General features: G+C 39.5%; 4 protein-coding genes across 11 annotated transcripts; 3 read left to right on the top strand and 1 right to left on the bottom strand.

The window, feature by feature from the left end:
* Positions 1 to 15,897: 15,897 nt before the first annotated feature.
* Positions 15,898 to 62,218, bottom strand: DYNC2I1 (dynein 2 intermediate chain 1). Of its 5 annotated transcripts, none has more exons than XM_070729425.1 (26): positions 62,063 to 62,218; positions 52,102 to 52,439; positions 50,317 to 50,370; positions 48,266 to 48,704; positions 47,903 to 47,958; positions 41,754 to 42,071; positions 40,836 to 40,901; positions 38,296 to 38,356; positions 37,608 to 37,676; positions 37,413 to 37,475; positions 36,260 to 36,497; positions 33,747 to 33,849; positions 32,536 to 32,665; positions 31,540 to 31,651; positions 30,463 to 30,548; positions 29,913 to 30,042; positions 28,922 to 29,094; positions 28,399 to 28,561; positions 26,826 to 26,939; positions 25,466 to 25,527; positions 24,079 to 24,130; positions 20,452 to 20,512; positions 19,353 to 19,452; positions 19,011 to 19,142; positions 17,238 to 17,461; positions 15,898 to 16,384 (listed from the first exon to the last, which is right to left on the bottom strand). In XM_070729425.1, the coding sequence occupies exons 6-26, from the start codon at positions 41,864 to 41,866 to the stop codon at positions 16,213 to 16,215; spliced, it is 2,424 nt and encodes an 807-aa protein (XP_070585526.1). In that variant the 5' UTR covers positions 41,867 to 42,071; positions 47,903 to 47,958; positions 48,266 to 48,704; positions 50,317 to 50,370; positions 52,102 to 52,439; positions 62,063 to 62,218; the 3' UTR covers positions 15,898 to 16,212. The 5 variants fall into 5 exon arrangements, with proteins under 5 accessions (XP_070585526.1, XP_070585523.1, XP_070585525.1 ...); XM_070729422.1 differs by having other exon boundaries at positions 40,840 to 40,901; XM_070729424.1 differs by lacking the exon at positions 62,063 to 62,218 and having other exon boundaries at positions 41,754 to 41,881; positions 52,102 to 52,201.
* ESYT2 (extended synaptotagmin 2) lies at positions 61,799 to 158,138 on the top strand. Of its 2 annotated transcripts, XM_070729428.1 has the most exons (23): positions 61,799 to 62,239; positions 92,621 to 92,662; positions 94,134 to 94,268; positions 95,977 to 96,053; positions 102,190 to 102,262; positions 103,608 to 103,697; positions 115,233 to 115,288; positions 124,127 to 124,247; positions 128,327 to 128,503; positions 130,228 to 130,310; positions 130,966 to 131,014; positions 132,779 to 132,868; positions 133,769 to 133,864; positions 142,898 to 142,960; positions 145,110 to 145,184; positions 146,037 to 146,123; positions 146,611 to 146,760; positions 149,410 to 149,795; positions 150,434 to 150,532; positions 151,781 to 151,912; positions 153,221 to 153,326; positions 154,881 to 154,930; positions 155,017 to 158,138. In XM_070729428.1, the coding sequence occupies exons 1-23, from the start codon at positions 61,916 to 61,918 to the stop codon at positions 155,060 to 155,062; spliced, it is 2,607 nt and encodes an 868-aa protein (XP_070585529.1). In that variant the 5' UTR covers positions 61,799 to 61,915; the 3' UTR covers positions 155,063 to 158,138. The 2 variants fall into 2 exon arrangements, with proteins under 2 accessions (XP_070585529.1, XP_070585528.1); XM_070729427.1 differs by lacking the exon at positions 142,898 to 142,960 and having other exon boundaries at positions 61,837 to 62,239.
* A 9,864-nt stretch (positions 158,139 to 168,002) lies between these two features.
* On the top strand, positions 168,003 to 248,769 carry NCAPG2 (non-SMC condensin II complex subunit G2). 3 transcript variants are annotated; one of them, XM_070729469.1, is made up of 29 exons: positions 168,046 to 168,207; positions 171,495 to 171,675; positions 172,483 to 172,587; positions 173,980 to 174,159; positions 177,567 to 177,681; positions 182,766 to 182,923; positions 184,691 to 184,825; positions 188,412 to 188,506; positions 191,145 to 191,214; positions 195,505 to 195,591; positions 198,020 to 198,115; positions 198,218 to 198,343; positions 200,718 to 200,897; positions 204,252 to 204,404; positions 208,402 to 208,621; positions 210,080 to 210,183; positions 214,446 to 214,619; positions 220,704 to 220,774; positions 220,969 to 221,122; positions 221,216 to 221,386; positions 224,765 to 224,881; positions 224,978 to 225,121; positions 230,639 to 230,738; positions 232,872 to 233,059; positions 238,109 to 238,255; positions 244,073 to 244,185; positions 245,769 to 245,866; positions 247,018 to 247,111; positions 248,549 to 248,769. In XM_070729469.1, the coding sequence occupies exons 3-29, from the start codon at positions 172,510 to 172,512 to the stop codon at positions 248,598 to 248,600; spliced, it is 3,420 nt and encodes a 1,139-aa protein (XP_070585570.1). In that variant the 5' UTR covers positions 168,046 to 168,207; positions 171,495 to 171,675; positions 172,483 to 172,509; the 3' UTR covers positions 248,601 to 248,769. The 3 variants fall into 3 exon arrangements, with proteins under 3 accessions (XP_070585571.1, XP_070585570.1, XP_070585572.1); XM_070729470.1 differs by lacking the exon at positions 171,495 to 171,675 and having other exon boundaries at positions 168,003 to 168,207; XM_070729471.1 differs by lacking the exon at positions 224,978 to 225,121.
* Positions 248,770 to 268,642: 19,873 nt separating this feature from the next.
* PTPRN2 (protein tyrosine phosphatase receptor type N2) lies at positions 268,643 to 1,066,058 on the top strand. Its single transcript, XM_070729468.1, has 23 exons — positions 268,643 to 268,913; positions 331,186 to 331,236; positions 413,218 to 413,331; positions 495,973 to 496,093; positions 497,704 to 497,854; positions 523,929 to 524,382; positions 530,101 to 530,343; positions 531,959 to 531,999; positions 533,473 to 533,846; positions 568,405 to 568,491; positions 590,001 to 590,080; positions 694,337 to 694,401; positions 915,619 to 915,834; positions 965,937 to 966,131; positions 994,672 to 994,819; positions 996,971 to 997,044; positions 1,003,542 to 1,003,619; positions 1,010,969 to 1,011,088; positions 1,015,845 to 1,016,011; positions 1,033,760 to 1,033,813; positions 1,035,772 to 1,035,836; positions 1,055,979 to 1,056,052; positions 1,064,358 to 1,066,058. Exons 1-23 carry the CDS (start codon positions 268,778 to 268,780, stop codon positions 1,064,427 to 1,064,429), a joined length of 3,180 nt encoding a protein of 1,059 aa, XP_070585569.1. The 5' UTR covers positions 268,643 to 268,777; the 3' UTR covers positions 1,064,430 to 1,066,058.
* The last annotated feature ends 87,375 nt before the right edge of the window (positions 1,066,059 to 1,153,433 follow it).

Here is a 1,153,433-nt window from a genome sequence, read left to right as displayed (position 1 = left end):
GCCCAGGAACGTTGCATCTTCCCTCAAAGCTAGATCCCCTTCAATCCTCCGGGGACTCCCTGGCCCTTGCCCCACAGGGTCCCTTGACGACCCCCCCCCCAAAAAGGAAAGGCTTGCGAGGCTCCCTTACTGGAGCTGGTAGGAGTCTAGCTATTCCCTGATGGAGCTGAAATGAGAACAGCCAGCAAAATACATTTTTTAAAAGCTGGAGGAAGAGACAGAAAGACAGAAGCTAGATGTTTTTCAGTCTCAAGTTTCTAGTTCTGAGTGAGGACAGTCCCCTCCCCCACCACTTGATTTTCAAGTCCAATTAGAAGTTGGATTTTTGCAGTCTCAAGTTTCTAGCTCTGAGTGAGGACAGTCCCCTCCCCCACCACTTCTGACTTTCAAATCAAATTAGAAGCCTGATGTTTGCAGTCTCAAGTTTCTAGTTCTGAGTGAGGACAGTCCCATCCCACTACCACTTCTGATTTTCAAATGTTCTTTTAAAGGTGCCATCAGCCGCCTCTTTCTGACTCCTTTTATAAAGCAAAGATGTCCAATCAAAAAGTCTTGTCTTCTTGAGATACAGGCAGCCTTCATCACGTGACGTTCCCGACGCTGTTGCTGCTTCTCAAAGGGAAGCTGCCGCCATCGCCGCCACCGGGAAAGAAAAAGTTGGTGCAGCTGGCTGGAGGTAACAAACTGAACCGCTGATGAAAGGAGCCCCCCAAAGCTGCTGGTATTGCAGCCAACCCTATCCTTCCTGCAGCTTGGAGCAGTTAGATGGTAGAGACTGGGAGGCTGTTAAGAGGGCGGCCAGGAGGGGCGTGTCGGATCCCGACTCCCATTCCCTCTCACCCCGTCCCCTCAGATCTTTATCCCATAGGAAATAGAGGAAATAGATTTAATTGGTTCCCAGCAAGTCAATGGGCTGGGAACCAATTAAATCCATTTCCATTATTTCCTATGGGATAAATTAATTCGGTTCTCGACCAAATCGGTTCTCGACCACACTTCCAGAATGAATTGTGATCGAGAACCGAGGTACCACTGTATATCAGTAGGCAGTAATAAAATTCAATTTTAGATGCAGATCTCTTTTATCTAGTGTCCCCCCCGCCCAGAATAACCAACAAGTTGTCTGAATTCCTCCTATTACTAGACACCAACATATTTGACCTAATCTTTGTTTGGGAAACATGGCTAAATTCATCCTATCCTGACTCCATCATCACATCAAATCATTACCTTGTTTTCTGATCTGACCGAGAATCCCACAGAGGAGGCGGTGTAGCTATATTCTATAAAAAAACAATCTAAAAAACATCCAAATTGCACATGATCTTATCCTCCCTGAAACCATTATATGTGATCTTTCCTGAATACCACACCCTGCTTCCTACTATGCTACTGAGCTCCTGACTACATTACTCATGCAACCAAATTAGCTTCACTACTAATGTGGGCAACCTCCTGCTCCTACCCCACTATCTTCCTTGGTGATCTCAACCTACCACACATACAACTGGACCCTAAACAAATGCAGCACGGAACCAATCCATACTACCTTATTCAACATCGTCACCAACCTGGGACTTGACCAATTAGTACCAAACAATACTAGACTCAACAACTGTCTTGACCTCATATTCTGTTATAGCAAAAGCTCTATCTATGGACTGCGTGTAAAGGAACCCTTTTCCAACAGCGATCATAGTACGATTAACTTCAATCTCAATCTATACCAACCTAACATCCATCTGAATAATGAGACGCCTAAGCACAATTTCAGGAAAGCCAACTATGAATCATAGACGCCAATCTCTTAATTCTTAACTGGCAAACTTTATTTTCGAACTGCAACACTATTGATAATCTCTACAACACATTTTTACTCCAAATTAAAAGACTTATCAGACTACATGTACCAAAGGTAAAAGGAAAAATAATTTACCTGTCTCAATAAGAAAACTACAAACAAAAAAAAGATCTTTCTGGCGTAAAAAAAATAAGGCCAAGTAACCAACTTCAAAAGCCGCTACAAAAGCATATGCCAGCAAATAAAAGCAGAATGTCTCAACTATCACAGCAAACAAGAGGAAAACCTCCTTCGCACCAAATCTAATCGTGCCTTCTACAACTTTGTCAACAACAAACTCAAAGACTCTAGATCTATCCCACCTCTCGTTGGACCCAACAACAAAGAATACCAGGAGGATCCATCCAAAGCCAACCTCTTCAACTCTTTCTTTGGCTCTGTCTTTGTTAACAGTAATGGCTCATCCCCCATCTTCACAAATCGCACCTCTAACCCACTCAACGACCAAACCCAAATCTACTTCACCGTAGACCGCGTTGAAAAAGCAATACGAGACCTCAAACCTTCCCTATCAGTCAGACCTGACGGTCTTTATGCATACTTCCTAAAAAAGCTTTCCTCTGCTATAGCCGAACTTCTAAGCATTATATTCCAAAAATCCTTCAGGACCAGCACACTTCCCAAGCTATGGTTAAAAGCACTAGTCATCCCCATCTTCAAAAAAGGAGATCCCTCTCCCATTGATAACTACAGACCAATATCACTATGCTGCGTCTCATGTAAAGACATGGAATCAATTATGAATCAATCAATTACTCTTCACTTAGAATCTAATAACCTACTCTCTAACAAACAATTTGGATTCAGAAGGAAATTATCCTGCAACCTACAACTACTTCACTGCAAAAAACATATGGACTACCCACCTAGATCAAGGATAATCCATTGATGCAATTTATATCGACTTCTGCAAAGCCTTTGATTCAGTGGTCCATGATAAATAAATAAATAAATTTTCCCCATGTATGACACAGCTCAATGTAAGCTTATCCTATATAAGTATAATCCACATGAGATATAATTACATAATAGATTGGGTTATGGATCAGAAAATTTATAAATGGCCTCCCATTGAACTCAGCTGATATCTTAAATGAGCTATGTTCTCTTAGAACATCTATGGAATGAATAAGACAAATTTATTTGACATAGCCTTGGTAAGAATTTCTGGATAATAAGCTCACCTATATGGAACCCACATTGCATATCTGACATCAACACAGTTGAGAGTCCAGAAATATTTCAAAAGAAGAGTCCTTCACTCCTCTCGCAACAAAATACCTTGCTCCGCCAGGCTTGAAATTCTTCTCCATCATCTCTATTCCGATCTAACTATAATTCATAAAATCATATACCAAAATGTCCTACCTGTTAGCAACTACTTCACCTTCAACCGCAGCAACACATGAGCACAAAATAGATTTAAACTAAATGTCAACTGCTCCAAAGTAGACTGCAAAAAATACGACTTCAGCAATAATCAACACCTGGAACGCACTACCTGACTCTGTGGTTTCTACTCCTAACCCCAAAACCTTTAACCTTAGATTATCTACAATTGACCTGTCTCCCTTTCTAAGTGGTCTGTAAAGGGTGTGCATAAGTGCAACATTGTGCCTACGGTCTCTGTCCTACTGTTCTATTGTCTTCTATCATTAGTTTTTATCATTAGTTATCTAATGTTTTATTTGTACAAATTGCCATCCTATAATTGTTTGACAAATACATAAATAAAAAATAAAGAATCACTGAATACTGTACTGTATAATCTTTGGTAGATAATCTGTGGGCATCCAATATTTTTGCAATGCAAATTACCAATTCTTGGGCGTGCTCTCGACAGCTTGAGTTAGGAACATCTGCTGGCCTGCCTTTGATATAAATGCTGTGTTTTCATATTGTTGTAGAAGCCTCACCCAGTATGCTTGACTAAATAAATAATTTTTTAAAAAATTGGTATTTTGAAAGACAGATTCCAGTTTGAATGTTCACATCTTTAAGGACATAAATTGTAGAATTCATTAGCTTGATAAATTAAGGGTTTTCTTGCTGGCAAAGCTAATTTCTAAAGAAGTTACTGACTATCCAAGAGCTTTTTCAAGCTTCTTTTGTTCCTTAGCTTCCCGAAAATGCTGTTCTTGCTAGGTAGCTGTTAAATTTGCTATTGTCTTTTGAAGATCTAACAAAAACGGGGCTTTGCAATCACCTTTACAGCTAGCAGCTTCCAGCTCTGGAGGAAAAGAGGGAAAGTTGTGTTCTATGCCTGATTTTGGCACAAAATCTACATGAGACCAGTCCCTCTCCCTCAGCCCAGGAAAGAGATAGCCTGGCAATCCTAGCAAGCCCCTTTCTGAACAGCTATCAAGATTGACTCTAAGGCAGCGTTTCCCAACCGGTGTGCCGCGGCACACTGGTGTGCCGCGAGACATGGCCAGGTGTGCTGCCAAGCTTCAGCTGGGCGGGGCGCTGCCGGTACTTCCGTCCTGGGGCTCCCGCTCGCAGCTGTCTCCTGCTCGATGCCGCGGTTTTCGGCGCTCTCCTGCTGGGCCCCAAAGAAGGAAGGCAGGAAGAAGGAGAGCTCCATTCTTCGCACCTTTTTCCCGCCTTCTTTCTTTGGGGCCCAGCAGGAGAGCGCCGAAAACCGCGGCATCGAGCAGGAGGCGGGGGACAGCTGCGAGCGGGAGCCCCAGGACGGAAGTACCGGCAGCGCCCCGCCCAGCTGGAGCTCCTCTTTCGTCGACGGCAAGTGTCCGATGGGAGCAGGGGGGGGTGGCCGCAGCGGCCGCAGGCAGTCGGGGGAGATGGCGGCGGCGAGAGGGATCGCTCGCTCGCTCTCTCAGCTGACTGCAAGTGGGAGCCCTGACGGTGGCGGTTGGACGTTCTGCTGGACGTCGTACATGCTGGCGCTGCGTGCCTGGCATATACGGTGTCCAGCACCACGTCCAGCTGCCGCCGTCAGGGCTCCCGCTTGCAGTCAGCTGAGAGAGAGAGAGAAAGAGAGACATATAAGAGGCAGAGAGAGAGAGAAAGAGAGACATAGCAAGAGAGGCAGAGAAAGAGAGACAGAGCAAGAAAGAGAGACAGCAAGAGAGGCAGAGAAAGAGAGATAGAGAAAGAGAGAGAGAAAGAGACATAGCAAGAGAGGCAGAGAGAGAGAAAAAGAAAGAGAGACATAGCAAGAAAAAAAGAGAGACTTAGCAAGAGAGGCACAGAGAGAGAGAGAAAGAGAAAGAAAGAGAGACATAGCAAGAGAGACAGAGAGAAAGAGAGATAGCAAGAGAGGCAAAGAGAAAGAAAGAGACATATAGCAAGACAGTGAAAGAGAGAGAGAGAGCAAGAGAGAGAAAAAAGCAAGAAAGAGATAGCAAGAGAGACAGAGAGAGAGAGCAAGGGAGAGAGAAAGACATAGAGGAAGGGAAGGAGGGAGAGAGAAAGAGAGCAAAAAAGAGAGGAAGAAAGAAAGAAAGGGATGGAGAGAGAGAATGAAGGGAAGGAAGGAAAAGAGAGAAAGAGGGAGAAATAGAGCGAAAGGGAGGAAAAGAGAGAGGGTTTTTTTGTCCAAACTTTTCTTTAGCCCCCCCCCCCTTTCAGTGTTCCCCAGGATTTTGAAAATACGAATAATGTGCCGCGGCTCAAAAAAGGTTGGGAAACACTGCTCTAAGGCATTTAACAAACAAGATAAGGAATGTGTTATGGTGGAAAGGAATCTCTAACTATACAAATCCAAAGATAGAGGGGAAAGATTCAGGAATTCAGAAAGAAAATAGGAATCAACCAACCCAGTCAAAGTACAGTACTGAAATGAGGGAGATTAATTCTGAGGAAAAATCTCTCCGCCTTCAATTTCCCCACCCCTTTCTCTGATTGGGTGGCTAACAGTGGCCTGATTACATACCTCCCTCTGAGTGAGTATCAAGTCTGTCACTCATGGAAGTCCAAACCCCTTCTCCTCCCACCTCACAGAAACCATCCTTCAAATGTCAAATTCACTCAAAATAGTTGCTTAGTAAAATACATTGAGTTGCTGATTTAGCTCTGTATTTAAGTAAAGCCTGTGCAAGTCCTTAAGGAGGGGACAGGAAAATAATGCAAATTGAGGGAGTAAGATAAATTCAGATGCTTTTAACTCCCCCTCCCACCCTTTGCTATGATAATTTACAGATGAGAGCATTTCTTTATCTGTCTGACATGATTGACTAAAAGAGAGGAAGAACAGAGATGTAAATTTATGTAAGAAGCTTTATATCTAAATATATTTATTCTTTATACTTGTTTCAGTCTTCCTTTAAAATATTAACAGAATCCACAATAGTCTGTGAAAGTGTCTCCACTAGATAATTGAAAGCCAAGCTGAAATTAAGCTAATCAACTAAATTTAGTAAATTTCCTCAATAAATTACACAGGCCTAATCCACATTTCAAAGGTATGCAAATACAAACAGAATTAAAGTAGGGAACATATTCACAAGAATAAATATGCCTACACATACACATACACACATGCACACACACACACACACACACACTACCTCCCTCAGGTGTAACCCTACAATCAGCATATATACACCTTTATATACTGGACAAGCTCCCCCTATAAAAATATACTGCTGTACCCCATTTCTCTGCAACTTGCCCCTAAACGCAAACTTTTGCTTTCAGGAATATTATTTTTTTCCTCACAGCTGTTTGGATTTCATTTTTATTCTTGCGCAGCCCCACCTCATGTTGGAGTCCCAAATTATTCTTCTGACATTTATAACTTGCATCAGAATACATCCAGAATCAGTAGATTAGTTAGTACAGAAGCAATTGAAATTGATAAATTTATTACAAATTCTGTTTATCAACTCTATCATCTATCTTTCTTTACCTTTCTTCCCACCTCTGCTCATCTTTTAAAAAATTCATATTACTGTGCTTCCATATTACTTGATGATTTTTATTAGGTCATTCCTTTACTGTTGTTATTTTTACTGTTTTATTATTTTTAAAATCATTTTCCCTTTTTTATTATTGTAAACCATCTAGAATAGTCCTATGTTGAGATGAGCAGCAAGTAAATTCAGCAAGTAAATTCAGCAAGTAAATAAAAATAAAATATGCAGTTGATGTTCAAATAGTGTACAGCAGCGGTCCCCAAACTACGGCCCGTTGGCTTGATGCGGCCCGCTGAGGCCTTTTAACTGGCCCGCGGCAGCACACAAGATTTTACCGATTGATATAATAAGCTCCCGAATCTCCTGTCTACTCACCGCGGTCGCTTGCTGAGCGGGCCTGCAATTGTCCCCTTTCTTTGCCGCCCTATGGCAGAGCAGCAACAGTTCCTCTCCCTAAAGTCAAGAAATAAAGGGGCCAATTGCAGGCCCACTTTCCTCCCTGCCTCTTGCCTCTCCACCTCCTCCCCACCTCCTCCGCGGTGTGTGGACGGGAGATTCAGGAAATTGGTGATTCAAAAACTCCACTGAAAGTCACAGCTAAGTGTGCCATGGCTAAGTGTGTGTGTGGGGGAGGTGGCTGCTTGTAAACCCCTGACCTCCACCGGTTCCCCCCCGTGGCACAAGGCGCGCACACCTCCACTTCTCTCTCTCCCCGCTTCTCCAGCGGGCACTGCCTCCACGCCCTCCCCTTCGCTCTGCCCCCACAGCTGCTGCCATTGGTGCAACAACAGTGGCGGCTCCTCTCAGACCAGGCCCCACCAGCGGGTGCTGCTTTCCGCGCAACTCCAGCCTTCTCTTGCCCTGGCCGGCGCAGACATCTCGCTGCTGTCACAGGCGGCAGGGACTGCCCTGTCCCCCTTCAGGGCCTCTTTGACAGCCCTTCCTGGCAGAGGTACTGCGTCTGCCTTCCGAACAGCTCCTGCCGCCGGTGCGCAGCTCTGCTCACCCGAAGCCTGGCGTTGACGCTGGAGAGTGGGCTTCGGGCTCTCGGCATCAACGGCTGCCACGGGGCTGTTGTTGTTGTTGCGGCGGCTGCCCTGTGCCGGCCAGCAAAGCAACGTCTTGCCTGTTGGTGACTACTTCAGCTTCAACCACAACAACACAAGAGCACACAACAGATTGAAAATTAATATTAACTGCTCCAAACTTGACTGTAAAAAATATGACTTCAGTAACCAAGTTGTCGAAGTGTGGAACTCATTATAGGACTCCATAGTGTCATCCCCAAACACCCAACACTTTACCCTTAGATTATTTACGGTTGACCTATCCAGATTCCTAAGAGGTCAGCAAGGGGCGAGTACAAGTGCACTAGAGTGTCTTCCGTCCCCTGTCCTATTGCTCTCCTATATCTCCTATACCTTTCTTCTATTCCTATATCTCTTCTTCTATTCTTTCATTGATATGTTCTATTACTATATCTTCTTTTCTATTCTTTCATATATATATTTTACTATGAGTATCTCCTCTATAACTTTCATCATGTATTTTACTATGTGTGTGTATATATATATACCCACTAAAACTCTCATTGTGTATTGGACAAAATCAATCAATCAATCAATCAATCAATCAATCAATCAATCAATCAATCAATCAAAGATAAAACATAATGACAATCAGCATTGAATACAACCAGACATTCTATTTCAAATCTTGAAAAGGCTCCCTTCTACTACCCTGGACTACCAGTAAAATAGCTCAGCAAAACAGGAGCTATCTCTGAGTTGTGCCGAGCTTTTCAAGAGAAGACATTGCACAAGGGGCTCTCCATGTTGAAGGCAATAAGTAGCCTGGTAAAGAAATAACTTTGAAAGCATGACTCATTAGGTAAAAGGTTGGCTAGTAGACATTTATAATTAAGTTTAACAAGAGATATACAAGTACGTGGTTACTTGCTCAGAAAGTCTTCTACATCATTTTGGGGGGACGAAAGAGGACAGTAGGAAATCTAACTTCTCAATAAAGCATTGGGATGGAAACTCTGACCCTATATTTACTAAGAATTCTCATTTGGCGCATATAAATATTCATGGAAATAAAAGTGACAGTGACTACTTTGAAGCTCACTCCAATTTTATTATATTTTGCTTTCAGTATTTATTTATTTTTACATCCAAATCAGAAATGGCAGGCACCTTAGTGCATGTCTATAAAATGTTGATGGGAATTCGTGCTTTATATTCAGATAAATTGTAAGGTGAATGTAGACCACTAAGGAGACCTGTTCTTATAAAGTTTAAAAAACAACGAACCCTGAAGATAGCAATAGTTGAGTTTGTTTTCTTAATAAATTCTCTTTATAATTGCAAACTTTATTTGAATAGTTGTGATCTCATACAAACCCATTAATGATAATTTTAAAGATATTAATGAATTAATTATTTGTATAGCAATGCTTAATTGATTGTTCAGCTCCTACTGCGTTCTCTTCGCCAATTATGTAAAACTATTAAAGCCACCAATAACACTGCTAACTACCCAAATGACCTTGACTTGGTGTCAGAATGCTCAAACATCAGGCAACTCCAAGTCTCAACCAGCAAATACTCTGTACTACGCATTGGCAAAAAGAATCAGAACACCAAATACAAGCCGAATAGACAAGACCTTGCAGACAACCCTAACTCTGTAATAGACTTTGAAATATTCATATGAAATGACTGAAGTGCCAAAGTCCACTGCAACATCACCAAAAAGGCTTCAAGAATTGTTAACCTAATCTTACATAGATCCACCAATAGGCCCCAAACTGACTGGCACAGTCACTTCTTTAAGCCCTTCTGAAAAGTTAAGAGGATTGGGCCCAACCTCATATTGGAGAGGGGGAGATATTCCAGAGGGCAGGAGCAACCGCAGAGAAGGCCCTCCTTCTGGATTCCTCAGGCTGACAGGACCTGCAGCACGAGTAGTATGGACCAATCCCAATGGGGTGAGATGGTCCCTCAAGTAACCTGAACCCATGCAGTGAAGCGCTTATTCATAACATTTAATAGAGCTAGTCAGATGGGTCGCTAGAAATTATGAATTTTTAGGCTCCACCTTTTGAGAAGTGATTTTTAATTTATTGCTATAATGAACTTTGGGATGCTGATTAATGTGCAGTGCTATGAAATATGATAACAGAAATTTGTTTATTAGACAACTACTTATTAGCCTATGAATATGAAGTTTCAGTTTTATTTATTTGCTTATATTCTCGTGATGCAGTAGAAATTTGGGGCAAATTCTCATACCTAAAATTTTTAAAACCTCTTTTAATATGATATAAGAAATAAGACTTTTGTGAGAATAGTATTATAAACTCAATAATAAAAGTTAAGTTAGCAAAAGGAAACTAATAGTGCTGTAAGTTCTCTTCCATTTTTATTTATTGTGCGTGATTACCTTCAGATACTATGTATGACCAGGAGAGGGAGTTAAGGGGAATTTAATATGAAATTCTGAAAGAGAAACTCAGGGTTGATTTCTAAAAATGTCTCACACATTTTTATAAATCAGGATTTTATAAATCCTGATTTATAACAAAATTTGATATTTTTTATTTTGTTTTAACTACTTATATAATTTATTCTATGCTTCATAGAAGTCCGTATCTTCTTTATCATGCATCTCCATTGCTAGTTTGCAATCTCAGCGCATTCTAAAATTTTTCTGAAAACCATTGAGAAAGTAGGGATGTTATCGGAATTTTCAGTTCTCTGTGTTAACAATCCTGGCTGTGGTAGTTATATGGAGTATTAAATATCTAACCTCTTTTTTAAACTTTCCCCTAAATATTCCCAACAAGCATAGCTCTGGCTTCAACTCAATCACTTGTATAATTTCTTGCAAGCAATTTTTAATTTTGTTCCAGTATAATTTCATTTTAGAACAAGCCCACCAAGGATGGTAATAAGTCCATTGCTCCTTCTTGCATTTCCAACATTTTAGGGACACCTTCAGGAACTTTTTGCCAACTGTGCTGGAGGTAAATGCCATTGGTAGAACGTCTTGTAAATACTTTCTTTATATGATGCCGCCAAGGTCAATTTGTAATTTATTTCCCAAATTTTGTCCCATTCTGCCAAATTAATTGTATATCCAAATCATTGTTCCCTTTAGCATTTCTTCTAATTTTTATTACAATTGAAAATGATATAATTTTGAAATCATTTTTTCTTCCGGGCCAAATAATATTTTATCTAATCCATGTTCATTTTGAAATCCGAATTGTAATACATCTTTCTTGTACCAGGATTGAATCTGTAAATTATGCTACCAATTCTATTCCAGTTCTATTCCTATTAGAGTTCTTATTTTGTTTTAGAAACATAGAAAACAAACATTTTGTTTTAAGATTTTGTTTATACGTTACCATCTTTTCTCATCTAGTAAATTTGGGTAAATGATTGCTTCTGCTGTCGATAACCATTTTGGAATTCTTCTATAATTTCATTCTTGATTTTAAGCCAAGGTTGTAACAAGGCTCTTCTTATGTAGTATCTTTGGAAATAAGGATGTGTTTTGTGCTCACCTCCCCCCAGCCCATATGAAGGCATGCCAGCCAATTTGGAGGCCAAATCCTTCTAATGTTAAGATCCTTTTATTTTTAATAGTGATCCAATCCCTCAACCAATTCAATACAGCAGCTAAATATGTTTCCCAGTCAGGAAGTCCAAATCTACCTTTATTTCTATTGTCCTGTAGTAATTTGGTTTTAATTCTTGCTTTCTTTTATAACCATATAAATTTTAGTATTACTTTGTTCAGCTCCATGAAAAACCTTTTCCTTAAATTTATTGGAGCAAACCTAAAATAAAAATAGTATGTTGGACAGAATATTCATTTTAATTACAGCTACCCATTGAAAACTGATCATAAAAACCTGACTAAGTCAGTGTCTGATTCACTTGTGTTTCATCCAGAAGAATTAAACATGCTTTGAGACTTTTCTGGATTTAATAATCTGGTTTACACAGAAAGCTGAACCAAAGTTGACCAAATAAGCTATGTTCATTGGATTCATTGTAAACATTAAAATGTAACTCTTATTTTGTAAATCACCTTGATAAATCATTAATTTACTATTAACAATTTAATTAATGGGTTAATTAAAGGTGACATGATATGATAGAAATTACTTGAATCAGTCCTCAAATTTGTGTTGATAGTGGTCTAGGTGGGATAGTTGTAGTGGTCTAGGTGGGATTTTTATATAATAGCCTTGACATAAAAGGGCACATTAAATATAGACAGTGTTTTCAATCTTCTCAATCACCCTTTTAAGTTGTGTGGACTTCAACTCCCAGAATTCCCAAGCAGCTTCTAGGAATTGAGTTTCATATAATTTATCATTTAAAAAGTTGAGAAATAGTGCCATAAAAGATTCATATTCATATAAAGTGCAAAAATATTACTGTATGGTATTTCTGATTTTAAAACAAAGTAATCTCCCTTGAGTGAAGAGATTTTTCTGGACACTTTCATACTGTATTCCAGATAATAATTGGAAAATTATTTTTATTTGCAATTTGCAATGCAGCCTAAAGTGCTCAGATGCCCGAGTTTGTCCCATCTGACCTGGTGAGCTTTTTCAAGGTCAATTAGATATGCCACCTAGCAGAACATTTCTAATAAATTCAAAACAAAACCATGTTATATAAGTAATTAATTTTTTTTTTGCTCTTGTGGCCTTTTCTTTTAGATATAGTAGAGCACATAGTTCTGAATTATGGATGTATTCAGTGATAGAGCACTGGCTTTTCTCCATAAAAGGAATTATCTTGCAGAAATCTACTACTTCTGCCCCATCCAATCTCTGTCTGAAGCTAGACAGTCAGATACAGGCTTGACTCCTACATTCCAGATATCTTCTCAATGCATAAGACCAATCACACAAAAACACTTTTAATCTTATCCAACTCAGAATGTTAGAAATAAATTATGTAAAGTGAATCAGTCTTCTTCCCATGTGTCTGTCCATCGCTACAGTAATGACCTTAAAATGGAACAAAACAGGACCAAATTTGGTGTGAAGGGAGAAGAAAGAAGGGGTCAAAAAAGAATTTCATAAGCTGTGATTGCTCTCTTTTTTAAAGTGTATAGTTTGAAGACCAAACTATCTGATACTAAGATAGTTTGTGCAATATAGTAAACTAAAATCCATGTTGTTTATCTCAGCATTTCACTTATCAGTCCACCCACGAGCTTCATAAATCATTGTTTACAGTTGAGTGAGCTTTACAAACACCCATCAATTATTTTTAATTTAACAAAGCACAGTTTAAAATGGGACTTAATATTACTGATAAGTCCAATCTCCAGATTCTGATAGACAAGATCACATATTGTTTGTCATGGAAAGAAAGGTTTTCAATTAACAAATCTGAAAAATGAAACAAAGGAATTAAAATGACTCCTGGGTAGATAGCCAGCCCTCCTAAACTAGTACAGTGATACCTCGTCTTACAAACGCCTCATCATACAAATTTTCGAGATACAAACCTGGGGTTTAAGATTTTTTTGCCTCTTCTTACAAACTATTTTCACCTTACAAACCCACCGCCGCCGCTGGGATGCCCCGCCTCCGGACTTCCGTTGCCAGCGAAGCACCCATTTTTGCACTGCTGGGATTCCCCTGAGGCTCCCCTCCCAGCAGCGCAAAAACAGGCGCTTTGCTGGCAATGGAAGTCCGGAGGTGGGGTTTCCCAGTGAAGGGAGCCTCAGTGAAATCGCAGCATCGTAAAAACACAGAGGTCCGGAGGTAGGGTTTCAAGGACTTCGGGTTTTTTGCGATGCTGCGATTTCACTGATGCTTCCTTCACTGGGAAACCCCACCTCCGGACTTCCGTTGCCAGCGAAGCGCTCGTTTTTGCGATGCTGAGATTCCCCTGCTGGGATTTCCCTGCAGCATTGCAATAACACAGAAGTCTGTAGAGGAGCCTCAGATGAATCCCAGCAGCGCAAAAATGGGCGCTTCAGCTGGCAAAGGAGTGAATTTTGGGCTTTCTTTTAATTTGCCAAATAACATGTGAAAAGTATGTTATTTCTCCTGCTTGAGATGAAAGGCCTTGCAGTATTTGTTTTGGCAGAAAACAACACAAAAGATGAATTTGGTCCAAAGATTGTTGGACTTAAGCTTGTGTTCCTGAAATAGGAGCCTGTTGAAGCATAAGTCACAGTGATCTCACTACTCGTAGTTTCCATTTCAAGAAGTTTTTTGCAATTTCCTGTCTTCCATTATCTTGACTGAAGGAAAAGAGTGAATCCCCAATGTCCACATTGGACTAAATAAATCAATGACTTAAAAAGTCTCTGCTCACCCAAAAGTTTTTATTGTTCTAATTGCCAGCTCTTGAACAAAATGTTCTACGTCTTTCCTTATGTTTGCTGAACTACCCTCTTAGCAGCCTGGCAAGTATGATTAATGATTAGGAATGCTGGAATCATAGGTCAGCAACAGGTGGGGAATTACAGGATGACCTCTTGAAGTGCTATGTTCTCTTTCATAGAAGCAGACAGGCCACTCTTCTGAAATAGTTTAGCAGATCCTGCATATGGTTGTGCTAGATTATCCCAGAGATCCCTTCTAACTTATAATTTAGGGCAGCTAGTTCCTGTGAGCTCAAGAAGGCAGCAGATGGAAAGTGGTGAATAAGATACACAGCTGGAATGGTGGACTAGACTCAAGTAGAACTAAATGTAATGGAGAGAAAGACCTGAAAAATAATGACAATCATGCCTATCATCCTCGCAGCAATATTGACAGACTCTACCTACCAATAGGTGGGTGTGGAATGTTGCAAGTACATCAGATGGTTGAAGAAGAAAAAAAGGGCTTTGGAAGAACATCTGAAGGACAATGAAGAAGATGCACTGATGTTAGTATACCCGGAAGGCTTATTGACTCCTGGAAAGACCAAACAGGCCTAGAAGTAAAAATGCAGAACAGAACGGAGGCATGGGAAGACAAAGCAGTACATTAAAAAATAACAGGGAATGAAGATAATTATAATATTTGACAATGACTGAGAGCAGGAAAATTGAAGTAAGAGACTGAGAGAACAATTCTGGTTGCCTGACTTAAACAAAGCCAGAATTAAAAAGACAGCAACAGAAAATAAGTGCCACCTATGCAAAGAAGCTGAAGAAACAATCGACTACTTAGTTAGCTGTTGCAAAATCACACAGATTGACTATAAGCAAAGGTATGACAAAGTAGCAACATTGGTGCACTGGAATATCTGCAAGGAATATCATTTGCCTGTAAGCAAGAACTGGCGGGATCATAAAATAGAGAAACGAAGAAGCTAAATTGCTCTGGGAATATCACACAGACAGAGACCTACCACATAACACTCCAGACTTAACAAGTGTTGATAAAACAGACAAAAAAGTCTGCATAGTGGATGTGGCAGCACCTGGAGACAGCAGAATAGAAGAGAAAGAAACTGGAGAAGATAACAAAATATAATACCTACAAATAGAAACACAATGATTGTGACAAAAGCAAGCTAAAGTACTATCAACAATAATAGGGGCTTTGGATACAATCCAAAGCAGGTATAGCATCACATGAACACCATCAGCATTGACAAATTTGGTATCAGTCAATTGCAAAAGGTGGTTTTCCTCATTTTGCGACGATATCTATTACACTAACAGATCCCACATTATTTTATCACTACAGCAAAGGCATATTTACAAAATTGAGCCCAGTAGTACCTTAGGAAAAAATGGCTGCAGACCAGACCATATTCTGATTTTAAAACCCTTGTAAAAATATTATATCAACTCCCTTATCTGTAAATTACCCTTGTTTTAAATAGCATGGCATGGTTTATATTACATACATATGTAATATATTCGTGTAAGACATTGAAAGTCACCTGTGAGCAACCTTTAAATGAAACCATGAGCTATTTTTGGCTTGGGGTTATTTGACACAAATGCCAGGATTTACTAAGAAGGATATGGAGGGCCCTGTGGACAAGAAAATTTTGGATAGTGGCATATTTGAGCCTAATTCTGCAAATGCTGACAAGGGCCTTTTAATTTCACATGGAAAAAAACCACAGTCATTTTCAATTAGAAAATTAAAAACCAAATATTCGAAGCTCATGGGACTATACGTTCAGTTTTATTCCAAAAATAAGTATAAAGATTTATAGTACATAGCGTATTTGAAACAAATATATTTCTTTTAAAAGGATGCTTTCATAAATATTTATTCTGAGATTCATAAAAATGTTCTCTAGCTCAAGTCCAAATACTGTGTTGATACATCTTAAAATATATAAATACTATTTACAAATAGGAATTTAAAAAAATATTTCAGCCATGCAATATTCTGCTAAATCACGCACATTAACAAATTCATTTCAAACCATGAGGCCATATTTGTGCATTCATACACAGACCTCTGTTTGCATTTCATAAGGCCTGCTGCAAAAGCAGGTTTAATTTCTCCGCCTCTTCTGGCTGAGGCACGGCCCATATCTTCTTGACGTACTTAATGTCTATTATTCCAGATTCTTTGGCAAGTGCTATGCCCAGAACGCCACTTGGTTTCTCAGGTTCACCCAGTACAGCCATTGTTATAATCCTGAAAACAAAGAAATAACAACTTTTTGTTTAATAAGCAGAGGAAAAGAGAGTAAAGAGCCTAACTGGGATCAACTGGCATTTGCTTTCTTCCTTAATTTGCAGAATGATTAAAATATCTTCTCACTGGATACCACTGCTCAGGTTAGACCAACTCCATGAGGATACTCCAATAATAACAACAACAACAACATGCTTCATTGGAACCTGTGCCACAACTACCACCTATCAGTGGTAAAGAACTGGTGGGATCATAAACCTGAAAAAGTAGTTGAAAACAAGACTGCCAAAATACTTTGGGACTTTCGAATTCAAACTGACAAGGTTCTGGAACACAATATATCAGACCTCACAATTGTGGAAAAGAAAAAAGTGTGGATTGTTGATGTCGCCATACCAGGTGACAGTCAAATTGATGAAAAACAGGAAGAAAAACTTAGCCGATATCATGATTTTAAAATCAAACTGCAACAACTCTGGCATAAACCAGTATAGGTGGTCCCAGTAGTAATCGGCACTTTTGGGATAACCAAGTTCTGGATGCCTGAGAATCTCTATAGACTTCGAAAGAGGAAGGTTTGCATTGTTGCATTTCATGGCACCCTGTTGGTCCCAGGGAACTATATTCCTGTCCTTACCTATGCAAATTCAATTTGGCTTCTCATCTTCTCCTGAATGATTGGAGCACGGGGAAAAGAAACAAGGCCTCCATGCATGCATCATTCTTTACTATTTTATGCCCTTTATCCATGTAACTGAATGCCTGAATGGAGGTGCATGTCTGTAAAGATTAAAGCCCAACATTTCTGCCCAATTTGTACAATTGCAAACCAAAGAACATCCTGTAAACTTACTTATCAGACCAGATTGGCTGTTTGGCTACAGGTGACAAATCATTTTCCAAGAGATCCCAAATATAAATGACAGATGTGGCATCCAAAACAAAAAACACAGCTGGCCTGGTTAGAGCCCACTGGAGTGCGATTACTGCCTGCCCTGCTGTGCTGTTGTTCCATTGCATAAGTGGAAGTTCAGAAGCCATCTGGTGCAGTCTAATGCTCCCATCTGAACAGCCCACCTGAAAACATAAAAATACACATTTTTTTTTTAAAAAACCCACATTTTTTTCTGATTAATGTATTGTTTTAAGGCAAGATTTCCCAATTTATTGGACTTAATATAGAATCAAAAGCATGGACATCCAATAAGAAATACATGACATTAGATGGATGATCATTAGAGACATCATTAAATTATGCAATATTTAATTGTCTTCATCTGAGAAAAACCTCTTCCTGTGAATTTCAGTGATTATTACTATTGGAAGTGTATTATTACTATATTTGTTATTTGAGATCCTAAGGATACCCATCAGGTGAGGAATGTCGAGTGAGCCTTGAAAGCCACGGACATTTGACTGCCTGACCCTGGCCTTCAAAAAGTGTCAGCAACAAAGCTGTGGCACATAAAAGTAAGACTGAAACCCCAGAATGCTTTCCACCTGCCATTTATCAGAAATGCACACTCATGTTTGCAATCACTTTGGTACAATTTACTGAGCTGCCAGTTGCGAAAGAGGTATTCAGCACCCTTGTGGCTTCAGCATGAAAAAGAGACCAAGCTACTTTTATGGTGAAATCAGATTCAGAGGAGACTGACAATGAACAACGAGCTCCAGAGTTATTGGAGCTGTCCAAGCAGGCAGAAGATAGCACTCCGGTAACCAGCAGGCAGAGCCATTGCTGGTCTCCAAAGATAAAGAGGCTGAGCTGCAATCACCGCTCAACACAAGGGCTTGCTGTGTGATGAAGAGAGCAGAGAAAATGGGATTGCTTATAAAGAAGGAACCTCAGCCCTTCCAAATGAACATTACCGAGGCTCCTTTTATTTAAGAAGAGCAGCAAACTTAAGTCTTTCCATTGATGGCAACTGCCTATTGATTCCTATCTCACACACTTTAACTCCTGCCTTGTGAATCTCACAACTGACTCTGTAAGTGGATCAGCTGATGAAACATCTACAAAGTTTTCACCTTGAAACTTTGCCTGACCACTCTGCTGCCAGCTGCTTTGGACTGGAACTCTTTTAAGGCAAAGTTATAATACTTAGGGCAAGGGGGACATTTATCTCTCCACTACATATGCATATGTTTGCATTTGTTCATTTACTTACTTTGCAAAAGTAATTTATTTTTTAAAGTGTGCAACTACTTCAATGTGTGCTTGTGTATGTTTGACCTGGAACATGACAGCTATTCACACTTGACTATTTTGTTGAGTTGTTCAGGCTGCATAGTACAGATTTTCCTGAGGAGGTCTTATGGAAGTAGAGCAGTATCTCTCAATGTTAGCAACTTTAAAAACTTTTTAAAACTTCAAGTCTCAGAGTTTCCCAGCCAATAGGAGGAATTAGGAACTCAAAGAAGAAGAGATTAACATTTGAGCCCAACTGCTGATGTTGCTCAGTCTGACAATGTGAATAGTTTGCAAAATCTAGTCCAGAACTGTAATGGCTACTGGCCTACAAATAAGTTATTCATAGCATGCACAGTTTAAATCTAACTTTCAGACCTTCACTGATATGACACCACCCGAATTAGTCCAATCAAGAATAGAGAGCATTCATACCAAAAAGATCGGCTTTCCAAAAGGTGAAAAATCTATCGCATTAACTTGGGTTGCTCTCGGTCCCCCCTGCTGGGGTTTGAACAACTTGGGAGGGACTTTCAGCTCATGCCGTGTGCCGTGGCTCACCAAACCCTGTAAAGTTTTGAAAAGGGGAAAAGAAAAGTTGTGGCTACATTTGATGAAATAGCACAAAGAATAGTTCAGGGGGAATTGTGGGCTTTGTCCAGATTCTGACAATGCAGCCATTTGTTATAGCAACCCCAGGCTCACTAAACCACTCAAAAAATCTACTACACTAAGAAAAGTTGGGAAGAATGAAATTAGAATAAGAATATTACTCACAGCATCTGTTCCAACAACAAAATGATTAGGATTTGATGGCAGAAATTTAATGTTCAGTGTCTGGGGCACCCCCAGGAATGTGTAATCTTTTGGAGAAATACTGAATATAAAAGAAACATATATATTAATAAGTGAAATTGCAACAAATATTGAAATACAAAGTGAATATCTTTGATTTATTAACCAGCCAATATAAGTTTAGATCTTTCATTCAATTCTCCATCTTGTTTCGCTATTTTCCTAGCGAAACAAGATTTTAGATATAATAAACTTATTCAGAATGAGGTTAACTTTTTAGGCAGAGTGGTAAGTGTAGATTCCTCTCTCAAAGCATATTTCTTATTCTTTCAACAATATAAAACTTGATCAGAAGGAATTCAAGTAGAAATTGCCATTTGGACAAGAATTCATGTGTAACATTTGTTAGATGTATACCACTCCATCATCAGAGAGGACCTTCTTCCTCCTATTTCTTCCCACAAAAACCTTATCAGGTAGGTTGAGTTTGGAAATGTTGGTTCCCACCTGTTCAGGGAGATTCTGTGGTTGACAATAAAGTTGAACTTTCGCCAGTGCCATCCAACTACTACACATTCTAGTGTCTCTTAGCCTTTAAAATGTGTGAACTTCAATTACCAGAATTCCTTTTGTTGGCTTGAAAATTCCATGTTTTAAAGTGGCCAAGGTTGAGAAACACTGACTCAACCTATCATACAGCTTTCCTTGTACCGATGCTCTATACAGGGGTGTTCAAACTGGCGGCCTGCAGGCCAGATGCATCATACATAGGCCATGCCCACCTTGGCTCCACAAAGGTAAAAAAAGTTGTGATACGTCATGTGACGTGATTGAGTTTGCGCCACATGACGTATCACAATCATGCTCTAATGACCAAGCAAACGTTTTGTCACAGGAGCATTTAGAACAGAGCTATGCACTTGATGCACCATTATTCAAGCTTTCCTCCACTTTGTGCCCTTCTGATGTGATCTGCTACTAAGGAACTACGGTACTATCCCCTCTTTGGAAATCTGCCAGCAGTGACATATGTGTTTTCAAGGAACAATCCCATTAATATGATGTTTTCTACATATTTTACCTGCAATTCAGCTGAACAGTAGAGCTATGAGCCAATTTAATTTTTCCCCCAGGAATTAATCCTGAAAGTAATAAAATGCATTGTGTTAATTATAATAGCAATAATTGATTAGTACTGATATAATTAAATTGCAGGGCAATTTTAAATCCACGCATGACTTATCAATTCATGTTCATAGGTTATGTTCAGAAATTTAACTAGGCCAAAAAAATAAAGATATATTTTTATTCAATATGGCATACACGTCTCCTATTAATTGGCTGATAACAGCTCCAATCTTTAATGATTGCCAGCATTGCTCTTCCACAGTGAAATTCCCTCTCAGCCTATGAATAGCTAGTTTCTAAATGAGACTCTCTTGATATTTTTCAAAGCTTTTGTCTCCCTGTTGAAAAGTCCCCCTGATTGTACTGGGCCTCCAAATCAAATAGTCAGTCATGGAGCAAAAAGATAAGACACAAGTCAGAATTAAGATAAAAACCAAAACTATAACTGTTCTAAAATATCTAAAAAGGATTAGAATATATGGCAAACCATACAACTACAGCACAATACTTAGTTTTTTTTCAAGGAAATAGACAGATCCAATAAAAACATCCTGAGATTAAATGTATTTAATGACAAAAATCTGTATACAGTAATACCTCGTCTTACCAAAGTGTTTAGTAAAACATGGAACTAATGTGGTTCTTTAGTTCAGATTGCTAAGCCACCAAAACATGATGCACAAGATTTTTGTTCTTCAGTTGGTCTGTTAGCACAGTGATTTTCAACCTTTTTTGAGCCACGGCACATTTTTTACATTTACAAAATCCTGGGGCACACCACCAACCAAAATGACACAAAATGACACTCTAAGACACTCTCCTCTCTTTTTCCATCCCTGTCTCCTCCCCCACGTGTGTGTGTGTGTATGTGTGTGTATACACTCTTGAACCATTTCCAAAACCAAGTGAGGGCTGGGTTTTTTTTCTCTCTTATTCTTTGGGTGCTTTTTATCATATGCTTTAAATCAAGAGTCACTTCTCTCTCTCTTTTGTTTCTCTCTTTTTCCTCTCATTCTCTGTCTCAATCATTTTCTCATTTCTCTTTTTTCCTCCCCTTTTTGCTCATTTCTCTCTCTCCCCCTCCTCTCCTTTTCTCTCTCTCTCTTGCTTTCTTTCTCTTGCACTCTTTCTTTCTCTCTCTCTCTCTCTCTTGCTCTCAGCACAAAGTTGCAAAACTGGAACCTGAGCTTCCTTCTTCACGGCACACCTGACCATGTCTCGTGGCACACTGGTGTGCCAGGGCACACTGGTTGAAAAACACTGTGTTAGCAAGCATCAATTGATTTCAATCTGACAGAGTGATTCAGGATAACTGAGGAGTACAGCCTACCTTAGACTAAATTAGGCTAAACTAAAGACCTGATTTTGGAACCCTGTGAAAAGACCCATTTTTGGGTCTCTGGCAGCAGATGTGGAGCAGAAATAAAAAGTTAACGTTAGCCACGGCCTATAAAGAAAAATGACATAAGATGTATTTTAGATGGCATATAACCCTCACACAATTAACAAAAATAGACAAAAAGCGTTCCTCCAGATATTGGAGATGCAATAAAGAATTTGGATCATATTACCAGATGTGGAGTTGCGAGAAAATTAAGAGAATAGTCATAGCACAACATTGGAAAAATGAAACCATACCCACGGAGGAAAATATTATTGAAAAAATAACACTATGCACGGAAATGGACAGTTTAACTAAGGAAACAAAAAACAGAGATGTGGAAGAATTTACTAATTGTTGGGATAGGTTTTATGGCTGGATGGGAAAAAGGGCAAAAGAAAAAAGAAAAGGAGAGCTAAAAGGTGGCAAGGAATTTGGAGAGTTAAGGTCAGAGCTTTGGTTATAAAAGGGAATAAAAAAGAAAAGATATACCTGATTAAGATCATTGCTAATATTTGATGTACATTATGTAAATATGACGTGTGTAATAGAAAAGAATAGAAAAGAAATATGACTTATGTAATAGAAAATTAGAATTGTACTACAGGCACGTCACAAATTGCCCAATCTTTTTTTAATGTCTTGTCTGTCGTGTAATATGTGTTTTGTTTATCATAAATAAAGTCTATTTTAATTTTTTTTAAAAGAAAGGACCCATGACTTCAATGTAATTTAATGTACAATTAATGCTTATATAATTTATCTGAGTTGCTACCTATTTTGTAATTGTCAGTGTCTTATTTTTAATATTCTTCAGCACCAGAGTCATTTGTTGAGAATAGCAACTATATAAATTGATTGAATAATTAAAAATATATAACCTGTGTCTCTTTGTCCCTAGTCCAGTACACTTTTACAATAAATACACGTTTCACTGTATTGTGCTCATTGTTTATTTATTATTATTTATTATTTATTAGATTTGTATGCCGCCCCTCTCCGTAGACTCGGAGCAGCTCACAACACAATAAAACATTTCATAACAAATCTAATAATTTACAATTTAAAATATTTTTAAAAACCAATTATTAAGCAGACATACATACATACAAACATAACATACATAAATTGTATAGGCCCGGGGGAAGATATTTCAATTCCCGCATGCCTGACAACAAAGGTGGGTTTTGAGGAGTTTACGAAAGGCAAGGAGGGTAGGGGCAGTTCTAATCTCTGGGGGGAGCTGGTTCCAGAGAGTCGGGGCTGCCACAGAGAAGGCTCTTCCCCTGGGGCCCACCAACCGACATTGTTTAGTTGATGGGACCCGGAGAAGGCCTACTCTGTGGGACATAATCGGTTGCTGGGATTCGTGCAGCAGAAGGCAGTCTCAGAGATATTCTGGTCCGATGCCATGAAGGGCTTTATAGGTCATAACCAACACTTTGAATTGTGACCGGAAATTGATCGGCAACCAATGCAGACTGCGGAGTGTTGGTGTAACATGGGCATACCTTGGGAAGCCCATGACTGCTCTCGCAGCTGCATTCTGCACGATCTGAAGTTTCCGAACACTTTTCAAAGGTAGCCCCATGTAGAGAGCGTTACAGTAGTCGAACCTCGAGGTGATGAGGGCATGAGTGACTATGAAAAGTGACTCCCGGTCCAAACAGGGCCACAACTGGTGCACCAGGCGAACCTGGGCAAACAGCCTCCTCGCAACAGCTGAAAGATGGTTCTCTAATGTGAGCTGTGGATCGAGGAGGACGCCCAAGTTGCGGACCCTCTCCGAGGGGGTCAATAATTCCCCCACCAGGGTGATGAACGGACAGATGAGTTGTCCTTTATTTGACCCAAAGGTGTTTTTTCAGGAGGCAATTGGACTTTCTTATTATTGTTTTCTTTTGAAGGCGTTTCAGTCTGACAGGATAATGGGGAATCTTCTTAGCTTCAGAGCCGAAGAAGCTTCTTGGATGAGAAGCGAAATGTCTTCAGAAGAACCACCACCTCTCTGAGAAAGTCCAGTTACCTCCTGGAAAAGAATTTTTGGGACAACTATGACCCAGAAGACTGAGAAATTCTATTGTATATTTGAGCTCATTTTGGTGTTTGGATGCTTAATGTTACACTATAGAGAAGCATAAATGGCAAAATGTTTAAGAAATTTTGCCCAATTGGCTCTCTTTAATTAAATTTACTTACCTAAATCATTTTGTGAGCCAGACAAATCTCCTTTCTGAAGTTCAACAACCACCTAGGAAATGTCAAAAATTACTCTCTAAGAAGAGAAAATGACAAATATCTAGTAGATACAAAGTCCTGAAGTTACAACCATAATTGAGCCTGCCATCGTAGTCATAATTCATAAAACTATCATATGATGATCTGATTTTACCTTTTTTTTTTTTTGCAGTGGTCATTAAATTAAAGTTGCAGTTCTTAAGTGAATGTTATGGTTAAGTAAACTAGTGGTTCACCATTGGTACAGTTTTGCAGAAAAAGGGGAAGTGAATGCCTTTTTATTTTTTTTTACAAAACCATTGGAAAACACAATAATGTGACCACAGGACACTGCAAGCTGTCATAAATGCAACCCGGTTGCCAAGCACTTGAAATATGTCACATGATTGGGCATGTATGTGTGGCAAAAGTCAGAATTTCAAATTCAGTTTGTGAGTACCTCCCAGGTAAGATTGTCAGAACTTTGAAGAGTCATAAAGCAACCAATTATATGAAGTTCTAGTAAAGTTAGAAGTATTCTAATAAAACAGATGTTAAGAAATATACAGTTCACATACTGTTGGCTGTAATGACACAATGGAAAAAAACCCTCAACTTTTAAAAACACTTGAGAATAAATCTGTTCAAACAGCAGAAACAATGACAAGAAAGTAAGGCAGGTTTAATAAAGTGCATAAGATTTTGCTTATAAATTAAGATTCAGAAACACAGTAATTAAGAATTATATTCATGGCATTTAGGAACACACTTTCAATTGCAATGGATGCCTTAATTGGCTGTAAAAGAAAACAATTTGTCCCAAATGAAAAACCAAACCTATAGTGGTAATCTGTCCTTAAAAAAGAGCAAAGGGTATCAGTTTGCAGGAAAGTGTGACTTGCCCTCCAGAAAAACTCTGCCTGAGAATTATGATGCCTTAGCTCAGGATTGGTCATGCTGCAGAACCCATTAGAATACTGGCTGGTGAGCTTTTTTAAACTGTGTTTTCTGCTCAGTGGAAGATCCTTCTTTTGGAGATTAGAACTGCCCCAACCCTGTTGGTCTCTTATAAGTCTTTAAAAGTCTGGCTGTGTTCCTGAGCCTAGGATCCTAAATGCATTAAGGGCCCTGGTTTCTGACTTTACAGTTAACTGCCTAAATATCTTGGCTGTTGTATAAATTTATTTGGATACTTTTAAAAATTGTTTTCAAGATGATTTATTGTTTTACTTGTTTTTATACCTTTGGAATTATAAACCGTTTGGAGTGAATGATTGAGATGGGAGGCTACAGAAAATGAACGCACGAACAACCAACCAACCAAACAGATAACCAAACAAACAAATAAACAAACAATATCTCAATTTACCCATAGACTAAGAGTCCCATTTTCATCCATTGAAGCAATCTGAAATGAAAGTCCAAGCATTTCTGTTGGGGAAAGGAGTATACATGTATAAGTAAATATATTTACAGGAATTCAGAGATAAACTTTTTCAATTTTTCTACCTATATCTAACCTCCAAAAATTGGGGGACATTTCTGCATAGCACTGTTAATACTCCCCAATTTCTCCAAAACATTTTAAATCTGGAAGTGCTCTTGTTGATCCAAAACCGTTAGGGAGAGGCAAAGAATAATAGCATGAGCCAGTCCTGCAGAAAAAGGTCAATCACATGCTGCTATCCCCTACTGGAATTGCCTTTGGCTTTCTGCATTTGGCCATTTTCTACAAATTTAGGAACAGATTTTATCTCCCTATCAATTCCAGCTGAGAGTAGCTGCAACGGCTGTGACTGGAGTCTGACTCGGTCCTTTTTCCTAACAGCTGCAGCAGGACTGTAATCAGAAAATATTTTATGGAAGAATGGATAATGAAGAGAAGGAGCTTTTACTGAGATGGTTACACTGTTGAGCAACTGACTGGAAGGATTAAGAGTGTATTGGCTGATAAGGGCTGCTTATATAAGAGGGAAATTAAGCCTTCCATGGGAATTTGTAACTGACTAGAAGGATTAAGATCCAGCGGTTGATAAGATCCCTGAGAAATGTATCAGAGGGCAGGGAGTTCTGCATCAGTTCCAATAAACTGCAATGCTCTATTATATAAATATATCATTTTGGATTTCTGGGGTGGTGCACTACATCAAAGTACAGGTGAACTTTGAATTGTGACTGTAACAGAACCTGCCCCTTGTGGTTGTAAGTGGCAAAGTGGATCATCATCCAATTTTCTGACTTTTTTGTGGCAGCTGTTAAGTGGAAAACTATTATTGTTAAGTGAATTCAGGGTCCTTAAACTAACCTATTTGCTATGAGGCTTTTTTAAATCAAAAAAGTAAAAGTAAATATGCATTTTCATGAAAAATATTGTAAATCATGATCGTGCAAACAAAGGATGCTGCAAACAGCTGAAAGGAACTGTCACTAACATGATGCTATGAGAACATGGAAACATGAAATGGTTCCAAACTGATGTGGAGTCCTGGTGTGTAAATCCCCTTGCTTTCCTAAAGTACATTTTTAACGATGGAACTGAGCAAAATTCCAAACTATTTTAAAAATCACTACATAAGAAACGTTTTAATATCAACATGGTACCAGATTTTAAAAAATCACTACCTAGCAATTGATTGAAAAATCTAGTCATGGATTTTTGGATAATTCAGAATGGAACAACTAATCTTTTGAAACAATATGAGCTGACCTATACCAAGTATTTCACATACCTTCCTGAACAGAGAGATAGGAGAACCCACAGTTCTGCTCCTTGAAGACAGAGGTGGAAACCGGTTCAATGGTCAATACAGCACAAGCATGATTTATTGCAGTAAACACTCCATCTGTGTTTAAGGGAGAAGCAAAGGTACAATATAGTAGCTATTAACTAAGTCCACCCCCTCAGTCCCAAGCTCAGTGATTTTCATTATTATACAAAACTGTGCTAGTGTTCCATCATTATGGCAGGGCAGGATTTGTGTGTGTATGTGTATGTGCGTACATGTGCATGTGTGTATGTGCCTGCACATTCAGCCCTTTTGGGAAGATGTGCCCAAAAGACAATTTTGAAGGATTCTTGTTCTATAATCAAAAGTCACTGGATATCTGTCAGAAAACAAAAAGTTCTGAGGTAAGAAAACTCTAGCCACTCCAGATCCTCTTCAAGAATCAACGGCAAAAATTAAGAGTTCACCTACAGTTGATGGTCCCAATGGAGTTGCAGCTGCCATGAACCATCAGGTGGGTGTTTTAATCAGTGATTTGCCTTTGTATCCCTTAAAAAAAGTTGACACTCACAGGCTGTGTATATATCCAGTATGTTCTCCCATTCATTACAATCAGACTCTTGGGTAAATAGGACAGGTAGTCCTTGACTTACAATTGGTTTAATGACCATTCAAAGTTACCTCAGCACTAAAAAAAAAGAAATATGACCTGTACTCACAGCTTCAACCATTGCAGCAACCTCAAGGTAACGTAATCGAAAATTCGGGCTCTTTGCAACTGGCATGTATTTATGACTATTGCAGTGTCCCAGATTAAATTATCACTTTTTGTCACCTTCCTAGCTAGTTTCTGACAGGTAATATCAATGGGGGGATCTAGATTTGTTTAATATTCACATTATTCATTTATCAACTGCAGTGATTTACTTAAAGAAATATGGCAAAAAGGTCATAAAATGAGGTGCAATTGACCTAACCAATGAAATTGTTAACACTTAACAACTGAAATTCTGGTTCCAACTGTGGTCATAAATTGAGGACTACTAATAAAAAAGGATTAATACTTTAATGAACTTTGTTTTCCTCTTCTGGGTCATCCTTTGGCTTAGCTTTTTATTATTTATAATGCATCAATTTTTTATGGAAGAATTAAGAAACTAAGATGGAAGTGAAAACTCTTTCTACAAACTCACATTGTCCAATCAAGTGTAATTACCATACTGTTCAGCGTATAAGACACACTTTCCCCCTCTTAAAAGAGGCTGAAAATTTGGGTGAATCTTATACTCCGAATGTAGCTTTTTTCAGCCCTAACAAGGTGCTAAGAGTGAAGCATGCTTTGCCTGCTTTTTTCATTGTTTCTCTCTATCAGCTGTGCTTTAGAAGCTGTTTTTTATCCTGTTCAAAACCAGCAAACCAATATGCTGAAGCTGGCCAGACTAAGGATGCTAGCCAGATGAATACCTGGTAGGCAGATCCCCCCCCCCCCTATTTTCTTCCTCAAAAACTAACATTTGTCTTATACTCCGGTGCGTCTTATACTCAGAAAATATATATTCAAGGCACACTAACTAACCAGTAGAAAACGTGGGAGATCTAAACATCCAATCTGTTTCATTAACTTTCACACACTGGTGCATCCTTGAGTCTTCTCTGAGATCCCACACCAGGACTGAACCATCAACTGTTCCAGCAAACACTAAAGTAGCTTTGCAAGGACTAAAGCAGCAACTTGTCACCTACAAGGAAGAATAATATATCTCAGTACAGAATAATCTCTTATTTTGTAAATCTTAATCCATAATCTAATAGGTTTGTGTTCAGAATAAATGCAAATGCTTCATCTAATACTTGATTCATGATCAATTTTACTTTTCTAGTTTCCCCAGCAAGGCACCTATGGGCATTTCTCAATGGATATATTTCTTCTGGTTTGTAAGGTTCCTTGACACATCTGACTTATACGTAACACATTTGGTGGCCTAAGTATTTGAGTTTTGGCTTCAGTTTTGTGGATAAACAATCTACTTTCTCCAAGGTCATCACTTTAGGAGCACTTAGAACGCACTCCCAAAATTTTAAGTTCTGAAGACACATACCTGTGATTCACAAAGCAGTAATTTCTGAGGACTAGAAGGCTGCCAAACATTCCACACACAGATGATGTATTTGCTATCCAGTGATAAATCATTGGATGTTTCTGGAAGTCCATGAACTGAAAGTAAAGCCTGTCTCTGAGCCTGTGAGATATGCAGACAGGATATCCTCCGGTCTAAAGGGAAGAGTGGAATGAAACTAGTATTATTTGCATTGTTGGTAGAGGTGGGGGGAGAGATCAAGTTCAAATGCAGAAAATAGAAGAGACAAGAATTTGGCTAACTCAATGCTTTTCTTTTCAGTATATATTGAAATTTGGAGAATGAAAAAAATATTTTTAAAACCCGTATCATCCTTCAAAGCTGACCCTTCTGTATTTTGAAGCCCTATGTGCAAAAACTGCATAGAAATATGCATGAAGGGGGGGGGGGGGGGAAAGAATGATGCCTAAAAACCAAGCATAAGAATCAGTGTAGTGGTGAAAGCCCTAAAATGTAAACAATGAGACTGTGAGTTCTGCCTTAGCCAAGAAAGCCAACTGGGTAATTTTAGACCAATCACCAGGAGACTTTGAGTTCTAGCCCCTTAGCTAGGAAAGCCAACTGGCTAACTTTAGACCAGTCACCAGGAGACTTTAAGTTCTAGTCCCGCCTTAGTCATGAAGGCAAGTTGGATAACTTTGGGCTAATCAGTCTCTCTCAGTCCAACCTCAAAACATCAAATTAACATTTATTGTCACAGCCAGCTAAATTCTGATGGAAACCAAAATGAATTGTGTGTCCAAAGTAGCTGAAAAGGAAGATAAAGAAGTTAGGGGCTGAAATGAGAAATATTATTTTACTTATTTATTCGCTTCTTTATTATTTACTATTAGATTATTAATCTCCCTTTATTATTTCCAAGAGTCATCTGGTTGGCTGTGAAAAATTACATGATGGACTATTTAAGATCTTCTATGCTTACATCACATGACACAAAGAAAAATATTCTTACCATTCAGGAAGGGAAGGTTTGTATTTAACTGGAAGCACCTATCACTAATAGATAGACTGGATGGCCGTGATCTTAGATTCCGCCTGGGCTGTGTTGCCACTTGATCTTCCTCAAGTAAAACTTCGATCACCTTCCAAAAACATTAAACAGTTGGGAACTTTCTATCTGCATTGATTACAGAGATTTCCAAGCTAATCATGGCACACAACTGATAAAGCAACAGTTTCCCAGATGCTTTTAAGGATTGAAAGAAAACAGAATCTGTGGAATGTCCATAGTGGTATTTGAGTTTATTTGAGCCCATATATATCCTTGCGCTCTCTCTCTCATTCCAATCCACCTCATAGGATTGTTGCAGTGTGGAAAATAGGAGGAAGGACTTTTAGATATGTCCATTGCCTTAAGTTACTTATTATAAAAGTAATAAATGCAAGATTTAAAAAATCTAATAAACGGATACAATTATCACGACCATATGTACCATTATTAGCTACTATTATTGATAACACATAATAATTTGAATAATGGATTAAATACATATAGATTATACCTGACAAGCAGATCGTAGGAAGTTTGCTAGTCTCTGGGAATCAATCTTTGGTGTAATGGCAGTTACATCATGGCTGCTTTTGGGACCTAAAATGAGACATGTGGTTGTAAGAAGAAAAAAAGAACTGGATCTACCTACTTGGAACTTTCATACCATTTTACACATGCTGGAGAAAAGAGACAGACATATAGAATTTCCAATGCTGGGAGATTCTCTAAGCATTTCAGTAGAGGTTGCATCTGCCTACCTGCCTGCTTACCCAAGTCTTAAACTAACCCCATGTCCAGTCAGCAAAGCAGTGGAAGTGATGTGCCGGTGCCTGGAGGCTGTTGGAGTCTAGATGGGTGTCAACAAGCTCAAACTCAACCCTCACAAGACGGAGTGGCTGTGGGTTTTGCCTCCCAAGGACAATTCCATCTGTCCGTCCATTACCCTGGTTGGGGGGGGATTATTGGGCGTCCTCCTCGATCCACAGCTAACATTCGAACATCATCTTTTGGCTGTGACGAGGAGGGCGTTTGCCCAGGTTCGCCTGATGCACCAGTTGCGGCCCTATTTGGACTGGGAGTCATTGCTCACAGTCGCTCATGCCCTCATCACCTCGAGGTTTGATTACTGCAACGCTCTCTACATGGGGCTACCTTTGAAAAGTGTTTGGAAACTTCAGATCGTGCAGATTTGTTTACATTGCCACACTGTTTTATTATTGTTGTGAGCCGCCCCGAGTCTTCGGAGAGGGGCGGCATACAAATCTAATAAATTATTATTATTATTATTAACCAATATTAAGACCAAGAATTGGGTAGCTTAAACCTCTGCCCCCTCTCCCCCAATAAGGCGACAATTCTTTGGTATAAGCTTCCAACAGAGATTCATCATGTCCATTAGCTGCAATGTTAAACAAACCTCATTTGCATGTTTCTCAGTTGGGCGTAATGTTTGAGCTCTAATTTTGTTTTAAACATTTTTTTCTTTCTTTAACTGTCCTGGAAAGGTTTTACTACAAATGTGGGCCATAAATTTTGGCTAAAATAAATCAAGGCAAAAGAGATTTAAAAATCAGTGTTTTTTAATCACCTCCAGATACAAGGGCAGATTCTCCAGGATGCTGTGTCCATTTTTCTTGAGTTTCTATTTCCTCTGTCTGAATATCTCTGTCCAGATTATCCTCATTCCACTGCACATAAACCTAGAATGGAAATTGAAATTACTGGCAAGAAATGTTTTCTCATATTTGATTTTCTGTGTTTATTGCTACATTCAAGGCTATTTTATCATAGACAAATAATTTGTTACTATAATGTGTTATTATCCACAGATAAAACATTAAGAAGAAACAGGTTTCTTTAAGATAACAAATGAGAGGAAATATTAATATTGCACACAATTTATTGTTGAAACGGAAAATTATTGTTTGGAAGTAAAAGAGTAACGTGTTAATTTTGATTTCTGTCATGCTGATGCCTGGATGATGCTGGCAGGGCTGGAATGAATAGCTTTTTTATTATTTCTGTATTTTATTTTTATGCTTCCTTTTTGAATATACTTAAGGCGGCCTCATTTTCCCTAGAAAAGCTAAATAGAAAACTTCGGGTTAATAAGGGCTATCATATGATAATTATTTTGTAACATCTAAAGAAATATTTGCATGAGTCCTTTTTGTACTTTTTATTAGCATTATAGTATAACAAAGTGGTAAAATAGACCACACATTTCACTTTTTGACATAGATCAATAGATAGACAGACAAGCAGATAGACAGACAGGACTGAAATCTTGCACAGTCCTTTTTGTCAAAGTTATCTATACAATAAAAATAGATGGAGTTTATATTGCATTATTGCTGCCCCATCTTGACTTTTCTGACACCATGTTTTCCAGCTGTCAGATTTATTCCCAGCTGTGACTTACAACTCTTGAATTATATTGCTGTTTTTCTCTTAGTTTGTCATCTCAGAACCTCACTGTCTATTCTCTTATTCACCTTAAAAAATTGTTGATATGAACACTTTTTAATAAAATAAAATGAAATAAATTTAATGTAATTGAGATATTATTTTATTTCATCATTACCTGTTTGGTGTTTATTTTCCCAAAGTTTCGAATGTACATATCATATTCATTTACTGGAGGCAAATCCAACAAACAGAAGCTGACTGAAAAATCCAGGTCAATGAGACGAAGAAGTTCAAAGCTACGTTTCCTTGAAAAATATGTCACAAGACAGCAAAATGTCTATTAAACAGAAATAAACTTTCACTGGTTAGAAATATTCTCTCTCTGAAAATAAGCATACATCAAGGCATCCATACCAAAAAATGTTTCATGATGGTTATTATAATCCACTATACTTTTGACATCAAATGAAAATGTTGACTTCATTAAATGCTTTCTGGATATAAAATGTTTCCTTTTAAAGCATTTTTTTGTGTTTTTCAGAATGGTACCACACAGCATTCTCATAATTATGTTGTTTCACACATTGCACACAGAGAGATTTGGGTTTGTATATCTGCATAGCAGATTTTGTTACATTCATGCTTAACATTTTAAGGTGTGTGTGTTTGTGTGCAGATGTGTGTATAAACAATCTTTTTTATATATGTATGAAATATAAAGTACGGTAGTTCTCTAGTACTTTTGCAATAATAACTCATCATTAATATTCCTGAATATTAAAAGTTGCAATGGACTAATAATAGACATGTCATAGAAAGGAAATTGGGTAACAAGGTGGGCAACAGAAGATAGTGCCAAAAAGCTAAAATTAGGGGGGGAAAACCTGATGTATTTTTCACTTCTAAAATAGATTTTGAAATAATTCAAAGGGACCTTGGAGGTTTTCTAGCCCAAACCCCTACTCGGGCAAGAAATTTTATACCACAGCCTAAGATAGTCCTAGAAATGATGGATGGTGAAATGAATATGTGCAAGAATTGATAGATACTATTAAGAAAAATGCAGCTTTGTAGGCAGATATCCAAAGCAAATAAAAAAACGAAAGAGTAGCAAAAAATCACCAAACTAGGAAACAATACTAATTTCTCTACACACAAAGTGACTGATAAAAATTATTATATTATTAAATCCCAGAACCATGAACACATTCCTTTATTCTGACCCATTAAATAGGTTGCAGGTAATCAATTTGGATACAGTATGTATGACAAAATATTTTATTGAACTTTGTCCAATGTACAGCAAGTGTAATGTTGCAAAAACAAATTAAGATGTCACACACAACCCAATAGTTAGAGGTAGTGATCTATATTAATGCCACCTACTTCTGTTGATTGGCAATTTTTCTGATATTTTGCTGTTGTTGGGCCATTTGGAAATCAATGAATTTTCCAGATGTGGGACACTGAGCCAAGGAAACTTGCTTTTCTGTAATATAACAACATATATGAATAAACTATATACTGTACTGCTGTGTAATTACACTAATTTACTATTGCACATCTTCTGTTGGGAGGGAAACTGATATACCATATAAAGTCACTAAATAAATTGAGAATTTTGGGTGCCAAAATGTCTTCTCTGCAGAAGCTTCTCCAAGAGTATACAACGTAATACTTACCTGCCTTTCCCATATGCATTTGCAGAGAAATATATCCACAGATAATGGACTCTTGAATTTTTAACTAAACTAAAATGAAAAATGTGGTGTGGATTATCCACCGGTGGTTCATTTTTCATGGTATTTTGGTTAAAAAATTGAGGGTTGTGTTATTCACGTAGAAGCCTATATGCATCTAGAGATAATAAATCAAAATAAATAATTCATTACATTAGATTGAATAAATCTAGTATGTGACTGCAAAATTTATCACCACATTTTTCATAGTATAAGACGCACCGGAGTATAAGACGCACCTTAGTTTATGTGGAGGAAAGGAGGGAAAAGAATCTGCTTACCAGATATTCATCTGGCTAGCGTACTGGTCAGCTTCAGCACATTATTTTATCCCCTTGTTAAGGGCTTAAAATAACCTTTATTCTAAGACAGTAACAATGAAAGAGCTTGCAAGCCAGTAAGAGCTGGGAACATCATTAGCACCTGGAAAGAAACAGTCGGCGCAAGTAGAGCAATGGAAAAAAAACCTGCAAAGACTTAGGGCTTGGAAAACATTATTTTTAGCAGAGAGTAACAATGAAAGAGCTTGCAAGCCGGTAAGAGCTGGGAATATTATTAGCACCTGGCTAGGGCTGGAAAGAAACATTTGGAGCAAATAAGAGAATGGGGGGAAAAAAATCAAAGACAGTATTTGGAAAACATTCTTTGCAGAAATAACATTGAAAGAGTTTGCAAGTTGTAAGAGCTGGGAACATCGTTAGCACCTGGTTAGGGCTGGAAAGAAACTTCTTCGAAGCAAGTTAGAATAATGGAAAAAACTCTGCAAAGACTTAGGGCTTGGAAAACATTCTTCACAGAGAGAAACAACGGAAGAGCCTGTGAGATAAGAGCTGAGAAGATCGTTAGCAGCTAGTTAGGGCTAGGGGGGGGGGGGAAGCTGCATTCAGAGTATAAGATGCACCCTAATTATCAGCCTCATTTAGGGAGGAAAAAGGTGTGCTTTTTTACACTGAAAAATACAGTATATGAAAAAACTAGCAATGCTTTGTTACAGCCCAGCTAGTCTGAATAGTCACAAATTGGCAAGTGTGGCATCTTTCCACCCATATTCTTTTAGCCTAATCTGATCCAGGTTATGCTGTTTACCCATGCTGGGAATTACTGAATATAAAACATGTAATGCTGCTGTATGTTTCTAGTTCAGTATTTGGTAATTTGAAGATATGCATACTTCAACTCTCAGAAATCCCCAGCCAACAGGGGTAGTTAGGGAATTTTGGGGGTTGAAGTCCACATTTTCTAATTGCTAAGGCTAGGTTAGTAAATGCAAGACAAAATGATGCTATGGGAGACAAAGGAAAAAGAACAACATTATTACCTGTGATTAATGTTAATATCAAGAGAACACAACAGGAAAAGCCAGAATATAGAACAAGTAAGTAAACAGTTATGGCAGCAATTTCACCTGCTTATCAATGGGGTAATTTAGGAAACTAGCTGGATATTAAATAAAATACAAAAATCAGAATTCATAGGTAATCAAGGCTTTGATGCATTTTCCCTAAAACTTCATTTCTTTAATATCTGAAGGATCCTTTCTCTAAAATCTCTCCTGCTAAAAATTCACAAGAGTCCTGTTATTAACACGGGGGTATATAACAGAATGTAAGATATGTGGTAATAAGGTTTATGTGTCTTAAAAATAATAATATAGAATATGACTCATGAAATGGAACTAATTAACTAATTAACTAAATAATATTGTGATTGGTGTTGAAATCTGACTAACATTATGTGAACAACTATCCCAACCAGCAACTTGTTTATTGATCTTTTCTTTTACAAAGAGAGACCACAGCATTGTATCAGCCTTCTTCAAATTGAAATCTTCAATTCTGAATTGGCCCCATATGAAAAAGTTATCTGAGACCCAACGAAAGGCAAGAGATTAGAAGATGCCAGGTTAAATCTTGGGGGTGTGGCAAGCATGCATCCTAATAAGGTCTTGAATGCTACCCACAGAATACAAAGCTGTTGCTGAATCTTAATTTTCAATGGGATGACTAAAGAAATTTTAAGTAAAAAGGCCAGCATAGTTCTCAGAAATTGGAAACTTAAGTCTTTAGTTCTTCTTTGTTAAGAATGTTTCATAACAGCAGAAATAAACAAGCAGAAGTAAAAAAAATAGTTTCTACCTTAAACTATTACCTAATCACGTACCTATTTTGGGGTATTTTTCATGATCTTTTGGAAGATGTTCATTCTTTTTTGAATTGGGAAGTAAGGCCTTAATCTTTTCATTTTCCGCATTAATTGCTTTCTGAATTTCTTCTACTTCTGAGCTCTTAGCTACAGTAACTTTCTGTAATACTGCTTCTGCTCCTCCTTTTTCACTTTTTGCATTCTGGGTACTTTCATCATCTTCATCATCAAAGTCATCAAAATCATCTTCATAATCCTTCAAAAATATAATGGTGGTAACTTATTTTAGAGTACAAACAGGTTACCACTTTTAATAGAGTTACTCTATTATAAGGATGACCCAAAATATACAGGTAGTCTTTAACCTATGACCACAATGGAGCCCAACATTTATGAAGTTAAATGAAAAATTTATTAAGTGAGTTTTGCCTATTTTACGACTTTTCTTGCCACATTTGTTAAGCAAACCACTGCAGTTCTTAACTTGTTAAATGACTCTGGTTATCCCATTGATCGCAGGACTTTGGAATACTGCAATCATCATAAATGTGGGTCAGTTGTCAAGCATCCAAAGGTAAATCACGTGACCAAGGAGATGCTGCACTGAGGTATGAAAAATGATCACAAGTCACTTTTTGTAGTGCCGTTGTAACTTCAAATGATCACTAAATGAACTATTGCAAATTGAGGACTATCTGTATGTTTTCAACAGCAGCAGCGCTATTGTTTTCTTTATGTTGATCAGTATATTAATGTTAAAAGTTTTGGGGATCACTGTATGGAATATAGTGTATATAGTGAATATATTTTACACCATGGAATCTTAATATATAAAACTCCAACAGAAATCAATGGGAATCTTTGTGTGCTATACTTTCAAATAGATTAATATTCTGGATTAACAATTAGAACTGAAAAATATTTTTAAGTATAGAACATTCTCAGAAAGTATCATTATTAATACGGAAATCTGTATAAAGAATTCCACAGGATGGCTTGGTCCTGGAGACAGAATTAGAACTCACAGTCACCTAGTATGCAGAATGCTGCCTCAGGCATTCCTATATTATTAAAACCAGAAATGATGTCTTCCGGAATGGGAATTATCCCTTTCCCATTCCATTTGAATGATCTTTTTTTAGCCTCTTCAAATGTTGTTGTTCACACTCACCTCAAAATCATCTTCATAATATACAGAATCATAATCTTCACAAAGGGTTTCCTTTTTCAGCTCCTTAATTATAATAATAATTAAAAAGAACAGTATTAACTCATGAAGCAGTAGAGAAACATAAAAGTATGAGTAGAATTTTTTGGAACATTTGTATTTTTAAAAAGCCCCAATAAAATAGCATGCAACGCTTACATTTTGCCCATCTTCTTCACTTTCTTGCTTTTTGAGTTGTGATGTTGAGAAACCATCAGTTTTGTGGTGCTAATGTATCAATATACAAAACAACTGATAAGAGAAAAGCATTTAAATGTGACAGTGAACTCGAATGAGTTAGATCTTTGCACCTATGTTTTTAATCTCTAATATTTTGAATTGTTTTTATTTCTAATATTCTAACATTCTATATTTAAACATCCTTCTCTGAAAGTCATTTATTTGAAATTAAGGTAAACTATATTCAATAAAATTATTTTGTTCTCATGGTATTTATATTTATTTTATTTATTTATTGGACTTAAGTCCATTTATTTGGCTACAACATCAGAAGGAATGCAGCAAATTTAATTTTATTATTTATCTACAGCAAAATTTTGGCTCTCCAATTATAAACCTAAAAATTTCAGAATACTATTTTTTTTCAAAATTAAATTGATCAAAGCCTAAAGATAAAGCTACACATTGGCAAAAGAAATAAACAGAATTCATCTTATATTAGAATGTTAGTAGAATTATTTGGATTTTTAAAATGTATAACTTTTGTCATGCTTTTATTTTGATTGGTAATTTTATTCTTTTTTCCTAATTACTTTTGTTCCATTCCTTCTTTGTAGCCTTTCTAATAACATTCCTTCATTTCAAATGCCAAACAAAAATTTCTTACCCCTCGTTTTCCATTATCTCTTTCATTCTTGTCATGTTTCTTCAATTTTTCTTTTGAATTTCTAAAGAAAAAAAGAATTATATTGAATTAACCATCAAGAAGTATGGTTCTTATAGAAAAAATATGCTTTACATATTTAAAAGAAAAATAGGAATGGAACATGGATAAGGGATTTATCAATTGTAATAGCACAAAATTTGCTATTTATGACTTTCATATTATGACAAATGGTGTCGGAATATCATGAAAGTATTTTTAGCACAAATATGTGGTTCACATTTTAATACTAATACATAAAATATTATTTTTCATGTATTTCAAAGAGAATTGATACAACTTTATTATTTAGCAGCAGAAATAACGGAAAATTAGAATCTATCATTTTAGATAGTTTCCAATAGGTGTGACAGATTAATTTTTATAATCATTCAAAAATAAAATGCTTGGATCTTTTTATTTAATTTTTAATTAATATTTTTCCAAATAAATTTATTTTTTAAAATTAAAAATACACTCAGTGTTCATGACCAAAAGCCATTTATAATTTTACCACAAGATTTATATCAAACAGATTATCTTACAATTAAAAAAACACTATTCAAATTATCCTTATTTAATGTAATCTTAGACCAGGTTGGACCCAGCAAAAATAGGGAGAGGGATAAAAGAGCAACACTATATAATTATGTGTAAGATTTTATTTCTTTTAAACAGAAAATCCAGTGAAGCAAATATTTTATATTATAAATTGCCACATTAACTTCAAATACTAAAAAACTCCCGATATAATAATCAAAATATTTAAATAAAAGAGGCCTTTTCTGGAATAAAATATATATAATGTATAATATTTATTTATTTTCTGCCTTATTTTTGTAAATAAGGCAGCAAATATACTTGAAAACGTTCCTCCTATCATCCAGCTGGCCTTCATATCTGTTCTATCCTGGACCTATGCAGCTTGAAAACAAAGGAGGAGGACTCCATATATTTCAATTCCATCTTTTTATATAGAAAATCTCATTTATACAATTTATACACAATATAGTTTACCTTAATTTATACATTTATACAAGCCAAAGTCATGCATGTGAGTTCTTAGCAGCTTCTCAGTGAGAGTAATTAAAAGATAACTAGGCTGCGAAGCTAGGCTGCTGCCAGAGATCAAACCTAATTGCGAATTCCTTCATGAGATAAGTTTCACATGACTTACTTTTATAGCTTCCCAGCATCTCCGCAGACAAGGCACTTTTGCTCCAAGGATTTTAACAGGAAAATAACAGTTGGCTAGTGTAACCTGGACGAAACCTCAAACAGCATCTGACTCCATTGCAAAATGTTGAAACTCCACCCCCAAATGACCCATATGCCACCCTTAAAAACCTATATGGAATGATGAATAATTCCCTAATGTTGAAACTCCAAAATGTTGAAACTCCACCCCCGAATGAACCATATGCCACCCTTAAAAACCTATGCAGAATGGTTAATAATTCCCTCAAGTTACAAACTACAGACTACTTCCTTTTTCCATACAAGTGTTCTTGCCTTTTTCTTAGTCTTCTAAAGCAGGCATCTAGCAAAGGCTCCTAATCTTCCTCCTCCTCCTCCAAGTCAGACTCTATTGTCATTGACATATCTGCCACCTCTGGTAGTCCTTCAGGTTCATCCAGGTCTATTTCTCCCTCACTCTCACTCTCTGCATCAGATGGCAACACCACTGGCCCAGGATACCAAGATAGGCCTGGCTCATCCTCCTCAGGATCTATCGTTACCAGAGTTGGACGAGGAGCACTCACAATAATATCTAAGATGAGACTAAAACTCACTGCCTCCTGCTTTCTAGGCAACACCTTAACTACTAGATCAAACTAGCTTTATATCAATCTATGCAAAATTTATTCCGTATACATACATATATAGTCTTTCTAAAGCAAGGATTTTAGCTACAAAGGTTCTATAGTGGTTAAGGTGCTGGCCTAAAAGCCATGATTCTAAACCTTCCTTAGGCATGAAAATTGGCTGGGTGATTTTGGGACAGTAGCTCTCTCTTAGTCAACCCAGCCTAACAGTATTGTACAATCCTGAAGGCAGGAGTATGAGATATACTTGCTGCTTTCAATTTATATTTAGAAAGGTGGAATAGTAATAGTATTTTATGATGATAATTTAAATATTATTAAATTGCAACATCTTATCTCAAGTCCTTGGGAAGGACTTGATAGGCAAATAAAATTACCAAATCCAGTCTAAACATCTGATCAACTAGACAACCAACCATAATATATTTTTTAGAATCTTTCACTTTCTAGGTCATCAACCAAAATAAGATATAACCCACTAAAATGCCCATCTTTTACTGAAATGCCTGCCTTTGAATATTCTGGGGGAGACTTTGGGAAGCAAAGGAAATTGGGAAATAAAAACTCAAGTTGCACAATTCTAAGGGTCTTTATTGGGAAATACATTTTGCTGTTCAGTGGGCTTCACTTCGTAGGAAGTTTTCAACCAAGAGCACTCCTGATATTTTAACAGCTTACATGCCTTTCTCGTGGATGATGTATGTCCTCTTCATTCCTTTTCCTTTCATTCCTGTGTTCTCTGGGCTGAAAATAAGGAAAATAGTACAAAATGGCATTAACGTATAGAAATCCATATTATGGGATATTTATTATTATTATTGTTGTTGTTGTTGTTGTTAATAATAATAATAATAATATTTATGTTATATTATTTATTATTACTAAACTCAATCTGGGTATTGTATTGGCAGTTCTGTGTTAAGCAAAAACTTCAGAAGAGGATTTAGGGGTAGTGATTTCTGACAGTCTCAAAATGGGTGAATAGTGCGGTCAGGCAGTAGGGAAAGCAAGTAGAATGCTTGACTGCATAGCTGGAGGTATAGCAAGCAGGAAGAGGGAGGTTATGATCCTGCTGCATAGAACACTGGTGAGACCACATTTGGAATACTGTGTTCAGTTCTGGAGACCTCACCTACAAAAGGATATTGATAGAATTGAACGGGTCCAAACATGGGCTACAAAAATGGTGGAAGGTCTTAAGCATAAACGTATCAGGAAAGACTTAATGAACTCAATCTGTATAGTCTGGAGGACAGAAGGAAATGGGGGGACATGATCGAAACATTTAAATATGTTAAAAGGTTAAATAAGGTTCAGGAGGGAAGTGTTTTTAATAGGAAAGTGAACACAAGAACAAGGGGGCACAATCTGAGGTTAATTGGGCGAAAGATCAGAAGCAACGTGAGAAAGTATTATTTTACTGAAAGAGTAGTAGATGCTTGGAACAAACAAATACAAGAAATAGTATACATACATACTAGATTGACCATGAGGTCTTTTTCGGCAATCAATCTTCTATGTTTCTATTTTTATCCTCTGACATGTTATTTTAAAGCCTTTTCAGTAAAAACTAGCAAGTAATAATAATCAGTAAACCTTGTGGTCTCTCTTCTTTTTTTCAACCTCCTCTTCCTCTCTTTTTTTCCTGTTCTCCTTGTGATATCTGTCCTCACGGTGGTGGGATCGCTCTCTATGTCTCCGAGGTGCATGATCTTCTTCTCCCTCTGTGGAAGACATGGAATTTCTTAATTTCAAAGGCTTCTCTTTTTCTTCCACTGCAAAGGATCTGTGCTTTTTCCGCTCCCTGTGCTGTCTTCTCTTCTCCTTATCTGACTCTTCATCCTTGTGTGATTTGTATCTCTGCTCATGTTCTTCACTTCTGTTTGCTGAAAACTCCCCTGAACTAGTTTCTTTCTGAAGGCAAATGAATAAATAAATAAATTACAAAATTTTCAAAAACTTTTTCACATATAGGAAATACATTTGAATGGATACAGATTGAGCAAGACTTACAAACCAAAGATACTGAGATCAATTTATTTATTTATTAAACTTTTATACTGTCCGTTCCCCCCAAAGGTAACTCTAAGCGACTTACAACCAATAAAAGCAACAGGATAAAATACTGAAACAATCTCCAGCAGAACATGTCCTCACTGTCCCCATTTGTCATAATAAAAAACAAGCCTAATTTATTTCAATTTTTTTCCCTTTAGTTTAATTCTTGAAGAGTACCTAGATCGCTTGGTGATGCCTGATGAAGTGGATAAGGCTATGGGAGCTGTGAGTTCCGCCACCTGTTTACCGGACCTGTGTCCCTCCTAGCTGATTTCGGCCGGCAGGGAAGTGACACGAAGGTGGGTCACTTGTCAACCCTACTCTGAGGAAGAGGTCTTTTCTGGTTCCCTGCAAGGAGGCAATTGTGTGCCCCCTCTTCAAGAAGCCTTCCCTGGACCCAGCTGTTTTAAACAACTATCATCCCGTCACCAACCTTCCCTTTATAGAGAAAGTTGTTGAGAAGGTGGTGTTGCTCCAGCTCCAATGATCCTTGGATGAAGCTGATTATTTGGGCCCTCAACAGTCCGGTTTCAGGTCCGGCGACAGCACAGAAACTGCTTTGGTCGCGTTGACAGATGATCTCTAGTGAGTCAACCCTCTCTCCTGCTGCTTCTTGACCTCTCAACAGCTTTCGATACCATTGACCATGGTATTCTTCTGTGCCAGCTGCAGGGGTTAGGAGTGGGAGGCACTGTTTTATGGTGGTTCACTTCCTACCTCTCCAGTCAGTCACAGTCGGTGTTGGCAGGGGGTCAGAGGTCGACTCCCAGGTGCCTCCCTTGTGGGGTTCCTCAGGGGTCGGTCCTCTTCCCCTGCTGTTCAATATCTACATGAAACCACTGGGTGAGATCATCCGACGACACAGGGTGAGTTGCCACCAGTATGTTAATGACACTCAGCTATACATCTCCACCCTGTGTCCTCTCAGTGAAGCAGTGGATGTAATATGCCAGTGTCTGGAGGCTGTTAGGATTTGGATGAGTGTCAACAGGCTCAGACTCAACCCCAACAAGATGGAGTGGCTGTGGGTTTTGCCCCCCAAGGACAATCCTATCTGTCCGTCCTCACTCGGGGGGGAGACTTTTGACCATCTCAGAGAGGATCCACAACTTGGGCATCTTCCTCGATCCACAGCTGACTTTAGAACACCATCTTTCAGCTGTAGCAAGGGGGACATCGCCCAGGTTCACCTGGTACGCCAGTTGTGGCCCTATTTGAACAGAGAGTCTCTGCTCACAGTCACTCATGCCCTTATCACCTCAAGGTTCAACTATTGCAATGCTCTCTACATAGGAATACCTTTGAAAAGTGTTCGGAGACTGTAGGTAATACAGAATGCAACTCCGTGACTGATCTTGGCCTCCCGAGACATGCCCATGTCTCTACAGCACTCCACGAGCTGCACTGGCTACTGATTAGTCTCCAAACATGACTATAAAGCCCTACATGGCATGGGACCAGATTAGTTATAGGACCATCTTGTGCCTCACACATCCCAGTGACCAATCAGATCCCACAGAATAGGCCTTCTCCAGGTCCCATCAGCCAATGTTGTCTGGCGGGGCCTAGGGGAAAAGCCTTCTTTGTGGCAGCCCCGGCCCTATGGAATGAGCTCCCCTCGGAGATCCATACTGCCTCCACTCTCCCTGCCTTCTGTAAACTGTTCTAACCCATCTCTGCCAGAAGGCCTGGGCCCACTTGAAATTTTATCACCTTGCCCCATCCAATGAATGAATGTGTGATGGATGATGTGTGAATCTGTGGTAACTTTTAATTATGGGGATTTTAATTTGTAAATTTTATTTAGATTTCTACATGTTGTAAGCCGCTCTGAGTCTCAGGAGAAGGGCGGCATAGAAATCAAATTAATAATAACACAAATAAATAAACCTATGGCATATGTGCCGTAAATGACACGCAGAGCCATATTGATGGGCACGCGAGCTCAAGTCTGGCACACATATGTGCACTGGCCAACTGATTTTGGGGTCTTCTTGGCTCATTGGGAGTCAGGAAACAGGCTGTTTCTGGCCACCAGAGGGGGTGGGGGAGGCCCACTTTTTCCTCTCCCCAAGCTCCAAAGATTTTCTAGGAGCTTGGGGAGGGTGAAAACAGCCTTCCCCACCTCCCCAGAGGTCCTCTGGAGGCCGGAAATCGCCCATTTGCCAACTTCCAATTAAACTGGAAGTCCCAGGTTTTTTGTTCTCCCTAGGGTCCTTGGCAGTTGGCAAATGGGTGATTGCTGGAGGACCTCATTGGGGCTGGGGAAAGCCTTTTTCACCCTTCTCAGGCTCCTAGAAAGGTGTGCACATACATGGGATGGGGCCCAAGGAATTAAGAGTGTGGACACACACTTCGCACTGTCCCCCTCCCTTTTGGCACACGATCCAAAAAAAGTTTACCATCACTGACCTAGACAAATAACCTCTTAAGTTTTTTGGCACATTTTTTTGAAGTGATCTGCCCTTGTCTCCCTCCTAGAGTTGAGACAAAGTGACTAGCCTAATGTCTTCCAGCTGGTTCTCTGCCTACAACAGGATTGGAACTTACAGCCTCCCAGTTTCTACTCTGATGCCTTAACCACTGCACCAAACTAACTCTCTATTTATTTCAATTTCTGAAGTATGGATCAGTCTATTAAGTCAACCATGCCAGCGCTAGAAAAACAGAACGGTAATAAAATGTCCAATGAGGAATGCTTATATTCAAGAATACAACCAGCTGGATAGGCATTTTTCCATATGCTCCATATTATTTCCATGCCCCAGCCTTATGTTTTGCCAAATTTTCCATTAGAACCATCATTTTGTTCATATACAGTGATACCTCGTCTTACAAACGCCTCGTTATACAAACTTTTCAAGATACAAACCTGGGGTTTAAGGGTTTTTTGCCTCTTCTTACAAACTATTTTCACCTTACAAACCCACCGCTGCCACTGGGATGCCCTGCCTCTGGACTTCCATTGCCAGCGAAGCACCCGTTTTTGCGCTGCTGGGATTTCCCTGAGGCTCCCCTCCATGGGAAACCCCACCTCCGGACTTCTGCGTTTTTGTGATGCTGCAGGGGAATCCCAGCATGGGAATCCCAGCAGCACAAAAACGGGCACTTTGCTGGCAATGGAAGTCCGGAGGTGGGGTTTCCCAGCGAGGGGAGCCTCTGTGAAATCGCAGCATCACAAAAACACAGAGGTGGGGTTTCGAGGATTTCGGTGTTTTTGCGATGCTGCGATTTCACTAATGCTCCCTTCCCTGGGAAACCCCACCTCCGGACTTCTGTTGCCAGCAAAGCACTCATTTTTGCAATGCTGGGATTCCCCTGCAGCATCACAAAAACACAGAATTTTGGAGGTGTGGTTTCCCATGGAGGAGAGCCTCAGGGGAATCCCAGCAGTGCAAAACTGGGTGCTTCGGCTGGCAAAATGGGTGAATTTTGGGCTTGCACGCATTAATCGCTTTTCCATTGATTCCTATGAGAAACAATGTTTCGTCTTACAAACTTTTCACCTTAAGAACCTCGTCCCAGAACCAATTAAGTTCTTAAGAAAAGGTATCACTGTATATACATACTCTTCATTATGCTAATTTTGTAATCTTTTTCCTTAAGTTTTTCTTTGATACTTATGTATTACAAATTTGCAGTCATGGGTTCCTCCTGGTTTGTAATTGGCTGGCAAAGCTTGACTGTTGTTGCCAGAGGTTGGATGTTTGTTAGGTTTGGAATTTGGGGTCTTGTTTTTATAACTCATCTGAAATCACCTTAGTGTGTCAGGTGATCATATCAATTTTCTAATAAACTAACTAAATATCTCTCTCATAAGCAGATCCCACTTCTTTGGTCATACAAAAAATCATTTTCTGAGACTGAGCTTGCTATTGGCTTGTAAAATCTAGAAAACCAATCTCTTGTTATACACATATTTAAAAGAGGTCCTCCTTTGCCCAGGCACAAAGTCAGCATTAAGGTGGTACTAGTATACTTCCCCACAGAATGTCTATATTGGTTGATCCTCAGAGGAAGATGCACACTTTAAAAAACTGAATCTAATATTTCTATAAATAAAATACATTTTGATGCAGAATGCAGGATTGTTGTAAGTTGTATGTAAAACAGAATGAAATTAATAAAGATTGTTATATATATCATTGACATTCCTAAATTTCAAGATTAGAAATAATAATTTTATATTACAGTGGTACCTCGAGATACGAGTTTAATTCGTTCCGGACCTGGGCTCTTAAGTCGAGCAGCTCTTATCTCGAACGACTTTTCCCCATAGGAATTAATGTAAATAATTTTAATTGGTTCCAGCCCTCAAAAAACTCACAAAGTTAGTCTAAATTATGCAGAAAGACATGTTTTTAATGAAGAAATGTACATGTACATATAAATGAATAATGAAGTTTCTTTCACTTAACTTGTAAACTTTCTTAAACTTTTAAATTTACATATGTTCAACTTCTCTGCCACCCAATCCTGTAGGACAGAGGTCCCCAACCCTTTTTGCACCAGGGACCGGCTTTAAGCGATCAAGAGAGGAATGGGTGAATGAATGGACGGAGGGTGGGAAGGAAGGAAGGAAAGAAAGAGGGAAGGGACAGGAACAGAGGAAGGAAGCAAGGAAACTTATGAAAGGGGAGAGTAAGAGAGGAATGAGTGAAGGGAGGGAGGGAGGGAAGAAGGTGGGAAGGAGAAAGAAAAGAAGAAATAGAGGAAGGGAAGGTAAAAGAGAGAAAGAAAAAGAGCAAGAAAGAAAGAAAGAAAGAAAGAAAGAAAGAAAGAAAGAAAGAAAGAAAGGGGGAAGGGACAGGAACAGAGGAAGGAAGCAAGGAAACTTATGAAAGGGGAGAGTAAGAGAGGAATGAGTGAAGGGAGGGAGGGAGGGAAGAAGGTGGGAAGGAGAAAGAAAAGAAGAAATAGAGGAAGGGAAGGTAAAAGAGAGAAAGAAAAAGAGCAAGAAAGAAAGCTGCAAGCACCCCCCCCCCGAGCCCCCCAGGCCGGCTGCAACCTTTTAAAACACGCGCGCCGCTTCGCAGCTGTCTCCTGAAGCCGAACGCGGAAGTTAGCGTTTGGCTTCAGGAGACAGCTCCTTGGCGCTTGTATCTCGAATTTGGGCTTGTAAGTAGAACAAAAATATCTCTCCCCTCCCAGCTCTTATCTCGAGTTGCTCTTAAGTAGAGCAGCTCTTATGTCGGGGTTCCACTGTATTTAGATTTTTGTCCTACTTTTAAATATATATATTTGGTCAACACAAGGTGGTACACTGTCTTAAAATTCCTGCTTTCTATTTTCCCCATAACAAGCCTATGAAAGAGAGTGACTGGCCTAAAGTCTCCTAGTTTCTAGGACAGAATCTTAATCAGTACACCAAACTGGTTATCACATCCATACCCATATATATAACCAGAATATTTTATAACACATACAGAGTGAGTGAGTGAGTGAGTGAGTGAGGCATTTCTTCAAATGCCACATTTTGCTCTTAGGAAGCTGTTCTGAATTTTTCTTTCATTTCAAGAATAAGACGTTATGCCAAGTCAAATGGATGATAAGTCTATAAAAAAGAAAACCCCAAATATATTGTATCCAATGTGATTTCTGGAGCTGTCTCTATACACACTGAACTATTTTTTTTTTCAATTTTACCTGACGTTACAAACAAATTGCTTATTTTTTATTTCTCTTACCTTTCTCTCTGAATGTTGCTTTCTTACTCTTTCTTCATCTTTTAGTTTTGAATGATCTAAAAATAACACCTCAAAAATTTAGAATATTGTCTTGAATTGTACAAACTCTACTGTATTTGATAAGATAAAATCTACATTATAATTTTTTTTAAAGTACCTGAAGTTTGTTACAAAAATAGACACCTGAAAATATCTAACTTTTCCTAACTGCGACAGACTACTAACTCTTCACCTTTCGGTCTACTATGGAAAAACTACTCTTGATGAAACAAAAATAGATGAAAGTGCCCCCAATTCATTTTCATGTACAAAATAATGTGGGTCAGATCATTGCAAAATAAGCACATAAGCAAACCAACTCACCAGTGCTGCTTTTCCTCCTCCTCCTCTCATGCTCTTTATCTCTTTCCTTGTCTACATTATTTCGTGGTAATGTTTGGTTGGGTTCATCTTTCTTAGGTTTCCTGTCCTTCTCTTTACCACTGTGCCTTTCACCACTTCTTCCAGAGACATATTTTTCTTCTTTGGTATCTTTTTCATGATTTACTTTAATCTCTCTTTCCTGTTCTCTGGGTTGATCTTTCTCTCTTCCTTTATCCCTCCTTTCGTCTCTGTGTCTTTCACTTGATTTAAATCTTTTTCTTTCTCCTAATTTTTCTTTTAATTTAACTCTGTCCTTCTCTGAATCTTTCTCTGAAGCCGCTTTGCTGCTGTCATGATCTTCATCTTCGTTTCTGCCACTGTCTCGTGGCTTTCTGTGATGATGCCTCTTGTCTTCAGAATGACTATTGGATCGAGAGACCTGGAAAAGAGAAATATTTTTATACATCAGTTTTAGCCTATGAAGTTGTAGCTTTTCGCTCTTCTGGAAAAGATCTGCAAACAGGAAAACTCTATTTGCAGGACAAATTGTGTTAAAAATGGCAATCCTTATGGTAACTGTGATAAGAATCAGTAAGGATAGCCCTCTAATTTTTTCAGCTACATAATATAATTCTAATAAAGATAGTCCTTGATTTACGACTACCATGCAGCCCAGACTTGTAATAATCATTAAGTTATTGCAGTCATAAGTTGAGACACTATGTGGCCTTGATTTTACAACCATTTTTACAAGTGATAAAGTAATTCAAAACAGTAATTAAACAAAGATAGTCATTAAGAAAATCCATTCTCCTGAATAGGTACCTTTTTTTGCCAGAAATTGACAAAAAATGTTTCAAATTGTGTCCGTGTGGTGACAAAATACTGAAACCGTTGTAAATGTGAGCCAGTTCTAAGTCCCTGAAATGTGATCAGGTGACTACCGAGTCAAGATCAATATTGTAAAAAGTTTGGTTTGGCACAATTACAGAAGAAATACACAAAGATAATGAGAAAGAAGAGAGCACTTTTTTCCCACCAGGGCCAAAAACATATTTTAAAATTACGTTCTGCACATCTACTGTAACTGGAATGATGATGAGAAATGATTATGACATTTCCAGAATTACTGTAACTGGTAAATAAACAATTTACCATGATATTAATATTTATCCTTCTAGCATATACGTAAGAAAGCAATGATATACATATAGACAAATTCTGAGACATAATGTACTAAAACAGAGGTCTTCAAAACTTAGAAGCTTTAAGACATAGATGGCTGGAGAATTCTGGGTGTTGGTCCACAAGTCTTAAAGTTTCCAAGTTTGGGGATCTTTGTACTAAGCTATGGTTTCTCTTAAGAAATAAGATCTGAGAAGAGTAAATTTTTGTACCCATCCTTCCTTTCACATCTCACACAGCAATTATTATAATGATTAATAGTTGAAAAGTTAACAGCTCTTTGAAATCATACAAACTGGATGGATAACATATAACTCATATATACATTCACTCACATGTACACTAGCTGAGTTCAAACAAAGCATTAAACTAAAGCATACATTTACTTAACAAATAATGGTCAAGCAAATCATGATCTCATACATAACATAAGGGTTGTTCAAAGTAAGGACAAGCCTTCTCTGCCATCCCTAGCTATCATCTGTAACTCTGTTATACTTTCTCAAATAAATAATGTGAATATAATTTTCAATTCAGATTTTTTCGGAAAGCCAAAAAAACCAGTTTTAAAAAATTTAGCTAGTAACATTACATTCGTATTATTAGTTTATTACACTTTTCTTTGCTGCCTTCAAAATAGGCCTGACTTCTGGAGGTAAATAGAAGTATATACAAATAATATATTAATTTTAAATAGATTTACATGTATATGATCTCTCAAAAAAAATCTATAATCTGATACAAATCTGATACTCATAGAAACAAGGAAGTAAATTCTACTATGATATCCAAGCTCTTTGACATGCCTCATTTCTTAATGTATTTTCAAGTGCTTAACAAAAAGTTAAGGTAGAATTATTGTTCACCTTAAGATGCTTTTTTAGTTCATCTGATTTCCAAGTATCATCTTTAGTTCTTTTCTAAAAAAGGGGAAAAAGGAAGAAAATGTGTACCTCACTTGAAGAATAGATTAACAGTACCTGAAACTATAATAGCAGTTCAGTTTCCTTTTATTTTTTTGTTATTAGCACCAGAAACGTTTTGTTATTAGTGACAGAAACCTAGAGAAGCTAAAGAACTCACTTGGGCTGAAAAGACTAATAGCAAGACCTCAAGACGATAGTTATAGAATTGTTTTATTAAATAGCTTTTTAAAATTAAAGGTGCTTCAGAACATGCAATTTTTGAATTCTGAAGGAAGTTTGAAACAAAGTTCATGCTCAGAAAATAAATTAATGGAAGGTGCCATGGCAGAAAAGGCTCTCTTCAAGGGCCAATAAGCCAGCACTCCTTGCTGATGGTATGGCATGAGTAGAAATAGGAAATTACTATCCTATTAAGAAGGAAGTACCTTGGAATGCTTTAGAAAGGTCTAGCTGGATCTAAAATTGGCATCATCATTATATTATCATCCATTTAGGAAAACCACCTCAATAAAATCCACTTTTGAATCTATGATGCTGAACTGTAGTTAACACTAAATTATGAAAAGATCACAATTGATTAGATAATAGTGTATACACAGTACAGTATTATAAATTAGTGTTCCTTGCACTTGGCAACTTTAAGCTATGTGGACTTAAATTCCCAGAATTCCCAAGCCAGCAGGGGCTGGGAGTTGAAGTTCACACATATGAAAGTTCCAAGTTTGAGAAACACTACTGTATTGGGTTTTATAGCAATGAAAAAGGAAGCTAGACTTTCTTAAACAAACAAACAAAAATGTAATTTTGCAAAACACAGCTTTGTATGGTTCCTAAATTCATTTACCATATTTAGCCCAAACTATAGATAGTCTTCAGCTTAGGACCGCAATTAAAGCCCAAATTCCAATTGCTAATCAAGGCACTTAATTGAGTTTTGCCCCATTTTACAGCTTTTCTTAAGCAGTTGTTAAGTGAATCACTGCAGTTGTTAAACTGATAGCATAGTAGTTAAGTGAATCTGGTTACCCCACTGACTTTGCTTGTCAGGTCATAAATGGTGATCACATAACCCCAGGACAATGCAACTGTCATACATACATAACAGTTGCCAAACTTCTGAATTGATCACATGACTATGGGGAATGCTACAATGGTCCTAAGTGTGAAAAATGGCCATAAATCAATTTTTTTCAGTGCCATTGTAACTTTGAGCAGTCATGAAATGGCTGTTAAGTCAACTACCTGTAAATTTGGCAGTGATGTGAACGGATTGCATGCAGCAGAATCCCACTCATACTCGCTCAGAAATCAATCCGTCCTACCTGGCTTAACTCCAGATAAGCCTATACAGCCGGACAGAGATCTAGTTCGTGCATTATACTAAGCCCCGGTATGCTTAACTATAGTTTATCGAAACAAACCACCGCCTATAGATTAGGATTCACGGTTCAGCAGAGGTATTAGGGCAAATTTACACGATACTCCCACCTAGTTAAGAAGTGAATCGTGGTGGAAGCGATGCGTTGTCCGGCCGGTACTAAGCTCAAGAGATGCGCCGCGGGACAGAGGTATTTATTTTCGTTTAGCCTTGCCTAACCTGCGGGCGAAAGCCAGACAGCTTCCTCTCCCCGGAACAGATATCGCAAATGAGCAAGCTGAAAAGAAAGAGAATCTCTTTTCCTCCGCCTCCTCCTTTCCCGCCTTTGCCTAAGAACCGCCACTCACCTTATCGCCTTCCATCGCAGCTCTTCACGGTCGCGGATCGCAGCATACCCGGCGCCTGCCAGGCTTCGGGCTAGGGAAAATCTGTAGGCCGCAGCTGCGTTAGGAAACCTAGGCAACCCTGTTTGCAGTTTTCCTTGGCAACAAACTCAAAGCAAGATCACATCTGATAGGCCGAGCCCATCCCAGGAACCAATGGAATGAGTAGGGGGGCGGGGCGGGACAAATGAGGTCGTCGACCGCAAAGGATTCTGGGAAATGAAGTATCCTCTCTCTTTGCCTCTTCTGGGATGATTTTTGGAGATTTAAGAGAAAAGTGTGTGGGATTAATCATGGCGTGGCTAAAAATAAGAAATAAAAATAAGAAAAGGAATAGTTATTTATAGTTATTTAGGGGAGGAGAAAATTGATCCTACTGGTACTTATAGCAATGAAATTTTTTTAATACTGTATATAATTTTGGAGGAAATATCACATCAAGCATAAAACGTATCAGGAAAGACTTAATGAACTCAATCTGTATAGTCTGAAGGACAGAAGAAAAAGGGGGTACATGATCGAAACATTTAAATATGTTAAAGGGTTAAATAAGGTCCAGGGGGGAGTGTTTTAAATAGGAAAGTGAACACAAGTACAAGGGGACACAATCTGACCTTAGTTGGGGGAAAGATCAAAAGCAACATGAGAAAATATTATTTTACTGAAAGAGTAGTAGATCCTTGGAACAAACTTCCAGCAAACGTGGTTGATAAATCCACAGTAACTGAATTTAAACATGCCTGTGATAAATATTCTGCCACATGTTGGGCAGACATCCTAAGATAAAATACAGAAAATAGTATAAGGGCAGACTAGATGGATCATGAGGTCTTTTTCTGCCGTCAGTCTTCTATGTTTCTATCAACATGTAGTTTTAATAATGTTAGTCTTCATTGTAGGATACCATCTCTCTTATCACTGTTAATGTCTAATTCATAAATCTCTCAGGTGTAATTTCCCAGCTTTGGAAATTTGACTCCAACTCCAAATTTAGCATACTATTGTTAAAACCACTGAAATAAATTCAATTGGAACGCTAATCCATTTATTTAATGCATATTGACTTGCACATGCTGATCTACCAAAGCTGCCAGACAACTGAGGCCAGAAGTACATTCAGAGCAATAGAGAAGCGAGCATTTCACAAAGCCAGGACTGCAAATGCAAATGCTGTGACAATGGTGCCCACACATGTCTGCCCAACATGTGGCAGAATATTTTGTGCCCATATAGGCCTTACCAGCCACTTGCGGACACATTGTGTACAATCCACAACCCATTAGATGTCAAGGTTTTCCTCGAACACGATGGACGAACATCATCATTGATTTGCACCATTACAATCTAGTCCAGAGAATATAGCAATTATTTTGAAAAGAATTCCTATAACCCAGAAGTTAGAGGGTCTCACTTTCCATGTATAGTGATTATGCCTTTTACCTTTCACAAATTCCCCAATTAAGTCAGGCTGAAGAGCAGCAAGGACCCCCCTGTTTGCACATTATACTGGCCCACAAAATAACACACCACTTTTTAACCTAATGTAGGGTGCAGAAGCAACCTCATTTATCAATTCACATTTGAATAATTTAGTGTACAGTAATCCTAGAAATTTAACTTGGACAACTAGTTAATACATATCTATGAAGATTCCCAGTCATCCTGAGCATAGTTGTCCCAAAGGCAACTGGAATTCCTTGGGTTTTTTTGAAGACATACATTTCATTCCTCATCCAAGAAACTTCAGTGAAACGTCTTCAAAAAAAGAAGAAAGTCCAGTTGCCTCTTGAAAAAGCACCTTTGGGATAGTTAATACAGGTTTTATTTTATTTATTTATTTATCAAATTTGGAAATTGTCTACCTTACACATACATAGAATAATCTAGGGAAACTTATATTCATGGAAAAGATGGAAGGAAGAGCTATACAAGCAGCAAGGAAAGTGGATGGACAGTGGTCTGAGTATGCTAAGAACATGGTGAGAAAAGAGAGCTAGGAGAACACTAAATCAAAAACAACTTGAAGGCACATAATAAGTGTATCATTGTGAGCCCCAGCTTTTTGCATTTCATAAAACAATGGATTTGGGGAATGGGTACGGATGGATACATTTTTTACACTTGATTCCCTGATAGATTATTACTGAAAATGTTATTTACATTATTGTTAATTACAATAACAAGTGTAAAAGATGAAGATGTCCTGTAGCAAATACTAATGAACTGACAAAGAGGGTAACAAATTCCGTTATAACCAAAAAATGGATTGTCATCTTTCAAAGGAAATAAATGTTTGAGTTTACAAGTTATGATGTTTAACTTTTTTAAAAGTCATGTGGTGAATGGTAAAGTCGTGCATTCTAACCACTGGAACAATGATGGCGCAATGATTAGAATCAGAGATGGATTCCTTCTGGTTCGATCCAGTTTGAACTGGTAGCGACATGCTGGTGACGTCATGATGACATCATGAAACTGGTTTGGTTGGTGCCGGTCTGTAGGCGCTGCCATCTTTTTAAAAAGATTGGATTTTTTTTGTTTGGATTTTTCCCCTCTTCTGAGGATGTGCAGAAGCCAAACCATCTTGCTTTTGACTTTTTGACTTTTTGAAATTTTGAAATTTCTTTTTCTTTTTTGCCACTGCACATGCGCAGGCACGGCCACATGGCGTGTGAGGAAGCAAGGTAAATTAGAACTCACATCTGGTTAGAATGCAATATTGCAGGCTGACTCTACTCACTGCCAAGAGTTTGTTCCTGACAGTCAGAAGATTGACTCAGCCTTCCATCCTTCTGAGGTCGGTAAAATAAGAACACAGATTATTGGGGACAATATGCTGACTCTCTAAACTCCTCAGAGAAGGGGTATATAAATCTAAGCCCTTCATGGCATCGGACCAGAATATCTCAGGGACCGCCTTCTGCTGCACGAATCCCAGCGACCGATTAGGTCCCACAGAGTCGGCCTTCTCCGGGTCCCGTCAACTAAACAATGTCGGTTGGCGGGCCCCAGGGGAAGAGCCTTCTCTGTGGCAGCCCCGACTCTCTGGAACCAGCTCCCCCCAGAGATTAGAACTGCCCCTACCCTCCTTGCCTTTCGTAAACTCCTCAAAACCCACCTTTGTCATCAGGCATGGGGGAATTGAGATATCTCCCCCAGGCCTATATAATTTATGTATGGTATGTTTGTAGGTATGTCTGCTTAAAAATGGGGTTTTCTTAACTATTTTAAATTTTTAAATTGTAAATTATTAGATTTGTTTTGAATTGTTTTATTATGTTGTGAGCCGCCCCGAGTCTACGGAAAGGGGCGGCATACAAATCTAATAAATGAATGAATGAATAAATGAATGAATGAATGAATAAATGAATGAATGAATGAATGCTATTGATATTGCTAATTATGTAAGATTGTGGGAGAAAAAGAATATTGATTCAATATTCAATTGTTTCAATGCTGGAATTCTGGGAGTTATTATTCACCTATCTTAAAGTTGTTAAAATTGAGAAACACTAGCCTAGGAACTGAAGTTATTGACAGGAAACAAAAAGAAATGAGAAAAACAATCATTTCTGGAATTAGTAACCCGAGAACATTTTGACAATGTTATACAGATGAAGTGCTCTTTTGAGATAATTGTTTTTTTGATGTCCTGATTGTGCTTTCAGTCTCTTGAATTTATTGCAAGAACTACCTAGATTCAGGAGCTGCTTGGTGCCCTTTGACAATTGGCCTGATGATGATCCATGATGCAGTTTTCCTACAACAGATTCCACATTGTTTGTTGATCTTAAGGGACAGAGAGACATTATGGTAACAAATCAAAGATTACCTGTATTGTCTGGATTTGTGCAAGACGCTGCACAAAAATTATATTGGCTAGGCTAGGATTCACAACATATCTTGACTGAGTAGTTTTAAAAATATGATCCCATTTTAACTATTTTATTTGCTTGCAATTATTACTTTGTTTTAAAATGCATTTTTAAAATTTTGTTTTATGATAATCTTGTCAGCAGTTAAATAAAACATGATATGTGGTATGAAAATATCCATAAGATGTAAATAAAGTAATTTCTGATTAAGAAAATTTTATTTTCCTTTATGAATACATGTGCCTTTTTAATCTGTTTTTAAATTAATGTTAACACAGCTACTAAGAGATTATTTAAATGTAGGCAGTGGTATTAAAAGCAGTATTATACACTACATATATCCACTTTATGAATTTTCCATATAAATTACAAATTAATTAGTTTGTAAATTAATTTCCCTGCATCAAATTATTTGGAATTATAAACCTCCATACAAGATAATTGGTCTAAGTAAAAGCCAAGGATTAATATGGATTTAAGAATGTGTTGAATAAATGTAATTTGTATGCAGATTCACAATGGAAAAAAGGCCACACTGATTAATTAATTGGGGATTCAGCAAGCTTTTATAAATATTTTGAGTCGGATTTTCCTCAGTTTGTTGTTGTTAATTGCAATGTCGTTTCCAATCCATTGTGACCCCATGGACAATGTTCCTCCAGGCCTTCTTATTCTCTACCATCCTCTGGAGTTCATTTAAGCTCACGCCCAAGGGTGAGCTACTGCCCGGACAGGCGGAAATGCAGTAGGGTAGCGAAAATGGAGCTCCACCCCCGAGCACCCAATTTGCACTGAAAGATGTTGAAAGAAAATGCAGGGAGTCCTGCCTAAGCCATGCCCACAGTGTAGTCGTAAAAAAATTGGTAGCCCTTCACTGCTCACAACTATTGCTTCAGTGACTCCATCCAGCCACCTGCTGCTGGATCTGGGAATAGTAGTCTAAAGCAGTGGTCCCCAACCTTTTTTCAACCAGGGACCAGTTTCAGCAAGACAATTTTTCTATGGCCTGGTGGGGGCGGAAAGGGGGCTTAGCTTATCGTTCCATTGTCTCTCTCCCCCCCCCTTTTTAATTTTGCAGGGGAGTTGAGGTGACAGAGGGAGGGAGGGTAGGAGGGGGCGGTTTCCTGTCTCTTTCCCCTCCTGTTCACTCGGGACTGCCGTTTGCCTTTCAGCAGTTCCAGAGGACATCCCCCCCCCCCCCCGTTCCGGCTGGGATTGCAGCAAGGAATCCCAGAGCAGGGGGAGGTGCCTCCACGGACACAGTCACCTTCCTTTGCGATCGCTGCCTGCTTGGAGCGCCCACCACTGCCAGGTCTGGTAATTTTCTTGCAGCAAGGAATCCTTCCAAAAGAAAATTACCAGAGCTGGTGGTGGGGGTTTCATGGTCACACACACACCCCTGGCTTCGCTCCCACCCAGGACCCCGGGAATAGGGTGGGGGAGCCTAGCAAAAAAAGAGCTGCACAATGCCAAAGCCTTTTCGTTTGAGCTGCAGGCAGAGCGAGGGCTTTGCAAGGGCTTTGCAAGGAGGAAATAGACCACTTTTGACGAGAGAAGAAAGACAGGAAAGGAAGAAAGCAAGCAAGCAAAGGTTTTCTCAGCCCGAGGCAAATGGCGATCCCAAGTGAACGTGAGGGGAAAGAGACAGGAAACAGCTTGGCACTCACCGGCTCCACAGCAGCTGCTGACTCCGCGGACCGGTGCAACATGCCTTGCGGCCCGGTACTGGTCCGCGGACCGGCGGTTGGGGACCCCTGGTCTAAAGATATCTGGGAGGATCAAATAATGTGTGGATTTCCTCTTTCTTTTAAATCCCAGTTTATTTATCAAAATTTGTGATATAAATTAGAATAGCTGGGTAAGAACAAATTAAATCATATAAACTGAATTGACTGTCTTTGTACCCCAAACTAATATTGCTTACAACAAGCAATAATTAGCTCATTGAGCTTCTAGTTTGATGTCACGGTGGAAACAGGCTGGAAAATAGAGGGCTCCGATGAGCCCCCCCCCTCTTTCTTGGAAAACAGCCTTTTAACTGGATTTGATTATTTCTGGAATTGGATGATTAATAATTTAGGAGAATATTTTGCTTCTGAAGAAAAGAGGAAGAGTTGAAGAAAGGAAAAAAAGAATAGAAACAAGAAAATTAAATAGACTTTAATATTTGGCAAATTGTGAAAGAGATATAATTGGGGAGATTTTAATAACTACTAAAATTGTCATAAAATAGAGCTGCAGATGTTTGAACAGCTATTTCCAATGTTGAAAAATGTGGCTTTAATAGGCAACAGAGACACAGGAAATTTGTTGAAATACAGTATACAGAAAAGGAAACGGAAGAGGAATTTGAAGAGGGAAATTTAAATGTGATGCCAGAAGTTAAGAATATAGAAGAGAAAGTATTAAAAGCTAAGAATCAGGTAAACAGTATCACATAAACTTTTTTGAAATGTAGAAAGAGTAGAGAGGAAAAGGAGAAAATCCCTCCATTAAAAAAACAGTTAAAGGGAAATACTTGGAAGAGACTAAGGAAAGTTTTGATGACAACACTCCACGCCTGCATTGGCTGCCGATTGGTTTCCGGACACAATTCAAAGTGTTGGTGATGACCTATAAAGCCCTAAATGGCATCGGACCAGATTACTTGCGGGACCACCTTCTGCTGCATAAATCCCAGCGACCGATCAGGTCCCACACAATGTCGTTTGGCGGGGCCTACGGGAAGAGCCTACTCTGTGGCGGCCCCGGCCCTCTGGAATCAAGTCCCTCCAGAGATTCGTACTGCCCTCCCCCTCTTCACCTACTGCAAAAGCCTTAAGACCCATCTATGTCGCCAGCCGTGGGGCAGTATATGCCCCCCCCCCTGTTCTGACCATTAATGTTATGTCGGGGTATCATTGAGTAAATTGACTGTTGTTTATATTAATTGGCTTTAGCTATATTTTTAACTATTAGATTTGTATACTTATTGTTTGCATTGTATGTTGTGAGCTGCCCCGGGTCCCCGGAGAGGGGCAGCATACAAGTCTAATAATAATAATAATAAGGAGAGATGCTCAAACAATACAGCAAAAAGAAATAAAGAGATTCAGAAGATAAAATGCAACACATATACTGTAAAAAACTAAAAAAGAGAACTGAGAGTAGAGTGGGTCAAAAGGCTGATCAAAAAAATCAGTAAAAAGATGGAGAGATGGATAAAGGAGAATAATGCTGTTAGAAAGGAGAAATAATAATGGAGTATTATTAAAGATATATAATAAGGTAGATTAGTAAATGGGAATGGGAAAATATACAATGTAATAATATTATTAATTTTGATAGACTTTTAAATTAGAGGGAATTTAAAATGCTATAGTAGTTGTGTGAGAGAAGAATTATAGGGTGCATTGTGATGTCATTTATGTGAAAGAATTGAACAATGAAATAATAAGCAATTATATAAAGAGAATAATATTCAAACTGGAATAACAAATTCATGGTGATAAGTGATTATTTTGTAAGGATGAATGAATAGAACTTGTTTAAGATAAAATTAAGTAGATGGGAATGTAAAAATAGTTAATTTAATAATATTATGAATTTTGATAATAATGCAAATTAGGGTGAAAATTTAAAATGTTAACGATGGGGAAGGGAGAATTTGAGAGATGCTTCCAGAAATGAAAAAACATGGTAAACAAATTGATGCAATTGTAAAATAAGAGAAATAGAGGGCACATAGTGACGTTGTGATAGTGTTAGTGATAGTGACATAGTCTTCGGAGAGGGGCGGCATACAAATCTAATAAATTATTATTATTATTATTATTATTATTATTATTATTATTGTGTAAAAATTGAACAAGAAATGATAACAAATTAGGGAAATAGTATAATATGACAGAAGCTGAAATAATAAGATATGGTGAAAAATGATTAATTTAAGATAAAGGATTATATAAAAGATGAATATTGAAAAATTGGGAAGATTAGAATATATTAAAATTATGATTATGTTTAAGATGTGACCCAGTCAACACTCAATTCATAAAATAGTTTTGATGAAAAAAATTGTAATAAAACTTGTATTAAAAATAGTAAGAACTTATGAGCCGCGACGATGAGTGCAATTTAGCATTCCGTCTCGTAGCCCATCACTCGAGTCATGCATGGATGTGTGCACACATAGGCGAGAGGCCACACATTTTGGGTACTGGCACATGGGAGTGCTGGTGCACACTCGCATACTTAGGGCACATGGCAACAAAAAGATTCTCCATCACTATAATAATAATAATTTATTAGATTTGTATGCTGCCCCTCTCCGAGGTCACTATACTAGTGTCTTCCATGAAAGTTCATCCAGTGATTTGGGCCCAGTTGTTCCTTCTCAATCTAATCTTTTAAATGTTCATTTTTAACTTTTAATTTGTAAAATTTCAACTTTGTTTTTTGTTTTTTTTAAAGTGTGCATCTGTTTTATATTATTTTATGATGTTATTTGTAAACTACCAATAGTCATTTATGCGAGATGGGTGATAAAAAATTGATAGAGAGATTAAATATAATAGATATAACAAACAATTTCCTTTTATAGGGTGATTATTGTGGGAGAAAAAATAGTTCTGGTATTACTTTTAGACATTCCAATTAAAATGGTAATCCGCTAGCAAATTACATTATACTTTAAGCAAGCATGTTGTGGATGACCATCTACCTTTAAAAAAAAAACAACCCTTTACCATGGATGCATATGCAGGCCCAGTAGTGGGTACTGTATAGGCAAGGGCTGGGCCAAAAATTTTTCAAACTTGGAAAATTTTAAGATCTATGAACTTCAACACCCAGAATTCACCAGCCAAGTCCACAACATCTGAAAAGTTGCCAAGTTTGAAAACAGTGGGCTGATCGAAAAGAATGAGACCCTGTTGAGGAACAATCTAATAATCCCTATATCAATTAAGTTCAAATAAATGCAGAGGAGGCTTAGAGAAAGACAGGAGGAAACTGACACATTGGGAAATACCTACAGTCCCAGTTAGAGGGAACCTCCCAGTGATGAGCTGCCAAAATTTTTATTGCTTCCCTGTGAGCATGGCCTATTTTGTGGGTGTGGCTTGATGGCCGAGTGACTGGATAGGAGTGACTTACTGGCCATGTGACTAGGTGGGAGTGGCTTGACAATTATGTGACTGGGGGGGGGATGGCTTAAACGTGATATGACTGGGGGGAGTGGCTTTCAAATAGGTGCTTGGACTCTTTTTCAGTTGATTAAGTCACCTTATTTGAATAGCCACAAAAAGGACAAAGGATAGCCAGCATTATTTGTTGAGGAGCACAGTAACATTTTAAAGTTTTGTACTGATCCCATAAGGTTCAGTAGGATAACAGATTAGGCAAGTAGCTCAATTTTCTTCAATTGCTATAAAAGTTCAGTTCTAGGTAATAATTAAAGCGGTTTTTGGGTAAAAACATACTATTAAATGATTTCCTATTTTAAAAGTACTAGAGAAGGAAGAATAAAAACAAACTTTTTAAGTATTCAATAATTAGTAACTTACTAACCCCCACTGCGTCCCCCCCCCCACTCCAGCAGCCCATTACTGGAACCTCCCCGTGTCGGGTTCTCTCTTCTAGGCTTGGCAGCCTCAGCCTCCCCGTCTCCCCCTTTCCCCTCACGAATGGTTCGCTCCTCGCCCGTCAAGCCCCGCCTCCCTCAGAACCCGGAAGCCGCGTACCCGAAGCAAGGGCAGGGGGGCGGGGCTCGGCCTCATCAACTGCGAGGCGGGCGGTCGCAGGGAGAAGTGTGGAGACGCCTCCGCCAACCCCGTCCGCGCCCTCCCTCGCTTCCCGCCCTCCGACAGCGCCTCAGAGGCAGCCGCTCCACGGAGAGGGGCCGCAGCCGCTCCTCGGAGAGCATGAGTGGCGCAGGGGCTGAGCCTCCCGCAGCCCCCGGGGTCAGCCCGGGGTCCGACTCCGAGCCGCCTCCGTCGCTGCTCAGCGTCGACCTGTCGGGGCTGTTGTCGCAGTTCGCGAGGAGTTTCGCGCTGGTCTTCCCCATCTACCTGCTGGGTTATCTGGGGCTGAGCTTCAGCTGGGTCCTGGTCGCCTTGTTATGCCTCTTCTGGGTGCAGCGGCACCGGGGCGGAAAGAACTCCCGCCTGGGCCGGGCTCTCGCCTTCCTGCAAGACGAGGAGCGGGCGGTGCGGCTCACCGTCTCCACGGGAGACCTTCCAGCCTGGGTGAGTGAAGGGGGGCTGGGTGGGTGGGGTGCCTCTCTCTCCGGGTTGTCTGTGCGGAGAGAGCGCGTCCTCGCTCGCCTTCTGATTTGTGGGTTCCCGGAGGGAAAGTAGACCCAGGCTGGAGGGATCCTTGAAGGGTCTTCTGCTGCCTTAGGTACTTGGGGGGAATGTTTGAGGCTGGGGATCGGTCTTGAGCAAGGGCTGGGCAAAAAAGACACCCTAGTTTGAGCCTCGCTCGTCCAGGATGCAAAAAGTTCGTTTTATTTTATTTTATTCAATTTGTACGCTGCCCACCTCCCTAGGGACTCTAGGCGGCTGGCAACAAAGATTAAAATATATAAATAATATTAAAAGATCTAAAAAAGCATTCTTAAAAACCATTTGAAAGTTGACCTCGACCTACCTCATATCAACTGGACCCTAAATGAATGTACATCTGAACCCATACACTCAACTCTTTAGAATGCTGTTATCTAGACTCCAACAAACTAGTAACAAACAACACTAGACCCAGCAATTGTCTTGATCTCATCTTCTGCAACAGTTCTCACTCAATTTATGGACTGTAAATAAGAGAGGATCGACTTTTGTCTCAAGTATATGCCCTTACAAAAATCACCATAATAATGGGACAACTAATTACAACTTTAAATTGGCTAAACCATGGGTCCGGCTGACTCTGCAACAAGAGGCAGGCTTCTTTGGTTTGCTTTAACCAGGCTGGTTGGGTGGCTATGTGGTCATGCCAAGAGGGTTAGAGCTGCGCTCTTTCCCCACCTCTTAAATTCCTGAACCCGCTTTGGAATTTATTTCCTGGGGTTGAAAACCATGGCAGTCAACGTGTCTGGAGGGTTTGAAATTTAGGGAAGGCTGATTAACTCCAATCAGCATCTTCCGAGTATAAATCCACCTCCCAGCCTTTCTATAAATGAATATGCCTTTGGAAAAAAACGCTCATTAATGTTTCAATCCCTTGTGGAGGAGTTGGATGGGTGATCCTAGGTGGAGAAATAACTAGGTGCTGTCAGGCAGGGGTTGCATTATTTCACCCACTACAATATATTTGGTTTTCAATTTAAAAATGAGGATCACACCGTGCACTGTTGCGCATGATTTTGGCAGTATTTATTTCCTTCCTGATAAATAACTTTTCTCTGATTGTTTTTTTTGTTTTCAGGTTAAATACAACATATTATTTCTTTTGAATCCCTTGTTAAGAGCACTAAAGGCACTTCCGAACTATTGCCTTATGTGTGACATAGAATGTGAAATTTGTCTTGGGGGGGGGGGTGTTTTGAGATTTGTGTATACACTATACAGTATACAATTGTAAGCCACCCAGAATCAGTTGACTGAGATGGGCTATATAAATTGAATAAATAAATGAATAAATTATGTGTAAGATTTGTCCTGTAAGCCAACCCTGTGAAAGAGACATTGCCTCTGAAGTCGTGGAAAAAGGAAATGGAAGTTATTTTTAAATGCACCACATTCTTTGGATGACACCTGTTTGATCTCAACTACCTGAGATCAACTTTTATCTGCATATCAGCATAAATTTCATACATTTTCTGAATAACTCTTTTTATTCCAGACTCTTCCTTTCCCCCTTTTAGTTGCTGCATGAAATGTGAGTAATTAGTGGGTGTGTCTTCCCTAACAGTCACTGGAAACATTATTGTGTAAGAAAAAGTTTAAGAATTGCTTTTGCTTTTTTTAAATATTAAAAGATTATAAAAAATTAATACAACTTAAATATGACACATAGGTTAATTCATCCTATCATTAAATGTTTGGGAATTATTTACAGTTGGGTCAGCTTGCTAATTTTTTTGGAAAAAACCCCAGTCTCAGTGAACTAATGAAATTCTCAAACTATAGCCTCAAGAAATTAATTTCTAATGTTCAGAGCAAGCTACTTTCTCTTTGAAACATATCTTAGTCAAAAAAAAAGAGGTGAACATAGAATCAAATGTGATAAGCAGCAGAAGATTATCTCAGTAAAGAAGGAGTGAATTGCTAGCTTTGAATAGATAATTCATGTTTTATATTTTATAGCATGGGTGTCAAACTCGCATCACAAGATTTCCCTCCCTTTGCTAAAATGGGGATGAACGTGGCCAGCATGTGACACATCTGGCCCACAGGCCACGAGTTTGAGACCACTATTTTACATAGTATACAGAGTGTATAAAGAGAGGAAAATAATATTTGCTTAGCAGTTCTGGTTGAGAACAATAGATATCATACCCCTCCATAAGGTCCTTGTGTCAATTCAAAATTGGTTGCAGACCTGTATGATTGGATGAGTTTGCTTTGAGAGCCGAGTCATTATTTTGCTCTCATTGTGTCAATTTATTTGGGAGTGGAACAAAGCTAGGTTTTTTCCCCTTAATATTAAATTTTTATGAGTGGTTCATATTCTCCTTGATGTGAAGTATAGTCTCTATATCTTTAGCTTACGAAAAGCTTTTGAAGAATAATCTAACATAAACAATATATTTTATTATTTATTTACGGTATTAAACCTCTAGACCAACCTATCTTGCCAGAGATAGACTCTAGATGGCTTACAGAAAGTCAATTAAAATTAAAACACTGAAATAATAAATAAGGAAAATATATCTAAAATTTATTTAAAAATAAAACTAAACAGGAAGGCAAGGAACAAAGGAAGCAAAGAGCGCTTAGGAAGGAGGTAGAGTGTTATTTACCCAGGCATCTCACATGGACCTGCATTACATCTTGGTTCCAACTGGGAACAAATCTGAGCAACTCTCACCAGGTGTTCCACAACTTCCTTTATGTGACTCTGGAGAGGCACCGAATGATCCTGGACAGGGCCACCAAGTGACATTCTGTTCACAGCATAAAAGAGTAGATAAATAAAAGTGTTCCACTGCTCTTATTGCCAAGAGGTAGGCCTTAATAGTAGCTCTACGCCAGTGCTTCTCAATTATTTTCTGTTACTCCACCCCCCTAGGAAGAAGTAAACATTGCACGCCTCCCCCCCAACTCTTCGATCTGGACCCCAATGGAATTTTAGTGTTAATAGTTATTATTTTACTTATTATAAGCTGCAAGCAAACTATTGGCTGAGGAAGGCTTCTCTACCCACTTACCTGGGAGTAAATCCCACAGAACTCAGTGGAGCCTGTTTTCGGTTAGAGCAGTGATTTTCAACCTTTTTTGAGCCGCGGCACATTTTTTACATTTACAAAATCCTGGGGCACACCACCAACCAAAATGACACAAAATAACACCCTAAGACACTCTCCTCTCTTTTTCCATCCCTGTCTCCTCCCCACCCTTGTGTGTATGTGTGTGTGTATAAAAACAGGTGAGGGCTGGGTTTTTCTCTCTCTTATTCTTTGGGTGCTTTTTATCATATGCTTTAAATCAAGAGTCACTTCTCTCTCTCTTTTGTTTCTCTCTCTTTCCTCTCATTCTCTGTCTCAATCATTTTCTCATTTCTCTTTTTTCCTCCCCTTTTTGCTCATTTCTCTCTCTCTCCCTTCCTCTCCTTTTCTCTCTCTCTCTTGCCTTCTTTCTCTCTTACTCTTGCTTTCTCTCGCTTTCTCTCTTTTCTTTCTCTCTTGCTTTCTTTCTCTCTCTCACTCTCTTTCTTTCTCTCTCTCTTTCTCACTCTCACTCTCTCAGCAAAAAGTTGTGAGACCGGAACCTGAGCTTCCTTCTTCGCGGCACACCTGACCATGTCTCGTGGCACACTAGTGTGCCACGGCACACTGGTTGAAAAACACTGGGTTAGAGGAATCAATTGAGAGGGACCACACATTCACAGAGGTCACGTCCCCCCTGGCATCATAACCCCCCCTTGGAGGGGCACTCCACTATTTGAGAAACACTGCTCTACTCCAAGGCTATCACGGCACCGTTTCAGGACATATTGCGACTTTTGTCCCCTTTGCTAAGTTGGCCACAGGCGTGGCCAGTGTGTAATGTATCCAGCCTGCGGGCCGCGAGTTTGACACCCCTGCTCTAAGCCATGTCTGGTTGGTTTCATCATTCATTTCCCTCTAGTGGTGCTCTAAGCTGTGTCAGTCATTTTCAGAATCTGCAGCTTCTTTGTATACCACAGTGTTGTGATTCAGTCTGAGGCTCCTCAGGGAACGGCTGGAACTCTGCCGGCTCCATGCTCAGAGGGGGAGGATGAGGAACAGGAGGAGGAGGAGGACCAGGCAGACGGGGAAGAGGAATGTCAGGACGAGGAGGAGGGAGAACAGCCTGAGACCCCCGGGGGGGAGCTCTCCCCAGCAAGTAGCCTGGAGTCCTTAGATGAGAACGCACAAGCCATCATAGATATGAGGCAGAGAAGGGCAGCACAAAGAAGGGGACAATTAGCCAGGTATTTCCATCCCTAATACGCAACAGCTGGGTTTGGGTGTGGTTCTCCTCAGAAAGGTTGAAAAGGCAGGCCCGCCCTTCCTGTATTGTGGAGAGTTATCTTTTGGGAGTCCTGTGACCTTGCTTCGATCCTTGGCGTCTCTGATTCTGGCTTGTGGCCTCGAAGGCTGAAAACTTGGGGGAGGCGTGGGTTTTATTATCTACAGTGGTGTGTGTGCCAGCAAGAAGCCTGTTGTATTGTCTGGCCGTCGTGACTCTTCTGTGAAGCTTCATAGCATTCCAGTTTGTAACAACAGTTTTTGTTATCTGTGTTTGTTTTCAAAGATATAAAATGACTTTGCTTTTTACCAGCGTGTCTGGCTACTCTTTTTAGTTGGTGTTGACGTCTGGGGGAACCCAGACAGAACACCACAGGGAGTATAGGGAGTGATGGGTCATAAGAGCCTGCAGAGTCTGATCCTATTGAAAGCCTCAGCTGCTGTATGATTTCAGGACGTGACCACAATTATGTGGCAAAGCTTCTGGGAAGTCCCCCAATTTCTTCTGGAACCCATTCAGTTCTACACAAAGGTGCTTTTCAAAAAGTATCTGAACTTTCTGAGGGTTTTTTTTCTTCTTGAAAATGTTTCTCTTCTCATGCAAGGCGCTTCTTCAGTTCTTCTTGGATGAGAACTGAAATATTTTTGAGGGGGAACCCCCCCCCCCCAAAAGAGGCTAGTTGCCTTTTGAAAAGCACCTTTGGGACAACCATGAGCAGGATGATTTAAAGCCCTTCATGGCACTGGACCAGAATATCTCCGAGACCGCCTTCTGCCGCACGAATCCCAGCGACCGATTAGGTCCCACAGAGTGGGCCTTCTCCGGGTCCCGTCAACTAAACAATGTCGGTTGGCGGGCCCCAGGGGAAGAGCCTTCTCTGTGGCGGCCCCGACTCTCTGGAACCAACTCCCCCCAGAGATTAGGACTGCCCCTACTCTCCCTGCCTTCCGTAAACTCCTTAAAACCCACCTTTGCCGTCAGGCATGGGGGAACTGAAACACCTCCCCCGGGCATGTTTAATTTATACATGGTATGTTTGTGTGTGTGTTTGCTAGTAAATGGGGTTCCTTTTAAATATTTCTAAATGTTTTTAAAGCTATTTGGATTTGTTATGATGTGCCATATTTTGTTGTGAGCCGCCCCGAGTCTCCGGAGAGGGGCGGCATACAAATCTAAATAATAAATAAATAAATAAATGATTGATAATCTCCCTAGACCAGTGTTTTTCAACCAGTGTGCTGCGGCACACTAGTGTGCCATGAGACATGGTCAAGTGTGCCGCGAAGCTCAGAGAGAGAAAGAAAGCAAGAGAGAGAGAAAGAAAGAGAAAGCAAGAGAGAGAAAGAGCGAGCGAGACACAAAGAGAACAAGAGAGAGAGAAAGCAAGAGAGAGAGAAAGAAAGAAAGAGAGAGAAAGAGAGAGAAAGAGCGAGCAAGAGACAAAGAGAACAAGGGAGAGAGAAAGAAAGCAAGAGAGAGAGAGAGAAAGAGAAAGCAAGAGAGAGAAAGAGCGAGCAAGAGACAAAGAGAACAAGAGAGAGAAAGAAAGCAAGAGAGACAGAGAGAGAGAGAGAGAGAAAGAGAAAGAAAGCAAGAGAGAGAGAAAGAGAGGGAGGGAAGGAGAGAGAGAGAAAGGCATAGAGGGAGGGAGGGAGGGAGAGAGAAAGAGACCAAGAAAGAAAGAGGGATGAATGGAGAGAGAAAGAAAGAGGAAGGGAGAGAAAGGAGAGAGAAATAGAGTGAAAGGGAGGAAGAGACAGAGAGAGAATTTTTTGGTCCAAACTTTTTTTAGCCCCCCCCCCCCCCCCGCCCTGCTCAATTTGCCCCAGGGTTTCGTAAATGTAAAAAATGTGCCACAGCTCAAAAAAGGTTGAAAATTACTGCCCTAGACATTCAAGTCAGTTGGGAACAGACTGCTTGAAGGATGGTCCTTTAGAAAAGGTGATTTGATTACTAAGAGGAAGCTGCTAGAAAACCGTAACTGCAGGCAAACGTGGTGTAGCGGGCTGGGCTTTCTTGAAAAAGGAAATTAAGGATAGTGAACCTCAAATGTATCAGTGAGGAAGAAAACCAGGAGACATTAAAAACAAATCAGTGTAATTAAATAAGCAGCTTATGAAGGAGCTAAAGCTGAAGAAGATGCTTTATATGAAATGGAAGGTAAGGCAAACAGCCAAGAAAGCTCAGAAATGTAGCAATGAGGATAAGAAGGGCGAAGGCAGAAAATAGTCTGGGGCTCACAAAATTTCTTCAAAGTAATTCAACAGCCAGAGAAAGGTGAAAGAAAGAATTCACTTCAAATGAGAGGAGAAATCTATAGTCTGAGCAGAGAAATCGTGACAGATGACCAAACGTATATGGCAAAGGAGGTCAGCAGCTATTTTGCTTCTGCATCCAAAAGATATATTTATTAATGTATTCATTTATTCACTTAATTAAGTGAATTATTAATTAACAAAAAAACATTAAAGATGGGAAGAGAGACATTAAGTACATGGGGATAGGTGGGGTCTTTCCCAATTCATAATTGAGTAGCATAGATTTTAAATGAATATTCAGGGGCAGGGCTTATATCAGTAAAGATGTGGTAAAGAAGCCATTTTGAATGTCTTCAAGTTCCCAAATCTTGAGAGGTATTTCCTAAAATAGTGAAGTTGCTGGTGGAAGGACTATCTTTGCACTGTAGAAGACTCATTTAGCAGATATTGCCAAGTGTCATCATGGCCAGGTCAGATAAGAAAAAATGTCAGATAAGAAAAAAATGTATCTCCTTTGAAAAGATAATTATGATAATGGAGTAGTACAATTCCATGTATATAATCTATTTAATTTTAACAAGCTGTTAAAATATAATTTGGATAGTGTACTTAGGTGGATCCTTGATTGGTGGACTAACTGCACTTAGAATCAGGATTATTTGCTCTACCTCAAGTTGGAGAGGTAACCGATAGCATCTCAGGGATATGTGTCTTGGTTCCACAAATCAACATGTTTATTAATGGACCAAATATTGGAATTGATGATCTGCTTATCAGATTAATAGATGAGCTACAATTGGAGGAATCTGACCAACACCTAGGATGACAGGATAAAATTGAGTCTAATCTGGATAGATTATGAGACTGCGCTGAGAGGAACAGAATATCTTTTAACAAGGAGAAACAATAGGATTTACATTTAGAGTAGAGAAATATAGTCAGAGGTAGTATTCAGCCGATTTGCACCAGTTCTGGTGGTCTGGCAAGGGAAATTTGACCAGTTTGCTGAACCAGTAATGATCCTCTTCTGCCTGCTCGCCATTTGCCCTGCCTGCTCACCGCTAGCTTGCCCTGCCTGCCCACTCATTTTTCCGGGCTGTTTGGCGCTCACCCTACTCAACCCCACCCTATATATGTCTTCATCATGCGGCCCGGCTAATCTCCTCACCAGTCGCTTTGCTGACGCCAGCTCAGTTCAGCAAAGGTAAGCAATGCATGCTGCCCACTCGACCTTCGCCTTGGATCAGGGTCGGGGCCCCAGGCTACACCATTCCCCAAGGCTCCGGAACTGTTGACTGTGTAGTCCATGTCAGGGAACACACCATTTCCCAGCTCAGCCCTTGCACTCGGGCTGCCACCTGCTTGCTGCTCACCTTGGCCGGATCAGCACGCGCCATTACCCAGCTCCGGCCTTGCCTCAGAGCTGTTGCTCACCACCTGCCTCTGCCAGGTCGGGAATGCCACCTTCTCCCTTTGCTAGTTGCACACACCATCCCATTTCCCCTCCTTCACAGGCCCCATCCCAGCCCTGCTGCCTCCTCTACAATCATCTCTTTCTTTCAGCTTACCTTCCTCCCACAGTAGCTGGTGACAAAAGAGTAACTCTCTCTTTTAGTGCGACTGCAAAAGGCCTCCCAGCCACCACCTCTTTGCCAGCCGCTTCCCGGTAGCAGTGGCTGGCTGGAGGCCGCGGAAAATTACTGGAGCCTGTGAACATGCTGAAAAAGCCACTGCTGTGCCATGACCGCCCTTTTCTTTGCACCATCTGCACATGTGCCATAGGCAATGGATGCGCATATGTGGACGGCGCAAGGAACAGGGCGGCAATGGCATGGCAGCGGCTTTTTTGGTTTGCTTAAGACTTTCGGTAGTTTTTGGTGGCCTCCAGCAGCCACCACTGCCGGGGAAGTGGCTGGCAAAGAGGTGGTGGCTGGAAGACTTCTCGCAGTCACACCAAAGAAAAGAGTTTGCCTTCTGGACAAGCCGCCACGGGAGGAAGGTAACCTGAAGAAAGAGGTAACCATGGGGGAGGAAGCAGAGCTAGGGTGGGGGCCTGTGAAGGAGCGGAAACAGGTGATGCATGCGACTGGCGAAGAGAGAGCGGGTGGCATTCAGTAGGAGGCCTTTGACAGATTAGGCCAGGGCTGGGCAGAAAAAAAATGGAAATAAAGACTGCAACAGTTCATTTTTTTTCCTACCAGGCTCTGGGCGTGGCTTAGTGGGAGAGTCATGTGACTGGGTGTTCTGTCTGGGTGCCCCCAGACTTCAACACCAACTGGAAAAAGCAGCCAGACACGCTGGTAAAAGCAAAAGCACTTTATAGTTTGAAAAATAAACACAGAGAAAAACCTGTTCTTCCCAACAGGCAGGCTATGAGACTTCACAGCAGAGTCCTGATGGCCAGACAATACAGCAGACTTCTTGCTGGCACACCCACCACTGTAGAGAATAAGACCCACACCTTTTCCCCCCAAGGTTTCAGTATTCAAAGTCACAAACCAGAATTCCAAGACGCCAAAGATCACAGCCAGGTCCCAGGACTCCCAAAGATAATACTCCACAAGCCAGGAAGGGTGGGTCTGCCTTTTCAGCCTTTCCAGAGAGCACCACACCCAAACCCAGCTGTTGCCTCTTTAGTGCTGAAAGTACCTGGCTAATTGTCCCCTTCGTTGTGTTGCTCTTCTCTGCCGGAGATCGATTATTGCTTGTGCATTTTCATCTAAGGAATCCAGGCTGCTTGCTGGGGAGAGCTCCCTCTCGGGGGACTCTGGCTGTCCTCCCTCTCCCTCAGCCTGAGATTCCTCCTCCCCGTTTGCCTCAACCTCCTGTTCCTCATCCTCCCCCTCTGAGCAGGAAGCCGGCAGAGGATCAGCCGTTCCCTGAGGGGCCTCAGACGGATTCACAACACTGGGTAGGCATGGCCATGAATGGCATTAGGTTGGCTGTGCCCTCTCAGTCAGATGACACCCCCCCACCAAGTCACACCTACAGAACCGGAAGGAAAAAAAATGAATCCCACCACTGATTTTAGTCAGTTCATACAGAATAAGTAATTCATGGCTTGGGAGCATTATATTGAGAAGGGCTCTGTATCTAAAAGATCAGCTGAGTAAAACATAATATATTCCCTTAGCATATTAATTTACGAAAAATTAACAGCATACAAGAGAACAGGTTTAACTACTATCTCCGAAACTAATGCCAGAGGAACTCAAATACTCAAAGGTATAAATATGCAAATACCGTTTTAATCATCTTTATTTGTGCACTCTTTATGTAGCATACAGTTTGTATGAGATGTTAAGATGTGTGATATTGTCAGATTGAATGCCTTGAGGAACTGTTAAAGGAGAATGTTGAGTTATATAATTGTCACATTGTGTGCAGCTCTATAATATATTCCAGTTTTATGCAAAGCAGAAGAAAACATTGTTTTGACAAAATCTCTGGAAAACAAAAAATTTAAAGTTCTATTTTTAGGTCAAATTCAATATACTTTTCTTAAATGGTCATATTAGTTATACATAAAAACTCAAAAAAGGACTATTATAAAATTTTTTGTTCAGACAAAGCTATCAGAGCAGTTTGTATATAACAAAATAGCCTTCTAATCATTGGAACGTACTTTGTCAATATTTACTTCTGTTAAAAAAGAATGACCATTGGTTGACAAAAAGCTGTGGGCACAAGTCACGTCCAATTTTCTGCCAGCTTTCCATTGAGTCTTCTGGTGGGAAACTGATAGGGAACATTGGAATTTACAATGGCCAGTTGTAGTAGTACTACAGTGGCTACAAGCCTGGGAATATAAATTGCCTGAGGGTCCTTGAAATTTCAACTCTGTGAGAGTTATGGGACTTAGTTTTTGGACATATTCTTTAAATTAGGACATTTGCGGTAGCTTATTTCAAAAGTGGTTGCTCTGGAATCCATTGTTTTGATTAGCTGAAGGTTACACATAGATATCACTGACATTTTTAGTAGCATGTAGATTAATGGGGAGGAAAGTTGAATCTTGTTCTTGGCTTATAAACCCAAAAGAGAAACGATGTGAAGGGAAGAAGAAAAAACCAGCGGGTTCATATTTAAGTTTGAATGGTGTGTGTGTATGTGTGTAATCTCACAACACTTGAATATACAGTGTTCCCTCGATTTTCGCGGGTTCGAACTTCGCGGAAAGTCTGTACCACGGTTTTTCAAAAATAATAATTAAAAAATACTTTGCAGGTTTTTTCCCTATACCATGGTTTTTCCCACCCGATGACGTCATATGTCATCGCCAAACTTTCGTCTGCCTTTAATAAATATTTTTTTTAAATAAACTTTAATAAATAAACATGGTGAGTAATAATCTGAATGGTTGCTAAGGGAATGGGAAATTGCAATTTAGGGGTTTAAAGTGTTAAGGGAAGGCTTGTGATACTGTTCATAGCCAAAAATAGTGTATTTACTTCCGCATCTCTATTTTGCGGAAATTCAACTTTCGCGGGCGGTCTCGGAACAGATTCCTTGCGAAAAGCGAGGGAACACTGTATTAGGAGAAAAGTAGAGTTAGGAGAGGGTAGTGTTTGAACAGGGCTGGTGCAATGCATTTTTTCAAATTATCTGTTTGTACTATTCTTCCTCTACTCCTAAAAGCGCTGCTATGCTGCCTCATTTTTGAAAGGGACGGTATGAAGAGTGGTAAGTAAAGGAAGCTCGGAGTGCACCAAGGATGATGTAGTCCAAAGCAGCTTCAATTCAGCTTCTCAGCCATGTATGGTATGGTAGTATAAAGAAGCAGTGCCTATATTAAATAACAGTGATCTAGAAAGATTCAGGTAACCCAGGGAGAAATTCAAAATTTTCTCTACTGGTTCTTTGAGTTTGGCATGGCTTGGTGGGCATGGCAGGAGAATGATATTGCAAAACCCCCATTCCCTCCCCACTCCTAGGGGAAGGGTATTGAAAAACTCCATTCCCACCCCACTTTGGGGCCAGCCAGATGTGTTATTTGCCAGTTTATTTATTTATTTATTGGATTTGTATGCCGCCCCTCTCCGGAGACTCGGGGCGGCTAACAGCAACAATAGAACAGTGTACAATAGTAATCCAATACTAAAAACGATTAAAAACCCATTAATATAAAAACCAAACATACATACATACATACCATGCATAGAATTCTAAAGGCCTAGGGGGAAAGAGGATCTCAATTCCCCCATGCCTGACGGCAGAGGTGGGTTTTTAGTAGCTTACGAAAGGCAAGGAGGGTGGGGGCTATTCTAATCTCTGGGGGGAGTTGGTTCCAGAGGGCCGGGGCTACCACAGAGAAGGCTCTTCCCTGGGTCCCGCCAAGCGACATTGTTTAGTTGACGGGACCCAGAGAAGATCCACTCTGTGGGACCTAACTGGTCGCTGGGATTTGTGCAGCAGAAGGCGGTCCCTGAGATAATCTGGTCCGGTGCCATGAAGGGCTTTATAGGTCATAACCAACACTTTGAACTGTGACCAGAAACTGATCGGCAACCAATGCAGACTGCGGAGTGTTGGTGTAACATGGGCATATTTGGGGAAGCCCATGATTGCTCTCGCAGCTGCATTCTGCACGATCTGAAGTTTCCGAACATTTTTCAAAGGTAGCCCCATGTAGAGAACGTTACAGTAGCCGAGCCTCAAAGTGTTTTCCATACTACTCAAAATTTCCACTACTGGTTCCTCCAGAATCTGTCAGAATTTGCTGAAATTCACCCCTGACATAAACATTAGTTTAATGATTGTTCAAAGCTATGACAGCCTCATAAAAATTATATATGACATATCCTCAAAGATACAACCATCACACCATCCAGTGTCTAGTGATTGCATTTTTTTGTGCCTTACAATTGGCTTGCGTTACAACTATTGTAGTGCCTGCAGTCACGATGGAGAAATCTAGTTCAATAGTGTCATGACTCTGACTTCTTGTTTAGTGACCAATATTCCAGTCCCATTTGTCGATGTAAATTGAGGATTATCTTTATTGGATGTGGTTTATCATCAATGATAGTAGCAAAGGCATCATTTCATACTGCACAGAAAACATAAGGGTCCTTAAGGGTGATTATGGCATGCTAGATTAAAGACTTTAGGACATATAGTTACTGATGTTACTATGAAACTGGAGAGAAAGAATCACAATATGAATGTAAAATCTAATAATTATGAACATGGGAAAGGTCAATAAAACATGAAAAGAATCAATTACGTATTGAAATCTTAGACTTCAGCAAATCGATACAGAATTACACATCTCAGGAGATAATAGTATTTACTACTAAGGAATGCCAAACTTGGAAATAGTGAGAGGAAAATATAATTGGACTGAAGGATCTAAAAACAGTATAGTGATAGTTTTGAACTTTGATGTTGTAAAAGACTCCTGGGAACACCGTGGATTGCCAAGAAAGGAAGGAAATGGGTCATAGAACAATTAGTGCAGTTTTCCCTTAAAGTAGAAACTATAACATTATGCATATGGAAAGAGCTACTTGTGTTGAGTAGTCTATTCCAGTGATTTTCAACCTTTTTTGAGCCGCGGCACATTTTTTACATTTACAAAACCATGGGGCACATTGAGCTGGGGGGGGGGGGAGTTTGGACAAAAAAATTCTCTCTCTCCCTTCCTCCCTTTCGCTCTATTTCTCTCTCCCTCCCTCTTTCTCTCCCTTTCTTTTTTCTCTCTCCATCCCTTTCTTTATTTTTCTCTTCCTTCCTTCCTCTTTTTTGCTCTTTCTCTCCCTCCCTACCTCTCTGTCTTTCTCTCTCCCACCTTCTCTCCCTCTCTTTCTCTTTCTCTCTCTCTCTTGCTCTCTCTCTCATTCTCTTTTTTTCTTTCTTGCTTTCTTTCTCTTTCTTTCTTTCTCTCTCTCGTTTTCTTTCTCTCTCTTGCTTTCTTTCTCTCTCTCTCTTTCTCTCTCTCTCTCTTTCTCTCTCTTGTTTTCTTTCTCTCTCTGAGCTTCGCGGCACACCTGACCATGTCTCACGGCACACTAGTGTGCCACGGCACACTGGTTGAAAAACACTGGTCTATTCATTGTTCACTCCAGGAGTTCATTTCTGAGCAGCTCAGAGTTGACTCAGGCTTCCAGCCTTCCAAGATTGGTAAAATGAGGACCCAGATTGTTGGGGGCAATATGTTGACTCTGTAAACTGCTTAGAGAGGGCTGTAAAGCACTGTGAAGAGGTGTACAGTATACTGTATTTTTCAGAGTATAAGATGCATCCTTTTACCCCCCCAAAAGAGGATAAAAACTTGGGTGTATCTTATGCACCAAATGTAGCCCACCAAGCCACCAGTACTCTTTGGCCTTTGCCTCCCAGCAATTTACCTCCTTGCAACAAACAGCACCGAGCCTGATTAGCACAAACAAATTATTGGCTTCCCGACCCACAGCTGATTGAGGCTGCAGGCAAGCCAGTGATAAAACTGAAAATGAAATTAGCTGCAATGAAGCAAATTGCTGAGAGGTAGAGGTAGAGGCAGAACTTTATTTTCTTGTGCTAATCAGACTGCTGAAACTGGATGCAAGGAGGTAAGTCAATAATTATGAATGTCTGTAGAATGTTCAAATTATTAGACTTTTTTTTAAAAGGCTGCTTTATTGTTCTAGACCAGTGTTTCCCAACCTTGGCAACTTGAAGATATTTGGACTTCAACTCCCAGAATTCCCCAGCCAGCGGATGCTGGGGAATTCTGGAAGTTGAAGTCCAAATATCTTCAAGTTGCCAAGGTTGGGAAACACTGGTCTAGACAACTTAATACAATGAAGAAGATTTTTAAAATAAATGCTTGAACTGAAGAGGCCTAGTGCTATTGTATCTTCTTATAAATAGCAGAGAATAATGCATGCTTCCAGAAAGCCACATCAATTTTAACAGCATCTGTACAAATATAATCTGAACAGTGTCCTATTTTAATATTAAAATAAGGCAGCTGAGTTAAACCCTGACTTAATCATGTTTGGAGTAGATCTATTAAATAATTGGGAGGAATTAGTGTGATTACATTTAAGAAAACTTTCTGGCATTAACATACTGCCATACTTTGCTATTTCTATGGGTCAGGCACACATGCATAGAAATACACAGCAAACAGCATATATATTCTGTGCTGGGAGCCAAATTGCTGGGAGGCAGACTTCCCCCCTTATTTTCCTCCCCTAAAACCAAGGTACGTCTTATACTCCGGTGTGTCTTATACTCTGAGAAATATGGTAAATCTAGGTGCGATTGGTACATAAGAGGGACGTTGGCCCAGGTTCGCCTTGTGCACCAGTTGTAACCCTACGTGGACCGGGAGTCACTGCTCACGGTCACTCATGCCCTCATCACCTCGAGGCTCGACTACTGTAACGCTCTCTACATGGGGCTACCTTTGAAAAATGTTCGGAAACTTCAGATCGTGCAGAATGCATCTGTGAGAGCAATCATGGGCTTTCCCAAATATGCCCATGTTACACCAACACTCCGCAGTCTGCATTGGTTGCCGATCAGTTTCCGTTCACAATTCAAAGTGTTGGTTATGACCTATAAAGCCCTTCATGGCACAGGACCAGATTACCTCAGGGACTGCCTTCTGCTGCACGAATCCCAGCGACCAGTTAGGTCCCACAGAGTGGATCTTATCCGGGTCCCGTCAACTAAGCAATGTCGCCTGGCAGGACCCAGGGGAAGAGCCTTCTCTGTGGCGGCCCCTGGCCCTCTGGAACCAACTCCCCCCAGAGATTAGAACTGCCCCCACCCTCCTTGCCTTTCATAAGCAACTTAAAACCCACCTCTGCCGCCAGGAATGGGGGAATTGAGATCTTCTTTCCCCCTAGGCCTTTACAATTATATGCATGGTATGTATGTATGTATGTTTGGTTTTTATATGAATAGATTTTTAATCATTTCTAATATCAGATTACTATTGTACACTGTTTTATTGTCACTGTTTTATTGTCACTGTTATACAAATGCAAGCAGGCAAGCAGGCAGGCAGGCAGGGCAGGCAGGGCAGGCAGGGCAGGCAGGGCAGGCAGGGCAGGCAGGGCAGGCAGGGCAGGCAGGCAGGGCAGGCAGGCAGGGCAGGCAGGCAGGCAGGCAGGCAGGCAGGCAGGCAGGCAGGCAGGCAGGCAGGCAGGCAGGCAGGCAGGCAGGCAGGCAGGCAGGCAGGCAGGCAGGCAGGCAGGCAGGCAGGCAGGCAGGCAGGCAGGCAGGCAGGCAGGCAGGCAGGCAGGCAGGCAAGCAGGCAAGCAGGCAAGCAAGCAGGCAAGAAGTGGAAGGAAACAGAACAACCAGCAATGGATGACTGAAAATCTGAAGACCAGGTTAGGAATAGATAATTGTGGAGAAGCTCTAATCATGCATTCTTAACAGTTTCCACTAATTTGATGGTTCCCCGATGTACAGCAAGCATCAGCGTTTAACCATGGTTAGCTCTTAAATATCAAATTTTAGGCTATTAACATATAACCAAACACTGAGCGGTCTTCCTCAGTCTTCATTCTCCAGATGAATATACAACATTATTTCAGCGAGCTGTCCATTATGAGTGCTGAGACAATGGGAGGAGTTGTGAAACTTTGGAGAGAGGGGTAGTGGTTGGAGAGGGAGGGTGAAGCTTCGGAGAGGGAGGATGAAAAGGCGGGAGGGGCTGGAGCCCAGTGCTTGGCACTACGTTTCTTCCCCCCCCCCATTTCCCTCCAACATGGCCGGGTTCCCCCCCCCCCCCATTTTGGAGTCAATGGAATCTGCTCCAGGACGATCCTTCCTTTATTTCTTTATTGGCCAAGTGTGATTGGACACACAAGGGAGGAGAGATAAACAAATGAGAGAGTGAAGGGGGGAGAGGGGGAGAGGACGCAGGAATGAGAGAGACCTGGAAGGAGAGAATGAGAGAGAGCGAAAAGAGAGAGAAAGAAAGAAAAGGGAAAGAGAGGAAGAGAGAAGTGGGGAGGGAGGGAGGGAGGAAGAAAGGAAGGAAGGAGAGAGAAATGGAGGGAGGAAGGAGGAAGAATGAAATGAATGGAGGGAAAGAGGGTGGAAGGACTTTTTTGGGGGGGTGCAATTTTTTCTCTCTCAACATACATTATAATTATAATTACAGACAATATAATGTACTATCTAATTTTCCATGAATAAAATGCAGTATTTTCTTAGTAATGAATATCAATCATCCCAAAAGTTGCAAAAGTTTTTTTTCTAATTTTGTCATCCAGTTACATACATTTTCTTTTAGTTAAATTCCTTCCTTAATGTTCCTTCAAAAAGTACAACACCAATTATATTTCTAACTTATTAACCAGTATGCCAAAGTGCTAAATTCAATTCCATTTATGCATTAATCCAAATCAGTATCACCTACTGCATATCTTATTATAATCAATACTTCTAACTTTATTAAAACAGATCAGCAATTCCTAAATTCATATATCTAAATAGAAAAATAGAAGTTAAAAAAAGAGCAGACAAAACAATACTCCAGGCTTAATCAACTCTTCTCAAACTCCAATTTCTTCAATCTGAGCAGAACTTTGAACCAAACCCTTTACTTTTTTCTTTTTCTGTATCCCCTTTTAATTCCCTTTTCCATTTTATTGTTTCTATTCTTCCTTCTAGGAAGAAAGGATTTTGTTAGAAAAATAAAGGGGTTATTGGATCAAACTTTGGACACTTGACAAGTTAGTTATGATGGTGGACATGTCCCAGGGTTATGTGAACATCTTTTGGGATGTTCAAGCAGCTGCAGGGATTGACCTAATGACTGTGGTAAGAAAGGTGGTAAAGTGAGGCAGAACTCACTTAATAACCGTCTTACTTAGGAGATAGAAACGTTGGCCTCATTGGTTCATTTACTGACTGTTCATAGTCGCAACGGCCCTGAAAAAAGTGACTTATGCCCCCTTTTCACACTTAGGACCTTCGCAGCAGCCCGATGATCGGAGGATCAAAACTTTGCTGTCGTTTCATTTTTATGACCGTTGCTGTGTGTCCTGAGGTCACGTGACCCCCTTTTGTTTCTAACCGATACACGTCCAGGCATGAAAATGTGCCGCTCAGACATTATACCTTTCTGCTCACACCGAAAAAAAATTTAGAGGGAACACTGATTGTAATAGGTAGAAGTATAAGGCAGTAATGTAAAATAGCTGCTATTTATTTATTGGATTGGATTTGTATGCCGCCCCTCTCCAGAGACTCAGGGCGGCTAACAGCAACAATAAAATAGTGTACAATAGTAATTTGGTATTGATGATTAAAAATCAATTAATATAAAAACCAAACATACATACATACATACCATGCATAGAATTGTAAAGGCCTAGGGGGAAAGAGGATCTCAATTCCCCCATGCCTGGCGGCAGAGGTGGGTTTTAAGTTGTTTACGAAAGGCAAGGAGGGTGGGGGCAGTTCTAATCTCTGGGGGGAGTTGGTTCCAGAGGGCTGGGGCCGCCACAGAGAAGGCTCTTCCCCTGGGTCCCGCCAGGCGACATTGCTTAGTTGACGGGACCCGGAGAAGATCCACTCTGTGGGACCTAACTGGTCGCTGGGATTCGTGCAGCAGAAGGCGGTCCCTGAGGTAATCTGGTCCGGTGCTAATTCAGTCCTGACCCGCATCAAAATATTGTACCATGATTTGTTCCTTTTTATTTTGCACGGCAATTTGCATGGGATAATTTTCAGAAAGTGATGTTCAATTTTCATGGGAATTGTTCTGATACGAATCAGATTGATTTGCATCAGATTTACATTAACAGTGATTTGTAGCGGGAGAATAGTGGAAAAATATTAGGGGGGGGAAATCCACCTCAGTCATTGCTACATTGTTTTCTATAGAGGAATTTCTATCTTTGAAAATTAGCAGTACCCCTAGTCCCAGATAAAATGAGCTACACACTAACAGCGAGTATAACATATGGATGTTTTAAAATCTGGTAATGTGACCCAAAATTTATTGTGGCATTAATTTAAATATTGTACTGGCATTTGCTGTAAAAAATATCTGATAACCTTAAAATGACTGGATTGAGACAGATGAATTTAGGCATTACAGTGTTCCCTCGCTTTTCGCGGGGGATGCGTTCCGAGACCGCCCGCGAAAGTCGAATTTCCGCGAAGTAGAGATGCGGAAGTAAATACACCTTCCCTTAACACTTTAAGCCCCTAAATTGCAATTTTCCATTCCCTTAGCAACCATTCAGATTATTACTCATCATGTTTATTTATTAATGTTTATTTCAAAAAATATTTATTAAAGGCAGACAAAAGTTTGGCGATGATATATGACGTCATCAGGTGGGAAAAAGCGTGGTATAGGGAAAAAACCCGCAAAGTATTTTTTAATTAATATTTTTGAAAAACCGTGGTATAGACTTTCCGCGAAGTTCAAACCCATGAAAATCGAGGGAACACTGTATATTCCTAAAATATGCCTGAAAGGAGGATATTGCTCACAAAAATAAGCATTGGTATGATAGAAAATGCAGAATATAAACTTGCTCTTAGAAATTTGTTTGTAAACAAACATTGAACCTAGAAAAAGTAACCATACTGAAGATTACTTCACATAGTTTCATTTTGATTAGATAAAACTAGAAATGGCCCCGATCAGTAGTAAAAAGTTAAAGATTTTCCTGTCAATGTGTCCCATTCTAAAGTAACTCTATGGTCATAAATAAGGGTAATTGACATTAGCAACGTTTTTTTAGGAATTTGGTCCCTCAACAGAACTAGTGCATAAAAATCTTGCTAGTGTGTGGCATTCACTTGATAGAATCCTTTCTAAACAACTTTGATTTTCCTTGCTTAGGTTTATTTTCCTCTTATGTTGTACAAAGGGGTGAATTAATTCAGGCTTTAAAAAATGTTGATTACCCTGTGGTCCCATTGTGAGTAAATGAAAGATGGACCAGCTTGGATAATGAAACATATTTGCCTTTTCATTGTGCTAGAACAGTGTTTTTCAACCAGTGTACCGCGGCACACTAGTGTGCCGTGGGACATGGTCAGGTGTGCCGCGAAGCTCAGAGAGAGAAAGAAAGCAAGAGAGAGAAAGAGCGAGCGAGAGAGAAAGAGAACAAGAGAGAGAAAGAGCGAGCGAGAGAGAAAGAGAACAAGAGAGAGAGAAAGAAAGCAAGACAGAGAGAAAGAGAACAAGAAAAAGAAAGCAAGACAGAGAGAAAGAGAGGGAGGGAAGGAGAGAGAGAGAAAGACATAGAGGGAGGTAGGGAGGGAGAGAGAAAGAGAGCAAAAAAGAGGAAGAAAGGAAGAGAAAGAAAGAGGGAGAGAGAAATAGAGCAAAAGGGAGGAAGAGAGAGAATTTTTTTGTCCAAACTTTTTTTAGCCCCCCCTCCGCCCCACTCAATGTGCCCCAGGGTTTCGTAAATGTAAAAAATGTGCCGCGGCTCAAAAAAGGTTGAAAATCACTGTGCTAGAAAATATATCTACAGGCAGGCTACATTTCAAATAACTAAAAACTAGGTTTCATTGCTTCATATATCTTCTATATTGTACGGTATGACATAAATGGGCTTTCTGAAATTTGATCTAAAACACAAGATGGTATTTAGATCTGCAGAAGACACATCTTTGTATAAATTGTAACATTTTTATTTACTTTCAGTCTTCATACCTGCTTTTAGAAAATATCAGTTGCTTTTTCCTTTCATTTAAATACTTGTTTTAGTTGTTGAAATGTTTTGTTATATTAATACTCTTTTTTAATGGTTCTGTTTAACATTCAGGCTAGGGTTCAGAATTATTGCTTAATGACTAAGGCTTTTTCAAAGCTAAACTGCTTGGAAATAAAATAGGTACTGAATTTCTCTCTAAACCACATGTCTTTGTATTTGTTTGGCTTCTAAAAATGATTTAAGTATATACTGGTCAAGGTGGAGGCTCACTTGCAGTATAATGTAATATACTTTTAGCAAGTTCAGGCAATGAAATGGCTTATTATGATGATAGTTTCTATAAGGAAGCAATATATTTACTTCTTTTTCTATTGAATATGATAAGGGATTTTTTTCTCTTTGTCATAATTATATAAAGCATTATCTAATGCCATTGTAATGTCCTCCAGAGCAACTTGTTAATTATTTTAGCTGTAGTTTACTTGGAGAATAAATCGCACACTATAGAACACAAATTTAATTTTTGACAGACAGATACTCTCTGTGTATCTGTATTGGGTTACAATACATATAAACTATGAATGTATGTTTATACGATACACCTTTAAGAGTTGGATCATAATTGGCAATAAGAGGGAATCAACGGATTTCCTGTTTGCGGGGAGGTTTTTTCCTGTTAGTTACTTTATGTCTAGAGCTGTGTGCAGAAGTTACCTGGTTTGTATTGGATATTGGGATTGTATTTGATTAGAAGTGTAAAGAGACTATTCTACCTTGTTAGTGTATATAATATATCTATTTTGTACTGGTGTCTGTGTCTGAACAGTCCATTACTATTTCTACTCACACCATATGCTGTATTAAAATTGTTTTGTGGATATATTTTTCCCTAAACAATCTATCAATTTTTAATTCAAATTTTATGCAGTGATTCTTTTTAAAAGAAAACTCGAGGAAGTGAAATGAATACTTTACTGTGCAATTCAAGGATGCAGAAAAAATGATCAAATATCAATTGCAAAGAATGTATTGATAAAAATAGATGTTTAAAATATTAAACTTTTTTGAGGGGGGGGGGAATGCCAAGTTACGTACTTGCAGGACTACTTCTCCCTGAAGGGAAGCTACCTACCTCTTCTAAGGTGATCATGCTTTAGGTCTCCTCCCTTAAATATTATCACTTGATGGGACCTTGGAGGCACATCTCAGTGGCTGTTCTCCCCCCCCCCCCTTCAACCCTTTGGAATAGCCGCCTATCTGAAATCTGAGCTATCTCTTATCCTTTTAGTTTTTTAGGTGGCTGTGAAGACCTGGGTCTTTGCTCAAGCATTGGGTGAGGGTGGGTGTTGAAGGAGCTGCAAGGATGATTGGTTTGGCATGGGTTATAGGTTGAAAAAGAAGGATGCTTTTGTTTTTAACTAAGTATTTTTATGGATTGTTGTGAGCTACCTAGAGCAGGGGTGTCAAACTGGTGCCCCACGGGCCAGTTATGTCACGTGCAGGCCAGCCCCTACCCCAGCTCCACCACGGGATAAAACAACATGATACATCATGTGACAGCAACGTGATTCCATGAGTTTGACACCCGTGACCTAGAGTAATCATATGAGATAGACAGCCATAGGGAAGTAAATGAATAAATAAACCATGGTAATCTGCAGTTGTAAAACATTTGACTATTAAAACATTTATCCCCTGCTAATATATTTTATTAGTAATAAAAATGGTTTCAAATGTTGATGGAAAAGTATTAACCAGGAAGATGAGGCATAGAAATTATTCTATTGCAAAACTTCCTTTAAAAACACTTTAAACAAAACTTTTCTTTAAAATCACTTTTCAGTAAATTCAACTGTGGTATTTCAGGAATTTTTTTTTTCTTGGCTTCGGAGTAGAGATTTTCTTAAATGTGTTAAATCCTGAAAGAGTGAAATGCATGTTTGGTTTTTACTATGCCAACCACAAACTCAAGGTCAGTTGACACTGGCAATTTGACCTGTTACAATGATTACATTTAGATGACTATACATTGTAGAAAATGTCTGTTGAGGATTTCTATATACAGTAATACCTCGTCTTACAAACACCTCGTCATACAAACTTTTCGAGATACAAACCTGGGGTTTAAGACTTTTTTGCCTCTTCTTTCCAACTATTTTCACCTTACAAACCCAAGCCGCTGCCACTGGGATGCCCCACCTCCGGACTTCTGTTTCCAGCGAAGCGCCCGTTTTGCGCTGCTAGGATTCCCCTGAGGCTCCCCTCCATGGGAAACCCCACCTCCGGACTTCCATGTTTTTGTGATGCTGCAGGGGAATCCCAGCAGGACAATCCCAGCAGCGCAAAAACGGGCACTTCGCTGGCAAGGGAAGTCGGAGGTGGGGTTTCCCAGCGAGGGAAGCCTCAGCGAAATCGCAGCATCGCAAAAACACAGAGGTCTGGAGGTGGGGTTTCGAGGACTTTGGTGTTTTTGCGATGCTGCGATTTCACTGATGCTCCCTTCGCTGGGAAACCCCACCTCCGGACTTCCCTTGCCAGCGAAGCGCTCGTTTTTGCGATGCTGGGATTCCCCTGCAGCATTGCAAAAACACAGAAGTCCGGAGGTGGGGTTTCCCATGGTAGGGGAGCCTCAGGGGAATCCCAGCAGCGCAAAAACGGGCACTTTGGCTGGCAAAAGGGGTGAATTTTGGGCTTACACGCCTTAACTGCTTTTCCATTGATTCCTATGGGAAACATTGTTTTGTCTTACAAACTTTTCACCTTAAGAACCTCGTCCCAGAACCAATTAAGTTTGTAAGACAAGGTATCACTGTACTGTATTTTTCAGAGTGTAGGACCCATCTTTTTTCTCCCTAAAAGAGGCTGAAAATTTGGGTGCATCTTATCCTTTGAATGCAGCTTTTTTGAAGCTTTTCCCCCCAGTCCTAATTAGGTGCTAACGATCTTTCCAACTTCCTATTCCCTCCAAAGAAGGTTTTTTCCCTGCCGTAAGTCTTTGCCGGCTTGCTTTCATTCCTACTCCCCTGAAAAATTCTTTTTCAGCTCTAACCGGGGCTAAAATTATGTGCTAAAGTTGAACAGATTAAGAATGAATACTAGCCAGATGAATACCTGGTAAGTAGGAGGGGAGCGTGGCCAAACGCCACATTGACACAGAGTTCTTCGTGTCCTGCAGGGGATTCTGATACCCATGCTACTTGCAGGACCTGTTCAGTCAGAACCAGGTCGGAACCACCCTGGATGGGTGGTGAAGAAGGGAGACACTGTCAGATTTCCTGGGAGGGGTGCCAAACCCTCCAGGGAGCTGATAAAAAGCTCCTGACCAGCAGTGCTGGAAAATGACTTGTCATCCTAGCCACAGTAGCCGCAACTGGCTGGATTGTTAGTTTTTGAAAGATTGGATGTCAACTGGGAAAGAAGATCAAAGATTAAAGGCTGGAGAGAAGAATTGAAATTGAAGTTGGTGAGTTACACTGCCAAAGTGAAGCTTTGGGACTTTTTTTAAAGTGAAAAGGGGGGCTAAGCGGCTATTCAGCGAATAGAAGAGTAATACAAGACCACTGAAGAAACATTTAAAAAGAGTGATAACTGAAGCCCAATTCAGAGAATTTGGAGAATTAGTGAAAATTTTTAAATGGCTGGACTTTATTCATTTGGAATTGATTTTAAAGTATATCTAACCTATATTGCTGAACGGAAAAGCTGGAATTGTGGAATCACCAAAGAGGGACATCTGCTGGCTGGAATTATTATAATTGTGGTTATCTGAACAGCTGCTGATCTTGACAATTGTTTTGGAAATGTCTGAGAAAATACGAAATAGTGGATAATTTGTTATTGTCTTAGAAGAACATTGTCTCCATCTATTTGGAGATTGAAATCAATTTAGAATAAACTTGGAAGGATTAAAGGTCTAAAATGGATATTATATTTAAAGGAAGATAATTAAATAGGCTGTAAAATAGAAATCCATTGATAGCTGGACTGGTTGAAAAGTCTTGTGAATTGTGGCTTTGTAACTTTGACAATATGGAGATAGGGCACTATAAAGGCTATAAAGACATTGTAGATCTCCTTAAAGTTTTCTGTAATGATTTTAAAAGATGCTTCTTGGAGTTTGCAGATGGAGTGAAAAAAGAAACAGAGAAAGTATTAAAAGATAATAAACACCTTGAAATATAATAACAAGGAATGAAAGTGGAGTGAACACAGAACAGGAGACCAGCAGAGAGGAGAAAGAAGCAGAAGAAGCAGTGCAGGTGGGAAAAGATGTGGAGATTCACAGCGAGATTCATAATGAGAAAAAAGAAGATAGTGGAAATGGACAGATTAATGATTTTATTGAAATGCATGATAATTATGATGATCACACTGAGCTTAACAGTGACAAAAAAGAGAAGAGGGCAAGGATATAAACATTGGATAATACAAACTAAAAACAAAGGGAAAAATAGGGAGAAGAGATTAAAAGGAGCGGAAAGAAGATTGATATTAATAACAAGTAGAAAAGGGAAAGAAGTATGGGTTGCAAAGGCAGAAGAAAGAAAAAAAAAGAGAAATTTAGAAAAGTAGAATGGAAGCTTTAAGAAAATGGATGGATATTTTATAAGGAGCATTAGTAGTGGGAAGAGAATTAGAAAAAAAATTCTAAATAGTTTAGCACCTGTGAATATATTCATGACAAATTGTAATGGAAGGTTTACTTAAATACGTAGAATTTTTACATATAATTTATCACGTTTGTGAATATATTTGACTATGATTGTTATTTGATTATTATAATGATTTCTTTTTTATATACAGTGTTCCCTCGATTTTCGCGGGTTCAAACTTCGCGAATAGCCTATACCACGGTTTTTCAAAAAATATTAATTAAAAAATACTTTGCTGGTTTTTTTTTCTATACCACGGTTTTTCCCGCCCGATGACGTCATATGTCATCGCCAAGCTTTCGTCTGCCATTGCTGATTGGCCAAAATCTCAGCCAATCGGCGTTGTTATCGCAAAAAAAATGATTATTGTTAATAAATAATTATGTTTATAAATATCAGGATCACTAAGTGTCTTATTTAATGGTGAGTACCAGTAATAATGGTGAGTAAATGGTTGTTAAGGGAATGGGAAATTGCAATTTAAGGGTTTAAAGTATTAAGGGAAGGCTTGTGATACTGTCCATAGCCCAAAATGGTGCATTTACTTCCGCATCTTTACTTCGCGGAAATTCGACTTTCGCGGGCGGTCTCGGAATGCATCCCCCGCGAAAATCGAGGGAACACTGTATATAATGAATCTTTGAAAATTTGGGGTTTTGAATAATTAATATCTATTTGAAAATATAGTTGATGATAATACTGATATTGCTAATGAATAAGTTTTTATTTAATAATTAAATCTAATACAATTATTTAAAAGTAATTAATTATACAATTATGCGATAATACTAGGAAAATATAATTATATTATAAATTGGTATAAATTGGATTTGTCAAAATAAATTTAAAATGAAATATTTGTAACATTAATGGATAAGACATAGTATAACTTAGGTAATACTATTATTATTTTTAAGCGCTAATATAAGCATATTAAGGTATGTGTGATATTATGTATGTTTTTGATGTGGAGAAAAATAAAAAATAAAAAACCCCAAAAAGAAAGAAATACCTGGTAGATTTTTCCACCTGTTTTCCTCCCCCCAAACTAAGGTATATATACTGTACTCCAAAAATACAGTACTTCTCATTTGTTTCATAGGTGTTTATAATCTTACAATATATAACTTTTTTTTTTTGGCAATGAGATGCTAAAACATGAATTTATGTAGGCTTAAAAAAGAAGTTTTAATTTTTCTGGACTGGAGATAGATCTGAATGTAAGCTGTATGGAGACGTTGCTTATATCTGCTGGGTGCATCGGATTTGATTCACCCATGTACTTGAATTCTGTATAAATAAAATATTGTATAATAATACTTAGAAGCATCTAATATATTATTAATAATTCTCATGTACTTAAGCACATTAAAAATAACCACTAATCCTTTTAGCCCGGGTTTTGCAAGTTTGAAAAAAAATCTATATGGAAGCCTCTCTTACTGTGAGTCAATCATTGGTTTTTATAGTTTTTTTCCCCCCTGCAGTGAATCAGAAGCATCAATAAAAATGTCATTACTAAGTGTCAATTAACTCATAAAAGTTAATCTCAAGAATGCTGATAAACTATTAGCTGAAAGATCTGAACCAGTTAGTTCAGCATTAGGTAGAGCTTAAGGGTGTTGTTGGCGTACAGTAGTTTTTAGCTAGGGGTAAATGCTTCAGTCATTGTGAGGGCATTATGGATCATGAGGGAAGAGTTGAGATGTGTCTCTCCAATTACAGGTAGTCCTCTATTTACAAACATTCATTTAGTGACCGTTCAAAATTGCAGTATAGCAGCTCCTTGACTTTCGCGGAGGATACGTTCCAAGACCGCCTGTGAAAGTCAAATTTCCGCGAAGTAGAGATGATCCCTTCCTTCCTCCCTCCCCCTCCCTCCACCGTTCCGGGTTTTACTTACCCCCAGAACCCGCAGGGGCAATGGGATGGCAAGCTGGAGGCTCTGCTGCGCTTGCTGCCAGTGTCGCCTATGGCGGCAGCGGCAACACCTGTGCTCAGGGTCAGGGCAGGGGAAGGGAAAGCTCAAGGCAAGAGGAATCCAGGCCAGGACTTGAAGCTGGGATTCCAGACCGGTCAGCTGGGAGGTCGGATGCTACCACTAAGGGAGATGGCTTAGGTGGATGGGGGAAGAAGAGGCAGCGGCAGCAGGCCGCAGTAAGGCTCGGCTTCAAGTGGAGCGTACCAACGCTCCGAGAATTAAAGGGGAGGGATTGGGAGGCTGAGACGGAAGTGGAGCTTTTATTTAAAGAAGCAGGACAACTGGGGTGGGGGAGGAGGAGAGTCAAAACTCACAGTATTGTACATCGGGTGGCTGCAGGAAAACCTGTGATGTTAAAAAAAAACCACGGAATATATTAATATTTTTTGAAAACCTGTGGTATAGCCTTTCCGCGAAAGTCGGACCCACAAAAGTCAAGGGACCACTGTAGCACTGAAAAAAATATCACATGACTGTTTTTCACACTTATTTAGTATGAAAAATTGTACACATTCAGACTTGGACAAAGTTAAACTTACTGGCTTGCTTTGATTGCATAGATTGGAATATTTTTTGAAGATACCTCTTCAGACCTGAATGAACTCACAGATACTGTAACATCATATGTCAGCCTCTGTAAAAACCTATGTGTACTGACCAGGAATATGAATTGCGAATATACAGTAACAATAAACCTTGGTTCACAGCTAAATTGAAGCAGCTACGTCATTCCAAAGAGGAAGTGTACCAAAAAGGTGATAGAATGCTGTACAATCAGGGCAGATGTGTATTAACAAGGAAGATCAGAGCAGCAAAAAGAAGCTACTCTGAAAAGCTCAGGAATCAGTTCTCAACTAATGAACCAGTGAACATGTAGAAAACTCTTAAAAATATCACTAGTTATGGCAAACCAATTTCCCAAGCTGAAGAAAATAAGCAACTGGCAGATGCCCTGAACATGTTCTTCTGTAGGTTTGAAAGGAAACTATAGCCAACTATCTCCACAACCCCCATCTCAGGCAACCAACAACAGCCAAGCCTCCTACAATTGATCTCATCCCATTGGGTTCACAAGCCCTGGTTATTACAGAAAAGAACGTACAAAATCTATTTCACAGACAGAAGCCAGGAAAAGCACTAAATAAGATAAGCCCTTCTTACTTAAAAGTCTGTTCTGACCAGTTGGCCCCCATCTTCACCAAAATCTTCAATAAATCACTAGAGATGTGCCATGTTTCTTCTTGCTTCAAATGTTCTGCAATCATCCCAGTGCTGAATGAACTGAATGACTACAGACCAGTTGCTCTAACATCTGTAGTTATGAAAACCTTTGAAAGGCTAGTAATGCCCGGAATTTTATTTACTGGGCATAACTAATCAGAAATATAAGAAAGAAATTCTACATCTAGTCATTCATATTTTGACAGCGGCCAGGATAGTGTATGCGCAAAATTGGAAAGGGGAAAATGTTCCCAAAGAAGAGGAGGTTATTAAGAAAATATTAGACTGTGCTGAAATGGATATGATGACAAGACGGTTAAAAGACCAAGAGGAAACAGAATTTTATGAGATATGGAACAAAGTGTATATATGGATAAATAAGAAGAAAAACTAAAAGTAAAAAGAATAAGAGAATTGTATAAGTAGGGATATGACTTAAAAGTTATGTTAGAAGTAGTTTATATATGAAGACTTACTATATAAGATAAAACAAATTTCTTCTTTTCATTTAAAGCAATGAGTTGATTTAAAGTGTTTTTAATGTATTCTTTTTTCTGTATTGAAATTTTACTTCTAGAATAAGCGGGGAAGACACAACCCCATTTCTATGTTAAATGTATGTTTGTCAGTTTTGTCTATTTTATGAAAATTAATAAAATTTATTGGAAAAAAAAAGAAAGGCTAGTAATGTTCCACTTGAAAACCATCACCGATCTGTTGTTAGATCCACTGCAATTTGCATACTGAGCAAATAGATCAACAGATGATGCTGTTAAAATGGCTTTGCACTACATCCTACAACATCTTGAAACTCCAAAGACCTATGCAAGAGTCCTCTCTGTAGACTTCAGTTCATCATTCAATACCATCATGCAGGACATTCTTTTAACTAAACTAAATCAGCGAGTGGTACCTGAACACACTTGTAAGTGGATCACAAGCTTCCTAACAGACAGGAAGCAACAGATGAAGTTAGGCAAAATCACATCAGATGTCTGTACAATTAGCACAGGGAACCCCCCCCCCCCAAGGCTGTGTACTATTACCACTTATCTTCTTTCTTTATATTGATGACTGCATCTCTAACGATACATCTATTAAACTGTTGAAGTTTGAAGATGACACAATAGTGATTGGTCTCATTCGAGATAACGATGAAGCTGCAAACATGTTGCGACAGGAACAATCTGAAACTGAACACCCTCGAAACCGTAGAAATGGTAGTAGACTTTAGGAAAAACCCTCCCATTCTGGCACCTCTTACAATACTAGACAATACAGTATCAACATTAAGGACCTTCACATTTCTAGGTTTGACCATATTGCAAGATCTAAAATGTCAACAAAAGCGTCATCAAAGCACAACAAAGGATGTTCTTTCTGTGCCAACTCAATAAGCTCAAACTGCCCAAGGAGCTGCTGATAGAGAGGAATTATTGAGTCTATCAACTATACCTCTACAACTGTCTGGTTATGTTCTGCAACCCAGCAAGACAGACACAGACTTCAGAGGATAATAAGAACTGCAGAAAAAACAATTCTACCAACCCGCCTTCCATTGAGGAACTGTATACTGCACGAATCAAACTGAAAATATTTATGGCCCCCTCGCATCCTGGACATAATTTGTTTCAAGTCCTACCCTCAAAATGACACTATAGAGCTCTGCACACTAAGCCAACTAGGTTTATTGATATATTTTAAGTAGGCTTGGGTATGCAAGTCGGAGGACCATCCAAACACACTCAGGATTTTGCTCCTCAATTGCTTGTACAAAGGTGAAGTAGAGAATTGGCTTGCAGCAGAGTTTATGAGTCTGTGCAATATATAGATTAAAAGCTAATTATTAAAATAACACCTTTATTTCTTAGCCATAACACCTAGTTAATGGCTAAAACTAATTATTAGTTTTATTCATGGAGCAAAAGGCTTACATAGTGGTTTAGATTATGATTTGAGAATCACTGGTTTAGCAGCTGAATTATATCTTTTGAAAATAATGTATAAATTAATGCTAAAATCAGATACATCTTATTTATTCAGATTACCAGGCCATATCTTACATTCAGCCACTACTAGATAGGCAAATTGTAATTAGATAGAAATAATTGTAATTAATCACTAATTTGCCATTTCCCATTTTCAAATTTCTCCATTTTGTTTCCTGGTCATTGTGATTTCCTTTTCAAAGATTTTTTTTTCTGAATTTGTAACTTTTGTTTTAATGCCAGGTCCACTTTCCAGATACTGAAAGAGCAGAGTGGCTAAATAAGGTAAACTGACATTCTCACTGTTTAGAAGACTTTGTAAAAAGTATGCAATGTTGTCTTTGTCACAAAATAGATTTCTTACTTGGTGTGATTTTATTATACTGTTTTGGATCTTCTAAAAGATCCAAAAGCTATTTTGTTGGGCTTGAAAGTTAGGTAGCAGTTGTACAAAATACAAATAAGTTCATATTTCTGAAATTGTAGTTGTAATATAATGTTTGCTAGCTTTTATATGCTAGTGGGATTTAAAAAAAAAAAGATTGTTCAATTATGTGGCATCAAGTTGATCTAAACCTTTAGTAACTACACCAATTTATTTATTTAAAAGGATAATTAGACAGAAAAGATATAAAATTAATAAGGCGGTGTTTTGATTAGGGCAATACAATATTTGCAAAATAATATGTTAGTTTCAAGTCTGGGGACACTCAGGAAGTCACATACTGTTGCATAATAGAAAACGATATTGAAATAGAATATAGCACGTACTTGAATTCACTTAATTACTGGACCGCTTATTGTCCCTCCTATTTTATTGTGATTGGATATAAATGTAAATTCAGTTAAGAATTTTCCTTCAATACAATTTTTTCTCAAAAGTAAAGCAGAGTAAAATATAGTGAATTCCAGCTAGAAATTTAAAAAATGATCTCATCTGACAAAAGAGAATATGGAGAACATCTGGCAAATTTTGAGAATAATCTTTATTAAAATATTTACAAGCTTTTTCTAAGAGTCTTACTGTAGACACTCTTCCCACAGTCATACTGAGATTATCTTTACACAATCATAACTTTTGTCATTTATTAAATTTAAATGCCACTCATCTTACTGTTAAATTATCTTATAGGGTTTTATAAGGTAAATCAGTGGTGGGATTCAGCTGTTGAGGCCAGTTTGGGTGAACCAGTAGTTCAATTGTTGGCTAGCCCCGCCCTTTCCTGTTTCACCGCATGTTCACTTCCAGTACACTTCAGGGAGGCCTCCTAGGCACATTTTCGCTTCCCAGGAGGCTTCAGGGAGGCCTCCTAGAGCCGTTTTTGCTTCCTAAGAGGCTTCAAGGAGGCCTCCTGGGGCTGTTTTTATTACCCAGGAGGCTTCAGGGAGGCCTCCTAGGTCTGTTTTCACTTCCTAGGAGGCTTCAGAGAGGCCTCCTAGGCCCAGAATGGGGTGCAGGGTAGGTGTACGTTTCTCCCCCAGTGGCCCATTTTTTGCTCCCAAGGAGGTTTCAGAAGGCCAACTGCTGTCTGTCTCAAACCATGGCCATACCCACCATGGCCATGGATCAGTAGTAAAATTTTTGAATCCCATCACTGATGGTAATGAAGCAGCATTAAGAGGTCACACAAATTAAGGGGCTGCTAAGGTAAAGTGATGTAAATGACTAACTATACAGAAATTCACACTGTTAATGAAATGGGATGATGATCATGGATTAACATTGAAAACTTAGTGGTCTCTTTTCCTTTTGCAGACAGTGAAACATATGTGGCCTTTCATTTGCCAGTTTATCGAGAAGCTTTTCCGTGAGACAATAGAGCCTGCAGTGAAAGGAGCAAACAGCCATTTGAGCACTTTCAGTTTCACAAAAATTGATGTGGGGCATCAGGTATGTTTTTTTTGTTTTGTTTTGTTTTGTTTTGCAATAGAAGCTAGAGTGAATCATCAGATATTATATTGAGGTCATGGCTTTGCTTTTATTTAACATTAAGTCGTTGCAGAGGGAAACATATTTGTTCCAAAAGCAACTGGAAAGCAAAATTTTGGCATCCTGAAAAATATGAAAATTCCCTGAGTGTATTTCTCTGAATGTGTTTATCATTGGTGGAGGAATGTTTTTTTAGTTCCAGAGTCTTGTTTCAGTTTGTTTGAATTACAAATCAGATTAGTGAATGCTACTGTTTATAGAAGCCCTGTGTATGTAGTCCTTGACTTACAACGTAAATTTATTTAGTGACTTTTAGAAGTTACATCAGCACTGAAAAAAAGTGACTTATGACCATTTTTCACATTTACAACCATTGCAGGATCCCCATGATCAAAATCAAGTCACTTGGTAACCGGCATGTATCTCTGACACTTGCACCTGGGGTCATATGATAATCTTTTGCAATCTTCTGTTAAGCAAAGTCAACGGGGAAGCCATATTCACATAACAGCGTTTACTAAATTAACAACTGCGGGCAAGAATACTTAACAATTGTGACAAGAAAGGTCATAAAAAGGGACCAAACCTACTTAACAAATGACTCACATAGCAACAGAAATCTTGGGTCAGAAGTGAGGACCACTTATCATATTGATTCATGGTCTCCATATCACTTACACATACACACACACACACACACACACACACATACACATGCCTAAGAGAGTACTGGATTACATTGTTTCTCTTACCTTATATTTACAACTTGGTTTGTTTTAAGTTTCAGTAAATTTTGCATAACTATTTGGGCTGGGTTGGGTAGGGTGGAGTGAGTTGATATACTTCCCATCTAGCAGATGCTGTATTGTATCAGGTATTTGATTGCCTTGGTGATAAAAGTAGTATTTATGCTGCAAAATGTAAACTTCTCATATTACAAGATTATTCAGGTTTTCGAACATCAATGCTCGCAGTCTAAATATATATTCTGAATAAATGTTGCTCCATTCTCCATTGGAAAATCTTGCTCAGAGGGCAGGCACATAATCACTAAAGCTTCTGCTAAGAGAAGATTTTGTTTGCTCAACTCGGCTCTGTTGATTTAAGAATCTGAAGCAATGGGTGCCTGGCTCTGCATATCATGGTGTCTTTGTGTATATGGGTGTGTCTATTTATCAATGGTCATTAGAAACTATGCACTTTTATTAAGAATACGTTACAGGGATACATGTGCAGGATGGGATTGCTTTTGCAGTTCACACTAATTTTCAAAAAATTTAAACTGGACAAATTATTTCCATAAATGCTTTCTCATCGAACCATGCAAGATTAATGTTGCAATAGTATTTTCTAAATTCAAGTCACTCCCTTAATATTAATGATGAAAAGAATCAATTAGACTGCAAGCTTTGAACTAAGAATTTCTTTTTTCTCTGATTTTCTCTGAGGCTATTGCTATTGAGCAGTGCTTGTCCAGTGAGCTGCCTTTTAAAATACATGTATTCTTTATAGTCCAGCATAATAATCCTTTCAATCTGACATTATCTGTTCTGTAAACATTTGGATCTGTTTTTATATAATACAACATTTTAAATAAAGTGGAAGAGTTATGTTTAAACACCATTCTTATAGACCCATTGATCTATTAAATTGGAAATTTTTATTTCAGCCCATTAGGATTAATGGTGTGAAAGTGTATACTGAAAATGTGGATAAAAGGCAGATCATTTTGGATCTACAAATCAGGTAATCCTGTTTTAGTAAGCGTATATTGTGTCTTGAATTCCTTAAAATGTGTTCTTCATTACAAAAACATTGCAGTGTTTGCTTCTCGGAGAAAGAAATGCCTTTTAGCTTGATATAAAAATAAAGAAACCCACTATGTGTTAATAGGGCCATTGTGCAAACCTGAGCATTTCTGCACAAAAATTAAGCTAGCAAAAATGACATACCGGCGTTCTATAGTATGACGGCAGAATAAAACTTAGAAGGGTTTTCTTGAAAAGCAGAATAACTTCTTATGTTGCATACAAATAATATGGGTACAAATTTCTACGCCTCCAGCTTTTTCAATAATGGCACTAATGAAAGCAATAACAAAAATATATTTATTGTGGAAATTTAGTCTAAATTCATTTTTCTGTTATTGCTATAATAATCAGGAAAGAAACAGGCTTGTTTTTAAATATTGCTTATTCGAGGTGACTAAAAAAAAGGGGGAAAAAGAAAAAAAAGAAAGGAAGGAAGGAAAGAGAAAGAGAGAAGATTGTATAATTGGAAACTAGCTATCTTCTTTCTATTAATTATGGACCTGAAAGTAAAATAATTAAAGTAAATGATTATAGATAGTCTAAATTCCATTAAGTATCTATGGAGATTCTCAATCATCCAGGTCATGATTATCCCAAAAGTAATTTTTCCAAAAACAAATGGACTCCCTTGGTTGAGTTTCATTAAATGAAAATCTCATATTTTAAAAATAAGATTTTAAAAATTATACTTCGCAAATATGAAAACTTTGTTTTGTGACCTTTTTTTCCTTTTGATTTTACCTACTTAAACTATTAAATGCCATGTAATAAAAATAAAGTTGTTTTGTTTGTTTCTTTGTATTTCACATTTCTGGACTGCCCATCTCCCTCAGAGTGGGACTTGGGGCATGTATAATACAACATCAAAATATGAATTAGTATATAAAAATGTTAACATTTTAGAATTAAATTTTTAAAAGTTAAAAAATCATGAAAATTTTCAAGGAGGCAATTTTGACAAAGCCAAAGAGGGGACTTTCATGGCACCAGCCAAACCCACAATTGTGTGTTTCTTTGGGCACCTTATGCAAGGCCACAGAGCCATGTTTTAACCTCTTTTCAGAAGACCAGGAAAGGGAAGGGATCACTTTGGGGATAAGGGTATTCCACGGGATGAGCAGTGATTAAAAAAGGGCCGTATTCCATGTTATTGGATTGTTCAAATTAGCTTTTGGAAATTTCTTCAAATTATAAATCGCATGTTACTTCCTTTGAAGGAGGAAAGCTGTGATAGTCTGTTATGGCAAAATTATTTGCAAGTAGCCCCTTTTATTAACTTTCATGAATTAGTTTCAATAGACACATAAAGTAACTAGACCCACCTTTGTCGCCAGGCATGGGGGAGTTAGGATATTCCTTCCCCTAGGCCATTACAAGTTATGTATGGTATGTATGTGTGTATGTTTGGTTTTTATAACAAGGGTTTTTAGTTGTTTTATTAAATTGGATTGTTACATGTTGTTTTTTTATCATTGTTGTTAGCCGCCCCGAGTCTGCGGAGAGGGGCGGCATACAAATCCAATAAATAATAATAATAATAATAATAATAATAATAATAATAATAGACTGATATCGAAATAAAGACAGAAGTTGAAAGGAGAGAAAGATAGTTTAGTTAGTTAGATTTATAAGCATTTTATCAATTAATTATTCTAACATGTTAAAAGACTTATTATGTTTGATGGCACCTTCTGAGATTGCTGGGACTGACTAAATGAGTGTCTATCTAGCTTTCTATCTATCATCTGTTTCTGTCTAATCTATCTTATCTCACTATCATTATCTATCAAGTTATAGAATCATTCTTCTCACAAGCAAATGACTCTGGGCAGACTTTTAAGAAAATTAAAATAATAAATATCTAAAATCACTATCATGAACAAATATTAAAAACATTAACATTCGGATATGAGCTCAACAGCCCTCTCTGTGAGCACGAATGCATTCGCCAGCTATTCTTCTGGCTTTTGTCATGCGCATGCACCCTGGAACCCCTGTGTGGCATACATGCGTGCAACGGAACCTGGAACATCAACTGCTGCCTTGCACATGGGCACTGGCCAGCTGCTCTCTTCCGGGTTGCAGCGCTCCAGCGTGCATGTGCGCTCCAGTTTCAGCACTCAATTCCAAAAAAGGTTAACCATCATTGTTTTAGGGCAGGGGTGGGCAATTAATTTTGCCATGGGGCTGCATGAGAAATTGGGATGGTTTTAGAGGGCCGGATTAATATAATTAACTCAGTTCTACCCAATACTGTATATTATTGGGTAGAACTGAGTTAATTATATTATAATTATAATTATATATTATATTATATTATATTATTATATATAGTTATATAATTATATTATAATTATAAATTAATTGCCCACCCCTTCCTTCCTTCCTTCCTTCCTTCCTTCCTTCCTTCCTTCCTTCCTTCCTTCCTTCCTTCCTTCCTTCCTTCCTTCCTTCCTTCCTTCCTTCCTCCAGATGGAGAGAAGCTTCTGTCTCTCTGATTTTCTCTGCCTTTTATTTCTGCTTTTGGGCAGTTCTTTACTTCTCTTTCAAAATATTCCTTTCAGGTGCCTCTCTTCAACTGACCTACATTGTCAGTTGAGAAAACATAGTGGAGGCTTTGCCTGAAAGTAGCTTTGGATTCCTCCTCCTCCTCCTCCCTTTCCCCCCCCGAGAGGTGGGGTGGGGGTTTGCTTTAAATTTCTTGGAAAGGCCAATGAAACCAATGAACAATTTAAAAATGAGCATTTATTGGACTTTTGCAAAAGGCCATGGAAAAAGACTTTTTTCCTTCTTTCCTTCCAACCTCCGCGGGCCGGTCACAGACAGCAGGCGGGCCGTAATCCGCCCCCCGGGCCGCCCTTTGCCCCCGGGCCGCCCTTTGTTTTAGGGTCTGTTCAGACTATTGAAATAGTCTAATGTTATTTTTCCTTTGTTTTGAGCCTCGCTGAGTCCTGATGTGTCCATAAATTTGAGGGCTTGGGTTTGTCTCATTTTTTTCTGCATGGAATCCAGAGGAGCATTGTGGAGACTGGCATAACTGGAAGAAAAGTGTGAAAATGGACCCCTAATTTTGTGTATTATATTTGTCGGGGAATGTGATGGTGCTCTTGGAGCAAAATAGAGTTCTAGTTTTCTTGCAGGTGTGGAGGATTGTATTATTTGCTGCTAGACTTCTAAGTGTTCTGACCCAGCTCCCCTAAACACTATAAACCTTCTGAAGTTTAAATCAATGATTCCTTTATTAGAAGTTCCAGCAGCCCCAGCAAAAAGTTTCTCTCTCACTGCAGGCTAAGAAGTCTGTCCAGTAGAGATATGGTTAGGTGTCTGTCACATCTATTCATCTCCTCCCATTGCCTTTTATCCCCAGAGCTAAGGTAGGGCTTCGCTACCCATGGTGGCTCTTCTGTCCCAAGGATCAGCCCTCAGATTTCCACTGGTCTCCTCTCCTCTGCCTTCTGATAGAAACATAGAAACATAGAAGACTGACGGCAGAAAAAGACCTCATGGTCCATCTAGTCTGCCCTTATACTATTTCCTGTATTTTCTCTTACAATGGATATATGTTTATCCCAGGCATGTTTAAATTCAGTTACTGTGGATTTACCAACCACGTCTGCTGGAAGTTTGTTCCAAGGATCTACTACTCTTTTAGTAAAATAATATTTTCTCATATTGCTTTTGATCTTTCCCCCAACTAACTTCAGATTGTGTCCCCTTGTTCTTGTGTTCACTTTCCTATTAAAAACACTTCCCCCCTGGACCTTATTTAACCCTTTAACATATTTAAATGTTTCGATCATGTCCCCCCTTTTCCTTCTGTCCTCCAGACTATACAGATTGAGTTCATGAAGTCTTTCCTGATATGTTTTATGCTTAAGACCTTCCACCATTCTTGTAGCCCGTCTTTGGACCCGTTCAATTTTGTCAATATCTTTTTGTAGGTGAGGTCTCCAGAACTGAACTCAGTATTATTCCAAATGTGGTCTCACCAGCGCTCTATATAAGGGGATCACAATCTCCCTCTTCCTGCTTGTTATACCTCTAGCTATGCAGCCAAGCATCCTACTTGCTTTTCCTACCGCCCGACCACACTGCTCACCCATTTTGAGACTGTCAGAAATCACTACCCCTAAATCCTTCTCTTCTGAAGTTTTTGCTAACACAGAACTGCCAATGCAATACTAAGAATGAGGATTCCTTTTCCCCAAGTGCATTATTTTACATTTGGAAACATTAAACTGCAGTTTCCATTGCTTTGACCATTTATCTAGTAAAGCTAAATCATCTGCACATCAGGCACTCGACCCAGCTGTTCCTCTTCTTCCTCATCAGCTACCTACAGACCTGGGGTTTGTTGACTCTCTATCTGAGGGCTGATAGAGGCCCAGGCTCCGCCTCTGTCTCTCTCTGACAGCTCCATTCTCTCTCCCCCCTAGGAGTTCTCAAGTTGGTTTGATGCCAACCCCGACTCCTCCTTATTTGATTTGGTTGCTGGAGGAACCTTCGGTCGACAGGCCACAACGCTAGGATGCTAAAAGCAAAGTACTACAACACCATGTCACCTAAGAGTGATTCATGGCCTGATGAAATAATAAATCTAATTTTAACTGCCTAGTACTTCCCCATTTCGTTCTTTTTTTGGCCAAGTGACTATCATTCTGCATTCTGAATGAGCAAATACTCTTGATGCTACTCACAATGAAGAGCTTAAAGTTTAGTGGATAATGTAATTGTATTGTACGTTAATACTGAAAGTAAAGCTCTTTTGCTCCTCTCCTTTTGCACGGTACGGAAAAAAAATCACTTTGTAAATTGTGAAAATATTAATGAAATAAAAGGCAAGCAGTGGGGCTAAGTATGTAACTGGTCTGTGGTCATATCTTGGATCTGCAGATTGATTTAGCTGTAAATAGTTCATAGCCATTATGCTCTCAGCGGATAAAGTGTTCCTCTGCAGTCTGTGTCCAGATAGCGGATCATATTTCATGTAAGCTGTGTTTCAAAGACTTAAGCCAATCCATATAGACCTGAAGGTCATTGATTAATTGTTTGGGTACACACTTTTCCCTTTTTGTCTTGTTTACTGTGTTAGATGTGTAAGCTAAAGTAGTACAGTATTAAATTAAAAGGAAGAAAAAGCAGGGAATTTTTAAAAAAATCATGTGCAATATACAGTGACAAGTAATTTGTAAGAAAGAAATATATAGAGGTAACAACCATTGCGATCTCCAGAACGTTCAAAATTTATTAAAAACTACTAAAATTAACTAAGCTTTTGTTAGTCCACTACTAACTCCGATGACGTTAGTAGAGGACTAATGAAAGCTTAGTTAATTTTAGTATTTTAAAATAATTTTTAAACATTCCGGAGATCGCAATGGCTGTTGCCTCTTCATTTATAAATACACCCAGAATTTGCATTTTTAGGACAATTCTCGATTTATGTGTGTGTGTGTGCATGTGCGCACGCGCGTGTGTGTAGGTTATACGTTGGGGTTCACTAAAACTTTCAGCATTAATTTGGTGATATTTATTTATTTATTTGCTTATTTATTTAATTTCCTATTTCTTAGTTACCTATCTCTCTCAGAAAGGTGCTCTGGGTGGTGTGCAATATAATCAATATAGAATAATAATAATAATAATAATAATAATAATAATAATAATAATAACAACAACAACAACAACAACAACAACAACAACAACAATAATTTGTTGGATTTGTATGTCGCCCCTCTCCGTAGACTCGGGGCGGCTAACAACAATAATAAAAACAACATGTACAATCCAATAATAAAAACAACTAAAAACCCCTATTATAAAACCAAACAATATATAAAACTGACATTAAATATTTATCATTAAAGAAATCAACAGTTTTGCTATGATAGTAGTTGTATAATACGTGCAAGATATTTAAAGGTACAAGCCACAATGGGTTACAGTCTTGCTATAATTTAGGGGGAAAATGATTCTTAATGTTTTGGTTTCCTGGAATTGTTTTTCAATAGCAATTTATTAATGGATTGTATGTATAGTACAACATTTCAGTGTTTTGTTATATTTCTTAGTTTTGTGGGAAACTGTGAAATTGATTTGGAGATCAAGAGATACTTCTGTAGAGCTGGAGTGAAAAGTATACAGGTGAGTTCTTTCTTTTTTTTAATCCATTATACCTTTTTAGCAGTTCACATTTCCATAAATGTACCTCCAACCTTCAGCTACAACTGAATTGGTATAGTTTTATTCTCTTTAGGTTTAGGTTTAGGTTTAGGTTTATTGGATTTATATGCCGCCCCTCTCCGCAAACTCGGGGCGGCTCACAACAATAATAAAAAACAGTACAGTACACAATACCAAATCCAATGCCCACCCATCCAGTTCCAATTGAAATTAATAATCTCATAAAAAGCAGTATATATAAAAAACAGGCACACAGTCAATCAATCAACAAAACAACATGGGCAAGGGGGAGGTGTTTTAGTTCCCCCATGCCTGACGGCAAAGGTGGGTCTTAAGGAGTTTACGAAAGGCAGGGAGGGTGGGGGCAATCCTAATCTCAGGGGGGAGCTGGTTCCAGAGGGTCGGGGCCCCCACAGAGAAGGCTCTTCCCCTGGGTCCCGCCAGACGACATTGTTTAGTCGACGGGACCCGGAGAAGGCCAACTCTGTGGGACCTAACCGGTCGCTGGGATTCGTGCGGCAGGAGGCGGTCCCGAAGATATTCTGGTCCGGTGCCATGAAGGGCTTTATAGGTCATAACCAACACTTTGAATTGTGACCGGAAACTGATCGGCAGCCAATGCAGACTGCGTAGTGTTGGAGTAATATGGGCATACTTGGAGAAGCCCATAATTGCTCTCGCAGCTGCATTCTGCACGATCTGAAGTTTCCGAACACTTTTCAAAGGTAGCCCCATGTAGAGAGCGTTACAGTAGTCGAGCCTCGAGGTGATGAGGGCATGAGTGACTGTGAGCAATGACTCCCGGTCCAAATAGGGCCGCAACTGGCGCACCAGGCGAACCTGGGCAAACGCCCCCCCTCGCCACAGCTGAAAGGTGTTTTTCTAATGTGAGCTGTGGATCGAGGAGGACGCCCAAGTTGCGGACCCTCTCTGAGGGGGTCAATAATTCCCCCCCCTTTAACATTATTCAAGTTCAGATTTACTAAAAAATCTTCTGCATAATATATAATAGTTAAAGTAATCTTTAATTCATGATTAGTGGTGCATTTGTATACATGTATTAACCCCTAAGTCAACCATTTGCTCTGGTGACCTCATAGACTGGGTTCTGGTGTTTTCTTAGAAAAATTTCAGAAATAGTTTGCCGTTATCTGCTTGCTAGGATTGAGAATAACTGATCCTAGGTCACCCAGCTAGTTTTGTCTGTAAGGCAGAATAGAATTCATGGTCTCCTGGTTTCTATCCTTAATACTACACCAAACTGTCTTGGGGCTGTGATCATGTCTTGTTTTTTTCCCCCTTTTAGATTCATGGCACAATGAGAGTTATATTGGAACCTCTGCTTGGTGATATTCCCTTAATTGGAGCAATATCTTTATTTTTTCTTAGGAAACCAGTAAGTGGAAATTTATATATTTCTTTTTAAAAAACGTTTAAAACATTTTAAACCTCCAGGTGACCTTAATGACCCGCTAAAAGAATACTGTCCGCACAGTAGTGTGTTTGTTTGTTTGTTTGTTTGTTTGTTTGTTTGTTTAATTCAATTTATAGACCGTTCTTCTCTTCATGGACTCAATGCCTCCATTCCCCACCAGCCACTCAGAGCTTCTTGGATGAGAAACAAAATGTCTTCAAAGAAAAATTAGAAAGTCCAGTTGCCTCTTGAAAAATGTTTTGAGAGGAGGGTTTCAGGAATTCAAGTATAGAAGACTGAGATGAAATCCACAAAAAAGACCCTTCCATAGTTCTAGGGTCATAATGGCAAACATATCACACATGTGCCACAAATGGCTGATACAGGGCGTGTGAGGCATTACATGTGAGGCATTGCCCTATATCAGCCAGTCAGGCGCGAGACAGTTGGCCTTCTGTCCCCATAGATGGGCAGAGGCTGGGTCAGCCAACCAGTCCCTCCCCGGTAGAAAGTGCTGAGTGTCGATGGCTGCCTTGGGCACACCTGTGGGGAGGGAGGCGGCCTGTTCTGATTGCCCAGCGCTCTGGCTGCATCCCTGGGGTTGGAGGAACTGCTAGCTGGGCAAACCCTCGGGTCTCATTTCTGGCCACTTCCAGGTTGCTAAAAATAGAGACTTGTGGAGGCAGGGAAGGGCATGGCTGCCCTGCCCACAGGGCTTGGCTGGGTTCCGTTGGTGGGCGGCCCCGCTGCGCTGTGTTGTGGGCTGCTCTGTTGGCCATTGGGCTCCTGTGGCACTTCTGTCACGCATGTCCGGCTCCCAGCTGCTTTTCCTCCACCTGCAAACCAGGACCTTGGTCCTGGCACCTCTTCGATTGCTCCCGAGAGAGGCTCTTCCCAGGCTCTGCTGTCCCTATGGAGCCTTCAAGCATTCTTTCCCTGCCATTCTTTCTTAACACCAACCTGCAGTGATTTACTTAACCATAGTTGTCACAAAGAGAGCGAGATCCAAAAGGCTCCGGTGAGCACCTGGTGCCGATAGAGGAAGGCAGGGCTACAGCCGGGCCTGCCTGCTTTTTGGATCTCGATCTCATTGCTGGGAGACTCTGCTCCTTTTCTCCCTTTTCCTGCTTGGGTTTTGGGACACCTTTGTGGAAACCCTGCCCCTGGCTAAGGGCAAAGAGACCAGGAAGAAGCAGGGGAGAGAGAGGAAGCACAGGGAGTGCTTGGTAGCCCGGATTCTCCTCTTTGCCTTCTCATGGCTTGGAAGTCCAGCTGGAAGGGAAGGGGAGGCAGCAGCTGACCTGAAAACAGCCAGAGCTTCGCCGCCGCTACCACCTTTCTTCCCTCCATCTCAGCACTGCTGCAGGAGCCTAAAAGCTGAGTTGTTAGTCAGACTCTCTCCTGAGTTGGGAAGATATACTGCCAAAGCTCACCATGGTCACTAAGATGAGGAGGCCACCCTTGCTGGCCTCCCCACTCGCCCATCCCAGTATTGGGAGCACTGCCGTGGCCGCTCCTGCCCCCTTGTGCTTTAGATTGTATTTTAAAATGAGTCAGACGCGTGTGCTTCTAGAAGCAGCATCAGTGACAAAGGCAGGTAAGAAGATGGGGCACGCGAGGAAATCCCAGGAGGATGGCGAGATGCGCATGAACTGGCCGGTAGCTCATACTTTCCCCTTGCAGGTACAGGTGGTTTTCTGGGGCGGCGGGGCTGTGCACAAGGAACAGTCAGGTGCAAGGGGCAACATTTGCAGACTGGGTACGCCTCCTGCCGCTGGATCACCTGGGGGCAGGCATGGCGGGGGTCATACAGGGGCATCGCGCCGCCTGCAGTGGGCTTTGCACGTCTGCAATCTTTATCAAGCAAATTCTGAATGGGGTGCATGTGCGTGTATGGGGGTTGCATGCACATATGGGTGGCATGTAGCATGGGTACTTACATGCATGTGCACGCCAGTGCGCACATGCTGCCATTTTTGGCATGCGACAACAAAAAGGTTTGCCATCACTGTTCTCCAATGCACTTGCAAGGAGAGTCCAAGATGGGTATTCTTCAGTCTGATTGGTAGGGACTGAGTTTTAATTTAAATATTAATCACTAGGCAGGCACCGCCTCCCCCTTAGCCCTCCAGTCTAAAAAACTCAGTCGCAGTGAAGGGACTCCTGAGTTACTTCTCTTAGGTATATTTATTATTATTAGATAGTTTATACTTATATTGTACTAACTTTTTTCTCTCTTTTTCCTTTTTTCCCTTAGGTGCAGCTGGGGGAATAATACCTCGGGCGGGCCTGGGTTCCAAACCTCCAGTGGGTTTAACCCAGTTGCCTGCAGCTCCTCCCGGCTTAAGACCCTCACAGACAGCAGAAGATCTGCAGATGCCAGCCTGGGTCTGGGAGTGAGCGCCCGGGTTGCCTACCTCCGCAGTGGCACCCGGAGGACGAGGAGGTGGTTGCCGCCTCGGGGGGTCCGTCCCTCCCCCGGCGAACATACCACGGGCCTGGATAGACGTTTCGCTCCGAGCGGCCCGCAGGGGAGGCTGGCGCCCCCGCCCCCCCCCCAACGGAAGGCAGGCGGGAGCGGATCCGCGCCCTCGATCGAAGGCTCGCAGCGGCGGATCGGCTCTTCAGGACATTAGGAGGCATCGCGGGGCGATTGCAGAGGGCGGGAATCGGCGGTCTTTTTCCCGCCTGCCTCCCAGAGTAAGCGTCCGGTTGCCTAGGGAACCGGCTGGCAGCCATCTTGGTGGGGTCAGGCGGCCATCTTGAGATGGTCCGTAGGCCCCTGGCAGCTGCTTCTCGCGCCCAAATCAAGCCCGGTTGCCATGGGAACCGGCCGGCGGCCATGTTGGTGAGGTCGCCGGCTCGACACTGGGCACGCAGGCGCAGAAGGGGTTTTCATCCCCCAATTTCGTTTTCGTTTCTCCCGGAGGCTGCCGCGACACTAAGGAGCTCAGTGGAGAACGCAGGTGCATTACAGGCTGCAATCGGTGATCGTGAGTTACCAATCCGGCCATGGCAGACCAAGCGCCACCTGCTGGGGATGAGGCTTCTGTTAGCAAGCCCAGTACCCCCAAAGAAAAAGCCTCTAAGGCGAAGTCAGCCCAGGGATCTTCCTTGAGGGAGGCGGAGAAGCGCATTAGAGTGCTGGAAAAGCAACTAGAGGCCTCACAAAGAGCATCAGGGCCGGCCTTGCCCCCTAGCCAGCAACTGTCTGCCAATTCCTCCATATCTCCCCCTATGGTCTACCAGGGGATGGGGACCTCAACATCTGAGAGGGATTGGTCCCCTGAAAGAGGAGCCCAGGCCTGGCCATCATCCAGGACGGACCCTTATAGCCTGGGGAGGCAACCAACAGGCTGGCCTCCTAATTACCCTTCCTCTCACCACGCGCAGGCAGCCACTTTCACCCCTACGGCTGCAGGCCTTCGCGATTCTCAGGATACCTGGCAGAGCATGCCCCAGGCCCTCCAAGACCTGATCACTAATACATATAACCAAGGCATAGCTACGGGAGCGCAACAACTTCAGCAGGCTCCAGTGGGACCCCCTCAGATGAGGCCCAGAGACCCCTGGAGGGACCCGGCTACGCGGTCCTGGATGGAATCAGTTGAGGAGGAGGATTCCTATAGAGATGACTTCAGCGCCGCTGAGGATGACCTGTCTGGTGATGACCAGCCACCTGAGCAACCCAGTTACACGGGCTTGTTTAAATCCTCCCTCTTCAGGGTGCTCCTGAATAAGGCTAAGTTAACCATCGATCAGGTGGGAGAGAACAGTCAGGCGGTACCCTCCGATGAGGCACAACCCGCGGGAGGTCTGTTTGTCTTCCCCAAACAGGAGATGGTGAACATCCCATCTTCTCACCTGTTTCTAGAAACCATCCAACGCCCATGGGAGAACCCGGCGGCGGCCCAGGGACCCTCCAATCTTGACCGCAAGTTCTATACTTTCGACAAGCAGATGGAGGAGCTGCTGGAGTTTCCAGCCGTGGACAAGCCTGTCACAAGCCTGGTGTCCAATGCCCTCGTACCGTCTGAGTCACAGGAAGGTCTAAAGGCCGAGGACAAGAGGGCGGAAAACGTGGCTCGCAGGACCCACCAGATGGCAGCCTGGGCCGTGCGAGCCGTTTCGGCGGCCTCGTTCTTCAACAGGGCCATGATCCTCTGGATTAAAGAAATCCAAGCCAGAGCTGACCCAGAGGATGGCAGACTTCGTCAGGACCTCAACAAATTGTTGGCGGCCACGGAGTTTTCGGCGGATGCCACAGTGAATGCCGCGAAGTTTGCATCACAAGCAATGGCCTCTTCTGTGGCGTCACGCAGACTCATTTGGCTCCGCAACTGGCAGGCGGACGTCAAGTCCAAATGGAGTCTAGCCTCTTCCTCGTTTAAGGGGAAAAAGCTGTTTGGAGAGGTCCTCGATGATGTCCTAATCGAGGACAAGGACAAGAAGAAGGTGATGCCCAGGGCTAACAGACGACAAGATAGGCGCTTCACCCCCTATCAGCGAAGACAACCCTTTCGGACGGAGCCCTCCTCGAGCAATTCCCAGACGCCGAGGCCATACTTCCAGGGCTCCTTCAACCAGGGATCCTTCAGGTCGGACAGGACATCCCAGGCGGATCGAAATAGGTCCTACCAGGGACGCCGTCCCTTCAGAGGGGCCAACAGAGGCTTCAGAAGGAACAAATGACTCACTGGGCACGGCACCCCTAGGCGGCAGGCTGCTGCGTTTCTCGGGCATCTGGGAAACCACGTCCTCAGACGCTTGGGCGACATCCACGGTTTCCCGGGGCCTGAGGATCGAGTTTCTTCGACCTCCCCCTCAACGTTTCCTGCCATGCCGCATCCCGTCAGACCCACAAAAAAGGAAGCTCCTATACCAAGAGGTGTCCCACCTTCTAGAGATAGGGGCTATAGAGGAGGTACCCCCAGCTCATCAAGGCAGGGGTTTTTACTCGGCAATTTTCCTCGTGCCAAAATCCTCAGGTCTTAGATGGTGCCTTGCCCATGGCACTATATCGATACACGAGACTAGAGTTCCTAAAATCTTTGACAGTAGGGCAAGGCTGGGATATCGATGATGTTCCAGCTCCCTTATCAAGTTCCTGATTGTCTTTTGTCTCTCCTGGGACAGAAAAACCATACCCAGGTTGGAGTCTATAGTGGTGCCCAGGTGGGCAAGACGGAGTGTAGGTACTAGGTGACTTTTTGTCCAGTTGACTGTAAAACCGTGGTTCTGTAGTGTCTGGATCGTTAGCTGTGAGTCTCTGTGTGCCTGCTCTCTGGTTCTTGACAAAATGACGATATCGTCGAGGTACGCCATCACGCGTACCGACTGGCGTCTGAGACTGGCCGTGAGGACGTCCAGTAGTTTGGTGAACGTCCTGGGGGCGGAGGACAGTCCAAAGGGCATTGCCTTGTACTGGAAATGTGCCCCGTTGAAACAGAATCTCAGGAACTGTCTGTGATTCGGGAATATGGGTACATGGAGGTAGGCCTCCTTCAAGTCTATAGATGTCATAAGGTCGTCCTGCCTTATGGAGGCCAGGATGGACTTTAGTGAGTGCATTTTGAATCTTCTGTATTTTACGTAGAGATTCAACTGCCAGTCTCAGACGCCAGTCGGTACGCGTGATGGCGTACCTCGACGATATCGTCATTTTGTCAAGAACCAGAGAGCAGGCACACAGAGACTCACAGCTAACGATCCAGACACTACAGAACCACGGTTTTACAGTCAACTGGACAAAAAGTCACCTAGTACCTACACTCCGTCTTGCCCACCTGGGCACCACTATAGACTCCAACCTGGGTATGGTTTTTCTGTCCCAGGAGAGACAAAAGACAATCAGGAACTTGATAAGGGAGCTGGAACATCATCGATATCCCAGCCTTGCCCTACTGTCAAAGATTTTAGGAACTCTAGTCTCGTGTATCGATATAGTGCCATGGGCAAGGCACCATCTAAGACCACTCTAATGGTTTTTGCTACCATACCAAAGACGAAAGACAAGCCACTCCCACAAGAGAGTCTCCCTCAGTGCCAGGGTACGCAACTCTTTACAATGGTGGAGTTCCCCCTCACTAACCAGGGGCTCCACGTTCCTGGATATGGACCCTATTATAATAACAACGGACGCCAGCTTGATAGGGTGGGGAGCTCACCTCTCCTCACACATGGTTCAGGGCCTCTGGGAACCTCAGGACCTGCAAGAGATCAATATAAATTTCCTGGAGCTGAAGGCTGTTTCTTTGGCCCTCCACAGTCTTGCTCATCTAGTACGGGGTCGACATGTACGTATCCTGACCGACAACGTGTCTACACGTTCCCACATCAACAGACAAGGGGGCACACGGTCAAGGAGACTGATGAAGGAAGCAACATCACTTCTCAGATGGGCAGAGGAAAACTTGGCCTCTCTGTCAGCGGAACACATCTCGGGAGTGGAGAATGTGTGGGCGGACTGGCTCAGCCGTCAGACACTCGACCCGGGCGAATGGCGGCTGGATCCCAAGATCTTCCAGGAAGTGGTGAGGAGATTCGGAGATCCGGTGATGGACTTGTTTGCCACCAGCCTCAACACCCAGCTTCCTCGCTTCTTCGCTCGATACCCATCCCCTGGGGCAGAAGGAGTGGACGCCCTAACTCTTCAATGGCCTTGGGGCCTTCTATATGCATTCCCGCCTCTATCAATTCTCCCCAGGGTGATACGGAAGATCCTGGAGGAGAGAGCAGAGGTGCTACTGATAGCCCCGTATTGGCCTCGCCGCACCTGGTTCGCGGACCTAGTGCAACTTTCGACGGCACCCAGCTGGAGGATCCCGGACCGACAGATCTCCCTGACCCAGGGGTCCTTATCTCATCCGGAGCCACAGTGGTGGCAACTGACCGTGTGGCACTTGAGCGGGAACATCTAAAACGCCAAGCATTGCCAGACACGGTCATTGCCACTATTCAAGCAGCCCGCAGACCCTCTACCAGGAGGATTTATCAGACCACTTGGGCTGCTTTCTACAAGTTTTGTGAACAGCAGGGGATAGATCCTCAGACGGCCTCTCCGCTTGTTGTTCTAACTTTTCTGCAGGCGGGCCTGGAGAAGGGCCTTGCCCCAAATACATTACGCCGTCATGTCGCCGCTCTGGCCACCATCATCTCAACAGATAGTTACCGTTCCCTTACCAGACATCCCTGGATCAGGGACTTCTTGAAAGGAGCGGCCAATCTTAAGCCACCAACGGTTCATCGCTTTCCTTCCTGGGACCTGCCCTTGGTGTTACATGCATTGACAGGTCCTCCGTTTGAACCCATACGTCAGATTTCGTTACGGCTACTGACCTTTAAAGCAGCCTTCTTGGTTGCTATCACTTCAGCCAGAAGGGTCTCTGAGATAGCCGCTTTGTCCACAAGACCAGACCTTTGCCGTTTTGAGCCAAACAGAGTAGTTCTTAGACTGGATCCGGCGTTTATTCCGAAGGTAAACACATCCTTTCATAGGGCTCAAGATATAGTACTCCCTGACTTCTGTTCTCATGGGACTCACCCCTCTGAATTGAGGTGGCATAAACTGGACGTGAGGCGAGTCCTAAAAATTTATGTTAGGAGGACTCAGCCTATTAGACGGTCAGAAGGCCTGTTTGTGTCCTTTTCCACTAGAACCATGGGCACCAAGGTGTCCTCTCAGACTATCAGCCGATGGTTAAGGGAATGTATTTCAGAGGCATATAGGACCAAAGGCTCCCCAGTTCCACCGGGGATAACTGGACATTCAACTCGAAGTGCGGCTACTTCATCGGCCTGGAGAACCCAAGCTTCCTTGGAGGACATATGTAGGGCGGCCACGTGGGCAGCTCCGTCCACTTTCATCAAACACTATCGAATTGACTCGTTTGCTTCGGCGGAAGCAGCATTTGGGAGGAGGGTACTACAAGGGGTCTGTTCCTACTCGGAACCCCTGGTCCAGTCCTGTCCCTCCCTGTGATTATAACTTGGGCATATCCCATCTTGGACTCTCCTTGCAAGTGCATTGGAGAAAGACCGTTGAACTTACCTGAACGGTCTTCTCGATGCACTGCAAGGAGAGTCCAAACCCTCCCGATTCTGGGACCAGGGTTCCCGTGGGGGTGTGGTTTCTGGTTACGGTTCAAGGTTACAGTTTGATATTGTTTAATAAATGGTTTTTGCTTTACTGCTCCTTCGCTTTATTTTAGACTGGAGGGCTAAGGGGGAGGCGGTGCCTGCCTAGTGATTAATATTTAAATTAAAACTCAGTCCCTACCAATCAGACTGAAGAATACCCATCTTGGACTCTCCTTGCAGTGCATCGAGAAGACCGTTCAGGTAAGTTCAACGGTCTTTCCAAGGGATTCAAGATGGTATAAGATTGTGCAGAACTATGTTGACCGCATCAGCTGCCAACCTATTTGCACTGTAGGGAATTTGTTAGGAGTGTAGCAGAAGATCCTTGATGGCGTTCAGCTGGGCCAGCACTAATCGTTCAAAGGTTTTCAGAATTATGGATGTCAGAGCCACTGGTCTGTAGTCATTCAACTACAATAGGGAGAACATATTTATATGCCAAGGGTCTGCAACCTTGAATGCAGGGTCTCTTGGGTGATAGAGTTTTTTAAGGTCTCTTGGGTGATGGAGTTTTTTAAGTAAGAAGGAAGATGGGGGCCAGTTGATCAGACTCTTGAGCAAGAGGTAGTTCCCCTGTCTGGTACTGGTGCTTTTCCACCCTTTTGTTTGTGAAATAACCTTTGCACATCATTTTCTGAGATCACCAGAGGTGGAGGGCTCAGAGGGGTAGAGTCAAGCTTAGGAGGCCTAGGTATCTGAGATGGAGGGAGTAACAATAGTTGAAAGTAGAACACATTTAGATCATCTGCCAATTTTTGATTCTCCTTCTACGAGGGAGGGAGGTTTGCTGTAGCCAGTGATGACATTGAAAGACTGAAGAACTGTTGATAATTGACAAGTCCTTGGTTCCTCTTTCAATCATCAACTGCGGTACTGCGCCCAAAGCTACAAATATGGCATATATCTCTCTTGGTAATTTGTAATCCAGGATTTGCAAATTATTTTTGATGTGTGCTTATTACAGCACTGACAAGTTGAAATCTGTGCTTAAGGCAATGTAAAGGCTTAAAATATAGATTAAAATGTTTACTCAGTAATAATAAACCAGAATTCTGTTAAAAATATATTTTAGACAACTACCGTGTTTCCCCGAAAGTAAGACAGTGTCTTACTTTCTTTTTACCCCCAAAAGCCCCACTACGTCTTACTTTCGGGGTATGTCTTACATTGGAAAAAAATTGAAAGGGTCGCGTTCCCGAAGGCATCTCCCCAGAGTCCAGAAGGGCACGCATGGAGCCGCAGACGCGTGTCGGGGAAGCGTGTGTCTGGAGGGGAGGAGCCGCTCTGCGCAGTTGGGCAGCCCCACCTGCCTGCCGGAAAGGAGGCGGGCGAAGGAGGGCGCAGCTCCGGCCGCTCGCCTCGGAGCCGGTCGGCCTCGCTGACCGCTTGCAGCCGAGCCTCGGCAGGGGAAGAGGCGGTGGCGCCGCGGCGAGGCGAAGGCGAGGGGCGCGCGGGGAGCTTGGAAGCGACGTCATCGGGCTCCCTCCCGGCAATACCCCCGTGTTTCCCTGAAAGTAAGACATATGTCTTACTTTCGGGGTACGGCTTATATTAGCCGACCCCCCTGAAACCCCCGATACGTCTTACAATCGGGGGTGTCTTACTATCAGGGAAACAGGGTATCATACTGAGTAAGCTTCATATGTGTTAAGGCAGCTGTATTGTCTGCAGCCAGAATATTTAACAGCAGCTCCCATATTAATATTATAGTTTTCCAGGATCACAGTCCAAAGGTTTTTCAGTATACTGTAGTACAATTAAAATGAAACAAATGTTTATAATTTCCAGTAAAATAATACAGTAATCTAAAATATTTTATAGAATAGAATTCTTACATATCCTTCCTCTGGAGCTACAAGCAGCCATTTTATTATAGCCATTTTCTATCGTTTGGATCATCAGTGGTTACAGCAAGAGAGAAAAACGCTATTTTGTCCAGAGGGAGAAATGTTGGGTTAGTTGGCATCTAGTAATGTTTCTCCTCATATTTTCCAGGCCAAAGTAACATTTGGCAATAATTCAGTGCACTCTCTAGTCAGTGTCTGTTGCTGGCTGTGATGACTATATATGGTAGCACTGTCTGAATTAATACTTCTGAACATACTTGTCTAACGAATTTCCTTATGTCTTCTGTGGTTTGTGAGCCACAGTTTTTGTCAGGCATTTTTTTGCCTTGTATTTCTTATTTTAAAAATCAGTCGTGGTAAAATAATAGAAGATGTTATGAATATTAGATGCTTATTAAATTATCCTTAGCATACACAAAGTAATTTAGAAAACAAACATTACATTTTTGTTATAACCACACTAAAGATTTCAATCAAACTGCACATATCTGTGTTCTATTTAAGCTACTACATGTTGACAATTCTATATTTAGTTCATACTGGTGAATAAACTTGCTTTTTGCAAACTGCAAATTCTCTTCCAAGCTTGGGCTAATTTGAAGGTATAATGAACAGCCTTTATTGTAAAAACAGTTTAAACTTTGCAAGTTATTGGTAAAATTTGTATAGATCCAGTGGATTCACTGATTTTTCCAGTGGAACCACTGATATTCCCATTGGGACCTAACGTACGCCATCTGTTTACATTCAAAAAGCTCTTTTAATTAAAAATAAAAAAGCTAGCTGGCATGTCATAAGCCAGAGTGCTAGCCATCAACAGTTCTTCCTTGTCAACACTGCCTCTGGGTCTCTGATACATCTCATATTCTTAGTACATAAAAATGCTGAGTTGTTATACTATGTGCCTATGTGTGTTTATGTCTATTTATTGCAAGTATATCCACCTTGTTCAGAACAAAGACAAGGATAAACGAGAAGTAGAGAATATCCCTTAGGAATGATTGTAACCATTTGTTCCTTAGTTCTTTTTAATTGGATGTATCTCCCATGATAGCTGTTATGTTAATAGGAAGGCCCTTTCCGCAGCTATTTCGCAAGCTATTTCGCAAGATATTTTTTCAAAATACTAAATAGGCCTACTGAAAAAGAGTAATGTCTAGATACAGGCATAAATAACTCAAAAGACAGATTGAAGGCATCAAATTACATCTGGCCTATATGATTTTAGATTACTTGTAGAATTGCATATAATTGCATATGACAACATATGCCTATTTTAAGGCATATAAATATTCTCTGTACATCAAAAACTGATCAATTAGCAGACTAGATTAAAATCTACCTTTTAAGTATGTAACTTTTTGTACTTGATCTGTGAGATACTGTATTTTCTGCATTAAATGTATGATCCAGATTTTTTGGTTCTACAGTTAGTGGTTTTCACAGTTTTAGAATTTTAGCTGAAATTCTTCTGACCATCAGTATATCCTGCTCTAAGCAACATTTTAATATCATTTTTATATCTTTCCAGCTTTTAGAAATTAATTGGACAGGACTGACCAATCTTCTGGATATTCCAGGACTCAAGTAAGCTGAAATTGAATGAATTCATTTCTATAGATATGTACAATTTTGTATGCATGTGTGTTTGTCAGATTTTTGCAAAACGTTACATGAATGTCTTCCATCAGCAATCATTCAAAGTTACAATGATGTAGCAGCAGAACAAATGGTGGTTATGACCAGTCCCCAGGCAGTCCCAAAATCCCCACAGTCATGTGATTTAGGTCCTGGACAATTGGCTTGCACTTACAGTGTTATTTTGTTACTGTTTTCAGCTTTATCTGCCAGTTTCTGGAAAGTCAGTAGGAAAAGTTGCTATGCCTCCCTTACACTCTCGCCACAATCTAGCATTCCAACTTTTGAGGGCTATATAACGTTGTCCTGTGATACCACTGGAAGTGTAGAAGTTGTGTTTGAGTTGGGAGTGAGAATAATACCAACACTTGGCACATGATGTCAGATGAGTACAGTAGTACCTCTAGATACGAGCTGCTCCACATGCGAGTATTACAAGTTACGAGCTGAGACGCGAGCAAAATTTCTGTTCGACACCCGAGCTCAAATTCGGGATATGAGCCGAGCTTCCACTAGGTGGCGCAAGAATTTCTTGCTTCCAGTTATCTCGGCACGAAAAACAAAGTCTAAAGGCATTCGTTCGAGATGCGAGTTGATCGATATACGAGCTCGGGTTTGGAACGAATTAGACTCATATGTCAAGGTACCACTGTACAGCATCTAATTTTAACCCAAAGGTGTTTTCTCAAGAGGCAATTGGACTTTCTGTTTCTCTTCAAAGACATTTCGCTTCTCATCCAAAAAGCTTCTTCAGTTCTGAGCTGAAACATCTTCAAAGAAAAACCAGAAAGTCTAGTTGTTTCTTGAAAAAGCACCTTTGGAACAACTATGATCTGGATGACTGAGAATCTCCATGGATTTTAACTTGGAACACAAATATAAGCCCAGCAGTTTGTAAAAGGGTTAAACGGTGCATTTTGCAGGCTTTTAACCCTTTAACCCTTTAAATCTTTTACAAACTTATGGGCGTTTATTTGTTAGTTAAAATCCAGTTTACAACTTACAACCACAATAAAGTCTAACATTTCTGTTGTTAAATGAAATGTTTAAGTGAGTTGTGCTCCATCGTACACTTTTTCTTGCCACAGTTGTTACGTGAACTACTGCAGTTGTTATATTAGTTAATTGAATCTGGTTTCCTCATCGACTTTGTTTATTAGAAGGTTGCAAAAGGGGTTTATATGAATGTCTTAATATGAGTCAGTTGCCAAGGGTCTGAATTTTGATCAGGTGACTGGAGAATGCTACAACGGTTGTAAGTCACCTTTTTTCCATTGTAACTTTTAATGATCAGTAAACAAACTTGTATGTTGAGGACTATTTGTATAGGATTGTGAATGGCATTTTTAATTTATTAAGTCATTTTACAAGCTGCAGACTAATGGATAAATTGAATTTTAGTTTTAGTCTGTTGAAAAATATTTATTGGGAAAAGGCTTATATAATTATCAGTAACAAAATTAGATCTCTATACTGTTCAGTTTTCTGGATGAATCGGCCTCTGCTGTCATCTTTAATACTGTAACATTCAGAAGAAAACAACATGTTTTTATGCATGAAAAGCTATTTTCATTCTAGCTGTCAAGTTCTAGTTGGGTCATGCGTTCAAAGAAAGACAGTAAGTCATTCCAGCTTGCACTGCAGTCAAACGATTTTTAGACCCGAAGTGGAAAATATTTGAGGTTAAGTGATGAAACCATTCTATATAATTGATGTGTACATTTCCACATACCTTAACAAAATCAACTGTGTTTAGTATGTTGTGACATATTGCAGATATTTAATTAATTTGAAATATTTCAGCTTCATTTTCTGTTTTTATCTGACCATTGACACTATACTAGTAAAAACAAACAAACAAACAAACCAGAAGTTAAGCTTCATAAATTTGTAGCAACAATTAACATGTATTCCTCTGGCTAGCATCCTTAGTCTAGTGTCCTTAGTCAGCACATCATTTTACCCCCTGGTTAGAGTTGAAAAAAACCTTTTTTTTTCAGAGGGAATAGCAACGAAAACAATCCTGCAAAGACTTAGGGATAGAAAAAAACTTTGGGGTAGCAATGAAAAAATCCTGCAAGTGGGAAAATCGTTACCACCTCGTTAGGGCTGGGGGGAAAGCTTCTAAAAAAACCTACATTCTGAGTATAAGACACACCCAAATTTTCAGCCCCCTTAAGGGGAAGGTGCGTTTTATATTTTAAAAAATATATTTATGATGGTTACAGCATCCAGAGGCCATATGTTCATCATGTGCAATCTTACCTGCCAGACTTTCCAACTAGCAAAGTCAATCATGAAGCTAGATTTGCTTAAGGACCAAGTGCTTCACTTAACAGCTAGAGTGATTCATTTAATCTTGTCCAAAAAGGGCATAAACTTGATGCGACTTGTGTAACAAACAGCCTTGCTTAGCAATACAAATTCAGGTCATGGTTGTAAGTTGAGGACTATCCATACTGAATAGTAGTGAGATAGGACATATCTTTGACATACTCTTATGCAGACTGGGAAATCCTCTGACAGTCAAGTTTTGATGTGGTCTCTTAAGTGTGCCGCAGGAACCATTTGATCTTATCTGTAATTCTTTCAGCAGTCCTTTCCACGGAGCACTATCAATCTAAAAGATAAAAGTACTTTCCACTGATTGCTCACCAGCAGTTATAGATTTAAATGGAGTGCAAATTAGGAAAGTACAAGAATTCAAAGGTTATAACCTCATATTACAGGGAGAAAATGGCTTAACAGCTGAAGTGAAGAACCAAATTGATACTGTCCCAGCAGCTTTTTGTGTTTTCACTCTGCTCCCCAAACATGACAAATCTGCTGTAATCAGTAAACTGTTCCTTTATTGCAATGTTTCTCAAATAGTGGGGTGCCCCCCCCCCGAGGGTTGCGGAGCGATGTGGGGGGGGCACATGACCCCGGGAAACATGCTTTATTTGCCGCAAGGAGAAGGGGTTTTTTGCACCTAACAAAAGTAGGAGATATGAAGTGCATATAACAAACCTTCAAGAGAAACACCGTGGAAATATATTTAACAGGGATGAAAAGAAAGGAGGAGAGAGAGGGACCTAATGAGACAAACGTAAGTCTTCCAAAAGCTAAGACAAGGGAATAAGATGAAGCATATGTAGCGCTTGGCTACAGTGGGAGACAAGGAGAGACTGGTATGGTTACTATATCTAAAAATGTTGGCAGCGGACAGCATGAAGCCAAATAAATTACGGCGTCACTTAAACACATTACACCCCAATCACAACTGATAAGCCGCTTGAGTTTTTTCAGCAAAAATGTGCCAAATATTGCAAACAATCATCCCAACAGAGAGGGGGGGGGGTTTGGGGGGGGGAGGCGTGAAATGTTTACTTCTTCCTAGGATGGGTGGCGTAACAGAAAATAAGTCCCCGGAGAGGAGCGGCATACAAATCCAATTAAATCTAAGTTGAGAAACACTGCTTTATTGGGAGTGCCAGCATTCAAGGTTGACTCAGCTTTCCATCCTTCCGAGGAGGGTAAAATGAGGACCCGGATTGTGGGGGCAATAGGCTGGCTCTGTTTAAAAGTGCTATTGCTAACATGTTGTAAGCCGCCCTGAGTCTAAGGAGAAGGGCGGCATAAAAATTGAATGAATAAATAAATAAATCCCTGGCAAAAAGTCTCTCTCACACAGCAGGTTAACAAGTCTGTCTGGTAGGGAGAGGAATAGTTGTCTGCCACATCTATCCTTAGAGGTAAGGTAAGGTTTCGCTAGCCACAGTGGCTCTTCTGTCCCAAGGATCGGCTCACAGATTTCCACTGCTCTCCTCTTCCTTCTGAGCATCCGCGCATCAGGCACCAAGCCCAGTTCTTCCTACTCTTCCTCATCAGCCACATTTATTTATTTATTTATTTATTTATTGATTGATTGATTGATTGATTGGATTTTTATGCCGCCCCTCTCCGCAGACTCCAGAGCTGGTGTCTGTTGACTCTCCATCTGAGGGCTGTGAGATGGCCCAGGCTCCACCTCCCTCTCTCTCTGACAGCTCCATTCCCTCTTCCCCCTTGGAGCTCTCAGGTTGCCTTACTCCAACGCTGCTTCTTCATGTAATCTGAGGGGCCGGAAGCCGACAGGTTACAACATTTTGTTTAAACATCAGTTGCCTAACCTAACTATATAAACTAAACCTTGACCATTTCGTTCACTGATAACCCACTACTGCTATTATATGGAGCTGAATCATGGATACTTACATACCGTAGTCAGAAATCTAAAACCTGGAAAGGTTCCAAATGCATTCCCTGTGCAGGATCCTTGTCATCCCACTGATAGACTGAGCAAGAAATGAAACAATCAATCAGCAAAGCTGCAATCGGCCAACCGTAGCTGATGAAATAAAAAAACAGTGGCTGACATTATTTGATGTACCCTTAATAGAGATGTAAGCATCTGCACAATTGTCTTCATAATTACATACTGTCCCTCTTCATCACCCTTACAGTAAAAAATGTCTGCTATGACCTCTTGCTTGGCCACTGGCCTCTTTTGAAATAGCAATTGAGTTTGTAGCATCCAAAGCACCTGTTGATGATCTAGCAATGTTAGACTGAGTACAGAATTGCCCTGCTTCTGGTAGCTAGCTTAATCCCATGAGTTGTGGCAGCTAGAAGTAGCATGTGTTAACCTAAAGCTTTTCCTGTTGTGGAGGAGGGGGGGCATAAATATTTTTATTTATTAATTAAATTTAATTCACCCACAAGTAACCAGGCCTTGTGGAGCTTTCCTTCTGGATCCATCCAGAAATGTTTTACTTCAAAGCAGGGGTGGGCTCCAGCCAGAACGCTAAATTGGGCTCGCCGTGGCGGCTCATGAGTGCTTGCGGGGCCAGCGCGATTTTGCTTCTGCACCTGTGGAGATAGCAAAATTGGGCATGGAGCCGCAGGTGCCACCGTGTTTCAGCGTGCGCGGAAGCAAAAATACTTCGCTAAAACACGGGTGCATCTGCGGCTCCGTGCGCAATTTTGCAGAAGCAAAATCGCGCTGGCCCCGCAAGCACTCATGAGCCGCCGCGGCGAGCCCAATTTAGCACTCTGGCTAGCAGCCCACCCCTGCTTCAAAGGCAGATAGATCATTTCAGCAAGTTTATATATTTCATTTCAGTGGTTTATATGAGAAAAATATCAAAACCAACATTTTTGTGGGTGGGTGGGTGGGTTTATTTGACCACAACTAAGTTTAATTAGTCTTCATTGTTGACAGCTGCTCTGATGTGAGTACCAGATATTGTTTAAAAATTTGTCAGTATGCATTAGTTTAGGAGCTGCTTGATAGTGACTAAGGGCAGACTGCAGGCATGTTTTACAATTAAACAAACTAGCTGCCTTTCGTGTAAACAACTTAAATCCCATGATAACTTGCTGCTCTTTGAGCTGATCCGATACCAGTCAGCTCAGAGGATTGTTTTCTTAAACTGGGATTTTGCTGTAAACATATATCTTGAAAATCAAGGAGAGCTCCAGAAACAGAGTTGGATTCACCAGTGCAGTATTGGCTATTTTCTGTCATCTGTTCCCATTCCCTGTTGTTAATTAGTCTCTCTTTTATACTATACCTGATGTACATCTGCTCATAGACACAGCCTGCTTTCTACAATCCACTTCTTTACAGCCAACATATTAGGTTGGATAAATACTGGAAGGCTTGTGTTTTTCCTAGCCTTTTTTAATTGTTTTTCCTTCCTGGCTTGACACAGGACAACAGAAGTCTGTGGATAGTATTTATTGGCAGGGAAGGAGATGACTCAGTCTTCATGCTTCATACCAACTCTATAAAAAGATATCGTAATTAGAATTAATGGATTCACTTCATTGTTTCTAATTCGTCATCTGGAGACACTTCATTACATTCTTATTTCTCTCCCCAATGCCTTTTCCCCAAAAAGGTGATGGGGGGAAATAAACATAGTTGCATGCTCATGTATTAATATAATTTTATATTACATTTATGTTAATTTAACTTTATAGTATTTTCCACAATTAACTTTGTAATATTTATTTTTAAGCACATTTTTAAATAACAATTTTAATGCCTGTTTTTAATCTTTTAGTTATTTTTCATTTGTTTTTATAATATGTAAGCTGTCCAGAGTCATCTTGTGCAGGGGAGATGTAATAAATAAATACGTGCATGCATATGTGTTGTGATTCAGCCTGAGGCTCCTCAGGGAACGGCTGGAACTCTGCCGGCTCCATGCTCAGAGGGGGAGGACGAGGAACAGGAGGAGGAGGACCAGGCAGATGGGGAAGAGGAATGTCAGGACGAGGAGGAGGGAGAACAGCCTGAGACCCCCGGGGGGGAGCTCTCCCCAGCGAGTAGCCTGGAGTCATTAGATGAGAACGCACAAGCCATCATAGATATGAGGCAGAGAAAGGCAGCACAACAAAGGGGACAATTAGCCAGGTATTTCCATCCCTAATAGGCAACAGCTGGGTTTGGGTGTGGTTCTCCTCAGAAAGGTTGAAAAGGCAGGCCCGCCCTTCCTGTATTGTGGAGAGTTATCTTTTGGGAGTCCTGTGACCTTGCTTCGATCTTTGGCGTCTCTGATTCTGGCTTGTGGCCTTGAAGGCTGAAAACTTGGGGGAGGCGTGGGTTTTATTATCTACAGTGGTGTGTGTGCCAGCAAGAAGCCTGTTGTATTGTCTGGGCGTCGTGACTCTTCTGTGAAGCTTCACAGCATTCCAGTTTGTAACAACAGTTTTTGTTATCTGTGTTTGTTTTCAAAGATATAAAATGACTTTGCTTTTTACCAGCGTGTCTGGCTACTCTTTTTAGTTGATGTTGACGTCTGGGGGAACCCAGACAGAACAATATAGAAATGTAATAAATAAATAAATGTCATTAAGATTAGCCCACGTTTAATTTTTAAATTAATTTAATAATATTTGCCGTAATTAATTTAACTTCATAATATTTGTTGGAAACAAGATGTTAGTCCTAAGGGAGCCAATTGATAGGATTTCCAGCCAGGCAGGCAAACAATAAAGCCGTCAAACTGACAGCCTATTTTATTTACTACTTTGCTTGCCTCTTAAAAACAAAACCATAGCTTTTATATATGATGAATATTAAACTAACACTGCTTCATCTATCTGCACTGTAAGAAACAAAAAATGCAGAATAAGGAACCTTTTTGAACTAATCAGTAGATCATATATTATGATGAAAGGTAATGCAGGAAGGAAGAATAAGGTTTATACAGATATAATAAGGCCATCTGTCTTATTCTAAACTGCTGCTTCCATCTTGTGGTGATCAAAGGTATTGATGAAATTCTGACATGCTTTGGGCTTATTTCTATTTCTGGATCATTTGTAAAGGCAAACCATCAAAGTCAGCATCATTGCTTAAAGGGAATAGGACTCTGCAAAAATTTCTTTCTCTCCTGAAAACGTTCTGCACTGAAAGGAGATGGGTTGCACTATTCCTTACCCATATTATTCAATTTAATAGTGTTGGTTATGACCTTTAAAGCCCTTCATGGCACTGGACCAGAATATCTCCGAGACCGCCTTCTGTCGCACGAATCCCAGCGACCGATTAGGTCCCACAGAGTGGGCCTCCTCCGGGTCCCGTCAACTAAACAATGTCGGTTGGCGGGCCCCAGGGGGAGAGCCTTCTCTGTGGCGGCACCGACTCTCTGGAACCAACTCCCCCCGGAGATCAGAACTGCCCCTACTCTTCCTGCCTTCCGTAAACTCCTCAAAACCCACCTTTGCCGTCAGGCATGGGGAAACTAAACATCTTCCCCTGGGCACGTTGAATTTATATATGGTATGCTTGTGTGTGTGTATGTTAGTATAGGGGTTTTTCTTAAATTTATAATATTTTAATTAAATTGGATTATGTATTGGATTGTCTTTTCACTTGTGAGCCGCCCCGAGTTTTCGGAGAGGGGCGGCATACAAATCCAAATAATAAATAAATAAATAAATAATAGGCCGGTTGTTTGCTGTTATTTTCCTAAATAATGGAGACAATCCATAGCCTTTTTTATACAACATTGAATACCATATACGGTAAACTAAATCGCAGAAGTCTGTAAAAGGTGATGATAATGTTTTCATACATAGGCTTGTTGTAAAGTTTGCAAATTGTGTACCTAGTTTGTGAAATGGAAGATGAAAATGTATTAAAGAATGAATATATTTGATGGTTTGACACTTTGCCCCGCGAATAGAGTAGAATAGAGTAGAGTAGAATTATTTATTGGCCAAGTGTGATTGGACATGCAAGGAATTTGTCTTTGGTGCATATGCTCTCAGTGTAAATAAAAGAAAAGATACATTTGCCAAGAATCATGAGGTACAACACTTAATAGGGTACAAATATTAATATAAATTGTAAGGATACAAGCAACAAGTTACAGTCATACAGTCATTTGTGAGAGGAGATGGGTGATGGGAATGATGAGAAGATTAATAGTAGTGCAGACTTATGAATAGTTTGACAGTGTTGAAGGAATTATTTGTTTAGCTGAGTGATGGCGTTCAGGAGAAAACTGTCCTTGTGTCTAGTTGTCTTGGTGTGCAGTGCTCTATAGCATTGTTTTGAAGGTAGGAGTTGAAACAATTTATTTTATAGAAATCAGATTGAGTGGAAGACTGAAATAGATAATTTCAATTTGTATATTTATTTCTTTGCCCTGCTACGTTCAAGTGCAGCTTGCATGTAATTGTTTTGATAATGGCAGCATGTGTAATTAATGCTAACCTTAAAATAACTTCATTGATTTTTTTTTCATTTAGTGGATTATCTGACACTATAATACTGGATATAATATCTAATTATCTAGTGCTTCCAAATCGAATCACTGTTCCTTTTGTCAGTGAAGTGGAGATTGCTCAGTTGCGGTTCCCCATACCAAAGGTAAGGTTTTTAACATCATACTGTATTTTGACATAACAAAATATTTATCAAAGTGTTTGCAGAAAAATCTCTGACAATAATGGCTATAAAAGAGCTTAAAATCTAGATATTGAACAAATAATACATTTCTGAATTCTTTCAATGTCACTTTTAAGCTACTATTAGACCATTAAATTTCAAAACGGCAGAAAGCCTCTTTTCTCTCTGCGTCATTGGGATATTGTCTGGACAACACGGGTTGTAACCTATTGGGCAGATTCCTCCAGCTAATTTAAGAAATGCTAATTCCAGTGGCACCCCTCCATCCAGAGATTTTCATGGTAACATGAAAGAAACTCCATAGAAGTGACATGGTTTTATTGGTCTCTGTAGTTGAGCTTTCAGATACATCTAGAAATTGTTGTGCCCCCCCCCCCCGAACTCATTTCCCAAAACAGTGGTACCTCTACCTAAGAACGCCTCTATTTATGAACTTTTCTAGATAAGAACCGAATGTTAAGATTTTTTTGCCTCTTCTCAAGGACCATTTTCCACTTATAAACCCGAGCCTCGAAAACTGTAACCGGAAAAGGCAGGGAGAAGCCTCCGTGGGGCCTCTTTAGGAATCTCCTGGGAGGAAACAGGGCCGAAAAGGCGGGGAGAAGCCTCCGTGGGGCCTCTCTAGGAATCTCTTGGGAGGAAACAGGGCCTCCACCCTCCCGGTGGTTTCTCCAATCGCACACGTTATTTGCTTTTACATTGATTCCTATGGGGAAAATTGTTTCTTCTTACAAACTTTTCTCCTTAAGAATCTGGTCATGAAATGAATTAAGTTCATAAGTAGAGGTACCACTGTATTGCATAGACTGGCTAATTTGGATAAAGCCGAGTCATTTTATTATCAATATATTGAGTTCTTAGAAGATTTGAAATCCACTAAAGAAGGAAAGGAGAAGAGTAAGGAGATAAAGGAAAAGAAAAAAGACAAATAATAGAGCTACAAGAATGGGAGGAAAGAGCAATAAGAGAAGGAACTTGACCAAAAGAATGTAAGGAACAAAAACTAGCCAATTAAATAAATGAAAACAGATGGAAGAAGAGACAAAAATAATTTCACTAAACGTAATTGGACTAAATTTGGTGGTAAAAAGAAGAAGGATAATAAATAAATTAGAAAAATTAAAACAATAGAATCATAGAATCATAGAGTTGGAAGGGACCTCCAGGGTTATCGGGTTCAACCCGCTGCTCAAAATTTGAGATTATATGTTTACAAGAAGTACATATTAAAAAACAACGTAGAAAATACCTAGAATATGAGAAATTTGGAAATATATATACATCATTAGCAGATCGATCCAAAAGAGGATGGGTTTTATATACTAAACGAGAAATACAATCGGAAATAATACAGTGGTACCTCGGTTCTCGACCACAATTTGTTCCAGAAGTGTGGTCGAGAACCGATTTGGTCGAGTACCGAATTAATTTATCCCATAGGAAATAATGGAAATTGGTTTAATTGGTTTCCAGCCCCTATTTCCTTTATTTCCTATGGGATAAAGATCTGAGGTCTAAACACTCCAAGCTGTAGGAAGAGTGGGGGCAGCTGCAATACCGGCAGTTTCGGGGGGGGGCCTCCTTTCCTCAGTGGTTCGTCTTCTTCCCTTTAAGCAGCTACACCAACTTTCTCCTTCCCGACGGCGGCAGCGGCTTTCCTTCGAGCAGCAGCAGTACCGGGAACGTCACATGAGAAAGAGAAGCCGCTGACATTCCCGGCGCTGCTGCTGCTCGAAGGAAAGCCGCCACCGCTGTCGGGAAGGAGAAAGTTTGTGTAGCTGCTTAAAGGGAAGACGAACCACTGAGGAAAGGAGCCCCCCAAAACTGCTGGTATTGCAGCCGCCCCTACCCTTTCTATACCTTTCTGCTCCAACCTATAGGAAGGGTGGGGGCAGCTGCAATACCAGCAGCTTCGGGGGCCTCCTTTCCTCAGTGGTTCCCTTTAAGCAGCTACACCAACTTTCTCCTTCCCGGCGATGGTGGCGGCGGCTTTCTTTCAAGCAGCAGCAGCGCCGGGAATGTCACATGAGAAAGGGAAGCCGCTGACGTTCCCGGCGCTGCTGCTGCTCGAAGGAAAGCCGCTGTCGGGAAGGAGAAAGTTGGTGTAGCTGCTTAAAGGGAACAAGACGAACCACTGAGGAAAGGAGGCCCCCCCGAAACTGTCGGTATTGCAGCCGCCCCCACCCTTCCTACAGCTTGGAGCGCTTAGACTAGAGACTGGGAGGCTGTTTAGTGGGCGGCCAGGATGGGCGTGTCGGATTCCGACTCCCATTCCGTCTCACCCCGTCCCCTCAGATCTTGTAGCATTTTGGATAATAAACAAAATTTTCTGTGGCTGTTCGGTATCCGAATTTTTGTTCAGATACCAAAGCAAATTTTTGGCGAAAATTTTGTTCGGTATCTGAAATGTACGAGAACCAAAGCGTTCGAGTACCGAGGTACCACTGTATATGAAGACTTAAAAGGAAGAGTATTAATGGTTGAAATAATAATGAATTTTAAGAAAATACTGATAGTAGCAATTTATGCCCCAAATGATAATCAAGGAGAATTTTATACAAAATTACATAGAAAAAATAATTGAATATGAATATACAGTACAGTGTTCCCTCGATTTTTGCGGGGGTTACGTTCCAAGACCTCCCGCGAAAGTCAATTTTCCGTGAAGTAGCGGTGCGGAAGTAAAAACACCATTTTAGGCTATGGACAGCCAAAAACTACCCCCACGCACCCTTTTTCAAGGCAGCGCAAGGAGCCGGGCTTGAAATTAGGGCAGGGAGCGACGAAAGTGCGGAGGCCGGCAAAGATTGCTTTGAATGTCGGCTGCCCCAGCGCCTCCGGCCCCCTCGCCGCTACCGCCCGCCCGCCCGATCCACCCCTCTCACCAGCTTTCTTTGGACACGGGTCCTCCTGCAGCAGCGCTGGCGGCTACGGCTTCTCATCCTCCTCATTCGGCGGTAGCCGCTCTGAGCGCTTTGAGAATGTCTGCCTCGCCCCTCTCACAGTCCCTTAGCTGAGAGCACTTTCGTCCCAGCTATCAGCGAGGGGGCTGCAGGAGAGGTGGGGGCAGGCGTTCTCACAGAGAGGGAGAGGGAGAAAGAGAGAGAGAGCAAGAGGGGGGAGAGTGGAAGGTAAAGAGAGAGGAAAAAATGATAGAAAAAGGAAAAAAAAGAGAAATGAGAAAATGATTGAAACAGAGAATGACAGGAAAGAAAGAGAAAGAGAGAGAGAAGTGACTCTTGGTGATGACGTATGACGTCATCGGGTGGGAAAAACCGTGGTATAGAAAAAAAACCGCGGAGTATTTTTTAATTAATATTTTTTGAAAAACCGTGGTATAGCCGTTTCGCGAAGTTTGAACCCGCGAAAATCGAGCGATCACTGTATATGTATACTAGGGGTTCCCTCCGAACTCATTTTCTACTATTATTAAAATAATGGCAGTTGTGTGTAAAAAACATAAAATTAATGACAACCTATTTCTGTGACTTTTTTTCTTCTTTATCCTAGCCTCAGCAATGTCCATGAGGCAAAGGTGGGCAAGGGGGCATCAAAAAAGTAAAATATTGCAATTTTGTAATTAAAACCCCATGTTTTAAAAAGTGCATGTGTTGATGTCACACATGTGTACAAAGAGTAGGAGAGAGCTTTAGTTCCACTGCTGTATCTTGATGCTTCACACACACACATACACACACACACACACACACACATATACCCACACACACCCCTACTGTTGCTTACTGTACATCTTTATAAAAAGTGCAAAGACACAATTAGGAAGTAAGCCTTTATTTATTTTAAGTTCTCACTACCTTCATAGGTTTAACAATTCATAGTCTACTATGTTTAGTCTCCAAAATAATTTTAAAAAATCAATTTACTACTGCTGTGGCTAGTCTCTGTAATAAAGAATTTAAAGAACCAATTTAATTTCCAATTTAGAGAATTCATTAGGATATAAACATTCGGTTATGGGGATGATACCTTATACTGCTGAGTGTTGTACGATAGTCAACTTTTCTTGCCTCTTCTCTCAGGGTGTGCTAAGAATACACTTCCTTGAAGCTCAGGATCTTGAGGGAAAAGATACTTACTTAAAGGGACTTGTTAAGGGAAAGTCTGACCCTTACGGAATCACTCAACTGGGGAATCAAATTTTCCGAAGCAAAGTTATCAAAGAGAATCTTAATCCAAAGTGGAATGAAGTTTATGAGGTATGAAACTACTGCCTGGTATTCGTTTTGAAAAATGTGTTTTAGCGTTTAGAACTTTCAAGACTGATATCATATAATTCTATTACAAATACGGTGATCTTGAATGCTTTTTTTTTTTAACTGTCGGAGAAAAATTGATGTTGCACTTCAGTAGAACAGTTCAGATAAAATGCCAGTCTATGTTTAGTACAAAAGTGAGCCTTGGGGTTCACTTTTATTCTTTCTTTCTCGCCTTGTCTCTGACTTCCTCAATTGTGATTTATTAGCAAGTTGCAATTTCATATTAGATCTATACTAGAGGTAGGTTTCAGCAGGTTTTTAGCAAAATTTTATTTTATAAACCAATAAATTTATCTTATCTTTCAACGTTTTGAACTCAAAATCCCATTGATTATTAAAACAATTTCAATACCGACACTTAAAATAAATAACTAAATAAAAAAATAAATAAATAAAAATTTCGACCAGAAAATGATTCCAACAACATTACTCTTTTTACCTGTTTTTTAAACTCAAACAACGATTTTCACTATAATTTCACAATTTAATCATTCATTTTATCTCAGATTAATCAAGCTATACCTTTTTTCTTTTTCAATACTTACTACATAGATATAAATATATTTTCTTTTCTTTATTCACTCTTTTTTTTCATTACTGATATATTACTGATACACCCAATAATATATCAATATACCTTGTCGTATCTCCTGATAACTTCTATTTACGCAGATTTCCCCTTTACCCTTCCCCATTTATTTAACTTTCTTCTTACTCCTTATACTTTTCTTTTGCTAAATATTTAATATAATTCTAATCTTATTTTTCTACTTACCTTTCAGCAAATACGTCTTCCACTATTCTTACTAACATTTATTATTCTTATAGGTTTTAATTAACATGATAAGATGAATTATTGATAGTAATAAGATACAAATGTGAATATTGAATTTTTGTTACATTTTGTTACATATATTCTGAAATATATTATCATGTAATAAATACCCTTACCCTTTTTGAATCTATGTACCCCCCCTTCCCCTCCCCCTCCCCCCATTTACCCTTTGTTAATTAATAAACTTTATTTTCTTTAAAGAAATTTTAAATAGTTCAGAATAAATACCACCTTTGACCACCCCCACCCCCACCTATTCTCTGCTTCCCGAGTCCCAGCTGATTGAGAGAAAATTGGGATTTTGAAAGTATCCTTCCCCTGGAATGGGGAGGGAATGGAGATTTTACAGTATCCTTCCCTTGCCATGCCTACGGACCCGGCAGTAAAATAAATTTAAACCCGCTACTAATTTTTAGACCATAAAATCTGGAAATGCCACTAAATGTATGATTTGGAGTGAATAGTGTAGTGAATAATACTAGACTGAGACAAGAGAGACTCGGATTAAAGATTCTGCTTAGTCATTTACCTTATTGAATGATTTTGGGCTGAGATAGAATGAGTAATCCAATCTACCTTTACAATTTTATAAGATAAAGATGAGGATAAAAACCCAGGTGTGTTGCCCTGGGCTCACAGAGGAAAGAGGTTTCTTAAATTTTTAATCACTTGGGAAAAAAACATCGTATATTTGACAATGCGTTAAATTTATTTATTTATTTATTGGAGTTGTATGCCGCCTCTCTCTCTTTTTTATCTAATTTAAAAACCTTGTAATCTAAGTCATACATTTAGGCTGAACTGGCTATCTTGTTTGTTATATTTCCAGGCCTTAGTCTATGAACATCCAGGACAAGATTTGGAGATTGAACTCTTTGATGAGGATCCAGACAAGGATGACTTTCTGGGAAGGTAAATATCAAGCCATTTGCATGCCTTTTTAAAAAAATAAAATAAAATCCTACCCTGGAATCCTACTGTCCAGATCAGTCAATAAATGAAAGAGTAAAGGTAAGCTCTAAGAGTCAGAAAGAAGCTAACAGACAAATATATTTTCAGTGTATTTTTTTATTTTTGCCTGGGTGTACGCAAAATTATGTGCCTTCAAAAAGTTACTAATACTTTTGGTAGAAACATTTTTAAAAGATAACATATGAAAAGAAAGCAAAGCAATATTGATTGTAGTAGAAATAATAATTCACAGCTCTAATTAATGCACAGTTTCTTTTTCATTTGAATATATAGTACATTTGGCCTTTACTACATAAGGAATAGACAACCAGAAAACTGTTTATCCTTGCTTCTCTTCTCCCTCCCTCCTAACATCTTGTTCTGCTTCAAAGACCTAAAGTTTTCTGCAGCAGATCCTACCATCTTATTCTTAAAATAAGATAAGATTTATTTCATACCTCAATCCCATATACGGTACTCTTTTTTTTTTTTTGTTCAGAATTGCCTTTTCAGTTTTTTTTCTAGTATATTCACCGTTTTGCTGCTACAAAATTCCAGCTTTAGGTTCTGTAGTTCAGATAATGGTCGTCTAATGCATTGCATTGTGTTTTTTTAGCCTGACGATAGACTTAATTGAAGTTGAAAAGGAACGTCACATAGATGAGGTAAATCTTTATTCAGCCTCTGGAGGACAGTGACAAGGAAGGTTAACACAGTATATCTGCAGTGCGTAATCATATATTGGATCTGGATTACAATTTCAGTAAAGGCCTCAGGTTTCCTTGAATAGATTTTCTTAGTTTGATTTAACATTTGTGTTAACAAGTGAAATTGAAGGCAAAATCCATAGGAGTGGAATACAAGCAGTCCTCGTCCTATGGCAAGGAGCCTGTCCATTATGGTTATAAGACATGACAGTCATAAAAAGGGTTAGCCATGAAACCACCTTGATTTTATTACCTTTTTGCCATGGATATTAATCTAATCTCTGCTGTTGTTAAATGAATCCATGGTCATTCAACAAATAGAAATAACAGTAGCATTTAGACTTACAGTGCTTTATAGCCCTCTCTAAGTGGTTTACAGAGTCAACATATTGCCCCCAACAGTCTGGGTACTCGTTTTACTAACTTCAGAAGGATGGATTCAACCTTGAGCAGGGGTGTCAAACTGAAGGCCCACGGTCCAGATCCAGCCTGCAGGATGTTTGTGGCCCATGGGGCAGCTGTGGGAATGGCGAAGGACCGGCCTATAGTGCCTCTGCCAGTGGAAATGAAGTGTGCAGCCCTTCCAGGCCCTATTTTTGGCCTGAACAGCCTCCTGCAGCCCCCTGTCATTAAAAATAAGCATTCCCCCAGGCTCCATTTTTGCTGGCAGAAGCCTTCAGGAGACCATCCAGGCCAAAAACAGGGCAGATAAAGGGGTTCAGAAGCCTCCCCCCCCCCCCAGGCTCAGTTTCCCGTGGCAGAGGATTAGCAAAACAAACTCAAAACAAAACACAGGAGAAATGCTTCCCCTTTTGTGATTGAGCATCAAGAAGGGACAAGGAAAGGAGAAAGGGAAAGAGGAAAGACAAAAAAAAGAAGGAAAGATGAGAAGGCAAGAAAGGAAAAAAGAAGGAAAGGGAAGGAAGGAAGGAAGGAAGGAAGGAAGACCCTGCCTTGGCTTTAGTCCACCAGCAGACAGCAAGGCTCCTCTGGAGGACAAGGGTTTGGTACTCTCCCTGGTCTTACTTTCTTCCGTTGGAGACAATGGATCCCCCCCCAGCCTCACTGGGCCATCACAGATACCCTTGACATGAGTGATGTCGAGCTGGCCATACGCATAACCACCCTGGTCATGCCCCTCCTAGGTCAAACACAATCCTGATGCAGCCATCAATTAAATCGAGTTTGACACCCCTGACCTTGAACCTGGTGGGAATCGAACTCTGGGCAGTGAGCTGAATTAGCCTGCAATACTGCATTCTAGCCACTGCGCCACCACGGCACTACAAATGCTCTGGTTAAGCAAACCAATGGTTTGCTGTGGACATGATTTTGGCAAACACCAGAAATAAGAGCCAGTTTTTGGCAAAACAACCATAAACCTGGTCATATGATTGCAGGATGCTGCAAACAGCTGTAAAAGTTCCTGTGAAATGTGCTTTGAGGTGTCCTAAGCCAAATTTTCAAATGCTTAATTCTAAAAAGTATTGCATATATTTCATTATGAAATAATTTTACTATAGTTTTTTGGGTGAAATACAGGAATCAGTATAATTCTTGCCTGTTTGATAAAATGATCTTATTCGGTCAGTTACAATGCCTTTAGCTGTTTTCATATGAAGTGTCCTTAGTTGGCTTCGCCCAGGAATTTGTATGTAATGTTGGTAAATTTTGCAGCAAATGGCTTTGGTCCTTACTATACTTTATGGACTTTCCTTACAGTGGTTTCCTCTGGATGAAGTCTCCAAAGGAAAATTGCACTTAAAACTTGAATGGCTCACATTGAAGTCTACTGTTGAAAATCTTGACCAGGTATATTTGTTTACTCTTTTGGTTGTCCACATACATTTAGATACGCTCTATTTCTAGAAGAGCATAGAAGATTTATTTAGTCACAAAAATCCTAAATTCTCTTAGCAAGTTAAAAATAAAGGGTTTCTTGGGAAATGTTGCTGTTCACCTCTGGGTAACAAGTGGCAGACTGTGTCAAAATAAGAAGCCAGGGAATAGATCAGCTCTTTGATAATTCCTCTCTGTGTAAGGAATTTTATTCAAATCTAGCTTGTTTATTTATTTATTTTATTTATTTATTTATTGGATTTGTATGCCGCCCCTCTCCGTGGACTCAGGGTGGCTAACAACATGTGACAATCCAATAGTAAAACAATTAAAAACCCTTACTATAAAACCAAACATACATACAAAACATACCATGCATAAATTGTAAAGGCCTAAGGGGGAAAGAATCTCAATTCCCCCATGCCTGACGGCAGAGGTGGGTTTTAAGAAGCTTACAAAAGGCGAGGAGGGTGGGGGCAATTCTAATCTCTGGGGGGAGTTGGTTCCAGAGGGCCGGGGCCACCACAGAGAAGGCTCTTCCCCTGGGTCCCGCCAAACGACATTGTTTAGTAGACGGGACCCGGAGAAGGCCCACTCTGTGGGACCTAACTGGTTGCTGGGATTTGTGCAGCAGAAGGCGGTCCCTGAGATAATCTGGTCCGGTACCATGAAGGGCTTTATAGGTCATAACCAGCTATGTTTGAAAATAACTAAAATATTTTACTATCTTGTCCTTTGACGAGATATAGTAATAATTTTAAAATTATGTATGATTACACTTTTATTTTCTAGCTTGCATTTTATAATTTGCGTTCTTTTTAGTTACAGATGAAGCACAAAACTAAAGTTTTTATAATACTTTTATGTTTTTAGGTGCTAAAAAGCATTAGAGCTGATAAAGATCAAACTGACGATGGGATTTCATCAGCTTTGCTTATTCTTTATTTGGATTCAGCAAGAAATCTGCCAGTAAGTATTGGTGATAATGAATCTTCTCTTGAGTGATTCCTAATTTTCTTCGGTCACACACTGCTGTGCCACTTTGCCTCACTAATCACGTTATGTTTAATTACTTTTCCTCATGCATTCCATTACATTGATAATTTTTTATGACAAACATACTTTGCGGCTGAATTTATTTTTGCAGAATCAATAATCTAATCACGTTTATGAAACAATGCCATTTTGATTTGCAATAAATTTACAGCATTTATTAATGTGCCAATCTTACGATTTTGTGGACACTTTCTGAAAAGAAAAAATAGATAGTTGGTCAATTCCAGATTCAAATGAAGGAATACACTTCTAAATCCAGAGCTATAGGACATGTAAGTGCATATTTGCTTTCAAATGGTGTCCTTTTTTCTGTGAATGGAATCTTATTTATGGTAAAATATTTAAAATGCAAACAGTATATTATGATCTGAGCAAGAAAAAAAAAATCATCCTTCATTGTAGAAAATCAATAGAGATAACTGAAAGCCAGCTTCTGATGTTGTGAATTGCTAATGAAAATGACTTTTTTTCCCTATTCTAGACTATTTTTCATATACAGTGAACCCTCGATCATCGCGAGGGTTCCGTTCCAGGACCCCAAGCGATGATCGATTTTTCGCGAAGTAGCGGTGCGGAAGTAAAAACACCATCTGCGCATGTGCAGATGGTGTTTTTACTTCCACCGCCGCAGCGCGTTGCTGGGGAGCGCGCGCGCGTTGCTGGGGCCGCTCCCCAGCTGGGGAGCGGATCTGGGGTTTCCCCAAGCGCGCGCGAGTTGCTGGGGCCGCTTCCCAGCTGGGGAGCGGATCTGGGGTTTCCCCAAGCGCGCGCGCGTTGCCGGCTCCGCTTCCCAGCTGGGAAGCAAAGCTAGGCTGCCCCAAGCTCGCGCGCGTTGCTGGGGCTGCTCCCCAGCTGGGGAGCGGATCTGGGGTTTCCCCAAGCGCGCGCGCGTTGCCGGCTCCGCTTCCCAGCTGGGAAGCAAAGCTAGGCTGCCCCAAGCGCGCGCGCGTTGCTGGGGCTGCTCCCCAGCTGGGGAGCGGATCTGGGGTTTCCCCAAGCGCGCGCGCGTTGCCGGCTCCGCTTCCCAGCTGGGAAGCGAAGCCAGGCTGCCCCAAGCTCGCGCGCGCCGCCCGCCCGCCCACGCTGTTGCCGGCTCCGCTTCCCAGCTGGGAAGCGAAGCCAGGCTGCCCCAAGCTCGCGCGCGCCGCCCGCCGTCCGCTTCCCAGCTGGGAAGCGAAGCCAGGCTGCCCCAAGCTCGCGCGCGCGCCGCCCGCCCGCCCACGCTGTTGCCGGCTCCGCTTCCCAGCTGGGAAGCGAAGCCAGGCTGCCCCAAGCCCGCGCGCGCCGCCCGCCCGCCCACGCTGTTGCCGGCTCCGCTTCCCAGCTGGGAAGCGAAGCCAGGCTGCCCCAAGCTCGCGCGCGCCGCCCGCCCGCCCACGCTGTTGCCGGCTCCGCTTCCCAGCTGGGAAGCGAAGCCAGGCTGCCCCAAGCTCGCGCGCGCCGCCCGCCGTCCGCTTCCCAGCTGGGAAGCGAAGCCAGGCTGCCCCAAGCTCGCGCGCGCCGCCCGCCCGCCCACGCTGTTGCCGGCTCCGCTTCCCAGCTGGGAAGCGAAGCCAGGCTGCCCCAAGCTCGCGCGCGCCACCCGCCCGCCCACGCTGTTGCCGGCTCCGCTTCCCAGCTGGGAAGCGAAGCCAGGCTGCCCCAAGCTCGCGCGCGCCGCCCGCCCACCCACGCTGTTGCCGGCTCCGCTTCCCAGCTGGGAAGTGGAGCTAGGCTGCCCCAAGCTCGCGCTCCAGCCCACCGCCGCTGGGGTCTTACCGGGGCAAGAGGGGGAAGACCCAGGGAAGCCTCTGCCCGGCGGGGAAACTCCACCATCTACGCATGCGTGGAAGGGCACGCATGCGCAGATGGTGGAGTTTACTTCCGGGTTGAAAACTAGCGAAATAGCCCTTTCGCGATCCTTGAGGACGCGAAACTCGAGGGTTCACTGTACATAAATGTTTGAACAGGGTTGGTGTGAATGCTTTCCCACATATGCTTGCAAGCTTATAATTAAAAGATCTGTTTACTATCCCTAAATAGCAGTTCCCAGAATAGCTGTGGAAACACCTTTCACTTTGTAAAAATAAAATGTGCCCACACACACTGTCCCAGTTGTACAGATTTTTCATTTCTGTACAGAGCGAAAACCCAAATATGTATAATTGGAATGCTTCATGGAAAATTCCATATATTTAGACTGTAAATCATGGTATGTCTTTTAATATCAATAATGAATGGTCCCCAAATAAACCCAAGGAGATGAAGTTTCTAGCAAAGCATACATTTTCCTTTCTTATCTAGCCTTCAGGAAGGTAACTCCTAATGAAGTTTATTAATTTGAAGACAAAACATTAGGCAAGGATTAATGGTCGTTATGAAGTTTTGTAATGAAACGTGGACTCCAGGAAGGACGTCTCCGTGAGGTCAAAGCTCCGCCCATGGAATTCCCTACAGGGATTCCCCACCTCCGTTTGAGCCTCCCCACCGGCCGACAGCTCCGCGGCTCTTCTGCAAAGGTGACAGCCGGGCAGTGGGGCTTCTTGGCGGCCTCCCGAACGCCAAACCCAAACTTTTGCCGAACTTCCGGGTTCGGCGTTCGGAAGGCTGCCGAGAAGCCCCCCGGCTGTTTCAAAAGGTGACAGCATGGCAGCGGCGCTTCTCAGCGGCCTCCCAAACCCAAACTTTTGCCGAACTTCCGGGTTCAGCGTTCGGGGCGGCGGGTTCGTAAGGCAAGAACCGTTCGTAACAAGAAGCACCAAAATCCCGAACCCCGGGTTCATATCTCGAAAAGTTCGTCAGACGAGGGGTTCGTATCACGAGGTACTACTGTACTTTGAAACCACCTCCCAGAGGAGAGCAACAGAAACAAACCATGAAGTGGGTTTGTGGGGTCTCTATCAATGTTTTCAGCTCTAAACACACAGCGCTTATAAAGCAGTATTTTGGATAATGGTAAGTGAGCTTCCTATAACCTCCTTGGCTGTCCTTACCACTCTCTATCTGAGGCTCTGCTACCACCAAACCAAACAGTAATTAAGTTTGTTAAAACATTCTTAATGCTGCCTCTGTAAAAAGCGGCCAGGACAGAAGGAGAAAGAAGTGCTCTCCTCATCGGATGCAGACGCTGGTTTGCACGCTTCACTATGGATGATGTAGAGAGAGACCAGATAGTTTTTCATATGACAGTTGCAGCATTCCTAAGGATGCTTGATAATGGGCATGTATTTATGCAGTGTCCGGGGGTCATGTGATCACTTTTAGAGATTTTCTGACAAAGTCAATGGAGAAGCCAAATTCACTGAACTACTGTTTTACTAACTTAACAGGTGCAGTGATTCACTTAAAATCTATCTTGCTTAGTAGCAGAAATTTGGGGTTTAATTGTTATAAGTTGAGGACTACCTGTACAGAATTTGCACAAATCTTTCCAAATTGGATAATTTATTTAGCTATATCTGTGTCTGTATCTATATCTATATATTTATCTATGTCCCCCCCTCTCATCTATCTATCTATCTATCTATCTATCTATCTATCTATCTATCTATCTATCTATCTATCTATCTATCTATCTATCATATATCTATCTATCTATCTATCTATCTATCATATATCTATCTATCTATCTATCATATATCTATCTATCTATCTATCTATCTATCATATATCTATCTATCTATCTATCATATATCTATCTATCTATCTATCTATCTATCATATATCTATCTATCATCTATCTATCTATCTATCTATCTATCATATATCTATCATCTATCTATCTATCTATCTATCAATCATCTATCTATCATCTATCTTTCTATTATCTATCTATCATCTATCTATCATCTATCTATCTATCTATCATCTATCTATCATCTATCTATCAATTGGCATAGAGTAATAGTTTGTGCCAATTAATTGCCACATCTCAAACTATCTAACTATCTAATTCAAATTAATAATCCTAAAATGGGATTCCTTTCCCTAAAAAAAAGTATGGAAGGATTTTATTCAAGACTGGAATAAATTAAGCCCAGGCCTCCAAGACAGTTATATCTTGGGTCCTTTGTGGCCTCCAACCAGAAAGAGAGAGTCGTAGATCAGTGGTAAATAATGTAGTGACAACTCTTGTTTGCCTGGGATTAACCTCCCAGTTATGAAAGGTCCTTTGGAAGAACGTGTTTCGATCTTTACTGTGCCAATAAAAATATTAGTATATCTTTGCAAAGACTTCTGGTGAACAAACTGTAATCTGAGGATACCACAGTGTTTCTGCACGACATGAGTCAAAATCCTGGATTTGTTACTGTGTGTGTGTTAGTTTTATTTTCATTTTATGTCCTGTAACTCTTGAATAGAATACTTTTTTTAAAAACAATCAAGAAACAGTATGTATTATTACAGCATTTAATAGTGGATCTCATTGTATCATATCATCTGATAGTATAACAGAATTTTAAGATAATTAAGAGAAGAGAAGCTTTTCTCCCTTTGTACAGAATGGATATGGCTTAAGAGCACATCTTCTATATATTCAGAAAATCCCCATTTATAATGGTAGCAACTTTATTGATGTCCGGTATAGAAAGGTGGTGCATGAGTACACTAAAAAGCTATTATTGAAAAGTGTGATTTTTTTTGTATTTGTAGCTAAAATGCTCCCAATTGCAGTAGGAGGGGGGGGAAATGCCTGGAAATGTCGATAAACCTAGATCAATAATGGAAAAAAGCACAATTGGTTTATCCTTTCTTTGTATGATTTTCAGTACTTCAATTTTCTGTTTCTATGCTAATGAAAAAACTGATTGAGCCCTCAGGCTGCTAGAATCCTATGACTTTCTGCTTTCTCCTTCCGTTTGCATTTTTCTAAAGAGTATCTACGAGGGAAAATTTGGGTGTGGATACTTAAAAGAGAGGAGAGCATCGGGACTAGTCTTTTGTGAAAATACTACCTCAGTCTATAGAACACTATTTGTGAGTTCTCAGGTTTACGTGTTCCTTTGTTTAAAATAACCTTTTTTAAAAAAAACTTGGTGTTTATAAACCCACTTTGCCCTAACTTTGGAATGCAGGAGCATGCAGTACTTTGTTTTTTTTAAGTGCATGGTTTTAGAAGTTTATATTGTTTTGGCTACGTTTTCAGTGGTGTAATTAGTTTAGCTTCTCAGCTAAATTTGCTCATTTTTTCAGAGACTAGCATGCACATTTGAAGAAATGTGACGCTTGCAAAGAAATGAAATGGTCATGAATTGTAAAAATCAACATACTTTGTAATTGTTTTGGAAAGTAAGTGCAAGTATTGTGTGTGGCATATGTAAGTGCCCGGAAGGTCTTTAATTTGGTTCAAGTTGCATAAGTTGCATAATTAAAATTGGAATAATATGTGTTACAGAAAAAATACACCTCCTTGTGCAGTCTTTTGTCATTAATATATGGAACCATAAACTAGGCCTTTCTATTTGAGCATATTAAAGTAGATTTTGCTGGGAGGTAACAGCTACTGCAAAGAAAGCATTAAATTGCACAGTCAAGCAGAAATTTGAGAGTTACAAAAATAAAGTAAAATAGGGGTTGCACAATAATTTCAGGCTTGCAAACCACCTATATTCCGATTTTGTGGAATCTCATTATTGAATGTAATTTGAGAATATTGATTGTCTTGAGTTTCGAGATGTCTAGTTGTGTGTTTGATTCAAGTAGGAAAGTTTCAAATGTAATATCAAAACAGTATTCTCATATATTCTTATTTTGTTATCAGTCCTTAAACCCTGGTTCTAGTGCATTGTTAAAGCTTCCAACTCTATTAGGGCAATTGAAATGATGTGTTAATAGAAATGAAGGTTGATCAGAAAATGAAACTTTTGACAGCAACTTGACCCAAATTAAACTTCACCTTGTCTTTTTTTTAATTTGTGGGACTGGAACAGTTCCTTCTCTTTTTATAGCCAAAAGATTCCTTAATAAGCATTATGGCATTTGCATGACACTGGCATGCAAGCCGCAAGCATCTCTGTCATCTGTTATTTTTACTCTGATACCATTGGCTCCTCTTCATCAAAAGTGGCTATATTATTCATCCTAAATCAAGTAGAATTTAAAAAAAACAACAGTGGGAGGCAAAATTTCATGGCAATCTTGAATGTGTCTGTTATATTATGTGAAACCCTCCAACGAAAGTACTATAGGAAGGAGCCGAAAATTAAATGCTAAGAAATTACATGGCGAAAAAGAAAGAAAAGACTTTTTCCAGTCTAGGCAAATAGACATTCAGCATAAAACTACTAGTAGCCCAAAGCTTTTAGAAGCGTAGAGAAAGGGAACTACAGTGTTTCCTCAATTTTCGCGGGGGATGCGTTCCGAGACTGCCCGCGAAAGTCGAATTTCCGCGAAGTAGAGGTGCGGAAGTAAATACACAATTTTTGGCTATGAACAGTATCACAAGCCTTCCCTTAACACTTTAAACCCCTAAATTGCAATTCCCCATTTCCTTAGCCACCATTTAGATTATTACTCAACATGTTTATTTATTAAAGTTTATTAAAAATTATATTTATTAAAGGCGGACAAAAGTTTGGCGATGACATATGACGTCATCGGGCAGGAAAAAACGTGATATAGGGTAAAAAAAACCATGAAGTATTTTTTAATTAATATTTATGAAAAACCATGGTATAGATTTTTCGTGAAGTTCGAACCCGCGAAAATCAAGGGAACACTGTATTTCTAAAGGTGCATTGTGCTGCATCAACCAGCCAAATAGAGGATACAACGCATCATTAACCAGCCAAATAGAGGATACAATGAGCATACCTGATTTACTTTTTAAAACAGATCTAAGGACAAATTTAGAGAATAATACAAGACTCCTTGAGTTATGGCCATAATGAAACCTACCTAACCATGGTTGTAACTCGTGACAATCATAAAGTGACAATCATCTGGCTAGTGGTCCTTTGTCTGGTCACTTTCTGCACATTATTTTATCCCCTGATTAGGGCTTTTAAAAACGCCTTAGGGCTTACTTCTGAGAGAGTAACAATGAAAGAGCTTGCAAGCAGTTAAGAGCTGGGAGCATCATTAGCACCTGGTTAGGTCTGGAAAGAAACATTTGGAGCAAGTAGAGCAATGAAAAAAAAACCTGCAAAGACTTTGGGCTTGGAAACATTCTTCACAAAGAGTAATTATGAAAGAGCTTGTAAGCCATAAGAGCTGGGAACATCATTAGCACCTGGTTAGGGCTGGAGTGAAAATTATTCAGAAAAAGTTAGAACAATGGGAAAAAAAACCCTGCAAAGACTTAGGATTTAGGGTTATTCGCAGAGAGAAACAATGAAAGAACCTGCAAGGTAAGAGCTGGGAAGATCGTTAGCACCTAGTTAGGGCTGAAAAACAAAAGTTTCAGAAAAAAAGCTACATTTAAGTATAAGACACTCTTATGGTGGAAAAAGATGCATCTTACACTCTGAAAAATACGGTAGGTCATTCATCTGACCAACCCTTTTTATTTACACATTTTATTTGTGTTGGCTGTTAAATAAACGCCATAGTGATTAAGAAAATCAATTATTCATTAGGGATGCAGTCGTCCCCCCCCAAAGGAAGTAAATGCTGATTTTTCAGCAAAATTGGCGTAAAATGCAATCAAATGATTGCAGGACTCTACAGGCGGCCATAAATACATCACTGTTGCTGAATGCCCAAAATGCAATCATGACACCGTGGAGGAGGCTGATCATTGGAAGTGTAAATCTGGGTCATAAGTATTCTGTACCCCTAGTTTGATCTGTCTGCTAAGTAATTGATTATAAGTCAAGGACTAGCTGTATATAGTACCTTTATTTAAAAATGAGTATCCATAAATTTATGATACTACATTTTTTCTGCCCATCTGATCTTATTTTTATTTTTTTTAGAATTGTTTAATTAGAGAAAATGTGGAGCTGACACACCCCAAAGCAAAAATGTCATCTTTACAATAATAATGTTCTCAAATAAACAGCCCACACAAGGTTTCTTAAGATACAGGCTGGGTAAGAGCTTTAATTGGAAGTGTGGCTTCCTGACAAGGAGACAAGCAGGCGTTTGGTTTCAAATGTCTAATCTAAATCTTAAAAACATAGAAAGAATTTAGGGGACAAAATGGGGTGAAACAATCTGGAAGTAAATCCATTCTTAGTTAAAAAGCTTAGCGCTCAACAACCCTTCCGCTTATCAGACATAAACTTTCTGTCAATTTTTGGTATAATGTTTCTGCCGCATGATGTATAATATTGAGACATATGTAGAGGTTTTATAACATTTCCCCCCATTGAAAATAAGATTCACTGCAGACAAACTTTAAACAGTTATTTCAGAGGACAGAGAATTCTCTTTCCTATTTTAAATTAGCTAGCATGCTTTGCCTCACAATTTATCTTAAAGCTGGATTTAACCGTGCGTTTATTCCATCTCAGAAATTTTGAGACAAAATAAAATTCTAGACTCCCTCTCCTCCTACCCTCTCTCTCTTTTTTAAGAATTCGCAATTTCTGAAATTAGTTGGGTAGTGCTATAGTTTTAATTCATTATAGTTTGCCTGCTTTACCTTCAGGACAGTGCTGTTTTTTAAAAATAAAATTAGCAATTAATGAAAACTATTAGCTGGTTCGACCTACTCCATTTTTTGTATCCCTACTATCAAATCCAATGCAATGGAGCATTATAGGGGGTGGGGGAACGTTACTGCAAATAGGAGAATCTTAGCCTGTCTGGAAAAAGTCAGTGAAATATTGTAATTAAAAACAGAATAAGAAAAAATGTGTATCAAGTTATTTTATAGTAATTAATGTTCAAGCATTTTTCTCTTTCTTCTGAGAATGTTTGTTTGGTCTGCCGTTGTTGTCCTGTCCTTAATTAACCAATTGGAACTGCTTTGTTGCATGTCATAATAACCCCCCATATGTTCATTTTCTTCTGGTTTAAAAGCATAATCCTTTAGATTATAATCCAGAAGCCTTGAAGAAGTCTGCTGTTCAAAAAGTCTTAAAGGTAAAAGTGATACAATTTTCCATTTAAAATCACATAATTAAATAAAGACCCTGAGCTGCCAGTTTGGGCTAGTGGTGAAGGTACAATACTACACAGGTACCTGCGAATTACGCATGAAAATCGTTTGTGTGACTTTGGACCAATCACTCGCTCTTAGCTCAACTCATCTCACAGTGTTGTTGTTATGGGGAAAATAGGAGGAGGAAAAAGGATTAGATACATTTGCCATCTTGAATTATTTATAAAAATTATAAAGGCAGTCTTAAAATAATAGAAAACATATTCAAATATTTTGAATTCCAGGAGCTTTAGATTAATTTGTCTGTGAGTAGAAGGCACATCCTATCAGTGGTTGTATTACACAAATGCTAGAAACAAATTTTAATAAGCAATATTAAACAAATGATTTAATTCTTCTAAAATAGTACTGAGTGTCCAATATATTTTCAAAAGCATGCTTTTATTAAACGTGTTGATGCTTTTAAAAAAACCCAGACAATTTCCAAGTTCCTTGATCTCTTTTAATATATTTGCTAAACTTGGAACGCAACTGCATATTGTCATTCCAAATCTTCATAACAAACTAATACAAGGGTCACTAAGTCATCATGAAACAGAAACCCTTTGTGGGCTTATTAATTCCATCCCTTTTGTTTCAGGGACACCAAGCATGGAATTAATAAGACAAATTGCCAGTGGAAAACTAAATTTAGTCCTGCCACTAATGTGGAAAGTAGGAACAGTACTTTTTTGAAGCTGTTGACAGCACAGAACAGCTAGTTTATAAATTGTGCAGATGTACAGCTCAGAATTTGCTGGTTAAACTGAAAGGCTAGCTGTAAGCAGATATGTAGACACTACATATCTGTTTCTCTTTACCTGCAGAAAATTTAATTGGTAGCATATATAAAAAGAAATGGGCCTCCCTGTTTCCTGAGGCAAGAAGTAAGACTTGAATCTTACTACTATTACTGTTAGAAACAAGTTCTGCTTATATTAAAGGGATAGCGTATTATTTTCTGAGAAACATTTTGCCTGTCCCATCAGTTTTGCCATTCAGTCCTAATAAATAAATTGTCTGAGTTTTACGTAAGCATTTTGAAGACCAGTAATTAATAATGTGAAGAAGAACATAAATAAGAAGAGATAAGTGTCTGAACAGGTCAATAGCCGAACAGGCCAAGCATTCAATAAATAATACATTCTATGAAATAAAGGCATGATTGCATACATATTCAATAATATGTAATATAAGAGAGGATGATATTGGTGAATATCCCTATGGTTCATATTTTGCCCTTGAAGATAATTTTCAGAAATGGAACTAATATGGGAGAAAATCTGAATGAATTTTTTATCAATTAAAAAAATCTTCACAGCAAGAAATAATTAAAAGCAGATTGCTAGATAAATTAAACTAAATATGGCTTACCCTTTAAAAATTCAAAACAATGTGTGTTGAGATAAGAATACCCATGTCTTTAATCTGCAATTTTTGTCTTAACATTGTTTTCACTTCTCCTTTAATCATGTTGCTTTTCTGGAGTTCTAGTTTATATATTAATTATTAATAATTTAATTAATGTATTAACAGCATTGATAGATGCTTCAGATTAACTTTTGTAACTCCTTAACAAAAAGTATTTAACCGAGAAACTGGTAGGGAGCTTATTAACAGACATTCATAATCTGAGTTCTTTAAAATTACTTTTGTAGTTTTAGCAATTTAATTGGGTAAACTTATTATAGAAGCTGTAGCATATCATCTCTTTTGTTACCTCCCACATGTTTTATGATTCTGACATTCTGCTTAATCATTCCATATGTAAGATTAGCTTTCTAAACTTGCATTTTCTCCATATCCCCCTTTTGCTTCCCGACCGCAACATTCATTCATTTGTGCTGATGTTGCTTCATTAATTTGGGGGATGGAGATGAAATGCTTATTTAAGAATGAAAGGTTGAGCACCTTAAACCAATTCATTCACAAACACAATACTTGTAAAAGGGTTGGAAACCTCAATGATTTCTATGTACAACTCTTTCAAGGTAAGTTATGTGATTCCTATATCTCAGGTACATTTGTGACACAGAATGTGGATAGAAAGAAGATAAGAGTAATAGAATTATTGTTTTTCTACATTTTCAGTCAGGGAAGAAAATGAACACTAATCCAAATCCCCTTGTCTTAATGACAGTTGGACATATTGCAAAAGAAAGCAAGGTGAGTCTTAACCATTTTCGTCCTTTTCTGTAAAGCAATGCAGTTCACACCATCCTAATTTTTCCAGGTTTTGTAATATACAGAATCACATCAATCCGTACAACATTTTCTTTGAAAGCTAATGGAACCCCTTACTCCCACCCCCAAACAATTTGCAGGCATTTGGATCTGAATTAGAATTGGGTATCATGATTTTTCTTAAAGGGACATACTGCTGTGAAGGGTAGTATGTCTCAAAGGGACATACTGCTACTGACATGAGAGATTATAGTACATCTAAGTTGTAAAAATATATGCAAATTATTGTAATGAAGGTGAGTAGACTTACTAGGAAAAGGTAGAATGCTCTACTACTCCATGGTAGAATTCTGTATTTTTGTGATTAGGTTTTATCCAATAATCTCTTTACCCAAGTGATCGCTGGTTTGGATAAGAAATATTATACCCGAAAGCTGCTTTACAAGGACTATATCCTTCACATTGCTCTCTATACGCTCATATTTCTGGACTGGATTGGGAGTGCAGGTCAAATAAAAGGTTAAAGCTATTCTGTTGCCCATTCCAGATCTAATCTGGGAAAAAGGACCCTGATTTGCATTGAGGAAACAAAGCCCATTGTAGAATGTAAGGTACAGATGCCTAATGCCAACCACTTAGATATTTATATGTATTTATATGCATGTGTATGTTAAATATCTAGCTCTGTATTTCCATTGTTGTTCAGTGCCCTTAGTATGTCACCCAAAGACCTGCAGTCCTTGGAGCGAAGGTGGAGGAACGTCTCTGTATCTGTATAAGTAGGCTTTGGGTTTTTTGCCATATATGTTAATAAAGAATCCTGCCTTTGAACAGATCCGTTATAAGACCAATGAACCTGTTTGGGAAGAGCATTTCACTTTTTTGGTTCGTAATCCTCGACGACAAGAGCTAGAAGTTGAGGTAGGTCATTTTAGTTATTTGCTTGGTTTGCGGTATCTATTAAATGTTGTACTCTCAACATTTGGAAATGTTTTGCTGAATAGGCAAGGGATCTATCTTCGAAGTAGATCTGCAAGCTTAGTTTATACTAAATATAGCATAAATGTCATATCAAATTCAGCTTTCTCTAGTGCTGGATTTGAGTGTGTAAAGAAAAGTTGACAATACACCAAAATTCAGTTTATAGGAAACAAAGATGTCTTGTTTAGCTATTGATACTGGTATTGTTACTGAATTATTTTTAAATACCGTATTCCCTTTTTCTTCATTAGAAAAAGCCAACGTGCCTAACACCTTTTTTGCATGGGTTCATTTTTAAGCTGATTAAGTTTATTAATGGGTCAAGAATCAGGTTAATTGAATAAAATTAAGGACTCAGTAATTTGTTAACATTTTTTAAATATAGGTTTTCATTTAAATATAATAATTCTTTTTCCTTCTTCTATAGGTCAAGGATGAACAACATCAGTGCTCCTTGGGAAATTTTAAGCTTCCTCTTAACCAACTCCTTGCAAGTGAAGATCTAACTATGCATCAGAGATTTCACCTTAACAATTCTGGTCCAAACAGCACTGTACACATGAAAGTTGCACTCAGGGTATGTCAGTTTGCTAAAATTTATTTAAAACTTAATCATGTAACAATTGTGGCAGTGATAGTGATATGCAAATTATATTTTAAAAAAAGAAAGAAAAGGGTTTTAAAAAGTGTGGTTGGTTGGGAATGAGTAGTTGTAAACTTACTGTTACTTGATTGATACATTGAAAGTTCTTGATCAAAGCTTCAGATTGTGGTGCGGCTCCCTTTCCTTCTCCCACCGCCTATGTCTATTGCCGGCGATGGCCACCGGTGATAGACATAGGCAGTGGGAGAAGGAAAGGGAGCCGCCCCCGCCTGCCGCAGATGGGCTGGTGCCGAGCCTCTCAGTGGTGGCCTCCCTGCCGCCCCCCTCTGCGGGCTGGCAGGGGGATGGGGAGGGCGCACACATGCGCGCCCGACATTCATAATAAAAAAACCTTCAGCGCTCCCCACCCCAACATCAACCCCCCCGCTCGGCCTTGGAAAAGGGTGCATGGGGGGTAGTTTTTGGGCGCATGGCCTCGCGGCCGCACACCTTAGAGAGAACATTGTCTGTGGGGTGCTTAAATCCGACCTGTGGGGCAAGCCTGGAAATGTCAAAGCACCTGGTCTACAGTGCCTCTGGTGTCTAAAACAGGCTGCATGAGGACCCCCTGCGCCTCGTTTTCATCCTCCATCGCTTCTGCAGCACTCTGTTGGCCAAAAATGGCCCCAAAATGATCATCAGTGCTGCAGGAGGCCATGGAGGGTGAAAATGAGGTACGGTGTATGTGCACGGACCTCCTGTGCCCTGTTTTGGCTGGCAGAGTGTTGGAACAAGTAGATCAATATTTTGTCTTTTTCTCTCTTCTTTTCGGTAAGAAAGTTCTGAACTTTATTTTGCATTTCTTGTTTCATTTTTGTATATGCCTTTCCAATAAAAAGTTAGGGATTTGGGGTAGGATTAGGATAGAATTAGCCGTAACCCTTTTCATGATTCTATTACTATGCTGTATAATGCCTAGGAAAAATATATTACATATATGACATTTTAAAATAACACACGCATTTCATACTTTGCCTAACAAAGTCATGCATTCTATATATACTGCTCAAAAAAATATAGGGAACACATCCTAGATCTGAATGAATTAAATATTTTATCATTGAATACTTTGTTCTGTACAAAGTGGAATGTGCACAACAGCATGTGAAATTGATTGTCCATCAGTGTTGCTTCCTAACTGGACAGTTTGATTTCACAGAAGTTTGATTTACTAGGAGTTATATTGTGTTGTTTAACTTTAAGTGTTCCCTTTATTTCTTTGAGCAGTGTATTTACTATACCAGTGATTTTCAACCTTTTTTGAGCCGTGGCACATTTTTTACATTTACGAAACCCTGGGGCACATTGAGTTGGGGGGGGGGGGGGGGAGCGGTGACTAAAAAAAGTTTGGACAAAAAAATTCTCTCTCTCCCTCCCCTTCACTCTATTTATTTCTCCCTCCCTCTTTCTCTCCCTTCCTTCCTCTTTCTTTCTCTCTCTCTCCATCCCTCTTTCTTTTTCTTCCTTCCTTCCTCTTTTTTGCTCTCTTTCTTCCTCCCTCCCTCCCTCTATGTCTTTCTCTCTCCCTCCTTCCCTCCCTCTCTTTCTCTCTCTCTTGCTTTCTTGCTCTCTCTTGCTCTCTCTCTTTCTCTTGCTTGCTTTCTCTCTCTCTTGTTCTTTCTCTCTCTCTCTTGCTTTCTTTCTCTCTGAGCTTCGCGGCACACCTGACCATGTCTCGCGGCACACTAGTGTGCCACGGCACACTGGTTGAAAAACACTGTACTATACAATACTAACCTTTTACACCAGCTTTTCTAGGATTAAACCTAGGAGCGAATGTAAATGGTTGTGCAAAAAGCTAGGTAGCTTTTAAGCAAGAATCTTAACTGTTATTGAGAGGAATGGAAGAGGCTGGATTAATGTGTACATTGGATTCTCCACAGCCACAAAATGGAAAATTCCACCAAGTGAGAATTTGGTGTAGATGTTCGATTAAAAGCTTTCTTTCCGTAAAATGTAAGAAGAGAATGCAGTCTATAACGGAGCTTGCCTTTTGCAACTTGCAAAAGTTTAAAAACAGGTCATCATGCAATCAGCCACATTTTTATTACCTTTTCTTACGGTGGGTGTTAAGCAAACCCACTATTTGCTATAGGATGAAAACAAGGATTAAAGAAAAACATTAAAAAAATATAAATTGTGATTATGTGACCATGGGATGTTGTAAATGACTTTAAATGCAGGCTGATTGCCAATTGTTGACACATGATCAGGGGGAAGTAGCCATTGGAACTTTGGAATAAGGACGTACTTTCTAGGGGTCCATCATAATTTGAATAGACTCAAAGTGCTGGGAATAAGTAAAGGACTTATTTGTATTTCCTATCGATTAAGTTTCATTCAGGTGGACTTTTATTTTTCCTTCATGGTGGGACATACTACACGAGATTTTTTCCAAGCTTGTTTCTATATAGAGCCATTGGAGAGAGAGGAAAAATAGCCTCAAGGACAACTCTTCTAGGTCTGCTTTGGTTTCCTTGTAAATCTGTACTTCAGCTTCTCTCCTCTCCCCCCCCTCTTTTCCCCCCCTGAACGGTAAGAAAGAATGAAAGTGGTCTTCTTTTTTTGTTTTGTGACTATTAGATCCTTTCTCTTGAAAACCGCGAGAGATCTCTAGATCAGCAATGTACTGCCAAAGTGAAGAGGCCTTCTGTTTCCAAAGATGGGAGGAAGGGTACTTTCAAGCCTCAGGTCCCCCTCTCTCCAGCAGCTGATGTGAGCAAAGCCCCAAGTTCTACAGCCGCAGATGCCAATAAAAAGACTGAGCGGACGGAAACAGGCCTCCCCTCCAATTCTGACCCACAGTGGCCAAAAGATCTCAGCAAAAGTTCCTCCAGCCTTCTGACCTCCAATTTGAGCTGCTCTCCTAGCCACCTTTCGGTCAAAGAGCCCACTCCAAGTATCGCTTCGGACATCTCTCTCCCCATCGCCACGCAGGAGTTGAGGCAACGTCTGAGGCAACTTGAAAAGTACAGTCCCAAATTCTTTTTTTATATTTTAATCTATTGTTACATTGGTGTTTTTACTTTTAAGTGCTCTCCCTAATGATTCTAAGCATAATATCTGCATTTTGTTTACAGTATCTGCGCATTGAGTTGACATTTTTCTGAAGTCTCCACCTTGTCTCAGATATTTATTTGCAAGTTTAAAAAAGCACCAGCCCTCAGCACACCAACAATTTATATGTTGCCAGTATTCTCTCCTCCCCCTGCCCAAATTTTCTGCACAATAAGCAGTTCTTGTTTTATATTGTTACTTCTCTTTTTTTCTCTCTCTCCCTTTCTCTCTTTTATATTGTTACTTATCAGAATCAAAACACGTCTTCACACAATCAATTATTATTTAGTATTCAGTAATGTTGCATTTTTATTGTGTCTGGAAAACCAGAATGAATTGTAAATTTGTATGTACAGAACCTCATTAAGAATTGTCTTATATATGCAGGTGGGTTAGAATAGTGCTTTAGGGTTCTTATTGAAGTATATATTTCTTTCTTTTTTTAATGCCATTGGATATAATATATTCACAAAATCACAAAAGGAAGAATTATTGTTGGGTCATTGTGGAAACTCAACACTGACAGTTTATATTATCCTGATTTTCATAGTGGAACAACGTTGGGACAGTCTGCATTGGGCCAGATTCAGTTAACAATTCGTCACAGTTCACAGAGAAACAAACTTATGGTGGTTGTGCACACATGCAGGCAGGTGATCGTATTATATATTTCTTGCATTTATCAGTTTATAGGTACTGTTCAGTGGTAAGCTGGCCAGCCGCGGAACGGCACCGAGAGCTTCTATATCAGGCCTGAAAAATAAAACAGTGAAAGTTCAATCTCCTCTGAATCTCTCAAATGCAGTCTCCCTGGGCTATCTCCGGGACCGCCTTCTGCCGCACGAATCCCAGTGACCGGTTAGGTCCCACAGAGTTGGCCTTCTCCGGGTCCTGTCGACTAAGTAATGTGGTTTAGCGGGACCCAGGAGAAGAGCCTTCTCTGTGGTGGCCCCGACCCTTTGGAACCAGCTCACCCCAGATATCAGAGTTGCCCCCACCCTCCTTGCCTTTCGCAAGCTCCTTAAAACCCACCTCTGTCGTCAGGCATGGGGGAATTGAAAGTTCACTTCGCCCTAGGCTTATAGAATTATACATGGTATGCTTGTATGTATGAGTGGTTCTTTAAATTGGGGTTTTTAAGATTATTTTTAATATTAGATTTGTTTACATTGTCTTTTTATTGTTGTTAGCCGCCCTGAGTCCTCGGAGAGGGGCGGCATAAAAATCTAATAAATAAATAAAATAAATAATAAATAAATATTCCACTTACCTCCTCTCTCAGCCGGAACAATGGAGATCCTTACAGCCCTCCGGCTGGAGGCACGAGCAGCAGCTGGGCTGGCGCCCAAGACTGCCTCAACCCAACCATAATGCCAGATGTTGGGGAGCTTGCAGGGGGAAGAGTACTTGTGATTTGAGTAATGAATGCAAATCTCCAAGGATGGATGGATGAAAAAGACGATGAGTATCTCTTAGGATAGATTGCTGGAATCAAAGCACGCGTCCTGGGCTTAGACTGAGTGAGAAAGATGGGTACCCCATAGTGAGGGGAAATTTTTATAATTAGTATAATCAGTCTTGATTGGCTGCGGACAAGGCCCATCCATCCTTGGAGACTAGCTCCCCCTACTGTGGAGAACTGGGGAGGCTCTGCGTTCAGCATCTTGTCAAAAATGCTGAGCTTCATTCCTCCAGTTAAATCTCCTTGTTTAGCTATAACTTTGACTAATCAGGATTCTCTTGGGAATCCAGGCTGAGGGCTTGTATCCATGTAGATGGAAAAAAGACATCAGCGAATCCTGGGGAAAGGGATCCTGGCCAAGCATTTTCAAAATTTGGAGTTGTGCTGCTTTATTAACTATTTCTGATCTGGATATTTTGCATTCTTTCATTGTAGAAATCTAATAGCCTTTTCAGAAGATGGTTCCGACCCTTATGTTCGAATGTATCTGTTGCCTGATAAGAAGAGATCGGGAAGAAGAAAAACAAGTGTTGCAAAGAAGAATTTAAACCCAGTGTTTGACCAGGCGTACGTTGCAATCTGGTTCCTGGTTTTACAGCATAAAGTTGGGAAGTTATTAAAATTTCTTTCTTTGTGCTGAAATGTTACTTCTATTAACCCCTTTCTAGACGCCTTCTTAAAAATCAATAGAAGTGACATTTCAGCACAAAGAAAGAAATTTCTAGTAATGCAGTGCGGAGAGATAACAATAAATGCAGTATCCAATTAGCATCTCCTGGTTTATTTTGTTACCATCTCTATAAGATTATATAAAAAAAGAATCTTTTTATCATATGATCTGTTCTGTCGGGCTCTCTGGTAGACTCCTCCCAAAAATTCACAGGTACAAATTTCAGACATACACACGTTTGAAAATTCAAAACAATGTTCTTTATAATGAAAATTCACTTAAACTAAGCCCTCTTTTGGTATAGCAAAGAGCACTCGTCTCCAAACAAACTGGTAATTTGTACAAGTCCCTTATCAGTTCTGTGATACTTAGCTTGCAGCTGTGAGGCAATTCACAGTCCTTTTTTCACAAAGTGAAACACACTTTGCTCTGGTTTAGTTTCAAAGCGGGGAAAAATCAGCACACAAAAGGTCAAACTCAGTAAAGCAGTCATGAAACACAACGATCAGATAATCCTCCACAATGGCCAAACCCACAGGCTGCTATTTATAGCAGCCTCACTAATTACCACAGCCCCACCCAACCACAGGTGGCCTCATTTTCTTTGATAATAATCTCTCAGTTGTTGCTGCCTATGCATCGCTCTCCGCATGCGTGGCTGTATCATTAACTCTTGTTCTGAATCCAAGGAGGAGCTAGATAATTGATCTCCTTCTGAGCTGTCTGCCACACTCTCCTCCCTGTCACTCATGTCTTCTTGGTCAGAGGAGCCTTCATCAACAGATTCCACCGGGGGGAAAAACAGGCCTGCAGCATGTGGATGTCTCCCCCACATCCACAGTCGTTGGGGCAGGAGCTGGGCCAGAGCTAACCACAACACAATCACAATATATTTTTTTCGTAGAAAATAAATCATCAAAGAATCCTAATCAGCTGGGTGTTAATTGATATAAATATTTTAATTTAACAAATTATAATTTGGAGCTATACCTTGGGGTAATATAGATATTAAAATGAACATTAAAAAAGTGGAAGGCAAATAATTTTGCAGAGGGAAATGTTCCTTTTGCAATGAGTTGAGCACTTGCAACCTCAAAAATCTTGTTGATTTTCAGGGTCCCTTGGCCAAATAGTCTGAAGCCACAGATCACCTGATTTCAAAGTACTTCCATTGTATTCCGTCTGAAACGTTTTTCCCTTCTCAGTTTTGATTTCAGCGTTCCGTTGTCTGATCTACAGAGAAGAACTTTAGATGTGGCAGTAAAGAACAGTGGAGGATTCTTGTCTAAAGATAAAGGTCTGCTTGGTAAGGTGAGTATCACGGATGTGAAAATGTGGCAAATAAATGTGAATTGAAGTACAGAGTTCCCTCGATTTTTGCGGGTTCGAACTTCGCGAAAAGTATACCACGGTTTTTCAAAAATATTAATTAAAAAATACGTTGCGGGTTTTTTCCTTATACCATGGTTTTTCCACCCGATGACGTCATATGTCATCGCCAAACTTTCGTCTGCCTTTAATAAATATTTTTTAAAATAAACTTTAATAAATAAACATGGTGTGTAATAATCTGAATGGTTGCTAAGGGAATGGAAAATTGCAATTTAGGGGTTTAAAGGGTTAAGGGAAGGCTTGTGATACTGTTCATAGCCAAAAATGGTGTATTTACTTCCGCATCTCTACTTCGCGGAAATTCGACTTTCGCGGGCGGTCTCGGAATGCATCCGCCACGAAAAGCGAGGGAACACTGTGTTGCAGAATATTGGCTAGTTCCTCCTTTTTTCCGGCAAAGTATTTATTTAATTTACATGCCACGTGTCTCACTATACAGGTGACTCTGGGCAGTTAACAAGACTGTAAAAGGAAGAACATACAAAAATTAAAAATATTAAAATTAACAGGAATTAGATAAAACTGGGAACCAAGTATATGAGCAGCATGAAGGTGGGATCTTCTTTCGTAGCCTATTAGCCATCTCTAGCATAGAATAACCCCATTGGGGCCCTATGCCAATTGGCAGAGCCATGTTCTGTGGCCTTTCCAGAAAGCCAAGAGGGTGGGAATGGATTATGGGCATAATCCCATAATCTTTACATAGATCTGATTCTGAAAAAAGAATTAGTTTTCCTTTATGCATTCTGTAGCAAGATTTATTTATTTATTTATTGGATTTGTATGCCGCCCCTCTCCGGAGACTCGGGGCGGATAACAGCAATAATAAGACAGTGTACAATAATAATCCAATACTAAAAACGATTAAAAACCCATTAATATAAAAACAAACATACATACCATGCATAAAATTGTAAAGGCCTAGGGGGAAAGAGTATCTCAATTCCCCCATGCCTGATCCCATTGAGCTGATGTGTAACGATCTGAGTTGAAAAAACAACAACACAGCCTTTACCTTGTTCGATGTATTTCTTTTAAAGATTTAAGACCCATCCATGTGGAGGGCAAGCTGTGAAACATTTACGTAAAGCAGTTGTTGAAGAGGCTTAACTTTGTTCTGGAATCACGGTTCAGATTTCACATTTGCGAGCAATGGGCATATGTATGGGCGGGAGTGAAATATAGCAGGTTTTGACAGATTCTAGAGAACGGAAACTTTTGAGTAGTTAGGAGAACTGGCAGATACCACCTCTGGTTGGCCCCAGAGTGGGGTGAGAATGGGGATTTTGCAGTATCCTTCCCTTGCCACGCCCACCAAGTCACACCATACTCTCCAAGCCACGCCCACAGGACCAATAGTAAAAATATTTGGATTTCACCTCATGCACATGAGGTTAGGAGTCAAAGCCAGACTCTAGGATGGCTTTCCACATGTAGAATTTTGTGTCATAATTTTGTTTTTTGTTCTCACAGGTATTGATACCACTGGCTTCAGAAGAACTTTCCAAAAATTGTACTCAGTGGTAAGTACAACCATAGGATGCATTTTCAATTTTACCTCATTGAGAATTTGGATAAGAGTTCATTGTTTCTTTTGTTTGTTTCATAGGTATGACTTGACAGAAGATGGGACAAGACTTAACATTGCACCTTAGACAGCTTTGGATTCCAAAAGCTCCTGTTAGCATATATTTGCCAATGTTTATCAGCATTGTACCAATATTACTTTTTATAACTCTTAGTTACTTGACCCATCACCGCAACCGGTTTTTAATATCTTTGATTTTGCCGTAGGCTTAAGTCATCTTACTTATAAACTATTATTTTTCCCATTTGGTGCAGCAATTTTCCTTTGCAATAGGATTTGTAGAATAAACATTTGTTTAATTATGCCCTGTTATGGTATTTCTGTGCTTTAAGAGATCTTTTTTTCTACCTTATCTGTGTGTCATCAAGATGTCTGCCATGTAAATAGATACTATTTTTTAAAATGCATTTCCCTCAGAGGTGTAAATGCAGAAAAAAATGTCAAAGAAAACTATTTTCTTTGAAAAAAGTATGATATATAAAAATCTTAAACAAATTTGAGAATAGCATAGCTAGAAAAATGGACTTAATCTTACTAATATTATGGATTTTTAAAAAAATGAAAACTATTGATGTAATGATATATGATTAAAGATTTGCAAAAGAAAAGGGAAATACAAAATATTAACCTTTAATATTTATATTGAAAAATGTATTCTTTGAGTTTTGTTCAGATAATGCATATAATTCACAAATGCATATATTATATATTTATCCAGGATGTGAAAATGAAGATTTATGTAATACAGTACCGTGTTTTTTCCCATTCACTGCTTCTTATTAAAGGTTTATTTGCCCTATCCATAATTCAGGGAAATGCCTATGCAACAATAAGCTCAAGATAGGTAATGAATTAGGATTTGGCAGCCACCCTGATACAACATTGTGATGTCACATTGATTGCTACTGATAGGAAGCAGTTTGTAAAGTGAGTTTTAAAGCATGTTTACAACTGTATGTGGAATACCAGCAAATAATGAGCTCCCAGCTGTACGGACTTCTGAATTTCTGTTTGATTCTTTCACAGTTGTTTCTGTACTATCAGTATTGGTGCCTTGAGCCGTTTTTTTTTAATTTTTATTTTTGGATCAATGCATGTAATAGCCACATAGCCTTCATAACACTGCATTCTTTTTGAAAGTACCAGTTCCAAGTGGATTCATTCACACATTACCAATAAGGAATAGGACAGTGGAGAATGGGTGGACAGAATGTGCAAAAACAGCATTGAAATTAATTTACAGTGCTTATGTATAACAATGATACAGGGGAAAAAAAGATTTCCAGTGAGTCATTTAAAATCAAATATATCTTTTAATCAGTATAGCTCTTTTTTCCCCCATCTGATTTTGGCAGGCCCAGGAAACGCAAGAACAGTTTGTGAAAATGGGCTTGGTTATTTGAGTGTGAACATTTTATTCATTGCTGCTTTCAGAATAGAATCAAGGGGGGAGGCATTAATTATATTTATTCAAATATTTTTGAAAGCTTTCTCAGATGGTTTTAACAGTGATGCATTTTTATATTTTAACCCCCAAAATAGCATAGTTCCATGGAAATTAGTAGCTACACACCATCTTGAATTATATATGCAATGCCTTTCTAAGAATAATACAATAGTATAATTTTACCAGAATTTTGAATGTCTTAGAAAGTCCTCTGGCCAAATGATTTCTATGGGTGAATAAACTTTAGGGATATTAGCTTTATAATTGAACTTACAAAATCTTAACTATGGCTTAGACAATTTTGAAGAAATTCTCCAAAAGGAGCAGTCTTCACTGAAACTCGTAGAACTCTTCCCACTGTGCCCTATAAATAACTAGACTACTAAGGATACCAAAGTGCCTGTAATATATGTAGCAGATTGTCTATAATATCATGTTTCGAGAATCAGTTGTCTATATTTCAGTGTGATGTACCTGCACACGGGCATGTATGCTTCTCCTGTGTTTTAATATGAATGTGCTTCCTTGGGTAGACTTTATAATATCATTCAGACATACAGAATAGCATGAGTAATTCTTATCACAAATTAGCCTAGGTTAGTAATTCTCACTTTCTATTAAATGACAGAAATGCATTTACTTTCAGGGAAATCTTAAAAAAAAGGAAATATGCAAGAGGATGATTCAGCCATTAAGTATAGTTATGGGGGGGGGGGGAGATATAAATAAATAAACCCATAATTAGAAGTTTTACTGAAAAAAACCGAGAGATCTTCTAACCTTTGCATTTTGTTGTAGCTTAAAGTGACATAAAGTGAGTAAGAATACTATGTGGTGGCATTGCTTAAATGGTCATTTTTAAAATTGTATTTGAATTCTACTAACAAGGGATAGCATGGTAAGAAGAGAAGGCTCATAATATCAACAAATGTAGGCAGAACGATCTAGCACTTTGGGCTTCCTTTTTGCAACCGAAAAGGAATTTTAAAAATGAGGAAAAACAAAAGTCCACTAATAAGTTGAAATAAGCCTTTAGTTTGATGTTAAGGTACACAAAGTAATGTTTTATTCCCTGTTCTTTCTAATAAGGCCACATCTCTTGCATTTTGCGTGAAATGCAAAAAAAAAAAAAAAAAAAGAATTGATGCAATGTGAAATTTATTGAAAATAGCCCTGCAGTAAAAGAGATGGAGGAATTTTGGACCAAAATCTGAATGATGAGTAAAACATGTTTTCTGTCTTTGGGATATAGCAACTGAGTGCGTGAATAATATCCTGTTCACAATTTAATGGTTCACTGAAGAATGATGACGAATGATGAGATTCCAATTAGCAATTCTATGACTGATTACCATCAGATTAGATGTCTGTGTTTTCTATTCTGTGCCTTAAAAGAAAGCTTAAATATTTCATGTAATGAAAGCCAAGCTTTGTTCTCTGTATTTACCCATCTTTATGTGCTATTGAAACTGGTGCAGGGTTGTTGTTTTTGCTGCATTTTGTATTTGGAGCTGTTGTAAACTAACCACCAATGAAGTTGGTATTTGACTTAGGGATTTAACATTCTTTCCTGTTTCGAATTCTCTATCATGATGCAGCAACTCTGGAAAAGAAAAGAAAAGACTACAAATTGCATTTTTTCGCTGATCTAATTTTGCTATTGCATGTATTTATTCAGTAAATGATTCATACGGAACTCACTGCCTCTTTTCATTCATTCAAAAACCATCTGCTGGGTTTACTTGACATAATTAACAGCTTTTAGTGCCCTCAGTTCACTTCTCAAAGCATTGTATTACATACAGATATACTGAAATAAAGAAGAACAGATACAAAATGATTGCATTTTCTTAATCACAGGGTTTTTTTTGTTGCAATTTGCAATCCATCCTGTGGAATGATGGAAATTATCTGACATTTGAGTGGGTTCTTAAGACTTTGATAAAAGTGTTCAAAATGAAAAAAAAATATTACTAGACATATGTTGCTATGCGTGTGAATTAAATCTTGCTTCTTCTCCATAGTTGATGCTACCTTTCCTTTCTTCCAACATTAGCTTTAGAATGGGTGGCTTACTGTATTTAAAAAAATATTAGCAACAATATATATCCTTAATACCCACAGATTCCTATTTGAAAAAACTTTGTCCATTGTGCAAATTGTGACATTTGACTGAATATGAATATTCACTTATAACCAATCAGAATCTAGCATCTCAATAATTCTTTCATTGCCTTGACATAGTAATATAGATCACACTTCTGAGAGGACAAGAGGGATATATAAATAAAAATAAATAAATGTGCTGCTTTATAAATCCTTAGTAAGACCAGACCTGGAATACATTATCCAGTTTTAGTCACCACATTACAAAAAAAGATGTTGGGACTGAAAAAGAAATGCAGAGAAGAACAACTCAGATGATTAAAGGTCTTCAATTAAAATATATGAAGAATGATTGCAGGAATTGGGCTTGGTTAGTCTAGAGAAAAGAAGGATTAGGGATGATATGATAGCAATATTCCAATATTTGAGGGGCTGTCACAAAGAATAAAGGATCAAGTTATTTTCCAAAGCACCAGAAGGCAAGACAAGAAACGATGGAAAATAATTAAGGCCAGAAGCAACTTGTAATTAAGGAGAAACTTCCTAGCAACAATTAAGTAATGGAGCAGCTTGTCATCAGAAGTTGTGAGTGCTTTGCCACTGAAGGTTTGTTTAAAAAACAACAAAACTGGACAGCCATTTTTAAAAAATGGTATAGGGCCATGATGGCAAACATGGCACGGGTGCCACAGGTGGCACATGGAGCCATATCTGCAGGCATGCAAGCCGTTGCCCTAGTTGAACTCCAACATGCATATGTACGCTGGCCAACTGATTTTTGGCTCACACAGAGGCTCTGGTAAGGCATTTTTGGCTTCCAAAGAGCCTCTGGGGAGATAGGAGCCTTTGGAGCCTGGGGTGGGCAAAATGAGCCTACTGGGCCCACCAGAGGTTTGGAAACAATCTGTTTCCGGCCTCCGGAGGGCCTCCAGCAGGGTGGGGGAAGCTGTTTTTGCCGTCCCCAGGCATTGAATTATGGGTGTGGCACTCGCACATGTGCAATAGTGCGTGCATGTACTTGGCACCTGGTGAAAAAAGGGTTCGCCATTACTGGTATAGGGCCATGATGGCAAACCTATGACGTGTGCCATTGGTGGCACACAGGGCCCTCTGTAGGCTTGCAAGCCATTGGCCCAGTTCAGCTCCACTGTGTGTGCGCCTCCTGCCAGCCAGCTGTTTTCGGTCTCTGCCATGCATGCGTGCAGGGTGAGGTGCATGCGTGGGAGATGCAGGCACATGCATGGGGCAGGGCACATGCAGGGGTTGCAGGGGTGTTGGGCTTGTGCACATGCAGATGGGTCAGGTGTGCACGCATGAGATGAGGGTATGCGGGGGAGTCAGGTGCAGGGTGAGCAGGGGGTCACACATGCATTGTATTACGGGTGTGCGCACACACTTTTGACACATGATGACAAAAAGGTTTGCCATCACTGGTAGCTTGAACGAGGGCTTGGACTAGAAGACCACTAGGGTCCCTTCCAGTTCTGTGAAAACATACCAAGCACCACACTTAATTAAAAACTATCCACTACAGCATTATTATTATTATTATTATTATTATTATTATTATTATTATTATTATTAAAAACTATTCGCTACAGCATTATTATTATTATTATTATTATCATTACTATTATTATTTATTGGAATTTGTATGCCGCCCCTCTCCGTGGACTCGGGGTGGCTAACAACAGTGATAAAAACAGCATGTAACAATCCAATACTAAAACAACTAGAAAAACCCTTATTATAAAACCAAACATACATACAAACGTACCATGCATAAATTGTAAAGGCCTAGGGGGAAAGAATATCTCAGTTCCCCCATGCCTGAGGGCAGAGGTGGGTTTTAAGGAGCTTACGAAAGGCGAGGAGGGTGGGGGCAATTCTAATCTCTGGGGGGAGTTGGTTCCAGAGGGCCGGGGCCGCCACAGAGAAGGCTCTTCCCCTGGATCCCGCCAAATGACATTGTTTAGTTGACGGGACTCGGAGAAGGCCCACTCTCTGGGACCTAACTGGTCGCTGGGATTCATGCGGCAGAAGGCGGTCCCAGAGGTACTCTGGTCTGATGCCATGAAGGGCTTTATAGGTCATAACCAACAGCTTTGTTTGTCTCCAGGAAATATTAGTTAAATAAAAATATCCAGTAAAAATTGTTTAAAAGATTGTTAAAATAAAATTTAAAATGTAGAAGGAACTGCTGCAAAAACACTCCACCCGATATAGATTTTAAAAAGTTGAAAAAGTTAAAAATAAGTTAAAAGTATAAAATGTTTTGTTAAAATTTTAAAATGTTTAAGTGGAAAATAGAGTTAAAATTTTAAAAATAAATTAAAGATAGAAATATAAATGAGTTAAATGAGTTAAAAAGAAAGCCCATTTACTTTTGGGGGAGCTCTTTAAGAGCCAGGGCTGCCTCTCTTCCATCTTGGCTCCTCCCCTAGCATTGTATGTGTTTTCAAGTTGCAAGGCATCCTGGTCAAGGTAGAATAGTAACTGGTACATGTATCAAGGTTCCAGCTAACATCCAAACTAAATTAGAGTCCAATCTGTGGGCATGCGAGCCATCGCCCAGCTCAGCTCCATTGCATATGTGCATGCGCTTCTCATTGGCCAGATGGCTTTCTCTTACACTTATAGAAACATAGAAACATAGAAGTCTGACGGCAGAAAAAGACCTCATGGTCCATCTAGTCTGCCCTTATACTATTTCCTGTATTTTATCTTAGGATGGATATATGTTTATCCCAGGCATGTTTACATTCAGTTACTGTGGATTTATCTACCACGTCTGCTGGAAGTTTGTTCCAAGGATCTACTACTCTTTTAGTAAAATAATATTTTCTCATGTTGCCTTTGATCTTTCCCCCAACTAACTTCAGATTGTGTCCCCTTGTTCTTGTGTTCACTTTCCTATTAAAAACACTTCCCTCCTGGACCTTATTTAACCCTTTAATATATTTAAATGTTTCGATCATGTCCCCCCTTTTCCTTCTGTCCTCCAGACTATACAGATTATGTATTTTGAATATAAAAGAAACCATCCTTCCTAACAGATGGATGGACAATATATGGTTTAAGTGTTAGATTTTGCTTCATATTTGATTGCACCAGGCCTAATGCCTGACACTGCATTTGGAAATTGAGAATTTCTTCTGTCACTGAAGTAATTCAACTAAAACACTAGATGGCACTGCAGGGTGTAGTGAATAACAATTCTCCCTATAAACTTGGAGTAGGAGAAAAGTTTTAGCTTATTATGATTTTCTACTGTCTTTAATTTGGGGTATGGATATGATATCAATTGTCAACACTGAATCTGCAGAAATAGAATTCTGCCCTCAAAAGACAGCACAGATGTAAAGCAGCTTCAATTACTATGAAACAAGTAAAAAAGGGAGGGGGGAATCTTGACAATCCCCCCCCCCTAAATTGGATGTTATTATTTTCAGTTATGCATCAGCCAATTTTAGGCCAACAGCCCTGACACATAATCCCAAAGAGCTATTCACTATTCAAGGCTGATGAATCATGTTTTGAACTAACTTTGTTGCAATTTAAAAAAAAAAGAAAATACAGATGAATCATGCAATGTTCCCAGAAGGGAAAATTATACTTTTCAAAAGCTATGTAGAGCACAGTGACATAGGGTAAGTTTAATTACTCTGACACTTTAAAGAAAAAAAGAAATTTAAAATAGAAGTAGGGAAAAGGAATCAGCTCATTACATGCTGAAATGAAAACAAATGTAGAACCAAAATAAGAACTTTTCCACAATGGAAATAAACATTTAGCAATGACGTAAACAAAGTTATTTCCCCAACCAGCCTTCTTGTTACAGGAAGTACTTGACTTAAAACCATAATAGGAACTAAGGTTTCTGTTGCTATGCAGAGCAGTTAAGTGACTTGTGTCCAGTTTTGTGATTTTTTTTGCCACAGTTAATCAAATCATCGCAATTAAGGGAATTGTGTGGTCATTAAATGAACCCAGCTTTCCTCATTGACTTTGCTTTTTGGAAGCCAGCTGGGAAGAATGCAAATGGCAGATCAATGACCCTAGCACACTGCAACTGTCATACATACAGCCTGGTTGCTAAGTGCCTGAATTTTGACCATGGGACTTGTCAAAATGACTATGGAAATGTTGCAAGGACTATTTACAGTGTTATTATAACTTAGAAGAGTTGCTACATGAAGAGTAAGTTGTGGACTATCTGTGGATGGTATATATATTCGACACAAAAATATGTAACCCTTCCCTGGTGCAGAGCTGAAGGGATTGGATACTGTAGCCTAGAGGATAATTCTCTGCCTTACAAGGCAAAGGTTGCAGGTTCAAGTCCCAGTGGGTATGGCTAGCTGATGAGGCCAAAATAAGGCCGAAATAGATCTATCCTAGTCTCCCTTAATTTTCAAATTCAGCAAAAAAACATGTGACACATACAGATAGAATTGTCCGCTATCAATAAAATAGGGTTGGGCTGAGAGGCAAATAAGGAGCTCTGATGTTCCTTCAATACACCAGGTTGATTCAACACAAAAATATGTAACCCTTCCCTGGTGCAGAGCTGAAGGGATTGGATACTGTAGCCTAGAGGATAATTCTCTGCCTTACAAGGCAAAGGTTGCAGGTTCAAGTCCCAATGGGTATGGCTAGCTGATGAGGCCAAAATAAGGCCGAAATAGATCTATCCTAGTCTCCCTTAATTTTCAAATTCAGCAAAAAAAACATGTGACATATGTGTGTGTGTGTGTGTGTGTGTGTGTGACATGTTTTTTTGCTGAATTTGATCCACATGTATGTAGATTGTTCTGAGTTCAGGTTTTGCCCCGTGTAATATTTTGAGTGTCTATGCAACGTTTCAGTGAAATCACATTCACCATCATCAGGCTGAAGTTGTAAGCTTCGTGCTGCTGTAAATATAGTTTGTTTGCAACTATATATATTTACTTACTTACTTACTTATTTACTTATTTATTGGATTTATATTTATATTTATACTTTTAATATAAATATTAAAGTGGTGGGGTTCAAATTATTTTTACTACCGGTTCTGTGTGCATGGCTTGATGGGCATAGTTTGGTGGGCATGGCAGGGGAAGGATACTGTAAAATCTCAATTTCCTCCTGATCAGCTAGGCCTGAGTAGACAGAGAGTAGATGGGGGAGGAGCCAGTCAGAGGTGATATTTACCAGTTCTATGAACTACTCAAAATTTCTGCTATGGGTTCTCCAAAACTGATCAGAACCTGCTGAAAGCCACCTCTGCTTTCAAACTCCTGGCCCATGGTCTGGATGTGTCACATACTGGCCATACCCACTCCCAGTTTAGCAAAGGAAAAAGAAATCCTGATATGTTACGTGAGGCCACTTGACAACATGAGTTTGACACCCTTAGCATAGTTCCCTCTAAGCTGAGCAGTGAGCAATCGCTCACTTAAAAATCATCATCAACTCAGAGTTTTCCAAACCTGCCCAGAAGCCGAGAGGGAAAGAGTGAGAGGGAAGGAGAGAGAGAGGAAGAGAGAGAAACAGATAGAAAAAAGAGAGGAAGGAAAAGAGAAAGAAAAAGAATGGGAGTAAGGAAGAGAGAAAGAAAATCAAAATCTAGTTTGAAACTAGCTCAACTATTTAAGTGGCATTTTGATATTGATAGAGTTGCCCTATTATGAGCTCACTGTTATAGACACACAGTACAGTATTTTATTTTGAAATTCTCTGAGGCAAAACAGGGTTGTTTGTTTGTTTGTTTATTTATTTATTATTTCTGTGCCGCCCAGTCCTGAAGGGACTGCCGCTCAGACACTATACTTTTCCGTCCCCCCCAAAAAAAAAATTAGAGGGAACACTGACCCTTAGTATGATTAAATCAGTTCAGCTGTTATCTAATGTCACGATGGCAATATTATACAGTACTTGCATTCCTGCTGCTAGAAGTCATGAATGATCTACAAAATCACAACATTTCCCCCCCACACTAGTCCTGGGGTGTTTTTAACCTCATTCTGAACTAGGAAGAGTAGTCGGTTAAGGAAACGATAAAGAGGGATTGATGAAAGAATGGTCTGCAAGCAAAAATGCATCAGTGGTTTTTCGGCAACCACAACAATCACAAGATTATTTTCACTAGATTTGATACATCTAAAAGCCACTCAAAATTCCAACCAATGTGCAAAATGGAAGCCTACAAAATTGTTGATGAGCAGGGAAATAGAGTGGTACCTCTTCCTAAGAAGGCCTCTACTCACAAACTTTTCTAGATAAGAACCGGGTGTTCAAGATTTTTTTGCCTCTTCTCAAAAACCATTTTCCACTTATAAGCCCAAGCCTCCGAAACTGTAACCAGAAGAGGCAAGGAGAAGCCTCTGTGGGGCTGGCTGTAGTTTCAGCAGTTCAAATCTCACCAGGCTCAAGGTTGACTCAGCCTTCCATCCTTCCAAGGTGGGTAAAATGAGGATCCAGATTGTTGGGGGCGATATGCTGACTCTGTAAACAGCCTAGAGAGGGCTGTAAAGCACTGTGAAGTGGTATATAAATCTAAGTGCTATTGCTATTATGGATGTTTTAATAATAGGGTATATGTAGGGATGTTTGTGTAATTGGTGAAAAAATAAAAAAAAAATGGAAAAACAAAACAAGGATGACCTGCATTTTTCTACACAGCCCCAAACTGAGTAGAAAATCTGGCTCATTTGCTTCTATTCTATTGTTCACAAAGAATGACCTGCTGATGAGACAGACAGACGATGCAAAGACAAACCGAGCTCATATCTTAACATCAGTTTCCGGTCACAATTCAAAGTGTTGGTTATGACCTATAAAGCCCTTTATGGCATCGGGCCAGAATATCTCCGGGACCGCCTTCTGCCGCACGAATCCCAGCGACCGGTTAGGTCCCACAGAGTTGGCCTTCTCCGGGTCCTGTCGACTAAACAATGTCGTCTGACGGGACCCAGGGGAAGAGCCTTCTCTGTGGTGGCTCCGACCCTCTGGAACCAGCTCCCCCCAGAGATTAGGATTGCCCCCACCCTCCTTGCCTTTCGGAAACTCCTTAAAACCCGTCTCTGCCGTCAGGCATGGGGGAACTGAAACATCTCCCCCTTGCCCATGTAGTTGTTGTGTATGATTCGATTGTGTGTTTGTTTTTTATATATTGGGGTTCTTTTGGATTTTTTAACTTAAAACTGTAATTTAGATTGCTAATATTAGATTTGTTACTATGTATTGTTTACCATTGTTGTGAGCCGCCCCGAGTCTACGGAAAGGGGCGGCATATAAATCCAATAAATCTAATCTAATCTAATCTATAATTCATTTTCAACTATCCACTGATTTACAAATGGGTTATTTGAGGAAGACCTCAAATATGGTACAATTCAGATTGTTTGGGAGGTTTCTATATAAGAAGATGGTAACAGAGGCGTCTGTTTTTCATACATCAAACTTTGTTTTGATAAGACTTTTGTCATATTGCCTGCCACCCATTATTTGCCAGTATAAAATAAGCAAAAACTGGGAATCTGGCCTGATTTACAAAGTGATTTAACAATCCCTGTTGTTGTCTTTATTGACCAGAATCACTATGGACAGTATTTATTAGGTACCTATTGATATTATACAAAGATATAACAATGTTTATATACATGATACTAGTAAGAGAAAAACATTAGGACACTCTGGTAGACTTATGCACGGTCCTTACTGACCTCTTAGGAATCGGGAGAGGTCAACAGTGGATAGTTTTAGGGCAGCACTCCCCAAAGTACGGCCTGCGGGACGCATGTGGCCCACTAAGGCCATTTATCTGTCCTGCGGCATGAGATTTTACACAGATATAATAAGCTCCCGAATCTCCCGTCAATGCGGTCTGCTGCTGAGCGTCTGGCAGCCGCGAGGAGGAGGAGGTGGAGGCAATGTTCCTTCTAATGTGTGTGGCCACGCGGCTGTACCCAACCCCCCAGCGTGGCAAGAGAGAGAAAGAGAGAGCAACAGACAGAGAGTGAGATAGAAAGAGGGAGAAAGTGAGAAAAAGAAAGAGAGCAAGAGAAGGGAGAGAGATAGCAAAAGAGATAGCAAGAGAGAGAGAGAGAAAGAAAACAGAGAGAGTGAGAGAGAAAGCAAGCAAGAGAAAGAAAGAGAGAGAAAGAGGGAGAGATAGAGAGGGAGAAAGGAAGAGGGAGATATAGAAAGAGTGAGTGAAAGAGAGAAAGGAAGAGGGAGAGATAGAAAAAGAGTGTGTGAGAGAAAGAAAGGGAGGGAGAGAGAGAGAAAGAGAGTGAGACAGAAAGGAAAAAAGGAGAGGAAGGAAGAGAGAGAGAGAAAGCAAAAGAGAGGGACAAAGAAAGCAAAAGAGAGAAAGAGAGAGAAAGAGGGAGAAAGAGAAAGAAAGAGGGAGAGAGAAGGGAAGAGGGAGAGATAAAAAGAGAGAGAGAGAGAGAAAGAAAGGGAGAAAGAGAGTGAGACAGAGAGGAAAAAAAGGAGAGGAAGGAAGAGAGAGAGAGAGAGAAAGAAAAAACTCACGAAGGAGTTGGGGACTTTCCCCACTTCGCCTCCTCCTCCTCTCCCAGAAAACCGCAGGGGAGTTTTATAGTCCAGCTCTCCAACAGTCTGAGGGACAGTGAACTGGCCCCCTGTGTAAAAAGTTTGGGGACCCCTGTTTTAGGGGTTAGGTGATGATACTACAGAGTCAGGTAGTGAATTCTGTGCATTAAACTAGTATTTCCTGCAGTCGAGTTTGAAGCAGTTTACTTTAAGTTTGTACCTGTTGTGTATTCGTGTGTTGTTGTGGTTGGAGCTGAAGTAGTCATTGACAGAAAGGACCTTGTAGCAGATGATTTTATGGGCTATGCTTAGGTCCTGTTTAAGGCAACACACATATGTAGTTCTAAACTTTCTAGGATTGTAAGTCTAATTGGGTAGGGTATTCTGTTGCGTTTTTTGGACAGAACATTAGCAACAGGATACTAGAGAGTCAGGTAGTGAGTTCCATGCATTAACTACTGGGTTACTAAAGTCGTATTGAGATCCATTAAAAACAAACAAAAAAACAGAAATACAGTCTGAGGAACATAACTGAAGAATTCTGGGAATTAAAGTCCACCCGTTTTACAGTGGCCAACGTTGAGCAAAGCGATGATACATTGCATAATTCGACCCAAATTAATAGTGCAGGTTTCCTCCCCTGCCGCGCAATACGAAAAGGTATGGTTGTACATTTTTGGCTTGCATTCCAGTTACGCATGGCATGGGGATCATAGGAGTAGTATTAAATCCCATCCGGAGGGGCCCGATCGGGGGAAGGCAAGTTTAAGGCAACAAACCTCCATCTCGCAACAGCGCCCAGCAAAAACAAGGCAGGCAGGCAGGCAGATAGGCAAACCTACTAAGCAATCAAATACCCAAATGCGCAGGCGCTCAAGCCTCCGCCTCCTCCTCTTCCTTTGCGCGCAATGCTCAGGGAGAGTTATTTAGCCGCGTCGGCCGCGGGAGAATTTGAATCTGGCCGCGGAAGCGCCAAATGGAAGAGACGGCTGTAAATAACGAAGAGGCGGAAAATTGAGCCAGACAACCTCTGCCCGTGGAAGATAGCGTATCGTTTGAACGGACCGCCGGAGGGAGCATCTCCACGTCGCGGGGAGCCTGTATTCGAGAGGTTGGTAAGTAAAAGGCGTTCAAGTTTCTAGGCGGCAAGAAGCAACAACATGTATCTGGAAAGCGGGTGAGTGGCCTTGTGTTTACTTACACGGGCAGTCCTGATAGGTATTGACATAATCCATGAGGAGAGGGGGGAGAAGAGTTTCATGAACCATGTTCTTCACTGAAACTTTCCCATTGGACTCTTAGTAGACTGAACATAAAAATCAGTTCTAAAGAGATAATGACCAGAATGCCTTCTTTGAATGGTTTGTAGAAACAGCATGAGACAATGCTTAGTGAACTTACTATCCAAGCATCAGTTTTTATAATACAATGGTACGTCTACTTACGAACTTAAATGGTCCCATGACCAGGTTCTTAAGTAGAAAAGTTTGTAAGGAGAAGAAATTTCCCCCCATAGGAATCAATGTAAGAGCAAATAATGCGTGGGGAAACCACAGGGAGGGTGGAGTCCCTGTTTCCTCCCAGGAGATTCCTAGAGAGGCCACACAGAGGCTTTTCCCTGCCTTTTCCAGCTCTGTTTCCTACCAGGAAATTCCTAGAGAGGCCCCATGGAGGCTTCTCCTTGCCTTTTCCCCAAAGGCCATTACTCTGCTAAACAAATATTTCTCTCAACACTCAAACCATTTACTAAGTCTGCACTACTATTAAGCTTCTCATTGTTCCCATAAGCCATCTCCTCTCAGAAATGGCTATATGACTGCTTTGTTGCTTGTATCCTTACAATTTATATTGACTGGTTTGTAATATGATTTGAATGCTTATTTGCAGCCATTATTTGTTGTCATTATTTGTTGTATCTTATGATTTTTCACACACACACTGGGAGCATATGCACCAAGACAAATTCCTTGTACAGTGGTACCTCCACCTACAAACGCCTCTGCTTATGAACTTTTCTAGATAATAACCAGGTGTTCAAGATTTTTTTGCCTCTTCTCAAGAACCATTTTCCACTTGCAAACCCGAGCCTCTGAAACTGTAACCAGAAAAGGCAGGGAGAATCCTCCATGGGGCCTCTCTAGGAATCTCCTGGGAGGAAACAAGGCCTCCACCCTCCCTGTGGTTACCCCAGTCACACACAAATTTGCTTTAACATTGATTGCTATGGGAAAAATTGCTTCTTCTTACAAACTTTTCTACTTACCTTAACCTGGTCACGGAACGAATTAAGTTCATAAGTAGAGGTACCACTATATCTAATCACATCTGGCCAATAAAATTCTGTTCTGTTCTACTCTACTCTACTCTACTCTACAATGAATATATTTGCTGCAAAAGAAAGCCTTTGGGGTAATTCTCCCAGACATTGAATCCCCCCCCAAAACTTTTAACAGATTATGGATTTTTGTGGCTTTTAAATTTTTATGGTTGGATTATAAATATATTTCTACCATACTGTTTTTACAGTATTTTGCTTTGCTGGTACAGTGGTCCCCCGAGTTTCGCGATCTCGATCATTGCGAAACGCTATATCGCGATTTTTCAACCCGGAAGTAAAAACACCATCTGCGCATGCGCGCCCTTTTTTCTATGGCCACGCATGCGTAGATGGCGCCGGGCAGATCAGCTGCTGGGCGGCTTCCCTGGGTCTTCCCCCTCTTGCTGGCGGGAGGGCGAGCGGCGGGCATCAGCGAGGAGTTTGCGTGGGCGGCGGGGAAACCCCAGCGCCGCTTCCCAGCTGAGTCCTGAAGCCAAACGCGGAAGTTCGCTTCAGGACTCAGCTGGGAAGCGGCGCGAGCGAACGGCGTGGGCGGGCGAAGGGCGGGCGCGCAGGCAGACAGGCGGCGGACAAGCGGCAGGCGGACAAGCGGCGGGCGCGGCATCAGCGAGGAGTTTGCGTGGGCGGCGGGGAAACCCCAGCGCCGCTTCCCAGCTGAGTCCTGAAGCCAAACGCGGAAGTTCGCTTCAGGACTCAGCTGGGAAGCGGCGCGAGCGAACGGCGTGGGCGGGCGAAGGGCGGGCGCGCGGGCAGACAGGCGGTGGACAAGCGGCGGGCGGACAAGCGGCGGGCGCGGCAGCAGGGAGGAGTTTGCGTGGGCGGCGGGGAAACCCCAATCTTCGGCTCCTCGCTGCTGCGGCGGAAGTAAAAACACCATCTGCGCATGCGCAGATGGTGTTTTTACTTCCGCACCGCTACTTCGCGAAAAACCGATCATCGCGAGGGGTCCTGGAACGGAACCCTCGCGATAATCGGGGGATCACTGTATATAACTTTTACATTCATTTTCAGATTATGATGTAAAGCAGGGGTGGGCAATTAATTTTGCCATGGGGCTGCATAAGAAATTGGGATGGTTTTAAAGGGCTGGGTTAATATAATTAACTCAGTTTTACCCAATACTGTATATTATTGGGTAGAACTGAGTTAATTATATTATAATTATTAATTATAATTATATATTATATTATATTATATATTATTATATATTATATTTATATTATAATTAAAAATTAGTTGCCCACCCCTTCTTTCCTTGTTCTCTCCATTTCTCCTTCCTTCTTTCCTTTCCTTCCTTCATTCTCTAGATGGAGAGAAGCTTCTGTCTCTCTGATTTTCTCTGCCTTTTATTTCTGCTTTTGGGCAGTTCTTTACTTCTCTTTCAAAATATTCCTTTCAGCTGCCTCTCTTCAATTGACCTACATTGTCAGTTGAGAAAACATAGTGGAGGCTTTTCCTGAAAGTAGCTTTGGATTCCTCTTCTTTCTCCTCCTCCTCCCTTTCCCCCCCCCCCCCTGAGAGGTGGGGTAGGGGTTTGCTTTAAATTTATTGGAAAGGCCAATGAAACCAATGAACAATTTAAAAAATGAGGATTATTAGACTTTTGCAAAAGGGCATGGAAAAAGAATTTCTGCTTCCTTCCTTCCTTCCTTCCTTCCTTCCTTCCTTCCTTCCTTCCTTCCTTCCTTCCTTCCTTCCTTCCTTCCTTCCATACATCCTTCTTTCCTTCCTTCCAACCTTGCCCAGGTTTGATGTAAAGGGTTGGTATCAAAATACAATAAATGAGAAATGAAGTTTAATTCCTTATCGTGGAAGGAATTTAGAGAATAAATATGTTTTTTTTTTTAAAAAAAAAGCAGGACTGGGGAATGTATATTTTTTCTGAAAAGTAAACACTCTACAATGCATTATTATTCTTTTATCTTATTTTTTATATTTGATTGACCTTTGCTTTTAAGCAATTCATTAATTGTTTTGTTCTAGACTGCTCTTTACCAAAATAAAGTTTTTGCTGCCTTTGGACTACTAGGTACTTGATCATCTTTCATTATTTCTTCTCCTTAGAGTTTTTCTATAGGCTGACTGTGTCCAATCACATCAGGAAGAGGTTTCTGTCAGATAGTGATCAACTGGATCAGCTATACCTGTCCTTGGCAGATTATTCTGTCTATATAGACCCCCAGATCCCATTATCTTCAAAATTTACAAATTCCAAGAAGCTGCTTCATTCTTTGCTCAGCTTATGGTAATTTCTAGATATCGTTGGTTTTTTTTATTTTTGAAAACTAGTGGCTGCCTTGGGTGGAGCCAATACTATGAGTTTATTTTTATCTTTTGGTAGAACCTTTCTTAACCTTGGCTTCTTCCTGATATATGAATTCCATATTCCAACATTGATTATGGTAATGATGATGATGAGGATTATATTTGGTTGACTAATGAAAGGACTGCAAGAAACAAGCTCATAGAGAACAAAGGACTCAATTCATCACATTTATACAACCGCCCATTTCAAAATGCGGCTCTGAGACAATAAAACATTAAATTAAAAAATAAGTGTTATGATTAAAAAGAAGGAGAGGGCAACAGTAACAGATTTGTTGGCACCTCACCAATTCCTAGGGATTCCCAGGTTAATGACATAAATAGACTTTGAGATTGCGTAAAATTCCTAGGAATTGTTAGGAATTCTGGAAATTAAATCCATTTTTCTGAAGGCTGACGAGCTGGTTGTTTACAAAATGTAACACTCCAAAATTATTTTATATTCATTTTGAGGTGTATTTCCACAAACTGGTTGTTTACAGCTGGTTGTTTACAAAATGTAACACTCCAAAATTATTTGATATTCATTTTGAGGTGTATTTCCACAAACTGGTTGTTTACAAAATGTAACACTCCAAAATTATTTTATATTCATTTTGAGGTGTATTTCCACAAACTTAGAACTGAAATCTTGATCTGGTAACAAACTTTTTGTCCTATGAAATTGGAAATTTGGCTGAATTGCAATTCATTTAATTGTGTTATTGTTTGCCCCCCCCCCCCCCAGATATCTGTGAACTACAAATAGTATACAATGTCAAGACGTGAGTCTTTCCTGAATTCTGTAAATAAGGATTCCTTTGAAGACTTTTTGCATTTCATCAAACGTCACGTAAGTAAATATGGCCAAACAGTTTGTGGGTCTAGAATTGGAGGGGAGGAGAAAGTCAACCTTCTTTGCATACGCACACACGCACGCACGCACACACGTATGTATGTATGTATGTATGTAGGTGTACAACAGGTGGAGTTTTGATCACATAATTGTGGCAACATCTTGACTATTTTGGCCATATCCTACTGGTACCTCAGGTGGCATTTTTTTAAGCCTTTTCTGTCTCTTTCCTTCATCATTTTCCTTCTCCCTTCAGAACTTCTCCTCCTACATGTTACATTAGACCAGTGTTTTTCAATTATTTTCTGTTACATCCCCCAGGAAGAGTGAACATTTTGTGTATTCCCCAACTCTCCACCGGGACAATTGTTTGCAATATTTAGCACATTTTTGCTAAGAAAACTCAAGTGGCTTAGCAGCGTGATTGGGGCGTAATGTCTTTAAGTCACGCCTTAATTTATTTGACTTCATCCTGTCCACTGCCAACATTTTTAGACACAGTAAATATACTGTTCTTTCCTCATCTCCCACCATAGTCACAGTGAAGCCAAGTGCTACATATGCTTCATCCTATTTCATTATCTTAGCTTTTGGGAGACTTACGTTTGTTTCATTATCTTCATCTCTCTCCTCCTTTCTTTTCATCCCTGTTAAATATTTTTCCATGGTTTCTCTTCATGTCTCCTATTCTCTGCTGTGTGCTATTGTTCAGGGCTAAAAACCCTTACTCCTTGCGGCAAAAAAAGGCATGGTCCCCGGGTCACATGCTCCCCGGCATCCCTCCGAGCCTCCCCAGGAGGGCCCGCCACACTATTTGAGAAACACTGCATTAGAGTAAGATTGAAAAGTCTTTCCCATTTATCTGTTTTGTCGAACTTCTCTGGAGTTTTAAGATCAGAATAACCTTGCTTCCTTTTATGTGAGTTTGTAATTCATTGCTCTTGAATCTTATTTCTATTTAAGCTAGTCTTTTTTTTCAGCTTACCCTTATATCTGCGGACCAAAGAAACCACCCTATAAAAACATATTTGAAAAATAAATGATTTGGCAAATAGATAATTTATTAGTAATAAAATAGCCATTGAGGAATCATTTCTCTCCCCCCCCCCCATGTTTTATTGAGGTTCATTATAACAAAGTACAATAAAAAGTGGGGGAAAGGACAATTTCTTGATGTGAATATATATTTAGATTTAAGTTGCTGGTGGGTTTACATTCAATTAAAAAAAAAATCAACCAAACAAAATTGGTCAAATTGATTTTAGAATTTTAGGAAAGAAAGCTGATAATGAAGTAAGTGTCTAGACTGCTTTTTGGCAGAAGTGATAGTGATGTGTTGTATGAAATAATCTATTGAGTAATGTGCTGTTTCTTGGTCTGTATTGTTAGGATGAAGAGTTTGATTGCTTTGATCTATATGAAGTGCTTGAAGAACTATCGAGAAAGCAAACGAAAACATTGTGGAATACATTAAAAGGCTTGGTAATAAAAGTTTTGCTAGATAATCCCATAGAAGAATGGCAAAGAAAGAATGATGATAGCATGGAAACGGAAAAAAATGGAATACAGGTAATTTGTCCTGAATATACTAGCTACTAGCTATTGGGGTCAATATTCCCTCTAAGGTGCGTGGCCACGTGCCCAAAAACACCCCCCCGCGCAGCCTTTTTCAAGGCTACGTACAACGGAGCTGGGTGTTGGAGTTGGGGGCGAGTGACGAAAGTGTGGAGGCTGGCGAAGGTTTTTCTTGTTTTGAATGTCGCGCGCGCACTCCCCATTCCCCTGCCAGCCCACCAGTGGGGGGGGCGTGGATTCATGCCCTGCGCGCTGCAGGCCCGATGATCGGGGTGGGGCCCGGATCCACACCCCACTCGCTGGCGCCGGCCCAATGATCCTGGGGGGTGCGGATCCATGCCCCACTCGCTGCCAGCGCCGGCCCGATGATCCTGGGGGGGGCGCAGATCCACGTGCTGCCGGCGCCCGCCTGATGATTGTCTGGGGAGGGGCCGAGAGAGAAAGAGAAAGAAAGGGGGAGAGATAGAGGGAGAGAGAGAAAGCAAGAGAGAGAAAGAGTAACAGAGAGGGAGAGAGAAAGAGTGAGAAAAAGAGAGAGAAAGAGAGAAAGAGAGAGAAAGAGTGATTAAAAATAGAGAGAAAGGGGGGAGAGAAAGAGAGAGAAAGCAAGAAAAAGAGAAAAAGAGGAAGGAAGAAGGGAGAGAAGGAAGGAAGGAGAAATGGAGGGAAAAGGAAGGAAGGAAGGAAAAAGAAATGGAGGGAACAAGGAAGGAAGGAAGAATAAAATGAATGTAGGGACAGAGGAATGAAAGACTTTTTTGGGGGTGTGTGTGTGTAAATTTTTAAAGATTTTTCTCTTAGCATACATTCAAATAATACAGTGTACCATCTAATTTTCCATGAACAAAATGGAGTATTTTGTTAGTAACTAATATCAATCATCAAAAAGTTGCAAAAGTTTTTTTTAATGTTGTCATCCATGTACATACTTTTCCTTTAATTAAATTCCCTCCTTAATCTTCCTTCAAAAAGTACACCAATTATATTTCTAACTTATTAACCATTATGCCAAAGTGCTTCCTCCTTTCTTTATACGTTTTAAATATTATACAATTCTAAATATTCTCTATTTTCAATCAAGTAAAAATCATTAATATCATTAATCTCCCCAACAATTCTAAATTCAATTCCATTTATCCATTAATCCAAATCAGTATCAGCTACTACATATCTTATTATAATCAATACTTCTAAGTTTATTAAAACAGACCAGCAATTCCTAAATTCATATAAATAGAAAAAATAATTTTAAAAAGAGCAAACAAAACAATACTCCAAGCTTAAACAACTCTTCTCAAACTCCAATTTCTTTAATCTGAGCAGAACTTTGAACCGAAACCTTTTCTTTTTTATATTTTTGTGTCCCCTTTTCCATTTTATTCTTTCTATTCTTCCTTCTAGAAAGGAAGGACTTTGTTAGAAAAATAAAGGGGTAATTGGATCAAACTTTGGTCCCTTGCCAATGTAGTTATGATGGTGTCAGTGTCCCAGGGTTATGTGAACATCTTTTGGGATCTTCTGACAAGCAGCTGCAGGGATTCACTTAACGACTGGGGCAAGAAAGGTGGTAAAGTGAGGCAGAACTCACTTAATAACCATCTTACTCAGGAGGTAGAAACGTTGGCCTCCATTGGGGTCAGAACAGAAGTCGAGGATTATCTGTCTGCCCAATGCACTCTTAGAAGCAGATCAGCAGATCAGGAGTCCACTTTGAACCTCCATAGAAAACATCTAGGGGGGGAAGGCAGGTTGTCCTCTACTTACAATGGTTCATTTACTGACCGTTCAAAGTCACAACGGCCCTGAAAAAAGTGACTTATGCCCCCTTTTCACACTTAGGACCTTTGCAGCAGCCTGATGATCGCAGGATCAAAACTTTGCTGCCGTTTCATATTTATGACCGTTGCTGTGTGTCCTGAGGTCACGTGACCCCCCTTTCGTTTCTAACCGATCCACGCCCAGTCATGAAAATGTGCCGCTCAGACATTATACTTTTCCACCCACATCGGAAAAAAATTAGAGGGAACATTGATTTGGGTGCACATGTACTTTTTAAGAGAATAGAATAGAATTTTTATTGGCCAAGTGTGATTGGACACACAAGGAATTTGTCTTGGTGCATATGCTCTCAGCGTACATAAAATGAAATATACATTTGTCAAGAATCATGTGGTACAACACTTAATGATTGTCATAGGGGTCTAATAAGCAATGAAGAAGCAATATTAATAAAAATCTTAGGATATAAGCAACAAGTTACAGTCATACAGTCAACATGGGAGGAAATGGGTGAAAGGAATGATGAGAAAAACTAGTAGAATAGAAGTGCAGATTTAGTAGAAAGTCTGACAGTGTTGAGGGAATTATTTGTTTAGTAGAGTGATGGCGTTCGGAAAAAAACTGTTCTTGTGTCTAGTTGTCTTGGTGTGCAGTGCTCTGTAGTAACGTTTTGAGGGTAGGAGTTGAAACAATTTGTGTCCAGGATGTGAGGGGTCAGTAAATATTTTCCCCGCCCTCTTTTTGACTCGTGCAATATACAGGTCCTCGATGGAAGGCAGGTTGGCAGCAATTGTTTTTTCTGCAGTTCTGATTATCCTCTGAAGTCTGTGTCGATCCTGTTGGGTTGCAGCACCAAACCAGACAGTTAGTAGCATGCTTAGAGAGGATTAGTTTGATGTAGTGGTGAAGGTACTAGCCTAGAAACCAGCAGACTCAATTCTGGTCCCGCCTTATGTGTGAAACTTGGTTGGGTGACTTTAGATCAGTCTTTCTTGGCCCAACCCTCTTCATAGGGTTATTATTGTGGGGAAAAATAGGAGAAGGGAGGAGGATTATGTATTTTCACATTATAAAGTAATTAAGGTGGGATAAAAGAAGCTAAAAAAAATAGGCCATGTTCTGAGTTTTAGTTATTGCCCAAACCCCCCCCCTTAATAATATAACTGTACTGACTTACTTCGGATCGGAACAGTGATTTTAGCTAATTATTGCCCATTTATATTAGGCATTCCCTTGATTTTCTTCCTAGAGGTATTTAATTTATATTTATATTCATTTATTTAAATTTATTATAGCTACCCAACTCCAGTGGGCTTTGAAGCAGTATTCAACCTCATACATACACATAAAAACAAACCTCCATAAAAACAGAGAAAGTATAAAACCACATGCCTAAATCTGGACCTGAGTATATTTTATCAAATATTTATTTATAGAGATAAATACAGATAGAGACAGTATTTTTAACACAAATTATAGATATTTTAAACACAAAATAGCATCAAGCCAAGAATTCTTCAAAACATTACAGTATTTGCTACATATTTTCTGAGCTGTTTCTCTTTTTTAAAATATGCTGTTAAATAGTCTGTCTGTCTTTTTAATTATCTCTGAATTTTCAGAAGCAAACTAAAGACATGATTCAAGCTGTAGTAACAGTAGTTACTGCATCCATTCCTACAATAGAGGAAAATACTGACATCAAAGATCTTTTAGAATGTGCTGTGCTATTAAATAGTAAGTATTGTGGGTCTGATGATTATATCTATGCCTCTGACAGTAGTCCTGGACTGATGCTTGTGGTTTTTCTCCATGGAATTGCATATTTCCTTAAATTTATTTTAATTTATTGAGGCTGTGCTTCAGTGGTGCAATTTAGAATGATTGTATATTCTTCATAAATGCTTAGCTCTTGTTGTTTTGAAGATTCTCATAATAGCAAGTAATAATCTAAAATGTTGATGTAAATACTGAAACTGCTGAAGTGTTTATCACTTGAATCTTTGAGTAGGGGGCTTATTTCCAAGCTTAATGTTCCTTTGATTGAATGAGTTTCAGATTGAGAAAACATTAAGGTTAGTTTTCCAGAATCAAGGAGATTTGGTTGGACACCAATCTAACCAGAACTGCATTAATCTTGCATGATGGACTATGCTATTCCTTAAGGCGGGGTGGGCAATTTACTTTGCCAGGGGGCCGCATGAAAAATTGGGATGGTTTCAGAGGGCCGGACTAATATAATTAACTCATTTCTACCCAATAGTGTATATTATTGGGTAGAACTGAGTTAATTATATTATAATTATAAATTATAATTATATATTATATTATACTGTATACTATATATTATATACAGTGGTACCTTAAGATACGAACTTAATTGGTGCCGGGGGGAGGTTCGTAAGACAAAAGGTTCGTAAGATGAAACATTGTTTCCCATAGGAAACAATATAAACTCAATTAATCCGTGCAACAACAAAAAAAACCCGCAAAAAAACGCTGCCGCCCGGCTGTCACCTTTTAAAACAGCCGTGCGGCAGGAGATAGGCTTTGAGTTTTTGGCTGGGGGGGGGGAGAAGTAGGACCTTCCTAACTCCCCCCCCCCCCAGCCACAAGGAGCGGTGAAGCGGCGAAGTGACGTGGAGAAATGAAGTGACGTCCTGCTCATCGCCCGTGTCTGGCAGAAGCTTCTGCCTGAGTGCTCTTGGCCGGCGGGATTCAAAGTGCTGGGGTGGGAGGTGTCCCGACAGCCCCACCCCACCCCAGCACTTTGAATCCCGCCAGCCAAGAGCACTCGGGCAGAAGCTTCTGCCAGACACGGGCAATGAGCGGGACGAGCGGTGCGGAAGCCTCTTGCAGCAGCTGCCACAGCCATCGGCTTCCGCGCCGCTCGTCCCGCTCATTGCCCATGTCTGGCAGAAGCTGCCACCCGAGCGCTCTTGCCCAGCGGGAGGCGAAGCACTGGGGTGGGGTGGGGGGCTGTCGGGACACCCCCACCCCAGCACTTTGAATCCCGCCGGCCAAGAGCACTCGGGCAGAAGCTTCCCCCTCATCGCCCGTGTCTGGCAGAAGCTTCTGCCCGAGTGCTCTTGGCCGGCGGGATTCAAAGTGCTGGGGTGGGAGGTGTCCCGACAGAAATGGGCTCCGAAGCGGCGCAAAGTTATCCTGTCTCTCCACCTCCTCCCCCTGCGGTCGCCTTCCCAAAGGAGCCTTCTGGCTGCCCAGGGGGTGGGGTTAGCTTTGTGCCGGGGGAGCGGCGGCTGCCACCCGAGCGCTCTTGCCCAGCGGGAGGCGAAGCACTGGGGTGGGGGGTGGGGCTGTCGGGACACCTCCCACCCCAGCACTTTGAATCCCACCGGCCAAGAGCACTCGGGCAGAAGCTTCTGCCAGACACGGGCGATGAGGGGGAAGCTTCTGCCCGAGTGCTCTTGGCCGGCGGGATTCAAAGTGCTGGGGTGGGAGGTGTCCCGACAGCCCCACCCCCACCCCAAAGATCTTCCCGTCTGCAGAGGCTGGCTGAGCCGGAAGATCGCAGCGCGCGTTGCCTGCGCTGGCGAGGGAAGCCAAGCCGTGAGCGATCTTCCGGCTCAGCCAGCCTCAGCGGATCAAGCCCGGCCCGGCAGCTGCCTTCCGTCACTGAGCCTCGCCGGCCGGGAAGATCACAGCGCGCATTGCCTGCGGCGGCGAGGGAAGCCAAGCCGGGAGCGGCGGCGACGCTGCTCCGGTTGCCTGGTCCTCTCCTGCCTCCCACGCTGATGTTCCCCGCTGCGTCGGGCGCCGCCAGCCCCGAGTCGGACGCACTCTCCCCGCAGCGCCCAGCCGCTGCCCGCCCCGTCCTAGCCGGAGCCTGAGCCGGGTCCGCTCGGTCGCGCCTCCTCGCCCGCCGCCCGCCCAGGATGCAGACCTGCTGCCTCTCCCCGCGCCCGCCGCCAGCCCGATCCTGCGCCTCCTGCTTCCCCCCCAGCCAAAAATACAAATGCGGTCGCCCGCGGAGCAATGAGAAGCTGAAGCCGCTGGCGGTTTCAGACTCCCGCTGCTCCACGCTGCTCCGCCCTGCCTGTCATGCGGCGGCAGACCCTCTTTGTGTTTTTTGCTGAGGGGGGGAGCAGGAGGACCTTCCTGACTCCCTCCCCCAGCGCCGGACCTCCAGCCAAAAACCCAAAGCGGCCTCCCAACCTGCCGCCGCCGCCGCCCGGCTGTTACCTTTTAAACAGCCTCCCGAAGTCGAACGCCAAACCCGAACTTCCGGGTTCGGCTTCGGAAGGCTGCTGGGAAGCCCCCCAGCTGTTTTAAAAGGTGACAGCCGGGCTGCGGGGCTTCCCAGTAGCCTCCGGAATGCCGAACCCGGAAGTTCGGGTTTGGCGTTCGTAAGACGGAAAAAGTTCGTAAGAAGAGGCAAAAATTTCCTCAACCCCGGGTTCGTATCTCGGGTTGTTCGTAAGACGAGGGGTTCGTATCTTGAGGTACCACTGTATTATATATACAGTAATACCTCGTCTTACGAACTTAATTAGTTCCTGGAGGAGGTTCGTAAGGCAAAAAGTTCGTAAGACGAAACAATGTTTCCCATAGGAAACAATGTAAACTCAATTAATGCATGCAAACACCCCCCCCCACCCGCAAAAATGACGCTCTGCTGGCCGCCGCCGCCCGGCTGTCGCCTTTTGAAACAGCTGGGGGGCTTCTTGGCATCCTCCCGAACCCGAATGCCAAACCCGAACTTTTGCCGAACTTCCGAGTTCGGCGTTTGGGAGGCCGCTGAGAAGCCCTGCCGCCTGGCTGCCGCCTTTTGAAACAGCCAGGGGGCTTCTCGGTTTTCTCCTGAACGCCGAACCCGGAAGCTCGGCAAAGATTCGGGTTTGGCGTTCGGGTTCGGGAGGATGCCGAGAAGCCCCCCGGCTGTTTCAAAAGGCGACAGCCGGGCGGCCAGCTTTGACGTCACGGAGATGTCCTTCCTGGCCGGCTGAAACGTGGACTCCAGGAAGGACGTCTTCGTGACGTCAAAGCTCCGCCCATGGAATTCCCTATTGGGATTCCCCACCTCTGTTTGAGCTCTGCGGCTCTTTTGCAAAGCTGACAGCCGGGCAGCAGGGCTTCTCAGCATTCTCCTGAACCTGAATGCCGAACCCGAACTTTTGCTGAACTTCTGGGTTCGGCATTCGGGAGAACGCCGAGAAGCCCCCCGGCTGTTTCAAAAGGCGACAGCTGGGTGGCGGGGCTTCTCGGCGGCCACCCGAACCTGAACTTTTGCCAAACTTCCAGGTTTGGCGTTCGGGGCGGCGGGTTTTCCTAAGGCGGAAAAAGTTTGTAAGAAGAGGCAAAAAATTTCTGAACCCCAGGTTCGTATCTCGGAAAGTTCATATGACGAGGGGTTTGTATCACGAGGTACCACTGTATATATAATTATATATTATATTATATTATATTATATTATATTATATATTTCTCCTTCCTCCCTCCCTTCCTCCCTCCCTTTCTCTTTCCTTTCTTCCTCCCTCCCTCCATTTCTCCTTTCCTGCCTTCCTCCACTTCTCCTTCTTTCTTTCCTTCCTCTCCATTCTCTTTCCCTCCCTCTCTTTCCCTTTTGTTTCTTTCTCTCCATCGCAAATGCCCAAAGAAGATTAAGTCAACTTACATGAAAGATGGAGAGGGCGAGGCGAGAGCACCGGTGTAGGTAGTCAGCTGAGCAACAGGGAGGCACGACACGACCGCCTTTTTCCCCTCGCAGGTGGCGAGACCATCTGACTCCACCGCGCGGCGTTTGGAAATGGTGTGCGGTGTTTGGATTTTGCTTGGTTTTTGCAAGGTGGCGAGGCCGTCCGATTTAACCTTGCAGCACCTCCCCCCCACCAAACATGTAGTCATGCAGATGGGGGTGGCATGATTATTTATAGTGGCCAGGGTTACTTCACTGTAAAACACTCATTCCATTGCAGTCACAACTTTAAATAGTTGCAAAACAAGGACTACCTGTATCGAAATGTATCATGAACTGGCTTTGACCATCATAAAGGTACTTGATTCCTAAGAGCCACAGGAAAATTTTAGAGGCACATTGGTCTATCCTGAGCTTGCGCATATTGAAAACGAGGAATCCACGCGCTGATATTTCAGATCACTCTTTTTATATAGAAATCGTCATTTGTACAAGCCAAATTCATGCATGTGAGTTCATCTTGGCAGCTTCTTAGTGAGAGGAGTTAAATGCTAGGCTGCTGCCAAAGATCAAAGCTAATTGCAATATTCCTTTATGAGATAAGGAGTCCCCAGTTTCACCGATTTATAAGTACAGCTTCCCACATCTCTGCAGACAGGGCACTTTTTCTCAAAGGATTTTAGCAGGGAAATAACAGTTGGCTAGCATAACCTGGCTGAAACCTCAAACATCAATTTCCCCGAATTTCTCATACCCCACCCTTAAATATCTATGGGGAGTGGTCAACAATCCCTAGAGTTAACAAACTACAGACTACTTCCTTTTCCCATACAAGTATTCTTGTCCTTTTCTTAGTCTTCTAAGTGGGCATCAAGCAAAGGCTCATGGCTCTCCACCTCTTCCTCTAAGTCAGACCTTACTGTCATTCGCATCTCTGCCACCTCTGGTGGTCCTTCAGTTTCATCCAGGTCTATTTCTTCCTCACTCTCACACTCTGCATTAACTGGCAACATCACTGGCCCAGGGTACCAATATGGGTCTGGCTCATCCTCCTCAATCTATCATTACCAGAGTGGGTCGAGGACTACTCACAACACATTTGAAAATTACATTCTTTTTGTTACATCCCAAATCAGTGCATTTTAATTAAATAACTGTGTTGCAGACATTCTTTTTGTACTACCGGATTCTGAAAAATCTCTGTCGGAAAAAATTCTGTACCTTGCAAAATCCTGGTGGAAGAAGGGATTAGAAAGAAAAGAACTATTTGGGAAAACTGCTTTTTTGATGCTTCTGAAGAAGAGATTGGAGAAGAAAAATGTGGTAAGCAATATGTGTTCAGTTTCTAAATTTATATGTACAGTAGTACCTCTAGATACGAGCTGCTCCACATGCGAGTATTCCAAGATACAAGCCACGAGGGGAGAGAAATGTCTTTTCGAGACCCGAGCTCAAATTCGGGATACGAGCCGAGCGTCCACTAGGTGGCACAAGAATCCTTGCTTGTGGTTATCTCGGAGGGGAAAAACAAAGTCTAAAGCCATTTGTTCCAGATACGAGTTGTTCGACATAGGAGCTCCCTTCTTGAACGAATTAAACTCGTATCTAGAGGTACTGCTGTATATGTTTGTGATAGATCTCTAAGGGCCATTTTAGTATTTTAATGTACAGTGATCCCCCGATTATCGCGAGGGTTCCGTTCCAAGACCCCTCGCAATAATCGATTTTTCGGGATGTAGTGGTGCGGAAGTAAAAACACCATCTGCGCATGCGTGCCCCTTTTTCCATGGCCGCGCATGCGCAGATGGTGTTTTTACTTCCGCACCTGGGAAGACCCAGCAGCTGAGGAGCCGCCTGCCCGCCCGCTTGTCCGGCGCTTTTCAGCTTGTCCGGCCGCCGCTTTTCCGCCGCTTGTCCGGCCGCCGCTTGTCCGCCGCTTTTCCGCTTGTCCGGCCGCCGCTTTTCTTGTCCGCCCACCACTTGTCCGCCGCTCTGGGAGTTGAAGACCCAGGGAAGGTTCCTTCGGCCGCCCAGCAGCTGATCTGCTCGGCAGCGCAGTAGCAGCGAGGAGCCGAAGATGGGGTTTCCCCGTTGCCCACGCAAAGGGGAAACCCCATCTTCGGCTCCTCGCTGCTACTGCGCTGCCGAGCAGATCAGCTGCTGGGCGGCCGAAGGAACCTTCCCTGGGTGCCGCTCGAGAGCAAGAGGGGGAGAGATAGAGAAAGAGAGAGAAGGAAAGAAAGAGATGAGAGAGGGAGGAAGAGAGTGTGAGAGAGGAAGAAGCAAGAGAGAGAAAGAGAGAGAGAAAGAAAGATGAGAAAGGAAGGGAGTGACGTCATCGGGTGAAAAAATCGCGATATAGCATTTCGCAAAGATCGAGATCGCGAAACTCGGATCACTGTACACCACAAATCATTTACAGGGGATTAATTTTCTTTCCTCTGGATAAACCTGAGGGAAGTCAGATGCTTTTAGAAACATTGGCAGGAATTGATGCATAGATAGTAAATGATATCTCTCTCTTGGGTTGAATTATATGCCATGGTAGTGTAACAAAGCATCTAGGGTCCAAAATTTGCGATCCCAAGAAGAAGCTGTTCAGTGTCAACTTATGGGAAATATCCATGGGGTCAGCCCCCAACTAGATGGTAAATAATTCCCTATTCATTTAAGGCTGCATTATTATTACTGTTAGTTTTTCTCATCGTTTCCATCACTCATCTCCTCCCTCTTATGACTATGACTGTAACTTGTTGCTTAATATTGATTGTTTCCTATTTGCTTATTTGACCCCTATGGCAATCTTTAAGTGTTGTACCTCTTGATTCTTGACACATGTATCTTTTCTTTTATGTATACTGAGGGCATATGCACCAAAAACAAATTCCTTGGGCATCCAATCACACTTGACCAATAAAAAATTCTATTCTCTTCACTGTTCTATTCTATTCTTCTGTTCAAGCTTATATATGAAAATAGTGCATATCATGGTGATTACAACACTTGGTATTCCTCCTCCTTGTACTTTCTGCAGATTTATGTCTCTTGTCTTATCAGTGGCATGAAATTCATCTTATTCATCTCCTTTAGGAGGCAACTATAATCAGCCTATATCACATTCGTGGGGTTCTGCCGTATTTTGATTACGACTCAGAAGAGAGTAATGAAATTAAAGATTTGTTACTTGGGTGCTTTATGAGCAAAGCCTACTTTGAAACAGAACAGGTATGAATCTCTCTTTTTTAATGTGCGTGGATTTTTTTATATGTGCACCATAAAAGAACTCATTGGGTAAAATTGGCTGATTTTTTTTAATGCTGTGTTGTGTTATTTATATTTTTAATTATTGGATGCATTTTTATTGTTTCTATTTTGCTATAATTGCTAAGAGTAGTGTAATCAAAATGGGTGGTTTTGTAAATTTATTAAATAAGTTAAGTATCTGCAGTGCAGATGTATAAGGGAAAGAAGCTTTAAAGAAGGAGTGAGATTTATTGTAATTTAAAAATTATCAAAACCCTGAAAAATGCAAGAAAGGGTTCCCTAACTTCTTGGAAAAAAAAGAGAAAGAGAACTTTTAGGATTAGGGTTAGATTTTACGTTTTGTTTTCTTAATATTGCATTTTTACATTTTGTTTGCGTCATGTATTTTAGAAACTTCTTTAATTATGCAGTTTATTGTGAGCATATTTAAAAGCTTTCTGGAACATGTTGTACAATGTAATTCTACAGGTAGTCCTTGCCTTATAATCATAATTGGACCCAGAATTATGTTTATAAATTATACTGATTGTTAAACGGGTCATTGCATGGCTCTGCTAAATTTTACTACCTATTTTGGCAGTTGTTAAGCAAATGTGGCAATTTTAAAGTGAACAATAAGATCATTAAGTAACTTATTGTCTACAGTGGATATTTTTTGCTTGAAACTGGAATTGAACACTGTTTTTCGGCCAAAAAATGTTACAAGATCATGGTCATGTGATGCAGGATACTGTAGACGTTATAATTGCGGCCTGGTTTCAAAGCATCCAAAAAGCAATATGACCACAGACAAACCAGCATCTGCATTCCTTTGTCAGATGAGAAGAACACATGTTTCTCTTTCTATCCTGGCCATTTTTTACAGAGGCACAATTTAGAGGATTTTAACAAACTGCATGCCTGTTTAGTTTGTTGGCTGTAATGCCTTAGATAGAAAGTCCCTACAGAGAGTGGCAAGGACAGTTGAGAAGATTATAGGAAGCTCTCTTCCTGTCTTTCAGGATACTGCTTATAAGTGATGTGCTTAGAACTCAAAGTATTATTAGAGACCCCACATACCCACTTCATGGTCTGTTTTTGTTGCTCCCCACTGGGAGGATGTTTCAAAATATTTCTAGCAGAACTTCCAGATTCTGAAACAGCTTTGTTCCGTATGCCATCCACCTGGTAAACTCACAAGATTTGTTTTTCTCACCATATACATGCATGCCTCCAAACTAGACTGTTGTTTCTACATGTCATATATTATATGTAAGTACAGTAGTCCCTCGCTATACCGCGCTTCACCTACTGCGGCTTCACTTCATCGCGGGTTTCTGAGGAAGTCGATCGGCAGATTTAAAAAGCCTGCCGAACTCGATCGGCATGTTTTTTTAAAAAAAAATCTAAAATTGTAAATACTGTACAGTATTTAAATACTGTATCTAAAATAAATACTGTATGGGAAGGGTTTATAAACACTTAAAACAATGAAAACTTACCAAACAATTACAATATAAATACTTAAATAAGTACTATCAGTCGATAAATTCCCCATCGCGGATTTCACCTATCGCGGCCAGGTCTGGAACGTAACACCAGCGATAGGTGAGGGGTGAGGGACTACTGTATATCCATAAATGTTTTATTTATTTATTTTGTCATGTTTATGGAGTGTATATTGGAGGTGGTGACCCTTTGAGAACTATGCAATAAAATTTCATTTTAATGTATGCTGATTAGCATACATTCAAAGTGAAAATAAAGTTAATCTATGTCTAACTCATTTTCCCAGCTATTAAAACTTCAAACTCGGCTAAGTAGCCTGGGAGAAATCCATCATAAATTCAAATAGTTGTCAAACAACTGGTTGTAAATTAAGTATACAGTGATCCCCCGATCATTGCGAGGGTTCCGTTCCAGGACCTCCCGCAACGAGCGGGTTTTAGTGAAGTAGCGCTGCGGAAGTAAAAACACCATCTGCGCATGCGCAGATGGTGTTTTTACTTCCGCAGCGCTAGCGAGGAGCCGAAGATTGGGGGCCCGCGCGGCTGTTTTAAAACGTCGCCGCCGGCATGGGGGGCTTGCCAGCACCCCCCGGACCCCCAACCCGGGTTTGGGGGGCTGCTAGGAAGCCCCCCATGCCGGCGGCGATGTTTTAAAACAGCCGCGCGGCTTCCCAACTGAGTCCCGAAGACAAACGTCAAAGGCGAACTTCCGCGTTTGTCTTCGGGACTCATTGGGAAGCCGCACGGCTGTTTTAAAACGTCGCCGCCGGCATGGGGGGCTTCCTAGCAGCCCCCCAAACCCGGGTTGGGGGTCCGGGGGGTGCTGGCAAGCCCCCCATGCCGGCGGCGACGTTTTAAAACAGCCGCGCGGCCCCCAATCTTCGGCTCCTCGCTAGCGGGCAGGCAGGCGGCGGACAAGCCGTTCGCTGGCGCCGCTCGCTCGCGCTTCCCAGCTGAGTCCTGAAGCGAATTCGCTTCAGGACTCAGCTGGGAAGCGGCGAGAATGAACGGCGTGGGCGGGCGATGCGCGAGCGGGCGGCGGACAAGCCGTTCGCTCGCTCTCGCTCTCGCCGCTTCCCAGCTGAGTCCTGAAGCGAATTCGCTTCAGGACTCAGCTGGGAAGCGGCGAGAATGAACGGCGTGGGCGGGCGAAGGGCGGGCGGCAGCGAGGAGTTTGCGTGGGCGGTGGGGAAACTCCTTGCTGATGCCCGCCGCTCGCCCTCCCGCCAGCAAGAGGGGGAAGACCCAGGGAAGCCGCCTAGCAGCTGATCTGCCCGGCGCCATCTATGCATGCGTGCCCATAGAAAAAAGGGCACGCATGCGCAGATGGTGTTTTGACTTCCGGGTTGAAAAATCGCAAATTAGCCTGTTCGCAATGGTCGGGAATGCAATAACCGGGGGATCACTGTACTTGTATTAATAACATTCACTAAAGAATGAAGTCCAATGAAAATAGGCCATTTGTCCCCTTCTTTAATATATAGGATTCTAGCCTTCGGTAAACAGAAGTAGTATGAATACTATAGTATAGGAGGTAGTCCTTGACCTATGACCACAATTGAAACCAACATTTCCGTTGCTAAGCAAGGCAATTGATAAGAGTTGTGCCTCATTTTATAATTTTTTGTGACACAATTGTTAAATGAATTACTGCAGTTGTTAAGTGAATCATGTGGACGTTAATTGAATTTGGCTTCCCCATTGACTTTGCTTGCTGGAAATTAGCTGGAAAGATTAAAAATAGTGATTATATGGCCCCAGAACAGTGCAATTGTCATAAATGCATGCCAGTTGCTAAACACCCGAATTTTGATCACATGACCATGGGGATGCTTCAATAGTTGTAAATGTGAAAAATGGTCAGTCACTTTTTCACTTAAACAAATGGTTGTTAGTTGAGGACCACCTGTACTGAGTTTAAAGAGTTCTTATCTACTTATATCCGAGTCTTCGGAGAGGGGCGGCATACAAATCTAATAAATTATTATTATTATTATTATTATTATTATTATTATTATTATTATTATTATTAATGTGATATTGTCCGGCTATTTTTCCAGGGGAGGAGATTCCTGCACGTTCCTTTTACATGGAATGTAAATTTCACTAAGCTGATACATCAGACTATTAAAAATCAACTCCTGGTTTTTCCTAGGTAAGTTTCTCTTCTACCAAGAAGATGAGTTGGGGTTTTCCCAAATTCAGCCACGTCAAGTCCAACAATCTGTATAATTTGCAAGGTTGCCCATTTTGTTTACCAATTTAAAACACCAATAACTTTGCAATAGTGGCAAATATCTGTAGCTCAGGTTTAGGATGAGGGTGAAGGTTCTTTCTCCGAGCTTGTGGATTGGCTTCCAAATGTTTCATTATCAGGCTAGGTAACATCTTTATTAAAGTTTGTTGCAAAAATCAAAACCAAAAGCACACAGAGATGACTGATTCAGTTGGATTCATAAACTTCTTTATAAACATAGTAACAGATGAATTTACAACGCATTAGCAGAATTCTTCAAGTAGTTACATACAGCAGAGCACTAGCTTCATTTCAGCAGAGTGGAGAGTGCAGAGTGTGGACAGAGTGCAGAATGGACTTAACCATGCCCAACCTTAAGATTAGGTTTCAATTTCGATTCTCTGCACAGATTCAGAAATGTTCGAGCTCCCATTGGCTGACTTAATTGCTATGCCTGTTTATTGGCTATCATTGTTAACTTGGCTCTCCAGTCATGAATGTTTTAACAATCTTCAGCAGAGTTTAGGAGATGTCAATGGCAGTGCAGGGGTGGAATCCAGCAGGCTCTGGCAGGTTCTGCAGAACTGGTAGTGGAAATTTTGATTACTTCAGAGAACTGGCAAATACCACCTCTGGCTGGCTCCAGAGGTGTGGGAATGGAGATTTTGCAATTCTTTCCACCAGGAGTGGGAGGAAATGGAGACTTTGCAGTATCCTTCCCCGTCACACCCACCAAGCTACGCCCAATAAGCCACACCACACCCACCAAGCCATGCCTACAGAACCAGTAGTAAAAATTTTGGATTTCACCACTGTCTGTTTTTCTGGGTGTGTCAAATGAAGATCTTGAATTGGAGCAACACAAAAATAATTGGCCATACTATCACCCAACACACTTATGAGGTCATTGAAGCCTGGCCCTCCACAAGCAATTCCATCAACAGACACATTGACCTACAACCAACCTTGCAAACCCCCTCCGAATCCAAATCAACCATATAGCCAACCAGAGAAGGTACCAACCCACACAAACTCTCCAACACCACCATTTTACTTCCCAATGACCTGGCCTGATGTCTTTATCACAAGACTCACTGAAGACTCACAGCTGATCCATTATAAGACCCTCATTTGACACACCCACACCCACCTTAAAAACAAGAAAACTGACATCCCCTAAACTGCTGCAGATGTGACCTAGCTGGGTAACGAGGCACTGGGAAACGACCCAGAAACTTGGAGAATGAACCTCCATCTTCACGCTAATAACTTGCAAAAAAAATGCTTTGCGTTCCATCTCGCACAGAGATTTTCTATATCTGTTTAGGTACCTAAAATGGTGATTGTATAAAGATGACAGATCCTTCATTACATGCAACTTTATTTAGGAGCCTTGCAAAATTTTTCTAGGGTTTTTCAACCATGATTAATAGGAAGAAGAGCTAAAATTTTAGAAGGGTGTGTTCACAAACACTAGAAAATAAATGTATTATTAGAAAATTCAGTACCTTTCTGGACCGGGACTCATTGCTCACAGTTACTCATGCCCTCATCACCTCGAGGTTCGACTACTGTAATGCTCTCTACATGGGGCTACCTTTGAAAAGTGTTCGGAAACTTCAGATCGTGCAGAATGCAGCTGCGAGAGCAGTCATGGGCTTACCTAGGTATGCCCATGTTTCACCATCACTCCGCAGTCTGCATTGGCTGCCGATCAATTTCCGGTCACAATTCAAAGTGTTGGTTATGACCTTTAAAGCCCTTCATGGCACTGGACCAGAATATCTCCGAGACCGCCTTCTGCCGCACGAATCCCAGCGACCGATTAGGTCCCACAGAGTGGGCCTTCTCCGGGTCCCGTCAACTAAACAATGTCGGTTGGCGGGCCCCAGGGGAAGAGCCTTCTCTGTGGCGGCCCTGACTCTCTGGAACCAACTCCCCCCAGAGATTAGGACTGCCCCTACTCTCCCTGCCTTCCGTAAACTCCTTAAAACCCACCTTTGCCGTCAGGCATGGGGGAACTGAGACACCTCCCCCGGGCATGTTCAATTTATACATGGTATGTTTGTGTGTGTGTTTGTTAGTAAATGGGGTTCCTTTTAAATCTTTTTAAATATTTTAAAGCTATTTGGATTTGTTATGATTTGCCGTATCTTGTTGTGAGCCGCCCCGAGTCTGCGGAGAGGGGCGGCATACAAATCTAAATAATAAGTAAGTAAGTAAGTAAGTAAGTAAGTAAGTAAGTAAGTAAGTAAGTAAGTAAGTAAGTAAGTAAGTAAGTAAGTAAGTAAGTAAGTAAGTAAATAAATAAATAAATAAAATGCAGAGTGAGAGGTTGAACAGATTTGAACAGAACACTTATAGCATTTTTAGTTTTAGAGACCATAGGGAATTATAACAAAACAACAACTGAGGCTTAAGCCAAACTGTTTTATATTCTACCAGATCTCGAAAGTGCTGGACTAGAATTTTAACTTAGGGAGAGAAATTTGAAATGGCCTGGATGCCTTCTCAATCCAAATCAATGTCTTCTGTGTCTTTTGTTTTACTAACCCAGGTCCCTGATGAACCGTGTCGCTGAGGTTTACGTTAGAGCCTGGCAGAATAATTCAGGGGAAATGCTAGAGGTATAAAGTTTCAGAATAATTACAAAATGGATTTAAGAAAAATAAGGAAACAATTATACATGTTTTTACCTCCACGGTTGTGTGATCAAAATTGAGCAAGTGTTTGTGATCGCTGCAGTGCCTAGGGTCATGTGATCACTATTTGCAATCTTCTCAGGGGCTTCCAACAAGCAATTCCAGTACGCGAATTTGCATAATGGCCATGCGATGCCATGAACAACTACAGTGAACCACAGCAAAAAAGTTGTAAAGTTGAGCATGGTTCACTTAATTACCGCCACCACTGTGGCTTAGCGACATAAATTCTCCCAGTTGTAGTTGTTGGTTGAGAACTACCTATCGTGTATGCCTTTATAGCCGGGGTATCAAACCAAAGGCCCAGGGCTCGGCTCCAACCCGTGAGTGCTTAGATCTGGCCCTTGGGGCCACCCTGGAAATATTGGAGGACAGATCCGCGGTGCCTCTGCCAACAAAAATGGAGCTTGTGAGGGCCTCCCGTGGCCGCCTGAGCTCCATATTTTCTGACAGTGGGTTGCAGAAAGCTGTCCCAGCCGAAAATGGACATTCGGAGTCCATTTTTGCTGGCAGAATCCTCGGGCCACTATAGACATCCCCCAACACAAGTGACATCATGCTGGTCACACCCACCTGGGCCATGCCCCCCCCCCGATCAAATACAACTCTGATACGGCCCTTAATGAATTCGAGTTTGATACCATTGCTATCAGGATTCCAAATAGCATCAAAAATTAAATCAGTACGAGGCAAAGTATTCTTCAAAGTTCCAATTTATTAGCAGAACCATATTGGCACATCTGGGAGAAACCCAAATCTGAAGTCCCTCGTGTTTCTCCACCCAGTTAAAAGTTCAAGCCCTTGTCCCTACACCCCCAAGTCCTTGATGACCTTGACTATCTAGAAAAAATTTGTTATGGCTACATATAGACAGCCTCACGCAATTCCCTCTCTCAAATTCCCACAGTAATGTGTAAAGAATGCCCATTAAAATACTATAAAGTGTGGCAGGCCAAAGACCCCAACTAAAATAGCTTTGGCCTGACACCTGTTTTATAGGTATGTCACAGTGGCAAAATGTTCTAATATATTCTTTTTGGGGCTTATTCAGTAAATCATAGTTAAAATAAATTTGGCTTAGTATCATATGAAGTGAAACTTTGCTGGAAATCTAGCCCCCCAAATCGATCTTAAATTCCATCCTGGATATTTTTTTAAAAAAGCTGGATATGAATATTGCAGAACTTTATTTTCTCCGCAAAAGAGCTTTTAGGAAAATTGGCAGCTGTTAGGTTTAAAAGGAGGACTGATGAGAACAAATGATGGCTTGTTCCCAGTGTGGGATGCAGGGGATCCGGAAGGATGGTGATTAAAATGATGGCGCTGACCATGCAATCAAAGTCTCTTATGTACAGTGATTGTAAGTACCTCCAAGGCAGTCTGTTGTAATTTCAAACGGTTGCCAGTCCTAAACTGAGGATTATCTATATGCCAGATAATAGCAAAGAACTTTCAAAGTAGTTCCTTAAAACATTGATAAAAATAGATGAACTTCTGAATTGTAAATAGCTCTATCCTTAGATAACTATTTTGGAATGGTGCTGCTGACACATCTTCAGAGCTCCAAATGTTTCCTTAGCATAGGTATGATGAACTAATTGTGGTTATTATGTCAGTGTTCCAAGTAACACCCCCAATAAAAGAAGACTCAGAGGTTTGAAGTTCCTCAAAATTCCATTTTATTAGGGAGGTCATATTGGCACATCTGGGAAAATCCGAATCTGAAAGCTTCCAGGTTTTCCCCATCCAAAGGAAGTCCAAGACCCTGCACCAGCGCCAACATGTCTACCACATGGGCCAATCAAGGCACCGTTCTAACTGGAGGTGTTTTTCAGGCACACCCCTCCAGCTACAGACCACAAAGAACACCAATTCTGTCCAAATCTTTGTTTACTAAAGACCACTAAACTAGTCGGCAAACAAAAATACATTTTTTATTGAACTCCAGCTGTTAATTCAACTTCATTAACAGCCAGTCCATGAAATAATAAATCAAGTCTGAGCAAACAGTCTTGGAGATATCAATACGCTTACAATGGTTGGCAAAATGCCTAGAGGCACTTTGCAGGAACAATGCCAAGAACAAGAAGATGAGCCGAGCTGATGTTTCAGAAGTTGAGACACAACGGCATGTAAGCAAATATTGTTTCCTGCAAAGTGCTGCCTGCGTCATCATCCCTTAAATAGGCCAGGGCCATAGCGACTTACAAACATAATGGTCAGGTTGCATTACTACCATAATTCAAACACTACCTGTAATTATCTATTGACAGGAAGTATTTATTCATCTAGCATGCTCCCCAAAGTCACTGACTTCAACTTCAGCTTACTTAGGTTTAAGGCTTAAATCTAAGCACTAGATTAATGTGTCAGGCCTTGGACATTGGATCATCAGGCCTGCCACATTTAGTGCTGTAGGAAACTGAGAGTGGGGAGTGTATGGAGCTGGGGAGATCTATATAATCATCATAAGGACGTTCTGCCTGTTGTGATCCACCAGCAGCCTGTGCAGCTGGCACCTGAGTTGGACAGTGAGGAGGCTGGAGAGGACTCGGTGTCATAGGCAGAGATTCAGCCAGGGTCTTCAGAACCTCCAGAAACTTCCATCAGTGATGAGGAAAAAGAGGAGGAGCCTATTCTTGATGCACGGGCACACAGAGCTGCCAAAAGGCAGGAATGGTTCCTCAGGAGGTGGTCTCCTTGGGAGTAGGCTTGGGGCTCATTGGCCACTCCCCTAGCCTATTTAAGGGATGATGGCCAACATATGACTGATCAAATTTTACAACATTTTTGTGGTGGTTATTAAGTGAATTCTGTCATCGTAAAGTGTTCCCTATGAGGCCAGTTTTGCTGAAAACTGTAATAATGCATTTTTTTCAGCAGAAACGTAAAATGTGGTCACATGAATGTGGGGTGCTGGAAATGGCCATTAAATGCAGGTTGGTTGCTGAACACCAACATGTGGTCCTATTGACTTCAACCCTCATAACTTCAGAACCAGGTTATAGATATCACCGGGGAGTCAATTGTAACTTTGAACAGTCTCTAAGTAACCAGTTATAAGTGGAACTGTACCTGTATATCTTTCACATACCCAATTGAAAAGGAATAAATAGACCCAAACTAAACTACTGAAATGAGCTAGATAAAAATTAAAAACGTGGTTGAGCTGTTACAGAGCAGTATTACTTGAAGTACTCTAAAACAATTCAGTAAAAAGGAAATACAGTGGTACCTCTACCTATGAATGCCTCAACCTATCAACTTTTCTAGATAAGAACCAGGTGTTTAAGATTTTTTTGCCTTTTCTCAAGAAACATTTTCCACTTACAAACTCGAGCCTCCGAAAGTGTAAAGGCCTCTCTAGGAATCTCCTGGGAGGAAACAGGGCCTCCACCCTCCCTGTGGTTTCCCCAATTGCACACATTATTTGCTTTTACATTGATTCCTATGGGAAAATTTGCTTCTTCTTACAAACATTTCTACTTAAGAACCTGGTCGCGGAACAAATTAAGTTAGTAAAAAGAGGTACCACTGTACTCAATAAAGAAGGTTTCAACATCTTGGCACAAAGGCAAAATAAAAGTCCTAAAATAGAAGAGAGATGAAATTGTCCCTAGTAAATATGTTTCGCCAGGCAAAAGAGGAACGTCGTGGCTTAAAAAATATAAGGGACGGGTTTAGCCAAAATGTAGCAGCAGCTTTTCATGAGGCTGTTGACAAAAATAGAATTGCCAACATGATTGCCAACATCCGTTGACAGATATGGAACAAGAACAAGAAGAAATGTATTTCAGAAGAGACAAACTCAAGACATACAGGGAGTCCTTGACTTGCGACTGTTAAAGGGTTTTTATTTCTACTTTATTTCTATTAAGGGTTTTCCTTAATGACTATGATGTTCACACTTATAACTATGGCGTTTGCTTAGTGACTGCTGCAAAAAACAGTAAAATGGGGTCGTTCGCATTACTGATCTGTTTTACGACTATTGTGACTTAGGAGGAAGCTCCATTATGGACCTAAAAAATTACCTATAGTTAAATTGATTTTTTTTTTAAAAGGGCACTTCCCCAAAGATTTCTTGACCCAGTGTTAAGGGGCTTTGTAAGGGGCATTGTGGATGCAAATTGGAAATCAGTATAATATGATTCTTTCTTTAAAGTGCTTTTTTCAACTTTTGAACATTAAGCAGGATATGCATTCTTCTTTCAGGTAATTGAATGTAGCTGCATTCAGGATTTCATGCATCATGCAGTTCATCTTCCACGGAAGTCCCCCGTCAACCCTAAAGTGCGAGATGTGAGACGTTCTTTATTTCAAGCGATTCTTACACACACCTTTTGGGATTCCTTCCCAACATCCGTTTTGAAAGGATCTTTGATTTAGAACAGTCTATCATGTAGCAAATGGAAAGGCTCTTGGCTACTAAGACATACCGTGTTTCCCCGAAAGTAAGACTGTGTCTTACTTTCTTTTTACCCCCAAAAGCCCCACTACGTCTTACTTTCGGGGTATGTCTTACATTGGAAAAAAATTGAAAGGGTCGCGTTCCCGAAGGCATCTCCCCAGAGTCCAGAAGGGCAGCCGCGGGACAGGAGCCTCGTGAGCCCTTTTCCAAGTTCAACCTCAGGGCTCCAAGCGGCGTGCACGCGTGGAGCCACAGACGCGTGTCGGGGAAGCGTGTGTCTGGAGGGGAGGAGCCGCTCTACGCAGTTGGGCAGCCCCACCTGCCTGCCGGAAAGGAGGCGGGCGAAGGAGGGCGCAGCTCCGGCCGCTCGCCTCGGAGCTGGTCGGCCTCGCTGGCCGCTTGCAGCCGAGCCTCGGCAGGACTCTGTTGCTGGGACGAGCGCCTTTGCTGCAAGCCGCCGGCCACTTGGCTCACTTCGGATCAGTGCCGTCCTTCGCTTTACCAAGCTGGGGAAGAGGCGGTGGCGCCGCGGCGAGGCAAAGGCGAGGGGCGCGCGGGGAGCTTGGAAGCGACGTCATCGGGCTCCCCCCCCCCGGCAATACCCCCGTGTTTCCCCGAAAGTAAGACATATGTCTTACTTTCGGGGTACGGCTTATATTAGCCGACCCCCCTGAAACCCCCGATACGTCTTACAATCGGGGGTGTCTTACTATCGGGGAAACAGGGTAGTTGTATGAGATTCTCTTGCTGGTTGGCACACCTGTATTTCATTTATATATATATTGCTTGAGAGGAAAAGGAACTATACAGTGTTCCCTCGATTTTCGCAGGGGAGGCGTTCCGAGACTGTCCGCGAAAGTCGAATTTCCGCGGAGTAGAGATGCGGAAGTAAATACACTATTTTTGGCTATGAACAGTATCACAAGCCTTCCCTTAACACTTTAAACCCCTAAATTGCAATTTCCCATTCCCTTAGCAACCATTTAGATCATTACTCATCATGTTTATCTATTAAAGTTTATTAAAAAAAATATTTATTAAAGTCGGATGAAAGTTTGGCGATGACATATGACGTTATCGGGTGGGAAAAACTGTGGTATAGGGAAAAACCCACAAAGTATTTTTTAATTAATATTTTTGAAAAACCGTGGTATAGACTTTTCGCGAAGTTCAAACCCGTGAAAATCGAGGGAACACTATATACCATATATCAGTGATGGCAAACCTATGACACGGGTGCCACAGATGGCACGAGGGGCCATATCTGCTGGCACACGAGCCGTTGCCCTAGCTCAGCTTCAACGTGCATGTATGTGCCAGACAGCTGATTTTTGGCTTGCACAGAGGTTCTGGGAAGGCGTTTTTGGCTTCAAGAGAGCCTCCGGGGGGATGGGGGAGGGCATTTTTACCCTCTCCCCCGGCTCAGGGAAGCCCTTGGAGCCTGGGGCAAGTGAAAAATAAGCCTACTGGGCCCACCAGAAACAGGCCATTTCTGACCTCCAGAGGACCTCCGGAGGGCAGAGGAAACTGTTTTTGCCATCCCCAGGCATTGAATTATGGGCGTGGCCGCCCACGCATGTGTGATAATGTATGCCCACACTCTTGGCACCCGAGGAAAAAAAAGTTTGCCATCACTGCCATATATGTTAGAGATTTATTTTGCTGTAGAACATTGAACATGTTCATATATAGGTATTGTGTGGGTCGTATTTTATAAGGAGCGGGATAAAATCGGCTGGAGCTAATCTCTTAAATCCGTGATGGCAAACCTATGGCACGTGTGCCACAGGTGACACATGGAGCCCTCACTCCAGGCACGTGAGCCATTGACCAGCTAAGCTCCACTGGGCATGTGCCCATGTCTCCCACCAGTCTGCTGATTTTCGAGTCAGAAAGCACATGCGTTTCTCCTCCCTTTCTGCACCCGTGCTTTCCCAGATCTCTGGAGATTCCATCCTAGCATCGTTTGGGCATGCAAGCCTTGCCCTTCCTCCCAGCTCCGTATGAGGAAATGAGGCTTCCCTCTCTCCACCCCTCTCCTAGCTCCTTTGGGGAAAGAAGGCTTCTCCCCCTCCCAGCCTTGCCCTTCCTCCCAGCTCTGTTTGGTGATGGGAGGCTTCCTCCCCACCCCATCCCGGCCGTTTTGGGATGTGAGGCCATGCACAGGTGCAGGAGGCGGGACGTGTGGAAAGGGCATTGCATTAAGGGTGTGGGCACTTGCGCATGTGCGACAGTGCGCGTGCGCACACTTTCGGCACCCAAAGGGAAAAAGGTTCGCCATCACTGCCTTAAATAATTTTGATTTATTTTTTTTATTAGATCATGACCTATTTCCACAGACAATATGAAAGTCACAGAGGATTCAAAGAAGTTGTTTATAGACTTTATCGACCTATTCTTTGGAGAGCTTTGAAGGTAACTTATTTCTCTCAAACTGTCCTGCTTTCGTCCGGATAATTTTCAAAAGCTATAATAAATTTAATTCAAAGTTCTGGTGGTGTACATGTATTTTATCAGGCCCCGAATTCTGAGATTCGTTCAAATGCAGCATTACTTTTTGGTGATGCATTTCCTATTCTGGACCCCAGTTTTCACGAAGAGGAAAAGGAGATAGAAATCCAGAAGCAGTTTGATGTACTTTACGTAAGTACTTTTAAAATTCTTCCTATGAAGATCAGTTTTATTTTATTTTTTTGTGTTTCTCATTATCTGGATAGTTCCTATCCTCTCCCCTCCCCCCCTCCCCTTTCCTTCATTGGATTTTCTTATTCTGCATGCTTCAAAAAAAAAGTGGTGATGTACAGGTGACATACATGAACAATGCTATATTTTTTAGCAAGGGGACTATATCCAAGACTTATCAGACAAATACTGAATACTGTTTCATTAAAATAGAAGATTGACGGTAGAAAAAGACCATCAGTCTGCCCTTATACTATTTCCTGTATTTTATCTTAGGATGGATGTGGGTTTATCCCAGGCATGTTTAAATTCATTTACTGTGGATTGATCTACCACGTCTGCTGGAAGTTTGATCCAAACATCTACTACTCTTTCAGTAAAATAATATTTTCTCACGTTGTTTCTGACCTTTCCCCCAACTAACTTCAGATTGTAGCCCCCTTGTTCTTGTGTTCACTTTCCTATTAAAAACACTTCCTTCCTGAATCTTATTTAACCCTCCGAGTCTTCGGGGAAGGGCGGCATACAAATCTAATAAAATAATAACAACAACAATAATATTAATAATATTTAAATGTTTCGATCATGTCCCCCCATTCCCTTCTGTCCTCCAGACTATACAGATTGAGTTCATTAAGTCTTTCCTGAAAAGTTTTATGCTTAACAACTTCCACCATTTTTGTAGCCCGTCTTTGGACCCGTTCAATTTTATCAATACCTTTTTGTAGGTGAAGTCTCCAGAACTGAACACTGTATTCCAAACGTGGTTTCACCAGCGCTCTATGCAGCAGGATCACAATCTCCCTCTTCCTGCTTGTTATACCTCTAGCTATGCAGCCAAGCATTCTTTATGAAGTAGCTTTAACTTCTTGATTCAAAATCTAAGTTTCTAATGAGCATCTTACTAACAAATAAAGTACAGATTATGAAATATTTTGAAGATACAGTAAGTTACTGAATAACAGAATAACAAAAGTTGGGAGGGACCTTGCAGGTCCTCTAGTCCAATCCCTGTTCTGGCAGGAAACCCTGTACTATTTGAGACAAATGGTTGTCCAATCTCTTCCTAAAAACTTCCAATGTTTATTGGTTCTGATGTATAAGTACAGTAATACCTCTAGATACGAGCTGCTCCCCATGCGAGTATTCCAAGTTACGAGCCACGAGGGGAGAGAAATTTCTGTTCCAAACCCGAGCTCAAATTCGGGATACGAGCCGAGCGTCCACTAGGTGGCGCAAGAATCCTTGCTTCTGGTTATCTTGGAGGGGAAAACAAAGTCTAAAGCTATTTGTTCCAGATACGAGTTGTTCGACATACAAGTTCCCTTCTGGAACGAATTAAACTCGTATCTAGAGGTACAGTGGTACCTCAAGATACGAACCCCTCGTCTTACGAACAACTCATGATACGAACCCGGGGTTCAGAAAAATTTTGCCTCTTCTTACGAACTTTTTTCGAGTTACGAACCGGCGTTCGGAGACTGCTAGGAAGCCGCGCGGCTGTTTTAAAAGGTGACAGCCGAGCGGCGGGGCTTCCCAGAAGCCTCCCGAACGCCGGTTCGTAACTCGAACAAAGTTCGTAAGAAGAGGCAAAATTTTTCTGAAACCCGGGTTCGGTTCGGGAGGTTGCTGGGAAGCCCCCCAGCCCGGCTGTCACCTTTTAAAACAGCCGTGCCGCTTCCCAGCTGTCTCCCGAAGCCGAACGCGGAAGTTCGGCTTTGGCGTTCGGCTTCAGGAGACAGCTGGGAAGCGGCGCGGCTGGAAAGCCCCCCAGGCCGGCTGTCACCTTTTAAAACAGCCGCGCGGCTTCCCAGCAGTCGCCAAAAGCCGTTTTTTTGCGGGGGTTTTTTGGTTGCACGGATTAATTGACTTTACATTGTTTCCTATGGGAAACAATGTTTCGTGTTACGAACCTTTCGTCATACGAACCTCCTCCTTGCACCAATTAAGTTCGTATCATGAGGTATTACTGTACTACTGTATATTTCATACTAATGGAACTCAAATATTCTATAAATATGGTAGGCTACAAAACTTTAATACAGTATGTCTAAAAATGTTGGAGAACAGCCAGAATTATAAGCACTTTCCTTCTCTTCCATGTAGCCTCTAGCAGTTCCTCAAATCTACTTCAGTGAGTAATCCCTGAATTTTCCAGATCAGATTTGTAGAATGCAGAAAGGGAAGCTTAATTCCCACCCCCTCCACTGCTAATTGTTTCTTCTGCTAATGTTTATAGTTTCCAGCATTTTGTTGACACAAAACCGAGTAATTTAAATGCAAAATAGAGTCAATATCATAGTATTGTTGCTGTTTCCTTGAATTGTGTTTACAGGCTCTCTTAGAAGATCCTGAACCCAGAGTCCGCTCAACAGGAATACTTGCAGTTAGTAAAGTAACATTTAAATATTGGGATATGATTCCGACAGACGTGGTTGCTGATTTGCTGAGAATTTTGATTGAAGAACTTGCTTTTGACACAAGTTCAGATGATGTCCGATGTTCGGTTTTTACAGTAAGTGAGTAAATAAAGCATCTTTTGTTCAGCCGTTATCATCCCAAGGAAAATTATTTCATGTGAGATAATTGCAAATTTTCACTTAATGCACTTAGGCTTTAGATTGCATTACATCTAAGTCCTCAATTTATAGCCACAATTGGCCATTTCCATTGCTGAGCAAGGCAGTTACTAAATCGAGTTGCACTTGATTTTATGACCTTTTTGCCATGGTTTGTTAAGTTAAGACTGCAGTTATTAAATCAACCATGCAGTTGTTAAGTGATTTGTACTTCCCCAAATGACTTTTCATTGGAAGCTGGCTAGGAAGGTTACAAATGGCAGTCACATAACCCAGGACATTGCAGCTGCCATAAATACATGTTAGTTGTAGGGTATCATGCAAACTTGCAAAACAGGAAAATCAGGGAATTATCAGGGAAATTGGCTGTTCGGGAAATAACGGAACTATCGGGGAATTCGTGAAAAAAATGGAACTATCGGGGAATTCGTGAAAAACACGGAATAAATCAGGGGGGAAAAAACCAAACTATTAAAATGTTTAAAAGTCAGGAGAAAATCATGAAAAAAACCAAAAAAACCCCTGATCACGCTGCCTGGCAGAGTCAAGCAAAAATGAGCATAACTGTGTCAAGCAATAACTTGCTTCCTCAGCTACCAATATTTCTCCGCGGCTGAGCCGTTTGGTATGACGTCATCTATGACCGTGCCTTAACTAGATCTCAAGTTACAGGGAAATGTCAGGGAAATATCAGGGAATTTCAAAATACTTTCCCCCTTGATACCCTGTAGTTGCCAAGTGCCTCAATTAGGATCATATGATCTTGGGAATCCTGCAGAGGTCGTAAAGGCGAGGACTAGTTGTAAGTCTCTTTTCCTAGTGCTATTGTAATTTTGAACAGTCATTAGTAATTTCTGGTTACCATCAAGTAACGTTTCATGCTAACATCGCAAGCTGTGTCTTGCACAGCACCCAATTCTGGTTTGTTGCCATAGGTGCAAAATGCTGTATTACCTAAGTCAAGCTCAACGCCTGTGGACCAGATCCGGCTCATGAGGTGCTTAAATCTGGTTCGTGGGGCTGGCCTGGCAGCCGAGACAGGGTGCAAGGGGGGAGTGTGCATTTTCAGCCTGGACGGCCTCCAGGAACACTCTGGCAGCCAAAATGTTTTGGCTTCAGGAGGCCAACCCATATCTCCCTTCCTTCCTCTCCCAAGCTGGCCAGCCATTGGAGGTAAACAACAATGCTGATCTGCCTCAATCTATTTTGACAGCCTTGATCTAAATGCAGAGCATAGCAGCAGGTTGATTTTCAGTGTTCTTATTACTGATTTATTATTCTTTTTTTTTTTAGCATATATTTTATTACCCAACTGGACAGTCTTTGTTTAGGAAAGTGATCGTCAAAGCTGATGCTCTTGAGTGTCAAGTGTAGTTAAGCTTCAACTGGCTAAGAAGAATCTATAATGCCCTATACTTCCTGTTTATTTATTTTATTTATTTATTGGATTTTTATTACAGCATTTCAATAAAAAATACAATACAATATAAAACATATATATATATATATATATATATATATATAATATATATAAAACACTTCTAAACCAATTCATAGAAATAATTAATTTAAAAATTATCTTAAAAAGATAAACATTTAAAAATCAAACATTCACATGTATGCTATCATATCCTACACATTCATTGGGTCGAGGCTGGAGTCTAGTGGCCCCAAGCCTGATGGCATAAATGCGTTTTCAGATTCTTATGAAAGGCAAAGAGGGTGGGGGCAGCGCAAATCTCTGGGGGGGAGTTGATTCCAGAGGGTGGGGGCCCCTACAGAGAAGGCTCTTCCCCTTGCTCCCACCAAACAACATTATCTAATTGACGGGACCTGGAGAAGGCCAACTCTGTGGGACCTAACCAGCCGCAGGGATTCGTGGGGCAGAAGGCGGTCCCGCAGATAATCTGGTCCTATGCCATGTAAGGCTTTATAGGTCATAACCAACACTTTGAATTGGGTCTGGAAACCAATTGGCATCCAGTGCAGTCTGCAGAGTATTGGAGAAACATGAGCATACCTTGGTCCCCCCATGCCAGCTGGCGCGGCTGCATTCTGCACAATTTGTAGTTTCCGAACACTTGAGAGGTAGCCCCACGTAGAGAGCATTGCAGTGGTCGAATCTCGAGATGATAAGGGCATGAGTGACTGTGAGCAGAGACTCCCTGTCCAAATAGCGCCGCAACTGGTTCATCAGGTGAACCTGGGCAAACGCCCCCTTTGCCACAGCCAAGAGATGATGGTCTAAAAGTCAGCTGTGGATCAAGGAGGATGCCCAAGTTGCAGACCCTCTCTGAGGGGGTCAAAAGCTCCCCCCCCTCCGTTCAGGGTGATGGACGGACAGATGGAAGTGTCCTTGGGAGGCAAAACCCACAGCCACTCCGTCTTGTCGGGATTGAGCTTGAGCCTGTTGGCACCCATCCAGACCCTAACAGCCTCCAGACACCGGCACATCCCTTCCACTGCTTCACTGATTGGTCACGGGGTGGAGATGCATAACTGAGTGTCATCAGCATACTGAGGACAGCTTACCCCGTGCCCACGGATGATCTTGCCCATGTTGACTATTGGAACATCATTTCCTTTTTTAGAAAAAGAAAAAATTTCAAAGTAAGGCCAAAGGAAGCCCATCGCAAATCACGGGAGTCAAACCTGTGGCCTCATGTTGCTGACATGTGATGTTTTGCAACATTTCCCCCATTTGTGGAGCTGAGCTGGGCTGGGCTTAGCCTGTATGTGACGCATCTGGCCCACAGGCCACCAGTTTGACCCCCTTATAATAAGTCGTAAGCATGCTGCAGTGTTGTTGAGCTGTGAAAAAGTGCTATATTTTATTAGAATTTTAATATCTAAGCAACTTTGTTTCAAGAACTCTGGATTAATGGGCGCCTTAACCCGAAATAAAACATCAGCTGGACAGAGAACCATCTAAAATCATTGGTGCCTTCAACTGTATATCTGATACTTTTATTCTGCTTTAGCAGTACATTCTCTGAAATAATATTAATACAAAATTTTTATCATCACCCCATATGCTACTTCGCATTTAAGTGACATGCTTAATAATAATGGATTGTCTTGTTCTTTTTCATTCCCAACTTCTAGGGAATTTCTTCTTCTTCTTCTTCTTCTTCTTCTTCTTCTTCTTCTTCTTCTTCTTCTTCTTCTTCTTCTTCTTCTTCTTCTTCTTTCCTTTTAGCTTCAAGGGTTTGGCAGGTAGAATAGATTCAATGCAAGTAGCCCTGTTTTCTTGTGATAAACTTATTGATATTTTTCTGTTTCTCTTCCAGTGCTTGCCTATAATTTTGGACAATGTATCGAGCCACCCATTACTGGAATACCTTCTGCCAAGCGTGAAATACAGTCTCCATGACAACTCAGAGAAAGTTAGGGTGGTTTTCGTTGATATGTTACTGAAAATTAAGGCTGTGAAGGCTGCAAAGGTGGGATCAATTAGTTTGATAGACTGCAGACAGACGGCATAAAAAAACTAGGCAACTTATTCTGAAGTGTGTGCATTCATCAATATTTTAAAAGGAAAATAGCCCAAATAATTCATTAACATTTCACCCCAAACGATTTGCAATTGTTACATTTTTAAATTAATCAATAAGAACTCATGATATTCTTTCTTCCCTGTAGTTTTGCTAGCAGCTTTGTTTATGGCAAGCCCACTAGTAAAGTAACAGCTAAACGGTAGCATTGGATTATATTCTCATGAATTATTTTTTGAAATCATGTGCTCTTTCTTTGCAAGGGATTCAATATTTTTTTTTCAGCTGCAAAATAGCATCCCGCCAAAGGGATGGAATGAGTTTGAGATGTCACTGAATAACCTGAGATACCAGAAAATAAGTCAGGGTTGTATTGTTGATTTATTCTCTACATCAACAAACCAGTTCAGTGAAGATCAGATCAGTAAAATATTCTGTCTAACAGAAGTCTCTATGGTCCAGACCTCATCGCTCAAAGATGTGCAATTATTCTAATACAGCTGTACAGTATTTAATTCTGAACAATGAATAACTTTTGGAGTTGGAATGCAGAGTCCGAAGTGTCCCTTGCTTAAATATAAACTATCCTGGTGGAGGCAACATCCAAAAATTCTGAATGTGACAGAACAAATGATTTTGTTGTTGTTGTTAGTGGCAAAGTTGTGTCTGACCAATCTGTTTCTCCAGGCTTCCTGTCTTCTACCATCCCTTGTGGTCCATTTAAGCTCACGGCGACTGTTTCAGTGACTCCATTCAGCCACTTCATTCTCTGTCGTCCCGTTCTTCTTTTACCTTCAATTGTTCCCAGCATTGGGCTCTTCTCCAGCGAGTCCTTCCTTCTCATTAGGTGGCCAAAGTATTTGAGTTTCATCTCCAGGATCTGGCCTTCTAAAGAGCACTCAGGATTGATCTCCTGTAGGACAGACTGGTTTGATCATCTTGCAGTACAAGGGACTCGACGGAGTTTTCTCCAGCACCATAGTTCAAAGGCCTCAATTCTCTGGTGATCAGCCTTCCTTATGGTCTACCTATCACCGTTGTACATTGCAACTGGGAAAACAATAGCCTTGACTATGCACACCTTTTGTTGACAGGTTGATCTCTCTGCTTTTTAGTATGCTGTCCAGATTTGCCATAGCTTTCCTCCCTGGGAGCAAGCATCTTTTAATTTCTTGGCTGCAATCCCCATTTGCGATGATCTTGGAGCCCAGGAAAATTATATCTGTCAGCACTACTTCCATTTCTTCCCCATATATTTGCCATGAATTGAGATGACTGGGTGCCATGATCAACAAACAAATGATTAGTCGTTCTTATTTTAATCCATGGTTGGAAAATATAACGTTCTTCTATTTAATACAGGTAGTCCCCAATTAGAAACATAGAAACATAGAAGACTGACGGCAGAAAAAGACCTCATGGTCCATCTAGTCTGCCCTTATACTATTTCCTATATTTTATCTTACAGTGGATATATGTTTATCCCAGGCATGTTTAAATTCAGTTACTGTGGATTTACCAACCACGTCTGCTACTCTTTCAGTGAAATAATATTTTCTCACGTTGCTTTTGATCTTTCCCCCAACTAACTTCAGATTGTGTCCCCTTGTTCTTGTGTTCACTTTCCTATTAACACTTCCCTCCTGAACCTTATTTAACCCTTTAACATATTTAAATGTTTCAATCATGTCCCCCCTTTTCCTTCTGTCCTCCAGACTATACAGATTGAGTTCATTAAGTCTTTCCTGATACGTTTTATGCTTAAGACCTTCCACCATTCTTGTAGCCCGTCTTTGGACCCGTTCAATTTTGTCAAATATCTTTTTGTAGGTGAGGTCTCCAGAACTGAACACAATATTCCAAATGTGGTCTCACCAGCGCTCTATATAAGGGGATCACAATCTCCCTCTTCCTACATGTTATACCTTTAGCTATGCAGCCAAGCATCCTACTTGCTTTTCCTACTGCCCGACCACACTGCTCACCCATTTTGAGACTGTCAGAAATCACTACCCCTAATTACAGGTAGTATTTGACTTACAATTGTTCATTTAGTTGCAGTGGAAGTGAAAAAAGCACAGCTGGTCCTCACATGACATCACAACATCCCCATGGTCACATGATCAAAATTTGGATTCTTAGTATGTATTTACAACAGTTGCAGTGTTCCAGGGTAATTTGATTGCCATTTGTGACTTTTGTACCCATGGTTTCCGATAAGCAAGATCAATGGAAGAAAGCTGGATTTGTTCAACAACCATGTGATTTATTTAATCCAAAGTATTAATAATTATATTAATTTATTAATATAATAAAACCAGACACAACAATCATCTTACTTATCTATTGAAGTTTTGGTTCTAACTGTCCTAAGTTGAGAACTATCTGCATACAGTATCAGCTCTATGTTGGACATTGATACTGCTCTGATGTTCTATCTGCAGGTGGCTAATAAAAAAATCAATGAGTACAATGCAGATACAGGCAGATAAACTGTTTTGATTCCTGAGCAGTAAAAGACAAATTGATGTTGCAAAATGTAGGCTGCTTTTCTTTTCTTTTTTTTTAATAAACTTTATTGGTTTTCTTAAGATTGACAAACATACAAACACACATTTAACATAAAATTGGGGTTGCAGATACCCCGCTTGTTCAAGAAGTTAAATTGCATTACAGAAAAAAGAATACATTATTAATATGTTAAGTCAACCTATTACTTTAACTGAAAAGAAGAAATTTTATATGACCTTATTATGAAAAACAAAACAAAGCATAAAGTTCATATCTAAGCAAAGTACAAACACAAAAATTAAATCCTAACCATACTACTAATATGCATTTTTAATTCTTCTTTTTGTCTATCCATGTATACACTTTATTCCAAATCACATAAAATTCAGATTCTTCTTGGTTATTTAACCGTCTTGTCATCATATCCATTTCAGCGCAGTCTAATATTTTCTTAATAACCTCCTCCTCTTTGGGAATATCTTCCCCCTTCCAATGGAGGCTGCTTTTCAAGGGAGAGGTTTATAAAAAAAATGACAGAAGAAACAACTTATGAACTTGTGTAAGAATGCAGGATCTCATAATTATTCAGCAGGAAGTTCATCTGAAGGTACAGTGATACCTCGTCTTACAAACGCCTCGTCATACAAACTTTTCAAGATACAAACCCGGGGTTTAAGATTTTTTTGCCTCTTCTTACAAACTATTTTCACCTTACAAACCCACCGCCGCCGCTGGGATGACCCGCCTCCAGACTTCTATTGCCATCGAAGCACCCATTTTTGCGCTGCTGGGATTCCCCTGAGGCTCCCCTTCATGGGAAACCCCACCTCTGGACTTCCGTGTTTTTGTGATGCTGCAGGGGAATCCCAGCAGGGAAATCCCAGCAGTGCAAAAATGGGTGCTTCGCTGGTAACGGAAGTCTGGAGGTGGGGTTTCCCAGCGAGGGGAGCCTCAGTGAAATTGCAGCATTGCAAAAACACAGAGGTCCGGAGGTGGGGTTTCGAGGACTTCAGTGTTTTTGCGATGCTGCGATTTCACTGATGCTCCCTTCGCTGGGAAACCCCACCTCTGGACATCCGTTGCCAGCGAAGTGCTCATTTTTGTGATGTTGGAATTCCCCTGCTGGGACTCCCCTGCAGCATCGCAAAAACACAGAAGTCCAGAGGTGGGGTTTCCCATGGAGGGGAGCCTCAGGGGAATCCCAGCAGCGCAAAAACGTACTTCGGCTGGCAAAAGGGGTGAATTTTGGGCTTGCACGCATTAATCGCTATTCCATTGATTCCTATGGGAAACATTCTTTCGTCTTACAAACTTTTCACCTTAAGAACCTCCTCCCAGAACCAATTAAGTTTGTAAGACAAGGTATCACTGTATTTTGACTATTTAATCTAATCACAATAACTTTGTTTCTCTTTCATTCCCATCCTCCATTCAGTTTTGGGAAATTTGCCCTGTGGATCACCTCCTAGCTCGCCTTGCGATTGATTCACGCCCAGTGTCCCGGCGACTAGTACATCTTCTGTTCGACTCTTTTTGGCCCATCAGTCAACCAGAAAAATGGTGTGAACGCTGTGTAGCGCTCATCCAAATGAATGCATCTGCAGCTAGAGTATTCTACCACTATGCTGACGAGTACGCCAGTTCCAACAATATAGGTAATTATGTAGAAAGCAACCTTTGATATGTTGACCTGGGATATGGAACAATTGGTGTGTTACAGGTAATTCTTGACTTGGGTCTAATCACTTAGTCACCTAATGACTAATTGTGGCCGGGGTGGGTTCTGGTTTTCTTCGCTGCCGGTTTATTTATTTATTTATTAAATTTGTATGCCGCCCCTCTCCGCAGACTCGGGGCGGCTCACAACAGCAACAGAAAAACAGTGTAAAATACAAATTCAATAATTAGAAAGCTAAAACCCCATAATTTAAAAACATTCACAAAACATACCATACATAAACAATTGAAGATATTTCAATTCCCCCATGCCTGACGACAGAGGTGGGTCTTAAGGAGTTTGCGAAAGGCAAGGAGGGTGGGGGCTGTTCTAATCTCGGGGGAGCTGGTTCCAGAGGGTTGGGGCCGCCACAGAGCAGGCTCTTCCCCTGGGACCCGCCAAACGACATTGTTTGGTCAACGGGACCTGGAGAAGGCCAACTCTGGGACCTAATCGGTCGCTGGGATTCGTGCGGCAGAAGGCGGTCCCGGAGATATTCTGGTCCGATGCCATGAAGGGCTTTATAGGTCAAGACCAACACTTTGAATTGTGACCGGAAATTGATCGGCAACCAATGCAGACTGCAGAGTGTTGGTGTAACATGGGCATACTTTGGGAAGCCCATGATTGCTCTCGCAGCTGCATTCTGCACAATCTCAAGGTTTGCTCCTTGACCAGCTTCTGCACATGTCGGTCTCAACAACTATAGTGTTCACTTAATGATTGTGATATTCACACTTACCAGCACAGAGTTTGCCTAACAATTGCTGCAAAAAACATTGCAAAATCATTAACCATGTGACCGACCCATTTCATGACTCTTATAACTTATTGACCGTAATGGGCATACTCTATCGCGCTTGTATGTCAAAGACTTATATTTCCACACATTCACAAAGAAGCCCTCTATTGCTTTTTTGTAAATGACCAGGCACAGTAATTGTTTCTGAAGAATGATGAGCTAAACTGAATGTGTTAGAAAGAAACAAGAAAAATAAGTTGATTGTGATGCATGAATAAAAAGTGCTAATTATTGAACAGGCATATTTTAAAATGAAAATAGTACTTAACTTTTCATCAACATATTAGTCATTGAGGGTTAACTATAGTCCCATTTTAAATAATTTATTTTTGATGTGGTTTTAAGTTATAAATGTGAACATGTTCAAAACCATTTACAAATCTACTGGATTCCCTAATGAAATACACAAGTTGATAAAATATTAATCTAAGCAGCTGCATGCACTTATTGCATTGCTTTTATTTATTTTGTTGAAGTGTACATACAGTACACAGTACTATTTTTTAATGAAGCAATAGTTGGGCCAGGTGCTTTACTGTCCACACTGACACTTGTCATTTTTCATAACTGAGATACTTTGTTCTTTAATTCCAGCTAAACTCATGCTTACCATTCGGAATTGCTTAAACAGCTGTATCCAACAGAAGTTAAAGGAATCTGAGGGTGGAGATGAACACAGTGAGAAAGAAAACATGAGTGTAAGATTTACTTACTTACTTACTTACTTACTTACTTACTTACTTACTTACTTACTTACTTACTTACTTACTTACTTACTTATTTACTTACTTATTAGATTTGTATGCCGCCCCTTTCCGTAGACTCGTAGATCAGTGTTTTAATCAAAAATGGCTTTATGACCTGGCTTGGATTAGTGATGTTCCATGGATTATTAAAACTAGCATATTTTGCTGCTTTATCTAATAAAAATGTTTCTCAACATTACAGCCTTCCATTTCAAAGAAGCTCTTACGTAAATTGTATTAAAGGGATTGTTTAAATTTCAATCTTGTCCTGAGTGAGTAGCAACTTCATGAATTGTTACACAATGCATAGCCTAGCACTGTGATGACACACATGCCACAGATGGCCCACAGAGCCATATCTGCTGGCACGTGAGCTGTTGCTCCAACTCAGCTCCAGCGCACATGTGTGGTGTCTAGCTGATTTTCAGCTCGCGCGGAGACTCGGATGGCATTTTGGGGTGTGTGTGTGAAGCCGTTTTCACCTCCCCAGGCTCCCGGAATAACTTTGGAGGGCGAAAAACGCGCCTACTGTGCCCATAGGAAGTCGGAAAGCGGAGGAAGGGGGGGGGTTGTGTCTGCATGAGGGGGAGTGAAGCAGCATGGAGAAGGTCACGCACACATGCGTGGAAAGAATGGGGTGTAGGGAGCATTGAACTACAAGTTGGGGCATGCACGTACATGCAATAGCGTATGTGCATGTGCTTTAGATACCCAAGGAAAAAAAGGTTCACCATTGATCTAGCAGGGGTGCCTGGTGGCCATTATGTTATTATTGAGGAGTGTTAGTTTATCATTTAAATTGTTTATGAAAATGTTTTTCCAGTCAACACTGCTTTTGACAATCTTGATAGCAAGCTGAAATAGGCTGTGCTTTTGATGTCACCTACCTGTTCATTTACCTTCCTCTAAAATACACTGCTCAAAAAAATAAAGGGAACACTTAGAATATTCATTGAGAATATTTCATTCATTCAGATCTAGGATATGTTATTTGAGTGTTACCTTAATTAAATAAAGGGAACACTTAAACAACAGAATATATCCCCTTATATAGAGCGCTGGTGAGACCACATTTGGAATACTGTGTTCAGTTCTGGAGACCTCACCTACAAAAAGATATTGACAAAATTGAACGGGTCCAAAGACGGGCTACAAGAATGGTGGAAGGTCTTAAGCATAAAACGTATCAGGAAAGACTTAATGAACTCAATCTGTATAGTCTGGAGGACAGAAGGGAAAGGGGGGACATGATCGAAACATTTAAATATGTTAAAGGGTTAAATAAGGTTCAGGAGGGAAGTGTTTTTAATAGGAAAGTGAACACAAGAACAAGGGGACACAATCTGAGGTTAGTTGGGGCAAAGATCAAAAGCAACGTGAGAAAATATTATTTCACTGAAAGAGTAGTAGATCCTTGGAACAAACTTCCAGCAGACGTGGTTGGTAAATCCACAGTAACTGAATTTAAACATGCCTGGGATAAACAGATATCCATTGTAAGATAAAATACAGGAAATAATATAAGGGCAGACTAGATGGACCATGAGGTCTTTTTCTGCCGTCAGTCTTCTATGTTTCTATGTTTCTATAACTCCAAGTATTCAATGAGAATATTTCATTCATTCAGATCTAGGATGTGTTATTTGAGTGTATCGGCAAGAAGGTGGTGTGTAATTATATCTGGTGTGATGATGGTTTGTGATATCATACAAGACATATAAGTCACACAAGATATATAATTCATTGCTAATTTGTTAGAGATGGCAATGAACTTATTACTTCACACAAGATTCTGTTAAATGTATCCTTAAAATAAAGTTATTGGTGATGCTTCTCGTCTGGACTATCTCACAAGTCTGACGTGAATCTTGCAAGTCTCAAAATAAGGAGGTAGTCCATGACTTACAATCTTACATTTAACAACTGTTCAGAGTTATAGCGGCATTGAAAAGGGTGATTGGTCCTCGCATCTGTGATTGTAGTAGCATCCCCACAGTCACATGATCAAAATTCAGGCACTTGGCAACTGGCATATCAATCAATATCAACTTTATTTGATTAGTCAATCGACCATATCAAAGCGAGAAAAAGGACCATATCGGTCGTCATAAAACTGTGACTGGTTAAAATACAATAAAATTGGCTAAAATAGAGGGAATTTGAATAAATAATAAGTTAAAATGCAGTATAATAAGCTAAAATTGAGTGGTAAAACATGAGACTATAACTCATGCAAAGGATTATATTAAACAAATCTAAGATACTGATATAAAATATTCTTAAGTAAGTTCATCTCCTTTGCATGCCACCCCGATATGTTCTATAAAATGTATTCTCATCTGAACAGCCCTGACTATAAACTTAGCGGTTCTAGAAACTACATATATATTTGTACCCTGAAGAAAATATGATAATTGTTTATTACAGTCCCAGTGTATGATTTTGTCAAGTAGGGGCTGTAACTACTGAGGTCTTACTGAGGAGTATAGTTTACAATTGAGTAGCACATGTGCAATGTCTTCTATTTCTGGTGCACCACAAATGCATGTTTTCTCAAAATATGGTACTTGGTGGAATCGTCCATATTTGACCATAGAATCTAACTGCTAAAATCTTGCTCTAGTGAGTGGTGTTCTATGGTATTGGGTCAGACCCATTGTCAGATATTTTTCTAATTGAAAGGCTGTTTTGTTCTTGGCTAACCATTTCAGTGACCTGCACTTAGAAAGTGCCTCAATATCAGTTTGTGCATTAACATCTAAAACTCTTTGTTTAAATATTTCCTTGGCCTGATGTCCAGCTGAAAGCAGGTGTTGCATTGAGAAACAGAAATATAGGGTGGTTTGAGAACACATAATTAAGACAGTTGCAGCATCCCACAGTCATACGATCTCCGTTTGTGACCTTCCTAGCTAGCTCCCAACAAGCAAAATCAATGAAGGAAGCCAGATTGACTTAACCTCTCTAGGATTACTTAACAGTTGCAGTGGTCCATTTAAAACGGGCAAAAAAGCTGAAATCAAGTGCAACTCCCTGAACAATTGTCCTTTTTTAGCTACAGAAATTCTGGTCCCAATTGTGGTCATAAGCTGAGGACCACACGTATCTCTTCCCCTCTCACTTTTCAGACCAGGAAATTAGGGAGAGTCTCTTCTCAGATTCTTGCTACACCTCCGACCTTCTGCAGACTTTATACTGCTTGTCACACCATTGCCTCATCTACAGTTCTTCTTTTTGTTTCCCAAGGTTATTTTCACATACCTTTTTTTTTTTTTAGAATAGAATAGAATTTTATTGGCCAAGTGTGATTGGACACACAAGGAATTTGTCTTGGTGCATATGCTCTCAACGTACATAAAATAAAATATACATTTGTCAAGAATCATGTGGTACAACACTTAATGATTGTCATAGGGGTCAAATAAGCAATGAAGAAGCAATATTAATAAAAATCTTAGGATATACGCAACAAGTTACAGTCATACAGTCAACATGGGAGGGAATGGGTGATAAGAATGATGAGAAAAATTAGTAGGATAGAAGTGCAGATTTAGTAGAAAGTCTGACAGTGTTGAGGGAATTATTTGTTTAGTAGAGTGATGGCGTTCGGGAAAAAACTGTTCTTGTGTCTAGTTGTCTTGGTGTGCAGTGCTCTGTAGCGACGTTTTGAGGCTAGGAGTTGAAACAATTTGTGTCCAGGATGTGAGGGGTCAGTAAATATTTTACCCGCCCTCTTTTTGACTCGTGCAGTATACAGGTCCTCAATGGAAGGCAGATTGGCAGCAATTGTTTTTTCGGCAATTCTGATTATCCTCTGAAGTCTGTGTCGATCCTGTTGGGTTGCAGCACCAAACCAGACAGTTATAGAGGTGCAGATGACAGACTCAATGATTCCTCTATAGAACTGAATCAGCAGCTCCTTGGGCAGTTTGAGCTTCCTGAGCTGGCGCAGAAAGAACATTCTTTGTTGTGCTTTTTTGATGATGTTTTTGATGTTAGGTGACCATTTTAGGTCTTGAGATATGATAGAACCTAGAAATTTGAAGGTCTCTATTTATACAGGCTGTGACTTCGGAACTTCCCTGTGAGCACTGATTCTGCCTTAAATAATGCAAGCCTTCGCATACATATTATTCCATTTTTAAAGTAACCTTAATTTGAGGCGTATTATTTAAGAATGGCACAATTACCGTATAATCTATTTTGCATTTCAGGTAGCAGATGACGTCCTTTCAGTTGATGACATACCTTCGATGGCTGGCTTGCTTGAAACTATTGTAATTCTCTGGAGAAATATTCTGAAACCACTTGACCACGACGAAGAAGCAAAAAATTTGATGGTCCAAAAGTTTGCTTCTGTGATACCAGAATATTTAGAAATATTTAAGGTAAATGTCAGTTAAAATTGACTTACTTTTATTATTATTTATTACCGTATTTTCCGGCGTATAAGACGACTTTTTAACCCCTGAAAATCTTTTCCAAAGTGGGGGGTCGTCTTATAGGCCGGATACTGCGCCCATTCCACAGCCGCGGGCGGGAGGAGGCCGGGAGCGGGATTGAGGGAGGGGGGGGGGAGCGGACCCGCGCTCACTTTCGGCTCCGGGGACTGCGGGTGGCTATGGCGCCGAAAGGAAAAAGCGCTGCTGTTGATGCTGTCGCTGCCGCCTGAGGCGGCGGCACTCGAATCTGGCGTGGTGGAAAATCTGGAGGCAGGCAAAGATTTTCCACCACGCCAGATTCGAGTGCCGCCGCCTCAGGCGGCAGCGACAGCAGCAACAGCAGCGCGTTGATGAAGCCGGCGAGGGAGCTCCGGAATCGGTTGGCGCTTGCCCGATGCCTTGTTTTTTTATTTCCCCCTTTGGTTTCTCTTCACAGGCGGGAGTTCGGGAGGCAAGGGAGCGCTCGAGGAGACAGCGTCTTGCGGCATCGCTCAGCAACTTCTTTTTCCTTTCGGCGCCATAGCCATCCGCAGTCCCCGGAGCCGAAAGTGAGCGCGGGTCCGCTCCGCCCGCCCGGTTTGCAAGCGGCGGAGATCCCGGGCTGCTTGGCCGAGCGGGGCTTCCATTCAGGACGGGGGCAGGAGGGAGGGAGGGAAGGGAAACGCAGCCCTTTGCCTCAACCCGCCGGCTCCGGGGACTGCGGGTGGCTATGGCGCCGAAAGGAAAAAGAAGTTGCTGAGCGTCCCTTCGTCGTAAACCCGACAGGAGGCGATGCCGCAAGACGCTGTCTCCTCGAGCGCTCCCTTGCCTCCCGAACTCCCGCCTGTGAAGAGAAACCAAAGGGGGAAATAAAAAAACAAGGCGTCGGGCGAGCGCCAACCACTCCCGGCGGCAGGAACTGCGGGGGGTAGCCGGCATAACAAGCCCTTGCCGCAGCTATCCGCCGCTTCTTTCTTCTCCGCCTTGCCTCCGCTACTCCCGCCGCCGCCTTTGCCTCTTGCCCGGCGGGGAGAGCAAAGGCGGCGGCGGGAGTAGCGGAGGCGAGGCGGAGAAGAAAGAAGCGGCGGATAGCTGCGGCAAGGGCTCGTTAGCCGGAGCGTCCGCCGGCTACCCCCCGCAGTTCCTGCCGCCGGGAAGCAGCCCCTTTACATTAGCGGTGGCTGCAACGGCACTGGCGATGCGGCCGCTAGCCGCTCCGAGCGGTGTGGGAACGGCCACCCCTCTCACAGTCCGGTCCCGGGCTGACAGTAAAGGGGCTGCTTCCCATCCTCCTGCCAGCTTGCTCAGAAGGAAACCTTCTGAGAAGGAGGATGGGAAGCAGCCCCTTTACTGTCAGCCCGGGACTGGACTGTGAGAGGGGTGGGCGTTCCCACAGCGCTCGGAGCGGCTAGCGGCCGGATCGCCAGCGCCGCTGTAGCCACCGTTGTGGGAGGAGCCTCAGAAAGAAAATAAGAGAGAACAAGAGAGAGAGAGAGAACAAGAGAGAGGGAGAGAGGTGATTCTTGAAGCATATGGTAAAAAGCACCCAAATAATAAGAAACACCCCCCCCCCCAGCCCACACCTGTGTTTGAAAAGAATAAAAGAGAAAAAAACCCCAGCCCTCAACTGGTTTTGGAAATGGTTCGAGTGTGTATACACACACACACACACACACACACACACACACACACGTGTAAGGGGGGGAGAGAGACAGGGATGGAAAAAGAGGAGAAGTGAGAGGGAGAAGGAATGAGGGAAAACGGGAGGAAGAGAGAGAAATGAGAAACATGAGAGAGAAAAGGGGGAAAGACAGGAGAAGAACCCAGAAATGAGACAGTGGTATAAATTTGAGGAGGGATGATTGATGATTGACTGTATTTATAAGGGGATGTTACATGGGATTGTATATATGAGGGGGTTATTTATGTGTGTGTGTGTGTGTGTGTGTGTGTGTATGTATGTATGTATGTATGTATGTATGTATGTATTTATTTATTTATTAGATTTGTGTAATTTTGGTTGGTGGTGTGCCCCAGGATTTTGTAAATGTAAAAAATGTGCCCCGGTTCAAAAAAGGTTGAAAATCACTGCTCTAGCAGGTGGTAAATCAGCACTCCTTTTAACTGACAAGGGACCCATTTCCCAGACTTTGATAATTTCCCCAGGTATTTTTGTACCTACTTGACCAACATTATTAGTGGTTGCAAAATTGAATGTTAAACTGGATGCATTTATTTCTGCCTGTTTGTATTTGTTCTTATGTTTAACCATTGAAAATGTACTTTTCCTCCAAAAAGAATCATCTTTCCATATTTCTTAGGCAACATTTTAAAATAACTTTAAAAGCTGAGGTCATATTATTCACCCTGCTCTGTATCATAGCACACTGCACAGTACTGAAAATTGGCAGGGTCACTAATTAAACCCGACAAGTTAAAATCTGTTTAAGTGACATTGCAAGAGGATAAAGACAGAAAGTGCGGAAAGAGGAAAAAATGGATGGGCTGTTTGGATTGCCATATCATGATATCACATACAGATTCTCATTCCATAATAGATTCTCACATAGGTGTCAGCATGCTGCATGTTAGACTGAAAGATACCTGCAGAATAGATGGTAGGAGAAAGAAAAATAGCCAGGTTCACCTTTTTGTGTTGACAAATTATGATGAGTTATAATAATAAACTTAATTGTGGTGAGGAGAAATATGAGAGGCAGACAAGACAGATAGACAGAGACATATGGAGAGATAGACAGAAGAGTGCTCCCACTTGGCTCTCTCTCTCTAAATAATTCATTCATAATTTTAACAATAAGATCTTCATCATTAGCAATTAAAATATTGTGTTATCATGTTCAGAAATGATTTTTTTCTCAATGCAAGTACATCATAGACCTAGACTCAGTCAGGTCTATGATGTACAGAAGAGGGGTAGTCTTATACGGCGAGTATATCTCAAATTCTATATTTTAACTGGAAAAGTTAGGGGGTCGTCTTATACACCCAGTCGTCTTATACGCCGGAAAATACGGTAGATTTGTATGCCCACCCACCCCTCTCCGAAGACTTGGGGCGGCTCACAGGATACAATATAAAACAGTGAATACAGAGACAAATCTAATTAAATTAAAAAATACTACATAAGCTAAAAAAAGCCCCAATATATTAAAATCAATCAAACAAATTCACTCGCACCCCTACATCACATTTATTGACCAGGGGGGTCTAGATCTAATTGCCTCTAGCCTGACGACATAAGTGAGTTTTGAGACTCTTGCGAAAGGTGAGGAGTGTGGAGGCAGTGCAAATCTCTGGGGGAGCTGATTCCAGAGGGCCAGGCCGCCCTCAGAGAAGACTCTTTCCCTCGGCTCCGCCAAACGACATTGGTTGATGGGACCTGGATAAGGCCAACTCGATGGGACCTAACCAGACACTGGGATTCATATGGCAGAAGGTGGTACCCAGCGTTCCCTGTAAGCTGCACGCATGCGCGTACCCCAAAATACCCCCCCGCACAGCCTTTTCCATGGGCGCGCACTCCCCATCCCCCTGCCAGCCTGCGGGGGGGGGGGCGGGGAAGTGCCGGCAGTAGGAGGAAAGGGAGCGGTGGCCGCCCCTGCCTCCCCACGGTGCCTCTGGCCCCCTCGCGCCCCTGGCCTCTCGGCCCTGCCCCCCGCCCGCCCGATCTGCCCCCTCTCCTCCTCCTCCACCTTCTGCCTTGGGGCACGACTTCTCTCTCCCCCTCTTGCGGTGGCGGCGGCTGCGGCTTCTCCTCGGGATGGAAGTACTCCCAGCCAGGGGGCTGCGAGAGAGGGCTTTCTCCGTGGGCTTCAGGAATGCCCGCCCTGACCCTCTCGCAGCCCCTTCGCTGGGAGCGCTTTCGTCCCGGACTTCCAGCAAGGGGGCTGCAGTAGAGGCAGGGCAGGCGTTCCCGAAGCGCTCGGAAAAAGCGCTCTCGCAGCCCCCTTGCTGAGAGAGAGAGAGGGAGAGAGAAAGTAACTGAGAGAGAGAGAGAGAAAGGGGGGGAGAGAGACAGCAAGAGAGAGAAGAGAAAGAAAGCAAGAGAGATAGAAAGAAAGAGTGAAAGAGAAAGAAAGCAATATATAGAGAGAAAGAAAACAGAGAAAGAGAGAGAGAGAGCAAGAGGGGGGGAGAGAAAGAGAGAAATGACTCTTGATTTAAAGCATATGGTAAAAAGCACCCAAATAATAACAGGAAAACCCCCCCAGCTGTTTGTGTGTGTGAGTGTGTGTGTGTGTGAACTCTTGAACCATTTCCAATAGCTCACCTGTTATTGGAAATGGTTCAAGAGTTCACACACACAAGGGGAGGAGACAGGGATGGAAAAAGAGGAGAAGATAGTAATAAAATAGATTTTGGTTTTGTTTTATTATTAATTTCTTTTAATAAAAAAAGAAGGGAATTATTTATTTATTTACTTATTTATACATACATACATACATACATACATACATACATACATACATACATACATGCATACTTCTATGCCGCCCAGTCCCTAAGGGACTGTCGCGCAGACACTATACTTTTTCGCCCAAACTGAAAAAAAATTAGAGGGAACATTGGTGGTACCACAAGTAATCTGGCTCGATGCCATGTAGGTCTTGGTAGGTCATTACCAACAATTCGAATTGCATCCGGAAACCAATCGACAACCGATGCAGGCTGCAGAGTGTTGGAGACACATGGGCATGTCTGGGGAGACCCATGATCGCTCGCATGGCTGCATTTTGCACAATTTGAAGTTTCTGAATTTGTTCTCTAGATGAATATTAACCAATTCTGGTTGTCGGTTGAGAACAAAACATCAGATAACATTACTAGTTTCAGATCCCATGTTTGCTGGAATATGTGGGATCTGAACAATCTATATGAGCTGGAATAATCTATATATTGCCATTAAAAACATGAGTTTAACTTAGGAGCACATTGCCGACATAATGGCCTGAATTGCAAAGGCTTAATGCCATTCATGAAAGTGATGAAAGTATAAGAACTAGCATTTGCTAGCACAATCTCTGACTAGGCTCAAATTGGACTGGGGTGGAAAGAAGCATAGTTTTGAGATTGAGAAAAAGACAGGAAGTTCCTGATCATTGGACAGGAATAAGGAAAATAATTCTGTCTAGTGTTCTATGAAATCACTTTTGCTTATTATACCTTGTTGTAGATAGCTCTTTGATATGGCAATTGTAATATTCATCTACATTTGATAAATCTTATTTTAATTTAAGACATAAATAATGTTTCAGCCTAGAGCCCTTTATTATTAATGGAGCTAAGATGAGTAGGCTCTTTTTTTTATACAGAACTACTATACAGTGTTCCCTCGATTTTCGTGGGGGATGCGTTCTGAGACCGCCCGCGAAAGTCGAATTTCTGCGATGTAGAGATGCGGAAGTAAATACACTATTTTTGGCTATGAACAGTATCCCAAGCCTTCCCTTAACACTTTAAACCCCTAAATTACAATTTCCCATTCCCCTAGCAGCCATTTAGATTATTACTTACTTATTTATTTATTTATTATTTATTTATTAAAATTTATTTTAAAAATGTTTTTTAAAGGCAGACAAAAGTTTGAAATGACATATGACGTCATCGGGCGGGGAAAACTGTGGTATATGGGGGAAAACCGCAAAGTATTTTTTAATTAATATTTATGAAAAACCGTTGTGTAGACATTCCGCGAAGTTCGAACCTGCGAAAATCAAGGGAACACTGTAACTTTATGAAAATGCCTTCAACAGCAGTTATCCAGCTGTGAACATTTTTATCCAAACTGAATGTAACTTCCAATAGGGTTGTTAGTTTATGTTTGTGGTACAGTCTGGACAGCCCAAATTATTGGGTAAGTGCTGCTGTAGAAGGAGGTGTTTTAATAAGTGTCAAGCTTGCTGTTTTATTTTTTCTGAAAGCTTATTGTTATGCTTTAAAATACAGGGATAGCATTTGATGTACTCTCAATTTTTCTGCTTAACTAAGATTCCTATTGGGTTTTATTTTGTATGTGTATGCTTCCCACAGGATGATCGTTGTGTGTGTCCAATAATGATGCTGGTGTCTTTCATCCCTCCTACTGCTATTCCTACATTCAGGTACGGCTTATCATTTCATAAAGCCGAAAATGTAGATCAAAAGCTTCTTCTTTGAAAGGAGGGCTCTATACTTTTGATTAATGAAAACTGTAGCTAAAAGACTGGAAAAAGGGGTTTTTGGGGTTTTTTTGGAGATAGATTTTTTTACTCTTTGATCTAGTTGAACGCCTCACCTTTTCTCTACTTGTCGCCAGCTGTGGTGTGTTTTCAAAGCTGAAGAGCATGAAACATGGTGTGACTGAAAAGACGTATTCTCCCCTACTTGACTGTCTGTGTCGCTGGGACAAATCAGAACATATCCTTGAATTGATTGCTGATTGGATAACGTCCGAGCCAAGAAATAGAGAGGTTTGCTGAATAGATTTGTGCAACTTCTGGGGTTGGTTTTATTGTTCTCTATTTCATGCTTACGAATAAAAGGATATTATTTCTTGCCCTTAGACTGATAAGACTGAACGGCGAGTACAGATCCAAGAAACGGATGTGCCAAAACGGGAACTGGCCCTTGATTATTTAGAATGTTTACTGACTCGTTGTGTGAACCGAAACTGCCTTTTGTCCCTCTCCAGAGATAAATTGAACCGGTTTTTGAAAGTTCTTGAATGTGGAAAGGTCAGCTCCACCATTATTATACAATCATCTAAAACAGTTCTAACGGGTTCTTCTAGTAATGATTCATTAGATGCAAGTGATTTCTTCCTGGATGTCCTTTATAGATAGTCCTTGCCGTATGACCAAAATTAGGCCCAGAATTTCCATTGCTAAACAAGGTGCTTGTTAAGTGAGTCTTAACAATATTTTTTTTTTGCCATATGGCTGTTAAGTGAATCACTGCAGCTGTTACGTGATCCAGTGCAGTTGTTAAGTAAATCACACAGTCCCTAAGTGCAACCTCCGTTAACTTTGTTGTTCAGGTTGCAAATGGTCATTGCATGGTTCTAGGACAGGGGTAGGCAAAGTTGGCTCTTCTATGACTTGTGGACTTCAACTCCCCGAATTCCTAAGCCAATCATGCTAGCTCAGGAATTCTGGGAGTTGAAGTCCACATGTCATAGAAGAGCCAATTTTGCCTAGCCCTGTTCAAGGACGGTGCAATAGCAATAGCATTTAGACTTATACACTGCTTCACAGTGCTTTACAGCCCTCTCTAAGCGGTTTACAGAGAGTAAGCATATTGCACCGAACAATCTGGGTCCTCATTTTATTGACTTTGGATGGATGGAAAGCTGAGTCAACCTTGAGCCTGGTGAGATTCCATCTGCCAAAGCAGCCGGTGATCAGCAGAAGTAGCTTGCAGTTCTACACTCCAACCACTGCACCATCGACGCTCTTGTAAATGCATGCTGGTTGCCAAGCACCTGACCATAGGATGATTGTTGTAAGTATGAGGACTCTTCATAAATCATTTTTTTCCACTGCATTTATAAACTTCAAACGGTCGCTAAAGAAATGATTATAAGTTGGGGATTATCTATATTTGTCCCGTAAGCACTTAATTAGATTAGATTTAGATTAGATTTATTGGATTTATATGCCGCCCCTCTCCGTAGACTCGGGGCAGCTCACAACAATGGCAAAAACTACATAGTGACAAATCTAATATTTACCAATCTAATTACAGTTTTAGGTTACAAAATTCATAAAAGCAACCCCAATATATATAAAAAACAAGCACACAATCAATCAAACACCAAAGCAACATGGGCAAGGGGGAGACGTTTCAATCCCCCCAATAATAAAGTTTTAAGCAGTTTTTTTTCCAACAAATGTAGCAAACAGTCAATTCATTCAGATGTACAGTTCCTCATAAAAATGGCTTTCTCCCTGCGTCCGGTATGTGTGCTAATATGGGTCCGTAGTGATTTAGGTAACATTACTTGTCTATGTAGAGCAGATATCCCAAAGGGGATCTCTTATCCACATACATGTGTTGTGTGTTGTTGGCTCCAATCTAGTGTCTGCCTTTACACAGAGCCATGGCGCAGTGGTTAGAATGCAGTATTGGAAGCTACTTCTGTTGACTGTCTGTTGCTAGCACTTCAGCAGTTCAAATCACACCGGCTCAAGGTTGACTCAGCCTTCCATCCTTCTGAGGTTGGTAGAATGAGAATTCAGATCGTTGGGGGCAAGAGGCCGACTCTGTAAACTGCTTAGAGAGGGCTGCAAAGCACTCTGAAGCAGTATATAAGCTTAACTGCTATTGCTGCACAGGGGCCTGAAGCGTGCTGCCGTGAGAATAACCTTAAAATATCATCCGTATTTCTTCGTAAAATGAACATATCTTAAAACTCTGTAGTGCATTAATATTTGGATTTGTTCATTTAACATTGAGCCGATTGGATGTTTATGTTGAGGTTGGTGGTGTGAAATTTATTTTCTGCTAGGATGACAATAAAGTTGCTGTGGGTGGACGTGACACTGAGAGGTACAGAAAAATCCTGCAGAATTATTTATTTATTTAACTTATTTATTGTATTTATATGCCGCTCATTCCAAAGCGGACTCAGAGTGGCTAACAAATTTCAAAAGCAAACCCGTTATTGGAGACCTCACCTACAAAAAGATATTGACAAAATTGAACAGGTCCAAAGACGGGCTACAAGAATGGTGGAAGGTCTTAAGCATAAAACGTATCAGGAAAGACTTCATGAGCTCAATCTGTATAGTCTGGAGGACAGAAGGGAAAGGGGGGACATGATCGAAGCATTTAAATATGTTAAAGGGTTAAATAAGGTTCAGGAGGGAAGTGTTTTTAATAGGAAAGTGAACACAAGAACAAGGGGACACAATCTGAAGTTAGTTGGGGGAAAGATCAAAAGCAACATGAGAAAATATTATTTTACTGAAAGAGTAGTAGATCCTTGGAACAAACTTCCAGCAGACGTGGTTGGTAAATCCACAGTAACTGAATTTAAACATGCCTGGGATAAACATATATCCATCCTAAGATAAAATATAGGAAATAGTATAAGGGCAGACTAGATGGACCATGAGGTCTTTTTCTGCCGTCAGTCTTCTATGTTTCTATGTTATACTGGCCTTTTGCATCAATAGCAGTGAACTGGTTACATCCTACAAAATCATCTGTTAAAAGAAAAGCAGTCTGCGCAGCTAACTTCCAGTTTCTTTCTTTTAAAATGGGTATCCACCCTGCTGCTCTATTGAAATTAGGGAACTAAAGAATGTAAAGCATAACACTCAGGTCATTGCCATTAAAATCAAAAGGAAAAAATAAAATAAAATTAACTCCCGTCAAATGTGATCCCAGCCTTATATGCTTTTAGGTATTTGGAACATTGGACATTTCTGTTTCAGAAAACAATATAAAACATTTTGATATAAATAAAACATCTACAAGTTTGAATGAAACAGGAAAGATACCAATACAGTGGTACCTCTGCTTAAGAACTTAATTCATTCTGTGACCAGATTCTTAAGTAGAAAAGTTTGTAAGTAGAAGCAATTTTTCCCGTAGGAATCAATGTAAAAGCAAATAATGTGTGCAAACCCATTAGGAAAGAAATAAAAGCTCGGAATTTGGGTGGGAGGAGGAGGAGGAGGAGGAAGAAGAAGAGAAGGACAGTTGCTGCCCAGAGCGAAGGGAGCGTTTCTTTTCTCTGGGCACTGTTAGAGGTGGAGAGGTAGAGAAAGGAAAATGTTTTGTTTGCTCTGGACTGCCAAAGCCTCCTTAAGCCTGAGATGGCCGGGATTAAAGGGGGAATGGCAGAAAACTGGCTGGGCCTTCGTGCTGCTCACAAATTCCCTGGGAAATTTTTCTGGACTCGGGTTCTTAAGTAGAAAATGGTTCTTAAGAAGAGGGAAAATTTTTTTTGAACACCCGGTTCCTATCTAGAAAAGTTCTTAAGTAGAGGCACCATTGTATTTCAAACCAAGTCTATAGAGGGATTTTTTTTAAAAAGAGAGTTTAAATATTTAACTGTATACTTTAATTTAATATTAATGATTCATATTTCTTTTCCCAATATGTAGGATGCGCTAGATTCTTATATTCAAGGGTGCGACCCGGCATATCATAACTTTTATCAAGCAACAGCTGTGAGAGTCTTCAGCCTCTACTGTAGATTCAATATACACCTATTACATAAGGTACTATAAGTTAAAGAGCTGCTATCCATCTGAGCATGAATGAATCTTAAACCCAGAAACTCCATTTTAGCTGGGAATGTTTCTTTCTCTTAACAGTTTGCCTCTGAAAAACAGGATTACCTCTCAAATTTGGGAAAGACAGGGAGCTGGATAGAAAATAGCGTTCTTCCTCATCTTTTGGTAGAGGAAGAAGAGGGTTATATGCAGCAATCCAGTAACATTTCTCAAGTGGTGATTAAGGTATTCTCTCTCTCTCTCTCTGTGTGTATACGTGTGTGTGTGTGTTGGTTTCCTGTTTAGCATGCTATATTATTTATTAGATGTTTATTCTCCTTTTATCACTTTATTTTTTTTAATAAAAATATATTTTTTATTGAAAATAAATGGGAAAGGGATACATAAAATAAAAGGACTGTACAGGTACCAATACAAATGTATATGAACTTTGAGTGTATAGTTGGACATCAGGTTACACATTTATATATAGAAAAAGGAAGAAGAGGGGAAAGGGAAAGAAGGAAACAACAAGAAAAGAAAGAAAAAGAGAAATAAATTCATATCCATAAATTTGTCAAGTATCGTAATTGTCAACTTATCTGTTCACCCGATGACTCTAAAACTTCTGAGATCTTTACTATCAGTATACATAATATTTGCGAAATTCTGAACTTGGGTTTGAGTTAACATTTTTGTCATCTTGAACTATTGGTCTTTTCCCCTTGATTTTTGTGGAATTGTGGAGTGGTTATTTGGATGGGAATTATGGGCTTCATGATGACTCCTTTTATTACTTTATAAGTAACTCAAGCAATGAACTTGCACAATACTCCTTCCTCTTCCTGTTATCCCCTCAACAGCAACCCTGTGACATAAGTTGTTCCAAGCTATACAAGCTGACACGGTAGGATGCCTCTAAACTGGGAAAGCAAACTATGTTTTGGGTTACTCTAAACTCAATACAGTTTACTATGGAGGTAATGTCTACATTGAGTCAGACAGATTATTCACGAACAGTTTGTTTTCGCAGTTTAGAGGCAACCTACACTAGTACAGTGGTACCAGGTTCTTAATAGAAAAGTTTGTAAGAAGAAGCAATTTTTCCCATAGCAATCAATGTAAAAGCAAATAATGTGTGCGATTAGGGAAATCACAGGGAGGGTGGAGCTCTGTTTCCTCCCAGGAGATTCTTAGAGTGGCCCCAGGGAGGCTTCATGTTTCCTCCCAGAGGATTCCTAGAGAGGCCCCACGGAGGCTTCTCCCCACCTTTTCCGACTCTGTTTCCTCCTAGGAGATTCCTAGAGAGGCCCCACGGAGGCTTCTCCATGTCTTTTTCAGTTACAATTTCGGAGGTTCGGGTTCTTAAGTGGAAAATGGCTCTTGCGTACGATTGTGGAGAGTGGAGGCCCTGTTTCCTCCCAGGAGATTCCTAGAGAAGTCCCATGGAGGCTTCTCCCTGCTTTTTCTAGCCCTGTTTCCTCCCAGGAGATTCCTAGAGAGGCCCCATGGAGGCTTCTCCCTGCCTTTTCCAGTTACAGTTTCGGAAGTTCGGGTTTGTAAGTGGAAAATGGTTCTTGAGAAGAGGGGGAAAAAATTTGAACACCTGGTTCTTATCAAGAAAAGTTCGTAAGTAGAGGCATTCTTAGGTAGAGGTACCACAGTATATAGAATTACTTCTGCATTTTAGTTTTCCATCTGATAAAAACACATTTTATTTTATTCACATTGTCTTTATAGTACAGTTTTCTTCCATGAGTTCAACCCTGTTCACTTCGCCTTCCTTTCCTTTCATTCTTTAACAATCCCGTGCAATCAACTAGGCAGGGCGATTGTGACTGGCGCATACATTGAACATGATAACATGCATCCTTTGTTCTTCATTGTGTTCTCTGTATTTGGTCACCTGGAATGCGTGCCTGTAGAAAGCTGGTTTCAAACCTCCTGCCACTTACACAATCATTTGTCAGAAATTGATTTTAGATACCTTGATAATGTTCCCCCCTGGTTTTCTTTTCTCCCCCACCCCCAAAGTAATGATTTCTAAGCATTAATTCTTTCCTTGTATAGATCGTTTTGGTGGCTCTGGTTTGACACTCCAGCTCTTTTAAATCCTTTTCTCAGACATGATAATTAGAACTCTGGGGGCTGGGAGAGACCTATCTTCCCTTCAATCTGGGCAGCCTGAATCCAAGGGAGCGTTTTCCAACACTTTCCATTATCTGGACACTTGGGGAAGGGATAGGTCTCTCCCAAACCCCAGAGAAAGAAGCCTTCCCTTCGATCCGGGCAGCCTGAATCCAAGGGAGCATTTTCCATTATTCCCTTCGATCCGGGCAGCCTGAATCCAAGGGAGCATTTTCCATTATCTGGACACTTGTGGAAGGGATAGGTTTCTCCCCCCCCCCCCGAAAGAATCCTTCCCTTCGATCCGGGCAGCCTGAATCCAAGGGAGCATTTTCCATTATCTGGACACTTGGGGAAGGGATAGGTTTCTCCCAGCCCGCAGAGAAAGAAGCCTTCCCTTCGATCCGGGCAGCCTGAATCCAAGCGAGCGTTTTCTGTTGTCTGGATGCTGAGGGAAGGGATAGGTCTGTCCCTTGGATTCATGCTGCCCAGATCTAAGGGAAGGCTTCTTTTCTCTGGAGGATGGGAGAGACCTCGCTTCGTTCTTTCCCTTGGGAGAGCCCGGCAGAGAGGAGGAGGCGGGGGGGAGCGTCATCTCCGCATCCAGGAAAGAAGACAGTGGGCCACCCTCAAAAGAAATGGCTGAGCGAAGCTCTCGCTGGTGGACCCGGGATGTGCGGGGGTGGCGGCTGGAGGCCGGGCTCCCTGCCCCACCAACCTCTCCTGGCAGCGGCTCGAACTCCCACTCTGCTCCACCCCGCCAAACTGTCCTGGCAGCAGGGGCTCCCGGATAGCCTCGGTGTGGCTTTTGGAGCAGGCAAAGCGGGCGCCGTTGGCCGAAGGTGGAGGGGAAGAGATGGGCAAGGCAGCTGCTCCGGGCTCTCCTATCTGTCCAGGAGTCGAAAGTTCTGCCCTTCCCCACATCTGGCTTTGGCTCCCGCAGGCTCCTGGAAGGAGGGGGCAGCGGGCGATGGATGGCTGGAGCTCCCGTGGACACATTTTGGCAGAGAGAATGGGGGAAATCCCCTCTTGCCCGCCGCTTTCTCGGCTCGCCACTTTTTCCCCCCCTAATGGGTTTGCATGCATTATTTGCTTTTACATTGATTCCTATGGGAAAAATTGTTTCATCTTACGAACTTTTCACCTTACGAACCTCATCTCGGAACCTATTAAGTTCGTAAGACAAGGTATTACTATATATTGTTTCTGTGCTGATTGCATTCCTGCAGTTTTGTTATCACAACTAAGTATTTGCCTGCTAAATAGTTCTTGGCTGTATGCCTGGAGCTATTAACTGAAGGGAGAGAGAAGGGGAAAAAACCGTCTTGCACTTTAAGTTTGAGCTTTAAAGGGGTAGAATTTTTCTGGTGAGGAAATGGCTATGTGTTTATTTCTTCTTTTTCTTTCTCGCTTACTTTGGTTAATTACAAATGAGCAAGAATATCTGATGTTTGTGTGAGCTCCAGGAATTGTTAGGCAGGTAGCCTTGACTATTCAGCCGATTTGCAGAATTCCACAAAGAGTTAACAAATGGTTCTCTCTTGCAAACTGGCTGAATCCCACCACTGCATGGTGACTTGACTGCAGTTTGGGTGCTGATTGGGTGCGGGGCAGGCAGAAAGTGAAGTCCCGGCAGAAGGATAGCTGGCGAGGACCACGCGCTCTCACCCTCATCTCCGCTGGGGTTGAAGGAAAGTTGAGGGACCCCCACCCCGTCGAGAAATGCCTTGGCGGTGACATTCTGAGAGTTTTTGCCTACCCACTCTGAAAACCCCGCTTCTCAGTGCCCTGCCAAGGCTGAGAGGAAAGGGACTCTTGGCTTGGAGTTTTCTGGCCATTGACATGTTTCTCTTGGCGCTAACAAGTTGCACCACCACCGCCTCACCCGCCGCCCCCAACACCGGCTCTGTCCTCGACCGGCAGAAGAAGGAAAGAAACACATCCTTCCCTGCAAATCCAAAAGTGAAATTAAAAGCCCTCGTTTTCTCTTGCGTCTAAACAAAATTACCACGCGCCTGTGTGTAATACGTATGTACACATATGGCATATATACATAGAATTAAATATTATATTTTGGCTGTTCAGTAACAGTACATAGATAGGGAAATTGTATCTCTTTGAGGCAAGGAGAGGCCAGGTACCCTAACCCAAACCAGTGGGAGCAGCAGGGGATTGAGGTAAGTGCTTGCATTTTTTTTTGCCTATACCTGCCTTGGGGGGACATATACCTTTTAAACTTACAGAGCTAGTTTACTGGTTTTCTTTGAAATAAATATTCTAAAACATTTAATCTACTGTTGCATCAATTGATGTAATTTTTATTGGTTTCCATTTTTATAAGTTACCAGTAGCCGCTGCATTTTCCACTCTTGACTTATACTGGAGTCAATACATTTTCCCAGTTTTTGCGGCAAAAGTAGGTGACTCAGCTTGTAATCGGATTGACTTATATTCGAGTATATGCGGTATTTGGTACCCTGACACTGACATTTCCACCCACATTTTTTGGTGTGGGAATGTCTTATGGAGTGAAAAATATGTAATATCTACATGATCACCTTCATCCATATACAGTGATACCTCATCTTACAAACGCCTCATCATACAAACTTTTCGAGATACAAACCCGGGGTTTAAGATTTTTTTGCCTCTTCTTACAAACTATTTTCACCTTACAAACCCACCGCAGCCGCTGGGATGCTCCGCCTCCAGACTTCCGTTGCCAGCGAAGCGCCCATTTTTGCGCTGCTGGGATTACCCTGAGGCTCCCCTTTATGGGAAACCCCACCTCTGGACTTCCGTGTTTTTGTGATGCTGCAGGGGAATCCCAGCAGGGAAATCCCAGCAGTGCAAAAACGGGTGGTTGGCTGGCAACGGAAATCCGGAGGTGGGGTTTCCCAGCAAGGGGAGCCTCAGTGAAATCGCAGCATTGCAAAAGCACAGAGGTCCGGAGTTGGGGTTTTCGAGGACTTTGGTGTTTTTGCGATGCTGCGATTTCACTGATGCTCCCTTCGCTGGGAAACCCCACCTCCGGACTTCCATTTCCAGCGAAGCGCTCGTTTTTGCGCTGCTGGGATTCCCCTGCTGGGATTTTCCTGCAACATCACAAAAACACAGAAGTCCGGAGATGGGGTTTCCTATGGAGGGGAACCTCAGGGTAATCCCAGCAGCGCAAAAACAGGCGTTTCGGCTGGCAAAAGGGGTGAATTTTGGGCTTGCACGCATTAATTGCTGTTCCATTGATTCCTATGGGAAACATTGTTTCGTCTTACAAACTTTTCACCTTAAGAACCTTATCCCGGAACCAATTAAGTTTGTAAGACAAGGTATCACTGTACTTAAAGACACACTGAGAAAAAACCCACTATTTTTTTCCCCTCTGCAAAATCCATACTGGTTTTTTCCTTCAGCTGGGCTGGTATGACATTAAGAAACTCTGGGACATCTAAAAATAAATTGGATGAAAGCATTTAAGTCATTTTTAGAATTTTCTACTTTATTGAAAACTATTGTTTCTGAATAAGTCATCTGAAAAATAATCTAATCGTAGCTGTGCCATTTAAAAAATATATGTAAAGTAAGTTTTTTGTTGGTTTATAAATGTAAATCATATTTGTTTTTTGTTTTTGTATGAAGACTTACCTACAGGTGTGCAAAGATCTTATAGCCATTGGACTTGGGGATTTCGAATTCCAAGCTAGTCTTCTGAACTTGGCATCTCAGATCATATATAGAAGTATGCTTTTTATTTTTATATATATACATATATATATTAAATGTTTTTAGCTGAAATTTTTAAAATTAAGGGAGACTAGGATGGTCCCATTTCGGTCTTGTTCTGGCCTCATCAGCTAGCCACACCCTTCCTTACTGGGGTTTGATCTGGTAGCCTCTGCCTTGTAAGGCAGAGAATTAGCAGTTGAGCCATCAGACCTGATCCCTTCCAGCTCTGTACCAGGGAGGGGCTATATGTTTTTTTATGTCGGATCACCCTGGTATATTGAAGGAACATCACAGCTCCTTTTTGCCTCTAGGCCCAACCCAGGACCATTTCAAGGCAGTTAATTCATTCATAGCCGACAACTATATTCTTGTATGTATCAAATGTTTTTAGCTGGAATTTTTAAATTAAGGGAGACTAGGATGGTCCCATTTCGGCCTTGTTCTGGCCTCATCTGCTAACCACACCCTTCCTTACTGGGATTCGATCTAGTAGCCTCTGCTACCAGATATATATTGTATTTTTTTTTCTATTTGATTCTATGAAATTTATACTACGACGAATAGTAAAGACTTTATCTTATTTTCCCTAAAACCATTAGGATATTCTGTTATCTGTTACTATATAGATTGTGATATCTGTCACTGATCTTAAACATACTAACAGATAACCGAATTTCAAAACTATATCCTAAATGGTACAGATATATCGGAATTTATTGCTGTTGTGCTTTCCCATGTGTTTTCCTTAATATTTTATTTTCAAGACAATACTAAAAGGCTAGCTTGTAAAAGTCAAAATTATGGCGTGCAAAGCATATGATGTGTATAAAAAAATAATGTGATGAAATGTAACTGAAGTGTTGCTCTTTTCTTAAGATTTTCCGGGGTTTCTATCCATTAATTTATAAGGAGTATACTTGTAACTTGTAACAAATTCAACAACCTCCAGGAATTAATAAATATATTGCTGTCCCCCTAGTGGCCCCCTCTAGATATCAATTTCAGAATTTGCAATATCAGTTTAATGTTTCCAAATGTAAAATAATGCACTTGGGAAAAGGAATCCTCAATCTGAGTATTGCATTGGCAGTTCTGTGTTAGCAAAAACTTCAGAAGAGAAGGATTTAGGGGTAGTGATTTCTGACAGTCTCAAAATGGTGAGCAGTGTGGTCGGGCGGTAGGGAAAGCAAGTAGGATGCTTGGCTACATAGCTAGAGGTATAACAAGCAGGAAGAGGGAGATTGTGATCCCCTTATATAGAGCGCTGGTGAGACCACATTTGGAATACTGTGTTCAGTTCCGGAGACCTCACCTACAAAAAGACATTGACAAAACTGAACGGGTCCAAAGACGGGCTACAAGAATGGTGGAAGGTCTTAAGCATAAAACGTATCAGGAAAGATTTAATGAACTCAATCTGTATAGTCTGGAGGACAGAAGGGAAAGGGGGGACATGATCGAAACATTTAAATATGTTAAGGGGTTAAATAAGGTTCAGGAGTGAAGTGTTTTTTAATAGGAAAGTGAACACAAGAACAAGGGGGCACAATCTGAGGTAGTTGGTGGAAAGATCAAAAGGAACGTGAGGAAATATTATTTCACTGAAAGAGTAGTAGATCCTTGGAACAAACTTCCAGCAAACGTGGTTGGGTAAATCCACAGTAACTGAATTTAAACATGCCTGGGATAAATATATATCCATCCTAAGATAAAATACAGAAAATAGTATAAGGACAGACTAGCTGGACCATGAGGTCTTTCCCTGCCGCCAGACTGCACTGTTCACCAATTTTGAGACTGTCAGAAATCACTACCCCTAAGTCTGATCAGTGCTGAATAGGTAAATTCAATTTCTTTTAGCAATGATGGCAAACCTTTTTTCCTTGTTTCTGAACTTCCGCTTGGCCCGTGGGATGTTTTTCGCTGTACCTAGTGTTTAAGAGGCCAGCTGGCTAGCATGCACATGTTGACTAGAAATGACACGGGGAGTGCTTCATGTGCCCTCAGATAAAGGTCTACGTGCACCTGTGGCACACGTGCAAAGGTTCGCCATCACTGCACTACCCTTTTGAAGATACAGCCTTTGAGTGTGCTTATACTGTTTTTTGCTGGTCCATCACGTTTTTGTTTTGTTTTGTTTTGTTAGGAAAAGGCTGGGTTTTAATTCCAACTTTACTTTCTCTCCTGAGAGAGATTGGTGAAGCTTTATTAGGCTGTGACGTTGACAAAATTGATTGCACCACAGAGCTTCAAGTTAATATTGGGAAAATGTTCCAGAAAATCCTAGAGACTATGGCACTTAAGCTCAGAAGAGAACAAGAAGAAGGAATACAGGTACTGGTTGCGTCTAAACGTGGCCATAGTTTTATGTTTTTGCCCTCCAGTTTGAATTTTTCCCTTTTAACAATTGTTCTTAGTTCTATTGTCCAATCCCATTCTGATCCTTGTTTATAAAAGAAAGAATTATGCAGCCGTAATTGGGAGAAATTGTCTGCCATCAGAGCACCAGACTTAAGTTTTGCTTTGAACATTTCCAGTATATTTCAGACTCCTCTTCCTTTTAAAATACCAAGATGCAATTACTTTCTAACCAACTTATATTAGCAAAGGTGTTCAGCTTCCTAATGAAAAAGGTGATATTGGGTGACATTTTGTGACAGCTAAAAATCGCTCAGAACTTGGTAGTGTTTTAAGTGGGAGCTTTGACAACTCCACATGAAGATCATTATACAGTCCCACATTTCAGAGATAACACTTACCCTTGCTGTATTTTTTTTAAAGTTTTCTTTGAAAATCACTTTGTAAAAAGGGCCAATGATAGGCAGGGAAGGAAAAAACCTTTAAGTTTCAGAGATGATAGGATAACTTTTCATAGATAATATTGTTTGGAGAAATAAAATTGTTTTCTAAAGGGACAGCATAGGCACAAGATGCAATTATTTGGGCTTGCAATTATTAGATATTGTGCTACATAGCATCTTTAATTTCTTTTCGAGGACTTTCCTCTAATTCTAGGTCAATATTAAACACGGACTAGCTTATAAACTAGACTTTGTATTGTTTTTCCAGAATATTTATTTATTTTTATTTATTTATTCGATTTTTATGCCGCCCTTCTCCTTAGACTCAGGGCGGCTTACAACATGTTAGCAATAGCACTTTTTTAAACAGAGCTAGGCTATTGCCCCCACAATCCGGGTCCTCATTTTACCCACCTTGGAAGGATGGAAGGCTGAGTCAACCTTGAGCCGGTGATGAGATTTGAACCGCTGACCTTCAGATCTAAAGTCAGCTTCAGCGGCTTGCAGTACAGCACTCTACCTGCTGCGCCACCCCGGCTCATGTTATATGAGAATATGTAATCTTTTATTGTCTCTGCTACCTGCCTTTCATATTTCCAATTCATTGTAAGGTTATTAAGATCTTTTCTCTGCCTTTCTTTGTTTCTTGGTTTCAGATTATAAAGATTCAGGACTGTTTCTTCTTGAGCCTTTTAATACCTCTTTATATTGGAAAATAATTCTATAAAATGATTGTTCCCGGACTGATATTGATTCCAGCCTCCTTTAAATAGCCCCGGAGAGTTGAAATGTTTAGTTGCTTCTTCTGAAATTTGTCCTGTAGGGAAAGTAGACACAGTAGTCCTCAATTATCATATTTTTCAGAGTATAAGACAAACTTCCCCCCCACAAAAGAAGGTGGAAATGTTGGTGCATCTTATACACCAAATACAGCCATTTTTGGCCTCCCAAAGTTCCACCCCATGCGAAAATTATTATTATTATTATTTATTAGATTTGTATGCCGCCCCTCTCCGCAGACTCGGGGCGGCTCACAACACAATAAAAAACAGTTTATAACAAATCTAATAATTTACAGTTTAAAATATTAAAAAACCCATTATTAAACAGACATACACACAAGCATACCACACATAAATTGTATAGGCCCGGGGGAGATATCTCAGTTCCCCCATGCCTGACAACAAAGGTGGGTTTTAAGGAGTTTGCGAAAGGCGAGGAGGGTAGGGGCAGTTCTAATCTCTGGGGGGAGCTGGTTCCAGAGAGTCGGGGCCACCACAGAGAAGGCTCTTCCCCTCGGGCCCACCAACCGACATTGTTTAGGTTGACGGGACCCGGAGAAGGCCCACTCTGTGGGACCTGATCGGTGTCGCTGGGATTCGTGCGGCAGAAGGCGGTCTCGGAGATATTCTGCTCCGAAAATGGGGTTTGGGAGGTCTGCAGAGTGCTCCTGGGGTTGGAGGAGGGCAAAATATTTTTTCCCTTGTTCATCTCTTCAAAATCTTAGTTCGTCTTATACACCAGTGCTTCTTATACAGTGATCCCTCGGTTAGCGCGGGGGTTACGTTCCAAGACCTCCGCGCTAACCGATTTCCGCGTTATACTGGATGCGGAAGTAAAAACACATCTGCGCATGCGCGCCCTTTGTTCCATGGCCGCACATGCGCAGAAGGTGGAGCGACGCAAGTTCGGAGGCTGGCAATGCAATGGTGATTTTTCCGGGCTCCTCGCCGCTACCCACAGGGCAGCGCTGGCGGCAATGGCAATGCAACCCTCCCTCCTTCCCTCCTTCCCTTCTCTCCCTCCCTCCTTCCCTCCTTCCTTCCTCTCACCGGCTTTCTTGGGGCAGCGCTGGCGGCAATGGCAATGGCAACCCTCCCTCCTTCCCTTCTCTCCCTCCCTCCTTCCTTCCCTCCTTCCCTTCTCTCCCTCCCTCCTTCCCTCCCTCCTTCCCTCCTTCCCTTCTCTCCCTCCCTGGTCGAGATTTTGGCCAATCAGCAATCAGTATGATGTCATCGGGCGGAAAAACCGTGGTGTAGGAAAAAAAAAACGCGGACTTATTTATTAATTAATATTTTTTGAAAAACCGCCGTTGCAGCGTTTCGCGCTAATCGAGAACGCGCAAATCGAGGGATCACTGTACTCCGAAAACTACAGTAATGACCAATCATTTAATGGCTGTACAGAGTTATAACAGTCTTGGAAAGAGTGCTTTGTGACCCATAAAACAGTTGCAGACATCTTAAATATTGCACTCTCCCTACCTCATTATCCAGTTATATGACTGTATTTCAGGCACTTGGCAACCGGCTCATATTTACAACTGGTTGCAATGTCCTGCAGTCATGTGATTGCGATTTGTAGATTTATTTATTGGGGGGGGGCAATTTCCAGGAACCAGAATACTTGCGGGACCGCCTTCTGCTGCATGAATCCTAGCATCCAGTTAGGTCCCACAGAGTTGGCCTTCTCCAGGTCCTGTCAACTAGACCAGTGTTTTTCAACCAGTGTGCCGTGGCACACTAGTGTGCCGCGAGACATGGTCAGTGTGCCGCGAAGCTCAGAGAGAAAGAAAGAGAGAGAAAGAAAGAAAGAGAGAAAGAAAGAAAGAATGAGAAAGAAAGAAAGAGAGAGAGAGAGAGAGAGAAAGAGAACAAGAGAGAGAGAAAGAAAGCAAGAGAGAGAGAAAACAAGAGAAAGAAAGCAAGAGAGAGAGAAAGAGGGAGGGTAGGAGAGAGAGAGAAAGACAGAGGGAGGTAGGGAGGGAGAGAGAAAAAGAGCAAAAATGAGAGGAAGGAAGGAAGAGAAAGAAAGAGGGATGGAGAGAGAGAGAAAGGAAGGGAGGGAGAGAAAGAGGGAGGGAGAAAGAAATAGAGTGAAGGGGAGGAAGAGAGAGAGAGATAATTTTTTGTCCAAACTTTTTTTAGCCGCTCCCCCCCCCCCCCCGCGCTCGATGTGCCCCAGTTTCGTAAATGTAAAAAAATGTGCCGCGGCTCAAAAAAGGTTGAAAATCACTGAACTAGACAATTTCATTTGGCGGGTCCTAGGGGAAGAGCCTTCTCTGGGGGGCCCCCCCTCTGGAATCAGCTCCCCCCCAGAGATTTGCACTGCTCCCACCCTCCTTGCCTTTGGTAAGAATTTGAAAACATATTTATGCCATCAGGCTTGGGGTCACTAGACCCCAGCTTTTGCCCAATGAATGTGTAGGATGTGGTAGCATGTATGTGAATGCTTGATTTTTAAATGTTTAGCCTTTTTAATTTTTTTTAAAAATAATTATTTCTATTAATTGGATTTAGAAGTGTTTTATATATTGTATATTTTTAATTGAAATGTAAGCCGCCCGGAGTCCACGGAGAGAGGCGGCGTATAAGTCAAATAATAAACAAACAAACAAACAAATAAATAACACCTACTATATTTTTCGGAGTATAAGACGTACCGTGGTATAAGAAGCACCTTTTGGGGAGAGGAAAATAGGGAAAAGAATCTGCTTATTCATGCTAGCACCTCTAATCTGTTCAGCTTCAACACACTATTTTATCCCCTGGTTAGAGCTTACAAAAAAAAAAACTTATTCAGAGAAATAAAAGAGCTTGCAAACTGATAAGAGCTGGGAGCATCATTAGCACCTGGTTAGGGCTGGAAAGAAACATTTGGAGCTGAGTTAGAGCAATGAAAAAAACCCCTGCAAAGACTTAGAGCTTGGAAAACATTCTTTGCAAAGAGTAACAATGAAAAAACTTGCAAGGAAGATCGTTAGCACCTAGTTAGGGCTGAAAAATAAAAAGCTTGGGGGGTGGGTGGGTGAGAAACAGCTACATCCCTGAGTATAAAACGCACCTGAACTTTCAGCCTCGTGTAGGGAGGGAAAAATACAGTATTTGGGAGAATAGATGTGGACTTACGATCACCATTAAGACAGTAATAAAACTGAGTACAGTCATGTGGACTTTTGGGGAAACATGGTCTCTTAATGCTGGAAATATTCAATGAAATTATGCTGGAAGCTAAAATGCCAGATTCTTGGACAGAGATCTTTATGTCATTAATAGCTAAGGAAGGAACTGATACTTTACAAGTGAAAAACTACAGACCTATATCGCCTTTAAATGTGGATTATAAAATATTTGTATCTATAATAGGAAAGTGAACAGAAGAACAAGGAGACACAGTCTGAAGTTAGTTGGGCGAAAGATCAAAGGCAACATGAGAAAAATGTTATTTTACTGAAAGAGTAGTAGATCCTTGGAACAAACTTCCAGCAGACGTGGTTGGTAAATCCACAGTAACTGAATTTAAACATGCCTGGGATAAACATATATCCATTGTAAGATAAAATACAGGAAATAGTATAAGGGCAGACTAGATGGACCATGAGGTCTTTTTCTGCCGTCAGTCTTCTATGTTTCTATGTTTCTATAATAGCATTTGAAAAGAATGCAGCTTTTAAAGTACAGGTTTTTCTGGAAGGCCCGTATGTTTTAATCTGTGTAGTTGTGCATTTTCGTCTCAGCTTCTTTAAAGGACACATAGACATCATATAGACTAGTTGAAAATAATGCTGTTTTTTCCCCCCTAGTTAATTCACTCTACTCGAGAGCCTCTTGGACATTGTGTACACATACTCCAGTCCTGTGTGTTGATTTTTCCAGCGATTTATCAAGGAGTTATTTCTTCTCTTTTAGCTGCAGTAATGGTTGAGATGAATTACAGCTTGAAAGAAAAGGTAATACATTTTGCTTTACTATTCTGGCAGATATGTGTGCATGTAAGAATGGGTTTAACCCAGTGTTTCTTTGACCTTTGTGGTTTGAAAATGTGTGGGCTTCAGCTCTCAGCTGGCTGAGGAATTCTAGGAATTGACATCTACATAATTTCAGGCTTCCACTGAGAAACACTCATCTTAGCAAAATTCCAACTGTTTATCAGATGTGATGCAGATCTTGAGGTTCACCAGTACAACTGTACCACGTGCCTTCTTTGAGCCACAATTAAAAATAATCAGGGACGTAAAAGCGAAATACAAATATTTTGCTACTGTGTTTCCTCGAGAATAAGACATGCCCTGATAATAGGGCCAACAGGGCTTTTCAGGACTTGCATAAAAATAAGACACACAAACAACCCCCACCCCCCAAAAAAGACTTTCCAGGGGAAAACGGGGACGACGACGGCATGCCAGGAGCCACTCTTTCTCTAGTGGGCACTCATTTGGAATACAGTGTTCCCTCGATTTTCACGGGTTCGAACTTCGCAAATAGCCTATACCACGGTTTTTACAAAAATATTAATTAAAAAATACTTCGTTTTTTCCCCCCTATACCACGGTTTTTCCCATCCGATGATGTCATACTTCATCGCCAAACTAATAATTTTTGCAAATAAATAACAAAAAAAATTATTGTTAATAAATAATTATGTTTATAAATATCAGGATCACTAAGTGCCTTATTCAATGGTAAGTACCAGTAATAATGGTGAGTAAATGGTTGTTAAGGGAATGGGAAATGGTAATTTAGGGGTTTTAAATGTTAAGGGAAGGCTTGTGATACTGTCCATAGCCAAAAATGGATGTATTTACTTCCGCATCTCTACTTTGCGGAAATTCAACTTTCGCGGGCGGTCTCGGAACGCATCCCCCGCGGAAATCTAGGGAACACTGTACTGTGTTCAGTTCTGGAGATCTCACCTACAAAAAGATATTGACAAAATTGAATGGGTCCAAAGATGTGCTACAAGAATGGTGGAAGGTCTTAAGCATAAAACGTATCAGGAAAGACTTAATGAACTCAATCTGTATAGTCTGGAGGACAGAAGGAAAAGGGGGGACATGATCGAAACATTTAAATATGTTAAAGGGTTAAATAAGGTTCAGGAGGGAAGTGTTTTTAATAGGAAAGTGAACACAAGAACAAGGGGACACAGTCTGAAGTTAGTTGGGGGAAAGATCAAAAGCAACGTGAGAAAATGTTATTTCATTGAAAGAGTAGTAGATCCTTGGAACAAACTTCCAGCAGACGTGGTTGGTAAATCCACAGTAACTGAATTTAAACATGCCTGGGATAAACATGTATCCATTGTAAGATAAAATACAGGAAATAGTATAAGGGCAGACTAGATGGACCATGAGGTCTTTTTCTGCCGTCAGTCTTCTATGTTTCTATGTTTCTTTTGGCTGGGAGACTGAGAGCAAGAGCAAGCAAGAGGTGGGTGTGCACATACGCCGCAGAACTAGCTTGGCTGCCCTGGGCTCTACCTATGGCAGTTTGAAACACACTCCTGCCTGTGCGGAAGAGGAGGCGATCGATCCCTGCCTCACTGTCTCCTCGCAGGCAAAAGCGCATTTCAAAACGCTGGCAGAGGTAGCCGAGGGTTAGATGTACAGTGTTCCCCTGATTTTCGTGGGAGATGTGTTTTGAGATTGACCGCGAAAGTCGAATTTCCGCGAAGTAGAGATGCGGAAGTAAATACATCATTTTTGGTTATGGACAGTATCACAAGCCTTCCCTTAACACTTTAAACCCCTAAATTACCATTTCCCATTCCCTTAACAACCATTTTCTCACCATTATTACTGGTACTCACCATTGAATAAGACACTTAGTGATCCTGATATTTATAAACATGAATATTTATTAACAATAATTATTTTTTTGGTTATTTATTTGCAAAAATTATTAGTTTGGCGATGACGTATGACATCATCATGCGGGGAAAAACGTGGTATAGAAAAAAACCCGCAAAGTATTTTTTAATTAATATTTTTTGAAAAACCGTGGTATAGGCTATCCGCGAAGTTCGAACCCGCGAAAATCAAGGGGACACTGTACCTGCCTCTCACTTGCTCTCTCTCTCATCTGGCCAAAAGATTACCCACCAGAAAGATTTCTCTCTCCCTCTCTCTCTTTCAGCGAGGGGGCTGCGAGAGCACTTTCTCCCAGTTCTTCGGGAACGCCTGCCCTGCCTCTACTGCAGCCCCCTTGCTGAAAGCTCGGGAGGAAAGCGCTCCCAGCGAAGAGGCTGCGAGAGGGGTGGGGCGGGCATTCCTGGAGCGCGCACAGAGAAAATTCTCTCTTGCAGCCTCCTGGCTGGGAGCGCAGGAGGCGGAGGAGGAGGAGAGGGGGTGGATCGGGCGGGCAGGGGGTGGGGAGGCAGGGGGTGGCCGCGGCTCCCTTTCCTTTTACTGCCACCCCCCCGCGGGCTGGCGGGGATGGGGGGAGCGCACCCGTAGAAAAGGGGGCGCGCGGGGGTATTTGGGGGGTACACGCCTGCTCACGGGCGCAGCTTACGGGGAACAGTGGCGGCGGAGTTTCCTGTCAGGCCGCATGAGCTCTGGAATTTTTGGAAATAATGAAGCCTGTGAGGCCATACTGAAACTGAAGGCAACCTCAACACCCCAGTCTTTCTCTCACACACATATACACACGCACACACAAGGAAACTCTGCCGTTGCTTGGGCACTCCTGCAGCGCGCATGGAAGGAACATTTAGGTAAGACAATGTTCATTCTCGAAGTCCACACAATTACTCTGGTGAGAAATAGTGTTCCCTACTCACATAGGATCACAGGCAAAGTCAAATATCTTTCAGGGTCTTTTCAGCATGGAATAGGTGGGGGCGAATTTGCAGGAGTGTCTGGAAGTGGAAATCATTTTCATCATTCATTCTAACTCAATGCTAGCACACGCACCCACGGAGCTGACACAGGGGGCAATGCCTTGCACGTGTGCTAGCATTGATATACCTTGGCATGTTAAAAATTAAAAAAAGATCTAACTTGACTCATAGTCTCTCTTTCTCTTTCTCTCTCTCTTTCTTTCTCTCTCTCTTTCTCTCTTTCTCTCTCTCTCTCTCTCTTTCTCTCTTTTTCTCTCTCTTTCTCTCTTTTTCTCTCTCTCTCTTTCTCTCTCTCTTTCTCTCTCTCTTTCTCTCTCTCTTTTTCTCTCTCTATCTTTCTCTTTCTCTCTCTCTCTCTCTCTCTCTCTCTCTCAATCTTTCTCTCTCTCTTTCTTTCTCTTTTTCTCTCTCTCTTTCTCTCTCTCTCTCTCACACACACACAAATACAGAGAGAGAGAGAGAGTATGGGCATGTGAGCGAAGCTTCAGCTGCGCATACACAGGACTTAGGTTGCATCCCTTCCTGGTTTGTGGGAGACAGCTTTCCTTCTGAAACCAGTCCCTGGTGCTAGAAAGGTTAAGGATCACTTTAGAGCAGTGTTTCCCAACCGTGACAACTTGAAGATATCTGGACTTCAACTCCCAGAATTCCCCAGCCAGCATTTGCTGGCTGGGGAATTCTGGGAGTTGAAGTCCAGATATCTTCAAGTTTCCAAGGTTGGGAAACATTGCTTTAGAGACTGCGTGAGAGCAAGGTACTCTTGCGTGGCTTTTAGAGCAATGATGGTGAACCTTTTTTGGTCCGCCTGCCAAAAGGGTGTGTATAATAATAATAATAATAATAATTACAGTGATCCCCCGGGTATTGCGATCCCGATCATTGCGAAACGGCTATATGGCGATTTTTCAACCTGGAAGTACAAACACCATCTGCGCATGCGCACCCCTTTTTCTATGGCCACGCATGTGTAGATGGCGCCGGGCAGATCAGCTGCTGGGCGGCTTCCCTGGGTCTTCCCCCTCTTGCTGGCGGGAGGGCGAGAAGCCCCCCCCAGCACCCGCTCGCCCGCCGTTCGCCCGGCCACCCGCCGTTCGTCGCTCGCCCGCCCTTCGCCTGGCCACCCGCCCTTCGCTCGCTGCTCGCCCGGCCACCCGGGTTCGTTTGGCTTCGGGACATACGAGAAGGGCGAGAAGCCCCCCCCCAGCACCCGCTTGCCCGCCGTTCGCCCCGGTTCGTTCGCCGCTCGTCCGCCCTTCGCCCGGCCACCCGCCGTTCGCTCGCTGCTCGCCCCGGCCACCCGGGTTCGTTTGGCTTCGGGACATGCCGGCGGCGACGTTTTAAAACAACCGTGCGGCTTCCCAACTGAGTCCCGAAGTCAAAGGCGAACTTCCGCGTTTGGCTTCGGGACTCAGTTGGGAAGCCGCGCGGCTGTTTTAAAACGTCGCCGCCGGCATGGGGGGCTTCCTAGCAGCCCCCCAAACCCGGGTTGGGGGTCCGGGGGGTGCTGGCAAGCCCCCCATGCCGGCGGCGACGTTTTAAAACAGCCGCGCAGCTTCCCGAGTCCCGAAGCCAAACGAACCCGGGTGGCCGGGCGAGCAGCGAGCGAACGGCGGGTGGCCGGGCGAAGGGCGAGCGGGCAGGCAGGCGGCGGGCGCGGCAGCAGCGAGGTGTTTGCGTGGGCGGCGGGGAAACCCCAATCTTCGGTTCCTCGCTGCTGCGGCGGAAGTAAAAACACCATCTGCGCATGCGCAGATGGTGTTTTTACTTCCGCAGCGCTACTTCGCGAAAAACCGATCATTGCAAGGGGTCCTGGAACGGAACCCTCGCAATAATCGGGGGAACACTGTATTATTATTATTATTATTATTATTATTATTATTATTATTATTTATTATATTTGTATGCCGCCCCTCTCCGAAGACTCGTGCATGAGCGCACACCCATTCCCCGCCATGCATGCGCACCCTCTTGCTGTCTTTGTGCGTGCGCACAATGCTTCCCTCCCCATCCCTCACTGAATCCTGAGACAGTGAAAAGCAGCCAAATGGCAAACCCGGAAGTTCGGAAAAACGAAAGCAATGTCCATTGCCAATTCGTAGAATCATAGAAGAGTTGGAAGGGACCTCCAGGGTCATCGGGTCCAACCCCCTGCTCAGTGCAGGATTCATTAAATTAAACCATCCCAGAAAGATGACTGTCCAGTCTCTGAAGACCTCCAGTGAAGGCGAGCTCACCACCTCCTGTGGCAAACTGTTCCACTGGTTTATCATCCTTACTGTTAGAAAGTTTTTTCTGATATCTAATCTAAATCTACTCCCTTGCAGTTTCATTCCATTGTTTCTAGCCCTTCCATGTGCTAATGAGCTGATCCCTCTGCTCTGTGACAGCCCTTCAGATATTTGTAGACAGCTATCAAGTCTCCTTGTTTGACTCCTTATCAAGTCAATTGTTTTTCTTCTGATTTGCTAGAAGAACTTCTTCATACAGTAATACCTCGTCTTACGAACCTAATTGGTTCCCGGGGGAGGTTCGTAAGACGAAAAGTTCGTAAGACGAAACATTGTTTCCCATAGGAAACAATGTAATATCAATTAATCCGTGCAACGAACCCCCCCCCCCGCAAAAAAAACGCCGCCACCCGGCTGTCACCTTTTGAAACAGCCGGGGGGGCTTCTCAGCGTCCCCCTGAACCCGAACGCCAAACCCGAACTTCCGGGTTCGGCGTTCGGGAGGCCGCCGAGAAGCCCCCCGTCTGTTTTAAAAGGTGATAGCCGGGCGGCGGGGCTTCGCGGCGGCGGCGGATTCGTAAGAAGGAAAAAGTTCGTAGAAGAGGCAAAAAATTTCTGAACCCCAGGTTCGTATCTCGGGTTGTTTGTAAGACGAGGGGTTCGTATCATGAGATACCACTGTATTTCCTTTGTTTTAGGTGTCGCATACAGAAAACCCAGAAGAACTAGTAGCACCTATGACATTCTCAGATCTCCCACCACTTTCAAGCACTTTACTGGCGACTGTGGTGAAATCAAAACAAGTGACTGGGTAAGCTCTCTTTTAGGTGGGGATGTTTAGTTCAGTTTTTCTATTTTCCCACAGTATTGTTTCTGTGCTCAATAGGCATGCTGTTGACCAACTTTCGTATCTAAAGTTTTGAGTTGATTTATATTTTCGCTTTTTTTGAACTACTGAATATATCCTACAGATACTTGTAGAATCTCATAATTGGGGTCTACTTGCAGGTAGCCCTTTCTTAAAGTAAGAGCTGCAATTTAGTAGTTTATACTGAAGATTCATTAAATGCTGTTAAAAATGAATTCTAAACATTCAGTCATTTTTATTACATTTAACATGAAAAATAGAAGCAAAGGGCTTCTTGAAATAATTAGTACAGTGTTCCCTTGATTTTCGCGGGTTCAAACTTCGCGGAAAGTCTATACCACGGTTTTTCAAAAATATTAATTAAAAAATACTTTGCGGGTTTCCCTCCTATACCACGGTTTTTCCCACCCGATGACATCATATGTCATCGCCAAACTTTCGTCTGCCTTTAATAAATATTTTTTAAAATAAACTTTAATAAACATGGTGAATAATAATCTGAATGGTTGCTAAGGGAATGGAAAATTGCACTTTAGGGGGTTAAAGTGTTAAGGGAAGGCTTGTGATACTGTTCATAGCCAAAAATAGTGTGTTTACTTCCGCATCTCTACTTTGCGGAAATTCGACTTTCGCGGGTGGTCTCGGAACACATTCCCCTCGAAAAGCGAGGAAACACTGTATTTCTGAGTACTTATTAGTACAGAGCAGTGTTCCAAGCAGATTGATTTTACAGTTGTACAAAGATCTACATCTGCTATATAGCTTCTCTGGAATATAAGGTGTTGATAACATCAAGTTTTTAGATTATCTGTGATGCTATTCCAGCCAATTAGTCATGCTCCAAAGCTGGGCAGTGGAGACCAGTTTCAGTATAACAACATGTACCTCTCTGTTTCTATCTCTCTCCCCTCTCTTTCTCTCCCTCCATCTCTTTCTCTGTCTCTCTCCCCTCTCCCCCTCCCCATCTCCCTGTCTCTCTCTCTTTCTCCCACCATCTCTGTCTCTCTCTCTCTCATATAAAAGGAGTTTTTTTTAATTGAAAGGATATTGCAAACCTTTTGATGCTACTAAAGCCTTAGATCAGCTAAATAAATATGGAATTCTATTTCCTCATCTGAATATAGCTTTTGATCTCTGGAGACTTGCTAATTTTGTGATTCTCAATTCCAGAACCCCCATACTTTTTTCAAAAGCATACATTAAATTCTAGAAATAAAATGCCTTTTATTCTGTTAGAAGAAGAAGTAGCAGAAGAGATTGTGAATGAGAGAGGCTTATGGATTGAATGCTAAACGTGGAAGAACGTCTTTTGAGGAAGAAGTGTGCTTCAAAAGGCTGCTGAATACAGCAGAATGAGAGCAAATAGAAGAAAGTGTCTAGAACCTAAGTCTTATGAAGATTTCATGAAAGGTTCTAAAATCTAAACATTGTGCATGGTCATGAATTCATACTTTGACTGTTAATCTGTTTGTCTTTAATTCCTGTACAGTTCATGTTTTTGTATACTTCATGCCTATTTTGTTCAGGTCTTTTCTAAACGAATTACTGGAATACAATAAATCTGAAGAAGGTGAAGGAATTATTAGCCTTACTACTAGTGTGTACATTGTTGAGTTAATTAAAGGTGAGTAATGCCCCAAAACTCCCTAATCCAGGCAGTAAGGGAAAGCAAGTAGAATGCTTGGCTGCATAGCTAGAGGTATAACAAGCAGGAAGAGGGAGATTGTGATCCCGCTGTATAGAGCGCTGGTGAGGCCACATTTGCAATACTGTGTTCAGTTCTGGAGACCTCACCTCCAAAAATATACAGTATTGATAAAATTAAGTCCAAAGACGGGCTACAAAAATGGTGGAAGGTCTTAAGCAATAAAACTTATCAAGAAAGACTTAATGAACTCAATCTGTATAGTCTGGAGGACAGAAAGGAAAGGGGTGACATGATCGAAACGTTTAAATGTGTTAAAGGGTTAAATAAGGTTCAGGAGGGAAGGGTTTTTAATAGGAAAGTGAACACAAGAACAAGGGGTCACAATCTGAGGTTAGTTGGGGGAAAGATGAGAAGCAACGTGAGAAAATATTTTTTTACTGAAAGAGTAGTGGATGTTTGGAACAAACTTCCAGCAGACATGGTTGGTAAATCCACAGTAACTGAATTTAAACATGCCTGGGATAAACATATTTCCACCCTAAGATAAAATACAGGAAATAGTATAAGGGTAGACTAGATGGACCATGAGGTCTTTTTCTGCTGTTAATGTTTTCCAGCAAAAACATCAATTTTATCACATGACTGTGGGTTGCTGCAGGTGGGTATAAAAGCAGACTGGTTGCAACCAGTTATAAGTTGAGGACTACCAGTAATAGGTTTAGAAGATATTGCTATTCGAGAAGAAGAGAAACCTTGAGTTTCTAATCTGCTGCAATAGAGAACAAACATATTTCTCAAACGTCTTTGGCATAATGAGCCGGGGGTGGCGCAGCAGGTAGAGTGCTGTATTGCAGGCCACTGAAGCTAACTATAGATCTGAAGGTCAGCAGTTCAAATCTCATCACCGGCTCAAGGTTGACTCAGCCTTCCATCCTTCCGAGGTGGGTAAAATGAGGACCCGGATTGTGGGGGCAATAGCCTAACTCTGTTTAAAAAAAAGTGCTATTGCTAACATGTTGTAAGCCTCCATGAGTCTAAGGAGAAGAGCGGCATAAAAATTGAATGAATGAATGAATGAATGAATGAATGAATGAATGAATGAATAAATAATCATGTATTTTTGACAGGTAAACAAGATAAATCCAATGTAAACACCATTGCAGCTACTCTTCAGGAACTAATAACTGTATACAGTAAAACTACCCAAGAAGGCACTGAAAGGTAATTTCAAGGGATTTTATTTCTTTTAAAAATTCTGTTTTATATACTTATTTGTGATGGGGGGATGCATGATTTCTATTTATTTATTTATTATTTATTAATTGACATCTATGCTGCCCACTCCCAATGAGACTCAGGGCAGCTGGACTGTTAAATCACACAGTAGTGTTAACAGCTTAATAAGAAAAATAAGAAATGAATTTTAAAAAAATGATTTTTGATCATTGGTAGACCAGTATTGAGTTTCATCTAGAAGCTGAGCGACATTTGTGATTATTTTCATGTGAAGCATACAATTCCTTTTAATAGATCATACTTTTCTTCGTGGGGAAGAAAAGTTCACTTCCCTTTGCTACATTAGAGAAGAAGAAAGAAATGTTATTTTCTTTTCATCATGTTAACGCACAGTTCGGCATGGTATTTCAGTATAGTCAATGACTTGGTTAATACAAATCACAAGCCAGCTGTTCCAAATCTGGGCTTTTTCTATATTTGTGAATTCCGAAGAGTCTTAAGCAATGGCCATGTCAGATGTAGAATTCTGCAATTCTGGTCCACAAGTTGGGAAGACCAGGTTAATCTGTCATGTCCTTCCATTTTGATTTAATTGGAATATGTGAACTTACTCATCAAAGCTTAAAGCTGCAAATCAAGTTACAGTGATCGAGCTAATTGGGAAGATTTACAATAATCTTTGTTTGGGATTTGTGAACTTATCCACTATTTCAGTTTTGGTTCAAAAAATTGATTTAATAAAAAATGCATACATGGTGATACCTCATCTTACGAACCCCTCTTCGTATGAACTTTTCGTGATACGAACCCAGTATTTAAGATTTTTTTGCCTCTTCTTCCAAACTATTTTCACCTTAACGAACCCAAACCGCCACCGCTGGGATGCCCCGAAGCGCTGGGACTTCCCTGGGAATCCCTGCCTCCAAACTTGCATTGCTGGGATTTCCCTGAGACTCCCCTCCCTGGGATTCCCTTTATTTTTGCCAGTGCTACTGGCAAAAGAACTTTGAAACGTCTTGGCAACAAATTCCTCACATTTGGCCAATAAAGAATTGTTCTGTTCCATGGTATCCTGTCCCATCCCATTCTAGTTTTTAAGAGGATTTTTTATGCTGAACATTACATACAGACAGTGATATTTATCTGGAGATGCAGTGTGAAATAGGTTTAGTGGAGAGAACCTCTACTTTCTATATGCACACAAGTCCCATCTCTTCAAAAGTTTTTTCGCTTTTCTTGCAAATAGACGAGATCCATAATTAGGAACAGGAGCATTAAGCCATAGACTTATTGCTAACAATAGATCCATAAAGTAATTATTTTTGGTGATATTTCTGTATTAGAAGGTTACAGTTAGTGAAAAATAAGAGTACTTACTGTCATTCATACTTTATACACTTGTTCACTATTTTTATTTTTCAGACTGCTCTGTGAAGCGGCTTTGGACATTGTGAATAAAATGTTGATTGTGTAGACAAGAGAATGGGATGGAAGGTGTGTTTAAAACTTCAAACTGCTCGGTGAAGCGGCTTTGAACAGTGTGAATAAAATATTGATTGTGTAGACAAGAGAATGGGATGTAAGGTGTATCTTCACATGCATTATAAGTTATTGCCTCAAATAAAATATAATATTTAAACTGCTTTTTCTTTGAAATATTTTTGTTATAGATTTAAAAAAATGAGTTTTGGTTCAAAAAATTGATTTAATAGATTGATTTAACACACAGTGATACCTCATCTTACGAACCCCCTCTTCATATGAACCTTTCGTGATACGAACCCAGTGTTTAAGATTTTTTTTGCCTCTTCTTCCAAACTATTTTCACCTTAACGAACCCGAACCGCCACCGCTGGGATGCCCCGAAGCGCTGGGATTTCCCGGGGAATCCCCACCTCCAAACTTGCATTGCTGGGATTTCCCTGAGGCTCCCCTCCCTGGGATTCCCTTCATTTTTGTTAGCGCTACTTTGAATTCCAGGGACAAACTCCCCCTTCTTACGAACTTAATTGGTTCCGGGACAAGGTTCGTAAGGTGAAAGGTTCGTAAGATGAAACAATGTTTCCCATAAGAATCAATGGAAAAGCCATTGATTCCAAACTGCATGGGGGAAATGAGCACAGTGGGGTGGACAAAAACAGGAGGCAAAGACTCATGGAGCTCAAGAGAGGAGAAAGGTGGGGAAGATGAGCAGAGTGGGGAGGGGACAAAAATGGGAAGCAGGGACTCATGGAGCTCAAGAGAGGCTCTTTTCACCTTGCTTTGTTGGGACTTGTTGGCCTTAATATTTTGGATTTTCCTAATGGACGCATTATTGGCTTTTCCATTGATTCTTATGGGAAACATTGTTTCATCTTACGAACTTTTCACCTTACGAACCTTGTCCTGGAACCAATTAAGTTAATAAGACGAGGTATTACTGTATTTTTAAAAATACTAATAGCAATAGCATTTAGACTTATATACCGCTTCATAGTGCTTTTACAGCACTCTCTTAGCGGTTTACAGAATTAGCATATTGCCCCCACCAATCTGGGTCCTCATTTTACCCACCTTGAAAGGATGGAAGGCTGAGTCAATCTTGAGCCGATGGTGAGATTTGAACTGCTGAACTACAGCTAGCAATTAGCTGAAGTAGCCTGCAGTGCTGCACTCTAACCACTGTGCCACCCCGGCTAGTCTTTAAACTTTATAATATGACTGTACAGTATATTATTTTTAATACATTTAAATTTATTTTAGTACAGTTTTATACTGTAATAATAATATAATAAAATTTTATTTACGGTCAAAGACCATCAATATAATATTAATAATAATTAAAAAGAAAAAACAGGAAACAGGACTTTTGGCTAAGTAACCAAGATTGACCCATTGTAACTATACAAGAGATGAACATATCTCACTATGAAGGCACACATTTGCGACGAATCCCCGCTGCTGCTGTGCAGAATCTGGCCACCTGTGCCGTAATCCTGGCCTGCTCATCCCCAAGCAACCACCAGAGATAGGCAATGTCCGAGCGGCCAGGATATCCCTCAATAATTGGTAGAATATGCTTTCTCCTAATGTCAGTATAAAAGGAGCATCTCAGGAGCATGTGTCCTCAGTCTCCACCTCTCCTGAGCCACAAGGGCAAAATCTTTCAGTGGCTAGAGTTCCCTTGTACTTGCTGTCCAAAATGGCGGATGGAAGCGCACGGCACCATACAAGAGCAAATGCCTTTCGCTGGCTTGCTGATTCTAGCTGTCCCAGGTATCTTGCAGGAGCCACAACATATCTAGTGGCATATGGGGCCAGAAACAGCGGAGCTCTACCCAAGTCCTCCTGCCTCTCGATGTCCTCCACCCTTTGTCGCAAGGTCTGTCCTGCTACCAGATTATAGTTCATCTCGAGTATTAAATCTGGGGAGAAGCCTAATTTGTGAAGATTGAACTCAATGGCCTTAATCCATGAGGAAAATTCATCGTGAAGGATTAATGGAGCAAGACCTTGCAGAAAAAAATTAAGCTTTAACCACATATTTAGGGACGCTATACAGATTCTTGCTTCAACTTTTATAAGTCCAGTCTCCAGGCGCAGAAGTGCGTTATAGTATAACCGTATAGTATAACTGTACAGTACATTTTATAATGTAAGTATAAGGAGGGATATAAGCAGGGACATCTCTTTACTACCTTACACATGTGTCCATAAAATCTTATATAAATACCAGAGCAAACTCCACTCGTTTTCCTTCCATTCATATTATATTTATCTTGACTGCTGAAATGTCTACCCTGCTATGATCCTGCTCATCATTTTCCACTGAACTTTAGGTAATTTTTATTTAAAATTATTTTAAGAAAGGCTTCTAGGCTTAACAGCTTTTACAAAGATAAATTGTTCTAAAATCTAATGGTAAAAGGTTTTCCTCACATTTATCACTTTGTGCTCAACCATCGAGCTATCAATTTGACTCTTTAATCTTCTGATACTAATAATTGTAATCTGGGAGTCTGGGTAAAATGACCAATTCATTTCTTTGACATTTAGTGGCAGTTTTTTAATTTATTTTATTTTTATTTATTTTATTTATTCTTTGTCCAATATACAATACATATGAAAGAAAATAGACATTAAGTAATATATATAAAGATAGAAAGTAAGAAAGAAGAGAAGTAGAAGGGAAGGAGATAAATATATGATATATGAGATAAGGAAAGACAATTGGACAGGGGACGATAGGCACATCAGTGCACTTATGTACGCCCCTTACTGGCCTCTTAGGAACCTGGAGAGGTCAATCGTGGAGAGTCTAAGGGAGAAATGTTGGGGGCTGGGGGCTGACACCACTGAGTCCGGCAATGAGTTCCACGCTTCGACAACTCGATTGTTAAAGTCATATTTTTTACAGTCAAGTTTGGAGCGGTTAATATTAAGTTTGAATCTGTTGCGTGCTCTTGTGTTGTTGCTGTTGAAGCTGAAGTAGTCGTTGACCGGAAGGACGTTGCAGCAATACTTAAATCGTGTTTTAGGCGCCGCAGTTCTAAGCTTTCAAGATCCAGGATAGTTAGTCTATTTTTGTAAGGTATTCTGTTTCGAGTGGAGGAGTGAAGGGCTCTTCTGGTGAAATACCTTTGGACGTTTTTGAGAGTGTTGATGTCTGAGATGTGGTGTGGGTTCCAGACAGATGAGCTGTATTCGAGAATGGGTCTGGCATAGGTTTTGTAGGCTCTAGTCAGTAGTGAGAGATTGCCAGAGCAGAAGCTATGTAGGATCAGGTTAACAACTCTGGAAGCCTTTTTGGCGATATTGTTGCAGTGGGCTTTAGCACTTTAGCAGTTGTTAAAGTAATCAGCATGGACATTATGTAAATCTGATTGTTGTGAAAGACATGGTCATTAAGTGAATCAATTAATCACAATGGGTGTGGTTTGGCCCTAAACCGGAAGTAATACTTTTCAGCAAAATTAAAACGTCATATGATTGCAGAATGCATCCAACAGCTGTAAATGTATGCTGTTGAGTACGTGAAGTGGGAGTCATGCGACCATGTGCTGGAGTGGGGACCATTTGAAGTTTGGATTTGAATTACATGTTCCAATTTTTCCAGCTGTCATAACTTCAGCCAGTTGTAAATCGTGAGCTATCTGTAGTTTGCAACATTAAGCCTGTTCAGTTTGCCTGTTCTGTTGTTTTCTTCTATAACTTTCTCAATCTCTGTGGTTTAAAGAACAATGACTCAGCTTGATCAATTCTGAGTACAGCTGGAATGATTATTTCCCTTGATTTTTAAAAGATACTTCTAAGTATGTTCAATTCTTGTTGTCTCCGCCCTTTTCTTTGCGTGTGACATAGAGTGTTTCAAAAATCCATGGAGACAACTACAATTCTAAACCAAAACAGCCTGAATTGTTCTTTCCATTGTTTGCAATATGCCTATCCTTTTTCTTTTTGTTGCTTGGAATGACTAATGGAGCCCATTCTTGCTTTGAAATGGGTCTATTGTTCATTCTATCAAGAGGAAGCATTGTCTGCAGATTTATAGAGCCATTTCTTTTCTGAGCACAATTGCCTTCTTTATGATTGGAGGCTTAGGCTACAAAAATGCCACCATTTGGTGCTTTAAAAACATCCTTATAAAGGTAGTCCTTGACTTATGACCATGGCTAGAATTGGAATATCTGCTAAGCTATATTGTATTTGAAGTATGTACAGTGATACCTTGTCTTACAAACTTAATTGGTTCCGGATGAGGTTCTTAAGGTGAAAAGTTTGTAAGACGAAACAATGTTTCCCCATAGGAATCAATGGAAAAGTGATTAATGCGTGCAAGCCCAAAATTCACCCCTTTTGCCAGCTGAAGCGCCCGGTTTTGCGCTGCTGGGATTACCCTGAGGTTCCCCTCCATAACAAACCCCACCTCTGGACAACTGGACATCTGTGTTTTGGTGATGCTGTAGGAGAATCCCAGCAGGGGAATCCCAGCATCGCAAAAACGAGCACTTCGCTGACAATGGAAGTCCGGAGGTGGGGTTTCCCAGCATCAGTGAAATCGCAGCATTGCAAAAACACCAAAGTCCTTGAAACCCACCTCCGGACCTCTGTGTTTTTGTGATGCTGCGATTTCACTGAGGCTCCCCTCACTGGGAAACCCCACCTCCGAACTTCCGTTGCCAGCGAAGCACCCATTTTTGCACTCCTGGGATTCCCCTGCAGCATCACAAAAACACGGAAGTCTAGAGGTGGGGTTTCCCATGGAGGAGAGCCTCAGGGAAATCCCAGTAGCGCAAAAATGGGTGCTTCGCTGGCAACGGAAGTCCGGAGGTGGGGCATGCCAGCAGCGGCGGGTGGGTTTGTAAGGTGAAAATAGTTTGTAAGAAGAGGCAAAAAAATCTTAAATCCTGGGTTTGTATCTCGAAAAGTTTGTATGACGAGGCGTTTGTAAGACGAGATATCACTGTACTTCTTTGCCATGGCCATTAAACAAATCATTGCAGTTAAGTGAATCTAACTTCCCCCATTGACTTTGTTATCAAGGGAAGATTAAAAATGGCAATCAGGACATTGCAACCAAAATAAATATTATGCTCATATGAGTCTGGGGACTTCATGATAATTGTCACTTTTTCACTTTTTCAGTGGCATAATTTCAAAGAGTTATTAAGTAATTTGGCTATAAATTGAAGACAACCTCTAATTGTAAATAGAATCCATTTACAATTCTACAATAAAATTGCAAATAAATATAGATACGGGGGAGGGGGGACTAGATTAAAAAATAACTAAATAAGCAAAGGTAAATTTTGGAGCATTCTCTTTGTGGGATGGATATTGTTGTGAACTGCTCCGAGTCCTTAGAGAGGGGCGGCATACAAATCTAATAAATTATTGTTACTGTTGTTGTTGTTGTTATTATTATTACATCTCCGCCACCACTGTATCCACTTCAGGTGATAGGAATTTTATCCATATCTGATTTAGAATTCTTACTCGTAATATTTCATGGGTAAAATCATTTGCACCAACTCTTAATTCGGCTGCTGTACTTTTTAAATATACCATATTTTTGGAGTATAAGACACACCTTTTGGGTGTGTCTTATACTCTGAATGTAGCTTTTTTTTAAAGCCCCCCCCCCCTTCAGTCCTAAAGAGGTGCACGAGCAGATTAGATGAGGAGTGACTGAGCAGGGCGGGGCGAGCCAGTCAGAATTTTTACTACCGATTCGCCCAAACTGCCCCAAACCGGCTGAATCCCACTGCTGCTCATCCTCAACAAACTTAAGATTTACAGATTTCCCAAATCCAGAATCAACATGGGAATTAGAAATATTCTACTATACTGTGGTCAGGTATTCAAGTAGCTGTACTTGTTTTGATTTCTAAATCAGAGGGGAGTCAGGTATGAAAACCTTTCCATGGTTTTAAATTTAGTTTCTCCAGTGTGATGGTAAATCTGCCAGTGACTTTCCAAAAAAGTCCTTCATTCCTAATAATTCCAGAAAGGGTTTTAGTTAAGGTTGGCTGTACTGGAAATATCCTAGAGTAAACAATAAACAGATGCTCAGGTTTGCGGTTCATTCTCACTTATAATTAGCATTTTCATTAGATACAACTCTTAAGCCTTCTCTAGATTTTCTCTTAGGTAATTACTAACTACACTTTCAGAAATAGGAGAAACTCCGTTTTTAATGGTCTTTTCCACAGTCATTTTTCATGACTATGGAAACATCATCATTTAGCTATAGCCTTGAGAACAAACTATCATATTGCAAACTACTCATAGAAGTTAAAAATCAATATTTTTAATACTTCACTGAGCTCAATCAAGCAAAATTTCTCAATTTCCTTTCCCTCAGTAAGCTATTTGGCCAGACAGACAATGGAATTTGTTTACTGGCTTAAGGTGCAAAGAGAGTTATTTCTAATGTGGTTTTAATGAGCTATTCAGAATATTAAAATCTTCAAATATTACAGGAAATCTCAACCCACTCTTATCATTATGAAAACAATTTTGCAACATTTTCCCATCTGGATGATAAATGAATTAATCTTAATTGGCAATAAAACTCTACAACAATGCAAGACTAGATTTTAAATGTTTCTTATGTCCTCCTGTGGTTCATTACAGTGGTAAGTCTTAAGACGTTTGCAGCTCTTAAATATATATTTAGTATATTATTATATTCCCATGCTGAACCACAATTTTCAAATAATCTTTACTAGGTCAGCAAATATAGATTACTTCAGATACATAAATTAATGTGGTTTCTTTTATCAACATTTGTAAAAAATCCAAAACCCTATATGAATAAAATTAAACCAAGAAACATAGAAGATTGGTGGCAGAAAAAGACCCCATGGTCCATCTAGTCTGCCCTTATACTATTTCCTGTATTTTATCTTAGGATGGATATATGTTTATCCCAGGCATGTTTAAATTCAGTTACTGTGGATTTACCAACCATGTCTGCTGGGATTAAGGTATGCTATTTGAGCCAGGACAGCTCACCCAGAATATTAATTTAGCACAACAAGATATCACAGATTACTTTATTACAGGCATCCCTCACAGGTTATGATGCAGTGTAACCTTTCCCATTGTACAGGTAAAAGGAGGTTGAATCATCCCCAGCTCTGCCCTACATGTTGCTTTTACATGCTAGCTTGCTTAGTGAATAACAAAGAACCTGCTGGAATGCTCTCTCCAATTACCCCTCATCCTGGGTCAGAGCCAACAGATGTGGTCATATGTAAAATTACATTACCCAGAGTGCAATCTAACTACAATTCCCATAATCTTAAAAAAACATGTCTTAATACAAGCTAACTATCTCTGTCTATGGTGGCAGCCCAAAGGGGATGGGTTTAATTCATTAGCAGTACAGACAGACAGACAGACAGACAGACAGACAGACAGACAGACAGACAGACTGATGGGCAGGCAACCAGGCAGATAGGCAGGTAGGTAGGTAGATAGATGGATGATATCTATGTATAGATGTGTGTGTGTATGCGTGTATAATGTATGTATGTATACATGAGCCCGCACGTACGCACACACACATAATTATATATAGATATCATCCATCTACCTATCATCCATCCATCCATCCATCCATCCATCCATCCATCCATCCATCCATCCATCCATCCATCTATCTATCTATCTATCTATCAGCATATATGTATATGTATGTATCATCTATCTATCTATCCCGTGTTTCCTGGAAAATAAGACCCTGCCTTATATTTTTTTCGAACCCTGAAATAAGCACTTGACCTTATTGGCATGCACTCAAAAGCCCAATTAGGCTTATTATGAGGGGATGTCTTATTTTGGGGAAAACCGGATATATAAAAAAGCTATTATAGAATGAATAAACAAGACCCACAGACATATGTATATATCTATATATATACATATAAGCTGATACATTCACACATGTGAACATATGTACATACTCACATTTATACATATATATATGGTTTACGCACACACATACACTATAGAGGAGATAGATAGATAGATAGATAGATAGATAGATAGATAGATAGATAGATAGATAGATAGATAGAAAATGTGGTTAACAAACCTATACAAAGCTGTCCAGGAAATTGCTAGAGTCATATATTACTCCGAGGTCATATATAGATTTTTAAATACATATACCAACACTTTATATATCTTGGTATAAGAAGTCATAATTCAAGACTCCAATGAATGAATGAAATTTATCCTATCCTATCCTCTGGTTTCTAGTGGTGTCTTGCACTGAAGTATCTATGGGTCTAAGTAGCACATCTGATTACCGTAGTTATAGGGTTGAAGGTTGGTGAAAATGATGATTTAATAGAAAAGAAAACATTAGCTCAAGGTTTAACAATGGAGTCCCTGGTACTTTCCAAGCCTGGTTATTTGTTTGCAGACATTTCATAACCCAACTAGGTTACATCATCAATACTAAAAGGAGGTGGGATTTGCTTTCTGTTTATATACAGTACCTTGCCTTATCAGGGTTTTGCTCCCCATCCCTATGCCCAAATATTTGCTGCAGATGTTGGGTTTGGCTTAGTTTGTTCATTTGCTGCAGTCCCTGCGAAGAAAAATCCATTCTTATTCAGGAATGAATGAATATGCTTTACCATATTGCCATTTTTCTGTCTCTGTTTGAATGGATGTCTGACCTATGCAGCCTCTTTTATTTTGTATTAACTTTCAGAGAGAATCCTTGCACATTTGCAGTCCAATTGAGGCAGTACAAAAATGAAACAAACCAATGGTAATATTGATTTTTCTAGTTTTTTAAATTTTTTAAAAAGCAGTTATCAGAAAAAGAAACCATCTAGTAATGATCTCAGATCTGGTGGTCTGTACTGTAAAATATTTGGATTTTAAAAGACTTTTGATCTTTAATGCTAGTTGACATTCCAGCCACCCTCAAATCTCCTGGGTTTGGCACAAGGGTTTCCCTGTTATTTACGAGTTTGTATAATCCAGGTGGCTGTAAAATGCTGAACTAAACGTGCTTTCTTTTCTAACTCCCTCATGCCAGATGTCCCCAAGTAGCAGTTCAAATATTTGAGAGAACCTGGAAAAGGATATGTGCTGCTACTTTTATTCCTATAAAGTACTGATATTTTTTTATGGCACTTACCATCTGGAAAACAGAAAAGTAGTCTTTTGAATAAACAGAACTACTTGATCATAACTATATTATATAAATATTATCCATAGAAATATAGTGGTACCTCATCATACGAACTTAATTGGTTCCAGGAGGAGGTTCGTAAGGTGAAAAGTTCGTAAGATGAAACAATGTTTCCCATAGGAATCAATGTAAAAGCAAATAATGCGTGCAAATCCTTCAGGAAAATCCCAAACTTTAGAAGGGAGGCGAACAGAGGGCAGGGAGGAGCAGCTAAAGGGGGCGGGTAGAAGAAGCAAGGCTAGGCTAAAGGGTGAGTGGGAAGGAAGAAAGGCAAGGGGGGCGCCCCTCCCTTTTCTTTCTTAAAAAGACACCCTTTCAATTCCTTTGCAAGCACCTTGTTCTCGGCAAAAATTTCCTACTCCAAGCAGCCCCTCCCTTTTCTTTCTTCAAAAAAGGGGGGAAAAACCCCTTCATCCCAGCAGCAGCTGCTTGGGTTCGTAAGGTGAAAATAGTTCGGAAGAAGAGGCAAAAAAATCTTAAACACCGGGTTCGTATCTTGAAAAGTTCGTTAGAAGAGGCGTTCGTAAGATGAGGTACCACTGTATTATACTGCAATATCTGTATGTGGATATAAAATTATGTAATACTGTATATCCATCCTAAGATAAAATGCAGGAAATAGTATAAGGGCTAGATGGACCATGAGGTCTTTTTCTGCTGTCAATCTTCTATGTTTCTATGAATTATGGGTGTGGGCACTCGCGCATGCACAATAGCACACACACACATGCTTTCAGTGCCCAAGGAAAAAAAAGGTTCGCCACCACTGCCCTACACCATTTCTGACAGATGGCAGTTTAGTCTCTTCTTGAAAGCCTCCAGTGATGAAGCTCCCACAACTTATGAAGGCAACTTCTGTTCCATTGTTCTCACTATATGAAAAAGTCTCCTTATTTCTAGATTGAATCTCTCCTTGATCAGTTTCCATCCATTATTTCATCCATGATTGAAGCAATCCTATCCAGCTCCCCAGATGCCTTGCTTGTACCCACTGACAGGCCTTGAGGTTCAACTATCCTATTCTAAGCAGAGTCGAACTGTAGAGAGCAGAACTAAGTAGATCACCAAGAATCAACCCTACAGAAGAATTATGATTGAGAAGCAAACTGCTGAGCTATATATCGGGTGGAGCCCCAGAGTAGCAATGATTAAGCTTGGCATTCTGTTGGCATTTTTTGAAACTTTCTTTTAATGGTACAGGGGTGTTTGCAGGATATGGTTTTTAAAACGTCAAGATGGTGGTCACAGTGGGGTCTTTTACAGGCAGTGATTATGATTGGGACTGCAAATCTGTGAAATACTAAGGTTGATATTGATAAAATTGAACGGGTCCAAAGACAAGCTACAAAAATGGTGGAAGGTCTTGAGCATAACATTTATCAGGGAAGACTTAATAAACTCAATCTGTATAATCTGGAGGACAGAAGGGAAAGGGGGGACATGATCAAAACATTTAAATATGTTAAAGGGTGAAGTAAAGTCCAGGAGAGAAGTCTTTTTAATGGGAAAGTGAACACAAGAACAAGAGGGCACAACCTGAGGTTAGTTGGGGGAAAGATCAGAAGCAAGCCACGTGAGAAAATATTATTTTATTGAAAGTGTAGGAGATGCTTGGAACAAACTTCCAGCAGACGTGGATGGTAAATCCACAGTAATTGAATTTAAGCATGCCTGGGATAAACATATATCCATCCTAAGATAAAATACAGGAAATAGTATAAGGGTAGATTAGATGCACTATGAGGTCTTTTTCTGCTGTCAATCTTCTATGTTTCTAAGTGGAAAATCATATGACTGCTTTGTGCAAATCTATTTTATTTATTTATTTATTTATTTTGTCCAATACATAATACACGTTGAAGAGAATAGATATGTAATAAAATAAATAAAGAAAAGAATAGAAGAAAAGATATAAAGATATAGGTGAACATATTTGAAAGGAAGAAAAGATAAATGAGATAAGGAGAGACAGTTGGATAAGAGACGGAAGGCACACTGGTGCACTTATGCACGCCCCTTACTGATCTCTATGGAACCTGGAGAGGTCAATCATGGATAGTCTAAGGGAAAAATGTTGGGGGTTAGGGGCTGACACTACTGAGTCAGGTAATGAGTTCCACGCTTCGACAACTCGGTTGCTGAAGTCATATTTTTTACAGTCAAGTTTGGAGCGGTTAATATTAAGTTTGAATCTCTTGCATGCTCTTGTGTTGTTGCGATTGAAGCTGAAGTAGTCATTGACAGGTAGAACGTTGCAGCATATGATCTTGTGGGCAATACTTAGATCGTGTTTTAGGTGACGTAGTTCTAAGCTTTCTAGACCTAGGATTGATCGTTTGCTTTCGTAGGGTATTCTGTTTCAAGTGGAGGAGTGAAGGGCTCTTCTGGTGAAGTATCTTTGGACATTTTCAAGGGTGTTGATGTCCAAGATGTGGTATGGGTTTCAGACAGATGAACTGTATTCAAGGATGGGTCTGGCAAAAGTTTTGTAGGCTCTGGTGAGTAGTGTGAGATTGCCAGAGCAGAAGCTGCGTAGCATCAGATTAACAACTCTAGAAGCCTTTTTGGCGATATTGTTGCAGTGGGCTTTGGCACTTAGGTCATTTGATATTAGTATTCCAAAGTCTTTTACTGCGTAGGGTACTACTGTTTGTCAGATTTTGTTTATTTAGTTTGTATACGAGGTTCGGATTCTTTTTGCCGATGTGGAGAACAGAGCATTTGCTAGATGATATTTGAAGTTGCCAAGTATTAGACCAATCTGAGATGAAGTCAAGGTCTTTTTGGAGAATAGTTGTGTTGTCTGTGGTATTGAAAAGTTTTACATCGTCGGCAAAAAGAACACAGTTGCTTGTGATATGATCGCAGAGGTCATTGATGTAGAGAATGAAAAGAGTAAGTCCTAGTACGCTGCCTTGACTGCAGGACACTGTGATAGTCATAAATGTAAGGGCTGGCTGCAAAGCTGATTTCCCCCCACTATCTTCAAAAGATCATTAAACAAAGGTAGTTAGGATACCTAACTGAGGACTACCTGCACACAAATAAAGGAAAAGTTAGAAGAGAATATTTATATCTTACACAGGGGTAGGTTCTAACTTACTTCACCGTCGGTTTGCTTCCTCCTGTGCCGTGTGTGCACCACATCAAGGAAGGACGCATACGCAGAAGCAAAAAACAGCTCTGGGCATGTGCAGAAGATGAAGGCAATATGGTGCTGCCGTTAGAGCTGGTTTGGGGGTGTGGCCAACCAGCGATTGTTCCTAGTTCAGCAAGTGGGGGGAAATTCCCGCTACCGGTTTTATAGAACTGATCCAAACTGGAAGCAACCCACCTCCGATCTGCCGTTTGAGTTTCGTTGTTTTCTTGTGGATGTTTACTATAGTATGGTAAATTGTAACTGATGATAATAATAAATATCCTGTCTTTTCACTCTTTACCGTATGCTGCTGGAATCATTTTTCCTCACTTTGTGTTCTTTAACACTATCCTCCCCCTGTCCCCCGCAGCCATATGGTAAGCTCTGCCCATGAGAATTCAGCAATTTACCTTTCCACAAAACCATTTTTCATTATGTCCTTTCTATATTGCCTCTCTTTGCAATTTTTAAAATTTCTATTACCTATTTTCAGTTTACCTTATTAAAATTACTTTTCTACAATAGCTTTTATCTAAATCTTTTTATAAACAGCTTTTTAAAAATGCTTACAATTATTTTGCAAAAAGTATATCCAAGAAACTCACATAAAGATAATGATTGTTAATAAATGGGTGTTAAATCTGGATAGCTTACATTCTATATACAATATACATTTGTGTATGCGGTTGTTATCCAGATATTTTAAATTCAGTGACTTAGATTCTAAATCTTGCATTTGCAGATGAATGATTGCATGCAATTTACCCAAAGGACAATGCAGTATCTTTCTGTTAAAAATAGGACATTGGCTACTAATTTGTTTCCAGGCTGGATTTATACATTAAACCAAATTATGTTTTAAATTTAATTATGTAACAAACCACAGTTCTTGTAAGAGTAATGTGTTAAGCCAAAATTGTAACAAGATTCATAGCAACACATCAATTCAAGCATTAAATGCTAGCAATTGCCTATCTTCTGGCCTGAAAGAGTAGTAGATCCTTGGAACAAACTTCCAGCAGACGTGGTTGGGAAATCCACAGTAACTGAATTTAAACATGCCTGGGATAAACATATATCCATCCTAAGATAAAATACAGGAAATAGTAAAAGGGCAGACTAGATGGACCAAGAGGTCTTTTTCTGCCGTCAGTCTTCTATGTTTCTATGTTTCTACTTCGTAATTTTTCCAGACCTGACAAGTTCCCTTTTGAGAAAGTCAGAACTCGACAGCTTGGATGATCTCAAAAAGAGTCTAGAAATAATTCTTATTCAAGCTTTTGAAAAGGTATTTAATTCATTTTTAGCTACCTATCCTGCCTCTTATACAGGAGTTTAAGGTGGTATACAAGTACTTTCTCTTCCCGTTTTTACATACAATAGTAACTGAATGGAGTAGGCTAAATTTCTGTAAATAACTTCATGGGCACTTTAATGACATTTTCTTCTTGGTAAAAGCACTAAGTGGCTTACCAGTAACTTCATTCATGTAGCTTTATTAAATTTTAAAGAAACAACAACCCAGAATAAAATGCGAACTACCATAAAGGAGAAAAGGACGAAGCGATAAAAGATAAAAGTTAAAAGGTTTTAACTTCTCCCCATAAAACAAATATATACCTTAATGAGCCTCAATTTTTTTTTAAATTTCAGGAACAATTATACCAATAGAAGAGAATATTTGTTGTTTAGGTCTGTAGGTCCTCAATGCTCTCTGAGCTTGGTTGCTTTCTTGCAACTATTTCATTACTCAACCAGGTAATGTGATCAGTGCTAGAAATGCAAGCTCCATTTTCTTCTAGTACTGAAGATGTTACCTAGTTGAATAATGAAACTTCTACAAGAAAACAACTAAGCTCAGACAGCACCAACTGAAACTATTATAAAATACAACGGCCTTTCTATAAATTTAAGTAAATAATATCAATAGCGAAAAACATTTAAAATACTAATACAATAGTACCTCTAGATACGAGCTGCTCCACATGCAAGTATTTCAAGATACGAGCCACGAGGGGAGAGAAATTTCTGTTCCAGTCCCGAGCTCAAATTCGGGATACGAGCCGAGCGTCCACTAGGTGGCGCAAGAATCCTTGCTTTTGGTTATCTCAGAGGGGAAAAACAAAGTCTAAAGCTATTTGTTCCAGATACGACATACTCGACATACAAGCTCCCTTCTGGAACGAATTATGCTCGTATCTAGGGGTACTACTGTAATTAATATTTAGAAAACAATATTTGTATTCTTTATTATATAAAAACCAATTAACTCTACTAATTGTAAATCAATCATAGACATATTTATTATTTTATTTATTTATTTATTGGATTTTTATGCTGCCCCTCTCCGAAGACTCGGGGCGGCTTACAACATATATAAAGAACAGTGATTTATAATAAAATTAATCCAATTAATATAAAATTCCAAGACTATCTAAAATCCCCAATTGATTAAAAGTCAGTCACACCCCTTTCTTACAACAATCACACAATCATTTGTTGGCCAGGAGCCAAGATCTAATCGGCCCAAACCTGGTGACATAAATGAGTCTTAAGACTCTTATGAAAGGCAAGGAGGGTGTGGGCAGTGCAAATCTCCAGGGAGAGCTGATTCCAGAGGGCTGGGCCCCCCACAAAGAAGGCTCTTCCTTTAGGTCCCGCCAAACGACATTGTCTAGTTGACGGGAACTGGAGAAGGCTGACTCTGTGGGACCTAACCAGTTGCTGGGATTCATGTGGCAGTTTGCGGTCCTGCAAGTTATCTAGTCCGATGCCATGTAGGCTTTATAGGTCATAACCAACACTTATACTTGATGATCTACAATATTTGTCTAATCACATTGAAGCTAATCTTCAAATCCCAAAGTCATAAACCTTAATTTTTCTCCTTACATATACCAGTGGATATATATTCCTTTTTCTATGTTCATGCCTATAATATCCATGTAGCCTATGATATATGTAAAAATATAATCCAATTTTCTTTTCTATTTCTTTATCCACCATGCCTAAAAGAAAAAACTCCACCTCTGATTTCCTCCAGAATGGTTTTTTTTCTTTATCTTCAACTGTAACTTACAGCCTCCTATGGAAACCCTATTCCAATTTAACCTTGCTTAGTTTCAAAGCCCAAACAATGTTCTTAAGGTTCTGCTACTAACTGAGACAATCTGGATTTTAGATAGATTTTTAAACATTTCATTTTGTATTTATGATTTATCAACTGCTTTGCAATGTCTGCTTGTTGGTAATCTATAAATACTTATTAATTTTTGTTACTTTTGATTAATTTGTATCCATTTTATTTGGTGTCATACATGATGCGAGGGTTAGAAGGAGAACAAAAAGAAGAAAGAGAAGGAAATGAATCCCAGCGACCAATTAGGTCCCATAGAGTTGGCCTTCTCCGGGTGCCGCCAACTAAACAATGTCGAGGAGAGCCTTCTCTGTGGCGGCCCCAGCCCTTTGGAATCAACTCCTCCCAGAGATTAGAACGGCCGCCACCCTCCTTGCCTTTCGTAAATTGCTAAAGATCCACCTATGTTGCCAGACATGGTGGAATTAAGATATCCCCAGGCATATATAATTTATGCATGGAATGGTTGTGTTGGGTTTTAAATGTTTTTTAATATTAGATTAGGGGTGGCATACAAATCTAATAAATTAAATTAAATTAAAATGGGAAGAGGAAGAGGGAGAAAGGGGACAGAAGGGAGTAAGAAAGAGGAAAGAGGAAGAAGGTGGTGTAGGAGAATAAGAATAAGAATTCAAAGATGACTTGGGCAAACCTTTTAATATGTTTTAATAGGAGAAGGAGAAGGAGGAGAAGAATAAAAATAAGAAATAAGATAAGAATAATTCAAACATGACTTGAGCTGTTGTTGTTGTTGTTGTTGTTTGTTGTGGTTCAGTCTGGGACCCCTCCGGGAATGGCTGACCTTCTGTCGGTTTCCAGCTCAGAGGGAGAGGCTGAGGAACAGGAGGTGCAGACTGACGAGGAAGAGGAATCCCAGGCTGGAGAAGAAGGACAGCCAGAGTCCCACCAGGGGGAGCTCTCCCCAGCAAGCAGCCTGGATTCCTTAGGGGAAAATGCTCAAGACATCATAGATATGCGACAAAGGAGAGCTAATCAGAGACGGACTCAATTGGCTAGGTATTTCCAGCATTAGGGGTCACAGCTGGGTTTGGGTGTGGTGCTCTTGGGAAAGGATAAAAGGCGGACCCACCCTTCCTGGCTTGTGGAGTTTTATCTTGGAGATTCGTGAGACCTGTCTGTGAACTTTGGTGGCTTACAATCCTGGTTTGTGCCTTGGACTATTGAAACCTTGGGGGGGTGTGCCAGCAAGAAGCTTATGGTATTGACTGGACATCAGGACCCTGCTGTAACGTATTATAGCCTGTCTGTTGTGAAGACAGGTTTTCCTTTGTGCTTATTTTTTCCAGCTATAAAATACTTTTGGCTTTTACCAGAGTGTCTGGCTGTTTTTTCAGTTGGTGTTGAGGTCTGGGAAAACCCAGACAGAACATTGTTATTATTATTATTATTATTCCCAACATGACTTGGGCAAACCTTTTAATATCTTGTAATGCATGCTCAACTTGGTTAGCTCCTCTTTTGAAACCTTTACTGAGACATGGATGCAAGGGGTGTCTAAAAGGAAGGTTTCAAGAAAGCCAAATTGATGCTTTGATAACATGTTAATGTAGGTATTGCTGCCATGTTACCTTTTTTTGACCTCACTGCTGTATTGGAAGACTGCAATATGACAAGCAAAGGCTCTGGATGGATTCATATGATCTAAGGTGTTCATAGATGATTTACAAAGCTTCTATAATACAAAAACTGCAAAAAAAAATTACTGGGCTTATACTGGCCAATTGGATCTTCTAAAAACCTTCAGGCAGGATTGTAATATTTTTATATATTTGTCTGCCTGCCTGTCTGTTTGTTTATTTATTTAATTTGTCGAACATGCACCAGATAACAGGTATAAGTATAAATATGGACATGAACAAGGAATGAGTACAAATAAATGGGGGACAGCAAGACAGGGATGGTAGGCACCTTGGTGCACTTATACATGCCCCCTTTAATGAACCTCTTAGGAATGGAGTGAAGTCCACAGTAGATAGTTTGAGGTTGAAGCTGTGAAGGTTAGAGGATGTAACAACGGAGGCAGGGAGAGCATTCTAGGCATTGACCACTCTATTGCTGAAGTCATATTTTCTGCAATCGAATATGGAGCAGCTTAGCTTGAGTCTGTATCTATTATTTGCCCATGTATTATTGAGATTGAATCTGAAGAAGTCATTGACAGGTAGGATGTTGTAGCAGACAATTTTGTGTGCTACACTTGGACAGACTATATGCAGTTCTAGGTTATCCAAGCCAAAATTTCAAGCCTGGTGGCAAAACGTATTCGGTTGTTAGCAGAGGAGTGGAGTACTCTTCTTGTGAAATACCTCTGATCATTCAGTTGTGTTAATGTCCAATATTCAGTGTGGATTCCAGACAGACAAGCTGTATTCAACAATTGGTCTAACAATTGCCCTAGTTTTCAGTACAATATTACCAGAGAAGAAGCTTCTCTTAATAACTCTTAATATCTCTTGATAAATATAATTATTTTGTTAAGAGTTTTGCTCCTTTTGTATAACATAAATACAGTGATACCTCGTCTTATAAACCCCTCGTCATACAAACTTTTCGAGATACAAACCCAGGGTTTAAGATTTTTTTGCCTCTTCTTCCAAACTATTTTCACCTTACAAACCCAAGCCGCCACCACTGGGATGCCCCGCCTCTGGACTTCTGTTGCCAGCTAAGCGCCCATTTTTGCACTGCTGGGATTCCCCTGAGGCTCCCCTCCAAGGAAAACACCACCTCCAGACTTCTGTGTTTTTGCGATGCTGCAGGGGAATCCCAGCAGTGCACAAACGGGCGCTTTGCTGGCAATGGAAGTCCAGAGGTGGGGGTTTCCCAGCGAGGGGAGCCTCAGCAAAATCGCAGCATCACAAAAACATGAAAGTCCGGAGGTGGGGTTTTGAGGACTTCCATGTTTTTGTGATGTTGCGATTTTGCTGAGGCTCCCCTTATTGGGAAACCCCACCTCTGGACTTCCACTGCCAGTGAAGCACCCATTTTTGTGCTGCTGGGATTCCCCTGCTGGGATTCCCCTGCAGCATCACAAAAACACGGAATTCTGGAGGTGGGGTTTCACATGGAGGGGAGCCTCAGGGGAATCCCAGCAGTGCAAAAATGGGTGCTTCGGCTTGCACACATTAATTTTCCATTGATTCCTATGGGAAACATTGTTTCATCTTACAAACTTTTCACCTTTCAAACTTTTCTCGTCCCAGAACCAATTAAATTCGTAAGATGAGGTATCACTGTACTGTATAACAGAGGAATGAATAGAAAATAATGGTTAATTAATTTTTGACTTAATAACTACTGAGGTAGAAATTATCCTTATATACGAGATCTGTTTAAATGGAAAATTGAAATTTATTATATGGAAGTCTGAACAATTAATTGATTTGGAATAATATATGAATTCTGATGATTAATAAGAGTTGAAATGTATAATTAATATGAGTATAAGATAATATGATAAATTATAAGTCAAAATGTGTTCTAGAGGTATTTAGTTATGATAAAAGGGGGGACAAGAAAAAGAAATATTGAAAAAAGACATTAAGGAAGAGGAGAAAGCAATGGGCCTAAAATTAAGAGGCACAACAAATAATAATTATTTTGGAAAGTTAAGTCAACAGTGATTAAAAGTTGTAGTTAAAATCTAGATTCAACTGATGGAGAACTAGAAGACAAAATTAGGGGAAAAAGAAAGAGGGGGAGAGAAAGAGAAAGGAAGGAAGGAATGGAGAGAGAGAGAAAGAGAGAGGGAAGGAGGGAGGGGGAAGGAGGCAGGGAGGGAGGGTAGGAGGAAGGAAGTCTTCGGAGAGGGGCGGCATACAAATCTAATAAATTATTATTATAATTATTATTATTTTTGGAGTTAGCTTTCCCCCCTGCGACATATACTATACCTAGAATATAGTTTTTTCTTATAAGTAAATAATAATAAGAATTTTTGGAAGAGTCATTCTTAGTTTAAAATTCGAGAATACACCATCAGTCTGCTAATTATGAAGTGAGTTAGGATAAAAAACACTCTGGGAAAGGTAGAGGAAAGGTAGAAGAGGAAGTAAATGGGGGAGGAAGAGAAGGAGAGAGAGATAGAGGGGAAGTGAAGGAATAAGAAGATAGGAGGAAATAGAGGGAGGGGAGTGAAAGAAAAAGAGAGGGGCAGACTGATGATTGTTGATGTAAGGGCAGAATAAGATATAGATTTTTGAGCAATTGATAAAATGTGTAACTATGTTATCTTATTTTTTAATATTTTAAGGCATATGCATATTATTAACCTCTATGTGATGTAGAGGAGAGAGAAAAAATGGAATTGCAGTAGTTCAATCGGGGGAGGGATGCGGGAAGCTGGGGTGGGGTCGGGGGATCCCGCCTCGGAGAGGAACGCCTCGGGCAGCCGCGGGGCGACGGGAGCAGCCTCGCTCGCCGGCCGTTCGGGGCGAGGAAGCGGAGGAGGCGCCTGCGGGGTGGGGGAGGAAAGAGGGAGGGGCTGAGGCGGGCGAGGGACGGCGCTGGTCGCTGTCCTGGGTCTTGGAGGCGCCGGAGCCGGGTGGCGTTGCCAGCTTTGCCCAGCGGCGAGCCGAGCAGCGGCGTGCATGGACTGAGCGGTCAGCCGGGGTGCGGGGCCAGTACCAGGCAGCCGCGGGCACTTGTCATGGGCCACGCATGAATATGGGGTCGCTCGGCTCCCGCTTGCCTGGCCGCCTGCTGCAGCAGCTGCTTCTGCTCCTCCTCGTCGCCCGGCACCGACCCCTCTTGCGCACTGGAGCCGGAGCCGCCGCTGCGGCCGAGGCCAAATTCGGTGAGTTGGAGAGCTCCGGCGGACGGGCGGGCGGGCGAGTGGTGGGGGAGACGCGTCGCACGTGGCCGAATACCGGGCAGGAGGAGCCTTGGCCACTGCAGGGGAAGCCGGAGAGGGCGGGGAAGGGATGTCGACAGGTGAGCTCAGGTCGCCTGCCTGGCCGCCGGCGGGAAAGTAGCTGCGGCGGGAACGGGAAGGGGATCCGCTACCAGGGAGCCCAGACAGCCTGGTCGTCGTTCGCGCGCCGAAGCTTCTCCGCAGGCCCCTGACACCTTTCCTGCCATCGACATGCCGGTCAGGAAGCGTCCCTCCCCCTCTTTGCCTCGAAGATATTATTCCTCCCCTTTATAATTAACCCTCCGCTCCCCAATTTCCCCAGAAGTCCACAAATGCCCAGTTTGCTTCTTATAATCAGAATCCTATTAACCCCCCCCTCCACTCACCTGTCCCATTCACAATTGGTTCTCTTACCTGTTCTTACCTGCCTGTAGCTCCTGGTGAAACCCAACCTGTTTCTCGTGTTGCCCATCTCAGGTTGCACACAGCCCCCTTCTGTATTACACCCCTTCCCCCCAATTCTCACACTGGGTAGATGAAATAAGAGGTCTTAATTATACACGCACAGTCAGGTTCCTTAAAGGCCACCAAGGTCATCCTAAAGCATATTTCGACTTGACACTGCCATTATACTTCCAAAAAGGTCTAAACCAGCTGCTTTAAGAATAAGGGTGGTGCCTCTGAAGATTAAAAAGTCACCTTCATGAAACACAGTTCACACAAACAGACTCATTTGGATACCAGTTTACTGTTGCAGTCACTAATTTTAAATGCCATACTGGTTTCAAGGGATGCATCCATATCTCAAGGCTTTACTGCACTTCTATCAGATGTTATAAATAATTTGAGAATGCTAAAGATACCTGCTGACTCTATTCCCTTATACAATTAGAATAGAATAGAATAGAATAGAATTTTTATTGGCCAAATGTGATTGGACACACAAGCAATTTGTCTTGGTGCATATGCTCTCAATGTACATAAAATAAAATATACATTTGTCAAGAATCATGTGGTACAACACTTAATGATTGTCATAGGGGTCAAATAAGCAATGAAGAAGCAATATTAATAAAAATCTTAGGATATACGCAACAAGTTACAGTCATACAGTCAACATGGGAGGAAATGGGTGATAGGAATGATGAGAAAAACTAGTAGAATAGAAGTGCAGATTTAGTAGAAAGTCTGACAGTGTTGAGGGAATTATTTGTTTAGTAGAGTGATGGCGTTCGGGAAAAAACTGTTCTTGTGTCTAGTTGTCTTGGTGTGCAGTGCTCTGTAGCAACGTTTTGAGGGTAGGAGTTGAAACAATTTGTGTCCAGGATGTGAGGGGTCAGTAAATATTTCACCCGCCCTCTTTTTGACTCGTGCAGTATACAGGTCCTCAATGGAAGGCAGATTGGCAGCAATTGTTTTTTCTGCAATTCTGATTATCCTCTGAAGTCTGTGTCGGTCCTGTTGGGTTGCAGCACCAAACCAGACAGTTATAGAGGTGCAGATGACAGACTCAATGATTCCTCTGTAGAACTTTATCAGCAGCTCCTTGGGCAGTTTGAGCTTCCTGAGCTGGCGCAGAAAGAACATTCTTTGTTGTGCTTTTTTGATGATGTTTTTGATGTTAGGTGACCATTTTAGGTCTTGAGATATGATAGAACCTAGAAATTTGAAGGTCTCTACTGTTGATACTGTGTTGTCTAGTAATGTGAGAGGTGGAAAGGTGGAAGGGTTTATCCTTACTAAATGATTATTCACTAAACCCTCTACACACTGAGTGCTTCTTTCATGCATTTGCCATTGCTTTGTCCATTCAGAACTTTGCCTCCTGGCATGAAATCTGTCTGATATACTCCATTCAAAAACAGGTCATAGAAATAAAAATGTACAGCACTGTGTAATCATTTGGGCCACCCACTATTCTCTATGAAGAGTCAGCATGTTGCATGGTGATTCATCCATTTTTTTAAAAAACCAAACCGTGTAATGCCACTTCTATATCTTAATTATCCTTATAATGAGATGAAAACGTCATAGTTGTATATATTCCATTCATGGATCTTTCATTCTCTTCTTTTTACCTATTTCATGTGGAGTTCAGACTTTCCAGTCAAATAATTCCTGACACTTATATTCATGAATTGTGATGTGATATAGTGTGGTTTTGGCTTCTACAGTGCATAAGTAGCTGCAGTAGTTTGTATATGATGGCATATAATTTAATATTATGTAAGGTTAGCTAGAGTGGCTTATGAAATTAAATACTTCATAATTTGGTAGTGTTCTGCCTTCCGACTGAAATCTTGTTTAACAATCTAGCCATATGTTGAGATCCCATTTGATCACTGTTGTGGTTAACTCTGGCCCAGCTCCTGCCCTAAGAAATGTGCAGGTGGATGTGGGGGAAACATCCACATGCCGCAGGCCTGTTTTGCTCCTGATGGTATCTGCCGACGAAGCCTCCTCTGACCAAGGAAGCGTGAGTGACAGGGAAGAGGGGAGTTTGGCAGACAGCCCAGGAGGAGATCAATCATCTGTATCATCCTTGGATTCTGAACAAGAATTAATGACACATCCACGCACGCGTAGAGTGATGCATAGGAGACAACAACTGAAGGATTATTACAAGGGAAAATGAGGCCACCTGTGGTTTGGTGGGGCTGCTGTAATTAGTGCTACAGATAAAAACACAGCGTGCTGGTTTAGCCTTGTGGCAGTTTATCTGATTCATTGTTTCGTCAAGATCGTGGTTTTTGTGCTGTTCAAGATTGTGTGTGGACTCTCTGGACTTTAGAATTGGATTCAGTTTCCCAGTTATTAGGTGAGCAATTGGATTACATTTAACCCGTGCCTTTTGTGTACCAGAAAATCCCTTTGACATTTAAAAAGGGAGCTGTTTCTGTTTTTCTGTTTATAAAAACTTTTGGGTTTTCCTTTTATCGTGTGGTATGTGTCTTCCTGGACTAATTACCCTGTAATTACGGGCGGTTGAAACACGCCGGCAGAACAGATCACTGTAAAAATTTATTTATTTTATTTATTATATTTATCAAACAAGTATAGAATTATAGTTTGTATTAACATAACAAAGTATGAAGAAGTGATAAAAAGGATAATAGGATAGAAGGACAGGGATGGTAGGCGCAATAGCGCGCTTATGCATGCCCCTTACAGACCTCTTAGAAAAGGGGAGAGATCAACAGAAGATTATTTAAGGTTGAATATTTTGAAGTTAGGGGAAGAAACAAGAGTCAGGTAGTGAGTTCCAGGCATTGATCACGCTAGTGCTGAAGTCATATTTTCTGCAGTCAAGTTTGGAGCGATTTACATTTAGTTTGTATCTATTACTTGCTCATGTGTTGTTGTTGAAGGGAAGTAATCAATAACAGGAAGGATGTTATGGTGTATGATCTTATGAACAACAGTTAAATCAGTAGTTGTAAATTGTCTAACCGTAGTATTTGAAGTCTGGAGGAATAAGGTAGCTTGTTTCGAGAGGAGGAGTGAATGTTTCAAAATCAGATTTAGCAGAGAGTAATCACTAAATAATCTCCCTAATTTAAAAAAGTCTCAAATATAATTGCATTGGAATATTCAGCAAACATAATTACAGGCCCCTTTTCCTTTTAAATAGTTCTTAATGCTATTTCTTAATCTTTTAAAAACCCATCTCACTCATTCAGCTCTTTGATTCTGATAGTATTTGAGTTCTAGGAATTAGAAGTTTTCAAACTGTAATCCTAGATTTTAACTGCAGTTTTAACATTAATCTAACATATCAGGTTCATCTAATTTATAAAACTATATATTGTATCTTGAAGATTAATAATAATAATAATAATAATAATAATAATAATAATAATAATAATGTATTAGATTTGTATGCCACCCCTCTGTGAAGACTCTGGATGTCTCACAACAACAATAATAACAGTTTACAAGTTAAACAAATCTAATATTAAAAAACATCTAAAAACCCCATCATTTAAAAACCATGCAACCCACGTATACCATACATAAAAATATAAAAGCCTGGGGGAGGTGTCTCAATTCCCCCATGTCTGATGATACAGTTGTGTCTTAAGTAATTTGCGAAAGACAAGAAGGGTGGGGGCAGTTCTAATCTCTGGGAGGAATTGATTCTAGAGGGCCGGGGCCGCCACAGAGAAGGCTCTTCTCCAAATGACATTGTTTAGTCGACGGGACCCGGAGAAGACCTTATCGGCCACTGGGATTCGTGTGGCAGAAGACGGTTCCGGATTACCAGGAAGATCTTACAAAAAGACCATCTTGGGATGCGTGTGTATGTGTTTGTAGAGAATTGTGTGTGCGCGAAGGGAAGAGTGTTTCAGAATGAAGTGTAAAAAAAGTTAAGAAAGCAAGTAATTTCATTAAATGGTTCCTACAGTACATTTGTAGCCTGTTCTTCCAAGATATTCAGCATATCACACATTTCTACTTTACTGTCTTTAAAATAACCTTAGAAAAGAGCATATCTTTCTATGTATGTGCAGATTTTTATGTGTTTGTATGGGCATGTGAAAGATAGGATATAGTTATTATAACCTTTAATTCAGGAGCAAAAGGCAATGAGTATAGTGCTTTGACATCTTATTTGTCCCACAACAATCTTAAGGAAGATAGGGCTGTCAGAGAGTTGATTGGCCCTGAATCCTTCATTGGTTGACAGGAAATCTGAAACTCGGTCTTCCTATTGACCCTTTGGCCCCTATGACAATCATTAAGTGTTGTACCTCATGATTCTTGGCAAAACTATATTTTCTTTTATGTACACTGAGAGCATATGCACCAAGACAAATTCCTTGTGTGTCCAATCACACTTGGCCAATAAAGAATTCTATTCTATCCTATTCTATTCTATTTTTATTTTTTATTTATTTATTTTGTCCAATACACAATGGGGTTTTTAGTGGGTATATATTTATATACACATAGTAAAATACATGATGAAGGTTATAGAGGAGATACTCATAGTAAAATATATAGAAAAGAAGATATAGTAATAGAACATATCAATGAAAGAATAAAAGAATAGATAGAGGAATAGAAGAAAGGTATAGGAGATATAGGAGAGCAATAGGACAGGGGACGGAAGGCACTCTAGTGCACTTGTACTCGCCCCTTACTGACCTCTTAGGAATCTGGATAGGTCAACCGTAGATAATCTAAGGGTAAAGTGTTGGGGGTTGGGGATGACACTATGGAGTCCGGTAATGAGTTCCATGCTTCGACAACTCGGTTACTGAAGTCATATTTTTTACAGTCAAGTTTGGAGCGGTTAATATTAAGTTTAAATCTGTTGTGTGCTCTTGTGTTGTTGTGGTTGAAGCTGAAGTAGTCGCCAACAGGCAGGACGTTGCAGCATATGATCTTGTGGGCAATACTTAGATCTTGTTTAAGGCGTCTTAGTTCTAAACTTTCTAGATAATTGAAAGTCTAGTCTCATAGTCTCATAGGGACTATTTCGAGTGGAGGAGTGAAGGGCTCTTCTGGTGAAGTATCTTTGGACATTTTCAAGGGTGTTAATGTCTGAGATGCGATATGGGTTCCATTCTATTCTATTCTATCATAGTCTAAGAATTTAATCCCTAGACAGGTCTTCATGACTGACTTGACATATTCTTAACCATGAATCATTGTATAAGACACAATTGTTTGAGTTCATAGAAGAAGCATAGTCAGAAACTATGGTTTGCAAGTTCTGATGGTTGTATTCACATAACTGAATAACATCAAACCATCTCCATTAAGCACATAGTGAAATGCGTGAAGCTAACCTAAAACTGCATATATTATGCAGATAACTGATTACCAGAAATGAATCTTGTCATTTCCATTAAAAAACCCCACATTCCCAAAAATAGATTGATAAAAGTCTATTAACTTGGGCGTCCTCCTTGATCCACAGCTAACATTGGAGCAACATCTTTCGGTTGTGGCGAGGAGGGCGTTTGCACAGGTTTGCCTTGTGCACCAGTTGCGACCCTATTTGGACAGGGAGTCATAGCTCACAGTCGCTCATGCCTTATCACCTCGAGGTTCGACTACTGCAATACTCTCTACATGGTGCTACCTTTGAAGAGTGTTCGGAAACTTCATATTGTGCAGAATGCGGCCATGAGAGCTATAGCGGGACTTCCTAGATTTGCCCATGTTTCGTCAACACTCCGCGGCTTGCACTGGCTGCCGATCAATTTCTGGTCACAATTCAAAGTGTTGGTAATGACCTATAAAGCCCTACATGGCATCGGACCAGAATACCTTCGGAACCATCTTCTGCCGCACGAATCCCAGTGACAGATAAAGTACCACAGAGTTGGCCTTCTCCGGGTCTCGTTGACTAAGCAATGTCGTCTGGTGGGACCCAGGGGAAGAGCCTGCTCTGTGGCGGCCCTGGCCCTCTGGAATCAATTCCCCCCGGAGATTAGAACTGCCCCCACCCTCCTTGCCTTTCGTAAGTTACTGAAGACCCACCTTTGTCGCCAGGCATGGGGTAATTGAGACACCCCTGGACCCACATAGTTTATGTATTGTATGATTGTGTTGTATGGTTTTAATGAAGGGTTTTTAGATGTCTTTTTATTATTGGATTTGTTATATTGTAATTGCTGTGAGCCACTCCAAGGCTCCAGAGAGGGGCGGCATACAAATCTAATAAATTATTATTATTATTATTAAATCTAAATATTATATATCATATACCAAATATTTGATTTTTGGTTATTGTTCTAATTGTTTACTCCAGTAAGTTGGGGGGGGGGAACGATTTATTTTTATGAAGAAATTGGAGAACCTGCAGTTTCATAATAACAAGAGCAAGTTAATTCAGTTTTTGTCCTTGAACTGCTTTACAAGACTATCAGGAACAGATAAATGAATCAGTATTTATACACTGTTCTTCAAAGTTCTATTGTTGTTCAAAGCACACTGAAAGAATTCATTTTAATGTTTGTTTTCTAGGCTAAAAGGGTAAGCTAATTGGAATTAAGCTAGGATTATTTGCAGGACGGTTCAAGGTACAGTTTAAAAGAATTAAGGACATTTTATATAAAGAATGGACAGACAATTTATGGAAGATCTTGAGCATGGCTTCATTTATGATTGACCTCAAGTTACCTTTTTAAAATCATCTGAAAGGGTGCATTTTTCCAGAAAAATACATCAAGCAGTTGGATATTTTTGATGGTAAATTTTAATTGATTTTAATTGATTGAGGTATCTTGGGTTTTTAAAATTTATCCTACTCTGCTATTGAATATGAATTGAATATAATATCTGGGACATATGAATATAGTTTTTCCTGTTTAGTTTTATAAAGATCTGTGCACCTAAACTGATTTCCCTTGGATTAAAAAACCCAACCACTTCTGTTTCAACTATAAAAATCACCTTTAATTTGTTAATTAAAATTCCAGGAAAAAATAAAGACAACAAGTCTTTTTGTGTGCAAATAATGTTTAGTTTTTACGATTCATTTTTACAAAATTATTTTCTGTAACAATTCTGTGTAATAAAATTTAGTAATGAGAAAAGCACCATACTCTGAGGGATTTTTTATAAGGGGGTCTATTTAGCAATGGTTAAAACAACAATATATCGTGTATAAGCAACCAAACTACTAGAATTTTTTTTAAAAAAAATTTAGACGCAAAAAACTGGTGGACTAAAGAAAGGAGGAATGGAAAGATTTAAGATTTAAGAAGACTAGACAGATCATTTGACTCAAATCATACAACTTTCTTTGGTATAAGATTTTTTATTTTTCTCCACCATGAAATAAAACTATATATAGTTATAAACACAACAACAATGCGTAAAATCAATCATATACAAACTTTCCTTTTCTCATTACCCATTCAATGGAAGGTCTTATCTCTCCCTGTGTAAAATTTTCTGTTAATTTTATACATTATTAGCAATTCTTAAAATTCTAAATTAAAAATTTCCCCTCACCGTCTTACTAACTTCCCCAGGCCTATATTGTTTATGTATGGCATGTTGTGTGCATATTTTTAAAATTATGGATTTTTAGTTTTAATTATTAGATTTGTATTGTATATTGTTTTTCTATTACTGCTGTGAGCCGCCCCGAGTCTACAGAGAGGGGCAGCATACAAATTAAATAAATAAATAAATAAATACGTGTCAAAGAGAAAATTATACTTCAATAATTGAAGAAATCACAGGGAGGTAAAATTTAGAGCAGGAAGAAGCAATACTACTACATAAATATCCAATATATTATCCATTCAGTCATGTCCAGCTCTTGGCAATTCTACGAATAGGCCAAGTCTCCCCGCGTCTTCTGATTTTGTACTGCAGGGATGTGCGTGGATCGGATGTGGACCGCAGATGCTTAGATCTGGCCCATGATGCTAGTCTGGAAATAGCAAATAACTGGTCTGTAATGCCTCTGATATTGAAAAGGGGGTATGGGGTCCCCCAGCATGTAACCCCCATGCCCCATTTTGGCCAGCAGGGTGCTGCGGGTGGTGTCTGTCCTATCTCCCCCATCTCCCCCAACCGACTGGCAAGCGGAGGACAACTACAATACTGATCTGGCCCTTGAATAAATCCATTTTGACGCTCCTTTTGCACTGCTTCTTTTAGTTGGTCTATTCTCTGCCTGAGGAAACCAAATAATAAAATGTGAAGCTATTTAAGGAACTAGATTCTGGAGAGCTTTTGAACAGCAGGGATGGAACAGTTGAGAAGTAATGTGTTTGAAAGTGGAACAATGTGTGTTCAGGATGAAGAAGATGGATTTCCAGTTGGTAAGATTGATTTCTGAAGTAAGGTTTTTAAGATAATGACAACAAAATTGTTACATAGCTAACATGTGTTTTTTAAATATTTTTTTCAATAAATATTGTATTTTATTCACAATGTTAACTCCAAAAAAATAATAGAACAAGTATAAGAACAAAGCAAAACGAAACATGACATTAGAAAAAGAAAAACGTGTACAGTATATAAAAAAACAAGAAAAAGTAAAAAACAAAGAAAAAAGCCCCCACTATGTACAGAAGGATTGCCTCATCTAGTTGAATATTAGGTAAATATATATTCTTGAAATAAATATATTTATTTCAAATATTGTGAAACAGGTCCACAATTTATGATCTACAATTCTGTTTACCGAGCCTATTTGTCTTGATATTATCTACTAAATATATTCTCTGTGTGTATGTGTTTGTGTGTATAAAAGATTAAAGAAATAAAGCCAACAGCAAGATTATATTTTAAAGTTCTCTGATTAAGAATCTATTGTTGTATGTCATTTGCAGAAATTATACAAAGGCTTCTAATATACCATAAACCGCCACACCCATTATCTCTGACCCTTTTATAGGATCAAATATTCTTGATCATTTCTTAGTGATAAAGCTTTTCCTTAAATTTTAATTTTAACTGCCATCTTTCCCCACAATTGGATCACATTCTTCCAAATCATAAGTCTCTGTTGTAGATTTCTCTGCAACATTTGTTTTTAAAAAAAATATTTTTAATTGAATTTTTTTTTAAAGACAAACAAGGACATACAACAATAAACATTTAAGGAGCTACCATTGCTCCTCTTGTCGTAGAAGTCTAATTAATACAAAAATATTAAAAAATCCTAACTATGATCAGATCAAAGCAGAAATGTCATACATGTAAGTTACATTCTTGTTAATTTTAACTCTATATTTTCAATATTAAACTTATTAATTAAACTTTTTAAAATATATTTTAAAATATTCTATGCTTATACAAACGGAAAAAACAAGGGAAGAAAGTTATTACTAATAACTTTCTTCTCTGGAACATTTGTTGTTAGAAACAACAGCAGTTTTCATTCAGAAATACACTCTTATTGGTGGGAAAACAAAAGCTATTTGCAACTGAAATTGTCCATATCTAAAAACAGGGTAGTTCCAAACATTTTGAAAAAAAACTTGCAGTTTCTATGACCTCAGGTCTGTGATTATGTATTAATATAATCCATTATGCTTTAATTCTGCAATAATATTTGTCTTCTGTGAGGACATCTTGCTAGGGAAAGATGGCTGTACTGCCAGGGGAAAAAAAAGGTAATTTAATCCCAAATTTCAAGTAGCAGTGCTTCATTTCCCAAAAAATTAGGCCACTTTCCATTCTCAGAAGGAATTTGATATAAGATGTGGGACTTACAGTAGAGGCCTCAAGGGTTTAGTTTGGATTGCTTCCTGTCACATAACTCCTTTTAGTATCTAATTTTCATGCTATATGATATGTGGACTCTGCTCAGAATGTGTTTATTTCAGCAGGGTTACAGTTATTGCCATTACAATTGATAAAATGCAGAACCAAGCTTGGAAATTTATGACGGGCATAATATACTGGTAGTGATGCTTCTTTTGCTGTCGATTCCAGGTCTCCGAGGCTTGGAAGAATATGGTCAAATATTTGAAACCCTTAATTTGATAAGCATGAAAGATGAATTTTCCCAGAGTGGCAGTGGCTGGAACCAGAAGAGTAGGCTCCATATAGATTTTGTCCACAATTAAATAAGAGATCTCTTAAAGAAGGCAACTATTTTAATATTGCTGCTAATTATTGATTAGTGTGCTCATCACTGCAGAAATAAATGTGCATGAAGCACTAATTCAAGCCCACTTGCATTAGGGAGGGGACTGCAGCATTATCCTCTTGTAAAAGAACAAAAATGGAGCTGTTGCTTAAAATAGGAGGTTGATGCTCTTGGGAGTATGGAGCTGCAAGATAATATGAGAATGAATCCACTACTTGGTTTTGCTTAGCTCTGAGTGAGCTTGGGTTGAGCTGAATGAAAGCGTCTTTAGCATTGATATTTGATAAGCAAAACCAAGATATTTATGTGGAAGACCTGTTGGGGAGATAGAATAGAATTGATTAACAGTATTGGAAGGGACCTTGGAGGTCTTCTAGTCCAACCTTCTGCTTAGGCAGGAAATCCTGCACCACTTCAGACAAATAATTATCCAACATCTTCTTAAAACCTTCCAGTGTTGGATCATTTAGAACTTCTGGAGGCAAGCTGTTCCACGGATTAATTGTTCTGACTGTCAGGAAATTTCTCCTTAGTTCTATGTTGCTTCTTTCCTTGATTAGTTTCCACCCATTGCTTCTTGTTCTACCCTCAGGTGCTTTGGAGAATAGGTTGCCTCCCTCTTCTTTGTGGCAACTCCTGTGGTATTGGAACACTGCTCCCCTAGTCCTTTTTTTCATTAAACTAGACATGCCCAGTTCATGTAACCACTGTTTACATGTTTTAAATGTTTCAGTGTTGTGCAAACAATTCTTATCCTTCCTATAAAGTTTTAATCACCCCCCCTATTTCTATAATACTTTTCCATCTATATTGTGAGGAGAAAGATTTAATGGCATTCTGGCACAAGAGTGACTATCCTTCTGAACTGTTTGCAGTAGAAACAATCTTCTGTGTTCTTTTGTGTTGTCCTACAGCAGGGCAAGTCAGAGGTGGGTTCCTTCCGGTTTGGCCCGGTTCTGTAGAATTGGTAGTGGGAGTTTTCCCCTGGTTGCTGAACGGAAAGCAATGGCTGGCTGGATATCCCCCTTTCTTGGTGCTGCCATCTTGTTTTAAGCTCTCCACAGGTGCGCTCAAAGCATCTGCACAATGCAAATACATCTGCATAGTATGTGAGGGAGCAAACCGGCAGTGAGGTAAATCAAAACCCACCCCTGGGGCAAGAAAATATGACTTCAGCAGCAGATTGTTCAATGCCTGATTCTGTGATTTGTTCCCCATGTCGCGATTAGAATCATCAACCACAGCCCGCGTGAGCTGAAATGAATCTAATCCGGAGGTCAATGAATGAGATGAGAGAAAAGCTTCAAAACGAAGTTACTTTTATTAGTATAAAACAATGAAATCAATTTTGCCTGATCACAGGCTTTCAGACACGTCTACATGGTTAGTAGGATTTCTTCAAGATGGAGATTTTCTCCTTCTTCCCCAGGCAGAGAGGAAGTGACTAGACAGGATTTACATCATAAATGGGGGGAGCTAAATTAACATACATGAGTTAACTATTTAATTACTGAATGTCTCCGAATGTCTCTGGGGGCTGTCAATACACAGCGTGATACCCCAAGCCCCAAAAACTTTAACTTTAGATTGTCTACAGTAGATTTCATCCATTCCTAAGATTGATTGATTTATATATATATATATATTTACTCACTCACTCACTCACTCACTCACTCACTCACTCACTCACTCACTCACTCATTTATTTATTCAATAATAAGCACACCATCATGCCTACCATACCTGTCCTACTGACCTATTGTTCAAATTTACCTGTACTCACTTTGTTTTGTTTATGTTTATACCAATATCTGCTATCTTGTACATGTTTTGACAAACAAACAAACAAACAAATTTCTCCATTAGAAACCAAGAAACAGGATTTACCCAAACCTCAGTTGTTTAGATGAGTTACACTTCAAATATCCTCACTAGTGATTGACTATGAAAGTTATGGTTATTAGAAATTAAAGCCCAATGCTTCGGAGGGCAACAGTTAGGATACTTTTTAATTATGAAGTCACTTTATATACTTAATCACTGCTTTCTCTTGAAATTGAATATTCGTAAATGTGTTACATAAAGACCTTGCAGAATTGTTAATATTGTAAGAGATTATACATATATTTTTATTTAAAGAAAATAGTGCCGGTGGTCTTCATCCCCCGGCGCCTTTTGCTGGAGGCCCGGGAGACACAGACGCATGGCGGAGCCGCCATCTTTGATTCAGCTGAGATCATGGCAAGGTCTCAGGTGAGGGAAGGGTCCCTCACCTGGATTAGCATGGAGCTACGCCCATAAATTGCCCCGGAAGTTTATTATACGTCATTTTCCGCCCCGGAAGCAATTGTTTGACCCTGCGGGTCCTTGTTAGGGTTATAGTTAATTATGCTAATTATGCTAATTTATTTAAAATAAATTATGCAAATTTATTTTAATAAAATGACCCAGTTTTAAATCCAGCTCTTGTGTCCGTGTCGTTACTCCGCCTCTTCTGCAAAAGTAATGCTGGATTAGTGTTATTTTATTTGACATAGCAATAGAATTTACTTATATACTGATTTACAGTGCTTTACAGCCCTTTCTAAGCAATTTACAGAGTCAGCATATTGCCCCTCAAAATTTGGGTCCCCATTTTACTCAACCTGGAAGGATGGGAGACTGAATCAACCTTGAGGCTGGTGAGATTGAACTATTTTGCTTATGCAAAACTGAAGAGTTTAAAAAGTTTGTTGCTTCTTGGCTTTTTAAAATAGTTTTCAAATCCAATTATGGTAATTGGATAATATTGCTACATAACTTCAAACCAGTACATAAGTATCTATCTATTACTAATTATAATGATAAAAGAAATGACAAAAAGTGTCATGGTCTCATGATGATTTCATGATTTCATTTTTCAGTCCTTCATGCTTGTGTCACAAGTAATGTTACTAGATTTGAGATTGGACTGCCATTTGTCGGAAGTAATGTAAGATCTTCTTCTTGACTGTGGGGGAGGGGGTGGTTAGATTAGATCAGTGAAGGGTTACCAAATGTTTTACTACCATACTGTGTGTGTGGCTTCTGCATTTTCTTTCAACATCTTTCAGTGCAAATTGGGTGCTCTGGGGTGGAGCTCCATTTTCGCTACTCCACTGCGCTCCCCCCCATCTGGGCAGTAGCTCACTCCTGGACTAGATGACCTATACCAGTGATGGCAATGGTGAAGCCTTTTTCCCTCGGGTGTCGAAAAAGCATCTGCGTTCGCTATGTGCATAATTAATTATTGGGCATAATTCAATGCCTAGGGAGGGCGAAAACAGCTCCCCCATGCTTCCCAGAGGCCCTCTGCAGGCCAGAAATGGCCTGTTCGCCAACTTCTAATGGGCCCAGTAGGCTTTCCTGGAGCCGGGGAGGGTAGAAACACCTTCCCCCATCCCTTGGAGGCTCTCTGGAAGCCAAAAATGCCCTCCCAGAGCCTCTGTGCTAGCCAAAATCACCTAGGGCAATGGCTCACGTGCCTGCAGATATGGCTCGCATGCCACCTGTGGCGCCTGTGCCATAGGTTTGCCATCACTGGCCTACACAATTATTTCCATTAATTATTTAATCTGTTAATGTAAGGAGTTCAAAAGTCACTCATACTGTTTTAATGCCTAAGGAAGGACTAGAACTGATAATCATGCAAGTTCCAATCGAACATCTTAACTATTGCCTCAAATTATTTTTAATTATATCATTTATTCGTTTATTTAGAAATATATGGTTGCACAAATTACACGTGGTGTTGCCAGGTAGTGTATTTGCATTCAGCTTTATTCTATTCTATTCATCCATTTAGTTTTTCTATTTCTGTTTTCCAACTTTCTCTGAACTTTTTGAAATACAGTGACCACCAAACTCACTTAGATAAATCAAAATGGGCTCAGTGCAGACAGAAACTTAAAGTAACTGAGGCTTCATAAACGTTGCTAGTAGCACTAGTTTTAGTGTAACCTAAAAATCTATCTTAAATTAGCCCATAAAGCTGTGCTTCATTACTTTGAACTTTCCAGAGTTGACATCTAAGCTGTTTGAGATGTAGGGGAAAAAATAATAATTGGACATCAGGAGAATGATTAAAGTTTCCTCTCAACTGGAGGTCTTTTATGTAGCCAAAGGAAAATAAAGTTTTTCAGTTTTATACCATAGTGAATGACTGTACTCTTCTATAGCCATAGTGAACATAAAAGATTTTCCTTTCATCAGTTTTTGACATCAGAGTATCTGCTGCAGTTTTAAAGATATAGAGATTATGTTTTTAACTGGATCCGACATGGTTTTTTTTTAAAAAAACTTATCAGGAATCTATTGGTTGGTCTTGCATTGATTTATTTTAGTATCTAACAAACTGAAAATCACAGATAGAAGATAATGTTATTTGTATTTGTATATATTTGTATCTCGCATGATTAATACAAATATCTACTTTCTTTTTATCATAACCTTTAATTATATAGGTAGTCCTTCACTTACAACCATTTGTTTAGAGCTGGTTATAACTAGTGATGGGCGAACTCAACGAAATTCAGGTTTGGCGGATCCGGGCGGACTTTACAAAAAATTCGGGTGACATCACCGAACCTGAATCCTGAACACTCCATGACGTCAAAATTGTGGGATTTCCCAGCTCCTTTTGCTGAAAGGACCTCCCTTTACTTGCTTTGGAGAGAGGTTGAAAGCATAGTTAATTCCATAGTGTAATGGTTAGCTCTCTTGACTTTGAATTTGCCGATCGGCGTTTCGCGTTGTTTGAGGGAACCTCGAACCCGAACCCCGAACCTCGGCACAGATTTTTTTAAAAAAAGGGTTCGGATCCGGCATACCGAATATCGCAAAATTCGGTATGGACCCAAATTGTGTGAGTTCGGTTTGCCCAACACTAGTTATAACATATTTGAAAAAGTGATTTATTGCACTTATAAATGTTGAGGATCCTTAGAAGATATAATAACAGAGTTGGAAGGGACATTGGAGATCTTCTAATCTAAACTCTGTTAGAGGAGAGACCAGGCACCCCAACCCTTGATGTGAGTGATATAAAGTTGACCACACCCACCCAATCACCCTCCCACCCAGTCACCTGACTCCCCAGTCACATGACCACCTAGTCATATAACAACCTAGCAACTCCACCCAACCACATGACCACAAAGCCACTCCCAACCAGTCATATGACTGCAAAACCACTCTCAAACAGTCATATGACCATCAAGCCATGCACACACATGGCAGTAAAAAAAATCGGAACCCATTCCTGGCCTTAGGGTTACATTTGAACTTGGGAGGGGCATGGTGAGCTTGACCATGTGGGGATGGTCAAGCTCACCATGTGGAGGCTTATGTGGGGGTGCTGTGGTGGGCCTGGTTTTCCCCTGTTTCCAGGCTACCTCACAGACCAGATCTAAGCACTCTGTGAGCTGGATAGGGCCATGAGCCTTGAGTTTGACAGCCCTAACCTATACTATTTCAGACAAATGACTCTTGTTGAAAACCTCCAACAATGGGAGCACTTACATCTTCTGAACGCAAGCTATTCCCCTGGTTAATTGTTCTCATTGTTGGGAAATTCCTCTTTAGTTTTATATTGCTTCTCTCCTTTTTTAGTTTAGTTTAGTTTAGTTTTATTGGATTTATATGCCGCCCCTCTCCGAAAACTCGGGGCGGCTAACAACAATCATGAAAATATACAATAAAATCCAATACTAAAAGCAAATTAAAACCCCTTAATATATAAAAACTAAACATACATACAAACATACCATGTATACAGTTGTAACGGCCTAGGGGGAGAAAAAAGTCTCAGTTCCCCCATGCCTGATGGCAGAGGTGGGTTTTAAGTAGCTTACAAAAGGCAAGGAGGGTGGGGGCAATTCTAATCTCTGGGGGGAGTTGGTTCCAGAGGGCCGGGGCCGCCACAGAGAAGGCTCTTCTCCTGGGTCCCGCCAAGCGGCATTGTTTAGTTGACGGGACCCGGAGAAGACCCACTCTGTGGGATCTAACTGGCCGCTGGTATTCGTGCAGCAGAAGGCGGTCCCTGAGATAATCTGGTCCGGTGCCATGAAGGGCTTTATAGGTCATAACCAACACTTTGAATTGTGACCGGAAACTGATCGGCAACCAATGCAGACTGCAGAGTGTTGGTGTGACATGGGCATATTTAGGGAAGCCCATGATTGCTCTCGCAGCTGCATTCTGCACGATCTGAAGTTTCCGAACACTCTTCAAAGGTAGCCCCATGTAGAGAGCGTTACAGTAGTCGAGCCTCGAGGTGATGAGGGCATGAGTGACTGTGAGCAGCGACTCCCGATCCATACATGATTTCTTGCCTTGCCTTGTGATGCTCTGGAAAATAGATTGACTCCTTCTTTGTGGAAGCCCCTCAAATATTGAAACACTTCCCTTAGTCCTTCTTTTCATTTACATACACATACCCAATTTCTAAAACCATTACTATGTGTGTGTGTGTATGTGTATGTATATATATATATATATACACTAAAACTCTCATTGTGTATTGGACAAAATAAATAAATAAATAAGATTGCATTGGCTTTTTTTGACTGCTGCCATGTGATCAAATTTCATGTACCTAGCAAGTGGCAACCAATATATACTGATGACGTTGTAGTGTTCTGGGGTCATGTGATCACCATGCCTGATTTGCCAAGCAGATTTCTGACAAACAAAATCAGTTTGCTTAATGACTATGAGATTCATTTAATATCTGCAGTGATTCACTTAAGAGTTGCTTTGTTTAGAAAAGAATAGTAATTCTGATACCTGTAGGGTACCCCAAAGTCATTTGCATCTGTTTAGCACAAACCCTATAAATCTTACCTTTCATTGAAAACATTTGAAACATTTCGTTGCTAATTTTTTCCTCCTATTTGTTCCTGTTTGTAAAGGTGATACAAACTTTTTGTATGTATTTATGTTTGTAATATTTATATAACCAACATTTCTCTTGCTAGGATCTGTTTTCTCCCTCTTCACTCTTCTCTTACAAATAAGCACATGCAGGGAATAAATTTAGCGGTAGAGAATTAAAGTCAGTGGACTTTGCAAATATTGCAAGATCCAGTTTTGAATTCCACATATAATTTTATTTATTTATTGGCTAGATTTGTATGCGGCCCCTCTCCGAAGACTCGGGGCGGCTCACAACAGTGTAACAATGGGACAAATCTAATAATAGAATACATAAAAACCCCAACAATTATATAAAAATATATAAAAACCCCAACAAATATATAAAAACCCCAACAATTATTATAGAGACTGATTGAAAGAAAAGAACTTTTAAAAAAGTCTTTATTTCTTTTGTAAAAAACAAATATTTGCTAATGTTTTATTAAGATACTGTAATTTGCAAACAAAATAAAACAGATTAATCTTAAAACAGCAGAAGTCTGCATTTTTAAGCTCATACATTCTCATTAGTCTTGAATTTAACCATTTGATATGTTTGAGAATATATAACTTTGCACATTTTAATTATACTTCAGAATATGTAACTGTAGTTACGGTTAATATAAAATGTCCATGTATAAAGAAATGCCCAAAAATTCCAGCAATTGGCAAAATTCAGTGGTTGGGTTGCTGCCAGTTGGGACCAGTTTGCCCATACTGGTGGAGGAAATTTGTCCACACTTGCTGAACTGACAGTGATGGCTGACTGGACACCCCCTCAAACTGGTTCTCCGGTTGCCGCTCCTTGTGACAGGCAAGGAACCCTCTTTGGATGCATTTGTGCAATATAACTTACGACATGATGTGAACCGGTAGGGAAGATAAGTAGAACCCATCTCTGCATGTCCTCTTATGACAGTTGCATCTAATGTCATGTGGTCACCATTGGTGACTTTCCCAACTAGCTTTTGACACGCAAAATCAAAGCTGGATTCGCTTAATGACATGTGATACTCTTTTTCTAAAAACAGATATACTTTATTGGTCTTTCAAATCTTAAAAAAAAAAATTGCAATAAATCTTTGAGCAGTTCTACATCATTATATGTGCATTGATTTCTTATTGATACATTCATACATATTTACATATTTGCAGTATTGTGTATTATTTCACTTTCCCTTTTTTATTTTCTATGTTCAATCCATTGATACCATATTCCCCAGGTGTCTTAGTAATTTGAATCTTTTTGTCCTCTTAGTTTATCCATTTCAGCCCAATTGTAATTTCTTAAAATTATTAATTAATTATTAGGTGAATTGGAATTTTTCTGGCACTGTGCACATGCATAAGATCAGATATTTAATATTCTTATTATATTGATTTTTGAATAAGTTTCAAGTTTTAAGTTTTATTGGATTTATATGCCGCCCCTCTTCGAAAACTTGGGGCGGCTAACAACAATCATAAACAATGTACAATAAAATCCAATACTAAAAGCAAATTAAAACCCCTTAATATATAAAAAACCACACATACATACAAGCATACCATATATACAGTTGTAACGGCCTAGGGGGAGAAAAAGTCTTAATTCCCCCATGCCTGGCGGCAGAGGTGGGTTTTAAGTAGTAAGAGCTCTGGGGTGAACTCGATTGTTAATTTTGTTTATGTCAAAATACACAATTGTGTATTTTGTACCAATATTTTCTTGCTTCAGACATAACTATCACATTTGAAATAATATGCCTTGCACTTTTTTACACTTCTAGCAGAGCCTTCTCTGTGGCGGCCCCAACCCTCTGGAATCAGCTCCCTCCAGAGATTAGAACTGCCCCTACCCTCCTTGCCTTTCGTAAACTCCTTAAAACCCACCTCTGTCGTCAAGCATGGGGGAACTGAGACATCTCCCCCTGCCTATGTAGTTTTAGTGCATTATATGACTGTATGTATGTTTTTTATATTGGGGTTCCTTGCTTTTAGATTTTAAATGTACAAGTGTTATTTTAGATTTTGAATTATTAGATTTGTCAATGTATATTGTTTTTGTCACTGCTGTGAGCCGCCCCGAGTCTGCGGAGAGGGGCGGCATACAAATCTAATAAATAATAATAATAATTTCAATTAGGATAAATTTTAGCTAGTCTTATTGGAGCCAAATACCATCGATAAAACATTTTGTAGTGGCGTGATTCTCTTAACAACTATGGCAAAAAGTGTGATTTACTTGACAAACCTCTTGTTTAGCAATGGAAATGGTCTCAATTGTCATAAACTGAGGACTTCCTGTATTGCAATCCCTTGTATGTATTTTAAAATGCAACTGATGGCTTTCTTATCATAGACATTCTGATATGTATACTAATTAATTTCCCTGGTTTTCTTCTACATGATGTGTTCATTTAGATCTGTTGTAGTGGAAAATAAGTTTATTTGTCCCTATAAAGGGAAATATAATTAAAACACTAGCAGCAATTATGCAATGATAAAGGACCAATGCTACCTAGCAGAGTACAGAATTTCTAGAAACTGAAATAATAATTAATTTTATGACTAATAATTAGCATTATCAGTTTATTTCTAATTGTTATCTTCTCCTATTTTTATAGATATTTCAGTAGAAGACATTTGTTGTTAGAATGCATATAGATAATAATTTCAAAGCTTCGTTAATGGGTAAAAGATTTGCTTCCTCCTTGAAAGTTGAATGTGTAAATTTATGTGTTGTGTTACTTGGCAAGAAGAAGGCAAAAATTTCCACAGACTTTCCATTGCATGAAGTGATGTATTGATTTAATTTTCTGATTAGGAGAAGGAAAAACTTCATTATCTTAGCATAATAAGAAGGGTGGCATTGTCTATTAAAAATGCTTACAATGAATTTAAAGCACATTATTTCTCGCCATGCTGTGCTTTAAATAAAAGGCCAAAGAGAATGTTATAATAATCTTCGGTTTTGTAAATAAATGGAAAATTAACAGCTATAGATTGTTTAGTGGAGATACACAATCTCATACACATAAAATCTGGTTTATGGCTGCTTTAAAAGAAGGAGAGATAGTAAAATGTTAATTAAGGACACAACTATCTTTCTTATGAATAGAGCCTGTGAAAGTTTGATTGCAGTGTAAAATGATTTCTCTGTGATTTAGGAGGCCATCTAGTGTTAATAAATTATTAGTTGCATTGAATATTCACTCACGATTTCCCATCATCTTGCTCTTGCAAACATCCTTGCTCTTTTATAACTGTGGTCACTGTGAATAAAACTTCATAGGTTTGAAAATATGCAGGATATGTATAAGGCCACAACATTTGCTAAATTAAAAAAAATTGAGACCACAAGGAAAAAATATTTTTCTATAAGTTTCTGATTTGTTTAAGGCACAAAATTTTTTAATTAAGAATTAATACTGAGTAACAAAACATATTTATTAAGGAGTGGAGGAGTGTTAAGAATAAGAAAAAAATCCCCCCCCCCCAAAATACAATATCTAATTACTCATATAACTATGGCAGCAAGGATATCCTGTGCACAACTCCATCAGAAAATAATATCATAGACCATTTTTAGATGTGCAGATATGGATAGGATGACCATGGAAATTAAGGGAATTAATAATTCAGAATATTATGAGATTTAGAATACCTGGTATAATTAGATAAGTAATAAAGCCCAAAAAATAGGATAAAATGTGAAAGGACATATATCTCAGGGACCGCCTTCTGCTGCACGAATCCCAGCGACCAGTTAGGTTCCACAGAGTGGGTCTTCTCTGGGTCCCGTCAACTAAACAATGCCGCTTGGCGGGACCCAGGGAAAGAGTCTTCTCTGTGGTGGCCCTGGCCCTCTGGAACCAACTCCCCCCAGAGATTAGAATTGCTCCCACCCTCCTTGCCTTTCATAAGCTACTTAAAACCTACCTCTGCCGCCAGGCATGGGGAATTGAGATACTCTTTCCCCCTAGGCCTTTACAATTTTATGTATGGTATGTATGTTTGGTTTTTATAATAAGGGGTTTTTAATTGTTTTTAGTATTGGATTATTATTGTATGCTGTCTTATTACTGCTGTTAGCCGCCCCGAGTCTCTGGAGAGGGGCGGCATACAAATCCAATAAATAAATAAATTAAATAAAATAAAAAACGAGAACTATATAAACATGCAATGTAATATATGTACAGTAATACCCCGGTTATTGCGTCCCCGACCATTGCGAACAGGGTAATTTGCGATTTTTCAACCCGGAAGTCAAAACACCATCTGCGCATGCGTGCCCTTTTTTCTATGGGCACGCATGCGTAGATGGCGCCCGGCAGATCAGCTGCTGGGCGGCTTCCCTGGGTCTTCCCCCTCTTGCTGGCGGGAGGGCGAGCAGCGGGCATCAGCAAGGAGTTTCTCCACCGCCCACGCAAACTCCTCGCTGCCGCCCGCCCTTCGCCCGCCCACGCCGTTCATTCTCGCCGCTTTCCAGCTGAGTCCTGAAGCGAATTCGCTTCAGGACTCAGCTCCAAAGCGGCGAGAGCGAGCGCGGACAAACCGTTCGCTGGCGCTAGCTCTCGCCGCTTTGGAGCTGAGTCCTGAAGCGAATTCGCTTCAGGACTCAGCTCCAAAGCGGCGAGAGGGAGCGCCAGCGAACGGCCTGCCTGCCCGCTAGCGAGGAGCCGAAGATTGGGGGTGGCGCGGCTGTTTTAAAACGTCGCCACCGGCATGGGGGGCTTGCCAGCACCCCCCGGACCCCCAACCCAGGTTTGGGGGGCTGCTAGGAAGCCCCCCATGCCGGCGGCGACATTTTAAAACAGCCGCGCCGCCCCCAATCTTCGGCTCCTCGCTAGCGCTGCGGAAGTAAAAACACCATCTGCACATGCGCAGATGGTGTTTTTACTTCCGCAGCGCTACTTCGCGAAAACCCGCTCGTTGCGGGGGGTCCTGGAACGGAACCCTCGCAACGAGCGGGGGATCACTGTACTTATAAAGAGGTGATTATAAGAAATGTAGCCAGAATGGGCCGACGGATTGCTTAGATCGGCCCACTTGGGAAATAGCGAAGACTGATATGTGGTGCCTCTGCCAGTGAAAATGGATCTTGGGAGGCTGCGTGTGGCCTTCACAAGCTCCGTTTTTGATGGCAGAGGTTGCAGGTGGCCATCACAGCTGAAAATGGAGCTTTGGAGCCTGTTTCTGCTGGCAGAGCACTCGGGCTGCCGTGGATGCCCCTGACACGAGTGACGTTGAGCAGGCCACCCCCCTCTGTGCCCCGAACCCTCCTGAGGTCAAACACAACTCTGATGGGGTCCTCAATGAAATCGACTTTGACACCACTGATCTAGTTCAATGTTTTCACAATTTGTCAACTTTAAGGTGTATGGACTTCAACTCCCAGAATTTCCCATCTGGAGTCCACATATTTTGAAGTTGTTAAGTTTGGAAAATGATGATCTAGTCCAAGGGTAGGCAAAGTTGGCTCTTCTATGACTTGTGGACTTCAACTCCCAGAATTCCTGAGTCAATCATGCTAGTTCAGGAACTCTGGGAGTTGAAGTCCACAAGTCATAGAAGAGCCAACTTTGCCTACCCTTGATCTAGTCAAATCTAGTTCAGTGCAGAAATCCACTGTTATAATACCTCTGAAGCAGGTGGCGGTTGCCGCTCCCATCCCTACCAGTGCGCTGCATGTCCAGCTTCTCATCTCCGGCATGTGCAACTTCTCATCTCCAGCACATGTGCCTGAGATTTCAGGTATTTTTTTGCTTCTGTGCATGTGTAGAAGCAAAAAATTGCCAAAATCTATCTCACATGTACGTTGAGATTTTGCTTCCTGCCTGCACACTCAGATGTGTGTGCTTGTATGCCGGAGATGCGCAACCACACAGCTCAATTTTTGCTACCAGTGCAAGGGCATCAACCGTACTGGTAGGAGCCCACTACTGCTCTAAGGTTAGTCTCTAGTTAGTTAAATAATGTTATGTTACAAAAAGAGTCCTTCATAATTTTTAAGAATCTTGAAATATAAGCAGTCCTGATAGCAATATCACTTATATACCTCTTCACAGTGCTTTATAGCCCTCTCTAAGCAATTTACAGTGTCAGCATATTGACCCCAACAACCTGGGTCCCAATCCTGTCAATAACTTTCTTCAATTGAGAATCTTATAGCATTCACGGAATCAACACCTTTGTTTGTAAATAATAATGCTAAGAAGTACAACAAGAACTACTGCAAGAACTCTAGCAATTCCAGCAGCTGTGCTTGCATCTGAAATTATTATCATTATTTTATTATTTATTAGATTTGTATGCCACCCCTCTCTGAGGACTCGGAGCGGCTCACAACAAGAAACAGTACAAATCCAATATTTAAAACAATTTAAAACCCTTAATATAAAAACAATCATACTTCTCATACATACCATACAGAAAGCAGACACGGCCCAGGGGAAACAATTTCCCCATGCCTGACGACAGATGTGGGTTTTGAGAAGTTTACGAAAGGCAAGGAGGGTGGGGGCAGTCCTAATTTCCGGGGGAAATTGATTCCAGAGGGTTGCGGCCGCCACAGAGAAGGCTCTTTCCCTGGGGCCCGCCAGACGACCTTGTTTCATCGATGGGACCCAGAGAAGGCCAACTCTGTGGGACCTAACCGGTTGCTGGGATTCGTGTGGCAGAAGGCAGTCCCGGAGATATTCTGGTCCGATGCCATGAAGGACTTTATAGGTCATAACGAACACTTTGAATTGCGACTGGAAACTGATTGGCAAGCAATGCAGACTGCAGAGTGTTGGTGTAACACGGGCATACCTAGGGAAGCCCATGACTGCTCTCACAGCTACATTCTGCACGATCTGAAGTTTCTGTACACTCATCAGAGGTAGCCCCATTTAGAGAGCATTACAGTAGTCGAACCTTGAGGTGATGAGGGCATGAGTGACTGTGAGCAGTGAGTCCCGGTCCAGGTAGGGCCGCAAATGGTGCACCAGGCAAATCTGGGCAAACGCCCCCCTCGCCACAACTGAAAGATGGTTCTCTAATGTAAGCTGTGGATCGAGGAGGACGCCCAAGTTGCAGACCCTCTCTGAGGTGGTCAATAATTCCCCCCCCCAGGGTGATGGATGGACAGATGGAATTGTCCTTGGGAGGCAAAACCCACAGCCACAGAAATGGATTCTCAAAAGAATTCCCAATTCAAAATGGTATTGACCAACCATTTGTAATGTCATTCCTGTTTGTCATTGTCATAGTGCTATGAAGAAAGTTGTTCACAGCTGTCAAGAAGCATGATAAATCCTATTACATAAATGACCTGTATTGTCACAGATCACTGACAGCTTTTATGGTTTACAAATATGTCAATTCACACGGCCTGAAAATTGTTGCTAACAAAACAAAGATGTTGACAACTTATTGGTCATGGTCTGCTATCTATCTCAGTACAGTCCAAATAGAAAATAACCAGTTCAGGTATCTTGGGTTATTGCTGGAATAAAAGAAAACAGTTTCAAAAGCAGAAGTATACAGCAAGACATTGCTCTCTTTAAATGATTAAATTGGAGCCACTGGAAGACATGAAATGCAAATACAGTGATCCCCCGATTATCGCGAGGGTTCCGTTCCAAGACCCCTCGCAATAATCGATTTCTTGCGATGTAGTGGTGCGGAAGTAAAAACACCATCTGCGCATGCGCGTCCCTTTTTCCATGGCCGCGCATGTGCAGATGGTGTTTTTACTTCCGCACCTGGGAAGACCCAGCAGCTGAGGAGCCGCCTGCCTGCCCGCTTGTCCGCCGCTTTTCAGCTTGTCCGCCACTTGTCCGCTTGTCCGGCGCTTTTCAGCTTGTCCGCCACTTTTACGCTTGTCCGGCCGCCGCTTTTCTTGTCCGGCCGCCGCTTTTCCGCCGCTTTTCCGGCCACCGCTTGTCCGGCCGCCGCTTTTCTTGTCTGGCCGCCCCTTGTCCGCCACTTGTCCGGCCGCCGCTTGTCCGCCGCTCTGGGAGTTGAAGACCCAGGGAAGGTTCCTTCGACCGCCTAGCAGCTGATCTGCTCGGCAGCGCAGTAGCAGCAAGGAGCCGAAGATGGGGTTTCCCCGTTGCCCACGCAAAGGGGAAACCCCATCTTCGGCTCCTCGCTGCTACTGCGCTGCTGAGCAGATTAGCTGCTAGGCGGCTGAAGGAACCTTCCCTGGGTGCCGCCCGCCGCTCGAGAGCAAGAGGGGGAGAGATAGAGAAAGAGAGAGAAGGAAAGAAAGAGATGAGAGAGGGAGGAAGAGAGTGTGAGAAAGTAAGAAGCAAGATAGAGAAAGAGAGAGAGAAAGAAAGATGAGAAAGGAAGGGAGTGACTTCATCGGGTGAAAAAATCGCGATATAGCATTTCGCAAAGATCGGGATCGCGAAACTCGGGGGATCACTGTATATATATATATAAATAAGCTCATTTGTCTGGAATCAACACTGCATTTCAGATATTAATATACAGTAATTGAATGAGTCCATAGATATTTCATGAGAAGAATCCTCCACTCCTCTGCTTGTAACAGAATATTTTATATCACCAGACTCGGAAATTTTGGGCTTAGACTTTGCCATCTTCAATCTGACTTAAAGCTAGTACATAAAGTTATCTACTACAATGACCTCCTATCAATGATGACTTCAGCTTCAATCACAACAATACATGATCACATAATAATTACAAACATATGGTAAACCATGCCAAACTTGATTGCTGAAAATACGACTTCAGTGACAGAGTGGTCAATGCCTGGAATACACTACCTGACTCTGTGGTTTCATCCCCCAAATCAGTGAAGGGCTACCAAATTTTTTACTACCACACTGCGGGCATGGTTTATTTTGTGAGTGTGGTTTGCCTAGCTATGTGGCCAGGTGGGAGTGGCTTGATGATCATGTGACTGGGGTAGCTTAAAGGTCATGTGACTGGCTTAAAGGTGGCCATCTTGACGTCTCTCATGTCATGACGTCTCTCATGTTAGAGTTAGGGTGCCTGGCCTCTCCTTGCCTCAAAGAGATACAATTTCCCTATCTATTTACTACTACTGAACATCCAAAATATACTCTTTAATTCTATGTGTATATGGCATATTGTACTTACATATTACACACAGGCATACAAAAATATACATTATCTACTATATAAATTGTATGTGTATGTACACACACACACACATATGCACGCATATCTCTTCTAAAATTATACACATTCAACCTCATTTATTGTGATAGGAAAAACATACCCAGAGCTCAGAGGGAAAAAAAAGAAAATAAATCATTTTTTTTTCTACCGGTCAAGGGTGGGCTACTGCCCGGACAGGGGGGAATGCAGTGGGGTAGCAAAAATGGAGCTCCACCCCAGAGCACCCAATTTCCACTGAAAGATGTTAAAAGAAAATGGATGCCCACGGTGTGGTAGTAAAAATTTTGGTAGCCCTTCACTGCTACCATACTGTGTATCTGACCAAACCCGTAGGAGCCCATCACTGCCCCAAACCCACAAAACCCACAAAATTTATACTTCTTCTGTCGACCTCACCCCATTCCTATGAGGTCTTTAAAGATGTGAATAAACACACCAGTATGCCTACCATCCCTATCCTAATAGTTATGTTTATTCTTATATCAATTATCTAATACATGTGTCAACCTTCGCTATGATTCTACATTTCTACTATGCTTTGGTTACCATGAGAAACAGGGAGAGTTTTGGTCATCGGGGGGGGGGGGAAGAGTGCAGGAGGCCCTGTGTTGTTTGATTAATTCCTCAAAAAGCTTTATAGGAGATTTCTAAAAACATTGGCAAGTCTTGAGTGACATTCTCCTGTAATTGTCTTGTTTCTTTTGTATTATAATGGGGTTTTTTTTTTGCCCTGTCTTTGGTAATTAGTTAATTGTTTGGGGAACTTTGCATCAAGGAGGAGATTTTCCTATTATTCATAAAAGGCATTATGAGAAAAATAATCCTGAATATTGTCAGCTGGGATTTTCAACGTATTGGCAAGGCTTCAATAGCTCATGAAAACCATTTTCAAAGGTTTTAGTTAGCTTTCTTAATGATGCAAGCAATCCATAAGTTTAAAGGATAAATATGCCAAAGCTACTAACATATCATTTTACTCTGCAATACAGGCATATATTATGTTTGTTTCCCCTATCTGGATTTTTTTTATAAGCATGGGTGAATTGTGGGTGTGTGCATATGTGCATGATTATTGCGGTTTGATAGGAGTGGTTGGCAAAGGTTTGGATTAAAGTAGTTAGAAAGTAATGTGGTAGTGGCTCTTTAATAATATTTCTAATTCAGCCAATGTATCTCCGGTATTAACAAATGAAGCTTTGGTATTAGCAAATGTGCTTTCATATATCCTCTTAGAAAATATCGTGGCTAGCTTGTGAATTATAATAAGCTTAAATAAGCTTTTTCTCATTATTACTCATTATTTGATATTTCACAGTTCTGCACATATGCATTCTACATGCAAATCTGCCTTAATGTAGAAATATAGTGGCTGCATTATGTGCATATTCTTTTTCATTGATGTTCCCTTTTGATGATCATTATTTATAATGTTTTGGAAAGGGGGAACTATACAAATGATTCATACCAAAAAGAATTCATAAATAGCAGAGTCCTTTCTTTCATAAAAGGAGTAGCTGAAAGAAAATGTTATTAGTGAGGACAAACTTCCAAAACTTCAATTAGCAATTCTCTTGCTGCTATACTATCAAAGTCTACTGCTAAATTGAAAAAATATTGAACTCATATTCTAATTTTCTCTGGTGCATTCAGATTATATTTTACACATTTGTCATTGGTGAATATCAGGTCGGAGCAGACTAAAAAAAATAATTACGTGGGTGAAAAAAAGGAAAAAAACTTGAAATAAATATAAAGGTTTTTATTTATATTTATGCCAGAGAGGAGGAAGGAGTGAGTTAATGAATTGCTATCTCCCTTAGATAGTACTACTTAGTTTCTTATAATCTTTCCACCAAAGTAAAATCTTCCTTTAATTAATGAAAGACAATATGAGAAAATTAAATTGAATATTGTAGATTGGGATTTCTGGCAAGCCTCTGAGTAATACATACTTTCAAAAGAACAGGTTTGTGGTATATAATTAATGAGGAAAAAGAAAAAAGCAAGAATTCACAGAACACAAAAGTAATTGTAGCTGAAGAAAAAAAAGCCTGAAAAGTGAAAAAATAAATTATTAAAAATTTCAGAAAAGTGAAGACAAGTTATTAAAATATTAATAGCTCTATATATGCTTAATGTTTTCAGCCCTGCTTATTCTGTTCTTTATGAATACTGCTCATATAAAGGTAGTCCTCATTTATTGTTTGAGTTAACGACTACTCAAAGTTATGACAGTATTAAAAAAATGGCTTTGAGACCAATCTTTGCTTTATAACAGTTGCAGCATCCCATGGTCATGTAATCCCCACTTGTGTGCTTTGCAACTGGATTGAGACAAACAGAGTTAAGACAGAAGGGACAAGTGAAATCACAATCATGTAATGTCACACTTAATATATGTGGCACTTAATGACAGAGTTGCATCAATTGTAGTCACTCTACCGCCGAACTTCCTATTATGTGGCTTAGTCTTTGTCCAAGAATTCAGACTTTTCTGGATCCATATAACGCAGAAAGATTTATAAGGCCCACATCTTGGAAGATTCACACAATATGCTAACCCCTCCCCCCCAAAAAAAGATATGATGCCATTCATTGTGTATGATGCTGGATTTCAAAATTTCACAGAATTTAAATTCTGCTTGTAGACATATTCCATATCCATTTTTAGTTTAAATTATAGTTGTTCTCTGTATCATAATTAAGTTTCTTTTGCATTTATTTTCCAATGAAACAGTAAGCAAAAAACATTATCACGATGTTCTGGTTCATTTATTTTATTTCCAATTCATTCAAAGGCACTTTCATAAAAAATATAATGTTTCAAAATAATTATCCCCTCTATCCATTTTAAAATTTCTTTCATCCTTGTTAAGTCATTTCTAAAAGTTTTAAAAAGATTTGTTTCCCTTTGTAACCCAGAAATAATGTTGAGTCACCAAGTAGAATGTTGAGTCACCAAGTAGAATTTTCTTATAGTACTGCTCAGTAAATCTCTCTTTAATTGCAAATTAGTTATATCGAAAAATGATTAAGAAGGAGGTTAGTGGGAACATGGTGTCCATATAGACTGCATTGTGGTTGTGAATTTAATGAAACATTTGGGCTCCCAGCTATTAAGTTCACAATCCAACCACAAAAACCTCAGGTCCTGTTATCTAGGAGGAGTGCAAGTAGGTGATCTCATGATCTCTCTTTATATCCAGAAAGAATATGCTGATCAGAATTCACCATCACAATTTCAGGGGTGGGTTCTGGTTTCTCCTGCTGCCGGTTTGCTTAGGGGTGCACATGCATGCACAGTAATTTCTAAAAACTTCTGTGCATTCATAGAAGCTATAAACAAGATGGTGCCGCCGCTGGTGCCGCTGGGAGAACCAGTTTGGGGGTGTGGCAAGCCTAGGTGGTTCTAGCGACCCAGACCGTCAAGTTACTACCAGTTCTTTAGAACTGGTCTGAACCTTTCCACACCACTTTTAGGGGAGTGATCAGGAGTTATTTATTTATGTAGACAAGTAAGTAAGTAAGTAAGTAAGTAAGTAAGTAAGTAAGTAAGTAAGTAAGTAAGTAAGTAAGTAAATAATTGTTTTCAACTTTCAAGAATACTGTGAGCTTACCACAGAAGTAAATGCAATAAAAGCAATAGAGAATATCAAACATTTGCTTTTTTTAATGGTCTTATCCAGGAGTATCCATTGGGCTTGGAATTCCTCTTCTGGAAGTGAATTTCTCTTCTGGAATTCACTCCCAGAAGAGATTGTGACAGCTGTCAGCCTGGATAGCTTCAAGACAGGATTAGAAGATTCATGGATGTCAAGTGCATTGGTGGCTATTGAAATGGATGTCCAAGTGAGGCAGGCAGGATTCCCTTGGGTACCATTTGTTGGGGATCAAGGGAAAGGGAGGGTTTTGCCTTCTCTTTCTGCTCAAGATTCCCCCATGTACAATTGGTGGGTCACTGTGTGACACAGAATGATGGACTCGATGGGCTTTGGCCTGATTCAGCATGGCTCTTCTTATGTTCTTATGGTTGGGTCAAAGATAATAATTGCTGCTGCACAATTTATATCCTGGCCCTCTTACTTTTTTTTAAAATCACACTTTGCCTGTCCAGGGTTTCCCTTCTCTCAATATCTTCAGAGAGAATAGAATAGAGTAGAATGGAATGGAACAGAACGGAATGGAACAGAACAAAACGGAACGGAACAGAACAGAACAGAAAAAAACAGTAGTAACAGAATAACAGATAACAGAGTTGGGAGAAACCTTGCAGGTCATGTAGTCCATAATGTGTTCTATTTGCTTTTTGCTTAACTGTCCCTTAAATTAGGCTCATCATTGTGATTTCCAAATCATGGATCAAAGTTTTGCATGATATTGTCTCATTCACTAAACCCATGGTTAATTAGATGTGTGAATAGGGCTTGTAAATTTCTGCCTGCTTATTACTTTAAGACCATTTGGTCTCTCACTTAATGCCCTTCTATGGAAGTTTTAATCTGCATAGAACACTTCAAAGGCATTTTAAGAGAACCTCTTCTTCAACACACATATTGCAATGTGATAAAAGGCAAGCTGTGTATGTGTGTCAGAAGATCTAACACCTATACAAAAGGCTATGGGTGAAGGAAAGTGTGAATGTTTAGTGGGCGTTTTAAATATTTTTAAAATACCAAGCTTCTTTTTTTAGGGAGTAAAACTTGTCATAAATCAAGGTGTTTCTGGAAGGCTAGAACTAGGGCAAATGTCCCTTTGCTGACTTAGTTCTGAACTTTTACTGCCTATGCTTCCCAATTTTATCTCATTTAGTTTACCTGCTCCTATATTTGCATGTATTCTGGCTCTGTGGAACTGAAATATCTTCAATGACTTTAATGAACCAATGTTGAGAATTTATAATTCTTCAGTGGTGCCTGTGTGATGTTTTGTTTATTCATTAAATTTATGTGCTTCTCACCTCACTATCCAGAATGATTCTATGTGGTTTATAAATGGCATTAAAAGATAAACATTAAAACATTTAAAGCATTAAAATTGAATACAATTAAATAGACTTCAAAAATGAAAAACATGAATGTTATAAGAGTGGTCTTTTGCCTCTTACTCAATCAACCACCTTCAGCGTAGTGTGCCCCCATTGGGGTTCCAAGCAGGGGTGGGCTATTGCCCAGACCGGGGGAGGGGGATGCAGTTGGGTAGCAAAAATGGAGTTCCATCCCAGAGCACCCAATTTGCACTGAAAGATGTTGAAAGAAAATGCAGGGTGTCCTGCATAAACCATGGCCACAATGTGGTAGTAAAAACTTTGGTAGCCCTTCACTGGTTCCAAGTCAACCAGCAGAACAAGGTGTTAAGGCCAGAAAGGGTGAAGCATATATCAGAGAGTATCAGAGAATGTTCTACTTCTTGACCTTAACAATAAAATTCCTTGGCTCTCTTGGGGTAGCTGATCTCATTAGGGTGAGAAGGTCCCAAGCCATGAAGGGCTTTAAAAGTAATAACTAACATCTTGCATTGGGCCTGGAATCAAACAATGCCATTTGTGAGACAATGGTGCTACATGAGCAACTTGAGAGGACTCTGGAATTGTCTCTGCCACTTGTTGTTTTTGAATACTCTTGAATACTCCCAATAGCATATTTCAGTGATTAAGTCATGAAGCTAGAAAGCAGGAGACCATGGGTCCAAGTCTTGCTTTAGCCATGAAAACCAGATGGGAAATTTTGGGCGAGTCATTTTCTCTCAGGCCAGTTCACCTCACTGAGTTGTTGTTGTTGTTGTTGTTGTTGTTGTTGTTGTGTGGGGAATGAGAGTAGAAAGGTGTGATGGAGATGTTTGTTGCCTTGAGGTATTTGTAAAAAAATAAATAAAGGGACACATAAAAAATTAAAATAAAAGCGTGTCAACACAGTGTTTTTGTAGCTTCAGTGGATTATAGTTGTGAGTTGATATATAAAGCCTTGGAATTAGGCAGAAACTAGTTAAATTTCATGTGTGCATGCACACACATGCATACACAGTTAAAATTCACCAGATCAGCACCTTATTTCTTTATTTTATTTATCTATACAGTATTTCTAAACCCATATAAACCCATCTCCCTCCTACTACTATATACTATACAATATGCTGTCTCTGTTAAAAAGTGCTATTGCTAACATGCTGTTATGCCCTTTGTTAAAATGGCATTATAAATAAATGATGATGATGATGATTATTATTATTATTATTATTATTATTGTTGTTGTTGTTGTTATTATGTCAATACAACACAGCAAACGAGATCACTATGCTGGATTTCGTATTTCATCACCAGTCGGGTACTTCCCAAGCACCTAAGACTGCGTGATGTAGCGGCGAATTATGTTTGCCGATCCCAGTAAAGCGGCCTTTTGCAATTGACAGATGGAGATTTTGTCAATTCTGATGGTTTTCAAATGTCCGCTGAGATCCTTTGGTACTGCGCCCAGCGTGCCAAGTACCACTGGGACCACTTTCACTGGCTTATGCCAGAGTCGTATTTCTTTGTACAGTGATCCCCCGATCATTGCGAGGGTTCCGTTCCAGGACCCCCCGCAATGAGCGGGTTTTCGCGAAGTAGCGCTGCGGAAGTAAAAACACCATCTGCGCATGCGCAGATGGTGTTTTTACTCCCGCAGCGCTAGCGAGGAGCCGAAGATTGGGGTTCCTGTTTTAAAACGTCGCCGCCGGCATGGGCGGCTTCCTAGCAGCCCCCCAAACCCGGGTTGGGGGACCGGGGGGTGCTGGCAAGCCGCCCATGCCGGCGGCGACGTTGCTGCCGGCTTGGCTTCCCTCGCCAGCGCAGCCAACGTGCGCTACGATCTTCCGGGCGAGCCAGGCTCAGTGACGGAAGGCAGCCGCTTGGCCCGGGATGCTGGGCCGAGAGGAGCCGGGCTTGATCCGCTGAGCCTGGCTGGCCCGGAAGATGGCAGCGCGTGTTGCCTGCGCCGGTGAGGGAAGCCAAGCCGGCCAGGCTCAGCGGATCAAGCCCGGCTCCTCTCGGCCCAGCATCCCGGGCCAAGCGGCTGCCTTCCGTCACTGAGCCTGGCTCGCCCGGAAGATCGTAGCGCACGTTGGCTGCGCTGGCGAGGGAAGCCAAGCCGGCAGCAACGTCGCCGCCGCTGCAGCCAACGCGCGCTACGATCTTCCGGGCGAGCCAGGCTCAGTCACGGAAGGCAGCTGCTTGGCCCAGGATGCTGGGCCGAAAGGAGCCGGGCTTGAAGATCGCAGCGCGCGTTGGCTGCGGTGGCGAGGGCTTGCGATGGAGGGTGGAGGAAGCGGCCATGGGAGGGCGAGCTGCCTCAGGGAGGAGGATCGGGCGGGACCAGGTGGGGGCTGGAATTTCTCCGCTGGGAAGAAGCGGTGATGGATCATCCGTCTACCTCTGTCGGCTGCTCCAGGCCAGGGCGAAGGGCGGGCGAGCGGCGAAGGGCGGGTGAGCGGGTGCTGGGGAGGGCTTCTCACCTTCCCGCCAGCAAGAGGGGGAGCGAACGGCGTGGGCGGGCGAAGGGCGGGCGAGCGGCAGCGAGGAGTTTGCGTGGGCGGTGGGGAAACTCCTCGCTGATGCCAGCAAGAGGGGAAAAGACCCAGGGAAGCCGCCCAGCAGCTGATCTGCTGGGCGCCATCTACGCATGCGTGCCCATAGAAAAAAAAAAGGCACGCATGCGCAGATGGTGTTTTGACTTCTGGGTTGAAAAATCGCAAATTACCCTGTTCGCAATGGTCGGGAACGCAATAACCGGGGGATCACTGTATTTCACTAATTTCTTTAGCTGCTTCTCCCCAATTCTGCTGTCTCCTGGGATTGCGATGTCGATGATCCATACTTTCTTTTTCTCCATGATCACAATGTCTGGTGTGTTATGCTTCAGAATTCGGTCAGTCTGAAGTCGGAAGTCCCACAGTAGTTTTGCTTGCTCATTTTCGACCACTTTTTCGGGCTTATGATCCCACCAGTTCTTTGTCACTGGTAAATGGTAGTTCCGGCACACGTTCCATCATCATCATCATCATCATCATCATCATCATCATCATCATCATCATCATCATCAGTGTTACTAACCTAGTAACTAACCTTATAGTTAGTAACTAGTTATTACTAACCTTCAATGACAACCAAACTTTTCAACCCATAGTTTGTAGTTATTAGCATTTCCTGTCCACTAGGTGATTTTCCCCAGTGTCTTGTATAAATTGATATCCCCAACTACAAGTAATTTACAAGCCAGAAGCCATAGCTTTCTGTTAGATAAAAACCAGAAGTGAGTTAGTAATGTGTTCAGGAAACAGGCAAATGAAAGTTCTTCATGGGTATATAATTAATTTTCAATCAATTTTCTAAACTTCTGACAACTAACAAATAACTATTTTTTTATATGTTGTAAACCACCCCGAGTCTTTGGAGAGGGGTGGCATAGAAATCCAATTAATAAATAAATTAGCTCAAATGGAATTTTAAAAGATTATAAAAGTCATGAAGGATAGAGATGTGGGGTGATGAGGCAGGCAGTGGTGATATTGAATAATTATCAATAATTTAGCACAGTGAACAACAGTTGTAAACTGCAGCTGTTTAACATCTTAATGTAGTTATTAGACCACAGAGAAACTTTTGAAAAACAACTGTGACCTGTTTCTGAATAAAGCCATTTGGATCCACTGTGTTTCATTTTGCTGGTATTTCTTGAATGTTTTTACCAACTCATTGCCGATGATATATGCAGAATTATTTGGGATGTGCAATTGACCATTATTATGCTAGTGTTTTGACTACTGTATGCTGGCCAAAAAAACCCTGGTAAATGGTTCTTGGGTATCCTTTCTTTCCTTAGAAATGAAGGTGACAGTCTTTTTAATAGTGTAATTTTTTTTAAAAAAAACTTCTATTGACGGGGTTATATTGTTCTTTTGAATGTGTTGTGTATTGGCTGTATATTTGATGATTATAATGGCAGTTTAAGTTTTGTAAACTCAATTTACTAAATTTTGAATACTTTAAAAAGCAGGGTAAAATATTTAAATATTTGAAATAGAATTCTATTTTAACCCCTGTGGGAATAAGCAGGGTTGATTCTAAACCCAGATATCCCCACTGAAACGTGTGAATTCTTAGTTTTGTAATTGTAGGTTGTTGTTTGTTGCAAATTATGATTTACTCACAAAATCTAGGTTTGAGGAAGGAAAGGAGTTAGTATCCACCCTATCCTGCTTAGACCTTAAGAAAATTGAGATCCTGCTGTGATTTAGCTGGGCTGGTAGGGATTCCCTAAATGTGCAATCTTAGCATCTCTCAAGGGTATCTGATTTGGAAAAGTTTATGTACAACTTTCCAGTGTTTGTAAATTCAATTTCTAAACCAGTTTAAGAAAATCTACTTTTTTATGACAGCAAAGAAGTATATCAGAATGATTTCATGTAACCTTAGCAGCATTAAACAGAGACTAAGCTGATTGGAATTATGCAAAGTAAGAATGATAATTTAGTTAACCTTTGGGGTAATTGTGCAGTTCAGTTGCTTATGATGCATATTGTTTGGGGAAGATGGGACACCGTAAACTTGCTACGACCTCATTTCACAAATTACACTATGTTTTAATGTGGCAGCAGTTAACATTGCTGTGGGTGCTCAGATATTATTACACAGACGTCATTGGTCCTCTGAGAGTATCAAAGAGACATTTTGTCTGGAATCATAACTGCCAGAGATGCTTCTATGCAAAATTTGAAAGTATGGCATATTTGTAGAATGGTTCAAAAGTAACATGATTAAAACCTACTCATGGGCAAAGATGAGAGATATTTAAAACTAAGGCAATCCATTTAAAAAGGTTTGAGAATCAGTAGAAACACAATTATCTGGAGATAATAAACTTGAGTTTTGCAGAAATACAACATTATCATTTTGAGTATTTCTGTATACACAAAATGAAATGAGTTTGAGAGTATCTGAAATTAGAGAAGAATTGAACACATCAAGTTCAGAGTACAGTGGTACCTCATCTTACGAACGCCTCTTCTAACGAACTTTTCAAGATACGAACCCGGTGTTTAAGATTTTTTTGCCTCTTCTTCCGAACTATTTTCACCTTACGAACCCAAGCCGCTGCTGCTGGGATGAAGGGGTTTCTTTTCCCTCCCTTTTTTGAAGAAAGAAAAGGGGGGGGGGTGGCTTGGAGGGGGAAAGACTTTGGAGAGAACAGCAAAGGGTGTCTGTTGAAGAAAGAAAAGGGAGGGGCCGCTTGGAGGGGGAAAGACTTTGGAGAAAACAGCATGCTTGCAGAGGCACTAAAAGAGTGTCTTTTGAAGAAAGAAAATGGAGGGGCGCCCCCATGCCTTCCTTCCTTCCCACTCACCCTTTAGCCTAGCCTTGCTTCTTCCACCCGCCCCCTTTAACTGCTCCTCCCTGCCCTCTGTTCGCCTCCCTTCTAAAGTTTGGGATTTTCCTGAAGGATTTGCACGCATCATTTGCTTTTACATTGATTCCTATGGGAAACATTGTTTCGTCTTACGAACTTTTCACCTTACGAACCTCCTCCTGGAACCAATTATGTTTGTATGATGAGGTACCACTGTACATATTAAGTGGCATCTGTAAAGGTCTCTGCTATTTGCTTCCAGAATCCATGCTAGAGGTCTGGTGATCATTTCTCATCTTAAAAAAAAATAATAATCCAATTTTGATCAGGAATTTTGAAAAAAAAAGCTCAACCAGCCACTTGTAGTTGAAGCTTCTGAATCTTATTTCAACCACATCGGTCCCTCCAATCTGATGAAAAAGGAAAGGTATATTATGGACCCTGACAATGAACAAATATTGACTGGTGGGGTCCAGGAAGAGAGCCTTTGCTTGCTCCCACTCTGGGGAATATCCTCCCCCTCAGAGATGAGGAAAGCTCCCATTCTCTTGGCCTTTTGGAAGAGTTTGAAGACCTGACTTGGCCACCTTGTATGGTGGTAGAGCTGCACACAACTCTGATAGTAGTTGGTGCCTCAAGGCCCGCCTTTTAACTGACTTTAATTTTGTTCCTACTTTCTTTTATTGATTCTTTATACTGATACATCACATCTTTATATTGTCTGGTTTGGTTATGCAATCCAGCAAGACAGACATAGAACTCCAGAAAAACAATTACTGCCAACCTGCCTTCCATTGAGGACCTGTATACTTTGTGAGTCAAAAAGAGGGCTGTGAAAATATTTACTTGACAAGTGTATCTTTTCTTTTAGGCATATGGGGAGCATATGCAGCAAAGACAAATTCCTTATGTGTCCAATCACACTTGGCCAATAAAGAATTCTGTTCTGTTCTATTCTATTTACGCTTTTATACTTTTAACTATAGTGCTGAGAGTTATTCTAAAACTGAGATAGGCAGTATCTAAATTTGATAAATAAATAAAATAAAACATGTTCATTTATTTTATTGATAACAATAAAAATAGTTTGCTACTGGTTTCTTCAATTTTTAATCTAATCACACCCATAGTATCTAATCACACTCATAGTACTTATGGTAATTTTTATCCAAAGAATAGAATTATTTCTTGCCCAAGTATGATTGGACACACAAGGAATTTGTCTTTGCTGCATGAGCTCTTAGTGAACATAAAAGCTATAAATGACTAATCATGATCATAGTCATCATGAAAGTACATTCATCATAAATCATAAGATACAACACTTAGTGATAGTCATTGGATACTAAAAAGCAATCAACATAAATTATACTAGGGAATTAAATAAAACAACATAAATTGTAAAGAGATAAGTAACAAAGTTATAGTCATAAGTAGAAAAAAAGATACCGTAAGTAACAAGAAATATGAGAAGAATAATATTAATGCAGTTTTACTAAATAGTTTAAAAGTGTTGTGGGAATTAGTTGTTCAGCAGAGTGATAGATGTCCTTGGGTCTAATTGTTCTGGTGTATAATATAATAAAATAATGTATAATACAATACATGCAATAGTGTATAATACAATAAAAATGGTTTGCTACTGGCTTCTTCAATTTTCAATCTAATCACACGTATAATACTTCTTGGCCATTTCTATCCAACGAGTTGCTGCATCAGCGAGTTTAGGGAGCATAGAAATTCAATAAGCAAACAAACAAAGATTGTTTATTGCTGACAACTAGTTGGGCAGTTTTGAGGGTGCTCTGTACAATGCCCTTAAAATCTGAATTGCTACTCTGGCTTCAGTATGTATGAAAACTTTCAGAAAAGTTTTCTTGATCTTGTTAAGTACTGGCACAGAAAATTTAAATGGCGTCAGCAAAAAAACCCACAGCAAAGATGCAAAGTATCTCAAATTTCTCAACATTCTCTATCCCATTTTTAAAAACAAAGTTCATAGTCAAAAATGTAGCCACTGCAACAGATTTAGTCTGAGCTTCAGGCAAGTTATTCAGTGATTAATTCTTTTCACTGTCAGATTTTTTTCCCTTAGTTATAGATTAGATCTCTCTCTAACAAGCTTCCACCCATTACTTCTTGTCCTACTTTGGAGACTAAGTCCATTTCTTTTTCTTTGTGTCAGCCCCCCAGCTACTAGAAGACAGCTATCATGTCATCCCTAATCCTTCTCTTTGATAGGATAGTTAGTTAGATAGGGAAAAAACCACGTCAGGCTCTACCTGACTCTGTTTTTTCCCCCAAACCCCAAAACTTTAACCTTAGACTGTCTACAGTCGGCCTCATCCCATTCCAAGAGGTCTTTAAGGGGCATGAATAAGTGCACCATCGTGCCTACTGCCCCTGTCCTATTGTCCAAATTTACCTATACAGTAATGTCTCGTTTATTGCGGGTGTTACGTTCCAGGACCACCCGTGATAAATGAAAATCTGTGACGTAGGAATGCTATATTTACAATGTAAATATAATGTAAAAAAACATAAAAAGCACAGCGACAACCCCCCCACCGACGCTGCCTGCCGCTCGCCGAGCGCTCCTTTTTACCTGTGCATTAAACCAAGAGAGAAGGTGAGGAGATGGGGTGGTGGTGAGAGAGAGACATGCCAGAGGGTGGGGTGAACTTCAGAGCAGGTGAGGGGAGCGCAAAACGTGCAAGGAAAGCAGGGCCTGCAAAGGAGGGAGGAGGAAAGAGGTCTTGGCGCAATTGCTGCCTTACCTGTTTTGCGGAGGGGCATTTTGCAGGTGGTGTACAGGGGCGGGGCCTTCATGTTCCCTGGGGATCCACCAGAGTGGCTCAGGAGCCCGACGATGGCAGCCGAAGCATCTCCTGAGTTTCCAAACTTGGTGCTTGGAGAAGGCCAGCAAGGCGGTGGGCTGGGGGAGAAGATGGCCTCTGCTGCTGGGGGGGGGGGGGGAGGGGAGCATAGGCAATACAGCTTTCTGAGGGAATGATGGGCGATGGCCCCCCGCTCTGGCCCACTTATTCTGGGTTGCGGTTGGGGTCTTTTAATTTTCCCATTCAGCGGACGTGGCTGCTTTAGGATTGGGGGGATGTCAAAAGAGTGTGCTGCCCATCTGCTGTGACTGGAAATAGGTCACAACAGAATGGTTCTGACAAAGCTTTGCCTCCAAGTGAGGGTTGGGGAAAGGAGACGGGTAGAGCCTGTTGGAGGAAAACTGCTATTTTTTATATTTTTTATAAAAACCCGCAATGCACCGAGTCTGCGAAAGGTGAACCGCAAAGTGGCGAGGGAACACTGTACCTACTTCACTTTTGTTTATGTTTATACCATACCTATTATCTTATCTTATACATGTTTTCATAAATAAATAAATAAAAATATATAAATATAAATATATAAATAGTTGTACCTAGCTCATCATATGATTTAGCCTCCAGATTGCTAATTATCTTTGTTGCTCGCTTCTGCACACTTTCTAAGATCTCAGCATCTTTTTTGCATTGCAATGAACAGAACTGAATGCAATATTCTCAGTATGGTCCCAGTATATATTGCACTATTAACTGCTACTTGTTCTTGTTAGATGCTGTTCCTCTGTTGACACAGGCCAGAAATGTATTGCCTTTTTTGGCAGTTGTAGCACAGGGAGGGCTCACATTTAAATAATGATGCATTAGGACATCTGGATCCCTTTCTTTGATACTACTTTATTTATTGAATTGAATTGAATTTTTATGCCGCCCTTCTCTTTAGACTCAGGGCGGCTTACAACATGTTAGCAATAGTACTTTTTAACAGAGCCAGCATATTGCCCCCACGATCTGGGTCCTCATTTTACCCACCTCAGAAGGATGGAAGGCTGAGTCAACCTTGAGCCGGTGATGAGATTTGAACAGCTGACCTTCAGATCTATAGTCAGCTTCAGTGGCCTGCAGTACAGCACTCTACCTGCTGCGCCACCCCAGCTCTTTACTTTACTACTGTTGAGTCAATATTGCCTAGTCTATATCTATGCAGGATCTATATCAGTGAAGGGCTGCAAAATTTTTTACCACCACACTGTGGGTGTGGCTTGTTTTGTTGGTGTGGCTTGCCGGCCATGTGACCTTAAAAGTGGCTTAAAAGTCATGTGACTTTCTTAAAGGTAGCCAACTTGACGTCACTCATGTCAAGGGTTTGGGTTAGGGTTAGGGTGCCTGGCCTCTCCTTGAGATATCTATTTACAATTTCCCTATCTATTTACTATTTACTACTAGATACAATTTCCCTATCTATTTACTATTAACTATAACATCCAAAATATATTATTTAATTCTATGTATATATGCTATATGTGTGCATACATATTACACAAAAATATGCATTATCTACTATATAAACTGTATGTGTATGTACACACATGAACGCACAGCGCTTCTAAAATTATACACATTCAACCTCATTCACAGTGACAGGAAAAACATACCCAGAGCCCAGAAGGGAAAAAAATTCAAAAATTTTCTACGGTCATACCTGACCGTACCCGTAGGAGCTCATCACTGATCTATATGCTCAAGTGCAGAATCTATCCTTCTCTTCAGGGGTGGGTTCCATTTACTGGTTTGCATAGCAATGTAATGTCACGTTATGTAAACGACACCCTATGCATGTACAGAGAATTTTTTCCCAGCCACAGCGACTGGAGAACCAGTTCGGGAGTGTGAACAGCCGCCCATCGCTGCCGGTTCAGTGAGCAGGTGCATATTCCCGCTACTAGTATGGGTGAACTGGTCTGAACCGGCCTGTACCAGCAGCAATCCATCACCACTCCTACATCCCTCCCCCTCCCTAGCATATTACCGCAGATGCAGGGTGTGATTTTCAGATCATTGAATGCCACGCTTGCATATCTTTGTTGATGGTGTTTTGCTATCTTTGTTTTGGATGCCTGAGGGGTTGCTAGCCTTCAACTTCTAGTTGGTAGGAAGGATCTCACTTTTCTCACCACTAAATTTCCTATTGTTGGATACAGCCCAATGTTCATACCCTGTCAAAATCCTTATGAATCTTGAGTCTATCTTCTGAAGCATTGGCAACTCCCCCCTGCTTGATATCAACTGCAAAATTGATGAATTCCCCTTCTATCCCCTTGTCTAATTTGTTTATAAAGATATTATAGAGTACTTGGTTCAAGACAGAACCTCGAGGTACCTCACTGCATGCTTCCCTCCATGAAGATGCATGTAGATGTAGTTCCATTGAATTCCAAATGCATTGCATCTTTTTAATGATAACCTCCAGTAATTAATACACTGAATTAATTAAACTTCTGCATTTTTAATTCAGGAAAGTATGCTTTTAGACAATGAAGGGCTACCAAAAGTTTTACTACCACTTTGTGGACATGCCTTATAGAATAGAATAGAATAGATTTTTATTGGCCAAGTGTGATTGGACACACAAGGAATTTGTCTTGGTGAATATGCTCTCAGCGTACATAAAATAAAATATACTTTTGTCAAGAATCATGTGGTACGACACTTAATGATTGTCATAGGGGCCAAATAAGCAATGAAGAAGCAATATTAATAAAAATCTTAGGATATAAGCAATAAGTTGCCGTCATATAGTCAATATGGGAGGAAATGGGTGATAGGAATGATGAGAAAAACTAGTAGAATAGAAGTGCAGATTGAGTAGAAAGTCTGACAGTGTTGAGGGAATTATTTGTTTAGTAGAGTGATGGCGTTTGGAAAAAAACTGTTCTTGTGTCTAGTTGTCTTGGTGTGCAGTGCTATGTAGCGACATAGGACGCCCTGCATTTTCTTTCAACGTCTTTCAGTGCAAATTGGGTGCTCTGGGGTGGAATGGAGCTTCATTTTCGCTACCCAACTGCATCCCCCACCCAAATCCGGGCAGTAGCCCACCCCTGCTTATATACCAGATATAGAAAACCTACATATTATTTAATAGGACCATAAATATAATTGTTTTTTTTAATTGATTTGTTTCTCTCCCCTACTCCTCACATATTAGAAGAAGTGAAAAATTATTCTGGTGGATAACAAATATTTATTTTCACTTCATTGTTCAAAGATAAGGCAGAGTCCACTTTGACTTACCCACTTAATTCTTCAATATTTTGCAATGATTTGTGCATTTATTTTGTACAAGAGAGGCTCCGACAGTCTCTTCTCCCCATTTTCCTTCTCTAATACTGTAACATATTTTTGTTTTACCTTCAGCTGTCAGCTGTTACTTCTGCCTTCATTGATTTAATTAAAGAGCGATCATATATTGTTCTGTCTGGGTTCCCCCAGACGTCAACACCAACTAAAAAGAGTAGCCAGACACGCTGGTAAAAAGCAAAGTCATTTTATATCTTTGAAAACAAACACAGATAACAAAAACTGTTCTTACAAACTGGAATGCTATGAAGCTTCACAGAAGAGTCACGAAGCCCAGACAATACAACAGGCTTCTTGCTGGCACACACACCACTGTAGATAATAAAACCCACGCCTCCCCCAAGTTTTCAGCCTTCGAGGCCACATGCCAGAATCAGAGACGCCAAGGATCGAAGCAAGGTCACAGGACTCCCAAAAGATAACTCTCCACAATACAGGAAGGGCGGGCCTGCCTTTTCAACCTTTCTGAGGAGAACCACACCCAAACCCAGCTGTTGTCTATTAGGGATGGAAATACCTGGCTAATTGTCCCCTTCGTTGTGCTGCCCTTCTCTGCCTCATATCTATGATGGCTTGTGCGTTCTCATCTAATGACTCCAGGCTACTCGCTGGGGAGAGCTCCCCCCCGGGGGTCTCAGGCTGTTCTCCCTCCTCCTCATCCTGACATTCCTCTTCCCCGTCTGCCTGGTCCTCCTCCTCCTTCTGTTCCTCGTCCTCCCCCTCTGAGCATGGAGCCGGCAGAGTTCCAGCCGTTCCCTGAGGAGCCTCAGACTGAATCACAACATATATTAAGCTCAGCCAAGCCATATTTACCTGTATAAAGGAAGCTGATAGAGTAACCGAACACTAGCATTTCAGAGCAGATTGTAAATGCGATGCAATTTATCTCCTGCAGGCCTTTTAAGATACATGAATACTGCATTTTAAGCATGTTTTCTTTCTGGACAAAGTACAAGAGCTCAGTGAGATTCAGGCATAAAAATAAGAACAGCCTTACTGCCAAATGAAAACCCATCCTTAATGGAGCAAAGCAGGGTTACCTTCATCACACTGTCCATATCCTTGAAGTCTGAGAAGACTTAAAACTAATCATGCTTCTGTAAAGTTTTAATGAAATATAGGGCAAATATTCTACTTTATGGCAAGCATCCGGCAGAATGATATTGCCTGACCGCAGCACATAGTTTCAAAGTAAATAACAGCAGACATTGAAATGAAAATACCTAATCATCTGCAGAGTAGGTGTCTACCAAGAGAAACATAATGTATATTGTCTGGAATTGCCAGAAAAACAGGATATAAACATGTTATGAGTGCAGTAAAGAATGAAATGAGGACAGAATGAAATCATATTGTTCTATATTTATACATTAGTATTCATACGTTTTTATAACTAGTTGATGGAAAGCATTACTTCTGTAGGGAATTGAAGTACAAGGCAGTATCTTTTTAGTGGCATCAGTGAAAGATCTCGCCCTTCTAGGCAAAAAAGTAAATGTGCCAGACAGATAGGAGGAATCTTGTTCTGGAAGGCCTAAGAGCCAGATGGTCTATTCTGAAAACAGTTTTTCCTTCTGCAATGAAATTATAGATTACTGTATGAGTAAGAATGCAAGTAAAACCTGGATATTTCTTCATGAGGACAAGAGGCAAGAGGATGTCAGACATAGGAAAGAGGTGAGAGAAAGGGGCAATGAGTTATAGAATAGAAAGGTATGGGTATTTTAGAGTAGAGGTCCTATTACCACTTTATAAAGCCTTAGTAAGACCACGCCTATGTAGCTTTTGTTCCAGTAATCTCACACTACTGACCAGAGCATACTATACTTTCACGAGACCAATCCTTGAATACTGCTCATCTGTCTGGAGCCCACACCACATTTCGGACATAAACACTTTAGAAAATGTCCAGAGATACTGTACTTTACTAGAAGAGCCCTCCACTCCTCCACTTGCAACAGAATACCCTACGCACTGTAATGGGCAGCCAATATTTTTACTGCCACACTGTGGGCGTGGCTTATTTTGTGGGTGTGGCTCGGTGGGCATGTGACTGGGTAGGAGTGGCTTGCTGGCCACGTGACCAGATGGGAGTGGCTTGAATGATCATCATTGTTCAATGTCCTCGACTTACAGCCTCACCAGTGTCGCTCGCTCGGGTGACAATTTGCTTCACATTTCTCGCCCTTTACTTCCTGGATTGTCCCCTGCCTCAGGCTGGGTAGCTAGGTGAACAGGTGCCAATCAGCTGTTGAGAAAAGATGGGGGAGGTAAAGGACCCCCCTGCAACTTCTGCTGGTGCTGGTCTCCCTGCCACTTTCTGAGGAGGAGGAAGAGGAGGGGAGGAGGGATTTAAAAATATCAGAAAGCTGAGGGAGAGTCATAAGGTTATTATTGCCACACGATGCCTTTTCATCTCAGCTGCAGACAGAGTGAGGGCTTCTCAAGGGGAAAGGACTGCAGCCCAGACTGCTTTGGCGCAGCGCGGCTTGACTTTCCTCCCCCCCTGCTGCTGCCGTTATGTGCCCCTCACTTTTCCCCTCTTTCCTCCTTCCTGGGCTCAGGAGGTGGCCACAAGAAGCTGGAGGGGAGCTGGGCAAGAGAGAGGGAAGCTTGTCTGAGGCCAGGGAGGAGGAAAGAGGAAAAAAGCAAGGTGTGCGCTGCAGCAGGATGGGAAAAAAAGGGAGCTGAGATGAGACTGGTAATCCAGGACTGTCCCTGGTCAGCTGGAGCTGTGCATGCAGCTTCATTTCCACCGGTGGAACTGTGTTCCATCCCGTCCTGACTGCTGCCCACCCCTGCCTACGCAATTAGATTTAGAATCCTAGGTTTTGAAAGCTTAGAACTACGTCACCTTAAACTTGACCTAAGCATATCATATAAAATAATCTGCTGCATTGTCCTTCCTGTCAATGACTACTTCAGCTTCAATCACATCAACACACGAGCACACAACAGATACAAACATAAAGTAAACCCCTCGAAACTCAACTGCAGGAAATACGACTTTAGTAATCAAGTAGTTAATGCATGGGACTCACTACCTGACTGTAGTATCATCACCTAACCCCCAAAACTTTACCCTTAGACTATCCACTGTTGACCTCACCGTTTTCTAAGAGGTCAGTAAGGGGCCTGCATAAGTGCACCAGCATGCCTACCGTCCCCTGTCCAAATGTTTCTCTCTTAGTATATATTTTTAAAAAAACACAACGATGTCTTTGACCAAGTATGCTTAATTTCTCCATTCTTATACTTTGATAAACTATCTCAGCAGAAACCTAGATTTTAGTTGTGACCTTTGCTGACACAAAATTTATTTATTTGTTTGTCAAACATGTACAACATAGCAGATATGAATATGAACATGGACATGAATGAAAGAAATGAATACAAATAAATGAGATTTAATTCCTCTTGTAGTCAGTTTTTTTTCTCAGTGTGCGTAACAAATCCACACAATACAGTGATACCTCGTCTTACAAACGCCTCGTCATACAAACTTTTTGAGATACAAACCCAGGGTTTAAGATTTTTTTGCCTCTTCTTACAAACTATTTTCACCTTACAAACCCAAGCCGCCGCCACTGGGATGCCCCGCCTCTGGACTTCCATTGCCAGCGAAGCACCTGTTTTTGCGCTGCTGGGATTCCTCGGAGGCTCCCCCCCATGGGAAACACCTCCTCTGGACTTCCGTGTTTTTGTGATGCTGCAGGGGAATCCCAGCAGTGCAAAAATGGGTGCTTCGCTGGCAACGGAAGTCCAGAGGTGGGGCTTCCCAGCGAGGGGAGCCTCAGTAAAATTGCAGCATCACAAAAACACAAAGGTCCAGAGGTGGGGTTTTGAGGACTTCGGTGTATTTGCGATGCTGCAATTTCACTGATGCTCCCTTCGCTGGGACGCCCCACCTCCGGACTTCCGTTGCCAGCAAAGCGCTCATTTTTGCGATGCTGGGATTCCCCTGTAGCATCGCAAAAACACAAAAGTCTGGAGGTGGGGTTTTCCATGGAGGGGAGCCTCAGGGGAATCCCAGCAGTGCAAAAACGGACGCTTAGGTTGGCAAAAAGGGAGAGTTTTGGGCTTGCACGCATTAATAGCTTTTCCATTGATTCCGATGGGAAACATTGTTTCGTCTTACAAACTTTTCACCTTAAGAACCTCATCCCAGAACCAATTAAGTTTGTAAGACAAGGTATCACTGTACTTGGATCAATCAGAAGTAGGATTTATTAGAAAGCTCTTTGCAAAAAGCTGTTGTGACTTCTTTGGTCCAACAATAGAAGTCCATACGGAGTTACAGATCTCAACATATTTTTATATACCCCCCTCAACAGGCCACAGGTCCTTCCTAGCTGGGTCTAGACCAGAAAGGTCTGATTCAGTCACATACTTCCCGTCCCCCTATTACCTCTAAAAGTATAATGTTAGTTAAGCTCTTACTATCACCCACATTTGCTAAGCAATCAATCTTATCCCTTTGATCATCCCTTGTTACACAATAATCATAAAAACAATATTTGAGAGAGAAACCAATTAAGTAAAAGCAACAATCGAGAAAGTTACTTAATTAAATAAAACATTGAGATATAGGGAGATATCAAAGTGTTTTGAATTATTCCCTTTGTTGATAGAAACTTGATAACAGATTAATTGCTTCCCTTGTTAAGTTCTGTTCTCAAGCAGAGACATATAGAAAGAGAGAAAAAGGCCTTTTATAGATTAATCTGTTTATATGTTATAAATTGTGTTTTCTAACTCTAAATAGTTTTATCCTATATAAATGTATAATATGTCTTTTATAAGCTATACGGTGTTCTACTTTATAAGAGATTACGTTTTATTTTGTGTTCTATCTAAATGTCAAAATTGATTAGTTAGATCTGTGTTACTAATCAACCACCCTCTCCAGCCTCCTTCAGTTCTCATCTTCTTGGCATTCCTTTCTTGTTTTTCTGTACAATTTAGTACCTGGCACGTATCTCAACCCAGGAGCTGGGATGTCCAGAGGTCATATATTGGGCTAACATGCCTGTGCTCCAGCTATGTAATATTGTGGCTATACTTTAAAACACTAACTCTAGGCAGGTAAATAAAGAATATATTATGCAAGCTATATATGATGATTATAGTATGGAAAATTACAACCTCTTATATTGTATTTATTTATTACCTTTGTCTTACACATCGGCAAAAAGAATCAGAACTCCAAACAAATTATCACAGTTAAGGACCTCGGTTAAGGACCTCGGAGTACTAATAACAAAAGACCTAAGTGCCAAAGCCCACTGTAACAACATCGCCAAGAAGGCTTCAAGAGTTGTTAATCTAATCCTATGTAGCTTCTGCTCTGGCAATCTCACACTACTTACCAGAGCTTACAAAACTTTCGCCAGACCCATCCTAGAATACAGCTTATCTGTTTGGAACCCATACCACATCTCGGACATTAACACCCTTGAAAATGTCCAAAGATACTTCACCAGAAGTGCCCTGCACTCCTCTACCCGAAACAGAATATCCTACAAAACTAAACTGACAATCTTGGGTCTTGAAAGCTTAGAACTATGACATGATCTAAGTATTGCCCACAAGATCATATGCTGCAACATCCTGCCTGTCAACGACTACTTCAGCTTCAATTACAACAACACAAGAGCACACAACAGATTCAAGCTTAATATTAACCGTTTCAAACTTGACTGTAAAAAATATGACTTTAGTAATAGAGTCGTTGAAGCGTGGAACTCATTACCGAACTCCATAATATCATCCCCTAACCCCCAACATTTTTCTTTTAGACTGTCCATGGTTGACCTCTCCAGATTCCTAAGAGATCAGTAAAGGGTGTGTATAAGTGCACTAACGTGCCTTCCGACCCCTGTCCTATTGTCTCTCCTATATCTCCTATATCTTTTCCCTATATCATATATATCTCATATATCTTTTCTATACTTATATCTTTTCTTCTATTCTCTCTTTGATATATTTTATTCCTATACTCTCTCCTCTTTCTTTCTCTAATATATTTTACTTGAAGGTATCCTCTATTACCTTCATTGTATATTATTGTGTATTGGACAAAATAAATAAATAAATAAAGTTAGTTAACACAGACTGTGGAAACCTTTGGATCTCATTTAGAAACCAAGGACCCAGAGTATGGAGGAAGAATGGAGAGGGTCACACAGCAAGATGCTTGAACTCCAGTGTGAAGTTTCTACAGTCTGTGTTGATTTGGGGAGCCATGTCATTTGCTGGTGTTGGTCCACTGTACTTCATTAAGTCCAGCCGTCAGCCATCTACCGGGAGACTTTGGAGCACTTCATGCTTCCTTCTGCACTCAAGCTTTATGGGGATGCTGACTACATTTTCCAGCAGGACTTGGTACCTGCCCACACTTAAACCCCCCCCATCAAAATCTGGTTCAATGACTGTGGGATTACTGTGCTTGATTGGCCAGCAAACTTGCCTGACTTGAACCCCATAGAGGGTCTATGGTGCATTACCAAGAGAAAGATGAGAGATATGAGACAGAACAATGCAGAAGAGCTGAAGGCTGCTATTGAGACATCCTGGTCTTCCATAACACCTCAGCAATGCCACAGGCTGATAGCTTCTATGCCACACCTCATTGAGTCAATAATTGCTTCAAAAGGGGCCGAAACCAAGTACTGACTTCATATGCATGCTTATACTTTTCAGAGATCTGATATTGTTCCATGTATAATCCTTGTTTTATTGATTGCATGTAATACCCTATTTTTTTGAGATAGATTTGGGGTTTTCATGAGCTGTACCCCATAGTCATCACATTTATGACAAAACCATGGCTTGAACTATCTTGCCTTGCATGTAACGAGTCTTTCTCATATGTTATGTTTCACTTTTTAAGTTGAATTAATAAATTAAGCTGAAATAAATGAACTTTTGCACTATATTCAATTTTTTTGAGTTTCACCTGTAAGCCCTGCAGCTATCTTGTACAAAATTCTCCTTAAAAAAATAAGATGTGCATCCTAGCCTTCCCCAGTCTCTAATTATTTTATATACTTTTAGTATGAAATTGTTCACTAAGCTATACTTTATAAGAGGCTAGACAACTAAACTTTTAATATAACATTTCTCTACCTAAATGCCAAATAAAGTTACAGACACACTGTGTTCTCCCTGTTCAGAGCATGAAAGCTGAATCACTTATAAGAGCAGATGGCATACACTACTTATGGCAGCCAGAAATACTTGAACATGTGCCACAATTTCTTCTTCAACTATGGAGAATTTGGAATGAAGAAAGCAGAAGGTCATTGTGAGATGTTGAGGAGTACATTTACCATATTACAAATTCACCATTACTGAAGAAAAGATGGGAACAGGCAAGAATTTGAAGCAATGAATCAGTTTATGCATCTTTAGTATATGAAGGATTGAAAGCTGAATCAAAAGGTTGAGTTGTAATCTAAGTGAGCTAGAGGGATAAGGGGATAGATAACCTGCTCCCCCACCCCAATTTTCTACTTCCCTATCAAGACAGTTTAAAGTTTTCAGGACACTTTCTCTCCTTCTTTTCCCTTGGGAACTCTCTCTCTCTCTCTGTTTCTGTGTGTCTCTCTCTGTGTGTGAATCTATGTTTTCCAGGACTAAAGTACTTTGAATTCTTTTCTAAAAGATGTACTGGAGATGTGCATCAATTTGCAATTCTGCACTCCGTGCTGCATCCTACAACATCTTGAATCTCCAAAGGCCTACTCTTTGTAGACTTTAGTTCAGCATTCAATACCATCATACCGGCCATTCTTCTAACTAAACTAAATCAACTAGCGATACCTGAGCACACTTGTAAGTGGATCACAAGCTTCCTAGCAGACAGGAAGTAGCAGGTGAAGCCAGGCAGAATCACACCGTATACCTGTATAGTTAGCACAGCCCCCTCCCCCAAGGATTTGTTTTCTCACCACTTCACTTCTCTTTATATACCAATGACTACATCTCAGACGACCCATCTGTTAAACTACTGAAGTTTGCAGATGTTACAATAGTGATTGGTCTCATTCAAGACAACAATGAAACCACATACAGATGGGAGGTTGAATAACTAGCCGTATGGTGCGACCGAGACAATCTGGAACTGAACACACCGAAAACTGTGGCAATGATGATAGACTTTAGGAGGAATCCTCCCATTGTACTACCTCTTATAATACTTGACAACACAGTGTCAACAGTAAAGAGCTTTACATTTTTAGGTTCTATCATTTTTGAAGACTTAAAATAGTCCACTGAGGACCTGAATACTGCATGAGTTAAAAAGAGGGCTGTGAAAATATTTACTGATGACCCGCATCCTGGACATAAATTATTTCAAAACAATGTTATAGAGCACTGCATATCAAGACAATTAGACACAAGAACAGGGTTTTTTTTTCCTGAAAGCCATCACTCTGCTAAGCAAATAATTCCCTTACCATTGTCAAACTATTCACTTAGGCTGCATTACTATTAGTTTTCTCATCGTTCCTATCACCCATCTCCTTCCAAGACTCAAGACTGTATGACTGTAACTTGTTATCCATTGTGGGTGGAGCCAGCATTCAGGATGAGTTGTCCTTATCCTCTCAGAATGAGGACTGAGTCTGTTACTTTTTGCCAAATCCACCCTTCTCAAACCCAGCTCCGACTCAGTACTCAGACTGGAAGGATGTGGCTACCCTTTCTTCCATTCTTAAATATTAACTTTTAGTTCATTGACGGTTCAAAAAATTGGATTTTGTGACTTCTACCATCATGGGTTTTCTACCGATTTGAAAGACTTATGAATCAGTGTGTTTCCATCAGGACAGTCAAGCTTCTTCTGCAATAATAATAATTAATAATAATTTATTAGATTTGTATGCCGCCCTCTCCGAGGACTCGGAGCGGCTCACAACAAGCAATACATCTACAAATCCAATTAAAAACAAAACAATTTTAAAAAAACCTTATAAAACAACCATATAATCCAGACAAACCATACATAAATCATAACGGCTAGGGATATGTCAATTCCCCCATGCCTGGTGACATACATGTGTTTTCAGGAGTTTGCGAAAGGCAAGGAGGGTGGGGGCAGTCCTAATCTCTGGGGGGAGTTGATTCCAGGGGGGTGGGGCCGCCACAGAGAAGGCTCTTCCCCTGGGTCCCGTCAGACGACATTGTTTTGTCACTTCTTCAAAGACACCAGGGGATGGCGCTGCTACCTCCTCATCTAGTGAACAGCTGGCCCTTGCCAATCGTACCCTTGATAGGGTGACAGTGAACATCTGAGGCTTAGCTGGCTTTCCCATCGCACTGTTCAGAGGGTTTCCCAGGTCTCTGGGGTTTTGGCCATGCTCTCCTAATCGGGACCAGCTGGGGTCACTCTTCCTCTGGACCATGTCACCTTGCAACTCTTAACTTTGTATTTTGTATTCTTGTTGTGAGCGGCTCTGTGGAGAGGGGCAGCATACAAATCTAATAAATAATAATAATAATAATAACAACAACAACAACAACAATAATGGCCTCTGCTGTTCAACAGGGCTTATCTGCATGCCTGCAGTCCTTAGGCAGGCCCCCATTAGTGGACTCTGAGTGGGCAGTGTCAGGCATCAAAGTACTGACTACTATTCTGACTACTATACCACCACCATCATCTCTTGGTGGATTTGGACCATGGCCACTACCAGCTGTTGGACAACTGACTTTTTGCACAGCAGTCTCCACATTATTGGCAAGTTCTGGAAGGGGAATCTACCTGTTGTTGAATGTGTCCAATTGGTAGCCACTTCGAATCTGCTTCTTCAGTCTCATTAAAGCTGGGTCCTAGAAGTGCATATATTGCAAAAAGTAACAGATTTAGTCATTCAACGCCCCATTTAAATTAATATCGATTGTTTCCTGATTGCTTATTTGTAATCTACGATGATCATTAAGTGTTGTATTTCATGATTGTTGATAAATGTATCTTTTATGTACACTGAGAGTATATGCACCAAAGACAAATTCCATGTGCATCTAATCACATTTGGCCAATAAAGAATTCAATTCTATTCTATTCTATTCTAAACAGCTGTGATTTTTCTTCAGGAAATTTGGCTGGTAATTTAAAGGGCTTGCAGATTGAGCTGCTTTAATGAGCTGCAAATAACTATTTGTATCATTTGCACTTCAAAGCACTTTTTAAAGAACAACATTGGAAATACTGGGTAGTTTAATGTTATTTAAGGTATTTTTTAGGTTCACTTTTAATTATTTTTACATAGGAAAATAATTGTGAGGGTTTTTTCATTAGAAGTTGAAACAGTTTTTGTAATACATGCAATGACTGGAGAATTTGCAGGATATAATGCTTCTATTATCTTAAATTATTTATTGTTTTCATATTATTTATTATAGGAATTGCAATTAATGATTATATATTTAAAATGAAATCTGCTGTAATGTAATGTTTTAGGAAATTATAATCCAAATCAAATGATATTTGTAATAGATCTTGGCTGATGAATGAAGCAAATGCAACATTCAGCTTCATTTCACATTAAAAAATCCACTAAAATATTGTATTTTCAAGGAGATCTTTAAGACCATTTTAATGTGCTTTCTTCTGAAAACATGTATTGGAGTTTGCTATACAAACATTTATTAATTTGATATTCCGGACACATATCTTATAGATAATTGCATCAGGTACCTCATTCTAATCAGCATGTAATTGCTAACTTTTGTCGACAGATAGAAAGTGCAGCATTATATAATCAATTTTTCCTGTGCTTATTGATTGCTTAGTAGATGTTAATACAAAAGTGACTGAGTAAAATTGAAAGGTTTTATCTGAATTGCAAATGTGCTCCAAAGCAATTTGTTTAAACTTGGTGACTCCATATCAAAATGGAAGACAATATTTAGTATAATAAGTGAAATGTGATGAACTTTAGGTCTCAAGCATAAATTAATAACCACAGTCAAATCTGCCTTGCCTGAGAATCAGGAAGAGAAAAACAGAATATCTTCCAATGGTGAAATTATGATCCTGGAAATTGTGATTGCTGCATTGTTATTGAAAAATAATTTGGGAGAATACTCCTTTGTTCCTCAATTGACCAAATGATCGATAATAGAAAAAGACACAAGGATCATAATGGATTATTCCATGAAGATGTTCACTCAATATGCAAAAGCAGCAAATAATTGGAGGAGGGATTTATGCATACTACGCAGCTTATGCTCTGGCAATCTCACGCTACTCACCAGAGCCTACAAAACTTTTGCCAGACCCATCCTTGAATACATTTCATCTGTCTGGAACCCATACCACATCTCGGACATCAACACCCTTGAAAATGTCCAAAGATACTTCACCAGAAGAGCCCTTCACTCCTCCACTCGAAACAGAATACCCTACGAAAGCAGACTATCAATCCTAGGTCTAGAAAGCTTAGAACTACGTCGCCTAAAACACGATCTAAGCATTGCCCACAAGATCATATGCTGCAACGTTCTACCTGTCAATGACTATTTCAGCTTCAATCGCAACAACACAAGAGCACGCAACAGATTCAAACTTAATATTAACCGCTCCAAACTTGACTGTAAAAAATATGACTTCAGCAACCGAGTTGTCGAAGCATGGAACTCATTACCTGACTCAGTAGTGTCAACCCCTAACCCCAAACATTTTTCCCTTAGACTATCCACGATTGACCTCTCCAGGTTCCTTAGAGGTCAGTAAGGGGCGTGCATAAGTGCACCAGTGTGCCTTCTGTCCCCTGTCCAATTGTCTCTCCTTATCTCATTTATCTTTTCTTCCTTTCAAATATGTTCACCTATACTTTTATATCTTTTCTTCTATTCTTTTCTTTATTTATATTATTACATATCTATTCTCTTCAATGTGTATTATGTATTGGATTAAATAAATAAATAAATAATAAATAAATAAATACTGGGTATAGTTTAGTTGCCATATTTGAAGAAGATCTAGGTAGGCAAAGTGATCAGAATGCTCAAGAATTTTCTTGACATAGAAACATAGAAACATAGAAGTCTGACGGCAGAAAAAGACCTCATGGTCCATCTAGTCTGCCCTTATACTATTTTCTGTATTTTATCTTAGGATGGATATATGTTTATCCCAGGCATGTTTAAATTCAGTTACTGTGGATTTATCTACCACATCTGCTGGAAGTTTGTTCCAAGGATCTACTACTCTTTCAGTAAAATAATATTTTCTCATGTTGCTTTTGATCTTTCCCCCAACTAACTTCAGATTGTGTCCCCTTGTTCTTTTGTTCACTTTCCTATTAAAAACACTTCCCTCCTGGACCTTATTTAACCCTTTAATATATTTAAATGTTTCGATCATGTCCCCCCTTTTCCTTCTGTCCTCCAGACTATACAGATTGAGTTCATTAAGTCTTTCCTGATACGTTTTATGCTTAAGACCTTCCACCATTCTTGTAGCCCGTCTTTGGACCCGTTCAATTTTGTCAATATCTTTTTGTAGGTGAGGTCTCCAGAACTGAACACAGTATTCCAAATGTGGTCTCACCAGCATTCTATATAGTGGGATCATAATCTCCCTCTTCCTGCTTGTTATACCTCTAGCTATGCAGCCAAGCATCCTACTTGCTTTTCCTACCGCCTGACTGCACTGTTCACCCATTTTGAGACTGTCAGAAATCACTACCCCTAAATCCTTTTCTTTTGAAGTATTTGCCAACACTGAACTGCCAATACAATACTCAGATTGAGGATTCCTTTTCCCCAAGTGCATTATTTTACATTTGGAAACATTAAACTGCAGTTTCCATTGCTTAGACCATTTATCTAGTAAAGCTAAATCATTTACCATATTACAGACGCCTCCAGGAATATCAACCCTATTGCACACTTTAGAGTCATCGGCAAATAGGCAAACCTTCCCTACCAAACCTTCCCCTATGTCACTCACAAATATATTAAAAAGAATAGGACCCAGAACAGATCCTTGTGGCACACCGCTTGTAACCTGACTCTGCTCAGAATACTCGCCATTAACAATAACTCTCTGATGTCTACGCTTCAGCCAGCTGCAAATCCATTGAACTATCCAGGGATTAAGTCCAATCTTCACTAATTTATCTATCAGCTCTTTATGTGGAACCGTATCAAAGGCTTTGCTGAAGTCCAGGTAGGCAATATCCACGGCACCACCTTCATCCAACACCTTTGTGACATAGTCAAAGAAATCAATGAGATTAGTCTGACATGATTTGCCTTCAGTAAAGCCATGCTGATTTGGGTCTAATAAGTTATTGTTTTTTAGGTGCTGATTTATCCTCTTTTTGAGTAGAGTCTCCATCATTTTAACTACAACTGATGTCAAGCTAACTGGCCTGTAGTTACCAGCTTCTTCTCTACTGCCCTTCTTGTGAATAGGCACAACACTGGCCATTCTCCAATCCTCAGGAACTTCTCCTGTTAACAAGGATTGGTTAAACAAATCAGTCAGGGGGGTAGCAATGACAGATCTGAGTTCTTTAAGAACTCTGGGGTGGATGCCATCTGGACCCATTGCCTTATTTATCTTTAATCGTTCAAGTTCTTCTAAGACATCGGCTTCTAAGATCACTGGAGCTGAATCCGTACAGCTGGAAGCAATGCTATATCCCTCTATAGTATTATTTTGTAAGGTGTCTTTTGAGAAAACTGAACAGAAGTAGCTATTAAAATGGTCAGCGATCTCCTTATTCCCATTAATGCATGTATTATTCCCGGTACTAAGCTTCGTGATGCCGCAGTTTTTCTTCTTCTTATCATTAATATATCTGAAGAAGGTTTTATCCCCCTTCTTTACAGATTTGGCAATTTCTTCCTCTTTTGAGGCTTTAGCAGCATATATTATCTGTTTCGCCTCCTTCTGTCTCATTTTATATACCTCCCTATCAGCTATACTTCCAGACTCTTTATACCTCCTATAGGCAGCCTTTTTTTCATTGACTATAGCCCTTACATCATTGCTAAACCATAGCGGTTTCTTCTTCCTTTTACCTTTAGTTATTTGTCTTACATACAGTCCAGTGGCTTTTAAGATGGCCTTTTTTAATACAGTCCACTGGATGCTCGCTCCTGCCATTTTATCCCTCCCCTTTAATTCATTATCTAAATATTCTCCCATTGCATTAAAATTTGTTTTTCTGAAATCCAATACTTTGGTTGCATTATAGGATTGCTCACAATGAGTTTTTACATCAAACCACAAACATAGATGGTCACTGCAACCTAAATTTTCTCCCACCTTGACATCTGAAACCCAATTCCCATTCGTAAAAACTAAATCTAGAATATTCTCCCCTCTAGTTGGTGTCTTAACCAGCTGTGCCAGAGCTGCTCCTGTAAAGGCCTCTACTATATTCTTACTTTTGCATGTAAGGGCACTGGGGATATTCCAGTCAACATCAGGCATGTTGAAATCACCCATAACCACAATATCTCCCTTTACTGCCATTTGGGTAATTTCATCCACCATCTTGTTGTCATATTCCTCGGATTGCCCTGGAGGCCTATAGATCACCCCAATTCTAATGACAGAACCTTCTTTATTTTGCATGCAAATCCAGAGAGTCTCTAGATCTTGACACGTATTTTGAATTAGTGTTGTTTTTAGACTTTCTTTAATATAAATGGCTACTCCACCTCCCCTTCTCTCTATTCTATCCTTCCTATACAGTGTATATCCTGGTATGGATATTTCCCATTCATTAGAATCCTTAAACCATGTCTCAGTTATGGCAACCAGGTCCAAATTATCTCTAGATATTATGGCCATTAATTCACAGAGCTTGTTGCTCAAGCTTCGAGCATTTGTGCACATTACCCGAAGAACATTATTTTCGTTATTAGTTTGCCCCTTATCATCAACAACTACATCTATATTATTTGCAGCTCCCTTTTCATAAGCTTCCAAAAACTGCTTTATCCTCATTGGTCGGGGACAGAAATCACCCACATCAGTTACATCTCTGTCCCCTTTACCTAGTTTACGACATGACAGGGTTATCTTAGCTTAGAAAAGACTATGGAGATGACCACGGTACAGTATATTCAATCATGCATAGATCTGAAAAACAATATGGAATCCCTCTTAATTTAAAACATTCATTTAATTCACTTAATTTTTATTGTTGAAAAATGAATGTCCAAGCAGAAGATAAAAATATGTAGCTCTCTCTCACCAGAAATCATCCCGTGAAGTTGATTGGAAGGAGATTTAAGATGGAAGAACTTTATTCAGGGCATTAAATTGTGGAATTCATCAGTATTGAACATAATGAAGGCTACTATCTTAAATGTCTTTTCAAAAAGAGAGAAAGGGATAAATTCATGAAAGGCAGGACAATTAAGCCTTGCACGTTCAACATTATAATATTGTTTTTATCGTTTTTGTGAGCCGCCCCGGGTTTTCGGAGAGGGGCGGCATACAAATCTAATAAATTGAATTGAATTGAATTATCTCTAAGGAGTAATATTCTTTCAAATTCAATTTGAAGGGAAGAATAGTGAGAGAAGCATATATCTTTATCTTTTGCTTGTGGACATCCTATTTTGAAAAATAAAAGTCCTATATTAAGAGGGACTCCTTATCTAGAGATCTATAAGGGGTGTGCATAAACACACAAGCATGCCTACCGTCCCTATCCTAACGTTACCATATATTCCTTTTTTATTTTTAATCGGTTTTTTATTTTTTATTGATTTTTATTACAAGAAAACATTCACACAACATAAAACAATGTGCCCAGTGTTCAATGTGCCCCCTCTACCAAAATGTGGGCATATTTTCTATATATCACTTTAAATCAAGAGCAATATATCTATTTACATATTATAAAGTAATTCTAATTTATTCTTTATACCTTGTTCTCGAATTCTACTGACCACATGTCCTCTTACATTGTCCCATCGTCTCGTCAGTTCCCACAACTCAGTTTAATTGGCCGAATTCGTCCTCTTATCCATGATCTCAAACTGAATATGATCTACCATGTACCAATAGCAATGTTCCCATATATTCGTAAAATATCATGTACTCATAACCCTGCTTGTACATCTTATATATTCACAATCATGTTTACACCTTATAATCATATACATATACGACAAAATAAATAAATAAAAATAAAATAAATAATCTAGTAAAACTGTTTTTATGCTGCCACTTTTCCAAGTACTGTATGTTCTTTTTGGAAACTATCCTTAAGTATTGCTGACATAGATGGGTATATTTCTTCAAAGTTGTTTAGTGGAGCTTCTTGTTAACAGTGAAAATGTTTTGTGAAAGCACAGTTGAGAAAATGAATCTCTACTTGTTTCAAACAGCCCCGATTAGGATGGAACAAAAATTTTACAATGAATTAGATAAACTAGTTAGAAAATTTATTTGGAAGGGGGGAAAACCTAGAATCAAGTACAAACTTTTGCAAGATAGGAAACGTCAAGGAGGACTAGGTTTACCAGACTGGAAATTGTTCTACTAAGCAGCCATAGCTACATGGTTAAAAGATTGGGTATCCTTAACAAATAAAAGAATGTTATCTATTAAAGGACATGATCTCCAGTATGGCTGGCATAAATGCTTATGGAACAAAGATGACAAAATACATAAGTACTATAGGGACCATTATATTAGAGGTATTTTAATTCAAGGCTGGCTAGAAATTAAGAAAACATGCTATGTCCAGATTCCCAAATGGCTCTCCCCTCTAGAAGTGGTAACACATCCTAACATACTTGGTGTAAATAATACAATTACAGTGGAACCCCGACATAAGAGCTGCTCTACTTAAGAGCAACTCGAGATAAGAGCTGGGAGGGGAGAGATATTTTTGTTCTACTTACAAGCCCAAATTCGAGATACAAGCGCCAAGGAGCTGTCTCCTGAAGCCAAACGCTAACTTCCGCGTTCGGCTTCAGGAGACAGCTGCGAAGCGGCGCGCGTGTTTTAAAAGGTTGCAGCCAGCCTGGGGGGCTCGGGGGGGTGCTTGCAGCTTTCTTTCTTGCTCTTTTTCTTTCTCTCTTTTACCTTCCCTTCCTCTATTTCTTCTTTTCTTTCTCCTTCCCACCTTCTTCCCTCCCTCCCTCCCTTCACTCATTCCTCTCTTACTCTCCCCTTTCATAAGTTTCCTTGCTTCCTTCCTCTGTTCCTGTCCCTTCCCCCTTTCTTTCTTTCTTTCTTTCTTGCTTTCTTTCTTGCTCTTTTTCTTTCTCTCTTTTACCTTCCCTTCCTCTATTTCTTCTTTTCTTTCTCCTTCCCACCTTCTTCCCTCCCTCCCTCCCTTCACTCATTCCTCTCTTACTCTCCCCTTTCATAAGTTTCCTTGCTTCCTTCCTCTGTTCCTGTCCCTTCCCTCTTTCCTTCCTTCCTTCCCACCCTCCGTCCATTCATTCACCCATTCCTCTCTTGATCACTTAAAGCCGGTCCCTGGTGCAAAAAGGGTTGGGGACCTCTGTCCTACAGGATTGGGTGGCAGAGAAGTTGAACATATGTAAATTTAAAAGTTTAAGAAAGTTTACAAGTTAAGTGAAAGAAACTTCATTATTCATTTATATGTACATGTACATTTCTTCATTAAAAACATGTCTTTCTGCATAATTTAGACTAACTTTGTGAGTTTTTTGAGGGCTGGAACCAATTAAAATTATTTACATTAATTCCTATGGGGAAAAGTCGTTCGAGATAAGAGCTGCTCGACTTAAGAGCCCAGGTCCGGAACGAATTAAACTCGTATCTCGAGGTACCACTGTACATATAAAAAATTATTAACAGAACAAAACCAACTTAAATCTAGGACAAAGCGAGCGGAAGAGGGGATAAATATTAACTGGTGGCCATATTTTCAATTACAAAATACATTTAAAACAGATCTTGAAAAATTTGGCTTTTAATTGAATGTTCAAGAAATCGATAAGGTCTTAGCGGGCCCAGAAGAAAAAACAGTTTCAAAAACTTATAAATGTTTACTCAGAAACAAGATGGAGGAAGAGAGAGTTAAAGATGTAATGATCAAATGGGCACAAAATATAGGTCATACAATCAAGTGGGAAAATCTTTGGAGTTATAATTACAAATCATATACTTGGTCACGACTGCTAGAATCTATTATGCACAAAACTGGAAAAAAGATTCCATGCTTGCAAACGTACACATTAGAAATAAAATAATGGAACTGGCAGAAATGAATAGATTAACGATGCATATTAAAGGAAAAGAAGACTCTGTTTTCTATAAAACTTGGGATAAATGGTACAACTGGTTACAAAAGAGAATAAATAAAAGGGAATAATTAACCCACCTACATCACAAAGACGAAACTTAATAAAAATTAATGGAGTGCTTTACCTTTATTCATCGATGTCAGATTTGCAAAAATAATCATAATCTAGAATTAGATAAACCCCAGATTATTTCTTTTCTGACAAATCCTATCAAATTGATTAGGAAGGTATCAACTTGTTTGAGTATCTTATATTCCTTCTTTCCTTCTCTTGATATTGATTATGTATTTAAGCCCCTTTTATATATATCTCTGTGTGTTTGCTTGTCTATTTGTATGATCTCCTTTTTATTTACATATGAACATAGAACTAGATTAGAAAAGCAAGAAATATATTGATATGAAAAAACACATAAGATGTAAAATCGTATATAAAGCAAAATAAGCAAAGAAAGAGAGAGACTAAGATATTTCTCTACTTTCTGTGTATGAATTTTCAATAAGAGCTTTAAAAAAAGGGGGAAAAAGAAAAAAAAAGAAAAAACGAATCTTTAAAAACCAGGAATTCTGGTTTCAGTTTCGGTTTTTCCTTTTTCTCTTTCACATTCAGCACTGTCTAGCTTGCACTTTTAATATGAAATTAATCTTTGCTTTGCCTTTTATAACCAGAAATGAAAGATTATGGTTTGAATTAGCCTGATCTCATTATGATTGTGTATTTTTGTTGCATCCTAGGCTGTCTCTTTGAGGATGATCTTTGCAAAACCTATGAAATCTGTGTAAATGGTAAGTCTCTGAATTTTGTACATGTTTTTCTGAAAGCTTTGTACATTGACGCCTATTCAACTGAAAATATATATTTGTGTAATATCAAGTAAATTGTTTATTATTTATTTATTTATTTATTAGCTGATAGACTGTCCAAGAAGGGAGACCAAAAGCAAGATGTGTAACCATTCCTTTAAAAAAAAAACCCTACATGTTGTGCTGCTCACAGTCTGGTTATCTAAATTTTACCTTGAATAATTAATTAATTCTTCCAGTGCAAATTCCAGCCTAATCACAATTTTATCTCATTTTGTATTTACACATCTCCTGCCTTCTTCTGCTAGCTGCTAAATCATTAGGTGCCAAAATATTACAAAGGATGTTGTGTTTAAACGTGATGTACTATAACAACACAATAAGAAACTCTACTTTTGCTTTATTTTCTACAGAAGGCTTTGATGAATTTATGCCAGAACAGACTTTTGTTTTTAATTTAATTTATTAGATTTGTATGTTGCCCCTCTCCGAAGACTCAGGGTGGTTCACAACAATAATAAACAGTGTACAAATCCAATATTTAAAAAAACAATTAAAAAACCCTTATAATAAAATAATCACTCAATCCATTCAAACCATACACATATGGGGGATATGTCAGTTTCCCCATGCCTGGCTACAAGATGAGTTTTTAATAACTTATGAAAGGCGAGGAAGGTGGGGGCAGTTCTAATCTCCGGGGGGAGTTGATTCCAGAGGACTGGGGCCGCCACAGAGAAGTCTCTTCCTCTGGGTCCCACCACATGACATTATTTAGTCGACGGGACCCAGAGAAGGCCAACTCTGTAGGACCTAATCGGCTGCTGGGATTCATGTGGCAGAAGGTGGTCCTGGAGGTATTTGGGCATTTTATGGGCCCTGGGTCATAAGCAGCCTTTTTGTTGTCTCTGCCCAGGCTGCGTAATTTCATGAGAGTTCCTTAGTGCTCTCTAAGCTTGTTTTGTTTTCTTGCAGATGTTTCATTGCACAAACTAGATCACTTCATAAAGTGACTTCATAAAGAAGCTCATGTAATTTTCTTGCTTTTTTCTGAATGACTTTTTTGAGTCTCTTGCAACCCTGTTACAGGTAACAGCCTTCCTGCAGATTAGAGAGACCAATTTAGGGCTCTTAATCTATGTATGCATAGAATCGAGGTTGAATTTGGCTTGGTTGGTTCAAAAGATTTCTAAATGAGAGAATGTGTGTGGGAATTAATTTGATTTAATGTAATTTAATTGATTTATATGCCGCCTAATCCCATGGGACTCAGGGTGACTTAAAACAATAACAACAATTAAATATAAAAAATTTCAAACCAGAGGTGGGTTCTGGCTTACTTCTCTGTCAGTTTGTTCCCTGATGTGCTGCATGGGCATGCTGCATGCGCACTGCTAAAAACTCAGCTTCTGAGCATGCACTGAAGCAAAAAACAAAATGGTGCTGTGGCGCTGCCTAGGGTGCTACCAAGAGAGCTGATTGTGTCCAGCTAGCCATCACTGCCGGCTCAGCAAGTGGGGGAAAATTCCCGTTACCATTTATATAGAACTGGTCCAAACTGGTTTCAGCCCACCCCTGCTTTCAACTCACAAGAGCCACTGGAGCATCAAGGTAAGACGTTGGCTGTGACTATATGATTGAAACCATATTCTTTTTTCATCATTATTATTTGTGCACATGGCACGTTCAATGGGACAGGACTTCATGGCTACCATCTTGATTTTTTTTCTCCTCCCCCATAGGTGGTCTCATGAGCATAGTTCCCTCTAAGCTGAGCAGTGAGCAATTGCTCACTTAAAAATCATCATCAACTCAGAGTTTTCCAAACCTGCCCAGAAGCCGAGAGGGAAAGAGTGAGAGGGAAGGAGAGAGAGAGGAAGAGAGGAAGAGAGGAAGAGAGGAAGAGAGAGAAACAGATAGAAAAAAGAGAGAAAGGAAAAGAGAAAGAAAAAGAATGGGAGTAAGGAAGAGAGAAAGAAAATCAAAATCTAGTTTGAAACTAGCTCAACTATTTAAGTGGCATTTTGATATTGATAGAGTTGCCCTATTATGAGCTCACTGTTATAGACACACAGTACAGTATTTTATTTTGAAATTCTCTGAGGCAAAACAGGGTGGGTTTTTTATTTGTTTGTTTGTTTGTTTATTTATTTATTAATTATTTCTGTGCCGCCCAGTCCCGAAGGGACTGCCGCTCAGACACTATACTTTTCCGCCCACCCCAAAAAAAAATTAGAGGGAACACTGCTCATGAGAACTAATTTGTTACACTAAACACGATAACACTAAAATCCTTTTACATATCAAAACAAAAATCTACTATTTTGAAGACGAAGAGAATGATAGTATGCATTAAATAGAAATGTATTAAGATTAAATAAATTATATGTCATGTATTAAAAATAAATGATTTTCACTTCAATATGAAACAACTCCCCCCCCCCCTTTCACTGTGTACGTCTGTCTGGCAGCATTTTTCATTAATTGTTATAACAATATCTGGTTTAATTTTATATATATAATAACAATGTAAAGCCCTTGAATTTAAAAACTTGGAAGGATTCACCTACTGCTGGAAAGGGCAACTTGGTCTGAAAATTATTTCCAATTCTATCAAGAAATAAAAATGATATTGGCAGTTCTCTTTAAGAGGGTGGTGAGAGGAGGGAGGGTAGGTTATGTCTTCAATTTGTCATGTTTTAGTTTCTCAATAAAGGGCCATGGAAACTTAGCTCAATTTTACTTTTATAGGAAAGCAACTTAAAGATTGGAAGGCAACTTGAGATATAGAGAGTAAAGAGATTGTTACACACGAGGTAATATTGAATGAGATATGCAGGAAATTTTACTCAGGCAATGGGGTTGAAACATTTTTTAAAGTCCAGAATAATTAAACTTCCCAAATTCACTGAACTATACTGGTAGGAAGACAGAGGAGGAGGGATAGAATAATCAGATCGGCAAGAGTCTGCTTTTGTAGCTATTTTCAATACAAGTAAATTTAGCCCTTCTGAGGAGTTGATTTCCGGATCTGGTTTTTCTAATATGATTGACATTAGACAACCCTTTGTTATAGGGCTGTGATAGTGAACCTATGGCATGTATGCCCAAGGTAACACGTGAAGCCATGTTGCATGACACACGCAGCCTTTCCTGTTTATCTGGTATGCACATGCATGTAATGATCAGTCCTTCGTATGTGATTGTTGGGTGCACATGTGCACCAGAACCCGGAAGTTCCGCTTTTCTGGCGTGCAATCTCTTCACAGGTATGCCAGTGCTGAAAATTGGCCTGTGCATACATAATAATAATAATAATAATAATAATAATAATAATAATAATAATAATAATAATGATCTCGTTTGCTGTGTTGTACTGACATAATAATAACAACAACAATAATAACAATAGCAATAACAACAACAACAACAACAATAATAATAATAATAATAAATTAGATTTGTATGCCGCCCCTCTCCGCAGACTCGGGGCGGCTTTCAACAAGAATAGTAACAATATAACAATGTAACAAATCTAATATTTAAAAAACATCTAAAAACCCCATCATTAAAAAACCATACAACCCAAGCATACCATACATAAACTATATAAGCCTGGGGGAGGTGTCTCAATTCCCCCATGCCTGGCGATACAGGTGGGTCTTAAGTAATTTACGAAAGACAAGGAGGGTGGGGGAAGTTCTTATCTCTGGGGGAGTTTTTTCCAGAGGGCCAGGGCCACCACAGAGCAGGCTCTTCCCCTGGGGGCCCACTAGACGACATTGTTTAGTCAACGGGACCCGGAGAAGGCCAACTCTGTGTGACCTTATTGGCCGCTGGGATTCGTGCAGCACAAGTTGGTTCCAGAGACATGCACGGCAGCCAGCTGATAGTTGGAGGTGCAAGTGCTCTAGAACCCAGACGTTTGGCTTTTCTGGAGTATGGTCCCAATGAGCATGCGTGATGTTTCCACACAACCTTTTTGGCTCTTGGTGCTGAAAAGTTTTGCCATCACTGTTTTAGGGTATTGTGCTAGGGTGGGGCTAGTCCTCGGCTGTTTCATTCCCTTATATGGATACATCTCCTTGCCAACAGAAAAGGAAGAATTGTGACAGGAGAGGTCTATAAAAGATGGTTGCCCAAATGAGGTTCTTTGAGATCACATCACAGCCATATCCATGTTTCTACTTAAGGTTGTCCAGTGGTTGTCCACTGTTCAAGATGATGCTTTAAACATGTGATCAAAGCCATGCCCTTTTTTGTGTGTCAATGCCATCTTGGCTTTTTCGATTCTACTCCAATGGGTGGCCCATTTGTTACCTAGAACAATCTGCAGGTTGCAAGTTTGCAATGTATTGCAGCAATAGTTTGCCAACATGGTCATCTGCTCCTTTATTTTTGCATTTCTAATGACTCTTCAATGGATTATGTCTTCTTTTTAAAAAAGTTTACTTTCAATTTTTAAATTGAACAGCTGCAACTATTATTTTGTAGTTATAAAATTAGTACACCGTCAGAAAGAAGACATCCTTTCTCAGATTTATCTTGTGTCAAATGTCAATCCTGTCAAGAAAAAGCAATTTATTGAAACATGGAAGGGGAAAATTGCCTTGTGTGTGTGAAGCACCAAGTTCATTAGACACTGCAGTGGTGTACAAAACACTGCGTTTCCCCACAATTTGTTGAACAAGTCATAATTGGTTTCATGCATTGTGTTAAGACAAAAATGATTTTATAGGTTGTAAGGGCAAGGATTGTACATCCCATTACTCTTCTATGGCCAAAGGCTACATAGGTAAACTCTTGGATAATATATTGCATTTGAGAAAAACTGGCTGACTGATTGCTTTTTATTTCCCCCCTACATAATTGGAATGATTCGTCTGTTGTTGGACATTTGGTTTGAGATAGTAGTTGATTGGGAAGGGATTGGTTTTAATCCTTATTCGCTGCCTAAAATCATTGTCTGTAAATGGGTGGCTGTAGAAATTATTTAAATATTAAATATGTTTATAAATATTTTAGTGCAATGCTTGCACAGTTTCAATAAATAGAACAATTAAAAGAACTTATTTGATTTGATGTTTGCTTAGTAATGTATCAGAGGGCTTTGGCACTTAGGTCATTTGATATGAGTATTCCAAAGTCTTTGAGAGAGTGAGGGTTGTCTGCAAAGTTTTGTGTATTTGGTATTCTGATTCTTTTTGTCAATGTGTAGGACAGAGCATTTGTTGATTGAGATTTGGAGCTGCCAGATGTTTGACCATTCTGATACAAAGTCAAGGTCCTTTTGGAGGGCAGCAGTGTTGTTGTTGGTGTTGAAGATTTTTACATCATTAGTAGTGTTGGGCGAACCCAACAAAGTTTGGGTTCGGCGGGTTCGGATGAACTTGGCGGCGGAGTTTGGGTAAGTTCGTTGAACCCAAACCCAAACCCCCACACTTCTGGTCCTGCCCTCTCATATTCCACCAAAGCAGCCCGTGACCACCTGTCTCCTTTTATTTCTTACAGAAAAGGCTCGGATGCCCAAATTTGCTCATGAATATAATTTAAACATCTGCTGTTCTTTTAAAAAAAAAATTATTTTATATTCTGCCATTCTGCCCTTCACTCAAAAGGATAAAAATTCAAAAAAACTCGGTATGCTAGGATACGTTATTTATTTATGGAGGGCAGAGTTGCCAAAGTAATAAATAATGACCTGGATTAGATAATTGAGATCTGAATCTAGAAAATAATTCTGATGTTAATTAAATGTACTGTCTGATGTTTATTATCTCATTAAATCTTGCTAGCAAGTTTACTAGCAAGAATTTATGGTTTAATGAAGGACAATGTTATTAAATAACTTATGTGTCATTCAGAGCCAGAATAAATTGAATCACTACAGTTGAATAAAATACAAAATCTACATTTTGGTAGTCTATGGAAGTTATCTAGAGATAAAGCATAGTGAGGGCTTTATTTACGACAAACTCTTATTTCAAACTTCAGTTCATTCTTTCACAGATAAAAAAAAGTCTGATCGCAGATAAACCATTCTTTTGCTAGATGGTAAGTGATTAGCAGAGCCAATTTCCTTGAGCTTTTCAAATAGTTTTTGAGGGAAAGTAAGGTAGTGTAAATTTTTTTTTTCAGATTCCTGGCCACATTTCTGTTCTCCATTAAAAGGCTTTCCTGTATGCCACAAATCTCAACATTTCCCAATAAAGTTAATTATATGAAGGATATTCCTGCTTACATTTGATCAGAACAAAGCACAAAGGTAAATAGTAACAGGTTGACAAAAGTATGCAACCAGGTTGTATATTCTCCCCCTATTTATTTATTCAGCCTACATAATGAATATATATTAAGGGAAACTAAATTGGAAGATGATGATCCTGGTTTTAAAATTAGAAGATGTAAAATTAGAAGAGGTAATTAATGCAATTCATTTTGCAATACATTTGTGCACTTAATTATTACCTAGAATCCAGAGGGAATGTGGCTATGAGAGTATTTGTGATAATTAGATATCTCAATACATGTTTAATAAATTGAACAAGTTGAGATTCTGGGAGAATGTTGCTGCACAGAAGGCCGAACATTGAAAAGCCTATATCCATTAGAGTGTATAATGTTAACACCCTTGTTAGCAAGACGCAAATAGTACTCAGGCTTCCTTCCAAAGTTGCCAAGTCAAAATTGTTCATAAGAACAATTGATAAGAAATTGAACACTAGCGTGTTAGGTGTATTCCATTTGAATTAAGTGAAACTGTTAATGTGCTGTGCTTGAAATTAACTTTTCCTTACTTCATTAAGTTCTTTTTTCTGGCTATTTTGTGGACTGTTATAGAATCAAGTGAAACCCACATAAGCAACACATTCAGTGGTATGGAATAGTGTAGTAACACAGTGAAATAATAGTTTGGACCAGAAAACAGCATGAATAGGTTTCAAGGCAGGCTAGAATTACCACCTGACAGTCCTAATATAATTGATTGAAGACTATATTTTATACGGTTGGGTAGAAGATTGAGTTTCTTCCATTTTGCTGGACTGTTGATTGTATTTATTTATTTATTGGACTTTTATGTCACCCCTCTCCGAACTCTTGTATGTATGTACAACTTGTAACTATGCAGGCTTGATCCTTTGGAGGTGAAGGTCACAGTGAGACATGACCTTCTTCTCCTGCCTTATATAGATAAAACAGAATCAGGGCTGGTAGGAATACATTTTTTTGTAGGAAGTTCTGCCAGCACAATGGATGGAAGAATATGGGACTCTATTTTAAAAGAAATACAGGGAATAATTCAATGAACTGATGGTCTGAATGATTTACATCTGAATAGAATATGTGTTAAGTTCTAAGTACTGTATTTTTGGAGTATAAGACGCACCCTTTTCCTCCCTAAAAGAGGCTGATAATTTGAGTGCGTCTTATACTCTGAATGTAGCTCTTTTTCCAGACCTAACTAGGTGCTAATGATCCTCCCAGCTCTTACCTTGCAGGCTCTTTCATTGTGAAGAATGTTTTCCAAGCCCTAAGTCTTTGTAGGTTTTTTTTTTCATTGCTCTAACTTGCTCCGAGTAAGTTTCTTTCCAACTCTTTCCAGGTGCTAACGATGTTGCAAGCTCTTTCATTGTTACTCTCTGCAAAGAATGTTTTCTGAGCCCTAAGTCTTTGCAGTCTTTTTTCATTGCTCTATTTGCTCCAAATGTTTCCTTCCCAGTGCTAATAATGTTCCCAGCTCTTGCAATATATCAATAAAATGCATACACATTTTCAATATTAAATAAACTTATTCTGCACCTTTTAAAACACCTATTATCTCAGCTGACATTCCCCTCTTTCAACCTTTATCCTTTCTTCCTACTTTCTTAATCTTTCTTTCCATCTTCTCCTACCCAACATTCATTGTCTCTCTCTATTGAGTCCCTCAATTTTCTACTTCTTCCCACTTCTCTACCTCCCCTTTCTACTTCCTCTTCTTCCCCCTAAAGCCTTCCTGTGTCTCCCAACCTCAGTCCACTTATATTTAACAGGCTAATACTATGCTCCTTACTTTGATACTAGCGGTATTTTTGTTTCATTTCTATGCTTATAATTTCTATAATTTTGGCATATGTTACGGCCCTCTAATGTCATCTAATCTATCATCATCTTGTCTCCTGGGACAACCACCAATTACAATATTTTTTTGAAGTATAAGACTAAAAGAGGCTAATAATTTGGGTGTGTCTTATACTCTGAATGTAGCTTTTTTCAATCCTAACTAGCTGCTAACAATCTTCCCAGCTCTTACCTTGCAGGTTCTTTCATTGTTTCTCTCTGCAAAGAATGTTTTCCAAGCCCTAAGTCTTTGCAGGGTTTTTTCATTGCTCTAACTTGCTCCGAAGAAGTTTCTTTCCAGCCCTGACAAGGTGCTAATGATATTCCCAGCTCTTATCAGCCTGCAAGCTCTTTCATTGTTACTCTCTGCTAAGAATGTTTTCCAAACCCTCTCTTTTTAGGGTCCCCCCCCATCATCTACTTGCTCTGAATGTTTCTTTCCAGCTCTAACCAGGTGCTAACAATGTTCCCAGCTCTTACTGGCTTGCAAGCTCTTTCATTATTAGTCTCTGCGAAGAATATTTTCCAAGCCCTAGGTTTTTGCAGGTTTTTTTACATTGCTCTACTTGGTCCAAATGTTTCTTTCCAGGTGCTAATGATGTTCCCAGCTCTTACTGGCTTGCAAGCTCTTTCATTGTTACTCTCTTCGAATAAAGCCCTAACCAGGGGATAAAATAATGTAATGGCTAAGGACGCTAGCCAGATGAATACCCAGTAAGCAGATTATTTCCCCTATTTTCCTCCCCCCAAAATAAGGTGCGTCTTATACTCCAGTGCATCTTATACTCTGATAAATACAGTAATACATTGCTACTTGTAATAAATGGCCCGGCTTGTAGTTCTTGGTCTTTTAGCTACCTGACATTGTTCGACTCAATAGAAGGTTCTCGAAGGAGCTGTTTATTGGTTGACTTGACTCATAAATGGCTAAGCCTCAGAGAGCTGTAAGTCGCTCCAGTGAGGAGCAGGTGGTTACTATTTACTAGAGTGGTTAAAATGGAGATATTAATAGACAAAAACAGACCTATGTGCATCCCAGTTTCATTAACCTCAGTTTAAAGCACCTGCCGGATCCAAAAGCAATTTCTTTCCATAATCTGCATATCAAAAAAAAAATCAACATTGGGTTGCTTTGAAAAGAAAACACACAATGTTTTTGTGTTGAGGCCCATCAGGTAACATTCATGTGTTCAGCTCCAAAGATAAATCTCATGGTAGACCAACTGAATAATCTTAAAAACGTAATGTTATTTATTGTTTGCATGCCTGAAGTTTTTAATGCCCAAAATAGGTCATTAGGGGAATGTATTCAGCCAATTAACCATTTATCCAGGGGCAAAGAAGGTTGGCAGTGAAGGAGTTTCCTTAGCTTGTCAGTCAAATCTCTTTAAACACCATCTTTGGGTGTTATTTGGTGCTCCGGGGGACAGAAATGTTGTATTTTTAGCCACTAGCAACCATCATTATTTCATCTTGATCAGATTTAAAGATGATATTGTCCTCTGATTTACAAGCTTTCCCCATTCTTTTCCACTGTTAGTTTTGTTAATACTGTAACATCTACCTGTGATGGAAGCTGTACTGAATTAAATATTCTGAACTGGGAACTTGACTTTAAAAAAAAATTGGTATGATTCAAATTAAATTATTTAAATATTCAAAACAAGTTTTCAAGTGGCATATAAGCTATAAAAATAAACTGAATGAAAGCTATATGTCCCTGTTTAACAAACAAAATTTTTGGTGTAGTTTATAGTGAATGCTAAAGCAAATCAACAGTTGGATTAATTAGCTTGCTTAGCTAAAATATTTAAAACTATTTATTTATTTATTTACAGAACACTTTTGACTGCCCATGTCAAATAATGATTTTAGGCCACTCACTATGAACAATAAAAAACTACTCTTCTGCCAGGCATACCTTCCTGCTCAACCACTGTTGCAAAACTGCAACATGAATTTCATAACTTTAAAATTTCATAGAAGCATAGAAGACTGACAGTAGAAAAAGACCTCATGGTCCATCTAGTCTGCCCTTATACTATTTCCTGTATTTTATCTTACAATGGATATATGTTTATCCCAGGCATGTTTAAATTCAGTTACTGTGGATTTACCAACCATGTCTGCTGGAAGTTTGTTCCAAGGATCTACTACTCTTTCAGTAAAATAATATTTTCTCATGTTGCTTTTGATCTTTCCATTAACTAAGTTCAGATTGTGTCCCCTTGTTCTTGTGTTCACTTTCCTATTAAAAACACTTCCCTCCTGAACCTTATTTAACCCTTTAACATATTTAAATGTTTTGATCATATCCCCCCTTTTCCTTCTGTCCTCCAAACTATACAGATTGAGTTCATTAAGTCTTTCCTGATATGTTTTATGCTTAAGACCTTCCACCATTCTTGCAGCCCATCTTTGGACCCGTTCAATTTTGTCAATATCTTCTTGTAGGTGAGGTCTCCAGAACTGAACACAGTATTCCAAATGGGGTCTCACCAGCACTCTATATAGCGGGATCACAATCTCCCTCTTCCTGCTTGTTATACCTCTAGCTATGTAGCCAAGCATCCTACTTGCTTTCCCTACCGCCCGACCACACTGCTCACCCATTTTGAGACTGTCAGAAATCACTTCTCTTCTGAAGTTTTTGCTAACACAGAACTGCCAATGCAATGCAGTAACATTTATAAGAACTGTTTTAGTATAACAGGTCATTCTTGCTTAATGACATTTGAAGTTATGATTGACTGTCCTAGAGCTATTTATGACCTGTTTTTGAAATTTTGAAGGCCAGATTTCCCTCACCAAATAATTGCACTTTTGATATTTGGCAACTGGCTCAGTATACGGCCATTTGTGATGTCCCACAGCCTTGTGGCTGTGATTTATGCCATCCCCCCACCCCCATTTTTCTGGTGTTTACTTCAGATTTTTAGCAAAAAAATTTAATCAATCAATCAATCGATCGATTAATTAATTAATTTTTCTATTAATTAAATAAATAAATATTCAATTAATTAATTAATTCAACTTCTATCCTGCCCAATCCTGAAGGACTCAGGTTGACTTACAACAATATAAAATATAAAAACAATTAAAAAGAAGTCAAACATGCAATCTAACAATAAAACCCAAATTAAAACCACAATAAGCTAAATAATCAAAATACATGTGTAACATTCATACAGTTTGGCCATGATAGTTGTTAATTCCCAGCCCCTAGGCCTGCCGGCAAAACCAGGTCTTCGTGACCTTGCAGAAAACCATTAGGGTGGGAGCAGTACAGACCTTGAAGGGGGGGGGAGTTGATTCCATAGAGCTGGGGCGACAACAGAGAAGGCTCTCCCCCGCGGTCCCGCCAACCTGCATTGCTTAGTCAACGGGACGTGGAGGAGGCCAACTCTGTGTGTTCTTATAGGTCTCTGGAAGGTAAGCGGCAGGAGATGGTCTCATAAATAGTCTGGCCCTGAGCCATATAGGGCTTTATAGGTAATAACCAACACCTTGAATTGTGCCTGGAGACTAATAAAAAAATAGCCATTGGGGAAAGCAGTTTCTCTTAATGACTTAATGTTTGCAAAAATGGCCACAAAATTGGATGTCACATGGTGACCTACTTAATGACTTCCATGACTTGCGAACATAATTCTGGGCTCATTATGGTTGCAAGTCAAGAACTACTGGTAGAATTAAGGTATTGGCTTAGAAGCCAGGAAATGATGAGTTTTTGTTGTCTTTTAGAGTTTATCTCAGCCCAATTCACTTCACAGGATTATTGTTGGGAAATAAATACCATGAACAGAAAATAGGAGTGCAGTGGTACCTCGACATACGAGTCTAATTCGTTCCAGACCTGAGCTCGTATGTCGATCAACTCGCATCTCGAATGAATGCCTTTAGACTTCGTTTTTCACGCCGAGATCACTGGAAGCAAGAAATTCTTGCGCCACCTAGTGGACGCTCGGCTCGTATCCCGAATTTGAGCTTGGGTGTCGAACAGAAATTTTGCTCGCGTCTCGGCTTGTAACTTGGAATACTCACATGTGGAGCAGCTCTTATCTAGAGGTACTACTGTACTGATGACTCTTGCCCAAGATGGCTGCTGAATGATAAGAAGTTTTTTCTCCTTGCTGGTGATTTGTTGATTTTTCTGCCAAAGCTGTTTCTGTGGCAATGCTACTCCCTGGATTTGAATGGGAGCACTTAGGAATGATCTAAGGCTTTTGGACAGTCATGAATCCTTTTGGGAAGAGAGTTTTGAAGATTCCAATTCCCTTTGGGAGCAGTTAGAAAGCAATGGGCATCCATCTTCCTTTAGTGGCAATTTGTTTTCTTAAGCATGCTTGGGTTTTAATTAAGTTTTTGAATTTTCTGTTTTACTCTGCTTTTTTGTCTTTAAAAATTCACTGGCTGGCTGAATGCTGATTTATTTCAAACCTTTTGGACTCTACCTGTTCTTCCCCCCTTTGATTTATGCTGTTGTTCTGAATAATTTTCATTTCCCTTGTAAGGAAACATGGCATGTCCTTGGATGGTGAAAGTGCTTTCATTTGATTTACATTAACAATGGACTCTCACCACAAGATTTTTGCATTTTTTTAAAATTTAAAACATACTTGGAGTTTATTTTCTTAAAGCTTCTGCCACTTTGCTTTCTATAGAGGGAAAATCTTGTATGAATTTGAGACTCTGTTAGCAAGGTGTTAACAGACTGTCTTGCAAATTGTACGAGGGTCGCCCAGAAAGTAATGCACCACATTTTTTTTCTCAGCCTACAGTAATGGTACGAATGGGAAACTTTAGATATACAGTGTTCCCTCGATTCTCGCGGGTTTGAACTTCGTGAAAAGTCTATACCACGGTTTTTCAAAAATATTAATTAAAAAATACTTCGCGGTTTCCCCCCCTATACCATGGTTTCCCCCGCCCGATGACGTCATATTTCATCGCCAAAGTTTTGTCTGCCTTTAATAAATATTTTTCAAAATAAACTTTAATAAATAAACATGGTGAGTAATAATCTAAATGGTTGCTGAGGGGATGGGAAATTGCAATTTAGGGGTTTAAAGTGTTAAGGGAAGGCTTGTGATACTGTTCATAGCCAAAAATAGTGTATTTACTTCCGCATCTCTACTTCGCGGAAATTCGACTTTCGCGGGCAGTCTTGGAATGCATCCCCCTCGAAAATTGAGGGAACACTGTACATTATTTGAATTGTCAGGAGTGTGTGTGTAAATTTTGTGTTTCTTCAGACAGATAGAGTATCTGCAGCAGTGTTTTGAAATGGCGTCAGTAAGTGATACACGTTACAAGCAGTGTGTCATCATTAAATTTCTCACTGCGGAGAAAGAAACTGTTGAGAACATTCACAAATGCTTGTGTATAGTTTATGGAGAATCTGCAGTCGACAGAAGTATGGTTAGTTGCTGGGAACAGAGGGTGAGGCCAGAAGAACAGAACAGAATAGAAGAACAGAGGGTGAGGCCATTAGAACAAAGAATGGTACTGACAGGGTTGGAGGAAGGTCATAGAACAGGACGGAGATTACATGGAAAAATAGGGAGTGTAGAAAAAACACCATTCTTTCTTGTGTGTAAGTTTCATTGAGTTCAATAAATATTTTTTGAAGAAAAAAATGTGGTGCAATACTTTCTGGGCGACCCTCGTAGAAGGTAATAATTTTTCATTTCATTTGAAGGACAATAGGAGAACTAGTCCTGGACACAATTTAACAGGTGATATTTTATTAAAATGATACAGAACTAAAGGCTATGCCCGTGATTCAACATGGGTGGTTTTTCTCCATATCTCTCTAACTGCTTCTCTACATCTCCATATCTCTCTACTGCTTCTCCTGCAGTTGCTTCTTGGTGCAACTCAGCAATGTAGTTGCATTTTTGGACAGATTTTGTGATGTGTGAAAGTATCAGATTATCATTGTAAGAAACTGTTCTTTGGAGAACATACCAGCTGCCATATTCCACAGAATTTCATGTCATTTATTTTCTATTTTGTACAAGGCAAATGTCCTTATCAGATATCTACAAAAATGCATAAACATCAAGGCTTTATGACACTTAAATATTTGCAAAAACAAAACCGCTCCGATTAGTGCCAATTCTCCCTAGCGGGTGAGATGCAGGTGAATTTTCCTTTCCTCCCATGGTTTCCAAAGTCACTTCTCAACCAAGGGTTCTTAAAATGTTGGCAAGATATGAACGCTTATGTCAAAGCAGCTTTCTAATGGTCTGGGTGCACATCAGCTGGGCTATCCATGCAAATCCAAAATTATCTCCCAGCATCACAGAACATGGTCCTGCCAGCTGGTATTCAGTTATAACCAGGTGGAGAAAGAAGAGTCTGGTGGAGAGAGAAGAGCTTTTTTTCTTTTAACATTACTGAGGTATTAGGTTAGAAAAATAGCATGAGGAATCTGAGTGTTTTGGATAACAGACTGGCTTCTATTTCATCAGGTATTCAGCAGCCCTAGCAAAATTTTTGGAATGCATGTTATGTCTACATACCCTATATCCCTCATCAATGCTCAATAAAGATCATGACTTTTAATCTGTTTGATTGTTAGTTTAGCCTTCATTCTCATATATAGATTTTCTGTAAAATGTTTATAGGGGTGTCTGTGGATTATGTGTGTGGGTATATGCCCATGTAAAAGTGCCCCTTATGTTGATAGCAATAGCACTTAGATTTATATACCACTTTACAGTGCTTTACAGTCTCCTCTAAGCAATTTACAGAGTCATCATATTGGTTCTCATTTTATTGACCATGGAAAGATGAAAGGGTGGGCTACTGCCTGGACGGTGGGGGGAATGCAGTGGGATAGTGAAAATGAAGCTCCACCCCAGAACTCCCAATTTGCACTGAAAGATGTTGAAAGAAAATGCAGGGCATCCTGCATAAGCCACACCCACAGTGTAGTAGTAAAAATTTTGGTAGCTCTTCACTGGAAGAATGGAAGGCTGAGTCAACCTTGGACCTGTTGAGATTTGAACTGCCAAACAACTGCCAGTCAATAGAAGTAGCCTGCAGTAGCCTGCATTTTAACTACCGCACCACCACTTTTACGCAATGTAAGAGATGGGTTTCAATTGTGTAGACACAGTTTCCATCTTTTTATTACCTCTGAATGCTCATGTTTGTGTGTCTATCTGTTCTTCCCAACCAGTAATTCAACTCTTTGGATCTAATGAGTTTGTTCTGGTATATATTGTACTAAGCAATGATTATTATTTAGGTGATTACACTTTTCAAAATAAAACAGAGAAAATCTAAATCATTTTGAAAATTCTTTAACAGTCTTGGTATAATTATTTTCCTTTTATTGTATATTTTTTCTGAACTATCCTAAGACTTCTACTACACCCGAAAAATCACAGTGAATAATTAAGGTGAGTCCAGCATTGCTACATCTTGTTGGTTTCTAAAAAATTTTTTTTGTCTTGACATAGTTGGTTTAGTCTATGAGCCCAGACTGTGCCATCAGATTTAAGTAGAATAAAAAAGACTGGCCAAGGTCAAAAACATGTAAACATTGTTTAGGAAAAAGATTCAATTCCAAATCTAACCCATAAATCAAGTATAAAAATAGAATACTGTACTTTATTTGAAGGACTAGAACCACAGTTGTGATTGTAATGCAGGCAAAGGAAGAGAAGCATGTTGGGTTCATTCAATTTAGGATGAATTGTTTGTTCACAATTCGAAAAGATTAAAGATTTCTGGAACTTTTAAACTATAAGTAGTCTTTGATTTACAACTGTTAACTTAACAACCTGTTTTAAATTCCTACCTCCAAAAGGTACTTATGACCCAGTTCTGAAGTTCTAATGGCTCTCTCTCTCCCACACACTCCCCGGGTTATGTGACCGTACTTCAGCAATCAGTTATAACCTTTTTGCTAAAAGCCAGCATTTACTTCTAGTTTTTGACAAAAGATGTCATAGCAAAAATTGGTTCACTTAACAATAGTGGCATTTGCTTAACAAGCACTGCAAACAATGGTTAGAATGATACATTTTATAACCGTCACAACTTACAAACATGATGGGCAAGGTAATCAAGGACTACCTGTTTGCTAGGAGGTTGTGTCTAGGTCATTTAGAGTGAATTTTTCTTCCATATTTATCAAAACAGAGAAAGAACTATCATAAACAAAATTTGAAGATGTTTCTTTGACTTGCTGTTTTTTTTCATATTATAAGGTGCACTCCCCTCCACCAAAAGTGGGTAAAAATGTCTGTGCATCTTATACAGCAAATATTGTATCAGCTGGAGGCTTGCCATACCTGGAGGGAGGGGGGAGGGAATAGGTGTGGCAGCAACGACAGGCAGCAGTGATCCCTGCTGCCTGGGACAGCTTATTGTGCCTTCTGCCGCACGAATCCCAGCGACCGGTTAGGTCCCACAGAGTTGACCTTCTCCAGGTCCCGTCGACAAAACAATGTCGTCTGGCAGGACCTAGGGGAAGAGCCTTCTCTGTGGTGCCCCCAACCCTCTGGAATCAACTCCCCCCGGAGATTAGGATTGCCCTCACCCTCCTTGCCTTTCGCAAATTCCTCAAAACCCACCTCTGCCGTCAGGCATGGGGAAATTGACTCCCCTGGGCCGTTTCCTGTTTTACGCAAGGTTTGTCTGTGATGTATGATTGGTTTTTTTACGTAGGGTTTTAAATTGCTTTTTGATTGTTGGATTTGTATCATGTTTTGTGTTGAGAGCCGCTCCGAGTCTCTGGAGAGGGGCAGCATACAAATCGAATAAATGAAATGATTGCTGGTATTCTGGGAGGAAGATCCAACTGCCAATCAGCTGCAAAGATATCAGCATTTCCCAACTGACGCAGCAATGTAGAGGTAGAATTCAGCCAGGGCTGCCGAACTGGTAGTTAACTTTGTGTACAGCTAGGAGAATCAGCTTATTAAATATATTACTACACCATTTGATTCAGAATATATTTTTTTCTTGTTTCCCTCCTCTAAACCTAGATGTCTCTTATAGTCAGGTGCATCTTATAGGTGGAAAAAAATGGTATACTGCAATAATGGTGATCCTTTTTAAGGTTTTTGAGACTGAGTATCCAAACCACAACCCAAAACCCATGTATTTATCTCGGAGTGCCAATTTGGCAATTTAACCTGAATACTGAGATCTTAGTTTAGAAAAAACAACTTATATGTAATTAACATATTTTCTGTTTCGTGCTTTCAATTATACACACAACTTTTTTATTGAAATGTAAAACTTTTCATTTTGGTATGCTTTTTATTACTGTGACTTCTGCTGTTGTATGCCCCCTGATAATTTTTCCAACCTTGGCTCATACTTTGTAAATTTGAGAGCCATACATGCAGCACTCGGGTTATCTCTAAGTCTGTTTCTGGTGTCAGATTTGATATAATTCCAAGATGAAAACAGCTGCTCACAAGCATAAGATGAGACAAATGAAGCAAGGAAAGCAATCCCAAGTGCTTTCATTAACTTAAAATTATTTGGCAGAGAATTCCACAAGAGTCTACGGAAAGGGGCGGCATACAATCTAATAAATAAATAAATAAAATAAGATCATATGCTGCAATGACCTGCCTGTCAACAACTACTTCAGCTTCAAGCACAACAACACAAGAGCACACAACAGATTCAAGCTTATTATTAACCACTTTAAACTTGACTGTAAAAAATACGACTTTAGTAATCGAGTTGTTGAAGCGTGGAATTCATTACTACACTCTGTAGTGTCATCCCCTAACTTTTACCCTTAGACTATCCACAGTTGACCTCTCCAGATTCCTAAGAGGTCAGTAAGGGGCGTTCATAAGTGCACTGGCGTGCCTTCCGTCCCTTGTCCTATTGTCTCTCCTATATCTCCTATATCCTTTCTTCTATTCCTATATCCTTTCTCTATTGTTTCAGTGATATATTTTATTCCTATATCTTCCCTTCTTTTCTTTCTCTGATATATTTTACTACAAGCATATCCTCTATAACCTTCATTGTGTATTGGACAAAATAAATAAATAAAATAAAATAAATAAATCAAGAAATGCTTTTAACTGTGAATAATTCAGAGCATGAAACATGATGAAATTCACCATTTTTGTGACATTTTTGAGGACATTTTCAACTTTTTTGCTGCTTTCCCTGGCACAAATAGCTTTTTCATATAAATGCAATGGAACTGAATGACTTTATGCTTTGTTTCTTTAACAAACAACTGTATGAAACCAGTTATAGCCCCCACCATAGAAAGTTCCCCATCACTAGTAATTGAAACCACTTTTTCTGGTCTTATGTCATGCGACATAAAAGCCTCCATCACAGCATTGTGGATATCTTTCCCTTGTGTTTTTTTCAGGCAAAGACACCAATTTCACTAGCTCTTCTCTCATGATATCACCAACAGCATAATGCAAAATTACTGCTAGCCTTGCATGATATTTATATCAGTGCTTTCATCCAAGCACATGGAGTAACAGGCTGTCTTTTGTAAGTCAGTGGTGAGCTGCTGACCAACTTCATTTGCCATGCATTGGATGCGATCTTTAACAATATTTCTACTAAATGGCACATCAGAGATGCGTTTTTATTTGTTTGTTTGTTTGTTTGTTTGTTTATTTATTTAATTAATTAAATAATTAATTAATTAATTAGTATGCCGCCCCTCTCCGTAGACTCGGGGCAGCTCACAGCAGTGATAGAAACAATGTACAATACAAATCTAATAATACGAAGTTAAAAACCCATAATTTAAAAAACATGCACACAACACACCATATATAAATTATATAGGCCTGGGGAAGATATTTCAATTCCCCCATGCCTGAGGGCAGAGGTGGGTTTTGAGAAGTTTACGATAGGCAAGGAGGGTGGGGGCAATTCTGATCTCTGGGGGGAGTTGGTTCCAGAGGGCCGGGGCCGCCACAGAGAAGGCTCTTCCCCTAGGTCCTGCCAAATGACATTGTTTAGTCAATGGGACCCGGAGAAGGCCAACTCTGTGGGACTTAACCGGTCGCTGGGATTCATGCGGCAGAAGGCGGTCCCCGAGATATTCTGGTCCGATGCCATGAAGGGCTTTATAGGTCATAACCAACACTTTGAATTGTGACCGGAAACTGATCGGCAACCAATGCAACCAATGCAGACTGCAGAGTGTTGGTGTAACATGGGCATATTTAGGAAAGCCCATGATAGCTCTCGCAGCTGCATTCTGCACGATCTGAAGTTTCTGAACACTTCAGGGGTCGCCCCATGTAGAGAGCGTTACAATAGTCGAGCCTTGAGGTGATGAGGGCATGAGTGACTGTGAGCAGTGAGTCCCGGTCTAGATAGGGCCGTAACCGGTGCACCAAGCGAACCTGGGCAAACACCCCCCTTGCTACAGCTGAAAGATGTTTCTCTAATGTGAGCTGTGGATCGAGGAGGACGCCCATGTCCCTCTCTGAGGGGGTCAGTAATTCCCCCCCCCAGGGTATCCCTGGCAAATCATGAAAAAGGGAATTACTTCCAGAAAAAAATGGCTGTTTTGATAATATTCCCACCAGAGAGGGGCTTACCATGTTTTGCAAGACACAGTGAAATTTGAAAACTGGCAGTTGTCAGATGATTTGTTCTGGACAAGTAGTTGGAAAAACGAAGAGACTGGGAATGATATCTCTTCACTCTTCTTTCAATAGATGCTTTTCTTTCTGTTGTATTTATATATGTATGTATGTACGTACGTACGTACGTACGTACGTACATATGTGAATGATGAGGCAGCAGCCATCTCGATCACCGGAACATAGAAACTTTAATAAAACCACTTAGCTTTCGTTAGCGTGCTGCTAACTTCGTCAGAGTATTAAAATGCCGTGGGAGACGGCATTTTAATACTCTGACGAAGTTAGCAGCACGCTAACGAAAGCTAAGTGGTTTTATTAAAGTTTCTATGTTCCGGTGATCGAGATGGCTGCTGCCTCATCATTCACGTATGTACCTGGAACTCGCATTTTTAGGACTATTCTTGACGTACATATGTACGTACGTGTCTGTCTGTTTGTTTGACTTCTATGCCACCTAATCCTGAAGGACTCAGGGTAGCATAGAAGTTCAGCAACACATTTGTGGTTGGTGTTAAACTGCCATCTGACATTTGATGTGTGACAGAGAGTACTTCCACCCAGTGGTGGTTTGCTCCTGGTTTGGCCTGGTTCTTTGAACTAGTAGCAATGGTGGTGGGAGGCTCTGTCCACTCGCCCGGGATGCTTCTGTGCATGTGAACCAGTAGTGATGGGATTTAGAACCCACTACTGCTTTCACCACACAAAGTACATAATGTTTTCCCACTGTGTTCCATCACTCCAAATGACTCTGTCATCCAAAACAAATCTGTTCCGTATCGTAAATAGCTAACACTATTAGTTAATACTAAAGAAATTTGTTGAATCAAACAATCTACAGCAGTGATTCTCAACTGGGTGTTCCTTTTGAATTTGCTGACCACCACCAATTTCACAGAAGAGGGCTGTGGGGGGGGGGTTGTCTGGGGAAATTCACACCCATTCCCAGACCCCTTGGAATCAGCCAGGACATCTGCAGCCTTCCCTTACCTCCTCAGATGTTGGAATGTGTGGGAATGATGCTTTTCAAGAAGCTACAAGGGCGTTGAGAGCTAATTTCTGTCCCACAAGTAAGATTTGGTCCAGAACCAATCCCAATATAAAGGACTTTTATTTACTTTTTGTACCACTTGTCTTTGCATTTTTAACCAGCCTTTTAATTCCAGAATTCTGCCAGGAGTTTGAACATGAGTGGCTCAAAGCTTACTCAGCCTTCCACCGTTCCAAGGTCAGTAAAAGGACTACCCAGATTATTGAGGGCAATATTCTGACATTTGTAAATAATTCAGACTGCTATAAAGCACTATAAAACAGTATATAAGTCTTAAGTGCTATTGTTAATGCTATTTTCTTAATTCTATGAGACCTTATACTTTTCATTTTAGATCTAGATTAAGGAAATATGAAATTAACTCCAATAATGTTTTTTAGTTTGTATGATAGAAGTTTTATACTTTTAGTGAAAGCTATAGATTTTTTCAGGCAGTTGTCTAATTGGAAGACATATTGTTATGTTTGTAGGAATAATTGTTTTGTTTTGAGGCAGATGGCTGTTACATATTAATGGAGTAGATTATTTAGCTGTATCAGGAAGCAACTGAGAAGAGGCTAAAATGAAATCCTTTTAATTTGTATAAGTTTTTTCATAAATATGATAGTGTTGCAATTTAAAATAAAGTAGAACTCAGTGAGACATTTACTAATAATATATTATAATTTGGAGGCTTAAGAGCATCAAACCTCAATAGGTTGCATTGCTGAAAATTACATTGTTCTTTGCTTCTCAACTGAATTTCATTACAACAAAAAGGGAATTTAACTTGACCTCTTATTCTGTCAGTCTTATTTTGCTGTGGAGAGTAATCAATACATAATGGAGAAAGATTTTTCAACAAGCAGAAAAAAGGAGTTATTAAATATGTAGACATAGTTACCCAGGATAAAATAATTGCAGAATTGCTTTTTATTGAATGTAATTATCATTGAATATTAGAAAGCATGTCCATAAAGGCCAAGAAAATTAGTAATTAGTGTTGGTACTATTTTTGTTGTTTGCTTTAATATGTGTTAATGTATTAACATTTATAGGAAAGTTTGAAACATAATGAGAGTAAATCATGGTAGAATATCATTTAGATATATTAATAATAAGCAAAATTAATGTTGCAATAAATAGCCTGCACCTGAAACATTTATAGCCAAACATTTAATGTATTGATTATAACTCAGTTCTATTTTTTTTCTTAACTACAATTCCAAGAGCATATTTGAATTAAAAAAATATTTTTCTTAGAAAAATCACTTTTCTTTCAATAGTTGATAAAATTAGTAGATGACTGACTATTTCTGTCCAATAACATTCTACTCCTTGATATTTTCATGTTTTATAGTCAGTGTAAGCATGATTATTCACTAAATGTGAAGCTAGGTAATGGTAGGTTTAATGCTAGATAATTCTCTCCCTTTGCCTTAATTTTACCCCTTCCTTGAGAATGGGTGCAGATTGGGATGGCTCAAACTCAACCCTGACAAGACAGAGTGGCTGTGGGTTTTGCCTCTCAAGGACAATTCCATCTGTCCGTCCATCATCCTGGGGGGGAAATTATTGACCCCCTCGGCGAGGGTCCGCAACTTGGGCATCCTTCTCGATCCACAGCTTACATTAGAGCACCATCTTTCAGCTGTGGCGAGGAGGGTGTTTGCCCAATTCGTATCTCGGGTTGTTCGTAAGACGAGGGGTTCGTATCATGAGGTACCACTGTACTGCTCAAAAAAATAAAGGGAACAGTCAAATAACGTTCATATTTTCCAAGGTTCCTGCAGATGTTTTATTACCGGTGGCCTGATGATGTACTTAGCGTACTAATCAACAGGTGCAGGAAGAGAAACAAGCCAAGAGAACACCAAGTATCTACGATTTAATCCTGAGCTACAGAAATAGCTAACTTCATCATTGTAGTCTTGTCTTCACATTTCTCTTCCTGTCATTTAAAAGAGCTCTGCTTCTAATGGATAATATTTCATTCAGAAAGTGTTTTTGAAAATTTAGCTTATATGTCAAGTAGATAAATTAAACCAGGATGTAATTTATTCTCCATTAAAGTTACAGGAGTTGACTTGAGAATCTAGCAAAATTGTAGGTTTATTTAATGTATTTATGAATTTGTCAATTTCTCTTGCCAGAGATGCAACACAATAAACTGTAATCATGAGATAAGTATGTTATACAGTCAGAATGGAAAAAGCTATCCATATGCATTTAAGCCATGATAAATGTTAATTAGATGAATAGAATGAGACACTTTATTGGGATATGTTTACACACATGAAAATACAGTATATCTAGTTAGAGGTCTAAATTGGAGGTCTTTGCTGGGTGTTGGCTCTTATTATGTTTCATGAGAGGAGTTAGACAGCCAGTTTGGTCTAGTGGTTAAGGCAATAGACCAATCATCAGGAGACAGAACAGAACAGAATAAAACAGAACAACAGAATTAAAAAGGACCTTGCAAGTCATCTAGCCCAGTGGTCCCCAACGTTTTTTCCACCAGGGACCAGTTTCAGCAAGGCAATTTTTCTATGGCCCGGTGGGGGCGGAAAGGGGTGTGGTTGGGGGCAGGATTAAGCATGGGGATGCTGGTCCTTCCCATCCCTCTTTCCCGCCATCGCCCTGTGGCCGGCAGAACCTGCCTCCCAAACCCTCTTGCTTGGCGGCAGGTGAAGCGCTGGAGGGAGGGGGTCAGGCCGGCCCTCCTGCCTCCCCCCCCAGCCAAAAATGCAAAGGCGTGCCACGGCAGAAGCCAAAAGAGGCTTGAGCCTCCCGGTCCTTCCCGCCCCTCTGTCCCGTCCATCGCCCTGTGGCCGGCAGAACCTGCCTCCCAAGGCCTCTTTCCCAGCGGGAGATGAAGCACTGGAGGGAGGGGGCGGCGGCAGGAGGACTGGCAGCTGCTGACTCCACGGACCGGTGCAACATGCCCCGCGGCCCGGTACTGGTCCGTGGCCCGGTGGTTGGGGACCCCTGATCTAGCCCAACTTCCAATAAGATTTCTAACAAATACCTGTCCTGTCTCTTCTTGAAAGCTTCCAGTGAGGAAGCACCCATAACTTATTAAGGCTGTTCCATTGGTTGATGTTCTCACTGTCACTGGAAGCTTCTCCCAGTGCCTAGATAAAGGAAATGCTTTATTCACTCTGAGCCATCCAGAGTGAATAAAGCATTTTCTTTCTCTGGGCACTGGGAGGAGGAAGTTTCTCCCAGTGCCTAGAGAAAGGAAACACTTTATTCATTCTGGGCAGTCCAGAGAAAGGAAAATTGGGTGTTTTTTAAAACCCTGCTGGATGTGGGACAAATTATTAAGAATTGGAACTGTCCCGCCAAAAGCAGGACATCTGGTCACCTTACCCTAGTTCTTCTCTTCACTAGACTAATAATACCCAGTTCTTGCAACTGTTCTTCATGTTTTAGCCTCAAGTCCCCTAATCATCTTGGTTGTTCTTCTCAGCACTCTTTCTAAGTCTCAACATCTTTTTTACATTGTTGTGATCAACCAGTGTGGTTGTCTGAAATGGTGTGGGATCTCCTGCTTGAGCAGGTGGCTGGACTAAAAACCTCCGAGATCCTTCCAGCTTTATTCTGTTTCAATATTCCAGTTGTGTCTTTCTAAGGTTTACTCTCTATTGATGCAATTTAGGACTGCATTGGCTTTTTTGGATGCTGCTGCACACTGCTGGCTCATATTTTATTGATTGTCCATTGGAACTCCAAGATCCCTCTCACAGTTATTGCTATTAAGTGAGGTTTCACCTAATCTGTATGTGTAATTTTGGTTTTTCTTGCCTAAGTGTAAGACTTTTCTTTGCTCTACATTGTATTTCATTTTATTAGATAGGGCCCAGTGTTCAAATCTGTTGAGATCATCTGGATTTGGAGCTTAACTTCACCTGCAGGGAAGCAGAAACCTTGCCAAAACATATGTGCACACAAATCCCTGTGTGAGATTTTGCTACCTGCACAGGTACGGGAAGCAAAATTGCGCTCGATCCCACGCTCGTGCTCCAGAGCCACGGAGCTGTGCACAATTAGCTGTTCCCGCAGCAGCCCAACAGTGTCCGTATGCATTTAAGTTGGAAAACCTTAGGCCAATGGTAGGCAAAGTTGCTCTTCTATGACTTGTGGACTTCAACTCCCAGAATTCCTGAGCCAATCATGCTAACTCAGGAATTCTGGGAGTTGAAGTCCACAAGTCATAGAAGAGCCAACTTTGCCTACCCCTGCCTTAGGCCAATCACCAGGGGTTTGTGAGTTCCAGTCCTGCCTTTTGCAGGAAAGCTGTCTGGGTGGCTTTAAGCTAGTCATTCTCTCTCTCAGTCTAACACACCTCACAGGAGGAGGAAGGAGTATTAGATATACTGGCTGTCTTCAGTTATTTATAAAGATAATATACATGGGATAAAAATAAAAAAATAGTATATGGATGGATGGATGGATGGATGAATGGATGGATGGATGGATAGATAGATAGATAGATAGATAGATAGATAGATAGATAGATAGATAGATAGATAGATAGGCAGACAGACAGATTTCTGATGCCTTTTTCTGTAACATCGTCCTCTAAAACTTTATAATTTAATTTTGAATAGTAGCTATTGGGGGCTTTCAATCATTTAATTTAGTAAAAACCAAAAGTTTCATAAACTTTAATTTACAGAATTGTCTTTTCTTCTTTGCATTACTTTCCAACTTTACTTTCAAAATTGTAATGTGTGAAGCAAGTTGTACTTTTAAAAAAATGCATGCCCTAAATTATTTGTCACATTTTTGCTAAATTTATGCTAAAACCTTAATATAGCTGCATCATTTTCAACTGAATCTTTGAAGTTATTTTAAAATTTAGTAATGCCAGAAAGCAAGTTAAAAAGTGAGCAAAACATCTTTGACTGAAGTAGGATTTTTTAAAATTTTGCCTTTGTTGAAATTTTATTTTTATTATTAGGAATAATATTGTGCAAAAATACTCCAGCTGTCTTAAAACTGCATAATTAATGCCTTTTCAGATAGAATCCAGCCATCTGTTTATAGTGCAACTTACTTTTCTTTTGAAATGGAACAAATTGTGGCATAACTTCTATTTAAAGGATTTTCTGGGAGGGGGGGGGAAGGAAATATGTCAGAAAGTATTTTCTACAGTAGCAACTACAATGCGTTAAAAGAAGCACAGAATTCTAAACAAGTTATCAAAGTCCACTTTATAGATCTCATTTTTTCTGAAGTTCAGGAAAGTGCAATTGGAATGAAAATCACCAACAACTTGTACTAAATCCATTGCAATTCACATTTTGAATGGGAGGAACTCAGTAATCTTCTGTAGGCTAAAGGCTTCACTTTGGAGCATTTGATCCCCATCTGGTAATTGGAACATTTTTATCTGAACAAGTTTGAGTGGATATAAAATGTTCCATTTCGTTGCTTTTATAAATGAAATAGTACCAGACCTAGGAACCTTTTTATCACTTTGTTGGTGCATTATTCTGTTGTTTATTTGGCTGATGTACTTTAAAAAAATGAAGTTCTTTTACTCTTAATTGGTATTATACATTTTTTAAATTATCTATCCTAGAAAGGGGAGATATTCAGGTTTTGAAGTCCATTTGAGTTAATTGTTTCGTATGTTTTTATTCAATGTATTGTTACTATTGGTTTGTCTTGCTGGTTTTTCTTCACCTGTTTATTAATTTTAATAGCGATAACAAGATCTATAGTTTTCCCTTTCTTATCTTGGAAGCTCATTTCCTTGACCTTATTCATATTTTCTCTGCTCTGCATCTCTATCCTTCCCAACATATATTTTTGAAAATGTGTTTCAGTGTGTCATAAAAAAATAAGAATTCAAATGACTAATCACAGTGATGTGATCTTTGGAAAAATAGTGGGGAATAGTCATGAGAATAAATTATGCTGCTATTTTGAAAGAGGTTTTTTTTTTACAAGAAAACTAGGCTAGTGCCTTTTTTCAACTTGAGCATTCATCATAAAATCTGAACTGAAGAGTCCTTAATGGAAAATCCCAATATGAGGCTTCGATGCACTGCTTTCATCTAAGGCTTCAGTGATGTTTGATCTCCCCTTCATGCTTTTCTTTCCTTCTCCTTAGAGATGATTACTGTCCTTGAAATGTGTTCCGGTTCTTAAAGCAACCAATGCTATTTTCCTCTTAGATTATTTCTGAACTCTTTAGCTTGGTGAGAGGCAAAGGGAAGAGAAAAGGGGAAAGTAACTACTGTAGAGTAAATCTACTTTACATCAGTACCATTTGCCATAAGACCATTTGTGACCATTTCCACACCTTACTAACTGTGGAAGTTATTTATTTGCATCCCACCTTTATAATTTTTTAATAAATAATTCAAGGAGGTGAGCATACCTAATACTTTCCCTTCTTCATATTTTCTCTACAACTACCCCGTGAGGTGAGTGGGGATGTGAGAGTTGCAAGCCCAAGATCACACAACTGGCTTTTATGATTAAGGCTGGAAATCATCATCTCTGGATTTGTAGCATGATGCTTTAATCACTCAATTAATAATAATTATCCTTGCTTCTTCCTCCCCCTCCCCCCCCAAATATTCTGGTTTGTGCCCTTTGTTCCTTAAAGTTCTTATTTCTCTCTTTTTTGACAATTTCTATTAGCTGCACCCAATTGTGATTCTATGATTCTATGACTTTCTCAGTTTTTGTTTCCTCCCAACCCATATTTTTGTTTTGCAATTCGATCTTCATTAATTATCCACCTGGAACCTCATATTTGTTTTCAATTCATAGTCATTCAATGCACAACCATTCTTGAGTCTCGGTCTTCTTGTTCTGCCCTACACACCATTAAAGTATCCTTTTGTGCATGAATCCCAGCGACTGGTTAGGTCCCACAGAGTTGGCCTTCTCCAGGTCCTGTCAACTAGACAATGCCGGTTGGCGTGGCCTAGGGGAAGTCTTCTCTGTGGGAGCCCCGACCTTCTGGAATCAACTCCCCCCAGAGATCCATACTGCCCCTACCCTCCTTGCCTTCCGCAAGAGTCTCAAGACTCACTTATGTCGCCAGGCCTCAGACCATTAGATTCTTGCCCCCTGGCCAATGAATAGACTGAGAGAAACTGATTGAATGGGAATGACTGTTTTTTTAACGTTTTTAGTTTTAGATTATATATTTAATTAATTGGACCCAAAATGTTATGCCGCCCTGAGTCTATGGAGAGGGGCGGCATACAAATCCAATAAATTTATTATTATTATTATTATTATTATTATTATTATTATTATTGAATTTAAACATGCCTGGGATAAACATATATCCATTGCAAGATAAAATACAGGAAATAGTAAAAGGGCAGACTAGATGGACCATGAGGTCTTTTTCTGCCGTCAGTCTTCTATGTTTCTATGTTTCTATGTTTCTATGTCTATTATTATTATGCATTGTTTTATTATTTGTTGTGAGCTGCCCTGAGTCCTCAGAGAGGGGCAGCATAAAAGTCCAGTAAGTAAGTAAGTAAGTAAGTAAGTAAGTAAGTAAGTAAGTAAGTAAGTAAGTAAGTAAGTAAGTAAGTAAGTAAGTAAATAAGTAAATAAGTAAATAAGTAAATAAGTAAATAAGTAAATAAGTAAATTTGATTTAGCTGATTTACCCAATTATCTCTTTACGGAATAAAGTGGGCACAGTTTTACTCTTTTACATAGCCATTTGCACCTCCCTCAGCAGAGATTGATTTCTACCACACTTGAACAACATTTCTCCATTTCTCTAATTATCTTTAGAAATGGTTTGTTTGGCCAGAAGTGATGGTTAGAAATGGGTTGTTTGACCAGAAGTGATATTCAGCAGGTTCTGATCTGTTTTGGAGAACTGGTAGTGGAAATTTTGAGCAATTCGGAGAATATTTTACAGTATGCTTCCCCGCCAAGCCACGTCCACCAAGCCACGCCCACCAAGCCTTGTCCACCAAGCCTCATCCACCAAGCTTCGTCCACCAAGCCTCGTCCACCAAGCCTCATCCACCAAGCCCCTGCCATGCCCACCAAGCCTACAGAACTGGTAGTAATTTTTAAAAAATCCCACCACTGGTTGTGACCTGGCATTCTGTTGATGCTATCTTGTAGTCCGACTGGACAAAAGCTACCATCCATAGCCTATTTTCACCTTTTGAAAATAGATCACAACACATACTTAAAGAGCCTATTTCATATAACGGGAATGGCTTTAGAGATGAGGACTGTAAATCAAATAAGAAATTTATTGCCTTCTTGAAGAAGGAGGAGACTTATTCATATAATTACATCTGCATGTATTTATCTTCTATGCCTGAATATAACTCTATGCTTTTAAGAAAACATGGGCACACTTCTTAATTTTCTATTTAATGAAGTGAAATTAATGTAAATGAATTTTTATGTGTAAATTACAAGACAAGAAAGAACATACTGGAGAGACAAATTTTGTAATTATGTTATAATCCATGGGTATACTTCATTATGACTGTGGAATGGTCTTATTGTTTTGATATCTTTTTTATCATCAATAATTATTTGAATCAAAGCAATAATCTTTTATCTCTTTTAAACTTTTTTTTCTTTTCCCAAATGTTTGAAATCAGTTAACTCAAAATATTTCAAATGGAAAAAAACATTTTAAAATTACAGTTTAATGTAAAAGCATTTTTTGATAAAAAAGGTATTTTATTTATTTTATTTTATTTATTCAATTTTTATGCCGCCCTTCTCCTTAGACACAGGGCGGCTTACAACATGTTAGCAATAGCACTTTTTAACAGAGCCAGCGCATTGGCCCCACAATCCGGGTCCTCATTTTACCTACCTCGGAAGGATGGAAGGCTGAGTCAACCTTGAGCCGGTGATGAGATTTGAACCGCTGACCTTCAGATCTACAGTCAGCTTCAGTGGCCTGCAGTACAGCACTCTACCTGCTGCGCCACCCCGGCTCAGACTATTAAAATACCAGTTCCTTTTTAAATCATAACTAAATTGTTCCTGGATTTTATTTTGAGGGTGTTGATAAAACAATACAGTAAAAAAACAACAACCCACCTTTTCATGTCATCATTACAGAAACAGCCTTCATAATGGCTATTAAAGCTTTTAAGATTATGGGAAGAAATTTGGTGACGCTGATTGTTACATTTTTGCCATGTTCCCAAATAATATTTATTTATCCATTCTTTCTATTTATATGGTCATCCATCCTAAGCATATGATTCTAGACAGTTAACAGAATAAAATCAAGGTAAAAAAAATGTCAGAGAAAAATAACAAATATAGGAACTGAGATAAAACCAACCAGTACCATTAATGCAACCAAGATATGCGCTCAATCTCAACAACAGAGCCTGATAGAAGACCAGTAAGGTTATGACACATAATCTCCAGAGAAATGATGCTCAGATAAGACTGTCCTCTGGGAACTTTCCTAACAGATGGAACTTTCTGACAGATGGGATCCTGGGAATGCCTCTCTTGCTGGGTTTTGCAGGATGGGAAGAGTTAGGTAGGAGATAGCCTTGCAAGTGTTGGAACAAGGAAAAACAAAGACATGAACAAATAGTTTTGTCTATTATTTGTTCCTGTCCTGCTTTTAAACTCTGCTGATTAGAGACATGTTACCTTTGAAGAGGGAAGCTCTACCTACTTCTCTCTGAACTAATACAGTTAATGCCTTTGGATATCATAGCTAACAGCTCATTAATGGGAATACTTCCTTTTCTGAACTTTTCTTCTTAGCCATGCTTTTGGCTTTAAAGTTCAGGATGTGGATTTAGTACAAATGATTAAATAACACATCTGATTATCTTACAAATGACAGTTATCCTGAGGGTGGGGTTATTCTTTTTTTTTGGTAGCAGTTAGAATAAATGCAACACTTTCAAGAAAAATCAAGGGCCATATCTCAAAAGGAACAAATGCAATATTCTCTATTAATTCATAGTAAATCTTACAAAATTAGATGTGCAGTATGATAATGCAAAATTTGTTTGTTTGTTTGACCTCTATGCTGCCCAATGCCTAAGGACTAATGCTTATATTACAACAATATAAAAATATACAAATATAATACAAAGAAGTAAAATATAAATATCTAAAACTATAAACCTCAGTTAAAAGCCTACAACTCAAACAATCCAATCAACATACATGCATACCATTCAGTACAATTCGGCCATGACAGATGTTAAATTCATGGCCCCAGGCCTGCTGGCAAAGTCAGATTAGAATGTTCGTTAGGAGTCATACAAGTGGTTCTCATTTAATGACCACAATTGGGACAGGCAACTTAGATGCTAAGTCACTGTCACTGTTCTGTGAATGTGGCTGTGCTTCTATTCCCCCTCCCCTTAACTCCCCTGTCCTTTGAAAAGCTCGGAGTGCTCATCCCAATGAGCAAGACGGAAATTAATGGTTGTATAAACATTTACATTATCGTTGTATAAATATTATCTCCGGAACCGCCTTCTGTTGCATGAGGTATGCCCAAGGTATGCCCATGTTACACCAACACTCCGCAGTCTGCATTGGTTGCCGATCAATTTCCGGTCACAATTCAAAGTGTTGGTTATGACCTATAAAGCCCTTCATGGCATCGGACCAGAATATCTCTGGGACCACCTTCTGCCGCACGAATCCCAGCGACCGGTTAGGTCCCACAGAGTTGGCCTTCTCCGGGTCCCATCGACTAAACAATGTCGTTTGGCAAGACCCAGGAGAAGAGCCTTTTCTGTGGTGGCCCCGACCCTCTGGAACCAGCTCCCCCCGGAGATCAGAACTGCCCCCACCCTCCTTGCCTTTCGTAAAGTTCTTAAGACCCATCTCTGCCGTCAGGCATGGGGGAACTGAGACATCTCCCCCAGGCCTATATAGTTTATACATGGTATGTTTGTGTGTATGCTTGCTTTTAATAATGGGGTTTTCAGTGTTTTTTAAATTATTAGATTTGTTCTTACATTGTCTTTGTTATTGTTGTGAGCCGCCCCGATTCTATGGAGAGGGGCGGCATACAAATCTAATAAATAAATAAATAAATAAATAAATGAATGAATGAATGAATGAATGAATGAATGAATGAATGAATGAGTCCCAGCGACAGGTTAGGTCCCACAGAGTCGGCCTTCTCCAGATCCCATTAACTAGACAATTTGGTGGGAGCTAGGGGAAGAGCCTTCTCTGTGGGGGCCACAGCCCTATGGAATCAGTTCCCCCAGAGATTCGTACTGCCCCCACCCCCCTCGTCTTCCGTAAGAGTCTTAAGACTCATTTATGTCACCAGGCCTGGGGTGATTAGATTTACCCTCTGGCTGACAAAATGTTATACTGTATATGATTATAGTTCAAATGGGTATGATTGATTTTTTAATAGAGCTAACAATTTTAGAGTAGTTTATTTAATTTTATTTAATTGGATTTAGCGCATTATATTGCATTGTTCTTTTTTATATGTTGTAAGCCGCCCTGAGTCTCCGGAGAGGGGCAGCATATAAATCCAATAAAATAATAATGATAATAATTTATTAAAGAGGAAGGGATCAGAAGAGAGCAAGAAGAGACATAATGGGGAATATATATTGAAAGGAATGTACTAGAATAAATTGTTTGTTTAGTGTGCTTGCAGTTTCTAGCCCCAGGTATGTTAGTATTATGAATGCATCATGAAGGCCAACTAAATAACTGTCAGCTGTTCATATGGTTGTGAATAGAAAATAACTAAGAAAATCTGTGCATTGACAAATTCTAATCCGTCAATTGTAAATTGTCATGCTGCTTGGATCCACATATGTACTACGCCAATACATTTGACCGTTTAGGTTTTTGTGAAGAACTTGATGCATATTGAAGTCAACATTTCACATTTAGTGTATAATAAATGCATTTGAATTTATTAGCTGACCAGAGCTTGATCTTTTACCTTAAAATGAAAAAAATAATTAGAAGAAGAGTACAATACAAATAGTCTTGACTTACAACCAATCATTTACCATTTGTTTAAAGTTATGATGGATTTTCTACCCCTTCCCCACAAAGATATAGCCCAGTTCTGAAGTTAATAAGGCTGTTCCTTTGTGATCACATGACTGCAACCAGCCCTCATTTATAACTGCTTGCAGCATCATGCGACTGTGATATATTACATTCACTTCTGATTTTGGGGAAAAACAGCCCATAGCAACTGGTTTATTTATTTATTTATTTATTAGATTTGTATGCCTCCCCTTTCCGGTTTGCATTTATGACTGTGGCTTTCCCTTAATGATCACTGCAATAAAGGATCTGATCATATAATAATAATAATAATAATAATAATTATTATTATTATTATTATAATTTATTATATTTATATAATAAATTATATAATGCGCTAAATCCAATTAAATAAAATTATTATTATTATTATTAATAATAATAATAATAATAATAATAATAATAATAATTAGATTTGTATGCCACCCCTCTCCGTAGACTCAGAGCTGCTTTACCAACGGGCAAGCTTTATTATGGTCATAAATAAAATTCTGTCTATATAATTTTTAAAGGGAGGAATACAAAGTTTGAAATAACATACCAGTGCTAAAATCCAAAATTTTAAACTGCCAGTTGTGGGTGAGGCTTGGTGGATGTGACTTGTGGGCGTGGCAGGGGAAGAATACTGCAAAATAGATGAAAAGATGAGCCGGGGTGGTGCAGCAGGTAGAATGCTGTACTGCAGGCCACTGAAGCTGACTGTAGATCTGTAGGCCAGCGGTTCAAATCTAATCACCGGCTCTAGGTTGACTCAGCCTTCCATCCTTCCGAGATGGGTAATATGAGGACCTGGATTGTGGGGGCAATATGGTAGCTCAGTTAAAAAAGTGCTATTGCTAACATGTTGTAAGCCGCCGTGAGTCTAAGGAGAAGGGCGGCATAAAAATCAAATAAATAAATAAATAAAATCCCCATTCCTTCCCTACTCCATTCCCACCCCCTCTGGAGCCACCCAGAGGTAGTATTTGCCAGTTCTCTGAACTACTGAAAATTTCTACTACCAGTTCTCCAAAACCTGTCAGAACCTGCTGGATTTCACCCAGTAACATACATATTTAGCTTTGAAATGCTCACTGTGTAGACTCAGCTTCACAGACATGAATGTATATCTGAAAGCAGCATACTGTTTTTGATGTACATCATAAGGAATGATGCACTGTTTTTCTCTCTGTAATTATGCTTGGAATGCTTATCCTAGTGGTTGAAGCTGATGTAGCTGAATACATGAGACGGTCTCTATAACCTTACAGAAATCCCTATGGAATGATCTGTTGGCTGAGTAATTTGAACTGCAAAACCTACAGTTATATTGACAGTAATTACCAAGCTAGTTTGATGTGACTGGAATTGAGAGGCGAATAAAATAGCATTCATTATTGTACTTCCTTTGGCAAATATCACAGATCTCAACAATTGTTTCTTTTTAAAAAAAATAGAGCTGTGTACATTTGATATTGACTTCTTTTAAATAGTGTTCCCATTTATGAGAAAAGTCTTTAAAATTATAGATTTATGTCACTGATCTATTTTCTTCTGCTACTGTAAGAAGCAGTGGTGGATTTTCTGTTCTGCAGAAAATCGGGTTTTTATTTCATTTTATTTAAAATGTATTTAGGATTGATTGAAAGAAGCAGAACTTGCCTGAATTTTTTTTCCTGCTTTTAAAAATTATTCAAAATTTACAGTGGTCCAAAATTTCTATTGTAGTGTACCCAGTTTGAATTATTTTAAAATATTTTTTCATTTACTTTAATATAAAGAAAAACGAAAAAACAATATCTTCCCCAAAAAGAGAAATAAGGGGAAAAATAGAAATAGGAGAAAAATAAGTACAAGAAGTCCTTGATTTCTCAGTAGCCACTTAGAAGCCATTTGAAGTTATGATGAACGCCACAAAAACTACTTAAACCTGGTTCAAATTTCTGCAATATGGTCACATGATGGCATTTTGGGTGCTCAACAACTGAGCCCCATTTATGTCTATTTGCAACGTCCCATAGTCATGTAACAACGATTTATGAGTTTTTGCTAGAAAACAGTGGTTATTTCCTGTTTTTGGCAAAACTGTTCCTCTGTGAAAGCTACTTAATGATTTACTTAATGATGGAAGTTGAGAATTACCTGTGGTTATAGAAAATAGAAAACACAAAATGTAATTTTTAAACAAAATAACCCCTACAATTTAACTACTGTATCTTCCCATTACAACAATAAAGAACCTGTTCATAAAAGAGAGACATATGACAAACATATTATTCATGATCATAAATTAAATATAAATATGTAAAAAGATAGTTAAACTCTGAATGGAGCCCTTCCTGTTCAAGGAATAATCTGTTTATACTTTTTATACCAAGCAAACAAAAATCATAAAGTTTATTTATTTATTTTATTTTATTCTTTGTCCAATATACAATACATATGGAAGAGAATAGACATTAAGTAATATATATAACGATAGAAAGTAAAAGGAAGAGAAGTAGATGGGAGGGAGAGAATATATATGATATAAAAGATAAGGAGAGAATATATATTATATATATATATATATATATATATATATAGATATAGATATAGATATAGATATAGATATAGATATAGATATATAATATATATATATATATAGATATAGATATAGATAAGGAGAGAATATATATGATATATGATATATGAGTTCCCCTCGATGAATCTGTAGCTCTTCATATCATGGTAGATATCAGTATTCTGTTGTATTTTTTCAGAATTACATTTACTCCAGGCTTAACTATACTTGTAAACTATTAAATTTATAAACCTAGTCTAAAATGTCCATATTATATGCTTAAGCTTCCCTTCTATAATTTTACATGCTTGGCATAATAAAATTGACAATCAGCTCTTTTAAAACATTTTCTGAGATATTGCATCTAATAAACCTGGTGATTGGCCTAAAGTCATCCAGTTGGCTTTCATGCTTAAGACTGGATGAGAACTCATTATCTCCTGGTTTGTAGCCTGGTGCCTTAATCACAAGACTAGTGATGTTGAACTTTTTTCCCCTCGAATATCGGAGCATATGCACAGGTGCTATATGTGAGTGCACAGGCCCACACCCATAATTCAATGCCCTCCTTGAGGCTCTCTGGAGATTGAAAATGTCCCCCCAGAGCCTTTGCCTGAACCGAAAATCAGCTGGCTATTTGCCCTAAAGTAGCCAAAGTCAAAATCTTTACTTTAGTCAAAAAACCATCATAAAATGACATATAATCATGGTGATACAAGGATTACAGCCATTACATCAGAAAACAAAACTTAATATTACTAACCTAATGATATAAAACTTTACAGCTCTGCATAAATTTTAGAAGAGATAAAAATGATAATGCTGCTGTTAAGTGATCTGAGCTATGAAATACAGCTCATAAAACAGAATTAATACAAAATGATTAATAATAAAAATTGCTACTCTAAATGAAAAAGTTGTTAAATTATATTCTTAAAATTAATCAGAAATTTAATATCATTTATTGTGGAAGAAAGAATTTTATTACAGGGAGATAAGATAAGACACTCAATGATACTAATAACATTAACACAATGGATCATTTATTGAAGGATGCATAACATAACTAAGTATGCATATTTCCTGTCTAAAACCAAGCTGAGACAGATAAGAATTAAATTAAATTGTGATCAGCTAATAATCATGTGATTGGCAAGCAACGATATGAAATCTTATTTTATGCCAGAACTTCTATTTTGGGATCATGTGTAGTAAAAGTCATTTTGCCTGAAGGCAACAGAGACATGGCATTGCTCTTTGATGGAAAGGCTTTGATTGTTGGAAAGGTGTGCTGTATCTAGTGATGTAATATATATCTAGGGTATCGTAGGAAAATATGGCCAGCCTCTTTTATCATTCTGCATCTTCAAAGGCAGATGTGTTCTTTATATGGCAGTGATGGCAAACCTTTTTTTTCCTTGGGTGCCAATAGCATACACATGCACTCTATGACATGTAAGATATAGGAATAGAACATATTAATGAAAGAATAGAAGAAGAGATATAGGAATAGAAGAAAGGTATAGGAGATATAGGAGAGCAATAGGACAGGGGACGGAAGGCACTCTAGTGCACTTGTACTCGCCCCTTACTGACCTCTTAGGAATCTGGATAGGTCAACCATGGATAATCTAAGGGTAAAGTGTTGGGGGTTTGGGGATAACTCTATGGAGTCCGGTAATGAGTTTCATGCTTCGACAACTCGGTTACTGAAGTCATAGTTTTTACAGTCAAGTTTGGAATGGTTAATATTAAGTTTAAATCTGTTGCGTGCTCTTATGTTGGGGTTGAAGCTGAAGTAGTTGCTGACAGGCAGGAGGACATTGCAGCATATGATCTTGTGGGCAATACTTAGATCTTGTTTAAGGCGTCTTAGTTCTAGGCTTTCTAGGCCCAGGATTGAAAGTCTAGTCTCGTAGGGTATTCTGTTTCGACTGGAGGAGCGAAGGGCTCTTCTGGTGAAGTATCTTTGGACATTTTCAAGGGTGTTAATGTCTGAGATGCGATATGAGTTCCAAATGGATGAGCTGTATTCAAGGATGGGTCTGGCAAAAGTTATGTAAGCTCTGGTAAGTAGTGTGAGATTGCCAGAGCAGAAGCTACGTAGGATTAGGTTTACAACTGTTGAAGCCTTCTTGGCTATGTTGTTGCAGTGGGCTTTGGCACTTAAATCTTTTGCTATTAGAATACCAAGGTCTTTAACTGAGTGGGGATTATCTGTGATAATTTAATTATTCACTTCGTATTTGGAGTTCAGATTCGTTTTCCCAATGTGTAGGACAGAGCATTTGCTAGTTGAGATTTGGAGTTGCCATGTGTTAGACCACTCAGAAACAGAGTTCAGGTCTTTTTGGAGAGTAGTTGTGTTATCGGTGGTGTTGAAGAGTTTTACATCGTCGGTAGTGATAGGCAAACCGAACTCGCACAATTCGGGTCCGTATCGAATTTTGTGGCGTTCGGTATGCTGAACACGAAATTGTTTGAAACTTCAGGCAAAGTTCGGGGTCACGTTCGGCGTTCGGAGCTTTGACGTCACCAGCAGGTTGCTAAATAAACATGTTTATTTTTATGTGAAAGCACTGCCCTTTGCTTGCAGCGCCGCTGCGGTGTCCTTTTTCGTAAAAATAACAATGTTTATTTTTACGTGAAAGGACTGCCCTTTGCTTGCAGCGCCAATGTGGCATCCTTTTTCGTAAAAATAACAATGTTTATTTTTACGTGAAGACCTCCCATGGGCCAGATGCAACACATGCTGGCCATGCCCAGTTTAGAGAAGGAGGGAAAATTTGCACTACATCATGTGACACCGCCATAAGTTTGGGTGTCAAAGGTTCAGGAGGGATCCTACTTAAGTTGTTGCACTGTAAATGTGGTGGAGGGAGAATTGTACGTTCAGATTTCAATATTCTCTTAATATAGCTTTACAAAAAAGTAAGAGTTAGCTTATCTGGTTATATTTCCTGTCTGGTCTACCTGGCTAATATACCCTTTTTGTGTGCTGAAATCCTTTGAAAATACCAGCATTCCTCACTTGGGTTTTCAGTATGAGCTAATCCTATTAGTATACTGTAGAGCTTCAATTAGAGGAGATATGAAATTAGTTTATGAGAATATTTTGAATTAGAAGATCATAATTAATAATCTTTATTCAGTAATGAAAAGCCGTGTATCATTAGCGTGGCAGAAAGCTATAGATAAGGGAAGATTGTGCATTTTAATAACTAAAAATGTTGATAAATTGTATGTGAAATACAATAAATAACTGTTGAGAAGTAAAGAGAGAATAAATTACTGTTTTTGTTTTTATACAAATAATCCTGTATGGCTTCAGTTTATTTTAAGAAATAATTCTGCAATAGGACAAAGATTATTAGTTGCATTGTCAAATGTGTGATTAGCCAGGTAGAGTGAAAACTTCAAAATTTCAATTTTTCCCAGCTAATAGTTCAAAGTATTCACTTAGAACTAACTCAAAGGAGAGGGACTGAAATGACAAGGGCCTTAGAAGGATGAATTTATGTGGAACAGTTTTGCAGTGGTGGGATTCAAAAAATTTGTTACTACCGATTCTGTAGGCGTGGCTTGGTGGACATGGCAGGGGAAGGACACTGTAAAATATCCAGGGGAAGTTTACTGCAAAATTCCCATTTCCTCCCGATCAGCTGGGACTCAGCTGGCAGTCACAAGTCATATTTACTTGTTCTCTGAACGACTCAAAATTTCCACTACCAATTTTCCAGAACTGGGCAGAAGCTCTTGAATCCCACCTCTGCCATCTAAAGCAGCAACTTGCAAGGAGACAGTATATGATGTTGTAGACATGTCCAAACTCTGAAAGCACCAAGGATCTCTTTTTCATGTCAGAAGGCTACCATATGGAACAGGGGATATAAATATTTGGAGTTACACGAGACTGTTTTTGATAATAGCAGCAAGAATTTTGTAGAGGCCTTAGAAATGATAGAAAGACTTACAAATTTCTAGAAGGGAAGCACAGATCACGAAGCTAATGGAATGGCTTGAGATGGCAAAATTTTGTTTACTTTGTTTAGAGACAATACCTTATCTGTCATTGTTTCTGCCTGAAAACCACTTTTGGACTTTTTGCTAGAAACTGAAAGAAATTAAACTTTAATCTTCTGTCCTCTTTTGAAGGAATGAAATCACGTCTGATGCCATCTGTGAAGGATGTTTTATTATTTGATTACTGCACTGGGAAAAGGGCTAGAGATTCAGTCCAAGGTTTCTTGTAATGTTTACATTTCAACAGAAGAAAATATCTTCTTCCAACAGAAGAAAATCTCTCATATATACATGGCATATTTGGGTTTCTTTCCGTGTAGGATTCAGAGATTTCTGGTGATGTTTCGATGAGGTCCCACTCGTCATCTTCAGTCTGGTGCTTCTGTCCTTGTTCTAGGGCGAACACAGCGAGACCTGAGCTGCCTACCCTCTATAAATATGGGTCGGTGTTTATAGAGGGAAGGCAGCTCAGGGGGAAGGCCCGACTATCTTCAAGACCACATGTGTTTGCTGAATTTGAAAATCAAGGGAGACTAGGATAGATCTATTTCGGCCTCATTTTGGCCTCATCAGCTAGCCATACCCTCACTGGGACTTGAACTTGCAACCTTGGCCTTGTAAGGCAGAGAAGTAACCTCTAAGCTACAGCATCCAATCCCTTCAGCTCTGTACCAGGGAAGGGTTACATGTTTTTGTGTCGAATCACCCTGGTGAAAAGTTAAATTTCTTTCTTTCTACCTTATTACTGTTGTTCTCTTTTGTAGGAAGCTGACCTACTATTTGGGATAAATGCAAAGATACAATTTCCCTATCTATTTACTATTGCTGAACATCCAAAATATACTATTTAATTCTATGTATATATGCCATATGTGTACATACATATTACACACAGGCTCACAAATGTATACATTATCTACTATATAAACTATATTGTATGTACACACACACACACACACACACACACACATACACACAGAGCTCTTCTAAAATTATACACATTCAACCTCATTTACTGCAATAGGAAAAACATACCCAGAGCCCAGAAGGGAAAAAAAAGAAAAAAAGTTCAAATTTTTTATACTAGTTCTGCATACCTGACCTGTTGTGATTCAGTCTGAGGCTCCTCAGGGAACGGCTGGAACTCTGCCGGCTCCATGCTCAGAGGGGGAGGACGAGGAACAGGAGGAGGAGGAGGACCAGGCAGACGGGGAAGAGGAATGTCAGGACGAGGAGGAGGGAGAACAGCCTGAGACCCCCGGGGGGGAGCTCTCCCCAGCGAGTAGCCTGGAGTCATTAGATGAGAACGCACAAGCCATCATAGATATGAGGCAGAGAAGGGCAGCACAACGAAGGGGACAATTAGCCAGGTATTTCCATCCCTAATAGGCAACAGCTGGGTTTGGGTGTGGTTCTCCTCAGAAAGGTTGAAAAGGCAGGCCCGCCCTTCCTGTATTGTGGAGAGTTATCTTTTGGGAGTCCTGTGACCTTGCTTCGATCCTTGGCGTCTCTGATTCTGGCATGTGGCCTCGAAGGCTGAAAACTTGGGGGAGGCGTGGGTTTTATTATCTACAGTGGTGTGTGTGCCAGCAAGAAGCCTGTTGTATTGTCTGGCCGTCGTGACTTTTCTGTGAAACTTCATAGCATTCCAGTTTGTAAGAACAGTTTTTGTTATCTGTGTTTGTTTTCAAAGATATAAAATGACTTTGCTTTTTACCAGCGTGTCTGGCTACTCTTTTTAGTTGGTGTTGACGTCTGGGGGAACCCAGACAGAACACTGACCATACCTGTATGAGCCCATCTCTGAACGGATTTCTCTGATAACTCTGTATTTTTCATTGTTATTTTAAAGTTTATTTGATTTTAGTCAGCTGAGAAGATATTTTTAAAAAACCCACTCTGGTGACATATTTCATGTTTTAATTCTATTATTTTCACCAGCAGAGGGCTCTGTAGAGTCAGTATTAGCTTTGCATATGACACCCCTTTTGAATTGGTTTAACAGGCTCCTATTACCCTGGAAATTTATACAAAGCTGGTGATATTGTCAGCTGCTCTTTCTGCCATCCTGTGGTTGTTTTTAAGTATTGTCTACCTATGATGTACCAAAAGTATTCATCACACAAGCAGTTTCCAAAAGAGATTGCTGAATTATTATCTTTTAAAATGAAATAGTTTTACAAGGTTTTAGGACTAAGACATGATAATTGCATAAATGTGATAATGAATCTATTAACCTTCAAGGTACAAAAAAAGCTATTTTTATATAAGAACAGTTTTTAGTAGCAAGTCCTAAATTTCCATGCAGCAACAACAGAAAAGGAAGACATAGAAATCTTTAGATATCTCCCCATATTAATGACAAAATTAATAATATTTTAAACTATTTAAAATATTTTAATATTTAAAACTTTTCCAAATAAAGCTTCATTCTATTCTGTTTACGTATTAGGTATTCTCAGGAAGCAATATCCATCCTATGCTATGTTTATACCTCATATGTTTCTTATCAGTATGATCAATTTTGGATACAAGTTGGACAAATAAGCTCTAAAGAACATTAATTTTTAGGTTGCTCTATGGTTGGAGTCAGTGTTCTCTCTAAAATTTTTTTGGGGTGGGCGGAAAAGTATAGTGTCTGAGCGGCAGTCCCTTCGGGACTCGGCGACACAGAAATAATAATAAAATTTCCCTCTCGGCTTCTGGGCAGGTTTGGAAAACTCTGAGTTGATGATGATTTTTAAGTGAGCGATTGCTCACCTGCTCAGCTTAGAGGGAACTATGGTTGGAGTGTCTTATCTTGGCAATTTTAGGAGTTGTGAATTTCAACTTGAGAATTCCCTTGACAGCCCTTTGTTGAGGAGTTCTGGAAATTAAAATTGGTCTTAAAATTGCCAAGGTTAGATACCCCTTCTCTGTGGTATCCAACCAATCTAATTTGTTTAGTGACTCTACAAAGTTATAACAGCAGTGAAAAAAGTGAGTTATGATTGTTTTTCACACATAACAACTTTTTCACCATCCCCATGGTCACTTGAAAATTCAGACGCTTGGCACTTGGTTCATATTTGTGATGGCTACAGTGTCCCCAGTCATGTGATCAACTTTGACAAGCAACGTCAACAAGGAAGGCAGATTTACTTAGCAATTGTGTTACTAACGTAACGCACAATTCACTTAAAAACTGTGGTAAGAAAGGTGTTAAAATGCGGCAAAGCTCTCAACAACTATCCTTGGTGTTCTTTAAGCTTGATTGTTTAGGTAGGACTAGTCTGATGGTGTTACCTAGTTTGAATAAAGAAACGTTTTCAAGCTCAGAACACCAAGGACCCATCGTTTAATGCCTGAGCTACAAATATTCTCCTTTATTGGTTATCTCAGAGTAGAACTGAAGCAGCTTAGGCAATACGGAACATTACTGCTTTTAAAAATACTTTATATAATATTGTATATAAGCTACATTCCAGGACCAGTTAAATATTTCTTAAATATCACAATCAACAACTTTCCTTAATTTTTAAAGATATATTTATTCAGACTGTTATATCTTTTTGTAACACTGTCAATTGTACAGTAGAGGGAGTATTTTGTCAGGAATAGAAGATACTTGTCACAATATCAAAGAATACAGTTTTGTTTATAGTTTTGTCTGCAATATTGAAGGTCCAAAACAATATAAAATCAATGTGCAGATTGGAATAAATCCAGAAAAGTTTATTAGGTAAAGATTTTATCTTGTTGGCAAAAGAGAGAGAAAAAAAATTCTCTAATATGTGAAAAGTTTAATTGCATTGCTTCTAGTCCAACCTAAGGGAACAAATAATGAAAAATCAGACTATTTATCTTAGTGATGGGTAAATTAAAATTGCTTATGAAACTTTTAGCTGACTTGTTCTGGGTACTTGAGAAAATCAGTCCAACAAGTATCGGTGATAATATGCACATTTTTCTTCCTCTTCCTATTTTTATTAATTAATTAAACATCTATGTTTAATGAGAGTGCATTATAGCTGGGGAATACTATTAAACTATTTCTATCTATTTTATAATTTTATATTGATTCTGTTATATTATTCTGTGGTTAAACTTTATAGTCAGTTAAGTTTCTACTAAGGATCAGAAAAACTGGGACAGTGATTACCAATCTGTATTCCTCAAAACCAGTGGCTTATTTTTTTACTGCCAGTTCTGTGGGCATGGCTTGGTATGGCTTGGTGGGCATGACTTGGTGGGCATGACTTCATATGTTTTTACTTTCAGTCCCCTGATATTTTTGTTGCTCTTCTCTGCACTTTTTCTGGAGTCTCAGGATTTTAAAAAAAATATTGTGGTGACCAAAACTGGATGCAATTTTCCAAGTGTGGTCTTACCAAAGCATTATAATGGGGTACTATCACTTCACATGATCTTAATTCTATCTCTTTGTTAATGCAGTTTGGGATTGTATTAGCTTTTTGGCAGCTGCAATACACCTTTGGCTCATATTTAAGTGTTTGTCCACTAGGATTCCAGGATCCCTCTCACAGTTACTATGGTATTATGGAACCAGGTACTACCGATTCCCTTTTCTTTCTTTTTTAATGTTTGAAAAATATTTTATTCACTTATTGTACTATCACTTTTAGGAAATCATTCAGATTATATATCTTTGTCTGAATGATTTATTGAACCCAGTTGCAAGAATTACTATTTTTATAAAGCTGAACAAAAAACAAATGGGATGGAGATTTCTAAAGGAGTGCACAATTGATCACAACAGTAAACATCAGTATTTCAGCCTGCATTTTTTTTTATTGCTATCACCCTTTCTAAACGTTCTGAATGTTGAGTTATCTTAGAAAAGTTTTCAAGAATGTGGTACTACCTATTCCTATATTATATAGCTATATTGAACTAGGTACTACTGTGTATTTGGTTTTTCTTGCCTAAATGCAGAAATTTGCTAGTTTCTAGTAAATGTTATTTATTAAATAGGTTCCAGTGTTCTATCAAGATCCTTCGATACCTTGAAGGAATCACAGTGGCACAGTGGTTAGAGTGCAGTATTGCAGGCTACCTCTGCTGATCTCAGGCTGCCAGCAGTTTGGCAGTTTGAATCTCACCAGGCTCAAGGTTGACTCAGCCTTCCAAAGTCAGTAAAATGAGGACCCAAATTGTTGGAGGCAGTATGCTGACTCTGTAAACCACTTAGAGGAGGCTATAAAGCACTATGAAGCAGTATAAATGTCTAAGTGCTATTGCTATTGCTATATCTTAATTCTATCTTCAAGAGTGTTGGTTATTCCCGCAAGCTTGGTCCCTTTTGCAAATTCCTATTTTCTGCAAATCTTCTACCCTGCTATCAAAATTCAATGAAGACATTGAAAAGAACTGAGCCTAAGACTTTGAGGCTTCCGACTTTATACTTTCCACCAGATAGATGCAGTACTATCAGTACTACTTGCATGTTGAATGTGGTTGGTCAGCCAGTTACTAATCTATCTGATTCGCTAATCTAGTGGAACCCAAGGCCAAATAATTATTATTACTTGGACAGCTTTGATTGTTCTTGGAAAGTTAAATAGGGTCAGACCTGTTGATCTCCCCTGTGAGGACTATGCGAGATTGAACAAGTATTTTAGAAGAAGCCAGTGGCAAAAACTTTGATTCATAAGCGTCAGTAAACAAAAAGAGTTGAAGTCATTTTAGAAAGTAGACCTTTAATCCAGGTAAACTGGTTGAATAATGATTATTGGAAAGAAATTTTTGGACTGTCAAAGTTCTTAGTGCTTGTCTGATAGAAAAAGCATCATCCTCTGTTTATATTTTGATATTTTCCTAGTCTCTCCTTCCAAACGGTTTGAATGACGGTAAATTGCTGACTTCAATATTTTATTTGGAATCATATTACAGCTGTGTTAAACATCTAAATACCATGTGAACACAAGAAAACAGGAAGCATTATTACATATCTTGGATTCTTCTGTTACCATTTTTATGTATTAAATGATACAACATTTGTGACATCAAACTATTTAAAAGACTACTTGACACCAATGTTTATTGAAAATTGCTTATTTTTTTTAAAAAATCCAGACCATTCATTTTAAATAGTGCTATCTAAAATATGCTGTTTTTATAGTCATTATCGTATGAAAAGTTTAATTTTGCTGTTTTCAAGCAATTTGGTTCATCCATTAGCAGGAAGCAGCAGCAGGGCACCTGCTTCTGAGCTCCAAGGTTTATGAAAAAAAAAATAAACATTTTGCAGAAATTATCTAAAGAGAACTTAGAAATTTATCGTGTATTTTCAAATAAATTATATTTTTCCAAAGATTAGGAAGAAGGATGTTTTGTATATAGATTTTTCAAATTATTATCTGTGCTTATTATAATACACTGTATTAGGTATTTCCAATTTTTGAAGGAATTTATAACCAGATATTTGTTTCTTTATTTATTTCTAATGAAGCATATTTACCTGCGGAGACAACATTATAAAGATAAAACTTAATAATAAGTTTGGCAAAAAATAGTGTTGATAAAAAAGGACACTTGGAAGAACTAGACAGCAAATTAAATTAATGGTTCAATTGGCTCGGTATAATAAAACAATGTCTTGCAATGTAGATAGTTGATACCTTCACAGCTTGAATGAATTTCAAACACTTTCCTAAAATTTAAACTAAACATAATTGCCATTATTTTGAATTCAATACTATGTATCAGCTGCAATAGGGATCTTGTATAATTCTGTAATTACATTGAATTAACTTCATGTTTTTAAAAAATGTATACAGTATTACCTAAGAACTAAATGTTGTGTCTCTGTTATTTATGATGTTTTGAAACTGTTTATTAAAAAATTGCCTTGTACAGCATTTGGGGTAGAGATCTTAATGCCTTCAAGCTTCCTAAGCCACGCAGTCCAGCTACATTTTCCTCTTTAATATTTCCATCTTTTGACATTTAACCACAAGCAGCATATTCTGTCAATTTCAGATTGAATGGGACCATAAAACTCTTCAATCTCATCAATGCATAAATTTTAATAGTCACATTAAAAGATTTTCTGCAAAGTCTAATTGACACTGTTGCATTGTATCCAAATGATGTCCTTGTTATAGCCTTCCAGATTATGCAAACAATGCTATTCTTCCTTTGTTTTGACTAGTAAATAATATTCAGACTGAAAGTATTCAGTTCCGGTCTATTTCAATTTTCAAATGTCTAAGGGGTATACTTATGCAAATAGTCCTTGATTTATTGTAAGTGAGCTTGGAATTATTATTGTAAGTGAGCTTAGAATTGTTAGTTACGAAATCGTGTCCGACCCCATGGAAAATGTTCCTCCAGGCCAGAGATGGGTTTCAGCAGTTCTGACCAGTTCTGGAGAACCGGTAGTGGAAAGTTTGAGTAGTTCGGAGAACTGGTAGTAGAAATTTTGAATAGTTTGGAGAACCGATTAATACAACCTCTGACTGACCCTGCCCATATTATCTGCCTCCAGCCCAGCAAGCCACACCTACAGAACTGCTAGTAATTTTTTTTTTAAACCCACCACTGCTCCAGGCCTTCCTGTTCTCTACCATTCCTTGGAGTCCATTTCAGCTCACACTGACTGCTTCAGTGACACCTTCCAGCCACCTCATTCTCTTTCGTCGCCTTCTTTTTTTGCCCTCAATCTTTCCCAGCATTAGGTTCTTCTCCAGTAAGCCCTTCTATCTTATTTGGAGGCCAAAGTACAGTGGTACTTCTACCTATGAACGCCTCTACTTACGAACTTTTCTAGATAAGAACCAGGTGTTCAATATTTTTTTGCCTCTTCTCAAGAACCATTTTCCACTTACAAACCTGAACCTCCGAAACTCCGAAAAGGCAGGGAGAAGCCTCCGTGGGGCTTCTCTAGGAATCTTCCGGGAGGAAACAGGACCGGAAAAGGTGGGGAGAAGTCTCTTTGGGCCTCTCTAGGAATCTCCTGGGAGAAAACAGGGCCAGAAAAAGTGGGGATAAGCCTCCATGGGGCCTCTCTAGGAATCTCCTGGGAGGAAACAGGGCTGGAAAAGTGTGAAGAAGCCTCTATGGGTCCTCTCTAGGAATCTCCTGGGAGGAAACAGGGCCTCCACCTTCCCTGTGGTTTCCCCAGTTGCACACATTATTTGCTTTTACATTGATTCCTATGGGAAAAATTGCTTCTTCTTACAAACCTTTCTACTTTAGAACCTGGTCACAGAACGAATTAAGTTTGCAAGTAGAGGTACCACTATATTTAAGTTTCATCTTCAGGATCTGGCCTTCGGAAGAGCAGTCAGGATTGATCTCCTCTAGGACTGACAAGTTTGTTTTCCTTGCGAGTCTGCGGAGAGGGGCGGCATACAAATCCAATAAATAAATAAATGAATGAATGAATGAATGAATGAATGAATGAATGAATGAATAAATAAATAAATAAATAAAACTTCCATGAGTCTTCTCCAGCACCATAGTTCAAAGGCCTCAATTCTTTCGTGCGGAGTCTTTCTTATGGTCCATGGTTTCACAGACATATGTTGCAACTGGGAAAACCATAGTCTTGACTATATGCACTTTTGTTGGCAGGATGATGTTTCCACTTTTATTTTTATTTATTTTTATTTATTAATAGAGTTGAAAGGGACCGTTAGGTCATCGAGTCCAACCCCCTGCCTGAGCAGGAAACCCTACAGCACCCCAGCCAAATGGAAGTCCAATCTCCTCTTGAAGGTGTCCAGAGTTGGGGAGTTCACCACCTCCCCTGGCAAGCAGTTCCATTGGTTGATCGCTCTGACCGTCAGGAAGTTCTTCCTTATTTCCAGGTTGAATCTCTCCTTGGTCAGCTTCCAACCATTGTTCCTCGTCCGGCCCTCTGGTGCCCTGGGGAATAAAGAGACCCCCTCCTCACCGTGGCAACCCCTCAAGTATCTGTAAACTGCTATCATGTCCCCTCTAGACCTTCTTTTTTCTAGGCTGTCCATGCCCAGTTCTCTCAATCTCTCTTCGTAAGTCTTGGTTTTGAGTCCCCTGATCATTTTGGTTGCTCTTTTTTGCACCTTCTCCAGAGTTTCGATGTCTTTTTTGTAGTGAGGTGACCAGAATTGGATGCAGTACTCCAGGTGGGGTCTGACCAGGGCATAGTAGAGTGGTATTAGTACTTCCCTGGTCTTGGAGCGTATTCCTCTGTTGATGCAGCTTAGGATTGTAAGTAGAAGATTTTTAGAATCTTCTACTTACTCTCTAGAATTGCCATAACTTTCCTCCCCAGAAGCAAGTGTATTTTAATTTCTTGGTTGTAGTCCCCATCTGCAGTGATCTTGGAAGTAAAATAAAATCTATCGCTATCTCAATTTCTTCCCCATTTATTTAACAGGAATTGACAGGTCCGGATGCCATGATTTTAGTTTTCTTAATGTTTCCTTCTTCACTTACATCAAGAGGTTCCATAATTCTTCTTCACTTTATATGTACATACTAGTTGTTAAATAAATCGTTAAATGATCGACCCAATTTTATGACATTTTTTAAATAGTGGTTGTTGAACGAACACTGTGGTTATTAAGAGAACACCACAGCTATTGTCTCCAATGAATGTTTCTTTTTTTGCCAAAAACTGGAAGTATGTGCTAGTTTCTCAAACAGAACATCATAAATTGTAGATCATGTGACTACAGAATACTGCAAATGGCAATACAGTGATCCCCCGAGTTTCGCGAGGGTTCCGTTCCAAGACCCCTCGCGAAACTCGATTTGTCGCGATATAGCGGTGCGGAAGTAAAACACCATCTGCGCATGCGCGCCCTTTTTTTTCATGGCCGCACATGTGCAGATGGTGGAGTTTGCGTGTGGGCGGCGGGGAAGACCCAGGGAAGGTTCCTTCGGCCGCCCAACAGCTGATCTGCTCCGCAGCGCGGCAGCAGCGAGGAGCCGAAAATGGGGTTTCCCCGTTGCCCAGGCAACGGGGGAAACCCCATCTTCGGCTCCTCGCTGCTGCCGCGCTGCGGAGCAGATCAGCTGTTGGGCGGCCGAAGGAACCTTCCCTGGGTCTTCCCGCCACCCAGGCAAAGGGGAAACCCCAAGATCGCTTGCCGCTTGCCCGTTCACCCGCCCGCCTGGCTGCTCGCTTGCCCGTTCGCCCGCCCGCCCGCTCCGCTTGCCCGTTCGCCCGCCCGGCTGCTCGCTTGCCGCTCGAGAGCAAGAGGGGGAGAGATAGAGAAAGAGAGAGAAGGAAAGAAAGAGATGAGAGAGGGAGGAAGAGAGTGTGAGAGAGGAAGAAGCAAGATAGAGAAAGAGAGAGAGAAAGAAAGATGAGAAAGGAAGGGAGTGACGTCATTGGGTGGAAAAATCGCGATATAGCGTTTTGCAAAGATCGAGATCGCGAAACTCGGGGGATCACTGTAAATGCAGACAATGCAAGTATACAAAATGTGATCACATGACTGCTTACGAGAGCATTGTTAGAATTTTGAATCCAGGACATATGTACCTTCTTGGGTGTGTGTGTGTGAGTGGGTGTACATAATAATTTTAAATGGTGCTAAGCAACCTGTCTTAAATCAAGGATGAGTACTTGTACTGTACCTGATTCATTTCATCTTTCACTGTATTGCTTTCCCATATTCATACTTCATATATTCCGTATTTCCAGTATAATTCTGTTTTAGCAGCTTCAGGTTTTCTTTTCTTTTATAGCAGCATCAGCAACTAGGAAAAGCTTTAATCTAGCCAAGTCATAATCACCATTATTCTTAAAACTGCCATCCAATGTTGAAGACCCATTATTTAGCACTGTACTTCAAACATTTTATTCTGCCTATCTTATCTGGTTATCTTGGTAAAGTACAAGAGTAATTTATCACTACTCTCTCTCTCTCATGCAGGGTGAAATTATGCTTTTGCCATTGTCTTCAAAGTGACCATCTGCCTCTAGCATCTTCCTCTGTAGCTCTGCCCAAAATAGTTGCCTGCTTGCTTTAGCTGGACAGCTGGGATGACCATCATGCCTTGGGTGACTCTGCTGGGATTATATATTCTTGGCATATATTCCTGGCATTTTTGGCTCAGTTCTTCCAGGAAAATCTCCTGGCCATGAGGTAGCACAGCAGAATTTGAGGGATACCACATGATTAAATTTACTGGAAGATGTTGATGAAATTCAAGCTATAATGCCTTTCTTTGGTTTCAACTGTATACCTCCCAGTTCAAAAATACTCCTTCCATTTTTAATGAATGTTTTACATTTTAAGTGGGTAGAGATAACATTTAATCTTCCAATTTTCCCTTATTTCTTCTTTTAATTCTCCCATTACCAATATCCAGGTTTGTTATGGAGTTGGGCTTGGATGAAATGGTATATGATCAGTGGTGAAATTCCATTTTTAAACTACTGGTTCTGTAGGCATGGCTTGGTGAGCCTGGTGTGGCTTCTTTATTTATTTATTTATTCAATTTTTATGCCGCCCTTCTCCTTAGACTCAGGGCGGCTTACAACATGTTAGCAATAGCACTTTTTAACAGAGCCAGCATATTGCTCCCACATTCCAGGTCCTCATTTTACCCCACTCGGAAGGATGGAAGGCTGAGTCAACCTTGAGCTGGTGATGAGATTTGAACCGCTGACCTTCAGATCTACAGTCAGCTTCAGTGGCCTGCAGTACAGCACTCTACCTGCTGCGCCACCCCAGTTTGGTGTGGGCTACTGCAAAAGGATACTGCAAAATTTCAATTCCCTCCACACTCTGGGGCCAGACAGAGGTGGCATTTGCTGGTTCTTCAAACTACTCAAAATTTCTGCTACTAGTTCTCCAGAACCTGTCAGAGCCTGCTGGATTTCACCCCTGTATGTGATCCTCATGTAAAGTACTGATAGTCGAGAAATTGCTTGAAGTTTAGATAGAAACGTACGATCACAATTGAGCCAAACTTTCCATTGCTAAACAAAGCAGTTACTAACTGAGTTGTACCTCATTTTACAATCTTTTCCCCCCCACAGTTGTCAAGCGAAACAATTAAGAGAATTATTTTATCATTTAAAAGATCTGGCTTTCTCCAATAACTTTGTCCTAAGACAACTGGGAAAGTTAAAAATGGTAATCACAGGACCCTGGGACAATGCAATTGTCAGAAGTACATGGTAGTTGCCAAGTGCCTGAATTTTGAGCATGTGACCCTGGGGATGCTGTGCTGATTGCAACTGTAAACAATGGTCATAAGTCACTTTTTTCAGTGTTGTAACTTTGAATGGTCGCTAAACACATAGTTCTATGTGTGAGTCCACAAGTGTTCTCTGAATTTTGGTATTTTTTATGTTACTCAAACTAAATATGGCATATATATTGTCATTTTGAGAATCATAGGAACTCAGCTCTAAAGAGGTTCTTATTCTCTCTGTCTCTCTGTCTCTGTCCCTCTCTGTCTCTGTCTCTATCTCTTTCTGTCTCTGTGTCTCGGTCTTTCTCTCTGTGTGTGTCTCTCTATCTCTCTGTCTCTCTCTGTCTCTCTCTGTGTCTCTCTCTCTGTGTCTCTCTCTGTTTCTGTCTCTCTGTCTCTGTCTCTGCTATTATTTATTTATTTATTACATTTCTATGCCGCCCTTCTTGAGGCAACTCAGGGTGGCATATGTCTCTGTGTGACTCTTTCTCTCCCTCCCCCTCCCTCTCTATCTCTTTGTATCTCTGTCTCATTCTCTCTGTCTATCTGTCTCTCTCCCTCTCTCACATCTATCTGTCTGTCTGTCTCTCTATTATCTATCTATCTATCATCTATCTATCTATCTATCTATCTATCTATCTATCTATCTATCTATCTATCTATCTATCTATCTATCTATCTATCCATCCATCCATCCATCCATCCATCCATCCATCCACCCACCCTCTGGTGCCCTGGAAAACAGGGTGACCCCCCTCCTCTCTGTGGCAACATCTCAAGTACCTGTAGACTGCTACCATGTCTCCCCTTGCCCTTCTTTTCTCTAGGCTATCCATGCCCAGTTCCAGCAATCTCTCTTCATAAGTCTTGCTTTCTCGTCCCCTAATCATTTTGGTTGCTCTTTTCTGCACCTTCTCCAGAGTTTCTATGTCTTTTGAAGTGTGGTGACCAGAACTGAATGCAGTACTCCAGATGTGGTCTGACCAAGGCATTATAGAGTGGTGTTAATACCTCTCTGGTCTTGTATCCCCCTGTTGATACAGCTTAGGATTGTGTTGGCCTTTTTAGCCACTGCTGCACATTGCTGGCTCATATTTAGTTGATTATCCACCAAGACTCCGAGATCCCTTTCACAGTCACTACTGCTAAGTAGGGTTCCTCCCAGACTGTATGCGTACATTGGGGGAGTAGTCCTAGTCAGGCAGTGAGGAAGACAGGTTAGTGGAAAACAATTGGATAAATCCTCGCTATTGAAGAACGTTTTGAAGGTGAGAGGAGCTCCAGACTTAATTCATAGCCTTAGCTCTCTGAGGTGTGATGTCATTTCCAGGCATTGTAAAGGAATGGAATTGTGGGAAATGGGGTGGGGAGACTTAACACCGTTCTTTGGGAGAGACATGAAACTGAGGGTGCGTTGGAATGAAGCTTTGAAACCACTATTTCTGTGGCAAAAATATCATCCTTGTTGGACACTGTGCTAGCACTGACTTCAGTGAGAAGATTTATGTTTCAGTAATTTGGCTTTGGGACTTTATCTCAAGAATGTAGATAAAGAGTCCCGGACAAATATCAAAGCTGGCTCAAAAAGGAAAAGTATTTGCTTCTGTATTGACTTAACCCTGAATTTTCATTCATGTATGCTTGATTTTGAATAAAGAGTGAGTTTTTCATTAAATAAATAAGTGGTTTTCGGCTATTGGAATTTACCAGAAGGGCGTGAGCCAGAACAACGACCACAATTGTGCCTAAAATTTATGACGTTAATTGAAACATTTGTTAATTGTATTTTGCCCCCTTTTACGACATTTCTTGCCTCAGTTAAGTGAATCACTCAGTTGATAAGTTAGTGAACGGGTTGTTAAGTACATCTGGCTTTCCCATTGACTTTGGTTGCCGGAAAGTCTCAAAAGAGAATTACATGGTCTTGGGACATAGCGATGGCCATAAATATGAGCCAGTTGTCAAGTCATCACCTATAAAGCCCTCCATGGCACCGGACCAGGGTATCTATGAGACCGCCTTCTGCCGCACGAATCCCAGCGACTGGTTAGGTCCCACGGAGTGGGCCTTCTCCGGGTCCTGTAAACAAAACAATGTCATTTGGTGGAGCCCAGGGGAAAAGCCTTCTCTGTGGCAGCCCCGACCCTCTGGAACAAACTCCCCCCGGAGATTAGAATTGCCCCCACCCTTTCGTAAGCTCCTAAAAACCCATCTCTGCCATCAGGCATGGGGGAACTGAGATATTCTTTCCCCCTAAGCCTTTACAATTTATGCATGGTATGCTTGTTTGTATGTATGTTTGGTTTTACAAATAAGGGGTTTTTAAAGATATTTTTAGGATTGGATTTACATGCTGTTTTTGTTGCTGTTGTTAGCCGCCCCGAGTCTGCGGAGAGGGGCGGCATACAAATCCAATAAATAATAATAATAATAATAATAATAATAATAATAATAATAATAATAATAATCTGAATTTTGATCACATGATCACGGGGATACTGAAAAAGTTGTAACTGTGAAAAATGATTCTAAGTCACTTTTTTCAGTGCTGTTATATTTATTTATTTATTTTATTTATTATTTGGATTTGTATGCCGCCCCTCTCCGAAGACTTTGAATGGTCACTAAATAAACTATTGTATCACTGTAATACCTATGATATTATTATTCTTTGGATTATTTGGGTTGAAGGTTCAAGTATTTTGGCCACCTAATGAGACTCATTGGATTATGTTGTAAACAAAAGATATTGTAGGTGGTATTGTATCAACCCAAATGATGTTGTTTACAATGTAGTCCTTTCAGCAGAAGAAGATTCCACACCCATTTGCACTATTCTGGTGACCCCGAGGGCACAGAAATATCTCCAAGTGGTCTCAATGACTCCCAGAGAGAATGCGGCCGTTCGAGTTACCATGGGCCTTCCTAGGTACGTCCATGTTTCATCAACACTCTGCAGCTTGCACTGGCTGCCGATCAGTTTCCGGTCACAATTCAAAAGTGTTGGGAATGACCTATAAAGCCCTACATGGCATCGGACCAGAATACTTATGGGACCGCCTTCTGCCGCATGAATCCCAGCAGCCAATTAGAGTTGGCTTTCTCCGGGTCCCGTCGATTAAACAATGTCATCTGGTGGGACCTAGGGGAAGAGCCTTCTCTGTGGCAGCCCTGTCCCTCTGGAATCAACTCCCCCTGGAGATTTGAATTGCCCCCACCCTTCCCATCTTCTGCAAGATGTTAAAGACTCACCTATGTCGCCAGGCATGGGGGGATTAAGTCCTCCCTCTCTTCTGACTATAGCACTTGAGAATGGTATGACTGTGTAGTATTAATTGTTTTTAATATTAAGGGGTTTTAATAATACTTTTATTAATTGGATTTGTATAATTGTTTACTGTATTTATTGTTGTTGTGAGCCACCCCGAGTCTTCGGAGAGGGGCGGCATATAATTCTAATTAATAATAACAACAACAACAACAACAACAACAACAACCAGATGACTGCAATAAATTAAAATCCTTCCATTCTCCACCATTGAGTCAGAACTGAAGAAGTTTCTTGGACAAGAAGTGAAACGTCTTCAAGGATAAAACAAGAAAGTCCAATTGCCAATAGATAGTTGGATAGTGCAATTGACACAATGAACATGAATTTGGGCAAATTCTGGGAGATAGTGGAAGACAAGAGGGCCTGGTGTGATGTGATCCATGGGTTGAAACAACATTAGATGGCTATGCGTGCACATGAACTTGTACTGAATTTACACATGGGAAAGGCGGAGAAGGAAGAGTAACTTAATTTTGTTCCTTTTAAAAAATGTGTTGCTTGTGTCACTGCTTCTCTTGATTCAATATTGATTTGTAAGTTCTCCCTGCTTTTCAGATTTATCTTTATGTACATTCTGCTAAAAAGCTGTTACCATATGTACTTGCTATCTATTTCATTGCCACTCTCTGTACATTTGCCAGTTCTACTTTGGTGCCTGGTGCCAATGTATTGTAACCTAAATGACAATGGTTCTTGGCTGGCATTGCTACAACATACAATTAAATTGTGCTGTGCAAATGGTACATCGGAGGTGACAAGGGAGGCACATCCTTCATCTTTTTGATATATAATGACATTTCGAATGATCTCTAGCTCTCAAGTTGTTAAACAGTCTAAAAGAGTCAAGAGGACTGTAGAGTTTCTTGTCTAATTTTAAATGTATGAAGATCAGCAGATGATTTTCTCTGGAGTTCCCTGCATACTAATGTGCTTTGTGAAACTAATATCATTAACAGAATATTTTGAATATAAAACTGTTAAGATTCAATTGGCAATTTTGGGGTACTTTTAAAGATGATACATAGATTTGAATAAACATAGATTTGAATAAACATCTATGTTGCTTTTATATTGAAAAGGAGGGGACAAATGAATGCACTTCAATACACTGCCACTGCAATATAGTAAGTATGTTATTTAAGTATTTACAATTGGGAAAAAACCAACTTCAGTCTTTTCTCTTGGTAATGTTAATGCTATTGAATTCTCTCACCTTATAAAAAGATAATAGAATAGTTTTGTTGAAAATTCTTGAAAATTGGCTTTAATTATATTGTGTTCTCTTAAAACTCTTAATGCATACCTTGCTTTAAAGAGGATGGTTCTTAAAACAAATATTAGCAATAGCAGTTAGACTTATATACCACTTCACAATGCTTTACAACTCTCTCTAAGCAATTTACAGTGTCAGCGTATTGGCCCCAACAATCTGGGTGTTCATTTTACCCACCTCAGAAAGATGGAAGACTGAGTTAACTTTGAGCCTGGTGAAATTTGAGCTGTTAAATTGCAGTCAACCATCAGTCAGCAGAAATAGCTTGCAGTACTACCCTCTAACCACTGTGCCACCACTGCTCATTACATCATGTTAAAGAACTTTTCCCTGTTCAAACCAGGAAGAGGGACAGAAATTTCTCTCAGAGAGAGAGGGGAGGGAGAAAGGGAGATATAGGGAGGGGGAAGAAAGAGAGAAGGAGGGAGAGAGAGAGAGAGAGAGAGAGAGAGAGAGAGAGCGCGCACAGTGGAAGTTACAATGGTTAGTGCTGCTATGACAATTGTGGTACCAATTTATTCTGGATCATTTTTAAAAAAAAGACATCTTGGTGGGTGTTCTTAGCAGAAAATTAAATCTATCAATAACGGTGGTGAAATCCAGCAGGTTCTGGAGAGCCAGTATTGGAAATTTTGAGTAGTTTGTAGAACCGACAACCGGCTGGCCCCAGAGTGGGGTGGGAATGGGGATTTTGCAGTAAATCCTTCCCCTGGAGTGGCCTGGGAGATTTTGCTGTATTTTTCTCTTGCCACACCACCAAGCCACACCCATTGAAATCCATAGCATATAAGGAACTTCTGCTTTTGGATAGTTAAATATTTTTTTTCATCCACATGTATAAACAATGTAATATTTAAAAGTAGTTCTGAATTATGGGGGTGGAGTTATGCAAATATGGTGTTCCCTTGACTTTCACATGGGATACGTTCCAAGACCGCCCGCAAAAGTCAAATTTCCACGAAGTAGAGATGTTCCCTTCCCTTTCTTCCTTCCTCCCCCTCCGTCCTCCATTCCTGGTTTTACTTACCCCCAGAACCTGCAGGGGCAATGGGGCGGCAAGCAGAGGGCTTTGCTGCAATCGCTGCGGTGGTAGCGGGCGGTGGTGGCTTCCATTGGAGCTTACCAATGCTCTGAGAATTAAAGGGGAGGGATTGGGATGCTGGGGCTGAAGCGGAGCTTTTATTTAAAGAAGTAAGACGGTTGGGGTGGAGGGGGGAGGAGGAGAGTTAAAATGCACAGTATTGTACATCGGGTAGCCCCGAAAGCCCTTGGTGTGCAAAAAAACCACGGAGTATTTTTTAAATAATATTTTTTTTTAAACCATGGTATCCTGCTGTGAGCCACCCCGAGTCTGCGGAGAGGGGCGGCATACAAATCTAAATAATAAATAAATTAAATAAATAAATAAATAGACTTTTTGCGAATGTCAGACCCGCGAAAGTCAAGGGAACACTTTAACCAGATTTTCAGAAAATTGTCTGGAGGAATTTCCTGATAAATACGTACATCACCCATTCCTATCACCCATTTCCTCCCATGTTGACTGCATGACTGTAACTTGTTGCTTATATACTAAGATTTTTATTAATATTGCTTCTTCATTGCTTATTTGACCCCTATGACAATCATTAAGTGTTGTACAACATGATTCTTGACAAATGTATATTTTATTTTATGTACGCTGAGAGCACATGCAGCAAGACAAATTCCTTGTGTGTCCAATCACACTTGGCCAATAAAATTCTATTCTATTCTATTCTATTCTATTCTATCAGATTGCGGATTGTGAGATAAGACAATTATTAAAAAGAGAAGTTTCACGAGAAAGAGATATTTAAATATGATTATAGGTAATCTTTAGTTTACATTTGTCCTCGAACCTGGATTGGAATTATGGTCATAAATCAGCCAGTCATTAAACAGATCATCATATGACTACAATCTTTTCATGATGGTGGTTAAGCAAATGTTGTAGTTGTTAAACAAATACCATGGTTATTAAGCAAATCAATTTTCCTCAATAGCTATTTATTACTGGAATGGTGCTGCTGTGGACAAGGGAACATTGAAACTACAGCTCATTATTTGTTATATGACATCTTCTATAAGGATTCACAAACTCAATTTATAATAATTTACCTAACAGAAATCCAGGAAATACTGCTCTCTCTTACGTACAATAACTGTTAATCACATCAGTATGAAGTAGTTTCTTTGAATTGGCCAGTTATGGTCTATTAAGTTCTATGCAAAATTAGGCAGACTCTTAACTGCCCACCAATAATCCACCACCTATCGTGTTATATTATTTTGTCTGCCTTTATATTTTCTTTTTCTCTATTATTATTGTTATTTTTAATGCTTTTATTTCTAATGTTGGCCTGTAACTGTAATAAAAATTGATTGATTGCTGGAAATGATGTAAATGCCGGTTACTGGCAAAAAATGTTGTAAATTGCGGTGGTGTGGCAGCGGGGCACTACAAACTGTCGTAAATGCAGCCCAGTTGTTGGGAACACAAAATGCAATCAAGTGACTTGGGGGAGCTATTGGAACTTTAAATCTGGGTCATAAATAGACCTGGGGAGGTCTGTTGTCATTTCATAAGGTTGCTAAGCAACTAGACGTAAGTTGTATACCTTCAGTCATAGGCCTTTTCTTTTTGACACCAAACAGATTTACTTCGATTTTAGAAATAGATCCTAACATCATTCTGTCAAGATAATACCAAAGTGCAGAGCGTATAACACTCCTTCTTCTCCTTTCCCCCCTCTTCCCCTTCCTCAAATTTATAATTTCCCAATGTTTTTGCTTAATTCTAGGGCAGCTGTCTAAGGTATCTTCTCACCCCTCAATTCAAAAGAACATTATGTGAAACTTTTCAACACCACTGATAACACACTCACTCTCCAAAAAGACCTGGACTTTGTCTCAGACTGGTCTAACACCTGGCAACTTCAAATATCAACCAACAAATGTTCTACCCTCCACATCAGCAAAAAGAATCCAAACCGCACATACGAACTGAATAAACAATCTCTCACTGCTAACCCACATTCTGTAAAAGACCTTGGAATACTAATATCGAATGACCTAAGTGCTAAAGCCCACGGCAACAATATCGCCAAAAAAAGCCTCTAGAGTTGTTAACCTGATCCTATGCAGCTTCTGCTCAGGCAATCTCACACTACTCACAAGAGCCTACAAAACTTTTGCCAGACCCATCCTAGACTACTGCTCATCTGTCTGGAACCCATACCACATCTCAGACATCAACACCCCTGAAAATGTCCAAAGATATTTCACCAGAAGAGCCCTTCACTCCTCCACTCGAAACAGAATATCCTACGAAAATAGATTAACAATCCTGGGCCTAGAAAGCCAAGAACTACGGCGCCTAAAACAGGATTTGAGTATTGCCCACATGATCATATGCTCCAATGTCCTACTGGTCAATGACTACTTCAGCTTCAACCGCAATAACACAAGAGCACGCAACAGATTCAAACTTAATACGAACCGCTCCAAACTTGACTGTAAAAAATATGATTTCAACAATTGAGTTATCGAAGCGTGGAACTCATTACCAGACTCAATTGTGTCAACCCCTAACCCCCAACACTTCTCCCTTAGACTCTCCACGAGTGACCTCTCCAGGTTCCTAAGAGGCCAGTAAGGGGCATACATAAGTGCACTGTTGTGCCTTTCGTCCCCTGTCCAATTGTCTTTTCTTTCTTTCACCTATCTTATATATTCTCTTCCTTTCATATATCCTCTCCTCTAAGTTAACTTTCACCCTCTTTTATATTATCACATGTCTATTTTTCTTCCTATGTATTTGTGTATTGGACGAATGAATGAATGAATGAATGAATGAATAAATAAATAAATAAATAATTATGTTGGATTTTATAGCTTGATGCAAAACTCCATTTTTCCATAATCATTAAGCATCTATATAAAATAGTACAGATTTGTCGAGGCTTCTATGTCTTCTTGTATTTGGGCCGAAGGCTGAAAAAGAAAGTAGACTTTTCTTTATTTTAATATAGGAAGGGTCAACATATTTCAGTTTTAGCCCACTGGTTCAGATTCTTGTAAATGTGAAGGTTTTCTCAATACAATATAGGTTTTTCTAACTGGATGACTCATTTGTAGCTCACCCTAAATGAATCAAACTCAAGATGAATGAATAAAGGGAAAAAACTAAACACTTTCAGGAAAACAAAATTATTTACTGTAAGATGTTTGTGGGAATGAAGTATAAACAAACAATATTTTATAATATATGTTGTTCCTTTCCCCACTCACTCACTCATAAGCATGTTTTTCTGTTCTTAAAACATAGGAGAAAAGCTAGGGGAAATAACGTATTTGAATGCTCTAAAATAAATGGAATTTAAAAACATTCTATTTAATGCTATGAATTTAATAGCATTCTTGTTCAACTGTGGTAGAAAAATCCTTCGGCCCTTTAGGAAGAGCATTAGCAAATTACAGCCAAATTTTTATTTCAGAAATCATTTTCATCCCTTTAAGCTACGGCTGCAAGGTCAACACGTCAATTTGGCATCCAATTTCCATTTCCACAAATGTTGTGCAGCACACTGGCATTTTTCCCAGAGCTTCATCTTTTCTTCATGTGAGTTTTTATATAAAGCTTTTCTTGCAGACCAAAAAAAGAAAAAAAGAAAAAAGAAAAGGAAAGAAAAAAAAACAATTTTTTCTCTATCCCAAGGGTATTATTAAGAATTAAAATACACTGCTAAGTAATGGTGAGATTTTCGTTGCATCCTCATGTCTTTTTCATTGTTACTTAATCCCTGTCATCTGTTCAATTGAGGTATTGTTCTCATTTAATTCAATAGTTGAGTTACTATCTTAAGGGCTTGATATAGAGGCCATAATTAGAACCTGTGATTTTGAATAATACTTTAAAATTTAGTAACCTCTTGAAAAAAAATTGAGCTTTATATCTAGTGTACAAATAAAAGACATTTCATTAAGGAAAAGTGTGAAATGATTTGTTAAGTAAATTAGGAGTTTTTGCATTTCCTCCTCATTAAAATATGAAAAGTTGTATATTAAATGCACATATCTTCCTAACTTGCAATAGATAATTATTTAGAGGTTTATTTATTTAAACAAAAAGTAACACCATAGCTTAATAAGTATGAAAAGACATTAAAAGTAATTTAGTCCAAAGTAATTTAATTATAGGTGCAAGAATAAAGTAAGAGTTTTCTTCTGACAGATGATGTCCAATTCTAGGAAGTAGTGTGCATCTCAGTTTTGTAGTTAAGGGAATCAGGGTTGTCTGAATACATTTCTGTGACCCCGTGGTCAGTATGACTATATGCCAAGAGACACAGAATGTTGTTACCTTCCTGCGGAAGGAAGAAGGTGAGGTGAGGGGAATAAAAAAAATCCAAAACTTTAAGGCTTAAAAAAAAAAAGAGGGACTCTGAGGCGGCGAGGAGGAGCACGCGCCTCCCATACACCTGGCGCGAGGCTGCCTCCCATACACTGTGCCAGAGACAGAAACCCAGGGGGAATGGCAGGAAACTGGCCGGGCCTTCATGCCGCTCTCAAATTTCCTGGAAAATTTTTCCGGGCTTGGGTTCTTAAGTAGAAAATGGTTGTTAAGAAGAGGAAAAAAATATTGAATACCTGGTTCTTATCTAGAAAAGTTCTTAAGTAGAGGCGTTCTTAGGTAGAGGTACCACTGTACTTACCATTGAGATCTAATTAGTGCAGAGCTATGATTTGTGTCCATAGTTTGGAGACAAAGCTGCTTTTAATGCAATTTCTGATTGGCTGAGCCATTTTAGCTATTTTAGCTACAGACATATTACTTGCTCATGTTCAGCTGATAGTCCATTTGTACTTCTAGTTCCTTCTTGCATGTATTGCCACAAGATAGATCTCCAATCTTATATTTTTGCAATTGTTTTCTTATTTCTCACAGATTACATTTGTCAGCTGAACCCCAATGGTTTAGTATTTACACTCTGCAATATCATTTTGAAGTGTGACTTTGCCCCTGGGCAATTTTATTTCAAAAAACCTTTAAAAATTCCATAAACACTTATGAGGGTTCTGTGGGAAAATGACAACAGAAAAAAAGTTGGCTTGAACATAGCCAGTATTTTATCACTTGTGCTTTGCCTCTTGATTAGAAATGTTGACTTTTAAAAAAAATCCCTAACTAACATATTATGCCCCAAGAAAATTTTTGAAACCCTTTCCCAGTGTTTTAAACAATCTCCTTAGATGGATAATACCTGAAAACGGGATAAGCAACTTTCCATTTTATTTTATGTAGAATTTTGAATAATAATGAGCTGAGCAAGGAGATACCATTCAATAATTCCCTGCAGGGAATTATCTTCTGAAATGATGTGGAACTACTATCAAGCACCTGGTAGTCTACTTGATCAACGAGTTACAATTGAATTGGACTGCAGTAGCATGTAGCCTTCCTTTATCCATCTTCTCCATAAATATATTGTAAGAAACCTTGTCAAAAACTTTATTAATTAGACACATAATATTTCTAACTATATACATAGTATTCCCTTGGTGTATTATATGAGTTGCTCTTGTAACAAAAGAAAACAAGGTAAGCCTAATTTGACTTTTTCTGTATTGCCTCCTGGAAGTGTTTGGAGACATAATGCTTGACCATCTGCTCTAGAATTTAATCCAAATTAGATGTTAAACTCATTGTTCTGTTCTGTTTCCCAGATTGATCCTTGTCCACTTTTCAGTGTTGAGCTTAATATGCTCCTTTCCAATAATACTGATCTTGTAAATTCTCATCTGTTTTCCTGGAAGTTACAATTCTCCAAAAAATTACAATTCTGAACATACTTCTGCCAATTGTTTTCACATACTGGGATGTAATTCATCACACTCTGGAAACATGAATTAGCTTATGGTGACAGAATGGATTCCTTCTATGTCAGTCCTGAACTGTGCATCCTGTTTTCTTTTGATGTTTAATCATATCGAACAAGTCATAACTAGATGGACATCTTTTCAATAGGGCTCTTTGACAGCAACTGTTTCTTTGAGTTCTTGTAAAATCATATTTCTCTCATAGTGTCTCCCCCTTTGTTGGCTTCTTTTTCAATTTTGTTTTCCATAAAGATCTTCTTCAATGACTCTTGCTTTTACGCTAATGAAGTTTTGCTTCATTAGTGTGTTAAGAGCAGTCTGATTTTCCTTCTCTTAGTATTGAACAATTTCTTCTTGTGGTTTAACTCTTTAAAAAAAAAAATTCTTTATTGAGTTTTCACATATAGTTCAAATCACACATTATTCTGTTTTACAGATTATAAACCATCTCTTTTAAAATTCTTATAATAAATATTTACCTGTTACATTCCATTATATACATTATATTTCATACTTTTATATTCTAACATTTATTATATTCAATAACTGGTAAATAAAACTTTTTACAAGGTAGCTGTAGATTGTTTCATTGTACTATTGCTTCTTATTATATTGTTTCTATATTCTCTTTTGAACCCATTCATGCCATTTTTGCCATGTTTGTTTTGATTCCGTGATTTTGTTTCCCTTAATTGAGTTAGTGAGTTCGTCCATCTCCATGCATGTATATATCTTATCTATAATTAATTCTTCCGTTGGGGTCTGGTCATTTTTCCAGAGTTGTGCTATCGCAATTCTCGTTGCGGTGTTTATGTGTGTTGTAAGAAGCATTGATTGTTTTGAGTAGCGTTTTCTCCAAACTCCTAATAGCATAGCTTCTGGGGTAAATTCTATTTCCTCTTTCGTAATCTCTGAAAGCCAAGTATGAGTTATTTTCCAAATTTTTTGTATCATAGGACTTGACCACCACATATGGAAAAAAGTACCTCTTTCATTTTTACACTTCCAACATGTGTCTGATAATGTTGGGTAAATCTTTGCTAACCTAGCTGGGGGAATATACCATCTGTAAAAAAGTTTATAATAATTTTCCTTATATGCTGCCGAAAGAGTTATTTTGGATATTGTAGTCCATGTTTTTCCCCAGTCTGCTATGTGTATCTCATGTTGGACGTTTAACTCTTAACAGTTTTCTTCAGCTCCACAATTTAAAGGCATAATTTCCTTCAAATGTGTTAAGAACTTTCTGTCTCTTCTAATAGATATAAAGAATTCATCCAATATATTCCCACCTTTTATTCCCTATTTCCCCTTCCAACTCTGTTATTCTGTTATTATTTCTCCATATATCTATTTGTTATATTTTGCATTCTTTGTCAGTTTCCATCCTGGGGCTTAAGCTGGCAGTTTGTACACCTTCTTGATTACCAGTTTCTGTTTCGATTTTCTATGCATCTCCTTTCTTCTTGTCAGCCTCTCAACGAGCTCACTGTATATTGGACTTTTTCTACTTTTCTTCTCATGACGATTTTTTGTGCCCTCTGAAGGCTTTCCACATCTCATTTTTAGAAACTTCAGTTCTTCTTCTTGACTTTTTTATTCATTAAGATTAACTGTCTTGCGGTCTACCTACTCATTGAAATTTGCCTTTCGGAAATCTAAATACTTCTCTCAGGTGTTCTTCCTTTCTTTATCTTGACATCCAAAAAATATGGCCTCCATTTCCCAAGGCAGCCAATCTCTTTAGTCAATTAATTTGCCTCGGTTGGTTAAGAATAGACCCAGGATAGCTGGTCCTCTTATTTTGCCTTCCACATTTTAAAAAACTGAATTATCAGCAAAATAAAACCAGAATTCTATTGAACCTTCCACTTTTGCTGAGTTTTTGCAGCATCTGTTGTGTTAGTTGAAGTCATCCCTTAGTGCTTAGATTGCCTCTCTTGAGAACTTAGCGAATTGATTAGAAAAGTAACATCCATATTTTCTGCCTGGATAGGTGAAGTGTAGTCAATTCCCATAATGGTAAGATAATACATGTTTTTCTTAATCCCTTTATCATACTAATATATTTTCCACAGAAATTCCAGATTTGGGAGATACTTTCTTCACAAGCATATGATTTCATTACATACAAAGCTTCACTTTTTTTGGATTGGGGCTATTTATTTATTTAGGTTAGGTTAGGTTTATTGGATTTATATGCCGCCCCTCTCCGCAAACTCGGGGCGGCTCACAACAATAATAAAAAACAGTACAGTACATAATACCAAATCCAATGCCCACCCATCTAGTTACAATTTAAATTAATAATCTCATAAAAACAGTATATATAAAAAACAGGCACACAGTCAATCAATCAACAAAACAACATGGGCAAGGGGGAGGTGTTTTAGTTCCCCCATGCCTGACGGCAAAGGTGGGTCTTAAGGAGTTTACGAAAGGCAGGGAGGGTGGGGGCAATCCTAATCTCAGGGGGGAGCTGGTTCCAGAGGGTCGGGCCCCCCATAGAGAAGGCTCTTCCCCTGTGCAATACATAATACACATTGAAGAGAATAGATATGTAATAATATAAGTAAAGAAAAGAATAGAAGAAAAGATATAAAAGTATAGGTGAACATATTTGAAAGGAAGAAAAGATAAATGAGATAAGGAGAGACAATTGGGCAAGGGATGGAAGGCTTGTTTCTTTTGAACAAGTTACATTTTTCAAACACTATGTTTCAATCACGACTTTCATTCTACTAATTTTCTACAATTTAAAAATTCCTCAGAATTGTGTTATTTATTTTTACAGTAGAGCTTTTCTGTTATCATCTGCCCTGTTTGTATATAATATAATAAATATTGCATAGGATGTCTAATCTTTGTATTGTGAAAGGCAGCATCTTTTGCATAATTTGAATATATAGATTCTGTCTTGTCTATTTTTGTTTTATATTGGTTTGGATGATGATTTTTAATATCAATGCAAACTGTCAATATGAGATAGATCTAGACTAAAAATCCATAATCAATGAATTTATAATATTGAGAGTTCAGTCATTTTTCTTATACAGTGGAACCTCGACATACGAGCAGCTCTACTTACGAGCTACTCGAGATAAGAGCTGGGAGGGGAGCGACATTTTTGTTCGCCTCCCGAGCTCACATTCGGGATACGAGCACCAAGGAGCTGTCTCCTGAAGCCGAACGCTAACTTCCGCGTTCGGCTTCAGGAGACAGCTCCTTGGCGCTCATATCCCGCGTGTTTTAAAAGGTTGCAGCCGGCCTGCGGGGCTCGGGGGGTGCTGGCAAGCCCCCCAGGCCGGCTGCAACCTTTTAAAACACGCGCGCCGCTTCGCAGCTGTCTCCTGAAGCCGAACGCTAACTTCCGCGTTCGGCTTCAGGAGACAGCTGCGAAGCGGCGCGCGTGTTTTAAAACATGCGCGCCGCTTCGCAGCTGCCTCCTGAAGCGTTCGGCTTCAGGAGACAGCTGCGAAGCGGCGCGCGTGTTTTAAAACGTGGCAGCCAGCCTGGGGGGCTCGAGGGGAAGCCCCCGAACCCCCCAGGCCGGCTGCGACATTTTAAAACACCCGCACCACTTCGCAGCTGTCTCCTGAAGCCGAACGCTAACTTCCGCGTTCGGCGGCAGTGGTTTTTTTTGTTGTTGCATGGATTAATTGACTTTACATTGTTTCCTATGGGAAACAATGTTTCGTCATACGAGCGTTCCGACTTACGAGCCTCCTTCCGGAACCAATTAGTCTCGTAAGTCGGGGTTCTACTGTATTATAGACAAATAGCCGAGGTGACGCTGTGGATAGAGTGCAGTGCTGCATGCCATTAAAGCTGACTGCTAGATCTGCAGATCAGTGGTTCAAATCTCATCACCGGCTCGAGGTTGACTCAGTCTTCCATCCTTCCGAGGTGGCTAAAATGAGGATCTGGATTGTGGGAGCAATATGTTGACTCTGTTAAAAAGTGCTAACATGCTTTTATGCCCTTTGTTAAAAGGGCATTATAAATAAATGTTTTTATTATTATATCAATACAACACAGCAAACAAGATCACTATGCTGGATTTCGTATTTCATCACCAGTCGGGTGCTTCCCAAGCACCTAGGACTGCGTGATATAGCGGCGAATTATGTTTGCCGATCCCAGTAAAGCGGCCTTTTGCAATTGACAGATGGAGATTTTGTCAATTCTGATAGTTTTCAAATGTCCGCTGAGATCCTTTGGCACTGCGCCCAGGGTGCCAAGTACCACTGGGACCACTTTCACTGGCTTATGCCAGAGTCATTGCAGCTCGATTTTTAGATCTTCGTATTTCACTAATTTCTCTAGCTGCTTCTCCTCAATTCTGCTGTCTCCTGGGATTGCTATGTCGATGATCCATTCTTTCTGTTTCTCCACAATCAGAATGTCTGGTGCGTTATGCTTCAGAATGTGGTCAGTCTGAAGTCAGAAGTCCCACAGTAGTTTTGCTTGCTCATTTTTGACCACTTTTTTGGGCTTATGATCCCAACAGTTCTTTGCCACTGGTAAATAGTATTTCTGGCACAAGTTCCAGTGGATCATCTGTGCCACAGCATCATGTCTATGCTTGTAATCAGTCTGTGCAATCTTTATGCAGCAGCTGAGTATGTGATCGATTGTTTCATCTGTTTCTTTACAGAGTCTGCACTTTGGATCGTCTGTTGATTTTTCAATTCTGGCTTTGACAGCATTTGTTCTAATGGCCTGTTCTTGTGCTGCCAGTATTAGTCCTTCTGTCTACTTTTTGAATGTTGTTGTTGTTGTTGTTGTTATTATTATTATTATTATTATTATTATTATTATTATTATTATTATAATATTCTAATTTTGTGTTGCATCCTGTGACCATATTAAATAGCTACTATAACTAAAACTGATCTTCTGTGACTAATTAATTCACTGGGGATAGCGTTTTCAAGACTATAGTATTTTTGTGGGTGTCTGAAATGATTTGCTCTCAAGGGAATATTAAGCGATTGGTTATATTCTCATCATTTTTCTTCTATTTTATTTCTCTTTGAATCGGGTCATGTTGTATACCTTTTAGCTTTTTAAAGAAAAGAAGGAATAATGGGAATTATGTTCCTTGAGGCTTCAGCTTCTGATGTCTCTATTTTCAGTGTTCAGATACGTCCCCATTAAGGAAGGAAGTACCGTATCTTTTGGTATGACACACCTTTTTCCTCCCTAAAAGAGACTGATAATTGGGGTGTGGCTTATACTCTGAATGTAGCTTCCCCCCCAACCCTAACTAGCTGCTAATGATCTTCCCAGCTCTCACCTTGCAGGCTCTTTCATTGTTTCTCTCTGTGAAGAATGTTTTCCAAGCCCTAAGTCTTTGCAGGTTTTTTTACTGCTCTAACTTGCTCCAAGTAAGTTTTTTTCTAGCCCTAACCAGGTGCTAACAATGTTCCCAGCTCTTACTGGCTTGCAAGCTCTTTCATTTGGAAACTCTCTGCCAATAATGTTTTCCAAACCCTGTCTTTGATTTTTTTTTTCATTCTCTGTTTGCTCCAAATGTTTCTTTCCAGCCCTAACCAGGTGCTAACAATGTCCCCAGCTCTTTCCGGCTTGCAAGCTCCTTGATTGAAAAATGTTTTCCAAGCCCTAAGTCTTTGCAGGTTTTTTCCATTGCTCTATTTGCTCTGACTGTTTCTTTCCAGATATTAATGATGTTCCCAGCTCTTAATGGTTTGCAAGTTCTTTCATTTTTAGTCTCTCAGAATAAAGCCCTTAAACCAGGGGATAAAATAATGTGCTGAAGCTGACCAGACTAAGGATGCTAGCTAGATGAATACTTGGTAAGCAGATTTTTCCCCTATTTCCCTCCCCCAAAACTAAGTTGCATCTTATACTCCGGTGCGTTTTATACTCCGAAAAATGCGGCAATTGCTATAGGTTTATTTAAAAATCAGGGGACTTCAGGTAATGATAATAATTTATTGTAAAGTGTGGCAGCTAATATAGTGGCACATCATCTTTCCCCCCTCAAGCGGCACTTCTATACAAATAGATACTAACATACACGTTTTGATATCAAACTGTTAAGATCATATCATTATACTGTATTAGCTGATCTGGGACTGAATCAGAGCTGATCCTAAAATAGAATGGAGCAGAATCAGGAGAGGGATGTTGATTTAAATATGAAGATGGTGGCTTTTACTGGTTTATCTCATGGATAAAATTATATAGTGTAGTAATATACTTTTTAAGAATGCTGTGTTATGAATGGCTGAGTATAAGTTGAGCTATAGAATTGAGAGTATACATTTCTGAATATCTATAAATCCCTCCGTTTAGTGTGACTGGGCTAAACATACTTTCTGTTAGCTAACTTACTGTATATTAAAAACTGTCAGAGAAAGAAAAGCAATTTCACAAGGTCCTTAAATTAATGAGAGTCTGGTTGCATGCTAGTTGCTTTTTTCCACACATCTGGGCTCTGGTTCAGACTGCCATTCTTAATCATATTTTAATTTTCAAATAAATTGCTTTCATTATCCTTTCATTTAGAATACCATGTGTGCATTACTGCTCATTAATGTTTGTCATCCACTATTCTGAGACTGTGGTTTTAAATAACTGTGGTTGCAACATAGTAATTAAAGATGATCCATGTTGGTTTTGCAGAAATTATCCTGAAGCTTTTAAAACACCAGACCCGAAAAGTAGCAGAAATTATTTGAAAGATGTAGACACTCCCTAACCTTAACCCTTACGTAAAGTGTTTTAGTATGTTTATATACATATATTTAAAAGGTAACTTAATAGTGTCTGATAATCCCAAGACCTACATAGTTTTGTATTAAGCTGTTTTACTTGGTTATGGAAAAGCCTGTTGAATGTTGGTAAAGATTCATTTCCAAGTTGTTGACTTGTACTTCAGTTAAATCTTGTTTTTTCCCCAAATGGTCAGAAAAACGAAAACATTCAGATAATTAGATGTTTGGTTACGGAAAAATGCTGCTTATGCTGGCTTGTTTAGATGTGGGTTTACCTGTGAATATAAAGGGAATTGAGATAATTGTGGCAGATAATAGATCTTTGGCTAATGGGAGCCTTGTATATAAAATAAAACATCCCAAATAAATTTGCTTCAAAATGCAGCTGGGGTAATTTGATTGGTTCTCCTCCAAATGACTTGAACTCTAGGTAAATAACTGTAATAGTTCAGAAGGCAGAATAATTTAGCTCAGGGGTGTCAAATTCGATTTCATTGAGGGCCACATCAGTGTTGTGTTTGACCTTAGGGGGTGGGGTAGGCATGGTCATCTCAACATCATTCCTGTGAAGGGTGCCTGTGCTCTGCTAGCAAAAACAGGCTCCCGTCCGCTGTTTTTAGTTGCCAAAAATGGAGTCTGGGAGTCTGTTTTCGCTGGCAGAAGCACCTCAGGCTGGTCCTTTGCTGTTTCCAAGGTGGCCTCATGGGCTAGATCTAAATAACCTGAAGGTTGGATATGGGTCCCTGCCCTTGAGTTTGACACCCTTCTTTAGTTCAATGTTTCTCAACCTTGGCAGCTTGTAAGACGTGTTTTTCAATGTTATCAAGTTTCAGATGGGTGGAATTCAACTCCCAGAATTTTCTTGCTGGCACACTGATATATAGACATGCGCGCATGCACACACACACACACACAAACACACACACACACACACATGTATGGATAGATAGATGAATAGATAGATATGTAGGTAGGTAAATAGGTAGATAGGTAGCTAGCTGCCTTGCTAGGTAGGTAGGTAGGTAGGTAGGTAGGTAGGTGGATGGATGGATGGATGGATGGATAGATAGTCAATCCTACAATTGTAATTGATCTTGGAATTAAAGTTGTAAGTCATCACAGTCATAAAATGAAGCATCACATGACTAGATCTGATTTTTTTTTTTTACACTTTTGGTTGATATGGTTGATAAGTAAAGCTGTGGTTAAGTGAAGACATTTTCCCCATTTTTTTTGCCAGAAACATAGAAATATAGAAGATTGACGGCAGAAAAAAAACGCATGGTCCATCTAGTCTGCCCTTATACGATTTCCTGTATTTTATCTTAGGATGGATATGTTTATCCCAGCCATGTTTAAATTCAGTTACTGTGGATTTACCAACCACGTCTTCTAGAAGTTTGTTCCAAGCATCTACTACTAAAAACTTGAAGCAAACACCAGAAACTGGTTACAAAAAATAATCACAAATTGTGGTGACATAACCACAGGACGCTACAAACAGCTATAAAGATGAGCCCATTATCAAGCATCCAAATGTGATGATAGGACCACAGAGGGGGACACTGTCCTAATTTTGAAAATGGGTTGTAAGTAACTTTTGGGAGGGTTTGTTGTAACTTCAAATGTTCTGCAAGTGACCAGACAAAAATTGAGGACTATTATATAACAAGTACAGGTAATCCTCGAGTTACGAATGTAATAGATCTTGTCAATTACATTTGTAACCCCCCCAGGATTCCTTAATTTGGTCATGTTATATGAACATAATCCCTTCCTGCTTTATCCAATTCATTTGTTAATCTAATGTGTATGTCACTAAGTGCACATGAGATATCTCAGTATAGGGAAGATAATGAGGGGGCTGAGTGTTTCTGATTATCCAAGGCCTTTTCCAACCCACTGAGATATCTCATCCTTCTGCACTATGTTGCCCGAAGGGTCTTCACATGGGACCTGTGGAGACTTACCTTTCAAAGCTCAGCTCCGTTATCCAGTGAGCTGTCTCCTTAAAGCCTCTCTGTCACAATTCCTTTGCTTGCTTCAGGTGCTCCAAAATGGAGTGGTGAGAGTGAGATTTGCCTTGAAGGGCACAGGGCGGTAGTGCACCAAACTCTCCAGCTCTGAGGCACTGTTCCAGCAAGTGGTGGGCTTGGGTTCTGAGGCACTGTGTCTGCTTGTGAGAGAGGCTTGGGCTTGTTGGGGGGAGAGGAGAGGCTGACCCATTGTTTCTCTGCCTGGCTGGAGAAGGGTCCTAGCACCCAAGGCTACACAGAAGAAGTGTGTGAGCAGCATGGGGCTCTTAGGGGTGGCACCAAAGGAGCATGTTGGAGCATTTAGCGGTTGTTTGTAAGAGCAAACAACCATTGTGGTGCTGCAACATACTGTATATAACTTTGGGACTGAGTTATAAGTACTTTTGTGTGAATGTCGTAACTTTGAACTTTATCTAAGTGAACATTTGTAACCCGAAGAATACCTGCATCCGAATGTGAGGTTTTGTAGCATTAAAGAAATACAGAGCTAAGAAACTTATTTCTCTGAGAAGAAAATGATCACCATTGAGTTTCTAGTCTTCCATCAACCTAGTGTATTTTATCTATCTATCTATCTATCTATCTATCTATCTATCTATCTATCTATCTATCTATCTATCCATCCATCCATCCATCCATCCATCCATCCATCCATCCATCCATCTATTTATTTATTCGATTTTTATGCTGCCCTTCTCCTTAGACTCAGGGTGGCTTACAACATGTTAGCAATAGCACTTTTTAACAGAGCCAGCATATTGCTCCCACAATCCGGGTCCTCATTTTACCTACCTTAGAAAGATGGAAAGCCTTGAGTCAACCTTGAGCTGGTGATGAGATTTGAACTGCTGACCTAGAGATCTACAGCTTCAGTGGCCTGCAGTACAGCACTCTACCTGCTGCGCCACCTGGCTCTTCTTATTTTAAGCAACGCGTTCAAGATTCATTAAAAGTATCCGAGAATATTTTTTTTTAAAGTCCTGGCCTTAGTTAGAATAGAAAAAAAGAAAAAAAATGTCAAGTGACAACTCAGATGAAAAATGTGTACCCATTCTGTGATAGAATCAGTGATAAATATAGCAGAACACTGTTGATTTGGCATTTACTCTTTTTGGAAACAATAGACACAAATACTCTGATGGGTCCAAAATAAGAACCCGAGAAACAGCTTCTGTAAAAGGAATTGTTGGAGGTGAATAAGCAGTTCACCAAGGAGAACTAGAAGAATCTTATTTATGCAAATATATGTCCCTCTCCTCATCCAGGCACAGACTGTTTGTTTTTGTGGCTTAGAATGAGAGAAGAAAATGCACTCTTTTTTAAAAAAAAGCAATATCCATTGACAATCCAGATAAAGAGAAGGCTAAAGGATTTTTCTTCTTCTCCTGCCCATCATGTGCCAGTTTTATTTTGTGCTGCTTATAAGCTTCCATGTCACCACTTTCTATTCTTGTCTGAATAGTCAATGAAACATTAGGAAGCTGATAAGAGTACCCTGGCCTGTTACTTGGCAACGGTTGTTGAGCAGGGCTTGGAGCTGTTGATTGAAGAGATTAGCTGCTATAGATAACCTGCCTCCATTTTGCTGCTCGGCTGATGCCTGTCTTTCTATCCTCAAATGTGAACCAATAACTCCCATTGTGAATCAAGCTGGGAAGAGGATGCCAGGCTGCCTGGGCAGGCTTTAAGGCACTGCCTTAACTATATCTGCTTCCATTCAACTCACTGCATTGAAGCTTAAATTATTTTCTTTTAGTTCCAAAATAGAATATATTGCTATGGGTGTTTTTGTTTCAGGAAGGCTGCTCATTTTCATAAGATAATATTCTGGCTGGCACCCTTCTATTACTTACAAGCCAAAAGCCATTTCGTTTCATAACAGATTTGTGGTTGCTTCTCAATCATATCAAAGCTCTGACGTCTGTCAGAATAAGGGTTCAGGATGGGATATTAACACCATATTTTTCAGACTGTAAGACACACCTAGCTTTTGGGGAGGAAAACAAGAAAAGAAATCTTCCTCTGCCTCCCAGCTATTTGCCTCCTTGCAGCAAACCATGAACAGCAGTCAGTTTTAGCATAGCCTGATTTATCCCAAGCAGATGATTGGTGGTTGGATCTGCCTCCCGGGATACTTCTTATCAGCTGTTCCAGGCTGTGGGTATTGCCATTGCCTATCCCCATGAGTAGGGATAGGCGATGGTGATCCCCACTGCCTGATGAAACACGCCAAAAATGGAGCAATGTGGAGGCTGAAAAACGGGGATGTCTGGAGGCCGAAAATGGTTGTGGGGATGCGGTGATAGGAGCCAGCAGTGATGGGTGGCGATGCACAGTGACGATACCAGCAACCTGGAACAGCTGATAGGTGGTATTCCAGGAAGCAGATTCAACCACCAATCAGCTACTCGTGCTAAATCGAGCTGTGCTGAAACTAACCAGGCTGTTTGCTGTCTGCTGCAAGGAGGCAAATTGCTGGGAGGCAGGGTCTGAAAGGGGATGGTGGGTGGGTGGGGCATTGGCAACATTTTCTGTATAAGATGCACATACATTTTTACCCTCTTTTTCAGGGGGAGGGGAGTATGTCTTATACATCTATACATACATGCATGCATGCATGCATGCATGCATGCATGCATATATATATATATATATATATGTGTGTGTGTGTGTGTGTGTGTGTTTTCATAGATTTTCACAGGTACAGGTATGAAGGTCTTGACATATTTGGGTTTCTTCCCGTGTAGGTTTCAGAGATTTCTGGCGATCTTTCGACGAGGTCCCATGCTGGCGCTTCTGTCCTTGTTCTAGGTGTTCGCCCTAGAACAAGGACAAAAGCACCAGCCTGAAGATGACGAATGGGACCTTGTCGAAACATCGCCAGAAATCTCTGAAACCTACACGGGAAGAAACCGAATATATATATATATATATATATATATATATATATATATATGTCACAAAACATGTCACACACACACACACACACACACATGTAGATTGTTCTGAGTTCGGGTTTTACCCATTGTAATATTCTGAGTGTCTATGCAACGTTTCGGTGAAATCACATTCACCATCATCAGGCTGAAGTTGTTAGCTTCGTGCTGCTTTGAATATAGTTTGTTTGCAACTGCCATTTGTTCCTTATAAATAGCGGTGGGGGTTGAGATTTGGTTTATATGTTTATGTTTATGTTTATTTAGATTTGTATGCCTCCCCTCTCCACAGACTCGGGGCGGCTCACAATGTTGCAAATAGATTGGGTGGCTGTGTTTTAATGATTTGATTGGTTGGTGGAATCACATTTAGTTAAAAGATTAACATGATGATGATTGTGATATGTTTTTTGGTTAGGCGGGAAGTGTCTGGTAGGTGGGAAGTGTCATCACGTTTATTCACACTGAGGGGGTGTTTTTCTATTTTTATGGCTTCCATGATTATTCTTTTATATACGTGTTCTGTTTTGGAGAGTAATTTAGTTTTTTCGAAGTCAATTTCATGTCCTGTTTTTTTAATGTGCTGGAAAAGGGAGGAAGTTTTTTCTTTTGACTGCATTTTTATGTTCTGCAATGCGTGCGTTTATTCTTCGATTAGTTTGTCCAATGTATGTGGCTGCACATGTTTTGCATGGTATTTCATAGATTCCTTGGTTTTCAAGTTGGATTTTGTCTTTTGGGTTTCTTATTGTGTTGGATATTTTCTGATTAGTGACAAATGATGTTTTGATATTGTTTGTGGAGAATTTTGCTAATTTTGACTGTGGTGTCTTTAATGTAAGGGAGGAGGGTGATGCTATTATCATGTTCTTTGTTTTGGTTTTTGGAGGGTGTCTCTTTTTTTATTAGGTTTGTAATTGTTTTTCTTTCAAATCCATTGGAAATTAATACATCTTTGAGCTTGTTCAATTCCGTTTTCAAGTGGTTTTGGTCAGAAGAAATTTGGGAGCCAGCCCTAACCAAAAAAACATATCACAATCATCACCATGTCAATCTTTTAACTAAATGTGATTCCACCAACCAATCAAATCATTAAAACACCGCCACCCAATCTATTTGCAACATTTAAACCAAATCTCCATCCCCACCACTATTTATAAGGAACAAATGGCAGTTGCAAACAAACTATATTCAAAGCAGCACGAAGCTAACAACTTCAGCCTGATGATGGTGAATGTAATTTCACCGAAACGTTGCATAGACACTCAAAATATTACACGGGGTAAAACCCGAACTCAGAACAATCTACATACATATACCCGTGAAAATCAATATAAATATAGTACTTTCATTCAACATGCTTATTAAGACAATATCTCAGACTCAAGTAGCTTAAGGATAGTTGTGCCAATTCAATAAAGTTATTTTGCAATAGAAACTGGAAAGCTAGAAATGAATGAATAGATGAAAACTAATAAAAATAGCTGTACTTTTAATCAATCACCTCAGTAATGCTTCTGTAGCCTATTAAAAACTGTGTGCTTTATTGCATTACCAAAATATCCAAATAATATTACTTTATCATGGTTTATAACAATTTTGTGCCATAAAAATATAATCTAGCTGAGAAAATGTTAAACCTGAAGTAGAGGAAAAAAGATCTCCCTTTTATTAGAATTCAACATCAATACAAAAGCCACACTATCTCTTTAACACTTAATTGGAATAAAATTGCAATATTCAATGGATCTGAATAGCAATTATTGGATGAATCATCCCAAATGCAAAAAAACAATTTTATTTTTTTCCCTTGTAAGCACAATACAGAAGACTGGAGATGGATCCATAAGTTATTTCTAGCATCATATAAAGCATCATATAAAGCCCTTCATGGCACCGGACCGGATTATCTCAGGGACCGCCTTCTACTGCACGAATCCCAGCGACCAGTTATGTCCCACAGAGTGGGCCTTCTCCGGGTCCTGTCAACTAAACAATGTCGTTTGGCGGGACCCAGGGGAAGAGCTTCTGTGTGGTGGCCCCGGCCCTTTGGAACCAATTCCCCCCAGAGATTAGAATTGCCCCCACCCTCCTCGCCTTTCGTAAGCTTCTTAAAACCCACCTCTGCCGTCAGGCATGGGGGAACTGAGATATTCTTTTCCCCTAGACCTTTACAATTTATGCATGGTATGTTTGTATGTATGTTTGGTTTTATAATAAAGGTTTTTTTAGTTGTTTTAGTATTGGATTGTTACATGCTGCTTTTTATCACTGTTGTTAGCTGCCCCGAGTCTACGGAGAGGGGCGGCATACAAATCCAGTAAGTAAGTAAGTAAGTAAGTAAGTAAGTAAGTAAGTAAGTAAGTAAGTAAGTAAGTAAGTAAGTAAATAAATCATAACAGTGGTGGGATCCAATTTTTTTTTACTACCGGTTCTGTGGGCATGGCTTGGTGGGTGTAGTGTGGCTTGGTAAATGTTGTATGGTGGGCATGGCAGGAGAAAGATACTGTAAAATCTCCATTCCTCCATAGTTGTATTTGCCAGTTCTCTGAACTACTCAAAATTTCCATACCGGTTCAATGAACTACTCAAAGTTTCTGCTACTGGTGCTCCAGAACCTGTCAGAACCTGCTGGGTTTCACCCCTGGACTAGAAGTACATTGCAGTTAAGCGAAATACAACATTTACCAACAAATGATTGTTGATTAGATTCTTTTTTGGGTTGGATAAACATGGTTAAATAAAATTTAAGAATACAGATTTGTAATATTTATTTGTTTGTTTGTTTTATTTATTTGTTTATTTGTTTATTTGTTTATTTGTTTATTTGTTTATTTACTTATTTACTTATTTACTTATTTACTTATTTACTTATTTACTTATTTACTTATTTACTTATTTACTTATTTACTTATTTACTTATTTACTTATTTTGCCCAATGCACAATAATATACAATGAAGTTTATAGAGATATAGTAGAGAAGATATATGGGATATAGGACAGGGGACGGAAGGCACTCTAATACGCTTATGTACGCCCCTTACTGGCCTCTTAGGAATCTGGAGATTCCTAAGGGTAAAGTGTTGGGGGTTAGGTGATGACACAACAGAGTCCGGTAGAGAGTTCCACACTTCAACAACTCGATTACTAAAGTCATATTTTTTACAGTCAAGTTTGGAGCGGTTAATATTAAGCTTGAATCTGTTGTGTGCTTTTGTGTTGTTGTGGCTGAAGCTGAAGTAGTCTTTGATAGGCAGGACATTTAAAGTACACATAGGATAATACTGGCTATGAGGGATTTGCTAGCAACTCATAGCTTTTCCTCTGTAATTCCAAATTACTTGTTTCCAGATTGAGAGGAAATTATGGTCCTGGTATTGTATACGCAGAGCAGGCCTCATTCCTTCATTACTACATATAATACAGGTAATACTCGGCTTGCAAATGTTCGCTTAGCAAATGTTAAAAACTTTGGCTAACCTGAAAAAGGGGACTTTTGGCCTTGATTTGTTCTGATAGTGAAGCCCATTCTGTGGTCATGTGACTGAACTTTGGGTGCTTGGCAGTATGGCTGCATTTGCAGCACCTTGTAATCACATGGCCACATTTTATGATGCTTTTGCTGAAAATCGGCACTCACTTCCATTTTTGTAAAACTATGTGCATAGTGAACTATTGGTTTGCTTAACAACCATGGCATTTGCTTAATAACTATGGATTCTCTTAATGACTGCAATGATTTGCTTAATGACCACAATGACCACTGCCTATTGCCTACCTCTAATATACTATGTGGAATAGGGCTAACAGACCACAAAGATCCAGATGGCAGCAAAGAGAATTCTAGATAATTCCTGAGCTTTACTGCCATCTAGTGGTGTTACCATTGTTTTGCAGCCTACATATGATAATTCTAAATTAATGTCTTTAAGTATAGTACAGAATTTTTCACTTTTTGTTATTCAAATAATGCCTGTGGTGGCTCCCTCCCTCCATCCCATGATTAATAGAAGCATGGATTACTGTTTCTTGAATGGTAAAAATGTCTGAGTTTGCCTGGCATCCTAAATAATAAACTAGCCTTGCACGTTTTAGAATAAATAACACATTATACTAACCCAGCCCATTATTAAGCAAGAAAAATGATAAAACATTTTGATAAAAGATTAATTGAAAGATAATTTTATATAGAAGTTGCCTCTGTTTAAAATATTCAATAAGCAACTCTGAACATTAGTTTGCAGCTATTTGCAAAAAACAAGACAAAGAAATCCCCCCCTCTGCAGTACATTCTAATTAAACCTATAATTGAACAGGATTGCTTTGTATGACTGGGTTTCTGAATTATACTAATCCTGTTTTTTAATTATCATGACTTGGTTTGCACATAATGCAAAGGAGTCATGATCGGTGAACTTGGGTAAATGGGCACTTTCACAAACAAACCATGCATTAGAAGGTATTCAAAGCTTTTTATTTATTTATTTATTATTTATTAATTGGACTTATATGCCGCCCCCCACTCTGTGGACTCTAAAACCATTAATGTGGGCCACTTGAAGTCCAAAAGTCTTGGAATAAAGATGATTCTACATACTGAAATATAGAGTGATCTTGCTTTATATGGAGAGAACAGTTCCTTTAAGAAGTGTTTATGTGAGAGTGTAAATCTCACTTCAAACCAGGAAACATACTCTTTTAATAGAACTGTTTTCTTGCTATGTGGGATTAGGTGAGTGCAGTCAATAATAATTTATGGCAGTACTGTATTTTTTAAAGTTGAAATGTTAGAAATGTGTGGCTGAATTTCTTAAATTCCTCAGCTAGCTTTATTGAAGAAGTCCCCACATCTTAAAGCTGCCAAGTTTGGAAAACTCTGCGTTATTGGGTTATCTCTTATTTATAAAGTAAGCGATAGTTCTTGGGGGAAGTACAATATAACAAAATTTAAAGATGTTCCTTCACATATAGGAACATAAAGGAAAATCAACAGTAATACTTACAAATTCTAATGCATACAGCTCAATGATGTGGAAACAAACATACGTATTTGTATCATATTGTTGCAGTTTGGTGAATATTCTATGTTATCACTGATATACAATTAATGCTGTAGTATGAAATATTAAAAACTGAACTCGTAGATGACCCTCACTTAGTCAAAGACCTTGGAGTACCCATATCCAATGACCTAGGTGCTGGAGCCCACTGTAACAGCATTGCCAAAAAAGCATTAAGAGTTATAAATTTAATCTCACGTAGCTTCTTCTCTAGAAACACTGATTTACTAACCAGAGCATACAAAACATTTGTCAGACCAATTCTTGAATACAGCTCGCCTGTATGGAATCCACACTGCATAACAGACATTAATACAATTGAAAGAGTCCAGAAATTCTTCACAAGAAGAGTCCTCCACTCCTCCTCACATAACAAATTATCTTACTCCTCCAGACTTCAAATACTACCTTTAGAAAATTTATAACTACATAGCCTCCAAACTGATTTAGCTGTTGTTCACAAAATCATACATCATACATACATTAGTGACTACTTCACCTTTAACAACAACACAAGATCATGTAACAGATACAAGTGTAAATTGCTCCAAACCTGACTGCAGAAAATACGATTTCAGCAATAGAGTGGCCAATGCCTGGTATTCACTACCTGACTCTGTCATTTCTTCCCTTAACCCCAAAATCCTCAACCTTACTTTATCTACAGTCGACCTCTCCCCTTTTCTAAGAGGTCTGTAAGGGGCGTGCATAGGAGCACCATTGTGCCTACAGTCCCTGTCCTACTGTCTTTTTATCCTTTCTATTACTACGTTCTACTTATGTTATGTCAATATAAACTATAATTCTATACTTGTTTGACAAATAAATAATAAAGAAAGAAATAAAAATAAAGAAAACGTCATTTTGTTCTTGTAAGGAATGAAAGGTTCCTTACTAGGAAGTATTTTCCTAATCCAAAATATATGGCATGGCAAGATTTTTGATTTACTGTCAGAAATCCCTTTGTCCTTGATAAAACAGATAAACTGGGGGCTAATTCTGCTGACATTTTGTTTTGGAAACATGGTGTGAAAGTTTATGATTTCTTTATTTAAATTTGCTTCCCAACAATATTAGGTTAATAATTTATTCCAGTCTTAAAATGCAAAATTACCCTGATATAAACCATATGCTTTATAATATAGGACTGTGTCAATGTAATAATTTCTGCACTTTATAAATTACAGATGTATTGCTTGCATTGCGAATTTTATTTTTTTTTACAAAATTGTTTCATTGGTTGGTTGAAATCCCACAGAAAAAGACACTTGTAAATTAATTTTTAATATTAGGTTCTGCTAGTCAAATTTAACTGTCCCTTTTGATTATAAATGCAATATCTGCAGTAATTACTAAATTAAAACACGCTCTACAAAGAACAGCATGCTAATTAAACTTGTTGCATTTCAGTGGTTTTCTTTGGATCACAAAGAAGGAGAGAACAACAATAAATGCATCTCTCCTTCCTTTTTTTTAGAGCCTAGGGCTGCAGATGGTCAGAAGGTATTATAAACACCTAGGCTCTAAATTAGTTTTTTTTGTATGGAAGGGAGAAAGGTAATTTTATGTTTGAACTCCCCTCTGCCTATTTGCGCCTCACATAGGAAGCTTGTCTTGAAATGAACAATTCTCTAAATAAAGACTAATTAGGACCTAAATTAATTAGAAGGTGTGATATGAAAAGGGTTTGATGAGAAGAGTCTGTCATTTTAGGCAAATGGAATGGAGCTAAATAAATTAGGTTTCATTAATATCTCATTGTTGTGTGAGCAGCTCCCTTTTATTGCATTCATTAGACAGCACTACATTAAGCTAGCTTTGCCTGCCTATTATTGATTCAACATTCATTTACCACTCCAGAATTTTTTTTTGGGGGGGAGGGGGGAGAGGGGGGGAAGGAGGGAGGGAAGGAAGGATGGGGGAAGAGAAAGATTACTACTTCTGAGAACAAACATCAGTATTTCCTTTGAATTTTGGTTTTCACAAGGAATATTATTTTTTTTTGCTTTGGCATTGCTTAGGGTGGGAACATGGATAAAAAGGAATGGAAGGGTGATAACAGAAATGCCCGCAGTTTATTTTTCATTTCATGAAAGTGGAAAACATTATAAAAGGATAATACAAATTTCTTGATGTAATAGAAGTAACATCGAATAACATTATTTTCTCCTTTTCTTCTCCAGATGGAGTATTTGGGGAATGTCAGCGAGTTCCAGTGATAGAGATAAACAAGTATGAAATTTCACCATCAACACTTCATCGTTTGAGAATCGTCTTGGAGAAACTGCTGCACAGAGGTATGCTGCAGAATATTTGGCTCAGAATATATATATATTTTAAAAAAAGAATTAAAAAAAATTTAAATTTTTTTTTTAAAAAAGCTGCACAGAGGTACATTGCAGAATATTTGTCTCAGAGTATTAAAAAAAAATCTTTAAAAAATTCTAAGTTAGTGGTTTAACATTCAGCATCTTTATTTTACATTATCATTTATTGTTCTGTCGAGCTCTCTGGTAGAATCCTCCCGAAAATTCACAGATACAAATTTCAGACACACACATGTTTGCAAATTCAAAACAATGTTCTTTATACCGAAAATTCAAATAAACTAAGCACTCTTTTTGTATAGCAAAGAGCACTCGTCTCCAAACAAACTGGTAATTTGTACAAGTCCCTTATCAGTTCTGTGATACTTAGCTTGCAGCTGTGAGGTAATTCACAGTCCTTCTTCACACACTTCAGCACAGCAAGGTCAAAGTCAGCAAGGCAGGCACGAAACACAACGCTCAGATAATCCTCCACAATGGCCAAACCCACATGCTGCTATTTATAGCAGCCTCACTAATTACCACAGCCCCACCCAACCACAGGTGGCCTCATTTTCTTTGATAATAATCTCTCAGTTGTTGTTGCCTATGCATCGCTCTCCGCATGCGTGGCTGTATCATTAACTCTTGTTCCGAATCCAAGGAGGAGCTAGATAATTGATCTCCTTCTGAGCTGTCTGCCACACTCTCCTCCATCCTGTCACTCATGTCTTCTTGGTCAGAGGAACCTTCATCAGCAGATTCCACCGGGAGCAAAACAGGCCTGTGGCATGTGGATGTCTCCCCAGTCCTTGGGGCAGGAGCTGGGCCAGAACTAACCACAACAATTTGTAGGAATAAGGAAGGGGATGATCTAAGTCTGGGGTGTCAAACTGGCGGCTCACGGGCCAGATGCATCACTCATAGGCCACACCCATCCCAGCTCCATGAAGGGGAAAAACCTCATGAAAGGTCATTTGACGGCAATGTGCCGCCGTGAGTTTGACATCTGTGATCTATCTTGATTAAAAGTAAAACTGTCAGAAAGGCATTCTTCCTCATGTATTTATCTATCTATCTATCTATCTATCTATCTATCTATCTATCTATCTATCTATCTATCTACCTACCTATTTATCTATCTATCTATCTATCTATCTTTCATTCATTCATTCATTCATTCATTCATTCATTTATTTGATTTCTATGCCGCCCTTTTCCTGAACTCAGGGCGGCTTACAACAAAGATAATGATTACCTGTGTTTTTATTTTTTATTTTTATTTTATTTATTTTTTATTACTTGGATTTGTATGCCGCCCCTCTCCGAAGACTCGGGGCGGCTCACAACATGTAAAAAGACAAATCATAAGTAATCAACAATTTAAAATTTTAAAGATTTAAAAACCCCCACAAACTAACAGACTCACACACAAGCATACCATATATAAATTCAACGTGCCCAGGGGGGGGGGATGTTTCAATTCCCCCATGCCTGACGGCAAAGGTGGGTTTTAAGAAGTTTACGGAAGGCAGGAAGAGTAGGGGCAGTTCTAATCTCCGGGGGGAGTTGGTTCCAGAGGGCCGGTGCCGCCACAGAGAAGGCTCTTCCCCTGGGGCCTGCCAACCGACATTGCTTAGTTGACGGGACCCGGAGAAGGCCCACTCTGTGGGACCTAATCGGTCGCTGGGATTCGTGCGGCAGGAGGCGGTCTCGTGTTTATTGCCTTCTTCCAGGAATTCTATGCATCCTTAAGCCAAGGAAGAGGGAAACTATTCCTTTGCTGGTCTCAACCTTATAACATAGTGGTTGTTAACATTTTCTTCACCACAATCCCCTTTTAAATACCCCACGTGGCCACAGAGCATGGCCCTCCCAAGGCTTAACTTAAGATTTAAATCATAACATTTCCTAATGATATTGTAGCCCCCCTCCCCCCCTGAGTCCGTGGATCATAGGTTGAGAACTAGTGCTATAGCATGTTCAAGGGTAATGGTAAAATCCTCCCTTGAGTTGAACTCAGTTCCTGTTGATTCTATGCACACAGTCATTTTGTTTCTTGGCAACAATATGGAAATATTTGCCGTGGTCTTCTTTCAGGTGTAATTTGATTCTAGTTTAACCTACCATCGTAGTTTTTTCTTGTGATCTCCCATCCAAAGAAACACTGATACCATGTTGAGGCTAATAACTTCAACGAAATCCATCTGCCATTGCAAGTCAAATCATACATACATTATTACCTACATACTACTATGTCAGCTCACAATCTACTATGTCAGCTCACGGCCAAATAGCAACCGATTTATTTCTTTTCATATTTTCTGTAGAAGATTCATTTTCTGCCATTTGGCCCTATGTCTTCTCTGATAATAAGATATTCACTTTTATTGCTCTTACAATTACCATCTGTGTTTTTTCCCCTTTATTCTCCCATGGATTAATTCCAAATTAGGCCCTTGATCAAAGCAAAGATCAGAGTTGTGCTAGATTCATTATCAATAAAATAAAGTTTTAAAAAACACTAAAACATTTCGATTAATTCAGAAGACTGGAAAAGGGCTACTTTAGTTTCACAAGCTGCAGATTCTAACACGAAGTTGATTCTATTCACTGTTGATATAAAGCTGTTCTTTTAATCAAAGGATTTTCAACTTATGTGAAATGTTTCATTTTCATCTAAATATGCTGCAGTTGATTGCTGCTTTGTATAAGTTATCACTTTGTTTCTATGTGCATATTAGGGTGCTCTGTCTGATGTTCTTTGCAGCATTATAATCAATATGGAAATGGGGGGAATCAAAATATCTTCAGTCTTTTGTTCTCCTTTGTGTACTTGCGAGCCATCTTTTTCATTTACGAATTATGTTATCTGTATTATAAAAGAGAAAAACACCTTTGTTTTCCATCTGCACAGTATCATAAAATATAACATCTGTCTTTTGTATCTTCTACATCAATGACCAATAGTCTTTTTGTGATCAAGTTCATTTTTTTTTAAAAAAGTAAATAAATCTGAAAGCCAAATACTATTTGGGCATTAGAACAGAATAGTAATAGCTGTGAAAAAGGCTGAGGTTTTTAAAGACATTTAATTTCTGTCTAAAATTCTATTGAAAATTGCACAGCTGTTATTCACTGAAATTCTGCAAGTAATTTTGATACTTTCTGATGGGGGTGGAAAAGGCTTGCCAGAAAGCTGGATGTGACCCAAAGGTTTTTTTTTCTTTTTTTACATTTTCATAGATTAACTATTATCCCAAATGCATGTTATTAAATATTAAATAGAGGTATTTGTAAACATCACAGCCACAAAGGATTTTCACTACAACAACTGCAAGGGTAACTCGTCAATGTAACTTAAAATACAAAATAACTGTATAACAGCTGGCTTTTTATACCCATCTTGCTTCTTTCACTCGTGATCGGCCCACTAGTGCACAACCAGCACATTATACACGTGTAATATGGGTTTGCCATGCACACATCACTTAAAATTGGGATCTTCTCTAGGAATAGAGAATTTAGACCTGAGCTGCCTTCCTTCTATAAATACTGGTGGCTGGGTGTGGTTTGATGGCTCAGCAATTGCCTGCTGTGTAGAAACTTCCTGGTGAGTCAGTGGGGTAACAATTGGGGTCGTTGATGTAGCTGAGGTATGCTGATTAGTTAATGGTTGTAGATTAGGCGTGATATCCTGAGTAGATATCACGCCTAATCTACAACCATTAACTAATCAGCATACCTCAGCTACATCAACGACCCCAATTGTTACCCCACTGACTCACCAGGAAGTTTCTACACAGCAGGCAATTGCTGAGCCATCAAACCACACCCAGCCACCAGTATTTATAGAAGGAAGGCAGCTCAGGTCTCGCAGTGTTCGCCTGAGAACAAGGACAGAAACACCAGCCTGAAGATGACGAGTGGGACCTCGTCGAAACGTCGCCAGAAATTTCCAAATCCTACACGGGAAGAAACCCGAATATACCAAGACCGTCATACCTGTACCCGTGAAAATCTACGAAAACAAATATATATATTCATGTTAACCTAGTTATAATAGAGCCATGTTAACCTAGCTGATGGCTGGTCATCTTTCAACATAATAGGAAATAATTAATTCTTTGTATGTACCAAACCTTGTGCATTCTTATTTCCTTCTGTTGCCTCATTCTGTGACTTTTGAATAAAATTCTCTGTACATTCAGGGCAGGGGTGGGTTCCAAAATTTTTTATTACCACTCTTGGTTGTGGCTTGATTTTGTTAAAATGGCATGATTTTGTGGGAGTGGCTTGATAGTCATGTGACTGGGTGAGTTATTTGGCAGTCATGTGACTGGTGAGAGTGGCTTTACAGTCATGTGACTTGATGGCTTGGCTTGGTTGTCATGGCTTGGGTGGGCTTGGGTGGGCGTGACCAACTTGACGTCATTCATGTCAGAGGTTAGGGTTAGGGTGCCTGGCCTCTCTTTGCCTCAAAGGCTCCAATGAGATACAATTTCCCTGTCTATTTAGTACTACTGAACATCCAAAATATACTGTTTAATCATATGTATATATGCCATATGTGCATATACATATTACACATAGGCACAAAATATACATTATCTACCATATATACTGTATGTGTATGTACACACACACACACACACACACTCTGTGGCAGCCCTGACCCTCTGGAATCAACTCCCCCCAGAGATTAGGACTGGCTCCACCCTCATTGCCTTTTGCAAGCTCCTTAAAACTCACCTCTGTTGTCAGGCATGGGGAAATTGATTCCACTGGGCTGTTTCCGCTTTATGTATGGTTTGTATGAGATGTATGATTCTTATATTAACGGGTTTAAAATTGTTTTAATTTTGGATTTGTATTGTTTCTGTTGTTGTGAGCCGCCCTGAGTCTTCGGAGAGGGACGGCATACAAATCTAATAATGAATGAATGAATGAATGAATGAATGAATGAATGAATGAATGAATGAAAGGGTTTTGTTATGATGAGATTTAGCTGCCTAGAATCTTTGGGGATTGGGTGGTACACGAGTAAATAATATATAGATTACAACTAGGATTTTTATTAGTTTTTGTTTCACCTGCTAGCTTTTTCATAACATAAACTTTTAACACAATTTGTTAATGAAATAGGATTGTTTCTATAAGGCAATCTAATGTCATTACAGCCCACATTTCCTTTCTTTAGAGTAGGAGGCAAGACACAAAGAGAGTAAAAATAAGAAAAGTAGGGTTTAAAAATTGTAGCTGATGCTTGGACTCTCTGCTTGTGTCAATGTATGAATTAAGTAAGATGATTTTGCAATAAAAATCCCATAATGAGGTATCTTAGCTCACCCGTAATTCTGATAATTGCTGCAGTAATTGAGTTCCAGGATTGTACTTTGCTTTTATAGAAACTTAATGTGCTCCTTATATACCTTTTAGTAGCTCTTCAAGGCTGGATGGACAATGAGAGGGTTTCTTTTCCTGAATTATTATGGAAGCTTTAGCGCCACTTTTATCCATTTTATGTGTTAATAATTGAGGAAGAATAACCATTTTAAGAATTCACTGTAATTTTAGAACTGAACTAAAAAGGATACCACTTCCTCTTTGTATAAGGGAACATTTTAAACATATAAAATGTTTCTTAATTGAGCAAATTTCCTTTTAAGAAAAATAATGACAAGAAAAGCTTTAATTACATACATTCAGTAATGCAACACTTATTTATTATTCTAACACTATCTTTAAAAGCTTAATATGAGACTGGAACTTTCTTTAAAAAGTGAAATACTATGTCATAATGGCAGACAATGTGCAGAATTTTTTTTTAAAAAAACGAGAGAACAAAGATTTGACTTCATCTATTTTACAATTAACCACGAATCTTGAATATATTGCTTCAGTTTAAAAGAGTAAATCCTTGTTTGTTTCGAGGAATTGAAATCTGGATTTCTTCAGTCAACTCTTTTATGTTTTCATAGTTTCAAAAATTGGCAATAAAAATGAACAAATAGGGCATCTCATAATTTTTGAAATTTTCTCTTTTAAAAGAATTTGGACCTCTTCTATTCCTGAAAGCTTTTTCTTATTTTTTTAATATTTGATTTTATTGGTAAACAATAACACTACAGTAAAGAGGTAAAGTATTGTGTCAAGCAAACCTGGTGGATTATTTTCACTGTGGAAAATAAGAGGATATAAAAAAATATTTCATTGTGCAATAGATTGACAGTATTTCATCCATCTTTTGACATGTTTTTTGTAGGTTACAGTACAACAGGAAAAAACTCAGTATACAGTGCTTGAAGTCAAAGTTGTAAAATCCAGTCTTATTGTCAGGTCATTTCTGATTTAATTGGGGGTGGGGGTCTCTCTGACATCTTTCTTCAGGAGTTGAACTTTTCAAACAGAATGGTAGTTAGTGACACCAGAATATAGTCTGCAACCTGAATAGAGACAAAATAAATTCTGGACCATTACTCTTTTAACAAGATGCTTCATGGCAATTACTTTAATGGGAAAATAGAGTGCAATTTCTAGAACTGGAAAAATGAGTTGGTTTTATAGTTATTTAAAATGTAACGTTCTACAGAAGATTAGAATTTACAGTATATTGTGTTTCTGTTTTATTTCAGATTTTCTATCTCTTTATTCAGAAGTACAGTTTCTACAACTTATGTCTTTTCTCTTATGTAAATCACAGTAAATTGACTTACGTACTTTTAAAGTTTCGTTTTGCCTTCTTTTGCTAATTTCACCCCAATTGTCTTTTAATAAGCACATCATCTTTTTGACGTTATGTCACAAAAATACTTTATTTCTGCTACCTGCCTATCTTAGTTATTTCCTTAGTTTTCCATTTATTTGTAAGAGTATTTCTCTTTTTTCATTTTTATATGATTGTAATACAGTGTTCCCTCAATTTTCGCGGGTTCGAACTTCGCGGAAAGTCTATACCACGGTTTTTCAAAAATATTAATTAAAAAATACTTTGCGGGTTTTTTCCCTATACCACATTTTTTCCCATCCGATGATGTCATATGCCATCGCCAAACTTTCGTCTGCCTTTAATAAATATTTTTTTTAATAAACTTTAATAAATAAACATGGTGAGTAATAATCTGAATGGTTGCTAAGGGGATGGGAAATTGCAATTTAGGGATTAAAAGTGCTAAAGGAAGGCTTGTGATACTGTTCATAGCCAAAAATAATGTATTTACTTCTGCATCTCTACTTCGCGGAAATTCAACTTTCGCGGGCAGTCTCGGAACGCATCCCCCGCGGAAAGCGAGGGAACACTGTATTGGCTTTTTCAATTATATTGATTTTCTCCCCTGTAAGCCAGCTATCTTGTCATATTGATGCAGTTATTAAAACTGTTCTTTCTTTCTTTTCTTTTGCTGTCTATCATGGTGACCCCTTCATCATTATTTATGACAAGCCAAGAAAGGGTTTCCTTTATTTATCAATATAGTCTTTCCGATCTTACCTTCTTTATGTTTCATCAATGTTAATTCTATCTATCCTGCTGATATATTTTTATATACCCTATTTCCCACAAAATAAGACATCCTCTGATAATAAGCCCAACAGGGCTTTTCAATACATGGCAATAAGGCCAAGTGCTTATTTCAGGGTTAAAAAAAATAAAAGACAGGATCTCATTTTCGGGAAAACAATGTGCAATTTTTTTTCCTGTGCCCCCATTAGCTTACATTTTAATTACACATATGTTAATATCTAGCCTCTTAATCATTAAAGGAGCCCCAACTTTTAAAAGCACTTGGTCGTAGTTGGGGAGAATGTTGGAAATAACTTAGGAAGCAGCTGCATGAGTCTGGAATCAGTTGTAGTAGCTATATGCAGCTTTCAAAGAGCCTGTTTAAAAAAATAAATAAAGAATTGCTCATATAATAGCAATAAAATATGTGGGTTAACTCATGAGGGTGATGGAAACAACCCTTGTGTTCCTGAAAAAAAGACTTATTAAGAAACAATTAGTGGAATTTGCCCTATTTCCTGACTGTTGCTTCTAAAAAGGCTTTTAATAGGCATTACAGTGTTCCCTCGATTTTCGCGGGTTCGGACTTCGCGAAAAGTCTATACCACAGTTTTTCAAAAATATTAATTAAAAAATACTTCCTGGTTTTCCCCCCCTATACCACGGTTTTTCCCGCCCGATGACGTCATATGTCATCGCCAAACTTTCATCTACCTTTAATAAATATTTTTTTAAATAAACTTTAATAAATAAACATGGTGAGTAAATGGTTGCTAAGGGAATGGGAAATTGCAATTTAGGGGTTTAAAGTGTTTAGGGAAGGCTTGTGATACTGTTCATAGCCAGAAATAGTGCATTTACTTCCGCATCTCTACTTCGCGGAAATTCAACTTTCGCGGGCAGTCTTGGAACGCATCCCCCGCGGAAATTGAGGGAACACTGTATTATATTTCAGAGCTTGTTGTTTCTTTTGTATTATGGTCACAATGCAAAATAAATAATATTAATAATCAATAATATAGCTAATAGCAATAGCATTTATTTATTGCTTCATAATGCTTTTACAGCCTTCTCTAAGATGTTTAAAGAGTCAGCATATTTTCCCCAACAATCTGGGTCCTCATTTTACTGACCTTGGAAGGCTGGAAAGCTGAGACAACCTTGAGCCTGGTGAGATTTGAACTGCTAAACTGCAGCTACAGTCACCTGTAGTAATCTGCAATGCTGCACTTTAACCACTGTGTCACCTCGGCTAAGCTTTGCCAAAAAGAGGCAATATTTATTGTTTATAGAATGAAAAAATGCACTGATTTTATTTGCAATGGAAACAGATTTATTTAAAAGAAATATTTTTTAACTGTTGAAAATTTAAATGAATATATGCTTTTATATCAAAATTACAAAAATTTAAAAAAAATCTGGCACTTCTAAATAGGGGAATAGTTGCATCAATTTACTGGATAACAGATTTCTGGTGCATACTTCATGAAGCAATATCCATCATGGGACCACTGTAGAAAAAAAGTAGAAGCAAAAAACTGCACTGTGATGTAATTCCCAGTGTTTGCATGAGAGCAGGAGTGTCAAACTTGCAGCTCGAAGGCCAGATGTGTCACGCACTGGCTACGCCCACCAAGGTTTAGCAAAGGGAAAAAAGTCACATGATGACAACGTGAGGCTGTGAGTTCGACATCCCTGCATTAGAGGAACAATCCCACCATTTTAACTATGATGTCATTAAAAAAAGCTGCAACTGTATTATTTTAGACTTCAAAATTATAAGAAATTGTAAGACCTTGGAGGCTTAGGCAAGTGTTCTCATTTCATCTTTCATAGATCTTGGGCTAGAATATTGAAATATTCTAGTGGAAATAATATTAGTGGAAGAGATTATATTCTGGGAGTATGATCTGCATTAATCGTATGAGGGATGATTGGTACAGGGTGGATTATAACTAACAAAAGACTGGAAAGAATGTATTTGATTAAAGCATGATCAAGAGTGTGGATGCTGTCAAAGTCCCTAGTGAGGGCTATGTCCTCAAAAGGGACTAAGTGCAACCCAGCCGTGTGGGGTCACCCACGAACGCGAATCCTAGAAAGAAGAACCTGGACACATTCTCTCTCTGGGTGAAGTGACATAGTGTAGAGCCATGTACTCCTTTTTATTTGGGAACATAAGGAAATGGGGGATAATTACATATACATGTCAAATGATACATCCAACAACACAACTTCAACCGTATCTTTTGAGTTCTTCCTTTCCCATAGATATCAAGAAACAATTTTCTGGAAAACTCTCCCCAAGAGCAGATGTTCCTCACACCTAATTTCTCTGAAGTCTTCTTATCTCACTAATCTTCCTTAATTACTCTGTCATCCTGTTGTTTGCTTCAGGCAATGTAAATCCCCCCCCCCCTTTGATCCTATAACGTTCTGTCCAGAGTGGTGAAAACTTTGTTTATTGTGAGATGTTTATTTGAGCCCCTTTTTGTTTCCCTGTAGTGATTGCCAGGAATGCAGATTAGGCAGATTAGTGCCCTTCTTGTCCTGGGTTAATAGAATCAGGGTAAACAGAGTATTCTTTATGCTAGAGGTCCAGATTTATAAATCCTATTTCTAACATTTATGCTATACTGCAACACAAGAGGACTTCAAAATGAATCCTATGAATATTAGAGGAAGAACCTAGAATAAAAACTGATGGATGTTTTTAGAAAGATGTGAGATTCATAAAAATAGATGACTGAAACATTTAATAAAAACTCAAGAAAACCATTGATTTGTAACAATCATATCCTTTGTTGTTTATTTTTTAAAATTCGCATGCTATAAAAACTAAAGAAATGAAGATTGGGACATCTAAAATAGGAAGGCAATGATGATTTCATAAGTATTTATGGAAACTGGCAGAGTGAGTTGCAAATCCAGGAGAACTTTCAGATATGTACAGGGTCTGTTTGGGACAGTGCCACTGCATCCAAGACCAAAGGTAGCAATTTCTCATGGGCCAAAGAATCCCAAGCCCTGAGCCACTCTGTCTTGCCAAAGTTCATTTTCAATTCGTTGCTTCCCAGCCAGCTCCTAAAAGCCTCCAGGTACTGTGAGAGGGAGATCACAACATTGCTTAACTCACCACAGCTGGAACACACAGTTGAGCATCATCAGCATATTGATGATATCTCCATCTATGGTGAGGGATAAACTCACACAAGGGCTTCATATAGATGTTGAATAGGAGTGAAGAGAGTACTGAGCCCTGCGGGCCCACAAAGCAGTGGGTGTGGGCTAGATCTCTCAGCTTTTTGGAGAACCTGATGGAAAATATATGTTGTTATTCTTCATAGTTAGCATAAAGCATTATCTGTATACCATAAACCATTTCCTAAAATAGAAGTTGTTCATAAAATAGTGTCATTAGTGCATTAGTACATTAGATTAGTACAATGACTCATTACCTACTTCTGATTTCATCACTTATATTTCAAGGAAAACCTCCCTGTTTTTTAATTCTTCATTGTCACAATATCTTTGGAATTTGGAACGCTTAATTTTACTGATATAAGTTCTCCCCTTTTTAGAGTTTGAGGGAGATTATTTATTTGTTTATGGATTTATTATTCACGCCACTCCTTGATTACTATTAAATGATGTGATGAAGAACTCAGTATTTTTTTTTTAAATCACTCATTATTAAAAGATAAGGAGAAAATAGAAATAGAATAACAGAGCTGGAAGGAATATTGTACGTCTTCTAGTTTAGTCACCTGCTCAAAGCAGGAAATCCATTTCAGACAAATGGTTATCCAATCTCTCCTTAAAAACTTCCAGTGCTGGAGCATTCACAACTTCTGGAGGCAAGGTGTTCCATGAATTAATTGTTCTGTCAGGAAATTTATCCTTAGTTCTAAGTTGTTTCTCTCCTTGATTAGTTTCCACCCATTGCTTCTTGTCCTGCCGTCAGGTGCTTTGGAGAATAGTTTTACTCCAGGTTCTAACAATTTTGCTACCAGTTCATGCTCATGTGCACAGGCAGGTGGGCAGAGCCTCCTGGGCTGAAGATGGAGTCTCTTGCTGCCATTGCTACTGGTTCAGAGAACCAGGCCATACTGGAAGTAACCAGTCTGGAGGCTGTTGGGGCCTGGATGGGTGTCAACAGACTCAAACTCAACCCGGATAACACGGAGTGGCTGTGGGTTTTGCCTCCCAAGGACAATTCCATCTGTCCTTCCATTACCCGGGGGGGGAATTATTGACCCCCTCGGAGAGGGTCCGCAACTTGGGCGTCCTCCTCGATCCACAGCTCACATTAGAGAACCATCTTTCAGCTGTGGCGAGGGGGGTGTTTGCCCAGGTTCGCCTGGTGCACCAGTTGCGGCCCTATCTGGACCGGGACTCACTGCTCACAGTCACTCAAGCCCTCATCACCTCGAGGTTTGACTACTGTAATGCTCTCTACATGGGGCTACCTTTGAAAAGTGTTCGGAAACTCCAGATCATGCAGAATGCAGCTGCGAGAGCAGTCATGGGCTTACCTAGGTATGCCCATGTTTCACCAACACTCCGCAGTCTGCATTGGTTGCCGATCAATTTCCGGTCACAATTCAAAGTGTTGGTTATGACCTTTAAAGCCCTTCATGGCACTGGACCAGAATATCTCCGAGACCGCCTGCTGCCGCACGAATCCCAGTGACCGATTAGGTCCCACAGAGTGGGCCTTCTCCGGGTCCCGTCAACTAAACAATGTCGGTTGGCGGGCCCCAGAGGAAGAGCCTTCTCTGTGGCGACCCCGGCCCTCTGGAACCAACTCTCCCCGGAGATTAGAACTGCCCCTACTCTCCTTGCCTTTCGTAAACTCCTTAAGACCCACCTTTGTCGTCAGGCATGGGGGAACTGAGACATCTCCCCCGGGCATTTACAATTTATGAATGGTATGTCTGTATGTATGTTTGTTTAGAAAATGGGGGTTTTTTAAATGTTTTTTAAATAGTAATTTAGATTTGTTGTAAATTGTTTTTCACTTTGCTGTGAGCCGCCCCGAGTCTGCGGAGAGGGGCGGCATACAAATCTAAATAATAAATAAATAAATAAATAATAAATAAATAAACCCGCCACTACTTGACTCCCTCTTCTTTGGGGCAGCCCCTGAGATATTGGAACACTGCTATCATGTCTCCCCTAGTCCTTGTTTTTATAAGACTAGACATGCCAAATAATAAATGCCAAAATAGTACCTGGATTTTGTGTGTGTGTGTTTGTGTGTATATATGCGTGCCTTTGAGTCCAGTGCTGATTTGTGGTGACTATCTGAACTAGTCCCTGCTATTTTCTTGGCAATGTTTTTGGGAGTGGTTTGCCATTGCCTCCTGCGGGGATGATTGGCTGGAGGTCACCCAGGTGGCTTCATATCCACAGCAGGAGTGGACATTTTCTAGTCTCTTCTAGTCTGCTCCCTTAACCACTATACTAGTCTGACTCTCTTATAAGGTATTAATGCAGGGGTGGGCTACTGCCAGGACAGGGGGAGGGAATACAGTGGGGTAGCGAAAATGGAGCTCCACCCCAGAGCACCCAATTTGCACTGAAAGATGTTGAAAGAAAATGCAGGGCGTCCTGCATAAGCCACACTCACAGTGTGGTAGTAAAAAATTCACTATATTAATGCCAATCTAATGCCTACATAATAATAGTGCAGTAAGATAAAAATAATGCAATAGCATTTCATAGTGGCATTTATAAAATTATATGTTGCTTTGGATATTGAATAACAAAAATGCAGCCAATATAATTGACAGTGTCACTCTAGAAGTCCTTCCTAAGTAATGACTTCAATGTCACTTCTACTTTCTCATTTTAAGAACTGTGAATAATTAACGATTATGGTTATAAATACTCTTTTAAGCCAAACAAATCCATATAAGTTATTTATTAGGGCGCTCTCAGATTCACTAAACCATTGGCTTATATGTTTGTGCCACACTAGGAAAGTCCTTAGTTCTGAAGTATGTCACTATTTTCATGTAAATTATCCTGTAACAGAGCCAAAGCTATTTTCACTTCTCTGGTAACATGATTGTAGACCCCAATATTGCCACACAGTTTCAGGGTATTAAATATCTCATCGCATGCAATATGTCCTCATTTGCTATCTTACACAGAATAAACTGGAAAAATTATGCAAACGATAATTCATGTGAGACCTCACCATTGGTGACTTTCCTGTATTCTGATCTTTCAAGGCAGCAACAATTCGGTTTGCTTTTACCCAAATTACTCTTCATTTATTTATCCAACTTAAAGTTCACCAAAGTTTGAATGTAATTTTTCCACAGGTGACATTTGATTTGCTTTTTCTTTTTAGTGACTGCATTTATTACATTTTTTAGATTACACAATGCCTCTAGGAAGGCATCACTCAATTAAAGCATTTTGTTTTTTTTAAAAGAGCAATATGAAGAATCAACATAAAAAGAGAGATACTAATGCAGGCTTAAAAGTTGAAGGTTAAATAAACATTGGAATGTATGTAATGAGATCATTTAAACACTTTTATTCCCTTTGGTTTAGAAAGTTTATTATGAAGCTTGAATCAGATCTTACAAAAACATAAGTGGAATTTTAAACATTATGCAACATTTCTCTCCTAAAACTACTATTGTTGCTTTTCTTCCTTCCTTTTATATTTGCACTATTGAAGAAGCACTTATTTTAACTAAATAACTCTAAGTCCTTCTAGTGTGTTGTGAGAATGATATTCTATAATTTAATGTATGCAAAATGTTTCAGAGAAGATGGGGATATCTAAATTTGCATTCCTAGTTGCAATTTGTGAAACGTTTAGGAGCGGAAGGGGGATGGAATAATGCTATTCTTTTATATGTAAATTTTAAGTTTTGACATTGATCAATGCCCCCTCCCTCACTTTCTATGTCTCTAAGGGAATGAAGTGCTATTACTAGATAACCAGTTCAAGCTATACACACTATTCATAGCAGAACTAAAGTACCCACGAGGGAGAGAAATGATTAGCAGTACATTCCCGTTTACACTCTGCAGAATGTTTTCCATCTCAGAATACTATTCCTTTCAGCTCATTTACATGGGGGAGACTGATAGCTGCTGATTTCTGAAAGCTGTAAATGAGCTTTTCTTTTCACTAATAGTTTTTACTAACCATAGATTATGTTCCCAATGCCTAAAGCTGTTTGCTGCATCCATCACCGATACTGCTTAATGAGAGCTCATATAATTTGCCTTGTGAGGACAATGTTTGTAGGATCCTCTCCAAGTGCTTGTATGACGTGCATAATTTATACATATAGGATTTATGTGTGGTATATTTAAAGATCCAGGATGAAAGAAACACAAATGGAATTGTTCTGCCAATAACTCCAAGGATTGCAGATATTTCGCTGGTATTTTCTTTATTCTTTATTTTCTTTATTCTTTATAGTAATTGTGAGTCAAATGTTGTCAGGTATACAAGCTTACAAAAAAGTCTAAGATGATTTTTTAAAAAGTCATTTTTAAATTAATAAATAATGATGAAATATAATAGTTATTTTAAAAAGTAGTTGAAAAAGCACCATAGAAAGAACTGGCTATGTTGGTGAAATTATTCTGCTGTTTACCATTCTGTTTGTTTTGGTTTCTGATTTAGTAATCCTAATTTTTTAGCAAAAGATCGTGGAAAAAGTTACGAGTTTCAGCACAGAACAGAGAAGTTGGTAACTCGTATTAATTCATTATCCTGCTTGTACATTTTAAATTTGTCATAAAAAGAAACGTGAACATTAATCATATATACCAATATACAGTGATCCCCCGTTTATTGCGTCCCCAACCATTGCGAACAGGGTACTTCGCTATTTTTCAACCCGGAAGTCAAAAATACCATCTACGCATGCGTGCCGGGCACGCATGCGTAGATGGCAGCGGCTTCCCTGGGTCTTCCCCCTCTTGCTGGCGTCAGCGAGGAGTTTCCCCACCGCCCACGCAAACTCCTCGCTGCCGCCCGCCCTTCGCCCGCCCACGCCGTTCATTCTCGCCGCTTTCGAGCTGAATCCGGGAGCAAATTCGCTCCTGGATTCAGCTCGAAATCGGCGAGAATGAACGGCGTGGAAAAGGCGTTCCTTGCCGTTCGTTCTCGCCGCTTTCGAGCTGAATCCGGGAGCGAATTCGCTCCTGGATTCAGCTCGAAATCGGCGAGAATGAACGGCGTGGAAAAGGCGTTCCTTGCCGTTCGTTCTCGCCGCTTTCGAGCTGAATCCGGGAGCGAATTCGCTTCCGGATTCAGCTCGAAATCGGCGAGAATGAACGGCGTGGAAAAGGCGTTCCTTGCCGTTCGTTCTCGCCGCTTTCGAGCTGAATCCGGGAGCGAATTCGCTCCCGGATTCAGCTCGAAATCGGCGAGAATGAACGGCGTGGAAAAGGCGTTCCTTGCCGTTCGTTCTCGCCGCTTTCGAGCTGAATCCGGGAGCGAATTCGCTCCCGGATTCAGCTCGAAATCGGCGAGAATGAACGGCGTGGAAAAGGCGTTCCTTGCCGTTCGTTCTCGCCGCTTTCGAGCTGAATCCGGGAGCGAATTCGCTCCCGGATTCAGCTCGAAATCGGCGAGAATGAACGGCGTGGAAAAGGCGTTCCTTGCCGTTCGTTCTCGCCGCTTTCGAGCTGAATCCGGGAGCGAATTCGCTCCCGGATTCAGCTCGAAATCGGCGAGAATGAACGGCGTGGAAAAGGCGTTCCTTGCCGTTCGTTCTCGCCGCTTTCGAGCTGAATCCGGGAGCGAATTCGCTCCTGGATTCAGCTCGAAATCGGCGAGAATGAACGGCGTGGAAAAGGCGTTCCTTGCCGTTCGTTCTCGCCGCTTTCGAGCTGAATCCGGGAGCGAATTCGCTCCCGGATTCAGCTCGAAATCGGCGAGAATGAACGGCGTGGAAAAGGCGTTCCTTGCCGTTCGTTCTCGCCGCTTTCGAGCTGAATCCGGGAGCGAATTCGCTCCCGGATTCAGCTCGAAATCGGCGAGAATGAACGGCGTGGAAAAGGCGTTCCTTGCCGTTCGTTCTCGCCGCTTTCGAGCTGAATCCGGGAGCGAATTCGCTCCCGGATTCAGCTCGAAATCGGCGAGAATGAACGGCGTGGAAAAGGCGTTCCTTGCCGTTCGTTCTCGCCGCTTTCGAGCTGAATCCAGGAGCGAATTCGCTCCCGGATTCAGCTCGAAAGCGGCGAGAACGAACGGCAAGGAACGCCTTTTCCACGCCGTTCATTCTCGCCGCTTTCGAGCTGAATCCAGGAGCGAATTCGCTCCCGGATTCAGCTCGAAATCGGCGAGAATGAACGGCGTGGAAAAGGCGTTCCTTGCCGTTCGTTCTCGCCGCTTTCGAGCTGAATCCGGGAGCGAATTCGCTCCCGGATTCAGCTCGAAAGCGGCGAGAGCCAGCGCCCCCCGGACCCCCAACCCGGGTTTGGGGGGCTGCTGGGAAGCCCTCCATGCCGGCGGCAAACAGCCGCGCCGCCCCCAATCTTCGGCTCCTCGCTAGCGCTGTGGGAATAAAAACACAATCTGCACATGCGCAGAAGGTGTTTTTACTTCCGCATCGCTACTTCGCGAAAACCCGCTCGTTGCGGGGGCTCCTGGAACGGAACCCTCGCAACGAGCGGGGGATCACTGTATCTTGCTAATAAAACCCTTAGTAGATTCTGAACATCTATTAGAAGAAATATAATTATAGGATCATCTTGATTGACATTGTATTCTTGTTTTAAATGTTATTGCTTCTGTTCTTTTTTATTTTAAATAAATAACAATCATGGAATCAATGTGATTTGGCTTGGCTTAAGGGGCTAATAGTTTCCCATTTAAGAATGGCTGAAACTGTTCATGTGAATTTTTATTTTATTTATTTATTGGAATTTGTAAAAAAAAATGATAACAACAAGAACATAATAAAAATACAATGACAGGTATGATATGCACACTAGAGCACTCATGCATTATTATTATTATTATTATTATTATTATTATTATTATTATTATTATTAATTAATTAGATTTGTTTGCCCCCTCTACTGACCAAGTTGATTTGTGACTGAAACTGTGAAAATTTGTAGCTAAGACAACTGAATCAAGTAGGGCATTCCATAATTTGACAACTCTATTACATAAATCATACTTTTTGCTGTCAAGTTTAGAATGTTTAAAGCTGTTGTACGTGCGTGTATTATTGGGATTAAAACAGAAAAAGTCATTTATAGGTAAAACATTACTACATATGCAAACCTAGGGCTGACCACAAGGGATGCAGTTCTAAGTTATCCAAACTGAGAATTTCGAGCCTAATAGCATAAAGAATTCTATTGTGTACAGAAGGGGGCAAGATTTTTCTTGTGAAGTACTTCTGAACCCACTCAATTATACTGACGTCAGATATATTGTGGGGATTCCAAACAGTTGAACAATACTCTAAAATTGGTCTAGCATAAGTTTTGTAAACATCTATCTATCTATCTATCTATCTATCTATCTATCTATCTATCTATCTATCTATCTACCTACCTACCTACCTACCTACCTACCTACCTACCTACCTACCTACCTACCTACCTACCTACCATCCATCCATCCATCCATCCATCCATCTATCTATCTATCTACCTATCTATCTATCTATCATATAGGATAGTAGTTTGTATAAACATAAGTAAAAAAAGGAAGGATAAAAGAGGACAATAGGACATTAAGACAGGGATGGTAGGCACACTGGTGTGATTATGCATGCCCCTTACACACCTTTAGAAATGGGAAGAAATTGGCTGTAGACAGTCTAAGGTTATAGTTTTTGGGGTTTGTGGAAGCAACCACAGAGTCAGGTAGTGCATTCCAGGCATTAATCACCCTATTGCTGAAGTCGTATTTTCTGGAGTTTGGAGCGGTTTGTATTTAGTTTGAATCTATTATGTGCTCATGTATTGCTGTGATTGAAAGTAGTCATTAACAGAAAGGACATTTTGGTATATGATTTTATGAACTATATTTAGATCAGATCGGAGGTGACTTAGTTGTAAATTATCTAATCCCAGTATTTCAAGTCTGATGGAATAAGGTACTTTTGTTGCGAGCGGAGGTGTGAAGGACTTATGGACTCTCTTGATTGTATTAACGACTGATATGCAGTGTGGATTCCAGACAGGCAAGCTATATTCCAGAATTAGTCTAACAAATTTTTTGCAAACCCTGGTTAGCAGTGTAATGTTGCCAGAGAATAAACTACATAAAATTAAATTAACAATTCTTAGTGACTTTTTGGCAGTATTGTTTCAGTGGGCTCTATCACTTAGGTCACTGGATATGAGTAGTCCAAGGTCTTTGATAGAGTGAAAGTCATCTACAAGTTCATTTCCTCCAAGTTTGAATTTTTTTATTCTGATTCTTTTTGCCAATGTGTAAGACAGAGCATTTGTTGGTTGAGATTTGAAGTTGCCAGTTGTTTGACCATTCTGCTACATTCTATTTTTGAAGGGTAGCAGCATTGTCGGTGGTGTTAAATAGTTTAAATAATTAGCAATGCAATGTTTCCAGGAAAAAGCTTCGCAAAATTAAGTTTACAACTTTTAATGCTTTTTTAGCAATGCGGTTACAATGGGCTTTGGAGCATAAATTGTCAGAGATAAGTACACCTATGTCCTTAACAAAGTGACATTTGCTAAATCAATGCCACCTAGCTTATACTTGACATTCTGATTACATTTACCAATATGCAGGACAGAACATTTATTAATTGAAATTTGAAATTGCCAAGTAAATGAACTTTCCAACACATAGTCGAGATCATTTTGTAAAACCACAGAATTATCTGTAGAATTGTATAATTTTATGTCATTGACAAAAAGAACACAGAAAAGAAATAAAAAAACTAAAACACATCTTCTCCAGCAGCCAGCAGTCATACAAGCAGACAGTCGGGCAGAAAACAATAATCAATAAACCACCAAGAAGAAACTATGTCAGCTGGATCTCTAGCATGGATTTCTTCAGCTTGCTTATTGGCTACAATAGTAAAGGAGAAGGCGGGGGCTTGGGTATTTAGGATGGGAAAGTGAACTGGTGTAGTCTAATGAGAACTGAAAGGTAGATGTGGACTCATGAATTATGGTGCTGCTGAAGGGAGGTGCTTATATTTCATGAAGGCCAACTTTCTTGAAACTCCAGATGAGAAAACTATCTGAACATGGGATTTCCCATAACATCATATTGGATGTTGATTGGTCTCTCAGTTCCAGATTCTGGCGCTATTTCACTGCTATCATTTCAAACTTCATAAAAGTACCTTGTCTCCAGTGAAGGGCTGCAAAAACTTTTACTACCACACTATGGGAGTTGCTTATTTTGTGGGCTGGCAAGTCATACCAGGTGGGAGTGGCTTGATGATCATGTGACTGGGGGTGGCTTAATGATCATGTGGCTGCTTAAAGGTGGCCAACTTGACATCACTCATGTCAAGGGTTTGGGTTAGGGTGCCTGGCCTCTCCTTGCCTCAAAGAGATACAATTTCCCGGTCTATTTACTATTACTGATCATCCAAAATATACTATTTATTTCTCTGTATATACATACAAATTATACACAGGCACACAAAAATATACATTATCTAGTATATAAAATACATGTGTATACACACACACACACACACACACACACACAATTCTTCTAAAATTATACACATTCAACCTCATTTATGACGATAGGAAAAACACACCCAGAACCCAGAAGGGAAAAAAGGAAATGTTTTTTTTACTGGTTCTGCGTACCTGACCAAAACTTTTCTACCCGACTGTACCCGTAGAAGCCCATCACTGCTTGTCTCTAAATCAATGGAGTTGCGGGGTTTCTTTCTTGAGTTTTGAGTGGAGGTCACCCCCAAAACTGGCAGGGTAACCTACTGCACATAAATAGGCAGCAAATCCCACAGTCACTTATATTGTTGATGTTATCTAGTTAGATAATAAAATACAAGCAGTGAATCAAGTTAGGAGAGTTTGGAAAATTCTATACCATACTATAGAATTATGGTAAGTATGTTTTCATTTGATCATGATTAGGAAACAGAAATTCATATTTTAAAAAAAGATAGTTCAAATACAGAGTTTATTTATTCTTATCAAAACTGCTTTGATCACAAGGAATTGTCCCTGAACACACTTAGCAGAAGACTGCTTCAACTATTTAAAACAAAAAATTTATATAACTGCTGGAGAATAGTTATCTTTACTCAATTTCAGGAATATTGCTGTTGGCATATAAGACCATAGAATGAAATGGAATAGAATGGAATGGAATACTGAACTTGTCCAAGTGTGATTACATACAAGGAATTTGTACAAACTCTAAATAACTATTATTATTAGAATAATTAAAGATCCAACATGAAAGCTGAAATAACCTCAAATTCACATACCATATCAGATTATACAATCAAACATACAATCAGACATACAATCTAAATTTATTTATTTATTTATTTATTTATTTATTTATTCATTCATTCATTCATTCATCCATCCATCCATCCATCCATCCATCCATCCATCTATTCATTCATTCATTCGATTTTTATGCCACCCTTCTCCTTAGACTCAGGGCAGCTTACAACATGTTAGCAATAGCACTTTTTAACAGAGCCAGCATATTGCCCCCACGACCTGGGTCCTCATTTTACCCACCTCGGAAGGATGGAAGGCTGAGTCAACCTAAATGATTTTGTCCTTATTAAGTGTCTGCAGAACATAGATTCCCTCCATGAATGTTGCATATTCATCTATATATTCATTTTATATCATTTTATATCATTGTAATATATCTAATCCTTAAAATTGTTTATTTTCCTTTTATTTAAAAAATCCTAAGAAGTTGAATTTCTGCAGAAGTAGCAAGTCAAACTTACCTATTTTTTCAAATTTTTATCTGAAAGGGCAGCTTGTTTTGCCAGAGTGCCATCTTTTCAGCAAAGCCAGCACCTTTATTTTCAGAAAGGCAAAATGACATCAAAATAGGAAGAAACCTGAATCTCACTTAAGCTTGAAAGCTTACCAGATGGAATAACCCATCCCCCACTTTTACAAGAGGAAGGAAAAGCCATTCATGAGCTGTATAAAATGTAATTTTGAGTGAAAGCTTACTAAAAGCTATATAGGTCATGAAGACAATGTGTCTTTTATTCTTTGAAATAATTCACATTATGGCCCTGTGTATTACCACCCTTATCAAAGAAAAGCCTTTAGATTTTTTTTAGCAGATAATTACAAATTGATTTTTTTTGGACCACTTCATTTGGGAATGGCTTTAAAAACCTTTACTTTTCTTTCTCTTCCCTTCTATCTCCAATCCTCTACTCTTGGTAAAAGCTGCTTATTATTTTTCTCCTGCATCATATTGAAAAACTACTATTACACAGAACTGTTCAGGTGTGGTAAGCCACAATTGCGTTATAGAAATGCCAGAATTGAAACCAAATATATAAATGTCATAGGTATGTGACATTCCCACAGTGTTCCTTAAATCCAGCTGTACAGTATTTGTTTCTGGTGTGTTGCAAGGATTAATAATCTCAAAGTATAGAAATTTAATTAATTTGTGATAGATGCCTTCTCTGATAAGGACTTATTTAACTGTGAAATATCTGTGAGCTCAAGGGAAGATAAGATCCATTTTGATAGGCTATAGAAACCAGTCATTTAAAAATATTGTCAAAAGTTTGAACAGTATCTTTATCTAATATCACATTTTTGTAGTAATGCTTCTTTAAAAGAGGCACAATGTTTAGGAGATTAGGACTATGCTATTTATTAAGTCTTTTTTCTCATCTGCTTTAAAGCTGTTGAATTCCATGATCCATTATTAGATATATTGCTTAACAATTGTGTTGATTAAAGCTGATTTAACTAACAGAATCCTTAGCCTTCTGTTATTCTTGTGTGATGGAATAATGCTGATTAAAGAGGGCAACCAGGACAGCGAGGAAGTAGAATTAGAATGGAAAGAAAATCCAGCGGCCACAGCTGTGGAATATCTGGGTCCAAGCCTTGTCAAAAATATTCATGACCTATCCAGTTAATTTAAAAATCGCAGCACTGAGGACTCTAGCAGTACTTGAGCATTGAAGTACTTGAAGATGTGTCTCTGTAGTAGGGGCAACAAACTTTTCAGTGTCTGCTTGCCAAGCAGCAGGATTCAACAGAGAGAAAGCTGAATCTAACACTTTAAATATTTTCAAGAATGATTGTAGCTAAAGAGAAATTAACACTCCTGGACAGATTTATATTTATTTATATTTATTTATTTATTTATTCTTTGTCCAATATACAATACATATGGAAGAGAATAGACATTAAGTAATATATATAACGATAGAAAGTAAAAAGAAGAGAAGTAGATGGGAGGGAGAGAATATATATGATATAAGAGATAAGGAGAGAATGTATATGATATATATATAATATAGATAGATAGATAGATAGATAGATAGATAGATAGATAGATAGATAAGGAGAGAATATATATGATATAAGAGATAACACTCCTGGACAGATTTTTATTTATTTTTATTTATTTATTTATTCTTTGTCCAATATACAATACATGTGGAAGAGAATAGACATTAAGTAATATATATAACGATAGAAGGTAAAAAGAAGAGAAGTAGATGAGAGGGAGAGAATATATATGATATAAGAGATAAGGACAGAATATATATGACATATATAATATATATATATGTATATAGATAGATAGATAGATAGATAGATAGATAGATAGATAGATAGATAGATAGATAGATAGATAAGGAGAGAATATATATGATATAAGAGATAAGGAGAGAATATATATGATATATTCCATATTTACAGCAGCACGAAGCTTAAAACTTCAGCCTGATGATGGTGAATGTGATTTCACCGAAACGTCACATAGACACTCAAAATATTACACGGGGCAAAACCCGAACTCAGAACAATCTACATATATATATATATATATACAATCACTCTTTTAGTAAAAAAGCGTTCAAGATAGAGCCAAGGATCAATAGATAGACAAATAACTTAAAAGTCTTTGAATCCTCCTATAGGGGTGGTGGGGGTGACGGGGTGTGTGTGTTGTTTGGTGATGGGCACATGCACTGTGCACTGTTATATGTTTGTTTTTTGTAAACCTATAAAATCAATAAAATTTATTTTAAATATATATATATATAGATAAGGAGAGAATATATATGATATATGAGATAAGGAAAGACAATTGGACAGGTGACGATAGGCACATCAGTGCACTTATATACGCCCCTTACTGGCCTCTTAGGAACCTGGAGAGGTCAATCGTGGAGAACATTTCCTCCTGTTGAGGTCTTGCTTATGTGCAATGCTCTCTCTGTTTACTCTAGATACCAGGGAACTAATATGACAATTGTGACACTAAGACCTGGCTTGGTCCTAGCTACTTAGGGTATGTTTTGCATTGGTATGATTTTTAGAGAAACATCAAAAGGCTTCCCTGAAGAAATCTATCTGAAACTGTAGCATGATTGTGTTGCTGGACAGATCAATGAATTAATTGTATCCATACCTTTCCTTGGAGGTTCATCTGGAGCTGTAGGTCAATTTGTTGCAAGTATGTAGGGTAAGTCTAGCAACTCACAAAATTCTGACACAATGGCAGAGGTGACGTTTTTCTATATGAATCTACCCAGCAACTTGAAACTTTATTAGAGTAGGTTTGGGGTATGTATTGTTGAAATATATTCTCCATAGCGGTGGATATAGCATCCAGGAATGGGTTGACCTCTTCCTCCGGGCTGATTGGACTGAGTCTGTCAGAACTGTTGAGAACACGCCCCCATTTCTATCCCTTCCAGTTTTTTGACTCAGTCACTCACCTTGGACAGACATGTCCAACATTCATTCTTTATTGAACTGTGGTTTTCTTCAGATATTCTTCAATAGAGTATGGCCTGGCCTTTCATTTAGCGGCTCCTGGTCACATGAATCTTTCTTGTGGTTTTTCTGGGAGATCCTTGAAAAATGGCCTCACATAGACAGCAGATCGCTCATGAAGGACCAGGTGGCCATGCCTTATCAATACTAGGAGTAAAAAGATAGTAATAGCACTTTGACATATATATACTGCTTTTTTAAAAAAAAATAAAATATAATCTTTATTGAAGATAAATGGGGAGGGAATACAGAAAGCAAAAGGACTATGTAAATATTAGTACAAATTTATATCAATTTAGAGTATGCCGTTATAAAATAAAATACACACTTACATAAGGGAAGAAAATAAAGAGGAAAAGCTAAAGAGAGAAAGAAAAAGAGAGAAAAGGGGGGAAAAGAGAAAAGAAGAAAAATAAAAAATAAAAAAGAAGAAAGAAAGAAAAAATAAAAGTTTTATAGTGCTTTTACAGCCCTCTGTTAAGTGGTTTACAGCAGTGTTTTTCAACCAGTGTGCCGTGGCACACTAGTGTGCCGCGAGACATGATCAGGTGTGCCGCGAAGCTCAGCAAGAGAGAGAAAGCAAGAGAGACAGAAAGAGAGAGCGAAAGAGAAAGAGAGAAAGAAAGCAAGAGAGAGAGAGAGAGAGAGAAATAAAGGCAGGGAAGGAGGGATAGAAAGAAAGAGAGCAAAAAAGAGAGGAAGGAAGGAAGAGAGAAAGAAAGAGGGATGGAGAGAGGAAGGAAGGGAAAGAGAGAAAGAGGGAGAGAAATAGAGCGAAAGGGAGGAAGAGAGAGAGAGAGAGAATTTTTTTGTCCAAACTTTTTTACCCCCCCCCCACTCCTCCCCTGCTCAATGTGCCCCATGATTTTGTATATGTAAAAAATGTGCCGCAGTTCAAAAAAGGTTGAAAATCACTGGTTTACAGAGTCAGCATATTGCCTCCAACAATCTGGGTCCTCAATTTATCAACCCCAAAGGGATGGAAGGCTGAATCAACCTTGAGCTGGTGAGATTTGAAATGCCAAACTGCAGCTAACAATCAGTTGAAGTAGTCTGCAATACTGGACTCAAACTACTGCACTGGCTGCCGATCGGTTTCCGGTCACAATTCAAAGTGTTGGTAATGACCTTTAAAGCCCTACATGGCACTGGGCCAGAATACATCCGGAACCGCTTTCTACCACACGAATCCCAGCGGCCGATAAGGTCGCACAGAGTTGGCCTTCTCCGGGTCCCATCGACCAAACAATGTGGTTTTGCGGGCCCCAGGGGAAGAGCCTTCTCTGTGGTGGCCCCGGCCCTCTGGAAACAACTCCCCCCAGAGATTAGAACGGCCCCCACCCTCCTTGTCTTTCGCAAATTACTTAAGACCCACCTTTGTCGCCAGGCATGGGGGAGTTAAGTTATCCTTTCCCCCTAGGCTACTACAAGTTATGCATGTTTGTGTGTATGTTTGGTTTTTTTATAATAAGGGTTTTTTAGATGTTTTTATTAATTGGATTGTTCATGTTAGCCGCCCCGAGTCTGCGGAGAGGGGCGGCATATACATCCAATAAATAATAATAATAATAATAATAATAATAATAATAATAATAATAATAATAATAATACTGTGCCACCTTGGCTCTTATAGAAGATGGCAAAAAATCAGCTGGGGTGGATTGACAGTATAGGCTAGTGAAGGCAATTGGGATTGGGACTATGCTATGCTCCATGTCAGACTGAAATGGCTGAGTCTTTCTTGGCTGGTTTCACACACAGCACAGTGCTGGTCCAGATTGGGGCTGCTGGAGTTTCAAGAGGCAACTATGTTTTCATGCAGCATTGTGGTCCAGGGGCTTCTTGCAGCTGTACAGTCATGGTGCACAAAGAAGCCCTTGGCAAACCTTGCAGTATTTAACAGCAGAAATTCCAGCCCGAATTACTGTTGTGACTTGAGAAGTCGATCTATGTTGTAGATGCTGTGTTTTCCTATGTATTGGGTTTTTTTTCTCAGGGTACCTTCATGTAAGTCCCAGAATGCTCCTAAAATGATTATTTAAACCATCTAAAATTGTGCAAGATGCTGGATCGTGGACCTCATATGAATTGCCAACCCAAAATGAAATGCATTTCTTTTCCTGTATCATTTATGTCTCTCTCCCATTCATTTTCTGTATTTCATATATCTTCTTTTTTGGTTTATAGCTTTTGCTGGTTTTCTGTGATCCTTTTTAAATGCTAATTTTTCCCCTCATTCATTTTGAATAGTGTTTTTTAAGAGCCCAGCATAGAATAAGAATGTGTGGGAAAGCTTTTGATATGTCCAGTTATAAAGCATAAATGTATTATGAATAACACTAAACTTTTACCTCAATATCTCATTTAAAAAGTAATGGAAATATGTGCAAATAGATAGGCACATTTTACTTTTTGATCTTGTTTTAAATATCTGTTTCTTTGTATCAGTATTTCTGCTGTTGATTTGCGGGATAGGATTCATGTTTTCCTAGTAATGGGGAAAAAAACCCTCAGAAAAGCTGAAAAAGTTACCTGCCCAGCAAGATGCAATGTATAGAATGCGATAGCGGAGAAAAAAAAGTTTTATCTGAGTGGATCAATAAATTATTCTCTAAGATCATTATTAGAAGGGTTGTGATTGCATGATGAACCATTCCAATATCCAAAGAGGCCACACCTGAAAGCTTCCAGGAGCTTCCAAGCTCTGGCCATGGAACAACAGCGGACTTGTCCACTCAGGTCACTGCCTCACTCTCAATTGAGCTGTGCAGGTGAAGGAGGGTTCCTAAATGCCCCACCTACCTGCATGAGTACAAGTGCACTAGAGTGCCTTCCGTCCCCTGTCCTATTGCTCTCCTGTATCTCCTATACCTTTCTTCTATTCCTATATTTCTTCTTCTATTCTTTCATTGATATGTTCTATTACTTTATCTTCTTTTCTATTATTTCTTAGATATATTTTACTATGAGTATCTCCTCTATAACCTTCATCATGTATTTTATTATGTATATATAGATATATACCCACTAAAACCCTCATTGTGTATTGGACAAAATAAATAAATAAATAAATAAAATAAATAAATTATGTGTGCCACATGGATTGCTCCATCTAGGAGTGGAGGGGGTTATGTACTGTCTGCATACATGGCTTTACCCAAATCCAGTGTTGAACAGGAGAATGGTTGTTACATCTGACTATTCCCTATAAAAGGGCTAGTTGTCAGACTGCACGTTGCTGGTTCTATAGAGAGGTTGACAAGTAAAGAAGTTCCTTTTGAAGTATGTCTCCTGTCATTATTCCCACAGCTCAACAATTAAGTCCAGGCAGTATCTGAGATTTATAAGATGATGGAACAGAAGGAAAAAATGTTTCTTTTACAAAACAACCTGTAGCTTGTATTTTATTTTATGCATTTAAATACATTTTTCTGAGATTGTGCCTGTAGATTTCACCAGATTATCAAAGGGGTTTTATGTGTAATTCCTCATAGGCTCACTAATAAATTAGTCTGAAATTGTAGAAGTAAAAACAAGAAAGCTTCACCAATAATAATCTTTAAATGTCTAAGAGTCAATTTCATATCCATTTTGATCCATGTCCCAATGTTCTTCATCTAGTATCTATAACTTAAATATACTCTACTTGCCCTGATAAAATACAGCAGCCAATTGTTCCATTTTATGATGGAGAATTCCCCCCCCCCTGAAATATAACTATACAGTAAAATCTTGAGACAACCTCAAAGACTAACGAACCTAGGAAGGCGTAAGGGTTAGAGTTCCTTCTATCAGATGTGCAAGCTATTAACCTAAGATAAAGTAATTCTTATTTGGTAAGAAGGCTGCGATAGAAGGAGGGGTTAGAAAGAAATGAAATATAGGACTTAAAGGCAAAACTAATTGACTATAGATAATAGACATCCTCAAAGCAGTTATTGAATGTGATATAATCATTCTTGCACTGGTGAACTGATTAACTCTTGGAGTGCACTGGTGAAACCTTGGCCTCTATTTTACTCTTGAGTAATAAACCTGGAGATACATTTCAGACTAGTTATGTGATAAAATTGATCTTTGTAATTCTTGGAGAACATAAATGATTCCTACTGTATTTCCACAATTTTCTATAGATTTTAATATCTCAGTGAGAGGTTGGGTACAGAAATATTTAAGTATTGTGATACATATTCATCAAATGTGTATGGGAAGGATAATATATGGGTTTTTTTTTTTTTCATTTGTACGTCTTTATGTTCTTAAATTTTGACCAAAAGGTCATTTTCTGCCATTTCTTTGAATGGAACTGAAGGCTGATTTGCACAGTAAATAAGAGCTGTGAATTTATCTGTATAGCAAAGTTATCAAACTCTATTTCATTGAGGGCTGCCTTAGGGTTGTGTTTGACCTTGGAGGTCCAGGGTGGACATGACCAGGCTGGTGCAACCAGCTCGACATCACTTGCGTCCAGGGCAACTGTGATGGCCCGAGTGCTCTGCCAGCAAAAACAGGCACCCAAGCTCAGTTTTGGGCTGTGATTGCCTCCTGCAACCCTCTACCAGTGAAAATGGGGCTGAGGAAGGATGTTCGCAGTCCTCACGACTGCCAGTGAAAATGGAGTTTGGGAGGGCCAAGTGCAGCTCTCCTGAGCTCCATTTTTGATGGCAGAGGGTCAGGCTTTCTCTGTTTACGGGGTGGCTCTGTGGGCCAGATCCAGAAGTGGGCTGTCCACGCACCTTGCATGCAAGATTCGGCTTCTGCGCATGTGCAGCAGCCCAATCTTGCCACCCCAGCCAGCAGCTAGAGTGCCACCTACTCATCAGGGAGACGATGCTCCCCTGTTGTCTGAGTTGCCCGCTTGCCAGAGTCTCCCTGATGAGCTGGTTTCCTTCCTGCAGGATTTCTTCCTGATAATAGCTCCCGGCCAGGATTGACTGCCGCTGCTGCCGATGTAGCCAGCTGGTCGCCGTGGGGCTGGGTCTTGTGTGGTGGTGGCAGCAGCAGTCAATCTTTGCCAGGAGCCACAAGCATGAAAAAATCCTGCAGGAAGGAGAGCAGCTCATTGGGGAGACTCATTGGGTGATGCCGGCAATGGGGGAGTGTCTCCCAACGAACTGCTTTCCTTCCTGCAGCATTTATTTCCACTAACAGCTCCCCCAAAGGGATTGACCACCACTTCTGCTGCTGTGCAGAACCCAGCCCTATGGCTGCTAGCTGGCTGCATCGGCAGCAGTGGCAGAGGCGCCCCGGTCAGTGCCAGCTGGGAGCCACTGGCAGGAAGAAATCCTGCAGGAAGGAAAACAGCTCATCGGGGAGACGATGATCGATCATGTCGCCTGCTTGCCAGAATCTCCCCAATGAGCTGCTCTCCTTCCTGGAGGATTTCTTCGCACTGGAGGCTCCTGGCCAGGATTGACCATCGCCGTGGCGCACGATCCAGCCCTGTGGCTGCTGGCCGGCTGCATTGGTGGCAGCAGCAGCAGCAGGGGCACCCTGGTCAGTCCCAGCCAGGAGCCACCAGCAGGAAGAAATCCTGCAGGAAGGAAAGCAGCTCATTGGGGAGATGACACTTGCCTGCATTGCCCGCTTGCCAGAGACGAGGGAGCATCATCTCCCCAACCAGCTGCTTTCTTCCTGCTGTTGGTTCCCGGGCAGGACTGCTTTGGGCTATGACTGTACAAGAAGCTGAAGGGTGGACACGCGTGTGTGCCCACTGAGCATTCCACTAGGGCCGCAAATGGCTCCCTTTATTGGCCAGATCTAAGCACTCCATGGGTTGGATTTGACCCCCAAGCCTTGAGTTTGACACTCCTGCTGTATAGCAATATTGGGAAAAAAGGATGATGCTTTTTTACTGGAAAATTTATTCTCAGTCAGTTAATAAATAAATTTAAAAAAGACCACTATGTAATATCAATAGCTTTTCTTGCTGCCTAGCTCTTTTATAGCCTAGCAATTTGTTACTGTATAAACAATATTTGAAGTTGAGAATGACTTTGGTGAATAAAAATGGCTGATTGCTCGTGTAGAGCAGAAAGAGGAAGAACAAAGATGACAGATCTTTTCTTAAGAGAGCTGTCAGCAATGGAAGTAGGAATTTACTTTCTACACAGGAAGTTTATGATAGAATTAGGAAAGGGTCAGATCACATATTAACATACAAATATAGAACTGTGTTTTACCCCTATAACTCAGCACACATCTATAGTCAGGGACAATCATTGCAACCCCTCCCTTTCCTTTTTTGTTGAGGGCAATACAAAGTGTGGCAAATGGACAGCGAAGGGCTCCACTTACTTTTCCCTACCGGTACGAGATCCTGAGGCCGGCGCAGGCACACGGGGTGCCCGACATGTGTATGCGTGCCCCCGTGCGAGATTTCACTTCTGTGCATGCGCCGGATACCTCGTGCGAGGACGCTCACACAGGTGAGACTTTGCCAGTTTTTTAAATAATAATAATATTTATTTATCTATTTATCTATTTATCTATTTATCTATTTATCTATTTATCTATCTATCTATCTATCTATCTATCTATCTATCTATCTATCTATCTATCTATCTATTTGATTTGATTTGATTTGCATGCCGCCCCTCTCCGTCGACTTGGGGCGGCTAACAACAGTGATAAAAACAATATGTAGCAATCCAATAATAAAGCAACTAAAAACCCTTATTATAAAAACCAGACATACATACTGACATACCATGCATAAACTGTAGAGGCCCAGGGGGAAAGAACATCTCAGTTCCCCCATGCCTGATGGCAGAGGTAGGTTTTAAGGAGCTTACGAAAGGCGAGGAGGGTGGGGGCAATTCTGATCTCTGGAGGGAGTTGGTTCCAGAGGGCCGGGGCCGCCACAGAGAAGACTCTTCCCCTGGGTCCCGCCAAATGACATTGTTTAGTTGATGGGACCCAGAGAAGGCCCACTCTGTGGGACCTAATCAGTTGCTGGGATTTATTATTATTATTATTATTATTATTATTATTATTATTATTATTATTTATTAGATTTGTATGCTGACCCTCTCCGAAGACTCGGGGCAGCTCACAACAACATAAACAGTGTACAAATCCAATTAAAAAAAAAATACAATTTAAAACCCTTATAATAAAATAATCACACAATCCAATCAAACCATACACCAACCTTGACAATTGAGGGCTGTGTGTGTCAATTTCCCCATGCTTGGTGGCAAAGATGAGTTTTTAATGACTTACGAAAGGCGAGGAGGGTGGGGGCAGTCCTAATCTCTGGGGGGAGTTGGTTCCACCGGAACCCATCAAAAACCGCTAACGGATCGCCGATCCCATCTATACTGGTTGGGGCCCATCACTGCAAATGGACATCATCAGGCTGCAGTGTTTATTTCTTTGATCCATTTTTGGAGAAATCAATCTTTTCTTAACTCAAAATAGAACGGAGCTTAGTTATCCCAAAATAGATGCATAAACCTTAATAAAACCCTTGTATTCCTCACAAAATTAAAAATAATAACAGAATACTGCAAGGATTAGTAAGTCATTGTTGAATCAGTGGTGGGTTTTTGCCTGTTCAGAGCAGTTTGCCTGTTCTGGAGATGGAAATTTCCACCTGCTCACCAAACTGGCAGTGATGGCCAGCTGTCCATGCCCCCAAACTGGTTCTCTGATCCCCATAGCTGGTATAAAACCCTTTGCCTGAACCAGTAGGGAAGGTAAATGTAACCCACCCTGTGTTGAAGATTGTCAGCGTCATTTTAAAATGTTCCTTGAGCCTTGGATGGAGAAAGGGACATTTGCAACCTATCACCTATAGGCTACTTACATTTATTTATTTATTCGATTTTTTATGTCGCCCTTCTCCTTAGACTCATGGTGGCTTACAACATGTTAGCAATAGCACTTTTTAACAGAGCCAGCATATTGCCCCCACAATCCGGGTCCACAATCCTACATCTGCTGTAGCTCTTTGTAACAAATTATTCTGGGGGATTTGTCAGGATCTAACTACAGTAGATGCACAACTCCGGTTTGTAAAGTAGATTTTTAAAAAAACTTTTCTTTATTTTTAATATAGACAGGAAAGTCTTAGTTACTCTTTCAGTCATGGCAAGCTAATCATGTAAATTGCATTTAGCCACTCCCTTTAATAGTGCATCTACTCTATTTAATAAAAGAGTCTAGTATGCAGTAGAAAGCAGTAAACATCTTTATGATGGTAATTGCTCATACTACTCAGCAATTAACTAGCTCCTTGTCTGCAAAAATAAAGTTCTGGTATTGTCATTTTGCTGAACTTACAGAAAGATTTGAGTGTAGCTATCTTTAAATCCTTTTGCTTCTTAGAGATCATTAGGGTTACCTGAGGCCCTTGTTTGTCAACCTCTCAAGTCAGCAGAATGCTGGCCTTCTTCTGATCCTCTTCTCGTTCAACTCTGTGTCAAATAGACATAATTCAACATCACTTTGCTTCTTAAAATTATCTTCCCCTTCACGCTGTATCTCTGAGTGGGTTTTGGACCATTCCACAACAGGCAAATATTTAACAAGTAAAATAGTTTTTTATGAAAAGCAATCTCACACTACTTACCAGAGCTTACAAAACTTTTGCCAGACCCATCCTCGAATACAGCTCATCTGTTTGGAACCCATATCGCATCTCAGACATTAACACCCTTGAAAATGTCCAAAGATACTTCACCAGAAGAGCCCTTCACTCCTCCACTCGAAACAGAATGCCCTACAAAAGCAGACTATTAATCCTAGGTCTAGAAAGCTTAGAACTATGATGCCTAAAACATGATCTAAGTATTGCCCACAAGATCATATGCTGCAACATCCTGCCTGTTGGCGACTACTTCAGCTTCAACCACAACAACACAAGAGCACACAACAGATTTAAACTTAATATTAACCGCTCTAAACTTGACTGTAAAAAATATGACTTCAGTAACTGAGTTGTCGAAGCGTGGAACTCATTACCAGACTCTATAGTGTCATCCCCAAACCCCCAACACTTTACCCTTAGATTATCTACGGTTGACCTATCCAGATTCCTAAGAGGTCAGTAAGGGGTGAGTACAAGTGCACTAGAGTGCCTTCCGTCCCCTGTCCTATTGCTCTCCTATATCTCCTATACCTTTCTTCTATTCCTATATCTCTTCTTTTATTCTTTCATTGATATGTTCTATTACTTTATCTTCTTTTCTATTATTTCTTAGATATATTTTACTATGAGTATCTCCCTCTATAACCTTCATCATGTATTTTATTATGTGTATATAGATATATACCCCCTAAAACCCTTATTGTGTATTGGACAAAATAAATAAATAAAAGCATCTAAACCTAAGCACTTGAGATAACTAGTCATTTTCTTCTTTCCTCCAAAAACTTTTTTTCCCCACCAACTTTCCTTTTCTGCCAGATCATAAAGTCTGTTTCAAGTTTCTTTTTCACTTCTACCCACAACTTGAGAAATGATATATGTGCATTATCTGTCAGGACTTATCACCTGTCAAATTCAGCTTGTATACAGTATGTGGAAATCATGGGGATGGTGGGATGACAATGCTTAGATGCACCTTCCTGTTGCATGCCTCACAGACAAGTATAATGTACGAATCTAAATTGTATCTGCAGTGGAATGTGTTCGGTGTGCATTATTCATACATTGTGCTGTGTCTATTTCTGCCCTTCTCACATCTGCAGTGTATGTATCTGGTACCTTCCAACTTAATTTTCATAATGACCTGTGCAGTAAATTGGGCTGAGAGGCTCTCATTGACCTCAATTGAGTAGCTGAGTTCATGACTAATGGAAATTTAAGCTCAGTGTCGCTCCAGCTCTATATGACTGGGTATAACATATTTTCGGTTTGTTATATTTAAGATATGGTAAATTGAAGGCAGATGGAATAATAATTAGGCAAGATTTTGAAGAAGATGAAAAGTTCTAAAAGGTAAAATTTCTGAGGAAAGGCTGCACAAACTTCTGATCCTCTTCTCCTTCAGCTTTGTGTCAAATAGACATAATTCAACATCACTTTGCTTCTTAAAATTATCTTCCCCTTCAGCTTGTATCTCTGAGTGGGTTTTGGACCATTCCACAACAGGTAAAAGCATCTAAACCTAAGCACTTGAGATAACTAGTCGTTTTCTTCTTTCCTCCTCTTCTTTCACAAACAATATGAATAAATGTAAAAGGTTTTCACATATTTGTAATAGTGCTTTCATCAGATACTAAGAAAGCACTGGATCAGAAGTAACTTTTATGGGATCACACGTTAAACTGTGGATTTAAATCTATTATGTACTTCAAGAAAATCAACTTATATAGATTTCCAATTTGATAAACAGTTCAACAATAGTATTTGGCTCTAAGGATGATTTGCCTAGGTTCAAGCATTTCCTAAAGCAACACAATGATACACTGTATTTTGGTTATTCTTTCTCATCTCTTATTTACTGGAATTTGGAAAAAAATATGAAACAATAAAACAATGAATAAGTACATTGGCGTGAAGAATAGAGGAACTAAATAATAACTGATTCCTGTTTTTTCCCTGCAGAAAATAGCTTTACCTATAATAGGTAAATATAGATCATCATCTTCATAATTTAATTTTCATGATTTCATTTAAATATTTCATTTTAAAAGTATCTGGGGCATGACTTTTCCAATAAATATTTCTGGCACAAAACTTTTCCTTTACATGCGCAACTTTCAGCAACTACACACACACACACACACACATACTTTCTCACAAACACACACTTATATATCTTATATGTAATTGCTGAAAGTTGTGTATGTAAAGGAAAAGTTTTGTGCTAAAAATGTTTATTGGAAAAATCATGCCCCAAATACTTCTGAAGTGAAATATTTACATTAAAATTAATATTTTTCTTGCATGCTTTTTAAAAATAGAAAATTTGATGAACAGAATAAGTATATCTTTATAATATTATCAGAGACTAGGCAGTTTAATGATCTAAGCTCATCAAACTAAACTTTTTTGGTATATATTCTTATAATATATTCTCATTATATTCCTTTTTTGTTATTTCATATTTCTATTATTTTGTTTACAATCTTTTGTTTACAATCTTTTCCTTATTATAGTTGTAAGTCGCCTAGAATAGTCCCACGATGAGATAGGTGGCAAATAAAATTAACAAATAAATATATATAAATCTAAATATATAAAACTAAACACATTTTCTGAAAATACCCAGTTATCCCTGCCTGAATTGTATGAGCAAATAATGGAAATAAAGTATAGAGCCAGAATAAACAAAGTATTTCATTCTAGAAAACATCCCCCACACCCACTATAGCAATTGATAATACATAGTAATTATGTGCTAATTAGCTCATTTACTATGTGATATATTTGCGTTGTGGCATTTATGGCTGTCCTGTTAATGTACATTTTTATGTCTTGTAATTAGAGTACATCACGATGTAGAAATGTTAATTTTCAGCCATTGAGCTTGAATCATTAGTTTAATCCTAACTAAGTATTGAGTGACCTTTTAAGAGCTTGGGAAATGAATTGGTCTTCAGCTAATATAATCTTGATGTGAGGCTAGGTTACTTGTAAAGATATGAAAGAGGAAATGGACAATGGTGATTTTCCTTTGAGAAAGGAAATCCTTGGAGAATTTGTTCTGAATTACTTGAAACAGAGTAACAGAGTTGGAAGGGACCTTGAATCTGGTCCAATACGCTGCTCAAGACGTATCTGGTCCAATACGCTGCTCAAGAGTAGACCTATACCAGTAATGGTGATCCTTTTTTTCCTCGGGTGGCGGAAGAGTATGGGCGCGCGATATCACATTTCTGTGAGTGCCCAGACTTATAAATCAATGCCTGGGAAGGGCCCTCTGGAGGCTAGAAATGGCCTGTTTCCCAACTTCTGATGGGCCCAGTAGGCTCTTGTTTTGTCCTCCCCAGGCTCCAAAGGCTACAAAAATTTTTATTACCACACTGTGGGCGTGGCTTATGCATTTTGTTTCAACATCTTTGAGTGCAAATTGGGTGTTCTGGGGTGGAGCTCAATTTTCACTACCACACTGCGTTCCGCCCCGTCCGGGCAGTAGCCCACCCCTGATTATCTACTATATAAAGTGTATGTACACAGGGCCGCCATCAGAAATTTTGGGGCCCCATACAGCCTAAGTGTCTGCCCCCTCCGCCATTTTAAAACTACTTTAAGTCGCCGAGCCACTCCATCCCCCAGGGATCATTTCCCGCTTTACGCCAAGCGAGGCGGTCCCATAGGCCAGTGTTTCCCAACATTGGCAACTTGAAGATACCTGGACTTTAACTCCCAGAATTCCCCAGCCAGCGAATGCTGGCTGGGGAATTCTGGGAGTTGAAGTCCAGATATCTTCAAGTTGTCAAGGTTGGGAAGCACTGGCATAGGCTATTTCAGGAACTGGGTTAAGCTGATTGTCTGGACTCGTCCAGGAGAAAGAAAGGAACGGGAGCGGCAAGGGAAAGAAAGAGCCTCCTGGCATCGGTCAGGCGGAGCGTGGCTTATTTACGGCTCCTTGGCACTTCTCCCTTCTTGGAAGAGGCCTTGTTGACAAAACCATGTGCTTTCTAGCGAGGGGAGGGGGATCCCACACCCAGCAGCCACCGGCGAGGAGCTGGAAAGGACGAGGGGAGAGAAAAAGCAGGTCACCAGCAGTCAGGCGGGTGTCTTGAGGGGGCACTCCTATCTGGAAGGAAGGGAAGAAAGGCGAGGGCGAGCTATGAAGGAAGGAAGGAAGGAGGAAGGAAGGAAGGAATGGTAAAAGGGGTGATCAAGAGAGGAATGGGTGAATGAATGGACGGAGGGTGGGAAGGAAGGAAAGAGGGAAGGGACAGAAGAGGAAGGGCGCAAAAGAAGCAAGGAAAGGTGTGAAAGGGGAGAGGAAGAGAGGAAGAAGTGAAAGAAGGGAGGGAGGGAGGAGAAAGAAAAGAAGAAATGTAGGGAGGGAAGGTAAAAGAGAGAAAGAAAAAGAGCAAGAAAGAAAGAAAGAAAGCAAGAAAGAAAGAGAATGAAAGAGAAATAAAAAGAGAGAGGGGGAATGAAAGAAATGGAGGGAGGGAAGGAAGGAGAGAAAGAAAGAGAAAGAAAGAAAGAAAGAAAGAGAAAGAAAAAAGAATGAAAGAGCAAGAGAAAAAGAAAAAGAAAGAAAAAGAAAGAAAAGAAAGAAAGAAAGAAAGAAAGAAAGAAAGAAAGAAAGGCAACTCCAAAGAAAGGCTCACTGAGCGGATGCATGAAAAAAGGGACCGGGATCTCCACTTGCCTCCCCCTCATGCCTCGCCCTTCCCACCCTCCGCCCCAGGGCACCCGCCCGCGCGCGCTTACCTGCTCCCAGCGCCAGCAGCAGGAAGGGGAGCGAGTAAGCCGACACCCGTCAAAAAGAAGCCATTGGCTCCGGGCAGCGGGCGGTGTTCACGGGCCCCCCGAAACATAGAAACATAGAAGTCTGACGGCAGAAAAAGACCCCATGGTCCATCTAGTCTGCCCTTATACTATTTTCTGTATTTTATCTTAGGATGGATATATGTTTATCCCAGGCATGTTTAAATTCAGTTACTGTGGATTTATCTACCACGTCTGCTGGAAGTTTGTTCCAAGGATCTACTACTCTTTCAGTAAAATAATATTTTCTCATGTTGCTTTTGATCTTTCCCCCAACTAACCTCAGATTGTGTCCCCTTGTTCTTGTGTTCACTTTCCTATTAAAAACACTTCCCTCCTGGACCTTATTTAACCCTTTAATATATTTAAATGTTTCGATCATGTCCCCCCTTTTCCTTCTGTCCTCCAGACTATACAGATTGAGTTCATTAAGAACCCCCGGCCCAGCACCTCCGGAGGCTGAAAGGCGCGGCTCTCTCTTGCCCGCGCAATCCTCAGGGGGACACAAGGCCGTCGGAGAAGCCGGCCGGGCTCAGCCCTCTCCCGGCTTCCCCAATTGCACTTCCCCAGCTTGGCTTCCGGAGGGCCGATGGCAAGCCACCCCCATGGTGGCTCCTACTTCTGCGGCTGCCATTGGGGCTCCCTGCCTGTCTGCTGGCCTCCCTGCCTTCTTTCCTCGCCTGGGTGGGAAGGAAGGTGTGGGCCGCGGTCGGCAAGGTGTCTCTGGTCCTTTCGCTCGCCTTGGCGCGCTTTCCCCCATCGCAATCGGGATTGGAGTTTTTGGCGGGCACTGCCCCCCCATTTTTCAATTTGGCCGGGCCCCTGACGCCACTATCAGTAGTACCGGCCTATCGGTGGCCCTGTATGTACACACACACATGCACGCACAGCTCTTCTAAAATTATACACATTCAACCTCATTTACTGCAATAGGAAAAACATACCCAGAGCCCAGAAGGGAAAAAGAGAAAAAAAATCAAAATTTTGCTACTGGTACTGTGTACTTGACCAAAGTTTTGCTACCGGTACTGTGTACCTGACCCTACCCTGGAGGTCGTGGAAGCCAAAAACGCCCTCCTAGGGTCTCTGTGCGAGCCAAAAATCAGCTGGCCGACCCACACATGCATGTTGGAGCTGAGCTAGGGCAATGGCTCACGTGCCAGCAGGTATGGCTCTGAGTGCCACCTGTGGCACCTGTGCCATAAGTGTGCCATCACTGACCTATACAATCTCTGATAACTGGCTGATATAAATGATAAATAGTTGATAAATGATAAATAATAATTGAGTGTTGCCCTATAGAAAATACAAGCAGTCTTCATTCTTTAGAGAGTAGATTATCCAATAATTATGCTTGGAGCATGGAGCATAGAACTTAGAATAACAACTATCTATGGAGATTCTCAAAATATGCAGGTCTTATACAGTGCTCAAAAAAATAAAGGGAATACTTAAACAACACAATATAACTCCAAGTAAATCAAACTTCTGTGAACTCAAACTGTCACAACACTGATTGACAATCAATTTCACATGCTGTTTTGCACATTCAACTTTGTACAGAACAAAGTATTCAATGAGAATATTTCATTCATTCAGATCTAGAATGTTTTATTTGAGTGTTCCCTTTATTTTTTTGAGCCAAACCATTCTAGTGATTTATTATTCTACTGTCAGAAAAGATCTCACTACTTGTAGGTTGAGTTGTGGTTGGCTCTGGGCCAGCTCTTGCAACGGGGAATTTGGATGTTGGATTTGGAGAATCCTCAGGCAGGAATAACTGTGTGTGTGCATGTGTGCATGCATGTGTGTATCACATGTTTTGGCTGAATTTGAAAATTAAGGGAGACTAGGATAGATCTATTTCAGCCTTATTTTGGCCTCATCAGCTAGCCATACCCTCACTGGGACTTGAACCTGCAACCTTTGCCTTGTAGGGCAGAGAATTAACCTCTATGCTACAGTATCCAATCCTTTCAGCTCTGTACCAGGGAAGGGTTACATATTTTTGTTTCGAATCACCCTGGTATATTGAAGGAACATCACAGCTCCTTTTTTGCCTCGCGGTCCAACCCAGGGCCATTTCCAAAGCAGTTAATTTATTAATAGCCGACAAACTATATTCTGTATGTGTCACATGTTTTGGCTGAATTTGAAAATTAAGGGAGACAAGGATAGATCTGGGACTTGAACCTGCAACCTTTGCCTATATATGTGTGTGTGTGTATGTGTGTATATCCTCAATGCATTTGTTACCAAAATCTTACTCATATGAGGAATTTTGCAGACTTACATTTACAAAGAATCATATTGAATTTTCATTTTTTAAAAAATAGCTTCTGGGACTGGCCAAGAAACATCTTTATTGCTAGCAGAGTCTCCAAGGCAATAATTTTTTCTGCTTTTAAAGATTTTGCTCCGGTTTAAAAGACCACTAATAAGTTGCAAAATCTTCCCAAAGTTACTATTTCTAATTCTTTTTTAAGTCAGTAGATTATGAAACATCTCTGGATAAAGAGATGTTGAGCATGCATTAATAGCATTGAAGTGAACTGGAACATTAGATTTCCGAAGATTAGGAAGCTGAACGGAGAGCTCACTATGAATTGTAATAGACTACATTTGCGTTATAATAGGTATTTTCCAATACTCGTCTTTATACGAAAGATCTCTTTCATTTTGGAGCAGAATTTGGCCATAGAATGGTTTGCATCTGGCTTTGAGGGTTAGGATTTAGTCTCCTTTAAATAATTTGGATCAGTTAATGATCATTCCAGTTATTATATCAAGGTGTTCCAGGTATTTAGTCAATTTCTAAAAGCAGATGGGACAAAGGTAGGGGGAGCTGCGTGACAGAACAGTGATGCAGATCAATTGAGAAGTCCGTGTTAAAAGGAAAAACAAATATGAGTGACAGGCCATTTCTTAATCCTTTTGCAATTCGCTGGCATGTTTCTGTATCATATTCTAAAGGTAGGCAAACAACACCTTGTCATTTGTTATGGCCTATCTCAAGATCATATAATCTAATAGTCTTACAGTAAGTTATTAAATAATAATTATTTAAAAAAAAACATAAATAAAACATTTGATTGAGCCTATAATAAACATGAGGGCTATGTAGCAATTTGGATTCAAAAGCTATGCAAGGTGCTGAATTCTGGGACTGAAGAGGCTTGAGACAAGCTTCAAGTAAAATAGTTATTTATTACAATTCTGTACAAGATCCAGCAGAAAGCCAGTCTCTCCTTTTTTAGGGAGCTTCTGCAGTCTTTTGTGGAATTTGTGCTGTCTGACCACCTTGGAGAGTACTGGAGCCTAGTGGGTCTGCCATGGAACCTATATATTCTAAATATATTCTAAAGCATTTTTTGCCTCATAAATGAAGTAAAGAGAACCCCATGTAACCATCGTTTTAAAAAAGGTTAAATAAATTCTAAAACAACCCAAAATCCTTTCTTTTTTCCAGACTGCTATTTATCCAACAGCTTTCTTTGGTCAGAGAACAAGTAAAAAGAAATTGAGCTTTTGGGCACATAAAAACAGATAAATGTACATGAGTGATCCCTTGTTTTCTTTGTAGGTCATTTCCCAACATCTCTGCGGACTGCAGTATAGCCATTTTTCCAGGAAGTTTTTTTGGCATACCAGGCAACACATTTTTTTCTTACAATGCATTAATGGTTTCCAGATCCAGTATTTTCAAGCTAATTGTTATTATTTTATCTAAAAAATATACTATGTTGTAATGTAAATGATTTAGTTGAGAAGAAATCTGTTTTAGCACCTTTATCCCCACCACTCACAAAGTTGAGTGATTAATAATGTTTATCTTTTTTTGTTTAGGAGTTAAAAAAGTAACAATTACTTGTACTTGCTAATTTTATGTGCTATTTCAGAATAATTCCACTGGTTAAAAGGTTCTTGAATTGAGAAGTAGAGCAAAATAACTGCAATATTAAACAATGAAAAGCGTAAAACAAGTGAGGTGTAAATTGAATTGTTGTTAAAAAAAATGAATAAAAGCAATGTATGTGTGAGATTTCTTCCAAGCTCATTTGTGTATTTTATTTGTTATGTAAGGAAAAGTGTAGTATAGTCAATCTTGCTAATTTACACATAGTTTTGAAATACAGTGATACCTTGTCTTACAAACTTAATTGGTTCCGGGACGAGGTTCTTAAGGTGAAACGTTTGTAAGACGAAACAATGTTTCCCATAGGAATCAATGGAAAAGCGATTAATCCGTGCAAGCCCAAAATTCACCCCTTTTGCCAGCCAAAGCGCCTGCTTTTGTGCTGCTGGGATTCCCCTGAAGCTCCCCTCCATGGCAAACCCCACCTCCAGACTTCTGTGTTTTTGCGATGCTGCAGGGAAATCCCAGCAGGGGAATCCCAGCGTTGCAAAAACGAGCGCTTCGCTGGCAACAGAAGTCCGTAGGTGGGGTTTCCCAGCGAAGGGAGCATCAGTGAAATCACAGCATCTCAAAAACATTGAAGTCCTCGAAACCCCACCTCCAGACCACTGTGTTTTTGCAATGCTGGGATTTCACTGAGGCTCCCTTCGCTGGAAAACCCCACCTCCGGACTTCCGTTGCCAGTGAGGCATCCATTTTTGCGCTGCTGGGATTCCCCTGCAGCATCACAAAAACATGGAAGTCTGAATGTGGGGTTTCCCATGGAGGGGAACCTCAGGGAAATCCCAGCAGCGCAAAAACGGGTGCTTCACCGGCAACGGAAGTCTGGAGGTGGGGCATCCCAGCAGCAGTGGTGGGTTTGTAAGATGAAAATAGTTTGTAAGAAGAGGCAAAAAAATCTTAAACCCTGGGTTTGTGTCTTGAAAAGTTTGTATGACGAGGTGTTTGTAAGATGAGGTATCACTGTATATACATACATCTTTCTTGTACATAGACAAACACAACACACAAACATGTCGGGGGAGGGGGGAGAGGCAGAGACAGAGGCTAAAAATGTCTGAGGGTGGAATATAAGAAAGGGGTTTAGTGGAATAACTTGATGCAATGTCAAACACAAACAGAAGGAATAAGAAAAGCCAATAATAGAAGGATCTCAATATGAAAACATTCCTGGCACCCATCCTTTGTCTTGAAAGAAAAAGCAGAAAGATGTTATCGTACATGGATTCCAGCTTCTCTTTTGTTAAGGTGTGAATAAATTTTCCAGAAATGAAATGCCTTTCACTTTATCTGGGCAGATATACTTTATTCCCTTTTCAAATTAGCCATTTCTGCTGTGCATGGCTTCTCCTGCCTTTCTCTCTGTGTGTGCTGTAATTGAAACTTTAATAATTGATGTCACATTTTACATATTTATTTCCTGTTAAGAAATAGTTGATACAAACCAGCCTGGAATGATATGGATGGTTGACAGAACTATTTTTTAAAAGAGGATATAACTTTTCTCTATCTACGCATTTTGATTTTTTTAAAAAGTCATTTCTATTAAGTAGGAAATAACATATGTATTATTTTACGCAAAATATTATTTACTGAATAAATATGAACACCCGAAAGCCTGTGAAAACTCAGCTTTTCCAGCAGGCCTGGGGCCAATGAGCTATACCATCCAGTTCTGGCCATGGATATGAATGATTTAATTTTGTGGTTTTTAATTAGTATAATATTGTTTTAAAATGTTGTGCGCCGCCCAGAGTCCGGAAGGAGTTGGGCATCTTATAAATCAATTAAATTAAATTAATGGCATTGGACCGATTAGGTCCCACAGAGTTGGCCTTCTGCGGGTCCCGTCAACTAAACAATGTTGTTTGGTGGGTCCCAGGGGAAGAGCCTTCTCTGTGGTAGCCCCGACCTTCTGGAACCAGCTCCCCCCTGAAATTAGAACAGCCCCCACCCTCCTTGCCTTTCGTAAACTCCTTAAAAGACACCTCTGCCGTCAGGCATGGGGGAATTGAGACATCTCCTCCGGGCCTATACAATTCATGTATGGTATGTTTGTGTGTATGTCTGCTTTAATAACGTTTTTTTAAAAATGTTTTTAAATTATTAGATTTGTCTTGAATTGTTTTAGTGTTGTTGTGAGCCGCCCAAGTCTACGGAGAGGGGAGGCATACAAATCTAGTAAGTAAGTAAGTAAGTAAGTAAGTAAGTAAGTAAGTAAGTAAGTAAGTAAGTAAGTAAGTAAGTAAACAAACAAACAAACAAACAAACAAACATGAACATGGAATTGTAGCACTTGTGAGAACTCAAGATATAGGGGAACAGAAATCTGCAACTCTTTAAAGCAGCTAAATCTTTTCTCAGGATTACTTAAAAGTGGGTTGAGCTATGAAGCATTCTTATATAAAACAATGAATAAACCTTAATGGGAATATTAGACAAATATCTAACACTATAAATATATCACTTTCACTATATTTTATGCGAATTTAAGCTAACTATTAAAAACATTTGAACAAAAAGTTCTAGACCAAGAGTTTCTTTAATGTAGAAACTATCATAGTAATTATTTTAAAAAAGAAATATAGATCAAGATTCAAATAATGTTCTCTGGAAAACTTGTAGTTCATTATCTGCATAGCTTTTCACTATAAAATGAATACTGTACTTTAATTCTTATCTGTATCTCAAACTGTATAGGTTATATAGCTTTAGACTACTTGATCATAATAGCAGAGGCCGCGTTGTTAGTGGTTTTGAAAAAAGAAAAAGCAACATAATTGATTTAAATATTTATGCTATTTATCAGTAGTCCTTGACTTACAGTCATTCATTTAGCAACTGTTAAAAATTATGATGGCATTGGAAAAGGGGATTTACAATCACTCCTTCTATTTACAAACATTGCAGCATCCTGCCGCCACCTGATTAAAATTTGGGAACTTGGCATCTGGCATGTATTCACAATGGTTGCAGTGTCCTGAGATTATGTGATTGCAATTTGCAACTTTCCAGCCACTTTCCAACAAGCAAAGTCAACAGGGAAGCCAGATTTGCCTAATGACCATGTGAGTCGCTTAACAACCATGGCAAGAAATATTGTCAATTTGGGTGTGACTCACTAAATCAGGGATGTCAAACTCAATTTAGATTGTTAGTGTTAAGCTTAAAATGGGATTTACAGTGTTTTGTATTACTCTTTTTTATATGCTGTAAACTGGCCCGAGTCCTCGGGGAGGGGCAGCATATAAATCCCAATCCCAATCCCAATAACAACAATAACAACAACAACAACAACAACAATTTCATTGAGGTCTATACCAGGGTTGTGTTTGACTTGGGGGGAGAGGGGGGCATGGTCAGCTCAATGTCACCTGTGCTGGGGGTGCTTATGGTGACCTGAATGCTCTGCCAGTGAAAACAGGTTCCTGAGCTCCATTTTTGGCTATGAAGGCCTCCTGCAACCTCTGCTAGCAAAAATGGAGCTCAGGAAGGCCATGGCCCTCCTGAGCTCCACTTTTGCTGACAGAAGCACTGTGGGCCGGTCTTTCGCTGTTTCCAGGTTGGTCTTGCAGGCTGGATCTAAGGACCCTTGGACCAAATCCAGCCCCTGGACCTTAAGTTTGGCACCCCTGCACTAAACATGTTGAGGATCACCTATGATTTTACAAGGTAGGAGCATGGCAAGCCTATCTCTTAAATTCACAAAAACATATAATACATTTACAGAACATTTCTATGAAGCATTGACATATGCACAGACACTAGAAGATAGAACAAAAGTAAAACAATGTGAGGTGATTATTTCACTGTCCTATAGAGTAACATTCTTTGCAAGGCAATATTTCAGGATAATCCATGAGTTTGAAGGCTTTGGCACATGACATTTAAAATCATTTTAGGATTAGATTAAGCAGTAACTTGATTGAATATTCTATATTAAGCAGTCAAATGTTTACACGCATGATTGGGAGGGAGATATCTCAACATTAATTGCCAAAAATTAATGGGCGAAAGAGAAAAATCAGAAGCTTTGTATAAAGGCTTTAATCATGTTACATATGAGTAAACAATATACAAAACTGTGGTATTCTTTTAGGATTCTTTAACCTGTAACTCTTTTCATATTTGGTATGTAAGTGACTTATTATGCCAGTGGGAAATATAATATTGATCCTAAAAAGTATGAAGTGTAGTTTAAGCAGTAGAGCTGGATTATAGCACCTTTCTGGTAATCAAAATTTTGTTTTATAATTCTTTTGAAGAGAACAAAAATAATTGCATGTTTCCTAGATATCTTTATTTCAAACAGGATAGTCAGAGCTAGTGTCTTCCTCACAGCAGGATGACTGGCCTTTTGGGTGCCTGCATAACAAAACAACAATTCTTTCCTAGCAGAAATCCTTAACAAGACATTAAATGGTTTCCCTGAAACGCTATTCTTGAGGAATCAAGAGAGAGCCTGTGTATTAGCACTCTTTCCAAACAACATTTTAAGGGAGATGTGGCCTGAGCTGGCAAAGATACCTGGGTGAGACATGACCTTTTCAGCTCATATTTATTGTGTCTTCCCAAATACACATGAAATTATGTACAGCACCTGTCAACATGTCACCGGGCCACACAGGCATTGAGTGGGATATGGTGTCTAATTCTGTGCTACATCATTTCTACAAAGAAGTCAGGGAAAAAGAATGAAATGGCAAAAACACAAGCAAGCCAGAAAATCAGGCCCGGATAAGGGATTGGGATCTCTCTCTCTCTCTTTCTCTCTCTCTAGTCCAATACATAATGAAGGTTAATGAGATTAGCCATGTAGAATACATATCAAAGAAGGGAAAGAAACAAAGAAAGGAAGGAAGGAAGGATAGGAGTGAAGATATAAGAATAAAATGCAATACATCTATGGAGGATAGAGGAAGAGATATATGAGTTGCTCATCTTCTCAGTTTGAGCTTCCTTGTTTTATCTCCTACATAGAATTTGTTTTGCCAGATAATTTATTGTTCTATTGTACCATTATTTTTTGTTTTGAATGATTCAGCTGCTCTGGAATGGTATGAATAGGTTTTGGGCTGCCCCCAAATTGCAGAGAATGTATATGGAGCAATCATATTCCAGCATGTCCATGGATAACATATGCTCTCATGCAGTGGTGGGCTACCAAAATTTTTACTGCCACATTGTGGGCGTGGCTTATGCATTTTGTTTCAACATCTTTCAGTGCAAATTGGGTGCTCTTGGGTGTAGCTCCAAATTTTGCTACCGGAAATGCGTTCCTGACTGTTCTTGTAGTAGCCCATCACTGCTCTCATGACAATGGTAGAGAGCTCTGGATCTCTAGAATCCATATTCTTGACATCATGTGTGTTGTGGTTGGCTCTGGCCCAGCTCCTGCCCCAGGAAATGGGGAGGTGGATGCAGGAGAAAATTCAACATGTCACAGGCCTGTTTTATTGCCGACAGAATCTGTTCAGAGTTTAGTTTCCTCGGACGAAGAAGAAGGTGGGAGTGACTCGGCAGAGGAGGGCTTGGCACACAGCCCAGGCAGTCACTCTCCCTTATCTTCCGTTGATTCAGATGATGACATTTTGGACCCACGCAAGCGCAGAATTATGCGTAGAAGAGACCAAATAAGAACATATTACAGGAAATAAGGGAGGCCACCTGTGTTTGGGTGGGGCTCCAGTAATTAGGGCTGCTGCTATAAATAGCAGCATGTGGATTTGGCCGTTGTGGAAGAATATCTGATTGGAGTTCATCAGGAATCTTGTGTTGCTGGACTTCATTGCTTTTTCACGCCTTTGAAACCAAAGCAGAGCAACGTGTGTGTTTGTCTGTGTGTGTGTGTGTCTCACTTGGAAGAAGAAGGGGTGTGAAGTTTTCACAGCTGCTAGCTAAGTACTTAATGACTGCTTAAGGGAAACTGTACAGACTACCCGGTTGTTTTGGGAAGAGTGCTCTTTGCAATACAAAAAGAGTGCTTTGTTTATTTTGAATTTTGTGATAAAGAACATTGTTTTGAATTTTCAAATGTGTGTGTGTCTGAAATTTGTACCCTTGAATTTTCGGGAGGCTCTTATCAGAGAGCCCAGCAGAACAATGTGTGAGCTAAGTGTATTTATTTCTTGTTCAGCCAGAGAATAGTTGAAAAATAGTGCATATTTTTAAAATGCTGCAGTTTTCTGACTATTATTCTGTTTGCAGGAATTCCTGCCTCTTTGTGTATCCTAGCTCTTGAACTTCAGATTTTTCAAGAGGAAAGCTAGCTTCATGCTTTTTCAGTTAATCTTCATAGGAATCACTGTAGATCAGTGCATAAAACCTAAAATAATGAAGTGTAACCAAGGAAGTAATTTATTCAATTTTCCTTGGGCATGGAGAGAAATGAATGGCTTTTTTTGTTTTGTTTTTGTAGAAATGCAACATCTCGGAATGAATGTTTGGATTCTTTATTTCTTAGTTTGCAATGCATTACAGAATCGGTAAAAATGAAGGTGGTATCGGTATGGTGGAACATTAAGTGAGGTCAGAACAGGAGAACTTTGTTGTTCAAAAAACGTTAACCAGAGTTACAACCACCTTCATGGGTTGCAATGTTATAGCAATGGCAAAGCAAAATTGTAGAGACATTTTGGTGTGTTTCAGCAATATTGTTTATTTTTATTTATTTATGTATTTGTCAAATATGTATAGGATAGTGGTAGTTTGGTGACACAACCCAAAGAGATTGGTCTCTAATTTTCAACATTACTTGGATCTCCTTTTTTGAAGATAGGGATGACTGTGACTAGTGACCATAAGTTTGGGTAAGGAGCTATTCCTGAAGAATTTTTTTAAAATTATGCTTAGAGGTTCAGCCAAGGTTGTGGAGGGCTTTTTAAAGAAGTATGCACGTAGTCCATCAGGACCAATAGATAGAGATGGTTTTAGGTTGCGTAATATCTTTCTAATGTTATCTTCTGTAAAATAGATTTGTGTTAGATCGTTGAAGTTGATTGTGGTATCAGGAAAGACTTAATGAACTCAATCTGTATAGTCTGGAGGACAGAAGGAAAAGGGGGGGCATGATCGAAACATTTAAATATGTTAAAGGGTTAAATAAGGTTCAGGAGGGAAGTGTTTTTAATAGGAAAGTGAACACAAGAACAAGGGGACACAATCTGAAGTTAGTTGGGGGAAAGATCAGAGGCAACATGAGAAAGTATTATTTTACTGAAATAGTAGTAGATCCTTGGAACAAACTTCCAGCAGACGTGGCTGGTAAATCCACAGTAACTGAATTTAAACATGCCTGGGATAAACATATATCCATTGTAAGATAAAATACAGAAAATAGTATAAGGGCAGACTGGATGGATCATGAGGTCTTTTCTGCCGTCAGTCTTCTATGTTTCTATGTTTCTTTGTGGTACAACTAAGAATATTGGGCATGAGCCATTACATAGGCTTAGCTGAAGAATGTGTTAAAGAAGTTTGCTTTAACTGTTTTATTTTTCTTGCTTTTGGTGATTATTAGTGTTATTATTAATGGTATATATGACTGTTTGGATTTCAAGCAAAAAATATTGTAGTAGTCTTCAGCAGTATTACAGCCAGAGAATAGTGTATGCCAATCAAAAGATGAGAGGTTGGCACCTATGATATCATAGTTGGCTTTTTAAAAGTTGTAATTGGTTATCCCATCATTGCGGTGGTTTCTGTAAGGACATACTGTATATGAGACAAAGTCAATCATGCTGTGGTCACTGTTGGGAAAATTTCAATTTATAGTCCATAAATTGAGTGTAAACTGTTGCAGGAGATGAAATCAAGACAATTGCTGAGTCCAGTATTGTGTATTACTAGTTGATCTAGACTTAGACTGGTAATAGCATTGTAAAGGGTTGAATGTATGGGCTCAGTTGCATATTCATTTAGGGTCCAGTTTATATGAGATAGGTTTAAGTCAGCAAGAAATATAAGAGGATGTGGTAGGAGGCTGCTCACAGTAGTAGTGAGGTTAGCTTGTTTGCATATGTGCTGTCGTAATCAGGGGCTATATAACATAGTAGGAAGCGGAATATGATATTTAAGGTCAGTTCACAGATGATAGTTTCTGGAAAATCGAGTTCATGTTTAACTTGCACCTTTTTTAGGTTCAGTGATTTTTTTATAGAAGATTGCAACTCCACCACCTCTACATTTTTTGCGATCAGATTGGTAAACATGATAGTCTCTTACTGTGATAATGGAGTTGGGGAGGGATGCGTTTATCCACGTTTTGCACATAAATATAATGTCAAATTTAGCAGTTTTTAGTAAGAGAAGGAATTTAGATATTTTCTTAACGATGCTTCTCAAATTCATTAGTTTGCATTTAAGATTAGCAATGGTTGATATTGAGGAAGTAGGAGGCATGCATGCCTAGTGTATATTGTGAAGAAGATGATGTGATGACTCTATATTTGCTATAAAAAAAGCCAATCTGCTCAAATAGCCAGTTTCTTTCAGCCCATTTCACACAATCTTAGGAGTGTTTCAGCACTCTTTTTGCATGATTTCCAGACAAAAAGAGGAAGGAGCTTAAACTTAACTGCTTGGCATCCACGTCTTCTACTCTTCAAATCAACTTGAACCATACATGTCTTATTACTATATTTAGTCAAGTGCACAAAAGGATAAAGAAGCTACAGAGCCTTTTTGGAGGGAGGTTTCATGGAGGAATCTAAATATCTTGTTTGGCAGAGGATGAAGATGGAAGAAAATCAGCTTTCTAGCCTCATGAATTTCTCAGATTTCAAATCTGTTCATGATGGTAGCCAGAGCCACATCTTTTGATAGCAGATTCTCTTTCATAATTCTGTATGGAGAAATACTTCTTTGTGACTGCCCCGTTATTTAACTTTTATTGAGTGATAATGACTGCCTCAATTGTGTTACATGAATTGTATTGGAGAATAGCCCTAAAATATTTTGAGCATTAAATCTTATTGAAGCAAAATCTTTTTCCAGGTAAATATGTTTAAGAGTGCCCTTGACAAAGCAGAAAGGGATTGTTTTCCAGAACACTTAAGCAACAACACTGTTTTAGGCATGGCTTGTTCAGCCATGTTGAGCTAGTAAGAAGCCCACACTATCAAAGAAAGACTGATCCTATTCTGCTTAAATCATGATGTTTCATTCACATCCTCAAAGATCAGAGCTTCTAGTGTTATTTTTGAATGAACAGTGCTAAAATCTGCTATGTTACATTCAGCTTTGCTTACATCTTTAGCTGAGCTCATGGATTGTACTACTAGGTCACAATATAATTTTATATTATTTGTATTTAATGTTCTATGTATATACAAACATTGTGGTCTACAATGCACAGTTTTGGGCTTATTTTGTGTGAACTCCAACCATGTATTTTATTTAATAAACACAGTGCAACAATGGTGCCAGGATTAAAGCAAAATATAGGACGCTCACATGAAATTTTGGTTGTTGCGCATGCACAGCAGCTGAATCTCATGTGAGTGAGCGTGCGAGTGCACATGCTGAATACACGCACATGTGCACAGAGTGTACCATGAGTGCTGGCTACTGGCAGCCCATCACTGGTGACGCTTCTGCATATGGGTAGAGGAGCTTCCTGCTATCAGTGTCACTGGTTCTAATAACCAGGCCAAACTGGGAGCAGCCCACGGCTGCACCGCATTTATTTTTCTCAAGATTTAAAATTCCTTTGGTTCCCTAGCTCAAAATTGGGAAGAAGAATCTGAACTCCAAATACAAACTGAATAATTAAATTATCACAGATAATCCCCACTCGGTTAAAGACCTTGGTATACTAATAACAAAAGATTTAAGTGCCAAAGCCCACTGCAACAACATAGCCAAAAAGGCTTCAAGAGTTGTAAACCTAATCCTACGTAGCTTCTGCTCTGGCAATCTCACACTACTTACCAGAGCTTACAAAACTTTTGCCAGACCCATCCTTGAATACAGCTCATCTGTTTGGAACCCATATTGCATCTCAGACATTAACACCCTTGAAAATGTCCAAAGATACTTCACCAGAAGAGCCCTTCACTCCTCCACTCGAAATAGAATACCCTATGAGACTAGACTTTCAATCCTGGGCCTAGAAAGTTTAGAACTAAGATGCCTTAAACAAGATCTAAGTATTGCCCACAAGATCATATGCTGCAACATCCTGCCTGTCGGCGACTACTTCAGCTTCAACCACAACAACACAAGAGCACACAACAGATTTAAATTTAAGATTAACCGCTCCAAACTTGACTGTAAAAATATGACTTTAGTAACCGAATTGTCGAAGCGTGGAACTCATTACGGGACTCCATAGTGTCATCCCCAAACCCCCAACATTTTACCCTTAGATTATGTATGGTTGACCTATCCAGATTCCTAAGACGTCAGTAAGGGGAGTGTACAAGTGCACTAGAGTGCCTTCCGTCCTCTGTCCTATTGCGCTCCTATATCTCCTATACCTTTCTTCTAGTCCTATATCTCTTCTTCTATTCTTTCATTGATATGTTCTATACCTTCTTTTCTATTACTTCTTAGATATATTTTACTATGAGTATCTCCTCTATAACCTTCATCATGTATTTTAATAAGTGTGTGTATATATATATAGATATATACATCCACTAAAACTCTCATTGTGTATTGGACAAAATAAATAAATAGATAGATAGATAGATAGATAGATAGATAGATAGATAGATAGATAAATTAAATAATAATTTTCAAGAGGGAGCCTCTGAAAGCAAGCAAAATGATCTTGGCTTATGGGTTGCCCATTCTTACAAATAAAATTAAGCTTGAAAGCAGCTCGGCGTTTATACTGAATCTCTTGTCTTTTCTGAAAGCTTAAACTACCATACGGAATGGTATCAAGTTCAAAAACAGAAAGAAAAGAGAAAAACTAGTATGAAGATATGTACCATAAGTTCATTATCACTTAGCATATTTAGAGTATTAAGTAGATTTGGCCCATGCTGAGAAGTCTCTGAGGAACACGTTCTCCAAGTATAATTTCTTCTGTCAGGAGCCTGATTAACAAAGACATTTAAATAATGTCACTGCATTCTCTAATGATCTGATCCCATTTTCTCTTTTGTGTGACCACTAAAAGCATCCCCTCCTCCTTCTCCAACTTGGCAGATTTGACCTCCATTTCTTAATGGTGTCGAGCGATGATACTTTGAATTATTTTTCTGAATATGAATTTTGTGTTGAAAAATGAGCAGGTTTTTTTTTATCACTGAAGCCGATAAAAGCACAATATTGCATTGCCTTTAATAACTATCCTTTCTATGCATAGGTTGATGAGTTTTTCAGAGTCTCTCCATTAGAGACCTTTGTTTTCAGAAGTTGCCTTGGTTCTTTTTTAAAAAAAAGAAAAGGTTGCTCCCAGAATGAGAATACTGGAATACTGATACAGTAATCGTTGTATAGTATCAAGAGGTAACGGATGAAGGAACATGCCACAAGTTAAGTTATATGTAACAGTTCTTCGTATTAGGATTGTATATCATGCATATTTTGGACTGTATTAGGACTGTATATCATGCTATGGTTTTCCCAGTTGCAATATATGACTGCGAAAGTTGGACCATAAGGAAGGTTGAATGCCAAAGAATTGAGGCCTTTGAACTATAGTGCTAGAGAAGACTCCTGCAAATCCCTTGGATTGCAAGGCATTCCTAGAAGAAATCACCCCTGACTGCTTTTTACAACAAAGAATGTTCTTTCTGCACCAGCTCAGGAAGCTCAAACTGCCCAAGGACCTGCTGATATAATTCTACAGAGGAATCATTGAGTCTGTCATTTGCACCTCTATAAATGTCTGGTTTGGTGCTGCAACCCAACAAGACCGACACAGACTTCAGAGGATAATCAGAATTGCAGAAAAAACAATTGCTGCCAACCTGCCTTCCATTGAGGACCTGTACACTTCACGAGTCAAAAAGAGGGCTGTGAAAATATTTACTGACCCTTCGCATCCTGGACACAAATTGTTTCAACACCTACCCTCAAAACGTTGCTACAGAGCACTGCACACCAAGACAACTAGACACAAGAACAGTTTTTTCCCGAACGTCATCACTCTTCTAAACAAATAGTTCCCTCAACACTGTCAGACTTTTTACTAAATCCGCACTTCTATTTCTACTAGTTTTTCTCATCATTCCTATCATCCTTTTCCTCTCACTTAGGACTGTATGGCTGTAACTTGTTGCTTGTATCCTAAGATTTTTATTAATATTGATTGTTTCTTCATTGCTTATTTGACCCCTATGACAATCATTAAGTGTTGTACCACATGATTCTTGACAAATGTATCTTTTTCTTTTATGTACGCTGAGAGCATATGCACCAAGACAAATTCCTTGTGTTTCCAATCACACCTGGCCAATAAAATTCTATTCTGTTCTGTTCTGTTCTATTCTATTCTATTCTATTCTTTTTAGAAGGCCAGATCCTGAAGATGAAACTCAGTTACTTTGGCCACCTATTGAGAAGGAAGAACTCAGTGGGGGAGAGCCTAATGCTGGAAAGATTGAGGGCAAAAGAAGAATGGGACGAGAGAGAATGAGGTGGCTGGATGGAGTCACTGAAACAGTAGGCATGAGCTTAAAGGGACTCAGGAGGATGGTAGAGAACAGGAAGGTCTAAAAGGAACATTGTCCATGGGGTCATGATGGGTTGGACATTACTTCACAACTAACAACAAATAATGTAAAGTGATAAGTGTTATGAGTCCTTGAAGAGGGGCGGCATACAAATCTAATTATTATTATTATTATTATTATTAATAATAATAATAATAATAATAATAATAATAATAATGCAGTTTGTTTCATATAGGCTGTCCATATTATGGAACTCCAGTCTACTGTGTTTATTCAGCCAATGAATCAAGACTACAATTGTTGTACATTTTGAATCCCACCATCAAATTAAATCTTAGCTACAGTTATTGATGCCAACCCTAACCAACTGTATCAATGTGAATGTTGTTCAATAATACCTTAATTCATTTTTGTTGGTGAATGGAAACAACTGTTAAGTATACAGTATACAGTAGTCCCTCACCTATCGCTGGTGTTACGTTCCAGACCTGGCCGCGATAGGTGAAATCCGCGATGGGGAATTTATCGACTGATAGTACTTATTTAAGTATTTATATTGTAATTGTTTGGTAAGTTTTCATTGTTTTAAGTGTTTATAAACACTTCCCACACAGTATTTATTTTAGATACAGTATTTAAATACAGTATTTACAATTTTAGATTTTTTTTTTTTTAAAAACCTGCTGATCGAGTTCGGCGGGCTGTTTAAATCTGCCGATCGACTTCCTCAGAAACCCGCGATGAAGTGAAGCCGCAGTAGGTGAAGCGCGGTATAGCGAGGGACTGCTGTATAGCCACATTGATTTTGGATTTCAGGCAGAGGTAGGTTCCTCCCAGTTCAGACCGGTTCTATGGAACGGTAGTAACTTGGCAACCTCGGTCACTAGAACTAACAGTGACACAGGCCTGCCAGGCCTCCAAACTGGCTCTTTTGGCTGCCATTTTGTTTTTTGCTTCTGAGCATACACAGAAGCTGTTTTTAAAAGCTAGGCTTTTACCATTGCGAAAGCATACATATCCACTCAAAGTGTGTGTGGCACATCAGGAAGTAAACTGGCAGCGAGGAAAATCAGAACCCACCGCTCACTTGGGATGTCTTGTGTTAGATCGGGTACACCAGGCTGGACACGTTGTAGTTAAATTGGTTTTATTAACAATTAACTGTAATGGCAGCAAGTGATTACTAACAGGCTGGGTAGCAAAAGAGGCACTCTAAAATAATGGCACTCTATATATACAGTTCACAGGGTAGGTGTGGCTTTGACATCTGTTTAAAACTGGCAGCAGCTGCTGTTATCCAATCAGTGGCTCGTATTCAAATGGCTGCTGTTGTCCAATCAGTGGCCGGCATTCAAATGGCTGCTGTTTGCCAGTATGCAAATTTCCTCAGACAGAACACCTTGAATCCTAAGAGCTGGAAAACAATCCTCATAAGAAATCTTGAAATGGTACTTAGGGGCCTGATTTGAGCCACATCTAGTTATTGGTGGATCCACAATGACCTCTCATATTGAAAGGGCTCTAATTTCATGCAATAACCATCTTCAGTATTGAAGCTCAGGTAGGAAAAATACTCTTCTTCGTTCACATATGTCTTACATATACAGTAGTCCCTCGCTATATCGCGCTTCACCTACTGCGGCTTCACTTCATCGCGGGTTTTCAAGAAATATTAATGAGAAAAATCATTGGCAGATCTTCGCTGGTTTGCGGGTTTCTGAGGAAGTCGATCGACAGATTTAAACAGCCCGCGGAACTCGATCGGCAGGTTTTTCAAAAAAAATATATCTAAAATTGTAAATACTGTATTTAAATACTGTATCTAAAATAAATACTGTGTGGGAAGGGTTTATAAACACTTAAAACAATGAAAGCTTACCAAACAATTACAATATAAATACTTAAATAAGTACTATCAGTTGATAAATTCCCCATCGCGGATTTCACCTATCGCGGCCGGGTCTGGAACGTAACACCAGTGATAGGTGAGGTCTTACTGTATGTGAATGTAAGATTCTGTAGTTTCTCTAAATTGGAGAGTATACCCAGTATACCCTCTGGGTAATAAAAGAAAAATCAGGACTGCTGTAAGTGATAAACACATCTGAGTCATTATAACATCTGGATAAGCCCTCATAAAATCTCAGCTGTTATAAGTTGAATCAAAATGAATGTACCGGTTCTCAAAAACCTTAGCCACAACAACTGTTCTTATCAAAAGTCCTTTAACAACCAGCCAGCATTCTTTGTCTCTAAAATAATATTAGATGCCCTTTGATATTTGGCTGTTTTTGAGCCAGCTGGCAAATTCTAAATCTAACATCTGGCAAGAGATGAACTAGAAACTAATGTTCAAAAGAACGTCCCATCTGGGGAAGTATATAATTTTATTGGATAACTTTTTTCTTCTCTAGGAAGTTGAGGGAGTGGGGACTGGAGTCATGATCTTATTATTTAGATTTCTTAACTTTAATGTACAATGGTGCTTAAAAGTTTGTGATGCCTATGTAACACAGTAGAATAGGTCTAGAATAGGCTTAAAAGAGTAAACCCTCAACTATCAGATTATTGCGCATGCCTCATGAAATAAGGGAGAGAATTTCCCCCTGTCATCTTGCTTAGATTTACTCATTGTGTTTTGTTTAGTTTTAGTATATTGTGCAAGGTGTGTGTGTGTGTGTGTGTGTGTAATCCAGTCAGGCACACAAATCTCTCTGGTTTGACACAAGATGTAAACCAATCCATGTTGAGTAGATAGAAATGAAAGGAAATATAAAAAAATAGGATAAAATAGGAATGATGGTAAATCCCATCATTGAAAATTTGTTAATAAAAAAGTATTTATGAATAAGCCTGTAAGGAACCGAAACCTTACATGGGACCTGACTGGGAACAGGAAGCACTGAGATGACTCTATCCCCCCACCAATACTTTTAAAGAGTGAATCTTTCCAAATTTGTGACCTAGAGCAGAGGTCTTCAAACTTGGCAACTTTAAGACTTGTGGACTTCAACTCCTGGTATTCTCTGGTTGGCTGAAGAATTCTGGGAGTTGAAATCCATAAGTCTTAAAGTTGTCAAGTTTGAAAACTCCAGCCTAGAACTTTCCCATTTTAGTTATTTTTGCCTTCATTTTTTTGCTCGTTTTATTTCTTGCACAGTTTTTGCTTGTGTACTAGCCTTCTAAATTTGGAATGTTCATGTGTGACTAATATACATAGAATAATTTATAAAATGAATCCATTTTTTCTTCAAAACTGATATGGGTTTAAAATTATTCACCTTGTAACATTGTTCTCTGATGTTATAGTTCATGTTTTATCTCCTTTCCTTATAAATAAAAAACTCATAATATCCTCATAAGAACATTATGCTTGGACATTTTAAATTGTTACAATTTTTCATTTCTTCATATTATAATGAAACACATTCTAATACCAGATAGATTTAAGCATTTCCCTAACTTTATTTGGTTCATAATAAAATCTTTAACATAATACTTTCTGATGCAGGTATTCAAGAAGGCGAGAAAATTCAGTATTTTAAGCTTGGTTATCTCAATTCACCCTGAGTTACAACAACATTTTAGTTATCCGATGTAGTTTTCACCTCTGTTTATGATCCCCTGTAGAATGTTTAGATAAATATAATATATAAAGATCATACTTTATACTCATCATATGAGCCGGGGTAGCACAGCAGGTAGAGTGCTGTACTGCAGACCACTGAAGCTGACTTGTAGATCTGAAGGTCAGCGGTTCAAATCTCATCACTGGCTCAAGGTTGACTCAGCCTTCCATCCTTCCGAGGTGGGTAAAATGAGGACCTGGATTGTGGGAGTAGTAGCCTAGCTCTGTTTTAAAAAAGTGCTATTGCTAACATGTTGTAAGCGGCCCTGAGTCTAAGGAGAAGGGCGGCATAAAAATCGAATAAATAAATAAATAATAAATAAATACTACTTTTTTATTTGGAAAAAAAAGTTTCTCACCTGTCTGGTTTCACTGCAGATTTAAAGGTCTGAATTAGTTCATTTATTGAGTTTATTTATTGAGTTTGCACACTGCAAATTTTTGCTCGTTTAATGGTTTCCTAATCCTGTTTCTTTGGGAGCCTGAATTTTACAAGCCTTTTGTTTTGTTAGCGTTCCAAACCAGTTTGCAGAAAACGTATTGAAGGTTTATTCTGGCAGAAACTCTATTAGGATTCACATCCGAACACTTGAGTTCCACAAGGGCAAAGGAAGCATCACTTGTCACCAATTTCTGCTAAACATTTAAGCAGAAGTGACATTTACTGGGGCTTGTTTGGAAGATTTATTAATGCAATATATCCTTGGCAAGAATAGCTGCTTCAGTAAACGTTATGCTTCAACACGTAACTGTGGGCAGGAATGCAGGAAGATTCACTAGCACTTAGTCATCAGAGTGAACGCAAATATTCAGTAGACATTTTATTAAGGGCATGCTTTCACTTCTGCTCTGTTCTATGTGGATTAGTTTAACATCTGTTGTGTGGAGAAAGGGAACCCATGACATGTTAATAGCTAAGACACGTGTTTCACTTTTAAGCAAAGGTACCGTTTTAATATCTGGCAAACTGCACTGGATTAAATAAATAGTTTGGGAGCAATGAGTAAGAACAGAACCATCTTGATAATTTAAAATATTGTTTTTAATTTCCTTGTCATAGTTTTTCACTTGCATATAGAATATATTCAGTTGTATTATAGTTCTCTATAAAATATCACTTTCTGGATGTTTTATTTCAGCAGTATTCGGGTCATTTTTGTTTGTGCTTGTTGTGAAAGGGGAATAAATGCCTCATACATTAATTACACTGTCACACACAGTTTAGCTATAGGAAGCTAGGAAATCACATCTGAGGTTATATTCCATCTTGAGGTAGAATAACATTAATAATCATTACCCTAAATGAGGGATGGGGATGCATAAGGTGTGGCCATCAGGATTTGCCTCCATTCCTGCTTGATATTTCCATGGGAGACAAAGACACAAATCACCTGCTCCAACCTGGATTTTGTGGCAGGTTTGTGATCTTCCCTGCTCAAAGGCTTAGGATTTTACTTAAAAAGAAAAACAAAACAAACCAAACTGCAATTTTAATGTGACAGAAAGATAATAATGCAAAACCATGGAGGGAGAAAAGCTGAGTTCCTGTATTTACTTTCAATTAAATGCAAATAAAATTAAATTCAATCTAGTTTTCATCCCTGAGTGCAGTTCAAAGACAAAGTGCTGTGCAGCTTCATTTTAGCCTGTGTGACATGCAACATTTTGGAAGGGATGAGAATGTATCTCTGCAGTGCTATTAGTCCTTGCTTTGGCAAAAAAAAAGCCTAATAGCTAAACATAGCTAAAATTAAAGGTTCAAGTCGACTCTGAAAAATGGGAGTTTTTATGTAATTTAAGTCAGAAAGTCTTTCTCAGTGTAACCTACCATAAAGGATTATTATGGAAATTGTGTGGATTCCCAGAGACTGCTTTCCAGATGGCTAAATAGTTACTTTAGTCTGGCAAGATTGTGTCTACTGGCGAAGAACAAAAAAGAAGCTCCTCTGGAGCCTGACATCAATTTTGCAAGACTAAAGCAATGATTTGAACAACTATAAATATATTATGGGAATAGCAGAGAGCTATTTTTAAATCCTATTTCTTTTCAGGCTTCCCTGTCTTTAACCCTCTGAAAAGAAACTCCTCCCTCCTGGAAATCCAGATTACATTCCACCACAATTGTGAATCAGGTCGAAAATTGATAAAAGACTATAGCAGTTATCAAAAGAGTGGACTAAAGCAGATTGTTCCTCTTTCACAAGAAAGGGCAACTTCTTCCTCTTGATAGCTAAAAGTCAGTAAGATACTGTCCAAAGAGTGCATGTATGGATATGTTAATATGCACACATACACATCTTGTTTGCAAGTAAAGCACTAGCTGTTGTAACCTTAGTTTTTCTTCTAATCAATACTTGTAATAAGAACTCTGAAATTCTTGTTTCTGGATTAATTGTTTCCAGTTGGATAAAGTTAAGAGTCTATTTGAGTGAGCTATTTTTGAATTCCTAGAACATATGCAGTATATAATTCACACACAAAACCTCACCGTTGCTGATAATAAGACTAGCCAGGAGCTGCCTGAAAGAGTGGGAACAGGTATGTCTTTTCTCTCTAGCCCAAATTCATTTTGAATCTGAAAAAAATATTGTGGTATGTTTTTGTTACTTTGGATTTTCAGAATTAACTTGCAACATGAACAGCTTGTTTGCAATGATGGTTGAAATCAAGTTGTTCTGCCGGCGTGTCCAACCGCCCGTAATTACAGCGTAACTAGTCCAGGAAGACACACACCACACGATAAAAGGAAAACCCAAAAATTTTTATAAACAGAAAAACAGAAACAGCTCCCTTTTTAAATGTCAAACGGATTTTCTGGTAAACACAAGGCACAGGTTAAATGCAGTCCAATTGCTCACCCAATACCGGGAAAATTGAGTCCAATTCTAAAGTTCAGAGAGTCCACACACACAATTCTGAAGAGCAAAAACCACGATCTTGATGAAACAATGAATCAGATAAACTGCCATGAGGCTAAAACACCAGGCTGCACTTTTATCTGTAGCACTAATTACAGCAGCCCCACCCAACCACAGGTGGCTTCATTTTCTCTTGTAATAATCCTTCAGTTGTTGTCTCCTATGCATCACTCTACGCATGCATGGATGTGTCATTAATTCTTGTTCAGAATCCAGGGATGATACAGATGACTGATCTCCTCCTGGGCTGTCTGCCAAACTCCCCTCTTCCCTGTCACTCACGCTTCCTTGGTGAGAGGAGACTTCGTCGGCAGATTCTACTGGGAGCAAAACAAGCCTGCGGCATGTGGATGTCTGCCCCACATCCACCTCCACACTCCTTGGGGCAGGAGCTGGGCCAGAGCCAACCACAACACAAGTTAACAGGGAGAAAGTATAGATTTTGTATTACCAATAAAGAAGACTATTTATAGCTCAGTGATGAAATGAGGAGTCCTTGATGCTCTCTAAGCTTTCTGGTTTTCTTGAAGACATTTCATTACCTAAACTAGATGCTGTTTGCTGTGGAGTAATTCAAAATGTCTGGAATGTTTCAGCTGCAAAATGCTGTTCTGTATGAAAACTGTCCTGTATGGGATATTTTCTCTATGACAAACACAATATTAAGAGAAACAATGTTTCTGGAAGACATTGCTAAATTGCAAAGTATCAAGGGGTTTACTTGTTTTAAGAAACAGATTTAAAAGGAAAGAGAGGTAAAACCTATTTCTTCTGCATTATTTTCTAGCTCAAAATAAGTTTCACTTAAACCAAATTTAATTCATTTGCAGATGAGTAGCACAGAGCAGGATTTAGAAATATAGTATGTTTGAAATATGTTGGGAATCTCAGGTTCAAAAACTCCCAGCTCACATATCTGGGTTAGATATGTAAATTGGGAAATATTCTGTTGAAAAGAGGTAGACAATTTTTCCCTTTCAGAAAAAAACCCCTGTGTTTGTTAAACATTTTATATAAATGTTCATTATATATTAATACATTCTGCAAAAAAGTATTTATCAGATTTGCGAATAGGTTGCTACAAAAGCATAGGAGGAAAAATAGTATCTGGATTGTGGTAGTCTGTAGTTATAAATGGTAGAATGACAGAGAAATAAAATGCTTTAGCTAAGGTTTGAAATGTGCTGTTTTGGCTGGTGGTTTATTTATTCTCAAGCAAATGTTTCAAAATAATCTTCCTCTTGATACTAGCCTATAAAATGAGATCTTGCTATCAGAAGACCTGATGTACATTTCCGAATATTTGAGACTCAGTTTTTCATACTCACTACTTCTAAAATATATGTCATCCTTCCCATGGTGGATTGTTTTGCTGCTGGTTCATTCAGGGCTATGCCGGGAACACCCTGCAGCAATCAAAAATAGCTTCTGCACATGTGCAGAAGAAAAATCCAAGATGGCGGCGCCCACAGGCCAGCACCAACAAAAACGGTTGCATGACATCATTGCTGCTTTCCTAAGGGTTCTAAAGAACCAGTTAGAACAGGTAGGAACCCCCTTTGATCCTTCCTGATAAATTCCATTGGTTTAAATTTTATTTTAAAGCACTATACTTGAAAAGCGTTTGAGGTTAACTCCTACCACAAGTGCATAACTGTCCTTTTTCTGTTGGTTTATAATAGAAGCCAGGTCATTTACTTCAGTTCCCTAAAGTAAGATTTGTTCAGCCATAGAATAAGACTCCCTCAAAAAGGGTGACCTCACCTTTATTGAAATGCTAAACAGAAGCTTGGAATTATTTAATAATGAATTCCAGTCTTGTCCAGGGACTGGGCAATATGACCTCCAATTTCAACCTTTATATTCTATTCTGTGATTCTAAATTGCTTTCTTTTGCTTTGTTTTCAAAACAAAATGTCTATAACCTGTTTGTGTTTTTAGGCAGTGCTATTTAAATAAAAACCCATAAAAGATTGAATATATTTCCCTCAAAATATCTGATGGGAGAGTCCTTGATGCACAAGTCTTGGTGATTAATAGGCAGACATGTTTTTATTTCAAGTGGTGCTAAAATTCTATGCCCAGATGTTTATTCTCGTCTATCAAGATTCTTCTATGGTGCTTTACTTGTAGTGACATCTGGTGCATGTGTACTGCACTGCATCAAGTAACATTGCTTTATAAACTATGCATAAGTGGCAGTACAGGTTTTATGGCTAGTACTTATTTTTCATTCCTTTTTCTTCTTATGGGTGAAAAAGAGCATAAACTAAATCCCAAATGGATAAGTTAATGTGTTTTGAAGATGTAGAAGAATTAAACATATTTTTGTGCACCGATAAATTTAGATGTATTTAACAAAATACATTTGTGAGCTAAATAAGTGAATTAATAACTGAAATAAAAGATTTGTATTGGTATCACAAAGATAAAGATTTTCCCTGTCCAGTGATTTTCACCTATAGGGGGCAGTGCTCATGTCCATGTCTTAGCTAAGGAAACTAGCGTTGTCTGAAGACATTTCTGTGGTCAGGTGGCCAGTGTGTCCTTAGATGCCAAGGTGCACAAAATGCTATTATTCCACCAAATGGTACTTGCTTATCTATTCAAATTTGCCTGTTTTCGAACTGCGAGATGTGCAGGAACAGGAGCAAAGAATGGGAGCTCACTCTGTCACATGGTGCTCAGGTCTTGAACCCTAGGCTATTAGCTTTCTATCTGACAAATTCAGTACTTGAACTGCTGAGCCATTTGCATATATATATATATATATTAAAACTACACATGATCATATTGTACACAGGTTTTACTATGTATATACTTTTCATTTTAATGCTCATGATCTGTGTATTAAAAATAATATTGCAAACAAATAATTGTTTGTTTGTTTGTTTGTTTGTTTCATTTATATCCTGCTGCAATTGGAAAATATTGGCTAACACCATATAAGGAGGATATTTAAAAACTCCGTAATGTTTAAAAGTTTAATTTCCAAATCATAAGTCAGCAAACCCATGAGCATAATGAAAATGAAAACAATTAAATTTAAATACGAAAGCTAAGTAACATAGAAACATAGAAGTCTGACAGCAGAAAAAGACCTCCTGGTCCATCTAGTCTGCCCTTATACTATTTTCTGTATTTTATCTTAGGATGGATATATGTTACATAGAAACATAGAAGTCTGACGGCAGAAAAAGACCTCCTGGTCCATCTAGTCTGCCCTTATACTATTTTCTGTATTTTATCTTAGGATGGATATATGTTTATCCCAGGCATGTTTAAATTCAGTTATTGTGGATTTATCTACCACGTCTGCTGGAAGTTTGTTCCAAGGATCTACTACTCTTTCAGTAAAATAATATTTTCTCATGTTGCTTTTGATCTTTCCCCCAACTAACTTCAGATTGTGTCCCCTTGTTCTTGTGTTCACTTTCCTATTAAAAACACTTCCCTCCTGGACCTTATTTAACCCTTTAATATATTTAAATGTTTCGATCATGTCCCCCCTTTTCCTTCTATACAGATTGAGTTCATTAAGTCTTTCCTGATACGTTTTATGCTTAAGACCTTCCACCATTCTTGTAGCCCGTCTTTGGACCCATTCAATTTTGTCAATATCTTTTTGTAGGTGAGGTCTCCAGAACTGAACACAGTATTCCAAATGTGGTCTCACCAGCATTCTATATAGCGGGATCATAATCTCCCTCTTCCTGCTTGTTATACCTCTAGCTATGCAGCCAAGCATCCTACTTGCTTTCCCTACCGCCTGACTGCACTGTTCACCCATTTTGAGACTGTCAGAAATCACTACTCCTAAATAATAATAATAATAATAATAATAATAATAATAATAATAATAATAATAATAATTTATTAGATTTGTATGCCGCCCCTCTCCGAAGACTCGGGGCGGCTCACAACAAGCGATAAAACAATATTGTACAGGCACAAATCTAATATTAAGAAAAAACTAAAAACCCTATCAATTTAAAAAACCAAACAACACATACATACCAAACATAAATTATAATAAGCCTGGGGGAAAGGTGTCTCAAATCCCCCATGCCTGGCGGTATAGATGGGTCTTAAGTAGTTTACGGAAGACAAGGAGGGTGGGAGCAGTTCTAATCTTCGGGGGGAGTTGATTCCAGAGGGCCGGGGCCGCCACAGAGAAGGCTCTTCCCCTGGGGCCCGCCAGACGACATTGTTTAGTCGACAGGACCCGGAGAAGGCCGACTCTGTGGGACCTTATTGGCCGCTGGGATTCGTGCGGTAGTAGGTGGTTCCGGAGGTATTCTGGTCCAATGCCAATCCTTTTCTTCTGAAGTATTTGCTAACACAGAACTGCCAATACAATACTCAGATTGAGGATTCCTTTTCCCCAAGTGCATTATTTTACATTTGGAAACATTAAACTGCAGTTTCCATTGCTTTGACCATTTATCTAGTAAAGCTAAATCATTTACCATATTACAGACGCCTCCAGGAATATCAACTCTATTGCACACTTTAGAGTCATCGGCAAATAGGCAAACCTTCCCTACCAAACCTTCCCCTATGTCACTCACAAACATATTAAAAAGAATAGGACCCAGAACAGACCCTTGTGGCACACCGCTTGTAATCTGACTCTGCTCAGAATATGGGCACACACTCTGAAATAGCTTATTTTTTAAACAACGTCCTGAAAACTATCAAGGAATGGGTTAACCAGATCTCTGCCATTGCCATTGAGGAGTGGTGCTTTCCAGATTTAGCTTCTCTTACTTTCAATAAATGTAGGACTTCAAATTTACCCCTGGATCACCTAGTACTTGTAGGTGGCTCCACTTCAGGTTGGAGCAGATAATCCTGCATTATTTTGGGTAAGAAAGCTGAAGAAAATAATTATTTGCTGATGAGCATTTGCCTAATTCTACATAATATCTATCCATGTGGTTAAAAAGAGTGAACATCAACTGAAGTGTTGAAGTAGTTATTTAATGAATCCTTGACACATTGTTATGTACAACTTAAAGGAATAACATTAGAATCTCTCTTTCATAGGAGGAGGAAAATGAATGTATTTTGATGATAAAAAAACATAAATATATAACTAATACTGTTTTTGGAAGGAACATGGGGCTATGTTATTTGAATTGTTCCTCAGTATAGTGGTGCATTGGTTCAGAACAGTATATTTCAGAGATAGGTTCCTCTGGGTTTGGACCGATTCTATGGAACTAAAACAGGGCCCTAAAACAACCACTAGCTTGTCCACATGTTTGAATTGGTTTGAATGATTAGTATGCATGCTATTAAATTGTCTTAGTTTTAATGATGATTTTAGAAAAAAATTTCCCATCACTTTTTAAAAAATAATCTTTATTAAATTTTGAAATAATAAAAACACAGGAAACAACATAATATAAATCAACAGTACATGGGCTAAAGATATGTATAATTAAAATATATAGCATGACATAACCTAATCATGGAGATAATAGAGAAGGGGAAGGGAGAAAGAAAAAAGAAGAAAAAGAGAGTGAGGGGTAAAGATGAGAAGTAATGGAAAGGGGTAGAGAAAAAAGAAAAAAAGAGGTGCGAAGTAAGATACAAAATGGGAAAGGAGAAGAGAGAATAAGAAAAGTAGAAAAAGAGCCAGCTACTTGACTGGTATCGTGGTTCACTACGACATCAAGTTTGGAGATGTAGTTGGAGTACTAATTCCCTTCTTAATGTTTTGGAAGTTTGCTGCGAGTTTATTTTGCGAGTTTATTTTGGGAGACGTTAATGCTGGTCATCAAATGTTGTATGTCAGTTTTGTGTGTTTTTGATAGTAGTTATAGTATCAATTTGTGTTTTGTCATTCATTAGAGATTGGTTTGTTGGATTGACATCTTTTTGTAATAGTTGCAGGTGTTTTTTTTCCTTAGCCAATAGTACCACTTCTTTTTGTTATTGTTGTTAATTGTAATTTTTATACTGCTGTAAGCCGCCCTGAGTTCTTCGGGATTGTAAGTAAATAAGTAAACAAACAAACAAACAAACAAACAAACAAACAGGTAGTAACTTCATGGCCTGGGTCACTGGAACCAGCAGTGACTCAGCCTGCCATGCCCCTGAGTGGGGCTCTCGGTGGGGCTTTCGGTAGTGCCATAGGTGCCACTATCTTGCTTTTTGCTTCTGCACATGTAGAAGGTGGGTTTTTAGCACAGTGCATGTGTGCGCACCCACACGCAATGCATGCCCATCAAGGAGAGAACTGGCAGTGAAGAAAACTAGAACCCACCTCTGGTGTATTTCCTATTTTTTAAAATAAACAATCACATTATGGTTGATTGTAAAAAAAACAAGCACTTTGTTTTTTGTGCAACTGCATAACTACTGCAAGAAAAATGCATACATATCCTCCTTGCTTTACAGCCACAAATATTTGGCAATTTATTTTACTTTATGCTGCTGCTGCCTTAGAGAGATACTAATTATACCCAGAAGGCATTTTCCGCTCAAGGATGAGGGCATTCTATACCACAGTGATTAAAACAGTTTCTTTTGCTTCCAGTTATTCCTGTGATTTGTAAAAGAGATCAGAATCCCTGCTTAGAGGATAATTGACAAATGTTCAGAACAATGAATGTCAACGTTTTGACATTTGAGGATGTTGATAAATTTTAAATGTTTTCAAGTTTAGCAGTGGGATTTTATTTAATATTGAGAAGGAGGACTTGGTCAGCCCCAGTTCCCATGGCTTCAGATAATAACAGCCAGAAGCACTGTAATTCAGTATGTCATGAATTCTTGTGTTTAAGTGCCTGGACCTTTGCCGACTTGCTACAACAATCTATTTTTCATGAATTCCCTATGTGTTTCAACTTAGAAGACCCTCGGTACCGTTAAAATTGCGTTTTGCTCTATAAGTGATGTGTTTTTTCTCAAATGTATTATATAATCTGATGTGCTTCTTTAATCATTTGTTTGAGGTTGCAGTGAGGTGATCCTCTTATGGATGTATCGGTCCAACCCCTATTAGCTTTAGGTCCACAAATACAGTCTTGTTTTCCTTTGGCTAGTAGGAGATTCTGCTTCTCTTATACAGGTCTCTTCCTTTGTACTTTCAAGTCTCAAAGCAATCCCCTGGCTTGGAAATTAGGATCAACATGAACAGCAGCTGACTGATGGTGGTGCTATATGGTTAAGAAGAAAATGGTCAGCTCTTTTTCTTCAAATTTAGTGCATTATATGCCTGCCCAGTGGTATTTGATCAACTAGTCATGTTGCTATTGTGGTTTCTCCACTTCCACTCCAGCAGCTTAACTATTGCGCACCCGAAATGCCTCTAATGTTGGATTGGACTGGATTTGCAATTGCGAATGGCAAAGTATTCTGGGAAATGTAGTTCCAAGAAATCTAGTTTGCATGTTTTGCATTTAAATAACGCAACTGGTATATTGTAAGCATGTGGTGTAAACTACAAAGATAAAAACCTTATGTAATATTTCTGTTGGCTCAAGGATAGGTAGGAAGTACTAACTGGAGCATTAACTCTGGTTAAAGCGGAGTATAAAGTACTATAGGAGCATTAACAATGAAATTATCCAGAATGTGGCAGCACCTTTTGATAATTCATCAGGTATCATATACTTCAAATAGCAAGGAAACTGGGCCTGTCAATCTTGTTTGGCTGCTTGGTGAGTTGTCAAATGAATGATTTTTGTCTCTTCTGTCTTGCCTTTTCCAGATAACTGATCTTTGGCTTGGCTTATGTGACCAGATCACTGGTTCTGTCATTCATTTATCTAACCTAGCTCTCTGCTTAGAAATTTAATTGGTCTTTATTCCCAGATCATCAGTTCTGCCATTAATCTATCAACCCAGAAATTTGGCTTGTCATGTGTGATCAGATCACCAGTTCTGTCACAAATGTAGCTTTATGCCTAGCAGTTGTTTAATAGTGAAATGTGATTCATCCCCCTTCACTATCTATCGGGAAAGGCAAATAAGAGTCCATCTTTAGAAAAATTTGGCTCTAGAACCTCCAATTATGGATCATCTGCTATCCTAGGGAATTTCTTCAAAGAGTGGGAAAATTTATCAATTTAAATCCTTACTTTGGTTAACGTAGATGCCAGTGTACTCATTTTCTACAAAATAACTAATGTGCAACTATTAATTTCTTTTCTTTCAACTGATGCATGATGTGGCATGAAATATTCCTGAGAACATGCAGATAATTAAAGAAGCACTTTTCCATATTCTCATAACAAGGACATGGTATAAATATGATTATATACATATATTTTGTAATTGAGGCATTCCTTCTCTGAAGATACCTGGCTTTGTTTTAAGCTGTATATTTTTGGAAACAGCTGTGCCAGATTTCCATTTATTTTAATGTAATATTTAAAATGAGCCAGTAGCCTCCATTCCATTTTGAAAGACAGTTGGCCACTTCAAAGGCTACTAGTGAAGCTAATTGACTTTATTGTGGCAATCTCAGAGCACAGAAGGGGCATGAAGATTGAATTATTACCCCTGTACCTATTTAAAGATATGCTCTATGTTTCAATGATAGTATAGCTATTTTTTGTAATTTATAATAAGGAAATATATGGTGGGGAAATTGAAGGAAAAGGAAATGAGATTTGCAAAAGCAGAGAATGTAAGGAGCTGAGATTATTGGATTGTTGATATTCTGTCTGCTCTGACATGAAGTACCAACATTTGGGAGGATTAATTCTTGTATGCCTAAAAAAAAAAGATGAAAAGTATTAGCAGCTTGCTACTACCCTTTAGTATCACAATAGCTACAAATCCATAAAATCCTTACCCAAAAAATCTTACGCAAACGGAAAGCTCCAGTAGCAAGAGAAAATAAAAGAGAAGTCGTTTACAACATACAATGCAAGGATTGCGAAAACCAGACACCAACTTTATTTCATGTCACAGCATTGATAATGTTATCTAGCCTAATAATAAAACACGTGCAAGAAGAAATCCAGCCTCAGAGAAAAGCAATAAGAACAGTGAATAGTAAAAAAAAATTAAATAAATGTTTGCAGTATTTTAGAGACTAAATGGTATAATGTTATGATTGAGTTTTGAAATATCATATAGCAGAAGCAATAGCTCTTAGATTTATACAGCATACTGTTTCTCAGTACACAGCCCTCTCTAAGCAGTTTACATAGAGTAAGCTTATTGCCCCCAACAATCTGGGTCCTCATTTTACTGACTTTGGAAGGATGGAAGGCTGAGTCAACCTTGAGCCTGGTGAGATATGATCTGCCAAATTGCTGGCAGCTGGTGATCAGCAGAAGTAGCCTACAGTACCGTACTATAACCACTGAGCCACCACAGTTTTCATTTCAGCTTCATGTGTGATTTCATTACTGTAGAAATTTATTTTTTAATTTTTGATCCATATCCATTGTGAATCCAACTCCATAAAAGTAGGAATTAGGGAAACTGGTGACTGTGACCATTCCTATTTAGTGGCAAAGTTCACCTGATATCAAACTAGATAGAAATATCTAGGACAGGCATTTGTATTAATTTATGAATATCTGCATTGGCCCTGTCCTCACAATACTCTTGAATAGATCCATTGAGAATATGAACATATAGAAAACTAAAACATATATGTATGTGTATGTATATGTGTACGCAGTGGTGGGCTGCTAAGGTGGAACACATGTGCGGAAGCAAAAAACAACACTGAAACATGGACGCAACTGCATCTCCACATGCAATTTTGCTACCTGCACAGGTGCAGTAGCATAATTGCACTGGACTCCACTTGCACTCAGAGCCATGAAGATGAGCACACGTCAGTGTTCCACTTCAGTAGCCCTCCTCTTTGTGCATGTGTTATTATTATTATTATTATTATTATTATTATTATTATTTATTAGATTTGTATACCGCCCCTCTCCAAGGACTCGGAGCGGCTCACAACAGCAATAGTAATACAGTAGAATACAAATCCGATATAAAACTATACTAACAATATAAAACCCTTCATTATTAAAAACTAGCAATTCTGAAACAGTCACACCAATCTCATATGCTTAAGTCAGAAAGATGGGGGAGAAATTAATCCCCCCCATGCTTGGTGTATGAGTATCTGTATATCTATGTGGTATATATATATATGTATATACAGAGCCACCCTGAGTCCAAGGAGAAGGGCAGCATAGAAATCTGGTTAATAAATAAATATGTATATGTATATGTATATATGTATGTATGTGCTAAGTGTCTTCAAGAGAATGAAAGTTAGCCAGAAGAACCCCCAATCATGTGTACCACCGCCGCCACCACCATCATCTCCTACTTGCTGCCTCCCTCTTTCTCTTCCTTGCTCCCTCCCTCCTCCCAGCACAGAGTGTGTACCAGAAGTGGGTTCCTCCCAGTTCAGACCGGTTCTATGGAAGTAGTAACTTGGCAGCAACCTAGGCCTACCATGCCCCTGAACCAGCTCGCTCTCAGTGGTACTATAGGCACCACCATCTTTTTGTTGGTGGTTTTTTTGCCTATGCACATGTGCAGAAGCTGGGTTTTTAGTACCTGTGCATGCACGTCGCATCAAGGAACAAACCATCAGCGAAAAAATAAAAACCCACACCTGATGTGTATCCTAATTCTCTGTAAATAACATTTCTATTATCTTAACATTTTCCCTCTACCACAAAAGATGAACAGCTTCATCACAATTTTTTGACTTCATTGTGCTGATGGTTGCGCTGATGGTTATGTGGAAGTATTACTGTACATATAATATTGAATTAATGGAATAATAAAAGTGTATCTTAATCGTTGTGAAAATTCAGCAGGAAACTTTCTACTCTATTTATAAATAGCTAATATAAAAAACTGCTTCTTTACCCAGCCCAGCCCCCTTAACAAGACCTCGCTTAATATATTTGATCATTGCTAGATTTGCTTTTCTTAAGCTTCCAGTCAGAGACTGGAAATAAAGAGCCTTCCCTGAAGAATGTGGGAAGGTAGCTAGCAGAGAATTATGTCTGTATGTTGACTTGTTTGTTGTGAAAACAAAGATAAAAGCCACTCACATCAAATTCTGCAGGCATCCTGACAGCTAACAGGGGAATTAACAATTTGCAGTACATATAGCATGGGAACTATAATTGCGTAAGGAGAATCACCATAGAGGGTTTAAAGTATTTCCTCACCAAAATAAAATAGCAAGCCGAAGAAACAGGAGATTAAATGGAAACTGCAGAGAAAACTAAAACGTACTGTAGCCAAGTAGAAACTGATTTTCAAGCAGCTAATTCGCTGGGTTTTTGAGGCATCAGTTATAGAATCTAATCTTTGATTGTTTAATATTTCATATAGGCTCAGGTTTTGCGAGAGGAAGAACCAGAATTGCTTAATTGTTCAAGATGAAATGTATTTTTAATGGATAAATTTGAAAAACTGGATCTTTTTGTGGAATAATGAATCTTTTTCTTTATTCCACAAGTAAAGCTCCATGGTTGCAAATATCCTGCAAACTCTGATAGAAATAATTATGTTCATCCAATTTATTCTAAAATATAAAATTTAGAGTAAATTTACTCTAAAATATAAAAGAGATTGAAACACTTCATGTTATGATTATTTTTTTACTGGCACCAACAATCACATTAAGATACTGATCTTTTATTTATTTATTTATTTATTTATTGGGGCGGCTAACAACAACAGGTTTTGAACCTTTTCAGACCAAATTTGAAATGTTTAGAGCTTCAGTCATAAATCTGTTTCCAAATTCCATTTTAATTCTAAGTACTGCAGTTTAAAACTTCTTTTCAAGACACCTTGTTTTCCAAGACAGCAGCAAACATGAAGTAAAATTTATGGCCGGCAAGAAAAAAAAAATAAGAATTTCTTATTCCTTCTAATAATAAATTGATGGTTTCCTACTAATACAAGTTGGTGGTTTTTTACTTCTATAATTGAGTATGTGTATAGTTTACTAAGAACTTTTATTATAATACTAAAATCTAACATAAACTAAATTTAAGGAAAGAAAGTAGAATAGAAAGAATAAAAACAGCAAAAGAGGGAAAAAGGTGATAATGCAATATATATATCACATGTTTTTGCTGAATTTTTAAAATTAAGGAAGACTAGGATAGCGCTATTTCGTCCTTGTTCTGGCCTCATCAGTTAGCCATACCCTTACTGGGTATATGTTACCTCCCTCCTTTATCTCAGCAAGTATAAATAAAATTTAGTTTCTCTTCATCCCCTTGAAGGTTACAAGCAATTAAACTTGCCTCGCATATTTAATATAGGCAGCATATCAAGATAGTATAATACAAGTTAGATGCAATAGAAAAGATTTAATTACAGGTGATATTATAATGAATAAGGAAGTGAGACAAAGTTGTATTCTGGCCCTTCACTATTTAAATTTAAACTATTTCAATGATCTGGAGACCTCATTACTTCAGAATGATGGCCGTTGTCCATCATTAATTATAAGGAGAACTGTGCCTTGTTATATGCAGATGATGCTTCCCCCCCCCTGTCCTCCCCTCCTCCATACTAGATTGGTTTGAAACACATAGATAATCCTTGAGTTACGACAGTAATGAAGCCTGGCCAATACTGCCGGAAGTCAGGATAAGTGTTAAATGAACTGCATCACTAAGTACCCCCCCATTCATTTCTCTCCAATGCAATTGTTAAAAGAATGTGCAGATCATTAAGTACACATAGGATGCCGCAGGAATGAACCTGAAGGGTCTAAGAACATAAGAACATAAGAAGAGCCATGCTGAATCAGGCCGAAGCCCATCGAGTCCAGCATTCTGTGTTACACAGTGGCCCACCAATTGTACATGGGGATCTTGAGCAGAAAGAGAAGGCAAAACCCTCCCTTTCTCTTGACCCCCAACAAATGGTACTCAAGGGAATCCTGCCTGCCTCAACCAACATAGAAGTGACACATGGACATCTGTTTTAATAACCACCGATACACTTGGCATCCATGAATCTGTCTAATCCTGCCTTGAAACTATCCAGGCTGACAGCTGTCACGACCTCTTCTGGAAGTGAATTCCACAAACCAATGACCCCCTAGGTGAAGAAATATTTCCCTTTATTTGTCCTCACTTTCTTACCTATGAGCTTTAGGGAGGGCCCCACGTCCTAGTATTGTGTGATAGAGGTAAGAATTTTTCTATATCCACCCTTTCTATCCCATGCATGATTTTATGCACTTCAATCAAGTCACCCCTTAAATGCCGTCTTTCAAGGCTGAAGAGACCAAGGTGTTGCAACCTGGTTTCATAAGGGAGGTGTTGCATTTCCTTGATCAATCTTGTTGCTCTTTTTTGCACCTTTTCCAGTTCCATTATATCCTTCTTGAGGTGCGGTGACCAGAACTGTATACAGTACTCCAAATGTGGTCTCACCATCGATTTGTTCAGAGGCAATATTATTTATTTATTTATTTGATATTTATGCCATCCTTGTCCTTAGACTCAGGGCAGCAATAGCACTTTTTAACAGAGCTAGCATATTGCCCCCACAATCCAAGTCCTCATTTTACCCATCCAAGGATGGAAGGCTGAGTCAACCTTGAGCCGGTCATGAGATTTGAACCGCTGACCTACAGATCTACAGCCAGCTTCAGTGGCCTGCAGTACAGCACTCTACCTGCTGTGCCACCTTGGCTCTTGCCAACCTATTTTTGATTCCATTCCTGATCATGCCAAGCATGGGATGTCAACACTAGGCATGCTTTCCTTGGGTGTCCCAGGGCTTACTGCACACCCTGAGATAACCCGTGCTCTGCTACCTACCCCTTGGAGTTCTCATAGCCACTTGGGCTTGCAGCCCTCTGTTGCTGGGGAACATGGGAGAATTCAATGTGGAATCTTTTTTGATCCAGCCACCCATGCATACTAGCAATGAAGTGGCTGAGCAGTATCAGGAAAAGTCCTATACTTTGCAAAAAAGAAAAAAGCCCACCATTTAATTCACCAGAAAAACAGCTCATTCCATGCAGGGAAACCTCTGCATTTGGAAATCCAAGTTGACAGAATAACAGCATTGGAAGGAATGTTGGAGGTTTTCTAGTCCAACCTTCTGCTCAAGCAGGAAACTATACTCATGATGGTGAACCTATGCCACGTGTGCTGGAAGTGTCACACAGAGCCATCTCTTTGGGCATGCCAGCCGCCACCCATTGTTCTTCTGGGCTCTGGCATGCCAGCTGGTCTTCACATGCGCATGTGTGCCAGAAACTGGAAGAGCAACAGGAGATGGCTGGTGTACCTTATCTCAGAGTGTGGAGGAAGCATGTGCATGCTGGATGCTCAGCTCAGAAATTGCTCTTCTGATTTCTGGAGCTCCCCTGTGTGTGCACGCACATGCCCGTTTCGGCACTTGGTGCTGGAAAGTTTCTCCCAACACTGCTCTATAGCACTTCAGACAAATGGATGAATAGTTGCAGGAATTATGTATGCCTACTTTAATGAAAAGAAGGACTAGGGGTGACATGATAGCAGTGTTCCAATATCTAAGATCTGCCACAAAGAAGAGGGGAATCAACTATTCTCCAAACTCATGATCCAAAAAGGATGTTGAGACTGTAGAAAACGTGCAGAGAAGAGTGACAAAGATGATTAGGGAAATGGAGACTAAAACACACGAAGAGCGGTTGCAGGAAGTGGGTGTGTCTATAATGAAAAGATGGATGTCCATGTGCTGCCTCTGTTGGTTGAGGCAGGCAGGACTCCCTTGAGTTCCATTTGTTGGGGGTCAAGGGAAAGGGAGGGTCTTGCCTTCTCTTTCTGCTCAAGATCCCCATGTACAATTGGTGGGCCACTGTGCTGGACTCGATGGGCTTTGGCCTGATTCAGCATGGCTCTTCTTATGTTCCTACCCTGATTATCAAGCCACACTCACAAAATAAGCCATGCCCACAGCATGGTAGCAAACATTTTGGCAGCCAATCATAGCTCTTAACTATTAAAAAAAGAGTGAATTTTTTTCTTTAACGGAAAGAAAAACTATGACATGTAAAAGAAAATAATGATTAATGGTGGGTTGCTGCCAGTTTGGACTGGTTCTCATGTACCAATGGCGGAAATTTCCACTCGCTCATGAACCGGCAGTAATTGCTAGCTGTCCACAGTCCTGAAATAGTTCTCCGGTTGCTGTGACTGGCAAAGAGGCTTCTGCGCATGCACAGAGGGTCATTTCTGCGGTGTGATGCATTGCACACGGACGTGAAGCATGTACAGGCGTGCAAAACATGCATTTCGGTCACAATGCAAAATACTAGGGAGAGTAAATGGAACTCACCTCTGATCATGATGTCATTGCAACTTCTACTGAAGAAGAAAAGGAAGCAGCTATTATCAGCATCTGCTATATATTCTAAATCAGATGGATTCCTTCTGGTGTGCTCCGGTGCACATGCTCTGGTAGAAGCCCGCCAATGATGCAATTTTGGCACGATGGCTCCGGTGCTGTCTTTGCTGGTCCGTGCATGCTACCATCTTTTTTTGTAATTTTTTGCAATCTTTCAGCTGTCTGAGCATGTGCAGAAGTAAAATCATCCCTCTGAGCCCTCGCGGAAGTAAAATCTGCAAGGGGACACATACAAGCATGAAATGTCATGATGCGTACTGGTAGGAAAGGTAAGAGGAACCCAGCCCTGCTCTAAACAGCACGGGGAAAAAATATTAAGACTCTTTTAGAGGGTGTTTGGCATGATTTATGAAGCCTGCTATGGTTCTGTTGTAATCAAAGTTTTAGTTTCTGATTTTCCATAAAACTCTTTAGTTGATTCATGTGAGAGATATCTTGATTATTCCTTCAACAATTTTATTTAATCATAGAATATTTCAAGTTGCATTTCTTTGTTCTAATTAATGACTTTTCAGAGCCACTGTCTTAACTAAGTTCCTTAATGTGGCTGCTTGTTTTTTCATTGCCTATTGGAGGGAATTTTCAGTTGGAAGATGTAGACAGAGCTCCAGCAGGGATTCTTAATTAGTGGTAGTGTGTGTCTTACAGAACAGTTCTACATTAGTAACATGAAAAAAACACTGCAGTCCTGTATAACCTTATGTGTTAAATTGATGTAATTGAGTTGTAGCAAAGCAGTAGCTATAATAGTAGAGACAAAGGATTGGGAAATTGCCAAATAAAATTGCCCTTGTTTATCAGACTTAATTTTGATTCTGGGTGTTTACTTGGCGTTAATGCTCCTGTGGAAGCTATTTTATTGAGCATCCTGGGTTGAGATTTTCTCCTCACAACAAACAAATTAAACAATGTAGCTGATTGTTTTTCAATGTTACTCATAGATCTTTGTGAATGATGCTTTATCTGCTAGAGGAGAAGAGAGATGGTGCAGAAGCAACATCTAAATGTCTAAATTTTGTAAATATCAGAAAAAGCTAAGGATAGAGTGAAGTGAAACCACATGCATTCTTTGTTATTAAAACTATGCATACAGTATATGTGTCTGTGCTCCTCTGTGAAGTAGTTTTGAAGGATTTCTTTGTCAAAATGAAGCATCACCCCATTAAGATCTGTTTAGTTCTAACCATACTTCATGAAGAGTGGAGCTGTAAAAGAGGGCTAGTTTTTGAAATATTTTATTTGCTTTTCATTGATTTTTAATCTCTGTGTATAATTAGTAAAATGGATGATTAAAATAGCTGGAATTTAAATTACAATAAACAGCCATTAAAACAAATCTGTTTGGTGTAAAGGGCAATACAGTGATCCCCCGGTTATTGCGTTCCCGACCATTGCGAACAGGCTAATTTGCGATTTTTCAACCCAGAAGTCAAAACACCATCTGCGCATGCGTGCCCTTTTTTCTATGGGCACGCATGCGTAGATGGCGCCGGGCAGATCAGCTGCTGGGCGGCTTCCCTGGGTCTTCCCCCTCTTGCTGGCGGGAGGGCGAAGCCCCCCCCAGCACCCGCTCGCCCGCCGTTCGCCCGGCCACCCGCAGTTCGCCGCTCGCCCGCCCTTCGCCCGGCCACCCGCCGTTCGCCCGCCCTTCGCCGCTCGCCCGCCCTTCTCCCTTCTCCCGGGAAGTTCGCCAGGAGTCAGCGGAGAAGCGGCGCGCCTGTTTTAAAAGATCGGAGCCGGCCTGGGGGATCGGAGCCAGCCTGGGGGGATCGGAGCCGGCCTGGGGGGGCTTTCCCTTTCAGGGCGGGCGAGCGGCGGGTGCGGCAACAGCGAGGAGTTTGCGTGGGCGGCGGGGAAACCCCAATCTTCGGCTCCTCGCTGCTGGGAAGTAAAAACACCATCTGCGCATGCGCAGATGGTGTTTTTACTTCCGCAGCGCTACTTCGCGAAAACCCGCTCGTTGCGGGGGGTCCTGGAACGGAACCCCCGCAATGATCGGGGGATCACTGTACTGTAAGCTGCCCTGAGTCTAAGGAGAAGGGTGGCATAAAAATTGAATAAATAAATAAATAAATAAATAAATAAATAAATAAATACCATACATACATACATACATACATACATACATACATACATACATACATACATACATATATCCTAACTATGGTGGGATAGAACAAAAGATAAAAACCAAACTTGATTAGAAATCAACCAACAAACTACAGGCAATCTTCAACTTACAACCATTAGTTTAGAAAACATTCAAGGATACTGAAAAAAGTGACTTATTTATTTATTTGCCGCCCATCTCACCACCAGGTAATCCTGAGCAGATTGTTGCAATATTCCCATGGTCATCCTCAAATTCAGATGCTTAGTAACTGGCATGTATTTATGATCGTTGCAATATCTTGGGCTCTTATGATCATCTTTTACAACCTTCTGTCAATTGGGAAGTGAGTTTCCCCTAATAACTGTGTCAGTAATGTTAATAACTGCAGTGATTCATTTAAGAACTGTACCAAGAAAGGTCGTAAAATGGGGCAACATTCACCTGACAACTGTCTTGCTTATTTATGAAAATATTGGGCTCCATTGTTGTCATAAGTCAAGGACTTATCTTACTCAGCTAGGTAAAAGTAAAATTCAATATTTTGTGAGGGAAAGGAATGGGGTGGGGACTAGTTTGTATAACTGTAGATTGGTATTACATTTGATTAAAGCTGGCGTCTTCTTATTCTCAGAAGTCTTACTAAACTTTGAGGTATTGTTGCCTTTTGCGGTCTCCAAATACATCTGGAATTTCAAGCCACACTAATGTACACAATAAAGATACCCCATGCGATGAGTTGTGCTCATTTCCAGTATGGCTACTACACATAGTGGTTCTCAACCTTCCTAATGCCACGGACCTTTAATACAGTTTCTCATGTTGTGTTGACTCCCAACCATAAAATAATGAAATTATTAGGAAACTCAGGGGTGGGTTCTAATTTAACTTGCTGCTGGTTTGCTTCCTCCCGCGCTGCGTGGCTGCGCCTTGTGGCCTGCACGTGCTTTAATACCTTAATGTCTAAACTGCTGGCAACAAAAGTGAGCAGTCCCCTAAGTGATAATGTCCAAATGGTGTCAATATTTTGTATGGCCACCATTATATTCTAGTACTGCCTTAACCCTCTTGGGCATAGAGTTCACCAGAGCTTCAAAGTCCTCTTCCACTTCTCCATGATGATGTCATGAAACTGGTGGAAGTTAAGAGATCTTGCATATCTCCACCTTCCATTTCAGGACGCCCCACAGATGCTCAATAGGATTTAGGTCTGGAGACATGCTTGGCCAGTCCATCACCTTTACCCTCAGCTTCTTCAGCAAGGCAGTGGTTGGTTTGGAGGTGGGATTGGGGTCGTTGTCATGTTAGAATACTGCCTTGCAGCCCAGTTTCTGAAGAGAGAGGATCATGCTCTGCTTTAGTATGTCACAATACATGTTGGTATTCATGGTTTCCACAATGAACTGTAGTTCCCCAGTGCTGATAGCACTCATGCAACTCAAGACCCTCACATTCTCTCCTCCACGCTTGACTGTAGGAAAGACACACTTGTCTTTGTACTCCTCACCTGGTTGCTGCCATACATGCTTGATACCATCTGAATCAAATAAGTTTATCTTGGTCTCATTGGACCAAAGGGCATGGTTCGAGAAATCCATGTCTTTAGTCTGCTTGTCTGCAGCAAATCATTTCTAGGCTTTCTTATGCATCATCTTTAGAAGATGCTTCCTTCTGGGACAACAGCCCTGTAGACCAATTTTATGCAGTGTGTGGCATATGGTCTGAGCACTGACATTTGGACTCCCACCCCTTCAACCTCTGCAGCAATGCTGGCAGCACTCATATGTCTATTTCACAAAGCCAACCTCTGGATATGACGCTGAGCATGGGCACTCAACTTCTTTGGTCGGCCATGCCATGGCCTGTTCTGAATGGAATCTGTTCTGCAGCTCAGTTTCAGGTCTTGACAATTTTCTTATAGCCTAAGCCATCTTTATGTAGTGCAACAATTTGTTTTTTAAGAATCTCAGACAGTTCATTGCCATGAGGTGCCATTTTGAACTTCCAGTGACCAGTATGAGAGAGAGAGAGAAATAACCCTTATTTAACTCACCTGCTTCCCCTTCATACCTGAGACCTTGTACCATTAACGCATCACATGACACCAGGGGGGAAAAACTGCTACTTGGGCCCCATTTGGACATTATCACATAGGGGTGTATTCACTTTTGTTGCCAGCAGTTTAGACATTAAGGGCTGTGTGTTGCCTTATTTTGAGGGGACAACATATTCCCCCTGTTATACAAACTGTTTACTCACTACTTTATGTTGTAGCCAAGTGTCATTTTTTCAATGTTGTCACATGAAAAGATATACTTAAATATTTACAAAATATGAGGGGATGTACTGACTTCTGTGATATACTGTATGTGCTTTCCGATGGTCTTAGGCGACCCCTGTGAAAGGATCATTCAACCCCCAAAGGGGTGTGGCCCACAGATTGAGAACCATTGCTTTATGTGACCAATTTTAAAAAATATCCTCCACATAACAGATTAAAAAAACCAAAACCTCCTTTCACATTCTTTTAAATCTACTTTCCGGAATTCTTCCTTTCACCCACTCTTCCCACACTTTTGCCTCTTTTTCTAGGAAAGGTGAAGATTGAAATAAAAACAAAAACCTTGGGGTACAGTCACGTACCATTTTTAAAATTTACCTGTAAAGACAAAGAGTTATTAGAAATGAGAATGGTGTTATAGTTGGCAAAGATTTTGAATACTGTTTTCAAAAGCTCAAGTGTTAAAATAATATCAGTGAGAAAGGTGTACAAAACATATTGGGTTTTTTGGATACTACTTTAAGAATTTCTAAAATATAGTTTTGTATCTAAGTAGATGGTTTCACAACTCATTGTCCTTTTGTCTTTTAATAATAATAATAATGATAAATAATAATTTATTAGATTTGTATGCCGCCCCACTCCGAAGATGTTTCAACATAATATAAAATGGTGATATATTTTGGAATATATTTTGAACCTAATGAGATATAATTCTGAGAAATAACTTTTCATTATTATCTCACCATTCAGCTTTAAAATTCATTTCAACTCAGTTATTCTGTTCTTTTTGGTAACTAAAGAAAAGTAACCACATTAGACAATAAGGCTGCTTGCTATAGTTCCTCTGTGACTAAGAAACACTAAAATTCCATTAATATAATCTTTTAAAATCTCATCATAACACCCACTGTCTTTTTTAGAAGGGAACATGAGTATTTCAATGCAGTTAGCTCAATAATTTGCAGGTGCATGGAATCCTGTCGCTATTCTTCTAAAACAAGTAGGAAATCTCTGTACTGTATATAAAAGCCAAATACCACTCATGCATCATCATGAAATTTCAAGAACTATAAATCCTACTAACTTAAAAATGGCATGTATGTTTCTCTTGGCTTCTAGGTACTCACTAAAAATGATTTTTTGAAATGACCATCAGATCATTATTTATTATATTATTGTTAACACACTTTGATGCTAATGTGTTAGATTTTCTACTCCCCTCCCCCATCTCCCCATCTGGCAGTTGGAGCTGAAAGAATTCTGTTCCAACTGCCAAAAGGGTGTGGCCAGTGACTCATCCAGTCTGCGGGTTGAGAGTTAGCATCTACTCCATGGTAAGGAGTTCAGTTTTGTAGGAAAGCATGGGTATCCAGCTATTAGTTGGTTAATTTTTTTACAAAAAACCTACTAAAAATGAATGTATTGTAATACTTGCTTCGCTAATTGCTTCTGCAAGATTGGTGTGCTTTTTAGAAACATAGAAACATAGAAGTCTGATGGCAGAAAAAGACCTCATGGTCCATCTAGTCTGCCCTTATACTATTTTCTGTATTTTATCTTAGGATGGATATATGTTTATCCCAGGCATGTTTAAATTCAGTTACTGTGGATTTATCTACCATGTCTGCTGGAAGTTTGTTCCAAGGATCTATTACTACTCTTTCAGTAAAATAATATTTTTTCATGTTGCTTTTGATCTTCCCCCCCGACTAACTTCAGATTGTGTCCCCTTGTTCTTGTGTTCACTTTCCTATTAAAAACACTTCCCTCCTGGACCTTATTTAACCCTTTAATATATTTAAATGTTTTCTTCTGCTTTGTTTTGTTTGACAAAATCTCAACCCTTCAGGATTGGTATTTTTGCAACTATTTTTCAGGGTTCACATGGCATGATGATTATACACAGCATATTATAGCCCGTGAACTTTCTGATCTCCCTAAGACTCATGATTGGCATCTGGAAACATCCTCATCTGAAGATCCTGAAGATTCAACCAGGTATATCTTTATGCATTTTATTTATTTGTCAAACTTAGATGGTTTCCCATTTCACACAAATTCTGGATTGATTCTGGGTGGTGCACAATAAGATCTACAATTAAAATATAAAATATAAATTAAAGTCGGTTGAGAAGGGCAGCATAGAAGTCTAATAAATAATAAATAATAAAAATAATAATTAAAATGGAAAACTTGGATAAGAATAAGACTCCAAAGGGGAAATATAAATAATCCTTGATTTATGATCACAGTTGAGACCAGAATTTCTCTTTCTAAAAGCAAGTTGGTTATTAAGTGAATCACACCTGATTTTACTCTCTCGATATAGTGTGTGTGTGTGTGAGAGAGAGAAAAAAATTGTTATAATTGTTGTTAAGTCTTGCTTAAGTGAATCATGTGGTTATTAAATGAATTTGGCTTCTATTTCAAGCTTTTTAGCTCTGGTCAGCTAGTCATACCGTTATAGGATTCGAACCTGGGCTGGAGCTTTTAATTTCTAGGCCACAGGCTCTACTCCCTTTTGTTGGTTGAGCCAGGGGAAATTTAAATGTTTTTCTGTCAGGTTGCCTGGCAGATCCAAATATGGGGGGGAAACTCACTTCCTTTTGCCTCTCAGCCCCACTCCAGGAGCTCTATACAGTAGTCCCTCACCTATCGCTGGTGTTACGTTCCAGACCCGGCCGCGATAGGTGAAATCCGTGATGGGGAATTTATCGACTGATAGTACTTATTTAAGTATCTATATTGTAATTGTTTGGTAAGTTTTCATTGTTTTAAGTGTTTATAAACCCTTCCCACACAGTACTTATTTTAGATACAGTATTTAAATACAGTATTTACAATTTTAGATATATATATATATATTTAAAACCTGCCAATCGAGTTCGGCGGGCTGTTTAAATCTGCCGATCGACTTCCTCAGAAACCCACGATGAAGTGAAGCCGCAGTAGGTGAAGCGCGGTATAGCGAGGGACTACTGTATATATATGGTAATACCCTTTGTTTATTCTACTCTATTCTTTCTCTATTCTTTCTAGGAATGTCATACATACATACACACACATACATACATACATACAAAACATTAAAGGTAGCCCTCTACTCCTTGTGATGATACTTTCTAGGAAGTACACCTACCCAGATCCAGACTCACACAGCACAAAGAGTAGAAGCCTACCATTAAAAACTTCCTAACAAGAGGGAAATGTTTAACTTAAAAAAAACCCCAAAACAAGTTCAATGTAATAACAGCCCTCAAACCTAGGTTTAAAAACACTTATTGACAACATGGATTGAAACTTTGCTGAAAGGCTTTACAGTTGATATGTGTTCCTTCAAGTTATTTTCTCAAATTGTTTTTTTTTATTTTATAAATTCTGTTTCTTCCTTTTAGCCTAAAGCCCTATTCTATATTTTTAAAAAGCTTTTAATATCATGATCTTTTTGCCATAGCATATTTTTGCCTTTAAATGCTGCCACTATTATCTTCCCTAATCAGGTATTACACAGGCTATATATTTCAAATATTTCAGGTTATTTTTAAAAAAATCTATTGCATATTTTTTTAAATGCAGATAACATTATGTACCTTGATTGTGTTGCCTAGGATTTCAAAACAAAAACCTGACCGGAATTTGGAAAAAGATGTGCATTTTGCCAATTCCCCTCAACAATATCTTGCCTATCTGGATATTCTTTCTCAGTCTGGAGCTCCAAAATTATATTCAACAATAAATGCCAACAAATCCTCTTTTAAGGTAAAAGAGCTTGATTCATTTTACTGTTACAATCTATTTGTGGAAAAGTGACACAGTAAATCTTTTTATAGTGGATGTATACTTACAATTTTGAATTTATAGAATTTTGACACTTACAGAACAACTGATTCAGCAATTCACAAAATACCAGTTATCAAAAGGTGTGAATCAGCCCACATGATGCACATTAACATCTAAATGGGACCTTTATTTGCTGCATATGGTGCTTAAAGTTGATGCTTTGCTTTCATTGTGCCGACTTACCACTTCATTTGTTTATATTAAAAAGAATTTTAAAAAATCAATGGTGGGCATTTGAAGGGGTCCTCATTCTTCATGTAAAACTATGGGAATATTTTTTTAAAAGAATGATTTAATCAGGGCATTATAGTTTGGATATGTGTCTAAGGATTTGGCTTGCAGAAATAAATATATCAAAATGTTAATAAGCGGGTACCTTGGTTTGAAATAGCTGAATTATGAACTTGTGGGATGACTTGAGGTGAGTCAGATCCATTTACCTTACTTATCCTCCAAATCCAATTTGTAGTACTTCTGTTCAGAGGTGGGCTTCACATAAGTTAACAATCGGTTTGCCTAGTACAGAATCGAAAATGTGAGCAGGCATGGCTTCAAACACATGGCGATTTCTTGCAAACGACTTCCAGCAACCTTTTTGGGCAATTGTGGTGAGTAGAGCAGGCAAACCATGGAAATCAGCTGGGCTTCAACCGCAACAACACATGAGCACACAACAGATACAAACTTAAAGTAAAAAATGGACTGCAGGAAATATGACTTTGATGCATGGAACTCACTATCAGACTCTGTAGTATCATCACCTAACCATCAAAACTTTACCCTTAGACTATCTACCGTTGACCTCTCCCAATTCCTAATAGGTCAGTAAGGGGCATGCATAAGTGCACCAGCGTGCCTTCTGCCCTCTGTCCTAATGCTTCTTTTTTTACTAGTATCATGTATATGAATATTATTTATTTATTTATTTATTTATTTATTTATTTATTCAATTTTTATGCCGCCCTTCTCCTTAGACTCAGGGCGGCTTACAACATGTTAGCAATAGCACTTTTTAACAGAGAATAGATACTTGACAAAACAAACAAACAAACAAAATAAAAATAAATAACCTGCAGCAACCTACTTCTGCTTTTGTTGCTCTATCCAAGCCCCTTTATTATTTGGGTTAAGGCATAGCCTCCACTTCTCATAAAATTGTCTTAGGGAACTCAGATTGTTAGTAAGAATGTATTCCCCTTCCTCAAAATCCTTGGTTTGGATAACTATGGCCACATTATCGACATAGCAAAATTTATCAGATTTGGTTTCTGGTAAATTATTAGTATAGAGATAGAAGTGGGGCTAGAACTGATCCCCATGGCAAGCCATTCTTAACTTATTTTATTTATTTATTATTTGGATTTCTATGCAGCCCTTCTCCAGGGAACTCAGGGCAGCTTACAGCATAAAAAAAATAGAAAATCAACAATATAAAATCCTACGCTAAAAGCTACATTTAAGAATGCAAATAATCAAAACTTACTCTTAAAACCCAAAACATTTAATCCACTTAACCAATATTTGTCTCATCAAAATCATTGTATTCAGCCAGAACAGATATCAGTGCTCAACGGCCTCAGGCCTACCTGCAAAGGTGTGTTTTTAAAGCCTTATGAAAGGCTGGGATGGTGGGGGCAGTACGAATCTCTGGAGGAGATTAATGGGAAAGGATTTACTAGTGGTGCCTCCTACAGTTACTTTGAAGTACAGTGATCCCCCGCGTTTCGCGATCCCGATCATTGCGAAAGGCTAAATCGCAATTTTTCAACCCGGAAGTCAAAACACCATCCGCGCATGCGCACCCTTTTTTCTATGGCCACGCATGCGTAGATGGCGCCGGGCAGATCAGCTGCTGGGCGGCTTCCCTGGGTCTTCCCCCTCTTGCTGGCGGGAGGGCGAGCGGCGGGCATCAGCGAGGAGTTTCCCCACCGCCCACGCAAACTCCTCGCTGCTGCCGCGCCCGCCGCTTGTCTTGTCCGCCCGCCGCTTGTCCGCCGCCTGCCTGCCCGCGTGCCCGCCGCTCGCCCGCCCTTCGCCCGCCCACGCCGTTCTCTCGCGCCGCTTCCCAGCTGAGTCCTGAAGCCAGAAGACAAAGGCGAACTTCCGCGTTTGGCTTCGGGACTCAGCTGGGAAGCGGCGCTGGGGTTTCCCCACCGCCCACACAAACTCCTCGCTGCCGCTCGCCCGCCCTTTGCCCGCCCACGCCGTTCGCTCGCGCCGCTTCCCAGCTGAGTCCTGAAGCGAACTTCCGCGTTTGGCTTCAGGACTCAGCTGGGAAGCGGCGCGAGCGAACGGCGTGGGTGGGCGAAGGGCGGGCGAGCGGCAGCGAGGAGTTTGCGTGGGCGGTGGGGAAACCCCAGCGCCGCTTCCCAGCTGAGTCCCGAAGCCAAATGCGGAAGTTCGCCTTTGCCTTCTGGCTTCAGGACTCAGCTGGGAAGCGGCGCGAGTGAACGGCGTGGGCGGGCGAAGGGCGGGCGAGCGGCGGGCGCGCGGGCAGGCAGGCGGCGGACAAGCGGCGGGCGGACAAGACAAGCGGCGGGCGCAGCAGCAGCGAGGAGTTTGCGTGGGCAGCGGGGAAACCCCAATCTTCGGCTCCTCGCTGCTGCGGCGGAAGTAAAAACACCATCTGCGCATGCGCAGATGGTGTTTTTACTTCCGCACCGCTACTTCGCGAAAAACCGATCATTGCGAGGGGTCCTGGAACGGAACCCTCGCGATAATCGGGGGACCACTGTATCAGTTTTTTTCCAACATGTTCTCTAGAAGGTTTGTTACTTGAAAATAGAAAAGTTCTTTTTCAGATTGAGCCTCAAACCATCAAGCTACACTATGTCATAAGCTGCAATCAATAAAAGCCACTGAAGTTTTTAATTGCTTTTGGAAGATTATGGAGATTCTTATGGAGATTCTCAGATATCCTGCCAGTGAAGGGTTACCAAAAATTTTACTACCACATTGTGGGCGTGGCTTATGCAGGACACCCTGAATTTTCCTTCAACATCTTTGCAAATTGGGTGCTCTGGGGTGGAGCTCCATTTTTGCTACCCCACTGCATTCCCCCCCCCCCATCCAGGCAGTAGCCCACCCCTGCATCCGACTCATATTTGTCCCAAAGGTGCTTTTTGCAAGAGGCAACTGGACTTTCTGATTTTTCTTTGAAGCTGTTTTGCTCCTCATCCAAGAAACTTTGAAAGCTGAAGAAGCTTCTTGGATGAGAAGCGAAACCTCTTCAAAGAAAAATCAGAAAGCCCAGTTGCCTCTTGAAAAAAGCATCTTTGAGGCAGCTTTGATAAATGGAGTGAGAGCCAGAATTTGCTTACAGCAGCTTCTCTTGGTGTGGAACCCAGCCTGGAAAGAAAGAACTACTTTCCATCTAAGCAATCATATAACAAAGAAAGAATTAAGCATATATTTTTGTGGAAAGAGAATAAAATACAACTACCAACCAAATCTTCTCATACTATTCCTTGACTGATGCCTTACATTTGGAAAACATCTTGAAGTAATTGGACACACAGGAACAAATTGATTCGGGGGGACACAATTTGAAACTTGTTAGAACAAGTTAGAGTGAACACACAAAAAAAGTACTGTATATAGTGACACAATCATTAGTACATTCTGTTGCCAAATACTGTTTGTCAAACATGTATAGGATAGTAGTAGTTTGTATAAACATAAAATAAGTAAAAGGTAATGATAAAAGAGGACAATGGGACATTAGGGCAGGGACAGTAGGACATTGGTGTGCTTATGCACGGCCCTTATTGACCTCTCAGTAACGGGGAGAGGTTGACTGTACACAGGCTAAGATTAAAATTTAGGGGTTTGGGGAAGAAACCACAGAGTGAGGTATTGCATCCAGGCATTGGTCACTCTATTGCTGAAGTTGTATTTTCTGCAGTCAATTTTTGAGCAGTTTACATTTAGTTTGAATCTATAATGTGCTTGTGCATTGCTGAAGTTGAAAGTGAAATAGTCATTAACAGGAAGGATATTTTGGTATATGATTTTATGAACTACATTTAGATTAATGCACATGTATGGGAAAGAACAATATTGATCTTCACCTTCATGACACAATGAGAATACTATCTGGAACCCTTAAATCTATACCATTCTCACGGTTCCTTGTTCTTTCTAACAACCACAAATATTTCGAGAGTGGAATAAGAGAAACATGCCATTGACTCATAGAGACCTTCCAATACATAAAATATTAGATTCTCTACCTCTCACTAGGTTATTAGCCTAGTAAAACTAATTTGGGATAACGTATCACAGTCTTATGAACTAGATCAGTGTTTCCCAACCATGGCAGCTTGAAGATATTTGGACTTCAACTCCCAGAATTCCCCAGACAGCAAATGCTGGCTGGGGAATTCTGGGAGTTGAAGTCCAGATATCTTCAAGTTGCCAAGGTTGGGAAACACTGAACTAGATGAAGATTGGCATTTAAGAAGAACAACTTTTAATAACCACAATTAGACAGATCATGAAGATCCAAAAAAACTACTTCCAGGAATGTACCAGTAGTTGCCTCCCAAAATCTGGAGCCACCTGAATAGAATCAGTATAGGCCATGCCAGTACTAAGGCAAAGCTCTTTAAGTAGTGAATGTCTGAGAGCCTGCAATGTGATTGTGGTGCTCTGGAAAAAACTATAACATATACTGTGTATAAAACTGACGAATGTATTTTCAGGAAATTTCAAGGCATTTGGGGTGATTTCATTGTAGCCATACTAGAAGCAGTTATGGGTGGCTTCCTTAGACACCAAAGTATAACATACAATGGTGATTTCATTATGGTTTTATCTTAATTTAATATTTTATCTCTTACATTATATTGTCCATATATCTCTTTCCCTTCAGATGTTCAGTCCTGAGAGTTAGCAACTGATAGTTAGAACTGGGGCTGCAGCAGTGAAGGGCTACCAAAATTTCTACTACCAGACTGTGGGCATAGCTTATACAGATGCCCTGCATTTTCTTTCAACATCTTTCAGTGCAAATTGGGTACTCTGGGGTGGAGCTCCATTTTCGCTACCCCACTGCGTTCCCCCCCTCCAGGCAGTAGCCCACCCCTGGGCTGCAGTGGCTTACATGGTAAAATGCTGGCCTTCCACAGTGCTAAGGTTGGCAGCTCAGTGGATCAATTTCCATGAACGAAAAAAACTGCAGAAGGGACAAAAAAGGACACCCCCCCCTGTCTGCTTACCAGTATTCAGACGCCCCATGGGTAAGCAGGTAACACCGCCTGAAAAAAATTCCTTTCAGAGAGGCAGCCAGCCGCTGTGGTGATCCAGGTTAACACAGGGCATATGCTAAATAATCCCAGTGACCGATTTGGTCCCACAAAGTTGGCCTTCTCCAGGTCCCGTCAACTAAACAATGTCGTCTGGAGGGTCCCAGGGGAAGAGCCTTCTCTGTGGCGGCCCCGACTCTCTGGAACCAGCTCCCCCTGGAGATTAGAACTGCCCCTACCCTCCTTGCCTTCTGTAAACTCCTTAAAACTCACCTCTGCTGCCAGGCATGGGGGAATTGAGGCATTCCCCCCCCCTCCCCCGGGCCTATACAATTTATGTATGGTATGTCTGTGTTTATGTCTGGTTTAATAATGGTTTTTTTTTAATGTTTTTTTAAATTTTTTAGATTTGTTGTGAATTGTTCTATTGTAAGCCGCCCTGAGCCTACGGAGAGGGGCAGCATACAAATCAAATCAAATCAAATCAGATCAGATCAAATCAATCAATAAATCAATCAATAAAGTAAGTAAGTAAGTAAGTAAGTAAGTAAGTAAGTAAGTAAGTAAGTAAGTAAGTAAGTAAGTAAGTTAGTTAGTTAGTTAGTTAGTTAGTTAGTTAGAACTGAATGTTCTAATGGCCGAAAAAGGCAAAACAATTCACTGTATCTCTTTGTTTGCTTTCTGTCTGATGGATTAAACCAGAACAGCCTTCCATCTTGATGTAGGAGGAAAGGGATGCAATCTTCCCATTGCATTTTGTTCTCTATTAATGGTTCAGTTTGGAAAACGTTTCCTGCTATTTTCCACAGCTGTGGCAAGTGTTACTCAGATAAAATGCAAACTGTATTTACAGAACATACCCTCTTTCTCTGGTGCGCTAATATGCATGTGTATTATAATTATACATCCTTATCCTATACTATGGCATAGCACTAGCCAGAATTTGAGACTAGCGAATCAACTTGGTATTCAATCTTATGTGTGAACACCTATCAAGTCCCAGAATAGATAAATAAATTGAAATGACAAGGATTGTTGCTGTTATGGAGGTTGCGGTAATGAAGTGATGGAATCTGACAACATATTGATCACATAAAGATAGAAAAGGAAAAGATTTGAAATTGGTCAAAGAATGGGAGGCATATTAACTTACAGTGTGGAATACAGATAGTGAAATGTTTCATCAGATGTCAGGTACGAGAAACCAGGAAAAGGAGTAGAATTCAAAGCACTAAAAATTATTTCATGCTAACTATAGACAAGAATCTGATCTAATAGTCAAGACAAAACGGCACTAGAAAAGAGTCGATAGAATTTGTGGGAGAAGGTGCTGGGCTTGCGTGTCTTGTGGGAATGTAATGATTTCAAACTGATGACATCTTTGACTCCACCCTCAGGTTCCACTTGGTCATCTCCTACTTCAGATACACACAAAAGGGTTTGCAGATATTTTATAGAATCGATATTCTAAAATAAAGCATTAAAAGTAAGCTTTTTTCCCCACTGTTGAAAGTAAAAAAAATGTGTAAGTAGTTTGCATAAAATCAACAATTCAGAATTTAAGGAGCAAGATAAGAGATGTGCTAGCCATAATGAAAGAAGCCAGCAAAAATGTGTCAGGGTACTTTAGGAATTAATTAATGGTTTCATTTGCCTCTGGTGCTTTTGGCTTAGCTCATTCTAAAACTCCAGTGAACTGAAGATTTTCTTTGAAGTTGCTGAAAAGTGAAAATGTGTCCAAGAGGTATTTTGGCGAAGCTGCAGATGTCATATGAATCCATAAATCATTCTCTCTGCTGGAGCTCTTTAGTAAGGAAGTGTATTATGATGACACCATTCACTATTATTATTCTGTGTTGCCTTGGAGACAGATACACAGAGGTGTTGGGTCTGCAGAATAAAAAGTAGTCCCGGAATACACATTTTTTAAAAGCACAGTACAATACTGTCTGCTAAGGGACATAACTAGAAACGGAGATGTTTCTAGTTTTCTTTGCTCTTTCTCCATTCTTAAAGCACTAAAGTTGATCCTGCCCTCAGTAGGTTATTAACCAAATTGATTAAGGCAAATTGGGGAGATGGCTGCATCATTTCATATGCTCATCTTTTGATACAGAGATATGTGTGTGTTATTTAAATATTGCAGCCTTGTCAAGGAATGGGGCATTTGGGAAGAAATAAGTATTGCATTAAAGGTAACAATGTGCTATCAACCTATGCATCTGCAAAGAAAAGAATTGGAATGCAATGGAAACTGCAGTTTAATGTTTCCAAATGTAAAATTATGCACTTGGGGAAAAGGAATCCTCAATCTGAGTATTGCATTGGCAATTCTGTGTTAGCAAAAACTTCAGAAGAGAAGGATTTAGGGGTAGTGATTTCTGACAGTCTCAAAATGGGTGAGCAGTGTGGTCGGGCGGTAGGAAAAGCAAGTAGGAGGCTTGGCTGCATAGCTAGAGGTATAACAAGCAGAAAGAGGGAGATTGTGATCCCCTTATATAGAGCGCTGGTGAGACCACATTTGGAATACTGTGTTCAGTTCTGGAGACCTCACCTACAAAAAGATATTGACAAAATTGAACGGGTCCAAAGACGGGCTACAAGAATGGTGGAAGGTCTTAAGCATAAAACGTATCAGGAAAGACTCAATGAACTCAATCTGTATAGTCTGGAGGACAGAAGGGAAAGTGGGGACATGATCGAAACATTTAAATATGTTAAAGGGTTAAATAAGGTTCAGGAGGGAAGTGTTTTTAATAGGAAAGTGAACACAAGAACAAGGGGACACAATCTGAAGTTAGTTGGGGGAAAGATCAAAGGCAACATGAGAAAATATTATTTTACTGAAAGAGTAGTAGATCCTTGGAACAAACTTCCAGCAGATGTGGTTGGTAAATCCACAGTAACTGAATTTAAACATGCCTGGGATAAACATAGATCCACCCTAAGATAAAATACAGGAAATAGTATAAGGGCAGACTAGATGGACCATGAGGTCTTTTTCCGCCAGCAGTCTTCTATGTTTCTATGTTTCTATGGGGTGAGCAAATGTCTCCTCCCTCAAGATCTATGTCGCTTAGAAATTCTGCTCTGACCCATTATTCCATTGTCTGATCCAGGCTAAGCCAATAGCACTAGAGTCATGATTAGGGCCTGTCTTTTATAACAACTAAAGAAGCCAATCCATTTAAAATAACCCTTGATTTATGGCTGTTTATTCAGCAATTATTCAAGATTATCCAAGATGAATAAATAATGATTATGACTGGTCCTTGCGGTTCTAGATATCTCATCACTCCCATGGTCACGGGAGTGATTTGTGATTGTGACCTGGGAATGAAGAAGTCCCTTTATGTCATTCTGTTGATCCATGTTGGAGGTGGGTTCCTGCCATGTTCCTGGCATATCACGGATCAAGCAAGAAGCAATAGCATTTAGACCTATACACCGCTTTATAGTGCTTTTTACAGCCCTCTCTAAGCACTTTACAGAATCAGCATATTGCCCCCAGCAATATGGGTTCTCATTTTACCCTCCTCGGAAGGATGGAAGGCTGAGTCAACCGTGAGCTAGTGGTGAGATTTGAACTGCTGAACTATATCTGCTAGCAGTTAGCTGAAGTAGCCTGCAGTGCTGCACTCTAACCACTGCGCCATCCCAGCTCTTTTACAGCCTCAGATTAGTAGCATATCAAAAAACCCAGCCCATACTGGCTCAGCAGCACACCTTCTTGGTGCAAAGGTTTAGACCAGGCACATCTCATCAACAGCAGGAGCAAGAAGATAGCAAAGATTACTTGAGATGGCAGTGAAGGGCAGCAGGGGGACAAAAGGGCATGGATTGGGACAGAGGTGGGTTCCTACCAGTGCGGTGTGGTGCTCTGCCGATTGCGCAATTTGTATACAATGGCTCCAGGGCTGCCTTTGCTGGTACGTACGTGGCGCCATCTCCCCCCCCTAATTTTGGTTGGGTTTTTTGCTCTCTGAGCATGTGCAGAAAGAAAATTTTGTTGTTATCCTGTTTTTTTGTGTTTCAAGTATATTGCAAAAATTATGGGAGAACAACCTCTTTCCCAAGCTAGAAAAATGTGCATTTGATCTTATAGAATCCTGGCAGAAGGCATACAAATGGATCCAAAAAAGAGTTAGTCTATTCTGTTATGGTATCCAAATTGTGTGAAAGGTGTGAAATGTTTCCTGAAGTTTGCTAATTTTTACAGGAAATTCATCCCGAGTTTTGTTCACCATCAGAGGTGGTATTCCGCCGGTTAGGATCGGTTCGTGCAAACCGATAGTAGCAATCTGCGAGTGGCCATACATAGTAGCAATCCATGGTTGGGCCCATCCACCTGCCCACCTGTTCTGGCTTTATGATGTCCTTATTTAGGCACATTTTGAAGGCATGCACAGGAATGCAATCAGTGAAAGGCTACCAAAATGTTTACTACCACACTTTGGCATGGCTTATGCAGGACGCCCTGCATTTTCTTTCAACATCTTTCAGTGCAAATTGGGTGCCCTGGGGTGGAGCTCCATTTTCGCTACCCCACTGCATTCCCCCCTCCCGCAATTTGGGCAGTAGCCCACCCCTGAATGCAATCCACACACATGAGTAAAGGGCATGCACAGAAAGCTATCCACATGCGCGGAGGAGGAGGTCACATTTCCGAACCAGTAGGGAAAGTAAGTCAGTACCACCTCTGTTTACCATTCATACCTGTTCCAGCTCAGAAGAGAAGTTTAATGATTCTCCTGGTTGATACAAGAGCAAGCAGTATTTCAAGAGTTAAAAAAATGTTTAATGTTTAACAAGATTCGTATGCTGCTCAACTCCAATGGATTTTGAGTGGCTAACAGCATATAAAAACAATATAAAATTACAGTATCGAAATAAAAACAGTCAATAAGCCTATATAACATTCAAACATTCAGTCATTCATGGTCTCAGGCCCACCAGAAAAGCCAGGTCTTAATGGCTTTCCAGAAGGCCGGTAGGGCAGGGATAGTGTGAATCTCTGGGGGAAATTGGTCCAAAGGATCGGGGCTGCCACAGAGAAGGCTCTTCCACACAGCCCGCCAACCAACATTGTTTGGCAGACGGGACCTGGAGAAGGCCAACTCTGTCAGGGCCCTTATTGGCCACAGGGAAGTGTGAGGTATTTAGGTGGTCCCATAAATACAACTGTTTCTCAACCTTCCCTCAACTATCCTCATCCTCTCATCCCTTTGTGCTGCAGACAGACACTTCAGAAGTAGTAATAGGAACAGTCCTGCTCCAAGTGGAGAAGAAAGGGAAGAAAAGAAAGAGGCAGATTTACTATTGTGTGCCTTTAAGTCCTGAGTGCTTTTCCAAGCAGAAAGGAACTATGTTTTCAAAAAGATTCACTGGCAGGAAGAACATCTTTCAACAACAGAGACACCTGTTGAATAGAGGGAGGGGTAGGAAGTTAGGAAGAGACCTACCGTAGTTTCTTGAGTTGCAAAGAAGATGGAGGAGGAATGTGTTTTTTTTCCAGTCTTTCAAGATTATGTCAATATAGATTTACAATAAAGTATAACATCTGGTTTTGTTACCTTCCTGGTTTGCCCCGGATGCTGATAATAATATAATATATTGGTACATTTTATAATATGTAATACAGTGGTACCTCTATCTACGAAGGCCTCTACTTATGAACTTTTCTAGATAAGAACCAGGTGTTCAATATTTTTTTGCCTCTTCTCAAGAACATTTACCACTTACAAACCCAAATCTCCCAAACTGTAACCTGAAAAGGCAGGGAGAAGCCTCCGTGGGGCCTCTCTAGGAATCTCCTGGAAGGAAAGAGGGCTGGAAAAGGTGGGGAGAAGCCTCCATGGGGCCTCTCAAGGAATCTTCTGAGAGGAAACAGGGCCTCCACCCTCCCTGTGGTTTTCCCAATTGCACACATTATTTGCTTTTACATTGATTCCTATGGAAAAAAATGCTTCTTCTTACAAACTTTTCTACTTAAGAACCTGGTCACGGAATGAATTAGGTTCGTAAGTAGAGGTACCATTGTACTACTCTTTATATTATGGAAATAGGGCAATACTTCATCTTAGCCTACAGATTTATAAAGTATTTTAATGCAAAGTGATATGAAACACTAAGTATGATAACTGTTAGGGCATTAGCTTAGGATATTGATTAAGTGTGTTACCTAATTAATATGCAGTGATTCCCTAGATAACATAAAGTTGTAGTGCCTTCTTTAAAATGTTTTTAATCCACCTTGCTAAATTAGGAGTAGGGCCTTGAAAGGTGATAATGATAGAAATTTGCACTTTCCTTCCTTTCCCAGCTAAAAGAACTAAGCTTAACCAATCTCTGACATAGGTTTATCATCATCTGCTCAGTGTGTAAGTCCCAAAAATACCGTAATTCTTCAGACACTTTCAGTTTAAATAAATGTTTATGGCCTTGTGGTACCATTTATAATAAATTTCAGAAAAGCATAATTATCTGCTGATGCCCCTGGAGTTCCTTGAGCTTTTCCCCTTGAAAACGTTTTGTTTCTCATCCCAAAAGCTTCTTCTCTTGGATGAGAAAGCAAAAGGAAAAGAAAGGAAAAACCAGTTGCTTTTTTGGAAATGCACAAGGGAGCAGATTGTGAGTTCAAGTCCTGCTTATAGAACAGGGATGGTGAACCTGTTTTCCTTCGGGTGCTGAAAGAGCATGTTTGCACGCTATCGCACATGCCCACACCCATAATTCAATGCTTGGGAAAGGTTAAAACAGCTTCCCTCACCCCCCAGGTCCTCTGGAGGCTAGAAACAACCTGTTTCCTGACTTCTGGTGGGCCCAGTAGGCTCATGTTTCTCCCTTCCCAGCCTCCAAAGGCTTCCCTGGAGCTAGGGGAGGGTAAAATCGCCCTCACTCATCCCCCAGGAGTCTCCCTGGAAGCCAAAAAACCCCTCCCAGAGCCAAGAATCAGCTGGCTGGTACACACATGAGCTAGGGCAATGGTTCGTGTGCCAGCCTATATGGCTCCCTATGCCATCTGTGCCACCCATGGCATAGGTTCGCCATCACTGTTATAGATGAAGTCTGTTTGGTGACCTTGGACCAGTCACTCTCTCTCATCCCAGCCCACTCCCAAGACTGCCGTTGTGGGGAAACTTGAAGGAGGAAGGTGTGTTGGATTTAGAGTGATGCAGTAGCCTAGAGGTGGCGTTATCACCTCACACTCAGGAGGCTGTGAGGTTGATCCTAGATAGAAATATTTCTCTCTCTGGGCACAATGAGAATATATCTACTACGAACTGCATATTGGCAACAGGAAGTTGCGCTGACTGCATCCTGATGCAAAGGATTATGGGGTCATAAAAATACAAACAAAAGTATGTTGGATATGTTCGCTACCTTGAGCTATTAGTAAAAATAATAAGAGCCAGGATATAAATAAAATAAAATCTATAGGATTTAAATTTTTGTGATTTATACACAAACATATAGCTCAGTGTTTGATAATATATAAGCAGAGAAATGTGAATTTACTAAAATATGGACTATTCTTCATTTAAAAGGAAATCTTAGGGATTGAGCAAGCGTGTGATTGCTGATTGCCATGGATTACATGAAAATACTAAAAGCAATCATGTATAGATACTCTTATATAAAGCATTGGAACAGAGTTGGTAGCCGGTTGTGAATCTTCAATCTAGTATTTTAACAATAGGACCCATGGCTAAGCAGGAAGTAGCTTCAGACAGAAACTGATGATTGGGAAGAGTAATGTGGATGTCTACAATGTTATAGTAGTAGTAGAAGCAGCTCTGGGGGCATTATGACATTTCAGTTGAGAAATGAAGCTGAAGATAAGTGCATTCCCTAGAAAAGAAAAGCTGCCGTATTTATCTATTTTCCTTTCCATAACACACTCTGTGATAAAACAAATGATTGGTAGATGCCTTCTGCTATAACTGCATTTACATCAAAATAGATTGTTCCTCATTTGGCAATCAGCCTGTAATCTATCCCATTATGTAGCAATTGTACAATCAGGCTTCAAAGGTAAAATCATTACTAGGTTTCATCAAAAAAGAATCTTGGATCCTTCCTCCCCCACCCTTCTTTTTGGTTTATCATCTGTATTCTGTATGATGCCTTTAACTAGAAGGTGTTAATTAGCAGCCTTCATTATGCAGGTTCCTCAGAAGTAGCTTTTAGAATTATTTCAAAGCTTCAGTGCATATCACAGAGGGAGAAATGGTTATGTAAGAGTCTTAGCATGATGAACTCTCTTTCCTTGCAAATCATTGGTGGTTTCATGATGTATTAACAGCAATTACTCTTAGGGCTGTTGGTTGCTTAATTTTACCCTCGTTTCTGAAGTTGGCAAGAGATAAGTAAAAGAGAATAGAAAATCATTTAAATGATTTTATGCATGTAATTCAAAAAAATCAACATTTTCTAGTGTAGCCAAGGAAATGAAATATGTGTCATGAACTGCACTTAATGCATTTCTATAATAAAATAGCATTTTGGGAGGATGCAAAAATGAAGATTTATGTAGTATGAAGAATCTCAAAGGTGCTTTTTCGGGAAGCAACTGGACTTTCTTGTTTTTTTTTCTTTGAAGATCTTTTGCTTCTCATCCATGAAACGTCTTCAGCTCTAACAGAATTGTTTGTTTGTTTATTTATTTTGTCAAACAATTATAGGGTGGTAATTTGTACAAATAAAACATTAGATAAGTGATGATAAAAAGTAACAAAAGAAGACAATAGGGCAGGAATGGTAGGCACAATGGTGCGCTTATGCACACCCCTTACAGACCTCTTAGAAAGGGGGAGAGGTCAAGTGTAGATAGTCTAAGGTTAATGTTTTGGGGTTAGGAGTCAGGTAGTGCATTCCAGGCGTTGATTGTTGCTGAAGTTGTATTTTTTGCAGTCAAGTTTGGAGTGGTTGATATTTAGATTAAATTGATTTCATGCTCGTGTGCTGTTGCGGTTGAAAGTGAAGTAGTTGTTAACAGGTAGGACATTTTGATATATGATTTTATGAACTATAATTAAGTTGGAATGGAGACGACATAGCTGTAAGTTGTCTAAACCAAGAATTTCAAGTCTGGTGGAGTAAGATATTTTGTTGTGAGAAGAGGAGTGAAGGATTCTTCTTGTGAAATATTTCTGGACTCTCTCAATTGTGTTGTCAGATATGCAATGTGGGTTCCATACAGGTGAGCTGTATTCAAGGATTGGTCTGACAAATGTTTTATAAGCTCTTGTTAACAGTTCAAAATTACCAGAGGAGAAGCTGAGAAGGATTAGGTTAACAACTCTTAAAGCTTTTTTGGCAATGTTGTTTCAGTGGTCATTGGATATGAGTACTCCAAGGTCTTTGACAGATTGAGGGTAATCAATAAGTTCAGTTATATATTTAGTATTCTGATTCTTTTTACCAATGTGTAAGACAGAGCATTTAGTGGTGGAGATTTCAGTTGCCAGGTTTTAGACCATTCTGCTATGGTCAAGGTCTTTTTGAAGGGTACCAATAATGGGGAATGGAAGGATTTATACTCCTTGCAGAAACAGATAATTTGCATCCTTTCAGAGTAATGGATCTCAATCTTTCCAATGCTGTGACCCCTTAATACATTTCCTCATGTTTTGGTGAACCTGAAGCATAAGTCTAACGCCAATTCTCCCAACAGAGCTTTAAGCTGATTGGCAGGAAGGTTAGAGGGACACTCCTACTGTAAACACTTGATTGGTTAGATTATAAAAATATGTTCCAAGGTGTTGTGAGTGCTCCTTGTCCACCTCAGATCACGTCAGATTCTGAGGAGGATGAGCCAGGCCCCTCTGGATACTCTGGGCAAGGGGGATTGACAGATGAAGCAGAGAGTGAGAGTGAGTGAGAAAGTGACTTGAATGAGTCTGAGGAATCACTAGAGGGGGCTGATGTGACAATGGGGGAGTGGTCCCAGTCGAAGGATGAGGAAGACATGAGAGTGGAAAGTCAATGGATTGACCCTTGCTATAGAAGATTATTGAGAAGGTGAGAGGAGTTACATAGTAAAAGGTGTTAGCTTACAGCCTTAGCCTCTTTGAGATGTGATGTCACTTCCAGGCTGCATAAAGGCACTGTGGACTATTTTGAACTGGGACGCAGAAGCGGTGAACCATTACACAAAAGGGAATGAGAAATATGTTTCTTAATCTCCCCCAAAATAGGTTGTAAAAAGTATTGAAGGCTGAAGGCATGAGAGATATTAAACTATTCAGGGTTTTTTCAAAGTTTCAATCAAGTAGTGATTGTTTTTCTAATTTACCACAAGTTAACTTATTCGATTCTTATATTTTATTTTAGACACAAGACTGTTTTTTTCCCCTTCTTCTGCCTGAGAACTATGCAAGTTCTTTAGCAATAAAAAGAGAAAATTGCTAACAAAAACAAACTGGAGATTTGCTGCCAGAGATCATGCAAACTAATATGGATGATTATTTAGAGGTATCTATCTAGAACTTATGATAAACAGATCTGCATATCTGACTTCTGATTACAATCTCCAATGAAGCCTTGTAGTCTTAAAATCAATAAACAAGAAGTGCCTTTAGAAAGCAAAACAATGATAGAGCTAAATGGACTAATTGCTGAGATAAAAAGGCAAGATTCTATGTCTAATTATGAAAATAGAAGTGCATGTAAAATTAATTCCATTAAATAGTAAATTTGGAAAACTCAATAGAAAATGTAAATGTAAGGTAAGATTAGTTTCCATAAAGTAGAACTTAGATTCTCTTAATTCATTGTATCAAAAGTAAGGGTAATGAGCTCAATATATAGTGTGGATGTAAAGCAAATACTGCATATTGATTTGGAAGAATAAGAAGACATACTTTTAAAGAGCCTTGTTATACCGTGTTCCCTTGTCTTTTGTGGGGGACATGTTCCAAGAGCGCCCTCAAAGTCAAATTTCCGCAAAGTAGAGATGCTCCATTTCTTTCCTTCCTTCCTCCCCTTCCCTCCTTCATTCCTGATTTTACTTATCCCCAGAACCCACAGGGGTAAAGGGGCAGCAAGCAGGGGGCAGCAGTAAGGCTTGGTTTCCATTGGAGCGTACCAACTCTCCGAGAATTAAAGGAGTGGGATCAGAAGGCTGGGGCAGAAATGGAGCTTTTATTTAAAGAAGCAGGATGGCTGAGGTGGAGGGGGGAGGAGGAGAGTTAAAACACACAGTATTGTACATCGGACAGCCCCAGAAAACTCTTGGTGTGCAAAAAAACCATGGAGTATTTTTTTTAATAATACTTTTTGAAAAACTGTGGTATAGACTTTTCGTGAAGTTCGGACCCATGAAAATCGAAGGAACACTGTACTTCCAAAAATATTGCAGCACTGCCTCAAAGGTGCTTTTTCAGGCAGCAACTGGATATATATATATATATATATATTTCTCTTTTCACCCAAGAAGCTTCTTCAGCACTGACAGAATAGTGGGGAATGGAAGGATTTATATTCCTTGCTTACGGTTGGTTATTTGCATTTTTAGAGTGTTATTGAAGCACTGTAATCATCATTAGGGTCAGTAAATGTTCTCCTATGCTTGATGCAATGCAATCTCATCAGTAATCTGTGTTGAGAACCATAGATATGCTATACAAACAGTATGCAACTTACAGTACTCTCTTGAAATCTGTTTCTCTCTGATCTCTCTCCTGTGCCAAGGTTGCCGGAGAAAATGTAAGTACAGTGATACCTCGTCTTACGAATTTAATTGGTTCCGGGATGAGGTTTGTAAGGTGAAAAGTTTGTAAGACGAAACAATCTTTCCCATAGGAATCAATGGAAAAGCGATTAATGCGTGCAAGCCCAAAACTCACCCCCTTTGCCAGCCGAAGCATCCGTTTTTGCACTGCTGGGATTCCCCTGGGGCTTCCCTCCATGGGAAACCCCATCTCTGGACATCCATGTTTTTGTGATGCTGCGATTTTACTGAGGCTCCCCTCACTGGGAAACCCCACCTCCGGACTTCGGTTGCCAGTGAAGCACCTGTTTTTGCACTGCTGGGATTCCCCTGCAGCATTGCAAAAACACGGAAGTCCGGAGGTGGTGTTTCCCATGGAGGGGATCCTCAGGGAAATCCCAGCAGTGCAAATTGGGCGCTTTGCTGGCAACAGAAGTCCAGAGGTGGGGCATCCCAGTGGCGGCAGCTTGGGTTTGTAATGTGAAAATAGTTTGGAAAAAGAGGCAAAAAAATCTTAAACCCTGGGTTTGTATCTCAAAAAGTTTGTATGACGAGGGGTTTGTAAGATGAGGTATCACTGTATTCTCATCTTTGCCTAATCCTTAATCCTTTTAAAAATTATTATTATTATTATTATTATTATTATTATTATTATTATTATTAATTAGATTTGTATGCCGCCCCTCTCCGGAGACTCCTTGCCCCCTCCCCCCTGCAGATTGCATTATTTTTGATGTGTAAGAGCAATAAGTAGGCACTTGAGCATTCCAACGAGTTGGGAATTGATTAGGAAGCACAAAAAAAGCCAAAAATATGAAACTGAGTATAATGTTGTCGCTTTCCAGATGGAAAGCAGAGTCACAATTATTTAGCATCCACTTCATCAATGGTAGTTAGAGTTGTTATGTGACTGGCCCAGCTGCCTCTCATGCCTAAAGGAGGCCAAGAACTTAGTTTCCTAGTTTCTAAGCCAGCAACTTAACATTCATTCATTCATTCATTCATTCATTCATTCATTCATTCATTCATTCATTCATTCATTCGATTTCTATGCCGTCCTTCCTGAAGCAAAACTTAACTTTTACATCAAACTAGTTCTCCAATTAACATGATATCCATTAAACATTTATATAGTATATTGAAAGTGTCATATATTGATAAAATATTTATTTTAATATTAAAGAAAAAAATTGCTTACAAGCTGCTATATTATGCAGAACAAGTAGTGCAAGATTTAAACTCATTGGGTATTTCATTGATGAAAAACAATTAATTGTACTGTCTTGGACAAGCCCTTCTGAAAAAGTGGAGGCACAGTCAAACCCTCAACTACAGAATCCAATGTACAAACAAAATTTCACTAGTGGTGGACATCGTTAGTCTCAAAAATTATTTTCTCATTTAAAATGAATACTTGGTATCTCCTTCCAAATGCAAATTGTAAACCAGTACTTTTTCAAAAAATGGATGGCTTATCAGATAAGCACATTTTTAACAGTAATGTGATAACTTAAGTATTTTGTTTCTAGAATTCTCTAAGAATTATTTAAATAGATAAACTTAAATAATATCATAAAGCCTTAATTGTTTTCATCTATGGGAAAGTTCTGGGGAAATAGTGTGAAAAGTTGTTACATACGGAATGGTCAAGTAAGAGAGTGCGTAGTCACAATTGGACAGTGGGTGGAGCAAGAGCCTCAGAATGATTTCTTAAATTGTAAAGGCAATGGCAGAAGATTTGTACTTTCAGACTTCCAAGATTCTGTAACTGTAACTTTACAATAAAGTAGATTTGGCCTATCTGATCATGTTTCCTGTCTGGTCTACCTGATAAAGCTGACATCATCATCTTATGCAACAGAGGTCATTTTTTTTTGAGTCTTTAATGTATAGTATCACAGTCTCTTGTAATGACAGATAGCTGGCAAACCAAATTTCTTTATAAAAAGATTACAGTAAAAAGTGACATTCAGTTGACTTGTTTATCTTTCATGTCAAGCAAAGTTCGCTTAAGATTTTAACTAGTGACATTTTAAATGTGAGTGAATTTTATTGAGTGCCTTATGTACTTTATAGATAGTGTTTCTAGAAGGTACATAAGATAAATTACTTCTAGTTCTTACTTTTTCATGTAGTGCACCATCATTAGTTTAATGACATCTGAGAAACTATTTTAGCCACTTAAATGTGGATAATCTAATATTCACCAGTTTGAAAGGAACGAAATAATATGCACCTCTTTGACATTTTTGTTCTGATGGGTCGCTTAGCTAAAGTTAGCGGGTGGTATGTCATAGTCAATTGGACTTTATATTTCAACATAATGTTCTGTTCTTTTTGCTGTTGATGAGAAATATTATCTAGGTCATTTACATCATTTATGGTGGGTCAACAAAACTATATTTTGGAATATATGAAAAAAGAAAATTTATCCTTATTCAAGTGATGATTCAACTTAACAAATAATTTAGAAATATTATTAAAAAAACTTGAGTGAATATTAACCCTATCTGTTCAAAACACATTCAATAATTTCTTCCATCATGGAATTGAAAGGACATTCTATAACTGCTATATTACTGGTATATACCATCAAACCATACCATAATTTTAGAATGGAAAAGTGGCTTGCTTCCAAACTAAGACATTACAGTTATTTCCTATTAGAATGAATTATTGGATTACATTACGTCATAACTAACATTTTCCATGATTCAAATTGCCATACAATAAATGAAGTTAAATTAATTGCAGCAAACCTTTTTAAAACTTTTTAATAAGAAACTTTGATGTAGCTTTAATATTATTTTGATATTAAATAATCTTTTGACAAACATGATTTATTCTTTTTCTATTGTTATCATTCAGGTTTATTTCTGTGTACCAGGTAACCTGGAAGTATTTCTAATATAGTATTATATTTCATAAGAGTTTCTCATATATCTTATGATTCGTGATGAATATATTTATGACTGTGATCATGATTTATCACTTATATTTTTATATACTGTACATTAAAAGCTTATTCACCAAAGGCCATTGGAACTTCAAAAACTATAGAGAGTGTCTGTTGTAAATTTGACTATTGCTAAGCAGACAGTTGTAAGTCTAGAACTACCTGTACCATGTTTCACATATGAGGCAATCTTTTTTTGTTGGAATATAGTCTTTGCTTTTTTTGCCAAACATAAGTTTTTTCATAATTTTAATCTGTTTTTATATTTATATTTGCATATTTTATTGCACAATAAAACCACCCAGATTCATCTTGAACTGCAAGATGGGTGCCAAATAGATTTAATAATCAATAAAGCTTTAGGCCAACGATTTATATTTGATTTGGCCATCACTCTATGGAACATTATTTCCAAAGAAAGTCAAGTTTTAGGATCTATTCAGGTGACATTAAAATATTGAAAATGCAATATTCACAAACTTTTAAGTACCTCTGTATGATTCATGTTGTCGTAGGACTGTACTGTTGGTATAACATTGAACTTGATTTCCACTGTTTGGCAATGAAAAACAATGTAGTGAATTTTCCCTCCAGCAATGAGAGAGAATACTGAATAATACTACTAAGCCTCTGTCCAGATATTCCCAATGATTGCTTTAAATTTAATACTGCATCTCTAGGTTCAATATGAGAATATATATTTTCAACATCTGTGACTCTGGACTGATTGCCAGAAGTAAGGATATTTTCCAGTTAGGCTTTACTATGTTTATATCACATTTTTAATTAGGATTTTTTTTTTTGAATAGTGTTTCAGGCTGCTGGATTGTGACCTGGCAAGCTGTTCTCTTGATACCAGCTTATCCAGGGATTGACACTTCCACCCAATTTGTATATGACTGCTTGAGGTTTCTGTCTTGTTCTTGTCAACAGACTTGTTTGCTACAAGAATGTCAGGGAATTTTTTTTAAAAAAATTCCCTGTTGAGACTTTTCTCTCTATGTTTAAAATCCATACTCAATGACCCAGACTGTATATTTTGCAAACTGGAAGACCTCCAAGGTTCTTTCCAATTTTGCTATTCTATGTTCTGCATTTTATAAGGTTTTGTATCATAGAAACAGAATACTCTGCTTTAGCTGACTGCTTAGATTTGGTTGTCTTGTTATGGGAAAAGTGGAACCATTTTGAAAGAACACCAGCCTCTCTGAAAAGGATCTTCTGATCATGGAGAAGTATTTGCAAAACGGTTCTTCCCTTTCGCTTTTCCTTTCTTTGCATTACGTCCCAAAATGTTTTCCTCTGTAGGAATAATTGGGGGAAAAGTGATATTCAGATGTTTAGCATCTGAATTTCTGCAAATGAACTGCAAATAAACTTTAAAAATGCAATTTCTATATGCCATCTGCAAACCAGCATTAACTTAGCATTCTTAAAAATGCAAAAAGGTCATCTGCAGTCAAGACATAAACCTAAGACTCAGGTTTGTCAGACGTTACATCTTTTCTATCATGATCTATGGAGTAGACAGTTGGCCTCTGACAAAAAATCACTTGTAAAAACTAGAAGCATTTGAAATATGGATTTACAGACGGCTGTTACGTCTAAGATGGGTTAACCAAATCACAAATATGACTACTTGACCCTTGACTACTGCTCATCTGTCTGGAACCCATACCACATCTCAGACATTAACACCCTTGAAAACGTCCAAAGATATTTCACCAGAAGAGCCCTTCATTCCTCCACTCGAAACAGAATACCCTACAGACTAACAATCTGGGTCTAGAAAGCCTAGAACTACGGCGCCTAAAACACGATTTAAGTATTGCCCACAAGATCATATGCTGCAACGTTCTACTGGTCAATGACTACTTCAGCTTCAACTGCAACAACACAAGAGCACACAACAGATTCAAACTTAATACGAACCGCTCCAAACTTGACTGTAAAAAATATGACTTTAACAATCGAGTTGTCGAAGCGTGGAACTCATTACCGGACTCAATTGTGTCAACCCCTAAACCCCAACACTTCTCCCTTAGACTATCCATGATTGACCTCTCCAGGTTCCTAAGAGGCCAGTAAGGGGCGTACATAAGTGCACTAGTGTGCCTTTCATCCCCTGTCCAATTGTCTTTCCTTTATCTCATATATCATATATATTTTCTTCCTTTCATATATCTTCTCTTCTATTTTCACTTTTATCCTTATATATATTACTTCATGTTTATTTTCTTCCTATGTATTTGTGTATTGGACAAATGAATAAATAAATAAATAAACAAATGAGGAGGTGATAAGCTAACTGGGAAAGCAAGGGGAAATCATCATTACTATTAAAAAGTGAATATTTAGGACATGTGATGCGACATCCAGAAAAATATGGCCTCCTTCACTTAATCCTCCAGGGAAAGATTGAAGGCAAACAAGGTCCAGGGCAGAAAAAGAACATGATGGCTTCAAAACCTAAGAGACTGGTTTGCACAAAGCTCTGCAGCACTTTTTCGTATGGCTGTTGACAAAAATAGGATTGCCAACATGATCTCCAACATCCAATAATGGATATGGAAGAAGGAGGAGGAGGAGGAGGAAAAAGAAGAAGAGGAGGAGGAGGAAGAAGAAGGAAATGAAGAAGAAGAAGAGGAGGAGGAGGGGGAAGAGGAGGGGAGAATGAGAAGGAGTAGCAGTAGAAGAAGAAATAGTTGTTGTTTCCTGCCTGCTCTGCCTAGGAAGGCTGACATATGCCATCAAATCTTAGCTAATCATTTGAATAAAATAGAATAGAATTCTTTATTGGCCAAGTGTGATTGGACACCACAAAGGATTTGCCTTGGTGCATAGGCTCTCAGTGTACATAAAAGAAAAAGATACATTTGTCAAGAATCATGAGGTACAACACTTAATGATTGTCATAGGGGTCAAATAAGCAATGCAGAAACAATCAATGTTAATAAAAATCTTAAGGATACAAACTACAAATTACAGTCATAAATGGGAGGAAATGGGTGATAGGAATGATGAGAGAAAACAAGTACAGTGGTACCTCAAGATACGAACCCCTCGTCTTACGAACAACTTGTGATACGAACCCGGGATTCAGAAAAATTTTGCCTCTTCTTACGAACTTTTTTCGAGTTATGAACCGGCGTTCGGAGACTGCTGTTTTAAAAGGTGACAGCCGGGCGGCGGGGCTTCCCAGAAGCCTCCCGAACGCCGGTTCGTAACTCGAACAAAGTTCGTAAGAAGAGGCAAAATTTTGCTGAACCCCTGGTTCGGTTTGGGAGGTTGCTGAGAAGCCCCCCAGGCCGGCTGCGACCTTTTAAAACAGCCGCGCCGCTTCCCAGCTGTCTCCCAAAGCCGAACGCGGAAGTTCGGCTTTAGCGTTCGGCTTCAGGAGACAGCTGGGAAGCGGCGCGGGTGTTTTAAAAGGTCGCAGCCAGCCTGGGGGGCTTGCCAGCACCCCGCGAACCCGGGTTCGGGGTTCGGGGGGGTGCTGGCAAGCCCCCCAGGCCGGCTGCGACCTTTTAAAACACCCGCGCCGCTTCCCAGCTGTCTCCTGAAGCCGAACGCTAAAGTCGAACTTCCGCGTTCGGCTTCGGGAGACAGCTGGGAAGCGGCGCGGGTGTTTTAAAAGGTCGCAGCCGGCCTGGGGGGCTTGCCAGCACCCCCCAAACCCTGAACCCGGGTTCGGGGGGGTGCTGGGAAGCCCCCCAGGCCGGCTGTCACCTTTTAAAACAGCCACGCGGCTTCCCAGCAGTCGCCGAAAGCCGGTTTTTTGCGGGGGGTTTTTTGGTTGCACGGATTAATTGAGTTTACATTGTTTCCTATGGGAAACAATGTTTCGTCTTATGAATCTTTCGTCTTACGAACCTCCTCCTTGCACCAATTAAGTTCGTATCATGAGGTATTACTGTAGTAATATTAGTGCAGACTTAGTAAATACAGTAGTTTGACAGTGTTGGGGGAATTGTTTGTTTAGCAGAGTGATGGCATTCGGGGGGGAAACTGTTCTTGTGTCTAGTTGTCTTGGTGTGCAGTGCTCTGTAGCGATATTTTGAGGGTAGGAGTTGAAACAGTTTATGTCCAGGATGCGAGGAGTCTGTAAATATTTTCATAGCCTTCTTTTTGACTCTTGCAGTGTATACAGGCCCTCAATGGAAAGCAGGTTGGCGGGAATTTTTTTTTCTGCAGTTCTGATTATCCTCTGAAGTCTGTGTCGGTCTTGTTGGGTTGCAGAACCAAACTAGACCGTTATAGAGGTGCAGATGACAGACTCAATGATTCCTCTGTAGAACTGTATCAGCAGCTCCTTGGGCAGTTTGAGCTTTCTGAGTTGGTGCAGAAAAAAACATTCTCTGTTGTGGTTTTTTGATGACTTTTTGATGTTAGGTGACCATTTTAGGTCTTGAGATATGATAGAACCTAGAAATTTGAAGGTCTCTACTGTTGATACAATGTTGTCTAGTATTGTGAGAGATGGTAGGATGGGAGGGTTTCTCCCAAAATCTACCACCATTTCTATAATTTTGAGTGTGTTCAGTTTTAGATTGTTCTGGCCGCACCACGAGACTAGTTGTTCAACCACCTGTCAGTATGTGGTTTCATTGTGGTCTCGAATGAGACCAATCACTGTTGTATCATCTGCAAACTTAAGTAGTTTAACAAATGGATTGTTTCAGATGCAGTCATCAGTGTATAGAGAGAAGAGAAGTGGTGAGAGTACACGGCCTTGGGGCCCCCCTCTATCTGATGTGATTTTGCCTAGCTTCACTTGCTGCTTCCTGTCTGTTAGGAAGCTTTTGATCCACTTACAAGTGTGTTCAGGTAGCTGATTTAGTTTAGTTAAAAGAATGTCCAGCATGATGGTGTTGAATGCTGAACTAAAGTCTACAAAATGGATCCTAGCATAGGTCTTTGGAGATTCAAGGTGTTGTAGGATGTAGTGCAGAGCCATATTAATAGCATTATCTGTTAATCTATAGCTTGGTATGCAAATTGCATGGATCTGTGATGGTTTTTGAGTGGGACATCACTAGCCTTTCAAAGGTTTTCATAACTGCAGATGTTAGAGCAACTGGTCTGTAGTCATTTGGTTTGTTGATGGAGGGCTTCTTCGACACTAGTATGGTAATAGAGCACTTGAAGAAGGAAGAAACATAGCACATCTCTAGTGATTTGGGTGAAGATGGGGGCCAATTGGTCAGCATTGACTACCAAATTGATTTTTCCCCTTAATTGTTTAAAACTTACTGTTACATTGATAATAATCATAGGATGTTCTTATAAATGTGGATTTCTTCCTTTCTTCCCTTCCTTGGATTTATTTTTATTTTTTTATTTTTTAATAAAGCAGTATTCATAACTTTCAACTCTAGTATCTTTCAGTGGCCAAACAGACTGCTGGTATGCTCTTTCCACCTCTTTAGCATATTTCTATTCCATTTTCAAGTAGTTGGAATTTTCTTTGCATTTTAAGAAAGAACACTTTCTTAATTTTCATTTTAACTAAACTTAAGATCAAGCTCCTACTATTCTGAATGCTTGAAAATCAGAATGATGAAAGTTAAGAGGTTAATGTTTCAATGGCTTCATAAACCCCTCTTTAAATATAGGAAAAGTAGATAGCTAAATTATCCCCATGCCTAGTTAAAAAATAAGAAAACAGTAAGGCATGTTTTTATTTGTTTGTTTGTTTGTTTGTTTGTTTGTTTGTTTGTTCGTTCATTCATTTATTTATTTATTTATTTATTTATTTATTTATTTATTTATTTATTAGATTTGTATGCCGCCCCTCTCTGAGGATGGCTTGGAAAGAATTGTTTACAGGTTGGAAAAAAATCAGTTGATAAATATAACATAGGTTATCTTCTCTCTGCCTAAACAGAAGAATCAACTCTATGAATCAATATGTTGGTTGATTATAATGGATTATCCTAAGAATAATTCTAATGCCCAAACAGAAGAATCAACTATATGCATTCTTACAAAGTTCAATGTTATAATCAATATGTTGGTTGATTATAATGGATTATCCTAAATATAATTCTAATGTAAATTATCTTTTTTTCCTGTTAGGTTGGCAACATTCCACCGAGGTCCTTGATCAACTATATGATGCAGAATTCTAAAGGAAAAACGCCTGCCATGACCTATTCAGTGCCCGTCCATTCAAAGTATATTGAAAACATTCCTGCAAGGATCCTCAGCAAATCGCAGATGGATACATTTCAACCAAAACCTGAAGAACAATTAAACAGGAAAGATCTATTGATGGCACTTAATGCATATATCACTCAGAAATTATCATCCAAAACCCTTGATGGACTTTCATCTGTTAGCAGGACTAAAGAAACTTCTCCTTATGACAACAGAGTTAAACCTCTTCACACTGACCAATTTGATGGAATAAAATCCAAGGAAAAATTAGGAGGTTTTGAGATGAACCCCCAATTTCCACAGAGACCAGTATCAGGATTCGTGTCTGGATCTACACAGAATGATCCGAAGCTTTCTCTAACTCCAGTAGATGGTAAGGGGTCCATATACATTATCTATGTATGCATGCTCATCTTGTTTTTATTTTTGTTTCCTTTTAATTCAGTGATTTTTCAAGTTGTGTTCAGGAAACCCCCGGGATGCTTTAGAATTTATTTAAATTTCAAAATTGCTTAGTTGGAAATGTAATAATGAGGGACAGACATATCAGAGATTTGTGTTAAAATGAGCTTGATGATTTTGAGCGGCAGCGTGCATTTCAGGGTGAATTGATAGTCTAATATGTCAGAGAGACTGAAGAAGATTTAAGCTAAAGCTTACTCCATGAGATAACAACAGTTAAGGTTAGTCGTTACAGGAACTGCATATGTTTAGTTTAAATGAAAAGAAGGACTAGGGAAGAGATGATAGCAGTGTTCCAATATCACAGTGGAAGTGATGTGCTGGTGCCTGGAGGCTGTTGGGACCTGGATGGGTGTCCACAAACTCAAACTCAACGCAGACAAGATGGAGTGGCTGTGGGTCTTGCCTCCCAAGGACAATTCCATCTGTCCGTCCATTACTATGGGGGGGGGGAACTATTGACCCCCTCAGAGAGGGTCCACAACTTGGGCGTCCTCCTCGATCCACAGCTGACATTGGAACATCATCTTTTGGCTGTGGCGAGGGGGGCGTTTGCCCAGGTTCGCCTGATGCACCAGTTGCAGCCCTATTTGGACAGGGAGTCACTGCTCACAGTCACTCATGCCCTCATCACCTCGAGGTTCGATTACTGCAATGCTCTCTACATGGGGCTACCTTTGAAAAGTGTTCGTAAACTTCAGATCGTGCAGAATGCGGCCGTGAGAGACATCATGGGGCTTCCTAGATTCGCCCACGTTTCTGCAACACTCCGCGGCCTGCACTGGCTGCCGATCGGTTTCCGGTCACAATTCAAAGTGTTGGTAATGACCTTTAAAGCCCTACATGGCATTGGGCCAGAATACATCCGGAACCGCCTTCTACCGCATGAATCCCAGCGGCCGATAAGGTCCCACAGAGTTGGCCTTCTCCGGGTCCCGTCGACCAAATGATGTTGTTTGGCGGGCCCCAGGGGAAGAGCCTTCTCTGTGGCGGCCCTGGCCCTCTGGAATCAGCTCCCCCCAGAGATTAGAACGGCCCCCACCCTCCTTGTCTTTCGTAAACTTCTTAAGACCCACCTTTGTCGCCAGGCATGGGGGAGTTAAGTTATTCTTTCCCCCTAGGCCATTACAAGTTATGCATGGTATGTTTGTGTGTATGTTTGGTTTTTTATAATAAGGGTTTTTACTTGTTTTATTAAATTGGATTGTTGTATGTTGTTTTACCATTGTTGTTAGCCGCCCCGAGTCTGCGGAGAGGGGCGGCATACAAATCCAATAAATAAATAAATAAATAAATAAATAAATAAATAAATAAATAAATAAATAAATAAATAAATAAATAAATAAATAAATAAATAAATAAACAAACAAACAAACAAACAAACAAACAAACAAACAAACAAATAAATAAATAAAATAAAATTATTTAAAATAAATAAATAAATAAATAAATAAATAAATAAATAAATCAATCAATCAATCAATCAATCAATCAATCAATCAATCAATCAATCAATCAATCAATCAATCAATCAATCAATCAATCAATCAATCAATCAATCAATCAATCAATCAATCAATCAATCTCTGGGGTTGCCACAAAGAAAAGGGAGTCAAACTATTCTCCAAAGCACCTGAGGTTAAGAACAATTAATCTGTGAACAGATTGCCTCTAGAAGTTGTGAATGTTCCAATACTGGAAGTTTTAAATAAGATGTTGGTTAACTATTTGTCTAAAGTAGTGTAGGGTTCCTGGCCAAACAAGGGGTTGTACTAGAAAACCTCCAAAGTACTTTCCAATTCTGTTGTTGTTGTTGTCATAATGACAATTACTACAATTTCCCAGTCTGCTTCAGAATTGCAGTTTCTTCACTTAAGGACTGCAGTATAAAGTCCTAAATGGGCAGTTTGAAATTGTCATCCAGCTTTAATATTCATATAGAGATTGGTTTTTTTGTCATATCTCTTCGGGTACATAGTATTGTAATGGAATGGACTCTTGTACTCCACATTGAATTATAACAAATAGGGAATCAGGGAAATCCTGGTTGTAGAATAGTGTTCTACAGCGCTTCTTGTAGAACAGTGATGGGGAACCTATGGCACAGGTGCCATATGTGGCATGCGGAGCCTTATCTGTTGACACGCGAGCCATTACCCTAGCTCAGCTCCAACATGCATGTGTGTGCCAGCCAGCTGATTTTTGGCTTGCACAGAGGCTTTGAGAGGGTGTTTTTGGCTTCCAGAGAGACTCCAGGGAGAGGGGATTTTTTACCCTCCCCCACTCCAGGGAAGCCTTTGTAGCCTGGGGAAGGGCGAAACATGTGCCTACTGGGCCCACCAGAGGTTGGGAAACAGGCCATTTCCGGTCTCCCAAAGGCCTCTGGGTGTAGGCACTAGCACATATGCAATAGCATATTCACATGCTCTTTTGGCACCCAAGGGAAAAAAAGGTTCGACATCACTGTTGTAGAACCTCTAAGAATCATGGGTTGATGCTCCAACAGTACACATGGACATTGAGAAGTTTATTTTCTTCAAGTTGACATAACTTGTTAGTGACACATTAATTCCTTTGTAGCAGCTTGGAGTATTACACAGCCATGTTTTGATGTATCTTTTCTTTACCCCATCTCCTTTGTACTGTATGCTTTCATTTTCTTTTGCTGTGAAAGCACAAAATCAATTGAAGTGTTCTCTTTAGTGAGAAGAAAGCCTAGTGAGGACATGCCTAAAGTGACAGCATTCATGGTGAGGCACCTGTCTGATAATAGCTTTCAAAAGCAAAATGGAATGTAAATGCAGGCACAGGTGACACCACACATCTCTGGAATAGGTCTACCGTTAAAGCAAACTATACCCATGCTGGTTTCATTATCATGTACTTTCACCTTTCTTAGCAGGAGCCTACATAGAGCTGGGTATTTTAACTGTTACAGAGAATAATGTGCTGCAAAGTGTATTGGATTTGGACTTCCATAGTCATAATGGAACCTGATAAAACTTTTGTGATGTCTAGGTACAATGCTGTGAATGCATTAAGAAAAAGAAATCCTTTAATCCTTTTGTTTTGTAAATTTGGACTTTCATTGCTGCAAATGGGGAGATTTTAATAACATTTTTCCTTCATTCAATTATATATTCATTTTAAGATGATTCACATACCAATCATACCCAGCTCTCTTACCAGCTTTTAAAAACCTTATATATTTGTAATGTATGGAGTATTTTTATGCCACAAATCTATTAATAATAATAATAATAATAATAATAATAATAATAATAATAATAATAAGTACTTGGCACGCTGGGCGCAGTGCCAAAGGATCTCAGTGGACATTTGAAAACCATTGGAATTAACAAAATCTCCATCTGTCAATTGCAAAAGGCCACTTTACTGGGATCGGCAAGCATAATTCACCGCTACATCACACAGTCCTAGGTGCTTGGGAAGCGCCCGACTGGTGATGAAATACGAAATCCAGAATAGGGATCTCGCTTGCTGTGTTGTACTGACATAATAATAATACTACAAAAACAACAACAATTTTGGAGAAAGATTTTTTCATAATAGCAGGGATACATCCTTTGGTGGAGAGGGATAGGTTTTACATACAGATATCAGTTACTTTTAATTATCTCTGAGAGATGTTCCTTTAATGGACTGCATCCTAGACCTATGATGGCAAAACTATTGCACGCCTGCTACAGGTGACATGTGGAGTCATATCTGTGGGCATACGGAGCATTGCCTTACGTCAGCTTCATCATGCATGTGCACTCTGGCCAGCTGATTTTGGCCTTCCAGAGGGGTGGGGGGTCATTTTTGCCATTTTCAGACTTCAGGAAGGCCTCCAGAGCCTATGGGTGGTGAAAACCAAAAGCAAGTTCTGGTTGGACAGTTGGGCCATTTCCCACCCTCCTCAGGCTTCAAAAAAGCCTTCTGAAGCCTGGGGAGGGTGAAAAATGGCCTGGTTAGGCTGTTGGCTTATTTTTCCCTGTCTACAGGCTCCAGAGGCTTTCCTGAAGCATGGGGAAGGTAAAAACAACCTCCTCTGCCCTCCAGAAGGCCAAAACTAGCTGAAATCCTTTTTTCACCATCCACAGGCTCCAAACGCTTCAGTGAGACCGGAGTGCATGTGCGGAATGGGGGGGGTGGGGTAGCGGGTTTGTATGTGCGTGCATGTGTGTTGGGTAGGGCATTGCATTATGGGTGTGGGGGCACATGCGCTATCACGCATACGTGCACACTTTGGGTACCCAAGTAAAAAAAGCTTCACTGTATAGGCAAAGAATATTTTCCCCCCTCTCTATTTTGGTTTTACTTATTCAATTAGAAAGATCTGCTGTTTAGTGGTCTCTAGAGTTGGGCCACTGGAACATTTGTTGGGAGGTTGGCTGCAGTTTTAAGGCCAGAGATAAAGAATAAAGTACTGTTACAATGCTGTTATTATAATAATAAGTCTTAATAATAAGTCTTCCTGGAGACTAGCAAAGCTTGGAAGCCAAACAGAGAAAGTTCAAGAGCTGGCTGCTGTAGAATTATACAACTTTTTCACTGCTTTCATGTTTTAAAATATGGGAAATTCCTGGGCTCCACACAAAAGCAGTGGTGCTAATTATAGATAGCTGGGGGGGAAAAGCTTACTAAAGAGCAATAATTGACATAAATTGTTCATATTTTAACTTTCAAGAATCTGTTTAATAGGGATATATATTCTACTGCTGGTATAGCTATTACTGTTATTCCTATTTTCAAGTTATGCTACATTGTATGATTATTGTTCTTGATATTTATTGTATATTACCGAGATTCTATCATTACAAGATCACTCAGCTGGTTTTGTGCATGGGGAGGGAATTGTACTCAACCTCCCAGCTTAATGCTGAAAGAGAGGGGATGGTTCGGTGTGATCTGTAGGCATATATGCCCGCCACTTGCACAAATGGAACATGTGTGGAAGCGCTCGCCTGCTGCTCTCTCAAGTAGGCACAATGTTGAATTTTAGGATGATATGGTCGCTTTCACCTAGCGTCCCTTCTTCTACTCCCTCTATCGTTTCTTCCGTTTGTTAGGATTAGGTCTAGTATTGCAGTCCCTCTGGTTCCTGTTTCCACTTTTTGAGTTAGAAAGTTATCGGCAAAGCTTGTGAGAAATCTGTCAGACTTTCCACTTGGTGCTGAGTTTGTATCTCTAGATTCAGCCTCAAAAAGAATTGTATGACTATTAATTGGGGTTTAAATTATTTCACATTGTTTTTTGGCTGCTGTAATCATTTTATTGTATTCAGTAATATTAGTTTACTGGTCTGGGTATGATCATGCTTCACTATCAGTCCATGTCAAATCAATTGTTTCAATAGGCATTGTTTGCAATTATACAATTACTTACATAAGAAAATAATTTTAAAAATGTATTTAATTAAATCAATTCAATAAAGATATTTGGAAAAATAAAAAAAATATTTCCACAGTTAAGGATTTGTAAATAATTAAATATTTCCTGTTGGGGGACTACAACTAAAGCAGCAATGCTTGGTTTGTCTTTTTTCTTATATGTAATATTAAACTTTTCACAAGTAATCAAGCTTCCTTCTCCTCTCCTTCACTTTCCTCCCCTTTTTCTTAAGAAATATTTATTCAAAATGTTCTGAGAGACCTGAGGAAACATCATGTGGATATAGATAAGTTGAGCCCACTGGAGTTGGACAAGATGGCCGATGTCATTGCTGCAGCTGTTCAAATCGTTGATACAAATGGAGAAAAGAACAGGGCCACTGGGAAGGTTGAAGGAGAGAGAACTGCAACAGAAGTGGATGCAGAAGGAGAAAGCAATTATGAAACGGGAGAGAATGGAGGTTTTCATATGCAAGGTATCATATTCAGTACAGTTGCCTTCCTTTATTTTAATTTTTTACATAATCAGATTAAAATATCTTGCAAAATGTTACTAGGAGTTTAAAAAAGCACTTAGCTTCTCTCCTGCTTTTCCTTATTATATTATGGTATATTCAAGGATGGGGCTGGTAATTATCATGCAGTTCTAATTTGATTCAGATAATGAGTACAAACAGTGCTGTGAAATTGTTCATTCATAGACATTTTTATTAGTGAGCAGGGTTCTGGTCCCAGTTTATTAAGGCAGGGTTCTGGTCCCAGTCTGGACCAGTTTGCCCGAACTATTATCGACCCGCTGGTAATGTAAGTTTGGCTTCACAGATCCAGTTCTGTCAATGCCAATCCATGCACGCCGCCATCTATCTTTCTGAATTTTCACTGAATTTTCCTGTGTTTGGATGGCTTTTCCTCATTCTATGCTTTGAAAAATATCCCTCTTGCCCGCCCCCAGGTTAATACTGACCTTTATGGCCTATGCTGTTTCTTTCTGAAGATTCTGAGCAACTTACAGATAATAAAGCTTTCAGCATTACTGTTCATTGACACTTGTGCTAGCAATCCAGATAGCATATAAATACAAGTATCTGTCCATCTATCATGGTTATTACTTATATATGAAGCACACATGAAGTCCAAAGGATCTGTCATTAGTTTATTCTTAATTCATAGAAATTCATAAACATCTTTTACTATACCGCAGATTTTCCTTTTCCTGTCTTAGTTTGTGCAATAGAGTATTATTTTATAAATTTATATGCCACTTATCTTATTATCAAGCAACTCTGTGAGGCTTGCAACAGATAAAACCAACAATATAAAACATTAAAATTAACAAAAATGGTCTAAGATAGAAACACAGAGGTGAAATCCAGCAGTTCTGACAGGTTCTGGAGAACTGGTAACGGGAATTTTGAGTAGTTTGGCAAATACTGTCTCTGATTGGCCCCAAAATGGGGTGGGAATGCAGGTTTTGCAATATCCTTCCCCAGGAGTGGGGTGGGGATGGAGATTTTACAGTTTCTTTTCCCTACCATACCCACCAAGCCACACCATGCCCACCACGCCACACCTATAGAACTAGTAGCAAAAAAAAAAAATATTTAATGGGATGAAGGTGGAATCTTCTTTTTAGTCCACTAACCACCTCTAGTATTTAATAATGTGGTGTTACCATAACTCTGAAGTAATTACATCTAAGTGTGAAATAAAATACATCAGAAGAACCTTTTCTTGAGAAACACCTGAGTCATAAATCCACTGCAGTTCCTCATTTATTACTGTAAACATTTTTTCTGAGCTAGCAGGACAAGCTATTGATTTTTTTCCCAGGCACTGATAAACAGAGGTAAATTCGTCAGCCTTACTATTGAACTAATTAATGTAATGCACTCTTACAGCATGGCTTCAATTGATCTTGCATTAGCCAAAGTGTACAAATGGAGTTGAAGTGACAAACCTGATCTATGTTTTTACTTTTGTCATTTAGCCACAACATCTTAATGTTTACTGTACAATAAAAATGTCACATTGCACAGAAAACCAAGGCAATGTCTGTGCTTTATGTCTCACAATAAATGCTTGCTTCCACAGATAAGGGGCCATGGAATATCGATGCTGAGGTTAAAAACGAGGTAAGTTAACAAAACAAATATCTACTGTATATATTTTTTCTTAACATATAGGGCAGTGATGGCAAACCTTTCTTTCCTTGGGTGCTAAAAGTGCACGTGTGCCCACATTCATAATTCTTGCCCCATCCCCCTGCGCAAGCATGTATGGGACCCCCTCCCATGCTGCCCCACCTCTGGATATGTGTGCACACCCGACTTCTGGTGGACCCGGTAGACCCATTTTTCATTCTCCCTAGGCTCCAGAAGCTTTCTGGAGCCTGGGGAGGCCAAAGATGTCCTCCCAGAACTTCCGCACAAGCCAAATATCAGCGGGCTGGTGCATGCTGGAACTAAGCTGTGGCAATGGCTCGCATGCCCACAGATATGGCTCCGTGTGCCACCTGTGGCATACTTGCCATAGATTCGCCATCATGGATATACGGAAATGCCTACAGTTAGAGTTTCTAGGACAATACAGCAATGCCAATGAGGGTCCATCATGGTGAATGTAAGCAAAATTCTACTGAGTGTTACTCGGTATAACTAAAAATAAAAATATTTAATGTAGGTTTACCTTGTGCCATTGGAAATATATTTAAACCAATCATATAAATATATTTAGGATTATAGTGATTTAATCTAAATTCTTCCTATTCAGAATGTCCCCCCTCCCTCTGATTGATGAAAACCCAAAGGAGATCAGAATGTACCAAAATAATTTAGTTCTTAGGTAGAATATTGTTCCTAAAATAATGCTCATTAAAAGTAATCCCAATATATATTGCTAGAATATATATATTCTAAAACTGGGAGAATGCATAGTTAGTCAGCTCAGATTAAATAATTTGGTTGAAGGACATTATTGGGAACATTTTGTTAGCAATGGAGTTAGCAAATGTATTTTGTATAGGAAAATAGCTTGTTTTTGTAGAAGTTTGCCTGTGCTCAAAATCTATAATGTATTCTTAAGAATATTATTTTCTTCAGCAGTGAAAATATGATAGTATACATTGGTAAGATCTGATGGAAAGTGATGTATCATAGCTAAAAGCAGTTTTTACTGTGGTATATACAGCTATAACCATTTTACTTAAAATGTGGTTTTAAGCAAAGGTTTTACTGCTATAAATTCTTCCAAGCTACGAATTAATGTTTTAGAATTTGCTAGCAAACAACACTGAGTGTTTTCATGGAGACCCATAAAATAGATGTGTTTGGAAACACATGTTCTAAAACGTGTGACCTCTTGAAAAATAAAATATAATTGACTTGAAAAGTGGGATGTTTTTTTCCTTGTTCTTTAGTGCATCTTCGGATGTGTTTGAAGTTAACTTTCAATTTAGTTGAATTCCAAGGTTTTTCATCCTCAAGAAAGGCTACCAGCATAAAAACTGCTAAAATAATTACTATCTACTGTAAAGCTGAATTGATTAATTAGATGCAAGCAATTAGAATAAACTGCAGTAGGTGTATTTGTTGCTTTGTTTATTATAGGAGGACCATCTAGATTCAAAGGTACCAGATTTCCTGAGTAGAAATCTGTCAAAGTCATATTTATCCAATGAATCCTTTAAAACAGAAATGAAAAAATCAAATGATTTAGACCTTTCATCTTCGTCTGAAGAAGTCAAGGCTGGGTTTGAAAATGTAAAGAGCGAAACCTTTTCAAGAGAACTAATCACTCAAAAAAAAGCAGAGTTTGAACCCAGCTCCAAGGAGCTAAGTGAGCTTCATCACTGGATTAAGAATATGTGGCTTCAAGATGAAAGTATTTATGAAGCAACTCAAGAAAAGATCAGAGAAGGCCTCAAGTTAGATGCAAAGTCTTCTAAAATGGAAGAATATGGCTACATCATGACAGAGAAAGAGTAAGTATGGATATGAAAATTTATTTATGAACTTGCTGTCCATTGATGATAGAATAATTATTTAGAATTTGATTTAGATGTAATATTTGCAATAAAATAAACCATATTTTCCCAAAAATATAGCTGGATCATATTTTCCCAATCTGATATCTTTGGAAAGTGTTGGATAGCAATGTCCAGAATTTCTATATTTTAATCATCTTTTGGGAAAACATAGAATCCTGTTTTCTCGGCTAATGTCTTGCTTTGTTAAAAAAGTAATAACTTACATATTTCCTATGTAAATGTTTAAAGGGAAAGCTATTTGTCTACTTCACACATTGTTCTTTACTGATTTGCAGACAGAAGTATTAATGGCTTGAAAAATATGTATTTTAAATTTTAGACTTCATAGTACTGTAGAAAACATTATCAATGTTATGCATTTTTTCTCCCTAATTTATTAAGTTCATATTTGAATTAGAGAGTTAATTCTATGTCTCTTCCTAAACTCAATATTTTTTTAAAGAAAACTTTATGGAGGTCAGTTAACTTTGGGTTGAATCATTGTCCAAAACTCTCCCCCCCTTTTTTAAAAGACGAAAGCATTTTATACAGGTCTCACTATTAAAGATCATATATTCTTTAATATTTCCCTTCTCGTTTTTCTGCTTTTGAAGAAACGAATAAATAGCTGTTCAGTGGAACTTGGATTTGTTCAATTACATTATTTCAGTTCTTGCTTCTGTTCATCACGCGTCGATAGACCATCACCTCCTGAAATTCTATATTGTAGTTTCTGTATCTTAGAATTTTATTGGTATAATAAAGAAATGAAACTCTCAGCAGAAACCTATGTTCTGTTGACAAAAGAGAACTTACATGTAGGGAGATTAATAACTTGAAGCTTGTTTTGCTTTGTAACCTCAATTGTGATATAGTATAGTTAAAGTATTATGAAAGTTGATTTATTCATAGTCATGATCCCAAAAGATGACTTTATAGAAAACATAAGGCATTTTAATTATGCCATGGAAATGGCATAAATATTTTCCATGGCGTCTTGAAGAAAATATTTGTGGTGGCTTCAATACTTGTCAAAATGGCAGCTTGTTAGCAGGAGAAATTCTGCTGTTTATGAAGCAGCCTTTCAAATTTGTACAGTCTTGTAATCTATACTGATCTATATTATTGGTAATAGAAAAAACTCCCCCCAAATTCTTTTTCAGCAAAATGTTCTAAAACAGCGGTGTCAAAATCAAGGTGGACTGGGCCCATGGGATGCTTACACCTGGCCTATGAGGCCACCCTGGAAACAGCAAAGGACTGGCCCAAAGTGCCAGTGAAAAGGGTGCTCAGGAGAGTTATTGATTGATTGATTGATTGATTGGTTGATTGTTAGAGTTAAAAGGGGCCATGCAGGTCATCAAGTCCAACCCCCTGCCTGAGCAGGAATCCTATAGCATCCCAGACAAATGTCAGTCCCATCTCCTCTTGAAAGTGTCCAGAGTTGGTTGATCACTCTGACCGTCAGGAATTTGTGTGTGGCACTGAATCTACGTCTATAGAGATATTCGTGCCTACCTCTCCTTCTTCTAATTCTAGCATCTAAGATTGGGTCCTTGATGCCCCCCTCATCCTGTGACTCAGTCATTAGCATAGCTGGGGGTTCTGCAGTCTCTGAAGGTTCCTCAGGTTTCTTAGGTTCCAATTCTCCCTCACTCTTACTCTCTGACTCAGTTGTCAAGAACACTGGCCTAAGGTACCAAGACAGACCAAGTTCATCCTCCTCAGATTATGTGACTAACTGAGTTGGTCATGGACCACTCACAACAGCAGGTAAACCACATGATCCAAATCTTTAACAAGTTATCTGAGAGTAAGTTTTATAATGTTTAAGATAACTAAAAATGCTTGAAATTTAGATCTGGGCCCAACATTCAGCGCAAATTTATGTTTACAGTAGACTTACTTACTTACTTACTTACTTATTGGATTTGTATGCCGCCCCTCTCCGGAGACTTGGGGCGGCTAACAGCGACAATAAAACAGTGTACAATAGTAATTTGGTATTAGAAATGATTAAAAATCCATTAATATAAAAACCAAACATACATACATACATACCCTGCATAGAATTGTAAAGGCCTAGGGGGAAAGAGGATCTCAATTCCCCCATGCCTGGCGGCAGAGGTGGGTTTTAAGTTGTTTACGAAAGGCAAGGAGGGTGGGGGCAGTTCTAATCTCTGGGGGGGAGTTAGTTCCAGAGGGCCAGGGCCACCACAGAGAAGGCTCTTCCCCTGGGTCCCGCCAGGTGACATTGCTTAGTTGACGGGACCCGGAGAAGATCCACTCTGTGGGACCTAACTGGTCGCTGGGATTTGTGCAGCAGAAGGCGGTCCCTGAGGTAATCTGGTCCGGTGCCATGAAGGGCTTTATAGGTCATAACCAACACTTTGAATTGTGACCGGAAACTGATTGGCAACCAATGCAGACTGCGGAGTGTTGGTGTAACATGGGCATATTTGGGAAAGCCCATGATTGCTCTCGCAGCTGCATTCTGCACGATCTGAATTTTCCGAACATTTTTCAAAGGTAGCCCCATGTAGAGAGCGTTACAGTACTCAAGCCTCGAGGTGATGAGGGCATGAGTGACTGTGAGCAGTGACTCCCGGTCCAAATAGGGTCGCAACTGGTGCACAAGGCGAACCTGGGCAAACGTCCCCCTTGCCACAGCTGAAAGATGTTTCTCTAATGTGAGCTGTGGATCGAGGAGGACGCCCAAGTTGCGAACCTTCTCTGAGGGGGCCAGTGATTCTCCCCCCAGGGTAATGGACGGACAGATGGAGTTGTCCTTGGGAGGTAAGATCCACAGCCACTCCATCTTGTCTGGGTTGAGTTTGAGCTTGTTGACACTCATCCAGGCCCTAACATCCTCCAGGCACCGACACATCACTTCCAATGCTTCGTTGGCTGGACATGGGATGGAGATGTATAACTGGGTATCATCGGCGTATTGATGATACCTCACCCCATGCCCTTGGATGATCTCACCTAGCGGTTTCATGTAGATATTAAAGACTTATACTTCTTCTTCCTAAATATGCTGCCTTGCATATTATTTTTATGTCATCTGTAATGCATCATTTAGTTTTTTGGAAAAAGAAGAAAAGTAAGAAATCAAGCCACAAATGAGGATGGTGGTATGTAACTAAATGCACAGACAAAAGCTAGGAATGATTTCTCTCAGAAAAGCTTGGGATATGTGACTTCCCATTATCCTCAGCATATAGCAGAGGCCTACAAAACACAATAGAAAACAGAAGTAAGAATTCTGAACTGTTTCCTTACAAAGTCCCTAATTTAGGGTATAATCAGATTTTTGCATCATATGTCAATTGTGCCTGTTCCTAATCACCTCCCATTTGGATTTCTGTAATGGACCATAAGTGGAGCTGCTCTTGAAGATTATCCAGAAGCTTAAGCTGCTGCAAAATGTACTAATACATGCAATTATGGACATTTAATACTCAGTAATGGGCAGCCAAATTTTTTACTGCCACACTGTGGGTGTGGCTTAATGGTCATGTGACTGGGTAGGAGTGGCTTGTCTGCCATGTGATCAGGTGGGAGTGGCTTGAATGATGGGTGGGAGTGGCTTGAACAATCATCATCGTTCAAGTGAACTGTTTGGTGGTCCTTGACTTACAACCTTACCAGGTTGCTCGGGTGACAATTTGCTTCGCATTACCTGCACTCTCCTTACTGGGCCAACCCCCTGCCTCAGGCTGCCAGCATCGCTTCCACCCACATCTTCTGCTTACACCTCAGGTGGGAGGTGGCCGCATGAGGCTGGAGGGGAGCCAGGCAGGAGAGAGGGAAGCTCGTCCGAGACCATGAAGGAGGAAAGAGGAAAAAAGCAAGGAGCGCAGCAGCAGCAGCAGCAGGGGAAAAAAGGAGAGCTAAGCCGAGACCAGTAATTCAGGAAGTGAGAGCTGCCGATCAGCTGGAGCTGCGCATGCATCTTCATTTCCACCAGTGGAACTGCATTCCACCCCATCCTGGCTGCTGCCCACCCCTGGTTATACCTCTGCTTTATGGGCTGCACTGATTGCCAGTCTGTTCCCAGATCTAATTCAGTTATCCACGAGGCCAGTGATGGCAAATCTTTTTTGGTTTGCATGCCAAAAGAGTGTGTGTGTGGATGTGCTAGCATGCGTGCCCATGCCCACACCCCTCCCCTACCCACGCATGCACAACTCGCCCATGCTGCTTCCACACACATGCGCACAGGCATTTCTGAAGCCTGGTAGGTATGGTGTGTTCATATCTCTATGGTGGTGGGGGGTAGAGCTATATTTGTATGAACCCACTGACTTTTGGCAATTTTTTTCTCGCCTCTCATGTCAGAAGAAGCCCTCCTGCCACCCCACCTCCACATCTTAATGCTGACCTTTAAACTCCATCTGATGCATAGCTGAGGGCTTCTTCCACACAGAGACGCTGGGGGGGAATTGCCAAAATTCAGTGGGTTCATACTGCCCCCTCCCCCATTGCTGTTAGGTAAAAAAACAAAAAAAAACAAACAGGCAATCTGGAAGTGCATTTTTCTGAACTTCCAGTTTGTCTGTTGGGTGATTTTTTTTGCATCTAGAGCATCAGGGAAGTTTTCCTGAAGCACCCGGAGGAGGAAATGGCCCTTCCAAAGACTAAAAATCAGCTGGCCAGTGTGTGCATGTGCACTGGAGCTGAAACATGGAAAAGTCTTGCATGCCATAGGTTCGCCATCACGGCACTAAGCCATGCATTGCATTAATATAATAGGATGCAAATATAATATAACATAATATTATAATACAATACAATACAGTACAGTACAATACAATACTATATTATATAATAATATAATACAATACAATAAATATAATTTAATATAACATAACATTATAATATAATATTATAATATAATATAATATAATACCGTGTTTCCCCGAAAGTAAGACAGTGTCTTACTTTCTTTTTACCCCCAAAAGCCCCACTACGTCTTACTTTCGGGGTATGTTTTACATTGGAAAAAAATTGAAAGGGTCGCGTTCCCGAAGGCATCTCCCCAGAGTCCAGAAGGGCAGCCGCGGGACAGGAGCCTCGTGAGCCCTTTTCCAAGTTCAACCTCAGGGCTCCAAGCGGCGTGCACGCGTGGAGCCACAGACGCGTGTCGGGGAAGCGTGTGTCTGGAGGGGAGGAGCCGCTCTGCGCAGTTGGGCAGCCCCACCTGCCTGCCGGAAAGGAGGCGGGCGAAGGAGGGCGCAGCTCCGGCCGCTCGCCTCGGAGCTGGTCGGCCTCGCTGGCCGCTTGCAGCCGAGCCTCGGCAGGACTCGGTTGCTGGGACGAACGCCTTCGCTGCAAGCCGCCGCCCGCTCGACTCGCTTTGGACCAGCGCCGTCCTTCGCTTTGCCAAGCAGGGAAAGAGGCGGTGGCGCCGCGCCGAGGCGAAGGCGAGGGGCATGCGGGGAGCTTGGAAGCGACGTCATTGGGCTCCCCCCCTGGCAATACCCCCGTGTTTCCCCGAAAGTAAGACATATGTCTTACTTTCGGGGTACGGCTTATATTAGCCGACCCCCCTGAAGCCCCCGATACGTCTTACAATCGGGGGTGTCTTACTATCGGGGAAACAGGGTATAATATAATATAATATAATATAATATAATATAATATAATATAATATAATATAATATAATATAATATAATATAATATAATATAATATAATATAATATAATATAATATAATATAATATAATATAATATAATATAATATAATATAATATAATATAATATAATATAATATAATATAATATAATATAATATAATATAATATAATATAATATAATATAATATATATTGATTTCTCAGGCCTGCTGAAAGCATATAACTAACAAGTGGGGGTGTACTTAATTACAAAGATGTCTTTCATTGTATCCCCTCCTGGCTACCCACATTTCTATTAAATCCACGGAAAGATCGTCAGGATAGAATTCCTCCTAAGGACTTTCTTTTCAGTTATTATTGTCCCTCTTTAAACTCTTGCCTTGTCTATTCAGCTTCACTTCCTAAAAATTTTCTGGATAATTTAGAAAGGTTACCACTTTCAGCTTAGTTTTTCAATACAACCAAGCTGCATTAGAAAACCCACAGACAAATGCAGAAGGTGAAAAAAAAATCTGCTAAACCATACCCTGTTCTTTCCTTGTCAACTGTTTCAGCGATGTAGGCGGTCCTGTGTTTATCTGAAGTAAAACTACTCAAGAATTGCTTCTGTTAGTGTCATATTTCCATAATTGCTCTGGAGAGCTGATCTTCCTTCACTCCTACATTCCTGTTACTTTTTCCATGATATGTAATCTCCATTGACCTTCATAGTCTGACCACTGAAATTGATTTTTGCAAAGTGTCATCTGCTTTATAAATTGGTCTGGACTGGAATCTGCCTGAGTTAAAAGGTTTAAATTTCACACCTATTTGTGGTGGGGAAGGAGGAGAAAGAAGGTATGTGCATAACATGTGGCAAGCAGAGATTTGCTACCCTGTCAAAACAGAAGTAAGCTTATGAATGTTCAGTAGCTAATAAAGCCTTAGAGGAAACAAAGCTGGAAAAAATGGATTGGTGCCAGCTGACGCTAAATTGCAAGGTTCTTGCAACCATTACTCCTGGCTTGTTTAAGATCTTAGGGAACCAAATTTGGGAAATGCTATCCCTGGCACGATATAGCCCACTTAATACAAATCCTTATTAAACAGGGCTTGCTGCATTCGGCAACCTCTTTGAATTTCAATTTAGCTGAAATTCAAGACACAAAGCCGAATCCAACGGGAAATCTTGTATAGTTCCTGTAGATATTTATTTATTTATGCATACAGAATAAAGAGTCCTACATAAAAGTGATAAATTCCTTTTATGCACCTTTTATATTATAATACTTCACATGCTATTCACATAAGCATCTAGATACAGAACACAAGAAATTTATTGACTGCTTTATCTTTGCACTTGGTTCTCTATTTAGAGATCATACATAGCTTTCTCAACAAACTTTCAACAATAGCTTTTAGTGAACTGGTATTAATTTGAAAGTAATACTTCTATTCACAAATATTGAATAAACCAGCTGCATCCTTGAGAAACCCCAACAAATTAGTTCTTTTCAAATCTTAAATCCATTTACTTTTGCAAAATATCTCAGTGTTTGTCTCCTTTCTTTTTTAAAAAGAGAACATTTCTCTAAAAAGAGTTAAGTTCTATTATGGATTGCAAACTGGTTTTTCAGTAAAATTAGACAGAATAATCTATCACTATTTGATTACTACTTAAAATATTAACAAGGGCCTAGGTTAGAATTTCTGAGATTTTGTTTTATTATTTTTATTATATGGAATTTTATATGGATGTAAATACATTGACAGACTGAGAAGCACGGTGATGAACTCCAGCACCAAAGATTTCTTAAAGACATTTTCACATTCACTCTAGCATAGTTTAAAGTGACCAGATTTTTACATTGCTAAAGCGGGACACCATTGACATGAGGAGGGAGGGCAAAAAAAATTCTATTTATTTTTCTCTCTCTCTCATCCTCCCTCCCATTCTTTCTGGGGGATACCCTCACCTCTTGGCGATGTACAGGCTGCCAGTGCCCAAACCATGTCCTGCGAGCATGGCCTCAGTAATGGGTTGCCACAGCTGGATCCCCTCACTCGGTTCTGAAGAAGAATTCTTCAAAAAGCTCATTGCGAGTGCGAGGCCTACCCTGAGCTGTGAGACACAGGAGGTACAACCCGCCCAGGATGATCCCAAGATGCTTCGCCGTTTCCTTCTGCCATCACCATAGAGGAGAGAGATAGAGAGAGAGAGAAGGAGGGAGGGAGGGAGGAAGGAAGGAAGGAAGGAAGGAAGAAAGAAAGAAAGAAAGAAAGAAAGAATCGGGACATTTCTGAAAAGGCATGGGACATAGGACAGATTATGAAAAAGTGTGACTGTCCCGCGGAAAGCAGGACGTCTGGTCACCTTAGCATAATTTCCTGCTTATGTCAGATGATCTTACAGCAAAGGATCTTGTAGGACAGAGGTCCAACCCCTGGGCCATGAGTTGTTGAAAATTAGGTCAGTCACATCCCTTCTTGCAGGAGGTGAGCGCATATCTGCCACTCACACAGAAATATCCCCTCTCCTTTCCCTCATGCCAGTCTGTCAAGCTTGGGAAACTCTGTTGTAGTCAATTGGAGAACTGGTCAATGAGTAACAGAAAGGAAAGTCTTACCAAAATGTAGAGCACTTATAGAAGATTATTGAGTGTGATAAATAGAAAATAAAATGGCTTTAAAGCAGGCATGTCCAAGTCACAGTACACAGGTCCCATGTGGCCCCGGGCAGCTAGTAATGCAGCCCATAAATTGTAAACTTTTAACGCTATGTGATTTTAACTATATTTATAGACATCAATTATGTTATATACCTTATATGTAGACCAAGACTATTCCTCTTCACTCAATGTACCTAGGTTAGTCAACATTTGGATAATGATACTTTAGAGGAGACTTGGGCATTTATGTGTGTTTACATATATTCACAGTAATCTAAACCAATAATAATAATAATAATAATAATAATAATAATAATAATAATAATATAATAATAATAATAATAATAATAATAATAATAATAATAATAATAATACAACAACAACAACAGCAACCAGTTGGAAGGTACCTTGGAGGTCTTCCAGTCCAAACTCCTGCTTGGGCAGGAGATCCTACACTACTTCAGACTAATGGTTATCCAACATAACCATTTCTTTAAACTTCCAGTGTTGGAGCATTCACAACTTCTGGAGGCAAGCCATTCCACTGATCAATTGTTCCGTGAAGAATTTTCTCCTTAGTTCTAAGTTGATTCTCTCCTTGATTAGTTTCCACCCATTGCCCTACCCTCAGGTGCTTTGAAAAATAGCCTGACTCTCTTTTCTTTTTGGCAACTCCTGAGATATTGAAACACTGCTATCGTGTCTCCCCTGGTCCTTCTTTTCATTAAACTAGACATACCCAGTTCCTGCAACCGTTCTTCATATGTTTTAGCCTCCAGACCCCTAATCATCTTTGTTGTTTTTCTCTGCACTCTTTCTAGAGTCTCAACATCCTTTTTGCATCGTGGTGACCAAAACCGAATGCAGTATTCCAAGTATAGCCATATCAAGATATTATATAGTGGTATTAACACTTCACATGATCTTGATTCTATCCCTCTGTTAATGCACGTAGAACTGTGTTGACTTTTTTGGCAGCTGCTGCACATTGCTGGGTCGTATTTAAATGGTTGTCCTAGGACTCAAGGTCCCTCTCACATTTACTACTGTTGAAAAGGGTACCAAGATACTGTACCTGTGCATTTTGTTTTTCTTGCCTAAATGTAGAACCTTAAATTTTTCCCCATTGAATGTCATTTTGTTTGATAGCGCCCAATGTTAAGTCTGTCAAGATCCTTCTGTACCTTGAGCATATAATTTATTTATTTATTGAATTTATGTGCTTTTTATAAAGTGATAAAATATTGAACAGAATTCATTCGGACTATTGACTCTGCCCTCCACAACAGTCCTAGTTTCTTATTTGGCCTTTGGGAAAATAATTGCCCACCTCTGTTTTAGAGCTTCAGAAGTCCAAGCTAAGAATTAAATTCAAAATAAAATGACTGTCAAAGGACACAAAATCTTTTGGAGTAGCAATTTGAGTTGAGTCCAACCAAGTACAAGCATATAGTGAGTTCGTTTATACAAGCATGATGTACCACATTTTTCAGAGTATAAGATGTACTGGAATATAAGACGCACCTTACTTTTGGGGGAGGAAAATAAGGGGGGGGTTTCTACCTACCAAGTATTCATCTGGCTAGCATCCTTAGTCTTTTCAGCTTCAGCACATTATTTTATTCCCTGCTAAGGGCTGAAAAAGCCTTTTTCAGAGGGTGTAGGAATGAAAGCAAGTCTGCAAAGACTCACAGCAGGAAAAACTGCTTCAGGGGGTGTATAAATAAAAACAAATGCTGTAAGCCAGGAAAATCGTTAATACCTAGTTAGGGCTGGGGGGAAACGTTTCGTAAAAGCTACATTTGGAGTATAAGATGCACCCAAATTTCAGCCTCTTTTAGGGAGGAAAAGGGTACATTTTATACTCAGAAAAATATGGTAATAATCTCTGCAGTCATCTGACAAACCTCTTCTCCATCTTCTACTTGATCCTTCATCAAGACCACAGTTTTAGTAACCAGGCACTGAGTGTACGAATATTTATGCTCTGCTGGTTCAATCAAAAGGAGGCTGGTCATTTTCTGTATCAGTGTTTCTTCAGCAATTTTAAGACATGTGGACTGTAAGTCCAGAATTCTTTCAGAATCCTGGCTGGTGAATTTTGGGAGTTGAAGTTCATCCATTTCAAAGTTACTGAGGTTGAGAAACACTGTCCTATATATCAAGCCATTGGTAGTGCTTGTACATTTTTCATCTAAGACGGTGCTATCATTGTATTTGTAGGCATCAAAACTATATACAATATATGCAAATATTCCCGAATGTCATCACTCTGCTAAACAAATAATTTCCTCAACACTGTCAAACTATTTATTAAGTCTGTACTACTATTAATCTTCTCATTATTCCCATCACCTATCTCCTCCCACAAATGACTGTGTGACTGTAACCTTGTTGTTTGTATCCATACAATTTATATTGTCTCATTTCTAATATGATTTGATTGCTTATTTGTATCCGGACTATCATTAAGTGTTGTAGCTTATGATTCCTGATGAACTTATATTTTATTTTATATACATTGAGAGCATATGCACCAAGACAAATTACTTATGTTTCCAGTCACACTTGGCCAATAAAATTCTATTCTATTCTATTCTATTCTATTCCATTCCATTCCATTCCATTCCATTCTATCAAATCCAAATTAGGAATGGGGAAAAAAACCCTCAATGACTTTTTGAAAGAATTCATGCCTAAATTGTGAATTCAATAATTAAAAGGAAATGACCATATATTTTTTCCTTTAAATTTTAAAATTTAAAAGTAGAGAAAACTGATGTTTCCTTTCTTTAATGCTAGAATTGTTTCACACATTCACAACAATTGGAATTCTTTATCTAGAGGTTGTTTATCCTACAGTGCGTCATGATATATAATCATAGATAGATAGATAGATAGATAGATAGATAGATAGATAGATAGATAGATAGATAAAGAGAGTGAGAGTGAGAGTGAGAGAGAGAGAGAGAGAGAGAGAGAGAGCATATTTTTGGGAGAAATAAAAAACAAGCTTAATCCTATTGGTTCTATTTGTGTTTGTCCCAACCGTTTATCGATCAGGTGTGGAACACTCAAACTGTGTCCCAGCAAGCCTCAAGAGATCTGATGACAGTTTTTAAAAATAAGATAGCAGGATGTGATTATCTCTTCATAGTAGGTCTGTAATGATTACAGTGCTTGAGACATTCAGAGTTTCTAATTCATAGCAAGGTGAACCTAATGAAAGAATGGGCTACTAGATCATTATTTTCTCTAAAAGATCTTACTGAAAGAACAAAGCTAACTGTATAAAGTGTTCTTGAATGATTCAGGTTATATTGGAAGAGAAGCCTGGCCTACAAACATATTCCCTGTCAACTTTTCACAAAGTCAGGATATAGCTTTTCAGATAATACACAGTTTGTTTACATAACTCTTACTGCAACTACTAGACCAGGGGTCTGCAACCTTAAACACTCAAAAAGCCATTTGGACTCATTTCCCACAGAAAAAAAACCCACCAGGAGCCACAAAGCTGACACAGGAAGCATATTGTATAACATATATATGAATGATCATTCAGTCCCAGTCAGGTGAGGAGTGACTGGAGAGGGGAGGGTGAGGGGAGAGGCCATGCAGTGGTGGGTTCAGTTGACAGGTAGCCATAACAGGGGGATGAAAGAGCTGCATATGGCTCCGGAACTGTGGGTTGCTGACACCTGAACTAGACACATACTTAGAATATAGAACATAGAATACAAAGTTGGAAGGGGCAATTCTAATCTCTGGGGGGAGTTGGTTCCAGAGGGCCGGGGCCGCCACAGAGAAGGCTCTTCCCCTGGGTCCCGCCAAACGACATTGTTTAGTCGAGGGGACCCGGAGAAGGCCAACTCTGTGGGACCTAACTGGTCGCTGGGATTTGTGCGGCAGAAGGTAGTCCTGGAGATATATAGCTATCGAAAAATTAAATCTATGGGTCTATGTTGCCTGCTTCTATAAAAAACATTTTATAGCAAATTTTGTATATAAGTTAGTTGATAGATGTCATACTAATGCTTGATGTACCAGACATGGTAATTTGAGTTGGAATAATATTATAATTACTTGGTTAAATTTTTTTTCATACTTTCCTGCCTAATTCATGTAAAACAGAATAGGCATAAAGTTTGTGTCAGAACCGCGAGTTTTTGATGTTCTTCTCCCAGTTATAGAAAATCAGTTTGTGCTAAACAATGGACTACATTTGGGCACTATGGATTTATTTTTAGGAAATCACTATGAAGAAGAAAAGTCATATTTGATTCCTGCTTTTTAGCTGACATGCAAAACTTTTTCTCTGAAAAAGGAATTTCTCTCGGTGCGGTTTTGCTGGATCAGAAACAGATCTGGAGTGCACTAATAATCATGGACATTGGTGTAACTGGGCAAGAGGAATTATTTAAGAGATTTGGCAAGTTTGTTGGGAAATGAGAACAATCTTAAGGTTCACTCAATATTTTCCCTTTTGTCATAATTCAGTAGATGTTGTGCAGTACCTAGATATTAAAATTTGCCTTATTCACCCTGGCAAAAATTGCAGAAAAATGAATCTCATCACCCTTACTACTGCATTTGACAAGATGTTCTATGTTTATTGAACTGTACTAATCCCCACACCCTTGACTTCTCTTTTACCTTTGAAAACCCAATATTAATTCATTTTTTACACTGGAATAAGGATGGCTTTATATTGACTTTGTTGAAGGTATGAGAAAGCCATTAAGGAGGGAGAGGAAGGGAGGAAGGAGTTGTTAAGGAGGGACTTGGAAAAAGCTATTAAACAGTCTAAAGATTAAAGTAGAAAGAAACTCAGAAATCAACTCTTCCATTTGGTTAGTATAAGATGGTAGAAAGAAAAACTTGGACACACTTTCAGGATCTTGTTATTATATCTAGTCTTCCTAGAAACCCTCTGCTGTCTGTCTCTTGATCTGGCTCAACCTGAAAGATTGACTGATATAATCCAATATAATTTTAAACTATGTTTAAAGGTATAGAAGAAAGATGGGGTGATTTTATGCCTATTCAGTTTGAAATGAGAAAGGCATAGAAATGAAGAAATCTGTTTGAAATATTTATTTATTTATTATATAGATTTGTATGCTGCCCAATCCCATAGGGCTCAAGGTGACTATCAGCAAGAATAAAAACAATATAATTAAATACAACAATTAAAAGTACTATAAAACCCTTAAATACATTATTATAGTCATACTATTAAGCATTTCAATCAAATCACATCTAGGCCGGAGTAAGATGTCAAAACCCATGTCCCTCAGATTTGCTGGTAGACAGGTTTTCAGGGTTTTTTGGAAACCCAGTAGGATGGGGGCAGTACAGACCTCGGGGGGTAGTTGATTCCAAAGAGACAGGGCCACCACAAAGAAGACCCTCCCCTGCGGGCCTGCCCACTGACACTCCTTAATCGATGGGACCTAGAGAAGGCCAAGTCTGTGGGCTCTAATTGGTCACTGGGAGGTATGTGGCAGGAGACAGTCCCATAAATTGTCTGGTCCTAAACCATGTTGGGCTTTATAGGTAAGAACCAACACCTTGAATTGTGACAAGAGACCAATTGGTAGCCAGTGCAGCACATGAAGTATTAGTGCATTGTGCTTTCATGGCTATATTCTGAACTAGCTGAAGTCTCTGAGCACTTTTCAAAGGTGGCCCCATGTACATATGCAAGGTAGTGGCCAAATATAGCTTTCTTTTGGAGTCAGAGTCTTTCCTTTATTCTGTGAGAATGCAACATCCAGTGAACTGGTCTTGCAGAATAATTTATTTCTGCTTCATAATATAAATACTAGCAGGAATGATTATTGTATTTTTAAAAAAGTCAAGTTGGAGGCCACAACCTAAGCTTTTCCCCTTTTCATGTGCGAAAAGCCAACTCTAAATGCATTTGTTCGAGATACGAGATGATCGACATACGAGGTCAGCTCTGGCACGAATTAAACTCGTATGTGGAGGTCCCACTGTACATATGATGGGTGACTATTGTTAGAGCATCAAGCTAGAGGTATAACAAGCAGGAAGAGGGAGATTGTGATCCTGCTATATAGAGTGCTGGTGAGACCACATTTGGAAGACTGTGTTCAGTTCTGGAGACCTCACCTACAAAAAGATATTGACAAAATTGAACGGGTCCAAAGACGGGCTACAAGAATGGTGGAAGGTCTTAAGCATCAAACGTATCAGGAAAGACTTAATGAACTCAATCTGTATAGTCTGGAGGACAGAAGGAAAAGGGGGGACATGATCAAAACATTTAAATATGTTAAAGGGTTAAATAAGGTTCAGGAGGGAAGTATTTTTAATAGGAAAGTGAACACAAGAACAAGGCGACACAATCTGAAGTTAGTTGGGGGAAAGATCAAAGGCAACATGAGAAAATATTATTTTACTGAAAGAGTAGTACATGCTTGGAACAAACTTCCAGCAGACGTGGTTGGTAAATCCACAGTAACTGAATTTAAACATGCTTGGGATAAACATATATCCATTGTAAGATAAAATACAGGAAATAGTATAAGGGCAGACTAGATGGACCAGGAGGTCTTTTTCTGCCGTCAGACTTCTATGTTTCTATTACCATTCATGTAAAAAATGGGAAGGAACTTTAGCTACTATGCAGTTATACCTATTTTCTTAACTTTTAAAAAATTATCTTGCAGATGCTTCTGTATCAGTGATGGGTTGTAAATATTTTTATTACCAGTTCGCGCTCACACTCGTGATGCTTCTGTGCAGACAAAGAAGTATCCCAGGCGAGTGGGCGGAGCCTACTGCCGCTGCCACCACCGGTTCTAAGAACTGGTCTGAACTTGGAGCAACCCACCGCTGCTCTGTATGCCACTATATTTCATGCAAGATGAAACATAGAAACATAGAAACATAGAAGTCTGATGGCAGAAAAAGACCTCATGGTCCATCTAGTCTTCCCTCATACTATTTTCTGTATTTTATCTTAGGATGGATATATGTTTATCCCAGGCATGTTTAAATTCAGTTACTGTGGATTTATCTACCACGTCTGCTGGAAGATTGTTCCAAGGATCTACTACTCTTTCAGTAAAATAATATTTTCTCATGTTGCTTTTGATCTTTCCCCCAACTAACTTCAGATTGTTCTTGTGTTCACTTTCCTATTAAAGACACTTCCCTCCTGGACCTTATTTAACCCTTTAACATATTTAAATGTTTCCATCATGTCCCCCCTTTCCCTTCTGTCCTCCAGACTATACGGATTGAGTTCATCAAGTCTTTCCTGATACGTTTTATGCTTAAGACCTTCCACCATTCTTGTAGCCCGTCTTTGGACCCGTTCAATTTTGTCAATATCTTTTTGAACTGTAAAATGATGTTTCCATTACTTTAAAAAGTAGATGACTTAATGGCTGAGGCTTCCATCGTTAAGTCCTTCCCAATTTCCTAATTTCCTAATGGTACCTAGCTTTGTAGAGTAGGCAGGAGAGACAACCACTAAGTCAGATTGTGTTCCCCATCCTTATTCCAATATAATTTCTATCTTGGCTTATGTTTTCAAACCAATTAAAGCTTCTAATTATGGAAAAAGTCTTGGCAGAGTAGAGGTAGTTCCTTGCAGGCATAACAGAACAGGTCCTAACTTTCTTCTTTCCCATAGGACTGTTGTGCCTGAGGATCTTTTCCTGTATCCTCGGGCTTTCTGACATTCTAATGACTTCAGCTCTGTTACCTGAGGATACTGTATTCTGTTTCTGAATCTCTGCTTCTTCATGCCACGTTCCCTGATTATCTTGCTTCAAACTCCTTCCCTTGTGATTAGTGGCACAATCTCAAAATGCAGCAATTGTTTATAGGCTTTGAGATTGGCCAGTTAATTAGCCTTTAAGGGCCACACAGAAGTGATCTGCCCTCTGAGCAAGGGGAGGAAAAGCAACTTATCTCTATGAAAACTTGGTATAAGTTGATATTTATTTACTTATTTATTTGGTGATATTTACATGCTGCCCCACTCCAGCAGTACTCTGGATGGCTTACAATAATCACAGCAACTAAGAACAATATAAAAGTGTAACAATAATAAAAACAGCAGGTGATACAAAATACATAAAACCACTAAAAATCATGCATACACTCAATCATAATCAACAGTATCAATAATATTTTGCATAGTTCTATATTCAGTTCACAACACTGTTGGATTTGACTTGAATGTTGTGGCTTATGGCTCAATCTTGCGCTGTAATTTGAACTTTCTTGCTTTTCCCATTCCTATTTTTTGATTTATTTCTTTGATTGTTTATCTTTCCAATGAAGAGAGGTTGAAAGCCCATAATACACAAATTGGTATTATTTTGGGTTTGTTTTTAGACCCATGAACTAATATGGTAAACTATTTCCCATGGCAGAGGGGCTAAACCTATATTTAGTGAGCATTTCGCCTCTAACATGAGAGACAGGAAAGCATATAGGGTGCTCTCACTCAGTCTCACCATGTGAATGGAGTCTGAACAATATTAAAATGATAGGTAGATATAGCATCCAGGAATGGGTTAAATCTGTCTGCTCTCTGATTGGACTGAGTCCGGCAAAAGCTATTCAGGTCCCGCCCTTGTTGCTATACTTGACAGCTTTTTCACTCAATCGCTCAGCAAGGACAGTTGTGACTAATCTTTCCTTTTGCCAACCTAACCTATTTAGTTGTAAGCAGAGGTGGGCTGCTGCTGGAATGGCTAATTGTATGCAGCTCCATGGCTCTGGAGCGTGAGTGCATGATCGAGCACAATTTTGCTTCCTGCACCTGTGCAGGTAGCAAAATCTTGCACAGGGATGTGCATGCAGGCACGTTTCACCCAGGTTTTTGCTTCTCCATATGTGCGTCCCTGTGCGAGATTTTGCTACCTACACTGATACGGAAAGCAAAATTGCATTCGATCCTGCACTCGTGCTCCAGAGTAGCAGAGTTGTTCCGGCAGCAGTTCACTTCTGGTTGTAATGCTGAGTTGAATTAGTGTTAGTAGCTGTGTGACTTTCTGCTTCTTAGAGAGTGGAACTTGCTTATGACAGCAAACTATAAGTTACTCTAATGATTTAGCTTTGAGGGCAGATTCGGTCTGATTGGAATGCCCATAAACCAGGAATGGCTCATCATATCAGAAATATATGTCTATGGAGATTCTCAGTCATCCAAGAAATGGTTGTTCCAAAGGTGCTTTTTCAAGAGGCAACTGCACTGTCTTGTTTTTCTCTGAAGAAGTTTAGTTTCTCACTCAATAAGCTGTTTCAGCTCTGACTGGATGGTGGGGAATAGGTACAAAAATCTTATAACTGTTACATGGCACAAAAGAGATACAGAAAAGTTATATTATTTCTATGCTAATTTTTGCAGCACTATTAGGGTTGTCTTTCTTATATATATTCATAAATTCTTTCCATTAGCTTTTTAAGCCACAGTCTTCTGCTTAAATGCAACAATCTCTGTTAAATTAGTATATGTTGGCTGAACTCAGAGACATTCTCATGAAGATGGTTAAAAAAAGTCAAGATGGCCACAATCATGCCATCTTGAATTCCCACCCTTTTTATGTCTGTGAAGCATGTGGGGTTACTGTGATCTAGAGGTAGAGCTCTTGTCTCGCAATTAGGAGGTTGTGAGTTCAATCCTAGATACAGTCCAGGAGTGAGTTCTAATTATTATTATTATTATTATTATTATTATTATTATTATTATTATTATTATTTATTGGATTTGTATGCCGCCCCTCTCCGCAGACTCGGGGCGGCTAACAAGAGCAATAAAACAGCATATAATAATAATCCAATACTAAAGCAGTTAAAAACCCTTATTATAAAACCAAACATGCATACAGACATACCATGCATAAAATTGTAAGGGCCTAGGGGGAAAGAGTATCTCAATTCCCCCATGCTGGTGGCAGAGGTGGATTTTAAGCAGCTTACGAAAGGCAAGGAGGGTGGGGGCAATTCTAATCTCTGGGGGGAGTTGGTTCCAGAGGGCCTGGGCCACCACAGAGAAGGCTCTTCCCCTGGGTCCCGCCAAGTGACATTGTTTAGTTGACGGGACCCGGAGAAGACCCTCTCTGTGGGACCTAACCGGTCACTGGGATCCGTGCAGCAGAAGGCGGTCCCGGAGATATTCTGGTCCGTCGCCATGAAGGGCTTTATAGGTCATAACTAACACTTACCTTCCCCTCTGGTTCACATCACTACAGAAGTGCATGAACCATCCCAGAAATTACCCTCTGCATATGCGCAGAAGCCTTTGCACATGTGCAGAGAATTCTTTTGCAATCTATGGTGACCGGAGGAATGGTTTGGAAGCATGGACCGCCAGTCATCGCTGTTGGTTCAGTGAGTGGTGCCAAATTTTTGCTACCGTTTCTAAAGAACTGGTCCAAACTGGCAGCAACCTACCACTGGTAGAAGCAGATGTAGAGTCTGTTGCTTGGGCAGGTGGTTGGACTAGATGACCTGCAAGGTCCCTTCCAACTCTGTTAATCTGTTAAACACATTTAAAAAGTGATGGTGGGGGGGCGATCAAGATTCAGTTACATGGACATGGCTGCTATCTTGGCTTTTTGGACTCCTGGATAACCAGTTTCTGCTTGTCCTGTACAACATGGGGACTCAACCTGCTTATTTAACAATTAGTTTGATAGCCATCCGTAGAGTCTATGGAGAGGGGCGGCATACAAATCTAATAAATAATAATAATAATAATAATAATAATAATAATAATAATAATAATAATAATAATCTAATAAATAATTAATGTTTAACTATGTAAGTGAATGATCTTGTTTTTCTTGCATTGCATTTTCTTATATTGAATAACCTACAGTACAGTCAGAAACATAAAGAAAAATGATATACAGTCAGAAACATAAAGATAATGATTTATAATCAGGAACCTTTCACAGTTGAAACTGGGGAAGAGCTGATGCAAATAGCAGCTGATAATTGAAAATTGCGATGATGCGTGTTAGTGGAGAAACTAGGCAGAAAACAGAATAGCAAACAAGCTTGGAAACTCCTTGAAAATCTAGGTGGAGACAGAATCCAACTGCAGCAAGATCATATGGACATAACAGCCAATCAAGTAACCAGCCAGCTGTTGAAGAATGGAAAAATGCAAAGTAAAAAAGGTACAGAATGAGTCGTCTGAACAAAAGAATAAAAAGAGGGCCTATTAAATGCCCCCTTTGTGGTATTTGCGGTGGAGGAAACTAAACAAACTATGAAAATGAATAAAGCAGCAAGTGTTGATGACATAAGAAAAGAACAGATAGAAGAGTTTATTCCCTATTCTTTTGAGTAGCTCCTGTAATAATTGATGAACAGCTATATAGCCGAGTTTAAGATCCTGAAATTGTGGAGGCAGGCTCAAGTTGTTGCCTTACTGAAATCTAGCAAAGACAAAGATAATCTAAACGTTACTAGCAGTATCACTCCTCTGCCATCCCTACAAGGTACTGGAATGGATGATTCTTAGACACATCTCAAAATTTATTGTTGAAAAGATCATAAGAGAACAAGCATGTTTTAGAGGAGGGAGGTCACGTTGTGGCCAAATCCTAAGCATTATGCAATTTATTGAAGATAGTTTTGAAAAAAGGCTAATTATTGGAGTGGCTTTCATCAACCTCACTGCAGCACAGGACACTGTTAAACATAAGATATTGCTATGCAAATTAAATAATAACATTGGATATAATAAGCCTTACCAGGGTCTTTGGTAGCTTCAGAATCAGAACTGAAGATTTTACATGATGCTGGTTGGTGAGAACAAACTGACACAGGAATCATATGTGGAAAATGCAGTAATGGCTGTACAATGATCAATATTTGTTGAGATGGATGAGACTTATAGCAATTCTGAGAAAAGTCCACCAAGGAAATCAACAGGAATCTGAATGAACAATTAAAAAAAACCAGTTTATTATGTGTCTTTTGCAAAAGGTCCCTTAATGCAGCGTTTCCCAACCGGTGTGCCGCGGCACACTGGTGTGCCGCGAGACACCGTCAGGTGTGCCACAGCGAGAGGCGGCGGAGGAGAGTGGGCGGATCGGGCGGGCAATGGGGCAGGACGGAGAAGCCAGGGGCGCGTTTGGCCGGAGGCACCGTGGGGAGGCAGGGGCAGCCGTGGCTCCCTTTACTCCTACTGCCGCACCTCCCTGCCCCTGCCTCCCCACGGTGCCTCCGGCCAAATGCGCCCCTGGCTTCTCCATCCTGCCCCATTGCCCGCCCGATCCGCCCACTCTCCTCCGCCGCCGCCTCCTGCCTTGGGGCGAGCAATCCGGGAGTCCGGGACTGTGTGGCTTTGCGCCATGGAGAGAAAACGGCCAACTTTTCCCTGCTGCCGTTTTCTCTTCACGGCGCAAAGCCACACAGTCCCGGACTCCCGGATCGCTCGTTTCTCCAGTCAGCAAAGCCATCTGCCCAGGAAAGCGCCGCGCTGGCCTGAGAAGCGAGCAATCCGGGAGTCCGGGACTGTGTGGCTTTCGGCCGGGCTAACGGGAGGCGGTGCGAGGCCGGGCGCTGGGGACGTCTGGGAGGGCGAGGAGGCTTATGGCTGCTGCGCACTCCACTCTCTCTCTGGCTCTCTCTCGCTCTTTCTTTTTCTCTCTGTTGCTGGCGTGGTGAACGAGAGAGAAAGAGAGAGAGAGAAAAAGGAGGGGAGAGAGAATGAGAGAAAGAAAGCAAGAGAAAGAGAGGGAAAGAAAGCAAGAGAGAGAGAGAAAGAAAGGGGGGAAGGAGGGAGAGGGAAAGACATAGAGGGAGGGAAGGAGGGAGAGAGAAAGAGAGCAAAAAAGAGAGGAAGAAAGAAAGAAAGAGGGATGGAGAGAAAGAAGGGAAGGAAGGAAGAGAGAGAAAGAGGGAGGGAGAAATAGAGTAAAATGGAGGAAGAGATATTTTTTTTGTCCAAACTTTTCTTTAGCCCCCCCCGCCTCCCCTTCAGTGTTCCCCAGAATTTTGAAAACATGAATAATGTGCTGCGGCTCAAAAAAGGTTGGGAAACACTGCCTTAATGCACAAAGGCTTCATTTTGAGAGTTCAGGTTTTCCACCCTTAATTTCCTACAATTCTCTTAAATATATAATTTCCTTTTAGTGTATTTGTTCTGTTCCTAGCACCCAGCTTGAACATACTTCCCACTCATATTTCTTGCGGTTATTTAAAAAAATTTTTTTTGCCCAGATCACAAACCACTTACTTTATTTCCTCTTGCTCTGTCTTGGGTATTCTGGTCATCTTTAGCTTCATGGCAGCCATGTTTGCTGCTGCTGCTTCTTTTTATCATCAGAGGGGGCTTCCCTAGTCAGGGAAGGGAGATGCAGCTTCCCTCTACCTGCTAGGCGACTGCTTTTGCTTTGCCACCCCTGCAGATTGGCTATGGTCCTGATGTGGACTCTCTGACAAGAACAGATTGGAGCTGACCATGGAGTTCGCAGATCAGGCTTTTGAAATTGTCGAAAGTACAACTGGAAGTCATTGGAGACTCTTAACAGATAACAGCACATGCAGAGCCTGGCCCATCTTCTGTTATCAGAAATATATACCAATAATGATTTATTTTTGGCTAATGACAAAGCCAGAAAAAATAATTTGGAGATATTTTATGTGAAACATTATTTAAATGATATACTATCTCTGACCTGAGTATATAAATTCAATTCAATTCAATTCAATTTATTAGATTTGTATGCTGCCCCTCTCCGAAGAATCGGGGCGGCTCACAACAACAATAAAAACAATATTATAATGGCACAAATCTAATATTAAAAATAACTAAAAACCCTATCATAATTAAAAAAACCAAACAGCACATACATACCAAACATAAATGATAAGGAGCCTGGGGGAAAAGATGTCTCAAATTCACCATGCCTGGCGGTATAGGTGGGTCTTCAGTAGTTTACGGAAGACAAGGAGGGTGGGAGCAGTTCTAATCTCTGGGGGGAGTTGATTCCAGAGGGCCGGGGATGCCACAGAGAAGGCTCTTCCCCTGGGGCCCACCAGACAACATTGTTTAGTCGACAGGACCCGGAGAAGGCCAACTCTGTGGGACCTTATCGGTCGCTGGGATTCGTGCGGTAGCAGGCGGTTCCGGAGGTACTCTGGTCTAACGCCATGTAGGACTTTATAAGGTGTCATAAACAAGTTGTTACAGTTGAAGTGGAATTTAGAAACCTTTTCCTTTAGAATATTTTAATACTGAAACTCCATCAGAGATATTTTCAACTGTGCCTCAAAGTATAAGAATGTACTTTTCTCATTCTTTTTTAATCTGACATGAATTTGAAAAATATGTTGCACTTTGCATTTTATTGTTTTAACTGGAGTAGATTAAATAAATGAAAAAGAAAGGCAATTGAAGCTATGTGGCACTGTTAGCTTAGTATACGTTGTTTCCCAGTCTTCACTATTTTTATTGGAAATAAGCTTTGACTGTTGGTGATAGAGAACATGTATTATAAGATAATGGAGTGGTGCAAAGAGTATTGTTCTTCTAAAGAAACACTGAATTACACAATAATGACCCTTGGGCAAAAAGAAAATTGTACTTTAAGAAAGTAGCCATTTAAGATTATTTTATAAAACCAGGAAAGGCTGTTTTAGACATGGCTGACTACCGGGTTATTTTGTAGAGTTCTTTGCCCTTCATTGCCCAATGGTATATTTGTGTGCTATTTGTTTATTGGCTATTTGTGATGGATACTTAGCTTGCCTCTAGCAAATACTCCAACTAAAGCTTGATTTAGAGTTATCCTCAACTGCATGTAGGCATCACCACATACTTGCGTTATGAAACGGTTGGTGGGTAAATGTAATTTGCAGGTAGCTGTAGATGGGGCCTATGTGCACAGGTCCCAAATGTGGAGGTGTGTGTCCTGCATGCTGATTGGTTGCTCTGGCTTCCTGTTTTCTGCTTTGCTATTTGAGCATCCCTAACCTGAACAAATGTTAGCTGAATACAAATGAAACAGCTATGCAATCATCTCCAAATCATTGTGCATAAGTTTATTTATTTATTTATTTATTAGATTTGTATGCCGCCCCTCTCCGTATACTCGGGGTGGCTGACTTGCAATGATAATACAATAAGTTGAAGAATTATGGACTGTGTTTCTTGTCTTCTTAGATGATCATAGGGGGTCATGCTAATGGGTAAATGACCTTTCTTACTGCTGACGGTACTATAAGTAACCTGGGAGCTGTCCTTCTATTCAGATCTATTACAGTGGTACCTCTACCTACAAACACCTCTACCTATGAACTTTTCTAGATAAGAACTGAGTGTTCAAGATTTTTTTTGCCTCTTCTCAAGAACCATTTTCCACTTACAAACCCAACCCTCCAAAACTGTAACTGGAAAAGGCAGGGAGAAGCCTCTGTGGGGCCTCCCTAGGAATCCCCTGGGAGGAAACAGGGCCTCCACCCTCCCTGTGGTTTCCCTAATCGCACACATTATTTGCTTTTACATTGATTTCTGTGGGAAAAAATGCTTCTTCTTACAAACTTTTCTACTTAAAAACCTGGTCACTGAACAAATTAAGTTCGTAAGTAGAGGTACCACTGTACATCGTTTTCAGATCCATTGCATTATCTGTGAAAGAGATTGGGAGATTTTGGTTGATGTAAAGATTTCCAACCATGGAAAATCTCATCAAACTTCCAAACACTTGCAGGTAGACCTGGTTTTATAGTGAGCACAACATTTCTGTTCCATCACAAATTCAACACATGAATTTCACTTCATACAGCCATTAAAACCAAAAATAATATTTAGTACCAGCTTTGCTGCTATGACGATTGTTCATGTGAAAAATCAGTCAGTATTTGTAATGAGATCCTGTGTGAGCACGGGATTAAAATAAGGTTCAAATCCTCACTTTCCCCTTAGTTTGCTCCAGGGTTAGCCTCCAGTTGTTGGGCTCACTTAACCATAATGTTGATGTGAAGATAAAATGGCAGCCTATGCACATTTTTTTAAACTGGAGATACCTAAGTGTAGAGAAGAGTGCTTCTCTCATTAAATTAAAAAGCTTCAAATAAATTCAGAATAAAAAATGCTGCTTTGAACGGCTTGAAGAAAGAAAAGAGAATGCACAATGAAAATAATATATGTGCCTGATTTGAGAAAGTAGCAAAAACTTCTTTTGGGAAGGATATAAATGACCCTTAAACAGAAGCCTATAACTAATGTTTCACGAGGCAAATAAACTCAGAATACATTTCAGTTTCAATGCCTTGATACATGTTGTGCTATATCTTTTTTGACACTACAGTAGTTAAATGGGCTTTGCCCTCTTTTACCAACATAAATGCACCTTGTCTGACTAGTATACCACAAAGAGTTCTACCCAGTCTCCTCTTTTGCTAATTATAATGCTGGATTTAGAGGCTTGTTCTTTCCACAAAGCATTTAATTGATTACCTGAATGCAGCTGCGAGAGCAATTATGGGCTTCTCTAAGTATGCCCATATCACTCCAACACTCCGCAGTCTGCATTGGTTGCCGATCAGTTTCCGGTCACAATTCAAAGTGTTGGTTATGACCTATAAAGCCCTTCATGGCACCGGACCAGAATACCTTCGGGACCGCCTTCTGCCGTACGAATCCCAGCGACCGGTGCGGTCCCACAGAGTTGGCCTTCTCCGGGTCCCGTCGACTAAACAATGTCGTCTGGCGGGACCCAGGGGAAGAGCCTTCTCTGTGGCGGCTCCGACCCTCTGGAACCAGCTCCCCCCTGAGATTAGGATTGCCCCCACCCTCCTTGCCTTTCACAAACTTCTTAAAACCCACCTCTGCCGTCAGGCATGGGGGAACTGAAACATCTCCCCCTTGCCCATGTTGTTTTGGTATTAGATTGATTGTATGCGTGTTTTGTTTATTTGTTTTAATACTCTGGGGTTGTTTTTTATGAATTTTTAGTTTAAAATTGTCATTGGATTGGTGGGTATTGGATTGTCATTATATATTGTTTTTGTCTTGCTGTGAGCCGCCCCGAGTTTTCGGAGAGGGGCGGCATATAAATCCAATAAATCTAATCTAATCTAATCTACCTGCTCCTTCCCCATTCTTTTATTTTCTTTTTTTAAAAAAATAAATTGTTATAGGTAGAAATGTTCCTTTGGCTTTTACCAGGGTGATGGCTGGTATCATTTAAGTGTAGCAAAGAATAATTTCCCCGATTTCTTTGTGTAGAGAGGAAAGTGTAATTTCTGTTTGCAGTCAGTGAAGATCCATTGCTTTCCCCGTTTCCTGTTAAGATGAAAATAATTCAATTTTGAGTTACTCGTAAATCGCCACAAAAATTATTTGATTACTCTATTTCCAATAACAGTATGCATGATCTTTTGCTTGTTTCTGGGCTATGTCAAATAAACAGAGTGTTAAAACTGTGGCTTAATTTGATAGGGCACAGATCGGATTTGGTTATATTCTTCCCTGAGGCACGGAAGACAGCTGGATGACCCTGAGCCATCCTTCCTTCTCAGCCCTATTCAGCTTCAGGCACTGTGACAACTTGATTGATAAACAAAATCCCTTGTTGCATCATGCATTGATAAGCTTCACTCTAAAAACTAGGCAGGCACAGAAATTAGGCAGAATAACAGTGACAAATATCAATGAAGCATGCAACTTGCAAATTAGGCAGAAGTTCTATCAAAGAGTTGCCTTGAGGTGAGATGAGTGCAAATAAATCAAAAAAGTAAATAAAATAAAAGGGATTTTTTTTTGGGGGGGGGCATTATTTTTGGATGTGTTCTATAAATCAACATTGTTTCTGCGCGTTTGGCCATAAAAAGCAAGAGTGAAATAGCAATCATTTTCATTTATAATTTCCCCAGAGCCAAGAATTGTGTTTTATTGAGTGAATATGCACTTACATGTCATTCATTTGTACTTAACTTGTGTCCGTACAAATAATTAAAGCCGAAGAAATGTCAATGTTGTCATTGTCTTTTTGTCTTCCGGAACCAGTTTTCAACCTTGTTCGAGGTGAGCACCAAAGGCTTTGAATCCCCTTACTACTCTTCTTTTACGTCTCATTTTAGTACTTCATTTTGATTTTGTAGCCTGCAGAAATATAGTTTTATGAATACAAATGATATCAAGTTAATGCCAACAACATATTATACAGCTTTCTCTGCACCTCTGGATAAATATAACACCGCAGTGTTTTGTTATGTGTGAATGTGCATTTTTTTTATTAAAAAAAAATCTACTCTGATCTCTGACACCTGTCATCCCCACAGATTTGAACCACTGTCTTCAGGAGTGAAAGATCTAATTAACACAAGGCTGTGGTGTCATGACAATATCTTGCTTTCACAGTATTTTGAGAAGTGCCACAGTTCTTTTAACTCAGTTAAAGCCTGAAATCATTTTTATATGAATAAGAAAGATTTTGTATTTTTTCCCTTTTGAAAATACCAAAATTTCTTTTAATTTTTTAAAAACATGGCAAAATAATTGAATTATATAAAGGCAAAAAATGTATATTTAAATCTAGCCTTCAGAGAATCATATTTTTGTATACAGCTGAATGCCTCTTAAGTTGTTTGATAGGAAATGTATGATATTTGGGGTGGGGGCAATCAAGATTTTTTTCCTAGCCATAATCCAAGCAAAGAATCTATTACATAAATAGACATGGCCTCAAGGACTATATATATTAAAGTGCTTTAAACTACATATTAAGAACAACAGTTCTCTGTCTAGCATGCAAATTGTATGCTTCACAGTTCAGATAACAGTCATCCTACTCATAATAATAAATGGGTCAATATTGGCACCACAATAATTAAAAACAAGATGCTGATTGATTTGATTGATTCATTTTAATAAGACTCCATATTTCAATAAGAATTTTGATAATTCTATTTTTATGTCAACACATGGTGAAATTCTGTAATGCATACAGAATAACGTATCATGGAGTACAGTATATCACAAAAGTGAGTAAGCCTCCTTACATTTTGTAAATATTTAAATATATCTTTAAATATAAATATATCTTCAGCACTGAAGAAATGATACTTGGCTACAATGCAAAATAGTGAGTCTACACCTTGTATAACAATAGAAGGGTGCTGTCCTCTCAAAATAATGAGCCATTATTAATGAGACATTAATGGCAACACACAGCCATTAATGTCTAAACTGCTGGCAACAAAAGTGAGTATGCCCCTAAGTGATAATGTCCAAATGGGGCCCAAGTAGCCATTTTCACTCCTTGGGGTTATGTGACTCATTAGGAGTACAAGGTCTCAAGTGTGAAGGGGGAGCAGGTGTGTTAAATTTAGTATTATCTCTCTCACTCTCTCATATTGGTCACTGGAAATTCAACATGGCACCTTATGGCAATGAACTCGCTGAGGATCTGAGAAAAATGAATTGTTGTTCTACATAAAGATGGCCTAGGCCAGTGATTTTCAACCTTTTTTGAGCCGCGGCACATTTTTTACATTTACAAAATTCTGGGGCACACCACCAACCAAAATGACACAAATAAATAAATAAATAAATAAATAAATACATACATACATACATACATACATACATACATACATACATACATAACCCCCTCATATATACAATCCCATGTAACATCCCCTTATATATACCTGTACAGTCAATCATCAATCATCCCTCCTGAAATTTATACCACTGTCTCATTTCTGGGTACTACTCCTGTCTTTCCCCCTTTTCTCTCTCATGTTTCTCATTTCTCTCTCTTCCTCCCTTTTCCCCTCATTCCTTCTCTCCCTCCCTTTCTCTCTCTTTCCTTTCTCTCATTCCCTTTCTCTCTATCCTTTCTATCTCTCACTTGTTCTTTCTCTCCCTCCCTTTCTGTCTCTTTCCTTTCTCTCATTCCCTCTTTGTCTCCTGGGGCTGACTGCGCCTGCCCTCCACCCCCCCCCCACCGCAGAGGGAAAGCATTTGGCATCGGCACCGCCAACCCCCCCCTCCACGAGCAGCAAAAGCCTCAGCGACGGAGGCGAAAGGCAAACGGCGCGATCCGTGACTTAGGCTTTTGCTGCTCCTGGAGGGGGGGAGGATTTTCTCCTCCCCACCCCCCTGGCAGCCAAACGTCGCTGAGGCTTTGGGCATCGGCGCCCACCCCTCCAGAAGCAGCAAAAGCCTCAGCGACGGAGCCGAAAGGCAAACGGCGTGCCCCGTCGCTGAGGCTCTTGCTGCTCGTAGAGGGGTGGCGCTGATGCTCCCTCTCGCCGCCCCCATCTCCCCGCGACCGCCTGGGGCCGCTGCAGCCGGCACGCTCCCGCTCCCACCGCCAGTGCCCTCCCACCGGGCCCAAAGGACACTTGCCGCCGATGCCAGGAAACTCCAGCTGGGTGGGGCGCTGCCGGTGCCTCCGAGCTCCCACTCGCAGCTGTCCCCCGGCTCCTGCCTGATGCCACAGTTTCTGGCGCTCTCCTGCTGGGCCCCAAAGAAGGAAGGCAGGAAAAAGGAGGCGCAAAGAATCAAGCTCTCCTTTTTCCCGCCTTCCTTCTTTGGGGCCCAGAAGGAGAGCGCCAGAAACCGCGGCAACGGGCAGGAACCGGGGGACAGCTGCGAGTGGGAGCTCAGAGGCACCGGCAGCGCCCCGCCCAGCTGGAGCTTCCCTAGGAGCTTGGCGGCACACGTGACTGTGTCTCACGGCACACTAGTGTGCCGCGGCACACCGGTTGGGAAACGCTGGCCTAGGCCAGGGATAGGCAAATTTGGCTCTTCTATGACATGTGGACTTCAACTCCCAGAATTCCTGAGCTAGCATAATTGTCTCAGGAATTCTGGGAATTGAAGTCCACAAGTCATAGAAGAGTCAACTTTGCCTACCCCTGGCCTGGGCTATAAGAAGGTTGCCAAGACCCTGAAAATGAGCTGCAGCCTAGTGGCCAAGACCATACAGCAGTTTAACATGACAGGTTCCACTCAAAACATGCCACACCATGGTTGACCAAAGAAGTTGGGTGCCTGTGCTCAGCTTCATATCTAGAGGTTGGCTGAGCACATTAAATGTGTTACAAACATGAAGTTTCTTAAAATCAATACTAGTCTTCTGAACCAGCATGCTTCAAATATTTTGGACATCTCTCATAATCTCCATCTAATATAGAATCCTAGAATGTAAAATTATGAATTTGAAATAAAATCATTGCAGATCATATGGAATCAACACAGAGCAGGAATCAACATTATTTCTGCATTCCTGGCAGTGCCTATTGAGCCCCTGATTTAAATACCGTAAAGGAAATCCATAATTTCTCAAGGCAATCTATTCTTACAATTGTTGGAGATTACTAGGCTGAGCTTGAAGCATGGGTCAAATGTGTCATCGGTCATAAGACCATGTGTGCCTACAAGAGATCTAAGTCAAGATATCTTGAATCCCTTCTACACTTCTCTTGCTAATTTCCCTTGGACATTAGTAGTTCAGATTCTTATAAAGATATTAAGCTTGCAATAAGTCTTTATACCCATTTGAACTGTCTGGATTTCCTGATTTTTCTCGTTCTTGACATATATTAGGATATGGCTGTCTAAAATTTGCTGCCTTATACTGTAAAACTACTGTTTCTTATTTTGTCTTCTGGAGTAAAGCTGAACAATAAAAACTGTATCCAATCTTCTATATAATAGTCCTGATATTAGAAGAATCTGTCAGTTTAGATTTAGATTTATTAGATTTGTATGCCACCCCTCTCCAACTGGGGCGGCAGTTAAATGTCCAGAAGTGGATGCAGTATTTATTTATTAATGAAAGTTTATATGGTCACTCAACTCATTCTTGGTGACCCTGGAGATAAAATTCCAATACAAAAACAGTAACCCCTCAGTTGGTCAAAATATATTATGTCCACAGTACTTCTATGGTCACCTAATAGGGTCAATCTGTCAAAAAAGAAGATAACTCATAAATCTATGCTGGAATTTTCATAGCAATGTATTCTTTTCTAAATGTTCACAAATTGATTGCTTAGTAATCTGTTCCAGATTTTTGTTTAGCATCAAAATCAAGAATAAGCAGTCTATATTTACCCAGTTCTTCACTTTTCCTCTAGTCAGGAACTATATTTGCTTTCTCCAGCTGTGGTCCTTCTTCATAATTTTTGTCAAATAGTTCCCCTGGCCTTATTCATTCATTCATTCATTCATTCATTCATTCATTCATTCATTCATTCATTCATTCATTCATTCATTTATTTGATTTGTATGCTGCCCCTCTCCGAAGACTCGGGGCAGCTAACAACAGTAAAGAAAACAATGTAACAAATCTAATATTAAAAAATAATCTAAAAAACCCCAATTTAAGAGACCAATCATACAAACAAGCATACCATGTATAAATTCTATAAGCCTAGGGGGAAGGGAAAAAATTTCAATTCCCCCATGCCTGATGACAGAGGTGGGTTTTAAGGATCTTGCGAAAGGCAAGGAGGGTGGGGGCAACTCTGATATCTGGGGGGAGCTGGTTCCAGAGGGTCGGGGCCGCCACAGAGAAGGCTCTTCTCCTGGGTCCCGCCAAATGACATTGTTTAGTCGATGGGACCTGGAGAAGGCCAACTCTGTGGGACCTAACCGGTTGCTGGGATTTGTGCGGCAGGAGGCGGTCCCGGAGATATTCTGGTCCGATGCCATGAAGGGCTTTATAGGTCAGAACCAACACTTTGAATTGTGACCGGAAATTGATCGGCAACCAATGCAGACTGCGGAGTGTTGGTGTAACATGGGCATGCCTTGGGAAGCCCATGATTGCTCTCGCAACTGCATTCTGCACGATCTGAAGTTTCTGAACACTTTTTAAAGGTAGCCCCATGTAGAGAGCATTACAGTAGTCGAACCTCGAGGTGATGAGGGCATGAGTGACTGTGAGCAGTGAGTCCTTGGGAAGAAAGTGTGAGGATTTGGACAAGTTTTCAACGTTTTATCAATATTCTACAAGATTAATATTAATTTTTACAAATAGCTTTATCTAGTACTATTCAAAATGCACTGATGATGTCTCCTCAAATGGTGATGAAATGTTTTCAACCAAACTACCAGGCTCAGAGCTCAAACTAATGGCCCATAAAGTAGCTGGAATATGAGTTTCTTCAACTGCCTTGCCTCAAACGACTGAAAATTTCCGGAAGATCAGCTTCAAATTATGTCTGCAAAAATCTTGAATGCGACTTATCTTGTCCTAACAATGAACACAAAATAATAAGAGTGACTGCTATCACTTTCAGAGTCTGTATTATGAGAGGGGCCCTATTGGTGCTTATCTCTCTCTCCGTGTGTGCTTCTATGCTGTAAATTGATGTTTGACTGTTTAACCTTTGCCTAGTACATGTACACTGCTCAAAAAAATAAATAAAGGGAACACCTAAACAACACAATATAACTCCAAGTAAATCAAACTCCAGTGAAATCAAACTGTCCACTTAGGAAGCAACATTGATTGACAATCAATTTCCCATGCTGTTGTGCACATTCAACTTAGTACAGAACAAAGTATTCAATGAGAATATTTCATTCATTCAGATCTAGGATGTGTTATTTGAGTGTTTTCTTTATTTTTTTTGAGCAGTATATGTATATATTCTGTACTGATAAATCACTATCTATTATTACAAAAACTCTGTTTGATGTTATTGCTCTTGGGCTGTCTCACATTGTCACACTGTGTGTACTCTGACAGGGAGATAAACTTTATTTTGTCACTGTCATCTCTATAATTTTACTTTTATTTTGGACATAAATGAAAGAAAAAGCACTTTTACCTATTATTGTTGGTGTTTATTTATTATTAGAGTTGAAAGGGACCTTACAGGTCATCAACTTCAACCCCTTGCCTGAGCAGGAAATCCTACAGCACCCCAGCCAAATGGCAGTCCAATCTCCTCTTGAAAATGTCCAAAGTTGGGGAGTCCACAACCTCCGCTGGCAGGCTATTCCACTGGTTGATCACTCTCACTGTCAGGAAATTCTTTCTCATCTCCAGGTTGAATCTTTCCTTGGTCAGTTTCCAACCATTGTTCCTCGTCCGGCCCTCTGGTGCCCTGGAAAACAGTGTGTCCCCCTCCTCTCCATGGCAACCCCTTAAGTACCTGTATACAACTATCATGTCCCCACTAGCCCTTCTTTTTACTAGATTATCCATGCCCAGTTCCAGCAACCTTTCCTCGAATGACCTGGTCTCTAGTCCCTTTATCATTTTAGTTGCTCTTTTCTGCACCCTCTCTAGAGTCTCTATATCTTTTTTGAAGTGTGGTGACCAGAACTGGATGCAATACTCCAGGTGCGGTCTGACCAGGGCCTTATAGAGTGGTATTATTACCTCTCTGGTCTTGGAATGTATCCCCCTGTTCATGCAGCTTAGGATTGTGTTGGCTTTTTTAGCCGCTGCTGCACATTGCTGGCCCATGTTTAGCTGGTTATCCACTAAGACTCCAAGATCCCTTTCACAGTCACTCATGGTGAGTGTGGCTTCGCCTAATTTGTATGCATGTTTTGGGTTTTTTTTGCCTAGGTGCAGGATTTGAAGAACAGTTTTGTTACTGTTCTTATGAATCCAGGCTTGTTCTGCAGTAGAACTTGATTCTTTTCCTGTAGATACTACTATTTATATCTCCTTAAAGGGGATGTGGAGAAGGTAGTGATGAGGTAGGATCTCATTGCAGACAGTTCCTTGATGACTATATTCTCTCTCTTTTCCTGTACATGTACATTTTAACTCTTAACTCAGTTGAAAGCCGTTTGTGGTTTCCCAAGTTGTCTCCTAATTATTATTATTTTTTAATAAAAAGGAATTTAATTGTATTTCCAGTATCTTCTTTTTCAGATGTTCCCAATCGTTTCACTTCAGGATTTTCTCTCTGGCACTACCCTAAGCTTACTGAAATTTTTCTCCCCTAAAATTTGAAGATGGCCCTATTTTCTTTCCTTTTATCTTTTTAAACCAACTCTTCCCTATTGATTTCTATCAGATCCAAAAGATCCCATCTCTTCTCCATTCTTAAGCTTTCTGAGATATAAAATAGTCAGCAAGGACACTGAGGAATTTGGGAACTCTCAGTTTCATGTTGGTTTTCCAACAGATATCCAGACAATTGAAACCTCCCACTTTTGCAAAATCTCTAATTCCTGAGAATAACATGCTTCAAGGGATCTATATTCAGATCATCTGCAGTATATATTATTTATTTATATTTATGTATTTATTTAATGTGCCATTCTATTTACTATTAGAGTGATTTTGGATGGATGACAGTAATAATATTGCTATTTGTCATACCGTGCATTCTTATCCAACTATATGGTCAACATATTTCTAAGGCACAAGACTGGAGAGTGTGCTTAATTTCTCTTTCCCCCCCTAATTTAAACTACGGTTGTTGCAAACATCATTTTGTAATACTAACATGAGCATTTCTATAGTGATTTGTGCATGATGGGTAGAAAAGGCTATATTATTTCATATATGCATGTGTTTTAAGCACCCTGTTTTCTTAATTGCTGGAATTATACAAATGTACCTAATTGATTTAAAATATTGGAGACAACATATTACTATTCCATTGTCCTATGAAAAATAAGATAAAATATCCAGAAATGCCTGAACACAAAATCTTTGCAAAGCACCAGATGCATGTCTCCTCTTCAATTATTGCCTGCAGGATGGTATACTAGTTCTCTGTTCTAATTCTTGAAGTTATAACATTTTTGTCATTTGCTGGGCAAGAATTCATTTAGCAGCTAATGAATAGGGAGGTAGATTTTTCCTTCACCCATTGATAAGAGGCTTGCAATTTACTTCCATTGTTTGTCACTGCCTTCATCTTGCCATTTGTCTCTTACATCGTTTCCCCCCTCTCTTTCTTTTTAAGCTGCATTACATTTTTTTATTGAGGACTGAGATGAACTGGTCCCTGCATCATTGGACCCATTACACTTCCTAACAATTCCATTTACACCTTATTGTTTGTCTTATTGCTGGAAAATTCAGGTGATTCATCATGCCTGGGAAAGCACCTGATCCCATTTCCCTTGATATCGCAATTACTATGTGACAGGAATACTGTAAGCATTGCCTTTCAACCTACCTAACAGGCTAAGGTGACAAGTCTTTGGGGATTTTTAGCCTCTCATGTATTGATGAGATCCATTTTTGTAATGCCATTTTCTTGCTTCTTTCCAACAGCCCACTGAGTGAAGAAAAAGGTTTGGACTTAATAAAGGAAGTCGCTGGTCTTCTGAAGCTCCAGATGACAGCATTTGCTGATATCAAGTATGTGCAGTAGAAATCTTTCTCTTAATGTCTCCTTTTCCTATTGGAAACATTGGAATTTATTCTGTGATGTGACAGTCAAAAAAACAAACCAAAGTACAACCCCCCCTCAATCACTTTATTGTCTTGAGATGGCTTGTCAAATTAAAAATTATGTAAAAGAGGAAAACCACATGTGAAGATTATTCAATGAAGTCACCAGAATGGTTCAAGGAACCATTCAACCATATAGATTTACCCATGAGAGCTAAACATGCAAAAAGTTTCATTCAGATGCAGGCTATACATCTAAAGTATCTCAGTATATTCTGGCAGTTTCAGTTACCTTTGTGCATGCACAGTGTTTTTGATAGTGTCCAGGTGGGTGGGCAGAGGCTCCTGCCACAGCTCCCGGTTAACTGAACAGGTACAAAACAGTAACAACCCACACTGCTATGTTCCTTCTACTTGGTGGGATATGGGCAACGGTACATTGGTTTACAAAATAGACTGTTTATTAAAAGTCTCCAATTGCTTCAAATTATGTGAGCATTCTTGGAATAGAACCAAACTTTACTTGCATTTCTAGGATACTGGCATTACATATTGCATTAAAATAACAAGTATTGTCTTTAATATTGTTATGACTGTAGGCAAGACACATTTGTGTTTGTACTCATCACCTGGTTGCTGCCAAACACATTTGACACCATCTAAACCAAATATGTTTATCTTGGTCTCACCAGACTTCAGGATGTGGTTCCAGAAATCCATGTCCTTAGTCTGCTTGTCTGCAGCAAACCATTTGTGGACTTTCTTGTGCATTATCTTGTTTTAGCACTGACAGGGTTATCCCCCTTCAACCCCTGCAGCAATACTGCAGCAAGCACGTATGTCTATTCCCCAAAGCCAAACACTGGATATGATGCTGAGCATGGGCACTTCTTTGGTCGACCTTTTTTTCCATGGTGCCGAAAGAGCATGTGCATGGGCTATAAGAAGATTGCCAAGACTCTGAAACTGATCTGAACGCATGAGTGCCCACACAGATTCAATGCCTGGGAAGGGCAAAAACAGCTCCCCCCCGCTGAGACCTTCTGGAGGCTGGAAACGGCCTGTTTCCCAACATCTGGTGGGCCCAGTAGGCTTGTGTTTTGTTCTCACCATACTCCAAAGGCTTTCCTAGAGACAGGGGAGGATAAGAACACCTCCTCCATCCCCACGGAGGCTCTCTGGAAATCAAAGATGACCTCCCAGAACCTCTGTGCAAGCCACAAATCAGCTGGCCGGCACACACATGCATGTTGAAACTGAGCTAGGTCAACAGCTCGCGTGCCAGCAGATATGGCTCCACGTGCTACTTGTGGCACCCGTGCCATTGGTTCACCATCACTGGCCTAGGCCATCTTTATGTAGAGCAACAATTTGTTTTTTTTCAGATCCTCAGAAAGTTCATTGCCATGAGGCATCAGATTGAACTTCCGGTGACTAGTATTGAGAAAGATAACATCAAATTTAACACACCTGCTCCCCTTTCAGAGGACCTTGTATCACTAACGAGACATATCGCACTGGGGGAGGGGGGCTACTTGGTCCCTATTTGGACATTATTACTTAGGGATGTACTCACTTTTGTTGCCAACAGTTTATACATTAATGGCTGTGTGTTGCATAATTTTGAGGGGACAGCACATTTACACTGTTATACAAGCTGTATACTTACATTGTAGTCAAGTGTCATTTCATCAGTATTATCACATGAAAATATATACTTAAATGTTTATAAGATGTATAATATGTATTGGTATTGTCTTGATTATTATGGATAGTAGTGAAAATAGGAATTCATTAATTGGTGATAGATGTGTGTTATGCTCCAGTGAATGGTAATAATAGAAAAACTCTTGAGACTTTTGAAAAAAATATGTACATATTATAGCTGATTGGGGTATGGAGTGATATTTTGTTGAGAACCAGAAATATATAGTGGAGATAGAAGGTATATAAAAATAAGTCATTTGGAAAATAAAAAAGATGAATGTTGCTAATTGTGATTGCTTAGGGAATATCTATTTTTAAAATGTATTTTGTTTTGAATATGTGGTTTAAAATATGTTTATTCATAAGTATGCATGGCAAATAAATTAATATTAAGCTAAAAGCATGATTGTCTTGATTGTCTGATAAAAGACTAAAATAAGGATGTAGAAACTGAGAGGGATGGGAAGTTCTGTATATTAAATAGTTCTTCTGAGTGTCAAGAGTATATCTTAGGGAAAACATAGACATGGAAGAAAAATAAAAAAATAAAACTGAAGAAAAGTAAATGACTACAGTAAAAGAAATTAAAGAATCCTGTATGAAAAAGTACTAGAAGATAAATTGATTTCCCTTGAGAATGAATGGAAATAGATATAAGAAAAGAGGATGTAAAAGCTTCTTGGAACAAAATGAAAAGAATTACATAGCAGGGTGCCACCAAAATGTGTGGAGATAAGAGGAAATTTGAAAAAGTACGCTAAGATAAAATAACAATGTGTGTGAGAGAGAGACTGATGAGGAAGAAATTTATGTAACGATAAATGTTGAAAAAAAATTGAAAAAAATGTATAAATATATATAGCCAAAAAAATGTAAGTTGGAGAGGAAGGAAGGATTAAGAATAAAAGAAACTGAAAAAAAAGCAATTTTAATGGAAATAATTTTTTAAAATACTTTTAAAATGTATAAATAAACAAGGAGCCTCCAGCGGAGTGAATAGAATTAAAAATATAAGCAATGGAATGATTTAGGGAGAGAATGTGTGAGTGAATGCTGGAAGGAATGTTTTATTTATTTGTTCATTGGGGTTTTTTGTTTGTTTAGGATATGACTTCTAGTACTTTTAGAGATTGTGATGGAATGATAGTGTTACATATAAGAATGGGGCTGAAGTAAATGCTATAAATATCTAAGTATCTAAGGAAGTCTTGATGAAAAGTAAGTCATAAATGCTGTGAGAATATTGAAAAATGGTAAGGTGCAAAGTAGGGATAGTGGCAGTATATTTTAAAAAATAGATTTGGTTTACTTATGGAATGTCAATACTATGCAAATTGCTTAATGTCTGGGTGAATACTGCATCTTGATATGATGATATCCCCGAGTCTGCGGAGAGGGGCGGCATGCAAATTTAATTAATAATAATAATAATAATAATAATAATAATAATAATAGTAATAATAGTAATAATAGTAATAATAGTAATAATAGTAATAATAGTAATAATAGTAATAATAGTAATAATAGTAATAATAGTAATAATAGTAATAATAGTAATAATAGTAATAATAGTAATAATAATAGTAATAATAGTAATAATAATAATAATAATAATAATAATAATGAATGCAATTATTGTTCCTTTACATAAATGTGAAAGCAGCAAAACTAAAAGCAAAAGGAACAAACAGATATCGTCAAAGATTCTCAGTCATCCAGGTAGAATTGTCTGGAAGTTGACTCATGAAAGTTGGATTTTTCCCTTTGGTTTGAGATATTTCATTGACGATCTAGGCAACCCCTGAATAAAGTGCTAGGGGGATCTGAATAAGCATAGAGCAGTTGGAATGTACCGATTCCTAAAATTCTTAGGTTCGTGTATTCCTGCACCAACCTCTGGGTGTCTTTCTTAAAATGTCTGGCAATATGTCAATAAAATTCTTATTCATCCACATACACAATTGTCTGTGTTGTGTCCTGCTCTCCATTTAGTCCGTGCTTGACGCAGGAGCCCAAGATTGCCCTGATTGGTCGAATCACAGCCGGCGCTGAATATAAAAGAACTGTCAAAGTGCTGGATTGCTGCTGCTATGTTAGCCAAGCAGCCGCCAGTTAGCTGTCTCTATGAGTTAAATAAAGCATGTTAGCATTGCTTCCATCTCGCTTCAGTCTGTAAAGTCCCGTTCCAGGACATTTTATTCTGAAAGTTGAGACATGGTAACTGGACTTATTTTCTATTGGTTTGAGATGCTTATTTGGGGAAGAAATCATGAGAATGGTGTGGGAATACCTCTGTAAGGTCTCTGAAGTTTTCCCAAGCCACTGAGATGCCAAAAAGAGTGACACGAGACTAGGCTTGCAAAAAGATATCAGCCTTTTATTCCTTGACCAAAGTAGAAAAGGGCCGTTGGTCTCACCTGATATGCCTCTTCTTGTAGGGTGGAGTTAACATTAAAGAATGGGATGACACCATCCGTTCAGCCAATGAGGACTGAGTCTGTCAAATTGTTGAACTCTGCCTCTGCCCCGATTTCCCTCTCTTTGGTGAAGACTGATGGACAGGCTTTGTGTGTGTTCTCCCAAGTTTAAACACAAGAAAAAGGATCACAATTTGGCATCTGGCCCACAGACCAGGCTTTGGGTGGGATTGAAAGTTAGTTCTACTCTACGAGAAGAGGTATATCCGGTGAGAGCAATGCCCCTTCTCCACAGTGGTGGAGTTAACATCCAAGAATGGGACATACCAAAGACCTACATGGCATCGGATCAGATTACTTATGGGACCGTCTTCTGCCCCATGTGTCCCAGTGGCCGGTCAGATCCCACAGAGTTGGCCTTCCTGAGGTCCCATCAGCAAGATGCCTGACAGGACCTAGGGGAAGAGCCTTCTCTGTGGCGATCCTGGCCCTTTGGAACCAACTCCCCCCAGAAATTGGCACTGCCCCCACCCTCCCACAAGAGCCTAAAGACCCATCTTTGCTGACAGGCTTGGAGCCGCCAAGACCAACATTTAGCCCCCAGCCAACAAACGAATTCATGTTTGACTGCCTTAATATGGGTGACTGATTTTTTAGTAAATTGGGACTTTAGTATATTTTTAAATTTAGATTTCTACATGTTATGTATTATTTTGTTGTGAGCCACCCTGAGTCTGAGGAATCGGGTGGCATAGAAATATAAACAAACTGACAAACAAATCAAACTATCTATCCATTAGGAGACTAAGTCTAGGTAACGTGCTCAGCCTGTGGCGTCCGAAGGCCACTTCCACCAAAGCAAAAACATCAACTTTGTAATGGCGGTTAAAAGGCACAGGTTAGGCCCAAGTGGCTAGATGGATACTTGTGTGGATCATGCCATCATGATCTCTGCACTGCGCATTGAGTGCACCATCACCTGTCCAGGCCTTCGTAGTGCCTGGAGGTCATAAGCCTTAGCAATGGTGCTATGCAACCATCTCCCAACAGGGGAAGGGGATACTTCCAAGACCAGAGAATTGGGTTGGAAGGAGACAAAAAGAGCTTCCACCAGAAATGCTACCTTACAAGCAAGAAGGTGAAGGGAGGAACACATCATAGGCTCGTAAGGGGCCACTGTGAGAAAGGCAAGCACCTCAGTGATGTTGGGTCGAGGACTGTAGTGGGAGAAGCAGTGTGGAGTCTGGCAGCAGTCAGAGTAAAGGAGGCAGTAAGCAGAGACCTGTCAGGAGCCCCCTTGCCAATGATGGGACTCCACTTGACCCCATGGGTCCTGAATGTTAAGGCCCAGACTGTTCAGGGACAATATTGCAGTGCAATCCTGTATGGCCATGTTGGCTCACACAGAGCCTATGCTATCGGGAGCCAGCTGGCTAGCACCACCTTAATGAATAAGCGAGGCTAGGGCCTGAGCACAGCAGGACCTTATTTATTTTATTTATTTATTTTATTTTATTTATTTGTTTTGTCATGTACTTATTGGTGGTATACAGAGATATAATCTTTATATACATGATACTAGTAAGAGAAAAATATTAGGATAGGGGACGGAAGGCATTCTGGTACACTTATGCACACCTCTCTTAGGAATCAGGAGAGGTCAACAGTGGATAATCTAAGGGTCAAGTTTTGGGGGTTAGGTAATGATACTACAGAGTCAGGTAGTGAGTTCCATGCATCAACTACTCAGTTACTAAAGTCGTATTTCCTGCAATCAAGTTTAGAGTGGTTTACTTTAAGTTTACATCTGCTGTGTGCTTGAATGTTGTTGTGGTTGAAGCTGAAGCAGTTGTTGAAAGTAAGAACATTGTATTTTAGGTGATTTTATGAGTTATGCTTAGGTTGTATTTAAGACGACGTAATATCCCTTGTGCAGATCTTTTCTAGGGCCTTGTTCCTGTGAGGTTTATCCTTTTGGGTAGCCCTGATTTATTTTTTTGGGTAGCCCTGATAACACATGATTTCCAACCATAGCAAAATAGCACAAAGAGCTACTTTACCAGAAGCAAAGAGCAAAGATTAGATTGATTCATATCAATATGTCCTTTCACCTCTAAAAACTTTGGCAGTTTATTTTATTTATTTATTTTGTTGATTTGTCAAGTATGTATAAGATAACAGATTAAAGTACAGTATAAACATGATTATGAATACAGGAAATGGATATGAATAAATGGAGACAGTAGGACAGGGACAGTAGGCATATTAGTGTTTTTATGCATGCCCCTTAAAGCTTTCTTAGGAATGGGGTAAGGTCAACAGAAGACAGTCTAAAGTTTTGGGGGTTTGGGGAAGAAACCTCAGAGTAAGGTAGTGCATTCCAGGCACTGACTACTCCGTTGCTGAAGTCGTATTTTCTGCAATCGAGTTTGGAGTGGCTTACTTTAAGTTTGTATCTATTGTGTGCTTGTGTATTGAAGCTGAAGTAGTCATTGACAGATAGGATATTGTTGCGGATAATGCTGTGTACTATGCATAGGTCAGACCAAATGTTGGTCCATTCCAACATCCATTCCAAATATCTCCTAACCAACTTGCTCAGACTGAAGAAGCTACTTAGATGGAAAGTGAAATGTCTCAAATCAACAGGGAAACAAGTATACTTGCCATGACTTTCTTAATGTGCCTGGTAAGGTACCTGGCAGAATTCTGATCAAGGACAGCCAAATTTGGGGAGGCAAACATCACTTTATACTGAGTAGTGGAGAAGTAGACCTCTCAGGTCAAAGCCATCGGTTGATTTAGAGACTGGCGTGCCACATATTAGAATGTAGAATGTATTAATGCAATGGGAATTTGGGAGGTGCTGATTCATGAGGGTTGTGGCCAAAACAATTTCCTTCTTGATTCTCAAGGTCATCCTTTGTTCAGCGCCTGCCTGGAAGTTGATAGGAGGACCGGACACATTGGCAGAACTAGACTGGGCCATGTGATTAACTTGTGGGTGTGTGGACAAAGGAATGAACTTTAAATTGGGTGGAGAAACCCATGGGATTTCAGATTCGGGTTTCTCCCAGATGTGCCAACATAGGTCTGCTAATAAATTGGAACTTGAAGGAAGGCCATGCCTCAGACTCTGATTTAATTTCAGATGCTATTTGGAACACTGAGAAGACCAGTGGTAGACAATGTGGCATGTGTACATTCATGCTACAATGTGCCAGATCCCAATTAAAATACTAGAAGAGAAAAACCATTTAATTTAAGTTTAATTTAGAATGCTCCAAGCCAAAAAATCATTTCCCCTTACAAGAGGGGAAACAATTTATATTTCTTTTTATAGTTTGTACAACAAAGCTACTTCAAAGTGAAAGTTGATTAGATTAGGGAAATCCTCTATCCAGTTAGGTCATGAAAAATTAGATATTAAATAATAATAATGAGAATTGGAAAGATAACTATATTCTGAATAAAAGTAAAAGAAGCATTTGTAAAGGGGAAAAAGGCAGAATGGCCATTGATAAAGATATCTTCACAGTGCTTTTCTCAGTACAGTGCTCAAACACTTTCTTTGTTTGTTGAAGCTTGGGAACTGCAGAAAAGGAAAATATTTTATTTATAATGCATCAAACACTTCAGCCAGTCCTTATTTTTAAAAGAAAAGTCTTTTTTACATTCTTTTTGAAGGTTAAGGCTTATAGCAAATTATTAACAATATAAGGCCAATTAATATAAAATAAAATTCACGTTGCAGCAATACTACAAAAACCATATTGCAAAGCAATGCAAAGTCCATACTGTGCGCCCATTACAAAAATATTCTTCAGCAAGTTTTGAAGAATATATACTATTAGTAAGCCAAGGTTTAGCTGCAGAATGTTAGTACGTCACTTGTATGACATAGATGTAAAAGGAATATGAAGAAAAATTGAATTATTGAATAATTAATGTATTATTAAATTTTCAGCAGGGAGAAAGACAATAATATGCAGCATTTCTTTGTATTTATGATTATTGTGCAACTACATATATCTTTGTGATGAGTTTGGAGATTGGTTTGATGGGAACTTGAATGTATGTGTTGTATCCTTGTAAATAGTTGGCTAATAGACTGTAACGCGCAACCCGCTTTAATGGACATTCAAATGGACTTATCGAGTCAGGAAGGATCCTCCAGCGACGCCGAGCCATCTTCATCCTCAGAGGTCGGTGTTGTGCCTGCCCAATCGACTCAGCGGGCCGGAGCCCAAACCAGGCCCCAGCCGCACTGGGGAAGTGCAGGCGAACCGACCTCCACCGTTGGAAGCGAGGACTCAAATGAACTGCGCAGGTCGGAGCGAGCCCTGCGAAGACCGAGCAGATTGGAGGATTTCGTCACGTGGCTTTCTTGATTGATGTATTCTGACTAAGGAGGGAGGGGTGTTGTATCCTTGTAAATAGTTGGTTCCGTGTGAAACGCTGTCTGAGCGGGAAACAGGAAGTCGCGCCTGATTGGCTCAGACGCGGGCTGCTCTCTTTTGGCGGGAGCCGCAAATGTATAAAAAGAGCGGTTTCTCTCCAGGTAGGGCAGACGTGTTCTGCTGATTGTCACTTCCCTTTTAAGAGCTGAATAAAGGAACCGTCTTTACCAAGCCTTGTCTCTGGACTTTTCAGTATGTGTGTGTTCTTTTGCTTTTGTCTGAAAATCAAAATGGTTTGCAGAAAATAATTAAAAATTGTTTAAGGAACTACTGAGGAATTTGGTTTGAAAATTAATATGAATTAATAAAGGATCATAATAATTGGCTTGTATTATGCATGGTATGGTTGTGTGTATGTTTGCTTTTAATAATGGGTTTTTTAGTGTTTTTTAAATTATTAGATTTGTTGTACTGCTATTTTCCTCAACACAACAACCCTTTAAACCCTTGTTCTGAAAGAGAGAGTGACTGACCCAAAATTACTTTTCAGATCAGCTTTTTGAGGGGGCCTGTTTTATTTGCAGTTTTCCTTTAACAATCAAGATATTTTTGGACAGTGTAATGACTAGATCAATATATTTTTTCACAGAGCTAACAATAATAATACAATTACGTATAATAGTTTTTATCTTCCAACTTCTAACCTTAACATGCTCATTATAATTATAATATATCCTTTTATGTATCAATAGGTCTAATACTTTCTCCCCAATTTGTACTTATTTCCCCCGACTTGTTGGGTTTCTTCCATTTTACAGTACCCCTTTGCCTTTAAACAGTACTGTCTTTATAATTCTTTATTGCTTTCTCCAAAAATATATTTCAACATCCATTGCATTTTTTTCTTTTTAATTTTTTTTATTTATAATATAATTTAAAAAAAAAACATTGGACATCATGTAACATTCCAGTTTAAATATTTCCATCAAAAGCCATGGTGACACAGCAGGTAGAGGGCTGTACTGCAGACCACTGAAGCTGACTGTAGAGCTGTAGGTCAGCGGTTTCAAATCTCATCACTGGCTCAAGGTTGACTCAGCCTTCCATCCTTCTGAGGTAGGTAAAATGAAGACCCAGATTGTGGGGGCAATAGGCTGGCTCTGTTAAAAAGTGCTATTGCTAACATGTTGTAAGCCTCCCTGAGTCTAAGGAGAAGGGCGGCATAAAAATTGAATAAATAAATAAATAAATAAATAAATAAATAAATAAATAAATAAATAAATAAATAAATAAATAAATAAATACAATTCTTTATCTCTATATGAATATATATCCAAACTTTATATATAACACTAAATCCATTTTTTCCCTATTCGCTAACATAAAAGTATATATATTTCCAAGTTGTCACTAATTTATAATCCTAATAATCCTCCTCAATTCCCACCAGTAGTACAATTTATCCCAGATTTCAAAGTATTCCGATTAATTCTTATATTTTAATTCCATCGTAAGCCTGACAATTTCACCAGAAGCCAGTATTTTATGTAATGTCTCTTTCTCTGAGGTGGTTTCTTCCATTTCTGTGCAAAAGCCAGTCTAGCAGCAGTCAGGATATGTAACATTAATTATATTGTTTTCTTGTCATATTTTCCCCTACTTGTTGGGCTTCTTCCCTATTCAATTCTTCGTTTTTTAAACAATACTATTCTCTCTTTATAATTCTTATTGCTTTGTCCAAAAATATATTTCAACATCCCTTACATTTCTTCATACAATGTGTTTTTGACCTATGTAAGTCATCAATATTTTAATATTTTAAATATTACTCAAATTCCATCATATTTCAAATATCTCTTTTTCTACGAACATCAATAAAACAAATTATTAATAAAATTTAATTGGTCCCAGGGTTATATCTCTTAGTCCTCTTAGTCCTTTGTAATCTTTAAAAGCTATAAATTGCAATATATTTTTGCACACTATTAATCATACATTTAAATACAGTATAGTGTTATGGCCATTTCCCTAGTACCTTGCAGTATGGAATGACAACTATATCAACAATAATAATTATACCTTTCAAATAAGCTTGAAAAAAATGCTATCATATTCTTTCTGTACAGATCTCAATGTTCTCTTGTCATATCAGACGTAATATATTTTTTAAAATAGCTGTCCCTTACTTTATGAATCCTATGACTATTTATTTGTCTTAAATATGGCTTTTTCTTACAATGTTCTCTCTAGACATAAACAGAGTATTTGAGCTGAGAATTGAGCAATTCAAAATACAGTAAAGCTTTTACTGTATAATAAGACAAAACATGAAAAAAGGACATGCAAGTTTTTCATCATTTATGGGGTCCAAATTGAAAAACTGAAGTACTTTGTTGAAATCTGTTGAAATCTTTTACTGATATTATTTGATGTGCCTTTTCAACACAGTATGGAAGATGTAACGGGAAGCAGGAAAGCTGCATTTTTGCATATCAGATATTCAGAAATTTTATTATTTCTCTGAACTGTAGAGTGGTCCATACAAGATTGTAAGAAATCATTATTTTAAACCAGTATTTGCAAAAAAATACATAAAACCTGGTTGCAATACTAGAACATAGAAAGAATTATTGAATTTAAAAAAATCTGGCTAACCCATAGTTTTGTTTCTATTTATGGTTTGTTCCTAATACTGGCCTAATTGTTCCTAATAGTGGTTAATCATGTGCCTATCAACAAGGCACAAGAGCAATAACTTTTGAAACCAAACAGTTGGCTTTATGGCATATGCCACTTATCAATATATGAACCTTCATGAATTTTTTCTTTCTTTCCATGTGCTTGAAATATTTATTTCTTAAATGCCTTTAGGGGTGCTCTGAAAATTATATTTTGAATTGCTATGTTACCAGGTTGTATCTTAATGGAAACGTATAGCGAGTTCTCAACTTACAGTTTGCTTAGTGACTATTCAAAATTACAATGGTACTAAAAATGACTATTTTTCACACTAACGATAGTTGTAGTATCCCCATAGTCACTAGATCAAAATCTGGATGCTTGGCCATTGGTTCACGTTTATGAAGGTTGTAGCATCCCAGGGTTGTGTGATCAACTTTTGCAACAATCTGACAGCAACGGGGAAGCCAAATTGATTTGACAACCATATCACTAACTTAACAACTGCAATGATTCACTTAACAACTGTGGCAAGAAAAGTCGTAAAATGAGGCAAAATTTACCTAACGTATATTCCATTTAGCAACTATAAATTTTGGGCTTGATTGTGATTACTAGTCAAGAACTACTATATAGGCTTGACTGTCATCTTGTTATATAGAATAATCTGAATAGTCTGATAACCATTTAATAAAAGTCATTCATGGGATTCTAATATTGCATTTCAGCATATTTTAATATATTTATTTATATTTCATGTTTCAAGTCTACTCATCTTCCTCAAAGTGTGTTTGTGCAAACATGATTATTTAATTATTTTAATTTAATTTATTTAACTTCTAAGCCACCCAATTCCTAGTGGTCTCTGGATGGCATTATAAAACAATAAAATATATAACATTAAGTAACACAAGAAATATAAACCAGTAAAAAAATCCAAACAAACGTTCATTCAATAATATTTATCTTTCTGGAAGCAAGTAGTTGTTCTATGGCTCCCAAACCTGCAAGCAGATCCATGTTTTCACAACCTTTTCGGAAGGCCAGAAGGCAGTATGAGTCTCTGGGGGCAGTTGGTTCCATAGAGCTGAAGCCACCACAGAGGAGGCCCTCCTATGCGGCTTACCAATCGGCATTGTCTGGCCATCGGGACCTGGAAAAGGCCGATCCTGTCCTGGTCAGTCGCTGGGAATTTCATGGCAAAAGATGGTCCCTAAATAGTCTGGTCCAATGCCTTGTAGGGCTTTATAACCAACACCTTAAATTGCATCCCGAGACCAATCGATAGCCAGTGCAGCTCTTGGAATGATGGAGTTATGTGGCGGGTGTTCCTTATAAAGCTGAACATCTGATATTATTGGTAATTTGTATACAGATTAATGTGAAACAGTTTATGTAATCAAGTTTGCAAATGTACACACACACACACACACACACACACAATGTAATCTTTGGGGGGGGGGTATTAATCAACAGGACTACTGCAGAATATTTCAAATAGGTAATTTCACAGTATAAGATGCATGATCTACTTCTTTTCATGAGTCATCCATAGTATTCCAAATATGAAAAGCCCATATTTATTTATTTTATTTTATTTATTTATTTGTCATACAAATATAGTATTGTATTGTAGTATGTTTAACATAATGTAAATATAAAGTAGAGATAGAAAAGATTAAAATACATTAGGACAGGAACGGTAGGCACGAAGGTGCACTTATGCACGTCCCTTACAGACCTCTTAGAAAAGGAGGGAGAGAGAGAGAAAAAGAGGGAGGGAAGGAGGGAGGGAGAGAGACAGAGGGGGGGCAGAGAGAGGGGAGAGGGAAGGAGAGAGAGGGGGAGGAAGAGGGAGGGTGTGAGCACTATTCAGAACACAAGTCTAATTTCTTATCTAATCATGACATTTGAAGATATAATGTTAAAACCATGTAATTTCCTTCCGCCTAAAATTCTTCCTTCTGGAATTTAGCTATGTCTTCAGTACACGAGGTACTTCTTAAATACTTTTCCACTAGTGAGTATAGCAAACTGTCACTTTATTTGACCACAGACTTCTGTTATATTTTATTGATGAGGATCCACATGAAGAACAAGTGTGGTCATCTAAGATTCAATCCATAATCTATAAGTACTTAAAGTGGTCTCATTTATAAACTTAATTGTGACCCTACAACTGAAATGATGCAAACAATTTTCTATTGATTGTGCACCCATACTCCCCACTCAAGTTACCTTGCTTTTCAATTTGGTCATTGATGAGAAACACATATTCTTTCATTTCACGTTAGCATTAAGAGAATGCTAATTTCTAACACTGCTGTGCTGCATAAAGAGAAATGGAGAAGGAAGAGTTTTAAATTAATATAAATGACTTTCTCAATATAAATGAATTATATACTAGCAATTTATAACATTACCAGCATGGCTATATTTTCTAACATTTTCTTCTATTCAAAAATAAGCCATGGCTGACATGGAGATAACATGCTTTTTGGTTATAATTCATTATAGCGAGTTTTGTAATAATTTTACTGTGATGTGAACACATTGAGAAAATAGCCCAGAAACAACATTTAGACACTAGAAATAAATAAATTATAATTTCATAGTAATCTCATTGGATTTCTTTTTAGCATTTACAGAACTACAGTATGCAAGCAAATCAACTGTGAATTGATAAGATGGTGGATGAGATTACCCTAATGGCAGTAAAGGGAGGTATTGTGGTTATGGGTGATTTCAACATGCCTGATGTTGACTGGAATATCCCCAGTGCCCTTACATGCAAAAGTAAGAATATAGTAGAGGCCTTTACAGGAGCAGCTATGGCACAGCTAGTTAAGACACCAACTAGAGGGGAGAATATTCTAGATTTAGTTTTTACCAATGGGAATCGGGTTTCAGAGGTCAAGGTGGGAGAAAATTTAGGTTGCAGTGACCATCTATGTTTGTGGTTTGATGTAAAAACTGATGGTGAGCAATCCTATACTGCAACCAAAGTATTGGATTTCAGAAAAACAAATTTTAATGCAATGGGGGAATATTTAAATAATGAATTAAAGGGGAGGGATAAAATGGCAGGAGCAAGCACCCAGTGGACTGTATTAAAAAAGGCCATCTTAAAAGCCACAAGACTTTATGTAAAGCAAGTAACTAAAGGTAAAAGGAAGAAGAAACCGCTATGGTTTAGCAATGATGTAAGGGCTATAGTCAATGAAAAAAAGGCTGCCTATAGGAGGTATAAAGAGTCTGGAAGTATAGCTGATAGAGAGGTGTATAAAATGAGACAGAAGGAGGCGAAACAGATAATATATGCTGCTAAAGCCTCAAAAGAGGAAGAAATAGCAAAATCTGTAAAGAAGGGGGATAAAACCTTCTTCAGATATATTAGTGATAGGAAGAAGAAAAACTGCAGCATCACAAAGCTTAGTACCGGGAATAATACATACATTGATGGGAATAAGGAGATCGCTGACCATTTCAATAGCTGTTCAGTTTTCTCAAAAGACACCTTACAAAATAATAATAATACTATAGAGGGATATAGCATTGCTTCCAGCTGTATGGATTCAGCTCCAGTGATCTTAGAAGCCGATGTCTTAGAAGAACTTGAAAGATTAAAGATAAATAAGGCAATGGGTCCAGATGGCATCCACCCCAGAGTTCTTAAAGAACTCAGATCTATCATTGCTACCCCCCTGACTGATTTGTTTAACAAATCACTGTTAACAGGAGATGTTCCTGAGGATTGGAGAATGGCCAGTGTTGTGCCTATCCACAAGAAGGGCAGTAGAGAAGAAGCTGGTAACTACAGGCCAGTTAGCTTGACATCAGTTGTAGTTAAAATGATGGAGACTCTACTCAAAAAGAGGATAAATCAGCATCTAAAAAACAATAACTTATTGGACCCAAATCAGCATGGTTTTACTGAAGGCAAATCGTGTCAGACTAATCTCATTGAGTTCTTTGACTATGTCACAAAGGTGTTGGATCAAGGTGGTGCCGTGGATATTGCCTATCTGGACTTCAGCAAAGCCTTTGATACGGTTCCACATAAAGAGCTGATAGATAAATTAGTGAAGATTGGACTTAATCCCTGGATAGTTCAGTGGATTTCAAGCTGGCTGAAGCATAGACATCAGAGAGTTATTGTTAATGGCGAGTATTCTGAGCAGAGTCAGGTTACAAGCGGTGTGCCACAAGGGTCTGTTCTGGGTCCTATTCTTTTTACTATGTTTGTGAGTGACATAGGGGAAGGTTTGGTAGGGAAGGTTTGCCTATTTGCCGATGACTCTAAAGTGTGCAATAGGGTTGATATTCCTGGAGGGGTCTGTAATATGGTAAATGATTTAGCGTTACTAGATAAATGGTCAAAGCAATGGAAACTGCAGTTTAATGTTTCCAAATGTAAAATAATGCACTTGGGGAAAAGGAATCCTAAATCTGAGTATTGCATTGGCAGTTCTGTGTTAGCAAAAACTTCAGAAGAGAAGGATTTAGGGGTAGTGATTTCTGACAGTCTCAAAATGGGTGAACAGTGTGGTCGGGCGGTAGGAAAGGCAAGTAGGATGCTTGGCTGCATAGCTAGGGGTGTAACAAGCAGGAAGAGGGAGATTGTGATCCCCTTATATAGAGCGCTGGTGAGACCACATTTGGAGTACTGTGTTCAGTTCTGGAGACCTCACCTACAAAAAGATATTGACAAAATTGAACGGGTCCAAAGACGGGCTACAAGAATGGTGGAAGGTCTTAAGCATAAAACGTATCAGGAAAGACTTAATGAACTCAATCTGTATAGTCTGGAAGACAGAAGGAAAAGGGGGGACATGATCGAAACATTTAAATATGTTAAAGGGTTAAATAGGGTTCAGGAGGGAAGTGTTTTTAACAGGAAAGTGAACACAAGAACAAGGGGACACAATCTGAAGTTAGTTGGGGGAAAGATCAAAGGCAACATGAGAAAATATTATTTTACTGAAAGAGTAGTAGATCCTTGGAACAAACTTCCAGCAGACGTGGTTGGGAAATCCACAGTAACTGAATTTAAACATGCCTGGGATAAACATATATCCATCCTAAGATAAAATACAGGAAATAGTAAAAGGGCAGACTAGATGGACCAAGAGGTCTTTTTCTGCCGTCAGTCTTCTATGTTTCTATATGTTTCTATACTCTGTTGATATTAGTGATGCCATATGGCAGAATGTGGTTCCCAATAAATTGGTGGAAGAAACTAATGAGATTGATGACAGATATGCTAACAGCATGGTTGCTACAAAAAGGATTGTGCTATATAGAAACATAGAAACATAGAAGACTGACGGCAGAAAAAGACCTCATGGTCCATCTAGTCTGCCCTTATACTATTTCCTGTATTTTATCTTACAATGGATATATGTTTATCACAAGTATGTTTAAATTCAGTTACTGTGGATTTACCAACCACGTCTGCTGGAAGTTTGTTCCAAGGATCTACTACTCTTTCAGTAAAATAATATTTTCTCATGTTGCCTTTGATCATTCCCCCAACTAACTTCAGATTGTGTCCCCTTGTTCTTGTGTTCACTTTCCTATTAAAAACACTTCCCTCCTGAACCTTATTTAACCCTTTGACATATTTAAATGTTTCAATCATATCCCCCCTTTTCCTTCTGTCCTCCAGACTATACAGATTGAGTTCATGAAGTCTTTCCTGATACGTTTTATGCTTAAGACCTTCCACCATTCTTGTAGCCCGTCTTTGGACCCGTTCAATTTTGTCAATATCTTTTTGTATCATCTCTATCTCCACTATCTCTATCTCTATCCCTCTATCCCTATCTCTATATCATCTATATCTATATCTCACTAAATCTCTCTATATCTATATCATCTAAATCTAAATCTAAAACTATATCTATACCTCTCTCTCTCTCTATCTCTGTCTGCCTGCCTGCCTGCCTGCCTGCCTGCCTGCCTGCCTGCCTGCCTGCCTGCCTGCCTGCCTGCCTGCCTGCCTGCCTGCCTGCCTGCCTATCTATCTATCTATCTATCTATCTATCTATCTATCTATCCATCTATCTATCTATCTATCTATCTATCTATCTATGTAATGAGACTATCAGGCATAACAAACAGATTATAGAACAAATCAATTCAAAATTCTCACCGTTATCATATTCTGGGTAAATAATGTGAAAAGTTTATAATGCTGTGTACTGGCTCCTAGACATAACCAGAAAGGGGAATTGTTACCTTTAATAATTAATGAAACATATTCTGCAAGATGCCAAGCATTCACACAGCTTTGGCTGATTTGAGTAAAAAGTGACTTGATTCTGAGTATCATCTGTATTCTGAAGACATTACCTCCACATTTCTGAATGACTGTCTACTTTATCGTTATGTAAATACTGAACAGCAATGTAAAACATTGTGGATCTAAAATAATCATCCACTGCTACTGTCTATATAATTGTCCTAATAAGTTATGGAATTTAAATTAAGTGTAGAGTGGACATAATGTGTCTCCCTTTAAATGCAGTTATTATTTTTCCCTACTGAACTTTCCATTAAAAGCCATCAGTGAAATGGATATTGGAGGCTTTTGATTATTTGCTAATATAAGGGTAGGAGGGGTAAGGTTGAAAAAGGAACAACAGTATGAGCGAGGAAAATGTCTTCTATTTCCATTGTTGATTTATAAAAGTAAGGCATAAAAAATAAAAAGTTTTCTTCAATTATAATACTAGGTCATTAAAAGAGAGTAAAATGTTTGGGAATTAATTGGAAGAAGAGAAATAGGACAGGAAAGGAAATTTTATGCTTATAAAAGCTTACAGAGCTTAGGGACTGGCTTCTTTGCCACATATATAGTGAATTTTGAGGTACTTCGCACTGCCCCCTCCCTCCTTGCCTTCCGAAAGAACTTAAAAACTCATCTTTGCCGCCAGGCTTAGGACTTTTAGATCTTCCCCTGACCACTGAATGCCTTAAGTATGACTCCTGAATGTTTGGTTAATAAGTTAATTGTTTTGTTAATCTTTTCTTTTAATTGTTTTTAAATTGTAGTATTAATTGGATTACATTATTGTTCTGTTTTTATATATGCTGTGAGCCACCCCGAGTCCTCGGAGAGGGGTGGCATACAAATCCAATTCAATAAATAAATAAAATAAATAAATACTTGAATCTGGTGGCTCTTATTTTATTTTCCAGTGCAGGAAATGATTACTAGAAATTTACTTACTTGGTAAAAAACAGAATGGAGACAAATTATGCAGAAATAATCAAATGGTCAAAGCAATGGAAACTGCAGTTTAATGTTTCCAAATATAAAATAATGCACTTGGGGAAAAGGAATCCTCAATCTGCGTATTGTATTGGCAGTTCTGTGTTAGCAAAAACTTCAGAAGAGAAGGATTTAGGGGTAGTGATCTCAAAATGGGTGAGCAGTGTGGTCGGGCAGTAGGAAAAGCAAATAGGATGCTTGGCTGCATAGCTAGAGGTATAACAAGCAGGAAGAGGGAGATTGTGATCCCGCTATATAGAGCGCTGGTGAGACCACATTTGGAATACTGTGTTCAGTTCTGGAGAGCTCACCTACAAAAAGATATTGACAAAATTGAATGGGTCCAAAGACGGGCTACAAGAATGGTGGAAGGTCTTAAGCATAAAACGTATCCGGAAAGACTTAATGAACTCAATCTGTATAGTCTGGAGGACAGAAGGAAAAGGGGGGACATGATCGAAACATTTAAATATGTCAAAGGGTTAAATAAGGTTCAGGAGGGAAGTGTTTTTAATAGGAAAGTGAACACAAGAACAAGGGGACACAATCTGAAGTTAGTTGGGGGAACGATCAAAAGCAACATGAGAAAATATTATTTTACTGAAAGAGTAGTAGATCTTTGGAATAAACTTCCAGCAGACGTGGTTGGTAAATCCACAGTAATTGAATTTAAATATGCCTGGGATAAACATATATCCATCCTAAGATAAAATACAGGAAATAGTATAAGGGCAGACTAGATGGATTATGAAGTCTTTTTCTGCCGTCAGCCTTCTACGTTTCTATGTTTCTATGTTTCCAAATATTTTAGCTGTAGCTAAAATACTAAAATATGTAAATCAGGTTTAGACTCTAGATCCATGATGATGAATTCATGTCCAAAGTGAAAGACAGAACCATGTTGCGCATGGGTAGTATCTCCCATTCCTATTCCGGGTTTCTGGTGCACATGCAAACTTGACAATCAGCTGGCCTTCGTATGTGCAGCACTGTGGAAAACGGAAAGAGCTGGTCTTTCATTTTGCTGTGTGAGCATGCAGGCTGGCCAGCTAATCGTTGTGTGTGCATGCACACCAGTAACCGGAAGAATAGATGGCTGGGGTGCATGCGCATGCTGGAAACCAGAAGTTCATTTTAAGGTGCACGCAGGCTCCCTGGACAGCTCCTCTTCCTGGTTGCGGCCCAGACAGGTGCAAACCCTAACTTTTTGGCATTCAGTGCTGAAAAGATTCATCACCACTGTTCTAGATCTATTGTATCTTTTCTGATTTATTTTAATGCTGAGCTCCCATACAATAATCAGAAATTATTTACCATAGAATTTTGTGACTATGAAATAAACAATTGTGATTTAATTATATTAATTATAGATTTGTAATTCATGGATAGCATTTGTTTTAGATACAGTGGTACCTCTACTTAAGAACGCCTCTACTTAAGAACTTTTCTAGATTTCTAGATAAGATTTTTTTTGCCTCTTCTTAAGAACCATTTTCTATTTAAGAACCCAAGCCCAGAAAAATTTCCTGGGCCAATTTCCAGCCATTCCCCCTTTAATCTTGGCCATCTTGGGCTTTTCTGGGCTGCCAGAGGAGTCTTTCAGTGCACTTAAGGAGGCTTTGGCAGTCCAGAGCAAACAAAGCATTTCCCTTTCTCTGGTCACGTGGAGAGGGAATAAACCTCTGCAAGTGCCCAGAGAAAAGAAATGCTCCATTCGCTCTGGGCATTGACTGTCCTTCTCCTCTTCGTCCTCCTCCTCCTCCCACCCAAATTCCGAGCTTTTATTTCTTTCCTAATGGGTTTGCATGCATTATTTGCTTTTGCAATGATTCCTATGGGAAAAATTGCTTCTACTTACAAACTTTTCTTTTAAGAACCTGGTCACGGAATGAATTAAGTTCTTAAGTAGAGGTACCACTGTATATTTAATTCTTGCAGCTATAATATCATAAACACTATGTACACATAGTGTTATCAACATTTTCTGTTCTTATGCTTTGAAGATCAGAAGTGAAATGTACCATGACATTTTCACCCCATGTCTACGTGATACGGTATCACAATTAAAGTTTTAGTTTAAGACAGGAGAATCTTAAATTTAGGTCCAGTTTTAGTCATGGAAGTTCACTGAAAGATACATTGGTTTAAATAGGTTAGAAAATAATACAGCTATAGAAGAAGCAAAACTTGTCTTCATTATTTACAATCGTTTCCTCTCACTTTCCTGTACTAAGATGGTTGGAACTTTTAAAAGTCCATCCCTCTTAGGACAATAACAATGCCAATAAGTCTTAACTTATTGGGCCATATCAAAATGCAACGTTCCAGAAACAAATTATTACTAAAATTTGATAAAAGCAATTTAAAGTGGAATTGGATAAAATACAATTTAAAATGAAATTGGAATAAAATATGATTTAAAATAAATTGGAATAAAATATAGTCTAAAATGAAATTGGAATAGAATACAATAATACAAGATATAGATAAAATATGATAAAATAATATTTCAATATCACCCTGCAATCTATTCCAATCAGTCCCACATATGCAGATCTCAATTGAACCATTTTGCTTAAGTACTGTACTGTATTAAGTGTTATTTTCAGATTCTGGCCACACATAAGGTATGTTGTTTTGATATCCCAATGGGTCATTTGTTTGGCACAGTACATTGATGTCACTGTATTTTCTTTCAAAAGCTATTATCAATTTCAGCAGAATCAGACCTGGTTAATATGTAGATGGCAGTCCATCTGAGAATGCCACAAATAAAGGCAAAATTGATTTTTGTTTTGTAATGAGTGAAAATTGAATCAAAATGACCCCACGTTCTGTTTCTCCCATTAGTAGTGAAGTTATGCATCTTAATTTGAGTGAGAGTTAAAAATGATTTACGCATTTTAGTTCTGTATCTAAAAAAGAAACTATCCTTGGACACATATGTTTTAATTTTTCTTGATTACCATTTTTTTTGCTTTAATTCCCTTTTTGTAGCATGTTGGGGCCAGCTGTGACCTTCAAAGTGCACCCAAATACTCTTGGTGTTACCACTGCTGATGTTGTCAGAATAGCAGGTAAGAATCCTTATTTTTGAATGCAACTATTTCCCACCTATCATTTAAATTAGAAAGACAGTCACGGTAACAAGAAAATTCTTCTCATTAGAAGACTGATGTTTAATGAATAGGCTTTTGAAGAGGTAGCTGTAGCTAAAATAGAAAATCTTAAGTAACATCTCTCATTCAGTTAGAAATGCCTGACACTTTCTTGTCTGTGAAAAAAAACCTGAATTAAATGGAGAGGAAATGTTGGATATAATAATGAAAGAGTACCCATAATGTTGCATATGAAGCAAAAATATATCTATTCTTTAATAAATATTTGATCTTGGCCTACAACTTGTATAATTGCATAGCACAGAAGAAGAGTGGTTACAATTAGGTTTTATTTCTGGAGTATAGCGGCCATAACTATGTTTTTGCTATCAAATTAACAATTTTCATGACCTATATATGGGAAGTATTACAAACTGACAATAAATCTCCTTCTTGAAAAAAGGCAGAGCAAAGTACTCTAGACTTGATTACAGACATTCTGGGCTTGATTGTAAATTGTTTTCCTATCAAAATTTCTTTGAATTTTATTTGCCTATGTTGAGATGGTCTGTGTTTTTTATCAACTTCTACTGGCATTAATTAATTGTAAGTTCACTGTTGTTTCTTCTCTGTGTCTCAGCTTATAAGGATTAGCATAACTATGTTACATTAAGCTATCATGTGTTGATCTGGATGTTGTTTTATTGTTTGTATTTCTAAAGTCCACTGTAATTTTTTTCTGTACACCTATAAAAAGGTAGTCAATGTTTCGGGTTTTTCTATTGATACTTTGGTAGTTCAGGCATCATCTATTTCTTGTGGTTGCTTCATGTGCCTCCATAGCAGCCTCTTGGCCATAGAATGAAACTGCCTAAAATAATCAAAACAATATTAATCAGCAAGAACAAAATAACATTATAGCTTATAGAAACTTATTGGTATTGGATTTTGCCATTGCCAGTTTTTGGGCTGTGGTTTAAGAGGGTCCAGGGGAGCTTCCTGGAAGTCCTAGAATCCCAAAAACAACACAATGGGCAAACCAGAAGTGCATTTTCTGAACTTCCAGTTTGCCCATTGTGTTGTTTTTTGCACTACGGGGCTTCAGGAAGCCTTCCTGAATTCTCTGGAGTGAAAAAACAACAACAGCACAATGAGCCATTTTTCTGAACTTCTGGTTTGCCCGTTTGGCTGTTTTTTCAAGTTTCAGGTTTCAGAGAGGCCTTTGCGCTTGCGTAGGGACAGCACAAGGTGTGTGAGTGCATGCGTGGTGGGGAGAAAAGGGATGTGGGCATGTGCATGCATGCTAGTGCACACACAGAGACACACACACACACACAGACACACACACACACATCCTTTTGGCACATGAATTAAAAAAAGGTCACCATCACTGCTATAAGGCATGATTAAAAAACAAAGTAAAGTTTCAGTATCTACAATTAATCAAGAATCTATTTATGTTTATTACATAAAAAATGTGGAAATTCAGTTGTACTGCCATAGCTATGATCATTATTTTTACTATTAGATTATTTTTGTAAATGTACAGTGGTACCTCTACATAAGAACTTAATTTGTTCGGTGACCAAGTTCTTAAGTAGAAACGTTTGTAAGTAGAAGCAATTTTTCCCATAGGAATCAATGCAAAAGCAAATAATGCATGCAAACCCGCTAGGAAAGAAATAAAAGCTCGAAATTTGGGTGGAAGGAGGAGAAGGAAGAAGAGGAGGAGGAGGACAGTTGCTGCCAAAGATAGAAGGTGAGGTGAGGGGAATCAAAAAAATACAAAACTTTAAAAAGAGAAGCTCTGAGCAGCAAGGAGGAGCATACGCCTCCCATACACCCAGCGCGAGGCTGCCTCCCATGCACTACGCCAGAGAGAGAAACCCAGGGGGAATGGCAGGAAACTAGTTGGGCCCTCGTGCCGTTCTCAAATTTCCTGGGAAATTTTTCCGGGCTCGTGTTCTTAAGTAGAAAATGGTTCTTGAGAAGAGGAAAAAAAATCTTGAACACCCAGTTCTTATCTAGAAAAGTTCTTAAGTAGAGGCATTCTTAGGTAGAGGTACAATTGTATAATAGTTATCACTTTTCTATGGAGTTGATTAGCAATAGCACTGATAGAGGAAAACTAAGGATATTTTTTAAAAAATCTTGCCAACATGAGAAATGTCTAAATTCTAAAAATATGGAAATTGTTTATGTTATGACATGTGTAAAATTTGCCATAAAATGGAGAGTGATAATAAGAGTAAAATACACTAAACCCTAAATCTATATTTTCTAGGTATTCCCTGGCTCCAAATTCATTGTTGTAAAAATTATGTGTGGTATTGAAATTACTGATACTATATTGACCACTTGTCTCGCTTAGGGGTGAAAATATTTTTTGGCTTGACAAAGGCACTTCTAGTCTAGTTTCAAGATCTTGGAAGTATTCTAAAGTTTTCCTTTGTCTTCTAGACATTGATTACCAACAATATTGGAAGCACTGCTGAATTTAACAATATGAATTATTTAAACTAATCTAAATTGAGGTAACTATTGTCAATAAGACAAATTTTCTCTCTGTGGGACAGTCTTACAAATCTTGTAGATACTGTAGATACTGTATATTATATGTGTAATTATAATTTACATAATTGCTGTGCATATAGCAGTTACATTTGGGAATCTTATCCTTAAATTACTTAACTATCTACAAATTATATTAAATTGAAACACACATCACCTTGGGGTACATATTCTTCCAAAGATGATATTTTGAGAAAACAATAAGCTTATTAAAACAGCTGTAGTCAATATTGAAAATGGCAATACATGAAGACAATTACCAAAAATATATAATCTTATGTTTTACTTACATTTTCTGTAGTTTTTATCATCTGGAATTAAAATGTTAATTATATAAAGCTTCCCAATGTATTATATGCTTTAGTGTTTTAGCTTTATCACAGCATTAAGTGTTTTAACTTTATCACAGCATCTTTGTCTACTGTAATGCAAATTTATTTATTTATGTAATATGTTGTCTGTCTCACTTCATGTGATTTTTGAACTAAACAATCAATAATCCAAACATTTAAAACCAATTAAAACAGTAAAAATAATTTCTAAGTGTCCGTTTCAATATAATATAGCTTTTAAAAGCTAAATTATTAAGTAAATTATTGGTAATTTAACAGTGATGAATTCAGATTAGAAATGGATTTTATCTGGACCAGATCAGTATAACTTGTGTTCAATTATTAATTTCCTATATTTCTCATATTTTTCTGAGAGCTCCCAGGAAGATCCAAGAATGGGTTAACTTGTCTGTTCTGTGCAGAGACCAAACTGTCAACTTTCTGGCCATGCCCCCATTGTCCCCTCTTTAGCCCAGTTTCAGCTCAACCTCAGCTCTGAAGAGATGTGTCAACTGAAATTCTTGGACTCAAACGAGCAGTTTTCTTGCCTTTGAAGTCACTTGTGTGATTGTTGAAGGAGCTGCAGCTCTCCACCACATGCTCCATTGCCTGATTGAGCTACCAACCTGTCTTTGGGCAATTGATAGCTCAAGATTGCCACAATGTGGCTCTGCACACTCCACTGGCCCAACAAGATCTTCGGATTGCCTTTTGATCGTTGGAGAAGACAGCAATCATAAATGATTAAGGCAGCTGTGACTGATTACACCAAAGCCACCATGATTGCTGTGTTAGTGTGCTTTGGTGTGCGCACTGATTTCCAGTCCTCCAGTTCAGCTGCCACCACCTCCAATGGTTTTTTCCACCAGCCCTGGGGAAAAAATTGGGTCTCTGCCTACTCTCGACTAGGCACAACTGTTATAAGACAATGCCAGGAGAGGCATTGTGTCCCTGCCTAGTTTTGGCTAGGCATATCCATTGTTGAGGCATGTTTAGTGCGGCAGTAATTTTCCTGCCAAATGCAACTACCTCAAGCCCCTACTAGCCTAGCAAGGCTTGGGTCCCTGCCTAGTCTTGGTTAGACATACCCCTGTAGCAGGCAGACACATATTACAGTAACTAGCAACCTTTGCCAAATCAGCAGTCATGAGCCCCTGCAAGCCTAAAAAGGCTTGGGGTCACTGCCCAGTCTTGGCTAGGTACACCCATATAGCAGGCAGGCAGGAGCAGGCTTTCTAGGCCTGCTTCACTATCAAACAAAATGGCGGACAGAGCTGGTGAGCAGGGAGATAAGAGACTGATTACTGAGGAATCTCAATCTTCAGTGGAAGCTTTTCTTTGCAGGAAGGCAAAATCCAAGTCTTTGGCACCCACTATCAAGAAGCACTGCAACGCTTCTGAGAAGGATGCCAACAGAAGACAAAAAGCCTGAGAGAAACAATTTGTCAAAGCTGAGAGGGAACAGTCAGAACAGCAAACGACTTTCCTTCTTTCTGAGGCTACAAGTTCCTGCCCTTTTCAGAGCAATAGTTGCCATACTCAGGGGTTTTAATACCACAGGCTTGGTCATCAGAGGGAACAAGTGAGAAATATTTCCACTTATCTCCCCAAACCTGCAATGAAACTGAAGTAAATCCCATTTTCTATCCAGCAACAACTCAGGGGCAGCAAGGATCCAATGTCAGAAAGTCTCGAGTTACCTGCGCATCTACTGCAGCTGGTTTGCACCAAGGCAAGAATTTAACATCTGGATTGCCTGAAGATATAAAATCGTTGATACCTTAGGCTATTTCACAGGTCATTCCGGCAGGCTTGCAGCAGTACTATGCCCCATGCAGCTTTCGCCTCTGAGCATTCTATGAGTTTTCACAAGGCCTTCAGAATACAGGGGAGCAGCCCCATTGGTATGTCACCCCATCCCCAACCCCTCCTCAGATAATGAAGACTCAGCACTACAAGAGGAGGGCTTAAGACATGCAGATTTATCTGAGGACAAGGGTTTAACACCCAATGTTCTGGCTTTCACTGGCCTCTTCCCTCCTGCCATCTTCAGTCAATCTTGCATGCAGCAAGGGTGACATTGGGAATGGGTGTGGATCCCACCCCAATACCTGAAAACCTTAAAGGTCACAGCGAACATCTTTTCTCTGAGCCAGCTTTGGAGCAGAAGGAGGTACCCGCACCACAATTTTTTATAGATGTACTGTAGTTCAAAAACAGTGGGACCTGGCTGGTTCCTTTCCGACTCCCAGCGGGAATGATAGACATTTTTTATAATTTGGTTCCAGAGCTGGCCCTGTGGTGACACACATGACTTCCTCCCTTGTGTCAGGAGATGTAGTGGAAGGGTTAAAGGCCGATGATAAAAAGGTTGAATTAAAAATGCATAAAATGCATCAATGTGCAGCATGGGCAATTAAAGTGGCCTCAGTTGCTTTGTTTTTCAACTAGACCTCACTAATCCGGCTATACCAGTTGCAGCAGAGTGTTACACCACACGAGGGCAGGCTCTACTTCGATAAATTCATTGACTAATGTAGTAAGCTCTGTGTGTGAGATGATAATTTGATATATTTGTATGCTGTAATGTATGTCTGATATATAAGGCAAAGATGGCTTGTAATATTATTATTGTATTAAGAGATATTGACTGATTTGAATGTATGACCACTAGTGGGTTCCTACTGGTACGGATAATTGCACGCAGCTCTGTGGCTCTGGCATGCAAGAATGCGTTTGGGCAAAATTTTGCTTCCTGCACCTGTGCAGGAAGCAAAATCTCACAAGGGGAAGCACGTGCACATGAGATTTCGGTGAGCTTTTTGCTTCTGCATGCACATGTGCGTCATACAGGTGCAGGAAGCAAAATTTCACTCGAACGCACGCTCGCAAGCCAGAACTGCATGCAATTATCTGTACTGGAAGGAACCCACTACTGTGTATGACCAGACTGTTTATCTTGACTGTGCTATTTCTAAAGTAAACACCATTTTATAAACTCAGGGATGGGCTACTGCCCAGATGGAGGGAATGCAGTGTGTAGCAAAAATGGAACTCCACCCCAGAGCACCCAATTTGCACTGAAAGATGTTGAAAGAAAATGCATAAGTCACGCCCACAGTATCGTAGTAAAAAATTTGGTAGCCCTTCACTGTATAAACCTGTTTTGTATGAATGATTATTCATATCTCCTGGATATCTCCTGGAATGCCATGCTTCCTCTATGCATACTCTTGATAACTCAAGGGTTCTGCACACTTCTTAACAATCTTATAATAAACATTCTAGGTTTTTAGCATGCTAAGTGAAGGATAGACCATGATGGGGGGGGAAAAAGAATATTTCTCTACCCAGATTTTTTTTTAAATTATTTGAAGTATTTTTAAAATTTCAATACTATGAATTTTAAGGTATTTTGCTGCAGCCAAATCAGCACTCACACTTTCTGCGTGACTCTCTATGTGTGAAATAAATGACTGAAGCTGCTTTAGGGTGTGTGAAGATTGTAATGTTGGTGTTATTAATATGCATACTTCTCTTCTCATGTCATAGTTAGATCAACAGGAGGAGTCCTGTGTGATGACACTTTAGCATTCATTAAAAGCAGTTTGTGCCATTATTTCTTTTAAATTTAAATAAGTTTGCATACTTGTAACACCTGCCTCATTACCATTGTAAACTATAAAAAGGTGAAGCTGGCATAAAATATAACTCCATTTTCCCAAATACATAATTTTCTAGAGAGAATGAGAATTAAGGAAAGTGGAAAAATGTTAACAGTATGTGTGGTGGCTACAGCTTAAAAATATGTTATAAGTAATGGTGTTGGCAATAGTAGGAATGATAATGATCCATGCAGGTCTTGGAACATGGCAAAAATTGGAATATTTGGGTTTTGAAACTAAAGCTTCTTTGGGAAACATTAGGAAAAGCACATGACAGCCCTTTTGCTAGTAAACATTTTATTTTGTACGATTTGCCATAGGATAAGGCAAATTCATATTGACAGCTTTTGATTGTAAGTGAGGTTCCCAATTTTCATTAGGGCAAAGGGAGGTTGGTGCTGAAGTGGTTGAAAAATCCTGAGAAGATTGCTGACAGAACATTCAATTGATTCTGCTCTTTGCATTGTACATTGTACATCAATGCTATTTTTTCTCATTTGTAATCAATGGCATATTAAATAAGGATGGGTAGAAAAAAATCCCAAATCCTGAATTAACTCTTCAAGTATATTTTAACTGACTATTGGTTCATTTGATTACGTCATCATTCTTTGTTCTTATTAAGTAGAAATCAATGTTCCCTTGAGTCTGGGTCTAGTTTGATAGACAACAATAAGGAAGTAGCATGCCATCACCATTTTCTGATATGTTTTATTAACTTTCAAGTCCAGGTATGACCTTGGGGTTTCCTGTATATCAACCATCCAGAAGTAACTTGCTTTGATCCTTCTTAGTTTGATGATCACACATCAACTGTGACTTGGTCCTAATACCATTTTCTAAAAGTGAGAAAATTGCCTACACTAGTTTTTATTTATTTATTTATTTATTTATTATTTAGATTTGTATGCCGCCCCTCTCCGCGGACTCGGGGAGGCTCACAGCAAAATATAACAATCGTAACAAATCCAAATAAATGTAAAATATTTTAAAAAGTTTTAAAAAGAACCCCATTTACTAACAAGCACACACACAAACATACCATGCATAAATTGTACATGCCCGGGGGAGGTGTTTCAGTTCCCCCATGCCTGACGGCAAGGGTGGGTTTTAAGGAGTTTACGGAAGGCAGGGAGAGTAGGGGCAGTTCTAATCTCTGGGGGGGAGTTGGTTCCAGAGAGTCGGGGCCGCCACAGAGAAGGCTCTTCCCCTGGGGCCCGCCAACCGACATTGTTTAGTTGACTGGACCCGGAGAAGGCCCACTCTGGGGGACCTAATCGGTAGCTGGGATTCGTGCGGCAGAAGGCGGTCTCGGAGATATTCTGGTCCAATGCCATGAAGGGCTTTAAAGGTCATAACCAACACTTTGAATTGTGACCGGAAATTGATCGGCAGCCAATGCAGACTGCTGAGTGATGGCGAAACATGGGCATACCTAGGTAAGCCCATGACTGCTCTCGCAGCTGCGTTCTGCACGATCTGAAGTTTCCGAACACTTTTCAAAGGTAGCCCCATGTAGAGAGCATCACAGTAGTCGAACCTCGAGGTGATGAGGGCATGAGTGACTGTGAGCAATGAGTCCCGGTCCAGATAGGGCCGCAACCGGTGCACCAGGCGAACCTGGGCAAACGTTTTATTCTTTCCATTAGTCTATGAATCAAAAGGAGTGGGGTTTTAGTTGCCCAGTTATGGCTATGGTACCATTTTTTTTTTTTTGACAAATACCCTGATACCTTAGCCGTGTATGTGTTGATTTGTCCTTTCCACAACAATATTATCAGACAGGCAGATATCTCAACAAATATTACTTTTTCTTTGCAGTGTTTCCTTCACAGTTCATATTAGTCATATTAATCATTTCCTATGCCCATTTATTCAACAAAATAGAGATTTATCTCTGAATTACCCATCAGTATATATTTTGATTTTTTTTAAAAAAATAAAAATACATATGAAATTGCCAAAAATTCTGCCATGCTGAGTCAGCAGAAACATTGGTACTATTGGCTTGAACATCCCTTTAAGTTAAACTCAGAAAAAGGTTCAGTTGAAAATTTGACTTGTTCGTCCTGCTGCATAAAGGAATATAGCTTGGGTATCAGGATGTGCCAAAATGTTCTATATTTAAATATAGTCATTCTAAACTCAAAGGCAAATTAATGAATAATAAATGAGATTTTTAAACTAAACTGATATTGGCAACCTTTTAAAGCCACTCTTTCTCTACAACATCAAGTCACAATTTGCAAAGACCTTCAGAGAATAACAACTTGTGGATTTAATTACAGATAAAAAAAAGGAAAACTGGCTTCTGTTAAAAACATGAGAAATCATGACCTAAAAAAAAAATTAAAATGGAACAGAGCTTGAGAAATGACAACTGTGTCCTCCAAAGGCTGTCAATTCGTTTGTCATTTTCTTCCTCCTGAAAAGGTGGCTTAGGGTGGGATTGTACATTTTTTGCCGAATTTATTCATGAAAAATGTGATTATTCTCTGATTAATTCAGCGTATATTCTGATATATTTTGTGGTTTTTTTTAAAAAAGAAAGTGCTTTAAATAGAAAACATCTGTTGAAAGCTTAAAGCATTAAAATTAATATAGTTCAAAGTTTTTATTTCTTTTCCTTTTCTGAGGTCCTGTCAGTTCTGAGCAGGTCCTCCTTGGACAGGGGTCAGCAACCCATGGTTCTGTAGCCGCATGTAGCTCTTTCATCCCTCTACTGTGGCTTTCTGTTGCTGGTCAGCTTCACAATTGATAGAGCTTTCTGTAAGGATGGGTACAGGGAAAAGGAGGCCTCACTAGGAGGAGAAAATATGGTGGGGGAACCGGACTATAATTGGTTAGCTCCAGAATTGAATGATGGGCTTCCAGTTAGGACCTTATGGTATCATTTGTCTGACCACTTCATCTGCTGCTCCGAGTCTTTGGAGAGGGACAGCAAACAAGTATAATAAAATTTATTTATTTATTTATTTATTTCTTTATTTATTTACTTACTTACTTACTTACTTACTTACTTACTTACTTACTTACTTACTTACTTATTAGATTTGTATGCTGCCCCTCTCGGGGCAGCTCATAGCAACAATAAAACAATGTACAACAAATCTAATAATTTAAAACACTAAAAACCCCATTATTAAAAGCAAACATACAGACAACCATACCATGCATAAAGTGTATAGGCCTGGGGGAGATGTCTCAATTCCATGCCTGACAGCAGAGATGGGTTTTAAGGAGTTTGCGAAAGGCAAGGAGGGTGGGGGCAGTTCTAATCTCCGGGGGGAGCTGGTTCCAGAGGGTCGGGGCCGCCAAAGAGAAGGCTCTTCCCCTGGGTCCCACCAAATGACATTGTTTAGTCAACAGGACCCGGAGGAGGCTAACTCTGTGGGACCTAACCGGTTGCTGGGATTCGTGTGGCAGAAGGCGGTCCCGGAGATATTCTGGTCCAATGCCATGAAGGGCTTTATAGGTCATAACCAACACTTTGAATTGTGACCGGAAACTGATGATGATGATGATGATGATGATGATGATAATGATAATAATAATAATAATAATAATAATAATAATAATAATAATAATAATAATTCTTTTCTCGGGAAACCTATGAAATCAGCAGTAAACAGTGAGCTTCTAATTAGTCAGACCTGCGTTTCATCGGAAAGGAGAAAAGAATAGAATAGAGTTCTTTATTGGCCAACTGTGATTGCACACACAAGGAATTTGTCTTTGGTGCATATGCTCTCAGTGTACATAAAAGAAAATATATATTTGTCAAGAATAAGGTACAACACAATGATTGGCATAGGGATCAAATAAGCAATGAGGAAACAATCAATATTAATAAAAATCTTAAGGATACAAGCAACAAGTTACAGTCATAAGTGGAAGGAAATGGGTGATAGGAATGATGGGAAAAACTAGTAGTAATAGTAGTGCAGACTTAGTAAATAGTTTGACAGTGTTGAAGGAATTAATTGTTTAGCAGAGCGATGGTGTTTGGGAAAAAACTGTTCTTGTGTCTAGTTGTCTCGGTGTGCAGTGTTCTGTAGTGACGTTTTGAGGGTAGGAGTTCTTTGTTGTGCTTTTTTTATAACGTTTTTGATGGTTTTCATAACTAAAGATCTCCGGGGGGAGCTGGTTCCAGAGGGTCGGGGCCGCCAAAGAGAAGGCTCTTCCCCTGGGTCCCACCAAATGACATTGTTTAGTCAACAGGACCCGGAGGAGGCTAACTCTGTGGGACCTAACCGGTTGCTGGGATTCGTGTGGCAGAAGGCGGTCCTGGAGATATTCTGGTCCAATGCCATGAAGGGCTTTATAGGTCATAACCAACACTTTGAATTGTGACCGGAAACTGATGATGATGATGATGATGATGATGATGATGATAATGATGATGATGATGATGATGATGATGATAATAATAATAATAATAATAATAATAATAATAATAATAATAATAATAATTCTTTTCTCTGGAAACCTATGAAATCAGCAGTAAACAGTGAGCTTGCAGAGATTCAAAATATTGTAGGATGTAGTGCAGAACCATATTAACAGCATCAGCTGTCAATCTATTTGCTCAGTATGCAAATTGCAGGTGGTTTAACAGTGGATCTGTGATGGTCTTCAAGTGGGACATCACTAGCCTTTCAAAGGTTTTCATAACTAAAGATGTTAGAGCAACTGATCTGTAGTCATTCAGTTCCTTAATAGAGGGCTTCTTTGGCACTAGAATGATAGCAGAGCTTTTGAAACAAGAAGGAACATATATCTCTAGTAATTTGTTGAAGATTTGGGTGAAGATGGGGGCCAATTGGTCAACACAGACTCTTAAGCAACATACCTTGGAACAAGATAGGAATTCATATATAAATACACCTTTAATGAGTGCATTATTTTAGAAAATAAGTAATTTTTGAAGCACCATGGACTCAGATTAAAATTAGAAGTGTTGAAATTAGAAGTGTTGTATTATCTCAGTAGTCAAAACATCTATTAACATGTTGCAATAGGAAATATTGTCTTTTTCCTTGGACACACATTGACTTCATCTCACAAGAACAAAGAAACTGCATGGCCTGCATTTATCTTCATGAAGATGCAATGTTGTTAACTATGGTCAGATATTGTGATCAGTGAATTCATGACATATATTCGAGGACTCTTTATTGGTTGGGATCAGATAGTGAAGAATCCCCCCCCCCTTCCCAATGATACAGCAGCCACAAGGCAAATGTCCAAATATCTTAACACTGTTAAATACTTAACAATGTATTTGGATTGTGATGAGACAATTGCAACAAACAACAAATGTTTTACAAAGAGAACTTTCATATTAAATTTAACCATGGCAAAAATGTGACACTGTAGCTAACACAATGTTGCAATCAAGGATAGCAGCAGGGGTAGGGGGGAACCACATGTGGCAGCTTGGATCCACAGTTGTGGCTGCCATCTTGACCTTATTTACATCCTTCTTCCTCACAAACACCTATGTTTGTAACACATTTAATGAATGTGCTCGGAATGATGTTTTCCCCCTTTTCTACGAAAATAAATGCACAGAGGAATCAGTTTCTCTGCAAAATTCACCTTTCAAGGATCATTGCTGTGGCTATCACCTTTTCCTAGAGTGCAATGTGTAATATGAAGGTTATATTTTACCTGGTCCATAGGTAATTGACAAATATTGTGATATTTGAAAAGAGGGCTGGAGTAATGTTTGATGGCTACGATTACTATTTAGCTGCCTTCAACAGAAAAGGTCTTCCTCATTGTTATCATAAACCAGGCTGCAGTTACCATTAAAAGTCACTACTTTAGTAACAACCATAGGCTTCCCGGGTTGCTGTTATTATTTTTAGTTACTTTTTATTGATTGCGGAAGGAAGGTATCCAATAAAAGTTTTTATATTGCAGAATTTGTTTCATTTTTAGGGGAAACCTGGCTTTTCCGGCAGGCCTGAGGTTGTTGATCAGATGGTTTTCCATCGGGATCCAACCAGGAAAGATATGTTTGGTTTTTAGCTGTTATGAGTGTTCATTGTGAGTTTTAAATTCTATGCTGATTTTAAGGGGTTTTATATTGTACTATTTTAAGGGGTCTTATATATTACATTTAAGGGGTATGTATATCTTTGTATTTTGTTGTAAGCTGCCAGGGAGTGGGGTGGAATATATATACAAATAATAAATTCAATCAAAACAAATGCAGGTTTTTAAAAGGAGATCTAATAAAAGATCTAAAGTGCTGATCCTAGGCTGTCCTTTTCAAATATATCCTGAGGTGGGATTCAGCAGGTTCTGACCAGTTCTAGAAAGCTGGTAGTGGAAATCTTGAGTAGTTCAGAGAACTGGTAAATGCTATCTATTTTCTGCTTCTTGAGTCCCAGCTGATTGGGAGGAAATGAGGATTTTGCAGTAACCTTCCCTTTGAGTGGGGAAGGAAGGGAGATTTTGCAGTATCTTTCCCTTGGAGTAGCATGGGAATGGAAATTTTACAGCATCCTTCTGCCATGCCCACCAAGCCACATCCAGTTCATCAGGCCACAGAACCAGTAGTAAAAATGACTGAATTCCACCATTGAATACAGTGATCCCCCGATCATTGCGAGGGTTCCGTTCCAGGACCCCTCGCAATGATCGGTTTTTCGCGAAGTAGCACTGCGGAAGTAAAAACACCATCTGCGCATGCGCAGATGGTGTTTTTACTTCCGCCGCAGCAGCGAGGAGCCGAAGATTGGGGTTTCCCCGCCGCCCACGCAAACTCCTCGCTGCTGCCGCGCCCGCCGCTTGTCCGCCGCCTGCCTGCCCGCGCGCAAGCCCTTCGCCTGGCCACCCGCCGTTCGCTCGCTGCTCGCCCGGCCACCCGGGTTCGTTTGGCTTCGGGACATGCCGGCGGCGACGTTTTAAAACAGCCGCGCGGCTTCCCAACTGAGTCCCGAAGTCAAAGGCGAACTTCCGCGTTTGGCTTCGGGACTCAGTTGGGAAGCCGCGCGGCTGTTTTAAAACGTCGCCGCCGGCATGTCCTGAAGCCAAACGAACCCAGGTGGCCGGGCGAGCAGCGAGCGAACGGCGGGTGGCCGGGCGAAGGACGGGTGAGCGGCGAAGGGCGGGCGAGCAGCGAGCGAACGGCGGGTGGCCGGGCGAAGGGCGGGCGAGCAAGCGGCGAACGGCGGGCGAGCGGGTGCTGGGGGGGCTTCTCGCCCTCCTGCCAGCAAGAGGGGGAAGACCCAGGGAAGCCACCCAGCAGCTGATCTGCCCGGCGCCATCTACACATGTGTGCCCATAGAAAAAAGGGCGCGCATGCGCAGATGGTGTTTGTACTTCCGGGTTGAAAAATCGCCATATAGCCATTTCGCAATGATCGGGATCACAATACCCGGGGGATCACTGTATATCTATTAAGTGGAACACCTTACATATAGTGTATATTTCCAGAATGTTTAAAATTTATTAAAAACTACTAAAATTAACTAAGCTTTTGTTAGTCCTCTACTAATGGCATCAGTGTTAAAATCCCCATTGAAGACAGTTGATTTTATCTAATGCTGCTCAATTTGCTTATTGCCCGCATCACAGACCCACATTATTATTATTATTATTATTATTATTATTATTATTATTATTATTATGTCAATACAACACAGCAAACAAGATCACTATGCTGGATTTCGTATTTCATCACCAGTCGGATGCTTACTGAGTGATGTAGCAGCAAATTATGTTTGCCGATCCCAGTAAAGCGGCCTTTTGCAATTGACAGATGGAGATTTTGTCAATTCCGATGGTTTTCAAATGTCCGCTGAGATCCTTTGGCACTGTGCCCAGTGTGCCAAGTACCACTGGGACCACTTTCACTGGCTTATGCCAGAGTCGTTGCAGCTCGATTTTTAGATCTTTGTATTTCACTAATTTCTCTAGCTGCTTCTCCTCAATTCTGTTGTCCCTTGGGATTGCAATGTCGATGATCCATACTTTCTTTTTCTCCACAATCAGGATGTCTGGTGTGTTATGCTTCAGAATTCGGTCAGTTGGAAGTCGGAAGTCCCACAGTAGTTTTGCTTGCTCATTTTTGACCACTTTTTCGGGCTTATGATCCCACCAGTTCTTTGCCACTGGAAAATAGTAGTTCCGGCAAAAGTTCCAGTGGAACTATTATTATTATTATTATTATTATTATTATTATTATTATTATTATTATTTATTATTATTATTTAGATTTGTATGCCGCCCCTCTCCGGAGAATCTATATATGTCACATGTTTTTTTGCTGAATTTGAAAATTAGGGGAGACTAGGATAGATCTATTTTGGCCTTATTTTGGCCTCATCAGCTAGCCATACCCACTGGGACTTGAACCTGCAACCTTTGCCTTGTAAGGCAGAGAATTATCCTCTAGGCTACAGTATCCAATCCCTTCAGCTATTTCTACTGCTATCAATAAATCTGTCTGTCTATCATCTATCTATCTTGTTAATAGACTTGAATAATGATGATGCTGATTTTCTAATGTAAATTCTATTTCTCTTTATTCTTATAATTTATGAAATGCTATTTGTGTCAAACTGATGCAGAGGTTAGGGATAAATTAATGCTTGCTACACTATCTATAGAAGATTTGATTTTATGGGAACTTGGAAGGGGTGAATTCATGAGGAAACAGATGCAGTCACAAAGTATTCTTTCGAGAAGTTCAAGGCCATCATATTTATTTATTTATTTTATTTATTTATTTTGTCCAATACACAATAATACACAATGAAGGTTATAGAGGATATAGTAGAGAAGAAATATGAGATATAGGAGAGTTTATAGGACAGGGGATGGAAGGCACTCTAGTGCGCTTATGTACACCCCTTACGCCTCTTAGGAATCTGGAGAGGTCAACTGTTGATAGTCTAAGGGTAAAATGTTGGGAATTAGGGGATGATACTACAGAGTCCAGTAATAAGTTCCACGCTTCGACAACCCGATTACTAAAGTCATATTTTTTACAGTCAAGTTTGGAGCGGTTAATATTAAGCTTGAATCTGTTGTGTGCTCTTGTGTTGTTGTGGTTGAAGCCGAAGTAGTCTTTGACAGGCAGGACATTGCAGCATACAATCTTGTGGGCAATACTTAGATCATGTTTAAGGTGTCATAGTTCTAAGTTTTCAAGACCCAGGATTGTAAGTCTAGTTTCGTAGGGTATTCTGTTTCAAGTGGAGGAGTGAAGGGCTCTTCTTGTGAAGTATCTTTGAACATTTTCAAGGATGTTAATGTCTGAGATACGATATGGGTTCCAAACAGATGAGATGTATTCTAGGATGGGTCTGGCGAAAGTTTTGTAAGCTCTGGTAAGGAGTGTGAGATTTTCAGAGCAGAAGCTATGTAGGATTAGATTAACAACTCTTGAAGCCTTCTTAGCGACGTTGTTGCAGTGGACTTTGGCACTTAGATCTTTAGTTATTAGTATCCCAAGGTCCTTGTCCGAGTGGGGATTATCTGTGATAATTTGTTTATTAAGTTTGTATTTGAAGTTCTGATTCTTTTTGCCGATGTGTAGGACAGAGCATTTGCTGGTTGAGATTTGGAGTTGCCATGTGTTGGACCAGTCAGAAACTGAGTCTTGGTCTTTTTGTAGAGTAGTTGTGTTATCAGTGGTGTTGAAGAGTTTTACATCATCTGCAAAAAGAACATAGTTGCTTGTGATGAGATTGCAAAGGTCATTGATGTAGAGAATGAAGAACGAAGGTCCCAGTACGCTACCGTGGGGGACTCTGCTTTTAACAGGGATGGGTGTGGATATGGAGCTTCCTATTTTGACTACTTGTTGCCTGTTAGACATGAATGCAGTAATCCAGCTGTGGAGGAATCCTGAGATGCCATAGTATTTGAGTTTTAGAAGTAGTTTGTCATGGAGCACTGAATCAAAGGCTTTGGAGAAGTCAATATAAATTGCATCTATAGATTTTCCTTGATCAAGATGAGTTGTCCATATGTTTTTGCAGTGAAGGAGCTGTAGATTGCAGGATAGTATTTTTGTGAATCCAAATTGTTTGTTAGAGAGCAGATTATTAGTTTCTAGATGGAGAGTAATTGATTGGTTTATAATTGATTCCATAACTTTACATGAGACGCAGCATAGTGATTTTGGTCAGTACAGTCATACCTCGTCTTACGAACCTAATTGGTTCCAGGGGGAGGTTCGTAAGACGAAAGGTTCGTAAGATGAAACATTGTTTCCCATAGAAAACAATGTAAAGTAAATTAATCTGTGCAACCCAAAAAAAACCCGCAAAAAAAACGCTGCCACCCGGCTGTCACCTTTTAAAACAGCCTGGGGGCTTCTCAGCGACCTCCCGAACGCCGAACGCCAAACCCAAACTTCCGGGTTCGGCGTTCGGGAGGCCGCCGAGAAGCCCCCAGGCTGTTTTAAAAGGTGACAGCCGGGCGGCGGGGCTTCCCAGCAGTCTCCGAACGCCGAACTTTTGCCGAACTTCCGGGTTCAGGGTTCAGGAGGTTGCTGGGAAGCCCCCCAGCCCGGTTGTCACCTTTTAAAACAGCCGCGCAGCTTCCCAGCAGCCTCCAAATGGCGAACGCGGAAGTTCGGGTTTGGCGTTCAGCGTTCGGAGGCTGCTGGGAAGCCGCGCGGCTGTTTTAAAAGGTGACAGCTGGGCTGAGGGGCTTCCCAGCAACCTCCTGAACCCCAAACCCGGAAGTTCGGCAAAAGTTCGGGGTTCGGGAGGTTGCTGGGAAGCCCCCCAGCCCGGCTGTCACCTTTTAAAACAGCCGCGCGGCTTCCCAGCTGTCTCCCGAAGCCGAACGCCAAACCTGAACTTCTGCGTTCGGCGTTTGGAGACTGCTGGGAAGCCATGCGGCTGTTTTAAAAGGTCACAGCCGGGCTGGGGGGCTTCCCAGCAAACCCCCGAACCCCGAACCCGGAAGTTCGGCAAAAGTTCGGGGTTCGGGAGGTTGCTGGGAAGCCCCCCAGCCCGGCTGTGACCTTTTAAAACAGCCGCGTGGCTTCCCAGCAGCTTCCCGAAGCTGAACGCCAAACCCGAACTTCCGCGTTTGGCGTTCGGAGGCTGCTGGGAAGCCCCCCAGCCCGGCTGTTACCTTTTAAAACAGCCGTGCGGCTTCCCAGCAGCCTCTGAACGGTTCAGAAAAAAATTGCCTCTTCTTACGAACTTTTTTCGTGTTACGAACGCCAAACCCGAACTTCTGGATTCGGCATTCGGAGGCTGCTGGGAAGCCCCGCCGCCCGGCTGTGACCTTTTAAAACAGCCAGGGGGCTTCCCAGCAGCCTCCGAACGCCGAACCCGGAAGTTCGGGTTTGGCGTTCATAACACGAAAAAAGTTCGTAAGAAGAGGCAATTTTTTTCTGAACCCCGGGTTCGTATCTCGAGTTGTTCGTAAGACGAGGGGTTCGTATCTTGAGGTACCACTGTAGTTATCTACAAGAGAGGGGTCTCCTTTTTTGAAGACAGGGATGACCATTGCTTTCGACCATATCTTAGGAAGTGTGCTTTTTTATTGATTTTTATAATATAAAACACACACACAACATATAACAAGTGCTCAGTGACTGTGCCCACCACCATACAATCAATCATACCCCACTTAGGAAGTGCTGAAGGATTTTTCAAAAATTATGCTTAGTGGTCCAGCTATAGCAGAAGAGAACTTTTTTAGGAAGTATGTGCATAAACCATCTGGTCCAACTGACAGGGAAGGTTTAAGGTCATGTAATGCTTTTTCAACTCGGTCTTCAGTGAAGTCTATTTGGGTTAGGTCATTGAGAGAGTTTGAGGTGTCCACCCCCAGAGAGGAAGAAGGAGTTGCCAGGCAGCCAGGCAGGTACAACCTGAGTGGGCTATGTGACAAGTTTGGGGGGGGGGCAAGGTATGTGAACTTTCAACTGGATGGGAAACTCACATTCAGGTTCTCCTGTAGAGATGACAGGATGGCTCCAGAATTAAATTGGAATTTTAAGCATAGTAATATTGGTCTGTAGTTATCGACAAGAGAGGGGTCTCCTTTTTTGAAGATGGGGATGACCATTGCTTTCGACCATATCTTAGGAAGTGTGCTTTTTTTTTATTTTATTGATTTATTGACTCGGACTCTGATTTAAATTTGGGTTTTACCTGGAACCCTGACCATTTGCTTGGCTTCCATTCTTTTTATTTTTTTTTATTCCCCTCCCTCCCTTGTAATTCAAGTTCACACATTGATTTATTTGCCAATGAAAACAGAAAGTGCTGCCCGAACTAGAATCTACCTGTGATATTGAAAGAAGGCAATTCTGGCTATGAATTAATGTATATGTTTTGGGTTGAAAATAATATTTATATCTTCCCCAGTTGTAAAATATTGCAATAAAACTGATGGACACTAAATTGCTTTGTTTCATTGTTCAGACCTTTAAACAATCATTTAAGTAACCCTGGGCAATTTGTGGCTTTCTGATATAATTGAGATTAAAAACTGAAGCTGCGTAAAGCATTTGATTTAGTAATATAGTTTGCTGTCTGCATTTTTTCCTCCACTCATCCAGTAGGTTTTGTTTCATGGCAAGGGTTTTTATTTATTTTTTGCTTTCTTCATAGTGTCTTAAGATCTAAAAGCAGTAAACAAAAATCCATGTAAATTCAATATCTGAGGAAAAGAGTATATGCATAAGATATATTTAACAAAAAAAGTTTGTCCGGTAGCAACCATTCGCATATTAATTTAATGCTGCTGCCTAAGATAATACAATCTCTTTGAAACAGTCCCAGTCCTTCTGTGCAAAGGGAGACTTTCTGGATCAGAGGCCAGATTTCCATTACCTGATGAGCTAATCTGACGTGACAGCTGCATATGCAGATGAGAGCATCTCTTGTCAATAGTTTGCCTTCGGAGACAAAGAGAGGCAAATGTCTATATTCATTCTCTCACTTCATGCATGAGTAATATTACCTTTCCTGCCTCTCTTCAGTCTTTGTTCAGGTAGTCATTGAGAAGAATTTAAAACCAAGCTTTTATGCTTCTGAATTAGCTTATGCATGAAAATCTGTCTCGTGAAGATGTGCCAGCAATTTATTTGTTTATAGTACCTTATGTGTTTTTATGTACAAAAGTGCAAGAGCTAAACATAATCAAACATGTTTTTGTATGAGTGTGTGCATGCGTGTTTTATATGTGTGTGAATTGGGAAGGGGGGGAAAATTAGAAAATGAAGACTTCCTAGCTGGAATGCTTTGTTTATATGTCATAATTTATATGTCAGATAGAAACATAGAAACATAGAAACATAGAAACATAGAAGTCTGACGGCAGAAAAAGACCTCATGGTCCATCTAGTCTGCCCTTATACTATTTCCTGTGTTTTATCTTAGGATGGATATATGTTTATCCCAGGCATGTTTAAATTCAGTTACTGTGGATTTATCTACCACATCTGCTGGAAGTTTGTTCCAAGGATCTACTACTCTTTCAGTGAAATAATATTTCCTCACATTGCTTTTGATCTTTCCCCCAACTAACTTCAGATTGTGTCCCCTTGTTCTTGTGTTCACTTTCCTATTAAAAACACTTCCCTCCTGAACCTTATTTAACCCTTTAACATATTTAAATGTTTCGATCATGTCCCCCCCTTTTCCTTCTGTCCTCCAGACTATACAGATTGAGTTCATGAAGTCTTTCCTGATACGTTTTATGCTTAAGACCTTCCACCATTCTTGTAGCCCGTCTTTGGACCCGTTCAATTTTGTCAATATCTTTTTGTAGGTGAGGTCTCCAGAACTGAACACAGTATTCCAAATGTGGTCTCACCAGCGCTCTATATAAGGGGATCACAATCTCCCTCTTCCTGCTTGTTATACCTCTAGCTATGCAGCCAAGCATCCTACTTGCTTTTCCTACTGCCCGACCACACTGCTCACCCATTTTGAGACTGTCAGAAATCACTACCCCTAAATCCTTCTCTTCTGAAGTTTTTGCTAACACAGATAAGAGGAGTGGGGCAGGAACTTAAACCACATGCACTTCTCTAAACTAGTTTGATTTTATTGTCCCAGTACTGTTTTAGTAAATAAATTTTACTTGCTGAATTTCTATTACACAGTAGAAATTTTGCAGAAGCCGGCAAAATGCATTACTACTAAAAAGCCACCATGGCGCAGTAGTTGGAGTGCAATACTGCAGGCTACCTCTCCTGCCTGCCAACTGATTGCAATTTGGCAGTTCAAATCTCACCAGGCTCAAGGTTGACTCAGCCTTGTATCCTTCTGAGGTGGGTAAAATGAGGACCCAAATTGTTAGGGGCAATATGCTGATTCTGTAAACAGCTTAGAAAGGGCTGTAAAGCACTGTAAAGCAATATATAAGTCTAAATGCTATTGATATTCCTAATTATGATCCCATGACCATGAGACACAGCAGCCATTCATAAATATGAGTGAGTTCTAAATGCAGGAGAGTTTCTAACAGTCTGAATTGTGATCACATGATTGTGGGGGCAAGGCAATGTTTTAAGTTTGAATTTGGGTTGTGTTGTGAGTGAGCCTGGATCAACTTTGATAATGTTAGATGGAGATGGGTACATTGGGCCTATGGCCTTGCCAGCCGTCTGGGTACATTGGGCCTATGGCCTTGCCAGCCGTGTAGAGGGTGAAGAGGAGATAGACGGGTGAAGAGGAGGCAGAGGTATTAATGAAGACTATTTCCAAGTCGGAAGAGGAAGAAGGGGATGTTAGAGACAATGACCCACTGCTGGATTCTAGATTTAGAAGCCTTCAGATTAGACAGGATAAATTGTACAAGAAAGAGAAGTAATATGTACTGTGTATCTCTAGAGTTGCTGATTCATCACCCTTGCCTGAAATGCTGAAATGCCCAGACATTTGGTAAGCTGCCAGTGTTGATGTATTGAGGACTTATCTAAAAGGGGACCACAATGATTTTACCTTTGGTGCAGCTCCCGGAGTAATTATTCAGAGGCTTCAGGTTGGAATGCCATGTATAGAGATATAACAAGCTGCTTGGGGATGAAATGATGTGATTTCTTGGAGAAAAAAATGCTGTAAATAAAGTTTGTTTAAAGACGTGGAGAGCATTTCCAGTTTGATTACACTTGGCACAAAACAGGTTGTAATCGAAGGCCATTATTAATCCAAGCCATTGTTAACAGATGTTCTCATGTCAAGGACTAGCTATAGTCCAAGAAAATTCTGTCTACATCTGTGACTGTGCACAATTACTCAAGATATTGAGGCAAGATGGAAGAAAAGTGAACAAAAAATGCAAGCCATATCTAATATAATGGTTGAATTTGTACCAACTATAAATACAACAAAACAATAAGGCACATGATGACTTAGTAGTTATTATCATATACCTGAATCAGGTTTCTAGAATTTTAGAGATAATAGAGCTCTCTGTCCCTGTGCTAGCTTCTCACTGTTTGTGGGCTCCAAAAGGAGCCAAAGCCACCTTGTAGAGGCAGTGAAGCTAAGGAGGGGGGCCCTATGAAGTTACATGAGAGATTGCAACTCTCCTGCTGAACCCTAGGGCTTTTACCCCCTCTATGCCACGAGGTGGAGAAGTGGCAGTCTAAGATGGCTGCCAAGAAGCTGGGGAAACAAATGACCATCTAAGCATAGTGTAGGTGCAGACTTTGGTGAACAGTGTGTGAACTGTTGGAGTAACATTTTGCAGAAGCTAGCCCACCCAGATAACCAGAGCAGCTAACCAGCCTGCCTCAGACCAGGGTATCAGGAACCTTTATCTTGAAGATAATTGAAGACAAGTACTGCAAAGTTTCTTAGAAAAATATTTACATCTTTCGTAGCAAACCTACACTATTTACACTGTAGCTATCTCTCTAGCGGTTATTATGAAAAGCACTCACAATTCTCTATCTACTAATCTCAGTTACAATACTAAGCTACAGGTTTTCAGCCACCACAAGCCACACTAATTCACAAGCCACTCTAAAGCATACTAAGTTACAATACCTTCAAGCCAAGCCACAAGTCGCACCCATGCAAAGGCGTATCATGCAAATACACATGTCAGCCAATCAGACCACATCACAACCTGCACAACTTGCACATTCACCGTGACTAAGCAGTTTTACATTGTTAAAGTTACTACAATTCTTCTGTCTGCAATTTGGAATATTATGTCATGTAGACCCCGATCTCCTCAGGTAGGCCCCGATCCTGGGTGAGAATTCTTTTTATTCAAACTGAAATCCCAAAAGAATCTCCAGGAAAAGAGAGGTTCACAATTATTTTTAAATGTGGCTCAGTACGAATGAGAAGGCAGATTCCAAGTTCCCTTCTCTAAACCAAATTTTATTCAGTGCTGAACAAAGGTGGGTCCTTCCATAAGACTGGAAGAATGCCAAGTGCATTTTGAAGCAAGTAAATATAGGTTTCTAACTTTCACATAGTTACAGTACAAGAACATATACATAATAGATAAGGTAAAGAGATTACAAAAAGAATTCTGCATTCATTCTTTGATTATGATCACATGTTCAGCTGTAAGCTTGTGTGGTTTCTTTATCAAAGTTTCCATAATTCCGAAGGCCTGCTAAGGGCTAAATATTATTTTTGTCATTTCAACATAAGATTCTTTAGACTAATTAGTTATCAGAATCCTGATTAACAGATATCACTGCACTGAGCGCTATAGTCCATAAGCTTTAAATAAAATGATTTTTATTAATTAGTAGAGGGAATTCTTTATTATGGAAGAAAAATAATATACACCCTATCATGTCAATGAATTTACATCAATTCTGAGCAATTACCGGCTGTACAATCATTTTTTTTAAAAAATATGTCAATACGAAAAAATAAAACTATTAGTTTTATTTCTTGACTACACATAATAAATTAAAATATCCAGAAGTATTTCCTATAACATATTTTATAATTTAAGCAGATTTTCTACATCTAGGATTTAATAGACAAATCTGCTTTAAACTAGAGCCTCTGAAAATTATTAACAGAACACAGCTATTTAAAAAATCTCTCAAGACCAGGTTTTAATAGCTTTTTAGTAATTTATTGCTGTTCAGATTCTTGCAAAGACAGAAAAATACTACCTCACCTCTATAGTTATTTTTTTAATGGTATTGCATTACTGTAACAATTTTACTTTTTTGTTTAACCTTTCTTTGAAAAGGCATGCTTCTCTGGGCATATAATTGTGAGAGTTTTGTTTTACAAGGACTAGACATATCACTGTGCAGAACCGTGATGGAGAACCTGTGACATGTGTGGCACATGGAGCCATATCGGAGGGCACATGAGGCATTGCCCTATGGCAGCTCCAGCTGGTAATTTGCAACACTACTTCTTAAAGCTATAGTACTTCAATACATAGAAACATTCATTGTCAGCTTGTTTATATATTGCAAACCAAGCTGTCTTGTACATAGTACTAACAGATACCTAGGATACTGACAGCAATCTGTATCAACCATAATTATCAGTCAATGGTATTTGTCACACATTTAAAAATGTTTAGTTGACTTTCATGTTTAATTAAATAAAAGAGATTATTATAGTTGTTGTTGTTGTTGTTTTATTCACAAAACCCAGTAATATACAGCAAACGAGATTTATATGCTGGGTTTCGTATCACAATATCACAAGTTGAACACTTCCCAAGCATCTAGGACTGTGTGATGTATTTGATGCGTGCAGATCCAAGTGCAGTGGTCTTTTGCAACTGACAGATTGTGATTTTGTCAATGTTTATTGTTCCCAAATGCCGGCTGAGGTCTTTTGGCACAACACCCAGTGTACCGATTACTACTGGGACCACCTGTACTGCTTTATGCCAGAGTCATTGTAGTTCGATTTTGACATCCTGATATTGGTTACATTTTTCTTATCGTTTTTCGGCTGTCACCTGGTATGATCCACATTTTTTTCCTTTTCCATATTTGTAAGGTCTAGTGTATTGTGTTCCAAAACCCTGTCAGTTGGAAATTGAAAGTCCCAAAGTATTTTGGTATGTTTGATGATGATTATTATCAATACAACACAGCAAACGAGATCACTATGCTGGATTTCATATTTCGTCACCAGTCGGGCACTTCCCAAGCACCTAGGACTGTGTGATGTAGTGGCGAATTATGTGTACTGATCCCAGTAAAGCGGCCTTTTGCAATTGATAGATAGAGATTTTGTCAATTCCGATGGCTTTCAAATGTCCGCTGAGATCCTTTGGCACTGCCCCCAGGGTGCCAAGGACCACTAGGACCACTTTCATTGGCTTATGCCAGAGTCGTTGCAGCTCGATGATTATTATTATTATTATTATTATTATTATTATTATTATTATTATTATTATTATTCAGTTCCTAAAACAAATAAGTCTTAAAATATATTGAATGGCTTACAGCCTTTGCGTCCCTTCAAACATGTTTATACTTGTTGGGTTCAGGTATTGCCTCTGTAAGGTCGATCTTCTGGTTCAGGGATGGGCTCTAATATACCTTGCTGCCGGTTCACTTCCTCCTGTGTTGATTGAGCGCACTTCACACATATGCACATGCACAGTGCTAAAAAATCCAACCTTCTCCCCCCAAAAGCTGAAAACAAGATGGTGACTGCATGAACAGAGCTGGAAACTCAGTTTCTGCACATACTCAGAAGAAAAAAATAATATACATATTTTAAAAAGCCAAAAACAAATAGAGACCACATGCACAGTGCCAGAAACCCAGCTTCTTTGCATGCTCAGAAGAAAAAAAGAAGAAAGAAAATTACATTTTTTTTAAAAAAAAAGATGGCAGGGTCCATGAACTGGCACCGACTGAACCAGTTCCATGATGTCATTGTGATATCACCAGTGAAAAAAAAGGTTTGCCATCACTGCCCTATACCATTTCAGACTAATGATTTCCAATCTGTCTTTAAAACCTGCAGTGTTGGAGCACCCACAATTTGCCTGCAATAATTGTACTTTCTCAGAAGTTGCTTCCCACTAGCTCATTTGTCTTCCCCTCCTTCTCTCCTATACTTCTCTCCCACACTTTTGTAGAATAAGTACTTTATTCTACCTAGGTACTCTTATTCCACTATTTGTGGAATAAGAATACCTGTGGATGTTGGTATATTTGTAAAAATGTGAGGATATGGCTAAATTAGCCAAAGACCTGACATACATTTGTAGATCCTGTTGCATAATCTATGTGAGTAAGGGAAAGAAAGAAAGAAAGAAAGAAAGAAAGAATGAATGAATGAATGAATGAATATGAATGAATGAATGAATGAATGAATGAATGAATGAATGAATGAATGAATGAATGAATCCATGTCCTTCATATTTTCGGAACTGTAATCTTCGGAAGGTTCTTTGGGAGAAGAAATGAACTTTGGGAAAATGGGAATGGGAAAAGTTTCTATCCAACTAAACCTGCTTTTCCCAAATGCAAACAGCAACCTTAGCTTTATTCCTTCTGTTCTGTCTGGGTTCCCCCAGACCTCAACACCAACTGGAAAAAACAGCCAGACACGCTGGTAAAAGCAAAAGTACTTTATAGCTTGAAAAATAAACACAGAGAAAAACCTGTTCTTCCCAACAGGCAGGCTAGGAGACTTTACAGCAGAGTCCTGATGTCCAGACAATACAGCAAACTTCTTGCTGGTACACCCACCACTGTAGAGCATAAGACCCCCACCTTTCCCCCCCAAGGTTTCAGTATTCAAAGTCACAAACCAGAATTCCAAGACGCCAAAGATCACAGCCAGGTCCCAGGACTCCCAAAGATAATACTCCACAAGCCAGGAAGGGTGGGTCTGCCTTTTAGCCTTTCCAGAGAGCACCACACCCAAACCCAGCTGTTGCCTCTTTAGTGCTGAAAGTACCTAGCCAATTGGTCCCTTCTTTGTGTTGCTCTTCTCTGTCACAGATCGATTATTGCTTGTGCATTTTCCTCTAAGGAATCCAGGCTGCTTGCTGGGGAGAGCTCCCTCTCGGGGGCCTCTGGCTGTTCCCCCTCTTCCTCAGCCTGGGATTCCTCCTCCTCGTCTGCCTGCACCTCCTGTTCCTCATCCTCCCCATCTGAGCAGGAAACCGACAGAAGATCAGCCGTTCCCTGAGGGGCCTCGGACGGAATCACAACACCTTCATATTAATATTGCTAGATGCAAAGCTGCAGCAAACTTTTGTATGATACTTTTTGGTGCTTTTTTGTGAGACTTCACTTTATCTTATTTATTTCTTCTTCCACATGTCTCAAATGTGGTTAGGGATGTTAGGGAGCCTTAGAGGTTTCCTAGCTATCTGGACAGATTTTATAGGTCTAGTGCTCCAAGCTACTACATCAGGCCAGAAACCAGTGATGAAATCTACTTACCTTCCCTACTGGTTTGAAGCATGAGCTATGTGTGCACCACTGTCATACACACCTTTTCACCCTTTGCACATGCGCAGAAGGCTGTGTGCATGCAAAGAGGTTTAAAAATTATGGCAACATCTGGCGGTGGTTCTTCAAACCACTGGCGACAACAGTTACCGGTAGGCTGAACTGGTAGCATTTTACCAGGTTGAACTGGTAGCATTTCACCCCTGCCAGAAACAGAATTGAATCCAACAACTGACCTGCTGGAGCTTTTATAAGCCTGTCCCCCCAACCCTTCCTATGGAAGATACTTAATATATTTTGCTTAAAAATCTCACAACTATTTCATTGAATATAATGTAGCATAATTTGAACTGGAAACAATGGATATCATTTTGTTTTTGCTTACATCCAATTATATATTGATATTTCTAAAAATACTGTAGCAAATAGTTTATGCTATGTAAGAATAAATACAAATGCACCTTTGATCCCCTTTTTCATTCTGACCCTATGTATTCACTTTCAGATTTAACCCATTGTACATATTAAAATGAAGCTGGGAATATGGGTTCAATTCGAAACCATAGCAACAAGAAATGATGGGTTGCATGTTTGAATGAATGTAATTATCATTATCTCTAATGATAATTTGTTCACACTGGGTATTGGAAAAGTATTTAGTTTTAAATAATGGTAAAAAGAAACGGGAACGTTCACACTGAATTTTGGTTGAGGCTTGTTTTGTCATAAGAAACATCTTTTGAGGACATTGCAAGTCATTTCTTCATTTGAAACAGTTGTGTTGCCTTGTGTAAGAAGTGTAAGAAGTAGATATAATCTCACTTAGTAGGTTTTTGGCTTCCTAGGTTGTGTTTTGTAACTGCTCTATTTCAAAGGAATGAGCCAAGCATACTTGCTCTTGCTCCCTTGTCAAGTAGTCCTCTTTACATTTAGTTCTTTCTTCTGCTGTGTCTCATTCTTGCCATCAACCCTGGGCCAAAAGCTAATATCTTCCATGGTGGATTGGTGGCTGAGGGCCTGTATAGTCTATGAGCTTCAATCACTCCTAGTACCTAGGGGCATCATGGCACACTCAACTAGGAGTATTAGTGTTAGTGGAGGAGATCTCCTGGGTGGCAATCTGGTCGGCCCCCTCTCCTTTTATCAGACATTATCGTCTAGATGCTTATGTCTTGGCTGAGGCTGCCTTTGACAGGAGGGTCCTCCAATGGGTTTTAGTCGAGGGAGAAGTCCAAACCAGATCGTTTCCCACACTTAGGACTGCCAAAGTGTCCCATCCTGGACTCCCCCATTGATCAGAGCATGGAGAATGGACATTTTCATTGTTACTCTCCCCAAATAAGGTTTTTTTTAGAGCCCTAATGATTGCTTTTTATATTAAGGGTTTTTAAATTGTTTTAATCAATTGGATTTGTACTGTTTTATTGTGTTATTTTTAATAATTTATTATTATTTACTGTGAGCTGCTCCGAGTCTTTGGAGAGGGGCGGCATACAAATCTAATAAATAATAATAATAATAATAATAATAATAATAATAGATTCTTATCTGATAAATCCTTTCTCATGTGAATCTATGGGGGAATCCAGACCCACCCTATACATGGTCTTGTGTCTTTGCCAGTGGTTGTTTTGCAGGGAATCAAATGCCTTGTTGTAATAATCCAAACTCTATTCTATTTGGTCTTCCTTCCACAATTCTCCAAAATCATCTTGTGAATTAGGACCTGATCTTTTAAAAAAAAATTAATTGATTTGTAGAATAATAATAAAACATTCACACAACACATAACAATGTGCTCAATGCTCAAAGCACCCACCACCAAGCAACATTCATGCCCCTCCACCAAAATAGGGGCATATTTTCTATATACCATTTTAACATAAGAGCAATAGATCTATTTACATATTATAAAGTAATTCTAATTTATTCTTTATACCTTGGTCTCGAATTCTACTAACCACATATCCTCTTACCTTGTCCCATCATCCCATCAGTTCCCACAGATTAGTTTCATTGGCTGAATTCATCCTCTTATCCATAATCTTAAACTGAATATGATCCACCATGTACCAATACCAATTTTGTATTGTCCATTTTGTTGCATCCTTCCAGCCTAGGACCTGAGCGCTTTCTATCACTGCTTCTTTTATTTCTCTAAATTCTCCCATCTCCTTCATTTTAACTAATACCACCATTTCCTTTGCTATTGTCCATTGTATATTTAACATGCTATTAATATCCTCTTGCACTTCTTTCCAGAATTTCTGCACTACCGGGCATTCCCAAAACATATGCATAAACACTCCCTTATCTTGACACCCGTGCCAACAAGTATTCTTAACATTCTGGTGTGGGGTACCACTTATGTAGTATTTTCATTCTCATTTCTCTAACCCTTATATTCTTGATTTTCCTTATATTCTCTACTGTATTCTTCATCTCTTGCACATCTACCTGCTTTGTGGCAAAATTATTATTATTATTATTATTATTATTATTATTATTATTATCATTATCATTATTATTATTATTATTAATTAGATTTGTATGCCACCCCTCTCCAAAGACTCAGAGCGGCTAAAAATGGTGGTAAGGAGCTGGTCTTTTGTTCTTCTAATGTCTGGGCAGTTTTCTAAGGTAAAAAGAGCATGCTTTTGACTAGATGCTGTTGCATTACATCAGTTATCACACCAATTAGCAATCTGAAAATTGTTGGTAGGCAAGTAAATGACCTGTAGTTCCCTGGTGCTGTTCCCTTTGTTGAATTTTTCATTATTAATTAGTTTTGCCAGGTATTATTATTACCGTTCATCTCACAGTCAGCCAGATGTTTAAACTGAGTTTGGCATTTTTATCCACCTATTGAGTTCTTCCCATGGTCATGGGAAAGACAGATATTGAAATTTCATGGTTTTTAGAACAAAGGTTCGCTACAGTTGCTGGATCCAGGGAAGACTTGTTGAGGATAGGTCTCACAAACGCTTCTTGTAATGGTTGTGAGAAAGACTGCTCTCTCATGGATGAGTTAATTATAGCCTGTAGCCAGCCTTGTGTCACCTCTCTGCTGGCAGAAACCAGCCAGGAGGGGCACAGTTCCAACAAACAAGTGGAGGAACTCATCGCTCCTTACTGTCTTGTCAATTTTCTCATGGGTCATAGGCTCAAACTCATCCCATACAGTTGAAATTGCCCAATCAGAGTCCAGGTCTGTCCGAATCTGAGTGTATTTATCTGACAAGAACTGCACAAACTCCTCAACTCTGCCCTGTAAGGGCTCCTTCACTCCCCCCACATCAAGGAGAAAATGAGTCACCTTAAAATAGGGTGAATGCAATAGTTTGCTTGCAGCTTACAATAAATAAAATAATAAATATTAACACTAAAATTCCATTGGGGCCCAGATCCGAGAGTTGGGTATGTGTGCACAAAATGTTTACAAAATGTTTAAATGTTTATAATTGAGAAGCACTGCCCTGGGGATATATTAGTAATGGCATAGGACGAGACTATCTCCGAGACCGCCTTCTGCCACACGAATCCCAGCGACTGGTGAAGTCCCACAGAGTTGGTCTCCTTAGGGTCCCGTCGACCAAACAATGTCGGCTGGCGGGACCTGGGGAAGAGCCTTCTCTGTGGGGCCGCCGGCCCTCTGGAATCAGTTCCCCCAGAGATTCACACTGCCCCCATCTTCCTCGCCTTCCGCTAGAGTTTAAAAACTCATCTTTGCCGCCAGGCCTGGGGTTCTTTAGATCTCCCCCCTGACGAATGAATGCTTTAGTTTGATTGTTCAATGAATGATATTGATGGTTTTTCTTTTTGTAATTAGAATTTTAAAGACTGTTTTTTAATGTATTAATTGGATTGCTATTATTGTTTCTTGTTTTTCTGTACATACTGTGAGCCGCCCCGAGTCCTCGGAGAGGGGCGGCAGACAAATCCAATTAAATAAATAAAATAATGGCTGCATAAGGCTGAAATATGCTCCCTCTCCCTTCAGGTATTCACTTTCATTTGGTCACATGCATTAATGAGCTTCATTTTTGCCCCCAAACTTGCATGGACCCTTCTTACTCTTTTCTGCTTACTTCCGCCAAGAATAAAAACATCCTGATGCACAATTTCTGGTATGTTCGATGTTACTGTTCTCTCTTCTATGATGATGGCTGCTTTGCCTGCAGAAGAGAAATTCTGTCATTTGGAAAAAAAAAAAATCCATGTAGGCACCAACTTCTGATGAAACTGTGAAGGCTAAATAATGCATAAGCTCCAGAGAGCATACTATGCCTTATCTACCTTGCCAATCCTCTGGTCTCTTTCTAAATCAATACTATGTACTGCTGTGATGGTTCACAGTGTGATATGCATTTGGCATACTGAAGCAGTTAAAGTTGCTTTATAGTAGCACAGGCTCTCTTTTTTTAAAAAGAAACTTTTCCATATATATATATATATATATATTATATTGCTGCCATAGAAAAGGTCAGCGATGATCACTCCTTCTTTGTAACGCAGACAATGGAATGATACAGTCTGTGTGGCAGATACAAAAATGGGGTGGAGAAGGGGAGCAATTTAATCTACAGTTGCATTTCATCACTGTGAAAGACCTCATTTATGTAATTATTATTTGAATCCAGGATTGGTTCTTATTAACCCTTCACATTTATTCCCTGACCCTCGTAGTGCTAATTGTTGCATTTGATATAAATGAGAAATTAGGGAAATAAATTACAGGAAAAGGCAATCATTTTCAGCCAGACATGGAACAAGATCATATGTTAATCATAGCATGGGGGGTATAGAGTAAAATGGGAGAATGTGGTATATATAGATGTGACACTTTGTCCTTGTTGTCCCTTATTGTCTTAACTGACAATGAGATGGAAATATGTGCTACTATTTAGTACTGATTTTTTTTTAACCATACAGCATCTCCTCCAGGCAAACAGTTTGTTGGCATCTGTCTACTCTTCAGATTATGACAGTAAGGGCGAACCTATGGCACAGGTGCCACAGGTGGCACACACAGAGCCATATCTGCTGGCACATGAGCCGTTGCCCTAGCTTAGCTCCAAAATGCATGTGTGTGCTGGCTTTTGGCTTGCACAGAGGCTCTGGGAGGGTGTTTTCGGCTTCCAAAGTGCCTCGGGGAATGGGGGAAGAGCGTTTTTATCCTCCCCCAGCTCCAGAGAAGCCTTTGGAGCCTGGGGAGGGTGAAACACAAGCCTACTGGGCCCACCAGAAGTTGGGGAACAGGCTGTTTCCAGCCTCCAGAGGGCCTCCAGGGGTGTGTGAGAAGCTGTTTTTGCCTATCCTACGCATTGAATTATGGGCGTGGGCACTTGTGCATCCGTGATAGCACACCCTATGCTCTTTAGGCACCCGAGTAAAAAAAAGGTTTGCCATCGCTGGATTATGATACCATCTCAGCCATGTGCAAACCTATTCAGACTCAGCACATGCAACTTATATTTGGACTCTGAAATATTTGTTTGTCTCTTGTTTGGTACAATACTGAGTTTTTTTTCATGGGCTCTTCCTACGCTAGCCAAATAAAGCCAGTATAATTACAATATAAATTGATACAGTTCATTTACTAAATTTAAATTCAAAAGAATCCTCAGAGCAATTGAAAATAGCTGCTGTCAATAAAACACTTTCTAATGATAAAACATTTCATTCTACATTTCACAGTGAGGGACCAATGCAAGAAAATCATTGAATGCAGCAATATTTGTAGGCATAAAGTAAGGCACTTTAGAGAGGTCACTTTTATACTTCAAAGAATCTTCTTTTTACCAAAGTGAAAGACTGAATCTTATTCTTGGTGAAAACTTTTCCAGGCACTGGGAAAACTTCAATGGAGAAAAGTCATAGCAAGAAAGATAGAAACATCCATGTCCTCAGGCAGAATACGATTAGTTGTCTTCTAGAACAGTGGTCACCAATTGGACCATGGTGATCCATGAGAAAATTCTGGTGGTCCACAGAAAAATTATTTGCATTTTTTTAAATATTGCACTGAATCAGAGAATGGAACCCCTGATTTGGTGCAATATAAACTCAAACTATAGGCTCTGAGGTGTGAACATTTGTGCTGCTGCAGAGATCTTCCCCCTTTAGGGTCTTTTTGGGTGGGTTGGAAGAGGACAGAAATTCTGACTTGGGGTCTGCTTTGGCCTCTTGGTGCGGTGCTTTGGGCAAAGGAGATGAGGTAGCGCAGCAGGTAGAGTGCGATACTGCAGGCCACTAAAGCTGACTGTAGATCAGCGGTTGAAATCTCATCACCGGCTCAAGGTTGACTCAGCCTTCCATCCTTCTGAGGTGGGTAAAATGAGGACCCAGATTGGGGGGGGCAATGTGCTGGCTCTGTTAAAAAGTGCTATTGCTAACATGTTGTAAGCCGCCTTGAGTCTAAGGCAAAGGGTGGCATTAAAAAATCAAATCAAGAAAGGAAGGAAGGAAGAAAGAAAGAAAGGTATAAAGAAAGAAAGAAAGAAAGAAAGAAAGAAAGAAAGAAAGAAAGAAAGAAAGAAAGAAAGAAAGGCTGTAGGAAAGTGCCACTGGGGGCAAAGAGCCAGAAGGCCATGGAAACTGGAACTGACCATCTCATCCCACTGAGCCTCCAGGCCCCGATACCTGGCCTTGCATTCCTGCAGGTCTTCCATTTGCTGGGAAAGCCTGTGCTCACAGTCCTCAGTGAGGTGCTTCTGCTGAGCCTCCTTCTCGGTCAGATCCAATTTGAATTGAGCCAATCATTTTGCCAACAATCGTGGTGTCTGCTTAGCTCCATCTGCTTCCTATTGGGGTCCCAAGAAGCCCAGGCTGGCAGAGGAAGAGTGGCTGGGAGGGGAGGGACAAGTAGAGATTGGCAAGATCCCCCTCAACATGAGTGACATCAAGTTGGTCACATCCACCCATCACCACCTAGCCACACCTATATATATATTTCTTCTATATACACTGAGAGCGTATGCACCAAAGACAAATTCCTTGTATGTCCAATCACACTTGGCCAATAGAGAATTCTATTCTGTTCTGTTCTGTTGTTCTGTTCTGTCCTATCAAGTCAGTCATTAGTCAGATCATATTAGTGGTCTAAAATTATGAATTTAGTGGTCCCTGAAGTCCAAAAGTTTGGGGACCCCTGTTCTAGAAAGTTGTAGTTACGTGCAGTAAAGTGTAATTCCATCAAAGGTATGCGTGATGTTTGGATACAAATTCTCCTGTGGAATCAGAGGAGTCTCCATTTTCACTTATGATGAATCCAGAATCACTGTTCTCCTCTGCTGGCTTGCTGAACAGATGTAAACTGTTTTATTTTATTTATATATTTCATATCTTGTGTTAAGGTATTCATGAACTGGGATAGCCATATTAACAAGGTTAGCCAATGAATAGGCATTGCAACTAAGTCAGCCAATGGGAGCTAACCACCTCTGAGTTTGTGCAGAGAATCAAAACTGAAACTGGAAGGCAGGATGTGGTTCAGTTCACTCTGTTCCCTGTGTCTACTCTATGCTCTCTGAACTCTGCTGTAATGAAGCTAACTCTCCTACTTGTGTTTAATTGTAACTGATTGGAGAAAAATTCTACTTGTGGTATTGTGTGTGTGTGTGTGTGTGTGTATCTGTCTCTGTATATATATGTATATACTGCTCAAAAAATAATGGGAACACTCAAAAAACACATTCTAGATATGAATTATTGAAATATTCTCTGAATACTTTGTTCTGTACAAAGTTGAATGTGCAAAACAGCATGTGAAATTGATTGTCAATCAGTGTTGCTTCCTAAGTGAACAGTTTGATTTTACAGAAGTTTGATTTACTTGGAGTTATATTGTGTTGCTTAAGTATTCTCTTTATTTTTTAGAGCAGTATGTATATATGTACGTGTGTGTGTGTGTAATGTTTATAAAGAGGTTATTGAATCCCACTGAATCAGTCATGTGTGTGTGCTTCTGGTTTTGAATTTACAACAAATTTTAATATTTTGTTAAAAAATTAAATCTTTATGGTATTGGCACTCAGATTCTAATTCAGGTCAGAAATATAAGAAATTCTTTCTTTAAATTTGAAATTTACAGCAAGTTCTTATTCAGCAATCACTCATTCAAAGTTTCCATGGGACTGTCGAACAAGTGAACTTACAATCACATAGTCATTATAGTGAGTACACAGTCATGTGATCATGATCTGGATGCTTGGCAACTGGATCACAATTGGGATAGATGCAACATCCTGCAAGTCATACAGTTGCCATTTGTAGCCTTTACTGCCAGCTTCTGATGAACAAGTCAATGGGGAAATCAGCAGGATGTCACAAGTGACTGTAAGATGCTAAAACTAGGTAGGACTTACCTAATAGTCACAACTGAAACTACCACAATTGCCTTAGAAAGTCAGCATGGTCACCTGACATTGTGTTTTATTATTGTGTTGCTTAATTAGTTTCCAACACCAATTATCATTGTTAAGTGATGATTACCTGCACAATATCATGTCATGCAATTTATAATATTTGTTGAAATCTCCATTTTCAGTTTGCCAGGAACCAACATTCTCCCCCCCCCTTTAGCTGCCAATTGCATACACTGGTTATGGAATAGGAAGGAAAAAGTGTGAGTTTTAAAATGAATGCCAATCATATATAATAATACATGTTAATAGAGTGGAATAATATATATTTCAATAATATATTCTGCCTTCCACTTTATCAAGTTTTTTCTGACTTGAATATTGCATCTTATGCATATCAGATATTGAAATGAGACTATCTTTGATTCTGAAGAAGAATCTGAAAGCTACAATTAATGTTATTTACAGAAAGCAACAAAGACTCTTAAATGTGAATTTTCTTATGAATGTGTTTGAAAAATCAGTTGACTTATGGAACAAGTGATTGCTTATGGGACACTTCAATCTTCCTTGTACCTTCCAGGAAGCATGTAATATTTATATCCAGGTATCTAAAATTAAACAAGAAAAAAGGCATGTATCATTTTGGATTTTCTAATCAATTTCATTAATATGCTTATAAAAATATACAGTGGTATATATTTACACTTAAGAATGCCTCTACTTAAGAACTTTTCTAGATAAGAACCGGCTGTTCAAGATTTTTTTTGCCTCTTCTTAAGAACCATTTTCTACTTAAGAACCCGAGCCCAGAACAATTTGAGAGTGGCACAAAAGCCCGGCCAGTTTCTTGCCATTCCCCCTTTAATCCCGGCCATCTCGGGCTTTTCTTGGCTGCCAGAGGAGCCTTTTGGTGGCCCTTAAGGCTTTGGCAGTCCAGCGCCCAGAGAAAAGAAACCCTCCCTTCGCTCTGGGCAGCAGAGGAGTCGCCACAGTGAAGGAAAAGCACCGGCTACAAAGCGAGCGAGAGCAGCCAGTGTATGGGAGGCAGTGTATGGGAGGCAGCCTCGAGCCGGGTGTATGGGAGGTGCATGCTCCTCCTCGCCGCCTCAGAGTCCCTCTTTTTTTTAAAGCCTTAAAGTTTTGGATCTTTTTGATTCACCTCACCTCACCTCCTTCCTTCGGCAGTGACTCCTCCTTTTCCTCCTCCTCCTCCCACCCAAATTCCAAGCTTTTATTTCTTTCCTAATGGGTTTGCACACATTATTTGCTTTTCATTGATTCCTATGGGAAAAATTGCTTCTTCTTAAGAATGTTTCTACTTAAGAACCTGGTCACGGAATGAATTAAATTTTTAAGTAGAGGTACCACTGTATGTATGTATGTATGTATGTATGTATGTATGTATGTATGTATGTATATATAAGTATATATATATATATATCACATGTTTTTTGCTGAAATTTTAAAATTAAGAGAGACTAGGATGGCACCATTTCGGCCTTGTTCTGGCCTCATCAGCTTCCAACATAAAACACACACACACACACACACACACACACACACACATATATATACCATTTTTAAAGTGAATCACAATATGGCCATATAGACATCATCTTGGCTGCTCAAATTACTAATGTAATTTGTTTGGAATTCAAATTTTAGAAATGGAAATTTTACTCAACATTCTGAAATGTAAAAAAAAGGAGCTAAATTCAGTGAAGAACAAAGGGGAGATTTTAAAATTCTGTATCTATTTTAATATAGATTTTTGAGCTAATTTACAGCAGTGAGTGGAAAAACTTAGTTCTCATGCTCAATCTGTTTCATCTGTTGGCTGTGGGTCTTTGAAAATGCAATTAGTAGATTTGTGATTAGCATTGCTATTTTGTTTTGTTGCATGAGGTGGAAGTTTTTGATTGCAAGAAAATGAAGTGAAGGGTAATTGATAAAAACAGCCTTGACAGTTCTTTGCAATTCTTCCAATTTGGTAAAAGTTAATTGGCTTAGTTCTACTCTGTGTTAGACGGACATTCAAAGACAAGGGTAGATCTGAGAGTTGCAAGCACTCGTGTTTCACTCCAAGGAGACGTGGGGATAAAAAAAAAAAATGTTGAATGTTGGCCAGCTTTCTTGACCCCTTGTTGTCATAGTTACCAGTCTGGCTGCTAATCTGATAACAGTGTGTACGTGTATTGATATTCCTTTGTAATGATGTTCAAATATTAACTCATCTGGATTATGTTACGGTACTACTGTGATCAGGCATAGTAAGTAAGTGATTATTTACTTCTAAATACTGCTATTGGAGATGAACAACATCTTTTTAATATATATTTTTAAAAAGTTATTTCTTGCGCATAGTATATTTCTCATGGATATCACATTTTCTGTATGTAAAGATCAGATGGATAAATAAAATAAAAGATCAAATAAAAGATCAAATGGTTCTTGATTAGACAGAGACCTAATCATAAGCATTTGTCTCATGTACTTTTTTCCCAGGTTTGTTTTGTTTTTTTTTCAAAGTACATGATCTGTATATGGAGCTCATTTCACCGCCACAACAATCAACTTGTGAGATAGATTGAGGAAAGGAGATGGTGGATGAGGAGGAGGGGTAGAGGAGAACAAGGGGAGGGGTGGGAGAGGAAGATCTTACCAAATGAACTTCTTAGTCCAGTAGAAATTTAACTAGGTCTCCCTGATTATTGTTTAAGCCACAATTCCTAACTTGCAACATCCGAGAATACTAAGATTATAAATGTAACAATAAACAAATACTATAGCGTTGTATAAAGTCAGATTGTTTGAATGTTCTTTATATTTTACATCTAGTTAACATGTATGATTGTTTCTTCTGCTCTGCTAGTGTGTTAAGCTCAGGGGTCGGTTGCTTATCTTTTCCTACCGGTGCACTGTATGCACATCATGAAGTTTCACACATGCACACGCTCACTATGCTCACACAAGCATGCACCCCCCCAGCACAATTTTGCTTTTGTGCATGTGCAGAGGGGTGATTTTTCTTCTGTGCATGCTCAGAAAGCTGAAAATCATGGAAAATTGGGGGGAAAGATGGTGCACATGGACTGGCAAAGACATACCAAATCCGTTGAACCAGAATTGTGTAGTTGGCGAGCTGCTACTGGAAAGGCGCTCCAAGCCGCACCATTAGGAACCCATCACCAGTTATGCTCCAATTCCTTAAATAGGGTTTGCAGATCTCAGTAGATTCTGTAATGTGATAGCCTTTGAAGGGAAAATATCATTTCCTAGAATACCCCTTAAAATTTAATAGGTTTGCTCTACTCTAAGTTTATGAATGTAAATACATTTTTAATTTTTACATTGAAATGTCTTAGAATTCAATCATATCTGAAAACTTCTAAAGCACTTCAAGAAGGAAGATCATGAAATGAGGTGAATAAGTCATACTGGTTCCTTACAGTTTTGCATTACTTATTATGTTTCTCAGTCCCTTTCTGACTCTATCTGATTGACTAAGTCAGGGGTCGGCAATCTTAAACACTCAAAGAGATATTTGGGCCCATTTCCCCCAAAAAAGAAAACACCAGGAGTCACAAAAACCTTTTGACATCTAAAATGAAGATAACACTGCATATATCATTTTTTTTACCCTTATGCTATGTATAAAATAATTATACTATATTGTATTTATGTAATCAATGAACTGCTACATAGAAAACATTTTTTTTATTTCTGCATGCAACATAAAGATTTTGAACTTTGGGGGGGAAGATGCTTGGCTGCATAGCTAGAGGTATAACAAGCAGGAAGAGGGAGATTGTGATCCCCTTATATAGAGCGCTGGTGAGACCACATTTGGAGTACTGTGTTCAGTTCTGGAGACCTCACCTACAAAAAGATATTGACAAAATTGAACGGGTCCAAAGACGGGCTACAAGAATGGTGGAAGGTCTTAAGCATAAAACGTATCAGGAAAGACTTAATGAACTCAATCTATATAGTCTGGAAAACAGAAGAAAAAGGGGGGACATGATCGAAACATTTAAATATGTTAAAGGGTTAAATAGGGTTCAGGAGGGAAGTGTTTTTAACAGGAAAGTGAACACAAGAACAAGGGGACACAATCTGAAGTTAGTTGGGGGAAAGATCAAAGGCAACATGAGAAAGTATTATTTTACTGAAAGAGTAGTAGATCCTTGGAACAAACTTCCAGCAGACGTGGTTGGTAAATCCACAGTAACCGAATTTAAACATGCCTGGGATAAACATATATCCATTGTAAGATAAAATACAGGAAATAGTAAAAGGGCAGACTAGATGGACCATGGGGTCTTTTTCTGCCGTCAGTCTTCTATGTTTCTATGTTTCTAAGATGAGGATCCGCAGCAGAAGGATGAAAGAGCACATGCAGCTCCAGAGCTGCGGGTTGCAGACGCTGGACTGCAAGTGGTGTATTACTTGGTCCTTATGTGGTTCTGTTTCGCTAGCTTAACATTTAAAACTTTAGCATGAAGCAACTCTTTTGGGTCATCTCATTGTGACATCTATAAGTAACTTCTTATGAAAAGCAGGTTGCCTTATTTAAAAAAAAATCTAAATATTATTTATCTTACATTTTGGTTGCTTTAGGATCGAATCCAAGCAAACAGGAAGTAAAATAGCTCTCCTGAGTTTGTTCTTAAATATTTTGATTTTTTTTTTAAGTTAGCATGCAAGCCTTTAAAATTAAGGTTTCCCACAGTAACTTTCAACCATTTTAAATAATATTCTGAAACTTTAAGTTAAAACAATGATATAATTACATAACTTACCAATAATACATAGGACTAGCCTGGTGGCTTTTAAATAAATGTAGTTAAGAATCTTAACTGTTGTAAAACTATACAATATTTATTGATAGGACTGAGCTTTTTCTTTTGGAAACATATTATCACAACAACCTACAGGAGGCCGAAACATTCCAATTAGCATTTGCAAAGTTTCTGTTTGTAGAACCTATTCTTTTATTTAATTTCTTGCTGGATTAGAAAATTCTAAGCTAGCTAAGAAAGTTTGCTCAGTAATCTTTTGGGCTTTTTATGTTTTAGGGCAGTAGGAAATCTGTGAAATAAAACAATGGTAACCTTTTCATATGTATTAACATAAGCTGCAATGACCTTACAAATCACAATCTGGCAGTCTTACATCAAGCATTATTTATTTCTGGAACTGAATAATTTTGCAATTAATGATTTTTTTTAAAAAAAATGTATACATTAAAAATAGTTACTTAAAATATGGGTTAGAAATCCTAATTTGACTACAACATTGTTTCATAATTGCCATTGGATGTTTTCTTAGGTTTAGAGGAATTTTTAATGCTAATTTATTACAATCATCCACAGATTTATATGTAAGAAAGATATTTTAATTATTCAAAACATTTATATAACCCCTCATCTTCTAACTGCTTTGGGTGGTTCCCAATGAAAAGTTAAAATAACATATAAGATTTTAATTTAGATCAGCAGATATCAAATATTGATGATTTGAGATTTGAATTAATAGCCAGGATCAAATTCAAACTTTTTAAAATGAGTGGCAGTATATTTTCACAGATACATTTACATTTCAAATTTATTTGTTAGATATCTATAGAGGTATATCCAGCAACTCCAGGTGATATTCATTAAACTAAGTTTCATGACCACTAAGGACTTGAATTTAAACACAACTCTGCCTATTAATCCTATTGTCAACTATGCTGTTTGACTAATTATTATAATTAATTATAATCCATGCAAGGGTTTGGATAGAATGAGCTGACTTAGCACTTGATGACAACTTATTAAATTGGTATATCTTTTCCTGGAATCTCTTGAGAAAGTTGCCTTTGGTTTAAGGAACACTCTAAAGTATCTTTTCCTTCAAAACATAAATGCTTCATAACTTTATTTAATTTGAGTAATAAAATGTGGAGGCTAGTGCTTGAGAATTAGAACTATTTTACTGTTTTTGTCTTTAGAGATATAGAGAATGGTTATGGTCATGATCCTATGTGTGACATCTTCGAGCAATAATTCTTCTGTGCAATTTCCCTATGTCTACTATTTCTACTAACGCCAGCTGTGTATCATATCAGTCCCTGCCTTCCCATGTTTTCTGAGATTCAACTGAGAGCAAAGCTGGGAGTTGTCATTACTGTTCATCAAAATGAGTCATGGCTGAATTTTTGTTTACTGAAGTAGGCTAGTGATAAAACATGTTGCAAAGAGCCTATTAAAATCTAGAAAACTGACTCTAGGGAATAAGTCTGAAGTGCTGTTACAAAATGTGAGTCCACATATTTTGTCTGAGTAGAAATGTGATATTGTATAAGTATCATCAAAGAAAATGGATGAACAAGTTATAGAATTAATAATAATAAATCAATCAACTTGGAGATCTATTCATATCCAGCCTTTTTAGAAGCAGATTTCTACTAAGAAATATTTTTGATCAGATTTCTGCAAAGATAATTATTTTATTTTGGTGTGGAATGCCTGAAAATAAGGATTAATTTTTGATATTAATAATTATTTCAAAAAGCTTTTCAAAATCTGGGGAAGGTATACATAAATGACATAATCATTGTCTTGCTAAAAAACCAGACTGAATACTAAATTAAATACTAAGTGTTTGTAAGTATTTGTAATTGGATTCCTCCATATTATCAAAACATTTACTTAGTATCCCATAAAAATAAATATTGTAAGACATTTTGTCCTAAAGCAATTGGCATTTTACATTTCTTACTTCAAGAAAAAGAGACTTATTTTTACCTTCCTTCAGTAGGAGGAACCACTGATAGTTTCCTCATTAGTTTAACTGCATATGGCATAGAATGTCTTTGTTTTAACAATGTTCCAGATAGGTAAGTAGCTGGTTTTTATAAAAATATACATGCATATTTATTTAAAAGTGCCTGTTTTTTAAAAAAGGATATCAAACTGTTGAATTGTTCCCTTAGAGAAAAGCTCTTTGGAAACTTTATTGTTATTTGTTAATTTAAATAATAAAGTAGAAAATACAAACAATCTTAAAAATTAAACTACAGTACTTACAGGAAGAACTCGCAAAGGTCCTCCCCCCTTTTTATCTGAGTCTTCCAGAATCAAAGGAAAGGAATATCTCAGAATAACAAATTAACAGAGTAATTGAATTGAAAGGGACCTTGGATATCTTCTACTTCAACTTCCTGCTCAAGCAAGAATCAATTTGATAGACAAAAAAATATTGTCCAGTCTCTTCTTAAAAACCTCCAGTGTTGGAACAAATTCTGGAGGCAAGTTGTTCCATTGATCATGAAATTTCTCGCCCTCAGAATTCATTGTATAAACTAGGTTGTTTTTTTTAAAAAAGAGAGTCAATAGATATGAGAGTTATTCATATATTTTCCAACCTATAAAAATATTCCACGTTGCAGAGAGTTGGGATTGCAAGTTGCTGAATTTCTAACTAAAATCATACTACTTTAGAATTCTGAAATTTGCAAATCCAACACATTCAGGCTAAGGTGGGATCATGAATTTAACAAGTTAATGTAAATAATATAAATAATTTGACCAATACCCACTTGTAAAAATTTAGGGAAAATAGTAAAATATTAAAGCTCACCTAAATAAAAGGTATATTTTAAAACCCTCCCTAAATTTTTAACAAGAAAGCAGCCTCAACTCCAGTTTCAGTTTGTTCCATATAGTCTTGCTATTGGAAAAGCAGAATTGTTTATCTTGTGTATAATTAAATTGTGTATCCAGGATAGAACCACAAAAATTGACCAGTTAATGAAGCAGTCCTGCAAATAAAAATATTAGGAATATTAATTGGCTGAAAAGTACTGATCCATAGAATGACTGAAGATCAGACATGACTGAATGGCTGATAATGGAGAGCTAAAAGGTGGCTTCTTTTTGGCTAGTAACTTGCTTAAGAAACTTGTTTAAGACTTCTGGGCATTCCCTCTCTTCTGTGTCTGTAGATTAGAACAAGTAGGACCAAGAATTTCAGGACCATGGAGAGCAGTAGAAACATTTTTGCTCTTAAATTCTTGCCAAAAAATCCTGCGCTTGAATGCTAAATCTGAAAATGTTGTATTTTGACAGGACAATATTGAAAACATTTCGTGTATTTATATCATATAAATAAATGAGGAAAAATTCACTTCTGTCTTCTTTTTATCTCAGAACCAAAAGAATAATAGTTGCTGCTGAAAGCTATCTGGTAGCTAATGTACAAGGAAAAAGATCAAGGGTATTTTTTTATTTTAAAAATGAAAACATTATGAAGCCCAAAATAAATAATTGAGTTATCTTACTGGAATATTCCAGGTACTTCCTTTCACTGTAGGAACAGAACTGAAGCTCAGAATTGCAAGATCTGGAACAAGTTTTTAAGACAAAGTCTTCTACACAATAAGTGCTGTGCTGTTCTGGTGATGACACTTGTGATATCTCAAAATCCAATCTTTAAAATCAGTGGAGGACTTATTTTTCCTAAGAGCAGAAACAAAATGTTTTATTTTCTCCCTGAAGATATTCCTTCCCAGGCTAAAAATGAGGGGACGTATTTGATTTTGGAGGATGATTACAGGGATGAATATGAGATTACAGTATTTCAGAAAAAAACACCAATATATGAGCCTTGATGTTCCATGCAGTAACTCTGTTGTAGCAAAACTGCATTTTCCAAGTATCCTTTCTCTTATCCCTTAAGTTGTTGAGGGCTGTAAAGATCATTCCCATGCAATGTAATAAAATATTTGTGTATGGATCTGTGCAAGGGACTACTGCTTTTTAAAAAAAATATGACCTATTCATTGTGCCAAGATACAAGCATAAATTCAAGCATATAATTCAAGATTAGCCATTTACATTATAATGCTCTTTTTATTCCATTTGGAAAAACTTAAACATTTATTTATATTTCTCCCTTATATTAGAAGGGAATGGAATAGAAAAATGGAATGGAATGGAATGGAAGAGAGAAGAGGGGAGGAGAGGAGAGAATAAGTTTTTTATTGATAAAGTATGATTGGACACGTAAGGAATTTATTTCCAAGGGGCTGCGAGAGGGGGTGGGGCGGGCATTCCTGAAGCGCATGGAGAAAACCCTCTCTCGCAGCCCCCTGGCTGGGAGTGCAGAAGTGGAGGAGGAGGAGAAGCTGCAGCCACCGCCGCGGGAGAAGTGAGAGAGAGAGAGAGAGAAAGAGGGGGGAGAGAGAGAGATAGCAAGAGAGAGAAGAGAAAGAAAGCAAGAGAGATAGAGAGAGAGAAAGAAAGCAATAGAGAGAGAGAGAGAAAACAGAGAAAGAGAGAGAAAGAGGGGGAGAGAGATAGAAAGAGAGGGACAGAGAAAGTGAGAAAAAGAGAGAGAGAGCAAGAGGGGGAGAGAGAATGAGAAAGAGAGAGAAATGACTCTTGATTTAAAGCATATGGTAAAAAACACCCAAATAATAACAAAGAAAAAAAAACCAGCCGTTTGTGTGTTTGTATGAACTCTTGAACCATTTCCAATAGCTCACCTGTTATTGGAAATGGTTCAAGAGTTCACACACACACACACACACACACACACACACACACACAAGGGGGGAGGAGACAGTGATGGAAAAAGAGGAGAAGATAGTAATAATAGTAATAGATTTTGGTTTTGTTTTATTATTAATTTCTTTTAATAAAAAAGAAGGGAATTTTTTTCTTATTTATTTATCTATTTATCTATTTATCTATTTATCTATTTATCTATCTATCTATCTATCTATCTATCTATCTATCTATCTATCTATCTATCTATCTATCTATCTATCTATTTATACTTCTAAGCCAGTCAGTCCCAAAGGGACTGCCGCTCAGACACTATACTTTTCCGCCCACACCGAAAAAAAATTAGAGGGAACATTGACGAGTACCACAGGTGGCACATGGAGCCATATCTGCTGGCATGTGAGCTGTTGCCCTAACTAAGCTCCAGTGTGCATGCGTGTGCCGGCCAGCTGATTTTTGGCTCACACAGAGGCTCTGAGAGGGTGTTTTAAGCTTCCAGAGAGCCTCCAGGGGAATGGGAGAGGGCGTTTTTACCTTCCCTTCTGGCTCCAGGGAAGCCTTTGGAACCTGGGGAGGGTGAAACACAAGCCTATTGGGCCCACCAGAAGTTAGGAAACAGGCCTTTTCTTCTAGAGGGCCTCTGAGGATGGGGGAAGCTGTTTTTGCCCTCATCAGGCATTGAATTATGGGTGTGGGCACCTGTGCATGTGCAATAGTCCATGCGCACACTCTTTCGACACCCGAGGAAAAAAAGGTTCACCATCACTGCTCTATAGAGATTATAAATTTATGGGAAGAGAGCTTTTGCCTTTTCCTTCACCATGGGAATGTTGCAATGGTTACAGTTGTGAAAAATGATAAGACACTTTTTTGATGTCATTGTAACTTCAAATGATCACTAAATGAATGGTTGTCAGCAGTGATGGGCTGTCAAAATTTTTGCTGCCACACTGCAGGTGTGGCTTATTTTGTGGGTGTGGCTTGATTATCATATGGCCAGGGTGCTTAAAGGTCATGTGTCTGAATGGGAGTGGCTTGCTGACCAAGATACATTTTCAAATAGGTGCTTGAATTCTGTTTCAGTTGATTAAATTATTTGAATAGCTACAAAAAGGACAAATGATAGACAGCATTATTTGTTGAGGAGCTCAACAATTTGTTGAAGTTTTGTACTGAACCCACAAGTTTCAGTATAATAACAGATTAGGCAAGTAGCTCAATTTTCTTTAATTGTTATAAATGTTCAATTCTAGATAATGATTAAGATGATTAAAGCATTTATGGGTAAAACACACTATTAGATTATTTCCTATTTTAAAAGTAATTAAGAATCATACTAAGATAATAGAGAAGGTAGGACAATAAAAATACTATTAAGTATTAATTACAGCCCATTACTGTTTGTCAGATGAGGAATACTTGTATTTTGTAAAGTAAATATAAATTACATGAACACTTTTTTAAATAGTCTGCTGCCTTTAATGATTCCTTTTTGAATACATAAGATCAAAATGGAATATACAATCAGCTTCTGCTTATGACCATCTCTCAGAAATGAAATGTGGAAAGGAACACATTTCATAATAACTGATTTGATAATTTGGAAGGAATGACTTGGAATCTGCTTTGATTTCAATAAAACAGAATTTATATTTAGACATGGTATGATTCTGCAAATTTTGATTGGTTAAGGTAGTGCTTCCCAACCTTGGCAACTTGAAGATATTTGGACTTCAACTCCCAGAATTCCCTAGCCAGCTGATGTTGGCTGGGGAATTCTGGGAGTTGAAGTCCAGATATCTTCAAATTGCCAAGGTTGGGAAACAATGGGTTAAGGAATTGAAGATTGTTTGTTAATAATCAAATTGTCAAAGGAAACATGCCAAGGAAATGAGCAAACATGGAAAACCTTAATTAGTGAATAGTTAAACCAGGAGTTATTGTATCAGTGCTGGAAAATGAAAATTCCTTTTGTTAATAAGATTTGTGACTCATCCATAGAGATTTTATTCAAGCTGGTCTTCATGCTGATAATTTAATATCTTCAAGAAAATATTAATTCCATATAGCACACTTACCAACTATTCTTGCCACAGGTTTTATGGAGGTCTAAAGTACAGTGTCAAAACATAAGAGAAGTGACTTCCTTTTTTGAAAAATATTTACACAAATGAGATTTTGTTTCAGCAAAAATAGAGAAACTTTCCTGAATGGATCCTCCTATTTTCCATTATGACTTTTGAATTTCATTATATATGTTCCACGAGGCACCAGTAATTGGAGAGGCATAGAAGGCTTGCATAGAATAGCTTGCCTGAAGCAATCTATGTAATGATTTGTTAATTACTTAGCAAATATTTGTGATAAGAAATCTAAGCCCACATTTATTTTGTTATGAGAATTACATTGGATCAGCTTTCCAATTATTCATACAAATTTAATATTGCCCAGGCGACTGGCCAGAACTGTATATTAGCATACGTTTCTCCATTTTACAAGAAACACAGAAGTGCCCGGAAATACACAATTAAAGAAACGGGTCTATACCAGGCTATAGGAAATAGGATCTTCATTGCATTTCAATCATTTCTTTCAGAACTGAGACTGTAGATGGAACAGTATTGGATGGTAGACACATATTTTATAAGTAAAAGAGGAGGAAATATTTTGTTAGATTTGAAACATTTTTTTTATTTAGGCAATTTAAATATTTGAAACATAGAATATTTGTAGTTCCACAAAGCAAAAGTAAATTTTTAAAATGACTGAATTATCCTTTTTTCTTCCCTCAAGATCAGTGGAATAATAATATTAACTATAAAAAAGGGGGTAGGGGTAATCTTTGAACATCCTCATTTCTATAGCTAGTGTGGGACTATCTTGAAAAACCTGGATACACAAGGTATTAATATCTCAGTCCAATTCTTTTTCGAATAAACATAACCTAAAAGTTACTAACACTTATTAAAAAGGATCACATTTTCATGACATGCATTGGAGAGTAAAACAGTAAAGATAAGATTCCGCTTCTAAAATATTAAAATACACAAAGGATTTACAGCGATTATCATTTTAAGAAGTCTCAAACACAATAGTTTTTAAAATTGGAATGCCAGCCCGGTTATCCACAGAGGGAGAGAGGTTAAAAAAATTCAAGAGGATTACTGCACCCATGAAATTGAAGCTATTTCCTACTTTATTTATTTGTATTCTACCTCTACTATTTTTTTTTTACAAATAATTCAAGGCAAGGAACATACCCAGCACATCTTCCTCCTATTTTTCTTACAGCAACAATCCTGTGAGGTGAATTGGTTGAGAGAGAATGATTGGCTGAAGATCATCTAATTTCATGGTTAAGATGGGACTAGAACTCACAATCTCCCAGTTTCTAGCCTGGTGCCTTACACTAAACTAACTGGCTCTCTTTTTACATTCACTGCAAACATTCCTAATATCACCAGAGTTTGATGAAAAAGCGATATGTACAGAATAACTGTACAGAATGAGAAAATTTAAATGAGTCTTTACAAACCGTTTGTGTATGTGTATGTATGTGTGTGTTTATGTGTGTAGATATACTGTAGATGTACTCTGGAAAATAGCTTGAGGCCCCTTTTCTGTGACAGCTTCTCAGATATTGGAAGAATGCTATCATCTCAGTTCTAATCCTTCTATTCTTTAGATTAGACAAACCCAAATCCTGCAACCATTCATCGTATTTAATGATGGGCGAACCCAACGAAATTCGGGTTTGGCGGATTCGGGCAGACTTTGCAAAAAATTCGGGTGACGTCACTGAACTCCGAACTTTTAAAAATAGAACTGCGGAAGGCAGCCCTGTGGTTGCCCACAAATTAAATTTGCAGGAGGGTAAAAACTGTAACAATAAAATCAACAGTATAATAAGAACAATAATATCATTTTTAAAAACCCATGCATACATTACAGTCAATCTAGTTCTAATTCCAGGCCTTAACAGGTCTTAACAACTTTCCAGAAGACCAGTAGGGAGGAGAGAGTGCGAATCTCTGGGGGCAGTTAATTCCTCAGGATTGGAGCCACCACAGACAAGGCTCTTCCTTGAGGTCCTGCCAACTGACATCGTTTGGCGGATGGGACCTGGAGAAGGCTGACTCTGTGAGCCCTTATTGGCCACCACAAGGTCTGAGGGCAGAGATGGTCCCATAAATAATCTGGTCCTGAGCCATTTAAGGCTTTAAAAGTAATAACCAACACCTTGAATTGCATTCAGAGACAGACTGGCAACCAATGCAGCTTGCATAAAAATGGAGTAATACAGACATACTTTTGTACTCACATTATTGCACGTGTCGCTGCACCATCTGAAATCTCTGAACATTCTTCAAAGATAGCCCCATGTAGAGCGCATTGCAGTAGTCAAGATCATATTTAAGTGATTGTCCACTAGGGCTCCTAAATCTCTCCCACAGTTACCACTGTTGAACTAGGTACTACCTATTCTATACCTGTGCATTTATTTTTTCTTGCCTAAGTGTAAAACCTTATTTTCCTTACTACTGAGTTGTATTTTGCTTGATAGGGCCCAGTGTTCAGATTGTCACCTAGTTACAGATCCATCTGGCAGTGATGCTGTTTATCCTTGCATAAAAACGTGGCTCAGAGCTGGAGTTCCTTTGTTTTGAGTCTTGCCCTCTTCTTGTTCCATGTTTATTCTAGTCCAGAGGTGGGTTCCTATATTTATTTATTTCTTTTTATTTATTTATTTTGTCCAATACTGTAGGTTCTAACTGGTCCTTTAGAACCGTTAATAATGATGATATCATAGAAGTGGTTCTGTCGGTGTGTCTGTGGGAGCAGCCATTTTAGATTTTGCTCCTGTGCATGTGCAGAAGGTACATTTTATTGCTGCGGTTGCACAGGCGAGTATGGAAAGTGCGCATACGTGCACGACACAACCCTGAGTGAACAGGCAGCAAAAGGATCCAAAACTAAAGTGACCAGATTTTAAGATTGGAAAAGAGGGACACCATTGAGCAGGGGGGAGGGGAACCTAAAAAAGTTTAGCCAAAAAAAATTAGCAAAAAAATTTCTCGCTCTCTTGCTCTCTCTTCCTCCATCCCTTTCTCTCTCTTTCTCTCTCTTTCTCTCTCTCTCCCTCCCTCTTTCTCTCTCTCTCTTCCTTCCTCTTTCTTTCTCCCTCTCTCCATCCCTCTTTCTTTCTCTCTTCCTTCCTTTTTTGCTTTCTCTTTCTCTCCCCCTCTTCCTCCCATTCTCTTTCTCTCACACTCCCTTTTTTCTTTCTCCCTCTTCCTCTTTTTTCTCTCTCTCTCTTTCTCTCTCTCCCCTGTTCCAATCGTGCCCGGGTAGAGATGAAGATGGGAGAGAAGGCGGAGGGGTGAAGCTGGTCTGAAGGCTCAGCAGTTGCTTCCCATCTCCCGCAGAGTCTCTGCCCAGCGGATCCGGACAGCTCCCTGACCTGGCCTCCAAGTTCCTCTACTGCTCTTTCATACTCCCAGCCTGGGGAGAAAGACTGACATAGGCGGCCAGCTGTGGGGGGACGGGAATGGAAGAATGACCTACCCAATTCCACTGCCCCATTACTCACCCATGCAGCCGGCCTTCCTCTTTGGAGCAGGGGGCTGGGAAGGAAGAGCAGCCAGCAGAGGCCTGGCTAGCCCTTAAGCTCCTCCCGAGTCGTGGCAAATCCTCCCGCTTGCTGTTTACTCTTCCACAGGGCTGCAGCACCGGGACATGACTGGGCCCATCTGGTGGTGGGGCAGGGGAAACTGGTGAGCAAAGGCCCTGCACAGCTGGCCTGAAGTCTGGGCAGAGACCTCCTGCCAAGCTGGGTTAGGGGTGGGGAGGGCGAGGCAGCAGCGGAGAGAGGGGGCTTGTTGGGAGGAAAAAAAAGTGGGACATTTTTCAAAGGGCGTGGGACCCCTGTTCTAGTCCTCATCTTGTTCATATCAGAGGCACTGTTTAAGGCACTTCTGGGTTGAAAGGATAAGCCAGTGACATCACTGCTGCCCTGACTCAAGGAGCTGGAGCAAATGATAGGAGCTCACTCCACCCTGCAGCAGCACTTGGACATTGAACATAGGCTTGCTAACCTTTGAACCCAGCATCCTAATCATGTAAGCCACCACACTCCCGTTCTAGTGGCATATGGAGATCCAACTTCATTTTTAGCAGGGCAATCCAGTACATTGTATCAGAAGGTATGATTTAGCAAACAAGCAGTTAAACTGAACAGACTTTCATCACGCCGTGCCTAGGCAGACCTCCTGGGCTACCAGACAAGCCACTGCTGAGTCAGACTAGAAAACAATTTGCACTTGGTACATCACACTGAATATTACATTTTTTCTCTCCCTCTCTCTCTCAGTCAAAGGATGCCTTGTCACCACGGCTAATTAAGAACTATAGAGCTAAGCAGCAAGGCCCAATTCAAATTTTATATTTTGTTGTTAGTCGCAAAGTCATGTCCAGCGCATCAAAACTCCATAGTGTCTGCTAAAGCTTGCCTTAAGCAACCCTATGCCACATACAGTTTTGGGAAGGGTAAATCTTATAGATGATTCAAGAAAATAATTTCCTGATAGATCCTAGGCAAAGAATCATGTGTAATAAATTCCAGGAATCTCTGCCTGTAATTTTTGGGAACATTTAATAATCCTAGCATGTGTGGCAGATGCTTTGTGCTCTCTCCACTTCTCTTCTCTCACTATACCAATGACTGCATCTCTAACGATCCATCTGTTAAACTACTGAAGTTCGCAGATGACACAACAGTGATCGGACTCATTTGACACAATGAGGAATGCACATACAGACTGGAGGTTGCACAACTAACCTGAACAATCTGGAACTGAATACACTCAAAGCCGTAAAAAGGGTGGTAGACTTAAGGAGAAATCACCCAAAGTTCTACCTCTTACAATGCTAGACAACATAGTATCAAGAGCAGAGACCTTCAATTTTTTAGATTCGACCATATCATAAGATCTGAAACCTAACTTCAAAAATGTCATCAAAAAAGCACAACCGCCTCTTCCCGGGCTTGGCAAAGCGAAGGACGGCGCTGGTCCGAAGCGAGCCGAGCGGGCGGCAGCTTGCAGCGAAGGCGCTCGTCCCAGCAACCGAGTCCTGCTGAGGCTCGGCTGCAAGCGGCCGGCGAGGCCGACCAGCTCCGAGGCGAGCGGCCGGAGCTGCGCCCTCCTTCGCCCGCCTCCTTTCCGGCAGGCAGGTGGGGCTGCCCAACTGCGCAGAGCGGCTCCTCCCTTCCAGACACACGCTTCCCTGACATGCGTCTGTGGCTCCACGCGTGCACGCCGCTTGGAGCCCTGAGGTTGAACTTGGAAAAGGGCTCACGAGGCTCCTGTCCCGCAGCTGCCCTTCTGGACTCTGGGGAGATGCCTTCGGGAATGCGACCCTTTCATTTTTTTTCCAATGTAAGACATACCCCGAAAGTAAGACGTAGTGGGGCTTTTGGGGGTAAAAAGAAAGTAAGACACTGTCTTACTTTCGGGGAAACACGGTATGTAGCAGAAAGAAGGGAACACCAAGAAATTGACAGAGCAATAAAACTTGAAATAAAAGCAATTGTACAATACATAGGAATTAATTTAGGCAAATCACTGTTCCTTGGCTTCACATTCCTATTGCTTTCAGCCTGTGAATAATAATGCCTGTTGATTTATTGTGCAAATATTTTTATAATGTATACAATCACTTTTTATTCTGTTGTTCCACAAATGTATTTGGACTACGTAAAAATATTATGAACAGAATATATATCATTAATAAATCTATCTGTCTGAATATTTTCTTTCAAGACTATCCTTAGAAAAATATTTGTCATTTAAAGGCAACCTGAAATGTTGTTGCAAAAGTATGGAATCACTACTGGAATACTTTTGCATGGGTGGGCTTTTCTTTGATAAAGTTACAGAAACTAGAATTGACAATATTAATATGAATTATTCTATAGGAAAATAGAGCAGAAGAGAGCAAGACTATGAGATCTACTTGGAGTATTGAACCTGTCACCTCTTTTGTTACTATTGGTCGACAGTCAGTTAAACCTTATTGATAGACATGAATTATCACAAAGAAAGCAGAAATTTCTGTTTTCCGCATCCTATGGATTCCTTAGGTTAATCAACCTTATACTCCATATTGACTACTTTAAAATGGATACAATGCTAATTAGAGGATAAATCTTGCTTCTATCAGCATTACAGAAATTATTCAGGATTTAATGGCACAGTTTGTGATTTGAGAGCAATGCTTTTAAATTTATGCTGCTATATTTTGCAATCTAGCCAATAGCCATTCTTTTCTTGTCTCCAGAGGAATTAGTTTACTTAATAGTTTACTGATTAGGAATTTTGGGAATGTTGACTTGAAAAAATATCAAGATTGATCAAGATTGAAAAAAATATCAATCTGAAGATGGATCTGTTGCAAGAAGACTTGATGACTGTAGCAGAATGAAGAATCAGCAAAGGGGTGGATTCTAACTTACCTTGCTGTATGTTCGCATCCTCCACACCACGTGGGTGCATCTCGTGGTTATCCGCATATACATGCATGGGCGGGAGAGGCCAAAAATAAGATGGCAACTGCATGCACAGTGCTGGAAACTCAGCTTCTGCACATGCTCAGAAGAAAAATAAAATAAAAAATAAGAAAAATAAAAACGCCAAAAACAGGATGGCTACTGCATGCATAGTGTCCAAAACCTGGCTTCTGCACATGCTCAGAATTTTTTTTAAAAAAATGAAAAAAGATGAAAAAAGATGGCGGTGCTCATGGGCCAGTACTGACCAAATCAGTTTTGTGATGTCATTGTGATTTCAACAGGGGATTGCTACTAGTTCAGCTGAACTAGTCCGAACTGGGAGGAACCCACCTCTGGTCAGCAAGTAGATTGGCTCTTTGTAATTCCTCTCGAGACAAGGAAAGATTTGAGATAACCACAAGTGCTTCATATGATTGCTTCTTTTGAAGAGAGTACAAGGCAGGCATAGAGTTCTAAGAGATAAGGAAATATCCATTTTATTCAAACCGCAGCTGTCAACTTTAAAGACACTTGGCTGCATTTTTTTTCCTAAATAAAATTATTATTAAAAGAGAAATTCAGGAAATATCCAACATATAAAGAGCCAACTGAGAACAATTTAAAAATATATGATGTTTACCTTAAATGGTTATTCATCTTAGATGATTGTTTGTTTTCTCTCATATGCATTTTGTCTCATTTCTACTGTTTAAATATTTAAACAGATAATTTCATCAGTAATTCATAAAATACCATTGTTCAATATTAGGTTGTTTAACTGTAGATCCAAGTGTTCATAATTTGATGGACTTAATGTGTAAGAAATAGAAAAAAAGAATTCTGAAAACTTGAAAAAAATGAAGAGTTGGTTTCTTATTAAAAGTTTATTTTTTTTTCCTATGGAAAATGTCGACTAAAATATTCAGTGAGAAACATTCTAGTATTTTGGTTCACTTTTGTTAACTTTGTTAACTGAAATATGAGGCTTTCACTAAATCTTAGATGAAAGGAATGTGTAAATAATAATAATAATAATAATAATAATAATAATAATAATAATAATAATTTATTAGATTTGTATGCCGCCGCTCTCTGAAGACTCAGGGCGGCTCACAACACAATACACAATGTACAAATCCAATATTTTTAAAAATCCTCTGAGCATATCTTTCTTTAAATTGGTAACCATATGTAAATCTTCACATTGGTAGAAATTCCACCAATTCACTGACATAAAAAATTGGGAAAAATGTTAAATTTTAAAAATGATCTTACTACATCTTATATATACTGTTCAAAAAAATAAAGGGAACACTCAAATAACACATCCTAGATCTGAATGAATGAAATATTCTCATTGAATACTTTGTTCTGTATGAAGTTGAATGTGCACAGCAGCATGTTAAATTGATTATCAATCAGTGTTGCTTCCTAAATGGACAATTTGATTTCACAGAAGTTTGATTTACTTGGAGTTATATTGTATTCTTTAAGCTTTCCCTTTGTTTTTTGAGCACTATATTTCATACCTATTAATCTGGTAAGAAACTGCATGAAAAGAGCTTGCATTATGAATTTCAATAGTTTAATATTTTTAAACAGTACTTTTAAAATGTACGTGGATTGAATGTGTTTGCCACCATTGTCCTATAGATTACTCTTATTTATATATCATTTGAGCTTTTAAGAAGTGATTAAGCGCTGATAAAATGAATTCTTTTATTTTTCATGGATTGTTGCTTTTCATCCAAATGAATTCTTTAAAATGTCTTGAAATATGCTAAGAGGCTTCTAACCTCTAATTTTTCAGTCATCTTTTGATTTTAATTGAAGTTAAACAAGCCCTAAACAGCATTTTTTTAAATCATCTGAACTATCTTGACATTTATATTAATTAGTTACCAAGGCAGTAGATAAGAGCAATTTGTTTGGGATGGGCTAAGGATTTCTACCATAGGCAGGAGGCTAGACTAAAAGATTTCCCTTTCCAACCCTAATATTGTATGATGGAGGTATTCATGTGGGAGGTCCACCAATAGAAAGGAACAATTTAGGCAACTATTTATCTCACTTAAATATCCACCCTATGCAATAGTCCAGACTAAGAAGTACCTTGTGAACCTAAAGCTTGTTTTTTTTAAGAACAACTTTAGTAATAACGGAATCATGCAAGTTTCAGTGGGCTGAAATGATGTCTCTCAGTGTGTTTACTGTATAAGGCATGTTCATATATCACTTTCTTGGTGTGGGTTAAAGCCTTGATAGTCGTCTTGATAATGGGTCTTTGTTGGTAGAATATAAAGCCATTCTTTATATTCTGTACATTGATGTGACATGTTTTTTTTTCTATTCCATCTGGTATCATTCTTGCTTTGGAATGGAGAGAATATAAATCTGGCTACATTATCCTTCCAGTCTTTGATTGCTTTTGATTCTTCTTTTGTTCATGTACATTTATTCATGTATGAATAGAATAACAGAGATGGAAGGGACCTCTAGCCCAACCCCTTGCTTAGGCAGGAAACCCTACACTACTTCAGTCAGATGGTCATCCAACATTTTCTTTAAAAGTTCCAGTGTTGGACCATTTACAACTTCTGGAGGCAAGCTGTTCCACTGATTAATTGTTCTAACTGTCAGGAAATTTCTCCTTATTTCTAAGTTACTTTTCTCCTTGGTTAATTTCCACCCATTGCTTCTTGTCCTACCTTTAGGTGCTTTGGAGAATAGCCTGACTCCCTCTTCTTTGTGGCAACTCCTGAGATATTGGAACACTTCTATAATGTCTCGCCTAGTCCTTCTTTTCACTTAAGATAGTCAGACTCAGTTCCTACAACTGTTTCTCATATATTTTAGCCTCTAGTCCCTTAGTAATTCTTGTTTTCACTTCTCTGCACTCTTCCTGGAGTCTGAACATCTTTTTATGTCACAGTGACCAAAACTGAATGCAATATTCCAAGTGTGGCCTTTCCAAGGCATTATAAAGCAGTATTAACACTTCATGTGATCTTGATTCTATCCCTCTATTTATGCAGCCTGGAACTGTGTTGGCTTTTTTGGTAGCTGCTGTACACTGCTGGTTCATATTTAAATGATTGCCCACTAGGACTCCAAGATCCCTCTCACAGTTACTGTTGAGCAAGGTACCACATATACTGTACTTATGCATTTTGGTTTTCTTGCCTAAATGTAGAACTTTACTTTTTCACCATTGAATTTCATTTCATTATATAGTGCCCATTGTTCAAGTCTGTCAAGATAATTCTGCATCTTGAGCCTATCTTCTGGAGTGTTGGTTAGCTGCCAGTTTGGTGTCATCTGCAAATTTGATGAGTTCTCCAATTATCCCCTCATCCAAGTCATTGATGAAGGTGTTGAAGAGAATTGTGCCTAAACAGAGCCTTGGGATATAGAGTAACATATTCGCAGTTTTGAGATTGGGCCAGACATCCTTGCCATCACATGCATCATTTGTCAGGGTTCAGTTTTTATACGTTTCATCTGAATGCCTTGTTCCCTGCTTACCTTTAAATTTTTTGATGAAAAAGTTTGAAGAGATTTTATCTTTTAATTGCGATTTGAACAAGACTACTGGAGCATGTGAGATGACTGGAGCATAGGGGAAAGACATATTGACAAGAAGATGACTGAACTGAACTGAAAGCCTCTTATTGTGTCTATTGCAGGGCAATAAAACATAATTTCTTTATGGCCTCTGTTGCATTTTCAAGTAGTTATCTGTGTTTGTGTGTGTGTATGCGCGCACACACTCTTTTAATGTCTCGTTCCAAATGATGTTGGAACCCAAGAAAATCTGCAAGGACTCCTTTAGAAGTCATTTATGGAATAAAGGTTTTATTTTGGGATAGATCTAGATGGCATATTTTATCAATGCGTGAGGAACATATTCTTTGGTTCTTCTGTTTTGAATTTGAAGAATCAGCTTGAGAAATCAGGTCTGAGGATGTGGCAAGAATTATGGATCTGTGTATCTGATTACATACTCTGATTCAATTTAGTTACAGAGTATTATTTTGTGGATCCTAATTCTGACAAAAGATTGTTGTTGTTGTTGTTGCATTGTTTATATTGTATCTTGTGAGCCACCCTAGTCTCCAAAGAAGGGCAGCATACAAATCTAAATAATAATAATAATAATAATAATAATAATAATTATTATTATTATTATTATTATTATTATTATTATTATTATTATGTCAATACAGTAGTCCCTCACCTATCGCTGGTGTTACGTTCCAGACCCGGCTGCGATAGGTGAAATCCACGATGGGGAATTTATCGACTGATAGGACTTATTTAAGTCCTATTTACAATATTAAGTATTTATATTGTAATTGTTTGGTAAGTTTTCATTGTTTTAAGTGTTTATAAACCCTTCCCACACAGTATTTATTTTAGATACAGTATTTAAATACAGTATTTACAATTTTAGATTTTTTTTAAAAAAAAAAACCTGCCGATCGAGTTTGGCGGGCTGTTTAAATCTGCCGATCGACTTCTTCAGAAACCCACGAACCAGCGAAGATCCGCAAATGATTTTTCTCATTAATATTTCTTGAAAACCCGCGATGAAGTGAAGCCGCAGTAGGTGAAGCGCGGTATAGCGAGGGACTACTGTACAACACAGCAAATGAGATCACTATGCTGGATTTCATATTTCATCACCAGTCGGGCGCTTCCCAAGCACCTAGGACTGCGTGATGTAGCGGCGAATTATGTTTGCCGATCCCAGTAAAGCAGCCTTTTGCAATTGACAGATGGGGATTTTGTCAATTCTGATGGTTTTCAAATGTCCTCTGAAATCCTTGGGACTGCGCCCAGCGTGCCAAGTACCACTGGGACCACTTTCACTGGCTTATGCCAGAGTCGTTGCAGCTTGATTTTTAGATCTTCGTATTTCACTAATTTCTCTAGCTGCTTCTCCTCAATTCTGCTGTCCCAGGGATTGCGATGTCAATGATCCATGCTTTCTTTTTCTCCACAATCAGGATGTCTGGTGTGTTATGTATGGAGAGAAGTAAATGGGGTAAAATGTATATTTTTGATTAAAATATATATTTTACTCAAATCCGCACCAGTCCTGGTCAAGGATTGATATGGCGTGGTTGATACTGGGATAGCGACGAGATAGAAGAAATAGAAATATAGACCAACAATTGGGCAGATTATAACCCAATAAAAATAATATGGAAAGGACAGAAAAAGAAAAAGATGAACAATAAAACAACATTTATTAAAAGATAAAGAATATACACAAATGTTAGAGAAAGAACTGAGATTATTTTTATGGTAAACCAAAGAGAAGATATCTCACTAGTAAACTGTGAGAAAAGAATAATATGTGAACTACAGGATTAGAAAGGAGTGACTCAAAACAGAAGGGAAGAAAAAAGAATATAAGACATTTTTTTTTACAAAGTTATATTCCCAAGATAATATTGCAGAGGATAAGGTGAAGCAATACCTAGATCCACTGAACATAAACCAAATTACAGAAGAGCAAAGAGAGAGTCTATGGATTACAAGATTTACAAGATTACAATAATTTATTTAAATGTGATCATTTTCAGTTTTTTCAATTTTTCTTTGACTTTAGAGTATGCTTTAAATTATCTGGAAGAGTGGTATTTTTGCCTTTCTTCTGGAAAATTCACAAATCCATTGAAAATTTTGCTGGGACAGACAAGAAATGAGTTATTGGAAAGTTTGGAAGCTTGCTTAGGACAAATTGGTCTAGGGACAGTCCCCTATGACTTCCTCTGTTTTGTAAGTACTGTCAGAAATGTAGTTTGAAAAACTTTAGCAAACAGGCCTGTTCAGGTGGATGAATTTCCCCTGTGAATTTGACATTATTAAACTTATTGTGTGCTGTTGTGTTATATTTTGAAATAAAATCTGTTCAAAATTTTCTACAACAGTCAGTAAGCTTTTTAGATACAGCAATATTGTGTTAAAGGAATCCATGAGGGTTACAAAGGCCTGGACATGACTAAATGTATTACTTTCATAAAAAGAATATTGCTTAGTTCTCTCACTTCAGTTGTATCTTTCAGCTACTCATTGTTTCATAGGGAGTTAAAGTTTAGTCATCCATCACCCAACTGTCCCAATATTTTTTTTTAAAGAACTTCAGATGAGAGAGGAGAATTACTTTTGAAAATAATTCTCCTAATGAGCAATTTGGGGTTTTTTGTTGTTGTTGATACAGCTTTTCTTCCTAAAGAGTACTGTATTGTTCATTAAAATAATCGCTGCTACATGGACTGACGTTAAAACCACTCATTCAATCTAGTCAATAAGGAGTTTTGCTTTAATCAACTTGATCACTTTGGCATTGCTTGAGTCCAAATGGATTTTGATTCTAAATTACTGAATTATTGCCAAGGTACTCATCAGGTTAGTAATAAAGTATAAAATTTAATAATATAAAATCATGAAATGAACTTGCTTAATTTCTGGTCTGTTTCTTTTTTATGGTGTCATAGTTTGTCTCCTGCTATAAAGCTTTTCAAATGCGCAAATTGTAAATTACACACAATTCGACACTGGACCTTAGACATGCTATCTTCAGCAGAGAGAAAGACTATTACACTCCAGTGGAATTGGCCCTCAAGATTTAGCATGAGCTGTTTGAAGATTATTGAAGTGTTTCTGTAGCAATTGAAGTGTTTCTGTAGCAATTTCGGGAAGAAGAAACCAGTAGATATAATTAATCTGAAAGTTTGGTTATTATTTTAATTTATATAGTTTTTCATTTTAAGTACATAATTCTGAATGACTCACAGCAATTGTAATTCTCTCTGACATTTAAAAAATGTGTATTTTTTAACCAGTTCCTTTCTTTGGAAGTAATGGAGTTCTAGGCAGATGTAATTTGCTAGAAATTCAGAGGTTTTCAAACTTGGCAACTTTAAGACTTGTGAACTTCAACTCCCAGAATTCTCCAGCCAGCATAGCTGGCTGGTGTCAAGCCAGTATGGACATTGGGTGGAAAATTACCAGCTCACCACACTATCAGTAGCAGGTCCAAAGATTATGGGAACTTGGGAGGGGTGATTTTCATGATGGAGCAGATGCAACCAAAAGCATTCTTTCGAGAGGCTGAAGGTCATTCTTTGTCCACCACCTGGGCGGAAGCAGCAGCAGGAATTGCCACATTGGCACAACATGAGTGGGCAACATGACAGCTTTGGGATGTGTGAGGCAAGGGATGTGAGCTTTCAACTGGGTGGAAAACTTTGGAAGTAACAGATTCAGGTTTCCCACTGAGGGTGCCAGAATGGCTCTGGCAATAAATTGGAACTTTGAGGAATACTTTGACTTGACTGTGATTTAAGTTTGGATGCTTTTCTGGAACCCTGACAGCTGGAGAATTTTGGGAGTTAAATTCCACCAGTGTTAAAGTTGCCAAGTTTGAGGACCCCTGTGCTAGATTGTGATTAAGCATTTCTTCAGTATAATGGTAAAAATATGTCATAAGAAAGTTTGGTAGAAGAAGAAAAATCTTAGTAAATGCTGGGAAAGATAGCAATCTTGTTGGTCTTTCAAAAGTCTTCCCTGTATTCCTCTGGTTTAACCTAATATCAAAATGTCATATACTAATAAATGCTACTGCACTATTTGAGAATCCCCTTTTCTTTAAACTCCTCATTGACTTAAATTAAGTGGCCAAATTTGGAAAGTGTTTAATGTGGTGGGTTGTTTTTTTTAACAAAACTGTGCCTGCCTCCCCAAAAAAGCACTGAAAGGTCCCTATTTTAAAAAGCTGTTCTTTCTTTCATCTATGTTAGAAAACATGATATGAATTGTTAAATTTCCTTTTTAGGAAACATTCTGGAGAAGATAGTTGAATTGCAGCTGGGAAGGTTCCTGTAGGAAGTAGTAAATTATTTGAATCCCTTCCAGGCAGTGGTCAGACTTCGATGCAGGAGGGAGATTGATTGATTGATTGACTGATTGATTGACCTACTTACTTACGTAGGTAGCTAATTAGTTTGTTAAACAAGTTTAAGATAAAAGATATGTATAAACATAATTATGAATACATGAAATGCATACAAATAAAAGGGGACATTAGGGCAGGGATAGTAGGCACATTGAAACTACAAAGTCAGGTAGTGCATTCCAGGCATTGACCACTCTGTTGCTGACGTTGTATTTTCTGCAATCCAGCTTGGAATTGTTTACTTTACGTTTGTATCTATTGTGTGCTTGTGTATTATTGGAGTTGAAGCAGAAGAAGTCATTGACAGGTAGGACATTGTAGCATTTGATTTTGTGTACTACACTTAGGTGAGACCGAAGGTGTTGAAGTTTTAAGTTGTCTAACTCCAAAATTTCAAGTCTGGTGGTAAAAAGTATATAGTTGTGATCAAAGGAGAGGAGGACTCCTTTCATCTTCTGAAAGGAGTCACTCAATTGTATTAATGTCTGATATGCAGTGGGGGTTCCAGACAGATTAGTATTCTGTACAAGACAGTTGGGTCTGCAATATATAAACAAGCCAACAACGAATATTTGTTTGTATTGAAGTACTATAGCTTGAAGAGGTAGTGTTGTAAATAGCCATAAGAGGGAGCCAGAAAACATGATTCTCTCTCTCTCTGCTCTCTCTATTCTTTCTGCTGATTCACTGTTACTGATGTAGTAAGCTCCACATTAGTTGATGTATTGGTAAGCTGTAATGTATGTCTGATATGCAAGACAAGGACAAGCTTGTAAATATTATTATTGTATTGAGAGATATTGACTGATTTGAATGTGTATGACTGGACTGTTTAACTTGAATGTGCCATTTCTAAAAGTAAACACTATTTTATGTACTTTAATGTAGCTGTTTTGTATGACTGAATAATTACTCATATCTCCTGAATATCTGCTGGAATTCCATGTTTCCTCTGTGCATGGCATTGATAACTCAAGGGTCATTCTGCACGCTCCTTAAAGCTGGTTATGGCTCAGTGTAGTATTTCATGTAAGGTATTTCCAGTGAGGTATTGAGAGTGAGTAGTGAGAATATTTAGTTTATATAATCAGACAGTTAAAGTTGTATTCTTGAATTAATAATGGTACAACTACAGTCAACTAGATTATCCCTGATAACCCAGATAGATGGAAAAAGCTATGTTTCCTGGTCTACAAAATGTAGCCTGGTGCTACGTTGTGAAGGGTTATGGACTGTGGTAACCCACCAGATAGAACTGTCTTGTATGCCTGAAATGATGAAGATGCAAAGAAAATAGCTAATTTTAAACAGGATAATGAAAAGGCTCTTAGTATAATTCAGAGCCGGGGTGGCGCAGCAGGTAGAATGCTGTACTTCAGGCCACTGAAGCTGACTGTAGATGTGTAGGTCAGCGGTTCAAATCCCATCACCGGCTCAAGGTTGACTCAGCCTTCCATCCTTCCGAGGTGGATAAAATGAGGACCCGGATTGTGGGGGCAATATTCTGGCTCTGTTAAAAAGAAATGCTATTGCTAACATGTTTTAAGCCACCCTGAGTCTAAGGAGAAGGGCGGCATAAAAACTAAACTAAACAAACAAACAAACAAATAAACAAACAAACAAACAAACAAACAGACAGACATTGAATGATCAACAGATGATTCATATCCATGGTAAAGTTGCTAGATGTTAGAGGAAGAGTTACACTAATGTGAAAGAAATGGTGGAATAAAATCATTTTTAAAGGGATGCAAGAAGAGAGATAGAATGAAATATGAACAATAAAAATTAAAATAATTTTTACATTTATTTTAAATAGTTAAATTGAATTACCAGTATTAAATTGTCCCATGATGAGTTGTCACACAGTGAATTGGCCATAGTAAGTTGGTCTCAGCAAGTTGGCTGTTTTGAGTTGTCCCATTTCATCCTTGACTTAGAGCAGTTCATTTAATGATCTTTCAAAGTTACAATGGCATCAAAAAAGGTGATTTATGGCCATTTTTCACATTTTGTTTTTGTCACAGTTTCTAATTTGTAACTAAGAATAAGTTTTGCACTGGATTCTCTTGTGCATTCATTTAAACAACAAAGTATAATAACATGTTTATTTATATTTCATGGTCAATTAATCTGTGCCAGCAATTTTGAAAAAATAATGTTGCTGTAAAAACAATTTCTCAGAGTTGATTTAGGTGGAGTTGACCATTGCAGGGTGTTTTGTTTTTTTTATAAAATACAAGCAGAATAAAATTACTTTGAAAAGAAGAAGAAACTAATTATTTTTATATAGTACCCAGAAAGCTTTTAAAGACATGTACAATAATCTAAAATGTTGTTGTCTTTTAATGAGGTCAGCAGCATCAAGGTTGTACATACTAAGGGTCCCCCCCCCCTCAAGTATTTGGATTATTGTTGAAATTTTATAATAGGTTTTGTTTTACATTAGTTCTCTGAATCTTAAAGCATTAAAATTTGAGTTCCAATGATTTTCAGTATATATGGTTGATACAATACCAGATTTTATCTGTGAGACCATATGTTTCATTAATTTTTGGCTGAATTTATATCTGCATTCTCTCCACTGTACAAGAACTTAGAGAACTTGACATTGTTATGAAAAATTATCATCTATCCCATATGTTACCAATGTAGGCATCAATTCCTATTCAAAGCAAGTAACACTCTACAGACAAATATGACCTAAAGAAAGAGTCATAGGCTAGTATTAGTAAGAAGAGGATATGCATGCTGCTCTATAATCAGAAAATACATTCCATTATCCTAAAATGATGTGTAATATATATTTATTCATCGCCCTTTCCTGTTATTTATTAGCAATTTCTTAAGACCAAACTCTCACAAAATCGCATACGCTGAAAGATATATATACCATATTTTTCGGAGTATAATTTTCCTCCCTAAAAGAGGTTGAAAATTTGGTTGTGTCTTAAACTCATCAAAGGAAATTGGTGTAAATGTCATTTTCTTGATTGACTTTGCAGCCCCAATTATGCACTATCCATATAGAATTCGGGTTTTTTTTTCTTGGTCTTCTGTCAATTTGCGCCAAAGAAGAAGTACAACTTCCCTAGGCATCTTGGAGGGCAGGGGAATGTTTTTTCTTTAGAAGGGAGAAAAAATTAGAATATGATGGTGTGGAACTAGCAAAAGATCCTGACAACGAAGATGCTACAAATACAGATATATAAAACTCTTAAACTGTGCACCTATTCTTCATTCAGTGAGAATATTCTTAGAATGTGATCGTATTTTTCATTTCTAATCGCTGGCGTTATGTCTCGTATCTTTTATTTCTTTCCTGATTTGACTGACACAGTGTGATATGTCTAATGACAACCAGAACAAATTTTAGTAATGAGGTGACCTTGGATTTGTATCACTGCCTGACTACTACTGTTTTCCATAGAAATTATTTGTGAAAGCATACCACATGTTTTGCATAACATCTACCACTTTGCAAGAGAATGATGAAAGAGAGATGTGTTATAACTTGCAAAATGCTGAAGACTTTGCATTGATCAGTTCCTGATTTCTGAGTTGCAAATTGATATGTAATGAAAACCCTCCTATTTTGGTTTCTGTGAAAATAAAAAGGTAGCGAGGACGGATAGAGAAAAAGATTAGAATTTTGAATCAGTTGTTTTATTTTGTTTTCACTACAAAAATGAATATTAATCATAAGGCATGCCATTGGAAAACATTATTTGTTTCCATTATTATTATTGATCAACAAATTAGATAGGGCTACTTGAACTTGGCTTCAAAAATCCAAGCAAAAATCCATGGTACCAAACCTTTGCAGTTTTCTATCTCTCTTTGTTTGTCACCTAATAGTCATATGGAATTTTGCATTACTGATCTAAAATTAGATGTTAAATCCTAAAATGTGAGAAAATATTGTTTTACTGAAAGAGTAGTAGATGCTTGGAACAAACTTCCAGCAGACGTGGTTGGTAAATCCATAGTAACTGAATTTAAACATGCCTGGGATAAACATATATACCATCCTAAGATAAAATACAGCAGTGTTTCCCAACCTTTTTTGAGCCGCGGCACATTATTCATATTTTCAAAATCCTGGGGAACACTGAACGGGGGTGCGGGTGGGGGGTGCGGGGGGGGGGCTAAATAAAAGTTTGGACAAAAAAAATCTCTTCCTCCATTTCACTCTATTTCTCCCTCCCTCTTTCTCTCTCTTCCTTCCTTCCCTTCTTTCTCTCTCTCTATCCCTCTTTCTTTCTTTCTTTCTTTCTTTCTTTCTTTCTTTCTTTCTTTCTTCCTCTCTTTTTTGCTCTCTTTCTCTCTCCCTTTCTCTCTCTCTGCCTCTCTTGCTATCTCTCTTTCATTCTCTCTCTTTCTCTCTCTCTCTCTCTTGCTATCTCTTTCTCTCTCTCTTGCTATCTCTTTCTTTCTTTTTTTCTCTCTCTCTTGCTATGTCTCTCTTTCTCTCTCACTCTGTCTCCCTCCCTCTTTCCTTTCTATCTCTCCCTCCCTCTTTCCTCCCTCCCTCTTTCCTTTCTATCTCTTTTCTTTCTATCTCTCCCTCCCTCTTTCCTCCCTCCCTCTTTCCTTTCTATTTCTCCCTCCTTCTTTCCTTTCTATCTTTCTCTCCGTCCCTCAGCGGCAGCAAAGAAGAAGGAAGGCAGGCTGCAGAGGGCACCGAGGACAAGAGCGCTCGCTCTCTCCCTCGCCCTCTGACTTCCCTCCCTCGCTGCTGAATGGACGAGCGCGGGCACTCTGCAAGAAGGGTTTTTTTGCTTTTTTTCCCCTTCCCCCTGTCGGTTCCGAGCGCAGCCAGGGAAAGCGGCCTCGTCAACCAAAAAAGGGTGGGGGTGGCAAAGGCAAAGCCTGGGAGGTGGGGAAGGGAAGAGCGGGAGACCCCCAGACAGAACAGCTGAGGGGAAGGAAAGATGGAAGGAGGGAGGGATTGAGAAGCAAAGCCAGGGAGGGCTGAGATAAAAGGGGAGCGGCGCGAGCGAGAGAGGGGTGGGGCGGGCATTCCCGAAACGGACGGAGAAAGCCCTCTCTCGCAGCGAAAGCGCTCCCAGCCAGGGGGCTGCGAGAGAGGGCTGAGAGCGCTTTCATCCCGAGGAGCTGAAGCTGCAGTCGCAGCCGCCGCGAGAGAAGTCGCGCCCCAAGGCAGGGGGCGGCGGCGGAGGAGAGGGGGCAGATCGGGCGGGGAGCTTTGCGGCACACCTGCCTGTGTCTCTAGGGCAGACTAGATGGACCATTAGGTCTTTTTCTGCTGTCAATCTTCTATGTTTCTATATTTCTAAAATTAAAAGTTAGTTTTTAGCTATATTACGAGGATTAGATTTTAAAGAATGAGCCAACTATGAACTCTTAAAATCGACATATACAAAATATGGTACTGTTATCTCCATGAGTGTTCCAGCACAAAAGGCTTCAGCCTGAGCCCACTGAAGGCCACATGGTGGTGCCTTTGCTAATTGCTTGTTCCAGTATGAAGAGCTTCTGGTCTGAGTTGCCGAAGCCCACGTGACTTTTTTTCTGGCTATGGGGCAGGGGAACCAGGTAGCTCCTGTGATTTGCTCCGGATGCTGACCTGACTATTTGATTGCTGGCAGCCTGTTTTCTGAGCCAAGACTCCTGGAGATAGGAGTGAAGGCTTCTTCCTAGGTGGTGACCACCAGATTTGCTCTTTAATGGCCAGACCTTACTGCATGATATTGCGCCATTGCAGGCATTTTCCGAGGATGTAGTGGTGAGCAATTGCCCTAATCCAGGAGTAGGCAAAGTTGGCTCTTCTATTTATTTATTTATTTATTAAATTTGTATGCCGCCCCTTTCCGCAGACCCACTAGCATGATTGGCTCAGGAATTCTGGGATTTGAAGTCCACAACTCATAGAAGAGCCAACTTTACCTACCCCTGCCCTAACCCATCTTATTAGAAGCTTAAGAGCAGCAGAACCCAGCTGGATGTAGCTGCCTTCTTGGCTTATTAGCCACATGGCAGATGTCATTTTGAACAAAGCTCCCCGAAAGGCAGGAAAGGCTCAGCCTGCAAATCTCTCAGGAGTGAGGGTTGCACAGAAGAGGCATTCAAATGAATCCATGGACAAGGGCACTTTGAAGAGGGCTTCCAAAGCCTCAAAAAAGGATGAGAAAAGGAGGCAAAGAGCCCTACACAGAGGACTCAAACTCAGTGGGAGGAGCAAAGGAGAGAGCATCCAACACTCAAGGCAGCTCCCTTCCTTTGATTGTCCTAGACCCTCCCCCTAGACCACTACGGAGGCTAACCCCATGCTACCTGTGAATTCAGAGGATCAATATGCCAGATTAGATGCCAAAGAGGTTCCTTCCTCCACTTCTGCCTCCATAATGCAGGGAATGCCTGAAGTTTTTCAAAGCCTGCCAAGTCATGGGGGATCTGAACCTGCCTTAAAGCAGCCTCCTAGATAGAGGTCAGAGAGAGCCGAAGCAACATTTACACCAATGATTGCAGGTCTTTGGGGATCTGACCAATCAGATCCCTCCATCCCTGCCAATCTGGGTGCCTTCATCTCTGATGCCATCGAACAAGGTATTGAGGAGGTCTTACATTGTAGAGGCTATCCAGAGGTCTCTGAGAATCTTGGAATTAGTTACTATCAGCAGGTTTCTCCGGAGATGGTGGATATTTACCCTCAAAAGATTTATTCTACAGGTTCTTCTTATCATTATCTCAGCAGGGGGCATCCCAAGAGACCAAGAGTGGTCTGATAATGAGGGCCTGATTCCAGACCAGCTGACCTTTAGTATTCAGATCCTTATTGTTTAAGCCCATAAAGACCACCAAACTATTATTTAAGACCTTAAAGACCACCAAATTATCTGCTTTATTTAAACAGGTTTGAGGCATAACTAAATTTACTAGCATAAAACAATGTTTAAAAACACTGTCTAACTTGTCAAGCAACAGATACTATGACTTTTATAGAATTTGGTGATGTAATATTAGCTAATATTGCATCATCTTGGTACACGTGGAGGGTTTCTACTTCATTGGTTGGTTGCTTATATCATGGAATTTAGAGCCAATATACATTTTTAAATGTTATTTTCATTTTTAGCACCCCAAAATTATGTATGAACAGCTATTTTCATGCTCGCAACCTCTTACCTGTAGAACAGTGTTATTAGTGTAGGGTGCAATTTAGAATAGAATAGAATAGAATACTATTTTATCAATTCAAAGATTAGATAAAAACCTGTACAAACTTAAGGTAGAATTTTCTCAAAATATTAAACCAGGATTTATTGGATGACTCTGCATTAGTCTCTCTCAGCATTCAGAAGGAGGCAGTAATACACTACTTCTGAACATATCGACAAGAAAACTGCAGGGATTATTCCAGGCAGTTGTCAGGAATCGAGGTTGATTCAGGAATCAAGGTTGATTCAGGAATCAAGGTTGACCTGAAGGCACATGCTGTCCATCTTTCAAAGTCAGGAAACAAGATACAACAAGTATTAGAACTCCATCTTATCAATATAGCTTATGACAGCAGAAACTTGAAAGTTCAATGTTATCCCTTCCTGATTTGTGAATAGATCAAGTCTTTATCACATACTTGTTCTCAATCACTTTATCAAGAACTATTAACATGATTGAAATCTCTTGCCTCTCCTCTCAGACTCCTCAACTATAGAGAAAGGGTATCATCAAGGATGCCTCGTTGCACCTTCTTTCTTCAATCTATACATGAACTTATTGGCAACAATCCTTAACAACCTGGATTTCCATGTTCCAAAACTAACTGGCCAATGGAGGCCTATTCTTTTGTATCGAGATACTATATTCCAAATAGGCATAGAAGAACAAGGGAAATTATCATCCACTTTAGTAAGCAAAACAGGCTAATAATCAATTATTTTTCTTTTTCCACAAGTAGATACATATTTCCTATCACTTTTAAATTCTTGAAAGCCAAACATTAGCCCAGATTATATAGAGAGATAGACTTTTATATGAAATTATTGAGAGCTATTCTTGCCACTTCAGGATTTGTGACTGAAGTGGGGATACCCACATTAGAAGTTATGCCTTGAAAATTGACGTTCAGTTATTGCAGACTTAAAAACCAGTCCTTCTCCATCAGTCTTCTGTCCCTTGTATTGGCAGAAAACAATTCTCCAAGATGGAGCTATCCTACAAAATCCAAGCTAGAGTTTTATCTTTCAACTAGGTTTCTTTTTACTTTTGGCTATGAACATGCCAAACTTAAAAGAATAGATACGAAGTACCAATTGGAGGTTAATAGGATTCATTATAAAAGCAGAACCTGAGTTTCCAGAAGACCTTTTGTACCAGCCAAATAATTAACATCTTTCACCTTTTCCAGGATGAGGATGGACTTTAAAAAACAACAACAACCTCTGCATAATATTTTTCTATCAGCATCTTTTACTTGAACAAATTGTCTTTGTGATTTAGAAGAAATTAAAAACCTGCAGTATTTCCGAAGTTCTTGAAAACTTGGGCATGAAGTCTAGGCAAATCCATTATTGGAAATAATAATAATAATAATAACAACAACAACAACAATAGCAACAACAGCAGCAGAAGCAACAGCAACAATAATAGGATGTACCAATTGTGGAAACAATTATACCCTACCTCAAAGATAACTGAACTTCAACTGGCTGATCAAAGAAGATTCATAATCAGAAACACTGAGTATACAGTGAAGTTAAGCTTGAAGAAATTTGAAAAAGTTGTGAAGGAAATGAACATCAGGCTACTGTACAGACAGTAGCTGACGTTTCAGTTAGGAGTCATTGAACAAACCGAACCAGAAGAAAATGTGGATTTTTTTCAAGAAAATGAAGAGGAGCCGGAACTTTATGTCCTGAAACACCAGGAACATTGACAAGGCAACCAGAACTGAAGGATTTATTTATTTATTATTTATTTATTATTTGGATTTGTATGCCGCCCCTCTCCGAAAACTCGGGGCGGCTCACAACAAGTGAAAAGACAATCCAATACATTAATCCAATTAATTAAAATATTATAAATTTAAGAAAAACCCCTATACTAACATACACACATAAACTCACAGCCCATGCTTCATCAAATGCAGTAACTAGATGGTTTCCAACTTTGAAAATTGTACCTAGAAAACGACTTGGGATGTAAATAGTACTCATTACTGTCCAGATAACATCTATTGAACAAATAAACCATCTTGCCTATAATACAGCAGTAATAGTAACAGAAATTCTTGGGCTCCAACAACCTCTGCAGCCTCCTAGAAAATCGTCTGGAAAACCAAAATGGAAGATCAATTATTATTATTATTATTATTATTATTATTATTATTATTATTGTTGTTATTGTTATTGTTGTTGTCATCGTCATCATCATCATCATCACCCTCCACTATTTCTTAGTTATGATTACCTTTCTTAGTTTTCTTAATGTGTCTTACTTTGGATATAACATTAAAGGTGCCTCTAAGAACTCAATTTTGAGATGTGTGGTTACATTTCTAGCGATGGCATGACACATATATGTTATCCCCAATGTATTGCATATTGTATCCATTAAAAGAAAAAATATAGAAGTGATTTTAAAAATTATGGCTTTTTTCTGGATTTTTTTTCCAGTTCTAGTCTATAGTTTTAGTGCTTTCTTATGATTTAATCCAAATACTAAATCTGAGTTTTCTTAGATCCGCCAAAGCTGGCTAGATGTTGCCACGTAAAACAAAGAAAAACAAAAAATTGTGGGGCAAAAGTTGACGGAAATTATGGAATTACATAATTCCAGTACAGGGAACATTGAAAGCAAGATGGCCAGTATATCCACCCCAAGTCCTCAGAGAGGGATGGCGTATAAATCCAATCAATCAATCAATCAATCAATATCTCAAATAACTTAACAGAGGATATCTATGCAAGCTCACACCCCATCATACTACTCTCATTTAATATTGAACTCCAATTATTGTTCTGTATAATAATTTTTGTTGTAGCACAATTTTGGTGTAGATTGTTTTAAGTTCCAAGTTGTTCACTGGAGCTGGGCCTAATACATAAATCCAGAAATTCCAACTATTGTGTTAGTCTAGTTTTTAGCGCACGAACCTTGAACACATGCCCTATTTTAAAGACAATTTCTATTTCATTTTTTTAATGAGCTGTGCTGTGCCTCCACGTGCATATACATTCATAGACAACTTGCGAAAATGTACAAAGAATATTGGTAGGTTAATCTCTAATGTTAAAAATTAAATCAAAATGTTGGTAACTTTTGCTAAAGTGATAGATTAATTTTCTATTATTCATGATTTAATTAAACATTTCAAAGGGGCAGTAAGGTGGCAGTTACAATTCATAACTGAATTCTGAAAGCAAATATTGGTTTCTTTGCCACCCTTAACCTGAAAGTATCTGTTTCCAGGGGTGGGCTTAAATTTTTTTAGAAAGGGATTCTCTGCCCAGTTGCTGGGTGGGTTGCATGGGGCATGACCTAGTCAGCCTCTTGCACCAGGGTGGGAGGGGCGTTTTTGCCCTCAGGAAGCTTTGTTGTAGCCTCTGGGAGGGCGGAAGTGTGTTCCCCAGGCTCCAGTGGCCCTCTGTTTGCAGCCTTCCCCATCTTCCAACAGACCCATTTTTCACCTCCCCAAGCGTTCGTGCATACCCTTCACCTACCTGCATCCAGAACGGACTTCGGGAAGGGGCAGGATGGGGTGGAATGGGCGGGGCCAGCCAAGAGTGGGATTTGGGGGTTCTCTAAACTGCACAGAATCTTAGCTAAAGGTTCTCCCAAACCCGTGCAGCCCACCCCTGTCTATTTCAGATTGTATTCATAGGTTATACTCCATAATATTTATTCAGAGTTTGACTTGGGTAATATAATTTGTGGTTTATGACTATACAAGTAGTTCTCGGTTTACAACCACAATTGAGCCCAAAATTTTCATTGCTAAGCAAAACAACTTGTCAAATGTACTTTACACCCTTTTTGCCACAGTTTTTAAGTTAGTAACACAGTTGATTAGTGAATCTGGCTTTCCAATTGAATTTGCTTATTATAAGATCACAAAAGGTGAGCACATGATCCCGAGACTCTGCAACCCTCATAAGTGTGAATCATTTGCCAGGTGTCTGAATTTTGATGTCACCATGGGGATACTAACATTTTTACTACCACACTGTGAGTGTGGCTTATTTTGTGGGTGTGGCTTTGATGGTAATGTGACCAAGCAGGAGTGGCCTGCTGGCCATGTGACCAGGTGGGAGTAGCTTGACGATCAGGTGACTTGACCAGGGGTTTCCCAAGAACCTCAAAACAATACTCATATCAATGGACTCAAAATAAGCAGGTCATTGAATTCACCCACATCCTAGAAGTGAGCAGCTATAGAACAGTGAAATGACAGAAACATCTCACTTAGAATTTTGAAAGCCCATTTTAAGCATTGTCATAAAGGTGCCTTCATGATTAAAATGGCCACTCACAAAATAATCACTTACTCAAAGACAACAATCTAAAATATTTGTTTGTTTGTTTGTTTGTTTGCTTTGTCACATACGTATTAGTGGTATACAAAGATATAATATTTATATACATGACACTAGTAAAAGAGAAACATTAGGATAGGGGATGGAAGGCATGTTGGTGGACTTATGCACGCCCCTTACTGACCTCTTAGGAATCAGAGGTCAACAGTGGATAATCTAAGGATAAAGTTTTGGGAGTTAGGTGATGATACTACAGAGTTTGGTAATGAGTTCCAAGCATCTGTAGCAGAATCACCGGCTTTGGGATTTTTAAACGCTTTCAGGAAGAATGCAGAGGCTGCCCAAAGAGGACGGCTTGCATTTTCTTTCAACATCTTTCGGTGCAAATTGAGTGGAGGTGGAGCTCCATTTTCGCTACCCCACTACATTTCCCCCCATCTGGGCAGCAGCCTACCCCATCCACACACTGAATACTGCAAGTGTGTTGTAAGTGTGAAAAAATGGTCATAAGCAGGGTTGGGAAGCAGGCAGGATGGGGTGGAACACAGTTCTCTCCGAGGACTCAGGATGGCTCACAATATAAATGAAGCTGTGTGCCCAGATTCAGCTGACCATCCTACCCATTCTCCTCCTCCTTGGAAAGTGGCAGGGAGACCAGCACCGGCAGGAGTTGCAGGGGGCCCATTTCCTCCCCCCTCTTTTCTCAACAGCTAATTGCACCCGTTCACCTAGCTACCCAGCCTAAGGCAGGGGGTGACCCAAGAAGAAGAGCATGGGAAACACGAAGCAAATTGTCACCCCAGAGAGCGACACTGGTGAGGTTGTAAATCAAGGACTTAACAGTTCACTTGAATGATGATGAACATTCAAGCCACTCCCACCTGGTCACATGGCCAGCAAGCCACACCCTCCAAATAAGTCACACCCACAGTGGCAGTAAAAATTTTGGCTGCCCATTACTGGTCATAAACCACTTTTTTCCAGTGCCATTGTAATTTCTAATGGTCACTAAACAAATGGTTGTAAGTTAATGGTTATCCTTTGAGAGCTGAATGCAACAAATTTCATTTTAATGTATGCTTTTACATTTAAAGTTACAGTGAAAGTCTATTCTATTCTATTCTACTCCATTCCCAATTCTATTCCATTATTATGCTATTTTATTATTATTCTACTTTACTCTTCTCCTCTCCATTCTACTCTACTCTAAAGTCAAGAATGTCTGAATATGGGCACTGCCCATTCTATCTTTTCCAATAAATCATGGCTAAGCAAACCATAGCTTTCTGAAACACCTGAATCAAGTTACATCTTACTTGATAGAACATCTTGATAATACAAATGCTTGCCTACAGAGAACATATTCAGAATTATTTATTTAATTTATTATTTATAAATTCAGGACTCTGGGCGCCATACAACATCTAAAAACATTATGGACAGTTAAAAACCCATGAAGAAATTAATATAAAATTCATTCATATCTTTTGGATGGAGTTAGGTGGTATCATATTATGCTATAGCTTATAAAACTGTACGAATATGCTATAGCTTGTAAAAAGGATATGTTATGGCTTGTGAAACTACTCCAGGCCTGGTAAGAAAAAGATCTAGAATAGAATAGTTGATTTAAACAAATAAATAAATAAATCGGGCTATGAGATGATCTTATGTGATAATTGTAATTAAAAACTTCAATATTAATACATAACACAGACTTCACTTATGTTAGTTGGGGGAAAGATCAAAAGCAACATGAGAAAATATTATTTTACTGAAAGAGTAGTAGATCCTTGGAACAAACTTCCAGCAGATGTGGTAGATAAATCCACAGTAACTGAATTTAAACATGCCTGGGATAAACATATATCCATCCTAAGATAAAATACAGAAAATAGTATAAGGGCAGACTAGATGGACCATGAGGTCTTTTTCTGCCGTCAGACTTCTATGTTTCTATGTTTCTATGAAGTAGATTGACTGTAGAAGAACTGTGTTTTCATGCTGGTTCTCAAAGTCAATAACTGAAGTTTCTATGAAGCTTCCATTAAATGTATCTTTACCTTTTAGCAAGAAAGTGCTGGCTTTGTTGACTGACAACCAAGTGTTGCCCACTGCTGTCCCTATTGATTCTTGCATATGATCAATAATTGACACAGAATTTGAACACTCAATAATTACCCTCCATATTGTATTGATTTTTCTTATAGTCACAAATTAGTGGGGAAATTTAAGCTGCTTATCATACTGATCAGAAGGAAAGGGTGTCCATCTTAACATTTCACATCCTTCATACTAAAAAGGAAGGGTCAGGCAAATATTTATTTTTCAAAGAAAGCTCTTTGAAGGGTTCTTAATGGAGATAATGGGAACAAACTGAAATGTACCTCAATCTTCTAGAGAATGTGCAAGAAGAAAGGAGTTGGGTTCTTTCTCATTATCTTTTCAAAAATGTTAAACTATGAATTGCATAATTTGCTTCTATAACCTTTCTTGCTTTGATTATCTTTATTCCACCCTAGTTGTATTAAATATAGTGCTCTGAAAAGGAGCAATGTTATAAATTAAGATGGGGGTTGGTTGGTTAATTGAAATGCCTTCTTACTAATGAATTATAACCAGTGACATTTTCAAAGGTATTTGCTTATTATTTTTAAAAAGGTAAGTTTTTAACATTTATAACAGAGTAGCAAATTACTTTGAGAAAATTGACGCACTCATTTAGCTTTCACACACACATCGATCCGATACATATATACAGGAAATTTCCTTTAAATTAAAATTGGGTACTGTACTAGGCTAAGCCACAATTTGTTAAACTTTGTTTTGCTGTACTATTTTGATTATTTCTTATTTATTTATTTGTTTGTTTGTTTGTTTGTTTGATTGATTGATTGATAGTTTGATTGATAAGACTTGTATGCTAAGGAGCTATGATTTGCAAAACCTAATAAATGAATTCACAAAATAGACTGAGCAAGCCTCAGACAAATTATATTGCAAATATATTGCAGATTATTCTGAAGCCAATCAATGTGACATAATTTTGGTTGAATCATGCCTTTTAATATCACTGTGCATCAGGAAGAGGGAACATGCTTGCTGGATTCGTATTCTAGTTCTTTTATTTTCAGTAACAGAACACACACACACACAATAACAATAATAACAGAGTTGGAAGGGACCTTGGAGGTCTTCTAGTCCAACCCCTTGCTTAGGCAGGAAACCCTACACTACTTCAGTCAGATGGTCATCCAACATCTGCTTAAAAACTTCCAATGTTGGGGCATTCACAACTTCTGGAGGCAAGCTGTTCCACTGATTAACTGTTCTGACTGTCAGGAAATTTCTCCTTAGTTCTGAGTTACTTCTACTCTTGCTTACTTTCCATCCCTTGCTTCTTGTTCTACCCTTGGGTGCTTTGGAGAATAGGTTGACTCCTTCTTCTTTGTGGCAACCCCTGAGATATTGGAACACTGCTATCATGTCTCCCCTGGTCCTTCTTTTCATTAAACTAGACATGCCCAGTTCCTGCAACCATTCTTCATATGTTTTAGCCTCCAGTCCCCTAATCATCTTTGTTACTCTTCTCTGCACTCTTTCTGGAGTCTCAACATCTTTTTATGTCACGGTAACCAAAACTAAATGCAGTATTTCAAGTGTGGCCTTACCAAGGCCTTATAAAGTGGTATTATATTATCTTCCTCAGCTTTCCTTCTGATAAACAGATCTTTGTTCTTGGCCTTGGCTAGCATTTTGGTAAACAAGCAGAAATTTCATTTCCTTGGTAACAATATTCTGACATGATGTCAAAAGGTAAGCAGAGTTTTTTTACTTTTGGTTGAGATATTTTGCTTCTCATCCAAGAAGCTTCTTTAAGCAACAACAAAGAAAGTCTAGTTGCCTTTTGAAATTGCATCTTTAGTATAAACTGAGAGCAAATCCCACTCCTTAAACAGCACTATGATCTTACCTAGTTTGTATAATAAAATGGCTTCAAGAAAACAACCAGCGAAGAGAATACCAACAACCTCTCAATTGAAAAAGCACTTCCCCAATTTCATTAGGCTTTAATCAGAATAAATGATCAAATTCAATTGATATTTTAACCATAAAGATGGGTATAATGGATAACTTTAAGGATTTTATGAGACAGGTGATAAGAATACAAAAATGTTTATTTCAGAAAATGTGTGTGTGTGTGTGTGTCTGTGTCTCTGTGTGTGTACGTATGTACATACATACATATATACATACATACGCACACTCCATAAGAAACTTGTGTCTCTTCCAAGGAAAGATTGAGAAACCCTAAATGGTTTTAAATACAGTAGAGTCTCAGTTATCCGACATAAATGGGTGGGCTGATAGTCAGATAGTTGAAATGTTGGATAATCCAGACTCTACTGTACTGCTTCTGTCCCCATCTCTCTCTCACTCTCACTCTCTCTCTCTTCCCTCCTCCCAGCTTGCTACCCCGTCATGGCTGTCCTGTTTGGGGGGTGTCTGGGGGGTTGCGGAAATGCCGACAGCCACGCCCCCAAGCAGCCACAATGTTGGATAATCCAGAGCAGAGGTCCCCAACCTTTTTTGCACCAGGGACCGGCTTTAAGCTAGACCAGTTTTCCATGGCCCAGTGGGGGGGGGGGGAGCTAGCTGTCAGCGGCGCCGTAAAAGGGGCGATCAAGAGAGGAATGGGTGAATGAATGGACGGAGGGTGGGAAGGAAGGAAGGAAAGAGGGAAGGGACAGGAACAGAAGAAGGGTGCAAAGAGGCAAGGAAAGGTGTGAAAGGGGAGAGTAAGAGAGGAAGGAGTGAAAGAAGGGAATGAGGGAGGAAAGAAGGGAGGAAGGAAAAGGAAAGCAAGAAATGGAGGGAGGAAAGGAAGGAAGGAAGGAAAGGAAGAAAGAAAGAAAGAAAGGGGGAAGGGACAGGAACAGAGGAAGGAAGGAAACTTATTTATTTATTTATTATTTATTATTTGGATTTGTATGCCGCCCCTCTCCGAAGACTTATGAAAGGGGAGAGGAAGAGAGGAAGGACTGAAGGGAGGGAGGGAGGGAAGAAGGTAGGAAGGAGAAAGAAAAGAAGAAATAGAGGAAGGGAAGGTAAAAGAGAGAAAGAAAAAGAGCAAGAAAGAAAGCAAGAAAGAGAAAGAAAGAAAGAAAGAAAGAAAGGCAACTTCAAAGAAAGGCTCACTGAGCATCTCTCACTCTCTCTCTTTCTATCCCTCTTTCTTTCTTTCTTTCTCTTCCTTTCTCTCTCTCCTCTTCCTTTATCTCCTCTCTCTCTCTCCCTCTCTCTTTCTCTCCCCCCTCTCTCCCCCTTTCCCTCTCTCTTTCTCTCTCTCCCTCTCTTGCTATCTCTCCCCCCTCTCCCTCTCTCTTTCTCCCTCTCCCTCTCTTGCTATCTCTCCCCCCTTTCCCTCTCTCTTTCTCTCTCTCCCTCTCTTGCTATATCTTCCCCCTCTCCCTCTCTCTTTCTCCCTCTCCCTCTCTTTCTCTCTCTCCCCCCTCTCTTTCTCTCTCTCTCTCCCTCTTTCTCTTTCTTCTTCTCACTTTCTCTCTCTTGTTTTCTTTCTGTCTCTTTTGCTTTCTCTCTCTCTCACTCTTTCTCTCTTGTTTTCTTTCTCACGCTCTTTCTCTCTCTTGTTCTCTCTCTCTTGCTATCTCTTTCTCTCCCCCCTTTCTCTCACTCTCTGTTTCTCACTTTCTCTCTATCTTGCTGTCTGTTGCTCTCACTCACTATCGTTCTCTCTCCGTTCTTCTCAGTGGTGACGCGCGCACGCCCTGCCTGTCTCACCTTTGCCGAGAGCACTTTCGTCCCGGGCTCTCAGCAAGGGGGTTGCAGGAGAGGCGGGGCCGGCGAAGGTGATATTCAATGTCGGGGGCGCACGGGCGGTTGCGCACGCTCCCTATCTCCCTGCTAGCCCACTCGGAATATTCAAAATAAGAAAAGCCTTTGCCGGCGAAGGTTTTTCTTATTTTGAATATTCCGAGTGGGCTAGCAGGGAGATAGGGAGCGCGCGCAACCGCTCGAGCGCCCCCGACATTGAATATCACCTTCGCCGGCCCCTCCTCTCCTGCAACCCCTTGCTGAGAGCCCGGACGAAAGTGCTCTCGGCAAAGGTGAGGCGGGCAGGGCGTGTGTTCCGGGTGCGGGAGGAGCTGCGGTGAAAGGCAGGAGGTGGCGGAGGAGCAGAGGGGGCAGATCGGGCGGGCGGTGGGCAGCGCGGAAAGGCCGAGGGGACCCTGGCGCCGCGGACCAGCTGAAAAACCCCAACGGCCCAGTCCTGGTCCACGGACCGGCGGTTGGGGACCTCTGATCCAGAGGGTCGAATATCCAAAGGACGGATAACTGAGACTCTACTGTACTTACAAGCTGCTTTGAGTTTTGCATCATTTCCCAAACTTGATTCTTATGAATTCTTATGAATTAAGAGTTAATATATATATTGATAATTATTGTAATTATCCATATTCAAATGCTGAGAACTAAAAGCTCCCAATTTTTCACACATAACACAGTGAAGTACATATTAAGTAAAATGCAGTCAGCCCATATAAATTCCTTTTCAACAGAAGAGGCTTTTTTTAAAACAAAAAACAAAAATCCAACTTGAATACAAATTCCCCAGGGTCTCAGAGTTCCAGTTAAAAATGCTATGTGAGATTAATTAGGTATGGTAATTTATTGATGCATCTAAAGAAGTACAGCAATATAATTCCAAATAAGTGAGAAGACATGCCTGGAGCACCCAAATGGTAACTAAAGGTAAATGAAATCTAATTAGTAATAACAAGTAATCATAATGATTTGCTCTTTCGAACATCCTTCACTGGAAAATTAATATTACGGCTATGATGGATCTGAAATAAACAACTTTATTCTTTTTCTTGTTTTGGGGGATTTTTTTTTAAAGATTTTAAATATTTTATGGATATTGGATAGGGAATTTAAAACTTAGCCAGGTTCTGAAGCTTGCAAAACTAGTTAGAGCTGCCAAAACTATAACTCAGATCCAGGAAGATACATCTGAGGTTGTTGAATGTTGGAGACATGCCAGTCTATTAAAGGCTGGTTCTCTCTATTTTAGTCCTCGGTTGTTTCTTGCTTATATTACTATTCTTTCAGTGTCTTCAGTGTCTCTCTTTTGCTTCTCTTTTTTGTGATTTCTGCTCCTCTATACAAGTAGTGCTTACAACAGTTCACTTAACGACTGTTCAAAGTTATAACAGCACTGGAAAAAAAGGGATTTATGACCATTTTTCACACATATGACCATTGCAGCATCCCCATAGTCCTTTATGTGAATGTGAATTACATTCAGATGCTTAACAACCGGTATTGTGATTTCAAAATTGCCAAGAAGAATTTAACCGTGAAAATCGATGCATCATCATTTACTATCCTTATATTGTGATTCAGCCTGAGGCTCCTCAGGGACCGGCTGGATCTCTGCCGGATCCATGCCCAGAGGAGGAGGACAGTGAACAGGAGGGAGAGGGCCAGGCAGACGGGGGAGAGGAACGTCAGGAAGAGGAGGAGGGAGAGCAGCCTGAGACCCCCCGGGGGGGGGGCTCTCCCCAGCTAGTAGCCTGGATTCATTGGATGAAGACGCACAGGCTATAATAGACATGAGGCAGCGACGAGCAGCTCAAAGACGGGGCCAATTAGAAAGGTATTTCCATCCCTGAATTGGCAACAGCTGGGTTTGGGTGTGGTTCTCCTCAGCAGGGTTGAAAAGGCAGGCCCGCCCTTACAGTCTTGTGGAGAGTTATCAATTGGGAGTCCTGTGACCTTGCTTCGATTCTCGGCGTCTCTGATCTTGGCTTGTGCCTAGAAGTCTGGAAGACTTGGGGGAGGCGTGGGTATTATTATCTCCAGCATTGTTTTTGCCAGCAAGAATCCTGTTTTATTGCCTGGCCTTCGTGAAACCTCTGTGAAGCTTCATAGTGTTCCTGTCTGTAAGAACAGTTTTTGTTACCTGTGTTTGCTTTGAATTATATAAACTGCCTTTGCTTTTTACCAGTGTGTCTGGCTACCCTTTTTGGTTGGTGTTGGCATCTGGGGGGACCCAGACAGAACACCTTATGTGCTAGGCAAAGATAATTTATCTCTCTATACTATCTCTTCCTGTTTATATTAAACTCAGTTTCGTGTTTTGTAATTTCCTGAGCACATCAGACAATAAAATCCAATGATTAAGAATAAAGCAATTTTATCAGACTGTTGATGTCAGTCTATTTCTGCATGTTGCTTGGTCAATTGGACATGAAATTTTTGAGAAGGAAGGGGGACCCATCATAGATTTCCAGAGCTGTAGAAATGAAATGCCATGGTTAATTAGAGACATTATTAACCTCCAGTACCTTTGCACATTCTTAGATCGATTCTAACCACCTGTAACTAGATCTATATACCTTTCCTTTGAAGTCAATTGCCATGGGAAAGAGGCCTTTGTATAACCAGATTTTTGGCATCTCCTCTCTCAGGGCACTGCAAAGGAGATCTACATAGGTACTAAAATGGAAGGCTGAAAATTGGAATGGTATGGTTGGCCGCTCTTTGCATTAATAGGACTAAATTCCCTCTCTAGCTGTGTAGCCTTCTAATTTCCTTCTGGCAGGAGATCACTTACCATTTAGCTAACTGAATGTTTTAGGCTATGGAAATAAAATACTAAAATAAATCAAAACAATTAGCTTTTTATCCCAGAACAGTAGATTTCTTCTCACTTGGGATCATTCTTGAGAATTAAAATATGCAATTGTAATGATCCTTTTCATTCTTAGGTTTTATGCTTCCAGGATCCCTTATTGATCAGGCAACTGAAAAGGTTAAAAAGTGATTTGATTATTATGAAGAGATGGTTATTTCTGCTAGTTAGCATGTTAAGAGTTGCTATGCTATTTAATTTGCACGTATACAACCCATAAAACAATTTTTGTTACCAAATAGAGTGAAAAACGTCAATATGCAAAGCATTCCCTTATTTTAAAAAAGACTGATCATACATTGCATTTACAGTATATTTGATAAAAATAAAATGTACAAGAATATTACAGATTTGCAGCAAAGTAATATATAGTGAAACACTAGTGGCTGAAATTGTAATCTATAATTTGTAATTTTTAAAATGTATATAGATACAAGACGCTAGGTAGACTTGAGCAAAAGATAATGGAAGAAAATTAAAAGTAATGTGAGATAATATCCCATAAAACCCACTACTGTGTCTATATTCAAATTATTTATAAAAAACAATAGATATTTGACTGGTATCCTGTAAGATTCATGGACAGTATAAGACAGGGGTTTCAAACTTGAGGCCTGTGACCCGGATGCATCATGTGCTGGACCCCTATATCCCCATTTCAGCGAAGGGGAAAAAGTTGTGATATACCATGTGATGACAATGTGTCATTGCCAATTTGACATCCCTGGTGTAAGGAATGAGAGACTCAGAAGATATATGTAGTAAGTTACCCCATTTGAGTTTCTCATCTATTAGTTCGCAGGGACTAAGTTGTCTATGACATATAACCTGAACTACAAGCCTAAACTAGGGTGTGCTGGAGAATAAAACCCGGCATAAAATTGAACTTTCAAATAATTTATTTCTGTATATGATGATATTTTTAAAAACTGCGTATTATTAAATCTTAAATCTATCATAGATTTAAGGGAAGTTTGAAGAGAGTAGCATTGCCACTTTATATTAGGGGCATTTTTTTCTTTTTCTTTTTAGAAGAATACACAATTCATTTCAGAGTCTTCAGAGAGGGGAGGCATGCAAATCTAATAAATAATAATAATAATAATAATAATAATAATAATAATAATAATAATAATAGTATTAAATGAGTTTGATCATCCAGTCAAATCTAGTTTATTCCTCCTTAAACAAGGATGAAAACATTCTCAGCTCTTTTGGTACAGCAGTACATTAATGGGAGCTGATATTTCTTTAATTTCTCCTGACTATCTTGGATGCAACTTTTTCAATGAACTCTGCGAACACCTAGAGGTCCTTATAGGTTTATCAAAAACATATCAGACAAATCTTATGCATTCTTTGACAACATGACTAAATTAATAGACCAGCGAAATGTTGTGGACATAATTTACTTGGACTTCAATAAGGCATTTGGTAAAGTAGATCACAACCTATTATTTAATAATATTGTAAATGTGGATTGGACAGTATTATCACTAGATGCAAAGAAACAATGCGTATTGTTGAAAGCCGTAGGGAATGTTGTAAGTATCTAGTTTCATTTGTGTAAAGGAATTATACCTTCCTGAGAATTACTCCAGCGTATGCTGAGTTAGGAGACAAGCTAACTCTGCAATACTGAGAGAAGAATGTGCCAAACTAAGAGCTTAAAAAGAGGGCCAGAGACAGAATTTGCATTGATGACTTCCCCAACACAATAGTCCCCCCTTTCCCACTATATCTTTTGTCAATATAATGTTTTTGCCATTAATTTTATCTGCTGAATTGAGTGGTCTACAGTTAGAGATTTTTTTCTCAAAGAATCTTGCATTCCATTTTTTTAAAAGTACAGTATTTATTTTGTCAAACACATATTAGATAGTACATATGAGTATAAACATGATTTGAATGCATGAAATGAATAAAAATAAAAATAAATGGGTACGTTAGGACAGGGATGGTAGCCATGCTGGTACACTTGTGCATGCCTCTTACAGACCTATTAGGAATAGGGTGAGGTCAATATTTAGACAGTCTAAACCACAGGTAGTCCATTCCAGGCATTGACCACTCTATTGCTGAAGTTGCATTTTCTGCAACTAAGTTTAGTTCACTTTAAGTTTGTATCTATTGTGTACCTGGATATTGTTATGGTTGAAGCTGACATAGTCATTGACAGGACATTGTAGTTAAGATTTTTAGACATTAAGACTAGTATGCTGAAATTTTAAGCAAAAGGGGAATGGTATATATAGCTTTGAGATCACATTGACTCTTATAAATCAGTAAAATTATGTATTAGAATAGAATGGAATACAATTTTATTGGTCAAATGTGATTGGACACACAAGGAATCTGTCTCGGTGCATACGCCTAAGGACAGATGGATGGCAGATAAATAGATAATAGAAGGCAAACAAATATAATATATTGAAAACACAGATAAGAACGAGTTCCTGAAATATTTCACAGAAGCACAGGGTTGCATCTAATCCAAACATGTGTTCCTTAAGAAATCCCTTGATATATGATGCTTGGAAGTTTAAATGCCATTTATATAATATATTCAGAGCCAATTAGATTGTTAGTAGAGTCTGAGATTTAATCATTTTTTTCCCCATCCAAAATAACCACCTTATTCGCCTTTCCAATTTTGGAGATCAACGTTCTTTAAAGGATTTCAAATGTTCTGGTTTTTCAAAATAAATAACTTCCCTTATATGTTTTTGTGTCAAAAGAAAATCGTGGCTGGATTAAAACCAGGCTGGATTAATACAAAAGCTTTCCTTTCACTAGGTATAGTAAAATCTCATTAACAGTATTAATCTATCTTTAATGAATTCAAGGATTAATCATGCCAATTAATAGATTGTCTTTTTTTTAGTGGGTATTAACCATGTGGCAGGGCTCTCCTGCAGCTGCAGAAGTCGCTCTGCTCCTTTGCCTCATATGTCTTATAAAAAGGAGATCCAGACACTTTCATAATTGTCCTGCCTGCCTGACTGTCTGCAGAAACAGGCATTTGATAGTGATTGTCTTTGACAGAGACAGAGAGAACAAGTAACCTCTGGAAGCCTAATTTACAGATTTTTTATCCAGTTTGGGAAAATGTGTATAGGATAAAAATGGCCAAATAGGAAAAGCAAAATGAGCATGTCACCAGCCAACATGTTCTTGGCTGATGACAGGAACCCAGAGGACAAGAGTTTAACACTGAAGAAATGAAAATGTGAAATGCACCAATAAATAAAAAAAAACACCCTGTGTTAAGTAATGATCATAGCATAGAGATGCTTTTGGGGGAAATCAAATATCAATTTGATTTTCTTCTCTCTGCAAGGAGTACTGTACTGGAGTTTCTAGCAGTTCCTTAGCATGAATATCTTCTATTAATCCTACAGATTACTTTATCCCAATCTGGTCTCGTCATAAAAGCTGAAGGGTTTGGGGTTTTTCATTGGTATCCCAAGCAGTAGTGGCCATTTCTCTATAGTTATAATAGTTGGGAATTATAGTTTCAACAAAATTCATGTCCATGACTATTCTTTCATAATTGCTACTTACATTATGTGAAATTTGCAGGTTATAGTTCTCTACCTACTTCTTCTGCTAACTAAATCTGCAATGTCAACTGCAGAATCCATCCTACAACAATATGGCACACATTCCTAAAATCATAACTGCTCCTGATTCTTGACTTTGCCTATCCTGAAGGGATGATAATAGGATTTTCTTTCTTTTTTAGAATTTTTTAAAAGTTTATTTATTGAATTTGGACATTAGAAACAAACATATACATTTATGTTCTTCATTTCTGTGATATTGACAGTTATTTGGTTATTTATATATATATTATTTCATGTCATTTACATTATGAGTAATATTTGCATGTACGTTTACATTTATATAAACATTTACTTATTTTTTCTAATTTCTAATCAGTTGAATTTCTCCCATATAATGGTCTTTTTCATGATTTTGTAATTCTAACATCAATTTCACAATTTCTGCCAATTCCATTATTATTATTATTATTATTATTATTATTATTATTATGGGGGCTATAAATTTTTTATTTTTTTTCTCCACACCTTACTGAAATAGAAATTCATATACCGTCAAATTTCAATACAATACAATATAACATCAATTACCAAATTCTTAATTATTTATCTATTTTGTTTTGGTATGCATCATTTATCTTGTGCTATCTCCTTTTCTACCTCCTTTTCTAATTTTGTCATTGGGATGATGATGATGATGATGATTATTATTATTATTATTATTATTATTATTATTATTATTATTATTATGTCAATACAACACAGCAAACGAGATCACTATGCTGGATTTCGTATTTCATCACCAGTCGGGCACTTCCCAAGCACCTAGGACTGCGTGATGTAGCGGCGAATTATGTTTGCCGATCCCAGTAAAGCGGCCTTTTGCGATTGACAGATGGAGATTTTGTCAATTCCGATGGTTTTCAAATGTCCGCTGAGATCCTTTGGCACTGCGCCCAGCGTGCCAACTACCACTGGGACCACTTTCACGGGCTTATGCCAGAGTCGTTGCAGCTCGATTTTTAGATCTTCGTATTTCACTAATTTCTCTAGCTGCTTCTCCTCAATTCTACTGTCCCCTGGGATTGCGATGTCGATGATCTATACTTTCTTTTTCTCCACAATCAGGATGATTGGTGTGTTATGCTTCAGAATTCAGCCAGTCTGAAGTTGGAAGTCCCACAGTAGTTTTGCTTGCTCAGTGATCAGAATAAGGAGTGGTATCCACAGAGCATACACACCCTTGTGTCTTGCTGGAGGAAGGCATAGAATGGGATGGAGATTACATGGAAAAATAGGGACTGTAGAAGAAACATCATTCTTTCTTGTGTGTAAGTTTCATTGTGTTCAATAAATAATTGTTGAAATAAAAAATGTGGGGCATTACTTTCTGGGCGACCCTCGTATATTTGTACATATATCTGGGAAAAATAGAGCTAAATCAGAAATATACAGCTAATGGGTAAACATTACAACTTTGCTCAGAAAAACTACATATAGCAACACAACAGGAATAGCACCAAGGGCCTTATAATTAAGAAATATTTCTGATTTAATAATAATAAAATGTCACTATATAACATTATAGTGACATTTTATTATTATTAAATCAGAAATATTAACATATTGCTTTGATTTAATAATTTCAGAATAAGTGTTTATGATAAGGATTAAAGTATGCCATACTCTAAATAAATAAGGTATAGCAATATGCAACAATTCTAGTGAGTTAAAAACACACAACTACATCTTTAATCTTGTTGCTCAGATTATTTCCTGTTCTGCTTTATGTTTAATTTTAATTATTATGTCCTAATTTTAATGAGCCACAGACATAGGCATGAATTCTTAAGTTCACAAGTTGGATCAGGAAACATGGGTATGCATTGACTACATGTGCCAAATTACATTCACACTCATGATCAGATGTTCATGTGTAAATAGTACTTTGTACTCTTCTGCACCTATTTCAGGGATTTAGAGCATATTCACATTTCAGAATATATTAGTATTCTGCTCTTCCATTCCATTCATAACCTCTCTCCAGTGAACTTGTTCCTGAAATCTATAGCTTAGTAAGACATTCAGACAAGCTAACTCACTACTGGAACTCACTACCGGACTCCATAGTGTCATCCCCAAACCCCCAACACTTACCCTTAGATTATCCACGGTTGACCTATCCAGATTCCTAAGAGGTCAGTAAGGGGCGAGTACAAGTGCACTAGAGTGCCTTTTGTCCCCTGTCCTATTGCTCTCCTATATCTCCTATACCTTTCTTCTATTCCTATATCTCTTCTTCTATTCTTTTATTGATATGTTCTATTCCTATAACTTCTCTTCTATTCTTTCTTCAATATATTTTACTATGAGTATCTCCTCTATAACCTTCATCATGTAATTTACTATGTGTATACCCACTAAAACCCTCATTGTATATTGGACAAAATCAATCAATCAATCAATCAATAAAATAAAATTATGGCTTGATATATTATACAAAGAAACATTGCAGATATTTTCAAATTCCTACCTTAAAGACTAGCCCACTTTGATTTTCCTACCTAGAAATGGTGTTATTCTTGCGCAAACCATGATTTAGTAGGGAATAGAATGGATATTTTTCATACAAAAGATCAACTAAAAGCCAGACATGAATTCTGCTGTAGGTATGGCTTTAAAGCACATGGACAATTGGGGGGGAAAAGGACAAAGGGAGGAAAGGAGGACATACTGTTTAATTTTCCTGACATCTGTGATGAAAAATTGCAGCCAAAAACTAAAACTAGAAAAAAGTACCAAAGCCTAGATGTATATAAAATTACTTTTTCCACCAATCTAGAAAAGTAGTGATTTCTAGTCATCTTCAGAAAAATCAAAATCACAATATTTTTTCAACAAATATTTATGTTTGATAAATATATTATTCATTATATAGAGTCAATGACAAGATATTCTTCATATGTCACAATAAAAATGTGGCAAACCATGTGATCTACAGACTCTAAGGATAACAGAATTGGAAGTAAATTTGGAGGTTTGCTAATCCAACACCATGCTCAAACAGGAGAACCTATAGTATATACCAGTGATGGCACAGGTGTCACGGGTGGTACATGGAACCATATCTGCTGGCACATAATCCATTGCCTTAGCTCAGCTCCAATGTGCATGTGCATGCCAGTGAGTTGACAGAGGCAATGGGTGGGCATTTTCAGCTTCCAGAGGGCCTCCAGGGGAACGGGGAAAGGCATTTTTACCCTTTCCAGGCTCCAGGGAAGCCTCTAGAGCATGGGGAGGCCTCCCAGGCCTCCCAGAAGTTGGTAATCAGGCCATTTCTGACCTCCAGAGGGCCTCCAGGGGGAGGGAGAGGCTGTTTTTGCCCTCCCCAGACATTGTATTATGGGTGTGCGTACTCACGTATGCACAATAGACCACATGCGAGCACTTTCGGCACCCATGGGAAAAGATATGTATGTATGTATGTATGTATGTATGTATGTATGTAGATTGTTCTGAGTTCGGGTTTTGCCCCGTGTAATATTTTGAGTGTCTATGCGACGTTTCGGTGAAATCACATTCACCATCATCAGGCTGAAGTTGTAAGTTTCGTGCTGCTGTAGATATAGTTGCCGATATAGTAACCCGAACTCAGAACAATCTACATACATATACCCGTAAAAATCTACGAAAACAAATATATGTTTGTTTGTTTTTTATGTCGGATACAGTAGTCCCTCACCTATCGCTGGTGTTACGTTCCAGACCTGGCCGCGATAGGTGAAATCCGCAATGGGGAATTTATCAACTGATAGTACTTATTTAAGTATTTATATTGTAATTGTTTGGTAAGTTTTCATTGTTTTAAGTGTTTATAAACCCTTCCCACACAGTATTTATTTTAGATACAGTATTTAAATACAGTATTTACAATTTTAGATATATATTTTTTTTAAAAAACCCTACCGATCGAGTTCGGCGGGCTGTTTAAATCTGCCGATCGACTTCCTCAGAAACCCGCGATGAAGTGAAGCCGCAGTAGGTGAAGCGCGGTATAGCGAGTGACTACTGTATATGTATACCATTCCAGACAAGTAGCTGTCCAGTCTCTTCTTAAAAATCTTAAAGTTATGGAGCACCTCCAACTTCTGAAGGCAAGCTGGTTAGGAAGTTTCTCCTTAATTCCAAGTTGCTTCTTTCCTTGATTAGTTTTCATCTATTGCTTCGTATTCTGCCTTTAGGTGTTTAGTGAATAGGTTGACATCCCCCTCTTCTTTGTGGCAGCACCTTAGATATTGGAATACTGCTGTCATGTCACCCCTTCTTTTCATTAAACTAGAATACCCAATTCCTGCAACCATTTTTCATATGTTTTAACCTCCAGTCCCATAACCATCTTCATTACTTTTCAGGGTGAAGGTTTGTTCTCCAAGCGTGTGGATTAGTTTTCGAACTTTTCATAACCAGGCTAGGTAACATCTTCAGCAGAGTTTAGAGTTTGTCATTGTCAGTGTTCTTCTTCATAAGGGCTTCATGTGGTTAGTAGGTCTTGTGATGAATCAGGTGTGAGTATGTGATGGGTCAAGTGAAAGTCATTAGTGAGAGTTGTGATGGTGAGGTTAGATTAGATGAGGGTCATTGGGAGGTGAAGTGCTTGTTGGGGGGGTCTTGTGTAGATTGGTTGAGCATCCGTGCTGCATCTGGTTGGCTGTAAGGTTGATTTGGATTCTGAGGGGCTCATAGGCTGGTTGTAGGTCAATGTGTCTGTTGATGGAATTGCTTGTGAAGTGCCAGGCTTCAATGAATTCACAAGTGTGATGGATGGTAGATATGTTGGTGGTGTGGTAGACTGGTGTTGTTTGGTATTGGTGTGGGTAGAGGTTAAGGAATTGTGTGACAGGATTCCAAATAGCATCTAAAATTAAATCAGAGTCCGAGGCACAGCATTCCTCAAATTTCCAATTTATTAGCAGAGCACATCTGTGAGAAACCCAAATCTGGAGTCTCGTAGGTTTCTCCACCCAGCTGAAAATTCATTTCCTTATTCCTACACCCACAAATCCACCACGTTGACCAGTCTCCTTCTGCCAAGGTGTCGGTTACTCCCATCAGCTTCAGGCTAGGTGTCAAAAAAAGGATGACCTTGACAATCTAGAAGGAATTTGTTATGGCTATCTCTCTGCTTCCCTCATGCAGCAGCTCCTCCCAAGTTCCCATAGCACTAATACATTCTACATTCTAATATGTAGCAGGCCAAAGTCTCCAAATCAAGCAATGGCTTCAGCCTGACATTGGGATTGTGACATTTACTTGCCAGCTGGTGTCCATGGATCATGTTTTTTAATTGATGTGATGCTTGCCCAACACAAAATTGGTTGCAATTGTTACAGTTGATTTTGTAGATTACATTGTTTCTTTCATCCTTCTGTGTTGTTATTGCTTTTTCTCTGAACTCTTTCTAGAGTCTCAACATTATTTTCATATCACGGCAACCAAATCTGGATGCAATATTCCAAGTGTATACTAGTATCAAAGTGGTACTAACACTTCACTGATCTTGATTCTATCCCTTAGTTAAAGTAGCCTAGGACTTGTTGGCTTTTATTTTTTTAGATTTGGAGGGACTAGATTGAAGCCAATTGCTGGAATTATTATGTTAGCCAGTTGCTACAATAAATCTAGAGTATTGAGTCTGACAGTGAGCAAAGGAAAGGAGGCAATTTACAAAATTACAATGGACATAATTTGAATTACTGCGAAAATATTCAATTGGAAGAAAAAGGTTCAAAACTGGACAATGTTTGATTTTCAGACTAGGCATACTGGACAAAGGATATGAGGACAAAAGGAGGACCTGTCCCCCTTTTGCCAGACATATGGTAATCCTATTACAAGAAAACAATAACATCTGAAATTTATACCAATATAGACTTTTTGAGCTTGATTCAGAACAGAAGGGGGAGCTCTTACCTCACTAGCTTGGGGGTGCAGAGAATGTATTTGTATATTATGGTGGTGGTAAGGGGATTTCTCTAATTGCTTTCAGCAAGAAGGAGGGAATTGTCCTAAAGCTTAAATTAATGTCAGTTTCTTGTTATTCTTTATTTTCCTAAGTATGGGGTTAAGCTAATCACATATGGAAGTGAAATTTGATATTCTTCTATTCGTGTGTTTCTATTTTTGATATTTGACATCAAATATACATTACACAATCCTGTCTATGAGCAAAGTCTCCCTTTCTAACTGACAGCTCAGTGCAATTCCTGTTGAAATCGGTAAAATGAAACAACAACAAAAAAGATATTTATGTAAAAGCTAGAATTGCATACCAAAAAGAGAAGAAAGGGATTGCTACAAAATCGGGTCTTAGTGGTTTTGTGTGTTTCAAATGGAAGACATTTACAGTGAATTTTTCATTGTGTGATGATTTAGAATAAATCCTTTTTAATTTTTGCAAAAGACCTTCCTAAGCCTTCATGAAAGTGCAACTATTGGAAAAAGAAAAATGTAGGCAGAAACAGTGAGCCTGTTATTTTCATTTTCATCAAAAAGTGTATCTTGTTTAGGACATTGCTAGTAATAAATATTTGTTTCTTTTCTTTTTGAGTACCGAGCAAATAGATTTACAAGTAGGTCCCCCAATACATTATCTGTATAACTTATGATTTAATAAACCAGTCAGTTGAAATATTGCAAATGTTTTTCCAACTCTGGCAATCTGGTTGTTCCAGGAGAACATAAATGCACTAGCAAATGAATAGCAGACAATAGGCTTGGTTATTATTGAAATGGACTTGTAGAGGGAGGCCTTATTTGGCTTGGAACAGATCAATGACTAAATGCAATATTGAAACCGAAGCATACATTTTGTTGTTCATTAGAGTTTTTAAAGCTTGGTTTTGAAAAGCAATTCTCATGCATTTCGAAACACATGCTATCATTGAGATACATAATTGGTCTCCCCAAAGAAGTAATATATGCAAGCTATAAAAATAAGAAGCAAAGAGGCATACACCAGTCCTATTGTTGAGGGGCTGATTGAACAGTCTTTGAACAGAATAATTTTGCATTTGAAATATCATCAGCTGGGCTTTGAGAATAGGCAGGCCTGCTTACTTCTCTTTTTTCTTCTTTCTTGAAATAAAACATGCAAACTTCAGGAAGTCTCTTGGATCTTCAAACTTCTTCCTTTCAACCTTCGTCTTATATAAATATTTTTTTTTACTATATCTGCTTCTAATGGCTTTCTTGGCTGATTTATCCTGTAGTTTGGGATCTAATTCAGTTTTTCTGAGCTTGGCAACTTTAAGATGTGTTGCCATCAACTGTGGACAGCCAACATGGAAATTCTGGGAAGTGAAACCCACACATCTTACAGTTGCCATACTGGAGAACACTGCCATAATTAAAGTGCATACATCCAAAATATGATTCAAAATTTTATGTTTTCATTCAGAAAGTTTTTAAAAGTAAAGCTTTTATTGTTTTTTGCCATGACATATCCATACGTATACCTTGATTTTTAACAAAATATACATATTTATACATTTCTATTTAATAGTACATGGACCAGTATCTTAATTTCACCTTTTGTACATTAATTACCCGCCTGTTTCCCCTTTTATATCCCATAAATCCCCTTGTTTCTCCTTCTCTTCCACTTCCTTACTTCTTACTTACTTTTAATTCAGAAAGTTTTATCCTGGTGTATTTCATCTGTAAAACTATGTGACTTGGTTTACACATAATGTGACTTGTTTCATTCTAGTGTAGAATTAAACCATGGTTTTACATGCTGTGTTAATCCATGTCAGTATAATGTCAGTCCAGCTAGTATGATTAAAAAGAAATCATAGCTCAATGACTATTGAACTCAGTTTGTCATTTAATTCTGACATAGTATAGCCTTCCCTCAGCAGGCATTTTGGAGAAAAGGTCCCAAGTTGTTTGGTCAAAAGGATTATTATCCTTCAAACTCTATTGCAGCAATCTTTCTTTCTTTCTTTCTTTCTTTCTTTCTTTCTTTCGTTCATTCTTTCTTTCTTTCTTTCTTTTTTCTTTTTGTCTTATATGCTGCTTCTCTTTGAGGACTCCAGGCGGTTTACAACATATAAAGATGCCCAGTATAAAAGCAAATACAAATATTAAATTATTTAAAAACTCAACTAGTCTAAAATCCATTTAAAACCATACTTACACACTCACACTCATTCATGCCCAATCAATTTCAAAATTAACAGCCGGAGGAAATGTTAAAACTCAACGGCCCCAGGCCTGCCAGCAACCAGCACTTGCAACCAGCTCACATTTATAAGTAATTTATGATATGGGGTTGGGGGGTTGGGGGGGAAAATATTTTTGGCCTTTCGGGTAGTTTCCTGAAAGAAATATCTCTCATAAAAATGAATAGACTTGTCTTATGATCATAATGTTGATTTTATGACATAAGGTTGTAAAATTAGGTTGGTTACATGAGAAGCTTGATTTAAGGACACTAGGACTTTGTTTGTTTGTTTGTTTGTTTATTTGTTTATTTATTATTTATTTGTTTGTTTGTTTATTTATTATTTGGATTTCTAGCCCTCCCTTCTCCATAAACTCAGAGCGGCTTAGCAAACAGGAGTAAATACAAAGGTACATGTAAGAAACCCAAAATATTAAAACTAACCTAGATCTTATCTAAAACCCCAGTTATTAAAAAACATTCAGTCATCCAAATACATTCAGTTACAGTCATATATATGGCTGGAGCGGGATGTCAATGCTCAAAGGAGCCAAGCCTGCCAGCAGAGGTGACCTTACAAAAGACCAGGAGGGTAGGGACATTACAAATCTCTGGAGGGACGGGGCTGCCACAGAGAAGGCTCTACCCTAGGTCCTGCCAGGTGACATTGCTTAGCTGATGATTACTGTGATAGGAGAAACATACCCTGAGACCAGAAGGGAAAAAAAGAAAAAAATTCAAAATTTTTCTACCGGTTCTGCATACCGTAGGAGTCCATCACTGGTATTGGACCTTATGTAGACAGTTATATATAGAATGGAGGGTGGGGTTCGAACTATTTTTTTAGTTTGTTGTTTGAAATTAATATGATTTGTTGCCTAGCTGTTCTTGAGTTAGATCAGCAGCCCCACAACCTTTTGGGTACCAGTTACTGGTGCGCACTCCTGGGCATGGTTTCACATGCTGCCTCCATCCTGTGGATGGGACGTTGCTTGTTGATGTGGACCGATTTCTGGCATGCCCTGGACTGGTGGAGGGCCACAGATTGGGGATTAGGGACCCCTGGGTTAGATGACTGCCTTAGTTCTAATTGAAGGAAAATGATGACATGCAATTACTGGCATTATTACACAATTTCAGCTTTTCATATGGTGGGTCTGTCTGTTCACGTCTATTAAAGAGCTGGGAGAAGCTAAATTATGAGCTTCCCTGACATCAGCAAAAGTAAACAATTCTGGGTCTATTGGCCTGCGTGCGAACACTCTGCTGAAAATGGCTGTAAATAAAAAACAATAATATTATTTTAAATTATTCAAAGCATCAAGCTCCAGACATGGATGGGGGAAGTCCCATTCAAAAGATCAGAAGCTGAAATGTTTCTATGAAAAATTATATTAATGCAAGAGAGATTGAAACAATATCTAATTAAAATCGCTTGAAAAATGAGTTGAAAATTGGATTTGACATAACATTTACAAGGCTGTCACTGTTATTACCATACAGTTTAGCCTTTCAGTGGCTCCGTTTTCATTGCAGCTTTGCCAGAGATTAGAAAAGAAGCAAGTAAAATGTGAAGGTCTTACATATTTCCCTGCCTTTGAATATAAAAGGCGGGGCAACTATAGCTTTCTCTGCAACCTCTTGGCCCTTCTCTTTGACAAAAAAAAATCCTTTTGAATATGGAAAAAGGAAGCTTTTCAGTGTTGTGTCTGAACATTTAATTCAGCCCCATTGTCATTCTAGTGCATCTAACATAGCTAGGCAATGATATTCTCAAAATTATTAATATTTCTACCGGGGTATTGTAATTGGAAATAAATAAATAAAATGGCCAAATGTGCTTAGCTTAAATGGAATAAGATGGAAAAAGAGAAACAATGCTGTGTTGAGACAAATCTAATCTTCTATATTAATTATGGCCATAGAGATTTTCCTGGGAGAATTAAAAGGCAGGTTAGGATAGAAAGCTAAAGCTAACATTTACCTATGGATCTCTGTGCTTTTTGTAAATACTCCAACTATCACAGCAAATAAGAGGAAAACCTTCTGTGCACAAAACTTTACTTGGAGATAAATTGTGTTGTTTAAGTGTTCCCTTTATTTTTTTGACCAGTGTATATCACTAAAGCAAGTTGCTTTAGATAGTTGTATAATTCTAAAACATAGATGGTCTCCAAGTACAACAGCTATTGTGCACTGTTTGACCATTGGAAGACCTGAAGAATCAGAAGATAGATAATCATGGAGACAATGTAGACATAAACAGTTGACCTTGACTTGATGACATATAATTAGCCAATCAATACATATGCATGCACATACACTGTATATTTATTTATTTATTGGATTTCTATGCCGCCCCTCTCCGAGGACATGTATATGTAATGTACTATACTGAATGTATTTTCTTCCACATAGTCAAAATGAACTTTAGGCAAGTTATTAGATCTTTTGCTGTCTTTAAAAAGGAAGAATATAGAATGTATCTTGTATCCTGTACTAACCAGGAACTTGCAAATATACAGCAACAACTAACCTTGGTTCACAACTAAACGTAAGCAGTTCCGTCATTCCAAAGAGGAAGGCTATAGAAAAGGTGATAAAATGCTGTACAATCAGGCCACAAATGTATTAACAATGAGATCAGAGCAGCACAAAGAAGCTACTCTGAAAAGCTATGAATGAACCAGTAAACACGTGGAGAACTCTTTAAAATCATTGGTTATGACAAACCACCTTCCCAGGCTGAAGGAAATCAGTTCGCTCGTGTCTGTCAGTCATTGGAGAGTTGGTCTCAAAGGGAGCCCGAGGCTCCACCCACCTGCCCAGAGACCGCCATTTTTCTGTCACTCTCTGTGCATGCATGAATGATATAGTGGAGAAAAAAGAACATGCCTTTTAATAATATATGCTTTAAATGTTTTTTTATTAAGTCATTCATGTTAAATTGGGTGTGGTTTTCTACATCATGTGATTTGTATGAGTCCTGAGAGAAACAGAACCATATTAAACTTTTAACAAAGATGTTAAATACCAGATTTCCGTCTGCAGTGAACTGAGATTTTGTATTTGGCATTTTAATGCTGGTAGGTTTGAAAAATGATTGTTTAGAAAACACATTACTACCAAAGGATAAACCCCATCAGTACACCTGTAACATTTTGTTAAATTATTAAAAATACAATTTGAATTGCAAACATTTCTGGAGAAGATGAAAGAAATGGGTGCTCCTTTTTAAAGGCAATTAAAAAATGTTCCCATGTGTCTAAAAACTTCCAATCAGTTCTTGAATACACATTTAAAAAGAAGTCCATTAAAATTAAATTCAGCGATGGAGATATGCAAATTACCTGAAGAAGTGGAACCTTATAATGTTCTCAGAATTCAGCAATAGTCTATTTAATTAGTATTTTAATTTATCAGAATAATTCTTTGCACTTGACAATTCCATATAATTAAGCACATAGCTATGGTGCAATAATATCGCCCGCTCTCTTTATAGCAGTTATTTTAACCTGAAAAATCTGTAGAAGTCTCTTCTGTGATCTAAATTACAATGGGGACAACTTAATGGCCTTGCTCTATTAAGCAGCACAACTCGATGGTTGCTGAGTGTTCAACGAGATAGAGAGGTTGCCACAGCTCAGAGCTTTGAGTCTCTAAAGGTGAACTTCCTGAGCAGCATAATTTATTTCTGTCACTGTTTGTTGGAGTGGAGGGGAAGCCATTTTACAGCAGAAAGAACCGTAGCCTTGAAATTGATTGCCATAATAATCCATAACAGACTTCACAAGGCTCCTCCAAAAGACAAGATTGAAGCCTCCTTTAGATAGATGCAGATGGTTAATCGTGACAATTTTACAGCATCTCTTTGGTCTACATTTTTTCCCTTCCATTTGTATCTTATCTGAGTGGCAATGTTTTAAACAGAAATATAAGGAAAAGATGCTCAATAGAAGATAGTTATGGAAATATTATAGCACAGTGATGGCGAACCTATGCCACGTGAAAGTGGCACGTGAAGCTATATCTCCTGGCACGCGAGCCATTGCTCAGCTCCAATGTGCATGTGTGTGCTGGCCAGCTGATTTTTGGCTTGCACAGAGGCTCTGGGAGGGCATTTTTTGGCTTCTAGGGAGCCTCCTAGGGGATGGGGGAGGGAATTTATGTCCTCCCCTGGTTCCAGTGAAGCCTTTGGATCCTGGGGAGGGCGAAACACGAGCCTACTGAGCCCACCAGAAGTTGGGAAACAGACCATTTTCAGCCTCTAGAGGGCCTCAAGGGGTGGGGGTGGGAGAAGCTGTTTTCACCCTCCCCAGGCATTGAATTATGGGTGTGGGCATTTGAGCATGCGCAATAGCATGTGTGCATGCTCTTTCAGCACCTGAGGGGAAAAAGGTTTGCCATCACTGTTATTCCATTCAGCGTCGGCAGTGATGCTTATTTCTTTTCCATCATGACTCAAGAAGACATCCTTTATCTCCTCCATGACCCCTTCCCAGGGTTGGGCAGGCATGCTACTTTTGTGCTTATTTTTATGCTAAGCAAAATTTCTGAATTCCAATTTCAATTAGCAAACAAAGAAATTCCAGGTGATTAAACAAGTACATATCAATTTTAAAACTGAGGAAAAGGAAGGAATGCAGAAGGGGCAAAAAAACCAACAACAATCCATCTATACTGGAAAAGATAACAACCGAGTCTGCAGAGAGGGGCGGCATACAAATCTAATTAATAATAATATTAATATTAATAATAATAATAATAATAATAATAATAGTAGTAGTAGTAGTAGCAGCAGCAGCAGCAGCAGCAATATCACTTAGACATACATATTCATACTGCCCCTGCCCTCTTGGCTTTTCATAAAGTTTTAAAAACTCATTTTTGATGGCAGGTTTGGGGCCGTTGAGTATTGGCATCTTGCTTTGGCTGTGTCTTTGATTGCAATGAATGAATGTGGATGGTTGTTTTTGATAAAACAATATATTAGATTTTATGGGTTTTAATATTTGCGTTTATATATGTCTCATGGTATTTATTCTTGTTTTGTAAGCCGTCCTAAAGGGTGGCCTAAAAATCCAAATAATAAATATATAAATAAATACCACTTCACATTGCTTCATGCCCTCTCTAAGCAGTTTACAGAATCAGCATATTGCCGTCAACAATCTGGGGCCCGTTTTACTGATCTCAAAAGGATGGAAGCCTAAGTCAACTTTGAGATTCAAAACTGGCAAATCGCAGGCAGCCAGCAGTCAACAGAAGTAGCCCACAGTACTGCATTCTAGTACTGTATAATCACACCAGCATGCCTACTGTCCCTGTCCTAATGTTCCCTCTTATCAGTACCCCTCTTATGTATATAAACAATGTTATATCTATGTATATTACCAATATGTACTTGACTGACTGACTGACTCAAATGAATGAATAAAATTAAATTCAAAAAAATCAGGATTAGAGAATAAGGTAAAAAATCACTGACATTTCCATATCCTTTGTTCAAAAAGAGTCAAAAAGAGGGGTGTTGAGTCAAAAAGAGAGCTGTGAAAATATTCACTGACCCATTGTATCCTGAACATAAACTGTTTCAACTCTTACCCTCAAAATGTCACACTGCACACCAAGACAAATGGGCACAAGAACAGTTTTTTTCCCTAAATGCCATCACTCTGCTAAACAAATAATTCCCTCAACACCGTCAAACTATTTATTAAGTCTGCACTATTACTGCTAGTTTTTTCTCATCATTCCTATCACCCATTTCCTCCCACTTATGACTGTATGACTGTAATTTGTTGCTTGTATCCTTAAGATTTTATTAATATTGATTGTTTCCTCATTGCTTATTTGTACCCTATGACCATCCATCATTGTGTTGTACCTTAATGATTCTTGACAAATGTATATTTTCTTTTATGTACACTTGGGTGTCCTAACACACTTGGCCAATAAAGAATTGTTTCTATTCTATTCTATTCTATTCTATTCTATTCTTTGGCTGTTATCTTGGAGAAGCTGAAAATTGAAATATATATGCTCCTTTAGGAAAAAATAGTTGATATTTGTATAGCATAATTCATTTCATAAGTGGTTCTCAACAAAGAGCAACCATGAATTCACATTACCAGTGGGGTTTGAGGCATTTTCTTTTTGGTTGTTTGAGTGTTTGAAATCAACTCAGCTGCATAATTTGTTTATTGTTACAGATTAACATGGTATGCGTATATTACAAAGAGCACCTATGAAGATCCATAGGCTTATAGTATGAAATCATTGTGTTGACAAAGTACTGAATTTTAATCACTGCTGCAGAATTGATTCAGGGAGGCTAAGGTGATCTGACTCAAGTCTCTGCTTTAGTTTGCCCTTCTTTTTATGCAAAAGAGATTTAATAACATTTACTAAGCCTTCTTTCTGGGAATTGGGAAGATAAATAAAGCTGATGTTAGTTGAGTGTTTAATTCCATGTAACACTGAATAAATGCCTAAATAGCAAGTATGAATTAAATTAGTCACAAATTTCTGTAATCCTGGAAAATTACTGAACTTATTTAGGATGAACAAGGCTAGTCTGATCATCAGGAATGGTGAAGCTGTCTCAAGCATTGGATGGTAGTATTGAGAGGGAAGAGTGTTGTGAGTGCTTCTTGTCCAATTCTTGTAATGATAGATTCTGAGGAGGACGAGCCAGGCTAGTAGTGTTGCCAACTGATGCAGAGAGTGAGAGTGAGGGAGAACTAGACCTGGATGAACCTGAAGGACCACCAGAGGTGGCAGACATGCCAATGATAGTAGAGTCTGACTTAGAAGAGGAGGAGGAAGATCAGGAGCCTTTGCTAGATGCCCACTTTAGAAGATTAAGAAAAAGACACGAACACTTGTATGGAAAAAGGAAGTAGTCTGTAGTTTGTAACTCTAGGGAATTGTTGACCACTTCCTGTAGGTATTTAAAGATGGTGTATGAGTAATTTTCAATAGAGTCGGATGATATTTGAGGTTTTAGCCAGGTTATGCTAGCCACCTATTATTTTTCTGCTAAAATCCTTGGAATAAAACTCCCCTTTCTGCGAAGATGCTGAGAAGCTGTAATAGTAAGTCTATGAAACTGGAGACTTCTTATCTCATGAAGGAATACACAAGAAGCTTTGATCTTTGGCAGCAGCCTAGCTGAGGAACTGTTATCTCTTAATTACCCTCACTGAGAAACTGCCAAGATTATAACACAGGCATGATTTTGGCTTGTAAAAATGAGACTTTATATATAAAAAGACTGATTTGAAATATCTCTGTGTGGATTCCTCCTTTGTTTTCAAGCTACATAGGCCTGGGATAGAACACAGGGGTAGGAAGAGTTTGCATTCAGATCTGTATTTTTCATATATCCTCTCTGTGAGAGAGAATGAAATTCCACACCAAATCCTGTAGCCCAATCCATTTGGCCATATACTTTAAACTTGCTGCAAGAAATTGCCAGGATATCATCCTAATCTTTCACATGAAGCTAGAGAGGTCCTGGGTGGCTCTGTGTGTATGTATGATTTGAACAAAAATGGAAACAAAAACAATATTATCCTCCTCAAGAAGCCTTCCCTGGACCCAGCTGTTCTTAACAACTATCATCCAGTCTCCAACCTTCCCTTTATGGGGAAGGTTGTTGAGAAGGTGGTGGTGCTGCAACTCCAGCGGTCCTTGGAAGAAGCCGATTATCTAGGCCCTCAACAGTCAGGATTCAGGCTCAGCTACAGCATGGAAACTGCTTTGATCGCTCTGATGGATGATCTCTGGAGGGCCCTGGACAGGGGTTTTCTCCTCTGCCCTGGTACTTCTTGACCTCTCAGCGGCTTTCGATACCATCAACCATGGTATCCTTTTGCGCCGGCTGGAGACGTCGGGAGTGGGGGGCAATGTTTTGCAGTGGTTCTCCTCCTACCTCTCTGGTTGGTAGCAGTTGGTGTTAGTGGGGGGTCAGAGGTTGACTTCTAGTTACTCCCTTGTGGGGTGCCTCAGGGGTCGGTCCTCTCCCCCCCTGCTATTCAATATCTACATGAAACCGCTGGGTGAGATCATCCAAGGGCATAGGGTGAGGTATCATCAGTACACTGATGATACCCAGCTGTATATCTCCACCCCATGTCCAGTCAGTGAAGCAGTAGAAGTGGTGTGCTGGTGCCTGGAGGCTGTTGAGGTCTGGATGGGTGTCAACAGGCTCAAACTCAACTCTGACAAGACGGAGTGGCTGTGGGTTTTGCCTCCCAAGGACAATTCCATCTGTCCATCCATCACCCTGGGGGGGATTAATGACCCCCTCAGAGAGGGTCTGCAACTTGGGCGTTCTGCTCAATCCACAGGTAACATTAGAGCACCATCTTTCAGCTGTGGCGAGGAGGGCTTTGCCCAGGTTCACCTGGTGCACCAGTTGCAGCGCTATCTGGATCGGGAGTCACTGCTCACAGTCACTCATACCCTCATCACCTTGAGGTTCGACTACTGCAATGTTCTCTATATGGAGAGTATTCGGAAACTTCAGAGAGCAATCGTGGGCCTCCCCAGATATGCCCATGTCTCATCAACACTCCACAGCCTGCACTGGCTGCCGATCAATTTCCAGTCAAAGTTCAAAGTGTTGGTTATGACCTATAAAGCCCTACATGGCACTGGACCAGAATACCTCCGAGACCGCCTTCTGCCGCATGAATCCCAGTAGCCTACTAGGTCCCACAGAGTTGGCCTTTTCCGGGTCCTGTCGACTAAACAATATCGTCTGGTCGGACCCAGGGAAAGAGCCTTCTCTGTGGCGGCCCCGGAACTCTGGAATCAACTCTCCATAGATATTAGGACTGATCCCACCCACCTCACCTTTCTTAATTTATTAAAACTCATTTTTGCCGCCAGGCATGGGGAAATGAATACACACCCCAGTTGTCAAGGTTGGTATATGGTTTGGTTTGATTGGATTGTGTGATTATTTTATTATAAGGGCTTTAAATTGTATTTTTTAAAATTGGATTTGTACACTGTTTATGTTGTTATGAGCCACCCCGAGTCTTCGGAGAGGGGTGGCATACAAATCTAATAAATTATTATTATTATTAAAGAGTGAATATTTTTTTCGCAATCATAACATCAAAGTGGGAAAGGGAATTTAGAGCACACTGTTTCTATTTTGTTCTCAATCATCATGATTCTTAACTAGTTTCAGTCAAGATAATGTCTTTGATGACATCCATGTGAGTTGCAGAGACTTCTTGGAGCTAACAGTCAATCTAACAAGTACAGTGGTACCTCATCTTACGAACGCCTCTTCTAACAAACTTTTCAAGATACGAACCCGGTGTTTAAGATTTTTTTGCCTCTTCTTCCGAACTATTTTCACCTTACGAACCCAAGGGAGGGGCTGCTTGGAGTAGGAAACATTTTGCAGAGAACAAGGTGCTTGCAAAGGAACTGAAAGGGTGTCTTTTTAAGAAAGAAAAGGGAGGAGGGAGGGGCAGCTTGGGGGAGAAATTTTTTTGCAGAGAACAACATGCTTGCAAAGGAACTGAAAGGGTGTCTTTTTAAGATAGAAAAGGGAGGAGGGAGGGGCAGCTTTGGGGAGGAAACATTTTGCAGAAAACAACGTGCTTGCAAAGGAACTGAAAGGGTGTCTTTTTAAGAAAGAAAAGGGAGGAGGCAGGGGCAGCTTGGGGGAGGAAAATTTTTGCAGAGAACAACATGCTTGCAAAGGAACTGAAACGGTGTCTTTTGAAGAAAGAAAAGGGAGGGCGCCCCCCTTGCCTTTCTTCCTTCCCACTCGCCCTTTAGCCTAGCCTTGCTTCTTCCACCCGCCCCCTTTAGCTGCTCCTCCCTGCCCTCTGTTCGCCTCCCTTCTAAAGTTTGGGATTTTCCTGAAGGATTTGCACACATTATTTGATTTTACATTGATTCCTACGGGAAACATTGTTTCATCTTACGAACTTTTCACCTTACGAACCTCCTCCTGGAACCAATTAAGTTCGTATGATGAGGTACCACTGTACTATTTATTTATTTATTTATTTATTATTTAGATTTGTATGCCTCTTATATGAATACATATTTTCCCAAATTTCTCTGTACCTGCTTTGATGTGTTTACTTACTTAAGATACAAAATTTGGAGAGTGGATGATCAACTGGATTTGACAGCTGCATCCTGAGTTGAGGGAATCTGGAAAATTAAATAAATTAGTATTTGGACAAAAAAACAATTGGTTGAATTTAAGTATATTTAACTTTAATACAATCACACTTATTAGTGACATATATTTAATAATGCTTACCTTCTCTCATTGAAGTAATCATAATTGAAGGGCTTTGGGGGATTTATTCAAAGCTTGGGGAGTTTCACACCATATTGGTTCTGAGTTGCTTAAAACAGTAAAATCCTGATTGAATTAACTGAATCCGACTATATGAACACACCCATTCAGCTCTCTTTATGTGATAGGAAAGTGTGAGCTAATATAGGTGTTCTAAAATCAGCTAGTTTCTTAATAGCGCCACCTGACTCCATTTAGATCAACAACTGAAAACAGGAATAACATTCAATAAATGAACTGAACATGTTGTATGATAAAGTTGACAAAGTTGGTAACATTCTAGTTTAAACATGAGGCTGCCTTACTGATTTATGGAGTAGTTGAGAGGGTACTTTCCATTTCCCCCCTGATCTTTTCTTGTATTCCCTGTAAAATTGAATACTAATCCATTTTACAGTGATTCTGTGAGGATGGTGAAGCAAAGATCTCATCACTTGAAAATGTGTAAAAGTGATGAAAAAATACAATGCAAATTCTTTCCGACCCCTTTAACAATGCCATTCTTAATTTTCTTTATAGCTGACAACAAAAGTATGCTTGAAAAAGATACAGGATTGAAAATATTGAAGATTGGCATGGAGAAAGTAAGTGAATGCTGCATATCTTCTTATCTAAATCATTTTATTTATTATTTGATGAAATCTTAACTCTCTTTAATGTTGGTAGGTAAATTGTGTTAATCTTCCTAAAAGCTTTTACATTGTTCTGATGATTAAGTTCTTGCTTCTGTCATAATAATGTCCTATTTCATCAAGCATATAAGTAGATCATTAAGCTTTTAAGAATTTTCATGGCTTTGTCATATGTTTGCAACAAAATTCTTCAAAACCAATAATGCAATTGGTGAGTTGATTGTTTCCACCTGTTTTAATTAATGTTGTATTTCAATTTCAGAACCGCCCAGATTTAAATTTAGGATAATATATCCCTTGATATCTGGTTATGGGGTTTTTTGTGAACTACTTACTAATTTTCTATGCTTTAATTGTAATGGACGCTGGAATACACACGGTGATTTATGGGTCACTTTATTAATTTATTATGGACCTGAAGAGGTGAATCAAATGGGGCAAAGCTCATGTTCAAATATTCTTGGGCAACTATGGGTGAAGCTCCTTGCTGAGTGAAGGAATTATGCCCTTGAACTTGGCCTTGAACTTGGCCTTGGTCTTCCTTGCACTTAGCCATGCCAAAGGCATGTGGGAAGGGTCCACTTTGCTTGTTGCCTCTAGGCTTGCAGCAGATGAGCCCCAAGGGCACCCCCTCCCCAATCACCTGGGCCCGTGTAGGCCTTGGGCTCTGGGTGAGAGGCAGCCCATCACCTTCTAAAAGGTGCCCTAAAGGAGATCACACAGTTGCTGTTAGCCCCTTTTTCCTGCCCCACACTTCCTTTTCCAGTGACCAAAGGGATTTAATCCAATTGACCTAAACCTAGTGAAATGACCCTGGTAAACACCCCCTAACCATTTCCTTCCCTGTCCATCCCCAGTGTGGAGTAGGTGAAAAAACGGCTGAAACGTAAATGCATTGCAGCCACAAAAATTCCTGCTCTGCCCCCATGGGCGACCAATAGCCACACTGAGATAAGGGGAGAGTGGGTGAGTGCCTGCCATTGGGCTGATGAGCCAAATGGGAAGAGGGAGGAGGTGTGGCGAGCCTGCCTTTCATACTGTGGCTTGTCGCACCACCCTCATGCGCCATCAGCTGGCACGATCCCCTTCCCCCCCGTTGGATCCTCCCCAGCGGTGGCCGTGTTATCCAGCCCCTGAGTGGCCGGCTTTTCATTTATTCTTTACATTTCTAATGTGTATGACATTCTCTTTTAAAGCAGCACTCCTCTTATACAAATACTATGATACAAAGCATATCTTTTATAAAAATAATACAACCTGTCAGAACAAAAACAAAAACCTGCTATTAATTGTATATATGATGGATATGTTGCAAACTACTTTTGCAACTTCACTTTACCAGCCTTAATGCTGTAAGCACTCAATTCAATTTTCTTCCACCTGCTCCCCTCCAATTCATCTGGAGTTACTGCTCCCAGAATTTTCAGGACAACCTAGCCACCTTAGGCCCAAGAAATCTGCCTTCAGAGTTGAACAGGTCAGGATGACGTGTTCAGCAAGCTATGGTTTTGTTTTTTTTAAAAAAAAAATGCTTAGCATTGTGTGAACAAGTATGAAAGTTTCAGAAGACCAGCTATGAACTCCTAATCCACTGATTAGTTGGTCAACTACCTGGACCAACCGTAAAATAGATGAGGTGCTGCTATGGTGAATCTTCTTATGCATAACCACCTCTAGATTGCTGTAGGCATGAATTGCACATCTACATTGGGCAGTGTCTTGGGTAGTAAGTATGTCTTTGGAGAAGAGCAAGACGCTGAAATGATAATGTTAGTCTTTTTCTTTAAAACTTTCCATTGCAAAATCAACTACCAGTGTGATATGGCAATGAAGCAACCAATCTTACTGAGATGATATTTCCTACACAAAACCTCAAACAAACAATATTTTGGCACCAGCACAATGTGCGAATACAACCATGGCCTTTTGAACTTTACAGAGCCTTGTGTGTGGGTCAGAGACGGTGCAGTTTCATTATAAATAAGTTAGATAAATGTTAGGTTTCCTGCTGATTTTAATATTGTTGATTTTAATGTTGCTATATTCTTGCTCTCTTTTTTTAGTGAGTTTACTGCTATTTAACCTTTTGTGTAAACCATGTGGGTTTTAAAATAGTGTTCATATAATTAAAATAAATGAACAGAGAAAAGGAAGACATGAAAAATGAGCTTTTTTCGCATGTAAGTTAAAAATGGGTTAATGTATTCTTCAAATTTATCAGTGTTTAAAATGCAGTTAAAATACAGGGCTCTTGAAATTATGATATTTGCCTGATCTTAAAGCTTCTTTGAGGACAAAGAAGTGGTTGTTTTAAGAGGTTGTTAATTAACATGTGCATCTAAAACACAACTCTTAGAAAATATCCCTGCAAGTAAATCAATAGCACTTCCTTCAAAATAATGTATTTAGAACTGGGATGCAATTGTAAAAGGTAATCAGCCCTCCAGCAGTTAAGTAGGTTAGTAACTTTTCAAGTGCAATTCTCATTTTATTGAGGTTGGCCAAAGTGCTCCTCAGACCTTTTCTGAGAATTGGCATCTGTGCTTGAAGGATGCAGAAAAGAAATTTCTGTGATCTAGGAGATGCCTCCTGGAGGCAAACTGTCAGATTATTATCTGCCTTAATGTAATTAAGAGAGGAAATCTGAAGCATAGCAGATAATTGTGAAAACACATCTTCAAGGTATAATGCAACACTGTTATATGGCTCAAGGAAAATTAGAAAGAGAATCACAAATAACAAGAAAGTATTCACAGTCATGTAACAGTAGCAAACCCCCCCGAGACATCAACCCTCGCACATCCTAATAAGAAGAATGGCAACCTATGTCCAAGAAGCACAGATTGTCATTTATGTTGATTCAAACACAGCCCCTGGCTTTGGATGGTGGTCACAATCCAAGTTAATGGTGATACTTCAGATGAACCTGCATCATTTACTGCAGTCCACAGTAGGTGACATGCTATTATGATTTTAATTGGAATATTAAATAGGAACCGCTCCTGATATTAGTAAAAATGTTAGATAATGCTCAGTTCTGTTGATATTGCCTTAATCTGGAATTGCTCTTTATAAAAGGAAAATAACACCACAATGGATCATCCACAAGCAAACATATTAATTACCGTGTTTGTGTTTAATAGATTGTGAATTAGTGGATAGTGGTGGATATACGCATCCGACTTAAAAGTATTTATTTCCACACAAAAGTGCCTAGATCTGTAGTTTTGTCTGCTAGCTGACAAAACAATTACTGTAGTGCTTCATATCCAAGGATGCATGTTAAATTCCTTGGAAGAAATGAAGTTTGAGGCATAAAGTGACATTTATTTATTTTATGTATTTATTTATTTATTTTGTCCAATACACAATACATATTGAAGAGAATAGACATGAAGTACATAAAGAAAAGGATAGAAGATATAAAAATAGAGAAGATATATGAAAGGAAGAAAAGATATATGATATATAAGATAAGGAGAGACAATTGGACAAGGGATTAAAGGCACACTAGTGCACTTATGTACGCCCCTTACTGATCTCTTAGGAACCTGAAGAGGTCAATCGTGGATAGTCTAAGGGAGAAATGTTGGGGGTTAGGAGTTGACACTACTGAGTCCAGTAATGAGTTCCATGCTTTGACAACTCGATTGCTAAAGTCATATTTTTTACAGTCAAGTTTGGAGCGATTAATATTAAGTTTGAATCTGTTGCCTGCTCTTGTGTTGTTGCGGTTGAAGCTGAAGTAGTCATTGACAGGCAGGACATTGCAGCATATGATCTTGTGGGGAATACTTAAATCGTGTTTTAGGGTATTCTGTTTCGAGAGGAATAGTGAAGGGCTCTTCTGGTGAATTATCTTTGGACGTTTTCGAGGGTGTTGATGTCCGAGATGTGGTATGGGTTCCAGACAGATGAGCTGTATTCAAGGATGGGTCTGGCAAAAGTTTTGTAGGCTCTGGTGAGTAGTGTGAGATTGCCGGAGCAGAAGAACATCTTGAAATATGTGCTCCTGTTCTGCAGATATTGTCTTTATTTTAAATATAAAGGTGATACTAGCTTCCATAAAAGTTATCTGGTGATTAAAGTTAATCATACAACCATCAAGCAAACTGTTGGTATTATTTATCGAAGAATTTATCCATCTCAAATCTTGCACAGAAGTATTTTGACTTGAAAACCAGCAAGATGCAGCTTCAATGCCAAAGCCAGTTGTCTTTGGTAATTCCTTAGTGTATCTTATCTTATCTTCTAAGTCCAATGCCTTAACATCTGCTTTTCTGTGTATTTTTCATAAGATAATGACAGGGGATTGGAGATGATAAAAAGTTACAAATGGACCCTGAAGTGCAGAAAGAGCTATTGATTTATTCTGATACATGTTGCTCCTTGGAATGTTATAAAAAAAGTGCAATTGTGGAGTATACCATGTTAGGGCATGAATTTCTCTTTATGGTAGTAGGTAGGGGTGTGTGTGTGTTTAATCCAGCAGAATTGTGAAATGATTGAATGGTTGCCATGGTAGCAGTAGTAATTCAATTTTTAGTCAGCTTCACATAAAGTGGAAGAGGAGAGCTTTGCCTGATGACTGTGATTCTGCATCCACCCTGTTTCCTTTTTGCTTTTTTTTAATTAAAAGAAAACATCAATGCACATAGCTTATGTTAATATTAATTATTTTTCTTGCTGTGCAATATGTTTTTAAATAAATGGTTTCCACTGAACGCAGCCAAAGAACACAAAAGGAAACTGTGCTTGAGGTTGAGGACAAAAATTGGCTTGCTACCTGCTACAAATGAATGCAGAATGTTGATTGGGGGAATTTTATTTTAAGCAGTAATAACTCTCATAATATAAATATTCAACTTTTTGATAGGTGCTCTCTGAGCTTGGTTATTTTCTTTCAGATCTTTCTTTACCCAAACTAGATAACATAATCAATACATTGCCTTTGTCATACTCACTAATACATAGTCATCAATACTAGTACAAAGCGGGGTTTGCTCTCAATTTATATTCTAATAATTTAGCCTGTCAGTGTTGGTAGGAATGGTTCTGGTGGTTCTTTGGTTGGGGTATTCACTATTAGCTTGTTTAGCAGTTCCTTGACTGGAATATTGCTTCTTCTTGATTATTGGTTTAATGTTAATCTTGGTGTTTATCTATGTTCATACAGGTGTTGACTTTTGATGGGGATGTTTTGGTTTTCCTGTTCAGTTTTTGGATTGATGGTTGTCTCTTTTGCATAATATATAGATGTTTATGTCTATTTGGTTGATGGTCAAAATGGTCAGGAATTACCAAGCAAGCTAACAATAAACAGCTCAACCAACAAACCATCAAGACTACTCCCACCAACACTTACAAGCCAAGCCATGAGAATATAAATTGAGAGCAAACTCCATACTTCCTAGACATGATGACGTTACCTACTATAGGTGTTCTGCCAGCATGTTTCAACCACCTGTAATTACAGGGTAATTAGTCCATGAAGACACACACCACACGATAAAAGGAAAACTCAAAAGTTTTTATAAACAGAAAAACAGAAACAGCTCCCTTTTTAAATGTCAAAGGGATTTTCTGGTACACACAAGGCACAGGTTAAATACAATCCAATTGCTCACCCAATAACTGGGAAATTGAGTCCAATTCTAAAGTCCAGAGAGTCCACACACAATCTTGAACAGCACAAAAACCATGATCTTGATGAAACAATGAATCAGATAAACTGCCATGAGGCTAAAACACCAGGTTGCACTTTTATCTGTAGCACTAATTACAGCAGCCCCACCCAACCACAAGTGGCCTCATTTTCTCTTGTAATAATCCTTCAGTTGTTGTCTCCTATGCATCACTCTACGCATGCGTGGATGTGTCATTAATTCTTGTTCAGAATCCAGGATGATACAGATGATTGATCTCCTCCTGGGCTATCTGCCAAACTCCCCTCTTCCCTATCACTCATGCTTCCTTGGTCAGAGGAGGCTTTGTCGGCAGATTCCATCAGGAGCAAAACAGGCCTGCGGCATGTGGATGTTTTCCCCACATCCACCTGCACATTCCTTGGGGCAGGAGCTGGGCCAGAGCTAACCACAACATATAGGTAATGAAACAAGAGATCACTAAGGACTCCAAAGTTTGACCTTAAGCTATAAATATTCTCTTTTATTGGTATACCTCTCATGGAAAAAATATACTGCTCAAAAAAAGGGGGAGGAACACTCAAAAAACACATCCTAGATCTGAATGAATGAAATATTCTCATTGAATACTTTGTTCTGTACAAAGATGAATGTGCACAACAGCATGTGAAATTGATTGTCAATCAGTGTTGCTTCTTAAGTCGACAGTTTGATTTCACAGATGTTTGATTTACTTGGAGTTATATTCTGTTGTTTAAGTGTTCCCTTTATTTTTTTGAGCAGTACATATAGATTCTCTGGATATCTTTTTCCCTTAATAAAAATATTTCTATTCTCTTTGAAGCCACACATTCTTTGTATTCCCTGTCTCATCTTCTATGGAAATTGTTGCTCAGTTTAATGGTACAGTTTCAATTCATCCAGGAAGCTTCTGTAGCTCTGACTGACTAGAGTCCTATTCAATCAGAACTGAAGAAGCTTCTTTGATGAAAAGTGACATGCTTTCAAGGGAAAACCCAAGAAAGTCCAGTTGTCTTTTGAAAAGAACCTTTAGGACATCCATGACCTGGATGGTTGAAGATCTGCATAGAAAAATCCAGAAATGGTTTTCCAATAGAAAAAAAAGAAATCCTAGATATAATTAAAACAGTCAATTTTGCCAATCTAGGCCAATTATTCATCTTTACCATCATTCTTCCATTGTGGGAATTAGTGCATCATTCTATCTTTGTGCATGTAAGGGTGTCCCTGCTATATTTAAGAAAGTTCTACATCTTCTTTCAAGTTTATTACCCACAAAGTCTAAACAGAAAATCTTTGGTTTCAGATTTATATTTATTTTAAGAATCTTCTGAGTTATAATAAAAATATGACTCTTTGCTTTATCACAAGTCCACAAAGATGAGAAAAATTTTCAGGCATTAAGTATGTACCATATTTCATCTTATAAAAAAAAATATTTCAGATTATAACTCAATGTAAACTTCAATCTATTTGTCCGTATATTTTCCAAGTGGAATTCAACTTCTGATAACTTCATGGTTATGCATTTGCAGTTTTCTTGGTAACTGAATTGAAGTTTTTCACTACAGCCATCTGAGATTCATTTTCCAGCTTTCCAATGTTGCCTACAGCCTTTGGGTTGACTGATGGTCTCTCATTCAAGTTACTAATAAAATCAACTTAGTCTTTGAGAGCAGCCAAGATTAGTTAAGAACTGAGCAAACGAATAGTACTTTGTTCAAAGAGAGAACTGACTTAGTGAAAATTAGCAGATGTGAAACGGAGTCCTTAATATAATACCATGCCAATAATAAATACCTGAAATAGGTTGATCGGAAAACAGACAGTGCAAATACAAACTACATACAAAACAATACAAAGCAGGTGTGTGTGTGTGTGTATGAGTGTGTGTGAGTGAGTGACACCCAGGGTTCTCTGCCCGGTTGCTTGGCAGGCATGACTATGATGGGCGTGGCCTAGTTTGCCTCCTGCACCATGGAGGAGGGGTTGTTTTTGCCCTCCTTGGCCTCAGGAGACTTTCTTTGAACCTATTTCTGACCTTCCTGAACTTTTGGTAGGCCCATTTTTTGCCCTCCCTGAATCTCCATGCATGTCTTGCACTTACCTGCAACCAAAATGGGTCATGTGAAAGGAAGGAAAGGAAAGGAAGAATCTGAGAGGCTTGTCTGAACAGGAACAATTTATTCAGAACCACAACTTAGCTGATAGAACAACAACAACAAATGAGGACTGGCAACTCTCTTTTATATGAGAGCTGTCAGTTGCTCAGCCAATCAGAACAATCCATTCCTCCGCTCTCTGGCTGCCAATGCCTCAACCAATCAGATTGAGGCAGCAGCCACCATGGTTGTACGTCGAGGACTTGTGGAGTCGTAAGTCAAGGACTTCAGGATATAAAAGTGTTCCCCCCCCAGATTGCACATAGATAATTGTCCAGATAGGTGGGGCACCACTGGCTCCTCCCCGACCTTCTCAGAACAGGCTCAGCAGCCAAAGAGGGCAGACTTATGGGAGGCCTGGGCCAGATTACTTCACTGAACAGGTATGGCTTCTGGCAGAGGTGCAAGGTGGGAAGGGGCAGAAGGTAGATCAGGGGGCAAGACCAGCTTTGGTGTCACCAGGGTCAGTGCAGGTGGGGCAGCAACAGGGAATGAGCGGTGCAGCTGGTTGATGTGACACCACCAGAGGCACCCATCCTCTAACAGGGCCCTATAAGAACAGGCGCCCATTAGTTGTGAGACATGTCTGGGGACCCACTTAGGCGCAGTCCCATAACTGAGTGTGAAGACTGGGTCCCCCAGCTGCAATAGTCTAGGTGTGGCCGACCTGTAGGGTTGTTGTAAGTCCAGGTAGCCACGGTGGAGTGTGTCATGCACAGTTTGGAGGTGGCATCCCATTAGAACCAGAGGAGGCCATTTTCACCCCCCCCCCAGTGGATGTGGGCACTCAAGCATGCGCGATAGTACATGCATATGTGCTTTCGGCACCCAAGGGAAAAAAGGTTCACCATCACTGCAGTAAGCCATCCCCTGCTTATCCTATCTAGGACTTGCCTGATGAGTAGGTCCTTGGCTGACTGGGAAGATATATATATGGATAGCAGTAACCAGAAGATAGCAGTAGTTTATCCACTAGCAAGGCAGACAGGGCTGGAGCTCGGTCATCCATGGCTATAGGTAGTGGACAGCAGCTTAGGGCATCTGCATGTCCATTTGGCAGCCTGGGTGGTAGTGAAGTTTGTATGAGTATCCTAGGGGATATAATATTGGGGCTCTGCCTATCATTGGATATTAAACAGTGAACAGTTAGGAGATGGGAAAAACAGCCATATAAATAATCATGGAACTTTCTGGTGCCAGTGACACAGGTGAGGGCCTCCTGGTCAATCTGGCTATAGTTCCTTTCAGTCTGAGTTAGGATGTGGGAAAAATAGGCTGATGGAGCCTCCAAGACACTCAGGAGAATGTGACTTAAGACAGCCCCTACCCCATATGGGAAGGCATCGCATACTAGTAGCAGTGAGAGGCTGTTACTACTAGCCTTCCAAGGTGGGTAAAATGAGGACCCGGGTTGTGGGGGCATTATGCTGGTTCTGTTAAAAAGTGCTATTGCTAACATGCTGTAAGCCATCCTGAGTCTAAGGAGAAGGGCAGCATAAAAATTGATTGATTGATTGATTGATTGATTGATTGATTGAATGAATGAATGAATGAACGAATCAACCAATCAACCAATCAACCAATCAATCAATATTGGATAAGCATAGTCTCGGAGGTCAAGAGGCACTTCACTGCTTTAATGGCTGTGTCTTCAGCTGAGCCCAAGTGCCAGACCACACGGTTGTCTAACAACCAGTGGAGAGGCTCAGCCACAATGGCCTTATAGGGAATAAAGACTGAATAAAAATTCATGAGTTCTAAACATGCTTGTAATTGAGCCTTAGATGTTGGTGGTGGAGCCAGTTTAATGTCTTCTACTTTTCATGGGGTGGGCTGAATGCCCTGTAAGTTAATAAGGAACCCCAAAAATTGAACCTGGGGCACCCCAATGTAGCATTTATCAGGCATAGTAACAACTGAGGGCTGACAGCTCTCTTTTATATGAGAGCTGTCAATTGCTCAGCCAATCCGAACAGTTCATTCTCCCAGTCTGCGGTTGCTGACACCCCAACCAATCAGGTTGAGGCAGCAGCTGGTGCGGTCATATTTCGAGAACTTGTGAGGTTGTAAATCAAGGACTTGAGGAGACAACAGAATCTAAGTTAGAGGTTCTACCGGACCCCTACAAACTCCCAGCAGCCTACCGATTACACTAGGGTTGGGCTACTACCTGGACGAGTGTGTGTGTGCATAGTGGGGTAGCGAAAATGGAGTTCTACCCCAGAGCACCCAATTTGCATGGAAAGATGTTGAAAGAAAATGCAGTGCGTCCTGCACAAGCCATCCCCACAGTGTGGTAGTAAAACTTTTGGTAGCCCTTCACTGGATTACAACCATCACTGAGATTATGCTTGTTTTTACTTTCCACATCCTCTCCAGTTCCTTTTTCAGGCTTGGTAGTTCTCCAGGTTCTCATAGTCCTACTTCCCAAACTTGCAAGTCACTTGGCACTGCTATATCTATCAATCGACCACTACAAAAATTGTACCATTTTCTTCTTGTTGTCTACTATTCATGGTTCTTCCATGAAATGTTCTAAAAGAGAAGGGGCAGAATTTATGTAACCTCTAAGAAATTGAGAACTGATGAGAGATTGCTTCGGTGAAATCTTGGTTACTATTTCATTTTATGTCTTATAAATTACTTTGACTATAGAAAAATAAAGCATGCAACTTTGAATAAATAAAGGTCAGAACCATTTCTTTAAAGAGGTGTTTTGCTTTCTGTCAAGGAAAAAAATTAACATAGAGTATTTTGTAAATAAATCTCTCCTATGTTGGAAAAAAAGAACACCTACTTTCAAATTATTTTGTGAGAATAAGAAAAATAAAGAAAAATATTCTTAGTTACAGCAAGAATCTTAATCATACATCTGAAAGATCTCTGCCTATTACTCTTAGAAGACAGAGTTTTGCTTTATTTTCCTGTGAGATATTGTGATTTTATTTTGTTTTGTTTTTCAGCCTGTGCATGTGTGTGCCTGTGTGTCCAAGTTAGCCCTGAGCTGGGAAGACAATGGATTTATTTTATAAGTGCTATTGAGAATTCCATTATGCTATTTTCAGCTGAGACATAAAAGATGCTGATTGTTAAACTGCTAATTTATAGATTCCCCTAAAGAGAATGCAAACAAATTCTATTGCACAAAAGCTCTTCTTTTCTATACAATGTTCCATTTTTAATTTTCAGTCCATCTTAGATTATGGTGATGAAAAACAATACTTAATCCCTCGTTAACACATGAATAAGTGGAAACTCTCATTTTTTCAGCAAACAATAATGGGATTATCTTGAGAACTGTCAGTTTATGTGAAAACATTATGTTGTCCAAATTTTCATAAAATTAGTGGTGGATAATATTCAAGATCAGAGTGATGGAAAGAGGAAAAAATCTGCATTCATGGTAATAAATATTCATATTTGTCTGCTCAGGAGATAAAAATCTAATCAAAGGACTATTGATGCGCTGGCGTTCTCTCCTTTTCTCTCTCTCTTTAAACCAAGATGTTTCATCTAAATTGGGTTTGATATGGAAATTACTCCCACTCCAAGTCCTCTAGGCCATGAACATGCTGGGATAACAGGAGAGGTGGCCAGTTCGTCAGATGCTGAAACAAGCATCTGCTGCTAGAGACAACACTCTACACACACAATCTTGATTGTGGGGATCTGACTTTTTAAAGGGGAAGAACATTTAAATAAATTAGGAACATATTTAATGCACCGTTTCCCAACAGTTGCTTGTGTATGCTAGGGTTAAAATTATTTGCAAGTTCTATACAGCCCACCCAGTTTTTATTGACAATTACCATCAGTCAGAAAACATTTGGCATGATACTTAATGAAATATGAATGATTTACAAACAGCAGGATAAGTCACTTTGGGGTGTTTTGCTTATGATTATACATTTTGCTGAATGTGTAGATACTAGATTCATGCTGCATTTGAAGCCAGTGTTTCATTTCTTTTTACTTCTAGTGGAGTTTGTGGAATAGGCAAATAGTAAAAAAAAAAATCAATACAGTATCAACAAGACACAATTCTTACATTTGAGAAATACTATATCTTAGAATGACAGAGTTGAATGGGACTGATCTTCTATTCTAACTCCCTGCCCAAGGCAGGAATCTTCAGTCTATCCTATGGTTGTTTAATTTTTGTTTGAAAACATTTAAAGATAGAAACATACTTCAGTTTCAGCCACGACAATACACGAGTACATAACAGATACAAACTGAAAGTAAACCACTCCAAACTCGACTGCAGAAAATACGACTTCAGTTGTTAATGTCACTCCCGGACTCTGTTGTTTCATCACCAAACCCCCAAAACTTTACCCTTATACTATCCACTGTTGACCTCACCCGATTCCTAAGAGATCAGTAAGGGGCATGCATAATTGTGCCTACCATCCCTATCCTAAGTTTCTCTCTTATTAGTACCAATATCATGTATATAAAGAGTATTATTTCTTGTATACTACCAATACATACTTGACAAATAAAATAAATAAAATAAATTTGGCACCATCCACCACGGAATAACGGTTGCAAATGATCCTTCTTTGCTGAGAAAGATGAACTAATTTTTTTTATTAATGAAAGGGCAATATCTAAATTTATTGGTGATAGGAAGATCCTTATGGACTTTTTGTAAAAAAAATGAAAAAAAGTGCTTTTCAAACTTTTATTTGTGTTCTTATTGTCTTCAGAGAGGGGCGGCATACAAATCTAATAAATTATTATTATTATTATTATTATTATTATTATTATTATTATTATTAGCTTTCTCTCTTCTTTTTCTTTTTTTAATTTAGTTCGCATTAGTACTTACTAATGCTCTTAAAAATTTAATAAAATTATATACAGATTTTAAGAAGGATGGGGAATTCAGTGATAGATAGTCCAAGATGTTCTACTACTTACTATTTTTGGAGTATAAAACGCACCGGAATATAAGACGCACCTTAGTTTTGGGGCAGGAAAATAGGGAAAACAATCTGCTTACCAGGTATTCATCTGGCTAGCATCCTTAGTCTGGTCAGCTTCAACACATTATCTTACCCCCTGGCTAAGGGCTTAAAAAATTATTCTGAGAGAGTAACAATGAAAGGTGTTGCAAGCCAGTAAGACCTGGGAACATCATTAGCACCTGGAAAGAAATAGTCTGAGCAAGTAGAGCAATGGAAAAAACCCTGCAAAGACTTAGGCTTGGAAAACATTCTCCTTTGCAGAGAGTAACAATGAAAGAGCTTGCAAGCCAGTAAGGCCTGGGAACCTTGCTAGCACTTGGTTAGGCTGGAAAGAAACATCTGGAGCAAGTAAAGCAATGAAAAAACCCCCTACAAAGATAGGGTTTGGAAAACATTCTTGGCAGAGGGCAACAATGAAAGAGCTTACAAGCAGGTAAAAGCTGGGAGCATTGTTAGCACTTGGTTATGGCTGGAAAGAAACATTTGGAGCAAGTAGAGAATGAAAAAAAAATCAAAGACAGAGTTTGGAAAACATTCTTCGCAGAGAGTAATAATGAAAGCAGGTAAGAGCTGGGAACATAGTTAGCACCTGGTTAGGGCTGCAAAGAAACTTACTCAGAGCAAGTTAGAGCAATGAAAAAAAAAACCTGCAAAGACTTAGGGTTTGGAAAACATTCTTCGCAGAGAGTAATAATGAGAGCAGGTAAGAGCTGGGAACATAGTTAGCACCACCTGGTTAGGGCTGCAAAGAAACTTACTCAGAGCAAGTTAGAGCAATGAAAAAAAACCCTGCAAAGACTTAGGGTTTGGAAAACATTCTTCGCAGAGAGAAACAATGAAAGAGCTTAAAGGTAAGAGTTGGGAAGATCGTTAACAGCTGATTAGGGCTTGGGGGAAAACTACATTCAGAATATAAGATGTTGCCTCTTTTAGGGAGGGAAAAGATGCATCTTATACACCGAAAAATACAGTAATAAATCTATACCATGGATTTGGTATTTAATCAGCTGAGAATCCATCTGACAGAGGAACTATTCACCCCACATAATTCCATTTCATCTACAAAGAAGCTACGATTAACTTTATTGAAGTCTACATATACTAGAACAGGGATTTCCAACCTTGGCAATTTTAAGGCTTGTGGATTTCAAATCACAGAATTCCTCAGGTAGCTTTGGTGTACTAATCTCAATCACTTTAATTTTTTTTTTTAAAAAAAAATCAGGTTTATCTGGCATGACCTATTTTTTTTTAACAAACTCATGATGGCTTCTAGTAATCACCTGTACCTTTCTAAGTGCTTGCAAACCTACTGCTTGATTATCTTTTCTACAATTTTCCCAGGCACTGATGTCAAACTGATTGGTCTGTAATTTTCTGTGTCTACTCCTCCCTACCCTTTTTGAAAAGATTAGAATGTTAGTTCTTCAATCTTTTACCACTTCTCCATTATTCCAGGAGTTCTCAAAGTTTATTGTCAGTGCCTTTGAGATTACATCTGCCACTTTTAGTATTTAGTATTCTTGGATATAATCTATGTAATCTATCTGACCCCAGTGGTTTGAATTCATTCACAAAATTCTCTAATAACTTTCTTTTTTTTCTTTTTTTTTGGTAAAATTTATTTATTTTTTTCAAATATAACAAAAAAAACATACACAAAACATATACATACAACATTTGGGAAACAAAAGTTTCCCCACTTTTTTTTGAATGTTCGATCAGAGAATTTTGCTTCTTTCACATAATATTAGTTCTTTAATTCTTTTATTTGACGTGTTGCTTTACTTGAATTTTTGTTTATTTCTTCGCTGTTCTTTCCTTTAACCAGTCATAAAATTTTGCCCATATTTTATAATAATCTGAATCTTCCTTTCCCTCTAATTTTTTGGATAACCTGTCCATCTCCGCACAGTCCAATATTTTTTTAATTACTATATTTTCTTCCGGTGCTTTTTTTTTTTTTTTTTTTTTTAACTCTAATCACTTTCTTATCTATCTGCATTTCTTCCTGGTTCCCGTGGAATAGCTTCTACAAATTATTTCTCCTTCTCCAGATTTAATTTAAAGTCTGCCAGATGTTTTGAGCTCCAATATATTCTTCCCTATCTTTATGTGGTCTAGTCCACATCTTGCCAAAGGCTCTTTTTAGAGCTAGTGTAGATTGTGGTCAAAGAATTCAAAGTTTTCTTGATGACATTTCTGGCAGGCCTGGAACTGTTGAATAAATGGAATTCTAGATTACTGGGAATATGATTGAGAGCATGTAAACTGATGGGGATTTATTGATGTCTTTTATACTGCTTTTATGTATTGTTTTAAGCCGCCCAGAGTCCTTCGGGAGTTGGGGACCATATAAGAATTACAAATAAGTAAGTAAGTAAGTAAGTAAGTAAGTAAGTAAGTAAGTAAGTAAGTAAGTAAGTAAGTAAGTAAGTAAGTAAGTAAGTAAGTAAATAAATAAACAGTAATTGAAAACAAAGAAATAGTGATCTGTTATTATAGATCAAGTACAACAAGAAAAGGATATTTGAAATGAATACACCAGTTCTGGAAAGAACGACTTCCAGAATCAGAAATAACAAAATGGAACAGAAATTTATAATATGAAACAAAGTATTGACAGAAACAGAAATTGAAAGAACTGCAAAGGTCTGTCCAGGCAGAGAAATCAAAGCTTTGCCGGAAGTTACTTAGACTGTAGAGACAAACAAGGGAGTGATGGTATTACAGGGAAGAGATTTAGAATTGTTTTCATTTGGAAACCATTTGCCTCAGAAAGAACAGACCTCTAACTAAAGAAATAGAACTGAAACAAGAAATAACTGATCATCTAGAGCAGCATTAAAACAGCAGAATAGGATTGCCTGCATCGAACTAGCTAGCACAAGCTCTAAAAGGTGCTAACACTGTAATATTAAATATAAACACTAGCTCAATGTAAAAAAAACAAACTAATGTATAGCACAACTGCTCTTACAACTGAATACCTGGGATGCAAAATCAACAAAGAAGAAAAAAATATCAAAGCACCATCAAAATGGAACATCAGACTGAAAAATAAGATTAGCAAGCTGAGTATAGATGCAAGCAAGGTAGAATAGATGAAAGAAAAGAAGTTGAAGAACAAGAAGACCAAAGAATACCTAATGAAGAAATATCACTTAGAAACAAAGATCAAGGAAGCACTGGAAATAATAAAGCAGCAAATAACAGCTGTGGCCAAGAAGATCAGCAGATACAAAGCTCAAATTGCAAATTATAAACAGAATCTTCTGCTTCAATCTAATCAGAAACGTCTCTACCAATCCATCAATGGAGAAACAGCAGTGAATCAGTCAGTACTTGTCAAAGAAGAAATAGTGCAGTTCTGGGTGTGGATATGGAATAACCCAAAGAAATATAACAAGAATACAGCTTAGGTAAGGGAGGTAGATAAGTATTTAAAAAAAGCTGAAATGAAATAATTTATGATAATAGCAGAAATGGGCAAAGAAAATTAAGATTTAGTCAGCACCAAGCAAACATGAAATTGCATGGATTTTGGGTGGAATATCAGACTAGTCTACATCTACTTGTTGCCATGCCATGAAATTGAAAAGTGGCTACCGTCTGGCAAAACTTACCTGATAATAAAAGATCCACAAAAGGCGCAACACTAGGCAACTACAGGTCAATTACCTGCTTACTAACAACATTTAAATTAGTAGCCAACGTGATCACTGATGCAGTTCAACAACATATATATGTTGTGAGCCGCCCCGAGTCTGCGGAGAGGGGCGGCATACAAATCTAAATAAATGAATGAAATGAAATGAATATAGCTGAAAAGTTCTTTCCACCTGAGCAGAAAGGAAGCCACCCAACCAGCAGAGAAACAAATATCAACTCCTAATTGACAAGATAATGGGGGGGGGGGGACTGCAAGAGAGGAAAAGCAATCTGAATGTAATAAGGATTGATTACAGGAAAGCATTTAACTTCCTGCCACATGATTGCCTGGAAATAACAGGAGTAAGTAGAAACAACAGAAGAAGCTTTGTCCAAAGATTGATGGCAGAATGGAAGACACAGTTGCTGGTCAATGGTGATAGAATGGAAGAGGCTAACATTCAAAGAGGAATCTTCCAAGGAGACTCACTATCATCACTACTGTTTGTCATTGCACTGAGTCCTCTGTCAACATTACTGAATAACTCAGGCCACGGCTATCAAACTTCAAAAACATCTGCCAGGCTATCCCACATCCTTTAGATGGATGATTTGAAGCTACATGGAAAAACCCCATCAATATAATTGTAGCTCAACACTGTCCATACATACAGCCAGGATATTGCAATAGAATTTGGACTGGGCAAATGTGTCGTGCTTGCCATGAAATGAGGCAAAATGGTAAAAGCTGATGGAATCAAGATGCCCTGTGGAAATAATATCACCAGCCTGGATGAAGACAATCACTATCAATACCTGGGCATCCTACAACCTGACAACATCAAGCACAATGGAGTCAAGAAAAAGGTTAGAAATGAAGGCATTGAGACAGTGAAGAAGATCTTAAAATCCAAACTGAATGGAGCAAATAAGAGTGATCCCTCGTTTATCGCAGGGGTTACGTTCCAGGACCACCCACGATAAATGAAAATCCATGAAGTAGGATTTTCTCTCTCTCTCTCCCACACACATGGTCCCTCACTTCCCCTCCAATTACCTCTTGTCTCTCTGCCTCTGTCTCTGTCTCTCTCTGTCTCTGTCTCTCTTGGAATCCTTGCGAGGGGCTCCTGGAGGCTCTGCTCCACATCCAGCTGCAAAGCGTCGCTTTGGCAAGGACAAGGCAGGCGTGCCGCTGAGTTAGCCTCAGCCTCCTCCCCCTGCTGCCACCAGGTCTGGCTAACTCAGCTGCAAGTCTTTAAAGCAGCCTACCCTCCATTTGTTACTGCTCAGGTTAGGGGAGAAGGTCCAACTTGAGCAAAACTGCTGCCACCCGCGCTCACTTCCGGGTCTTTCAGCAACCTGTGATGCACTGAAGCCATGAAAGGTGAACCGCGAAGTGGCAAAGGATCACTGCAGTAATGGGCAGCCAAAAATTTTACTGCCACACTATGGGTGTGGCTTATTTTGTGGGTGTGGCTTGATGGTTATATGACTGGATAGGAGTGGCTTGCCAGCCATGTGACCAGGTGGGAGTGACTTGAATGATCATCATCGTTCAAGTAAACTGTTAAGTTCTCAACTTACAACCTCACCAGTGTCTCTCTCTGGGGTGACAATTTGCTTCGCATTTCCCACGCTCTCCTTCCTGGGTCACCCCCTGCCTCAGGCTGGCTAGCTAGGCGAACAGGTGCCGATCAGCAGTTGAGAAAAGATGGGGGAGGAAATGGCCCCCCTGCAATTCCTGCCTGTGCTGATCTTCCTGCAGCTTTCTGAGGAAGAGGAGAAGAATGGGGGAGGGGGATAGCTGGAGCTGGACACACAGCTTCATTTCCACCAGTGGAACTGTGTTCCACCCCATCCTACCTGCTGCCCACCCCTGGATCACTGTAATATCAAGGCAATCAACATGTGCTCAATTCCAGTCATTTAGATGCATTGCTGAATAGTAAATTGGACTCAGAACTAAATGGGAGCCACAGCAACAGATACCATCCCTTCAAAAAAGCTGAAGAAACAGTAGGCCACGGTTTAACTGCTGACCCAATTTAAAACCCTGATTAATTGCTTGATGGGTTTTCTTTTTCTTGTGAATTATTTTTCTTCTAAAATAATTACAATAATATCTCTTCTAATATTTAGGTTTTCATACAATGGTGGTATTAATGATCAAGAGAATTCTACATAAAAATGAGGGAGAAAAATCGAAAGATAAACTTGGCTTGGAACAGTCTGGGCTGGCATTGCAGTCTAGAATCTTTCTTTTTTTCCCAAAGATTTCCTTTCCTAACTATTTCCCTTGACAACCCAAGCCTATTAAAAAAAGTAAAATAAAGCCTGCCTTATGTACAGCAGATGGCCTAACAATTCTAGCATACAGGTGTCTGGCATGCAGGTGTTTAATTTTGAAGGCACTGAGTTGAAGCAAGATATCTGCAAGACCTTGATGAAGTTATTTTAATTTATAAATAGACAACTATGGGACTGGCATTATGATGTTCTGCAGATGTTCTAAAGTTTAACTTCTGCCCTCCTAGCATATGCAATAAGAAAAGTTTGGGAAAACTGAAGTCATAAAACATCTGGAAAAATACCAGATAACCTTTTTTTGCAGTAAATTACAATAAATTAAGCTTTTTCAAGTTGATATTTTCAAAATTTATGAGACTAATCTCACCTACCATTGTTTGTAACCTGGAAATTTTGAAAGATACTGGATGGATGTTAAAGTGTTCCACTTAACCTGGACCACTGGGCATTTCTATTGCCCTAAGAATAATACTGTTCCTTCCCATAGTTAATCCAGTTTGTAACCAACTAATTAAAATTTAAAGTATGTGAGTTTTTGCAGTACTATTTAGCTCCATGATTCAATATCTTCGTAAGCCATATTGACTGGATTTAGACCTTCCTTCCTTCCTTCTTTCCATCCTTCCTTCCTTCCTTCCTTCCTTCCTTCTTTCCTCCCTACCTCTCTCCTTCCCTCCCAGGATAAAATCAGCCCCCCCCCAAAAAAATAAATAAATCTACAGTGCAATTATTTATACTATAGAGGAATTAATAAAACTAATTACCCTTTTCTAATAGCTCAGTTGACCATCTAGGTTTCTTGTTAGGACTTCACTGACCTTGATCAAATTTATTGTTCAAATGGAGTACCGGTAATTATTTTACATGGAAAGAGATTATTTGACTTTAAATAGTCCATGAAACTGAAAATGTTTATCTGCACACTGTGTTCACTTACAGTATATTCAGCTCCGCATGTATTTCTTATTTTTGATATTTGCTTATGTTTGTAGATCTAAGATAAATATATCAACTCTAAATTCCTTCTGTTGGGAATCTGTCTTGGATTGGGATTACAGTACTGTATATTCATTTTGAGAAATGAGTGATGTATTTTGTTTCACTTTCTCCTTATTAAAGGTTCATGGGGTAAATTGATAATCAGAACTGCATTTTGATGCAATTATTTCAAAATTAAAGTTTGGATATCTTTCACCATCTTCTCTTCTCATGCTGGAGCAAATTGTAGGGATTATATGAAATCATATCATCAGATAAATCTCCTTGAATAATTTGGATTATATTATAAAATAGCATTTTCCCCGGTTTTTCTCATTATTATAGGTACATTTCTTTTTTGAACCCACAAGATTAAGTTAATCTTTCTCATGGATTGACTTATACATTTCTGTTTAGTTTCTATATGGCATAGTGACTGTTTCCCCTAGTCTATTTACCTGAGTTTAAGAGTAAGGCCTATGTTGTTGAAACTATCAGGAACATATCCAAGAATATAATAAATATGTTCTCGGTGCAAAGTTTTACCACTACTTACTGCTTATATCAGTACCATAAATATAGCATTATAAACAAAGCTTAAAATATATTTCAAAGAGTTTTACAATAAATCCCTTGATAAATGTTTCATCTGTAGTTATGAATATGCTGTGCTGCTTCATTGAATTCAATGGAACATAAATTGATTTCAAGGGAATTGTGTCCCAGGGAACTGCTATAACAGTTTTCCTAATTTGATGCCCTACAATTATGTTTGTGCCATAATTCCTTAAGTGCCTTCTTTAATTTTTTATCCACTCTTGTCACAGCCCTTTTTTTGGAAGTAGCAACTACAGAAAATTAAATTATGATAAACGTAAAAATCTTCTCTCTCTTTCTCTCTCTCTCCCCTCCACCCTCTCTTAATCAGTCTCTCTCATCCCCATCTCTCTCTCTGTGTGTGAGAGAGAGTTTGTATGCGTTTGTGTGTGAATGAAAGAAGGAATGACAGACAAGATAGAAAGACAAAGAGAAGAGGCTTTTTCCCCTCTAAATAGTGCAATTTTTAAAACCAAGAATATCCTATAAAGATCCAGAAATACCTATTTGGATAATAGGAAATTACATCTGTAATACATTACATATTTTCTAATAATGTCTTTGTAAGCTTACTTTGGCAGTAAGTATTTCCCACTTAGAAAAATGGTCCAGGTTAAAATGTTAACACAACTTAAATGAAACCCTGCATCCCACAATATAGCAAATGTCTACGTGTTTCATTATTGACTGATGTTATTGCCTAGCAACAATTGTTTGGAGGAAAACAATGTCTAATGTGTTGAAACAGGTAATACTTTAAAATGTGTAGTTATTTTTATAGCAAGGGGTATTTGAGCTGTCTGGCACTGGGATCAAATGCCGAGAACTCAGCTGCAATAACTGCTTCCCCATAGATCCCAAGTCTCCAAGCCTTGACCTCATTAAAAGCATGGGTCAGACTATTATGACAATCACACAACTTCAGAGAAATTCAGGTTTGCATCAAATAAGTGTGAAAAGTGGTTTATCAATATATTTTTCTGACAAGCAAAATATTTTGCTTTATATCTTGACATTAGCTGCTGCTGACTTCAGCTATTGGACTTTACCCTTCTATTTCTGTTATTGTATTGCATATGCCTGTCACTTCACATGTGTTTGAATTCTACTCACAAACCAATTACTTTTGTGGCTGAGAGCTGCCACTTGAGGGTGCCCATAAATCACTTTTGCCTACCCAAAGTCTCTTGAACACAAATCCCAAAATACTAGCCAGGCTGACCTGTCACTTGGATTGAAAATCCAGATTGATGACAGACCTGGACATTTAAGAAAAGAAATAATAATTTTCCTACTTTGGTGATTGTTTGCAATCATTGCATGAAAGCAAAGATTTCTCCAGATCAAACATAGCAATAGCACTTAGACTTATATACCACTTCACAGTGCTTTACAGCCCACTCTAAGTGGTTTACAGAGTCAGTATATCGCCCCCAACAATCTGGGTCCTCATTTTACCCTCCTCAGAAGGATGGAAGGCTGAGTCAACCTTGAACCTGGTGAGATATGAACTGGTGAACTACAGCTAGCAGTCAGCAGAAGCAATTTGCAGTACTACACTCTAACCACTACACCACTAAGGCTCATGACTCCTGGACCCCCGTATAGTGGATCATGGAACAGCACCATACATCCTAATCTGGTTTATAGGAATTTCCTAGTTCCCAGTCTTTGGATCCACCCACTTAGCCTTTTAGATCAAGAGAGTCAACTAGGTAATTCTAGCTCAACAATGGCTTGGTAAAACATCACTACACAGTAATATTTATAGTGGAAATATAAAGAAAGGCTATCTTCTCCACTGCATCTGGAAGGAGAGTCCAACATGGGTAATAAACCAATCCCATTGGTAGAGACTGAGTTATAATTAGCATAAAATTAGCTACCGCCCCCTTACTGCTCCCATGAGCCCCAGTTTTAAAAACTCAGTCTAAGAGTAGAGACATACTGAGTTTTACTCCTGAGGAGTTTTATTGTTTTATTAATTTGTTTACATATATGTAACATTGAAATTGTAATAAATGGATAGAAATTGACCTGTTTAATCTTGTGCTTTGTCTTTCAGGAAGAAGGAACACAGAAGACAGATGAACAGGAGAAGGGGTCTCTGCCCTCCGTGGGCAGCACCCCCAACGATCCTCCTTAGGGGTTTTGTATTCCCTCCGTGGGAACACCCCGTAGAGGAGCACCCAGCCTGGGGTCCCTGTCCTCCGTGGTCAGACCAGGGCTGTCGGCTGAAGGTGGAGGGGTCCGCCCCCTCCACTGGGTAGCCTGAAGGCGCTGTAGCGAGGCTCCCAGCAGAGAGCGGAGCTGCGCCTCTCAGCTGTTCGGCGGCCGCCGAACAAGCCGCCGCCGCCGGCTAGGAAGCCGCAGGGCGAGCAGAGCGCGCTCGGATGGCCGGGATCGGTGCCGAGATCACCGGAGAAGCAGCGGACGGCTGCTATGGCCACATTGGGGGCTGGAAGCCGCAGCGCTCCCCCTCGCGCCCCCCCCGGAAGGGAGAAAAAGCCGCGAAAGGCATGGGGGCCGCCATCTTGGTTGCTACTTGCGCAACCCAAAGAGCGGTAACCGGAAGTCCTCCGACAGCTGGTGGGCGCGAAGAGGCTATATGCCCAGTGCGCATGAGCAATTGGCCAGAAAGACGGTGGCCATTTTTCTTCTTGACTCTGAGCCAGCAAAATTATTGTGCCACGAGCTTGCAGGCCCAAAGGATTCTTCAGTTACTACTACTGTGAGTACATGGAAGAACAAGTGGGAACCGAGAGGGCTACCTCCCCTACTATGGCCAAAGAAAAGCCCAAGGGGAAGGCTAAAGAGAAGTCTAAAACTTCACAGGCCTCAGCTTCGGCCTCATCCATAAGGGAGGCCGAAAAACGCATTAAGGCCCTTGAGAAGAAGCTGGAGGCAGCCTTGCAGGCCTCCCCATCTACAGTACCACTGGGCCAGAGGCAGGCAACACCAGAACAAGCCGCCACGCTCAGCTTTGGCTTACCTGAAGGGGACTGGTCACCAGATAGGCACTCAGCTATATTGCCTCACACCATGTCTTCCCCAGGCCCCTCATGGAACAGACCAGGGTCAGCTAGCCAGACTGGAAGGAGTTCCATGGGCCCAACAGCCACATTCACCCCCACAGCGGCGGGACTGAGGGCACAGGCAAGCACCTGGCAGGACATGCCACCAGACTTGCAGGACCTTATTGCAAACGTCTATTCACAGGGCATAACAGCCGGGGCCAACAGATATGCTCAGCAACCATCTCAACCAGGACAGGTCTGGTCAGCACCGCCCCCCTCAGGCTTGGGGTCCTTATCTGAGGAACCACTTATGGGAGAGGACAGTGATAGGGAGTACGAGCTCTCTGAGGATGAAACAACTCCCGAGCAACCCCAACCGGTAGGCCTGTTTAAACCAGCCTTGTTCAGGACTCTGTTGTTTAAGGCTAAACAGGTAATGAACCTACCAGGTACAACCAAGACACCGGAGGATTCAGAAAAGACCCCGGATGCCTTGCTACAGGAATCCCAGCCTGAGTCTGAGCATTTCCCGGCATCAAATATTTTTCTGCAAGGAGCCAAGCGCCCTTGGCAATATCCAGCGGCGGCTCAGGGCCCATCCAATCTGGAACGTCGATTTTACACGTTCGACGAGGAAGTGGAGAAACTCCTGGAGTTCCCGCCCATCGACCAACCGGTAGTGACTTTGGTCTCCAGCGCCCTGGTACCCTCCGAAACAGGAGAGAGCCTAAAACCGGAGGACCGGAAGGCAGAGATACTCCTGAAAAAGGGACACCAGATGGCGGGATGGGGATTCAGGGCAGCAGCGGCCGCTTCGTTTATCAACAGAGCTTCCCTCCGGTGGATACAAGAGATGCAATCTCGCATGGGACCAGAGGACGGCAGACTACGCCAGGATCTAGCTAAACTGCGAGCCGCGGCAGAATTCTCCGCAGATGCCACATTGCACGCTGCAAAGTTTTCCAGCAGGGGCATGGCCACCACACTTGCGGCCCGCCGTCTCCTGTGGCTCCGTCATTGGCCTGCCGATTTGAAGTCCAAATGGAGACTGGCATCAGCCCCATTTCAGGGATCTATGCTCTTTGGAGATATTCTGGACAAGGTCCTCATTGAGGACAAGGACAAGAGGAAGGTCCTACCCAGAGCAGGCAGGCGGCAAGACCGGAGGTCAGCGCCATATTCAAGGCGCCAAACACCCCGCTGGGACAACACTGCAGGAGCAGGCCAGAGTCAGAGACCGTACACACAGGGTCAGTACTCCAACCAAACCTTCAGAAGCGACCGGGGGTCATTCCAAGATCGATCCAGAGGCTACCAAGGTTCGAGACGGCCCTTTCGAGGGAATAACCAGAGGGGCTTCCGCTGCTCAAAGTGACTCTGCCACCCAGTTTCCTCTCGGCGGGAAGCTCCAGCACTTCCACGCCTCTTGGTACGCCACCACCACAGACCAATGGGTCAGGGCCACGGTGGCAGGGGGACTATGCCTGGAATTTGTGGGCTTACCCCCCAGCCGGTTTATACACTGCCCACAAATCAGGAAACCGCAAGACAGGCAGCGGCTACAAAACGAGATCGCTCATTTGCTGGAGATTCAAGCAATAGAACCGGTTCCACAACACGAGCAGGGGAAAGGATTTTACTCAAGAATCTTCATTGTCCCCAAAGCATCGGGAGGCTGCAGGTTGATTCTCAACCTAAAACAACTCAACCTCTTCATAAAGTACCGGCGTTTTCGCATGCATTCGCTGCAAACTATTTTGACCTCCATCAGATCACACGACCTGCTAACGTCTATCGACTTAAAGGAAGCGTACCTTCACGTCCCCATACACACAGCACACCGGAAGTACCTACGGTTTTGTTCAGAAGGGATGCACTTCCAATACAAAGCCATGCCTTTTGGCCTTTCGTCAGCCCCACGGACTTTTACCAAGCTCCTGGACGCCCTGACGGCACACCTGCGATCTCAATCCATCAGACTGATGGCGTACCTGGACGATATCATCATACTGTCCAGGTCGCCAGCGCAGGCAACCAAGGACCTAAACCGGACCATACGAACTTTGGAGGATCATGGCTTTACCATCAATCTGGAAAAGAGCCAATTGGTCCCCAATACCAACCTTTTACATCTGGGAGCGGTCATAGACACCTTGGCGAGCTCAGTCTCACTCTCCCCAGAAAGAATCGCAAATATACGACGGTTGATGGCCGAACTCAACCAAAACAGACGGGTTCCCATGTCACTGTTGTCAAAGGTGTTGGGAACCCTAGTCTCGACTATAGGGATTGTGCCTTGGGCCAGACACCATATCCGAGACCTACAGTGGTTTCTACTACCGGCGCAAAAGGCCAAGGTGAGTCACTCACACCGGCAGACACGTATCCCACAACAAGTCAGGGTTTCCCTGAGATGGTGGACGTCAACCGCATTACTCAGAGGTTCCTCCTTTCAAACACAAGACAAGATGATCCTCACTACAGATGCCAGCCTTTACGGTTGGGGAGCTCACATCGGCCCCCACATGGCGCAGGGCAAGTGGTCGGTAGAGGAATTGACACCTATAAACATCAACTTCCTCGAACTCAGAGCGGTCTTCCTGGCGCTCCAAGCCTTCCAACCTATTGTCCAGGGCAAACACATACTAGTGCTTACGGACAATGTGGCGACCAGAGCCCACCTGAACCATCAAGGGGGTACCAGGTCGCGCCGCCTCATGGACGAGACGGCGAAACTTTTCAATTGGGCCGAACTTCACCTAGCGTCCTTGTCCGCAGAGCACATAGCCGGGACCACCAACACCCAGGCGGACTGGCTCAGCAGGGCTACACTAGACCCATCAGAGTGGAGGCTGGATCCGGCCCTTTTTCAACAGATATCGCAAAGGTTTGGGACTCCATCTGTGGACCTGTTCGCCACTCACCGAAATGCGCAGACCCCAAGGTTCTATTCACGTTTCCCGGAACCGAGATCAGAAGGGGTCAATGCCCTACGGTCAGCTTGGCCGACAGGACTACTATACGCATTTCCCCCAGTGAACCTGATACCAAGGGTCATAGAAAAGATCCTCCAGGAAAGGGCAGAGGTCCTGATGGTGGCACCACACTGGCCACGTCGGCCGTGGTTTGCCGACCTGATGGCTCTGTCATTAGAACCACCGTGGAGGATGCCAGACGACATCGTCACTCTCAGCCAAGGGAACCTGTTACACCCGGATCCTCAGTGGCTACAACTAACCGTCTGGCACTTGAAAGGCACAGGTTGAGACATCAAGACCTGCCGGAGAAGGTCATCGATACCATTCAGGCTGCTCGACGTCCCTCGACCTCCAGGATATACCAGGCCACATGGGCGGCCTTCTGCACCTTTTGTGACAAGGAGGGCAAGAATCCCACGGGAGCATCGGTAATTACGGTGCTGGAATTCCTGCAAGCAGGAATAGACCGGGGTCTAGCCCCTAACACGTTGAGGAGACAGGTGGCAGCACTTTCTACCATGATTCAAATACCAGAGGCTCGTTCGCTAGCTCACCATGCGTGGGTAAGAGACTTTATACGGGGAGCCTCAAACTCACATACACCACCGGTACGCAGATTTCCCTCTTGGGACCTATCACTCGTACTCAAGGCCTTGACAAAACCACCTTTTGAGCCTTTGAGGTCAATCCCACTTAGGCTCCTTTCCTTGAAGACAGCCTTCTTAGTAGCGGTCACATCGGCACGCAGGGTGTCAGAGATTTCAGCACTCTCGGTGAGACCGGACTTATGTATATTTTACCCGGACAGAGTGGTGCTCCGTTTGGATCCGTCGTTTGTTCCCAAGGTGAATACTCTATTTCACAGGAAACAGGAACTTATATTACCGGACTTCTGCGCACATGGAGACCATCCATCCGAATTAAGATGGCATAAGGTCGATGTACGGCGAGCTATAAAGATTTATATCAGGAGAACTGCAGAATTCAGGAAGTCAGAAACCTTGTTTGTTTCCTTTGCACAACACAGGATGGGACTTGGACTATCTTCCAAATCGATAAGCCGTTGGCTAAAGGAATGCATCATGGAAGCCTACAGAGCGGGAGGTCACGACCTTCCGCAGGGCTTAACAGCTCATTCAACCAGAAGTGCAGCCACATCGGCGGCCTGGACGACACAGGCCTCTATAGAGGACATTTGCAGAGCTGCTACCTGGGCGGCACCTACGACATTTATTAAGCACTACAAGTTGGACTCATTTGCGTCTGCTGAGGCAGCGTTTGGTAGACGGGTGCTACAGAAAGTGTGTGCATCTCCAACGTCCCAGTCCAGACCTTCTCCCTCCCATGGGCAGTAAATCTTTGGTATATCCCATGTTGGACTCTCCTTCCAGATGCAGTGGAGAAGACCCGTTGTACCTACCTGAACGGTCTTCTCGATGCACTGGAAGGAGAGTCCAAACCCACCCGACTAGTTGAAGTTCAGAGACGTCGGAGATGGGAAGTTACAGTTAATTGTATTAATAAAATTTGGTTATCCTCTTACACCTTTTCCTCGTTTTTAAAACTGGGGCTCATGGGAGCAGTAAGGGGGCGGTAGCTAATTTTATGCTAATTATAACTCAGTCTCTACCAATAGGATTGGTTTATTATATTAAATAATATAATAATATAATTGGTTTATTATATTAAATAATATAATAAATAATATTAAATAATTATTTATTATATAAATAATTATATAAATAATATATTATATATTATTTATATTATATAAATAATATAAATAATTATATTAAATAATGACAGAGACAATGATTTAGCCATGGTAACTCCAAAGGATAGAATATAATAAAAAAGATAGATTAAGAAAGATACGTCAATGAAACTTTCAAGTTTAATTTAATTATCTTGTTACCTCCTTGGTGGGACTGATAGTGGTAATTATAATTTTGACATAGGAAACTTGAGTTTTCAGATGTCTTGCATGCCTATTTAAGACTACATTCTCAGGTGCATCTTAGAAATCCATAACAAAAATACTTCCTGTTTTATTCTCAACAAGAAATCACGCACATTCTCAACCGTTATTTTTTAAGAATGTGTATGAATTTCTATACTTATAACTGAGATCAGTGTGTGCTGAGAAATGCCAGACAGAAATTTTATATGGCATCCCCAGTTGGCTTTAATCAAAGAATAGACCTCTCCAGCAAGGAGATCATAGATAGATATACGTGTCACTCACTGGTTCACTTGACACTTGCTGAGTTCTATAAAGATTTTCAGGTCATCTTGTTTGCTCATCTGAATGACTAGGAGAATGTTTTGCTTGATCCATGCTAGCTGCAGAAAGTAATTGCCATTTCTCTCTACTGCATTGTAAGAGCTGGATGTGAGCAGATTTTGTGTTCTGAGAAGCATTAACTCGGAGAGGTGCTTGTGGAACAGCAGTGAAATGCTCTTGCTTTACAAATTGTACTCATGAGAGAGAAGCATTTTTGCATCCAATTCTTCTCGCCTAAAGCTAAATAAATAAATAAACAAACAAATTCAGGGGTGGGTTCCCCTTATCTTTGCCACCGGTTCGCCTCGTGATGTGTTGCACTAATGTGCTCACATTTATTTGTTTGTTTGTTTGTTTGAGTTGAAAGGGACCTTGCAGGTCATCAAGTCCAACCCCCTGCTTAAGCAGGAAATCCTACAGCAGCCCAGCCAAATGACAGTCCAATCTCCTCTTGAAAATGTCCAAAGTTGGGGAGTTCACAACCTCCGCTGGTAGATCGTTCCACTAGTTGATTGCTCTGACCGTCAGGAAGTTCTTCCTTATTTCTAGGTTGAATCTCTCCTTGGCCAGCTTCCAGCCGTTGTTCCTGGTCCAGCCCTCTGGTGCCCTGGAAAACAGCATGACCCCCTCCTCTCTGTGGCAACCCCTCAACTAACTGTAGACTGCTATAATGTCTTCTTTTCTCTAGGCTATTCATGCCCAGTTCCAGCAATCTCTCTTCATAAGTCTTGGTTTCTGGTCCCCTAATCATTTTGGTTGCTCTTTTCTGCACCTTCTCCAGAGTTTCTATGTTTCCTTTGAAGTGTGGTGACCAGAACTGAATGCAGTACTCCAGGTGTGGTCTGACCAGGGCATAGTAGAGTGGTATTAATACCTCTCTGGTCTTGGAGTATATCCCCCTGTTGATACAGCTTAGGATTGTGTTGGCTTTTTTAGCTGCTGCTGCACATTGCTGACTCATATTTAGTTGATTATCCACCAAGACTCCGAGATCCCTTTCACAGTCACTACTGCTAAGTAGGGTTCCTCCCAGACATGCTCACCTGTGTCTCCACATGTAATTTTACTTCCAGGCCTGCTCAGAAGATGGATTCCGCCTGAAACACAGTTGAAGAGCTGATCCGCTGTGCTTCTGGCGAAGAAATGCAAGACAGTATTAACCCGGGAGTGGGTGGGAGAGAGCTTTTTTCCCAGCAGAGAATGAACAGAAGCCATCTAAACATAGGAAAATTCACTGAAAATTTAGAAAAAGAGATGGCAGTACGCACACTGACAGAACCGGATTTGTGACGCCAATCTTACATCACCAGCAGGTTGCTATCTTGTCCAAACCAGGAGGAACCTACCCCTGATATAATGATAGCAATGATGATGATAAGTATCTCATCTTTTGTCTGAAAACTTGGAATGCCATACAGAGGAACTCTCCTAATTTATTTATATAAAGTAGGTTAAGTTGAGAGGGAGCACTAAAGTCCCAAATCAGCCAATGAGCTCTTTATTTTACTAAATCCCAATATTAATTATGTGGCCTTACTCAAATATTGCTGCTATGTTATAAAATTATTTATTCTTATTCCTTTCTATGCCCTGTATGCTGATCATTTGCTCTATGGACAGTATATATTCTGTAATGGGATGTCAATGCATAGGAACAACCAAAAAGATTTCCTACATTAGAAATATAGAATTCAGAATATTAGAGTTGGAAGGAAACTTGGTGGTCTTCTAGTCCAACCCTCCACTTGAGCTTCAGATAAGAGATTGTTCAGTTTCTTCTCAAAAACATCAATTGATGGAGCGTCCACAACCAATGGAAGCTGTTCCACTGATCAATTGTTTTCACTGATAGGAATTTTCTCCTTAATTCTAGATTGGATTGCTCTTTCTTAAGTTTATATGCACTATTTCTTGTCCTGTTTTCAGTTAAACCCCTTCTGCCCACCGTCCGCTCTGTGAGATTGTCTTTCCTACAACCACAATCAATCAAGAAGCATAATAGCTAAGCAAGTTGTTTTGGTGCATGGTTAAGAAAATCTCACAAACTAATTTACTGTTTCCTGGTCATAAAAATATAACTATTACTGCTATTTCTCCATTATTGCCATTTTGAATTAGGTCCAGAAGCCTACTTTTTGCTTAGCTTTTTTATTCAGGAAGCATAAATGTTTTCAATGTAACGTTTAACTTAAATAATGTGTCATCTCTGTTTTGATGAGCAGGACTCACTAATATTTTCAATACAAACTGCTTCCTTATATTGATGCTAAGTTGGCTATTTTAGTATAATTATCCAAGCTTAATAAAATGGTGCCATAACATGCTTTATATTCTGGCTACAATACTACTAATTGGAATACAAGCACAATTTGCTTCTTTTGTGATCAGAAACATCTATGAATTATTGGAGGGAAACCAAGCTTTATCATTGATTGATTCTACAAATTGTTTGGTGTTATATTTTTTTCCCCAAAATAGATCAACACATGCTGAGTACACTATGACTTCTCCAGATTTAATACTAGAATATTTTCAATGTCAGAATTTACCCCTAAGCCTTGTAATATCTAAATTATACCAAAACTGTTTTTCTCATTCTGAAGTTATTGAATAATGCCCCGGATTTCTAGTCAAAATGTCCTAACAAGACATTATAGAAAGTATCATCCTGGTTGTGCAAATTGAACCTGGCGAGGTTCTGTCTCAGCTGTTCAGATGAATATCACCCTGTTGAGTGCTGGCTTTGAATGTGTCTTGTTGAAGAAAAGAAGGGATGGCATAATTGTGTCGTAAAGAGGCAAACAAGCTACTGTTTAAATGTAAGATGGGAAATTGGGAGATAGTGTTTGTATTCTATTGACTCAAAACAGGTATTTCTTAATACTTTCTTTTGGAAATTTGATCTCATCAATATTTTCATGCTGAAATTATTCAGTAGATTAAATGAGCAATGATGTAATATAGCCATACATATCAGGAAAACTTGATATACAGAAAGCAGAGTTCTCAAGGAATAGTCCTATTCAAAGGGCATGTATCAGGTCTTTGCCAAGTTGAAATGTTATTGCACATGCAAAAACATGACACATTATTTTAAAGCCCTGAAAATTGAGAGCTATCTGGCAAGTGAATTTCAAATAATAGCACCTGTTTCCTTCTATATTGTAATAGTTATTTGTCTAATACTAGCTAAATACCCATGCTTCACATACAAAACTATGCGAAGGGCCTTGATAAATTGATACTTAAAGCTTGAAAATTAATGAGTAGTTAAAATGGGGACTTTATTATTTTATTAGAAATTGTAAGCTACGTTTCTGTTACAGATGAAGACATTATTTGCATAGTATAGACTTTCAATTTGTCCCTCTGATGAATTACTCCCTGTAAACTTCATTCCTGGTTTTGCTCTCTGGCTGGAGGATGACCAGGCTGTCAGGTGAACTGACTCTGGAGCATGCCACATAGAACTAGCCATGGGAGAAATAGGCAACTTCCCTTACTTGTATTTTCATAATAGCATCTGTGCATCTTTTCCTGTGGTTTTTTTGCCTCTTTTCCCTTTGACTGGTGTTACAGTAAAAGGTGTTACAGTAAAAGGAATAGTTTCAACTGAACTGAGGAGGAAAATGGGGGGGGAGGGCATCTGTCTCTGCCTATCTATTGGTATTCATCTGGCTAGTGTCCTGTTAGTGTGTGAGATAATTGAGGGATGTTTGGAAACTTAAACAGTATTTGCTGTGTGAGCAAGAAGAAAACAGGAAGGAGTCTATGCATGGCTTACCTCAACTGTTTTGTAGTAAAGCTTTTGCTTCTGTGAAAGCAAAAGCAAAACTGAAATGTCTCTGCTTGTGTTTTGCATTTGGATCAGATTTCTTTTCGGGTGGGGAGGGGGACGTAGAACTCCCTAACATCAGAGCTTGTTAATAATAATACAAGAAACACTTGTGCTCTAATGATCCTTTTAAAAAATCCTTTCTTAGTGAGCACCTAGAAGCCAAGAAGAACATATGTGGCAAATATCAAATTTGTAGGCTTTACAGTTCTGGAGATTTCGTGATTAATGTGTGAGTGGTTTTGGCTTTTATATATATACAGTAATACCTCATGATACGAACTTAATTGGTGCAAGGAGGAGGTTCGTAAGACGAAAGGTTCGTAAGATGAAACATTGTTTCCCATAGGAAACAATGTAAAGTCAATTAATCCGTGCAACCAAAAAAAACCCCGCAAAAAAACCTGCTTTCGGCGGCTGCTGGAAAGCCGCGCGGCTGTTTTAAAAGGTCGCAGCCGGCCTGGGGGGCTTCCCAGCACCCCCCTGAACCCGGGTGCTGGGAAGCCCCCCAGGCCGGCTGCGACCTTTTAAAACAGCTGCGCCGCTTCCCAGCTGTCTCCTGAAGCCGAACGCCAAAGCCGAACTTCCGCGTTCGGCTTCAGGAGACAGCTGGGAAGCGGCGCGGCTGTTTTAAAAGGTCGCAGCCGGCCTGGGGGGCTTGCCAGCACCCCCCCGAACCCAGGTTCGGGGTTTGGGGGGTGCTGGCAAGCCCCCCAGGCCGGCTGCGACCTTTTAAAACAGCCGCGCCGCTTCCCAGCTGTCTCCTGAAGCCGAACGCTAAAGCCGAACTTCCGCGTTCGGCTTCGGGAGACAGCTGGGAAGCGGCACGGCTGTTTTAAAAGGTCGCAGCCGGCCTGGGGGGCTTCCCAGCACCCCCCGAACTCCGAACCCGGGTTCGGGGGGTGCTGGCAAGCCCCCCAGGCCGGCTGCGACCTTTTAAAACAGCCACGCGGCTTCCCAGCTGTCTCCTGACGCCAAACGCTAAAGCCGAACTTCCGCGTTCGGCTTCGGGAGACAGCTGGGAAGCGGCGCGGCTGTTTTAAAAGGTGACAGCCGGGCTTGGGGGCTTCTCAGCAACCTCCTGAACCGAACCCGGGGTTCAGAAAAATTTTGCCTCTTCTTACGAACTTTGTTCGAGTTACGAACCGGCGTTCGGGAGGCTTCTGGGAAGCCCCGCCGCCCGGCTGTCACCTTTTAAAACAGCCGCGCCGCTTCCCAGCAGTCTCCGAACGCTGGTTCGTAACTCGAAAAAAGTTCGTAAGAAGAGGCAAATTTTTTCTGAACCCCGGGTTCGTATCACGAGTTGTTCGTAAGACGAGGGGTTCGTATCTTGAGGTACCACTGTATATAGATTGTATACTATGGTTTATAATTCACCTGATGAAATTTTATTTTTTCAAATAGATACCCAGTTTATGCTGTTCCCCTAAGGAGCTTGTTTTCACAGCATGAGACAGACCACTTTAAAAAGATCTTATCCAAATTAGATAGAAAAATGAACATCAGGATGTGCTCACAATAACAAAATAATGTGACAGTAGATGTAATTCAAGTGTTGTGTAGAGAAAGTGGGGGAAAGATGTAAAGGAATCTTGCATGTGGTGACCTTTGGGGGGAAAATTGAGGGTTGGATTTCTATGATCTTTTTCTTCAACTCATAACAAGAGTAACGGAAGTTGCTATGTATTTAAATATCTCACTGTTTCTGGGAAATTTGTAATCACTTAACATAAAGTTTTTGAGTAATCATAATGAAAAGGAAGGGAGACTACTATAGATCTACTTTTGTGTTGTTCCCTTTATTTATTTATTTTAGCAGTGTATATAATCATAATCTCCTTTGGTCATGCTATCTGAAAATTCTGGGAAAGAAAACTGAACATATCAGAAAGACACCCACCTAGGGTAAACTGCTATAGGTTCTTGAACTAATTGTCACTTTGCCAAACACGGTTCCTTAAAAACTGAAGTATGGGGTTGGTAGGCAGGTGTTACAGAGAATTCCTACTTCACAGTTTATTCTGCACCTTGTTAATATCAATACATTTATATCTTATTGTTTGAGATTATCTAGCAATTAATGATGTGCAACATTTTCCCCTAAAGGCATACATCTTTTAAAACAGATTTTTTTAAAATAAAGGGAACACTTAAACAACACAATATAACTCCAAGCAAATCAAACTTCTGTGAAATCAAACTGTCCACTTGGGAAGCAACATTGAATGACAATCAATTTCCCATGCTGTTGTGCATGTTCAACTTTGTACAGAACAAAGTATTCAGTGAGAATATTTCATTCATTCAGATCTAGGATGTGTTATTTGAGTGTTCCCTTTATTTTTTTGAGCAGTATATTTATAAATAGACTGAAAATCAAAAATATCTATCTATCTATCTATCTATCCATCCATCTATCCATCTATCTATCCATCTATCTATCCATCTATCTATCCATCTATCTATCTATCCATCTATCTATCCATCTATCCATCCATCTATCCATCCATCTATCCATCCATCTATCCATCTATCTATCCATCTATCTATCCATCTATCTATCCATCTATCTATCCATCTATCTATCCATCTATCGATCCAGCTATCTATCCATCTATCTATCCATCTATCTATCCATCTATCCATCCATCTATCCATCCATCTATCCATCCATCTATCCATCCATCTATCCATCTATCTATCCATCTATCCATCCATCTATCTATCCATCTATCCATCCATCCATCCATCTATCTATCCATCTATCTATCCATCTATCTATCCATCTATCTATCCATCTATCTATCCATCTATCTATCCATCTATCCATCCATCTATCCATCCATCTATCCATCTATCTATCCATCTATCCATCCATCCATCCTTCTGGACTGGATGGTGTACAAATCTAAGAACAATATAGAAGACAGTTAAAAATCCGTAAAATAACCATTCATATCTTTTTGTGGCTGGATCTAGGTATTGGTCAGATTTTTATGAGCAGATTTTCCTTTCTGGGGTTTTTGTTGCTTTTTCAGACTAATTCCCCTTTCAGTTGTATATAGCAGTTGAAAAAAACTTTTTTTTTACAGTGTCTTTCTTACACACTGGAACCAATGTTTGTTCATCTATCCAAAACAAGTAACTATCAATAAATATGGTGGTACATTTTCTATGTACACATCTTTCCTTCCTTTATTTTCTTTCTCCCCCCAACTTTACTGTTAATTCACTAATTCTGGAATCCACGATGCCATTGTTTTCTGGTAATTATACACACCTCATATGCTGGCTTTTTAATACACTAATTGCATGATTAGTTTTATGATTTCTTCTGATTACCAATTAAGTTACCTTTTTCTGTATTTCATACATACCATTAGATTTTATAGCACTCCCTTTTTTAATTTCTCACCTAGCAGGGGTTCTCGCACGTTTGAAGACTGCATTATCCACTCAATAAACACAGAGAGTTTAATTTTCTGTGTAACGTATTGGTGTGGATTTGGAAAGATGATGTTTCCAATATTATGCTATCAAGAATGACATTTAATTTTACAGAGAAAAAAAAATCTTGTTTTTTTACTGTCATAACAGCATTAGCAGAATATGATTTTAAAGAGTGTGGAGGCTAAATCAAGTGATTTCCTGTCTGTCTGTTTGCTTAGTTTAAACATCTTCCTGAACATTCTTGGGTTTTCACGCACCAAGTTAGTTATCTTAGCCCAGTCATTTTCTTTATAACGTTGTGAGTGCCTCAATGCTTATATAGGCCCTCTCACTCTTATTGCTTAGATCAAGACCACAATATATCTAAGGCAGTTTGAGCAAATGTGTAGCCATTCATTTATCAGTTATCCTCAGGTAGTAATACTGAAGCTTAAATGTATTTAACGTCTTGCCACAATTTACCACAAAACTCAGAATACAAACAATATAGTATGAAATGTTTTAAATATTTTAAAGTTTTAGCAACTGAAGTCATAAGAGCATTTCCCCTCCCCATTCCTAGAACCCCTTCCCCATCTTCCGTTAGCATGGACCCATACTTCATTCAAGCTACAAAGATCTAGATGTGTAGACTCACCATAAGTCAATGCTTCTCTGATTCTACTTTGGAGACTGCAATTTATAAGTCATAATACAATAAGGAATGTTTCCTTCATTTCTCTTAACAAATAGCATTTAGACTTGGCAAGAGCATTTAGACTTATATACTGCTTCATAGTACTTTTACAGCCCTCTCTAAGTGGTCTATAGAATCAGCATATTGCCCCCAACAATCTGGGCCCTTATTTTACCCACCTTGGAAGGATGGAAGGCTGAGTCAACCTTGAACCGATGATGAGATTTGAACCGCTGAACTACAGTTAGTTGAAGTAGTGCTGCACTCTAACCACTGCGCCACCCCAGCTCAAATGCATAAGAGTAGGGACTTGAGGCTTGACATAATAGCTAAACTTAACCAAGAGGATTTTTCCATGTAATATAACCAGCAGACTATATGAAAGGTACACGTGTTTCTTCTGTTTGAATAACATCAAAAGACTCTGATGATGAATATGCTATATACCAGTGATGGTGAACCTATGGCATGGGTGCCACAGGTGGCACGCAGAGCCATATCTGCTGGCACATGAGCCATTGCCCTAGCTCAGCTCTAAGTACATATGTGCCGGCCAGCTGATTTTTGACTTGCACAGTGTTTTTGGCCTCCAGGGAGCCTCTAGGGGGATATGGGAGGGTGTTTTACCCCCCTCCGGTACCAAAAAAGCCTTCGGAGCCTGGGAAGGGTGTAACACAAGCCTACTGGACCCCCCAGAAGTGGGGAAACAAGCCATTTCCAGCTGCCAGAGGGCCTCTGGGGTGTGTGGGAAGCTATTTTTGCCCTCTCTAGGCATTGGATTATGAGTGTGGGCACTCACACATGCGTGATAGCCCCCCCTCCCAATGCTCTTTCAGGACCCAAGGAAAAAAGGTTTGCCATCACTGCCATATACTAATTGTTTTAGCCAAAGGTTGGGAAAAAAGCAATGTTTAAAATGTGCATAATTACAAATGTTGTAAATTTGAATCCTTGACAAGGTCTAGTCTTTCTATCTTCATGAAGACATTCGTTTCCAAATCCAGAATTGGCACTGTCTTCTTTGGCAAGTGTTTTATTTCTTCATATAATTTTTCATCTTGCACTAGATCATTCTTGAAAGATAGGTATTTTTAGTAAAAGGAATAAAAGCGACACTGAGAAAGATTGTAGCATTAAGACTACCTCTCTTACTTTATTTTTACTTTCCTAACTGTTAGACCATGTGTTCAGTGGTAGGAAGCAATCCTGCCAAAGTGGCAGGTGGTGTGTCCTGGACAGCAAGTTAGTTGGATTGCATCAAAATTCAGGAAATATTAGCTTCCATTGCTAAAGGAAGAGAATGGACATATTTCACAGCCAGAGTAAATTTTAGAATAAGTTGAAATCTGTTTTAACTGTGAAAAGTTATAAATGTCTTCACAAAGCATTCAATTCATTTTGATTGGGCAGCCTGAATACACAAAGATACATTTGTAGGATATCCAAAATATTTTTTGGCAAATGCAGATATGCTCAAAGTATAGAACAATGTGAATTGTACACAGTTTAGTGTACAGTCTGCTGTGCAAGAAGAGAAAATAAAGAATTTTATACTAGAAATATCTTGCATATTAGTAGTTCAGATTGGTAATTATGTTACTGGTTTGAGCTTGGCGATGTGGTTGAAAACGTTTCATCCCCATTCGAGAAGATATCTTCAGTGCACTTTGAATTGTACTTCTCTGGGGCAGCACTGGCCTTTAAATACCTTTCTGAATCCTGGCCTGATTTTGAGTTGTGTGGTTGGTTGGCTGTAGCTGCTGAGTCATAGTCTTTGGTTTTAAGTACCATCTGTGTGATGTAAATTAGTGCTGGTGTTTTTGTTTGCATGATGTCATGGTCTGGTTTTGGTTTGATTTGGTTGGCTGCATGTGATGCCGGATTTCTTGGGATCTGTTGAATTATCACTTAGTTTGCAGCATGGCTGTTCGTTGGTCTTTAAATGCTTCATTTGGGATCATGGTTGATGATGTTCTTTCATTCTGTGGTTGGTAGATTGGGTCAATGTCAATGTGTCTTTTTGTTGATTTTTTGGTGGAAAACCAGGGAATTCTCTTTCTCTCTCTGACTTTTCCTGGGTTATAATTGTGGTCTCAGTTAGATTGAATTTGCGCCCTTTTGAATCTCCATGGATGGACATGAAGGATAGTGGGTCATGTTTGTTGATGGCCAGGAAATGTTTGTACAATTTGGTTGATAGTTTTCTTCCTGTTTGGCCAATATAGTTCTTTCCCAGTTGCTACACCCAACATATGACACCTGGTTATTGGTTTGTTCTGTCTGCCCTTTCAGTTTTGATAAACCAACCTCAACCCTCAGATGGGCCTTGTCAAAACAGGGAGAGAGGGAGGGACGGAAGGAAGGAAGGAAGGAAGGAAGGAAGGAAGGAAGGAAGGAAGGAGACATGCATGTGAAATTAAGAAAAAGGGGAACAAATTGCAATGACAGTAGTCTGATGTTGTGGGACAGAATTAATAAACATATGTAGGAAAGTGAAGATATTAGTTGAATTATGAAGTAAAGTTTATGCCAGTATGTATATCAGAAAACATATTTTTTCAGCTTGGAAAAAGTATTGCTTATTTCAGTTATGTGGTTTAAACGTAATTCTGTTCATATATAGTAGAGCTGGCAAAGGTATGAATCCATCTATCAAATAATAATCTTGAGCATAACGAAAACTAATGCAAATTCTTGGCAACATAAATCATTTGTGCAACACCTTAAATGTGGTTTTGGAAAAACTCGTGCCAACTTTCAGTTCAGGAATTTAACAAAGAAATCTATAATGGTGCATGTGATTTCAGACAAGTTAGTATTGATAACAGCCATTGCATACTTCAGTACTCTGGGCTGTGAATAATCTTGAAATTCTAAATAATTGAGATTGAGTCTTATTAAGAAGCAAATCACTTTTTAAAGGAAGATTCTTACAGAGGTTGCTGGCTTATATATGACTCAATAGAATAGAATAGAATAGAATAGAATAGAATAGAATAGAATATATTTATTGGCCAAGAGAGATTCAACGCACAAAAAATTTGTTTTTGTTGCATATGCTCTCAATGTACATAAAATAAAAGATGCATTTGTCAAGAATCATGAGGTACAACACTTAATGATTATCATAGGGTACAAATAAGCAATCAGGAAATAAGGATACAAGCAACAGGTTACAGTCTTACAGACATAAGAGGGAGGAGATGGGTGATAGGAACAATGAGAAGACTAATAGCAATAGTAATGCAGCCTCAGTAAATACTTTGACAGTGCTGAGGGAAATATTTATTTGGCAGAGTGATGGCATTTGGGGAAAAACTGTTCTTATGTCTAGTTGTCATGGTGTGCAGTTCTCTATAGTGTGAAGTGGCCAGAAGAGGGAAACCATGGGAGGGATTGAGGGGAAGATGTTAAAAAGTTTATTAAAAAAATAGCAAAAAGAAATTATCTTTATTTTTTTCTCTTTTTTCTCTTTTCCTCCCTCCCTCTTTCTCTCTCTTCCTACCTTCCTCTTTCTTTATCTCTCTCTCTCTCCATTCCTCTTTATTTCTCTCTTCCTTCCTCTCTCTTTTGCTCTCTTTCCCTCCCACCCTCTATCTTTCTTTCTGTCTCCCTCCTTCCCTCTCTCCCTCTTCTTCCTTTTCTCTTTCTCTCTCTCTCTCCCTTTCTTTCTTTCTTTCTTTCTTTCTCTCTTCCTCTCTTTTCTCTCTCTCTTCCTCCCTCTCTCTCTCCCTCTTTCTTTCTCTCTCTCTCTCTTTATTTTTTCTCTCCCTCTCTCTTTTTTCTCTCTTTCTCACCTCTATTTCTCTCTCCCTCCTTCCCTCCCTCTCCCTCTTCTTTCCTCTTCTCCCTCCCTCGTCCCCCCCCCTGAACCCAGTTCCCTCCCCGGGGGTCAGTAGGTGCTCTGGCCCAGGAGCAGCTTCACCTGGCCCTCCTGGAAAGAGTGGGTAGGGCTTCCACTTCTCCTTCGGGCTGAGAGGCTGATGGGTGGGACGGCTGCAGCGCAGGAGCCGCCTGACTTCCCTACTCCAATGGTGCCTGGGTGGAGGCAAAGGTGTGAGAGGAGGCAGAGGGATGAAGTGGTTCCAAAGGCTCAGCATGTGCTTCCCTTCTCCTATGGAGTCTCAGCCCAGTGGACCCGGACAGCCCCCTGGCCCGCTCTCCAAGTTCCTCACATCCACTGCTGTTTCACACACCCCTGCCCAGCTCAAGACCGAGATAGAAGACCAGCTGTGGGGTCTGTTGAATTTTCAATTCTGGCTATGACAGCATTTGTTCTAATGGCCTGTTCTTATGCCGCCAGTATTAGTCCTTCTGTCTCCTGTTTGAGTGTTCCACTTGTAAGCCATGACCAGGTCTTTTCTTTATCCACTTTGCCTTCAATCTTTTCCAAGAACTGGCTATACAATGCTTTGTTCTGCCAACTGTCCATACGACATAGAGTTACATTTTTTCTGTACTGGTCCTTAGTTTGCTTCACCTTGAGAACTTTCCTATTGTTGACCTCCATCAACGCTGACTCTTTGCTCTCCTTCACATAGTCAGCTAATGCATGCTTCTCTTCTTCCATTGTCTGCTTCATTTGCAAAAGTCCTCTGCCGCCTATTTTTCTTGGTAAATACAGCCTGTCAACGTCACTGCGGGGATGTAGTGCATGATGGATTGTCATTAATTTTCTGATTTTCCTGTCCAAGTTGTCCAGTTCTGCTTGAGTCCAGTTCACTATGCCAGCTGTGCATCTAATGACAGGTATGGCCCAAGTATTTATAGCCTTGATAGTGTTGCCACCATTCAGTTTGCTCTTCAAAATTTTTCTGGTCCTCTGGATGCACTCTTTGCTGATCACAGTTTTCACATGACCATGCTTGATATTATCCAGTTGCAAAATGCCCAAGTATCTGTAGGCTTCTGGCTGGTGGCATTTGATGATTTGACCATTTGGCATTTCAATGCCCTCATAAAAGACGAAACAGAGGTATGAAAGACCAGCTCCTAATTGATAAAATGATTTCGGAGAACTGTAAGAACAGGAAAACAAACCTATACATGACATTATTATTATTATTATTATTATTATTATTATTATTATTATTATTATTATTATTATTATTCCTGAGTTGGTGCAGAAATGACATTCTTTGTTGTGCTTTTTTATATCGTTTTTGATGATAGGTGACCATTTTAGGATGTACCATACAACAGTGGTTCAGAATGAAGAAATGTAAAAAAAAGATGGTGTTTCTATAGCAACATAGAAGTACATTGCTAGCTTGGCAAAATATGTAACTTTTTTTGTAAACTGCAAGGGAAAATGAAATAACCCTTACTTATCCCCACCAGTCGCCTATTCGAAAAAGAATTCAGTTTTAAAATTATGTTTCATTCATTGTCCTGCTTACTACTGATTAATAAGTAAGATGGAAGTAAATTTTCTCAGGCCAAAAAATACAAAGATTTTCAATAGAAGTTTTCACTGGCCTGACAAGGTCACAAATATAATCAGAATTTCTAAAATTTGCAGGTTTAATGTTTGTATTAGCTAGAAAATTTGTGCATTGGATAAATTTGTATCCTATAAGAACACACTTTTATCTGGAGCTCTTTAAATGTGTTATTTGTAACTTATGACATTCTTTTTGTTATTGTTGTTGTTGTTGTTAAAATGTAGGGTATGAAATCTCCTTTATTTGCAGCTGACATGAAGATTGTATATTTGTTCAATTTTGCACAGCTGTCTCTTTGCTTACATTTTTACCTGAATATTCTTCTCATAAAAGTGTTTACTTTTTGCAAGTATAGTTTCTTTTAGTTTCTATTCTTTTGCTGTTAGCCATTCATGGAAGATCTTGCTTTACTGTGAATAATAAAGAATAAGGTAATTGAGCAGCTACTTTTGAGAAACCGAAGCAGTGTGCATTCTGTCAGTTTCTATGCCTTAGCCAAACTTGCTTGGCTAATGTTTCTGATTTGTAAGATATTTGAAAGACATGCAACACTTTTACACATGCACACACATTCACACAGACACACTTCATCATAATTGACTACTTTTCTTTTGAGCCTTTCTTGGCTCAATGGCAAACCTATGCTACACTTAATGTGTGATTCATTGTCAGAAGGAAAATACTCCATTTTTTTTTAATTTAAATTCAGCATCTGCTCCTTCAAAGGCATCCTCATTACCATTAGCACTCCAAAAATGCTACATGGCAAGAATATTACATGGAGCAGAAATCCATTTACTCTATTTAAAACTTATTGCTCTAATTTTAGAGATTATTGAAGTCTGAGTAGCATTGATTTCCATGGGTCTCTTGATAATAAAATACAGAATTGCAATCCATATAATATCCAGATATATAACATGCAAAACAAATCAATGAACTAGCATGGACCAACAACCACATGTACTACAATCAGTGTAACTACTGTTTTAAGCTCCATCTCCAGAATTATTTGGTTTTAGGGATATGGTTGCAACTATGAGTTTGGTGATACTTGAACCAGTGAATGATTTGCATCAAGAAAAGACACTCACAAATTTGATAATATATCGACTAGTTCTTGTTACAGGATATCACTAATGGGTAGATAGTTCTTCTATTTTTCCTAAGGAGTCACAGTGTCAGGTTGGTAGTCATGGGAATTATTCTATACTATATTACTTATCTCTTGTTTATGTAAGTTGCCAATCAGTAATTATTTGTCAATTATTTCAGTTCACTAGAGGCCTGAGGCCATCTGATATTCTTGTAGTGATACATCTTTTATAATGCAGTTAAATGTCAAAACTTTGGTAGCTATTGGCACATCTTTTTTAGGTTATAACCTGACAGGTTAAATCAAACTAGTGACCTATGGTCATGATCATGGAGGCATTTTTTAAAAGAAATGGCTGGAAATCTTAATTCTGTATTTGAGATCAGCAATCGGTTTGTTTGTCCAGAGACAGAAAGTAAACATGTGTTCCACACATTTAAGAATTTGCAAAACAAAAATAATTAAGAAATTTGCTTTCACAAAATGGTGATCAGATGATTTTGAAAATTTTTACTTTAATTCCAAGTAGATCAAGTAATGGTAGCCCTAGCCTCCATATGTATAATGTACATAGTACATACCATATATATGTAAGATTAATGGCACTACAACTATTCATTGAGGAAGAATAATGAAGGAAGTTATTCATTCATCAACTCACTCACTCACACACACACACACACACATTATATAGCCATCCATCTTACTTTTATGTTACTCTAAGTGGCATACAATTAAATAAATAAAAATATGAAATACATAATAGAAAACAAACCAAAAACACAAAGCAACTGGGCATAATCTAACCCAATATTCCTCAGCTTTATCAACTTTAAGCTGTGTTGACTTCAATTCCCATAATTCCTCAAGCAGCATATGGAAGTTGAAATCCACATATCTTAAAGCTGTTAAGGTTGAGACACATTGATCTAACTTACCATCTATCCAAAAGAAGGCATATCCTAAGCTATCCACAGAACATATTGCCAAGTTTTCAAGGCCTTATATAATGCCATCAGGGACGGGGATAATCTAATGTTGTATGAACGTTGTATAATACTGTGTTTCCTGCAAAATAAGACCCCCTCTTATAATTTTTTCAACCCTGAAATAAGTGCTTGGTCTTATTGCCATGCTCTCAAAAGCTCGATTGGGCTTATTATCAGGGGATGTCTTATTTTGGGGGAAACAGGGTACAGTAGGATCAGAACTGTTACAAATTGCCATTGTCATGAATTATATGGAAATTATTACAGATTATTACTTTTGTGTTCACTTGATTTATCTGTCTGCCTTTTTTCCTCTAGTATTTACCCATGTGTGTGAGCGAACATATCCTTGGTAACTGAGCATAAAACGTCATCATGCACCTGATGACATGGATTCTATTCCAAGAACATATATGCCAAACTTTCTCAGCCCAATGCTTTCCAAATTTTTTCATGTTAACATTTTCAGAATTTTCTCATGCAAGCTCACTGAATTCTTAGTTTAGTTCCAACACATCAGAAGGATAGCAATATTCAAGAAGGTTGAACCTGGATCAGTCAAGATTTTACTTTTTTTTTTACACAGAATGTAAAATTTTGGCTTACCCTAGATAAAATGGGGAAAAGTTTTCCCATGTTATTAAAAAAAAACTATTACAGAAATTGGGTTGACCTGATTTATTTATTTATTTGTTTGTTTGTTTGTTTATTCGATTTTTATGCCGCCCTTCTACTTAGATTCAGGGCAGCTTACAACATGTTAGCAATAGCACTTTTTAACAGAGCCAGCATATTGCCCCCACAATCTGGGTCCTCATTTTACCCACCTCGGCCTTCCAGGATGGAAGGCTGAGTCAACCTTGATCTGGTGATGAGATTTGAACCGCTGGCCTACAGATCTACTGTCAGCTTCAGTGGCCTGCAGTACAGCACGCTACCTGCTGCGCCACCCCGGCTCATATGATTAGCAATAATTAGCAATCTGATTGCTGATAACTAATCTATTCCTATCCAGTTACTTACTCACTCCCACCTTATATAGTGCTGGTGGTAAAGATATGACAGCTATTAATCTTTTTTTATATATAATAAGGTTTTTTTAGTTGTTTTTATTAATTGGATTGTTCATGTTGTTTTACCACTGTTGTTAGCCGCCCTGAGTCTGCGGAGAGGGGCAGCATACAAATCCAATAACTAACTAACTAACTAACTGAATGAATGAATGAATGAATGAATGAATAAACAAAAACAAAAACAAAAACAAAAACAAACAAATAAATAATCTTACCAGGTCAGATAGGGTGGAACTGGGCACTGGACATTCTTCTAGTTCCTACTCTCAGTATCACCATCTGATGGAAACTAGGAAACCAGCCCTTTCTCTGGTAGCCCTTGTCCTCTGGAACCCTCTTCTAGTTGTATTTTGGCAGGTCTTCACCCTTTAATCATCCTTAAGGCTTTGAAGACTTGGCTTTTCTCCCATGCATTGAGAGAAGACTAGATAATTTCACATGAGAATTGATTTGGCAACAGGTTTTTATTCTTTTTAATATTTTATGTGTATCTAGTTGTAAAAATATTTTTATATCTTTTAATTTTTGATTGGAGTCAACTGGTTAAAAAGTGGGCGGCTATATAAATATTTTAAATGAATAAATAAATATGCCGTCTATCCCATGGTTGTCCCTTTTCGGCCACATCACTGACTTTGATGGAGAGAATAAGGTTGGTATTTTATTTATTAGTTTGCTTGTTTGTCAAAAGTACAAGATAGCATGTATAAAAGTATAAACATAAACAAAGTAAATACAGATAGATGAGGACAATAGGACAATAAGACAGGGACAGTAGGTACGCTGGTGTGCTACTGCATGCCCCTTGCAGACCTCTTAGGAATGGGGTGAGATCAACAGTAGACAGTCTAAGGTTAAAGTTTTTGGGGTTTGGGGAAGAAACTACAGAGTTCCGGTAGTGAATTCCAAGTATTGATCACTCTGTTGCTGAAGTTGTATTTTCCGCAGTTGAGTTTGCAGCGGTTTTCATTACGTTTGTATCTATTGTGTGCTTTTGTATTGCTGTTGTTGAAGCTGAATTTCTCATTGACAGGTAGGACATTGTAACAGATAATTTTATGAACTAAATTTAGATTGGTTCGAAGGTGACGTAGTTCTAAGTTGTCTAAGCCCAAGAAATCAAGTCTGGTGGTATTCTGTTGCGAGCGGAGGAGTGGAGGACTCTACTTGTGAAATTTTTTTGGACTCTCAATTCTATTAATGTCCGATATACAGGGAAGGTTTCAGACAGGTGAGTTGTATTCAATAATTGGTCTAGAGAATGTTTTGAATGCTGTAGTTAGCAGTGTAATATTGCCAGGGAAGAAGCTACACAAGATTAGATTGACGGTTCTTAGTGCCTTTTTGGCAATGTTGTTACTGTGGGCTTTGGCACTTAGTTTAGATATGAGTATTCCAGGTTCCTTGACAGAATGGGTGTTGTCTACAAGGTCATGTCCTCCTAGCTTGTATTCTGTGTTGTGATTCTTTTTGTCAATGTGTAAGACAGAGCATTTGTTGGTTGAGATGTGAACCAACCACTTTTTTGATCATTCTGATAAATAATCAAGATCTTTTTGGGAGGATAGTAGCATTGCCCATGGTGTTAAAGAGTTTGACATTGTCGGCAAAGAGAATTCAATTGCTTATAATGTGATCATAAAGGTCATTTATGTAAAGTATGAAGAGTATTGGTCCTAAAATGCTGTCTTGAGGGATACCACTATTGAAAGGTGCAGGATTTGATAGAGAACTCTATTTTAACCACTTGTCTGTTTGACAGGAACACAGTTCTCAGTCATATAGGAGTCCAGAGATGGCATGTGGCAGAGTAAAAAAGAAGCTTAAAATACTGCTAGACCCACCCCTGGAGGATCAGTCTGATTATCTCAAAGCATTGATAAGATTGACAATCATATTCTTCTGCAAGATTCCAATTACTGTACTGAAAATAAAATTTATAAAAGAAGCCTTAACATTATGCATCAGATCTACACAAATGAATAGGCCTTTTTTCGTTTGGCAGGGAAGGTTCCATTTCAGCATTTGTTTGATATGAAAACACTTCTTATAAAGAAACTGAACAAATCCTGGATTTAAGAAATCCAACAATAAGATTTCTGTGTTTTTCTGGAGCAATTTAATATGAAAGTTTGAGGGTTTGAACTTCAGCATGATATTTAAGAAAAAACTCTTTTAGATGACAGGTTTTGAATATATTTTTGAGGAAGCAAATGTTGCTCTCCTTATTAAAATAAAAAAGGGTGAAGGTAATAGGGAGTGTACATATATTTAAAACTTCCTTGAAGTAGCATCATGTGTTCTCTGTTGTCAAGTGGGATAAATTTTTAACAGCCTATTTGCTTGTGTGCTCTTTGCAGTTTCGTGTTTCAGAGGGTTTCTGGCTCCTGGTAGGGAAAAAGTCTCCACGGAGATATTCAGAAAGAAAAATCTCCTATCTTCACAAATGGAATAGCATACAAAGGAATAAAATCAAAATTCTTTTTTTATGTTTTGGAAAAATGGTGAAAGAGTAGTAGAGCTACTGCTGAACTCAGTTTTACAAAACAAGAAGGTCCAAGACAAACTTGGGTGGGGTTTTTTTCTTCTATCCCAGTAGATTGGTAGTAGCTGATGAGATTGTAAAAAAGAAAAAAAATGCCAAAATTATTGTACAATAATTAAAAATTGAAGAGTTGAAGTTTTCTAGTTAGTTGCAACTTCATGCCAGGAAACTAAAAGCTTACTGCTTGGCATGCACTTAATGAAGGCACAGAAGCTTAGCCAAAAAAGAAAGGGAAAGGAAAACGAAGTAATTAATAAAAAAAATCCATAGACCACCCACTGAATTAATGGAAACAATTGTAATCACGCTATGTAAATGAGTTCAGGTTTGAAATTTTGGAGATAGACTAAAGAAGCTAGAAATAGTTTGAAAAGAAGGATGTTTGAGATTTTACTGATAAACCAGTGATGGGTCCCTATGCGTACGGTCAGGTATGCAGTACCGGTAGCAAAATTTTTCTTTTTTCTTTTTTTTTTCTCTTCTGGGCTCTGGGTATGTTTTTCCTATTGCAGTAAATTAGTTTGAATGTGTATAATTTTAGAAGAGCTGTGCATGTGTACGGGGGAGAATACAGCGGGGTAGTGAAAACGGAGCTCCAGAGCACCCAATTTGCACTGAAAGATGTTGAAACAAAATGCATAAGCCACGCCCACAGTGTGGTAGTAAAAATTTTGGTAGTAAAAATTTTGGTAGCCCATCACTGTGATAAACCCATGTTCTGAAATCCTCCTCATAATCATTTTAATTATGCCTTGTCTTGCAGGTGCTTCTGTAATATCACTCAGATAAATCACATAAATAAATTTCTGTTATGTTACATGCTATATGGAACCCAATGTTTTCCTAAAAACTAAAGCATAGATGGCCAATGTAGCAATCTATATATATTGTGAAAATATATTTCTATTTACCTTGGAATTGAACCAGAGGTCAAATCTAGCAGGTTCTGGAAAATCGGTAGTGGAAATTTTGAGTAGTTTAGAGAAACAGCAATCACCACCTCGGCTGACCCCAGCGTGAGATGGGAGTGGAGATTTTGCAATATCCTTCCCCCAGGAGTGGGGAGGGAATGGGGATTTTGCAGTATCCTTCCCCTGGAGTTGGGTGGGAATGGAAATGTTGCGATATCCTTCCCCTGCCATGTCCACCAAGCCATGCCCACCAGGTCACACCATACTCACTAAGCCACGCCCACAGATGGCTTAGATGTAATAAAAAATGGATTTTATCACTGAAGTGATTACATCACAAACCATTGGGAATGGTTTTTTTTTATGGATCAGTTTTAGATTATACATATTTACATCTTAATGCCAATTACATTTTGTATTACTTCATGTTATACAACATAGCTTGCAGTCGCTTTACACAACCAGCATATATAACTCTTGCTAATAAATCAATCAGTCAACCCTCTAGGATAGAAATTGGAAAAAGGTTTGCAGATGTTGTTGAATTATGCATATTTAACAGGGTTTAACTATCTACCTATTCAGAAACCATTACTGTTAAGATGAAAGCATAGGTGTATGTACACTACATTCCCAGAAACACTTTATGTGGCAGAAGCAATGGTTATAAAGTAGTTTTTAGTGAGATTTATGACTTAGAAAGGGAGAACTATTCCCATTTTGTAGACTGGATGTACATCCAGTTTCTTAGCACATTAGGATTATGATGCTATTTCCAGATACTCAATATTATATGACACAACCTACATCTATTACAGTTTTGTGGCCAGTGTAATTGAAAAGAAAGAAATTGAGAAAATGTCCCCAGGTTATTAATTCAGTAGAAAAGGACGTGAAAAATCAGGAGGTTGTAGCAATTTCATCTTGTGGTAACATCTATTACATTGTGTACCACTACACCTGATTGATGACAATTTCCTTTTCATTAATCAGTTCTAACTTAACTACATATTTGACTCAATCCTATCATAAACCTGGAGTTGTGGAGTAAAGAATATATTGGAGAGTTGCTCCAACTGCTGGTGACATTCATTGTACAGAATTTCACTTAGTAGCCTTCTTCCCCCTTCCCCCGCCCCATCCCTTCTTGGTATTCAAAATATTTTAGAGGCAGTCCTCACCTTATAACTCTTTGCTTAACAATTGTTCAAAGTTACAACAGAGTTCAAAGATGCTACTTATGATCCATCCTCGAATTACAATTGCTGCAACTTCCCCCACTAGTTGCATGATTGTTATTTCGGAATCTTAGCAACCAGCTCACATTCTCCGTACTGAAGGAGTGGGTCCAGCAGTCACATGGGTTTGCTCTGTCCAATCCGGTGGAACTGAGCCTAGTATTAAAAAAGACTGCTGGATCCGCCCCTTCCCCAGAATTCGCTCAGTTCGCATTCCTTCGGATGTGTGTGAATGCTCGTTCCTCCCAAAACACCTTCCCTTCGATCTCTCTTCAAATCCAGTAAGAATTTTCCATTACTGTATTAAGCTTGCCGGCTGGGGATTCCACTCAGCCCTCCTGGGCTTTGAGTTGGGGGAGAAGTTAGCGGCTCAGCCCCCGCGGTTTTTCCCTCCGTGCTGCTGCCGCGGCCGTTATTTTACTATTACGGTCTGGAGGTCCCGCCGAGAGCAAGCCTTCTTTAACTAAAATAAACAAACTATTAAGGGCTAATTACCTCCCGCGGTGTGGGACTTGAATTGTCTCCCGGGCTTAGTGTCTCCGATCATAAATTAACGGAGCGTTTGTTTTTGGCGCCAAAGGCCCTCGCGCCCAGTAATTGCACTTTCGGTTCTGCCCTGAGAGGTCGGCCATTAGTGCTTCCAGCCCGCCGCCTGACCCTTGGAGTCGTCGTTCGAGTTCCCTCGAACCTATTCTCCACGGAAGTGGCCTCCAACCAGTTGTGCCTTGGTTTTTCTTAAAGTTAAGTTTGTGAGGCCTGCCACGCTGCACTTAGGGACACGAACTCTCTGGTACCGTCCAGGATTGCCCCTTAAGGCGCAGCTGCTCCTGGGCCTAGGAGCAGGGTCACCTATCCTCTTGGGAAAGCTCACAAAAAATTCTTCTCCCCCCTATTTTATTGGCTCAAGCCTTGTCCTCTGTAATTTGTTTCAGACTATGGCTTCTTTTCCCAAGAGAGGCACTACTAAGAGTCCCAAAGAGGTTAGGCCTACTGATAATTCTACTGAAGTTCCCCAGGCCTATTCCTCCTCTTCCTCTGGCGCCCATTCCTTAGCCGGGCCCACCAGGGCTGAGAAGAGAAGGGACCTAGCCCTACAAAAATTACATGATAAATCAGCCAAATGTTTTAAAGTGCAGGCCCAAGTGCATACCAATACACCCCTCCCGGAGGCCTCTAACCTGCCTCCCTCTGGGGTTCCTGTGTTATCCCTGGATGAGCCAAACCTAAATCCACCCCAACCTAACCTATGGGGTTTAGGTCCAGAGGAACCAGATATTACTGAGGATCCTTCCCAGCCAGAATCTGCTCAGGCCTTCAGGGATCCTCCTTCCTTTCCGGCTGATGTTTCTTCCTTGCCTCCGGAGTTTCAGTCTATCTTGACTATTTTGACTAACACCATGGACGCTAAACTCTCATCTTTCCATGTGTCTTCTTTGTCTCATCCCCTCCCACGCTCCTCCCGTCCCGTGAGTTCTGCTCCTTCCTACAGAGCCCCAATCATGGAGGTCTCTGACTCCTCTCAGGAAGAGGATGAGGACGTGGATGCAGCAGAGGATGACGACCCCTTTCAAGGGCTGTCGGAAGACGAGGAATCCCAGATCAAGATTCCAGCCCCAGCTGCTATCTTCCCTTCTCAGCTTTTCAAATCTCTCCTGCTTAAAGCAAGAGTATCTACGGGGCTAGCCGAACAGGAAAAACAGGCTACTACTCCTTCAGACCCTCCGGAGGTAAATCTTCCTTACTTCATGGAAGAACAGGAAGATAATGAGGTAATTCCTATGCCCAAATTATTTAAGGATGCCTTGCTCAAACAGTGGGACCACCCAACTGCTCGCCTCTCTCCCACTTCCAAGGACAAGAAGCTTTACAAGCTTTCTCCCTCCTATGAGGAGCTCCTAACATGTCCTAGGCCAGATGAGCCAGTGAAAATGCTCCACTCAACGGCCGCCATGCCTGGCGAAGCAGAGGAGGTCCTCCGGCCGGAGGACAAACGCCTTGAGCAGATGCTCAAAAGAAGCCTCTTCGCAGATTCATGGGCCATTAAGAGTGCTGCAGCGGCATCCTTCTTCTCTAGAGCTATGCTCTTGTGGCTCCGTCAGCTCCAATCTCACCTGCCTCCAGATGATCTAAGGGGCCAACAGGATTTCAACAAAGTCTTCGCAGCTGCCCAATACGTAGCAGATGCTACCTTCCAATCTTCAAGATTTGCAGCCAGGTCAGTAGCAGCCTCAACAACGGCCAGAAGACTTCTGTGGCTCCGCCCTTGGCAGGCGGGAGCAAGACAAAGGTGGCAGCTAGCCAGGGGTCCGCTGAAACGCAACTTGCTCTTCGGAGACCTCCTGGATCCTCTCCTTACAGAGACCACAGACAAGAAAAAGGTCTTAGGACCCACCACCAAGAAGGCCCCTAAGCCGCAGCCTTTTCGGCGCACAGGACGGCAACAGGATCAAGGCTTCACCCTTCAAAGGAGTCCAGGTCAATGTTCCCCTCGGTTTCGATCCCAATCTAGAACCACCAGGGGCAGAGGTTCCCGTTATCAGAGAGGATCCTCCTCTACCAGGGCTTCCAAAAGAGCCAGATGGTAAGTACTCCTTTCTCCCCATAGGCGGTCGCCTAGCCTGGTTCTCTTCCGCCTGGCACCGTTCTTGTAAGGACCCCTGGGTCATTGACACTGTGAACAGGGGCCTAAGATTAGAGTTCATTCTTCTCCCCCTAACCGCTTGTTTCTTGTTCTTCTCCCAGCCTCCCTTCAGATAGTTTCCGAATGGAGGAGGCTATTTCCCATTTGTGGGCTATTACAGCTATTCAACCGGTCCCCTCTCTCCAGAGAGGTTCTGGCTTCTATTCCATCCTCTTCATGGTCCCTAAGACCTCTGGAGGCCGGAGAGCCATTTTGGATCTAAAGAAATTGAACCGGTTCATAAAATATAGGAAATTCAATGCATTCCTTATTTTCCATCCTAGCACCTTCATCGGGGAGACTTTATGGTGTCTCTGGATCTCACGGAGGCCTTCCTCCATCTTCCCATTGCCAAGGCCCATAGGAAAATTTTTGCGCTTCGCCTTTCAAGGCAGGCACTTCCAGTATAGGGCTATGCCATTTGGGCTCTCCTCAGCTCCCAGAGTCCTCACTAAACTCTTGGGATCCTTGACGGCTCATTCCCGAGCCTCTCCCATTCATATCTTATGTTATTTAGATGACTTTTAAATTCATGGGAATTCCAGAACTGGAGTGGCTGCAGACCTCTCCCTTACCATGTCGGTTCTACAGAATCATGGTTTCTCCATAAATTTCAAAAAGAGCCACCTGGACCCTTCCACTTCCATTCTGCATCTGGGAACTATCATTAATTCTGAGTTAGCCCAGGTTTTCCTCTCCACTGAGAGAAAACGTAGTTTTTTGGGATCTCATTGCTCGCATTATGCCCCAACAATCTGCTCCCATTGCCACCCTATCTTCCCTTTTGGGTAAAATGGTGTCATGTATTGGTATTGTCCCCTGGGCCCGCCTTCGCGCCAGGGAACCACAGTGGCTTCTGTTACCGTTTCAGAGATCGGGCCACAGCAACTCAAATCGCCGCATTTCCATTCTTCTGCGGTTCGCAGATCCCTCAAGTGGTGGTCGTCTCCAGCCCTAGCAAAGGGATCTCTCTTCCGGTGCCCCGACCAGTTTGTAGTCACCTCAGATGCCAGCCTCTCAGGCTGGGGAGCCCACGCCCAAGGTCTTTTAGCTCAGGGCACAGGGTCACCGGAGGAGGCTTCCAGGCCCATCAATTGACTAGAATTACGAGCCGTGTCTCTAGCTCTAAAACAATTCCAATCTCACATCTCCAATCAGCATGTGTTGGTCCTCACGGTCAATATAGCCACCAATAGCCATATTTGCAGACAGGGAGGCACAAGATCCAAGGCTCTCATGAGGGAGGCCCTGAAGTTAGGCCTCTGGGCGGAGAAACATCTCCAGTCGCTTCTAGCCGATCACATCTCGGGGAGCCTCAACGTCCAAGCGGACTGGCTCTCGCGAGCGACCATAGACCCAGGCGAGTGGAACCTCCATCAGTCACTGTTCCACCAAATCTGCCTCAGGTTCGGCCACCCAGTGTTAGATCTGTTTGCGACCAAAACCTATGCCCAGCTCCCTCGCTTCATCTCCAGGTTCCCGTCTCCGGGAGCAGAGGCAATAAACGCTCTCAGGAGTCCTTGGCCTCCGGGTCTACTGTATGCCCTCCCTCCAATTTCAATTCTGTCAGACGTGATCCACAAAATTCTTCTGGACAAAGCCGGGTAATCCTGATAGCCCCTCACTGGCCTCGCAGGCCATGGTTAGCGGACCTCCAACAACTGTCCATTCAGGACCCCTGGCGACTCCCCGTTCGGAGGAGATGTTGCGGCAAGGGGCCTCCTTCCATCCGGACCCGGAGCGGTTCCACCTCACCGCCTGGCTATTATCCGGAGAGACCTAGACCTGCGAGGGTATGACCCGGACACAGTGGAAGTCATCCTGTAGTCCAGAAGGGGGTCTACCAATCGGATCTACGACCATACTTGGTCCAAATTCCATCAATGGTGCTCACAGGAGGGCTTATCTCCCCTGTGTCTTCCCATACACAGGATAATCGCCTTCCTCATGAAAAGTTTTTCCACCAAGGCCTCTTTACCAGCACCATCCGGCGTCACCTGGCAGTCATTTCTTCCGTCCTGGCGGGGCCTCCCAGACAGCCCCTACGCTCCTTCCCGGAAATCCAAGAATTCCTAAGAGGAGTGGCCAACCTCAGGCCTTCCAAGAGCCACAGATATCCTACCTGGGACTTGCCACGGGTTCTCCACTCCCTTACTCAGGCACCTTACGAACCCCTGAAGTCTGCGTCCCTCAGGTACCTACCCTTTAAGGTAGCATTCCTGGTGGCAATTACATCTGCCCGACGCATGTCTGAATTGGCAGCCTTTTCTACCAGACAGGACCTCTGTCAGTTCCACCAGGACAAGGTGGTTCTGCGACTGGACCCCACCTTTCTCCCAAAGGTCAGTTCCATGTTCCACAGATCTCAGGATATCGTCTTACCTTCCTTCTGTCTCCAACGAGAGCATCTCCTGGCAATTAGATGGCACACCCTGGATTTCACTAGGGCGCTAAAGATCTATATCCAACGCACAGGACCCATAGGAAGGTCAGAAGCACTCTTCGGGGCTTACCACCCCAGATTCCGGGGATCTAGAGTGTCTTCCACGGTAATAGGTCGTTGGATCAGAGGGACCATCTCTAAGGCCTACGAGACAGCTTCCCTTTCCATTCCAAGGAATATTACAGCGCACTCCACCAGAAGTGCTGCCACATCTGCCACTTGAGCAACTCAGGCTCCGTTGGAAGAAGTCTGCAAAGCAGCCACTTGGGCCTCACCAAATTCCTTCATAAAGCACTACAAAATTGATTCGTACGCATCAGCGGACGCTGCCTTCGGCAGAAGAGTACTCCAATCCGTTATCTCTCACGATAGCCATGTACTCCCACCCTAGGGACCTATCTATTGGGTATGTCCCATGTGACTGCTGGACCCACTCCTTCAGTACGGAGAATAGGCGTTGATATGCTTACCTGAACGCCTCTTCTCGTACGGTGAGTGGGTACAGCAGTCACTTCCCTCCCTTTGTGTGGTCTTCTTCACTTTCTATTCTAACTTCTTTTAACACGGGAGTTGAACTTTAAAGAGCTTCACTACTGAGCCTAGTCTACGGATTCGCGAATTCTGGGGAAGGGGCGGATCCAGCAGTCTTTTTTAATACTAGGCTCAGTTCCACCGGATTGGACAGAGCAAACCCATGTGACTGCTGTACCCACTCACCGTACGAGAAGAGGCGTTCAGGTAAGCATACCAACGCCTATTTATGACCATCTGCAGTATCTACATGATCTTAGTTGTGATATTTGTTGCTGGTTTCTAGCAGAGAAGAGCAAACACAGCCACTGGATATGTTGGATTTTATGTACGTATGTGTGTATGTACGTACGTACGTACGTATGCATTTATTTATTTATTTATTCATTCATTCATTCATTCATTCATTCATTTATTTATTTATTTATTTATTTATTTATTTGATATATATTTTGTCCCTCTCTGTGGACTCGGGGCAGCTTGCAACATTTCAATAAAAATTCAATATATAAAACACTTCTAATCCAATTAATAGAAATAATTAATTTAAAAATTATCTTAAAAAGCTAAACATTTTAAAAAATCAAACATTCATAGTACCACATTCACTGGGCAGAGGCTGGGGTCTAGTGACCCCAAGCCTGATGGCATAAATGTGTTATCAGATTCTTATGAAAGGCAAGGAGGGTGGGGGCAGTGCGAATCTCCGGGGGGGAGCTGATTCCGGATTTGCTTAATAACCATGTGGTTCACTTAACAATCATAGGATCCACTTAACAATCACAGTTAGGTGTATAATGATCTTTATTAAAATTGTCATAAAATTGAGGCATATCATATAGTGACCCACTTGAAGATTGCAATGAACTACAACCAAAACTCTGTGAAGCAAAGGAACAGCAAAAATCGGTGAAATTTCACATGCTGGTGTGTCTTCGTGCATCCTCGTGTGAGATTTGGCTTCCCGCACATGCCCAGAAACCGAATCTTGCACCAATGTGCACCCGCCAGATGCCCCTGTGCCTGTCACCAGGAGCACATCAGTACTTCCGGCGATGGGGAATCCTTGCTTGGATACCCTTGTGTAAGGTAGAATTTGCACCCAGATTTCAGCCACTATTTATATTCCCATTCTTTTTTTTACCACCTAGTCAAACAGCCAAGCATAGCTAATAGTAATCTCCAATCAAAATATATTGTGTGTCTTATAAAAAAAGAATCTCACAATTATTAAGTTTTTACCTTGTCTAATATATTCTGCTTGATTCCAAAACAGTCAAGATTGTTTAATCTTAAACAGTTTTAGTACTTTTTGAATATATTTTACATTATCTGTTGTTTTGCAGAAAGTAGGCTTGGAAGTAGAGATTTGTTTTTGCTGTAGTTTTGGAAACTTTGGAAACTACAAATGATATATTTAATTGTGCCAGAGTTTAGTCAATGAAGAAGTAAAAAGAGACAAGGAGTACTAGAAGAAAATTCACGTCTGTGCTGATAAAGATGTCCTCTAAACTGTTCCTGGCACATATGTTCATAATTATTCTATTTGTCAGTCATGTGGTGAAGGGGTTTCTCCTGCATCACTTCAAGATCGTGGGATCCCCCATTTTCAGATCAGACATTATATCTCTCAGCTTCTTCTTTTTTTAAAAAAAGAAAGAAATTAAGACATACTAGCTTAGTTCAGCTGTTGGCTTCAAATAAGTTTTCTATTGTTGCTGTTGCTTTGTTTAATATATTCAATTTGTTATGCACCATCTTGATAATACTAGTGGAAAAAATACTACTAACCAATTTAATTGCTATACTGCTCTACTGTAAATAGCAACATATTTAGGATGCATAAATATTATGTTCCTTCCTGGTGCTGCATAATTATCTTTTATTCTCTATAGTGGGTGGAACTAACCTCCAAAAATGGGATGATACTGTCTCTTCAGCCAATGAGGACTGACTCTGACAAATTGTATATCTTCATCCTCCATTTCCCCTCTTTGACTCAGTCTTTGGCCGAAGGACGCCTTTTCTAGTTGGATGGAGCTAATCTTCAATTCTGCCCAAAGTTAGTCTGGTCTGAACTTCTGGACATCAATTGTGGTTCTCTATTTTGTTTGACTTGGGAGTTACCCACCGAGTCTGACCATTGTCCTTTGTCAAAGAGGAAGAATTGAGGCAGAAGGATGAAAATATCAATTTGTCAGATTTACTCCATCATACCATTCTTAGCTCCACCCTATGAAAAGAGGCAGATCAAGTAAGATCAGCATTATTATTATTATTATTATTATTATTATTATTATTATTATTTTATCAGATTTGTATGCCGCCCCTCTCCGAAGACTCGGGGTGGCTCACAACAGTAATAGAAACAATATAACAGTGAAACAAATCTAATATTAAAATAAAACATATCTTAAACCCCAGCAGTTTAAAACCATCCAACACATACATACCAAACATAAAATATAAAAGCCTGGGGGAGGATGTCTCAGTTCCCCCATGCCTGGCGATAAAGGAGGGTCTTGAGTAATTTGTGAAATACAAGGAGGGTGGGGGCCATTCTAATCTCTGGGGGGAGTTGATTCCAAAGGGCCAGGGCAGCCACAGAGAAGGCTCTTCCCCTGGGGCCCACCACATTTGAAAATTCAAAACAATGTTCTTTATCACAAAATTAAAAATAAACTGAGCACTCTTTTTGTATTGCAAAGAGCACTCGTCCCAAAACAACCAGGTAGTCTGTACAATTTCCCTTAATCAGTCTTTAAGTACTTAGCTAGCAGCTGTGAAGAAACTTCACACCCCTTCTTCTTCCACGAAGTGAAACACCCACACACTTTGCTCTGCGTTGGTTTCAAAGACGTGCAAATTAAAAAAAAAAAGTCAAGGCACGATTCCTGAAGAACTGCAATCAGATACTCTTCCACAACGGCCAAACCCATACGCTGCTATTTATAGCAGCAGCCCTAATTACTGGAGCCCCACCCAAACACAGGTGGCCTCTCTTATCTCCGGTAATATGTCCTTACTTGGTCTCTTCTACACATAATTCTGCGCTTGCGAGGGTCCAAGATGTCTTCATCCGAATCAATGGAAGATAATGGAGATTGACTGCCAAGTGCCAAGCCCCCCTCTTCCAAGTCACTCCCACCTTCTTCTTCGTCCGAGGAAACTAAACTCTGAACTGACTCTGTCGGCAATAACACAAGCCTATGACATGTTGAAGTTTCCCCTGCATCCACCTCCACATTCCCTGGGGCAGGAGCTGGGCCAGAGCCAACCACAACTCTTTCTTCCTTCCTTCCTTCCTTTTTTCTTTCTTTCTTTCTTTCTCTCTCTCTCTCTCTCTCTTTCTCACTCCCTCACACACACATAAATATATATCTGTTCTTTCTTAATAGGTACTTTACAGATACCTTTATTGTGCTGTTCCTAAACAAAAACTTAATTTAGGTTGGAAGAACAGTCTTCACTGGTTTTTTTCTGTTCCTGTTCTAGAATTATGTAACTATAATTTGAAAATCTGGATTGTGCAGTTTGTACAAAAATTGTATACACAAACAGAAATAGAAAAATATATCTTGAAAAAAAGATGTAAAATAAAACTTGCTGTCTCAATTTCAGTGTCAGTTGTATGTTGGGCAATCTATACTTGTACTTACAATGACCTCAGGTTCTACCATTACTTACCTTACACTACAATACATTTCGCTATAGCACCTTTCTTCATATTAACAGCAGAGGGAAGTACAGCATAGAAGATTTTGTTTATTTCCTAGCAGGCTATAAAAAGAATAAAAAAGAGTTTTAGACAATTATGACTTGTAATAAAGCCAATTTGCTAATATGTGAACAAAAACACATTCCTGGGTCATATTGTTATTACAGTTTCTATTATAATCAAAGGCACTGTTGTTACTCTACATCTTGCAGAATTGTAAACATACAGCAAAAACATAGCAGGACTGCTTAAGCTAGACAAAAACACATCCTTGCTCCCTTTCCTCCTAGTCACAATGTAATAAAACAAATAGAAAAGACTTAATAAATAAAGCATATTTTTTTAAAAACACAAATTGTCAAATCTACAATGTGTTTACACTTCCTTTATCCTGGAATAGCTCTTTGACAATTGAAGCTTTCTATCTTACTTGATATAAGATTGGAAAAAGATTGCCTATCTCAGTACAGGTAACTGCAAACCCATGACACGGGTACTACAAGTGCCACGCAGAGCTATATTTGCTAGCACGTGAGCCATTACCCTAGTTCAGCTCCAACGTGCATGTGTGTGCACGTTGATTTTCAGCTTGCACAAAAATGCCCTCGCTCTGGCAGGGCGTTTTTGTTTTCCAGAGAGCCTCCAGGCGGAATAGGAGAGGGTGTTTTTACCTTCTCACGGCTCCTGGGAAGACTTTGGAGCCTGGGGAAAACAAAAGATGACCCACCAGAAGTTGGGAAACAGGTCTTTTCCAGCCTCCAAATGGTCTCTGAGAGGGAAGAAGCTGTTTTCGCCCTCCCCGGGCACTGAATTATGGGTATGGGCACTCCCGCAAGCATGATAGCACGTGCGCCCGCTATTTCAGCACCCGAGGAAAAAAGGTTCACCATCACTGGTCTATCTGCTTCTTGGCCAGGCAACAACATTCAATAAATAGTCCTTATTTTACAATATTTTTTAGTGAACAATTCAAACATACAGTGGCATTGAAAACAATAACATGAGACTGATCTAAACTCCCTGTGGTCATGTGATTAAAATTAGGGCACTTAGCAATTGGCATGTATTTATGATGGTTGCATTATCCCAGGATCAGCCGATCTCCATTTGTGATCTTCATTAATGGCTTCAATAAGCAGAGTTAATGGGAGAAGCCAAATTTGCTTAATGACAAAGTGACTCACTTAGCAATTGCAATAATTTGCCTAACAACCATGGTAAATAGGTGTCATCATCATCATCATCAATCTGGCATGAGTCACTTAACAACCATCTTGCTTACAATAGAAATTCTAGTTCCAATTGTGGTCATAAGTCAAGGACTTTTTTTATTAACAAGTCTTAATGATGCTAAAATGATTATGATAATGATGACAACAACAACAACAACAACAAAAATATTAATATTAATATTAATATTAATAATAATAATAATAATAATAATAATAATAATAATAATAATAATTTATTAGACTTGTATGCCACCCCTCTCCGGATGAAACATGATTTTATTATTTCAATGTATGTGAGGCAAATATGAAGGTTGCATTATTTTGTGTGATGATGTTGATACATCTATCTTAATACTCATGGAAAAAAGTTAATTGAATCTGAATTTTTCAAGTTTGTTTATTCACTCACTCATTCACTCACTCACTTACTTAATTGAGTTGGAAGGGACCTTGAAGGTCATCTAGTCCAACCTCCTGCTCAAGGAGGAACTCTACACCATCCAGACAAATGGCAGTCCAATCTCTTCTTGAACGTCTCAAGCGCTGGAGCGTTCACAACCTCCGCAAGCAAGCTGATCCACTGGTTGATCACTCTCACCGTTAAAAAGTTCCTCCTTGTTTCCAGGTTAAATCTCTTCTTGGTCAGCTTCCATCACTTGTTCCTTGCCTGGCTTTCTGGTGCTTTGGTAAACAGCCTGACCCCCTCCTCTCTGTGTCAGCCCCTTAGAAGACTGCTATCATGTCTCCCCTGGTCCTTCTCTTCGCTAGACTATCCATGCTCAGTTCCTGCAAACTTCTTTTGTATGTTTCAGTTTCCAGTCCCCTTATCATCCTGGTTGCTCTCTTTTGCACCTTCTCTAGTGTTTCAATGTCTTTTTTGTAGTGTGGTGATCAGAACTGAATGAAGTACTCTAGGTGTGGTCTAACTAGGGCTTTATAGAGTGGTATTAATACTTCTCTAGCTTTATAGTGTATACCTCTGTGGATGCAATTTGATATATTGGCTTTTTTTGGCCACCACTGTTCATTGCTGGCTCATATTTAGTTGGTTGTCCACCAAGACTCCAAGATCTCTTTCACATTCACTGCTGTTTAGTGTGGTTTCACCCAGTTTGTATGTGTGTCTTGGGTTTTTCTTACCTAGGTATAGGATTTTACTCTTCTCTCTGTTGAACTTCATTTTATTTGTTTGAGCCTACTATATGAGTCTGTCAAGGTCCATCTGTATCTTGAGCCTGTCCCCTGGAGTATTGGCTACTCACACCAGCTTGGTGTCCTCTGCATCTAATATGATGTCATCTAATACTATAACCACTACATCAAACCCAAGGATGGGTTCTAACTTACCTTGCTGCCAGTTTGCTTCCTCCTGCTCTGCGTGGACCCCCTCTCATGGGCGCACACATATATAGTGCCAAAAAATAAAAGAAGCCCCTCAGAAAACCAAAAACATGATGGCGATGCATGTGCAGTGCCAGGAACACAGCTTCTGTGCATGTGCAGAAGGAAAAGAAATCCAGGAAACCCCACCCCCACCCCAAAAAAATTGGGGGGGTCCATTTTTTTTTTTTTTTATGATAGTACCCACACACTGGCACTGACCAAACTGGTTCCTAGACATCATGTTGACATCACCAGCAGTTTGCTACCAGTTCAGGCAAATTTTTCATTGTAATCTTTCACATGCTGGCAATCTGAGGATGTCAAATTTAATGCTGTTTCAACCACAATGTTGCAGCTGCTATACTGACTTTTTTGACCTTCTCAATTTGTGCAGAAAGCTACCTACAATGTTTATCTTCTGGAAAGGATCAGAAGTAACACCTTCAACTTCCCTCACCCGAGCTCCTTTTGTCCACATATACGCAGCTCTGAGAAAATCCAAAGGATATCCACCTTTGCTTTATCTATTCATTGATTTGGGAAGTTTCATAAAACTTTTCTAATTTGCAGGCAGCATATTAATTGAACACAAAATAGCTGCAAACCCATAAAGGTTGGGGAGAAAAAAGTTAGCTTTGTAAACTGATTTGGGGGATGACATCTAGTTATTGGTATCAGAAATATCGATGCTATAGCCTGCAGTAAACATGGACTTTACCAACGGTCCCCAACTTTTGCACCTTGGCAGCCCAGTGGTGATGGAGAGTGAGTGGAGAGGTGGCGGACAAGCATATGTGCAGCTCAACAAGCATGCAGGCTGGCATGTAGGCAGACACATGTGCACTACCCAACTTGCACAAATCACGACACAGTGCCTGGATTCGGTCAAAGTAATTTTATAAAAGCAATCCTCATAAGGAACGTGCTGAATTAGAACTGTGTCTGGGGATGGAGAAGTACTGAATAACTTTAGGTTTCTCAATTTTGTCACTGGGGAAGCCCCTCCCCCAGAATGACAACTGGGGACCCCTCCCCCAGTTGTTTAAGTCATGGTTCATTGCTTACACCAGAGTGTTTGCAGGATGGGTAATCATTAAAAAGGGAGTGCTTTCATATGATCAAAGCTCCTCCCCTTGTATGTTATACAGATAAAGTGGTGGCACAACTGCCATTTTGTCGTTTTTTAATCTCAGCTCCAGCTGCAGGGGTCTTATGAAAGTCTGAGGTTGTCCATGATCCATTTTTGTTGATGGTGTTTGGTTGCCGATCATGTGTACGGTTGTATTTTCGTTACTTTGTATTTGAGTCCAATTTCATAAAATGATTTATTTAAACAGTATTATACTATACTACTATACCACACCAAATGACACCATACCATACTATACTATACTATAGTCACTTCAATTTATTGGACATTCAACATAAATTCAGTGAACAATAAAAGAGACAGTTTGTAAGGTGACACTACCATCCATTCAATCAACAAAGAATCTCTATAGAGTTGCATTTTGTCTGGCTCCATTTGTTTCCATTGTCTCAAAAAGTTGTTAAAGAAAGTGGTTGTGTATTCATGAGATTTGCATTAGTATGTCAAGTTTTTCTTTCCCAGGAAAAGCAGAGATTATGATGGGTTGTTTCTTTTCCATCCGCAGGCCCAGCACCACCCCTGCTGTTTGCAATTATCAGAATTCTATTTTTCAGTGTGGTTCCTTCCCTATCTTTCATCCTTTATGTGCCCTGATTGCCTTTATTACTACTTTGGAACAAATAAACAAAAACAAAAGGGTAAATCTGTAGTTTATTTGCACACATGCACAAATTGTTTATATACTAGCAAATATTACAGGACGCCAATGTACACAAGCACCCAACCCTCATTTCTTGCTAGAGATAAGATAGTATATGATGAATAATTATAAACTGTTCAGAATAATTTTATTTTCAATGGTTTCTACAACTGTGGGAAACAAACTTGCCACAAAAAGAGCAAGGGGAGTAGAAACTGGATTATCATTCTGACCACAAGATATGTCAAAATTTCACAATACTAATATAAGTGCAATATGTTTTCCTATAGCTGTGCTCACTTTTTATATTCTTATTAGGCTATTGGAATTGGAGCAGATAAGTAATGGCATTCATCAGTTCATAAACCACCCTAAGTTTAGAAACATTCTTATAGAAAAGGATTTTAAAATAATTCCGTTAGGAAATATGAAGTTTCCTCATTTGTTTGTGATTGTCTATCTGAGGCTAATTGGCATGTCTATCTGCCTCATCATCAGCTTCTTCTCAGCTTCTGGAAAAATATCATATAATTTGGTTATCTTATTTTTAGCATGTTTGTTTTCATGTTTGTTGAATTTATGTTGTGTGAATTCAACCATTATACTATATGAATTATGGTTCATGGCTTGGTCTATTGTGTTGATCTATCACAAGTGGGCTGCAGAAATCCAGATAGCAGCAAAGAGATACAGTACAGAAAATTCTTTGCTGTGATATTTGAACAAAGATGAGCACTCCTAATGAGGTGTGATATCAGTATTTAATCAACAATAGTTTAAACAATCCATGATTTAATTAACTAGTACTTAAATACTCCTAGTTTGTTCAACTATATTCCAACTTATCTATCTACAATCTAGGTCTAGGGAGGTACTCTATAAAGCCTTTCTTAGACAATACCTAGAGTGTTGCATCCAGTTTTGGTCACCACACTACAAAAAAGACATAGAGACTCTAGAAAAAGTGCAGAGGAGAGCAACCTGGTAATCAGAATAAAAAGGTTCTGTGAATACTATACAGATAAAACTAAAAAAAAAAATAGAATATTATGCAAAAGTTCATTTATTTCAGTAAAGGTGAAATATAGGAGAGAGACTCATACATGCAAGTTGTGATTTGTCATAAATCTGATGACTATGGCGTACAGCTCATGGAATCCCAATCTCAGAAAATTAGAATATTACATGCAATCCATAAAACAAAAATTGTACATAGAATAATACTGGACCTCTGAAAAATATAAGCATGCTTATCTATCTATCTATCTATCTATCTATCTATCTATCTATCTATCTATCTATCTATCTATCTATCTATCTATCTCTATCTATCTATCTATCTATCTCTATCTATCTATCTATCTATCTCTATCTATCTATCTATCTATCTCTATCTATCTCTATCTATCTATCTATCTATCTATCTATCTCTATCTATCTATCTATTTATCTATCTCTATCTATCTATCTATCTATCTATCTATCTCTATCTATCTATCTATCTCTATCTATCTATCTATCTATCTATCTATCTCTATCTATCTATCTATCTATCTATCTCTATCTATCTATCTATCTATCTATCTATCTATCTATCTATCTCTATCTATCTATCTCTATCTATCTATCTATCTATCTATCTCTATCTATCTCTCTCTCTCTCTATCTATCTATCTATCTATCTATCTATCTATCTATCTATCTATCTATCTATCTTATTAATTGATTCGAGTTCTATGCGGGTCTATCCCGTGGGACTCAGGGTGGCTATGTACTCAGTACTTGGTTTGGGGCCCTTTTACAGTAATTATTGACTCAACGCATGGAAGCTATCAGCCTCTAGGACTGCTGAGGTGATATAGACCAGGATACTTAAATTGCAGCCTTCAGCTATTTTACATTATTTGGTCTCATGTCCCTCAAATTTCTCTTGGCAGTTCCCCATAGATTCTCTATGAGGTTCGAGTCAGTCACGTCTGCTGGCCAATAAAGCACAGTAATCCCCTGGTCATTGAACCAGGTTTTGGTGCTTTTGGCAGTGTGGGCAGATACCATGTCCTGCTGGAAATATTAAGTCACTATCCCCATAAAGCTCATATGTGGATGGAAGCATGGAGTCTTTCAGAATCTCCTGGTAGATGGCTACTTTGACCCTGGATTTAATGATGCACAGTAGACCAACACCAGCAGATGACATGGCTCCCCAAATCAACATAGAGTGTGGAAACTTCACATCGGACTTCAAGCATCTTTCTGTGTGTGCCTCTCTGTTCTTCCTCCACACTCTGGGTCCTTGATTTCCAAATGAGATGCAAAGGTTTCCATAGTCTGTGTTGATTTGGGGAGCCATGTAAGCTGCTGGTTTTGGTCCACTGTGCTTCATTATTAAATGGGTGTCTGGGTGACAGACATGTCAAGAAGCAAGAGCAAACCCACCCAAAGCAAGCCCCTCCAAATGGGACAAAGCAAGAGGGCCTTGGTCTCACTTTCACATAGATCCGGCTGGCCCAGTGCAGAGTCAAATGCTCTTCATGGAGGTGGAGGCTTTCTCTAAGTGGGTAGAGGTGAAAATGGTGTCCCCCACCACCTCTGACACAGTCATCAAGTTATTATAGACTTTGTTTGCCACTCACAATATTCTAGATGTTTTGGTGTCTAATAATGGGACCCAAGGGCTGTACAGTTAAGGAGGCTCTGGCAAGGTTGGGGTCTGGGGACTGGAACTGTAAAAATCTCAAAATGCTTCCTGTTACAGCATGCCACTCCAGGAAACAAACCTGTTGAGCTGTTGATGGGAAGGAAGATAAGAGACAAACTTGTATAGACTGCACCCCAATTATTCCTCAGACCTTCCCAGGGATTCAACTTTGAAATCAGAACTTTCCAGCCAGGGGACCTTGTGTATTCGAGGAACTATGCAGGTCACACCATATGGTTATCAGGTACTGTCACTAATCAAGCAGGCCCTAGATCATACACACTGCTTCTGGACGATGGGGCGATGTGGTGAGGCCACATTGACCAGATCATTGGTCACTGGAGCTCTAAGACAAAAGCATACACACTACAAACTAACCCCAACGTTTCAGATAAAAGTTGGTTTACAGATGGGCCTATTCCAGGAACGAAGTTGAACTACAACAACCGCAGCAAGCAAGACTAAACAGATACCAAGGACTCTTTTTCAACCATAGAAGCAGCCAGAGAAGCAGAAAACCTTCCATAGATGGCAGCAGGAGCTTCTGCAGCAGTCCTACCTAGTTCAGCTTCAACAGGAACCTTCCGATGGTCAGACCAGGTCAGAAGAAGGCCTACCTACCTGCAGGACTATGAATGTGCCATCTAGTGATGGAGGAGTGCTGCATTCAAGCTTCCCTCAAGTCCTCAGCTGATTGGTCACAGCCATTCTGGCTCAACTATATAAGGACGGGTCAAGGGTACTGACTTTGCCACTCTCTCTTAGCCTGAGCATGCCATGCTAAGCAGACAGGATAATCCTTTCACAATTAGCATTTATCTTAACCTGAATAAACTTGTTAGCCTTTCTGTACATCTTCTAAATACAGTGATACCTCATCTTACAAATGCCTCATCATACAAACTTTTCAACATACAAACCCGAGGTTTAAGATTTTTTTGCCTCTTCTTACAAACCCACCACCGCCACTGGGATGCCCCACCTCCGGACTTCCATTGCCAGTGAAACACCCATTTTTGTGCTGCTGGGATTCCCCTGTGGCTACCCTCCATGGGAAACCCCACCTTCGGACTTCCGTGTTTTTGTGATGCTGCAGGGGAATCCCAGCAGTGCAAATGCAGGCGCTTCGCTGGCAACGGAATTCCAGAGGTGGGGTTTCCTGGTGAGGGAAGCCTCAGTGAATCGCAGCATTGCAAAAACACAGAAGTCCGGAGGTGGTGTTTCGAGGACTTCGGTGTTTTTGCGATGCTGCGATTTTCCCTTCATTGCAACATGTCAACAACAGTTGCTCTGGTTAAGTATATCTTGAGCTGTGTTTCTAGATTTAAGATACCATCAGGATGGATTAGCTTTTTAACAGTATTTAAAGCAAGTGGTGATGCACAGAGTTAATAGAATACTCTGTCGTATAGACTTCATGCAGCCAGTAATGGACATCTGACATTTATATAGCCTTTGTAATCTTTGATACTACAATCCATTATAGCTAAACTACTGTTCAGCCATTCCATTTCCTATAGGTATTCTCAGCACATAAGTCAGTTCCTTTTTGTCCTCTCCTTTGTGGGTTTGCAATAAAATTAGAACATTGCATAGCTTTTAAAATATTTATGTAGCTTTCCCCTTGATATATATTATTCCTTCAATATATATTTCAGTGAAATATATTTTAATGAAATTGCATTTGATCTAGTGAACAAGCTTAGTACAATATAAACAACACTTTTTGATTGAAATCAGAATCTTTTAAAAATAAGTAATTCAATAGAAAAAAAATGAATATTTGCATGACATTAGATTATAATTTGTCTAATTTTATAAAAAACTGTTCCTTTGGTTTTTGATCTTGTAATTCCAACAGCAAAGATATCTGTGGCAATACAACTATCCTGAAAACATCTTCTTTTCTAATGGAAATATATACAAAGAAGTGAAGGGAGAAACCAACATTCCCCAATCATTGCAAACTTCAGTTTGATTCTTCTTCCTCTCCAAGTAGCCTTATCGAGTTTATTTATATAGATAGAAATCATTCTGAGTTTTAAACAAGGTAATCTTGAGGTCCATATGAGATTATTAGGTTATATATTTGGGTAGTTCTTAGAGGAGAGGCCATGTACCTTTACTCAAAATAGCTATATGTTGAGTGTGGCCAATCATATTGACCAGAAGACAGATTTCAGAGATTGTTTCTTCTTCTAGCCTACCTTGGTCTTTCGTGGGGTAAATGGGCAAGGCTGGAGTCATTCATCATTGGGGAGAAAATTAAGAATGCTTACCAGATTTTTATGCATGGGGCTGGAAGAACAATTAGGGGGATCAAATCCTAATGAGGGTGTCAGGCTTGGAAGCTATCTTGGGCATTGGATCTTTACGCCTGCCACATTTAGTGCTGTGTGAAACTAGGAGGGGAAATTGTATGGAGCTGGGGAGGTATATAGTAAAAATAACATTCATTTCTTCGAGAGTAAAGACCACACTGCCCTGCATCTGGAGGGATGTGACTGGGAAGTATCTCCAGTTAGGACGGTGCATTGATTGGACCATGTGATGGATATGTGGGTGCTGGGACAGGGACTTGGATTTTCTTTTGGTTGGGGAAAACCTGGAAGCTTTCAGATTCGGGTTTTCCCAGATGTGCCAATATGACTTCTCTAATATAATGGAACTTTGAGAAAAATCAGGAATTTTCTTTTGTTTGGAGTGTTATTTGGAACCCTGGCATTAACCCAAATCTCCTTTAAAACTTCAACCAGCTCTCTAAACTCTGGGGTGCTGTCCAGGGTCCTGAGCCCTAAATGTGGACCTGATACTGGGTAGTGTGAGGACTCAGGGAAGATGGAGGAAGACAAGGCAGCCACAGAGGGAGACAGAGGGCTGCCTCGGCAATTTATGTTGAGACTACATACTCCCCTTCCCAAGCCATGGCGGAAGCAGAGATGGCCAACTGGGTGCCCAGACCAAAGACTGTGCCTGGGCAAACTGCTCAGCCGGATCTCACTCTATGAAGTGAGACTGCAGGAGCTGTGCTACCCCAGGAGACAATGGCCAGAGAGATGCTCAAGCTAATGGATGGGAATGAGTAGAGCAGACCAGATCCCAACCTGCAAATGTCAGGACTGGCAGATCCCAGACATTTATACGAATGGGAATCCCCACTGCCATCTTGCAGCCAGTCATTAGCAGGGCTTCTGGAGAAGTTCAGTCAACTCAACATTGGAAACGCCACTCAGCTCCCTGGGGCTAGGCAACCCTGGTGGACCTTGGCTCAACCCACATTCACCTTTCCAAGTCTCGAAGCCTCAGCACTACCAAAAGAAGCGTTGGCCTCCTTCTATTTGGCATGAAGTGGATCATGCCATAGCCTCACAAGTCGGGCTTGATCAACCGAGGGAACAGTTGTTAAAGGATTCAGAATAGGGTAGCAGTAGAGCCCAATGACTCATTTTAGTCCGATGCTGCAAAAATCACAACCAGGACTATTACGAATTATTACTCAGCTCCAGCAGCCCATTCTCAGACTGCCTCCAGCTGACTAAATCCCACTTTTATGTTCTACCCCAGTCAGGGATGGGTGCAGTACCAGTGCACACCCACTTCAATTCTGCAGCCTGTACCGATCCAGCAGTCAGCAGCCAGTAGGCAATGTTTGTTTATTTAATAATAATAATAATAATAATAACAACAACAACAACAACAACAACAACAACAACAATTTATTAGATTTTTATGCCACCCCTCTCCGCAGACTCGGGGTGGCTCACAACATGTCAAATATTTATTTATTGATTGATTGATTAATTAATTGATTGATTGGATTTGTATGCCGAGGACTCAGGGTGGCTCACAACATGTCAAAAACAATATACTGTATACATAGTGAAGGGCTACCAAAATTTTTACTACCACACTGAACATCCAAGATCTTCTGTCTTTATAATATTGATGGTCTTTGACTGTAATAAAGGTTTTACTTACTTACTTACTTACTACCACACTGTGGGTGTGGCTTATGCAGGATGCCCTGCGTTTTCTTTCAATCTGGAGTGCAAATTAGGTGCCCCGGGGTGGAACTCCATTTTTGGTACCCCACTGCATCCCCCCCCCCCCCGTCTAGGCAGCACCCACCCCTGCGTATACATATTTAAAAATCCAATTAATATAACTACAAAACTTTAAAAACTCTAATAAAATTTAAAATCATTCATTGCCATTCACACAACAAAACATATTATATTCGTTGGCCAGAGGGCTAAGATCTAATGGCCCCAGGCCTGGTGACATAAATAGGTCTTTAAGCTTTTATGGAAGGTGAGGAAGATAGGGGCAGTGTAAATCTCCAGGGGGAGCTGATTCCAGAGGGCCAGGCCCCCCACAGAGAAGGCTCTTCCCTTAGATCCCGCCAAGCAACATTGTCTAGTGGACGGGACCTAGAGAAGGCCAGCTCTGTGGGACCTCTGTTGTTGCCATTGTTACCTGGAACCTTGACACAGGGATACTTATTATTTTGTTCCATTCTTTATTTGCTAACTGACATATTTTTCCTACTTTGGTTTTCCATGCCATCTTTCCCTCTCTTCATTCAATTGATTGCCAGGGAAGAGTTATTTATCACCCTTGCCAAAGTTCTGAATTGTTGACTTGCAGAGAGTTTAAATCAGGCTGAAGATGTAAAGTGGTTTACACCATTTTGAAAAGAAATAAAATGAAATGAAATGAAACCTTGCCCTCGTTTAAACAATATGAAGCCACAGTAGGATGCTAGCTAGTTTTTCTACTTCTCCCTCTTATTCCAACCACACAATTGTTTTAGTAGTTTGTAATGAAATGTCAGGGGTAGGACAGCTCGAACATTATCTTTAGAAAAGGAGCCCAATTTAGAGAAATGAGGAACAGTACTATAGTTATTCATTGTGGATTGACAGATTAAAAAAACAAAACAACACCATCACCATCAGCATTAAGTAGAGAATTTGGTAAAATACTTTGATGGCATTAAGCAGTCCTTTAGATTATAGGCATCTGTCCAGCACTCTTAGCACTTAACAAAGCTCATAACAGGACATGTTAACATTTCACAATTTACATTAACTCTCCTGTTTTCTATCAAACATGTTATATTTTGGTGAGAGCTACTGTTAATAAGCTAGCACATATTGATCCTTAGCTTCATTTTAACTTCAGTCGTCAATCCATCTTTCAAGCAAGGTGTTGGGTGCCCAAGGTAATAACATGAATCAGATCCAGGAGTTCGACTTGCTTGTATTAGACCCAACTTACACCATTAGAGTCCTTTCTCTAATGTGTGAATAGAGTTATTGATGAGAGGAAAAATACTTCATAACATCTTGGGATTAAAACTAGCAGTTGTGTGTCTTTGAGGAATATCTTTAGAAAGGCAATCTCAGATTTGCACTTTCAGAGCAATGTTTGCAAGATACATTTAGATAGTTAAATCCATTGTTCCATAAACTAATGATGGAACATTTCAAAAGAGGAAACTATGAAGTATTTATTAGCTATGTGCTCTCCTCGACAAAGAAAGTGACTGTGTAACTTTACAGTCTGAGGTATGTTGTCTTTCAAATCTTCTTTTGACTACGGAAGTCACTTCTATTATAAAGCAGATGTTTAAAACCCCTTCAGGTTTTCTAATGGGAAGTGATAAATAAATATTTTTTTAAAATAAATGAACAAGCACTTTGTTCTTTTTGCCACTTAATTCTTGCAGCCATTAAATAATTAATTACAGTTGGAAGGGACTTTGGAGGTCTTCTAGACCTATACCTTGTTCAAGCTGGAGGCCCTATACCAGGAGTGTCAAACTCAATTTCCTTGAGGGCTGCACCAGGATTGTGTTTGACCTCAGGCGCCCAAGGTGGGCATGGCCAGTCTGGGCATGGTACCTCAATCTCACTCATGTCAAGAGTGCTTGTAGTAACCCAAGAACTCTGCCAGTGAAAATGGGCTCCCAAGCTCAATTTTCAGCAACCTGCAACCCTCTGCCGTGACCTTCTGCCAGTGAAAACAGAATTCGGGAGGGTCACACACAGCCATCGCGAGTTGCCTTTTTACTATTTTTATTTATTTTTATTTATTTTATTTTATTTATTAATCAGATTTGTATGCCGCCCCTCTCCGCAGACTATGCAGAGGCAGTCATTTGCTATTTCTGGAATGGCCCCATGGGCCAAATCTCAGCACCCTGCCTCCAGGTCTTAAGTTTGACAATCCTGCCCTATAATATTCCAGATAAATGGCTGTCCAGACTCTTCTTAAACACCTCCAGTGCTAGCACACCCACAATTTCTGACAGCAAACCATTTCCCTTGTTAATTGTTCCCTTTGCACACACACACACACACACAACACTCCTGCAAGGATCATGTGTTCTTTTGGCTCTTCTCCTGATGGAAGTTAGATTGTTCCCACTGTTAGGAAACTTCTCCTTACTTCTAGGTTACTTCTTTTCTTGATTAGTTTCCATCCATTGCTTCTTGCCTTGCCTTCTGGTGCTTAATAAAATAGATTGACCCCTTCTTTATTTGCAGCCCCTCAGATATCAGAACACTGCTATCATGTCAACCCTAGTCCTTTTTTCACTTAAGCTAGACAAACCCAATTCTTGTGACCATTCTTTGTATGTTTTAGCCTCCAGCCCCCTAATCTTCTTTGTTGTTCTTTTCTGCACTCTTTCTGGAGTCTCTACATCTTTTTAATCATATGGTGATCAAAACTGGATGCAGTATTGGAAGTGTGGTCTTGCTAAGGCTACATAAACCGCCCAGAGTCCTTTGGGTGTTGGGCTGCATATAAATATGTTTAATAAATAAATTTAATAAAATAAAGAGGTGTAGTGTGTTACTAAGTGTGGTCTTACTAAGGATTTATAAAGAGGTGACCTTGATTCTGTCCCTCTGTTAATATTATCTATGATTGCATTGGCTTTTCCCCTCTGTAGGCACATACTACTGACTCATATTTAAGTGTTTGTCCACTAGGACTCCAAGATCCCACTCATAGTTACTGCTATTGAGCCAGTTTTCACCTAAAATGTATCTGTACATGTTTTTCTTGCCTAAATGAAAAACCTTACTTTTCTCTACATTGAATTTCATTTTATTAGATGGGGTCCAGTGTTCAAATCTGTCAAGATCAATCTGGGTACTAAGCCTACCTTCTGGGGTTGTTCTAAATCTAAATTGTTTCTGAGTTATAGAAGAGTACTGCGTATTCTAAAACAGAACTTTGACCCCAGGAATCCCACTCCTTCTTTCCTACCGTGTAGATGTAGGAACTATACATCTACACATATAGATGAGGACCAAACATGGAATGTGTTTTTTCAGCCAGTTACAAATCCATCTTGTAGTAATGCTGTCTATCCCACATTTTTTTTTTATTTATCAAGAAGTACATTGTGGTCTATTTTGTCAAATGCCTTATTTAAATCAGAATATATTATGCCCATTCCATTTAACTGGTCCACTAAATTAGTCACATTATGAAAGAACGAAGTAAGGTTTTTTTGGCATGCTCTGTTCAGACAAAAACCATGTTGGCTTCTGGTTGTAGCTTTCCTGCTTCTAGGCGTTCATAGATCTGTTGCTTAATTATCTTTTCCATGATCTTCCCAGATATGTCAGGCTGATTGATTTGTAGTTTACTGGATCTGTTTCCATTTCCATTTAAAAATTTAAAAATTATATTTAATGTTTTTAAAATATTATATGCCACCTTAATTTTATACAAATCAGTGTGAAGAGAATAATATTCTCTCCTCCTATAACAATCCTGTAAAATGATTGCTTTGAGAGATTATTGTCATCTTCCTCTTCTTGGAGAAGGGTAAAAGTCAAAAATCAAAACCACCACCTGTTGTGATTCAGTCTGAGGCTCCTCAGGGAATGGCTGGAACTCTGCCGGCTTCATGCTCAGAGGGGGAGGACGAGGAACGGGAGGAGGAGGAGGACCAGGCAGATGGGGAAGAGGAATGTCAGGACGAGGAGGAGGGGGAACAGCCTGAGACCCCCGGGGGGGAGCTCTCCCCAGCGAGTAGCCTGGAGTCATTAGATGAGAACGCACAAGCCATCATAGATATGAGGCAGAGAAGGGCAGCACAAAGAAGGGGACAATTAGCCAGGTACTTCCATCCCTAATAGGCAACAGCTGGGTTTGGGTGTGGTTCTCCTCAGAAAGGTTGAAAAGGCAGGCCCGCCCTTCTTGTATTATGGAGAGTTATCTTTTGGGAGTCCTGTGACCTTGCTTCGATCCTTGGCGTCTCTGATTCTGGCTTGTGGCCTCGAAGGCTGAAAACTTGGGGGAGGCGTGGGTTTTATTATCTACAGTGGTGTGTGTGCCAGCAAGAAGCCTGTTGTATTGTCTGGCCGTCGTGACTCTTCTGTGAAGCTTCACAGCATTCCAGTTTGTAAGAACAGTTTTTGTTATCTGTGTTTGTTTTCAAAGATAGAAAATGACTTTGCTTTTTACCAGCATGTCTGGCTACTCTTTTTAGTTGGTGTTGGCGTCTGGGGGAACCCAGACAGAACACCACCCTAACTTTTTAAACCTGTAAACTCTCCTAGGCATCATAATCCAAGGTTTCCATTTTACATTCACTTTAAAATATTGATTTGGCTTTTAATATGCAATCCATTTCTCTGCCCCCAAACCAGATTACCGCCATGAATATTTCATGAATAAAATGATTTGGTGAGGCAGTCTACATGCTAAAAACATTTACATAATAATATAAATGTTTTAAAAGAGAAGATGATAATATGTACTTAATGCTAAAAATCATAAAATGAAGATATAAAATAATGTCCATGCCATAGTTGGCCACTTTTGGATTGTAACACATTTAAATAATATAAGAGAAAGAAAAGATGTGAGGGAGATATAACCACAGCATCAGGCTTATACAGCTCTGGAATTTGATTTTCTAGTCCAAAGTTAGTGATGGTGGCTTAGTTTGATCAAGAACTCTGATTCTGTTTCCCAGGCAGGTCTTCAAGAATTGTACCACCTACAGTGGTACCTCTACTTAAGAACACCTCTACTTAAGAACTTCTCTAGATAAGATCCAAGTGTTCAAGATTTTTTTTGCCTCTACTTAAGAACCATTTTCTACTTAAGAACCCAAGCTCGGAAAAATTTCCCAGGAAATTTGAGAGCGGTATGAAGGCCAATTTCCTGCCATTCCCGCTTTAATCCCAGCCATCTGGGCTGCCAGAGGAGCCTTTTGGTGGCACTTAAGGAGGCGTTGGTAGTCCAGAACGAACAAAGCATTTTCCTTTCTCTGGGCGCTTGGACACGGAACAAACCTCTGCCAACATCCAGAAAAAAGAAGCGCTCCCTTTGCTCGGCTACAAGCGAGTGAGAGGAGAGGGGAGCCCTTCAGCATGGGAAGGAAGAGGCAGCAGGTAGCAGCAGCAGCAACCAATGTATGGGAGGCAGTGTATGGGAGGCAGCCTTGCACTTGTCGTATTGGAGGTGCATGCTCCTCCTTGCCACTCAGAATCCCTCTTTATTTTTTTAAGCCTTAAAGTTTTGGATTTTTTAAATTTCACTCACCTCGCCTTCTTCCTTCGGCAGCAACTCCTCCTCTTCTCCCTCCTCCTCCTCCCCCCACCCAAATTCCGAGCTTTTATTTCTTTCCTAATGGGTTTGCACGCATTATTTGCTTTTACATTGATTCCTATGGGAAAAATTGCTTCTACTTAAGAACGTTTCTACTTAAGAACCTGGTCATGGAATGAATTAAGTTCTTAAGTAGAGGTACCACTGTATTTTGAGATGTATTTGCCTATTTTTATTTACTTAGTAATACTTCTATATATCTTCTTTTCCACTAGTTCTGGTCAGCCTATGAAGTACGTAGCTCATCAGATATTTAACTGTAGGAAAGTAATTTTGTTCTGGTTAGCAGGAAATTAATGATGGGGACTTGATTTATAAAATTTGGGGAATGAATGAAAGTAATTTGTTATAGAAATACATTGTATAACTTCTTTTATGTACTTTATACAATATATTCATAAATATTAAATTAAACATTACACCAATGATTTTCAGAATGCAGTAACTCATAAACAAATGTATCCTTTCTCACTTTTTATACTGGTCAGAGATAGACTTTTGAAAACTGAAAAGTGGATTGCATGAAGCTTAGTTGCCTAAATAAATAGATCCATGTTCTTAGACATATGGCGAGGAAGATGGACACTCCAACCAGAGCTGGAGCTAAATGCATTATTTCAACATTACAAAGAAAGGCCATCATGGAATCTGAGGGAGAAAACTTCAACACAAAATTATTAATGGCCAAGAGAGTGAATGCTTCAGTAAAATTCAGAACTGAAACCTAAATAGAATTTTATCTCGAAGAATGAATAATAGATCAGATCCAACTGTTAGTAGCTGAGTACAAATTAACGATTCATTGATTGTAATCAAAAGCAGCTGTTCTTTAATCAAAGAACAGGTTTTGATAGGTCATTATCAAATGGTATGGTAATGTAGAAAGAATAGAGAAATTACTTGTGTTTAGGATATGAAGTGCATTGTTTGATGGAAAATGTACCTAACTTTTGGTTCTCTCTTATGTTTTCTCTTTTATTCTGTTTAATATTTACCATCTTTAGTATTACAATGAGACAGTCTGGGGTCCTCAAGGCAAGTTAGGTTCTATGATATATAAGTATATTGATTTGAAAAGATGGCAAAATATAATGTTTTAGTTTAGTTAAATTCAGCATTAGTTCTCTTTTCTATTAATGATAGAAAATACAAGTTGATGTCTTCAATAGTGGAAATGCAACCATAGAAGGGTGGTAGAAGGGTGCTACAACAGATGATCATGGATTGCTCTGTGCATGGCCCTTGGAGTGAATCCCCCGACCCAAAAAGTCCCTTATTGCATGGTAAAATCACACTTTTATTGATAAAACCACAGACAGTGAAAAGGAGATTTGAATTTCAAGGAAAAAGGGAGTTATTTCTCTCTCCAGAATGAAGCATCAACAAAGTCTGGGAAAGGCACCAAACTCAGCCCCAATGGCATTCCTTAGATAACAAAGTCCATTTATCATTTATCAATATATGAACCAACTCAACGAAATCCCGAGCAAAAATCCTCCAGCAGAGAATGTCTTTTTCTGAGGACAAAAATCATGGTTTTGAAGCCTTGTTCTAGCACACCCCCACTCTTCCATGAACGGCGTTGAAACCCCACACCCAATTTCCCCAAATCCTTTCCCTTTATACTGCCTGGAAGTGACATCACACCCTGAGGCTAAGGCTGTAAGCTAATATATTTTACTATGCAACTCCTCTCACCTTCTCAGCAATCTCCTATAGTGAGGGTCTATCCACTAACTTTCCACTTTAATGTCTTCCTTATCCTCTGACTGGGACCACTCCCCCATTGTTGTGTCAGCCTCCTCTAGTGGTTTCTCAGGTTCACTCAGGTCATTTTCTCCCTCACTTTCACTCTATGCATCAGCTGGCATTGTTCAGTTGACAGGACTAGAGAAGGCCAGCCCCATGGACCTTAATTGGTTGCTGGGAGGTATACGGTAGGAGGCGGTCCCAAAGACAGCCTGGCTCTATAGGTGGTGACCAACACCTTGAATTGCATCCGAAGACTGATTGGGAACCAGCGCAGCTCAGAAAGAGTTGGTGTGATGTGGGTGTACCTAGGTGTACCCACAATAGCTTGCGCGCCTGCATTCTGGACCAGTTGAAGACTCAGAATGCTTTTCAGGGGTAGCCCCATATAGAGTGCATTGCAGTAGTCAAGCTGTGAGGTGATAAGGGGATGATTGAGCATGCAAAGCCTCCTGGTCCAGGTAGGTCATAACTGGTGCACCAGGTGAACCCTTGTAAAGGTCCCCCTAGCTACAGATGAGAGATGTTGATCCAATCTCAGCCAAGAATCCAGGAGGACACCCAAAATGTAAACCCATTTTGAGGGGGATATTTGCTCATTTTGTGGGTGAACACAAGGGAAACTGAAAGGGATTAATCATTTGTTCATTACCAATAATCCCAATAATTTCACTATATGATAACAATAGCATTTAGACTTATATATCACTTCACAGTGCCACACAGCACTCTCTAAGTGGCTTACAGAATCATCCTATTGCCCCCAACAATCTGGGTCACAGTGTCTCCTCAGAAATTGAGATAAGAGACGATGCTGAGATAGGTAGCCTTTCCTCTTTTTAATAATTGCAATGGATATGTATTATAATAACATTTAGAGTTGAATGTAAAGTTTAAGAAACATTTTTCTGTCTTATTTCCACTGATGCATAAATGTTTAGTGAAATAACAAGAGCAGAATTATGGATTGCTCCATAGTACTTATTTTTACAAATAGGTTAACGATGCAGAGACTGGCTTTTGGTCCTAATGATGCATAATTAATAATCAATATTATTTAAGAGAGCAGATAATAATATTGTGCCCAATTAATATCTTATTGAACTTCATTTATGTATTTATCTGTAACTGATTTTTCAGGATTTAAAGGATTGTTTGCTATATAAAATGTCCAATAGACTAAAATAAAACTACAAAGAACCCCACCCAATATATGACAAAGCAGAACAAATATTAAAATATTCAAAATAATTTCTAAGTCTAATCACTTATAAATATGTTAACATGTTTCTTTTTTTTACTTTTTCCCTGTTTTCTCTTTTTAAATTTAATTTAAATGTTTCAAAATCTCTATATGTTTTGTTCATTTATTTAGGTTAATTAACAGGTACAAATATATTTGTTAATTTATACATATGGAACTGTATTTGTTTTTTGTTTTTTATCTATCTATCTATCTATCTATCTATCTATCTATCTATCTATCTATCTATCTATCTATTTATTTGTCTTATATGCCGCCCCCCTCCGTGGACTCCGGCTGGAGGAGTTGGGAGTGGGAGGCACTGTTTTATGGTGGTTCTCCTCCTACCTTTCTGGTCAGTCGCAGTCAGTGTTAGTGGAGGGTCAGAGGTCCACCCCTAGGTTTCTCCCTCATGGAGTTCCTCAGGGGTCGGTCCTTTCCCCCCCTCCTATTTAATATCTACACGAAACCGTTGGGCGAGATCATCCAAGGACATGGGGTGAGTTGTCATCAGTATGCTGATGACACCCAGTTGTACATCTCCATCCCGTGTCCACTCAATGAAGTGATGTGCTGGTGTCTGGAGGCTGTTAGGGTCTGGATGGGTGCCAACAGCTCAAGCTCAACCCTGACAAGACGGAGTGGCTATGGGTTTTACCTCCCAAGGACAATACCATCTGTCTGTCCATTAACCTGGGGGGATCATTGACCCCATCAGAGAGGGTCCGCAACTTGGGCATCCTCCTCGATCCACAGCTGACTTTAGAACACCATCCTTCAGCTGTGGCGAGGGGGGCGTTTGCCCAGGTTCGCCTGGTGCACCAGTTGGGGCCCTATCTGGACAGGGAGTCCCTACTCACGTCACTCATGCCCTTATCACCTCAAGGTTCAACTACTGCAACACTCTCTACATGGGGCTACCTCTGAAGAGTGTTCAGAAACTTCAAATCATGCAGAATATGGCCGTGCAAGCGGTTTTGGGCCTTCTAAGACATGCCCATATCTCGTCATCACTCTGCGGACTGCATTGGCTGCCGATTGGTTTCCAGACGCAATTCAAAGTGTTGGTGATGATCTATAAAGCCCTACATGGCATCAGACCAGATTACTTATGGGACCACCTTCTGCTGCATAAATCCCAGCGGCCGATTAGGTCCCACAGAGTTGGCCTTCTCCAGGTCCCATCAACCAGACAATGTCATCTGATGGGATCTAGGGGAAGAGGCTGGTACAACAATGAGGGAGTGGTCCCAGTCGGAGGATGAGGAAGACATTAGAGTGGAAAGTTAGTGGATAGACCCTCATGATAGGAGATTGCTGAGAAGGTGAGAGGAGTTGCATAATAAAAGGTATTAGCTTGCAGCCTTAGCCTCTCTGGGGTTGATGTCACTTCCAGGCAGTATAAAGGCAAAGGAATGGGGGAAATTGGGTGTGGGGTTTCAACACCATTCATGGAAGAGTGGGGGTGTGCTAGAACAAGACTTCAAAATCATGATTTCTGCCTCAATAAAAGACATTCTCTGCTGGAGGATTTTTGCTTGGGATTTCATTGATAATGGACATTATCTAAGGAATGCTTATTAGGCCACGTTTGGTGCCTTTCCCAGACATTGTTGATGTTTAGCTCCAGAGAGAAGAATAACTCCCTTTTTCCTTGCTGTTCAAAATCTGCTTTTCACTCTGTGTGTTTTTATCAATAAAGAGTTTGATTTTACCGCGAAATAAGGGATTTTTGAGTTGGTGGGTTCGCTCCAAAGGCCATGAACAGAACAAAGGGGAGGTAGATTTATTTAACAATCATATGATTCACTTAACTACCATGGCAAAGAGTATGTAAAATCAGACGTGATTCACTTGCTTAGCAATAGAACTTCTGGTCCAATTAACAATATGATTATAAGTCAAGGACTACTTATAGGTTGAAAATGTGAAAGTTGGACTTCTAACCCTTTTTGAATACTATAGTTTGTTGAGGCTCTACTAAAAATATTTATTTATACATACCAGAGTACTGACAATATTCATTTTGCAAAAATGAAGGTTTCTGTACAACATTTTTGTAATATTAACTAGCTGGATCCTTGTCTTCGTGCTTCATCCCAAATTCCTGCCAGTCTTCAAATTTGTGGAGCAATATCAATTGCTTTCATTGGGTTTGTGTCTGCTGTATTTGTGGCTATGACCTCAATCAGTGCATGGTGTCAGGTGTGACTAAGTGGCTTGATGCATTAAATGCTATCAAGAGGAAGGCGTCCATATTAGACCAGTGCAAAGGCTGTTTCAGTTTTAAAATGCAAAATTAATTTCAATAGTTATTTTCTGTTAACTCTGATAATGAAAGCACCACTGCATCAGAGTCTTCTTTTGTTTCTTTGTTTAGCGTGCAGTGCCTACAGCGTGCTTTGTTCGGTATCAAAAAGAGTGTCTTTGCTACACTAAAGGTCTATCCAGCCTTCCTCTTTGAAACTTTATTTTTGTTTTTTAAAAAAGGATGTAAAAGATAAAGGTTGGCAAGTACTGTCCGAGGCTCAAGTCATAAAAATCTTGGTAGCAGTTCCCAAAGATATCCAGAAATTGTTACTAATGTGTAATTTTTAATAACGTAAGGCGATTGGGGCATGTTAAATGCATGATGAGATAAGAACCATGTTAAAATAACCGTAACTCAGTTCCTGGCCTTAGTTCAACATATTTACCATTATATTTAAAAAATATTAAATGACATTAAGATTTGTTCCTGCTCTTGGTACATCCTTTGTAATATATTCTGCCACAATGCCTGTGACAGAGCAAATGCAAATCTCAACCCTGGAATCAGCTCTGCCAGTTTGTTTATTGAATCAATTTATATGGCGCCAATCTCATTCAATCAGAGGCAGCTGTCAAAATTAAAACAGCTTTTTAAAGAAAACATAAACCAATGTAGACATCAACATAGATGTTAAGCAAAAGCTTGCAGGAACGGGACTGTTTTATCCACAATAGAATTTGGATGACTAGATTGACCATTCGTACTATTTATGTCAAGCATTTGCTGCTGCTGGGGATAGCGTGCTGACTTCTATGCAACATATTTTGCAGCTGGAGATTGTTGCTCTCTAATGTGCCTAAAGAGACTAGTCCAGGAGTTCGCTGATGGGGATTTGTAGAGGTTTGGGAGAAACTCTAGCTAATATTCTGTGCAGTTCAGAGATCCTCACAAATCCCATTCCTGGCTGGCCCTGCCTATCCCTCCCCACCCCTCCCAGGATGTCAAGGATTAGTTCAATCCTGGGTGATCTTCTATTGTTTGTTTGTTTGTTTGTTTAGTTAGTTAGTTAGTTAGTTAGTTAGTTAGTTAGTTAGTTAGTTAGTTAGTTAGTCCAATACACAATGAGGGTTTTAGTGGGTATATATCTATATACACATAGTAAAATACATGATGAAGGTTATAGAGGAGATTCTCATAGTAAAATATATCTAAGAAATAATAGAAAAGAAGGTATAGTAATAGAACATATCAATGAAAGAATAGAAGAAGAGATATAGGAATAGAAGAAAGGTATAGGAGAGCAATAGGACAGGGGACGGAAGGCACTCTAGTGCACTTGTACTTGCCCCTTACTGACCTCTTAGGAATCTGGATAGGTCAACCGTAGATAATTTAAGGGTAAAGTGTTGGGGGTTTGGGGATGACACTAGGGAGTCCAGTAATGAGTTCCACGCTTCAACAACTTGGTTACTGAAGTCATATTTTTTACAGTCAAGTTTGGAGCGGTTAATATTAAGTTTAAATCTGTTGTGTGCTCTTGTGTTGTTGTGGTTGAAGCTGAAGTAGTCGCCAACAGGCAGGACATTGCAGCATATGATCTTGTGGGCAATACTTAGATCTTGTTTAACCCTTGTATGCTGTTCGAAAAAAGTTCCTAATGTTATGTTCCCGGGTCACCCTGACCCGGACCGAAAACTCTTCATTTGCAGTGCTTATGTTTGGTCTTTTTGAAAGCTTTTTTCACCTGGAAACATGTTTGAACATTTCTGCACACAATGGAATGAAAATTGAACTGAAAAAATTAATCCTTATTGGTTTGTTTTGCACATAAATGTGCCTCCCCCCCCGTTTTTGTGAAAGTTTTTTCAATTTATGGATAGTTTTGCTTGCAAAATCCATTCTATTTTACTAAAGTTGGTGTGGGATTGGTAGCTTGAACATTTCTGCACACAATGATATGAAAATTGAACTGAGAAAATTAACCCTTATTGGTTTATTTTGCACATAAATGTGCCTCCCCCCCGTTTCTGTGACATAGTCTTCACTTTATGGATAGTTTTGCTAGCAGAATACATTCAATTTTGCTAAAGTTGGTGTTGGATTTGTAGCTTGAACATTTCTGAATATAATGATATGAAAATTAAAGTGGAAAAATTGATGCATATTGGTTTATTTTGCATATAAAGTTATTTCAATTTATATAAAAATTATGCTGTTAATTTCAAACTTACATACTTTTTTTTAGTAAAATGGATTTCTTTCATAAAATTAGTTATCTGGCTACAATGTGGTTGATTTTCAAAAGGATATTCCAAATATTTCTAGACAAATATGTATAAACAGTGACAATAATGGCACACAGCAAGGCCGGGGGGGGTGTCCCTTTTGTGGCAAAAATAAACCAATAAGAACCATTTTTTTCAGTTCATTTATATTTTTCTTATATTCAGAAATGTTCAATTTAGTATATCAAACCTTTTGGGGGAAAATTTCTTAGGGATTTGTAGCCTTAAAAAATAGAAATTGACACGAAATTCAGAAAGGATGGGGGGAGGGGCTTTTTGATCAAAATAAAAATATAAGTCTCAATTTTTCCAGTTCAATTTTCATATCATTATGTTCATAAATGTTCAAACTAGTTTTCCAGTTGAAAAAGTTTTCAAAAAGATCAAATTCAAGTACCTAAAAAAAATATTTTTGGTCCGGTCATATACGAACAGAAACAGATTCGAAGTTATGAATTTTTTTTGCCCAGAAAACAATTAGCCACCACCCCAAAAATATTTTTTGATGATCAGCATTGTTAAATTGAGTAAATGAATGCCTAAGATTTTAAAGAATATTTTGGATTTGGAGCATAAAAAAATAAAAAGTGAAAATGATTGCAAGCAGCCGAGGGGGGGGGAGGCCTTATTTCTGATGTTAAAAAACCAGTAAGAATCATTTTTTTCAGTTCCTTTATATTTTTCTTATATTCAGAAATGTTCAAGGTACCATTCCCACACCAACTCCAGTAAAATAGACTGCATTTTGCAAGCAAAACTATCCATAAATTGAAAAAACTTTCACAAAAACGGGGGGGGAGGCACATTTATGGGCAAAATAAACCAATAAGGATTAATTTTTTCAGTTCAATTTTCATTCCATTGTGTGAAGAAATGTTCAGACTACTTTCCAAGTGAAAAAAGCTTTCAAAAAGACCAAACATAAGCACTGCAAATGAAGAGTTTTCGGTCCGGGTCAGGGTGACCCGGGAACATAACATTAGGGAGTTTTTTTTTTTCAGCAAGAAAGAAACCTCCCACCCCCCCAAAAAAATTCTCATAGAGAGAACCCCTGAAATGATGAAAAGTCATGAAATTTCAAGTTTCAGATATGCAGGGAAAATTTTTTACAGGGTCTCAAACCTTGATTTCGGGTCTCACAGACCCGAACAGAACAGCAGGGGTGTTTTAGGCCCAGGATTGAAAGTCTAGTCTCGTAGGGTATTCTATTCCGAGTGGAGGAGTGAAGGGCTCTTCTGGTGAAGTATCTTTGGACATTTTCAAGGGTGTTAATGTCTGAGATGCGATATGGGTTCCAATCAGATGAGCTGTATTCAAGGATGGGTCTGGCAAAAGTTTTGTAAGCTCTGGTAAGTAGTGTGAGATTGCCAGAACAGAAGCTATGTAGGATTAGGTTTACAACTCTTGAAGCCTTCTTGGCTATATTGTTGCAGTGGGCTTTGGCACTTAAATCTTTTGTTATTAGTATATTATATTACCATATAAGGTAAAAGAAGGTTGTAAGCATGTTGAATACTGAGTCATAGGGTATAAACTGCAACTTGATTGGACTAGAGCATTATAAAATGCAAAGCAACTTTGCAATGATTAGCTGTTAGCTTTGGTGGTGGTGATGTTGTTAGTTGTCTGGCTAGAGCAGTTTGAGCGTGAGTTAATTATTGAATTAAAGCTGTAATATTGATACAGAAAAACCTGGATTGGTTTAATATCTACATGTAAGTAAGCTTTACCGCATATACTTTGTTCCTATACTTTGTTCCTGTAAACAGAAGACTAAGAGAGAAGATATTTTGATTGCACTGAACAGTAAAACTGTTTTACTACTGTTTTCTAAAAAAGTGTCCTCGTTATTTCTCTGCACCGGTTCCTAAATTGCCACACTATAGAAACATAGAAACATAGAAACATAGAAGTCTGACGGCAGAAAAAGACCTCATGGTCCATCTAGTCTGCCCTTATACTATTTTCTGTATTTTATCTTAGGATGGATATATGTTTATCCCAGGCATGTTTAAATTCAGTTACTGTGGATTTATCCACCACGTCTGCTGGAAGTTTGTTCCAAGGATCTACTACTCTTTCAGTAAAATAATATTTTCTCATGTTGCTTTTGATCTTTCCCCCAACTAACTTCAGATTGTGTCCCCTTGTTCTTGTGTTCACTTTCCTATTAAAAACACTTCCCCCTTGGACCTTATTTAACCCTTTAATATATTTAAATGTTTCGATCATGTCCCCCCTTTTCCTTCTGTCCTCCAGACTATACAGATTGAGTTCATGAAATCTTTCCTGATACATTTTATGCTTAAGACCTTCCACCATTCTTGTAGCCCGTCTTTGGACCCGTTCAATTTTGTCGATATCTTTTTGTAGGTGAGGTCTCCAGAACTGAACACAGTATTCCAAATGTGGTCTCACCAGCATTCTATATAGGGGGATCATAATCTCCCTCTTCCTGCTTGTTATATCTCTAGCTATGCAGCCAAGCATCCTACTTGCTTTCCCTACCGCCTGACTGCACTGTTCACCCATTTTGAGACTGTCAGAAATCACTACCCCTAAATCCTTTTCCTTTGAAGTATTTGCTAACACAGAACTGCCAATACAATACTCAGATTGAGGATTCCTTTTCCCCAAGTGCATTATTTTACATTTGGAAACATTAAACTGCAGTTTCCATTTCTTTGACCATTTATCTAGTAAAGCTAAATCATTTACCATATTACAGACGCCTCCAGGAATATCAACCCTATTGCACACTTTAGAGTCATCGGCAAATAGGCAAACCTTCCCTACCAAACCCCCTATGTCACTCACAAACATATTAAAAAGAATAGGACCCAGAACAGACCCTTGTGGCACACCGCTTGTAACCTGACTCTGCTCAGAATACTCGCCATTAACAATAACTCTCTGATGTCTACGCTTCAGCCAGCTACAAATCCATTGAACTATCCAGGGATTATAGATCTTGGCATCTTGTCTAGTCCTACTGCTTGGCTCTGTATACCTGGACATTTTATCTACGCAGCCCATTTTGGATGGAGGTAAGTGCAGGGCATGCATGGAGGTTCGGAGAGGGCAAAAAATGGACCTACTGGATGTTTGGGAAGGCTAGAAATGGGCCTGTTCCAGAGGGCCTCTGAAGCCAAGGGAGACCATTTTCACTCTCCTGGAGGCTCAACAACCCCCCCTCCATGAAGGATGCTGATTAGGCCACAGCCACCGAGACCACTGCAACCCAGCAACTGGGCAAAGAACCTTGCTAAAATTTTTGAAGCCCACTCCGGGCTTGTCCAATTTTTGTAGTATGGTTTAAAATCAGCTGACATTTAGCATGATTATGGTGTAGCCTTTCCATTGCTTCAAGTATTATTATTGTTGTTGTTGTTGTTGTTGTTGTTGTTGTTGTTGTTATTATTATTATTTATTGGATTTGTATGCCACCCTTCTCCGTAGTCTCATAGACTCCTCCATAATAAGGATCCTAGACTCACTTTGATAAGTTTCCATCCATTATTTCTTGTCCTGCCTTTGGACAATTTGCTTGCTTGCTTGCTTGCTTGTTTGATAGCACCTTATCTCACATATGTGTTTCAGGTTAACTTATAATAAAACTAAATGAAAAACAGTATGAAACATGTATAGTACAAAAAAATAAATATACATAGTGGCTTATCTCAATTCCTCTGCCCACCCTTTGGGCCTTCTGAAATTAGACTCCCTCGCTTGTCTGCGAAAAATAAAATGTATATAGGGCAATTTACGAGTATGACATTGAAGTGTTTTCTCAAAACTTTGGAAGGAATGGGTCCAATTTGAAAGTGGCTAGGGCATCCAAGAGTTTTCGCATTGGTGTCCTCTTTCTTCATATTGGTGTCATTATTTATTTCCCTTATAGATAACGAGTAGATGTAGTATGGCTGGATAATCCTAAAAAATCTCAGCTCAATTTCAAGTTAAGTGTCTGACCTACCTCACACACAAGCAAAGAGGTAATTTTCAAGTGCGTTTTTACAGTTCAATATAGCATACTTCAAATACAGAAGACAGATATTGAACCATGCTGCCAATAGATGTGTTTAATTATATTTATTGCGATAGTGTTGGAGCCAACAAGTAATCCCTACATTTGTCCCAAGATGTTCACAATCTGATTAGACATGACAGGAACAAGATGCAGCTAAGGAAGGCAATGTGATGGTTATGATCTTTGTGTGCCATAGTCCACTGGAAGATTATTTTTCAAAGCCCAGTCAAAATGAATAGCCAAACTCTCTCGCAGCAGTGTTTTTATTTGTTCCTGTGGGTTTATTAAACTCTGAACCACATCTAACTCCTGTCTCCGTAGTTCCTATAACAAATAATATTGTTGGTCAATAGCCACAAAATGTGAATCTTAAGAAGGGAGAGGGACAGCTTCAAAAATTGTGCAACTTTATTTGTACAATTTTTCTATATAAAAAAGGGATGGTTTGTGTATGTAAATACAAAGCAATGTTGAATATTTGAAAACATGAAAAAAGTAAAGCATAATCCATTACATCCAGTTGGTAAGATGGGGCATTGGTCTTAACTGATACGCTTCTTCTTAGAAGGTGGATATAGCATCCAGGAATGAGTTAACTCCATCTGCTCTCTGATTGGACTGAGTCTGTTCAGGTTGTGCCCTTGTTGCTATCCGTGAGAGCTCAGAGAGGGTTCGCAACTTGGGCGTCCTCCTCGATCCACAGCTGACATTGGAACATCATCTTTCGGCTGTGGCGAGGAGGGCGTTTGCCCAGGTTCGCCTGGTGCACCAGTTCTGGCCCTATTTGGACAGGGAGTCATTGCTCACAGTCACTCATGCCCTCATCACCTCGAGGTTGGATTACTGCAACGCTCTCTACATGGGGCTACCTCTGAAAAGTGTTCGGAAACTTCAGATCGTGCAGAACACAGCCGCGAGAGCCATCGTGGGGCTTCCAAGATTCGCCCACGTTTCTTCAACACTCCGTGGCTTGCATTGGCTGCCGATCAGTTTCCGGTCACAATTCAAAGTGTAGGTTATGACCTTTAAAGCCCTACATGGCAATGGACCAGATTACCTCTGGAACCGCCTGCTACCGCACGAATCCCAGTGACCGATAAGGTCCCACAGAGTTGGCCTTCTCTGGGTCCCATCGACTAAACAATGTTGTTTGGTGGGCCCCAGGGGAAGAGCCTTCTCTGTGGCGGTCCTGGCCCTCTGGAACCAACTCCCTTCGGAGATTATAACTGCCCCCACCCTCCCTGTCTTTCATAAACTACTCAAGACTCATTTATACCGCCAGGCATGGGGGAGTTGAGGTAGCTCTTCCCCCTAGGCCATTACAAGTTATGCATGGTATGTTTGTTTGTATGTTTGGTTTTATAATAGGGGTCTGTAGTTGTTTTTATTATTGGATTGTACATGTTGTGTTTATTATTGTTGTTAGCCGCCCCGAGTCTACGGAGAGGGGCGGCATACAAATCCAATAAATTATTATTATTATTATTATTATTATTATTATTATTATTATTATTATTATTATATGAAGAAATGAAGCGACACACTCCATTGTGCTATACTCAATTAAAAACACATTGCTGCTGCCAAACCAAAGCCAACAGTCAATGTTGACAATACTGCGTGGATGCTATATCCATCCTTCTGAGAAGAGGCATCTCAGGTAAAACCAATGCCCCTTCGCCCTCGTGGTGGATATAACATCTAGGAATGGACACACCAAAGCAGGCTGTCCAAATGGGTGGGTATCTCTCGTTGCCAAGACTGTTGCTGAGGAGCTAAACCTGAATGACCTGCTTCAGAACTCTCCTAACAAATGATGCCTTGGCCAAAGCAAAAATATCGTGTGAAAAGTGACAGATGACCAAATCGCTGCCCAGCAAACTTCTTTGAGAGATGTTTGAGTCACCCATGCTGCCAATGTGGTGGCACTCGACATTGAGTGCACAGTGATATGTACTGGCACCATCTGTCACTGCAGTGTGTACGCTCTGGTTATGGTCAAGCGTATCCAGTGGCCTACTGTGGATGGTGTCACCTTACGGCCCAACGATGATAGTTGAAATGAGAAAAAGGCGATTCTGACCTTTTTTTGTTTGTGCAAAACATTTATATTTTTTTCTATAAAAAATTAAAACATATACCTTCAATACAGCTCAAACATATATCTTCTGTTCAAACACAATTTTGTAAACAAAATCACATATTCATATATTGGTATTTGGCATATATTGTTTAACGTATACTACCTCCTTTTCTGATTTCGTCATCCAGATAACCAAATCATCTTCCAATTAACTTTACCACTAATGTTCCCTTCACCTATTAAATTACATATCTCTAACTTCTTAAATCTAAATCGTAGTGCTGCCTACTTATCTTTATTTATTTTCCTAATAACTAGAAACCCTTGTCATTTTAAAAAATATCCATATTTACTTAATATTCAACAACAATACAATATAAATTCTATGTGCATAATTCTAATTAATAACCTAACTAGTAAGCTTAAATAGAGACATAGAAACATAGAAGGTTGACGGCAGAAAAAGACCTCATGGTCCATCTAGTCTGCCCTTATACTGTTTCCTGTATTTTATATTAGGATGGATATATGTTTATCCCAGGCATATTTAAATTCAGTTACTATGGATTTAACAACCACGTCTGCTGGAAGTTCATTCCAAGCATCTACTACTCTTTCAGTAAAATAATATTTTCTCACATTGCTTCTGATCTTTCTCCCAACTAACCTCAGATTGTGTTCCCTTGTTCTTGTGTTCACTTTCATATTAAAAACACTTCCCTCCTGAAGCTTATTTAACCCTTTAACATTTAACATATTTAAATGTTTTGATCATGTCCCCCCTTTCCCTTCTATCCTCCAGACTATACAGATTTAGTTCACTAAGTCTTTCCTGATAAGTTTTATGCTTAAGACCTTCCACTATTTTTGTACTCTGTCTTTAGACCCATTCAATTTTATCAATATTGTTTTGTAGGTGAGGTCTCCAGAACTGAACACAGTATTCCAAATGTGGTCTCACCAGCGCTCTATAGCAGGATCACAATCTCCCTCTTCCTGCTTGTTATACCTCTAGCTATGCAGCCAAGCATTCTACTTGCTTTCCCTACCACCTGACCACAGTGTTCACCCATTTTGAGACTGAGAAATCACTATGCCTAAATCCTTCTCTTCTGAAGTTTTTGCTAACACAGAACTGCGAATGCAATACTCAGATTGAGGATTCCTTTTCCCCAAGTGCATTATTTTACATTTGGAAACTTTAAGCTACAGTTTACATTGCTTTGACCACTTATCTAGTAAAACTAAATCGTTTACCATATTATAGACTCCTCCAGGAATATCAACCCTATTGCACACTTTAGAGTCATTGGCAAATAGGCAAACTTTCTCTACAAAACCTTCCCCTATGTCACTCACAAACATATTAAAAAGAACAGAACCCAAAACAGACCCTTGTGGCACACCACTTGTAACCAGTCTCTGCTCAGAATACTCACCATTAAGAACAACGCTCTGATTTCTATGCTTCAGCCAGCTACAAATCCACTGGACTATTCAGGGATTAAGTCTAATCTTCAGTAATTTATCTATCAACTCTTTATGTGGAACCGTAGCAAAGGCTTTGCTGAAGTCCAGATAGTCAATATCCACAGCACCACCTTCATCCAACATCTTTGTGACATAGTCAAAGAAATCAATGAGATTAGTCTGACATGATTTGCCTTCAGTAAAGCCATGCTGATTTGGATCCAATAAGTTATTGGTTTCTAGGTGCTGATTTATCCTCTTTTTGAGTAGAGTCTCCATCATTTAACTATAACTGATGTCAAGCTAACTGGCCTGTAGTTACCAGCTTCTTCTCTACTGCCCTTCTTGTGGATAGATACAACACTGGCCATTCTCCAATCCTCAGGAACATCTCCTGTTAACAGGGATTGGTTAAACAAATCAGTCGGGGGGCTAGCAATGACAAATCTGAGTTCTTTAAGAACTCTGGGCTGGATGCTATCTGGACCCATTGCCTTATTTATCTTTAATCATTCAAGTTCTTCTAAGACATCAGCCTCTACGGTCACTGGAGCTGAATCCGTACAGCTGGAAGCAATGCTATATCCATCCATAGTATTATATTGTAAGCTGTCTTCTGAGAAAACTGAACAGAAGTAGCTATTCAAATGATCAATGACCTCCTTATTCCCATCAATGTGTGTATTATCCCCAGTACTAAGCTTTGTGATGCTGCAGTTTTTCTTCCTCCTATCACTAATATATCTGAAGGTTTTAGCCCCCTTCTTTACAGATTTGGCAATTTCTTCCTCTTTTGAGGCTTTAGCAGCATATATTATCTGTTTCACCTCCTTCTGGAAGCTATACTTCCAGACTCTTTATACCTCCTATAGGCAGACTTTTTTTCATTGACTATAACCCTTACATCATTTCAAAACCATAGTGGTTTCTTCTTCCTTTTACCTTTAGTTATTTGCCTTACATACAGTTTCAATGGCTTTTAAGATGGCCTTTTTTAAATACAGTCCAATGGGTGCTCGCTCCTGCTCTTTTATCCATCCATTTTAATTCATTATTTAAATTGAAATTTGATTGAAATTTGTTCTTTTGAAATCTAATACTTTTGTTGTAGTATAGGATTGCTCGCAATCAGTTTTTATGTCAAATCACAAACATAGATGGTCACTGCAACCTAAATTTTCTCCCACCTTAAATTCTGAAACCTTATTCCCATTCATAAAAATTAAATCTAGAATAGTCTCCCCTCTAGTTGGTGTCTTAACCAGCTGTGTCAGAGTTGCTCCTTTAAGGGCCTCTACTATATTCTTACTTTTGCATGTAAGGGCACTGGGGATATTCCAGTCAATGTCAGGCATGTTGAAATCACCCACAACCACAATATCTCCCTTTACTGCCATTTGAGTAATTTCATCCACCATCTTGTTGTCATAAAATATTATAGAATAGAATAGAATAGAATATAATTTTTATTGGCCAAGTGTGATTGGACACACAAAGAATTTGTCTTGGTGCATATGCTCTCAACGTACATAAAATAAAATATACATTTGTCAAGAATCATGTGGTACAAAACTTAATGATTGTCATAGAGGTCAAATAAGCAATGAAGAAGCAATATTAATAAAAATCTTAGGATATACGCAACAAGTTACAGTCATAGAGTCAACATGGGAGGAAATGGGTGATAGGAATGATGAGAAAAACTAGTAGAATAGAAGTGCAGATATAGTAGAAAGTCTGACAGTGTTGAGGGAATTATTTGTTTAGTAGAGTGATGGCGTTCGGGAAAAAACTGTTCTTGTGTCTAGTTGTCCTTCATTTCTAAAGTATCATAGCTTCTGTCCTTCATTTTCATCATAATTTATCTTCCTCCTGGTAGTACCATATATATTCATTATTTCAAGATTTCATCCAAATCCAATTGATCTTCATTCCAATTACATAAATTTATTTACTTGTTTGTTTATTTGTTTATTTATTTATTTATTTATTGGATTTGTATGCCACCTCTCTCCAAGGACACGCCGCAGCTCACAATATATCAAGAAACATAACAATACATATGTAATTCAATTAATATGACTAAAAAAACATTTAAAAGTTCTAGTATAATTTAAAAATGTTTGTATTATCCTTACGTAACCTTGGTCAATTAGTCAAATTTATATCAATTTATACCCCATTAATATATTCCATTCATCTAACATAACAAAAAAAGTTAAAACACAAAAAGAAATTATTATATAATAATCAAAACCAATTCATCCATTTCTTTTAAACTACTTGTTTATATATAGCGTAACATTTACTTTACTTAAGTCTAACTTTCTTCCGATAACAAATAAATATTTAGTAACTAAATGCATAATAAAAGAGCACAAGGAGATTATTGTCTGATCAGCCATTTTCCTCTAACTTCAATTCTATCTTTCCCCCTTCCCCCAATTTCTTTCTTGTCACCTTGTACCCCCACTTTCTTTCCCCCTTTTCCTTTTGCTCTTTATGTATATAATTTGTTTAAGTTCTCTTCCTATTCTTCTCAATCTTTTCCCTCCATTTCTCTCCTCTTTTTTACTTTGCCATATTCAATACTCCTTTCCATTCCCTATCCTTTTCTTATCACTATTTATCCCAGTGTAATAATCATTAGCTTGTCCATTTTCAAAATCTTCTTTCCTTTCATCCCCAAGGTCTATTCCTCTATTTTCTTCCATAGTCTCTATTTCCTCTATTCCCTCTATTTCCTTCCTCCCCCTCAATTTGCCATATCCAATATTTCTGCCCATACCCTGTCCTTTTCTTATCACTGTACATACCAGTGTAATCATAAAGCTAAACATAATCATTAACTTGTCCATGTTCAAAATTATCTTTCCTTTCATCTTTATAGTTCACTTCCTCTCCTTGCACATCGTTGATCATCCCAATATCGTTGTCCATTACTATGTCCATTTTTGAAGTCTTCATTTCTTTCGCTTATCACTGTATTATTAGTAACATTTTTCTTCTACTCCAACTCCTTGCTTTATATCTTCTATCTTATTTTCAGTATCTTCATAATTGTCCTTGTTAAAATCATTATTAAAAACCTCATTTCCCCCCCACAACTTCCTGTATTTTCTTCTTGATTCCATCTTCAAATTCTTTGAAATATCTCCTTAGATCCTCCCAAAAGTCCTTAAAACACTGTAAAATGGTGCTTCCCTATAAATAGTTGTTAAGTACAGTTGTTGTTAAGTACAGCTGGATCCCTAATAGTTGTTAGGGATCCAGGGAAGAATTTTTGAGGATGGAGCAGGAAAGGACCCTTCCCTCAAAAAAGCATAGACAATCTCCTGGACCCAACTCCACATAACCTTCCTGCTGGCTGAAACCAGCCAGGAAGGACAAGGGTCCAACAAACAAGTGGCGGAGCTCACAGCTCCCATGGCCTTGTTGACTTCATCAGGTCAAACTCTTCCCACACAACAAGTTAGCTAGATCAGCTACGGTTAATCATATTCATCCTTTTCATATAATTGTAATAGTGGATGGGAAAGAGGGTAATGCAAAATGATTTTTTTTAAACTGGAAATAGGCCAAATGGAGGGCAAAGAGTGTACTTCCTTTGCATCTGTAAATACATACACATGAAAGGCCCTTGACTTCCCTTAATCTACATGCTACTAAAATTCTTATGTGGGTTTGATTGTTTGTAACGTTTTAATTGGGTAAATCTGTGCAACATATGGCAACAATTATTTGAATCAACAATCTTTAAATGGGCTAATTGAAAGAATGCATCCAATATCTAGGATCTATGACTCCCGTAAGATAAAAATTTGGCAATGGGTTGCTGCTATGTTGCTACATAACCATGGATATAAGATTGTCATTTCTCTCGGTCAACTCCTCACCATCAATTAGTCAATAAGTCAGAAGGAAGTTGGAAGCTGCTCCTGCAACTTAGTCACACCTTTAGAAATGTAGACTGGAACAGATTTTTTTTCACTTTAATGGGAAAATATTTGGGCTAAATTCTGAATTACTTGAGAACAATTGCGGAACATTATTTCCCTGTTGTACAGTTCTTGTATAGGTTGAGTAACTCCCACACAACATATTGGAACAGAAGATGCAACACAATTTTCTCTGGGAAAGAGAGTGAATCACATTATTAAGTAAAGTTGGAGGGAAGTTGGATTCCTTCTTGTGAAATGTTAAGAATTGGTGATATTTGCTATGAAATGCACTGTTAAGGCAAAAGTGCAAAAAATGTGTTCATAATTATAATACTAATGCCATACGCAAATGGGATCTGATGCCTCTATACAAAAATTATAAGTTTGGGATTTTTTTTGTTATTGCTTTTGCTCACTATCAATCATGGCAGAATTTTAAAGAACTTCAGTAATCATACACTTATCAAGTACAGGGCACAAACAGTGTTGTCTATTTTGATTTTATATATGAATTTAGAAGAATAATTAATTCTGCTGATCTATGATTCACAACTAAAAAAAGATTTAAAATACAAGCTCAAGTTAAGTAATTTATTTATATTACTTGTTGATCTCTGAAATAAAAATATCAAAAACCTAATTAAGAAGCCTCCCAAAACGCTAATTATATGTATTTCAAAAGTTATTTAAAGTCTACATCCTGCCACTTCCAAGCAGCTCGAATAACAACACTAGTGAAACCAAACTTAGCAATTAAAAGCAACTTGTCTTCAAGTTAGACATTATATTTTGAAAAAAGGAAGGAAAAAGAAGTCTTGATTGTCTATATGTTTCAGTATAGATGCCCAGAAACATGATGCCAAAAACATAGAAGAGACCATTTTATTTGAGAATTCTTCTAATGCTATTCCCAAAATAAAATATGTGGGTGGGAATTTTATTAAACGTCCCTTTTTTTTAGATTTTTAGAAAAATAAACTAGAAATTTAAAAATACTAAAGTTATAGGAACGGTCTACATCACCTGCTATTTCTAATATACTAATTTTGAGCCTGCAATGAAGGATAAACCCCTGCAGGGAAGAAAATACATTTGAATTAACTTGCAATATTCATTCAGAGGAAATGGAGGCAGTTTAGAGCGGGGGATTAGGATTTATAAAAGGAACTGCTCATATGAAACAATTGGGAACGTAATTCTTTGATTTTTATAGAAATAACTAATATTCATTATTGAAAAGTAAAGTATTTGGAAGCCTGATTCTTTATGTACATACATACATACATACATACATACATACATACATACATACATAGATGTAAAACTTTTTCAACACCACGGACAACACATTTACTCTCCCAAAAGACCTCGACTGTCTCAGATTGGTCTAACACCTGGCAACTTCAAATGTCAACCAACAAATGCTCTATCCTCCACATCGGCAAAAAGAATCCAAACCTCATATATAAACTGAATAACCAAATTCTCATAGCCAACCCACACTCAGTAAAAGACCTTGGAATACTAATATCAAATGACCTAAGTGCTAAAGCCCACTGCAACAATATCGCCACAAAGGTTTCTAGAGTTGTTAACCTGATCCTACATAGCTTCTGCTCTGGCATCTCACACTACTCACAAAGCCTACAAAACTTTTGCCAGACCCATCCTTGAATACAGCTCATCTGTCTGGAACCCACACCACATCTTGGACATCAACATCCTTGAAAACGTCCAAAGATATTTCACCAGAAGAGCCCTTCACTCCTCCACTCGAAACAGAATACCCTACGAAAATAGACTAACAATTCTGGGTCTAGAAAGGTTAGAACTACGACGCCTAAAACACGATTTAAGTATTGCCCACAAGATCATATGCTGCAACGTCCTACCTGTCAATGACTACTTCAGCTTCAACCGCAACAACAAAGAGCACGCAACAGATTCAAACTTAATATTAACTGCTCCAAACTTGACTGTAAAAAATATGACTTCAGCAACCGAGTTGTCGAAGCGTGGAACTCATTACCGGACTAACCCCCATCATTTCTCCCTTAGACTATCCACGATTGACCTCTCCAGGTTCCTAAGAGGTCAATAAGGGGAGTACATAAGTGCACTAGTGTGCCTTTCATCCCCTGTCCAATTGTCTTTCCTTTATCTCATATATCATATATATTTTCTTCCTTTCATATATCTTCTCCTCTATTTTTATATATTTTTTTAATATATATATTACTTCATGTCTATTTTCTTCTATATGTATTGTGTATTGGACAAAATAAATAAATAAAAAATAATAAATAAAAAATACATGCATTCATACATACATACATACATACATACATACATACATACATACATACATATCACCATACCCAAATTGGGTTTCTCATGGTTATTTCTAAAGAGGAAAAGATAGTTCTTTTTCTTCATAATTCACAATTCCATTGAAACTCAGTAACTTTTGTAACTCAGTGGCAAGAATGAATGTAATTCACATGCACAGTAGGGGATGGCATCCTTTTTGGTTTAGATTTTTGAAGAAGAATGTGTGATTATCTTCTTTAAATATAAAAGTCTAAAAGTAGGTGCATCTGAATCTAAACCTATGCTTATTTTTGGTTCAAAAATGTTTTTTATCTTAATTTTTGCCACAAAAAAAAAAATTCTAGAAAAAAAGCCATAAATTGCAATAATGTGACTAAAGGATGTTGCGACTGTTTGAAAAGGCAAGCCAGTTTGCAAGTACCAAAAATGTGCTCAAGTGACTGGGGGATTGTGACATTTCATCATGGTTGGAAGTGCTTTACAAGATGAAAAGCACCTGTTCTCAGCCCATCTTTATTCTAAATGGTCATAAAATCACAGTTGTAAGTCAAAGACTATGTGCAAGAAGCAGAGGTGGGTTCTGGATTCTGCTTTTGCCAGTTTGTTCAGGGATGTAATGCTTGCACAAGCGCAGTACTAAAAAAAAAACTTCTGTTGCCAGTGAAGCAACCATTTTTGCACGACTGGGATTCCTCTGAGGCTCCCCTCCATGGGAAACACCAGACTTCTGTGTTTTTGTGATGCTGCAGGGGAATCCCAGCAGCACAAAAACGGGTGCTTCGCTGGCAACAGAAGTCCGGAGGTGGGGTTTCCCAGACAAGAGAGCCTCAGTGATGCTGCAATTTCACTGATGCTCCCTTCGCTGGGAAACCCCTGCTGGGATTTCCCTGCAGCATCGCAAAAACACAGAAGTCTGGAGGTGGGGTTTCCCATGGAGGGGAGCCTCAGGGGAATCCCAGCAGCGCAAAAACGGGCGCTTCGGCTGGCAAAAGGGGTTAATTTTGGAGTTGCATGCATTAATCGCTTTTCCATTGATTCCTATGGGAAACATTGTTTCGTCTTACAAACTTTTCACCTTAAGAACCTCGTCCCGGAACCAATTAAGTTTGTAAGACAAGGTATCACTGTATATTTGTCATATTTTTACAAAGAGAGAAAAGTATAAAGAATCACTTAATCCAAAAGGAATGGAACTACATAAAGATAGTTAGCTTCTTTTCTCATCTCTCAAAATTCTTAGACTTGCTTTGACTTTTTGGCATGGTGTCAATATATCAACAAGAAAGCCGCTTCAGAAATCTTGAAAAACCTCTGCCAATAAAGTGTACCTAATACTGGGCTCAAGAAACCAATGGTCTGATTCAGCAAACATAGCTCTGAAATTCCTGATTCCCCAGATATTGTGAGAGAACTTTACCGAGATTAAGATGTTGTTCTTTCTTTCTGCAAAGATTTTTTGTTGTTGTTGTTTCAAGACAATTAGGGTAGAAATACCTCAATCAAGATGATTTTATATCTTGCGAAAATTCTACTTGGATTTCTTACCGTGAGCAATCTACGGAAGAAGCAAAAGGCTAATAGATCAAAAATTTCAATGCTGGCTGTCAAGCAGGTTGCAATAACAGCCCTTTCTATGGCCAAGGACCATCCATCACTATTACAGCAAATGAACAATGGTGCCTCCTTTGCTGCTTTCATGCTCCCTCCCCATGGCGGTTTTGTTAGCACATTCATTTAGCTCCTCAATGAGTTTCAACAAGAGGAATCCTTAGTATTAATATGAATTTGATCCAGGTTTCATGGGAAATAATCACACAAAACCTGTCGCTCTACTGCCTATCACTGCCTAAGAGAGAATATAAAAGCTACTTCTGAAAGGAAAAAAATTAAACACTGCCTTAATATTTGGATGTCTCTGTATGCCTATATGTATGTATGCAGACACAAACACATTTCCAATTTTAAGAAAAGCACCACAAAAACTACTTAGAGTCCCTCACATCCTAGCCACCTTCCATTCTGACTACTGCAATATGTTTTACATGAGGCTGTCCTTAAAAAGTATCAAATAAATAAACTCCAGGTATACTTCAACTTATATTATCTTAGTGACCATTCAATGTGACAACCAATCCTTGCATTTATATTTATTGCAGTATCCTCAGTGTCTTATGATGAAAATTCAAGTGCTTGACAAGCAGCATGGATTTACAATAGTTATAATGTTCCGGGTGTCAGCGTTCCAATTAACATCTAAGTTTAAATCAGAGTCCGAGGCAAAGACTTCCTCAAAGTTCCAATTTATTCCTAGAGCCACCTTGGTACATCTGGGGAAACTCAAATCTGATTTCCCCAGGGTGCCTACTTCCAGCTTAAAGTGCATTCCCTGTCCTATGCCCACAAGTTTGTCACATGGACCACTAATCTTCTGCCACAGGGTTTGTACACTCCTATTTTCTTCCGGCCAGGTGCTAGACAAAGGATGACCTTGAAACTCTAAAAGGAATTTATTTTGTCTAACTCTACCTGCTTATGCCACCACTCCTCCCAACTCCCCACAGCGAGGAACATTCCAAAAAGAATATAGCATAATGTGGCAGGCCAAGTCCTCCAAAAATTCTGACTTGGCCAGACACTAGGGTTATGTGATTGCTACTGCGACCTTCTGAATCAGCTTCCAGAAGTCCCCTGGAGAAGGATGGCCCTGAAATTTGATAAAATAAAAATATTTTTTTTTAAAGATAACATTAAGGGGGGAAGGGTAGCCAAGTTTGTTTAATGACTGCATGATTCATTATTAACTGCAGTGAATTACTTAACTGTGACAAAAAAAAGTTGTGAAGTTGAGTATGACTTACTTAACAAACACCTTGCTTGATGGATCAAGCCAGTATAAGCAATCCCTGGATTAAGAACTAGTTCTGTTCCTAACTTCTATTTACAAAAAAGCTGATCATTGGTAAAACAGCAGATGGTGTTTTCTGAATAAGGATATTTCTGGATAGTGGTTGACATGGCGGCATTACCGAATGTGAAAACTCTGTGAACTCACGCCAAATCCCTTTGTTGGAGGAGCCCATAAGGGACTAAAATCACCCTGTAGGGTTGACAAAAGAGTGGTGCCCTGTAAGTTGCAGAGAGCAGTGGCTTTACCCAGGGCTAATTCCACTCCGCTGACAATGAAGAAGAGTGGCAGTCATTATGGCTGCCATGAAGTTGTGTCAGCCGAAGGGAAAAAGAGACTATGCTGGATGAACATTGACTGGAACTGGGTGTGGTGACTTTTTTTTAACCTGAAACCTACCCTAAAGAAACTAAATTCTGAAAAAAGGGAGTCTTTAAAGAGTTTGTTAAAGTGGCAAACAATCACAGAGACAAAAATCATAGACCCGAAAGAAAATAAAAGAGTATTGAGAAGAGAGCGCAAAATGTTTAAAAACACAGAAAGATTGGATTCCTAATTTTTATTGGCAATAAGGCATTTTAAAGTGCTGGAATTACTTGTCAGAACTTTGATTATTTTTTTGAATAAATTCAAATGGAATTTTTTCAAATCTATGCAACATTGAAGTTAAACGGAAGGCACCATCGACTGGTGAATGGAATACATTATATTCCTATAACCGTGAGAAAAATACTAAAAAGATAGAAGAGAAAGTGGAAATAACACCAGGAGGACTGCTGTGCTATCTATCTATTGCTTTATACTTATCTGTTCCATGACTACTGGAGCTCTAACATTAAAAATATGGAAGACATCTAAGTGACTTTTAAATATCAGGAATTATGATTGAACGTACAATGATACCTTGACTTACAAACTTAATTGGTTCCGGGACGAGGTTCTTAAGGTGAAAAGTTTGTAAGATGAAACAATGTTTCCCGTAGGAATCAATGGAAAAGCGATTAATGCGTGCAAGCCCAAAATTCACCTCTTTTGCCAGCCGAAGCACCCATTTTTGCGCTGCTGGGATTCCCCTGAGTTCCCCTCCATAGGAAACCCCACCTCTGGACTTCTGTGTTTTTGCGATGCTGCAGGGGAATCCCAGCAGGGGAATCCCAGCATCGGAAAAACAAGCGCTTCGCTGGCAACCCACCGCTGAGGTGGGTGGGGTTTCCCATGGAGGGGAGCCTCAGGGGAATCCCAGCAGCGCAAAAACGGGTGCTTCACTGGCAACGGGAGTCCAGAGGTGGGTCATCCCAGCAGCAGCGGTGGGTTTGTAAGGTGAAAATAGTTTGTAAGAAGAGGCAAAAATATCTTAAACCCCGGGTTTGTATCTCGAAAAGTTTGTATGATGAGGCGTTTGTAAGATGAGGTATCACTGTATATCAGGGACTTAAAGAGACATTTGGAAATTTTCCTGGATTACCTAAAAAGAGCTAAATTGACTAACTGTGGGACATAAAGAACTATATTACTGTATTCCTGAAGGAACAACAATAGAACTGAGTAAACAGTTTTCAGATTAACTGTCTGAATTGAGATTTTGGGGCAGTGAAAAGACAGAACTAAATAAACAAACAAAACAAGGAGATAAGAGGAAGATGGTAATAAAAACTTGTGAAGCAATTCAGGAAAAATACTTGCTAAAAGACCAAAAAATGATACTAGATAATCAGAAAGTTATCTTTGAAAAAAAAATGGAGAGCTGGGCAGATCCTCAGGAAGTTTGGCAACAAAAAGTAGTAGAGATGGAAGAAATACTTAAATTAAATAGATGTAGAAAGAGAAGAAGACCTAAGAGAGGAATTTGGGAGGCAAGTCAAAAAAATGAACAAGAATCGAAATATTAAATGCACAAATGGATATTAAAAGTAATAGCTAGACATAAAGATTAGAGAAAAATTGTGATACCATGTACGTTCTAATGATAGTGTTATTGTTATTAGAATGGGGGACTGAAATGTTGGGCAATTAAATAACGGCTTATATTTTAATAGAAACATGTATTACTATATACATTTAATAATAATGTTAAATAACAAATAACATTAATACCATTATTACTACTTGTGTTCAAATGAATGATAACCCAGATGCCCCACTGTTCATGTATTGATATTGATGTAAATTCAAAACAAAAAAGGATATTTATAGATCTTCCAGCATTCCCAGCACTTTCTTCCCTCCCATCCTGCTGCCCTCCAAACAAATGAATGCCTCAAATGAAAATCCCAACCCTGAACCTTTCACAAACACTTAATGTTTCTGGGTGCCTTCTTGAAATCCCTATATTTTGTCTGAGTGTGCAGCCAGCTTATTAATTTAGGAGTTACAGAGTAGGAAATGTGCTGCATACAATTTCATCCTTTAATAGGGAAAGACTACTTTCACACAACTCTGCATTTGCCATCTAAAGTAACACTTTTCCATTTTCCTAGTGCTTGGACCAGCTATCTTTTTTGCTTATAAAATTCCAATTACCTTTTGTTCATTCTGCCAATGGAATATTATATAATTCAGCAGTTTCAATACTTCTGTATAAAGACATAATTAGCCATCATGTAGAAATTTGGAATATGGACTTTAAACCTGATATTTACAATAATGCTACATAAGCAGTATTACCCAATAAATTACTTTTTGGTTGAGTATTTAGGAATGGCATGATGGAATTGGTCTGATAATGTTAATGATTAGGATGGTAAGGAGATAGGGTGAAATTCAAATGCCCTTCATGGGTGTCACAATTATATTGAATCTAATTCTTGATCTTATTAGTTTAACAGGTAAGGATCTGATTTTATTTATTTATTTATTTACTAGCTGGATACCAGTGCTTCCCTACAAAACTATATGATTGGGCTTGATAAATTGTCATTTAAAACTTGAAAGTTAATTAGTTTAAAAAGGCACAGTATTATTTTATTAGAGATAGTAAGCTAAATTTCTGTTACAGATTAAGACATTATTTTAAGTGTATTGTAAGCAATAAAATAGATGGGTTTAAGCCCTTTAAGCCCTCCAGCATCCCTGGCTTTTTTGTCTGCATTGTCAGGCTAATAACTTGCATAGCATAGATTTTCAATTCCTCCCTCGGATTCCTGATTTTGCCTTCTGGCTGGAGGATGACCAGGCTGTCAGGTGAACTGACTCTGGAGCATGCCACATAGAACTGGCCATGGGAGAAACAGTCACTCCTCCGATGCACATCAGACACTTTCAAAGTCTGTCCCTGTGTCTTATTGATGGTGATGGTGATTAACGGGAAATTGTAGATGTTTGAACTCGAGGTGGTAGTCTGATGGGATGAGAAGAATTCAGGGGATGAAAATGGTTTCTCCCTGATTGAGGCCTGTGAAAATCATGGCTTCAATTACGTGTACAGAGTCTTCACCTGAAGCTTGATGCCATTGCACAGTTTCAAAGGGCTTAGACTGCATAATAGCATGATTGGCATGCCAACTTTGAGGTAGAGGACATGAGATGGTGGGTTGAGAGTGTGCAAGAATTCCACAGGTTAATGTACAGCATCCTCAACCTCCATTACCGAGTCCATAGATTCATACTTTATATGCTCAGTGGACAGTTTATCCAACAGAAAGCTGTTGCTCCTGTTGGCTGTGAGAATAGCTCTTTCCCTCAGCCATCAAGCGCAATCCACTCCAGCCTGATGAATGTTGGGGTATATTCTGTCAGTCAAGCTGATCAAATCTCTCACAAAACTGCAAAGGTTACTTGGAATAGTTATTGTCCCTTTCTCTTACAAGAGCTTGCCTTCACCAATATCAAGTAATGTTAGAAAACTCTTCTGCCCTCAAATTACAGGAAGATGGACATGCATATTAACTCTCAAGGACAGGACTTTGACATTAAGCCATAAAATGGATGACTTGATACAATTCTTGACTTAATCTGCATACGTCCTGGTGGCACAACAGAGAATGTCAATCTGAAGTCATTAGCCAAAAGCACCCTAACTCCACCCATAAACAGTTGCTGTTCCCAATGTCCTGGAGCATCATGTTTAGAGCCTTAATACCTCATTTGTGAGTCATGGTGCACTCATCCCATATGATAACTTTAGCTTCTTGAAGCACCTGACCCATGTCACTGTGCTTAGCGATGTTACAAAGTGCAGACTCAGAACGATTCAGGCCCTACAGAAGCCTCTCCTATATTATCCCCTTTTCTCCCTTTCAGATGGGAAGGGGGAATAGAATGTCTAACTCCTCAACCAGGGTCATCTTTGCCCAATTCTGGAAAAACACTGAGATACTTCCAGAAAAAGCAATAATAAATAAGAAGTACAATTGCCCCAACATGGATAAATTGACATTGGAATTAAGAGGTAAAAAAGAATCAGATTACTATGAAACGTGGGAACCATGGTACAAATGGGTTGAATTAATAAAAACAAACAGGAAAACCATAAATAATAGTCAGAATTAGCAGCAATGCAAATTGTAAATATGTAAATAAAAAGATATAAAAATAATGTAAATGTAAACAGGAATATATAACTACATTCCTATATTGTTATGAGCCGCCCTGAGTCTTCAGAGAGGGGCGGCATAGAAGTCTAATAAATTATTATTATTATTATTATTGTTGTTGTTGTTGTTGCTGTTGTTTATGGAGGTAAAGAAATAACTGGATCGAAAGTATTGTGATGAAATACAAATATGTGACTGTTTATTTTTCTTTCTTTGTTATGAACCAATACAGAATTACTAAAAGTATAATTATGTCATTGATTTTAAAGAAAATGTTTTTAAAAACCAATAAAGTTTATTCAAAAAAACTCCTTAGCATGGAGTAGAACGTCTAAACTCCCAGTGCACAGGCTGGATGAGTCACATGATGGCCACGCCCACTGGCAGTTGGAAGACAGTTATTTTCAGGTAGGGGGGGGGGGAAATAGAACATCTAACTCTTTAGCATCTGAGTGCGTTAATAATAATATAAGAAATAACTAATGATCTGATGGCCATTTCGAAAAATCCTTTCTTATCGAGCACCTAGGAGCCAAGAGGAACATAGGTACTGAATTTCAGGTTTGTAGACTTTACAATTCTGGAGATTTCATGATGAGTGAGTGGATTTGGCTTTTATATAGAGAGATTGCTAGTCAGTATATTCCTGTGTGAAAGCCGAAATAACATTGGGACCTGTCAAATATTAGTAACAAATCAATGTATTCAGAATCTTACCATTTATTTTATGTTGCTGTTGCATATTTTATATCATACTCTGTTCTCACCCCTTTATTCTTAATTTATAACAAAGAAAATACTTCCAAATCTCAATTCAAGATGTGTTGAAATCGGGCTGGAGGAAATCCTAATAATTCAATACAGCATTATGTTCACATTTCTTAAATTCTGAACTGCATTCTCTCTGTCTGTCTCTGTGTGTGTATGTGTGTGTACATACACGCATAAAATTCTTTCCCAGTGAAACCATAGTGAGGAGGGTAGAAAATGTCTACTTTTCTTCTCAGCATAAAGCACTTCTGAAAAATAAATGTGTGAAAATGAATGTGAGCCTCCAGCTCTTCTCACGTTATTGGTCTCTTCACTCTAAGCTAATTTGACAAGCTGCAACATTACTTTTATCTACCCGAAAGATGACAAAAGTATAAAATTAAAAGAAATAACAAATGCATCGAATAAAAACATATCATTATTTCTCCTTGGCGATAGGATGTAGGAACAGAAACTTTTTTAAGGGCAAAAATATCCAGTGAATGAAATCATTAATACTTTGGAATTGCTGATTAGATTTATACACATCACAGGTGGGATTCAACTGGTTCTCACTAGTTCGCCTAAACTGTTAGTAAATTGCTTATGCAGTTCAGAAACTTGGGTAAAAATAAAGTGTAAGAGAGGGTTCTCTCTCTCTCTCTCTCTCTCTCTCTCTGTCCTTTCAGTTAATAGCTCCACTTAACAATTGCAGCTGGAATGTATAAATCTATCATTCATCTCTCTGTCTCTCTCAATTTTTCTCTCTCTCTTTCTCATCTGTTATTATATGTTTCTTTCCCTGATTACTAATAGGCACTCATTTCCCTTGCAGTTTTATCCACAACAGAGGTGTACAGCTTTTTCTATTTTAAAAAAATGAGATAGGCCTTGAAATACCACAGGCTACTTCCTCTTAGGGAATAATGCCTTGCTGAAGTGGATTAATGATACCCATAGCAAGCAAAATTAGAATAAAGCAACAGCTACAGCTATTTACTCTCATCCAGCAAAATATTAAAATTTCCTATGATAGATAGCAGTTTTCTGTCAAGCCTCTGTTTAAGAGAAACTAAAGTGGAATTCTCTAATGAGCAGTGACAATTAAATACTGAAAGTACTGCTTATTATTGTATATAATTGAGACTTTTTAAAATAAGGACATACATGCTGTATTTTACAGATTTGTGTGTGATGGTTGGCAGTGTTTTATGTAGGAAGGTTAGCTCTCTGAGTGGGATATATATTTTATAATGAAAACATAAGAGTGAAATATAAGTCAAAAATTTGGAAGAAGAAAATCACTACACCTTGACTCAAAATCGATCCTTCCTCTTTCGCACTTGAGTCATCTAAAGATGTCTGGACTTGAATTCCCAGAATTCCCCAGCCAGCAGGTAGCTCTTTTGTCCTGTCTGATTAAGAACTCAGAAATCACTTAATGACCACAATCAGGTGTGGTCTACGGAAGCAGGTAATGGACATTTTGCTTAGTGATTGCTTCATTCAACAACTGAGATTGTGATCCCAATTATGATCATAAGACAAGATCAGGGGTGAAATCCAGGTTCTGGAGAATCAGTAGTGGAAATTTTGTATAATTTAGAGAACGGGTACTGGAAATTTGAGTAGTTTTGAAAATCAGCAAATACCACCTCTGGCTGGCATCAGAGTAGGGGGGATGGAGATTCTCCAATATCTTTCCCCCAGGCGGGAATGGACATTTTACAGTATCATTTCCCTGCCACGCCCACCAAACTATACCATGATGAGTCTTCGGAGAGGGGCGGCATACAAATCTAATAAATTATTATTATTATTATTATTATTATTATTATTATTATTATTATTATTATTACCACCAAGCCATGCCCACAGAACTGTTAGTAAAAAAAAAATGGATTTCACTGCTGATATATAATGAAATATGTAAAAAAAATGGGTGGGCCCTTATCCTGCAACTGGGATAGATATGCTGTATTATTCTTTTTTTATTTGGAATAACAAAACAGTAACGACAGATCTGAAATACTGACTCTTCCCTTCAAATTCCCACCCTCTTGCCTGGGATTGCCCTTGAGTTGCTTTGGCAGAGCTGTTTCTTTTAGCCATCCCTGCTGCTGTTGTCATTTGTCTGAGGCTGCCATTTACTCAGATTGGCTGTGGCAACCCAGGCAATTGCTTAAAAGATATTGATGATGTCACCCCTTCCCAAGACAGTTTGTGCAAGATTGACCAAATCACCCAGAGAAGCCCAGGCAATCCGATTAAAGGGCGGGAAAGCAACAAAAGCCAAGTTTAATGAAGGGAAGAAAATACCAATGTTGCTGAGAAGCAGCAGCAACTGAAGAATAAAAAAAGGACACCTACAGACAAATAAACTTTTGCAGAGGATGCTGGAGGGAATGGGGAAAAGTTGGAATAGAGCCTCTTTATGACACTCGTGAAAATGGACGTGAAGGAAAAGGATGTCATTTTATCTCCAACGTACTGGTGACACTGTCAAGCCAGAAAGATGAAGTCATCAGATTAAAAAGCAGCAAAGATAGCAATCCCAAATCACATAGTCATTCTCTGTAAGGAGGAAAATTGAAAGGTGTGCAGAATCCTAGCAGGGACATTTCTCCCAACTAAGATTTGGGTAGCAGGTTTTTTTTTTAAATCCTAACAGCAAAATAACAAATGCAAATTGTTATTAAAGGTTTTTAAAAGTTCGTTGATCAAGAAAAAGTTTATCTTTGGGTCATCTAATGCAGTGTCACCCTGGATTGCTGCCAGTAGTGGTTCTAAAACCCATTGCTACTGGTTAATGCATAAGAACATAAGAAGAGCCATGCTGAATCAGGCCAAAGCCCATCGAGTCCAGCATTCTGTGTCATACAGTGGCCCACCAATTATACATGGGGATCTTGAGCAGAAAGAGAAGGCAAAACCCTCCCTTTCCCTTGACCCCCAACAAATGATACCCAAGGGAATCCTGTCTGCCTCAACAAACAGAGAGGCGACACTTGGACATCCGTTTCAATAACCACCAATACACATGGCACCCATGAATTTGTTTAATCCTACCTTGAAGCTGACAGCTTTCACTACCTCTTCTGGAACTGAATTCCATAAACCAATGACCCTCTGGGTGAAGAAATATTTCCCTTTATTTGTCCTCACGTTCTTACCTATGAGCTTTATGGAATGCCCCCTCATCCTAGTATTGTGTGGTAGAGAAAATAATTTTTCTCTATTCACCTTTTCTGTCCCATGCATGATTTTATACACTTTGATCAAGTCCCCTCTTAAATGCCGTCTTTCAAGGCTGAAGAGACCAAGGCATTGCAACCTGGTTTCATAAAGGAGGTACTCCATGTCCTTGATCATTCTTGTTGCCCTTTTTTACACCTTTTTCAGTTCCATTATATCCAGGAGTGGGCTACCATTCCCGGCCCTACCGGAACGGGCCAGGAGCTTGTCCCTGCTTCTCCCCCTGCTCGCGTGAGATTCTGGGGTTGGGCAAACAAGTAAGTGCTTGCTTGCTGCTGCCGCTGCTGTTTGCCCCACCACCACCCACTTGCCACCCTCGCCTCTTGCTCTTGGGGCAAATGGCAGCAGCACAGGAGGTGGGGGGTGCTGGCGCGAAATGCGAGCAAGGGGCGAACGGCAGGGGACGGCAATGCTCGCGGTGGGGCAGGGCAAGCGTAGGTCTGAGGAAGTGCTGGTGGCGCATGCCCACCTGGCATCGCCACTGTTGCTAGCCTATGCGCTACATGGCCGCCACTGGAACGGCGTTCCCCACTGTTAAGGCTGGGCCCCACCACTGATTATATCCTTCTTGAGGTGCACTGACCAGAACTGTACACATTACTGCAAGTACTCCAAGAAGCACATGTGATGCTTCTGCACGTGCACAGTAACATCCTGGGCAGGTAGGCCTCCCACCACCACTGCTACAGGTTCGCAGAGCTGGGCTGAACCAGGAGCAACCCACCGCAAGTTGCTGGTAAACTCATAATGGGGCATTTGCAGACATTTTGTGGAAAAAGTCAAGGTGGTACTAATGGGTGGTATCAAAACTGCACCCATTTTTTACATCCGCACAAGCATTCAGTTTATTTATTTATTAAATTGTTACACTCCCCATTTCCCCTATAAGGTAGTGCTGGGCAGCTTATAAAATAAGTGAGAAAATTAATTACAATATTAAAACAATAAAGCTACACATATTATGATTTTAAAAAAAACACTGTTGTGGCAGCTATCTTAACTTTTTTTATCCTTCCCCATGCAAAGGGAAATGAACACATAAATCACAACTAGAAGATAACTATAAAAACAAGGAGGGGAGGGAATGGCACAAACTCATGAGAGAAACAAGAGAAAATTCTTTTTATAAAATCCTTTAAAAAAAATTAAAAATTCTTTTTTATAAAATATATAGAGAAATTAGAGCTTTTTGCCAAATTATTTGGGAATTGCTTCTTGCCATGGACAGGTTTTAGTACTTCAGTCCCAAAATTCAAGTGAATTTTTTCATCTCCGAGCAGAATTTGCTTCTACTGAAGGGCTAATTCTGGACTTGGTTGGGAGGGGAAACCAAACAACAGAAAATGCCTTTGATTTCCGTGGCTTTTTAAAAAAATGTTTGTTTTAAAGGAACAATTCCAACCCTCCTTGGGCTATTGTAACTATAAACCACATTAGCGATTATGAATGAGGAATTAAAGGCTAGCGGTTATTAAATTAATTAAAGCAGAATGAAAGGATTGGAGCTCATGTAAGCTCCTATTATTAATTATTTGGGCACTCTGAAAACAGAAGAACTTGGTTCTCCAGAGATAAGCAGATGGTAGAGAAACAGAATGCACAGCAGTGTGCTGAGTGGAGACATCTCTTAAATACAGCATGCTTAATTATGTACATTAGGTTATATTGATCAAACGTATGTAATTGTTCATAATTTATTTGGCAGCTTGTATATTAATTTGGAATGGCCTATTGCTATAATAGTGAGAACTTGGAATATCTCTTCTGGTAGCTCAGATATAGAAACATAGAAACAAGAAGATTGACAGCAGAAAAAGACCTCATGGTCCATCTAGTCTGCCCTTATACTATTTCCTGTATTTTATCTTACAATGGATATATGTTTATCCCAGGCATGTTTAAATTCAATTACTGTGGATTTACCAACCACGTCTACTGGAAGTTTGTTTCAGTAAAATAATATTTTCTCACGTTGCTTCTGATCTTTCCCCCAACTCACCTCAGTTTGTGCCCCCTTGTTCTTGGGTTCCCTTTCCTATTAAAAACACTTCCCTCCTGAATCTTATTTAACCCTTTAACATATTTAAATGTTTCGATCTGCTGTCCTCCAGACTATACAGATTGAGTTCACTAAGTCTTTCCTGATCAGTTTGATGCTTAAGACCTTCCACCATTCTTGTAGCCCGTCTTTGGACCCGTTCAATTTTGTCAATATCTTTTTGTAGGTGAGGTCTCCAGAACTGAACACAGTATTCCAAATGTGGTCTCACCAGCGCTCTATACAACGGGATCACAACCTCCCTCTTCCTGCTTGTTATAGCTCTAGCTATGCAGCCAAGCATTCTGTTTGCTTTCCCTACCATCTGACCACACTGTTCACCCATTTTGAGAAATCATTGTCCCTCCCCAGATATTCGAACTCTGGTCTATTGAACTCAATTGGCAATAAATAGTGTTATGTGGGCTGGGTGCGCAAATACATTTGCACTGAAATGCATGTGTAAATATGTATATTTTAGCCACGTCAGTAAATTTTGGTATTTGGGTCCAGTTGAGTGGGGTTCCCTTTTGACAATTTATTGTGTTTGGTTGTATTTTATTTATTAAATTTATATGCTGGCCATCTCACCCACAAGGCAACTCTGGGTGGCTTTATTCATTAAATTTATAATGATAAAGAAGAGAAACAGATTTTATTGTTAGCGCTCTCTCTAAATTTTGTTGATACCTTGTGGTCAGGAAGTCACGAGCTGCTGTCATTGGATCCACATCTCCACTGCTATGCTCTTCGTGGCAAATCTATAGCCTGTGTTGATTTAAAAGCAATTTAGTTATTATAGTTTTTTTCCTTCAGAACTCTAGTCTGTGAGTTTATAAGAGTGCTCTCAATTATCCAACACACGGTCTTTCTAAACTCACAACATTCCTGGGCCGTGGCATCAGGAATTGTTTGCTATTTAAAAGTAGATGTTGCACCACTGCAGTCCCGTATGTATTAGATTACAATTAAGTGGCTGTTTAGTTAGCAATACCTCCATGGTTTTCAGAGGGATTTGGAGAGAATACATATAGTCCATGGAAGGATAGATTTAAAATATTTCATTTTCATTCACTGTGCAGAGGTTTGGTTTGAAGTATTAAAAAAAAACCCTATTATTTCTTTTGAATTGAATTTTAACAAAGAACATTTTGCCTTTGTTTATACCTCCAGTTTTGAAAATATGGAGATGATCCTTCAGTGAGTCTTATTAATCAAACAATTAAATGAGGAGACTAGGAGAGTATAATTAATAATGCAATATCCCAATCTATGTTGTAATTTTTCCTTCCTTCCTTCCTTCCTTCCTTCCTTCCTTCCTTCCTTCCTTCCTTCCTTCCTCCTTCCCTCCCTCCCCCCCTCTCTCCTTCCCTCCCTCCCTTCTTCCCTCTTTCCCTCCCTCCCTTTCTCTGAGTCTGCGGAGAGGGGCGGCATACAAATCTAATAAATTATTATTATTATTATTATTATTATTATTATTATTATTATTCTGTTTTTTATCACTGTTGTTAGCCGCCCCGAGTCTATGGAGAGGGGTGGCATACAAATCCAATAAATAAATAAATATTATTATTATTAAATATCCGAATCCCCTAACCTGTTTCCAAATTTGGCAAGTTTAAGTTGAGTGGAATTTAGCTCCCAGAATTACCCAGCCAACTCCTAGTTTTCAAGAATTGCTAGGAATTCTCAGCATTCTTGTAAATATGGGTGGTGACAAAGCTAGTATAGATAGTCCTCAAATTATTATCCCAATTGGGAAACAATTGCTAAGCAAGACACTTGTTAATTGAGTCACAGGAAATTTGCAGATGGTGATTATCTCTCATTTTATTTATTCAATTTTATTTTTATTATTTTGTTATTTTCTTTGTGAATATATATGTGTGTGTTTGTTGAACTACTTTTTTTTTGGGGGGGGGGGGGCTACAAAATGGAAGGCAGCAGGACCAGGAAGTTGAAGTAGAAGTGCTTGGTTGGGGGTATGATTACATTGCATACCTTAAACTAAGACAAAATCATTAGCTCTATAAGTCTTCTCTATATCTTAAGCTCATATTGATGCTGGACTATTCTGTAATGTATATCAGTAGCAATTTAAAGTTGTGAAATTTGTCTTCCCAAAGGATCCATCTGGGCTCCAGAGAATCACTGATATTTTAAATGGCATTGGATCAGAATACCTCCGGAACTGCCTGCTACCACACGAATCCCAGCGACCGATAAGGTCCCACAGAGTTGGCCTTCTCGGGGTCCTGTCGACTAAACAATGTCATTTGGAGGGCCCCAGGGGAAGAGCCTTCTCTGTGGTGGCCCCGGCCCTCTGGAACCAATAATGATAGGGTTTTATATGTTTTTAATATTAGATTTGTTCCACTGCTATATTGTTTTTATTGCTGTTGTGAGCCGCCCCGAGTCTTTGGAGAGGGGCGGCATACAAATCTAATAAATAAATAAAATCAATCAATCAATCAGAATAGAGCTGGAAGAGACCTTAGAGGTCTCAAGCAGGAGATCCTCTACCATTTCAGAGACGTGTTTGTCCAGTCTTTTCTTTAAAAACTCCACAATTCCTGAAGGCAAGCTCTTCCACTACTTAATTGTCCTTATGGTTAGGAAGTTTCTCCTTAGTTACAGGTTGTTTCAAATATAAATATATTTCAATATCAATATATGAACAGTAAGGCATCTGGGTATCATTTCTTTGAATACAAGTAGTAGTGGCAATATTAATATTATTTGTTATTTGTCATACTCATATAATTATAATGTTATTATACATATTTAGGTTAAAATATAGATCTTTATTATTTAATTGTTCATGTTCAATACAGTGATACCTCATCTTACAAACCCTTCGTCATATAAACTTTTCGAGATACAAACCCAGGGTTTAAGATTTTTTTGTATCTTCTTCCAAACTATTTTCACCTTACAAACCCAAGCTGCCGCCACTGGGATGCCCCGCCTCCATACTTCTGTTGCCAGCAAAGCACCAATTTCCCTCCATGGGAAACCCCACCTCCGGACTTCCGTGTTTTTGTGATGCGGCATGGGAATCCCAGCAGTGCAAAAATGGGCACTTTGCTGGCAACGGAAGTCCGGAGATGGGGTTTTGAGGACTTCCGTGTTTTTGCAATGCTGCAATTTCGCTGAGGCTCCCCTCACTGGGAAACCCCACTTCCGGACCTCCATTGCCAGTGAAGCACCCGTTTTTGTGCTGCTGGGATTCCACTGCAGCATCAAAAAAACACAGAAGTCCGGAGATGGGGTTTCCCATGGAGGGGAGCCTCAAGGGAATCCCAGCAGCACAAAAACGGGTGCTTCGGCTGGCAAAGGGGGTGAGTTTTGGGCTTGCACACATTAATCGCTTTTCCATTGATTCCTATGGGAAACATTGTTTGATCATACAAACGTTTCACCTTATAAACCTTGTAAATTATTAGATTTGTCATGAACTGTTTTTATTGTGTTGTGAGCCACCCCAAGTCTACGGAAAGGGGCGGCATACAAATCTAATAAATAATAATAATAGAATAGAATAGAATAGAATAGAATTTTTATTGGCCAAGTGTGATTGGACACACAAGGAATTTGTCTTGGTGCATATGCTCTCAACGTACATAAAATAAAATATACATTTGTCAAGAATCATGTGATACAACACTTAATGATTGTCATAGGGGTCAAATAAGCAATGAAGAAGCAATATTAATAAAAATCTGATATAAGCAACAAGTTACAGTCATACAGTCAACATGGGAGGAAAAGGGTGATAGGAATGATGAGAAATAATAATAATAAATAATAATAATTGTGTTCATGCGCAGGGGCAGCATGGGGGTGTGCATACATGAGAGAAGAGGTGTGGACACATGCACGCATGCTAGCCCACCCACACGGAACAAGAAAGGTTCGCCATCACTGACATAGAGGTTACAAGAGAAAGTTGTTTTAGTCTTTGAAATGACCAGCTTCCCAGTTTGTGACAGGGAAATTTCATTAGCGAAAAGTAAGAGGAAGAATCTAATTTTCCCTTTCTGCTGAAGTCCTCTTAATTAGTGCAAATATGGAATTCTTCAGCAGATGCTAAAAAAGATGTAGTATTCCAACAGCTAGAAATAAAGTTCTGTGTGATGGTGCTATAGCCTCTTATCTCGTTTGAGAAAGAGAATGAGGAAGCAATTGCAATACAGGACCATAGAAGAGCTAGAACTAAGCCAGTTTTAAAAGTTTACCTATGCATACTAAAGGATTATTTTTTAAAAAAAAATCCTACAAGCTATACTGCATATCTGGCATGAAAATCAAAATCAAAATCTGCCTGCAGTTGGTAGAATAAATCTGAATTCCATCAGGAAGTCTTTTTGTTCTGCATACATCCACCTCCTCTATTTGAAAAGCTACCCTGTGTAACTCTTCACAGCATGTAATTACTTAGGGATCTATAGGTAAGACGTTTTGGTGCTTAAATAAACAGTATATGAAGAAAGCCTGGTGAGGTCTTTCATAAATCAGAGTTGGCTTTGCAGCCATTGATTCGATGATGCATTCACTCAGAGAGACATAGATGGTAGAGTTTAATGAAGAATATTGAAAAGGTTACAATGCTTCCTGCAGCCTCTTTTGCTGTTTATTTTGAAGCGGGCGTCAGAGCAAGGGGGATTTAAATGTTATTAAAATACACATTTTTCTTCAGAGTCTCTCCTGCTCATCTGTGAATACATACAAAGAGGTCTTGGGAATTATTTTTTTCTGGTGGCTCAATGTCATCTACTGTTTTGTTTAATCAACATGGTATGAAATGATTCTTTCAAAATGACGTAGGTAAATTTTGAGCAAACCGCACACAGACACACATACACACACCAAGAATAAATATTTTCTATTTAACTATAACAGGAAATGATTATATTTGTAGGCTCTTTTCTACTGAATAGTTGTATGAAAGATAAATATTATTTTCCCCTCCCACAAATGCATACCCAGAGATAAAACCCAATCCAATCAATGCAGCCTATTGACTAAGCACTGGGAATTGGAAGATTCAGAAACAAATCTCCATTCAAGCATACAGATAAGAGGTGATAAAATGACTTTTGGCTATACTATACCCTTTCCTTCAGCCCAACCCAACTCATAGGAATGTTTTGAGACAAAAATGACAGAAGATGAGGAAATCAATACGCAAAAACTGTACAGGTATTGGATAGTGTAGGTATGTTCATGCTTTCTTAAAGTTCATTATATTATGAACTAACTTTCCAGGCCACTATATGGTCCAAAGCCTGCCAATAACACAGGAGAATATGTCGTTCTAATATAAATACAGTGGTACTTCGACATACAAGTTTAATTCGTTCCAGACCCAAGCTAGTAAGTTGATCAACTCGCATCTCGAACGAATGCCTTTAGACTTTGATTTTTGCGCCAAGATAACCAGAAGCAAGGAGATTCTTGCACCACCTAGAGGAAGCTCGGCTCATATCCCGAATTTGAGCTCGGGTGTCGGACAGAAATTCCGCTCGCGGCGTGGCTCGTAACTTGGAATACTCGCATGTGGAGCAGCTCGTATCTAGAGGTACCACTGTATAGATGAAAATGAGCACAGCAGCACTTTGGATATGAAGGGCAAGATATTTTATTGTATGTTGAGGTGCGTACAAAACATCTGTCATCAGCTCCTTAAATCATTTATGTATTTTTCCAGTCACCCTGCAGCTGCTAAGGAAAGCTGGTGCTGTGTGGGTGCCTTTGAAAAGTCCAAAGAGGTTTTTGCCCTTGCATACAAACCATCACAAAGTCCTGATCCTTAATTTGATATCTATTGCTGCAAGCACAGCATTCGGCTGATCCTGACTGGGGGCAACCTTGAAGAGGGGACCCGCCTGGAACGCTCCACCCACCCACCCAAGAGTGGCGCATGCTTTACATGCTTTTTATACTTTACCACAACTTTTTTTTTTTTAATCTTTGCTGATAGGCTTATACATCAGAAATACTGCCTTATTATTCCTACAGAATTACGTATGTAATGTACCCATCATATTAATTCCTTTATGTAATAAAACTCAGAAAAGAATCAAAGATTTAAAATGCATGAAATAAGAGAAAAGTAAAGAAATACTGCCAAAACTAGGCCATCACTATCACTATATGGATGTTGCAGTTTGTTATTTGAAGTTCTCATCCTATTTATTCTTTTCTATATGACCAACCAATCCAAGTGTGAAATATAGCAGGTTCTGACAAGTTCTAGAGAACCAGTAGCAGAAATTTTGAGTAGTTCACAGAACTGGCAAACAGCACTTCTGGCTGGTCCCAGAGTTGGGTGGGAACAGAGATTTTGCAGTATCCTTTCCCTGGATTCCACCATTGAACCAACCCACTACCTTTGATAGTCATCATTCACTTTTGTAGAGTCAACATTTATTCAACACAATTCTTGGCACTATCATTTCTTGTTTTACAATGGAGGTATAATGATATTTAATATTTGTTTCATTGGATAAATAAATGAAGTTATTGCTTAAGTACTTGAGTACTTCATTGCATTCAACTGAAGTGTCACATTTTTCCTGACATGTACTCAACTTTCATTCCATTTAAGAAAGTAGTCGGAAGCACACATTTTATATAGAGATTTTGTATTTCTTTTGACAAACATTCACTCTTTTAATAAATTGAATGCCTACCAACCTTCTACTTGTCAATGCTACCAAACACACCAAACAGGAAATATTTGTTTGTTTGTTTGTTTGTTTGTTTGTACGTATTAGTAGTATACAAAGATATAACACTGTTTATTAGTATGATATTGGCTCTAATAATAGAGAAACATTAGAACAGGGACAGTAGGCACGCACTTATGCCCACCCCTTACAGACCTCTTAGGAAGATCAATATGATCAGATTAGCTAAAATCTATTGTAAAGTTACATTAACAGAAACTTGCAAGTCTGGATGTACAATTCTCTCTTGTCTCCTTTATAGCGAATTAGAGAGGATTTTTTCTATCCCAAGCCACTATCCAGCTGCAGACTGTGATGTCTTTTAACTGACTGTTTCCTTAAAAATATCTCTGAGACCAGTCTCCAAATGTTCTTCCAACATATCATTACAAGCAGGGGTGAAATGCTTCCGGTTCGCTCGTGCCTGAGGGTTGTTAGAGAGCTGGTCGTGAAGGGAGCACGAGGCTCCGGCCACCCATCCAGACACCACCATTTGAGTTATTTTACCCTCTGTATATCCGCAAAGCATTCTGTGCATGTGCAGAGGGTAAAAGAACCTGAATGGTGGTGTCCAGGTGGGTGGGTGGGGCCTCGTGCTCCCTTTGCGACCAGCTCTCCAATGACCCACAGGCACAAGTGAACCAGGAGCATTTAACCCCTAATTACAAGATATGTGCATGTTGTACAAAAATACAGCTTTGTGTCATCATCATTTCTCTTCTGCCCCAGTCATTCCTTACATATTTATACATATATTCATCATAAGGGGTGATCATATATGTGTTATTTGCTCCCCAGTATTGAACAAGTCACTAAATATGCCAATTATTTTCTTTTCATTGTATTCTACTCTTTTTGCTTTCTACAACCAACAGCAAGACCATATTCAAGCAAAACATTCTACAATTTAAGTCTATAACCTTTATCATTTGCCTTTTGTAAAAGAAAAAAATAAAGTGAACTTTCTTTTCTCTTTCCAGCAATATATTTCACAATGAGCTCTTAAGAAGCAGAAATCTGATCTCTGTACACCCTACCTCACATAAAGATGTAGTATAATTTCCAAATTTTATTCATTTTCACCTTTCATACCTTGTTGATCAAAATAACAAGCTAATCCCCTTGAAGTGTTGACATTAGCTTCGACCTCCCTTCCCTTTCTGTGAGGTTATTTTCCAATCATCAGTCATGGTTAATGTCTTCTCACACAACTATATCAATAAAACAAGACACCCAGCATACTTGCAAGATTGATGTCAGCCCTGCTGGGTAAACTAGACTAGATAAGCTACTTCTACATTATTGTAAAACTGTATTAACAGAATCTTGCAACTTGGAAGGTAACACTTATCACTACCACTTCCACCTGATCAATAAGGGCAGACGCTTCCTAGATTTATTTTTCTGACTGTTAATTCACTGAGGGCTCCTCATTCCCTTGTCTGACTGTTTTCAAGACAGCAAATCTTCCTCTTGTTCCACAAGATCGTCCACACATTCCATTTTAGTTCCACTTTCAGAACTTCCCATCACCTTTCTTTAAACAAATTCTCTCAAATTTTCATCATTAGCCATAAATCAATAAAAGATTCAGATTTACTGATAGTTATTGACTTATAACCACAATCAGGACTGGAACTTCTACTGCTACAAGAGGCAGTTGTTGAGTCAAGCACAGGTTTGTGAACATTTATGTCATAGTTGTTAAGTAAATCACCCCAGTTAAGTGAATCACAAAACTGTTAAGTGAGTCAGATTTCCGTCATTGACTTATACAGTGGTACCTCATCTTACGAACGCCTCTTCTAACGAACTTTTCAAGATATGAACCCAGTGTTTAAGATTTTTTTTGCCTCTTCTTCAGAACTATTTTCACCTTACCAACCCAAGCAGCTGCTGCTGGGATGAAGGTGTTTCTTTTTTTCCCCTTTTTTGAAAAAAAAAAAAGGGAGGGGCAGCTTTGAGGAGTAAAGATTTTGCATGCTTGCAAAAGCACTGAAGCGGTGTCTTTTTAAGAAAGAAAAGGGAGGGGCAGCTTGGAGGAGTAAAGATTTTGCATGCTTGCAAAGGCATTGAAACTGTATCTTTTGAAAAAAGAAAAGGGAGGGGCGCCCCCCTTGCCTTTCTTCCTTCCCACTCACCCTTTAGCCTAGCCTTGCTTCTTCCACCCGCCCCCTTTAGCTGCTCCTCCCTGCCCTCTGTTCGCCTCCCTTCTAAAGTTTGGGATTTTCCTGAAGGATTTGCACGCATTATTTGCTTTTACATTGATTCCTATGGGAAACATTGTTTCATCTTACAAACTTTTCACCTTACGAACCTCCTTCTGGAACCAATTAAGTTCGTATGATGAGGTACCACTGTACTTCTTAGAAACCAGCTCACAAGGTTTCAAATGGAGATCTTGGACATTGCTACTGTCATAAATAAATGCTGGCTGCTAGGTGACCAAATTTTCATCGTATGACCATAGGGAAACTGGTCGCATTGGATTTATTGTAAATGTGAGGGTAGGTTGTAAATAATTTTTTTCAATGCTGTTGTAACTTCAAATGATTTCTAACTGATTATAAATCAAAGGATGCCGATTTATTAATTCCTTTCCCTTGGATACATGTGAAAAGTTATTTGTTTAAAACGTATGTTGGATACAAGCAACTTTTTTTCTCAGAACGATCCAGTCACTCACTTTGTTTCTCTTGTTCATTCCCAACTATCAATTCCTGTCACTCAACAAAATAAAACTGATAATGATTCCTTGTGAATATTTGCATGAAACAAAATATTTTGAAATAATGCAGCTCTGATTGTCTTAAAATTGAGTCTAACAGAGGTTTTAAGTGCAATGCTGTCGCTTTCATCTCTCCGTATAACAGGGTTTGTATTTTGTAATAAATGTGCTTCTAGGTGCCAGAGCATTTGAAGAGAATTGTATAAAAACATGTTGTCATTTAAAGATATATAGCAATCCTATTTTGCTTCTTGACAATGGAAAATGAATAAGTCCAGCATTGTATTTCTTCTTTTCAGCACACATAAGCAATTTCCAGCAATAAAAAATATGAGTTCTTGTTTTTGCTTTCACTAATGTTTTTGACTATGCTGGGTTTGCAAAACCTGTTAAGTTATTCCTTAGTGTATTTATTGAATCAACCGCAATGCATTGGTTTCCTACAATGAAGAAGCCATTTTAACTATGTTGACTAAATTAGATTAAATCATAAACAAACAAATCTCATTATGGCTAAACAAGATTTGATATCGGTGAGTTTGTTTATCTTGGCTGCAGATTATTGATATTCTTGTTTTTTTATCATTTTATACTTTTGTTTGTTGTTTTGACTACTATTATCTACCCAAAGTCATGAATTTGACATGGGCAGCATATAAGATATTATTTATTTTTGTAAGTATGGGTTATTTAACCATAATTTTATGAACAAACCATGACTGTATGCATTCATGCATCATCTTGAACCATAAATCATGATTTAAAAACCACAGTAGTTCATAGATATATTTCAAATTGGAAGCTTCAATTCACTGTCTAAATGAATTTCCAAAAGGTTTTTCCCTTTAGATAATTACTACCAATGTGTGTGGCAGTATCACCCAAGAATACAAGTGGTATGGAACACTAATAAATGATAAAAATATAAATTTTTATTCATATTTTGAAAACATATGGATGACTTGGAATATTCGCACATTAGTTTTCCTGATGTGTTTAAGCTTTTTGGGATTTTCTCCAGGGGTTTTCTATTTGTTTTTCTTCCATATCTAGTTACCTCTTCTTATCTTGTGCTACATTTTGTTCTTCCCCAAAGTATGGTTCATCCAAATAGGCAAACTGGTCAACAGGAGAACAGAAAGATTGAAATGGTGATTATGAGAGCACAATCTAAGCTGTTCCCTTCGTGGCTATCAGGGATGTGAAAAAACTTTATATGGTGGCCTCCTTAACCGTGCAATCAAAGCCTTAATTTTTTAGTAGCCCCTACAATCAAATTTAGCTGAAAATAAGAACTCGGAGGTGAGATAATGAGAAATAGAGCTACATAAGATGTTTGCTTGTGCGAGTGTGTTTGTATGCATAGCGGTGTTTAGTTGTTGATTGATTGACAAATCTTTCTTTGGACAGAAAATTATTTAAAATTCAGATCCACTTCCCTTTGAAATAAGATAAATTCCAAAATATGTTAGTGAAATCCCACCTCTCTCCTCCCCGCTCTCTCTCCCTCTCTATCTGTGTCTCCCTTCCCTCTCTCCTTCTCTATTCTTCTCTCTGTTTCTCTCTCTCTCTCTCCCTTTCTCTCTCCCCTCTGTCCTTCTTTCTCTCTCTCTGTCTCTCTCTGTGTCTACCTCTCCCTCTCTCTCTCTCTGTCTGCCTCTTTCTCTCTCTCTCTTACCCCCCCTCTTCCCCCCTTTGTCTCTCTCTGTCTCCCTCTCTGTCTCCCTCTCTGTCTCTCTGTCTCTCTGTCTCTCTGTATGTCTGTCTCTCTCTCTTTCTCTCTCTCCGCCTCCCCCCCCCATGCAGAATAACTTTCAAATGAACTTGAAAATGACTTCTGCCCATCTCTTTTCTACCCACAGCAAATTCTATTAGGGCCCTTCCCTCTCAAAGTTGAGGCACTTCAGCTACACAAACATAATCTCAAGTGTTTTGCAAAGGAAATCAAATAGTGGCAGGTTAAATCTGCTTCATTAAAATATACATTAAACTATATTCCATTATGATGTGCAATATTGAGGCTTGGGTGTTTGGGCTTTTGTTAATGGAGGTGTGTGTGTATGTGTGTGTGCTTGTGTGTGTTTTCTTTTGTGTTACAGCTTTCCTTACATTGGGTTTTTTATAGCCATGTTAGAAAAACAGTCTTTAGTTATTAAAAGCTGGAGATTGGCCTCACATGGCTAAACCCAGCTGTAACCTTCTTGTGAGTCTTAAATATGCAATTATTGGAGCCTATAAAGAGAACATTTCAGTGGCCTATTGCTCATGTTGAGCTTCTGGAAATGTTCCAACCAAGGAAGAAGAAAGGGATTAGTATCAGTATAAAAGAAGGGATTGATGTATTTGCAGACTAAAAATCTTCTCTCTTCTAGTTTCCTCTTATTCCTTCCTCCACCACCACCATCACTCCTATGCACCATCTTAGCCATGTTAATGCATGTCTGTGAAATGTCAGCTTTTGCTGCTAAGAAATATATAGCTAGATTTATGCTAAAATAAATATTTTTAAAGCCCCAGAGGGCCTCGGTGAATTAATTTGCCTATGCATATTTTAAAATGGTGTTTTGCTCACTCAGTTGGCATAATTTATGACTAATGTACAGAGGTGTCCACAAGGTATGGTCAAAAAGGCAAATGATAGCCACAAAGATTAGTCAAAGTGCCACATTTTTTCGTGCACCCTCATATGAAGAAAATCAGAACCATATCATGAATCCCAGCGACCGATTAGGTCCCACAGAGCTGGCCTTCTCCGGGTCCCGTAGACTAAACAATGTCACCTGGCGTGACCCAGGGGAAGAGCCTTCTCTGTGGTAGCCCCGACCCTCTGTAACCAGCTCCCCCCGGAGATTAGGATTGCCCCCACCCTCCTTGCCTTTCCTAAACTCCTTAAAACCCACCTCTGCTGTCAGGCATGGGGGAACTGAGACATCTCCCCTTGGCCTATGTAGTATATGTATGGTATGTTGTGTGTATGCTTTTTAAATAATGGGTTTTTAGAGTTTTAATATTAGATTTGTTATTGTATATTGTTTTATTGCTGCTGTGAGCCACCCTGTGTCTGTGGAGAGGGGTGGCATATAAATCTAATTAATAATAATAATAATAATAATAATAATAATAACAACAACAACAACAACAACTGCATATCAACATCAGAATAATTGCTTTTTGAATAAATAGTAGAACTAAGCTTACATCATTTCACTTGGTTTAGCCATTTCCAGATGCTTGAAATAACCAAATGGAGACTCAGTAAATGTTCTAATGCAATTGTGTTCAGTTTAGACCTACTGCAGTATGAGGATATAATTAGGAAATGTAAAATGAAAATTTTCTGTAAAAGTATGGATTTGATGGATTTGGAAATCTGAGGGCAGGAAGTAAAGTTGAAGAGAAGATGCAACTCAGCATTCAGGTATGCGCTCCTGAATGAGGGAAAGGAGAGGAAACCAACATAATAAATTGACACACCAATTGTACAACAAGTGTTGATGTTGTAGATGTGACCTCAATACTCAATACACCATAAGTGGTAATATAGACTCCAATCCTTTTGTCAATGTTTATTTGTTGGCTGAAATATTGCGTTAGTTTAAATGTGGAATCGAATGATATTTCTTTTCTTCTCTTCTCTCTCTCTCTCTTTCTCCCTCTCCCTCCCTTCCTCCCCCCTCTCTCTCTCACACACAGATACACACACACACATCCTGAAGCTTCATAGCCAAATTAAAAAAAGGGCAATATGGTATTTCTGCTTTGTCTGAGCCACAAATTCTCTGTCATGGCTGCTAAGCTAAGCTCCGTGTTTCCTGTCTGGGTAGCCAAGCTGCAATTTTTCATTTCCCCTTCCCCATCAGTCACAAATGCGCTTGTTGAACTAGTAGCATAAATGAAAAAGGATGGAAGCAAGCTGCTAACCACCCGATCAGCCCAGCAGCTCAGGATGCATGCCTCCAAAAGCTTGGAGTTTGTTATAATAAAAAGAAAAAGATCAATCAGAAAGAAAATCTATAGCTTGATATTTGGAAATGCACTGTACTGCATTGTGTAGCACATTATACTTTTGTTTTGCCTTGAGAGTAACTAACAATAATACAGTAGATGCGTAGCAGTACTGGAAACAGCACAGTAGAAATGAAAGAATTGAAGAAAAATCACAAAATATAAAGACCTGCAAATAGAAATGGACTGACAGGGGGCAAAAGAAAGCAAAGGCAATACCAATAATAATTGACACTTTGAATGCAATTCCAGAACAACTGGAGCATTACCTGAACACTGTCAGCATTGACAAAATAATCATCAATCAATTTCAATGCAGCTTTACTTGAAACAGCTTACATCTTGTGATGATGTATCTTGTCTTTTTGTGAACATTGAGAGCATATGCACCAAAAACAAATTCCTGGTGTGTCCAATCAGACTTGGCCAATAAAGAATTCTATGTATTCTATCTATGATAACAATAGTAATAGCACTTTGGTTGATATACTGCCCCATAATACTTTACTCTGGGTTTACAACATCAATATGTTGTTCCCAACAATTACTAACCTCAGAAGGATGGAAGACTGAGTCAACCTTGAAGATAGAGCTCTAAGTTGTGGGCAGAATTAGTTTGCAATGTTGAATCCCAACTAGTGTGCCAGCAGGACTCTTTTACCATCATTAGACAATATCTGTCTATCACAGGTCCTTGGGAAGGACTCAATGTGTAAATAAAAATGCCTGATCTATCTGGCTGAGTCTGCAAAGCACCATTTATTAAAGTTGTGTATCACTCAATTTTTCAGAACTCTGGGTAGCTCACAATAATCAGAGAAAGAACATACAATCAAATTAATTAAAAATAAATATTTCAATACAATGAAGCGAGCAATCTCACACTCCCTTGCCAAAGGCCTAAATAATCAGAATTGAAGAAAAAACAATTACAGCCAACCTACCTTCCATTGAGGAGCACAAATCAAAAAGAGGATGATGAAAATATTTACTGACCCCTCACATTCTGGATATAAATTGTTTCAACTCCTACCTTCAAAATAATATAATTGAGCACTGTACATCAAGACAATTGGACACAAGAAAAGTTTTTTACCGAACGCCAAACAAATAATTCCCTCAGCACTGTCAAACTATTCACTAAGGTTGCATTAAGTCCGGAGGTGGGATTTCAAGGACTTCTGTGTTTTTGCGATGCTGCGATTTCGCTGAGGTTTCCCTCGCTGGGAAACCCCACCTCCGGACTTCCGTTGCCAGCAAAGCACCCATTTTTGCGATGCTGGGATTCCTCTGCTGGGATTCCCCTGCAGCATCGCAAAAGCACAGAAGTCTGGAGGTGGGGTTTCCCATACAGGGGAGCCTCAGGGGAATCCCAGCAGCGCAAAAATGGGCGCTTCGGCTGGCAAAAGGGATGAATTTTGGGCTTGCACACATTAATCGCTTTTCCATTGATTCCTATGGGGAACATTGTTTTGTCTTACGAACTTTTCACCTTACGAACCTCGTCCAGGAACCAATTAAGTTTGTAAGGCAAGGTATCACTGTACATAGATTTTTAAAAAGTTTAAAATACAAAGGGCAGGTTCACATTTGTAAGACATAAAGGATAACTATTTTTTTCAACTGGATGGCCCTTATTACGTTTGCATTAGCATAATTCAGCAGTATGCTTACCAAGAGCAAATACAAAGCAGATTTTTGCACAGCTCCAGCATAAGTTTAGAGCCTATAAAAGTGCTTTATCCACTAGAACAGTCCAGCCATACAGGGTTGGACATCTGGTGAAATAAATTTATTATTTACAACAAAATAAAGCACCTTTCTCTCCCCCCCCTTTTTTTTACACACATGCAATATCATGGCATATGCACAAATGGGCAAAGTTTAGCTTGCAATGACACAGCACCACCTTTGTTATCCTCCCCCTCACCTGTAGATACCTCTATTTGTGTGCCTCATATAATAAACTAAAATTAGAAATGGAACGGCACCCGAGGAAAAATAGATTTGCTATCAATTCAATTCAATTCAATTTATTAGATTTGTATGCCACCCCTCTCCGAAGACTTGTCTAAGACGTTCACAGATTCTGAGTTGAAACTATGGTTAAATGTGCTTGTGTGTTGTGAGATAAAGAAGTTTCCATTATGTCTTCTGGTAAAACATCTAAATTGCCAATGAAATGTCTAAAGGAAAACAGTCAATTTCAGAGAGCATCAAGGACTCTACAGTTCAACCCTGAGCTACAAATATTCTCTTCTGTTCGTAGAAAAATACAGATATTTGCTGCCCTCTAGTAGTCATCCAGGGTTTGGAGATGTTGTGGTTGGCTCTGGCCCAGCTCCTGCCCCAAGGAATGTGGAGGTGAAGGTGGGGGAAACATCCACCTGCCACAGGCCTGTTTTGCTCCCGATAGAATCTCCCGACAAAGGCTCCTCTGACAAAGGAAGCGTGAATAGCAGGGAAGAGGGGAGTTTGGCAGACAGCCCAGGAGGAGATCAATCATCCTTATCATCCCTGGATTCTGAACAAGAACTTATGATGGACCCACGCATGAATAGAGTGATGCATAGGGGAGAACAACTGAAGGATTATTACAGGAGATAAGTGAGGCCACCTGTGTTTGGGTGGGCCTGCTGTAATTAGTGCTATAGATAAAAAGCGCAGCATGCTGGTTTAGCCTTGTGGAAGTTTATCTGATTCATAGTTTCGATTGTGGTTTTTGCTGTATCCCTGTTCAAGGCTGTGTGTGGACTTTCTGGACTTTGCAATTGGGCTCAATTTTCCCAGTTACTGGGTGAGAAATTGGATTGCATTTAACCTGTGCCTTGTGTGTATCAGAAAATCCCTTTGACATTTAAAAAGGGAGTTTTTTTCTGCTTTTCTGTTGATAAAGACTTTTGGTTTTCTTTCTATCGTGTGGTGTGTGTCTTTCTGGACTAATTACCCTGTAATTACTGGCAGTTGGGACACGCCAGCAGAACAGGAGACCTGATCTTTTTTTAAAAAAAAATGTTTTTTTTTAATTTTCCTACAGACATTTTTACATATTCATCATCTCATTTTTTATAAAATCTTTACACATATATTCTATATTTACTTTTTTGCTTTATTAGTTCAAGGTTTCTTTTTTATCACCCTCCCTTCCAATCTCATACAGCCCTTTCTTTTCTTTCTTCTTCCCTTCCTCTCTCTCTTTCTAAACCTACTTCTCCTTCCCTCTCTCCTTCTCTTCCCTACTTCCCCTCTTTCCCTCTCTCCTAACTCTCTTATCCCTTCTTCTCTTCTCCTCTTTCTTCCTTTCTTCCTTACTCTTCTTCTCCATTCCTCGTTTCTTTGCTGTACTTTCTGCATTTTGGGGGGGGGGGGGTGATATTCCAGCAACCTTGAATTCTTTTACACTTCTTACATTTACATGTCTTACATTTTTCATATTTTATTCCATGTATATTCCTTTAATCTATTTCTTTTATATATTTGTCTATTAATACATTACAGATTTAAAATTTTCTCCCCCCCTTCTCTATCCCCTCATCTCTTTCAAGTGTTACATTTACTTATATTCAAACTTATTTATATTCTTTTTCTAACCATCTATAAAACTGCCCCCAAGTTTTGTAATATAATGAATTCCCTTTATCTTTTAATCTTAATGTTAACCTGTTCATTTCAACGCAGTCCCAAATTTTATTAATTATCTGCTCATCTTCAGGAATGATTCCTGCTTTCCAATTTTGTGCAAATATAGTCCTAGCTGCTTTTACATATGTATTATTAAATGTATATCTACTTTTTTGTATTTTTCTGGTAAAATTCCTAAAAGAAATATTTCTGCTTTTAAATCTGCCTTTTCTTTCACCATTTTTCCTAACCATGTTTGTATCTTGATCCAAAATTTTCTTGCTTCTGTACACATCCACCATATATTATAATAAGGACCTAGTATTTGCTGACCTTTCCAACATTTTACTGGTTTGCTTTAAAATGTTTTAAAAATGTCTTTAAAATTTTTGATAATGTTTCTGGTGACCTATGCCATCTATAAAACATTTAACACATTTTCTTTATATTCTGTTGTCATGATTAGTTTGTAATTTCTTTCCTATATTTGTTGCTATTTTTCTAATTCTATCATATATCCAAAATTCCTCATCCAAATTATCATTGTTTCTTTTACCGTTTCTTCCTCTAATTGAACTTGTAACAAATAATTGTATAATTTCTTAATCATTTTTCCATTAACTTCCTGTCAATATCTCATCTAATTTTTAAAATCTTTTTCATATCTTGATTGTATTTGCAAATGTGTATTAATTCCCTGTTTCTCTAGCTCTTGTTTTGTTTTCAGTTCTCCTTTTTCTGTCAAAATATCCTTGTATCTTATAACATTTCTTGAGTTAATAATACAGTATTTGGATGTACGAGTACTTCCATTGTTGAAAGCCACATTGGTATTTCCATATAATGCTTTACTTCTACTTTTTCCCACACTATTAACAAACTGTTCCTTAACAGTAGGCTTCTGGAAATATGAATGTATTTTATTCTTCCCATGCCAAAAAAGCATGCCAACCTATTTGCAAATCGTGACCTTTCAGAGTTAATAATCTTACATTTCTCAGCAGAATCCATTCTTTCAACCATGTTAATGCTGTTGCTTGGTTGTATATTTCTCAATTAGGTACACCAAAAACACCTTTTAATCTTGCTTCCTGTAGAAGTTTCATTTTAATTTTTGCTTTCCTCCCTTGCCAAATAAATTTCCTTATTATCTTACTTAACTTTTCAAAAAAAGGTCTCTCTAATTTAATCAGAATTGTTTGGAATAAATATATTCTTGGCAATATATTCATTTTAATTATCGCTTTTACCTATTGATGACATTTGTAAGTTTTTCCATTTTTCCAAGTCTACTTCTAATTTGTTATAATTATCTTCTTTTATCATTATACATCTTGCCATTAAATATATACCCAAACATTTAATCTTTTTTACCATCTGGGTGCCCAATTTCTCCTCCACTTTTCTCTTTTGTTCTTCTGTCATATTTTTCACTATCATTTTTGTTTTTTCTTTGTTGATTTTTAACCCCGCCATTTCTCCATATTGTTCTTTTTGTCTTAATATTTTAGGGCCAATCTCTATTGGATCTTCCATTATATACACCAAATCATCTGCAAAATCTTGTAATTTATAGCTTGTAATTTATAATTACAATATATAATTATAATCCCAATGGCCAATTAGGTTCCACAGAGTTGACCTTCTCCGGGTCCCGTCGACCAGACAATGTTGTCTGGCAGGACCTAGGGGAACAGCCTTCTCTGTGGCGGTCCCGTCCCTCTGGAATCAGCTCCCTCCGGAGATTTGCACTGCCACCACCCTCCTCGTTTTTCACAAGAGCCTCAAGACTCATCTATGTCACCAGGCATGGGGCAGTTAAATTATGCCCTCCCCTTTCTAACCATTAAATATTATGTGTGGATGTGATTGAGTTATTGACTATTTTTTAATGTAATGGGATTTTAGTTTAAAGTTTTTAATTATTAGATTTGTACACATATTGTTTTTGTATTGTGTTCTGTATGCCGCCCCGAGTCTTCAGAGAGAGGTGGCATAAAAGTTTAATAAATAATAAAATAATAATAATAATTTATATAAGCTTGTAGTCTTTATTACTACAATAGAGCTCTCATCTTAGAAAATGGAATTGGGAAAGATGGTTTTCTAATTTTTTTTGTTTCACTTTAGAAGAAGACACTTTCTTCTTCAGCAATTAATATACAGTCATACCTCGTCTTACGAACCTAATTGGTTCCAGGGGGAGGTTCGTAAGATGAAAGGTTCGTAAGACGAAACATTGTTTCCCATAGGAAACAATGTAAAGTCAATTAATCCGTGCAACCAAAAAAAAACCCCACAAAAAAATGTTGCCGCCCGGCTGTCACCTTTTAAAACAGGCTGGGGGCTTCTCAGCGACCTCCCGAACGCCAAACGCCAAACCCGAACTTCTGGGTTCGGCGTTCGGGAGACCGCTGAGAAGCCCCCAGGCTGTTTTAAAAGGTGACAGCCGGGCGGCGGGGCTTCCCAGCAGCCTCCGAACGCCGAACGCGGAAGTTCGGGTTTGGCGTTCGGCTTCGGGAGATGGCTGGGAAGCCACCCGGCTGTTTTAAAAGGTCACAGCCGGGCTGGGGGGCTCCCCAGCAACCTCCCAAACCCCAAACTTTTGCCGAACTTCTGGGTTCGGGGTTCGGGGTTCGGGAGGTTGCTGGGAAGCCCCCCAGCCCGGCTGTGACCTTTTAAAACAGCCGGGCAGCTTCCCAGCAGCTTCCCGAAGCCGAACGGCAAACCCAAACTTCCGCGTTCGGCGTTCGGAGGCTGCTGGAAAGCCGCGCGGCTGTTTTAAAAGGTGACAGCCGGGCTGGGAGGATTCCCAGCAACCTCCCGAACCCCGAACCCGGAAGTTCGGCAAAAGTTTGGGGTTCGGGAGGTTGCTGGGAAGCCCCCCAGCCCGGCTGTGACCTTTTAAAACAGCCGGGCGGCTTCCCAGCAGCTTCCCAAAGCCGAACGCCAAACCCGAACTTCCGCGTTCAGCATTTGGAGGCTGCTGGGAAGCCCCGCCACCTGGCTGTCACCTTTTAAAACAGCCGCACAGCTTCCCAGCAGCCTCCGAACGGTTTAGAAAAAATTTGCCTCTTCTTACGAACTTTTTTCGTGTTACGAACGCCAAACCCGAACTTCCGGGTTCTGCGTTCGGAGGCTGCTGGGAAGCCCCGCCGCCCGGCTGTCACCTTTTAAAATAGCCGGGGGGCTTCCCAGCAGCCTCCCAAATGCCGAACCCAGAAGTTCGGGTTTGGCGTTCGTAACACGAAAAAAGTTCGTAAGAAGAGGCAAATTTTTTCTGAACCCCGGGTTCGTATCTTGAGTTGTTCGTAAGACGAGGGGTTCGTATCTTGAGGTACCACTGTATTTAATATAGCTTTTATACTCTCTCAATTTCCTAAGAAATAAACAAGATGCACCAGAATTCCACATATCCAAATCTGGCTGGTCGGCTTGCATTTCTTTGTTTATCAAATTACATATAGGGAGATAAGGGGCAAGCTAGGATCTGTTACTCACTCAACCATCTCCATTATGGTGCGCCCTGAGTCTTACATACAAATCTAATAAATTATTATTAGATAATAATAATAATACAAATCTAATAAATTATTATTATTATTATTATTAATTATTATCTAGATTATTTTATGGTTGCCCATTTTTTTCTTTCTATATATCTCCATCATTTTCAGTTTTCCCAGTTTTACCCAACATGCTGCTAAGATAATAATTCCCTCTTCTCTCATTCAGTCATTTTTTTCAATAAGGTCTTTAAGTACCCATTGATCGTTTTCTTCTATAGCTTTTTATGTGCCTTCTCAGAATGGATTACCATTTTACCTACTTGCTCTACTTTTGATGATGTTTCTTTCCCATGTGACTTCTCTTCAGATCTGGCAGGAGTCTGCAGAATCACAACTTTTAGAATACAAACTAAGAAATTATAAAGATGCTATATGATAAATTAGAAATGATTAATATGCAAACATCCTCTTCTGTTACCAAATTTACCATTAGCACCTCTTAATATGTTATCAGCAGACTAGAATAAAGTGGCTTTTAATAATAACTCTAGCCATTTCAATAGATATGCTCTGGTAGTCTAGGAGAGAAGCCAAGCCCTTATAATGATACTTAATCATCCCATCAGTACATGACATAAAGGGTTTATTTATACTATTGATGTCCAGAGGCTTCTACTAAGTATTATTATTCTCCTATAAGAAACCTTATATAAAAATGAGGCTTCTCAGTTTTTTCATTCATAGATGCAGCCTTGCTATTGATGAAATTCTATTCATTAATAGTAGAATAGAGATGAAGCCAACAAGTTACTGATGCTTCTTACTCTTCTCTGAATCGCATCTTTAAAAAAATGAAAAAGGTGTGTGAGTTTAAGATTGAAGACATATGTATTGAGAACTTGTCATCTGAGGACAATATTTAAGATAAGTTCTTCCAAGTTTATTTCTTAGCAATTTACATCTTCAGAGTTAGAAAAGAACTATTTGAGAGCCTGGAGGAGGAAAAAAAGAACCTGCAGTGAAACCATAATAGTGAAACAACCATTGTCCATCACCTGAAAATATATTCAACCTTTCTTTAAGGACTGAAATTCCAGGGTGGAACAGGATGTTAGGATGTTAAAAGTCTGGATTTAATTCCTGGAATTTGACATTTAAAAATACTTGGTAGCATGTGTTGGGAACCAGTAGGGAACATACCGTATTTTTTGGACTATAAGACACACCTGAGAATAAGACACACATTAGTTTTTGGGGAGGAAAATAAGAAGAAAAATCTGTCTACCAGCATTTATCTGGGTAGCATCCTTATCATCCCTGGATTCTGAACAAGGACTGATGACGGACCCACGCAAGGCTTAAAGGATTATAGCCTAGCTGATTAATCAGTTAATGAACTAAAGCTGATTAATTTAATAAGATTTCTTTTAAAAAGTGACAGCTGTAACTGTTCTTTTCTGAACTACTGATTTGTTGACTAGCACAGTGGTCCTCAACGTTTTTTCCACCAGGGACCAGTTTCAGCAAGACAATTTTTCTATGGCCCGGTGGGGGCGGAAAGGGGTGTGGTTGGGGGCGGGATTAAGCATGGGGGTGCTGGTCCTCCCCACCCCTCTTTCCCACCATCGCCCTGTGGCCGGCAGAACCTGCCTCCCAAGCCCTCTTGCCCAGCGGGGGCTAAGTGCTGGAGACAGGGGGTCAGGCTGGCCCTCCTGCCTCTCCCAGCCAAAAATGCAAAAGCGCCCCGCGGCAGAAGCCAAAAGAGGCTTGAGCCTCTCGGTCCTTCCCGCCCCTCTGTCCCGTCCATCGTCCTGTGGCCGGCAGAACCTGCCTCCTGAGGCCTCTTCCCCGGCGGGAGGCGAAGCGCTGGAGGGAGGGGGTGGCGGCATGAGGGCCGGCAGCTGCTGACTCCACGGACCGGTGCAACACGCCCCGCGGCCCGGTGGTTGGAGACCCCTGGACTAGCAGACCCTCATGCCAAGAGTTACCTATGTAATCATACCACAAGATGGAGTTCCAGTTATATTGGAATTTCCATCCATTCTTAATACATGGGTAATATGATGACCTGAAAGACTGAAAGACTACCTCCTGCAATTTCAACAGACCATCCCATTATGTCTAAAAAGAAAAGGGTTGTTGCAGATAGCATCTGTCAGGGGCTACATTTGTGGATCTCAGGGGTGGAATTTCTCTGCCATGGCACCAGCCCTATGGAATATTGTGTAACTAAGTAAGATTAGCTCCATCCTGTTATCATTCCAGAAGATTTTCTAAGACCTAGTTGTGTCACAAAACCTGTGGGGCCCAGGGAACTAAAAACATCTTATTGGATATATTCAATCTCTTCATGTCTATGGTTTGTATAGTTTACTTTTGAATATATTTTAATTTTTGTAATGATTGTTTTATGTCTTTATATTGACATTTATAAATGTACTTTTATTGATTGTTGCACATTGCCTAAGGTTGCTTCTAGTAAGGTGAGTACATGTGATCAATCCATCTGTCTGTCAGTCAGTCAATCAATCAATCAATCAATCAATCAATCAATCAATCAATCAATCAAAAACATCCACAACCTGATATTTAGTAAATATATTCAGAGATTACTCTGTACCACATTGGCTTGGAATTATGAAAGCTAATTAAGAAATCACCATAGAGGGGGAAAAGTTGGGGTGAGTTTGACACTTTATCTTGGAAAGGATTGGGAATTTCTGAATCTGTGATGGAAGTAAACAGGACTCATATGATCTATTAACTAATTATGATTGATTATCCTAATCAGGCAGACTTATCATATCCCGCCAACCCAAAATGTATTTGCAGTTTGTGAAAATATCCCTTTTATGAATAAAGATCACTATATAGGTTATGCCAACCACTGGGATTGAGCAGCATAGAAGTCAATTAAATTAAATTAAATGTTATACCCGAAAAACTAATAATCCAAATTTGTTTATTTCTCACTTAGTAACATAACATTTGGGGCTCAATTATGGTTGTAAATCAAGGACTACCTGTAATTGTTTGAAAATTATTTTATTTGTAAAAGATACATAGTGTAAGTGGAAGTTTGAAAATACATACTTGCGTTCATTTGTTTGGTTACTTTATTCAGCGGACAAAAACTAGAACATCAAGTCTTAATCTGGTGACAGAATATAATTAGAATATTGAAATCCACAATCTTATTTATTGCTCTTTGTGCTAGTGATAAAAGAATAGCAACTACATTATTTGTATTCACTCTGGGAAATCATATGATTTCTGTTTCAGCTGACTATGACTTAATCAACAAACCACAGTGTCACATCTAATATGAATTCACACAATATATCCAATGCCTTGACAGAAAGCCAATTTAGCAAGCAGAAAATCCCAGTTTGTCCCATTAATGTGTTATTATCTTAAATTGCACTGTGTGCACAATTATTAGGAAAGTAAGTATTTTGTCCATATCATCATTTCTATATATATTTGGCACCTCCAAGCTGTATAAACTTGAATGCTTATTGGAGATAACTTAAGCATATCAGGTGATGTGCCTTTGTGTAATGAGGGAGGCTGTAGCCTAAGAAGATCAACAACACCCTATATCAAGGTGTGCATAATTATTAGGCAGCTTCCTTTCTTCAGGCAAAATGGGCCAAAAAGAGATTTAACTGAAAAGTCAAAAATTGTAAAAAGTCTTTCAGAGAGATGTAACACTCTTCAAATTGCTAAGATATTGGGGTGTAATCACAGAAACATCAAACATTTGGTTACAAATAGTCAACAAGATTGCAAGAAATATGTGAAAAACACACACACGTTAACTACCAAAGATCCAAGAAGAATCAAACATGAAGGAATCCATTATCCTCCAGTACTGTCATATTCCAGAACTGCAACTTACCTGGAATGCCCAGAAATACAAGATGTTCAGTGGTCAGAGACATGACCAGAATAAAGAGGGCAGAAACCTGACCGCTATTGAACAAGACACATAAGTTGAAATGGCAACACTGGGTGAAGAAATATCTGAGGACAGATTTTTCAAGAGTTTTATGGACCAATGGGATGAGAGTGACTTTTGATGAACCAGATGGATGGGTCCATGGCTGGATCAGTAAGAGGCATAGAGTTCCACTTCATCTCAGATGCCAGCAAGGTGGAAGGCGGGTATTGATGTGGGCTGACAGAGTAGAGTAGAATAGAATAGAATAGAATAGAATAGAATTCTATTGGCCCAAATGAGATTGGACACACAAGGAATTTGTGCATATGCTCTCAGTGTACAGAGTATTATTAAAAATGAGCTAGTTGGACATTTTTGGGTTGAAGACTCAAAATCAGATTCCAAACTTGCTGCCAGTTTTTAGAACACCCCTTCTTCACCTGACCTAAACTCATGGGCCCTTCTTAAATAGGAGATTTACGGTGAAGGAAAACAGTACAGTGTTCCCTCGATTTTCGCGGGTTCGAACTTCGCGAATAGCCTATACCACAGTTTTTTAAAAAATATTAATTAAAAAATACTTCGTGGTTTTTTTTCCTATACCACGGTTTTTCCCACCAAATGACGTCATATGTCATCGCCAAACTAATAATTTTTGCAAATAAATAACCAAAAAAATAATTATTGTTAATAAATAATTATGTTTATAAATATCAGGATCACTGTGTCTTATTCAATGGTGAGTACCAGTAATAATGGTGAGTAAATGGTTGTTAAGGGAATGGGAAATGGTAATTTAGGGGTTTAAAGTGTTAAGGAATGGCTTGTGATACTGTCCATAGTCAAAAATGTTGTATTTACTTCCGCATCTCTACTTCGCGGAAATTCGACTTTCGCGGGCGGTCTTGGAACGCATCCCCTGCGGAAATCGAGGGAACACTGTACACCTCTCTGAACAATGTCTAGGAGGCTGTGGTTGCTGCTACACAAAAGGTTGATCATCAAACTAACACACTCCATGAATAGAAGGCTTATATGACAGTTATTGAAAAGAAGGGTAGCTATATTGGCCACTTTTTCTTTCCAGAAATGTTTATTTGTCAGAAATGTTTATTTGTACGTTTTGAGTTTTTGTTTATTAGTCTCACCTTAACAGATGCAAATAAATGAGTGAAATGGGCAAATTTTCATTTTTCATTTAGTTGCATAATAATTCTGCACATTAATTGTTTTCCAATAATTGTGCATAAATAGATATTCTTCTAAGAAGGCCAAAGGCTCACTCTTTAACGTTCTTAAATGTGTGAGGTTTATTAATATTTTGGATTGAATGAAAGCATTGTAGTTATTTAATAATTGAAATTGAAATAAATAAACAATAAAGTTTCTCCAAAATACAACTTGCCTAATAATTCTGCACCTGGTGCATACTGGTATGTAATTTTCCCACTTCACAAAGCTTGCTTTTAAAGGCCTCTAAATACAAGCCTTAACTTCTTTCTTTCCCTCTTCCCATCCCACATTATTGCACATTTCTAAAATTTCTATTGATATCCATACTTCACCTATTTTGGTACATTAAAACAGATGAGAAATCTGCAGCCTGTTGACCTCTGAAATGAAATCCAAAGCCTCAAATAACACTTGTTATTTTAATGCAATGTCCATTGGTTGAAGATATCAATATTAGATGATCTCCTTTTCTTTCCAATTCCAAGGATTGTATCATATCGGTCGAGGTCAAATGAGACTTCTGGCTTCAGTGATTATAATGAATGAAAATACATTAGAATTCTCCTAATCATTCTCACAGTTAATCTGAAATTTCCCTGGAACAGTTAAAGATCTTTTTCCAGCAGGGAAGGGAATTGCAGAGATGAAATGTGACTCTGTTTTATTCCCCAATTTCTTCTTCCTTTAAAAAAAAAAAACTTCACTTGACAGTTTTCTTGTTTGTTTGCTGGAGCGGTTGCCTTCCTTTTCCCCCTCCTAATCCCCTAACCCCTTCATATTTCCCATTACTAGTTTTGCCTTAAAACTAACCCCATCCTTCTTTGTCTTGTCTGTTTTATCTGATTTATTTCAAGAGAGAAAGAGAGGCAGGGCCACTGGCACTTCACCTTTTTCCTAGAGAAAAAAACAACAGCAGCCCAAGAATTCCTTTAGAATAACAGAAGGCGGCAGCTTTATTATAGCGTAGAAATTGGACCAGTTCAAACAATTGAAGAAATACAACTTCAATAACACCAGCGCATGCCAGTGAGCAGAATACCATATAAGAAATTACTACCGTACATGGAGGGATATAGGCCTGCCAGCTTCTACAAACTAAGCTGCTCTCCCTTTTCTCTTCCAAATCCTTAAACTAATTTCCAGAAATTCTCATATTTTAGCTTGTTGTTCCCTGATTGCTCTATACTTTTTTTCCTGACATACAGGAAAGCTATCCTGAAATATCTTGATTCAAAAACTGGAATATTTGCAGGTTGGAGAAAAGAAGATTTCTCCCGAAATTTATTTATTTATTTATTTATCTATCTATCTATCTATCTATCTATCTATCTATTTATTTATTTATTTCTTCTTTCTTCTTTCTTTCTTTCTATCTATCTATCTTTCTTTTTTATCAAACAAGTATAGAATTATAGTTTGTATTAACATAACATAAGTAGAAAGAGTGATAGAAAGGATAAAAAGACAGTAGGACAGGGACGATAGGCACATTGGTGCGCTTTCAGACCTCTTAGAAAAGGGGAGAAGTCAACTGTAGATAATTTAAGGTTGAAGATTTTGGGGTTAGGAGAAGAAACAACAGTCAGGTAGTGAATTCCAGGCGTTCTATTGCTGAAGTCATATTTTCTGCAGTCTAGTTTGGAGCTTAGTTTGTATCTATTACATGTTCTTGTATTGTTGTTGTTGTTGTTGTTGTTGAAGGTGAAGTATTCACTAACAGGAAGGAAATATTAAATATTAACAGGAGACCAAAGTCTTCTAATTAGCAAAGCCTTCTAGTTAGAAAAGCCTGCCTGCATTTTGTAGGATGCATTTGTGAAATATTTTCATTTTATGTACAAATAGATTTTGATTTGTGCATGTAAAGAAATCAGATTATGACTTCATACAAAACTAATCACAAAAGTATCAGGATCAGGATATTAAAATAGGAACAGATCTTCTCAAGGCCAACCCTGGTTTGACCTAGTCCTGACTAGGAAGCTAAACAATGAAAATATGGAAGAGTATGGACCAGAATATCTCCGAGACCACCTTCTGCCACACGAATCCCAGCGACCGATTAAGTCCCACAAAGTTGGCTTTCTCTGGGTCCCGTTGACTAAACAATGTCATTTGGCGGGTCCCAGGGGAAGAGCCTTATCTGTGGCGCCCCTGAATCTCTGAAACCAGCTCCCCCCTGAGATTAGAACTGCCCCCACCCTCCTTGCCTTTTGTAAACTCCTTAAAACCCACTTCTGCCGTCAGGCATGGGGGAATTGATACCTCTCCCCCAGGCCTATACAATTTATATATGGTATGTTTGTGTGTATGTCTGCTTTAATAATGAGGTTTTAATGTTTTTTAATTATTAGATTTGTCATGAATTGTTTTATTGTTGTTGTGAGCTGCCCCGAGTCTATGGAGAGGGGCAGCATACAAATCTAATTAATAATAATAATAATAATAATAATAATAATAATAATAATAATTAGACCTAGTCTATTTGCTGTAGAAGAAATTGTTTTTTTGTTTGTCATTGACTTGGTGTCAAATGTTAGCAACCACATGGAACACCTTTTGTTTGTTTGTTTGTTTGTTTATTTATTTATTATTTATTTATTTATTTATTTTGTCCAATACACAATGAGGGTTTTAGTGGGTATATATATATATACACACATAGTAAAATACATGATGAAGGTTATAGAGGAGATACTCATAGTAAAATATATCTAAGAAAGAATAGAAAAGAAGATATAGGAATATAACATATCAATGAAAGAATAGAAGAAGAGATATAGGAATAGAAGAAAGGTATAGGAGATATAGGAGAGCAATAGGACAGGGGACGGAAGGCACTCTAGTGCACTTGTACTCGCCCCTTACTGACCTCTTAGGAATCTGGATAGGTCAACTGTGGATAATCTAAGGGTAAAGTGTTGGGGGTTTGGGGATAACACTATGGAGTCCGGTAATGAGTTCCACGCTTTGACAACTCGGTTACTGAAGTCATATTTTTTACAGTCAAGTTTGGAGTGGTTAATATTAAGTTTAAATCTGTTGTGTTCTCTTGTGTTGTTGTGGTTGAAGCTGAAGTAGTCGCCGACAGGCAGGACGTTGCAACATATGATATTGTGGGCAATACTTAGATCTTTTTTAAGGCGAAACCTTCTCCAAGACAATTTGTGTCTGCCCCTCCCCCGCATCCTAGTCCTACAGGTGTCACAAAGGAATATCAGCAATGCTGTAATCAAATATCTATTATCCTGGTTCTGTTTGTCCTCTTTATTTTTCTTCCATTTTTCCCAGCATTAAAGATTTCCACATGGAGCTAGGTTTTCCCATGTTGAATGTATTCAGAGTATTATGGTATGAATATCAAAGTTCAGAAACATCTTTTTTTCCTATCTGGCTTCTTCAAAGTCCATTTATTTCCAGAGTTTTCATTGCTATTCTGCCAAATACTAATCTGTAGCTTTTTTTTTCTTGACTGTAGATTATTATTATTATTTATTAGATTTGTATGCCGCCCGTCTCTGTAGACTCGGAGATAGAACCATAAGTTCAATATTTGTCATTAGTTTGGTCTTCTTTACATTTAATTTTTTTACTGCCTCCCCTTGACTTTATTATTAGAGTTTACAGATAATTTGCATTTCAGTTGTCATTAACATAGTGCAGTTTATGAATGTTTCTTCCTTAATTTTTTAAACCACATTCATCTTCCTCCAGTCCAGCCTCCCTAAATATATATATTCAGCATATAGGCTGAAGCAGAACTATAAAATCTTATCTCACTACTGGGTTTCAAGGGAGATTTGAAAAATCAAAGGTTGAATTTTATCATCAACTCTAACTAACAACAAAATATTATAAATTTAAGAACTTAAAATAATTTAAAATAAATAGCAAAAATCTAAATAAAGTTTTGATCTAAAAAGTTATAAATGGATTAAGGATCCAGATAAAATTGGAATATTTACTTTTATTATAAGACATTGGAATTAACTATCAAATAAATAACTTCTTATGGAAAAGACTTATTTTAAGTCTAGCTTTTGCACTAGAGGTAATAATAGAGGTAAAATATTTTATAATTTTAGAAATTGGACACCAGATTATTAGCAACAGAAGAAAAATGCAAACCTATTCTTTATGTCAGTTAATATTGGGACTTACAAAATGACACAAAACATTATTAATCAGAAACATTAAAGGAGATCTTTGAAGAATGGAAATAGAAATTAGTAACTACAATATCAACTACATTATCAAGGTGTTAATGAAGGAATGATATATGGAATAAATTATATCTGATAAAATAGAGAAAATATCAAAAGTGGAATTACAAATGAGCAGCAAAAAGAGTAATTTGGAAAATGATATTTTATCAGATATATCCTGGCTAAAGTTTTAAACATTAAAAGGAAAATATAAATAATAAACCAATCTGTAAAATATTTTCTTACTGGATCTACAAAAAGACACCTGTTAAATGAGGTGGGGTATAAAAGAATTGAAGAAGAAATTAAATAATTAAATAACAGGGTTGGAAGGCACCTTAAAGATCTTCTAATCTAACCCCCTGTTCAAGCAGGAGACTGTTATTGTTAGAAATAAAAGGAAAGAATATAAAGTTAGTTGATTTGATTACCAGTAAGTTGTGGCAGTTTTTAAGACTCTTTTTCTGACCACTGCTTACGGACTTTTTGCTGACACCAGGATTGAACAGGTGATGTAGATTAATGGTTCAATAACTGAATCCTATGTTGATTTTCTGTAAGATCACACAAAAATAGTAGTTTATTATTATTCATTATTTTATTTATTTTATTGTCAAACATGTACAAGATAGCAGGTATGGGCATAAACATAAACAAAGTAAATACAGATAAATGAAGACAATAGGACAGGGACGGTAGGTACATTGGTGCGCTTATGCACACCCTTTACAGACCTCTTAGGAATGGGGTGAGGTCAAGAGTAGATAGTCTAAGATTAAACCTTTTGGGGTTTGGGGAAGAAACCACAGAATCAGGTAGTGGATTACAGGCAGTTGATCACTCTGTGGCTGAAGTCATATTTTCTGCAGTCGAGTTTGGAGCTGTTTACATTAAGTTTGTTTCTGTTGTATGCTTGTATGTTGTTGTGGTTGAAGCTGAAGTAGTCATTGACCAGTAGGACCTTTTGGCAGATAATTTTATGAACTACATTTAGATCGGTTCAAAGGTGGCATAGTTCTAAGTTGTCTAAGCCCAAGATTTCAAGTCTGGTGGAATAAGGTATTCTGTTGCGAGCAGAGGAGTGGAGGACTCTTCTCTCGTGAAATATTTTTGGACTCTCGCAATTGTATTAATGTCCGATATGCAGTACGGGTTTCAGATAGGTGAGCTGTATTTGAGAATTGGTCTAGCGAATGTTTTATATGCTCTAGTTAGCTGTGTAATAGTTAGCAATGTAATATTGCCAGATAAGAAGCTATGCAATATAAGATTGATAATTCTTAGTGCCTTTTTGGCAATGTTGTTACAGTGGGCTTTGGCACTTAGATCAATAGATATGAGTACTCCAAGATCCTTGACAGAATGAGGGTTGTCTACAAGGTTGTGTCCTCCAAGCTTGTATTTTATGTTCTGATTCTTTTTGCAAATGTGTAATACAAAGCATTTGTTGATTGAGATTTGAAGTTGCCACTTGTTTGCCCATTCTGATATATAGTCAATGTCTTTTTGGAGGGTACCAGCATTTTCTGTGGTGTTAAATAGTTTGACATCATCAACAAAGAGAACACAATTGCACAGATCACAGAAGTCATTTATGTAAAGCATGAAGAGTGTAGGTCCTGGGATGCTACCTTAAGAGATATTACTATTGACAACCACTTGTTTATTTGACAGAAACATAGCTAGGTCCAGAGTTGCCATAATATTTTAGTTTCAGAAGTAGTTTGTTGTGTACCACTGAATCAAAGGCTTCACAAAAGTCTATGTAAATTATGCCTATTCCTTTCCCTGATCAAGTTGTGTAGTCCATATGTTTTTGCAGTGTAAGAGTTGCAGATTACAGGACATTTTTTTTCCTGAAACCAAATTGTTACAGAGTAGGTTGTTAGTTTCTAAGTGGAAGTTTATTGGTTTATGATTAATTCCATGACTTTGCAGGTGACACAGCATAATAAGATTGGTCTGTAATTTCCGACATTGCTGGAATCTCCTTTTCTGAAGATAGGGATGACTGTGGCTAGTGACCATAAATTGGGTAAGGAGCTAATCTTGAAAGATTTATCAAAGATTAGTCTTAGAGGTTCAGCTAAAGCTATGAAGAGATTTTTTTTTTAAGAAGTATGCACATAGGCCATCAGGATAGATAGAGATGGTTTTAGGTTGCATAATGCCTTTTCAATAATATATTCTGTAAAATCAATTTGCGTTAGAACATTGTAATTATTTGTGGTACAGCTAGGAAATATTGGGCATGAGCCATTGCTGTTTACAAAGATTGAGCTGAAGAATGTGTTAAAGAGTTTGGCTTTAACAGTTTCGTCATTGTAGTTTTTACCATTAGATCCAATTAGGGATTGATCTTGAGACTTTGAGTTGATTGTTTACAAAGTTATAGAAGGTGCAGGTACAGTAGATTTCGTACATATAAGTTTTTCTTCTTGATTAATGTGATAATTGGTGCATTCAGTCTTTATTTGGTGACATAGATTTTTGTAGCGGCTTTATATTATATGCTGAGTGGAGATTGTATATAATATTTGTACAGATTTAAACAATTCCAAGGGTGTTATAAGCTGATAAAAATAACAACTCTAGATATTTGCTATGACAATCTGATCAAAACTATGTGCCCTTTTGTAAATTTGCATCATATCCTATTTGCTCAACTATAATATATTTGTTTTCTAAATTTCATTGGTTGCAATAAGATGCTTCGTATGAGCAACTCTGCCCCTATGGAGCTCCTTTCATTGAATATAGAAAATCCTTATAGACAGGATTAGACCACGAGGTCCATTAATAGTCATGCAGATGAGGAAAAAATGTCAGATGTTCCCTAGATAGAGAATGAAATGTATTATATTTATTTATGCCAGAAGGCCAAAATAAGACCCTTTTATTGTGCACTTTGCACCGAGTATTGAAGATAGAGATGCTTGTAAATTAATTCCACAAAAAGGCAGGAGGGGGAGTGAGTACCTAAGATAAAACAAGCATTTATTGTAAGAAACATTCTCTGTTATAGGACATCTTCTGTTAAGGTATTTTAATTAGCATTTTCTACCAAGCTACAGTGTCATTGGTTATCTCAGTCTCTTGTGCATTATGCAGAAATGATTATTATTCCAGTTAATATTTAATTAAATTTGTTTAATAAACTCTGTTTTGGATGAAGAGAATTAATTTTATTTTTCTTATCAGCCAGAATTCTACTGTGACCTAATCATGTAATTTTGAGATTGATGAATATCGAGAGAAATCCAAATAAACGTGAAAAACTCTGGATCAGCAGCGTTGCATGTTATGGTTACTAAGAGATTAGTGATGTGGATAAGAATCACAAAAACAATAACTGACAGAGCTTAGTTTAAGCATTTGTGGGTATGTAAACTGTCTCTATGGGAGGAATTGTGCACCATAAACAGATATCCAGGGGTAAATAACTCTTTTTGTAAGGTTGCTTGCAAAGTGTTTATCAAAAGCAAAGACAACAAGCAAGAAAAATATCCTTGGTATTTAATTTACAAATATTATATCTTACTATGAAAAGCTTCATTTTTGCATTTTGCTATTAGTCAAAAGCATAATAAAATAGTGTTCCTTTGTACAGTTTTCTTTTGTATAGCTGTCCCGCTTTATACCCAGGGATCTGAGTGTCAGGAATAAAGTGGTGCCTGAAAGTTTTCTTTGAGTTTCTTCCATTCTAAAAAAAAAAATCTGTATGGTTTCCCTCATTTTGAAGTCAGGCTCTAAAGTAAAACTTTCATTAAATATTTAAAAGAAGAATAAAATCTTCACTTCCACCCCCTCAGATCCTGGAAAATTTAAGCGTATGTATGTGTATGATGCTACTCCACTCCTGTTGCATCCATTTTCTTCCTCTCCACCCAAATAAAAATATTTATTCTGGTCCTACAGTCTGCGAAGGTTGAAACTCTGGAGAAGGTGCAGAAAAGAGCAACCAAAATGATTAGGGGACTTGAAACCAAGACTTACGAAGAGAGACAGTGGGAACTGGGCATGGATAGCCTAGAGAAAAGGAGGGGCAGAGGGGACATGATAGCTGTATACAGGTATATGAGGGGTTGCCACAGAGAGGAGGGAGCCACTCTATTCTCCAGAGCACCAGAGAGCCGGATGAGGAACAATGGCTGGAAGTTGACCAAGGAGAGATTCAACCTAGAAGTAAGGAAGAACTTCCTGACGGTCAGAGCGATCAACCAGTGGAACAACTGCCTGCGGAGGTTGTGAACTCCCCAACTCTGGACACTTTCAAGAGGAGATTGGACTGCCATTTGGCTGGGGTGCTTTAGGATTCCTGCTCAGGCAGGGGGTTGGACTTGATGACCTGCATGGTCCCTTTCAACTCTAACAAACAAACAAACAAACAATAAATAAATAAATAAATAAATAAATATAACATAATATAGCATAATATAACATAACACAACATAACATAAAACAATATAATATAATAATATAATATAACATAACATAACAATATAATATACCGGTAATAATATAATATAATATAATATAATATAATATAATATAATATAATATAATATAATATAATATAATATAATATAATATAATATAATATAATATAATAATATAATATAACATAACATAACATAACATAACATAACATAACATAACATAACATAACATAACATAATATAATATAATATACGAAGAAACTCCAAGCGTGCATTTGGAAATATAGTATTTTGTAGGTAGAATCTACAGACAAAAACACTGAAACAGAATGAGATACTGTAGATAGATAATAGATAGAAGAGTGGGGAAGACAGACCGAAACAGACCTCTGTCTCTCTGTCTCTCTGTAAATAATTGTTTAACAGGATTATTGTTGGAATGATTTTCAGTTTTCAAATGAGTAAACTTGTTGAGAGGCCTTGTGGAAAGAGGACCGTATCTCAAAATGCGCCTAATCACATAAAACATTCTCCAATAACGTTGCAGTTGAAATCCTTCTGCTTGCTCCAGGCTTACAAAGAACCAGCTTTGGCACCCAATTTATGCATATATAGAACTGTAAGGATGCTGGGTGGATTGTCTTTGCAGATTTCTTATTATAGATACACGGGGGAAAACACCGACAATATTTCTCTAGCATCTTGATGATGGAGGACCTTCATTGCAGTCACTGCTTATGGTATACCAGTGAGAGAACAGGAGGCAGATATTCATATGGAAAACAGGCTTGGTTCATTTAATTGCAGTTCCAACAGGCAGGTTCCAAGCAGGAATATTAAATGAGACGTTGGCAGTTTCCTTTCTTGTAAGGCTCTTAGTAGATTCTGTTCAATGAAAAGATTAAATGAAGGGAATGTTGGTGAGTTTCACCATAAAGAATGTATGTAGAAGTAGAAGGTAACTAAATGTAAAAGTCAAAAGTGCTACAATCTTGACAGAATCATGCGCCTTCCAATAAAATGTGCTACGAAGGTGCTACAGATGCCTTAAGATCTTTGCCCATTATAGCTCAAGGTGACTCTTCTGCTCCTCTGGAATTCGCCCTTGCAGCAAGAACAATATAACTTTGAAAGGGCAAAGGGTTGAGAAGGTATATGTTTAATTCTTGGATATAAATTATCTCTCGCTCGCTCACTTGCTCCCTTTCTATTCTCTCCCCCTCTCCCTCCTTCCCTCTCTCTCCCTCTCACTTGATCGCTCTCTCCCTCCCTCTCTCCTTCTCTCTCCCTCCTTCCCCCTCTCTTCCCCTCCCTCTCTCCCTCTCTCTCACTCTTTTGCTGTCTCCCTCCCTCTCTCCCCCTCTCATTCTATTGCTCTCTCCCTCCCTCTCTCCCTCTCTATCTCTCCTTCCTCCTCTCTTCCCCTCCCCCTCTCCCTCCCTCTTTTTCTGTCTCCCTCCTTCTCTACCCCTCTCCCTCCCCATCTCTCTCCCCTCTGTCTCCTTCCCTCTCTCTCTCCCCTTCAATCTCCCTCCCTCTCTCTTGCTCTCCCCTTGCTCTCTCCCTCCCCCACTCTCCCTCTTTCTCCCTCCTACCCCCCTCTCTTCCCCTCCCTCTCTCCCTCTCCCTCTCTCTCACTCTTTTGCTGTCTTCCTCCCTCTCTCCCCCTCTCCCTCCCCATCTCTCTCCCCTCTGTCTCCTTCCCTCTCCCCCCCCTCAATCTCCCTCCCTCCCTCTCCCTCTCATTCTATCGCTCTCTCCCTCCCTCTCTCCCTCTCTATCCCTCCTTCCTCCTCTCTTCCCCTCCCTCTCTCCCTCTCCCTCCCTCTTTTGCTGTCTCTCTCCTTCTCTCCCCCTCTCCCTCCCCATCTCTCTCCCCTCTGTCTCCTTCCCTCTCTCTCTCTCCCCTTCAATCTCCCTCCCTCTCTCTTGCTCTCCCCTTGCTCTCTCCCTCCCCCACTCTCCCTCTCTCTCCCTCCTTCCCCCCTCTCTTCCTCTCCCTCTCCCTCTCTCTCACTCTTTTGCTGTCTCCCTCCCTCTCTCCCCTCTCCCTCCCCATCTCTCTCCCCTCTGTCTCCTTCCCTCTCTCCCCCCTCAATCTCCCTCCCTCTCTCTCTCATTCTATCGCTCTCTCCCTCCCTCTCTCCCTCTCTATCCCTCCTTCCTCCTCTCTTCCCCTCCCTCTCTCCCTCTCCCTTCCTCTTTTGCTGTCTCTCGCCTTCTCTCCCCCTCTCCCTCCCCATCTCTCTCCCCTCTGTCTCCTTCCCTCTCTCTCTCCCCTTCAATCTCCCTCCCTCTCTCTTGCTCTCACCTTGCTCTCTCCCTCCCCCACTCTCCCTCTTCCTCTCTATCCCTCCCTCTACCTCTCCCTCCCTCTCTCTCCCTATCTATCCTTCCCTCCTTCATCTCTCTCACCTCCCTCCCTCCCAATTTCTCTCCCCCTTCTCTTCCTCTCTTTCCCTCTCTCTCTTTTTTGCTCAATAGCTTTTGTCAATATCAGATGATGGACAAAACTGTCTAAATCACACACACACACACACACACACACACAAGAATATGCTAGAAGGCCTGCATCTAACTTTCCTGATCTTACAAAGTGATGCATCTTTGGATCTTCCTGATCTTCCTTGATAGCCCCTGTCTAACAAATTTTGGGACCTATGTAGCAGATCTGGAGATATTTCCATCCCAGTCGTTCAACAAAACTGGGCACAACAAGACCCTGGCATTTTGCAAACTGAATTTCCACTTTGAAACAATTTCATGAAAAAATTACACACCAGCCTTTTCACCTCGGCACATTGCAAGTTGCAGGTCCATCTTGCTTGTTCCAAAGGGGGTGGGGGGGAGGGGTGGGTGGGGGGAGGGTTGAGATAGGATGAATGAAAGCAAGTTTAGCCATTATGACTTTGATTGCTCTTGGCTCATTAGCATTGGCCACGCTCCCTCAGATTAGTAGTAATTAAACTGTGAAATCAGAGCAATTGCCTTAAGCTGGGAGACCATACTAAGCTGTCACAAGAAATCACAGAGGATAAATCCGTGTCCTCTATGGTGCCTATCACCCTTGGCATGGTGAGTGTGTGATGGGCGGAATAATAAGGCTGTTGAGGAGGGGGGGGTTTGCAATGGGGAGACTCTTGGCAGACAAGCTTTGGTTGTGTTGTCATGACAATGACAAGAGCTAGAATAAACTCTTACTTCCACTCGCTCTGGTTAATGAAGATGATAATGAAAAATTATGCCAACATAACTGTATTTTTTTTTTTGTTCCAACTGGCACTTGTAACCTTATGCCTAATGACACCATACAGTAGTGACAGTAATTGTGCACTGATAAATGGGGCAAAGATGCAGAGAATGGCTGCACTCCAAGATACGCATGTTTAGGTTGTTGTTATACTTTCTCTCAAAAAAACATTTGCTTTCTTCTGTGAACGCTGATCGGGTGGGTCTGACCATTGTACCCCAAAACAAAACAACCCTTCTAGTCACTTTATATTGTTTCCAATAGAAGTCTAATCATTAGAGGAAAAACTTCCTCAACCCTTTTCTTCTTTGCGGTCGCAGAACAAATCTAATCCATAGTAACGGTTATAATAAAAGCAGCTATATTTTCCTACACCCTGAATTGGGGTACATAAGAACATAAGAAGAGCCATGCTAAATCAGGCCAAAGCCCATCGAGTCCAGCATTCTGTGTCACACAGTGGCCCACCAATTGTACATGGGGATCTTCAGCAGAAGGAGAAGGCAAAACCCTCCCTTTCCCTTGATCCCCAACAAATGGTACTCAAGGGAATCCTGCCTGCCTCAACCAACATAGAGGCAGCACATGGACATCCGTTTCAATAACCACCGATACACTTGGCATCCATGAATCTGTCTAATCCTGCCTTGAAGCTATCCAGGCTGACCGCTGTCATGACCTCTTCTGGAAGTGAATTCCATAAACCAACGACCCTCTGGGTGAAGAAATATTTCCCTTGATTTGTCCTCACTTTCTTACCTATGAGCTTTAAGGAGTGCCCCCTCGTCCTAGTATTGTGTGATAGAGAGAATAATTTTTATCTATCCACCTTTTCTATCCCATGCATGATTTTATGCACTCCGATGAAGTCACCTCTTAAATGCCATCTTTCAATGCTGAAGAGACCAAGGCGTTGCAACCTGGTTTCATAAGGGAGGTGCTCCATTTCCTTGATCATACTTGTTGCCCTTTTTTGCATCTTTTCCAGTTCCATTATATCCTTCTTGAGGTGCACTGACCAGAACTGTACATAGTACTCCAAGTGTGGTCTCGCCATCAATTTGTACAGAGGCAATGCAACACTTGCTGACCTATTTTCGATTCCCTTCCTAATCATGCCAAGCATGGAATTTGTTTTTTTTAATGCTGCTGCGCATTGACCTGTCCACCAAAACCCCAAGATCACTTGACCTGTCCACCAAAACCCCAAGATCCCTTTCTTGGGTTGCCTCAGAAAGCTTGGTACCCATCACTTGGTAGGTATAATTGAAGTTCTTTGCCCCAATTTGCATAACTTTGCACTTTGAACTTTGAACATTTCAGTGGTTTCTAAAAGCTTGTAGTTCCTGAATTTTAGCTCCACAGATTGTTCCTTGTTGCCACAATCCACCCAACCCATGAAAATTTGTAATTTTTTTAATAGCATTGCCAACTTGGAATTCTAACCCCCAATCTAGTTAGGAATTTGCAGATTGCAGTTCCATTTCATGTGAAAGAAGATGGGCTGGGGTGATTTCTTGCAGAATATTGTTATTTAAATCTTGCTGTGGCCTAGAGGTGGAGCTCTTGCCTCACAATCAGGAGGTTGTGAGTTTGATCCTAGGTAGAGGCAGATGCAGGATCTCCTGCTTAAGCAGGGAGCTGATCCCTTTCATCTCTGTTAATCTGTTCAACTGTTACATTCCCTAAAACAGGGGAAATGTTATGCAAAGGTTAGATGCTTTCAGAACACAGGAACCTTGCATTTAACTTTGGCATAGAAGTACTCAGATCCGGTTAAGATAGCTGAGACTTGATTTTAAAATTGTCAACTCACATTATACACACACGTATATATCAGGATATCTTTGTAAATTTGAAGACGCAATTTAGTACTGAGTACCAATAGCATGCAGCTTTTTTTCAAAAGGGTCAGAGGTTTTCACAATCTATTAAAATTTTCTGTCAATACATGATCTCTTCCATGATATATTTGTACATCATGAAATTCCTGTATAAACAGATGTACATAAATCCTCTGTACTATCCTTTGTAAACACTGTCTTATCTTCCTTCTGACAACTTCTTTCCTATGATTTCTTAACCTTTAAAAAGTTTCATTTCCTGCATGGTCAGCACATTTCCCTTCTGTTTTAAGCATATAACCTCTCTGAGCCTACAATACTCAATAAAATAATCTTTACCGGGGAACATAGACTTTATTCCTCAAAGACAGAACATCAACAGTATTTTTGTCAACCTCTTTTAAGTGTTTAAAAATGTCTTTGAAAATTTTATATTTTTTCACAAACAATTGCAAATAATAGCTCTGATAAGCACAATTCTAATTCCCCATTGTACAGTTGGGTTATTTATTTGTTATATGGCATATCATACATGAACTAGCAATATATATTTAACCTTTCTCCTAGATTTAGTAAACCCCAATAAAATATAAATGCTAAAAAGATCTATGTTCAAATACCAATGTCTAGGCTATCTAGCTATTGAAGCGCAGCATCATTTATGTTTTAAAATAATAAGATACGGAAACACCCCTAGCTTACAACCAGTTATGATAGAATAGAATAGAATAGAATAGAATAATAGAGTTGGAAGGACCTTGGAGGTCTTCTAGTCCAACCCCTTGCTTAGGCAGGAAATCCTACACCTCTTCAGACAAATGGTTATCCAACATCTTCTTAAAAATTTCCAGTGTTGGAACATTCACAACTTCTGCAGGAAAGCTATTCCATGAATTGATTGTTCTAACAGGAAATCTCTCTTTAGTTCTAAGTTGCTTCTCTCCTTGATTAGTTTCCACCCATTGTCTCATGTTCTGCTCTCAAGTGCTTTGGAGAATGATTTGAATCCCTGTTCTCTGTGGCAACTAGATAAAGTAGTTTCCTTCCAAAAAATAGCTTCATTGAAGAGAAAATCTGCTGTATTCCTAACAGACAGAAAGCAGCAGGTGAAGCCAGGCAAAATCATATCAGATACCTGTATAAGTAGCACAAAGACACCCCCCCCCCCCGACTGTCTGCTCTGACCAATTCTCTCTATATACCAATGATTGCATTTCAAACGATCCATCTGTGAAACTACTGAAGTTTTCAGTTGATACAACAGTGATTCATCTCATTTGAGACAACACTGAAACCACATAGAGAGGGGAGGTTGAACAACTAGCCTTGTGGAACTGAACACAATCAAAACAGTAGAAATGGTGATAGACTTTAGAAGGAGCCTCCCATTCTACTATTTCTTACAATACTAAACAATACAATATCAACAGAAGACACCTTCAAATTTCCAGGTTTGATCATATCACAAGATCTGAAATGGACCCCTAACATCAAAAACATCATCAGAAAATCACAACAAAGAATATTCTTCTGCACCAACTCAGGAAGCTCAAACTGCCCAAGGAGCTGCTGATACTGTTCTACAGAGGAATCATTGAGTCTGTCATCTGCACCTCTATAACTGTCTGGTTTGGTTCTGCAACCCAACAAGAGAGTCACCGACTTCAGAGGATAATCAGAACTGCAGAAAAAACAATTACAAATACAATTGACATATTTTTGATCTCTTAGGTAAATTTTATTCTTTTGAGAGCCATGGTGGCACAGGGGTTAGAACACAGTAGTGCAGGTTAATTCTTCTGACTGTTGACTGCCAGCAGTTCAGCAGTTTGATTTTCAATGGCTTAAGGTTGACTCAGCCTTCCATTCTTCCAAAGTTGGTAAAATGAGGACCCGGATTGTTGGAGGCAATATGCTGACTGTAAACTGCTTAGATGGGACTATAAAGCACTGTGACATGGTATATAAATCTAAATGCTATGTTATTGCTATTTAAAAAGTTGTTGATCATTATGTGTGTATTCTCTAATGATCCTTTTTTATTATGACAAAGGTGTCATCTATGTGTTGGTAATTACCTAAAAAGCCCTACATGGCATCAGACCAGAGTACCTACGAGACTGCCTTCTGCCACACAAATCCCAGTGGCTGATTAGGTCCCACAGAGTTGGCCTTCTACGGGTCCCGTTGACAAAACAATGCCGTCTGGCGGGACCCGGGAAAGAGCCTTCTCTGTGGTGGCCACGGCCTTCTGGAATCAACTGCCCCTACCCTCCTCGCTTTTCGAAAAATGTTGAAGACTCACCTCTGCCGCCAGGCGTGGGAGGGTTAATCTCCCCCCCTTCTTTTTTTCTCTTGACCTTTACTATGTTATGTTCAATTGACTGAGTGTGTATGATGTTTTTTATAATGATGTATTTTTAATTAGTTTTTAAATTTTTAATATTAGATTTGTATTTATATTGTATTGCTGTTATGTTGTGAGCTGCCCCGAATCTTCAGAGAGCGACGGCATACAAATCTAATAAATTATTATTATTATTATTATTATTATTATTATTATTATTATTATTATTATTTACAAGATCCATACTTTGGGTCACATGTATGGAAATGTTACCAGGAACTCAACTTACAAAGTTGCTAAAGAATTGACAAAAAACTTGGTCGTCTCATACAAGAAGCAAATAGTGAACTTCCCACTATACTACCTGCAAAGAATGAAAGACCTGACAACATCTGAAGATGAAATCATGGTCTCTTTGAGGTCACAGCAATTTTTACATCCATAGATCCACAATTAGCCAAAGAATCTATGACAGCACTACTGCACAGCACTCTCATCTTAATCAAATACACCCAAATTGAAATGCTAGAATCATAGATCTTATCAACTTTTGCCTACCCACATACTTTCAGTTTGACAGACAAATATATCAACAAATCAAAGGAATACCCATGGAATTATCACTTTCAGGACTAATAGCAGAGACTGCGATTCAATATGTGGAACTAATTACACTTCCTTACATACAATTCAAAATATAGATCTGATACATAGTTGACACCTTTGTCATTATTTTAAAAAAGAGCAACTAGAGAACACACACACAAAAAAACATCAGCAATGTTTTCAAAGGAATAACATTCACTAAGGGTCTTTTGTAATGTAAGATCTAGATCCACTGGGCTACAAGTCCTAGATCCCTACTGACAACAATGAAAGCCAGCATTTCTGGAAGGCATCATGTTGGAAATGGATGAACAAAACAACCATTGTTGTTCCAGAGTTATTTCATTGTGGGGAGAGAATTCTTATTTTGATGTATCTGATAGCCGAGGGAGTCGTCTTAGCAGTATTTGTCTGCTCTGTACTTGAAAGACAATATTAAGACATTGGTGTTTGTGATTCATGGCTGCAATTCTCCTTTTATTGCTTATGTCCAGCAGTGTGTAAAAGCCAAAGAAGGACACACAGCCCATTAGCCTAATAGTAGGATATACTTATCTAAGACCCTCCTGCTCCCAAGTGTATAAGCCTATTGGTAAAAGGAAGAAGCAATTTGTATAAAGATGTGTAAAAGGAAAACATGTTTTTCATCAATGCTACTGAAATCCATTGTTTAACACTCCACGGGAGAGACTGTATAGATTCCCTTTAGGCTTTCAACAGCTTTTATAAACTTATCTTGTGGTAGGCTGAATAGAGAATAAAAACCAAGATCCAATACTCCACCAAGCCTGCTGATCAAAATTTGCAAAGTAACAAACTTTACAATACTGCCTGTCTTGCTGATGGGGTGAAAAATAATTTTATTTTTTTTTGGCAACAAACAATTTTAACTTTTGAGTCAAATCACTGAGGTTGTTTCTCCAAAGCCGTTCAGTCTTACTTCAGGATGAGCTTCAATATATAGGACTTATTTATGATAAAGCATGTTTTAAGGGAAGAGTTTATAATAAAGGCTGACCAACCTCAAGACTGTTGAAGGGATTATTATCTGAAAATATATAAAACAAATACTTATTCAAGTTTCCTATAACTCATTCATGCAACAGCTGATTGAATCTGGTGCTACCCCTGGATAAATGCACAATAAAGCAATAGATAAAAAGGGGGCATTGAATTAATGTTAGAAATCTGTGAACTCTGGATGAAGATTTTAAAGAAAAATCTGGAGTTATTTCTTATCTATCAAATTGAGGAAAAAAAAGTGAAGGGAAAGGAAAGGGCAAACATTTGTCATCATACTCATACCTATTGCTTTGATGAATCTGTTTTTGTATATAATGTTATTTTGAAGGACATTTATTTAGTCTAGCATAAACTCTTATGGGAGATTTTACTGTGGCGGTGGAATTTTCATACTCCACTGCCATAGCACCACCTGGAGAAGACATTGATTTAAAATAGGCAAAGGGGGGGGGGGGGTTCTGTTTCCATGCTATCCATTATGTTATCACCAAACAAGAGTTTTTCCATTTTCAAGGCTGGGACACAAGCAGCTATGCTTCACTGATTTGAAATGGTAGACAAAAAAGATCTAAACTTTTAACCTGCAGGCAAATGATCTAATCTTCTATTTTATACTAAGATAGTCTTCTGTGTAAATATGGTTACAATTCCTGCAATAAAGTAGTCTATTAATTTGTGTCATGTTTCTGAAGCATATGTTCTAAGGACATCCTTTCCTGCAGTAAAAGCCAACCAAATTTTTACTACCACATTGTGGGTGTGGCTTATGCAGGATGCCCTGCATTTTCTTTCAACAGCAAATCGCTACCCTACTGTGTTTCCCCCTGTCTGGGTAGTAGCCCAACCCTGCTTTCCTGCCACGGCCATCAAGCCACGCCCACAGAATCAGTTGAGAAAAAGTTTGAATTTCAGCCCCGGTTTAAATATCTGGAGATTTATTACTATCTCTGGAATCAACGTTGATATATAATGATGCCAGTTATTTAGGAATAACACTAACAATGGAATCAATTAAAAATTAGGTCAACTGAACAAAGTTGCATTACTTAGAACAGCACATACATTATCATATCTATAACCATCCTAAATCATAGGGAAGGATCACTACTCAAAATTACCAAATCCAATCCAAACAAACTTCTCCATAGACATTGGAACATTAATAGTCATAACAATATGTATTGAGTCTATGGAGAGGGACGGCATACAAATCTAATGAAGGAATGAATGAATGAATGAATGAATGAATGAATGAATAAATAAATAAATAAATAAATAGAACTGTCAAAATAATGGGGTCGAAATAGAAATGTTTGACTTAACATTAAGCTTACAAAAAACAGTTTACATGGAACTACATGCAGTAGATATGATATTCATACTTAGACAATTTTAGGCTTTTGGATAAAGTTTGAATTGATTCTAAACCATCAACAGAGGAGCAGCAGGACCATAGGAAAGAGTGAAAGGAGAAGGAGGAAAGGAAAAGAAGAAGACAGAGATAGAGGAGGAGGAAGAGGACTAGGGGAGGAGCAGCAACAACAACAGCAACAACAACAACTCTGGTATCAAGACAGAAAAATAATTGAATTGAATTAGTAGTGACAGAACCTTTTTGCTTTTCCCTGTAGATGCATGAATATCATTTCTCATTTACTTAGTCCTCTGATTATTCTTTTTTGTTTCTAAAGTGCATCCAATTAGCTGAAGCTTTATTTATCAATAATGTGGCCATGTGGCCAGGTGGGAGTGGCTTGATGATCATGTGACCAGGAAGTGGCTTAAAGGTCATGTGACTGGCTTAAAGGTGAAACTTTAGAAAATGTCCAGAGATACTTTACTAGAAGAACCCTCCACTCCTCCACTCATAACATAATACCCTACACAATTAGACTTACAATCCTAGGTTTACAAAGCTTAGAACTACATCACCTTAAACATGACTTAAGCATAGCCCATAAAATCCTCTGGTATAACGTCCTTCCTATCAATGACTATTCAGCTTCAACCACAACAACACACGAGCACACAACAGATACATACTTAAAGTAAACTGCTCCAAATTCCAAACTGCAGAAAATAGGACTTTAGCAACTGAGTAATTAATGCTTGGAACTCTGTAGTATCATCACCTAACCCCCAAAACTTTACCCTGAGGCTATCCACTGTTGACCTCACCTGATTCCTAAGAGGTCAGTAAGGGGCATGATAAGTGCACCAGCGTGCCTTCCGTCCCCTGTCCTAATGTTTCTCTCTTACTAGTATCATGTAGATAAACATAGTTACATCTTTGTATACTACCAATTTGTACTTGACAAAATAAAGAAATAAAAATAAAAAGCTTCAATCCAAATTTCAATACTGCACTGAAAAAAAAGAATTTAATTCGATCAATCAGAATTGAGCCAAAAGGGGCCTTGGAAGTCTTCTAGTCCAGCTCAAGCAGGAGACCATATACAGCAGGGGTGTCAAACTGGTGGCCCAGGGGTGAATGCGTCATGGGCAGGCCACACCCACCCAAGATCTGCAAATGGGAAAAATGCCACAAAACATCACGTGATGGCAAAGTGATGCAGCAAATTTGACATCCATGCTATACAGATTGGGACAAGTGACTGTCCAATCTCTCCAGTTATGAATATTTTTTATTTATTTATTTTTATTTATTTATTTTGTCCAATACACAATACATATTGAAGAGAATAGACATGAAGTATTATATATAAAGAGAAGATATAAAAATAGAGGAGAAGATATATGAAGGAAGAAAAGATATATGAGATATGAGATAAGGAGAGACAATTGGACAGGGGATGAAAGGCAGGCTAGTGCACTTATGTATGCCCCTTACTGACCTCTTAGGAACCCGGAGAGGTCAATTGTGGATAGTCTAAGGGAGAAATGTTGGGGGTTAGGGGTTGACACTACTGAGTCCAGTAATGAGTTCCACGCTTCAACAACTCGATTGCTAAAGTCATATTTAATAACCCATGAAGTTTGAAGGCGAACTGCTCCATAGGTTAATTGTCCTCCCTGTTAGGAAATTTCTCCTTAATTCCAGATTGCTTTGGTCCTTGATGAGTTTCCATCCGTTGTTTCTTGTCCTACTCTCTTATACTTTGGAAAATAAGTTGACCCCCTCTTCTTTGTGGAACAGGGGAATATTGCTACCATGTCCCCCCACTACCAGCACCATTCCTTCTTTTCTGCACACTAGTCAAAACCAAATCTTGTAACCCTTCTTCATATGTTTTAGTCCCAGCCTTTAATCATATTTCTCCTCAGCACTTTTTCCAAAATCTCCATATCTTTTTTATAATGTGGTAACCAAAATTGGTTACAGGTGTGTATTGACTAAGATTTTTAAAGTGATATAAATACATCACATAGTTTTATTCTATGCCTCTGTTTATTTAACCAAGGATTGTATTAGCTTTTATGCCTGCTGTTGCACACGGGTATCTCATGTTTACAGTGATCCCTCGGGTTTCGCGAGGGTTCCGTTCCAAGACCCCTCGCGAAACTCGATTTTTCGCGATATAGCGGTGCGGAAGTAAAACACCATCTGCGCATGCGCGCCCTTTTTTTCCATGGCCGCACATGCGCAGATGGTGGAGTTTGCGTGTGGGCAGCGGGGAAGACCCAGGGAAGGTTCCTTCGGCCGCCCAACAGCTGATCTGCTCCGCAGCGCGGCAGCAGCGAGGAGCCGAAGATGGGGTTTCCCCGTTGCCCAGGCGCTGCGGAGCAGATCAGCTGTTGGGCGGCCGAAGGAACCTTCCCTGGGTCTTCCCGCCGCCCAGGCAAAGGGGAAACCCCAAGATCGCTTGCCGCTTGCCCGCCCGCCCGGCCGCTCCGCTTGCCCGTTCGCCCGCCCGCCCGGCTGCTCGCTTGCCCGTTCACCCGCCCGCCCGGCCGCTCCGCTTGCCCGTTCACCCGCCCGCCCAGCTGCTTGCTTGCCGCTCGAGAGCAAGAGGGGGAGAGATAGAGAAAGAGAGAGAAGGAAAGAAAGAGATGAGAGAGGGAGGAAGAGAGTGTGAGAGAGGAAGAAGCAAGATAGAGAAAGAGAGAGAGAAAGAAAGATGAGAAAGGAAGGGAGTGACGTCATCGGGTGGAAAAATCGCGATATAGCGTTTCGCAAAGATCGAGATCGCGAAACTCGGGGGATCACTGTAATTGATCATTCACTACAATGAGAAATCCCATTCAGTTACTGTTTTTGAGCCAGGTTTCATCTAATTTGTACTTATATATTTGGTTTTTCCTGCCGAAATGTAAAATCTTACTTATCTGTACATTAAATTTCCCTTTGTTGGACAGCACCAATTATTCAAGTCTGTCAAGATCTTTTTAGATCCTGAGCTTCTGGGATGTTGGTTATTGTTGCCAATTTATATCATTTACAAATTTGATACATTCCTCTACTATTCCTTCATCTAAGACATTATAAAGAAATGGAAGAGTGCTGGGCGTAAGGTACAACCTGCACTGCTTCCTTCCTTCCATGTAGATGTAGTACAATAAAGGATTAATCATTGAGTACGATTTATCAACCAGTTACAGATCCATCTGGTGGTGATGTTGTCTATCCCACATTTTTCTACCATAGCATGAAGTAGGTTGTGATCTACTTTATCAAGTCTTAGTATGTCCATAGCATTTTGTTGGTCTACTAATTTAATCACTTTGACAAAGATTGTTTTGATATAATCTGTTTTTAATAAACCCGCACTGGCTTTTAGTTATAACTTTATTTGTTTCTATATGTTCATAAATCTGTCCTTGATTATCTTTTCCAGTACCTTCTCAATGCAGATTTCAATATTGCACTGAAAAACTATTTCATAAAGAAATTTATATAAGTCAACCAATGTGTATCAAACTATGTCCTCAAAAGAGACTGAGAAAATATGGAAAGGAAATTCTCTGAACTTGAGAAATCACAATGGATAAAAAGACAAAAGATAAAATTGTAATTCAGAAAAGACTTATAAAATGCAGATAGATAGATATTTAGTAAGGACCATTTGCACAACACATACATATAAGTTTCTGTTTCTGCTTGATTAATAATGTTTAGATATTCAGAGGGAAAAATAGGATGGTATCAGTGGGGAAACTATTTAACTGTTATAAAATCAGAGGGAATTGAATGTGGTCTGGGGAAAAAACTATAGTCATCTTTTAGTTTGTGTTACTAATGTAGTCTGAAAATGCAAAAAATCATTGATAGCATCTTTCTGTTATAATTGTAATTATTAAAAAATGAGTTATCTGTTGTCAAAGCATGAATTATTTAGTTCAGCTTGATTTTCCTTTCATTTCCTTATGTTGATTTTTAAGGTGCAAAAAGAAATTTGATGTTCCTTCCCTCGCTCTTTTTCCTTACATATGCAATTATAAAGATGAGAACATATATCTTTTTTAAAGTTATTTTTGAAAAGTTAAAAACATTTTAAATCAATTTTTGCAGCCATAATTTCTTGATATTGGAATATCTTCTAACTTTAAAATATGTAAGCTCATTCTCCTCAAGCAGACTGCATTTCAGGAGTGAAAATGTGTGATCTTTTTATAGCTCGTTATTGGGTGGGTAGCAATTAACCACTCAGGAGGGCTGCCAGTTCCTCCGGAAACTCAGTGAGGCACTTCATACTTTAAAGTTAAATTATATTTGACATTTAATTTAAACTCATACTGCCTTCATTCAAAATAAACCCTACTGCATTAATGAGAGGAGGGGGGATTATTGTCTGTCTCTTGTTCCTATTGAATGTCATGTATCCTCATTTCCTTAGATTTTTTTCCCCAGTTCAATTTAGGTTTTGACTGATTAATCATTGCCAAACTATTATTTGACTTGTAAGTCAAAAGGCAGCAAATGTTTCTTGAGATTTTTAGTTATCATTTTCGAAGAACATGTGGTGTATATAATAACAACAACAACAACAACAACAACAACAACAACAACAAAGTTAGAGGGGACCTGGCTTGGAGGTCTTCTAGTCCAGTGTTTTTCAACCAGTGTGCCGTGGCACACTAGTGTGCCGTGAGACATGGTCAGGTGTGCCGCGAAGCTCAGAGAGAAAGAAAGCAAGAGAGAGAGAAAGCAAGAGAGCGAGAAAGGAAGCAAGAGAGAGAAAGAGCAAGAGAGAGAGAAAGAGAACAAGAGAGAAAGCAAGCAAGAGAGAGAACAAGAGAAAGAAAGAAAGAGAGAGAGAGAAAGAGAAGGAGAAAGAAAGCAAGAGAGAGAGAAAGAGAGAGGGAAGGAGAGAGAGAGAAAGACATAGAGGGACGTAGGGAGGGAGAGAGAAAGAGCAAAAAGAGGAAGGAAAGAAGAGAAAGAAAGAGGGGTGGAGAGAGAGAGAAAGAGGAAGGAAGGGAGAGAAAGAGGGAGGGAGAAAGAAATAGAGCGAAGGGGAGGAAGAGGGAGAGATAATTTTTTTGTCCAAACTTTTTTTAGCCCCCCGCAACCCCCCCTCCATGTGCCCCAGGGTTCCATAAATGTAAAAAATGTGCCGCAGCTCAAAAAAGGTTGAAAATCACTGTTCTAGTCCAATCCCTTACTTAGGCAGGAAACCCTACATTACTTCAGACAGATGGTTATCCAGCATCTTCTGAAAAACTTCCAGTGTTAGAGCATGTACAACTTCTGGAGGCAAGCTGTTCCACGGATTAATTGTCCTAACTGTCAGGAAATTTCTGCCTAGTTCTAAATTGCTTCTCTCCTTGATTAGTTTCCATCCAATCCTTCTTGTTCTACCCTCAGGTGCTTTGTAGATTGCTCTTCATATGTTTTAGCCTCCAGTCCCCTAATCATCCTTGTCGCTCTTCTCTGCACTTTTTCTAGAGTCTCAATATCCTTTTACATTGTTACATATTAGTAACTTTACACTATTCATTCATTCATTCCTATACTATTCCTTTTTTCTGCCATCTGGCTTATTGTGAGATATATTGCTCTTACTGTTCTAGTATGTTTTCCAAAATCTATTTTGGCTTCATATATTACAAAGTGATTTTCTCAAAGTTTCCCAGAGACTTTTATAGATCATTTAACATTTTAAAGCATGCCACACTTTCCTAATTATAGGAACATATCATGCTATACATAAAGGTTTTCCAATCCTTTTCCTATCCATTCTACTTCAGCTTTGTGAAAGAAAATTTGTTTAGAAATTTCATTCAAAGGAGAATGGAGTTTTGATGCAGTTGACAAGAGTGTTATGTCTGACAATCTCAAGGTCAGTAATAAGACATGAATGACCGGGGAATAATTGAAGAATTGGGGTGCAATTCTCTTTTTACATGTGCTATGACATTAGACTCATATAAACAGGGCGGAGCTTGTGGAATAATACTGATATACCTGCATACGACACTGCTTTAAGTCATACAGGCAGGAGTCAAGATGGACAATATTTTCCTATAATGTTGTAATTGGAACTGAAAATTACAATATCAAGATCTAAAGGACAAGAGAGAGGATAGTCCAGAAGTAGTCCTGGATTAAGCAATTCTGGATAAGCCAGTATGATTCCAATGCAGGTAGGAGGAAGGTCTTGATAAAGGTGCCTCTGTGAAACATGCCTTGCCTGCCATCAATCTAATTTAGCTGATGCTTTCTATGGCAGAGGTAGCTGTCTTTACCAAGATACTTCCCAATTAATCTTCTCTTTCTGGCTCAACCTTTCTGGTAACAATGGTGCTCTTTGGTACACATTGCACAGATTTTTGTGTTGGTGCTGCCATATTCAAGAGGAATGTGTGATTATGAAATGTACAATGCTCAAAAAAATAAAGGGAACACTTAAACAACACAATATAACTCCAAGTAAATCAAATTTCTGTGAAATCAAACTGTCCACTTAGGAAGCAACACTGATTGACAATCAATTTTGACATTGATTGATTGATTGATTGGATTTGTATGCCGCCCCTCTCCGGAGACTTGGGGCGGCTAACAGCAATAATAAGACAGCATGTAATAATCCAATACTAAAAACAATTAAAAACCCATTATTATAAAAAACCATACATACATACAGACATACCATGCATAAAATGGTAAAGGCCTAGGGGGAAAGAGTATCTCAATTCCCCCATGCCTGGAGGCAGAGGTGGGTTTTAAGTAGCTTACGAAAGGCAAGGAGGGTGGGGGCAATTCTAATCTCTGGGGGGAGTTGGTTCCAGAGGGCTGGGGCTTCCACAGAGAAGGCTCTTCCCCTGGGTCCCGCCAAGCAGCATTGTTTAGTTGACAGGACCCGGAGAAGACCCACTCTGTGGGACCTAACTGGTCACTGGGATTCGTGCAGCAGAAGGTGGTCCCTGAGATAATCTGGTCCGGTGCCATGAAGGGCTTTATAGGTCATAACCAACACTTTGAATTGTGACCAGAAACTGATCGGCAACCAATGCAGACTGCGGAGTGTTGGTGTAACATGGGCATTTTTGGGAAAGCCCATGGTTGCTCTCGCAGCTGCATTCTGCACGATCTGAAGTTTCCGAACACTTTTCAAAGGTAGCCCCATGTAGAGAGCGTTACAGTACTCGAGCCTCGAGGTGATGAGGGCATGAGTGGCTGTGAGCAGTGACTCCCGGTCCAAATAGGGTCGCAACTGGTGCACCAGGCGAACCTGGGCGAACGCGCCTCTCACCACAGCTGAAAGATGTTTCTCTAATGTGAGCTGTGGATCGAGGAGGACGCCCAAGTTGCGGACCCTCTCTGAGGGGGTCAATGATTCTCCCCCCAGGGTAATGGACGGACGGCTGTTGTGCACATTTATTCAGTGAGAATATTTCATTCATTCAGATCTAGAATGTGTTATTTGAGTGTTCCCTTTATTTATTTTTAGCAGTATATATTCTCTGGATTTGGGCAAAGTGACTGTCTTCAGCTCCCACTTATCCACCTCTCCTCCCCACAACACTTTGAAAGACGAAGAAGTGACTATGGCATAATCTCTATGAAGTCTAGTGTTCTTCCAGACAGAATGCATGCTTTCTTGTTAGATGTGTCAGATGGATTTGTGGCAATTCGCTTTTGTTTAAATGTCTATCAAAATGTCTAGTCATTAGCCATCCCTTGAATCAATGCAAATGATCGTTAATGGGATTATGTTTCAAATAATTTACAAAAAGCTGTTTTAAAGTCTCCAAATGACTGTGTGTTGTTCATTTAAAACTATAAACAAGAGTTTAGTGAAGTTTTCTCTGTTAATCTCAAATTACATTTTTATTCATATTCTGGCACCAAAGCAAAATTTCCGCTTAAAAGAAAATGGTTTAATATATTAAATGATCGTGATTGACCGAAATATGGCTGAAATGTTTGAAAATGTCTTCCCTCTCAATGGATTATGTAACATGAAAAATACTATTTATTAGAAGAGCTTGGAAATATTTGGGATTAAATAAATACTATTCTTCATAAATTCTCGCTAATTAAAGACTATTGTGCTATGTTTGACAGTTATTGATCATATGTGAAAAGTGCAATGCTGAAATAGATTTTAAAGTGGGCTTGAACTTTGATATATATTTTTTCTCTATTTAATTTGTTTTTTAATCTGTTTTTTTCTTGTTTGGATATAATAATTTTTACTATGTAAGGAAATTCAACGGGGGAAGCAAAATGAAGTCCTAGAAAATGTTCTGTCTGGGTCCCCCCAGACGCCAACACCAACCAAAAAGAGTATCCAAACACACTGGTAAAAAGCAAAGGCAGTTTATATAATTCAAAGCAAAGACAGGTAACAAAAACTGTTCTTACAGACAGGAACACTATGAGGCTTCACAGAGGTTTCACGAAGGCCAGGCAATAAAACAGGATTCTTGCTGGCAAAAACAACGCTGGAGATAATAAAACCCACGCCTCCCCCAAGTCTTCCAGACTTCTAGGCCACAAGCCAAGATCAGAGACGCCGAGAATCGAAGCAAGGTCACAGGACTCCTAGTTGATAACTCTCCACAAGACTATAAGGGCGGGCCTGCCTTTTCAACCCTGCTGAGGAGAACCACACCCAAACCCAGCTGTTGCCAATTCAGGGATGGAAATACCTTTCTAATTGGCCCCGTCTTTGAGCTGCACGTCGCTGCCTCATGTCTATTATAGCCTGTGCGTCTTCATCCAATGACTCCAGGCTACTAGCTGGGGAGAGCCCCCCCCCCCCCGGGGTCTCAGGCTGCTCTCCCTCCTCCTCTCCCCCGCCTGCCTGGTCCTCCCCCTCCTGTTCACTGTCCTCCTCCTCTGGGCATGGATCCGGCAGAGATCCAGCCGGTCCCTGAGGAGCCTCAGGCTGAATCACAACAGAAAATATAAAGAAAGATAGATAACATCATCCATTTACTTATTTAATCGATTTATTTAAAAGATTTATATAGCTGCCCATTCTCCATAAAGGGTGGAACTAGCATCCAGGCATGGATAGACCACATCCGTTCAGCCTATAGGACTGAGTTTTCCTAGGTCTTTCAAACCCTGCCTCTGTTGCCAATACCCCCATTTTGACTCAGTCCTCAGACTAGGACAGACGTGTGATGCTAGATCCTACACTAGTAGGTCATCTGAATTAAATTTGCCCATTCTCATCCACTTTAGCTCACTGATTCCCAAGATGTTGACATTCAATCTTGCCACCTCATATTTGACCACATCCAGCTTACCTTGATTCATAGATCTTACATTCCACAGAATCAGCTTTTCTTTCATCACCAGACCTACATTATTTATTTTATTTTATTTTATTTGTTAAATGTGTATAGGATAGTAGTAGTTTGTATAAACATATTGACAGTTGAGCGTCCTTTCAGCTTTGGCCTAGCCCAGTGATGGTGAACCTTTTTTCCCTTGGGTGCCAAAAGCGTGTGCACACACACCATTGCGCCCATGTGAGTGCCCACACCCATAATTCAATGCCGGGGAAGGCAAAAAGTCCCCCCCCCGAGGCCTTCTGGAGGCCAGAAACAGCCTGTTTCCCAACTTCTGGTAGGCCCAGTAGGCTCATTTTTCGCCCTCCCCAGGCTCCAGAGATGTCCCTGGGGCCTAGGGAGGCAAAAAACGCCCTCTCACATCCCCCAGGAGGCCCTCCGGAAGCTGAAAATGCTCTCCTGGAGCCTCTATGTGAGGCGGAAATCAACTGGCCAGTGCGCACATATGTGCTGGAGCTGAACTAGGGCAATGGCTTGTGTGTTTGCAAATATAGCTTTGCGTGCCACCTGTGGCACCCATGGTTCACCATCACACCAGCCACTTATCTGGCATTATTTTAGTTGCCATTTCCTTCTCCAGTGGACCATGATTTGTCTGAACTCTCCCCTATGATCTGTTGAACTTGGCTGGCCCTGCAGGAAGCTCATAGCTTCTTTAAGCTGCGCAAACCCTGTTGCTATAACAATAAATATTTCATTAGATTTTAGCATATACCTCTTGCCTCCCTTCTGAAATTGTCTATTCTAGTTATATACAATTCAGTGTATGAATCCAACTACTATTTGTAGCACAGCCTTGTATACTAACATGGCTAGGATAATTTATCAAATTAACCATGGGTGTAATAAATTACACTGTAGAGCAATGTGTGAACATTGCTCCAATATATCTCAAACATTTGGGAAAATCCTACATTGAAGTGTATAAGTTTAGTCTTTCTCAGATTTCATTATCCTCCCCCTCTCTCCATCCCTTCCTCCCCCCCTCTCTTTCTCTTTCTCTTTCTCTTTCTCTCCCTCCTCCTCCTTCCTTCTCTCCGCCTCTTTCTGTGTAATAATGCCTATTATTACAATAGTATAATATTTATTGTACTTTTAGTATGGAAGACTTCCAGCAACACTGAAAGAAAACAAATAGAGTGTATGTGTTTACTTAGTAAAAGTTATGCTGCATTAATTGTCTAGACAGCTGGTTCTGACATTGTTCACACTAATACAATTAAAAATTGATAGTGCTTCAGCCTAGCTATAAAGGGGAGCAGGCTAATGGATTGTATTAACATGGCCATCCAGAACTAGCCCTGTCTAAGGGACTCTGCTTAATAACTTTCTAATTGCAGCTGCTATGTAAGCTGAGTGACTTTGCAATCAACTGACAGGTTTGCATTTCCTTATAGACTTGCTGCTACTCTGTGTATTAACTCTACACAAGAATTGTAAACAGAAAATAATTAGTTTGCTTTTTAAGCTTTCCCAAATGGTTTAAATTAATAGGAGAATGGATCAACACCAAGTCTGCATGTGAGTATTTTTAACCTCCATTGATTTCTTCCCTGATAAAAACAAACAAACCTGAAACCATGTTGGTTGACCAATTTTAAAATTAGGTGATATTGCATTAGTTGTTTAGTCCTGAAAAGCATGACAGCTAGATAGATAGTTGAATAGCTGGATGGATGGATGGATGGATGGGTGCATGCATGCATGGACGGACAGACAGACAGACAGACAGACAGACAGACAGACAGACAGACACAGATAGACTTTTTTATTTATTTGTTTTGTTTTGTTTTGTTTTGTTTTGTTTGGTTTGGTTTGGTTTGGTTTGGTTTGGTTTGATTTGATTTGATTCACAACAAACAAGGAATATAAAACAATTTGATCCAATTAATAATATTTTTTAAAAAAACTTAAAAACATCCTAAAAATTAAAAGATTCAACCAACAATTTATTCTAAACACATTCGTTGGTCAGGGGGAGAAAGATCTAATGACCCCAGGCCTGGCCACAAAGATGAGTCTTCAAACTTTTTCAGAAAGCAAGGAGGGTGGGGGCGGTGTGAATCTTTGGGGGGAACTGGTTCCAGAGGGCCAGGGCCCCCACAGAGAAGGCTCTTCCCCTAGGCCCTGCCTGATGACATTGTCTGGTTGATGGGACCCTGAGAAGGCCAACTCTGTGGGACCTCACTGGGCGCTGGGATTCATGTGGGAGAAGGTGGTCTCGGAGATAATCTGGTCCTATGCCATGTATGGCTTTATAGGTCATAACCAAAACTTTGAATTGTGTCCGGAAACCAATTGGCAACCAATGCAATCTGCGGACTGATTTTGAAATATGGGCATGCCTCGGAAGGCCCAATACTGCTTGCGCGGCTGCATTTTGGATGATTTGAAGTTTCCGAACACTTTTCAAGGGCAGCCCCATGTAGAGATAGATAGATAGATGGACAGATGATAAATTCCAGAAGCTATCTGATGCCCATCAGATATTGTGATGATTGCTTTTAAAAGAAAGACAGCAGTTCAAATATACCCTAGTTCAATCCCCAGGACTCAGAAACCTCTTGTCACCATTTTCAGGAAAGGTGGTATCTTGGAAAAGTCTACAAGAAAAAGCTAATTACGACATTGCTGAACTTATTTTTTTTAACAGGCCTTCCTATGAGCTCTTGTTTTCTCTTGAAATATTTTCAATCAAATAGGAAATTGAGATCTAAAATTGTAAACGTTTTATTCACTTCTTTCTTATGCCACTGGTGACCAAATAGTATCATTATTATTATTATTATTATTATTATTATTATTATTATTATTATTTATTGGATTTGTATGCCGCCCCTCTCCGGAGACTCAGGGCGGCTAACAACAATAATAAAACAGTATACAAAATAATCCAATACTAAAAACGATTAAAAACCCATTAATATAAAAAACCAAACACACATACAGTGGTACCTCGAGATACGAGTTTAATTCGTTCCGGACCTGGGCTCTTAAGTCGAGCAGCTCTTATCTCGAATGACTTTTCCCCATAGGAATTAATGTAAATAATTTTAATTGGTTCCAGCCCTCAAAAAACTCACAAAGTTAGTCTAAATTATGCAGAAAGACATGTTTTTAATGAAGAAATGTACATGTACATATAAATGAATAATGAAGTTTCTTTCACTTAACTTGTAAACTTTCTTAAACTTTTAAATTTACATATGTTCAACTTCTCTGCCACCCAATCCTGTAGGACAGAGGTCCCCAACCCTTTTTGCACCAGGGACCGGCTTTAAGCGATCAAGAGAGGAATGGGTGAATGAATGGACGAAGGGTGGGAAGGAAGGAAGGAAAGAGGGAAGGGACAGGAACAGAGGAAGGAAGCAAGGAAACTTATGAAAGGGGAGAGTAAGAGAGGAATGAGTGAAGGGAGGGAGGGAGGGAAGAAGGTGGGAAGGAGAAAGAAAAGAAGAAATAGAGGAAGGGAAGGTAAAAGAGAGAAAGAAAAAGAGCAAGAAAGAAAGAAAGAAAGAAAGAAAGAAAGGGGGAAGGGACAGGAACAGAGGAAGGAAGCAAGGAAACTTATGAAAGGGGAGAGTAAGAGAGGAATGAGTGAAAGGAGGGAGGGAGGGAAGAAGGTGGGAAGGAGAAAGAAAAGAAGAAATAGAGGAAGGGAAGGTAAAAGAGAGAAAGAAAAAGAGCAAGAAAGAAAGCTGCAAGCACCCCCCCGAGCCCCCCAGGCCGGCTGCAACCTTTTAAAACACGCACGCCGCTTCGCAGCTGTCTCCTGAAGCCGAACGCGGAAGTTAGCGTTTGGCTTCAGGAGACAGCTCCTTGGCGCTTGTATCTCGAATTTGGGCTTGTAAGTAGAACAAAAATATCTCTCCCCTCCCAGCTCTTATCTCGAGTTGCTCTTAAGTAGAGCAGCTCTTATGTCGGGGTTCCACTGTACAGACATACCATGCATAAAATTGTAAAGGCCTAGGGGGAAAGAGTATCTCAGTTCCCCCATGCCTGACAGCAGAGGTGGGTTTTAAGTAGCTTACGAAAGGCAAGGAGGGTGGGGGCAATTCTAATCTCTGGGGGGAGTTGGTTCCAGAGGGCCGGGGCCGCCACAGAGAAGGCTCTTCCCCTGGGTCCCGCCAAGCGGCATTGTTTAGTTGACGGGACCCGGAGAAGACCCACTCTGTGGGACCTAACTGGTCGCTGGGATTCGTGCAGCAAATAGTATCATTATTAGGCCTGAATCTAGAACCTGATGATGCCTGATACAATTGTTCACTTTCCAATAATAATTACCACCCCCCCCATCCCTTGTACAGTTTAAGAACGTGATTCCCAGTGTATGATTTCCAAATTACATCTTCCTTTAGAAATTTCTTGTTTCCACATTTCTCTGCTGTGTTTTTTTTTCAGAGCCAGTTTTGGCAAAGAAATGGGTAAGAATTCAAGTCTCAGATATGAAGCCAGCTGCATGACCTTGAACCAATCATACTCTCAGCCCTGAGAAGCAGATTACAGCAAATAACTTCCAAAATCATGCCAAGAAAACTAGTGGGGACTGTCCAGCAATGGCCAAGGATCAATGCTGATGCAAAAACATACCCCACAAACACACACACGTATACACACATAAATGTCCACAGTACTTTTTAGTACTGTGTGAGTCAGAGAAGCACAATCTTCTTCCAAAGTGGACATTTGGCCTTAAGAATAACAAGTCCTACCTACAGTATGTTGCTTTCTTCCTCCCCTCCAAAACATTAAAGATATTTTGTCCTTTGGGAGAGAAATCCATCCACATAAAGACAAGATTTCCAGTCTTTTATCCTTATTACTTTCCTTTTAATAAGCCAAATTTCCATTTCCTCTGAACTTCTTTGGGTAGCTTATATGGGGCAAACCATCAAATCATCTAATTATTCACTCCAGTTTGTGCCAAGTCTGGGACTGTGATGTCAGGGATGTGTTACCCATTTTTGCATCAATGGCAGATATTGTAGTACAGTGGTGAAATCCAATTTTTTTCACTATTGGTTTTGGGGGCATAGTTTGGTGGGCACAGCAGGTGAAGGATGCTGCAAAATCTCCGTTCCCACCCCACTACAAGGGAAGAATATTGCAAAATCCCCATTCTCTTCCCACACTTGGGGGAAGGATATTGCAAAATCTCAATTCCCACCTCACTCTGCGGCCGGTTCTCCAAATTACAGTGATACCTCATCTTACGAACTTAATTGGTTCCAAAACGAGGTTCTTAAGGTGAAAAGTTTGTAAGACGAAACAATGTTTCCCATAGGAATCAATGGAAAAGCGATTAATGCATGCAAGCCCAAAACTCACCCCTTTTGCCAGGCAAAGTGCCAGTTTTTGCGCTGCTGGGTCTCCGGACTTCTGTGTTTTTGCGATGCTGCAGGGGAATCCCAGCATCGCAAAAATGAGCGCTTCATTGGCAATGGAAGTCTGGAGGTGGGGTTTCTAGTGAGGGGAGCAGCATCACAAAAACACCAAAATCCTCGAAACCCAACTCCGGACCTCTGTGTTTTTGCGATACTGCGATTTCACTGAGGCTCCCCTCACTGGGAAACCCCAGCAAAGTGCCCATTTTTGCACTGCTGGGATTCCCCTGCTGGGATTCCCCTGTAGCATCACAAAAACACGGAAGTCTGGAGGTGGGGTTTCCCATGGAGGGGAGCCTCAGGGGAATCCCAGCAGCGCAAACACGGGTGCTTCGCTAGCAATGGAAGTCCGGAGGTTGGGCATCCCAGCAGTGGCGGTGGGTTTGTAAGGTGAAAATAGTTTGTAAGAAGAGGCAAAAAAATCTTAAACCCAGGTTTGTATCTCGAAAAGTTTGTATGACGAGGCATTACTGTACTCAAAATTTCCACTGTCAGGTCTCCAGAACCTGTCAAAACCTGCTGGATTTCACCCCTGTTGTAGCATGGAAAACATACTTTATAGTCCAGGTTACCAAAAGGGTCCTTATATTCACCCTCTAAAAGAAGATTTCCCTTTGACTACTTTTCTGTTTTTCTCCTGAGCTGTATAAACAAAGGAAAAAATAATAATAAACTTGCTTCCTGGTCCAGCCACTATATGACTCTTTATCCAACACCCTGGGGGTGAACAAGTGCTATGATACATGCAAAGGTCAGCAACAAATAGACCTCTCTGCAGTTTAATACGGCTACTGCTAGTTAGCTTGTATTCTTGGCTGGAAGACAGATGGAACACTCTGTGTATAAAATAGAATTTATCACAGGAGAATAAATTCACTCCAGGGCAGTGGAATAGAATGAGATCCATGAAATAGATTTAAAAGTGCATACACCTCTGACCCGTGGATCGGGCTTTTTCATCCATCTGAATGCACAGCTGACAATTACCACTGTTCTGTTTAGAATAAATCCCCAGGCAGAATTCAATTGCATTGAACTATGTTAAGGTTTGTTGGATGCTGGTTTATTGAATAAACCACAATTGGTTAGGCTGATATGCTTTAGCCATAGAAGGTAAAATACAAACCACAGTGTCTGGGTTAGAATACATGGTGTAATAAGCTTTGTTCCTCTATCACTACCAAACTGTGTCAGGCTTCACATAATGACTTTGGGCCTGACAGGTGGAATGGGAATGGATATTTTGCAGTATTCTTCCTCTCCCATGCCCACTGGGCCACGCCCACCGATCCAGTAGTAAAGAAAATTGGATTTCACCACTAGACTGGCCCAAGATCATCCAACTAACTGTTGCCTAAGTGAGTACTAGAATTTTCCAAGGGTAGTATCTTAACCACTTCTCTATACTTTCTCTTTAGCTGTCATATTATACTTTACAATTTAGTAGTAACTAAAAAAGGCAACACCCAAGAGTTTCTGGGTCCACCCCTGCCCTGAGGTCTAACATATTCCCCATAATTGGTTATCATTCTTTCATATCCCCCTGTAGGAGTTTGGTTCCATTTCTCCATATCAGACTGTTTCAACTCAATAACTTTTGAAAGTTTTTCGCATGCTTGCCCTTGCATGAAATGGGCAATATTTCTATGAAGCTTTGGGCCCAGATTTTCTTAGATATTAGAAAAAACTGAATTTGTTCATCTTCATCTTGTAGACTTGCTTGTGTGTTCGAGATAATTTTCTCATGTTATGACCCACTTGCACTTTGACTTCAGTTGAATAAACACCAGATATTCTCCTGTAGAATTTATGATATACACTGCTTCTTGCAGTGATAGCAAATCCAGATACTGAAGCAGCAAAGGAGTTGGGGTGGTATTCTGATGGTGGAATACCATTCTTGCTTTCTGCTAGATCAAATAATATTCAGGTACCCTGGAAATTTCTACTTTGTATACTATCTGGAAGATCACCCAGATGATTTTTCTCCAATCTTGTTACTTTTTCATGAATCCCATTTTCATCAGGGATTTTTGTAATAGTGGAGCAATGAATGCTAACTTTAGCCAGGGCAGAAGCCTGGATGATTTGATTTATGGATGATCTCAGAGGATTGGTCTCTGGACTAGAATCTGAAGGGCCTTGTCCATGCTTGAGAAAGTGTTCTCCACCTTTTCTTGAAGAAGCCCAAAATAATGTTGACATAAAATGAGATATATCTATTGTTTCTATTGTATAAATTCTTAGTTATTGCCAAATAGTGTGATTTGATTTGTGAGCGTGCCTCATTCATTATAGATAACATAATTGGTTTTTTACTGTGCTTTATCCTTTGTCAGCACATTATCAATCTGGGGGGAAATATCTACCAGCCAGAACACTATATAATAAGAAAGGAGCTATTGTGGACACTGTTTGGTTTTTCTTGATTGCTCTGCTTACATTTCTTCCCCACATCCAACTTGCTCCCCAATTATAAGGTTCTGCATTGAGCCCTACTGAAATTCATCTTATTGTTTTGATTGCTCTAGCTTGCCAAGGTTTTTTTTTAATCTCAATATTGTGCCATTGCCATCCCCACCTTTAGGTCTTTTACAAATATAGTAATATTTTCTTCATCATAGTAAAAATTACCCCTCCATGCACATGTGATCTGCCTTCACTACCAAATGTATGGGATCCTTCATCCCTTTAGAAGTCTAAAGTATCCATGTAAGAAATCATTACAGTAATCTGAGCTGACCCTGAATGATGACATAGAAGAATCTAACAGTGGCCCAATAAACTACATTGTTTATATTAACTGACCATATCTCAAAAACAGTATGGTTAGAGTGCTGATGTGCAGAAAGACCATCCACATGGTTTTATCCAAAACATTCCAAATCATGTTTTAGTTTACATTGTATTTGCCTTTCGCTTATCCTTGTAAAAGAATGAATACAAGCTGTGGTTCTGCATTTGTGACTTGTTTAGCATGTCTTATTGATAAATCCTGTTTTCTTATCTACATGTTCAAAAGCTAGTTCTGTTTCAGGTCCTCTCTTTTCCCCCACTTGAAGATAAGAACACTTGCCTTTCTACAGTTGTCTGGCACAGCCCCACCCTCCATGGTTTCCTCAATATTATTGAAAGGGGTTGGAAGAAAACATTCAGAAATTCTTTTAAAACTCTTAAATGTAAATAATCTGATCCCAGAGACATAGCCAGGCGCTCCCTAACTATTTCTTTATTATTTACAGTAACTGCAGTTACTGTCTCTTCATTTGTCAATTGTTCTTTTAGCAAAATAGGAATTGAAAGTCTACTTTAATCCATTACTTGTTACCATCCCACCGAGTCTGCGGATAGGGGCGGCATACAAATCTAATAAATTATTATTATTATTATTATTATTATTATTATTATTATTATTACTATTATTATTATCATCATCATCATCATCATCATCTTCACTGAGTCAGCAGGTCCATTTCTTTCTTTCTTCTTTTTTCACTGCTGAAATAATCCCCCCCCCCAATTTTTTTGATGCTAAAAGCTTTGCTTCCAAGCTTAAGCTCCCATTGCACTTTAGCCTTTCTAACTTCATTTCTGTTCTTGGGTGATTGCCACCATCTTCCATTTCCTATATGTGTCCCTTTTATTTCATTTTGTCAAATTACAAAATATTTTGGAGATGAATTTAGGGCAGTATTAAGAGTTATAAATACATGGCTGTGCCATGTTTAAATGCAAGTAGGGACAGGCCTACTTCTTTGCTACCTACTTCTCCCTGACAGAATAGGTTGGGAGCCAGATGGTTATTAATACGGAAATGATTTAGGGACAGGGATGACATCCAGCAGGTTCTAACAGGTTCTGGAGAAACAGTAGCGGAAATTTTGAATAGTTCGGAGAACTGGGAAATACCACCCATGGCTGGCCCCATGGAGGGTTGGAAATGGAGAGTGCAATATATTTCCCCCAGGAGTGGGGAGAGAATGGGAATTTTGCAACATCCTTCCCCCTGGAATGGGGTAGGAATGGAGATCTTGCATTATCCTTCCCTTGTCATGCCCACCAAGCCACACCCACAGAACTGGTACAGTGATATCTCGTCTTACAAACGTCTCATCATACAAACTTTTTGAGATACAAACCCGGGGTTTAAGATTTTTTTGCCTCTTCTTACAAACTATTTTCACCTTACAAACCCACCACCGCCGCTGGGATGCCCCGCCTCCGGACTTCTGTTGCCAACGAAGCACCTGTTTTTGCCTGCTGGGAGTCCCCTGAGGCTCCCCACCTCTGGACTTCCGTGTTTTTGTGATGCTGCAGGGGAATCCCAGCAGGGGAATCCCAGCAGTGCAAAAATGGGTGCTTCACTGGCAACGGAAGTCCAGAGGTGGGGTTTCCCAGAGAGGGGAGCTTCAGTGAAATCACAGCATCACAAAAACACAGAGGTCCGGAAGTGGGGTTTTGAGGACTTTGGTGTTTTTGCGATGCTGCAATTTCATTGATGCTCCCTTCGCTGGGAAACCCCACCTTCGGACTTCCGTTGCCAGTGAAGCACTCGTTTTTGTGATGCTGGGATTTCCCTGCTGGGATTCTCCTGCAGCATTGCAAAAACACAGAATTCTGGAGGTGGGGTTTCCCATGGAGGGGAGCTTCAGGGGAATCCCAGCAGCGCAAAAACAGGTGCTTCAGCTGGCAAAAGGGGTGAATTTTGGGCCTGCACGCATTAATCGCTTTTCCATTGATTCCTATGAGAAACATTGTTTCGTTTTACTAACTTTTCACCTTAAGAACCTCGTCCCGGAACCAATTAAGTTTGTAAGACAAGGTATCACTGTAGTTACAAAAAAATGAATTTCACTACTGCTTAGAGGATTCCTTAGAGAAGTTTTATTTATGGAGATCCAAGTTATAATCTCTGGCACAAAAAAACCCCTTGATAATCTCTGCCACATAAAACCAATTTCTTTTTTTCCATTAGAAGTAAAAAAGAAGATAAATACTTGGTTACACATATTTTAATAGTGGCTAGAATAACATACGCTCAACTATGGAAAAGTGAGGACATTCCAAAAGAAGAAATGATTATTTTTAAAAAAATTGGAATGTGCTGAAATGGATATGCTAATCAAAAACTAGATGGGAAAGAAGAAACAGATTATTATAGAATTTGGGATAAATTTTACAATTGATTTGAACAAAGAAACAATCAAATAAGTGAAATAGAATGCAAGGTTTAAAAGATTAATAATTAATATGTTCATCTCTTTTTTCAAAATTGGAAAGTAGATTTTTTTGCTTTTTTGAAGTCTTTTTTTTCTATTCTCTTTCAAGTTCTTCTCTAAAATGTTTCTTTTCTCTTACATAAAATGTACAGTATTTACAGTGTTTTCAATTTGATGTAATAACATATACAACTCCGTATGTGCTTCTGACAAAAATCAGGATGTAAATCATCCCGGATATGTGTATTTTTCTTTTATGTTTGTGTGTTTTTATATGTGTGTTTCATTTTAAATAAAACAATTATATTAAAAAAAAAGTCTGGTTGCTGCACGATTCACAATCACCCCAAAAAAATAGACTCATAGGTTGGGCCCTGAATACCTGTAAAAGTGATCCATTTTAGGCACTGCTATTTTGTTCAGATATTTCCAACATATGTCAAGTTATCTTGAGCGATCAATCTGAAATAATAATAATAATAATAATAATAATAATAATAATAATAATTAGATATAGATCTTTGATTTTATGATGTGCATTTTAGTGTGTTTTCCCCAGACTAAACCGGAGCAATGTATTGTTTCCATACATCAGAGGTTGGGATTTGAGGTCTATAGATAGAATCTTAGTGATTTATCTTTTTTTATCAGCTAGAAGCAGCTGGGAGGCGGAAACTACAATATTTCAGACAATAGGAATAATAATGACCATAACTAAGTTTTCATTGATTCTTCTTTTGAAGTATTGCAACTTTTTATGTTGTACCTAGTATTGCATATTACGTTGCTGTGCCATATTAGGGTATGTGCCATATCTTTGGCAGCTACCACTGGAGCAGAACACAACTGCACTGAAAGTTCTTGAGGCCCCTAAAGTGGCCCATATTACACCCCTGTTTTCAAGTGCCACCAGATACAATTTGATGTGTTAGTTCTTATCTTTAAAACCTTTTTTTTTTGGCATGGGTGCAGGTTATCTGAGGAACCCTCCCATCTCAATGGGATTGATCTGCCAAAAGAGCATCCTGAGAAGCTCTCAGTCAAGGAATTCCAGCTAGCATGGTCCAGGAGAAGAGACTTTTATCCATGGCTCCTGCCCTTGTCTTCAAGTTGAGATTGAAATTTGGAAACTGGCTTACAACCCCAATGGGAGTGTTATTTCAGAGGTGGCTAATAGACTAAAATAAAACTACATCTCCTTGCTGTGTACATCTTCCTTCCTTCCTTCCCTATTTAAAATCAATTTTAATGTTAATGTGTATTATTTTAATGCTTCAATCTTTTATCTTACTTTTATTATTGTCAGCTGCCTAGAGTTGCCTGTAGGCATATAAATTTAATAAGTGGCTGGCTGGCTGGCTGGCTGGCTGGCTGGCTGGCTGGCTGGCTGGCTGGCTGGCTGGCTGGCTGGCTGATGGATGGATGATAGATAGATAGTTTAAGTTTAAGTTTAAGGTTAAGTTTTTAAGGTTAAGTTTTTAAGGTTAAGTTTAAGTTTAATTGGAATTGTATGCCGCCCCTCTCTCAGGACACGATAGATGGATGGATGGATGGATGGATGGATGGATGGATGGATGGATGGGATGGGATGGGATGGGATGGGATGGGATGGGATGGGACGGGACAGGATAGGACAGAATAGAATACTTTATTGTCCGAGTGTGATTGGACACACAAAGCATTTGTCTTTGGGAATGAAGAAACCATTTGAGAGCATTTCTCTGAGGCAGCCTTCATCGGCGCCATCTTGGAATTTAGTAGGTAGATTAAATTAGATATATAGATTAGGATAGATAGATAGATAGATAGATAGATAGATAGATAGATAGATAGATAATTTGTTAGTCTTCTCAGACATCAAAATAGGTAGAAGAGGTAGACCATAAAAGATTGCATAAATGTATGATACTTAGTACAGTATTTTCTCCACTATAGAACTAAAAACAGCTTTTGCAAGATTTTCTTGTAAGATTTCCCAGAAAACACAATACACATTTTCTTTTAACATCCTATCATTACCACTGCCCAAGCCAGCACATAGAGGAACAACAAGGAGCTTATATCTTCTCCCTCCTGGCTTTTATTTTCTTAAGAATTGCATCCACTAATAATTCTGTCTCACTGAAAAGGGGAAAAAAATGGGCAGACTGGAAGTGAGAAGTAACTAGCCCCTGCCCCCACTTTTCATCACTCAGACATACAATCTCAAGAGGTTACTTCTTGTTTTTTTTTTAAAAAAAATCTCAGGAGAAGGATGCATGTAAGTGCATGGCATGTCTAGTTTAGACACGAGGAGGGGGAGAAAGCGAGTCAAAAAGTGTTAATCGCATCTCTAAAGTTGCTAGGTAACTGCATCCTCCCAGCAGGATGCCTATCTGCACAGGCAGTTTTGATATGATGTAATGCTTCTGCTCCAAATGATGTAATTATATTTTCCTCTGACTGAACACCATATTCCTTGAAACTTGGAACTGAGGGTGGGGAGGGAAAATCAATCTTTATCAAACAACTGAGGCACAAATTTGTGCCTTCAATAACCCAAGACTTTTAGGAATTGGTCCTTAAAAAAGGAATAAAGGTGATAATATAATGAAGATGAAGTCTTAATCAGTGATTGATGATTCACTAACAACAACTAAACATAATAACTTATTTTTTTTAAAAAATCATTTTATAATTACTTGTTGTATATAATAATCTCATCCATTTGTCAAAACGGCAAATAAAAGGTCAAAAATGTCATATCTGAAAAGATTGTTATTTTGTTGTTGTTCTTGTTTGTCATACAGCCAAGCAGATGTTGGCTGGAATATAGCATTTTTATCTGCCTATCGAGTTCTTTCCAAGGATTCCAAGGCAAAAGTGAATGTTTGATAGTGTTACAGATATCATCAGCAAATGTGGGCTACATGGGGCTACCTTTGAAAAGTGTTCGGAAACTTCAGATCGTGCAGAATGCAGCTGCGAGAGCAGTCATGGGCTTACCTAGGTATGCCCATGTTTCACCATCACTCCGCAGTCTGCATTGGCTGCCGATCAATTTCCGGTCACAATCAGTGTTCCCTCTAATTTTTTTTTGGGGGGGGGGGGGCGGAAAAGTATAGTGTCTGAGCGGCAGTCCCTTCGGGACTGGGCGGCACAAAAATAATAAATAAATAAATAAACAAACAAACAAACAAACAAACAAAAAACCCACCCTGTTTTGCCTCAGAGAATTTCAAAATAAAATACTGTACTGTGTGTCTATAACAGTGAGCTCATAATAGGGCAACTCTATCAATATCAAAATGCCACTTAAATAGTTGAGCTAGTTTCAAACTAGATTTTGATTTTCTTTCTCTCTTCCTTACTCCCATTCTTTTTCTTTCTCTTTTCCTTCCTCTCTTTTTTCTATCTGTTTCTCTCTCTTCCTCTCTTCCTCTCTCTCTCCTTCCCTCTCACTCTTTCCCTCTCGGCTTCTGGGCAGGTTTGGAAAACTCTGAGTTGATGATGATTTTTAAGTGACCGATTGCTCACTGCTCAGCTTAGAGGGAACTATGGTCACAATTCAAAGTGTTGGTTATGACCTTTAAAGCCCTTCATGGCACTGTACCAGAATATCTCCGAGACCGCCTCCTGCCGCACGAATCCCAGTGACCGATTAGGTCCCACAGAGTGGGCCTTCTCCGGGTCCCGTCAACTAAACAATGTCGGTTGGCGGGCCCCAGGGGAAGAGCCTTCTCTGTGGCGGCACCGGCTCTCTGGAACCAACTCCCCCCAGAGATTAGAACTGCCCCTACTCTTCCTGCCTTCCGTAAACTCCTTAAAACCCACCTTTGCCGTCAGGCATGGGGGAATTGAAACACCTCCCCCGGGCATGTTCAATTTATACATGGTATGCTTGTGTGTGTGTCTGTTAGTATATGGGGTTCTTTTAAATCTTTAAATATTTTAAAGTTATTTGGATTATTTATGATTTGTTCTATCTTGTTGTGAGCCGCCCCGAGTCTTCGGAGAGGGGCGGCATACAAATCTAAATAATAAATAAGTAAGTAAGTAAGTAAGTAAGTAAGTAAGTAAGTAAATAAATAAATAAATGTAAGCTGTTCTGAGAAAAGCTACTTTTTGGTATTGACTGATGGTGAATTTGTCAATTCCAATGGTCCTCCAGTTGTTTTGGGATTGCACCCAAGGCTCCAGAGCAACTAGACACAAGAATAGTGTTTTTTTTCCTGAAGGCCTGTTCACTCTGTTTAACAAATAACTCCCTCAACACTATCAAACTATTTACTAAGTCTGCACTACTAGTAATCTTCTCATAGTTCCCATCCCCCATCTCCTCCCACTAATGACTGTAGGACTGTAACTTTGCTTCTTCTATCCTTACAATTTATATTGACTGGTTTCTAAGTCTATTCTAATTCTATTTGATTGCTAATTTGTACCTGGACTATCATTAAGTGTTGTAGTTTATGATTCTTGATGAACATATCTTTTCTTTTATGAGAAAAGAGCATTTGCACCAAGGCAAATTTCTTGTGTGTCCAATCACACTTGACCATAGTTCTATTTCTAATTGCAGGGGGGGGGGGGGTTGTTGATGATGTTGTCTTCTCCAGTTCTTTTTCTTCTATTCCATTACATCCACTATCCAGAGTTTTTTGTCTTTCTTGCTGACAATTCTTAAATCTGGGGTTCTGTCTGTCTGTCTGAATTCTAAAGTCCCTCAGCATTTTAGCTTCTTCATCTTCTGTGATTTCCCGTATTTCATGGTCTTACCTATTCTTGCTGGTTACATTATTGTTACGTTATACAATATAAATAACATAATATATAAAATATAATATATATCATATATCATACTTTGTCTAGACTTTATATTAACAGAAATGAAGCAATGAATATCTTTCCACTGCTATAAACATTGTTACAAACTCCTTTCCATTCTTGAAGCCTTATGCTGTATGAAATATGAAATGATCAAATTGTCTTTAAAATAACAGTTCCCCATATTGCAGAAGTCAGTAAAAGAGACAAATAGTTACCGTATTTACTGTATCCAGGCTTATTATGCTAATGATTCTTCTGTTTCTTCCTTTATCTACTTATTCTGCATTCTATTTGCAGTTACTACAAGTTTGAGGTGGCGGGAGAATACATAGAAGAGATGTTAGATTCTAATATCACCCCAGCATGAATAGGAAAAGTAATTTAGCTTTGAGAAGATGGTGACATCTCATTTTAAAGTCAATCTCTCCATGGCATTTCTGAAATCAGCATCTTTGTGTGCCATTTTTAGGATGACAAATCCTTTCTCCAAAAAGGAGAATGACGTGGTTGCCCTCTCAGGACCTTAGGTTAAAAAGAAAAAGATTTTGTAGCGTGTAACTAGGTTAATGATAGGAGTGATTACCATAAAATAGAAGTGTCTGTGTTATTCAATCTGCTGCTTTAGGAAAGAAAAAGCCAGATTTCTGCATCATTCATCTGGCCTGTGATTGATGGATGTGAATCTGAAACCCACACATCAGTAACAAAAGCAATAGCAACAACATATTATTTTTATATGAAATGTGAAAAATGTTACAGGTCTAACAAATTTAAAGTTAGAATCCTAGTCCACAGTGTTAATATTTTTGCCAAGAGTCTGGTGTTTGTAGAAAGAAAGAAAACAAAAAGCCAAGACTCATGATCACATCGCACACAATAGGTGCAGGGGGGGTGGAAGGTAATAAAAGGAGCATCTCCAAAATTGCTTCATTACAGCTTTTGGGATTTGAATTCAGTCTTCCAAAGGATAAGTCAAGGTTTAATGTAAAAGCTCTTTGACAAGTTGTTGGATTTATATCAATACTTTTTGTAGTGGCTTTTACAGTATCTGCGAAAACCACAATTTCATACTGTTGGGTTCTGGGATTGAAGAGATTTAAGGTAGGCTTGGAAAACACAGCTCTTTATTCTAGCAACAAGTAAGATCCAGCAAAGAACCAGGCTGACAGCTTTCCCTTTTATACAGGTGGCTCAACCAATCAACACCCTTCATTTTCCCAGTTGAATAGCAGACGTTATAGCATCATTTTGAGGGTATGGGTGTGAAGAAGGGTGTGATCCATTTTGATCCAGAATTCAGATTTGTTTCAGAGAATCAATTGTTTTGTTTCATAAATTGAAAAATTATATTATGAAAATGCATAGAATGAAAAATCTGTAACATAGGAGAAAAATGCAATGTCTGCTATGTTAATGTATTTATAATGCCCATGTAAGGTAGTTGTTTCTTTTTATAGGAAGATTGATTGATTGATTGATTTATTGATTTATTTATTGATTTATTGATTGATTTGTTTGTTTGTTTGTTTGTTCGTTTGTTCGTTCGTTCGTTCGTTCGTTCATTCATTCATTCATTCATTCATTTATTTATTTATTTATTTATTTGGATTTGTATGCCGCCCCTCTCCGAGGACTTGGGGCGGCTCACAACATATATAAAGAGATAATAGTAAAGAGATAATAGTAAAATCAATCCAATTAATACATAAAAACAATCCTTAAAAATCTACTTTAAAAACTTCCATTACTATTCATTCAACAATTGTACTAAAAACATTCGTTGGTCAGGGGAAAGTTCTAGTAACCCCAGGCCTGATGACAAAGATTAGTTTTTAGGCTCTTTTGGAAGGCAAGGTCCCACCAGCTGACATTGTTTGGTCAACAGGACCCTGAGGAGACCCACTCTGTGCAACCTCATCAGTCACTGGCATTCGTGTGGCTGAAGGCAGTCTCGGAGATAGTCTGGTCCTATGCCATGTAGGGATTTATAGGTCATAACCAACACGTTTAATTGTGCCCAGAAACAGATTGGCAGCCAATGCAGTCCATGGAGTGATGGCGAGATATGGGCATGTCTTGGAAGGCTCAAAACCGCTGCGCGGCTGCAATTTGGACGATCTGAAATTTCTGAACACTCTTCAGAGGTAGCCCCATGTAGAGAGCACTGCAGTAGTCGAACCTTGAGTTGATAAGGCCATGAGTGACCATGAGCAAAGACTCCCTGTGCAAATAGGGCCGCAACAGGTGCACCAGGCGGACTTGGGCAAATGTACCCCTCGCCACAGCCGACAGATGGTGTTCTAAAGTCAGCTGTGGATCGAGGAGGATGCTCAAGTTGTGAACCCTCTCTAAGGGGGTCAATAATTCCCCTCCACCAGATGATGGACGGATAAATGGACGTGTCCTTGGGAGTCAGTTCCCACAGCCACTCCACTGGAATAAGGCTGCGATGGAGGCTCTTGACATGATTGCGCCGTTGCGACCTCTCTGTGGCACTAGACCCTGGAGAGCTCCTTGGTTTACTGAGGAGCTCTGGGAGTTGAAACGCCAGAAGACACGTCTAGAGAAGTGATGGAGGAAGAGTAAGTCCTAATCCGACCGAACACTTGTCCCACAGAGTTGGCCTTCTCCGGGTCCCATCGATGAAACTATGTCATCTGACGGGACCCAGGGGAAGAGCTGAAGCTGATCAGACTAAAGATGCTAGTCAGATGAATACCTGGTAAGCAGATTCTTTTTCCTATTTTCCTCTCCAAAAACTAAAGTGCGTCTTATACTCCAGTGCGTCTTATACTCTGAAAATATGGTAGTCTTGAACTCATATTGTAGCATCTCAAACTAATGGTAGATACATGAGGCTCTGTTGCTCAATTTATTGCTAATTAAAAATATTTAATGGAAAAACCATTTTTTAAAAATGTGAATTATTTTCCATATGATTGAGGTTTTAGTGGGGCACAAACTTTAGATGATAAAGAATGAGATATTAGAAAATAATCTGAATGAAAATAACCTCAGGAAATATCAGAATTGATCTGAATGCAAACAAGTTCTATGTATTGAAATAAGAAAGGCATTGTCATGCAAAAGAGGACACTTTTAGACTAATGGATGTAATTATTTCAATTATTTCTATACCACACCTTATATAAGGAATCCAAGCAGATAAAATAACCACAGCATAAGTACAAAAATTCAGAAACGGCTAAAATATTTTAACAGTAACATCACTCCATTCCAATGGCCAGGTTTTTATAAAAAAATTATAAATTTTTATTATATTTTCCAAAAACAAGACAAAACATTAACATACATACATAGAAGAACAACAAACATACAACAAAAAAGAGGAACTCTAGTTGCTCCACTCTTAATAGAAGTCTCTGGAGAAAACCCTTTTTTAATCAAATCATACTTAAAGGAAAAAAGAACATATGCTTATATTTTTCTATTATTTACAATATTATAATACTATAATACTACATGGTCTTAAGTTGATTAGGTGTTTCTTCTGTTCAACCAATTATAGACCCTATCCCACGTTTTATAATATTCAGTCTCTTCTTGGCCCTTCAACCGCCTCGTCAACATACCAGCTCTGCACACTCAATATTTTTCCTAATTATTTCCTCTTCTTTTGGAACTTCTGCATCCTTCCACCTTTGGGCAGAAACTATTCTTGTTGCTATTAAAATGTATATTATCAGATGTTGTACATCTTTTTTATATTTTTGAGGTAGTATAACTAATTTTTAAAAATTCCAGGATCTTTCTGACTTCCTGTTTTGTAATTGCTTTTAACCATTTTTCAATGATATTCCAATATGATTTGGCTTTTGAGCAGGTCCACCATTAATGCTAATGTGCCAATTTCCTGGCCAGTTTTAATGGCAACTGTTATGACAGACAGAATATATTCTATCACATCAATACTTTCCTAATCTTCTTAAGAGATTAGGGGTAGGTATGAAAAATATATAGAATATTGTTGAATCCAGAGAAGGGGTTTTTTTACAAGGGGGCCCATCAGCAATATCTCTTTCAGATTTGTTGGTAGCAACCTTGATGAAATTACAAATTACATCAAGGTGTGCCACACTGAAAAAAGGTAATTATGATAAATTGATAGCCCAAATAAAACTAGACTTTGATAGATGGACAAACCTCCAACTTTCCTTTATGGGTAGAACAGCATTAATAAAAATGAACATTTTACCAAGACTATTTTTTGGTTGCAATGTGTACGATTAAATTAGAGAATTTTTTTTCAAAATTAAATAAGATCACACATACATTTATTTGACAAAAAAGAAAGGCAAGGATTAAATTAAAATTGTTGCATGATTCAAAGGAAAAGGGGGGATTTGGACTTCCAGACTGGGAAAAATATGATCAGGCTGCCAAATTTATATGAAAAAATGAAAGATTATTAAAACTGGAAGAACGATGTATAAGCCAGCTGGCAAGCCCTGCTCAAAGCAAAAGGCTTTATACCATCCAAGTCAAATGGTTGTCCAATATATTTTTGAAAACCTCCAGTAATGGAACACTCTGCAACTCCAGGAGACAAGCTATTCTATAAATTAACTTTGGGAAAAGGAATCCTCAATCTGAGTATTGTATTGGCAGTTCTGTGTTAGCAAATACTTCAAAAGAGAAGGATTTAGGGGTAGTGATTTCTGACAGTCTCAAAATGGGTGAACAGTGTGGTCGGGGTGGTAGAAAAAGCAAGTAGGATGCTTGGCTGCATAGTTAGAGGTATAACAAGCAGGAAGAGGGAGATTGTGATCCCCTTATATAGAGCGCTGGTGAGACCACATTTGGAATACTGTGTTCAGTTCTGGAGACCTCACCTACAAAAAGATATTGATAAAATTGAACGGGTCCAAAGACGGGCTACAAGAATGGTGGAAGGTCTTAAGCATAAAACGTATCAGGAAAGACTTAATGAACTCAATCTGTATAGTCTGGAGGACAGAAGGAAAAGGGGGGACATGATCGAAACATTTAAATATATTAAAGGGTTAAAACCCTGCTGTTCTGTTCGGGTCGTATGCGACCCGAAGCCAAGTTTGAGTCCCTGTAAAAAAATTTCCCTGCATATCTGAAACTTGAAATTTCATGGCTTTTCATCATTTCAGGGGTTCTCTCTATGAGAATTTTTTTTGGGGGGTGGGGGGCTTAGTTTTTGCTGGGCAAAAAAAGTTACAAATCTTCTGTTCCCGGGTCACCCTGACCCGGACCGAAAACTCTTCATTTGCAGTGCTTATGTTTGGTCTTTTTGAAAGCTTTTTTCACTTGGAAAGTAGTCTGAACATTTCTGCACACAATGATATGAAAATTGAAATGAAAAAAGTAAATCTTATTGGTTTATTTTGCGGATATAATGCACGCCCCCCCCCCCCATTTTTGTGAATTTTTTTTCAATTTATGGATAGTTTTGCTTGCAAAATGCATTCTATTTTACTAAAGTTGGTGTGGGATTGGTAGCTTGAACATTTCTGAATATAAGAAAAATATAAAGGAACTGAAAAAAATGATTCTTATTGGTTTTTTAATATCAGAAATAAGGCCTCCCCCCCCCCTCGGCTGCTTGCAACCATTTTCAATTTTTATTTTTTTATGCTCCAAATCCGAAATATTCTTTAAAATCTTAGGCATTCATTTACTCAATTTAACAATGCTGATCATCAAAAAATATTTTTGGGGTGGTGGCTAATTTTTTTCTGGGCAAAAAAAAATCATAACTTCGAGTCTGTTTCTGTTCGTATATGACCGGACCAAAAATAATTTTTTTAGGTACTTGAATTTGATCTTTTTGAAAACTTTTTCAACTGGAAAACTAGTTTGAACATTTATGAACATAATGATATGAAAATTGAACTGGAAAAATTGAGACTTATATTTTTATTTTGATCAAAAAGCCCCTCCCCCCATCCTTTTTTAATTTCGTGTCAATTTCTATTTTTTAAGGCTACAAATCCCTAAGGAACTTTCCCCCAAAAGGTTTGATATACTAAATTGAACATTTCTTAATATAAGAAAAATATAAATGAACTGAAAAAATGGTTCTTATTGGTTTATTTTTGCCACAAAAGGGCCACCCCCCACCCCCCGGCCTTGCTATGTGCCATTATTGTCACTGTTTATACATATTTGTCTAGAAATATTTGGAATATCCTTTTGAAAATCAACCACATTGTAGTCAGAGAACTAATTTTATGAAACAAATCCATTTTACTAAAAAAAAGTATGTAAGTTTGAAATTAACAGCATAATTTTTATATAAATTGAAATAATTGAACACGGGGGGAGGCATACATTTATGTGCAAAATAAACCAATATGCATCAATTTTTCCAGTTCAATTTTCATATCATTATGTTCAGAAATGTTCAAGCTACCAATCCCACACCAACTTTAGTAAAATAGAATGTATTTTGCAGGCATAATTATCAATAAACCTAAAGAAAATTCACAAAAACGGGGGGGGAGGCATATTTATGTGCAAAATAAACCAATAAGGATTAATTTCTTCAGTTCAATTTTCATATCATTGTGTGCAGAAATGTTCAGACTACTTTCCAAGTGAAAAAAGTATTCAAATTGACCAAACATAAGCACTGCAAATGAAGAGTTTTCGGTCCAGGTCAGGGTGACCCGGGAACAGAAGATTTGTTACTTTTCTTAAACAGAACAGCAGGGTTTTAAATAAGGTCCAGGGGGGAAGTGTTTTTAAAAGGAAAGTGAACACAAGAACAAGGGGACACAATCTGAAGTTAGTTGGGGGAAAGATCAAAAGCAACATGAGAAAATATTATTTTACTGAAAGAGTAGTAGATCCTTGGAACAAACTTCCAGCAGACGTGGTAGATAAATCCACAGTAACTGAATTTAAACATGCCTGGGATAAACATATATCCATCCTAAGATAAAACACAGGAAATAGTATAAGGGCAGACTAGATGGACCATGAGGTCTTTTTCTGCCGTCAGACTTCTATGTTTCTATGTTTATCACTGTCAAAAAATATTTTTTTTCTTTTGGAGATGTTTTGCTTCTCATCCAAGAAGCTTCTTCAGTTCCAAAAGGATGGCAGGGGATGGAAGGATTTGTATTCCTTTCAAACATTTTAGAGAGTTGTTGAAGCACATCTGTGTCCTTGGGATCACCTGGGGAGTGCTCTTGGTTCCTGTAATCTGCAATTTTCTCCCTTCTCCTCTGGAAATCCACTCCTACTCCCATACCATTCAAAGGGTGTTCATACCCACATTATATAGCTAAACATCTGTAGAGATTCTCAGTCATCGAAGTCTTGGTTGCAATGTGCTATTTCAGGAGGCAACTTTGACTCCTTTGGGGCAACCTTGACCTGGGATGATTGAGAATCTCTACAGATTTATAGCAATAACATTGAAAGCTCTGATTGTCTCTCTGAAAGCTGGTTCTCATATTGGTAAGTCCAAAAGCTCTTTCTGACTTCAGTTCAGGCTTCGCTAAAACTCTCTTTCTTTTCACACTGAAAAAAACTAAGAATGAGAATCGGAATCTTAATTTGTCAGTGTAGAGATTTTCTCATTTTAAAATAGTATATTCACTAGCATTCTTTCTTTAATCAGAATTTGACCAGAATTCTGATACAGTAAAAGAATAATAAATCTTATTGAAGAAAGTTCTGGAGAACTTGTTCTTTGGCATTAACCATGTCCAGTTGACTTTACTATTAAACAACTGGTATTAGTGTTGGTGAGATATTATTCCTCTTTCAGAAAGACAAATATGCTTTAGGTTTTGAAGCTTAGCTGACAACTAATCCTCTTATTAGTGATACTGAACAGAGCTCTAAAAACCTTTGTTCAGTATAGTGGTGGTATGCATCAAAACTAGGCAGATGCCCAAAATGATGCACTGATTCAAGAAACCTGATACTTTACACATAGATGGTACAGATCTACCACTTGCTAAACTCTTAGTAGCACAAACTACTTTTTTTTTTAATTGGATTTGTATGCCGCCCCTCTCCGTGGACTCAGGGCAGCTAACAATAGTGATAAAAACAGCATGTAACAATCCAATACTAAAACAACTAAAAAACCCTTATTTATAAAGCCAAACATACATACAAACATACCATGCCTAAATTGTAGAGGCCTAGGGGGAAAGAATATCTCAGTTCCCCCATGCCTGATGGCAGAGGTGGGTTTTAAAGAGCTTACAAAAGGCGAGGAGGGTGGGGGCAATTCTAATCTCTGGGGGGAACTGGTTCCGGAAGGCCAGGGCTGCCACAGAGAAGGCTCTTCCCCTGGGTCCCACCAAACAACATTGTTTAGTCGACGGGACCCGGAGAAGGCCAACTCTGTGGGACCTAACTGGTTGCTGGAATTCGTGCGGCAGAAGGCGGTCCCGGAGATAATCTGGTCTGGTGCCATGAAGGGCTTTATAGGTCATAACCAACACTTTGAATTGTGACCGGAAACTGATCAGCAACCAATGCAGACTGCGGAGTGTTGGTGTAACATGGGCATATTTGGGTTAGTGATCCCCCCCCAGGGCAATGGGTGGACAGATGAAATTGTCTTTGGGAGGCAAAACCCACAGCCACTCCATCTTACCAGGGTTGAGTTTGAGTCTGTTGACACCCATCCAGACCCCAACAGCCTCCAGGCACTGGCACATCACTTCCACTGCTTCACTGACTGGACAAGGGGTGGAGATATAAAGCTGGGTATCATCTGCATATTATGATACCTCACCCCATGCCCTTGGATGATCTCACCCAGCGGTTTCATGTAGATATTAAATAGTAGGAGGGAGAAGACTGACCCCTGAGGTACCCCACAAGGGAGCAACCTAGAGGTCCACCTCTGACCCCCCACTAACACCGACTGCGACCGACCGGAGAGGTAGGAGGAGAACCACTGGAGAACAGTGCCTCCCACTCCCAACCCCTCCAGCCGGTGCAGAAGGATACCATGGTCGATGGTATAAAAAGCCGCTGAGAGGTCAAGAAGTACCAGGACTGAGGATAAACCTCTGTCCCAGACCCACCAGAGATCATCCATCAGCATGACTAAAGCCGTTTCTGTACTGTAGCTCGGTCTGAATCCTGACTGTTGAGGGCTTAGATAATCGGCTTCTTCCAATGACCGCTGGAGCTGGAGTGCCACCACAATTTCCTATGACTATGCTACTTCAGTATGTGTGCATATGTGAGGCAGACTTAATATCTCATAGATTATACTTGGATGCTATTTGCATTTGAACTTGATAAACTGACCTGTCAAGAAAGGTATTCCAATTATAGATAACTATGACCCTGTTCTGGAAGATTATGCTAATTTTATTCTTAAACTGAGGTTTGCTTTTGATTATCTGTCAGAAGAGCAACAATTAACTGTGAAATTTCCAGATTGCACCAAGATAAACACAAATTTGGAGGGTACATAGCTGAGTTCCAACTTTACTCTAGAGATATCCCCACCTGAAATTAATTGGTTTAGTCAAGCAAATTTAAAGATAGCTTTTCTAATGAAATGGGTTACCGCATGTTAGTTTAACAGTTCATTCTTGCTCTCTAAGAAGTTAATTTGATGCTGCTTAGCCATAGATAGAAGAGTATAAGAACTGAGGCCAGGAGGATGGAAAAGACAGGAAATATAACCACTTTCCTATCCATTCACTTTTTCTCAGTGCACCTAATAGCAAGTAGAAACCCATTGTCAGCTACAGAAAAATGATGCAGATGCATGTTTGTTCTGTGTATCTATTGTGGAGTTTATGACATTTTGCATTTGTCAATTGCAAGCGTTGCAATTGTTTCAAATTGACTTTTCTAGAAAATACACCAGACTTCACTTTTAAGAATTGTGAAAGAGGATCATCTGATATTTTAGGAGAGCTCAGACTTACAGCTCAAAGCAACTGTTGCCCTGTTTATTCTTTGATTTCTCGAAAAGAATCAGGCATACTTCTTTCTATTCTAGTGGCAGAGGTGGGCTCCTTCCGGTTTGGACTGGTTTGCCTGAATCAGTAGTGACCCCTTGGTGATGTCATGATGATGTCACGGAACTAGTTCAGTAGGTATTGGCCTGGGAGCACTGCCATCTTTTTTTTAAAAAAAATGGGAGGGGTTAAAAAAAACTTCTGAGCATGCACAGAAGCCAGGTTTCTGCACTGCACAGGCGTCACCATCTTGGTTTGGCTCTTTAACTTTTTAAATTTTTTGGCACTGTGCATGTGTGCACCCATGAGGTGCAGCCACGCAGCGCGGGAGGAAGCGAGCCAGCAGCGAGGTAAGTTCAAACCTACCCCTGCCTAGTGGATCAATATAATCAATATAAATATATTGTATAATTATAAATTGTGATGAAAGAGAAGCAGAGATCTTTGATTTTCCTGTACTATTTGATTATTGAGCCATTACATCTCTTCTGGCAGTATCCAGATGAAACCTATAAAAGTGCATTTTATTCTGTTTCGGCAGTTCCTCAAAAATATCAAAATATCAAAAATGTTCACTTTCTGAAAGCACATGTTGGACATGAACTCTTTATACATGTTGGACATGAACTCTTTATTTAGAGTAGGTTGCTTTGCAGATTATCAAGAGTTAAGGCACGTAAATTTGTAATGCTTACGATCAGCATTTTTAATTGCTTTTGAATAAACGAGCAACTGATGCACTTCTTTATAGAGTTGGTGTAATGCAAGAGTACTGCCTTGTCCTACAAAAAGGAGGCCCACCACATTTTGCACTAGTTGTACTTACTGGATGTTTTCCACAGAGAGTCTGTTATAGAACAAGTTAGTTTAACTGCCAGTTGCAATTGATATACCAGTTAAGTTTTGCAAATGCTCTCGGCCAGGGTTTCCATTTGCTGTCCCAGCAAGAACATTAAAGTTAAAGTCCAGGAGCATCTCCAACTCTTCCTTTTGTTTTTTATAATTATTTTATTTTATTATCCATCATTAAATATTCAGTCACTCCATCCAGTTTATTACAGTCAGAGCAGATTATTAAGTATTATAATTATAGCCATAAAAATACAAACTGATAAGAACTGATAAAAATGCATGATAAGAGCTTATCCATAACAAATCTTTGCATGGTAGCATTGATGATTGCTATCATTGCAACTATGGTGCCTAGACAGCAAAAATCTAAGTGATTATTTTAATAATAGCAAATAGATACAAAAAGTCTGTCTTCCTTGACAGACTTGGGCTGATCAGATATGGTAGCCATTGGTAGCACAAGCCCATAGGTCATTTTTTAAAATCCCTTTTTTGTAGTTCATAACTATCAAAAACAGCTAGTTTTCTTTCCATTTTAAGGTAAGAAATACATGAAAAGGGAATCCCCAATCCTTTCGGCCTATTCACGCATATAATGTGGATTATCCATTTTACGGTTCTCAGGCTCTCTCCCACTCTCTCCAATGTTAAGTGACCATCAAAAGGTTGTCCACTTTCTGTTCCACTGGATAAATAAAGTTTGGCTTATTTGGATATCTTGATATAGCTGAATTTAGACCTAATGTGCATTGATTTATGATCTGAATTGATGTGCAATTCTAGTCATTTGTGGAGAATTATTTTGTACATTGCATTATCTACTAGTCTAGCCAATTCTGCCCTTCCTCCTTCCCTCCCTCCCTTCTGAAATTATGTTTTTAATTTCATCTAGCCTTCTAAAATTACTTTCTCTTTTCATAAGGTTAGTGGCTGAATGTGTTCTGTATGATGTTAGCAAAAGGGATCCCCGCTTTTGTGATTATTTCAAATCATAAAGACTGGGGAAGAAAGTTAAGCAAATTCTTTGCTTAGTAAAAAAAAAAAGCATCTTTGTTTTATATTTTTAGAATGACAAATCCTTTCTTTAAAAAGAGGGTGAAATATCTGCCCTCTCAGGATTTGTTCCATGGATTTTAGGTTTAAACAAGAAGAAAAGATTTGGTAATGTGTAACTAGATTAATGATAGGAGTGATTACCATAAAATAGAAGTCTGCGTGTCATTTCCCCCATCTGCTGCTGCCTCAGCAAGATAATAGATAAATATCCATATAATACATCTCACTTTTGAAGGACAGATGTCAGGAGACTGAAATGGACTTGTATTTGAGACATATTCAGTATTATTAAGATTGTAAGGACTTGTAGGGAAAAAAACATGTAAAAATAAGGGTGTGCTTGCAATATGTATAGTTTAGTATTTCAGTCAAAAGATTGCTATTTGCATGGAAAGTAAGATTGGAAGTTTGCACGTGACCAATTGCTCGTAGGTATAAAAAAACTCTGGAGAAACATCCACAAAGTTGATCTTGAAGAGATCTTAAGTATTTGAATTTAGAAGCTTTTTGGCTAATTCTGAAAAGCTAAGTAGGATCAATCTTAGTATCATTAGGACATTTCAGAGATATAAGCTAGTTTTACAAAATAGTTCCAGATAAAGGTATTGGCATTTATGGACAAGAAAACCACATAGATATGTCCATGAATTTATCAAAAATTGAATTCAATTCATTTTAATAAAATATTTTGTTCTGTTGTAGATTTGGTTTGAATAAACACATTTACTATTTTTCAGAATACTTCTTCACTTAGGACTGCATAAAATATTCATTTCCACAAAATAGAAGGAAGTAAAAAGATGAAAATAAATTATGTCCAAAAGACTGAGTTCAGGGAAGTATTTTTCCAGACTTAAGTCTTACGTTGGTATCTTCCTAACTGCTGAAGCTTGAAGCTACCCCAAATACTTTTCTCTTTAAATATACACTAGAGGAAAGGAGTCAAAATTCTCAGAAATTCAAAACATTGTTTTAAATTATTCTGACACTTCCTTCATTCTCTGGCTGCTGATTCTCAACACCATTTTCATCATCCCTTTGATGTATGTTCTATAATATAGGTTGCTGTAGTCATCTAGGTGGTCTTGTTTGTGAGTGATAGTGTGGCTGTTGCATTGATACATTGTGATATTATCTCCAAACACCCCCCACCCCCAACAGCCTCTCAATATGTTTCTTCAAAGTCAGCTGGATGAAATAAGGCTGAGAGTGAGTGACTGTGGAGCAAAGATGATAATGAGGAAAAAATGCATCAAAGTAACATAAATTACCAATGATGGCTGAAAATTGCTTAGAATTGGAAGATACCTTTTGACATAGAGCAAGCAGGCAATTTCACCCAACCGTTACATAACTCTTGAAAGGTTATCAGACTCTTATTTGTTTCCTGTTCTTGCAAGTGAACCCTCTGATTCTGTTTTTTGCAAAGCCTTTGAGCCAAATATTGGGAAGTGGCTAGTTAGTACATTTTAATAAGTAATGACTCATTCAATTGTAAGTCATTGAATTAATCTCAGTTGGCTGGGTGCATAACAGATTAAGCCAAAAACCATGGTTTATAAACTATAAGGGCTAAACCTACACAATATGCTAAATCAACAAATGATATTGTGGTTAATATGAAATGGGAACTTAAATTAATGTGACTTGTATTTGCAGAGTTATTGGCTCAATCAACAGAGAAGAAAATACAGAAGTTGAGCTAAATGATAAAATAAAACAATAAAAGAATATATTTGAAATTTTATTGGGAGGTGAGATAGTACAGTGGTTAAATTGTTAGACTAGGACTGGGTGACCGAAGCTCAAACACACCATCATACTCAGTAGTTCATTGGGTGATTTTGGACCAGTCATTATGTACCAGCCTAACCTATCCAATGGAGTTATTCTTGCAGAGGTAAAACCAAAGATTCTCTCCACCCACAAAGCTGCAATTAATTATTAAAGTATTTTTTTAAAAAATTGGGCTCAATCCCCAGTAGGACAAAATCATGGCCTCAGATGTTTACTGGAAATCTGCTATGACCATTTTGGAGCTTTTAGCTTAACCTTTATTTGAAAAAGCAAAACATAGAAACATAGAAGACTGATGGCAGAAAAAGACCTCATGATCCATCTAGTCTGCCCTTATACTATTTTTTGTATTTTATCTTAGGATGTTTATCCCAGGCATGTTTAAATTCAGTTACTGTGGATTTATCTACCATGTCTGCTGGAAGTTTGTTCCAATGATCTACTACTCTTTCAGTAAAATAATATTTTCTCACGTTGCTTTTGATCTTGCCCCCAACTAACTTCAGATTGTGTCCCCTTGTTCTTGTGTTCACTTTCCTATTAAAAACACTTCCCTCCTGGACCTTATTTAACCCTTTAATATATTTAAATGTTTCGATCATGTCCCCCCTTTTCCTTCTGTCCTCCAGACTATACAGATTGAGTTCATTAAGTCTTTCCTGATACGTTTTATGCTTAAGACCTTCCACCATTCTTGTAGCCCGTCTTTGGACCTGTTCAATTTTGTCAATATCTTTTTGTAGGTGAGGTCTCCAGAACTGAACACAGTATTCCAAATGTGGTCTCACCAGCGCTCTATATAGCGGGATCACAATCTCTCTCTTCCTGCTTGTTATACCTTTAGCTATGCAGCTAAGCATCCTACTTGCTTTTCCTGCCACCCAACCACACTGCTCACCCATTTCGAGACTGTCAGAAATCACTACCCCTAAATCCTTCTCTTCTGAAGTTTTTGCTAACACAGAACTGCCAATACAATACTCAGATTGTGGATTCCTTTTTCCCAAGTGCATTATTTTACATTTGGAAACATTAAACTGCAATTTCCATTGCTTTGACCATTTATCTAGTAAAGCTAAATCATTTACCATATTACAGACCCCTCCAGGAATATCAATCCTATTGCACTCATCGGAAAATAGGCAAACCTTCCCTACCAAACCTTCCCCTATGTCACTCACAAACATATTAAAAAGAATAGGACCCAGAACAGACCCTTGTGGCACACCACTTGTAACCTGTGTCTGCTCAGAATACTCGCCATTAACAATAACTCTCTGATGTCTACGCTTCAGCCAGCTGCAAATTTACTGAACTATCCAGGGATTAAGTCCAATCTTCACTAATTTATCTATCAGCTCTTTATGTGGAACTGTATCAAAGGCTTTGCTGAAGTCCAGATAGGCAATATCCACGGCATCACCTTCATCCAACACCTTTGTGACAGAGTCAAAGAAATCAATGAGATTAATCTGATATGATTAATGATTTGGGTCCAATAAGTTATTGTTTTTTAGGAGCTGATTTATCTTCTTTTTGAGTAGAGTCTCCATCATTTTATCTATAACTGATGTCAAGCTAACCGGCCTGTAGTTACCAGCTTCTTCTCTACTGCCCTTCTTGTGGATAGGCACAACACTGGCCATTCTCCAATCCTCAGGAACATCTCCTGAACATCAAAACCAGTGATGTTCCACTGCCTTTGGCTGGTCAGTCAATATAAACATACTCAGAATTTTGCTTTGAGTCATTTATTTTACCTTATTGTCCTTGGATATTTGATTTGGCGAACCTATGGCCACAGGTGGCATTATCGGAGGGTACACAAGACTTTGCCATAGGTCAGCTCCAGCATGCATTCATACACTGGCCAGCTGATTTTTGGCCTTAGGAAAGGACATTTCACCCTCCGGTGAAGCTTCCCTGAACCATTCGGAGTGCAAAAAACAATACAATGGCAAACTAGAAGTGCATTTTTTCAAACTTCCGGTTTGCCCATTTGGGCATTATTTTCATTTCCCAGGCACGTTTTTCACATTGCAGGGCAAACCAGAACTGCATTTTATGAACTTCTGTTTTGCCTGTGGTGCTGTTTTTTGTCCTTAGGAGCTTCAGGAAGCTTTCCTGAATCCTCCAGAGTGCAAAAAACAACACAATGCCCTTTTCTGAACTTCTGGTTTGCTCATTTGGGTGTTTTTGTCACGTCCCAGGCTTCAGAGAGGGCACAGAGTTGAGGGGGGATTGTGTGCATTGCGCAGGGGCAGTATGCACGGAGGTGGAAGGGATGTGGGCACATGCATGCATGCTAGCATACCCACACATATACTTTTGGCACGCAAACCAAAAAAATTTTGCGTCACTGTTCTAGAGTAACTAAGAAGACCTAAAAAGAATTTGGGGTTGAGGTTTCCAATATAAGAAGGATAGCTTGGTCTACCTAGCAGTGCTATAGAAAATAGGAAACCTTAGAATTCAAACGGGGCATAATTCAACAGCAATGGAAAGTCTTTGTTCAATTAAGCTATATATAAGGGAGACTAGGATAGATCTATTTCAGCCTGGTTCTGGCCTTATTAGCTAGCCATACCCTCACTGGGATTTGAACTTGCAACCTTTACCTTGTAAGGCAGAGAATTAACCTTTAGGCTAAAGGATCCAATACCTTCAGCTCTGTACCAAGGAAGGGTTATATGTTTGTTTGAGTCGAATCACCCTGCTATATTGAAGGAGCATCACAGCGTCCTTTTTGCCTCTACACTCATATATATATACTGCTCAAAAAAATAAAGGGGACACTCAAATAATACGTCCTAGATCTGAATGAATAAAATATTCTCATATATATTCTGCATCCTTTAGATCAGGGGTGTCAAACTCAAGGCCCGGAGGGCAGATTTGGACCATAGGGTGTTTAGATCCAGCCCAGCCACCCTGGAAACAGCAAAGGGCCAACCCATGGTGCCTCTGCCAGCGAAAATGGAGCTTGGGAAACTGTTTTCACTGGTAGAGCACTTGGGCCACCAGAGACACCCCTGACAGGAGTGACATCCAACTGATCATGCCCCCCCCAGCCACACCCACCTTGGGCTCCAGAGGACAAACACAACCCTGATGCAGTTTTCAATGAGATTGAGTTTGACACCCCTGCTTTAGATTTGCAGATTAGATCTTGCTGGGGAAATTGATTGAATAATTTGGAATCTTTAAATAAAATAGACACTGACTGCTGAGAAACATTTTCTGTATGCTTTTATGACTGCCAATGTTATTAACACTGAATAACATGTCAACTTACAGTCAGGTTTGACACAAGGTTTATTTCAATGACCATCATAGTCTTAAAATTAATAGTGTACCTTTTTTCTGTTATCTAAAAATAGTGGTAATCTAAACTCTAACTTTTTGCAGCGCAGAATACATTGTGCAGCAGTGCTTAATTTCCTTTTTCTGAATGATTCTGTTTCAGAAAAAAGGCAAAACCTTACCCAATAGTTCTCGAAGGCGACCTTAGCAAACTGAGCAGTAAAGGACGGGCACAATTTCTTTCCAGCCAGTTAAACTGCCTCATGAGAACATTTTTTGTTTATAAGAGACATTTTTAGCTAAGATTATAGGGGGTCTGATTAAAAACCACAATGATGACACAATGTGACATAATATCACTGTCTAATGGGCATAAATTATATAATTTGGCTATTTGCATCATTTCAGTGATAACATGTATAATCGCTCCTTCTTCCTTTACCCACTTTCCACTTCCTTCCCATATAGCTTTTTAGCAAATGTAGTAGAGAAAGATAACACAGAATTCCATGCCTTTCCATTAACTAGAGTTACACTATTAAATCGTCATTTTTAGTATTACAGTACTATTTTTACTTTAGTTAAAATATATCATTCTGCAAAACTTTAGGGAAATGACAATGTTCCCTTTTTTATTATAATAAATTCATGCATCCTAAGCCATGCTTTAATTATATTTTTAAATAAGCCATACTCAAATGGCTTAACACATCATATTAAGCCAAACCAAGGAATGATGGTTATGACCTTTAAAGCCCTTCATGGCATCGGACCAGAATATCTCCGAGACCGCCTCCTGCCGCACGAATCCCAGCGACCGATTAGGTCCCACAGAGTGGGCCTTCTCCGGGTCCCGTCAACTAAACAATGTCGGTTGGCGGGTCCCAGGGTGTTCTGTCTGGGTGCCCCCAGACTTCAACACCAACTGGAAAAAGCAGCCAGACACGCTGGTAAAAGCAAAAGCACTTTATAGTTTGAAAAATAAACACAGAGAAAAACCTGTCCTTCCCAACAGGCAGGCTATGAGACTTCACAGCAGAGTCCTGATGGCCAGACAATACAGCAGACTTCTTGCTGACACACCCACCACTGTAGAGAATAAGACCCACACCTTTTTCCCCCAAGGTTTCAGTATTCAAAGTCAGAAACCAGAATTCCAAGCCGCCAAAGATCACAGCCAGGTCCCAGGACTCCCAAAGATAATACTCCACAAGCCAGGAAGGGTGGGTCTGCCTTTTCAGCCTTTCCAGAGAGCACCACACCCAAACCCAGCTGTTGCCTCTTTAGTGCTGAAAGTACCTGGCTAATTGTCCCCTTCATTGTGTTGCTCTTCTCTGCCGGAGATCGATTATTGCTTGTGCATTTTCATCTAAGGAATCCAGGCTGCTTGCTGCGGAGAGCTCCCTCTCGGGGGACTCTGGCTGTCCTCCCTTTCCCTCAGCCTGAGATTCCTCCTCCCCGTCTGCCTGAACCTCCTGTTCCTCATCCTCCCCCTCTGAGCAGGAAGCCGGCAGAGGATCAGCCGTTCCCTGAGAGGCCTCAGACGGAATCACAACACAGGGGAAGAGCCTTCTCTGTGGCGGCACCGGCTCTCTGGAACCAACTCCCCCCGGAGATTAGAACTGCCCCTACTCTTCCTGCCTTCCGTAAACTCCTTAAGACCCACCTTTGCCGTCAGGCATGGGGAAATTAAACATCTCCCCCTGGGCACGTTTAATTTATACATGGTATGCTTGTGTGTGTGTCTGTTAGTATATGGGGTTTTTTAAATCTTTAAATATTTTAATTAATTGGATTATTATGATTTGTTTCACTTGTTGTGAGCCGCCCCGAGTCTTCGGAGAGGGGCGACATACAAATCCAAATAATAAATAAATAAATAAATAAATAAATAAATAAATAAAATGCAAATAACAATAGCTGAGTTTGCCACACCAGAACCAATTGTGGTTTAAGGCCATATTTCAATTCTGTTTTAAGTTTCTTGTCTGTATAACCGGATAATTAGACCTTGTAGTGTCTTCTTTCTTCCTTTGTGCTACAATCACCTGATTGTTCATCATGATCTATTCTTCTTCATCAACTGTTCCTAAGGCTTACCAGTTGTTTCATTATTCAGTCCTTATCTCCATTTGTTGGAAAGCTCAGAACTGTTACAGGTGGAAAGCATCACCATCTGGATTCTTTATAAGATGTTCTAAATGAAAATCCCCAAAAGACGCAGTTCGTGAAGACAAGTTCATCTGTGGAGCTGTATGTAATATCCCTCCTCCCACATCCTGGTTCAGCCATAAATATGATGCTCTGACTTTCTGAAATCAGTATCAGTTTTATGTACATAAGTCAAAAAATGTAGAGACATTATCTGCTTATAGCATAATTATACAGTACTAACAACATATATACATATGGCAACTTGCATAAGAGGCACTTAAATATTCTCTATAAACACATTCAGGATGCTAATTTAAAGTGCTTGCTCTCATTAGCAATAATCAACAAAGTGCTGCCTTATAGGGGGGGAAAATACAGGAAAATGCATTGCCTAAATTTGTGCACTGTTTGCACTGATTTTTTTAAAAAAATCTAGATTTCAGTCTCTCCTTTCAGTATCAGACTGCTGCTTCTGACAAAAAAAATACCTCCTGCTTCATAGCAAGAAATTAGGGGATGGAGGAAGGGAACAATATTTGGATAATTTCACTTAATGTCATTCAACAAATATTCTCTATATTATATACTTCTTAACTAAAATGTAGATATCATCTTGAATAATCTCTATCTGCTCCTCCTGCCACTAAAGCCTCTTATTGCTGTTCATTTATTTATACGCATGATCTTAATCTCTCCATTCTGCCCCCAGTCTCTTAGCTGCTTCTCTGGAGCTTTCCTTGTCTTTTCAACATAGTACTGTTGTGGTTCAGTCTGGGACCCCTCCGGGAATGGCTGACCTTCTGTCGGTTTCCAGCTCAGAGGGAGAGGCTGAGGAACAGGAGGTGCAGACTGACGAGGAATCCCAGGCTGAAGAAGAAGGACAGCCAGAGTCCCACCAGGGGGAGCTCTCCCCAGCAAGCAGCCTGGATTCCTTAGGGGAAAATGCTCAAGACATCATAGATATGCGACAAAGGAGAGCTAATCAGAGACGGACTCAATTGGCTAAGTATTTCCAGCATTAGAGGTCACAGCTGGGTTTGGGTGTGGTGCTCTTGGGAAAGGATAAAAGGCGGACCCACCCTTCCTGGCTTGTGGAGTTTTATCTTGGAGATTCGTGAGACCTGTCTGTGAACTTTGGTGGCTTACAATCCTGGTTTGTGCCTTGGACTATTGAAACCTTGGGGGTGTGTGCCAGCAAGAAGCTTGTGGTATTGACTGGACATCAGGACCCTGCTGTAACGTATTATAGCCTGTCTGTTGTGAAGACAGGTTTTCCTTTGTGCTTATTTTTTCCAGCTATAAAATACTTTTGGCTTTTACCAGAGTGTCTGGCTGTTTTTTCAGTTGGTGTTGAGGTTTGGGAAAACCCAGACAGAACAAGTACAGTATGTGTAACGGAACTGTTAAATGTGCATCTTAAATTGTTATCACTAAGAAAGATTATCTGTAGCATGGACATAATGATTCTCCATGCTTTAAATGCTACCATATATCTTCCAGCTAGTGTTGGAAATGTGTTATTTGTTGCCTCCAAACATTGATATGTATTGCCATGTTTGTTTGTTTGTTTGATTGATTGATTGATTTTTATACCGCCCTTCTCCTTAGACTTACAACATGTTAGCAATAGCACTTTTTTAACAGAGCCAGCATATTGCCTCCAACAATCATGGTCCTCATTTTACCCACCTCGGAAGGATGGAAGGCTGAGTCCACCTTGAGCTGGTGATGAGATTTGAACCGCTGACCTACAGATCTACAAGTCAGCTTCAGTGGCCTACAGTACAGCACTCTACCTGCTGCGCCACCCAGGCTCATTTTGGTATGATTGGGTGGGATTCAGTGTAATCCCGCATATCAGATAATGTCCTGCCTGTATCATATACGGTAGTAAAATTAAGAATATAAGAGTTGAAAGGCATCTTCAAAGTCTTCTAGCTCAACCTCCTCTCAAAGCAGAAGACTCTATACCCAGTGAAGGGCTACCAAATTTTTTACTGCCATACTGTGGGCGTGGCTTATGCAGGACGCCCTGCATTTTCTTTCAACATCTTTCAGTGCATATTAGGTGCTCTAGGGTGGAGCTCCATTTTCACTACCCCACTGCGTTCACCCCCCCCCATCCGGGCAGCAGCCCACCCCTGCCTATACCTGTGATGGTGAAGCTATGGCACATGTGTCAGAGGTGGCACACAGAACCCTCTCTATGTACATGCACACCATCGCCAGCTGCTCTTCTGGTTTCTGGTGCATGAATGCCCATCAGCCAGCTGGCCTTTGTGCGCGCCAGAGCACTGGAAACCCAAAGACCAGCTGACCAGCATGCATGCATGCACTGGAAATCTGAAGACTAGGTAGCACACACTGGCTAGCTGGTCTTCGGGTTTTCAGCGCTCCAGCGCATGCACGTTCTGGTTTGGGCAATAAGTGCCAAAAAGTATGCCATCGCTGAATATCATTCTGGGCAAATGGCTGCCCAGCCGCTTCTTAAAAATCTCCAGTGATGGAATATCACAACTTCAGAAAGTGAGCCATTCCATTGATTGTTCTCACTGTCAGGAAATTTCTCCTCAGTTCTAGGTTGTCTCTCTCCTTGATAAGTTTCCATTTGTTACTTTTTATCCCACCCTGTGGTGTGATAAAAAGTGGGGGTTTTTTTTTTTTGGCAAATTGGAGCTACTCTGCCCTTTTCTTTTTTCTGAATTCAAACATTGTGTTAAACAACATCATCTAAAATGCTTGGGAATTAGGAAAATAAGCTAGTTGGGAAGTTAAGGGAAGCATAGGAACAACTAAGCAATGTCGCCTGGTGGGACCCAGGGGAAGAGCCTTCTCTGTGGCGGCCCCAGCCCTCTGGAACCAACTCCCCCCAGAGATTAGAACTGCCCCCACCCTCCTTGCCTTTCGTAAACAACTTAAAACCCACCTCTGCCGCCAGGCATGGGGGAATTGAGATCCTCTTTCCCCCTAGGCCTTTACAATTCTATGCATGGTATGTATGTATGTATGTTTGGTTTTTATATTAATTGATTTTTAATCATCAATACCAAATTACTATTGTACACTGTTTTATTGTCGCTGTTAGCCGCCCCGAGTCTCTGGAGAGGGGCGGCGTACAAATCCAATAAATAAACAAACAAATAAATAAATAAATAAATTGAATAGGGTAGGTTTTTAGCTTACTGCATATAATGTCTTATGTGTAGAAGCAAGGGGGAAATGGTATTCACAATCACATAGGATATGTGCTAAGCTAGCTTTCACTTTCTAAATCTTGAATTCTTCTCCCTAATTTCTATTATCTTCTGTTAAAGTTTTGCAAAGTGCAAAATGGGATGCTTAAATCTATGTTGATAGTTTAAAGAAAAGGACAAACTATAACTACTAGACTTAAATGTTAACCATTCTAGTAGAAATTGAATAAACAAAACAGGGGGGGGGGAGGTAATAACAACCAGATATATTTTCACATGGAGCAAGGAGATTACATTATTACAAAATCCTTTCCAAACACTTACAAAGAACGGAAGAAACAACTAAAATTGTGACTCAGGATAGCAATGTGTACAAGAGTCTAATCTCCTCATATAGTCATTTATTGCTTTTTAAATATTTCCAATGGCATTATTGCCTTACATATATGAATATCAAGAACAAAGCAACTTTAAGTTGCATAAAAGCTTATCCTTGTAGTAGATTGTAGCAAAAGGCTGTCAGGGTCTATTGGAGCAGTTCCTTCCTTCCCAGTGCTTCATGCACAGCCAAATAACAAGCAAGGAAAAGAATGGAGGAAGTGAATTAACATCAGCAGGTACTGGTGACAGTTTTCTACTTCTGCCCATTTCCTCAGATGGACCTTAATTTCATCTCTGAGGCAGATGGAGTCTGTTTGCATATATGTACATGTTTGCGCATGTCCCAGAACTTATTAATTCCAACCTTCTGTTTCTCCTCCAGTGAGACTCTAAGCACTCGCTGAGAAGTCAGGTGTGGTTAAGAGAATTATTTTTGAGTTTTAGATTTACATGGATGTTTAAAAATAAGGAATTTAATTTGAGTTGTCTCCTAGGCAAGGCTGCTGTGTTTATTTCCACTTATGGCATTCATTTTTACACTGAAATTTTAACCTTTTCTTTCTTTCAAGTCAAAGGAAAGTGTTGGAAATGTTATGCGTATACACACACATATGTAATGCATACAAATAATCCTTGAGATAGATCTTTTAAAATATTTTCCATGAAATAATTCATGACCACAATCAAATAAAAAGAATGTTAATCTTTAAGAACTAGAAGAATTACTAAATAGTTGAGTTTGAATTGCATATTGGCATTGAGCGTGCATGGTCTCCATATCTGTTTCCTCATTTGAACCTTCCTATGCATAAACACATCCCAGCCCTACCGTTTATAATAAAGTACCGTATTTTTCGCTCCATAAGACGCAGTTTTTTTCCTCCCAAAGTAGGATGAAAAATCAGCCCCGTCTTATGGAGCGAAGATGCAGGCAGGGAGGGGGGGGAGGCGCTGGAGCAGAGGGGGGGCTAGCAGGGAGATAGGGAGCGTGCGCAACCGCCCGTGCGCCCCCGACATTTCCAGCACCCCCCCGAACCCTCAACCCGGGTTCGGGGGGGGGTGCTGGGAAGCCCCCCAGGCCGGCTGCGACCTTTTAAAACAGCTGCGCCGCTTCCCAGCTGACTCCTGAAGCCAAAAGCCAAAGGCGAACTTCCGCGCTTCAGGAGTCAGCTGGGAAGTGGCGTGGCTGTTTTAAAAGGTCACAGCCGGCCTGGGGGGCTTCCCAACACCCCCCCCGAACCCCCACCTCGGAACCGCATTCAGACGATTTCCCCCGTCCCCGTCCCTGCGCCTACCGCGCACCGCTCACCTTCCAGGGCAGCCCGACACGCCGGATCGCTCGCTCCCTCGCGCGTCCCGCCCGCCGCCAAGCCCCGCCCGCCGCCAGGCTTCTTCCATCCACCTTGCACGCATTAATCGCTTTTCCATTGTTTCCTATGGGAAACAACGTTTCGACATACGAGCTTTTCGACTCACGAGCCTCCTTCCGGCACCAATTAATCTCGTAAGTTATTCTGTTATTGTAATACAGTAAATATTTTAGCCCACTTTTTGGCTCAAAATATTTTTTTTCTATTTTCCTCCTCTAAAATCTAGGTGCGTCTTATCAGCAGGTGCGTCTTATAGAGCGAAAAATACGGTACTACCGAAGTTAAAAGTAGTGTTTTCTCTCTTAGCCATCATAAAAGGACAACCTCAAAGTGAATGAGGTTTGTCACTATCATTTTAGAACTAAGTGTGGGGATCAGCAGTAACTGGGATTATAGCTGCAGGAAGAGTGCTGACTGGATTAATTTAATTTGGTTGTTCAAATTAAAAGGGCCATACTTCTATCATATGTGTTTGTGGGTGTAAATATTTGTAAGCATGCACAAACATATACCACATTCAAATCCACATATAATATGAAATTGCTTCATAATGGTTAATTACTCCTTTTTGGTAAGACAATTAATTGACGAATAATATTTACCACCAGGAAAGTAAAGAATATCAAATGGCAATGTTTCATGTTAAGGTCATCTTTGTACATAAGCAGTAATTTGGTGGCAAACATGGAAAACAGTTGTAGTAGTCACAGTACTGGGATAATTAATCTAGAATTTAAATAAATGTTATTAAATTTGACTGTTTTTTAAAAAAGAAATGGGGGAGATATAAAAGCAAATCTTGGAAATTCATTTCCTTCTGTCATTACAATAGAACAATAATAAACTTTATCACTAGATCATTAAGCTCTCTGTAGCAGTTATACACAAGTTTTCTACCTGCCTTACAAGTTGATATCAAAGATCAAGGTCTTTGGCATATAGAGTCTGTTTTGGCTCTCCGTAGACTAAATAATTATTACTTTGAAATACCCAATATAACATTGAAAATAGTAGAATCTTGGATAAGGTATATTTGGTTTAGCACAAATAGTATTTCAGTTTAGCTGCTGTGTGCATCTAATGAACTGAATTTTAATGCACAAAAGCTATTTAAAAAGTAATATGGCTTTTATTAAAATGTGGTAGTTGGGATGCTAGCTGGGTCCTTTTGATTTTTTGGCTTTCCTTCTATTTAGTACAAGGTATGAACTCACTGCCTCAGTGATGGGGGTCAATAACCAAATCACATCTCCAGTGGCTCCTCTATAAAATAGGACTCGTGCCTTATCCAGTCATAAGAGCATAAAATTTTGGTTTTATAGAAATAATGTGAGGTTAGTTGGATCAGATTGGCACACACTCTCTTTGTTCCCCTGCCAATCATCCTTTTTCATCATTTGTGACATAGGCCGAGCCATGTGGGGGAGAGATTAGAGGATGCTGGAGTCGAATTCCCATTGGGGAGGGGGAGAGACAATTCAACAGGCAGTTTCCATAAAGGGTGAGCCACAGTCATGGAGAGGAGGTATGGCAGCTAGCTAAAAAAAGCAGCTGGGGGCCTGGAAAAGGAGAGAAAAGGGCTTGTTAGGAAAAGCTTACTTTGCTGTGCTTGAGTCTGCCATCTCCAGCTGTCGAAGCAAAGAGAGAAAACAATAGCGGGGGAGGCGGGAGGGGAATGTGGTGGCTTGAAGAATGCCAGAGACTAAAGAGCCCTCCATAAGACTTGTCATCTGCATCTGACAAGAGCGCCTTCTCTCTCTCTCTCCCCCTTCATCCTCATTCATTTCTTTTCTTCCTTTCTTCTCCTGTTTGCTGCAGCTGTGGGATTTTCAAAGACACTGTGCAAACAGATGTTTGGCTTAACCTGTAGACCTGTCCCTTCCCTCCTTTGCTCCTGCATCAGTGGATTTAGAAATGTTATACTTCAGGAAGGATGGGCGCCTAAATGTCATTTTATTGGTTGGGCTTTGAGAAAATCAACAGTTGCAGTTCCATGTCAACATTTTAACATCAGTTCAATTTTAGGCAGATATTTCACGTTAGTAAGAAATGGAATTTTTCAGAAGTCCAATACTCAATAACGGTTGGGGGCCAAGGATGAGTAGTGGGGAGGATGAATACTCCGTTGAAATAATAAAAGATAAATAAGACATCTCCAGTGGCATAAGTAACTAGCATTTGCAACCTGAGATTTGGGGTTGGGAGATTTTGTGTAATAATACTTTATAATTGTGTTAATTATCTCCTGTTTTTGACAAAACTCATCGTCCTCTAAAGAACAGGCACTTTTTTTAAAATGAAGAGAGATACAAAACACTTTGAAAGGAAAAGCACAATGAGGGACATCAAACTTTTCACCATTTTGCAGAACGTTCTGTTATGGAGAGATGGGGTCTTTTGCCATTCTCCAGTTTTAAGAAGTGGAGAGGGAATAGCAGCTGAGCAAAGTTCCCTGCATTGTTAGGCTGGAGAGCATTACAAAGCTCTGCAGGAGGCATTAGACACAGTTGCAAGGCAATTCAGAAGGACAGGGGTCCTTGGTGGGAATATTCAAGGATAGTGTGGAATAGGTTTAAAAATTAGGTTCAGGCTGAGGCCACAACTAGAGATGTTTGAGAGTGTTTGAAGCCTGGATAAGATTGAGGAGGATCACAGTAGCTTTCTTTTAGGGAAACTAAATAACTCACTAAATGTCACATGCTGCCTCTAGTGAGCAAAATGTGTGTGTGTGTGTGCGTGCACATATAAATGTGTATATGTATATACAGTTTACATATACAATTTTGTTCCCTAGAGGTGGTGTGTGACATGGTTATTTAGTGTCTCTAAAAGATACTGGGATCCTCATCAGTCTTCTCCAGGTTTCAAACATCTCTAATTGTGGCCCCAATATATGTGTGTGTATGTGTGTTGAGTGTATATGCAGAACCAAAGATCAAGGAAGCCTGGATTTGTAGTTTTGACAACATCTGGAAAGTGGTCAGCTAAAACAAATACCGATAAAAGAGGATACATAAGGAATTTAAATGTGAGAGTGATAAAGGTGATTATAGTAGATTCATCCTTAGATTCTTTCTTCAGTGGTCAAACATTGCAACTCTAAGCTTCCAAAATCTGATGCAGGGCAGTTGCTAAACCCTTGGAATTCTGTTGCCTAGCAGACCAGCCTTTTCCAACTTGGTACCTCTAGATCAGTGTTTCCCAACCTTGGCAACTTGGAGATATTTGGACTTCAACTCCCAGAATTCCCCAGCCAGCAAATGCTGGCTGGGGAATTCTGGGAGTTGAAGTCCAAATATCTTCAAGTTGCCAAGGTTGGGAAACACTGCTCTAGATGGATACGGTTTCCAGATGTATAGTTCCTGAAGTCACTTCTTCCAAGTGCAGAATACTGGTCTATGTAATAAAGAGTCAGAATTCATCAATGGTTTGATTCATCAAGAAGCATCACCACTTGTTTTACATGATTTGTAGCCAAGATCTATTGCAAGATGGAATATGACTCTTAGTTTAGAAACTTTGCCACATCAATTACATAGTGGTATTAGCTGGTGATTTAATTGCTCTCCAAACACTAATGAAATTAGTCTCGCGCTTTACAATCACTTAACATTTCCCAAGACACTAATAAAATTAGGTGAAGTTTTCCTCTCAACAATAGCACAGTTCGGCAAATACAGTGCTTGACAGACAAGCGCGGCTATTTTATTATAGTGGCACAATTCTATTTCTGGCATGTCTAAAGCTGCATTTTAAAATGTTGTCGCTGCTGCTGTTAAAATAAAAAACAAGTTAGTGGCATGACGCTAACTGTTGGCCTGAAGGTCTCCTCCCCCTCTGCTCCGTTAGAGCGAGAGGGTCTTTTTTTCCTGCCAAGGAAAAAAAACTCCTCCTCCTGCCAAGGAAAAAAACTAAAGAACGGGACGTTCCCCGCTCCCCAGATTTCCATGCAAATAGTGTGTGTGGTGCACGTTTAAAAGATTGTCACTTATAGTCGGAACTTTGGGAGAGGAAAGAAAGAGGCTCCCCTCATTGTTCTCCCTTCAGCTTCTATTTGGCAAGAGTGGACACGCACACACGCCAAAAACGGCGCTTGTGTATGCGGGCGCCCAGGAACCCAGAGAAGAGCCACCTCAGCCCGCTTTTACGAATGCGTGACAAAGGCGGCGCCCATTCAGAGCCTCGCGTTAGAGAGAGGAAGGCGTTCAAGAGGGGCCGCGCCAGCCAATCGCTGTCAGCAACCTGTGGCGAGGAGGCATCGCCATAGCAACCGGTTGGACCGGCCATGTGCTTTCGCTGCCGACAGCGGCGGTTGAGCGCGAGCGAATATAAAGGCGGGGCAGAGCGCAGCGCCAAAGGCGGTTAGGACGGGTTGGCCGTGTGTCCTCGTGCGCACACACACACACACACACACACACACACACACACACACCGTTCCTAAGTCTTCGCGCGCGCAAGGCGGTTATCGCCTCGCGATGATGGACAGCTGCTCCTCTGAGGCGCGCGCGCGTGGGGGCGTGTGTGTGTGCGCGCGTGTGATCCCAGAGACTAGAAAGGCGGTTGGCGCCCCCCGCCCCGGAGGACCCGCGTGGGACTTGGGAAAGCCTGTCAGCGTCTTTGTGTGGCCTGGCGACGTCGAAAGTCGAAGGGGAACGGGGCACCCCCCCCACACCCCCCAGGCGTGGCGGAGGAGGACAACGGCGTCTTCTGGAGCGGCCGAGTTCTAAGGGGTTAGGGAACCCCACGAAGAGGCGAGTCATGGCGGCAGGTAAGGAACCTGCTTCCGCGGCGCCTCCGGCAGCTCCCTGTCCCCTCCAGCGAGCGCCCCAAAGGAAAAGTTAACTGCACATGCTCAGAGTTCTGGTCAGGCCAGCCAGTTGGGACATTTGGGGGCCGTGAAAGAAGCGGCTTGGCTCGGCCTGGCAGTTGGATTCTTTCTCTCACCCCCCCCCCCCTTTTCCAAATTCCCACTTCCCCCTCCTGGCTTTGGCGAGCGCTGATAAAAGGCGCTGCCGAAAACGAGCGCCCCATTTTCCGCCGACGTCGACTCATCTTCCACTAGCCCTTGATATACCCTGACCACCACTACCACCACCCCCAGCGCCAGGCGGGATTTCCCAGTCTTTTCTTTGAAGTTTCCTCCTCTTTCTGGGAGTGTGGAGATGGGGTGATTGGGAAAGAACGTTTCCCTTGGGGGAGGGAGCAATAATCCCCCCCATGGTGGTAGGCAGCTGGAAGGGAGGGAGGCGAGGGGTTCATCTTTAAGAGATTTGAGGATTCTTTTTCCCTCCACCCAAAGGTGTGCTTGGCACCCCAAAGGTGGCCTTTTTCCAAAGATAATTGAAAGAAGCCTTTTGCTGGCTTCCTTATGGCCTTTCACAAATCTCTTGTCAGGATTTCCAGTTCGCTTCTACTACCCTTGACTGCATTGCCCCAGTATGGGCTTCATTCAGAATTACTCCACTGGTTCGATAGGCGGCAGTTTTTTCATAAGGAGTGCTGCTGTGAAACTTTTGCTTGCGCGCTTGCATAGCAACACACGGAAATTTGAGAGCACCATGCAAAAATGTTTCCTTCAATCATTGAACTTGTGTTAGAAATGCACTTGCGAGGTATTAAACAAGTTTGGCATAATTGTTTTTCATACACAGTTCTCCCAGAGGTCTGTCTGTCTGTCTTTCTTTCTTTCTTTCTTTCTTTCTTTCTTTCTTTCTTTCTTTCTTTCTTTCTTTCTTTCTTTCTTTCCTCCCTTCCTTCCTTCCTTCCTTCCTTCCTTCCTTCCTTCCTTCTTTCTTTCTTGTGAATGACAAGTGCATTGTTCTTGTTTGTATGTCTGATTCCATATCAATAGCTGCCCTGAGTCCCATTGGGATTGGGCGGCATAGAAGTCAAATAAATAAATAGTCATCCCACTCACAATTTGTTCCCTTAATTTGCTTTCATTATTGGCGGTGTGTGTGTGTTTCAAGTGGAGTTAAGTTCAGAATTTCTGTCATCTCTGTATCATAATTCAAAACATACATTTTAAATGGAATTTTATTAATAGAAATAACATGCAGTAGATATTGTGAAGCATCGGGATACTAAAAGATGATAGGAAACAAAAACATGGTAATATTCAGATTAGTATGAATGTGTAAAGTATATACATTAACAGAAAAAGCTCAAAAAAATCTATCCACACAAATGTTTTTATTTACAAAAATTAATTGTGAATACACTAAACAATCAAGAAGAATTGCTAATACTTCAACATATTTGATCCTGTTAAAATTTATTAACTATCAAAGGAAATTCAAGTCTTTTAAAAAAACATGTTTTTCACATACCAAACTTTTTCTTTTTCTGATTGATATAAGATATGGCTGGGAAAATATGTAAGAGCTCCCAATTTTATAGATAAATACGTAGCCTGCTCCAACTTCCTTGTAACCTTTTGGATGCTATTAATATTTTAGCATGTCCTAATGTAACAAAATTCAGCACCCTGAGAAATGAGGGTAATAAAGAACTGTAGCTGCATTCTGTTTTATTTTGACTTTTCTTTTTAATGAAAAAGCAGCATACTACTTTAAAAAAAAAGTTTTCATGGTGATGTGTTTGACCATTTGCTGAATTTAATGGATTCTCTCTTTGATAAATATTAATCCTTCTTAAATGTATAAAGTACCTTCTTCCCCAGTTCTTTGTGGGGTTGAAGGTTGAGGAAGGATCATTGTGCAGCTTTAGATGAATAGATCTGTGGCCATGGCATGACCTTTCTCAGTGATTTGAATAAACTGGAGTTCCCAGAAATCCATCTGCTTTTGGTATATGTCAATTTTGTCTAATCTTTCCAACCTCTTCATAAAGTCTCATAGTAGAAGGAAAAGTACTTCTTCTTTGACTGCAGCTGTCTCCATTTTCAGTCTTTATGAAAGCATTCATTTGACCTTGTTTTGGATGATGAACTGACATCTGCCAAAAATTATTTTGGATCAACATCTAAAATGTTGTTGAAGGACATAGAACTATGAGGATGTCCTTTCCCTCCTTGGATCCAAACCTCTTCCAATTTTGAAGAATTTCTTTTGAGACTCAAACACTGAGAAAGATCTAGTTCTAGTGAGGAATCTGGTAGTAAAAGAAGAAGAAGAAAAGAACATAGTTGCATCTAAATGTTGTTTGTTACCATTAGGCCTTGTTCCTATGTATATTGCATCACACATTCACTAGATACTAGTTCAGTTAATTTAATGAGAACTTTAACAAACCTTTTGGGATATAACCTCAGAAATCTTACTAGAATTACTTTATTTCATAAAAAAATATTAAACTCTGAAATGCTAATAAGTATCATTGTAAAAAATAAGATCCAGAGCAATAAAAATCCTAATTTAGTGTGAAGAAGACTTCAGTATATGCCTTTCCTAATCAGATAGTTAATTTGTACTTCTTTTTATTCTAAGGACACATTTTTCTCTTCTCTATTCCACTGAAAGGTCATTGTTAATTTAAACTTCAGGTATGTATTTTAGTTTAGTTTAATCAAGAATATACTCCCAGTAAATTAATTACCTCAAATCAGAGTCTATTGATTTCAGTGTAATCATACTGAAAAATGTAGCCACTCTTGCACTTTTCAGGTTTGTATTACAGTATAGATAATTTCTCTTGGACTAAAGTGTTAGTTTGCAATGTGTTGGAAAGAAAAGCCGGGAGCCAAATGTATATAAATTCAAGTTTATAGTTAGAAATAATTATTTTATTGTCACTCTTTTTCTTCTGCTTTGGTCTATTCCCCCTCTCCTTTTTTTGGCCTCCTTGAATGGCAGATTTGCAAGTACAATTTCATCAGTACAGAGGAACAATAGCTTTCAGTAGCACAAAGGATTTCTCCCACCCTGAATCTCAACCACAATGCCTCTTGCTCTGATAATAGCTTCTGAAAAGATTTTGTAATGTAGAGAATTAATACATGATTTTTTCTGCCTGACTTCTCCCATTTATTAAGTTCTAGAGTGTATTCTCAATTAAAAATAGTGTGAGGTTTATATGATTTAAAAATTCATATTTTAAAATCAAAATCTTAAAAGTTGTATAATTCTGCATACTGAAATCTCAGGTTTATGTTGTTTATATTTAAACCCGATGTAATGTATGATTAATGGAAAACTTTACAAATGAAAAAAGCTTCAGTATAGTATATACAAGTATATACTTCTGCTAATTTATTATTAACAGAAAAAGAAGGAACATATTTCCCCCCACAAATATAGACTCTGCCTGCAATACCTACTAGCCAAGTGTGGTCCTTATTTCAGTCAGCAATAGTTTTTAAAGTTCACAGACTTAAAGTTTTTTCTCTTTGGCTGAATAGCAAGGCTATTAATAAAGTTAGTTTGTTAAAACAGACAACCCATTTTTAAGGACAAAATGAAAAATGCTTTCAAGATTATCATGACAATGTAAAATAGCATCTACTATAGTACTATTTTCCTATGATGGTGTATATTGATCCAGAGTTGTGTTAATCACAGGTTATCTAATTTTTCCACACGGGAGTATGTCTGCATAGTTTGCAAATAAGGAATTATTTGGAATGTTTCCTACCCAAGTAGTCGTTTCCAAAGAAAATTCCCCTTAAATTCTTAGTTTTAAGAACTAAGACCAATCACACTTGGCCAATAGAGAATTTCTGTTCTGTTTTGTTCTATTCTGTTCTATCCCACTCCACCCTACCCAACCCGAATTTTAAAGAAGAACTATATGAGAAAGCATGTGGGTATTGCTCTATACTACTGCATTTGGCTATGTATTAGCTTTGCCTTTTGACTTGTTTTATGGAACTCAACCTTGCAGGCAGAAAATCACTGCTGGATGGTGAAGGGATTGCATTCAGATGTTGTGCTGTATTGCAAAATTACTTTCTAATGCAATATGCAATAATTTTCTGATTAACAAGGCAGTGACTTTGGATCTAAGCTTTTGTAGTTGTTATGTTGCACAGTGGTCAGGTATTTATAATAGTTGCTTTTTAATTGGAATATCAGGACTTTTAAATCATTTATTAGAAATCCCACTGCCTACAACAAGTGATTGCAGGCTTTGCAAACTTACGTTGCGCTAAAGATCATTAAGGAGTCATGATTGCTCTAATGCTGAACTCTTAAAGTTCAACATTAAATGTAGATTTGGGATGTTGGGACACTGCGATGGGAAGTATTTTTGTGTGTGTGAGGTTTTGTGGAATTATATTCTTTTATTAATGCTGCTGGTTATAAAAGTAGCATACTTTTAAAAAATAATAAATAACAATCACTTTGTTCCCCCTGTTATCCAAATACTGTATCTGCTCCCCTACTGTTGTTATCCCAGGCTCCAGGCTCTCATTTCTCTTAAATGTGAATCATCTAGAGGTGTAAAATTCATACATATTTTAAAAATATTTTATGCCTCTTTCCCTTCATCCAGTTTCAAATGAAAACACCTCTGATTAGTCCTAAACTGGTTCTAGTCTAAACCTGATGGTTGGATTCATTTATTATTAGCATTGCCTGGGTTTGGAAATAATGCACTTCTCTTATGTTAAGGGAGGAGACTTGAGATGAATCCTGATCTGGGTTTGGAGGCCAGGCTTTCAGAAAACCAGCCTTCCTCTCACTCTTCTTTTTCTTGCTATTTAAAAGCACACAGTAGGGTCATAGCTATGGGACTCACCATAATGTCTCTTACAAGTATTTCCCCCCTCCCCAAGAGTACAATGGGGGGAACAAAGAACTGTATTCTAAGTTGTATCATCTGGAGAGGATCATCTCTAGAACAGTAAAAATTATTAAAACCAAAATTCTGGATATGCAACATTGATGATATCTTAGTCATCATCGGATGCTTCCAAATGGAAGAAGCACACCACCTACTCTATAATATATTCTTTAGGATCAAATTCACACATGAAGAGGAAACAGATAACAGACTCCACTTCCTTGACATTCACTTAAGGAGATTAGACAATGGAGATCTGGAAACCCGTGTCTACCACAAACCCATGCATACTGACCAGATTCTCAGTTTTGCAAGCAACCACCCACTGCACACAAAAGAAGCTCTGTCCAGACCCTCTTCAGAAGGGCCAGGACACACTGCAGCCCCATAAACACTAAGAAAAATGGAAGAGAAACAGCTACTTGAAGTCTTTCTCTGTAACGGCTAGCCAAAAAATATCATATTCTGACATCCAGCATCCAGACCACACCACACCACACAGCCAATCACCATGCAAAAAGTAACCTTCTCAAACACAAAAGGAGTATCTGAAATGATAGCCAGAATCCTCTAACCTATAAGAATAGCAGTAGCCCACAAACTACAGTCACACTCTGCCAAGAATTATCCAGAACCAAAGAGAAGCTACAGAAGGATGAAAAAAACAATGTAATCTACAAAGTCAACTGTAATCAGTGCAACCAATTCTACAAACATCACATCAATTAAAAATCAGGATCCACAAACACCACTTGGCAGTCAAACACCATGATCCCAAATCTTTAACCTCCACCCACACTGACACCAAATAGCACCAATTCAGTTAAAGCAACACAAAAATAATCTGCCATGTTACCACCCGCCACGCTCATGAGTTCGAAGCCTCCATAAGCAATTCTATCAATGGACTCATTGACTTACAACTAGCTTACAAAGCCTTAATGCTCCAAATCAACTGTACAGAGGATCAGAGACAACACTGATCCTCAACCAACCCGTGAACCTCCCCCACCATCATCAGTTCACCTCCCAATGACCTAACCTGATGTAATCTCCCTATCACAAGACTCTCAGTTTTGACTCACACCTGACCTATCACAAGACCCTCACTTGGCATATTCACAAGAATGCTGACCTGATATCTCCTAAACTCTACTGAAGATGTTACCTAGCCCGGTAACGAAATGTTTGGAAATCAACCCACAAGCTTGGAGAAAGAACCGTCACCCTCATAGTTAAAACTGCCTCCAAATGTCATCTAGTTTGCTTTTGGATTTTCTTGGATCTGATTTGAATCTCTCTTGTTAATGACCCTTGGTTTTCATTCATTTATTTGCATCTTGATCTGGCCACATGAGGGTGAAGAATGTTATAGAATGAATTTTGGTTAAAATTCAAGTCCCACCCATTTTCTAGTGGGTTTTTTTAAAACCATTTTTTAAAACAAACTTACTAGCTTTTGTGCTCTTTCTTCTATTGGAACATAATTCATAGAATGCAATTGAATGGAAGACAGGAACCTTGAGAGAGCAAGTGCTCGTCAAGGACAAAGGACAGACTGATTTAGCAAATATTTATAAGCTTTTTGTGAATTCCCTTATGTGAATTTTTGGTTAAGGTTGGGCTAGTAATGTGGAGAGAAAGTTAAGGTAGAATTGGAAAGTTGTTTAAGCTTTTTGAGACTACATAATTCCTGGCTTTAAATTTCTGAGACTGTAAAACTAACATGCAAATTTGCAAATAATCCTGCATCTACATGTGGAAGACACAGAGTTCTGTTATGTTATGTATTCATTATCTTTTAAATGTTTTAATCCTATATTAGGGGCTAGGGGCTATATGGGCTAGGCTGACAAAAAGTGACTAACCCAAAGTTACCCACTGGCTTTGTATCTAAAATGGATGTAGAATTAATCTTCTAGTTTCTAATCTGGTGCTTTAATTGCTAGACCAAACTGGCTTTATAAACTTCACAAACTATAAACTTTTATAGTTTGCATTTTTATCATTCTATCTCAGAATAATTAAACCGCTGAAAGAACAAAATACACAAGAGAAACAGAACAAGTAGGTGATGGTACGACAGAAAATCCTTTTGCACACACTATATATATGTATTGCTTTTTAAATTGTGTTGGCCTTTCTGGATGTGTATTGGGACTGCATGGAAATTTCAGTCCTGAGTAGATTTCTGCCATCTTCAAATAGGGTAGCTTCTTTTCTTTGTGTGCAACTTAAGTAGTTGTCCCCAGTCCAGTCACTTTCTCACTGATGCTGCTTCAAAGTCCTTGTTAATTTAAGGGAAAATGCTTTTATTTGAAAGGCAAAAGTGAGGCAGGACACTTCCACCACTCTCTTTTTGAAGTAATATACTGGGTTTGGCATGGGAGATGAGCGTAACACTCTGGAGCCTGCTTAAAATAGCACCCAGTATCTTCATTTTCAACAAGAGCCAATTTGTAAAGCAGTCTGAAAACCCATTCAGGTCAAAGGATTTGAAGGGTGGGATTTTGTTATGCAAATGACCATCACAAAACAAACTTAAATCCTTTCCAAACTTGAATATGTATGTTTTAAATACTGCTGCTGAAGATGAAAAATAGGTGTGCTTTCTTCACAGTACCTGCATAATAACTTGCTGTCAGTATGAAGATATTCCTAATTAGAATCTCTAAGCCTAAGAATTTCTCATAGAGGTGATACTGTTCTCCAAGCTAAAATGCACCCTGTATTCAGGTGAATGCAGATCCCACCCAGTTCAGGAGAAAGGAATTCCAAATTTAAGGATACCTAGCATTTTCTCAGACATTTGTTTGTGCACAAGTATGAAAATCTGCATTCCGATCACCTGTAACACACAGGTATTGGTCCCATTTTAATTGAAACTGGGAGAGATATCACCATGTGTGAAATTTAAAACTAAATCATTTCTTCCCTGAGAATATAGTATTTATTTGAATATTTCTACTGAAGACAGTACTGTACTGTATTTCAAATACATCCTATTTACCCACACACATAGATTCATTTTCAACATTTTATAGATTATTACTTGTGATGTAAACTAGCATCTCCTGAATATCAGTCTCAGTCTGATTCTATTTAACTTGCAATTCTATATACACATGACTGGGAATTTAAAAAAAAACAATTTTCCTGAGCTTTCTTATACAAGGTGTTTTACCTGATTCTGTGCAGATAACTAATTTCTGAGAAACACCCACTTAGAAACTGTGCTTAGAAACTATTGGATTTGCAGGTGCGGGATATCTTAGCTACAAAGGCTTGTGGCGCTCTGTGGGTTTCCCTAAACTATTTTGTGCTTGGTAGTGAAATCTTAAAAAGGTCAGTAGCAAGGAAAACTAATTACAAGGTAATCTTACACCCTGCTGCTGAGAAGCCTGTCTTGCAGAGCCATTAAGTATCCACCTTCCCTAAGAAGTGTGAGCTTAGGACCCGAATCTTAAGAGACCCTCACGAGAGGATCAGATGCAAACGTAAAGTTCCACTAGCAACCGCCATTGGTGTGTTGGTGCGCGCGCTACAGAAAAAGCAAGAGTGGTGTGTAGACAAAATAGGAGGGGCGCGCGTAGTTCCTCCCCATCTAAGATATCAACTGTTGAACAGCACTTAAGGGAGGCGGGCTCGATAGAATATCAAGGATGGCTTCTCTTCAAAGCTGGGGTTCATATATCGAATTGCGCTGCAGTAGGTGCTGATGAGGGCTAAATCTATCACAGACCCGGCCACGCATCAAATTCTGGCGAAGAATAGGAAGGCTTTTCCCTTCGCTTTGCTCTGGGTGCACAGTACAGCTGCCGGGGAAGCGTTGGGATGCTTTCGAGGCGATTGGTCCGGCCACTCCGGAAAGTGGAAGGACCCTTTGCGCAGCACCGACCCGCCTGAAGGATAGAGAGGGGGCGAATTTGGCCACTTTTTGGACGCTCCTACTTAAACGAAAATGGCCACTTCAGGAGGTTGGAGGCCATTCAGCGAAATGCTAATTGTTAAAGCTAAGGCCAGGTCTTTAGGCTGCAGTCCCAAAGGACTTGCTTGTCTCCAGAGAGCAAATGCTACGGGAGGAGAAGGCCTACCCACAAGAGCGGACCTCTCTTTCCAAGAAAAGCAAACGCCGGGCGAGTGGGAAAAGCTGGCTTAAAGAGCTTTGAGAAGTTGAAGAGAACACCCTTTTCCGCGAGGGCGTTGGGTGGCACTGGGAAATGGGCAGCCAGAGAGTGCGCCTCTCTCGGGTAGTCGCCTTGCCCAGATCGAAGAGAGCGGTCTCGGAAGCCTCCTTGGCTTCAGTTGGGAAAGAAAAGTTGCCTCGCAGCGGGATGGCAGTCCGCGCAGACTGCAAGCGTTATCAGAAAACGCGCCCGCACCGAAAGCTTAGCCAGAGCGCTTTGCAGCTTGCTTTCAAAGCGGGACCGTGGCTGCTTCTCCAACTGCTGGGCTTTCTTCCTTCGTTACTGCTACGGACACTGACCCTGCCGCCTTGCTGCACAAAAGGAAGGAACTTTTGGGCAGCAGTGTACCTTGCTCCTTCAGCAACCGGCTAATCAGCCGGCCGAGATTTCGTCGTTCCTTGGAAAACGCTGTTCGCTGGTTGTGGCATGTATTTCTCTGCGCATAATGCGTTTATTAGGAATTGCGTCCGCTGAAGCCCTATTCTCGGCTCGGCAGCGCCTCTCTGCAATTCCTTCGCTTTGCAGAGAGGGAACGAACGTGGAATTCGACTGCCGGAACCAAAGTTACCCACGGGATCTTGAGACAGGTCGCTTTCTGCCTTCATCGGAGGCAAAGCCCACGGTCGAGGGGGACTTTCCCAAACCGCGTTGCTTCCAGCTACGCTTTCGAAGTAAGCCTATTTCAGTGAGACGGGTAAATTCTGGGAAGTGGCTGATGGAATTTAACTTCCTTCTCTGCCTAATGGAGGCTACGTATCCACTCCCTCCCCTTTCCCAGCACCCCTGATATTAAGAGGTTTCCTTTGAGCCGCTCCCTTCCCGGCAATCAGGACCGAAAGGGATGAAAGTGGTTCTAAGGAGAGCCGGCCGAGCGCCTGTTTTTGAGAGGCGGCTCTGCCCGGGTCCTTATCCCACTCCGCGCCTGGAGAAAGGGATAAGACAGGTGGAGATTTGGCAAGAGACTCCTCCCGTTGGCGAGGGGGCGGGAAGAGGAGGGAGCGCACGCACGTCCTTCCCGGTTGCTCCAGCGCTTTGGAGCGGCGGCAGAGGAGTTAGCTTCGGCTTCATTTAGCTTGACAGCGAAAGTGGCGCGAGGAGCTAGCCACTGCTGCTCCTCCCTGAGAAGCCGGCGAGGGCGCGCTCTTCTGGCCTCTAATACTGCTTCCTCGCCGGCGAGCCTCGCTCTTCGCAACAAGGCACGGGAGAGTCTAACTGACCTGCCTCTGGCTTCCTTTTTTTTCTTTTTTAAGCCGGGGTCACTCGCGAGGCTGTAGAACTAAGGCTAAGCAAGAAGGCTAATTAATGGCAACCCCGCCAAGACGCGGGTCTAATTACTTCTGCGGCTTCCCTAAGATAGAGGCAGGACAAAAAGAAAAGGAAATAAAAGGGAGGAAGAGAAAGCAAGCAAGGAAAAAAAAATCCGCTCGGGGCTTAATACAAATGCCGCTTGTGGACGGGGCTCTCCGGGAGGAAATTGAATGGAGACTAGCTGAATGCAGAGTAGAAAATTACTGAAGATAGGCGTGATAATGAATAGGTCGGACTTGGCAGCGAGGGGGGAAAGATCCGTGTGGTTAGTCCACGAAATGAGGCGGTGAAGAAGACTTGGCTAATTGTTCGCATCTTGAAGCGACCGGAGCTGAAGCAGGGGAGGGCTTTTCCATTCATTTCCCTGGTAAATGTGAAGCGCTGGCTAAATGAGCGCGCCTGCAATCTTCCGTGTCTGGCTTTATCATAGTCAGATTGCGATTTTAATTGTTGCTAATATATCTTACAATGAAGCTAATGAGGGGAAATTATTGGACAACTTTTGTGCGAGTGGAGGACAAAATGCATCACTTTGTATTTCTTCTGTTTTATTGCTACGCGCGGTCGCGCATAATTAAAAGGCAACATTGCATCAAGTTTGAAAGGTTTCCTTTTCCCTCTTCCCCTTTTCTTTAGAAAAGGGGGATACTAAACTTTATTTGATTCTATGAAGAAAAAGGTGGAAAAGAAAGATGGATTTTGCTTTCCAAAGTGAAAATTCTTCTCCACAAATAAAAATAACTAATATACTTTTTTAAAAGAAAATGTATTTGAACAGATATTCGGGATGATAAATCAAACAGAAGAAATCCACTTACCACTTGTATAAAAAGTATCATGAGGAAAGCTGCCTATGAGGTAGTTAAACTTTTTGTTGGAATATTTCCTCTCTAAAACCGATTTTGCAGTCCAATAGTTGAATTATTTTTTTAAAGGCATAAACAATGCAATGAGTTTTATCAAAGTGGCGTTCTAAAAGGTTATTATTTGGGACAGTTAATTTGGTTACATTTGATTTAGGGCATTTTCTTTTGCTTTTGTACTATTTACAGACAAATAGGATTTGCAGTCGCTAAACTTAACGATTCTTCTTTTAGAATGCCTCCATTTAGTGTTTTTCAAAATATATGAGTAGAAAACAAAACTTATTCAACTCATTTCTATGTGTGTGCATTTGTTTGTATGCATATATGTAAATGTTTGCAATGCATGGAAAGATCTTATCAAAATTAGTTCCAAAGAACTGAGATCTACTTTGACAAAATAATTGCAAACAGTGCAATTTTATCCTTTTAATAAAAATAACAGCTTTATTCAATTAACAATTTTGTCTGTAGCAGGATTAAAAATGTTCAAGTGGACAATGAATAAATACATTCTAAAACATATCAACTCCCCCCCCCCTCTTTTTTTATATATATTGATGTAGAAAAACAAGCTGGAACTTTTGCCTCACCATGCTCAGGAAGAGAAAGATACCACCAAATTTATGATACTGACACTCCTCTCCATTACTTGCATTTTGGGAGTTCTCTTGACTTCTGGAGTGATCTACTGCCTCCGCCATGGCTCTCATCACAAACTAAAGGAGAAGTTGAGAAGCCTAGGTTCTGATCCCAGTTCTGATGCTACTGCCACTTACCAGGTAAAAGTGACTTTCTCCACTCCATCAGTTCTTTGTTTTTGTTGGATTCTTAAACATTATTTATTATCCCACATGTGAGGGAGTGCTGCTTTTATAGCTGAGGTAAAAAGATTTTTTTTAAACAATACCTTATTGGGTGTTTTTTCATTAATATTCCCCGGTAGACTAACAACTTTTTATTGCTGGTTATTTATCTTGTCTATTTTTGTAGTTTGCTGTAAATATGTCTTTAATTGGAAACATTAAAAGATGCAATTGCCAATTGAAATATCTCAGATTAATGTGTAGTGTTTTTCATTGCATAGTAAATATTAAAACAGTCTTTATTATTTGCTACACATGCATCATGCAGTTATTTCAGAGTATCTTTTTTCTTTTTGAATCATTAAATGCTTGAAGGTCTGATATGAAAATAAACTTTGACCTGCAGAGATGTCAGTTTCTCGATTATTCAGATAAATTAGAATATAATATTGATATGTTTGTAGAAGATAGAACACAACAAACCTGTTTTATTCTGGGAAAGTGGCATCTAATAGATTGAAGGTATGAAAATAGATAAATCTTCAGTAAATTATAAACAATTGAAGATAAAACTTCAATGTTTTAGAAACTTTCTGAGAACTGAAACCTATTTATAATAGACAGTCGATATCTTTTGTTGTTTGCATTTCTATATATAATTAAATCATACAGTTATTCAAATGGATATGAAATTTCTTTAATATACAAATGCTAAAATATGTCTTTAAACAGGGAATTGTGCATTCAGGTAATGAAATATTTTTAAATCTTTTTGTGTATTTCTTACATTGTGTTGTCTGAAAAATGATGTTTTGTTGTCAGAAAAATGACAATTTCAGTATTAGTAATATATTGGGAAAATACCTATTATTACTGTTTCAGAGGAAGAACCCTTAACTTTAATTCTAAGTATAGGACAAAAACTAGAAATACTGTAATATAATGTTCAGGGAAAATCTTCTGAGGGGAGAATACAAGGAAGAGAATTTCTAGAGAAATGAAGCTGTCTGAACGGAAACTAATACTGAAAGTACATACAAATAATAATGAACAATTCATTTCATTTGATGAAAACTTTTTAGCTTTTTAAAATATATATTTAAATCAATATAAAATCTCTTATTCTGATAATAATAATTTTAAAGTAATTGTATTTATTTGTGATAAACAAAAGAATAACCTCTCAGTGACAGTTCTGGTTAATAATATCTGTAATTAAAATTTTTCTTTTCCAGCAGGAAAATTGTTTGAGTTTCTGGGAATGACCTTTTTTCTATTTCTCTTGGGCTCAGTGGTTATGTTGATATTGATTTTATAATGAGTTTTGTATTTACTAGGAATCTATATTCCATATGCTAAATGAAATTTAAGCTTCAATACTTGTATTGTCATTTATTATCTTTTTAAAATTGCTAAACCAAGATATAATTCCATATACTTCCTTTAAAAAAAAGCATTTTAACACTATGGTCCTAATTGTGTCAGCTCAGAGGTAAGTCTCACTAGATTCAACAGGGTTTAATTAGAGGTAAATGAGGATAGAAAGTGCAGCCCAGATCTAATAAATTTTAATTATGATCTTGAGTTTTCCATAATATCACCAGTGTAGTCCCATACCCATTAATTGTTAGAACAATTGTAATAAGGGAATTGATTTGACAATTGGAATTTAAAAATGTATCTGGAAGAGGGCTTTATTCTCCTCTTTGGGAAGCAACCTAACTCCTGTTTTTAAATTCATCATGTATAAGATACTAACCAAATAGTGTTATAAAATTTTAATGTCTATGTTGTCTTTACCACATAGTAATTTAATAACTCCTCTGTTCTTTTGCTCCCAGGTATAATAAGTGCCAAAGTTCCATACTGTGGATTCTAGTGAACAATAATCCTTTCATATATATTAATGTGATTGTTTTGCTCATTTTCACAAAGAATCTGTGAAAATATTGTGAGAATAGACATCTCCCCTTCTCTCACCTCATCAAAACAAGTACAGGACAACTTCATGTGTTCAAATAGCCACAGGGAGATCATTCAAAAGATTTTCATAATTGGAAGTTTGGATTAATGGGTGTGCTGTTTAGTGTGGCAAAGTTGACCTGGGGCTATAAGAGTGACTTAACAGTGTTACAAAGAACATAGAAAACTGGTGCTTGCATAATAGGGTTTCTATCATATAAAGAAAGTACTGGTATGGGTACTAATTTTCTAATTTTGCCTGGGGGTATTGAAGAGGGAAAAGCTTGTTAGTCTTGGAGTAGTAGAATATCATAGAAGCAATCCTTTAAAAATAAACTCCTTTCTTACTAGCAAGTTTTTATTGGCTGATCCTAAGTTTATCAAGAATATGTCTATTAATCTAAGGGACATTTATCGTTGAAAAATAATGCTTAGAACTGTTCTGTGTGTAATCAATATTTCACATACAGCTTTTTCTTTTGATTTTTCCCAATAATTTACTGATTTAATTAAAATTAAATTAAAAATTAAACCTTCACTATTTTAGTCTTTATAATTTAAACATGGAAGTTTAGTTAGAAATGACAATAGTTAGAAGATATGATACCTTCTTGAATTAGTATGCTATGGTAGAAGAAAAGAAAAGATAAAATATTGTAAATTATTTTGATAATAAGAAAATATTTGCATGACACATTATTCAAGATTTTATTTTTAAGTGAATCGGTAGTGAAACATCAACTTAAATTAATGTACATATAAGCTCCTGAAAGCTCTTTGAAATAATGGTGGAGCTCACACTGACCCTAGTTATAGAGAAACACAATGTGTATGATGAAACATAAATCTATGTTGTACCAGTCAGTAGTTATTTTCTTCCTGAGTTAAATATTTATACATATATGGTATGCTTTGGCAATAGGACCCAAAGCATTAGGATATTATTAATAAATTAAACAAATCAAATCTGTCAGGTGTGGATCAAGTTTTCAGCATATATATATTTAAATGTGAGGTAAGCTGAATTAAAAATTGTTTTGAAAATTTGAGCTTGTATTTAGGGACAAGAGGATTTTTAGATATATTGATACAGTTATGAATTTTATTTGACTTGATTATTTTTATTTCAGAACAGGATTCATAATACAGTAGTTGCATCTTGGTTCTTTGAGAAAAAAATATAACTTGATTTCTCAAGTGTTTCTTTCCATAACCTACGGTATATTAAACACAAGAATATGCTAATTATTGTATATTCATTATACGTATGGACAAACTGCATCTACTTTTCTGTCTATTTTATATAATCATATTCTTACTTAGCTGCACAAATAGCAATATGTTTAAACCAGCATCAGAATCATGGCATTAAAATAGATTCTTATTGGTCCCTTTGTTTTGCTTTACTTGTTTGTTTACTGTGATTGTTGTTGCTATTGTGGCTTCCTTTTAGTTTCTATAAGTAGAGCCAGTCTAGTATTCTGGGAATTCTATTTCCTCTTTGATTTTGGGCAGGTTGGTGATGAAACCACTAAAATGTCTTCAAGGGATACTTGATATTTTACAGGCTTGAATCTCTGTATATATAGAAGCCATATGGTGATATGTCATTGTGGGGGTAAAGCTTTCAAGCAGGGAGTGCAAGGGAAACAATATATAAACATTAATAGTGATTGCATATTTTCATTGTCATTGATATCATCATCAGTGAACAATTTATGAATGGACATGTGCATTGATGATTGCTACTCTTTTAGGGATGATCTATTGTTCCAATAACTGTTTATAGGATTGTAACTGCAATATTTCTTTTGACTCCTGCCTGCCAAAAATACTATACTGGGCAAAGATGATAGCCAGTTCATTTATTTGTTAAATAAATAGATAGATAAGTAAGAAGGAAGAAACGTAGATAGGTACGTACATACATACATACATACATACATACATACATACATACATACAATTGGAGTTTTTTAGATTATTTTTAATATTAGATTTGTTCACATTGTCTTTTTTATTGTTGTTAGCCACCCTGAGTCTTCGGAGAGGGGCGGCATACAAATCTAATAAATAAATACATACATACACACACACACACACACACACACACACACACACACACACACACAGAGTGGTACCTCTACTTAAGAATGCCTCTACTAAAGAACTTTTCTACATAAGAACCAGGTGTTTAAGATTTTTTTGCCTCTTCTTAAAAACCATCTTCTATTTAAGAACCGGAGCCCGAAAAAATATCCCAGGAAATTTGAGAGTGGCACAAAGGTCTGACCAGTTTCCTGCCATTCCCCCTTTAATCCCGGCCATCTTGGGCTTTTCTCGGCTGCCAGATGAGCTTTTCGGTGGTGTTTAAGGAGGCTTTGGCAGTCCAGAGCGAACGAAGCATTTTCCTTTCCCTGGGTGCTTGGAGAGAGAATAAACTTCTGCCAGCGCCCAGAGAAAAGAAATGCTCCCTTTGCTCTGGGCAGAGACTGTCCTCTTCCTCCTCTTCTTCCTCCTCCTCCCACCCAAATTCCGAGCTTTTATTTCTTTCCTAATGGGTTTGCATGCATTATTTGTTTTTACATTGATTCCTTTGGGAAAAATTGCTTCTACTTACAAACTTTTTTACTCAAGAACCTGGTCAAGGAATGAATTAAGTTCTTAAGTAGAGGTACCACTGTATATGTTTTTGTAGATTTTCACGTGTACAAGTATATAGGTCTTGGCGTATTCAGGTCTTTTCCTGTGTCTTACACGGGAAAAGACCCGAATATGCCAAGACTCTTTGGACATTAAGAATTGTCAATAAAATATTCTTCCTCTGAGAGGGATTAATATTTTTGCTAAATAACATTATGCCGAACTCATACACTATATTTACCTTTAAGCTGAAATACACCAGTTTTAGAAAGAAAGCTTTAGAACTTTCTTTACTCATTTGACTTAGTAACAAGTTAACACAAATAATATTTAGGATGATTCAATCAAGAGCAAGGCAGACCTCAGGGTTTGTGTTTATTCTTTTGTCCAGCCTCATTTGTTTAAATTTATGAATAATAGTTCTTATGTTAAATAATTCCACATTCCTAGGCAGTTTATGAATATGTTTTAAAACATCAAGTGTTCATATGTACACACATATGTGTATTATAATATATATTATACACACATATCTTGTTTGCTCTAAAATAGAACAGAAACTTTATAGCCAATTGTAATCTAATAAATTGTATAAAGCTAGAGAAAAAATGTTATTTTGCGATTGCATCAAATAACCAGTTAAGTTCAAGTAGCATCTGACAATTTGGTATATTCAAAATTCTAAACACTTGGAGAACTGCTCTAGCTTGAGAGACCTATCAAATACACCATTATGAATGCACTTGTAGATCTATGGAGGTGCACTGAGTAGAGTAAGAAGAGGAAAACTGAGCATTAATTTTAAAAAATGGTATGATTGCCTCTTGAATTTTTAAAAATTACTGAACTAGTGTATTGACTTAATTTTATTCTGTCATTAGGATATCTTTCCTAGTCCAAATAACAGAATGAAAGTACAGTAGTCTGGTTCATATATCTATTTTGCAATCTCACTGAGTTAAAACAGTTTGCATCTTTTTAGAAAAATCATTATAAACCTGGGTTTTTATAAAAGTATGAATGTATGATTAATGTGCAATTATAATCCAGATTAGAGTAATCATATTCTGTGGGATGAACATGAATGATTAATTACTGTGCATGTTGTTTTAACTACATTAACTTAACTAAAATTAAACTAATTGCCTGAATCAAAGAGAAGCATTTACATTGAATACTTGGCCATAGTTATTAACTATGAACCAGATATTTAAATAAAATCGGTTGGTATCAAGTTGATCAGACCAATATAGCTAAAATACTAAAATACAGTGGAATGTATTATGTTCATTTATACTATGTTGTAAGATATGATATTCTTGATGCAAAAATGCTTTAATTTTTTATGCTTCATTTTCCGTATTTATCAAAAGCTTCTGCCATGGTAAGTAATATTATTATCTGAAATTTAAAATTCTAAGATACAACACATGGAAAAAATTATATCCTTAATAGAATTCTTTTTGCCATTCCGACAAAATTTATTTTCCAAACTCTTTTTGGTATTATTTACTCCTAAGTTAAAACATTAGTTACAAGAATAGAATTGCAATTATGCCTTTATTGGTTCCCATGTCAGGGATTTCTTTGTGTAGTTCCAACTAACAAGCTTGTTCTACAAAAAAAAATGCAAAAGAGTAGGTTGTAAAACATTTCTTTGTGGAAAACTGAAATGTACAAAGAGAAAGAACCAACAAAGTAAATTGAATCAAATATCTGGGAAGCTTATAGTATTATATATACTGTATAGCATATATATTATAGTAATTAACCTCAAACTGCCTTTCTTCTTTGCTTTACATATTTATTGAATCAATAAATGCTTGATGTCCATTCAACATCATATTTTATGTGGCTAATTTAATTTATTAGCCATCATATTAGTATCGTGAGGAAAATGAAAAGGAATAAAAACTTTTTAAAAAGACTCTTAAATTAAGGTAGGATTCATGACATTTCAAGATTTGCTCTTTAAAACACCTCTGGATTTTGCAGTAATGTTTATATTCATGAAATAAACTTTTCTTATTTAGACATTTGTGTTTGGCCTACTTTTTAATGACAGAAGAGGAAACCAGCTGGTAATGGACATTTTGGCACTTTTCTTTTTCATTCCTCGAGGCAAGCCAGAACTATCTTGGTTCTAAATTATTTTGCCAGATCTGCTAGCTTTCATTACACTAAAAGTTTGTGTAAGTCTGTAACTTAGTTTTTCTGACACAAATGTTTGGGTTGCTTGCGATAGGTTACCATTGCATACTGTATATGCAGAGCCCAACTATTTTGCTCTGTGCAAAATTCCTGTTATTTGATAATAAAGATCCTGAAACATTTATGAACTAGGTAAGCAAAGATTGGGACCACTGTCCTTTAGTCTGAACTTGCACATTGCTGCATTGAATATCTGAGGCATTTACATTGAATGCTGTATATTTTCATCTTCCTCAAAATTTTCTTTTTTCAGCGCCTTTTGCTTCTCTTCTAATTTGCCCATGAATTCTTTCTGCATAATTTGGGAAACATGAAATGCAGGGTTCATACTATGGTATTTTATGAACAGCGAAGACTTGAAAGTGTTTGAATTGTAGGCTTCTTTAACTATTAAATATGTATCAATAATAGCTTACTTTACAGGTATCAAGGTTTTTTAAATGTATGTTGCAATATGTGATGATGTTACTGTCTCTCCTCACCAATTTTGTTAGGTCCCATTACTGTCCATTGATACTTCACCCAGGAGTGCTTTTCTTGACTTCCTACATTTATCACCTTAGCTTTTAAGTTAGCTTTACCCTCCCGGGATAGCTCTATGTGTAGGCTTGAGGAAGCCTAATGATCTTTCTACATGATTTTGGTCCCAAAACATTATAGGAATTCATCTGGGAAACGTAAATCAAACAACCTCTATTTGTTTGGATAGTTCTTCCAAATCTAGTTCTAATATATTCACAATACTATATTTTGTTTGATCACATGATACATAAATAGCTCATCTAATCACCCATTTTCCTGCCTCTTGGTATAGCCATCCTAGGTACATTCTTTTATATTTTTACTTAAGCTGTGTGCATAAGGTTAGTAAATAGACCAGGCTTAGCTTTCTGGGATGTTTTTTACTCAAGGCTTACTAAATACATAAAATATAACATCTAAACAGAGATTCCAAATTCAAATTTTACATGAAAATAATTTAGTAAATGTTACTTGTAACTATTGATATTATGAATAATAATAGCAATTATGAATAGTACAGTCAACTCTTGGAGGCCAATATTGATCACTTTGGAGAATGTAAATCAGGACTGTTAAACTCAAGGCCTGGGGGCCAAATTCTGCTCACTGGGTGCTTACATCTGGCCTGTGGAGGAGCTTTGGAAATAGCGAAGGACTGGCCTGCAGTGACTCTGCCAGTAAAAAACGGCCCTCCCAAGCTCTATTTTTACGTGCAGAGGAGAGGGCGTTCCAGCCAAAAATGGCGCCTCGGATCCCATTTTGGCTGACAAAGAGCTTGGGCCATAGGCACCCCTGATACAAGTGACATCAAGCCTGGCCACCCCCACCTCACCCCCCAAAATTAAACACAACCCTGAGCGCTCTTCAATGAAATTGGGTTTGACACGTCTAATCTAGATTTACATGCAGTCCTCCTTTTTATATATATATATACTCTGTTTTGCTCCAATTCCAGGGTCTATTTCAGAAAGCTACTCTGGTTCCATATTCCCAATCTGTTTACATATCCCAATCAATTATTTTCCCAAGGAAACAAATGTTTTATTTTTTTCTCCCATGTTTCTATCGCTCCTACTGAGAACAAACAATCGGCAGCATACATCCTAATTTTAAGAGAAGAGAAAGTTGAGCATTATCTTTAAGATATTTCTAACAAGGAACATCTTTCTTTCTGCCTGCTGATGTTCTCATTATTTGTTGGAACTTATCGATCTCTCAGATGAAAGATCAGATGAGAAGGAAAGGGTGCTGAGGAAAGGAGGAACAAATTGAGGCTGATTTGCTCTGTGAGGCCAGTTGTCCTCATCTTTCCTACTTCAAGGGTGTTCTCTTTTGTAATTTAGGACTCCTGTGTTTCATTCCCGATCCATTCCTTTCATTTATCTATCCCTGTTCCTCATGTATAAAGTGCTGTTTTATATTATTCCTTCAAAGTCTTATCCTTTTATCTGTGCAATCATCTTTTTTGGTCAAGTCAAGCTTATGTCTGTATTTGCTCATGGTCAAATACTAACTTGATGTTTTGTGCTTCTTCAGACAATTCAGTGTCTAAAATCAAGTTTCCTCATAAAATCTAAAAAGGTAATGGAAAGAAAGGCAGGTAAAATATATCAGGGACCCTAGCCAAAGCGAGGCAAAAAACATACTTTTCGTTATCTTATTTCACTGCGTATTTAAGTTATGAAGATATGGATGACAAATGGGTCATACAAAATAAAAGGTGTACAGAAGATATTGCCTTAATTTTTTTTCATTTGAAGAAAAGCCAAATTCTGTGTATCACTTGTGTATATTTGTGTGTGTGTGTGTCTACACATATATATGCACATATATATACACACACATATTAAAATTGAAATATCTTCTCTTTCCCTTAAATGTGAAAATTGCTTTTTCGTTGCTTCTAGAATACATAGAAAATTAAGCAACTGTCCAACTTTCTGTGTTTCTGATGGCTACACTTTTGCATTAAAACTAGATCATAGACAGGAAACTTAATAGAAGAAACAGATAGTAGTGGTGATTACTTGAGTGGTTTGAGTCAAAGAAATTAGCACCAAATGTGGTTGTAGGAATGTGATTCAAGGTTGCAAAATGTCTGTGACGTTTATTATTTAATATGCAGCCTACATCACTTCCAAAGCAACATAGTTTAAAGATGGAAGAAATGGGTGAGTGAAAGTCATAGATAGCTTTTAAAATTCTAGAGGAGATACTATTTATGAAATATTTTAATTGGAGTTCAATTTATTGTATCAAGAATATTAAAAGAAGGGATAAACATGGTGAAGTACACAGAATGTCGGCACCTGTTATTTCTTGCTTATTGTGTCATGAAAGTAGCTATCATTTTTTAAAACCTGAGATTCCTCATTATAGAAAGAAAATTCTTTTGAAGCTAACTCCTTTGATTACTTCAGCATTTGAACACTGATGCCATGACTCTGCTCAAGTCTTTTTTTCCCCTCTCAAAATAAGCAGGCTCCAGAATGACTTCATAAAGCATGTCCTTAATACCTTTCTATTATTTTTGTTGTCCTTCACTTAGTCCTACCAATACCCTGAATCACAGATGATATTTCCAGATAGAGTCTCCCATGCATCAAAGCTTATGGTGTTATTTTTAACACATTCCAAAACTAGAGTATGCCTTGTAGAGAAGCTGGCTGACAATGCTGTCTCAGGTTCCATTGCCCAGATTAGATTTACAGTGATCCCCCGGGTATTGCGATCCCGATCATTGCGAAACGGCTATATGGCGATTTTTCAACCCGGAAGTACAAACACCATCTGCGCATGCGCGCCCTTTTTTATATGGGCACGCATGCGTAGATGGTGCCGGGCAGATCAGCTGCTGGGCGGCTTCCCTGGGTCTTCCCCCTTTTGCTGGCGGGAGGGCGAGAAGCCCCCCCCAGCACCCGCTCGCCCGCCGTTCGCCGCTCGCCCGCCCTTCGCCCGGCCACCCGCCGTTCGCTCGCTGCTCGCCCGCCCTTCGCCCGGCCACCCGCCGTTCGCTCGCTGCTCGCCTGCCCTTCGCCTGGCCACCCGCCGTTCGCTCGCTGCTCGCCCGCCCTTCGCCCGGCTACCCGCCGTTCGCTCGCTGCTCGCCCGCCCTTCGCCCGGCCACCCGCCGTTCGCTCGCTGCTCGCCCGCCGCTCGCCGCTCGCCCGCCCTTCGCCCGGCCACCCGCCGTTCGCTCGCTGCTCGCCCGCCCTTCGCCCGGCCACCCGCCCTTCGCTCGCTGCTCGCCCGCCACTCGCCGCTCGCCCGCCCTTCGCCCGGCCACCCACCGTTCGCTCGCTGCTCGCCCGGCCACCCGGGTTCGTTTGGCTTCGGGACATGCCGGCGGCGACGTTTTAAAACAGCCGCGCAGCTTCCCAACTGAGTCCCGAAGCCAAACGCGGAAGTTCGCCTTTGACTTCGGGACTCAGTTGGGAAGCCGCGCGGCTGTTTTAAAACGTCGCCTCCAGCATGTCCCGAAGCCAAACGAACCCGGGTGGCCGGGCGAGCAGCGAGCGAACGGCGGGTGGCCGGGCAAAGGGCGGGTGCGCGGGCAGGCAGGCGGCGGACAAGCGGCGGGCGCGGCAGCAGCAAGGAGTTTGCGTGGGCGGCGGGGAAACCCCAATCTTCGGCTCCTCGCTGCTGCGGCAGAAGTAAAAACACCATCTGCGCATGCGCAGATGGTGTTTTTACTTCCGCAGCGCTACTTTGCGAAAAACCGGTCATTGCGAGGGGTCCTGGAACGGAACTCTCGCAATGATCGGGGGACCACTGTATTTAGTTTTTATCCTGCATGTTCAATGGAATTTTGTGTCATCAACACAATTCTCCCACCAGTCCAATTGTCCAAGTCGTTAATAAAGTCAGTGAATAATACTGGGCCTGAAAAATCCCCAAGGAGTTCCATTGGTTGCTTATAATAGTAGATCCACATACTGTAATATCATCTAAACTGTATATCTAAACAGCTTGTCAATAAAAGTGCTATATAAAATCTTCTCAATAGCTTTGTTGAAATTAAGGTTGATTATATTCATTCCTCTTGTCCATCAAGTAGTTATCTTGACAAGGAAGGCATGATTTGTCTAATAAAACCTGTGTTTGACAATGCCAATTCTGACTTAGTGAACAGCATATTTGCAAAAAAAAAAAAAATCTGGCATCTTAGTTATCTACTCTAGCACTTTTTATCTATTTATCTAAGTTATCTATTTATCTAAGTTATCTATTTATGTTAGATTCACAGATAAAAAATGATGGAATATTCTTTTTTATTTCTTGAAGACAAGGATGGAAGGATGTCATATTTGTTCTTGGATTTTCTGATGCATCCCCAATTCTCCAGAATTCCTGATAGATAGCTGCTTCTAACAATTCTTTAGCCAGTGTTTACAGTATTTTGAAATATATTTTTCCAGGGCCTATGTGGCATTAATTTCAACTAGAAGATCTTTTATCACATTCTTAGTGACCTGCACCCATTCCTGTTACGTTTGTTATCTGACTTTGCTACTAAAATCACAATTTCTTCTGGATGTAAACACAGGCAAAATAGAACTTACCGTATTTTTTGGAGAATAAGACTCACCAGAGTATATCTCACCAGACACCTTAGTTTTGGGGGAAGAAAACAAGGGGAAAAGGGCCTCTGTCTCCTAGCAATTTGCCAAACAGGAAACAGCACAGGCATATACACTGTTTGCTGTGCATTTCTGTGTATGTGTGCCTGACCCATAGAAATAGTAAAAAATTGGGGAAAGGTACATTATGGCAGTATATTAATTCCAAAATGTTTTCTTAAATGTAATCACTCTAACTCCTTCCAATTATTTAAATGGATCTACTACAAACATGACTGTCAGGGTTTAACTTAACTGCCTTATCTTAATACTAATACATAATACTAATACTTTATACAAAAACAGGACATTGCAGATTATACTTGTACGGATATTGTTAAAATTGATGTGGCTTTCTGGAAGTATGTATTATTATCTGCTATTTATAAGAAGATACAATAACACTGGGCCCCTTCAGAACAAGCATTTATTTTAAAAAGCTTCTTCATTTTGTTAAGTTGTCTAGAACAATAATAAAGCAGTCTTTAAAAAATAAGTCTAATAATTTGAACATTCTATAGACATTATAGTTATTGACTTACCATCTTGCAGCAAAAAATAAAGACCCAGTTTCAGCAGATGCATCTCCTGCAGCATTTTGCTTCCATGCACTTTTAGTTTCACTTTCATTTCAGCACTGGCAACTTCAATTAATCAACTGAGTGTCGGGACGCAGATAATCAGTGGCTTGTGCTAATCAGGCTCTGCTGCTGTTTGCTGCAAAAGGTAAATTGCTGCAAGGAGCTAAATTACTTTGGGGGTGGCTAGGTGGGACTACATTTGGTGTATAAGATGCGCCCAAGTTTTTACTCACTTTTGGATTGAGAATAGAAAGTCAATCTCTTTTTGCCTCTTTCTAACCTTAACTTATTTCCTGCCTTACTTTATCTTCCTGACGTATTCCAACATTTTTTAAATCTCAATCTTTATAGATTTACTTGATCTTTAGCTTTTCTTCCATTTCCAATAAGCATCATTTTTTAGTTTCAACCTCTTTGTAAATTGCCTACACTGGCTTTCTTAGATGTTTCTTAGTGGCTATGGCAAATTTGTCTTTAATGTTTTATTTCATTGAATCTTCTATTTTGTAGGTATTAAAATTGGAATTTGAAATTATTAAAATTTCTGAAATCCATATTTATGTTTATTTTGTTACTGAGTTTTTTGTTAAAATCAAAACCTCTTAATACTGCATGATCCCTTGCACCAGAATTCCCATCACTTTACTATTTTTAATCAAATCCTTCCTGTTAGTAAGGATGGCATATAAAAGGGTAGATTCTAGACCACCAATCTAAATCTGCAGGCTTCAGATGTTCTTCAAGGGCAGTCCCATATAGAGTGCATTGTACTAATCCACTGTGGAGAGCGAGTAACCATGGCATGAATAATCATGAGTAATGATCTTATGCCAATATTCCACTAGATGTACTGGATTCTACCCAGTTCAGTATCCTAGTTTATCTTTATAGCCAATCTGTAAAGACTCCTTGTCTCTACTGTGTGATTTTCTGTTCTTTTGAATATTTTATCAGAGGTTTTCCTCACATTCCCTAACCATATGAGGCATTTTGATGCATTTTAAGAAAGATTCTTTTCAGTGGTGATGCCCATCTCTGGAATAACTTTTCCATAATACAGCACTTTGTATGGAACTTCCTTTATTTTTCTGGCAGCCCTTTTGATGTTTCCAAGCTTTTCAACTTGTACCAATAGGTAAACTGCCTAGCCCAAAACTGTGTTACTTCTCATTTTTCCTTGCATGGGAAATCACCAGGAAATTCCAGTGATGTAGGCCAGACTAGGAGAAAATAAAATCACGAGAATAGAATGTCAATCTGTTTCTGTATTATTGCCAAAATTAAGACCTGGGGTTATCCATGAAGTCACAAGAATTGAGTTTAGCATAAAGGAAAAATATTTTCCATTTCTTATATAGATTTTTTTTAACTTAAACGAAGTGAATGAAACAGTGTGGTATTATTTCATTATTTCAATGTCTTTGCTCTTCAGTTGACTTATATATTCAGTTTCCTGGAGGTTTCATCCTTAGAAGCAAGTTATATTTGAATTCAAATGTTTGAGAAGGCAATGTTGTCTTAATGCCTGGTTTATAAACTTTTCAGGATACTACTTGGATACTATTGAGAAGGATTTTTTTGATTAAAGGTTATTGTTATATCATGAAACTGAAGTAGCTACATAGAGACTGGAAGGAACAGGTAGTAGTGATCTAAATAAATAACTTATTACTGTCTGCATTTTAGAAATATAACAAATCAAGGAAGAAGATCCCCAGTTGAAGATAGTTTTTATCTCTGGAAAAAGATATGTTTATGTTTTCGAGCAGGCAAGGTAATGTGAATGTTTATACATTCTTAGCCATGCAAGTGCAGGTTTTATTTTACATCTTGTATACCAGATGTAAAATACCATGTGTACTGGGAAACATTTGTTAATGTTTGCCAGTAAAGTGCTGGTGTAATATAGTCTCCAGTGACCAAGAAACTCTTTTAAAAAATGTATTTATTTACAGAATGAATATTTTGTGCTTTCAATGATCATTATTTAGACACAAGAATAATAGCTTCAGTAAGGCTCCAGAATATTAACTTCAAAGAAGGAATGAATATTTTTATAATTGAGTTCTTTAAAAACATCTTACCATAAAGAGCACTCTAAACAGGGTGCATTTTTTTAAATTTTAAATTGATTTTTTTTATTTTTATCAAATTTATTTTAATAAAATATTTTTGAGTAAAATATAATTTTTTATTTAGGATACATTAATAATTTAGTTTATTCAGCATGAAATGAAGCTTAGTTATGTAGCACAAGGCTGTATATTCTGCAACATTTGGGCTGTTGATGAGTCAACAGTGGGTCAGAGGAAGAACTACTGCGAGACAGATGACAGTTTCTCTTTAAAAATATGATTTAAATGGACTTTTTACTAGTGATTTAAATCATGATTTAAATTTAAAATCATCTTGATTTAAATCAAGTCCATCCTTTCTCTAATTAATTAAAATTCCAACTTTATTTTATAAAAACACTTTCAGACTAAGACCAGTCTTTCTGAATTTGGTATCCTTTATGTAGTGGGGGTACAACAATAATACAATAGTTAATAAGTGTGGGAAAATCCAGGTTGTAATCCTGAGTGTAGAATCTTACTGGATAACTCAGCATTAGTCAATCATAGAAGCTCACTGAGTAACTTGGAGTCTCTCATATTCTCTCAGCCTAACTAATCTCATTGGATTGGTGGGTGGCCCACTGATTTCCACATGAAAAACAAACAAAAAACTAACGAAGCAGATGCTAAATTTGGAAAATCTGAATTAAGCTTGCTATCTTGTTTTTCAAATTATAAAGCCTTTTTTAAATTCATACAATATTTATATAGTTGTACCTCTACTTAAGAACTTAATTTGTTCCATGACTAGGTTCTTAAGCAGAAAAGTTCTTAAGTAGAAGCAATTTTTCCCGTAGGAATCGATGTAAAAGCAAATAATTTGTGCAAACCCATTAGGAAAGAAATAAAAGCTCAGAATTTGGTTGGGAGGAGGAGGACAGTCGCTGCTGAAGGAAGAAAGTGAGGTGAGGTGAATAAAACAAAGGCTTTAAAAAAAAGAGGTATTGTGAAGCGGCGAGGAGGAGCACATTCCTCCCTCCATTCGCTCTGGGCTGCCAAAGCCTCCTTAAGCGCCACCGAAAGGCTCATCTGGCAGCCCAGAAAAGCCTGAGATGGCCGGGGTTAAAGGGGCAATGGCAGGAAACTGGCCGGGCCTTCGTGCCGCTCTCAAATTTCCTGGGAAATTTTTCCAGGCTCAGGTTCTTAAGTAGAAAATGGTTCTTAAGTAGAGGCAAAAAAATCTTGAACACTCGGTTTTTATCTAGAAAAGTTCTTAAGTAGAGGTACCACTGTATTGTCATTTTGTTCAATATGTAGTCTATATTTTCCCTCTGTATCACATGTGGTTAATACCACTATAAGTAACCCGAGGCTCAAATTTCTACCAAGCTTCAGTATTGCTGTGAAGACATAATAGGTTTAATACTTGCCCTAGAATTGCTCTGTTGAATAATCATTCCTCTATATTTTTTTATTTGGCATCTCTATCCAGTTTGGCAAAGAATCTGTTTCTCTCAAACTTTTTCCCATTCTGCATGTGAGAATTAAGTAGAAAGAATGACCATAACACCTTCTTGTATTGATTGATTATGGTCTCTGAAGTACCGGATTCCAAATAATTTGAGTTTCTAAAATGATATCTCAGTCACTAGGTGTGAGGCTTGAAGGTAGACCACGCACCTGTTGTATTGTAAAATCTTCTATTGTAAACAATAGAAATAAAATCTTGCAAATCCAATGTTCTTCTCCCTCTCTTTGTTTTTGTGAAAACTAGAAAGTAACTAGTCTTGAGAAATGTACTGAGATTCTATTTCTGTTCTAGACTCTGCTGTCTTTTGTTTGACATTGATCTTACTCTTCTTGTCCCTCAAGGCCCTTTCCTCTATCCTCTACATCACAATACATAGATTTACATCATTTTCAGTTTAAGATTGATCCTGAAACTATTGAAAAAGAAAGTCAGTCTGAGTTTAAGACCTGATGACTAAATATCACTACATGGAGATGTAGCTTTCTTAATAGTAATTCAGAAGTGGTTTGCCATTGCCCATGTTATTTCATTTCATTTCATTACAGTATAACTTGTATTCCTGCTGGTCGCGTACAATGCAAATTCCTGCTGCTTCTCTTTTCAGTATGATTAATGGTAAGCTGAATGGTACTATTTAGCAGGAAAATGTTTGTTCAGTAATATGCTATTTATTTATTTGAACAAAAAAAAGCAACCCATTGATTTTAGTAGTAGGCGTGTACATGAATCTCTCAACATTTGATAATATTCCTACCAGATGGAGCTTGGCTCTGTATTCAATAGTATAAAAAATGGGTACCATTTTTAGGCCTTTATGAAAGGTGAGAGAGTGAGTGCTACAAAATCAGTATGAGTTTTTAATAATTACATTCTAGTTGTCCAGTTGGCTTTCTAAATTAATCAGCATATGTAAGAAAAATATGTAAATATGAAATAAAAACTGAACAGGAGATAAATAAGAGGCCTTTGTACTATATGTTAACAATTAATTTTATAGATTGGCAAAATAGAAAAGAATTCTAGAGGGAAGGCAGCTCAGAGTTCCAAAAGTAATCATTGGTTTAATTCCACTTTATGACAAGAGATGTGCTTTACCCATGGGATATAATGTCTGGTTGGTACATTGTGAGGCTATGTTGTGGGAAGGTGTTTTGTGAGCTTTCTTGCATTTTTGTTTCACCACCAGTGAGAGCCATTGTGTGGTAGTGATTAACATATCGGACTAGGATAAATTGGGTCCTATTAAATTCATCTTTAATCTTAAAATTCTTTGAGGCATTGAGGTAAAATGAAGGAGTGCCAGAGTAGGCCACTACCAGAAGTGGAGATGCTCTCCTCCCACTTGGAAGGTTAAGAGTTCAATCCTAGGCAGTGACTGATATTTTTCAGAGTGTAAAGATAAAATACCTACTGTGAACTCTGTGTAGGCATCAAGAACGGCATTCAGCCAAGCCAGTAAATGCTCAGTTCCACTCAGTTGCCTCAACTCCAGTCCAATAAAGGGATTACATATGTAAAAAGAAAAGAAAATTGAGATAAAATGAAGAATGCAATTGGCAGATATACATCCAACAAAATAAATAAAATACATTTTCACATTGATTGAGAGAAAATAGTCTGGTGAAAATTGAATTGAAATTAAAAGCAAAAGGATATATAAAGAGATTTCTGAGCTTGAATGAGACCTTTGACGAAAGATCATTTTATGGCTATTTTAAGTAATGTTCCTAATTACAGAGAACATACTATAAATTACCATTCAGTTACAATGTGGGAGGTTGTTCTGCCTACTTCGTTGACTTCATATATTTATCAGAAATGAGGAAAGTTGTAGCTTAGAACAGCAATCTAAGCATTTTATGACCATAACGTTTTTTACTTATAAGAAGTATAATAAGAACTTATTTTTCTTATAAGAACACCCTATGTATTTTTGTTCATAATTACTTTTCATTCTGCCTATTCTGTAGATGGAATTGCTGAAATATAAATTTTCAGTAATTCTATGTAGTTGGCTCCTTTTGTATACATAGGGCAGCAGTCGCCAGTGTTTTCAGCTCTGCAGACCCAGAAGTGGCAGCTACAGCAGTGGTGGGAGGGAGAAGGAATAATTTTTATGCTGGTGAATCCCCATTCGTGCAAATGGAGTTTTGTACTTTCACACTCGTGGAACGGGGGTTGGGACCTCTGACATAAGGAAATGCTTTAACTTCAATATCATTTTCTAGTAAAGTACTGGATAATTTTCAATCCAACATTTACCACTGACAGCAAATTTCATGCCGAGAAAATTTCAGTATAGTGTTGGTTCTTTTTTGAGGTCTATTAACAGTTTTAGCTTTTGCCTAAAGAATGACACCCTTTTTTAGACCTTTTATTTGATAAAACAATACTGTGATCAATGTTCTGTCCTTACAGAACCTCTTGAAATGTAAAAGAGGCTTCTGAATTTATGTGGCATTTATTTCAAATATGGCAAACATTACTATAACAAAGAAAATGCATGAAAAATAAGGTGGTCAAAAGAAAAAAAATATTAAGTGAATGTGGCTTCTTTGTTGACTTAGCTTGTCAGAAGGTTAGAAAAAGTGATCACATAATCGTGTGACATGGCAATCATCATAAATACATGCCAGGTGCCATGCATTCCAAATTTTAATCATGTGACCATGGGGATGCTACAACAGTCATAAGTGTGAACAATGGCCATATCACCTTTTTCAGTACGTTGTAACTTTGAGTAGTAGTTAACTGAATATTTGTAGTTCAAAAACTATTTGTAACTCAAAGTGACTCATATAAACAACACACCTTCCTCCTACTACTGTACTTACAAATAGGAATGATAAATGATAGCTCACTGTTTTGGCTTTTCCCCCCCTGTAGTGTATTGTTAGTAGTCTGTTGTAGTTTAGTTGGGAGATGTGAGTTCTAGTCCCACTTTATGCATGAAAGCTGGCTGGATGACTTTACACCAGTACCTCTCTTTCTCAACTCCTGATATCAGGCTCAAGCAACGGGTCAATCATTCAATTTATTCGCAAACAATGGTTCAATGTTTGATTTATTCTCCCCTTCCTTTAAAAAAGTGAATCCTGCACTTGTTCTAAAAAGGCTACAATAAAAAAAAAGGCTTTAGCTGTTATTGCCAATATATTAAACAAAATGTATAATATGGTATTTATCCAAACGGTTATAAGTAATTTATAAACATTTAAATTTCTATAATTTAATTTTTATATAAACTATAAACATGTAAATAAAGGAAAATAGAGTTTACACTGACATTCATCAATTCTTTGTTCTTATGTTCTGGGAATACATTTTTGATTAATATTAAACAAAGTTGAGAGACTTAAAAATAGGTTTACAAGGGTCTTTGCTATCTTGCCTTTTCTTCCCCAGATTATGCCTGTGTACTTCCTTTTTATTTAGTTACTGGATTGATTATGAATGGCTGCTCATTAGAAGATTGATTTTAAATAGTTAACATTTCATAAAATGTTAACCGGGGAACAAAACATTTTGTTTTACTATATCAAGGATTTGTTTTTAAAATAGGGCTGAAAATTTTTCAATAATTTAGACATATGTGAAATAATAAAATGGGATTAAAACATAATTGCATAAAATAAACAACATTACAAATCTTGAAAAATTCTGAATTAAATGCTGTCCTTTAATTTTTAAAACTTATATCAGAAGGGGAAAAAATTACAGGCAAGGTAACTTGAAATGTTGTCATGCTGCCCCCTGCTGAAGATACTTAATAATTGAAGTTTTGCCCTTCAGCTCATAGTGGTTGTGCTATAATTATTCTGAAAATAAAGTATTTTGTTGATTGAAGAAAAATCTTCCTATGCCACTATATCACTTGTGTATCATAAGTAAATAAGTAATGGAATTAAGTGAACCTATTCAGAAAATAGAAGGGGAAGTTCTGGAGCAAGACAAATCCCCATTGAATCTTTCTAAAACATATATTATACAAACATGTTAAATAGATTTTTCAGATATAAAATACCACCTTTTGTGTTGACTTAAGTTTCTTAGAGTTAACATTACGGGTTTTTTATTTAAAGGAATAAAGTAATAAAACATTTTTTTCATATTTTATCTCGGGATTCTATGTATGTATATAAAAGGAAATTGGAAATCTGGTCCAAGGCATTTCATTATGTATGATTTCTCAAAATGCTGGAGATTTTACTTTTGTCCCATCCCATATTCATCTATAAACAGGATTATGATATTTGGATATTTTTAATTAAAGAGTTAAAAACAGTGGAGGGCTGCAAAAAAATTTTACGACACTGTGGGTATGACTTATTTTGTGGATGTGGCTTGCTGGCCATGTGACCAGGTGAGAGTGGCTTGACAGTCGTGACAAGAGGGTGGCTTAAAGGTCATGTGACTGGCTTAAAGGTGGCCAATTTGACGTCACTCATGTCAAGGGTTTGGGTTAGGGTTATGGTTAGGCTACATGCCTATTACACACAGGCACACCAAAATATACAAAATATTATCTACTATATAAAGTGTATGTACACACACACACACACACACACACACACACACACACACACACACATGACAGCTCTTCTAAAATTATACACATTCAGCCTCATTTACTACAATAGGAAAAATCTAGAGCCCAGAAGGGGGAAAAAGAAAAAAATTCAAAAGTTTTCTACCGGTTCTGCATACCTGACCATACCCATAGGAGCCTATCATTGGTTAAAAGGTACTTTACATACAAACTTACAGATATAGGTCTACACATATCAAGAAGAGTGTTGATAATACTGTGTATTGAATCCAGATTTATCTTTAAGGTAGCCCTCTGAAATAAGTGAAACGTTAGCTAATAATGATTAAAAGTCATTGATTTAGTTAGGTTACTCAGTCTACTTTCAGCCATTGTGTTCAGGATTTCCCTCTTCAATCTAATGATCCTATAAATTAAAAAATGTAGAAATTGTACTTCTCACAGTAATTAATTACTGTTTTTTTCTGAGTATAAGATGCACTGGAATATAAGATGCACTTTAGTTTTGGAGGAGGAAAACAAGGAGGAAAAATTTTGCTTCTGCCTCCCAGCAATTTACCTCCCACCAAACAGCAGAAATAATATACACTGTTTGCTGTGTATTTCTTTGCATGTGTGCCTGACTCATAGAAATAGAAAAGAATTGGGGAAGTGTATATTATAGCAGTACATTAATACCAGAAAGTTCTCTTAAATATTGTCACACCAATTCATCCCAATTATTTAAATAGATCAACTCCAAACATGAATAGGTCAGGGTCTAATTCAGCTGTCTTATCTTAATTCTACCATAACTGTTACATTTCAGATTAAATTTGTACAGATGCTGTTAAAATTGATGTAGCTTCTAGAAGTATACTTATTCTCCAATGCAATGCTACTAAGAGTCCAACATGGGTGATAGTTCAGCCTTATTGGCTAGGGACTGAGTTATAATTTAAATATTAATTAGGTCCCTCCCTCTAGCTGCCCCAACAGGTCAGTCTTAAAAACTCAGTCATAGTGTAGGGACTTTGAGTTTTTCTCTCTCTTGCTAACCTTTTAGTCCTTTCAATAATTCTACTCATTTTTTTTTTATGCAGGGAGAAGATAGCAATAAGTACGGAGGGATTCCTACCTTACCTTACTGGATCAGGTTATTGTAGGCTTTGCCCTTGTCCTCCTTCCCTGTCAGGGCTACTGCTCCTAGAGAGTATTGCCCTAAAGACAGGGAGTTGCACTGGTGGGGTCTCTTGAGCTCCGTGGTCATACCCCCATGCCCAGCAACCGACACGGCCAGATTACAGTGGCTCTGAATGCTGCCAACTGTCACGGAGCCCCAGCACTTAAAAAGCTCTGTTTCAAGCCTCGTCCCTTACTCTCTCTTTTATTCTTATATATTTAATTTTTAATACTATTTTTAACATTCCACCAATCATATACTTTATCCCATATTTTATAAAATTGCCTCACTCTCTCCCTCTGCAGCAGTGTCACAGGGAGGGAGGGGAAGAGGCCGAGCATCACCCGAGCGTCAGGAAGAGAGCTACAGAGAGGGCCCGGTCAGAAAACTCGGAGCCAACTTTCACTTGCTGACTGGGGTGCCACTTGCCTGTGTACAGTGTTTTTCATCGGTTCCAGTTGCGCCCGCCATTTTGGGGGCATCTCCTCAGGGATCTGATCCTAGCGACCATTTTGGGGGCATATTTTAACCCCTTAAGGCTCTTCTCATTGCCAGCAGGGAGTTTCCCCGCCGTTTTGGGTGGCGCCCGCCATTTTGATGCCCTCTGGTGAGCGCACGTACATGCACATTGATGTTCCGGCCCGAGAGTCCATTTTCTGCTCAACTTGTAAGTCGAGAGCTAGCTTTCAGTGAGTACCACTCCTGGTGACGATTTCTGCACGAATTTGTGCATGTCCTTCTACTGTTCCTTTTGTTTCAAAATGGCAGAGCAGCCTCAAGCCAACTTGGGGGAGGATTCACCATCTACTACCCTGAACCCCAAGGCGAAAGAAAAGGGCCACGTTTCCAAGTCTAAGTCTTCACAGGCTTCCTCTGCCTTAAAAGAAGAAGAGAAAAGGATTAAAGCCCTAGAGGGACAGTTAGAAGTGGTTCAGAGACAACGGCTGGCCCCCTCAATGACTTTGCTAGAGGCAACAGCCTTGTTGCCTACCTGCTCATCAGTGGGCCTGCTAACCATCGCAACCCCACCTAAAGTATTCCACAATAGGCCAGGGTCAGCCGTTGACAGGGATTGGTCACCTGACCGAACAGCATCCACAGCACCACTAGAAGGAGTGCCAAGGCTTGAATTAACCATACCAAACATTCAGGCCTGGACCCAAGTCTTGCACGGCCCCCAGAGGGCACATACACCTGCCATTGTCACTCCAACGGCGGCTGGGTTACGTACTTCCCAAGACCTCTGGCACAACATATCTCCTTCAATACAAGACATGATCGCCAATGCATACTCCCAGGGCATCGCCACCTATTTCCAGCAGTGCGCAATGCCCATTCCCACTCATTCAGCATATAGAGATGTTTGCTCCTTCACCCTCCTTCACCCTCCTCCAGGACTCTCTTACTGATGAACCCCATTTGAGAGATGCTGGCAGTGACCCTGAGGATGACCTATGAGAGGATGAGGGCCCTACCCCGGAACAACCAGCGTTTATGGGCCTCTTCAAGCCATCCTTATTCCGCATTCTGTTAAATAAAACAAAACAGATCGCAGACCTAGGCACTAGTACCAAGTCCTCCAAACCTTAAGTAGGCATTCAACCAGTGAAACGCCTGTTACCGAACCCCAGAAGGACTCAGAACATATCCCCTCTTCAGAGATATTCCTGGACAATATAAAGAGGCCATGGGCACACCCAGCAGCGGCACTAGGTCCATCTGCTACAGAATGCAAGTTCTACGTGTTCGATCCTGACATGGAGACCCTGCTCCAATTTCTTACCGGTTTTTGACCCATCGGTTGCGAGCTTGGTATCCTCTGCATTAATCCCATCTGAGATGGCAGATGGACTAAAGCCCGATGGTAAAAGGGCGGAAAACTTGATCAGGAAAATGCACCAGATGTTGGCCTGGTCACTCAAAGCAGCCTCGGCGGCGTCCTTCTTCAACAGGGCTTCTATTCTGTGGCTGCGTGATATGCTCGCAAAACTGGACCCAGAGGATGGCCGCTTGAGACAGGACATTAACAAGCCCTTGGTTGCAGCAGAGTTTTCAGCCGATACCACCCTAACTGCAGCTAAATTTGCATCACACGCCTTAGCAACAAGCCTCTCCTGCCGCCTGTTGCCTGTTCTTGCTCTGTATCTGGCAAGCGGATGCCAAGTCCAAATGGTGCCTGGCCAGCGCCCCCAACCACGGGTCTAAACTGTTTGGGGAATCCTTGGACAGTCCTTATAGAGGACAAGGACAAGAAGAAAGTACTGCCCAGATCATCCAGGCTCCAAGATAGATGTCCAACTCCATATTATCGAAGGCAGCCCTTTCGCCCTGACCCTTGGCCATGCCGCCGGCCTCAAGTTTGTACCTGCAGGTGGTCAATCCTCTTATAGAGGTGACAGAAGTAGCTACACTGACAGGAACTGACAGTTCCAGCAGTCCATGCGATCCTTTAAGGGACCCAACTCAAGGGGTTTCCACAAATCCAAATGACTCGCTCGCTCATATTCCCATCGGCAGCCAACTTCATCATTTCACCATCTCCTGGGAATCCACCTCCTCAGACACTTGGGCATTGAGCATGATCACCAAGGGCCTGCGAATCAATTTTATCTGCTTACCTCCAAGCAGGTTTCTTCAATGTCCAGTGGTTGCAGATCCACAAAAATGACTTTTGTTACCACAAGAAGTCTTCCACCTACAGGAGATTGGGGCCATAGAAGCCATACTCCCCAACCAACAAGGCCAGGAGTACTACTCAATAGTGTTCATCATTCCCAAGGCCTTTGATATTGAACCTGAAACAACTGAATGTTTATATTCGCTATCATCAATTCAAAATGCACTCACTTCGGTCAATCCTGGCTTCCATCTGCTACCAGGATTGGCTTATGCCCATAGACCTGAAGGAGGCCTACCTACATGTCCCGATACACCCCGACCACAGGAAGTTTCTCAGATTCTGCCTGGAAGGTCAACATTTTCAATACAGGGCTATGCCCTTTGGACTTTCATCGGCTACAAGGACCTTCACAAAGCTCCTCGATGTGCTGATGGCCAATTTGTGGACCCACTCGTTATGACTCATGGCGTATCTAGACGACTTCATCATCCTGTCCAGGAATCCTCGGCAAGCACAGGTGGACCTCAGGAGCACCATCAATTCCTTGCAGCATCATGGCTTTACAATAAACTATGCCAAAAGCCACATGACTCCCACTATGACTCTGTCCCACCTTGGCACAATCATCGACACACTGACTTGCAAGGTGTATCTCTTGCCCGATCATCAGGAGAAGATATGACAAATAGTGCATTTTGTCCAACACCAGCTTTGAGTGTCTCTGGCCTTCCTCTCACAGCTCTTGGGGACGTTTGTCTCTTGTATCGACCTAGTGCCCTGGCCTCACTTTCACACCAGACTCCTACAGTGGTTTCTGCTCCCTTTCTAGAGGGCACAATCCAGTCAATCCCATCACATGGTGCTGCCCAGTGCAGAGGTTCGGTGATTGCTCCCATGGTGGACATCCCCAGCATTGCAACTAGGTGCCCCATTCCAATTACAATAGGAGATCACCATTACCACTGACGCCAGTCTTTTGGACTGGGGCACCCATTCTACCTCACAAGTGGTGCAAGGCCTCTGGACTCCAGAAGACCTTTCCGAAGTGAACTTCAACTTCTTGGAATTACGGGCTGTATTCCTGGCCCTTCAAAGCTTTGCCCACCTGGTGGAGAGTCGCCACGTCCTTATCCTGACACAATGTGGCGACTCGTTCCCACATCAATCCCCAGGGAGAATGAGGTCAGGACGGCTTATGCAGGAAGTGCATTCCCTGATCAACTGGACCGAGTCACACCTAGCCTCGCTTCGGACCTAACGCATCTCCAGAGTGCTGAATGTCCAAGCGGCTTGGCTGAGCCACTCAACACTCGACCCAGCAGAATGGTGCTTGAACCCAGATGTCTTCCAAGAAATCACCTATAGATTCGGAATGTCAAAAGTGGATCTCTTTACAACTCACCTGAACACCCATTTGCCAAGTTTTTTCTCCCATTTTCCATCTCCAGAAGCAGAGGATATCAATGCCTTACAGGCCAATTGGCTGGAGGGCCTCCTGTATGCTTTCCCTCCTACTTGCCTCATTCCAAAGGTGGTAGCCAAGATCCTCTGGGAACAGGCAGACATCTTGCTGGTGGCTCCATATTGACCTCGGCGCCCTTAGTTTGCCGATCTCATGGATTTGGCAGTATCCCCCCCATGGTGTATTCTGAGGCACCGTGTTTCAGTCAGGGATCAGTGCTTCACACGGACCTTAACTTGCCATGTGGCACTTGAGGGGGACCACTTGATTTACCTGATAAAGGTCATCACAACGATTCAAGCATCTCGACGCCCATACACAACTCGGGTTTACTAGGCCACATGAGCAACCTACTGCAACTTCTGCATAATGCAGAACCTCGACCCTCAGACATCCTCCATAGTCCAGCTCTTTTCATTTTTGCAGATGGGACTGGATAAGGGTCTGGTGCCTAATACCCTGCATAGACAAGTAGCCGCCATAGCTACAATACTCAGACTAGACAATGCTAGATCCATTTCTCAACATCCTTGGGTCAAGGATTTTCTCGGGAGCAACCAACCTGCAGCCCCGACCATTCATCGTTACCCTACGTGGGAACTACCGTTGGTTCTACAGGCCCTCACAGGTCCACCATTCAAACCCTTATGAGAAGTCTCACTTTGTCTCCTCTCCATTAAGATGGTCTTTTTGGTGGCCATTACCTCAGCGCGACAGGTGTCTGAACTATCCACACTTTCAGTCTATCCTGACCTCTGCTGTTCCATTCAGACAGGGTCGTTCTATGCCTGGACCTGGCATTCATCCAAAAGATCAACAACCTATTCCACAGGGCGCAGGAGATTGTCTTGTCAGATTTCTGCATTCATGGCTCGCACTCAGCTGAGCTGAGATGGCATAAGCTGGATGTTCACAGAGTGATAAAGATATATATCAGACGGACACAATCATTTAGGAGGAGGGAAGCTTTATTTGTATCTTTCTCCCCATCCTCCATGAGTCTGAAGGTGTCATCTCAGACAATTAGCCACTGGCTCCGAACTTGCATTGTCGAGGCCTATGTAGCTTGATCTTGCCCACTTCCCACTGGGATTACCTCCCATTCGACTTGGAGTGCAGCTTCTGTGGCGGCATGGGGCACACAAGCATCTGTCGAAGACATTTGTTGGGTGGCTATGTGGGCGACCCCATCCACGTTAATTAAAAATAGCCAGATTGACTCTTTTGCCTCGGCCGAGGCAGCCTTTAGGAGGCAAGTGCTGCAAAAGGTGTGCATTTCTCCGATAGCCCCGGTCCAGCCTTCTCTCTCCCATGGAACTTGAGCTTGGGTATATCCCACATTGGACTCTCCGTAGCAGTGTATTAGAGAAGGACCATTGAACTTACCTGACTGGTCTTCTTGATGCACTGTGAGGAGAGTCCAAACAATCCCGGCTTTGTCCCAGGGGTGTCGTTTATTGTTGTGGTTTGGTCCTTTCGTTAATTATAGTTAATAAAGTTATTGTTGACTTGCACTATGCCTTCGTTTTTCTGACTGACTTGTTGGGGCAGCTAGAGTGTGGGACCTAATTAATATTTAAATTATAACTCTGTTCCTAGCCAATAGGGTTGAAGTTTCACCCATGTTGGACTCTCCTCGCAGTGCATTGAGAAGACCATTCAGGTAAGTTTAACGGTCCTTCTCTGCTATGTAAAAGAAGATACAATAGCATTGTGCCTCTTCAGATCAAGCATTTATTTTTAAAAGGTTCATTTTGTTAAGTTGTCTAGAAAAATAATAAAGCAGTCTTTAAAAAAGAAGTCTAATAATTTGAACATTCTATAGGCATTTATAGTTGTTGATTTATCTCCTTGTAGCAAACAACAGCCAGTTTCAGCATAGCCTAATTAGCACAAGAAAATAAAATTTTGCCTCTGCTGAGCAATTTGCCTCCTTGCCATTTTAGTTTCACTTTCAGTTTTAGCACAAGCAGCTAATAGTTTCAGGCTGCAGGGATTGCCATATCCTATTACTGCCTGCCTGCAGCCTGAATCAGCTGATGGTTGGGAGGCTGATAATCAGTTGCTTGTGCTAATCAGGCTCTGCACTGTTTTCTGCAAGGAGGCAGATTGTTGGGAGGGGCTGGACGGAGTTTCATTTGGTGTATAAGACACACGCAAGTTTTCACCCTCTTTTGGGGGAAAAGATGTGCCTTATACTCCAAAAAATACATTATGCACATATTGATGCAAAGACATTTTTCTCTAGTATCCTGTAAACCCACATAAGCTGTTACTCTTTCCTTATTGACCACTGATGTATTATTTTATATCAATAAATGATATAGGGCTAATATATTTGTCTACATTTTTCTTAATTTTTATTATTTGCCTGGTGGCACAGTGATTAGAATGCAGTATTGCCAGCAAACTCTGCCCACACTCTAGAGTTTGATCCTTATACGGTTCATAATCTAACCAACTTCTTAAAATTATCTTGATATAAAAGTAGTCTCTGATTAGAGAAAGCAGAGGATGAAAAAAAATATTAATTTAGTACCGTGTTTCCCCGATAGTAAGACCCCCCCGATTGTAAGACATATGGGGGGTTTCAGGGGGGTTGGCTAATATAAGCCATACCCCGAAAGTAAGACATATGTCTTTCTTTCGGGGAAACACGGGGGTATTGCCGGGGGGGGGGAGCCCGATGACCAGCGCCGTCCTTCGCCTCGCATTTCCGGGTTGGCGAGCCTGGATTAGAAACATAGAAGAATTCTCCATCTTCCGCTGAAGGGGTTGTGGCGTTTCGGACCAGCGCCATTCTTCGCTTTGCCAAGCCGGGGAAGAGGCAGTGGCGGCGAGGCGAAGGACGGCGCTCCCCTCCGCTCGGCTTGCTTCGGACCAGCGCCGTCCTTCGCCTTGCCGCGGCGCCACCCGCCTCTTCCCCGGCTTGGCAAAGCGAAGGACGGCGCTGGTCCCCGCTAAGCCTTCTGCGCCTGACTCGGCGAAGCGAGAGGGAAGAAGGAGAAGCGCAAGTGGATGCGGAGCGCCCGGGAGGCATTTATCCGCCCGGGAGGCATTTATCCGTCCTTCGCTTTGACGGCGCTGGTCCGAAGCGAGCCGAGCGGGCGGACCAGCGCCGTCAAAGCGAAGGACGGATAAATGCCTCCCGGGCGGATAAATGCCTCCCGGGCGCTCCGCATCCACTTTGCCTTCACTTTCGCTTGCTTCTTAAGATAAGCCGGTTCGAAGGTGAGGAGATCCAGAAGAGGCGGGGGGGGCGGTGGAGGCGGTATTCCAACTGGTGCCTTCCTGGTGTGCTGGACCACATAGCCCATCATCCCGTGCAGGAAAGAGGGGGCTGTCTGGAGGGGGGCTATGCACCAAGGAAGATTCCCTCCGAGAGAAGGGGAAAAGATTGAGGCGGGAAGAGAGGATTGACCCGGCAGTCGCGGGAACAGCGGCGTTGCCTCCACATGACTCACTTCTCCGGCGTCAAGGTTTGCGAGACTCGGGAGGCTCCGGCAGCTGCACGCGCGTCGACCGCAGCTCTAGCCCAGGTGGCTGATTCCCGTGTTTCGCAGGCATCGTGAGAATCCATCCAAATTTCTTGCAGAGAGAGGCAGGAGCGGGAATGGCGGGGGGAGGAAGCGTGCGGGTGGTCCTCAGCAGCCCCGGAAGGACCGACTAAGTGAGCAGGATCCCGGTCCGGGAAAGGGATCCAGTGCTTTGGGGAAAACTTGGAGCGGGTTCCCCCCCACCTCCACTCCCTCGGTGCTCAGCCCGAGAAAGGAAGAAAAGGAAAGGAAGAAAGGGAGAGGAAGAATTTTTATTGCAAATTTAATTGGTTTTTGGTGCCCAGGACAATATAAGACATACCCCCAAAGTAAGACACAGTGGGGCTTTTGGGGGTAAAAAGATAGTAAGACACTGCCTTACTATCGGGGAAACACGGTAGAGTAGAACAGTGGAAGATTGACATAATGGCCAGAAACGTGTACTTTTCAGGCAGAATGGAAAGAAATGAAATATGCCACAAATAGAAATATTAACTGAGATTCTCTTGAATAGAGAGAGCTTTAAGTAGATTGTTCTCTTCTTAAGCTTCAGGTAGATTGTCTCTTTCTTTGAAAAACAACAACCAAATATTTCACCAGTATATTATAAACAAAAATTGTACATTAATATCTTGTGATCAGTTTCATATTTCAGTTTGCATTTCTATGACATAATCATCCTATAGAACCTTATTTTCTCCTATTTATGTCTAAATGCTAATTTTTAATACATGCATTATTCATTTGCCTTAGGAGCACATGGATCTACTTTTCCTTTGTGTCACAGTTGCCCAAATATGAATTGCTTTTCTAGGGTGGCATAAACCTCTTGGGTAAAGGACATCACAAATCTGTTTGGCATCATATTTCATAACTATGGAATTATTAGGTTGTGGGCACAGAAACATGTGTCCACAGGGAAAGACAATGATAAAGTAGTATTGCAACTCAGACTCCAAGCCTTGTTGTACAAATGCATTTTACTGAAAGCATGGAATCCTGTGTGAAAAATTTCTAGTAGCTGGGTGAACCAAATGATGAATCAGAGTTCTAACTTGGCTACTCTTGGTACGAATGGATTCACTACCTATTTCCTATCTTCCCTACCTGGGGATTGACCAGACAGTATCCTAATGTACTTCTGTTCCAGAACCCCAAAGGGGGTATGAGCCATCTTAGTGGCTAGCGAGCCTTGACTACCCCTCCTCGGGGAAAAACGGGTTCAGAGCCAAAGCATCATTAAAGTCCTTACAGTGTAAGGAAAAAATACCTATGTTGGGGTGTCTTCTTCAAGTCATCTTCCGTTGAAGGCAAAATTTGAAACGCTGCTCCACAGTTAGTGGCCTGATCTGCTCTTGTCAACCAGCTATACCCTTACCAGGATATGAACCTTCATAGTCTGTCTTGTGAGGCAGAGATAATAACCTCTAGACCATAGGTTCTGATATAAAAACCTGCTCAGATAATTCCTTTAGCAAAAGTGCATACATTGCCCTGTAAGTGCAGTATGGATAGACTGGTGTGCAGGTGCATACTATACCATCACGGTCTTACCAATAAATACAAGAGTGACTGCATGGTCTGTGTCTGTGATGCTACAGTGTCCCAAGTCTGAAAACCATGACTAATAATGGTCCCATAGGTGACAGGTGACTGAACAGACCACCAAAAAATGCATAAACAGTTGTAAGAACAATAGCGATCTATAACAGAATACCATTAACATTTAGGATTCAGACGAATCACGCTTCATAATTGTAGATCCTTTTACAATGGGGCGCTCCCACATAAAGGCACATGTTAATCATAGAAACATAGAAGACTGACGGCAGAAAAAGACCTCATGGTCCATCTAGTCTGCCCTTATACTATTTCCTGTATTTTATCTTACAATGAATCAACTTCTTTTAGCATCAAATGATTGACACATGTACATATACCACCAATGAGGCCCGTGATCATAAATCCGTGGATTAAATAATCCCTCAAAATATGCCTATCCAGGCATATCTTATTCAACTAATGGGGAGTTATAAAGGCAACTGCTGCTCGGCAGAAGTAAATATGAGCAAAAGGGGGTAGCTAAACTCCTCACAGGATTGTTACTTTATGCTATATACATATACAATATATTCCTTCTAAAGTATGCACTTATTAAACATATTGTTTGAAGGGAGCTTCACAAATCTGTATTCCATGGAAGAGCTGCAATTAGAAAACCTCTGCTCCCAAAGACAAATGTTTCAAAGCGTTTAGAGTGGTGCACAAATGTACTGATGCTGACACTTACAAAAAATCACACATCCATCTCAACTATATAATTAATTATCATGTACAGTAGTACCTTGTGATACGAACCCCTCGTCAGACGAACTTTTCGAGATACAAACCTGGGGTTCGGAAAATTATTGTCTCTTCTTATGAACTTTTTTCTCCTTATGAACCCGCTGCCCGAATGCCGAACCCGGAAGTTCGGGTTCGGCGTTTGGGTTTGTAAGGCTGCCGAGAAGCGCCGCCACCCGGCTGTTGCCTTTTGAAACAGCCTGGGGGCTTCTCGGCGTTCCTCCGAATGCCGAACCTGGAAGTTCGGCAAAAGTTTGGGTTTGGCGTTCGGGTTCGGGAGGCCGCCGAGAAGCCCCGCCGCCCGGCTGTCACCTTGCCAGAAGAGCCGCGGAGCTGTGGGCCAGTCGGGAGGCTCAAACGGAGGTGGGGAATCCCAATTGGGAGTTCCGTGGGCGGAGCTTTGACGTCACAAAAACGTCCTTTCTGGCCGGACGAAACGTGGACTCCAGGAAGGATGTCAAAAGGTGACAGCCGGGCGGCGGCGCCCAGTGGAGTGCCATTTTTGCTTTTTTTTTTTGCTTGCACACATTAATTTATTTTACATTGTTTCCTATGGGAAACATTGTTTCATCTTACGAACTTTTCGCCTTACGAACCTCCACCCGGAACCAATTAAGTTCATAAGACGAGGTATTACTGTACTATGAAACAGTACATATGTAAGTGTATACAGTGTTCCCTCGATTTTCGTGGGGGATGCGTTCCGAGACCGCCCGCGAAAGTCGAATTTCCGCGAAGTAGATATGCGGAAGTAAATACACTATTTTTGGCTACTATCACAAGCCTTCCTTTAGCACTTTAAACCCCTAAATTGCAATTTCCCATTCCCTTAGCAACCATTTAGATTATTACTCACCCTTTTATTTATTAAAGTTTATTAAAAAAATATTTATTAAAGGCAAACAAAAGTTTGGCAATGACATATTACATCGTCGGGCGGGAAAAACCATGGTATAGGGGAAAAACCCATGAAGTATTTTTTAATCAATATTTTTGAAAAACCGTGGTATAGACTTTTCGTGAAGTTTGAACCCGTGAAAATCGAGGGAACACTGTACATTACACACAGTACATGTGTAAGTGTATACTCCTGATCCTGGATGAGGAGGCGAACTGGCATGTGTGACTGAAACCTGGCTGGGCCTAGAAGGAGGAGTTCCTCTCTCTGAAATTTTCCCAGCCAGGTTTCAGATATGGCACCAGCCTTGACCTCAGGGAAGGGGGGGAGGAGTGGCTATTATAGCCAGGGAGAGCCTTTGCCTACGTAGACTCATTGCTCCAGAGATTGCGGGTTGTGAATTCCTCCTAGTGAAGTTGGACTTAGGGGTTCAGGTGGGCTTGTTGCTCACGTACCTGCCTCCCAGCTGTGTGTCAACAGTCCTGCCTGTGCTGCTCGAGGAAGTAGCCTGGCTGGCGGTAGGATTCCCCAGACTCATTGTCTTGGGAGATTTTAACCTGCCGTCACTCGGAGAAACCTCTGGATTAGCACTGGAGTTCATGGCCACCATGACAGCCATGGACCTGACTCAAGTAGTACACATTCCGACTCACAAGGGGGGGCATGCACCTGACATGGTATTCCTCTCTGAGCAATTGAGTAATGGTCTGACATTAAGGCTTAGAAGTGTTGCCTCTGTCATGGTCAGACCATTTTCTACTGCGGCTTGACTTCCTGGCTCCAATCCTTCCCTGCAGGGAGGCGGAACCGATTAGGCAGTTCCACCCCAGACGCCTGATGGACCGAGAGGGCTTTCAGAGGGCATTTGGGGTTATTCCAGAGGCACTCATCCACAGTTCGGCAGAGTCTCTTGTTGGGGCCTGGAACAAGGCTGCAGCGGAGGCTCTTGAACGGATTGTGCCGTTGCAACCTCTCCGCAGCACTAGACACCATAGAGCTCCATGGTTCAACGAAGAGCTCCGGGAGTTGAAGCACCAGAAGAGACGTCTAGAGAGCAATAGAGGAAGAGTAAGTCTGAATCTGATCAAACACTTGTAAGAGCTTTTATTAAGACTTACAAAGTGGTGCTCAAGGAGGCAAGATGCGCATATCATGCCGCCTTGATTGCATCAGCGGAATCCCGCCCGGTCGCTCTGTTTAGGGTGACCCGCTCCAGTCTTAACCAGGGGGTAGTTGGGGAGCCCTTACAGAGTAGTGCCAAGGATTTTAACACATTTTTCGCTGATAAAATTGCTCGGATCCAGGTGGACTTCAACTCCAATTGGACAACACGGTCGACGGACAACGAGTCAGTCAAGGTGATTGGGGCCTGTACTTGTCCACCTGCCTGGGAAGAGTTTGATCTGGTGACACCAGATGAAGTGGACAAGGCCATTGGAGCTGTGAGTTCTGCCACCTGCTTACTGGATCCGTGTCTCTCCTGGCTGGTCTCTGCCAGCAGGGAGGTGACACGGAGCTGGGTCTAGGATATTGTCAATGCTTCCTTGGGGAGGGGGTCCTTTCCGGATCCCTACAAGAAGGCACTTGTGCGCCCCCTCCTCAAGGAGCCTTCCCTGGACCCAGCCATTCTTAACAACTATCGGACAGTCTCCAACCTTCCCTTTATGGGAAAGGTTGTTGATAAGGTGGTGGTGCTCCAACTCCAATGGTCCTTGGAAGAAGCCGATTATCTAGGCTCTCAACAGTTTGGATTCAGGCCTGGCTACAGCACGGAAACTGCTTTGGTCGCGCTGATGGATGATCTCTGGCGGGCCTGGGACAGGGGTTCATCTTCTGTCCTGGTGCTTCTTGACCTCTCAGCGGCTTTCGATACCATCGACCATGGTATCCTTTTGCGCTGGCTGGAGGGGTTGGGAGTGGGAGGCACTGTTCTTCAGTGGTTCTCCTAGTACCTCTCCGGTCAGTCACAGTCGGTGTTAGTGGGGGGTCAGAGGTGGACCTCAAGGCCACCTCCTTGTGAGGTGCCACAGGGGTCAGTCCTCTCCCCCCTGCTATTCAATATCTACATGAAACCGCTGGGTGAGATCATCCAGAGGCATGGGGTGAGGTATCATCAGTATGCATAGGCTTTGGAGAGGTCAATATAAATTGCATCTATAGATTTTCCTTGATCAAGATGAGTTGTCCATAGGTTTTTGCAGTGAAGGAGCTGTAGATTGCAGGATAGTTTTTTTCTGAATCCAAATTGTTTGTTAGAGAGCAGATTATTAGTTTCTAGGTGGAGAATAATTGATTGGTTTAATATTGATTCCATAACTTTACATGGGACGCGGCATAGTGATATTGGTTTGTAGTTATCGATAAGAGAGGGGTCTCCTTTTTTTGAAGACAGGAATGACCATTGCTTTTGATCATATCTTAGAAAGCGTGCTGGTACTGAAGGATTTTTAAAAAATTATGCTTAGTGGTCTAGCTATAGCAGAAGAGAGCTTTTTTAGGAAGTATGCACATAGACCATCTGGTCCGACTGATAGGGAAGGTTTAAGGTCACATAATGCTTTTTCGACTTGGTCTTCAGTGAAGTCTATTTGGGTTAAGTCATTGAGAGAGTTTGAGGTGCGAGTGATGAATTTGGGGGATGAGCCTTTGCTGTTGACAAAGACAGAGCCAAAAAATGAATTGAGAAGGTTGGCTTTGGCATTGTGGTATTCTTTGTTGTTGGGTCCTTTGAGAGGTGGGATAGGTCTAGAGTCCTTGAGTTTGTTGTTGACAAAGTTGTAGAAGGCACGATTGGATTTGGTGCGTAGAAGGTTTTCCTCTTGTATGCTGTGGTAGTTGAGACATTCCTGCTTTTATTTGTTTGCATATGCTTTCATAACGGCTTTTGAAGTTTACTACTTGTCCTTTTTTGTTTTTACGCCAGAGATATTTTTTTTTTTAATTGTAATTTTCTTATTGAGATGGGGAGGTTATTTTTCCTGGTTGAGGCAGATGCAAATGGTACGTAAAGTCTGATGATTATTTTCATCGCAAGCAAGAATGTGTTGTAGAGGTCATCCATAGAGTTGCAGTTAAAGAATAAAGTTTGCCAGTTTAATGTTGAAAGATGGGCATCAATGAGTTCATAGTTCGCTTTTTTGAAGTTGAATTTCGGAGTCATGTTATTTGGGTGGATCTTAGTGTGGCTTACATTGAGATTGAAGTTTATCATGCTGTGGTCACTGTCGGAAAAAGGTTCTTTTATTTGTAAGCCATATATTGTACTGTTGCTGGTGCAGAAGATGAGATCCAGACAGTTATCTAATCTAGTATTGCCACTTACTAGTTGGTCAAGTCCCAGACTGGTGACTGTGTTATATATAGTAGAGTGGATATGGTCCATGCTACATTCATTTAATGTCCAGTTAATATGGGGTAGGTTGAGGGCCCCAAGGAAAATGATGAGGTGTGGGCAGTGGGTAGCCCTTGTTAGTAGTGCTGATAATTTGTTTGCATGTGCGATGTCATAGTCAGGAGCTCTGTAGCAGAGTAAGAAGCGAAGTGGTATTTAGGGATAGATCACAGACAATAGTTTCAGGGAGTAATAGATCCTGCACAACTTTGATGTTTTTAATGTTTAGAGATTTTTTAAAAATATAGCTATCCCACCTCCTCTGCAGGATTCACAGTCATAACGAGAGACAAGATAGTTCCTTGTTGTAATAATGGAGTCCAGGTAGGATGCATTTAGCTATGTTTCACAGACAAAGATAATATCAAAGACTGAGGAGTCAAGAAGGAGGAAGAATTCTGACATCTTATTGACTATACTTCTAGCATTTAATAATTTGCATTTGAGATTGGTTTTGTGTTGGGAGTTGGTTTTGGGTTGCTTAGAGGTAGTAAGGGGCGGGCTTTCCTAGTCTTTGTTTGTGGTGTTAGGGATGACATTTTGTTTTTGTTATTGTAGTTCTGGTTGGTAGGTGTCAATTTGTTGTTGTGAGATGGTCGGTTGGAAGAAGTAGGGTGGTTGATGAGAGATGTTAGGCTGGAAGATGTAGGGAGGATTGTGGGTCCTGGATTTGATGCATTCTGTGCAATAGTCGATATAAGTTAGTTTCACCCAGGTCAAGGTGTCTCTTTAGTTCCGCCCTTAGTTCACGGGAGCAGATGCTTTGAAGTAGCAAAAGGTCTGGTCTGGATTTGAGTTTGTTAAAACTGATGTTGTTTCTGGCTATGTGGTTAATGGTTTTGATAAAAAGCTGTTTTGCAGGTTCATTTTTGCAGGCAACTTTGCAGAATTGTGGTGCCACTGTGCCATCACTGAACTTATGCTCTGGTCCATTTCTGGAAACTTCTAATATATCTTCTGGGGTGAATGACTGAGAGAGTGATTGTTGTTGATGGATAATGTTCTGTATTTTTGTTATATCAGGTTCGTCATTTTCTTCAAGGCCAAAGAGGATAGCATTTCAGTCTTTTTGTTTTCTCTCCATTGCATCTTTGACAAGAGTAGAGATATCAGGAGAAGAATTGGACTGTCTTTGTGTTATGGGTGGTGGAATGGTAGAGGAAATTTGGTTTGGAGGTTTAGCATTTAATAGTGCCTGAATATCTTTTTCCATGGATAGTAGGCGTGGTTCTGTGTTTTCAATGAATATTAAAAAGAATAGGACCTAGAACAGACTCTTGTAACTAGGCTCTGCTCAGAATACTCACCATTAACAACAATCCTCTGATATCTATGCTTCAGCCAGCCGCAAATCCACTCAACTATCCAGGGATTAAGTCCAATCTTCACTAACTGATCTATCAGCTCTTTATATGGAACCGTATCAAAGGTTTTGCTGAAGTCCAGATAGGCAATATCCACCGCACCACCTTCATCCAACACCTTTGTGACATAGTCAAAGAATTCAATGAGATTAGTCTGCCATGATTTGCCCTCAGTAAAGCCATGTTGGTTTGAGTTCAATAAGTTATTGGTTTTTAGGTGCTGATCTATCCTCTTTTTGAGTAGAGTTGCCATCATTTTGACTGTAACTGATGTCAAGCTGACTGGCCTGTAGTTGCTAGCTTCTCTACTGCCCTTCTTATGAATAAGTACAACACTGGCCATTCTCCAATCATCAGGAACATCTCTTGTTAAAAGGGATTAGTTAAACAAATGTCAGGGGGTACATATCTGAGTTCTCTGGACCCATTGCCTTATTTTCTTTAATCATTCAAGTTCTTCTAAGATATTGGCCTCTGATATCACTGGAGCTGAATCCCTACAGCTGGAAGCAATGCTATATCTACCCATAGTATTATATTGTAAGCCGCCCTCTGAGAAAACTGAACAGAAGTATCTATTCAAATGGTCAGTGATCTCCTTATTCCTGTCAATGTATTATCTCCAATACAAAGCTTTGTGATGCTGCAGTTTTTCTTCTTCCTATCACTAATATATCTAAAAAAGGTTTTATCCCCCTTCTTCATAGATTTGGCAATTTCTTCCTCTTTTGAGGCTTTAGCAGCATATATTATCTGTTTCGCCTCCTTCTGTCTCATTTTATACACCTCTCTATCAGCTATACTTCCAGACTCTATATACCTCCTATAGGCTGACTTTTTTCATTGACTATAGCTCTTACATCATTACTAAACCATAGCGGTTTCTTCTTCCTTTTACCTTTAGTTATTTGCCTTACATACAATCCAGTGGCTTTTAAGATGGCCTTTTTAAATACAGTCCACTTGGTGCTTGCTCCTGCCGTTTTATCCCTGCCCTTTAATTCATCATTTAAATATTCCCCCATTTTATTGAAATTTGTTTTTCTGAAATCCAATACTTTGGTTGTGGTATAGGATTGCTCACAATAAGGTTTTACATAAAACCACAAACATAAGTGATCACTACAATCTAGGTTTTCTCCCACATTAACCTCTGAAACCTGGTTCCCATTCGTAAAAACTAAATCTAGAATATTCTCCCCTCTAGTTGGTGTCTTAACCAGCTGTGCCAGAGCTGCTCCTGTAAGGGCCTGTACTATATTCTTATTTTTGCATGTAAGGGCACTAGGGATATTCTAGTTAACATCAGGCATGTTAAAATCAGCCATAATCACAATATCTCCCTTTACTCCAATTCTAATGACAGAACCCTCTTTAGTTTACATGCAAAACCAGAGAGTCTCCAGCTTTTTACATGTATTTTGAATTAGAGCCGCGGTGGCGCAGCAGGTAGAGTGCTGTACTGCAGGCCACTTAAGCTGACTAGATCTGTAGGTTAGTGGTTCAAATCTCATAACCGTCTCAAGGTTGACTCAGCCTTCCATCCTTCTGAGGTGGGTAAAATGAGGACTTGGATTGTGGGGGCAATATGCTGGTTCTGTTAAAAAGTGCTATTGCTAACATGTTGTAAGCCGCCCTGAGTAAGGAGAAGAGCGGCATAAAAATCAAATAAATAAATAAATAAATAAATAAATAAATAAATAAATAAATAAATAAATAAATATATAAATATATAAATATATAAATATATATATATAAATATATAAATATATAAATATATAAATATATAAATATATAAATATATAAATATATAAATATATAAATATATAAATATATAAATATATAAAAATAAAAATAATAAAAATAAAAATAAAAATTAAATAAGTGTTGCTTTAAGACTTTCCTTAACATAAATGGCTACTCCACCTCCCCTTCTTTCTACTCTATCCTTCCTATACAATGTATATCCTGATATGGATATTTCCCATTCATTGAAGTCCTTAAACCATGTCTCAGTTATGGCAACCAGATCCAAATTATTGCTAGATATTATGACCATTAACGCACAGAGCTTGTTGCTCAACCTTTGAGCATTTGTGCACATTACCCGAAGAACATTATTATCATCATTTGTTTGTCCCTTATTCTCAACAACTACATCTATTTCATTTACAGCTCCCTTTTCATAAATTTCAACAAACCGATTTATCCTTGTTGTCCGGGGACAGAAATCACCCACATCGGTTACATCTCTGTTGCCTTTGCCTAGTTAAAATGCCTGTCCAAAAAAGTTCTGAACTCCTCACCAAGCACCTGGAAACCTCTGTATGATGGATGCAAACCATCCCTCTAAACAACTCCCTATTAGACCACCTACTGACATCATGACTAACATATCCAAAACCTTCAGCTTTACACCACTGTCTTAACCACTCTTTTTTTTTACCTGCAGATCAGAATCTTAAAGTTATAATGACAACAGCCAGATTTTTAATAATTGACTATAAAAAAGGCTCCTGGTAATAATTGAATGAATTGTAGCTTCAAGTCTATTATTGTGTTATTTGTTAAATATTTTAGTCTTTAAATTATTTTGTGTCAAGTTTAGATTATATGTGTTTAGATTATATGTGTAACTTGCTTCTGGGCCTTTTGGCTGTAAGTAAAATTGAAATTAGTTTTTATTGTTCAGAATTGCTTTTGGTGTTTGGATAAACAAAGCTGGTTTATAAAGTCAGTAGTAATAAAATGTAAATTAGAAGTGTGATGAGTATGAACTATAAGAACATTTTTTACTACTTCAGCAATTATTATTTTCTGAATAAATGCTTGCTAATTGAACAGTTAGTACATATCCATTTAGTTCTTGTTAAATCATAGCTCTATTCCATTAGTGAGTCATGTGAAAAAAATCCCATTTGCAGCAATGATATTTAAGACATCCTATCTCCTATAAAAAATTAAGTTATATTTCAGTCTAAAACGTAATAATCTAAAATATATTTCAATTGTTTCTCCATTTCACAAAAGCACATACACTCTTATCCATTTGTTTCAGAATGACGACTACATGGAAACACTGCACTGATTGCTAGGACAGCAGTTAATACTGTTAAATCATATATTAATATATTATTTTAATTGTCAGTTGAGAGCAGTCTGTGCCGTAAGTTAAACAGGTATTAGTCTCAACACAATTTAAAAAATGGTTGAAATTGTTAATTGTACTTTTTTGCATGTACATATGATGTGTGTGTGTGTTTATTTCACACACACATATGAAGGTCTTGGCGTATTCGGGTGTTTTCCTGTGTAAGATTGATAGAATCTTAGCGACGTTTCTATGAGTTCCCACTTGTCATCTTAAGGCTGGTGCTTTTGGCTTCATGCTAGGGTGAACAAAGGGTGATTGGAACTGCCCTCCCTCTGTAAATACTGTAGAGTGTGTGTGCAGTGCTAGCTCAACTGCTGCAAGCTAGTTGGCTGTGTTGTAACATCCTGATTAGTTGGTAGGGTAACACTTTGAGTAGTTGATGCAGTTGATGTTTGCAGATTAGTTGATGTTTGCAGATTAGTTGATGTTTGCAGATTAGGTGTGACATCCTGAGTAGTTGTAGTCCAGTAATCCCTCCTGGTTGATGAAAGCATCCAAGATGGTGATAACCAGGTGGATTCAGGCAGAGATAAATTTCTCGCTGCAGGCAGGAATGGTTCTTTTAAGGAAGCAGTGATTTGTGGCCTCCTTTAAAAAAACATATCTTGATTCTTTCTGTCTGGACAATTTCCATACAAGCTCTTACCTTTTTAGAGAAAGTGGTTGCTTAGCAGCTTCAGAAAGCCCTGGCTAAAACAGATTATGCACATCCTTTTCAGTCAGGTTTCAGGCACTATTATGAGACAGAAGCTTGACCTCTCAGTGGCTTTTGATACCTTTGATCATGATATCTTTTGTGGGCAGCTATAGAGTTTGAGCTGGGCAGTGCAGTTCTGCACTGATTTGTTTCCTTTTTTCATGGCTGGTCCTTTGTGGTGATGTTAGCAGGGATATGAGGTCCAGGCCATAACCACTCCTTGGTGGCAGAGCTTGGTACTCTTTCCCCTTCTTTTTAATATCTATAGGAAGCTGCTGGGTGAAATCGTCTGTCACCAACGGATGAGGGATCATCTGTAAATTAATTTTCAAATTTATATATCTATCCAGGTGATCAAAGTGATGCTGTCATTACCCTCTCATGGTAATATTGGGAGGGTCTGGATGGGAGACAACAGACTTCAGCTGAATTCTCATAAGATTGAGTGGCCTAGGTTGTGTAGAACCGCTGGCTCCAGGACTTTTAATGTCTTTAATTCTGGATCAGGTTGCACTTCTCCAGACACATCCCGTACATAATCTGTGGATTCTTCTGGACTCAGGACTCTTGCTTGATGAGGAGAATGGCTGTCATGGCTAAGAAAGCATTTGTATAATTGATTGTGTGCCAGTTGCTCTTTTTCTAGATCAGGAATCCCTGCACTCGGTTACTCATCTCATGGCTAAGACTACTTCGGTGTGCTCCCTCTCCATTTAGATCAGTTTAACTTTAACTGAATTTAATTTTTGAGATCCCTATTTATTATTTTAATATTTTAATTACATGCCTGTGAGGCACTTCACTTAGAGTCCCCTTCAGCGAGATGAACATCATACATGTTTAATTAATAAATAAATATATTTTAAAGATAGTCAATGAACTCTCAGTATAAGTTTATTCATTTTATAAAATATGTTCAAAAGTAATTTTTAAAAAAATTACTGTGGTAACTCTTTGATTTTTATCATTTAACTATCTCAGGATTTTGCCCTAAATATTTTTGTACTCCTATTAAATGGAAGGTTCCCAGGGAAAGAATGATTGAAGAAACACAACTTGACTCCCAGCTAAAGTAAAATTTACAAGTAAAAAACAGGAAAAATAAAACAATGCAATAATAAATATACAGAACAAAAGAACTTTAGACAACAAGAAGAAGTAAATCTACACTACCCAGTAGTTATTATAGTATCCTTATCAAAGGCCTAGGCATAGAGCCAGGTCTTCAAGACACTCCAAAATGGCAGCAATCTGGGGACACCTGGATCTCAGGAGAAATATCATTCCATCAGAGAGAAGTGTTTGTTTTTAGATGATGCTCTTTGTGGCAAAAAAGCAGACTGTCTGCTTATTGTATATTCATCATACGGCATATTACATATTTACATTTCATCTAAATTAGTAAATTCCAATACAATATAAATTTTAAAAAGATCTTGTTCAAATACCAATGTCTAGGCCATCTAATTGAAGCGCAGCATTGTTTATGTTTTTAAAAAATAAATACTGGACCAGTATTTGCCCTCAGCTTACAGCTGATTACAATGTAATCTATAGTCAGTTATGCTGAGGGAAAGAGACAGCTCCATTTATACTGAGAGTCCCAGCAAATGACATGTGAGGTATGAATCCTATTTCCATTGCAAGCATGGCAGTTCAAAGCTTGGCATCTTTTGTGTGGCATCTTTTTATATGGTCTTGTATAATATTTGCTGTCGTTGAGAGAAAAGTCTTCGCAGGCATATGAACTGAGTATTCAAATTGTGTTGGCTTTTAATGAGCTTTCCTCATTTCTGCCCGCCCGCCTTTTCCTTTATTTTCTCCTCTCCACTTTTTGTGGAAGCCACCACTTTCGGTCCAACTTGTGGAGGCAGTTATCTGGCTTCAAGCAACAGCAACCGGTGAGGTTGTTGCTGTTGCCTCCTCGCAACACGTACAGCTGGTTGAGCAAGGTGGGCAATTCCTACCAGTCTTTTGAGCTGCCTCTGAGAGCTGCTCAGTTGGGGCGCTGCCGGTCGGGAGAGCACAGTTCCAGTGCCAGGTGGCAACCCCTTCAAGCTGGAAAGAGAGAGCGTGCTCCATGCACACAATGGTGTGTCCATCAGTTCCTCCTCAAGGCCTTCCAACTTGGGTGCTGCCTGGGATGAGAAATTCTTCAGAGACACTCCTCCCTGCATCTCCAGCAGCAGCAATGCCCAGAAGCAGAACCAAAGGTAACAGCAGGAAAAGGCAGCGCTTTGTGGGGAATTTGGGGACTATTTCCTCATCATGAGCAATGCTGGTGCCAGTGTTCTACTTCAGGGAAAAGATGCTCTTCAATCAAGTCTCCAACCCACAAGACTCCATCATCCACAGGTTGCAGGAACGGTTTCAGAGGGTCATTGGTTCTAGAACTGGGAGAAAGCTCTCTACCGACACCACTTAAACCTGGCTTCTTTTACAAGCTGTGAGCCAGCGTGGAGCAGCAGATGAGTGGAGAAGATTCGTCACCTGCATTATCAGTGGCACCTCCACGACCCCCCCCCCCCCCCGTTCCATGTGTAACTTCGGAGTAGCACAGCAGCAGCTTGGGAATTTTGGCAGACTCCAGATAACCCATTAGGAGGCTTGTGGAAGAATTAAAGAGGAAGAAACACAAAAAGAACTGTTTGCCTGTTGCGGAGCCTGTTTGTTTCCACCTGTTGGTTTCCTGCCCCTCCCCCCACTGGAGGAAACTAGTTCAGAATTCTGCAGGCCCTGTTGGGAAGGACATGTTTCATTGGCAAGCCACAGTTATGAATCCTAATGACAGTCCATATCAAGGTGGTGTCTTTTCTTTCTGATAATTCAGTTCCCTGTAGACCAGTGTTTCCCAACCTTGGCAACTTGAAGATATTTGGACTTCAACTCCCAGAATTCCCCAGCCAGCATTCGCTGGGTGGGGAATTCTGGGAGTTGAAGTCCAAATATCTTCAAGTTGCCAAGGTTGGGAAACACTGCTGTAGACTACCACCTAGAATTGCAGTTATAATGCAAATTTTACTATCCTATTTTAATTATCCTGTTTTATTATCCTGTTTTAATTTATAGATTGGTTTTATCTGGGGGGGAGCGTGTGGATGTGTGTGTGTGGAAATGTTATTGGGATGGATTGAGAGTGACTGAGTCTCAGGGAGAATAAATGAGACAGAGGCAAAGAATGGAGCTCCCTCTGCTGAGTGTGTAAACAGAAGCAGACGGGGACTCAGATATAACCCCCAGCTTGGTATGAGTGGGGAGTCTGGCCTGCTGGGAAGGAGGAGGGCCATAGATGTGGAGGAGGGGATCGCTAGGGTGCTTGAGAACTGGAGTATTATGCTTGTAACTGGGAGAGGTAGATAGGGCGAGAAAGGGATAGGCCACTATTGGGGAATTGCTGTTTCAAAGTGATTACTTGTTCCGGCCCCTCTTGTATACCTAATGATTTGGGATGTCAGGGCCCTGGTCTCAGGCTGCTGTTGCTTAATGCCAGGTCTGTTGTTAACAAAGCTCCCCTCGTTCAGGACTTAATTCTGGAGGAAGAGGCTGATCTGGCACGTATAACTTAGACTGGGCTCAACCAAGAGGAGGTGATCCCCTATCACAAATCTGCCCAGATGGTTTCAGGTCAGATGGTTTCAGCTGCGATTCCAGGGAAGGGATGGTGGAGTGGCAGTCATTGTCCAGAAAAATCTTTGTCCTCGTAGAATCTCTGCCCTGGAGATTGTTGAGTGTGAGTCTCTCCTCTTGAGGCTGAAATCAGGGGTTCAGTTGGGCTTGTTAATGTATCTACCTCCTAGCTGTGTTACAACAGCCCTGCCTGCACTGCTAGAGGTGGTAGCCAGGTTGGCAGTGGAGATTCCCAGGCTTATGGTGCAGGGGGACTTCAATTTGCTATCACTTGGCAATTCCTCAGATACTGCTCAGGAGTTCATGGTTCCATGACAATCATGGACCTGATCCAAATAGTTCAGGGTCTGACTCATGGGATGGGGGTACACACACTTGACCTGGTGTTCCTCTTGGAGCAGTAGAGAGATGATCTGGAATTAAGAGGTATAGATTCTTTTCCCTTGCCATAGTCAGAAAATTTCCTGTTAGATTTACACTTTAGGACGCTATTCCCTCATCACATGGAGGCGGAGCTGTTTGTGGTTCCACTACAGATGTATAATGGACCCTGATCGGTTCCAGAAGGAGCTTGGGGTGATACCGGATTCTCTAGTCCACAATTCGGCTGAGTCCCTGTGACTGCCTGGAATAGGGCAGCATCAGGGGCACTGGACTGGATTGCGCCTTTGCGACCTCTCCACAGTGATGGATCCAGTAAAACTCCCTGGTTTACCGAGGAGCTCCAAGAGATGAAGCACTAGAAGAGACATCTGGAGTGATGCTGGAGGACCAGTAATTCCGAGTCTGACCGAACACATGTAAGAGTTTTTATTAGGACTTATTTAGTGGTGATACAGGCAGCAAAATGTTCACATTTTTCCGCACTTATTGCATCAACTGATTCGTGCCCAGCCACCCTATTTAGGGTGACTCATTCCCTCTTTAATATTGGAGGAACGGAGGACCCCCTGCAGGGTAGTTGAGGAGTTTGCGCAGTTTCTATTGGATAAAGTTGCTCAGATTTGGACGGACCTGGACTTTGATTGGGCAATTCTGACCGAGATGACAGGGGCAGGTGTTAGTTCTATTATATGGGATCAATTTGAGCCTGTGACTCCTGAGGAAGTAGACAAGGCTGTGCAAGTGATGAATTTCTCCCTTTGTTTGTTGGTTTCGGCCAGCAGGGAGATGACACAAGGATGGCTTCAGGCTTTAGTTAACACATCTTTGAATAAGGCGTCCTTCCTGCAATCATTAAATGAGGTGGTGGTAAGACCCCTCTTCTCAAGAAGCCTTTCCTGGATCCAGGAGAATTAAATAACTTTCATCCAGTTTCCAACCTTCCCTTTGTGAGAAAGGTTGTAGAGAAAGTAGTGGCACTTCAACTCTTACAGTCATTGGATGAAGCGGATTATTGGACCATTGTCAGTCTGGCTTCAGATTTGGCTATAGCATGGAAAATGCTTTGGTCACACTGATGGATGATCTCTGGTGAGCCTGAGATAGGGGTCATTCCTCTATCTTGGTGCTACTTGACCTCTCAGTGGCTTTTGATACTATTGACCATGGTATTCTTCTGGGATGACTAAGGGAACTGGGTTTGGGAATTATCCCCTGACTGCCCCCACTCTATTGGCCTTTCAGAAAGCATTGAAGACCTGGCTTTTCTGGCAGGCTTGGGGCCACTGATCTCACATTTTCCAAGGTCTGGCATGAATGATATGTCTATGTGATTTTTTAACGTTTTTAAAATCTTTTATGATGTTTTAAAATGTATTTTCTATATCCTTTTGTAAGCCGCCCAGAGTCCTCCAGGAGTTGGGGGGCATAGAAATACAATAAATTAAATTAAATTATATATGTACCTATGTCTATGCATTCAGTAACCAATTTGGCTTTCCATTGGGAATAGATATTAAAGTTATTGGGCAGATATTTTACAAGTGCCAATGGGGGCTTCCTGGATATGAGTGTTTTAGCTGATAAATGAGGAAGGTTGGCATGCACTGGTAACAGTGAGTTGTTCATAATTTTTCTGTATTCTCTCACTAGTATATCTTGCCTATATTTGCAATGTTTCAATACCAATTCTCTTGGTATTTATTGCTTCTTTCACCTAAGGAATATAATGTGAGTATGGTGAGGGAAACAGGACACAGATATTTCTCCCATGGGTACTCTACTTTCCTCATTTAGTTTTCCTAGAAATATTACCGTAGTTTTTGGAGTATAAAATGCACCGGAGTATAAAATGCACCTTAGTTTTAGGGGAGGAAAATAGGGAAAAGAATCTGGTTATCAGATATTTATCTGGCTAGCGTCCTTAGTCTGGTCAGCTTCAGCACATTATTTTATCACCTGGTTGGGGCTTTTTTTTAAAAAAAAACTTTATTTGGAGAGAGTAACAGTGAAAGAGCTTGCAAGCCAGTAAGAGCTGGGAACATCATTAGCACCTGGAAAGAAACATTTGGAGCAGGTAGAGCAATGTAAAAAACCCTTCAAAGACATAGGGCTTTGAAAACATTCTTTGCAGAGTAATAATAAAAGAGCTTGCAAGCTAGTAAGTGTTGTGTGTACTCCCAGTCAGCCTTTGGAATGCTCTGATTCAGAGGGAGAGGATGAATTGGAACCTGTCAATTTACCTAATTTAGAAGCAGAAGAGAATTTTAGCGAGGAAGAACTTGAAATGGAGGAACAGGTTACGTCTGAAAGTATGCAGACAGATGGTTCTTCAGATTGTAGCTGTCAGGACTTGAGATGGATCGACCCAAAGTTCAGAAGGAGAGCAAAAAAGATCAGAAGAGATGAGTGGGAGGAGTTTTGAGATTCATTTTAGAGTGTGAGTAATTAATTGATTAATTAATTACTTCACATCCGGGATTGGACGGAAGCAGTTTCTGCTTGCATCAATTCTGACACCAGCCAACATGCATCCATTCACTTAAGATCCGGCATGTAAGCTATTATCGTGTGATTTATGGCCTTTTATATTACTTGTTTACTCAGCACAGACTAGCCTATTAATTACAGAATGACTCCTAGAAGCCAGTGAAGCAATTATTTAGATAAATTGCCTAATTTATCATGGGGGAAAAACAAAAGTAATTTCTGCTGCGTCACAGAAGCTGATTGTACTGTACTAAGAAAAAGAAGAAATAAATAGAAGTGTTACTATTTGAAATAAAGCGACTGAGAAGTAATTTATTTCAATTATTATCTGACTAGACTGAATCAGAACAGTAAGAGCTGAGAACATTGTTAGCACCTGGTTAGGGCTGGAAAGAAACATTTGGAACAATTAAAGCAATGAAAACCCCCCTACAAAGATAGGGTTTGGAAAATATTATTTGCAAAGAGGAACAATGAAAGAGCTTGCAAGCGGGTAAGAGCTGGGAATATTGTTAGCATCTGGTTAGGGCTGGAAAGAAACTTACTCAGTGCAAGTTAGAGCAATGAAAAAAATCCTGGAAAAACTTAGGGCTTGGAAAACATTCTTCAAAGAGAGAAACAATGAAAGAGCCTGCAAGATAAGAGCTAGGAAGATCGTTAGCAACTAGTTAGGCTGAGGGGCGGGGAAGCTACATTTAGAGTATACGACACACCCAAATTATCAGCCCTTACTAGGGAGAAAAAAGGTGCGTCTTATACTCCGGAAAATACAGTAAGTTAATAGTAAATTAATATTGAATTTTAAGTTAGATTAAGGTCAGGAAAGTTGATTGGTATAAAGTTACCTGATGGATTCTATGACTATGAAGATTTAAACTCATAATCTAACACACTGATGTGTGGGGGTTTTGCCCAAAGTACTAATGGTAAATTTGGTATTAAACTCTTTTTTGTGTGAAACTAATACATTTTATGCATAAAAAATACAATTGTTTCTAATCAGTGAGATAGAAAAATGAGCTGATTTAGTGCTAGCTAGAAATTACTAATATAACCAATTTTATCCAAATAAATCATACAATGTAAAGTATTCATGGATATACATTACAGACAGATACAGTGCACTGTATTTTATAAAAATGGAAAGATATAATGTTACTCCTACAAAGAACTGTAAATTTAGTAATCAAAATATGCTTGACAATACCATGTAAGTATTAAAATTCTGTAGTTTTGTATTTTGATGAGGAATAAATGGGAAGATAAATGAGACTGACAGGTGTGTAAAAGATGATTAAATTCATATCTGTTTGTGCTGGGACAAAATAAATGACTATATGTATACTTACACATACATACATAAAATATTGACTTTAAATATTGTAAAATGATCTTTCATTTCTTGTTTGTACTCATAAAAATCCAAGAAATTTGAATTTCATCACATATTGAGAAATCAAAAGACAATAATATATTTTTCCACTTCATTTGTAGTTAGATAATTTAGGGCCATCTATTGAAACACTAATTAAATTCTTTCAAATATTATTTACTTAGAAATTTTATTTTAGAAATGATAAAGCACTTCTTAAAATTTGTTTCCTGTAACAATTTCTTTATGCTAAGATATAACTGGTTTATTTATTCTAAACACCATTTGTTGAGGTAAATTTTAAAATGTAATATAATTAATTATTTTCATAAAGTCAAAGTTAATCAGAATCTGTATTTGAGATTCCATATGGCTAGATTTTAATCTTATTAAAACTTTTTGGTAAAATGAGATACTTTTCCTAATTCTTGGTATGCACAAAATATGTATTCTGTGATACACATGCTATGATTTAGAATAGCATTAAATAAATTATTTGACTTTCCCAATTCATAATGTGCATCATGTTCAATTGAAAAGGAGCAGATAATGTGTTAAGTTTATTTTGAGCAATAGAGTGGTCATCGTCTCTGCAACAATTTATTTCAAAGTTGTTCTGTTGCAGTAGTCGTATTTCAGCCTTTGATCTGCATATTTTTCAAATCTTTCATTTTTTTAAAAAAAAATGTCAAGTCTTAACTATGGAAATGTGGCTATGATACTGGTTTGCAGCCCTGCTTATATATATAATTGAAATTTTCATGTTTATCAACTGTGGCACAGAGTTATACATTCCAGCTTTAAAATTCTGTATGTGTTTAGTTTAGATTGAAAATTCAGTCTATGTTTTCACAGTTGATTCCTTCAGTGCTAAATTTTAATCATCTGTTACTTTCTGTTTCTTAGGAATTATGCCGTCAGCGTATGGCGGTGAAAACATCAGATTGTTCAGAACCTCTACATGCTTCTCGTATTAATAGCATATCTTCACAGTTTAGCGATGGACCTATTCCAAGTCCTTCTACTCGAAGCAGCACTTCATCCTGGTGTGAAGAACCAGTCCAGTCTAATATGGATATCTCCACTGGTCACATAATATTGGTAAGGCATTAAAGCAGCATTTTAAGCTTTTTTAAAAAAAATATTTGAACTATAGGAAGCACAGCACTATATAAAATACAGTAAATCTAATTTTTTAAAGCAACATCATCAGCTTATTAAAATACTAGTTTGGCGTGTTTATTCTGGTTTCAATTCTTGTTGAAGATTTTCTATTTCTATCGTGGATATTGTGTGATCTATAAACTATAATAAAATCTAGTTCTTATTTAGAGTATTTAAAATTTAATGAATTTTAATTTTAAGGTTTAAACTTCTGCAATATTTACTATTATTGCTTCCATCATTTTAACTTTAACATTTCTTATTGCCAAGTTTTTGTTTTTGTTTTATTAAATTTGTTCACAATAAATCTTGGCAGCTGAAGCCTATGGTATATCTTTAAACAGGGATTTGCTCTTTCTCATGGAACAATGATGTCTAATTCCAATACAGTGATCCCCCGATCATTGCGAGGGTTCCGTTCCAGGACCCCTAGCAATGATCGGGTTTTAGCGAAGTAGTGCTGCGGAAGTAAAAACACCATCTGCGCATGCGCAGATGGTGTTTTTACTTTCGCCGCAGCAGCGAGGAGCCGAAGATTGGGGTTTCCCCGCCGCCCACGCAAACTCCTCGCTGCTGCCGCGCCCGCCGCTTGTCCGCCGCCTGCCTGCCCGCCCTTCGCCCGGCCACCCGCCGTTCGCTCGCTGCTCGCCCGGCCACCCGGGTTCGTTTGGCTTCGGGACATGCCGGCGGCGATGTTTTAAAACAGCCGCGCGGCTTCCCAACTGAGTCCCGAAGTCAAAGGCGAACTTCCGCGTTTGGCTTCGGGACTCAGTTGGGAAGCCGCGCGGCTGTTTTAAAACGTCGCCGCCGGCATGTCCCGAAGCCAAACAAACCCGGGTGACCGGGCGAGCAGCGAGCGAAGGGCGGGTGGCCGGGCGAAGGGCGGGCGAGCGGCGAACGGCGGGCGAGCCGAGCGAACGGCGGGCAAGCGGGTGCTGGGGGGGCTTCTCGCCCTCCCGCCAGCAAGAGGAGACCCAGGGAAGCCGCCCAGCAGCTGATCTGCCCGGCGCCATCTACGCATGCGTGCCCATAGAAAAAAGGGTGCGCATGCGCAGATGGTGTTTTTACTTCCGGGTTGCAAAATCGCCATATAGCCGTTTCGCAATGACCGGGGTCGCAATACCCGGGGGATCACTGTATATCTAAGGATAATTGGCTATTTTTTTTAAAAAAAAATCTTCTATGCATATTTTGAAGCAGAGTTGGAAAAAGAATTAATTTAAAATATATGTATAATAAAATATTACAATGAATAAATTTCAGATAGTCCCTCAAAAAGTTAATCCTAGGGAATAAACTCAATGGATGAAATATGATTTTTACAAAGTCATATTTTGAAATATGAAAGGGTTCCAGGTTTAAATCACATTAATAGCCCAAACGTGTCTATTAATGTTATTGAATAAATGCTATAATGTTCTGACTGAAGTTTTCTAGAATTATGAAGGAATCGTGCCAATGGAAGCTCTCATAAAGAATCCAAAGAAACTCATATCCTCTTGCATTACAATAAATTAGTTATCTCTTTTTCATAAGCAACTGTTCTATTTATCTAAATCTCCCTCGGTCAATTTTTAAAATTGATTATTGATTATGAATTTGATTTTTGTTAAATAACCCAATTTTTGTTTAAGTTGGATGCAGTATTCAGGCAAGAATACTTCAAATGTGGTACAGATACCCTTTTTGTATTTGTTGGCTATTCCTTGCAAAAAACTATGCCATTTTCTTGGCTGCTTAACCTGATTGCTGGGTGGTGGGAAAGTTCCCTGAACTTAATAATAATGTTTCATTATTTTAACGTATCTTCCTCAAACAAGGGGTTTTAGGATGTGATTTGTTTTTGACTGTTATATCAACCATAGTTATGGTTGAGGTCCATTGAGGACTTGATACATGAGTGCTGCATTTATCTTTTGTCTCAGGGAAAAAGCAACTGATTTGAAATTGGGAGATTCTGAAATTTTCTCCTGGTTATGAACAGATCAGTCTCTGATTGCTATGAAATTCTGCAGTGTCAGTCTTGCTCTGCTGTCCATTCCAAATGCGACAGATACAGTTTGTTTTCAAAGGTCTTTTCAGGAGTTTTCTGAGAATCAAGAAGGGACAGCTCAACTAAAATTTTTGTTTAATGGAATGAAATATTAGGTTGCTCTGAACTAGACCTTTTACAAGTTCAATCTTCAACCACACAGTGGTGATTTGAATTGCAGACAAAAAAAATATTTTGCTGCTGTTATTGTGTCAATTTAAGGCAATGATGTTTGTCAAAAACTCTGTAAAATGGCTGTGAAAAATTTTCACTGCATTTGATAGACAAACATTTCAAATCCAAAATGAGCTTTACACCAGCTAGCAGTGTATGGAGAGGATTGGACCCTTGCCTAGTAAAGCGACCTGGAATCATTTTAAGTCTTTGAATCCTGAGGAAATGAATAGGTCTGTCTGGGAGAGAAATCCAAAATTCTCAATTGGATCCCTGCCTCTCATGATTTGTTAACGATTCTGGAGCATGAATTTGAGCAGTAATCTGTGCTTTTTCTTTTCTGTTTAAACTGCAAGGCTATTTCTTCTATCTCTGAAGAAGGAGATAGTGCATCCAATCTAGACGCCTTTGCTCAAGGCAATCAATTTGAACAATCTTCCTTTTCATAGAAATGTTGTAGGGAAAGTGGTGAACACCTAGTTGCTCTTTCAGGGAAAGTGGATTAACTGGACCTTTATAAGTCACAATTCAGAACAGAAAACAGTTTGAAAACTATATTGGTCTCATCAAGCTCAGGGGAAATTATGTTGCTCATTGATTGCTAAGCAGTTTTTAATACTATCAACCATGTTATCCTTCTAGGCTATCTCCAAAGGATTAGGGTAGGGTATCAGTTTCAGGGGGACTTGCTGCAGTCAACATGGACAATTCTGTTTGGACAACTTGTGGTACAACTTGCAATGGCCAACTTGCTGTGAGACAACTCACTACAGGACAATTCTATTTAATTATTCAAAATAAATAAAACATGTTTTAATTTTTACCATTCACATTTCATTTTATCCCTCCTTTGGCCTCCTTTATTTAATGATTCTATTCCACCATTTCTTTGATATTAGAGGAACTCTTGTCTTGCAGCACATTGTCCTGTGGCGAGAGGGCCATGGCGAGTTAGCTGTGGCAAGTTGGCCATGGTGAATTCTCATAGATGTATAGGGGGAAAGGAAGAGAGAAGAGTTCTTGCTTGGAACTGGGTGGCATAGAAGTCGAATTTGTTCTGTATCCATGTACACAGTTGTGTCAATCATTATTCAAATTACCTATTTGTACATAGTTTAAAGTGATTGGTTAAGCCACGCACGAGAAAGTACAAATGGCTATCAAAGCCGTACCTCCTAGACCCGAGACCTTTAAAAAAGGGAAACCCGAGCCGTGTGTCGTTACATATTGTTACAAAATGCTTTATTTAGTGATTTATCAGCTTGATTGGGGTGTAATGCATTTAAGTGACACCTTAATTTATGTGACTTCATGCTGTCTGCTGCCAACATTTTTTCCAATATAATTTTTAAATTTTTCTCCAACATATAATAAAAATGATACATAGTTTCAAACACAACATCAATGCTTATAATCAAGCATATACAGATTCTTTCTTTTTTCTCATTCATTGAATGGAGGCTCTTGTATCTGTTTTCTTCCTCTAAAGGACTTACAATCTTATACTGTCTCATACATTCTTAGACCTCTTAAAAAATAACTTTTCTCTATCCAATAATAAAACATTGTAACAACCTATACATTAATCAGTGCTCATTTGTTTCACATCTTAATTTAATCTTATATATCTTGTATATATAGGAAATACATGGATTTCAAAATTGCCTTTAGTTAAATCACCTTGATTTAGCTGTAATCCTAAACTATGATGATCTCTCTATACTGTATATGCAAATTATCATGAATAATAACTAAAATTTATATATAAAATATATCATATTACAACTAAAAATATAAAAAGAATTGCCGTATTTTTCGGTATATAAGACGCACCGGTTTATAAGACACACCTAGATTTTAGAGGAGGAAAACAAGGAAAAAAGCATTCTGAACCAAATGGTATAATATTATATTGGTTAATAAAATACCAGTGTAGCAGAATACTTTTTTACAACCAGGTATACTTTTTAAAACCATGTATAATTTTTAAAACCATGTACACCTTTTATAAACATCAAAGTTGACAGCTTCAAGACTTGTAGACTTCAATTCCCAGAATTCCTCCACCAGTCATGCTAGCTCAGAAATGGGAATTGAAGTCCACAAGCCTTAAACTTGCCAGGTTTGAAGACCCTTGCACTCCTAACCTCTAACTCAGGTGTCTTCAAACTTGACAGTCTTAAGACTTGTGGACTTCAACTCCCAAAATTCCTCCACCAGTCATGCCAGACTTGGCTCTCCTCCTGGTTCTCTCCCCCCATATCCATCCACCTATGCACCTAGGATCGGCTGTAGTGTGAGTTCGGCTGGGGGTGGCTAGCTTTCCACCTGGTTCTTTTTTTAAAAAGAGAGAGAGAGAAAAGGGGGCGGGTGAATAACCAGCTTCTCTAGAGAAAAAAATGTGTATCTTCCATCAATTGCAGTGTAATTCTGTCTTTCTTTCTGTCTTTCTGTGTTTACACTACAATAAAGGATAAAATAGAATTAATTAAACACAAATTTAATCTTTTAGTACAGGAGGAGATAGCCCAAAAGATTAAATCCGTAAAACAGAATTATTTTGAACAGGCAAATAAGCCAGGAAGGTGGCTAGCATATAAATTAAAAAAAGAAAGTGAAAAGAAATATATACAACAATTAGAGGATGAAAGGGGAGAGAAACTATTTGATATAGAGGGGGGGGGGGGAATATAATCAAAAACTACTTTCAATGACTTTACAAAAAAGATGAGATAGAAGAAGATATATAATTGCATTTAAATAAGTCTGAAATACCACAAATATCTGAAATTAATATAAATAGAATGGAGAAAGATATATCAGTGATAGAGCTTGAGAGAGCGATCAAGAAACAAAACAATAATAAAACACCTGGGACAGATGGAATTCTGGCGGAATTTTATAAACAAATACAAGAACCCATTAAAAAATAATGTTGGTAGTGTTAAATGAGGTGTTAAATAAAGGGAAAATCCCTCAATCATGGAAAGAGGGGTTAATTACTCTAATACCTAAAGATCCAAATCAAAGACATTTAATTAAACAATATAGACCAATAGCATTATTGAATTCTGATTACAAAATATTTGCAACAATATTAGCAGAAAGGTTTAAAATGATTATCAACGAGATAATACATCCTGATCAAAATGTTTTTTTACCAAACAGGAATATTAAAAATAATTTAAACTAATATAATAAACATATTAGAGTATTATGAAGTAAATCCTGGGGAAAATTTGGCTGTGGTATTTTTAGACGCAGAAAAAGCTTTCGATAATTTAAATTGGAATTTTTTTATAAAGCAGTTAATAAAGATGAAATTTAAAGAAAAATTTATAAGGGCTATTCAGACAATATATTCCCAACAATCAGCTAAAGTTCTTATCAATGGCGATTTAACAGACAGTATAAATATTGAAAAAGGTGTTCAACAAGGATGTGCTCTCTCCCCATTAATCTTTGTACTGGCCATAGAAATTCTATTAACACAGATTCGATCCAATAATGATATTAAAGGACTGAAAATAAAAGGACAAGAATATAAGATACAAGTATTTGCCGATGACTTAGTATTTAATATAGAAGATCCCATTGAATCTGGTGGAAAATTATTAGAAGAAATAGCCAAATTCGGGAAAGTAGCAGGATTAAAAATCAATAAACAGAAGACTAAAATATTGACAAAGAATTTGACAAGCAAAGAAAAGCAAATATTAGAAAATAAGCTAGAACTACAAATTGTAAAAAGAGTTAAATATTTAGGTATAAACCTGTCACCAAGGGCAATAACAATGAAAGAAGATAACTATACAGTATTGATCAAGGAAATTAAAAAAAAAATAGAAAAATGGAATAAGCTACCGATTTCCCTTATTGGAAGAATCTCTGCAATTAAAATGTCCATCTTACCTAAAATACTATATTTATTCAGGACAATTCCTATTACCTTAAAAAAACCTTTCCCCCAAAAACTTAATAGAATTATAACAAGATTTATTTGGGCAGGGAAGAAATCTAGGATTAAAATACAGTACCTACAGGATAATATAAAACAAGGAGGTTTCGGTCTACCTGATTTTGAATTATATTACTACGCATCAACTATAGACTGGCTAAGAGACTGGATTAAATTAGAGAATAAAAGATTATTGTTATTAGAAGGCCATGATTTGATGGTAGGGTGGCACGCCTTTCTATGCGATAGGAAAGACAAAACCCATAAGTACTTCAGGCAGCATATTATTAGAAATTCAATATATGAAGTATGGACCAGAATCAAAAGAGCACATTATTCACAAATCCCGAAATGGTGCTCCAGCATGGAGGCTACAATGCATCCCAACACAAAAGATTTAAATAAAATGTTTAATTATTATCAATTATTAGATGGAAGAGGAGAATTGAAGACTAGAGAGCAATTAGAAAAAAATGGGATAATAAGTGGCCATATATCCAAATAAAATCACAGTATCAAGAGGATAAAAGATTGCACCTCCCTCCAGCAAGATTAGCGCTAATGTATACTGGGATAAATCCACAATGTTGGAGATGCAAAGAACACATGGGGACATATTATCATATTTGGTGGACCTGCCCAAAAATAAAGAAATTTTGAATCAAGATTCAAAAATGGATAATGGATATACTTCAAATTAAGATAAATAGAAAACCTGAAGCTTTCCTCTTAGGAATTATTGATCAAAAAATAGACAAAAATAAATATTATTTAATGATACATATACTGACCGCAACTAGAATGGCAGTAGCCCATTGGTGAAAACAACCTAATCCACCGAAAGACTCACTAATATTAAAAAGAAAATTAGATTGTGCGGAATCTGATGCTTTAACTCTTAAGTTAAAAAACAAGGAAGACTCTGATTATTATAAAACATGGAATTGTTTTTATGATTGGTTCAAGAGGAGAAATGAAAATTCAAACTAAAATATGACAATAGCAATATACTATGAGATTTTTTTTTGATACAATAGATTAGATACGATATATATACAGTTGTTTAGTGAAAACAAGATCTTTATAAAATTGAATTAATTAACAAAGAGTGTATAGAAGGCGGCTAAGAAAATAACAATAACAAATAAGATATTGATAACCAAAAGAAATAATAGTGAATACCGACTGGGTTTTTTTTCACCAGAAAATAATTTGATACTAGAAGGGATTGTATTTTCCCTCCTCACACGAGGACATTAATGATATATTCTTCGTTATTTGTTTATTGTTGTTATTGTTGATATTGTTCATTGTTTTTTGTTGTTGTTTTCATTTTTGTATGTATTTTACTTTCCTTTATGTTTTTTTTCCTGCATTCTGCATATTCTTTTCAAAAACTACAAATATGTAAATGTATATATGCTTGTTTGGTTGTTGTTTTTCCATTGTTGTAATCAATCTAATAAAAATCATTTTTTTTAAAAAAAAAGATTACATTTTGCAACTCAGTCAACCATATTAATTGCTTTCTCTTTTCTGTATTCTTCTATTCTGTATAAACAGGGCATATTGTATTTTATACACTTAAAAAACTATATTCAAGAGTATGTACTAATTTTTACTTTACTTATAACCCGATTTTCCAAAATGGCTTAGGTAAAAAGATTCATAAGCATAAATATATAATACAGATAGAAATCCAGAAAACCTAAGTGTATTATGCTATTATTATTCAGTTTTCATTCCTATCATAGGAATATATCTATTTGATCATCAGGATTTTCAATTTTTTTCTTCAAATCAGGTATCATTTAGTGTTTGCTAGGACCACAGCTTTGATCCATTCCCCTTTTCATTTTTTAATTGAATTTAATATATCTGGCTGTATTTTTCTTTTTTATAGGAACTTCTTTGTTGTTTTTAGAAATATTATTTTAAAATAGCTTCTCATGATGAACCTCTTCAGTAATTTATGTACTTATTAATGTGTGTCTCCATTCTTTATCTTTTTTTATTTACCTTCCCAATCTTTTGTCAGTATTTTCCACTTTTCAAAAATAAGCATTTTTTCCCATCCTTTTGGACTATTCTTGTTTTCCCCAATTTTTTAGACACTAATTTATGGTAAAGTTGTTTGATATACTGTGTTATTGCTATAATATCTACAGCTTCACGTTTACTCAAAATATGATAATGCATTTCTTTTATGGAGAGCTGTTGTTTTGAATACAGTGATCCCCCGGGTATTGCGATCCCGATCATTGCGAAACGGCTATATGGTGATTTTGCAACCCGGAAGTAAAAACACCATCTGCGCATGCGCGCCCTTTTTTCTATGGGCACGCATGCGTAGATGGCGCCGGGCAGATCAGCTGCTGGGCGGCTTCCCTAGGTCTTCCCCCTCTTGCTGGCGGGAGGGCGAGCGGCGGGCATCAGCGAGGAGTTTCCCCACCGCCCACGCAAACTCCTCGCTGCCGCCCGCCCGCCCGCCCTTCGCCCGCCCACGCCGTTCATTCTCGCCACTTCCCAGCTGAGTCCTGAAGCGAATTGGCTTCAGGACTCAGCTGGGAAGCGGCGCGAGCGAGCAGCGCGAGCGAACGGCTTGTCCGCCACCTGCCTGCCCCCGCGCCCGCCTGCCCTTCGCCCGCCCACGCCGTTCATTCTCGCCGCTTCCCAGCTGAGTCCTGAAGCGAATTAGCTTCAGGACTCAGCTGGGAAGCGGCGCGAGCGAACGGCGTGGGCGGGCGAAGGGCGGGCGAGCGGCAGCGAGGAGTTTGCGTGGGCGGTGGGGAAACCCCAATCTTCGGCTCCTTGCTGCTACGGAAGTAAAAACACCATCTGCGCATGCGCAGATGGTGTTTTTACTTCCGCAGCGCTACTTCGTGAAAAACCGGTCATTGCGAGGGGTCCTGGAACGGAACCCTCGCAATGATCGGGGGATCACTGTATAGCTAAATTGATTTAATTAGAAATTGAGGAAATCATTATAATAATATACAATCACAATACTTTAGTAAATAAATCAACAAAAATATGACTGAAAACATAACAAGAGAAATTATAATTTCAGTTTTTAAAGCTTACAAATACTTTCTTACATATACAGATCCACAGATACACAATATGACATAGGTTCCTTGCTAGCAATGGAGCAAAAAGTAATATGATGGATGCTAAACACACAGCCTTCAAAATCCAGCCTTACTGTAAATCTAGCCCAAATCCAGATTTTTATAAAGGCTTCTGCTATCATTTCAAATTGATGTTTTTATAATGGAAAGATCCTGTTCTTTCACTTGTTCTGCCAGTACTCTAGTAGCCACGTTTTGCATCATTTGTAAACTATGGATCATTCTAAAGACCCAGTGTAGTTATTTAGATTGCTGATTGATGGCGGAACCAACTTTTGATGAACAATTATTCATCTTTTCTAGATGAATAGAATACCATTGGCAAGTGGTAAAATCTGCTAGCTACTGTCTTCATACAACTTCTGTTAGTTGCATAGTTCATAATTTAGAAGATACATACCCTCAATCAAAAATGTTATATATTACTTCATCCAGAGCTATAAAATTCCCCTTAAATTTAGATTTCAGTCTTACCCAAACAACTGATTCAATGGTTCCATGAGCTCTTACAGTAAAATAAAAAGGATTTTGGATAATAAAGTAAAATAAATATAATATAGTAAAATAAAAAGGTTAAATTGGATATTTTCAGAATACTAGTGATGCTGTCTCATTTCTTATAATCTCACTGATTTTGATACTGAAATATGAAGAGAACAGATGATAAACTAGAGTTATGTAAACCTAGTTGGTTAAAGAAGACTTGAATATAGAATAGAGATAACATAAACAGTTTCCTTATAACTTAACAATTAGTATTGGATATTCATGTTTTTACTACAGTAGAAACTATAGACTACTAAATTACTTTGTACAGTTGCATTAATTGCCTTATCCAATCAGGCAGCTTATTTAGTTTCATTAAATATGTATAGTCTAGTCATTACAGTTTGCATAGTTTGCAAATTATGGTTACCCTTAACTTTGTCCAATATATGCTACTCTTTTTTTGGAATCTTATTTAGAAATCTTCTAAACCTAAGAATTTGCAAAAGAATGCACATTAATACAATATTGCTCATGGACATAGTCACTGTATTCTGGCACTCTTTGTCTTTTTTCTAAATAGTTAAAATGTGTACAAATATAGTGACTTTTTCATGGAATTTTGAGTTGTTCAAAATCCGGAGGTTTGCTTGTTTATCCAATCTGATTGCATTTATAGGCTATTATGTCTTATTGACATAGATAGTATCTGTAGTGGGTTTCAAATTCCATCACTACTGGTTCATTATTGGGAGCATGTGTGCAGCACTTCTGCGCATGCACAGAGATGTCTAGGTGGCTGGGTGGAGCCACTTGCCACCACTGCTACCAGTTCGCCCAATCCAGTGTGAACCGGTAGCTACCCACCACTGCTTTTTTTAATGTGTGGACTAGACCGCTGAATGTATTATACTAATAAAAACTGTAGGAAACACCAGAAAGACATTGAAAAACAGAGTGTAATCCAGAATTCTATGTTGGAAGGGCAGTAATAAAGAAAAACAAACAGAAATGCAGGCTATTGAAAAGTTATTCCATACATATGATGGATTAATGTTCAAGGTAAACTCTAACTATAGTCTCAATGTTTTTGTGTTTGTATTGTACAAATAAATGAAAAAGAGAAATAAAAAGAGAGAAATATATGTATTTGATAATATATATTAGTTTTCTAATTATATGATCTATGGTTATGTTATTATATATAAATAGTCTGTTATAGTACTTGCTATCATTAAATTATGGGATGATTGTAATAATGTATACATTTGTTTCAGCAACATTTGCTACATTTTGGATGTTAGAGCAGTCATAAATGCTCTGGTTGGGGAACATTATTATATCTATAAAGGAGAATATTTGTAACATAAAGTTGAAATGAAGGGTTTTTAGTGCTCTTTGAGCTGGTTACTCTTTTGCAGACATTGCATTACCAAAACTGAGCAGCAGAAGTGCAAACACAAAAGAACAGCCAAGCTCAAAGCACCAATGGAACAAACAAAATGTTAAAAATTATGATATTTATGTAGTTACTTACCGAGCACATCTAAATTGTATTAAAGTAACCAACATATCTTTATAATCCTCAAGGCATGTCCCAAATTTTGAGAACCCCTAATGTTTATAAATTGAAAGTTGAAAAAGTGACGCACCCTAACAATATGTCATGGTTATTGAGGACAAAGCACCTTAAACATGCTTCTTAAGTACATATGAGTGCTCCCTTGTGAAGATGTGGGTATGTTTAGAGTATGGATGTTTCTACCTATGGGTCCATCTGAAACTCTGTAGTTAAAATGCTATCAAATGAATCTTTAGGGTCAATTTAATCCAACTACTATTTCTAGGGCTATGTAATACAGTGATACCTCGTCTTATGACCTTAATTCATTCCATGACAAGGTTCGTAACTAGAAAAGCTCATAAGATAAAACAATGTTCCCTTAGGAATCAATGTAAAAGCAAATAATGCGTGCAAAGCCATTAGGAAAATCCAAACTTTAAGGCTTAAAAAAAAGTAGCAGGGAGACAAAGTGAAGGCTGACGGAGTGGAGATGGACAGCGAGGAGAGGCAAGGAATGGAGGTCCTAACGAAGGCTAACGCCATCCCAAATTGCTCCCAAAATCACCCCTCCAGACGCTTCCTACACCGCCCCAAATCTCTCCCAAAATCACCTTTCCAAAAGCTTCTTATACCACCCCAAATTGCTCCCAAAATCGCCCCTCTAGATGCTTCCTATGCCACCCCAAATTGCCTCCAAAATCACCCCTTCAAATGCTTCCTACGCTGCCCCAAATTGCTCCCAAAATCACCCCTCCAAAACCTTCCTATGCTGGCCCAAATCACTCCGAAATCACCCCTCCAAAAGCTTCCTACGTTGCCCCAAATCACTCCAAAAATCACCCTCCAAAAGCTTCCTATGCCACCCCAAATCGCTCCCAAAATCACCCCTTCAAATGCTTCCTACATTGCCCCAAATCGAGGTCCTAATGAAGGCAAATGTATTGAAGAAAGGCAGCAAGGAGAAACGAGGCACTTACTATGCCACCCCAAATCAAAGTCCTAACGAAGGCAAATGGAGTGAAGAAAGGCAGCAAGGAGAAATGAGGCATTTTGAAAGGAGAGGTGATTTTGGAAGACTTTTGAAGCGATTTTGGGAGCAAATTGGGGCTGCATAGGAAGCTTTTAGAGAGGTGATTTTGGGAGTGATTTGGAGTGGCATAGGAAGCTTTTGGAGAGGTGATTTGGGAAGTGATCTGGGGTGGCGTAGGAAGCTTTTGGAGAGGTGATTTTGGGAGTAATTAGGATAAAAAACAATGTGCCCATGTATAGGAGCAGGATTTCTACATGTGTAGAGACCTGAGTTATTTACGTGGGAAAAAACTGGAGGAAGGAGTACTATGGGTGAAATCATCCCAGGGCATGGGGTGAGTTATTATCAGTACGCTGATGACACTCAGCTGTACATCTCTACCCCATGCCCACTCAGTGAAGCTGTGGACATGATGTGCCGGAGTCTGGAGGCTGTCAGGGTCTGTATAGGTGTCAACAGGCTCAGACTCAATCCAGTCAAGACAGAGTGGCGTTGGGTACTGCCCCTAAAGGATGTGTCCATTTGTCCATTCATCACCCTGGGGGGGGGGAAACTATTGACCCCTTCAGAGAGGATTCGCAACTTGGGTGTCCTCCTCAATCCACAGCTAACCATAGAACACCATCTTTCGGCTGTGGTGAGGGGGGCGTTTGCCCAGGTCCACCTGGTGCACCAGTTGCGGCCCTATTTGGACAGAGAGTCTTTGCTCATGGTCACTCCTGCCCTTATCACCTCGAGTTTCGACTACTGCAATGCTCTCTACATGGGGCTACCTCTGAAGGGTGTTTGGAAACTTCAACTCGTCCAAAATGCAGCCGTGCGAGCAGTCTTGAGCCTTCCAAGAAATGCCCACATCTCACCATCACTCCGCCGATCCGTTTCTGGGCACAATTCAAGTGTTGGTTATGACCTATGAAGCCCTTCATGGCATAGGACCAGATTATCTCCGAGACCGCCTTCTGCCGTACAAATCCCAGCGATCGGTGAAGTCCCACAGAGTTGGCCTCTTTAGGGTCCCGTTGACCAAACAATGTCAGCTGGTGGGATCTAGAGGAATAACCTTCTCTGTGGGAGCCCCAACTCTCTGGAATCAGCTCTCCCCAGAGATTTGCACTGCCCCCACACTTCTTGCCTTCCAAAAGAGCTTAAAAACTCACCTTTGCTGCCATGCTTGGGACTTTTAAATCTTCCCCTGACCAATGATAGTTTTAAGTATGAGTGCTGAATGACTGGTTTGATTGGCTTTCCTTTTTTAAATTAAATTTAATGGTTGTTTTAATATAATATTAATTAATTAATTAATTAATTAATTGCATTCATATTGTTGTTTTGTTTTTGTATATGCTGTGAGCCGCCCCGAGTCCTCGGAGAGGGGCAGCATACAAATCCAATTAAATAAATAAATTAAATTAAATATGAACACTGCCTTGAGCTTCTGAATACTACCTTAATTTCTTTCACATTCATTTTATACAAAGGGGCTATTTGCTTCTTATATCTGGTTCTGGCCAGTTTTCCCTAATAAAATTTTGTAAATGATGATCTTCCACTATTAATATGTACATTTTTCTTCATAAATCTACTTCGTTGAATAGAACTTACTTCTAAAAATATTTGTCAAGTATTACAGTTGTTCAGGTTTAGGGAAACAAAAATAATCTGCTTCCTAAGTAACCTAATTTTGCAGGGCAAAAATGCCTTGGGCTATAAGACAAAGAGTTAGATTATACAGTGGTACCTCGAGATACGAGTTTAATTCGTTCCGGACCTGGGCTCTTAAGTCGAGCAGCTCTTATCTCGAACGACTTTTCCCCATAGGAATTAATGTAAATAATTTTAATTGGTTCCAGCCCTCAAAAAACTCACAAAGTTAGTCTAAATTATGCAGAAAGACATGTTTTTAATGAAGAAATGTACATGTACATATAAATGAATAATGAAGTTTCTTTCACTTAACTTGTAAACTTTCTTAAACTTTTAAATTTACATATGTTCAACTTCTCTGCCACCCAATCCTGTAGGACAGAGGTCCCCAACCCTTTTTGCACCAGGGACCGGCTTTAAGCGATCAAGAGAGGAATGGGTGAATGAATGGACGGAGGGTGGGAAGGAAGGAAGGAAAGAGTGAAGGGACAGGAACAGAGGAAGGAAGCAAGGAAACTTATGAAAGGGGAGAGTAAGAGAGGAATGAGTGAAGGGAGGGAGGGAGGGAAGAAGGTGGGAAGGAGAAAGAAAAGAAGAAATAGAGGAAGGGAAGGTAAAAGAGAGAAAGAAAAAGAGCAAGAAAGAAAGCTGCAAGCACCCCCCCGAGCCCCCCAGGCCGGCTGCAACCTTTTAAAACACGCGCGCCGCTTCGCAGCTGTCTCCTGAAGCCGAACGCGGAAGTTAGCATTTGGCTTCAGGAGACAGCTCCTTGGCGCTTGTATCTCGAATTTGGGCTTGTAAGTAGAACAAAAATATCTCTCCCCTCCCAGCTCTTATCTCGAGTTGCTCTTAAGTAGAGCAGCTCTTATGTCGGGGTTCCACTGTACTTGCAGTCTCTATAGAGATTACTGTATTTTTCTGAGTATAAAACACACTTTTTTCCTTCCTAAAAGAGGCTGAAAATATGGTTTTATTAAGCCCTAACCATGGCTTAATGTGTTGAAGCTGACCAGTCTAAGGACACTAACCAGAGGAATACCTGGTAGGCAGTTCCCCCCCCCCTCTATTTTCCTCCCCCAAAACTAAGGTGTCTTATACTCTGAAAAATATGATATATTCCATTAGAAACCCATATACTGTACTCTTAATAGCTACATTTGCATATATAGGAAATAGATGGATTTCAAAATTGCCTTTAGTTAAATCACCTTGATTGAGCTGTAATCCTAAATGATGATTGTCTCTCTATACTGCATATGTGAATTATTTTATGCTACCTTGTTTTAATGAAATTTCATAGCCATTAGGTGACCACTGATTATTCAAGAACTCTATTGAGTACATTTATTTTGATACTTTTATTTTAGTAACAAAAAAGCAAATAAGGAAAATACCTGCCTTTGTTCTAGATTAAGTTTTTTGTTGGGGGGATTTCTTATTGTGAAAATAAAAAAGGTACAAATACCTTTGATTGAAACATTGTTTAAGATAAAGTAATTAGATAGTAACATTTCATTGCTTTATTTAGAATATTTTAAGGGTTTAAAATGGGGGACACTTATCAAAGCCAAGTCTTTGGTGAATTTTGTTTACTAATGATAGTTATTTATTTTTAAATCAGTTTATAACTTGCTTTTGAACCCAGTTATAAACACATGGAATATTAATAGGTTTAAAAATATTTTTACCTCCTCTTTCTTGTTCTGCTGAGAGAAAAGGTCTTACATGACACTGTTCTTTTGAAATGCTAACAATGGTTTAGCAAGATGTAATATTCAGGTGTTTTACAAAAGCACAGAAAAAGTGAAATAAAGGCATATGTTTTTCTGTTAACCAGCCATTTCATTTGGATTTTATTGAGTATCTCCAGCAGCTGGGAACTGTAAGAAAGGAGATTAACTGATGAAGTGGACAAGGCCATAGGAGCGATGAGTGCCTCCATTTGTTTGCTGGACCAGTGCCCCTTCTGGCTGGATTCGGCCAGTAGGGAGGTGACACGAGGCTGGCTCCAGGTGATTGTCAACTCTTCTTTGAACGAGGGGTCCTTCCCGCAACCTCTGAAGAAAGCAATTGTAAGACCCCCTCCTCAAGAAACCTTCCCTGGATCTAGCCCCATTGAATAACTATCGTCTTGTCTCCAACCTTCCCTTTGTTGGGAAGGTTGTTGAGAAAGTGGTGGTGCTCCAGCTCCTGTAGACCTTGGAAGAAGCAGATTACCGTCCTAGACCCATTTCAATCTGTCTTCGGACCTGGCTACAGAATGGAAACCACTTTGGTCAGACTGATGGATGATCTCTGGAGGGCCCGGGATAGGAGGCATTCCTCTATCCTGGTGTTTCTTGACCTCTCAGCCACTTTTGATACCATCGGCCATAGTATCGTTCTACAACAGCTTGAGGGGTTGGGAGTAGGAGGCACCATTTTACAGTGATTCTCCTCCTAGCTCTCTGGCTGATCACAGTCGATGTTAGTAGGAGGACAGAGGTCGACTCCTAGGCCCCTCCTTTGTAGGGTGCCTTAGGAGTCGGTCCTCTCTCCTCTCCTATTTAATACCTACATGAAACCGCTGGGTGAGATCATCTGATGACATGGGGTGAGTTACCAACAATACACTGCACAATACTCAGCTGTATATCTCCACCCTATGTCAGTTCAGTGAAGCTGTGGAAGTGATGTGTTGATGTCTTGAAGCCACAAGGGTCTGGATGGGGGTTAACAGGTTAAAATTCAACCTGGACAAGAACAAGTGGTTGTGGGTCCTTTCTCCTAACGATGATGTCAGGATGGCTCCACTCAGTATTTAAAAAAAGTAAAACTCAGAGTCCATTTTGAACTTTAAAAGTAAACTTTACTAAATCAGAAGTGAATGCATCAGAAGCAAAGCAAAGTCTGAGTAAAAAGACACGATAGTTGCCCATGTCTAAATATCCCACTCGCCCCCCTTATGGGACATAACCAATCCCCATTGTCCAATTTCATCAGGTGGACACATCTTCACTGTCACGTCATGCTTATGGAATGCAGCTACTAACGGACTTTCTTATCACCTCTACTCATGGAGAAATGAAAATATACTGGCCTTCGCCAGAAGAAACAAAGAAGCCAGAGCCCCTCCAGAAACTTCCCCTCCCAAATCTCCAAACATCTCCCCCCGTTACTTATGACAGCCGAAGCGTAGTCGAAAGATGAAACATAGCAAGGCTGACAGACAGCTTCATCTATCAGTCTTTGGTCCTGGGAGGAGAAGAAATTCCTCCCTCGGATAGGGTTCGCAACTTGAGTTTCCTCCTTGGTCCATAGCTGAGGCTAGAACAATATCTCTAGACTGTGGCTAGGGGGGCTTTTGAGCAAGTTCATCTTGTTTACCAGTTGCGGCCCTATCTTGACCAGGAGTCACTCCACACAGTTACTCACAGTCTCATCACCTCTCGCCTTGACTATTGCAATGTGCTCTACATAGGGCTACCCTTGAAGAGTGTTTGTATACTTCAGCTGGTGCAAAATACAGCAGCGCATGCAATTACAGGTCTGCCTAGGTATGCCCGTATTACTCCATCTCCATGCGTGCTACATTGGTTGCCAGTCAGTCTACGAACACAATTTCAAAGCCCTAAATGGCTTAGGGCTTTATAGGACCACCTCCTTCCCCATACCTCGCTGCGGCCAGTAAGGGCCCACAGAGTCGGCCTTCTCCAGGTCCTGTCCGCCAAATAATGTTAGTTGGTGGGACCTCGGGGAAGAGCCTCCTCTGTGACAGCTCCGACCCTTTGGAATGAACTATCCCCAGAGATTCACATTATCTCCTCCTTACCGGTTTTCCAGAAAGCTTTTTAAACCTGACTTTTCCGGCAGGCCTGGAATTAAGATTGATTGTTAGTATGTATGTTTTTTTATTATATATGTAATTTTACTGATGTTTTTACTGTTTGTTAAAAAGCTTGTATTGTATTTATAATTGTTGTTAGCCGCTCAGAGTCCGTTTCGGAGTGAGCGGCATATAAATGCAATAAATAAACAAACAATTTTTTTGTCTGAAACACACTGATTTCAGCACATGCTGATTGGATTGTAATAATAATTTTATATGTTTTATATGGACAGAGGCTTCCCTTTGAATTATTTGCTTTGATTGTGTGGTGTCATGAATTGTTGCTCTTTTCATTAATAAGATTTGGCAGTTCTAATCAATGGACTTTTGTCTAGACTTTTACATCAACTCAAAAGGTTAATGTACACTGTCCTTCTACTCCATGTCCTTTTGAGTTATGATATGTAATTCAGGGGTAGGTTCTAACTTAACCTCGCTGCCAGTTTGCTTCCTCTCGCGCCATGTGGGCACATTCACAGTTCTGAAAACTAGGCTTCTGCATATGCGCAGAAGCAAAAAACAACTTCTGCACATGCGCAGAAGCAAAAAACAAGATGGTGACGCCATCTTGAGCCAGAGTCAGTTCAGGGCCTATGCATGTGTGTATGTATGTGGGTGGGTGGGTTACATACATACATACATATACATACATGCATGTATACATAATATATACTACTCAAAAAAAATAAAGGGAACACTCAAATAACACATCCTAGATCTGATTGAATGAAATATTCTCATTGAATACTTGGAGTTATATTCTGATGTTTTAAGTGTTCTCTTTATTTTTTTGAGCAGTATATGTGTGTGTGTGTGTGTGTGTGTGTGTGTGTGTGTGTGTGGAGAGAGAGAGAGAGAAATAATATAATATAACAGTAGAAATATATATAAAGTTGAAGCTGAGACAGGAGGAGAACCTGTGGTCTAGATGTTAAAGCTACTGCCTTACAGGCAGACTTCCCAGGTTCAAATCCCGGTAAGAGTATGGCTAGCTGATGAGAGTAAAATAGCTTGAAATAGATCTATATTAGTCTCCCTTCCTTTTCATTATCAGCAAAAATATGTTGTGTATGTGTGTGTACGTGTATGAAACCATTAATTCTAATGCATATATTAATGCCAAATGACCTCATCACATTCTTTCAATTTTTCTGCTATTATAAAAACCTTCCAAGTTGATAATATATATTTTCTAAAAGCTTTTCCAGTTCATGACAGATATTTACTATTTATTTGCCACCCATCTCACCATGGGGCTACTTTGAGAGGTTTATAACAATAAAATGGTTTCTTCTTTTAAAAAAATGTAAACTTAACAATAGCAAAAAAAATAAATTACCACTAAATATAACATTGCTATACTGCTAAAGCCTTTTTCCTATGATTTCTGCAACTTTCTTCTTTTCAAGACCTTGTGTACAAGATTTCTTTCCTAGGAAGAACCAAAGTTTTTGTCATTCTTCATCACATATGGGCTACCATTTCAGATATTTGCTAACACACATGAGGTTTTTCTTTTGCTTCTTCAGGACATAAAATAGTTCTTATTTTGCTTTGCATCAAGAAATCCCTCCATTGGAGGTTGATTTCAGATAGTTTCATTGTTTCCTTTCATATTTGTTCATGTCCTCATCTTGATGCTTCCATGTCTCAATGGAGAATTCATCTCCAAATCCTTTGCACTTGAAGTACTCCATCTACACACAAAAAGCCACAATCAATGATGGCATACTAATGAACATCCTCCTCATAGGTGGCACTTATGGAAGATAACGGTAACATCTGTTCAGTAACCATAACAACTATTCTGGAGAACTGTGTGGCTTATAAATAATATCCTCCTTTCTTTATTTTCATAGGGACAGAGAGATAGAGCTTGACCCAAATATTTCATACTATCCGAAATTAATAATGCTTTCCATTTGAATCAAGTTCTTATATTGTTTACGATTCCCCCCCCCCAGCTTTGCAATAGATGGTTATTTTAATTTAGTCCAAGCCTAGAGATAAAAGCTTTGATCTTTAGAACATGTTGCTTACCTTTCAGTAGTTGTCTGTTAATTCACAGAAATCCTGGATCCCAGATAATCCACTGTTCCTTTGGATTTGCTATGCAACTGTAAGAACTGAAGAATGTATGGTAGTTTTTAATCAATGGTGGTTTGTTACTAATGTATCATTGTAAACTAGTCTTTAGAAATGAAGTACCAAATAATAATAATAATAATAATAATAATAATAATAATAATAATAATAATAATGTCCTCAACTTACAATCACATGACCAGAATTTCCATTGCTAAGCAAGGCAGTTGTTGTTCGTTGTAGTTTTGTGTGCATGTGTATGTCTATGTACCTGAGTGCACATGTGCTAAATCTAAGCCTCGCCTCTCAAGCTCTAGCCATGAGGGTTTCCCCCAGGTCTGATAAGCTCAAACACGTGTGTGGTGTCAGCAGAAGAGTTGGACTCTCCGGTCACTCTTCCTCTTCCTCTTCCTCCTCTCTTCTCCTTCCCCCTTTCCAAGATTTCTTCTGGGGGAGAGCTACAATGACATAGGGTAGGGGGGATTGTTGTGCGTGGGTAGTGAGGAAGAGACCGAGAGTTCCTGCACTGGATAAATGGTTGGTGTGACTTTAAAAGTGAGAGAAAACCAGTGGGGAGGGAAGGACGTGTGGGATCATTCCAGTAAATCTATCTTTCTGTTTGTGTGGGGGGGGGGCGGACAGGGGGATGGAAGAGACCAAGCAAGTGAGAGAAATTAACCTCGAGTACATTCCCCTATAGGTAATGAGTCATTTTGAAGATGTAGCGGTTGCATGTATATATTTATGTGGGTCTCTCTATCTCTGATCTCCTTTGCCAGTGGATGAATAATAATCTGCCCTGAGTCCCAGGAGAAGGGCAGCATAGAAATTTAATTAAATAAATAAATAAATAAACAGACAATAAATAAACAGACAACCAGTGCCATAATGCAGGGGAAGAAAGAGCAAAGAGGAAATCTGCCCCCCTTATGCAAGCACACAAATTCGCAGGCAGAGTGGAGGAGAATGGAAAAGAAGGGATGAAGTAGAGGTGGATGGGATTCTTGCTTCTCTGATTGGTTGGTGGCAAAGTGTCCCGTCGCCCAAAAAACCCAGGTGAATGGGCTTTTGGGCCTGTTCGGTGAAGGGGCTGGGAGAGTAGGGGCTGGGATGAAGAGCTGGGATCGTTTCAGCCGAGGAGAAAAGGCAGTGCCCAATGTCTGGGGGTATAACACTGGGGATCAGCCACGCATGGCCAAGCAGAGGAGGCGAACAGTCCTAGACCCTTACCTGCTGATGTAGTGCACATAAACATAAAATGATGAAGCAATTCATTTATATCTATAAATTTCAATGAGGTTATATGCATACATGCATAGTCCACACATGTACATGCATAGAAATCCTCAAAGAAATGCAGGTATAATTAAATAAATAGTTCTTGGTTTGCATTGTTCAAATACTGATTTCATAAAATCAATAGGTTTCCAGGATAGAATTCATTGATTGCTATTATGAATTTCTCTATAAAAGCTCCTGATAGAGTGATCAACACATACCACGGTGGGTGGCCAAGCATAGTTTGTAGCATAAATATTGTCAGATACAGTACACTGAAAATGTGCTTTAGTCATTTTTCTATGCAGTGAGGTAAAAACTGACAGCCAGTGCCTGTGGTGCTTTTGGAGGACAGATAATTAAAACAATCTGCTATCATATATAACATTTTCCTTGATTACCTCCTTGGAAACAGGTTTTAATGCATTCTGTAAAAAGGGCAAAAGGTAGAAATTGTGAGGAAAGGGAGTGTCTTCTTTGTATGAATGCATACATTAAATGATGAACAGCTACTGACACTTTATACAAAAGTGCTAATTTGCCCCTGGTGGATTAGTTTATTTGGAAAATGCTGGAGGTAAATTAATGACTCCATTTTAATTCTCTTTCATACTTGTTTTAAAAAGAAGCTTCTATACAGAGATGAATCAAACCCGGTAAACTTTGTCATCCCCTCCAAATATGACAACTGGAATATTATTTAATACTATAGGAGATGGGAAATTTTGCATCATTGAAAGAATATAACACACACACACACACACACACACACACACACACACGTATGTGTGTGTGTGTTCTGCCCCTATTTCAGCCTCTTTAATTATAGTTTACTTTGATCTTAGCAATCATTATTATTTAAGTAATATTGTGTATAAGTAATATTTGGCAGTATTGGAGCAAGTAGCTTCTTTTATGAAAGAGTAAAGAATATTTAAGAAATCATAATATCATGGTCTTTTAAAGTCTGCAGTAGTTGTAGTAGTAGGAAAACAGAGACATTATGATTTGAAAAGAGAGCTAGTTTATTGCAATGGTTAAGGAATCAGCCTGGAAAATGGGAGACCATAAATTTTAGTTCTGCCTTAGGCACAAAACTCAGTTCAGACACTTTGGAGCAATCTCTCTATCTCAACTTTAGGAAGAAATCAATGACAAACCATTTCCAAAAATTGTGAAGATTTGTCTAGGCAATGGTTAAGAACCAATACTGGCTCATAGTCAGTCAAACACACACAGAAAAAGAGAGAAATGGTTTACAAACTGCAGGCAACAGTTTCATAATATAGATTTTTATCTGAAATACTATTTCCCATCAATAAGGGCAGTATAAATATGACTTATATGATAATTATGGAATAATTAAAGGAATATATTGCCATACAGATGCTTGTTTAATGAACTTCTCAGGTTATTCAAAAGTCCACATAGCATTTTCTGAATGAAAAATGCAAAAAAAAAATCTTTTTGGCTTGGAGGGTTACCGAAAAAGTTCTTTTTTTTCTTTTTTTACTTGAGGGACTAACAGAAGAAGCTAATAATCATACACCTAGTTTTGTGGGGGGGAGGGGGAGTTTCAATATTACCACCTTTCTTGGTTTAAAAATGGCTATATCTCAGACAACCAATACATTGCACTTTTCTGCAGAGCTAGGATTGTACAAGCTGATTTTGTATTCCTTCTCTTTTCTGAGTAATTCATGAGCCAGGTAAAGAATATTAGACATAAATGCATATTCAACTTCATAATTGTGGATAACATAAATTTGTTGCAGCTTTTTTTCTAAAATTTGAAGTCTTATAAATTCAGATTTCTGTATTACCGTAGAAGGGAAAATATTTGAGCCTTCAGAATAATTTTCTGTGGCAGAAAGAATGGATTATAAACCCAGTGAATTAATCCATTGAGGATTCTGTATCCTAATGTTACTCTTATGTGAACTCCAGGTATGAGTTTTTGGCAGTTTGGAGAAACCCATGTAAAGATGTTCCCAAGCAGTTCCTCTGTGGAATCGTAATTTGGATGTTAAAGCTTGTAGAAACTTTGTTCTTTCTGAAGTAACTGATTTGTGTATGTGAACTGGCCTTAAGTATTTTGTTTGGCACAGAAATTACTTTTTTCTGCAGGTGACTCTTCTACTAGCAGGACAGTACTAAGATGCATTACTAAATTTTGTATTTTGGCTATTGAAAACACAGGTCTAGAGATATATTAAGCCTATCAAGTAACCTCCTTTGCTACATAAACAAATGTAGAATTTCAAAGGCATATTCAAAAGTTCTCAGTAGTCTTCATTTATAATGAAATCAGATTCTGTATAAATGTAGGAGGCTTAGTGAGCCAGTGAAAACCAAATCTACTTTAATCTTGTGTAACTTTTTGTTTCCACAATGTATTGTTACATAATCTCCGACAAGCTTTCTTATAAGTGTCTTTGCTCTTATGTGATCCAAATGTCATTTATTCTAATGGGATAATCCTTTTACATTAAAATAATCCTATGCTTCATATAATAGAAACACAAAAGACTTATCTATTATTATGGTATCCCAGAACCAGCACTTTTCCTCTTTTCATTGAAACAAATCGTATAATCCAAAATACCTTGTTAGCATTGATTCTGTATTTGTATTATATTCTCTTTTTCGTCCAATGCCTCAGTTTTATCTTGCTTGTCCATAAATGACCTCAATAACTATACAGTACTGGGATCTGATAGTATTTTGTCCCCATGGAAATATATTTGGATTAAAATTAATAAGAGCCAGCACACTGTTGTGTGCATGGTGTTGGAGTGGTAGAAGGAAGATTTATGTTTAGTTCAGAGCCACAAAAGCTAAGTGAGTAACTCAATACTCAAGAATAAATAAAATAAGTTATTGCTTTTATTTAATGTTTATTACAAAAAAAAACACAAATATTTTTATACTACTACATTTTTAACAGAATAACAGAGTTGGAAGGAACCTAGTCCAAATCCCTGTTTAGGCAGGAAAGCCTTCACCACTCCAGACAAATTGTTATCTAATCTCTTTTTAAAGAACTTCCAGTGTTGGAGCATTTACAACTTCTGGAGGCAACATGTTCCATTGATTAATTGTTCTGTCAGGAAATAAAATATCATTTTAAAGAAATGCATTATATTTCACTAAAATATAGTATGACTGTTGCAATAGAACTACTAATACCCAGAAGCAAGCAAAGTTACAACCAGAAGCCTACATGGGTTTTCAGAAAATATCATGCAAACAAATCTTATTTCATTCTTTGACATAGTAATTAAATTAATGAACTAGTGAAATGGTGTAGACATAGAATACTTGTATTTCAGTAAAGCATTTTACAAAGTAAACCACAATGTACTGCTTAATAAATTGAGATAGATAGCATCGCCACTAGATGGATTTGTAGCAGGCTAACAAACCACACTCAAATGTAGTCCTTAATGGAACTACATTGACATGGAGGGAAGTAAGCAATGGACACCCCAAAGTTATGTTTTAAGACCAGTACTCTTCAATATCTTCATAAACAGTTGAGATGAGGGAACAGTAGATGAACTCATTAAATTTGCAGATGACACCAAGCTGACAGGAATTGCTAACACCCCAATAACAAAAATCCTGTAGGCTTCTAGTTGTAACTTTGCTTGCTTCTGTAGTAAGACAGGTTCAAGGTTCAGAAGGATCTTGACAGACTTGAACACTGAGCCTTATATAACAAAATGAAATTCAGTGGTGAGAAAAGTAAGGATTTACACTTAAACAAGAAAAATCAAATGTACAGGTATAGAATAGGTAAGACTGGACTCAATAGCACTAACTGTGAGAGGGGTCCCAGTGGACAGTCATTTAAATATGAGCCAACAGTGTGCATCAGCTGCCAAAAAAGCCAACAGTTCTAGGCTGCATTAATCTAGGGATAGAATCAAAATCACATGAAGTGTTAATACCACTATATAATGCTTTGATGAAAACCATACTTGGAATTCTGCATCCAGTTTTGATCTTCACAATATACAAAAGATGCTGAGACTCAAGAAAGTGCAGAGAAGAGTAACAAAGATTATTTGGGGGCTGGAGGCTAAAATGTATGAAGAATGGTTGCTGGAATTGGGTATTCTAGTTTATTGAAAAGAAGGATTAATGGTGGCATGATAGCACAGTTCTAATATTTGAGGGATTGCCACAAAAAAGAGGGGTCAACCTATTTTCCAAAACACAAGAAGGTAAAACAATGGATGGAAATTAATCAAGGAGGTAAGCAACTTAGAATGGAAGAGAAATTTCCTGACAATGAGAACAATTAATTTATTCTCATTGTCAGCAATAGCTTGCCTTCGTAAGTTGTGGATGCTCCAACATAGATAACATCAATAAATTATTTATCTGCTCTTCTGGTGAGTCTTTCACTTAAAGCCTTTCGTTCTGACTATACAAACACATGTAGGACTTACAAACAGACAAACAGACTCTGAGTATAATGGCAGCATGATGGTGGTAATGTTGATAGAACTGGAAAGAAGAGTAATGTATAATAGCATAATAACTTTAGACAAAATAATAGGTAGGCTGAAATAATTAGAAAAGGAGTACCAGGAAGAAGTCTGAATTATGAAGAAGAGGAGGTTGTGGGATATAGAAAAACAGTAGGAACAACTAGTGAGTATATTGGGAGCTGGAGAAGTTGGGAGTATTAAAAATGAAAGAGTTTTTTTCCTGCCCTAAATATTGCATCTCTTTATTTAATCATTCTTGCTCTTTCTTTTGATTTCTATTATTTTCCTCTCTCTTTTACTTTTTTCTTCTTCATTTTTCCTTTCTCTTTTTTCAATGTTTTGATTAGTTCTTCTGTTTTTTATTTTTATTCCTTATTTTTTTTCCCTTCCTTTCTTCTGCAAGATTCTCTTCCCTTTCCCTTTCATGCACCTTACTTGTTGAATGAATTGTTTGTCTCTGAATTTTGCTGGTGTATTTATGTTCTATGGCAGGACCAGTGATATAACTCATTATGTTGAAGTTGACCATTGACCCCCCAAATTTTCCATATAAAATTGTGTATTTCATGCTAATTTCAAATAGCTTTGTCTTAATCTTTCTTTATACAATATACAGTGTATAAATAAAATTGAAATACTTACATTAATGTTTTTAGCAATAATTATTTAGAGTTGGCTGATTCTAACTTAGAAAATGAAAATGAATCTAGGTATATTATGTCCACTGCATTTCTCTGGTCAATTGACTTGGTCACAGTGTCGAAGAATGAAATGAGGTTGGTTTGGCATGATTTGTTTCTGATGAATCCATGTTGGCTGGTGGTTATTACATTGTTCGATTCAAGGTGTTGACAGATCTGTTTTTTAATTATCTTTTCTAATATTTTCCCAGGCTAATCGGTCTGTAGTTTCCTGGGTCTGTTTTTTTGCCTTTTTTGTAAATAGGGACCATGTCAGCTCGTTTCCAATCATCTGGTAGATCTCCTGTGATCCAGAATTTTTGAAAGATGTGGTACAGATGTTCAATGATGACATCAGCAAGCTCCTTTAGGACTCTGGGGTGCAGTCCATCTGGTCCTGGTGATTTGTATTCATTGAGTTCCAATAGGTGGTCTCTTACTGTATTTTTATTAAAGTAGTGATTTGTTCCAGTTTTGATTTCTGCAATTGTGATACAAGCTTGTTGTTTTGTTGTTTCTTTGTGCGTGAAAACAGATGTGAAAAAGGTATTGAGCAGTTCTGCTTTCTCTTTATTGTCCGTTACTTCTGTGCCGTCTTCTCTTTTTAGCGGACCAACTGCTTCCTTGATTTTTTTGGGGGGGTGTTTATGTGTTTATAATCTCACTGCATAAAGCAGTGATTTTCAACCTTTTTTGAGCCGCGGCACATTTTTTACATTTACAAAACCATGGGGCACATTGAGTGGGGGTGGGATGGGGGGTGGCTAAAAAAAGTTTGGACAAAAAATTCTCTCTCTCTTCCTCCCTTTCGCTCTATTTCTCTCTCCCTCCCTCCTTCTCTCTCTCCCTTCCTCTTTTTTCTTTCCTCTTTTTTGCTCTCTTTCTCTCTCCCTCCCCTACCTCCCTCTATGTCTTTCTCTCTCCCACCTACCCTTCCTCTCTCTCTCTCTCTTGCTTTCTTTTTTCTCTCTCTCTTGCTTTCTTTCTCTCTCTTGCTTGCTTTCTCTCTCTCTTGCTCTTTTTTTCTTTCTCTCTCTCTCTTTCTCTCTTGTTTTTTTCTCTCTCTGAGCTTTGCGGCACACCTGACCATGTCTCGCGGCACACTGGTTGAAAAACACTGGCATAAAGAAACTGATTCTATGTTCCAAGGAGAAACAAAACAAAACACAATTTAAAAGTGCCTTTAGCACACAAGCTCATTTTGATACTCATCTGCAGGTCAGAGTTGGCTTCTAACTTAACTTACTACAAGTTTGCTTTCTCCCGCATCCATGTGCATGCGCAGTGCCAAACCCACCCACCCCAAATTTCCCCCGAGAAAAGCTGAAAAGAAAATTGTCACATGTGCAGTCCCAGAAACGTGGCTTCTGAATATGCACACAAGAAGAAAAACAAATATTTTTAAAAATTTAAAAGATGGCAGTGTCTACATACCAGTACCGGCAGTGATGTCACCATGATGTCACCAGGGGGTATGCTACCAATTCTTTAGAACTGGTGCGGACTGGGAAGAACCCACCTCTGTTGCAGGTTGTTATTTGTCATATAGGCTGCTTTTCAGGAAACTCAAGTCTGTTAAGTATCTGGTCAGTGAAAAACATTCATTCATTCATTCATTATGATCAATTCTTGCTCAATTCGGCAAATAGCAATTGCAACTAGTCTAGTACCTCTTTGCATTCAAATCAAGGTGCCTTAATACTTTTCATTTCATTTGCTATTTTTTCCTTCCTAGCATTTCCCAACAAGTGCAGGGTCTGCTTTTTTCAGATCAATTATTTTTATCCATTGGCCACAACAAAAACTGACTGATTGGCTTGTCTCCTGAGCCTTAACTGTTGGCTGAGAGAGAGTGACTAGCCCAAGTCACCTAGCACGTTTTCATGGATAAGGCAAAACTAGAGCTCATAGTCTCCTGGTTTCCAGACCGGCACCATAATCAAACACCAATTTGGCTCTCTACTTTACAGTTCATTGATATCTTGATTGAAATAGCCAGTGTTGAATATGTTAAGTTTGCTACTTCTGATTAGATTTCTTAATTTCAGACCTACATGGAGGACCATTTGAAAACCAAGAATCGTCTAGAAAAAGAGTGGGAAGCACTTTGTGCGTATCAAGCTGAGCCTAATGCAACTACCAATGCCCATAAGGAAGAAAATCTCCAGAAAAACCGCTCTCAAGTTATAGTAGCATGTATGTATAGTTTAAACTAAGTGATTTATTTACAGTACTACATCACTTTTTATCTAATATTGAATGTTTTTGTCATCTTTGTGTGACAGGTTAAAAAAATGTATTGATACATTGCCCTAGGCATCACATCTTTTACACTGATGCAAATTGCACAATACATCTTTGTTTTACATTATGTTGATTACAGCAAGTAATATTTGCACAACTTTTGCATTCATTCTATTGGTTGAATACAATAGAGGTTATGTTGATAATTCATCTTAGCTTTTCTAAATATATTTTTATTGGTTTTTTAAATGTTACACACACAGACTGCACATCATACAACATAAAACAGTGCCCTGTGAAGGTGCACCCACCACCTAACAACATACATACCCCACCACCAATTTGGAGGGTCTGTACTATTGGAAGCTTATATGTGGATTCCAATAGGCATTTATTTATTCTAAATGAGTAAGTGAAATAGTTTATAACTGCAACCTGAATTAGATTTTTTACCTGATAGATGAAAGTATGTTGAAAAGCATCTTAGCTTTTCACTTACTCATTTAGAATAAATAAATGCCTATTGGAATCCACATATAAGCTTCTATTCTGTGTTCTCGGTTACTATAGAAAGCACCGCCATCTAGGCGTTCACATTTCTAAAAGGCTTTGTATATCTAAAAGTGCCATATCTTCCTTCCAATAGGTAACACCAATTTCATTAGCTTATGATACTTGATCTGTTTTATGTCAAACTATTAAAGGCTAAATCTTACAATTCAAAAAATACTGTATTTTACAGTAATATAGATTACCCATAGCATTGGAGCAGACTTTTTTTTAAATTCTAAATTTTATGATTTATAAAAGTCACCGAATATAGAAAAGGTGGTATTGACAGGATTATTCACCGACAATCTGAAGTGGTTACCATCAAAATCAAATTAATAAATTAATTTATTTTGAATTGAAGCGTAGTCTGATCAGTAAAGAAAATACTTGGGTTTTAGTGAATTTGATGCCCTTTTGATGAAGAGAGATATTTTATGATATAGAAATAATAATTATATTATGATTTGGCTCCCTACACGTTTTGATATATAGCATAGCTAATAATTTTTTGGGTGAGTAGTTAGCAACATAAGAAGAGTCAGAGATTGATGTACATTCTTGGGGAAAGAGATCTTATGTTTTTACTAAAATGGTCTGTTTCAATTCTTCTGATTGTCATATATTATTTTGTTTTTGCATTATAGTCATGCTACCTGATATCTCCATCCAATGAGCAGTACTAACATATAGATCAACAACATCATACTGTTCTTATTTTCTCTAACTAGTTGTTCAGTGAGCTTGAGATACCATGGGAATATAAAATATCTGTCATGGAATGGGTTATATGGTTATATGAGCAAAGAAAAAAACTTGGGAAAGGACTCACACCAATAGATGTCATTTGTACTTTTAGACTTGCAAGATTGATGCCAGTCCTAGGTAAATCAGACAGAAAACAAAACTACATGAATTTATTCTACTTTATTATAAGGCTAAATTATCAATCCGTTCTCTGATTGTTTTCTAGGTATCAGCTCTTCCCCTTGTTCCTTAAGATCCTTAAGCATACATTTCATTACAATATTTTAAAGGTTTAATTTTAAAAGTATTGAATTAGGATGGAAGAAACCTGGTTTTAAGTCAGTTAAGTGATTTGGACCCTATAGTTTTATTTTATTTTTTTCTGCCCAACAGATCTCATGGGGTTATTGTTGCAGGAATAAAATGAAGGGAATCCTCACTTACCTGTGCCCTAGAGAAAAAGTGGGTTCTCAGTTTAATTAACAAATAAGAGAAGGAAGAAAATAAGCCAGCTCTGTAAAGCAGATGGGTTGATATCATACTCCAATATGGTGTTTTTATTTCTGTTTTTGTTTTAACAGCAACAGGAATGTTTTGTTTTGGGTTTTATCTAAAATAATCACAGAGAACTTTATATTTAAAAGCAAGTGTGTGTGCTGTAACTCAAGTATACGATATTTCTCCCTTCAAGCTAAAAATATTTTTCTATTTGAGTTTAGTCTTTGAAATAGCTATTTTAATATGCATATTTTAATATGTTCATATAAACATAATATAAATAACTATGTTTTTGGGGGTGGGGGTAAGATGATCATTGCAGGATATGTTTGAAAGCTGAAAATAGTCATGACAATTCAGACTACATCAACGCAAGTCCAATTGTAAGTATAAAAGAAATTTCTTATGAACAGTGAGTTAAGGTTAATTATGATACAGTTAATTAATTCAAATAAAAGTATAAATTTAATTTTGATGAAAATCATGGTTGTAGTCTCTGGTATCTGCATGTATCTTGAAATAATTATATATTTTACTAAAGAAAAAAATAGGAGGTTTAACTGAATAAGCTGAGTCTTAGCTGAAAATTATATCCAATAATCTCCATATTTGTTTGAAGTGAATTTGGCCGTTTTCATATTGCCACTTAAGGTCCAAGCTAAATTTTGTAGTCCATGCATATTCCACACAGTTTCATTATCTTCTTTATCTTTTTTTCTCAGTTAACAACATTATTAGGAACATATGTAGTCATTTATTATTATTTATTATTTAGATCCCTATGCCTCCTTTCTCCATAGACTCAGGGCGGCTCACAGCAAGGATAAAATACAAAAATACAAATACAAAAATAGAATACTAAAAACATTAAGAAATCTAAACTTGCATATAATCTAAAACTCCAATTTTACCTACCCAGGCTTCAAGCTCTGGGGAATCCAGAGCATGATATAATGGTCTTTCAAGACTGAAGGATGCCAATGTCTTGCCTTGAAAATTCTTAAAAGCTCTAATTCTTAAGATCAATCATCCACATTCATCCCATCATAAGTTAAACATTCATATCAACGGCCAGAGTTAGATGTTAGAACTCAACTCATATCATAGATCATCTTTAAAAAGGTACTCTTCCTTGAATTGAAACTGACTCATGGTGATTAATAAGAAGTTATTACTGGAAATAATTCAAACATCATTTGAATTAACAGATTTTTGGGGGGAGTTTTGGTTTGTTTTTATTGCTATTTAGTGAACAGTCTGGAGAAAACTAGCCTTTTCTCCCTCATAGTGGATATAGCATCCAGGAATGGGTTAAATCCATCTGCTCTCTGATTGGACTAAGTATATCAAAGCTGACAGAAACATTTATTATCCAACATCTCAACATCTAAACCCTGTCAGCAGAGTCTTCGGAGAGGGGCGGCATACAAATCTAAGTAATAAATAAATAATAAATAAATAAATAACAATTGTATATTTACTCAGATATAAAAATTATTGCATAAGAAGCCCTGCAGGAAGTGAACTGCCTGAACAATAAAATATGAAGTTTTTGTAGAGTTCATGCATCATTACTGGAAATGATTTCAGCTTTTCGCTTTCATCTCAGCCAATTTTTATAGCCATTATTATATGTAACAAACTAAATTTGGCTTCATTTTGCCTCAAAATGCATGAGTCATAGAAACAATCTATTGCATTTTTCTTCCAATAACAAATAGCTGTATAAATATATTATAGTTCAATTGTACTTCATTAAATTATTCCTTTATTGAATGAAGTAAATTGCTGTTCTGTGTGAAGCATGTTTAGTATTTTATCTTGCTTCCAATTTTTTTAAAAAATTAAAATATTTTTTGAGGATGCTTTATTTTGTATGCAAATTCCACAGGTGAGCTATCAATTTCACAATGATAATGTGTTTTTGTGTGTGCCTGCACACATGTGTATGTGTGTTCTTTGCAAATCTAACTTATACTGGGTGAAAGGAACTGGGGCAGAAAAGTGAATCTTTAAAAGAGATTTAAAATTCCAGTGAATTTTATTTTTCCACTGTCTTTTTAATTTAATTATAATTTAATTATAATTATAATTTCTATGTTTTTAATTTAATTTAAAAATTAGGCTGATCAAAAGAAAATCCAAACTGGTAACTAGGAATATAAAATAGAAAAGAAAGCAAAAAAGCTTTTTTCACATATAGATAAAAATCTATTACCAATATTGCTTATAATTAATTTTCACTGCTACAGTTTTACAGGCCTAAAATTGTTTATAAACATCTATCCCAAGCCTAAAATATTTCCTGAAAAATAGCAAAACACTCACACAAATATATAAAGAGTTTTCGGAGGAGGGCAGCATGCAAATCTAATTGTTGTTGTTGTTGTTGTTGTTGTTATTATTATTATTATTATTATTATTATTATTATTATTATTATTATTATTATTATGTCAATACAGTACAACACAGCAAATGAGATCACTATGCTGGATTTCGTATTTCATCACCAGTCGGCGCTTTCCAAGCACCTAGGACTGCGTGATGTAGCAACGAATTATGTTTGCCGATCCCAGTAAAGCAGCCTTTTGCAATTGACATATGGAGATTTGGTCAATTCCAATGGTTTTCAAATGTCCGCTGAGATCCTTTGGCACTGCGCCCAGCGTGCCAACTACCACTGGGACCACTTTCACTGGCTTATGCCAGAGTCGTTGCAGCTCAATTTTTAGATCTTTGTATTTCATTAATTTCTCTAGCTGCTTCTCCTCGATTCTGCTGTCCCCTGGGATTGCGATGTCGATGATCCATACTTTCTTTTTCTCCGCAATCAGGATGTCTGGTGTGTTATGCTTCAGAATTCAGTCAGTCTGAAGTCGGAAGTCCCAAAGTATTTTTGCTTGCTCATTTTCGACCACTTTTTTGGACTTATGATCCCACAAGTTCTTTGCCACTGGTAAATGGTAGTTCCGGCACAAGTTCCAGTGGATCATCTGTGCCACAGCATCATGTCTATGCTTTTAGTCAGTCTGTGTGATCTTTTTGCAGCAGCTAAGTATGTGATCAATTGTTTCATCTGTTTCTTTCCAGAGTCTGCACTTTGGATCGTCCGTTGATTTTTCAATTCTGGCTTTGACAGCATTTGTTCTAATGGCCTGTTCTTGTGCTGCCAGTATCAGTCCTTCTGTCTCCTTTTTGAGTGTTCCTCTTGTAAGCCATGACCAGGTCTTTTCTTTATCCACTTTGCCTTCAATCTTCTCCAAGAATTGGCCATTCAATGCTTTGTTCCACCGACTGTCCATACGACATTGAGTTACAGTTTTTCTGTACTGGTCCTTAGTTTGCTTCACCTTGAGAAGCTTCCTATTGTTGACCTCCATCAACGCTGACTCTTTGCTCTCCTTCACATAGTCAGCTAATGCATGCTTCTCTTCTTCCACTGTCTGCTACACTTGCAAAAGTCCTCTGCCGCCTATTTTTCTTGGTAAATACAGCCTGTCAACGTCACTGCGGGGGTGTAGTGCATGATGGATCAACATTAATTTTCTGGTTTTCCTGTCCAAGTTGTCCAGCTCTGCTTGAGTTCAGTTCACTATGCCAGCTGTATATCTAATGACAGGTATGGCCCAAGTATTTATAGCCTTGATAGTGTTGCCACCATTCAGTTTGCTCTTCAAAAATTTTCTGGTCCTCTGGATGTACTCTTTGCTGATCACAGTTTTCACATGACCATGCTTGATATTATCCACTTTCAATGCCCTCACTTTCAGTGATTTTCCCCTTTTTCAGTGCCACTGTGGCACATTTATCCAGACCAAACTCCATGCTGATGTCATTGCTGAAGATTCGCACAGTGTTGGTTAGTGACTGTATCTCAGTTTCTGATTTTCCGTACAACTTCAGGTCATCCATATACAGCAGGTGTGAATTTTTGGTGAATTCCTAGCAGTTTGGTAGCCTAGGTTTGTTTTCTGTAGGATGAGTGAGAGCGGGATTATAGTGATGATGAATAGCAATGGGGACAAAGAGTCCCCTTGGAAGATGCCCCTTCCGATGTTGATCAGTCCATAGCTTTCATTCCCAACAAAAAGCTCAGTCTTCCAATATTTTATCGCCTTTTCTATGAATTTCCTGATGTTTTCATTGACTCCAATGACTTCCAGGCATTTTATGATCCAGCTGTGTGGCAATGAGTCAAAGGCTTTCTTGTAGTCAATCCAGGTCATGTATAGGTTTCTTTTACTGTTCTTACAGTTCTCCAAAATCATTTTATCAATTAGGAGCTGATCTTTCATACCTCTGCTTCATCTTTTATTGCCCTTTTGCTCCACTGGCATGATGTCATTTTCTTCTAGGTAGTCCTGAATTCTGTCAGCTATGATACCTGTCAGCAGTTTGAGCATGGTCGGCAAACATGTTATTGGCCTGTAGTTTCCTGGTATGGCTCCTTTCGCTGCGTCTTTCTGTATTAAATATGTTCTGCCAGTTGTAAGCCATTCACTGATATTTCCTGTCTGCAGCATTTTGTTGAACAATTTGGCCATTTTTGCATGCAGGCTGGTCAGGTATTTCAGCCAAAAACCATTGTTGTTGTTGTTGTTGTTGTTGTTGTTATTATTATTATTATTATTATTATTATTATTATTATTATTATTATTCAGTATGTCTTCTTTATACCACAAGCCAGTTAAAAAGAATCTATCATAAAATAAAAATTGGCATTCCATTTTTTAAAAACTTCCAGTAATTACCATGTCAGTAAAATATTGATTTTTTTTATTTTTGTACTACTTGGATATCCAAAACAAAGAATTAGTATTAAAACTAGAAAATATGAATTGAAATAGATGACTTGGCCAACTGGCCACATGTTTCTTTATCAAAACCACTTACCAACACCCTCTTAGTGTATACACATGTACACCAACAGTGGGTTGCTCCCAGTTCAGTCCAGTTCTGCAAACCAGTAGCGGCGGGAGTGGTAGGTTCTGCCCACCCACCCAGAATGCTCCTGCACATGTGCAGAAGTGTCAAGTGTGCAAATGCATATGTGAATCAGTAACAACGGGTTTTAGAACCCACGACTAATGTACACATATTCTCAGAAAATGCCATGTTTAAGCTCTTCAAAGATATCTAATCACATATCTTGATTCTTTAAACATTCTAATGTAAAACTGGATAAAATTTCTTTTAAAAAAAATGCTGTTAGATTTCAATTAGAGAGAAAGGATCAAGGAAAAGGATTAATTTTTTTTGTTTTTCTCTTAGTACAGCTGCTGCTAAGAATACCAGTAACTTTTCAGAACAGCAGTTTTGTTTTGTTTTTTGAGATTTGGAGCTTGGATCGTAAAATTATTTAGTTGACTGCTTTCATTTGTATTTTGCAAATTTTCTTTTGATTTATTAAATTCTTTCATCCATTTCTAGTATTATAGCTTGTTGTATTTGGGGGGATATAATTCTTGTTTGGGGGAAATAAGTTGTTCCATGAGATCTAGTGTTCTTATAACTACAAGCAGAATATTAGCTGTATGTATACGTATTACAGCAATGGGCCATGAGCTGGAATGCTAAATTGCACTCAATGCCACGGCTCATACATTCTTATGGGACCAGTGCGATTTTGCTGCCGCATCTGTGGAGGTAGCAAAATTGCACCCGTGTTTCAGCAAGGCTCCGTGCGCGATTTTGCTACCTTCACATGTGCAGCAGCAAAATCGCGCTGGTCCTGCAAGAACTTACGATCCATGGCAGTGAGCGCAATTTAGTGTTCCGGCTCGTAGCCCACCACTGGTATATTAATGATAATAATAATAACAACAACAGAGTTGGAAGGGACCTTGGAGGTCTTCTTATTCAATCCCTTGTTTAGCAGGAAAACCTACACTATTACAGACAAATAGTTCTCTAACATCTCCTTTAAAACTTCCAGTGTTGGAGTATTCACAACTTCTGGAGGCAAGTTATTCCATTGATTGTTCTAACTGTTAGGAAATTTCTCCTTAGTTTTAAGTTACTTCTCTCCTTGATTAGTTGCTTGCTTCTTGTTCTACCCTCGGGTGCTTTGGAGAATAGATTGATGCCTCCTTTGTGGGAACCCCTAGATAAATTTAATTTTTTAAAGAGTTACTATCAATGGGGGTTTTTTTTGTTTTTATTGTAGCTTAATTATCATTCACTGATTTTGTCCTTATTAGGGTAAAGGGGCCAAAGATTTAGTACCTGAAAGCATACCCATCACTTTGAAAACATTCATTGTAGCCATGTAAAATCCTATTTTACTCTTCATGGCTTTGTTTGAGAAAATTCCTTTTTTTCTTCTTCTCAGCCACTCTTTAATCAGTTGTAATAATTAATCTCTTTAAACAGAATTTCCTCTATGGAAGGTTAGAAACCTATATTTTAATCAGATGAACTAAGCAAAAAAGCTAAGTGAGGGTTTTTTCCTTCAATTCTGCTTTGTTTTTATATTCTTATGCCCTTGAGTACTATGATGGAAATAAAAGAAATACTTAAATGTGCCCTGCTTTCCTAATGCTCAATACGTAAAAATGTTTGAAGCAGCATCTATGTTGCTATGAGACTAACAAAACTTTGAATAAATGTACTTTGTCAGCAAGTGTTCCTTAAATGATCTCATACTGCAAATTTGGTTAATTGCTAGGTATCTTAATATTAGACTAGTATCACTAATTTGTTTAGGAAAAGTGTTCCTTTTATACAGGAAGAAATACTGTGTTCTTGCTTTCTTGTAATAGCAGAAGTACTTTTCCTAGTTAACTTAGTTCACAAATATAATCCAGAATGTCACAATTCATTTTCTCTTGCTGAACACTTTTAATTAGGTTCTCCCCCATTCGTCTCCTTTTTTCACAGATGGACCACGATCCTAGAAATCCTGCATATATAGCTGCTCAGGGTCCATTGCCTTCTACTGTCACAGATTTCTGGCAGGTAAATTTATTATTAATTGATTTTTATTTTATTTTTTGCAAATTCCATTTTCAAAACCTTGTATTTAAACTACGTTAAATGTTGACAATAATGTGATTTTCCAATAGAATACCAACATAAGCTTGCTAGTATGTATATGATTATGTGTTTATTTACATAGATTTCCTTCAGAGTATTCTGTATTGATATGGAGGAAGGAAATTTAGGTTTTTTATCGTATCTTTTCAATCATATGTAAATGATTTGCACATATGGGCCTATTGATGACTGATTTGTTCCTAGCTTTCAGGAATTCTCTAACTTTTTAAAATTTAGCTAAGTTTGTGTTTCAGTTGAAAATTGGTTAAGTATATTTACACATTTTGAAATCAAGGAGTTTTCATTTTTACTGCTAGTTGGTTTTCATAGATGCATTTATGCCTGTCTGTCTTATAATGCTTATACCATATATTATTGATGATTCTTAATTTTTCTTCTTGTGCTACTAGAGCAGTGTTTCTCAAATAGTGGGGCAGGCCCCCCTGGGGGGGCATGGAGCGATGCCAGGGGGTCATGCAGGGAGTAGGGATTTTTTGCACTGAACAATAGCACCTAGCACAGAGTAGGAGATATGAAGTGCATATCATAAACCCTTAAGAGACACCATGGAAAAATATTTAATAGGGATGAAAAGAAAAGAGGAGAGACAAATATAATGAGACAAATATATGTCTCCCGAAAGCTAAAATGAAGAAATATGACAAAGCATACGTAGTGCTTGGCTTCACTGTGACTATGGTGGGAGACAAGGAAAGACAGGAATGCTTACTGTGTCTAAAAATGTTGGCAGCAGACATCATGAAGCCAAATAAATTAAGGTGTTACTTCAACACACTATATCCCAATCACGCTGATAATCCACTTGAGTTTTTTCAGCAAAAACATGCTAAATATGGCAAACAATCGTCCTGGTAGAGAGTTGGGGATGTGCAAAATGTTTACTTCTTCCTGGGGATGGTGGGGGTGGTGGCGCGTAACAGAAAATAATTGAGAAACACTATGCTAGAGAAACACGTTTTAACACTTTTAAAATGTTTTGGAGAGCTTTGATTGGTGTGCTACAGTGATTCTATATGGTTGTAATAGTCTGCTGATTATTGTTATTATGAGTCCCAATTGTGGGTCAAAGACTGTTACAAAAAGGGTAGTGGTTGTGTCATGAAGTTGCTGTGATCTATGTGACTCTTCCTGTTACCCATTCACACCTCACAATTATTGCTGATTATGAAAATTCAATCTGTAACACATCTGTAGGATATCATCTTGATTAGCTCTACAGTATTATGGGAGTTTTCACAATTTCAGAAAATACATAAATATCTTTTCTTGGATGTAATCCTAAAAACTAAGAGAATGAGATTCCCAAGCAAATTGGGAGAGTTGTACAGAGTTTTAAGTTATATGTTCCTAATTCATTTTTAGATGATAGGTTATAACAATTACATTTTAAAGTAAAGGAAGAAAAGCCTAAGTTCTTCAAATTTTTATTGCACTTAATTAACCCCGAACAATACCTGTGCTGCCTGATTGATGGCTACTAATAGAAGACTAATGTGATGGATGTTTAAATTTGGGGGGACGGGGGACGGTAAAGAACATTTTGTACCTTCTTTGATTTAAGTTTACATTTAAGTATATTTTTGCATAGCACCTCTCCCCAGGAAAATAGTTTCTAGTAATTAAATATCTCAAGGAAATGGATATACATGCTTAGTACATTCCTTCAGAGAGCCACAAATACAGATGTGAAGGCATCTAGGGAACAGTTTGCTTCACATTTTCCCTTCTACCTTTTATTTATTTATTTATTCATTCATTCATTCATTCATTTATTTATTTATTTATTGGATTTGTATGCTGCCCCTCTCACTTGGGGCGGCATTTTCCCAAGCAAAATGAGTCATTAAGTCAGATGACCACTGAAAGAGATTCATAATCAATAGTATATTTTCTAATTATATATTAGAACATATATATGTCATAATCAGAATGGCTTTTTCTTTCATTGGAAAAAAATAAGAAAAATTAAGCCTTTGTGTTTGTTTAATTATTTTTGAGTAACTGTTTTTGGAGACAGGATGAGTGAATACATTTGGCTTCTTTATATGGAGCTTGAGATGCAGTAAAGTCAGGAATTTAAGGAACGGCAGAGGGAAGCATTATTTTGTTTTGGTGACAGTGCAAATAGGATATTTTGTTCATTTTAAAAACTAATTTCAGAGGGATAACAGCTTTCACAAATCTTTTGCTCCTATAATTGTTCAGTTCTTTTTTCTTTTTTTATTCCCTCATTTTTTTTCTTGAAGTATGTATTCCAGTTAGTCTAGTGAAAGAAAATAATTAAATTCTGCTTTTCTACCTTACTGCATTCTCCCTAATAATTTGTGTGCCTTAGTTTCCCTCTGTTCCTAAAGGATTGTTCTTGAAAAACAGAGAAATGTGACTTGCATATTTTCCTTTCTATCCTCTATTATTTGATTTGAATTTGATATCTAGTCGACATATACACTGTTAAGGCAGTTGCCATTATAAATAGTATTATATATATGGCTTAGTCCTAAACAGAAATATTCTGCTGAAAAAAATAAAGGGAACACTCAAATAACACATCCTAGATCTGAATTAATGAAATATTCTCATTGAATACTTTGTTCCTTACAAAGTTGAATGTGCATGTGAAATTGATTGTCAATCAGTGTTGCTTCCTAAGTGGACAGTTTGATTTCACAGAAGTTTGATTTACTTGGAGTTTAAGTGTTGTTTAAGTGTTCCTTTTATTTTTTTTTTAGCAGTGTATATTTACTAAATATTTAAAATTATGTTAGATGCGAATTTATAATGAAAAGTTAAAGTGCTTAAAATTTCTAAATAAATAAAAATGTAAATTATTAAATTCAGAATTGACAGTATTGCTTAGTTTAATATAAGCAATGTGCACCAGCATATTCTAGTCATATGCTATGTGGTTTAGATAATAATCTAAACCTCTCTTGTTTTGGAGTCCATTCAGCATAATTGTTGGTTAATATTGATACAACTCAAAGGAACAAAAGGCCCTACATCTGCAAAGTCTAAACAAAAGTTGGAAACCTCAGACTGAGCCAAACATGTAATCAAGTAGCATCCTTCCAACAGGACAGCCAGCTTTGCCATGTCCCATTCCTGGATGCTGTCTCCACTAATAGGGGCTTTGGTCTTACCTTATATGCTCCTTCTCGTGGACGTGGAGACAGTATCTAGCCCCACTTAGTTTGCATCTGGTCCTAGTCATCAAGGACACACAATTACAACACAAAGCAACACACAGGTCTGCATCAACACCTTTGTCAAAAAAGTGGGAGACCCAGAAGGAAAAGGAGTGTCATCTCTCTTTGAAGACTCAGTCCTATTGAATAATAGAGTTAATTCATTCCTTCTGTTTCCCACCAGATGAAATTCTTTTGTAGATAGGACCCACAGCACACCTTTTAAGGTAAACCTGAAGGGATGGATAGATGTAATGAGTACTTATTTAATTAATTAATTGATTAGAGTTGAAAGGGACCCTGCAGTCATCATGTCCAACCCCCTGCTCCAGCAGGAAATCCTACACCTCCCCAGCCAGATGGCAGTCCAATCTTCTCTTGAAAATGTCCAGAGTTGGGGTGCTCACAACCTCTAGCTGGTAGGCTGTTCCACTGGTTGATCTCTCTAACCATCAGGAAGTTCTTCTTTATTTCCAGGTTGAATCTCTCCTTGGTCAGCTTCCATCTGTTGTTCCTTGTTTGGCCCTGTGGTGTTCTCTGTGGCAACCCCTTAAGTACCTGTATATTGCTATCATGTCAACCCGGCCCTTCTTTTCACTAGACTATCCACGCCCAGTTCCAGCAACCTCTCTTCATATATCTTGGTTTATAATCCCCTTATCATTTTGGTTGCTCTTTTCTGTACCCTTTCCAGAGTTTCTATGTCTCCTTTTGAAGCGTGGTGACGAGAACTGAATGCAATACTTCAGGTGTGGTCTGACCAGGGCATTATAGAGTGGTATTAATACCTCCCTAGTCTTAGTCTTAGTAGAGGTGTAGAGGTGATCTCTCAGATAACTTGGCCCAGTGCTATGGAGGTCTTTAAAGGTAAAACATTTTGAACTGGACTTGTAAGGAAACTAGCAAACAGTGCAGTTTGCAAGCAGAAGTGTAACACGAGCCATTTTAGGGCACACATAATTGCCTGTCATGGTGTATTTGGCACCAGCTGAAGCTTTTTGATTCTTCAAGGACAAGTTTCTTGTATACCATGTTACAGTAGATATACTACTGTACAGGAAATGACCAGGCCATGAGTGACTGTAAGCAAAGGCTCCCAGTGCAACTGGCACACAAAACAAAGCTGTAGAAAGCCTTTGTAGCCATGATTACCAACTGCTTTTTGTGCAGCAGTCTCCAGTTTAGAGGATCACAGATCACAAACCCGCCCAGTGGCTGTTTGGAAAATGCAAGCCCATCCAGTGACAAATATGGCACAATCCATGAACTGGATGCCTCCAAAATCCAGAGCCGTTTAGTTTTGTCAGTATGCAGATGAAGCCTTTTTGCTCTTCTTCCAGGTCAACAGCATCACTTATTCTGTAAGCAGGGGCAGCAAGGTATAATTGGATATCATCAGCATACCAATGACCTCTCGCTTCATAATAATGGATGATATCATCCAGTAGCTTTATATAGATGTTGAACAGAACATCTACATGACAGAAAAGGACATCTATATGACAGAAAAGAGCAGGATCCCACAAAATAGGAGCTAAGAATGTGATCACTCCCCTACAATTACCACTGATTATAACTGAACTGAGGAGAAAGGAAGAGAACCAGCGTGATGTAGTGCCATCCATCTCCAATATCCGGAGCCAGTCCAAAATGATACCATGGTCAGTGTTATCAAAGGTACTTAAGAAGAGATCATCCAACAACATAATGAATGTTGCTTCTGTCCCATATCCAGGTCTTAATCCTGACCTAGAGGTCCAGACAATCTGGTGAACATAGAATTCTTTGTAGCTGCTGCACAAATATCTTATTAATCACTTCCCCCTCCCCCAAAGGAGATGTTAGCTCCTACACAAATCGTAGGGTCCAGCAATAATTTATTAAGGATGGGGTAGATCAGTATCTTTTTAAGAATAACCACTCAAAGAATTATTCATCACTGTTAGAATCCATCCACTCGTTGGCAGTTTTAGATGTAAAGGGAAGGTGACTGAGCTCACAGTCATAAGGTCCACTTTCACAAGCCCAAAGATTCAAACCATTTTCAAATAACAGAGAAATATTCTACCAGGGATTTCCCTAGGTCCTACAAAAATGATCCATATTTGGTGGCTGGATTTTTTGAGTTAGTTATGGAGAAATGTTCTGTGAATGCATTAAAGCAAAAGGGGGGGAAATGGGTTTAATGTAAATTTGTGTTTGGGCAATTATGTTGCCAGTCACTTGAGTTGTATGAGTCCTAAATTCTAGAAAGTGAGTAATAGTTAAATCCATACCTCACAACTGTAAAGGAAAGAGATAGGATTTAGAACTGCTATGAAAACCCAATGCTCCATTATGAAACTCATAACAAAGAACCCCAGCAACCAGAAGAAGCTCTTCTGAAATATTGATATGTTGTGTTGCCTAACATACACTCATTGTTGCTTCCCTGGCAAAGAAGAAAGAAGCAGCCATACCTGTACCAGAAGGGGGTTCAAAACAGGAAATATGGTAGTCACAGTATCATTATAGAGATTCTAATCCTTATATCTGTGAACAATATCAATGTGTACAAAATCATTTAGTTTACTTTCTTGTCATTGCATCTCGTACAATAAAATTAAATGCCATCTTCAGGGTACATTATACAAAAATAAAAATAAAACAAAAATACACACCCTTCATATTCCATGCAATTGAATTGAAACCCCTTGGTGTTGCATTAATATTGTACTATATACAGTAGTGGAATTCAATATAGTTATTGCTTTGGGATAGAAGCTCTTTTTCAGCCTATTTGTCCTTGTTTTTATTGTCCTGTACTATCTGCTGGATAGTAATAGTTCAAAAAAGAGTAGGGTATGGTCATATTGCCATGACCACCATGCTTATTTTGATACACACATATATTGTAGATGGAAAGATGTCATCACAAAATGAAGCTAGGTCTGTTCCTTCCTGAGGCAAGGATTTTTGGGAGGCAGGACTGATGGAACTGGGGCAAACTCCATGTCCACAAAGATGTCTTCGGGATTGTGTGCTGCCAGAATCAGTGGTATGGAACTATGATTAAGGCTAGCTAGATAATTGTACGAAGCTATAATTAATATGTGACTGGGTTAGCCTGTTTATGAAAGCATAGTCAGGGATTTCAACAAATTTGAAAATCTGTTGCAGAGTTGAAGGAAGACATATGTTTAAAAAAAAGTAATTTCAAGCATTGTTAGATTTGTATGTTTTGCCTTTGCTTAATGCTGTCAAGTATTTTAAGCAAAATATATGTTTTAAAATGTCCTGAAAATCAAATGAAATTAAGACAAATATAAATCTGTATCAAACAAAAATGGAATCTTTGAACTGAATGTAACCTCTTTATACTGTTTATCAAAATACGGTACTCTATTTTTGTTGTTTATTCCATTTACATCTCAGTGCAATTGCTTACAAACATTTCTGTAAATAAATGTGACCCTTTGCACAAAGATCAGTTTCCTTTTCATGAGATAATTTTATATGGTAATAAAAATATAATCAAAACTGCATACAAACGTAGCATCAAAATATGGCATAATAATGCAGATATGAATGATTGCACAGACTCTTAAGACTCAATGGAGGGTTTTTGTTCAACAACTATCTAGAAACCTTGTTTTAATGTCTTTTTAAATAATGTTCTGGAAACCTTTGCCGCCACCACCACCCCTACCTTAATCTAGCAGAATTATTAAATAGTTTTAATTTCCCTAATTTCATATATTGGTAATAGCTATGCATTTTGAGGAAATATATGAAATTTACATTATGTTTTACATATTATAATATAAAATATAGTTATATAAATATATCTAAATATTTATAGAAATTATTTTGACATTCTTTAATATTTCATGTAAACATACAAGATATGATTCCATTTTATTCAATGATTTAGAAGCAGCTGCACAGAAAAATATCTAATGAAAATGAAAAACGTTTCCTGAAAATAGAATAAATTTCAGTTGTGTTTCTGAGTGTAGTAATTACACATGTCATGTTATAATTAGGCACTCATAGTGTAACCATGGTGTCTTTCTTTTTCTGCAGATGGTCTGGGAAAATGGTTGTGTAGTTATTGTCATGCTGACCCCTCTCACCGAAAATGGACTCAAACAGTGCTATCACTATTGGCCAGATGAAGGGTCAAATCTCTACCATATCTATGAGGTATTTAAAGAAAATATTTGCTTTTAAATCTTAATTTGATTTTAAGCATGTGGTTTTGTTTTGTATAGAGGGAAATATTAGTTAATGGAATTGGGCCTGCAAATTGAATTAAGGACTAACATAAATTTCAAAAATTGCATGATTTTTTAATCATTTCTGTTTCATTGAAAATATTTCATAGCATGTTCAGCCAAAAAAACAGAATTGTTCCAATTTTAAATAAACGTACAAAAGATTTTTAAAGTTTGTTTTTTTCTTTCTAAGACTTTAAAATACAAATAAGAAGATAATTAATATTACCTTCTTAATAATAGTGTTTTTAAACATTAAACAGCTACTATATATTCTACAGCGTTTCAAAATCTCTATTTTTTTATAATAAATTATTTTTTAAAAGTTAAAGCTATTTACAGAGAGAGAGAGAACTTCAAGAGATTGCTTTGATATAGTCACAGCAACTTTCTTTGCAGGGCAAATTGGAGCAGATTTTCTCTGCCAAGATTTGTAACCATGAGCTAAAAATACTGTCCAGTTTTGGTGCAAGATTGGGATGAATATAATTTCTAAAGGAATAAACAGCTTTATAATCACCGTTTGTTGATCTATACATCATTCTTAGGCAACAGGGAAGTCTGGATTTTTCAGCCTGTTTTTCATGACCATTGTCTCAGTTTAAAGGATTTCTTCTTTTTTTACATTTTAAAAAAGCCTTTGCTAGTCACTATTTGCAGTATATGAGTGATTTGATCACCTGTACAACACATTCTTACTATCTTATATAACATACAACAGAAGGTTCTTATTTTCTGTGATTATGTTACAAAGAATACAACATAATATTAATGGGCAAATAATTAATGGGCAAATTCTAGTAATTCTAGTAATTTTACATATATAAGTTAAATTGTCCTCACTATTGAATACAGCAGTATTTCCTCTTACTCAACTCTGCCTGAGCTAGCATTATCTTTTCATGTGAGGAAGAAGCAAACCCATTGCCAAAATTTCAGGGGATAGGCGGGGATAGGAATTTGTCTTGAGGATAGTGCATATTTTGTCTATTTCTACTTTCATAATGTTTTCAAGGAGTTTTGGTTTACAATTTAAGCCATTCTTCCATTCCTCTCAGCTTTATTTCTTTATTAGATGAAGAAGGCAGTTGTAAACAGAATTAATTAATAAATTCAGATGTACCCTTAAAACAAATTTACTTAATGACTTATTTGAGGATGATTCCCTTACTGATAATCCACAATTAGCAATGACTCATGCAATGTGATTCAAAGTTACAATAGGGCTGAAGGAACGGTACTCACAATTGATCCTTAAAGTTGTGGTAATCCCAGTATTTTCATAGTTATGTAATTGTGATCTGGGTGTTACTTATGACAATTGCAGCATCCCATAATCATGTGATTGTCATTTGTGACTTTGCTTGCCAGCTTTCCACAAGCAAAATCAATGGGGCAGAAAAAATCACAGGCCACTTTGGTAAGTCTCTACATTGACCTCAAATTGTCAACAATGTAAATTGTTGCATTCACACCTTTTTGCACCAGGTCCTTGGGCATCCTCACATGCTCTCCTGCACCTGACCACAGCCATTTCAAGCCTTGCTATGCTCATGTCACACCTGATATTAGCATATACTTTAGCAGCTTCTCCCACTCTGCAACAGCCATCTGAAGCTTCATTGCAGTCACACCTGACCAGATCTTCATGCATCTATCCTACCCATAGGAGCTGCTTACTACTTACAGACCTGCTTGAAAACTGCCTAGGACTTGCATCTTCTGACTGGCTTCCCTACTGATTTTGGTTTTTGGAAGCCAGCAGGAAGTTACAAGAAGATCCTTGTTTAATAACCTACAAAACTTGCTTAACAACATGACATTTCAATTTACAGCAGATCCCTTAGTAACGGGAATTCCAGTCCCAATTATCACTGTTAACCAAAAACTCCCTGTATTGTCTCCAATGTTAGATACTGTGATATGATACAGTATATGGATTTAAGAAAGTTAACAGAAGCTAACAGAAGCTCCTGCTTAGCTTTTTTTAATATGTGGGATAAATCACTACAGTGCCTCAATAGTATTTTGCAATACGGTAATATTCATTTTTTGCAAGGACATGGGAAATTTTATATTAGGAATACCTAAACTGTAGTGCTAAGTTTGTTCACTGGTTCTTTCCATTATTTATTCTGCAAATATTTTTTTAATTAAGGTGTTGCAAGTAAAGCTATGTTCTCTTGCATCTACAAAGATTTGCTTTACAATTAAGCATTATTACAGCACAAATGTTTGTGGTTGAAATAAAACTTTTTAAAATGTATAAGAGGCTGCTTTGCAAATATCTTGAGCCTTATTAATTTTCCAAGAGCAAATGATGCATCCTTGCTTTTCATTTTTAAAAAGTTTATCTTATAGTTTTACATTTTATTTAAGTCAAAATAGTTTAGTTAATTCATTTTTGCACAGGTTCACTTGGTGCACCAATTGCAACTGTACCTGGATAAGGAGGCTCTGCTTACGGTCACTCATGCCCTTATCATCTCACAGCTTGATTATTGCAATGTGCTCTACATGGTGCTACCCTTGAAAAGCATTCACAGATTTCAGCTAGTCCAGAACACAGCCATGTGAGCAGTTGTGGGTGCACCTAGATACACCCACACAACACACCAATGCGCTGTGATCTTCACCTTGAATTGCAGATGCAATTCAAGGTGTTGGTTATCCCCTATAAAGCCCTACCTGGTTTAGGGCCACACTCTCTTCAGGACAGTCTTTTTCCACATAGCTCTCAGTGACCGATTAGAGCCCACAGGGATGGCCTTCTCTGGGTCCCATCGGCTAAGCAATAGAGGTTTGTGGGGCCACGGGGGAAGGCCTTCTCTGTGGCAACACCAGCTCTTTGGAACCAACTACCACCTAAGATATGTATTGCCCCCACTCTACTGGCCTTCCAGAAAGCCTTAAAGACTGGCTGTGCCAGCAGGCCTGGGACCGTTGATCAAACGATACACCTCCAGATCCTGCCACAAGAAGGTTGTGTGATTTTATTAATTGGGTTTTAAATTGTCTTTTTAGATGTTGTACGTAACCCAGAGTTCTTCAGGAGTTGGGGAGCATATAAATTAAATTAATTAATAAATAATCTAAGTAGGCAGAGACTCTCCCTGGCTATAATAGCCATTCCTCCTCCCCTTCCCTGGGATTGAGGCTGATGTCATATCTGAAACCCGGCTGGGCAGATTTCAGAGAGAGGAACTCCTCCCTCTGGGCCCAGCCAGGTTTCAGTCACACATGCCAGGTCGGCCTCCTCATCCAGGATCAAACCCCGGATGAGGAGAGCTTTATTTACCACCAATCTGGCATTGAGTATCAGCAGTCTGAGCCCAGGGCCAGAATTACACTCGTCACCAGTACCCTGGGTTGAGCTCACGGAGCCGGAACATGGGATCGCTATTAAGCAGTGGTCTCTCATTCCCCTGGAACGGCTAGCTCCGTGGCTCCCGCCATATCTTGCTCAGAATTTTTCTTTCCAGAGTTTCTTTAAGAGTTAAATAGGAAATATGTTTCTATTTGCAAGCCTAACATTCTCTCCAACATCCTATAGATTTTCAGTTAAAACAACTGGATTCATAATTTGTAGGAAAGATTGTGAAGCTACACATATTAGCAGAAAAAGTGAAGCAGTAACTCTTAAATGCACACTATTTAACTTCTTCAGCAATCACTATATAAAATATAGTAAGTGTATTTAGCAAAAGGTATATTATTTTTATCAAAGCAAATAATCAAAAATATTTTTACTTTAATTCCCATAAAATCCCTGACACAGGGTACATATTTTTGGAGTATAAGATTCACCAGAGACTAAGACGCACCTTAGTTTTTTGGGAGGAAAATAGGGAAAAGAATCTGCTTACCAGGTATTCATCTGGCTAGCATCCTTAGTCTGGTCAGTTTCAGCACATTATTTTATCCCCTGGTTAGGGATTTAAAAGAACCTTATTTGTACAGAGTAACAATGAAAGAGCTTGCAAGCCAGTAAGTGCTCGAACATTTTTTGAATCTGGTTAGGGCTGGAAAGAAAAATTCTGAGCAAGTAGAACAATTTAAAAAAGCTACAAAGACTTAGGGTTTGGAAAACATTCTTTGCAGAGAATAACAACGAAATACCTTGCAAGCCTGTAAGAGCTGTGAACATTGTTAGCACCTGGCTAGGGCTGGAAAGAAACATTTGGAACAAATTAGAGCAATGAAAAAAAACCCTGCAAAGAATTAGGGCTTGAAAAATATTTTTCACAAAGAGCAAAAATGAAAGAGCTTGCAAGTCGGTAAGAACTGTGAACATTGTTAGCATCTGGATAGGGCTGAAAAGAAACTTATTTGGAGCAAGTTAGAGCAATGAAAAAAACTCCGCAAAGACTTAGGGCTTGGAAAACATTCTTCGCAGACAGTAACAATGAAAGAACCTGCAAAATAAGAGCTGGGAAGATTGTTAGCACTTAATTAGGGCTGCGGGGGAGAGAAGCTGTGAAAAAAATTGCATTCAGGGTATAAGATGCACCTGAATTTTCAGGCTCTTTTAGGGAGGAAAAAGGTGCGTCTTTTACTCTGAAAAATATGGTAAAAATATGATGTGAAACATTTTCAGTCATGCCCCAATTAAGTTCAGATAAAATTTTATATTTTTAGTTAAATTCTACAGTTGACTCAGTTTTGCACTTTTTATGTTATAATAGGTAAATCTGGTTTCTGAACATATCTGGTGTGAAGACTTCCTTGTAAGAAGTTTTTACTTGAAAAATCTTCAAAACAATGAGACTAGGACAGTAACCCAGTTCCATTACATTACCTGGCATGATCAACAAGTTCCTGCATCCACAAGATCCCTTCTGGATTTTCGCAGGTACAGTAGAAATAATTATTTGCTTAATTCCCAAGATAAAGAACGGTTATAAGAAGTGAGTACTGACTGAAAATAATTTAAGCAATTTATAATTGATGGTGAGGCAGATACAAGTGTGTCATGGACTTACTTGTTACATAGAATACAAATGTATTGTGACTAGGGAATTTTAATATATTGTTCTTTTTCTTGGGTCAAAATATACTGTTTTGTGTTTCACATAATAAAATGTGGAATAAAGAATGATCCATTTACTAACACAGTCCTGAAGCCAGTCAGCCAATATCTTGAATGTCAACTGCTTCTAAAAACTAATGGTAGTAGAATTATAAATGCCGTAGACCAGAGTTGTCAAACTCAGGGCCCGCACTGGCCACACCCATTCCCATTTTAGTGAAGGGCAAAGTCACGATATGTCATATGATGGTAACGTGATGCTGCGAGTTTGATCAATGTTTTTCAACTATGGCAACTTGAAGATGTCTGGACTTCAACTCGTAGAATTCCCCAGCCAACCAAGCTAGCTGTATAATTCTGGGATTTGAAGTCCAGACATCTGCAAATTGTCAAGCTTGAGAAACATTGCTGTAAATATAAATAGCCAGCAAATAGCCAGCATTCCCAGTATAAATAATGAAATTGCTAATTGGGACTTTTAACATCATAATTAATGCACTTGCAAAAAAACTAAACCAACAATCCCATGAAAGTGCAAGGTGTTTCTTTTCTTTAAATAGGCACATACAACAAGCATATTAGGTGGAGATATCTATGTATGTTATGTCAATTTACACCGAAGCTACCATATTTGTCTGTCTCGAGGTAAAACTCATTTTTCATATGGCAATATTATATTGTTCTATTTTTCTAGGCATTCAGCAAGTTCAACTCTAAAATATTTTCTTGTATCTAGAATAATCAAAGCACAGCTATGATGACTGGGGCCTAATGGAGACGCAAACATTTTTTAAATTATTATTTTGAAGCAGATTGACAGGTGAATACTTAAGCATCACCCAGTTCTATACTCCCTAGATTAGAAAAAAGCTATACAGAGATCCTTTTTATACAAGTCTACCCAATTTAACCAGCTCCCAACAGATTCAAAACTCTCGATTTCACTGATCTGAGCATCAAATTCCTAGTAATGCATAGATACATTATTAATTCCATCTCCCACATATAATCACTTAGTGTTTCCCACTCATGTTTTGTTGATTATTTTAATGACATTTAAATTCTTTTTCATTTATTTTAAAGAGATTGAGAAAATAGTTTCGGACAATGGATTCGTATTTATTTGTAGATATCTCAATATTTTAAATAATTTCTGAATCTCTTATCTGTGTCTAAGCATTCCCCTTTCAGTAGGAATCAATTTTAAGGTTCACTGAAATGTTACCTAGTCAAATTCATTAAAATCCCACAACAGTTTGTTGAAAAATGCAATTTTTAGTACATTATATTGAAATGTTCAAGTTTCAATATGTTATATTTAAGTTCCTCCAAATAATGCTGTTAGAATTCAAATAAATTCATAACATGTTGAATTAGCATTTTGTAAACATTATGATGTACATCAAAATACATAGTGATTAATAAAATCTATATGGTTTATAAACGTTCCCTTAAAGGCTTTTCTATTATTGATAAAAGATTACATATACACAAGACATAATACATCCACATAATTAATTTAATTATTTAAATCAATGAGCAGTCTTAAGATCATCACAGAGAAGAATTCACAGAGACTTGAGACCCCAATTAATCAAAATCTTGAGAAATTTGATCACTAATCTGGATTCAATTCACAGTCATTGTGCTGTATTTTTTGTATTACAGCAGCTATCTTCTGCTGTTTTTCTTGTATTAATTTTCCAGTCAACAGACATTTGCCAACTAAGAGTCTGTGCTTATCTATAAGCAGAATGCTAGCCCTAAGATATATTATGGCTAAAATTGCTTCTTACTGCAGTGTCTAAGGATAAAATCCTCAAGCCTTATGCAAGGTTCTTCCATGTGTAATGAAATTTTGAAGGAAATAAAAGAGTGACTTGAAGAAATCCATCTGGATTTAAAAGGGGAAAAATACAAGTAAGCTATTAAAAGTTTTGTGGATATGCATCTTATCAGACAACCAAGTGTATCCTTTCAGTAAGACTAATTTATTTTTATTTTCATTACAAATTATCCACAAGTGTTTGGGGATGAATTCTATTTTATTTTTAAATTATAATTATATTACCTTAATAAAAGACAAAACAGATTTACTGCTTTATGTGCTAAAAGCAATTTTAAGGAATATTAATATTAATTTCTCATCAATCTTAATTTTCTTTTCTGAGTAGAATTGCTTTTACAATTATATCTAACAATTTTAATATGTTATAACCAATTTCATTGCATACATGATGTGCAATGACAATAAAGGCTTTGAATTATTCTACACTCTGGAAAAAAATAATGCCTTATAATAGAATTAGGTTCTTAAATTAGTCTTACAAATTGCAACCCAACCACATTGCTATTTTTGATGTGGTTTGATTTCTCTTTAACCTGTTCATATTTACTTTTAAGTACCTATATTGTACATAGAGATACGTATTTAATGTAGACAGCCCATTCCCTTGAATTCATCACCAAGAAAAATTTGCCCCAGATGTATTTGTTTTGTTTTATTTATTTTTAATTAAGCAGTGGACTATGGAAACAAATACTTGGGGGGGGGGTTGTTCCTACTTGCTAAAGGCTATTGTGTTGAATAGGTTGTACTATGTTAAATAGATGAATTGAAACTAAGGGATTAAAAGCTCTTCACTGTTTGAAATATTGTGCTCTCAGATATTGATGAAGGAAGGAAGGTTTTTTCTCCCCCCCCCCCCCCTTAGCAAGCTTAAAATATCCAGGCAGAATGCAGTGTTTGAAAGGTGAAGCTTTTTTTCCTCAAAATACTGGTCAGTTTAATGGTTGCAGAATCCTAATTTCATTTTGCACAATAGACTTAAGCTTTTTAACTCTGGACCAGCTTGTTAGTCATGCACTGATAGTATGTAATTAAATATTTCTTAAGCCCAGAGGGAGCGCATTTACACTTTAAAGAGACACTGCTAAGCTAAAAGATAATTAGCATCACATGTGAGGGCTTTGCTTAAAACATTTTTTATGCTATCATTGCTTGTGTGTGCAATGGCATTTATTAATACTGCTCACTTTTAAAAATGGTCAAATTCTTATTTTACCAGCTAATTAGCAGTTGCCAGTGTCATTTTTGTGATGTTGCAGCTAGTAATATAAGCCCAGTTGCATAGTCACAAAAGTGATCATTGGAAACTGTAACTGCTGCAGGGACGTTAAGGACGTTAAGGAAGCCCCTTTTCTGAGCCTCTAAGGACCTTTGGCCTTTGGTTGCTGATGGTTGCATGGTGATTTCTTTTTACTCAACCAAGGGTTGGTTTGTATGACTAATCATTTTTTTCTAGTCAATTCTTCATCTCTCTGTGCATGTATGTATATATTTTATTAAAACAATAAATATTCAGGGCTTTATTTATACATTTTAGTGGATCTGGAAGAACTAAATTTGAAGGAAATGACACTGCTTTTATAATCAAAACGTTCCAATCAGTGAAATTCATTTGAAGCCATTATTTCCATGTGCTTTTAGAAATATGTCATAATCCATATATTTAAAACTAAGATACATATAAGTTACCCAGATAGCCAGCATTTTGACAACTGAATGAGCCAAATAGAAATTAATGGATAAGTTGAATTATGGAGAGCACAAATGTTTTTAAAAAGTATTAAAGCCTCAAGCTATCTTCAAAAATAAAGCTGTTCAAATCTGAGTTGATGAATGCTTTAATTCAACTGTTGCTATGAAATAGAAATTAGATATATAGTCTCAAAATATTTTAGGGTGATATAGAAACACCAGCCATTTGTTGTGTTCCATACACACTTTGTATATTCAATGCAAACTTAAATGTCACTGCAACAGTAAATGACTTTTTGGTGCCAAGGATAACAAGTGTAAATGGATTGCAAATTGGAAAATGAAGCTTTTTATTGCTGTGCTGTGTTTGTACAACCATGGCCATGACCTTTTAACCATTTATTGATTGAAGTTCATATATGTGTATGTGTGTGTGTACACATGCACATGCACATGCACATATATATGTACACACAGATGGTATACACACACACATACATTTATACAGTTTACATCCTTTGTTTGCTGATAGATTTCATTTCCGTTTGTATTTAGTGTTATAATGTCTGTTCTTTAATATACAATTCAGTTATTTACTCTTTTGTACTATTCCATTAGATCAAACACTTTTACCTTAGGCCCTTTCCATCTGCCTGTCTAAAGCCCTTCTCTACAGTTATCTTCTGCAGCTGAGCTAATTAACTTTTGACTCAGCTCCACTTTGCTTTTAGCATTGCAAAGACAGTTTTATTCTACAAAATGCTGGAGCTGCAGGGCAGAAATTTTCCCATTGATAGAAGTTCTCGCCTTGTCCCAATCTCTCCCTGCTGGAGTTCAGGTGTGTCTCCTTGCCATCAGCCTTCCTGAACTAAGAAGCGGGTTGTGATTTTATTTTTGCAGTAAAAAAAATTGTGAGCATTAACTAGGTGCCAAGTTCTCTCTCTCTCTCTCTCTCTCTCTCTCCCTCCCTCCCCCCCCCTCTCTCTCTCTCCCGCTCCCTTCCTCCTCTCTGATTGGTCATTCGGAAGAAAAGCTGGATGACTTATAAAAAATACTGAAAATTTGTGAGGACATTCTGAAAATGATAATGCCTCCCTGGCAATATGCAAATATTTCTGAGGATTGGATAGGTAGGGTTATTGCTTATGAACAAATATCTTCAATGCAGATATCACACTGCCTGATTTTCTTGCCGAAGATTTCGCTCTTATTATTTAAAGTATGGTCTAAATCATGGATTTATTTTATAATACTATTATTAGAGAAGTTGCTCTCCATAATCTCTTATAAAAGTAAAATATCTTATGAAGATTGTACCGTAAAAAGCATATTAAATCAATTAATGCAGTTGGATTTGTTTTCTAAATAAGTGTATTTCTCATATAAATTATATTTCTTAAAAACTTAAATGTACAGTATATGTTTACAGAAACTTTATGCAGGAGATTGCAACTATTTACAGGAGAAAAATTTATAGATTAGGTAGCACTGTGGTATGTGTCTCTGTGTATAATCCCACAGTTGTACTACTATTCAGTGATGGCATTCTGCTAGCTGAAATGCAGGTAGGTTGTTATCTGTACGGTAGTACCTCTAGATACGAGTTTAATTCGTTCCAGAAGGGAGCTTGTATGTCGAACAACTCGTATCTGGAACAAATGGCTTTAGACTTTGTTTTTCCCCTACAAGATAACCAAAAGCAAGGATTCTTGCGCCACCTAGTGGACACTCGGCTTGTATCCCCAATTTGAGCTCGGGTCTGGAACAGAAATTTCTCTCCCCTCGTGGCTCGTATCTTAGAATACTCGCATATGGAGCAGCTCGTATCTAGAGGTACTACTGTATTTGCAGTGGTCAGCAGGAAAAAGAGGCACAGGAGAGGGCCAGGCAAGCATTCTGACTCCCTCAGCCTTGATTTAAACAGGCTCAATGCAGGGGTGAAATCCAGTAGGTTCTAACAAGTTTTGGAGAATGGGTAGCGGAAAATTTGAGTAATTAGGAAAACTGGCAAATATCATCTCTGACTGGTTTCAGAGCAAGGTGAGAATGGAGATTTTGCATCGCCTGCCACGTCCACAGAACCATTAGGGAAAATTTTGAATTTAACCCCTGGCTCAATGCTGTACCTATCTATAGTTTGAACTGGAATACTCCTCTTGAAGTGATTATAGTCTTCTACATAGGTTCCTACTGAAATCTACTGGGTCAAAAAGATATTAGCCATTGTTGTTTTTCATATACATAAGCACATGCACAGACACATATGGAGACACTGATCTTACATCCAAGCCCAGTAGTGCCAATTCTGTTACTGAGTACTCTTCTAAGGTTTCACATTGATGTTTTGGGGCATTTTCAGTTATGCTCCTCAGTTGTTACCACCAGTACAAAAACATCAGGTTCTAGCTTCCACAAATGGAGAATCAACTTCCCCTCCTGGGGGAACTTATATTGCTGGGCAAAGACTCTGGGGGAGGATCAACAGATTGCTGAGTGAAATTCAATATGGCTAGGTCCTATGGTGATCTCCACCTTTTCAATGATTATTGAAGGAAGGAAGCAGGAAGCAGATTTGCTAATTTAAAAGCCTTTAAAATGTTTGGTGGGAACTCTCACCTCCCCCCTTGTGCCAGAAAATGATGGATCACCTGGTTTTGGCATTAACCTGTTTGGGCATTAGAATGTTGCCACAGTCCCCATGGAGAGTCAAATGGGTGCACTTCAAGCTCAGAGGTGGAGAGGGTATGTTTAGGGTATGTGTAAATACAAATAACCATGAAGGGAAACTTGGATTGACCATTACATTCCTACTTCAACTGCTAAGGAATTTGGTACTACAGTATAGGAATTACTATTCCTAATAATTTCTAAGAATGAGATTTGCACAGACATATAAATTTATTAAGTCAGTATCTACATTGCTTATAGAGCCAAAGTTGTTAAAAAGATATTTGAGTTTAGATAGATCATGCCAGTCCATGGAAGCTCTACGAAATCTTGTTTTATCTAAACCTTGCCTCATCCATCTATCCTTTAACCCTTAGCAGATCATCCTTTAACCCTTAGCAGATCACCTTGAAGTCGGTAGTGGGTTCTAAAACCCTTTACTACCGGTGCGTGTGTGGGGAATGTTCTGAACATGCGCAGAAGCATCTCAGGTGGATGGGCGGAGCCTGCTGCTGCCAGCACTACTGGGCTAAACTAAGAGCAACAGGCTACTGCTTGAAGTGATTAGAAATCTCAAGTTCTCTTCAGGCTTGGAAGACAGAAGGGAATTAGGGGGAAGGCATGGGAGTTGTGAAAAGCAGTGAGTGATTCAGAGATGAACTATAAAGTAAATGAAAACACACAAAGCCCTCCACTCCTAGACATTTGCAGAAAGAAACTATTTTAAAAAAAATGATTCCACCCATTCACTGCAATCATCAAGTTTCCCCCATTCTTTAAAATGTCCATACTTCATTTGCAAATTTAAATGCAATAAAAATGTTCTGCAAGTGCAATAGAGAATTATTCAGATTTTGTTGCCAACTTGGTGGTGCTCTTTCCCTTCTTGTTTAGTTCAACAAAAATCTCTAGTATAACCCCAGATAGAAACTGGGGAATAGAAATGAGTGTGCAAATTGGGCAAAGACAGAAAGACTTAGGAAAAAAGGTGGGAAAGTTGGGGGCAAAGCCTTTTAAAGTGATGTGAACAGTTTACAGTAGTTATCAAACAGCAACTTAAAACTTGTAAACTTCAACTCCCAGAATTCCCCAGCCAGCAATGATGTCTTAAAGTTTCCAAGTTTGAAGATCCTCGGTTTAGAGGCACAATTTAGCAAGAAATGCAGGAAAGGAGAAAGTTAAGGAAACCCTTAAGTAGAAACTCTTAAGTAACTGTCAGACAAAGCTTTTGCTGGGTTGTAAATAGTTGCCAAATAAAGAGTTGTTGTTTTGAAGCCATTTCTGTCTGTCTCTTCCATTCACCCTATCTAACACTGGCGACGAAGGTGGGATAGGAAAGGCAGATAAGCCAGAAAGAGCTGACAACCTTGCAATCCAATCCGGGTTAGTAAGTGTTCAACAAAGTGCCAATTCAGCCAATATGATGCATGCCCCACCGAGTCACTTCAACCCAACACAGGAGCACTGGGACTTGCTTCAAATGCTTCATGGAGGCAAATGACTTCCTTGGGCTATCAGATAACTGCAAACGAGCACTCTTCTTGAGCTACTACGGCACAGATGTTTTTGAGATGGCCCAGGCACTTGCCAACAACACTGTTCCAGATGGTCACCTGATCTACCCTATAGACAATACTCAAAAACCATTATGCTCTGAAAACCTCCAAATTCATGTGGCAGCACACCTTTAATCTGCAGAACCAGAAGAAGGGAGAATCCATTAATGAATATGTTGCTGTGCTGTGAAGGCTGCTACCCATTGTGAGTTATGTGATCAGGATAAGCTACTGCTCGACCAAGTGATCGACGGAATTTAGGACATTAACCTCTACTTTCAAAGACTAACCTCATTATCCAGGTCGAGTCAGGCACTACAGCAACCAAGCAGCCCTAAAAGTGCATGGAAGATGGTTGGCATGCATCACATGAGTTCAGTGCAAGACTTCTTACCTGATAGTGATGAGGAAGTTTGCCACCTTTGATTCAAAAAGCGTGAAGCAGCAAATGCACCCAATGACAGACTTCCACCATGTGCCAGTTGCGGAAGGCACCATCACCACACTGATTGTCAATACTGAAAGGCCATCTGTCAACGATGCGACCAAAAGTCTGCTGTGCCAAGCTGCCTTTACCACAGACAACACAACAAGCATTGAGCAAGCCTGACTATGCCAAGCAGCCTCAACACAGTGGTTGGCAGCCACAACAGAGAACCAACTGGGTCAACACTACTGAGGCAAGAAAAACAAGAATCTGGCAAGCAAGCATGCCACACTGAAAGAAGATGCAAGTCACCATCCTGCTGAAACAGTCACTATGCAGTATGCAGATCAAAAAGAAGGTTACGGCAGCCAACTCCTCTACAAATGGCTGAGGGAGAAGGTGAAATGAACCTGGGGAGGAACTGACTCAGCTGCTTTCACAGCTGTCAAATGCCTACTTTCTGTGGACAGCCTCCTGATCCAGTATAACCAGAGAGCCTCCTGATCCAGTATAACCATTCCACTCACAGCCTGTGTTGACTTTGACTTGTGTTGACTTTGACGCTTTACCCTTTGATGTCAGGGCTGTCTGCAGCCATTGCATACCCAATGGCACCAAGGCACCCATCACCTTCTATTCTAGGACTCTGTCCACCATGAAGTGCAATTACAGTCAGCCAGGCAAAGAATAGCTGGCTGCAGTGGCCGGAGTCAAGTGCTTTTTACAACTATTTGTATAAGCCACTTTTGGGACTCATCTCAGGCAACTGTTCCATACCTATCTCACTATCACCCAGGATGACTGGGTGGGCTGTTTTCCTGGCCACCTAGAGTTACTAGCTAATCCAACAGCTTGGACAGATTTTGGGACATGCCGATGCCCTCAGTCGCTGTCCCTTGCCAAAACTACTGGAAGATCCCATACCTGAAACACCTTTGCTTCTAATTGACTGCTTGCATTCTGACCTGATAAACTCACTTGAGGTTGCATGCCAAGAACAAAATTATCTTGCAGTGGCTGTTGATGGGGTGACCAAAGGAGTCTGCTGGAGCCAAATCTAAAATGTTTATGACCAAACAAAATCTAAAATGTTTATGACCAAACAAAATGAACTGTGAGTATTGTGGGGTTGTCTTTTCTGGGGGGGAACCGAGTGGTTATTCCACATAAACTGCAGGATTGCAAGATTGAAGCATTGCATGTAGGCCATCTGGGGATTATTCTGATGAAAGTCTTGGCTAGAAGCTATGTGAGGTGACCTAGGACATTATTGAACATGTGACCACATGCTCTCCATGTCAGGAATCCAGGCCAGTTCCCCCAGAGGCACCTATACACAAACGAAAACAGCCAAAGGTGCTCTAGTCCAGGGTGCACATTGACTTCACTGGCCCTACTCACGGGCAAATTTTCCTCGTAGTTGTGGATGCATACTCAAAGTCATTAGATATAGCCCTCATGACCACCACCACAGCAGAGGCAGTGGTGTTACGGAGACTTTGTTCCACTCACAGCCTGCCTGATGTCCTGGTTTCAGAAAATGGGCTCCAATTCACGGCCTTACAATTTGAAACCTGTTTAGCAGAACAGCAATGGTCACGTGGAGAGAATGGTGAGATCAACAAAAGAAGCCCTTTCACGCACGTGAATTGATAAACCTGAATCGATAAAGTTTTATTAGTGCAGCCTAGCATTCCTAGCACCACCACTGATAGATGTCCTGATACGATCCGACTTAGATCAGCTGCACCCTAATTACCAAGGCCCCATAATTACATAGTCATCTCCAACACTTTAGCATAGGAGATCATGTATACATGTATTGTATTATTCTTTTTATATGTTGTAAGCCACCCTGAGTCCCCGGAGAACTGGGTTCCTACCATGGTCACAGAGATCACTGGCTCTCACTCTTACCAAGTAGAGCTTAAGGAAAGTAGAAGCTGGAGATGGCAAGTTGACCAATTCTGAGATCAACCCAGCTGCCCCACTCTTAGGCTACCAGAACTAACTTCTGAGCAATGCCTAACCAACAGGAGCAATCACTCAATCCTAACAAAGAGAACTCAAGCCAACCAAGTCCAGAAGGCTTACCTAGTGACATTCATGCCAGGGGGCGAGCTCCGAGGTAACCGGCCATCGAAGCTCCAGCCACACCCCAGGCCAAAATCCAGGAACTTCCATTGTATGGCAGTTCCCTATAACTCACTCTGTCTCTGTCAGTTAGAGCTTTTGCTGGGTTGTAAATAGTTGTCAGATAAAGAGCTGTTCTTTTGAAGTCACTTCTGTCTGCCTCTTCCATTCACCCTATCAAGCACGTGTAACTGGGTATATCTTGTGCTTCAGAAAAATCAGATAGACACAACTCATGTGTATACGCAGTCATATTTGTTTAAAAACAAAAGCAATATACAACTATTGGTAATTCTTAGTTTTCACAAGTCTAGCTTGCAATAGTTCCAACTGAAGGTAGAGATTGTACAAATTGCTGTTCTCCTCCCATCAATAATAGATTTCTTACATTCTTTATTTTAATTTCAAACATTCCTTCCTCAGAAAACTGTCTACAATCTCCTTTTGTTCTATGGGATGGGATCCACTTGCCCAGGGACTGGGGCAATGGTTATTTCATTAGTGGCAAATCAGTTGCATCATATATAAAGGCGCTATACATTTCCCTTTAGTATTCCCATCCAAAATTCCCATCCCATTAAGAATGCACTGAAGAGGCACCAGAAGCATTTAAAGAGGAGGTAGTAATCAAAAGGTTCCTCCCCTCCCCCATCCTCAAGCTCCAAACTATTTGACAGTTCAGAAGCCAGATAAAGTGAGGGAGCTGAGGTAATGTTCTCTGTATGTTTTTCTATTGGTTTTATACATCTGCTACCAACAATGCAATCAACTCACCATTTCATTTCAACTGTCCCTTACTCCAAAAGCACACATACCTCACAACCATACATCAACAACTGAAAAATAGGTTCATAAAAGGGGGAAAGAAAGAAAAGACCAGAGTGTTAACATCGTAAACAGACATTTTTCTTCTATAGAACTTTGTAATTTTCAATCTACTTCAATTTTAGCAATAGTAATAGCACTTAGACTTATATACCACTTCACAGTGCTTTACAGGACTCTTCACAGAATCAGCCTATTGCCCCTGACAATATTGGGTCTTCACTTTAACAACCTTGGAAGGCAAAGGCAACCTTGAGTTGACGAGAATCGAAAGGATGGCAGTACTGCATTCTAACTACTGTGCCACCATGACACCTTTTTAACTTAAAGAAACATTAGTTTCCTGTTCAAGAAAAGGCTTTAGCTTTTAGGTTAGTTGAAAGCACTCATTTGTAGTGAAAACAGATTATCAGGCTCATTTTATGTTGTTTGTTTGTTTGTTTGTTTGTTATTTGCTATTTTTCCCATTTCCTATACTACCACCATAGTTCCCTCTAAGCTGAGCAGTGAGCAATCGCTCACTTAAAAATCATCATCAACTCAGAGTTTTCCAAACCTGCCCAGAAGCCGAGAGGGAAAGAGTGAGAGGGAAGGAGAGAGAGAGGAAGAGAGAGAAACAGATAGAAAAAAGAGAGGAAGGAAAAGAGAAAGAAAAAGAATGGGAGTAAGGAAGAGAGAAAGAAAATCAAAATCTAGTTTGAAACTAGCTCAACCATTTAAGTGGCATTTTGATATTGAGTTGCCCTATTATGAGCTCACTGTTATAGACACACAGTACAGTATTTTATTTTGAAATTATCTGAGGCAAAACAGGGTGGGGTTTTTATTTGTTTGTTTGTTTGTTTATTTATTTATTTATTTATTTATTTATTATTTCTGTGCCGCCCAGTCCCGAAGGGACTGCCGCTCAGACACTATACTTTTCCGCCCACCCCCCCCCAAAAAAATTAGAGGGAACACTGACTACCACTATGCATGGCTTTTATTCTCTCCTTTCTTGACAGTTTCCCTTCGTCTTTTGAGAGGAAAAGCTGGGAATAGCTCCAATATAGGACTTGCTCAGCCACTCTCCCTGAAACATGTTTCCTGACCGTTTAGAGTGTCACACACACCAAGAAAGAGTCCTTCATGAAGCAATCTCCAACTGTTCTGGCTTGGCCTAGCTGAGGATGGAGAGGGGAACCGGGTCGCACAAGTGGCGAGCTGCCACATACAGGCAGCTCGACTTGCGCAAGCACCAAGCTGATACGCGCATGTGTGCATAGCTCGTGCATGTTGAGCTGTGCACACATGCTGGCGCTCCATTTGGCAAGCTGTGATGCATATGTGCTCTGACCCACCACTTGTGTGGCCCAGATCCAAATAGACACATCCTGGTAGTGGTTTGTGTCCTTGGGATTGGGGATCCATAGAATAATACACTTCCTATCTTCTACCTGCAAGCACCATGAGCCTGGAAGAGGACTCTCTTAGGTATTACCACCTTCTCTCCTCCTTCAATTTTCAGGCACCATGTGCTCAGGAAGATTTTATGAACAGAGCATGGATACTCCTTTCCTTTTTAGATTTCGAGACCAGGCTGGCAGTTGCCTAGATAAAGCCAAACATGCAATCTCACAATCTTCTGAATCCTTCAAACTGATCCAACATCACCTCACAGGAATTTGGGTGCAGTTAAAACTGATACGGAATGCAAATTATGGGTAGCTTGAAAGGGCAATCTCTCACACACACACTCATTGGTTATGAGGCACAGATTGTGTTTGGTATTTCTAACAGTGAAGCCTGTGGCTCAAACAACTGTTTAGCCCCAAACCAAAACTCTCTTTACTATCTGTGCCAAAATGGGCAAAATCCAGGCATGACCCTCAAGACAAATGGTTTAGTGCTGGCTAGGTGAAGTTATCTGAGTTGAGTCCATTCCTACAGGTCAGCTTAAAATCCTATCTAGCTTGCCAATTGTTAGAAGAAAATTCTGGTTAATCTAGGCTGAATTTTCCAAAGAGTACTTTTGGGGTGAATTGGTTGAAGCAGAGGCAATTTTTTATTTGAGAGCATAGCAGACAATCTCAGTAATTAAAGGTAGGCTACAAAATTTGGGATGGTTACTTGAGAGAAAAACCCTTCCTGTGTTTCACCTAGGGACAGAGTTATCCTTCAGAATTATTAGAAATTGCAATTATCTAGATGGCCAAAAGAGTGTTCTGGGGTTTGGCATTGCTGCCTTTTTTTTCCATTTTTTACCATGTCAACTGGCTTTCTGTTTAATTAACATCGCAAATAGATGTGGCAGTCACAAAGAGGAAGGGTTTGTTTGTTTGTTTGTTTGTTTAAAACATTTATATAGCCACCCATCTTTAAGACTACCTGGATGGTTTCCAATAAAATCATTTTAAAAATTGTAAAATGAAAAATAATAGAAACAAAAAAATTGGCATTAATCCACAGCAACGTGTGATTATGTGGTACTTTCTTTATGCTTGGGAACTAGACAGCCAGGTGCTTAACAGAAGGCTAGGAAAGCAAACATTTCAGGGAACAAAATATTCCACAGGGCAGGAGCTGCGATAGGAAAAGCATCTTTCCTGACTCCCACTAAATGGCATTATTTGGGATCCAGAAATGCGCCCACCTTATCTAGTAGGACAGGGAGATCTCCTTAGGGAAAGATGCTCCCACAGAGAGTCCAGCTTTTTGCCATATTGGGCTTTAATTTTTTTTTAATGGGTGGAATTTCTAGTATGAATGGTGGAAGGCCTTAAGCATAAAACGTATCAGGAAAGACTTAATGAACTCAATCTGTATAGTCTGGAGGACAGAAGGAAAAGGGGGGACATGATCGAAACATTTAAATATATTAAAGGGTTAAAGGGTTAAATAAGTTATAAGTTAAATAAGGGTTAAATATATATTAAAGGGTTAAATAAGGTCCAGGAGGGAAGTGTTTTTAATAGGAAAGTATACACAAGAACAAGGGGACACAATCTGAAGTTAGTTGGGGGAAAGATCAAGAGCAACATGAGAAAATATTATTTTACTGAAAGAGTAGTAGATCCTTGGAACAAACTTCCAGCAGACGTGGTAGATAAATCCACAGTAACTGAATTTAAACATGCCTGGGATAAACATATATCCATCCTAAGATAAAATACAGAAAATAGTATAAGGGCAGACTCGATGGGCCATGAGGTCTTTTTCTGCCGTCAGACTTCTATGTTTTTATGTTTCTATGTATGCAGAAGAATGTTTACTTGAATGAGCTGACTTCCTTCCCACAATGCCACAAGGGGAGTTGTCCTATAATCTCACAGACACTATTTTTTTTTATAAAATAAACCTTTATATGAGCAATGAACTGTCTTAAATTGGGATAACCAAATCACTCCAAAGCTATCAGTTTACAGGAAATAGGTTTTCTTTGTTCTGACATGTCCTAAGCCCAGTCCAGGAACCATTGTTCTATATAGCCTTTGTTTGAAATGTTATACAATGTTTCCCTAAATATAAGACATCCGCTGAAAATGAGCGCATCCCCTGAAAATAATCCCCCTCCCCTGGAAAATTTCAGAACAGAAGGATTTAGGGATAGTGATTTCTGAGAGTCTCAAAATGGGTGAACAGTGTGGTCAGGCGGTAGGAAAAGCGAGTAGAATGCTTGGGTGCATAACTAGAGGTATAACAAGCAGGAAGAGAGAGATTGTGATCCTACGGTATAGAGCGCTGGTGAGACCACATTTGGAATATTGTGTTCAGTTCTGGAGACCTCACCTACAAAAAAATATTGATAAAATTGAACGGGTCCAAAGACGGGCTACGAAAATGGTGGAAGGTCTTACGCATAAAACATATCAGGAAAGACTTAATGAACTCAATCTGTATAGTCTGGAGGACAGAAGGGAAAGGAGGAATATGATCGAAATATTTAAATATGTTAAAGGGTTAAATAAGGTTCAGGAGGGAAGTATTTTTAATAGGAAATGGACCCAAGAACAAAGGGGCACAATCTGAGGTTAGTTGGGGGAAAGATCAGAGGCAACATGAGAAAATATTATTTTACTGAAAGAGTAGTAGATGCTTGGAACAAACTTCCAGCAAACGTGGTTGGTAAATCCACAATAACTGAATTTAAACATACCTGGGATAAACATATATCCACCCTAAGATAAAATACAGGAAATAATATAAGGGCAGACTAGATGGACCACGAGGTCTTTTTCTGCCGTCAATCTTCTATGTTTCTATGTTTCTAGTTCTTGATTTACTACCACAATTGAGCCAACACCTCCCCGAAAATAAGGCTCTTATTCTTCAGGGTCTTATTTTGGGGAAAACACAGTACTTGTCATTAAGGTCAGCAATCAATATTGCCTTTGTTTCAGCTAAGTGTTGCATAGCATTTCCAATTTGGCACTAAATTATTTTCCTACATAGTTATGCATGACTTATACAGAATTTATTTTTATTATTTTTATTCTATTCTGACATCTATTCTCATCATTCTCATCAAAAAGAAATTTTGGACACCAGTTCCTGATCTTTCCCTAAGGCATTTTTCTTCCTCCTATTCAGCAAAATGCAGCTACTTCTCACTCTGTCTTTTCTGTCTTTAACGGAAGATACTTAATTTAGAAAAAAACGAATGTTATATTCTTTATGTAAACTTGTAAATCATTAGAATTTTAATGCTGATTTGAGTTGATTTTTTTCCTGATCTCTTCAAGCTAATGATCCTTCTTCATCAATGAACTGGAATAAATAATGTGAATTTATTAATCCTTTTTTTTTTTTACTCAGAGACAGTTATTCTCAAATTAGGAAATAGGGAAATATCTATTTAATTTATACAGAAAAAATATCTTCAAAATATAAATCTGGTATAGTTGCAAGACATACACATGTGCATGTGTAAGTTTACATATATACATATACCTGGAAAAGAGGAAAAATAAAATATCTAAGTAATTTAGGGATTTTTAGCTAAAAACAACATTTTAAATTATGCCTTTAAAATATTACATGTGTCTGTGTCCACACTGAAATTCTGTTTCGAGGTGTGTAAAGTTTATGTCTCAGAAAAAATTGTTTGTATATTTCAAAAGATCAAGAAAAAAATGTACTATATAAATCTAGCATATACAAAATTAGGGTTTTTTTCATTTATTGTCCTGTGAATTAAGAAATATATTCCTAAGGCAGTAGCTTTGAAACATTGATTTATTTAGGAGCATATGTATCATCTTTCAAAGCAAAAGCTCTCAATGAAATTATATTAGCTTTTGAAGCAAAACTCTGCTAATACTGGCTCAGAGCTGAAAGTGAACTATTAATACACACTTCAGCCAAAGCCAGATTTGTTGTCATTTGTCTTACTAATGTAATGAAGGAAATGCAGAACAAAAGGAAAGCACCCTTTTATTATTATTTTATTACTGTTTAAGAACACTCACTGTCTTTGTTTCAACAATTCAGGAATATATATTATACCAGTTGGCCCACAGAGCAATTTCTGCTGGCACTTGAGCTGCTGCCCTAATTCAGCTCCAGCACGTATGTGCACACTGGCCAGCTGATTTTCAGCTCGCACGGAGGCTCTAGGGCATTTTCAGCTTCTGGAGGGCCTCCAGGGGATGTGGGGGGCATTTTTGCCCTCCCCAGGCTCCAGGAAAGCCTCTGGAACCTGGGGTGGGTGAAAAATGGCCCTACCGGTTCCACCAGAAGTTGGGAAACAGGTTGTTTCTGGCCTCCAGAGGACCTCTGGGGGAGCAGGAGAGGCAATTTTCACCCTCCCCATCACTGTACTAAATAGACAAGGAACATTTGGAATAACATGGTATTTTAAGGTTGTAAGGAAATTATGCTTCTGTGTGTTGGCACTACAAATCAAGCTGAGCTAAAATTTATTTTATTATTGAAGAAGCCTGATTTCATACATAATATTAAAACTTACATATAGTTTTCAATCCACAGTGATTAAGTTCATACATTGTGTTAACCAAATCTAAACAAGCTAGAATAAAATAGAATTATTTATTGGCCAAGTGTGATTGGAAAGACAAGGAATTTGTCATTGGTGCATATACTCTCAGTGTTCATAAAAGAAAAGATACATTTGTCAAGAATCATGAGGTACAACACCTAATGATTGTCATAGGGTACAAATAAATAAAGTATAAGCTCTATAATAATTTAAATAGCAGTGAAAATGAAATGAAGGATTTAGTTGATAACAAATTAATCTAGAATGTAATTCTGTAAACATTATTATAAAACATCTTTACCGGATAATATTTTAAAAATTATATCTGTTAGCCTTTCATTTTAAAAATGATTTGTTTTATGAATTAATTTTTATGATTCCTGAAAAGTATTATGTTTTAGATAATTATTAATATTTAACATCATCTTTGTTTGTTTTATTGCAGAAAAATAAACAAGTGCTACAGAGGCCGTTCTTGTCCAATAGTTGTGCATTGCAGGCAAGTATATTTAAAAAAAAACACATATCAAACTGACATGTTAATAGCTCTTTACATTGATTTATTAAATAATCAAATTAAATGCATTATAATTCTGACTACTTTGTTCATATTTTCTATTGGTGTTAGTTTCTTTTAAAAGCAGAAATTCTTGACAATTCTCATGTATAGATTGATGCCTTAAGGAAAGTTTATCTTAAATTATCTAAAACAGATGGTCAGATCTCACTTAAACCACTACAGAATTTGTTTCTTTTTAGGAAGATGTAACATATGTATTTAATATATATTGCAATTATACATATTTTTGCATGGGCAAAAAGCGTATTGAGTTAAATGAAATTTACTTCTTGGTAAATATGCATATGATTATACTACTACTATAAAAAATAGTCCTTTTCATCTGTTACTGAATTATATTTAACATATTTTTTTAAAACTTCATTTTTTGTTCATAGTGCAATAATAAAGTATAATTACCATATATGTATATTGTGATCTATTCACAATTACGTTTTATAGAAAATTCAGACTGGCCTTATTTTCTGAGTCTGTTTTGCCATATAGTTTAACAAACCCTGAAGTAGAAGAAGCAGAGTTTATATTATTAAAATGTTAAATAGAAATAAACATGGTGAAATAACTTTTGTCATTCTTTATGACAATAAGAAATACTTGGTGATCCAGCTAAAAATGGTTTTCTAAAAGATTACTATATTTTGGTTTATCAGTATAATGTTCAGTTTGAGTATTTAATCCAAGAATCACATTATTTCCAAAAGATCATTAAAATGATCATGGAAGTGATTTTTATAGGTATAGGCATGTAGGATTTTTTAAGTTTATGTGCATAATTATGACCAAGTCTATTATTTTAATGGGGGGGGAAAGACTGTTTTTGTTTATTTATTTTGAGTCTCTTGTCTAGTGGCACTTGAGCATCATTCTGTGGTTGTTTAATCTGATACAGCAAATTACTTTTCGCTCAGATTGAACACATTTTACTATTGTTGTCATATCTTTTTTCTTCCTGCAGTGCCTCAAAACCTTCTATATATTAAGAAATATTAAAATGAGAAATCACTTCCAATGGACTCATTCTCTTTTGTGGAAGTATTGTCAAAAAGCCATAATAGGTTAGAAACTGGGAAAAAGAACAAAAGGAAAATTGCTGAATCTTAATAATGTTTGCTCACAATAGATACAAAAGGCATCACATTTCCAGATAAAAGCTGGCTTCTTTTGAAAGCAGTGAAGCCTGTATTAGGATTACAAATCTTGTCATATTTACACTTTCTAAGACAAATCTCCATTTTTGTTGTCATTCCTGAACAGTAATGCGCTGAGCAAATTAAAAGTAATGTACAGAATATGAATAGCATCTTTTTTTAATTGCAGCAGTTTTTCTGTAGAGATGAAAGGAAGAAAATAGCTAGCCATATCTTTTTTCCAGACTCAGGTGGCTAGTATCCAATTTTCCCGTGAAGAATAATATGCCCTTTAAATAACAAAAGGTTTTTCATAGCAGAAGGAGAAGCAAGTCAGCTTGCAGAGCCAGGAAAGTTCCTGGAAATTTAAAAAGAGCTATCATTTGGGGAAAAGACTTTTTCCCTCTTCAGGTTTTTTTTTTACAGGCCAAGTTGAACAGCTTTTCATTAGGCATGCAGGTTTCTATACTTATTTGAGTAAAAATATTAAATGACAGTATTCCCAAGTGTGTATTCTTGTCTTTAGAGGAATAAATTCTTTATTCAAAGCTTTATTCATATACACACAAACCAAATAATCATGTATGAATAGTTCGTTTTTAGAGAAGTTTTTTTTTCAGTCACTATTAATGTGTTCCTTCATCTCAGATTAGTCCCCCACTTATATTTATACCATATCAAAATAAACTGTAAATTTGTTAGGATTTTGTTCACATTGAATTAATTAGATTTTTTTCTCATTGTCTGTAGTGATGGTGCAGGAAGAACCGGAACCTACATCCTAATTGATATGGTTCTCAATAAAATGGCCAAAGGTGAGAATAAAAAGTGATGATGCTTTAGAGTTCTGCAATATTCTGTCATATTCTTCTTCTTCTTTTTTTTTTTTGGGGGGGGGGGTTGTTAATTTTTTTTTCTTCTCCAATCACGTGTACAGAAAAAAAAGATACCATTAATTTTAAGTTACATTACAATATATCATGTTTGCAATTTCGGTATACATAGATTAACCAATGCCACCTTACCATTTGACATCTGAACAAAAAACAATTATTCCAATCCTTATATGATAAGAAAGAAAAAAAAACTTGTTAGCCAATATACATTTTAGGCTGTTACTATTCTTAATCACATCAAATTAATTAGATCATAATGCTTCAATTTTCTCAAAATCTCCTCCATATCAATTTTCATGTATACTTTAAACCCTCTTCAATAATAAATGCCCCTTAGAATAAAAAAGAAAAGGAAAAAGGACATTAAGGGAAAAGAAAAGGAGCAAAAATTTCCAATTACCTCCAGCCCAGTATTTAAATTAAATCCAATCATTGCTAAAAAAAAATAGTTAAAATATATATAAAGGGGGCAAAAAAGGAGAACCCACCAAATAGTATATCCCAAATATTGCCAGATTAATAAACCAAATTAAAAAAGAACCTAATTAAAAATAATTCCCTTTAATGAATAAAAATACAAAATAAAAATAGAGATTAAAGAAGATTTTAAAATAGCAAGGAAAAAAATAAGAAGATAAGAAAGATTTAAAAAGGAAGAATAAAAACAGAACTAAATATTCCATACATTCATCATAACCCACTCTGATTATAAGGCTTTCAATCCGTAACACTTTCAATCCAATAGAGTCATCCTACCCTATTCTAAAAGACAAAAAGTCACTATAATTCCAGTGAAATCATCTTCCCTACTCTAATTATAACATCATACCCTATTCTTCAAAAATAAAAAGAAAATCATTTTATACCCAGTAGAATCATCTTCCCTGCTCTAGTTAAAACAATTTCAATTCCATAGAATCACCTTACCCTATTATAAAGAAAAGAAAAAGGCACTGAAAAAACCAGCATAATCATCTTCCCTATTCTAATTATAACACTTTCAATCCAATAAAACCTTCATACCCTATTCTATAGGGGGGGAAATCACTGTAAACCCAGTGAAATCATCTGCCCTACTTTAATGATGACACTTTCAATCTAATAGAAACATCATAGCCTATTCTAAAAAAGCAAGAAAAATAAGTCACTGTAAACCCAGTGGAATCATCTGCCCTACTCTGATTATAACACTTTCAATCCAATAAAATCAACATACCCTATTCTGAAAAAAGGAAGAAAAATCATTAAATTTAATTTAATACTTATATTCCAAATTAAAAATATAATCAATATTTCTAGTTATCCTTATTCCCCTTTCTTTAACTTTAAAAAAAATCAGCAAATATCATTAAGAATGTTTTTTATTTCCATGCTTATTTTTGTATTCATCATAGTTTATCTACTTATAGTTCATTTACTTATATGTCTTATATAATTCCATAGTCCCTCTCATCTATATATTTGAACCAACAACAATATTAACCAAATTAATCATTAAACATTAGTCATTAATATTAATCATATTACCAGATCTAAACATTTTCAATTCAATTTCAATTTTAATAATATTATTTCATTATTCTAAATTTTTTCCCATCGAAATAATTTTATACATCTCGAAAAGTAACTTAGTTGATCATTATTTCAAATGCAACTCAATTAAAATATTAATTTTTACATTAATCATTAAAGCTAATCAACCCTATCAAACCTAACCATTTACAATTTCTCTTTTGACAATAATATTTCATTATTTCAAAAAAATTTCCCACCAAGAAAATTTTATAAGTCTCAAATGTCTTGGGGGCTTCCCTCGCCCCTCTCTATTCTGTCATATTGATAGAATGGCCTCAGACACTTTTCGAGGAAAATTGTCTTTGCTGAATTGGATGCTGATTTTTTTCCCCTCAAGATTTTTTTAAATAAATGGTTACAAAAATGTTTACATGCAGTTACATAAAGTATAAGATGTGTATTTTCATCATTTATGTAACTTCAAATAAGAGAATGTAGAGGATACATAATTAGTATTATTTGTAAGTATCCATTTCTTCAGCTGCATTCATCTTTTGTAGTTAAATTGAATAGCTTTTCTGGTTTGGTGGTTATTCATGAGATCATTTTCAACCTGAAATTTGAAGAATTCCATCAGTTATTACCTGCATTTAATAGACTAGTTTAAGTATTCCTGATCAAAGAGTTTCCTTGAATCCCTAACAGAAACTGACACCACTCCTACATCATATAACGCTAAACATTGCATATTTCTGAATGCATGCCTATTATTTATATGCAATTTTTTATAAATTCAAAATAAGAATAAGTGAACACAGCAGGCACAGAGGTTTGAATCCCATTCTTGTTTATTCACTTCTACTTTATTTTAATTGTGAAATTGTTAATAAAGCCCCAAAACATATTGGACGCCTTCGTCCAATATGTGAAAACAATTCCATTGTTAACAATACTCAGCCCTTCTAACCCCTCGGATTCTGATTGTTGTTCTGTTTCAATGACTGTGGGTTGGTATGGTTGTTGTATGAGAGGGGCGGCATACAAATCTAAATAATAATAATAATAATAATAATAATAATAATAATAATAATAATAATAATAATAATAATACAGTAATTTGACAGCAATGTTTTTCAGATCTCAATGTTGTTTGGATTGCTTCCTTCCTTTCTTTTTGGCCTGTTAGATGTGCCTTCATTTAAGGTGTCTTTCATTCCATCTGTGCATTGCCATGATCCAGGATTCTTAGTGATATTCAAAGCTGATATCAGTCTTGAAGAACTGTGCTGGCTTATATCTTTCTTTGGTCTTTCCTTCTTTCCTCAACTGCTTCTCAACCTGTTTCTGCTCCTCCCAATTCTAAGGGGGCCTTTCATTTTATTGAACTCACCACATTTGTGATTAGATGCTGTCTGCTCTCTATACAAGCGATACAGTATTACTTGAGCATGTGCAGTGCCCAGAATGGCAGATGTGCTCAGAAAGTCCTGGAGACTTTGAGACATGGGAAGAGAGGGAAGATTTCATTGTCAATCTTTCTTCCTGGAAATGTGGAAATTCTTTAAGAATTTATGGGATGGTATTTGTGTACTGTAATGCGTTCTCACTGAGATGTCTAAGGATTGCTTTACTGGTTGTAGCATACTCCCTGGGCTTCTTTATCATTCTACATTCAAATTGTTCACATTTCTTGTCCAGGCATATTCAAGTTCCTTATGGATCTTTTGCACTGCCATGATCCAGGATTCTTAGTGATATTCAAAGCTGATCTCAGCCTTGAAGAACTCTGCTGGCTTATATCTTTCTTTGATCTTTCCTTCTTTCCTTGGGCTCTTACAGACATGTTTTGAGCATGGCTCCCTTTTTTTAATTTTTGTTTTTCCCTGGCCTCGAAGAGCTAAATAGTTGTATGTTTTGGATTTCAGTGCTTAAAGCTTTTGGAAGATGGAATTCACTAAGTTATCCATAAACAGTGTGACCCACATCGTTTAAAACCCTGCTGTTCTGTTCAAAAAAAGTTCCTAATGTTATGTTCGGGTCACATATGACCCGGACCGAAAAAAATTCATTTGAAGTGCTTATGTTTGGTCAATTTGAAAACTTTTTTCACTTGGAAAGTAGTCTGAACATTTCTGCACACAATGATATGAAAATTGAAATGAAAAAATTAATCCTTATTGGTTTATTTTGCACATAAATGTGCCGCCCCCCCCCCCGTTTTTGTGATTTTTTTTCAATTTATGGATAGTTTTGCTTGCAAAATCCATTCTATTTTACTAAAGTTGGTGTGGGATTGGTAGCTTGAACATTACTGCACACAATGATATGAAAATTGAACTGAAAAAATTAATCCTTATTGGTTTATTTTGCACATAAATGTGCCTCCCCCCCGTTTTTGTGAAATAGTCTTTAATTTATGGATAGTTTTGCTAGCAGAATGCATTCTATTTTGCTAAAGTTGGTGTGGGATTTGTAGCTTGAACATTTCTGAACATAATGATATGAAAATTGAACTGGAAAAATTGATGCATATTGGTTTATTTTGCATATAAATTTATTTCAATTTATATAAAAATTATGCTGTTAATTTCAAACTTACATACTTTTTTTTAGTAAAATGGATTTCTTTCATAAAATTAGTTATCTGGCTACAATGTGGTTGATTTTCAAAAGGATATTCCAAATATTTATAGACAAATATGTATAAACAGTGACAATAATGGCACACAGCAAGGCCGGGGGGGGTGGCCCTTTTGTGGCAAAAATAAACCAATAAGAACCATTTTTTTCAGTTCATTTATATTTTTCTCATGTTCAGAAATGTTCAATTTAGTATATCAAACCTTTTGGGGGGAAATTCCTCAGGGATTTGTAGCCTTAAAAAATATAAATTGACACGAAATTCAGAAAGGATGGGGGGAGGGGCTTTTTGATCAAAATAAAAATATAAGTCTCAATTTTTCCAGTTCAATTTTCATATCATTATGTTCATAAATGTTCAAACTAGTTTTCCAGTTGAAAAAGTTTTCAAAAAGATTAAATTCAAGTACCTAAAAAAAATATTTTTGGTCCTGTCATATACGAACAGAAACAGATTTGAAGTTATGATTTTTTTTTGCCCAGAAAACAATTAGCCACCACCCCAAAAATATTTTTTGATGACCAGCATTGTTAAATTGAGTAAATGAATGCCTAAGATTTTAAAGAATATTTCGGATTTGGAGCATAAAAAAATAAAAAGTGAAAATGATTGCAAGCAGCCGAGGGGGGGGGGGGCTTATTTCTAATGTTAAAAAACCAGTAAGAATCATTTTTTTCAGTTCCTTTATATTTTTCTTATATTCAGAAATGTTCAAGCTACCAATCCCACACCAACTCCAGTAAAATAGAATGGATTTTGCAAGCAAAACTATCCATAAATTGAAAAAAAATCACAAAAACGGGGGGGGCACATTTATGTGCAAAATAAACCAATAAGGATTAATTTTTTCATTTCAATTTTCATATCATTGTGTGCAGAAATGTTCAGACTACTTTCCAAGTGAAAAAAGTTTTCAAATTGACCAAACATAAGCACTTCAAATGAAGTGTTTTCGGTCCGGGTCGTATGTGACCCGAACATAACATTAGGAACTTTTTTTGCCCAGCAAAAACTAAGCCCCCCACCCCCCCAAAAAAATTCTCATAGAGAGAACCCCTGAAATGATGAAAAGTCATGAAATTTCAAGTTTCAGATATGCAGGGAAAATTTTTTACAGGGACTCAAACTTGGCTTCGGGTCACATACGACCCGAACAGAACAGCAGGGTTAAATTGAATTTAATTTGCAGCAATTCTCAAATACGTTGCTATTCAATCTGGCCACTAGATGGTGTCTAGATTTATTTGTTTGTTTACTTTTCTACTGTATATGTTTATTTGTAAGATTTAGAGTTTGCTAGACTCCCAAGTATTTCTGCATAGCTTACATACTGTACTATTAAAATCCTCAGTCTTGTAAAGCAAAAGAAAAACAACACTGCAAGGTATCTCCAAATGGGGGAGAGGGAACCCCACAATATAATAATATAAATTCCTCAAAATTGGCAGGGGTCAGCAATCATGCCCTCCCCCAGGCCTGAGAGGAAAGCCAAGTTTTCAAAGTCTTAGGGAACATAAGATTGCCACTAGGAAGCATTTACACTGTCGTTCACTTTGGACACTAGAGAACTTGCTGTGGTTGTCTCCTAGCAACAGCAAGCTACGGATTTCTATGCAAAGCTTGAAGCTTGCTTTTTTATGGACATATGCTTCTGTAAGTTTTCTGCTTTGTTTCGTTTTCTCAAAGGCACTCAGATCAGCCAGAGAAGTTGGCTAAGAAAGAACTGGCTGAACTATATGCAGCCTTGATCAGCTTATGAACAGAGGAGACAGGAAATGTTTCAGGCAGGAGGTACTTTGGCTCATCAAATAGACTGTGATTATTCTGAAGGCTTTGCAGTCAAATAGTAAACTTTTTAAAACTGCTTTTTATTATTTTGATTTTATAAGGCCACGAATTATAAACTTTTCTGACTAGATAATATTCAACCCTTTTGTTGTTGTTGTTGTTGCCATCATTATCATCATCATCATCATTATTATATATTCAAGGTAACTTAAATTTTATGTTATAGAAAAAAGAAGACTGCTTGACTTCCATGTACTATAGATAAAATCCTCAATAGAGAATAGATAATCCAATTCTCAACAGTTGCTGGTTGTTTCAGAGGAGAAGATGGTAAAATGACAAAAAATAACAAGATAAAAAGAATTCAGTGTGATGAGGATAACAGTGCATGCAAGCACTCTAAGAATTCTTGGGATTAACCCCAAATTTATCTCCTGGTTCTGATGTGAGTGATTGCAGCTACTAATATGAATAGGACAATCTATACTGAGCAGGCTAGATTATTGAATTTGTGATATTATTTTATAATAATAATAATTATTATTATTATAATTATAATTATTATTATTATTATTTATTAGATTTGTATGCCGCCCCCCTCCGAAGACTCGGAGCGGCTAACAACAACAATACACAGTGTACAAATCCAATATTTAAAAACAATTTAAAAAACAATTTTATGGAATATTTTGGGGCAAAACTGGCATGGATAGAAAATGAAACAGTAAAATATAATTTCACTAACACAAATGTTCATACATTGTATTAAGCCATGATTTATTTAACTGTGGTTTGTATAAAATAAATCAGAAGCAACCATACACCAGGCAACAAGGCCTAATGGGCAAGCCACCATTGGCTGATTTGAAAACTAGGCCAAAATTTGAATTATCTTAATGGTAATGGCTTGAGAGGGAAGAATAAGAAAGCAATTCAGATGCCTGCTGGCAAAATAGGGCTAGCTGAGGGGCACTGGCAGTTGATGGGTGAGAGAAGGAGTTATTGAGGATATGCCAGTATATAGGGCATAAGGGCATTTTTCTTCATAGTTCACTATCGTTCCCCTCCTTCCAATAAAGTAGCAAGCAGTTCCACGGAACAGCTAAGGAAGAGTCTTTTCTGAGGGTGGTGAATGTTGAGCAAGTGAAGCAACCCATATTATATATGGAAAGAAGAATAACAACCTATTGGTCGTCCAAGCCCTTTTAATATTCCAAAAATGCCTGAAAATATGACTGTAATCAGGCTTGGGGGTCCCAGGGAACTGAAAATATTGTAATACAGTTCTTGCATTATATTAAACTAATCTATCCAGTTCAAAATGGCTATATGGTCTGGTTTTTTAACCATTATTTTTATATATTATTTTATTTTAATGGTTGTATGCCACCTAGGACCACTTTATATGAAATGGGCTGTCAGATGATTTTTTTTTAATTGTCTTAGCCTCAACATTTGAGAACCTCATAATTCTTACATCTTTTAAATCTCATATACTTAAGGACCACACATAATAAGTCCAAACTTCAGTTCATCCTTATTTTGCATATTAGACTGTTTCCAAAGAAGTAGGTAATTTTATTCAATCATTTTGTCATTCAAGTTTACAATAATAACTACAATCATGATCAGATATTTTTGAAGGTTGTTTTTATTTGTTTCTGGCTTTCTCTTGATGTCAGAACTTCTATAGCAGATTAACACACTACTGGGTTGGTATTAGAATATCTAGGACTTTTAAATCTTGTCAACAGGGCAGAACAAAATATTTTATGCTTTGTTTAATCACTATTTTATCAGTTATTCTGTTTTAGCTATTTCCCTTCCTTAGAAGCAATGGAAGAAAAAATATTTAAGCTTATTATAGCAATACAAATTCCCCTTCTACCTCCATCCCACCCCATCCTTAGGAACAGTATGTATGTAAGCTTAGAAAGACTTTGAACCCTACAGATAAAAAAACTCTCCTGGAACACCCATCAATTACTGACAAAAGCTGTCCCTTCTACATGGAAACAGCAAGGAGAACAGATGTTTCCAAAAGTCCATTTCTCCAAATTTTCTCTCCATCTTCCAAAGAGAAATATATTTTATCTTAGGTACAAATTCCCAGAATTGCATCAGCAGTACATAATTTACTGCTGGAAAAGTGAAAATGCTAAATGTGATTGTTCCTGAAAGTAAGAAATGTTAATGTGCTCTTATATATTAATCATCTGGTTGGCTAGTGTGAATATTGAAAACTTGAAAACTTCATTACTTAAATCTTATTTTTGGATTATTATTATTATTATTATTATTATTATTATTATTATTATTTATTAGATTTGTATGCCGCCCCTCTCTGAAGACTCAGGGCGGCTCACAACAGGATGCTCTGCTTCCTCTGCATTTTTTCTTTGCAATTAAATTTTACTGATTCACAGGTTACCTAATGTGAAATAGTAATTATTTATAATTATATGAAATTGACTAGCAGTTGTTGCACTTGAGATTTTTCATACTAAGGAACAGTGTTGTGGTGTACCTGATTTCACTTTTGTTCACATGTTGATCAATATTGTTTGAGTAATGTATGTTCAATTAATATTAATTTTAATTCTTACAATGAATTTACATGGCCTCACTAGTACATAGTAGATATTTTAAAATAAATGGTTTTTTGTTTAAAAAAAGAAAAGTCAATATAAATAACAAATCCAGCACATAATATTTGTCTTACAATCATGATGTGATGTGTAAGATCATGGAATTGCTTCAGTTCTATTGTCCTCAACTATCTCAAATTTTCCTTCTCAAGGAATGCCACATTTTTCCCCTCTTTCAGTGTTATATAGATAGCATTCATGTCAAGACAATTGTATCATATCTTTCTGTCTCTTCAGATTTCTTGTCCAAATCCATTTTTCTACAAAGCAAACCTTTCTAATGTTCCCTTGCTCTAACTGGTATTGGATTAATAATATTTTATATTATTAGTCCATTAATAATTGGATTAATAATATAAAAAACTTTTATATTAATAATATCTATGTAGACTTTTAAAAATCAATAGCAAGGTCTACATCACACAATAAAATGAATGGCATTCTCTCACCATGCTGCCAAAAACACGCCTGAGTTGCTGTTTTATGTCTATATATTCAATTCTATCATGATGATGAATGATAACTCTGGGTATGTCATCCGGAGACCAGCAAATGAAGAAATATCAGTACTGTTTTTATTTGTATTGTTGACAGGATATCTGCTTTCTTTCTGATAAATGTATGTGAGAGGAATTCAGTAATACAAAAGAGAACATCTAGAAACTTTAGAAGATAAGAGTGTTGCTTCTCTATTTTCTGCATGATAGACATTCATGTCTATATTTTTTATCCTTTCATCTTGCGTAGATCTGTAGTGCATATGGAACCAATGGATGCTTTTTTACCAGAATAAAAGCAGTGGAGTCAAGGATCATTTGTTTTTCATTGGCTGGCTACATTGAATTCTTGACAAAATTGTGTATTTAGGTGAACCTACTATTGAATTCTGAAGCATATTTATCACATAGTTGTTGATGATATATTTAGGGTGATATCATTTGACCCTAAATGCATTCATTTAAAGAGAAGGGAAATTATTTTCCTCCATTTTTCCTCTTTAGAGAATCAGCTTTTCAGAACAAGATCTTTGTTCTTGTTTTTGTAAAATACTTCACATATCGATGGTGTTGTATTGCACCCTGATCAGTATAAGAAATTTAGATGTCCAGTGCAAGCTTGTATTACAATTTTTAAGATGAATTCCTTTGAAATCAGGTGGTAAACTACTCAAGGAATTTCTGAATTATAAATAAGTATTTAGAAAAAGTATTTAGAAAAAAAATATGTAAGATTCAGAATCATAAAAACCACCATATACTAAAATCCTATTTAAGAATTTGACCCAATTCCTGATTTACTGGTAGGATAGCTAATAGAGATAGATTAGTTTCTAGGGAAAACCAATTTCACGGCGGGAGGTGGGGGATCCTCTTAGCCCAATATTTCACAGAACTCCAGGAACCAATTGGACTTCAAAACTCCCAATCTAAGCACTGTCTAACATGGAGCTGCACTAGTTAATAAATAATAATAAATCTCTTGCCCAAAAACTGATCCTGGATAATGGGTATCTTTATTATGAAGCCATTTACTTTTTCATTATGTCTGTGGGATGACACCGGACTAATATCTCCCTATCTAAATTATCTGCGATATGGAATGTAGGAATAAATCAGCTTTCTACCCAAGTAATCAATAGAAAATGTTTGTTTAGGCACTTTTTATAAATACGTATTTAGAAACAGTATCCCTCGATCCTCATACGCTGCATCATCATCATTCTAGCCATTGTCTATTCACTGAAGGTCTCTTCCACAGCTTTCCAACCAATATGGTCTTTAGCTTTACTTTTCTTTTTCTTTTTTGGCCAATTGGGTCCGTAATACTTTGCTGAAGTCATCAATCCATCTTTTGTGGATGTTTTTTATCAAGTGGAAGCCATTCTATGCCTACCTTAATCCATCTGCCATCAATACTTGTTCCTGTGTGACCATTTCCATTTCAATTCTTTCACTCTATGAATGATTCTAATTCTAATTCATGTTCATGTCTTTTTATCTTGTCTTGTAATGCCCAAGCATGTATTTTTCTATGGCTCTTTGCGCTACACATAGCTTTGTATCAATTGTGAGGTTAGTGTCTGTTTCACCGGCATATGTTAAAATAGATAGCACACAATGATTGGGTTTTTTTTATTTTTAGGCATTGGGGTAGGTGTTTTTGAATTACGCTTAGCTTGCCAAATGCCTGCCAATCACATTTAACACTGCATTTTGAACATTTATTGTGATTTCAGTATGTTTCCAATTTTGCTCTAATGCTAATCCAATTTCTAATTCTAATTCTGTAATTCTAATTTGATGCAGTGGACAAACTAATTCACAGATTGTCCACTAGATCAAGGTTATAGGTATAATCAGATATAATTATGCCTTCATCATTTTAGTATTGAAAGATGGCGATTGATCTCATTTTTAATTCTAATATCGCTGTATATAGTAAGTAGCTAATATTTCTTTTCCTCATAAGCAAGTCAAGGAATTAATAGGCAAATCAAAAATGAACTAATCATGTACCCATGTTTTGTATACACTGATTTGTAAAATCATTTTAGATGTGAAACCATTTTAGATGTTTGGAACATTTGAATTTTAAGTAGTATTTTGTTCAGTCAAAATAAAACTTATTGGGGGGAGCAAAGAAAAGATAAGATGCATTAAACATTTGTAAAGTCCATCTGTGTCTTCAGAATAAGAGGTACAATGAGAGTAATGAGAATGAGATTGGAAAATATATACAATTTCTTACATAGAATAGTAAAAACAAGAAACATTTTCTAGCCTCATTCTTTTACCCACTTAAGAGAAGGATTGATTTTGTTGCTCTGAAGAATACCATTTATTGACTCCATTGTAGCATATAATGTCACATTCCATTTTAAGTGTGGGTTTAGTGCTATTCAATGAAAGGTAAGTCATGTGAAACTGGCCAAAGAAAAGAGTGGAGGGTTTTTTGGATTGGATGGAGCCTCATTCTGTTCTTGACCTGCTCCCCTCTGCCATTGAGGATGTGCACTCTGAAATCCCTGACCTGGGCTATGGGCAGTTTAAATGAAAGATCAAAGGGCAGAGCCGGCATCTCCCATCCTGCTGAGGTGGGCCTTTCCCAGGCTGTCACACTGTGAGGCAACCAAAGGTTTTGTTCTGCCAGGAATCTAGGCCCGGTCTGTGAGGCCTAGTCCTCCTTTGTCTGGCCTGAGAAGTTTGAGGCCCAGGTTAAGGATCCAGTGTTGTTCAAATGATCAAAGGCCTAAAGTCCAATCTTTCTTTCCATTTCCTTTTCATAAAAGAATGAATTGCACAAGTATCAAAGAATACCATTGCCATGGCCTTTCTGTGGTGCACCAGCTCTAGTCCTTCAGTGTTGAACAACAACAAAAAATATGCAAGTGCACTCTGGTTTAAGCCCAGCTTCATTGCTAGCATCTCTGAACATGTTTTACAAAAAAGAGGGGGGGGTGGGAGTTAAGGATTAAGGTCTTTAGGTTTGTTTTATTTAAAAAAGGTCTTTTAGGACAAGAAATTTAGAATAATGTAAGTTCCTGTTCCCTTCTCTGTTTTTATTTTAACAGGAGAAATAATGCATTTTCAGATCAAACTAAATAGGGAACAATTAGCTTCAGCTGCTGGAAATTAGAAAGCAATCAAAATTCTTGGACTTATCAGTGGTTTTTAAAATTGTTTTATGAAATAGTGGTTTTTTAAATATAAGTTTAAATGTATATGTCTGCTATAAAACTACTGGCATTTAAAATTTTGAATTTTGATATAATTTTTCTTCAGAAATTTTTTATAGTCTGGTTTTCACATGTTTAAGAGCTCATAATTTGAGAAAAGTTTTAACTTTTAACAAAAAATATATTTTTGGTGGTGGTGGGGGAGAGTCTCATTGAATTCAATTCAATTTTAAGCAGACATTTACAAAATTGCACTGGTAGATATGCACTGATAGAATTCCAGATTCTCTGTGGAGGTTGGAGCTAGCATTCAGATAGGATTGTCTTATAATAATAACAGATACACACTACATAAAAATGCACAGTGATGCGTGCTCCCACCACCCAACAGCATTCATTCAGACCCCTCCAGCAAAATGAGGATATACCTTTTTATATTATTTTAAACTAAGAACATTACCATGTTTAAAATTATAGAGTGATTCCAGTTTATTCTTTATACCTTGGTCTCAAATTCTACTAAGCATAAAATCTCTAACCCTGCCCCATCTTCCCATCAGTTCTTTCACTTTATTTTCATTAATCATAATGGGTTGGAGAAGTAAAATCAGCAGATATAGCGGAGGTCTTGCTCTCATATTTAATAATGTTATTTGATCATGAAAACCATTTGAATACACACAAATTTTATACATAATGCCATTTTGAGTGCACTGATATAATCAGAGATGGGATTCTACCAATGCTAACATGTTCTCTGGAACCAGTTGTTAATTTTCAGAGAACTGGTTGTTAGAAGAAATCTCCTTTTATTTCCCTCCCCCCTCCCCCACTTTACAGGGTTAATCCTGTAAGTAACTATAACATTCTGGTGGTGCCTAATCTTTATTACCTGCTTACAGAATCTGCCTCTCCTTAACCCTTATTACATTCTTGGCAGTATGCCTAGACTTAGGTTTTTTTTCTTCTTTGCTTGACTTTCTTAAACGGGAAGGATTTTTTTAAGCTTTTTACTTTGCTCTTGGGAGGAAATACTATCCTGTTGGAGGTCTTCCAGCACAGACCTGCCGGAAAGAAGCTTTTAATTACAAGGAACCAAGATGAGTGACATTCAGCTAGAAAGATTGACATTTAAATATGAGTTTACATACCCTTCTGACTTTTAGTTTAAAACTGGTTTTTGGTAAAGTTTAATTTTGTGCTTGATGTTTATTGATCCTGTGTTTATTGATGGGATAATTTTCCCTATACAGGTTTGTTTGGAATGTTAATGTTAATCTCTGTTCCTGAAAAGAAGCAGCTTCAGAAATCTGGCTAGTTCCTGTGTCTATTTGTTTTGGTAATTGGTTTAATAAGCAACAGTTACTGTGTTTGCTCATTTGCTTCATTCTAGTTAGGCTTATCTCAAGTGCTTTTTCTATCTAGGAAGGGGATCTTCCTTCACTGTTTTGGTGGTTCTTGGCATTGTCCTTTTGGGGCGTACTTCCAAGAGGCAGGATGCAAGCTTGGTATTGATTTTTTTTTACTGCCTTTCTGGGGGGCATGTGATCTTTCCTTAAATCTGGAGGATTTTCTTAGGATATTTCATGAGGTGAGTGAGGCCAGCTGATATCTCCTGGGTGTGCTCTTTCCAGAGAGCTTAAATGACCTCTGCTAGAAGGTTTCACTTTATGAGCAAGAGTTGGCTACTGATAGTTATCATTGCATTTTAACTATTTTAATTCCTCAAGGTACTCTGGCACACTGCGTGATTTGTAACTCCAGCTTGCAGGTATTACTAATCTAATTATTGGTATTTAGGATAGCTTTTTGCAAGCAAAGCAGCTTTTTGTATTTTTGTACAGGGAATCCTTGACTTACAACAGTTCATTTAGGGACCATTCAAAGTTACAATAGCACTGAGAAAGTGCTGTTTGACTGTTTTTCACACTTACAACCGTTACAGCATCCTCACGGTCATGAGAGGCTAGGTGAGGATAGGTTCCCCTCGATGTTGAGTTGGCACGCCCACCCAGTCACATGGCCACTTGGCCATACTAGGCGCACATAAGGACTACTCAGAGGGCTGAAGAGGTTATTTTTGATGGGTCCTCATACTTATGACTGTCCTCACATTTTATGTTTTATGCCCTATCTTTCTCCTTGGTGAGGAGAAACACCACAGTTGTGAAAAGAGTGACACGGTTGTTAAGAATGCTGCAATGGTCACAAATGTGAGAACAGTCATAAGCCCATGGACTGGTTGTAAGTGCGGTCACAAGACCAGGTAACCATGCCCACCCAGTTATATGACCACCAAGCCATGCCTCTAAATAATCCACACCCACAGAACCTGTTGTTTAAAAAGTTGAATCCCACCACTGGATATAATCAAAAGATGTGCATTCACTGAAACATGTTTTTTTTATTTTGTATGCAAAAAATCCTATAGGTTTGCAAAGATAATCCATGAGTGGACTTACAAATTGTCAAGTAGATATCAGTTCCAGCACTCTTTTAGTATAACGGTTGTTGCAATCATTTTCTGTCAATTAATTAATGTAAGCCTTAAACCATATTCAGATACAAATAATGAAGTTATATATTGATTGCAAATGGTAAGCTTATACTTAAAAGAAATATGTATGATATTCAATATATTTTAAAATGTATTTTTAAATGAATCTTCTATATTACATAGCTTTCCTTGTTGAAACATACATATTTCACTAGCATGAATAAATAAAACAGTGGAAATGTTTGAAATATGCACTATCATCCAGTTTACCTTATAGGTTCAAAATTCCTAAGCATTCAAAATAGAATTGAAAGGATTAGTTTTCTGGATATCATGACATACCTTAATTCTACTTAGATATTTTATCTGTTTCTTAGCAAGATTAGACATAACTATTGGAAGAGTAATTTAAAATGCACATACACTCACAAGACTAGAAAAACATTATTATAGATAATATAAGTAAAATGGAGGGGGAAATTTTATTTGGTTTATGAAATAGAGTTGATGCTTTCTAATCAGTTCACTATCTTTTACCATTATTTGTTTAATGATTGTTTTAAAATTTTGCTAAGTATTTTCCATACATTTCAATGGGGGGGGGGAATGATAAAGAGCTTCAGCAAAAATATTTATTGCTTTACGTTAATACAGAGGGAAGGAAAGGAATTAATAGCAGAAATTTTGGAATTGTATTCAGATAAGCCTATTAATTAATGACAGATGGCTAATATATTTAGAATCTTAAAAATGCTTTGGAATAATTATGTGTTGTCAGTAGCTTGTGAGAGTAATCACTCTGAATCAATGAAGCAGTAACCAGTGGTTCACAATCCACAGAGATGAATATGTAAAGGTTCCAGGGGGAAAATTTGCATGCAAAAACCAGTTTATGGGCTGAATTAACAAAATGCTTTCATCATAGTAGATATATTTTTAAATTACTGATCTTCACAACATTGAATCTTTTAAAACATACTGTAACTGCTTGAACACGTTTTGGATGCTTTATAGTTTCATCACAGGAAAAGATATCAGTATATTTTATAGATATTAGTCAGAATGATAAAAGAGGTATCAATATCGCCAAAACTAGGTATATGCCGTGTGAAATTTGAAGAAACTAATGTCATTTAAGAGAAACCCTTCCACCCTTCCACCTCTCACAATACTAGACAACACAGTATCAACAGTAGAGACCTTCAAATTTCTAGGTTCTATCATATCTCAAGACCTAAAATGGTCACCTAACATCAAAAACATCATCAAAAAAGCACAACAAAGAATGTTCTTTCTGCGCCAGCTCAGGAAGCTCAAACTGCCCAAGCAGCTGCTGATTCAGTTCTACAGAGGAATCATTGAGTCTGTCATCTGCACCTCTATAACTGCCTGGTTTGGTGCTGCAACCCAACAGGACCGACACAGACTTCAGAGGATAATCAGAATTGCAGAAAAAACAATTGCTGCCAATCTGCCTTCCATTGAGGACCTGTATACTGCACGAGTCAAAAAGAGGGCGGGTAAAATATTTACTGACCCCTCACATCCTGGACACAAATTGTTTCAACTCCTACCCTCAAAACGTCGCTACAGAGCACTGCACACCAAGACAACTAGACACAAGAACAGTTTTTTCCCGAACGCCATCATTCTACTAAACAAATAATTCCCTCAACACTGTCAGATTTTCTACTAAATCTGCACTTCTATTCTACTAGTTTTTCTCATAATTCCTATCACCCATTTCCTCCCATGTTGACTGTATGACTGTAACTTGTTGCGTATACTCTAAGATTTTTTATTAATATTGCTTCTTCATTGCTTATTTGACCCCTATGACAATCATTAAGTGTTGTACCACATGATTCTTGACAAATGTATATTTTATTTTATGTACATTGAAAGCATATGCACCAAGACAAATTCCTTGTGTGTCCAATCACACTTGGCCAATAAAAAAAAATTCTATTCTAAATTCTATTCTATTCATTCTTGGTGGTTTTCCAAGATTTTTTTTAAAATAAAAATTTGAACTATTGAAATACATATATCTACACAATACACACAAATACACAAAAACATTTTTAAAAAGAAAAGAAAGTTGGACAAAAGTGTGGCTAATCCTAATAGCGGTTCTAACTATGTTGACATTCTAATACAACTCATATTCAATAGGTCATATACACCAGTTTTGTTAACAATAAAAATCCTAAATCAAATAAATAATCTTCTATCTGTAATTTTTTTTACAATACATACAATTACCAGACAATAACTTTGTTAATAAAATATTAATCCAATGTACATTAATTGCTTAATCCTTTTTTCTAACCAATGGTAGAACATATCCCAACATTTGTAAAAATCGGATTCTTCTTTGTTTTGAATTTCCAGCGTTATTTTTTCCATCTCAGCACAGGTTGTAATTTTTTCTATAATCTCTTCCTCGTAAGGTACCCTTTCATTTTTCCAGTACTGTGCATATATTAATCTGGCTGCTGTTGTTATGTGAATATACAAATATTTCTGGTGTTTTTCTAATTTTTATTGAAGTATTCCCAGCAGACAACCTTCCGGAGTTTTATTTATTTTGGTACCTAAAATTTCTTCCAGACAGCTTATAATCTTTTCCCAATAGAATTTTGCTTTTTCGCATTTCCACCAAAGAGGGAAATAAGAGTCAATTTCTCCTTTACATTTCCAGCATTTGGGTGTAAGGTTTTTTTTTATCAATTCTAGCTAGCTGAGTGGAGGTTATGTGCCATCCATAATACATTTTGAATCAATTTTCTTTGTACACTGTAGCTAGTGTCAATTTTAAATTTCTCTTCCATGATTGTTTTGGTGGTTTTCCAAGATTGATTGCTTTCATGAGATTTCTACTACTTTGTCAGTAAAACTCAGCAAATGATAATAATATCCAGAGACCATGAGTGGCCTTCCAGATGTTACTGAACTATATTGTTGTCAATTGAACATTCCAGCCAGAGTTGCCGACATTGTCTTTCAAGAACATCTGAAGAATCATAGACTTACCCACCCCCAGTTTGCAGCGTATGCATACCTTCATGCATCAACTGGAAACATAACACATTTTAAAATACATTTATTTCTTGATTCTAAAATGTAGAGTTGTCCAGAATTAATAAAACTTTTTTGAAGGGAGAAGCAAATCTGTGTAGAATTGCAAATAAGATGGAGAGAGAGAATGGGAGCGAGCAGAAATTATGCTCCTCAACAGCATAGACTACTTACAGTTAGAAGCAAGTCAAAAGAACTTGCTCTTTGCTTGGCTTAGGAGACAGGAATGTGCCAGAGCAGTGGAGGAAAGATGTTGAAAGCTTAAAAGTCACACTAACTCGGGCCTCTGTTGTTGAGCCATGCCATTTAACTAAACAGCTTTAACAAGCCTTCATATTGTAGTCTATCCCAAATTTACTTACATTGCAAAGCAACACTAAACATCAACATTAATCAAACCTGGAGTAAATAAAACAGAAAAAAGACTATAGTAAATGAATGAATCTTTAGGTCTTCCATAAATATTGTTAATGTATGCTTGATGAACCTTATTATTATAATGCTTTTATAATTATCTTTCCTAATTTCCAAAAGCCTCCTTTCATAGCATCTTCCTTACAATGTATGAACATCTCTCTCTTTTTTGCACAAAGCCAGGTATCTTCCATTGTCTTCTAAATTTCATTTTCTTATTTAAGGCAAGTGGGCAGGTGTAGGTTTGATGGAATTAACTCCTACACTCTTACAATAAGCTTTTGTTACATATGTTCACTTATGCTGAAAATGTGCTTTACAACAAAGACCTTAAGAGAAAGATATTGTTGCAGATGTAACAACACATTCTTTATTTATTAATTAGACTTCTATGCCACCCTTCTCTTCAGACTCAGGACAGCTCGCAACACAAATAAATACAGTACAACACATCTAGAAATTTAAATTTAAAAACATTCTAAAACCTCAAATTCTTAAAACCAGTTGCTCTTATTCTTCCTTCTAGGATGATCAGAACATTGTTTTCATTAACTTATTATACTTGGCTTCTAAAGGCTGCCTGAATGTTGCTTATTATAGGCACATAGGGGGAAAATAATAGTTAATGATGACAGTCATAAATTGAGATGCCTTCTTGACCAGACCCAATTTCATGATTTATTTTCTGGTGGGTATTTAAGCGATTTAGTCCTATGGGCATTCTTTTGCCAGAACCAGATAAAAACACTGTAAATCATAGTCACATGAACATGGAATGCAATTGCCATAAAAGGGGGCAGTTATTAAGCATCCAAAATGCAGTTACAGCTGTACAACTCTGGAACTGGATGATAAGTGGCTTTTGGGGAATCTATCATTACTTCAACCAGCCATAGGTTGAGGACTACCTGTATGCCTATCTCCAAGGCAGGAGAGCCAGGAAGAGATGAAAAGGGTCAAATGGGATTCAGTGTAATAAATAATATGCAGTTCACATCCCCAAAAGTTTATTTTTCAGTGATGCTTTCTGAGCTGCTTTCTTCAACGGCATAAGCAAAAGTAAATCAGTTTGACAGCATTAGTCTTGCCTGTCAGAAGTCCATTAGAATGTCTTCTTTGATTTTGCACATTTGGTCCAAATCATATTCGACCTGTAAATGCAAAATTGCTTAATGTGGTTATGCATTAACATTTGTTCTAAGGAAAAATACATTGCATCAATGTGATCTAATAACCCATCAATCTTTCTTCTATGACATCTCTCTTCTACATTGTTTTCTATCCTTATGGGACATCTATACTATGCAAAATACTATTTAGCAAGTCAGATTTGCTACTTGCTGTTAAAACAACTACATAAAGTATTAGAGATTGAACCTTTTCGTTTATCTGCTACTCTCTGTTTCCAGATAAAGAGTAACCATTGTCTGTGGGTAGTTTTCCATTCTTTCTAAGAAAGTTTTATTCTGCTTTCAGTCCAATGAACCAAGCTGACATAAAATGATTAGATGGATGACAATGTCATGCTAATTAACAGGATATCTGAAACAGGATATTTTACACTCATTTTCTTCTCTTTTAATTTACATTCTTGATAACAAGGCATCCGAATATTCATAAATATAAAAATAGCCCTGCTGGATCAGGCATTAGGCCCATCTAATGCAGCATATGCACCAATGACAAATTCCTTGTGTGTCCAATCACACTTGGTCAATAAATAATTCTATTCTATTTTAGATGAGAAACAATAAAACACATCCCAATTGATATTTCTGTGTGTTTTTTCCCAACTTTTCAGGTGCTAAAGAAATTGATATTGCTGCTACTCTGGAGCATTTGAGAGATCAAAGGCCTGGTATGGTCCAGACAAAGGTATAGTCACTTCGATTTTAAATATTAATACATGAATTCTATATATTGTTATTTGGGAATAAGTATAATTAAATTATGTATACCGTATTTTTTGGTGTGTAAGACGCACCGGTGTATAAGATGCAACTAGATTTTAGAGGGGGGAAACAAGGAAAAAAGTATTCTGAACCAAATGGTGTAGTATTATTTTGTTTAATAAAATACCAGTGTAGCAGAATACTTTTTACAACCATGTATATTTTTAAAAACCATGTATACTTTTAAAAACCATGTACACTTTTTACAAACTTCAAACTTGACAGCTTCAAGACTTGTGGACTTCAATTCCCAGAATTCCTCCACCAGTATTGCTAGCTGGGAATACTGGGAATTGAATTCCACAAGCCTTAAACTTGCCAGCTTTGAAGACCCTTGCACTCCTAACCTCTAACTCAGGTGTCCTCAAACTTGACAGCTTTAAGACTAGCTCAGAAATGGGAATTAAAGTCCACAAGCCTTAAACTTGCTTGAAGACTCTTGCACTCCTAACCCCCAACTCAAACAAACAACCAAAACAACCAAACGAGGACAATTCATTTTGTTAATTGTTCCTTTAGTCACAGAAATGGCTAGGGATAGAATCATCTACAATTACAGTTCCCTGCTGAGGTTGCCTTAATATTACTACTATACCATGAGGTTTTCAAAGACCCCTTTCTTGACTACTCCAGTTTTCACAAATGAAGTGCATGAAAATATATGGTGATGACGATGAACCTGAAATACTCTTTAAAAGGAGTGTTTCTAGAGCAAGGGTCACCAACCATGGCAACTTTTAAGAGTTGTGGACTTCAACTCCCAGAGTTCCTCAGCCACCTTTGCTGGCTGATGAACTTTGGGAGTTGAATTCCAGAAGTCTCAAAGTTGCCAAGGTTGGAGATCTCCATTTTAGAGCACTAAAGATTCAGCGAAACTCCCGTTTTCCTCAAGAGAGTAGGCGAAGCTGCAAGATTTACCAGGAAGTTATAAACTGGGAACACATCTTATCCCTCCCCCTTTATCCTTATCTATTTGCATCTTTCCCCTTTCCATGTTGGGAGTGGGGGCAGCAGGAGGGAGAAGGAAAAGTGGACGTGACTAACCTACCCAGGGAGAGAGATGCTGAGGAGAGCAGCACAGCAGCTCGGCACTTGCAAATCTTTTCCCTGGTCTTGAATCAACCTCATTTGCTGAAGCAACCTCAAATGCCTCAAAAAAGAGTTGCAAGTGCCGAGCTGCGTCTTGGGGGGAAGCAACTACAGTACCCACCTCCGTTGGATCAGGCAGGCACTTTATTTCCCCAAAGTTTTTCTTTCTTGCTCCTCTTGGAAAACTTTTTCATGTGGGAGGAAAAGTTAGCTACACACATACACGCCGCTTGCAGAGTTTGGAAAAGGTTGCCAGAGGTGTGTGGGTGTGTAGCCCATGTTTCCTCACATATGAAAAGGTTTCCCAAAAAGGGAAAAAAGTGGGGAGGGGGACGGAGGGTTGCAGAGAAATAATGGCTCCCCTCCCTGCCCCAAAACTTTGGGGAAATAAAACAGGACACAGCCCCTTGGGTCAGGAGAGATCCCAGGCTGGCCTGGCAGGTAAAGGGAGAGTAACCTGTGGTTACGGCCACAGCTCCTCCTCCTTCTCCTCCTCCTCCAGCACCAACCTGCCTCTTTCCCTCGCTGGGTGAAGTAAGCTGTCTCTTTCTACCTGTTTGTGCTGGAGAAGTTCAATTGTCCAGAAAGGAACTCCTGGGCTAGAGGGTTGCGTGCCAAGGCTGCTCCTGAGGGGGGCATTGTCTTCCAGCCTCGCATGCGGATCCTGGGCTTCCGAGGCAGGTATCTGAACTGGGGGCGGTGCCGGCAGGGACCCCAGGAGGAACGCCCACTGCCAGGCAGGTGAGGCAAGGCGTGCAGCAGCAGCTTCGGAGAAGGGGCAGGCGTCCCCTCAACTCATCCAGCCGGCAGAGGAGCCCACGGGGTGGTTTCGATCATCTGGTGGGATGGGGCTCGGCTCCATCAGCCGCCACCCCAATCTCCTGCCATTGGGGGCACCTTTGGGATGGTGCAGCAGTCGGTGAAGGCGCACAGAGCAGAGGGTTTCCAGCTCTGGAATTCCCGAGCTGAGGCAGCTTTGCTCAGAGCACCTTTGCCAGCCTCTACACCCTCCCAAAAGCGCCCCCGAAGGCAGGAGATTGGGATGGAGGCTGATGGATCTGAGCCCCATCCCTCCGGATGATCGAAGCCACCCTATGGGCTCCTCCGTCAGCTGGATTCATTAAGGGGATGCCTGCCCGCTTATCCGAAGCTGCTGCCACGCGCCCCACTCATCCCCAGGGCTGAGCTGCCGGCCTCCAGAGGACGACTGCCATGCAGCCTTGGTGATAGCCCCCGCGGCTGCTGACCCCACCCCACATCCGGTGTATAAGACGCACCCGTTTTTTGACGCACCTTTTTGAGGTAAAAAGGTGCGTCTTATACACAGAAAAATACGGTAGTTAAACATATGTTGATTTTTAAAATAATGTAAATAAAATATCAGGGGACTTCCAGTCCAGGAAACTACCTTTTATGAAACCACAAACGTTATATAACATAGACCAGTGTTTCCCAACCTTTTTTGAGCCGCGGCACATTATTCATGTTTTCAAAATTCTGGGGAACACTGAAAAGGGGGCGGGGGGGCTAAAGAAAAGTTTGGACAAAAAAAATATCTCTTCCTCCATTTCACTCTATTTCTCCCTCCCTCTTTCTCTTTCTTCCTTCCTTCCCTTCTTTGTCTCCATCCCTGTTTCTTTCTTACTCTCTTTTTTGCTCTCTTTCTCTCTCCCTCCTTCCCTCCCTCTATGTCTTTCCCTCTCCCTCCTTCCCCCCTTTCTTTCTCTCTCTCTCTCTTGCTTTCTTTCCCTTTCTTTCTCTTGCTTTCTTTCTCTCATTCTCTCTCCCCTCCTTTTTTTCTCTCTCTCTTTCTCTCTCGTTCACCACGCCAGCAACAGAGAGAAAAAGAAAGAGCGAGAGAGAGCCGGAGAGAGAGTGGAGTGCGCAGCAGCCATCAGCCTCCTCGCCCTCCCAGACGTCCCCAGCGCCCGGCCTCGCGCCGCCTCCTGTTAGCCCGGCCGAAAGCCACACAGTCCCGGACTCCCGGATCGCTCGCTTCTCCGGCCAGCGCGGCGCTTTCCTGGGCAGATGGCTTTGCTGACCGGAGAAGCGAGCGATCCGGGAGTCCGGGACTGTATGGCTTTGCGCCATGAAGAGAAAACGGCAGCAGGGAAAAGTCGGCCGTTTTCTCTTCATGGCGCAAAGCCACACAGTCCCGGACTCCCGGATTGCTTGCCCCAAGGCAGGAGGCGGCGGCGGAGGAGAGTGGGCGGATCGGGCGGGCAATGGGGCAGGGCGGAGAAGCCAGGGGTGCGTTTGGCCGGAGGCACCGTGGGGAGGCAGGGGCAGGGAGGTGCGGCAGTAGGTGCCTCCGGCCAAACGCGCCCCTGGCTTCTCCGCCCTGCCCCATTGCCCGCCCGATCCGCCCACTCTACTCCGCCGCCTCTCGCCGCGGCACACCTGACGGTGTCTCGCGGCACACTAGTGTGCCGCGGCACACCGGTTGGGAAACGCTGACATAGACTGTCCAATGAGAAGAAGGGGGTGCAAAGTTGCTTTTCTGCACAGAAATTTATTTAAGGCTTGTATTCAGATGAATATTTTGCTTATCTTGGTTCTCTGAACCTGAGACAAGATTAAGTCTCTTTTGCAAAAAATAATTAAAGAGCTCTATTTATTGTTCAATGGTCTTCTGTTCTTTTATTGTGATTTGAATCTCACATTCTCATAATTTAATATTTGACTAATAGGAATTTTACCAGCCAGATAACAATAATAAATAAATTGTATCAAAGACATAAAAAATTATTTACTAACATACATTGAGTGTTTAGTTACATTTATTTTTTCTGCCTATAAAAATCATTTCCAATATTAACAATAATGGAAAAGTAATGCATTTTTTTTAAAAAAATGTTGTATCACAACTAGGTTTTCATTTTTAGAGACAGAATATTCTGATTATATGTGCATTTATAAGCAGTTTTCTAAGAAAAAGTGTTAGAATGTATTTCCCTTCTCAGCTTCCTTTTCATTCACTTATTTCATTTACAGGGAAAAATAGTTACATGTGGTCCTCAATTTACAACCAGTCACTTAACAACCATTCAATATTACAAGAGACCTTCCCAGAGCTACTTATGACCTGGTTTCCAAGTGCCCTCCCTGGTTACATGATTATATTGGGGTGCTTGGCAACTCGCTCACATTTATGGTCATTTGCAATCATTTGGCCACAGACTACAATTTCCTCTCTCTCTTTTTTTTGCCAACTAGCAAAAAACACCCTTTGAGTTTATTTAACAACCATGGTGTTAATTTGATGATCATGGCCTTCACTTAACAACCACTGCAAAAGTCATAAAATTAAGTATGGTGATATGGTAATCAGCTTACTGATCAGCATGATTATGACCGTAATTCTCGATTCAATTACGATCATAAATTGAGATGTTCCATTATATGTTTAGCTTCTAGCTTGTTTTTAAACATTGTAAATGATTTGACTCCCTCTTTCTCAAATAGTGTAACATGCAATAAAATAAATTGTGTCTAAACCACCAAAGCCTCTAAAATAAATTAGATTCCTCATTTTGATTTTCAACTTTGATTTTCAATATTTGATTAATATTAAGGCCAAATGTGTTCTCATCAGAACAGACCATTCTAAATATACACTGTTTCTTCCATGGAGAAAAAATATCAAAACAATGACATATCCACCCCTTCAATTCAAAATTTCAGGAATCTAATAAGTTGCTTGTAATTGGAAACTGGAATGCCAAGTGGACATATTAGGGGGGGGGGGAATGTATTTTGCCTATAAGGGCCTAGGAAACCGAAATGAAGCAAGAAAGGTGTTCCTCAAGTTCTGCCAAACCAATTGTTTTTTAATTGCTAACATATTATTCCAGAAACCAAAAATAATACATATTTGGGTAGCACAAAAAATCAAACTGTTTATATCATTGGTCCAAAGGATTAAAAGAACTATAAAAACAACCAAAACATAACATAACTGGGGGCCAACTATGAAAGAGATCATAAACTATTCATATGCAAGCTCCAAGATAAGCCAAAGAAGAAAAGAAAGGCGATCAATTTTTACACTATGGTCTTCAGCATGGTCTCACGTTTTAAGGAGAATATAGATAATCACTTTTGAACATCATGGATAGGAAACCAGAACTGTGCAGTGAGCTGAAAGAAGTTGTAAATGACAAATATAAAGGAAAAATCTGCTGAAGAACAATAATCAGAAGAAAGCAATCTGAATATTAGAATGAACTTGAAATTGAAAATAAAAAATAAAAGCCATAAAGAAGAAACAAAAACATCTTAGGAAGGTAATCATTTCTGAAAGCTGTTAAAAGACACAAGAAGCAGAATTACAATAATATCTACAGTATAAATCTTTAGCCACCTGGGTAACCTTGGGCCAGTCATTCTCTTTCAATCCAACTCACCTCACAGGATTGTTGTGGGGGAAATAAGAAGAGGAAAATATGATCACTGCCTTGAGTTATTTGTTACTCAACTTTAGTATATACAGTATTACTCTAAAATACACTAATGGACAAATCATAATGGAATCAAATGTGACAAAATGAAGATGGATTGAATATTGAATTGTAAAGTTGTCAAGATATTTTTTAAATGTTTCCTACTTACAGGAAACTCTTGTACTGGAAAGTGAAGTTACTATAGTACTCTGCTCATTACCACTTATTAAAAACGAGAGAAGAAATTCCATCAACCTGTCCTATACTGATGACACTACTCTGATAGCTGAAAATTCAAATGATCTGCAAGCTCTAATAGTGAAAGCCAAAAAGCACAGTGAAAAAGTGGATCTAAAATTAAATATAAAAAAGGCCAAGGCAATAGCCTTAAAATGAAGAACAAAAATACTGAATTATTGGGTAGCTTCTTCCTTTTAAAATCAATTACATCAGTAAAGGAACCAACAATGAAGTAATATACCACAGACTAGCACTTGATAGAGAAATCATGAAGGCTTTACAAAACATGTGCACATGCCAGGATGTATCCATACTTACAAAATGAGGTTTCCTGCATGCAACTGTAACAGTTTATGGAAATTAAAGTTGGACTTTGTCAATGCTTTTCTATACTCTTTCTTCCCTTTTGAACATTGGTGCTGGGGAAGACTCCTGAGAATACCATGGATAGCCAAGAAAACAAACAAATGGATCAACAAAGAAATCAACCTCAAGTTCTCATTGACAGGAAAAATTTATAACATGATCATTCCTGACTCATCACAAGACTCTCGCTTGACACAACCCGCATCTGATCTATCGAAATACTTTGGTCTGATGTGACTCTCACCTGATATAACCTCACCTTCACAAGACATTCTGACCTTCTGACAAAGCCCTTATAAACAGATGAGCATTGACATTCCGTAAATTCTGCTGAAAACAGTACCTACCCTGTTAACGAAATGTTCGGAAACCAACCTACAAGCTCAGAGAATGAACCTCACACCCTCATCCTATACCTTAGTTACAGATAGTTGCCACTATTGCAAAATCTGTAATGCTGTGAAAAGGTGGGAGGAAACTAGAGAGGAAGGCAACCAGCAGCAAGATGAATGGAGTTAACAGTAGCTGCAGTGGATACACAACTGGTAGATGTAAAGCAACTTGGAGACAGAGCTTCCTAAAGAGAATCTAGGTATTTGCTAAAAATTGAAAGCAATTTGATGCCACATAATCATACCATTACCACTTTAAAACCCAGACAAACCACTACTGTTTTCCATTGTTAAAGCATTAAGATTCACCAACTTTTCTTTAATCCATTTAAAAATTTATCATTAACATGTTACCAAAATATAAGAATATAAGAATTCAGCTATAATTCAGTAATCCCCCAATCTGAAAATCTTCAACCTTAACATTTACAATAGACCTCTCTCTCCCCTTTTCTAAGAGATCTTTAAGGGGCGTGCATAAGTGCACCTTCGTGCCTACCGTTCCTGTCCTAATGTCTTTTTATCTTTTCTATCTCTATACTTATATTATTTTAGAAATACTACAATACAACTATATTTGTATGACAAACAAACAAATAAATAATAAAATAAATAAACTGATTCAATTTTTCTTCATTTGAGAAATATTATTTTTATTTATAGTTACTATCTTATTTTTTTTAAGTAATTGTATCTAGTTTGCTTTGCTTTTTGAAATATAAATGAATCTTCTGAGTAGAATAAGATATCCAGGTTTCAGATAAATAAGTGTAGTGCTGTGTGTATAAAATATAAAAGATTTTATATAAAGGATATAAAAATTCTTCCATTAGGGAAGAATTCTATTTCCTACATTTTGGAAATAGAAATATGACAGTAGATTGAAAGAATATGAATAGTATATTTTTCCTGTCCTTCTATGAATGTCTAGGAAGTGTATATGCCCACTCAAAATGCCTCTAAATAAATAATAATAATGAAATTTGAAAAATGTAGGGGTTTGAGGGTTTTATATTTGATCACTTTTCACATGGCAGAAACAAAGTGCTGTACCAGAATAAACCACATTTTACATATATTGAACATGCCCAAGAAATGGCTGGTTAAACCATAACTTAATTCCAACATTTTTGACCTACATACCTCATGAAATTGTATGTAGAAGTGCAAGTCTGGAAATTAAATCATAAAAATCAGAAGGGGCAACGTTCCAGTCTTTTGAAATCCTTTGATACACATGATTAAATAAAATAAGGCCACTATTTAAGGCAAGGTTACAGATATCTATATCTGCCCAGAAAGAAACTGGGAATCCAAAACTAAAGATTCAAGTATTAAAGTCAACAAATATTTCTCATATTGTTAGGGATTTATGACAGAGAGAGAAAGATCTAGGAAACAGGTTTGACACCTATTTTCCATATCCTGCTATTCAGTTATCTGCTTCATACTGACAGGATTTTCATATATTATTTATTGTTCACAATCCTTTCACATCAGTGAACATCTCACAGTATTAAATAGTATTTCTTTCAGTTAAGGTCACTTTTAATAACAATGATCAAGCAATATGGAAGATTACTCATTAATCTAACCCTAATGTTTAAAATAATAATAATTGAACTGTCATGTCCTGAGTGTTTTCATGGGTATTTCTAGAAACGCCACAGAATATCAATTTTGGATGTTCTATTCACAGGAACAGTTTGACTTTGCCCTGACAGCAGTTGCAGAAGAAGTGAACGCAATACTCAAGGCACTTCCACAGTGAGCAGCCAATGTGGCTGGATGGCCTCTCTTTCATTATTCCTGGTCCCTGTGGATGTTGTTGGAAATGTGACCTGATTCTAATTGTTGTAACTGTTGTAACTACATCTTGATTGGTCCTCTACAAATGTCTATTGCCAAGTTAAATTCAACCAAGAATTTGTATATTATTCTTGTTAGGATAATCAGAAATAATAATACGCCAGGACCTTAAGTCAAAAGAACAATCCATCTACTTCTTTTACATCAAGGAAATCCTAAATGTCACACTTGGAAAGCACATAAACATCTTGTTAATAGAAAATATACATTGCTTTAGATAAGCAGTGCATTTTATGTATCTCCAGCAACATAGCATTCTCTTACATTTTTTTTCAAGTTTTCCAAAACCTTATAAACTCGGGTGGGAAAAATAATATTTTTAAAGCATTGTGATTGCTTTAAGAACAACCAAGCAAGCCCATAGTATAATCCCTCATGTTTCCATAAATATTAGTTCAATTTATATATCATGCTGGATCTTAAGCAAACTGATTTTTTTCCAATTTTCTGTAATGAATAAAAGCAAATCTTAAGCTCAGTTCAGGGACCTTGTATGGTTATAACAACTATGGAGAAAGTGTCAGTCCAGTTTGTAGGAACCTAAGGTTCAAAAAGCACAACAAATATTATTGTGTGTTGCTGCCCCAGATTTTTAAAAGCCCTCTACTGACAACTTGTTGGTTTTCTTTCTATTTTTATAACTTAATATTACTTTATCTTTTTAAATAACCAACCACTGTATACTGTTTTAAAGATCTTAAGTAGATTCTTCTAACTGCTTCTTACCTGATTGAACTGCTAGCATTGTTATTTTAAACTATAGTAAGTTTTTGTTTGATATATTATTGAATTTGCAAGAATGATTATAAACCTGAAATTACCTGTTTTCCCTTCTGATTTCCATTCTTTATCACTTATATTTCTTGAAAGTAAATTATTTCAGGACTGCTACCACTGTAAAATAATCTGATAATTCCTTGTGAATTATACCATACGTAAAAAGGAAATGTTTAGGTTTCCTCTCTCAATTGTTCCTTTGCACATGCGGAAATGTTTTTTAAACATTTCCATGTACTTTGTATTTGTTTATTCAAGAGAATGGAACAGGTTTTTGGGACATGTTTACATTTATTTGAAATGTAAAGTAAAAAAAATACATTTCAATTACTGTATAGTATGCTATTTATTTCTTTTAGTGCTACTGGCATTTATTGTGAATGTCATTTCAAAGTATGGGTATATACATTTCCAGGAATATCACAGCAATGATCTTGTGACTTAAATTACACATTGCACATCTTGGGCACAAGTCAATCAATTCCACTGGGGCTTACATAAGTATTCACCAACCACTACTATGGTATCTTTTCCCTTTAACCTTACAAGCTCCATTGAAATTTACAGAAAATCTGTAGCAGCAGCGATTGGAGTATTCATCCCAACTATCTCAACTGTTTAATGTAAGCTTAAATACAACCTTCTGGTAATTAAAGAATTGTTTCAAAAACATTTAGATGTATTAACCACTATGTATTTTTCTGCACATTGTTTGTGACATGCGGTATATAAAATGCTTGCTTTGCATATTTAGTTATTAGTCTTGCAAATCAGTCAAGGTAAATTCCTTTGTTCTCTTTGTATATTTATTTCCTGTATATTCAATCACATGGTAGTATAACAATATCAAAATTTTTCAAGTAGTCTAGTAATAAGTAAAAGAAAAACAGAAAAGATGTCTTTTCATTTGACAACTTATTCTTAGAAAATAAAGAATAGGAATTGGGGGAGATAAAAATCAATTACAGTGATATCTGTCAATATATACATTAAGCTTATTGCAATTAAACAATGTACTATGGATTCCTTATAGATTAACATCTACATCAAACTGAAGATAAACATTCTAAAGAGACAAGTATCACATGCTGTCCTTCATTATTAGATACAGTATTCTTGGGAATATTGTGTTACTAATTAGAAGAAAATAATTTAGGCCATATGCAATTGGGCTAAATTTAGAAGATCTTAGGATTCCTATAATATTGTTTCAGTCTGATTTGAAAGGAGCTAATCCAGGCTGATTTTCCATGGTAAACATAAATCTTGGAATTTTTTTCTGTTTCTCAATGTTCTTACCACCTACAAGAACCTGTCAAACTGATGGCCCACAGGCCAGATATGTCACATGCAGGCCACACCCACCCTGGCTCCACAAAGGCAAAAAATATAACAATGCATCATGTGATGTGATTGAGTTTGACATCCATGACCTAGAAGGTTCTACCAATTGAATTTGCCCATACAATTTAAATCATCCCCTCTCATGACTAGTACCCTAGCAACAAAGTCTACTTTAAATCATTTAGCGACAGGTGGCCATCGGTATTAACAAAATATGATTAGTTGTTTCCTACAGGCTAAAATATGAAACCTGGTCATAAATTGTATCATGTAATTCAGACATCATTGAAATTACATTTGCTGCAACTTTCTGGTATATTTTTCACTTTCCTTATTAGTTTGCACACAAAAAAGGAATGAGGTCATTGCATGCTGGGGAAGAGTAGGCATTTGCATATCATCTATTGGGGTCTGATTGTCCAAATGTGTAATACATCAATTCTTTTATTAATATTTTCTTATTTATTTGTTTATATTTTGAAATTAAGATGAAGCTGAATATGTTCATAAGGGTCCCTGATATGATTAATATATATAACTGTCTCCCCAAACACAGTAGATCCCATCAATTTCTCTTTAGGAAAAATGGAGTAAACCCAAACTAGCCCATCACCATCCCTCAAGTTGGTATCTCATAAGTGACTGATAATACTGTACCTTGTATCCAACAATACAACAAGTGCAATTCCCGAATAAATAATTATTTTAACCATTTTTCAGATTCCTTTTAAGGCAAAAGCCAGTCAAAATGACTTTTTAAATTGAATAACATGCAAAAATAAAACACAAAAACACTAGCAATTATAACAAGCGTATCACCCAAAATGGAAGAAAAATGTGAAGCCAATATTCAAAGAAAGGTCTAAAGATTTAAATACTTTTCAAAGAGGAAAAACAACCAATGGTTATGGTGTAGTGTGTACCAGTTGGATTACATGAATATGGAACCTACTTTAATACCAGTCTGCACTTTTTTCTCATATATGCATGCAAATATAAAGATTTCCGGCAGCATGAAGAAATGTTAGTTACTTTACCTTTGATTTTATTTCAGTGACACAAATCAAATAAATAATGAATAAATAAAAATAATTTTTTGCATTTTATTTAAACATCTTTCTGGGTCACAGGCTTGCTGAAAACAAATATAATTTCTTTTGCAATTGTTATGAGATATTTTACACCATTTATATATCTTTCTAAAGAGTAAGTTCACAGAACCTAAGGTACACTTGGTTCACAGAACTATCTTGAATTATTAAAAACTGCACTCTGGGAAGACTGTCAACTGATATCACTGTTTGAGAAGAAGAAAGAGTAAAAAAAGTGAACTTTTCTTTCTCATTCCTGACAGAGAACAGGTATCCCCAATTGCTCCAAAAATGGTATATACTGTGGGCAGGTTCCATTTTATCTTCTATTTTCCCAAAAGACATCGTCATTTCTCAGCTTCTGCAGTAAACATCTGCCAGCCGGCAGAGCATCACCTGCCAGCTGCTACATCAAATTATTAAAAAAATAAAGTATTTTATCTATGGATTGTAGAATGCCATTGTATTATGTATTTTGAAAGGGCTATAACAGATGAAAGTCAGGCTAAAAAAAAGCCTGAAATGTCCTTCCTTCCTTCCTTCCTTCCTTCCTTCCTTCCTTCCTTCCTTCCTTCCTTCCTTCCTCATAATTATTAAAACTCTGAAGAGAAATGTTGCTTGCCCATCCTTCCTCAAATAGATGCATAAACCTGTGCTTTCATAACCCACAAAAAAAAGATTGCAATATTAATTTTAATTTATAAGTTTGTGCTTCATTAATCAAACATAACATGAATATAAAAGAACCATACATAATTATTGGGATAGGTTTTTTTAAATAAAAAGACTAAAATCTGTTGAAGTAGAAATCACAAGCATTTGATGAATTTGGTTACAAATTCAATTATATAAAATAATATGCTGTAAATATATGCTTTTTAAAATTACGTTTAGGAAAGAAATTCTTGGGGAAATCACTGTGATAATTCATTTTAAATTGAGTTTCTTCAGCCCTTTGGTAAATTAGATTGAAAATTATAATATACAATTTCAGGTTAGTATTTAGAAGCTTTTTCATAGTTTGTAGTAGAGCTCAATATATGCTTACTTTAAAAACAAGCCCCTTTTACTGCCAGGTGAATATAGGATTGCAGCATTAAAGTTTGGGTAAACATAAATTACGAAAAACTATATTGAAGACTTACAGTCAAAAAGTTATAGTTGTGTATATCAGCGTCCCCTGCATTAAAAAGACTAAAATCTGTTGAAGTAGAAATCACAACATTTCACATTTGGCAAGACTGAGGAAAAACTCACCCTGGGATACAGTAAGAGAAGATAATTTGCAGCAATGGAAACTGCAGTTTAATGTTTCCAAATGTAAAATAATGCACTTGGGGAAAAGGAATCCCCAATCTGAGTATTGTATCGGCAGTTCTGTGTTAGCAAAAACTTCAGAAGAGAAGGATTTAGGGGTAGTGATTTCTGACAGCCAAAAAATGGGTGAGCAGTGTGGTCGGGCAGTAGGAAAAGCAAGTAGAATGCTTGGCTGCATAGCTAGAGGTATAACAAGCAGGAAGAGGGAGATTGTGATCCCCTTATATAGAGCGCTGGTGAGACCACATTTGGAATACTGTGTTCCGTTCTGGAGACCTCACCTACAAAAAGATATTGACAAAATTGAACGGGTCCAAAGACGGGCTACAAGAATGGTGGAAGGTCTTAAGCATAAAACGTATCAGGAAAGACTTAATGAACTCAATCTGTATAGTCTGGAGGACAGAAGGAAAAGGGGGGACATGATCGAAACATTTAAATATGTTAAAGGGTTAAATAAGGTTCAGGAGGAAAGTGTTTTTAATAGGAAAGTGAACACAAGAACAAGGGGACACAATCTGAAGTTAGTTGGGGGAAAGATCCAAAGCAACGTGAGAAAATATTATTTCACTGAAAGAGTAGTAGATCCTTGGAACAAACTTCCAGCAGACGTGGTTGGTAAATCCACAGTAACTGAATTTAAACATGCCTGGGATAAACATATATCCATTGTAAGATAAAATACAGAAAATAGTATAAGGGCAGACTAGATGGACCATGAGGTCTTTTTCTGCCGTCAGTCTTCTATGTTTCTATATGTTTCTATAATTTGAATATGAATATTCAAATATGATCCACCAACCATGATTCTTTGGTTTCAGTCAAATGGGTTCATGATAGCAATCCTTTCTAACAGATAACGTCTATGGACATTGGTCATATCCATGCTATTAATGATATTTTCAATTTCTTGAATTCTGTTTGGTCTGATGGGTTATTTTTAGGTATATAATTTGAAAACAAATCTATACAGATTTACACAATAGTTCTGCCTCCACAGAAGAAACCTCCCCCAAAAAATGTTAACTTATAAGCCTTGTGAAGTTTCTAAATACTGTATTGTGATGGGGAAAATACTGCTGTGATTCAAGAATTGGCATGAAGCTAAACAAATGGATATCCCAAATTTGATACCTTAAAGCTCTAAGTTCTATTCATTTCCAGGGACCTCCCCGCTTTGTCTTCTCAGCTATTTTCTTCCTTCAATATTTCTCTTGCATCTTTTTCTGTTGCCAACAATGGGATGTTGTTATCCCATATTTTTCTTTATCTTTCTGTGCTGTGAGCAGCAACCCTTTATGTTGTTCTTGTATTAGAAGAAAGGAAACCTAGAACAAACAATAACAATTGACTGAAACATGCCATTACAACTCAATGCTCCAGTGGAAGAAAACATCTCTTACTATGTCAGAAAAGAAAAAGATAAAAAATTACATTTTTAATTGCAAGTTGATTTAAAGGCAATGCTCCAGCATAAAAGCTAGTATTCCAAGGAACACCTGAAGACTAAGAATATTTTAATATAATCTATATGAAGTAAACTTTTGCAACTGAGACCCCATAGTTAAATGTTTGTTTAGAAAAATTTTACACCAGCCTATTTGATCACAGTGACTTAGGCAGCTTACAAGTAATAAAAACAGTTTAGAAAAAACCATTTACCATCCCCACCCCACTCCCTGGTGACAATACACAATCAACTGCCATAATCAACTGAATCTCATTGGGTGTGGGCGGCATAGAAGTCGAATGAATGAATGAACCACACAAACAAACAGCCATTTGATGGGTTCCATCCCACTCAGTTTCCCAGGCTTGCCAACAAAACCAACTCTTTAGGCCCTTATGAAAGAATGTCGAGGGGGGGCAGTCTAATTTCTGAAGAGATGATATTCCAAAGTAAGGAAGCTACCACAGAGAAGGCCTTTCTTCTGGGTCCTGCCAGATGTACCTCCTTAGGGGAAGGGACTTGAAACTTTCCTTGCCTCCCCACTCTATAGATGTGACTGTCAAGAGACACATCCCAATAACCTACTCCCAAGCCATGAAGGACTTTAAAGGTGATAACTGATACCAATACAATCTGAAGTGGACCCAAATCAACAACGACCTCAAAATGTTTCCTTATCATGTAATCTAGTTAATGTGGTATTGCTGTAATCTATACATCATGTAGTGGTAATAATGAAGATTTGTGAGCTAATTTTACTAAAAATTGCTTCTGCTTTACTCACTGGACCAAAAACATTATAAATGGTATGTTTACATTTTGGAATATCGTTTCTTTCAATATCATGGGAGATTATCCCAACTATTATGGACACTCCATCACTGGAGGTTTTTAATAAGAAACTAGACAATCACCTATCTGACCTAAAATACAAACATTTCTTCAACATACTTAGGACAATTACAATGGATTCTCACTGTTAAAAATTATATAATAGATGACTACATTTCTAAAGAGTTGATTAAACACTTTTGTGGTTGGCCATTCTCAATTTTTGATAATAGGTGTGATATCAATAGTTTCAATTTCTCAATAAAAGGAGCAACAATGCATGTTCCACTATCTCAAACTCAAGACCACAAGGGCAAAGACACTACATGATACGCAAACATTTATCTGTTGGGATTACCAATGACAGTGTGTTGTAATGATATAGAATGAGCAGCCAGCTTGAAACTCATTAACACCCAATAAAGGTGTGTATTTCAGCATCAACATATTTAGAAACATTTTATTTTCAATAAAGATCACATTGGTTCCCTTACATTTTAACTATCATCATCTGCATATGCATGTACAATTTATTTCTAACAATTTTCCAGAGCACACGGATTCGTTCCTGTGCTATTTATTTGGTAGAATGTGGGGTTTTTTCGAACATAGTCCTAGCAGCGTGCTTGCTTCAGTATGACTGCATACAGTGGGTACCTTGTCCATATAATAGTTAAGGTTCTCTAGTTTACCTATAAATAAGCTAGAAATGTCAGTTACAATCTGATTAAGGATTGAGGCAAAGATAAGTGTCATAAATAAATCTCATAATGTCCAACCTGACATTGACTTTTGCTTCATGCTAGCTATAATCATGATTCCTGTCCGCTTAAACTGAGTAATGTTCTTCATTTGCATAAGAGTTTTCAGTGCACCTCTTTTGTATGTTATGTGTTTAAATTTGAAACATGTAGTAAATTAAAGGTTTCGATTGAAATTAAATAAAATGATAATACGATATCTCTCTGCATTTTGGGCCATACAATCATCCTATGAAGATAAATGGCTCTAAGAAAGAACCTCTTCCAACCATATAATTAAGCCACAAGATGTAGCAAAGTTCACTCAGGGACAACATTTTAAGGAGTTCAGATATATTCATAGAAGTTAACATGATTCCTAGACTACTAGTTATGATCAATGCACCACTGCCAAAGTCAATGTCCCTTTCAAAGCTGGTTGAAAGAGAAGAACGTTATGAATATAAATCATTATGAATGTAAAGGGAGCTAGAAGAAACTCAAAATTGTCATACCAAAAATTGCAAATATGCTTGGTTTCCACAATTTAAGGAGTGACTAAGAATAATCACATGGAACACAGATTTGGGGGGGGGGGGGTTGTTAACTAGAACCAAGCAAAAACTGTTTGAATCTTCGTGTTAATTTCGTGTTTTGTCAATTCGTGTTTTGTCAATTAACAATCCCCATTGCCTTACTTTGCCTTCTATGAAATAATTATGCAGCCAAATCTGATAGATCACATCCTGTTGTGCTGTTTATCCTTCTCACTGCATGGATTCGGAGGAAATAAGATTGCTCATATGACTGATTATTTGCAGGGAATAAACAGCAGGAGCAGAGAAGGAAAGATGGGAACCAGGCTGAAAAAGATGAATATGTGTTCAGTTTAAGTGCCTACTGGAAGAATTTTCTGTGACTTACCGTATTTATCGGAGTATAAGACGCACCTTAGTTTGGGGGGAGGAAAATAGGGAAAAGAATCTGCTTACCAGGTAATTCATCTGGCTAGCATCCTTAGTCTTGTCAATTTCAGCACATTACTTTAATCCCCTGGTTAGGGCTTTAAAAAACCTTATTTGGAGAGAGTAACAATGAAAGAGCTTGCAAGCCAGTTAAGAGCTAGGAACATTGTTAAAACTTAATTAGGACTGGAAAGAAAAATTCTGAGCAAATAGGGCAATGAAAAAAAATTGCAAAGACTTGGGGCTTGGAAAGGGAACATTATTAGCACATGGTTAGGGCTGGAAAGAAACATTTCGAGCATGCAGAACAAAAAAAAAACCCTACAAAGACAGGGTTTGGGAAACATTATTCACAGAGAGTAAAAGGGAGTGAAAGAGCTTGCAAGCGGATAAGACCTGGGAACATCATTGGCACCTGGTTAGGGCTAGAAAGAAACATTTGGAGCAAGTTACAGCAATGAAAAAAAATTGCAAAGACAAGGTTTGGAAAACATTTAGCATAGAGTAACAATGAAAGAACCTGCAAGATAAGGGCTTGGAAGATCATTAGCACCAAGTTAAGGCTGGTGGGGAAAAGCTTCGAAAAATTCAGCATTCAGAGTATAAGACACACCTGAATTTTCAGCCTCTTTTAGGGAGGAAAGAGGTGCATCTTATACTCTGAAAAATACAGTATTTAGATCAAAAGTCAATCCAATGTTCAATATAGCTGTAATTTTTGTAAATTAAGTCGCATATAAGGTAATTTCAACTCCCAACTGTCTGAAACAGAGGTTGGTTCCTACTGGTTCTAACTGGTTCTTTAGAACTGTTGGTAAACTGGTGATAATGTCACGGAGCCGGTGGTCTCAGTCCATGGATGCTGCCATCTTGTTTTTGGCATCTGCGCATGCACATGCACCCACACGGCGCAGGAGGGAGTCAACCAATAGAGAGGTAGGTTGGAACCCACCCCTAGTCTGAAATCACAAACATAAACACAGGAAGAAACCTCTTAACACTAAACTGAGTAGCCAATATCTTAAATACAAGGGAGAAATCTTTTAACTACATACTGGATAGCCCATGTCCTAAATACACTTGAGCATTCAGTACAGAGCTTGTTCCAGAGAATTCATTTGAAAGAAAAGGAGAATCTGGCATTAACATCTATATTAAAGCATTTTCTACTACATGATATATGTCAGAGGTCCCCAATTCCCAGGCCATGGCCCATTTGGAATCAGGCCATGCAAGGGAGTGAATCAACGTGCATAAGCATGCAAACCTTGTATTAGTAGTGGGTGCTTATGCCAGGGAGTGGATCTTCACCAATGGAGCTATTTTGCCAATTGTAAATGTGTAACCATCTTTAGAAGCCAGAACCTAAGTGATTATGTTTGCCATGCTGTGTGATATTATTAGGTGATCCTAGAACAGACAATTCTGATGGAAGCATAACATATTTTTGCTTCATATAATTTTTAATGTGCAATAATGGCAGATCACTGAAGAAAAAATCACAAGCATATTAGATCTATTTGTGCAAGTAAAAGATTCGTGGAAATGTTTGCTCTGCATCCTAGAATCATGATAGATAGATTTACGTTTGTCTCCTAATATCTTTATTTTCCTCACTATGGGAGGCATTTAATTTTTCTAATCATTCATACAGTCATTTCTGAAACATTTGCTCTGGCCCTCTTTAACCACATTAAGGCAAGAGCATCCTCATTTGCTGAGCTCTTTTATGTGACACCAAATCATGTTGCCAAAGTCATTGGTGCATAAAATAAATATCATTTTTTTATTATTATTGGATTCATAGCAACAAACAAACCAAACAGATATATGGTTAAACAGAGAATATGGCTACAAATGTAAACACAAAATCATTTCTTGCATATACATGTAAAATGATACATTTATTCAAATACCAATGGGTTTTTTGGCAAGAAGAAATGAAATAGGATATTGTTATGAATCATGCATCCATCAGGAATTTATTAATAAATTCATATCAAAGATCTATAGAGTTCATCATTCTTTTCCAGAGGGACCAAGGAGAACAGTCCAAAAAATATAGAGCTGGACAACTTGAATGTAGTATGGTAGAACTAATCTGGCTGAAGAAATACCAGTTTGAAAATGGAGCTACAGTGATACCTTACCATACAAACTTAATTGGTTCCGGGACGAGGTTGTTAAGGTGAAAAGTTTGTAAGACGAAACAATGTTTCCCATAGGAATCAATGGAAAAGAGATGAATGCGTGCAAGCCCAAAATTCACCCCTTTTGCCAGCCGAAGCGCCCGTTTTTGCACTGCTGGGATTCATAATCATTCATATTAACACCCATTTAATTATTCATTGTTCAAAACTGATCAGATCACAGAAGGCTGTCATGAACACACAACATTCAAGTTTCAGCTGTTTCCAGAATGGCTGCTTCAGAACATGAGAAGAATGATCGGCTAGTTTGAGCCAAGAGCTTATTTGGAAAATCAAAGATTATCTCTTACTCAAAAATATTTGGGTATTTCATCAGACAAGTGCTGTGAATATATCACCCTTCTGTTCTATTTTGATATTTCAAATATCATAAATACATTCTTGCAAATATAAGTCAGAAAAATGAAATATGTCTCATTTTCCCAGGACCATTTAATCAATATACAAACTTGCTTTCTCTTGCAGTGTTGGTATACAGTAGGATGGATTCCCAGAACAGAGGGTTGCACTCCAGAGGAGTAAGAGGCAAGGAGGTCCAAAATCATGTGATGTGTTAATTACTGGCCTTGGTAAGGCCACATTCGGAATACTGCATTCAGTTTTGGTCATCACAATATAAAAAAGCTGTTAAGGGCCTAGAAAGAGTGCAGAAAAGAGCAACAAAGATGATTAGGGGACTGGAGGCTAAAACATATGAAGAACAGTTGCAGGAACTGGGCATGTTTAGTTTAATGAAAAGAAGGGCAGTGTTTCTCAATTATTTTATGTTATGCCCTCCTACTCAGGAAGAAGTAAACATTTCACATGCCCCCAATTCTCTGATTGTTTGAAATATTCAGCACATTTTTGCTGAAAAAACTCAAGCGGCTTATTAGCATGGTTGGGGTGTAGTGTGATTAACTGATGTCTTTATTTATTTATTTATTCATTCATTCATTCATTCATTCATTCATTCATTCATTCATTCATTCATTCATTAGATTTGTATGCTGCCCCTCTCTGTAGACTTGGGGCGGCCTTAATTTATTAGGCTTCATGCTGTTGGCTGCCAACATTTTTAGACATAGTAAACCTACCGGTCTTACCTCGTCTCCCACCGTAGTCACATTGATGTCAAGTGCTACATATGCTACATCATATTTCCTCATCTTAGCTTTCAGGAGACTTACGTTTGTCTCATTATCTCCCTCTCTCTCCTCCTTTCTTTTCATCCCTATTAGATATTTTTCCATGTCTCTTAAGGGTTTGTTATATGCACTTCATATCTCCTACTCTGTGCTGTGTGCTATTGTTCAGTGCAAAAAACCCGTACTCCCTGTGGCAAAAAAAAAGCATGTTCCCAGGGGTCACACGCCCCCCCCGGCATTGCTCTATGCCCCCCTCCAGGGGGGCTTGCCCCACTATTTGAGAAACAATGGACTAGGGAAACATGATAGCAGTGTTCCAATATCTCAGGGGTTTCCACAAAAAAGAGAGAGTCAAACTCTTCGCCAAAGCACCTAAGGGAAGAACAAGGAGCAATGGGTGGAAACTAATCAAGGAGGGAAGGCAACCTAGAACTAAGGAGACATTTTCTGACATAAAACAATTAATCAGTGGAACTACTTGCCTCCACAAGTTGCAAATGCTCCAACAATGTAGGTTTTTAAGATAAAATTAGATAACCATTTGTCTGAAGTGTTGTAGGTTTTTTTGCCTACAGAGGGTTGGAGTAGAAGAGCTCCGATGTTATTCTATTCTATTCTAGCATATTTTATGTGAGAAAGAGAATGAAGACAACAGTTTCCAGAGTATCTGGTACATGTATATAAGTACTGTTGTGGTTAGCTCTGGCCCAGCTCCTGCCCCAAGGACTGTGGATGTGGGGGAGACATCCACATGCTGTAGGCCTGTTTTGCCCCCGGTGGAATCTGATGATGAAGGCTCCTCTGACCAAGGAGACATGAGTGACAGGGAGGAGTAAAGTGTGGTAGACAGCTCAGAAGGAGATCAATTATCTAGCTCCTCCTTGGATTCAGAACAAGAGTTAATGATACAGCCACACATGTGGAGAGTGATGCATAGGCAACAACAACTGAGAGATTATTATCAAAGAAAATGAAGCCACCTGTGGTTGGGTGGGGCTGTGGTAATTAGTGAGGCTGCTATAAATAGCAGCCTGTGGGTTTGGCCATTGTGGAGGATTATCTGATCGTTGTGTTTCATGACTGCTTTACTGACTTTGACCTTTTGTGTGCTGCTTTTTCCCCACTTTGAAACTAAACCAGAGCAAAGTGTGTTTCACTTTGTGAAAGAAGAAGGACTGTGAATTGCCTCACAGCTGCAATCTAAGTATCACAGAACTGATAAGGGACTTGTACAAATTACCAGTTTGTTTGGAGACCAGTGCTCTTTGCTATACCAAAAGAGGGCTTAGTTTAAGTGACTTTTCATTATAAAGAACATTGTTTTGAATTTTCAAATGTGTGTGTGTCTGAAATTTGTACCTGTGAATTTTTGGGAGGAGTGTACCAGAGAACAAGTACAGTGCTTAGTCTGGTAAAATTATGTACATAGGTGTGGGCACGGAGTAAGTTACCATCAGTATACTGATGATACTAAGCTATACATCTCCACCCTGTGCCCACTCAGTGAAGCAGTGGAAGTAAGGTACCGGTGTCTGGAGGCTGTTACTTGGAAGAATCACCATGTTCTTGATTTTGGGGCTGTATACTTGCAAATTTAATCATTCTGAAATGTTTGCAAAATTGACATAGAAGAAAGAAGGCTGCAGAAACCAAGTCTCACAGCAAAAGCTGACAAGTGAAAGAAAAACTACCATAATAAAATAAAATTTGAGGCAGAACTCTCTGGGCAGAAATGTAACCAAGAAACAATTTGCAAATGAACAGGCCCCCTGTTAAATAATAAGATTATTTAATAAGACAGCCATCATAAACCTTGGGTTTGGGTGTTATAACAATAGGAAGTTGGCAGCAAGATGATCACCTAGGAACAGTCTTTGCCTGTAGTTTTGCTGGAAACATCAAATTTATGAATGACAAGTTCTTTCAAACCCAGAGGGAAGAGTATTAATTGATTAGTCAAATTACAAAGACAGCTATGACAAACAGAATGAAAGAACAAAAAAAAATCATTTTTAAAGGACCACCAAACAAAGAGAGACTTATCCATTGATGAACGGTCAGCTGATAATAGATTACTATTTTATAGACAACATGATTAATGTACAGCAAGGTGTTATTTATTTTAGAAACTTTCTCTACTTTTCTTCTGTAAAGTTGGTGCAGATCGCAGAACAATAAGTTTTAGAAGACATCTGAAACATATTGGCGTCTTTGTACAGAGAAGTAAGGAAGCTTTTTTTTCTCCTTGGTGAGGTTGTTTCAAAGGCCTTCGCAGGTTAATTCTATGTCTTTGTGTATGAGTATAACCACACAGACAACTACTGAAACGGATGTCCATGTGCCGCTTCTATGTCGGTTGAGGCAGACAGGATTCCCTTGAGTGCCATTTGTTGGGGGTCAAGGAAAAGGAGAGTTTTGCTTTATCTTTCTACTCAAGATCACCATGTACAATTGGTGGGCCACTTTGTGACACAGAATGCTAGACTCAATGGGCTTTAGCCTGATTCAGCATGGCTCTTCTTATGTTGTTAAGTTTTCCTATAGACCCTTTGCTAAGCCAATAGAAGAAAATTATTTTATGAAAAAGAAAATGGAAAGATGAATATTTCCACCCTGCAATTTCCAAATTCATGCATAACCATACAGGTACAGAATTGTATGTACCTGAATCACATTAGAGTCATTAAAGCATCAGGCTATAAATTAAGAGACGGTGATTTCTAATCCCACCTTAGGTCAATTAGAGTCAATTAGATGATGGTAGGCTAGCCATTCTTTTCCAGCCTTATAAATAATGAATGGCAAACCACTTCTGAAAAACTTTACCAAGGAAACTGCAGGAACTAGTCTAAGTAGAGATAAAATTGATTTGAATTTCATCAATTTTCGTCTTAACAGGAATAAATTTCAGAGATTTTAAAATATATTTTTCCACTTCTGCAATCTTTAAGTCAATTTAAGCATACATATTGTGATGGGTAATTGTTGTGATTCAGCCTGAGGCTCCTCAGGGACCGGCTGGAGCTCTGCCGGATCCATGCCCAGAGGAGGAGGACAGTGAACAGGAGGGGGAGGACCAGGCAGACCGGGGAGAGGAACGTCAGGAAGAGGAGGAGGGAGAGCAGCCTGAGACCCCCGGGGGGGGGCTCTCCCCAGCTAGTAGCCTGGATTCATCGGATGAAGACGCACAGGCTATAATAGACATGAGGCAGCGACGTGCAGCTCAAAGACGGGGCCAATTAGAAAGGTATTTCCATCCCTGAATTGGCAACAGCTGGGTTTGGGTGTGGTTCTCCTCAGCAGGGTTGAAAAGGCAGGCCCGCCCTTACAGTCTTGTGGAGAGTTATCAACTGGGAGTCCTGTGACCTTGCTTCGATTCTTGGCATCTCTGATCTTGGCTTGTGGCCTAGAAGTCTGGAAGACTTGGGGGAGGTGTGGGTTTTATTATCTCCAGCGTTGTTTTTGCCAGCAAGAATCCTGTTTTATTGCCTGGCCTTCGTGAAACCTCTGTGAAGCTTCATAGTGTTCCTGTCTGTAAGAACAGTTTTTGTTACCTGTGTTTGCTTTCAATTATATAAACTGCCTTTGCTTTTTACCAGTGTGTCTGGCTACTCTTTTTGGTTGGTGTTGGCGTCTGGGGGGACCCAGACAGAACAGGTAATAGGTTTGTTTCAACTATTCCTTCTCATATGAGAATACAATTTCATTTATTCATCCAGGTTCCTGGTTAATTCTGGATTAATTTCAACATGCTGCCATTATCGAATATTTTTGGCTCCAAAATTCATAGTCTTTTACCAGAATACTGGTAAATCTCTGAAATAAAGTAAAGTCAAAGAGAGTTTTGTTATCTGAGGTTAAGTTGAATTATTTAAATTTGTTAGAGGTAACCTACATTATGACTCTTGCTCAAAAAATTGTTCTAGGCAAAACTTTTGCTTTAATTTCTGGGCAAAAATCCCAATATATTGTAGCATAAGCTTTAAATATTATGAAAGCAGCCTGCTGAAAACAGAAAGGACTGCAACTCTATACACAACAGAACAGATGGTAAAGAGCACTTGAAGAAAAAAAATATAGGTACAGTTTTCACAATGTTTGAATGGTACATCTGGTGTTGCCATTGTGAAATACTCTTAAACCACTCCCTATCCCACCCACCCCCAAGCTCTGCATGATGGAAAATATAAGCAGGTACATTTCAGTTGGACTAGTTAATTTCATTTTGTGAAATTGGGTAGGATCAAAAACCACAATGCACACCTTCTCTGAAAATAAAGATTCTACATGTTGGAATATGGATACTTGTACAGCTCAGAAATGTGTATTCATGAGCACAAAGTTGTAGGATCACAATATATGTAGATCAGAATTGAAAGAGGTCATTTAGAACAATATAGCTCACTGTGCAAGAATTCACACTTAATCATTCCCAATAAGTATTTTTTTAAATTCATCAAGTAATGAGATCCACTATCAAATTGCTAGTACCTTTCATTAATATTCTATGTTTTAAAATATTCCATATTCAAGAATGATTAATGGCTTACTTCTACAAAAAAATCCTTCAAATTTTCAGAAAAGTGCTGTTACAGATCCAGTCCTATAATAGAAATTCTGAACAGAACAGAACAGAATATTTATTCATTCATTCATTCATTCATTCATTCATTTGAGTTGGAAGAGACCTAGTAGGTCATCTAGTCCAACCCCATGTTGTTACAGGAACCCTATGCCACTCTAGATGAATGGCAGTCCAATCACATCTTGAATACAGTGGTACCTCTACCTAAGAATGCCTCTACTTAAGAACTTTTCTAGATAAGAACTGTGTGTTCAAGATTTTTTTTGCCTCTTCTTAAGAACCATTTTCTACTTAAAAACCTGCCCTCAGAAAAATTTCCCAGGACATTTGAGAGCGACACAAAGGTCCGGCCAGTTTCCTGCCATTCCCCCTGGGTTTCTCTCTTTGGCGCAGTGTATGGGAGGCAGCCTCACACTGGGTGTAAGGGAGGTGCGTGCTCCTCCTCGCTGCCTCAAAGTCCCTCTCTTTTTTTAAGCCTTAAAGTTTTGGATTTTTTTTTATTCCCCTCATCACACCTTCTTCCTTCAGCAGCGACTGTCCTCCTCCTCTTCTTCCTCCTCCTCCAGTTCCCAAGCCTGTAATTTTGAATTTCTTGTCTGACTTTTAGGATATTATACCCATATCACAATAAATTTTGTATTATCTGCAAATATAAGAGACTTTCATTCAATATTTTACCCAAGTTGCCAATAACGACTTTTAAAGAATGCTAATTTTAGGATTAAACTTTATGATACCAATTTAGTCTCTCATTAGTTTTATGAAGAGATGTTTTCACACCTGCTCTAGACCTACCAAATGGTCCATATTTAGAAAGCTTACTAATCAGAATGTAATGGATTGTCAAAGCTTTGCTGAAATAAGGATAGTCTCTACTAACGAAGTTATCCAGTTAAAACTAAAAGATACAAAACTACACTAAATCTTTAATAAAATTCTGTCATCAGGCACTATCTGTGCTGACTGGGAATTGTCAATAGATTGAAAAAGAGTCTAATATGTGATTCATACTCACAATGTCCAAAATATATTTAAATTTGTTCATGTTCAATTTAGGACTTTTTAACACTGTTTTACACTATGTCAAAAATAATTTTAAAAATAATTTACAGTCTACTCTTGCAATGTTTACTTGAAAGTAATTCATGCTAGGCTTGAAGAAAGTTATTTGATGTGCACGAGGTAGGAATTTTATTCAAACCAACAAGTATTATTACCCCAAATTGTATATCACTCTCTTATATTGGATTGCCAACTGTCTTAGAACATCTTCAAATGAGCTCAGATTACTCCAAGTCTACCAATAGTGGCTAGCCAAGAAAAGTGAGATCTAGAGAAATATATTATGGGTAATTCCTAGATTGTATTCTTGCAAGACCAGCATTTGCCATCAAATACTTTAGAAAGCCAATTCTTTGTCTTAGAATTTATTTTATTTATTTGTTTATTTGTATCCCACCTTTTAATGGACTCCAAAGAATGGTAAAGGACAGGAAGGTCTAGAGGAACATTGTCCATGGGGTCATAATGTGTCAGGCCTGAGTTTGCAACTAGCAAAAACAATCCCACCTTCATTATTTTTAGAAAAAAACTCAACAGAATTAACATATCCACCACACCTTTCTCCTATTTCCTCCACAACAACAACACTGCGGAGGCTAAATTGTATGATGAACTAGGTATGTCCCTGTGAAGGACTGCAATTTTTTTTACTACCACACTTATGGGTGTGGCTTATTTTGTGGGTGTCGCTTGTTGGCCATGTGACCAGGCGGGAGTGGCTTGGTGATCATGCAACCGGGGCTGGCTTAAAGGTCATGTGATTAGCTTAAAGGTGGCCAACTTGACGTCACTCACATCAAGGATTTGGGTTAGGGTGCCTGGCCTCTCTTCGCCTCCAAGAGATACAATTTCCCTATCTATTTACTATTACTGAACATCCAAAATATACTATTTAATCCTATGCATATATGCCATATGTGTACATACATATTACATACAGGTGCACAAAAATATACATTACTATTTAAACTGTATGTGTATGTACATAAACACACACACACACGGCTCTTCTAAAATTATGCACATTCAACCTCATTTATTGCGATAGGAAAAACATACCCAGAGCCCAGAAAGGGGGGGGGGGTTATCAAATTTTTCCTACTGGTTCTGCATACCTGACCAAAATTTTTCTACCAGTTCTGCTTACTTGACCATGCCCATAGAAGCCCATTACTGGACTATGTCCGCCTGCAGCTCTGTGGGCCATCTGTGTTTCCACCACTGGCCGTCCCCACCCTTTGCCCTCCCCTCCCAGTCACTCTCGCCTGGCTTAAAGAAGTTAAGGATGATGGTAGCGGATGGAGAAGTGGCTGGAGCTGATTCTCTGATGTCTCACTCTTCCTATAGCTTCTTCTAGCCCGTGTTGGTGCTGGGCGTACCTGGGTTGCTTGCTCTTCACCCGAGACACTGGCCAACCCAGCCACGGTCGACTCCGGTCTCGCTAATACAAGAGCTGGCAGAGAGGGAATGGGATCTGCGAGGATGGGATGACAGAAAGGGCTGGGCTGCAGCTTTAAAGCCATGGATTTAAAACATGTGTGTGTGTGGTGTGTGTGTGGGGGTGTGTGGTGACCCACTGGCTTCTGCGGCAGGGCCAGAAAATTGCACGCAAGCAGGGAGACCCTTCCAAGCAAGTGCCCACCCACCCCAAACAAACCGTTGCTGCACTTTGGTGGTTGAGCCTGGCCACCTCTTGAGGATCTCCCCACTTATGTGCATCTAGAAAGCTTAGAACTAAGACGTCTCAAACATGATCTAAGTATTGCCCACAAGATCATATGCTGCAACGTCCTGCCTGTCAAACACTACTTCAGCTTCAACCACAACAACACAAGAGCCCACAACGGATACAAGCTTAATATTAACCGCGCCAAACTTGACTGTAAAAAATACGACTGTAGTAATCGAGTTGTCGAAGCGTGGAATTCACTACCGGACTCTGTAGTGTCATCCCCTAACCACCAACACTTTACCCTTAGACTATCCACGGTTGACCTCACCAAGTTCCTAAGAGGGTCAGTAAGGGGCGTACATAAGTGCACCAGAGTGCCTACCATCCCCTGTCCTATTGTCTCTCCTATATCTCCTATATCTTCTCTTCTATAACTATATCTTTTTCTGCTATTCTCTCATAGTTATATTTCACTCCTTTATTTTCTCCTCTATTCCCCCTTTAATACATTCTACCTGATTATATCCTCTATAACCCTCATTGTGTATTACTGTGTATTGGACTAACTAGATATAGATAGATAGATAGATAGATAGATAGATAGATAGATAGATAGATAGATAGATAGATAGATAGATAGATAGATAGATAGATAGATAGATAGATAAATCCTCCCAGCCACACCACAGCTGGTCATAGAGTCATGAAAAGGAGGGGAAGGAGGAGGATCACTGGAGCCCTAAATATCCATTTTAAGCCCAAGATGCTTTCGGGTACCTCTATATTTCAGACTATGGCTGCTATTCCTCTGCTTGTGGTCTCCCACCTCAATTTCTTCATCCTCCTCTTATCTGGGGGATTAGACTTTTAATTCTTCACTCCCTTCCTTGTCTCCTCACCATAATTCATCAATTCCTCTGTGTCTACTGATCAGTTCAATCCTGTCTGGATGCTTGCAGTAGTCTAACCAATTAACACTTTCTTGGTGTCCATATTGCCAATCGATTAAGTTCCTGCTGCCTGCTGTGAGCCCCTCACCGCAGCAAAGACGGAAGCTGGACCCCAGACACGTCGTCAAATGAGAATTAATGAAAAGCTGGTTCAGACTGACAGCTCAAAAGCTTTTGACTTCTGGAAGCCACAGAGAAGCCTTTTCTGGGTTCATTGCATCCTCAAAGCACATCTGTCTTTAAAGTGTGAAGTATACTTGAAATAAATATATAACAGATAGACAAGAGCAAAAAAAAAAATTACCACCATACTAATATATTCCAGAAGCTTAATACAAAACAGCCAGCAAAAAGAGAGCCAAAGCTCATACGCTGAAATGCAGGACACCTTTGAATAATAAGGCAACTGCTCCACCTTCTTAACACGGGGTATAGCACAAATGGTGTTCGACCATTGCATGGTTGCAAAACAATATATATGCAGACAGTATCAGATGAAATAAGAATGGGAGATGGATAATTTCAGTTGGCTGATACACTGAATTCCGGTAATAAGGGATATGCTCCAAATGTGGGTTCTAACTTACCTTGCCGCTGGTTTGCTTCTGCAATGTGTGGGCAAGCACACATGTGCAGTGCTGAAAAATAAAAAACCCCGAAATAGAATACCCTATGAGACTAGACTTTCAATCCTGGGCCTAGAAAGTTTAGAACTAAGACGCCTTAAACAAGATCTAAGTATTGCCCACAAGATCATATGCTGCAACGTCCTGCCTGTTGCCGACTACTTCAGCTTCAACCACAACAACACAAGAGCACACAACAGATTTAAACTTAATATTAACCGCTCCAAACTTGACTGTAAAAAATATGACTTCAGTAACCGAGCTGTCGAAGCGTGGAACTCATTACCGGACTCCATAGTGTCATCCCCAAATCCCCAACAATTTACCCTTTGACCTATCCAGGCCGTCCCCTGTCCTATTGCTCTCCTATATCTCCTATACCTTTCTTCTATTCCTATATCTCTTCTTATATTCTTTCATTGATATGTTCTATTACTATATCTTCTTTTCTATTCTTTCATAGATATATTTTACTATGAGTATCTCCTCTATAACCTTCATCATGTATTTTACTATGTGTATATAGATATATACCCACTAAAACCCTCATTGTGTATTGGACAAAATGAATGAATGAATGAATAAATAAAAAAATTTAAAAAAATGAACAGAAGCCAAAAATAACTTGGCAGTGCCCACGGACCAGCACTGACAGAACCGGCTCTGTGATGCAGTCACCGATTTACTAACAGTTCTAAAGAACTAGTTACAACCAGTGGGAACCCATCACTGATATTCTCCCTTGAGTTAGTATTGAACAAGGTAGATTAATAGATTGGTTTCAGGGAAGTCTGTGTTTAAATCTATATTTAGTGCTCTCCTAAAGTAACTTAGGCAGAACAAATACAACGTGCAATGCCCTTACAGTGTACAAAACTTGGAGTGTTATATGTAGTCACCCCTTTGTATAGGTAAATTTACTGTTTCTTCGTTAAGCAAAGAAAAAGATACAAAGGATAGCAAGAACAAGTAACTACAACAGTGTCTAAATTAATTTCAATCTGATCTCAATGGTTTTATGCCCAGGATGTCACACTGTAGTGATTGTGCTGTAAGGTAACAAGCCAACAATTTATTTATTTATTTATTTATTATTTAGATTTGTATGCCGCCCCTCTCCGAAGACTCGGGGCGGCTCACAACAGAATAGAACAAATCATAAATAATCAGAAAACTTTAAAATTTATACAAGCTTTAAAAGAACCCCATAAACTAACAGACGCACACACAAACATACCATGCATAAATTAAACATGCCCGGGGGAGGTGTTTCAGTTCCCCCATGCCTGACGGCAGAGGTGGGTTTTAAGGAGTTTACGGAAGGCAGGGAGAGTAGGGGCAGTTCTAATCTCTGGGGGGAGTTGGTTCCAGAGAGTCGGTGCCGCCACAGAGAAGGCTCTTCCCCTGGGGCCCGCCAACTGACATTGTTTAGTTGACGGGACCCGGAGAAGGCCCACTCTGTGGGACCTAATTGGTCGCTGGGATTCGTGCGGCAGTAGGCGGTCTCGGAGATATTCTGGTCCAGTGCCATGAAGGGCTTTAAAGGTCATAACCAACACTTTGAATTGTGACCGGAAATTGATCGGCAGCCAATGCAGACTGCGGAGTGATGGTGAAACATGGGCATACCTGGGTAAGCCCATGACTGCTCTCGCAGCTGCATTCTGCACGATCTGAAGTTTCCGAACACTTTTCAAAGGTAGCCCCATGTAGAGAGCATTACAGTAGTCGAACCTCGAGGTGATGAGGGCATGAGTGACTGTGAGCAATGAGTCCCGGTCCAGATAGGGCCGCAACTGGTGCACCAGGCGAACCTGGGCAAACGCCCCCCTCGCCACAGCTGAGAGATGGTTTTCTAATGTGAGCTGTGGATCGAGGAGGACGCCCAAGTTGCGGACCCTCTCTGAGGGGGTCAATAATTCCCCCCCCAGGGTGATGGACGGACAGATGGGATTGTCCTTGGGAGGCAGAACCCACAGCCACTCCGTCTTATCCGGGTTGAGTTTGAGTCTGTTGACACCCATCCAGGCCCCAACAGCCCCCAGGCACCGGCACATCACTTCCACCGCTTCGTTGACTGGGCATGGGGTGGAGATGTAAAGCTGGGTATCATCGGCATATTGATGATACCTCACCCCATGTCCTTGGATGATCTCACCCAGCGGTTTCATGTAGATGTTAAATAGCAAGGGGGAGAGGACCGACCCCTGAGGCACCCCACAAGGGGGAGACCTCGGAGCCGACCTCTGACCCCCCACTAACACCGACTGCGACCGGCCAGAGAGGTAGGAGGAGAACCACTGGAGCACAGTGCCTCCCACCCCCAGCCCCTCCAACTGGTGCAGAAGGATACCATGGTCGATGGTATCGAAAGCCGCTGAGAGATCGAGGAGCACCAGGACAGAGGATAAACCCCTGTCCCGGGCCCGCCAAAGATCATCCATCAACGCGACCAAAGCGGTTTCCGTGCTGTAACCGGGCCTGAAACCCGACTGCTGGGGACCTAGATAATCAGCTTCTTCCAAGGACCGCTGGAGCTGGAGTGCCACCACCTTCTTGACAACCTTCCCCATAAAGGGAAGGTTGGAGACTGGCCGATAGTTGTTAAGTACGGCTGGGTCCAGGGAGGGCTTCTTGAGGAGGGGGCGCACAAGCGCTTCTTTATAGAGTGATGGAAAAACTCCCCTCCCCAAGGAAGCGTTGGTAATCTCCTGGGCCCAGCTCCGTGTCACCTCCCTGCTGGCCGAGACCAACCAGGAGGGACACGGATCCAGTAAGCAGGTGGCGGAACTCACAGCTCCAATGGCCTTGTCCACTTCATCAGGTGTCACCAGATCAAACTCTTCCCAGACAGGTGGACAAGTACGTGCCCCAGTCACCTCGACTGACTCGTTGTCAGTCGACACTGTTTTACAATTGGAGTCGAGGTCGGCCCGGATCTGAGCGACTTTATCAGCGAAAAACGTGTTAAACTCCTCGGCACTACTCTGCAAGGGCTCCCCAACTCCCCCCTGGTTAAGAAGGGAGCGGGTCACCCTAAACAGAGCGGCCGGGCGGGATTCCGCTGATGCAATCAAGGCAGCATGGTACGCGCATCTTGCCGCCTTGAGCGCCACTTTGTAAGTCTTAATAAAAGCTCTTACAAGTGTTCGATCAGATTCAGACCTACTCTTCCTCCATCGCTTCTCTAGACGTCTCTTTTGGCGTTTCAACTCCCGGAGCTCCTCGTTGAACCATGGGGCTCTACGGGGTCTAGCGCCACGGAGAGGTCGCAAAGGCGCAATCCGGTCAAGAGCCTCCGCAGCAGCCGTATTCCAGGCCTCCGCAAGAGACTCCGCCGAACTGTGGACAAGTGCCTCTGGTATAACCCCAAGCGCCGTCTGAAAGCCCTCTGGGTCCATCAGGCGTCTGGGGCGGAACATCTTCATTGGTTCCGCCTCCCTGCGGGGAAGGATTGGAGCCAGGAAGTCGAGCCATAGTAGGAAATGGTCTGACCAAGACAAAGGCAATGGTTCTAAGCCCCTTAATCTCAGACCATTACTCAATTGCTCGGAAAGGAATACCATGTCAGGTGCGTGCCCTCCCTCGTGAGTCGGACCCTGTATTACTTGAGTCAGGTCCATGGCTGTCATGGTGGCCATGAACTCCTGTGCCAACCCAGAGGTTTCGCCGAGCGACGGCAGATTGAAGTCCCCCAGGACAATAAGTCCGGGGAACTCCACCGCCAACCCGGCTACCTCCTCGAGTAGCACAGGCAGGGCTTTTGACACGCAGCTGGGAGGCAGGTACGTGAGAAATAAGCCCACCTGAACCCCTAAGTCCAACTTCAGCAAGAGAGACTCGCAACCCGCAATTTCCGGAGCAATGAGCCTACGCAGGCAAAGGCTCTCCCTGGCTACAATAGCCACTCCTCCCCCCCTTCCCTGGGGTCGAGGTTGATGCCATATCTGAAACCCGGCTGGGCAAATTTCAGAGAGAGGAACACCTCCCTCTGGGCCCAGGTCGGCCTCCTCATCCAGGATCAGGTCCCGGATGAGGAGAGCTTTATTTACCACCGACCTGGCGTTGAGCAGCAGCAACCTGAGTCCAGGGCCAGAGTTACACTCATCATCAGTACCCAAGGTTGGGCTCACAGAGCCAGAACAAGGGACCGTTATTAAGCAACGGTCTCTCGTTCCCCTGGAACGGCTAGCTCTGTGGCCCCCGCCATATCTGCCTCTCCCCAGCAACACAGGGATATTCCGACCCTCCGCCACCCCAGAGATCGGTGCCCCCTCCCTGAATTGAAAAGTAGAGGATGAATATCACTGAAACTTGAGAAATCATAATTCAATTGTGTTTTGAGCCTTCCTGAAATTTTCCCGTGTCAGAAATATCTATATCCAAAAATACAGGTAAAAAAAATAGGAAAGGAGGACATTTACAGGTAGTCTTTGACCCAATTGGAACCAGGGGTTTTGTTGATAAGCAAGGCAGTTGTGCTCAATTACAGTATATTATATTTTTGTCATAATTGTTAAGTAAATTAAATAAAAATCCTCAATTTTTCTTCTCTATTTTAAACCTCCTGGCTCATCACTCTATCACCACTTATGACTTTTCAAGATTTTGCATCCATGACATCTTAGAATTATTTTAACCTTGATGAATCACCAATTTTACTGGAAGATCCAAGTGCAAAAAATTATTGATTGTGGCTCCCGTTCATCTACCCTCTTAAAGACAATAATATTTAAAACCTTCCTGAACTAGCTTAGCTTCAGATTATAGCACTAAGGAGTTGGATGTAGTATGTACTTTCAATTCGCCCAGAGTGTGTTATTGGTTCAGCTAATCAAACCAGCAGTAAAGTAGCCATCTGTTTTGCTGCTCCCAAGCATCATTCAGTTAGTTGCATACAAAAGTCAAGATTAAAACACCCAGTTCTGAAAAAAATATAATTGCATTGTCTCATTACTCTGTTTTGGTTTAGTGCCTTTCTCATTAAGCCTTCAGGCTCCCTGATTTTCTCACTCATGGTTACCAGTGGAGCAAAGTAGCTAATGAACGTTCTACAATGAACATGAAAAATAAATAATACATCTGAGAAGCAGAAAGTACGGTACATATATGTGCTTGTATGGCGATTCAGCTGTTTTGTTCATTACTAATGCAGTGAATAAACGGTTACATATAGCAAAGCAGAGCAGAGATGGAATGAAGACTTGAAGTCTTAAAAGCCACAAATTTAAAACAGGAAGTGCTACTTGAGTTTCATTCAAAGTGAAAATTATTGGCTAAGACTCAGCTGGAACATTGTAGTAAAAGTTGCATCTCAACTAATCAATTATGATTCAATTATGAATTATAATGATGGTGTAGCTCTCAGAATCACCTTTCCATCTTCATATAATTCAGTTTCACTCTCGTATTTATAGAAACATAGAAACATAGAAGTCTGACAGCAGAAAAAGACCTCATGGTCCATCTAGTCTGCCCTTATACTATTTTCTGTATTCTATCTTAGGATGGATATATGTTTATCCCAGGCATGTTTAAATTCAGTTACTGTGGATTTATCTACCACGTCTGCTGGAAGTTTGTTCCAAGGATCCACTACTCTTTCAGTAAAATAATATTTTCTCATGTTGCTTTTGATCTTTTCCCCCAACTAACTTCAGATTGTGTCCCCTTGTTCTTGTGTTCACTTTCCTATTAAAAAGCACTTCCCTCCTGGACCTTATTTAATCCTTTAACATATTTAAATGTTTCGATCATGTCCCCCCTTTTCCTTCTGTCCTCCAGATTATACAGATTGAGTTCATTAAGTCTTTCCTGATACGTTTTATGCCATTCCTTTTGGAGGGTAAGAATATATAAAAGGAATAAAAATAATTAACAAAAAATATTTTTGTTAGGAAGGTAGGAAGTCAGAGAAAAGTAACTTAATATTAAACTGGATCTAATTTACACTAACAGCATTGCGATATTGTTCCATTTCTTTCTGTATTGGCAAACTATACTTATTTCCACTGTATTGCTAGGTGATTTCATATATATTGCCTTGAAGATATTTTAAAGCGAAATCATAAATGATTCAGGGATATGTGGACTTTCATAACTGATGCTAGTCAGATACATGTTGCAGTCAAGCATCTGTACCAAACACAAAATGTCAGCCAAGAATATCACAAATCTTTTTTAATGAGTATCATTAATGCTACCTGAAGGTTACCAAGATCTAAATTTATATTGTAAACACAAACTTTTAAAGCATCAGTGTGATTCATATATATATAGATACATACTGTATATATCAGCACGTTGTTTCCACCCCCCCTCTTCTTTACCAGCACAGTGTTCTTGCCTGGAAAAAAACCTGGGGCACAGGGGAATCAGAATGACTCTTAATGAAGCAGGATGCACAAGACTAGCAAACAGAGAGAGAGAGAGAAAGAGAGAGAGGGAGAGAGAGAGAGAGAGAGAGAGAGAGAGAGAGATCAAGGAACAAAAAAAAAGGAAGTCGTGCTGGGAAAGTCAATAGGGCTATGCAGAGATCTGGACCTAAAGGGTGAACTGGGATTTGGAACATTTGTAGGCAGGTAGGAAGGCACGTAACACCAATCGAGAAAGAGTTACATGTTCTCCTGACTCATGAATCTGCTGTCTGTAACAAAGGGGAAAGATGTGCTTAGTTTAAGGGGCTTCCAATCAGTGTGACTTGAACGTCCCTGTACGCTCTAAATCTCACCGCAGCTTTCAAATCTAGATTACGGTCTTAAAAGGCAGGGCTGATTCTTGGCTGCTTATTCAACCAGCTCCCCAGTTAATAATGCAGCATTAATGTGGCTGTTCAAATCTTGTACTTTTAATGAAACGTTCCTGTAATGTAATGTCCCCTAAGCTCTGTCACTCAAACCCTGGTCGTCTCACGCCTGGACTATTGCAGTGCTCTTAACACAAGGCTTCTCTTGAAGAGTACAGTAGTCCTAGACTTATCACACTTATTTATTTATTTATTCATTTATTTATTTATATATTACATTTAAATTTATTTATTAGATTTGTATGCCGTCCTTCTCTGAGGACTCGGGGTGGCTAACGGCATATAATATAACAACGGCAAATTTAATTAAATTTAAAATTACAATCTAAAAATCCAATATTTAAAAACAATCGTGCCAGTTCAATCATACAACATATATCTCGTTTCATTGGCCAGGGGGCTGAGATCTAATTTCCCCAAGCCTGGCAATGTAGGTGAGTCTTAAGACTCTTACAGAAAGCAAGGGGGTAGGGGCAGTGCGAATCTCCAGGGGGATCTGATTTCAGAGGGCCGGGCCCCCCACAGAGAAGGCTCTTCCCCTAGGCCCCCGCGGAGCGACATTGTCTGGCTGACGGGACCTGGAGAAGACCAACTCTGGGACACATATAGCAGAAGGCAATCCTGCAAGTAATTGTTTTGTGTCTTCATTGCTTATTTGACCCCTATGACAATAGTTAAGTGTTGTACCACATGATTCTTGACAAATGTATCCTTTTCTTTTATGTACGCTGAGAGCATATGCACCAAGACAAAGTCCTTGTGTGTCCAATCACACTTGGCCAATAAAATTCTATTCTATTCTATTCTAATCTGGCCCAATGCCAGGTAGGGCTTTATGGTCATTACCAACCCTTTGAATATATACAGTATATGCTGCTCACTTTGAAATGGACTGAGTGGCTAACAACAGTTATAAATACAATACAAATTTCAAAAAGCAATAAAAACATCAATAAAATCTGCAATACCATAACAACTACTATATCATTCAAAAAAAATATGCATACTAACAGTTAATCCTAATTCCAGACCTGCCAGAAAAGCCAGTTCTTGATGGCTTTCCAGAAGACCGGTAGGAAAGAGATAATGCAAATCTCTGGGGGCAGTTGACCCCTTAGGGTTGGAGCCACCATAAAGAAGGCTCTTCCCCGAGATCCCGCCAATTGACCTTGTTTGGCGGATGGGACCTGGAGAAGGCCGACTCTGTGGGCCCTTACTGACTGCAGCGACATATGAGGGAGGAGGCGGTCCTGTGAATAGTCTGGCCCCGAGCCATTTAGGGCTTTAAAGGTAATAACCAACATGTTCAATTGCATTCAGAGATTGACTACTAAGCAATGCAGCTCACGTAAAGATGGAGTGATACAGTTGTACCTTGGTACACCTGTAATTGCACACACCACTGCATTTTGCACCAGCAGAAGTCTCCGAACGCTCTTCAAGGGTAGCCCCATATAGAGCGCATTGCAACAGTCATTTAATGAATGTTCAAAGTGACTATGGTACTGAAAAAAAGTGACTTATGACCACTTCTCATACATGCTTATTTGTTTGTTATTGGATTTATATGCCGCCTCTCTCCGAGGACTCAGAAGGATGTTATTATTATTATTTATTAGATTTGTATGCCGCCCCTCTCTGTAGATGTTGCAGCATCCCCCTGCTCAAGTGATCAAAATTCAGCTATTTGGCAACTGAGGTATATTTATGATATATTTATTATCCATTTCCTCCCTATGTGCATCTTTATTTTGTTTGTTTGTTTGTTTGTTTGTTTTTCAAAACATTGACAAGATAATAGGTATGGTATAAACATAAACAAAAGTAAAGTAGGTATAGGTAAATTTGGACAATAGGACAGTAGGACATGGATGGTAGACATGATGGCCAATAAATCATCCACACCCCTTACAGACATCTTAGGAATGGGGTGAGATCAACTATAGACAGTCTAAGGTTAAAGTTTTTGGGGCTTGGGGAAGAAACCAGAGAGTGAGGTAGGGCATTCCATGCATTGATCACTCTGTTGTCGTATTTTCTGCAGTCGAGTTTTGATTGGTTTACATTGAGTTAAAATCTATTTTGTGCACTTGTGTTGTTGCAGTTGAAGCTGAAATACTCATTGGCAGGTAGAATATTGTGGTAGATGATTTATGAACTATATTTAGATCAGATCAAAGGCGATGTAGCTCTAGGTTTTCTAAGCTCAAAATTTTAAGTCTGGTGGAATAAGGTAATCTGTTGGGAGGATTCTTCTGGTGAAATATTTCTGGGTTCTCTCAACTGTGTTAATCTCCGATATGCAATACAGATTCCAGATGGGTGAGCTGTATTTGAGGATTGGTCTGGCAAATGTTTTGTATGCTCTGGTTGGCAGTTTAAGAGAAGAAGCTACACAAGTGCCTTTTTGGCAATGTTGTTGTAATGGGCTCTAGCACTTAGGTCATTAGATTCCAAGGTCCTTAACAGAGCAAGGGTTGTCTACAAGTTGTGTCCTCCAAGTTTGTAATTTGTGTTCTGATTCTTTTTGCCAATGTGTAAGACAGGGCATTTATTGGTTGAGATTTGAAGTTGCCAGTTATCAGACCATTGTGATACATGATCTACCTGTAAGTCTTTTTGAAAGGTAGAAGTATTGTCAGTAGTTTGAATAGTTTAACATTGTCAGCAAAGAGAACGCAGTTACTTATAATATGATCGCAAAGGTCATTTATGTAAAGAACGAATAGTGTTGGTCCTAGAATGCTGCCTTGAGGGACACCACTGATGACTGGTTCAGGATTTGATAGGGCACTCCCTAGTTTAACCATTTGTTGTCTGTTTGACAAGAACACAGTTATCCAACATGAAGGAGACCAGAGATAACAAGAATTTAGTTTTTGAAATAGTTTGTCATATACTACTGAAAAGGTCTATGTAAATTGCATCTATTGATTTACCTTGATCAAGTTGTGAAGTCCATATGTTTTTGCAGTGATACTGCAATTGCCTATCATTAAAAAGAAACAGAACAATGGGGTGTATTGTACTTTACTTTCCTTCCTGTTTTTCCATCAGGTTGAAGGATGAAAAAAATGAGCAAATATTAACAGAAAGGGAACCAGGGATTGTCAGGCCTCTCTTTGCTGATATTAGAACTAGGAGTGAAGAGGCAATGATTCAACAACACTGAGAAGCAAGCATACTGCAAAGATTATGAAACCTGTGGCTGCTGGATATTAAAGGTAAGCCCTATTTAAAGTGAACCCAAACTTGAATTCTTGTGCAAAGTTCTCTTATCTTTAGAAGACAATAGGCTTCAAGACTCACAGGTTGGAGCATAAGGAAGAACTGCTACTGCCCCTTGTTATTTTAATAACATCTATTTTCAGGCTGATTTCTTTTGATGCAACTAGAATTAGTTCTTGCAGTATCTATTTATTTTATTTTATTTTTTTATTTATTTAGTCCAATACATAATACACATTGAAGAGAATAGATATGTAGTAATATAAGTAAAGAAAAGAATAGAAGAAAAGATATAAAAGTATAGGTGAACATATTTGAAAGGAAGAAAAGATAAATGAGATAAGGAGAGACAATTGGACAGGGGACAGAAGGCACACTGGTGCACTTATGCACGCCCCTTACTGACCTCTAAGGAACCAGGAGAGGTCAATCGTGGATAGTCTAAGGAAAAATGTTGGGGGTTAGGGGTTGACACTACTGAGTCAGGTAATGAGTTCCACGCTTCGACAACTCGGTTTCTGAAGTCATATTTTTTTACAGTCAAGTTTCACCGCATTCAGACAATTCAAGAGATTATCTAGTCTGCTTGGACTAGAACAGTCTCTTTTTGGTTAATTCCATAATTGGTTGGGGAGAGTGAAAAATACTGCAAAATTCCAAAGGTGGATCATCATTCAATGAACTTAAGTGTTCAATAATCACAAGAGACAGGGGGAAAAGATCCAACGAAAAACACAGGAAAAAATCTGAAATAAAACAAAATAGGTGTCGAGGTGGCCTAAACTCATTGGTTCAATAGAATTTGTTATAGAAACGGAAAACCATTGCAATGTGAATGTTTTAATGAAGAAACAAATGACGATCACTCTACTAAATAAAGCCCAGAAAGAAATGCCAAATAGTATTTCTGTTTCTGTTCCCTGCCCCTCTGCTCATTTTACTTCTGTATTTATTTTATAGCCAAATGCTCTTTGCTAGGTACAGAAACAAGGGTTACTTGAGAGTAGGAGGAGGGGTGGGGGGAATCTCCTTAGCATGCAGCTTATTACTATCATCAATCATCAGGGGTGTCATTTCTAAATTCCCCCTCTGTCATCTAATTTGCTAAAGCTAATTCTTTATTATACCACAAAAGCCAGCATGAGAGATGGAACTGATAATGAAAGCTGGCTTGTTCATCCATGCCTAATGTATGGAAGGAATGTAACTCTGCAGGAGTCGGGTATCCAGCCTCAATATCTTGCTTAGTCACGTCTCTTGCGGAGGATTGCCAGTCCTCGTTTGGCTGAAATAACCAACCAAATCCCATCTTCTACTTCAATTGCTTTCTTCATCTGGTGGGAGTGGAGACATGTCTTACTCTACTCTTGAATTGACAACAACACATCCAATGACTTTCCCATGGGCAGAGAAAGCTGGGCATCTACTGCCCATCTTCTATCTGGAAGTGTGGGCACTTAGAAGTTCAGTCCATGGAAAAAGAATGAAGTACTGAGGATTTATACTAAGCATTGATTTCATGCAGTGGAATATATTATCCCCAAAGCCAAACCCTTCTGTAGGCAAAAGGAATAGCAGATAAAGCCAGGCTCCAGCTGATGGATAAACAGCTCAACCTTCCCAACAGCATGTACCAATAATTTCTAACATTTTCTATGTTTACTGCAAAGGTGCAAGTGTTGATATGCAGTCTAGAGGCCCAAGGTCAAATGTCACCATTGAATCCTGGGATGCCCTTGGATCAGAAAAAGTCTAAGAAAGTACCCAAACTATTCCTCAGAAGATAATTAGAACTGAAAAAGAATTGCTGCCAACCTGCCTTCCACTGTGGGCCCGAATACTGCACGAGTCAAAAAGAGACCCCTCATATCCTGAATATAAACTGTTTTAACTCCTATTCTCAAAAGGACACTATAGAGCACTGCACACCAAGACAATTAGACACAAGAACAAACGGCATCACTCTGCTAAACAAATATTTCCCTCAACACTGTCAAACTATTTACAAAGTCTGCACTACTATGAGTCTTCTCATCATTCCTATCACCCATCTCCACCCACTTATGATTGCATGACTGTAACTTTGTTGCTTGTATCCTTACATTTTATATTGACTGTTTCTTAATGTGATTTGATTGCTTATTTATACCCTATGACTATCATTGTTATATCTCATGATTCTTGACAAATGTATCTACTCCAGCTTCAACCGCAACAACGCAAGAGCACGCAACAGATTCAAACTTAATATTAATCGCTACAAACTTGACTGTAAAAAATATGACTTTAACAATCTTGTCGAAGCGTGGAACTCATTACCGGACTCAGTAGTGTCAACCCCTAACCCCCAACATTTATCCCTTAGACTATCCATGATTGACCTCTCCAGGTTCCTAAGAGAGTCAGTAAGGGGCGTACATAAGTACACTAGTGTGCCTTTCGTCCCCTGTCCAATTGTCTTTCCTTTATCTCATATATCATATATATTTTCTTCCTCTCGTATATCTTCTCCTCTATTTTTATATTTTTCTTTATATATATTACCTCATGTCTATTCTCTTCTATATGTATTGTGTATTGGACAAAACAAATAAAAAAATAAAACATACTGAGAGCATAGGCATTAATGACAAATTCCTTGTGTGTCCAATCACACTTGGCCAATAAAATTCTATTCTATTCTATTCTACTGACAAAGCGAAATTCCATGCCTTCTTTTCAGAATTTCTTATCCTTCCTCCTCTTACTTAGACTAAAACAAAAGTCAGATTACAGCTATCAAACTTTGTCACGTTCAGTCCTCCAAATATCTTAGAAAAGATCTGTTGGTAGGTCAGCATAGGTCAGATATATAACCTATTCGTGTTGAAAAAGAATCTGGTTTGGAGAACAGCACCCAGTCAAATACCCAGCATAGGAATAGGAGAAATGCAGATCAATTTGCTGTATTCTGGGAAGAAGAAATAATTAGAGGCGAGCTCTAAATAGAAAAAATTATGGAGGTCAATTATAATAGCTAAACATATCAGTATCTCATATTGTGTGCATGTCTGTGGGCCTTCAAGTGAAGTATGAATCCTTGCAATTGCCTAGGGAGAGCAAATCCTTAGAGTTTCCTTGGCAGAAGTAGTTTGCTATTGCCTATTTCAACCTAATGTTTGAGAGGGACCTGCCTAAGGTCATCCAGCAGACTCTTTGCCCAAAATAGTTCTAAAACCCACCACCTTCCCATTTCTAGCCTGATTCCTTAACCACGACATCAGGCTGGATCTCCAGATTATTATTAATAATAATAATAAATTATTAGATTTGTATGCCGCCCCTCTCCGTAGACTTGGGGCGGCTCACAACAAAATAGTGACAGTATGACATATCTAATATTAAAAACATTCTAAAACCCAACATTGGAACTATACAACACAATCATACTATGTATAAACTGTATAAGCCTAGGGGATATCTCAGTTCCCCCATGCCTGGCGACAAAAGTGGGTCTTTAATAACTTACGAAAGGCACGGAGGGTGGGGGTGGTTCTAATCTCCAGGAGGAGTGCTGGGGCCACCACAGAGAAGGCTCTTCACCAGGGCCCGCCAGACGACATTGTTTAGTCGGCGGGACCCGGAGCCAACTCTGTGGGACCTTATCAGTCACTGGGATTCGTGCAGCAGAAGATGGTATGGAAGATTGCTTGCATTGTGTCTAAATTATGAGGATTCTACCTGGAGTAGCAATGTCCCCATAGAGTTTGTGGAACAGAGTCAGGTGGTGCCTCTAAATGACTTGGCGCTTATAGCTAAAGGTTGCACAGAAAGACTTTCAGCAAGTAGCTCCTTAACTGACAAAATCCACCTCTCTGGATTTAACAAGGTGAGCACAAATCTCTGGCAAGAAAACCCAAACAAACAGAATTAGTAATATGTCAGGCCTGACATCCAGCAGGGATGACCTTTGTCACCATCTATAGAACTGGAGCTCTTCTGCCAACAGAGATCTACATTCAGCAGCTAATGTTTTTCGTTCCACCATGAAACACTGGTGAAGGCACTATTAATAAATATGCCTGTCTTCATAAACCAGGCGGAAAGTTGCTAATTAAAAAATACTTCTAATAAGCTGCTAATTAAAAAGTACTGTTGCTAGATATTTGCTGTTTATATTACAAAAATGAGATGCTTCATTTTAATCAAGCTGTATTAGAGAATAATGAGGGAAGAGAAGAAGACAGCCTGATTTATAGTGTATACAGATTGCGATGTCTTACTATCGCAACACATCTCCATCTATCTATCTATCTTTCTATCTTTCTATCTATCTATCTATCTATCTATCATCTATCTATCTATCTATCTATCTATCTATCATCTATCTATCTATTTATGTTTCTATCTATCTATCTATCTATCTATCATCTATCTATCTTTCTATCTATCATCTATCTATCTATCATCTATCTATCTATCATCTATCTATCTATCTATCTATCATCTATCTATCTATTTATGTTTCTATCTATCTATCTATCTATCATCTATCTATCTATCTTTCTATCTATCTATCTATCTTTCTATCTATCTATCTATCTATCTATCTATCATCTATCTATCTTTCTATCTTTCTATCTTTCTATCTTTCTATCTTTCTATCTTTCTATCTTTCTATCTATCTATCTATCTATCTATCTTTCTATCTATCTATCTATCTATCTATCTTTCTATCTTATATATTTTAAATTCATCTTATTACTCAATCCTTCTCCAGCAATGAAATCATTTCTTTACATTTTTTTCATAATTTATTCCAGCATATTAAAGCTCCAAAAAGGGAGTTAATTACAGGATGACAATTGCTACAAAATCAGAATTGAAAGGCACTTCCATCTGCAGGTCCAGTCCTTGTGCACTTCATGATCTGAGAAAGTGTTTCTCTCTTCAGTTTCTCTGCAGCATATGGTTAAAAAAAAAAAAGCACATAAAACCCATGGAGCTTTGATCACAGTCTTGGCTGCCATTTTGACTTTTTTATGGCACCCTCTGAATATCCTTCATTCATCAAAGGTGCTTTGGATTTCACAGTCTCTGAAGTGTATAATGACAGCCCTCAGCTCGTATTTGGAGGCCTGCTGTCCATAGATAAAAAATCAAATCTTCAAGACCTATATATCCCTAATAGACATACTTTGCATGAATGTACACAATTGCTTTTGAAAGCCACCCAGATTAACAGTCATACTCAGTGAAGGGCTACCACAATTTTTACTACCACACTGTGGCCGTGGCTTATGCAGGACACCCTGCGTTTTCTTTCAATATCTTTCAACACAAATTGGGTGCTCTGGGGTGGACCTCCATTTTTGCTACCCGGCTGCATTCCCGAGCAGTAGCCCACCCCTGGTCATACTACATCTTAAGATAGTGAGATCACTAGAGATATGCCACGTTCCTTCTTGCTTCAAATGTTCTACTATCATCCCAGTGCCGAAGATGCCCTCCATCTAGAGGCAAATCCCGATTACCACAGCTACCGGCACACCACTGTGCATGCAGCTTCGGTTATCTTACGTGCGCATGTGTGCATCCCAGCATGTTTTTGCTTATGCACATGCACAGGAAGCAAAATCTCAGGAGGGGACATGCGTCAGAGATTTTGCCCAATTTTATTTGCTTCTGCGCATGCACAGAATCTCTCTCGTGCATCCCCTCGCAAGATTTTGCTTCCTGCGGATGCGCAGAAGCAAAAACATGCTAGGATGCGTGCCCACACATGCAAGAGATCTGAAGCTCTTCAAGTCACTACCGGTGTGTAGTGATGGGCGAACCCAACGGTGTTTGGGTTCGGCAAGTTCGGACGAACTTTATGCAAAATTCGGCCGAACCCGAACCGAACCCGAATGGGGAATCCCTCCCACAAAGAGATTCCGGGGGTGGAGCTTTGATGTCACCGGCAGGTTGCTAAGGACGCCAAGGTGATCACTTCCTGGATTCCATGGAATCCAGGAAGTGATCACCTTGGCGTCCTTAGCAACCTGCCGGTGACATCAAAGCTCCAAACGCCGAACACAACCTTGAACTTTGCCCGAAGTTTGAAAAACTTTGGGTTCGTGTTCGGCATACCAAACACCGCAAAATTCGGTACAGACCCGAATTGTGCGGGATCAGTTCTCCCATCACTACCAATGTGCTGTATCCTACAGCATCTTGAATCTCCAAAGACCTATGCAAGTGTCCTATTTGTAGATTTTAGTTCAGCATTCAATATAATCATACCGGATAGTCTTCTAACTAAACTAAATCAGGTAACGGTACCTGAGCACATGTGTAAATGCATTACAAGCTTCCTAAAAGACAGGAAGTCACATTAGATACTTGTACAAGTAGCCCAGGGGGCCCCCAAGGCTGTTTGCTCTCATCACTTCTCTTCTCTCTATATATACCAGATAGTGCATCTCAAACGACCCATCTGTTAAACTACTGAAGTTTGAAAATGATACCATAGTAATTGGTCTCATTCAAGACAACGATGAAACTGCATACAGACAGGAGATTAAACAACTAGTCTCATGGTGTGACTGGAACTCATTGCCGGACTCAGTGTCATCCCCTAACCCCTCACATTTTACCCTTAGACTATCCACGGTTGACCTTTCCAGATTCCTAAGAGGTCAGTAAGGGGCATGCATAAGTGCACTAGAGTGCCTTCCGTCCCCTGTCCTATTGCTCTCCTATATCTCCTATACCTTTCTTCTATTCCTATATCTTTTCTTCTATTCTTTCACTGATATATTTTATTCCTATATCTACTCTTTTATATTTTCTTTGATATATTTTACTATGCGTATATCCTTTAAAACATTCATTGTGTATTGGAATAAATGAATGAATGAATGAATGAATGAATGAAGGAACGAATGAATGAATGAATGAATGAATGAACAAATGAATGAATGAATGAATGAATGAATAACCACACTCAAAATCTTAGAAATGGTGATAGACTTTAAAAGAAAGCCTCCCATTCTACCGTACCACTCTTACAATATGAGACAATACGGTATCAACAATAGAGACCTTCAAATCTCTAGGTTCTATCATATTTCAAGATCTAAAATGGTCACCTAACATCAAAAACATCATCAAAAAAAGTACAACAAGGAATGTTCTTTCTGCGCCAACTCGGGAAGCTCAAACTGCCCAAGGAGCTGCTGATATAGTTCTACAGAGGAATTATTGAATCTATCACCTGCATCTCTATAACTGTTTGGTTTGGTTCTGCAACCCAACAAACACTTATAGATTTCAGAGGATAATCAGAATTGCAGGAAAAAAAATACTTACTGCCAACCTGCCTTTCATTGAGGACCTGTACACTGCACCAATCAAAAATAGGGCCGTGAAAATATTTACTGACCCCTCACACCCTGGACATAAATTGTTTCAACTTCTACCCTCAAAATGACACTACAGAGCACTGCACACTAAGACAACTAGATACAAGAACAATTTTCCCCGAATGCCATCACTCTGCTAAACAAATAATTCCCTCACCACTGCCAAACTATTCACTAAGGCTGCATTACTATTACTATTAGTCTTATTGTTCCTATTACCCATCTCCTCCCACTTATGACTGTAACTTGTTGCCTGTATCCTTACTATTTATATTAATATTGTTTCTTGATTGCTTATTTGTGTCTTATGACTATCGTTAAGTATTGTACCTCATGATTCTCGACAAATGTATCTTGTCTTTTTATGTACACTGAGAGCATATGCACCAAAGACAAATTTCTTGTGTGTCCAATCACACTTGGCCAATAAAGAATTCTGTTCTGTTCCGTTACGTTCTGTTCCGTTCTATTATTTTTTCTAGTTGTGGTCATGACTACTTAAGATAATTTCACAAGTTAATTCCATACTGAGAGAGGCTGTGCTTTCTTTTGTCTGCTTTAAAAGTGCTTCTAATCAATTCCATTGAATAGCAATGTAGAATGCAGACTGGGGAATTCTGGAAGTTGAGTCATTAAAGTTGAGGAGAATGGTTGGAAAATACTGTCCAGTGGTAAAGACAGATGAAAAAAACAACTATTTCTTTGGCTAGTTTTCTGATCTATGTATATTTACACTTTTTTTCATGGTTTCTTTTGGTGTGTTTGTGTACAGATGATAATAATAATAATAATAATAATAATAATAATAATAATAATAATAATAATTTATTAGATTTGTATGCTGCCCCTCTCCGAGGACTCGGAGTGGCTCACAACAATTAAACATCATATACAAATCCAATTTTAAAACAGTCTTTAAAAAACCCCTATTAAAACAGTCATACAGCCCAAACACATGATCCATAAAGTCAAAGGCAGCTAAGGATATATCAATTCCTCCATGCCTGGTGACATAGATGAGTTTTCAAAAGTTTGCGAAAGGCAAGGAGGGTGGAGGCAGTCCTAATCTCAGGGTGGAGCTGGTTCCAGAGGGCCAGGGCCACCACAAAGAAGGCTCTTCCCTGGGTCCCACCAGACAGCATTCTTTCGTCGACGGGATCCGGAGAAGGCCAACTCTGTGGGACCTAATCCGTCGCTGGGATTTGTGTGGCAGCAGGTGGTCCCGGAGATATTCTGGTCCGATGCCATGTAGGGCTTTATAGGTCATAACCAACACTTTGAACTGTGACTGGAAACTGATCAGCAGCCAGTGCAGGCTGTGGAGTGATGACGAAACATGGACATATCTGGGAATGCCCATGATAGCTCTCGCAGCCGCATTCTGCATGATCTGAAGTTTCTGAACACTCTTCAAAGGTAGCCCCATGTAGAGAGCATTGCAGTAGTCGAACCTCGAGGTGATGAGGGCATGAGCGACTGTGAGCAGTGACTCCCAGTCCAAATAGGGTCACAACTGGTGCACCAGGCGAACCTGGGCAAACGCCCTCCTCGCCACAGCTGAAAGATGGTTCTCTAATGTGAGCTGTGGATCGAGGAGGATGTTTTCATTCCATGGCATCACTTTACCATTCCATTGTCAGACTTCAACTTCAGCTTTTTCTTTCTCTGAAAGAACAATCTTTATACACAGACAAACTGTTCTGTCCCAGCGCTGAGCTCCCCCACCCCGCGAATCAGATGCACACCACTAGATTAACTAATACAAGGTTTATTAGGTACAAAAGTCTTATTTAAGAGTTTTCTCACAAAGAAGTTAAATGCTAGCAAAAACTTCACCACTCTGATTATAAAGTCTTTAGCAGCTGGCCAAAGTCCCAGGAATAATTGCATTGCAGAAACTTTTCTTATGTTCAACTTATAGAATTTGGCTGAAAGCCTAGATTTTAATTAAGAAAGCCAAGAATGTAGTCCTTTTAAAATACAGACTGAAAATAGAGGAATGGAAACTATATTGAACGACTTTGTTCTCTGTATCGGAGTGATGCAGGACTCCATCTTAAATAGCTTGAGTGTGTGGCCCAGTAGTCAGCAGTGCTACTCCTGAGTAAACCTCCTCCTGAGCAACCATTCATGCCTCTTAGAAGCCCTGTGAATCTTAGCATCAAGAAGGGGCGCCTCATCTTCTTCTGAGCCACTCATCTCAGGAGGTGCAGAAGACCCTGGTTGCTCTCCAGCCTCTGACACCATGTCCTCTTCACTGTCAATCTCAGATGCTAGGAACACCAGATGGTTGTACCACTCCTCCAGTGTCTCTGAGTCCTCTGGTACATTACCAATTGTGCAGGACACAAATGGGCCACAACACAAACACACACACATCATCCTCTCATGTTGAATACATTGTTAACTTCCCACCTCTTCTGGAATAGCCCCCCCCCCTTGCGGAAGCCTGGAACAAGGCCGCAGCGGAGGCTCTTGACCGGATTGCACCTTTGCGACCTCTCTGAGGCGCTAGACCCCGTAGAGCTCCATGGTTCAATGAGGAGCTCCGGGAGTTGAAACGCCAGAAGAGACGTCTAGAGAAGCGATGGAGGAAGAGTAGGTCTGAATCCGACCGAACACTTGTAAGAGCTTTTATTAAGACTTACAAAGTGGCGCTCAAGGCGGCAAGATGCGCGTACCATGCCGCCTTGATTGCATCAGCGGAATCCCGCCCGGCTGCTCTGTTTAGGGTGACCCGCTCCCTTCTTAACCAGGGGGGAGTTGGGGAGCCCTTGCAGAGTAGTGCCAAGGATTTTAACACGTTTTTCGCTGATAAAGTCGCTCGGATCCGGGCCGACCTCGACTCCAATTGTGAAACAGAGTCGACTGACAACGAGTCAGTCAAGGTGACTGGGGCACGTACTTGTCCACCTGTCTGGGAAGAGTTTGATCTGGTGACACCTGATGAAGTGGACAAGGCCATTGGAGCTGTGAGTTCTGCCACCTGTTTACTGGATCCGTGTCCCTCCTGGTTGGTTTCGGCCAGCAGGGAGGTGAGGCGGAGCTGGGCCCAGGAGATTACCAACGCTTCCTTGGGGAGGGGAGTTTTTCCATCACTCTATAAAGAAGCGCTCATGCGCCCCCTCCTCAAGAAGCCCTCCCTGGACCCAGCTGTGCTTAACAACTATCGTCCAGTCTCCAACCTTCCCTTTATGGGGAAGGTTGTCGAGAAGGTGGTGGCACTCCAGCTCCAGCAGTCCTTGGAAGAAGCCGATTACCTAGGTCCCCAGCAGTCGGGTTTCAGGCCCGGTTACAGCACGGAAACCGCTTTGGTCGCGTTGATGGATGATCTCTGGCGGGCCCGGGACAGGGGTTTATCCTCTGTCCTGGTGCTCCTTGACCTCTCAGCGGCTTTCGATACCATCGACCATGGTATCCTTCTGCACCGGCTGGAGGGGTTGGGGGTGGGAGGCGCTGTCCTTCAGTGGTTCTCCTCCTACCTCTCTGGCCGGTCGCAGTCGGTGTTAGTGGGGGGTCAGAGGTCGACTCCTAGGTTTCTCCCTTGTGGGGTGCCTCAGGGGTCGGTCCTCTCCCCCCTGCTATTCAACATCTACATGAAACCGCTGGGCGAGATCATCCAAGGACATGGCGTGAGGTATCATCAATATGCGGATGATACCCAGCTTTACATCTCCACCCCATGCCCAGTCAACGAAGCGGTGGAAGTGATGTTCCGGTGCCTGGAGGCTGTTGGGGCCTGGATGGGTGTCAACAGACTCAAGCTCAACCCGGATAAGATGGAGTGGCTGTGGGTTTTGCCTCCCAAGGACAACTCCATCTGTCCGTCCATCACCCTGGGGGGGGAATTATTGACCCCTCAGAGAGGGTCCGCAACTTGGGCGTCCTCCTCGATCCACAGCTCACATTAGAAAACTATCTCTCAGCTGTGGCGAGGGGGGCGTTTGCCCAGGTTCGCCTGGTGCACCAGTTGCGGTCCTATCTGGACCGGGACTCATTGCTCACAGTCACTCATGCCCTCATCACCTCGAGGTTCGACTACTCTAATGCTCTCTACATGGGGCTACCTTTGAAAAGTGTTCGGAAACTTCAGATCGTGCAGAATGCAGCTGCGAGAGCAGTCATGGGCTTACCTAGGTATGCCCATGTTTCACCATCACTCCGCAGTCTGCATTGGCTGCCGATCAGTTTCCGGTCACAATTCAAAGTGTTGGTTATGACCTTTAAAGCCCTTCATGGCATTGGACCAGAATATCTCCGAGACCGCCTCCTGCCGCACGAATCCCAGTGACCGACTAGGTCCCACAGAGTGGGCCTTCTCCGGGTCCCGTCAACTAAACAATGTCGGTTGGCAGGCCCCAGGGGAAGAGCCTTCTCTGTGGCGGCACCGGCCCTCTGGAACCAACTCCCCCCGGAGATTAGAACTGCCCCTACTCTTCCTGCCTTCCGTAAACTCCTTAAAACCCACCTTTGCCGTCAGGCATGGGGGAACTGAAACATCTTCCCCTGGGCATGTTTAATTTATATATGGTATGCTTGTGTGTATGTCTGTTAGTATATGGGATCTTTTTAAAATCTTTAATATTTTAAATTGTCAGATTATTTATGATTTGTTTCCACGTGTTGTGAGCCGCCCCGAGTCTTCGGAGAGGGGCGGCATACAAATCTAAGTAATAAATAAATAATAAATAATAAAATAAGTGGTCAAAATAGGTAATGCCATATCTAATCCTGCTTCAGTTAACAGTGGCGTCCTACAAGGAAGTGTTTTAGGACCTACTCTATACTCTACATAAACTATCTCTGTGACAATATCACAAGCAATTGCGTTCTTTTTGCTGATGATGTATTTAATACCACTGACAATACCTCTACTCTTCAGAAGGACCTTGACCATGTAGCTGAATGGTCTAACAACTGGCAACTTCAAATCTCTACCAACAAATGCTCCGTCCTACACATTGGTAAAAAGAATCCGAATACTAAATACATACTTGGTAAAACTGAACTCACAGAGGACCCTCACTCAGTCAAAGACCTTGGAATACTCATTTCCAATGACCTAAGTGCTAGAGCCCACTGTAACAGCACTGCCAAAAAGCATTAAGAATTGTAATCTTACGTAGCTTCTTCTCTAGAAACACTGATTTACTAACCCGAGCATACAAAACATTCATCTGACCTATTCTAAAATACAACCCACCTGTATGGAATCCACACTGCATATCAGACATTAATACAATTGAAGGAGTCCAGAAATACTTCACAAGAAAAGTCCTTTACTCCTCCTCATGTAACAAATTACCCTACTCCTCCAGACTTTAATTACTATATCTAGAAAATTTACATCTACGTCGTCTCCGAACTGATTTAACTGTTGTTCATAAAATCACACATCATAATGTACTCCCTGTCAGTGACTACTTCACCTTTAAGAACAACAACACAAAAGCACGTAAAAGATTCAAACTGAATGTAAATCGCTCCAAACTTGACTGCAGAAAATACTATTTCAGCAATAGAGTGGTCACCGCCTGGAACTCATTACCTGACTCTATTGTTGCTTCCCCCAACCCCAAAATCTTCAACCTTACATTATCTACAATCGACCTTTCCCCTTTTCTAAGAGGTCTGTAAGGGGCATGCATAAGTGCACTTTTGTGCCTAATGTTCCTGTCCTACTGTCTTATTATCCTTTCTATTACTAAGTTCTACTTATGTTATGTTATGCTAATATGTACTATAATACTATACTTGTTTGACAAATAAATAAAATAAAATAAAATAAATAAATAAATAAGATGTTCTGCTTTGGCCTATCCGGATCAGAACAAAGGGAGAATCCACAGGCTGAGATATCAAATAACATACTTTTATATCAAGCAGGATTTATGCAAGCAAACTCATACATTGCTGTCCACCTTGGCAGCTTTCCATGTTAAATTGGATCAGAGATAAACTTCCGGCAGCCACCAAGAGTCAAAGTTAATTATCACATTGCAGTAAGATAAGGGTTATTTGGTTACATATACATATACTTACGATTCTCACACAGTTGCATCTCTGCCCAATGAATTTAGAAGAATAATAGCAGGTTGCCAGTGTGGTATTTCTGGAACCCCAAATCTAGAACTGCCACCATTACGAATGTTGAACCCCATACCCCTTTACCCAGAAATCCTCCTTTATATCCTGTCTGGGTGTGGTCAACTGTTTCCTAGAGATATAACTGTCTAGACTTTCTTTCATAGACTCACTTTCTGAACTTTTCCCCATAAAGGTATTCCTGTCTGCTTCATGACATTCTGACCCTGGCATCTAATAGGGGCTCCTCTCCCATGTCCCCCTCCTCCTCTGACTCAGACATTATCACCATTGGGGTTTCTACAGTCTCTGGAGGTTCCTCAGGTTCCAACTCTCCCTCACTCTCACTATTTGACTCAGTTGTCAAGACTGTCGGGTTTCACCACTCTAACACATGCTTACACTATCTTGTGGGCACATCTCTATGGTCGGTTCGCAGATTGACTGACTGGTGTGACACCTTTTGATGACAAAAAGGGGCATGTACTCTGCAGACTATATAAACACAGCAGAGTAGATGATTCCTCCCTTTTCTTCCCTTTTTGGCCCTGCTGAGCCTTCTTCCACCTCCTTCTATCTCCCTGTGTGCTCCTTTGTCCTCGGCTGAGGACACATGTGCGAGACCAATCCGAAGGCATCCTCATACATGGAAGCATCCAGAAGTTATTAATATGTACTGGAATATAAGCATTTATACCTGCATTCTGTAAATGCATGAATCAACCGAATTGTAAGTAAAGATTACAGTTTATTTCATCTTTATGAAGGAGTGATCATTCATTGCTAACAAATGGGATTCTAAGCCATACAATTAACCCTCAATCTGTCAAAGACCTTGGAGTACTCATATCCAATGACCTAAGTCCTAGAGCCCACTGCAACAACATTGCCAAAAAGGCTTTAAGAGTTGTTTCCCTGGTAATTTTGAACTGCTAACAAGAGCTTACAAAACATTTGTCGGACCAATCCTAGAATACAGCTCGCCTGTATGGAACCCACATTGCATATCTGACATCAACACAATTGAGAGAGTCCAGAAATATTTCACAAGAAGAGTCCTTCGTTCCTCTTCTCACAACAAAATACCTTACTCCACCAGACTTGAAATTCTTGGTTTAGACAACTTACAACTCCATTGTCTCCGTTCCAACTTAATTATAGTTCATAAAATCATATACCAAAATGTCCTACCTGTAAACGACTACTTCACCTTCAACCGCAACAACACACGAGCACGAAATCGATTTAAACTAAATGTCATCCACTCCAAACTTGACTGCAAAAAATACAACTTCAGCAACAGAGTAATCAACGCCTGGAATGCACTACCTGATTCTGTGGTTTCTACTCCTAACCCCCAAACCTTTAACCTTAGACTACCTACAGTTGACCTCTCCCCCTTTCTAAGAGGTCTGTAAGGGGCGTGCATAAGCACACCACTGCGCCTACCGTCCCTGTCCTATTGTCTACTTTTTATCATTACTTATCTAATGTTTTATATGTACAAATTATCACCCTATAATTGTTTGAGAAATAAATAAATAAAATAATAAATAAACAATTGATCTCTTGCCATGCTGAATCCACTGCAAGTTAAGCCAGCTGAACTCTGCTAATACTAATAATATAATATTAACCAAAATACCCAACAAAGACAGAGGTACCAAGGGCACCAAGACATAGCTGGTTCGTCCTCCTCAGAATCTGTGACTAATTGAGGTGGTCGTGGATCACTCACAACAGAGGCTATCCAGAGACTTTAATATTCCATTTTATACAGAATTGGAGCCAGATCTCAGAGTTGTCGCGAGAGCAGTATAGGATCCCCGGTAAGAAAATGTCTGCCATTTAAGTCCCTTTTATTTATTTATTTTACTCATTGCTGAATTCCACATTAGGCATCCCTCAAGAGTAAAAATCATTGTCTCCTGAAATCATCCGCCAATGCCCCCTCCATCTTGGATGCTGGCCTCCTTCAACCCTCTCTCCCCACCCATCATCTAAACATCTTTGCTTCTCTCTGCAAATGCTCGCTCCTTCTTAAATTCAATCTTTCGCTACATCAGAGGGCCAGAAAAAAAGAATATTAAAGGAAGTTGATTTTTTTTGTTTGCTCCCAGGTCTAAATATCCTTCTCATTTATGGAGGAAGCTGAAAACACTAAGAAATTAAAAGAACATACAAGATTGTCCCTCAAATTATAACCTCAAGGATGTCATTTGTGGAAAGAAATTAAGCATGGATTATTTCCTGTAGCTCTCTATTATTAAATTTCCCCACAGCCATATTTGTAGCAGGCAGGGAAATAAAGAATGTAATAGAAGCAACATTTGTTTCTCAGCCCCTTCCTAATGGGCAAACCTCCTAAGAGTTTCTTTTTAAAAAATAAATAAAGTTTAAGTTTTATTTATTGATTTTACTTATAATGGATCAAGTCATTTTGCCTGTGTTTAACAATTTTGCTCATAATCCACAAATCTTTGAGACTGGCTGTTGGCCCAGCCTATTTTGTGTAGTGAGATATATATGTTTTATAAACAGTTAATGTTTATAAAACATTTAATATAAAATTTTATATTAAAATTTGTTGCAAAATTCAATACCAGAAGCACACAGAGATGACTGATTCAGCTGGATTCAATAACTTCTTTATAAACATAATAACATATGAATTTACAATATGATTAGCAGAGTTCTTCTTCAAGCAGTTACAGACAGTAGAAAACAGTTAGTTTCATTTCAGCAGAGTTCAGAGTGGAAGAGTACAGGCTGAGTCACGTCCAGACTTAAGCTTAAGTACTCAGTTTCGATTCTCTGCACAGACTCAGAAGTTGTTAGCTCCTATTGATTGTCTCAGTTGCTATACCTATTCATTGGCTAGCCTTGCTAACATGGCTCTCCCAGTTTATGAATATCTTAAAATTTTCTGCAAAAGGAAGTAAAAAAAGGTGAAATCCTAGCCATAACTGCACTTTCAAAACCCTGTTTCCTTTTTTAAGGTACATTTACACATTTTTGTCATCGCTAGTTCACTTTTCAGACACAACCCTCACAATCTACTATGAGATGCATCTACATTAACTACCCAAAATTATGCATTAAATAGGTAGGGTGAATCATAGTTGTTGTTCAAAAGTCCAGGAAATCTTAATAAGAGTTATGTTTGTCTGAAAAAGTCACAAAAAGAACAAGCTGCTTTTATACATACACTAAATTGTCCTTCTGCTTAAGGAAACTTCAGACATTATTTTAAGGCTTGCAGGTATGCAGAAAATTAAAAATTAACACCTAATAAATCAATCATCAAAACACATGAGTTTAACTATTGCTTTTCTTCTCTTACTTCCTGCATATAATCCATTTTCCCCACAATAGTTGGGAAGAGGACAGAATGGATAAAAAAGACCAAAAAGAGGATCAGAAGGCAAAAAGAAAAAAAGGAAGAAAAAGAAAGAAACTTCAAACCTGCATTTAAAAAAAAAAAAAGCTCACCAGGTTGACTTTCACATTTAAAACACTAAGGGTCTTTTTTTTTCAAGTTAAAAAGGTTTTAAAAGGTCATTATGCATTTAGCAGCCAAAGAGCATTATGAATTTCTAAGCAGCAACATCTGGAGGATCAAAAGAAATCATACTTCAATCAACATGAAAATATCTGCTCATTACACACAATCATATTTAGTTATTAATAGATCCTGGCTAGGCCCTGACATTTCACACAATTCATCATATGGTGCACCAGGGACATTTCTGGCATTTAGTTTATCATTTCCATCAGTGCCACGGAAATAGTCGCCATTCTGACCCTCAAAACCCTCCGACTGTCACTCATCATAAGTGAATTTATCAACACAGAGAAAATGGGAATTCACTGGAGAGTTTTAACTGTTTGCATACAAAATCGTTTCATTCTTTGTGCTTCAAAGAGAGAAGATGGCAACACAGTGGTGGCTGTCGCATAATCAGTCCGAAGGGCCAGCAGACAATTAGATAGCTGGAAATTGTATGCAAATGATCGGAATTCAAATGTGTTGGGCAAATGCAACCGGAGTACATTTGCTTAAGTAATCAGCTGAAGCGGGTAGATTTTCCTCCGCCGTTCGAGGTCAGTGCAGAAGCTCTCCAATTTATAAAGGGAGCCATCTTATTTAAGCTGCAAATTAGCACAGATCTCATTAATATTTTTCATTCGGTGACATCCCTTCTGATGGATTTAGAGGCACAAGCTGGAAAATATTAAAATTAAGTGGACTGTTTTATTTATGGAAAAATAAATAAATAAGGAGCTTGGCAACAGTCCCTGCGAAAGGATAAAATGTGCTGATCCACATAGAGTATCCAAGGCATCCTGAAATGGCATGGAGCTGTCCTCCTGTGATGTTACAATGGCTTGTCAGGCTGGCATATTGCCTGGCTGTGGGGTTAAATGGTTGCAATTAAAGGAACATCAAGGACAAATACTTGTTTTACTTCTACAGCACCAATCACAATAGAAAGAGACGTGTAAGGATATCTTTGACCAGAAAGGCTGTTTTAATTATCACAATAATTATATATGCAACTGGATCTCAATTTTACTTTTGCTAATTAGATCCACACATACCTTCCCATTAGTCAGTTGTGCCATTTTCTGACAGTTGAAAAAGGAGACTCCAGCTATTTTGATAGTTTTCGCTTGCTATCTTCTAATGAGTCTCCTGCTATATATTCAGCTCACTTGATTATATTTTGTTAACAGCAGGAGTCTGAGCCTTCTGTTGTGTTTCATTTCGGAAATCATCTTGATCACTAAATGGTACTATCTCAGAAATAAACTAAATAAATAAATGACAATTTCAGAAAGATTATCCCAAAATAAGTACGGTATGTGTAATTCTCATTTATTAAATTGAACTTAAAATATGTTTACTAAAGGGCAGGTGTATGCCTATGTGGGCTTTGAATTTGAATTTTATGTGATGGGCTGAATGCTCAAGGCAAGCCATTGGACATCACCTGCTTGTTATATTTGGATAGGTTTGACTTACTGTAAATGGTACTTTCCACTAAGTAGGTTAATGTTTAAGCTTGTCATATTTGCAGTAATATTTCTTATAACTAGTCTGGCTTATTCTGTATATTAAATATCTGAGTGCTGTTACTTTGGGATCCTTTTATTCTTTGTCTTATTTGTAATTTTTGCTAGCAGTGATTAGATTTAATTTGGGGATAAGGTGTTTCATCTCCCACATATATTAAATGCAGATCTAACTATGTTCAGAGCAAAAAAAAATATTCTGAAACCTTGCACTTTGTGCAAAGGCGCTTTTTTATCATTGCTATCAAAAAGGGCAGAAGGGTTGTGAGACCTTGAGAGTGAAGCTTAGATTCCCATATGCTCATGAGATCTTGAGCAAAACAATCAGGAGAACAGAAAGTTAGTAAAGGTTTCTATCTTTGGGGGATAACCCCAGTGTTCCCTCTAATTTTTTTTTTGGGGGGGGGGGCGGAAAAGTATAGTGTCTGAGCGGCAGTCCCTTCGGGACTGGGCGGCACAGAAAAATAAATAAATAAATAAATAAATAAATAGACAGACAGACAGACAGACAGACAGACAGACAGACAGACAGACAAATAAATAAATAAAAAACCCACCCTGTTTTGCCGCAGAGAATTTCAAAATAAAATACTGTACTGTGTGTCTATAACAGTGAGCTCATAATAGGGCAACTCTATCAATATCAAAATGCCACTTAAATAGTTGAGCTAGTTTCAAACTAGATTTTGATTTTCTTTCTCTCTTCCTTACTCCCATTCTTTTTCTTTCTCTTTTCCTTCCTCTCTTTTTTCTATCTGTTTCTCTCTCTTCCTCTCTTCCTCTCTCTCTCCTTCTCTCTCACTCTTTCCCTCTCGGCTTCTGGGCAGGTTTGGAAAACTCTGAGTTGATGATGATTTTTAAGTGAGCGATTGCTCACTGCTCAGCTTAGAGGGAACTATGGATAACCCTATGGCATAGTCAAACAAAGTCAAGATGACGGCTGTTAAGGTGATTTTGAAGGTCTAACACAGGGCTGTCAAACTCACAACCATGAGTCAGATGCATCACACGCTGGCCACGCCCACATCCAGTTTAGAAAATCACAATACGTGATGTTTGATAACGCTTCATTATCCAAACTAGGTAACATCATCAGTGTTGTGGTATCAACCTCATTTCAACTCTCAGCTATAAATATTATTTAGGTTTATTTGGCTTTCAAATGCAATGCATATAAAACTAAGATGAAGTTTCAATTACACTATATTCATCTTAATTAACCACAACCTGAAGATGTCCCTAATCACCTGATAAATCATAAGCAAGCTACAATGATAATCTGTCTAGCAACAATGATCAAAGTCAGTTTTAAAATATTTTCTGTGTTATGCCGGGCGTCACGTTACAAGCCCCAATTAAGTCTGAAGTGTAAATTCAAGCACACACTCTCTCCAAATGGATAAACTCCCATGCCGAGAGGCAACAACGCTGGCAATTTATCAGCATCCCCATTAGCCTAATTGCCCCAGCCACAGGCGTTCTCCCTTATTTCCTATAATACTTGCGCAGTTGTTCCTTCCTTGACATCAACCTGTGTCTGCGAACATCTATGAATGCCTTCTCTTCTGAATCTAATGATGATAATGATGATGATTCACTAATGGGGTAATTAGCTAATGGGCTGCCTGTAATTACCTCCTCTGTGGATCCTACTTCACTTCCAGAATCTTCCCCAGACACAGACGCTTCACTGTCGGAAGCTGTTGACAATAAAACCGGCCTCTGATAATGTGAGGATTCCCCCACATCAACCGCCACAGTCCTTGGAGCAGGAGCTGGCCCAGAGCCAACCACAACATTCTGGCATGCTATTTAATGATGCTTAATATTTACCTTTTCTTAATCTTACGTTTAGCCTTCTCTTTCATTCGTGTTTCTTTCATAGAAACATAGAAGATTGACGGCAGAAAAAGACCTCGTGGTCCATCTAGTCTGCCCTTATACTATTTCTTGTATTTTATCTTAGGATGGATATATGTTTATCCCAGGGATGTTTAAATTCAGTTACTGTGGATTTACCAACCACAAGTTTGTTCCAAGCCTCTACTATTCTTTCAGTAAAATAATATTTTCTCACATTGCTTCTGATCTTTCCCCCAACTAACTTCAGATTGTGTCCCCTTGTTCTTGTGTTCACTTTCCAATAAAAAACACTTCTCTCCTGAACCTTATTTAACCCTTTAACATATTTAAATGTTTTGATCATGTCCCCCCTTTCCCTTCTGTCCTCCAGTCTATACAGGGACCACTTCTGTTATTTGAAGAAACACTGGTCAACTGAAGTATGGAATATTTTTAATGAATTTATTATAATTGAATGCCCAAAGGTTAACAACTCCATTGGAGAAAAACAAAACACAGCACCGTTATTTGGGCAAGCATAAATATTATTGAATGCAATTTTTGATCTTCTCCTTGAACAATAAATTAGGAGAAGTGGTAGCTAAGAGACATCTCAAAGAAGGAAGGGGATTAAATGACTACAATTAATACCTAGCTAAGGTATTAAACTGCTAAAGAGAGATCCATGTTTAAGTTCACTTTCAGTTATGAGTGAGAGTAAACTGGGTGTGTTTGGGCTAGTCATTGTCAATATTCTGTCAACTTTCCTATCTGACATGCTTGACGTTGAAGCGCAGTGTTTCTCAACCACAATCTTGTTTAAGATGGGTCAGCTCCCAGAATGCCACAGCTAAGAACTATTCACACGGGAAAGAGGGAGAAAGAGATACAAAGGCTCTCAGACAACTAAATTAAAAGATGGGTGTAATTCTAATTTATTCTAATAAATAAACAAAAACATAAGATTTCTAGAAACCCACCGCCCAACAAAGGTACCACAATGCTGTGAAAATGCTTGATTAATTTCACCGTGGAGAAATTAATAGAAATCACCATAAGGAGAGTGAAAGAGGTCATTAATAAAAACCCATAAGCCACCTCTCAAATTCTGTTAATAGGATCCCAAATCATTTGTGAATCCCATTACCTTTCAGACAGTGAAGGGCTACCAAATGTTTTCCTATCACACTGTGGGCGTGGCTTATGCAGGACACCCTGCATTTTCTTTCAACTTCTTTCAATGCAATTTGGATGCTCTGGGGTGGAGCTCCAATTTTGCTACCCCATTGCATTGCCCCCCATCCGGGCAGTAGCCCACCCCTGCTTTCAACATACTATCCCAAGTATTGGAACACGAATACATCCTCTTTGTCTGCATGCAGAAAATATCCTTCTCTGTTCTATTAAATATTAACAATCTAACGTCCTTTGAGAGAAAGAACAACAAAATAACAAAAGCAATAATAAAGGGTCTTATGATCTGCTGCTTCATCAAGGACTGATTCAAGGATCAATACAATCAAGAGCAAGAGATGCTAGGAGCTGTAGTTCAGCACCTTATCGAAACCAATAGGCCCACAACTTAGACTTTAGCTCTTTCTTTCTCACATTCAGCAACAGTAAAATGTGCAAACATCAACACCCAGCAAGGGGCTTGTGAGAGATTTCTGGGGGCAAAAATCTACACATTTTAAAGTTGCTGAGATTGAGAAATAGTGATTTAGAATCTTTGGGACCAGCCAATTGAGGTTTTAAAAATCATCAGCCACCCTTTTTTAACTGATTGCGGAAATAGATTGAAAGTTAGTTTATCTAGAAAGAAACTAGGAGGTTCTGCCTTTGTAGTGTAGAAAGTCAGTGCGCCCTAAATTAGAAATGGAGAAACGTGTTTTTTTAGAGGCAGGAAGCAGTCTCCCTGCCCCCAAGCAGAAACTAAGAAGACTACTTTTTAGAAATGCAGACTTGGTAATCCATTCAAGGCAAGATATTTTGAAATTCCCTGCCACAAAATCTGGACAAAGACAGAATGCTAGGATTAGCCCCTTACTCAAGATCCAACATAAGACCAAGCCATTAAGACAAAATAGGCATTGCCCCACATCCTTTCAGAACACAAGCCCCTTCTCTGCACCACCCCAAAGCAGTCTAAACTTCACCTGGAAGCTCAAATAAATAATAAAGATAAAGCATAAACCAGAAGTAAACTGGATTGACTCAGACAAGCATCTAGTATTTGCATTTCCTCTTTTGCATATAGAGCCATTTATGACCCCATGACAACAGCCAATAGAATATGAAAGGACATGTCCTTGCACAGGAACAGGAAGCGCTAATTGGTTATTGGTTGTTGGTTATGACCTATAAAGCCCTTCATGGCATTGGACCAGAATATCTCCAGGACCGCCTTCTCCCGCACGAATCCCAGTGACTGGTTAGGTTCCACAGAGTTGGCCTTCTCCGGGTCCTGCCGACTAAACAATTGGCGTTTGGCGAGACCCAGGGGAAGAGCCTTCTCTGTGGCGGTCCCGACCCTCTGGAACCAGCTCCCCCCGGAGATTAGAACTGCCCCCCACCCTCCTTGCCTTTCATAAACTCCTTAAAACCCACCTCTGCCATCAGGCATGGGGGAATTGAGACATCTCCCCCGGGCCTATACAGTTTATGCATGGTATGTTTGTGTGTATGTTTGCTTTTAATAAGGGTTTTTTAGTGATTTTTAAATTATTAGATTTGTTGTACATTGTTTTATTGTTGTTGTGAGCCGCCCCGAGTCTGCGGAGAGGGGCGGCATACAAATCTAATTAATAATAATAATAATAATAATAATAATAATAATAATAATAATAATAATAATTTGAAGCTCAAAGAAGGTATAAAAACCCGCCACTCTCAACTCCATTTTGCATATTCAGCTGTATCAGAACCATAAACGATGATGGTTCTGTTCATCGTTAAACCATTTTTCGGTGTCTTCTCCCAACTTGGGACAAAACCAGATGGATATTTCTTGCCACGGTAGGTGGAAATTTCTGGAGATCCTGTTGGAAACTGTCTCTTAAAGTTTAAATGTGAATGAGATAAACTTATGGAAGAGATAAACCCATGCCTATTAAGATAATGGCTGAAGGCAAGTGCTGATTCCCTCTCTCGCAGATAAAAGTTCCTTTGTTTTACCCCTGCGGATGCAGAATGCTTGATCAGATGAATCCATGTCACCTTCAGGCTCCTGCTTACATTCTCACAATGTTACTAACCTGTTAATCAGTTATAAACATGGGCACTCCATGCTTTATTCCTCCATGTCTACATTGATCATCACTTCCTTTTTTTTAAAAAAAGCATCATAACTACACAAAAATTGCTTTGGACCGAGAACTTTTAACCTCAAGAAATGATACCTGTGTTTTTAACTCCTCTTTGCTCTCCAGTCTTTTGTTTTTTCTTCTTTTTTTAACTCAAGTCTTTTCAGATACTATGCCTGCAGGCAGAGACCAACTACTTTCATTGATTAGTTCTTTGCTTCTCCAGGAGAATTTTCAACTAAAAAGCAGGTGTTTTTTTTTTAAATGCTTTTAAATAAACAAATAAACACTGCCACAGAGCAAAATTCGTGCATTTATGGCCCTGAATGAAATGTCGCAATTTTCTCTTCTTCCCAGGGGGTGTGAACCACCAGTTTCCAGGATTTCAAACCAGCATGAAGGGTTTGGATAGAACACACAAAAATGAACCTTAAAGTACACAAGAACGAGGTTGAGGGATATTTACACTTCCACCTTTCTGAAGTTTTATTTCCCTCAAGCCCTGATGTAACTGCAAAAGAGCCAACCCCATCTGCTGCTTTGGGTCTAGATGCAGAGGTTTAAGATTTATGGACTTCAACTCTAGTTGGTAGTGAAGTAGTGAATTCTCCAGCTGTGCTGGCTGGAGAATTTAGGGAGTTGAAGTCCACAAGTCTAAAAGTTGCCAAGCTTGAAGACCTCTGTTCTGGAGTTTGTCGCTTTGTTTGGTTCAATTTGTTTCTGCAGTCTCAGAATACTGTTGGTGTTTCCAGGTTTTTCTAAATCAACCAACCAACGCTAATATCTGTCCCAAAAACTGGGTTCTTTTAAAGCCAGAATAACTTTTAATCTATAAAGTAGATCTCTGGGTGAAAATAAAATCCTCATTATGATGCTTAGTAAATATTAGCAAGCTTTATTAAAAGCAAAGCCAGGTATATTTGTGAACAGATAAGTAGCGCTCTAATCTAGGAATATGAAATTTACATTTTGATGGTGGCTGAACCCACTTGGACACACAGACAGATACACATAATGTCTACATAAATATACAATATACTGTACACACAGGGGTGGGCTGCTGCCCAGACAGGGGGGAACGCAGTAGGGTAGCAAAAATGGAGCTCCATCTCAGAGCACCCAATTTGCACTGAAAGATGTTGAAAGAAAATGCAGGGCGTCCTGCATAAGTCACACCCACAGTGTGGTAGTAAAAATTGTGGTAGCCCTTCACTGTGTACACACACTTATATATTCCTAATTTCAAAACCCAGCCAACCGCCAGGAACATCCCGAAATATTTTACCTTAACACCTTCTGGCACCTGTCTCCCAAGGCATCAACCTGTGCAAAGTCTCGATCCCCAGTTCAAAATAAAAATGTGTCTACTTTTTGCCATCAAAATACATTCCTTACAGAGCTCTTATTCTTGCTTCCATTTCTCTATGACACAAATCAGTTTGGCTATCCCCAAAGGAGTATTCTATTATACGATGCACATCTGTATAGAACAGTTTATCTCACTATTGGCAACTTAAAGATGTGTGTGGGTGTCAACTTTCAGAACTCTGTACCCAGCAAATCAAACACATTTTATTTATTTATTTATTTATTTTATTTTATTTATTTATTTTGTCCAATACACAATGAGGGTTTTAGTGGGTATATATCTATATACACATAGTAAAATACATGATGAAGGTTATAGAGGAAATACTCATAGTAAAATATATCTAAAAAAGAATAGAAGAGAAGATATAGTAATAGAACATATCAATGAAAGAATAGAAGAAGAGATATAGGAATAGAAGAAAGGTATAGGAGATATAGGAGAGCAATAGGACAGGGGACGGAAGGCACTCTAGTGCACTTGTACTCGCCCCTTACTGACCTCTTAGGAATCTGGATAGGTCAACCGTAGATAATCTAAGGGTAAAGTGTTGGGGGTTTGTGGATGACACTATGGAGTCTGGTAATGTGTTCCACGCTTCAACAACTCAGTTACTGAAGTCATATTTTTTACAGTCAAGTTTGGAGCAGTTAATATTAAGTTTAAATATGTAGTGTGCTCTTGTGTTGTTGTGGCTGAAGCTGAAGTAGTCGCTGACAGGCAGGACGTTGCAGCATATGATCTTGTGGGCAATACTTAGATCTTGTTTAAGGCATCTTAGTTCTAAACTTTCTAGGCCCAGGATTGAAAGTCTAGTCTCGTGGGGGATTCTATTTCAAGTGGAGGAGTGAAGGGCTCTTCTGGTGAAGTATCTTTGGACATTTTCAAGGCTGACTTGGGAATTCCGGGAATTGAAGCCACACATTTTTATGCTGCTTAAGTTGAGAAACATTATATACTAAGTAAGATATCCTTTACAGACATTAAAGTTAATGTCCAGTTGTATCTTGGGAGGCATTCCTCACCTCAATTTCTGGGCCAAGGGAGCTAGATACTTCCTTAGTCATATGGCCAGCATGACTATACCCTAATGTAGGAGTCCCCAAGCCCTTGTCCATGGACCAGCACTGGGCTGCCGCATGCCAGAAACTGGGCCACAATTGAATCTTATCCACGGGGTGCAGGCAGCACACAAAACCCTCTGGTTCATGGAAAAACCTCTCTCCATGGAACCAGTTGTGTGAACCGGTAGCGGAAATTTGGCCACGGTTGCCCAACTGGTAGTGAAGATCAGCATGCCACACCCCAAAACTGGTTCCCTGGTCACTGATGCTTGAAAACGACTGGCAAATAACTATCTGCACATGTGTAAAGGCTTCTATAGGGCCATGATGGCGAACTTATGGCATGCGTGCCAAAGGTGGGACATTGAGCCATATCTACCAGCACGCAAGCTGTTGCCCTAGCTCAGCCCCAGAGTGCATGCCCATTGTGGCCAGCTGATTTTTGGCTCGTATGGATGCTCTGGGAGGGCATTTTTGGCCTCTGGGGGGCCTTGGGGGGGTGTAGGGCAATCCACTGTTGCCCTCCCCAGGCTCCAGGGAAGCCTCTGGATCCTAAGGTGGGTGAAAAATGGGCCTATCAGGCCCACTGGAAGCAGGAAACGAGGGAGTGTGGGACATGCGTGCATGCATGTGGGGATGGGGAACATGGGGGGCATTGAATTATGCATGTGGGAACACACGCACATGATAGGCCCGAGGAAAAAAGGTTCACCATCACTGATATAGGATCTCCTGCTTAAATTTGATTTAGATTTTAGATTTGTTTGTTTGTTTGTTTGTTTATTTATCTATTTGTCTGTCTGTCTGTCTGTCTGTCTGTCTGTCTGTCTGTCTGTCTGTTTATTAGATTTGTATGCCGCCCCTCTCTGAGGACTCGGGGCGGCTCACAACATGTACAGAAAACAAGAAACAATAATAACAATCCAATTAATACATTAAAAAAACAATCTTAAAATTCTAATTTAGAAGCTATCAATATCATTCATTCAATAGTCAAACTAAGGCATTCATTGGTTAGGGGGAAGATCTAAGGAACCCCAGGCCTGATGGCAAGCATGAGTTTTTAAACTCTTTCGGAAGGCGAGGAGAGTGGGGGCAGTACGAATCTCTGGGGGGAACTGATTCCAGAGAGCTGGGGGCCCCACAGAGAAGGCTCTTCCCCTAGGTCCCGCCAGCTGACATTGTTTGGTCGACGGGACCCTAAGGAGACCAATTCTGTGGGACGTCACCGGTCGGTGGGATTCGTGCGGCAGAAGGCGGTCTTTTAAATATGGGATTGGACTAGAAAACTCTAAGGTCCCTACCATCACTTTTCTGATGGACTTAAATATGGAGACATTCAAGCAGCTTCAACTTTGCTTAACATTGGAGAAAGGAAATCAGGATTGGAACTAAGAGACCTAGCCAGAACTGCTGGATCAATCTACCCCAATTCTAGGGATGTTCCCTCATCCTCTTTGCACAAGCCATACTTGTAATCATAGTCCAATAACACAAAACAAATTCCTGAACCTTTATTACTCTTTTCCTCCTGCATTGCAAAGTGAGATCTCCGGGAGCAATCTTAAGAGCTACAAGCCAAACAAAATTGGGAGATCTGATTATTCCAAAATTGTTCCTTCCTCTTTTTTCTGGTTTAGGACAGACACTGCCCTATTTTCAGTTTTCCTTCTCCCCTATCTCCAGTTTTCTGCCTGATAAGCTATTAAATAAGATGGGCTGCTGCGGGCAAGCTCGTTTCGATTTTCGCCAGAGAAGGTAAAAATATTCTATTAGAATCTGAAAAGTCTTGCACAAGAATGCCATATATCATACAGAAAATACAGCCTCTTCGTCTTCGTACAACCCTTCTATCTTTTGTTATCCAGTTATTTAGGGGATAAGGCCTAAAGCTATTTCTATTCAGAGATTTTTCTCTTTTTGATACTTTGTTGTCAACAGCACAGGATAGTACACCAACTCTAGTTTCCTAAGGCAGTGATTTTCAACCTTTTTTGAGCCACGGCACATTTTTTACATTTACAAAACCCTGGGGCACATTGAGTGGTGGGAAGGGGGTGGCTCAAAAAAATTTGGACAATTTTTTTCTTTCTCTCTTCCTCCCTTTCGCTCTATTTCTCTTTCCCTCCCTCTTTCTCTCCCTTCTTCTTTTTTCTCTCTCTCCATCCCTCTTTCTTTCTCTATTTCTTCCTTCCTCTCTTTTTTGCTCTCTTTCTCCTTACCTCCCTCTATGTCTTTCTCTCTCCCACCTTCCCTCCTTCTCTTTCTCTCTCTCTCTCTTTCTTTCTCTCTCTCTCTTTCTTTCTTTCTTTCTCTCTCTCTCTTTCTTTCTTTCTCTCTTTCTCTCTCTTTCTTTCTTTCTTTCTCTCTCTCTCTTGCTTTCTCTCTCTGTCTCTCTCTTTCTTTCTTTCTTTCTTTCTTTCTCTCTCTTTCTTTCTCTCTTTCTCTCTCTCTTGTTTTCTTTCTCTCTCTGAGCTTCGCGGCACACCTGACCATGTCTCACGGCACACTAGTGTGCCACGGCACACTGGTTGAAAAACACTGTCCTAAGGCATAGTTGTTGTTTTTTTAAAAAAATCTCTTTTCTCTAATTGCTAAGCCATCTTGGAAGGACAACTGAATTCAGATTTTCTGATGGTTAGCTGCTTTTCTGCAGTATTAAACAAAATAATAGAACCACAGAGTTGAAGGGGACCTTGGAGGTCTTCTAATCCCAGCCCCTGCTCAGGCAGGAAACCCTGTACCATTTCAGACAAATAATTGACCAATCTTTCAAAAATTCTGGAGCACCAGGGGACTACCAGAGAACTGGAAAAGAGCTGATGTGGTTCCCATCTTCAAAAAAAAGGGGGGGGGACCTGACCCAGACCAATCAGGCTAACATCAATACCCGGGAAGATATTGGAAAAAATGGTAAAAAACAGATCTGTCAACACCTAGAAATGAGTAAAGTAATAACTAGCAGCCAGCACGGGATTGTTAAAAATAGATCATGCCAAACCAATCTCGTTTCATTCTTCAACACTGTGATTAAATTAATAAACCAGTGAAATACTGTGGATATAATACACCTAGACTTCAGCAAGGCATTTGACAAAGTAGATCATAACCTACTTCTTCATAAGTGGGATAGACAACCTCACCACCAGATGGATTCACAACTGGCTGACAAACTGTACTCAGTGAATAGTCCTTAATGGGTCTAAGTCCACATGGAGAGAAGTAAACAGTGAGGTACCACATGACTCAGTCTTAGGCCCAGTACTCTTCAATATCTTCAGAAAAGACTTAATGAGTGAATAGAAGGGGAATTTACCAAATTTGAAGATGATATTGAGTGGGCAGGAATAGCTACCACCCTAGAAGTTAGGCTCAAGATCCAGATGCATCTTGACAACTTGAACACTAGGCCCTATCTATCAAAATGAAATTCAATGTAAAGAAAAGTAAAGTCCTACACTTAGGTTTTTAAAAAAAACCAAAATATAAATATAAACTAGGTGAAACCAGGCATAATAGCAGTGCTTGTGAGAGGAATCTTGGAGTCTTAGTGGATAACCATTAATTATGAGTCAACAGTGTGCAACAGCAGCCAAAAAGGTCAATGCAATCCTAAATTGCATTAGCAGAGGGATACAATCTAGATTAAGTGATGTACTAATGCCACTCTATAAAGCTTTAGTTAGACTGCACCTGGAGTATTGTATCCAGTATTGCTCACCACAGTATAAAAAACTGTTCTGTCGGGCTCTCTGGTAGGAGCCTCCCAAATATTCAAGGGTACAAATTTCAGACACACACACACGTTTGAAAATTCAAAACAATGTTCTTTAGCCCAAAAGTCAAAATAAACTAAGCACTCTTTTTCTATTGCAAAGAGCACTCGTCCCAAAACAACCGGGTAGTCTGTACAATTAACCTTAAGCAGTCATTAAGTACTTAGCTAGCAGCTGTGAAGAAACTTCACACCCCTTCTTCTTCCAACGAAGTGAGACACACACACACACACACACACACACACACGTTGCTCTGCTTTGTTTTCAAAGGCATGAAAAATCAACAAGCAAAGTCCAGAAACCAGCAACCCAGGATTCCTGACGAACTGCGATCAGATACTCTTCCACAACGGCCAAACCCATATGCTGCTATTTATAGCAGCAGCCCTAATTACTGGAGCCCCACCCAAACACAGGTGGCCGCTCTTATCTCCTGTAATATGTCCTTATTTGGTCTCTTCTACGCATAATTCTGCGCTTGCGTGGATCCAAAATGTCTTCATCCAAATCAATGGAAGATAAGGGAGATTGACTGCCTGGGCTGTGTGCCAAGCCCCCCTCTGCCGAGTCACTCCCACCTTCTTCTTCATCCGAGGAAACTAAACTCTGAACTGACTCTGTTGGCAATAACACAGGCCTGTGACATGTTGAAGTTTCCCCTGCATCCACCTCCACATTCCCTGGGGCAGGAAATGGGCTACAGCCAACCACTACAAAAAACATATTGAGACTCTAGAAAAAGTGCAAAGGAGAGCAACCAGGATGATTAAGGGACTGGAGACTAAAACATATGAAGAATGGTTACAGGAACTGGGCATGGATAGTCTAGTGGGGAAAAAAAGACCAGGAAAGACATGATAGCAGTGTTCTAATATTTGAAGGGCTGTTGCAGAGAGGAGGGGGTCAAGCTATTTTCCAAAGCCCCCAAAGGCCACACAAGGAATAATGGGAGGAAACTGACCAAGGAGAGACTCAAGGAGGAACTTTCTGACAGTGAAAACAATCAACCAATGGAACAGAAGTTGCCTTTGGAGGTTGTGACAGCTTCATCACTTGAGACTTTCAATAAGGGATTGGACTACCATTTGTTAGAAATGGCGTAGGGAAAGGATGGCAAACCTATGGCACACATGCCATAGGTGGCACATGGAGCCATATTAGAGAGCATGTGAGACATTGCCCTATGTAGCTACAATGTGCGTGTATGCCCTGGCAAGCTGATTTTTAGCTTTGGGAAAAGCTATTTCCCCCTTTGGATTCTTCATGGAAGCTTCCCTGAAGCCCCAGAGTGCAAAAAATCCACCCAATGGACAAACCGGAAGTTTTAAAAATGCACTTCCAGTTGTCCATTGTGCTGTTTTTTGCACTCTGGAGGGTTCAAGGAAGCTTCTTGAAGCCCCAGAGTGCAAAAAAACCCAGCACAATGGGCAAACCAGAAGTGCATTTTCTGAACTTTCAGTTTGCCCATTGTGCTGTTTTGTGCACTCCTGAGCTTCAGGAAGCTTCCCTGAACCCTCCAGAGTGCAAAAAACAGCACATCGAGCAAAACAGAAGTCCATTTTTCCAAACTTCTGGTTTGCCCGTTTGGCTGTTTTCTTCATTTCCCAGGCTTCAGTGGAACCTGTGTGCATATGTGGAGACAGGGGGGATTGTGTGCATGCATGGTGCAGTAGGGGCGTGTTTGTACATGGGAGGAAAGAAGGGGTGTGGGCATGTGCACGCATACTAGCACACCCATACACCCTCTTTTGGCACGCAAACCAAAAAAGGTTAGCCATCATTGGTGTAGGGTGTCCTGCTTGAACAGGGGATTGGATGAGATTACCTACAAGGTCCCTTCCAGTTCGATACCCCTGCGGCTTAGTTGGTTTGATTATATTCCTGCACTAAGCAGAAGATTAAACTCAGTGGGCTTAAATATGCCTTCCCAGTTTATGATTCTATGCTTCCCTTGTCCATAATGTGATGCTTTCTATATGAATCCTTCCTGATATTAGTGGGGAATTCTGGAAAAACCATAGTCTTAACATATTGAGAAATGCTTACCCCCAAATTCTTAACCAGGATTCAATATTTCCAATCCTTTTACAAGATACAAGGCTGGCGAAATTGCAGGAGCTAATATTAATTATCCAACTTAGCATTTTTCAGGAAACTGAGGATTCACGGACAGCTTAAAGGGACTTAAATGGACTTTGGATTGGCCAGAACAGCAGTTTTTAAAACAAATTATGAGGATTGAACAGTTTTTACCTTATTGGCATTTTTTTGCTCTCAATTCTCCAGGGCTACTTTGTTCTTTATAGTGTTGTAATAAATATTGGGGAAACTTGGAGAATAATGAGAATAGGGCAATAAATATTTGAGGTATTTTCAATAAGTAATGGTGGGGGTTTTCACAATATCTATGCAATCCAAGCCACCAAAGTCACCTTTTATAAATTCGGGTGCAAATATACTGAAGATATTTTCTTTATAGTTGGCAAAAGTTTGGACAGAATCAAAGAAGGTCTTGCTTCATTTTTGCCTGAAGCAAAGGAATCCTACTGCAATAGAATACAAAGACAGAATAATAACATAACTCATCCCCTCTTCACAAATAGCACACCTAGCCAAGAGTTAAATACCTATTCTGTGTTTGTAGCCTTTGTAAATCTTTGTTAAGTATCCTTCTACTGCAGTGTTTCTCGATCCTGGCAACTGGAAAATGTCTGTACTTCAATACCAATGTGGTAGTCATTGTAACAACCTTAGATGCTGTTCTGTCTGGGTTCCCCCAGACCTCAACACCAACTGGAAAAAACAGCCAGACACTCTGGTAAAAGCCAAAAGTATTTTATAGCTGGAAAAAATAAACACAGAGGAAAACCTGTTCTTCCCAACAGACAGGCTATAATACGTTACAGCAGAGTCCTGATGTCCAGATAATACAGCAAGCTTCTTGCTGGCACCCCCCCCCCCCAAGGTTTCAATAGTCAAAGGCACAAACCAGGATTCCAAGACGCCAAAGTTCACAGCCAGGTCCCAAGACTCTCAAAGATAAAACTCCACAAGCCAGGAAGGGTGGGTCTGCCTTTTAGCCTTTCCAAAGAGCACCACACCCAAACCCAGCTGTTGCCTCTTTAATGCTGAAAGTACTTAGCCAATTGATTCCTTCTCTGAGTAGCTCTTCTCTGTCGCAGATCAATTATGGCTTGTGCATTTTCCTCTAAGGAATCCAGGCTGCTTGCTGGGGAGAGCTCCCTCTGGTGGAACTCTGGCTGTCCTCCCTCTTCTTCAGCCTGGGATTCCTCCTCCTCGTCTGCCTGCACCTCCTGTTCCTCAGCCTCTCCCTCTGAGCTGGAAACCGACAGAAGATCAGCCGTTCCCTGAGGGGCCTCAGACGGAACCACAACAGATGCCAGCATGCTGTGGAGATCCGATTAGTGCATATCACACAGGTGGCTGGACCATGGGCACCACATCGGTCAAGTCCACACTTCATTGTTCACAGGTGCCCCACTATGTACATCAGGTTTGTGGCATCACATTACACTTTCAGGTAAGGCATCTAACATGGGGACCGTGCCCAGGTAAAGTGGAGGCCGTTGGACACAGAAGGCAGGAAGGGTGGTTCTTTAAGGACATTAGCATGCTAGCCCGGATAGGAGTGATTAGGGATGCATGCAGAAAACGAGAAACCTCAGCACAGTAGGAGAGTGTCTGCGGCTATACTACCCTGAAGGCACCGGTCCCGTCTTCAAGGTATATGACTGCAAATTAAGGGGGGCACCCAGTTAAGACACAGGGCTTACTACCAGTCAATGATATGTTAATGATAGATGAATCCCGTGGTAGGGGGCAAGCTAGGAAAGTGGGGGGACATGAGCTGGGGCGGCTAGAGAATCTCATGGGGAAGGCCCCTCAGGGAGTAACACTGGTTGTTAAGTCTACACTGTACTATCCTGAAAACGCCCCTCTAGTGTCGGGTTAGCCTTGAAGGGGTGGCAATATGTGGACCTGCAGATCATGGCTTGGCCTGATAGGGTAAGTTCCTCTGCCCAGTGGGGGCAACCTATGTGGATTGAGGCTTGGGGAAAGCATGGTGCCCCAATTGGGCAATTTGGAGAAGGCAGACACCTGTGCTCGGGGGAAGCAATCTGCTAATGGAGAACACCTGGGGGGAAGACGATGGGCTGCCGGATGGCAGGACAGAATCTAGTCATAGGTGGGCCAGTAACAGACCTTTGGAACCTGCAGAGGCACCTGCATGACCTGGTGCAGGCTTGGGTGGGAACAGGGGGCCTACATTGTGATTTGACCCCCTGATGTGGCGGTGTGGGGTGGATAAAAGGAGCTAACAGCAACTATGTGATCTCCTTTAGGGCACCTTTTGGAAGCTCATCAGAAGCTCCGACATGATCCAGCCTGGATATTGGGGAGGGGGTGCCCTTGGGGTTCACCTGCCACAAGGCTAATTTGACACTAAACTATGCTGGGTGTGAGCCTTCTCACATGCCTGGGTGTGAGCCTTCAAACATGCCTGGGTGTGGCGGAGAGCAAGGGAAGGCCAAGGCCAAGGGCAAGGGCAACCTTCCGTTGCTCAGCAAGGAGCTTTCGCCCATAGTTGTCCAAGTATGTTTGGAATGGAATTTCTACCCCATCAGTTTTACCTCTACAGGTCTAATTTAGTCAAATAAAGTGACCCATAAAACCCAGTTCTGTGGTCTGTCTGCTTATCCCAGATCTACCGCAAAGAGAGGCTGGCCGCTCAAGGTGAGCAGACGTTGTGGCGGCGGCCCGAGAGCACATGGCCACTGTCACCAAAAGCATCAAAATGGGCAGTCATGCAAGAACGTGTGCGATCACCCAACAGGACGGGACAGGGGCAGAGCGGTGAACCGCTAGATAAGGATCAGCCTCTCCGCTCGGCCCTCCTTTCTGGATTGACTCGTCGGCCATGTTGCAGGCACCTGCCCTCCCTCCCCTTGTCTCAATGTGACGAGTGGTCACCTATGGGGGCTGGGTAGTGGTCACTTTTGCGGCGGCATCACTTTTTAGGTTTTCTGCCATTTTTTCACCTACTGCACACTGGGAGCTGAGTGAAGGGAGAGGTTAGGGGGTATCTTGCTGTTTCATTAGGACTAGGTCAATTGGCTTAAATGCCCTTGGTCACTGGGGGTGGCAATATGGGGTGGATAAAAGGGGCTAACAGCAACTGTGCGGTCTCCTTTAGGGCACCTTCTGGAAGGTGATGGGCTGCCCCTCACCAGAAGATCCAGACTGGTGGGGAGGGGGGTCTTGGAGCTCACCTGCCACAGGTCTACAGGCGACAAGCTGGGGGTGAGCCATCCCACATGCCTTGGGGTGTTGCGGAGAGTAAGGCCAAGTTCAAGGGCAAGGGCAACCTTCCCTTGTTCAGCAAGGAGCTTCCGCCCATAGTTGCCCAAGAATGTTTGGAATGGAAGTTCCACTCCATCAGTTTTACCTCTGCAGATTCAGGTTTAGTTGAATAAAGTGACCCATAAAACCCAGCTCTGAGGTCCGTCTGCTTATTCTGCATCCACCACAACCCTCACTCTGTAAAAGACCTTGGAATACTCATATCAAATTACTTAAATGCCAAAGCCCACTGCAACAACATCGCGAAAAAGGCTTCAAGAGTTGTTAACCTAATCCTACGTAGCTTCTGCTCTGGTAATATCACACTAGTAACCAGAGCATACAAAACTTTCATCAGGCCAGTCCTTGAATATAGCTCATCTGTGTGAAACCCACACTGCATAAACACTTTAGAAAATGTCCAGAGATACTTTACGAGAAGAGCCCTCCACTCTTCTACTTGCAACAGAATATCTTACGCAGCCAGACTTGAAAACCTAGGCTTAGAAAGCGTAGAGCTACATTGCCTTCGACACAACCTAAGCATAGCCCATAAAATCTACATGCTACAACATCCTTTCTGTCAACAACTACTTCAGCTTCAACCGCAACAATACACGAGCACACAACAGATATACACTAAAAATGAACCGTTCCAAATTTGACTGTAGAAAATACAACTTCAGCAACCAAGTAGTTAATGCCTGGAACTCACTACCTGACTTTGTAGTTTCATCACAAAACTCCCCAAACTTTTCCCTTAGACTATCCACTATTGACCTCACCTGATTCCTAAGAGGTCAGTAAGGGGCGTGCATAAGTGCACCAGCATGCCTGCCGCCCCTGTCCTAATATTTCCCTCTTATTCGTACCCATCTCGTGTATATAAGTATCATTATATCTATGTATACTATCAACATGTACTTGACAAAATGAAATAAATAAAATAAAGTTGCCAAGGTTGAGATATACTGCTATACTGGAACAGCAATTGGGGCAATTAAGCCTCTCTTGAACCTCAAATACTACCTCCACATGCTTCCTGCCTTTACACCAAAACCTGACCCCTACTCCTTAATCCTGAAGACAGGAACTATGTTTCTGCAATGGATCGTAGTTGGGAGCCTTCTTACCATTTTGAGCTATTAGGATTAAATCCCAGAGTGGACTTAGCCAGCCTGCTTTTTCCAAATGAATAACATGGATTATTACAATCAGCAAGCCTGCTGGCATCAGGTGGATGGAGAATGTATTCGACGAGAGAGCTCTCCTGGTTCTCAGAGCCCGTTTGTGAAATATACTTAACTCTTACTTGGTATTCTCTTCACACTCTGTTAATGTTTCTCTCAAGATTCCAGCAGTACATTGGGTAGCTAAGGGTAGAGTTTCTATTCTCATTTAATTAAGCACTCTGCATCTTAAGAGGGCGATATTGCTGATTAGCATCCTCTTTATAAAGCATTTCCTGAAGGAGAATAGAAGGTTACTTGATGGTAAACAGCCTTCTCTAATTTCATAATCTCTACAGAGACCCATCACCTACCCTTGCAAAGAACGGTCTCTTCTATTAAACAGGGGCTATCAACTGACACTGTTGTGTCATCTTGCCTTGGCTTCAACATAGGAGCAGCGGGCATAGTCAACCCTGCACCTCTTTTTAAAAGTGTTGGGGGGGGAGCTGGGTTCCAGTTTGCAAAAACAGGCAAATTCAAACCCCCGAGCAATGTCATAGAACAGTGATAGCGAACCTATGGCACGGGTGCCACAGGTGGCATGTGGAGCCATATATATAGAGAGAGTGGTATATATATAAAGAGAGAGAATGGTAATAATACCACTCTATAAAGCCCTGGTCAGACCGCACCTGGAGTATTGCATCCAGTTCTGGTCACCACACTTCAAAAAAGATATAGAGACTCTAGAGAGGGTGCAGAAAAGAGCAACTAAAATGATAAAGGGACTAGAGACCAGGTCATATGAGGAAAGGTTGCTGGAACTGGGCATGGATAGTCTAGTAAAAAGAAGGGCTAGGGGGGACATGATAGCTGTATACAGGTACTTGAGGTGTTGCCACAGAGAGGAGAGGGACACACTGTTTTCCAGGGCACCAGAGGGCCGGATGAGGAACAACGGTTGGAAACTGACCAAGGAAAGATTCAACCTGGAGATAAGAAAGAATTTCCTGACAGTGAGATCAACCAGTGGAACGGCCTGCCAGCGGAGGTTGTGGACTCCCCAACTTTGGACACTTTCAAGAGGAGATTGGACTGCCATTTGGCTGGGGTGATGTAGGATTTCCTGCTCAGGCAGGGGGTTGAACTTGATGACCTGTAAGGTCCCTTTCAACTCTAATAATAAATAAATAAATAAATATGCTGGCATGTGAGCCATTGCCCGAGCTCAACTCCAACATGCATGTATGTGTCAGCTAGCTGATTTTCGGTTCTCATGGAGGTTCTGGGAGTGCGTTTTTGGCTTCCAGGGAGCCTCCAGGGGGGTGGGGAAGGTGATTTTACTCTCCCCCGGCTCCAGGGAAGCCTTTGGAGCCTGGGGAGGGTGAAACACGAGTCTACTGGGCCCACCAGAAGTTGGGAAACAGGCTCTTTCTGGCCTCCAGAGGGTTTCCGGGGGGCAGGGGAAGCTGTTTTCGCCCTCCCCAGGCATTGAATTGTGGGTGTGGGCACTTGTTCATCCACTATAGCACACGGCCATGCTCTTTTGGCACCCGAGGAAAAAAAGGTTCGCCATCACTGTCATAACAGAACTACAAAATAGTAGAAATGGGTTAAGAATAGATAAGGTATGCCCTGCCCTGCATTATATTTGCATTTATTTATTTATCAAATTTATTTGCCACCCCTCTCGCCGTTCAAGGTGACTGAGAAGGGCACAGTAATATAAAATACACAAACATCTACATGCAAAACCATATTAAAATTACAAATATTAAAACAAAGTGCAAGGGTTTTTAGGACCTTCTATGTAAGTGCGCCAACCTCCTCTAGCCAACAGCCAGCTAGAATGGTTAGGTTTTAAGGCTTTCCTTGAAGGCTTGCAGAGAGAGGGCAGATGTTATGTCTAGCAGTGGGTTACTCCTGGTTCAGGCTAGTTCTGCAAACCGGTAGCAACAGTGGCAGGAGACTCTGCCCACTCAACCGGGACGCTTCTGTGCATGCTCAGAAGTGGTGTGCACATGTGCGAGAGCAAACCAGTAGCGATGGGATTTAGAAGCCACTACTGGCTGTGTCCCATAGTAAAATATTCCAAAGAGCAGGAGCCATAGCTGAAAAAGCTCTTTACCTGGATCCCACCAGCTGAAATTCATTGGCTGGTGGAAACTACATTACACCCCGTCTCCCAGCAGGAGTGGGCAGGCCAATCTCACTGGCAAAAAACATTTCCATAGATATCCCGGCCTGGATCCATGCCCTAAAGTTTTAAAAATAATGACACCGCCTTCAGTATGACCTAAGCATTGTTCATAAAATTATCTACTATACTGTCCTACCTGTCAATGACTACTTCAGCTTCAACCACAATAGCACATAATAGATACTAACATAAAGTGAACCACTCCAAACTCAATTGCAGAAAATTTGACTTCAGTAACAGAGTAGTCAACACCTGTAATTCACTACCTGACTCTAATTTCATTCCCAAACCTACAAAATTTTAACATTAGACTACCTCCGAGTCCGCCTTCTGCCGCACGAATCCCAGCGGCCGATTAGGTCCCACAGAGTGGGCCTTCTCCGGGTCCCGTCGACTAAACAATGTTGTCTGGCAGACCCAGGGGGAGAGCCTTCTCTGTAACCAACTCCCTCCAGAGATTAAGACTGCCCCCCACTCCTCGCCTTTCATAAGTTATTTAAAACTCATCTTTGTCGCCAGGCATGGGGAAACTAACACACACACCAATTGTCAAGGCTGGTGTATGGTTTGATTGGTTGTGTGATTATTTTATTTTATTATAAGGGTTTTAAATTGCATATTAAAATTGGATTTGTACATTGTTTATGCTGTTATGAGCCGCCCCGAGTCCTCGGAGAGGGGCGGCATACAAATCTAATAAATTATTCTTATTCTTATTCTTATTCTTATGTACTGTAGACCTTAGAGGCCTATAAGGGACATGTATAAGTGCACCAGCGTCCCTACCATCCCTGTCCTAATGTTCCTTTCTATTTTTATTCTTATTCATTTTATGTATTGAATTCATGTTTATACTCAGATGTATTATATAATATGTGTTTGACAAAATAAATAAAATAAAACCTTTTCTGAATCTTTCAAGATAGCTCTCCAACTAAACAAATGTCTATATTTTCTCTTTGCAGTATATTACTTTCCCATTTGATTTAATGAGCACCAAAAGCCCAGATGTGCAGATGCCAAAAGAATCTCCATACGGACATGGACTTCTGGGAATCACCTTGTCCCTGCAACTTCCACAAAACTACAGTACCAGCTTCCTCCATGTTGTTGCAGACCAACACCTCCTCTCCAGAGAACACTGAAGCAACATATTCTCTGGATGAATTTTTTTAAAATTCTGCTTTTCACGATGATTGGCCCAAATAAGGCAACTTTTGCCTTCAAAAGCCTGACACAAAGGCATTGCTGCAGTCTTGGACTACATAAAAACAGCATTGGAAGGGATCTCAGAAGTCCTCTAGTCCAACCCCTTATGCAATTCTGTCCAATCTTGCAAATATAAAGAATGGGGGTGTGGGAAAGAAATCACCAAGCCAAGAATAGACCGGAGTGCCCTCAAGGTATTACTGCCACCAACCTCCAATGGCAGAAAAGAAGCTTTGTTGTAACCCAGCCAAGCCAACATGAAATTGGATCTAAAGGAACCAACAGGAACTTTTCTATTCCATAATTTGTTTAGAAGTAATTTTCTATTAAATATTTAACTAACAAATTTCCATTCAGTGGCTACTAACTGGCTATATTGTGCATCAGCTACATTGCGCATTACTATTGTTATGTTGTTTGCCAGTGCACTATGCTCTGTGTTAATATACCACTTGAAGTGAACTTTGAAATACCATTGTTTAGGAATGGGAGTAGTAATCCAGTGGGTCCTGGGTGTATTCATACACATGCAATAAGCTAGGTCAGTGATGGCGAACCTATGGCATGGGTGCCACAAGTGGCACACGGAGCCATATCTGCTGGCACACGAGCAATTGCCTTAGCTCAGCTCCAATGTACATGTGTGTGCCAGCCAGCTGATTTTTGGCTCTCACAGAAGCTCTGGGAGGGCGTTTTTGGCTTCCAGAGTGCCTCCAGGCGAATGGGGGAGGCCATTTTTACTTTTCCCCAGCTCCAGGGAAGCCTTTGGAGCCTGGGAAGAGCAAAACACAAGCCTACTGGGTCCACCAGAAGTTGGGAAACAGGCCATTTCCAGCCACTAGAAGGCCTCCGGGGCACGGGGGAAGCTGTCTTCACCCTCCCCAGGTATTGAATTATGGGTGTGGACACTCATGCATGTGCGACAGCATGTTCGCACGCTCTTTTAGCCCCCAAGGGAAAAAAGGTTCACCATCACTGAGCTAGGTCTTACTTTTGTGAAGCAGGTCCACCGCCAATGGTGAAATCCAAATTTTTTTACTATTGGTTCTGTGGGTGTGGCTCAGTGGGCATGGCAGGAGAATAGATATTGCAAAATCTCCATTCCCACCCCACTCCTGGGCCCAGCCAGGCTCAGAGGTGGTATTTGCCAGCTCTCTGAACTACTCAAAAATTCCGCTGGATTTTACCTCTGGTCCTGTCCAACCCTCAATCTTCCATATACTGTCAAACTCATCGTTCCTAAGTCTTGGGATTCCCATGGACGTACAGAGATCTGGATAAAATTCGTGCTTTTTTTTTTTAGGCGACCCATAAAAGAACCTTTGTGAGAAAGTGTCGTCCGTGGGACATTAGTAAAATGCAGGAGACGAATTCATTAGTAACCATTTATTTTCCCTTCTCGAGATTCTGTCTTCTCCAGACTGATCTGGGAATTTCTCTCTTCCTTTCTTTGACAACCTTTTTAGCCCCCCCTATAACAGAGGTGTAAGCAATGCTGATAACAGCACAGAGTTGCAAGCAGACTATGGCCAGTAGAAAAAGGAACAATGGGAGCTTAAATGGGGATGGGGGAATACAATGGAGAGTAGTCTATGAAATAAAAATGCGGAGAAGTTCTCCAGTGAGAGCAGCTAGAAAGAAAGGAGGTCGTTTCAGAAAAGAGCAGGAAAGGGAGGGGGTAATCTTAAAGAGTAGCCAAATGGCTGTTTGGCATCGTTGCTTTGTGATGCTTCTAAAGCAAGTGTCAATCACATTCTTAAAACGTTTCCCTTAGGAAAGGAAAAGAGGATCAATACAGAAGAGAGTGAAAAAAGAGGTCATTTTGTGCCATCCTTCATCTGATGTCTGTGACAAAGTTTCCAAAACCAAGTGTAAAGAATAAAGGAGGGGAGGAGTTGTTAAATTTCGTTTTGTGCTTTCTCTCGCTTGCTCGTAACGTGCAGAGAGAAATCCCTATTTGTGCAAAATAACGAATTTGTGTTATGATAGGGCTTGTTTCTGAAAAGTACAGATAGTTCCATCTTTCTCTGTGATCTCCATTAGTGACATGATAGAGGGAGGGAGGGTGGGTGGAAGGGAGGGAAGGATGAAAGAAGGAAAGAAGGAAGGGGAGGGGAGGGAGGGAAGGAGGACGGAAGGAGGGAGGGAGGGAAGGAGAGAGGGAAGGAGGAAGGAAGGAGGGAGGGAAGGAGAGAGGGAGGGAGGAAGGAAGGAAGGGGAGGGGGAGGGAGGGAAGGAGGGAAGGAGGAAGGAAGGAGGGAGGGAAGGAGAGAGGGAAGGAGGGAGGAAGGAAGGAAGGAAGGAAGGGGAGGGGGAGGGAGGGAAGGAGGGAAGGAGGAAGGAAGGAGGGAGGGAAGGAGAGAGGGAAGGAGGGAGGAAGGAAGGAGGGAGGGAAGGAGAGAGGAAGGAGGGAAGCAAGCAAGCAGGAGTGGGCTACCATTCCCGGCCCTACCAGAATGGGCCAGGAGTGAGCCCCTGCTTGTCCCCCCTTGTGTGTGTGCTTGTGCGCACACAATTTCTGGGGGGGGGATTGCTTCTCCGCATGCGGAAATCATGCTTGCATGACATTCAGCTTTTGCGCATACGCAGAAGCTGAATCTCGCAGGAGTGCAATTTCCGGAAATGGGCAAACAAGTAAGTGCCTGCTCGCCGCTGCCCACCGCCATTTGCTCCCCACTGCCCGCTTGCTGCGCTCGCCTCTCGCTCTTGGGGTGAATGGTGGCAGCATGGGCAGTGGAGGGAGCTGGCGTGAGAGGCGAGCAAGGGGCAGACAGCGGGGGAAGGCAGCGCTCGTAGCAGGGCAGGGCAGGCGTAGGTCCGGGGAAGCGTTATTGGCGCATACATGCCCGGCATCACCACCAATGCTACCCTACATGCTGCATGGCCGCCACCAGAACTGCGTTCCCCACCGTTGAGGCTGGGGCCCACCACTGGAAGGAAGGAAGGAAGGAAGGAAGGAAGGAAGGAAGGAAGGAAGGAAGGAAGGAAGGAAGGAAGGAAGGAAGGAAGGACGGACTTCCATAACAACTCCTAACCTTCTCTATTCTTCAAAAATGTGACCTTTTTTTGCGATAGCTACAGGAGAGCATAAGCTTTCTTGCACAATTCACCTTTTTGTCATTCCTGCTGAACTGTGTAGGTGGTGTTATTGTCAGACTTTGAAACCATCACAACTGAAGGAGATAAACTAGCCATCTGGGAGAAGCTTGAGTAGAGAAGCAAGCATAATGTGATGCCACAGCAACAACAAATGGAGTGTGGACTGCCTAGAGGTAGAGCTCTTGCCTCAAAATCAGGAGGTTACGAGTTCAATCCTAGGTAGAGGCAGATGTAGGATCTCCTGCTTGGGCAGGGGGTTGGACTAGATGACCTGCAATGTCCCTTCCAACTCTGGTTATCTGTTATCTACCGCTTGAATAGAACTAAAATAACCTAGGAACCTACTTTATCTTCTCTGACAACTTTTTTTCTTAACAATTTTATTTATTGACCAAATTTATATAGCTGTTCATGTCACTGGATGTGATTTTGGATGGCACCTAAATAGATAAAACAAATATATATTGATATATATTTTCTCTCCTCAGGTTTGCCCCTTAGAAGCCTCTCTTATCTTATTCCCTTCTCTCTCTTTCAGGTGGGAGGGGGAGTAGACTGCCTAATTCCTTAACATGGAGTAGCATGTCTAAACTCCCAGTCAGCAAGACGGATGAGTCACACACTGGCCATGCCCAGTGGCAGTTGGAACAGAATTCTTTTCAGGTGGGAAGGGGGAGTAGAATGTCTAACGCCTTAGCATCAGTGTGTGTTAATTATTGTATAAGAATTACTAATGATCTGATGGTCATTTCGAAAATAGCAAGCACTTAAAAGCCAAGAGGAACATACGTGCTGAATTTCAGGTCTGTAGTCTTTACAGTTCTGGAGATTTCATGATGAAGTGAGTGGATGTAGTTCTTATATAGAGAGATTCATTCATTCATTCAAATTTATTAGCCACCCACCTCCAATGGAGTCTGGGTGGCATGCAAAATTAATATTATGTGTGAATCAGCCAAAAACTTTAGAACATGTCCCCTGATCTTCTACAGTGCTTGGTCAAATAAATCTACGTCAATAAATCTATGTCTGAAGTGAGAAAGACATTAAGATTGCTAGCTTAAATAATTGAGTTAAACTTTACTCATCCATTACTACCATTATAAGTTTTCACATCAAACATATATTGCTACTTCTGAACTTTCCAGTGTTTCTTCTTGTGTTGTGTTTTGGACACCTTCCAAGTAGATTCCCACAGAGGACGCAACATGATCCTTTAAAGATGTTTTTTGTTTAAAAATATCTGTTGCGATATCAACACGTTTACTTCCTTGTAATACTGTCACCTGTGACAGTCTATAATTACACGTAGTTCCAAATAACCATTTACCCATTCACTCCTGAAATCAAATATAATCGAGACTTAAGATTTCAAGCCAGAATTGAGAATGGCTTTGCAACAAATTTCCACTTTTAGAGAGGAAAAAGGTACGTCTTATACTCTGAAAAATACGGTAATTAATTATCGAGAAAATTAAGTTTCTGCCAGTAGAACAAGCAAAGCACAGTACACTTTGACAGCACTGAGTAAAGTTTCACTTGCCCATCAAGCTTACTAATCATTATATGTTCATATTTGACACAAACATTTGAAGCAATGCATTTGAATCTCTAAGGCCTTAGAGAAGGATTGGATGTCATCACATTCACCAGAAAACCATCAAAAACCAAGAATACAAATAACAATGGTATTTGGGAAATAAGGTCTCTTCTGAATCAAAAGAAAACAAAACACTTTAATATCCTTTGTCATTAATGGATAATCAAAACTCTACAACAGTGAAAGCGAACCTATGGCACGCATGGCTTGAAGAGACATATCTGTTCGCATGCAAGCCATTGCCCCAGCTCAGCTCCAGTGCGCATATGCACATCAGCCAGTTGGTTTTTATTTTATTTTATTTATTTATTTATTTATTAGATTTGTATGCCGCCCCTCTCCATAGACTCGGGGCAAATAAAAAACAATAATGAACAGTATATAACAAATCTAATGTTAAAATAATTAAAAACCCTTATTTAAAAGCAAATGTACACAGAAACATACCATGCATAAATTGTATAGGCCAGGGGGGAAGGAATAGTTCAGTTCCCCCATGCCTGACGACAGAGGTGAGTTTTAAGGAGCTTACGAAAGGCAAGGAAGGTGGGGGCAATTCTGATCTCGGGAGGGAGCTGGTTCCAGAGGGTCAGGGCCGCCCCAGAGAAGGCTCTTCCCCTGACATTGTTTAGTTGACGGGACCCGGAGAAGGCCAACTGTGTGGGACCTAACCGGTCGCTGGGATTCGTGCAGCAGAAGGCGGTCCCGGAGATATTCTGGTCCGATGCCATGAAGGGCTTTATAGGTCATAACCAACACTTTGAATTGTGACCGGAAACTGATCGGCAACCAATGTAGACTGCGGAGTGTTGGTGTGACATGGGCATACCTTGGGAAGCCCATGATTGCTCTCGCAGCTGCATTCTGCATGATCTGAAGTTTCTGAACACTTTTCAAAGGTAGCCACATGTAGAGAGCATTACAGTAGTTGAGTCTCGAGGTGATGAGGGCATGGGTGACTGTGAGCAGTGACTCCCGTTCCAAATAGGGCCGCAACTGGTGCACCAGGCGCACCTGGACAAACGCCCCCCTCGACACAGCTGAAAGGTGTTTCTCTAATGTGAGCTGTGGATTGAGGAGTACGCCCAAGTTGCAGACCCTCTCTGAGGGGGGTCAATGATCCCCCCCCCAGGGTAATGGACAGACAGATGGAATTGTCCTAGGGAGGCAAAACCCACAGCCACTCCGTCTTATCAGGGTTGTGTTTGAGTCTGTTGACACCCATCCAGATCTCAACAGCCTCCAGGCACCAGCACATCGCACCCACCGCTTCGTTGACTGGACATGGGGTGGAGATGTACAACTGGGTATCATCTGCATACTGATGATACCTCACACCATGCCCTTGGATGATCTCGCTCAGCAGTTTCATGTAGATATTAAATAGCAGGGGGGAGAGGACCGACCCCTGAGGCACCCCACAAGGGAGAGACCTAGAGGTCGACCTCTGACCCCCCACTAACACTGACTGCGACCGACTGGAGAAGTAGGAGGAGAACCACTGAAGGACAGTGCCATGGTCGATGGTATCGAAAGCCGCTGAGAGGTCAAGAAGCACCAGGACAGAGGATAAACCCCTGTCCCAGGCACGCCAGAGATCATCCATCAACGCAACCAAAGCAGTTTCCGTGCTATAGCTGGGCCTTTTGCCTCCAGCAGAGGATATGGGAGGCCATGTTTTGCCTCGGGGGCGGGGAAGCCATTTTTGCCCTCCCCGGGTTGCAGGGAAGCTTCTCAAGCCTGGAAAGGGTAAAAAATGGGCTTTCTGGGCCCAACAGAAGTTGGGAAATGTGGATGGGGCTTGTGCGCACATACATGGTGGCAGAGCATCACAGGGGATTCACACACACATTCGCAGGGGCTTGGTGGAATTGAATTATGGGTGTGGGCATTTGCACAGGAATGATACCTTCAGAACCGTCTTCTGCCACACGAATCCCAGCCACCAATAAGGTCCCACAGAGTTGGCCTTCTCCGGGTCCCGTCGACTAAACAATGTCATCTGGTGGGCCCCAGGGGAAGAGCCTTCTCTGTGGCAGCCCTGACTCTCTGGAATCAACTCCCCCCAGAGATCAGAACTGCCCCCACCCTCCTTGCCTTTCGTAAGCTATTGAAGACCCACCTATGTCGTCAGGCATGGTGAAATTAAAATACCCTTGGGCTTATATTGTTTATGTGTAGTATGATTGCGTTGCATGGTTTTAATAATGGGTTTTTAAATGTCTTTTAATATATTGGATTTGTCACGTTGTTTTTGTTGTGAGTCGCTTTTGGAAAGATGCAAATGGTGATCTAATAACCTCGGGGTGTTTCAACTGTCCTAAATACATGCTAGTTATTGCCACCTGAGTTTTGACTATGAGGTTTCTGCAAATGCTCATAAGTGTGAGGACTGGTCATAGTTTTCAGCGCTGTTGTAACTTTGAACCAGGGATGGGCTACTGCTCAGACTGGGGGGGATGCAGTGGGGTAGTGAAAATGGAGCTCCACCCCAGAGCTCCCAATTTGCACTGAAAGATGTTGAAAGAAAATGCAGGGTGTCCTGCATAAGACATGCCCACAGTGTGGTCGTAAATATGTTGGTAGCCCTTCACTGGTTTGAACGATTGCTAAATGAATAGCTGACAAAAACTTTGTGGGTTGGTATTAAAAAGAAAAATGGGTTGGGGAGGAAAGTAGATTCCTGAGCAGAAGGTAGGATATAAATTTAACATAAGTAAGCCCAAAACATTCTCCTTTCCTTTTTTTTCCCCCTTTCCAAGCTAAAAACAAACACCACTATTTTTCTTGAACAGCGGGTTATCCTCTTTTGTTTTGACTTCTATCACACGTTTTTGATCAAAGATAGTTTGAGCTGTACAAGGATTTATTTTTAATCCATTTCATCATGATCTCTCACATGGAATTCACCTACTGCTTAACAGTTGGGCTTCTTTATTAAGCCATCCACCAAAAGTTGAGGAATCATTTCTGGTCATCTACCGAGTGCCAGCAAATATGTGAATTTAGGGGAAGGATTATCTTAGAATCTGTTGCTTCACATGTGCTAATGCTAAACTATATTTCAAGTGTGCCTGCAGGACGTGGTCAAAAAAGTCAAGATGGCAACCTGAATGGTGCAACAAACATTAAAAAATTGGTGAAGCCTAGATCAGTGATGACGAACATATGGCATGGGTGCTACAGGTGGCACACGGAGCCATATCTGCTGGCACGCGAACCGTTGCCCTAGCTCAGCTCCAACGTGCATGTGTGTGCCGGTCAGCTGATTTTTGGCTCACACAGAGGCTCTGGGAGGGAGTTTTCAGCTTCCAGAGAGCCTCCGGGGGATGGGGGAGGGTGTTTTTACCCTACCCCAGCTCCATGGAAGGCTTTAGAGCCTGGAGAGGAGAAACATGGGCCTACTGGGCCCACCAGAAGTTGGGAAACAAGCTGTTTCTGAACTCCAGAGGATGTCCAGGGAGCAGGGGAAGCTGTTTTCATCCTCCCCAAGCCTTGGATTATGGGCATGGGGACTCACGCATGCGCAAGAGTGCGAGCGCACGCTCTTTTGGCACCCAATGGAAAAAAGGTTCGCCATCACTGGCCTAGATCATATTGCTGCATGAAGCATCTTGATTTTTCTGACCGTGCCTTGAAGATACTCTTTCTGCATTTGATGTTTCATACTTCAGATTCTCGTGTGAGAGTGCTCCTAGGAAAATTTCCTAGGAAATCTGAGAGCGGCACGAAGGCCCAGCCAGTTTTCTGCTATTCCGCCTGAGTTTCTTTATTTTATTTCTATGAAGAATCCAATTAAATTCTTGGCAGTTTACCAAGAATCTTTGGTAGGAATAAAAACCACTCTCAATTGAACAAAGGCAAAATCTGACAGGCTATGACGGAAATTTCAAATACAGTGGTACCTCTACCTAAGAACGCCTCTACTTAAGAGCTTTTCTAGATAAGAACTAGGCGTTCAAGATTTTTTTGCCTCTTCTTAAGAACCATTTTCTACTTAAGAACCCGAGCCCAGAAAAATTTCCTAGGAAATCTGAGAGCGGCACGAAGGCCCGGCCAGTTTCCTGCCATTCCCCCTGAGTTTCTCTCTCTGGCACAGTGTATGGGAGGCACGTGCTCCTCCTCGCCGCCTCAGAGTCCCTCTTTTTTTTTCTAAACCTTAAAGTTTTGGATTTTTTTAATATTCCCCTCACCTCACCTTCTTCCTTCGGCAGTGACTGTCCTCCTCCTCTTCTTCCTCCTCCTCCTCCTCCCACCCAAATCCCGAGCTTTTATTCCTTTCCAAATGGGCTTGCATGCAATAATAATAATAATAATAATAATAATAATAATAATAATAATAATAATAATTTATTAGATTTGTATGCCGCCCCTCTCCACAGACTCAGGGTGGCTCACAACAATAATAAATGGTATACAATAAACAAATCTAATATTTAAAAGAAGAAGAAATATCTAAAAGCCCATTATATAAAACCATACAACGCAAGCATACCATACACAAAACTATATAAGCCTGGGGGAAATGTCTCAATTCCCTCATGCCTGGCGGTATAGATGGGTCTTAAGCAGTTTACGAAAGACAAGGAGGGTGGGGGAAGTTCTAATCTCTGGGGGGAGTTGATTCCAAAGGGCCAGGGCCACCACAGAGGCTCTTCCCCTGGGGCCCGCCAGATGACATTGTTTAGTTGATGGGACCCGGAGAAGGCCAACTCTGTGGGACCTTATCGGCCGCTGGGATTCGTGCGGCAGAAGATGGTTCCAAAGGTATTCTGGTCCGATGCCATGTAGGTCTGATGCCATTATCTGCTTTTACATTGATTCCTATGGGAAAAATTGCTTCTACTTACAAACTTTTCTATTTAAGAACCTGTCACGGAATGAATTAAATTCTTAAGTAGAGGTACCACTGTACATAAAAATGGTGGCAAGATTCACGTCAGAAGAAAGCCTTCTGAAACAATTTAGTTCTTAACAACTTCTAATAGACCACAAAAATCATTAGCTCTACTGGGAAGCCATTCCATGATGTTGGGAGGGAGGGGTGGAGTCCGCCCCCCCCCCCCCAAGAAAGAGGGAATACCACCAAATCAGTAATGGGATCCTAACGGAACAGTAAAGAATGCTGCGCTGCTGGCAAAAATTGAGCTGTGCTGGCAGGCGGGTGTGTCCCAGCCTATTTTTGCTTCTACACATGCGCAGGAAGCAAAATTTCATGAGAGGGTGCGCATGTAAGATTTCAGCAAAATTTTTTGCTTCTGCACATGCGTGAAAGCAAAAAAAAAATCACCAAAATCTCACATGTGCTTGTGTCCTCTCGCGAGAGTTTGCTTCCTGCGTATGTACCCATGCGCCCGCAAGACATTTGAAGCTGGGTGCACAGCGCACCAATAGCAGCAGTAGGAGCAATCCACCCCTGGACCAAATCTTTCCAATTACCTGATTAGTAGCAGTTTCTCTGTGATAGATTAAACTGGTCTGGCCAATAGTGAGAGGATCACAAGTAGGCTTAGTAGGTCAAGACCAGCACCTTAAATTGGACCGCCAAACCAATAAGAAACCAATAGGAGTTCTACAAAGCCAGTCCAATATCCTCCCACTATCAGCACCACAAAAGAATGCAGGCTGGCACTAGGACCAAAAGTAGTTTATTTTTTTTTCAAATATTTTTTATTAATTTTTAAAATATGAGACAAAACAAGACAAACAACATTTAACATGTAGAGGAACTACCATTGCTCCGCTAAGCACAGAAGTCTTCTTAATACAAAAAAGGATAACTAATTATAATTAGATCAATACAGAAAAGCAAAAATTGTTAATAACATATCTCTTAATATACTACTATGATGTAAAATCCACACATTTCAGCATTTTTGCTATATTATTGTAATTAAAATAATCAAAATCAATTAATAAAACTAAAACCTATCCATTAAATGTCGGTATACAATATATTCAACCTGGTCAGTTTAACTGTTCTATAGTTTATTTTTGTATCATTAATAATCTTTTTTTACATTCCACCAATTATATACTTTCTCCCAAGTTTTATAGAACTCTGTTTCCATTTGATTATTTAACCTTCTCGTCATCATATCTAATTCTGCACATTCCATAATTTTCTTTAAAATGTCTTCGTAGTTTCTGAATAGTCTTCAAGGGCAGCCCAAAATAGCATCCATTACAGTAGTTGAACCAGGTGCTGATAAAGGCTTGAGGCAATCTTTCTGTCCCAGTTAAGGTTGCATCAGCCCAAGTTCAGCCTCTGGCCACAGCTTCAGCTGCTGATCCAAAAAAAAGACCTAAATTCTGAAAGATCCCAACTCATGAACCTCCTCTCTAATGGAAGAAGTCTACTCATCCAGCAGCAACTAACTTTTCTTATCATCTTAAAGTCTCAAGATAGTTTAATAAAGTCTCTTTTTTGCATGCGAAATCTGCTTTAAGACAGATTCCTTTTTTCACACATATTGAAAAGCAAACCCAATATATCCTCTTGGCTTTAATCTATATAGAATAAATTATCACTAATTTATACTGAAATTGCTTGGGCCCTGGCTGAGTGCCATAGAGCACAGTTTGATTCCCTGGAGTAATATTGGCAGCACAGTAGGATCCTCCATTTTCCTTTGCACATATTTGAAAGCACGATTTTCTCCTCGGGGGAGAATAGACAACTTTGTTTTTAAGGGTACCAATGTACCTGAGCCATTTCCTTGTCAGACTCCCTGCTTCCCTTTTCAGTATTTAAATGAAACTTAAACCCTTTCAGCAATATTTTTGGTTAAAATGTATTGTAATTATCTGGATGTTTTTTTGGCATGAAATGAAACTCAACATCCCAGGGCACTGCCTATCACAGATCTTAGCCCTACAAGATTGTTTAAACACGAAAATACTGTACTAACTTTATTTGTACAGTTACATTAACAGAATATTGCAAGTCTATAATAATAATAACAATAACAACAATAACAACAATAACAACAATAACAACAATAACAACAATAACAACAATAACAACAATAACAACAATAACAACAATAACAACAATAACAACAATAACAACAATAACAACAATAACAACAACAACAACAACAACAACAACAACAATAACAATAACAATAACAATAACAATAACAATAACAATAACAATAACAATAACAATAACAATAACAATAACAATAACAATAACAATAACAATAACAATAACAATAACAATAACAATAATAATTGCATGGCCAGTTCTTGGAGAAGATTGAAGGCAAAGTGGATAAAGAAAAAACCTGGTCATGGCTTACAAGTGGAACACTCAAAACGGAGACAGAAGGACTAATACTGGCGGCACAAGAACAGGCCATTAGAACAAATGCTGTCAAAGCCAGAATTGAAAAATCAACAGACGATCCAAAGTGCAGACTCTGTAAAGAAACAGATGAAACAATCGATCACATACTCAGCTGCTGCAAAAAGATCACACAGACTGACTACAAGCATAGACACGATGCTGTGTCACAGATGATCCACTGGAACTTGTGCCGGAACTACCATTTACCAGTGGCAAAGAACTTGTGGGATCATAAGCCCGAAAAAGTGGTCGAAAATGAGCAAACAAAACTACTGTGGGACTTCTGACTGACTGAATTCTGAAGCATAACACACCAGACATTGTGATTGTGGAGAAAAAGAAAGTATGGATCATCGACATCGCAATCCCAGGGGACAGCAGAATTGAGGAGAAGTAGCTAGAAAAATTAGTGAAATACGAAGATCTAAAAATCGAGCTGCAACGACTCTGACATAAGCCAGTGAAAGTGGTCCCAGTGGTACTTGGCACGCTGGGCGCAGTACCAAAGGATCTCAGCGGACATTTGAAAACCATCGGAACTGACAAAATCTCCATCTGTCAATTGCAAAAGGCCACTTTACTGGGATCGGCAAACATAATTCGCCGCTACATCACGCAGTCCTAGGTGCTTGGGAAGCGCCCGACTGGTGATGAAATACGAAATCCAGCATAGTGATCTCATTTGCTGTGTTGTACTGACATAATAATAATAATAATAATAATAATAATAATAATAATAATAATAGCAACAACAACAACAACAACAGCAGCAGCAGCAACAACAACAACAAAAACAGACTCAGAAGGGACCTTGGAGGTCTTCTAGTCCAACCCCCTGCTTAAACAGGAAACCTTACATTACTTCAGACAGATGTTTATCCAACATCTTCTTAAAAACTTCCAGTGTTGGAGCATTCACAAATTCTGGAGGCAAGTTGTTCCACTGGTTAATTGTTCTAACTATCAGGAAATTTCTCCTTAGTTCTAAGTTGCTTCTCTCCTTGTTGAGCCTCCATCCACTGCTTCTTGCTCTACCCTCAGGTGATTTGAAGAATAGGTTGATTCCTTCTCCTTTGTCTCAACACCTGAAATATTGGAACACTGCTATCATGTCTCCCCTGGTCCTTCTCCTCATCAAACTAGTGATGCCCAGTTCCTGCAACTGTTCTTCATATGTTTTAGCCCCCAGTCCCCTAATCATCTTTGTTGCTCTTCTCTGCACTTTTCCTAGAGCAGTGGTGGTGAACCTTTTTTTCCTCAGTTCCCAAAAATCATGTGCGCATGCTATTGTACATGCACGAGTGCCCATAATTCAATGCCTGGGGGGGGGCGAAAGCAGCTTCCCCCATCTCCTGGAGTCTCTCTAGAGGCTGGAAACGGCCTGTTTCCCAACTTATGGTGGGCCCAGTAGGCTTCTGTTTTGCCCTCCCCAGGCTCCAAAGGTTTCCCTGGAGCCAGGGAGGGTAAAAACATCCTCCCCGGCTCTCTGGAAGCCAAAAACGCCCTCCCAGAGCCTCTAAGCGAGTCAAAAATCACTGGTCGGCACACACATGCAGGTTGGAGCAGCTAGGGCAACAGGTTGCGTGCCAGCAGATATGGCTCCACGTGCCACCTGTGGCACCCATGCCATAGGTTTGCCATCACTGTTCCAGAATCTCAATATCCCTTTTGCATCGCGGCAACCAAAACTGAATGCATATTCCAAGTGTGGCCCTATCAAGGCCTTACAAAGTGGTATTAACACTTTGTGTGATCTTGATTCTACCCCTCTGTTAATGCAGCCTAGAACTGTGTTGGCTTTTTTGGCAGCTGCTGCACACGGCTGGCTCATATTTAAATGGTTGTCCACTAGGACTCCAAGATCCCTCTCATGGTTATTACTCTTGAGCAATGTACTACATAGACTGTACCTGTGCATTGCCTAAATGTAGAATCTTACTTTTTTCACCATTGAATTTTATTTTGTTAGATAGATTAAATTGCCTCTTCTTTTTACTCTCTGGAAAACAAGTGGAGGTCAAGGTTCTTCTGAAACATTTCCCTTGCCATCCCTACTTCTGTAGGTAGAACCACAAATTTTCATGCCACTTGTCCTGTTTTCAGTTTTGCCAAAAAGTGCCCGACCATTCAACCTACCATAGTACCAACCAACACAAGCTGTGAAAAGAATAACAATGCCATATTTCAAGAACATCTCAGAAACTACTATTCAGGTGGCATCATTGTAGCACAGAAATCAACTAAAGGCATCTAAAACATCCTAAATAAACCAAAAGCCCCAGCAGTTCTAGAAGTAAAAACAGGAATCATCTACAATGTAGAACTTAAGAGCTAGAGTAGCTCCTAATAGCGCCTTCTGCTGCACGAATCCCAGAGACCAGTTAGGTCCCACAGAGTGGGTCTTCTCCGGATCCCGTCAACCAAACAATGTCGCTTGGCGGGACCCAGGGGAAGAGCCTTCTCTGTGGCGGCCCCGGCCCTCTGGAACCAACTCCCCCCAGAGATTAGAATTGCCCCCACCCTCCCTGCCTTTCGTAAATTGCTTAAAACCCACCTCTGCCGCCAGGCATGGGGAAACTGAGATACACTTTCCCCCTAGGCCTTTAAAATTTTATGCATGGTATGTCTGTATCTATGATTGGTTCTTATATAGTGGGTTTTAACTGTTTTTAGTATTGGATTATACTGTTTTGTTACTGTTGTTAGCCGCCCTGAGTCTGCGGAGAAGGGCGGCATACAAATCCAATTAATAATAATAATAATAATAATAATAATAATAATAATAATAATATAATTAGGCAGAAGACTAGTCGAACACATTCATGAACACCAACTAGCAGTGAGAAGGCAAGATGAAAGTTCCTTTATTTCACAACAAATAGACAACTTAACTATAGTTTCAATTGGGAAACTATTAGTGGAAGGCTACCAAAATTTTTACTACCACACTGTGGGCGTGGCTTATGCAGTATGCCCTGCATTTTCTTTCAACATCTTTCAGTGCAAATTGGGTGCTCTGGGGTGGAGCTCTATTTTGCTATCCCCACTGCATTCCGGCCCCATCTGGTCAGCAGCCCACCCCTGGAAACTATAGACCTAGACCAAGACTGGTCTAAAAATGCCAAAGAATTCCAGGAATCCTGGCATTCTGACAAATCTGGCATCAATAGGCACATAAGATGTAAACAACTTAGACAAAAGAAACAGTCAATAGGCCAAAAAGGGGACAAGAATACCTTTAAAAACCCTCATCAGGAATCAGCACCCAGATTATCAAATATTAATACAAAGATTAACAGACTAACAATCAAGAAGCAAACAATACCCCAATCATGGAACCAGCAAACAAGCTAATGATAAACAGCCAACCAAAGAACCAGCAACAACACTTCCACCAACACTCACAGGGAAAACCACTAGAATATAAACTGAGGGCAAACCCCATTCCCTAGTAGCAATCATGATGTTACCTACCAGTAATTGGGTAATGAAATATGTCCTAGAAAACTACCAAGATAGGAAGACGCCATTCAACCCTGAGCTTCAGATATTATCTTCTACCAATTCCATAACCTGAAATGCAGAAAGCATTTCAGTATTTTTTCTTACTCTTTACAAATCCACTTTCTACCCCAAAAATGTTTCATTTCAAATGAGATTACACGAGTTAAGTCAGATCCTCTTTTTTTTATGAATTATTTGATAATAGTGACAACTGTGGATTTAGGATTGCAGTATTTAGTTTTTCTGTATTCGGTAGTTTAGCTCTAAGCACATTACGTTGAACATATTTGGAAATAAGATAAATCTGATATATGAGTCACATATGAATCATACCCTTTACCTTCACATTAGAGTTGTAATCAGGGATTTTTATGGAAAAAGATTCATAAATTTATACAAGTTATACCAAAACTTTTCTATCTGCAAGTCTTTGTATTTTGTTATCTTCTCCAGTTCTTTCTCTTTTCTCTTTATATGTTCAGGTATTGCTATCTGAACTTCAAAGTCCACTATTGAAACTTTTTTGTCATTCTTATCGACAATTGTTAAATCTGGGATCTTATGTGACAGTTGCCTGTCTTAAGTCTAAAGCCTATCTTTGCATTCTAAAGTCCCAGAGATTTTAGCTTCTTTATTTTCTATTACTTTCTCAGTTAATATTATTTCATAGCCATTTCTTACTATTGTATTTCCCTGAAAATAAGACCTTGTCTTATATTTTTTTGAACCCTGAAATAAGCGCTTGGCCTTTCTGCCATGCACTCAAAAGCCCAATTTCACTTATTATCAGGGGATGGATTATTTTGGGGGAAACAAGGTACCAATTATGAATATATCTTTGTGTACCACCAATACGTATTTCACAAAACAAAAAAATAAAAATAAATAATTTTACAAACTGCCTCTCCATGTTCACTCTCTAATATACCTCTCGTATCTTCTGCAGGCAGGCGTGAAATCCAGCAAGTTCTGACAAGTTCTGGAGAACCGATAATGGAACATTCGAGCAGTTCAGAGAACCGTCAAACACCACCTCTGGCTGGCCCCAGAGTGGGGTGGGAATGGGGATTTTGCAATATCCTTCCCCTGCCCATCAAGCCATGCCTACCAAGCCACGCCTACAAAACCAGCAGTAAAAAAAAATTGGATTTCAGCATTGCCTGCAAGGGTGAGGGAATTGAACATGTTCAAGATTTCATAAACAATTCCTGAATTTAAGGAAGGTATCAACTTCATTATATCACATTTGCTAGATAATTTTTGGCCCATTAGTACTGAGGAGGAAACTCTCCATATGTATAGACTCGTTGCAGATTAGCCAGAGAAATTGAAAAAATATCCATAAACAAGAAATTAGCCTAGAAAACAGCAATAGAGTGCTAATTTCACTCCCACTTTAAATCTAATTCAATAAGGCAAAAAGATGGCTGCACTATGATAAAATAATGGCTGAGTGGTAGATTGCATGGCCCACTGCATAGTTCCCTCTAAGCTGAGCAGTGAGCAATCGCTCACTTAAAAATCATAATCAACTCAGAGTTTTCCAAACCTGCCCAGAAGCCGAGAGGGAAAGAGTGAGATGGAAGGAGAGAGGGAGGAAGAGAGGAAGAAAGAGAAACAGATAGAAAAAAGAGAGGAAGGAAAAGAGAAAGAAAAAGAATGGGAGTAAGGAAGAGAGAAAGAAAATCAAAATCTAGTTTGAAACTAGCTCAACTATTTAAGTGGCATTTTGATATTGATAGAGTTGCCCTATTATGAGCTCACTGTTATAGACACACAGTACAGTATTTTATTTTGAAATTCTCTGAAGCAAAACAGGGTGGGTTTTTTGTTTGTTTATTTATTTGTTTGTTTATTTGTTTGTTTGTTTATTATTTCTGTGCCGCCCAGTCCCAAAGGGACTGCCGCTCAGACACTATACTTTTCCGCCCACCCCCCCAAAAAATTAGAGGGAACACTGGCCCACTGGATGACATCATCCATTCTTGTTCATGTTTTTATGTTTATTTAGATTTGTATGCCGCCCCTCTCCGCAGACTCAGACTCCACAGAAATAAATGTGAAGATAACGCCTTTAGCAAAATGTACAAGCTCGTCTCACGTGGAGTGCAGGCAGAACTAAGTCTTGTTTTTGATATTGCATGAAAGGTAAAAGAGGAAACAAGATTTCCATTTTATTTCCTTCCTCTCAGTCAACATCTGAAGCCCTTGTAAAATGCACCTGGGAGTAGTGAAATCCACTAAGTCTGCATTCAAAAAAATGTAACATATGTATTATTCTCCAGCTCTGACACAATATGCAAGAACTGTAAAAACCAGCAATAATTAAAACTCTAAAAAAAATTCCATATGCAAGAACTGTAAAAACCAGCAATAATTAAAACTCTAAAAAACAAATTCCCTATGAATTCTTTGTGGTGTGCTGAATTTTTCAGGTCTAAAAAAAAATAAAGATAGAAGTAGAACTTTTCAAAGAATCACAAAGCAGTGAATTTCAAAACAGTTGTCTCGGGAACGATTACACGGCTTTGAGGTTTGTAAGCTAAACTAGCTCCATGTTCAAACATGACATTAGAAATAAACTTAGGAAAAGATGTTGAGGGCTTGGTAAAAGTAATCCTGCTAAATGTAATTTGAATAGCAAATAGAAGGCTGCTCATTTCAATGTGGCAAACCTTGATGCACATGTCCTACCATGGCTAAGCCCCGTGACTTCTTTAAATATGTAGCCC

Source organism: Erythrolamprus reginae, chromosome Z, assembly GCF_031021105.1.
Source record: "Erythrolamprus reginae isolate rEryReg1 chromosome Z, rEryReg1.hap1, whole genome shotgun sequence".
In the NCBI taxonomy this organism is placed as follows: Eukaryota; Metazoa; Chordata; class Lepidosauria; order Squamata; family Dipsadidae; genus Erythrolamprus; species Erythrolamprus reginae.
Note: the sequence above shows the minus strand (reverse complement) of the source record. Positions and strands in the feature narration are given on the sequence as shown.

Coding starts and splice junctions, on each gene's coding strand:
- NCAPG2 (XM_070729470.1), top strand. CDS start 172,510: ATGTCAAGACGTGAGTCTTTCCTGAATTCTGTAAATAAGGATTCCTTT. Junction 182,924..184,690: donor GATTGGAGAAGAAAAATGTG/GTAAGCAATATG, acceptor CATCTCCTTTAG/GAGGCAACTATAATCAGCCT. Junction 221,387..224,764: donor AAGTTCTTGAATGTGGAAAG/GTCAGCTCCACC, acceptor CCCAATATGTAG/GATGCGCTAGATTCTTATAT.
- PTPRN2 (XM_070729468.1), top strand. CDS start 268,778: ATGAATATGGGGTCGCTCGGCTCCCGCTTGCCTGGCCGCCTGCTGCAG. Junction 1,003,620..1,010,968: donor CTGTCACAGATTTCTGGCAG/GTAAATTTATTA, acceptor CTTTTTCTGCAG/ATGGTCTGGGAAAATGGTTG. Junction 1,016,012..1,033,759: donor TCCCTTCTGGATTTTCGCAG/GTACAGTAGAAA, acceptor GTTTTATTGCAG/AAAAATAAACAAGTGCTACA.
- DYNC2I1 (XM_070729422.1), bottom strand. Junction 48,705..50,316: donor AACTAAAAAAGCATCTTAAG/GTGAACAATAAT, acceptor TCTCTTTTCCAG/GTCTCTCGATCCAATAGTCA. Junction 28,562..28,921: donor TACTGCTTTGTGAATCACAG/GTATGTGTCTTC, acceptor TCTTCCTTGTAG/GTGACAAGTTGCTGCTTTAG.
- ESYT2 (XM_070729428.1), top strand. CDS start 61,916: ATGAGTGGCGCAGGGGCTGAGCCTCCCGCAGCCCCCGGGGTCAGCCCG. Junction 128,504..130,227: donor AGTGGAATGAAGTTTATGAG/GTATGAAACTAC, acceptor TTATATTTCCAG/GCCTTAGTCTATGAACATCC. Junction 151,913..153,220: donor AACCCAGTGTTTGACCAGGC/GTACGTTGCAAT, acceptor TTCCCTTCTCAG/TTTTGATTTCAGCGTTCCGT.